Here is a 1,008,812-nt window from a genome sequence, read left to right on the forward strand (position 1 = left end):
GCTGTGTAAATAAGAATTATACTTATAATTCACCTTTAGTTATTTCATTGTAAAATCTTGGGACAGCTTTTTCGATGATCCTGTGCATAAATGAAGCCAGTAAGTAATTTATTGATTTCCGTAAAGCTTTGTGCATTTAGATTGCTATTACTAACTCACTTATTTAAATGCTCGCCTTAAATAGGGACTAACTCATACCTATCTTACCTTGTAATATAATTACAACCAAGCAATATGTTTCATTACGCGAAACTTTTATTATAATATCGAGGGGTAATTACTACACTAGTTAACTCCGAAAACAGTGTTTTAGAGTTACACAAAAACTATAACTTTGTATCCGCCCCCTTCTATGAGACAACACATATTTTGTTTTCTGACATACATGTGTGAAGAAATATAGGTCAGTTTTTTACATGTAACTCGAAAATGCTGATTTGGAGTCACCTAGTTGGAGTAATTACCCCGCGATATTTAGGTACTTAAATATTATGATAATATGCATTGTAAGTAATAAATATTGATATTATTTTAACTATACATATATGTATATATAAAACTACTTCAAAGTATTTGTAAAGTGAGAGTAGATTATGTAGACAAAATCTTGTCTTGTCAGTTCAGATTTATCCTTAAAGATGTAGCTAAGTTAAACATACAGATCTAGACTAAGTAAAACTTACTAGTACTAATATGACTAACCTTTTCAAATTACGTGTAATCGTATTAGGCCCTCCACATGACCCGACTTGCAGAACCCAATACGTCAGGTTTCTGCAAGTAGGATTGTGTGTAGGCATAATCGCCGACCGAATCATTATTATTCCTTTTGTCAGGCCGTCGGAATAATAATAATTCGGTTGGTGGTTCAACATGTTGTGTTCTGCAAGTCTGATGGTGTGTAGGGCCTATATCACAAATCTCACTTCTACTTGTTTGTGTGCTTTTATATTATTTTATTTTGGTTTGGCTCAGGCCTAGCTGTGCGGGTAATATTTTAATATTAATTAATGGAAGATATTATAATGAGTTTTGTAAAATCGTATTACTTGACATTTCTGAATGTTCAAAAATAAAGCATCTTGTTCACACCATTGATGAAGTTGATCTAAGTTAGTTTGTAAAATTTGGCAATAGTTTACATTTCATACTCTTTTATAGGTATTTTGAAGTCGTCAACATCTTTAAATTGGTCAACAATGTCATTGATGAATACTTAAAAAGCTTATATGTTACAATAAATACATTTTTATAACAGCCTTAATTATTTTATTTTTATCACATTACTTATTTATTTACTTCTTCTATTTTATTTTATTTCTTAATATAAATAAAATAAATAATAAATGAATCATACAAATTATTGTAATAGATTTAACGATTAGATATGTTATTGTAATGTTTTATATTATATTTTGTTCTTTGTTATTGTTAAATATTATGTTGTTTAAAATGTTTCTTTACGCCATATTCTTCAAAAACTACTTGTATATTTTTTTAAAATTCTTCACTTTTATAACTCTTAGTATAAATTCTAACTCGATAACTTATGTAAAACTTATTTATAATCTATGTAAAAGCCCCTATGGGCGTATAACAACAACAATAAACAATAAACAATATTTCATTTAAATTTTTTTAATTAGCATAATTTCAATATAGTAAAATGAGGGCCTCAGCATGGGTAAAGCACCCAGTGAGGCTCACTTTACCAAATCACATTTTATAAAAAAAAATATTCTAATGTGTCAATAAAAAATTTAAAATAAAATATGTGGCAACAAAAAATTTAAACCTACAAAATACTAAACTATTTGTAAGAAATAGCAATTCATCTAGTCTCCTTCAACGGAAGCAATCTTCCATCGATATACTTGGTGTAACGTGTTACTCCAAGCTGAGGCACAGGGACTTCTTCTAGTTTCCTTCAACAGGAGCAATCTTCCATTGATATGCTCGGTGTTACCCCAAGCTCAGACACAGGGACTTCTTCTAGTCTCCTTCAACAGAAGCAATTTTCCATTGATATGCTCGGTGTCACCCCAAGCTCAGGCACAGGGACTTCTTCTAGTTAGCTTCTCAGAAGCTGTGCATACTGTACAGGATCCGCAGATTCTTTAATAGTACACAACTATTGCTAACCCTATCGAAAGTGCGCTCGGCGGTTGATTTTGGCAGCCACCTCAGGTCTGGAGCCCCAAAATACCTGAAAAAAAACTCTACTCTGAGCAGAAAGGGACGGTCCGTTTGATAGATTTTCCTATCTTAACAATCTTTAGAGCAGAGTATGTCAGGTGGGAATGCCGTTCTTGTTCTACCGGTATTTTAATGGAAGATTCGAGATCCGAGGAGCTCTTTGATCCCTTCGGCAGAGGGAGGTGGTTTTTTGGGTGTGAATTTTAGACGAGCAGATTACTACACTCAAACCCAAAATTTGATACAAATCTAGTTGGGAAACACGCCGAACCTTTGTACACAGTTGACATACATTGTCACACAAGATCGGGTCATTTCCACAACTCATTCTTGAGTTCAACAGCTAGGCGGTGGAATGATTTGGCGAAAGAACCTTCCACAGAAAAATACTCTTTACACAACATCCCCAAAGACGACATAGGGCTTCCTGTGTGTAATTTTTTTATCTATAAATTTTAAATTAAAATTTTTGAAATTCTGAACTACCATACAAGGCTCATGCCTATATTATGGTAGTCGTGCATTATTTAGATTATAATATATGAACTAGAAACAACCCTTCCTTAGGTAAGTAAATCTGAAAAGTTTGTTCACTCTTCTGAACTCTTCTTATAACTTCTATCGTTCCCCAACTCAGTGACATACCACCGGGTCCGGTGAGTCCAGCTGAACGAACTCAATGAGTTTCGTTCCAGCTGATTCAATGAATCCGGTTGAATGACACAACATGTTTGATTCCACCCGATTCGGTGAGTCCGGCGAAATGATGCAATAAGTTTGATTCTATAGGATTCGGTGAGTCCGACGGAACGAAAGGAATCAAAGGAACGAGTCCAATGAATCGAGTCCATTCGGCTGAGCCTGGTATCCGATCTGAGTCTGTAAATTGAGTGGAACGACACACTTCTATTGTGAGGTTGAAGGAAGGGGAAGACAAAGGTTGGAAAGTTCCTGGCTATTCAGATCTGATCAGTAAACACGGCTAAAGATATTTCAAGCAAAGCTTCATTCTGAATTGTGGTCTTTCACCAGGGAGATACTGAGAGTGTCTATCACTATTTTATAAATTATAATAATTGTATGAAGTAACGCATCTAGAACATTCAAATTAAATTGAATTTTTTTGCATCCACTGGGATCTGGAGCCAGAGGGAAAAACTGAAAAACTGCTCAGAAATTAAAGCTAACTCACTGACTTTTCGATATTACTGTAATTTCAGTCCATTTATATTCGGTATCATAGCCCGGGGAGGAATTACCACTGCCGTCGTTGATCCCATCTTTAAAGCTCGAAAGCTAATTATAATAATATTAAAACTGCTAATCACCAGCATTTCGGACAAAATCTTTAGGAGAATCTGTGTTTAGGATATTGGCAACATACAAACGTACCTCTTTAAACACAGAATTCTATTTGACATTGTCCAAACTGTTCGCAATACTTGATCCAAAGGGCATAATCTCTTACGTATCCCTTTCACTAAAACATTTGGCCAAAGAAATTTTAGATACTCTGTAACAAAACTGAACAATGTTCTTCCACCTGGCCATTAGACAGAACACAAATTACGCCAAATATAAATTGGATCACCATCCAAGACAGATCAAATATTAAAAATGTTTTTAAAACCAGTAATGATACTAAATAATTTAGTGTTTTATTTCCTGTATTATCAAAGATACAATGTTAACCCCTCAGGCTAACTTGTTTGGTTTTGCGAACAAACAGCCATTATGTAGAGTCAATTTGTTCGCTTTTCGGAATATTTAATTGTTTTTTAAAAGAAAGACAAATATTCCCGTGTTACGAAAAACCTGACAATATTCATCTATTCTATTGGTAAAGGTAAGGAACTATTTCAAAGAATGTCTCGCGTCATTAAATTAAATAAACTGCTCTTTTATTCTATTCTAATTCTATTTTGTGAAAATTGTAAAAAAAACTTGCATAATGAATAAAGAAAAACTCAAAAAAATATAATAGTGATATGTTTTTGGGGTATTATGCCGTGTTGCGCTACCTCCTTCTTTAGCCAACGTTTCGAACAGCATTGCAGTGTCCATCATCAGGGCAGATGTGTAATTTACAATTTTTAATTATTTTGATTATCGGTAATTTTAGTTCAAACATAAGGTGAGCCATTTTTAATACTTTTTATGTCAGATTTCAAAAATTTTAAATTATGTTTATTACAGACTTTAGTAAGGCTTTCGACAAAGTCTCACATAAAATTCTTTTAAACAAACTAAGATCCTTAGGTATAACTGGGCATATTTTAAGATGGTTCGAAAGCTACCTTCACAAAAGAAAAATATCAGTAAAAATCAATTCACATTTTTCACATCACTTCGAAATCTTCACCGGAGTCCCACAGGGGTCACATCTGGGCCCAGTGTTATTTTCCTTGTTTATCAACGACATAACTACCATCTTTGATGGAGTTATGATACTTTTATTTGCGGACGATTTAAAAATTTACAAAACAATAACTAATCATAATGACTGTAGCGTATTGCAATCAAATCTTGTGAGGCTACAAGAGTGGTGCACCCTTAATGAACTGTTTCTCAACATGTGTCAAAAATGTCAATCAATAACTTTTCCCGAATCAAAAATCCCATTAAATATCAATATAGCATCAACAACAATTTCCTAAAAAGAGTCGAACAAATTAAGGACCTTGGTATATTATTTGACACTAAATTAACTTTTGTTCCTCATATAAATGAAATAACCAACAAGGCCATGAAATGCCTGGGGTTCATTCTGAGGACGATAAAAGAATTTAAAACAATTAATTCCTTCAAATTGCTTTATGGGTTGGTAAGAAGTAATTTGGAGTACAACTCAACAATCTGGGCTCCATTTTATAAGGCTCATCAGCAAAAAATCGAAAGAGTACAACATAAGTTTCTAAGGTTTATTAATTACAAACTTGGAATACCAATCGAAGAACTTAATTATACATGTCTAATGGAATTACTAAACCTAAGCGATTTAACTTCAAGACGCACAGTGAGTGACTTAGTTTGCCTTTTCAATATATAAAATGGCAACCTGGACGCCCTCGATTTAACGAGCTTAATTAATTAAATTAAGGTGTATACCTACCCGCGATACCCGTTTAAATGCTCTATATTTTGTTATCAAATCTGCCAATAATTACTTCGTAAACTCTCCAATTCAAAGGCTTCATACACTTGGAAAAAAATATAGTTCAATCGATGTCTATCATTTCCAATCGGTTTCCAAATTTAAAACCAATATATTAGAACTTTTAAAATAAAACAATAAACATCTAGCTATTGCACCTCTTATTGAATTATTTCCTCAAGATTGACAAAACAGGCTTATACCTACAAACTATCATGTTTAAATTTGCTTTTTGCTTGGTTTTATATATGTCAAATGGTGAATGTTATATTATTGCTTTACTATTCTATATTAATAATCTTCACAATATTTTTTTATATAAACTATGTAAAATGGCTGACCGATCGCCCTCGATTTAGCAGGCCACGACAACCTGTCAAACGCAGTATATTTGTTAACAATACTGCCAATAATTATTTCGTTAACTTTCTACTCAAAGGCCTCATACACTATGTGTCACACCTGTAAATATTGTTTTTCTTCTTTATTATTTCACTTAAGATACTAAACCATCACGCGAACATATCTCTGATGTGTCTTTATTTTGAGTTACTATGAATGTAAGTATGCATACATTATTTCATACTAACAAACATGCACGCAGGGACATTGGAGGATCTAGAATTGTTTTAAAAATAAATATAGCTTCTTTTTACAAAAAAAAAATAGAAACCTGACGTGTGCGGCTAAGGAGGTTAACAATCAGTTTCCTCACACAGCCGTTGGGAAAGGGTGGGTCCCCTCCAATGTGCCTGCTCTCCACATGATTTCCTGGCAAGACAGGGACAATAGGTTAGTGTACTTTTTAGATGAATAAAAAAATCTCCTTCCTAGTAAGATGATACTTGAGAATTAAATAAAAAGCCCTATTCAAATTTTTTTATTTGACATAATAGCATTATGAACATAGAACAGTGCATATATATGTTTTACAAAAAGTCAAATACAAACGGAAATTTTCTTAAAAGATAATTATTTAGGATAAATTTAAACTACCATAAGCCTCGGTGCAATGTTCATTGACATCAACTCCTGAAAGAGGAGCTTGGCGGCATACGGGAGACGAACTTGAGATATTTGAGTCTTATTTTTGCATCCTTTGCACTCAAATGTGTTATTACGCAGATTGGCAATAGCTATCAAGCCACAGAAATTGCAAACGTGTATGCGATACGGGTCCGAAACTTCGAACAATCTCTCCCGAAGGAACTGGGCGGCACCGTGAGCTATTTGACAATCACGCTCCATCTCGCCGAAACGCAGACCTCCATCCCTCGCCCTTCCCTCCATCGGCTGTCTCACGAGGATCTGCACTGGACCTCGAGCTCGAGAATGAATCTTGTCGTCCACCATATGCTTGAGCCTCTGATAGTAAGTGGGTCCCAAGAACACTTGAGCATTGATCTTCCTTCCAGTGTGTCCGTTGTACATTATTTCATTGCCTCGTAGGTGATAGCCGTATTCTTGCAGAAGGGTGGATATCTTCTGCACATTTACAGCATCGTTGAATGGAGTCGCATCGCCAATCTCTCCCTTGTTCGATGACACTTTGCCTTGAATACATTCAATCAAATGGCCAATAGTCATACGGGACGGGATAGCGTGGGGATTAATGATGATGTCAGGAGTAAGGCCTTCGCAGCTAAAGGGCATGTCTTCTTGGCGGTATTGTATACCGCAAGTTCCCTTTTGTCCATGTCGAGAAGCAAACTTGTCTCCTATTTGAGGAATGCGCACAGATCTCACTCTTATCTTACAAAACTTGTATCCTTCACTATTTAAGGTCAACATAACTTGATCCACAATTCCAGTTTCACTGTTTCTTAGGAAAGTGGAAGCATCTCGCTTTGAGTACCTTTTGGTTGTTCCATCTAGCTCGTCGTCATTTTCAGGCAGAGTTATAGTCTTCCCAATGACTACGTCATCACCTGATACCCTGATACCGGGAGCAATAATACCATCCTCATCCAACTTGTCATAAAGGGCATTGCGCATACCCTGGCAAGTAGCTCTGGTTGGCTTCTCAAACTGTTCCTCTTGGTCCCCCATGCGCTTGGACTCAGAATCTTTATAGGAACGGTAGAACACAGACCTGAAGAAGCCCCTCTCTACAGCAGAAGAATTGAGGATAACACTATCTTCTTGATTGTAGCCGGTGTAGCACAGAATGGCTACAATAGAATTGATTCCAGCAGGCAACTCTCTGAATCTCAGGTACTCCATAGAGCGAGTGGTTACCAGGGGTTTATGCGGGTAATATAGCACGTGAGCCAGTGTGTCCATCCGGACGTGAAAGTTTGTGATATATACTCCCATAGCTTGTTTTCCCATAGCGCTTTGATAGGTATTCCTGGGACTTTGGTTGTGATCGGGGAATGGGATAATAGATGCGCAAACTCCTAATATCATGGCAGGATGAATCTCGCAATGAGTGTATGTGGTGCAGTAAGCAAATTCCTTTTCTTGTTTCAAGTCTTCTGTACTCATAGCAATCATCACTGTTTCCTCTTCTAACGTATCTATGTATTCCACGACACCGCTGGCCACTAGCACTTGCCACCCATAGTTATTGTAATCCCTTTCTTTAAGCATGTCGATATGTCTTTTTTTTAAGAGAAGACAGCCATTTTCTACAATGAGGAGGGGACGGCAAATTCTACCGGCGTCGGTATAAATTCTGATTTCTCTATCTCGAATATCACGAATCATGCTCACTTCAGAAACGATGATGTCCATTTGTCTTCTCAATTTTCTCAATGTAGCCATCAACTGTTCGGGATCTCGATGTATTCCGACCCAGCAACCGTTCACAAATATTTTGGTGGCATCTGCGATTGCAGAGGGTGCAATTTCTTCCAAGTTCTCCATGGACCACTCTTCCAAGAACTCGAGAATGGGGGAGGGTTGGCTTCCTACAGATATATAGGCCATCAGGGCGAGGTTCTTCACAAGTCCTACAGCGGCTCCCTCAGGAGTCTCAGCGGGACAGATCATCCCCCACAGAGTGTTATGCAGCTGACGAGGCTTAGCCAGTTTACCATCTCTGCCAATGGGGGAGTTGACACGTCGGAGATGGGACAAGGTGGATGCGAAGGTCAGTCTGTTCAACACCTGAGATACTCCAGCTCTGGCTTGATGGGCTTTCTTCTGATCGCCCCAGTTGCCTGTAGCCAAGGAGTACCTGAGTCCATCAGTTATTATTTTTGTTTTAATGGCCAATTCAAGATTAAAATCTTTCCCTCTATCGATAAACTTTTGAGCATACATTCGTACTTCTTTCATTAGATTCTTAAACAATCCTCTGAACAAGAATGCCAAAAGGGGACCTGCTAAATCCAACCTCTTATTTCCATAGTGATCTCGGTCATCTAGTTCTCTGCGCCCGAGGGCAGCTAGCAGCAAGCGATGCACCATGTAGCCGAGGAAATAAGCTTTCTTTGTTTCGCAGAAGTCTGATACTCCCACGTGAGGTAACATTTCTTTCTGCAAAATTTCTCGGGCATACTTGATTCTCTTTTCTTTTGTAACTCCAGGGCGAGCTCCACGAGCTCCAATAAAATTGAGTGCCACATTTTGCTCTTGGATAACGAAAGCTTCATCTAAGGAGGGTTTCACCATCTCCATCATTTCAGGGTCATCAAAATCATAAATGATGTGCTCCAAGATATCTCTGTCTGCCACAAAGCCTAATGCTCTGAATACGATCATGATTGGAATCTCCTGTTTGATATATGGCAAGATGGCTATAATGCGCTGTCCAATCGCAGACTTCTTGATGCTCTGCCCTCCTCTGGCCATCATGTTAACCCACAGTGTGGATGTCGGGCGGGAGCTGTGTTCCAGACATGATCGTATCTCAGCTTTATAAGCAAACTTTCCATCTTTCATGCTAAATACGTATACAGTATTGGTAGCCATCTTTTCCTGCGCAATTAATACTTTTTCGGAACCGTTGATTATGAAATATCCACCAGGGTCAAGAGGACATTCATTCAATTCAGTGAGATCTCGATCAGTTAAACCGCTCAACAGACAATATGTTGATCTCAACATGATAGGGATTTTTCCTATAAAAGTTTTCTGATGTTGAGTTTCAATGGGTTCTTCGCCTTCTTTAACTATGGTCTTCGTTATATCAACATAAAGAGGTGCAGAATATGTTAAATTCCTCAACCTGGCCTCGTTAGGCATCATAGGTGAGGGTGCACCATCCTTCTCCCAGTGGGTTGGTTTAGAAAGATAAATTTGCTCAAATTTCAACAAATATCTTGGGGGTGTTTCGATTTCCCCGGATGCGTGTTGGGCCTCAGCTTGCAGGTCAATCTGCGGAGAATCCTCCACAATTCGCTGAACAGACATTTGTATAAATTCATCAAAACTGTCCAACTGCTGTCGTACTAAACCCTTTTCATCAAAGTACGCGTTGATGACAATCCAACAGGCTTCTTGCCAAAGTTCTGAAGAAATTTCTTCCGCATCCTCCTCTTCGTAAGGATCATCTTCCATGTCATACATCTTGCCGGCTTGTGGTTGGAATGCGGGTCAAACTCTAATCTCAAAACCACCTTTTTTCTTTAAAAAAATTATAAAATTACAACAACGCACAACATTCAAGGCAGAAATCGGCCATCATTCGGCCATGGAAATATTCATAAATATACCATAGAAATATTGTTTTTGATTTCCCATTCAGTCGATCGCGTTCTTTGGAAAGTGTTTTACCATAAACAATTTGAACGAGTGTCGGTTCACGAATTAGATATTTTCAGCGAAAAATTGAGATAGATTTAAATCCTAACAAAACGCAGCAGCCTACAGGACTATTAAAAAAACTGATTTACTGTCAGTTCGTGATACGCTTTTCTTTATGCCGATGGGCGGTGATATTTCTTTCAAAACTATATTAATCTGAGTCATGTTTAACCAAAATTTTCGCGTGGTCTTCCATTTCTTTAAGTTTTACCCTGCTGAAATATAATTGTGTATTGTTTCGCTGTGATTTCCGTATCGAACATGTCTATGTCGAAAAACTCCGTGCACGGCGAGACCGATTGTTTGGCTAGCTTGCAAGGTCTGAAGATAGGCGATGATGAAGTGAATTATTTAAACGATCCATATAACTCGCCAAATAAAGTGAATACACATGGTAGACAAAGAGCCGTAGGGGCCATAGAGAGTTTTGTTGTGCAAAATTCCAGCCACGAAATAAGTAACCCACCTCAAGATTACAACCTATATGAGAGAACAAATATCATTGCCTCCTCAAAATATGCGACTCCGAAACGGGTCGAGTCCATGGCCTCCGTATCTCATGCTACTAAAGCTCCAAGAAACCCTTCGAGTCCGACACATTCAATGGGCAGCATTTCCCAGCACTCCCGCAGTGAAGCAGCCTCTGGCTACGACACCTCCTGCGATAATGTCAGCCAGTCCACTAATGCGGTGTATGAGAACTTAGACTATTACGATCAGGTCAGCCCTCGGCAAGCGTATTATCATCCAATGAGTGAAAAATCTCTATCAATGGACAACAATTCCTCGAGGTCTCTGGACCTATCTTATAATTCCATATATGGCAAAGCACAACCCCAGGTAGCCACCAATAGTCAAGCTAGAATAGTGAATACGGGCGGAGCGCTTCCCATGTCGGAGGGCCCGCCGGTGTATGAAAATCTGCAAGTTTTCAAGCCCGCCACTCCCACACAGTATCAGTACTTCAATTCCCAGGGCAAGCTGATGATGCCGGGCTCTCAGCCAGGACCACAGGTTGCCATGCCCACCCCGCAGCGCCACTACCAGGGACAACACCAGCACAAGTACACGCAGCAGGCACAACCCATCTACATGCACTCGCAGCGCGGCCAGTCCATGGACGGCCATCCTCAGCTGAACCTCGACAAGAGCAACTACACCTTGCCCGCTGCCTCCGCTAATAAGGTGGTCACAATACCTTCCAACGCCATCTACGCTTCTATCACTCCCAGTGCGCAGAGGCCCAAGGCCAACATCGCCACCTGTGTGGAGAATGCGGCCACATCTCCCAAATACTTCCACTCCATACCGACATCGCAAACTATTAAAAATATTTTGGATTCTAAACCTCAAAGTCAAATGAAAGAGATGGACAGAAACAAAATGTCAGGAAATAGAATGCGCATCACGGAAGACTTGAACGGCTCTGACTATGTTTGCATGACGGGGGGCAGTGCTTCCCAGTTCTGTACACCTCTCCACACGCCGGCCTCGGGTATCAAGCGCCCTCCGGTACTGGAGCCCACGAGCGAGTCTGGAGGGAGCCCCCTGGGCAGCCCGGCACCCAGCCCTACCCCCAGCTCCGTGTCCCAGCTGAGTGGGGGCTCGCGAGGCTCGGGAGGAGGTGGCGGTGGGCGTGGCAAGGGGTTGCTGCCCTACAGTGTCACCCCGCCCCGCCCCACCGGGCCCACCGAGGCGCAGAGGAAGGTAGAGGAGCTCACCCGCCAGCTGGAGGAAGAGATGGAGAGACAAGATGAAGAGGGAGAATACTTTGGTTTGTTCACTTATGTATTTATTGTTTATAGTGCAAAACAGTGATTCCAGTAACATTTCACAACATTTACAATTAATAACATACATAAAAGTATATTAATCAATTGCATACAATAATTATATCAGTTACGATGCAGCCTCATGCTAAAAAATACTTATTCTTATCTTGAATTCACTGAGCTTTAACTAAAAAATATCTCAGAAAAGGGGTTGATTAATAGCGTAGTCATTCTCCCTAGAAGAATGATCATTAGTAGGTTGGTCCTGCCTCTTGGCAAAATAAATAGCCTGTGCTGCCTGGCTCTGGTGAAGTTATCGGGGACATAAAACGTAATACATTCCAGAACATCAAGTTTGCAAATATGTCCATTGAGCATCTTATGTTACTTATCTACATCATTTGAGTATAGGGCATTTCATGTTAAATCTTCAATGATGACAATGAATTGCCATTACCTGAATGTCTATTAATGAACTCTTTGTGGACCATCTTTTGGAAATACATAAACCCCGTGATAATAATTTATCTGTTGCTTAGAGCCCTGTTATAACCTTTCTTTTTGTTTCATGCTTTATTAATGAGAAAGTTGAACAGGTTACATTGAAGCTATCAGAGTTTTGCCTTTATTAATGAGAAAGTTGAACAGGTTACATTGAAGCTATCAGAGTTTTGCCTTTATTAATGAGAAAATTGAACAGGTTACATTGAAGCTATCAGAGTTTTGCCTTTATTAATGAGAAAGTTGAACAGGTTACATTGAAGCTATCAGAGTTTTGCCTTTATAAATAATTCCGATTGATTCTTATTATTCCATTCATCAAGGAGTCTACACATAAAGCCCACAGTAAAAATTCTGCTGACTTCTTGATCACCAACTTTGACTTTAATAATAAGATTTTGTAATAACTTACATACTCCTTTAAACTCCTGGATGACCCAATGCTCCAAAATCCTACAAAGAAACGGCCTAGATGAAAGCGACACTCAGAACCGAAGAAGCTATAACCTGAGAACGAGAAGAGCCGACCCCAACAGCCTACCTAGGCAATGAGTTGGGATAGTGCTAGGAAGAGGAAGAAGAAGAATAACTTACATACTTGTTTTTTGCAAAATTATATTTTTGTAAATTTATGGTACCGTCTTACCGGATAATGTGTTAAAAATTATATGTAATCTAACATAAGTAGTTTCCCCAGAAAAGCTAGTTATATTTGAAGAAATGATTTTTTAATACTATTCTTATTTATTTATTTATTAACGGACATTGTCCAAATTACAAAATAATAACACAAATACAGTAAAATGAAAAATATACGAGCAGACAAAGGTACATGAAAGCAAAGACATAAGGCAGATATAATATAAGAAAATAAAGTGACAAGTCGAATCAAGTAAAGACTACGCCATGGGTCAGGACCACGGGACACTTATAATATTCCGTCACTTGTTTAGCGACCGGCAAAAATCATTCAGACTTATCCCAAAAAAGTTAAGGTTTTGACTTGAGTTGACCAGTCTACACATTCTGGACAATGTTTAATGGTATTTATTGAATATCAACGGTATAAATATACCATACATCATAATTGATGTCACAGAATAACAATTAACTGTGGCATTTGATCATAAAATGACGACAGAACGTATAAAATTAATACTAGAAGGAGATACAAGTAAATACAAAATATTATCAACAAGTATGGGTAGACTTACATCGTATTAGTAATGATTTAGAAAATATGATAGTAAAGCCTTTTTGTACCTAGCTTCTGTGCAGTTAGACAGATCCGTTACATCTGTGTACCTATTACTAACTTCATGTACTCTATGCGGGTGAACGAGATAATTAGTTCACCAAACTGGATTAAATTTATGAAAATAAAATAATTAGTGACACAACATTGTCAATATGATAATAATGTCAAGGACACATAGACCTATCATTGCGATATCTTGATCATATCAGTATTGCAGATAAATAGGAATACATAATAAACATTGATTAGGTAGGCGCACACACTACAATCAAACCCTTAGAAAAATGTTTCATTTTGTGGTCTTTTAAGAGACCATTTTAACAAAATAATAATTCCGGCTGCGGGTTTGTCACTCTGTGAGTGATTGTAACTCTAGTTCAATGGACTCAGATTTGTTTTGAATTTAAGTGTCGCTTTATCTTATCACTTAGTTAAGTATCGCTTGTCTGAATTTGAAAAGATAATGCACTTAGGATGAACAGATGTGCTCACAAATGAACTTATAAAAAATGAACTGGGGGCATTGGTTGTTCTGGTTGCAGGCATCTGCCACACTTGCGGCGAGAAGGTGACGGGAGCGGGGCAGGCGTGCCAGGCCATGGGCAACCTGTACCACACCAACTGCTTCATCTGCTGCTCGTGCGGCCGCGCCCTGAGGGGCAAGGCCTTCTATAACGTGCACGGCCGGGTCTACTGTGAAGAGGATTACCTGGTACAAACACACAATGACTTGATGATTGCTGGTCGCTGGTAGCTCTTAGAGAGACTCTTTTTTTCGGTTTTTGTGCATTTTAAGTGCTTGTATTATGTATTATCCAGATTCATAAACTTTTCATAATTTTTGTTTCTCGAGGTATGTGAGCACCACCTTATTGAGAGTTGTAGGATACTTTCAGTATTGCCCTGGTGAAAGTCCACCATTTAGAAACAAAGTGTTGTTTGGAATGGTTTTGTGTTTAGTGATCAGATCTGAATAGACAGCTTTTTCCCACCCTTACTCTCCTCATCTCCTTCCCCCCTCCCCACTTACTTCAGCCTTACAACTTACCCCAATTGTGGATGCCATAGAAGTACCAGCTGCCCGGATTTATATATATATATTTTTTCTTTATTCGCTAGTATTATTTTTGTTTACATAATATTTCTTGACTTTAGAGAGTACATTTTTTGTGCATTATTTTATTCTAAGAAAGAAAGAAAAACTGTACTGATATAGTGAGATGTAGAAAATACAAAATATAGAAAGAAAAATAAAAAATCTAAATGTTTTAACAAAGGCAGGATATACAGATAAGTATACAGAGACATGAATAACAATGAAAAAAATTACAAAAGTATTTAAATAATAAAAGTAATGTGTTTTAAACATTATTTATATGCGTGATATAATATCACAAAATAAATCTCGCTTGCGTTATGGTATGTTGTGAGGAAATTAAAAACTTCTGATTGAGAAGGATCATTTTGTAAAGTTTTATTGTCTTTGTAAAGGCAAACATAATGAATGTCACAATTTGGCTTCTGATATGTTTTGTTTTTTATTTCCGTTCTTTGTTTAATAATTATGTTATATTTACTTTAAATTACTAACTTTGTGATGAAATAATTACATGAGAAAAAAATGTTAATATTTAAACTATGTTCGACAACACCTTTAGACTAAGGTTGGAGTGTTTCCCAGAAATTCAAACGTAACATCAAATCTCCAATCACTGCCTTTTTTTACATTTGAAAGGTCCCTGTTAAGGCGATGCACTACGTCGTGTAATATTTAAAATCAAGCCGCCATCAATAACAGCCCTTACGTAGATGGCGGTAAGGTTTAAATTCCCGCTTAACACCATCCGCCTGTTTTGATTTATACAAGAAAAAACATGGCCAAAAAGTGCCTTTTATTTTATTTTGTGGATTTTCATGCATAAATATTTAATTTTTTTCCGACCATTTTATAAATAACTTAATTTGCCACAATAAAATTATAACCGATAATGGGTTCATAAGTAGGAGATTTTGAACTTTAAAGCAGTTTTCATAGGCCTTATACATTATTTTTTTCTGGGCTTGTAAAAATACTTATCTAAAAAATACTCGATTATTTCAAAGGCCAAGATGTATTCTACTCGCAGTATTTAATTAAAGCATCTGAAACATTTCTAGGCGACCAAATTTCCAAACCAATATGTAACACATGATTTAGCAATCCTACGTAGTACATCGCCTTAATCGCTGATTCTAGGTCCGTTTCAACTTTCTATCAAATTATTAAACATAATTACATAACAGGTTTATATGCTGATCAAAAAAATTTCGAAAACTGAAACCTAGAATTAGCATTTAACGCAAACCTTCCAACTGCCAAAAAACAAAATGGCGCTGATTGGTCATTTGTTGACAATGTTACCTTTGAATTTGTATGGAATCACTTGAACCGAAGTTTCATCTGTAATGTGATATAATTAATGTTTACCCTTCTATAATACACAGTGTCTTGGAGATAAAGAGAACCCCATATACCAGAACATGCGAGATGTGACTGAATATGATTGTTATAATTTCCAGTACTCAGGCTTTCAACAAACGGCTGAGAAATGTGCCATATGCGGCCATCTTATTATGGAAATGGTAAGTCACCATTATTTATTTCTTTTTTATTTTGTTAAGAATAATTGATTAACAATATCTTAGATATAGAAATTTGATAATCTCTTACATTTATGCCTGCCGGATTCGATGTGTCGGTAAGTTTATTAACCCTTGGAATGCCAAGCATTCCAATAAATTGGTACCTCACTGCACTTGCCTTGATTTTATGGTTTTGAACCTTAAAAAATGCTCCTAGTGTACTCAAATTAAATTATTCGCTTGGAAAGGAAATAATCTATCTTAATATTATTCTAGCTTGTTACATTGATTTTTTTCTATGAAAAAGCGCATCGCAAATTTAGTGTAAAATATCAAAGCCTCGTATCACTAAATTTTTATTGCAAAGAACGCTTATTTAGCTGGCAAATTTAATAAATCTTAATAATATTTTCGTATTTCTTCATTGGATTAAAAAAAAATTACGCTAGAGACAAAAAAACAATTCTCTGAATATAAGTAGCTATCCAGGGGAAACTGCATAGGTTAGATATAATATACGCTTTTTATAAATATATATCCAACACATTATCTGGTAAGATAGTACAATTTACAAGAATATCAGTATGCAAAAAAGAAGTTATTACGAAAATAGTGGCAGCCTGTGCATGGCGGGCGGCTCGGCATTTTAGCTGGCATACTAAGGGTTAATTACCGATGAAATCAAACTATTATTTATTTTCCGATTTAATAATATTATTATTCTTGCATCAAATTGAATATTGAATGAAAGTGTTTATTTTGAACCGTATCTATCTTCCTTCGCAAGGGAAGATAACCTTTTAGGTTGACTTCTAAAAGTGAAACTATGTATGTATTGTAATACACATACAAATTATATTTCTACGATATATTATGGATTCTTAGTTATCGAGTAAACCTTTGTTTGAAGTTTTTTTCCTGTTTTTATTTAAATTAATATGTAATTGTTAATCTCAGCTATTTTATTTACGATTACCCCTCCTGCCAGATATACATAAATCAGTATGGTAATTAATCATACCCACTCTATCTATTATGTAATTAAAACATAGGTGAAGGGTTTATTTTCAATATAAAATCTCTTTGTGCAATGAACAGAATGTTATAAGACAATTTTATACTATTCTAAATAAACCTATAACCATTTGTTTTTATATATATATAATATAGAACGTGAAAGATTTGAACATTTACTTGCTGCCTCATGATCAAAAATAATTTTGTTTATTTTACTGGGAAATTGTGTCTCGCGACAAACAGTCAATTATCCTTAGAATAGCCCTGAGTGACCTACAAAGTACCCGACCTAACAAAGAAAACACCACAATTTGAGAAAAACTATATTTATTTCGCAACATAAAATAATATAATGTAGCGATGTTCAATAGCTTCGATACCCTGTTTGTAATGAGAACTGTCGAGCTCCCCAAAATATCCATTAATTGCAGACTCTACCTCTTCATTGTTGGTAAATCTTTTACTACCGTGAACTTTGGTTGTAACATTATCTTGATGAAACAACACTTTCTTTTTCGCCAAATGCGGCCGTTTTTTCTTGATTTCATCACTTAAATGCTGCAATAAGTTTGCATAAAACTCACCGTTGACTGTTTTTCCTTTTTTGAAGAGAATCAATGAAAATTATCCCATTCGCATCCTTAGAAACTGACGCCATGACTTTTCAGATGGAATTGGCTTCACCTTCTTTGGAGCCAATTCTCCCCTTTCAGCCCATAGTTTTGTCTGTTCTTTCATCTTAGGTGTGAAGGGTTAGACCCATGTTTCATCCATGGTTATGAATCGATGCAAACATTGAAACAACGCTGTTGTTGTTCCATTGTGAGCAAACGTGGCACCAATCTTGCGCACAGCTTTCTCATGTCCAAATTTTCAATCAATATGCAATGTACTACAATTTTTGAAATGCCTACTTTGTCTGCTAGCTCGCGTGCTTTCTGTTGACCGTCATCCGATACCTATTTTGTGGATTTTCTTCAGCATTTCTGGCGTGGTCACCTCATTTGGTCCACCGCTGCGATGTTCATCTTGCCTCACAATATTTTATTGTTGTATACGAAGGAGCAGATTCCCCTAGAGTAGACCATTTAAATGAAAGTATTATATCACATAAGTATGACCAATTTTTTCCATGTTTATAAATTCACTGAGAATGTTCATTATTGATTGGTGTCAAACGTGTCCTGTGTGGAGTTAACATAAAAAAAAAAAAACAAAAACAACATAATGTCCTTAAACTTTGTACTTTCGACCACAGGATTTGCTTTCTTTCAAACAACGACCGCCATCTATAAGTCAAGTCGGGTACTTCTCGGACTACCCTCGTATTTAGGTGAACGCTCCAGAAAAAAGAAAGCAATGGAGCATGCATAACAATTATTGATTAGATGCTGCTTTTGTGGTCCGAACGATCTTCCCAAGTTTCCAGACTCGCTGATAGAAGTTTGTGTTCATTTCTCATCAGTCAATGTAACATTTCAGATACTGCAAGCCATGGGCAAGTCGTACCATCCTGGTTGCTTCAGATGTTGCATCTGTAACGAGTGTTTGGATGGGGTGCCATTCACAGTCGATGTCGACAATAAAATATATTGCGTTAATGACTACCACCGGATGTTTGCTCCCAAATGCGCCAGTTGCGGAAAAGGTAAGAAATCTCCTATGAATTCTTATGAACTTGAATAAATAAATACATTTTCACTCTCTCTTGAGATGATGATGGCGGTGGTGATAATTTAACTCCCTACCCCATCTTATAGATGTAATAGAAGCATGATACTGATTATCGCCATATTTGATCAATTTCCTACTGGGACACATTTTGATAGATCTAGTCAGACCATGGATCTTTACTGACCAAACTATTATTTATTTCACCTCTCAGTCGTCTGGCATATTCTGTTTGAAGGTCAATGTATTTGTGCTTTGCAATAAAATCCAAATAAATAGAATATTTCTGATTTTATCTGAAATCTAAAAACTTATTATTTAATTTCGTTATTAGAAATAAACATCTCATTTTTGAAATACTGCTTTATTAATTTTGAAAACAAACATAAAAAATAGTTTCCCTTCCTTTTTTGTAGCTAAAATTACTTGTAACGAAAAAATTAATAAAAACACAAATTTTATTAGACAAATGTTATCGTCGCCTCACTTTTTTGTTGTTTAATATAAATGATTAAATGATTAAAAAAATTAGAAAATATCAATTTTTTTTTTACAAATAGCGGTCGGAACCTTTGGTTTCATAGAGGTGTGCGTTTTAATTATTCTAGATTTAAATATAAAGCGTGCTGTTTTCTCTTTTTAACACTGTTTAGATCATATTTCTCACATGACGGTAAGGAAGACAACAATTTCTATGAAACCATACGAGTTGTTCCCTAAAGCGAACAAATTAGCCTGAGAAGTTAAGACATTCAAAATGTGTGTAACAATTTGTTGTGTTTTAAAGGAATCACCCCCGTCGAGGGAACGGAAGAGACAGTGCGCGTGGTTTCTATGGACAAAGACTTCCACGTGGACTGCTACATGTGTGGGGAGTGCGGCATGCAGCTGACGGATGAGCCCGACAAGCGCTGCTACCCTCTGCACGGCCGCCTGCTGTGTCGCGCCTGCCACCTGCTCAGCCTGGCCTGTCCCGCCACGCATCCACCCTCGCCCGCCAACTACCAGTACATGGGCTAACTGACTGCTACATGTGCAGCTGATGGACGATACCTGCAAGTGCTGCTACTCGCTGCAGGGCCGTGTCGTCACACATCAGAATACTAATACTATTATCCCTCCTGCCAATGATATTATACGGAGATGGTCTTCACAGGTCCTGTGTGCACTCAGGTCATTGTGCTCTACCTTCTTCTTTAGTCGTTGCCTCATTGCTGATCGTTCCCCCACTCATGAATAACTCTTTTCCCCTCTTTGCGGTACTGCGCTGCATGGAGAGCCGTATAAAGGCTCTTATAGAGCTCTTTAATAAAGTTCATAAGGATTGTCACTAGATGTCTCGTTGTTCCACAATATGGCCCTCCAGATATATTCCCATCTAAACGGGACATCAAATATGTAGGTGAATTGGTGTATCTATTCATACTTTTTACTACAGCTATTGTTTGGAGTTTGTGCTGTTTATGAGTACTGATATGTATATCATATTTACCTATTGCGTGCCAATCTTCAAAAATATTATTGACAGCCTACATTTGTAAGTTGACTTTGCTTTCCCGCATGATCCCTTAGTTTATGTATCTTTTCCTAGGAACGCCTGTGGTCTCATCATGTAAATATAGTTTTTTTCTTACAATCTTATTTACGATAATGTATGCTTCCAATAATTATAGGGCTTTTTCGTTTGTAAAATACTTCTTTGAAACCAGTTACTCAAATGCTGGGAATGCTATTTTAAGAAACTTAAAAATGTAAATTACAAACATGCAACTATGGGTGTTGCTTTATCTTTTAATAACCACTACTGGTGAATAAACCAAGCCCTCAGTTGTTATTCATATTCATGCATTAATTTTCATACAAGATGTATGAATGTCACAAAAAGTGTTGTGTACGCCCTTGATAAAGTGGTGAAAAGGTAAAGCATCAAATAATATAAATTTTAAGCAATTCTTTAATTTCTGTTTAGTGAATGCTTTGATAGGAGTGTGTCACGACCGTGATATGGTCATTTATCTCCGGCATCGCTGTGTGCACCCAATAATGAATCTATAAATTATATTCATCTGAAATGAACTCTCTCCATAAACACGTTTTGAAGAGCAGAGTAAATGACATTATCTTCCGATGTGCTCTCTAAATATTCAATTGAATTTAGATAAAATATAAGTCAAAGATATTTATCATTGTTTATTGACAATAACATCACAATTTATCATGACATTTTAATTTTTCATGTTTTTAAATCATCTCTATGTTCAACAACATGAACTGAGGAATTTATTAGAACTAAGTGTTGTAAATAATATAATGAGTTTCATTCCAAAAATGACTAGTATAAAGGTTGTGCACCGATATGTTTGTGAATAATATAATCAAAGCAAAACCCTAAATTTTATTACTTCAGTGAAAGTATTATGCATTTCTCTTCTTGATATATATTTTTTTTCTTTAATTAACTGTTTATCACCAGATATTGTTTTTATTTGTAACCTTGTTGAATTGGTTGGAATGTGTGAATACAGTAGAACCTCGTTAATTCGAAATCCACCGGACATCAAAAATCAAATTTCGAATTAACGAATTCCCACGTAATTCGAAATTTTATGAAGAAAAAAAAAAAAAAAAAACGCCGAAAATCGATTTTCTCGGCCGCCTCTTCAAATCCAGGTGGAATTTTAGTTGTAAATTCGTAATACCAATTATTTCTTTATTTTCGCGGCCGATTACCGTAGCGGCGGGCCCTTTAAATTCAGATATTCGCAATAAATTCGTAGAAATGCTATATATTTACGCGAAAATCGAGATTTCGCTGCCGATTTCGGTCGCGGCCTACCCTTTAAATTGAGATATTCGTAAAAATACGATAAATTTCCGCGTAAATCTAGATTTCGCGGTAATTTTCCGTCGCGGCCGGCCCTTTATTTCAAATATCCGCATTTAAATTGGTAAAAATACGACATATTTCCGCGTAAAACGAGAATTCGCGGCCATATTCCGTCGCGGCCGGCTCTTTAAATTCAGATATTCGAAATAAATTCGCAATAATACGATATATTTCCGTGTAAATCGAAAATGCGCGGCCGATTTCTGTCGCGGCCGACCCTTTAAATTCAGATATAGATGTCAATTCGTAAAAATATGATATATTTCCGCGTAAATCCAATTTTATTGGCAGTTTTTCGTCGCGGCCGGCCTTTCAAGTTCAGATATTTGAAGTAAATTCGTAAAAATATGTCATATTTCGGCGTGAATCGAATTTTTTCGGCCGATTTCCGTCGCGCCGTATTTTTTAACTCGGATATTCGAAGTAAAGTTAGTAAAAATACGATATATTTCGATATATTGCGTAAATTGAAATTTCGCGTCCGATTTCCGTCGCGGCGGGTCCTTTAAAATTCAGATATTCGAAATAAATTCGTAAAAATACGATATATTTACGCGTAAATCGAGATTTCGCGGACGATTTCCGTCGCAGCGGGCTATTTAAATTCAAATATTCGAAATAAATTCGTAAATATACGATACATTTACGCGTAAATCGAAATTTCGCGGCCGAGTTTCGTCGCAGCCGACCCTTTAAATTCAGATATTTGGTGTAAACTCGTAAAACTACGACATGTTTCCGCGTAAAACGTATTTTCTCGGCCCTTCAAACTCGGATATTCGAAATAAATTTGAAAAAGTATGACATTCCAGTGTAAATCGATTCAGATTTACAAGATAATAATACTAATTAGGACGATGTATAACCACGTAAAAATACATTTTTCGGCGTTTTACCGCCACGGCTGACTTTTAGATTCAGATTTACGAAATATTATGATTTATTTTCGCAAAAATCAAATTTTTTCGAATTACACGAACAAATTTTCGTGCGCGGACAAATATAAATTTCGAATTACGAATTAACGAATTTCGAATTAAAAAAAATTTTGTATGAAAAAATTTTTCAGCGGAAATTTTTTTGGCGAAAATTTCGAATTACGCGTTTTTTCGAATTATCGGGGTTCGAATTAACGGGGTTCTACTGTACTTCAAATTATTATTTGTTTTAAATATTCATTCTCACATAATTAAGTACATACTTTTGTATTTTCTCTTTCTATCTAAAAGACTTGGCTTGATAGATATTTGTTTGTCAAGTTACTATCTGGTAGTAATCCTGACAACCCAATTCGACTCATGACATTCCTAAGTATATTAAAAAAAAACGGCCATTAATACATCACAATGTCAAAACAGGTAAGCTAGGCACACACGAGTTAACCTCGTAATTTATGTGAGATTGGCCTATATCACCATATCGCTTGCCATACAATCCCATACGGTCGCAGATGGTTGTAATAATACTATGTATATCTGCGACGGTGTATGGGATGGTATGGCCACACGTTATTTTTTTTTTTTTTTTTAATTTAAAAAGAAAGACAAACATTCCCGGGTTACGAGTAACCTGACAATATTTGAAAATCTCCTACTACCACCACAGTAAGCTGAAAATGTTGCTTGTGTTGTGATGGAGGACTTAGCCAGCCGAGGAATTGAACACACTACGCCTGGATGGAACCCAAAGGCGACCAACTCGGCCACCGACCGGTCTAAAATCTCTAGTGTGTGACCAGGCTATGTGCATCAAAGCATTTTTGGGCTTGGCCTATACAGATTATATGTTGAGGTGTCACACTATGCTATAATCTTCCTCTGGAGAGGGGTTGAGATCAATTGGGGAACTGCTGCGGAATATCATTTCTTTGTATGGGATCTGTCACCTTGACAGATGACAGCTGCGTGATCGCGGCGCTCCGTAAATTGATCTGACCCCCTCTCAAATATAGCCTGGCTAACAGATAAAGCCCCCACTTATAAAACATCATCTGTCAGGTATGACAGGTCTGTATTGGATTGTATGGCGAGTGATATGGAGTTATATAAAACGCTTTGATGCGTAATCTATCGCCCCATTTAATGTGATGCTTTTAGATTATTATTATTCCAATTCATTTAAAAAAAACTTGAATTTATAAGTTTTATTATTTCAGTAATGTTAGACTGACAAGAAGGATGTTTGGCTAGAGATTTCAGAATGGTTGTGTAGCGGAAAAAGACAAACCATAGAGATGTATGGGAATGCAATATCAGAAAAAAACAGGTTACAGTAGAATATGATTGCTGGTTTACACACAAAGATATTAGAAGAACGAGATGTGCTATGAGCAGTTCATACTGTGTGGAATTGTTTTGCCCAGTGTCGCCGGTTTTGTTCACCAATACTACTGCACACCTTCGCTTACGCTAAGGTATCCGCACTAATACATAGAACATATTTCTGTGTGTACACGTCCCGATAGTATTCAAAGTACCCTAATTAGGTAGTACTCCGGCTACGGTCCGGCGGCCAACATAGCATATCTCGTTCTTCTAATATCTTTGTTTACACATTACATTATAATGTATATATTTATTGAATAGGTTATATTATTTTGTAACTATATCTCCATGCTGTAAATTCCAAAAGTCACTATTTGGTAGAATATGAATTTTATTATGTATCTAATTACAAGGGAAAGCTTAAAGAAATCAATAACTTAAAATCGTTAGTAATAAACCAAAGCGAGAAAACATCTGATGGCCAGTTCTAATTGAAACAAAAGTCAATGGAAGTTTGGTATAATTAATAGGAACATTTCTTGTAGATACATATATCTTTTAACTACATAATATGTATTGTATATTGTGTACATACATGTTGCAATTCTGGGTCTTGAATAATATAAAATGTACTAATGTTATTATGCCGCCTACAAATTGCAAGATGAATTATTATTATTAGCGGTGCGTTGACCTTTTTATGTTATGTTGTAAATTTGTATATATTTTTTAATGTAACATTAAATTTGTAATTCAATAATAAAATGATTAAATGTGACTTTAGCTGTTAGTTATTTTTCAATCATTCCATATTCTTATAATTTGCTTTATTTGAATGATATAATACATGTGAACACATATCATTTTCTTCAAACTGAAAGTGGTAATTACTTTCAATGCAATATTAAAATATTTTGATCTGTTCATATCATTTAAAATTTAACCGCATCATATTTTCTAATGTGATTTTTGTAAGCTTTAGTTAATATTTAATGGTTATAAAAATAGCCGGAAATAATAACAAAATGTTTTGTATTCGATGTATGTAAAGGTTAAGAACTCCACAAATGTTACAAGTATCTGTTATACATTTAATACTTACTCTTTTACAATAAAGTTTCAATTACAAAAAGGCCTTTTTTCTGTTCAACAATTTTATTCAAACCATTTTATAAGACACATAAATTTCCATATTTAATGAAAATAACAATATGTATATTAATGCACTAATAATTTAGTTAAGCCAATTTATTTCCCCAAGCCAACTTCTACAGCAACACAATATTAAATATTTTCTATTTACATATTTATGGCAAATGTTGTGGTTAAACAAATATGTGTAACTTTCACTAAACCATGAATTTTTAGGGGAATTTATACAAACAAATTCAGTTATAATAAATATATTTTCCTCACATCCTTCCCACATTATAACTCCATCAAGTAGATCAACAATATTCAGATATGCACCAAAATAAGAGAATTACCCAGTTCTTTACAAAATAACGTTAGGATTGCTAAATCACTGGACGTAAAACACATTAAACAGTATATTTATTTGTACTATCCGTCAACTTATATGCAAGAGAATTAAAGAATTCTCTTGCGTATAAGTTGACGGATAGTACAAATAAATAATGTTAGGATTGCTAAATCACTGGACGTAAAACACATTAAACAATATATTTATTTGTACTATCCGTCAACTTATACGCAAGAGAATTACAAAAGTAGAACTTCGTTTGGTTAATTGAAGCAACCACTCGAGCGATGGGGTATTTACATAATAAATGCCCGATGGAGATTTCTGGACATTCTGTTTCCGATTTACTAAAAAAATTATACCTCCGTATATTAATATGGAAACATAAACTGCTTACTGTGCTTTAAAGCCAATGAATCCATCTTTATTTCATCGTTTATCCCACATTTGTAGCTCTTATAATAGCTGTTTGCGGAAATTCCGAAATAAATTCGAAAAAATCTTCTACCTAGATTTAGGCAGCCATCGCTTAAAGCCTAGAGCAATGAGACCTAAATATGAGTAGCCATCGTTCGACTGGTTACAAGTTATTTATATAATACTTCAACAAGTTATTTATATAATATATGTATCAAGTAATTTTTCGGAAACTTTAGACAAAAATATGTATCGCACTGTATTTTACACCGAAGCAATCGTATTCAAAAAGAACTTTTAACAATGCTTAAAATGGCAGTGGGCAAAATATCAGGAGCAAATCTCTGCAAGTTACTTTATAGAAGGAACCTTATTTGGTTTTTTAATTGTTTTGTGAATTATTACCATATTTGTAGCACTCTTCAGAATAATTATTAATGATTAAACTGTAAAAACATGTTTCAAGTATATTTTCTCTTCTGAAAAGTAGCAGATTATCAAACAAGGTACTTTGCATGAATATAATATGTATTATATAGGAGTATTAATACTGCTGGTATCATGACTGCAATTCAGATTGTCTTCAAGTAGCCTTTTTGTATTTATTTATAACAAGATCCTACCTAAACCTCACACCAATTCAATTTTTTCAAGTTTATTACATTACCTCCTTATTAGACTGGGAGATAATATAAAAATAAGGTATATGAAGAACATACACACCTTTATGAAAATAGAGTGTTCTTTGAACCAAATATGTGTTTGATTTTTTTTTAACACCTCACTTTTTGTGGGGAGTGCTTTGAGCTACGGCTTATATTTTTCATCATGTCCAAACTATTATCTTTATCAATTTGAACATTTTAAATTCATAACGATGAGGTAACAAAATAATATATTTGCAACTAGATTTTTTATCATGTATTTACAAATAGAAGACTATAAAAATAATCAAAAAGCGTATTTCATGTTCCGCATAACCTACATGTTAGAATCACTTTTTGATGTAAATGAATAAATTATATATGCAAGTATAAAAAATCATTTATTTATTTTTCAATTCGTTTTCTTTGACTTCCCTCATTTCTTGTTTATACCTAGCTATGTCCTTCATCACGTGTTCCTTCCTTTCTCTTATTTGATCTTTTCTCTGGCGCAGTTCTTGTCTCGTCTCTTGGTACATATCCTGTAAACCTTCTTTCTTCTCCATGTACATCTCCTTGAATTCCTCGCGGGAAGGCATGGGCTGAATGTAGCCCAACTTGGTCAGATACCTGATGGATAGAGTAGTTCCGCCTAAAATAAAATACATACACTTTAACACAACAAGTAACATTGTCATATGTATGTCCTTGAATTCCTCGCGGGAAGGCATGGGCTGAATGTAGCCCAACTTGGTCAGATACCTGATGGATAGAGTAGTTCCGCCTAAAATAAAATACATACACTTTAACACAACAAGTAACATTGTCATATGTATGTCCTTGAATTCCTCGCTGGAAGGCATGGGCTGAATGTAGCCCAACTTGGTCAGATACCTGATGGATAGAGTAGTTCCGCCTAAAATAAAATACATACACTTTAACACAACAAGTAACATTGTCATATGTATGTCCTTGAATTCCTCGCGGGAAGGCATGGGCTGAATGTAGCCCAACTTGGTCAGATACCTGATGGATAGAGTAGTTCCGCCTAAAATAAAATACATACACTTTAACACAACAAGTAACATTGTCATATGTATGTCCTTGAATTTCTCGTGGGTAGGCATGGGCTGAATGTAGCCCAACTCGGTCAGATACCTGATGGATAGAGTAGTTCCGTTAGTAAATACAATAAGCAACATTGTCACAAAACCACTTAAATGCTGTAAGTTTAATTTTACAGATTGGTGTTGAGTTAGTGTATACAAATAATATTTACCTATTGTTACAGTGTATCTTATCGGAGTAAATACTTTATAAAGAGCATACGCCAATGCAAAGTATCCCATCGAGGAGTCTTTCAAAGGGTCGGAAAATCGTTCACTGATTCCGAGTGCGTTTAGTAAAGCAATCACATCCACACCACTGGAAAGAAACCAAACACAAATTTAAATTTTGAAGCCATAAAAAGACATGTTGAACGGAATTAAATTAAACATGTGGATAATGTTATATTGTTTGTTATTAGGTTTAAGTTATTAAATATAAGGAAGAATAAAATATAGAGACCTTTTAAATATGATCCCATTATAAACTGCCAAGAATATTATCCCAGTTTAAGATTAAATAATATTTCGAATTTTTTTCATTGTTGCAGCCCACAAATGTTGTCTTGTATAAATGTATATTTTAGTAGCTTTACTCTGTTGACTGTTTGGCAGTGTTCATTTTGGTTGGGAAGTGTAATCAGCATGTATCAGACTGGCACATGGCCAGGAGAGGTGTTTTTGTTGGGAGTTTGGCTACACTACATAAACCCAGAATCTATCATGCTGCAATACAAAGCTTAACTTATAAAATATACAATTTTTAATTGAAATTAATTAATGAAAAACAGAAGAAAAATCCCAAAAAGATGTTAACGGTCCATGAATCTACCTGTATCTGGTATTCTTCCAATATTTACTCAATTTTATAAAACCTGTATTAAGATTTCTAGTGAAAATAAGTGAAAGTATGTCATAAATCTAAAATATACATAAAATCAATTACCTCTTTGCAACGTAGTAGAAAGCTCCGAACCATATAGCCGATGTAACCAAATGTACAGGAACGAGAACATACCAGTAATCTTTATACATTTGTTTGAATTGTGCAACCAACCCAAGTTTTGGAGGCTTTTCAGGATTCTGGACATCATTTGACAAGTTTCGGACACAGGTAGGGGCAACTGAATATTTATGTAATTTTAATACTGTTCTATCAGTTGTACTACTAAAATGTGAAGTGTAATAATTATCTGAAGAAAACAACACAAAGTTTCGGCTGGAAATATATCGGTGTTTCACATTAAATAATATTGAGGAATGTGCGCGACGGCAGACGGTTGGAAACAAAACAGACATTTTGAAGCGAACTTAAAAAAACAAATAAACAACCATGTCTACACCACATTCGCCAATTTACGGAAAATAGTTTTCACGATATGCGCTAACTTTTTGTATTGATACGAGTTTGTGCAAAATCTTCACCACATCGTGAAATAATAAATTCATAGAAAAATGGTAAAGTTACTGCGAAATGTCAACGAGCTGTTATGAACATTTCCATATGATTATTATTTAGATCACCCAATAATCGCCTTTAAGACAAATTGCATAGATTACATATTTGCTTGAAATCTTACTATTTTTTCTAGCTGTCATTGAAGAACAAGATATGTCTTTGCCTGTCGACTGAAATTTTTTTCATTAAGGGGGTGACAGATTATTCAAGTTCAAAGTGTTTTATATATTTCCATATTGCTCGCCATACAATTCCATACAGACCTGTCACACCTATAATGATGAAGTGTTATAGGTGTGGGCGTGGCGACGATCTGCGCTGTGACCCTCTCTCACCTACGGCAGGAGGCGGCAAATTAATTACGTACGTTCCGTACATTGGCGTTTCTATAATATTCAGTGCGCATTAGCAATATGTATTATCATATCACATTCATATGTTTCGATTGACCTTCCACTTTTGGACTTCTAGAGCCGTCTCTGTGTGACACACTCCACTATAATCTTCATTAGGAGAGGGAGTCAGACGAGTCAGATTAATTTAGGTGACTGCCGCGGTGTATAAATTATTTGTATGGTATCTGTGACTTGACAGATGACAGCAGCATAGTTACGACGCTCCGTAAATTGTTGTCGCATAATTTTCTAGCCTGGCTACCAGATCACAGCGCATATCGTCGCCACGCCCACACTTATAACATATCATATTTATGTAACATATCTTTTTAGGTGTGACAGGTCTGTATGGGATAGTATGGCGAGTAACATAAATAAACTAATCAGTGATTAGTTTATTTATGTTACTCGCCGATTAGTAATCACGCGAGCAATATGGAGTTATATAAAATGCTTTGAACTTATAGCGTAAACTGTCACCCCATAAACTATAAATTTTTGTTGTTGGTATTGCAGATTTCTCTTACCGGCTTAATGCTAGTGTCATTTTAATTCAGACTCACATCAAGTACTATAATATTGTATTCCGGTTGGAGCGAGACATCAATATCCATTTATAATCTCCAGTATTTATTGAAGATTGATTTCTGTATTTTTTCATTAATGACAGACGACTGAGAGAAGACGGCCGAATGGCGCGTAAACATGTAAACAATAACAAACAACTGTGAATCAAATCAGTTACCAACTACGACGAAGAGGTTGTAGAAATGTTTGTAATATTATAAATAATAAATTATTAAGAATACTTTAAAATCATTTTTTACAAAAAAAATTGTTGGTAAAAATGACAGTAAAAAGTTCATTGTGTGGTATCGGCGGTGTCTTGATAAATATCGAACGCCCATCATGTACCGGGCGCCCACTGAAACCTGGTACGGCTAGCTCGGCTAGCTGTATATATGGCTGTATACGGGAAGTACATCGCATCTCTTGCTCTCGCCGTTTATTTATTCACTCGCCCCACAACCCGTTTGCACTATTTGCAGGCCACAACACAAATATATGTATTGGTGGGCCCTCGGTATACCGACACGTGGAACGACTACCTCTATCTTAGTTCAATAAAAGAATACGTTTATGAAATTTAACATAAAACATAATATTATATTTTGCAATGATATTTGTAGCGTCACTGATATTATGTACATTATTATAAAGTGCACAACGTTTAACAAAATAAATTACCTCGCATTTTTTTCTCGTCACATATACTCTCATAGAAATTACCAATCAAAACTCTCAAAAATTCATCCAACAATTTTTACTTAATCATTTTTTTTCTGTACAGGAACATCTTAAAACTTCCAAAAAAATATTTTTTGCGCAAGAGTTGTTTCATTTTTTTTTCCTAAAAATTGGGATATGCTTTTCTTGCCTAATTTGTCTGTGACCATATTCCATAGAATTGAATAATAGTAGTTCTCGCCGGTTTTGTTGTGTCATCTTCCCTCATTTCTGTGGTCATTATTGGGCAATTTTTGGAAATAACCTGCTAAACAATAATTTAAACTCAAAATGTCTTCTATTCTTGTTCCCGAAATCCCAGCTCCTGGATTTTCGTTCGATAACTGCCAAAGGTAAGTTGTTAACACTTTAACTTATTTTTATATTAGCAATGTCATGCCCGAAACGTCAACTCATTTGTTTTTAGGTGTCGTTAATTTAGCAACAACTCGCTCAATTGAATTATTTATTAACGTTTGCATATTATCACTTTGTCTAATTGTCTACTTTTGGATAATTCGGTGATGTAAATGTTCTTATCTTTAATTTTTTTTCAGGAATGCCTTTCTTTGCGCCAAAGGGTTCCCAGCCCCGACAGCTACCAAGACGGGAACTACTATTGTAGGAATAATATTCGAGGGAGGCGTTATCCTCGGAGCGGATACCAGGGCCACAGAAGACACCATCGTGTCAGACAAGAACTGCTCCAAGATACATTTCTTGGCTAACAACATGTATTGCTGCGGAGCTGGTACTGCTGCCGATACGGAGATGACAACTCAGATGATCGCATCGCAGTTGGAGCTGCAACGCCTTCACACCGGCAGAGTGGTCCCCGTAGCCTCGGCTGCCACTTTACTGAAGCAGATGCTCTTCAGATACCAGGGGCACATCAGCGCAGCACTTGTGCTCGGTGGTGTGGACAGCGCGGGGCCACACATTTACTGCATCTACCCACATGGATCTGTGGATAAGTTACCTTACTCTACAATGGGTAAATTCTTAACTAATTACAAAATCTCATACATTATATTTATGTATTATATATCCTGCAGTCGGCAGTTACTAGTCACTTCGTTGTCAAGATTTGATTACAAAATATGAGTGTCACGCAGGCATGAAGGAACATTTAAAAAAAATATAGGTAATTATTCGGAATCACTCTCTCAACCTATAATAATCCAACCTATCCTAACCTATAATAACTCAACCTAATCTAAGGTATAATAACCCAAACTAACCTAACCTAACCTTTTCTAAACTATAATAACCTAACCTATAATAACTCAACCTAATCTAAGGTATAATAACCCAAACTAACCTAACCTAACCTTTCCTAAACTATAATAACCTAACCTAAATATCTTTATTTTATTTTTAGAGTTTGGCCAAAATAGTACCTACCTAGTATTTGCATTTACTAAATGGTAAAAATTCTAGCCACTAATATCAGGAATACCAACAAAAGAAAATGTCATCAACAGAAATCATTCCGGCCAATTCCGGCTGTCACCCCATACAACGAAAGCGAATTTTCATTTTACGTAATTAAAAATTAAAATGCTAAAATAAAAAATTTCCCAAATGCAGTCAGATTCCTTTTATTGTAATTAAGGTAAATCAGAAGGTTTTATTTAAAAATATTTTGTATAATCCAATAATAAAAAATCAATAATTGTCCCAATTCACAAAAGTGGACCTAAATCTCTTGTAGAAAACTATAGGCCAATATCACTATTAAGCGCGATATCCAAAGTCATTGAAAAGCTTTTCAAAACTAGGTTAAACGAATATGTGGAGAAACATAACATTCTAAGTCCTAACCAATACGGCTTTCGGTCGGGTAAGGGAACGGATGATGCCATCGCATGTCTCACTGAAACTATTGCAGGGAATATGAACCATGGCAAGAAAACTATTGCCCTTTTCCTGGACCTGGCCAAGGCATTTGACACTATATCTCATAAAATTCTTTTACAGAGACTTAGAAATATAGGAATAAAGGGAAAAGCTTTTCAATGGATAGAAAGTTATATATCTAATAGATTTCAACAAACCAGAATTAACGAGGCTATTAGCACTTCACTAAAATACACTTTTGGGGTACCACAAGGAAGTACACTTGGGCCCCTTCTCTTTATTATATACATAAACGAACTTTGTAACCAACACATTGGTGGCAAAATTATCACGTTCGCTAACGATACAGTTATTTTGTTTGAAGGAGATGATTGGATAGAAACACACCACCTTGCGAACACAGGTATAAACAGAGTAAAACAGTGGCTAGACAGTAATTTGCTTACACTAAACATACAAAAAACAAAATATCTCACATTTAGCGCTACCCTTGCAGGTCAACCCAAAACACCTCATCACCTCACAATACATAATATTAAGTGTAGCCTTGGAAATAATAACCATACTTGTAAATGCGAAACCCTTGAATGTGTTAAATCTATTAAATATTTAGGTATAATAGTGGATAACCATCTTAAATGGAAACAACAAATTGAAAACAGCTAATAAAGTGCGCAAGCTTATTTATATATTTATAGCATTGCGGGAAATTATAAAAACTCAAGACATTAAAAAAATATACTACGGGCTCTGTAACTCCGTCATAACCTACGGTTGCATTGGATGGGGTGGAACAGGATTAACAATATTATACCCGCTACTGAAGGCACAGAAATCCATTCTACGCGTCATTATGAAGAAACCCTTCAGATACTCGAGCGACGCTCTCTTCAAGGAGTTTAATGTACTTGATGTTCGACAGTGTTACATAAAAAAAATAACAATCTGCGTCCACAAAAATAAAAACAAAACGATAACAGTCGATCATAATCATCACACCAGAAGTAAGAGCAGAAACGACCTTTCTATTCCAACTAGCAATACTGCGGCTTATCAAAAAGTTTTCTCATACCTGGGACCAAAAATATACAACAAAATCCCCTCTCAATTTAAACTATGTGAATTATCAGCCTTCGGTACTAAAATTACTAAATGGTTATTAGACTTAGGTAGGACAGATTCCGAAAAATTATTAAAAAACGTAGTCTGAGTTGATTTCATCGATTTTGTATTTTGTATTTACCTAAAAAATATTTTTTTTATTTTTCTTTCTTACATTGATATATTATATTTTTATTTTATATTTTACATGTACCTATCTGGATTTTATTGTTCATTACTGCTAAATTGTATTTTCCTAAAAAAATATTTTCTTTCTATTTTTCTTTCTTACATTTATATGTTATATTTTAATTTTATTTTATATTTTACATGTACCTACCTGGAATTATGTACACGCAACCTGCCAATTTGACTGTCCTAAAACGGGAAACTTCCTAGTTGGACAGTCAAAGCTTCCTTTTATATTTGTATATCTTGTATGTAATAAATAAATAAAATAAAATCCGTGTCTAGCGATTCCGAATATTTACCAAAATATATATTTAATAAGAATCTTGATTTTGATATACATATTTTTACTGAAATCATTAAGAAAAGGTACTAATTATTAATATGTTACATAGCAATCGTAACACATTTCGGCGTAGGTATTTTTTCGTAATTTAGGTATTTTTTACACTGGCGCTACCCTGACTCCGGGCGAAAATAAAGGTCCCTCCTGAATTATTTTAATTTGTTTAAATCGCCATATCTTCGAAAATAATTAAAATATTTGGATAAAAATTTCTACGTAGTAACTCAGCATACCCAAGCTATAAAAGTTCCAAACGAAAATCGAATATTATTTGAAATTCAACTCAATTAACCTTGTAATATGTTTATTACGGTCCGCCTATCGGTATTTGCTCATACCGGCTTTCTTTAAATACGCCCGACATCTCGCACTCGCTTGCACATAGGAGAAGAGTGGGTGCGGAACAGAGAAAGAGATTCGAATCAGGTTTCACGGTCATAAAAACCCTCATTCCAGGAATTGAATTATTTCAATAACAAATAATATACTACTAAATGTAACACATATATATTTTAAGTTAGGAATAACTTTTCTAACTTTTTATTATATCAGGTAAATGGTTAAATAGCTTTGGGTTTAGGTATTAGTAGTGGTGTGGTGTAGCTATCGTGTTGCATGTATGTACCTAGACATATAAATATATTCCCCTATGTTATAGGTTTACATGAGTTTGTATTTTACACTACCATAAAATGAGGTGAAAACGTGTCACTTGTAGGATAAAAATAAAAGAAATATATTATTTTTAATGAAAAAGTTGTGAAATAACACAAATCTTCTATCTATATAATTAAAAATGTAAATGTTTATTCAAAATCTTAATATCCGAAAGTTCTTCAAGGATTGCTTTGAAATTTCGACATAACTTTGCATTTGATTATGTGTGTGTTTTTATGTACCTATATTATATAGATGTCACCTGTGACAGGTAAAACATGTTTTGAACAGTGCAATCTGTTGGACAAAAATGTTTTTTTTTTTAAACAGCGCCATCTGTTGGACGTAACAGATGCTATTGTTTCTCTATCTGCGCAGACAGACTGAGCCACAGCAACGGGTGGCGGAATTACAACCCATAATCTCCGTGTTGCTAGTCAAGAGCCTTACCCCTCGACCACGAGGGGCGTCATTATTATTAATTAGTTCCTACCTACTTTCTATAGATTTTGTTAGGTGTCTGCAGCAAAATCTTTCTCACCACCATATAAGGCTGGCCGCATACATACGTTTTCCGTATTCGATTTCCGAATTCGTTTTCCGTATTCGGAATTCCGTGAGACTAGCGCAAATGTTCGTTTTTCTTCATTCGGAATGTATAAACGTCAGTACCAGTGTTGCCAACAAGGGCGATATATCGCCATTTAGGCTACTCAGAGCGAGAATCTAAGTGAAGTAGCTTAAAAGGCATTTAATTAACTTACATCAATTTTAACCCCTCCGAAAATCGCCATGTAAGCACTTTAACTGTCTTTAACGAAATGACATTTTACGAAAACTTTTTGTTATTACCGCTTCACAATTAAAGCTCTATAAATGAAACATTTCTGAACGTAGCCGAATAGTAAAAACTGTTTTAGAAAAGTTACAAAATAAGCTTTCAAATTATTATATTACAAATAAATATTAGCATTTTTAAATATTAAAATTTAGAACGCAAACATTAAAAATAGGTTAAAAATGACTCACGTCATGTTTTTAGGTGAAAATGGTACTAAAATCACAGATTATGTAAACAAAAATATTTATTCTATTGTATATATGTGTAATAAACACTTTTATCACCTCATTTTTTTATCATTTCATATAAAAATATTTTATAAAAATTTAATATGTGAAGCGCGTGGCGCTACCGGCAGACATTTTGCGCGGATAAAAATTTTGTGTCAATTATGCGACTGTCAGCAGATTCCTGTTTTGTATTTCCATAGACAACTTGGTAGTGATGTGTAGCTTGATCTATAATCGACCTTTTAGTTTTTGTTTGAGGGATGTAACTAAAATAATAACGGAGTAAGAACGATTTCTATGGAGAGACACGCGTTGACGTGTAAACACGCTTATTGTACTTGACTGCTGTCGTATTTTTAACGCATATATCTGCTTACGTTGCTGAGGGGTTAAACATGTCCCGAAATTCTCTAGCCACCCCCCCGCCATGAAATTTTATAATTTTTTATAAGTAGATATATTTAAAAATAGTATATAATCTACCCTAAGTAATAGTTTCCCCAGAATAGCTATCGACAATCAGAGAAATATTTTTTTCTCTCGCATGTTATAAAAAAATAAAGGTAAAGAAACGAGAAAATATTCTTGATATTTTACTATATTTTTCGTAAAGCTAAAAGTGTTTTTCACAATAAACAATAAACAAAACACGCTATTACACTACACAAACTGCGCGTTAGGCGGGCCCATTGAAGAATGACGCAGTGTCACAATTATTTTTAAATGGCTGCTCTACGAAATGCATGGACTCTTATCTCATTGTTTATTTTGTTGCATTGAATAAGATTTAAGTTTGTAAGCTAGAAACATTTTTACAATACAAAATCGCATGAAAAGAAAGTTGGTTTGGACGATCCTTAAGGTTACGTCGGCGTTCAACGGATACAAATTTTTCGTAACCATAAAAATAAGCCGGCGAACAAGGGGTTAACTATTCCACTGCTTTCAAATTCATTTTCAAAGTTTTCTGTAGTAAATATGCAATGTTATTTTTTTTCTTACAGATAATTTTTCTAATTTTAACAAAAAAAAAATGTTTACAGGATCGGGTTCATATGCCGCCATGTCTGTATTTGAGTCCCGCTGGAAACCAAACATGTCAGAAGAAGAGGGCAAGAAGCTGGTGAGGGATGCAATCGCCGCAGGTATCTTCAACGATCTGGGGTCCGGATCCAACATCGATCTGTGCGTCATCCGTAAGACTGGCGTGGAATTCCTGCGTACTTATGAGGAGGCCAACAAGAAGGGAGTCAGGCAAATGACCTACAAGTATCCCAAGGGCGCTACGGCCATCCTGACCGCCAGGACTATTCCCATCCATGTTGAGGAGGTCACCATTCGCAACCTGGAGCCAAGCGCCGCAATGGATATGTGAATATTTAACTCTTTTTTTTTTAAACACATAATTAAAGCTTATTTGGAATAAAATGTTTTTATAAGAAGCAGTTGGTATTTTCGTCTACATATTGTAATCATTTGAAATCCTTAACCTGTTAACCGGGCGGGACGTATAAATACGTCAAATGTAAACAGTATCGGGTACGGCGTATGAATACGTCCTTGAAATATATGTTGCGCCCTGGAACGAGCGGGACGTATATTTTGAGCATATCACACGGATATTGAGTTTTTAATTTTTAAATATTTTAATTTTTTAAATTCAATGTTTCTCTTTTATCTGTGCGCTTTTATTTATTGTTCTGTAATTATAACATTTTTTTATATTTTTTGTAATCTTTATAATTGTTTGTAAATATTCTATTTTTTTAATTCGATGTTTTCACTTTTTTTGATGCATAAATAAAAAAAAAATATATACGAAATTACGTCCACCGGGCGTGACGTATTGATACGTCCTAGTGAAGGAGTTCGCGCCCGTTATATGCTGCGTAATTCAAAACTGAACTCCCCGGTTAACAGGTTAATCCTGTTGTAATGTTTTTCAACGAGGGACTCCAACACACTCTAAATTTGATAATAGAAACAAAGGGAGATGTGAAATTGAAGTGTGTCGACTATCGATGAACTAAGACCAAATTGCACGGACTATCAATACAGCAGAGCCAATGAAAGTTATGTGCTTGGTGTGTTGGGAGACACAAAGGCGGGGCGCCACAGTGTATGTGCGGTTTACAGTAGTATGCATGAACTTCATGTTGTTTCTATTTATGGAGATTCTTGATCACATGCTATTCAACAGTCTATGGGTGCAGGTTGCACCGATCATCTCAGAGGTAGAAAAATCATAAAAGATAGTTAAGTCATAAATATTACTTTTAGTTTGAGCAGGCTGCCATTGGTGAAAATTATTGGCAATCGGCGAATATAATTGTTAATTATTTTATTATTTTTTACATACGTTGTTGTTTTGTATTTTATTATTTTTTCTATTCTATTTCTCTTTTGACCATTGTTGATGAGAATTTTTTATAGCTTGTTTTGTATCTGGTAATGTTGTAATACGTAAATAACAACTTAGTATGGAAAAGATTAATCTTACAGACAGGATTTTGTAACGAAAGTGAACATTGTTAATTCATGAAAAGGTTCATTTTGTTAGTTTCATAAAAATGTATTTAGAAAAAATAAATAGCACATATCCGAGTACATAATTCAACAACAGTATAAATAATTAGTCTTTTATAAAATATATGAATAAAAAGGTCACTTTCTATGTAAGATAAAGTCCCATGTATCTCTCCATCGCAGATTGACAAGGTCTTCTTCGCTCAAATCTTTTATTCCATAATTCAACACAGAAAATTTGTAAAATGTGTGCACAACATACCCTAACCAAATACATACTAGAATTACAAAACAATATGCTAAACCTTTGTAGGTTTTGGTCAGGATAAATATGTATATGTGTTCTATGACAGCAGCCAGGAGAAGGGTTTTGTAAATGAAAGCTTGTAGATAATGATGAAGGAACAGAGTTCTTTCCATGAAGAAGTAGGGGATGAAGTGGAAGAGGTAGCCAACGAGACAGACTTCTCCGACAGATACAAATTGTGTCCAGCTCTTCTCCGGGATGTCGTAGCATCCTCTCCTCTGTCGGATCAGGTAGAAGAACATAAAGCCGCAGTAGATAAACAAGCTGAGAGATGTGGAATACCATATCACTAGATTGCCAATAAGGTGAATTTGCGCCTGCAATAGAAAAATACAATTTTATTACTTATTTGCAAAGTTCAAGTAAAGGCATTGTACATTATCTTTGCTCATTAGTGCGGTACTGTTTCAACGACCCCCGTGGCAGAGTGGAAATTTATGGGTCCAGTAAGACCAGCATTCAGAATTGAAATTTTGCCTGCAATGGCTTCAGCCATGTTTGGTAACCAGATCTGAATAGCCATGTATTTCCCCACCATTCTCTTTCCCATCGCCTTCCCACTACCCAATTTGGGAATACTAACCTAACCACTGTCTCACTGGCTCCAGATGGTCAGGAGCAGATGGGATTTCCACATTAACCCCACACAGCAGGCCCTGAGGAAAATAATTTCAGTTCCATGTCATCTTTGGGAATGCTGAGGGTCTTTTTAAGGAAAGCAAGTTCTGGGAAGGAAAAAGGTATGAGGGGTGTGTAGGAATCTATAGATCAGTGTGTCCAGGAGTAACGGAGGAATGATGTAAGGCGATGGGTCAAAAGAGATCAGTTGGAGAGGTCAAAGGGTTTCCCCAAACCAGCCTCTCCCGATCTGGCACGCCACGATGTTGGGCAGGCGCATCCTGAACACACCACACCCGATGAACCCGGGCACCCCTGCTAAGTCACCAAACGTAGCGAACCACTTGGGGTGACCTATGGCAGAGGTGTTGGTTATCCAATAAATGGTTCCCAGGGCGGTGGTGCCCAAACATCGGCGAGTGCGCGCTGACCAAGATGTGGCCAATTTGAAGAGACTAACCTGTTTTGAACAGTTTAGTGTAATAATTTGAAATGTATCATTGTTACGTACATTAGATTCCGACGAGACCCAGTAGGCAATGCCCCGGGTGAGCAGGGGCCATTCCAGGGGCTCGGTGGAGAACATGTGGTTCTGCACATACTCTTGACTCGTGAATATCATCTTGTACTGCAGCTCTAGGAACTTCTCCCAGAAGGAAAGGGTGGTGGGTTTTGTAGGGATCATTTCCGCAAATACAAGCTGCCTTTCTCTCTCCTTTTTGTCATCGGCTAAATCATCAAAACATCAACAAAATTAAAAAATATAAAATACAATTATGTAATATTATACCAACACATTCCCTAGTAGTGTGGTAGATTCTCTCACAAAGAACACCATTCAGAATCGAAAAATTGTTTTAAATGGCTTTAGCCATGTTTAGTGACCAGATCTGAATAGCACCCTCTTCAGTCAATTGGGGATGCCATAGGTCATAACCATTTCTAGCTAGTAAAGAGCAGTTGGGACTCTTGTGCGGTATTTGCTTAAAAATAACCAGAGATGTGCAAAATGGGTACCCAAAACCATTTGAAATGCAAAATGGAAATGGGTCAAAACTTTTCCATTTGAAAATGCAAAATGGTTTTTAGAAATGCATTTCAAATGCAAAATGCAAAATACCTATTTTCAAAATGCATTGAAAATGCAAAATGGTTTCTCAGGTCAAACAATTAAAATGATTAAAGAATAAATTTTTAAACAATTTTGGAATCTAATAATGGACATCAATGTAGAACAAACATATTACATGATGGTAAATCCAAAAACACCACGACTACAGATTATGAAACCACAAAAAATTTGCGCGGGACTAATTTTGCCAACGTAAAAACATAGAAACTGCTATCTAACATTTAATATTACAGCGTCATGGCCCCATGTTCAGTATTTGAATCAGTATGTTTTGTAATGGTATCACTCAATTGCCAGGGCTCCCACCAGGGAGCAACTTGACACATGGAAATTATCTCTCATGGCGAGGGCGAGGTTGAGGACCGACTGATATTTGGGGCTTATGAAAAAAAGATGAGTGAAGATAGTAGGAAGAATGTTGCAAAAAAGCATTTAAAATGGAAAATGCATTGAGAAAAGCATTTAAAATGCAAAATGCAAAATGGTTTTTAGAAAAGCATTTAAAATGGATTTATTTGAAATAAAGCACATCTCTGAAAATAACAGTGTAGTAAATGTTCAATCATTGAATCATTTGGCTTTGATTTTAGAAAGTGAACTTTCCTGTTTCAAACTAAATCATTGCTTAGTCACTAAATCAGTGTGTCAAGGTCACTTTGAAATAATAAGTGATTGTTGTCTAAATTCAATGGATTTTAAATATTTAGACACGCCCTATGTAAATCCTATCTGTTTCTTTACAAATACGAATATTGGACACACAGAAAATTTCATGATTTTCTCACTGTTTGAGGGTTTTCTTAATTCATAAAATCAGATCTCTGCAACATAGTAAAGATACAATAATAATCATCTTATTTTTAGACAGATAAATGGATATTTAAAAGCTCCATAACTCGTAATGAAAAAGAAATTGCGAGCTAAACATAATTGCGTTGACCTTGAAATTCCAAACAGAAAAAGCAGTGAAAATTTCATGATACCAAAGCTCATTTGAACTACGGTAGAATTGTTGTATTCTCCCATTGTCCTGCCCTGCACGGTCGTAGCTGTTCACGGAGCAGGGACAAGACATTATTGTATTGTCTTCCGTATCGTAGTAAAGTTGAAATATAATAATACATATTGAAAGGAATCCTCACTTTTAGTATACCGATGCTCCTCGACATTCCATATGGTATCGTCCTGGCTGATGACCTTGTCGGCCACTATCTCGTGTTGGTTGAAGCCCCAGTCTCCGAGCTGGCGGCCGCTGAACTTGAGGGCCAGGCCGGTGTTGACATGGATCAGGTGCACCAGGGACTGGATGGTGCTCCACTGCGTGCCCTCGTCCTCTCGGTTGATGATGTCCACCCGCCACTGATTCTGAGCGGGCATCGATACGTTGTAGTCAATGTAGCAGGTCACTTCCTAAAAGTAAACAAATCTTATTGGTCACTTTAATTTGTGAGAGAATGGACTTTTGTGTTTCCACTATCCTACAAGATGGGTTGTGCAGTAACCGCCGGGCAGCCTTCTTGAAATAACAACCTGGCAACCGGCACCAGTCTGCTAGGACGTTAAAAGATGATTTTTGGAAAGTATTTTTACATGTTCTGAATGTGGTAATTTTTTTTATTTTGTTTTTTACATCATTGTTTAGAAAATACATTTCAAGGTTAGAAAAACAAAATAATGTATACAGGGGGCCACTAGATGAACTGTAGTTCTTTAACTTGTATGTGTATGAACTAAAATACTGCAGTTTCAAATTCGCAAAAATAAGTACCTGTCCCAAATGAGGACAAATCTTGTAAGAGGTTTAAAGGGGTGAACTGGAGTGATTTGGGGTTGATCTATGTCCAAAGCTGGACGAAGACGGAGAAGGTTCATGAAGATGTAGAATACCTGACACTGAGGAGACATGGGGGCAGCCACATCGTGAGAGTTGAGAGCTCTACTGGTGATGCCATGCACCAGTTGTATCACGTCTCCGTGCTTTATAGCGTCTATGGGGTACTCCACCACCAGGTCGTTTTTCTCCGGTCGCTTAACAATCCACCAGTTGTTGACATCCTTGAAGCTGTAGCAAGTCACCTGCTGCTGGTGCGAGGAGCCTCGCTTGTCAGGATATCGGATGGGGTACACGTGGGCGTGAGAATGGAGCCAGCATGTACGCCCGTGTGTGTGCCTGGGGAACAAAAAAAAGTATATTCCCACCTAACAATATTTTAATACATACCTCATTACCACCACCCTCAGCAAATAGGCAATGAATCAAGAAGAGTTGTTCCCTTCTCAACTGAAGGGTATGATTTTAATTCACAGAAGCAACCACTGCTCGGAGCTAGTAAGACTATGGCATCGCTAATTAAGGTAATGTTTTGTGGCAGTAGGAAGTGGAAGGCCCTGGGTATTCGGAGGAGTCTGTATCTTTTGCTTTTTACGTGGGCAAAGTCCATGCAACTGCGATTTCATTCCTCTTGGAACGAATTCAAATTCAAACAAATTGAAATCATGTTCGCAAGGACTTCGCCCACATAAAATGCAGCGTTAAGCTAGCGCAAAAGATAAAAATTCTCACCGAAGCTACAACCATTTCAATCAACGTTTAGATTCTGAAATTGTGATCTCTTAGCAGGACAATAATGAGAGTATTTTCCACTTTTGGGTATTCAGACTAGAAACTTTGCTTGATCGGATTTAGTCATGCTTATGACCAGATCTGAACCTTTCTCTTTCCCAGCTCCATTTTCTTCAGCTTAACAACATACCCCAAATTGAGGAACACATTCCCACTGGCAGTTGAAACTAAGGTGCGTTCATCACAGTTTGAAGTGCTATGTAACCAGAAAAAAAAGAGTGACTAAATCAAAATAATAGGTTAGGTGTGTTTGTGCTTTTTCTTCACTTGTCTTGAATGTTCTGTTTTAAATATATTTATAATTAATAATAAGCTCAAACCTGAGAGTTATTTGTGATCCATGTGCCACATATATCGGCTGCCCTTTTGTAATGCTAGCCAGCCCTCCCTCCAGCGAGGCTTGGAACGCACTGGTCATGACACTGTCATGAGGGCCAGCCTTTGTCAAGAGGTTCAGATGGACCGCAAAAATGGCCAGGTACACCATGATGGGTATGACTAGTATCGCGATGCCCATTCGAAAGAATTGACCCACTACAAGTCTTGTCTGAATAGTTCGGTTGCCCAAGAGATTCCAGAATACTCTCCCGATTATGAATAGGCCCATAAGGTACGAATAGAATCCGGAATATTTCACACTGAAAATAAAAAGCTTGTTTTAGGACGGCATGTATTCATTTTATTACTATTTTATCAAGAAAGAGTGGGAATGAAATATGTTTTATATTAAAAGGTGGTTTTCTTGGTCAAGGTGGTCCCTTTCTTAATCTTACTCATTACGCTTACATCAGCCTTGCACTCTTTGCGGATCTCCACATTCCTCACATGATCAAACATGGTTTTACCACACATACGCCTCAGGGATCTCATTTCAACAGCATTTAATCTACTTTCATCCTTTCTTTGCCAGTTCCACGCCTCACTTCCATACATCAAGGTAGGTACCAGCACTCCGTTGTGGACTGCTAACTTTGCTTCTTTGGACAATTTTTTGTTAGCGCCAACGGCGTTCAGTCCTCCATTAATGGAATTACCTGCATTTACCCTTCTTTCAATATCTCTGTCAGCCTTCCCATCTCTCGTAAACATACTTCCTAAATACACAAACTCATCCACCTGCTCCAAGTATTCTTCATTCACAATTATATTGCACACTGTTTTCGTACTCTCTCTTTCAAACACCATTAATTTAGACTTACTTACATTCATCATTAACTCATTCTTCATGCATACTTCGTTCATCCTAGGCACGAGAGACTGTAGATCATCTATACTATTAGCAATCAGCACCACATCATCAGCATACAACAGGCAACATACTTTCAAATTATTCAAATTCGCGCCCAATCCCACATCTTTCAATTCTTGCATACAATTATCCATGTATAGATTGAATAACCACGATGACATTACGCAGCCTAGTTTAACACCTTTTGTGATATCAAACCACCCCGTAAAACCACCGTTTATCCTAACACATGCCATGTTTATCCCAACCTATGGTGCCAATATCCTGCCTTGATGGGAACAAGGCTCAGATACCTAGGAAGGCACATTGAGGAATCAAGACAAATAGCCACATACCCAACCCTGATGAACTTTATCAAAGGGAATGTGTTACTGTTAAAAAAAAGAATGAGGTGAAATAGCACACTGGATCTATGGCCTGAGTGCTCATGGGTACATAGTAGTAATTACAGCATCTAAAAAACCGTCTCCGCTTTGTAATATAGAAATAAAATAATCTTATCGGTATATATCATATGGCAATGGTATTCAGTAAAATATCTTTTTATGGGTTTGAGCATTTTAGCTGATAGTTATAATACACAATAGTAAATATAGACATACCTTAGTGAACATGTCAGCGATACACAGCCAAGTATGAGCCACATCCACCAGATGGAGCCGTTGTGCTTCTCGTGGTGATCCTTAAACTTCAGAAGGCACAATAGTCCAAACAAACCAAATGCCAATAAAATAGATTCCATCAGCATGAATCTGGACTGGGTCAGTAATGCGTTATCTGAAAGAAAAATGATCAAATGACAGGTATATAAAGCCATTACTAAACCTAACCAGTATTTTTAAAATGTCAAATTTTAAAAAGGGATCCATTTTGAGACAGTTTTTGTTGAGACCTATTCTGTTATAATATAATATTGAGACTTGAGACCCACCCTTTTCGGGTGCCCGCTCTAACCACTGAGCTATCGTTTCAACCTTTCATACCTACCGTATTTTCCCACTATTTGAATCCTGAACATTTTAACGGGAAAGGTGAAACATGGGAAATAGTACTAAAGGAGCTATGCATTATGCCCTCCTTATTATAATAATAAAATATTGTCTATAATTTATTTACCACAAATCACTAATATGGCTGCCAGAGTAGCTGTCCATTCCGAGGACTTCAGGTGAAGCATTATTTTATACGTAAGAGGGACAAGCAAGCTTCCGCAGAATGCTGGAACTATGCGCATGGCATAAATTGGGACGGAATCGTGATATGGACTTCCGATCTTGTCAAAGGTGAAGTTTCCTGTATACCCGGCCAGATGGGCTGCGGCAGACAGGAGCTGCTTGCCAAACGGGGGATGTGAGTCGAAGAAGAATATTCCTTTCATGTACAGCGTCACATATCTGCCGTAGTGAAGCTCATCAAATCTAGAATTAATTAATGTTATGTTAATTAAGTCCAGACATAGTTGGAAAAAACAACTGCAGACGGTGCGACGAGAGGGCCTGCTATGGACAGAGGCTGCTGATGTATCGCAGGACAGGGTTTCCTGGAGGCTCTGCGTTGATGTGATAGTCCACCGACCCGAATAGATAAGGGGAAGAAGATGTATGTATGTTAATCAGTCAATACTTTTTCATGAATTTTAAGATGACTTTTTACTGTTAAATTTCAATAGGAATTAAATTCCAGTTCGGTGCGCCAGACTTATTAGAGGAAAGCAACTCAAGAAGCTGTGCGGAGAGACACTGGGCCTGCAATGGATTGAGGCAGCTAAAGGTGCACAAGACAGGGACGTTCTCGTTGAAGCGATGGGTTCCCGATTGAACTAAGATAAGGGAATGAAAATTATGAATATGATGAAGAATATAATATTATATTATTAATGTTACTTACACTATATTTCTAGGCTCCTGTAATTTATAAAATCGAGTGAGTAAACCAATTCCAAACAGAATGAAAGCCATCATGTCTACTTCAAAATTAATGCAGAATTTGTTTGTGGAAGGTAAAGGTTTTTTCTCCAAAGTGATTGATTCTTGAATATCAACATCTTTCTCTTTGGTTCCATTTGTCTGTAAGAAAAAAAGCATTACTATTCTAGAAATGTGGTGGGCAGTTCATTTAGTTGTTTAGAATTTGTAAATGGGTGTAGATTTCAGTATTAGTGAGATAATGGTTTATTTACATTTCCTTTTCAAGTAATGTATTTACCAAACGATATCCTGTGATACATTCTAGGACACTTTGCGCAAGTTCATCTCGAAAATCACCATTATATTATACCAAAAACTTTAATTTTATGAGCCTATGTCAAATTTATGGAATGAAAAATATACAAAAATTCGAATCTTTATCTGAGCTAGGAATTTAGTAATTAGAGGAATGTTAAAATCAATACTAAAACGAAATCAAAAGATATTCATATATTATTCTTACTGTTGGAAAGAGTTTTTAATGCTTTACCTGCTTCTGAGAATCACTGTTCTTGAAATTTGTTTTGTTCAGTACAACTTCTTCCTGCACCTTCATTTTAGGCATAATAATAATTGTATAAAACTAAACTTTTACTACATTATTTAAACTTATTCACTTTTAGTTTTGCCTACGATATTTGATGAAAACGAAAAAAAATTTTGATTTCTGTAATAAACATTTAAAACGACATAAAGGTTAAAAGTAATACAAAATATGACAACGTTATAAAATAGGTACTCGTGTTCGTTCATCAACAAACGTCCACATTATTATTACATGAATAAAATAACGGGACTCGCATAACTTTCAATACCGGAGTTGGAATATAATACCCATAAATATACCACATCCACAATATACCACTCTCTAGATCGATATCTTCGGGCTTTTTGTATGTAACGGAATTATACAGTACTTAACCACAGATATACAATCAGTACCTACCGTGCGGAGCAGAGCAGTAGACAAGGTAGAGGAGACTCAAGGCCATTTAAAAAAAGATGCGACCATAGACAACATAATTGCTCACAGCCTACTCTATTCATTCACTAGCCCAAAAAAACTATTGTAAAAATAAAAATGTCCTTGAAGCAGAAAAATGTCGAAATGTTTTCCAAGGGCAAGGTTCATCTGACTAAGAAAATAAACTTTTACAGTGCATTTCCTTAAGATGAAACTTGTTAATCTGAGAAGAAGAAACCCAAAATGACAAGAAATTTGCAAAAACACTGAAGAAAATTTCCAAAACATGATTGTCCGACAGTACGACGAAGAATTCCGACATTTTTCAGCCTCATGAACTCATGGTTACATATGTTTAAAAATCTTTAATTTCACCAAAACAATAAGATAATACAGGATAACACTAATCAATAACATGAATGAGTTTATCGATATAATAAATAACATTTATACGTTGTGGAGGAAGACATATGCCAAGTATGAAGCATTGTTCAAAAAAACCGAACGAATAACCTAAAAAACTGTCAATTCACTTTAAACTTGAACTTACGTAGGTAGGTTGAATATATGTTTGTAACTCGCTAACACTATACTGGCTTATATTGACTTATATCACGAACAACTTTAACACGCAATATTTTCGACGGAAATGATAGTATTTCGGCAGCAAATGACAACCCGCGTGTATAAATAAACCACACTCATTTTGTTTGAATGATTTGAAACTGTCAAACGGCAAAATTCCGTCATCTCTTTCTGTTACACGAGTCATTATAGTAGAGAGCGAGAGATCAAACCAATCCTTCTTTTCTCACCAATGAGATCTGAGCTTTTAGCCATATTATTCGTTTTCTATAAGAATTTTGAGGTGGGCGTGGCGGTTTCAAATGAGTTTCAAGGCCAAAGCTTAGTTAAATGCCCCTGCCATGGGTCATAAATGAACCACTCACCACTCTCTAGATCGATATCTTCGGGCTTTTTGTATGTAACAGAATTATACAGTACTTAACCACAGATATACAAGCAGTACTTACCGTGCGGAGCGGAGCAGTAGACAAGGTATAAAAATCTCAAGGCCATTTAAAAATAAGATGCAATCATAGACAATATAATTGCTCTCGGCCTACTCCATTCACTCACTGGCCCAAAAAACTATTTTAAAAATAAAAATGTCATTTGTCACATGAGAACGGGTCGCTTCTACGATTCGTTCTTAAGTTCAACAGCTCGTCTGTGGAACGAACTGCCGGCCTCTGTGTTTCCTCCCTCCTACAACATAGGACTCTTCAAGACCCATGTTCACTCCTTCCTCTCCACAAAAAGACCCTCCACACAGCATCCCCAAAGATGACATAGGCCCTGAGGGAAATTATTTTCTTCAGGGCCTCCTGTGTGGAGTTAACCTGTCCGGTGGTGAGTTTCTGGAAAGAAAACGGTCCCGCTGGAGGGAGTTTTTTCAACAATCAAAATATAGAAAAAAATAAATGCCACCTCGTAGAGTATAAAAAAATAAAAATAAAATCCTTAGAAACTAGCACGAAAAAACAAATACTAAGCTATTTAGAAGGAAAAAATAAAAACAATTTTGCAGAAATCGCCAACCATCGAAATCGGAGCAGATTTTTGTTTTTACTTAATAAAAATCAGATTCACTTACCACAATTTTAATGAAGCCAAGGGGGGAAGAACGACTCTTTATACACACTAACATATACGTATTATTATTTACACTTATACTATTGTATTTTCATTATAAAAATTAAACATAGGTATACAATGTATATGCAGTCAATAATTACGATAAAAATAACACTATTCTAATTATTATGTACACTATCTTAGGAATAAAATTGTCTTCACTAACTAAAACTGCTTTTTCGTATGGTAGTCTTCGAAACATGGATATACGCAAAATGCAAGATTGCAGTCGGTGCACATATATTTCGTGTCACTTCTTTTTCGTATGTCTACACACATGGCATTGTCGTTGAGTTCAGTTTCTAACGGGAATATTTGCTCTTATACCTGAGTTAGTTGAATCGAATTCATGAATAATGGGCGTAAACTTACCCTGATCCCATTTACGATGATCAACTTTTCTCTTTTTGGATGTTGAACAACTAGGGAAAGTTTCATCCCCATCAGATTCGTCGGATGAGCTATCTGAATGTATTGGCAAATCATAAAGATCCTCGTAAACATCTTCATCTTCACTTTCTATTAAAATGTCAGCAATGTCTTGTTCATTCAAAGGGTTAACCATTTTTTTATAAAAGTAAAATATATAAATTGAACTAGTTATCAATACGAATCACAAAGTCAAATCACAGTAAAACACTGTCCAAATTATGAATAACCTAAAATAATAAAATGTCAATGATAATAACACTTTGTAGTCGGGCGTTTCAAACAATAGACTCTAGCCTATAGCGGATGTTTTTCGCGATTAGCACAAAAATATATCCTCATCCCTTTCGTTAGTATCTGAAGAAATTTTTGAAGGGTAAAAGAAAATATCAATTAAATAAATTCCACTAAAAACACGTCTGTTTTGTAACTCTATATATCATAACTAAAGCACGTGTATATTAGCGCCACTCTATCTTCACAAGTAACGAGTACCGGGAATACATCCAATTGCTAAACAATTTTTGTGTTATCTCTCATTCAGGAAATGATTATTGTCATAACATCCTCGGGATTATCTCATAAAAGTAAAGGTCCAATGAATTTATAAGACGCCATAAAAATATAATAGGTACTCATATTCCCAGTTCAACTAACAAACAATCTTTGAAATTTAACACGATAAAATTGCCTAATTATTACGCGCAATCTCTCATTGAGCTGCGCAAAAGTATGTGTGTACATAAAAGAAACAACGGCTTATCTTTTTTTTGTTACATGTGTGTGTAGTTTGTAATGTCTTCAAGCGTTTAGATTAAATAGTCACGGGAAATAATGGGGTAACTTTACCTTCCTCGCCTTTGAAGTGGAGCCGGCGTAAAGGATATTTTTTCCCGTCCCGCCGATAAGCACCAGTCGGCCGCGAGGAAAAATACCATTCCCGCTCATAGTGTGTATACAGTATAACGAATAATATTTCAAATAGTTCATAACACTAAGATTCACTATTGAATTTTGTTCAAACTGTCAAAAACTGTATTCAAACTGAAAACAAACACTGTCGGTACAATATATGTAATAAATATTCACATTCAAACACGTGAGGTAATTTTTAATGCAAGATGATTAGGTTATTCAGTGTAAAAACAAACAAAAACCACAAATTTCACTTCACAAAAGACGTCGCTCGCAATAAAAATGTTGTTTACCACCAACTGCCAGACGGTGACGTCACGGAATATTTTAATTGTGAATAACTCCGTTGGTAATGTACCTAAATCGATAAAAACTTTCGCAAGTTATGACAAATTGTCCCTAGATAGCAGTAACTATCGGTTTTCCGGAAGAAATTCAATAGTTAATTAATTTTAGGCGCAACCGTACGGGTACGGTCATACTCCTTACGAGGATTTTTTTTCTCACCGTACCTGTACGGTCATACCACCGGACAGGTTAATATAAAAAAATAAAAACCTTAAATAAACGCCCGGTTTACCGGCACTGAAACTGAAACTGATTATAATTAGTTGCTCACTTACTATGGTAGGAGGATTCATAACACAGGTGGCATTATAATTAGTTGCTTATTTACTATGTTAGAAGGATTCATAACACAGGTGGCATTATAATTAGTTGCTTACTTACTATGTTAGGAGGATTCATAACACAGGTGGCATTATAATTAGTTTGATAAAAATACAGTGATTCAAAGTAATATTGTTTCAATTTTATTGGAATAACTTTTCTTTTAACAACTTTTGATAACTTTTTTATGCGCGTCAATGTAATTAAAGAAGAATATAATACTAATAAACATGAAACAGAACAAGACACAGAAAAATAAAAAGGTAATTGTCTCAACTGGGAATCGAATCCACGATCTCTGTCTTACACGGAGAACGCCTCTAACCACTCGGCCATTGGAACCTAATTATTTTACGATATTTTGTCGATCTCATATTTGAAATTCAGAATTAATAATATTATGTTCAACTATACTTTTTCGGCTTATTTTTATGCAGCCATCCTTTTGAATAATTACAAAGTTCTAAAGAATTTATTTGTAACCTAGATGGTGTCTTGGATTAACATATCTGATTTTTATTTATATGGGATACCTATTTTCAATTTTATTCTAATAACTTTTCTTTTAATAACTTTCGAAGGTTATACCCATCAATGTAATATATCAATGAAGAAGAAAATAATATTATTAAATCATGTCACCGAAACATGAAACAGAAGACACCAAAAAATAAACAGGTAAGAGATTTTGGCAAGAGATCTTCGATTCCCAGTTGAGATCGTTACCGTTTTTTAATTATTCTGTGTCACGTTTTGTTTCATATTGAGTTTACATTTTTTATAAATAAAAAATTACATTTTTGGCGATTTTCTCAACTACCATATTATTATTAGGCTAATTTTTAATTTTTTTTTTATAGTGAATACCTCACAAGAGTCCCAACTGCTCCCGTCTGGAGCCAGTGAGACTATGGCATCCCCAATTAGGGGATGTTGTGAGGCTGAAGTTAAGTGGGGAAGGGAAAGAGGAAGGTGGGGAAGTACCTGGCTATTCAGATCTAGTCACTAAACACGGCTAAAGCCATTTGGAGCAACGTTTCAATTCTAAATGGTGGTCTTACACCAGGGCGATACTGGTAGTATCTTCCACTCTGGAACATGCCGCAAATATACTATATATTATTTTAATTAATTAATTGTGAAATAACACAAATTAATCAAATAAAATTTATTTGCGCACGCCGGGTTCGAACCCGCGACCTTCGGAATGGCAGTCCAATGCGTTACCACTGGACTATGCCGCCCGTATTATTAATATTAATTTTTTTTTTGAAAAAATTCGGTTTATGGGAGTCACTCGAATAACCGAAATTGAACTTGATTTAGACTAATTTAGGGCTGGGGAATCCGAATCTGTAAGAATTAGGTGGGGGTCGGCACTATTAACTGAGTTATAGGGTTTTGAAATTTCGTACGCGATACATAGAAACCATGTTTTATTTGTCAATTATGACATAAGAAAATCAAATTAATGACTTTTTAATAGTCTCACATTTCAGAAGTGCCAACCAAAAAATAAAAAGTGTTGCCATATATATACATATATGTATGTATAAATTTAATATTTACAAGATTTTAAATAATAAACTACAAATCTGGCAAATGATATTTAATTTTCTGAATTTTCCATGCATTGATATTATTATTATATGGCAACACTTTTTATTTTTTGGTTGGCACTTCTGAAATGTGAGACTATTAAAAAGTCATTAATTTGATTTTCTTATGTCATAATTGACAAATAAAACATGGTTTCTATGTATCGCGTACGAAATTTCAAAACCCTATAACTCAGTTAATAGTGCCGACCCCCACCTAATTCTTACAGATTCGGATTCCCCAGCCCTAAATTAGTCTAAATCAAGTTCAATTTCGGTTATTCGAGTGACTCCCATAAACCGAATTTTACCATTTTTTTTCAATAATATTGTTTAATTTATTATCATGTACATTTGCACGCCATTAACAAATACGATTATCCTTTTTTAATTCAAATAATGCAACGAAACACGCACATGGAAACGAGCAGAAAGCGTTAGCCTTTTTAAAATTAATTATTACTCCCTTGATTACTTTTATCTACTCACAAATAACACGTGTCACAGTAAGGCATTAAAATGTGCCATCTTTTTCTGTGACGCGATATTAAAAATAATGTTTTGCCTTAGAGAATAGGTTTTGCATAAAAAATAATAAAAAAATGGTTTCTATTATGGAGTTTGAATATGAAATAGAGTTCCAGCATTTTCCGAGTTAAATATCGTAAGGATATATAAGACAAATTAAACGATGTATTGCTCTGAAATCAAAGAAACGACATTTAATGTTGATTTGTCGATCTTTTATTATTAAGCAAATTAAATATATCAATTACTCAAATGTCAGCCACATAGCGAGAAAAAAATAATGCTGTTTAATTTGTAACCAAGACAACACATCAATGACATTTGAAAAGCGTATAAAATAAAATAAAAATTCATAATTCAAACACAAAGTAATTCTAGGCATTTCTAGGTAGGTACTTATTAGTACTTATTCCTTTACACATATTTTGACTATGTATATAGTTAACTTTCGCTTGCTAGCAATGTATTTAATAGACATGGTTGAAATGCTTAGACATGCCTAAGCATATATAAGTTCTTAGATGAATTAATAGAGTGAAGATACGTCACTGAGACAGCGCCATTGGTATCACTGAACTAATAGGTCCAGTGGACGTACTTTAGTGGGTCGTTAATATAGCTATTTCATTTGTTTACACGTATTCTTCGAATCTCAATACTCATCTCATATTGTTGTTCGATTAGTATGAATATAACGGGTCTTGAATTTTTATTATGTAATTTTTTTTTTTTATTACAAGGTAATACATTACAAAATGATAAAAAAATAATAATGTATTATTCCCAATGAGTTTATAAAACTTATTTCGGGAAAGACAACATTAGAAAGGACAAGGCAAATAAATAAAATACATTAAAATAAATACATTAAAATAAATAAACGCAGATGTTATTATGGAGTTCTAGAGAAAGATTGTGTTAGTCATTAATGAAACTGTTAAGGAAATAGCTTTTAAGGTTAAACGCAACGCTCGTTGTATTCTACGTGTTCACAGATGGCGTTAATTAATTAATTTTGTTTAAATACGCTTTTGCAAGGTATTGCTTTACAGTATTAAGACAAATTATTTGTTTGCGCCCTCATATACGCAATATGAATATGAATAAATAGTTTTGTCCATATAAAAACTCAATTCTATCGAGAAAGGCATACAAATACAATATTGGATTGAATCATCGGTAAAATATTGTATTTGTGTGCCTTTCTCGAAAGAATTAAGTCTTTAAACGAACAAAACTATTGATTCATATTCATATTGCGTATATACGGGCGCAAACAAATGATTTGTCTTAATATTGTAAAGCAATACCTTGCAAAAGCGTATTTAAACAAAATTAATTAATTAACGCCATCTGTGAACACGTAGAATACAACGAGCGTTGCGTTTAACCTTAAGAGCTTTTGCCAGTGTTTTTTTGTTTGTTGCCGGAAGTTTTAAATTACTAGGTAATGCGTTATATTGTTTATGTGCAATTGGTTGTATGCATGTTATAGAATCATTTTCTTGTATCTGTATGGGGAATCTGGATCATGTGTGTTTCCAACTGTATTGATTATATCCGAGACAACTTGTGTTGATGAAACTTTTTGTAATTGTAATGTAATTGTTGTGTACCTTTTATTTTTGTCATAATAATAACAAACTTACGTACGGTAAGTTTTTAGATTCTCACGGCCAAAAGCATTTTTGTTGTTTGTTTTTGGGGTGTTATGCCGTGTTGCGCTAACTCCTTATTTAGCCGACGTTTCGGACAGCGTTGCAGTGTCCATCATCAGGGCAGATCCGGTAGACACATCTTCGGATCTACCGGATCTGCCCTGATGATGGACACTGCAACGCTGTCCGAAACGTCGGCTAAAGAAGGAGTTAGCGCAACACGGCATAACACCCCAAAAACAAACAACAAAAAAAACTTACGTACATAAAAAAAAAAACAAATCATATATTTTAAATTACAAGAATATTACCTACTTTTATAAATCGCTAGAAAATGTTTTACACCACTGCCAACCGGTATGCTTCGAGTATGTTTGTAATTATGTTTTGTGTAATATTGTGACAATTATAATTGCTGAATGTACTGTAGCCTGAGCCCAAATAAGTATTTGCTGGTTGAACTCCTGGTTGAAATACATGATTATAGTAAATAGTAATTGTAATTATATGAAATGTACTAACTGTATTAACTGCATTGTATTAACTGTACACGTGACTTTATTTGTACATAATATGTGAAATGTTAACTCTTCTTCCATTCACAAGCTAAGGCTTTTAATGGAAGACCAGTAAAATTATAATATAACACGTCAACTCATCAGAGATCAAATGGGAAAATAATTCACCGACTCCAGATATTTTCATATCAGAGGGTTTGGATTGGTAGAACTTCTAACAGGGCCTATAAATCCTACTGATCCCTCAACATAAATATTTACAAAATCTTTTGTTATCCTACATGTATTCAAAATGACCGACTTTTACATCTTTATATATAATTTTTTTGATAGATCTAATACGCCTAAATTTTTAATTAGAGAGCTAGGTATAGGTACAATATACAATTTACTTATCGTATACTAATACCTACCTGTGTTGTGCCTACTTATGTCTTTCATGCTCAGCTTATTATTTTATTTACTATGTTATACTTCTTATGATGCTATATACTTGTTATAATGCTCCTGTATGATTTACCTTGCATGTAAAAGCCGTCAAGGCGTGAACAAACAAATAAATAAATTTTGTCATGTATCACATTTAGCCATTCACATGTAATTTTGTAATTGTTAACATACCTACTAGTTTATTTCTCTTTTATTGCAATGAATTAACTCTACCTTAACTTATCTATTCACCTACCTACCTTTCATATTATGTATACTTTTATTTTTATTTTTACAGTCTATCTTTTTCCATTTAAAAATGTTTCCGTATGTTATGTTATGTAAAAGCTCACCAGGGCGTTGAAATTAATAAAATAAAATTAAAATTAAATATATTGTCTTTTATATTGTATGTTATTTATTTAATAAATTTGTTTACAGACAAATTATAACACATATAATATAATACAGATGGTCTTATAATTTGGTTCTTACTTACTCGGTTGGGTTCATTAATAATATAGGCGGCATTATAATTCGGTTCCTACCTACTCGGTTGGGTTCATTAATAATACAGGTTAACACGAACTGAAAATAGTAGCAATGAACGAATATAATGGTAGGTACCTAGCTCCAACTTAGCTACATTATTGCACAAACACATACATCAGTAATTATTATGTTTTCTGAGCAAGATTAATAAATGATTCATGTAATATAACTTTATTAGTTACAGTGTAGTCCAGCCCTGATGAATGCGAGGTTATATACAGAAGTATTTTAATATATTTATTTTTTATTATTTAATCTTTGTCGAATGCCCAAGTATCAATAGCATTCCTGCGCGTATTTCATGTCATTATAGTTTTTGATATTAGTTCCAAACTGAGCAGATTGCCTGTTCTAAGGAACCAAATGCTCGTGAAAATGCCAAATGAATTATGCTGTAAAAATATATTGTTTTATCAAAACTATCTACTAAGTTTTTACTAGGTGTGTCATAAATAGGTAAACATTATGATTGTATACTTTATTTCTAATATATAACATTAGCTGTATGCTAGAAAAATATTTTTTGTATTTACACACTACCTACCGATCACCTGTCGATATAGCAGAATGCACTACGCATAATATGGATAATATTATTAATACGTGTTCGTCATGGGAAAAATATTCCCGTAACACGATGAAAGATCAACAACTCTACCTATTTTCAGAAACCAATTTTTATTTATTTATTTGAGACGAGTGTTGAATTTTATGGGCATAAATTTCAGTTGACTTATTTAGTATTACGTTAAAATTGATAAATAATAATGCCAAGGAAAAATCATCAATACGGTATATTATTTTCAAAAAAAATATTTCGATTATCCGAAAATTATGTAGCGCGGAGAAGTGAAACTCAAGTTTTTTGTTACGTTTTTGACATATTACTACTTTATTTTATTTTATATTTGACGTATTGTCGGCAATGTATTTTTCTGCTGTTATTATTATTAATATGTGCATTTTTGTTAATTGATCAAAATACTTAGGCCCAGTTGTTTCGCAGAAATTCAAATGTAACATTGTAACATTGTGACATTGACAAATGTAACATTGTACCTATATGCCAGAGTAAAGTTGGCCTCTCAGAAGCTGGGCGTACTGTACAGGGCCCGCAGATACTTTAATAGTACACAACTGCTGACCCTGTACAAATCGCAAGTGCGCCCTACTGTCGAATTTGGCAGCCATTTCTGGTCCGGAGCCCCTAAATACCTGAAAAAAACCCTTGACTCTGTGCAAAAACGGGCGGTCCGTTTGATAGATTCCCCAATCTTAACAAACGGACTGCAATCTTTAGAGCACAGGCGTCAGGTAGGTATGCTGTCCTTGTTCTATCGGTATTACAATGGAAGATGCTCTGAGGAACTAGCGTCATTGATCCCTTCGGCACCGGTGCGTAGTCGGGATACACGCCAAACGCGCGCCCAACATTTGTACACAGTTGACATTTGTCACATGAGAACGGGTCGCTCTACGATTCGTTCTTAAGTTCAACAGCTCGGTTGTGGAATGAACTACCGGCTTCTGTGTTTCCTCCCTCCTACAACATGGGACTCTTCGAGACCCATGTTTACTCCTTCCTCTCCACAAGAAGACCCTCCACACAGCATCCCCAAAGATGACATAGGCCCTGAGGGAAATTATTTTCTTCAGGGCCTCCTGTGTGGAGTTAATATTTAAAAAAAAAAATTGTCATCACATGGCCATTCAACGACGTTTTGTTTTATTGACATTTGAAAAGTCTCCGCTAGAAGCTGAGTCTAGGTGCTTTTCAGCTTTCTATCAAATAGTAGTAACAAGCTGCCAAACTTAACAACATGATAGTTGTCCTCTTCAGCCGATCAGAATTTTGCTTAAAAACTGAAACGGACTTTAACGGGAACCTTTCGACTGTGGAAAAATCAAAATGGAGCTGAATGGCCATTTGATGACTTTGTCACACGTTAATCTGCGAAACAACTGGGCCTTATTATTGCAATCCTAAAATATTATATATTTGTTTAATTTTTAGGTAACTAGTATAAAAAATATAATCAATTAATTGCTCTGAATAAAATAGTTCCTAGGTAATTCATACTAAATTTATTGTAAAACTGTACATTTAATAAGCGCCAGATTTTGGAAATAATTTAAAGTTAATATAAACGTGCACTGTGCGATATTATCAAATTGTGTAGGAGAAATCTGCCGGACACATTCATCTTCTTTAGAAAATTCCGAATTTCCTGAAAGCCACACAAGCACAATTTGTTAAGAATTCAGTTTTATTTTATTTCAGCGAAAACACTAACGGTTTAAAATATAACTTTAGAAAGATTGCCAAGAAGTGAGTCTGAGAAATAATCAGTTAAACCTATTTATTATACATATTATTGGACATAATAAATAAATCCTTTGCTTTAGCTTGTTCCGTAGATGAGGAACAAGACTGCCGCGATCGTTGCAAGCCTGACATGAGGGAGCTAATAGGCTGTAAGCGCATCTCCGGCGTCAGACGCACCCTCCGGTAGGGCCGCAGTATGGTCACCACTTGCGGCCGATCTCGCCTCGCGCACTGGTACTTGCTGGCAGTGCTCGGAAGCTCGCTCAATTCGTCCTTATTGGGCTGGTACATTTTCATCCTTTCCTGAGAGATTAATTCACTAACAGATGGAAAGTTATCACCGGACTCATGTCCCATGGGGTCACCCACATTGGTTTGACAAGGGTACTGATTAAAATCATCCCAGGGATATTGCTGTCCTTCGTCCTTTACTTGGGAAATTTCCTCACTCAATTTGGATAGAACACTATCTGACCAAGTTTCGGAATACCTTTTTTGTGCGCTTCTCAAGGACTGAACTTCTGTTCCAAGGGCCGTTATCTTTTTCTCGTACTGGACTCTGCACCTCTGGCATATTTTAAGGCGTTCTTCCATCAAAACGATCTGGTCCGCCAGAATTTGATTATCACGGTCTTTGCTTGCAATGATGGATTGAAATTTTCGTATTTCTTCGACTTTAGCTGCGATGAACTGATTAGCCTGAAATAATACATGTTAGGTATATGTAATTGCTTAGATAGACGACTATACCTACAATGATATTGAATTATAATTGAATTGAAAATGAACAAAACCATTTATTCTCATGGCATAAATGACATGACATATATTGATCGTATCAATAAAATGAATGAAACAAAAAAAAATTATAATTTGTAATTTGGATGAACCGCGCTAGTTTTCTATCCCATGTATGTGGATTTTAATATTATGTCTTTTAACGCACCCGTCAATTATGTTTGTCTTCCCGATAACTATACGGAGGAAGGTGTGTCTCTTTGAATGTTTCTTATTCATTTAATCAAAAGACTATGTATCCGAGTCGATGTAAAAATATTTATATAAAAATAGTAGGTACCTCGTGCAGCTGCTGTTCTTGGGACTCCGAGCGTCCACTCTCAGCCAACTTCTGTTCCAGGCCCTCGTATTTATTCCTCTCTTGGCTAAAATATAAAAAATACATATGAATGTTTTGTTTTGAATAACCATCTAGAAGTTTACAAGAGACGGAAAGGCTGCTAGAGACATTAAAAGAAGGGTAAATGCAGGTAACACCATTAACGGAGGAGTGAACACCGTTGGCACTTTTTTGTTATTTGTTTTTGGAGTGTTATGCCGTGTTGCGCTAACTCCTTCTTTAGACTAAAGGCTAAAAACAAATAAAAAAATACTTTTGACCGTGAAAATCTTAAATCATACCGTTGGCACTGTTGGTCTCCGTGGTCGATGGGTAAGTTCTCGAATCCTGGCGTGCGCAATAAATAAAATTTGATTAATTTGGGTTATTTCAAAATGTTAATAAAATAAGGTACATTTGGGGTACGTTCCACAGTGGAAGATCTCTCAGTGTCGCCCTGGTGTAAGACCACCATTCAGAATTGAAACATCGCTTGAAATAGCTTTGGCCGTGTTTGGTGACCAGATCTGAATAGCCGGCTACTTCCCCACCTTCCTCTCCCCCATCTCCTTCCCGCCACACTACCTTCAGCCTCATAACATACCCCAATTGGGGATGCCATAGAGTCACACTGGCTCCAGACGGTTGGGAGCAGTTGTGACTTGTGTTTTTTTTAAATAGACCTAAAATTTATTCCAAAGAATCGAGGCTAGCTATCCCCATAATATCTACCCTTGATGCATGGCAGTGAGGCATGCAATTGGCAGAGGAAGGATGAAAGTAGACTGGATGCTGTGGAAATGAGATCCCTGGGGCGTATGTGTGTTAAAACCATACGTGATCAGGTGATAAATGTGGAGATTCGCAAAGAATGTAAGGCTGATGAAAGCGTAATGAGTAAGATTAAGAAAGGGACGCTTAGATGATTTGGGCATGTAGAGCGAATGAACGAGAACAGGAGTAGGAAGATAATATAGAAGAAAATATGACGCGAAAAGTCGGGGTCGCCAAGTGAACCAAGTACTTGATTCGGGCCGTGACATGCCACGTCAGAATAACAGAAGAGTATGAAGAATGAGGCAAGGAGTGTGTGCCAAGACCGAGTTGTTTGCTGGTCTGTCCTCTCTGCCTACCATATTAATTAGAATTCTGCTTACAGTTCAAAGTAAAATCAAATAATTTGCCAATACCTAACGTTGAATAATGCTTCTCGAAGTTCGGCCAGCTCTCTGTGAAGTTTATTTGTGGTGACTTTCTTTGCCATTAACTCATTTTCAATTGTCTCTTTTGATTCCTGTTTGGTTAGAGCAGAAGATAATTAGTATACTGGTATTTATCAATACGAATAATGATACTAATATCACTAACAACACCCCAATAAAGTAAATTACTCACATGGAACTTTGAAATACTTACTAATAAAAGAGCCACTTCTTTAGCTTGTTCAGAGTTTTTCTGCTTGATGGTAGCCAATTCTTCTTTTGCTGATGTCAGTAGATCTTTAAGTCTGCTACATTCTTTAATCATTTCGGCGTCATCTATCAATTTTTTAAAAAGAAAAGTAAATAAATTTTCCAGTTAGCGAACGATGGTGAAAGAAAAACAATAATGTATCTTTGGTAAGTAGGTGTTTGTGCAAAGTTCATTCTGATGTGTAATTATTATTGCTAGTGGAGAAAATGAAGAAAACCAACTTGTCTGCATTCCATTGCCCTTTATCCTTATTAGATCCAAGATGCACCTACTTTTCTTTGCCAAATCCCTCATTGTTATTTCGTCTGCTGCTAGTTTCTTCAAAGCGCTGGCGGTCTTTTCCTTTTGCTCCTCTAGAGCCTTCTCTAGGTCCGCGTTTCTTTCTTTCAGACCACATAGTAAATTCTCTCCCTCTTCCTGCGCATTTTGAAGGCTGCAATCATGTCCAACATGGTTCACCTTAGAGTTAGAGTTAAATTGCTAAAAAATATTAAGTATATTGCCGTGTAATTTGTCCTAAAAACCTGGTATGAAGTTTGTCTCTCTCTTCAGCAAATGCATTCATTTTTTGTTCCGCATTGCGTACTTGGTCCCGTACTGAACGAAGAAGAGTCCCGTGTTGGCTCTCCCGCTGCTTGACCTGCATAATACAAATTTCAGGAAGTCAAGTAAACTATCCTAAAGCGCGAACGCGCATTTTCAGTACCTAGACCGTTTTTATGTTTTCATAGTAACATAAACTTTCGAAGTTTTTTTTTTTTCGATTGGAACTGGCCCCATAAGAGTCTGTATCAGATGACCTCCTTATTTATAGTTGTCAATCTATCCGCGATGGGGTGTCGGTCGGTTTCAGGTGATGTCAGAGAGTTGCTTTAAACATTTTACAAAAAGCATGTACAACATAATTAGATTACCTCTGCCTCCTGAGTCTTCAAGATCTCTTTTTGCGTTGCATGAGCGGAGTTTAACTCTTTGAGCTCGCGCTCTAAGTCACGGATGCGCGTGCGGAGTACGCGCAACTCCAGTTCATGATGTTTCTTCAACACATCTTCCTTCCCACTGGCGTTCTCTGTTTCCATCTGGAACATTACATATACAGGATGAACAACAACCCACCCGTATAGGTAAAAAAAAAATATCTATATAGACAGACACTACTCGAACAATGATTTGAATGGGTTAAAATAAACTCGTTCTTTAGTAGTTGCATCATTGCAGATGATCGTGATCCGCAAACAAATTTCCCTGGTGAATATTTCATCCACTCCTTGCGAACCTGACGTCAGTTTTCTTCCTCTGTTTCTCCTGCATCCCCTTTGGCCATTGACCATGAGTTTCTGCAGTTTCGAGTTCTCAGTGTGGCGAGCTACTTGTCCCAAATATCTTAGGCATACAGTTGATTGCATATTATGGATATGCTTAGCTTATCCAGAATAGAAATATTAGTGCGCCTAGCTGTCCAAGAATCCTGAACCCACCTCCCTCCCCAAATGTAAGTAACATGAATACAAAATTACAAAATATACCTTTCTTTTTCCACCGTACTGGAAAGGTGTTTTGATGACCGAGGCGGGCTGTTGCTTAGCCTTGGCGGTGAGGCCATCTACAAGGGCGCGTCCGCTCTGTTTCTTGGCCTGCTCCAACTGTGTTTTCAACTCAAGCTGTTCTTCCTTCAGCACGACATTCTCGGAGTTTAGAGTCATCGCCTAAAATTATCACCAGGGTAAAATACGAGTACCTGCATGGTGGCTCGGAGGTTGCATTTAAACATATTTGCATTTGCTCTTCAAGGATATGGAGACAGTCGAGCCTTTTGAAAAATATTATTGCATCTCAGTGATCTCCACCTGATCCTTAAAACATAATTTTTTAATGCAAATTTTGTTTTGGTTACCTGGTGCACAAATTCACACACTCTCTTGGAAAAGTTCAGGACACTCCGATCAGTTGTTTGGACAGTGTTGTCAACCAGCGTGCACAGCTTTTCACTCTCCACCCCGAACTGGCGAATTTTACTAGCGAGGTTTGCTTTTCCAATTTCCTGGAAACATTAATTGATTAAGATGATGTGGTAGAACTGGTTCTTTTAGCAAAAAAAAAATATAAATTATTTTTTACGTTAGTAGATCCCATTAATTTCAAGAAATTAATGACTGCGTCTCGACTAGTCAATATTTCATGACACACTGCTATCAGCTGCGCTGGCAGCTCTGTTATTATGTTAGACAGCTCGAGTCCATCCCCTGCAAACATGGAGAAGATTCATTACTTCCGAGTAGATTCTCTCCAACCGCATGATGAACAAAACATTTTGATAAATTGGCATACATAGTACCTGGCCAATTAGAGTCTTGAAGGGGAATTATTATAGGTTGGTGATTTTAGACATTTGTATTTTTGTTTCGAGACAATGTTCTACACTAAATTGCTAGAACGGTTTCAGGGAGCTGATCCATGCGGAGTAAATGTTCACACATTTTTTTAAAATTTGATTTAATGTCAACATTGTAAGATTCCGCGAGACAAAATACGTATGTTTATGACGAGAACTTCAGAATCTTGGTGTAAATGAGAAAAAGTGAGTGTGAGTCATGTTCTTTAGGGAGAGTGTGATTGAGTGTGATTCAGGTATGTTACCAATGGGGAGGGGTCCTCGCAGTACTTGGCTAAGGTCCAGCAGATGCAGAGCAGGTTCCAGCGGGCGCACTTCACGCCCTGCGCCCTGTATCTTTCCGTGTAGCTCATGCAAGTACGAAAACAACAAGAGTATGGTGGACTGAAACAACACACCATTTGTATTAAAATGTATCCCTATTTAAACTAATGGCTAAGTAAGCCGACTCAAGTAATCGAGCCTTTTTAATTTCCACTCAGAAGGCCCTGAGGAAAATAATTCATCTTTGGAGATGATATGTGGAGGGATTTTAGAGATAGGTAAGGACAGAAAGGTGTGGGAAGGAAGGGTATGATGTCAGTATATCCAGGAGTGAAAAAAATATGAATCCATCCCTCCCACCCCAGTGCAAGGCAATGGGTCGAGAGAGTCCGTCTGGAGAGATCAAGGTTATCCTGGTCTACTACTGGTCTCTTTCGATCCTGCCCGCCACGCACTTGATGAGGGGATGCATGGCAGTACCCACACCTGCTTCCTAAATTGTAAAAAACTGTTTTGTCTCTCGCGGTCCCTCCTCGGGCCGGGCTAATTATGGCTCGTTGCTTGTGAGGACTTACCTGCTTTTCCTCCAGATCCTTTTTGAGCAATTCGAATTCCTGTGTTTTATTCAGGTACATCATATCTTCATCTCCCCCGCCATGTTCAACTATAAAATAATACATTTATTTAAATAGCAATACTGGGACTTATCATTATTTAAAATTCGATGGCATTACTTTTAAAACTGCCCAGGAAAACAATCTACAAGCTGGTATCAAAACAATGAAAACCGTACTCATATTGCATTTTACGTCATCTGCAGCTGTTAAATCATCTGTTTCTGTCAAGGGGGCCACTTCATTGGTCGCCACAAATGTTTTCTGTAAACAAAAGTTTTCTTTTGAAAATATTCATTAAAATTCTTTTTTATTTCCTCCGCTGCTGATCTCACTAAGGAATTTCTGTGTCGAGATGAGCAGCTTCACAATTATATTTAATCAAAATAGTAATACATACATAGACGGATCATATCGAATATGGGGTTTCAAAGGTGATTTATTACAGAAGCTACGATATGGGTAATCCAAAATCACCACTCTCAGCTACTATGAAATTTTTTACCATTTTCTTGAATATATTTAAAGAACCTAACGTTTTTATAATTTCACTGAGCATATTATAAACCAACGAAGCTTTATAAGAAAAACTCCTTTTTCTAAAGGATGTTCTGGTATTCACCGGCTGATACATTAAAGAATAACCCAATCTAGTGTAGTGCACTTGTTGTAATCATTGGCTGTATCATCAATGTTGCTGAAAATTTTACAAAGAACCTGTATTATGTACAACTGCCTTATTGACATAATTTTACTTTCACTACTTAATAACTGTGACGAATACAAAAAACTTTACTTATACATACGTTTTTAAATTTTAGGGTAGTCTTGTGACAAGAACCCCAACATTTCACATTATATTAAAGTATTGATTGAACAAGCGCATAGTATACAGTTTTTAATGAAACTATATCCACTATATTTCTCACAGTATCGAGGATGTAGGCTAGCTTTCTTATTTTGTTTGTTAATATAGTAATATGTTTATTCCATTTTAACTTTCTATCAATTATTAAGCCAAGATATTTGATATTGTCTACTTTTTCCAAAGGTTGAAAATTTCACTCCTGCACACAACAATATATTTTTAAGGATCGGTCCAAAGATGGCTGATTTACAGAGGAAATGCTAAAGGTAATATATTTTGTTTTGGTCATGTTTGAGGTTAACAGGTTTTCACTAAGCCAAATTTTGACTGCCCTTAATCCCGCCTTGCACTTAGCATAAGTTTCATCACATGTATCACCGGCAAATTCCAAAACAGTGTCATCTGCAAATACAACGAAAGTACCAGAGAACAGTAGCTTACAAAGGTCGTTTATAACAAAAATAAAATTGGAACTAGAACACTACCCTGAGGAACACCATGTACAATTGATTTATTTGAACTATTATAATTAATCATTACTCTCTGTGATCTATTTCCAAGTTTAATTCCAAATTCAATCGATGTGTAGCGCCACCACTCATTGTCCAAAGTAAAATTCAGTCAAATTTTTTTTATGGCACATTTTATCTTTATATTGATTTATCTATGTTCTGTAAAACGTCCAATCGGGCGTAATAAAGATTAATTACAAACGTGCTTTAACCACAAACTATTGAATTCTGATTACTTTTATGATTATGATAATAAACTTACTTTAACTACGTTATTATCCTACGATAATACACTCATCGAACTCCTTTCAACAACTTTCGACATATCTTTAAATCTTTTTTACCTCTTCATGTGCATTTTTTTTCGCTGTATTAATTTAGCTGTGTTCAGTAAAACACTAACTAACTAATTTTGATAAATACAAATATGCTTTACAAAAAACTGTTCGTGTTTATTTTTACAAATATCAACAAAGTTACTACACATTACTCTGTAACTACTTTCATAGTACTGAGGTACTTATTTTGTACTTTTGCTATTGTATACAATTATTGAATTCCTTTGTACAACAGAACTTTCTATGATAACTTGTATTGTACCTGCTTACATCGTTCATACTCAGTGTATTATGTTATGTAACAAACTCACCTATAACAATGTATAAATGCAAAAGCCTTCAAGGCGTGAATAAATAAATAAATGAGTCCTGAAGAAGGGTGAGTGCAATTCGTTTATATAATGACAAGCCACAAAGTGTTTGCTTTCTCCGATAATTAAATAAATAAATATTTTACTATGTAATTACTTCTTTGGTTGCAAGGCAAGGTTTCAACAGTTCTTCACAAACAGACGATGGTCTCGATCTTTCAGTGTGCTGAAACCATAACATTAATTTCTGTTAAATAACATTATATTTTCTTAAGAAGATTGGCTACCGCGCTAATAAACCCCATTCCATGAGGTATGAAGATGGAAAAGCCATAAAAAAATATCATCCGATAGTCAGTTTTTCCTCATTCATATCATCCGGGTCTCTCCAAGACACACATTAAAAAAACGACCGGGTGGCGGTATAGTTCCCCTGTCTTTATATTGAACAAATAAGGGAGCTCTTGTGAGGTATCATTTATAAAATATTATTATCAAATAAATCCATTATGCAAGATAAGCAGCAGGTATTTATTTAGTTATTGCTTATTCCGACCTGTTCTTATATCTAATTTTGAAGTCTATGTGAAGTACATTAAATGTTGAACGTAAGCCCTACTAAACAATCCAGGGGAAAAGGGAAGAAAGGGAACCAATTTGAGGCAGTTACAATGAAAGCAGGGACAAGGAGTTGCCCAGCTACCATGGTACTCTGGGGAGCCAGTTTGGCCTGATAGTTGTGGGAGGAAGAGAGAAAGGCAGAAAGAAAGGGCACCAAGTGAGGCGAATACATTACTGGAGTTGCGCAACTCTCGCGCCCGGCTTGTGATAATACTCCTGGGTACTCTGGCAGTTTTGCCAGATAGTTGAGGGGGGGGGGAGGAAATCAAGTAAGATGGGTACATTACAGGTGTGTTGAGGCTAGTCCTGGCCGGTGAGTCCCCTTTGCAGTTGCGCTGTGCCCGCACTCGGCTGGTGATCGTGCTCCTGGGGGCTTTTGGCAGCATGCTGCCTGAAACTAATTGTACAATGGGCAGAGTGATAAAAACAAGGATGTGACATTCATGAACTTTAAAAACCTATGAAACCAGATAATTTCAATATTACGACGAGTGGTCATCGGCTGTTTTAATTGTGATGTCAGCTATCAGAAATAAAGACCCATGAGAATAGTTTTTTTTTTAATTGATTATCGCAATATTTTACACTTGCATTTAACTTAAATATCTAATGGAGACAACTATTTAAGTTAGGAAACATGCACAAAATAGGTTTTTAGGGTGATATTTTAATAATTTATGCGTACTTCATAACCTTCAAACTTAATTCGATTGAGAAAAAATGGAACTTTAGTGCGTCTTTTACCATCTCCCACTACATAAATAGGTATTTCTTGTAGTAATTGAGTTAAAACCAAGTGCTATTTATAATTTTTTGCGTACTGAGCGTGCAGCGGAATTCGACAAGTTTATCTTTTTTTACAATAAAAAAACACATAAATTTGTTTTTGACCACTATAGTTTTATTTTCACTCTACCGGTTTCGGAAGAACCCTTCCTTCGTCAGGAGAATATTAAAAACTGATCTACTACACAAAATATTGACATATATATACAAAAATGTTAAGTGTTTGAGGGAGGGGTGGACAAAGTGGAAGGGGTAATTACGGGAATTCCAGGAAGAACAGAGCGGTTAACTGGAAATATGTCTAGAATAGGACTATAAGACAGATTAATTTGGTTATTCATTATACTAGAGTTATTATTGAGGGATTTTCTGATTTCAAGTGCTTCTAAATTATCTTTTTTTTTGCCTTTATTACTACGGTGAAGAATTTTAACCCCTGTATCTTTACTAAAAGTATGATCGGTGGAAATGAGATGATTGGCAAACTCTGAAAAATTATTGTTATTTAAAATTATTATCTTTTTTGGTAATTATTCGGAATCGCTGGACAAGGATTATATGAAATATTTTTAAATAAAACCTTCTGATTTACCTTAATTACTATAAAAGGAATCTGACTATTTTTTTGTTGGAAAACTTACAATCAATATCTAAATTCTAGATACATTAAAAAATCACACGTCTCTTTATTTGTTTATTATTTTGTAGGTTTAATCCAATTCAATATAAAGAAGTTTCGGTAATTATTAATATCAGCATTAAGGTGACGGTGTTTATAACACCCCAATTTTAGTAAATAATATAATTGATTTTAAAGTAAAATAATCGTGACAGAAATTCAAATCAAAACAAAAAAATATATATCGTACTTACATCTAGGATTGTTGTCTAGTTCACTTCTTTGTGAAGATGCCATGTCATACATAAACGAACTTACTAATTTTTGTTTTGCGTATTACTTTTATACATAAATGTAAATAATATATCAGAATCTCAAAATAATACTATGTATAAAATGTCTTTACAAAAATAAATGACAGTGTAAAACAATTTGAACATTGATTTAAATTGAAAAAGAACAAAATATTATAACGCAACAGATTTCATAAATAGTTTATAAAGCATTCATTACGCAAGTACTTATATAAATGGGTAGGTATTTTTTAAAATATTTTTTATATTCTCGCTTTGAAAGCTTTTACCTGTTATTTTTATTTTTTATTTTAAATACATAAAAGGCTATACTGCCTTTTATAAATAAACATATAACAGAGTACAAAAGTAAAAAAATAATATCATTACATAATAATAGTTTTAAACTTAAAAATAACATACAATTATTTTGTGTATCACAACCAAAAATAACAAAAAAGAACAATGAGAAATATCATCATTTCATTTCAACATGTCCATATTGCGTATATAAAGTTACATTATGGAAAAATAATTTTTGAGTGTGTTTATATTGCGCTAATTTTAAGAAATAAATGTCGCCGATGTTAGCATGTTCATTTCCCAAAATGTGTAATCGACTGATTGGTGAGTAATAATGTGATAATGTGTGTGTGTGTTATTATAGTAGAACGGTAGAGTCAGTCTATTGTTAGCGCGACCCTGGTTGACGACTTTCGTTGCCCTGGCAATGAAATCGTATTAGCTCTATTAAATCAGGGGTATCCAGGACCGAGTGAATTATTTTATATAATATTAATAGATCACAGATTTTTCTGCGATCTGATAAATTTACGAGATTAGCCCAGTTTAATAACAAATTATAGTCCACGGATTCTCTTGGAATACCTAATTTAAAACTATTATGCATTATTATAGGTAATTTGTTTAGGAGTATAATAACAAGTGTATAGTACCTACATAAAATAATAAACTGAGTTCGAAAGATTCGTGGTAATGTCGGTAACTTGTCATCGTTCCTGGGCTTGACTGCAGGTCGCCAATTAACAAACAACACTTCACACCGACTAAGTGATCTTAGTTCATTCGAAGTGTACTGTTGTTTGTTTGTTAGTGATCTACAGTCGTGCTCGGGAAGGATGACAAGTTATCGACATTATCGACAAATGCTTTATCTTGACCGGACTTGCAGGTGGTGTTCGTCACTGTTGAATACCAAGGGTGTTCCAGTCTGAAGTAAGCCAAAGATACGGTGAAATAAACCACAAATATTTCGTGGGCTTGTTTGTTATTCCAATTATATGAGGAATGAAAGTTAATTTACTCTCAAAATTAATACCAAGGTTCTTAATTTGCTCAACTCAAAATGTTGTAGATGCTATATTGATGCATAATGGGATTTAGTATTTTTCAATATTGAGGAACAGTTCATTTCTGCTGCGTAATATACGTAGTAATAATAGTAATTGAGATTAGTAATTGTAAATTTTAAGATCATCAGAAAATAAAAGAATCATAACTCCATCAAAAACAGAAGTTACATCGTTGATAAACAAGGAAAACAATACTGGTCCCTGTGGAGTGCCGGTGAAGATTTCAAACAGATTTGAAAAATGTGGAGTGACTTTAACTGATATATATTATATATTCTTCTTTTGTGTACATTATTTTTATTCCAGAGGTAGTACAATGCAATACATACCAAATTTTGAAATAATATATACAATTAGAATAAAAAATATAATAATACGAAAGGCACAAAAATGTGGAATTTAAGTGAAAAATTAAGAAAAGATAAACACAAAAATGTGTGTTGGCAGCCGTTTATGGAGGATATTTGGACATCTCCCTTCTCCTGTCGGGCCATCAGGGGAACTCCATCTAGACAACCATGGCAGTGATGATTGTATTATTTGATATTTGGACATCTCCCTTCTCCTGTCGGGCCATCAGGGGAACTCCATCTAGGCAACCATGGCAGTGATGATTGTATTATTTGATATTTGGACATCTCCCTTCTCCAGTCGGGCCATCAGGGGAACTCCATCTAGGCAACCATGGCAGTGATGATTGTATTATTTGATATTTGGACATCTCCCTTCTCCTGTCGGGCCATAAGGGGAACTCCATCTAGGCAACCATGGCAGTGATGATTGTATTATTTGATATTTGGACATCTCCCTTCTCTAGAGGGCCATCAGGGGAACTCCATCTAGGCAACCATGGCAGTGATGATTGTATTATTTGATATTTGGACATCTCCCTTCTCCAGAGGGCCATCAAGGGAACTCCATCTAGGCAACCATGGCAGTGATGATTGTATTATTTGATATTTGGACATCTCCCTTCTCCTGTCGGGCCATCAGGGGAACTCCATCTAGGCAACCATGGAAGTGATGATTGTATTATTTGATTGGAGTAGTCAAATAAGCTTCCCATATGGTGGCGGAGAAGCGCTCTGAAAGTGTGCACTCGTCCAGGAATATTTCAGTAGCGCTGCAGTATCTCGGTAGGCGGTAGAGTTGGCGATACCGATTATTTCAAGGGTTCTTAATTAATGCATGAGAATTTAATGTGAGACTTTTTCGTAAGCCTTACTAAAGTCAGTGCACACTATGATTGTTTCCTGTTAAATCATTAAGAGTATCTGCCCACGATCTCTTGTCTTACCGAGAGGCGTCTGGGACCTATTTATTAAATAAATTCTTCTGATTCTTGAAAGAGTCTCTCCACATTGACGAGATCTTTCACCACTGCCTGAATTTTTTTTGGAAATTCCACATTTCTTGAAATTTCTTTTTCTATGTATAAATACTTAAAACCATCTTTTGTAAAATTTATATAACCTAATTTCTTATATGTATTAAATCCTAATTTGTAATTGTGTAAGAAATTAATAAAAAAATATTATTATTATTATTAAGACGTAACCGGGCGTTGATTTTTCCATACAAACGTAGTCCCCATTTATCTTTCTGGATTTTAACCCTAGAGCAAATATTTTTTTAACATAAAATAGATATCGGCGACTTGCGTGTCGGTACGTTAAGTTTTTTTTTGATAAATTGCTTCTTATAGAAGTTATGACCTTCCAAAAATCAATAAAATTGCCTGATTTAAACGCAGTCAAAAGACGTTCAGTCTACAAACTAGACAATATATTTTGAAAAAAAGCAAAACGGTCCGACATAGAATAGTTTCTTCTTATGTAGTTGGTAAAAAAAAATTGAAAATTGGTTAACTTTTGGAGGAGAAAAATGGGGAATACAAAACCTCGATTTTGAAGATTTCATTTAGGTATTTGTAGCCCGAGCTGCATGTGTCCCTTTCGCTCAGTATTCGGGAGGTAAGGGTCGGGGGACAGGGTTTAGATAAATAAGTATGTATTTGTGCGAAGTGATGTCACGTAGTCATAAATCGATATTCGATATTCTAGTGTTGTGTTGTCCCGAGTAATCGATGTTTTTTTATTATTTTTTCCGTTTGGTCACTTTTGTGTTTGTTTGGTGAAGTATTCCGATATTCTTACTTTAATTTCATATGTTTACGTAAAATAATATCTGTAAAAAAACATCCGTTACGGCCAGACCAACTCTGAGGTGATTTCGTTCCGTATTGCCAATATGGATACAAAACACTCAAATGGATAATTTTTTTTTAAATAACTTTTGGGTAACTAGCATAATATTATAATTCTTCAATAACCTATAATGTATATTGTTATTTTATTTATTTAACTTCTATTTCGACAAATAAATATACAGCAAAGTGATGTAGAGTAGTATATCGAATTGTGTCGGTGCACTAGTGTTGTCTTTTCCCGAGTTATTGATATATTTTATTAGTTTTTTTTTCGTTTAGTGACTTATTTCGAGTATACCATACTTGCCGATCTTACTAAAATTGGACCAAATTTAATTTGTATACGTCAAGTACTATAATAATTTTCAATTTGGGAGGTGGTTATGGGTACCGCCGCCCCGGGAACCATTTATTGGATAACCTCTGTCATAGGTCACCCCAAGTGGTTCGCTACGTTTGGCGACTTGAGCAGGGGTGCCCGGGTTCATGGGGGTGAGGTTTGTCCGGGTCTTGGCGATATATGCATCGGTCCGCCAGTTGCGTGGCGGGCCGGATCGGGAGACCAGTCTAAAGGCACGCTCAAGTCGCGACGCGACTCAAGATGAGTTAGCAGCAAGAAGCCACCTGACTATTGTATGTGCGCGCTCAAGTTGAGACGCGACTTATTTGGACGAGTATTATAACAAAACCCTGTAGCAACCCGATACAGAATTTGGTCGTAACACGGACATGTACCTAGCATGAAAGTCAAAAAATCCTCAACTTACAATGAATAAAGATTTTTTTTTAAATATATATTTTTAAAAAGATGCCATTTGTGTGGTAATCTGTTATAACAAAACACAGTAGGAAAAGTTGCGCCGTTTAGTCATGACATTTTCTATTATTTTCGAGTTACATGGATATTTAAATACTAGTTAATTTTTACTCATGATCCGATTTTCAGAACCCCGACATGTCTGGAGGTAGAGTGGAAACAAATGGAGGTTTCCTCCACACCATCCGATTTGCAGTGTGGTGATTGGCAAGGGTGTTATGGCTTTCATGTCATTTTCAAAATTTCAACGAATGGCATTGGCGTTGGCTCTATTAAAAAAAACATAATAATAAGATTCGTAAAACAAAATAGTGAACAAAAAATTGCAATATTATATCGAAAATTGGTCACTTGCGATGTTTATGTGGTAAAAATTGGTCATTTTGGCCAAATAAACATCGCAAGGGAATTAAAACCTGTTGATTTCAGGAATTTTACTAAAATAAAAAATAAATATTTTATTTTAATACTTTTCCCTGTCTCAAACAACTTGAATGGTTTAATTAAGTTTTGATAAACAAAAAAGATGACTATCTGTCCAAACAAGTATTTTATAATATTTTTAATGGATTAATTTAGCAAAACGACATAAATTAATTTAATAAAATTTACTTGCGCACGCCGCGACCTGCGGATTCGTAGCCAAGAGCCTTACCCTTCAACCACGGAGGCAGTTCAAATGTACGCACCTACATATTTTAGTAGGTGTACCTATATGGGTAGTAAGATTTTTTTTAATTTTTAAAAGAAAGACAAACATTCCCTGGTTACGAATAACCTAACATTTGAAAAACTCCTACTACCACCACACTAAGCGGAAGGTATTGCTTGTGTTGTGATGGAGAACTTAGCCAGCCGAGGAATCGAAAATGGGACGCCCGGGTGGGACCCAAACGCGATGCCCACTCAGCCACTGACCGGTCAAGTAAGTAAGAGCAATACAATTAATTACTAGTACATTATTCTGATGTATCTCACAAGGTTTAGCCAGCGTTAGCAATTTAAGCGCCCGAAAATATATTTTAAATCACTTGGTTACACAATGAATTTCCTCTACTTTTTATAAATATAATACATATTTATAAATTACGTGTGTAAACCTTTCGGAAGAAAATCTTTAAATGATAGTGAAAATCCTATCAAAATCCATTTCGCCCAGATTATACACCGAGACAAAATCAGTAACGGAGAAATAAGTTGGAAAGATAACCACAAACACCAGATACATGACGAAGGACGGAAGACGGGAGATGCGGGAGGCGGAGGAGGCGGGATGCGGGAGAGGCGGGAGTCGAGCGTAACATGCACGCACACACTCTTAGTTGGGTGGGTACCTACACATCGATAGCGCGAGTGAAATAGCAAGTGATTTTTAAAATACCTATTGTTCAAATTTCTAAGCGCCCGGGTTTCCTCTTAAGCGTCACATTTGTTGATATGATAATTCAAATTCAGAAACAACAAAATCATCTTGCAACTAATTATTCCCATATTTTTGGCATCTATCTTTTTAAATGGAAACAAAGTATGTAATTTGGTTTGTAACCTATATAGTGTCTCGGTAAGACATTTGAAAGATGTTTCAATTGCTAGTTATTCCTAATTATATTTGTATTTTTCTGTGTCTTTTTCTGTTATAATCAAATATAAAAAATTGAAAAGTCAAATTTACTAACCCAAATTTATGTGCGACGATATTCCGGTCAAGGTTTTTTGGATCGCCGATATTCTTTTTATGAACTTTTCAGTGACTAGGAACAAAAAATGTATCTATACAATGATATATTCTAAATGGATATTTTAGAGATCTCAAGCCGATTTTGTCCATACCCTATGGGAGGTATTGCTATAGGGAACTATTGACGGGGCGTTCATTAGTTTCTCGAATTCTGATTGAGTAGAGTTCTTAGTTAAAGGGAGTTTGTTACTTAGTACAAATTTGGTTTTCATTTCCAGTTTGTTTAAAATAAACGAAGTTATACGACAAATATATATATATCATCACAAATGGATAACAAAATGAATGGGTATGTTATAAGTAAATTTTTGCAACCATTCTAATAATTTCAGTTGTACATGCATAGGGGCAAAACTCTACTATCAGGGAATTGGGCAAATCCTATCAAAATGAAGCCTGCAGGGCCTAGCACTATAAAATCCCGAAAAAAAAATTTGAAATATATTTACTAAAAATTTTCAGTAATTATACATGGAATGAGGTTTTTCCTAAAATACTGCTAAATCTTTTTAGCAGTATTTTAGACATAAATATATGTTCTCAAATCGTACCAATATTTAGTTGATTGACACGATTAAAATACGTTAATTTATATTCAAAGTAGTTTTTTTTGAGATTATATCCGTTGTTTTTTTTTTTAAATATAACATCATGAAACGATGTATCACCAAAAAGTATTAGATACAACTGGATACTGTGGTACTATGGACGGGAAAACAAGAATTATCTATAACAAACCGCGAGTAGCACTTACCCCTGCAGCACTTACTCCTGCAGCACTTACCCCTGCAGCACTTACCCCTGCAGCACTTACCCCTGCAGCACTTACCCCTGAAGCACTTACCCCTGCCCTCTGAGACATACTGTCAACTTGTGGGATGGATACAAATAATTCTGATAATCATACATTTTTTGTACATTATCTACTCTGCGTTCTCTTCGTCTGAACCTAACCCTCCCTAAGCTAATCTATCAGTGGAGACCTGAATTTTCGCGTTATTTTTGTGAAAAGTAGTGTTATTTTGCATTACTTATTATTTTAGCAAGCTTAGCGCCACAGTGAATATTTATGTTTCAACTGTGTGAAAAAGTTGGGATTCTGCTTGCTTAATATTAATTTGGCCCTTCTCACTTGAAAGTCCAGACTGTATGGGTACCAATACGATACAGTGAGTAAATAATTGGTGGTTGGTGCGACGGTAAGTAAATAATGTGAAAAATTCTAACGTAGCGCTTAACATTATTTAAGTTCAATGAACTTTTAATTTTCCAAATTAGAACTTCTTATTAGAACTGCTTATTAATTAAATTACAAAATTAAATAATAAACATTTATCTAGAATTATAATATCCCGTTATTTTTTACGGGTCTGTGCCAGTGGGTGACTGGATAACTCATCAAAATCACAATTCAACGCACATTTAAAAAGTGATATAAACTCATGAAAACTGATGAAACAAAAACGATGTTGTAGGTAAGGTTTATAGGTAAGTTTTTTTCATCGCTCTACTGACTTATATCACTTTTAAAGGCGTGTTGAATTGTCATTGTGTTGTGTTATCGTGGAATCAATGCAATAAGGTGAATAAGTTGGCTTTAAACCAGAGTAATCTATTTATATGTTCCGTATTAATATTCGGAGGAAAGATTTTTTTAAATGAGAAAACGCCATCACTCGAGTGGTTTTAACATTATTATTTGCTAGTAAGAAGTTGTCAGCAGTCCTTGAGGTGATATTACACGAAAACAACGCTATGCAAATTAGTCAATTATACTCTCATAATTGACTGCCATTTTTGCAAAACGCACAAATTTACATATATATTTACATATATATTAATAGGTCACATCACTTCAGTGGGTAGTGAGAAGCTAAGAGATTATTATTGTCTGGTAATCTCGATTAATGTAGTAATTGTCGAGATCGCAAGTAAATTCCAGGGATCGTTTTAGAGATGATTTTGTGATACATCATACCTTAGGACATGAAGCCATATGTAGGTCATCAGCTCCAAAAAATGGTTTAATTCAGATTAATTTCTTTTTTGAATGAAGACATAGGTAGGTATACATTTCCGGTTTATGAAAAACCTGTGATATTTGAAAATTTCTTACTATAAACGGAAACTACCACAGTAAACGAAAATGTTTCGTGTGTTATGAAGAAGGACTTAGACAGCCGAGGAATTTAACTCACGACGCCTGGGTGCGATCCAAACGCGATGCCTATTCACCTACTGATAATTAATATAATAAGATACACTATTTTTTTATACAAAACTCATTCATGTGAAATTTTAATCTTTGTTCTTGGCTGAAGTCTCGGCTTTGCCTGGGTTTTGCCCAGAGATTTTCGAAATCAGATGCAGACAGTAATTTTCTTCTTGTTTTGAACGCGCTGATTTTTTTTTTCATGGCTTACGACGGCCCTGTTCATAACCCCGAGCAACTCCGGGTAAAGCTTGTATGTATATAAACATTTCTGGTTCATTCATTGTTCCTTCCCTGTAAGCTCTATAAAAAAATTAGGCGGGGTCCAGGGGTGCAGCAAAGTCAAAAGGCCAAGTCCACAGTAGAAATCCAGAGAGAATCAATCGAGGTAGAGCAGTGCAGCCGGTGAAGTTCCGAGTTAGGGCCCGTTCCCACTTCCGTTTTCAAATCGGAGGCGGGTCCCGTTTTCAAAACGGATGGCCAATGGCCCTGTTCACACTACCGTTTTAAAAACGGACCATACTCTACGAAAAAAAATAATTGTCGATTCAACAAAAACATGTTATTTGCTCATTCTTCAGTAATGGTGCGCAATGGACGACGATGAAGCTCTTGTTGTCATGTTGTACTTATTAAAAAGAAGGAAAAAAGTTAAAAGAAAATTTTGGTTACACCCAATCATAGCCGAATGATTTTCTGTAGGAATTTTCCAAGTGTTAATTGGTGAGTTGAGAAGTGATGAACTAAAGTTCTTTAATTATTTTAGAATAATAATGATTGGATTATTTATATAGCGCCGTTTTCACCATGAAAAATCACCTCAAGGGCGCTTAATGGCTTAAGAGAATGTCTATCACTTCCTTTAACCATCTACTGGAATGAGTTTCAGAGAACTTAACATATCAAAATACAAAATTGAGAAAGTGCATTTGTCCTGAAGAAAGGCTATCGATATTTTAAAGTAAGAAAACAATTACAACTCAAATATTTTTTATTATGTGTTTATTAAAATAATAAGCTCTTCCGTGCATCTCATTAAAGCTTTAAAATTAAAAAAAAGTAAACTTAAAAAAATAAAAATAAAAATTTTGATGTACAAAAGTTGTGTACACCAAGTGTTTTGTTTTTATTTGGTTAAAGATAACATATTACCATACTCTTTCTTCGACCAGTGGTATTAAATTTTCGGGATTTATTTCCTTATCCATTATTGTAGTTTTGATTTATTTACTTAACAAAATAACCAAATACAAGCACGCAGCGTGCCTGCTTCCTTGCGACAGGGAGCGGGCGGGGAGGGGTCGGGGTTTGGCGGGGACTCTGCCGGAACGACTGGACGACAAGTGTGAACAGCTCCATACAACACTATGAGCGAGCGTGTTCCGACACGATTTGAAAACGGACGCGCTGCGTAGGCGAGCCATCCGACAAAAAATGTCGGATCCGTTTTCAAATCGTGTCGGACAAGTGTGAACAGCTCCATACATCCACTACAGCCACTAGGGCATCCGTTTTTAAAACGGTACCCGCCTCCGATTTGAAAACGGAAGTGGGAACGGGCCCTTAGAGCTAATTCACACATGGTTCTGAAACCGGGCGGTTTGAGGTGAACTCTCAGACAGGGCGGTTAAACCGCGTGGTTTATGAAATTGCCGACGTAAGCTTCGCACGGCGGACGGCTCGCAAAAAAATATTTTAAATACTAGCTGTACACCGCCACTCGTTGCTATGGCTTAAATTGAAAAAGGCCGCGCAATTGTATTCCTTAAGACAGGGGAATCTATCAAGGATTTTGTTTGATTATTTTGGAGCTCTAAACCAGAGGTGGCTGCCAAATTCAACATCGGTTAAAGTATGTAATAGTGATCTATTCAATGTGGGGGTGTTTACAAACCTACATAAGAGCGTGGAGATACATATATACCAAAGATAAGGTATACCAAAAATAATATTTAATAGCTGACGTGACGTGGCGTTGCTCGAGGTTTAGCCAAATACGCAAAATTTGGATGAGTTTTGTCAGAATCGATTTGTCCGTGACAACGAATCGAAATATTTCGATGGTCAAAAAGATCGAGAAATCGATGATTCAACGGATTCAACGATTGTGCCCATCGCTAATCGCCACGCATTACCATTCTTATGAAATAATTTTTCTATGACCTACTTGTCAGTCGTCTTCACAATCTATGTTTATCTTGTCTGTGAAAATACTGTGAAACTTTGACAGATTTTTAAAAATGCTGGATACTTTTTTATGCGATAACCTTTTGCCGCTCATGTATTCTGACATTTTGTAGTAATATATTTTAGGAGTTTACTTTATATTAAGAAAAGTAAACAAGAGTTACAGCATATCACAAAATTCTCAAAATCCACCGATTTGCTGAGGCGACTGAATAGTTAAATTTATCATTTTATTTACCAACAAAGGAAACATGACTACTACTCCCCATATTGACAGGGAGTTAGATCTTTCAAACGCCGGTCGAGGCGTTTGGCTCGTTAAAGTTCCCAAATATATCGCCAATAAGTGGGAGAAGGCCCCAGGTAACATAGAAGTGGGGAAATTAAAGATTTCCAAGAACGCAGGACAAAAAGCCCAAGTTGCATTGACTTTGTCAGAAGCTGTTTTATGTTTAAAAGAACCAGGGGAAGAAAATATCCCCAAGGACCATAGATTGGACGTATCAACTGTGACTCGGCAAACTCTTGGTGTTTTTTCACATGTTGCAGGTTTGTTTTATTCGATAATGTTTTGTTTTGACATGCTTGTTTTTGTGTGAACATTATAACAGACTCTTTGATAAACTTGTCGAATTCCGCTGCACACTTGATAAGCAAAAAAATTATAAATATTTTTAGCAATAACAATTCAATAGCATTTGGTTTCATCTTAATTACTAAAAGAAATAACTATTTATGTTGCGGTAGATGGTAAAAGAAGTATTAAAGTTCCAGTTTGAAGGTTAGGAAATATGCTTAACTTATTAAAATAACCCAAACTGTCACCCGAAAAACCTATTTTGTGCATATTTACTTACGTATTTATTTATTTGAGAGGCTGAGGAGAAAAGTGTGGCACTATAGGTCAGCAGATTGGTTCGGTATGCGGGCACATTTCAACGCTTTTCCGTGGTCAGCTGTTTGTTTTCGGACTTCGGACCCTTCAAGATGTGCCCAGGAGATTGGTGAAGTCATCAAATCGGCGATGGATGGCTTCATACAATCGACTACTAAAGAAATTGGTGTGGGCTCAAAGCCGTGGTTCAGTCGTCAATGCTCCGAAGCAGTTCGACGAAAAAACGCGGCTTACCTAGCCTACAACACATCTCTAATGCCCGAAAGCAGATCAGCATACAACAAATCGGCAAAGGAATGCAAGAGAATCATTAATAGGTCAAAATTCGAACACGAACTGCAGATCAGCAAAAAGCTGGCTGCCTGCCCGCATGGCAGCAGAGCATTCTGGTCACTTGCGGGCTCATTAGGTCGGAATTTTTGCAAACCCAGTTTGCCACCTCTTACCAGACCTGACGGCTCACTAGCAAACACCGCCACCGAAAAGGCTAACCTATTAGGGAAAATGTTTGCGGAAAACTCGACCCTCGATGACGGAGGTGCTGTTCCGCCGTCGGTTCCTCACTGCAGCTTCTATATGAAAAAGCTGAGGATCCGGCATCGGGATGGACTCTACGTTATACGGGGGCTCGATGTTAACAAAGCTAGTGGACCTGATGGAATACCTGCCCTGGTATTGCAGAGGTGTGCTGCGGAAATAGTTCCAGTTTTGACAAAGCTCTTCAAAATGTCCCTGAAGTGTGGCACTGTGCCCTCTGGTTGGAAAAAAGCGGTCATTCACCCTATTCCCAAGAAAGGTGACGGCTCCAACCCGGCCAACTACCGCCCCATAGCGATCACATCAGTTCTGTCCAAAGTGATGGAACGTGTGATCAACAACAAAATGCTCACATACCTCGAGAAGAACAAAATTATCAACGACCGTCAATACGGATTCCGGCGAAACCGCTCGTGCGGTGATCTTCTCGCGTATGTGAAGCATGTTTGGGGGCAGTGCCTGGAACATCACGGTGAGACCCAAACGGTCGCACTAGACATATCCAAGGCCTTTGACCGGGTCTGGCACCAAGGACTTGTCAACAAATTGCCTTCTTACGGACTTCCCGCATCCCTGTGTACGTGGATTGCTGACTTTTTAAGGGATAGGTCGATTCAGGCGGTTGCTGACGGTTTCACCTCTTCCTCGCACTCTATAAATGCTAGCGTCCCACAGGGATCGGTTCTGTCTCCGACTTTGTTTTTGTTGCACATCAATGACCTTTTAACATGTGCACCGATTCATCGTTACGCGGATGACAGTACAGTTCAAGATAGCTTTTTGTTTGACAAGCCCCCAAAGGGCACACAAACTCCAACAGCTCGGAGGGCTTTGAAGCAGAGAATGGACGGTTATCTCGAGAGTATTTCCTCCTGGGGTAAAAATAATCTCGTCGAATTTAATGTTTCAAAGACCCAATCCTGTCTGATTACGTCTAAAAGGGATCCAAATGATAATCTAGTCTCCTTCAACAGAAGCAATCTTCCGAACAGGCCTTCCATTGATATGCTTGGTGTAACTATAAGTGACCAGCTCAGGTACGGGGGCTCCATCGAAGCCAGAGTAAAGTTGGCCTCTCAGAAGCTGGGCGTACTGTACAGGGCCCGCAGATACTTTAATAGTATACAACTGCTGACCCTGTACAAATCACAAGTGCGCCCTACTGTCGAATTTGGCAGCCATCTCTGGTCCGGAGCCCCAAAATACCTGAAAAAAACTCTTGACTCTGTGCAGAAACGGGCGGTCCGTTTGATAGATTCCCCAATCTTAACAAACAATCTTTAGAGCACAGGCGTCAGGTAGGTATGCTGTCCTTGTTCTATCGGTATTACAATGGAAGATGCTCTGAGGAACTAGCGTCATTGATCCCTTCGGCACCGGTGTGTAGTCGGGATACACGCCAAACGCGCGCCCAACATTTGTACACGGTTGACATTTGTCACATGAGAACGGGTCGCTTTTACGATTCGTTCTTAGGTTCAACAGCTCGGCTGTGGAACGAACTGCCGTCCTCTGTGTTTCCTCCCTCCTACAACATGGGACTCTTCAAGACCCATGTTCACTCCTTCCTCTCCGCAAAAAGACCCTCCACACAGCATCCCCAAAGATGACATAGGCCCTGAGGGAAATTATTTTCTTCAGGGCCTCCTGTGTGGAGTTAATATTAAAAAAAAAAAAAACCTCAACTTAAATAGTTGTCTCCATTAGATATTTAAGTTGAAATCAAGTGTTGTTTTTTTTAAGAGTCTTTGCATGTAGCATAGAATAGTTTTGGTTATTACATATATTATGTATGTATTATATATTTTACTAGTAAATTGTTAACAGTATGATTTTTGCCATATTTTGCTTTAAGCGCAAATGTGCCAAGACATATCTCAGTTTGTCTTTCTTCCACATTGATGATGCAATTCGAGGTTATTAGCACCTTTTACATTGCTGAATATAAGAATACTTGTCTGAAATTTTTTTTTCACATTGAAAGTCTCATTTAACAACGTATCATAGCCAGGATACGACATGGAAAGTGCTGAGAATAATTGAATAATAATATTCGGCACATTCGTAGAGGAAGTAATCAAAAATGACCAGGGTGTTATTCTGGCTCGATATACATAGTAATATGGATTACAGACAATGTCTGACTGTCAAGTGAGCTTTTGTTTCGTGTAGAGATGGTCCTGATTCCTGTCCCAGTTACATAGAATCGATTCCTTTGCTAGCACTGGAACCGTAGATATTATATCTCCGAGGATATTCTGAAAAAAATGAAAAATATAAGAAAAATTCTAAAAAACGACAAATTATTTTGAAATTTTCGGGATCCTGTTTAATTATCTTAGAATTACTTTAGTCACCCTCCATGGTTTTATTTATTTTTTCTGTAGAACCGGTTCTAAATGTAAATTGTTAAAGAACTGGTTCCACATCTGTCTCAGTAACTGGAACCGCAGTGGCAACCTATTTCAGGTACCAACCTTCCGGACGTCGAGCCAAATACCCTATAATATTAATAATACGTCCAACTCCAGTGAAATATTGGCAATATCAACAACTCTAGTCGCTAAAGGCGCTAGTGTAACATAATGACTGACATTCCTTTCAATGGCGGCAAATTGAATTTTTGGGGAAATTGGTGAGGAGACGAATGAAAGAGGTTTTGAGGCCACAGCGTTTATTGAGTCAGTGTAGTTGTGAGAGATGACTCCAGACTGATGCTCACGCAGTTGGTGGTCTTTTGGTCCGTGGCAAATTTCCCGGGTATTTCTCTTCCTAATTTATATTTTGGTAAAAAAAAATACATATTTAAATGTCCAAAAAAGTTGACTCTAAGTGGGCAGTTTACGGATGTAATAAAATAAAATAAAAATACATGCTCCAAGTCGTTTTCAGAATGCCAAAAAACGTTGAAAGGTTAGTTATAATTGTGAGAATTGAACTAATAATAAATACCCTATAATATTAATTAGCCCTATTACATAAATAGAATTAATGATATTAATTATTATTATTATGCAATGACCAGGCAGCATTCTGCTGATGCGCTCATATCTGATTTCACAACAAGTTTGACAGTAATTGAGTTGTTTTATGTTTGAACTAAGTCCTTTCTTCTCTCCAAATGTGAATCCAAAAGAGCTTTGAATATATTTATATTTGTTGCATCGATGACATGTTGAGGGAGTTTGTTCCAAGCATCCACTACTCTATTTGCAAGGAAGTGTTTTCTAGGATTAGATGCAAAAGGCGTTTTGGTAATTTTTTTTGGGTGTCCACAGAGATTTATATTTTTATTAGTAGTGAAGATTTCTTGGATGCCAGGGCAACTGTAATGTCCAGATAAAATTTTGAAAGTCTCGATCAAGTCACCCCTTTCTCTTCTTTCTTGTAAGGTTGGTAATCTTAGTTCCTTGAGTCTGTCTTCGTATCGTAGATCTTTCAGAGCTCTTGGTATTTTTGTGAAACGTCTCTGTACTCTCTCTAACAGATTTATATCCTTTGCGAAGTAAGGACTCCATATTTAGAAAGCATATTCCAGGAGAGGTCGCACATATGTTTTATATATTTTTAACATCATGTCCGGTGTTAGGTCAAGGAAGGTTTTCCTGATTAGATATGTTAGTGAATTTGCTTTTTTCACAATTCCAGCGATTTGTGGTTCCCATTTCAAGTCCTGTGATATGGTAACTCCTAAGTCTTGTTGTAATGTCACTGCTTTTAGAGGTGTTCCATTAAGTTTGTAGGCAAGTGTAGGGTTAGTTTTTCCAACATGTAGGACAGTGCATTTTTCGACATTGAGTTTTAGAAGCCAATCATTTGTCCATTGATATATTTCGTTTAAATCATTTTGCAGTTGATTGTGATGAGTGTGTGGGTTGGCAAAGAATTTTGTATCATCTGCAAAGCAGCTGGAGTCTGATTTTATTATAGTATGCAGGTCCGTGATGTACAAAATAAACAGAACTGGACCGAGAACTGATCCTTGAGGGACACCACTGGTCACATTTCGCTCAGAAGACAGTTGGTTGCCAATTCGAACTTGTAATTTTCTCTCAGTGAGGAAGGATTCGATCCATTCGAGAAGTCGTCCTCTTATGCCTAGGAATTTAAGTTTAGCCAACAGTCTATTGGTTGGAACAGTATCGAAGGCTTTCTCGAAGTCGAGATAAACTACGTCAGTGGAAATCCGTTTGTCCCACTCGTTTGTCCAGTAATCTATGTTAAGAATGAGATTGGTAATCGTGGATCTTTTTGGCACAAATCCATGTTGTTTGTTTGAGATTATCTCAAGTTTGATCAGGAATGAGCGTATCTCGTTCACTATTATTCTTTCCATGGTTTTGCAGATAATAACAGTCAAGCTTATAGGTCTGTAATTTACTGGTTTGAGTTTATCACCTTTTTTGTAGATGGGTGTAATTATAGCTCTCTTCCAATCTTTAGGGAGTTTCCCATCTAAAAAGGATTGTTGCATAACCAGAGCTATGGGATGACTGAGAGTTGCTGCACACTTTTTGAGAACAATAGCAGGAATATTATCAGGGCCAGTAGCGCTATCTTCTCGCAACCCCTTCAAAATATTCTCAACTGCTGATGGAGTGATTTCTATTTGGCATAGTGAACTATCTACATACACATCTTGACTAATAGTTGGTATACTGGTGTCTGGTTCATTGACATAGGTTTTTTCAAATTGTGTTGCAAGGATGTTCGCTATGTCTATCTCGCTGGTAACTGTTTCGTTAGAAAAGTTATATAGTATGGTTGGAGTAGACACTTTCGAGGCAATCTGTTTCCTTATGTAACTGTAAAATGGTTTCTGTCCGCTGTCAATCAATTTTTGCTCAAAGTTTTTTCTGGTATTTCTTATTTGCGACAAAAGGTAGTTATTTTTCAGTTTATATTCTCTGTAATACTCATTTTCAATTTCATTTACATTCCCCACGTGTTTTCTGGATAATCTATAACCATCCCAGGCTTTCTTTTTCTCTTTAATCAATGCTAGTATGTGTTTGTCGATCCAAGGTTTGTTCTTATTGTGGTTTTTATTGCCTTTGAATAGTGGTATTTTTGACACAATCTTCTCTTCAAACATGTTTGTAAAAAAGTCCCACTTTTCTTCAGTTGTAGTGGTTTCCACGAGGGACCACATTATATCATGAGTGCTTAAGGTTTCATTTATTTTATCATAATCTGCTATGTGATAGTTGGGTCTCGGCTTCTTGCATCTCGGGCCGGAGGATCCGTTGTTATGGCTGGTACTTACTTGTAGAGTTGACAACAAACATATATGGTCACTTTTGCCTATAGGTGCTAGATATTTTATATCAGTAATGAGATGTTCATCATTGCACAGGACTAAGTCCAATAGAGATGGGGTATTGTTGTCCCTGTATCTTGTAGGTTTATCTACCAATTGCCAATAGTTACTATTCAAGTACATATCCTCAAATAAGGCCTCGGGGCTGTTTGAATTACGCACTTCTGTAATGGGCCATACCAATTTGGAATAATTGAAGTCTCCAAGGATTATTACGTTTGACACGTCAGCTATTCTTTTTAATTGGTAATAGTTTTAAATAATTTAATAGTTTTTGGTGGTTTTCGTACAATGCATTTGGTGGGCAGTAGACACCAGCTAGGATAGTTTTGAGATGGTCTATTTGCATGTCAATTAATAATGCGTCAATTTGAGGGTAATTACTAGAACTGTTTTCCAGGGCTTTGTTCACCTGGGCTGAGATTGTCGGGCCTATGGTCCTTTTCTTTACATATATTGCTACACCAGCTCCTCGTTTTTCAATTCGACGGTCTTTGCGGAAGAGTGTGTAATCCGGAAGATCCACTAACGTATCTGGTATTTCTGCCTTTAGCCACGTTTCTGTCACTATTAGTACTGTTGGTTTTATAAGGTTTATTTGTGCAAGAACAAGATCAAATTTCCGTGTGAGAGAGTATAGGTTCGTATACAGTATTACTGTATCAAAATATAACTAGCCGTTTGAAACAATAGTTATATTGTTTCAACGTCCAACGCTGTTGAAAATAATTAGCGCCAATAGTTGAAATATAATACCTACTTGCGAATATTATTCAACGCAGTCAACGATTCAACTGCCTGATAAATAAAAGGTTTAAGAGTTTGCACTTCGTGAACAACATTACTCGATATTTCAAATGGTCTTTTGGTTATGTAACTCCTGCTAGAAGTTTTTCTTTTATTTTTCCATCCAATACGGCCGATACACAGCGCCAAGGGACAACCAAATTTATCAACGACAAGCAAAAAATAACCAACGTCGGCCGCCTAGCTACGTTTTGTACCTATTGTTTTCAACAGTTTGGCTTGTTAAATCAAAAGGGTCAAGAGATTACACTTCGTGAATGATATTATGCCTAATTTGAAATGGTCTTTTTGTAATGTATGTACCTACTGCACGTTTTTTTTGATTTTCCCATCCAATACGGCCGATACACAGCGCCAATGGACAATCAAATTTATCAACGACTAGCAAAAAATAACCAACGTCGGCCGCATAGCTACGTTATGTACCTATTGTTTTCAACAGTGTTGGCTTGTTAAATCAAAAGGGTCAAGAGATTACACTTCGTGAACGATATTATGCCTAATTTGAAATGGTCTTTTGGTAATGTACGTACCTACTGCACGTTTGTTTTTATTTACCCATCCAATACGGCCGATACGCAGCGCCAAGGGACAATAAAATTTATCAACGACAAGCAAAATATATCTTCAACATCTTTAATATTTCAACAGGGTAATGTTTTCAACACCGAAACCAACGTCTTCCAACTTCCAACAGTTTCAACTTTATTGTCGGATTATTATTACGTGTGTGGGGCATAGAGATAATAATAATACATCAATGATCCGGGGAACCACCCGGTAATAGGGATTCCCTAATACGATTTTGATCTATTTTTTGTTTGTTTTTTTGTTAGTATCGTGTCGATCTCCTATACGTTTAGTTTGATTGTACTGGCTTGTCGCGCGTCTATTCAATCTGTTTTTGTTAATTGTTTTACTTAGTGATTTATGTAAAAATACATAAGTGTTTGATATAAATTTGATGACTAAACTAATTTGTAATTGAATAATAATTATTAGTGTTTGTTTCGTAGTTGAATTGAACTTTGGACTGATGATAAATATTAAACAGTTGAACAGATGGTGATTTATTACTCTAATCCCAACACTGTTAATGTGTTTAAAAATATAGTTAACAAACTTTTGTTAAGGGGGGTACCGACTCCCTTGGAAGAACAAGACTATTCGCAAGATATTTCTGAAAATCAAACAGAATCTTCAGACGAACCCTTATCATTTTGGAATGCATTAAATTCAGTAGTCGAAAAAATTAAGCCAGTGAATAATCCAAATAACAAATTCCGCAAAGAACTGGACATGTATCTCGAAATGGATCTTCTTGATAGAAAGAGTTGTCCCCTGAAATGGTGGAAGGAACAAGGAGTATATTTTCCGAATTTGAAAAAATCTTCATAGAACAATGCGGTATTGTAGCAAAATCCGTTCCTTGTGAACGAATTTTTTCCAAGACTGGACAAATTATGTCCGACCGCAGGTGCATTTTTAAGGCTGGAAAAGTGCGACAACTGGTGTTTTTGAATATGGATTCGAAAATATAGACATGTGTCTAATCTTATTAATTTTTCAAAACTGGACATTATATTCTTACAAATAACTAAGCTGAATAAGCATCGAAATTCAAAATATTTTGACCGTATTTTTTATAACGTTTAATGCTTTATGATAATTTGAATATGTGTAGATATTAGTAAATTATCTAAAAAAATATAATAACAAATGTGATGAATGAGGTTTCATCGAGTATGGAGAATTAGCACTAAAAACAGACCTGAGTTAATAAATCACTAGAAATAATCAATTATAGTTGCATCAACGTCGGCGTTATTTTCAACAGTTGAAAATCGCCAACGATAACGACGATGGCGTTGGATGGAATTATCGTCAACGCCCAGTACTAGTATACAGTATTGAGATATTGACTATGTAATTATTTACATGTTTTTTGGAATTTTTATAATTTTAGGGCATCCTTTGATGTATTTGATTGTCAATTCCTTCTCCCCTTTTTCTGTTCTTTGATGCAGCTCATTACTTAAATCAATTAAATGCTGCCGTTGCATCGGAGTTTGATCCGATTTGATTGAGTTTGGTTTTTTAGTTTATTTTTATTTTTGAGAATGGTTAAAGCTTCACCCTGTGTTTGGAAGATTATTTTTATCGGGCGAGGGAATTTTTTTTCTGCTGAAGGTTTTCCAAGCCGGAGCACTTTTATGTTATTTTGACTTGTGCTGGTGATGCTTCCTATAACTTTCCAGCATTCTTCGGTGTCTCGTGATTTGCGTTGTTCGGGATCTGGCAAGTCACACTAGGGATATCAAACATAATTATGTTTTTTGCTCGGGATTGCCGATCGCTAAGTTCACTAATCATGTCTTCTGTGCATCGCATTTGTTGCTGTTTTTTGCAGGCGTTGACTTCTTGGAGGTCCCGAATTAGTTTGTGTAGTACAGGTATTTGTTGAAGGCCACTCTCACATTCGGGACACAAGAATTTCATTCTGCGGTTTTTGAGCTCTAGGCATCTGGTTTCCGTTGCGGATAAGCCCGAAAATATAATGCAAACATTTCGATTGCATCCATCACACGTGACTCCCACTCCTGGCTTGGCAACATCCCCATTACAATTGAAACAATTCATGTTTTATATGTTGTTTACTGACACAGTTAGGTAGTTTGTATGGGTGATTTTGTTTTTTGCTTTGTTGACACTGGGACACTAAAAACTGAGATATTAACACTTTATTTTACTAAAGTTAGCACTTTTTGTTAATATTATGTGACGTTTTAGTGTTCAGATATACTGTAAGATTGTTTATTTTTATTATTTAGACTGGAGAAGAATTGTTGACGTTTGCACTGTCAAAGAGTATTCGTAATTGATATATTTATTTATGAAATATTTTATTTTTTCTAAACTATCAAAGACAGAGTTAATAGCCGCTTTAATATTTTTTTAGGTATGAAAATTAACAGCAGTAAGATTGTATGTAGGTTACATTTTTTTTTTTAAATTTTATAATTTATTAACGTAAAATAAAGAATATATTTCACATAAAATCCAGTAAACTGTATGAAAGAAAACCAAGGCACACAACTCAAGCCGCTAGGAGGCGCTAGTGTAGTAACTACACATTAAAATTGTTCATTCTATAACTTTACACAATAATATAATTTTCACTTAACTTCACTCTGTAACCTTTATTTTAAAACTCAACTTAATAACTTTTCACTTTAAACTTTGCTTCAAAAATAATCTCTTTCTAACTTAACATTAAAATTTTTAATTTTACACAATGATATACATGTCCAACTTTTCACTTAACTTCACTCTGTAACCTTTTACCTTAAAATTTCACTTTGTAACATTAAATTTTAATACTTTTCACAATTTTTTTATTTTTATTTAACGGCAATATGAAGTAAAGTAAAAAAGATACAATATTAAGAAAAAAAAAGATATAAAGTGATGTAGTTTGTTCTCAGTCCTCCTCACTAGGTATTCCTGTTCCGAGGCGGACTGTAGTTGTATTTATCATGATTTCCTCATCTTCTAATTTGTTGGTTCCCACAAAATATAAAATAAATTAAGCAAAAAGTATTTATGTTTGTTGTCTGTAGGTTGCGTTGGGGTTACTTTTAAGAGGGAAGATTTTCATTGATTTCAACGCCGAGATATTTTATATTTCTGGAGTGTGTTATGGTGGGGCAGTGACATGATTATACACAAGGAGTTAGTAATATACAGGGTGTCTGGGGGTAAAGCGCACTAACTTCGGGAGGTGATTCTACACGATAGTAGAAGTAAAAAGATAAATAACTTTTCGAACTTCCAACTTTTTCCCATAGTAAAATATTTTTCCATAGAATAATATTTATGTTCCCAAAAAAAATTCACCTTTTTTTTACCTAAAAACTACCATAAAGTGTGTCGAAATTTCAAAAAACGTTATTTATTTTTCTACTTCTAAAATTATGTAGAATCACTCCCTGAAGTTAGTGCACTTTACCCCCGGACACCCTGTAAAAGTTTTCTTCTGAGTACAAGCATCAGCAAAATAAAAAAGGTTCCTATCAGAATGTATGGGAAATGTCAGAAGTTGGCGGTATTATTGACACACTTCAGGCGGGAAAGGTAGTTCTACCCGTTCGGTCGATTGATGCTTAACGGTGGGAAGGGTAGTTCTACCTTTTGCGCCGGCCTCATTTCAATGGCAGAAAAGACGGAATTATTACACGGAATAATATCCCAACTATATGTAGATAATTATCGAATGGTAATGCAAGTCTTCTTTTTATACTTATCTTCATGCATTTCGTTTACATCGGTATTTCAACAACGGATAGTATGTTATTTGCTATTGAAATAATTCAATTCCTGGAATGAAATGTATGACCGTGAAACCCGATTCGAATATCTATCTTTGTTCCGCCCCACTCAACTCCTATGTGCAAGCGAGCGAGAGATGTCGGGCATATTTAAAGAAAGCAGGTATGGGCAAATACCGATAGGCGGACCATAATAAACATATTACAAGGTTTTGAGTTGCATTTCAAAACAGTATTCAATTTCATTTAGTACTTTTATATTTTGGGTATCCTGAGTTACTACGTAGAAATTTTTATTAAAGTATTTTCAAAGATATAGCGTTTTAAAAAAAATTAAAGAAATGCGCGCGAGTTCTCTATTTTCGCCAGTGCAAAATATACCCACCAGAAATGTGTTAATATTATAGGGTATTTGGTTGAGCTACGTCATGAACCCGATGCGTTTTTTTTTTCGATAAGTGAAAAGCGAACCTTGTATATTCTTGGAACCTTGCTCCAGACCAGTTCACTACAAAGATATATTCGTAGACCACAAGAAAATTGAAAAGATTATGTGGAAAATTACAATTGTAATATTTTTGTTTACAGCTTCCAATGTGGACGCTGTTGTACCGGAATCCGAAAAGCTTTTCATGGAGGGCCGTATCGTACAGAAACTAGAATGCAGACCGTATGCTGACACGTGTTACATGAAGTTGAAGGCTGAATCTATTCGAAAGGCTTCCGTCCCGATAAGACAAGTTCAACAACTTGACAGAATTGTCCATAACTTCAAACCAGTCTCAGACCATAAACATAACGTAAGAAAACCATAAACATAACGTATTTGAAGTTTGTGGTTTTAATACCCATTCCTAAGGTTGTAATACACCCAAAACCATTTTTACATTTTAGATTGAGTACCAGGAGCGCAAGAAAGCTGAAGGTAAAAAGGCACGAGATGACAAGGAAGCTGTTCTCAATATGCTTTTCGCTGCTTTTGAAAAGCATCAGTATTACAATATAAAGGATCTTCAAAAGGTGGATAGTATATATTTATTTAATTTGCTATGGTATGTTTGTAATTTTTGGTGTAATTGAACAAAATTTTTGTGTGTTCTAGATTACACGGCAGCCAATTGTGTATTTGAAAGAAATTTTGAAAGAAGTTTGCAACTACAATTTAAAGAATCCTCATAAGAACATGTGGGAACTGAAGCCCGAGTATCGCCATTACAAGCAAGATGCTGCTGAGGAAGTTAAGGCTGACAAACAGGATTCTGATAGTGACTAAGATTATATGTTGTGATTTCCAGAAAACCCTAGGGATATAATTTTTATATAAATTGATATTTTATACAGATTTATCTTCTTTATTCATGAAATTATTAATAAAACTGTATTTATTATGCATATTCTCTCTGTTTCGTTTTTCTTTAGTTCAGTACCTGCCCTATATTGTATCAGTTATGATAATGAAAATTTTCACAGTTTTGAAATACTTTATTGTAAGTGTTTTATATTCTCTAAATCTATTACAAAATCAGTACAGTAATCAAAACCTATGATACAATAACATTAGAAATTAAATTGATTTATATTATGTATTTTCTCCATTACAAGATGCGCTTTTTAGATTGAGTTTCTTTTTTACTTGCATTTATGAATTTAGGTGCATTTTACAATCCAAATAGTTTACATGGGTATATTTTGTTTGGATCTATGATATTTCGTCAAAATGACAATTAAACACACCTTTAAAAAGTGATATGGTCATTAAGTGATGAAACAAAAACTAGGTTAAATAGTTACCTATGTAACCTAGTTTTTGTTTCATCAATTTTTGTAGGTGTTTTGAACTGTCATTTTCTTGAGATACCCAGTCACCGTTTTGTTTTGCCACTCATAAGCGAGAGAGAGAGAGAGAGAGAGAGAGAGAGAGAGAGAGAGAGAGAGAGAGAGAGAGAGAGAGAGAGAGAGAGAGAGAGAGAGAGAGAAATGGTGCGTCTTATAATGGAGTAAATATGGTATTAGCTTATTCCTTTATGTCATAACGTCGTATTTGGCCTTCTTGATTTGATTTGCCAGGCAGCAAGATATCATCGCCCCGATCAAAGGGAACATTGAGATTCCGACGGCTATGCCCAATACCCAGTTTAAATTGTTTTCAAACAACGCAACTATGAGAGAGTAGCATCCCTGAAACAACAATAGTTACACATTAAGTAAGGTACATATAAAGAAAATCCTGAAATGATATTACGTATGTAGGGATAAATGACCCGCATACCAGACATTTTCTTAATTTATATGTGAAAAGACCACTAAAACTGAATCCAAAATCAATGAACTCCAGCTCACCACTCATCGTATGGAAACAAGTTCCTCTGCTGACGCCACTGAATTCAGTTGCGATGACATATACCTACTGCACATGATACATATAGAATTCGGAGAAGCTGACCCAAAAACATTACTGAGAAACTATGCTTGATTACACGCTATAAAAGGCGTCACCTCGCTTCTTGTGATTCAGTTAAATAAACTCATCGGATAGACGTCTTGTCATTCCTCCACACATCGGAATTGGTGACATCCAGGGCTCTTTATCTGGGTCACAATTTATTATTCTTATCAATGCAGAGTAAGAAAACCAAAAATGACATTTATTTATTATTAACCCTTAGGATACGACCAACTACAATAGCAGTTCAGTGAAATTATGACTACCTTTCAGTGCACTCCAATGTACAGTGTACAGAGCTAGGTTTGAGAAGTTTTGAACGCATTTCAATATTGCCTGTCAATTATTTCAAATATAATTTTCAATATTATATTTGGCTTTGAGATAGTATTAGCCGTCTTCTAAGGGTTAATATGTTTTTAATTTCCAATATTCTGATTTATTTTATAAATATTAGTTACCTGAACAAATATGTCTTCTGTGCTTGAAGTTTTGCAGTTTTTTGTATCTTTACAACAAGATAGAGGAATTGAACGTGCTGGGACTATTTGCAACCAATCTGTGTAGTTATGAACGCCACAGCATTTTAGCTAAAATTGAAAACATGATTATTTTGATATATCTAGGAGGTATAGGGCATCACGAACATGTGGATAACTTAAGAGAGCAGCAGCAATATTATGTATGCATTTGCAATTTTATTATCCTTAAAAATTTCAAGAAAACGACGCTTGGAAATGATGCCATTGGAAAACATGTAAATTAAGTCTGGATTGTAAAATGTGTTATTCGACTAGATGTCCGCTTAGTAAAATAAGCCGCTGAATTTGAACATAAATGAATATACCATTAATTTTCTTATTAAAATTAAATTTCAAATAATATTAAATACCCTTCGAAATAAAAGGGAACACATTAATGTATTTAAATATAATTTTTGGTAAGATCATCCATCCGAGATATAGAATTATGATGTAATATTTTTAACAAATTTTCTTGCATTACAAATTTGTTAGGCTTGATAAAAGTAATTTTAATCAGTTCCAGTTAGGAAGTAATTAATTAGTGTCAAGGATAATGCCTAGCATACCGATGCCTGTATGAAGTCGAAATCAAAGGTCTTATCAGCACTTCCTCGGTGGACGTAGTTAGCAAAGGAAACATTCATTCCGCGGTCTAAAGCCTCTGATAATCTGTGCTTGTACGCGTACAGCGATATCTCAACTCCAACCTCCATCACAAATATTACCGCCAGGACTCCACCATACTGAAATAAATAATATAAGCAAATTACATGCATAGGTACTTACATAATATTCACAAAGAGGTTCGAATGATAAATATTAATAATACCTATTAATTTTTATTGTTATTTCAATAGAGTAATTTGATTTAGCCGAAACAACAGTGTGTTCTCAACGCTTTCAGTGCTGTAGTGCTTATCAGCAATTTCAAAACATACTTACTTTTCATGACATTTTGCATTGTAAAGAATGTTCATAATTTACTAAACAAAATAAACAATGAGATAAGAGTTCTTTCTTTTCGTTTCTTAAAGAGTAGTCATTTTAAAATAATAACAAAGTTTCAACTGAGTCGTTCTTCAGCACGCCTGCCCTATGTGGAGTTTGTTATGTTTTCTTTATTATTTGTTGTGAAAAACACTTATTTAGTTTTATGGAAAATATATTAAAACTTAAAGAATATTGTCGTATTTCTTTAATATACAGGGTGTATCGGCACGTACCCGACAAACTTTAACCAGCTATTCCTTAGCACATTTTGAGTAAAAAATTTTATGGGCACTTTGCTGTCCGGTAACGTTTTTTTTTAATAAAAAAATTACTATTCATATTTTCACCACTGTTTTATCCTTTGTCACAGTTTGAAAACCCTTCTGGCAATATTTTATTCGAATTCCGTTGAATAATGTACGTGTGTACCTATATTGGCGCACTTTTACAATCACAACGAAATGGCACGGCACCATTTGTCTCATTTTTAACTATTATTATTTAGTGTGTGCGAAAGATCGAAGACGCTTTTCGACATACTTGCTTATAACAGCTGTTGAACACGAAAATCAATGCCAATGACGGTGATGTAGTGTGGAAATTTTTAATTTTTTTGTTTTTAATTGAAAAAAAAAATGCTACCGGACAGCAAAGTGCCCATAACATTTTTTACTCCAAATGTGCCAAGGAATAGCTGGTTAAAGTTTGTCGGGTTAGTGCCGATACACCCTGTATTTTTTTATAACATGAGAGAAAAAAATTCTCTGAATATAAGTAGTTATTCTGGGGAAACTACTTATGGTAGGAAAATATAATTATTTTAAAATAAATATGTAATCACATTTTCTGATAAGGCAGTACAATTCTAAAAAAAATGAAAAAAAGCAAGTAAGTTATTAGGAAAATAAAACCAGCTGGCGCACGGCGAGCCGCGTGAAAATTTTGGGTCGACACGATGGAGGTAACTAGATCGCGGGAGCTTGGTGTTCCAAAGGGAATAAAAATGATTTTCTTAAAAAAATATTGAAAACAATACGGGAAAAGTTGCTGTTTTATCTGTCTATTAATAAAAACATAAGTGTTATTTTCTTTTTTTTTTGTAAAAAATATATATATAATGAAATCCTCACTGTGATCTCCAGTGCTGAGATGTATGTAATATAATCAGTTAGAACCAAAATCAATTTTTTTTTCCGTAAGAAATTTTAGAAAATCTAATTAGAAATATATTACAATTTTAATTAATTTCTTATTCAAATATGCATACTTACCACGTAAAGCAAGACAGGCTGTCCTTTTATCGTGCAAGTACACGCCAAAGACGATATAAATACGGACAAACATCCTATCCCAATTGAAACATACGGAATCGTATCGAAAAATTCATAAGAATGTTCAAAATATTTATGGATGTCGATTTCAGCCCACAAACCTGCTGCTAATATAACCATTCCTGAAACCTGAAAAAAACGAATGGAAATCAGTAACATTTAATCGTTTTAAAAACGGACTAGTATTAAACATAAGTGTTATTGTAAATTATTTATTAAAAAACTCACCCAAAAAGCAACATTGAATACCATGAGCAAGGATTTCATGCACGCTATCAGCGCAACATTTTTGAATTGATTTCCCATGTTCTTAAAGTATTATTATCTCACAGTTTTTAAAGAAGAAAATGTGCTTGTTTATAAATGCAACTGTCGTGCTCCCGTCGCGTCGTCTCCCATGTTCTGTGGCCGACAGTTTTTGACACTAATGTTTAGGGCTACAGGCGCGGGCGCGGAAATGGAGGGACGCTCACACAATAGGCCTCTTGCATCCCATTTTTTTATTTTATTTTCCGGTTTAGGCAAATATTCTAAGACATTCTGTATATTTTTTTTTTTTTTAATCGTATTTTTGAAACCATGGCGATTTTTTGAAAATTTTAATCCGAAAAATCGGACCATTTTTTCATAAACCGGAAAGACGGAACATAATTTATGGGTGCGAAAACAAAATAATTACATAGCCCAAAAACATTTAAAAAAAAAACGACGCATTTCACACGAATGGCAGAGGAGAATAACGAGGCATACCAAAAATATTACATCTCATAAATATTTTTTTCCTTGAACCTTCTTATTGATCATTAATCCTTATTAATTTATTTAAAGTTTTATTCCAGCAGTACTGGGAGGATATTGCAATCTCAGTCTGCCATATTAAATGAGATGACATATAATATAAATATACTTATACACAATATTATAGGATTGATGAATATATACGATTATAATGTTCAGTCACTTAATCCAAATATTTTACAATAAAACCTAATGTACATAAAATTAAATGAATTAAAGGGGAAGGTTTATCAACAATATGAAATATATAAACAAGTATAAAGAAGGTTCTCATAAAATATATTTAGTTGGTCGAAGTACCTATATATTCTATATGTACCAAGGTTGGTTTTTGTTTTTGCAATGAGACTATTTTTAACAGCTGCACATTCTAGTTATATAACATATAACTTGATATTGTACCTCTTGTTTGATACTATCCAAATGTTGCGATTTAAATTATTCTTGTACTCATAAACTCATAATAATATATTATTAAATTTGATTTTGTTAAAATCAGGACCATCACCATTATACTTCTAAGACAGCCGCCACGGAAGGATAATCTGTACGATTTTCACATCATAACATCTGTCACTTCTGAATAATATCTGTCATGTCAAAACGAAGTACTTCCAATTCTAACGCTGCGTTTTGTTACTGTTTTGTTATTTAATTAAACATGGATTCGTGTAGTAACCGTAGGATCCGAGATCGTAAAAATAATTATAAATATTGTATGGTTCCTTTGTGCCCAAATACTTCGGCGACTACTAAGGAAAAAAGATTTTTCGTTGTACCGCGAATTTCAGCAATTAGAAAACAATGGTGTATTGCAATTCATAGGTCCAGTCAATTGGGTGAACTGTCAAATAAAACCGTACGATATGTCTGTGAAGATCATTTTAATGTAAGTATATTTTTTACAATATTATTGTTTGAACACAATATTTAAAAAATACATATTTTTCTTTGTTGCATGCTTCACGAATAGTTTGCTGTACAGTACAGTAGGTTGAGTAGGTGGGTCTATTACCTAGTGACAACAAGCCTACACACATTACAATATTGTTACACTTTTGCAGGCTATTCTCAAATGAAGATACTTATTATATTTGCATTGTTAAGTTTGTATTGAATAAATACAATGTCTCTTGATAAGTTGTATTTTTATTTTCAGTTAAGCGTGGATGCTCGGAAATGGCCCCAACATCTAAGTAAAAGGGTGCTTTTAAAAAAAGGAACCATTCCTCATAAATTTGAATGTCAAATTGGAGCTGATGGGCGAGATCTACTCAATGTGGTGGATCAGCATCCAAGCTCATCTAAAGGCGGTGAAGTGTTTGTTGCAAGTCTCGAGCCAATGTCTCCTTGCCTGTCTGATGTGGATGAGTCTGTGCCACAACAGATCATCAATCAACCTCAAGACTACGTTGAACTGGAAGTGTCGTTTCCTCTCGAGAAGCCTCAATGCTCTGGACTCCAAATACTTCAACAACATGTGGATGGACCACAAGATACATCAAGCTCCGAAGAAAACTTTCACATGTTGATAGTTGAGAACGCAACTGATTCGAAAGCCATTCAATGCAATTTGAAAAAGAAATTCAAAAGTAAATTGACAAATACAGGAAAAGAACACAGTAGGGGTCCAATCGAGTGTTTAACTACTCGTGACGTAAGTACTTCTCCTGTGAAGCATAATAAAAATACCAAGAATGTACAACTAAAGCATGTCACTCTTCAGCCAGACAGTTCTGCCTCGGAATCGGCATCTGGTTCAGAATACTCCCAACAAGCTACGTCAGATTCGTACGTTGATAGTAGTTCAAATAGTGATTTCAAAAGTCTGTCATTGAAATTAACTCTGCAGCATATTGAAAACAAACCAAAGCTGTATTTAGGAATCCTTAAAGATTTTTATTGGATTGTTAAAACCCTAGCACTCCTTGAAAATATAAACATTTTAAATGTTTTAATCGTTTTAAAAAAAATTAAATTAAACTCTAGTTTCAGCATTTTAGGTGATGAATTTGGCCTTTCTGAGGCTCAAGCTTCAAGAATCTTTAAGCAAAGTTTACCGAAGTTATCTCGTCATCTTGCAGAACTGGTATTTTGGCCTAAGTCAGAAGCAATAGAAGCCTTACTACCAATTCCATTCAGAGCAAGATACAAACATGTCGTATCAATCATAGACTGTTTTGAAATTCAGATAGAGAAGCCATCAAATCCACTGCAGCAGGCACTAACTTGGTCAGAATATAAAAAATGCAATACACTCAAGTACCTAATATCAATCACTCCTGATGGCTTTATTAACTTCATTTCAAAGGGCTTTGGTGGACGTACTACAGATATGATGATTGTGGAAAAGTGCGGCTTCTTGGACAACTTGTCTGAAGGCATGTCGGTAATGGCAGATAGAGGTTTTAAGCAACTAGCTACTATTTTAGAAGGCAAACATTGTCAACTTGTGCGTCCACCAAGTGTTGTTACAGGTGTAAATAGCACTAAAAGAGAGGTGAAGTTATCCAAGCAAATAGCAGCCCTGCGTATACACGTTGAACGTGTAATAAGCCGGCTCAGAGAGTATAATATTCTAAAGCCACATTCTTGTATAGACTTCCATTTGACTCAACAAGTTGACCATATTGTTATGATTGCATGTGGACTCATAAATCTACAAAAACCAATAATTTGATCATATTAGTCTTATTAATATTATTAGTCTTTTAGTGTTTTGTGCTCTACGCTAATGTTTAGTTTAAAATGTTATGTGCGCTTCATTATCATATAAACTTTAACTTGAATATAAATATTCATAATATGTACCAGTGTAATTTTGTTTATCCTTCATGTAATGTATATAGAATAAGTCTAAAGTGTATAATATTATGTAATTATAGCGCCAGTATGTGTTTTTTATAAAAACATATGTTGGAGCTTTTACTTAGAGTTTATAGGCAATGAAGCCACCAAAAGGGATAATATCAAATACTGTAGAATAATTTATGTATAACACCTTCAACTTCTTACATTTACCATACATTCTGATTATGCTATACTAGCGCCTCCTAGCCCCGTGACTTCTGTGGGTTGGTTTTTTTTAATGCATGTTATTTGAAATGTTTTCTTTATTTTACGTTAATAAATTATATAAGTCGAAAATAAAATATTTAGTAACCTACATACGACCTTACTGTTCTTATGCTCACACGTAAAAAGAATATTAAAGCCCGCCATTAGGTTTGTATTGTCCCGAAGAAATGCAACATGCTACACTAGCGCCATCTAGCGGCCAGCGTTACCAGTCAGTGCAAGTACTGACTATAATAATGCTTCCAATATTTTACTGAGAGTGGATTGATTGCTATTCATTCATTACGCCTTACTTTTACATCAAGTTTATATAAATACAGTTGTGTTGTAGCAAAGTGATCATGTTCCACTTTTTAATACATTTCTATTTGTGTTAGAATTTCCACTTTGTAATCATTTTCTTACTTCCAATAATAAATACAAAAAAAATCTATGCGATAATACAATAACATGTGTACGTATTATCAAATAAATACTAGGTATAAATGTAAAAATATGTCTTATGTAAACTTTTTGTTTTTGTTTTTCTGTCACTTTATACAAATACATATTATACTATGGTGGATGGGATGAAAATAATATGATGCTATTGTACATAATCAATATAATCATGTATTATTATGAATAAAGAAGCGAGTGTAGTGCAGTAAATACGTGATTTATTTCAAATAATGTATACCTATACATTTTTTTTAAGTACAGGAAATATAGCTCTGGACCAAAACAGCATGGCTTTATTAATAGCTTCGACACAGAATTCTTCATCGTAATCGATGTGGAAAACATTTATTTTGCCAGATGATTCAAAGTTGGGTTCAGCAACACAAAACACTCCCTTGAATTTGTTCAGTACAAACATTTGTATTTGCATTTGTGCATAATACTTTCTGGCAACAACACCCTCAAAAAAGTAATTTTTCATTGTACTATGTTTGACTGGACACTTGACCTCAACAATATAATCATCAGTGACTGCATCCGGGGAGCCACCGATAATTGGTAATTTGCAACTGATTTTGAAACCACATTCTTTATATTTGTGTCCCAGTTGGTTTGCTAGTACCTTTAACACCAAAGGTTCTAAAAGCCGACCTCGTTGCATAGCCTTTGTGTCTGGAATCTTGGCTGCCCCTAAGATGACTTCAGTCAATGTTCCATCCAATGTTTTGCAGTTAGCTGCCTCGTATAGTTTGGATGCAGTAATTCTGCCATATCGCATTTCGTACCATAACGGGCAGTTAGCCTGCTTTCTTGTTAATGAAAAAACTTCCTCGAAGATATTTGGAGGAATATTTAGATCACATGTAATAAAATTGATGAAATCTGTAGCACTTGTATTGTGCAGGTTTCGTGTTTTCTTAAAAGCAGAAATCATCCTGTGCATGGACAAACAGTCAGTGGGCTTCGGATCCATGTAAAGTTGAGTCAGTTGGCATCGAAGCCCCTCCTTAAGACTCCTTTGGAGTACTGCTGCCAGGAAATCTCCATTACCTTTTTCCACGCTTTTTACTGCGTTCTTGCCAACTTGGGATGCCAGAATGAACTTTTGGGAGGTTCCGACACACGATAACTTTGATTTTCTCCAATAACAGTCGACAGATGTCGACGCTGGTTCTTCACTTCTCCTATGGAGCCATGTTAGAAATGCCAGTGCATGTTTACAGCCACCTGAAAGCAAAATGTTCCAAATATAAATTATTTGTCAACAGGTAGCTGGCAGAGACCCTCGCAATGATTCTGTGTTTGTTACATCACACAAGAGTTTGCTCTTCCCCACATCTCCATAGGGTAGAAGAGTGTAGAGGTTAGAGGAGAGAAACATATTTTACAATATAGCGACATACAGTTCAACTAACCTCTAGAAGCTGCACAGTCTTGACATTCTAAGACTTGTATTTCATCTTCCATCTCATCACACAAAAGTACAACAGAGTATGCTTTTTGGCGGACACGGTGCTCGGGGGTTATTTTTGCTTTCACTGTGCAGATAGGACCTTCTCTTTTTACCTGCACATACCCGATAGCATTATCACCATAACTTTCACGTGCAGACCTTTAAAATATATAATAATAACACGTTGAAAACAAAAGACAGTTGCATATAACTGAATGTTAACAATTGTCTTAATAATAATAATTGATGGAAACATAATATATAAGTACATATTAAATGTTGTCAAAATATATAACATAATATTCGTATATTAGAAGATACAGAAAAAATACTAACCTTTTTGTTTTGACATTTCTAATTTCGCTTCCAATGAAATTCATATTATTACTTAGAAAAGTAGCCATCATAAATGAATCTATGTTCGGCAAATTGTCAGACTGACCCTGAACAAAACCTACTTCAATCATTTCCAAATAATATATGCTTAATTTCTCAACAAAGTTAGCGGACTACAATACAAACAGCCAAACCCCAAACAAGTGTCAATATTCAAATTCACAAGTCGCCGGAAATCAAGGTGTTGCCATATAAAAAAAATAATCAGTGTGGAATTTTACAAAAATTAATTCAATAATATTGGAGACGGAACATTTTCAAGTGGTGACGTCACAAGCCAAAAATAACAGATTTATTTATTTTATTTAAAAAAAACTATACATTTCAAAATTTTTTGAGTAACATTTTCGTAATCTTAGTAGAGAAATCTATCCACTCATTTTTTTCCAAGTCATTAGAAAATCCTTGCAAGTGGCCTATGTACCTACTACCTTTAGAAAACCTTTCTTTTTAGTTAATTGTTTTATTATAAAGCGTCATAATATTTGAAACGGTGTGCGGTGTTTCAACTGCTAAATAATTACGAAAAAAGATCGATAATATTATTAATGATGAACATATATACGCCCGGAAAATGATAGTCATTCAATCTACGTAACTTTGAAGATGGACGGATTGCGGAATCAAAAATAAAAGTATAGAGTATTTACTTACTTACAATGTATTTATATAATATATACCTATATATGTGTGTGTACATACATAGCTGATTTTTGTGGGAGTAGATTGCTGTATTTCAATTCGACAGGGGTCGCATATGAAATGAACACAAACGATTTTTAACTATGAAAACTTATAAACAATTCATGTGCCCAATGTAAAAGCCCCTTGAGCATATAAAAGAATAAATAAATGAAATAAAAATAAAGAGTTTTTATTTTTATATAATCGCCATAAATTCGAGGTAGTTTGCAGATTCTCTATCTGCCGCAATGCTGCACAATCATTATGTAGGTATTATTATTGAGATTTCTAATTTCTACAATCATATCACTATGTAGTAACTATTCAACAGTAATTAGGATAGCTTGGCATAATAATGTAGAAATTTACTCAATTGGTACTATTTTTTTTACAAATGGCATCAAACTGCATGCAAACTGTCTTTGAAATTTTTTCTTCACATTCGAGTTTGACAGTTTGTTAAACAAACGAGGGGAAAAACGTACTTAACTGATTTTTTTGCGTTTTTTAAATTTCTAACTAGATTGCTTTAACAACTAATAAATGGATATGGCTATTTTATTCGCGGGCGCAATTGGAGTAGTGTGCTCCTGGCGCTGAATTGCCACGGCACCGAATTACTAAATGACGTTATACAAAAATACAAATCATCACCTACCTAGGCATCCATTGGTTTTAACAAGGGGCGCCAAAATTTTACTCGCACCAGGCGCCGTTTGGCTCAGGGCCGGTCTTGGCTATTTTGATTGAGTCATGGGTTTTCGGTAAATATTCAGGATCACTGAACACACTTTTGATTCACCTTAATTACTTTAAAAGGTAACTGTCTGCATTCGGAAATTTTTAATTTAAACAGTCTTAATAATAATTTAATATACATCAGAGGATGGAAAAGAAACAGACCAATTATAAATGTTCACAGATGGTTGAATTGGTAATATACAACTAAGTATTTAGTGAATGTAGACTAAAATATAAAAAGCAGAACTAAGTAACAAATTTAAAAGCCGAACTAAGTAAAAAGTATAAAAAAATATAAAAATGGAAGTAGAACAAACGTAATAAACCAATTTAATGCATTATACAAGAATATAGGTGTTTATAAGTATACAGGATGGATAGAGTGGGAAACAGGTTTTGGCATTGGAGCGGGATGGGGGAGGAAAGGGATGAGGGATGTTGCCGAGCAACTGAAATGAAAAAAAAAATAATAAATTAGCAATTTAAAGATAAAATAAGGTACAATTAATTTCATCATCATGATTTTGTTCTATTCGCACCTAAAATGTGATACAATGAACTTCTGTAACGTTAGTAACTAGCAGTGAATATATCAGCATCTATATTTCTATATTTGCAAGTTTTTTGTTGTACCAATTGCAGGTTCTGTTCATAAATTCGTTTTGATTGGAATTGGTGTTGCATTTTTCAATATAGAAAAGGGTTTTCTGTCTGCTATATCGAAGCGGTGCGTGGACATTTATTTTGTTTACCAACTCCGGGAGTCAAGCTTTGAGTTAATAATTTTGTAAAGGAGCATCTGATCAGCAACAAGCCTCCTGTTGAGTAGTTTCGTGATTTGAAAACGTTTCTCGATTTCGTCATAAGAGTTGAATTTGTTGAATGATTTAAAATTGAGGAATTTATAAATTGCTTCAGAACTCTTTCTAACCTGTTAATATAAACAATGTAGGGCGGATTCCAAACCTGTGAACAGAAATCCAGGTGTGGACGAACGTGTGAATGATAGAGAACCAGATAAGTCTAAGTGTAGTGTGTAAGAATTTGCATGTTCGGACAATTTATGTTATATATATGGGATAACAACCGTTTCCAATAATTTCTGTCAACAATATTTTCATGTTGTTATTCCCTATACTATACATGGAGCTAGAAGAAACGTTAGTACCATTTCATGCGATTTTGGCGGAACACTGGAAATAATATAAAATAAAATTAAGGTATTAAGGCAAGTTTTTATTCATAAAAAAAAAAAAAAAATTATGTAAAAAAACCCAACCTATCCTTATCTGATCTAACCTAACCTAACATTTACTAATCTAACCAAACCTAACCTAAATTAACTTACACTAACCTAACCTAACATAACCTAAGCTAACCTAACCTATACTAACCTAACCTATCATAACCTGCACTAACCTAACCTAACCTATAATAACCTAATATATTTTTTTAAATATTTAATATTTAAAAAAACATGCCTTTATTTAATTTCCAAGTTTTGCTAAAATAGTACCTACCTAATTTGCATAGAGTAAATGGTAATAACATCTCTTCTACCCACTTGTATAGTATCAGGAATAACAACATAAGAAAATGTTATCAACAGAAACAATTTTGGCTATCATCCCATACAATCCCATATAACGTAAGCGAATGTTTATTTTACTTAATAAAAAATTAGAATGGTTAAATTAAAAATTTCCCAAATGAAGATAAGTTTGAAGATAGTTTCAATTTATATTAATTATGTGAATCACAAGGTTCTATTTAAAAAACAATGTATTAAAAGTAGCCAGCGATCCCGAATAATTACCGTATTTTCTAATTGGGAGGCGGGTTTGGGTACCGACGCCCCGGGAACCATTTATTGGATAACCAACACCTCTGCCATAGGTCATTCCAAGATTTAACAGTGGTGCCCGGGTTCATCGGGTGAGGTGTGTTCAAGATCGGCTTGTCCATCCCGAGAGGCTGGTTTGGGGAGACCTTTTGACCACTTGACCCCTGAGTTAATAGAATGTACTCCTAATGTTTTCTGTACATATCGTACCTACGAGAATCAAAACAAACCCGCCAGTGTATCTACTTGTGGGTGGGAAGATTCTCGCCTCTACCAGGCGAATGTGTGTCCTATATAAGGGCCGCGCTATGCCCAGTAGTAAGTCAGTCTTACAAGACAGTTCCATACCAGCGTTCGTCACCGTCACCCCCTCCCGCGGGCGCGCCACCTTACCAACAGCGACCGCGGAAGTGGGGGGCAGAGGGTGCCAAATGCCCCCCTAAAATCAAATGAGGGGGGGCCGCGCCCCCTCCAATTTTACTACCTGGGTATAGAAGGATTATCTGTGCTGGTAAAGATTATCTGTATCCTTCACAGTGCTTTTTTTCATAAATGAAAAAGTGTTTGTTGTATTCAAGAAAAATCGTCAAGAGATAGCATTAGAGCTTTGATTATTTAAACAATCAATACTGCACGTGCATAAGGTGGAAACATTTAGTTTAGATGTAAATGAAATTCTTAGGGAATTTGCTTCAAAGACGGCTGAGAAACGCAACGTTTTTGGTATCGTTCAATGAATGCAATAAAGCAATATTTAAAAAAATAAGTTTTTATTCAGTGAACCTGTTATTTGTTTGACCTAGTCATCTCCGTTTTGTCTTATTTATAACTAAAGTTTGCCCCCCCCGTCATAGAGTACTTCCGCGGTCCCTGCTTACCAATCCCAAAGAACTCTCCAACTGGTCTCTCGACCCATCGCTTTACGCCCCAGTGGTATTTGAATACATATGTCTGTCACTCCTGGACACACTGATCCCTAGATTCCTACCCAACCCTCATACCTTCCCAGAACTTCCTCTCCTTCCTTTCCTTAAAAGAGATCCTCCACACAGCATCCCAAAAGATGATTCAGGCCCTGACAGAAATTATTTTCCTCAGGACCTCCTGTGTGGGGTTAATGTAAAAAAAAAAACCTAGTTGTACCTGTGGACGCTTGTACTTTTGGACACTTTTGGTTTCTAAGGCAAGATATCGTACTAAATCAACTTTAAAAATAGTGAGGAAAGTATACTTATGAATTGATGAATATTGCATTGTAATTGTTGTTAAAATTTGAATATTTTATATTTTAAACAATCGTTAGAATATTTTATGAAATTGAAACACGTTTTGCATCGATTTCAAATCGGATTTTTTCCCAATTAAACGGAATTATTTCCCGGATAACCAAAGTAGATGAGTATTATTTTCTGTTCCTTGAGTTTTAGCCAAAATAACCGGCTGTCCCGATTAACCGGTGTACCAACTAAGCGGAATCGAATCGATATCTTTCTTAAAGCGTTAAATAATAAAAAGTTAAAACATAAAATGACTTAGAATATGATGTAGAATCATCACCTTTCGGAAAATACCATTACCTTCTGAACACTGGTTAAAGTAAAAAATATGCTCTTGAACCATTGTGCTTTTTTGAACAATTTCCTATGAGCTATCTTGGTGTAGCTATTTACCTTTTAAATGATCGCAGTCAGTGGCGGCCGGTGGTCAAAATATGTGGGGGTTCACTGGAGTACAACATTAAGTAAGAAAATAAATTAAATAAAGGTACCTATTAATAAAAAAGTTCTATTCTCCGTTCCTTTTATTATATTTAATTCTATTTAACGTTAAGAAACATCTTTCACTTTCAACTGAGGTCATTGGAATATTGCACACAAGTTTTAGTAATTTGGAAGTCTCGGAGACTTCTAGTTTGAAAAATTTACGTGGGCGTTAATTGCACAGAGTTCACCTTTTAACTGAACTTTATTAAGGAAGTCTCTCTACTCGACCTATTGTTCTTAATATATTCCACATTCAAACACATTTTTAATTTATACGATGAATAAACACAAAAGTTGGTATAACCTGCAATTGTTATACCTAATTAACAATTCATATATATGATTGATATAACCTGCAATTAAACTTTCGCAGAGCAAGAAAGGTTTTAAATTCAACAGACAATGCCCGACAACGGCGACAACTGACTAAACTGATACATAACAGCTAATCTGAACATCACTCATCTCTTAATGACATGATTTATCTTGTATGCTTGTAGAAAGCTGTAAGCGGAACATTCGCTGAAAATGAACAGATGGTAAATTGAAGACACAATATCCACAATAATATCACACAGTTTTAGTTTTACCTTTCTACTGAACAAACCGTTCCTTCTGATGTGGTGGTAAAGCTCCGGACACCGTCCTTGGTATGGTAATATTTGCAAAGAATAGTATGTACCCACGCTTTCGACTGTTCCACAGAATATGCGATCAAAGCAGTCAAATTTTGGATCACAATCACAAATGAACTGCTACGAACATAGGCACAAATCACAGTTGGTCGGCAAGTTAAGCGCGCTCAATAAGTAGGTACCTTTTGCATGAGATATTATAACCAAACCGAATTTCGTATTGTGATTAGCCATGTTGGAAATTTTGTTGGTTGTTCGGCGCTCGGGAGCATATATTAGCTGGCCGCCACTGATCGCAGTACCATTTAATTTTCGTAAATTATTATGTCAGACTGTACCAGATTAAATTGTGTTTTACGCAATAAAAAAATCTTTAATTTCTTACAAATTATTAGGGATTGATGTTTTTGAAATGGGACTAAGGAATACAATTATTGAATGGTTTTTTAAATCATAATTTATTTAAATTTTTTAATATACTTTACATATAATATGATGTTTTATATAAATATAACTGCAATCTAGTTTATTTATATAATTAAAGCCGAATGTGAAAGAAAGCAATAAAGATTCACATCAATACATAATATTTTTTTTATTTTTATCAAATAAAAGGTGTTGGTAGTGTACTATTTCTATATAATATGGCGCTTTTAAAGCAAAATGTGAGGGCAACGAATACATAAAAATATATTTAGGATCTATGTATTGGCAGTAATGCATAAAATAAAAATATTATTTTATAAATTTCAACATTTTATTTATTTATCATAAAGCACCTAATATTTCAAAGAGTTTTTTTTTTAAATAACAATAATAATGGATGTAAATATAAATGATTAATATTTTTATTCAAAAATATAGATAATACACACAAATAATAAATTATGTGAAGAATACAAGAGTTTGAAATATGTACAGAAAGGTTTGGAATAAGTACACTCTGTACATAGGTACTGCCATTCCATTCTAATATTTAAAAAATAACATATTGTAAACGACTTTATCCATTGAAAGCAATGACACTTCTTGTACATTCAAATTGGCCAGTCCGTAAAATATTTTTTTTGTAAATTATTGTACTTTGCAAAGTAAAGTGGGTGATATACGCACAAGCAAGTATACTCGTAAACTTATGGCTCGACAACTTTATTCGCCAATGCGTCCCCCTAAGTACTCAAACTTTAAAACCGCTGAGCTAGTTTGTCGGTGATTCAACCGGTTTGAAATTTTGCTCGTAACCCGCCTCAGCTTGCACGTCTGTCATCGCCGCAAACCGCCAATTTTTAATTTTTTTTACAAATACCACCATCAGAAGTATGTCCATTTGTTCTAACATCCACATAAATAAATCCATAATTTGTCTTAGCTATTGCCATTAACCCTTTTGCTGCCCGAATGTAAACACAAGATGGATACTCTTACGCCAAGGGTTTTTAGAATTTTTTATATTGCGTCATTATTTATTATCCTCAGCACTTAGAGATTGTAAATTATTACCAAAACAAAAAAAACTTGTTTACGTTACACTCTTGAAAAGTCTAAGCAAGATATCTTTATAAATTGATGCATTGACGAATAAAAACTATCTATGAAACATCAACAAACTTCGACCCACCGCCATTATCAAATCAGTAATCTCACCAACACATACAGACATACTATAGTAATATCAGTAGTCACGTCTCTGAAGTGGGACCTCTGCGACGGCTCACCATTTTTCACGATTCACTTGTGATAATATTATTGTTTAAAACTTCATTATTTATTCAACTTTTATTTACAGTTTCTTATCGTATTATTTATGTTTATAGTTTTTATTCGAATGGTAGACTTAAAAACAGGAATGAATACACAATGCCACATTACACTGGGAACACATATCGAGCCATTTTTCTGCGGTTTTGTTGTTTTGTATTCGCACAAACATGGCCGGCTCTGTATGGTTTGGATTGTTTTGATGTTGCCGGTATTGGCTCAGACGTAATGGTGTGTCATGATGAGACGAATGAGGAGTTGAGTCGAGTTGAGTATTTTTGAGGTGTTTTGCGATTAATTGTCTTATCACACATAACTGATAATCGGAGAAGCTCATACCTGAATTTTTTATGCTGTTTTTTTTTTTTTTTTCATTATTTCTGGCTTTCACCCTTCAAGGGTGTTCTTGGCCATCATTTAAAATTATTGAGAAAGGTGTATTGAAAGGTGAATTTAAATATTAATTTTATTTAAATAGGCAAATTTCAAAATTATAATGAAAATTGGAGTCGAGTTCAGACTTAAAAGAGATGAAATGTTGAATGGAGGGGAGGCAATTTTAGTTAAGGCTTGATAGAAGAGAGGATATTTGTTTAGAGAGGGACAACCAAAAAATATGTGATCTAAAGTTCCCACTTCTAGACCACAGAATGTACAATCTGGGGAGTCAAGGACGTGAATTTTAAAAAGATGGGAAGGAACGGAACAATGACCGATCCTCATTCGAATGAGTGAAGAAATTTCTTTTTTGGAAAAATGAGGGAATTGCTGAAACCACGGTTTTGATGGTATAGTCCTTTGTATTGAGGCATAGCAGGCTCCCTTGGATTGACTAGCAATGTGCCAATACTCTGACCAAACATTGCGGGATCTTTCTTTGATGATGGAAAAAATGTCAGATAAGGGAATGTGGTTTACGAGGGTAACAACAGGGTTGGACGCTCCTTGTTTTGCCAAGGCATCCGCAATATCATTACCCATGATACCAACATGTCCAGGAATCCAAATCAGAGTTACAGATTTACCAGAGCTTTGAATGGATGCTATCATCACTCGAATAAGGCATACAAAATGATCATCAGGATGAAGAAGAGGACTGGATTTAAGTTTTTGGAGGGAACTGAGAGAGTCAGAGAGAACGAGGGAATGTTCAAAATTATTTTTGATTATATATTTGAGAGATTCTATTATTGCAATGCACTCAGCTGAAAATATTGAAAATTGATTTGAAATTGAATGAAATATTCTATCATTAGAATTATTGTGGTAAACGTTAATACCTATACCACAGTTAGGAGAGTCGGGAGATTTGTGTACAATAAAAAAATTTAACAGATATAAGATAGAGACAATATTCCCTTATTTGGTCATCAGACAAGTCGCGTCGAGCCATGATAGAGGGTTACACAAAAAAAATATTAGGAAAAACGACAAATTAACACAATAATTAGTTTCTAAACACAGATAATTAAAATAAAATGTATATGATTATTTTTTCACTCGAAAGGCGGATATAACAACTTATTTCATTTAAAATAACAAAACATGTTGATTAACACAAAACTTATTTGCACTAAAAATATGAGTAGTTAATAAAAACAATTTGTTAAAATAATAACGTTAGAACCACGATTCGTTGCAGATTCTTCTAAGTATTCGCGAACCGTCAAGATAAGAAGGAACCACGTGATTCACTAACACAACTACGTGCGCGCGGGGAATTCAAACACTGAGAGGGGAAATATTGTAGTCTCCAGTTTGACGAGGTCTTTCATAATATAAACAAAATCATTTGTCACATCTGTGTAGAGATGTCGCTAGATAAAGGTTCAAATTATTTTTTAAGCCCGAGTTTTGCGCCATCTATACAGAAAGTTCCGAGATATCGCAAGATGAAATTAAAATCATGTATGATTGCGCGCGGCAGCGAGGGCCCGGAATCTCGAATCAAACATAGATGCGCACGGCAGCCTCCGGGTTAAAACAATACTATAATGCCAATGTTATTATAATTCAAGTAATGTGAGCCAGCCCCAGCAGGAGCAGGAGACACGGTAGCAACATAGTTCTCGTCAATAGCTCCTATGCAATTTGGAAGCTCCTAAGCAATTGCTAGAAGTTCTTGTTTTGTGTGCATATTAGTATACTGTTTAGCTATAACAGGTGCAAGAGTTCTTCGTACAGCGGCTCGGGCATTCTCAAAAAATTACCAAAATCTTCACGTAATTCTCTTAAGAAATTTATATATTTATGATAAATGCACTCTTTTTGTAAGCCAGTGCATTACCCACACTCAACGATTTGGTCTTGTTTTGTTGGATTTCAAAATATACTATGGTATAATTTCTAAATAACACAAAGCTTCCTCTGTCAACGACATTGCGTCACAGTGAGCTAAGCTGTCACCGACGTCAAGCCGAGTCAAGTCGAGTCAAGTTCGCAAACTTTAAAACCGCAATTTTATTGCTCCCGCATCTATAACCCACGGGACTGTTGATTATTTTTTATATGGTTGACAACAACAAAGTTTTAAAGTTCAAGAGAGTTTTATTAGAACAAGGTGAATGAATGGAAAGCACATCATTTAAATGTTCATTTATCGAAAGGAAACTATGTTATTGAGTTTATTAGGAAATAATGAGTTATTTTAAGTAGAAAAATAAATAAATCACCGCTTTACCGTAATATTTTAAGACAGCTATTAGGAAAAAGTTTCCAGTATTTATTTAATCATTATCAACTTCATTATCCTAAGATGATATGCAAAAAATATCAAATTTTTCAAATATACTGAATAAGGCAACACACCAATAGTGAAATAGTATTTACAATTTTTAGTGAAGCTAAAAACTTACTAGGTACCTTGGACAGGTTCAAATCCTGTGCAGGAATATTAATCTTCTACGTAATATCATTTTTTTACATTATAAATAGGGCATCATTTGAAAATTATTTTAATAAAACAAACATATAGGCATGTACATTTGATTTAAATTGCTGGCTAGTTGAAATTTTTGTAAAGCTCGAATATTCTATCAAATCATGACTAAATTTAATGAGTACATTTTTTAAACTTCTATACGTATGGTTTATATTTTAAAATCAATTTTTTTTTAAATATCGCTACTCATTAATTTTCGCATCTGTTCCTAACATTAAAATAGGTCTCTTTTTCAGCTTTTGCATATAATTTATGGTCCATTTCGGTATTTATAGTCAATATTTGAAAGGAACTCGCTAACCAGTGTTATCAATACAATCATGTTTGATCAACCTTGAACCTGTTTGTTTTCTATATAAAAATGAAGTAGTTTATAGATTTGACTTTGCTCTTAAATGACTATATAAATATTATTTGGGCTATACGGATGATCTGAAAATCTAATCACTAATCTCAATTGTTTTAGACACTGTAATAAAGTAGTAATAAAAATAAGGGTATCATAGTAATAATAAGGGTATTGTAGTAATAATAAAGTATTGTAGTAATAATAAGGGTATTGTAGAAATATACTAAGAGAAAAAAATCTTAAAAAGGCGTAATGCGATATTGTTACATATGAGAGTAAAAAGGTACACAATAATTTTTTTTAACCTGAGTTCCGATATAACATAATTTAAAAAAATTAATGCTTGCATTTACCATATTTTAATACATTATTTCCATCTTTTTTTATGCATTAAAATATAATGGACCTTACTGAAAAATATTAGAATTCGTAATACTGCTAAGTAACACAGATACATATTTTTAAACATGGATAAAACTTTTAACAGTTCAACAAGTATTTCTTTAAACATATTTAACCCTTAGTGTACCAGCTAAAATGCCGAGCGGTCTACCAATGCGCGGCTGACAATATTTTCGTAATAACTTAATTGTTTTCTGCAAAATTGTTTTTTCTAAATTGTATCGTCTTATCAGATAATGTATTTATACATTTAAAAAAATCGTACAAATCTATCCTATGTAGTTTTCCCAGGAAAACTACTAATATGCAGAGAAATTTATTTTTTTCTCTCTAATGTTATAAAAAAATATTATATAATGAAGAAATACGAAAATATTTAAAAAGAAAATATATCGAGTTTTATTATATTTTCCAGCTAAAAAATAAAAATGATGAAATTTCACAGGGAATTTGTGGCGTGTTCTTTCACAGATAAAAAAATCAAGAAGATACATTGTTTCTTTGCCAAGCCAATAGAATTTATTTAAGTATGCTAGGAGCATTTTTTATGGTCAAAATACCATAAAATTGAATAAAGTGCGGTCAGTTCCTAGCAAATCCGCTACAGAATCGCTGGCATTCCAAGGGTTAATCGTAATAATAAAATTAATTAATCTGGATATTTGTCCCGTAAGAAGGACATCAATTTTGGTATTATTTGTCACTTGGTGAGTAGCGACGTCAGTGTGGATAAGTGGGACTTGAGGTGCTGCTTCCCTCGGGACACGGCAGAAGGAGATTCATCATTAACATCGGTACCCTTGATAGACACCTCTTTGGCACTGCTGCGAAAAAACATGCTAATTAATTAGTGTTCCAAAAAAAATTGAAATGCTCATAAAAGAAATTCACAGAGCTAACAAGAAAGGATGTGGGGACTGAAGCGAATGGAGACATTTTTAAAGGAGGCCAAACCCTGGGATGAAGTGTTGTGATGATGATGATGAAATAGAACCTAATTCCTCAGGCTAATTTGTTCGGTTTTGCGAACAAACAGCTATTACCTGTAGAGTCAATTTGTTCACTTTCCAGAACAGCTCATATGTCATAGAAATCCTTGTGTCTTTCTTAATGTCATAGTTAGAAATATGATCTAAACAGTGTTGGAAAGAGAAAACATCACGCTTTGTAATAAAATCTAGAAGTTAACCACAGAAGAATTAAAATGTACACCTTCTGATCTCATTCTTCTGTATCTATTTTACTGTGGCTTCTCGTTATATAATTAATATTGTGAACATGACAAACTGCTTTGGCAGTTTAGCGGGTGTTGTATATTGAAGAATATATATTTTTTTTAAATCTATGAAACCAAAGGTACTGACCAAAATTTGAGAAAAATTTGTGAAATTTTTGATTTTTATACGAAACGACAAAAAGTGAGGTGGCAATAATGTTTATAATATATTTGTCTATTAAAATATGTGTTTTTTTTCATTTGCAGTAATTTCAATTTGGGAGGCCAGTTTGGGTACCGTCGCCCCGGGAAACATTTATTGGATAACCAACACCTGCCATAGGTCACCCCAAGTGGTTAGCTACGTTTGGTGATTTAGCCCGGGTTCATGGGTTGAGGTGTGTTCAGAATGTGCTTGCCCACCAGTTGCGTGACGTGCCAGATCGAGAGAGGGTGGTTTGGGGATACCCTTTGACCTCAACAACTAGTCTCGGGACCCATCGTAGATTCCTAACAACACAGCATCCCAAAAGATGACATAGGTCCTGAGGGAAATTATTTTCCTCAGGGCTTCTTCTGTGGGGTTAATGTTAATTTTTTTTTATGTTCAGTGTTTAGATGAAAAAGCGTAAGATGAGCCATTTTTAAAACTTTTTTATGTTTGATTTCAAAATTTCATTTCAACAAAAATTGAAAGCATATTTCATTACCTTTCAAAACATTTCTTAGTTTTCAAATACATTAAAAAATATCCCATTTATTTTGATTTTAATGAGAAGTAGAAATAACAAACACAAATTCTTCAACTTTCTGACAGCATCTTTGAAATATAACGGTCAACATGTGCAAATATTATCCGCATGTATTTTATATTACAATAAAGAATGAAAAATATACTAACAGGTGCCTGGTGAGATCTTCAATATCCACGAGCATGGAGTCTTGGCCCATGTGGAGTTCATCCCGCGCTATCAGCATTTTAACCAAACTTTCGTTCAGATATTCAATTTGCGTGTGTAGCTCATTTACTATCACCTTTGAATGAGAAAAAAATACAATCATATTATAAATTATCATTTAACTATATCATCCAGAATGCATGATTCATTAGTATTGCAAGTAGAAAAAAAATCTTTTCGGGGAAAAACAAAAATTCTTAACATTTCGTTTTTACCACAAAGATTTTACATTCATAATAATAATTATTTGTACTTTAGCTGAAAGTGTGGAAGCCACATTTACAAAATTGGTGTTGAACAAAGTTGAAGTTATTTTTTGTTCGATAAATTACTGGACATTCGTCATTTATTAACGGTTTATTGTTAAATTTCCTTAATTTATCAATAACAGCTCGTGAAGTTATGATACCAGTGGCATTCATATCTCATATTTTAAAAAAGGGACCTCGACATTTTCAGCTTTAGGGTACAATAACTATGTGCGTGTTACTATTATTAACGTAAACATTTTTATAGTATTTACTTATATGTATTTTTAATTTTATTCATATCTGAATGATTTATTGTATTGAAAAATACCTGAAGCTGGGCTACATTCATGTCAGTTAACATTTGTCGAGAAACTCTTCGTCTGTCTCCGGTTAATGTAACTCCTGCCTTCAGTAAGCTACTTCGTAACATTTCTGTTATGGGAGAACTCTCTTGTTTCTGTCTCTCGATCTGTAATAACCAGCAAAATAATTGTGTAAATAAAAATAATAAGACAGTTGCAGTAAATCATTTTCATTTGTCAAAACAACTTCCGTCCATTTTTCCATTTGATGCCGGCAATACACCTGTTAAGGCACCCCGAGACAGGCCGAGAGTGATTGTGTACACGGTGCTCTCGTCTCGTCATGCTTGCTCAGGCCTCGGCTCGTTAACTCTGCGGTCGCGTGTCAGTATTTTGGGCCCAAGTTAAGTTGGGCTCGCTTGGTCTCGTGATACAGGCGAAATCACGATGTACATGATCACTCCTTTAGTTGCCAGCCAACTGCCGATATGTGCTCTAACGAGCTTGGGTTTGCGTTTTGCAATTTTATCAAAGAGAATCGGTATTATGGGACCCAACAAATGGAAAATAGTAGCTAATAACTAGTAATTATAGTAGATAATAGTAAAAAACACAAAAAGCAGCAGTAAGAAGCCTCTAACACGTCCATCTTGGTGAGTAACCACACTTAAAATGATTTAGCGAGAGTGTACATGGTGAGTACTGGCCCCGAATCTCTTGACGAGAGGTTCTCGGCAAGTGTGTACAGCCGTGTGGTAAGTTTAAGTTTTAGAAGGAAATACTTTTTGAAAATGGAACACATTTTGTCAGTTGATTTCCCTAAGTAGAAACTAGAACTGCACTACAAATTAAATCAATCAATACTCTCATTTCGTTGCAACAATTATTTGATAGTGGTTAGGTATTATATAATTTTTCACTAAATTTACCTCCATTTGCATTCGAGCCATTTCTTTGGCTTGAGCCAAGGCCATTCTGGCTTCTGTTTGCAGGCGAGCTTGGCATTCAAAGAAGGCTGCTTGAGTCGACAAGCTTGAAATAAGTGATGGCCGGGCCGTGTCATTAAGGGCAAGGGAAGATGGTCGGGTCAAACCTGGAAACACAGTAATTTTTAATATTCACATGCGGCGGTCACGCAATTTTGACGGTGCTCCGGTGTGAGCATTCTGGGCACCCATCTCGTACACAACTTCTTGTAACCAAGTTTTTCCAACACAATATCACCAAGGAGACTTTGAGAAATGTAATGAAATTCTTTGTGAAGGTCGTCAAGCATTACACGGCAGTCATTTCACACTTATTCTTCTATTTTTGTGCACAAGTTTGTCAGAAATCACTGATGGTTTCCCACTCCTTGCCTCGTCATGAGTATCAGTACGGCCTTCTCTCAATAACCTAACCCACTTCGTGACACGTTGTCGACTCATCACATCACAACCATAAACTTCCACGAGCTTCGAATGGATATTCATGGCGGTTTTGTTCTGCAAAGTCATAAAATGGATGACCGCGCGGAACTCGCACGGACGGTAGGTGGCGGGAGCATGCGACGACCTCTCATCATTCGCGGACGAATTTACTGTGACTGAACAAAATAGCCGACAAGCACGCGTTACTAAACAAACTGACCATTAAAATCTCGCGTACATGCCAGGTGCACTAACATCGAAACAAAAAATTTCCCCCTCCTTGTAACCTTATTTTCTGGATAACCCTCGTATAAAACTGAAACTTTAACTTTACCTAAAAATCGACATAAAATACCTGTGCTTTAAGCCATCGATATATAAAGAAGTATACCAGAGTGATGTGTTGGTTTTTTTAAAAAACTAATCTAGTTTTATTCTGATATTGATGAAATTTTGCACACATGAACTTCAAAATAAGAGGAAGGTAGACAGTAATACATTAATGACATTACAATACAATATATACTCTGAAGAAATTGTGTTTTAATTATTCGGCCAAAGATTTTATGCGTCATTAGAGAAAATGCAATGCCGAAAAGAGAACGGGTCTGGGCGTACAACTGCTAAATTACAAAGTCACTGCTGTCTATCACTCTGTTTATTTATATGCTTCCGTTAAAACAACATACAAATCAGCAGTAACAACGAGTATCAACAACAATCGCTGCCATTTGCAAACTTTATGCATTGCTCTATTATGGCACGGCACTGATTGAACACTTGACACCTCAATATCCATCAGTCGCCCTGGCCTACACTCTAGTCGACCTTGAGGTAGTATTCGATGCAGCTTTTGAATACGAAAACGCAGCCCGGTCCTATCGTTTGTCATACGTGAACAATATTTGAATTAAGAATTTACTGGAAACAAGAGTTTTTCCTACTTACCACATTTTATCTTAATTTTGTGAGACAATAATAAGTCCAGATCTATTGTAACATCATTGGTCTACACGAGAATACAGAAAACCACCTCCATTCCTATTTTCTACCCCATAAAGCAGAATTTAGATACTTCTCGGTGAAATTTTGCACACTTGATCAAAATCAGAGGAAAATTACTGCCTATGTGAGATTATTACAAACTATACAAAAATTTTCTGTAAATCAAGAAATACAAAATAGCTTGTAGTGGTACGTCAAGCACCACTTAGTACACAGTGCCAAGCGCTAAGGTACCTAGCCATCATAGAACATACTGGAAATTTCGGCGGTTGCTCAGCGTTACGGGTGGTAATCTTTGTAGCCATAGCAACTAGAATGCTCGGTAACATTCTTAGGTGAAACTTGAATCGTATTGGAACCTTTTATAAGCGACAGCGGAAAGGTACTCAGTCTGTCTACTACGCGCTACGTTTTAACGCGGTAATCAAAATAACTTACTCCTTTCGCGCCGCGATTACTTAAATAATTCTTGCCGTAAAAAATCTATTATAAATATTACATGGTTTACTTTCAACACAGAACACATCTTCTACCTTCGCAACAAGCTTTATAAATTTAAAAGAAATGTTTACCTTTGCCAAGCTTTTTGTTGCTGGACAGATCTGATTTTGATGAGCAACTATTTACGTCTAGGCTCATGGTACTCAACTCTTTACACTTATTGCTTATTGTGTCTGTACATTCATCTGAGGAGCTGTGATCATTTCCAAAGTCATTTTCTGTGGGAGATTCCGTATCTGATGCCGTTTCGTTCATGAAGCAGATTTGCAGATTCATTCCTTGAAAAAAAAACAGTATAAAATAAGTGGATAAGAAAAATAATTGGGAAGGAAAATAATTGGGAAGGAAAAACACCATTAACTGTTTAATTGTTCTATTGTGGGAATTCAGTTATTTTATTTTGTTTGCGAGAAATTAACATTTTTTTTAATTTATCAATAAATAAGCATTTTAATGCGTAAAAGATAACGTAGAATTCGTGGCTCAAAAAATATGTAAAAACACCACACAAAGAATGTAGTTGTCCTTTACTAGGGATCAGGCATTGATAATATTATATGTGATCTTGGGGTTCTTTTAGACTCTAAACTTACCTTTGACAAACAAGTCGACTATATTGTCACTAAGGCAACAAAAAGTCAAGGATTTGCACTGAGAACATGCAAATTTTTCAACAACCTAGGACTTAACTGATTCTCTAGAATTTGCAAGTTCATCAGCAACTGGAATACTGTTCACAGGTTTGGAATCTGCACTAAATTTTTTATGTTATCCAGTTAGAAAGAGTTCAGGATCGATTTTTAAATTTCCTCAATTTTAAATCATTCAACATAATAAATTAAATAGAAAACTCAGAATAACGTCAATTCTGCCAACTCTAAAATGTTAAAAAAACAATGGGGCAGTTTAACTATAAGTATCTTGGAGTTAATTTTTTAAATTCATAACCAGAAAGTATCAGAAATTTAAATGTCAGCAAACATTTTAAACATCATCTTAAAAACGCATCGAAAATATGAACTGAATACTTTGACTTAAAAATAAATAAATAACACATTCCTCATACACATCAAAAACTTAGCTTTTTATGGTGGTTCATCCTATGTATTAAATTATGTGAAATATTTACTATATTATGTTACCATTTTTTCTGTAAACTTATTTTTGTTTTAATAATTGTTTAAAAAATATTTATATATTTATAAATATGCAATTCTTACGACAAAATCAGGAAACATTTTCGAATCATGAAACTCCTCAACTGATGCCCGGTCTATCTAGGTATGGTTATAATCACGTGTATAATTGTATAATGTAATATATTATATTTGTTGTACTTTAATATTTATATTTACTACTTAATTCTTTTTTTATATTTCAGTTTACATTCATTAAGGATGGGTTGTTTCGGAGAATTTGACCAATTCTTCAAATATCAAAGTTAATCTTCAAGTTCTGTGAAAGATTTTTTCAAGTTCTGTTATTATTTCAGTTCTGTCAAGCAACTAGCTTATAATGATATAATAAACGGACTTGAATGGGACCTTCACAGAACCCGAAAATTAACGTTGAAATTTGATGAATTATTCAAATTCTGCGAAACAACCCATTCTAATTACTTAATTTATTTCTAAAACAACTTATCTTTGAACATTATTAATTGGTCTGTTTTTGTCATCCTCTTCTGCTTGTTATATTAGTATTAAGAGTGTTTATGTTCCTTCTTTAAATAATATAAAATGTGTTTCATTTATGATGATGATTAGGTTAACTTAGAACTTGGACGGGTTGTTTCGGAGAACTTGAACAATTCTTCAAATTTCAAAGTTAATTTTCAAGTTCTGTGAAAGATATTTTTAAGTTCTGTTTTTATTTCAGTTCTGTCAAGCAACTAGCCTATAATGATATAATAACAGAATTTGAATAGGACTTTCACAGAACCAGTAAATTAACGTTGAAATTTGATGAATTGTTCAAATTGTCCGAAACAACCCGTCCTAAATATGATTGTTATCTAACTCACCACTTTGTAAGCGTGCTTGTAAGCTGGGTTTCCGTCCGGGACGATCCCCAAAGTGGTAGAATTCATCCAACTCTGCTCCCATAGCGAGTCGGCGACGAATTTCCTCTCGGTCATTGCGGCGCTAAAATTATACCTTCATTGTAACAGGGGTAATTCATAATTGAAAAAAGTTATTAATAAAAATGTTAATGTACGTTTGGGCACAGAAGTAGGGTATCGTCGTTAATGGTAATGACTTTGTTGAACTTATTTATCACGTCATCATCTAATTCGTCGGTTTCCAATAGTTTGTATTCCATTATTGCTGAGTTTCAAATAAGTTTAGAAATGAACAATGTCACTCGATAATATGTATTTTATGCAATGAAATGTTACTTGGAGAGCTAGAAAGTTAAAAAGTAGGCTCAGCGTAGTAGACAATTGTTCGGTAAACCTCAATTGACACTATCAATTACATTATTACAAACAAACCCGAGCGAAACAATAACAAACAAATTATGACAGCCGGCTTTTTAGGAAACTGTGTGTTGCCATGTTTAGGTTTAGCTCTTTTTGATGACACTTGGACTTCTTGGACAGCAATAAAATCGATAAGTACGTATTTATTTTTGTCGTCCAATTTTGAGCGCGGATTTATGAAACCAATTTTGTTACATAAAATATTTAAATACAATAACTTTCACCATCGTCATACTGTGTAACCTGAGATCGAAAAATACAATAACACTGTACCAAATCATTTAAAATAATATATTATTTCGAAAGTAAAAATAAATTATTATCTAATACAGAGAAACCCATTGTAAATAAACTAAAATGTACAGTATTGGCTGTACCTGTACAACTGGACGTCTCGATACTGAATACATAATTTCTAAAATCTATTGACTCGTTCCACAAAATATTGTCTTTTAAGATTAAATTCTTAAAATGAAAGACACACCGTAAAATATTGTCAGATTAATCGAATGAACAGCATCAATATCGTAATGAATACGCGGCCACCAAACTCTAATCTGGAACTAGCATCCGATCAAAGCTGTGTAACATGTGTTAATTGTGTACCGTGTGTCCATCAACACTCGGGTTTCAACAAACAGCGTTATTTTTTTCTATAACATGACCTATGAACGACACGAACCAAATAATATAGATTTTTAATAGTATAACATCTATTTATTTAAAATATCTATTTGCAACAAAATAATAGTGATATCCGGGCAGTTACGTCCGGATGAAGGAGTTAGCGCAACACGGCGTAATATCCCAAAAATAAATCACTAAAATACTTTTGGCCGTGAAAATCTCAAATCTGTATTAATATTCTTCAAAGTCGATTTTCTCAAAACGAAATATTGAACTTACCTGATTTGGATAATAATAATTGGTATTATATATATTAATAATTTATTTATATTAGTAGTAATATTATTATTTAAGCTGGGGCCCTATTGTTAATTTCCGAGTCTTAGGTCCTTTTTTTTTTTTTTTTTTTTTTTACAGTATTACCGCACAAGAGTCCCAACTGCTCCCGTCTGGAGCCAGTGAGACTATGGCATCCCCAATTGGGGTATGATGTGAGGCTGAGGGTATTGGGGAGGGGAGGGAGATGGGGAAGAGGAAGGTGGGGAAGTACCTGGCTATTCAGATCTGGTCACCAAACACGGCTAAAGCCATTTCATTTCCATTTCCTTAATGTAAACCTACCATTTTTACAGCATCCCCAAAGATGACATGTTATGAATTAACGTACTTATTTCAAATCAGGGCCTCCTGTGTGGAGTTAATGTTAAAATATAATTAAAAATCGGTCCCTGACCGGGGCCTCCCACCCACGAGATGGGGACCCTAGTCGGAGGTCCGGCCCTGTTCGAGACGATCGCGATGCGTTACGTCTGTACTGGCATTAAACTTGTAGTATTTATCAAACTATTGTTATAAACGCGAAAGTGTATTTGATGTTTGTTGTTCTTTCACGTCGACCGAAGCGAGCGACTGAACAACGTGATTTTTTCTGACATTATTTTTGGTATTTGCTGGTCAAACTGGGCCATACAGTATGATTGGGTCTGGCCACTGTAATGAGTTCGTATACATCAGCGATGAATCCCGTGGGATGAAACATTTGGCCATTTGGCTTCACTTGCGTTAGCATTCAACGCGTGAATGTTTAGAAAATAATGGATATTTTAATCCTTGATCTGTTTAGCAAGCCCATAATGTAATATATTATGTTAGATGTTCGATTACTGACTTGATGAGTGGTATAAAAAAGATTTAGCTATTTGTGAAACATGCAAAGATATAAGAAAATACCCACCACTTAAAACTATTTTAGAAAAATAATATTATCCAAATTTGTTGAATGGTGTTTAATAAATTAGATATTTTTATTTGATTAAAAACACTACTTTATAAATATTCTTAGCATCTGTTACTTTTCATAATGTTGGCTAAACAATAGTTTTAAGTCTAAACATAAGACAGAACGATACTCGAGTGAAAAATATTAGAGTTTAAAAATATATAGTCATATAGATCAGTGCTCCGCAACCTTTTCTCACCTACGACACACCAAATTTCTTCCTAGAATTCCGCGGCACACCGAAAGCTAAAATATATAGGTATTAAATTGATACACAAATTTTACAACAATTTCTTGTTTTTTATTTGAAAAGTATACATACATACATATAACTATAACATTTTTATTTTTACGCAATCTTAATAATTATTATAAAATAATAATAAATTAATGAGCGATTAATTGTTAAATTAACCAGCGCTTGTTTCAATGAACACAAAAGTTTTATATTCGGATCGATTTTTGACAGCGCAACCCGAAGTTCTTGGTCAAGACCTTTTAAGCATGACCGCTTATCATTTTTAATTAATACAAGCGTTGAAAAACTTTGCTCACATAAATATGTCGTTGAAAATGGAATACTTTGACGGAAATGCGAGAATATTGCATTGGTTGCAAAAGGATTTCGAATCCAATCGTATTGTTCCGTATTAATGGAATAAAAATACCGACCAAACTTCTACTGAAGCTTACTTAAATGTTGTTGGGCCAGATCCACAGTTAATTGTTTGTTTTCAATTGTACTATGGTTGGTCCTTTGGCACATTTCCAAACATCCTTTTCGCAACTCTTTCTGCCATAGTTCGTTATTAAGTTCGTTCAAATGCTCGAATATATCAGCCATGTATGCAAGTTTGGCTATCCAGTAATTATCATCGAGGTGCTGATATAGATCGGGCATATTTTGATTTAAAAGAAACTCACACACCTCGTGACGAAGCTTAAACAATCTAGACAAAACTTTGCCTCGGGATAGCCAACGAATTTCAGTATAAAACAATAAGGATTCATATTCGGCTCCCATTTCTGCACAGAGTATTCCAAAGATTCGCGAGTTTAGGGCTCTTAATTTAATTATGTTTACGATTTTAATGCATTCATTCATCGTGTTCAAAAGTTCCCCAGGTAAATTTTTGACCATCAATGCTTCGCGATGTATGCAGCAGTGTGTAAATTGTAACGTTGGATTTTTTGTTTTACACAAGAAACAAAACCCTTTTTACTACCCGTCATTGCCGCAGCGCCATCCGTGCAAACAGCAATGCAATTGCTCCATTTAATATTATATATTTTGAAGAAATCATCGGTTACTTGAAAAATTTCTTCACCGGTAGTTCGTTTTGAACCTCCTTACAAAATAAATAATGTTCTTTAATAAAGTCCTCGTCAACGACACGTACAATAGCTATCAACTGTGCTTTATTTTTAATATCGGTTGTTTCGTCGATCTGCAGCGCAAATTTTTCAGCCAATAACAGTTTTCTAATCAGTGTTCCTAATATATTGTGAATACTTCTTTTAACAGTATCGGCAGACAATCAAAAATAGACAATATTATGAAAATATTTTGTCATTATGTATTAAATACGTAATGATAAAATGTCAAATACATTGAATTTGACCGCGGCACACCTGTGTCCGGCTCACGGCACACCAGTGTGCCACGGCACACCGGTTGCGGAGCACTGATATAGATCAACAAACGATGTCATTTACGGAACGCCCGAATTTTGATGGTGACTAACTTGATGTACTAAAATGGGAGTCCACCAAAACCACCTAGTTTTTGAGTCCACTCCACTCATGGACCCCCAATTTTTTTTATCGCTGTCAAGGACCCTCCAGCACGTCGTAATCGATCCCTGAGGGTGCAAGTAGACCACATTACGAATCTGCGAAGATCAACAAACGCCGATTCTGATATTATACACGTAGAATTAGATAAAATAATTATTTTAAAAATGAGTAAAATGTCATCACACCAAAAACGCTATGATTGTATTGCCAGTAGGGTGGGAATTTTGTTCGTTCTGTTTTTTTTAAGAAATTTTATGTCCCGATTTTGTTTTGATATTAAATAATAAGTGTCTTTTTAGTTTTGGCGAATTTGAAACATAATTCGGACGAATTTAAGCTCCATAATTATTGTTGTTAAACATAAAAAACTATCATTAATGATATATTCATGGACAAAACGACACCAACTTGCTTCGTTCATTTCCCATAATTCGAGGCTCGGCTCGCGTTTCGGCTTGCAGAAGTATAGGCAGCATAATACACAATTCAAAAAGATAAATGTCAATTCCGAGCATAAATAAACCACTCATTGATAGAATATGATCACATTTTTTAAAAGATTACTTTGATTATCAATCTTTGAAATATTTTAAGTTGATTTAAAATATTATCGTATGTCCCTCCCCAGCCAATAATACCATATTTTAATATAGATTGCATGGGTGTAGGCAGGGAGGTAGGCAAGCTTAGTGACAGATACAGACGTAACGCGTCTTCTCGGTCAGGGCCAAACTTCCGCCTAGGCCCGAAAGGCCTCGGCCTCAGGGACAGATTTTTTTAAATAAATTAATTCCACACAGCTGGCCCCCATAAGAAATAAGTTCCTTAAGGCATATGTCATCTTTGGGTATGCTGTAAAAATGGTAGACGTTGAGGACATAGGACGCGGAAAATAATTATAAATAAATTCCACAGGACCCCAACGTTGGATACCGTTGGATACGGCTGGATACCAAAAGGACACAGGACTCGGAAAAAATATTTCACATTTTGAAGTCAGCAAAAATGATTTAAGCTCGCAACGCATGGGTGGGAATCTGGCGCATTTTCCCCTCGACTACTAGCCGTTTAAACTGATCTGTTTTAAAGGTTTCTATTTTAAACAACAGAAATAATTCTGTTTAAGAAAGTAGGTACTAAAGTATTTTCGTCTAAACATTGTTATGATACGAAAAATAAAAATCGAAAGCATTTATTGGTTCGCGTTTCGACTTAAAATTTTCTTTTCGCATGCGGCGCTTTTTCCGTATGTTTCACTCCCTACAACCACACCACACAGGCATCTACCCCAATTGGGGATGTCGTAGAAAACCGTGTCTTTGTGAGATAACTATTTTTCCACTCCCTTTGATTTCGTCACCTAGTCCAGTTCCACAGGATGCGAAGTTATTGAGAAATTAGGACTAATGTGCGGTATTCGCAATTCTTTTCTAAGCCCTTTTTAATATCTTTCTAGCTACACTTGTAAGACCTTTCCAAATGCAAAATAATATTCAAAAATTGTGTAATGGCGCGAACTCATTTGCAAGCCGAAGCCCGAGTCGTGCCTCGAATTATTGGAAAGGAATGAACAGCAAATGGCGCGAAACGCCGCTTGCGGTTGCTTCGTTCCATTCCCATAATTCGAGGCTCGGCTCGCGTTTCGGCTAGCAGAAGTATATGCAGCATAATAATCAATTCAAAATGATAAATGCGGTATTTTGAGGTTTTTTCAAATATTTTAAAATTTTAGCTCAGCAATTTTAAGTTGCCTCTTAAGTCTTATAAATATATTTTTTACTAAAATAATATAAATGCATTTCCTAATTCGAAATTCGGAATCATAACCTCAAAAAAGATAATTATATTTTTATAGTGTACACTGCAGAAACAATAGTGACGAGTTGCTGACATTTTACAATGTGTTCTTCAATTAAAAGCGATTAAATATAAGATTAAAAAAACTTCTCGAATTGGCCATAAAATACAGTATTGAGTAGGTATCTATCAAATGACAAAATTCTACATGACGTCATGATGTGTTTTGGCTTTAATTAAAAAAAAAATATTTTAAAATTATTTTTAATAACTTTTTTAAATATGTATCTACTGGTATTTAAGTTAGATGGTCAATATTGATTTAAAAAAACGGTTTTGAGCTCCTTATTATGTGGAAAAATTGCTTTTAACATACCCTCCTCTCTTCCTCCCTCGCTGCTCTCAAATGATTTTCAATGGCATCAAGATCAATCAGGGGCATAGCCGTCTCAATGTTGTAAACATCAAATCCACCTGACCAAAGAATTAAGAAAATTATTAGAAAACAATTCTTTAAAATATGTATTCCATGAGTCGTCCATTAAAAGCATTTTACCTTTGGTACCACTATTTTTTCGATCTTTCCCAGATGTTTTGGATGTGACTCCAATATCTTTCTTCGGGAAAGTATGTTTTTTGATGGATTCATTTAGTGGCGATGTCCTGAATAAGAAAGAAAAATAAATTGCATTTTCGTTTAATTCTAATCTTATAACAATAGCAAGAATCTATCGACAATACTATTAAGCTACATACCTTTTAACGTTGGCATGTTTATTGTTGCTTTCTGTGAATTCATTACTATTTGTTAACATTTCTTCCTTTATTCCATTTATCTTCTCGGTTGTTTCCGTCTGAGCCACGTTACAATTTGCATCAGTCGAGTAAACATCCTCTTTCGGTACACTGCTCTTATAAAGTTGAAAGGATGTGCTAACTTCTTCATCGCACGATTGCCCACTCTCCGTGTAGCTTTCGGAACTCTGTGAACCGAACAAGTCTTCCTTGACGTTAGTCATGTATGCGTCATCCATCTTTAAACTGATTTCCTCGGAGAGTTGCTCCAACTTGTTATCCAAATTTTCCTCGATATCACTGATATCCTGGGCAGGTTTATCTTCAAAACCAAAGATTTTCGATCGTAATCTTTCTTGAGAATTCAAATATTGATTGGAAGCTAATTCGCTTGTGAATCGTTTGAATGCGTCGTCTTCAATAGCGTGCTGATGGTCGACAATACATTTTATAACATTGTTAACTACTTCGCTAATATTTTCGATTGTGTTTGCCAGGGGTTTTTGAATTTCTTCGTATATATCTCGCTGTAAAGCAATTATATCTTCCTCGAAATCAGAAACGTTATTTTCTTGAGGCAAATTAAAGTCTTCCTCGTTAGTATAGTTGGGAACAAATGGTTCTTGATTTAGAGTTATATCTCTAGAATCAGCACTGTCACTGTATGCAAATATATCTGTGGAGACGTGAGATATTGAGGAATTGTCTCCATTTAATAGTTCACCACCGTCATCCTCAAAACTCAAATGTTGCCTTCCGTGAGCGGAATGCTTAGTGGGAATGGAAATAACCTCGCTCCTTCTTAAATTGGCGATATTTTCAAGTGGTTCACTTTTCTCTTCAAATGTATAATTGGTTTCATAGATTTCATCACAATTATCACCAGTTATGTGTGTATCTTCTATATTGTTATTGGAGTCATCATAAATATCATATTGTTTTAAATTCGGCACCAACTCTGCCTGATTTTGGCTAGTAATATTAACGTTTGAGAACAAACTATTTTCATAAGAATTTGGGCTTTCCAGGGGATAATCCTGAAACAATAAACAGTATTTTAATTAAAAGACCATGATCATATTAATATATGAAAATACCACAATGATGTAGATATGCATTGTAGAGGTTCTGAGGAAAATGTAGTATGTAAATATGTACAAAATTCATGATCTCGTGTCTTGTGTGAATCTAACTGGAATAGTGTACGATGTAAAATAAGTAAAGACGCCTTCCCGAAACCAGAAACTTACCTGTAACGTATAAGCTAGATGCTGAAATCCTGGATAATTCGGGTTATGTATTCCCCTCGGTAGTGGATGTTCTTCACTGTCATGGATGTAAGAATCGTCGCTATCAGAAGCTTCAAACATTCGCTCATCCTCATCTTGTGGAGTGATATCAGTGGAGGAACAACTTCGGTCTGTTTCTGAAAAATACAGTTCATTAGAAGTTTTTTTTTATATCAGTGATATAGAAATTTAGCTAGATTTTTGAGGAAATTGTCAATACTGAGTCTGAATTTCAGTAATAAGAATTTTTATAATTAAGGTTTTTAATATCGCAATTGATTCTGATGTGTACGGCCAAGGTACCAATTTTCCAATGCAGGCCACTGGCAAATCGCCGTCGAAAGTACATACATTGGTCGACACTCTTATTCTTGAGTCTCGTCGAAGGTACATACTTACATACGCCAAACGTCAAAAGTCATTCCACTCGAACAACGAGTGGCTTGAACCACTCGTTGTTCGAGTGGAATGACTTCTTCGAGAATCGAACCACAGGGCCGGCCACAGGGCTTGGCACAGGCCAAACGGGGTCTGGTGCGAGTAAAATTTTGGCGCCCCATCAAAACCAGTGGACCCTGGGTAGGTGATCACCGTGATCAATAATATTCGGTTGATTTTGTATTTTTGTGTATCGCCGTTTTTATGAAAAATAATATCAATGGCGATGTGTTAGGACTGTTAGATGTAAGGTATGATCAGTGCCTTAGCAATTCAGCTCCCGTAGCGGACTGCTCTAATTGCGCCCGCATAGTACCGGCCCTGTGTGTACCTATCTCATTATTTGTGCAATATATGTGTAACCACGTGTAGTTTTATATGGATAAAGAAATAAAGAAAATACTTTGGAGTGGAATCCAAGAGTCCCCTCTAAAATATTTTAATTGTTGGTGTAATCGCGTGTATTTTTGTATGGATAACATTCTTATTGTTTCCTCGGTGTCTAACGGAAAGTGTTCAAATCTTTATATTTTTCTAAAATGGATATGCCATTATCATTGACTCGGACAATTTGAAAATGGACTCGCTCAATTTTTTTTATTTGAATTCGAGTTGCAAAATTTTTCAAAATGATACTCGGAGAAATTCAAAAATGTTTTATTGGACTAGCCCAAGTGTGACTGAATTTGAGATATCCATTGAATAGTCATTTAGAAATTAGAGATACGAGTATCTAAAAAATTTACAAATCTGATATCCATGGAAGGAACTGTGGGTATAGTAATTGGAGATTTCTACAAAATTTACAAATCTGATAATCCATGGGAGGAATAGTGGAAAAACTAAAATGAAGTAGCCACACGATCAACGGCTTCGAAACGTGTCCAGTTCTTTCGATAGCAGACAATTTCCCATAGGAGAGGGCAATTAGAAGTAGAATTTAAAGTTGAATAGTGCATTAAATGTATAATATAGACATTATCATGAAATTAAATGTAATTAAATTTACCAATAAAATGATTATGTGTGTTATGTTTATTAAAAAGAAAATGGTAAAACCTGCAGACAACTGCCAAGAGGTAACTGTGTGTGACTACTGTTAATGTTATTATTAAAATCCTTCTAATGTCAATGTTTTGTAATAAAAATTGAAAAAGGCGAATTGTGAGAATAAAAAATTGTAAATTTTGTAAATTTTGGGTCAGAATTGGAAAATACTCGTAACTCCTACCTCAACGTATTGTGAAAGAATATGTGAGGTATCTACATGACAATAATTTATGTTTTCTTTGGAAAATGTATGATGAACCTCCGGCTAGGAAGTACAAGGAGAAGTATTAATAAGAAAAATAAAGATAAATAGTACATGCTTAGTAAAAGTAGGTGTTTGATTACCTTCATAATTGAATAAAGCTTCATCTGTTTGACAATCATAGCAGCTTTGTGACAAGTTTGTGAGGATATCGGGATCCAAGTACGGTTCAGCATTACCGCAGTTTTCTAGGTAAGGATCAGCCGTGTTCTGTATTTGTCTTTCAAGGCCTCGTCCATACTTTATTTCATATTTCATAAAATCAGTAATATGCTCGCTGATGCTCTGACGAGTGTTATTATCAAGGTCTAGATTGTTGTCCTGGTAAGGAACAAAACTAGATTCGTCATGTCTGAGACCGGCTATGTCCACATGGTCCGATCGCATTTCAACGTCATTGCTTTGAGTTATTTGGTCATTGAAGTTTTGGACATCATTTCCACGTCCATCAACAAATGTTTGATAATTGTCTCCACGTGAAATCGGGTACGCGTGAACTTCACTGTTTATCCAGGAGTTGGATTGAAATTGTCCGTCTTGAGGCAGGTTTCCATTATTGCTTATCTGAGCAAAGTTCAACTCGGGTTCTTTCAGAAACATTGCGACTTACTGGAACAATATAAAAAATATTTATGAAAACCTTTAGTATTTTCCTCCACATGTCGGAAAAATAGGGGAAGAAGGGTGAAAGTTTTTAAAATAGGCGTATAAACACTGATTTGATTTCACACAGAATCAAATTGATTTGTATTTTATGTTGGTGCATATGCATGTTTGTGCCAGAAGTGAAAAAACAACGTTTACATTCCTACCTAATTATATATATTCATATAATATAATTCTTCAGCTTCAAGCACTATCTTTTAGTATGTGTACATTGTATAATATACTACACCTTGCGCAAAAATCATCTTCTCAACGATACACTCGACGGCCAGCGAGCGGGTCGATACTATTTTCCCGTAGACCGTTGAAAAGAACTAATGTCACGTTTACGTCTAGCGCACCACTGTTTGATAATTCGTTCTTCACTTTCCACATTAACAAGAACACAATTAAAATCAATATCGTTAGCCTAATATCCGAATATGATTGAACACGCCAATGCACGTATACTATTAATAAGTTCTCTCGGTTTTACGACTTCCACTGAGATCGCAGTACCAACGGGTTTATTCGCTCGACGTTTCAAAGGGAAATTGGTTAATCGTACGCAGTCAACATTCGCGACGGAGGTACTGGGTATTGGGAAGTTAACACTAAGACTGAGGACTAAGCAATGCAGAGTTTTCCTTGATTAGCTGGAGTCCGCCCAGGGCGGCGGGTGAGGGCGGAATGGGCCGGGCCCGCCCGACGCGTCTAGCGCGCTGCGGCCGCTGACGACATCGATTCGCTGGTACAGTACGGATACTTGGTAGAAAGGTGCGTGGGATAAAGATTAACAATGCATGTTTCAAAGGTTTACAAAATTGAATCGGAAAATTTAAAACAAATCATATTGTTAAAAAAAAAATTTCTGCAGAATTTAAAAATGAAAACTTGACGAATAGGACACCCCTAGTGAAATTATTATATTTTTTGAAGAAGGACTTCCTTTTAAAAATTTTTTTACCCCTTTCACAGGTTCATTTCACAATCAAGAGCAACGAGTACATGTGCTCATTATTTTGTCCGCAAAAGCACGAGATTTAACGGGTAAAAATGGTAGACATTAAGAGCATGAACAGGAATTTTTTACTCGAAAATTTACTTCTATATATATAATATTAACATTCTAAAAGTGACTTTAAATCTAATGAAACCATGCTTGAATATCCACTTATGACGTTGTTTATAATAAAACATTGATATTAGTTTTAATCTGTGGATTCCCTGATATACATTGGAATGTGTGAGTTTAAAACTGTTCCGTATCATCCTGTTAGTTCAATTAGTTGGTGACTTCATTCCATGACTAGGATGTGTTCCTACGTGCGACAGAGGTCAGGCCAATCTTTATTATTTAATAAGCAAATACAATAACTAATTATAAATACATCGGAGTAAAGTGAACGCATGAAAAAATAAACTTACTAAAATGTTTGAGAAAACTATAGGAAAGTCAATGCGTAACTAAAAAACAAATAATGTTGTATCTTCTAGCCAATCTCCTTTGCCAATGAAAGGCCCACCTCCCTATGTATTATCATAGTACGTGGATATCTATTGTGTAAGTTCAATGTTATCATAAAAACAGAGTATAATCTACATAAAATATGCCTAAACGTTAAACGTGGGCAAATATACCGAGATTATACTGAAATTTACCAATTCAGTATGAAAGCGTGTTTCTTTTTACACCGTTTCTTTTGCAAGCTCAATATTTTTAGAGCATGAAACCACCCTCCAATAACGTATTGAAATTCCAAACAATGGGTATACAAAAATGTAAACCCGTGTAGGAAATGCCCGACCTTATAGTTTCTTTGGTAGTTTTGAAGGAAAATGTAGGTACATTTCTTCTCCGTGCCGGAAGAACGCTGCCATTATTTTCTCGTTTAGAGCGGATGTATCTACTGAAACAGCGATGGAAGAACTAAAAGGAAAGGGATGAGTTATGTTGGAATATTTCTCGGAAAATCGCTCGGAAGTCGTTCTTGGATGGTTTAAAATTTTTTTTCATAAACTACCGAACAGATGAACCGTGTGCCCGAAGTACCTAAGCTCAATTCTTTCTTGTGATTTTTTAATGATACAAGAACATTTCTAATTCAGATTTTTTTATTACACATTTATTAATTATTTAATATTGAATTATTTCTAAATTATTTATTAATTTCTTTTTTATTGGTTTATTTATTACTTATTTAAATCAAAATCAAAATTTCCTCCTAAACATAAGATTTTTAATTAGGTACTTAAGATACCTTCCAACTTAGTTATAAACTACTTAACTTTTCTTTTTTTCATACGAAAATTTATTCAATTTTTCCAAAAAAACTTCACTTTCTTAATTACAATTCTTTTTAAACTTTCTTCAGGCATGTAGGACGTAGGTACCTACCGTAATTTTTGAAAAATTCATATATTTCCAAAAAACCAAGTCAATTTCACATTCGAAAAAATAATCTTTATGAACCATTAAAACGGCAACGTACAAATATATTTACAGACAGACAAAATGCAAAACGGTCGAGTTAAAACAGGACTTCGCTATGCTCAGCGAAGAAGGTTTTGAAATGTTTTTAAACGACTTTAGTCCTTTTATGTAAGTATTAATATCTAAGAGCGTGTTAATTTTTTTTTCTTTTTCTTTTTACTTTTCCTCCGTCTTGAGCCAAAGTTTCGAAGTAACTTAGCAATTAGCTTATTACAAGTCAAACAACATAATATTGGCCGTAAGAATCTCTGGCTTTTTTCTCCAGAGTTCATAATCTTATGCTACGAATACATACGCGAGCCGAACTGCCGAGCTGAATCTCGACTTTGGGAAAGAAACGAAGCAACCGCAAATGGCGCAAAACGCCGCACGAGGTTGCTTCGTTTCTTTCTCATAATTCGTGGCCAGCAGCGGCGTAGCTACCTAGGGGCTACGCGGGGCAGTGCCCCGGGGCCCTCAAGCTCAGGGGGCCCTCGAATCCTTACCAGAAATCTCGATCGAACTGAACTTTTGGAAATTTCTCCCATTTTCAAAATAAATATGACAGGTTGCAACTTGCAACCCCACTTTAATCATGACAACTCAGTTGAGAGAAATTCAAAAGTTATGCCTCGGGAATTCCCCTAAATTCTTTCTGTAGGTTCTAGGTTGGCAGTGATAGTGATATTGACGTTGGCAGTGATAGTGATAGTGACAACTAGTCGCACATCGCACGGAACGTACACGTCTCTACATCGCGCCAAATTTTTTTAAAATTACTACGCGTTTTAGAGCTTAAATATGAGTGATTCCTTGATCCATGAATTAAGGAGCATTGTGCTTCAGCAAAGCAAAATGATTAATGAACTATTGACTCGTGTGAAATGCGTGGAGGCAATTTTGAATCGGCAAGTGTCAAACGTGAATTCTGTGAACAACGACGAAGATACAAAACTACCTACAACACCTGAGTCTACCGTCCGCCACAGAGCGGGCGCTACAGCCAACGCCACGGCCCCCCCGCCGCACGCAGCCCCCCGCAATGCTCCCGCTGACCCGCCGACCGACGCAGTGACCAAAGAACGTATACGGACTAGAGCGGCTACCAAAATAATTCAAAGCCAACTCGCGGCTACCTCTGCAAGTGGCGCCCTCGCAAAGGAAACGGAATTATCGGAATTAGAATTGAATCCAGCTACAGAGCTCGAATCGGAATCAGCTCTTTCTAATAAAAAAGAATGGGTGGTTATCAAACGCAAAAAACGTCAACAGACAGCGAGGAACCTGATCGTCGGTAACTCTCAGATCACCTCCAATGTGAAAGTAGTTCCAAGGATCAAGAATATAATTATATCTAGGATTGAAAAGGATACTACAGTGGATCACATACGTGAGCATTTAGAGGTGAATAAAATTACGGGTTGTGAAATTCAAAAATTCGTCGCACACTCTCAGGAATACGCTGCATTCCGAATCGGAATAAAGGAGGAATTGTATGAAAAGCTCCTGCAGGAAGACCTGTGGCCACGAGGAGTGCCGGTACGACACTACAGGTACTTTAAACCGCGAGAAACTACTGCGACGCCGCAAACTGCATCTCACCAAGATAAGGAACCGAGCGCCCGGAAGTGACTAGATGGCGATGATGATGTCACTCATTCGTCTCTCTACTACCAGAATGCCCGTGGACTCAGGTCGAAATCGCAGGACTTCCTAATGAGCGTGCTAGGGCAAGAGACCGACATCATTGTAATTACAGAAACCTGGCTGAACAGTAGTGTATATAATGCACAGCTGTTTGATGAGCGCTATGAAGTACACAGAAGAGACCGTCACACAGGACAGACAAGAGGAGGAGGAGTACTGGTCGCCTTGCGGCGGAATAACGATGGACCTCGTGCCGAGAGACTTCAACATCTCGAGACTGACGGAGAAAATATGTGGCTGAAAATTAATTTAAATGGATTGAAAATATACACATGTATTGTTTACATTCCACCGGCATCACCTGTTGAAAGGTATACTAGCCTATTTGAAAATATTATCTCAAATCACAAATTACTAAATAACAAAAAAATACTGCTAATAGGTGATTTTAATTTCTACTCATGTTTAAATTTCAAAAACACTACTTCTGAATTTTCGTATGTATTGGATTTGTTTCAAATGTCAAACAAAAACTTTGTATTAAATTCGAAAGGACGTTCATTAGACTTAATTGTGAGTAACTTTGATTTGAATGTGTGCAAGTCTATTTCTTCGCTAGTTAGCGAAGATCCTTACCATCCATCACTGGACGTAGAGTTTCTTTATATGAAAAAAAAATGTAAAAATGAACCAGTTAATGATAATAATAAATTTATGAGTAAAATGCGCGGGTGGAAATTCGAAAATGGCAATTTTAAACAGATTTATAATCACTTACAATCGCACGATTGGCAACTTTTGATGAATTTTGATAACGTTAATTTAGCCGTAGACTATTTCTATTCTACTATTTATAATTACTTCGATATGTGCTTCAAAAGGAAACGCATTCCGAAGAATGAAAGAAAGTATCCTCAATGGTTTTCCAATGAAATTATTAGTGATATAAAGCGAAAGTTCAGACATTTTAGAAAATGGAAGAAAACTGGACTAGTAAGAGAACGTGAAATGTTTTGTTGTCTTAGAGCTAAAGTTAAACGCAGTATGCAATTGGCCCATAAAAATTACATTAATATCATTGAAAAAAACATCAAATCTGATCCCAAGTCGTTCTGGAAATATGTCTCATCCAAAAGAAGTGATGGTGGGTTTGTCGACCATGTCACTTGGAATGGACAATCACACTCGGGAATTGATATTCCCGAAGCATTTGCGGACTATTTTAAATCGGTTTACAGTCAGCAAGTTACGGATTTAAGTTCATTTAAACCGGGGAATTATACATCATCAGCAGCGCAGAATGTTGATATTCCTAACATCACAAAATCTGATATGTTAGCTGCAGTTAAAAAACTCAAAGCGAAAACGTCATTTGGACCTGATTTTATTCCGTCATTTTTATTAAAGGGTTGTATAGAGCCTTTATTAATACCCCTACTTTACATTTTTAATTTTTCACTTAGCACGGGAACATTTCCTAATTTATGGAAGATCTCTAAAGTTACACCACTGTATAAGGATGGGGATAAATATTTGGTCTCTAACTACAGACCAGTAGCGATCCTCTCCTCTCCGGCAAAATTGTTCGAACTAATAATTCATAAATATATCTACGCCCAAGTAGAACCTTATTTAATAGACGAACAACATGGTTTTAGATCTGGCAGATCGACTGTGTCAAATCTGATGGTCTTTACGGAATATGTATCTCAAGCTCTTGACGGTAACAACCAAGTTGACGTCTCATACAACGACTTCGCAAAGGCTTTTGATACCGTAGACCCGCTGATACTCTTAAATAAATTAGACCGTTTTGGATTCTCGGTAAAAATTTTAAATTTATTTGTAAGCTATTTATCAAGTAGACGGCAATACGTAACGTATGGTATTTCTAACTCGTCGTACTTTCCCACAAACTCTGGGGTTCCTCAAGGGTCTAATCTTGGTCCTTTACTTTTTTCCCTTTTTATTAATGACATTCATCATGCTATAAAGTTTGCGAAATTTTTGTTATTTGCAGATGACTTGAAGCTATTTTTAAGAATCCGGACCTTAGAAAACTGCGCACAGCTCCAGAGAGACATAAATGCTATCGTGGTATGGAGTGAAATTAACAAATTAGGTTTTAATTTTAAGAAATGCGCCATAATGTGCTATACTAGAGCAAACACTGTGATTTATTACAACTATAGGATGTCCCAATGTTCTCTTAAACATATTTCTGAACCGAAAGATTTGGGAATAACCTTTGACCCACACTTAACATTTCACGTTCATATTGAAACGATATGCAGCAGGGCTTTGAGAATGCTTGGATTTGTGCTATGTAACTCCAGGCATTTCTGCAGCTCTGCCGTGGTTCGCTTGCTATATTTTAGCCTAGTACGTAGTATTTTGGAAAGTGGCTCAATAATATGGGGACCAGGGGATGCAACGTACACTTCTATGGTAGAGAAAGTACAAAAGAAGTTTCTACGTTATCTTTATCTTAGAGACTTCGGGTACTATCCCTGGTTATACCCATCAGCCTTCCTTTCCGGAATGCTAGGTATCGATAGTCTTGTCAACAGGCGGAAAGCTGCGTTGCTGATGATGGCCTATAACTTGTTGAACGGTCACATCAACAATCCAGAAATTTTGAATAAAATTTTATTTTACGTCCCTGATAACTTCGCAAGAGCGCGTAGACACAAACCATTCATTCTTCCGAGATGTAGGACTAACTTACCATCAGCAATGCCTCTCGGAAGAATGATAGGCCTTCTTAACTCACTAGCCTCTGACATCGACATTTTCCACCTGCGCATCACTAAATTTAAATTGCTAATTAGGCAATTATGATTGTATAATGTATCTTTGTTAATGGATATTTTTATTCTGTAAATATACATGTAAAATATAAATAAATAAATAAATAAAATAAATAAATATGTGCGTCATTCCCTAACGACACTTGAAGCGTATTAAAATATGGATAAAAAGAAGAAACCCAGGTGCATTTAAACGCAAACAACGCCAAGAAAGAGAAGATAGTAAACAAAAATTGCCCAAAATTGACAAATTTTTTAGTCAGCCTTCTGCAAGTACATCTGGCCAAAATATTTCTATTGATAGTGACTCAAATAATGTGGTAACTGCAGTGTTGGTTGAGAAGCCTACTGAAGAAGATTCGATAATTATTGCAGTTGGAGATACCTCCGCCGCCGATCATGTGAACGTGGATGATGTTTGCATGACACACATAAGAGCGGAGGGTTTGGAGGAACCACAGACCTCTACATTTTTCGAAAATGTGTACGACAAATCTTCTTATGACCTGGGAAACTTCACGAACAAAATATTAAGTGATAACGAAAAACGTCAAATTCTTGATATAGGGCCTTTACAGCCTTCAGAACCTTTTCCAACAGACATCAACCAGAACAATAGGTGTTTTTCAAAATCGTACTACTTTTCGTGTTCTAAGTTAATCAGTTAATCGTTTTTGGTTGTGTTATTCCAAAATACTAGACGCTGCCTATTGTCAACCCTGCTGGTTATTTGCTTCACAAAGGAATAATGTTTGGTGTACGGGAATTCGAGATTGAACGCATTTATCAGAAAGAATTAAACAACACAGTTGTTTGAGTGGCCATTCGGAAGCATGTGCTGTGTATGAATTTTGGAAAAAAACGATACTAATACTATCGACAAGGAACTTGAAAATGAAATTCGCAAAGAAGCATCATTTTGGAAAATGGTTCTTCAAAGGTCAAGACATCAAGAAGACTCAAGAAGACTTAAGTCAGAAAGGATACCACGGAAATTTTCTGTCCTTTGTAGAACTTGTCGCTCGATATGATCACATTTTGCGGAAAGTTTTGGATATGCCCAAAGGTAATAATAATTATTTCTAATTTTTTTTTATCGTTTTATTTTGTTTATCAACTGTTTAACTTGACTTGACTTTTTTGAAATTGTGTTTTTTTTTATGTTTTTAGGATCTACAAGATATCTGAGTGCAACAATTCAAAATGAAATGATTGAGAGCTTGGGGACCAAACTCGAAACCCATCTAATAGAACAAATTAGAGCGTCACCGTTTTTTGCCATCATAATGGATACGACACAGGACATATCGAAGGTAGATCAGCTAAGCATTGTTGTGAGGTATGCAGTAATAACCAGATCGGAAAATGGACAGCCAATTGATATAGAAGTAAAAGAAGTGTTTCTAGGCTATGATGTGCCAGTGTGATGAGTGGTGTGTATAATGTGTGGGGCAAGGCTATTTATATAACTATTATATTTGTATAACTTTTTCGGAAACAGCATCAAACGTTGGGATCTACTGTCAAAATTCACTGGCGAATCGGACACCACTCTAAAAAAACTAAATGGTCCAGTAGGGTTAATACGATATCTGCAATAAAACTTCGTTATTTTGATATTATCAAAGCATTATCAGAAATAGTTCTAAAGAGTCCTAATAAAGATGAGCGTAGTCAAGCAGAGAGTATTAAAACAAAAATCCTAAATTTCGAGTTCGTGTTGCTTTGCGAATTCATGCACAGTGTATTGAATGACATCAATTATGCATCCAAAACTTTACAAAAATGCGACATCAATTTGGGCGAGGCGAGTAAAGTTTTAGCAGAGACCAAATCAAAGTTGCAAATTTATAGAAATGATTTAGAATTATTCAAGTGCAAAGCCAGTGAAACTGTAAGAAAATATGGTATTGATACCCATTTTCAAGAAAAAAGGCAATGAAAAGTGTACCGGACAGCAGGCGGATGGACATAATCATTAAAATAATTAAGGAAATGAATATTTACTGTTATCATGCAGTAAACGATGCCGAATCCTTTTTGAAGCTTATCACCGGACACGTATCATGTTTCAAATGGGATTTAACCGTAGTAATTAAAATTTAGTTATTTTTTTATTGGTTCCTTAATGCTCTCATGCATCCTGTTTAGAGATAAGAATATTTGATGTACATTAACACGTGTTCAATTCGAACTCAATAAATATGCAAACAACTGCCACAATCAGTCAGTTGTCCGACGACATTCGCAAGTTGTGTTTCTTTGAAAATCCTTACCTAAGGTACCCCCGAGAGGAAAACCGGCGTTTACAGTCGATGTCACTGGCGTAGGTGTCCAGTACATTTATGGTCCTTCGAGCCGGATGTTCCTCAGAAATTAAGAAACATGACACCGTCACTGCGCTCCTGGAAAGGCGCAGAAGCACCTGCTTCCAAGAGAGGATTAGTGCCGGCACCCGAAGACAGCGGCAACTCACGCTCTTCTGGGGAAACAGTTAGAGTACTACAGGAGGAGAATTGGCGCTTACAACGCCAAATAGAAGAGGGTTGGCGCTTACAACGTCAACTAGAAGAAGATGGGCGCCCACAGCGTCTACAAGAAGAGGAGACTGCACGGTATTTGGATGCACTGTTTGCAGATTTCCAGGGTGGCTGGAAGTCCATCCTCACAATATTGGCTGAGGATAACCTGCAGACTTCGTTCTCATCTCAGCAGATTACGCCAGATGGATCCACGGCTGTGATGGACATTCCACAGTTACCGTCGACTTCTGAGCAGATGCTTCATAAAAATGAAGAAAATGAAAATGCACACGGTGCAACTCGTCAGGGTGGCTGGAAGTCCACCCTCGCACTACTGCCTGAGGAACCGGAGACACCGTTCCCGCCTCAGGGTCTGCCAGAGGATTCCACGGCTGTGATAGAAAAGCCACAGCTACCGTTAACCCCTGTGCGGCTGCTTCATAAAAATGAAGAAAATGAAAATGCACACGGTGCAACTCGTCAGGGTGGCTGGAAGTCCACCCTCACACTACTACCTGAGGATATACTGGAGACACCGTTCTCGCCTCAGGATCCGCCAGAGGATTCCACGGCTGTGATAGAAAGGCCACAGCTACCGTTAACCCCTGCGCGGCAGCTTCATAAAAATGAAGAATATTATGAAACATTGTCGCTAAATAATGTTAGCGAAAAGAAACGACTCGCAAGGAAAGGGGTCGATAACCAGGCACATAATATGGCGCTGATGGAAAGTAAAATTGATTATGCTGCACTATCATCTGGAGGCGTATGGTGCCCCGGAAACACCATTTACGAGGACGATTCAAGATTTGTAAAAATAGTGAAATCTGTGAAAATTGTGACATCTTTGAAAATTGTGAAATTTATAAATCTGCCGACTGATACTTATCAGCAAATTAATCCATGTGAAGAAATCGGAACACTAGCGGCACAAGAAGTGTATCCACTAAAAATATCAATCGAACGAGATAATGGTGACAGCTTTGTTACACGAGAAAACAATGAAGATAATGTTTATGTTGCGCCCATCACGGCGCTCCAATGGAGAGAATCAACTCGGTTCCTAGATACGGGACAAAGAATTGCCGTTGCTGCAAACATGAAAGAAATATTTCTCCAGGTGGAGATGAAAACAGAATACCAGAAAAGGATATTTCTGCCGGGGGAGAATCACCTGGAAGAACCGTGTACATATAATATGACGAAATCGAAGTTCATTGACACGCCAGATGGAAAAAGTGAATTTTACGACGCTACTGCAAATACTTGTAGTACTTGTGTTTTCCTGTACTTCCACTCCAAATCTACCGCTGAAGTAATCCAAATGGCACGAGAGTGGAAATCGTTTAAGAAAAAGGCTGTTGCTGTACAAGCTACTAGCTTCATCCTCTGAGGCGAGGAATAAACTACACAGAGCGTAATTGAAATAAAGATTGGAATAAATAATAAGGAACCAGATAAGGTTCAGATAAACCCAATAAAAAGAGTCACATGAGAGACAGTAATAACAATAACACTGATTCACGAACTTGAACTACAAACGAAAGAATTGTTTATTATAAACAAATACCTCACATGTAAACACTTGACATGTGGGTCACATAACCGAAGGCCGCCCGTTATTTAACAGGCGATTCGTTCATTCATTCTGCTGAAATATGAAAGCTGATTACTTTAACGATCACTTCATGCCGTCAAAAGATACGGATTTTTAATTGAAATTGAAGACAACATAGCAGTACCTCTCAACGACAGAAACTTCAACGAATATCTACACTTGGAAAATACCAACACACCTGCTGTGAAAACCATTGTTCTTCACACCTTAAGAAGATACCTTGCTGTCCGAGGAAACTATTTGGTGAAAAATACTTTTTCACGTTGGGGGTGTACCGGACAGCAGGCGGATGGACATAATCATTAAAATAATTAAGGAAATGAATATTTACTGTTATCATGCAGTAAACGATGCCGAATCCTTTTTGAAGCTTATCACCGGACACGTATCATGTTTCAAATGGGATTTAACCGTAGTAATTAAAATTTAGTTATTTTTTTATTGGTTCCTTAATGCTCTCATGCATCCTGTTTAGAGATAAGAATATTTGATGTACATTAACACGTGTTCAATTCGAACTCAATAAATATGCAAACAACTGCCACAATCAGTCAGTTGTCCGACGACATTCGCAAGTTGTGTTTCTTTGAAAATCCTTACCTAAGGTACCCCCCAGAGGAAAACCGGCATTTACAGTCGATGTTACTGGCGTAGGTGTCCAGTACAAAAAGTTTAAAAACATTTTGATGAATTAGCTGCTGATCACCGATTTCCAAACCGAGAAAAAATATTTAAAATTGAGATTTTCAATAATGTACTAGGCACAGTAATATCTCAATTAGATACACGTTTTATTGGTATGAGTGCAGTCTGTTATATATTCGATTTTCTAACACATTTTCATTACATGTTGATGAAGCAACTTTATTACAAATGTGTGACGAATTCCAAAGAAAATATTCAGATATAATAGGCCCTAGTTTTTCACTTCAATTTATTAATATTTACCAACTAGTTTTACCTCAACTAACTCAAGCATGGACTGTTCACCAATTATGTAAGGAAATAATTAGCAAATATGGAGTGCTAGAATGCGACCTAACGGAAGTATTTACAGCAATGTTATTATTCTTTACAATTCCTGTCACTTCAGCAGCAGCTGAAAGGTCATTTAGCAAATAAAAAATAATAAAAAATTATTTAAGAAATAAGATGGGCCAAACTCGACTCCGAAATTTATCGCTAATAGCAATTGAAAACAAAACCGCATCAAGCCTGGATTTAAACGAAGTCATTGATACTTTTGCGAAAACTAAAGCTAGGAAAAAATTGTAAATATAATTGTTATTTAGTCAGTCGGTAGGCCCGACCTTTATATAATAAACCCTTGAATCTTCTCTATTTCGTTTTATTAGCCAAACCTACACAAAGTATTAATTGTAATTTATGTTGTTACTGTTTAATATTTTTATTACCTGTCCTGCAGTCTGCAGTGCACAAAAAAGAGCTTAAGTAGCTTAGCATTTTTAAAGTGTTTGTATATTTCATATTTTTATTTGATAAAACCTAATCAGTTTACAAAGCAGTGGGGCCCCATTTTTTAATTTGCCCCAGGGCCCTTGGTTACCTAGCTACGCCACTGGTGGCCAGGCACGCGTTTCAGTTCGCAAATGTATACGCACCATAAGATTGGTGTAGAGGTTTTAAGCCATTATAGCGTTCAGCTCTTATAGTACGGTATAGCCATGGATCTAGCAGCGGGTAATGTGGAAAACTACCAAACAGTTTTATTTTACGTCAGCAGAGTTTTCCCGTTAGACAAGTCGCTCTTTAGTTTTATATTTCCGCGGATACGTGCATGCTGGTAGCCCTCTGGGATTTTCCTCGGAACAATATGAAAGTTATGATGGCTGCTCTACCTATCAACTACCTATGACTTTAAGTATAGCTTTACAAACAATTCTCACCGCCCACTTTTATCCGAGATTTCATCACCATTTTTCTTCCTATTGGACAGTTAGATGTCATGAAAACCTTAAGAATCTGTTCTCCCGCTACTGTAAAGATAATGATTTTTAAAAGTCGCTAGCTGGTTATTTCCACAGATAATTATTATAGCAGACACGTGTGGCATGTAAATCAATAAATTAATATTTCAAATCACCATGGCTCGTGATGTAAATTACGTTGCGAGGTGTGATTGCGTTCCTGGTAGGAACTGTTTAAATTTCGTGATGCCATACATCACCTTTCTAGAATTTTTAATGATAATTAAAATTGCTGATTTTATTATAATATGTTAAAACATACATACTGGTTGCGCAGTTCTTTAATGGGTTATTATGTGCAAATATTACCTTCCTGGAAACATTTGAGCCACGTAAAAATAAAATAAAAAAATTATCTTATTCAAATGCTTTAATAACTACCCACGACTGGGAATTATCCCCTTGGTAAACATATTTGATAAGTTACTACGAAAGATACAGTTAGCTTCATTCGCTGCCTAACGCACGCACAACCGCAATCTGAATACAAAAGGTGTACAACTAGTGATTTCCGTAAAGACGGGTTTCCATAAAATATCTACTCTCCCAGTACATGTCATAGGAACGAAAAATATTTTCAATCTCCCTTTCAAAAGGTGGTTTGAAAGGGAGATATTTTATATGTACGAATGTAAAATTAAAAAAAAAACGATAATAAAGCGAAAATGGAGAAAATATTTAATAAAACACGACTCGTTTGAAATAGAGCACAAATCCCTCGATAATAATGCTTTGGTTGCATTTAAAGATACATTGTGAATTTTTTCATGTCTATAACATATTAAAAAACAGAACAAAACGTGTTTTAATAATTTTTAGAGCTAACTTTGCGTTTTTTTATCGAGGAAATTTCATATAATTAACGTTTCAACTTGAAAACTTAAAGATTTAAAGAAAAAATTGTAGAAATTGGACTTAAATCTCAGAAAGTTCTTCACCTGTGTTTTTATATACCCATATTATACAGATATCCCCTGTGACAGATAAAAATATGCCTTTTTTTAAAAACTAAAACTAAAATCTGATGGACAAATATACTTTTTTACAGCGTCATCTGTTGGAAGTAAAAGTAATTGTTTCTCTATCTGCACAGACAAACTGAGCCACAGCAACTCGTGGTGGAGTAAACCTAATATAGTAATAAATTCAATTGGATACCCCAGTAACGTCACATTATTTTCAACAATAAATAAATAAAACTAGCCATTGAGGCTATGAGGGAAAAAATGCAAATAAACAAAAACTTTGTCATGATAAAAGATTATATGATGTACATTTTAATCCTTCTACCTACTTAAACCTTTTCCCTGTTATGGTGATAAACTTCATATATGGTTCATTCTGTTTGATGAAAACAGCCTTACTAATAAAAACACTAAACACTTCCCAATCTTTAAACGGTGTTTTATTTACATTTTGAATAAAGGCTGTACTAGCTCAGTTTCAATTTACTACTTATTAAAAATGTCTTTAACTAACTGCGAAAGAGCTGGCAACGTCGCATTTTACAGACTGACGCATGAGGTTCCCGTTTGCAAAAGGTTGTGTCAGACATATTATTTTTTAAATTTACTGTTACCGCGTGATTTTAACAAGAATTCAATGAAAGTGCTGTTTTTAATTAACATAAATGGCTTAGGCATGTGTAGATAAATACAAATCCAAGAAATCAACATTTATTTTGCGCAAACAATTAATACAAAAAGTTCATTGTTTATTAATCTCTGTGGATTATTATATATTTTTTATATAATTTCTAGTTTTTTGCATTATTCTATGGCTGAAGACAACGCGAAGAAAAATTCCGGAATCCCGCTGAAAAACAGCGTATTTGAAAGTGTTCTCCTTTTAACATAGCCGCCTTCGTTCCCTCGCACTGTGCAGCGATTGTAACCAGCAAAATTATTTCCCTTTCCATGTCAATCCATCAAAACATTATATCAGTGTTATAAGTAGCAACCTACCTAACTTCCAAAATAAACTGTGCTGGCTAGATATTCTTAACGACCGACTGACCTTTTATTACTCTACATAAAATATACATAAACAGTTCATTAATGAATATGTAGTCAGTAAATTATTAATATGTGTATGTATAGTTCTCCGTCAAAGTATTGATTTTTCCTAAGGGCAAGTCATAATACAACTTCTCTGCTATAACCATAGCACGCATCACGCTATAAAACATCATGGCCACTCGGTTACATGTTTGCCATATTTGTATAATAAGTGCTTATTCCGAGTGACTCCCATATCAGGAGAACTTTCACCCTGTGTTAGCAATAATAAACTCGAGACATATCTGGAAAAATATAATAATAGTAAAACTGTACAATATTAATGTGTCTATATTAATCACTACATTGCTGTGGCAAATCTGTTTTTGACATCAAAACAAATTAACAATAAATTATATTTTTGGAGTTGAAATTAATTTTCCCTTAGGATGTATCGATAATAATTATTAACGGCTGGTTACTAACCGGTTTCGCCCGACTCATCACATTATTCTGAAAACTTTGTTCTAATTGAATTATATTGAATAATTATTTTTTTTATTATTTACAACAAAAATATTGCCCATTTTCTACAGTTTGATGTATGTATAGGTATTTCTTATGATGAAAATGACATCACGATCTGAAAAGAGTTGACATAGACATTGCAAATAGAAAAAAATCTCTTCAAATTTTATGACTCCAGAACTCACTGTTCAAAAGTTTTTGCTGTCTCAAAAAAACGATTTTCTGCTTTGTAGTTTTGATATATGAACTATAATACTTACATTCAATATCGTATGAAAAAAAATAGTGAATATGTATGAATGGTCAGACATTCATCCCCCATTTTCAACCCTATTCATTATTCCTCCCATCTATACATAGTCACATAGTACAGACATAGTGAACATAATAGAAGCATTTCCATAGCCTGTGGTGTTTTATGAAAAATTGATACTTATGTATAATTAAATTAACTCGAACGTGTATTAGCACTCCCAAAACCATTTAACCTACGCGCCATTTTATAATAATTATATTTTATGCTTTCGGACGTATGCTACAGTACCTACATAATATACATTTTCACATAAAAAGCTTTTTCGTGTTATGTTTTTTGCCTAAAATAGGCGCCAATCCGAAGGCATAACAAATAATGATAATGAAATTATTACATCAGTTTTTGTTACAGCACTCAAAATAACATTATTTTACCAATTTTAAAGAGATTTTAGAATTGGGTTTTCGGGAAAAAGGTAGATGTTTTATTGTACATTATATGCTGAATTCTATTTTTAACATTGGACAAATCGTATCTTGAAAAGCTTGGAACTAAGATATTTTGAGGTTTAAAAAGATTTTATTATAAATTAATAGACTCCTTTTCTTTTCGCTGTTTTTTTTACATTAGCTCCCACAGGAGGCCCTGAGGGAAAAAAAATCTCTGACGGCCGATCTTTGGGAATGCTGTGTGGAGGGTCTTTTTATGGAAAGTAAGTTCTGGGAAGGAAAAGAGGTGGGTCAATGTCTCCAGGAGTGACGGATATATGAATCCATCCCTCCCACTGCGGTGCATGGCGATGGGTCGAGAGAATCTAGCTGGAGAGGTCAAAAGGTCTCCCTTAACCAGTCTTTCCCGGTTCTACATTGGCTTTATGCTTTGAATATACTGGTTTGTTTTTTTTTGTTTTTTCCTGTTTGTTCTACTTTTTTGAAACTTTAAATTTTTTATATCAAAATACCCATGTAAAATTTATTGTACCTATTAATTCCCACCTTGTACTGTATGTACGTTTTGTAACTCAGTTGTTAACTAATTGCTCTAGCATGAAATAAATCAAAAAAATATAAAACGTTCCAAATAATGTAATTATTTTCTTTTCCATTCAATGGTAGGTAAGTTTTGTAACTCATCGGGATTACTCAGCAAGAAATAAAAAAATAAAAAATTCTAAATAATTTTATTATTTTCTTATCGTATTATTTCCTCGTGCCTACATAGTATACATAGGAATTAGGAATGTGAAAAAAACTATAGTTGTAAAAATATTTTACCGAATCGTTTGACATTAATGTTACTTGTACCTACCTACTTAACTACATTTAGAAATATTTTAGATTGGTGTAGCCGTTAATGATCGTATTCGTATTGATAAAACATTGACGCTAAAAATAATATTACCAAAATGTAAATATTAGAACATTGACGTTATTTAGGCACATTGTGAAAAATTGCGCAAAGTTATAATAGTAAATTTACTATACTGATAATAATATATTCGTATTGTCGTTTTAATATGTCGCATAATTTTTACACCTACCCCCTTCGTGATATTTTTTATTCCCAACCTTGAAATGACATTTAATATGAATCAAAAGAACACAAGAAAAGTGATAAAGAAAAAGGTCAACTTACGTGTCTTTCCGATATTTTTTGCAATATACGCAGTGGGTTTAGACATTCAGGTTTTATTTATGGGGAAATAAACCTTTCTTTTCTAATTGAAACTATATAACTTAACGAGGACGTAGAACGGTCCTCTTAGTTTCACTGACGTAGAAATAGTCCGTGGCCTGTGGGGTCTGCAGGGTGGCGCATTAGACGTAAACTAGGCTTCCTGCGCAACATTCATGGATCGGGTAGTTTGGTAGAGTGGAAACACAAACGCGAGTTGTTGAAATTTTCTTTAGACAAAGCAGGAACCCAACCCTTTACCAACATTTTTAATAATTAATTTAAACATTTTTCTAGAATTTCGTTTGATACGTAACTATTTCTAATAAAAATAATGCAAATCAATTTTATGCAAAATAAAACACTTGATTATAATCGGTTTAATAGAGAGACAATTTAGTAAGTAAAATTAGCTTCCTAAGAAAATATTCCTTACGATTAGGAGGATACTGTGATTGCCGATAGTGCCCATTGTACACGGTGTCCGGAAACTAGTGGTACGAACGATAAACTAGGGAATCTGCATCACATAGAAAACAAAAAAAACTTTATGCTACCTCAGCATTTGGCTTTTTTTTCCTTTTTTAAAGGGTTAAGATGAATTTTAAAAGACAATAAACAGCTGATGGTAACTCCCTAGCAGCGGATTTTTTTTTAATTTGATCAAAAATAATTATCTTTTAAAATTCACATGAAAACTGTAGCTCAAATCAATTAAAGATAAACTTACCACATAATCTACTCCGAATTTGATGTATATTCACCAGTTTCCCGCTTGTATCGGTATACAGATTTATTTATAGTTTCGGGACACCATGGATATTGAGAAGAAATTAATTACTTTCCCCCATACCACCGAATACCGACATAGCAAAATACAAGCATCAACGAAAGATTTTATCTTGTCGACCTGTCGAAGAATGAAAGCACCGCCATCTTTATTTCTCGAAGATGGCGGTGCTGAAAGTGATGCAACATGGCCAACATGTAGATTTTTACGATGATAAGCGTATTATTATAGCAGTGGACTAAAAACATAATTATTTGGAATAAAATGAAAACTAGAAAAAATAAGCAAATAGAACGAAAGTAGTGATTGCCATTCATGATGATCATTGTTTCAATTCTGAATCATGGTCTTACACCTGGGTGATACTGAGAGTATCTTCTACTCTGGAACGTGCCGCATATACATTATTTGTAGGGATACGTAAATTTCGTTTTTACGAAATAGATGCGATAAAAGCGAAATCTGCATTTTATTTGCGATAAAAGCGAAATTTGAAAATTAAATACTTTCGCACCTTTTTACGTTACGTGCTTTCAAATGTTGATCAGACGCGCTAACAATTATAACAACTCTTTTCAAAACAGACAGAGACGGCACGAGTTGTTGCGTAGATGAGGAGCGAGCGTATTGCAGGATCGTGTTTTGGTAGGCGCGATCAATTGCGCCTTATTATTCGAGTTCTGGTTTGCTGCTTAGCTAAGAAGTAGTGTAGATTGCAGGATCGTGTTTTGGTAGGCGCGATCAATTGCGCCTTATTATTCGAGTTCTGGTTTGCTGCTTAGCTAAGAAGTAGTGTAGATTGCAGGATCGTGTTTTGGTAGGCGCGATCAATTGCGCCTTATTATTCGAGTTCTGGTTTGCTGCTTAGCTAAGAAGTAGTGTAGATTGCAGGATCGTGTTTTGGTAGGCGCGATCAATTGCGCCTTATTATTCGAGTTCTGGTTTGCTGCTTAGCTAAGAAGTAGTGTAGATTGCAGGATCGTGTTTTGGTAGGCGCGAGCAATTGCGCCTTATTATTCGAGTTCTGGTTTGCTGCTTAGCTAAGAAGTAGTGTAGATTGCAGGATCGTGTTTTGGTAGGCGCGAGCAATTGCGCCTTATTATTCGAGTTCTGGTTTGCTGCTTAGCTAAGAAGTAGTGTAGATTGCAGGATCGTGTTTTGGTAGGCGCGAGCAATTGCGCCTTTAAATTCGATTTCAGGTTTGCTGCTTAGCTAAGAAGTAGTGTAGATTGCAGGATCGTGTTTTGGTAGGCGCGAGCAATTGCGCCTTTAAATTCGATTTCAGGTTTGCTGCTTAGCTAAGAAGTAGTGTAGATTGCAGGATCGTGTTTTGGTAGGCGCGAGCAATTGCGCCTTATTATTCGAGTTCTGGTTTGCTGCTTAGCTAAGAAGTAGTGTAGATTGCAGGATCGTGTTTTGGTAGGCGCGAGCAATTGCGCCTTTAAATTCGATTTCAGGTTTGCTGCTTAGCTAAGAAGTAGTGTAGATTGCAGGATCGTGTTTTGGTAGGCGCGAGCAATTGCGCTTTAAAATTCGAGTTCTGGTTTGCTGCTTAGCTAAGAAGTAGTGTATGTTGGCGTCCGTCCATCTCTTGTCTTTCAATCAGTCACTCGCTCATGCGCGTATGGTATAGTTGTGTTACTTACGTCAATATGGGCCGCCCGAAAGTAGAATTATCTGATCGAGTAAAAAAGTTCACAGAGGATGGCTTGTATTTAAGCGATACTAACATCGTAATGTACAAATACTGCAACGTGCGATTGGAAGGGAGAAGTTAGATACTTTGAAGAAGCATACGACTTCTGTTACTCATTTAAGAAAGAAATCTGATCCTGATCCTCAACCAGGGTCCTCTGGAATAAAAAGGCAATCCACAATAGTTGGTGCTTTTGAAGTGCAAAAGCGTGCCAAAACGGAAAAAGCAGAATTTGTGCTGGGCACTGTAAAAATGTGTTTGAAAGCAAACATTCCGTTGAATAAACTAGATCATCCAGCTGTTCACAGTTACATGGAAAAATATGTGCCTGGCTCGGGTAACCTGCCTTCTGGAGATAATTTGAGACGTAAGTACGTACCACAGTGCGGTGTTTCGGAGAAAGATGAAGTGAAACAAACACTAAAGGATCAGCCTGTAGTCGTGGTGGCCAACGAAACTTCTGACAAACAAGGCAGATGTGTCTTTGCAGTTTTACTTAAAACTGTCTCTTCAGAACCACAGCAGTCTTGTTTCTTAGCAAGTGTAAATTTTTTACACACTGCCAATGCTTCCACTTGTTCTCAAGCAATAATTGATACTTTGAAAGAATACGAATTTCAATACTCTCAAGTACATAGTTTAGTGTCTGACTCTGCAAGGTACATGGGTGCATGTTTCAACTTTGCTAAAAATACTACTGGGTGACCATGCACTGCACTTTCAATGCTGGGCGCACAAAGTGAATCTTAAAGAATTTAATGAATACGAAGACGACAATTCTAGCACTATTTACCTCAAAGAATGTTTTGAAAATGACATTCTAACCAGTAAAATTCAAGTTCAACTTACATTCGTATCAGAATTCTGTCCAAAAATTATGAAACTAATTGACAATTTAGAAGGTTTAAACTATTCGTTTGCACACATTTTGTGGAGTAAATTAGAAGATTTGAAGTCCTCTAAATGTGAAGACTCTTTTGGTGAAAAAACAATCAATATTTTATCAACCGAAAATTCTATCGATCACAGCATGATGTTGAAGACAGCAGCTCAAAAGAGATACTGTTGGTACACATGGGGGGCCGAATCCAACAAATGAGTGCTACAAGCACATTGTTGGTACACATGGGGGGCCGAATCCAACAAATGAGTGCTACAAGCACATTGTTGGTACACATGGGGGGCCGAATCCAACAAATGAGTGCTACAAGCACATTGTTGGTACACATGGGGGGCCGAATCCAACAAATGAGTGCTACAAGCACATTGGCAGATTATTTTGTCCATCGGAAGCAGCAAATGTGCCCTCTTCTTCTGTCAATTCAAATTCCATAGTGGAAAGCTTCGCAAAAATTCCGTTTTTCAAAAGTGTACCACAAGAAGAACTAATTGACGGGTACTCTCATTTTCACAGACAATTACTTCGATTGGTCGGCCAAGAAGCTCCTGTGGATGTAATGCAAGTTTTAGTTACATCAAAATCTTGCTACCCTGGATTTGCAAAAGCAGCTATTCTCAATTGCCCTGTCAATAGTGTTGATGCCGAGAGGTACTTTAGTATCTACAACATTGTGGTAACTGATCGCAGGCAAACAATGAAAGATGAAAATGTAGAAATTACAACAATGCTAGCCTTTAATTGAGTTTTTAACACTGTATTTTTTTTGCGAAATTTTCTATTTTGAGTTTTTTTAAATGCGAAATCACGATTTTTTATTTGCGAAATTTACGTACCCCTAATTATTTGTATTGAATAATTAATAACAAATTAATTAAATAAAATGACTTCCGGATCGCTAGTCGAGAGCCTTATCCCTCAACTACATGGGCTGTCTAATATAAAATAATTGTGAATTTTTTATTACTTACATAATATTAGCACATGTTGGTAAATTTCAGATCATCGTTTTTATTAACCTCTTTACAAATAGCACGTACCTAGAATAGTACTAATACAAACATTTTAGGATGTAGGTAGGTACCTAGCAAAGAATAAAGAAAAACACAAAAAAATCGACGTAGTCGTGTTTCGTGATCCAAAAGTATGACCATTTTGAAATTTAAATGGGATGGCGATATCCAATATCAGGCAAGTGTACGAAAGACAGAGCGCCGCGTGCTGGGCTAGAACAAATCAGTGGCGGTGGGTTTCTATTCAAATGTGCATGGAAGGCTTTTTTTATTATCTATTCATTGGAACCAACGATTTTCGTTCACCTTTTTATATTATCGAGGCTTCTGGGACTTCATTTATATTTTCGCAAAACATGTTTTCGTAATTTTTCAAACATCATTGTCATGAATACTTTTAAATAATAAGTGAAAATTGACAAATTATTTATTAAATAACCAGAGCAATAAATAATAACTAATGAACAATAATCTCACTTATTTTTATTTAATAAGTGAGAATTTTTCATGATTAGTTTTAGGTACGTAGTATTTTATGATATCTATAATATACCTTGGGGCGATTTTGCACAAAAACGGCGCTATTCAAATCATCCAAATATTATTATTTATTTATAAAAATTGGATTCAAAGCTTTTCAAACGTCAAGCTCAAAAAATTACTTATTTTATTTTAGTTAAATATATCGATCTTGAGTTAGATCACATTGTGGTGTGCTCTAAAATACATGGTGTCCGGAAACTCGTAGTACTTGTGGAAACTGATGAACCTACTTCACATAGAGAACCAAAAAAATATTATTTCGATCCGAATATTTCGATTATTTTCCTTATTTTTCGGCAGGTCTACACATTTTGAAAGACATTAAACAAGTAATTTTTTTCAAACTTTTCTAAAAAATTCCAAATTCCGAATTTATTCACTCGAAAACGAAAGCTCAAATCAAATAAAGTTATACCACAAAATCGACTTCAAATGTAATGTAGATTTAATATTTTCATGTTTTTTTTAGAAAGACAAACAATCCCGGGTATAACATGAGAATATTTGAAAATCTTCTACTACCACCTCAGTAAGCGGAAAATGTTGCTTGCGTTGTGATGAGGACTTTCCTCTGTGACGAGTTTCCGGACCATGTATAATCTTAAACATATTTTCTCAATTCCTTTTAAAATTTAATAAAATTATTAGTGTGATTAGGTGATTTATGGAATTTTAATGTTGAGTTCGACAGCCCGTTTGTATGTATGAGTTTTGCATTTCCCAAACCATCTCAGTTTAATGAATGCCCCTACTTGGTATCCATTTTTAATGTCTGGAATTGGCAAATTGAATTGACTTATCAAACTAACGAGTCCTCCATTCTTAAAATTGAGGAAACATTCAGGTATTGCATGTAAATTTTATTAGTTATTAGGTAAAATTAAAATAAAATTACATATTTTTTTAAATTTTAATTTATTTCGGACTTCACAAAAATACATAGTTATAAAATAGTATCTTATATTGGAACACTCGTTGTAGATTGGTAGTAACCATCAGATCCCTTGGTAGCTATTTGCGAGAGATGAATATTGTTTACAACAGTTTCTCCAAACTCAAAGTCAGAATATTCATTTAAGATATTTGAGGCATCGAACGCTTTTCTCTTGGCTTCTTCATCATCTTCAGTAACACCGTAGCGGGAATTCATTAATGTAATGTGTAATTTAACATTATCAAAGTTACCTGTAAGAAGACCTGAAATGAAAAAAAATCAACTAATTTGATATAATATACATATAAATAAAGTAGGTAATTAAAAAAAGAAGATAAATCTTGAAAGGAAACAAACATTTAAGGGTATACTTAAAAGAATTCATAATCTGCTCTTTCATAGATGGTGCTAATTTAATTATTTTAGGAAAAAACACTTTTTCAAGTTGTGCTTTAAAATATTAAGATTTACAGCCTTACTAATAAAAAATAACTTCACAATTGTTATACGGTGTTTTTGTTACACATTGTACAATTTCTAATTCATATTATTATTAATGTAACATAGCCCTTTGGCAGACGTTTTTCACGAGGAAATGACAGCTCTGATTTGTGATTTGTAATGTGTGATTTAAAACTTGTTTTCGTTAATAATTTCTATTCTAATGATCAATTCACATGAATTATTATTATAATTTGTAATTGTATGAACAAGATAAAAAGTGAAGTGAGAATTTCCTTGCAAATTTTTTAAATAACAGGACTGTGTATTTTGAATTTTATATGTGAAATTTTTTAACGTTTTGATCAAAAATGTTTGTGATATCCTTTTTTTACAACTTTTACAATGTTTGAAATTAAAATATTGCACTTTTTAAATATGAAAGTATATTTCAAATACAAAAATCTAAAGGGTAATTTTATCTACTTTCTAAAATGGAATTTGTTTTTACGACATTTTCAAAATAAAGAAAAATATAGTACATTTAAAATACCTCGGAAAAATTCCGAAATTCGATAAGAAATTATTATTATTTCAAGTTTATACAACAGTTAAACAACCCCCTTTGACAGGATAAGCAATGTATATATCTTATGTATCTTTCCATGAACTATTTTATGTTTCAATTAGTAAGGTTTTCACATACACAGTCATTTATCAATTTAATAAAATTTTCACCACTTTTTCAGTAAGACCGTAATTATTTGTTTGCGCCCGTCGAATATGAATAGATAGTTTTGTCCGTAAACCAACTCAATTCTTTCAAGAAAGGCATAGAAATACGATACTGGATTGATCACCGTTAATATTGTACATTTTCGTGTGCCTTTCTTGAAAGAATTGAGTTTTAATACTGAAAAAACTATTTATTCTTATTCATATAAACAATTCATCTTAATATTTTGAAACATAAATGGCAAAAAGGGTTTTTCCCTAAAATAATTAAATTAGCCCTATCTTCGAATAAGCAGTTTCCATTTTACAATGTTTTTGATGCACTTATACAGGATAGCGAGTGCGCTCAACATTCTGTCAAAATCATAAATTTAATTAAAAAAGAAATGCGTGCATTTTATTTCAAAAAATACCTAGGATAAAAAAGTCGTGGATTTGCAGTAAATCCGAACTGAAAATGTGTAAATATTTTTCACCAAAAATCAAGAGAGTAATTAAGTAAATAATTAGTAATTAATTAATTAATTAATAATTAATTAAATTAATTAGTAATTAAGTAATTAGTAATTAATTAATTAGTAATTAAGTAATTAGTAATTAATTAATTAATTTATTAGTAATTAAGTAATTAATTCATTAATTAGTAATTAAGCTTATACTGTTTATTTTAATTTTTTTTATATTAACTCCACACAGGAGGCCCTGAAGAAAATAATTTCCCTCAGGGCCTATGTCATCTTTGGGGATGCTGTGTGGAGGGTCTTTTTGTGGAGAGGAAGGAGTGAATATGGGTCTTGAAGAGTCCCATGTTGTAGGAGGGGGGAAACACAGAGGCCGGCAGTTCGTTCCACAGCAGAGCTGTTGAACTTAAGAACGAATCGTAGAAGCGACCCGTTCTCATGTGACAAATGTCAACCGTGTACAAAAGTTGGGCGCGCGTTTGGCGTGTATCCCGACTACGTACCGGTGCCGAAGGGATCAATGACGCTAGTTCCTCAGAGCATCTTCCATTGTAATACCGATAGAACAATTAATATTATTAAGCTTAGATTGTTCTTATATTCAAGGTTTCCCACACAGTTTTCGCAACTATCTCTAGTTTTAATATTCCAGAGCGGGTTTTGGAATTCCAAAATCACATAACCTTATGTAACAATTTTAGTAATTTGGCACCTAAAGACATTCATTTAGTTTTTCTTTGAAACTTATCTATAATTAGAGAAAAATGGAAGTACAAAGAAAAATACTGTACCACTTTTGGAATAGAAATTATTCAATTCATTTGTTAATTTTGTGAGAACCCCGCAAGAAGAATCGTCAACTTCTGTCAGTTTTGCATACAAAACATGAACTGCTTTCGGATCATCATTCATATACGCTACTCCTTTTACTTTTATTTTCAGGCTGGTACCATCTAAAACAGAACTGAGGAATAAAAATTATGAAAAAATCATTAAAAAAAACATATAAAAATAAAAACGGAAGGTTAAAAATGTTACAAATCTGATGTTTTAAAGGATAAGGCCATCATTTCACGGGTCTGTAAGGAATTGACAAAAACCAAGTGCTGTAACCGAGAGCTTACCGATTCGTATATTTGTTTTGGGGCCTACAAACGGGTCGGGGGGCGAGCGGGAGCCAAGCAACATACTTACTTGGTATGTGGTTTCAGTGGACGCTCAATATTTATTGCATCACCGGTAATATGACATAACGAACTTATAATTATCATTTTTAACAATAACATTTATTTTAGTTAAAATATTCTTAGGAATTTATTAATTAGTCACATTAACCTTTCCTTATCTGTGATGTGTATTTACTACACATTGCTTATAATAACTCTATAAATATAATAAATTCTGGGTTCAGATTTTAGGTATTCCTGTGTTATACATTTATGCACTGAATTGAAAAATAAAATTTTAAATAGTGTTCAAATTCAATTAAAAATCAGAGATTTCTGTTAAAAATCGGGAACAAATGCACCAATGCAATCAACCGTGACACTGCTACGCGAAGAGTGTGCGAGGAAATGACACGCTATTGATGTCCCGCTTTAGTTCGCTATGCGGGAACATGAGAAATCCACACGTCCGCAGTTTTATTTTGATTTAGACCATCGATACCTATGACTGCATAGCTGTGTGTGTGCGTCCAACGCCCAACCAGCGCCTGCTGTGCCAGTCGGTCGCGGGCTGTCGTTAGATATAGACTCCTCGCACGTTTTTTTAACATCTGCCGATGGTTTTTTCATGTTTTCAGCAATTAAATTACAATTAGTATCATTTTTGATATAAAATATAATAAACATAAGCGTTTAGCTATGAATATTCATATTTTTCCGATATTAAATCGCTTATTTTGAGATGTGTATTGACTACACAGCACCGGAACGGGTGGATTTTTTAAGCACAGTAAGGGAAAGGTTAATAACACAAAAAAGTTTCACAACCTCTTGGTCACTTGATTCACAATCATTTGTTATTGTTTACATGTAGACACGCTATTCGTCCGTCTTCACAGTCTTCTGTCAAATTACAATATTTATATGGATATATTAAATTATCTGTCACAATAGTACTGCATAGTAAGCCAATTTGACAGATGATAAGATTATGACATTCAGTGTAAAGGCGGTAAATGCGAAAACATAAATCTGCAATACCAACAGTTTATCGAGCTACAAGCTAAAAAATTATTATTATTGTAGAAAGCAATCACTTTGTGGTTTGACATATTTAATAAAATAAAATACTTTTTTGTTTTAAAACCACGATATTTATTAATTTCAGAACCGACCGGTTTCGCTTTACTTAAGCATCATCAGGGTACAAATTAATACTAAACAAGAAATACATAATGTGTATATATATATAACAAAATATAGAGGGAGACAACATGATACAAATATAAGCAACACAAAGACGGTCATAAAATACATTAACATAAGTGCACAAGTAATGGAAAAACCGCTAGATAATTATGTAGACTAATGGGTTATATCAATAAATCGGGAGAAACAAAGCATCAACTGGCATGGTGGTAAGGAGGTAAGGAGAACTGGGATTTTTTTATGGGTTTATTGGAAACAGACCTAATATTGGACTACTTGATATGTCTAATTGATTATTAAGTATCTGACTTTTGGTTTTTACAGCTTTTTTAATTTCTAGTGCCTCTAAGTTGTTTAGTCTGTTACCATGCCCGTTTTTATGTAAGATGTTAGCACCGGTGCTATGACAGAATGTATGATCTTTATCGATCAAATGATTTGCGAATTCGGAAAACCCGTTATTATTGAGGCAACGAAGATGCTCCTTTATCCTAATATTAACATTACGTGATGTCTTACCGATATAGAAAGCCGAACAATTATTGCAATTTAATTTATAAATCCCCGAATGACTTAATTTATCGTCCTTATCTTTAGAATTAATTAGAAATTTACCTATATTGTTATTAGTATAAAAGGCCGGTTTGACTTCAGAAGGAAGGTTTTTTACACTTAAGGTAGAAAAGTGATTAATAAATAAAATTCGCCGCCATTGATAATTAATATTATTATCATTGATTTGATGACAAGGACTAGCAAAGAGGAAGCGATTAATGGCTATTTGTTTTAGCTTTTTATTTAAGATTAAATCTATAAAATTTGATTCATAGCCATTATTTACTGCTATATAATTTAGGAGTTTTGGGATTTTTAGTTAAAAATTTAACTTTGTGATATGATTCCCAATGTTCCCATAGAAGAGAGTAAATGTTTAATTTCTGATTTATTAAATAGTTCCGATCTCTCTATAGATTTTATAAAAGATTTAACTTCCTTGTTTAATATATGCCTGAATCAAAATTATTTTCAATTTAATAATGTTATATATCAGCAACGTGACGGCCTAGCTATGGGGAGCCCTACCAGTCCTCTGATTGCTGATATATTCATGGATAACTTAGAAAATAAAATTTTATCTAGTACCCCACATCTTATTAAAAATGTCTTGTACTGGAAAAGATACGTTGATGATGTTTTGTGTATATGGACAGGGACTAAGCGTCAACTGAATTCCTTCCTCAAACTTATAAACTCTTTTCATAATAAGATTAAATTCACATTAGAAATAGGCATAAATTCAACCTTAAATTTTTTAGACCTTACCTTATCGATCGTTAATAACAGAATTAATTTTAACATTTTTCGTAAACCCTCCTATACTGACGTTGTCATACACAGCACCTCCAATCACCCTATTTCACATAAGCACTCCGCATTCCATTCAATGGTCCATCGTTTAGTCACAATTCCAATGTCCGATAGTAATTTTGATAGTGAACTAAAACTAATTAAAAACATAGCAGTAAATAATGGCTATGAATCAAATTTTATAGATTTAATCTTAAATAAAAAGCTAAAACAAATAGCCATTAATCGCTTCCTCTTTGCTAGTCCTTGTCCTCAAATCAATGATAATAATATTAATTATCAATGGCGGCGAATTTTATTTATTAATCACTTTTCTACCTTAAGTGTAAAAAACCTTCCTTCTGAAGTCAAACCGGCCTTTTATACTAATAACAATATAGGTAAATTTCTAATTAATTCTAAAGATAAGGACGATAAATTAAGTCATTCGGGGATTTATAAATTAAATTGCAATAATTGTTCGGCTTTCTATATCGGTAAGACATCACGTAATGTTAATATTAGGATAAAGGAGCATCTTCGTTGCCTCAATAATAACGGGTTTTCCGAATTCGCAAATCATTTGATCGATAAAGATCATACATTCTGTCATAGCACCGGTGCTAACATCTTACATAAAAACGGGCATGGTAACAGACTAAACAACTTAGAGGCACTAGAAATTAAAAAAGCTGTAAAAACCAAAAGTCAGATACTTAATAATCAATTAGACATATCAAGTAGTCCAATATTAGGTCTGTTTCCAATAAACCCATAAAAAAATCCCAGTTCTCCTTACCTCCTTACCACCATGCCAGTTGATGCTTTGTTTCTCCCGATTTATTGATATAACCCATTAGTCTACATAATTATCTAGCGGTTTTTCCATTACTTGTGCACTTATGTTAATGTATTTTATGACCGTCTTTGTGTTGCTTATATTTGTATCATGTTGTCTCCCTCTATATTTTGTTATATATATATACACATTATGTATTTCTTGTTTAGTATTAATTTGTACCCTGATGATGCTTAAGTAAAGCGAAACCGGTCGGTTCTGAAATTAATAAATATCGTGGTTTTAAAACAAAAAAGTATTTTATTTTATTAAAAAATTATTAAACTAGTCCCATCGAGACCTTCACCCTTTTCCTTCTCATGCGTCTTGTTTGAAAACAAAAAAGACAGAAAATACTAGCACGACGAAGTCAAGCACGATCTCTCGCTGGGACTAGTATACTTGACATCTGTCGTATGCAGAGACCATGCAGAATTCATCAAGCAACATTTCCCACATCCTTAGAGCACTCGGTTAATGCAGATTCCTTACTGACCCGTGGGACGACGGCCCAAGATTGAAGTGGATAAAAATATATCACGAGTGAATCAAAAAAAAGTTCAGACTATTTATGATGAATTTAATAATTGAAGACAATATTAGCAATTCTATAGCGAAAATTTGAAACAAAAATCAGAAAAAGATACCCTCGCCTTGCTCACGCCCCGGCATGGTGAGGGTCCTGGGTTCAAGTCCTAGATGTTTTAAATTCCATATCTTTTCTGATTCTTCTGTTACAAATTTTCATTTAAGAATCGCTAATTTTGTCTTCAATAATTAAATATTTCAATTTGAGGTTTTACTCATTGAGTTATTTCAAAAATAAATAAATTATTATGTGCTTACTCTGTGATTTTCACTTTGGCATCTTCTAATAAATTTTTTGCTATCAGCCTTTCTTCATTATCTGCCAGGTGCAACATTAGAAGGGTGATGTGAAGTTTCTCTGGTTGGATGAAAACCGATGGATCTATTCCAGGATTAGTATTTAAAATTTCTTCCTAAAATCATAAAAGAAATACCAAATTAAGCATGCAGTCATAAAATAATACCAAAGAATGAGTTGAATAAATAATAATTTCTGCTAGTCACAATTGTTGGAACACCATTTTGGAATCCATAACCTAGATTCAGTGGTACCCAAACAGCGCCAAATAGAGGGTGGTATACCGCTCTATGGAAGTCAATGCTCTACATAGTTTATAGAGTGAAATACCAGTGATGTGATAATTCTTACTTTGAATTTACTGAAATTCTGTTTGATGACTTCTGAATTCATGGGAATGGATAAAAAGTGTGTTGGACGTTGTTTGAGCCTTGCAGCTGCTACTATCGTCTTAATTCTTCGCGCTGCGGCCGATACGCACTGAAACAAAATTATTTTACAATCAAAACATTACATTAATAAAATGTAAGCCATTATTAACCCTCCTTCCGCCATTCCAGTGATAACTAAAGATACAAATGCGTGCATCAAGTGTATGTTTACTAACACAATTTTCAGAACATTTAAATAGTTTGACATTAGGAACGGCATAAATAATTCAATAATAAAATAGATAAATTATAAAATCTTCATTAATATGCAATGCACAGACTCTCCAAAATTATGTCCATTGATTACAAAACTGTATATAAAATTCTCTAACAACACAAAAAGGACTTGTCAGGTAAGTATCATACATAATGTAAATAATATTATGTACATTTTTATGAAGCATCATTCTGTATTAAACATATTACATTGTCCATTGTATTGTAAAAATATTATATTGTACATTGTATTGTATATATGTATTATATTGTACATTGAATTGTCCATATTATATTTTACATTGTATTGTACATATTATATTGTACATTGTATTGTACATATTATATTGTACATTGTACTTTACATATATAGTTTTTTTAATTATTTAATAATCAGTATTTAATTAAAGCATCTATAATATTTCCAGGCGATCAAATTTTCAAACCAAAAACATATGATTTTGTGTGAATTTGCATTAATTCGCATTGCATCGCCTTAAGTAATGAAAATTTATATACGTGTAGTGGTACGCCACTACTTGATTCGAACGGCATTCTAGAAGTTTCGGCTTTTTCCAAACAAGCTTCTTGGATGTTCTTTTATTTTTTTAATTTAAGTTTGGCAATATCTACATAGCAACCAAAATGTTCGAGAAGCTTCTTTACCTTATAAAAGCGGCAGCGTGAAGGAACTCGCCAGTATTCAGTCTCCAAACCGTCAACCAAGTACTACCGCGCTAGGGAACATTGACCTAGATATCGCCCGCATTCTATAGTATTGTAAATAGTAAACGCGTAAATATTGCGACTGTAAAATCGATTTTTAATTTAACAATAAATGCTGTAACAGAGTTGAAGAGATTTTTATTTGTACACCAAGATAACCACATACGTATATATAATTTTTTTTTATTATTTATAGTTATTTGTAGGAAAAAAAAATTATATATCGCCCTTCAGGTGATTTTCCACAAAGTATACAAATCATTAGCAGCTTATAGACCAATGCTGGGATCATTCAACCTGTTGCCAGGCAACATAAAATCAAAATCCTCAAGCGTCGAGCATTCTGCTCTGGAAGCCTTGTAGATTGGGTAGAAAAGTATTAGCTCACCTTCTCGACACTGCCTGTAACAATGATGTCTCCACTTTGTCCTCGAGGAGGTATCTTGATATCCGTCTTTGTCTCGTTTTCAATGCGCTTTCTTGTGGTTCCTTTTGCTCCAATGATGTACCCAAAGAAACTTCTGAAATATTATGTAATTTTGGGTATACTGCTCTGATGTCTTTGATATTTGGGTAGAGCGGTTGGAAGGGATTACCATTATATTGATTGAGCTTAGTTTAAAAAATCTTCCTATCCTATTAATTACATGTCAAAAAAACATATTTATCGATTATGAAATAGTCAAAAATTGTGTAAAATTTGAGAATAGTATGAATATGTCAAACAAGAAAGAAACTGTCACTGGGAGATGAGTGATTAGTTGTTGTCAAGCATTGTCTCGCAATGATGCTATGTCTGGGGAGAAGTACCCAGATCTGAGGGTTTTGTATTTTAAAGAGAGAAAGGGAGTTATTGGGAAAAAGGTATGAGCGAATTCAAGCGAATTTTGAGCAATGGTATAATCATACATTTTATTCAGTAGCCATATATCAAAAAGAGGTTTTCAATAAACAAAAGGAGCGGAGAATAGAGCCTCTTTATATATAGGTAATTAATATTAATGTTGTATTCTGGTGAACCCCCACATATTTTGACACCGGCCGCCATTGATGGTAATAATTAATATGAAGTTGTCCAGTGCTTCGTACACAACTCACACCTCTCAAAAAATGCACTCTGCAGAAAAAACATATCTGTCCTTATGCTTTACACTAAATTGATAGTTGAAAAATCCTCGATAAGAATATGAGTGCAAATTATGATAAAATATGTTTTACTTACTGTGGTATGTGCACTGCGGTTTTGATACGCCCATTTGCACATTTAGTTAATACTAAATCATCTTCTTGATCGTCATCTTCATTCAAGCAATCATCTAAAAGAAACACATGAAATTAAACCTTTATATGGTTTTCTGCGGAATTCTTAACACGGTGTGTTTACATATTTATAAACAAAGAAAAAAACCTTGCTCAGCGTAGTTGTGATATTCCTCATGTCTTGGGACTTCGTGGCAATTATTAATCCTGTAACAGATTCCTTCAATCCAAACCAATTCCGGATTTATCACGTCCATTTTATATTTTGTTAGGGGATAATAATGAGGCTTCGAAATTAAATTATTGGATTATTTAGTAGCGTAAATTTACAGTCACAATGTAAAAAATATAAATATTTAAAAGTGTTTTAGCTTATTTTTTAGCATGATTGTGACAGACTAAATGACAGGTGACAGCTGACATAAATATGTTGCCAAAAGAGAGAAGAGGAATAATATTTTTATTTTTTTTCTTCGTATATCAGTATTTTTTGTAATGGTATTACTTGCCAGGGCTTCTACCAGGGAGCAACTTGACAGAAGTAAATATTTCTTAAGGCGAGGAACGGGACTAGTGATGGGCAGGATCGAGACATTTACATGATCGAAACATCAAAACAGTCGAGTGATTAATCGATTCAATCGCTCGGAGTTCAGCGCTGGAGGTATAAAACTGCACCATAAAAATACTCCTGTATTTTTATTAAAAACCTTCCCAACTAATTATAAGTCAGAATGCCATTTTTTACACACACTAAAAATGTACGGGCGCGCGTCGTAAATCCCGAAATAAAAATTCACGTATTCACCTCATACCTAACATTGCCAACATAACACAATTACCAAACAATATTTGCGTAATCCCAAATGCATGTCAAATAGTACTGAATAGTACGTAACACAATGCACCGGCGGAAAGAATATCTTATTTTTCAAGCAATCCAATCCGAGATATTTTTGACATATCTCGGATTTGGGAATTGATTTGATATTGGCGAATTCTGATGACTGACGGCTGTGGTTTCAGAAAATTTTTGACATAATCGGTTCCTTGTTCGATGACGTTTCAAAACGATTGTTTCGGACTGTAATGATTCTTGAGTTAATGGATTCCTTGTTTGACGACGGTATGTCTCGGACCATTCTCTCTCGGACTGTGTGATGATTTTTGACAGAATCGATTTGTCCATGACAGTCATAAATAAACCACTCACGGTGATGACAATGAATCGAAATATTTCGTTAGTCAAAAATATCGAGTAAATCATCGATGATTCGTCGATTGTGCCCTTTGCCAATAGGGACCATTAATCAACTATCTATACGGACTGACTTGACTGATATACGGGGCCATAGAGCATTCTCTATTCTATGGTTAATTTAACTTAAGAGGAATCCCGGTAATTCAGAAACTTATTTAATAGGTATTTAGCCCAATTATTGCTATTCCGCTCTGTGCTACGGTCAGTCATCGTGCTGTAGATGTGTGAGTGTGCGAAGAAAAACTCCGCCGAGAAAGCCCACCAAATAATTATTATTCCTTTGGCGCTTCGCTTTGTGGTATCATATTACATCGATGTTTGCCGGCCGCGGCTAGTCGCAAGTCGCTACAGGATTATCTGCATGTGTGTGGAGTGGAGACAAGAATCAATTTCTTGTGACGGGACGTTCCATCCTTAGCCACCTAAATAAGCTATTATATACATATTGTCTTTGCACGCACAAAATATCACGCAAGAAATAAAAGCGGAGATACATGAGCCTCAGATGACATTTTTTAATAATTTTTCCAAGACTGAAGGAACTAAATAGGTACATTTTCGTAATAAAATAGGAGGCCCTAGGTACATTAATTTATAATTTATTGTATTGCTCTTATTTACTTGACCGGTCAGTGGCTGAGTGGGCATCGCGTTTGGGTCCCACCCGGGCGTCCCATGTTCGATTCCTCGGCTGGCTAAGTTCTCCATCACAACACAAGCAATATCTTCCGCTTAGTGTGGTGGTAGTAGGAGTTTTTCAAATGTTAGGTTATTCGTAACCCGGGATTTTTTGTCTATCTTTTAAAAAATAAAAAATAAATCTTACTACCCATATAGGTACACATACTAAAATATGTAGGTGCGCACATTTGAACTGCCTCCGTGGTTGAAGGGTAAGGCTCTTGGCTACGAATCCGCAGGTCGCGGCGTGCGCAAGTAAATTTTATTAAATTAATTTGTGTCGTTTTGCTAATTTAATCAATTAAAAATAATATAAAATTCTTGTTTGGACAGATAGTTATCTTTTTTGTTTATCAAAACTTAACTAAACCATTCAAGTTGTTTGAGACAGGGAAAAGTATTTAAATAAAGTATTTATTTTTTTATTTTAGTAAAATTCCTGAAATCAACAGGTTTTAATTCCCTTGCGATGTTTATTTGGCCAAAATGACCAATTTTTACCACATAAACATCGCAAGTGACCAATTTTCGATATAATATTGCAATCTTTTGTTCACTATTTTGTTTTACGAATCTTATTATTGTGTTTTTTTAATAGAGCCAACACCAATGCCATTCGTTGAAATTTTGAAAATGACATGAAAGCCATAACACCCTTGCCAATCACCACACTGCAAATCGGATTATTTTTTTTTAAACTTCGGATTTTGTTGTCCGGGTTAAATCTTCCCCAAAGGAAAAACTTAACCCTTCCACTCACTTTTCCACAAATGATCACCTAGTCAATCAACATTATGTAAGTGCATTATATAAGCAAAATAAATACAAAACAATACAAGAACAACACGTCAACTCACCAGAGATCAAATGGGAAAATAATTCACCGACTCCAGATATTTTCATATCAGAGGGTTCGGCTCGGTAGAACTTCTAACGGGGCCTATAAATCCTACTGATCCCTCAACATAAATATTTAAAAAATCTTTTGTTATCCTACATGTATTCAAAATGACCGACTTTTGCATCTTTATATATAATTTTTTTGATAGATCTAATACGCCTAAATTTTTAATTAGAGAACTAGGTATAATGCCAGTAGCCGAAATAACGAATTGTAATATTTTTATAGTCTGAGAATGCCAAATTATTTTTATTTCATTTCCTAAATCTGTGTATTTTCTTATTTTTTCACCAACAGATTTTTGATTATTATTTATTATTATTATTTTATCTGTATAAACATTGTAATTATTATGATAAAACAAATAATATTATATTAACATTGTAATTAAATAAATGTGGTTAGCTCGAAGAAATGGCGTCTACCCATAAGCTACACCTTTTGTAATTTTTATTTTACAATAAATAATTTTTGATTTGATTTGATTTGATTTGATTTGATTTGATGGTGTGGAGGAAACCTCCATTTTTTTCCACTCTACCTCCAGACATGTCGGGGTTCTGAAAATCGGATCATGAGTAAAAATGAACTAGTATTTAAATATCCATGTAACTCGAAAATAATAGAAAATGTCATGACTAAACGGCGCAACTTTTCCTACTGTGTTTTGTTATAACAGATCACCACGCAAATGGCATCTTTTTAAAAATATATATTTAAAAAAAAAATAGTAGCGAACCACTTGGGGTGACCTATGACAGAGGTTATCCAATAAATGGTTCCCGGGGCGGCGGTACCCATAACCACCTCCCAAATTGAAAATTATTATAGTACTTGACGTATACAAATTGAATTTGGTCCAATTTTAGTAAGATCGGCAAGTATGGTATACTCGAAATAAGTCACTAAACCAAAAAAAAACTAATAAAATATATCAATAACTCGGGAAAAGACAACACTAGTGCACCGACACAATTCGATATACTACGCTACATCACTTTGCTGTATATTTATTTGTCGAAATAGAAGTTAAATAAATAAAATAACAATATACATTATAGGTTATTGAAGAATTATAATATTATGCTAGTTACCCAAAAGTTATTTTTAAAAAAATTATCCATTTGAGTGTTTTGTATCCATATTGGCAATACGTAACGAAATCACCTCGGAGTCGGTCTGGCCGTAACGGATGTTTTTTTTACAGATATTATTTTACGTAAACATATGAAATTAAAGTAAGAATATCGGAATACTTCACCAAACAAACACAAAAGTGACCAAACGGAAAAAATAATAAAAAAACATCGATTACTCGGGACAACACAACACTAGAATATCGAATATCGATTTATGACTACGTGACATCACTTCGCACAAATACATACGTATTTATCTAAACCCTGTCCCCCGACCCTTACCTCCCGAATACTGGTGTATGAGGTTTTTTATCCAGTTAAGAATTTTTCCTCATAAAACTCATTAATGTAATATAAAATCAGTCAAGTAAATACAACCATCAGATGGTAATAGTAATAAGGCCAAATGAGCCGCAGTACTAGTCAGCTAGAAACATGAAGGGTATTGTTATAAGCCCTAGCTAGTTAGAGGATTACGAAAGAATCCATAAAATCAAAAAAAAAAAAAAAATCCCGAATACTGAGCGAAAGGGACACATGCAGCTCGGGCTACAAATACCTAAATGAAATCTTCAAAATCGAGGTTTTGTATTCCCCATTTTTCTCCTCCAAAAGTTAACCGATTTTCAATTTTTTTTTACCAACTACATAAGAAGAAACTATTCTATGTCGGACCGTTTTGCTTTTTTCAAAATATATTGTCTAGTTTGTAGACTGAACGTCTTTTGACTGCGTTTAAATCAGGCAATTTTATTGATTTTTGGAAGGTCATAACTTCTATAAGAAGCAATTTATCTAAAAAAAACAAAACGTACCGACACGCAAGTCGCCGATATCTATTTTATGTTAAAAAATATTTGCTCTAGGGTTAAAATCCAGAAAGATAAATGGGGACTACGTTTGTATGGAAAAATCAACGCCCGGTTACGTCTTAAGAGCGGCCACGGACGCAAATGTTTTGCGGCAAACTTTTATGGAGGGAAAACCGGACAACTTCTTTCAAAAGTGTCAAATTTTCATTTTAGTTTCCACAAGTATCATGTGAATTTTGAAAGATAATTTGAATTATTTGGTTGCGTATTATTATCATTATTCTTTATGAACGGTTGCTAGCCCGATTTATAAGACACTGAATCACCGAGTATGTAATTGTAAAAAAATACCGTAATCTTCTGTTGACTAGCTAGAATCATATATTTATGTGATGTCAAACTGACAGGCCTACAAAATAACTTTGAATAAGAAGAGAGACATTTTATTAACATACATTATTAAATATGTTTAAAGTTCAAAAGCATTATTTAAAAATTATTGATTTCCGATTCGAAGCCTATTTATGTTTCAAACGTTTCACGAATATCGTTAAGTTAATCGATAAGTCAGGTAAATCATTATTATTAATCAGTTTTATTCTGGAAAAACTTCTTTGAGCAAAATTTATTTATTAAATTTGAAAACTTATCAAACCAAGCTTTACCTAAGAAAATAATTATTTAAAACCAGTTTTTGATCAGTTATTACCTAATTACGACTTATCTGTTTTAATGAGTTTTTTTAATTTTCGGCTAAACAAAAAAAAAATAGTGATCTTCGTTTATGTGAAGCAATATCGATACCTATCAAATCTTCCGCCATACTTTATTATGGGACTGGGACACGGTCAAGCGGCTTGATCGCAAGCACGTAGTTTTTTTTGTCTATTGTTGTCTATTATTGTCTATGCTTAGCGGCTTGACAGCCCGCATCAAGCCTCTCCGTCAAGCATGGCCACGCCTTCCTGTGATTTCGTGGTGGTCTATGTATATGTACTTCTATGCCTTCCTGTCATTTCGTGATTCGCGGCAAAATGGAATCTGTCAAAGACAAAGCGTTCTTGGCTCTTACGTTAGCTTTATGTTTGAATAAAATAATAAAAAGAAACGAATTTGGTGTCAAGAATGGTACAAGTTAAGGTACCGCTTTACCCATGAGCAATTGCAAAGTGTATTACAGGCTACAGCTATTTTTGTATGAATATCTTGTGCGGTATTCATACAAAAAATATGTTTTCTCCATTGAAAATTCAGAAAATTATTTATTCTACAGTTTGATTATTAATGACCTTGAAAACCGCTGTCATAATTATTAAAAAATACTAAAATACTTCCAGAATTTTTAAATTAGATGGATTTCTACAAATTGAACACAAAAACAATAACTAAGTACCTATTTTATAACAATTTTATTCTTAAAGAAAAGTTACTGGCAATTGGCATTCCTCCTAAATTGGTTCAATTCATTATGAATTTGCTCTCCGAAAGAACTGTTTTTGTAGATGGATCCGAATCCTCTCCCCACATAAGACAAATATTCAAAGGACTCCCGCAAGGGTCTGTCTTAAGCCCGATTCTGTATAATATTTACACATACGATCTGGAAAAATCTATTAATTTTATGTGCAACATACTCCAATATGCTGACGACTTAACGTTTTACAAAATATCCGCCAATCTTTTCATCGCAGCATCAGCAATTAACAACGCTCTTAGAAAACTCTTGGCTTGGTTAAATAGTAATGGTCTTGAACTTTCCCCTGCCAAAAGCAAAGTTGTCATCTTCACTCGTCGACGAAAGCTTCCGGATATTCAGGTAATATTTGGCGATGAAGTGATCCCTATCTCGAAGGAAGTTAAATTCCTTGGAATGTTTTTGGACTCCAAGCTTACTTGGAACTCTCATATAAATCACGTTGTTACAAAATGTGAAAGCAATATCAATCCCCTCAGATTTCTAGCAGGAGTGTGGTGGGGATCCCACCCAGCTTCATTAAAACTTCTATACAATGCCCTCATCCGAAGCCATCTCGATTACGGATCTTGTCTGTTTGATCCAATGTCCACTTCAAATTCTCATAAATTAGATAAAATCCAGTCAAAATCACTTCGCCTTGTCTTAGGAGCCATGAAATCTTCTCCAATCAACGCAATGCAAGTGGAATGTTGCGAACCTCCCTTACATATAAGAAGGCGATGCCTAGCAGAAAAATATGTTTACAAAACATGTTCAATAACATCCCATCCCTTGATTCCTATACTTCAATCCTTAAAGTATGAGGTTAATTCAAATCACTTTTGGAAAAATCATACCCCTCCCCTTTTTTATGATTGCTACAACTCTTTCCTGGATTTATCTACAAACACCTATCTCAATGAATCTCTTCCCTTATACTCATACCCCTATGAAAGCCTTACTTTCTATCCGAAGGTCCATCAATTTATAGGAATAAGTAAAAAAAACATTAAAAACTCAACTCAATTAAATAATGCAGAATTTAACACAATTATTGAAAACAACTGGCCAAACTACATAAAATTTTTCACAGATGGCTCCAAACTCAGTCAGGACTCCCATTGCGGGGCCAGTGTCTATGTTCCTCACAGAAAATTGTGTTTCCCACACAAACTTCCCAAAGAATGCTCCATTTTCTCTGCAGAATGCATAGCTATCATAGAAGCTCTTCTACTCGTCAAATCATTAAATATTAAAAACGCACTCATCCTTTCAGACTCGCTTAGCTCACTACAAAAAATAAGCGCATCCCCACTCAATTCCAGTAGCGACTCTCTAATCTGCTCGATCAGGGACCTACTGCATTCCATGTCACTGGTTCATGCATCAGTGGTCCTAGCCTGGATACCGGGACACCTCGGTATTACTGGAAATGACATGGCTGATCATATTGCTAAGGAAGCCACTGCCCATGGTCCGTTAAGTGATATCCCTATTCCGGTTAGAGACCATTTCCCTATTCTAAAAATTAAGTACCAACTCCAATGGTCTTCTGAATGGAAAAAATCTTCTCTGATAAAAGGTCACCAGTACTCATTAATTCAACCTTCTATTCCTGTTAAGCCCTGGTTTCACAAATACACTACCATGCCTAAAAAATATATTTCTTCCTTAACCCGAATGCGGCTGGGTCACACTTGTTGTCTTAGCCATCTTGCCAGGTTCCACATAGTCAGTTCGCCGTACTGTGATTGTGGGTCAGAGGATACTCTGGACCATAATTTTTTTGAGTGTCCTATCAATGACCAATTTCCAAACTTCATGCATGAATTGGTAAAACTTGATATTAAATTGCCTATCAGTATTCCCTGCCTCCTTAGTTTAAACACTCCTGAAATTTACCATTTGTTGGCAAAATTTATTTATAAAAATGGCCTTAATATCTGACCATAATAATAAATATAAACCAAATTTCTTTCACTTTCATTTGTATTCACTTGTTCAGGTTCCTATTTTCATCTATTTTTACTAATCCCAACTCTGCATATTTTGACTGAGTTAAAACACTATTCTTTATGCATTTATGCATTGGAGGATGGAAAAAAGGTATTAGCAGCTATTAGTGAAATTAATAGCGAGTTCAATCTAGAAGATGTGAAAATTTACAGGCTCGGAAGTAAAATTCCAAACAAAACCAGGCCAATTAAATTAGAATTTGATGAAGTCAAACAGGCGAAACTAATACTCTTTAACAAAACTACTCTGTCCAATGGAATTATAATCAAACCTGACAGAACACTACAACAAAGAAATCACTTAACTGACCTCTGGAAGGAATTAGAAGAGAGGAAAGAAAAGGGCGAAGTCGATTTACGAATCAAACATTTCAACGGAATTCCCAAAATCATCAAAACCCAAGCAAAAAACTAAAAAACAAACAGAACAGATTTTCTAGACTTACAGGATATTATCAAAATGTACGGGGAATGCGTACAAAATTGCACCAACTTAAAACTAACTCCCCAATCTTCTCACACGATATTCTGTTTTTAACTGAAACATGGTTAAATGCTGATATCAGCTCGTCAGAATTAGGCCTACATCAATATACCACATATCGTTCTGATCGAAATTCTATTACGAGCAAAAAGTCTAACGGAGGAGGTGTGATGCTGTGCGTATCCAAGAATATATCATCTACTAAATTACCGGTAAAACACAAAAGTGTTGAACAAATTTTTGTATTGCTCAATATACCTAATGGAAAAATTATTATTGGCTGTGTCTATATCCCACCTGCATCGGATTTGCAAACGTATAAAAATCACAATGAGGACATAGAAGTACTCAAATTCAAATATCCTAAAGCAAAATTCATTATTGCTGGTGATTATAACCTTCCTAACTGGACCAGCCAAGATGACAACGGACCTGCTACAAACCAAGCCGATTTACAGTGTGCTAAATGTAGTGAAATTCGTGATATGTCTTTATTTTTGGGACTAACTCAATCAAACAAGATTTTCAACTTTAACAATCGAATGTTGGATTTAGTGTTTTCAAGTGATTCGAAAATAGTGGTTGAGCTATCCGACGAATTATTATTACCATTAGATCAACACCACCCACCGTTGGACATTATCATAACAAATAGGCCTTTAACATCTTCAAAAAAAACAAGTGTCCCATCGTATAACTTTTCCAAAGCTGAATACCATCATATTACGGAGTACCTTGCCCAAACAGATTGGTCCTTTTTAGATGAGGAAAATAATATAAATGATCAATTAGAATACTTTTACTCGATTTTAAATACCTCTATAGAACAATTTGTTCCCAAGGTTAGCTTTACATCATCTAATTATCCGAAATGGTTTACAAGGGAACTAACTAATTTAATTAATAAAAAAAAATGTATCCACAGAAAATATAAACATACCAGAAATTCTAACGATTATATAGCATTTACTAAACTACGAAAACAATGTAAAGAATTATCAATAAAGTGCTATAGTGACTATGTTAACGTAATTGAAAATGAGGTACATCATCACAATGTGAAAAAATTCTGGAATTTTACTAAATCTCAACGAAAAGACAACTGTGGATATCCTAATAGCATGTTCTTTAAAGAAAAATGTGCCGACAGTATTGAGGGTATAGTTAATCTTTTTGCTGACTCATTTAAAAGTGTCTACGACAAAGATATTCCCATCAAAGCAGTCTCCAGTACGTCAGTGGAAGAGTCATTAAACCTAAGTCAATGTTTCATAAAATTAGATTCCATAGAAAGAAGCATAAAAGCACTAGATAGTAATAAATCTGCTGGACCGGATGGTATTCCTCCCATATTTTTAATAACTTGCATTGATAGTTTGATATATCCCTTACATAAACTTTTTAACAAATCCTTAGCGTCTGGCTGTTTTCCGGCTCTGTGGAAAAAGAGTTATTTAACGCCCATTCATAAAAAAGGCGACAAAAGCGATATATCTAACTACAGACCTATTTGTATTATGTCTGCTTTACCCAAACTTTTCGAGTCATTAGTATTAGATACCATTGTAAAACCTATCAACAATATTATTGTTCCTAACCAACATGGCTTTATCAGAGGTCGATCTACCTTAAGTAATTTAACTATCTACAATAATTACATATCTGAATCGCTCAGTCTGAAACAACAAGTGGATTCTATATACACCGATTTCAGTAAAGCATTTGATAAGGTTCGACATCATATTCTTATATCCAAACTCCGACTGTTAGGCATCAAAGGTAGTTTATTGACATGGATTATTAGTTACCTCAGTAATAGAGTTCTTTGTGTCAGGATTAATTTTATAGAATCCTATGTATTCGAGGCCACAAGTGGTGTCCCGCAAGGGTCCCACCTTGGCCCAATATTATTCTTAATATTCATTAATGACATTGTAAACATATTTAAAGATGTACAAGTCCTACTTTTTGCAGATGATCTAAAATTGTTTAAAAGAATACGAAATATATATGATTGCCTAATTTTACAAGCTAATTTAGATAAATTTTTTAAATGGTGCGAACAAAATATGTTATTTTTGAACATTGAGAAATGTCAAGTAATACGATTTTCCAGAACTCATTCTCATATCTTACATGAATATAATTTAAATAATGTTAAATTAACACCAGTATCACAAATTCGTGACTTGGGAGTTATATTCGAATCAAACTTAACATTCACAGCGCATATAGATGATATAACTAATAAGGCTTTAAAGATTCTTGGCTTCCTTTGTAGAACCCTAACTGATTTTAAGTCATTGGATTGCATGAAAACACTCTACATTTCACTAGTTAGAAGCCAAGTGGAATATAATTCACCTATTTGGTCTCCTTTCTATAAAGTACACTCTAACAAATTAGAACGGGTTCAACACAAATTTCTTAGGTACTTAAATTTCAAGCTTAAAATTCCAATAGAAAACATTAATTATGTAAATTTGATGAATGGACTTAATTTAATTACGCTGTCTGACAGAAGAACCATTTCAGACCTAATTTTATTATACAGAGTCATGAACAACCTTATTGACAGCCCTGCCATCGTTGCTGCTATTAAACTCTATGTACCGACAAGAAATACTAGACAAAATACAACATTCTTTTGCGACACATATAAAACCAACTATCAGTCAAACTCACTTACCAATAGGATGCATGATTTGGGCAACAAGTTTGGTGGTATTATAGATATATTCCATGATTCCCTTTATAATCTTAAATTCAAATTAAACCAACACTTTGTGGAATCATACAAATTATTGTAATAGATTTAACGATTAGATATGTTATTGTAATGTTTTATATTATATTTTGTTCTTTGTTATTGTTAAATATTATGTTGTTTAAAATGTTTCTTTACGCCATATTCTTCAAAAACTACTTGTATATTTTTTTAAAATTCTTCACTTTTATAACTCTTAGTATAAATTCTAACTCGATAACTTATGTAAAACTTATTTATAATCTATGTAAAAGCCCCTATGGGCGTATAACAACAACAATAACAACAACAATTTGTATATTTTTCTTGATCCTTTTATTGTATTTGTTTATATTCATATCATAGAACTGTTTTAAAAAAAATAATGCTTCTAATTTTGGAAAAATCTGTTCTTTTAAATAACAAAAAATGCCCACTACTATTGTGCACAGGTTCCTATTTTTATAATTTTGTAATTACCCATTATTACCAGCTCTGTATTGTTTTTGTTAAGTTATGTTTATGTTACACCCATGTTATGTTTATGGTAGGTTTATGTTTATGATATGTTATGTTCATGTTATGTTATGATATGTTTATGTTATGTTCATAGTATGTTTGTGTTATGTTTTTCTTTATGTTTTATAATCACATTTGTTTACTCCCATATGCTGTGTTTGTTTATAAGATTGCCCATTTCATAATTCTATTTTTAAAAAACGCTACTAATTTTAGAAAAATCTTTGGTTTAATAACGAAAAGCGCCCACTTATATTGTACACAGGTTCCTATTTTTATAATTTTGTGATAATCTACTGTTACCAGCTGTGTACCGTTTATTTTAAGTATGTTATGTTTATGTTATGTTATGCTTATGTTATGTTATATTTATGTTATGTTATGTTTATGTTTATGTTATGTTTATGTTATGTTTGGTTTATTTATGTTATGTTGTTTTATCAATGTTGTTTTGTCAATCATGTCAATTTTATCCTGTAATTTGTTGTATTTATTAATAAGAAAAATGTTGTAATGTATGGCCAAGATCACTCTCAATGGGTGAAAGCCAAAATAAAGAATAAAAAAAAAAAAAATTCAATTTATATCATTGTTTATGATACGTGATATTTATTTGTCTATTGTCGTTTGTCTATTCCCACAAAAATATAAATTCGCATCAAGCCTCGCCGCAAGCACGTAGAATTGCGCAATGCTTGCAAGCCAGCTTCGGTACACGGTCAAAATGCTTGACACAAAGTGCCATAGACAATAAACTACGTGCTTGCGATCAAGCCGCTTGACCGTGTCCAAGTCCCATTATAGTCGTAAGCCAACTTTGTCAGTGTAGCCGCCTTAATCGCATTATGTATCAACGATGGATCAATCAATATTAAATCTTTGTGAACATCCGGACTATTAACTTATTCGAATGAATTTTGAATAGTTAGATAAATTTAAAAAATGTATTCTATTCTTGAAATATTTTAGAAGATGTTGAGAAGTTGGCAGCACTATTTGAAAGGGGAATACTTGAAAATTAGGTTTCCACTTAAATAATTTTACTAATGTAATAATCACTAATCACTTAGGTATAGCCCATTGTTTCCCAAACTACGGGTCGCGACCCGGCACCAGGCCATGAAAGTCAAAATGTCAGGTCGCGTACATTCCATCACTAACATGGACCTAAAAAGCCCTGTACATAGCATTAATGCTATTTTGTATGAATGGCATTTAAGCCAAATCTAGGCTTGTATGAAAGACTTTTAAAATTATTGTATTTATTTATTTATTTAGACGCCGTAAAAGGCTTTTACAATATACATGATTTATGTTTACAGTGGTTCACAGGAGCGAAACAGTATTATGTTAAACAGAATAATTACTGAGAAATTATGTTGAAAATTAAACAAGAATAACATCTGGTATACATAGGTACAATAGCATTTTTATTTTCAATCCGTACAGTAGTTTAGTATTGAGGTTATTGTTACCTTCAATATTGGATTTGGTTGAATTTGCTGAGAACTAAGAGTTAGCTCTATTGAAACAGGGCTGTCAGTAAGACATCTCATAACAATTTTGGGAAAAATTATAGTTTTGATTAAGTATATAAAATTATTAGATAACACTCTTCTGTCTGATATCTGATGTAAGTGCATAGTTTAGGTTCTGTGATAACTTATGAATAGAATGGTATTATGCCTAATAACTTTGATAATTACGACAGAGGTATGTTATTATAGCCTTCTTATAACTATATTCCGTGCAGTTGAATACATCTACTACTTCTGAGAAAGCATTGCCAACTGCATGCAATCTAGGTATAAGCGAGTTTCTAAATGACTCAGTCCTGATATTGTTATTGAAATTAAAAAGAATTTTGGATCGAGTGGTTCTAGTGGGTATATGGAAGGTAATTAGGCTTAATATATCAGGGCTGTCTATAATACCATTGACAATTTTAAAAATAAAAGTCAAATCGGAAATAAGTCTTCTATCTGAGAGTTTAAGTAAGTTTAATTCTTTCATCAAGTGATTGTAATTTATTGATTCTATAGGTAGACCGAGTTTATAGTTAATGTATCTTAGGAATTTATGCTGAATTTTTTCAATAGAGTCGGAGTGGATTTTAAAGTAAGGACACCAAATAGGAGAATTATATTCGATTTGACTTCGAACAAGTGAGGAATATAAGATTTTTAGTGTTGAAATATTTTTTAAGTCTTTGCCATTTCGGAGAATGAAGCCGAGCATTTTTAGTCCTTTGTTGGTGACTGTTTCTACATGTGAAAAAAAGTTAAATTTTGAATCGAAAATAATGCCGAGATCGTTAATTTCACTTACAGAGGCGAGAGAAACATTATTAATTTTGTATTGATAGTTAAGGGGTTGTGTTGTTCTAAAAAATCTTATAATGTGGCATTTACTAATATTGAGATAAAGTTTGTTAGTTTTGCACCAATCTTGAAGTTTATTTAAATTTAATTGAATTTGAATACAGTCATTTATTGTTTTTATAATTTTAAATAGTTTAAGGTCATCGGCAAAAAGTAGCACTTCAACATTTTTATCAAATACAGTAACAATATCGTTTATGAAAAGGAGAAACAGTATTGGGCCTAAATGTGACCCTTGGGGTACACCGCTAGTAGCTATGAATTTGTGTGAAAGGTTAGAATTATTTTTTACTTGTAGATTTCTATTTGTTAAGTAGCTTTTTATCCATTCCAATAGTTTACCCTCAATTCCGATTTGACTAAGTTTATTAAGAAGAATTTTATGGTTAACTTTGTCAAACGCTTTTACAAAGTCTGTATATATTGAGTCGACTTGGGTTTTGTTTTCGAGTGAACATGCTATAAAATTTTCATATAAGGAGAGATTTGTTAGTGTGGATCTGCCTGGCATAAATCCATGTTGATTAGTTACAATGATGTTGTTAATATGTATGGAGATTTTATCGAGGATAAGTTTTTCAAACAGTTTGGGGATAGTTGAGAGCATGCAGATGGGTCGGTAATTAGTGACATCATGAATATCGCCTTTTTTAAATACAGGTGTTAGATAGCAATTTTTCCATAGGTCGGGGAAGCATCCAGAATTTAATGATTGGTTAAATATATGACATAGTGGATTGGCTATTATTGATGCACAGTTAATTAGAAAGGCAGGACTAATTTTGTCAGGACCCGCTTTTTTCTTTAAGTCGAGTGTTTTTATTTTGCGTATAACATCAGGAACATTTATATGTAAAGCGGGAATGTGGACCGATTCCTTTGGATGAAAGGGTGGAAGTTGAACATTTGGGATATCATTATCGGAAACATTTTTGAAGAAGTCGGCAAACAAATTAACGATGTCATTAGTATCACTACTACTTTTCCCTTCGAAATACATGTATGTTGGTAGGCTAGGTTTGTTTTTTCTTAGTGAGTTTACATGTGTAAAAAAGTTTTTGGTATTTGAAGGAATAGACTTTTCTGTGTTGAGTATGTATGATTGATATAATTTTTTGGAGAGCTTTTTACAGTCAGTTCTATATTTATGAAATATTTTGTAGTCTGAGATAGAGTTGCTCTCTTTGAAATTTTTGTGCCAGATTTTTTTGTTAATTATCAAGTGTTTTAAGTCATTATTAAACCATTTGGGGAACTTAGATGGTTTGAATTGAATTAAGGGAACATATTTTTCAATAGCCGTGTTGATGATGGAGTAAAAAGATTCAAGATTTTGGTTAACATTTGTGTTTTTGTCTAAAAAGGACCAGTCTGTACTTTCTAAGTATTTTGTTATGAGTGGATAATCTGCCCTTGCAAAATTGTATGAATATTTAGGAACACTATTAGAGTAAATGTTTAGGAAGTTGTTAGTAATGGTGATGTTTAAGGGAGGATGGTGGGAATCTTCGGGAAGAAGGGGGTCTATGGATTTACATAATTTTACTGAAGGATCGCTACTAAATGCAAGATCTAGTAAATGGTGATTAGAGTTGTATACGTTATTAATTTGTTTAAGACCTAGGAAATTTGACATATTTATAATTTCACGAGCATTAGCAGATGTATTAAAATGAGTTGTTGAGTTATCGCTATGGGTAATCCAGTCTGTATTGGGAGTATTGTAGTCGCCGATTAGCAGCATTCTAGCTTCCGGATATTTGAGCTTGAGGGCCTCTACATCTTCAATGTGGTTTACGTAAATTTGTGTAATTGATCCGGGAGGAATATAAACACATCCAAGAATGATTTTTCCTAGGTTCGTCTTGAGTAGTAGGAAAATTTGTTCTATATTTTTGTGTTTGCATTTTAGCCTGGATGAAGTTATAGATTTGGTGACTGATATTAATACACCTCCTCCTCTTGATTTGGTGCTGGTGGCGGTACTTCTATCTAAGCGGTAGGTGTTGTGTGAAGTGAAGCCTAGTTCTTCTGTGTTGAATGCAAATTGGTGCATAATGAACTATTATAATTTTATTTTGTTGTTAATGCAGTTATCGGCTTATGATTTATTTTGGGTATTTGACGAGACAAGGAATGGGTTATGTCATTAAAAAATTAAAGTTGGTTTTGGCAGGTTTCATACATCATCCCCCTCACCCTGCGGTTTCAAATTGTACTTGAATGGCTCCGTCAGGGCTTTTTAGGTTCATGTCCATGAACGACGAATCCATCCATTGAAACTCAAATTGTACTTGAATGGCTCCGTCAGGGCTTTTTAGGTTCATGTCTATGAACGACGAATCCATCCATTGAAACTCAAATTGTACTTGAATGGCTCCGTCAGGGCTTTTTAGGTTCATGTCCATGAACGACGAATCCATCCATTGAAACTCAAATTGTACTTGAATGGCTCCGTCAGTGCTTTTCAATGTGTTATTATGGGGAAACAATGAATTATTCTATACTATATTTAAAACACACTAGCTGGCGTGAGCCTGGATTTTTCTACCATTCACTTCATGTAGTATCGTCCACATTGTTACTGTTAAAAAACTACATTAGGTATGTAGACTTTAATTTGACTCCGTATCTCATTCCAGTGCAGAGATAATGCGTTAAGTATTCCTCGGGCGTCTCCGATATCTTCTATGATTCAAACCACTATCTAAACCCTCCTGACACTAATAAGAACAAACAGGGAAATTTTCAGCAAAGTCGGTCTAGTAGTTTTTGAGTCTATAGGGGACAAACAAAGAAACATTATTTTTTATATATTTAGACTAGCTGACGTGTACTCGGCATTGCTAGGGATAATCCTTAGGAGATAGACATATACCATCGTGGACTTTTCTGTAAGCCTTTATAAGATGTATAATTCTGTAGTACATTATTTTGATGAAAGGTTTAGCCAGCGTTAGCAATGTAAGCTTCCGATTCATTTTTTTTTTGCTCGAGTACAAAACGTTGACTTCTCTCTAGTGTTTATAAAAATAATGTGTATGTATCCCCTATTACCTTCCGGAAGAAATTCTCTAAATGATAGTGAAAACCCTATCAAAATCCGTTGGGTAGTTTAGAAGAACTAAGCGCACAAACAGACAGACGCGGATAGCGACTTTGTTTTATACTATTTAGAGATTATCTGGTAAGACAGTACAATTTACAAAAACATCATTTTGCAAACAACAAACAAATTATTATGAAAATAGAATTAGCTGGCAGATGCAGGGTGAGAGACGATATCGTTGTGCAAAGGAATTGCAATTTTTTGCAGCACCTTCTTGTATTCCCTCAGTGTTGCAATCTCACAGTTGATATTTGGCGGGTTTATGTTTGTAAGAACTGGTAGCCAAGGGAGAGGTGTAGATTTTAAAGTCCCGCTAATTGTTCACATTGAGGCATTAAGTTGGACATCGACCATGGAAGTGTGGGCGCTTCTAGCTCATACTGGAGCACAGTATTCAGCTGTTGAGAAAATCAGGGCAATGAATACCTTTCTTAGGGTGTTGGCATCGCATCCCCAGCTAGTTCCAGATAGCTTATTAAGTTGAGCCTTGTCCTGGTTTTTTGCTCACTGTTGGCATGTGTTGTCGGTAGTTCAGGCTTCTGTCCAAACTAACTCCCAGGTAGCGGGGATGGGGGTCATGGTAATTTTTTTTCCCATTAAACTGAGCACAGAGTTTGGTATTCGCCTGTGTATTGCTAAGATGGAAAGCTTTCACAACTGTTTTTGACACATTTGACTTTAGTCGCCAATTGAGGAAATTATTTTTCAATGGCCTTTAGGTCAGAATTAAGGATCTCTTCTGCTACTTTAAAATCAGTGTGAGGAAGCTCTTGGGTGTAAATGTTAAAAAGCTTTGGGCCAGGCACTGAGACTAAATATGAAATTTTGTAATTGTGCCCTGTTGAACTATTTTCATTTTATATTTATATTTTGAATGCAATTATAACGGCTTATGATTTTTTTTGTATTTGATGAGACAGGGAACGGGACATGGTATTAAAAAAATTAAGTAGGTAAAAGCATTTTTCATACATCTTCCCCCTCACCCCTTCCCGCGGCTTCAAACCGTTCTCGAATAGCTCTGTCCAGGGCTTTGCAGGTCCATGCTATTTTCTTGGATTGTTTTAGTTTGGTTCCAAGATGATATTTTAGCCGTGGAAATAGACAACATGAAATAATTAGGAGAATCACCCATCTTTTGTTGTTTGTGATTACACATCTGCCCTGATGATGGACACTGCAATGCTGCCCGAAACGTTGGTTAAAGAAGGAGGTAACGCAACATAGCATAATACTCCAAAAACAAATCAATATGATACTTTTGGCCGTCAATATCTCCAATCATACCACCCTTTGTTTCTTGAACTTCACAATAAAAATCTTGTCTTTAAATTGTCTTTTTTTTAAAATCATATACTCGTATATACTATTAGAACATTAATAAATGCATTCATAACATGGAAATGGTTTCTCTCTCAACGACTGTAAGCAATTCAGCATTGGATTTTGATTGATAGATTTTCGATGTTCAAACACTTCATTCTGAACACAGGAGAAATTTCCTCCAAAAAATGTCATCCAAAGTGTAATTTTTTGGAGATAGTGTTAATAAAATCATAAATAGTTGCTTTCAGGACGTGGGAATTTATTAAAGTTAATTTTTGAGAATATCAACAGCTGCGTTCGGAATATGGGAGTGGTTTCTCTCTCGACCGCCTTCATGAATTTTAATAGTTTGTTTTGACATTGGAGATGTTAAAATCTACAGTCATTTATAACATGGGAATGGCTTCTTTCTAGAATGCCCACGAAAGTAAACATGTATGGATAAATTTATCAGAACATTAATAAATACATTCAGAACATGAGAATGATTTCTTTCCGGAGTTCCGAAAATGTTATTCCCCAACCACGCATGTGGCTAGTCTGGTGTTAGTTATACACAAATAAAAACTAAAGGAATTTAAAAGGAGGAATGATAATTTTATGAAAATGTTCCCCTCCATCCCCCCTGGTGGGTCGCAAAGGATAAATATTAAAATATCTGGGCCACATAAACATTTTTGGGAAATTTAGAAAAAAATTAGTTGGGAAACACTGACCTACGCTAATCACTAATCAGCAAGTACAGTCAATCGAATTGTTCTGTCACTAATAAAAGATAAAGGTGGGCATCACTTTTTGGCATGAAGATTGTTTAAGATTGGTTTCTTTTGCTATTTTTGCACATTATCTACCTATGTAACAAATTCTTTACTAATTCAACTGTGTTTACGTCTCCAGGTAAGTTCATACACATATTTTAACACTTACCTGAAAAACCATATTATGGTTAATCTTCTACCTACTTAACTGCGTAATAGTATCTGGTAAAATATATTATAGCAATTCAATTCACCGCCCAAAGCAGTTTTAGGTAGGAAGCAGAATAAACTATAACATGTCTGTTCTACAAGTTTGTTTATTAACTGTTTTGTTATTGCATGTACCAAGTGTGTGTTGGGTGGGGCACGACGTCACACACTCCCTACACTCTTGAAATGGTCAGAAGTAAAATACATATTCTAAAAAGCAAGTAGCATAAATTATTAACTTTCTGGCTGTGCTCTTGTGGTATGAGTGTTTTGTAAACAAATTTATTAAGATGACGGAACCGAGCAAGAACTCGTTCCCTTCAATAAAGAGTTCCCTTCAGAACAATCCTTTTGAATGGGAGCCCTTCGAATTGTCAGAACGGTTTAGAGATATGCCCTTCCAATCCTTCAGCAAAGAAGACCGGATAGGTAAACAGCGACAGGACTAAAGTTTAAAATTAGAAATTTGACTACAAGTATGCTTCTCAGTTTGGCAGCTGCAGTCAGTACGCCTACTACCATAACGAAGATGAGTCTATATTTCACCTGGTAGACAGGACTTCTACACAAAAGTCCCCATTCCAGCACGGACATTTCCGCGGTAAACAGCAAGCCACGCGTGGTGACCGGAGGGGACATGGCCAAGGGGGAAGTGTGCGTAGTCAGGAGGAAGGCAGGCGCGGTCAGGGAAACGCCAACTACTTCCCCACGACCAAAAGCGGAGCAAGCGTTGGATACACAAGGGTGTTTCAAAAAAATTTTATTATGATGAAATATATTTTGTGAATGTTCCCTTCTACTTTTAATTTTTATAGAGCAAAATAATTTAATTTTTCTAAAATAAATTTCAGGTGTGGCCATGAACAAGAATCAAATTGAAGATGATTTCATACCAACAAAAGATCATGGAAATGGACTTAAAAGTGCCTCCCTGCACGTTGCTCAGTAAGACCATGCCATAAATATAATAATTAAAACCTATTTTGAAAACTACAGTTTAAAGGAAATATTACGTTCAATGATTCTTGGTAATAGAATTGGTGGCTGTTTGTATAATGGCCGTCCGCTTTGCTGTATTGCAATAGCCATCAGCGTTAAGGCCACAATAGACGAGCAGCTTGTAGCAGTCCATTACAAGCACCATCATTGTGCCAACAAGGCTACAGCGGCTACAGATTTAAGGCAGCTCAAAACGTCCTGTCTTTGTAAATGAAAATTTTATATGAGCTGGCGATGTTGTCAGCTACTAAATTTTTAATTTAATTTTTTTTTTATGTGAAACCGCACAAGATTCTCAACTGCTCTCAATTGTCTGGAGCCGGTGAGACTATGGCATCCCCAATTATTTGCAATACTTAGGACGGGTTGTTTCGGAGAATTTGAACAATTCATCAAATTTCAATGTTGATTTTCAAGTTCTGCAAAGGATTTTTTCAAGTTCTGTTTTTATTTCAGTTTTGTCAAGCAACTAGTCTATAATTATATAATATCAGAACTTGAATAGGACTTTCACAGATCCCGAAAATGAACGTTGAAATGTGATGAATTGTTCAAATTCTCCGAAACAACCCGTCCTTAGAGTATCTTCCACTCTGGAATGTGCCGCAAATGTACTACATATTATTTTAAATTAGTAAATTGTGAAATAACATAAATTAATCAAATAAAATTCACTTGCCCACGCCAGGATTTGAACTCGCGACCTCCGGCTTGCTAGTCGAGAGCCTTACCTCTCGGCTACGGAGGCCGTCACAGTGGACTAAATTACATGCATTTCATGAATGTGTAAATTAAAATTTCAGGAGCTTTTATGGAAACATCATTGGATCACGAGGTGCAACTAAAAACCTGATTGAATATGAGACGAACACAAAAGTAAAAATCCCCCAACGTGGGTATGAAGGTGATGTAATTATTTCTGGCAGTGAGATTAAAGTAAGTGCCACTCTTTATCTGATGAACATTTTATTAATCATTTCTTTTGATTTTCTCTGTAGGTTAGAGATAGTAAAGAAATTAATTTGCTGCACAGTCTACGCAAAATATATTTTTTAACGTATTAAGGTGCTTGTAAACGAGTCAAATAAATTGCTAATTACTGCGTATTGCCGAACAATTGTCTTGGCCGTCAATTGCCTTGCAGGGCAAAATTGTCGTGTCCTGTCAAGATTGCTGTAATGTATAAGGAAATTCACAACACAAAAAAAAGATATCCTGCAATAAGTCCACCAAATTCGTAGAAACTTAAAAAAAAATTGTATAATAAGGAAGTTGAGTCCATTTTTTTTATTTTTTTTTATCAATGTTCGCACTCAAACTTAAATACTGGTATTTTTTTTTTTAAAGTCTGTTTTCATAATTAAATTAATTCTCAAAGTTTAAATTTTATTAAGCCCGCCAAAACGAGCGGAATCCGAGCGGTAAGAGGCGGGGTGTGGGTCTGACATCATTCAAACTGTGAGAACCACGTAGCACATTTTGTATGGAAAAAAATTTAATTCTTCAATAAGGAATTCCAGTAATTTTTTTACCAATGTTAACCGTCTATTAGAATTGATGTTATTAAAAAAAAAAGAAAATTGATTAAGATTTCATAGTTAAATTAATATTTTAAGTTAGAATATTTGCTTCCGCCCGCCTGGCACGGTATTGAAGACGCTATTTGTTGACCGCCGCGCAGAAAAGTAAGACCAAAAGTAAAATAACGGTTTACAGCCCAGTTCACTGTGAAATCCATTTTATATAATAATAACAAATACCTACATAAATATTTGACAATAGATGGGAGCTATTTTTTTCACATAGATCCTATTGACAAAGGGGTTTCTCCGGGAATGCAGCTGGTTTTCAGCAGTGCCTTATTATATGGTAAACAAAAGATGAAATATTTGAAAGCCATCACCACATTATAATATATATTATAATGAGTAGAGAATAATTATCACGTCATGCGAAATCAATAAATATACCTGCACAAAACTAGTGGTTATGGCGAAATGTCAAATGGGTAGATACGCAATGATTATTATACTGTAAAAATGTATTATATTTATCGTAACGTACAAATGAACACAATTAATAATTTAATATACTTACTTGGAAGCTTTAACTCCACAACGGCTGTGATTTGGCCCAAATAAACGTTTGGCCTAACCACCTCTCTCATCTAAACCGACCATCTCTCATGTAATAGAAAGAGATGCACCATAGGTGATCCGTTGTACGTACAAGTCACGACACATGTGACGTCAGAATTCTTTCGACCAATCGTGGAGCGTATTCAGTTAATTGCTATTTAATGCTTTTTCAAGAACGTTCAACTAATTCTAAGAATAATAATATAGAAATATATTTATATATTTAGAATCGATATTTTTTTATCTACATGAACATATTTTTTATAAGTCAAAATATTTTTCACTCAACTTCCTTATTAAATAATATTAATCGCTTTTGAAATTATGACAGTTTTGGCAGCGGGTAGGTGGCAAACAGAGACGCACAATGTAACAGAGCGAGAAGGAAAAAGATTTGGCCCAGTCATATTGTCGTAATATCAGTCGCCGAGCGAATTCACCATCAAGACAGGAAAAATATGCTGGACCGACAATATGGAAATCTTAAAGGATACCTTGCCAACAAGAAATTATTGTAAAAAGTTTCCTGATTACCAGGGCGTTTACAGAAACCAAAAACAGGCAATCTGATAAAATAATTACAAAATACACACCAATTTATTATGGAATATGCCTTTTGTAATAATTTTTTTATTGGTACCTGCTTACTTTTTGTTAACATATATTCTATATTGTATATTCTCTTTTTAAAATTTAATTTTTTAAGATGCAATCAACATAAAAGCAAAGAGGTAGTGTAAATTAATATCCCCTTACTAATAAACATGTTTTAAATTTTACTCACACGAAGGCGGGTCTCCAATGACAATATTACCACAAACATTGAACTAAATGTTTATTCAAACATAAAACATTGGAGCAGAGCCACAATGTTTTTGTTTTCTGTGGCTAATGGAAGAAAAAAATGTTGCAGGCCCGACCCAATGTTTTTGTTTTTGTCCAACGTTTTGAAAACATTTTGTCACTGGGGACCGACTTGACGATGACAATTGTGTATATTAAACGGTTGTTTATCAGTTGTGTAAAATTTTAATCACGTTTATTAGTTTGTTTCTGAAATTTATAAAAACCATGTTTTACTGCGAAGATGCACTGTTATATTATATGAAACTAATGAATTGATTATGTGAAATTTAGAATGTGTTGGTAGCTGCTCGGATGGTTAAAGACATTGTTGCAGAAGCGAGACTTAAACAACGACCAACCCACTTTTTATCAATTCCCGTCAATTCAGATTTCATGAAGCAGAACTTTAATCAATTTAAGGTAATGTTGAAATGGCTTCTGAACTTAAAATGCATATGATTTTATTTAAAGCAGTGGTAATATTTTACACAAATTATTTTTAAAGGAGGAAGTTTGCAATCTGGGAGTTGACCCTGAATATTTTATTGCGCAAGAAAAACTACACATCTCATTGTTGATGCTGAACCTGTTGAGGCAGACAAAGAAGAAGAAGAAATTGCAAAAACATTTTTAGATAATGCGAAAATTGAAATTATTGAGTGAGTATATTTTGTGTCGCTTTAGCCCGCTGCCTCATGGGTTGATAAGGAATTAACATAATCCAGGTGCAGTTACGCTATGTATAAAAAGGACAAAATTTCCACAAGCCGAACCGCGAATTACGGGAAAGTAACGAATCAACTGCAAATGACGCAAAACGCTGCTTACGGTTGTTTCTTTCCCGTAAATTTTCTCCTGTTTATGCGCACCCTTAGAATGCATGATACCGAGAGAGCTCCATCTCATATATTTGTATTGGCGCCCGTACACGGGTACCAGGGCATTTTTTATTTCATACCGACCGGTGAGGGGGCAGACTCGTTTCAATAATTTAGATACACACCTACCATGAGAAAGTAAAGTTTACACCATAACATATTATTTGTAAATATTTTTCATTACAATAAACAAATATTAATATTAATAAATAAATATTTTTTCATACAACCTGTCAAACGCAGTATATTTGTTAACAATACTGCCAATAATTATTTCGTTAGCTTTCTAACTCAAAGGCCTCATACACTATGTGTCGTATTGTATCATGTTACTGCTGCCACTACCTAGCATTTACATATAAACTTTACATTTCTTATCTAACTTAAGTCTGTATAACTTAGGAGTAGGAATATTCTTATTTTTGTACTATTTACATGCTGTTATAATATATAATACATAAAAATATATGTATTTTTACTATTACTTTTGTGAACTTGCAATCTTCAGAAAATTATTTTTTTATTAACATGTATGTAAAAGCCCAATGGGCTTATAAATAAATAAATTCAAATCAATCAAAAATCGTCAAATCTATGGACAAGTGAAAACAACAGCTGATTCTGACAGATCCATATTTAATGACAAAAGTAGTGAAATTTAAGCAAATTTAGCAAGTAATCAAAGTTGAAACATATAAACTAGTGAAAAATTATTCAAAATAATAATGTATTTCGTGGTGACAGTGCGAAACAACTTTACATATTGCCTTGAAAAATTAGGCATATCGAATTCACTGTCATTGTAAGCTACAACCACAGACAATTTATGTTTTTGAAATTTTGAAATCTTTTTGAATTTGTGAAGAGGTTTTTTTTTTGTCATACACAAATAAGTTAAATTATTTTTAACTCAATAAGGGGTATTTCTGAACAACTCTAAGAAACCTACCTACAAACTAAGAAATAAATCAACCAAAATGTCTAAAACTCGCAAGGTTTGCAGTGCAAAGTAAGATACATCTTCACCTTTAGCAATCACGTCAGGCCCTATTGATTCACCGTCGGCGCATCAGTCAATGATTAACATTGACACTGACTCATTAATCAATTTTTTTGAGTCGAAACTTGAAATCATGCGCACTGAAAACAAGAAAGCTATTGACGCTGTTCAGTTAAAATTAAATGAGCTGTCTAACGAGTGGAAGGACCAATACACAAAAATTCTGGGATGTGTGAGCGTTCTCCAAGAAGAAAACTCAAACCTCCGGCAAGAAGTCCAGTCACTACGAGATGCACAAGATGAGATGGAGCAACGCAGCAGAATATGCAATGTAGACATCCATGGGATTCCCGAAGCAAAGGGCGAAAATTTGATGACATTAATAAAGAAAATAGGATCCAATATTAACGTCCCGCTTCCAAGTAGCTGTGTGGTTTCTGCGCATCGCGTCGCTCGCAGCCACTCCTCACCCTCCAACCGTCCACGCAATATAGTGGTCCAGCTCTCCACAAAGCGACTCCGTGATGATGTCATCGCTGCAGCAAGGACTCGCCGCGGCCTTACCACGGAACAATTAGGATTTGGTGCTCCCACCACCAATTTTTATATAAACAACGATCAGGAACGATCTCTCTCGGGTTTTCACCATCCGTCGTGAGGGAGACCTTCAAAAGATAATCACACATGATCAGCAAAACATGTGACTAAAAACAAAACTAAATGACTTCAAAAGAAAAGGACTGATTAACTGCATGTATATGAATATCAGGGGAATGAGGACAAAAATTGATGAAATATACGAAAACGTCCTTATCAACGACTATGACCTAGTAAGCCTAACAGAAACATGATTAAAGGAATCTATCTGTGACCAGGAATTAGTAGATAACCGGTATGAAGTATTTCGGAGGGATAGAGTTCACAAAACAAAAAAAGATGGAGGAGGAGTCATGGTTGCTGTATCGAGAAAACTAGAGGCGAAGAGGATGGCGCATTGGGAATGTCAAGCGGAGGACTTGTGGATCCAACTCAATATAAACCATAATAACAGGAGTATCAAACTGAATGTTTGCACCGTATATCTACCGCCAACTGAAGAAGAATCTATTGTAAGCTCATTTTTAAACAATCTTAGGAATGTGTACCTAACAACACCAAACCAACACATCTTAATATTTGGCGATTTCAATAAGTCTAACATTCATTGGATTACCGATGAAACAAGCAATTCATTACCTTTCACCACAAACACAAATACAATCACCTCTGACATCATCGATACACTATCATTCTGTAATCTTAAACAATTTAACGGAATAGTGAATCACCAATCCAAAATATTGGATCTCATTTTATCAGATAAAGACGACATATCAGTAATACGTTCTTCATCTCCACTGAGCAAAGAAGATCCATACCACCCTGCTCTAGAAATAAATGTTCTTTTTAATTTTCTACCACATCTAGAAACCCGTAACGCCCCAAGACCAAACTTTTATAAAGCCGACTATGATTCAATTAATACCGTTCTTCGTGAGATTGATTGGGAATTCATTAATCAGGGAAATATTGATCAATCTGTCGATCAGTTTTACAGTATACTCTACCAGATTATCTCTTCTCATGTTCCCCTCAAAACGAACAAAAATCACTTTCCTAAGTGGTACTCAAAAGATCTCATTCGTTTGATAAAGAAAAAAAACAAATTTCATAAAAAATATAAGAAATATGGTAATGAACTAGATCATTTATCATTCAGTTTGATTAGAACCAGAACAAAAAATCTGATTAGAGTTTGTTATCATAAGCATTTAGACTTAATCAAACAAAATTTAAAAGCTAACCCGAATGATTTCTAGAAATTTGCAAAAAGCAAATATAAAAACAGAACCGATATTCCAAAAGAGATGCACCTAAATGACATAAAAACTACCCAAGGTCAAGTTATCTGCGGGCTTTTTTCTAAGCACTTTCAATCTGTTTATAAACCTCACAATGCAAACTATTCACCACAAATATCTGAAGATTTCTGTAACGAAAGCCTTGGTATGATCACTGTTTCGCCCTTAACGATATTAGTCAAGTGTAAGAATTTGAGAACCAATAAGGGATCAGGTCCTGATGGTATCCCGCCAATATTTTTGAAAATGTGCAGAGATGTTCTTGCCAAACCACTTAGCCTTCTTTATAACAAATCATTACAAGAAGGTGTTTTTCCAGTCAAATGGAAAACGGCTTTCTTAACACCTATATTTAAGAAAGGTTGTAAGAGCGATATAAAAAATTATAGACCTATCTCTAAACTTGACTGCATAGGAAAGTTGTTTGAGTCAATAATATATGACTGTCTATTAGCTCATGTAAGTAAATATATTATCACTGAGCAACACGGGTTTTTCCCTCGGCGTTCCACAACAACTAAGCTTCTCGAATACTCCCAGTACATCCGCGATAGCATCGAAAAACGTTTACAAGTAGATGCCATCTACACGGATTTTTGCAAAGCATTTGACCAGTTAAATCAATCATTACTCATCAAGAAGCTGGAAAAGTTTGGCATAAATGGAAATACTTTGAAATGGTTCGAAAGTTACATTACAGAAAGAAAACTGCAAGTGGTTGTAGGAGGGTACTCCGCGGATCTTTTTACTGCAACGTCGGGAATTCCACAGGGCTCGCATCTTGGACCTTTGCTATTTTTAATCTTTATAAACGACATAATTTTAAGAATAAAAACATCAAAATATCTCCTGTTTGCCGATGACCTTAAGTTGTACAAAAAAATTAGTTCATTAGAAGATTGCACCGATTTGCAAAAAGACTTATCATCACTTCATGAATGGTGTACACTAAGTGATTTATATTTTAATGAAAACAAATGTGCCGTAATTTCATTCACAAAGAACATTAATAAATTCTCAAACACATATCACATTAACAATATCCCTTTACTAAACACAACTTCAATCAAAGACTTAGGCGTGACATTTGACTCGTCACTTAGCTTCAATAAACATGTAGATACAATTTCAAAAAGTGCATCACAAGTATTAGGATTAACGCTAAGAATCACAAATTGTTTTAAAAGTACAGAATTAACTTTGACATTATATAAATCAATTGTGCGAAGTATTCTCGAATATGCATCAACAATTTGGTCTCCCAATTATGAGATTCATAATTATAGGATTGAATCCATACAAAGGAAACTAACCCGTGTAATTGCTTATCGTGAAGGTTTATCTGGTCAGTTTGGAACTTATAATGACCGAATTTTGCACTACAAACTACACTCACTGACGGTCAGACGTAAACTTTCTGACGTACTGCTCCTACACAAAATTATACATGCATCAGTTGATACACCAAACATTTTATCCCAAATTAACATCAATATTCCATCAAGAAAATCAACAAGGAGGATGAACGACATTTTCTATATTAAAGCCTACCACACAAATACAGGATATTTTTCCCCTGTACCGCGAACATTAAGAAATTATAACATTATACATGGCTCTAATAATGTAATAGATATTTTTAATGACCAATTTAAACACTTAAAAAAAAAGTATTACCTTTAATCATATTAAGCTGATATTGTGATGAAACCCTTTATTTAATGAGAAGCAACATTGTACCTACCTAATCAGTGTCTCACCAGTACAGGTGTGACAATAACAAATCGTTTATGAACATATTTGTATTTACCTTTTACCCATTCTTATTTGTTATTTACTTCTGCATATTTAGCTTATTCATTTTGTTACTATTTTTATTGTTATTATGTATTTAAACATCCATGTATGTAAATTCTTGGGCACCATGCCTGTTTTATGTACTTAAATAAAAAAAAATAAAAAAAAATTATCAGACTTCATGCTGTAGAAATGAGATTCCTGAGGCGTATGTATGGTAAAACCATGTAAGATTGTGTGAGAAATGTGGAGATCCGTAAAGAATAAGATAATGAGTAGGAATAAGAAAGGGACGCTTAGACGGTTTGGGCATGTAGAGCGAATGAACAAAGAAAGGAGTGTAAGGAGAATATATGAAGCAAACGTGAATGGTAGAAGAAGTTGGGGACGCTTGAGGAAGACATGGCACGAATAAGTGAATCCGATACTTGAGTCGAATCATGTCAAGAGTCAGAATAATAGAAGAGTATGTATATGCCAAGACTGTGTTGTTTGGCAGTCTATCCTCTCTGCCTATCCCTGCGGTAAACGGCATGATGGTTAGCTAGTTATTTTTTGTGGCTTACCTAAAACTGTATATGTTGATGTTTTTTATTGTGTAATTTCAGTTCGCTCTTGAGTGCAATCACATTTAATATAAGAGTTAAAGGGATAGCCAGCATGAATAGTAAAGCAAACGCCGTTCACGTTTTGTATGCACAAATGGTAGAGGCGGATTAAAATAACCGAGGACTACTCAAAAGACTGCGAGATGAATTGACGGAATACTTTTCCAAGAGTGGTAAGGTGCTAGCTGTGTTTTTAAAATTCATCGAGGAGAATATTAATTAATTAAATAATGAAACTCCATTGGCATGAATGCTGCCGCATGAAAGGGGCTAGTATAATAATGGTCGAGCAATCTGTCAATTCTGTCGCAAAGTAATTGATTAATATTTTCCGGAAACCTTTTTAGAAATTTGTCAATTTTATTTTAAACTCCTTTTACTATGTGGTACATCTTTTTTATACATTCGATTAAAAAATACATTTTGATAAATTAGAAAGAAAATAATAATAAAAATGCACAAAAGTTAAATAGGTAGATAGGTATGTCGATGGGTTAAAAATGCACAAAAGTTAAATAGGTAGGTTCTTATTGGTATCTACTGGTTGGTTCTAGATGTCTAGACGCAAATTTCAAAGTAGCTGTTCAAAGAAAAATATTGAATTAGTTGAAATGAGTTATATGGGAACAAACCATTACTTTTTATAAGGATTCATTTGCAAACATTGATGTAAATTATAAATGGAATATGTACTACTTAAATTACCATATTTCTAAAAAATTTTAAGAAATTCGAAAAATTAAATTTTTTCATAAAAATTTTTGAAATTGAAACATGATCAACAAAAATTTTAAATGATTTTGAATTTCAGGTGTACTGGCTAAAAATTACGAGGACGGTAAATTGCATATAACTTTGTTGAACTCTACATACAAAAAGGATACAAAAACTAGTCCTGAAAAAGTTAAAAAACGGTGGGAGAAAAGGCAACCATTTGATGCTACAAAAATATTTGAAAAGTTGGAACATTTTGACTTTCTTATTTAATTTTGAATTCATATTTCACTGATGGGAAAAGTAGGACCAGATGGATATTATCAGTCATTGGCTGCTGTTCCCATATAACAGCTGAATTTTGTAAGGATAATCCTGTAAAATAAATATGTATAATATTTTATTTGAATGTCATAAATTTCCTATATTGCTAGATTAGGGTTTAAATCTAAAGCTCGCTCTGTTTTATGAGTTCAAACATGAAATATAGCCGGAAATACTGATAAGATAATTTTTAAAGTAATGGATAATTTAAGTTTAATATTTTTATAATTCATTAATACTGGTTATGGTTGAAAGAAAAATTTTATCATAATTAAAATTTATTCTCGAAAACATTCAATTCTCATTTCTTTATTTCCATCATGCACATCAACATAATTCAAAAGATTTTTTTTTTAACATAATAGCAGGTTATAAATAAGGTATTCAAGTTCTGTCTATCTAACAATTATCACTGTTAGTAAAGTTGTGCTGATCTTTGTATGTTTTGGTTTATGCAACTTCACTACACATATATAAGAAAATATCGCTTCCACTAAGAATTCACGAAGCTTCGTGAGCGATGTTTGGAAATTTGCACTGCTTTACTCAATTACTTCTAGCACGTAATGTCATTCTCATCATGAGCTATGCAGCTTTAAAATATCCATTAAACCGTCAAAAATTAATAATATTCTTGTATTTTTCGATAAGAAAATAAAGCATTGAATCTCTAGCAAAGACAGGTAGTTTCTATTGTATTACAAAAACATTAATATTTGTATGTCGTTTCATACTAATTCAGTGGTTCTTAACCTGGGTTCGATCGAACCCCAGGGGTTCGTTGAGTCAGTCTCGCGGGTTCGGCGGAGGTCAAGACACACCCCCGACTCTTGATGATTCTATATGATTCGTGATGACACGCCCCGCTTGTCCATCTTTGGCTGCAGGTGATCACGCAACTTTGCTTGGCCTATCTGTGCTGCAAGGAATTTGGTGCGCCCAGAAGTTGAATTGTAACTGTCGTGATAGTACGTCGTGTGATACCTTTCTTAATATTTTAATCCCTTCCTATTGACTATGTCGAGCAAAAAAAGAAAGTGGTCGGACGAATATGTACAATATAGATTCACATGTATAACGTTGTTTGAAAATTTTTGTGTGAAAATTATGTTTTAATGGTTTTGTTCATTTTGCGCACCTATGTATAAATATATACCTATGTTTTGAATTTGAAAAAATCATATTTTATTTTTCCAACTAAGAAGGGTTCGGTGAATGCGCATATGAAACTGGTGGGGGTCAGTACCTCTAACAAGGTTAAGAACCACTGTACTAATTGCTTTAAATATAATAACAATTTATAGTTTTAAAAAAACAAATTTTTGCTTGGAACAAAGATCTGTCCCTGGCTTGACACGGAAAACTTCTAACAAGAATGATATTCACGTGACAGATATGAATGCAACTCATCATTCTTTATCAAGTGTTCATTGCCTGTTATGTCAACTGATAAACCTAAGTAGTTGATTTTGTGTGAGATTTGCTATTTACTCTACTTATTGGGTACATATTTATAATGTTATCTCTGCTCTAATCTCACAAGTGTCAGCTTCATATTTCAATAATTAATTAAGAACAGATAGTACAACACTTGAAGCACTTCTAGCACAACAAATTGATTACATTTAAATGTAAAATCAAAACATGAAACAAAATCTGGCAGAAGACCTGAAAAGTTATCCCTACGAATACTCATCGCTACAAGTAAACAGTCAGTGAGATATTTTGTTTTTTAAAACAGTGTTATTTTATGTAAACATTTATGCTTTTCATATATTATTATGGTTTAAAGATTAGATACATGCTCCTCTTCTATCTCTGTTATTTTTTTACAAGTGACAACATTCTATGTAGAAATGTATCTTTAGAAACATTGTTAACAACTTACTTGCTTTAGCAATAATAATTGTACAAAAGTGACAAATAATTTGTATTTAATCTAAACAATGATATAATAGTATAGTTACATAAAGTGAATAATGAATTCATTTCATTGGGGATTTTTATTTTACATTAATCCCACACAGGAGGCAAATAATAAGGCACACATGTGAAAAATAATTGCCCTTGGGGCTTTTGTCATCTTTCGGGATGCTGTGTGGAGGATCTTTCCAAGGAAAGGAAGGAGAGGAAGTTCTGGGAAGTAAAAAGGTATGAGGGGTTGGGAGGAATCTAGGGATCAGTGTGTCCAGGGGTGACGGGCGAATGATCTTTCCCTCCAGCTGCGGGCAAGGCGAGGGTCGAGAGAGATCAGTTGGAGAGGTCAAAGAGCCTCCCCAAACCAGCCTCTCCCGATCCTGTTCGCCATGCATTTGGTGGCATCATCCTGAACACATCTCACCCAACGAACCCGGGCACCAATCAACGTAGCGAACCACTGGGGGTGACCTATGGTAGAGTTATTGGTTATCCAATAAATGGTTCCCGGGGCGGTGGTGCCCAAACCCGCCTCTCAATAGGGGAGGTTTTTATTTTTTTATTGTGAAACATCCCTCTTACCAGGAAAATTTTCTATTTTCAGAAATAAATGGAGCAAAGCGAGTAGTACTGTTCTGCCTCCTTACGGCAATTCTTCCGACCATATTAATAATCCTCCCGCTGTATCTTAGACATGTCATGTTTGCGGATGTTATTTATTCAGTTTCGGAATCAGACGTAGTTGAAATACACCAAGGCTTATCCACAGTGTTTTGCCAAAGCCATTCATTAAAAATGAACAGAAGTTTTAATGCATTTCAAGTGGATAGAAAGTCGGTGGTCACAAACAGTAGGAAACATATCAGGTTGAAGAAGTCAATGACCCTGCCAGATGACACATTGGAGTACTGGGGATTCTACCTGCTGAAAGGGGCCGTCGTAGAGTTAAAAGTGTGTTCCCGATACGATGGATCTAACTTGCTTGTGATAAAGGGAGATAGGAAGTTAAATACTTGTGGTTTGTTAAATGACTACGCTAGTAAAGTTGATGCAGTCTTCGCTCATGGACATGAAAAAGTGTCTGTAACCTTTGAGTCTGAAACAAATTCAAGTAATAAATCTAAATACAATCATAACATACCTCTGAAGCAACCAAAGGATCCTAACGAGAATAATGTTCCATCGTTTATTGAAGAGTCGGTCAGATCTGAAGTCTATGAAAGGTTCAACTCCAGAGTCCGACGCTTCGCAGATGATTTGGATAAACCATTACACAACCCAAACCATGTCTTAGATCGGGGAGTGAATCATGGAGGAAACGCTCTAAACTATTCAGAAAAAACTGAAGAAAGCGCAGCTTCAAGTTTTGAAAATGGCCTACTCCAATGCTACGATGGAAACATACTGTTGAATCAGGAATTCCCGGCAAGTAAATCTTGTTTGAACACTAGTTTCCTGGAGACCGCTCCACAATCTCAAATGAGAACAACTCACGAGGTAGTATCCGACGGCTACTATTATTATATATTTTACAGCGATAATGACTTAACGTACAATAATATATTTGCAATTTTTGATATTTCTAAACCTACATTTCAATACACTAACATGTCAGAATCTAAAAGTTGCCTTAACCAGACTGAGTGCACCTTCACTATTGCATGGTCGAGTAAAGAAATCGTAATAGTAGAAGTGCCAACACTTAACGGCATAGAAGAGGAAGATAATGTATCACTACTAACATCTACTTGCCATCCTAGAATGGGTGTTTATATTATATTCCCAACTGCAGTTTTATTTGTCATACTGGGTTTTGCATTTGTATAATAAATCTTTTATATAAAGAATTTTTGTTTCTTTTCAATCAGTTGCGTGTAGGAATTGTACCAATGCTTATTTACAAAGTGGTCGATAGACCGGTGGGTGAGGTGCCCCACTTGCCGGCGGGCAGGTTGAGTAGGATAATAAAAGCGGATCCCGACTTACGCTATTCACAAACAGATATACAACCTTATAATATATGTGGGGTTGGCCTTTTTTATGTGAATACTGCACAAGAGTCCCAACCATCTGGAGCCAGTGAGACTGGCATCCCCAATTGGGCTATGTTGTAGGGCTGAAGGTAGATCTGATCAACAAACACGGCTAAAGATATTTCAAGCAACATTTCACTTCTGATTGGTGGGTCTTACACCAGGGCGATACTGAGAGTATCTTCACTGGCACCGACACGTGCCACAAATACACTACATTATTTGTATTGAATCAATTGTGGAACAACACAAATTACGCGTATGCCGGGATTCGAACCCGTGACCTACGCTCCTATTTATACGGGGTGTTTGGGGGTAATGTGCACTAAATTCGGGAGGTTCTAAATCATGGTAGAATTTAAAAAAGATAAATAACTTTTTATCTTTTTCCCATACAAAATTTTTTCCATTGAAACATTTTTTTTTCATGACTTCAATTTTTTTCCTAAAAATACCTTAAAACATTGGAATTTCGGAAATAGTCATTTATCTTTGTTACTTGCATTTTCATGTGGAATAAATTCTCGAAGTTAGTGCACTTTACCCCTGGACACCTGTATAATCATATACTCGTATATATCTCTAGTCTGTGACTAGCTTTTGCCCCCTCTTCATAACAAGTTATGCTTATTGAGAAGGTATGTACTCCAAAAATTTTAGCAGGTTGAGAAGTCTGTTCACTAAGGACGGGTTGTTTTGGAGAATTTGAACAATTCATCAAATTTCAAAGTTAATTTTCAAGTTCGGTGGAAGTTCTATTCAAGTTCTTTTATTATTTCAGATCTGTGAAACAACTGGCTCATAATACATAATAACAGAACTTTAGTTGGACTTTTACGGAACTTGATAATTAACGTTGAAATTTTATGAATTGTTCAAATTTTGTGAAACAACTCGTTCTTAGAGTTTGGAGATTGAGTAGGTAACACAAAAATATAATTTCAACATATACATATATATATATATTACTTAATTCTCTATTAATTTAATTGAAAAAATATTAGTATTTACAGAGAATTCTATTTATAAAATTTTGCGTTGGGTAAATAATAATTGTTTTCAATTTTTATTTACAATTTTAACCAAATAATGCATTTTGGAAATCTATCAAAGTCGCACCAAATAAATATTTGATTTATAACATCTGGTCAACCAAAACAGAAATCGAAAAAGCAAATTATTGTTATAAGAATAGAATTGCAAAATAAACAGTAAATACAAAAAAAAATTAAGAAGACGTTTAACATCCTCAACATACGTAAAAAAATTATAATAAAAATTTACAACGGCTCAGTTTTTGAAAATATTTCCCAAGAAAATAATTATTTTATTGTTAGTTTGGTCGCAATGTCAAAATCAAAGTGACATTTGAACGGAAATAACTACAACATCCAAACTTTAGGTTTGTTTTACAAATATCTCTTTGTACATTTAATTTATTTAAAAGAATGGTCTCAATACATTTAAAAAAAAAAATTAAGTAAAATTACTGAAAATAGTTGTTTTGTTGACTATTCAGAATTGTGAAGCATTGCCACAGTCACTCACTTGACGTTAGTTCTTTTCCTTTTTGCGAACGCAACTAGAACATGTCTTACTCACAGGATAGAAGGTAAGTTTCAATTTTTGTGATTTTGAGTGTATTTCCATATGATGTGTCTCTATTTTTTAACAATTTAAATGTAGATTTTGTAAATACACTCGCTTTATGATCCCCTATATTCCATATTGTGATATCCGTACTATAAATGTTCAATGATTCTCACGTTTTACAATTGCCAACATGGCGTACATTTGAGATTAATTATTTTCATTGAATTGCACGTGTTGTAATATCCTCTAAATCGATCAGAAAATTGAATTTATATTAGATTGCCGCGAAAAAGTGCATTTGAGTCCGTAAATCATTACGTACTAACCACAAAACTACTACGACATAATCCCAAGTTGTCGGTGTATCCAATCGATTCTCAAATTTATGTACTATATTTTTTGCACGTTTTGAAGGTTTCCGTGTAAATTGGAGTCTAGAAACGATATAATAGTTAATTTACTTCTGTTATAGCGTCATCAACATAATAAACAATACTTTGTGTCAAAAAGTAATGCGTCATTCGTGCGTCTGCAGTGACAAGATTTTAATGGTACCTTCGTGTTTTCAGAAATGATTGGGATACGGAGAGGCCTAAGAATGGCCCCTCCGAGGAAAAGGAGGTCCCCGCATCCTACGAAGGGCCCCCCGGTATGGAGCCAGATGGTGTCATCGATACAAACTGGCACGAAGTTGTGGAGAACTTCGATGACATGATCCTCAATGAAAGGCTGCTTAGGGGTATCTACGCCTATGGTTTCGAGAAGCCATCAGCCATTCAGCAGAGGGCTATTATGCCCTGTGTCAAGGGACATGACGTCATTGCCCAGGCTCAGTCTGGTACCGGAAAGACAGCTACATTCTCTATTTCCATCTTGCAGCAAATTGATACATCTCGCCTCGAGTGCCAGGCCCTGATCATGGCCCCAACTCGTGAGTTGGTGCAACAGATTACCAAGGTATGTACAAGTGTCTTTGTTGTCTGCTAGTTACAATCCAAAATTGTAATATTATTTGTGTAATTATTTTCCTGACTGTCGCACTTTTATGCACAAATTATGGAAATTACACTTTGTTTCAACAATTACTACAAGAAACAACTATTTACATGCACAAAAAAGCTTCTTAGTTTGGGTTAATTAAGTAATTTATTAGTATTTAGATTATTTTAGACCGGTCAGTGGTTGAGTGGGCATAGCGCTTGGGTCTCACCCGAGCGTCGCGTGTTCGATTCCTCGGCTGGCTAAGTCCTCCATCACAACACAAGCAACATTTTCGGCTTTCTGTGGTGGTAGTAGGAGATTTTCAAACATTGTTGGGTTATTCGTAACCTGGGAATGTTTGTCTTTCTTTTAAAATAAAAAAAAAAAATTATTTATTTAGTGTCAGTCCACACAAAAAAGTTCAAAACCCTGGCATCCAAGGGATCGTTTTATAAGGTAAATTTTGAACTTTGAATTAAAATGCATATTTTACAATCTATCTCAACACAAATCGTTGTTTCTTTTAGTAATTAAGTTGAAAAGAAGTGTAATTTCCATTATCTATGCCTATTAAAAGTGCCCATTTATTTTAGACCAAACCAACATCAAAATCATTTATTATAGATTGTATAAAAGCAACATTTTTAAAATGGACTTTGAAGAGTTTGTTATTTCAATCTGACAGTAATTTCTTTTTTCTGTGGCCCAATGTGAATTCATTTGGATTCTTCATTTTCATTCTTGTCTGCAATTCTCAACATTTCAAAGAACTGAAGATTAATACCTGAAAATATGGTTTAATGCCAAATCAAGGCAACCTTATCTCTTGCTCTTTGTCTTTTTGAGTGGATGAGTAATCAGAAATTTGTTTTAATTTTTCAGATCTCTTTCATTTAATTATTCCAGATATTGATTTACTTGAATATTATCTTTTTCGTTTTGGTTTGCAAATGTTAACCCTAGATAACTAAACTGTTTTCATTGTAACTACACTTTCGTCGAGTGGACTACGCAATAAAACACTATAAATAAATCAAAAATATTTAATTAATATAGGAACTTGTTACATGGCACAAAAGTAAGGTTTATGACAAGGCTGCCCAACCCCAGGCCCGCGGGCCATAATGTGGCCCGCGAACGAATTATAAGTGGCCCGCGTAAACCATTTTCAAAAAACCCGCCAATCCGCCAATTTGAAAAAGTGTCGCGGGCCCGCGGTAAAACAAACAATGCCGCTTGCGCGCGGTCACCAGTGTTGCCAACGAAGGCGATTTATCGCTATTTGGGCTACTCAGAATGAGAATCAGCGACAAAAAAATCTAACCTGTTGAACTTTCCTTTTAAACAAAAATACACCGGTTTTCATATAGTATTTTTTGCGTCCGAAATGGAATCTTGTAGCCACCCCCCCCCCCCCCCATGGAATTCTAAAAATTGTTGTGGGGAATCACATATGAATATGATTGTTTTTGGGTGCGCGGAATTTTTTCTCAGCAAAGTTCCGTAACAACCCCCCCCTCATGGATTTCAAATATTTGGTGGGGAGCACTCATTTTGAATTTTTTTTTGTGAGGATTTATGTTTTATAGAAATTCTCTAACAACCCCCCCCCCCCCCCCCCCCGTGGAAATAGGAACCGTCAGGTATTCAGTGGCCCGCCAGTGATTCAAAATCGTCAATCTGGCCCAACTGTTAAAAAGGTTGGGCCGTTTGGGTGTTTGGTCATCCTCCGGGCCTTGGATGAACCGGAGCTTCTATTGTAGAAGATTTGCCAACATTAACAATAAATATATATGAATGTCCAGCGGATGAAGAGATGGTCATAGGGCACGTCCTAGTATGCGTGTGGCCGCAATCGCGTCACGTGCTGCACTGTTTACTCAAATTAGGAAGGTGATGAAAGAGTCAAGGTCGGGGAGCGGGGGAAGTAGGTGATTTCGAATTTCGCCGAGTAGTGCGTCGTCGCCTCGACGAGCGATTAGTTATCTAGGGTTAAATTGATATCACTGCCAGTTGTGGGATTACTCTTGTTTATAATTTGCCCCATCGAGGGGTCTATTATGTACGGTATTATCTTTCATTGTTATATTATAGGTATTTACCTCACATCCAACGAATTAAAAATGATTTTGCTCGTTGTCCTTTGCAAACCTAGTGTTCAAGTGCCCTAATGGATGAAATGAATGTATTATTTCAGGTAGTCTTGGCTCTCGGTGACTACATGGATGTGCAGTGCCATGCGTGTATCGGCGGGACCAATGTGCGCGAGGACATGCGCATCCTGGAGATGGGTGTCCACGTGGTGGTGGGAACTCCCGGTCGAGTATTTGACATGATGTCTCGTCGCGCCCTGCGTCCCGGAACAATCAAGATGTTTGTTCTTGATGAGGCCGACGAGATGTTGTCCCGAGGATTCAAAGATCAGATCCATGATGTGTTCAAGATGCTGCCCCCCAATGTTCAAGTTATCCTGCTCTCTGCAACAATGCCCGGTGAAGTCATGGAAGTGTCCAAGTGCTTCATGAGGAACCCTGTTTCCATTCTTGTGAAGAAAGATGAGGTATAAAACACTCATTTTATATCCTAGTTCCATAACATAAATACCATTATTGGAAATGACAGCCAAATTAACAGAATCCAACAATATTATGTTACACCAAATCACAGGAGTATAATCTGTCCATTTTCCTTTATTAATATTTTTAATGTTTCAGCTCACCCTGGATGGTATCAAACAATTCTACGTGTCTGTGGAGCGAGAAGACTGGAAGTTGGAAACCCTCATTGACTTGTACGACACCCTCTCCATCACCCAGGCTGTCATCTTCTGTAACACACGTCGCAAGGTATTTTTCTTTAAACTGTTTAATGCGGGACAACTGTTGTGCTATTACGACATCTCATATAATTTTAAGGTGACTTGAGAATGAAGTTGTCTATCAACAAGTGGTTTTTTTTTAACGTGACACCTCACTACATCGCCACAGTGTTGTGAGGCAGGATCATTTTGTAGCATTTTTATCTTGCATGGACCCCTCCTTTTGTCAATCTGGTTCACATGTATTTTTGGCCACCTCTTAAAAGATGAATCATACATTTCAGGTCGACTGGCTGACCCAGAGCATGCAAGACAAGGACTTCACCGTTTCCAGCATGCACGGAGACATGGACCAAAAAGAGAGAGACACAATTATGAAACAGTTCCGTACCGGCTCTTCCCGTGTGCTCATTACTACCGATTTGCTTGCTAGGGGTATCGACGTTCAACAGGTGTCTCTGGTTATCAACTTTGACTTGCCCTCAAACCGTGAAAACTACATCCACAGGTAAAACATACAAAATAATGTATTCTGATAAATGTTTGTTTTTTTTTTTCTCATTTTTTCCAGTGAATTGACCCAAGTACATGTTGATTATTTGCAGGATTGGACGTGGTGGTAGATTCGGTCGTAAGGGAGTTGCCATCAACTTTGTGACGCTGGACGACCGCCGCGCGCTGAAGGATATTGAAGAGTATTACAGTACCGTCATCGATGAGATGCCACAGGACGTTGCCAACCTTCTGTAAGAGCAGCACACCTCAGTGCGGCAGCAGCCCTGCGCTCATTGGAAAAGTCCATGTTGTGAGTATTTGAGGTTCTCTTGTGCTGACCAATGTGAATCCTACAATGTTTCCTTAGAGTGTAGAGTGTCGCTGGGAACTGTATCCCATGGGTTGGTTGTGTGGATGTGAAGGGTACGACCGATGGGATACTTTTATATTATATGTGTAATAATTATACTTAAGTTTGTGTACACAGGTCTTATTAAATTGTCCTTATTTATCCAATATTTTATTTTAAGGTTCATTTATATATCTTAGTTAAATCTATTATAAATATTAGTTTAAGCTACCATAGTGATTTGATACTTTTTGATCAAATGTTTTTAATGTTGATAATAAAAAGATAATAATTTTAAAAATTCATCAACATGCAATGAAATTTGTATTTAGTAAGTGGTGAACTTTAATTTAACTGGGTTGGGAGTTGTCATCAGTAAAGTTGTCTGTGTACCAGCGAGGTTACATTTTCCATATAAACCATTGACTGAAAGCTCCATTCCCGGTGAAGAAATAACTTATTCATTGTCTCTTAGTTCTGTTATCCTATACAAGGCTAAGGCAATGCCTTTAGCGCATGATGAATATTTTTATAATTGGAAGTAAGGTGGAAAAGAGAGCGAATGAATAATGATCTCTTACTAGAACAGAACCTTGAGGAATTCTGGAGGGCTATATTCAATGGCATTAGCATAAAAGATAATTGTAACCTCTTATATTATCTATTGTTTTGTAATACATACCTTGAATATTAATAAACTATCTTAAATGAAATGATTGTTTAATTCTGCATGCTCTCTAGACCTCCTGTATTATGGGCCCTTGTAAAGAAGAATTCCTGTTTGTTACAGAACGGCCAGGGACACACAGAGAGAGAGAGAGAGGATACATCTTTATTGGAAGTCCAAAATTGCAAATTGTTACATTTTTACTACACCCCTCATTCCTATTGAAAATCTTATAGGATTCTGGTTGAGCTTAATACTATTTTTTATAATTATATATGTGTATGTATGTAAACATATTTATGTAATTTTACGTACAATATATTCGCATACATACATGTTAATATACATGTATTAATTTAAAGTTTGCTTAAATGCACAATAAAGTATGTATATTATAATTCCACTCTTTTTTTTTTGCAAACATGAAGTCTTCACCATTTCAGTCATTTTAAAGTTGGCATTGACACCTTCTGGTGGTCGGTAATATCATTTGGCCTTCCAATACTTTTAATACATGATGCGTAATATGAAAAGGATGTATGCTACGTTAACACTATTGATTGACCATGTATTTCCAAATGCAAATAGAAAACAAATATATGGGATTGCTGATGATCAGAATTGCACGTCTAGGCAATTCCCACGGAATCCGCATAAACCCAGTGCCGTAAGATCCTATGCAGAAAACTCCCACAATTGACTGCACTGCAGACTGTATAACCGCGAACTTTGCTTTTCTGCGCTGTGTCTAATGTCTATGTAGATTCCTTTCCGACCCATGGGACAGCAGTCTACTTGCATAAAATTAAGAGGATCTCATCAAAGGCTAGAAGAAGAAAAAAGTAAGTATTACTGACCATAGTCTGATGTTAATCATCAAAGATACTAATTTCGGTTATCTGAAGTGATGTGAAATATTCCCGTGCTTTTCTTTATATTTCACATCTTTCACAAATTTGCCTTTTCTATATACCTAATTTTCGAAATGAGAACTGATATTCAAACGAGTAACGAAGTAGGCATCTATCAGAAAGGGGTTTTATAAATTATCTCCATTTGAAATGTGTATTTATTGTTTAAATTTTTTTACAGATCTGAATCACTAATGATTTTTAAATTTTACTTCATTTGGAAAGTAAATTTCTGACGTAAACAAAAAATATTTTATAAATACTTTCAGTTTCACAAAACCAACATTTATCCTGTGATTTTTCTCTAATTTCGCTAATAAGACAATAAAAATGAATAATTCAAAAAAATATACAGTATGGGAGCAAGGTTTTGTCATATATTTACTAAAAAATTATGGGTTAAGAAAGATTGTGTCAAAATGATGCTACAGGAATACAACATAGAATAAATAAAAAACTATAAGTGCCTTCCATACAAATTTGATTGGAAACAAATATTTCATTTAGCCCAGTGGTCTGTCTCACTCACACTCGCCTGACATCGTAGATCTCCACCCCATTTGAATTTTGTTAACACAGTTTGGTATTGGAAATTTAAGCATTGATTAGGCAAATATTTGGATTGGGCTTATGAGAAGGATGGCCATTTAAAGAATTTGTGTGTACAAATGAAATAGCTAGTCAACGACTAGTAACGGATCTAGTTTAATGAAACCACGACCATTGTCTCAGTAACATATCTTCACTCTATTAAATCATGTAAGGAGGAATAGTGTTGCAAATTCAGCATCAGAAGGATAGTCTTATGTAATTTGAGTTTGAATCGATAGTTTCAGTAACGCAAGATTGTGTGTTGTTAAGACAATTTTTTTTATTTATTTCTATTATATTTTATATACAGTTTACATAAGTTTTGTTAACACCTCACTAGGAGAACTTGTGCTTAGGTGTTCGCATGTATTGAGAAAGTGTTATTATGCCGCCAAAAGTACAAACACATCATCCTCCTTGAGGTACTCAAGAAGGATTCTGTGGTTTCATTCGTGGCGGCAGTAATGTATACTAGGTTAACAGTTGTTACAAGGTGTGGGCACTGTTAGTCTGGCTTTGGATTCGGCTGATTGATAGGACCTTCCAATAATTTAAAACTGTTACATAAATTAAGAAAATATTGTTTTGGATAGTTTGACAAAACAATATTTATTTTTCTCATGACAACTCAAGACTTTTGTCTGATGGGTCGGTAAAGAATCGACATAAACCAAGTGTTGCAGACTCTGCACGGAAAAGTCTCTTAATCTCTTAAAAAACTATATTATACTTAGGTACTTGAATTATAGTAATGGTTTTATATTACCCACACTCAGGCAGTGCCTTAGTGGGTTTTCATTTCTTTTGTATACAATTTGGTAATATATATTATGTTATTATTTACTGTCTATTAATATGTATAATATATGTAAAGAAATGAAAATAAATAAAGTAAAAAAAAAAAAAATGGACTGCGCTGCAGACCGTTACCTTACATCAATGAATTATACTTTTCTGCGCCGGGTCATACAGCAGTTCTTGCTGACCCATGGGAGAACTACCTTAATTGAAAAGATTTCATATATTGAAATTTTTTATTGTTTAGTCATACAAACTGAGGGTAAAATAAAGTTATAATTCAGCAAATATGATCAAGTTTTATTCTGGTCTGCTATTTACACGCTTTTACTACTTATATGTGGTGGTAAGGAAGTAAAAACAGGTTTTATTACGTTTACGCAGATTCAAATGTATAAGCCATTTGTAACTATAATTTCACTATTTAACTAAAGATTCTTATAATATTATATGCTGGTATATCAGTATTTTTGATACCATATCTTGCCAGTCGGGGATGACCGATAAAAACATTGCGTGATGTAGTGAAAAAAATACTTGTGTATGGTAAATTAGGCGTATGTAATGACTGAAGAAAGTGGTGTAAGGAGAATGTATGATGTGGAGGTGAATGGTAGAAGTCGTCGAGGTAGACATGGCGTGATCAAGTGAAACAAATATATACTTTAAAAAATTCTTAACAGTAATCTTATGTATTTCCAGTTTAACTACACCCAGTTTTCATGTACACTAGATTTTACAACCTCAAAGTTTTATTCTGAACCATTCATAACCCCTGGTAAACGTCAATTTTTGGTATATCTTTCCATGCATTTATGTAGATTTGTCCATACCACTACATACTTTGAATGTTTCACGATTACATACTTTTAACCATTGTTGAATCTGGGAGCCACCTCTGGTCTGGAGCCCCAAAATACTTGGAAAAAACCCTCGACTCATTCAGACGGTCATTTTGATAGATTAACAAACAGATTGCATTCTTTAGAGCACAGCTGTCAGGTGAATTTATTTTCCTCCGGGCCTCCTGTGTGAAGTAGATAGATATTATATACTTGCTGAAATTCGGTTTATTTCAGTATAATTTTGTCGTATTATAAATAATTTGTTTTATTCCATTTAGCAGTGATGAAAGAGTTGGAGGCTAAAAAATAGGGCTATTTCGGTATGGGGTGGGAAAGAGGAAGCTGGGAAAGTACCTGGCTATTCACGTATGGGCACCAAACACGGATAAAGCCATTTCAAGCAACGCTTCGATTCCGAATAGTGTTCTTTCACCAAGGCGATGCTGAGAGTATCTACCACCATGTGCGACTCTTTGTGTAAATACAATTATTCTCAACTCTTTCCCTGTCATTCTTGAAAATTTGAATGTCTTCAAAGGCAATAAGTACATGCGCTAATAAATAACCTCGATTCTACATCATCAAATAAAAGTAACACTGCAAATATTTCTGGGATTTTTTTCGAACATTAAATTTAATATAATATTATCAATGCATTCTATGTCGCTGACACCACTTGTATTGCAGTAATTCAAATCTCCCAGGGAAAAATGGGCTTCTAGCTACGTCACGAATTTCTAGCCAATCACAGCTCTATCTCGTGTACATTTTCTACGAACCTTGGCTCCTACCACCTATTAGAGAGCAAGCGAGCGAGCATATACAACAACTGATATAAATACCTACCCTTATGACAGCCAAAACCAGCTACAAATAATCTAAAATAGTTTTTGTCCTGGAGCTGAGGATAAATAATTACGGTGATTTATTTCCCAATCAGAATGAAGCGTGAGGGTTAACATCTACAGAATTGTAATTATGAATTTATTTTATCCATTTGAGGACATAAAAAGATTCCACAGACCCGTGAAAAATCACGGGATAGTCTGAATTCTATGCAAATGACAAAAAAGGGCTGACAGACTTGGGCTATACTCATAGCTTGGATATATATATAGATATTTTTTTTATTATTATTAATAGAAAAAAGATACACGAAGTATATACAATATTTGTATCAGTCTTGCGCAAGTGAAAAATCACATTCCCGTTCCATTATCCGGCGATCGAGCCCAGATCTTTCAACTGATAATACAACAGAAATACCATTTTGATGATTTGATTTGATTTGATGTACATGTACCCCCATAAATAAGCAAGGCTTGTGTGTATGGGGAGTAATATATATACTCATTTATTATGTTTAGTATATAAATATACTCATTTCAGAATACCGCTCACCATACATGCGAGCTATGTGCTTGCTGAAATAGGCCAAGCTACGAGAATAAAGCGTGGTGTGGCACATGCATTATTCAAAGCAAATTTGAATTCATTGAATCAGAGTTCACGCAGGAATAATTAACGGATATCCAAAATTAATATTTTTGATGATGATATTTATTTACTTTTAATGGTTTCTGAAATTTCTACAAGTCCCTACCGTTTTAATGAACATGTAAGAATTTTACTTTTGTGGATGTGGCACAACAAATATGTGAACCCTCTGGCAGCACTTTTCCGTATCATAATCGAACGCGATTCCGGTTGTACGTCACCCGAAGCAGTTTCTGAATCTCCCCATTTCCTGTCTATGCTTGCATCCATTTTGCAACAGACAGTATTGAAACGTTCGTCGGTCAGCGAGGCCTGGTGTTTGAAAGTAAAGGTGTTAGAATATTACCGGATTAATCATGAGCTGGCAAGATTATGTCGATAAACAGTTGATGGCGTCGCGGTGTGTTACGAAAGCTGCTATAGCTGGACATGATGGAAATCTTTGGGCAAAGTCGGAAAATTTTGAAGTAAGTTGGTACATCATGTGTGTTAAAAATACCTTTTGACATGAATTCGTACTATCCTTTATGGTGTTGAATGGGATATTAATAAGAAAATAGTATTTCTGTTGTATTATCAGTTGAAAGATCCGGGTCCGATCGCCGGCTCTCGCCGGATAATGGAACGGGAATGTGATTTTTCTCTTGCGGAAGACTGTGCTTATTTTAGTTATTGTTACCAGAGTTTTTTAAGGTACATTAGCCTGTTGTGGTGTAGATTCTCTCCCCGATTTTATAAATGTCTTGTTTCTTCGCTTTGTATGACGCATAATCTTCGCACATCTCAACAAGATGGCGACAACTGACGGCCGGCGAAATTTTGGTCCATCCTCCATTGCTCTACAAGTGAAGTTTCCCGCTGTCAAAAAAGGCTGCTGTAACGCCTTAGACTCATTTACATTCTAGGAATATGCATCTATTGCAATTTCATAAACCTATTTGTTATTATGTCTCCCATTGTAAAGAATGTAAGATCGGCATATTTGGCATTTCCTCAGACACGTTGGTTGAAGGGGTGAAAATATGATTGTACCTGTGGTACCTACCCTAATTTAATGATGATACATTTTTTACTCTTTAGTACATAAATTATCTCGAAATCTTACGTTTTTTTCTTAAACTCTTGATTATAGTACATTATAATACATATATTACGTCCACCATGTTATATATAAACATAGATCAATTTACTATTGATTGTGGTTTGATGAATATGCCTATCTGTTGAATACCCTTTGGGTATCGGTATTTATTTCGTTCTATTTTACCTTTTGCATTTACACCCACCCATCATTTCCTTTGTCAGCCGGTGCACAGTGATTCAAACTTCGTAGGTCGAGTGAAAATACACCACTTCAGAATTCCGATGTGTCAACTTGGTATCGAGGTTTCAAATTAAATCTCAATTAGTCCCCCGCATATTGCATATTTAACATGGCTGGAACATGCCTCAAATAGTTTGTGATAGTGAATAATATTTATCTACATTTATTTCACGATACGAGAGAAACTTCTCTGTGATACGTAGTCGGTCTTTATTCCGTTTCTGACTAGCTGCATCTGCAAATATGCAATATCTATTGCCAACTGCACAAAGTCACTTAGATCGTACTTTTTCCAAGGTGTGCAGGTGTCGCTTTGAAACGCAGCTGTCAGTTTGTCATAACAACCGATCACTAGACATCATTACCATTATTTTTGTATTGATAGAAGACATCGAGGGGAAAAAAGGGCGTGATGTCCGATACAGTCATTTTTACTCTGCGCATCTGCATGCTCATACTAGCAGTGCATTTTCAATTTCAATTTTCGCAAAATCTGTATAACGAATTACAATTAATTATTTTTTTTTTTACAATTTTGGTGGCATTTGTATCACAGTGTATATTGTATTTGTATCAATTATCCCGAGAACGCTCAGATTTATTCAAATCTGACAAAGGAAATCCATTGCAGAGGTCATGGCCGTTCTCAAATTAAGAACGACGAAGTACCGCTGGCAATAGCAGATCACGTGACCAAGTTGTTGACTATTTTATTTATTTTATAATGTTGGTAAACAATGGAAAAAATCAAAAATTTCCTTTCCGCTCGACTCCCGAAATAATAGTTGTGTGGTATCGATGTCTATAGAAATCTTATACAATAATAATAATTTGTCAATCTATCGAGACTGTTTTCAGATGCGTTATCTTACGTTATCGTTACCTTCTGGGATGTCACTGAATAATTACTAGAACGTATTTATTTCTTTAATTTGCATTAGCTGTCGAGTCAAGAGATTGCGGGTTCGATCGCGCTAAACATTTCGTTACCACAACTGCAAATCAATTTTGTAAAGTTCATTCATTCATTAATCATGTTTTTAGCGCGATCGAACCCGCAATCTCTTGACTCGACAGCTAATGCGTATACCACTAAGCGTAACACGCCCTTTTCATCAGCTACCAAGGCGAACCATCCTCACTCCCCACCATTAGCAGTCAAAATTTCTATCGTTGAGCGACAGCCAAGTTAAAACATCGACCTGCATGGAGATGGAGATGAAGTAGTGAGTGACCTTCGCTAAGAGTCGAACTACCAAAGCTTCGTCCACGAAGTTTTTCCGATGGGCTGGACTGACAGATGAATAAAAGTCATCCGCTAAGATTATTTTTTTTAACGTAGCACCCCGTTCGCTGATCAGAATTTTATCATATTTTACAATTTTAAACAAAACTTGCCCACTTCCCAGTCAGAAAGGCCCCTAAACTTTAGGTGTTATGTTCAATTTCCACGCACAGTTTCAAGCACAGCTAGCGTCGTAAACAATGAAAACGCGAGTACGTATTTTGAGAAAAAACTATTCACGGGAATGTGGCGTCGTAAATATTAACTGTTTTGTAAATAATTCTGATTCAATCAATGATGGTCGGCATTCCGAACGTCCAATAATATTATCTTCATTTCGTAGTTAGTAAATATTTGGTTCTTACACTATTATAATGACTCTAATTATATATATTTTTATTACGTAGAAAATTATGCAAAGCCTTGGCTAGACTACATTTTATTAACCTATTAATAGATGATAACTGCATGAACAACCTGGCAGAGATAAAGGCCTTACTAACCACACTTTATAGTGAGGAGTTTTCTCTGATATAATTTATTATACAAATAACACTATTTTTACTGTTATGTACAAAGGAGATAGTACCGTTATAATGTGCTAATATATGTTATAAATATTATTTTATGTTCTGGATTAAGATGAATTCATATGTGGTATTTTGCGAAACGATTTATTTATCGTACGTTTGTATCCCTGTGGCGTATTTCCGTAGTGGCCTACATTGCTAGTTGCTTGCGTAAATCGGTCACAATCTGGAAACTTAGCTATTTCTGGTTCAGTTTGTAAACTGCTTGTTCTATATTCATGTTTTTCGTTATTTAAATAGAATGATTCGTTTTTTAAGAAACTGTAAGTAATTATTATAGAGTGCTAAAGTTTATTAATCCAAATAACCACCTTTGATGTGCATCCTGAAATATTTTATACCAGTATAATTTCAACCCTGTGTCCGATACATAGACTTGGGTCTACTCACTGAATGTACGTCAGTTTAATGATTTCGGATCAATGAATATCTGCAATATTACGTTTACCTCTCCTCACGCCAGTAGCGTGTCCTTGTGTTTCTACTATCCTAACAAACATTACGGGGTGGGTATCTTATTTTTAAGTTTATTTTTTAGGCGAACTTTTAAAATATAAAAGCGGTGTATAAAATATAACCTATGGATACAATACTGTCGTCGTGGGTGGAACTACAGTACTCCTTGAGAATCTCGGGGACGATGCTGTGTTTTTACTTATGACGGCATAATAATACTCAACACCTAAGCAACACCCACAAAACACTTATACTAACCCATCTGTATCAGTGGCGGTTGGTGCTCACAAAAATGGGTTGTGCACTAAAAATCTTGGACATAATATATACCTAAAAATCCTACCTATTTGGAGATCAGGTCGATCCCCCATTGCACTAACTGAGAAAGACGTCGGTGGCCCCGTAGTTGTAGTCCGGTATATAATAATAATAATACCTGGATGACTTTTATAGCGTCGTTTTTGTGCAAAAACACCTCAAGGGCGCTGTACAAACTTATAATACATTTCTACAGTGTTATTACTTAACTATTTATGGAGAAAATATACAGTACAATATTTACCTGGTAGGTCACTTGTATATATATTGAAACATATATATTGAATTATATGTTTAAAGTTAATTTATATGTCTATGTTGACAAATTGTATTTCTTAAGAAAGATTTAATTATTTTTAAAGTTACCTTTCGCTATGTACCGACGTCACAGGGATTGTACACAATTTAACATACTCGGAAAAGCATCCGAAAATAGATATGCACCAATCGGCATTTGTAAGAGTTTATTCCTTAATTTAAACATCCAAAAATGCCTGTTTATAGAGGCACAAAAATCGAGTTCAGGAAAATTTGTTGTTTATTCAGTGGAGTAACACTGTGATAGGTGATTAGCTGATGTTAGGCGATCTGTGAACAGAAATCCTGAATATACTCGAGATAAATATAATATCACACGCTTCATCACCGATTTTGCAGTCTTAATTATTTTGAATCCCCACCTCACTAAGCGCGCAAAACAAAAACTGCTTATCACTTTATGTTTAGTTTTAGAAAAGCCGAAGTTTTGTAATCAAGTCGTAAAAAAAAATTTTCAGTCGCTTCCAATATGCTAACGCTGGCTAAACCTTATGAAATACCTTAAAATAATGTACTGGAATTTTATATCTTAAAAAGATCTACAGAAAAGTCCTTGGTAGTATATGTCTATCTCCTAAGGATAACCCCACAGCAACGACGGGTACGTCAGCTCCTATAAAAGTCCTTTAAAAAACTACCGTTTTTTGTTTTGTTTTTGACTTGCACTCCTGTAATACATAAAATGAGCCTGGTTCAGCGCATGTTTTTTTATTTATAAAATCAACGTTAATAATAGAATTCATTTTTAATTCTTCCTGTTACTTCCAAAAACGAATCCCAATGACACGTATTGACCTGTCACAGCGTGTCTCTTCATTGTATATTGGTTTGAACGAAACAATATCACACAAACATGTCCCGGTAAAAATGCTACTGATAAACCATTCCTTTTGATGTGGTGGAAAAATTTCGAACGCTGTCCTCCCTGGGTTAATAATTTTGTAAGGCAATGTACTTACCTACGATTTCGACCAGATAACAATATATGGGATCATTCTCGTAAAATTCTTCGATCGATGTGCGAAACGAATCACTGCTCTGAATATAGGTAAAAAACGCTCTGCTTTTGTACAACACGCATTGCATAGACACCTATTTGTACCTACGCATTACGTTAGTTATAACCAAATCGAGTTTTGCTTGTTTATTGTTATTATGAGGCGAGTCAAAAATTTAGTATATTGTTCTGTGCTCGGGAATTTTTAGATTGGCAGAAATTCAGGGAGTGCGTTGCTCTTCCTCTCCGATACTTCCGCACTGATAGAGATACTGATTATTAATTAAATAAATAAACAAGTGTGCATCTTTAGGTGCGGATGCTACTATTTTCGGTCTGTGGGAAAAAATACTTTTCGGCTGCAAAAATAATAATCAGAAACTTTTTCTGGAAAATCGGAAAAAGTCACGTCGCTAAGCTAGTCTCATACGAGCGCTCTCATAATATATATGTTGGCTTGGCCTATTTAAGCGATATGGTGAAACAGGCTAAGCCCACATATATTATGAGAGTATAGCGCTCGTGTGAGACTAGAATGAAGCTCATATTGACTAGCCAAATACGTATTTATAGCTTTGTCAGAAAACCTATTTGTAATAACCGATTTTTGTGAAGAAACTAAACGACTTCCAAAAACAATCAACTGCATATCTATGCAACAGAACTGCCTCTCCAAATTGAATCTCTCCAATTCTTAATTAGTATTATTAAACGTCTTACCACGTTAAGACGACGTAAGACTAATACCGGGTGTTTGCTCGACGCACACATTTTAAATATTTCTGATGAACGTATTACTAAAATATCAAATGTTTCTAGAGGGATACCTACCGATGTAATGTATTTATATTTAAGATTAATAAAAACTGGACCTTGCCCTTAAATTATTATATGTAAAACGGTTTGAGAATTTTATAAAAAAAATAGCATTAAGTACCAGATTTTATTTTTCTAGACGATGAATTAATAACATCCTTAGGGATCCTTCTAGAAACATTTGAAATTTTAGTAAATCGTTCATCAGAAATAATTAAAATAAATCCCACGGAAAGATCGATTTATTTTTATTATTTTAGAGATTTAGTAGGGTAAATTCAACCGCAGGTCTGTCCAATTACACCAGGGCCGCCGAGTCGCATATTTTTGTGCACGGCTGCTTCACTTACGTTGTTAAGATTCTGGCTTTATTTTAGGTTATTGTCTCCTCTTAAAGCCGATATTGTTGCGTTTTCCGCATGTGGGACATTCACCCCACGACCTTGATTTTCAGTTTAAATGAAGGCTACCGTATTTATGCATGAACATGCTGGCATTGTTTATATGTACACACACACACCACTCACTCTACAGAATTATCCAGCTTACAGTCATTATTATTTTTATACTTTCCGCATAGGGCCTCATATAGGGCCTCATATAGGGCCTTCTGATTCATTGATATTTTTTGCAAAGTTGTGCCTTTTCTTAATACTTTAAATGGCATCGTTGTGTCCTCGGCATTGTTAATAATTATAATAATATAGTCGTGGCGCGAATAACTGGAAGTTTTCTTTGCGAGATCTAGTCATTTTTATGACGGTAATTTAGTTATTTTTTAAATTGCTTTTCACCCGTTCAGAATAATTACTATTACCATCGTTATAATGAGAAAATCTTACCTTTATGGAGAACGTACTTCAATATTTTTTCAATTCATTTTCAAGTTTTTACGAAAAAAATGCTTTTACTAATTTCCTTGTCCATCTCTGTATTTTCGCCTCGATTTATTTTTATGTTACGATGAGTCCCAAGTCCTACTGGAGAATTTTGTGACGCGGAAGGAAATGTAGGACAGGAATGAAAGGTTGAAAACTATAATCATGCGTTATTTGCACTAGACGTTTTTAACTTGTGACCTAAATCAAATAACTATAATTAATGTGCACAGATCAGAGATGTACTTTATTTCAAATAAATCCATTTCAAATGGAAATGCAAAATGGGTATTTTCCATTTTGAATTTTAAATGCTTTTCTAAAAACCATTTTGCATTTTAAATGCTTATGTCAATGCATTTCCATTTTAAATGCTTTTTTGCAACATTCTTCCTACTATCTCCACTCATCTTTTTTTAGAGAGATAATTTACATTTGTCAAGTTGCTCCCTGGTAGAAGCCCTGGCAATTGAGTGATACCATTACAAAAAATACTGAACATGGGGCCATGACGCTGTAATATTAAATGTTAGATAGCAGTTTCTATGTTTTTCCGTTGGCAACATTTGTCCCGCGCAAATTTTTTGTGGTTCATAATCCGTAGTCGTGGCATTTTTTGATTTACCATCATGTAATATGTTTGTTCTACATTGATGTCCATTATTAAATGACAAAACTGTTTAAAAATTCTATAATTATTTTAATTGTTTGACCTGAGAAACCATTTTGCATTTTCAATGCATTTTGAAAATAGGTATTTTGCATTTTGCATTTGAAATGCTTTTCTAAAAACCATTTTGCATTTTCAAATGGAAAAGTTTTGACCCATTTCCATTTTGCATTTCAAATGGTTTTGGGTACCCACTTTGCACATCTCTGGCACAGATACACTCCGACCCTTCGTCTTATCTTGTACAAAATAAATTGTCCAATTCATCACTCATTCGTGGCTGTCGACGAATTACAGTGAAATAATCCGTCATAAAAATGCTCGAGCATGGAATTGACTTCACTCTTACTTTTCTAAGTACCTACGATGTTTTACCTCGCGTTCCACTACTCAGTGCTCACGCAACATGTGGTCTCCTTCATGGATTTAAACTCGAGTCACAATGACTCAACAACTTGGTCTAATACGTAACGCGGTGTGCCGGCATTCCTCTACCGCAATTATTTTGAGAAAGCCGACCTTTCTAGAATTTATTTTACCGAACCGAATTTCTATAATATGGTAGGATCTGCACTTGGCTTCGACTTCAATGGAGGTAGTTTCTCGCGATATCTGATGAATTAGAGGTTGAATGTAAACTGATGAAATGTTTGCATTGTCCGCAGGTATCAAAGGACGAACTCGCAAAACTCGTGCAAGGATTCGACAAACAGGAACTTCTGACCAGCGGCGGAGTAACGCTCGCCGGTCAGAGATACATCTACCTTAGCGGCACAGAACGAGTCGTCAGAGCGAAATTCGGCAAAGTCGGAGTCCACTGCATGAAAACACAGCAAGGTAAATAATTGTCTTCTTTGTTTAATCACTCGCCGTCCCCCCCCCCCCCCTTCACGGGTTCTCCTCACCGAATCACAGTTTATCTCATTTAAAATTATGTCATTACACCATTGTAACCTGTACATCTTAAATATCGCGTTCGTGACGCATGTTTGGGGCTGTGCCTGGAACGTTACGGTGAGACCCAGATGGTTGCACTGGACATTTGACAAGGGCCTCGATTCGTGTGGAATGACTTCGCCATGCCATCTTACGGTATACTCGCATCCTTATAAAATTGGATTTCTGAATTTGAGGGAGAGGCCGATTCAGACAGTGATGTCCCCCACTTTGTTTTTCTTGCACATTAATCATTCTAACTCTTAAGTGACTAGATCAGGCACTGGGGCTCCATACTCTCAAAAGCTCGGAGTACTGCACAATAGTACGGGCCCGCAGATACTTTAATAGTACACGATTGCTGACCCTGTACAAATAGCAGTCCACACTACTGAATTTGGCCAAATAAGGACCAACTGCCTCTGGTTCTTATTATTTCTCTGGAATTTTGGAATCTGGTTAGAAACTCTGAATCTGGAATTAACCCCGAAATGCTTGAAAAAAAAAAACTCTTGCATAGTCCGTTGGATAGATTCCACCTATCTTAACAAACAGATTGCAATCTTTGTGGGGCATGCTTCTTCGTTCTACCGGGATTTCAATGGAAGATGTTCTGAAGAACTGACGTCATTGACCCCTTCGGCACCGGTGCGTAGTCGGAAAAACGTCAAACACGCCAAATATGTGTCGCATGAGAACAAGTCGTTTGTACAACTAGTTCTCGAATTCAACAACATGGCTGTGGAACGATTTGTCGTCCTGTTTCCTCCCTCCTATAACATGGGTCTTGTTGTATGAGTCATATTCACTTATTCCTATCAGTGGCGGTTCGTAACTTTTGAGAGTTGTAGAGTGCTAATATTAAAATAAAATGGCATTGATGATTTGACCGCAAACGTTTCCTTTATTTTTTTCGAAAAGTCGATTTTTTGTGTGGAGATTTTTAGTTATGTAAAAATAAAATAATTTGTAACTTTGCGAACATCATGAGCACTTACTTGTGGGTCGGGAATGCAAGATGACAGAAAGCCGAGATAAAAGGATGTCTAATGAGTTTGTTTACCCCCCCCCCCTCCTCCCCACAAACTTACAACTTCATTAACTGCCCGCCGCAGTACTAATTCCTGGTTTGGTTTGTTGCAGCTGTCGTAGTATCACTATATGAGGAACCAATCCAGCCACAACAGGCAGCGTCTGTCGTGGAGAAACTAGGCGATTACTTAATTACCTGTGGATACTAGAGGTAAATATACTAGTTCAGTATCTTATACATACCTCATACCATTCTTTACATGTGACCGAGTCAGTATCTCATACGCCCGTTCTTCTTTTCCAGACGCGAGCCGTGATCTGAGGACTACTACGTTAAGATTACTTTAATTGTTTTTTAAATAAGTAATTACTTTTGTATATTGTATAAAATGGCACGGACACTGGGCGCGGACACGGGCACGGGTGCCGAGCCCGCGCCCCGCGCACTGCCTCCTCGCCGCCGCACGTGTATTTATATCATTAAATAAATAATGTATTACTATATGTATGTATTTATGCGCTGCACAATTATTTCCCGATATTTGGATCGTACTCGTCTCTCTAATGTTCAGTATCTGGAGACGTGCGGTGGGGGGAGGCCCGTGCCCGAATGATAAAATAAAATATATACAGCGAGCATTTGTGTACGCGCTTTCCAGCAGAAATATTTGATACTGAGAGTATGTAATAAATTAGGATTTTTATCGAAAAATCTCTAGTCCCGTAATTTTGCCTCGACTCTGTGACTCTCGCTGTGAGGCGCGTGAGTGCAGCGAGTGCCGTGGGGCTCCCAGTCACGCCACTGGTTGCTGGCCGCCGGCCACCGGCTGCCATTCGCCATACCCATCATGTCCACGAGCCCACGCGACACTTCTATATTATAATACTAGATAATACGGTTACTAATGGAAGTTATGAGCTCAATCGCTATTACATATTTTATTTGCCTCCTTTATTTCCATACCCACATGACTAATAAAGCGCTCGATGAAATTTCCTTTTGATTTTAAATTAAAGCTTGCATTCAATAATTAAAAGGTGTATATTGTTCTGTCCATGAAATATCATGGATTGATATTAAAACTATAGCTTTGTAAATTGTTTCTTGTACTATGCGGAGGGATATAATGTGTATCTGATTTAAAATAAATTTGTATTATAAAATGTATAAGTTTTTAATTGGCGAAGTAATCTACACCTCCGATAACTGATTAGAACATCCATCGTACGAAAGCCACCATATCATTTATACTGCCCTGTTTGTAACAAAAGCAATTTGGTTTGTTGATTGTCTCCATTAAACGATAAACTTTGCAAGCACATCTTACTTTTATTCCCGATCCCCACCTCATATCCTACAAAAAGCCTAAGACACATTACGCTACACGCATCAACGCTCATTTGGGAGTGGCCTATGCAAATTATATGTTGAGGTGTCGCACTACGCTATAATCTTGCCCGGGAGATGAGGTCAGATCAATTGAGGAACTGCCGCGGAATATCATTTCTTTGTATGGGATCTGTCACATTGACAGATTACGGCCGCTTTATCCCGGCGCTCTGTAAATTGATCTGACCTACGGCTGGAGAGGGGGTCCCATTATTTTCAAATATCGCTTGGCTAGCAGACACCCTTATAATGCATCAGGTGTGACAAGTCTGTATTGGATTGTATGACAAGCGATGTATAGCGTAATGTGTCGCTGCCCTAAACTATGAACACTCTGTGACAAACACCACACAAATCATTCGTCCACCGAAAACAATGGAGAAGGAACGCACAGATTGGATATCTTGAAACCGAGCAGGAAACTGCACAAAAGTATAACCAACAATTCAATAATGTTAAGGCGTTCACCCCAATCAAAAGCCCGATATTACAAATAAAAGGGCAAGTAAACAAAGGTGAGATATTCCTTCAATTGCTGCATTAATATGTTCCGTGCTCTAATTGAAAGGAGAAGGGGTATTAATTAGAACGTAAGTATTTAGTGAAACCAGGTCTCGCTATTTCATCAAAATTGTTAAAATTGAGCTCGAGTGGATTCCGCCGACAATCTTAAAATAGATTAATATAATTTAGTTCCGAAACAAAGAATGAGATTGTCTCCTAAAGCAAAATGAGTGCAAATACATTAAATGCAGTCTGCCATTCGGACTGTATCTCGTACCGTCACAGGTATGTTGAACGGTCGTTTTAGTTCGTGGGCTTAGCATCACTACAAACTACAAAAGATGGTGTTTTGAGTTATGTTTGGTTTCGGAAATGCCATAATAATATGTGTAAGTGACACCTTGTAGACAGCTGTTTAAGAGATAAAGTTAGATATATGAGCATGCCAATCTTTATTTGCGTTTATCTCAAAACTGTTTGTTTTTGTAGATAGGCCTCTGTGATCTAAACCCCCGAGTTCACATTGAAATCTCATAACTTCGCATTTTTTGGAGATATCGAATATTAAATAATTATACATTTTCATTAAAATAAAACAAATTAGCAGACGACCTCTTTGTTTTTTTTTTCGGAAATCTGCTTGCTGCAGATCTCTTTTAAAATCTGACTTTAGATCAATTAAATTGATTGTTCGTTGTGGATATGGCGTACTAGCAAGCTAATAAGAAAACTGTATCAAATTACATATACACTAAAATACGTAGATACGTATAATCCTCAAAATGAGTAGTTTTAGTAGTACTATTCGTCGAATGTTTATAACAGTAATTACACCCCCTTAGCTCCCGATACACTTAATAATTCCGCGCAGGACTGCCATCATGGTTAGTCCGAATTTACTGCAAAAATACTAGAATAAAAAAGCTTTCAATTGTTGCCATGATTGCCGCCTAATTGTCTCCACAGCGCGGAAGCGTCCTTGAACCAATCTGGTCGGGTCAAGTTCGGAAAGTTCTAGGTCAGCCAGTGCTCAAATTTTCCAAAGCGAATTCTGATTGACGAAACGTTTGGTTTTCACAATTGGGTATCAGGCAAAGTTTACAATATAGTACCGTGGCATGTTTGTGCCCAACTGTGAATTTGCATTCAGCCGCAATACATGTGACATGCGTAGGTACTTGCAGTAAGGTTTACCTGCCGAGGACATTCAACGTGCTTCACAGTAAAGTTCTGTTCATAATATTGGGAGCAAAAAAGCTAATAGCTGCGCGCGTACGTTTCTATTCAATAGCCGCACTCCCGGCGCACAGTGGGCTGAAAAGCGCCTTTCATAGACATAGAGACTTGAATTTTCAAGGGTAATTTTTTTGGCTAGAAATGGATTCTGCTGATCATTACTATGCTATAAAATGTCGTACGAAGCAATTGCGTGTACAAATGAAGGAGTTATAATTTTTTAAAGAAAAAATTGTATGGCGCTGACATTAAAAATGAGGCTATCTCTGGAATCATAAGGTTGGCCGTTCTATCTTTACACACAGATAATACTACTATTTATTTGTATTTTTGACATACTTCATATTGTGGCGCAAGGTGCGATTTTTTTTTTTTAAATCCTAAAGTGGAAAAAAAATCTTTTTTTTTGTTGATGATTCATTTTAATGCTTAAATGCTTTACATATGAGTATGCTTTGTCTAGTTTACAATATTTTATTTACACTGCAAGCCTAAAAGCATTTAAGCATTAAAATGAATCATCAACATTAAAAAGGGTTTTTTCAACTTTGAGGATTTTTAAAAAAAAAATCGCACCTTGCTCCACAATATGAAGTAGGTCAAAAAAATACAAATAAATAGTAGTATTATCTGTGTGTAAGGATAGAACGGCCAACCTTACGATTCCAGAGATAGCCTCATTTTTAATGTCAGCGCCATACAAATTTTTCTTAAAAAAATTATAACTCCTTCATTTGTACACGCAATTGCTTCGTACGACATTTTATAGCATAGTAATGATCAGCAGAATCCATTTCTAGCCAAAAAAAATACCCTTGAAAATTCAAGTCTCTATGTCTATGAAAGGCGATTTTCAGCCCACTGTGCGGCGTTCAACGCAGTTCCCAAACAAACAAAAATTTATAGGCGTTTACTGGTTTTGAGAAGGGGCGCCAAAATTTTGCGGCGCCGTTTGACTCAGGTCCAGTCCTGCCTTTGTATCTATAACAACAATTAAGAATGGACGCAAATAACTTACTTATCAAATAGGTTTAGGTATCTATTCATTTTTCTATCGAAATAAAACCATTACATAATTCGAATACAGCACCCTTGAGGTGTTTTTGCACAAAAACGGCGTTATACAAGTCATCCAAGTATTATTATTATTTTATCTACGTAATATACGAGTATGTACGCCGTAAAACTTCATTCATTTGAAATTCACTAGACAGATGAAAACTATTTTTTACTCCGTAACAAACTCCCTAAACTCAATAGATTTTTATAAATATTCTAAAAATAACCATGAAAACCAAAAAACGTAAGTAAAAGTAAACGATCAAATAATTTGACAATTTTTACGTGTTTGCCTTATTTGGTAGTCTGCGCTTTGTCAAACAAACTAAGAAGTAATATAACAATATTAAAATTATCTTTTTGAAATATTAAAAAAGAACAAAATAACATATTTAACCTCGTGAAGCTTGGACGAAATAATATTTCTTTAAAATAGTTCCTTCCCTTTACAAGTAACCAATTCTTATTGGAGGCGAATTTTCAGACTTTTACGTGTATACGTTTTTTTACGATTGTTTTACGCGGTACCTACTGTATTAGATTATAATCATCAAACATACCGCGGAAGTCAGAAGAGACTAGATTTGGGTTTTGTGATGTTGATGTGATATGAAATATGAGTACGTATTATTCACATACAATGAACTCTTAGGACCGGATGTTTCAGAGAATTTGAACAATTCTTCAAATTTCAAAGTTATTTTTCAAGTTCTGTGAAGGATTTTTTCAAGTTCTGTTATTATTTCAGTTCTGTCAAGCAACTAGCCTATAATGATATGATAACAGAAATTGAATAGGTCTTTAGCAGAACCTGAAAATGAACGTTGAAATTTGATGAATTGTTCAAATTCTACGAAACAACCCATCCTTAATTTTCAAAATCGGAACTTATTGTGGGAACAATTCAGATAATCGATTAGGTGTGTATCAAACTTATTTTATTTAAATTAATTAATAATTCTATATCTAAAACGTGTTTCTTTTATAAAATTATTAGACAAATGATTTTTAAAGTTAACTAATGGTGTTCATTCGAAACGTAAATTTCTGACATCTCTCCAATTTGTAAACAAAAATATATCATAAAATAGAGTATTCGTAATAGAGTAGAAAATCGACTATAATTGTTTTTAAAAGGCAGACAGCCACAAAAAGCGCTAGTAAAAAATATATTTCTCGCTTCAGTTCTTTTGTTTCCTGGGTAATTATTCGGAATCGCTGGACACGGATTATACGACATATTTTTTAATAAAACCTTCTGATTTACCTCAATGACTGGAGGGAATAAAGGGAATCTGACTGCATTTGGGAAAATTTTAATTTTAGCATTTTAATTACGTAAAATGAAAATTCACTTTCGTTGTATGGGATGACAGCTGGAATGATTTCTGTCGATGACATTTTCTTTTGTTGGTATTCCGAGTGGCTAGAATTGTAACTATTTATTGTATGTAAATACTAGGTAGGTACTATTTTGGTCAAACTTGAAAAATTAAATAATATTCGGCGGTCAACGACGAATTCCGTTTATAAATTAATATGTTTACTTCCTCACCCTTTTTGTTCCTGGTAAAATCTTTCTCACGCCGGCTTTGGCCATGATGTTTTTGCAAGCCAGATTTTTGGCACTGTAAAAAAGACGTGCACGTGTGCAAATATTGTCACATTTCACTTTTTTTTCTTTCGTATCGAATTCTCTCAGATAAAATCAATGGACCGATTATGGCCGCCTTTAATACTTAGTATACATTTGCGAACCGAGCCTCGAATTATGGGAAAGGAAAGAAGCAAACGCAACCGGCGTTTCGCGCCATTTGCTGTTGCTTCGTTCCTTTCCCATAAGTCGAGTCTCGGATCGCGTTTCGGTTCGCAGATGATGTATCCGTACCTTTAGATCGACCGTCTGTTTATGGCAGTGGCGACCATGGGCCGTGCCAATTATTTTTTAGACTTTTACAGACTTCGGGAGCTTTTAGACAACATTCATGAAACTTTATTATTTTACCTTCACTTATTACATGCATGGATTCCATTATCGATTCGAAACGTATCTACATGACTATAAGAGTGCAGTTCCATCGAGTTGCTTCGGGCTATCTGCAGGGTGAAGTTACCGTTATGATATCCGCCTCAGGTAGGAGAGGGCGCCACAAGAATACATTGTATTTGGTAAAACACGCTATATGTACCTACTACAGGGTTTTCCAATAAGAGGTGTTATTTTGATATTCAATCGTAAAAGATCAATGGTTTCGTTGCTTGTGTGGCACGTAGCTCCGTCTTGTTGAAAGTAAACGTTGTCCAGATCAATACCATCCAATTCCGGCCATAAAAAATCATTAATCAACTCTCGATAGCGCAATCCATTCACCTTAACTGTTGCTCCAGCCTCATTTTCGAAAAAGTAACGTCCAATGACTCCGCCGGACCATAAACCGCACTAAACAGTCACACGTTGAGGATAGAGAGGCTTTTCAACAATAACTCTTGGGTTTTCCGAGCCCCAGATGCGACAATTTTGCTTGTTCACGAAGCCACCGAGGTGGAAATGGGCCTCATCACTCAAGATGATTTGCATTTGATTCACTCAAGTGAATTTTAATAATTTCAATGCGTTGTTGAAGCGTGTATCGTTCCATTTTTATTAATGGCGTAGTTTCTACTTGTCAAATGTCAAAAAATGACAGCTTCAAAAGTAACATCTACCGAAATAGCGGGCTATTCAAAATAACACCTCTTATTGGAAAACCCTGTACTTTATATCTTTTTTTTTTTAAGTGAAACTTCTTTACGCGCATCATGCAATTTCGAGGACCGGAGTAAAACCGACTCATGACCGTCACGAAAAACCGTGATCATTTCGCTATAGGAGCCTAGCTAATATTATATACCTAGTTTAGGTCACTCTCCAAACTCAGCTTCGCGGTCTAGAGGCAGAGCGCCCGATTGTCGTCGTGAAGAACCGAAGTTCGATCCCCGCTTTAACTAATTTTTTTTTCTTTTTGTGATTTTTTTAATACGAGGAAAAGTGATAAAATGCTCTCGTGCTGCGACTTTTAGATATTTTGACTATATGATATTTTGGTCGAAATATAGCTTACAAATCGAGCCGGTAGAGTCGCTCGGTATTTTGATTAATTATTTTTATTTTGAATAATTAAAATTACCCTGTTATTACCTAATTACCCTCGCAGACGTGCGTGACAAGTTTTTTTAGTAAAAAACACAGCCGTAAGTGAGTTTTTCAAAATTTAGAAATGTTTTTCAAATTCAGACTCCATACGGGTATGAGACTGTTAAAACACGATAGATCTTTTCCAAAACGGACAAATATACGGAAATATTTTGAAAAACGACAGATATGACTTCACACTGCCGATATAACTTCGATTCGACCCTATATAAAGCGTTAACGAGACGTTATGCGATATTATTCATTTGCCGTGTTTGAAAAAATTTGCGCGGGACAAGTCAATTGAGGAGTACACGTTGTATACGCGGTTCTCGTCGCGCAAGATACCTCTCCTCGCGGTCTAGAGGCAGAGCGTTCGACACTCGTTATGCAGGACCCGGGTTCGAATCCCATATTTTTATAATTTTTAATTTTTTTTTATCACATGCTACTTATAAATATGACAATAGACAGAAAAAAAGAGAGAATGAAATGAAAAGAGAGAGAGAGAAGAATACTAAACGTTTCACTTCCGTCGTGCGTAGGCTTGCCACACACTGTATTTTTTTTGTAAACATATCCTATACTCACCTTCCTTTATATCTGTTTTTTGGTAAACATACTCACCTTCCTCTATATCTGTTTTTTTGGTAAACATACTCACCTTCCTCTATATCTGTTTTTTGGTAAACATACTCACCTTCCTCTATATCTGTTTTTTTAAACATACTCATCTTCCTCTATATCTGTTCACCTTCTTTTATATCTGTTTTTGGTAAACATACTCACCTTCCTCTATATCTGTTTTTGGTAAACATACTCACCTTCATTTATATCTCGGTTTGGAACGTGGACTAAGTGGAACGGAAGAATTAACGGGAAGGGAAGATTAACGATAAAATTAATTGTTGAATATGTTTATTTTGACAAAATCTACATTATACAAGACAGTAACATGATTAACACAAATACATACACATAAATACATATTGAATGTAACTAGTGTAGTAGGTAGCTATATAATTTCGACATTTCTTGAGTTTCAGTGCGATATAGATATTTTCAGCCATTGGATGTTGGCTTGTAATGATATCTTTAACTTGAAAGCCCTATTCAGTTAAGCTATTTATTATAAACGATCTTGAATTGAAATATGTTGTCGTTAGATTTAATTCAATAGATATATCGGATACTTTGGTTCTGGTGATTTGTACTACGCTGTACAAGCAAATGGTGAAATTAAACAATAAAACCCCATCCGTCGCGTTGGTTCCTCGCATTTTGCTGCCTATTTTTACATCCATAATATAATGCAACGCCTATTACCTCTAGTTACTAATTTGGGCGATCCTAATTATTATGAATTCTTTCCAAAACGATTAAATGGATATTTTCAAATTACGCAGGTAAAGTTATCTATTGCTTACCGCTTTCGAATACATACGATCAAAATAATTAATTGTTCACGAGAAAATTTCACACTTCTAATTGAACTCGAAATAAAGTTAACATTCTATTATTATAATTCCTCAATACATTGATTAGTTAGTTACCTGTTAGTTGACATGTTTGTTACTTCCGCCAGTATAGGTTTAGTAGATGTAGATAAGTACTGTACTGTACTGTACTGCACTGGGACCGGGCAATGGGCGATGGCTGGCTGGTTCCGTTCCCACGTTACATTACTAGCTATATATTATAGCGGTTAATTTACATAATATATTATTATGTACTGTCACTGCCTTTCCATTACAACTATTGCCTTCAAATAAGTTATGACATCGTAATTAAAATGCAATTTCCTAAAAAGGGAGAATTCATTCGTAAAATGGACCGTGTTAATAAAAACGAATTGTGCACATTTTCTAATTAGTGTGTTTTCCTTCCACCTGGAAACCTTTACCTTAAATTATACAATAACATTATAATATAATATTAGGGATAACAGAGCTAATACTTCGCGGGGATTGAATGCACACCGTTTAGTATTATATATGCACAAAGCCTAACATAACAGATAGACTAATTTAAATTAGTATTTATTATCAAGAGCGTAACAAGAGAAGCTATATTATTACATAATTAGTAAAGAAAGTCGACAGATGTATATAATAACCTATAGCTTATGTTATTATTAGTAGATATCAATCAATAAATTAGCAGAACCTACTTAGCTCTAGGTTCACCACTTATTGATTTTAAGTCAAAATTCCTGATCCCGGGAGCTCTTCTATAGGAAGGGCGTATTAAAATTATTTATTACAAAAGTAATTGCAAAATAAATATAGAAGGACTACATAGTGAAAATTATATCAACTCGAAAATTCTACACTACCAGAATAAATCGGACACTTTGCAGAGCAACTTTAGATACAGAATTTATCGAAGAAAACAAAAGAATATGTTTAAGTCTCGTGTGTTTGTGTCGGGCTCCTCCCCGCGGATTGTGGTGCCCGGGGGGGCTGCGCCCTCTCACGGGTGCTCCAGAGAGTAGTGGCGAGACCTCTTCCAGAAGTTCTTGAAGAACCCCTTGCGCTGCTTCTGGGTCTGCTCTTCACCTGGGAACAGAACGATAGTTCAATAATATTATCCTAACATTGCTTGTGACAGTAGTAGGCACCTTTATAATTTTCGGATAATATGATATTTAAATATGTATAAATGGATGCGAAATAATGAGAATAATAGCTGAAAATACCCAATCGTATTTCTATGGCCTTGTAGGCTTATTATTTTTATTAAATATAAAATGTTGTATTTATTTATTTTTATTTAAGTACATAAAACAGGCACGGTGCCCAAAAATTTACATACATGGATGTTTTAATACATAATAATAACAAAAATAGTAACAAAATGAATAAGCTAAATATGCAGAAGTAAATAACAAATAAGAATGGGTAAAAGGTAAATACAAACATGTTCATAAACGATTTGTTATTGTCACACCTGTACTGGCGAGACACTGATTAGGTAGGTACAATGTTGCTTAAATTTAAATAAAGGGCTTCATCGCAATATCAGCTTAATATGATTAAAGGTAATACGTTTTTTGTTTAAACGTGTTTAAATTGGTCATTAAAAATGTCTATTTCATTATTAGAGCCATGTATAATGTTATAATTTCTTAATGTTCAAGGTATAGGGGAAAAATATCCTGTATTTGTGTGGTATGCTTTAATATAGAAAATGTCTTTCATCCTCCTTGTTGATTTTCTTGATGGTATATTGATGTTAATTTGGGATAAAATGTTTGGTGTATCAACTGATGCATGTATAATTTCGTGTAGAAGCAGTACGTCAGAGAGTTTACGTCTGTTATGTACAATAAATAATGTATATTTCTTAACATGTAAAAGCCCCAAAAAGGGCGTTAATTAATAAATAATAAATAAATAAATTCAAATTCAATTCATTTACTTCCCGGATACCGAGAAAGCCCGAAGTACGTTGGACAAAAACTAAACAAAAAATGCTAGACCCCATTTATGTTACCTAATAAATTCGAAAATAGCACGCTATATGCTCCTGGTAAAATCTACTAGTAACACCTTCTCCTGCCAGCGAATAATTTCACTGAAGAGATTCACTAGTTGTCCCAGTTGTTTCGCAGAAATTCACATGTGTCGGTCAAATGGCCATTTCGTTTTTTGTTTTTAATTTGAAGGTCCCCGTTAAACGCAGATTAAAGATATTTCTATCAAATTGTAATAAGCTGACTAGCTTACAAAAATAACATTATAATTATCCTCTTCTGCAGATAACAATTTGTTCATAAGCTGAAACGGACTTCGTCGGCAGAATCTGCATTTAAGAGGAAGCTACAAGCCAAAGATATTAGAAGAACGAGATATGCTATGTTGGCCGCCGGACCGTAGCCGGAGTACTACCTAATTAGGGTACTTTGAACGGTATCGGGACGTGTACGCACAGAAATCTGTTCTATGTATTAGTGCGGATACCTTAGCGCAAGCGAAGGTGTGCAGTAGTATTGGTGAACAAAACCGGCGACACTCGGCAAAACAATTCCACTCAGTACGAACTGCGCGTAGCACATCTCGTTCTTCTAATATCTTTGCTACAAGCCAAAAATGTGTATATTCGTGGTATACCTTATATTGTAGGTAATAGGCATTAAAATCGCTTGAAAAACGGAGTCTAAAATCGATCGATTTTAAGCACAAAACTGGTTTTTATTTATTTTGTAAATAATTTTATAATCTATCGATTATCATTAAGCAACTCTACTTTGAATATGTATGAAGTCATTTGGAATTTGCATCAGTTGTTTGGTCTCCATTTTACAAAATCCAAATAAACAAAATCGAAGCAATTCAAAATAAATTCCTAAAATATCTTTGTTACAAGTCATTTGTAAGATTTAATAATTATGCAGAGGCAGCTTCATACTTTAAAATTGATTCACTGAGTGTACGGAGGCATCATAAGGATGCACTATTCCTGTATTAAGTAGTTAACAATAATATTCAATGCCCAGAGTTGTTAAACAAGATTCCATTCAATGTACCTGCGCGTTCAACACGCTCTTGTGTCCTGTTCAGGGTTGATCAAAGCAAAACGAACTCTAAGCAGAATTCTTGCCTGAACAGATTATGCAATAATTACAATAGCGTATTATCTAAGGTTGATATTTTCAGTTGCGAATATTACCAAATACAAGAGGTCCATAAAAGAATATTTCTCTGATGGTTTGTGAATAATGTTTATGTATCTATTGTTTATATCTGTATTATTATTTGATTTATATCTACAACCTCTCTTCTCCATGGTTATAAATGTATTGTTTTGTAATTTTTTCGGTTTATATAATCTTTTGTTTTGTAAAAATTTTTGTAATTCATATTTCTTTCTCTCAAATTTAAATAACTCATTCCATATTATGCTGTCTCAGTTAAAGTCACAAGGAGGAAATACATAATTGGTTTTATTTTACTATATAATACTTATGTACAAACTGATAATGTAAACTGTCGATTTCCCAAAAAATCAATAAATAAATAAGAAAGCAAAAAAGTTAATCAAGTGAAACTGTCACAGATAATCTTAGCAATAATACTGTATTTTTTTAAGTTGTTTCCTTTACGCGTTCATAATTCTATTGAAAAAAAATATTTTTTAGTAGTTTATATTTATATTTTTTACTGTGTAATCATTTTTTTTATTTGTATTCTACTCAAGCGAAACGATAGGAAATCCTTCAATTTATCTAAAGCATTTTTTTGGTATTCATAATGTACACCAATTCGTTAAAAAGATTAATCAAAATAGTGATTTAGCAAAGCTTCGCCTTAACGGGGATCTTTCAACTATCAAACAAAATGACGCTGAATGTCCATTTGTTGATGTTACACTTGAATTTCCGTGAAACAACGTCCTAAGTAATGGATAATAGAAAAATGAAAAGACGACATTTATATTTAATTAAAATGTTCAATGTTAATTTAGTCGTAGTTTTATAATTATTAATTTTTTTGCCTATTAAAAGTGAAATTATTCAAGCTGGTGGGTAGCCCACACCCCACCTTCCGCAACTTAGGTAGGTACATTTCATAAAGAAACCAAAAATCGACATGTTCCCACAATTTTTTTGTTCACGAAAACGGAAAGCCGACCCTAATATCTCACCTCAAAAATATATCTGCTTGAGAATCAAATACACTGTATGATACGCCGATAAGAGTATTAATATATGTATATCCATAGCGGAACATTGAACAATAAACGACGTGCCCGTTGTGCAGATATTATTACACCAAATCATTTTTCTCAATTGTGATTTATTTTGTTCGTTTTCCCCGGCCGCCCCTAAGATCTGGCGCCTGTGTGCTCCGCACGTAATAATAATACATAAGGAAAGAGTTATGCACAAAGCGAATCCATTTGTTTCTAACTACATGGACGATATTTGAAAAACAAATATTGCTTTTTATTGTTCAGGAACTTCTCAGGATTTTGTTTTGATTTTAGAATAAACTTGTGGAAAGTTAATGTCGATTATTTAGCATCTGTCTGCGATGTTTTCCTTTAGCGGTGTAATAATAAAAACGTTGTGATGTGATTCAACATATCTATTGTTTTCCGGGTTGGTTTGTTTGATACAATTTAATTGTTGATTAAAGCCACCATAACTATAGTACCTACTCGTATATTATGAAGTGTGGGCGGGACAGCGCGAGCGGCCTATATATACTAGTAATAATACCGCTGTAACGGGACACGGGACCGTCAGTCGTGGCTTTGGCAGGATATGCAAACGCGATTAACTTCCATATACAGATGCGGTGATGTTACTACCACTGTATTATTATCAGAGCCTTCAGCCCACAGCTACACTGATACACTTATATTATATCATATCCCTTCCCCTGCCCCTCTAACCCTGCCCCTGCTCCTGGTCGGTGTTCTATTTCAACTCGACTGAGTGCAGAGCAAGAGCATGTCACTGATTAGTGATTAGTGATTAGTGACGATTGCTGATTAACCTATCGTTCCATTTCAACTGGTAAACCCACTTTATGTTCACGTCACTCATTTACCTAAACACACAATGTGAATAGGTAAAACAAACAGTTTCTTTAACCACTCAAGTATTTTGAGATTTTGTCTTCAAGTCACTTTAAATCACCCGTCAGATCATGATTCATAAATATTCCCCGTGGACATTAATTTTCAAACAGATTTTGTTGTTTTTGAAAGTATAATGAAATACTGTTTTTGAAAGCAGATGAAAAACTTTTTTAGTTTTTACTATTATAAAAGGAAGAGAAGAAAACTAGAAGTGCCTTCCATACAAATTTGAAAGGAAACCAATGTTTCATTTAGCTCACTAGCCTAGCTCTCTGTCTCACTTACCATCGTATACATTCATCCCATTTGAATTTTGTATTGAAAATTTAGGCCCCGATTGGAAAAATATTTGGATCACGAAACGCGTCCACAGGGCATTCCTTGTCTTCTGTATTTCATGAAAGGTCTTATTCTATTACGAGACGCCACTGTTTACGGGTTGCTGGTTGCTCTATAATACATTGCTAAAAAAAGTAAATATTTTATTTATCAGTCGCTTCCAATAATTGGAGAGCACTTACGAAAATTAGAATTTATATCAAGCTCACGTATGTTTGTTTTCCCCGTAGAGTTAGGTACGTTTTAAGTCTCGATTTTACGTATGCAATATTCTCCAGAACAATGAGTGGAGACCGGAATCTGTAAGAGAGGGCAATCCCGGCCCCGCTCCCGGTGGGCAGGAAGTTTGGATGGTGTTGTATGAAATATGAAAAGAATTATATCTTCGCCCACTGCTAACTTGGTAGATAGTTGGCGGTGGCGTCTCCTTGCCAACACTGCACGCAACACGTGCAGTGAATAATTGCAGAGGAGTATATAGTATACTCTGCGCTGTCTTAATTCTCCCGTCTCCCGCCACTTTACGACAAATCGGCGTTCGATGACGATTGACGAGTCTTTTCAACCGCTTGAACTAGTAAGGGCCCGTTCCCACTTCCGTTTTCAAATCGGAGGCGGGTCCCGTTTTAAAAACGGATGGCCAATGGCCCTGTTCACACTTCCGTTTTAAAAACGGACCATACTCTACGAAAAATAATAATTGTCGATTCAACCAAAAAAAAAACATGTTATTTGCTCATTCTTCAGTAATGGTGCGCAATGGACGACGATGAAGCTCTTGTTGTCATGTTGTACTTATTAAAAAGAAGGAAAAAAGTGAAAAGAAAATTTTGGGTACACCCAATCATAGCCGAATGATTTTCAGTAGGAATTTTCCAAGTGTTAATTGGTGAGTTGAGAAGTGATGAACTAAAGTTCTTTAATTATTTTAGAATAATAATGATTGGATTATTTATATAGCGCCGTTTTCACCATGAAAAATCACCTCAAGGGCGCTTAATGGCTTAAGAGAATGTCTATCACTTCCTTTAACCATCTACTGGAATGAGTTTCAGAGAGCTTAACATATCAAAATACAAAATTGAGAAAGTGCATTTGTCCTGAAGAAAGGCTATCGATATTTTAAAGTAAGAAAACAATAAACACTAAAATATTTTTTATTATGTGTTTATTTAACTAATACGCTCTTCCGTGCATCTCATTAAAGCTTTAAAATTTAAAAAAATTAAACTTAAAAAAATAAAAATAAAAATTTTGATGTACAAAAGTTGTGTACACCAAGTGTTTTGTTTTTATTTAGTTAAAGATAAAATATTACCATACTCTTTCTTCGACCAGTGGTATTAAATTTTCGGGATTTATTTCCTTATCCATTATTGTAGTTTTGATTTATTTACTTAACAAAATAACCAAATACAAGCACGCAGCGTGCCTGCTTCCTTGCGACAGGGAGCGGCGGGGAGGGGTCGGGGTTTGGCGGGGCGGGGACTCTGCCGGAACGACTGGACGACAAGTGTGAACAGCTCCATACAACACTATGAGCGAGTGTGTTCCGACACGATTTGAAAACGGACGCGCTGCGTAGGCGAGCCATCCGACAAAAAATGTCGGATCCGTTTTCAAATCGTGTCGGACAAGTGTGAACAGCTCCATACATCCACTACAGCCACTAGGGCATCCGTTTTTAAAACAGGACCCGCCTCCGATTTGAAAACGGAAGTGGGAACGGGCCCTAAGTATTATCATCGCCTAGAGTAATTAGTAGATTCGGAATGCCTTATCATTAGCCTCATCGAGAACGAATAAGATTGTTTTGTCGTTGAAACGAAAAGGCAATGATCTCCGGTCTTCCATTGCAAATGAAGATAAGAGGAAGCAGCCCAAGCGTGCAGAAGTTAGCGCAATAAACATGGTCATTGGCGCTATGAGTCAGCGGGCAGCGCACCGGGTCCGGGCCAGTCCGGGCGCACTGAGAGAGTGGAGACGTGTAGACCGGTAGTGACAAGTGTGATAATGCTGGCTGGTAACCACGAGTTCGCTGGCCGGATGTAGGGTCGCCCATTGTACCTAATACCTACTTCTACCACCGCAACCAATAACCATGCACCCAGTACCACCATTGCAGAAGGTTGACGCTGATTAATTGCGAGCCACTTATACACCAATTATTAATATTTTTAACACAACAGTCGTCTGAGAGACATACATTTATCTAATTCATTGTTATTTGTTTGGTACGCCTACAATGCTTTGCACATTAAATATATCCAGTTAGTCGAGCCCTTTTGTGGTTGAGTTCTGATTGATTGACAAATCGATCAGGGGTTTAATAGGGGATATTTATATGAACAAAGGTATGTCCATTCAGAGAAGTTCTAATATTTTAGCACGTGCAAACTTTAATTATTAAAAGATATAATTACATAAAGATTAAAAGCACCTACAAAACAATAAAAAAAAACTATAAAACAATATCATACTTATGTTTCTATAAAATAGTATTTTTTAGTTCTTTTATGTTATCTTTATAATTATTTCATGTATAACTACCACAACACGGGCATTAGCCTAGTATGGTAGTTAAAAAATGTCAAAAAATGTAACATGTAAACATTTATTAAATAATAAAAAATAAAATCATGGAACACTCATCTCGGTAGACAGCCAAAGGCTATACATACTTTAGCCGTTCATATAGTTTTACAGTGTCCATAAAAGTTAAAGTTCGCGAAGCCTGAAATGTTTTTGAAGCCTTTTAGAAGTTTGTGGCACTTTTAAATCATCGACTTTCATTACAAATAACGGTCAAATAATCAAAATGGTCAAACAATCGCGATAAGAAGTTAATGTATCTACTTCAATTAATTCAACCGACAAGGTCGATATAAAAATTTCATTGCTGCGATAAATTATCATAAACTGCAAGTTCAATATTTGCAGCTTGCAGCCAGCATTTCAATTAAAAGGAAGGCAGTTAGTTCTATTTAAAATAGTTTGTTGCACACTCAAATAAACTTCTTATATCAGTGCCACTACACTATCAGACTGTCTATGCTGAAAGATAATAAAGATTTAAATATCATAATAATTATGTGTTATGATTTATGGATATATATATGACCGTGGCATGTGTAGAGAGGAGTAGTGGGATTTGAACACAAAAATTATTTTTAATAGTTTTCTGTTCAACCTACACAGGTTCACACAATTAAATACTGTTCGAAAACTATATCAGCTTTCAATCCCATAGGCTTTAGTTAGGTTGGTTTGGTAACCATCGAATAACGTACTTTCAAATCTTCGGTCACCTAAATTCTCGAACCGAAAATCTCCAATTTAAAAATGCCATAGTTCTACTACTTACAAAACGGACCAAAATACGTTTTCAGACGACTTGAAGAGAACTAATTCAAATCGTCTGAATTAGTGAGAGCAGAGCAACTTTCATAGAATATTTTCACCCCAATGAAAGGAGATAAATCTTGTACCTAAGATCCTCTTTTCTTGGCCGGAATCGAAGCCTTATTACGTATTACTTACTGGGAATTAAATTTCTCTAGAAATTTAGAAAAGGTGTAAGGACAGCTCCGAACTTATTTTAGCTGGGTGGCCTTTGTGTAATATAATATAATGTTGAACGCGCCTATCTATAAGGCGATTAAACTGTTTTTAACGATGCTGCGTTGACTGTTGACATTTCCAATGCCATACACAGACAGGACAGACAGTTTAGCGACTATCTTTTGAGACATGTCTCTAATGACTACTTCCTCATTTTTTTATAAATTGCTGTTACTTTTTACGCCCTGTTACTTACAAAAAAACAAAAATCTGAAATATTAAAAAATGAAAATAAATAAATTGATAAAAGTTTAACTGTACGTGTAGGCTATAAACAAAAAATATTGTGGCGGTTATAAAAGGAAAAGCTGCACAAAAATTATTCCCAGAGACATTTTGATGTGACCCTTCCGACGGTGGCACCGAGGGGGGTCCGCAACCACCCTCATTCGTGGTTTATTTACTATTTTTGTTGTAAAATATGTTTTTAAATACCAGGCGGATGTACCAATTTTTCATAATGCAGAACATACACCTGTACAGCTTGTCCGTAAATAATATGTATTAGAAAAATAAATATATTTTGAAACAAAAATCGGCAGAGACGTTTTTTTAATGTGTATATATTATTATTTTAAAAAAGAACACAGTAATATTATCATATGTATTTAGATTCAATGTAATTTATGCCATTTAACCGGCAACTAAATCATATTCAACTCACGAAAAATACGTAATGTTTTTGCAAGTAACACCTATAGTATATACCAAACAGTAGCAGAAAAAGATAAATCGTAACGTACATATTTCAGGCTAATTTATAATTATAATGTCAAATTATAAATTTAATGCAATGTGGGAGGCACAGTACGTATAACCCAATGACCATGGAGATGTTAGCCATACTTACTTACATATTATTTACATTTACGTGCAAATAATGGCTAACATCGTTTTGCATTTGCAAACATGTGCACTTTAGCTGGAATAGGAGCTTGTCCCATTCACAAAACTGTTTATATAAGACTCAGAGGTTTTCTGCATTCAAGTATATTTTCTATTTATTCAGGAATGGAAACAAGGTACATAGACGTTTAATAATATTATTCCAATAATACATTATTAATTTGGAGACCGGTTTTACAGTTCTGTCAAAATAAATTAATAATAATACGATATGGCCAATGTCAGTAACAAATCCTAATAAGAAGTGGTCATATTTATCACTTCATCAAAAGCAGTTTTATGGCTCACATTTGACGGGCAATTAAATGCAGCATTAGTCACCCCGTTGCACACAAACGCACAAGAAACAATATGACGTTATCTACGTTTGCCACGACAATGTTTTCGCACCAAAGACGGCACAATGAGAGAATCGCATATTATAATGATTTATTTTTATGTAGTTATGAAGGAATTTTTTCGAGTGCGCAAAGCAGCGATAAAAATGGCGCTTATTAAAAGACTAAACCAAAGCGTGTTTTTTATTACACACAACTCTATTGACATACGGTCTTACTAATAAAAATCACTTCGCAACCGTTAAACGGTGTTTATGTTACAAATTATATACTGTTTATTTTTAATTATTACTAATAAAAATGTCTCGCAACATTCCATTTTTCAGACTTGCGCATGCTCTACTTTACCATGCGCGCCACGTACGTCAGTTTCCCGGCGAATGACTGCGTTGGTTTGTCATGTGTGGTCATGAAATGATCAATCAATTAATTAATATTAATTCAATCTATTTACTATTACGTGTGTTATTTTCGTCAGTTTCAATCCAATAATAATGTCATATTGTAAATAATATAGTTTCATCTTATCAAAAAAAGCGAAGTTATTTCCTGCTTATTATTTTTTAATTGGCTTTTACCGCGTGAATGTAATAAAACTGGTCAAATTTAAAACACTTTTTTTTAATATTTACCAACACAACAATAAGTTAAGAGTTATAAGCCCGACTCGGTAAATGCCAAATTGAAGTGGGTATTCTCGCGAGGCGACGTTCTGTGATACGGGCCTGGGATTAGAAGCGTGTGAAAAGTGGCGAACGGTAGCGACGATACGATGGTGGCTGGTGGCACATGTGAGCCAACCAGACCCACTAAATATGAAACCAAATATCTAGGAGACCTGTTATATATTTAGAGTGGTGTGGCTCTCCCACAAAGACCGGGTTGTCGCGGGTGCATAACCCCGCACCACACAACACACCACGCTGGGCGGGGGCCTAGGGAAAAGACGGGACACGGGGCACGGGACACGAGACACCAGACACGAGTAGTAGTAACAGCAATATCCGTAGTAGAGACATTATTTTTTTTAACGAAGTAGATATTCCGTTCTCGCACATACACTCGATAATTTTTAAGTGCAAGCTGCTATCCTTTGAATCTAATTAAACAGTCGCTGAGTAAGATAATATGTTAATTATTATCGCTTTTAGGTGTGGTATTTGTTTCAGATTATGAATGATTTTTAGGATTACACGTTGCTATCTATCAATACAATATTATGAAACCATCAAAATCTAGATATATGGAACCCTGACTAAATAACTAAAACAGACCTTCGAGAGTTCCAAAAATATTTCTTTGAGGACGGGTTGTTTCATTAAATTTCAAAGTTAAAATTGGAGTTCTGTTATTATTTCATCATGGGCCGGTTGTTTCACAAAATTCTGATCCCACTGGGATAGTATCAGAACTCGAATAGGACTTTTATAGAATTTGAATATTAACTTGAAATTTGACGAATTGTTCAAATTTTGTGAAACAAACAGTCCTAGTATTCATAATTTAAAAAAAAGTTTAACTGTTTCGGGCTACTGCAACAGAATTCAGAAATTACTTCGGAGGTCACAACACATTCTATTAATCGCTTAGAAATAAATACAAAAAATACCACTCGAAACGAAACAGTGTCAAGTGTAAATGCAGTTTTAATTTTAATGATCGGCCGCTACTCCCAAGAAACAAGAACGTACGCAATCTATTTTGGACGCGGGAGAAATATTTCGAGGAAAAAACATTTCTAAAGATATCTATCTTACAGCTTGGAAGAGGTTCAAAACAAAATTAACACTTTGATTCAATTCATATTCCAGCGATTCGATGGCTCTAAACTGTATGTTAACGTTTTCTATACAAGATATATGTAGAATGATTTATTTACAAAATAGGTATATACAGGGTGTCCGGAAACTCGTAGTACAAGCGGGAAACTGGTGAATCTACATCACATTTGGAGTCGATTTTGTAGTATATTTTTTTATTTATTTGAGCTTTCGTTATCGAGTAAATCGAGTTTGAAGTTGATTTTTTTTTTTTTTTTAATCAAATTCTTATAAATTATTACTGAAGATCAAAGTACCCAACTAATTAAAACTATTTGAAAGTAAAACAAATGAAGAAACTCGGATTTGAAGCATTATTTTGAAATCACCCTTCATTTAACCCGGTGTAATCATAAAATATTTCTGCTCTGCAGGGTTAAAACATCTGTTACTCAACCCTTAACACCAGAAAAAACTTTAACCCTAAAATAGCCGAAAAATATTTTTTTTTGGTTTTTTTTTTTTTTTTTTGAAAATGCTCAAATCAAAAAACTTTATGTTTTTTTGGGTTCCCCGTGTGGTGTAGATTCTCCAGTTTCCCGCTTGTACTACGAGTTTCCGGACACCGTGTATATTTTAGATGACGAAATATCTATTTTTATCTTATTTATCCGATATCACATTCGACCAAAAAATGATTGTTTACGCGGTTCATAGTCACCGTTTATCTGTTTGAAACTGATTGTGCACTTATCTATGGAAACCAGCACGTCCTAGAGTAGATAAATGTACATTTTGATGTGATTCATTTTATCACTTTTCCTGGAATTACGGATGACGAAATGCTACCAATTCGTCACTCGTCTCATTTTCCGGTAAAATTACGCATCTTATTTGCTTAACCATGAGATGAATAAAATAATTCGAAACAATCTTTGCTTTTGGTTTTTATCTCTATAAATATTGAGCGGATACATTTACACAATCTCATCAATCATTTACCAATTTTGTTACTAACATGCAAGAGTACACTCAGTATCATTGACAATCTCGTTTATACGCCGAAAAAATATCAAGCCGGAGAAAAAACTGTCAACATATTTTTCAGGAACTGTAAACAATTGAGTCGAAATTCTATTTCAGTTCTGACGTCATTTGATTCGTCAGAGGTTTAACGGAGATCTGATGATGATGTGTTAGATAATTTCTAAAAATTTAAAACTACATATATGCGCGGCTTGAGCGTTATACCGGCTAAGGTTAGGCTGCAAGGGTCAATAATAGGTCGACCCAACTAGATTACCGAGTAACGGTGATGGCTTTGTACATAATTGATTGCAGTGCCGACATTAAGCGTGAGAATCGCCCATTGAAGAAGAACGTCGATTCACTAGAGAAAACTGATGGATTGCTTTCAAAATAGTTTTATTCATTCATATTTATATAGGTAAAATTTGTACGGTAATAAATCATAATTAACTTCAATTTCGACAAATAAAAAGCGATCAAAATTTTACCGCGAAATACTTGGCAAAAAGTACACGCCCATTAATTGGTCCATCTTATGCAGAAACCATCCCACCCACAATTTGCAAAATTAGACTTTTTGAAGAAACCTCCTTCATCAATATTTTCATTCGATGAAGACATCCAACCCAAAAGATCAACACAATCTTTTTTGGAGAATTTTTTTCTAACCCACAATTAGAAACAATTGAGGTATTAAAAACATCATTTTGGGTTAACAGCTTTCAGCATTTGTCACATTAAGGGGAACGGCTGCGCGGCCCTTTCATACAAAACTAAAATTTAGGAATTGAGAACAAACCTTGACCAAATACCAAACTGAAAAAAAATAGTCAAAAGGTATAGCAAATATTACGGATACGTGATAATTTATTTATTAGTGTTTTTAATTATAAAATAGATGCCATTAATAATAAAAAAAAATATTTTTAGAGGCAACTTTGGCATTTTTTGTGAGTTAATTGTAATTGTTAATTAAATAACCATACCATACCTACAGTTTGAATATAATGAACAATAAAATAAGAACAAAACATCTTAAAAAATGGTTTTTTGGGTAGAAAATTTAGTTTATTTACGACCATTTTTTTATTCCGATGTACATCGATCGTTTGTAATTTATAATTGATTTGTTTGTCGATAAAAATACTTTTTATATCATTTTTATTTCATCATATTTGCACAGTATACAGAAAAAAATTACTTTCTTAAATAATTACCATTAACTCACAAATAATTTCCAAAGTTGCCTCTGAAATCATGAAAAATTGAGTTCTTTAATGTTCTACGTTTTTATAATTTAAAACTAATAAATTATCACGTATCCGTACTGGATATTTTCAAAACGTTTTAATTAAAAAAATAATGATGTTATTAGGTTTGATATTTTAGCCTAAAATCCAAATACAATATGAGTTTTGTATGAAAAAGGCCGCGCAGCTGTTCCTCTTAATTGCAATGTAGAGAAAACGAAGAAAATGCAAATACTGCAAAATAAAGCAATGAGAATAATACTGAAACGTAATCTAAACACAAGGATAAGAGACATTTTAACGAAGCTAAATTTTATGACAGCGAAGCAAAATATATATTAGATTGTATTCATTTTTATACATAAGATAAACATAGACATCATCCGTCTAAGGAAATGAAAGGAAAAATAAATTGCAATCACGAGATACACGAACACGGGACGAGAAATGCAAAGCAAAATAGATATCCCACAAGGATGAAATCTAGCACCCGGAAATCTCTGATGTGCCAGGCCGTCGAACTTTACAACAAAATCCCGAATGAAATTATTGAGATTAAAAATTTGATTCATTTTAAAAAGGAATTAAGAAAGTATGTCCACCTCAAGTATTGATGTCTTGTTTGTGTTTTTTAATACGTTTAAATTAAAACGTATATTATTGTTTGCCAAATAATGTTGATTTTTATATAAATATTTTATAAAATTATTAGCACACGCAACGGTATGAGCTTACCACTGATTAATAAATAAATAAATAAAAATTATTTTCAGACATAAAAATATAGCACAAAAATTCTTATGGTTTGGATTAGAGGTGAGCGTTTCGGTTTCTTTAAAAAAAAACGAAACGGTTACTAGAAGCCGCTTTAAAATAACGTTATACATTACAACAAAAACACTGCCATAAACGGCTTTAACCGTGTCCAATCCATATCCAACTTGACCCATCGCCTTGCACCGCAGTGGCAGGGATGGATTCATACGTCTGTCACTCCTGGAAACACTTACCCCAGATTAAAAATGTATCCATCAAACCCAAAAAAGTTGGGAACCCTTCGATTGAATTATAATCTTAAATTTATCGGTGAACGGTTTCGGTGAAAGCATTAACATCAAATCGTTTGACGAGAAAGCGTTTATACAAGCGTTTCTTTGCACGGTTTACAGGAACGCCAATCATTGACAGTGGAAGCGTTTCGGCAACGGCGGTAAATCGCGGACGGGCTGGTAACCGTTTAACGAGAAAGCGTTTAAGGCGATGCCATACGTAGTAATGCAAAATCATGTGTTTTTGGTTTGAAAATTTGGTCGCCTAGAAATTTTTCAGTTGCTTTAATTAAATAGCGAGTAGAATACATCTTAGCCTTTGAAATAATCGAGTATTTTTTAGATAAGTCTTTTTATAAGCCCAGAAAAAAATAATGTAAAATAATTTTCGGTTATGATTTTATTGTATATGTGGCAAATTAAGTTATTTATAAAATTATCGAAATATCGATGATACAAAATAAAATAAAAGGCACATTTTGCCCATGTTTTTTTCTTGCACAAATCAAAAAAGGCGGATGGTGTTAAGCGGAAATTTAAACCTTATCGCCATCTACGTAAGGGTTGTTATTGATAGCGGCTCAATTTAAAATATTACACGACGTAGTGTATCGCCTTAATAAATAAGCATTTCTTTGCAACGGTTTACGGGCGGCCACTCGCCGATGGATGGAAGCGTTTCTTTGAATGGTTTACGGGCGGCCAATAGAGGACGGGCGGATAACCGTTTAGTGAGAAAGCGTTTCTTAACATTGGTTTACGGGCGGATAAGCGTTTAAGGTGGGAGCGTTTAACGAGTAAGCGTTTCTTTACAATCTTATTGTGCTATATTGGAATCATTTCGCGGGGGTTTATTGCAGGCCTAGTTACACGTTTTTTTTAAGTTCCCAAAATTCACAAAACTGTTGCAACCGTTTCTGATCTTAAACGCTTAAGAAAAAACTGTTTCACGTTATTTTACTCACCTCTAGTTTCGATGTGTGTGACTTTGAACTACTCGTAGAAGAAAAATTTTTTTTGCTGAAACCTCTCAAGATGATTAGATTAGATTATAATATCAAACAAAAATTCAAAGATATCACACGAATAACATTATTTAATTTTCTTTTAACATTTGCCCCTGTATATCAACGTTTTCTGCATATTTATCTATAAAACATTCATTTTTTAAATAAATGAAGTTTTGTAAATTCTATTATTCTTTAATTTTTAATTTTGGTGAAACCATCCAACCTATGAAATGCCAAACTGTAACCTTATTGACAAAATAATTAAAATGTTGAATATGACACATAGTAAACAATGCTTATTTATTGTAATATTAAAATAATCTAGCTTCTACCATCTAACGCAGTTTATTTTTTTTCACTCTGCAAACATTCAAATACGATTATCTCAGCTTGCTAATTTGTGGGTTGGATGGTTTCTACATAACACAACAAACATTTTGTTGTTTGTATATTTTTCTGGAGCACTTTTATTGCAAATTGCAATGTAAATTAAATGATAAATAAGTAACAATTTCCAGTATTTGCGGTTTCCTCATGTTCGAGGTTATATTGTAAAAGTATAATTTAATCGCAGCGATAAGATATCGGGCTGCTAAGCTTGATAACTGACACTCCGCCGGTTACCACAAACATCGATAAGAATAATTAATAAGGTCCGTATGGATAACCTAATAAATAAATTTTATGAACAAACTACCTTGCTAACACCAATTTAACCATTTCAAATATCGTGATTATACGATGTTGTACGATGTACGATGCACAATCTTATCATCGAGAAGATTTTTTTTAACTTTTTCGCAATTGCAATTTGTTACTTTGTTTGCTCCGCGATAGTGTAAAAATATGCTATTTAACTTAGTAAAAACTCTCAGAAAGAAAAGTTTTGTAATAATAATACGTTAATATTTTCGTAAAAGCGTGGAGCGAAGGACTGGGTGGATTTGGAGTAAAAGTGTACTAGGTAGATTGCGTTATAAAATACTACTTTACCGTAAAGTACCTAGTAGAAGACCGGCTCAAGCATCGGGGCTCCATAGAAACCCTAGTTAATCTGACTATTGAAGAAGCTTTAAAGAAGATTAGTGACCAGCTGCTAACCCTATACAAATCTCAAGAATTTGGGAGCCACCTCTGGGCTGGAGCCCCACAATACTTGATTCTGTGTAAAGGAGGGCGGTTAGTCTGATTGACAATATGTTGTTAACAGACGATCTCTAATACACCGACGAAATAGCACACTGGGCCTGTTATACAGGTATTTTAATGCAGCCTGCTTATAAAGAGCTAAAGCAGTATTTTTTTTTAAATATTTTTATTTATTTTATTAAATACAGTATAATGTTTAAATTTACATAGTAAGAACATATTTCTTATTGATCCCCGATGCACCGGTGCACGTGAGTGAAACTGTACGGACAAGAGCTGAGCACCCGTTCACAGTTGTTGGTATTGGCTTCATGAGAACTGGTCGTTTCTTATGCTACGTATACATACGCGAGCCGAACTACCGAACTGAACCTCAACTTATGAGAAAGGAACGAAACAACAGCAAATGACGCGAAATGCCGCTTGAAGTTGCTCCATTCATTTCCCGCAATTCGTGACTCGGTACGCGTTTCGGTTCGCAAATGTATACGAACAATAAGACTAATTTTTATACAATAATAATAATAATAATAATAATTGGATAATTTGTAGAGCGCCGTTTTTGTGAAAAATCACCTCAAGGGCGCTGTACAATTTATTTCCTAGGATCTACATTTGTTATTTAGAAATGATACCAAAACATACTTACCTGGCAAGTCACTTCCAACAAACACACTTATATTAAAAAGTTTATGCTTATAAAAGATAGAACTGCACGCAGAGGACACTATATCAAAAAACACTGGTCGTCGCATGATCTTAAGTCTGCTATAGTTTTTATTTTAATTTAAATGTATTTAACTGTCTTAAAAGCCTACAAATTGTTAGTTGTTATCATTTTTATTTATTTATTTTTAATTATTATTTTTATTTATTTTATTTTATTTTTAGTATTTTTTACATTTTGTTAATTTAAATTTAAATTGCCGTCAACTGTGAAAGTGGAGGTTTCTGAAATTATGGATACGACTGTCTGAAAAGGTGCGTTTTAAGTTTAGACCTAAATTCTGTCGAGTCTGCGATCATTCTCAAATCATGTGGCAGTCCATTCCAGGCTTTAGGTCCTGACACGGCAAAAGCACGCTCACCGAACTTAGTATCTGGTGTGCGCTTTGGTTCCTTCAACCTTCCGATAGCTGATGACGTTGCTGACCTAAGGGTTGACTGTCGGGAGTTGGAATCTTCTGGAATACACAATTCTGATAAATAAGCCGGAGCCATTCCGTTAAGTGACTTAAATACCATCCAGCATACCTTGAACTGGATTCTTTCAGGACATTTGAGCCAGTGCAGATTTTTGAGATGCTCTGAAATGTGGGAGTATTTAGATACTCCGGTGATAAGCCTTGCCGCGGCGTTGAAAACGGATTGTAATTTGTTGATTTGACATTTAGGGAGACTTGCATATATTCCGTTGCAATAATCTAGACGTGAAACAACATAGGAATTGACTAGCAATTTAGTCGCCTCTGTTGGCAGGTTTCTCCGCACTGCTTTAATTTGCCTTAATTGAAAGAACCCCGTGCTTACAGTTCTGTTCACCTGAGTTTTAAGGGAAAAATTAGCATCCAGATTGACACCCAGTAATTTGATGCACGTTTTTGGAGTGATGTCACTTCCAGAAATGGTTATTGGGGAGTTTTCAATGTTATGCTGACGTCTGCTTGTAGCAGTCCACAGAAACTCAGTCTTTGTGGGATTCAGTTTCAATCTATTTGAGGTCATCCAGCGAGTAATTGCTTCTATACACTCAGTTATACGAATTTTTAGACTGTTTATTTCTTCTGGTAAGCAGTAAAAGTAAACTTGCTGGTCATCAGCGTAGCAGTGAGATAGAAGGCCGAATGATTCTATTATTTTAGCGACATCATTTGTGAAGAGGATGAAGAGTAGTGGACCCAGAACGGACCCTTGGGGTACTCCAGATGAAAGGGTTGCATAATTTGATTGGTTTTTTCCTACTTTTACGGCTTGTAAACGGTTGGCCAGGTACGATGTCAGCCAGGTCTTAACATCGCTGTTTAAACCAAATGATTCATCTAATCGTTTAATAAGAAAGTCATGGTCAATCGTGTCAAATGCAGCACTCATGTCCAAGACTGAAAGAAGTGCCAGTTTACCCGACTCAATGGCAGTAGTTATGTCCGACAAAACACGTAGTAACCCGGTTTCTGTGGAGTGGAACCGTCTGTATGCAGATTGGTATTTAGTTAATAATTCATTTGAATTTAAGTGACATATGACCTGTGAGGCAGCGATTTTTTCTAATATTTTTGATATAAAAGGCAGATTTGAAACAGGTCGGTAATTTGAAAGATCTTCAGCGTCCAGTTGTGGTTTTTTTAATAATGGAGTTACGATAGCTGATTTAAGGGATTTTGGAAAGTCACCCGTGCTAAGTGACTTATTGAAAAGATGAACTAAAAAGGGAGCAATTTCATTGCAACACTTTTTCAGTAGCCACGTTTGAATAGGGTCGAGCGAACACTGCTTGTTCGGTGAAGTAAGAATTAATTTCCTTACTTCTTCTAGGGATGTAGGTTTGAAGGCAGAAAGGTTTTCTCTATTGCATTTAGTAAAATACGGTGGTGGAGCGTAGGTTGTTAGGGCTCGTATTGACTCAATTTTGTCAAGGAAAAACTTGGAGAAGATTTCCGGAGCTATGTCGATTGTATTTGGTGCATGGACATCAGCAATGACTGTCTTAACCGAGTTCCAAAGACTACGTGGATTTTGACGCTATGAAGTGATCCTATTTGTCCAATATTCAGACCTTTTTGAACGGATTAAGATCGTGTACTCTTTTTGAGCCTGTATCCAATCGTTCCGTGATGTAACCCCCGAGTGTCTGTAGGACCTCTCCAATTTACGCATCAATCTCTTCTGGCTCCGACATTCTTCGTCAAACCAGGCATCAGATTTTCGTAGACGCCGAGTTTTTGTAGAAATTGGAGCATATGTATTTAAAAGGGTTGAAAGGATGGTGTTATAATCTGCTGCTAGTTTGGTTGGCGACTCTGTTTCCCATGCGCTATGTGTACAGAGCGGAGAAGCTTTTAGTTCTGACAGGAAGTCGTCAAAGTTAAAACCGCGCCATGCTCTTGATGTTATAGTAACGTAAGGAATTTTCGGTGGGTTAAAATCGATTTCTGCGCGAATAAGTCGATGGTCTGATAGTCCTACATCCACACTATCCGCTACCAGAAACGGACCGCTTGACTTTGAGATAAAAATGTCCAAAGTTCCGCCAGCATCGTGAGTTGGGGAATTAACCCATTGACGGCATCCGAAGCAGTCTAATAAATCAGTGAATTTAAGAGTATTTGGTGATTCTAGACGCTCTAAGTGAATGTTAATGTCACCTGTTATGAAAATATTATCGGAAAGTCCCACAACCCGCTCGAGAAAACACGAAAATTCATTAAAAAAGTCCAAAGTGATTTGTTTTGAACCAGGCCGGTATAGGGTAAATAAAATGAATGATGCTCCTGCAGACGAAACTCGGCATCCCAAGTGCTCAAAGGTTCGGTATGCACCAATTGACACCCTTGTTAAACGCAAGCCCTGGCGACCTAAAATCACGATACCCCCGTGATTTACGCTAGCGATGTTGTCATCCCGAGAAATTGTTGCTTTAGGTCGGGCTTCTTCTAGCACGACATAACCTAAAGCTCGGAGTCTCTTTATTGAAAAAGAGTCACTATTTTCGTGCCAAGTCTCAGTTATGGCCAGGACATGAAGATTCTGTTCGTTGAAAACCTCCCCTACCTCCTCTATCTTGTTATTGAGAGATCTAACATTCCAGGATCCTATACCTAGTTGACGGCTCTTAAAGTTTGTATGCCGTTGTATACAAGCATTAACTGTGTTATATTCTCTCTCCGGAATCGGGAGAATTTGAGTTGCTACTTTTCCCTGTTCTTTTGTTAGCGGTGACGTAACTATTTCGATGCTGTGTTCCAGATGTTTTTTCCTACTGCGTCCAGCTCTGCAACCACGAAACCTAATTTTACGGGTAGTTGTTTTAGTAATAACGCGTCCAAGGTTATACAGCGATATCTTTGCAGCTATTGCAGGGTCCAAATAGACACTTTCACTATTAAGTCTGAGTAGTGTGGCCCGGTCATATACGACATTGTTTACAACCATCATAGCCCAAAGGATACCCTCATAAATCACTTACACGCACTTGAAACTGTTCACTAGTCTATCACCGTGCACATGTGGTAAGCATTTAAAACCGACGACCGATGTTTTGCCTTTCACTGTGCACTTTTTGGATAACGTGGCAGATTTGAACTAAAAATATGTAAAACTTTATATTAAAACTTGAATTAAGCCCGAAGGGGCTACAGAAAAATTATTTTACTTTTATACACGTAAACTAAAACTTAATGCGGTTATTTTATGCTAAATTTACACCTGGAAAATTGAGGACTTCCCAGGATTTCAAAAATAAACTCGGAGCGCTTCCAAAAAGCAGCCGGCAGCCCCGAAGAGCGCCCGATCTTATTTGGAACGAGCTACCAGTATCTGCTTTTCCTCCTTCATATAATCCGGATCTCTTCAAGACCAGCATTAATAATTAATCCCATCCTATAGCCCCTCCTTAAACCGCCTCACAACGATGCCCAACCGGGTGGTGACATAATTCCCCTGTCTTTATACTGTACAGACAGGGGCGCTATAGTGAAGTGTCACATAAAAAAAGATAATTACATATAAAACATAAAAAAACCCTTATGTAGGTAACACATTCGTAGAAATAAATACAGCCAAGAATCACACGTTCATAGATTATCCGACATTATAAAAATAAACCGCGGCAATCCTCATGAAGCTCGCGCTACGTCCCGGAAGAAAATGCTGAATGGTTTATTTCCCAAATAGGCAACAAAATTTCTTCTATATTGACGGCTATCTAATCTATATATGGCTGGCGTCATTTAGAGCGATGCTCAGTGCCCACGTGGACACTATTTAACTAGTTCGGTAATCCATGAATGGCTGGGAGCAGCCCCCGCCCCCTCCCCCGGCTCGCCACGTGGTGGGTGACGATGACAAGGACAAGGGTGGTTGAACCGGTAAAGGGAGTAGGAAGGGTGTACTCTCCCGTCCCGGTCGGCTGCCGGCTCCGGCTGACGTCTGCGGGCTGTTGGCTGACTCAGCGCGAACCATTTCGCCCAACAAAGGAATCTGATAAGTAGGTGTATCTACCCTATTCTTTAAGGTGGTACTATTTTTGTGCGGTTTTAAACAGTAGATCTAATTTCATTTTCAGAAAAAGTGAAAAACAAAAACGCATCGTTATTTTTGAATAATATGAAATGAGCGTGCCGGATATAGGGTACGTAAATGAACCTTATTTACTGCTGAGAGAATAGCAACTATTAGTAAAAAATAAAGTTTTTTTAAAAATATATTTTAAAATGTCTGAAGAACTTAAAAAATTGTTGACTGACGATTGAAACTTCCTACCCAGGAGTTGAAGAAACTCTACCAATGTCACCAAATCCGATCGGGTAGGACCGACATTTATTTCGTATATTAGCCGCTATAATGTCATCCGATTTTAGAGAAATTCCGAGTGTGTGTACGTGATTGCTGATAGAATTAGTTGATAGAATGCACTGTCATCGACAGCGAGTGTATCTACCGAGCTTCAGCTCGATCGGATGACGGGGAATGTTAATTTCCGCTTCAAAGATTTGCATGTATTCATTCATTCCCTAAAACAAAAGTGAAATTAATATAGATGAATATTATTATTTTAAATAGACGCACTCCCTTATGAAGTAAATCACGTTCTTTGGTGAAAATTGAAATGTAAAATGAAGACGGGAAGATTATTATTATATGTGTTGCTTTAATGAAAGCGATTTGACATGCTTATACATATTAGCAATCCACATTCGTGTTAGCACCAGCAGGGATCCTGTACTGTGGTGGGGGTGCGCAGGGCGGCGGCGGGCGGTCAGTTTCGCTTTCGCTATTGATCGCTCCAGCTTCCCCTCCCCTCTCCCCCTTCCCCCCAGTCATCTCCCCGCCATCCCCAGCGTCCCCAAAGCATCCCCGCGCCCGCCTTCGGGAACAATGCAGTAGGCAGAAGTTTACCAGGATCGCAGCAGGAGAAGTCGGGAACATCCCCCAGACACCGTACTTTGCTGGCACAAGGTACGAGGGATGGGTACAAGTAAGAGTTCGGCTGGCCGGATAATTTGTGAGTGAGTAGCTACTAAGTGTGCCACTTGAAATTTACGAGTTATCATTGAATGAAATAGGGGTAAGGAAATTATGATATTCGTAGTACATAGAGGGACGTTGAAATGATCGGGGAAGATTTATTACGATAATAAAAACCCTTCTAAATCAAAATCTTCAAATTTTATTCACGCGGTTGTCGATATTATGTCGGCTTTATACCTGATTACTGTTGTTTATTGTCTTAAATGCAACTAACAAGAAACGAAATTGCATAGGGCAAGTGGCAAGTTATTACTTATTTTATTACGCTTAATGTTACGTATTTACAGTTTTTTAACAAACCAGAAACCTGAGTTTATCTTCACTAACTAACTATCTAACCACCACGCCGTTTCCCGCAGGTGTAGACAGAGATGACGGACCTCCAAACAACTCGGTCTTGGCACACACTTCTTGCCTCATTCACATTCATACGTCGTCTCATACATATTCTTCTATCATTCTGACTCTTGACACGGCCTGACTCAAGTATCTAATTCACTTGATCGTGTTTGCATCATATATTCTCCTTCACTCCTTTCATCGCTCATTCGCTCTACATGCCCAAACCATCTGAGCGTCCCTTTCTTAATCTTAATCTTAATCATTACGCTTACATCAGCCTTGCACTCTAACTATGAGGCAGAAAATATGTTGGCCGAATCAGCCAAAACTCTCGAACGTTGAGCTATGGCGTACTGAGATTGGCTTATGTTAATTTGTCTGAAATTCAACGCTAACTAACTATTCAAACTATTTTCAACCCGCTAATTGAGTTATGAAACATCAATGGTGTTGCGAAACCGCGACTCCACTGTATTAGTTGGTGTTAGGAGGTGCTGCTGGAATAAGCCCTACGCAACATACCCGAAGGACCGGTTCCAGGACTATGTTAATTGCAATTGTTTTATTGGGACAATATATTTTTATGCATCCGCTAAACTTGATAAGACAGTATTCCTCAATGTTTTAAACCTGGGCTTCTGGAACATAAGATAATCCCAGATTGGAGTATAGGAAAAAAGGAACTCATCCGTCGCAGTTGGGACCACAAAGTTTGCCAGATTCTGGTTTTTTCACACGAAATATGAATATTAAAATATAAATTCACAATATTTTATTCCGCGGGTGTGGTTATGTTATGCATTAATCCTCCCTGTCTGAGTTATTATTTTACACGGAATTTATTGACATCTTGTAACAAATATACCGGTCATGGTGACATTTTACGATGGGTACATTGGGTAGGTAGGACAATATTGCAGGATTTGATATTGAGATTTCCTATCCACCAAGTCTTTGCGAATGCATACCTACCGAATGTTGCGTGAAGAATCAATTAAAAAGGTGTTTCACATTTTTTAAACGTTCAAAAAAATAATAATAAAAGAATGCCGAAAACTACTGATATCGAAATCGTGGACCATTCGTTCAAGTCCATCGATATGGACGTGACAATTCAAAAACATGAATTGCGTAAATCTAAGGGAAAAGCATCGGTAGGAAGTCCTTATTTAAGTAAATATTTGATAAAGGTGAAAAAAAAACCGCGTATTTAAGCAATTAGAACAAACGTGCACCTCAAGTAAAAGTATGTAATTAACTATCTTTCTTGCATAGGTTTTTCTCATTTCCCTAACACAAATGAATTAATCGCCGAGGATAATGGGGATAGTAAAGTATTAACTGCTGGAGGATAAAATAAGAAATTCAAGGCGTTTCTCGCTTCTCTTCTTTACATCTTCTTTTATAGGTATAACACCTCGACACACTTGAACTTGCAAATATAATATTATTTGAAAAGGAACTTCAATGTTTAATAATAACAACAAATCTAAATCTCAACATCCCACTAAAGCACTCCAGCCACGGACAAAGATACTTTTAAGTAATTATTCCATTAAACTGTAATTAAAGGTGAACCTTTTTTTCAAAACCCATTAACCCCAAATCAAACATAATGGGATCTAATTAGTACTTAAATTATATAATTAGATCTACTACTGTATAAATAAATTGATAATATTTTAAAATACGTTATGAATAACGTATATTTTAATATACGTTATTATCATTATGTATGTAATTAGTTATCATCATTTACTGTTCACTCCATTTTGTTTTATTTTATTTTCATCTTATTTGCGTCATTATGTTGACTCTTTTTTCTTTTCACTACAACTTTACTATGTCTGTATTTGACATCGTTAACTTTGCAGTCGGCGGTGTCGTAAACCTATTTTATGTTCTAAAACGGTAACTTTTTAATAAAAAAATCACAGAACCTTCAAGCAAAGCAAATTTGATATCTCCAAGGTCAAGTCAACAAATTAATGCTGTCAATTTTTCAATGTAAAAAAAAAACTAATTAAAAAACGTGGCTGATTCGTTAAATATTCGATTGATTGGAAAGATAGAGCTGTTGACTGCAATGCAGTGTTCTCTGTTATTTGTTATTTTTATCTTTTTATTCAAATACGGTGTGTTATTCACTTTGATATTCGTATATTACGCGGGACAGCTCTTACGTTTTCTTCCAGGAGTATAGAGAATTTGAATTATAAAACAAATTGAACTTATATTTTCTTAAGGGATCAAATAATGTAAAGATTCCGATGCTCAGCGTTCAGCGTCTATGGGGAAGAAATCATAAAAGCTATGTTTTCCAAACAAAGCAATAAAAACAAGTCTTTCAATGTATACGGGCGATTATTGAAACTGAGAGTTTGTCATTGTACTCGTACTATCGACGGCGCTTGTCGGTGTGGGAAAAGAAGAAGGGAAGAGTCAAAATATGCTGAAACGTCAAAACGAAATGAGTACATTCAACCTTTTGCCCTTGTTGTGTTTTTCTAATTTAATACTGAATCGTAAAATTTATAATTTTTTAACATTCACTCATCTAATTCGACTAATGTAAAAACTGATTTTACGTACCAACTTCTCAAAACTCGAGTAAATGATTCATTATACCTTTTCGGACACAAGTTTTTGATATCATGTCCTCAAACATTGTGCTCGTGATAAGCGACTAGATTCGTCCGTTAGCCATAAGTAGCCAGAGATTTAAAGGCAGTAAAGTTTCTGAAGGTACAGCACTGTTCTGAACCGAATTCTGGCTGTCACCAATATACGGGAAGAACAAGTCTTTGTAATTTAAAATTGAAAGCATTCCACGCGCACCGCCTACTGGACTAAATAATGTTAATGATTCAACATTCACTGCAGTTGATTTCTGGGCATCTTGCCACGGTTTGCGGACTTTATGCATTCGTTTGGAATAGCAGGCTGACGCTCCATACATCGCTTCTATAATAATATTAATATTATATTATAATCTGGACGTTAGCATTGTTAAAAGCGACTTTTCAATTCGCTGCATTGTGTTGTCACCCTCTTTTACAGTGCGTTATACATAATACTATAGTGATAGTGGGTACGAAGAAGATAGGACACCTTTAATAGTTTTGATTCAATCAGAGAATAATGTTAAAATCTTGATTAAAACATACTTAGTAGTACTTACTTGGATTATTATACATATATTAAAATTAGATACTTCTAATTTTCTTTTAAATTCATCAACATTTCACACTTGATATATTCTTTGAAATTATGTTAATGTACATATATAATCGACCACCACAAAAAAATTCTCAATAACTGTAATAAACAACGCACTGAAAAAAGAAAAATACAATATATACATATAAATATATATATATATATATATATATATATATATATATATATATATATATATATATATATATATATATATATATATATATATTTATTTATCTTCCTAGAATAAGAACCGTTTCGGGGAAAAGCGTACAGATACCGATCATTTTTAACGCAGACATCCATTGCGTACGCATTATATCTAAGGTTCATGGTGCATCCATATAGAATGCTACCTCCACATTAAAACGCATATGGTAGGCGACACATTACACCATCCCCATCATGTTTTGGCCTGTTTCAGCATATCGCTTGCCAAACACTATCAATGGGAATGTGTGGCGAGCGATATGATGAAATAGACCAAGCCACGAAAATATAGCGCGCTTATAGCGTGGTCTGCCAGAGGCTTATTAACGGCTCAGAAATGGTCGGAGATCGCAATATTCATTCTAAGGTGAAATAAATAATGAAACCAAGAAGCAAATAAAAGTTTCCTGTAAAGGCTTGTTTTATTGTTGCGATTTTTGCCATTTTAGTATAAAGAAAAAGTGATATTATGAACAGAGTTTTAAATGAGTGAATTTTGCCTGTTTAATATCCCAGGGACCGCCCGGACGACTATCAACGTCGCGTCGCGTCCCTCGGGCATCTGTGTCGGTGACGGGTGAAATTATGGAATTAGGGCAAGAGTCCCTATAACATGCAGGCCCTAAAGCCGAAAAGATAGGGCCTTAACTAGATATATACTACTAAAATACTACTTTTGTTAGGTATTCGTAAACTGAAGGATGGCTGGGACAGAGCTTAACGTATAAGCTCAATGTACATTGGCTGGTACTTACTGTACAGAACCCCTGAACAATTTGTCTTTTGACAAATTCAACATCAAAATATTCCATTTAATATATTCTTGTACGCAATGAAATTTACATAAAAGAAAATACTTCACATAACATATTTCAGAAAGTGTGAACCGTTTATAAAAGAATAAATTAAGATATTTTGGAAATCTTGAAAAATGGAGACAGCAGAGTACCTACTTATGTAAATGAAACTTAACATAACATGTATGTATATAACATTTTTAAGAAAAGGTCTTCTGCACTCCTAAATAAGTACAGAACAAATGCAATAATATTTTACCTCTATTATTAACTGAAAAAGTCAAAATATTATAAAAACAAAAAGAATTCTAAAATGTTATAAAATAATGATGAATATTTCGACCTTATGGACCACACCGAGGTTGTCTGAATCATTTAATATGATGTAACGAAATAGAACACAATTGTTTCAGGTGGGTTTAAAGACAAAGACGATTATGCTGCACTTTGTGCTATTGCAAATGAATAAGAAGGAACAATCGCGACCATGTACGCAATAAATAGAAAATGTGCAGCCAAATTCTTCCCACACCAAGCATAGTCATTAGCCTAACGAATGCCGCCCAAATGGAAGGCGTCCCAAATAATAACCCGATGTTATACGTTTGTAGCTGGTTGAATCTCCGGTTAATTATCAAAATGAAATAGTCGGTTTTTTGTTATTTGCAATACTGCAATTTTGTTTACCTTTCTCAATCGACATTAAGTTTCCAGGACGTCAACGATCGTTAACTCGCTCAAAGCAGTCATTATTTCCTGATAGCGCGTCATCACAGCTGGGGAAATGCCAATCATTCATTTGATTTTAAGGTGACAGATTTTCAACGATAGATTTTGAATGAAAAATTGCTATACTTTAACATTGAGAGAGTATCCCTACGCTACGCGGAAATATTGATTAAATTAGAATTAGATCACGGAGAAAACAGTTTTATAGAATAGTTAATAAGATTATCGTGCTTTAAAATTTTGCATCGAATAAGCAAAATAATTTTTGTTGATATCTATGTAGGTATAGTGCGAAAAGATGCTTGACGAAATTTACGCTTACTTGTGGGGGATCGGTGGGTTGATGCCACAAGAAAAATAGTTATCAAAGGGATTGACCCAATTAGATTGTCGTATTAGGAGTAGTATTTACGGTGAAAAACGGCGTCTAACTAACTAACTAACCATCACGCCGTTTCCCCGAAGGGGTAGGCAGAGAGGACGGACCGCCAAACAACTCGGTCTTGGCACACACTTCTTGCCTCATTCACATTCATACATCGTCTCATACATACTCTTCTATTATTCTGACTCTTGACATGGCCCAACTCGAATATCTGATTCACTTGATCGTACCATGTCACATTTGCATCATATATCCTCTGAAAAACGGCGTCGAAGTGAAATAAAAAAACATTCTAATAAATGTATTATAATACTGGCCTATGGATGCGCGGAGTTCTATTGAAACCTTACATTTTTTAAAGAAATGACATCCGCAGGAGTCATTTTGAATCGGTAATTTTACCATAAATATTCCAAGCAGAAATAACGTATTGATTAGATATTGCTTTGATACGTATTGCGGTGAATTCTGAGCCTATCCGCGAAATAGTGTGAAACTATATTCAAGAACTTAGGAGATTGGAGAATGGTCTCACTGAATTGAAATTGAAATTGTTCTGAAAACAATTCCATTATTTTCCCGATGTTTCATGAAAGTTGTCATGCATTAGTTTTGGAAGGTAGGGGATTTTGTACAAATTGGGTTACGTGAATAACCTATATACGTGGCATCACTACACTAGAAAGCCCTGGAACAGTGAAAGTAGGTCACCCGCATCTTTCAGCACACATTTCTTTGCCAAAGTCAATATTTTAAAAATGAATCTCTACCGTGTAAAAGACTAAAAGAAGTACGGAATGCTATGCTATGAGGTTGGAGAATTATATAGTTTTATACTTTAAATAAATTACTTACCATTGGCGGAACGAGTGGCCGGCGAAACAGCTTGCCGATCTTTCTTTGTGCTCTCCTTGCTGCTATTGCCTAAAATAAAATAAAATAAATTAATAAATAATTAATGACTGGATAGATATGATTTTAGATTATCACGGCCAAAAGTATCATAGTGATTTATTTTTGAGGTACTATGCCGTGTTGCGCTACCTCCTTCTTTAGCCAACGTTTCTGACAGCATTACATTGTCCATCATCAGGGCAGATCACGACACATCACGATTACGTTATGAACTTAATAAGAATAATAATTCACTGATCTACGAACACAGGTACTACAAATATTACACTAATGGGTATGAATAATTCATATAACTGTAACGATTTATTTTCCTTGTTTCCATTTACAAAACAAATGAAAACGAGAGAGCTGCAGATAGCGAGTATCTAGTTATTAGTATTTTTATGGCATATTAAACATAATAATCCTCTCTGTGGCGGTGATGAGCTTTGATAAAGATTTCATAAATACAATGATTCGAAAAGATACGAAAAGAGTTATTGCAGGATTCCCTCATTTCCAATCAAAGGAAATTGCAAACGGTGCGATAAGAATTCATCATAGGCAAGTTTTATTTTAAAAATTATAAAAAAATATGCTAAAATAATTATGATTTTTGAAGATAAAAATTTTATATTGATACTATTATTATGCAGGTGCAACCTTTCGGCGGTGCATGTTTTATCAACCGATCGCAATCTGAGAGAAATGCACCTATTGAAACAATGAAAATAATTATTAATTCGTTCTTCGGACTCCATGGCAACACACATTTATTTTGTTTCCATGCAACCAAATGTTATGCGCATTATATATTTTCTGGGTGAAATGAATACAATTGTGCTGGTTTGAGACTGCAAATAAATTCGTGCAAGAACTACTTTGAAATTAGCTGGTTGAAGTAGAATTTTTTAAACACACACACACTAACCTACTCTAAATTTTCAGAAATTATTTGTTCCACTTTTACAGTGTCCTTTACTGTTCTTATTTTCAGTAGGTACCAACATTCCGGAATGTGCACGGTCCATTCCACTAGATAGTAGATTATATGTTATATACGTTTTCCACAGGTAAAGCGATAACTGATAGGATATCTGCTGTATAATTTTAATGCGTTAAATATATTTTTAAACAGTCAAAAAGATACCTATAAATTCACGAAATATGAAACGGATGTGTCCATAATAGAGCCGAATCGAAAAAAACCGCTTAATATTGACGTCAGGTAAACGTATAGACAGACCTGTAGTGGAGGTACTTTGCTTAACATAAAAAGTGGCTTCCACCCACTACTTGTGATGTGGCCCACGTTCCTGACGGGTTATTCTTCGATAGCGGAAATCACATCGGATCGACAGTCGTCGTTTAAACGTCGCGAACGCGCGGCGAAGGCAGAGAATTATTATGAAGGGAAGGTTGATCGCACCTTGCCAGGTACCTACCTATCACCAACCATACTTAGCTACCAGAGTTACTGACTGGGACTTGAGATATACATACTTTTATGGGAAGATTTCTGATGCCAAATTAACAATTTTTAAGGGTAGGTTAATTCACTTACTAGATAGCTTCGATGCCTTAAAAAAAAGTAGATTTATTTATATTTATGGGAAAGTATAATTCGCAGATTCGTGGCGACAACCATATAAAGAGAACTTACGCCATTTCCTATAAGCACAAGTGTACCCAAAAGGAAATTATTTTTAATTTTTTGTCATTAAGTACACATAACAATAGTTATTTTATTATCACCCACTATAATATTAATTCAGAAAACCTTAGTCAAGATCTTTATAAATTGAAATCTTGTTATTTTGAAGTGTAAAGAGACAGGTAATTTATTTAATTCATAATTTATCATAGTATCTAATTCGCAACAAAATGTGAAAGATTTTTTCAAGTTCTGTTATTATTTTAGTTCTGTCAAGCAACTAGCCTATAATGATATAATAACCGATCTTGAATAGGACTTTCACAGAACCCGACAATGATCGTTGAAATTGGATGAATGGATCAAATTCTGCGAAACAACCCATCCTAAGTTAACCCGTATCAGTAACACAGTTTTTAATTCAAATTTTCTTTGTTTCAAGTTATAAGGCTCAACCCTATTGTAGTTATTGAATCTCCACATTCGGATGGAAAGACCCGCAAACGCTAAGGTATCGTCGGCCGTCTGCAGTATGATGATGCACAATATCGGCAGCCACCTAAACGTGGTGGCCGGTATGCCGGTATGCTAAAGGTTAATAGACCTTCACCATAGACATTCGAATTGATAGACCAGTCAATTAGAGAAAGGGGAACAAACCAAGCGCGAGGTAAGCGGGAGGCGGCGTGACCGTATCCCTTTCTGAGATTTGTCAATAAATGAATAGTGGCAGAATACAGGCATCTCGCATTGTAATATAGATATTCAATCCTCGAAAATAAAATGTTCTTACGAATTACTACTATTCCTTTTCACAATTGCGCGCAAATGACTAGCTGCGTAAAATACTTTACTACAAATTCCAAATCGGGTAAACAAAGTAAGGGATTGTTTCCGAAATTGAATACATCGTTTACTATTTAGTTAGACACTTTTACAAAGTTTTATGTTATAATTTACCCACCTCACTCATTTTTAGCGTCGCTACGCTAGGTGGTTCCTTTAAAAACGAACATTCATATTATCATTTTTGTTATTTGTTTTTGGGGTATTATGCCGTGTTGCGCTAACTCCTTCTTTAGCCAACGTTTCGGACAGCATTGCAGTGTCCATCATCCCTGATGATGGACACTGCAATGCTGTCCGAAACGTTGGCTAAAGAAGGAGTTAGCGCAACACGGCATAATACCCCAAAAACAAATAACAAAAATACTTTTGGCCGTGAAAATCTTAAATCATATTTATTCATATTATCAATTCAGATAAAGGCTACTACGCTGCAAACCTTTGCCCTACTTTACTTTTCTGCACAATGTCTGGTTATTTCAATGTACGACTGATACCGTAGTTTCTTCAAATCATCTTAAACCCTCCTGGTGCCAAAATTATCGACACGTGGTTTACCTCCAGCTCGTCGAAATGATACCCAGATTTCATATTAAGGCAAGTCTGTCAAATTGGATGTTTATGACCTTCACGCAGGAATATATACATAATACATTATATTTGTAATTATAGTACAACACTTGTAATTTACTCTAGTCAAATGATATGAGCGAAAAAACTTTTGGGCCAATCAAGAAACAAGAAAAAAATTTGGGTCAGCTTACACTTTCGTCGTACTTATTAGCATAACATGTTTTCCCTATAAAGTGAGAGTTTTTTCGTATCTCACAATTTTACGCTTTGACGATTGTGCTGGCATCAAATAATTCAGAATTGTTCAATTGAAATGTTCACCTGCAGTTTCAGGTTTTGCCTTACACACTCATAGGTATCATAAATTAGTCAGATTTTCATACAACGAAAGGTACCTATATCACATAAAGAGGTTCATAATCTAGGGATCGGAGGTGTTTGAAATGGTAACCGGACAAAACAAAACACTTTTAAATACTGTGATATAAAGTCATGAGAAGTTATTAAAATAAAATTGACCAAAACCCAACCTAACGTAAACTAATTTTCAAATAAATCTTGAATTTCACTTTTGTTTTCGTTATAATGAGTGCAAATCTTAGATCTCGACCATCCGATCGAGCTGAAACTCGGCAGATAGATTCGTTGTCGATGAAAATGCATTCTATCAACACTTGGTGGCAATCTCGTACACACACGTACATAAACGCATTTCTCTGAAACCGGATGACATTATAGCAGTTAATATAAGAAATAAATTTCCTACCCGATCGGCATTTAGCGAGGTTGGTAGAGTTGTCGACTCCAGTTCCTGGGTAGGAAAGTTCAGTCCCAAAAAAAATAAATAACTATAGTAACAAAACTTTGTTTTTTAGAGATAGATTTAAAAAAAATAAATGCTATAGGTACCCGAGTGTGTCGCAATTGTTAGCATTTCTAAAAACTTTGGTAACCCGTACGAAAGTAATAGGTAATTGAGGTATTAGAATTTGTTGTGGCGATAGACGCACCTCCCTACACATTTCTCCGTGCTTCATAAAAAGTGAAAATAACCACTAATGTGTGTATGGATACGTTATGAAGTGGTTAATAATCATAGTTCCATTAGCAAGGAAAGTTCCAGTGCCGCGATGCGAAGGAGGATGACGTAACTCGAATTAGCATGGAATTGATGAGATGATTACGAGGAAAACATGAATAATTGCAATCACGCATTACCAACATATGAGAGATCGGAAGAAGGAATATCTTACTAGACCTAGAGAACCTGGAAGTAACAGCAAATCGAAAAAAAACATTCACGCACTTTTAATTAATGTAAACCGTCGATCTCCTCAGATATTATCACTTCGTGATATTAAGATATCCATTACAAAAATAGCTAACACGATTGATTAAAATTAATTCGAGTGATATGGTTGTTATCAAAGTTGAACAAACCGGGATGCGAGATGTTCGTTGTGAAGTTGACATAATAATATTGACGTCGCACGGTGTCGCGAAATGGTGTTTTTGCGGACATTGTCTGTTTATGAGAAAATTGTTTGTTTTTTGTTATTTGAAATTCTTTCACAATCCTTCTAAATAAATGTAGCATTAGGAAAATCGGGTTCCTGATGGTTAGGCTGGCCGCATACATACGTTTTCCGTATTCGATTTCCGAATTCGTTTTCCGTATTCGGAATTCCGTGAGACTAGCGCAAACGTTCGTTTTTCTTCATTCGGAATGTATAAACGTCAGTACCGGTGTTGCCAACAAGGGCGATATATCGCCATTTAGGCTACTCAGAGCGAGAATCGGCGCCGAAAAAATCTAAAAGGCGACTGGTCGCCAATTAAGCTACTTCAAAAACATCAATTTTAAACATGTCCCGAAATTCTCTAGCCACCCCCCCCCCCCCACCATGAAATTTATTTATTTTCTTGAAATTTGTTTATTTTCTGGGGACAAATTTTATTTTTTTGAAATTCTCTAGCCACCCCCCCCCCCCACGAAATTTTTATTTTCACGTAAAAACATCAATTTTAAACATGTCCCACCTAACAGCAAATTCGGCTACTTTACGCTACCTTATGTATGAGAAACGGCGATATTAGGTCAAGATCCGTTGGCAACACTGAATTTCTGAACAGAAATTTCCGAACGTTTGCGTCGGCACAGACAAACTGTATGCAATAGCTGCGTTCCGCATGACGTCATTAGGTTTTTTCCATTCGGTTTCTCCGAACGCGCCGGCTCGCATTCGGAACGTGCGTAAGGAATTTGTTCCGTTCGGAACTAAAACGAACGTGTGCGGCAGTTAATGTATTTTCTACTGATTCCGTGCATTCGGATGTCCGAATACGGAAAACGAATTCGGAAATCGAATACGAAAAACGTATGTATGCGGCCAGCCTTATAAAGTACTGAAAAAATTTCTGAAACACGGAAATTGTGTTATTTTAGTGATTTATAGATTTACATAAATAAAAAAATTTTGAATTTTCATTATTTTTTATGAACGTTTGAGATTATTGTGCAATACATAGTTTTATAAATTATGATTTACAAACAGAAAAAATCCTGAAACACTAAAAAGGGAAAATTTTATTATTTTTGTTATATTTTATAATTTTTTGTATGTTCTGGACGGAGTAGCATAGGTAAAAAATAGGTGCATAAAAATAAGGTGTAGGTACTAAATTGAAACGGAAATATCTCTCTCGGAAACAAAGCTGACTACAAAAACATCGAAATGTTTTTTTTATATAATTTTTTTATGCACTCCCGGGAACATTTATTGTTATTATATTTGTAGCATTTAAACTTTAGGTATGTAGGTACCTAGGTACTAAAAACAAATCTTAAATATTGAAAATATGTAGAGGTATTCAAATTAATAGGTAATTAATACTTAAATATGTGATGTAGGTAGGGAAAAATCTAAAAGATAAAAAATAAAAATTAAATTCTTCTATTATAAAAACCAAAACATGTTTGGATATAAAATAAACAATACTAACGATACGAGCCTTTGAAATAAATAAAAAATAATATCAAAATTGAAATGACCAAACAGAGTCAAGTTTGACCCACGGCTACGTCAGGGGTAGACACAGAGGACGGACCGCCACATTCTTACACAGTCTCGTACATAGACCCTTCTGTTATTCTGATTCTTGATAAGGCCCGACTCAAGTATTTGGTTTACTTGACCGTGCAATGTCTTCCTCGGGGATACCTGACTTCTTCTACCATTCACTACGCTTCATTTATTCGCCTTACACATTTCTACGTCCATTCTCTCTACATGCTCAATCCATCTAAGCGTCCCTTTCTTAATGTACTCACTACACTTACATCGTCTCGTACATAGACCCTTCTGTTATTCTGATTCTTGATAAGGCCCGACTCAAGTATTTGGTTTACTTGACCGTGCAATGTCTTCCTCGGGGATACCTGACTTCTTCTACCATTCACTACGCTTCATTTATTCGCCTTACACATTTCTACGTCCATTCTCTCTACATGCTCAATCCATCTAAGCGTCCCTTTCTTAATGTACTCACTACACTTACACCGTCTCGTACATAGACCCTTCTGTTATTCTGATTCTTGATAAGGCCCGACTCAAGTATTTGGTTTACTTGACCGTGCAATGTCTTCCTCGGGGATACCTGACTTCTTCTACCATTCACTACGCTTCATTTATTCGCCTTACACATTTCTACGTCCATTCTCTCTACATGCTCAATCCATCTAAGCGTCCCTTTCTTAATGTACTCACTACACTTACACCGTCTCGTACATAGACCCTTCTGTTATTCTGATTCTTGATAAGGCCCGACTCAAGTATTTGGTTTACTTGACCGTGCAATGTCTTCCTCGGGGATACCTGACTTCTTCTACCATTCACTACGCTTCATTTATTCGCCTTACACATTTCTACGTCCATTCTCTCTACATGCTCAATCCATCTAAGCGTCCCTTTCTTAATGTACTCACTACACTTACATCGTCTCGTACATAGACCCTTCTGTTATTCTGATTCTTGATAAGGCCCGACTCAAGTATTTGGTTTACTTGACCGTGCAATGTCTTCCTCGGGGATACCTGACTTCTTCTACCATTCACTACGCTTCATTTATTCGCCTTACACATTTCTACGTCCATTCTCTCTACATGCTCAATCCATCTAAGCGTCCCTTTCTTAATGTACTCACTACACTTACATCAGTCTCGCATTCTTTGCGAATCTCCACATTTCTCTCACGATCATTAATGGTTTTACATCCGTTTTTGATGCAAACACCCAAAATGACGTCGTTCATCTTTTCAGAACTATTTAGTCTACACACCATGTTTCGGAAACGAATACATCGATTATGAAAATGATTCGGAAACGGATTCGATTATAAAAAATGTTTCGGAAATGGATATATCGATTACAAAAATGTTTAGATAATATTCACAATCTTATACGTTGTGTGAATCATCTAGAAAATATTCCAACGATGGTATTTGAATAACATTAGCATTCTGTGAGGCTATATAATACAGATCATAGATTAGTTGCTACATAGAGAATGAAGCGTAGTATCAAGTATGACACAGAGGAAATAATATCTACATTCATCTAATGAGTTATTGTGATTACCGTGAATAACACATTTAACCCCTCGAGTACGAATGATTGCTGGTGACTAAAAAGATGAGCGGATTGCTTGTGAGTTCCAGAAAAATTTGTTGTAGGACCTATTTCAAGACCTCATACTATAGCCGAAAAGCGGAGGTAAATTGGGGAAGTTAGGAGTAAGAGGTTTAGTTGACAAATTATCTGATAATTCAAATCTAGTTACGAAACTTGGCTAAAACTTTATGTTGATTTAATTTTCAGGTAAAGAAGTCGTCATGCGCTACCTCCTCCTTAAGCCAACGTTTCGGACAGCCTTGCAGTGTCCATCATCACCAGGGCAGATAGTTAAAACCATTTAAAGGCACATTTCCACGTTAATAGTTCAAGGTTTTGGTCATCACCAACCAGATATATAGAATTATCTACATACGTACAAAACGCATAAAATGTTTGTATTTTGCACTTTGGGTTTTGAATAATATACCTACTCTGCCACAGAGCTTGTCAAAATAGATACCTACCTACATACACAAAAAAATTGTACAATTTCCAATCAGATGTGTAGGAAATAGGGCTGCTTTATTTCGTCGAACTTCTTAGAAGAGTCATAAGTCGACTCATATGCTCCAGTATGAAAAAACCGGCTCTTACTAAACAACGGATCTATCGACATCACTGAAATGGATCCTCCCAAAATCCCGGTGACGGCAGCAGGCGAGGGGAGGCTTGTAGGTAGGAAGACCGGCGATATCCTACCACTGCAGTAGTACTTTACTTCCTCGTCCGGTCTTGACTTATTTACTATTGGCTATATACAGAAAAACGACGAAGCTGAGAAGTGTCAGAAGGAATTTAAAACATTCTTACTAAAACAATGTCACTGCACCTCTACTCAAATCAGTCATATCAGGAACTCAGCATTAACCGATGATGTACTATTTTATCTGTCCTTTCTCTTTAGAAGTTATCAGTAACAAATCATTCCTTTTTTTAATTATTTTACTTGTATGTATTTTTACCTATTTTATTTTTAGTACAGATACCTAATTTTCTAGGTTAGGCGCGATCTACAAAGTATTTGTGCAGTTGAGGGCGTCGCTGCTATAGCTATTGGGGTTACCGGTACAAAAAAAATCGTTATTTTGGCCGTCTGCATATAGCTTTTATTATGAATGCGTAGTTTCAAAAGGAGGATGTCAGTTTTTTTTGTCAGTAAGATGCCCATCTAATTTTGATCCAACAATACATTAACCATCATACTAATTTCTGTTGTCTTTGATGATGTGAAATATTATAAAATAAAATAAAGTGCTCAAATTTGCTTTGAACTTAAATTACATTTTCAAAATTGGCACTGATTGTTCAGACAAGCGACAAAGTACATAGGTAGAGGTACCTAAATAAAAATAACCTTACAAAACTATTTTATTTTTATTAATTAAATACTAGAAATGTGTATTTCTTTAGTTCAACGTTTAGCTAATTTCTAAATCTGAATCACTAATGATTTTAAATTTTTTACTTAAATTAAAGGTTTTCTTTCGAAAGATAAATTTTCTGACGTCTCACTTATTTATAAACCAAAAAATATCATTATATTATAAAGAAAATTGACAATTTTTGATTTCGAAATGCAATACTATTTTATGTTTCTATAAAATAGTATTTTTTAGTTCTTTTAAGTTATTTTTATTATAATTTCATGTGTGATTCATACTTGCATACTTATGTTTCTATAAAATAGTATTTTTTAGTTCTTTTATGTTATCTTTATTATTATTTCATGTATAACATTAGCCTAGTATGGTAGTTAAAGAAATGTAACATGTAAACATTAATTAAATAATAAAAAATAAATAAAAAATTAATGGGCAAATATTTAAAAAAAATACGTTTGGCTTCACAAATCCTACAATTATAACATCCCGTGATTTTTCACGGGTAATTAATAATAGCACACAAGTTTTGATAAAACAATATAATATGGTAGAACGACAACATCAAGATAATAATTATGTGTTTTATCTATAAAAAGTATGCTTATCTGAGGCATATCCGTTAAAGTCCAAAAATGATGAGCACATCACAACGAAATCTTTGTGATTAGCCATTCGACTTATCAATGAAAATTTCTGTACTAATACCGTTTCGTTCGAGTTCCTTGGCAAAACTCGGCCTCGGGTGAAAATACTCACTTGGTAACATTGATATATTATATTTAGAGGAGACATGAAGCGAAAAAAATTCCAACTGCCTCCATCGCTCTCAACGCTCTCAGGCCGAACGACCGGAAACTACCGAATCCTGTCTACGTGCACTGTTAGTTAGTTATACGAGATATTAGTACGCAATAGTTCCTCTAATTGTATATTTCTATGGTTGATAAGCGGTGACGGAGAGTTCCAGCGTACCTGATATCGAATATAATGCAGGTGGTATAATAAATCATAACATTTAAGAGCCGAGATTGGTGCGTTCGTCGCTAATATTAGTGAGTTTAGTAATCGGTGCATACACAATATAGAAAATCGGTACCTACTCTCTACTCTCTACTCTAGTCATACACAACAAAGTGAAAATATATGAGGAGAATCTGAATAATATGAGAGAAGAGTAGGTACTTGTACCTGAAATAAATAAAAACATAGTAATATAACCAAAATATTAACAGGTAAATAAATAAAATCGGGAATTAATTCAGTGAAGAAATTCCGGTACTAATTACCATACTATGTATTCCTCATTGCACAGAATAATTATTCTTCAATTTTTGTTTAATTCTCTCAGGACAATGCAACACCTAAAACATGCGAACACCTCAGCACAGGTTCTCCTAGTGAGGTGTTCACAAAACACTACCAACTACTACTAACCAATACAGATTCTGATTATAACGTTTTTGTTCTTATTATGTAAGATAATAGAAATGAATAAATACACTTTTTTAAATAATTACTAAATAAACACAGAAGATTGTTACTGGGGCAGTTCAGTTATGTTCATGTATTATCCTGTATAATTTTAATTATACCCGTATAAGGACGCCTAAAAAGGACGTTAATCTGTATAAATAAAAATGTTAATGTTATTTTGTTCAAAATCTTAAATCTCAGAAAGTGCTTCACCGATTGCCTAGAAATGTTGATACAACATTTCATTAGAACATTTATCTATAGAATATGTCAAATGCCTTTAAAAAAACAGCTCCATCTGTTGGACGTAAGAGCATTACGCGCTATTGTTTCTCCACAGACAGACTGAGTAACATTAACGCGTGGCGGGATACAGATAGTAATTAAATAAATATGCGAAATAATATAACGAATGTAACAATTTTTCTTATTAAAAACACATTTAATATAAACGTCCTATAAAATATCAAAATGTACTACATAATTAAGTAATATGTTAAAATAAGTTGACGAAGGGTGAATACGGTATAGACACCCAGTAAATCAATGGAAGGATATCGATCGATTTATCAGTACTGCAGGTGTTAGTATGCGTGCATACACCCAATATATAGGTACGTATATATGTAGAATGTTCACATAAGAAAACTAAAAGTGCCTTTCATACAAATTTGAACAGAAACAAATGTGCCACTGGCTTGGTACCTTTTGGTTTTAAACCATTTAGCACGTTGTCTGTCTCTCTTACACTAACCTGAAATTGTATATCGTCATCCCATTTCAATTTCGTAATCATAATAATAATAATAATAATAATTGGATAATTTGTAGAGCGCCGTTTTTGTGAAAAATCACCTCAAGGGCGCTGTACAATTTATTTCCTAGGATCTACATTTGTTATTTAGAAAAGATACCAAAACATACTTACCTGGCAAGTCACATGTCACAATCATGGTGAAAAGCAGTTTTGTACGGAAATATAGGCCCAAAAATGGCTGATATTTGGAACACGAAAAACGCTCACAAGGAACTTCTTGTATTATTCTTTATTCTATGAAAACTACTAACGCACCATTAATTTTCTGGTAGATTTATACCTAAGTACATAATAGGCGTAGATAAAAAACATTTCCGACTACAAGAACATAATATATTAACTCTAACTAACTAACTAACCATCACGCCGTTTCCCCGCAGGCAGAGAGGACGGACCGCCAAACAACTCGGTTTTGGCACACACTTCTTGCCTCATTCACATTCATACATCGTCTCTTACGTACCTTTCTATTATTCTGACTCTTGATATGGCCCGACTAAAGTATCTGATCCACTTGATCGTGCCATGTCTTCCTCGGGCGTCCCCGACTTCTGCTACCATTGGCATTCGCGTCATATATTCTCCTTACAATCCTTTCGTCGCTCATTCGCTCTACACGCCCAAACCATCTAAGATTCCCTTTGTTAATCTTACTCATTACGCTTACATCAGCCTTGCACTCTTTGCGGATCTCCACATTTCTCAAAAGATCATACATGGTTTTAAAACACATACCTACGCCTCAGGGATTTCATTTTAACTGCATTCAGTCTACTTTCATATATTATCTCAATTCCCTATTATTATCACCAAGATGTGGTTAACACCGAACTAACAAGATTTCTAAGTCATTGTATACTCTACGATATCGCCTATTATTTATAGATGCAATTTAATTAGCACCATAAAACATATACAATAATAATGATTCCAAATTGCAACAAGGAATATCTACGCTATACACCTCTACAGGACAAACAATTTAATACAAAGACGTTACTAGAATCGCAGAAAGGAGAAGAAAAACGGAGGATGTGCCGCGACAGAGCGAGACAATTTGCGATCAGTGACCCGGAGACCTTCAGGGGTTATTTGCTGTCTGACAGCTTCTTAGCAAAAAGCGGAGGGAATTTATTTATTTTACATTAAAAGGCAAAAACGTTCATCGGAAATAGTAGCCCCGAATGATACTTTGAATTAATTCGTGATTATATAAAATAATCATAAAACTTTGGCGACGTTCTACAGTATGCAGGTACCTTATATACAGGATGCAGTAAAAAGCTTCAAATTACCTCTTTTGTTTGTAAGGACAAAATAATTCGAACACAGCTTTTTGATAATGGAATTTGTAGGTCAAGCCAATGCAACTATGTGTAGATCACAACTTCATGTAATCAAGCTATTCAAAATTCAAATAAAATAAAAATAAATTCGCGTTAAATTTTCTAATAAACTCTAAAAATTACGTCTTCTAAGACAGCAAACATATTTTGGGTATTATCATTTTAACTAAAAATAACTTTAAAAAAAACAATTTTATTGTTTAGGTACAACCGACATGTTTCTTAAGCAATGCTCACCCCCTCCCCACGTCATCCTTCTCCCACTACATCTTTAAGTATTATACATAACACGGTAACCTAAAAACGGTTTCCCCATTATTAAATGGAGCAACGTGAAACATATTATTTTCTGAGCACACACGGGCGGCTAGTGTTGCAATTTCCAGGTAGTTATCGCAGTTCTGAATATCACTAATAGCATCTCCAAGCGCTTCTAATTTAAGATGGCCGGAATCTATTTGAATATTTCAAAGATGACTCGTATTCCGCGCTATCTCACCGGATCGGCCAGCTAACTGAGCTAACCTATCAAGATGCACAAATCACGGTCACTCCGGGCAATCAAAATCATCGCAAGGCAAAACCACGCAATTACCTAGGGTAAAAGTGGCAAAATTAAATTCCTTTAAAGGTGTAACCTGCTGTAACAGAGATAAATTGTAAAAACTATACAAAAGAGACCACAGAAGAATTAAAATGTGCAATGTTATGAAACCAAAGGTTTTGGTTTCATAAAGGTTTATAGGTTTAAGGTTTAAATTCACAACTAGACGCCGAAAACTTTGGTAATTATCGACCTGTTTAAAACTTACCATTCATTTCAACCTATTAGACATAATAACCTATTAGACATAAATAAACTATTCATAAAGAAGATCATCTACAAAAACTGCATAAAAATATCACCACACTTCATAACTCACTCGCAAAACACAAGAGCAAACACACACAATCAATTACAAGTACCATATATCAAATCAAATTTTGCCAAAAAACATGAATCTTACTTGGCACCACATATATTCAATAAGTTTGTAGCCCAAACAAAGACCTATGTCGCATCTAATAATTTGAATTGGGTATTCAAAAGATTTTTAAACTGGTTGAATGTCAAAGAAAGAAGAGAGATAAGTAATATTCTTAATATCTAAAATTATATATTTTCTTTTTTCTATTCTGTTTCTAATTTCTGATTTTCCTCTTATTTTATTATTATTATTTTTACTATAATATTTATATTTAATATTTATATTTCTTTTTTTTTCTTTTTTAACCACTTATTTGTTTTTATGTAATTAGAAATTGTTAGTTACCAGCCTCAGAACAGACTTTGTCTAGTGAGGAGGGTAAGGAGAAAAATCATGTATGTACATAACTAATAATAAATAAACGCCCGGGTTGCCGGCACTGAATTAATTAATAGAATTAATTTCAAAAATCCTGGAGAAAATTGCTGCCGCACAAATAACCAGTCACTTGAATTCGAATAAATTATTCGCAAAACGTCAATCTGCGTACAGAAAGTTCCACTCAACTGAAACCGGACTACTTCGTATGCTATCAGACATAACTCTTGCCGTAGAGTCAGGTAAGTTATCACTTATCTCACTCCTAGACATGAGTGCAGCGTTTGACACGATTGATCATGAATTCCTCATTAGGAGATTAGAGGAAACATTTGGTTTGAATTTCGACATAAAAAAATGGCTGGTATCCTATTTATCCAATCGCTTACAAGCCGTGGGGGTTGGAAATAAATTGTCCAACTTCGCAACACTTTCTTCAGGGGTACCTCAGGGATCCGTTTTGGGTCCACTTCTCTTCATCATTTTTACAAATGATGTCGCCAAAATAACGAGTCATTTGATCTCTTGTCTCACTGCTACGCTGACGATCAGCAAGTTTATTTTTACTGCGCTCCAAACGAAATCAATAGTCTCAAGATCCGTATAACTGAATGTCTAGAAGCAATAACTCGTTGGATGTCTTCAAACAAGCTGAAGCTCAATCCATCTAAGACTGAGTTTCTCTGGGCGGCAACAAACAAACGTCAACATTTCATAGACGATTCACCTATTACTATTTCCGGCAGCTAAATCGTCCCAAAAACAACAGTCAAACTTCTTGGTGTCAATTTAGATTCAGACTTTTCATTTAAAAGTCAAATAAATAGGACTGTAAGCACCGGTTTTTTTCAATTTCGTATCAACTCAAATCTGTCCGAAGAAACCTTCCTACAGAAGCAACAAAACTACTCATCAACTCTTACGTAGTCTCACGTCTCGATTACTGCAACGGCATTTATGCCAACCTTCCAAAATATCAAATTGACAAACTTCAATCAGTGTTTAATGCAGCAGCACGGCTGATAACCGGGGTTTCAAAATATTCGCACATTTCAGAACACCTTCGTAACCTTCACTGGCTCAAGTGCCCTGAAAGAATCCAGTACAAATTGTGCTGGATGGTGTTTAAATCCATCAATGAAATGGCCCCACCCTACATCTCTGAACTATGCGTCCCGGAAAACATTGGTCTGAGGCAGTCAACTCTTAGATCAGCAACATCATCAGCTGTAGGCAGACTGATAGAACCTAAGCGCAAGCCAAATACTAAGTTTGGTGATCGCGTTTTCGGAGTATCTGGGCCGAAGGCTTGATATAAACTCCCTCCGGAACTAAGATCCATAACAAGTCCAACAGAATTCAGGTCTAAACTAAAAACTTACCTTTTTAAGCTGTCATATCCTTAAATTAAATATACCATTCCTGAGAGAAAGTCTAGTTATATCCAATTTTCTAATTATGTCCTAAATCCTGTATCTAAATTTCGCTAATAAACAATTAGATAATTTTAATTTAGTGTTAATCTCAAGTGACCTATCGGTAAGTATTGTACTGTATATTATCTCCATAAATAGTTAGTAATAACATAGATCACTGTAGAAATGTATTATAAATTTGTACAGCGCCCTTGAGGTGATTTTGTACAAAAACGGCGCTATACAAATCATCCAATTATTATTATTTAAGGTGTTTTGATATGAAACGACAAAAAGTGATGTGACAGTAACGTTTGAAATACATTTTTCCAATAAAATGCGTGAGGATATTAGTTACAAAAAAATGTAAGGTGAGCCATTTTAATATTTTTTTTTAATTTGCATTCAAAATTTTAATACATTTAGCAAAAAATTATATTTTCATTTGCAATAATAAAATTTGAAAGCATATTTTATCACCTTTCAAAGGCAGTTTTTAGTTTTCAGATACGTTCATAAATATTTCATTTGGATTTTATTGCAAAGCGGAAATACTCTGACCTTCTGTCAAAATAAGGCAGAGGCCTGAGGAGTTAATTACAAAATCTTACTGCGAAATTGTGTGTAATTTGTTTAATATGTTTGGAACCTAATGTAAAGGTAAGACACACTGGGCCCACGCACCCAACGAACCCAACGCAGACAACGCACTGACATCTGGATAACTTACAATCATACATTACGCCTCTCGTACAATGACGATCTGCGCTGTCCAGATCGGCGTGGGACGTGTAAAAATGGCACCTGTGAAAGCCGTCCTCGACGATTAAGGTTATGTTTGTTCTGACGTTTGGCTTTCATTGACATTTATTGCTCGTTTTGTAGTTAAAATAGGAACAACTAATTCGTTGCGTGCGTAGGACAAGAACATGTATTGCATACAGTGAGTACGTGGATCCAGTGTGTCATTACCTTAAGAATTACAAATAATGTGTTTGTTTACACGGTCAGTTTGCAGGGCCCTTTGTAAAAGTGGACAAAACACGATAATCTGTTAGAATGACAAATAATTATTTATTTGCCTAAAACGTAGACTCACGGGGATATACCTATAGCTATATAGGATACCATATAATTATAATATTTGCTGTATGATTTAATTTAAAAATAAGTTTTAAACAAAAATCAATCAGCCGAAAATGATGATAACTGATAACATTTCGCAGAAAAGTATTATCTTGAATTTTTTATCAGTTCCTACTAGGGTACACTTAATACGGTACCTACCCATATTTTCAATTATTTTTTTTTATCTTTTCCTGTATTAATTAAGTTACAGAAAATTTAACAAAACGTAATGCCTAACAACTAATAACATGCAACTTTAATTGAATTGGATTACGCATGCAATATCTTTATACCGAAGATTAATTATTACGGCAAATTGAAGTTATAATTTATAAGAAGATAAAGCTTAATCCGATACCCATCGCAAAGGATAATAAATTTAGATAGAAAATTACTGATCTTTATCACAAAACGTTGTGCAATATCATGCGATTTACTAATAAATATATATAAATATTATATATCTCTGTATTCCAATATTACATTAATTCCATCACACGATTATATTATTAATATTTTCAGAATGGTACAACCGAAAAAGTAATATTCTTAACTAAATTAACTAACTAACCATCATGCCGTTTCCCGCAGGGGTATGCAGAGAGGACGCACCGCCATACAACTAGGTGTTGGCACACACTCCTTGCGTCATTTACATTCATACATCGTCTCATACATATTCTTCTATTATTCTGACTCTTGACATGGCCCGACTCAAGTAGGTATCTGATTCACTTGGTCGTGCCATGTCTTCCTCGGGCGTCCCCGACTTCTGCTACCATTCACATTTACATCGTATATTCTCGTTACACTCCTTTCTTTGCTCATTCGCTCTACCTGCCCAAACCATCTAAGCGTCCCTTTCTTGATCTTACTCATTACGATTACATCAGCCTTGCATTCTTTGCGAATCTCCACATTTCTCACACGGACGTACATGGTTTTACAGCACATACACCTCAGGGATCTCATTTCTATAGCATTCAGTCTACTTCTATCCTTTCTCTGCCAGTTCCATGCCTTACTTCCGTACATCAGGGTAGGTACCATCACTCCACTGTGGACTGCTAGCTTCGCTTCTTTGGACATTTTTTTGCTATCGCCAACTGCGTTCAGTCCTCCATTAATAGATTTACTTGCATTTACCCTTGTTTCAATATCTCTGTCAGCCTTCCCATCTCTTGTAAACATACTCCTTAAATATAACTATAAAGTTTAAAAAAATCTATAAATCTACTTCGAAAGATGAACTCCAGCGCCATAAAATTACGCAGCTTTTACTGTCTGGAATTTCTAGGTCAATGTAATGGAGTTTTTAAATAATATTGATTATTGTTCGTCACATTGTTTGGTCCATATTTTTGTATATATTTCTGCGCAGCCGACTTACTACCCTAGTTTATACAGGTAGTAGATAAAAGTGAAGACTAAAACTGGACAAATGAAAATAGAGGCAATCATGCAAATCGTTTTCATTTCAGTAAGATTAAGGTGTACATTTAAATCAAGTGGACAGATTTCTCATATTATTACGTAGGCTGGTTTTATTTGCAGTTTCTAGGCAAGTACATCGGTTGACCAATCGGAGGTAGATTCAGGAGAAACGAGAAAACATTAATTACACCGAGCGCAGTAGTAGTTGGGTTCGGTTGTTCGGTAATAAGTAGTAGAGAACCTCGAAAGTCCGCAACGTGCAACGGTCGCAAAAGTCGGCCGATGCTCGTAGCCAGATCTTAAGAGATGACGAGGGGGGCTGCCTGAGGAGGGTGGGAGGGGAGTGGAGGAAACCTGTCCCACCGGCTCCGGGGGCAGGCTCGGGCTCACGACCACGAGGTATTGTCTGGCCAGCATCCAGCAATCCACTCTGACAACTAGCAGAAGTATGGCCATCTGCTCCGATATGTGTTTCATCTCCGGTGAAATACACCTATGGGCACTAGGTACTCGTACTAGTTGCCTTGCTCACATGACCTAACGCAAGACGGAAAATGGTCACGGATATCTGTATTTCTAACTGCTGCAATTAATGCAATATGCCCACAGGTATATTATGTTCTGTGCGTTAGTTCCTAAATTACTCGTCAGCAAAAAAAAAACAACAGGTGATGTTAACGTAGAAAGTGGGTTACGTTTGAGACACTGACAACAAATAATCATCTCGTTGAGTGATACTTGTCACAAGAGTCACAATGACAGGCGGCTTGTGCTGCAGTCGGCGATGAAGTCTGAGAAAAGCGCGAACAATGTTCTTGGCCTCATTGTTTACCGAATAATATAATTTTGCTGTCACTTTATTAGTTATATTATTATTATGATCTAACTGGTTATTTATGATATTTTCCACGTGTTATAAATCATGCGTGAATCATTCGCCTACTTTCGATAAGTAAGTACCTTGTCTAAAGAGTTGTTTCAGTACTCGGATCAATTGACTTATTCAGTTAGCAGGCACCTACCTAAGTTTAGAAAACAATTAACCTTACACTACGTATATAACGTATACTAATTATTACATTACACTCTCTATTCATAACAAAAACAGTCAAATTACATTCTTAATATTACTAATTACTATAATTATATTGAGAAATCTCGCTTTTGACGGACAGCTAGGAAGCCCTATGGGTAGATAGACGGTGAAAGTTATATAGATATACCAAACAATTTGAAATGACTACAAAATTATAGAATTAGGAACTCAGGTAATTTTAGATTCGGTATTTGGAGGTAGTCGACCGGTCGTTGGTAACATTTGAAGCGGGGATTTGGAGGCTTTCACGCCCACCGAACAATGCAACCAGATCGGTAGGTAATCTCCGCTCTAAAGCAAAGCATTGAATTTTGAGTCCGCATTGTTGGGCTTGGTCAACCAAATATGTCTGATAAACAGTAATCCTGGCTCCACAAGTATTATTATTATACGGGTGTGTCCGTGGACTTGTGGTCGGCAGTCAGGCACTGGGTTACAGTATCAGTACCTACTTCAACTTCAGTTCTGCTGGGATCGGATTCCATGACACTGACTCACCCGTCTCGCTTTTCACCCATCCTCTCATTGAATGCAGTAATGTGGACCTCTGAACATTTGAACATTCCATCGTGTATATTACATCTATCTTCTAAATCTAGCACCTAAATGCAGGTCTTGAATACATTCAATAGGAATTAGACTCTTAAAAACCCAAAAGGTTGCGTAGGCATTTAATAAATTTATTCTCAATATACAGGGTTTTCCAATAAGAGGTGTTATTTTGATATTCAATCGTAAAAGATCAATAGTTTCGTTGCTTGTGTGGCACGTAGCGCCGTCTTGTTGAAAGTAAACGTTGTCCAGATCATTACCATCCAATTCCGGCCATAAAAAACATTAATCATCTCGCGATAGCGCAATCCATTCACCGTAACTGTTGCTCCAGCCTCCTTTTTGAAAAAGTAACGTTTAATGACTCCGCCGGACCATAAACCGCACTAAACAGTCACACGTTGAGGATAGAGAGGTTTTTCAACAATAACTCTTGGGTTTTCCGAGCCCCAGATGCGACAATTTTGCTTGTTGACGAAGCCACCGAGGTGGAAATGGGCCTCATCACAAAGAAAATTTGCATATGATTCACTCAAGTGAATTTTAATAATTTCAATGCGTTGTTGAAGCGTGTATCGTTCCATTTTTATTAATGGCGTTCAATAATTGTCAAATGTCAAAAAATGACAGCTTCAAAAGTAACATCTACCGAAATAGCGGGCTATTTAAAATAACACCTCTTATTGGAAAACCCTGTATGTATCGTATAATTTTTTACGCAAAATTTACGTAGAAAAAATGGTTAAAAATTTAAGAATATAGAATTTTGGTAAGTTGGAAGCAAGTTTCGTCAGTAAGTCAAAGATTGGCCTATTTCCAAAAGGGTAACCCAAGGATGAATGCTTTCTAAAATAGATTCGAATAGATTCCTTAAAAGGAGGCATCTAGTATTTCTAGTCGCTGCGAGGTCACCGCGGTGGCGGACGATCAACCAGTTTGTAAACATGTCCAAATCGGTGGACTGCAACAATTCATCGCTATTATTGCGTAAAGATCTTTTATAATGCCTAAGTAAAATATTTTATGGCATTCGATGGAATCCTTAGCCAGGACGGGCCTATTAAAACATCAGTTAGTATTAAAGAGATAATAATAACGATTGTAAGATTTATTCGGTTCCATGATAACTCAACACAGTGAGAATTCAACACACCTTTAAAAAGTGATATAAAGTCATTAGAAACGATGAAAAAAAAAAAACCTAACCTAACCTAACCTACTTAACCCAGTTAAAAAAGTTTTTGTTTCATCACTTTCCATGACTTTATATAATTTTTTAAAGATGTGATGAATTATCATTTTATATCAATTTGGGCCATCATTTTGCCACCGTAAGCAAGTCGCAAAACTTTGAATACTTTTCAGAAATTAGTCCGTCTTTGTTTAAAATGACTGAACCATAACGATTTCAAAATAATTCAAGATAATTATCACAAATGATTATATTTTGCAATAATTTAATCTAGTATTACATTTTAATCATAAAAATGATAAGAACCAGGTTAACAAGAACCAAAATAATATTAAATTCGTATTAACAGCTTTGAATTTGATTTATCGTCGTATTATTAAAACATAAATAATGAAGCCTAATAGAATAACTACATAAAAATAATAAAAACCAATCATTTAAAAAAAACAATATTTACTAAGAAGTAAGAACGCATTTGTCGATATTTACGGAACTAGAAAACTAGTGTTTACTATGTCGAGCGCTTTTGTGGTCAAACAAGGTAGATGCAAGGGAAATAGAAAAAGGCAGTTAATACAAGAACACGAGAATGTGTGTGCATTATGGATACGAGATAGATCATTCATCTGAATGAATTAATTGTCGACGAAATGGGGGCAAAGATTGAAAGAAGATTTGAGCAAATAGGTAAAGGAAAGAACATTGACTATTTGGTAACTCGTGTGTAATAATAGTATTATATATGTACATCGTAGTAATAATATTATATGTACATCATACTTGATTGGCCTTCCCGTGACAAAGCATGACTCTGCATGAGGCCACGGTTTGAATCAAATGAGGAAAGACAATATATAATACTATCTAGATACCTACTGAATCTGATAAAGCAAGCACTCGCAATAAAAAAACAACCAATTTTCCGGTAGGATGTAGGGGTTTTATCATATAAAGTAGAACAAGACAAAATGCAAACAGCCAATGATGGTCAATGAAGAAATAAATAATACAATCGAATGAGTACATTTTTTTAACATGCTAAATTCGGTTGTTGATGCATGCGTAAGGAATGTGAAATATTTCTGCGTAATTCGATCTTACATTAACTTAACTGTACTTTAATTTAACTTACAACAATTACGAGTACATTACTTCAATTATTTTAACTTTCAAAATTGGAACTACTTTTCATTTATCAGACAAGTAATATTGTAGGTATCAAAACTATGTTATGAATTAATAATTCTTTATTTGAAATGGGTATTTATTGTGTTCAAATGTTTGACACATGCTTAAATGGAAATACTCTAGCGGCCCATTTATATATTAATTTATATATTCTTTGAATGGCTATCCTTTTTATAATCAGTGCTACATTTTTGTTCGATTAGCATGAATGTAATGTGTGTTGTATTTTTATAAAGTTATTACTAACATTCGATAGGTAAATTTCTTTTTTTGAAAGGCAATGATCCTGATGCAAATGTTTTTTTTTGTAAATACTTTCAGCTTCACAAATCCTACAATAACAATATCCCGTATTTTTTCAAGGGTCTGCGCTAGTACCAAATATAAACGGCTGACGAGTGAAATTATCTACCGCAAATGTTAGGCATGGAAATAAGGAAAAAAAGAAATTCCTTTATTTATGGCGATAAACCCAATTTAACATTTTTCGTCACGGAAAACTGTCAAAGGGCAGGGCACCCTTTGTGGTCGCAAACACGCGAATCTAGATCATTCAATAATCTAATAGACTAGTTTAGTCTAGACGAATGTCACACGCACGATGATAATAATTACGTATACAAAAAAAAATGTTTCATAAATTCACGCAAGTGCCAAATTCATACAGATTAAACAAAGTGAAGTCATAATACAATCGTACAAGTTCTACACATTTTTGCATTGAAGCATTGGTCAACACATTTTTGTAAATGGTAGCATTTCTACAAACATGACTATTTCATTAGGTTCAGTTTTTTTTTTAAATACAAAATTTGGCATTGGAGTGTTAACTATGACTTTTTAGCCGTTTGTATAAAAGTCGAATCAAAATTTACAACATGTCCTCAAACGTCGGCGTCCTTGAAAACCAGTATCGGTAGTACATAACAATACAAATAAATCAATGCTGGAAAGTAATAATATGAACACAGTCAGGTATGATTAATCTGAGAATTTTTGTGTTTCAAACTGTTGAAGCCTCTGCCCATTCAGAATAAACTAGTGATAATATGGATAGATGGTTTATTCATAAAAATATATAATATTTACGTATATTATAAGTACATATAAACATTAATTCAACGGTGCCATTAAAAAGCATTATAGTGCATTTTTAGTGGAAATACAAGACGATGCATTGAGAAGAAAAGAGTCATGTCGTGTCGAGTTGAGACGAAGATCAAAAGACAGAAGGTCTTTAAACAGGCGGCGAAAATTGTTGACCTTGACGGGAAAATAACATTTGTTTGGATATTCGGAGAGTGTAACCAAATTAAATGGGTCATGTATATTCGCCGGGAGAAGCCTTCAGCGCGAAGGTACTATGACAATAGATGATAAGGTCATATTATGCACGCTACATATTGCTTCCAGACAATACTCTGTCAATACCAATAGCAGGCGGGTCTAAACTCTAAACCGAATAAACAGGGGACAGAGTGGCGTAACGTGTACCTGTCCAAATCGACCAAAGTCAAAGTAGGGTCGGTTCTCTCACGAGACAAAGTGAGCAAGACGCACGACCTAGATATTGGTCTGCTTGCTGATGGGATTCTCGGTCATGGCCAAACTGTCAAGATTATACATTCACCGATTTGACGTGTAATGCTGACTGCGGCGAGTCCTCAAATATCTCCACAGAGAGGCCGAGAGAGGTAATAGGTAATAGCGAACGCAAGTTCATTTTATACAAAACGACGTAATGTTGTACATTGACCGTTTATAATTTTTATTTATTTTGTTTATTTATTTATTTAGTACAGGTGATGATATTTAAACGAGCCTTGTTCGAGTGAATATAAGTTTGAGAGTTAATACGTTTCACTTATTTGTTTTACTAAACCTATTTTTTTGCAATATTTCAGTTTTAGTATACACCTTTAAATTCAGGAATATCATTTTGTATGGATATTCTAAAAAATTGTGCTTTCCGTCGATATTGTAAGTGGGTAAACGGTAAATCGTATTATTTTTGTAACCCGTACCTACGCAATCCTTTCCCAATTTGCATCTTCTGGACATTCAGCTATTTCTGAGACAGTTTTGCACATGCGTATGGTTATTTTAGAAAAAAACAATTTAAGAATTGCTAGATGATAATATAACGTGATAAAAACAGAAATCTGTATGAAGCTGTAAAAACTTAAACAGTCTTCTTTCGTCATTTATATACTTTTTTACTGAAATTTTTGCGTCTTTTCAGCTCGAGACGTCATTTTTATACAAAATTATGGAGCTTTGAAATGTACAAATTGTCAAACAAGTCAAGACACTGTATTGTTTGCTCAGTAAATACATTTTCTTCAAGGAGGAGTCGGGTACCAAAGCTGTATATTATTCCTAGATACGATAATTATGCATACCAAAACAAATCAAAAAGTTTGTAATGAAAATCAAAATTAGGGAAAATCAGACGGCGTATTTTCATTAGTGTTATTTGATTATCATCAGTTAGCAAATAAGTATGTTGACCCCGTTATAAAATCATGTAGTAATTAATTTAAACTGAATTTTAGTACATAATTCGCGAAAACAATTCGATTAACAGGAATTCGAAACAATCTCCAAGAATGAATGAATAAAGCACAAGTTGTAAACTCAATTGAGCGTATAACGACTTGACATTGGTGTCACATTTATTTTTCTGGTTGTGTTATTGGAATGATAAATTGATAACCTATCTACTCGGTTCAGTTGAAATATATACGATTTAAATTCATATAAAGTCGGAGATAACGTGGTGATAGCGGCGCTGAGGCAATGGTGACTCATTGTGATAAATAATTCTCATTACGATGATTAAGAAACGGTGAATCCAGCGCAAGTTAGTGGGCGCTGTGGGCTCTTCAGAGTGATCCGAGCTCGACTCACTTGGGCTCTAAGCTCACCTCTTTCCTCTTTCATCGAGCGCAGTTTCCCAAAGTTTAAAGGTAACGCGAGAGCCGAGAAATTTGAATAATAGGTATATTACAAAACGGTTGCTGTCGCTGTAACCCCCCTCCCCCGAATACCTAAATAAAACCTTAAAAATCAAGGTTTTGTATTCCCATGTTTTCTCCTCCAAAACTGGGCCGATTACTATTTTTTTCAAGTACTATTTATGAAGAAAATGTTATTATAATATTGTATTTCTATACGTTTTTTTAATATTTTATTTTATTTATTAAAAATACATTTTCAAATTTGTATGCTGAACGTCTGTTTATAGCGTTCCAACTAGACAATTTGAAGGATTTTCGGAAGGTCCAACTCCTAATAATGTCTCAATGTTGTGAAGTCCAAATATTAGTACGTAGGAAAATAATATTATTTTAGTAGTTTTAGAATAGGTATGTACTAGATATAAAATGAAAAATTTTAAAGCTAAATAAAATACACAATTTTTTTTTTTATTGACTTGAAGATACCACCGCACAGATATGTCGAACGTTTATTAAATAAATAAATAATTATTGGTTGAAAACCATTATTACAAATTTTGTAAGACTGCCGTAAGAACAGTTTTCAACAAAAATATTCCGAATAATATGTAGAATCTATTGCCCGCCCGTCGTTATCCAAATCGAAATTTGCCTCTGAAAACACTCGTGTATTTGTTCAAACGCACGCACTTATTCGCAAACTAGGCATAGGCCGAAAACCTCGGAAAACACTTTGCTGTTAATTTACCACTGGCGGACGAAAACTTCATCTTGGCTACAATTGTGAATGACCCTATGTATGAATTTCTGCAATGACTGGTGTTTAGAAAAAATCTCTATCTGGGATCTCTTCAAGAAGTTCAACCTGCGCCCGTTCCATTATCGTTACATGCAGGGCCTTCTGTATCGAGGATTGCATATTGTCAGTGGCTACACCGTATGCAACTTGAGAACCCGAACTTCATTGGGAGCATCCTTTGGACGGACGAGGCCCAGTTCAACAGAACTGGTGTGATAAACCTGCGTGACTTGCATGAATGGCCAGAAGAAAACCCACGCTCCATAAGGCAGTTGCACCATCAGGTTCAGTTTTCTGTGAACGTTTTGGCGGGAATCATTAACAATCAAATAATATTACCATCTGTGATGCCACCTAGACTTAATTCAAAACATTACCTGCATCTTGATGATTGACCTTCCCGTACTTTTGGAAGAAGTTGATTTACGTAGAAGACGTGAAATGTGGTTCCAATAGAATGGAGCTCCACCACATTTCTGACTTGACTTGCGGGTTCGTCGATACCTAGACGAGCAATTTCCTGATTGATTGGACGTGGGGGTCATTCTCCATGGCCAGCGCGGTCTCCAGATTTGACGCCGTTAGATTTTTCTTCTTTTCGGTGCGATGAAGGACAAAGTTTACGCCAAATAAATTAATACCGTCGAAGAACTTTGGTTACGTATTCACGAAGCCGCAGATAAATAACGCAACAACTTACGAATTGTAAATAGTAGGCCAGTGCAATTAGCGCCAAAAAGGGGGTCGCGATCGAAGTAATTCCGGTAGTCCCAATTTTTTTATATGTTATATAAACTGATCCCCTGATGTAAAATCTGAGTTTCCGACCTTGGCACACCTGTGCTCGCGCCGCCATTTTGAAAAAACCTGCCGAAATCAGGCCAAAATCTAGTTTTTCCCAAATATCTCATTTCCAATGCAAATTTTGGCTAAAATTTTTTAACAAGTATAATAGAACATAAAATAACCTACAACTTTTGTAAAAACAAATTTCTTCTATCTCTAATAGGTACCGAGGTAGAAAGTCGTAAAGGTGCGTATATTTTTGAAAAAACAAGTTTTTTGCGCGACTAGGTTTGGTTTTTTATAAATACCTCGTTTCCAGTGGAATTTCATGAAAATTTTATTGATACCAATTATGTAGAACATAAAATTTAAAAAAAGCTGTTGATTTAAATTTAAAATTTTGGTCAGGGATTTGGTCTGACATGACCATCGAACAAACTCTGATGAGATCGATGAAAACTTCTGGAGGTTTGACCCAAGGACGGGGAATCACAGACAGTTCCATCCTTCGTTGGACTGCTGGATTTGTTTATCTGCATAACATTTGTGAGGGTATCGAGTCATTATCGAGCAGTGGCACAATCGGGGATAGCAAAGTCACTTGTCACATGGCTTAAAAGATGGGGAAATTAGCTATGCCTAAAGTTATCAACCAGAACTTTGGAAACCTACACTTAAAACGTAATGATGCGATAGTTTCTCTTGCGGCGGTGACCAGCAGTGTCAAAAATCAGGGTGTGACTATGGCAATAGATCCATTAATGCTATTCCATCGTATGTGTATTGCCAAAAAGTCTGAAAGTGAACTTAAAGAATATTTTCAATATGAACTCTCTCCTGTACCATTGTCTCTTTTCTCAAAGGAAGGCATGCGCAAAGGAACGAAGTCTATATTTTATTCATCATTCAACCCTCTACCAAATAATACAGAACTGGGAAGCAGTAAAATACACGTAATTGATGGAGGATATTTACTGCACAAAGTTGTATGGGGTCGTGGTTAACCCTTTTCAGTAATTTTCCAGCAATATGTCAGGTATGTACAAAATCATTATGGATCCAATGCAGTAGTGGTATTCGATGGATACCCAGATTCTATGGAAAATAAAAGCACTAAAGGGGTGGAAAGAGCACGGCGTGCCAGAGTTACAACTTCTGCTGAAGTTTTGTTTTTTGAAAGCATGCACCCACAAGTGACACAGGACAAGTTTTTGGGAAATGAGAAGAACAAGTCTCGTTTTATTTCCCTACTCAGAACCTCATTTGCACGATCCCACATAACGACAGTACAAGCTGAAGAGGATGCTGACGTTCTCATAGTGAACACAGCATATTCGTTGTCATCTTAACATGATGTAGTCATAATCGTTGGTCAGGATATTGATCTGCTGGTACTCCTCACAGCTCTCTCACTTCCCAACGTATATTACCAAAAAGTTGGAAAAGGTAAATCACCTAACGCGTTGTACTCGAAAAAATGTTTTAAACACATTGAAATAGTTGAAAAAATTTTATTCCTTCATGCCATAAGTGGTTGCGATACAACTGGAGCTCCGTTCGGTCAAGGCAAACACAAATTTTGTAATATTCTTCTCAATAACCACTCAGTGAATGAACTTGTTCGTGTATTTCAAGACCCAAAAGCAAAGACAGAAACAATCACTTTGGCTGCCGAACAACTATTAGCACTTTTGTATGGCGGCAACGAGAAATCAAATGTGGAAAATTTAATGTACATCATTTTTGTCAAAGGAGTAAAAAAGAACAAATTCAATTTATCCAGGCTACCACCCACCAAAGATGCAGTCCAGCAACACGCTTCAAGAACATACTTGCAAGTGCAGACTTGGCTTGGTCACGATAAAGATCCGACTGAATGGGGGTGGAAAAAGGATGCTGTTGGGTTACTTACTCCAGTAACAATGTTGAAGGAAGCTGCACCTCAGGCCTTGCTGAACTTCATATCATGTCAATGCAAAAAAGGTTGCGCTGGAAAGTGCACCTGCAGAAAGTCTGGTTTGAAATGTTCCCTACTCTGCATTCATTGCAATGGCAACTCCTGCGAGAATGCTGTAGAAACCTTTGTTGATGACGATGACGAGGAATATGACGACCCAGTCGCCACAAATTTGGGTGATAAGACAGATGAAAAAGCTATTCAGGGCCAGAAGTAAGAAACTATAGTCAAGGGCTCGTACTTCTGTCTAAACTGATCTACCATTAATTTTATTTTTTGTTATGCGGTAACTTAACTAATAAAGAAAAGAATGTCAATAAATGTTAACTTTACGAAAATACCAATTTTTTTATCTTTTTTATGTACCTTATCATCTTAATTGTATTAATAATCTTAAATGTATGTTGTGATTACGTTGATAGGCATGTCAGACCAAGCTGCGAGCACAAATGTAGTGGCTTGGCCTATTTTAGTGGTCTTCCCATTGGGAATGTATGGCGACCGATATGCTGAAATAGTCTATCTACTATATTTATAGCTAGGTCTGACACAGGCATGACGTTTGTTGTCAACGTATATGTTCTTAGAACAATAATTGTTAAAGAAAAATAAAATCAAGGAATGCCTAGTTTAAAACACCTAACCTCTGTTTCAATTTTTGGCCTGGTTTTGGTGGATTAGAGTTTGGATACGTAATAGAGATAAAAAATATAAATTATATACCTATTTCTTTAACAAAATTTTATTTTCTACAAAATTATTATCAATAAATTTTTCACAAAATTGTACTGGAAACGAGGTATTTATAAAAAACCAAACCTAGTCGCGCAAAAAACTTGTTTTTTCAAAAATATGCGCACATTTACGACTTTCTACCTCTGTATCTATTAGAGATAGAAGAAATTTGTTTTTACAAAAGTTGTAGGTTATTTTATGTTCTATTATACTTGTTAAAAAACTTTAGCCAAAATTTGCATTGGAAATGAGATATTTGGGAAAAACTAGATTTTGGCCCGATTTCGGCCAGTTTTTTCAAAATGGCGGCGCGAGCACAGGTGTGCCAAGGTCGGAAACTCAGATTTTATATCAGGGGATCAGTTTATATAACATATAAAAAAATTGGGACTACCGGAATTACTTCGATCGCGAATCGCTAATTGCACTGGCCTATAGTATTACATTGCGTTTACATGCTTGCCTTACAAGCAGACATTTTAAAAATTTGTTAAATTAGTCAAAAGCAATGATATTGACAATGAAGTGATCAAAAGTTATAAATATTTTAATCGTTAAAAGTGTTACTACATTTTTTAATTATAGTGCTGTTCTCTTTTTAAATTTGGTTTACAACAACCCACGACTTTGCAGCTCAAAATAAATTGTCGAAATTTCGCTTTTATCTTATTGTTTACAAACGGTTTTCGTGGATAATGGCTGATCAAAAATACGCGACGTTACCTCGGTGAGCTCACAGCGAATTTATCGGATAAGTTTGTACCTCACACTAAGGATTTTTAGTAAGTATATTTTTTTGCTTGGAAAAAAAAGTACGAATTTTGGAAAAAGTTATTTATTTTTTTACTCCTACCATCATGTAGGATCACCTCCCGAAGTTAGTGTACTTTACTCCCGGACATCCTGTATACAAAGTTATTAATGACCGGTCGGTAGCCGAGTTGACATCGCGTTTGGGTCCCACCCAGGCGTAGTGTGTTCCTCGGCTGGCTAAGTCCTCCATCACAACACAAGCAACATTTTCCGCTTACTGTGGTGGTAGTAGGAGATTTTCAAATATTGTCAGGTTATTCGTAACCCGGGAATGTTTGTCTTTCTTTTTAAAAAAAATAATTAAGTGACTGCTTTCTACCAAAGATATTTCTTTTGCTAATGATATATTTTTCAGATTTCTTATTTTCCTCCCCGCCCACTTATTTCCCTTCACTAACACATGCTGCCTCTGAAGCTGGTACAGTCCCGTGGATCTCTCCAACGTCCCTATATCACCCACTTTGAGAACCACTGAACTAGTGTCAGCTATCTCCCTGATAGTATTCTCCTAATAATGTTTTCGCGAACAGGTTTCGTAAAACAAAGCGAAAGTTTACAACATAGACGCGGTTTCATACTACGCTCTACATCCGCCTCGTCTTTATGTCCAATTACTTTATTCATAAATAAATAAAACATTTTGAAGATTAACTTGGTGACTGCGAATAATGGCGATGTGAACGCTATAATTCGCATTTCGGGTAGTCGGCCAATTACGAACGACAATTTGAACCAAATACATAATATTAATCTGATGCAAAGAAATGTGCATTTAATTAATTTGAAGGTGATGGACTAGATTCTTCTGAATCTGAATGATAATCTGCAGAACAAAATAGGCTGGATACAGATAGGGGTAGAAGGTTATATTATAGGATGTTGCTAATAGTATAATCGGTCCCTACCTATCTAGTAGGGACATACTGGGAACTTTTAAGAATAAACAGATATCGACACACAATGCACCCAGCACACGGACAATAACAACAAAATTGTAGCTTTTATTTTATATTCTCGACATAAAATTGAAATTATTGTCTTCGGAAAGAAAATATTAATAATATAAATAAATGCAAAAAAAAAATTCTGGTGGTAACTAAAATTGTGCTATAATAAAAGACGTCGGGCTTTCTTTACTTTTCTTCGAGCCAAACATTTAATACTTAAATTTCCAATACAAAACTGTGTTTACGAAATTCAAATGGGATGTAAATCTAACAAAGTGAGGCATAACGATGGGCTATTGGGCTAAATCGAACATCTGTTTCCATTCAAATGTTCTAGTTCATTCAAGACATTTCTAGTTGTCTTCTTTATTCTATGGAGCCAACCATCGACCACTATAATTTTATATCTATGGAGCAAACAAATAGTTAATAATAGGGAGGCTAGAAGCTAGACGTAGTCCGCAGGCTCGGTATGCTAGCACTTGCGCCCCTCTGGGGCTAAACTGACTTGAGACATAAACAAAAGTTGACGAAATAAAAGTAGGTACCTACCTTTGTATAATATTAAATCGGTAGGGCTAATATTCGAGTAGGTACCTAGGTAGATACTGATAATGGATTAAGACTTGGTATGAAAGAAGTATCAAGTAACTAGTTATACCCACACAGTATATTTTTGCATCATTTTAGTAAATCAATAAACTATGTCAATGTTTCTCAAACTTTTTCGTAATATCCAAGACCCATTACATTTGAAAAATTGAAGGTTCTCTAAATTTTTATTTCAGACCACCAACATTAGGTATTTAACTTTTTTAATTTAACATTTATTATTTAAATTATTTAACCTAAAAAAATTTTCAATGATTAATTTGCACTCCCATGAGGCTTTTAAAAAATGGGAATAACGGATCTTGGGTCAGGGCCCCAAGCTAAAGAGAAAAATATGACATACATACTAATGAGGTCGTCTCCTACAGCGAAATTTCAAGTTTTTTTTACAACAGTAGGTATCATATTAATTATAACATGCTGAAGACAGAACTTTTTGATAAAATACCGAATAGTACCGAAGATATAAGCGGTCAAAATGTTTATTTTTTCGGCCGGCCGAAAAACGTGTGACGTCACGGGACATGCGCAGCGGTACTGCAGCACTGCCATTCGAATTATGAATAATTATTGTACTACGTGTGACTTCACAGACACTATTGAATACATTTCTCTTTGAAAGCTCGTAATTTCGTCATTTTTTAAGATATCAAAAAACTAATTTTACGGTTATTATTATTAGTAACAACTTTTTAAATAATATGTAACATATTTTCATTAAAACTAAACAAAAATAGGAGACGAACTCAGTCCATCGTCGATTCAAAATAATGAACCAACTGATAATTATTAAACATGAATGATTTATCTGTAGCTAGTATGAAAATTATATTAAAGGTACCTACTAAGAGTTATTTTTTTGTTGGTTATTGAACATAAAATATAAGTTATGAGTGAATGATATTGATAATGTACGAAACGAACCACAACACGAGATTTATTAAAAAAATGCTAGAGGATTATTTTATTAAAATTCAGAGGTCGGTACTGAAATGCGTACCTGACGAGTTTTTTCCCCTTGGTTTGAGAGGCACTGATCCAAATTAGCATACAATATTTGACACCAATTGAATTACTGTCAAGGTTGTTCAAATGGCAATAAAGTACGGTGAAAATTGCAAACTAAATATATCTTAATTATAATGAACTCTTTTATTTTATTTTCCATTAATCAAAATGATAACAGAGCTGTCCAATTAATTGCTCCTTGAATGACATGTTTTATGTAACATTCGTACAAAGCGGGTAGCATTTCAGAAGATTGTTACTTTTTAATTGTCAAGATTGACATTCGAAGACCAGACGGGTTAAATGTCGACAGTGTCAGTCAAAGACATGAGATATTAGACATAAAGCGAGACAATGAATGGTATTGTCAACACGGAACATCGACCTGCTCGCGTTAGTGCAACACGTCATTGGGTAAGTCAGATTTGTTTTTAAATTTTATCTTCCTTTCGTTAATAGAACTCTATTCCATTTATTTTATTTTATGAATGAAAATATAAAAATTACACATTTTTAGTACAATGACAACATTTTTAACAGTAATCATGGTTTGTGAAAATACTCAATACTATAAATTGATAATAATAACATCAATCAGTTTCTTCACCACCTAGGATTCTTGCTGCAGAGTCTCTATCTTCTATTATTTTGTAATATTTATATTTTTTGTAATACCTGCATCAACTGTAAAGCGCCCCTGAGGAGATATCTCACAAAAGCGGCGCTATACAAATTGTCCAATAAATAAATTAATTAATTGATATGTTCAACCACGAATAGATTTAAAAAAAATTGAATACCGCACAAAAGTCCCATCTGCTCCTTGCTAACCGGAGCCAGTGATACTATGGCATGAAGGGTGTAGCGGACGGGAGGTTGGTGAGGGAAGAGGAAGGTGGGGAAGTACCTGGCTATTCAGATCTGATCACGAAACACGGCAAAAGCCATTTCAAGCAACGTTTCGCAAGCAATATATAATTTTTACATTATTCAATGTGAAATAATACATATTTAATCAAATAAAATTTATTTTGGATTCGTAGCCTCTCGACCACGGAGGCCGTCAGAATTGAATCATTTGAAAGTAATTTCGGGTTTAATTTAAGTTGTTAGAGTTGAAAGAAAGGGTCGAGCTATTGTTGAACGGATCCATTGTAATAAGTCACAATACAGTGCCGGTGACAGTTTTGCCGGTGACACGAAATAATATTCCTGAATGTTGCCCACGCTTTGGCTACGGATAAAAAGCTCCTCAGAATCTGAATATACACCTTATTTATTTACATAAATGTCCGCGTGAAAACAAAGCGTTAGAAAATAAGGGCGCATCATCATCAAATCCCGAACATTTCCCCGGCGCCAGTCCAAAATAAACTTCGGCTGGGTACTTGAATTTACTAGACATTTAAATTATGAAATGAAACAATTGTCCTGAACACTAAAAAAATATGGATACAAAAAAAAACTTATTTATAAAATATTCGATAGATTTTGTGACTGAGCAGAGTTAAATGTTCTGGAATTAAACGTTTTTCGAAATGATGCACCCACACACCTCATTGTGTGACGCGTTTTTTAGCGGCCGGCGTATTTATGCAAAGTCAATAATTTAGGAGCAAATGAATGTTCAAATTATTATCGGTTTCCAACTACGGCCGCTGAAAGCGAGGCAACGCCCGCCACAGGCCACAGACGACGCGCCCGTGCGCTTCGTCACTTTCTCCCCCATGTACGGCCCTGTATCTCCATCCCGCTCTGTCGTCAAGGTGACCAAGGTCGATGCCAGATCCTTAGCGGGAACGCCGCTTAGTCATTGTTCTAGAATGGTATTCATGCCGAATTTAGGTAATGTCTTATTAGATCAACACCTTTATAACTATATGTTCCCGAATTTAAATGCAAGAGAAATGAGCGCTTAATATCATAATTTGAAGAAATGTCAACATTCACTTTTACAATAGTATTGCATTTTTGAAGTAAAGTGGGAGAGCAGTGCACTCTGTTGGATTATTTTGGAAGCTATATGACAAGAAATGCGAAATCAAAATACAAACGGTAAATATTTGGATTCAATTTTTATATGCTTAGAATAAATAAACAAAGTGTTATTTATTTAAATTAAATACCTACTTGAAAGACAGTTTTCCGAAAGCATTTTCCGTAAAACATTATATCTAAATAATGGTGTGAACTTGACAGTTCAAACTCTTGTTTATGGTACGCGTGTTCATAAATGCACCACGATTTCTACTGCGAGAAAAAGGCGGAAAATGGAATAATTTCAAAACAATGTCATTCGAAAGATAAATTTTGTTATTTAAACAACCGTTTTTGGCATGGTCATAGTGAAGTCGGCGGTATTATTTTTTAGCGCACAGTCAAATATAAAGCATGGTATAATAAAAAATGTTAATTTGCACAAAATGACATTTAAATGCCGTAGAATAATGCAAAATAGTCTGCAAGATTTAAATGGAAACAATTTCATTAACAATTTTGCTATGCAAAAAAAAGCTAAAATGTCTATTAGTGAATGATTAAATAATAATATAATATTACAGAAAAGAGGAGAATTCAACTTATTGGACTCTAGGTAGCGCTATTCGCTGTTGTCATGTAATAAGAACATATTTAAATACATTAACATAATATCAAAATCTGCATAATTTTTATAAAATTAATAACAATAATCTCTTTACTGCGGCTCATTGTTATTGAATAATGGGCATGAGCCGCACTCCTATTAGAATGCGTACATAACCTGACCAAATTTCCCGTTTTGAACAGGATCGTCCCGCTTTTCATTACTCTTTTCCGCTGTCCCTGAGGAAATATTTGGAATGCTAAAATGTCCTGGTTTCAGAAATTAAATTAAATATTTTTTAAATTTACACTAAGCCGAAAGTATCCCTATATAAAAAACTTATCCGCGTTGCAGAGAATTGGGAAAATTTTATGAAAATATCCACGTGGGAAGAAGTCTAGTACAAAAAGAAATGGATTTAGATACTAACTAAACACAGAACTTATTAATAAAGATAGTACACCGGATAGATAGTAGACCGGTCAGTGGTTGAGTGGGCATAGCGCTTGGGTCTCACCCGAGCGTCGCGTGTTCGATTCCTCGGCTGGCTAAGTCCTCCATCACAACACAAGCAACATTTTCGGCTTTCTGTGGTGGTAGTAGGAGATTTTCAAACATTGTTGGGTTATTCGTAACCTGGGAATGTTTGTCTTTCTTTTTAAAAAAAAAAAAAAAAAAAAAAATTCGCTTAATATTCCCTTATCACAAACCTCATTACATTGGAAAAAGAGACCGAGTGGAATACTTTGAAAGTTTCCACGGAAATCGGTGGCTGGAATTATACTTCAGAAACAATAATCTGAATCATACAAACTGTTGTATAATTAATTACTGAGTAGGTATTTTATTTTGTCTGCCAGGCACCAATACACCATTGTAACTGGTGTTCTCCCTAATGACCATGTTGTGAACGGTTGAAAAAACACAATTGAATGTTTCAACATTAAAAGCTATGTTAATTACTAAGGAGAAAATTAAAAAAAGATGCTATGAATTTCAGTCCTACTTAAAATCATCGTCTGATAATACTGAAGAAAATTTATTCATCAGGCACAAATATAAAAACATATTTATGAACAAAGAAACGCCACACAACTCGACATCTGCATGTTTAATAATTTGAAATACTATATTTTCTTTTTTCAAACGCACCCCTCCCCCCCAAGTATCCCATTTTGAAGGAAAAAATAAATGGTCACATTATGCATACACTTTATTTTTTTTTAATTTAAAACTAACGATATATATATATGCATCAATAGAATAAACATACATAGGTCTAGTCACACGTAGTTATCACATATCGCGTCTCTGCAGTACGTGTTATACATGGCACAGACGCTAGTAAGATGGCACAACAGCTGATTATGACATTGCGCAGGCGAATTGCGTGCGAATGCAACTTCAATTTGTAAGAAGATGACACTGAAAAGGAGAATATCAGAGAATTTTCATGATAACAGGGTATTTTCACCCTTTTTTTAATTGTGGAAAAAAATATAATAATGAAGACATGTTTTTCCTCTTTTATACATTCAATAATACTAAAATTTACTTGTGCATGCTGGGATTTGAACCCGCGACCTTCAGATTGCTAGTTGAGAGCCTTACGCCTCGACCACGGAGGCCGTCAAAGCAGGCACGACCATATGCGGGTGTAATTGGAGCAACCCGCTCCGGGTGCAGAGAGGTTGACAAAGGGTGCAAAAGGAGATGGTAAAAGATGCATTAAAGTTTCATTTTTTCTCAATCAAAGTTACGTTTGAAGGTTAGGAAATACGCATAAATTATTAAAATACCCAACAAACTGACACTTTAAAAACCTATTTTGTGCATATTTACTTAAACCCCTGACTTAAATAGCTGTCTCCATTAGATATTTAAGTTGAAATCAAATGTTGTTTTTTTAGAGCCTTTGCATGTAGTGGGACTCAACAAGTTTACTGACTCTTTTCCCAGTGTAAAAATTTACATAGATTAAGGATCTACAAATATTTTAATTCTGATAATATATAAATAGTTTTGGTGATTACTAGACATCGGATTATATGCATTTGCATATTTGCATATGCAAATGCATATGCAAATGCATATAACTCTCTAATTACGACGTTAATGCATATTTCAGCCTTTTTTCCCAAATCGTGCATATTTCGTTTAATAGCGGGAGGTATCATCTACGTATAGGGGAGCTAGGTGACTCGGACGCTAGGGGCACGAGCGCGGTGGCTGACTGACTGAAACGCGGTAGGGATTGTTATGCATAAATCACCTTACAAAAGCTATACCGATTCAGTCGCCTACGCGCTTCGTTACTCTATCTGTTTCTGTGATGGTGTGACCGTAATTCGCTGGCCCGACTGAATCGCGGTAGGGATTGGAAATACGCGCTCGGGTAGCTCGGGTCAGCGGGGTCAGGAGTTCTCAGTTCAATCAGCCACCGCACTTGTGCCCTACGCGTAAGTGTCACCTAGCTCCCTAGAATAATTCAATCACCCGCTTAAAACACAAGTGTTTGGTTACGAAAGTTTTAACAATGCCACCAGTAAAAAAGAATAATCTAACTTTAATGGAATCTTGGATTAAAGGTTACCCCGGTCAGTTCACGATTGATGACAATCTGATTTTCTGCAAGACTTGCGACAAACGTATACCTTGTTCAAAAAAATATCAGATCGACCAACACGTAAATACTACAACCCACATAGCAGCAAGAAATAAACCATCAACAAGTCGCCAGCAACTGCTGACACAAGTTATTCCTTCAACTTCGGACTGTGCAAAGAAGACGGCGTTTAATAAAGATCTATGAGTTTTTTGTTGCTTGCAATATTCCATTTCATCAACTGAATAACCAAGTATGCCAAAAATTCCTCAAGAAATATTGCACAAACCAGATAGTCCCTGAAGAGTCTACGATTCGAAAAAACTACCTGTCCGCTATCCACAAAGACGTATTAAGTGAAATTCGTGCAGATCTGCAGTACAATTTACTCTGGATATCAGCTGACGAAACTATGGATTCATGTGGACGATATATAGCGAATTTGATAGTTGGAAAACTAACAAAGGAGCCCTCTATTCCCCACTTGGTTGCCTGTAAAATCCTAGAAAAAACAAAACATTCAACTGTTGCTTGTTTCATAAATGATTCCATAAGATCTTTGTTTCACTGTTGTTTTGTGGATGAAAAAATCTGCATGTTTGTTTCTGATGCTGCGCCATACATGGTGAAAGCTGGCCAAGCCTTGCAAACTTTTTATCCAAATTTACTACACATTACCTACTTAGCTCACGGGTTTCATCGCCTTGCAGAAGAGATACGGCAGGAGTATGGGAATGTTAATAAATTGATTTCCTCTACAAAAAAAGTGTTTTTAAAAGCACCGTCGCGTGTGCAGTCTTATAAAGAGCAATTGCCAAATCTAGCATTGCCGCCAGAACCCATAATTACTCGATGGGGTACTTGGCTAAAGGCAGTATTATTCTATGCTGAAAATTTTGAGGCCGTAAAACAAGTAGTTGGGCAATTTGACAGTTCTGAGGCCATTGCAATTCATTCAAGCAAGCTAGCATTTGAAGACGCATCCATTAAACAGAATATCGTCCTCATCTCAACACATTTCCACAAGTTACCAGATACCATAAAAAAATTTGAAACAAAAACCTTCCTCTAATTAAAGCAATAGAAATACTGGAAACAATGATCGAACTCGCCAACGCCCTTCCTAATTCAATATCAGAAAAGATTCATAAAAAGTTAGACTCTATTTTGCTTAAAAACCCGAGTCTTGAAGATATGAAGAACATTAATGCCTACATCAACGGCACAGGTCATACCCTGCCTAAACAGATATCTCCAGAAATGGCGCCAAATTTTAAATTTTGTCCAATGACGTCAGTTGACGTAGAGAGGTCGTTTTAGGCGTACAAATTAATACTGGGTGACAAACGTCACAAATTTGAGCTCGAAAATTTGGAAAAATACTGTTGTATACTGTCACAAAAACTATGCATAATTTTAAGAATATTTCGCTGTTTTTGTACGGTCTTTAATTAAAATATATAAAAATACAAATGGTTTTTTGATTTTGAATTGTGCATATTTTGGGCAAATTAAGAGTTTTTAGTGCATGTTTCGGCCTTTTTTAGTGCATATTTGAATGCATATTTTGGCACTTTGTTAGTGCATGTAATCTGATGTCTAGTGATTACACATATTATGTATTATATATTTTACTAGTAAATTGCTAACAATATGTTTTTTGCCATATTTTGCTTTGCATGTAGTGAAATTCGACAAGTTTACCATTTCTTTGTTTTTGTGTTCGATATTAATGAATTTTCTTACCTTTCCGGATCAACAAACTGGTGACTCTTCTCAAGGCCTCTCTTGGAGACTTCTGGAAGAATTTAGGTGTGAGGTTGGGAGGCAGCGTCAGAGGCTTCCTCGTGTTGTCCCATGCACCAGACTGCTGACTGGTAGATGACGCAGACATAGGTAACCGCTCCAAATGCTCAATGGATGCCGGTCTGCAACAAAAACAACAATTAAATAAACCAAAATTAAGTTATTCACGTTAAAATGAATCCAGCTTTCTATATTCAACTTGACAATACCTTATTGTTGCTACATTTATACAATAAATATCCATTTTACAGATATCAAACTCTGAATGACACTTAAAAAAGAACTTCATTTGTAATTTTTGATTTTTTAGGATTTGAATCTAGAATGTTGAATGTAGTAGGTTTTATTTTATAAAAGATTTGAATTTAGAATGTTCACTTGGTAAGTTTTTTTTTATAAATGGCTATCGAATTTTTCAACAAAAGTTCCAACAAAACAATCTATTGAGGGTTTGAATAAATTTGGACATTAAAATGTTCACAGGTTTTATATTCCCTTCGGGGTTTTTTTAAAGCTGCGTATTTATAAAAGTTAACATAGGAACAATGAACATGTATACCATTATTGACTATTAATTTTTTATAGGAGCGTGTAGTCCATTTGGAAATTACTTATATTATTATCTTTTTTGGAATAAACTCATCTGTTACAACCTCTGTAGTCTGTAGATAACTTTTATACACAATTTCTAAAAGGGTTTGGTTAACATTTCTGATGAAAGCGAGAAATATTCCAGAAATTTGTGAAATACTGCCACTTATCAATTTAATTTGACAGAAATGTTGATTTATAAATTACCTATGTCTCTGCTTGGGGTACCATCCTCTGGCTGGGCCTCCAGCCATGCGCAGCAGCTCAGCTCCCGCTAGCGCCCTTTCCATGGAACCCCCACTGTTGGAGCCCACTCCGCGGCCATAGCCTCCCACGGTGCAGCTGCCACCTGAATGGACAGACACTGATAATATCACATTAATAACAGTCATAAAAAATAACATTGAGTAGGCTCACAAATCAAAAGAACACATTTTTCATCCATTATAAATACTAAACAGAGAAAATGAATGGACTTCCTTTCTCAGAAACAACTCGGCATCCACACATATAATTTTTTTTTAACAAAGAAGCAGCAACAAAGAATGTTGCATTGACTATAAAATGATATTATTTTTTTCTGTTTTAGTTGTCAGCCGGCCCACAAAACATTTCTCGTGGTCCGCAGGTGTAAAAAGGTTGAAGAATAATGTGATTTATCAGTTTCCCGCTTGCACCGTGAGTTTCCGGACAACGTGTATATATATATCTAGAGTTCTAATCTGCATAATGAAACGTATGTATGTAATGTATGGAAAACGAAGAGCAGTCTAGAGCATTGTGATGTTCACTGCAAAGTTTTATAAAAATCTCATACAAAAAGAGTTTAAAGTGGTAAATAAATTTTTTTAAAACTCACTCATAGTCTGAATGGAGTTCATGGTGCTGCTCTGGCGAGGGCCCGTGTCAGTGGTGCGGCGATGCGGGGTGCGGGGCACGTCGCAGCCGCGTCCAAACACCGGTGTTTCCGGCAGGCTCGCCGAGGTCTGCAGACCGCCTCCCGCGCCTCCGCCCCCCGCAGCTCCCAAGGCACACTCGTCGCGCCCCCGGTGGCGCTGGAAGGTGCGGCGGCGGCTGCTCATCACACCCATGTCTGGAAGATTATATTATATTAATACTATTCCCACTGCCTGGATGCAGTGAATCTTACAGAATCTTCAATATATAGTGGCTAGGACATGCTTAGACATCGTAGAACTTATGTGAAAAGTCATCAATTGTTTAGTAAATCTCTCAGACCATGGCAATATTTTTTCTTACATTTTCAGAATAGTTACTACCTACATATTGTGTGTTGAAGTGTCATGGAAATTTATAAAATCAAAGGCGAAGGTCGCCATGTCCTTTCGGAAACGTGTTTCTAATGAGAAGAAGCAACATATTGTAACTAGTACTAACAAACCTGCATAAAAGTTATATACATATTTTCAATTTTCATCTCTTGGGCCGGCTAGTAGACTGTTTCAGAGAATATTTTTGTTTTATTTAATTTGAGGATTGAACCTTCCTCCCCAGGGACTGGAGTCAACCACGCTAACAGCTGCGCCAAATCGAGATTGGGTAGGAACGACGTTTATTTAATTTAGCCGTGTGTTGCCACCCAAAGTTGAAAGAATGCATTGCCATCGATAACTATATTTATCTACAGAGTTTCAGCAAAATCGGATGTCGGAAAGTAAGTAAATTTAAATTTCCAAGATTTGCATTAATTCATTCACGAAAACAAAATCAAAATTCAAATAGATGTATTTAAAAATGTGTAAAAATGTTGTGGATTGTGTAGATTGATGATTGATGTGGACGAAGCGATTTTTTTTTAAATTTACAAAGTTCGCTGCCACTAAATTTTGAAGACATAAACGAACTACACGCAAACTTTCCAGATCGGAAATGGTGGCAATGAAACGGTAATAAATATTGCGTGGGATAATTCAAAATTAAGAGCAAACAGCAATGGAGAATGCAAATTATTATACCTGAAGGAAGTGTTCTTCTATCCGTTGACATATTTTTACTGGAACTGTTGTTTCTGCGATTTTTGCTAAAACTGGTGTCCATTGAACGAGTTCTGAGACTATTGGTTCCTGTTTCACGGTGAGGAGGAATGGCCGGAGGATCTAGGGATCTGGAAACATTATTAAATAGGTTAGTGGTCTGATTTATTTTGCCTTTGTTTTCTGTTGGCGGAATAACTAAAATATGTACCCAACCATAATGATTTGATAGCTCTACTTCGATAATCTGAATAATGATTGCATGCTGGCAAAAAAGTTTATCAAATTTATAAAAACAATTTATAAAATTCATTCCTCAAAAACATTCATTTTCGGGTTCTGTGAAAGTCCTATTCAAGTTCTGTTATTATATCATTATAGGCTAGTTGCTTGAACTGAAATAATAACAGAACTAGAAAAGTAACTTGAAGAATTCTTCGAATTCTCCGAAACAACCATTCCTTAAATTTTTAAAATGAAAAATTCAACGCCAACAAAAGAAATGCTTTTTCTAAAGAATTATTTGAAAAAAAACATACGTTGAAATAGCCTCTCCGTACCTGTGGTACATGTCAGAGTTGGCTGTGGGTAATGTATCCGCCTTGGATTTGGAGAGATGAAGCTTATCCAGGGGCTGAAGAATCTCTGAATATTCGTCGTCTTCTTGAACAGGTGAGGGGGGCAGTGGGGGGAACTGTGGAGAGCCGGGGGAGTTGGGGAGAGGACCAAAGTCATGCTTGTGAGGCTTGAAGGAGTGCTCCACTATCTGTACATGCACCGGGAAGTCTCCCCCACTGGAACCAGTAGAATCTGATGAGGTCTGTCTGTTGAATGATATCGGCATGTCTTTAGAGCTCACAGATTTGTGGATTCCATTCCTCTTGTTTGAGATATTCTTATCACGGTGGTAATCTAATAGATTCCTATTGGGGATCTCGTTGTGGCTGGAAGACTTCTGAATGTCGTTTCGCTTGCGTCGGTCTCCAGAATTGAATGCGTTATTGATGAGGTTGTGCTCATTGGAGCTACTGCTGTACTCGTCTTTGTGGATGTCCCAATCTTTGTTCATATACGGCGAAGAGAACTGCTGATCCCGGCTCAATAAGGCGCTTATATTATTTTCTATTTTTTTCAATGGTGAAGTATCTTCACTAGAGTGGCTTGGAGTTTCAAATTCTTCTTCTTCCTCAACTGTTGTGGTTAGTACCTGGCGAGGAAGGGTAGACTCAGCTTCCGCACATAGACTCGGTAATGAGACCACTCTCACCACAGACGGAGGAATAATACCTAGTTCTGTGGAAGTCTCATCAAAATGTGTTCCACCATTCGATGTCTCCACTCCCTCTTTTACGAGAGACTGAATGTTGTCAAAAGTGCAAGAGTACTTTTTGAAATCTGTGAAACGATTTTGTGGTGATAATTTATTAGGTACTGCAGAGTTTTTATTTTGGTAGAAACCATCACAGGTGTCCTTATTCTTTTTGCTTTTAGGACTCGCATTGAAAAAATCTATATTTACATGTTTTTCTGAGCCGTTATTCAAGTCTAAGCTCAAACGAGATTTTGGAGACGTGAGTTCTTTGTTCAGGTGGGATGGTGGGATGCACAGGTCTACGCTATAGCGTGAATTAGGTGTAGTGAGCTCTCGGCTGAATCGTGAATTGAAATCAATACTATAACGAGAATGGGGAATACTCAAATCAGAACTAAGACGAGAGTTCAGTGAGGAGACAGAGTTATGAGAGCCGGACATGGACATTGCGCTTATTGAGAGGCTGGAGCCGTCTACCGATTGATCTCCATCAGTCAATATTCTGTTAGAAGCTTCATTTTGTAAATGCTGTTGAATGTTTCTGGGTGGTTTGTGTGGTTTCTTCTTTTCGAATTCTGGGATATTTTTGCGGTCTTTCTTTCCTCGGCGGATTATGTAAGTGCCTGTTGCGTTGATTTCTGAAATGTCTTCCGGTAGAGGTAAATGTTCAGATTCCGTGTCGGAAAAGGGGCTGATGACTTCATCTTCCGTGGAGCAGCCCATGGGGGGAGGGGGCCAGTAGTCGCCCTGGCCCTCGGCCCATTCTTCCAACTTTTGTGGAATGGAGCTGGTACTTGAGTTAGAATGGTCCCCAGATTTTCGTCTTCTGCGCCCAATAACCTGGAAATAATATCAATTTACTAATTAGAATTTTCATGAGCTGTGTTATAGAGTAGTACTTTATTTTATGAATTTACTGCCTAGATAAAACACAAATTTAAAAACGGTTTTAAGATTTATTTTATGATAATACTAGTTTTTTTATCTGAGTTTCAACAGTTTCCTGTCTATCTTCTCATGCAAGAATTGAAAAATATGAAGGAAGCAATTTGGTCTGCTGTCGTAGAAATTTCATGAAGCAAGAGCTAAAAACTTGAAAGGTTTTGCTGCGTCAGACAAATCTTTTGCTTTACATTTAAATAGATTCTACATAATAAAAAATCCATTTACAGGCTTAGAGGAGTGACTTAAACTATTTAAATATTTTACCTTTGTGCTTCCGGGTGTTAGAAGAGGATCATCATCCATAGGAACTTCCCAAGCAATGGAGCTCCTCTTGGACGGTGTGAGTGTGACGGGCGGTGGCGGGGGAAACGCTTCTTCCAGAGAATCATCGGAGAAGTGATCTTCATCAGTAGACTTGCAGCTGTTTCTCTTGCCAGAATTAACAGTAATAATTTCACCCGGACCCCGACACACCTCGTGGTGCCTTTCAATACTTCCTGCTAGGGTGCGTGGGGGCACCTTGCTCTTTGGCGAAAGCAATTCTCCTTCCGAGCGATTATCCCGTCTCGGGGGTTTCTTGATTTCCAGCGCACCAGATTTCGCCGTGTATGAAGTGGATAAAGGGGAGTTTTTCGGTAGTCCATAGGTCGGCGAGTTCAGTTGTTTAGTATAAGGTACATTTGCACCTGGATAAATAGTCACGGGGTGTTCGTTATAAGGCATATTCCCCAAAACAAAGTCGTTATCGTAACTGAAACTGCTGGTCAGCGGGTACACTGGTTTGGGGTTCTCGATGCTAGGAGAACGCTTGGAGGGATTGTTGATTTTATGGTTTCGTTCATCATTCATCACCCTCGGGGGCAGCCAGGAGGGGGGGGAAGCGAAGGAAGGAGGCTGGTGAGAGCCATAAGGCAGGGAGGAGAAGCGACACTGCGGAGTGGAGTTTAGTTCGTTATTGGCGTTTACATTCACTCCCACTGGAGATCCTTTCTCCCAACCAAAAGGTCGCTGGTGACGAGTTTTAGGCTGAAAAAAAAAAAACTGTCATTCTCAATTTACCAGTTTGTAAAAATGTTGTAAATCTTTCTTGCGTGTTATTCCAATACACTTGTTTAGATGATTAAAGTAGATTTCATAAGAGATCTGTCGTAAGCCAATTACATGTAAATTGTGTGTCACAGCTTGATTTGAACATTTATATCTAAAAGTGATTATTCATAAATTTCAACTTTTCAACTATTTTATTTGACAATATAAAAGTTCGATTCAGAAAGAATGTTTAAAATCCTCCATTTGATTTTAAACATTCAACAATCTGCTATTTTCTAAGAATGTGAGATGGAAGATGATTATGGAAGAATTTTGCATGATACACAATCTTTGTAGATGACCCACGATGGCTATCTGCCGAAAACAATTATAATTGATATTGTCTTAATATTTAAAATCTTCATGGAGAGGTACGCATTTATTCTTATCCTTGAGACAATTGATAAAATCACAATATTTTAAGAAAATAAAAAAATTACAAATTACTTACAATAGAAGATAATACACACTAGAAATTCCTTCCATGTAAATTTTTTAATGAAAACTGATGTCGCCACTGACTTAGTATCTTTTGGTTCTAGGCCATTTAGCATGCACCCTGTCTCTCTTAGAGTGAACGCACAATTATTATAAGATCCTTACACTTCATCGCTTTTACTTAAAAATTTTATTCAGCAACTAACCAGTGTAGTCTGCGTTGAGGTATTAGTGGCTCTACCGTTGCAGTTGATAACGGCTTCAGCTGGTGGTGATGAGGGAGACTGACTTGCATCTAGGTTGGTGATACTCCTCTTGGAAGAGTTAGACGGGGATACTCTGTAAAGAAAACGAAGCCATGTTAGAAATACTAAATGAAAGTTATAGGTAAAATAAAATGTCAGAAGGAAAAGTGATTAGATATACCAAGATTGACAGCATTTTATTACATTAACTTCTTGATCGCCGGAGCAAAATTTTCGCTATGCGCCAGCTGATTCTATTTTCGAAATAACTTACTTGAAACCGCACAAGGGTTCCAACTGCTCCCCACCGTCTAGAGCCAGCGAAACTTTGGCATCCCCAATTTGGGTATGATGTGAGACAGCCCGCCGGGATTTAAACGACCTCGGAGGCCGTTGTCTTACCAGAAAATGTATTTTATATTTATTTATGTGGTATATCCACTTGAGCGATTTTTGACACATTATGGCAAAGCGATCGCTTGTCATAATGTGCCAAATTTATAGAACCTAAACATATATGATAGGTGGCGAAATCTAGGTGGACTCATTGGCTTTAAACGGCAGTAAGCAGTTTATATGTTTCCATATTAATATTTTGAGAAATGGTTTTATTTAAATAATATGATAAATGTATGTAGGTATATACATATACAACCAATGGCTCAAGGGGATATAATGTATCATAAGTAGTTTCCCAAGAATAGCTAGTTATATTCAGAGAAATGATTTATTACTTTACTGCGAGAACTTTTCGCAGTCCGCCAGCTGATTCTATTTCGTAACAACTTATTTGTATTTTGCAAAATTGTATTTTTGTAAATTGTACCGTCTTACCAGATAAAGTGTTTATATATTGATAAAAATAGTACATAATCTATAATACATAGTTTTTCAATCAAAATAAATCTGCATACATCTGAGCTTAAGCGATTAAGGATAAACAAAGAGGTTAAGGCTATTATAATATTACCAGAAGTATCCGGCAAAAACGAGCTACACTCTTGATAAATTTCAATGTGTCATTTTATTGATGTCCTTAAAATGAACTAAATGTAAATGTCCTCTAATTGCATTGTCATTTCTATGGAGAAATAAATAAAACTAGTAAGTTTGCACCGACAAATTGGGGCTGTGAGAATTTTAGCAGACTATAGTACACCAATAGATTTGCTGTTTAAAACTAGTGAATAAATGGAACGGTTATAATATTGAGTCCCATTAGTAAAAGACGCGAAGGTAAAGAAAAAGGGAGACAGGGGACTAAATTATGCAATAAATACATTGCTTTTTAATGTGAATACAGCACAAGAGTCTCAAGTGCTCTCAACCGTATGGAGTCAGTGGGACTATAGCATAAAAAATTATAACTATAGCATAACAAACTTAATCATTGAGATTTTACTCATTAATTTATTCCATAAACTATTTGCGCATGCCGGAATTTGAACTCGCCACCTCTGGATTCGTACAGTGGTCTCACCCCTCATGGCCTCCATGGTCGAGGGGTGAGGCTACGTTTACGAATTCAGAGTTGCCAGGTTCAATTTATATTATTTAGTGAAATTAAATGCATACTTAGGCAGTAGTGTGCAGATGATCCTCTCTGCCTCGGACGGTGGGGGTGGGGAGCCAGGGTCCTCTGCTCCCCGGGCCCCGAGGGACGTGATGCTGACCTCCCGGATGCGCAGTGGAGATGTCGAAGACACCTTCGCCTCGATCACTGCCACTGGCTCTCCTCTCTCTTCGGTTGGACGGAAGCTCAAAGCAAATTTTGTGCTGAAATCAAAGAAATTGATTATGTGTATGTTTAATCACTCGTCAACGTGGCATTAAATTCACAAATAGCAAAAGTTGTTATACAGTCTTCGGCTCCTAAAAGTAAGCACTATAATCCGTCGCTTATAGCGCTTACTTAATAAAATTGGACACTTGTCCAGTTTTTGGGGTGGTGGAATAGTGAGGGAATACTGTATGTCTTTTTTAATTGCTGCAATGCTAGCCAGATTTGGCAGAGAGAGGATCGTTGGTACAGCATGGGTTAAATCATTTCAACCAATGCACCTTAACATTGTCTCTCCCTTGACAGTGTCAAAAAGTATAATGTAATGGGAACTTGTAAAAAAAATATAGCGTAGTTTTTAAAAATAAATATTTAATTATTTTAGCAATTTTACTTGCTGACTTTATAGAATGAAGTATCGATTTTTTTAAATGGTGGTGAATTCCATCAGAATCAGAAATCTGATGCAGAAACTAAACTTTAAGCAGCTCTATTGCAATATTACAAGTTTGCACATTCGACATTGTTCTTCTGAACTGCCGAAATAATTAGATTAGGTCAGGTTTATTTTCTTTCTTCACTTTTCATCTATTAATTCATTCTATTTATCCACAATGTAAAAAATAAATGAAAACAAATAATGTTCTGTTTTGTCAGAGAACGAACATGGGTCCTTGTGGTGATATTACACAAAAAAAGCGTTGTAAAAATTAGCCAACTTACCGTCTTCCGTTCATACTCATGTATCCATCGTCCTCGGACTGGTGCCCGCCCAGCGAAGGGCTATCGTCGTCCGGAGTGCCGGTGGCCCCCGCCCTGGCGCCCCCGTCGCCCCCGCCCCCCTGCCCCGGACCTGCGCTTGCGCCCGCCCCTGCTAGCAGCACCGCCTCGCACGCGGCGCCCCCCCCGCCCCCGCTCTCGCCGCCACCGCCCTCCTCGAACTCGCTCAGCACGCTGTCCAGCAGCTCTAGTGATCGCTGGACCTCGTCTCCACCACTGAAATATTAAAAACTTACAATTAGTCCCTACAATTAAATTTGATAATAATATTTAGCATTTTAGGTGCAGCATCTTAGTTAATAATTAGTTATCATATAACAATATTCGGATGATATGCATTTTTGGTGTAGCGCCGTTTTTCTGAAAAATGTTGGACTGTTAGGTGTTGGGTAACATCAAGGGGTTTAGATCTCTAAAAAGGGATTACTTCAAAACAACAATTAGTTTTAGTCGGTAAAAACTCCATCAGGATTGTAAAGTGATGTGTACAAGTAAATAAATTAATACTATCTGATATTACAAAAAGTGTTTCAAATTGCAACATGCGGAGTAGGCCAGAAAATCTCAACAAACAGCCCAAAATACATCACATTATTTAAAAAATAACATGTAGCCAAGTCTCAAACCATTTTTGTTTAGTTAAGATATTAATTTTCTTACATGGCAATAGAGGTCAGCGCTATGTGCATATTTGAATGCAGTTAAATAAAACCATGAAATTTGTATTTTCTTTCCCTTTCTGTTCAAGCACTCGTTTAGCAATGAGTGGTTTATTTATGTTTAGCAACAATCGTCTTTGTCCGTTGGGCAGAATAGTTTGGTTAGAAGTTTAAAGTCAGTTCGGCTACTCATTATTTCATTATGTTTTATAAAAATGTTAATAAATTCAACATCTAATATAAACTAAACGAGTCATTAAAGTTATTTTCTGAAAATTCAATTCAAGAAGAGGTCAATTTACGATTAAAAAATAATTATAATGAAAGTCAAAATGTGCCATAGTTTCTAAACTGAGATTATTCAAGATATTTAAATTTTATGTAATCATAATGAATTAGGGGAAGCTTAGATGGTTTGGACATTTTTCAGAGAATATAATATTATGCGAAAGTGAATGGTAGAAGCCGGTGACGTCCGAGGAAGACAGGGCACAATCAAGTATTTTTTAAATTTTTGTTATTTCATGCAAACAAATGATGTTATTGATAAATTTGTATTATTTTGCCCGCCATGTCAGGGATGTTCCTTTGTGATGGCGAGTAAAGTTTAGAGATTAAATTACATACCACTGATTATAATTATAATTGATTTATTACATTGTAGGTGTAAAAATATTGAATATGATAAATTTCTTAACGTTAGCCCTACACAGGTGTGTAGGTCATCTTTGAAGGTGCTGTGTGGAGGGTATTTTTAAGGAAAATAAGGAGAGGATATTCTGGGAAGGAAAAGGTATGAGGGTGGGTAGGAATCTAGGGATCAGTATGTCAAGGTGTGATGGATGAATGATCTTTCCCTCCCGCTGCGGCGCAAGGTGATGGATCAAGAGATACCAGTTGGAGAGGTCAAAAGGTCTATGCAAACCAGCCTCTCCCGATCCGGTGCGCCACGCAGCAGGCGCATCCTAAACACACCTCACACGATGAACCCAGGCGCCCCTGCTAAGTCACCAAATGTAGCGAACCACTTGGGGTGACCTATGGCAGAGGTGTTGGTTATGAAACAAACAAACCCGCCTCCCAAATTGAAAAATTGAGTAGGGAATATGAGACAAGTTCGAAGGGTGTTTAAGTGGTTAAATAGTAGAATGTGTGGGTATTGTGTTTGAGATGTGAGAATCCACAGCGTTATTTGTGTTTTGAAAGTATGGAATTGGGTTTCGGTTTAAAAGTGAATCAAATACTTGAGACATGTCATGTCAAAGGTCAAAATAACAATAGCTTGCATGTGAGACGATGCGTGAATGTGAACGAAGCCAGAAGTGTGTGCCAATTTAAACTTACCATAGGTCTGTTTCTCCGCAGTGTAGGCAGAGAGGATGAACCATCACACAACTCTGTATTAGCACACACTCCTTGCTTCATTCATATTCTTATGTCGTTGTATACATCTTCTTCTGTTATTCTGACTCTTGAAATGGCCTGCCTCGAGTATTTGATTTAAGAGTTCATCGGATTATAAATGGATAGTGAACATAAGTATGAATGATCCTTACTCTGTTCCTGTGTTTCTGCCTCTGTGCAGCATCCCAGCACTTGCCATTCTAATCAAGCCACCTGAAATTTAAAGGAAACACTCGCTCTTAGAAAATGTATATGTTTTACGACATATAATTTGATTCGACTCATTATTATTCGACGAAGGTTAATGCTAAATCAATATTTTGATTAATCTTTATAAGGAATTGGTGTACATTACGAACACCAAAAAATATGCTTTTGATAAATTGAGGGTTATACTATCGCTTCGCTTGAATACAAATAATAAAATAAATTACTTAATAAAAAATATAAATGTATACTACTAAAAAAAAAAAACCTTTTCAATAGAAATGTATGAACGCATAAAGGAAACAATTAAAAAAAATACAGTATTATAGCTAAGATTATTTGTGATAGTTTCATTTGATTAAATTTTTTGCTTTCTCATAAAATTATTTACAAAATAAATAAAAACCAGTTTTTGGCTTGAAATCGAACGTTTCTAGACTTCGTTTGTCAAGCGATTTTAATGCCTATTACCTACAATATAAGGTATACCAAGAATTTGCACATTTTTGGCTTGTAGCCAGAGGCGGATTTGCAGTCTTGGCCGCCCTAGGCCCCAGACCATGTAGCCGCCCCTTTCTCAGTACCCATCATAGGTGTGGCGAGTGCTGTGTGTGAACACGCTCTTGCATATCGCTATTTCGTACGTAGAATATTTAGGTACTTAGGAAGAAATTTCTTGTTATAATCTGTGTCTTTTTTGTCACGATTGGCCGCCCCTAATATCTGGCCGCCCTAGGCCCGGGCCTACATAGGCCTAAGGGCAAATCCGCCTCTGCTTGTAGCTTCCTCTTAACTAAATTTAATTCCACACTTGGAAATACTATTACCTATGCAATGTGGAAATGCACCTTACTTACTTTAACCTGTGATTCCTGACATTTTTAGGAGTAAAAAATGTTAATGAAATTTTAGTCTCATTTGGTGACATTTTTTCTTTTATTTATTTATTTTTAAAACAACAAATAAACAATCCTTTCACATGTCGTCACTGGTCACCCAGTCGAGTAACCGCCCTAACCACCACCCCGACTCTAACTGACCAATATGTACTGCTTTTTAAATGTTGTTAGTTGGAAAAAAGATAAGTCACCGGAGACCAAAATGTAACCTACATTTTTACTTTAAAAAACCACAGGAATCACTGGTTAAGTATAAGTCAGGTATGCGTTCAGTAATAAGTCAACAATATTGATAATTAATTTTACATAAGCAGATATAAGGATCATATTGTGATAATGTAATTGTCAAATTTTTCGAATGCATTAAACATATAATAGTCCCAAAATATGTATTCATTATACGCCATAATATGAAGAACTGTAGTGCATTTTTTAAACGAAAAGGTGACAATAACCTGTATAATACATCTGTTTAATTAAATATGTTTTTCAGTTTCATATAAAGTGATATTTCTACAGACTATCAGAAATATAGGTTGGCGACAAAACAATCGTAAAAACATTTCTCTCTCTTTGAAATCAGAATTTTATATGTAATTGCATTTGTCCGTGTAATATTAAAATCTCAAAGAGTATTTACCTGCTTTCAAAACCAGTAATTCATTTTGGTGTACATTCATAAACAGCGAATCCATTAGATTCACAATTTTTAAATAACGATTTAATTGTACGGATTTATATATGTAATAAAACTTATATATTCAGAATCGGCGTTTGCTGACGCATATGAATAAATTTTAAGCCATAATATTTTTAACTGGTGTCTCCATTACAATAGTCTTATTAATTTTTGTTCTTTAGTTGCTTCGGCTGCATTTAATCAACAATATTCAAAAAAAAATATATACAGGGTGGGGCAAAAGTATCACACGATGTTCTTTTGCTGTAATTTTTTTTATGATAAACTTTGGTACTGCTTGTAATTTCGCGTTCTTGCGGAGTAAAACGATTCATGTCTCTTCGATTTGTATTCTGCGTTTGTTTACTTCACAAATGTCAAAACCGAATTGACATTTGGCGCCATTTACAAAAGTTATACCGTTTTCCAATAGGGTGATTACTCTTGCTCCATCCTGTATTTTGACCGTTCATGAGATCAGGTATATCACCCCGCGTTTTTTTTCAAGGTAAATGAGAACCACTAAAAACTTCACAGATCGACAATAATATTCATTGACCATAAAAATTCTCGGGTGCGTTTTTAAATTCCGTATAAACTATTATAATCCATTGCTACGTATTATTAAAATCCTGGCGAGTACCTGTTCCAGATAATGTTGGCATTAAATAATAACTAACTTCGAGATATAAAACTAGCCGTTGCATATATAATATAAATATTCCCGTTCAAGAAAATACTTGGATTACTTAGAATACTACGGATTTTGGTCTAAATATTGTTGGTTAAAATAAAAATCGAAAGCGTAGAATTTTTTTTCTTGCAGGTCTACGGTTTTCAAAAAAGTTTCCAAACGCAGCATGCCCATGGGCCCCTTCCTGGCTTATGACGGCCCTGTTCATAACCCGAGTGTCACTATCAGTATCACAAAGTTTTTAGTCAAATAATAACCTTCTAATGAGTGACATCGCTGTGTATTCTGATGCAAATCTTCACAGTGAACGGGAAAACCACGCATGTTATAATATGAGTGTAGTGACTTATGATTACTATGATATTATACTACTATGCCTGATTACTATCGAAATTAACTGAAACTGCCATTACAACTAGTGAAACATTATAATAGTTACCTTGCCCATGAGAACTGTGAGTACTTCAATATAGTATTATTTTTTTATTTGATATTATATAAACACATACAGGAGTTAGATATTTCTTGTTGGATATGTTATATTTCTTGTTACCTATGATATTTTTCCTTTAAATGTCTAGTAAGTGGTATGTTTATTCCTTAATTACCAAATGACTTGTGTCGTATATAGGTGTGTGTGTAATGTATGTGTGAGTGTGTGTGTATATGTCTGCGCATTGAACAGTTTATATTATTGACATCATGCCAGTGAATTTGGGCAGTGAATCCGAAGAAACGTTAATGTTTGAGTTTAGACAAATATCATTTAGAGTATGTGATGCTTATGCCATCCTCTTGTTCAAATTTTCCTTTTAGTATTTCTAACAACAGTTGCGGACATAAAAATCCATTACGTTATATGTAGGTGCGCACACGAGCAACGCGACACTTTTTTTGAATTGGAATAGTTTCCAATTGTCGCCGCAACTAAAGTCTTTCGTCTGTGGGCGGCCTTAACGTTTTCGAAACAAAGATTCCATTTCTTCTTTTGAGTTGGTACCTACGTACCAACGCAAATTGAAAAGCAGTCTGTGCCACCTTAAAACAGAAGGCGTTTGAACATTCAAATTAAGAACTCGGAGGTTCCTTTCATTGACCGTCCGAGGAAAGAAGGGATGAGATAGGAGAGGGGAGGGGAAGGCGTGGGGGAAATATATTATTATGGTGTCTGCAGAAGAAGGTCGTTAGCATATTGCGGATTGGAAGGAGGATTTATATGAATTATATAAAAGAACGAAGTACAAGTTTTTGTAAATAAAGATAACAGGTTAATGAATTAACTAAGGATTATTTTTTAAATAATCGACCATTCTCCTTTTCTCGCCAGTCTCTTTTTTGGTGAGGTAAAAACTACGTAACTTTTTTTTGTAGACCTATTCTTTTATTACGACCGGTCAGTGGTTGAGTGGGCATAACGCTTGGGTCTCACCCGAGCGTCGCGTGTTCGATTCCTCGGCTGGCTAAGTCCTCCATCACAACACAAGCAACATTTTCGGCTTTCTGTGGTGGTAGTAGGAGATTTTCAAACATTGTTGGGTTATTCGTAACCCGGGAATGTTTGTCTTTCTTTTTAAAAAAAAAAAAAAAATTCTATTCTATTTCTCTCTTACAACATAATACATATATAGTGCGTAAACAGTTATATGAAATTATAATTTTTTTTAATAAAGAGTGATTCTGCATGTAAAATGTAACACATCAAAATCAAAGATCATGAAAATTTGAAACGAAAAATTAAATGTAAGAAGGAGGGTGAATCAAAATATATATTTTTTTTCATGTTCTCCATGAAACGGTTATACACTAATATATCTTAGTACCCACTCACAGTTTCCTATTATTTGATTACAGAAATTATTATCTGAAGAATTATTATTATTTTTTACTACTTGATTAGATAGGTAATCGAGATTTCAACACTACTGTTTTGACTAACTCTTAGGATGGGTTGTTTCATAGAATTTGAACGATCCATCAAATTTCAACGTTCATTTTCGGGTTCCGTGAAAGTCCTATTCAGGATCTGTTATTATATCATTATAAATATTTGATCATATATTGTAACAAATAAACAAAAATGTACTTATATACCAGTTATATTGAATTGAGGAAGGGTGGGAAAATCCACTACTCGTACTTAATTGTCTGCTGATATTTACAAAATTTCCACATATTTTAGGACATCGGTTTTTGTAATTGCATGGACTGCTTTATAAAAGTAATTTTAAGATTCTCCTGGACAAAAAGGTAGAGTAAACATGTAATATTTTACGTGTGGGTCCAATATTCAAGTTTGAAATAAATCAGGGTATTTACGTGCAATGGAGGGCGATGATATTAATTTGCATATACCCTGGGGTGAGGACGGCCCGGCCCGTCCCTGGGCCCCGGGCCCGACCTGCAGGGCGGCTAGCGTCGGGCGGGGCGGCATGTGCGTCCGTTTATTGCTTAAATAACTAACTACTGCCTTTTATTAAATCTGTGGCGATCGTGCCGGACGTGCGAGCCGGCCCGGTTATATATACCTCTTGGCCCTTCTCGCCCGGCCGGCCTTTCCCCTGATCTGGCCCTGGTGTGATTTTCACAAGCATCGCTTTTCCAACGACAGACGTGGCTGAGTTTTAAAGAATATAAAATGTATGAAATATTGAATTACGCCATCTGAGGAAAACTTTATCGTTTATTCTATATTAAGCTAAAAAAATTACTCAGGGGCTTCTTCGTGGTACTATTGTGCGCGATTTTTAACTTCAAGTTTATGGGTTTAAAGACACTGTTATGAAATAAACTGCAACTACAAATAGAGGCATAACGTTGAAAGTTTCATTGTAGACTATTCCCTTTCTCATTACAACGTGTATATCTACAGAGTACACAACGTAAAGAGAGATTAGAATGGGCTCTCAGCGGCGGAACAATGCGATGAAAAGGATTCTGGGTGTTGTCATGTTAACTGTTTGTGAATAATTTGTTCTGCCTTACAATTTAGTTTTTTTTAGCTATAATGTAGCAAGGAACAAGAATGTTTTTCTATAAAATCCTTTCAAGTCAAATCCGTTCAAAACCTTTTATAAAATCCTTATTATAATCCTTACACGACACTAATGTTCCTCGTTTATAGAATAGATGTGGGAAAGAAAAACGATTTCTAGAAAACACTTAGTTTGGCCGTAATCACGGTCATCTGTCATATTCGTCTATTGTCTATTATTCCCCGAATTGAGAACTACCTTAGAAAATATGAATGTTATAAGTTTTCCACAAGACACCAAATATTTTTTCCGAATATAAATATGATTATATGATATATACATATACAAAAACATAATTTTTGTTTGCTACAACAGATTTCGTTATACACGTCCTCGTACTCACTAGATTCCACTGTATTATTCAACTCATTATATACGCTTTACACAACGAATACCTACATCAAAATGAGACTGATTGACTTCAATCGGCATAATCTCGCACAAAAAATTAAGCAGCCCTTGAAATAGATTATTTCTCAGAAAAAAGTTACGTGAATTTTTATAGTCACGGATCTTTGTTTTCTCAAGGCGAAGTATCGAGTCCTCCGACCGTTTTTTATGCAGCGCGGCGCTCGGCGAGGATTTCTTCCAAACTCGCTCTGTCATCCACTCTGGAACCTTTAATATCCCCAGGGGCGTCTAAAAACCTCTCGATTTGTCCGGCTCCGTTTTTAGGCGAAGCTAAATATTCCGTCATCCGCAGGCGGTACATTTGTCTAACATAAAACTATCCAGAAGTCTGACTAAACTAAAACTGTAACTTTGCAGAATTGTAATCACATTTATTCACCAGCTTATTTATTAAGTGACTGATACTTGAGATAGCTGTTGATACATGTCACGTATTCTCCATCACAACACCAATTATCGTCACAACATCACAACAATAAAATCTATGTATCTATTTATATATATAAATAAAAATGTTAATGTTCGTTTGTTCAAAATCTTAAATCTCCTAAAGTTCTTCACTGATTGCTTTGAAATATTGACACAACGTTGCATTGGAATACGTGTGTTTTTATATACCTATATTATATAGATGTTACCGCACCCTTGAGGTTTTTTTTCCACAAAAACGGCGCTACATAAATCATCCAAATATTATTATTATGTCACCTGTGACAGGTAAAAACATGTTTTTTTTAAACAGTAAACATAAGTTGGGCGTAAAAGCAACACGCGCTATTGTTTCACAATCTGCAAAGACATACTGAGCCACAGCAATGTGTGGCGGGGTACAGCTAGTATTAAATATAAATGTCAAGTTTAGAAATATCACACAAAATGAAAGCGATTTAAATGAATAATAATTATATATTGCGAATTTCCACTTATTTTAAATATGTTTCAGCAATTTCAAAAATTGTACTCACATATCATTGGTGCGTAAATTGATATAATAATTAAGGTGTTAAAGCGACCTTGAGGTAATTTTTCACAAAAAGCGACACAGTAATAGCGATCATTAGTTATGACGTTATAAGTCGTTAGTAAAATTGTACACGGAGAAAAAGTACTAAATTAAAAAGTAAATATTGCTGATTTATTAAAATTCTGTTAGAAAGGTGACAGCAGGCCATTTCCTAATAAACTATTAGTACTTTCATAATATAGCGGACGTGCAGCTTCATTTATTATGTTGTTATATAATGACGACATGCCATAACACATTCGTGTTTTACTGATAGTTTATTATGAAATCTGTCAATTTATTCGTTAAAGGCTTGTAGTCTAGTTATTTATTAACAAGAATACGAGTAAATTGAAGAAAGTTTTAATAAATCTTCAATATTTAATATCAGTAAGTTTTCTCCGTGTATGCTTATAATAAACTGTAAAGTGTCGTTAAGGCGATTTTCCACAAAAACGCAAGCTAAATGACACATTATTCAAAAATTCAAAGATCATCAGTGTTAAATCTATATTTATACCACATTTGGACGTGACTTTAGAAACAGGATATTTATCGAAATAAACGGATGCGCCGGAGCAGGAACTCTAAAATATTCGTTCATTAATCGGCGCAGCGAAAGTAATCACTTGACCAAACAGGAGACTCAAACACGACCGGGGTCTAAATTAAATATGGAAACTAGGCGGGAGGAAGGTGTCCGCCGGAATGAAGCGAAACTTTGCCACCTCTTCTATTCGCTACTCTTCTCTTCTCTACTCTGCTCTGGTCTGGAGGGTAAACAGGGATTTGTAACGTATCGTACGCGGAAATAGGGCGGCGGTGAGGTAAGCGGAAGTTAGAGGATTTTAAAATAAATAAAAAGTAAAGTAATTATGCTCCTGCCTTCAATATTTTCACATAGCATCCACGCCAGTTTGTTGTTTTGGGGTGTTGATGAAACTCTTTGCAGTTTTGTCAAATGGTGATCATATTGATAGATTGAAATTTAGGTAACGAGCTATTCATTATTTTATTTAATACACAGAAAATGTTAATAGTCAGAAACTGTAAGTATATTATTTTATTTTCCATTTTTATCTTTAGTTGTGCAAAATATGTATGTCAGTTTCATTAAATTTTGCCTAAGCTAAAAAGGTATTTTCTCCTAGTTGGACTTAAAACACATTTTTCAAATGTATATGATAAAAATAGCCTGTGCTAAATAAAATAAATAAATATAGGTTAGTAGTGTCCCATACTCCTAGAAAGGCTATCTCAAATAGGCATCCGGGACTCAACTCTTAACTGGTTCTCCTCATACCTAACTGGTAGATCACAAACTGGTAGATCAGCACTTAGCCAGCCTAACTCCCCGAATTCGCAAGCTCTGTTATGTTTTTCGAACATTAAGAAATATCCTTACTCCCACAATACTGAAAACAGTCTACTATGCTCTCTGCCAATCCCAATTAGCATATGGCATCATAATTTGGGGCGGTTGTGCACATTATCTTATTGATCCATTACAAAAAGCCCAAAAAACGATAATACGTGCTATCAACAAGTGACCGACAAGATACTCCTCCACTCGACTCTTCACTGAATACAATGTCTTAAACATACGGCAACTCCACATAAAATTTACTCTAATGCATTTTTGTACAAATATAAGAAAAAAACCCTCGTACACCACAATTACACCACCAGAACAATAACCAACCGACACTACAACGTACCTACCAAAGATATTAGAAGAACGAGATGTGCTATGAGCAGTTCATACTGTGTGGAATTGTTTTGCCCAGTGTCGCCGGTTTTGTTCACCAATACTACTGCACACCTTCGCTTACGCTAAGGTATCCGCACTAATACAGAGAACAGATTTCTGTGCGTACACGTCCCGATAGTATTCAAAGTACCCTAATTAGGTAGTACTCCGCCTACGGTCCGGCGGCCAACATAGCATATCTCGTTCTTCTAATATCTTTGGTACCTACACTACATACCACGTCAGCTCGAAGACATTTCATGTACCTAGCTCCCAAAATATTTAACCTTCTCCCTGAAAACTTAAAAACCGAAACCCAACCCCATAAATTTAAAAAACTAATATCAAAATGGATAAGTTCACTTGGAGACCACAATATATAAAAATTGGTACATAAATTAAATTATATTATAATTTTATCAACTAATTATCAATTATTATTAATATTTAATACTATTTTTATTACTATAAATACATTTAGAAACCATGATTTTAACATTTGTAATGCAATTAAATTTGTATAATTTAATAACTTTTAATTTAATTTAATTTGTATAGTTTTATTACTTACTTATTATTTAATTTAATTGTATAATCTAATTAACTTATATTTTAATCTAATTTGCATAACTTTATACCTTATAATTAACTTATTTTATAAATCCAATCTGTAAACCTCACCCGCCATAACAAAGGGACATCCCTAGCATGGCGGATGAATTATCACAAATATGTATAAATGTTCAACAAGTTCTTATAATAAAATAACTAAATAAATAAGTGGTGTTTTGTAAACAAATAACTGTGAGAACTATGCTGAGGTGTTAGCATTTTTATTTTATTTTTTACATTAACTGCTATTAATATAAAATTGATAGAAAGCATTGTCATCGACAACGAGTCTATTTGCAGAGTTTCAGCTCGATCGGATATCGGGAAGTGGGTTAATTTCCGCTTCCAAATGTGCAAAAATATATTACCGAAAAGTAAAGTGAAATTCAAATAAATAAACAAATGTATTTAAAAATGATACTATTTGAATTAAACTCAATGAAGCAGTGAGGGTTAACGCAACGTACGTTATAATCTATGCGTTCATAGATGGCTTAATTTTATTAAGACGATTTATTTGTTTGCGCCCGTACATACGCAATATGACTATGAATTAATAGTTTTTTTCGTATAAAAACTAAATTCTTTAATGAAAGGCATGCATATTCTGCACAGTGAAAATTGTTTAAATTTTATATTGTTATTATTATATAAGTGTCCGGAAACTAGTAGTAAAAGCGGGAAACTGTTGAATCTACATCATATTTTAAACCGTATTCAGAAGTTCTTTAACCCTTTAGTTGTTAAAAAGGAAAAAGTAAAACCAAACAAATCGAAGTGCAATTTTTATTTTTTTATTTTCTATTTGAGGTAGATTCACTAGTTTCCCGTTTGTACCACTGGTTTCCGGATACCGTGTAGAATTCTAACCACTTAAAATGATCATTATAAAATCAACTTTTTATAAGGGAATATTGTTTTCAGAAAAACGAAACACAAAAAATGACACAAAGCTGTGACAGTAGTTAAAAAGGGATGTGTAAATATTTTCAGACTATCAATAATTTTACTCAACTTGTTTGTCTTGCCCCTTTCAGGGAAAGTTACTAGGGGTTGGGGTTGGGGCGGGAGGATGTGTTGCGGAAGGGTGGGGGGGGGTGTGTTGATTTAAGAGGGAGGAAGGGTGTTGTGAGATAAGGGGTCAAACACGAGTGAAATGTTAACTAGTGATTTACACAGAATAAGTAAGAATCGATATCTGACAGACACCACTGCAAACCGCACGTTTAATTAGAAACTCTTAATTAAATTCCCAAAATGGGCCAAAACTAAATTTATGTTGATACGACACACGCTGTTTAAATCGGCCGGCTTGATAAGATATTAACTCGATTAATTAAGAACAAAGCTATTGAATTTTAAGTAAGTGGGAGATTAACCAAGCGATATTAAAAAAGAACGGAGATATAGCATAGCAATTCGTACAGGATGTTTTTCGGGCTATCGTGAAACTGCAAAGTCTTAGAAAAGTTTACAGGTGGGCGCTTTACTAGATTTAGAGCCTTGATGAGTTAAGTACGGTCTCGAGCCAAAACACTCGAGAAATCTATATTATAAATATTATTAAGGAAAGTGTCTGTGGGAAACTACAGTTTTATTCCGAGATTGATGAGAATTTGCACACTTGACCTTCCAAACGAGAGGATGGTCTAAATGGCATTACGAAAAACCAGCACTATCCATATTGGGGCCTCCAGTCGTACATGACAGCAATATTATTGTGATGACGTGTTATGTTTCAAGTAATCTTTTAATTTATTGTATGAACCTTAATAATAATTAAATTTATTTATTTTTTCATGTTCTCCATAAAACGGTTATACACCAATATATCACGGAAAGATTACAAATTAAAAGGTTTACACAGGCAGTTTTACTATTTTGTAACATGTGTTATAAGATAGTTACTGAATTGTCTGTAGGAGACATTGAAAATGTCGATGGCTAATGAGAATCGTTAAGCAATTAAGTCGCGTGTTTATTGACGCTTCTGATAGGCAGAAGTCCTCGCTTTCGGAGCATATAAGAGTGCATGGGATCTCCCTCGAGTATAATTGTTAGGGACATAAAACTTAACCTCTTTCAACATAGGCGGATTGTGTATTGTACCAGAGATTAACTTAAAAAAGTGTTTGCCTAAAAATATTTTTCTGCGGGCTTCTAATGTATTGAAATCGAGCATTCCTGTTAAGAACAAGGATGGATACAGGAATGGATAGTATGTATATTCCCTCATATACAGGTAACGCATAAACCTTTTTTGTACTTTTTCTATTTCTAAGATATGGTTTTGTTCAGAAGGGGCCCAAATAATGGAGCTGTATTCCAGGATGCTGCGGACAAGTGCTTCATATGTTCTCCGTATTGCAATTCCATTAGTAAATGATCTCGCATTACGAAGAACAAATCCAAGCATTTTGTTGGCGCGGGAGACAATGTCAGATATGTGGGATTTGAAAAAGAGATTTGCTTCGAAGATCACCCCAAGGTCACGAATCTCGTTTTTGCGTGTTAATATATTTTTATTAATGGGATATGGGAATAGAAATGTATTTTTGGATCTGAATGATCTAAATGATTTACAAAGCGTCGTTTCCGCGATTGCTCGGGCCGCAGGCCCGGTGATTATAGCCTCCTGAAACACTCTCTCAGCAGCCTTGCTATGGGCATGAATTTCGGGGCCCCCGCGTGCTCACAGGGTAAAGACGGAACTGCAAGGGGGGCCACAGATTTGTTCATCTAACAGTCAGCATTTGGTGAAATGCTGACCATTAGATCCGCCACTGAAGCACACCGCCCTACTGAGTAGTGAAAGTTAAAAAAAACACGAATGAAATTTTGAATTAGAGAGAAAAATTTCTTTAAAAGTTAAAAAGCTCAAAGTGTTGAGTGACGAATCAGAGTTCGCTGCATCTTCACCGTTTAATTATGTTAGCAGGTGAAAAACGGCTTCCTGACAGCAAACAGTTTATCTCATTAACGGCTAAGCGCTTGACGCTTTAAGCAAACCGAGTGTCTTGGTATCGCCACAACTTTTCTGCCAACATCTATGTAGTCCGTAATTAGTAAGAGAGTGTGACTTAATAATTTACTTACGCGCGGTGTTTTAAGTTTGGTTTTTTGAGAAAATAGTTCTTAATCATTTGATCTAAGAAAGTTTTTCTGACTAATTTATTTGACAAATAGGGTAAACCACCCTATCATTGGCACTCCACCAATTTATTGGCATGCTCTAGTTTTTTAAGAAAATTAAGATTTTTTGTAGCCAGATCTTATATTTTTTAGTAGAAATTAAACAGTAGTATCATTTATTACTCAACTGGCAACACACGTTTTAATTTTTTTCAAACATGGCGGCGCATTTACCATCTGTTTGACAAGCCGCAACCTGTGCGACAAAAACAATCAAAATATTCGTTTTTTACTAAGGTAAGAGCTATCGTAATCTTTTAAAAATTGCAAATCTATTTTGTTTTTCTTATACCTAATCATTTTGTTTTATTATTGAATATATTAACTCCCTTTTTAAAACATTATTTTATAATTTAACCGCCAACTTTTAGTTATTTGTGGGGTGCCAACATTTGGTATGCGTAAAATCGGTTTATCCATTTTATTGGCACACATGCCAATAAAAGGGCATTTAAAATAATTTGAGTTTATTAAAAATTATACCTTGTTTGTCTCAAAATTGAGTTTAAATTGCATTGAAAATATTTTCTAACGTTTTGAACACACCAATCCAAAAGTTGGCCCACTGCCAATTATATAAAATCCATTTATTGGCACGGGTGTCAAAAATTGGGTAAAAACGTGCCAATAAAAATATTGTCTTTTCAGCCACTTTCAAAATGAAGCCTAGTCAGAAGAAGTCTAGAGAAAAAAATAGTAAAAAATGTTTTTAACGGAAAATTTATACCTACAAAAAGCTCTCCACGAAATATCAAAAGGCATGAGCAAAAAACTTGCTGCAGAAACCTTCAGCGTACCACGGTCTACTATACAATTCAGATTGGAACATCCTGATCATCGCTCTAAGCCCGGTCCGTCCACAATTTTAACTGACGAAGAAGAACAGCTTTTTGTTGACTGGATAAAAATCAGTAGCAAAAAAGGGTTTCCAAAGAGGAAAGAAGATTTGATAAAGAGTGTTTCAGACTTTATCAATAAATCGGGGAGAGCCAGCAGTTTTAAGAATGGTGAGAAGTGGTTTAAATTGTTTTTAGCTAGACATCCAACAGTTACATTTCGAACACCAGAAGCCGTAACAGCTGCCAGCTCCACAGTCTCTGCATCTGATGTAAGAGGCCACAGAGAGATGGCCACAAATGGCACTTGACGTATGCTACCAGTGAATTATGTACTAATTTAGGTATAATTCTCATAGCGTTATAACCTAACTGCACTAGGCTCCTTCAACCTGCAGACGTCGCCGCATTTCAACCATTCAAAACACAATGGCAGAAAACTGTCCTAATCCATCTCAAGCGTTAACGAAAGATGTTTCACAAGATGTTGAGGAAATAGTCCAATGCTCTGAATTAAATTATTTTATAGAAGATACATCAACCCTATAAGAACCTATTCCAGAAACAGTTAGCCAACAACCACACAATCATCTTTCACCCACTCAACAAGCATTCATTCAGCCAGAATCCATAGAGCAAGCATCCTCCCAAAAAGCCTCTACTTCCTTACAGCATGCTTCGATCTTACAGCCATCATTCACTTACGTACCAAGCAACAAACAACCATCCACACAACAAACATTTGTTCAACAAACATCTATCTACGAAGCGTCCGTTAGCAGTCAGCAGCAATCATCAATATATTCAACTCCCCAAAAACCGTCTATCAGAGTAACTGGAGATGTCAAAATAGGTGCAGATCAAAATAATTTTATGCAACTGAAAGTACCACTTGTTAAGGAAGATAATATATTAAAATTACAAGATATTTTGGTACTTCCTAAAACGCCACAAAGAAAAGGGATAAAAAATACCAAGAAGACGCCTTTTGTACTAACATCTGCCGAATGGAAAGCTCAGGAAAATGAAAAAATTAAAATTAAAGAAGAGAAAGCAGAAGGTGTTAAAAAGAGAAAAGAAGAAAGAGAACAAAAGAAATTGGAAAAAAGAGAAACAAATGGTAAAGAAAAACAAAAAACAAACTAAAGACAACGTGTCTAAAATTTTGTTTTCGGATGATTTCTATAAACTTGACAATGGCAAATTGAAAGCTGCACTTAAAAATAATAACAAAGAAAACCAAAAAGCAAGTAGGTACTAGTAAAAATTGCAGTGCTGCTGAGATAGAAAAAATGTTGACTGAGGATTCAGATGACTAACGTGACTTAAGAATTACTTATGATCTTAATCAATTAGATTGTGATTTAATTAAATACAATTAAGGAAGTTAAATAGTCTTAAGCTAAAATTGTTCTATTTTTTGTTCAAGCCTAGGTAGAAAGCTTTTTTGGTTTTGTTTTAATACTTTATGGAAAGTTTATTTAACTATAAGCGTTTCAACTGATATGGGATGTTCCTATATAAATAAATGTTACTTTTCTCAACAAAGGATTTTGTTTTGTTTATTTCTATTAAGAATTATCTTAAAATAGGTACCAACATAGACGATGTATAATACATTTTAAAACCCCTACATAAGACCTAGCAGCTATTTTTCAGTCTCGGGAGAACAGTGACAATAATAGGTAATAATCACTGCCAATGAAAGGTTTGGCTATGCCAGAAACTGGTATTTGAGGTATTTTTTTAAAAGGTACACTATATTGAAGAAAACGATATAATTTATTAATGATAAGTACTTTATAATATTCTGCAGAGATTAGAAGACCAATATAAATGCTTTTCTCTTTGTTAAAACATATTTTTACATGCAAATTTTACCGGTTTTGTGAAGTAGCTGCTTAAAGTGCCAATAATTGGGTGGTTTACCCTACTAATAAATTTACTCGAATTTCTAAAAATTGATTAAAATTTACCGGATGAAATCATTACCTTAAAGTCAAAGTGAAACAATATCAGTACTTGTGTTGTACTGTACTTGTATTTTACTGTACTTTTATTATACTGTACTTGTATTGTACTGTACTTGTATTGTACTGTACTTGTATTACACTTTACTTGTATTTTACTTTACTTGTATTTTTCTGTACTTGTATTGTACTGTAATTGCATTGTATCTACATATATCTTTCAAACTTTTTTCATGTGCACCTTTTGACGTTGTATTAATTTAGCCTTGTTCTGTAAAACACCCAATCGGCCATAAAAAAGGTTTTCTAATTACAAACATGCCCTATTACAAAATGTTCATGTTTATTTTAATAAAAATAATAACAAACTTACTACACATTGATCTGTAACCGCTTTCATAGTACCTAATTAATTATTTTGTACTCTTTTATTATATACCCTTTTTGAACTCCCTTGTCTAACTTTCTATGATAATGACACTACATACTTGTATTTTTTTATTTATTTTTTATTTATTTAGTACAGGTGATGATACAATGACACATGTACATATACATAAAAAAATACTTTGACTGCCCAACTAGGAGGAATTCCCGTTTTAGGACAGTCAATTATAATTGACTGTCTAATTATTATTATATATACTTATATATTTAATACTCAGTTTATAATGATATGTGCTATAACACTTATTATTAAACTCTCTGTACAACTTATCTATAATAATGTACACGTAGAAGCATTAAGGCGAGTATAAATAAATATTAAAATGGTAACCGGATAAATCATCACATTGATAATTCATCACATCTTTAAAAAGTTATATAAAGTCATGGAAAGTGATGAAACAAAAACTTTATTAACTGGGTTATGTAGGTTAGGTTAGGTTAAAATTTTTTTTTTTCATAATTTCTAATGACTTTATATCACTTTTTAAAAGTATGTTGAATTGTCACTGTGTTGAGTTATCATGGGACCATTCAAATATGCATTACAAAATCGCACATTCATAAAAAGGTCATTGCAGCTGCAGCAATTTGAACTACAATAGGCATAGACTAATGTATAATACATCAATGATAAATAATAGGTCTTTCGATGACCAAACAGTTCATTATCATTATTGATATTGTTTTAAGTTTGGAAATTGTTTCAAATCAAAAAAATCATCGTGGTACGCTATGGATTATAAAAAGGTTTCATTTTTCAGTGAAAACGAAAGCCCGAAGTGAAAAAAAACGCTATCGAGAAATTTTGATATAAATGCATTTTTCAAATTTTCATTGGAACAATTTTTCTTTAAAAACATTGAATGTGATATATAATTGGCGAAGAAGATAACTAACTAACCATCACGCCGTTTCTCCGCAAGGGTAGGCAGAGAGGACGGACCGCCAAACTCGGTCTTGGCACACACTTCTTGCCTTAAATAAGAAGAAGATAATAAATGATAAATCTAAATGAAAAATAAAACAGAACAAAACACAGAAAAATAACAAGATAAAGATATTTTGAAACTTCTTTAGAAATTTATAATCACTCAAAAACATAGCTACCAAAAATATAGGAAAATTAGTTTTAATTTGAAATATGAGATCGATAAGAATGACATATAATAATTAGGTCCCAATGGTCGAGTGGTTAAAGACTTTGTCCCGGTAAGACAGAGATCCTGGGTTCGATTCCTAGTTGAGCCCGTTATCTTTTTATCTTTCATTTAGGTTTATTAGTATTATCTTCTTCTTCAATAATGCATTTTTGTTCAAGATCAGGAATTTAAAATGCACTTCCCATTGCACTTTGCACGAAGCAAAAGTAAAAGAAATAGTTCAGCTAAAAAATTCGGTCACTAAATTTTCGTTTGTCAAAACGGTGAAAAAAACAATTACAATTTAGTTACTTATTTAGACTTAAAGTGAGATTCCATTACCACGTCTGATTTTCTTTATTCATGTGATCTAATTAAGATATCTCCGGGCACTATATCAGTACAGTTAGTTTTTAGTCGTACCAAGATGGTAACACTGGACTGGAACAGCGATAGCGATATGCTTACAAAAATTGTTTAGGTTAAAGGAGAAACGAAGCCTTTTTATGAGCGGCGTTTAAATTTTGCTTGCGGATATGGACGGCGTAGTGCAGGAACGCAGCCCTATTAAACCCACAGCTTTTATGGTAATCCTTCATACGGTAAACTGTACTAGACTGCACCGCTTCTGTATGAAAATTTTAATACAGGATTTGCAAACCTGTAAATATACAGCGTGAGGTTTCTTACTTATGAGATGCACTTCGAGAGGGCTTGTTGATATTCAGTTCTTCATTCGACCAGTGAACATGTTGAATTTATTTTGTATTTTATAATTACACACATCTCTTCTTGAAAGTTTTATAATGTTTGCATATCTATTATTAAAACGAAACATCACGCCACTTTTCTGCAATGGAGTAGGTAGAGACGATGGGATGCCCTACAACTTTTTTTAGGCACAAACTTTTAGCTGATTTCGCAACTATACATATTTTCCTGTGACCCTAATAAAGTATTTGCTTCATTTGATCCTGCTACACCTTCTTAGGGCGCACCAACTTCTTCTTTCTTTAATTGTCGGGTTATACATTTATACACCTGATCTGATACATACATCTCCATGCAAGACGGCGCCACTTCAAAACATCTAAGTATTCCTATACGAGTATATATGTAAATGATATACACTAGTTGAACAACTAATTTTTCCCATATATAAAACAGATGTCCGTTAAGAGTTACTCGATCTCCGGACACATTTTATATTCCTAAGAGCAATACTAATGAAAATGTATTTATAAGAGGGAGCTGTAGCACGTTTAATAAATTATGCTCAGAAATTGATTTATTTAACGCGAACCTTACTAAATTCATAACATTATTTAAAAAATAACATCTGATCGAATATTTCAGAAAACTTATTATTTTATTGATTTTTTTACAATATAAACTTAGACATCATTAAAAAATAACATATAAAAAAATTCTTGTTAGGTTTTTTTTTTTAAAATTTGGTATTAAATTTTTATGTCGTTATTTTATTGGTCAATGATATAAAATATTCCTAACCTTGTAAAATATGAATGAATAAAGACTGTAATAACGCAAATAAATAAAATAAAAACATCTTAATCTTGTTTACAGGACTGATCTTCTCTTCGAATTAAAAACAACACATACGCCTCAGGGATCTCTTTTCCACTGCATTTAGTAAACTATCACCCTCTCACGCCTGACTGCCATACAATAGGGTTGGTATCAGAACTCCACTGTTGACTGTTAGTTCGACTGCATTTGATAACTTTTTCATTAAAGCCTACTGCTTTCAGTCATACATTAATTGAAAATGCTGCATTCACACATTTTCAATAACCTTATCGTCCTGACCATCTATAGCAAACATACTTTCAGATACACATGCAACGTATTTTCTAATCATCTCTTCACCCGTGACTTTGAATCTACTGTAAAAATTAAATCACTATACAAAATATGTACTTTGAAAACACTTCCAACTACACAAACTCAGTCCCTGCTCCGAGGATTGATCGTTTACAATTCTTAGACTATTACGTATCATCTCTTTATACAGTGACTTTGTACCTACTATCAAAATTAAATCATTCTACAATCATGTATATACTTCCCAAAGTGTTTATACAGAAGATTAATAAAGGTTTTGCTGATACAAAGAAGCGGTCAACTATAAGAGTAGGCTTTGTCAAAAACTAGGAGTGGACCAATAATGCCAATCGAGTGCCTTGGAATTAACTATGTTTATAAAAACGGAAGTTGTGAAGCTCGGAGCTTAGGGAAGCTCCGCTGGAAGCTAAATTAGCATTCCGGTCGCACAGGGCAAGGGCGAAGACAAAGTTCTGATTGTTAATTACTCTTCGGGGGGTTTTAAGGTAAATGTGCATTAGCGACATTAATGGCAGATTTCTCATGAACTCGTTAAATAATAAGGAAATGTGGAAGCTGAATTAAATGAAAGAGGTAAATATTTATACCTACTCGCATGTCACACCAAAAACTTGCGAACGTGAACTCATCACGGAAATTGCTTTTTAGGCTAGAATTTCTAGATTAGCGTAAGTATTTTTTTTTTTACCTCTTAACGTCATTTCCATCATGTGCTATAGAGCCTTTAAAGTGTACATTAAACGGCAAATAAAATAAGAGAAAATGTATTATTTGTAAAATATTTTTTAAATTGTTCAATTATGAAAAAAAGAGTGAAGAAAGTCGTGCAAAAAAGGGTATTATGTTGAACGGGAAGCCAAATGAAAACGAAAAATTTCTATTTTAAAAACAACGTTTGAATTCCTTACAATTTTTCATGAAAAAGACAACCCAAATTGTTTAGATGAAGAAAATCGCGAAAATTGGAAGAAAAGTCACGACACGCTACTGGAAAACCCAGAAAACAAACTAATCATTATGAAACAGCGGGATAGAGCAATACATTTAGATGGTAAACCGTGAGAGAGTACGTGTAAAAACCAAGGTCTCTCCGGCATCAAGCGAGAGGGAGAAAGCGCGGAAAATCTGGGAAAAACGCGCGCTAAGTTACCCTAACCGTTACCTTATTCAATCTAGAAACCTGCGGTGTATTTACTTTGGCCATTGCCGAGGCCATTCTCCAAGTGATCGCGCCTCGCTGGAATCATAATGAGACGCAAATCACCGACGAACGATGGACACCGCAGAGTCACACATATAAAATATTTATTAAAAACACACCACAAATAAATAAAATAATACGATAATTACGAAAATCTATGTGTAGAAATTTGATATATAAAAAACGTTAAGTTTCGTATCTTTGAATATTACTCGTTACCTCCATGATGTTGTAAATTCCAAGCCAAGGAAAAACTACAAGCGGAGGAGTTAAAACTTTTGTTCGAAGGTTCTCTTGGAAAAATTAAACATAGATTGAATACATCTTTTATTATTATTCTGACTGAATGAAGGTGAAAAAAGAATTTATTATGTGTTTACGTACCAACATTAGGAAATAATAAAACACAGATAATACGTGTGAGAAAGATTCGTTTTATTTTCAATCGGGCATCAGGGAAATTAAACATTGTGATAGCCAATCGAATCTCTGGTATACGATACCCTAGATACGTAATCTTATGCCTCATGAAAAATCGGTAAATCTAACAACACCTTACATTATTCCTGTTTCAGTTACTTTTACAAAGCACCCTCATATGTAAATATATTTTTCGTGAATAAATAAAAAAGATATTTTTGAAGAGAAAAATAAGAGAATTTTTCGAAATATTTTTTTACCATTGATTCAACAATTGGGATATACATTCCTGGAAGGCCAGAGATGAAGTATCATTTATACGACATTCTCACAAATAGGTAGTAGTTTTCATTAGAACAATTCAAGCAAATTTCCACGAATTTACCCGAACTGCGTACGAAATGAATTAATATTTAAAACGTGCACCGGCCACGAATACAAATATTATTATTTGAAATTCGCTCTCGCCTTGACTAATAAATGACGTAGAAAATAATTCTAAACATGTACCTAGTTATAATTAGGGACACAAATACATGATGCTGAATTATTTGAACAATTATATTATTATTTTCGACGGTATAAAACTTTAAGACAATATGTAAAATTGACCTCAGGGGAAAAAGTAGATACCTTTTGACATTTCCATGCCTCTATTGCCAAATATATGAAAATATGTTCTACAAAGTTGAAAATGATAAATTATTAACTTTTAGACGCGTCCACTCCTTGATCTCAAACCAGTGGCGGTTCGTGGCTTGTCGTTGGGAGTTCAATCAGCGATAAAAAATGGAGGAAAAAATCACTCAGATGTATTAAAAAACCCTATGTTAGTCTTTACCATATATATTTACATATAAAGGAATTTCATCATAAAACTGTACCAGAGATTAGCGACCAACAATACACAATTCGGCTGTCAACCCTTTGTACTCCAGAATTTTATTTTATATGGTATATCAGCTACTCTTTACTCGATATCTTTAGAAAATTAGAAAAAAAAAATGTTTTGTTAAGGCAGTAAATAAAGTGATATAGTTATGTTAAGAAATATATTTATTTACATTTAAGATTGTTAATGAAATATTTAAAAATAAAAATCTTTATAATTTTTTAACGTGTGGTATTTTAGAAAGCAGTCGCCCAAATGCATATTGGCTTGTTACGACACGTGTCACAGTACTCACTGGTTTCCCATCTGCCACATTTTACTGCCCTTTTCGAGCAGACCATACAGTCTCGCTTGGAACCTTTTCTTAAAATATGGAGTTTTCCATTGAGCCTGGTCTCTGATGGAGTGAGAATATTTATTGCCCTGTAAAAAATATATATTTTAAGACAAACATTCCCGGGTTACGAATAACCTGACAATATTTGAAAATCTCCTGTACCACCACAGAAAATATTGCTGTGTTGTGATGGAGGACTTAGCCAGCCGAGGAATTGAACACACTACGCCTGAGTGGGACCCAAGCGCGATGTCAACTCGGCCACCGACCGGTCAAATTAAATAAATATTAAAATATTAAAATAAAATGAATGCGTAGTTATTGTTATATATGAAAAACAGAGCAAAAAGCACAACCAATCGTAAGTGGGTATTGCATACAACTGAATAGACTCATGTGTATACCTGTAAAAGGACCCTTTTATTTTTTAAACAATAAAATGTATACTCATTGTTTGTGTCGCCGCTGCGGCGCCAACGGAGTTGTTAGAATGTTTCCTATGTCGCCATGGCGGCGACAACGGAGTACAAAGAGTTAAATAATAAACAATTGTTTTAAATTTTAAAATCAAAATTTACCTGAGAAACTTCGTTTTTTAATACAGAAAATCAACATCTTCAGTAATTACTTATTTTAAAAACAGCTTGAACAAAAATGAACCTAAGAAAATGACGAAAGGTCCCGTCGGTGCTTAGATTTATAATTTATAATTCGGACTATCATTCTTGGGCAGTACGAGTAGCATTCGAACGGGTGGATTTTATAGCTCGGAATTTGAATGGCATCCTGTTTAAAGTTTGGTAAAATTAAAGTAAAAGTTTGTCTTATTTCCTTACATTTTTATGGAAGTTCCCTTAGTTCTCCGCACAAATGAACTTTAGAGAAAACCGCCACAGATCTCAACCCTTATTGATCTTCGTCATGACACAACAATATCACGTAGTGAATTCTATAATTGTTCCTTTTTTCTAAAACGTAATAAGTGCAATTGTTAATTTCTTTGCTGCTTACATATTCATGACATTAGTGAACACTTGTATAGTAATGATAAGGAATTAAACTTTTTGACCGTGAACTTATTAAGCGTTACCAAAGTATCAAAAAAGTGCAAAATTATAAGTTGGTAATTACATATCGAGTACAATATTTGGAAACGTGTTGGAAAACTTGGCTGCACGATATTTAAAAAGGCATTTTCGCAAAAGTTTGTACCTGCATTGCGATTTTATCACGTCCCGGGTTAGTTACGCATTATAGAATATTGGAAAGTTATACATTTTAACAGGTAAATTTATTAATTTACTTTATTCAGTCAGTTAAATACAACTGACGAAACTGTATGAATACATTTTTAATCAATAATTATTTAAATAAAAAAAAATGATGCCATAAAGTAAATTTGCAATTATTGAAGAAATAATAATAAAGATAAAAAGGTAGTGTTTTTTTACTATGTCTCATGTCTACGTTTAATAATGTCTGATTTCGATTTGTAATTCATTTTTGGTGTGTATGATTAAATTTGGAGTTTCTTAAATAACTTCCATATATTCTTGGAAAATATACAGTTTTCACGAACATTTGAACCAACATTAAAAAATTACGTATTTCACTTAGAATCCGTTACATCCATTGCGAAACTATACGTGAATGAAAATAAAATCCTTTATGTACACAACTAATTAATCAAAATTGGAAAATTCAAAACAAACGGCTTTTTCGCCAGTATCCATTCCGATTTTCTTAAAGATATCTCCCGGGAACTGTACCAGTACCTACAGTGTGCTCCTAAAGTCGTACCAAGGTATCCTACCCAAATGCCTTATAAATTATAATGGTAGAATTTTGAAGAACATTTTATATTTGTAAAACGCCCTTGAGGTGACATTTTACAAATTTTATTTAAGTTGGGTAAAATAGTACACATTTAATTGCGGTACGCGGCTAGCATATAGCAGATAAGGGTTGTGGTTACCTGCTACTGAGTGTTTTTCCTCCCGCCAGAGGACGCAGTTCGCTCATCTCAGGGAGCATGCACAATTAGGGGCGCTTCGCCGGTCAACCACCTGTAACGAAACATTGCACCCTTAGATACATCACAGCAACCGGTAAACTGACTACCTAACTTACAACCTAAGTAGGTACTCCATGAATACGAGTACATGTTGGGAATGAGATACTGGGAGAGAATCCCCCAATAACAAGTTTGTTTTAGAAAGTCACGTACGGTAGAAAACTACAGAGTTTAGAATATGTTTGCAGGACTCTACAATGGCCCGCGATCGAGTATATTCGAATACCAAAAATTGGATGTAGCTTTCAGCTTTACGTGGTTGAACTTTTTATGATACACGATGGAAATATTGAGTTCTTTGTTGTGAGCTTGAATGAAGTGAGGTAAACGGAAGAAAAGGAGAAGACAGGTTGTGAAGTACAGGAGTAAGCAAAACTGGTCATTAAACACAGCTACGTATGGAAACCTTTTAATTCTGAATCATCATTCTGAATAACCAAGACGATACTGAAATTATTTTCCATTTAAGAACGAGCTATATTTTTTTAAAATTAATTAAAATGGTTTCTGAATATTTTATTGCCTAAAAATGATATTTAGCAAGCAAGTTATTTAAGTAAAATTAATGAAATTTTATTTTAATTCACTTACAAGGTGGTAAAATCAGAGCAAATTTCATGACTCAAGAGATTCAGAAAAACAAAAATTATCAGTTGTCCGCTTTTTTTGCCCAATTAATTTGAAAGATTAATTTCTTTCTATGTAAATATTATTAATGTTCTTCAATCGAGTATTATTTGCAGACGGTTCTAAAAACTAGCCACTATAATATCGCCAAATGAATTTTAGCCTCGGAGAGCGCAAATGCAGCCAAATAATTCCATTCCTTCCTCCTACTTATTGCAAAGAGAAATTTCCTTTCCCCAATAAAACCATTCAAACGTTTTCAAGAATGTCTTTGATATGTTAAGTAACCACATCTGAAAAGCCGGGTAATCCTCGGCATTCTCCTATCCATTCTGAGGGTGACAAAAGTACGATTCCTGGCAGCTCTTTTGAGGGTTTCTAAACATATACATATTTGGAATGGGTATTTTAAACATGAATCCCGAATGTTAAGCAATTAGATTGAAAACATTATTACACATAAATTCTACAGAATAAATATTGAAAATTATGAAATAACTCTAATGTCTTAAAAAGTTGGTTTTGTGACTCTCCGTCAAGAAATTATTTTTCAGAAAATGGTATGTTTGAGAAAACACATTCGGCATTCAGAATGTGTATTTTAACCTAAAGATTTTAAAACATAGTACTTTAAAAATTCCCCAACACCTTCAATTGAAATATTAATAAGAAAAATAATTGTAATTTTTTGGAATCGCTGGCCAAGCTCAATATGATTTTTTTTTTAACAAAACCCTTTGATTCTATAAAAGGCAACTATCAGCATTTAAGATTTTTTAAAATTTTAACATTCTAATGTTTAATTAAGTAAAATGAATATTCGCTTTTGTTGTATGGAATGACAGCCATTTACGATAATTTCTGTCCATGGCATTTTCATATGTTGGTATTACATTGATACTACACGAGGCGCTAGAAGATAAGTTAATACCCCTTTATCTATGCATATTAGGCAGGCACCTTTTATTATTTATAATTGTGAATTAAAAATGATCGAAAATCCCGAAAATTTACCAATATAATAATTAATTTATGAAATGCATGGTAACACGTTAATTAACCATTTATAAAATATGTACTCCGCAAAGGATGCCCAGAGAAAAGTCTTTTTCCCTCAGGGTTTATGTAATCTGCAGGGATGCTATGTGACGGTCACTTATCTTTCGAGTGTCACTTCAAATTCTTCGGGGTAGGTAGGTACTGCTGTTAAAAAGAATTCTTCAACAAACGGTTCCTACCAGAGTGATAGAATGTTCATATTTCGAGACTTCAAACGATGAAAAACAACTGTGAGGATATTTAAAAAAAATTTCATACGCTACAAATGAAAAATAGAAAATGGATTGTGAGAGATTGTTTTGGCGTATTTCGTGCAAACATAAAACAAATTAACGGAAAGGATTGGCCTGAAACCCGTCGAAATCTTCCCCTCGACAGTCTCCCTCCTCTGGAGAGGTGTGAAACTACTTAATGTTAAGTGAAATTTATGTAAGCGAACGTCCCGAGGCCTGCGATTTCACAACATTTATAATTGAATCAAACCGGGAAGGATAACCCTTAACACAATTCAATTTACCCGGAAACTAGTTCCACTGGTTTACCGAATAGCCCGACACAACAAGCGCCCTGCTTATTAAGGGTGTGTTTTAATATCGAGAGAGGTGACATTTTAATTTAATTCTGATAAAGATTAATCTATAGTTCCTAAGTAGTTAAAGCTAAAGTTGGCGTGGATAAATTATGTAACTGAACCTATTGACATCTAAATTATGTAAGTGAACCTATTGACATCTAAATGATGTAACTGAATCTATTGACATCTAAATTATGTAAGTGAACCTATTGACATCTAAATTATGTAACTGAACCTATTGACATCTAAATTATGTAAGTGAACCTATTGATTTCCAAATAATGTAACTGAACCTATTGACATCTAAAAATTAAAGTTAAAATATATTAACCGTAACAAAAATGACAGAGTCAGCAGTCATGGACAATCATCATTGTGAGTAAAAAAATATTTTTTAAAAATTTAAACGTATCAGCCCCTTTCTATCCACCAAGTACCTTTATATATTTCTAACAAGCCTCTTCTGCCTTCAACATCTCAGTCTTTTCTAAGTCTGAACTTGACTTTAATCTTTCACATAGTTCTGAAATTTGCCTCTTTAAAATCCTTAAATGCATCTTGTGATAGAACTATTATTTCGTCTACGTAACATGCTATTATTTCGTCTACGAATTTGTTTGGATTTAAAATATTAACAGTCTGCATATTATTGACGAAAAAAAAACCTCCCCTTCAAAGTTTTATTTTTTTTGTATTGTTTATATATTATATTTTTCTTGTCATCTGAGCACACACATAAAGTGAATATTTTTTCACATCTAAGAAGTCATGCATTGAACGGTTAAATAAAATAAACACATACATTCGCCTTCCCTCTCTCCGTAATTTGAAATGATGGTGTACACCCTTGAAAGCAAGTAAAATAAAATAAATAAAAAAACATTTTTCGAACTCTCCCAGACAATGTCGTCTTTGATTATATAACCACACCTCAAACATTACACCAATGAAACATATTATTATTTACACGTTATTGATTTGGAGAGGTGCAATTTTCTCTCGCACTATTGAGCTCATTCTTCTCCGCTCCCCCTGCTCCCATCGCGAGACATCACTTAGAAGGTAATAATAATTGACGTGTCCATCTTGCGGCCATCGAATCATCCCCAGTCATCCCCATCAACTTTTATTCGGCACATTTAGGTTGACATGATAATCCCTCCCATTATTTATCCCATAACGAAACCAAGAAAATAAATTGGATATTTACCTCAAGTTCTGTTATCGATTTGTTTTGAGATATAAATTCTACAAGTAGATTGCAGTAACTTGGGAGTAGCCACCCTAAAAGCTAGGTAGGCTGTATTTTGATAAACACTTTTAACAAACATGCTTTAATGTTTGGTGAAACTAAAAGGATTTCTGGAGTGGGTGGTTTCGGTTGAGCACCCGGGAAGGTCACACCCGAACTCGAAAACTTACTTTGCGTTATCATTTATTCAAGAACACTTGTATATTAATTTACAATAAGGAACAGGATGCTAGAAAACTTTGCATGACCCGACGAATAATTAATGGATCCGAAGAGACTAAACTAAGGCTGAAGTTATCTGAATGTTAAGACATTGATGTATGCGTATTAGAGGAAAATTAAACCATCAGATGTTAAAGGAAACCAAACTTTGTCGATAGATTACTTCGTACCTGAGGGTAGCGGCGCAAAATTCGTCATGGCAGATTTTATGCTTTACAGGTAAGATGCAAGTTTTTCAAGATTTGAAAATGAGAGTAAAGCCTTTTTTATAAATAGTTCTTGGTTTCAATAGGGAAAAACGAACAGTCCAACAGCGCAAATACATGCGCATATTATACAAATGTTTTAGCATTACAACTTGATTGTTCGAAAGGGTAGAGAGTTAACCTCTAGACCTCAAGATCGGGGTTTTGAACTTCAATCCCAGCTTGTATTAAAGAACTAGCGAAGAAGCAACCAAAAGGAGATATGAAGTAATGAAGCCGATATTTATACGCATTGTATGCATTTTTCAGAAAGAGGACCTGAAAATATATCAATCCTTTAAAAATATTATAGTTGGTGATAGATGTACAAAAGTTAACTACATAGAAAAAAATGTTTATTACGTAATTTCAATTGTTCAATAAAAAATGGAGTGTTGAGTCAGTGATTACATACTTGATTTATTTTGGTTTTTTTTTTTCTGTTAAGCAAATAAACTTAGACTGTAATTGTTAATAAGTGATAAGAAAGGAAATATTCAATTACTTATTCACTAAACAAATTGTACCAGTATGTTACAATAAAATCATAAACAGCTCAACTTCGTAGGGAACTCCTGTGTCGAGTTGGGCAGTTTTGCAATTATAGTAAATAAAGTATATTGGTTTCCAAGAATCGATATTACGGGTGAAAAATAACAACGATAATTGGATGTATTTTAAATTCAAACAGAAGTTTGAAAATCTCATCAAAGTAATAATAATATTATGATGCACTTTGGTAATATGTATGCAAATCTCCTGTTGGTCAGTTGAAAACGTGTTAATTGTTCCTCCGTTGTCTGGAAAGTTAGTAGACGGTCTCAGTGCATCAGCCACAAAGGCTAGAACAGCCAGATGATACCGGTGATTAGGTTCAGAACCATTTAAATAAAGCTAATTAAGAAAAGGGAATTTTCACCCCTAATGATGGTTTTTACAGCGACTTGGAAGGTTGAACTGCTGAATAGCGTGATGATTACATCCCCTAACGAATCGTTTCACGCAGTGAAGGTTTTTAGTTTCCTTTTAAGGGAAGTTACAACTTTTATTTTTCGTAAAGCTTTTGAATAATGTATATGTGTATATATGTATAATGTTCTATGACAGATAAAATGAACATTTTATCAACTAACTTGAATTGCTTCAAATCACGGGGCCAAAGACTTTATCTTTTAACACGCCTTCTAACAGCGGTTGACCATTGATCGTACACATTTTGGCCATATTCGGTTAGTTATTACGGAAACGCGCGGTAAACGATTAAGATACTGGTCCCTTTTAAAAAAAGTTATGTTATGTTAGAACAGAAAAAAAATCTCACTATCCGGAGCAGGAAGAAAGATGGTATTCCTAAATTGGGGAAATTTGTGACGCTTAACGAAGAAGGGGGCGGGGGGGGGGGAGGGGAGAGATTAGAGAGAAGGTTAGAAAGAACCTTGATTGACACTGCATTCAGGTCTATCCACTAAACACTAAACTTGTCAAAAGCCATTTCGAACAGCGATATCCTCTTCAAAGCGAAGCTTCATAAAGTTTATTTATTTTTCGGAATAACTTTATTGAGTAAAACCTCAAATTTTAATATTTAAACATAAAGATAGATGCCAATAAAAATATGCGGTGAAAAAAAATGAAGACAATGTTGGTAGTTCTTATTCGAAGTATGATACAGTTAAAAGTGACCGAGGGGGATAGGGTCCCATTAGCTCAGTGGTAGAGCGGTGTCCCGGCAAGACAAGGATCCTGGGTTCGAGTGCTAGATGTGACCGTATCCTTTTCTGATTTTTCTTTTTCAGATTTTCGTTTAGAAATCGCTAATATTGTCTTCAATATTTAAATATTCTTCATAAAGTTATTTATTGGTTAAAACCTAGGTTCATAAAATAAATTCTTCCATTCAGCGCTTACGTCTCACCACTATATTTATGGCGATGACAGTTATAAATTGAAAAAAAACATGATCACCCTTTGTCTGCAAACATACAAAGAGCTTATCTGCTAGTTGTCGCAATGCATCCAGAGCTTAAAATGCACGAGAACGTTGCACCAAAACCAAGTTCAGTGTCAGGCGGTGACGGTGGTGAGGTGGTGAGATGTCGAGACGGTGGGGTGCAGGAGGTGGGGAGGGCGGAGATGGGTGGAATTGGGCGCAGTTGGGTGGGCTCGGTGGAGGTTGTGGAGTGAAGACCGCCTCTGCATTTACCACTGAAAACAAGAGGAGCAGCACAACAGTGAAGCAAGTATTTTCAAGGAAATAATAATTATCTAACTTATGTGATTTTGATAGTTTTAATGTGGAAATATGTAACACCGATAGAAAAGAGCATAAATGTGTTTAGTGCGACGTAACAATTCATCTGAAGGCGACGCCATACGAAGTAATGTAAAATCAAGTGTTTTGGTTTGAAAATTCGATCACTTCGAAATACTATAGAGATGATTTTATTTATTTATTTTATTAGGTACAATATTTTTTACAATTCAAGTTTTCCAGTAATGTAGGCCTCACTGGGTGGCTTACCCGTGCTGAGGCCTTCATTTTATAATAAATTAATTTTTAATTAAATACTGCTAATAGAACACATCGTGGCCCCTGTCACGATCAGGGCTTTTAAATGCAAAATCTCCTACTTACGAACCACTATTTGGATATGGTTTTAGTGTATAATGTAGTAAATTAAGTTCTTTGTATTAGATATGATCGGAAAACATGTTCATATTTGTGCCTGAACTGAACACATGGTAAATATTTATTATATTCCCATAAAATTGTACAAAACACATTTACTTCTGCGTGTACATGGATGAAAAGGGGTATTCTTTTTGGACCAAGAGCGCGAATAAATAAAAAATGATTTTTTTAGAAAAGCTTGAACGTAGTCACGTAATAATTATAGAGGCGTGTTTAGATACATCATTGTAGATGCAAGAAGAAAAGGTGAAGGGTAAAAAGACGGATACTAACATGTTATACTTTTAAAAGTATCTTGTTTTTTTTTAAATAAGTATTCCTGGCAGAGGATTTCAGCAAAAAATAACTCGAAAAAATTCATTCTAAGGTAAAGGTTATATTATTACTATGTTTCAGTAGGTATATAAATATCATCATTAACCGTTATATGATAAGGGCAGATGTATCCTACACTAATGGAATAATGTTACAAAAATTGTTAATTGGTCTTTTTAACGAATTTATAAATCTTAGTATCACAGATTAGATTCAGATTAGGTTAGAATGAATATATGTTCTTCAAAATTATTATTTTTCAATAAGGTAATTTAGTTACTTTTTGGAAAAGGTAGTAAGTCTACCAATAAAAAAATATCAATCTTCCAAATATTATTGATTACAGTGACCCTACTTAGGCAGCCACTGGTTTTGATAAGGGGCGCAAAAATTTTACTCGAGCCAGGCGCTGTTTGGCTCAGGTCCGGCCCTGTAAATGTCTATTCACTAACACTATAACAAAGTTAACGAATTTTCGTTATACTAAAATTATAGCCATCGATTTACAATCGTATCAATCAATATTCCTAACTTTCGAAAAATCTAAAGATCGTCAAAATTAACATTTGAAAATATTGCCTTATCGAAAATGAAAATGCTTTTCATATAACTATTTTTTCACAAAAATATGATAATAATAATGTCTCACATGGTAACTTTTCTTTTTCAAAAGCTAAAAATATTTCAGAAAGTTAGAGCGAACAGTTTTGGAGTTTCTCCCGCTTCATACAATCAGATTTCTTCTTTATGGTGAAGACTATACTAATTAATTAATTAATCTGTCTCCAACAATTTTATCTCAAACATTCCAATAGCCATAAGCCTGAGCGATAAAAAAACCCATTAAAATCATGTTCAGTAAACGTATCAATAAATAATGTGCATAAACTGGGCATAATATGTAGAATTAAAGTAGTATAAACTCGTAGTTGCTGAAACTGTAAACTTTTCGCCGAACTTTGAATAACAGTCTATTGCTTGGGTCGTAAATGAACGGTGGCATAATGCACAATAGGAATAACAAAGAGTCCCCACTTTGCCATTAACTTCACAAGGTCCGAAGGAAAGAGGCGCGTCTCATCGCTACTGCAGCGAATAGGGGAAATAAAATATTAAGTTTATTTTTACTATACGTCTTGGTTTCCTTGAATGGGGAGGATAGTGCAGCATTAGAAATGTTAGGGACTGAAATGATGAAAGAACTAAGGGATGCGTTATTTATACAAAGTTCAACGAGCCCGCACACATCCGAAATTAAGTATTTCTAAGCAATGTTGTATACTTAGGACAGAAGTAATGAAAGAAGAGTAAGATTATATAAAAGAGTTATTCCGCGCCTTTCTCAGGCCTATTTTGTCAGTAGGCCAGAGTAAAGCCGCTTTGCAATAAAATCCAAATCAATGGAATATTTCTGAATGTATCCGAAAACTGAAAATTGTTTTTGAGAGGTGATGAAGTTCAAGAAATATTAAAAATTTTAGAATTAAAACCTAATTTTTTTTAAATGATTCACTATGTTTTAGAAAAAAAAAATTACTGATGACAAAAGTAAATAAAAACACACGTATTCAATTAGACAAACGTTAAACGTTAAACGTTACAATTATCTAACTTTTTGTCGTTTCACATAGAAATAATTAATAACAAAATTCACGCAACGTCATAAGTTTTTTTTAAATTGTGGTCTGAACCTTTGGTTTCAAAAAGGTGCACATTTTAATTCTACTGTGGTAAACTTCTAGATTTGAATATAAAGCATGTTTTATTTTTCTAACACCATTTAGATCATATTTCTTACCACAACCGTGAGGGATAACGATACAATACAAGGGTAAGATACAACGATTTCTGTGAGATCATATGAGTTGTTCCCAAAAGCAAGCAAATTAGCCTGAAGGGCTAAAACAGGTTGATGGTATTTCTAAACTTTCCTATGTCTATACACCTTGTATATAATATAATAATAAATCGAAATCAAAAATCGTATAAACACGGTTTTTCTAGTAGTGCTTCTATATATATAAAAAAAACTATTATAAAAAATGACTATCCATTTTGAATTTCAATAACCAAATATGATTAATTGCGATTCTTTCATGCTGAGACAAGCGTGCTTCATATGTATCATTGTGTGTATCTTATACAGTTATATAATCTAAAGAAAAGTGTAGGGCGGCGTTTGGGGGTTAGGTTGGCTGCGGGAGGTGGTTGGGCGTAGAACAGGAGGGGGGAATTGCAGACGGAAGGAGAAGGCGAGGAGAAGGAAGCTGCTCTGAGGGTCAATGACACTCCACTTCTTGCAGTTGGTACCCTGCCAGATATGAAAATATTTCCACTGCGGACTGCCAACCCAACCACCGCAACAAACTGTCTTATTATCTGATCTTATCATGAAAATCTAGAAATAAACTCGGCAGTTGTCTCATTGATTAAAAAAGAACCCCTCAAAACTTTCCACCCCGAAATCCTTTAAATGCATATTAAAGATTTCAATAAAAAGATAAGGAAGTCACAAAGCATTCCCCAACAAAAGGAACTCGCGGAATAAAATATTTTTTTAAATACCAATTATCCAACAAGTCGTTACACTGACTACAGTTATTCGCTCGTAATAGTAAAAGTGTGAAAGCGCTGCTTTTACAAAGTAAAATATGTATTTTTCACCGCTCTTAGGCAAGCATTATACTAAAAACTTATGATATTCAAAAGCTTTCATTGCACAAAAGCGACCTTGTCCCATATTCATAGTGGACCACCTTCATTAATTAGAATTCCAGGTGTAAAAAAACGAAAACGAGAGAGTTTGTAAAAATTACAGATGAATAGTCGTAAAAAATAATGAATCCGTACATGGAGATTTATTGCCACGCGGGAAAATAGGGCGACATGAATGTATTTAAAAAGAGCACATTCAGTGTTTATGATACCTGTGGCAAATGTGGAGGAAAGTAATTTGCTACCACATTTCGAAAATATCAAAGAAATACTACAATTTTGATATTATTTACGTTTCTATTTTTTGTACCTATTGAACTCAACTAATTCTCAAATGGCATTCGTTTCTTGTATACACCAAACACGATTTTTGTAAAATTACATTTAGCGTGTACCTATGAGAGAATCGAATGAACATTATTGCAGTTTCCATTTCATTTCATGCCTCACATGACAATCGATTTTCCATTTCAATGAAAGTAAAAGGGAAAGGTGCACCATAGACGGCGCTAGTGGTCAGTGATTCTACTTATCAATGGTGCCAGACAGAGATATCCAACCAATACTGGCACTTACTGGTAGTGCACACATTTAATAAAGTAAATAACACGAGGATATAGAGAAAACAAAAGTATCCCTTGTTACAAATGGTCTCGATATTACTAGATGTTTTGATTTTTCCTCCCCCTCACGATGCACTATCGCATTCGGTCGCCGGCCGGCAGGGGGAGTTTTCCTGAATCGGCTATTTTATTATCTCTTAACGGCTGACGTTTTCATTTGCCAGACATTCTGGTACAAATGCAGCGGCGAAGGCAGTTGTCATAAAAAATCCACCCCAGCAGCTCAGAATGTTGCCGGGATGTATTACGCATTTCCAGCTAGGAATTTATGGACGCCATGCGCGGGATTTGGAGCGGAAGAATTTTATTGTATCGTAAAGCCGTATTTCTGCCCGAGAATGCGTGTAAACTACCTATTAGAAATATACCCAGAAGGTTATCCCAACAGCGAAGGGAAACTATTTAAAATACAACATTCCAAAAGTTTTTGATTGTTTGTAGACTGCCCTCCGAATTATGTGTTGAAGCGATAAATGGGCATAAGATTAACAAGTTTGATCGAGTATGAAACAGATGTAGGGATAATACGATAGAGTTATTTTGTATAATTTAAACTTCATTGAACAAGCTGGCTGCATATTGATTCTGGTAAATCGAACTTAGCGAGATAACGGGTGTCATTATAAAAAGTAAAAATTAAAATTAAAAATTTTTAGAATGCATTTCCGATATCGAGAATTAAAGAAGAAATAAAAGTTTATATGTCTCCTTGCCAATTCGCACTGAATCATGGAATGATTTATAAGAAATACGTACTCTGCATCTGGTCGGAAATTTGCATTATCAAACTACTTTTTGATGGATTTGGAAAAAAAAAACAATAAATCTATGGAGTAAGCTAACACGTATTTTAATTAATATAAAATATAATTTTTGCAAGCTTCATTTACACTCGGATACAATCTCGGAAGCAGCTGAACTTGGGAGTAAGAAAACCCCCGTCGTTGCACGATCCACGAGATGACCTGCAATAAAAGTTGACCTCAGCTTAGTCTAAGCGCCAAGCCCTATCTAGTCCTAACAAATCGCCAACAGGCTTTGCAGATATGCACTACCAACACGAATGCAGTCTAAATCTTGGCCGTCCCTCCTTGTCTTCGGTCTGTGGAGGAAGGTTGTACTTATGGATTACCCTTCACGTGAACACGACCTGCCCGTGATAGAGCTACATTAGTAGGACGTGCAGTGAACAAATAGAAATGAATGTTCGGAATGTTAAGAATATTTTCTCTACAAAAAAATTGTAGCCGTGCTCATATATTTTTCTTTTATCGGTAATGTTTATTTATTTACGCTCCAGTGGGCTTTTACAAAAAGTAAATATAAATGTAAGTAATACAGTTGTGTTAATAATATAACGGTTACTATCCCTACCAGCTATCCTAAAAAAATCTATTTTAAGTAAAGACTAAAATTATCCCAAACAGTGCAATCAAGTTTACATAGACTTACTGAAATTTTACGTGTTCCACTAAAAGTTCACATCACTTTCAGTTTTAGAAAAATCATGAAATTTGCATAGTTTTTTTTGTTGCAAGTCTAAATCAACACAACTATTTTCAGCTCGCAACATTATTTCCATCAGAAACTTGAAACTTTGAAATACATAACTAATTTTTAATATTTATGAAGCTGTCAAAACACTTAATAAACCTTGTTCAATATATTGAAAATATTCAATGAGGTAAAGAGTGATTATTAAACCGAGAACGCGAGGAGTTATTTTAATTTCAAAGCTTTTCAGAAATAAGAGAATTAATTATATTTAAGAATCAAAATAACTGACGAAACCAATTAGCGAAACTAGTCACATATATTATCTACTTAATGTACTTATTATTATCTACTTGATTTATTTACTAAATTTATCTACGTATTATTATTTACTTATATCGTCATACTATTATGAACTTAATTTGCTTATATTTATTTACATACTAATATTACTTACCTGTTGTTATCAACCTTTTATATATATATTTTTTTCATACTATCCCACTTATTGTTCATACTGTGAGTATGATCACCCTATGATTTTGACTGATAAGCCAACACTGGTACTCTGTAATACTTTTTTTAGAATTTTATTGTTGCCAACTTTAAACGTACTGCCCACATGTTTTAGTTTGAATAACTGTAGTATTTATTATTGTAATAATTTTGCTACATACAGGGTTTTCCAATAACAGGTGTTATTTTCAATAGCACGCTATTTCGGTAGATGTTACTTTTGAAGCTGTCATTTTTTGACATTTGACAAGTAGAAACTACGCCATTGATAAAAATGGAACGATCCACGCTTCAACAACGCATTGAAATTATTAAAATTCACTTGAGTGAATCAAATGCAAATCATCTTGAGTGATGAGGCCCATTTCCACCTCGGTGGCTTCGCCAACAAGTAAAATTGTCGCATCTGGGGCTCGGAAAACCCAAGAGTTATTGTTGAAAAACCTCTCTATCCTCAACGTGTGACTGTTTGGTGCGGTTTATGGTCCGGTGGAATCCACCTTAATTTTTCAAAAATGAGGCTGGAGCAACAGTTACGGTGAATGGATTGCGCTATTGAGAGATGATGAATGATTTTTTATGGCCGGAATTGGATGTTATTGATCTGGACAACGTTTACTTTCAACAAGACGGCGCTACGTGCCACACAAGCAACGAAACCATTGATCTTTAACGATTGAATATCAAAATAACACCTCTTATTGGAAAACCCTGTATTTTCACTATTATATTTATTTTTATTTATTTATTTAATTATTACAAAATAATACAAGGTTTCAAATTATAACAGCATGAAAAATAAATATTTTTTTTCCTAATTATTCTACTACTACATAAGGTGAGCTCCAGGAGCTTGTGTTTATGGGAGGAGTAAGTATATCCAAAAAGAAAATAATTTTTAAAAAGTGTAAACAGTTTTCATTAAAAAAGCTACAAGTCGCTCCTACTACTCGTTCTTGAGTTCAACAGCTCGGCCGTGGAACGATTTGCCGGCTTTTGTGTTTCCTCCCTCCTAGAACATGTTCACCCCTTTCTCTCCTCAAAATGAGCCTCCACATAGTATCCCCAAAAACGCATAGGCCCTGAGGGAATTTATTTTCCTCAGTGGCTCATGTGTGGAGTTAATGTAGTATAGTATGTAAATAAATAATTAGTCTGATCTATTTACTAATAATTTGAGTAATTCTTATAATCCTCTAACTTCTCCATTCTCTTCTTGCAACCCTAACTAGCTCTTCATCATTTTTATTATTTTTCTTTTTCATATCATAGTAATGTATAGATTCTGTTCAAACTGAAAAATTCTCCCGCCATAACACAGGGTCATCCCTAGCATGGAGGGTGAAATATCACAAAAACCATATGTACCCTCTAAAACTTGTATTAATAAAATAAATAAATAAAATAAATGTAAAAAAATACATAGATGTATTTGAAAATATTTTTAAATAAATAAAAAAAGACCTAGATCTCAGACAAAGAACCTCAATAGAAAGTCCACTTATATTTAAAGTTCCGTCCATCTTACAACACAGTCTTTTCCGGTGAAAGTTGGGACTTCAGGCAGTATTTATGTGTCGCGCCATCACCCGGCCTCGGCCCGAGCCCGGTAGCCCCCAGTTGTGAAAGCAGGGCCCCCTACGTGAGGGCCATCGCCCGGGCTACGTGACCGCTTTCTCCAAACACCGACTATTCGGACGCTGCAGCATGCGGGTAGTGAACGACGCTGAAATCTCGTTTTTGGTGATTGAGATGTATTGGGGAAAGGGTTGGAAAAATAAAGGTTATAAGAAAGAGCCGAATGATGAAAACGTTTGTTTTTTATTTGTTTATCTGACACTTCAAGAGTTCCGTCTATTTATGCAGCTAAAATAATATACACGTAGTAAAAATATTTTTTTTCTCAATTTCGTGGAGGCAAATAACCATAACGAGAATATTGCGGAATGAAAAACAAAAAAATAATTAAGCTTTTATAAAATCAACGAAATTTATTTATGATAAAATCATTATATTAGTAGATCTGAGCTAAATACACCTGTTTTAGGTATGTTAATGACAAAATCCTCATCTTAGTATAAAAATTCGTTCTTAAAAGTTTGTTCTTATGTCTTGTTGTTGTCTGTTTGAATGAGATTCGGAGTCGAATTAAAGTCAATGTAATGTAGTTTTTAACAGTAACATTGTGGGATACAGTAGTGAATGGTGGAAGAAGTCAGAGACGCCCGAGAAAGTTATTAGCAATAGCGAAGCATTGCGGGGTCCACTAGTATAATAATATCTTTACATGTCTATTTTGAAATTCATTGGGAAACGAACCCGAGAACATTGGAGATTTTTGTGGTGAAACATTTATGCCACGTTAGAAACCATTTTGTTTACTTGTACATTAATCGAACAACAAAACAATTGATCTTATCAAATATTTACTGTAAAATGTAAATAAACAAATAACGATAATATTCGGGATAATAACAACCCCCATAAACACAAGCTTAGATTAATTATGGGGGTACATGTAATGAAATTATTATTACATTGTTACATATTTTATTACAAATGATGTAACATTATATAATTTTTTGAATTAACATTAAAAAAAGAAGAACTTGAAGCATATTTCTCGGCAGAAGAACACATAATATCTCTTTGAAAGTTTATTTTCTACTTAAAGAGAACAGGACTTGTATACGTTCATGAATTGTGGGTAAGTTTCTTCCCGGAAGTCAGTCACGTATATCGAAGAGGGAAGAGCATTTCTGTAAAAAAATGTTTATAATTTTATACCTATCGAAGAAAAAACTTCACTATCCTCCCCTCCGAGGGGATGGTCGAAGGAGAAACTTTTCCGAGGGTTGGGTAAAAAAACAACGTCCAAATATAGGAGTCATTGACTTCCATGAAATTTTATAGGAGAAAAAGCTTTTGCACAAAATAACATTAACGCTTTTAGCACAAAAGTTATATCCGTAAAACAAATATTTCGTTTGGTAAGACAAAAAAAGGTGTTTTTAGGAAGTTGAATTAAATTGTTCTAAGAATAAAAATCCCCAGCGAAACTATTTGGATCAATGTTACATTATTTTTATTTAATAGACAGCTGAGCAATAAAGATGAGAAATAAAATCGGTAATCCCTTTGATCCGCGTAATGACTGAAAGAGTTAAGACATTTATCTTAGTTCCAAACATTTATTAGCCATTAATCATGAAAATGCAATTGTATCTAATAAATAATACGTCTCTCCGTACTGTTACAAACCGTTCGGGTTTATGACGCCATAAAGATGTGTCTTTCTGCTATCCATCCAAAGTTATCTTCCGAAGGGGCTCAAGCCAGCCCCAGCGAGTTATCCCGAGCTTTTATAGGTTTCTAGGATTTGGTGTTAGTATTATTTACAAGCCTTTGTCGTAATCTAAGGCTTCTGGAGAGCCATTGAAAGATATTGATTTTAAGATAAAGCGAGAGTGGATAGCGCCGAATCGCGACTAGAGACATCACAGTTGGAGATTCGATTTATTGAACAAGATAAAATAAGTAACATCCAGATCATTCCGGTTTATTTCCAGAAAGAAACGGATTACTTCTAATTCAATCGATGTTGAGATGGCGCAACGGGTAATATAACGTTTATAGTGATTTATATTTATTAATAAATATATCATAAACGAAAAGCTAAGCTACTTTGATAAACAATTCGGCGAAATCCTCTGTGCAAAAATCTATAAACACGATTCAAACTAAACACACTGCCAATATTTTTGGCAGTAATGCCGACGATAGACATTTATACGAAATCCCGAACACGCAAAAAAAACCTCGACACGCTACTGTTCAATATAAAATAATGCATTAGTTGCATAAGCAAATAATGTTATTTAAGAGTCGTCTGTTACTAAACTAAGTTTTAAAAAGTTATAAGATTCAATGAATATGCTATGGTAAAAATCCTGCATGATGAATTATTAACTTCACCAAACCTAATATTCTTCGAAAGGTTCGTGATAGTTGGTGGAGGTTAAGGCGAAGCACTACGAAGTAATACAAAATCATGTGTTTTTAGTTTGAAAATTTTATCGCTTAGAAATATTTTTTGACACGTCTTGGCTTATTAAATAATGAAGCATTTTTTGATAAGTCTTTTTATTAGCCAAGAAAAAATATTAGGCCTATAAAAACTGCTTTAAAGTTGTAGTCCCACTTACGATCCCTCTTTCGGTTATGGGTGAATTGTATTGGAAATTAATAATGTGGCAAATTAAGTTATTTAAAAAATGATCGTAAAACATTGAAAATATTTATTTGTGCCCGAACTTCGTAAAATGAAATAAAATGCTTTTTAGCAATGTTTTTTTTTCTAGCATAATTAAAACCGATGACTGATGTTAAGCGGGAATTTATACCTTATCGCCGTCTACATAAGGAATGTTGTAGTTAGCGGCCCGATTCCAAAAGTTTAAAGTTCTGTGAAATATCTCTTCAAGCAACTGGCTTATAATGATATAATAACAGAAGTTGAATAGGACTTTCACAGAACCAGAAAATGAACGTTTGAAATTCGATGAATTGCTTAAATTCTGTGAAACAACCCACACTTAATAATAAAAACCAAAAATTTCCTCTGAAGTCATAAGATTTGTAAGCACTTAAGTACCTACCTATTTAATTATAAACGATTTATTATTTAAACATATTTTTAATGAAAGAAGCGTCATCATCTCAATAACAATTCTTTTTTCAAGCTTTCTTAAGGCAGGCAGGTAAAATAATATTGAAAAAATACGAATAAGAAAGTCTAAATAAACACGACGATTTCATATTTGAAAAATAATCTTTACTGAACCAGTAAAACGGTCACCAACTTAAAACGGAACACTCCAAAAAATACATGCAGACAAAATACAAACGGTAGAGTTAAAACAGGATTTCTTAAATGTAAATGTTAAAAATTTAATTTTATTACACTTGATCAGTGACAGTTATCAAGAAACGTGAAACTAATTAACCAAACGTTCGGTAGCCCTGATTGGAGTTAGTTCCGGTCAGTCGAGTCAGGTTCGAGCTTTTTATAGTATAGCTTGACCAGCGTTCTATCTGCCAGTTTTAGAGTAGGTATATATGACTTGAAATTAATAAATCAAGTGGAATATAGCGAAGTATTCATCCCGAAGCAAACCCGATCGCGTCCGGCAGATTGAATTTACATTTGTTAAGTAATATAATTCTGAATAGGGTTTTAAAAGGACGGTGAAAAGTCCGCACACGCTATTTTCATGCTCAGTCAATATGAATATTGTGAATATACTCAGGTTTCCGTGGATTCAGCGATCGCAGAATTATATTTAATAATATGTTTTATGTACCTATGTGGTAGCAAAATATCAATTTGGAAATAAAATAAAATATATATATATTTTTTATTTTTTTATTTGTATGTTTTTTACAATAAATATACAATTTATACATATTATACAGTGTTATAAAGGTAAATAATAATAGCTTTTCCTCACCATAAAGAGACGAGGCTCTTGTGTGTGATATGAATGTGATATTTTTTTCAGCTCGTTTTTACTACTCGGCTTTGCTTGAAATTTCAAACACTTTTTTTTCACTACGTTTTTTTCTATTGGAACAAACGAGACGACCATTGACGTCAAAAGAGGGAACCGACTGATAAGAACATATTTATATCTCGTCTAAATTCAATACCTAAATGAAAAATTCAAAGCTCAATGTAATGTAGAAAAACCAGACTAAAAAGTTTTTGGAATTTCTCGACACCGGTGGTGTTGCACTGATCAAGAGATTTTAGAGAAAAATTCAAGATCACAAAACAGTATAATATAATAAACAACTTTTTCTCAATTATTGAAGACAATATTATTATTGCCAATTATTGAAGACAATATTATTGATTCCTAAACGACAATTTGAAACTGGAAAAACAGAAAAATATACGGTCTGCTGGGGCACCGCTCTACCAACTAATGGGACCCTATCTCCTTCGGTCATATTTAACTGTATCATACTTCGAATAAGCATCTATCAAAGTTATTGAGGAATAACTAATATTGTCTTCAATAATTAAATATTACAATTCATTAAGTTATTCCAAAAATAAAATAAAAATTTCTTTTTTTCAATTTATATTTAGCTCGAATTCGAACACTAAAGCCTTGTTGTTTCAAATGTAATGCAATGTATTCAAATGTATTTTCATCACATGGCCATTCATCGCCATTTCGTTTTTATTTACATTTGAAAGGTCCCTGTTGAACGCCGATTCTAGGTATTGATAATGAGCTGACAAGCTTAACAACATGATAGTAATATAACATTTCTGCTGGTCACAACTCGTTCAGAAGCTGAAACGGGTTTGAAATCGGCATTTAACGGAAATCTTCAACCGTCTAAAAATGGCGCTGAATGGCCATTTGATGGTCAGATGATGATCTGAGGGGTGAGCTTGAATTTCTATGAAACAACTGGGCCTAAGTGAATTACGTAAGCTGCAGAAAATTATTAAGGACGGGTTGTTTCGGAGAATTTGAACAATTCATCAAATTTCAACGTTCATTTTCAAGCTCTGTGAAAGATTTTTTCAAGTTCTGTTTTTATTTCAGTTTTGTCAAGCAACTAGCCTACAATGATATAGTAACAGAACTTGAATAGGACTTTCACAGATGCCGAAAATGAACGTTGAAATTTGATGAATTGTTCAAATTCTCCGAAACAACCCGTCCTAAGTATTTGCGTAATTTCATCAATAAAACGTGCCACAAATCAAAAAATATAAAATAATATTGGCGTTCTTCCTGTAATAATTACTCTCATCCATATTGCGAGTAAAAAAAACAAACATACTACATATTAATATTGCAGCAAGTCAAAGCTTTATATCCTTTTCAGAGGTGGCACTATTTTCCTAACCACTTTAAGACCTGATCAAAGACACCCAAGTCAATGGCACTCTGCCAGAAAAGTTCCCAGAAGTCGACGTGTCCACAAATCAAGGGTTTGGGAAGAGGAGTGGGAGGGGAAGGGGTTCGGGAGATACCGATCACTCCATTCGCGTCAGATGAAGAAATAACTTCAGTCATTCATCTCGGAGTAATTAACTTAAACACGAATACGACTCCCCACTCATATGAGGGAATGAAAGGATTCATAGAAATTTGCTCCGATACTAGACTCACTATGAGAAGCTATGATCAAATTATTAATATAACTTAGAGTGGTAGATAGGTACTATCAGTATCGCCCTGGTGAGAGACCACGATTCAAAATCGAAACGTTGCTTGAAATGGTTTTATCCGGGTTTGGTGACCAAACCTGAACAGCCAATTAGTTACCAACCTTCGTCTTTGCCAACTCCTTCTCTCCCCCACTCTATTCAGCACCACAATATACGCCAATCGGGAATGAAATTTTCCCACTGGCTCCGGACAGCAGAGCAGTTGGGACTTTTGTGCGGTTATTTATATAAAAAGTAGTTACACTCCAGCTTTGCTCGAGTTAAAAAACTATATAGTCTTGTTGAAAAATTGACATATACACGGTGTCTGTAAACTCAAAGTACAAGCGGGAAACTGGAGAATCTACATCATAGACGATACGTTAATGTTTCGTGTGAAGAGTACATAGACGCAATAAATAAAATATATGCAGACAGGAAAAATAGCAAAATTACTGAAAATAAACAAACAAAAAAAATGAATGTAAACAAAACAAAATATATGGAAATAGGCAATGAGACCCACAACATGGGATTAAATTTGACAACTAATGAAAAATACCTAGAATACCTGAACACAAAAAACTTACTTTTTTTAGAGCACTTTTAACCTTTTTTCCATTTTTTTTTGGAACTAAAGGGTTAAAAAACTTTTGGAGCCGAGTCTTCGTTTCGACAAATTTTAAAAGACATTAAACAACTGACATTAATCTCCTAGAGTCCGATTTTTTTAACTAAAAATTCCAACTTCGGACAAGATTTACTCGAAAACTAATGCTGAATGAAAACAAAAATACCACAAAAATTACTACAAATTTGATGCAGATTCACCAGTTTACCGCTTGTACTACGAGTTTCCGGACATCGTGTTTATGGAACAAACAATACGGAGTCCTTGTCTCGTTTATAGTTTATGTCAATTAAATTTTATACCTGCAAAACCAAGTATAAAAATGACACTGCTTGCTGAAAATAGAGCGTCGACAAAATCTCTAATATAAATTGTTTCAAATGGAAACTGATTTCATGGATCAGTTTTTATGGATGAAAAAATACCTAGCGACGGGGAATATCTTTCAATGTCAAGTCAAATAAACATTACATCCTCTAATATTATGTTGAAAACCCAAACTCACCTCAAATCAAGGTTGAAGAAATAGGGCAAGTGAACCAAATAACGAATGTCGACTATTTGGAAATATTACATAATAAAAATATGCTAGTAACGACTGAATTTCACGTTCCCATAGATACATCTTTTTGTAATCCAGTCGACCCGAAATATTTAATTCAAAAGCATAGAACCATAAAAAGATAATGTAAGATTGTGGTCCAAACCCTACCAGTACAAAAGTACTACAATCAAATGGAAATATCGTAAAATATAGATATTATGACCAAAATTACTACATTACTTTCAAATCAAATTCTGAAGAGAAAGGTACGATACAATGTAGCGATATTACTTATTTGTGTATTGTTACTTCACTTGGCAGTAATTTATGATTATCTGAGGTTTTTTTGTGAACGGTTTTGCTTATTGGCTGATTTGCTTAACTAAGAGACTTCGAAAGTGATTGTAGGAGAATTCTATGTTTATTGAAGCCCAATGTACAAATCAATTAGAGTTAAAATAATGTATCTCCAACTTTGGTCGAAAATAAGTTACGTACTGAAATGTAATAAAGATAGCCTACACTTTTTTGGGTTCGAATATTGCATCTCCTAAACCTATCGTCCAAAAGATAGGTATAAATACATTATAACTAGATTTGACCCGCGGCTGTATTAAGGAGAAAATACTGCACAAAGAAATTTTCGCACGGGAATGAAATCTTTTTCCAGGATGAAAAGATTACTTCCCAGTCCTTCAACTATCCCCATGGAAAAAATCACGTCGATCGGTCGTTCCATCGCGTCGTGAAAAAAGGACAAACAAACAACAAACACACTTTCGCATTTATAATATTACTTGGGATGTTATATAATATGTGCATTATAATGTAAGCCCTCCAAGCAATATTTTTATACGCACAGATATTGATAATTTATCTTTATGCTAAACTAAGGTCCATCCAGTTAAAGTTATTTTTCGAAGGCTTGCAAACCTTCAAATTCCTCAATATTGTAATTTAAGGAGATATAAAATTTTAACTTCAGGTGTAATCAATTTAAAGTATCACACAATTTCAACAAAAAAAATATTGTACAAAAGACGTGTGATTGAATTTTTGTTGTTGTTTATATTTAATTGAAAAAAAATCATTGGACAGTAAAATGACGTCTATATTTTTTACGACAAATATTCTCAGGAATCGCTGGTTAAAATACTTCGGGTACGGGCTGTTACATCATGTACTATTTAGCTTTACGAATCCTACGATTATAATGTCCCGTGATTTTTCACGGGCTGTGCTAGTACTCAATATAAATAATTAATCAGAATACACGGAAAAAACTAACTGATTGCTTATTCATTAAAAATCTCTTCAAATTATTCGTAATCCTGTTAAAAACGGGACTGCAGGCCATTGATGAATGAATTGATTCATTTTTTTTCAATTTAAATAAAGTTTCAAGCAAAGTTTTAAAGAAATCTCAGTTTAAACAAAATTTAAAACGGAAATTGTTTACAATGATTGTTTAGGAAAAGTAATTTTTCAGATTTTTTATTAGGTAGATGTGTATATTGATGAACCGATTCAATAAAAGGAACTATTTCAATAAATAAGAAGTGAATGCTTATACATTCAAGAGAATTATTGGCTGTCTAACTGGCTTTGAAGGTTACTTGAAAGTTTGTATGTTCCTGACAAGAAGAGATGCAGCCTGGAATCGTAATGAAATCACGATCTAAAACTTAGCAAATGCAGGCAATTATATTCAGTGGAAAGGTTCGCCTTTCATCTCTGACTGTCAATTTCAAGAATTCATGCCTCGACTGCTAATCATAAGTAATAACAGCTTTAAGGGCAAGAAGAGAAATAATAAAATAAAATCGCCAACATAGACAAATGAGATGAGTTCGTGACCGAAATAAAGAAGTTATTAATTCGGAACATCAAATATTACGAGAAAAAATAAACTCGTTTCTTTTAAAGTTCGTTCCTTTATCGATTTAGATTTTTTTAAGGGCTTGAATCAGTTGAAATTTGAATCTATCCTTGGTTTTCTTTTGAAAAGGAATATAAGACATAATAATAATGTGCACGGAGAAAAATGACCTAGTTAAAAAATTGATAGCATACCAATTTCCTGATAAAATATTAGCGTAGTTCATTCTTTTTAGGTTTTCTGTTCTAAGAATATTTCTTACTTGACTCTTTAATATATAAATACGTTTCCTAATTTTGTTGACCAGTTCACAAATATATATATATACCTACACTAAGATATTTAATGTTGTAAGTTAGACTTAGTACAGAACATGCTTGATAGCAATTAGTTCGGCTTCATTTAATTCGAAGTATTATAATTTTTAGTTCTGGTTTTAATTTATTGATAGAGAATGGTATAAATTTTGTTTATTCAGTGTTTAAGGATAGTAGATTTTTATCGAAACAGTTTTTCAATATATTATAACAGCATTTGCTAGGTTATTAACCGTATTCCAGTCAAAAGCTCCATTTATTAACACAGTGTCATAAAGTACGACATTTTTTCCGTATAGCTTCTGTATAAATATGTCATTTACATAGAAGAAAAACAGTAACAGTGCCAGGACTGTAACTTGAGGTATGCTAAAATGACTTATTTTTTGCTGACTGAGCACATAATTGATTTTTACCACTTGAGGGCGTTTGAAAGGGTAACTTTTTATAATTTCTAGAGCTGTAGCATTTTATCCAAAATAACTTAATTTATTTATAAGTTTGTCTGGTGATATGCTACCAAGGGCTTTTTTGAGGTTTATCAAAATTCTGATTCATTTCCATGCTTTACCTAATGAGTTATGAACGAGGCTAGTTAATTTTGCAATTGCATCCGATGTGCTTTATTATATTAATTTACTATATTAATAAGCTACAAAGTGACTGCTCTGAGATGTATTTAATGCACATGTATTACATGAAACTTATCCCGAAAACTGTAAGCTTTCTCGTGTTTATACTCATAATATGTTTCAACACAAAACATGATAATTTTCAGAACAAGACGATCTATTAATTTTATTTCAATAAAAAAACAAACTATCTCTGTTAACAGAATAAAGGACGTGTAAATAAATATGTCAGAACAAACAAAATTTAGAAACCAAAAACCTAGCACCGGACTGATAATGAATCAAACTTCGGGAAGGATTTGTTAGTGTTATTTTAAGAATCGTTAAATTTATAAATGAGGCTTCTATATTGACAAGTCAGTAACAAGTTGTTTCAACTGAAAACTAATAGTGTTGAAATTGTAATTGCTTTCCCGAACAAATGTTTTGAATGGAAGAATTCTTAGCATGCTATTAATTTTCAAACTCTATCTAAAGTTCAAGCTTAAAGCTCACTCAACATCGAACCGGATTTGAGAGTTCCCGCAACAAACTTGCATAATGTGTTAGGCGCTCCATTGAGAGGCAGAGTCGCGAGTGGCGATATGGAGTGGCGATTCTCTCAGCCAAGGACGGCATTCACCTTTGTGAGGAAGGCGGCCCGCCTCAATGCCTCCCGCCCCCGCCCTTCGCCTCGCGACACAAAGTGATAAATATGAACCGAGAAGAATAATGCAGACTAAACCCGACTCGGTCGCTTTAGCCGCTCAAGATCCAGCGCTATAGTCTGCAGTCATACGGTAATGGCGACTACTTTGTTGCATGCAAGATATAATGAATAAACCATTGTAATGCTGGCTAGGCTAAATGGAATACTGAAATTACCTAGAATACTGTGAATTTTTCACCTGATATGGATTAAAATTTGATAAAAATATTATGAATAAATAATGCACAACTTTGCAATTATCTAAAAGTCAGTTTAACTTTTGCTTGCTTTAGATAAAGATATAAGATTAAAGGATTCCTTTTTAAATTAGAAAAATAGTATTCAAAGTTATAAAAACCAATTGTGAATAAATAATGCACATTTACAGTTATCTAAAAATCAGTTACCCTTTTGATTGCTATAATGAGAATAAATGAAACAAAATCTTTGAAATATTTAAATATAATAAATATAACCTGACATGTACCCGACGTTGCTCGACATTTCTCTACTTTCTATAAATATAATATGCATTTATTATGTATATGAACCATTACAACAATGCTCTTTTGACAGTACAAACATATTTTGATCTACTCCTGTCAAAATTAAACATTTAAACTAATTACAGTGAATTATTACACATAAATATTATCGAATATTAACAAGCAGCACTTATTTACTAACATAGCAGTATTTAGCATTGGAAGAACTTGTGTACTGTGTCAACAAAAGCAAAAATAAATCATCGTCTCCCAACAGTGATAAGCAGTGAATAGTGAATTTTTAAACGTTTCACAATGGATGTGCAAAATTTCATCTCCAAAGCAGAAATAGCTGTCAATGCCTTAAATAAAGTACTTTTTGATCCTGCCAACAAATTTAACAAGGATCAAATCTCTAAAATTTCCCCAATTGCATGTGAAATTTTAAGTGCCATAAGTACCATGTCTTCAGCTGTAGCATCCAAAACTGCTAATTTAGAAGGTGAACTGCGTGAATACAAGGATATTAGAGCAAATCCTTCGCAAAACAACTTTAATATTTGCGAGGCAATTTCGGAAATGAATGAACAACAAGTGCGATCTAAAAATATTATTATTTGCAATGTGCCCGAAAGCATTAAAGCGACAGAAACTGGCAGGATCTTGGATGACCAGGCAGCTGTCACCAGTATAATCGGTGTAATCGACAATTCAGCAAATGAAAATATTTCTAAATTTTATAGGGTTGGAAAATTATTAAATGACAAGCCTAGACCAATAAAAATAGAACTACGAAATTCAACACAATCCAGAAATATTCTAAGCAAACGAAGTCTTCTCAAGAACAATGTCAGAATTTACCCCGACTCAACACCGGCGCAACAAAAATTTCTGAGCGATCTGAGGGTTCAGCTGGAAAAAAGGAAAGAAAATGGTGAAGATGTCACCATAAAATACATTAACTCCACCCCCCAAATCGTGCCGAATCGACCAAAAAACTAGGAAGTTACAAAAATATTCAAGAAATCCCACCTAACCGAACCAGAACCATAAAAATCTATTATCAAAACATCCGCGGACTGCGATCAAAACTCGATGACCTACAAGCAGCTCTACCTTCTCATCATCATGACATCATTATACTTACGGAAACCTGGCTAAACTCGGAAATCAAATCGACTGAACTCGGTCTTACTAACTACAAAGTATTTCGTTGCGACAGAAACGTCAGATCAAGTTCCAAGTCAAGAGGTGGAGGAGTTTTAATTGCAATAAAACAGAAGTTGTCAGCAAGAAAATTAACCACGAAACACAATAACATCGAACATATTTTTGTGCAAATAACGACTCCTCTCGAGAAAATTATATTTGGAACGGCCTATCTACCACCACTTTCTGACCCTCAGTCATATAGAAACCACTGTCAAGACATCGAAACAATTTCATCAAAATATCCTGACTCGAAAATTGTTATTCTTGGGGATTATAACTTACCAAACTTATATGGAAAGCAAATAACTGTGATCTCATCATAAACGAAAGTGAAAACGATCGTGCACGTGAAATTTTGGACATGGTAAACTTTCTAAACTTTCATCAACATAATTTTATATATAACAGTAACAATCGCTTATTAGACTTGGCTTTATCAAACTATCCTAAAATGTCTGTTGAACTCTCAAATGATCCACTTCTACCTATAGATAAGCATCATCCTCCCCTATACATTAAATTAAATATGATATGTGATAATGAAAGGAAACCTTCACAAAGCGTCCTAAACTTTAAACGAGCCGACTTCAACTCAATTAACTCCCATTTCTCAAAAACAGACTGGTCTTTTTTATCCGATGAAAGCGTTGATGAATCGTTAGATAAACTTTATTTATATTTTTCTAATACTATTGAATCCTATGTACCTTTTTACACACCAAGAAGCTATACCTACCCGGTTCGGTTTTCATCAGAGCTTACAGCCTCTCTTCAGCAAAAAAAGAGTCAACACAAAAAATTCAAACAAAGTAAATCCATAAATGATTATATAATCTTTAGCGAAACTAGGAAAAAATGTAAAGATCTTTCCAAACAATGTTACAAAATGTACATAACCTCTGTCGAGGACACTGTCTTTAAATCCAAAAACCTTTGGAAATTTCTTAAAAAAATGAACAATGAAAACACAGACTACCCGCCAATAATGCATATGAATGGAATCAGTGCAAACAATACACAGGATATTGTAAACCTTTTTTCGGACTTCTTCAAAAATGTATATGATGAAGACACTCCAGATGATAAAATACCCGAATACAAATTTAATATGACCACAAACTTAACAAACTGCCAAATCACACAAAAGTGTTGCGAACAAAAATTACTTTCCTTAGACACTGACAAATCCGCTGGCCCAGACAACATTCCACCAATATTCCTCAAAACATGCTCTAATACATTTTCTAAACCACTTAAATTACTATTTAACCGTCTCTTGTCCCTTGGACATTTTCCAGACCGCTGGAAATCTAGCTTCATTACACCGATCTACAAAAAAGGAGACGATACTGACATAGCTAATTATCGCCCCATTTGTATACAGTCAGTACTGCCAAAGCTTTTTGAATCATTGGTCCTTGATGAAATCTATCCCAAATTAATAAAATTAATTAATCAAAAACAGCACGGTTTTATCAAAGGAAGATCCACCGCAACTAACTTAACGGTATTTCAAAACTTCATTATACAATCATTTGCAGAAAATAAACAAGTCGACTGTATATATACAGACTTTTCGAAGGCATTCGACAAAGTATCCCATAAACTACTAATCCAAAAACTATTTGCTCTAGGAATAAGGGATAACATGCTAAAATGGTTTAGTAGCTATTTGTCAAATCGTAAACTGTTCGTTAAAATAAAATCTTGGATGTCGAAAGCTTTCCGGGCTACCAGTGGCCTACCGCAAGGTAGTCACCTTGGCCCGGTTTTGTTCCTCATTTTCATCAATGATATAACCAATTGCTTCAACGATGTCAAGGTATTGCTCTTTGCAGATGACGTCAAACTATACAAGAAAATAACTGATATAAATCATTGCCATATACTACAGTCAAATATTAGTAAGTTTAGAGATTGGTGCGTTCAAAATAATTTATTTTTAAATGTAGTAAAGTGCAAAACCTTGACTTTCTTCAGAAACAAAAATCCTGTTTTATGCGAATATTCCATCAATAACATAGCTTTAGAAAGAGTCACGGAAATGAGAGATCTTGGAATTATTTTGGATGAAAAACTAAGTTTCACCAATCATATCCATCAAATTGTGAACAAAGGTATGAAAACACTAGGCTTCGTATTAAGAACAACTAAAAACTTTAATTCTTTGCAAGCCATTAAACTATTATTCGTATCTCTAGTAAGAAGTCTAATTGAATATAACTCAGTAGTTTGGTCTCCATCTTATAAAATTCACATTAACAACATTGAGCGAATACAAAAAAAATTTCTACGTTTTATAAATTTTAAATTAAATATCCCTGTCGAAGACTTAAAATACGATTTCTTACTAAATACTCTAAAAGTACATACATTAGAAGATAGACGTAAAATAAACGATTTAACGTTCTTATTCAAAATACTTAACTCTAAATTCGACTGTTGTGAACTCCTGCAACTTATAAACATACATACACCCACAGTAACAACACGACAAAATACAATATTCTACAGCAGCACACATAAGCGTAACTACATTGCCCACTCTCCGATACAACGACTTCACACCATGGGAAATCATTACTTGGGTGATGTTGATATATTCAATACCAACTTGGCAAGTTTTGTGGATCATTTAAAACATTTATTTCAACAATACTCTTAAACACATCATGTAAACCAACAAATAGCTGTAATTTTCTGTTTTTGTTTCTTGTGTTTGTATGACTTGTTGCATAGCTTTTATCAAATGTAATTTTATTCTTATTTTTTATGTTTGAAAGTATTTGTCAAATTAAAATTATACTACCAACCATGTAAAAGCCCTCTGGGCGTTAAATAAAAAAAAAAAATAATAATAAAAAAAAAAAAAAAATATGGAAGAAATTTTCTAAATGATAGTGAAAATCCGTTGCGTAGTTGCGAAGAACTAACCGCACAAACAGACAGACGCTGATATCGACTTTATTTTATACTATTTAGAGATAAAAATTTGTAGTTTTACTCATTCAGTTATCCCTAAAATAAACAAAAACTTTGTTATGATTTTTTCTTCGTATTTTAACTATTGACTGGTTTCGGAAGAACCCCTTCTTCGTTACAACAAAATTTATATTGGACTCTCCCTTAATTAGGGTCTAAGGAAAGAGTGGTTCTATTAAAACCAGTCGACATTGGAAATAAATGTGGTGCTTTAAAACAAAATATTTGATTAATTCAGTAATAACGTAAGGTCTTCACTAAAATTTAGCAGTCCGAAGATGCCCCTAGCAGAGCGAAAACGGTTTGGTTGTAAATAAATAAGCGGAACCAAATTAAAAAAGCGTGTAAATCATGTTTTTACAAAATTCCTACAATCCGAAAAAAAAAATTCCACGATTAATTAAATCCGCGTCTCCAGCGTCAACACTACCACAAAAATTGAACAAATATTTGTGCAAATATGAAGCAAGGGCACAATGTTTTTGTTTTTCGTGGCCGATGGAAAAAAAAATGTTGTGGCCCGGACCCAATGTTTTGAAATATTTGGTCGCTGGAGACCCGACTTAACACTTAAAAAAAGAAATGTCTGAATTGTTCATGAAAACAAAGTTTTTACCCCCTTACTAATAAATTTGTGCAAAATGCAAATCACATTTATTAGTAAGGTGCTCTTTATATTTATTCCCATATTAAAAACAAACGTAATATTACGCAAGACATTTTTACAACAGCTTTTACCATACCCTGTAAAAATATCTCGGTTTTTTATGTCATGTCATATAGACTTTTATAAGAAACACACATAACGTGCGAAAGTGATAGGGGGTCGGAGCGTAAGGGTTACATTTCCCTGGGGCTTTCATATCACATCTGAGGCCGAAGGGTTTCTTTATTTCGGCGTCGGTCACGTAAGAGTGGACCTTCTTGCTTCTTGCAAGCGGAGGAAGCTGCATACAGAGCGTCTGCATTTGAGACCGATCTGGGGGTTAAATCACACCGGAACGTGAAGGAAAAGACTATGGTCATGGAACCATTAAAATTCATAGCCCGTAAAGATACTACCCGGGGAAGGAGCAAATCTTTACACAACTTTCCCTTGGCGCCCCGACACTTGGCAAAGACGTTCACGGTATTTTATGTGCTACGAGGAAAGTGAACAATCAACTTTCCACTATGTTAAATTTACATTCAGTTTAGTGAAAATGTAAAGGTTTGGTTACTAATAGTTTTGCAGTAAAGGTAGTTATATTGAAATCAAAACAAATTGAAAGTAAAATTTTAATGTTCTGCAGGTATCAAAATAATATTTGAGTTTAAATGGTGTACCAAAACGGACAGATATCAGACTGGATAACGTACTGAATATCTTATTTTCATGGACGCAGACGACAGGTGGGAATGCTGCGTTTGTTTAAGAAAGTAAAAATATAAATAAAAGTATGAATATGTCCCTCCCTGGTTTGGATACCGCCGCCTCGGGAACCATTTATTGGATAACCAACACCTCTGCCATAGGTTCCCCAAGCGGGTGATTTAGCAGGGGTGCCCGGGTTCATTAGGTGTGGTGTGTTCAGGATGCGCCTGCCTGGGGAGACCCTTTGACCTCTCTTCTGGTCTTTTGACCCATCGTCTTGCGCTGCAGTTGGAGGGATATATTCACATGTCCGTCACTCCTGGACACACTGATCCCTAGATTCCTACCCAAACCTCATACCTTTTACATTCCCAGAACTTCCTCTCCTCCCTTTCCTTAAAAAAGACCCTCCACACCTGTGGGGTTAATGTAAAAAGCAGCTTCAGGGAAACGTCTAAGCTTTCTGCGGAGTAAAATGATAAGTGTCTGGGAAAAGTTTTACATGTGCATCGATATATCGCTCTATCATTGATACTATACCAAATACAGACAAACGCACACTCAATTTTTTTTCAAGGTGAAAATTTGTATTTATATTCACTTATTATTTGGTTTGAAATCTTAGCATTTCATTGATCTCAACAGTTACTAATAATTTATATGCTGTTTTGGAAAATGCTATTAGCGTGTATATTCCAACCATGAAATGTAAGCCTAACACCTACCCGAAATGGTATTCCAAAGAACTTATAGATCTTTTAACCACCAAAAAACTTAAATATTAAAATATAAAGTATGCGAAAAAAATTCTGATTATAATGAAATTAAAGATTTAAGATATTTCTCATGACAAAATTTCCATAACCTGCTGTCATAACAATAAATTAAAATTCAGAGCTCCATAATAAATAATGTAAATTATTTTTGGAAATACTCTAAATCAGTCAAACAAGATGATTCTGATTTCCCGAGCATTAAGTACCTAAATGGAAGCTATTGCAATAATACAGATGGAATTGTTAAAGTGTTATTCAGCTAATTCAAATGATGCTTATATTCCAACAACAACTCTAGATGAAACTCGTGATATGAGTGATATTTTACAGTTTACCGTAAGTATCTTTAATGTAATAACAAAAATTAAATCTCTACATAGCTTCAAATCTGCGAAAATGCAAGAATGTATCATATATCATAGAAGTAAAACGCTTTTCCATTAACCAAACTTTTTAATCTCTTTTTATATAGTGGACTTTTTCCTCATACATGGAAAATTAGTTATTTGAATCCAATTTTCAAAAAGGGTGACTAAACGTGAAGTTTGTAATTACAGACCGATGTGTACTCAATCCACCATACCTAAACTCATTGAAAACCTTATACTGGACAAACTAATTACACAAATAAAACCTGTAATATAACCTCACTAGTTTGGATTTATGGCAAGTAGAAGAACTCTTTCCAATTTAATTATTTCTGAAAATTTTATAAACAATGCTTTTAAAGAAAAACAACGAGTAGAAACAGTGTATATTGTTTTTAGAAAAACCTTAGAAACAGTTTTTCATAAAATTCTTATTTGGAAATAAGAAAAGCTTGGCAACATATTAGCCTGGTTTAAGAATTATCTTACTGGTAGATTTTATTTTAACAAATTGTTAAAATCTTATTTTATTGAACTACAACAATTTTATTGAACTACACCAATTTTATTGAACTACAAAAATTTTATTGTGCTACAACAATTTTATTGAACTACAACAATTTTATTGAACTACAACAATTTCATTGAACTACAACAATTTTATTGAACTACAACAATTTTATTGAACTACAACACTATTTTAAATGAAATGAATATGCATTGTCGTACAGAAGGATTTGCAATTGACTTAGTATTTATAAATGATGCATTTGATAGTCCAGAGTTGATTGCATTGATAAACTTTCGGATTCCACTACATATTACTAGAAATTAGGATTTATTTCAGTGCAGAAAATCTGGGACTAACTACCATGTGTATTCCTCATTGCCCAGAATACTTAAAAAGGGAAATAATTATACGAATTGGACAACTTTAATATATCACTTAACAAATACAAAAGATTGTCACTTAGACAGGTATAATAAATTATGTATTGCATAATTTTTACTATTCACATATAAAAAAAACCCTAAAAAGGGCGTTAACAAATTGATAAATGCAGTTGAAGCTTTATAACTATTGATATTCTCTTCAGGTGAGGATATGCAACGGATATTTCGTTGATACCCAAGATCGCAAAATAGTCACGGACAGTTCCGGGTAACCTCAAACACAGCGGCCTTATGTAAAACCGGGCACAAACTGTCCAACAGGCTTCGGGTAGATAAAGCACCGAACGGGAAGGTTTAAATTAAAATTAGGATAGAGAGTTAGCGTAGTTTATATCTAGTTACATTACAGCCCTCGCTCGGGGCGAAGTTACTACTGACTACGGTTTATGGGCTCGTCACAAACACGCGGCTCATTTTAGAAGCTTCATAATGAAACTTAAAAGTTAATAAAATGCGATGAGGAACATTAATACGGATAATGGAGGTACTACGATTCAGTTTTCAGTAGCTTTATAATCAGTCTTAAAGCGTGTATATTTAATAGACATTTAAACGGTTTCATGATATAATACGCTTTTTAAAATTTTATTTATTCATTGTCAGTTTTATATAGTGCGTACACCATGAAAAATCATGTTAATCATGATTTTTCATAATCATATTTTTATTTTAATCATGTTAAAATAAAAAAAATAATTGCCACCGCCGAGAATCAAACCCCGAACAACTGCTTTGAAGGTAATTATGCTGATCATTACGCCACCGAGAACGGCGACATAAATTCGTGATATGTAAGTACTGAAAACAATAAAAAATATTATTTTTGAAATAAAATTCAATTAAGAGAATGTTAGAATTTTACGTACTTGCATCACATCACAACCAAAATTATATTATGTGTTGATATTTTTTAAATATTAATCGAACATACCTACTACTTTCGGTTGTCTTGATTGGTTGTTTATTCACTTTTTTTTTTAATCGCCTGAAATCTGGTTCGATGAACTCATATTTGCTTTGAATTAAAGTGTCATGCTCAAAATTTAATCAGTTGTGTGAAGAATTCAGACAAGCGGTAAAGCGATAAGTATTACATAAAATTTAATTATTTAAATAATTGGAACTGATTTGTGAAAATTCAATCATAAAATAACGCAATATGGAAGTTTAAGATTAATAATGAAGATACCGCGAGTCAAGTAATAAGCTTTAAAAGAGTAAAATAATGCAATGTGGAAAATAACGCTGAGTACCGAAGATTCAATTTAAAAGTATTTTCAGGTTCGAAGAGTCTTCAGTTTAATACAATACATTGTAATGAAGATAGTACGGTGGTATGACATTCTATTTTTATTATAGAATTGGCGATTGACATGCTTACAGATATGGCGAGAGATATGTGTTAAGAACTGTAAAAAATAGTTTTTGTCATTAAAAAGTCAAAATTACCTTCATGAACATATTCTGTGTCGATATTAGCTGATATTTATACATCTTTTAATATACTAAAAATATAAACTACCCGTATGAGTAAGCGAATAACGTGCGAACCAATAGGCCCCGTTCAAAACAAATAGGACGCTTCCTTTGGGAAAACAAATTCAGTCTGCAGCTGCCAAACGTAATTGGATGATAAAATTTCAAAATAATCGTAATTGAAAATCAGTTTTCCAACATGGCGCCGCGGAATGTTAACGGGATGCACAAAATTAGATTCCAACGGGCGCAATTTCCTGGCGAGACTAGGATCGTGTTTATTCTGCTGGCGATGAAGTGTTGGGCAGGGGTAGAGCGGAGAGGGGGAGGGGCACGTGATCTCGGGAGGTTCGGAGACTTCAGGGGCAGGGGGCAATTTTCTTCCGTCGGTTTCCAGCAAAAATAATAAATGCCAAACAACTCTTTAAGGCGGCATCTTCACATTAGACAATCTTAGTTGCGCATCCCTGTTGCGGACGGAATGCCAAAAGTATTCCGTTTTCCGTTATACATACAGGGTATTAAGGAACTTACTTTACTAACGTTAACTAGTGATTCCTGACATTATTTGGAGATATAAATGAGGATGAAATTTTGGAAACCGGTGACTTTTTTATGTTCTTATATTTTTTTTTCAAAAGCAACCTAAAAAAAATTGTTCTACATGTCGTCACTGGTCACTCAGCCTAGTAACTGACCAACCCCTCAACCCGGTAATGAATTGATACCTAGTGATTTTTTATGTTTAATGTTGAAAAAAAAACGTCAAAAAATTAACCGCATTCCAAAATTTCATTTAAATTTTTTACTCCAAATGTCAGGAATCATTGGTTAAAATGAGTCAATTACGTCCCTTAACACCCTGTATTTATATACGTATTTGTTGAATTTCGGAAGCAACCACAAGATTAAGGAATACCTGGGGAAATCGAGGATACGAGATTCCGAAATAAATTGTTTAGCTAGATCGGCGAAACAAAACGAAAAATAAAATTATTTCTTCAGTTTATTCGTTGAAACAAATCAAGTTTAAACGCAACGTTCGTTATAATCTACGTTTTCATAGTCAATTTAATTATTTTATTAAAATACGCTTTTCGCAAGTTATACTTTAAAATATTTAGATGAATTATTTGTTTGAGCCCGTACATACGCAGTAAGAATATGAATAAATAGTTTAGTCCATATAAAAATTCAATTATTTCAAGAAAGGCATGCGAATACAATATTGGATTGAATCATCGGTACAATTTTATAACATCACGATAAATTACCGCCATCTATGAACGCGTAGATGAACCTTAAAAAGGCATAGTTTATTTATGCTGAAAAGATTGTTGGAAATATAAGAATAACCAAAATATCCAAATCTTGGGTTGTTCTTACTTTGACATTTCCTGATCTATAATCGGGATGAATATTCTTGACGGGAGATAGGAAAAGAAAGAATCAGAGGGGAATTTATGGGAGTATTATAACAAAAGAAAATACAAGTGTCTTATGTAAAAAGGTGGAGAATAGCTTCTGGGGCAAAACCGAGATAGTAAGGGATTTCCGGTTCCGATGGGAAGCCCTTATCTCTAGAAGAGCAACCCTTATGGGATGATCTGGAGAACAAAGGGTTGAGAACATTTACCATACGATTCTAACAATAGTTCAATACAGGAAATATTCGCATATCCTTGAAATAAGTGCAATTGTTCGTATCCGTTTCCGCCAGAGTGATTTTAGCGGCTTCTAAGAAGAGAAGAAACTTTATAAAATATATATTTACAATAAAGTTAGTCATTTTATCAAGCTTTTAAATTTTTAACAAAACATAAAAAAAATAATGGAACGGAACACGTGTTCATACAAATACTGAAATTGTCGAATTCCGTAATGACATTTATTAGGAAATTGGCATATAATAGCGTGGAGGCGATTTCACGCATTAAATTTACGTATTTTTATCTTTGCGTTATATACGTAGGAAAACTCTAATTTTAATCTTAACTGATAAAGAAGTTAAAATTAGGCGTGATCGATTAGTAGCAAGGTTGTGTGGCACTTCATTATCAAACATTATTTATCTTTGAAGTTGTTTGTGAAAAGTGAGCAGTGATTCATAAAACCATTTAAATCCGTAAGATCAGTAGATTATGAGATACAAATTAACACTCGGTATATAATCTCACACTTCAGCAAACTTATTAAGAATCTTATCCGTACAAGTTTTTCCCGTGACAAGTAAAGTCTCTCACGATACTGCGGTAAGTAAAAGTTGTCTAGAACAAATTACTTAAGCTAACACTTCGGATGGCGGGCTGCGATGCGCATTGTCATCATAAAAGTGAGGGTTTAATGCAGGGAATAAGGTGCCGAGCGGCTTGTAGCTTCCTGACAAACTTCTCCAACTCCCTTGAACAATTGTCATTAGTGCAGCCTACTTGTTAAGTGTTTACCGACATTACAATCTGTGTTTCCTACTGTGCGATTTATTACGTCGGCTAAGTTTAAACTAATTCTGGTATCGCTGTGCATACGGAGAGTGCTTCATGTTCAGACCTACTACTTACTTGACATGTGAAGGAATTCGTCATTTCATTGAGCACGACTGTATGAAAACATTCAGATGTTGGCATATAGCTAGCTGATTAAGAATGAAATGACTTTGATTTAAACTTAACACACAGAAAATATTTCTACCTCACAAATCATCATTTTATATTTTTATCTACTTAGTTATTTCTGAATGTCGAAATAAATTTTCATAAATAAGTTTAAAGTTTCAACCAAACCCAAGTGTTTTCGAAAGTTATTCATCAATTTTTTTTCATCAAGTGCATAATTAGCGCAGTATTGGGATCAGAGCCCGCAGAATTCAAGTCATCCAGAAACTAATCACACAAAGGAGGTTAGGAAACTTGATAATAACGCTGAAATATTAATTCCTAACCGGCAAAACTCCAGACAGATCCTGCAAAATTATATTGAGAGTATAAATTTCGTTAAAAATAATGTGCGGTGAATTTTTTTTAACTAGACTAATTTGTAGTAAAAGTTGGATGATAAAATACTACTTTGGAGTTTGTCACCTTGTAATTATGATAAAACTGAGTAATTTTCATTAAAAACTTTTTCACTAAAAAAGTTTTTAATAATTTAACCACTACTGATAATTTCGCGATCAAAACCAACATTAAGATGTGAATTTAGCGGTGAAAACGAGTAAAGCGGGTGACAAACAATATAGTTATCTCGTACGGCCATAAAGCTCGGTGCCTTCGGAGACACAGTTGCTTAATATTGTTAAGCTCGTTAAATCGCGGAGGAAGAAGGTTCTGCGGAATTTATGGCAGAAATAAAAAGATAATAAACAATGCGTGGCCCGAAAGCTCCCGATTCACCCTTGGTGCGCAAAACAGCAAATCCTTTACAAGTCGGTGAGAGCTGAAACACGCCCTGGAGGCGACCCGGACTCGCCCCGTCCCTTCTACGTGAGGATAGTTTCAGGTGAATATCGTTCCTTCACCCCTGAGGATTTTCCGGAGCACAGTGCCACTTAACAAAATTACACACTTTCCGCCAATTAACGCCTCAAAGGCAGTGAAAGTACTGCGCTCCTTTTCACACCGAGTCCTTTTCTAACTTTATATTTCTATTCTGTGTAAGAGGCGTGGGAACATGGAACACACGTGGGAGCAGATGATTATCGAGGGTGTAGTGAAAGCGGGTCGCAAGAGTAGCGTTTACACGATTACTACTCTGGGTAAGTGGATATTTTCCCAGTGGGTGAAAACGTCCTACATGAATTCGATTAATTTGTGTCTATGACCAAAATGCGACAAATAATACAAACTCTCGTCAAAATAAACAAATTTGATAGGAAAAGGTGAAGTTTATACGTTCCTTAGGTTTAATCAATCAATTCACTAGCGAGGATATACCATTCCTAAAATAAAGACATCTTTGCCACTCCTTTAAATTAATTTAAAGTTATTCACATGAGCGGGAGTGTGAAACACGTCTGAATGAAAATTAGTTAAAGCTAACTCGCAAATATTATGTGTAGTTAGCTCCCGAGAGGTGATAATTTCCATACGTTTCCCGGCGGCTAGGTGGACTTTTGGTTATTAAGTTATATAGTTAGCCAAAGTATCCAGCTTATGGCACCACGTGGGCTCATAGCGACGGAGCACTAATAGCAACCGCTGCTGACGTCATTACATACCGCAACTAAGTCCACCGCTATATTTTCATTCTCGTTACTAGCAATGTCAGAGGCTAGAGTTCCACGTACGAATAATATCATTTAATTAAATGAAACAATGTCATGTTATGTACAACATTTTACTTAGGTATACGAAGATACCAGAGATACTCTGTAAAATGTTCCAACACAAACTTACTTTAATATCATTATTTGGCTTCAAAATAAATATGAAAATGTTAGGATAATTGGATATGTACAGGGTGGGACGGAGCCGACCGACGATTTTCGACTGCTCGGGTTGGGGTTAGGATAGGCAGGTGTGAGTAGTCTCACTGTGTTCCCACTATCGTCCCCGTTATAACCCCCGAAAATGTGCAGATGGTTATACAAGCAGTTGAGCAGTCACCAAAACGATCAACTTGGAAAAACGCGGTTGTTGTGGGGATGTCAAACAGCTCTTTGAGGAGAATCCTTCATGAAGATTTGTGGTTTTATCCCTACAAATTAATGGTTGTTTAAAAATTGAGTGTTATTGACTACGTGAACCGCAAAAACCGCTGACAGCATTAGTGGCGGCTCGTGACTTTGAAGTGTGATAAGTTTTAAAAATACGACATTATTGATGTTGTTTAGTTTTTTGAAAGTTCGTTTTTTGGATGAAGCTTTTTCAGGAAATTACAGTTTGGCCGCACGGATTTCCATCAAAATATAAATCATATCCACCGCAATACGCGGAAAATCATATGAAAACTTCAGAGATCGCCTACATCAATGTATTGCTGCTGACGGCCGCCATTTTGTTATAATTTAAAAAAAAATAATGTAAAAAATGGGATTATCTACTAATTTGAATAAACCAAACTTATTTCCCTAATTTGTATCGTTCTTTATTTAATGCCCCTCAAAACTCGCCAGTTTGCTCCGCCTCACCCTTATTATTTATAGATGGTATTAAGGGGCGTATTTGACATACTTTAACCAGTAATTCCTTTGAACATAATCTAGAGTAAAAAAATTAAAAGAATTTTTGGTCTCCGATGACATTTTTTTCAACTGAAAACTTAAAAAATCAGTTAGAGTTTGGTGATGGGGTTAGGCAGATACTCGGCTGAGTAACCAGTGATGATATGTGAAAAAAAAAGTCGCCGAGATTAAAATTTCATTACAATTCTACTCCAAATAATGACAAGAATCACTGAAGTACGTCCCATAACCCTGTATATAATCATTACAATATGACCTTATAACAATATATCTACAATATGTTTTTATTAAACTTACTTTTTTTATTGGTAACTATTTTAAGAAATACAAAGTATGTAAAGTATTCAGTCCCCCTCACTAGGCATTCCTGATCCGAGGCGGACGGTAGGTTGTTGCATTGATGTTAAATCATTATTTCCTCACTTTCTACTTCATAATTTTAATGATTTCCTCATCTTCATGTTTAATTAGCCATATTTTGATTTCGTTTTAAAAAAAAATTCTCCATGTTGTTTTTAATTTAATTTGGAAGGGCGTAATATAGTTTTATAGCATGGGAATTATGGTTTTTATGTCCAAATGGTGTATTTATTTATGATTGTATGTGATATGTATTTATGGTTGTTTCATGGAATTTGAGCAATTCATAAAATCGTCGATTAACACGTTCTGTGAAGGTTCTATTCAAGTTCTGTTATGATTTCAGTTTTGTGAAGCCCCTGGCCAATAATGATATAATAATAGATTTAAACAGAACCTTCACAGAACTTCAAAACCATCTTTGAAATTGGATGAAGTGTTAAAATTCTGTGAAACAACCCGTCCTAACTAACGAACATGAATAAATTGTTAAATATTAAAACACTGAAGACAATATTAACGACTCTCAAATGAAAAATGTGACACAGAAAACGATTCAGTCGCATATAGGAATTGAACCCAGGACCCTTTCCTTGTCGGGGAAGTGTTCTGACCATTGGGCTAATCCAACCATAGTATCAACTTACGTCATTTTTAATTGTATCATACTCGTATGAGAGCTACCAATATTATCTAATTAACGCATAGTTTTTTGGCTGCTATCTTTATGTTAAATGAAACTTACGTTTTTACTGGTCGCTTCAGAAGGCCAAATATTTGCACGAATCAAAGGTCACCTCATCTGAAACAATTATTCAACACATTATTCACAATATTATGTAAATTTGATCTCGTAAAATATATATACATAATATTCCAGCCCCTATTTGTGAACAATGTACATATTGCCATTATAAGCTCAGCTAAAAGTAAAAAACCGATACACATTACACAATCGCCACTCGGATATCCCAAAGTACCTACGTAAGTTAAAAATGTAATTTCCACGATAATGTTTTGTCCTTGATGATGAGTGGTGGGTACATGAAAAAGCTTTCAGAGTCGGTTGGTCAGGCCCGAGAGTCCGTGGCCTAATGGACAATAATTAAAAACCTAAATCAATATTTAGACAAACAGCCTTTTCTTAGCAGGAAGAGGGAAAGGATTTTTTTAGGAACGGAAACCATCCAAATTACCTCGAATAAAATAATATTATGTACCTACTCGTTTTTATATTGCCTTTCTTGTAAAAGTTTTAGTTAGTTTATATCATAAAAGTATTATAACCCGGCTTCGCCTGAGTTAGAAAATTGTTTTTTCAACAATTTAAGAATATTAAACAACTTAACTAATTTGTTGACACAGAAATTGATATTTGAAAGCTCCATAGCCAATGATCATTCTAAAAATAGTTGCATTAACCTAATCTAATATATATATATATATATATATATATATATATATATATATTTTTTTTTTACACAAGTTTGTGCAAATTTCATGACACCAGTACTTTGAGTTTAGGTTGAGATATTTTAAAGGGACACTCAATGATTTAAACTAACTAACTAACAATCACACCGTTTCTCCGAAGGGGCAGGCAGAGAGGATGGACCGTCAAACAACTATGTCTTGCCACATCCAACTTGCTCCATTTACATTCTTACATCCTCTAATATATTCCCTAATGTTATTTTGACGGCCCGAATTAAATATTTGATTTGATGCACTTGATCGTGTCGTGTTTTTATCGGGCGTCCCCTACTTCTTCTACTATTCATATTCGCGTCAAATATTCTCGTAAAAATCCTTTTTTTTACAAAACCTCTATTATCAGTCTTAAATAAATAAATATGTTCCAAAAAAGGTGTAAAGAATCAAAGCCAATAACATGATCTTTTACTGTGATCAAAAAGTAAATTTAAAAAGTTAAAATATTGTAACATACCTAGACATTTTAACATCCCCCAATTGTAAGTGATCTGTGAATACAAACTATTTACTAAACATTCTGTAAATACCGCAAAATACCACGAATCTAGATATCAACATGAATAATGACTCGATATTACAAAATCAGCTAAAAAATAAAATAAGTACCTACCTAACCATTTCGAACCATTATCCTCGACCAAATCCTTTCAGCAGTAACGTATACACGAAATATGAAATGAAAACGTGGAACCGTAACGAATTCTCAATTATTAAAACGGACGAGGTAAACCTGCCTAAGGAGATTTGATCTATTTAAATCGGGTAAAGCCGCTGTCAGTTCGCTGGAGAGACTGAATAATCGTGAAAGATCCCTTTTGTGATATTGGGAGGGGATCCGAATTATCAATTTAATGCCGTTTTGATTCCATATTACGTTTTCAATACACTTTATCAATGTTCAGTAGTAATCATAATTTATAGATATTTTACATATTTCAAGTTATACATGATTTAAGAGGATAGAAGCTACTTAAAAACCTAAGGACGAAGTATTGTGAAGAAGCATTTTTATGTGAGGAAGCATTCACTAAGTGAGGTGGTATTATTAAGCGAGGAAGTATCACTAATTGAGGAAGTATTGTAAAGTGAGGACTGAGGACGTATAAATAACTGAAGTATTTCTAAGTGGGGAAGTGTTATTAAGTAATGAAGTATTAGTATGTAAAATAATACTAAGTGAGGAAGTCTTATTGAGTGAGGCAGAACTGACTGAAGAAGTATTCTTCACTGAGGAAGTATTACTAAGTGAGGAAGTATTAAAAAGTGAGGATTTTTTTTTCCGACTTTATGTCCGGGTTATGTCTGTTGTTCCCCACAGGAAAAACTAAAACCTTCCATACGCTTTTCCACAAATGATCATCTAGTCAATCCACATTATGCAAGTGCATTATTTAAGCATAAAAAATACAAAAACAAACGTCAAATCACCAGGGATCAAATGGGAAAATAATTCACCGACTCCAGATATTTTCATACCAGAGGGTTCGGCTCGGTAGAACTTCTAATTGAACCTATAAATCCTACTGATCCCTCAATATAATTATTTAAAAAATCTTTCGTAATCCTACATGTATTTAAAATGACTTTTAATCCCTGGTTTTCACCATTGAAGTAATAATCATGTATTGTTTCATAGTGCTTTCAAACAAACGAAGTATTGAATTTCTTCTAAACTTAAACTTTAGGGTGCATAGTTTACACCCGCGCTGTGCAAGCGTTCAGGTGCAAGGTTCCCTACAGAGCATCGGATCATCTCATGACTTTTATATGAGTTTCACGTAGGAGACTGCTAATTCTATAGTGTAGATATGAAGAGTTGTAACGAAGTATGTTGTGGGCGTGTCCGAGTGCTAAGTAAGCCAATTTATAATTAATTCTGTTACAATTAGAATTTTATTTTAGAGAAGACATTTTTTTATTGATCTGTGGGGCAGATACAAATTCATATTTGAACAATTAATTTCATCTCACTGGTGTCGGCTTATAAATTCACGTTACCCAAGCAGATACAATTTTATGATTCAACAATACCCACGGTTAGCATCAGAATTCGTGTGAACTTATGCTAAACATATTGTTGTGTATTTTATTACATCACCGTTGGTAATATTGGCATTGGATATCCCCGGCATTTGCTGAGCAAACAGAATAGTCTATTTAATTCATCGAGAAGACAAATATTTACGTTTCCCTCAGAAAGAAATATCTGCAAATCGAAGAATGGCTTGTTCAGGGATATGGAGAAAGAGGTCGTTTTATGGATATGGAGAAAGAGGTTCGCTTTCCGCGTATCAAAAAATATCCCACGCACATACTTTATTCGCACGTTATTGTGCAAAATCATCTCAAATGCGCTGTACAAATATATAATACATTTCTACAATGATCTATGTTATTACTAACTATAGACTAGTAAAAAAACTATAATTAACATAGAAATAACATTATATATTATTAATTACCTTCGTGTTGGCTAAAAATCAGGTTTCATGAATCTAGTCTCTGTATTGATCTGGCGATAATTATAATAATTTGGCTAATTTATATAGCGCCGTTTTCGTGAGAAAACACCTCATTATCATTAACGAATATATTAAGGTTAAACACAACGTTCGTTACAATCTGCGCTTTCATAGATGGCGTTATTTGAATTATTTTATTAAAATACGCTTTTTGCAAGTTCAGATGTAAGAAAATTAAGTAATCGGTAACTAAGAGGCAGTTTTCTAGTATACTGATTCGATGTTTCAATGCTTTGTAAATATCAATTAAATACCATGTATGTCATAAAAAAATAAAAATCAAACTAAAAACATGACGAAAAACAGTATGAAAAATTTTACTCACTCAAAGTTAAAAAATTAAATTAAATTTAGTAAATATTATTAATTGATGAAAAAGATAATACTAAAAAATCAAAAGGAAACATATAAACATGCTTTGAAAATGTTTCAATTTCAGATTGATATCTATTTGACGTTTGGTTTGATTGTCTTTTACGGAATCATATTAAAAAATATTTATCCATGTAAATGTACGATAATAATAATGATATATTAAGGATTTATAGGCCCTGTTAGAAGTTCTACCGAGCCGAACCCTCTGATATGAAAATATCTAGAGTCGGTGAATTTTTTTTCCCATTTGATCTCTGGTGAGTTGACGTGTTGTTGTTCTTGTATTGTTTTGTATTTATTTTACTTGTATAATGCACTTGCATAGTGTTGATTGGCTAGCTGATCATTTGTGGAAAAGTGAGTGGAAGGGTTTAGTTTTTCCTATGGGGAAGATTTAACCCGGACAACAAAATCGGAAGCATAAAAATATATATAGATCTATCAAAAAAATTATACATAAAAATGCAAAAATCAGTAATTTTAAATACATGTAGGGTATCGAAAGATTTTTTTAAATATTTATGTTGAGGGATCAGTAGGATTTATAGGCCCTGTTAGGAGTTCTACTGACCCGAAACCTCTGATATGAAAATATCTGGAGTCGGTGAATTATTTTCCCATTTGATCTCAGGTGAGTTGACGTGTTGTTCTTGTATTGTTTTTTTTATTTATTTTGCTTATATAATGCACTTGCATAATGTTGATTGACTAGATGATCATTTGCGGAAAAGTGTGTGGAAGGGTTTAGTTTTTCCTATGGGGAAGATTTAACCCGGACATAAAATCGGAAAAATAAAAAAATAATAATAGCACATATTACTGGTAAAATTATGAACAGTACTTAATAAAGTGATTGTCTAAATATCATTTAAAAATATATATTGATAATTTAAAACCAAAACCAATATTAATTTGAACCCGAAAAGCCGATATATTACTACTTATTACCATTACTTGTACTAAGAGGGATAAAACTTTGTCCTACAGAGAATTTAAACCATATTTGACTGTTTAAGATTTAATAAAAGCTACTAAGTATTCTTTTATTTCGTTATGCGAATAAAGGCGAACGTTCTAAAAGTATCTCAATATTCATAATGATAAATGAATAAAATGACTTATCAAAGCCATTTAAAGTTCAAACAACAATACGGGAAGTTTTTAAGTAAAGTGCCATTTCCGTAAAATTATGATTTTTTCATAAACCTTTAATAACTTGACGGGATTGATGTTTCCAAAGTTAGGTCATAAATCATTTTGTTATAATCTGGGCGAATATAAATAAATTCACAGATAGATTTTTTTTTTTTTTAAAGAAAGACAAACATTCCCGGGTTACGAATAACCTGACAATATTTGAAAATCTCCTACTACCATCACAGTAAGCTGAAAATGTTGCTTTTGTTGTGATGGAGGACTTAGCCAGCCGAGGAATTGAACACACTTCGCCTGGGTGGGACCTAAACGCGATGTCAACTCGGCCACCGACCGGTCCAGACCAGATGATTATATGATATTAAAACTCGTATGGCTTTCAAATCTTACCTCGAATGTAGGAGTGAATAATATAAGTACATAATTAAATCTATGGAAATAACTTACTCTGGAATAAAATAGTCATTATGAAAGTTCCTACACGACCCCAAAATGTTCTATGTAATTAAGAATTCAGAACATTTATTATTAAGCGTGCACTCCACAGATCTGAAAAGAAATCTATAAGAAGTCATGAGAAAATAAAAGTCCTTAATAATTGGTACTCCCGGCAGTGGCACTTCACCCCCACATAAAGTTAACGGCGGCAAAGGAAACAGGAAAGTTTGGGGTAAGGTTTGATGAAAAATAATAATCAGAAACATTTTATTTAAAAGTAGGCAACTACATTAAATCTATAAATGGTTGGTATTTAGGAAAAAAATAATATATTATAACGAAGATTCTTTTTGTAGGTTGGGAGTGTATTGTTAATTAAATGTGCACTGATGTGGGATGCCCAAAAAAACCTAAATATCAAGCCACGGCATAGAGTTACAATTAGAGGCGCTACTGCGTACTAATAACTGATCGAAACTTGTTCCACTATTAGAGAATGCGATAAGCGATGCGCGTAGACGGGATTCGGTAGTTTTAGTTAGAGCGCTGGGAGAGTTGGAGGTCATTTGGAGTTAAAAAAGCGGAACCTATTTTTTGCTTCATGTCCCATCTAAATATAATAAATAAATAAATAAGCCACGGATGTCTGTCATTTCGAGACTTAATATTGAAATTTGGCAAAGGGAGCCATGTTTATTGAACATTATAGCAGCCATCAGAAAAGTATACCTTTACCGAAATCCGTTAAATATCACAACGAAACACAGAGAGCTAAAAAATTGATTGGTATAAAAATCGCAATTAAAATATTAAGTGCCAGAGAATACAGTTAAGCGATTTCTGCCCCCAGTTAAGAGTTTGGAGTGAAGCTCCCGGCCTCTGTGATTAACAAGGGACGAAGGAACATTAAAGGGGGAATATTAAGACTTACTTTTGATGTTTTGTTTAGCAAATTATTACGGAAACGCCCCCTCGAGTTGAACAGGACCTCGGGCATGCAAGGCAAGAAGTTTATTGCCTGGAATGATTCTGCATGGAATAGGTACTTGTGGCGTCCCCGGTCTATTAATAACCCGAAACCAACAGAATAACAAAAATATTTTATTGAGCGCGGCTTATTGATTGCCACCCTGAGAAAACTTACTGATATAAAATATTACAATTTTTTTAAAAATCTGGTCAAATTATTCGTATTCCTGTTAAAAATGGGACTGTAGGCCTTTAAAGAATAAATTGACAGATTTTCCAACAAACTATCAGTAAAACACGAATGTTTTATGAGGATGTCGGAACCCGTGTTTATAAAAATTCTAATATTTTCTTACATTATATTTATCAGGATAAACGCAGCTGCATGAATACGTGTTCCGATATATTCTACATGTACAAATATTTTATTAGGAAATGACATCAAATTTTTAATAAATCATCAATACTATTTTTTCTCCGTGATATTTTTCTGTTAAGGCGATACCATACGTAGTAATGGAAAATCATGTGTTTTTGGTTTGAAAATTTGGTCATCTAGAAATGTTTCAGATGCTTTAATTAAATACATACATCTTGGCCTTTGAAATAATCGGGTATTTTTTAGATAAGTCTTTTTATAAGCCCAGAAAAAAATAATGTATAAGGCCTATGAAAACTGCTTTAAAGTTCAAAATCTCCTACTTACGAACCCATTTTCGGTTATGATTTTATTGTATAATGTGGAAAATTAAGTCATCTATAAAATAATCGAAAAAAAATTAAATATTTATGCCTGAACATCCACAAAATAAAATAAAAGGTACTTTTGGCCATGTTTTTTTCTTGCATAAATCAAAACAGGCGGATGGTGTTAAGCGGGAATTTAAACCTTATCGCCATCTACGTAAGGGTTATTATTGATAGCGGCTCAATTTAAAATATTACACGACGTAGTGCATCGCCTGAATTTATTCGAATCCAAATCTAGAAACATAACTTTTCAGTACATAAAGCACAAAAATATCTCGGAAGGCATTTACATTAAAGGCTGTTTAAAATTCAGCCTGCATCCCTCCCTTGGGGGGAGTGCTTTAGTTCAGAGGTTGTGCTCAATATCAAAACGCCAATCGCAAGCAAATATTCAATTAATCTGGCAGAGTTAAACGTTTACTGAAACTTTGAAGGCTCATTCTAATTGGCTATTTCGGCATCAGTGGCCAAACTGGCGGCGCCTTGTCTACAACGTTAAGATTTTGAGATCACTATAACCCTTTAACTAGGCGACATCGTGACTGTCAATTTACTACAGATAGTAACTAGGTCAATTTTCTTAATTATTGTCATAAATTATTGCGTTTCGTAAATATAAAGATCTGCAATTATTATTTCATGTGATAGCAATTTTGTTCTTAAAAGAATTATAAGACAGTTCAAATAATTAACAACAGCATTTTTACTAACGTCAGTATTTTAGTTCCGGGAATAAACATCAGGGAAATTAACCCGAGAAGGCTACCTCTCGTAAGGGTAGAGGATGCTTACATCATAAAATAAATCATAAACAATGTTCTAGAAGTTCTGGGACATTGTAAAAAAAAGTCATATTTTTAAAACAACAATCCGGTTGAATAAGATATTTAGATTTATCACAAAAATAGTTTCAATATACGGGATTGGGATTATCGTTAAGTACAGTAAGTTGAACATATAACTCTAGAAACGTCACCAGTATAAAATAAAATAAAATCATCTTAAATTAACTCTCCGGTATTGGTACAATTTGCATGTATTTGAATACTTTGATTTGTATTTCTATTTTCTTTAAAATATATTTTTATCATTCATTAATAATTATTTTTATTTCTTTAGTGGTTTATATAATAATATGCATTTTTTGTCCATAATATGTCACTGAGCCTTACGGTTTATTATTTGTTTTGACAAAATATTATTATTGTGTTCTAAATCATGTACGACTACCATAGTACGGCAGTTGAGAAAATCAAATTTTTAATTTTTTTTAATTTATAAATAAAAAAAATACATCTGATGAAATGAAGAAAGATGCTATTTTAAACGCTCTAGTCGTCAGTAAGACACGAGTATTTTAAGTGAATGGGTAACCACAATATTGTGAAAATCTGCTACATAGTTACACGTAAGCATTTTTCAGTGAAATACATTGAAGAAGCTGACATTGAATAATTAGGGGAACCAAATTAAACACACCACCATAAAGCTAGCAAAATATTCGCAACAGAAAATGGGTTAGGTAAATGGAAATTTCGAGAATGCATATACTCAGCATTTCCAATAGGTAATAAATACTATATTTTATTATTCAACAGTTTGATAATACTTTCTTAAAGTTTAACGACTGTCATGCTAAATACTATCAGAACTAGCAGCAATAATAACACAGAGTTTTACAAATTACAGTTGATACGGAGTATGTAAGCTCTCTTATAAAACGTGAAAAATAAAGTAGGAACCAAATAAATGATTGAGACAAGAATAGTTGTAATAAATAGTTAAGACTGATAATTCCCATCTTAAATAAGACACATTTAATAAAGCAACAGTAAGAGGGAAAGACAGTGGATTTTGGTTCACATATTTTCCGTTGTAACGAATTCAGTGAATGTTAAAAGTAAGCAGTGGGCGAAGGAATGCTTTCAAAGGGAAGGGATCCCTCAAGCAGGGGAACTAATCGGAAAGGAATGAAGAAATGCCCCTAGGGATGGGGGATGGGGAAGGGGGCCTGGTGCGAGGAGAGAAGGGGCGAGGTGGTGGAAATGGTGGCGACAGGGATATTCTATTTTCGGTGAAAATGACTTCAATGGTGGAAATATATTATATTGTTAAATGCAGGTGTTAGCGCAGGCACAATTCGATTAGAAATAAATCGTTTTTGGCAGCACCTAACTAACGACATAATTTTTTGAGATGGCAAAACAGCTGGTTTATGGCTGTTACTTGTAAGTGTGAACCTCATTTTATTGAAGTACCTACCTATTTAGAATGTAAAATTTTCCTCCGAGATAAAAAAGAAATCCGCAAGTGTTCGAGAAGTAAAATGTTCTGTTTCGCGTCAAAAAACTGAGAAACATTCGCATTGTGGATTAAACTCGAACGGTGAAAATAAAAATCCTCTCATAAACGAGATAAACTGAGCAGAAAAAGAAAACATCTTCAAACGTACATAGGAAAGTTGCTCGCTGCTTTTGCTTTCTTTGGAGAATTCCCTCGGCAAGGCCAAATAAATAAGACGGAGGGAGGAAGGGTGATGCGCCGCGTAGTTCTTCCACGGGCGGGATTCTGCTAGGGAAATCGCCTCGCAACTGGAAATGCATAAATCGTTCGTTGAAAAATCAGACACATTCGAGTAGGTACATGGCGGTCTATTGAGTTTATTTGCGTTTTATAGGATCGGGTGAGAGCGCCGTAACGGTTTTATGGCGAGGTTACCTTTAACCATGTCGTGACACCCTCCACCGGCTGCCCAAATGTCGTACAAACGAGCTGTAGTACGTGTGAAATTACAGGATATATTCCTACCGATAATTCTGAACATGAAAGCATTTGATTGGTGGCTTCATACAAACATTAAGTGGCCTTGCTCCACTGAAGCTATTCTTGGACAAGTTATTGCTATATCATGGAAACAATATGTAAGAACTCTACGCATTTCATAACATTACACACGAAGAAAAATGAACTTGTTAAAAAAGTGATAGAATGCCAATTTCCTGATAAAATATTAGTCATTCAGAATACATCGAGAACACGTGTTCTTTTCCTAGTGAATATCATGACTGAATGCGACAGCATAAGTATGACAATATCAATATTTTGTGAGAACACGTCTTGCGTGCTTATTAATAAAAAAATTTCAAAACGTAACCATTATTTATTTCAGAAAATTACAAATAAAAATCGAAATTCAAATTTTATCAAAGACGATCTTGGCCATTTTAAGCTGTTTGTTTAAAAATCACATATTGTTATATAATTTATTATAAAGTTACATTTTTTAAATTGCAAGATACAGAGAAAGGTTATTACACATTTTAACATTTGTATTTGTATTTATGCATTACGAATAAATAAAATTAAGAATTCGGACTTAATAAAATATAATTCAGTAAGGCAGTCAATGAAAGTATAAAACGAACGATGTTTTGTGATAAAAAAGCGCTATTCAGAAATGATCAGTATTGAGATTGATGGCCTTCCATCGCTTCAAAATGCGGAATCACCCAGTCCCCACTAGCTGCGGGAAATGTGGAAATCGAGGCAGGTCTCACGTTCTTCGTCCCAATCGATTCGGTCGTACGGATTGACGCGTGTTTGCTAAATGACGTTGACGTGAACGCTCGTAATCCTTTTAAAAATGGATGGGAAACGAAAACACCAATGGCTCAGTGACACTATTCCGCTGCTGGAGTAATGGCTTGATTGGCCTGTTTGGCTTGTTGGCTGTTTGGCTGTTAGTATTGTCACGGATGACTTGCCAATCACGTGTCAAATAATATATTATCCTGAACCTGCTTGGATAGGGTAATTGCACATCATTCGATTTGACTCGGAATTCCATTACGAAAATGTATCATAATTATTTGATCAGATTGTGTATCGCGACACACATAATGTAAAGGGAAAGGACAGGAGAATAACGAAATTATCACAAAAACGGAATCCTTCAGAAATCTTTGTGAATAAAACTAAAGAATAAAATGATTGGAAAGATTACCATTAAGTCCGTCGTACGTATAGTTGTTGAAAATATTGCTCTAGAAACTTCACTTAAATAAATGCATCTTGAATATATCCGGTAGATGATATTTTCACAAGTTTTAAATGCTTCAGTCGTCAGTAAGACACGAGTATTTTTAGTAAATGGGCTTCCGTAATAAATGCGAAAATCTGCTACATAGTTAAATTACATAGAATCGATAAGCTTTCGGATTCCACAACGTAATACTAGAAGTCAGGATTTATTTCAGTGCAGAAATTCTGGGACTAACTACCATATGTACTCCTTTATGCCCAGAATACTAATGGAGGGAAACAATTATACCAAGTCAGTGGACATCTTCAATTTATCTTTAAAAAATATAAAATGTTGTTAATGAAGCAATTCTGTTATGTTTTTTTTTTTTTTTTTTTTTAATGTATATTTTATTTAGTTATAAGAGTTTACATCTTATACCTAATATATTATTTTCTATGACTACTACAATATTATTTACTTCTTACATACTAAAATTTAGATTTAACAACATTGAGACATAATCCACGAAAAACTGCAAGACTTTTAGCTTCTTTAACAATTACCGGGAGTTCATTGAACATTTTAAAACCTTTATAATAAATATTGTTTTGTGTTTCTGATAAGTGTGTTTTAGGAAGCCTAAAATCGTTGCAGTTTCTCGTAGGATATAAATGAACCGCACTATTAATTCTAACATTCTTTGACATATAGTCAGGTAACATTTTATTTTTTAGCTTATAAATAAACACTAAGGTATTATAAACTAATCGTTGCCACACACTTAAAATATTGAGTTGACGTTGCATGGTTTTTATTCTGGTGTACCTGCTACAACACAGTATTGACCTCATGCCTCTGTTCTGGATTACTTCCATTCTCTTAATTTGGGTTTTGTTACTTAGAAATATTACACTTGTACAATAATTTAGATGGGATGCTACAGTGGTATTGTAGACCAATATCCTTGTTTTAATGTCCAATTTTCCTTTTATCCTACTTAAGAAATTAACCTTTTTTGCCATTTTTTTATTTAAAATTTCAAAGTTAGTGTTAAATTTTAACTTGTTATCTATTATGATTCCCAGGTATTTAATTTCTTTTACTTCTTCCATATTTTGATTGTCTATATTTAGGACAGTATGTACGTTTAGTTTTTTCCCTAATACCATAAATTTACTTTTAGTTACATTTAATTTCAATTTATTTATGTTTAACCACTTAGATAATTCATTAAGTTCATTTTGTATTTTTGACAACGCATCTTCAATATTATTTGCTATAATATATAAAAGTGTGTCATCTGCAAAAAGTTTGATGGAACAGTACTTTAAGCACTTCACTATATCATTAATATATAAAATAAATAGGAGCGGTCCCAAAACAGATCCTTGAGGAACTCCAATGTTGATTTCTTGTTCTTCAGAGATAGTATCTCCAATTTTGGTTTTTTGTTTTCTATTTTTTAAGTAATCAATAAACCACTGCAATTCATTAGCACGGATTCCTATGTCCTTCAATTTCATTATGAGTCTTTCTCTGTCTATCGTTTCAAAAGCACGTCTAAAATCCAAGAACACTGCTATTGTGATTTTCTTCTGATCCATAGCTGTTTTCCATTCATTTATCACAAAATTTATTGCTGTTTCACAGGAATATTTATTTCTAAACCCAGATTGTTATTTTACTAGGATGTTATTTTTTTCTATAAATTTACTCATCTGTTCTTTCACAATGCATTCTAGTAATTGTTCATATTTAGGCAATCCATTTATTGGTCTGAAGTCTTCGAAATTTTTAGCATTTATTATTTTGGGCACTGGTGTTATTATGGAGGTTTTCCATGACTGCGGAAAAATTCCCTTAGTCAGAGTTTCATTTATTAGTGCAACTAATCTGTCTCCTATAGCTGGCAGTGCATCTTTGATTATGCTTATAGTAATTCCATCCGGCGATGATTTTGGTTTCATTGTTTTAATGATTTTCATTAAATACTCATTGTCAATTTTATTAAACCTGAAAATATTTTTATTCTCTCTTTTTTCCGATGATTGAGAAGAGGTATCTGCGACTAATGGAATACTCTTATTTATGTTTTCGACACTAAGTACAAAATTTGTGTTAAATTTTTGGGCTATTTTAAGTGTATCATCTTCAACTCCATCTGGAAACCGAACTTCCTTAATGTTTTACCTCTGTTTGCCGCTTATAATTTCTTTAAGTGTAGTCCACATTTTTCTTGAGTCACTCTGAGAGGTAATTATTTTTTGCCTGATATACGAATTTTTGGTATGTTTTATTTCTGTACTGTACATGTTTCTAAGTTTCTTATAAGTTTCCCACCTTTCTTCAGTGAATTGTATTTTACAGGCTTTATAGGCTGTATCCCTTTGTTTTGTAGAATATGTAGGGATTTCGTATACCATTTATTTGTATCTTTTAATATAATATTAGTTAAAGGCATTAGCTCATTTACTACTGTTTTCAGATGTCCTACTAGTTCATCGGCTTTTCCGTCTAAATTTACTTGGGTATCGCAGATCCATTGTTTGTTTTGTAATGCTGTACACAATGTATCCTTATTATAGTTTTTTTTTTCTATACGTTATATTTCGTATTCCCTGTGGCTTCGGACTTGTCGTCGTTTCAAATATTGTTAATATATTTTCGTGGTCAGATATTTTTGGAGTATCCATAACATTAACATTCAAGTAAAAATGATTTGTTATGACTAAATCAATAATGCTTGCTGATGTATTTGAGATTCTAGTTGGTTTGGTCACAAGTTGTTTCATTCCTAGATAATTCACTAAACTCTGAAGTCTATTACTGTAGGTATTCTTGACTTTCATGTCAATGTTAAAGTCACCGGTTACATAAAACATATCTTGATTTTTCATGTTTTTACTACACCAACTTTCGAAAAAATCTAAGAATTTTGAATGGCTTTGGTTTGGTGAGTGGTATAATACAGCGTATGTTCCTTTAATAAAGTTTTTTCTTATTTGTACTGCCAGTATCCATGTATTTTTTTCATCAAACACTTCATTTGATATTATTTTAAAAGATATACTATTTTTAATAATCATTAGAACTCCTCCCGTATGCCGACTAAATGAATTGCATCTTACAGTTGAATACCCAATAAATGATACTTCAGAATCGTAAATATCACTGGTTATACATGTTTCACTTAACATTAAAATTTCTGGTTTCAATTCTTGTAATAAAACTTCAATTTCATTTACGTGGGCCAAAAGACTTGAAATATTTAAATAGTATACGTTTGTCTTTTTTTTTATCCTAAAAAATCAATTTTTCTCTTCTCCGATTCTATGTTTCTTTTGTAAATAGGACACTCTTTGCTCCATGCATGGTGATTATCATTCAAATTTAATGAAAGTTTTTCATTTGTCAGTTTGCAATTTACACATTTGATTTTGTCACTATTTTCCTGACAGTCTGACGTATCATGTTCATTTGAGCATCTTCCGCATGATTTTTTATTTTTACAAACGCCTGCTTTATGTCTGTATCCGTTGCAATTGAAACATCTCAAAACTGAGAGATGATCGAAGACAGCACATCTATTCCATCCAATATTTATCTTCGCTTCCTCTAACATTTTTGAGTGTGTTTTTCCATCTACTTCTATGAATACAGTAAAGTTATTGTTTTCACTACTTTTTTTATTTTCTTTTATAAATTTTACCGATATTTTTGAGTTTTCCTTGTCTATATAATCATTTTGCATCCTTATTTTATTTTCTATTTCTTCGGCGGTATATTTATCCGTCATTCCTATCACTTTTACTGTTGGATTCTTGGGTTTAGGAATATCAACATCATACCTATCCCCAAGCTTAGTGATAACTTCTTTTCGGATCTTTTTTGTTGCCTCTGTGTTTTTTAATTCCACTATAACTGATCCTTTTTTGAAATTCTTGATTCCGGCCACGCCCACATCAACTGGATCTATGTTGTTCTTTATGTCCTCTTGTGTTTTTGTGTTTTTTTGTTCATGATTTTTAGGTTTAATTATAACAATTGGTTCATGTTTCCTTAATTTTTCTTTGAAATGTTGTTTATCATCGAATTCAAGAGATTTGCTTGCTTCATCAATTTTTTCTGTCATGTTTATGAGATATTGACGGCTGAGGTCAACACTTTTTTTCATATCTGATATATCAAATTCAAAAATTTTTCTTATGTTCAGTGTCTCATCTTCAATTTTTTTGAATAGTTGTTGCTTTAAATCCTCCATCTTTTTATCGACATACTTTATAAATTTATCATATTGCTGGTCTGCACAGGCATATGTACAATAAATAATGGATATTTCTTAAAAAAGGGCGTTAGTTAATAAATAAATAAATCAGCACTTTTCATTGAAATTAACTGAGAAGCAAATATTGAATAACTAGACAAAAATCGTCATAGGGTTATCAAATTATTAACGTACAGAAAAAAGGCTAAATAGAAATGTCAATTAAAGACGGAATCGTTATGAAAATAAATTTGTAATTTTTGAAACACATAAAATAATGTGTAATGTTAATATTGTTTGCTTGTTTTTAAAAGTAGATTGATGCATCTATTCCATTCTGCATTTTATAAACCATGGAAACTCCCGGTGTATATTGAAAATGTAGTTCTCGTAAATGGATTATGATAGGTCTGCGCGATTTATAAATGACGGGGAGTCGTAATTCGATTTCACAAAACCCAGTTAGTCCCCCGTGTCCTTCATATGTTATGCTGAATTTTTAAACAAAAATGTTTAACGATCGTGCTCATTGATTGATTTGCTAAAATGAGTATTTCAAAATAATGTCGTAGGAATCCACGATATTGATTAGTTAATTCAGTACCAGTCTCCAATATTTAAAAATAACTTTCAAGGTTTCAATGAAGATAAATTATTATCCAGCGAGTCTGCCAAATAATAAACTTTCAGTTAAATGCTTTTGGGTAAATAACAAAACAGAAATGAATGCCAAGCAACATCAAACAAGAGATTCGTTAAATTGAGCTTTTCGAATTGACGAAATCAGGTGATCATATTGTTACACAAGTGCAAATAATAAGTGAAATTGAGATAATCAAGCTGTGAAAAGAGAAAAAACAGTATAATTTTTCGGTCTAGTAATATACCGGCACTTTGAAGGGAAACGTAGTACGATTTTTTTTTTACATTAACCCCATAAAGTAGGCCCAGAGGAAAATATTTCTCTCAGGGCCTATGTCATCTTTTGGTATTCTGTGTGGAGGGTCTTTTTTAAGGAAGAAAGGAGAGAAAGTTCTGGGAAGGTAAAATGTATGAGAGTTGGGTAGAAATCTAGGGATTAGTGTGTTCAGGTGTGACGGACATATGCATATATTTCTCCTATTGTGGCGCAAGGCGATAAGTCGAGAGACCAGTTGGAGAAGTTTGGCGTGCAACGCAACTGATGGGCAGCGCATCCTGAAAACAACTCACCCGATGAACCCGGGCACCCCTGCTAAATCACTAAACGTAGCAAACCACTCGGGGTGACCTATGGCAGAGGTGTTAATTATCTAATAAATGGTTCCCGGGAGACGGTACCTAAACCCCTCACCCAAATTGAAATGGCTTGGTCGGGTAAGGTGACTAGATCTGAATAGACAGGTACTTACCAACTTTTCTCTTCCTCTTCTTTTTCCCGTTTACACTGTCACAGTCTCTTAACATACCCTAATGGGGGTATCATAGTCTAACTTGCTTCAGACGGTTGGGAACAGTGGGGACAAAAATATGATTTTTTTTAGTTCGTTTGATAAACAGACAAAGATATTATGGTTAAAGACGAAACAACTGAGTTTTTCCCTTCTTGAAGCATCGTCTGTAGTGAATACCCTGCTCTCCAACTCATTAAATCGTATTTAAATAACAGAATGCAATATGTCAGCTTAGATAACAAAAACAGTCAACACAATAATATAATTTATGGTGTTCCTCAAGGATCCATATTAGGGCCTCTCTTGTTTCAAATATATATTAACGATATCTGTCAGTTAAACCTAAATGGGGAAATTTTTTTATACGCGGATGATACTGCTATATTTTACTTTGGTAAAAACTTAGAAAACTTACTTGAAAAAGCCCAACTGGATCTTAATAAATTAAATAACTGGCTAACTGCCGTCAGAGGACCTCAATCTCAAATTACATTCATGCCAAGGAATTTATCAAAAAAATCAAGGCTTATGATGCCTCTGTCCCACTATAGCACACTCCAAAAGCATCAAATATCTTGGAATTGAAATTGATGATAATCTCCGTTGGAACTCACATATAGATGTAATTACAAAAAAACTAACCAGGTACATATACTTCTTTAGAAACATTCGCAATATCCTCAATATAAACGATTTTAAAAAAGTATACTATGCTTTGTGTCAATCACAAATAGAGTACGGAATAACTGGATGGGGGTCTGCCTTGAGCACTCACACAGAGCGGCTCAATATAGCACAAAAAGGAGTATTAAAGACTATACTGAAAGTTCCGCTTAGAACTCCGACAGAAGAAATATTCAAAAACTTCAATGTTTACAATGTACAGAAACTATATTCAAAAAATATTTTATTTAAACTGAAAAAAAACATATCCGAATACTCCACTGCCCAACATAAATACACAACCAGGGCAAAAAGCGAAAATATCCTGATTACTCCCAGTTTGAACACATCCTTTGGACAGAGAAATAATAAATTCCATGCTATAAAATTGTTCAATGCTCTACCAAATGAAATCAAAAAAATAAACGAAATGAGTATATTTAAAACAAAAGTCAAAACATGGCTTAGAGATCAAAGTAATAATCAACTTACAAACATTATGAAGACAATGTAAAGACAATTCAAAACTAAATACAAAAATTTAAGAAAAACTACAGGCCGCCTCAGAACAGGAAACCCTAGTGAGGAGGACTGTGAAAAAAATACAAAAAATATACTTATATTATACTTTAAACCTACATAATGTACAAATTTTGCTATTGATATTAATAAAAAAAAAAAAAAAAAAATTAAAAATATATTAACTATTAACATACAAAAAAAAAACAAATTACATGATCTTAAGTTCACAAAAAAGACAAACGCCGTCTCATAAACCTTTGCAAATAGAAGGAAAAAACCTACAAATTTCAGATAGTGAAAAATACCTGGGACTTCATATCTATAAACACTTATCTTTTAAACACCACATACAAAAAGTAAAAGAAAAAAATATCCCACTAATTGGTGTATTTGGTAGAATAGCCCATCTTCTACCAATACAAGTAAAGAGGGGAGTATACTTTAGTTTAATTCAATCCCATCTAAATTATCTCATAGAAATATGGGGAAACACAAACATCACATATCTAAACGAAATTCAAATAATACAAAATAAAGTTATAAAAAAACTTTTTAACTATAGACCCGACACCCCCACCAAAAGAGTATACCAAGAAACTAACTTACTTAAAATTAGAAAACTATACGAATACAACATATGCCTATTAATTCACAAAATCCAAAATGGCCTCATACACACAAATACTTCATTTATGAAAACATCACAAGTACATGACCACCACACAAGACAACATAATAAATTATACACAAATTCAGCAAAGACAGAGTGTGGAAAAAGAAACATAGGCCATGAGGGTGTACACATATATAATCTCCTTCCTGATAGCCGGACAACCGTAAATAGAATAAATATATTTAAGAAAAAACTGTTTGCCCTCAAGATCAATGAGCAAAACCAAAATGCTCTTACTTAAGAAAAATATGTAACTTAGGTAGTAAACCGTAATTATTAATATATAATATATATTATTTTTGTTTTCATCAATTTACACTTAAGTTAACAAAGCGAAATATGTATTTCTTTTAACTTAATAAATAACTAAAAAAAAAGAAATAGTTATAATTACGTATATAAATTTTGTGCGATGTATCGGCTTGTATTGGATTTATTTATGAAAACGTATATTGTAGATTTTAACGTGGGATATCTAATGATAATAATGACCATAAAAGTCGTTTCAGATTTGTTTCTGTCTTGAACTGGTGTATTGAATTGGTAGCTATGAAACGAAACACAAGACGGTAAAAAATGTAATATACCAATCGAGTACTTGTAACCCACCTGTGGGGTGTAGAGCTAGCAAGAGAAAAGTGGCGCCTGGCGCGTGTAAAATTTTGGCGTCCCTTGTCAAAATACAGTAGACACCTAGGTAGGTGATCACTGTACTAATATTTGGATGATTTGTATTTTTTTGCAGGGCCTTTGTTATTGAAAATAATCCCAGGGGCGTTAGGAGTTAAGGGGTGTTAGGACTGTCAAATGTCAGGTATTATCAGCACACTGGGGCCTTGGCGATTCGGCGCTTGGAGCGGACTGCTCTGGTGGGGTATATTTTTATGTTCTTGTAATACGAAGAAATTTTGTGAGAAAAAACAGATTTTTTTTCAATATGTTAAATATCTTTTTTTTGTAATACTTAAATATCATTTGTGCAAAATTATATAATTATGTGCATTTTTGGTCATATACGGTATTCACAAACTTTCAGAAAAAAAAATAAGCCCATCCCTGCTTCTGAACTTTTTTTTCACCACTTGCATTAGGCTTTTCAAGTTCAATATTATTAAATTCAACATTATCTTACATCCCCTGTAGCCTTTCTTTCTTCGGCAAACCCCTCCAAGTCAAGAACAATTCCCGCCTGGAAATCTACTATGTGGTTACTGTAAAATAACAATATAAGCTTGATGCAGGAGGTTCGTGCGGGAAAATATAAACTGATTTTAATAGAAAGTTAGTTGCTCTATGGAAAAAAAATTCATGCGATTTTGATATACGTACTCTCCGAAATACTCAATAAGTTAAAAATATAATATTATTAGACTACATGAAAATACACGAGTTATTCTATATAATTCTATAAAGTATGAGAAAAAAACTATATAAAGTAAACATACTTTTTTCAGAATCGAAATACAACACCTTGAGCTCAATAAACAACAAATAAATTCATCTAAAGATTTCATATACTAAATATCCGACATTGATCATCCCAATCAAGAATGCATTTGTCACACTGTCTCTCTGGTAATACCCCATGACGTCATCGTTCAAAAATCTAACTTGTATGGTGCCAATTTGCCGATCGCAGTGCGACGTTTGTCCCGAGTTCCCTGTATTTAGACATGTTATTTTCCCTATTCAGTGAAACTGGTAGAAAAGCAATAAATCATTAAAAGTTTCGAACATACTTCTGTCTTGAATTAGTGTATTGAATTGGTATCTACCCACTAGCAACATTTGTCCAGGGTTCCCTGAATTTAGATGTGTTATTTAGCCGATTCAGTGGAACTGTGAGAAAATCTAGAGTCATGACTTTAAAAGTTATTTTTCGAACATGCTTCTGTCTCAAATTGGTAGCTACTTACGACTGGCATTTGTCCAGAGTTCCCTGTATTTAGATGTGTTATTTTGCCGATTCAGTGGAACGGTAACGACGGCCCACTGTCACACGTCACAAAGGGAATGTGCCGGCTCACAGGGGATGATTGATTTCAGTGGAATTGTGAAACAGCTGACGGTAAGGTAGGAAAGTGAATGATAAAGCACATATTAATTATCACTTACTTAATAAAATGGCAAATAAAAGACTTAAACTCACAATCAATGGCATTTTAAGTCGATTGCTATTTAACATGGTATGTCACGTATGCTTAATAAATTACCATGTGAACTTTAACTTTCAGTAGCAAATAAAAAAGGAACCTAAATAACAACACTTCCCAAAAGAATATCTAAATAAATTGACGACTTATTTGAATGCGACATTTAATAGAAATTTTGCTTATTGTCAATAATTATGAATTATCAACCGTCATATTTTTATTTATTTTACTAATTTACTCGAACCCGGAGAAAAATGAGTACTGCTAATTTATAAAGAATATCTTCTACTTAATCGTAATCCGGTTTAAAACGGGATTTCAGACTCTTAACGAATGAATCGATAGGTTTCCTTATAAACTTTAAGTATAATACATATTTATTATCACGACGTCGGAATACGTGTACATAAAAACCCTAACAATCTCGCATTGCGTAATTACGTATTAATTATTTATTATCAAAGCAAATGCAGGTGCACGAACACGTGTTCCGATATATTATGATTTACTAAAGTTTATTAGGAAACGGATTACCAATAATTTGAAGAGATTCTTAATAAATTATAAATACTCATTTTTCTCCGTGTACTATGCTGTATATTAATGTTGTTTCTATATGAATTTCAAAGCTTACATGATGATGTTGTCCTTCCCGGAATCTTAAAATTCCCAACTTATTGGTAGTTTTGGAATGTTTCTAAAACCCCTAAAATAAAGTCGGAATCTTAAAGACGTAAGTGAAGAAGGCGTCCACAAAAATATGCGATGCGCGGCCCAGGTGTATTTGACTAATTTACGGTCGAATTTGCTCTAGCAAATACTCTACAATAAAGTGGGAATCTTAATGACATAAGTGAAAAATCTACAAAAATTTTCGGCACGCGGCCCGGCATGACATGGACGGACCCTTGATCGAATTTGCCCTAGCAGGCTTAAAACATTGATCTTTCCGCGGGGTTTATTTTAATGAACTTATTACTAAAATCTCAGATGTTTCAAAATGAATACCCCGGGAAGTTGGTGCTTACCACTAATTTTATAGTTGAAAAACGTAATAAATTTAAATTGAAAGTAACATTTTTTAATTACCGTTTTATGTTAAATATTTTAATGGAAAATACTATTAAATAACTTACATCGGTCTGGAAAAGGGTATTATAGTTGCGAATTCGTCGGAATTAATTAAAAGCCTCGAGCAAACTACCTTTACCGGAGTCTCATGTCGCCTTACGCAAATTAAAAAAACTTAACATCTATACCCAAAGTTATCCGTACGTGATTTTATTTGATGCTGTTCAAAACATGTCATTTGTTCGTAGGATAGTTTGCTGAACAATACCAAATTAAACGAGATCATTAAGAATACTTATTTCATTTAAAAGTGTGAAAATCAGACCTAAAATTCAGAAGAAATACACAAAATTGTATGTATTATTTTTCTCAGAGAGCCATATCCCATTGTATCAATTTCAGCGGAACAATAAATATTGCGATTTATCTGCCTACAGTATGCATACGGAATATGTGAATTGAAAACGGACATTTATTTCCGCGATACTGTCACAAAGTAGCCGGAGTATTTGGCCGTGTTTTTGTTTGTCGCCCGAGGAAAAGAAAACAACACTTAGGGGGAGAAGGGATATGCATCGGGCGGCGCCGGCTCTTGTCTCATATATTGTGAATGCTTTCACCCTCCGTTCCTTGGTTGCCTGTTCGTTGCATGTTAGTCGCATATGCTAGATCACTCTTTGAAAATTGCGAAAAATATTATTTTATTGCAAATGTATATTTTGCATTTGCAAAATGTGTGAAATATTGTGGTTATCGGTAAAAACGCGCGGGGAAACGATGACATGTGTGTCAAATAAAAAGCGTGTTGAATAAATATTTCCTAGCTGATTCCATTTCCAGAACATAATTACAAATGGGAAAATCGGTTTGTACATCTCACTACAAACTGTCGAATGGTGGGATTTGACTGGAAGTTTTAGGTCAACAAAATTAGTTTCATTTTGCACGTGATATATATCGGATCTCCGAATCTCATCAAGTGTTAAAAATAAGATACGAAGTCATACCGTGCGTTTAATATATTTTAATTATTAACAATAAAAATGTAGAGTGAAACTTATTCCCAGACAGGTCAGAATACTAGATATAGAGCCTTATGCCTTATTCTATTCCTGGCGGACACAATAACGTGTCGTATATATTCAATACATATTCACGCAGAAGAAGGTGGGCTATAACGCATTATGATCTCCCATACATCTTGGTTACGGGAAGCAGGTGCTAGCGCCAAACCGCCGAACTCCTAAATTCCGTTATCATAAATAAATCAGCCGGAGCCTGTCAATGCTTCCGGGAACCGACGCTATCCCCCGGGAAACGGAACTAGGAGTAAACAGTCATGAAAGGAGTGACGCCATATTGTTGCATTTATAGAAAAATGATTTGAGAAATTTCGATGAAGAAATCTATGAAAGCAAAAAAATTGTTTTAACCAATTTTCACTGGTAGAAAAATCAACTTCCTCCATTTAAATATAAAGAGACAGTTGAGAACTAAGGCTGAGGTGTTTCAACCTTCGTTACGATTGATTGAAGATGAAATCGAGGTTTAGTGTCATATTTTTTTATATACGGGCAGTCCTTGTTAAACGTCAATTCTCAAGTTAAGGCTTTCGATTAAATTGTAATTGGCCGTATTGCATAACAGCACGATTTTTAAACAGAATACTTTAAAGCTGGTCATATACTGAGACGGCCACACATAAAAAATGTCAAAAAGATTCAAAAGTACGCTAATCGTCGATTTGATCGTCAATCAATAAAATTGTGACGCAACATGAAACAACCCAACCTTATTCGTATTTCCATAAGATGGCTATATGATGTATCAAATTACAAAAAAAACTTCACGATCGAGTGTTCATCATGCTCGGAAAACCAATATTGATTCAGCACACCATATTCTTGGTAAATTCATGTATTTGCGCGTTGCCGGATATAAGGTAAGATTTGATTTTGTCGGAAATGGCACGGAATGAATTTCGAGGAAATCAGCCCACAAGGGGTGGCAGGCACACGTCACGGGACAGGGTGAGACAGACAACCTATTGCTTGTATTCCTGCTGGGAAGCTGGGAGAGGAAAGCTAGGTAGCAGAATTCATGTACACGGGGGCTTTAAGACAACGATTGGCTACACGGCATCGGCAGCGCGATCCGATCTTTAATGAAATCCCCGGAGAGGGAGGCAAATTATCTCAGAATTCAATTGGAAACTTCAGAGAGAGAGTTGAAAATGTGAAACTCCTTCCGGCCGGAGTCGAGGAAATGAAAGAATGCACGATTTCAAAATAGTGAGCTCACCTTTGTGATACTCACTTGCCACTATGATCATCAAAGGGGAACCCGTGGTAGGTAATTGGATTACTCGATTCATTGTAACCGCCCTCGCACAGGGGACATGAGAAATGATTGAAACTGAAATACTGCAAAAAATCGATTTTGTAATAAAACCTAAAAAGGCATTTCAAAAGAAACAAATTATTTGGAAATTATACATTAGCATTTCTTTTTAAATCATGTTTTTTAAATTAAGAAAATGCTTATAAAATTATTATTCAATAATATATTACCTACAATAATTTACGTTCAGATATCTAGGTCAATCAAAGCGTAAACAAAATTTAAAACCAACAACGCTGCGCAATATCTGATGTTGCGAAAAAATGAAGCTTATTTTATTTACTTAATAACAGCACTACGCTAGCTTATATTGTTGATAATCAAACCACGAATTGTGCAATAAACAGTTTTATAACGGAGTTGAATCAATTGCTAATGAAAGGTAAAGTTGGTTAATTTATCAAATTTGATTGTTTTCACCGCAAAAGATTAATGCGCCGCGATGATTTGACGTTTCGATGCAGTTATTGGAAAATATTTTCCAGTCATCATCAAATAAAAAAAAAATATGCCGACCTCCTCGCGGTAATTAAACTAATTGCCCTTTTTCAGGAAAGCTTTCAGGCACGCCGGGTGATTAATGATACCGTGTTTTGCTGAAAATATTAAAAGCGGAATCGCAACGTTGCCTGATGGAATCTGCAAAAATAATTAAGTAGAGCCTGTTACCAAAGATTATCAAAAGAGGAATAAGGGCGTTGTTACTTAAAATAGGTTAAACGGCCATAATCTCACTAAGTTCTTACGCGGTTCCAGGCGATTATGCATATTGTTTCGGGGAGGCCGTTAGCAGATTACAATCAAAGTGAATTCATAGCTCGCAGGGAACTTTGTTTTACATCGAAAGTAAGTTGGAACAGTCCAAACAACATTACAAACTTGTAATCATAAGGTAGGTAAGGGAGGTTAATTCTTTTTTCGATTTCTTGAAATTCTGTGTTTCATATAATAAGAGTATAGGCTTGTTTTGAAATAGGGGCAAGTTAGACTTTCTTTGTATATATTCTCTATTGTAGATATGAGACATTCAGTGTTTCACATAATATAGCCTCGTTTTAAAGTAGAAGTAGGTAAGGTAGTTACTTTCTTTGTAAGAATTATTGACAATAAATTCAGTGTTTAAAATAAGGTTATATTATACGAAACACTGAATTTATTGTCAATAATTCTTACAAAGAAAGTAGAGGTAGTTACATTCTGTGTAAGAATTATTGACAATAAATTCAGTGTTTCATATAATATAACCTTATTTTAAAGTAGAGCTAGGTAAGTTGGTTACGTTCTATGTAAGAATTATAGACAGTAAATTCAGTGTATCATATAATATACACTTGTTTAAAAGTAGAGGTAGGTAATGTAGTTTAAGATATTCTGTTATTCGTATAAAGCTAGCTTGCACGTACTAATTGATTTATCACTGATATGCTGACAATTGACCAGACACGAGTTAAGTATTTGATTCACTTGCTCCTACCATGTCTTCTTGGGACGTTCACAACTTTATTTTCCGCCGACTTGATCAAAAGAAAAAATAAAAAAAATCTTCATACTAAAAATGAATATATGTTAGGCGAAAATACCAAGTGCATGATTGGGAACGTTTGAAATTAAAAGCAATTATAAAATGAACGTTCGGTTTATTATCAGTAACCGCACGAATTCTTAGAAAATAAAAATAAGTTTAAGGTATCACCCAACCTCGACCCTTCCATATTGACATAGGTACTCCATTGAATAAACTTTCCTTCATGTAACACTAAAGGTAGAGGTATTCGGATGCCCTTTGAACTGACGCGGGGGTCATCGTTGTTACAAAGGTGACCCTTACAGATAAAATAATAGTGTACAAAATCGGTGAATTGACCTTCACAGAGGGAAAGAATGCTGTATATAGGACTATTGTTTGAGAGGAACGGCGGCGCGGCCTTATTCAAACAGAACTTTAATTTGGATTTGAGACCAAAATACTTAACCGAACTGTGAAATTATTTTTTTAATAAAAAAAGTATAGCATATATCTAGCCCAATCTGCCCAACACAAAGAAGTATACTACTTTATTTAATTGAGTTTTAAATTATATAAATTTAAAATTATAATGGTAGCAGAAGTCGAGGACGCCCGAGGAAGACATGGCACGACCAAGTGAATCAGATACTTGAGTCGGGCCATGTCAAGAGTCAGAACAATAGAAGAGTATGTATGATACGATGTATGAATGTGAATGAGGCAAGGAGTGTGTGCCAAGACCGAGTTGTTTGGCGGTCCGTCCTCTCTGCCTACCCCTGCGATGAAACGGCGTGATGGTTAGTTAGTTAGTTAGTTAGTTAGTTGGATATTGAATTTTTTTTTTTTTTTTTTTATATTTACTCCACACAGGAGGCCCTGAAGAAAATAATTTCCCTCAGGGCCTATGTCATCTTTGGGGATGCTGTGTGGAGGGTCTTTTTGTGGAGAGGAAGGAGTGAACATGGGTCTTGAAGAGTCCCATGTTGTAGGAGGGAGGAAACACAGAGGCCGGCAGTTCGTTCCACAGCCGAGCTGTTGAACTTAAGAACGAATCGTAGAAGCGACCCGTTCTCATGTGACAAGTGTCAACTGTGTACAAATGTTGGGCGCGCGTTTGGCGTGTATCCCGACTACGCACCGGTGCCGAAGGGATCAATGACGCTAGTTCTTCAGAGCATCTTCCATTGTAATACCGATATAACAAGGACAGCATACCTACCTGACGCCTGTGCTCTAAAGATTGCAGTCCGTTTGTTAAGATTGGGGAATCTATCAAACGGACCGCCCGTTTCTGCACAGAGTCAAGGGTTTTTTTCAGGTATTTTGGGGCTCCAGACCAGAGATGACTGCCAAATTCGACAGTAGGGTGCACTTGCGATTTGTACAGGGTGAGCAGTTGTGTACTATTAAAGTATCTGCGGGCCCTGTACAGTACGCCCGGCTTCTGAGAGGCCAACTTTACTCTAGCTTCGATGGAGCCCCCGTACCTGAGCTGGTCACTTATAGTAAATTCTTCGCAATTTTATGGAAAACTTAGACAATTTGTCGTGAGTCATGTCCAACCTTTATGTTTATAATAAAATATAAAGAAATTTAAACTCTGAATTTACATTCGACAAATTTGGGTTAGCATAAATCGGATATTTGCAAATTTAAATTAAGCTCATCAAAATGTGATTTTAATCATTTTTTTATTTATTTTATATTTCATTACATTTACGAAGAACAAACAGCAAAATATTAAAAAAAAATAATATTCATCAACTCACAATAATTGCCAAGATTCCTCTAAAATCATGAAAATCAATTTCTTTTATGACTTATTTTAATTTTTTTTAATTTGAAAGACAAATAAATAAAGTAGCACATATTCGTACTTGACATTGGCTATACATTTTGATAAAAAGAAAACAAATCCAAATTTAAGTTATTTAAGAAAAAATGACTTCTTATGGTTTTAATGTTACTTTGGAGAATTACACATCTTGATATTTTTATATTATGAGATAAGAAATATCACAAGAAAATCTTTGGAAAAAGGAACCCCGGGATAAAACATGAAAACTTCAAGATTATTAAATAAGATTTCGTCAAAGCTTGAACTTTATAACACGGTTCACACAATTTCCACGATTAAGGATAACACATTTAAGGAACAGGCAATTCATACGCGAAATGAATTTACTATCGTCATTTTAGTTGCATGCGAAATGAAGGAGGAACTGGAAACGGTACTTATGACGTATTATGACCCATTATAGAAGCCATTGCCGTCCCCGAAAAGATGTTTTTCCTTCTAAGATGATTGCATTTTCGCATAAAGACATCGACATTTGAAGTCTATTTTAGTCGTTCCGCAAAACAATAAGTAAAGTATAGACGGAATTATCATCTGTCGCTACTTTTCGACGCAATATTATCTGAATATACAAGGTACCCGGAGGTAAAGTGCACAGCTGTGCGTGATGGTACAAGTAAAAAAGCAGAATCACTTTTTACGGAATTCCAACGTATTAAGGTAAAAGAGTTGAACTGTTTGTATTGAAAAATAAATATTTTTTGTTGTAAGGTTATTTATTCTTTTGACTTACTACCATCATCTAGAAAGACCTTTTGAAGCTGTGCACTTTATCCCCAGACTCCCTGTGTACACGTGTAACCTGTTTTTAAAATATATTCAACAAAAAGAGTGAAAAAAAAAGAAATTACCAAACGTTAAATTGACCGCCTGGCGTTAGACCGCCCAAACGTTAGATTGTTTGGTGAAAACTGTTGTTTTCTTTTATCTCGAATTAAAAATGTGGATTTTTCAACCAGCTGAAACTTAAAAAAACACGTTTATTGTGAGAGACACGGCGCGGCGGGTGATGTCAGGATATTATTATTATTATTTCAGTACATTCTATTTGTTTAAATAATATTGTTTTAGTCATAAAATAATTTTTTACCGGTCTTAGTCCACCATATAGTGCATTACATGTTGTATATAAACGATTCATACATACTTAAAACAAAAAAAATATTTAACGAAAAACATTGTTTTTTATAAATCACTAGGTACTTACACTTCACTGAGTTGAGTCTGTTCCGAGGTGGTAAAAATTAAATTAAATTTAAATATCCTAATTTATAGGAAAAAATTAAAATGGATAAAAAGAAATGAACGAAATAAAAAGAAAGAAGTAGCACAATATAAAATAAATTAGAGAATCAAATACAAAGTAATAAGAGAAATGCATGAGATATGCATAAGAAATGAGAAGAAATCAGAAAAAAGAGAAAATATTGGCGTGAAGTTTGTTCTTATATTGTAGAAGTAGATAATACCTTTGTAGACTATCCATGTATGAATTTTGTGTTTGAGATATTCATTGAATGTCTTTTCAATTATTATTTTTAAAATGGGGCCAAATTATGGTGATATATTTATTTATATTTTATATGCATATTTACAGAATAAAAAAATTCCAATAACAAAGATACATTATACAATCATAATTGCCCAATTAGCGATTTAAATTTCTTAATGCTCAGGTGGAAAATGTCGATGTCAGAGGCTAGTGAGTTTAGAAGGATTATCGTTCTTCCGAGAGGCATGGAGATGTGGATCAGTCTTCGAAATCATGTGTTAATTTTTATGTCTTGTTTCGTAATTGTATTGTGTAGTGTGATGGTTGTTTGGTTATGTGTACAGATTCACTTATAATATTTTACTACGTAATTAGTGTGTTAAACATCAATAAACAAAAATACCACCCATGTGACGTTTGGGTCCTTTGTTCAACCCTGAAACCAGAAGTAAGTTATAATTTATTATTATTACATATTTTCAATATTTAATGTAATCAATGTGTCTTACAAGATGGACGAGTGTACGGACTTAATTCGTGATACTTTATGTGTGATTATATAGAGGGTGGTAAGTGGGTAGTTAACTACCAAAAATTTAAGACACAGAGGAGTGGTTTGAATGGCAGCCACCTAAGTGGTTGTAATGAAGCCGAGCAGAAAGTAGGTACTGGAACTAACTTCCAAGACTTTAGGTGATCGTAAATACAAGATGTGCTCCATTATTCCACTGGAGTCACATTACACTCGGGAAGTTGCGAGGCGTAAACGTTTCATGAGATGTTTCATCGTAATATCGTTTTAAACACTGGCAACACCTTACAGTAGGCTTGAGAGGTTGTCATAAATGTTTTGACACCAAAAGTTAAGTATTCAAAAATTAATAAAGTAGTAACCGGCACTACCAACTAGCCACTGTTACATTCAAGAGTTAAGTCTCTGTGCAGTTCATTAAAAATCCTTCAAATTGAAACATGAACGAAAAGTATAATAAAAAATACTTCGGTTGTGGGCAGTGGCGGCTCGTTTTTGCTCGACTTTTGGGTGTGTTTTGAGTTTTTATATTAAAAAATGACATTATTGAAGTTATTCGAAATTTGGTGTATGAAGATTTTCAATAAAACGGTTCAGTGCACTGCCAAACTGAAATTTACAGAAAATATTCTTCCAAAAAAATGAATTTTCGAAAAAAATAAAATCTTTCTGTGTTAAACATCATTAATGATGTCAATTTTTTATGTATAATATTTAGTACCTAAGTACAGTGAGGATTATGGGGTGTTCTGACTTTTATTCTGCGATATGAAAAGCGAACTTTGAAAAAATATAAGTGTTAGAATTTTCAACTTCTAATGGCACAGGAGCGAGAAATACTCTTCCTAATAAATGTGAAGACAAAGAAGGAATATCAATAAAAATTCTCCGAGAGATATTGTTTATGTTGCCGATATTTGTAAATTCGAAATATGGCGGAACAGTAAAATTTCTTTTTCTCGGTTGGTAAGGACGATTACGCATTAGGAAATATTATGTATATAATATATGAAAAATGGAGAGAAGATGTAAGATGACTACAAGTTGAATATTTGAAAATGGAGAGAAGATGTAAGATGACTACAAGATGAATATTTGAAAATGGAATAAAAAGTCCCGCTAAACCATTCAGCAGGGTGGAACATTCCACTTTCCTAGGAACTTTAGGGTTTGGTCACTAGTATTGTTAAGAATGCCCACTAGAGCGGGCCGTCAAAGTTTTTTTTTTAATTTGGATAAGTCATATTTCTCGAAACATGACATAAAAATATATATTCTGTATTACTTTTGAACTTAAAAAAAACACACACCTTTTTATAAGTTCAATGATATTATTTTACGGATAAAATCACATTTTTATTTACTATAAACCAAAGATATTAGAAAACAAGGAAATATGCCCGACCGACGGCGGATAACGATCTATTGAGTGTGATTTTAATACGAAAAGAATTTAGTTGAGATTGTGGTGTCATCGAGCATAGTTCATCCTAGTTTTATTTAAATGCTTTCTTGTTTAGTGGAAATTTGTAAAAATTCGACATGTGAAGTGAACTTCAAAACAAATGGAATATCATTTCACCAGTAAGTACAAAATTAGAATACGATATCAATTTTTAAAGATTTTTCAAAGTTTTTACTGACGTAAGCCCCCGTACGCTGGCTGCGAAGCTATCATGGTCGGTACATCAAAGCTAGGGACGAGTAAAAAATACTTGACATCATATCTCCTCGTATTCTAATATACTTGGTTTAAAAAATACAATTTCAGTGGTGACGTACGTATCATTCTCAAATAAAAAATTCAAAATTCTTAGTTACCCTACAAGCAATTGATCGGTTGTTTAAATAAAACAAAAAAATGTTAGGTCAATTTATAAATATATATTCTTATTTTTAAAAATGCTTACATTTACTTATATTGTTATAAAAACACGAATAAAGATATTTTTCACACGGCATGATTTTCACGGGTATGTGTTAGTATTACAAAAAGTTATCCACAACTAGCAAATACTTTTTGAGAAAATTAGAACACATTTTTTAGTGTGACTTTGATAGCAGCTTTTGAAAGATTTTGAGCAAACCGTGTAAATTATGTGGAGAACCTATTGTTTGTTACTATGTGTGTACGAGTATATATGTAAGTACAAATATATGTGAGTTATTAAACTGTTAAAACGAGGAAACTATGATACTTGATATTGTTTTTAATACATCCTAATGATTCCATATTCGAGTCTCGGTACAGGGCTTTAAATACTATTGAAAATGAAAATTAATAATGAGGTCATAATCTTAATCGTAATACGCAACTTTTGAGACCCCAACAATATCTCAGGATACGACGGCCCACCCTGCTGAACAATCCACATTCCCAGGCACTTTGGGGTTTATTCACGAACATTGTCCAATAGAGTGGACCCACCGGGTCATGTATGCTCGGGCTGACATGAGGTCGGGACCCAACCAATAGAAACAGTGGATCAAATAATATGATTATAATCACGTGACACGGCTGATGCGGGTTGCGACCAGAAGATGTCGCCTCGTGTTGTTTGCGGAATGTGTTATAGAGATCAAGACGTGAGACCCTAAACACTTACACGCAACTTGATTATGTGAGATTGTTTGTATTGTATTATTCATAATATTCGCGATTTCATGTAGTATGTTATAATAATATACGCATGCATAATTTAAACTCCGCCGTTGTAGTGAACAGTCACCTCAATTATGTTTTCAAGTTAGTCCGAACTCACAAATTTAATCCATCGTACATATACCACAGAAAAATAGTACTTCTAACCAACTAAGTGGAATAATAATATTTTCTTGACTTATTTTTAACAGTTAATCTTTTCTTAGGCTCTAGAACTTGTGATGAAAATGAAGCTTCAGACTGAAAACAGTACCCGGGCTGGATCTAAAAATTCCTGAGAAAAAATACTGCACATATTTCATAACACTGAAAACAGTACCCAGGCTAGATCTCAAAAATTCTCGTACATAAGTTTTACATAAGTGGGACACACAAACTGTACCGAGGCTGGATCTAAAAAAATGTTCATAAGTTTTACATAAGTGGAATGCACAAACTGTACCCAGGCTGGATATAAAAAATCTCGTTCACAAGATTTACACAAGTAAAACTATACACAAACTGATTTTCCATTTGAAGTTTAATTGGTAGTTAAGATGATAAATAGGCATAAACTTTGTAAATTTAAAATCAATACATTTTTAAAATATACCCCGCTAAGTTATAAAAAGATTTAACCTACGTATAGTAAAAATATTAATTTAAGAAAAACCAACAAAAGAAAAATAATGAAAGAAAAAAACCGTATTAACCAAGGGTTTAGTATTCTTTGTTTAATGTGGGGTTTTCAAATTACAACATTTGAATAAAATTCTTTTGAAAAATTTGACCGCGATCAAGAGCGGACCCTCATCCCGAACCCGTCTGAAGTGGGAGAGATATTCACCCGATATATAGAAAAGGTTCACAGCAGAAACCCGAAAGCTCGCGAGCATAAATTTCGTTTACAGACATTATATCAAAATGGCGGGGATGCAGAGTAAATGGAAAGAACTTACATAAAAAACATACATAAATCGAACAATATCTATTATTTTACGGGTAAATTGTTCATTAATAAGACGAGCAAATGGAAAAAAAATCAGAGATGACAGCGAAACAAGAGCACATGTTACAAAAATATTAACAATTTACCTACATAAAACAATGTCAAAGGCTGAACTAGGTTTCGATAAAGTCCAAGAATTGAATGTCGTTAATAGAAAATAACATTTAGTTGCATTTGCATTCAATGAGTTGAAAAGTCGCGATATTCTGAACAAAAATAGTGGCATCCATAATAATTGGTAGTGTTGATTATTTGGAAAGCAATATTAAACTAGATTTAGTTTTAACAAAAAAGGTGAGTCAACAACACCATTGATAATTTGAATATGCAAATCAGATCAAAGTCTTTTCTACCCTTTTCTAAAGAAGAACGGTTGAAAGTTAACTATATGAAGTTTTCCATCTATATATATGTGGGCACTTCAACAATTACATCGAAAAACATTATTTTATTTTTTCTGAAGCATTCTGACGTTCGGCTTTGAATGTTTACGGTTTTTCCGATTCTTGACGATTTTCGCCAACCATTGCAAATTTTCACAATAATTGCCAATTTCCGTCTGTTAGGTTTGTAATTTTGAATATATTTTATAACTTAAACTTTCAACATAATTTTTTTTTTATGTTTAAAAATCATATCCGTAAATTAAATATACTCAACATATTTACTTAACAGGTTTACTGATAATTAATATGTGAAGACTTCATAAGATGATTTTATTTATTGGTTATCAACACGAAATACATTTTGTAGAAAAATGAAAGACAGTAGATATAAACAGTAACAGTACTATGGCGAGAGAGAAAGCATAATCCTCTATAATTATTTAGTCACCATGCTTTCAGTTAATTCGTTTACGATAATCCGTTAAGTAAATATTTACTACGCTTACCGTGAAAGCTTTGTGTACAGTTTGACGTTCATTATTACCTGAAACAAGATAAATTCGATCATAAGCAAACGAAATATGGGTTTGGATTCATAACAAAAACAAAAAGAACATTATTAACAATAGTCACTTATACAATGGAAAGCATAGCAACGCATTTATCAATATAAGGAGACACGCTTCCATGATAAAAAGACGAAATATTTTTAAACCCATTTCTAAAAATATAATTTTAAATTGATTTATCTGAAATCTTCACAGCGGTCAACCATCGCTAATAATGCCACAAAATCGCTTAATGTAAGAAAACTTTATGAAACCATTACAGCAATAACTAGGTAAACATAAGACTATTGAATTCAAACCTCTTATTCTCCCTGCGGTCATTTTTTATTCAAATAACTTTTTTACGCTTTAATAAGCCCAATATGATAAGCCCGAAAGCAATTTTACGAGCAAAGAAATAAAAGGACAGCGATTTTCCGATATAATCTATTCGAACCAACAAGAATAATAGTTCCTCAGCAAATGGCACTGCCGAAATATGGAAAGATATGCATTATGCCGGGAAAGGTTGCAAATCGTGAGGGAATACGGTCTTTGTGGCTTACATTATTAAATTGGGATCTCGAACCCGAAGGTCTTACAAACGTCGGGTCGCGACCAGCACGGGCGTCCAAGAGGAATGCGAAGGTTTAAATTGCTGAGAGTTTCGGTCTTACGGTTGACTATTCAACCGGGTTCAGGAGGAGATAATACCTCCAAAATGGCTGTGACAACTTCTACTGTAAACATTGTCTAAGGTACGAGTGACAAAACTCTGTAATGGAAGCTTATAAACACACATAATTAAGCACCCTGGAGGGTTATATTGTCACTGTGTCCTGGATATTAATGCGGTTTGAATCTTAATTAATTTCACTCAAACACGCAGAGGTTTCTTTAGTTTTGGATGTCCAGAACGTAGCTGTAAAAATAAACAAAAAAGATAGTGATTCCGGTACACACATATACGAGTATATATACATAATAGTTTTATAATATACGATAATACTATTCTTATTGAGGCTTAAAGGTTTTAGCGGCAAGCGATAATTTTTTACATTAAATGAAAAAAAAAACACACGTAGGTACTTTTATTGAATTAATAAATGACAGCTAACCAGGTTTCGCTTATCGCAGGTCCAACAGGGCTATTATATTAACTAATCATAATTACATACAGACACACATATATGAAATTTAAAAGATTTTTTAAAATTATTAGATAGCACCCGACGGCCTCCGTAGTCTCAAGGCAAGCAAGCTGGGGATCGCAGGTTCAAATCCCGGCGTGGGCAAGTAAATTTTATTTGATTAATTAGTCTTATATTTGCGGCACGTTCCAGAGTATCACCCTGGTGAAAGACCACCATTCAGAATTGAAACATTACTTGAAATGGTTGGCCGTGTTCAGTGACCTGAATCGCCAGGAACTTCCCCACCTTTCTCTTCCCCATCTCCTTTCCCTCCCCACTACCTAGTCTCACAACATAACCCAATTGGAGATGCCATAGTCGCACTGGCTCGTAGACTGTTGGGGGCAGTTGCGCCTATTGTTCGGTCTGACATAAAAAATAGAAACTATTTTAACAAATAACCTTAAAGTTGTTTTCAACATATTCAAGAAAGAAAGGGGAATTTAAAGTATGTTCATATTTACGAAAAAAAAATAAGAGAGACAGGCAGAGATTGCTGTAATTTTTTGCTCCTATTCTCCTCTTATGTGAAATGAGAATATAATAAATAAAAAATCATATTTATAAAAACATGTATGTAAGAAGGTAAAAAAACAACAATAAAAAATTACACGCAGAGTTTGCTTGGGTTTTAAATGTCTAAGTAGGTACATAAAATAACAACTTCAAATATATTATATGTAAAAAGAGGATGTAATCTAATGCCTTTGCCTTTCAGGATGAAATGTGAGACGGAAATGTCAAAAAATTAGAACATCTGGCAAATGATTTTAAGACAAAATGAAAAATTACCTTCACATTTCAGGTGAAATATTGAGTGTCACTCGGTTACTTATAATAAAGACGCGAGACCCTTGAATAAAATACTGTCATGGATATGGTGAGGAAAGGAGTGGAGAATCGGGGGGGGAGGTTAGATGGTACTTGAGAGGGGGAGAAGTGGGGGTGGACATTAATCACCTAACGTGACGCCAAAAGACCTTTTTATTGCAGTATCCGGAATATCAACATGGATTTGTCATACTATATGAAAAGTTGAAAATAGTAAATGGCGTTGTTGCAATTTAATCTAATATTTTTTTGTCAGTAGAACACGATAAAAATAAATAAAATAAAAACGGGTTCTCAAATTAAATATTTCAGGAAATCTTTCATGAAGCAGAAAAGCAGCTAAAAGTCTCGAAGGATGGAATCAAGGGTCATGGAGTCACGACATTGGCGCAGATTTTTGCGCAGAACTAAGACGGCCGGCATAGTCCAGTGGTAACGCATTGGACTGCCATTCCGAAGGTCGCGGGTTCGAACCCGGCGTGCGCAAATAAATTTTATTTGATTATTTTAATTAATTAATTGTGTTATTTCACAATTAATTAATTAAAATTATATATAGTATATTTGCGGCACGTTCCAGAGTGGAAGATACTACCAGTATCGCCCTGGTGTAAGACCACCATTCAGAATTGAAACGTTGCTCCAAATGGCTTTAGCCGTGTTTAGTGACTAGATCTGAATAGCCAGGTACTTCCCCACCTTCCTCCTTCCCTTCCCCACTTAACTTCAGCCTCACAACATCCCCCAATTGGGGATGCCATAGTCTCACTGGCTCCAGACGGGAGCAGTTGGGACTCTTGTGAGGTATTCACTATAAAAAAAAAATAAAAATAAAAAAATAAAAAATAAAATTTTTTTTTAAAAAAAGTAGTTTTGATTGACAAATCATTTAACCAAAGACGCCATAATATGTTTGTTACACATTTTATAATAATTATTCAACAGACAAAAGACTGTTAAAACTCGGGTTAAGCTGGAGATTAATCTTGAAAGTAATTATGTAGTCCTTAAATATTTGGATAATTTTTTTCCACTCATGATTCAATGATATGTTGTTGGAAATTCAGTTCAAATACTGCAAGGAAATTGAAGTAATTCCTTCATACGAATTTAAGAATAAAATACAAAACGAATGAAAGAAAAAGAAAAACTCATTTAAAGCTATTAAGGATCATAGATTTATGGTTTAACTTACAGTACCATAAAATACTTGTTAATATTAAAATACTGAAAAATTCACGAATATAAAGGATATGGAAAGATCTGACGGCAGTGTGGATTGATTCTTAATTTTCAATAATATGAAACAACAGTGTTCAAATCGAATTTTATTTTTAGAATACTCGTACTAATTAATATACTGGTAGGTGTTCAGAAAATAAAAACCTTTATACAGAATCGCAAGTCGCAAATCAAACATATCGTTTACAGGTTTATTTTCTGAGTCTGTACAGTAATGTACAGTCACAGGCAATTCTTTCATCAGATACATATAACACACAAAAATGTACCTACGGATGTAGATTTCTTTAGATACTTTGTAAATATTAAAAAATCATAAGAGAAAATAAGTGCGCACTAACGAAACATTGTTAAGCAACCAAATTTATCAAATAGTAGGTTGGTAGTGTACGTAGGTACATGAATTTTTTTCTTGCACCGGTTAATCTCATTAATCGTAAAAAATACCTGTTGTAGTACTAGAGAAAAATATGAAACAAGAACTGTATCTACTATTTATTAGAAGCTATTTTTGGGCTCATTTGTGATAGTGTCGGTAGAAAATGGAAGCAGAAATATTGAATAATCTAGGGGAGTAAAAAAATAAGACCATAAAATTGGACTGCCAAGACGATAGCAGAAATTTTATCGCTACGCAAACATTTTCCTTTGGAATTACTCAAACAAAGTCCCATATTGCACAACGTTCGCCCTGAGGCGGAATGTTTACCAAAACATTATTCGACGTATCCTGGCAAACATATGGGACAATTATACAGAGACTTGCATGTTTATAATGAGAGATAGGAGACAAGAGGGATGTTGAGTGGGGGATGAGAAATGCGAAGATGTATACAAAATAACGAAAAGGTTGGATTATATAACAATGGACCATGCAGTTTATGGATTGGAAACGTAATGCACAGATCTGAAATGTTCACAAAGTAAATCTTCCTTTAAGACCTTATTTTAGTAATAGGTAGTGAAGATGGAAGGCAATCAATGAGGTGTGAGAGCATGCAGCAAAACAATCAGCATATTTTATATTTATAAGTTGTTATTTTTTATTTTAATCACTACCTTTGGACAAAGACACCATAAATACCACGCTATTAAAGCATTCAACAGTCTTCCACTTGAAACAAAAATTGAGGAAAATAAAAATAAATTCAAACACAAAATGAAAAAATGGATTAAAGAACAAAAAGACAATATTACCAAAATTCTATAACATAAAAGAATAAAACACATACACGCAACACAAAAAAATATATAAAACACGCAACACGCACAAACACATAACTCATTATAAATGCCGATTCACATTCTCTTTTAATATTTTTCTTCTAGTGTGATAATTATATTTTAATTTTTAATCTTTATTTTTAGTTTAAATTTATCTTTATTTTAATATTGTTTTTCTTTTATTTTTTAAATGTATAAATTCTTATATTATAAAATGGGGGCCTCAGCACGGGTAAATAACCCAGTGAGGCCAACATTACTGAATTAGAATATGAAATATTGTAAAATAATGTATCAACAATAAAAAATAAAAAAATTTAAAAAGAGGGTTGTCTCAAGTCTGCACGTTGAAATGTGACAGTGCTCAGTCGTAAGTGAAGCTTAAAGCCAACAAAAATTGGGTCAGAGAAATTTTCATTACGTAGTGAAAGTAATAAAACGCCTTAGTTGTTTTTCGAACATAGTTGTGCAAAAATTCACTTCTGCATGATGATGGATTTGATGTTGCTATTTATTATTTTCAGAACATTAGCGTAACAGCAATAACTTTTTCATAAAATAATAAGCTTATTTTTCACAGGACCGTGTATGAAAGAAGTCGGGGACGTCCAATGAAGATTTAGCGAAATAAAATACTATACTATACTACTTACTATGGTGTCGAGATGTCAAGAGTCCGAATAGTAGAAGTGTATGCATGAGAAAATGTAAGAATGTGAATGGTGCAAGGAGTGAATACCATAAAATAATAATAAAATTCTGCCTACTCTTATATGTCGTTGTAGTGAGTTAGTTATATGATTTTTGCGATATTAAATCCATTAAGTTCGTTTCTAAAACAAGGCCATTACAAAACAACACCACTCTATATTTCTTGCATCGCAGTTTGTTCACTAGCAGTAGCTAGTAGGGGAGAAGGGGTGGATAGACGAGAAGAGGAGAGTGTAGTGGGATATTTATAGTCGCAGAAGGCTCCGGCGCTGGCGCTACAGGTCTGAGGTCTCGGGACGTTTTAGCGGGATTGCCTTTGTGACAGTTGTACGATTCGATGGACGGGGATGAAACCTTTGTTTATATAAGAATATGCAGCTTTCATAAATGATTTATTATTGCAAACATATCCACATTTAATTATTTACATTACAACATAATAATAAGAAAGGAACGAAATCATTCAATGATCAATGGTTAGGCTGTACCTACATATTATAAAAGTACACGGAGAAAAATGAGTAATGCTGATTTATTAAAAATCTTCTTACTGTTCGTAATCCGGTTTAAAACCTGACTGCAGGCCGTTTCCTGAAAAACTTTTATTAAATTCCTCATATATCTAAATACGTGTACATTCATCTGCGTTTGCCTTGATAATAGCTTTCCAAAGATTTTTATGAACACGTGTTCGATATTGTGATAATAAATTCCTGTTTTTATAAAAGTTAAACAAGAAACCTATCGATTCATTCGTTAAGGACCTGCTATTTTTTAATCGGATTACAAATATTTTAAAGATATTCTTAATAAATTAGCAATATAATTTTTTCTCCGTGTAACATTATAATATTTGAAGTGATTGGAGTGTGCTAGTGGCAGTTTGTTACATAAATAATAATGTTGCAGAAAAGTGTGACATTTTGTCTGCAAAGAGATAAACGGGGATAGGCTATTAATTGTACGATTAAATTCAACGCTGGTCGAGAAAACTTTGAAGTTTGGATTTTCAAGAGGGATTATTTTTAAATAATTCAATTTTAGTTGGAATACTATGTTTAGTACGGATACTTTCTACCATAAGGATGATTATGAAAAATGACAAATATTGTAACGGGCTCTCTTTTAACAATGTGAAAAAACCGGTAAAAACATAAATCGAGGGAAACATTATTTCATACCCACGCAAACAGGATTCTATCTCTTATAGGAAAAAAAATTCAATGAGAAAATACTGGGCGTTCTCGCTTGGGCTTAAACTATCGTAATAATACACGAAGTAAAAAGCAACCTTCAGTAAATAACGGTTCCCTCTTTCCAACTTTGTCTTAAGTAGGGAGAGGAAATTTCTCATACATTATGCATAAACCCAAACAAAAAAAGTTGTTTTTTGTCGAGAAACCAAAATGGACACACATGTCACTCTTAATATCCATAATGCCTAAAGTTTGTGGAGACGAGTGCGGGGGTAGGTACGTATATTTATATTAAACTCTATTAGACCCCTACCTGATGATCATAGATTATTTAAGGCTAAGGTTAAGGGGACGTATCTTCTTGGAAATTTGTTTGAAGCCATATTATAACAGGTATACATACACTTTCATTATTTAAAACAAAGTATTTGTTTTTTTTATGTATTTGATTTGGGTAACTTTCGAAAACAATATTTATTAGTGTATATTTTAACTAGCCGGTAGGTTATTTACTTTAAACAAACAATTAAACAGCGAAATTTACTTTTATTGTGTATCTGAAAACTAAGCTAGGGGCACACTGAACGAATGTTTCATTGGACACCTGTGCGGTGGAGGGAAGGCAATGGCACAGAACCACGCGAGTTGCAACACAAGCATTTCTTATTGAAATGTTAACATAAGACATGAACAGAAAAATCCACCCACGAAAACGTAACCGGTTTGTTAGATACGCTGTTAGTGCAGATATTTCATAACAACTAACTACTAATTGTGGGTTTGTAATTCAGAGTTGAGTATTTCCATTTTATTACTTTGTTAAGAGAATCAAGCACATATTTTGATTTTTTTTTGAGTTGTTGCCATCACTTGAATTGAATTGTATAGAATATCTTTCTCATTGTCACGAAACTGATTGTGCCATAACTGAAATGAAATAGATATATTTTGACGTCGGAAATAGTTCATAAAAATATGTTTTTAATATGAAAAAAAGAAAAAGAAGTTGTAATCATCTTTATCCAAAATAATAACAGAAATAGAATCAGCGCCCTAGAATTAGTAAGAAATGACTACGTAATGTTGGAGACAGTATATCTTGAATTTCAGCCCCACAATTACGAATGAAGCTTTTTTTGTGAAAAACAACCGTCTAAAAACCTTATTATTTTTCAAAGGAATGTGGCAATTGAAAATATGTTCACTTTTAAATAATAATTTACGCATTTTGTAGGTGTAAGCCAGTTTCTGATTTCCAACATCTGATTTTGCTTTAAATTTCCAGGGAAAACCGGCAAATGCGTTAAATCTTTCAGTAAAAACGTTTAAGGCTGACCTATTTTCAGATCTCGCACCGTTAATATAACGCAGTAATGAGCGGCGCTCCTCCCGGGGATTAGCGTGAACGCACAGGCAAAAGTAAATGTGGCAAAAATAAATATGAAGAGTCGTTTTTTTATGCACTGCAAAAGTGGCGGGCGGGGTCATTAGGACGAGCCACTCAAGATGTGGCGAGGAAACCAGGAATGAAGGGATGCAGGCCGTGGGATTTACAAAGTAAAGAACAAGCAATCAAACTGGAGGACGTAATTATAAAAAACAAATTTGCAACTCTGTTGGAATATATACGCCCCTGTGCGCGCATGAAAATGAAAAACACGTGTAAAAATAATAAGATGTTAAAATATATTAAAAAAAGGATGAAAATAAAGTGTCGTAAACATGTACCTATCATTGTATTTTTCTTCCACTTAGTGAAAACGATGTTTAGAAGGATCCTATGAACATTGAAATAATATTTATCTTTTTTTAAGATTCACTATTTAATAATTTCCCTCTTTCTTCTTTGGGGGTGCTGTATGTAGGGTTTTTTAAAAGGAAAGGATGTTCTGGAAAGAAAAAGTATGAGGGTTGGGCAAGAGTCTGAGGGTCAGTGTGTCCAAGAGTGATGGACGTATGAATCCATCAATCCCACTGGAGTGCAAGGCAATGGGCCGAGAGGGTCAAATGCCAAGATCTGGACAAACCTCACTCCAAACCCCGGGCACCCCTGCTAACCGTGAACCACTTGGGGTGACCTATCGCAGAGGTTTTGGTTATCCAATTAATGGTTCCCGGGGTGAGCATGTCCACTGCAGTGGGCTGCTCATTTGGAAAGAAATAATGCCAATTTACAGGACATAGAACGTTATGACTAAGAAGGTGCACATGCGGAAGCGCATGAGGTAAACCGAGGAAGATTCAAAAATGAAAATATTGACAAATGATGGTTTAAGGATTGGAGAAAAAAGGTTAGGTACAGAAGCTGGTGGAGAAAATTTGTGGGGGCCAAATCCCAAACTGAAGTGTTACAGCGATGATGAAAGGCGCGTTCAAGAGCATACGTTAGTTTGATGATGAATACATTCAAATAGATTAGATAATTATTATTACTTGATTATACTATTAAAATCAGTGTTCATAATACACAATTCGTAAAACAAGAAATTTTACATAATTTTTTATAAAATCTCATACCTATCAGGTTTTGGTAGTAACCATCCAAGTGTGTAGACAAATCTAACAAACATCGTCAAACACATCGCTTGATTTGTAAATACTTCTGACAATACTCGCTGCAGACGATATTGAGGGCGCAGTTTCACGAAACAGGAAGATAAGGGTAGATGACGGATGGAGCCAAACTTCCCAAGGGGTACTGTATGTGATATTTAGGGGAAAAAGCATTAATTGAGGAATCAGGAATGAAAATAATTGAAATATTACAAAATCTTTAGAAGCTTTTTTGCTGCTGATATTCTGTTCTCTGTGACTTGAAATATTATAATATTATACTACGGTATAAAAACGTATTATTAAAAATAAAATGTTATATTAGAAGAACCCCGTACAAAAGAACCGACAAAATAAGTTTAGATAAATTTATTCACGAAGCAATGTTTTAAAAGCGTGAAATACGAAATCCCGCCATGCGATTCTTAACTATAAGGTTATCCAGGGTAACAGAATGCCTTGACAAAAAATGAGTATAATATGGCCCGGCGTAATAACAATGTCGCGATAAACCATACTCGGCGAGTATAAATTTTCCAGTGAGAGAGGAAGAAATTGAGAGTCGCGGGATAAAGCGCGAAAGGGAGATGAAAATAAAGATAAACCTCCGAAGCAATATGACTCCTTTTCCGCTGAAATACCGAAGCGCCCAGGGGCGTTATTTTTACCGTAATAAAAAATGTGATCTTTTGAATCTGGCAAAAGAAATTCATGGGCAAAAAGAGTTTTGCATAAACGCCGCCGTTTCATTTGGTTATTTTGCTGATCACAACTAATAATATTAATAATATTAAACGTTTCACAAGTGACGGCTGAATTCACACGTGTGTCAGAAACAAATATTACTGTACACATTTAAATACAAATCACGTAATGTTTTTTACAAATCTAATAAAACATATTTTCACAATATTAACTATAAATCATCGAATAGATACACACCACTTGTGCGATGTCAAAATTTGAATGCAGAACGTATCGATAAGCGATCGGCTGGGATATCTACTCGTGTGAGGTGAACTGCAAAAGGCGTCATATAAGATAGTCTCAAGTCTTGGTTCTGGTGTGATATTAGTTGAGGGGATGGGGTAGTGGGGTAGTTAGCAGGCATCAGATTAAGCCAGGCGTGGAGCCAAGGGTAGTAGAAGCAGGAGGAGGTGGCAGGTAGAAGTAGCAGGTAGCAGTGCCGACTGATAAGGTGTCTAGGCTTGAAGGCTTCGAGTGCACTCCGGATGCGGTGGCTGTGATATGGATGATACAAGAAGTAAGCCCCTTGCTCTCGGGTGACTGGGCTGAGCATCGCACGGAGAATGTATTCTGATAACACAATAGGCTCGCTTCAATCTAACAAGCCTCTTGTGCCTATTCAGACAATGTGCGCTCAACATTTTAAAACACATAAATATTTCAGAAAACAGTTGACATTTAAATACATTTCGAAGAAGCTGTAATTTAATATTTCTTCAGATGATTTTTTTGTATAATTGTAGAATGGTGCTAAATGTCCACCTCTTTTTTAGCGATCGTTTCAAGGATCCTTAGATTTAGATCATCAGGGGAGACGTGAAAGAGAGATGAGAAAGACGTATGGTCTTTTGAAAAATGCTTATTTATTTGTGTGTCAATAATACCGTGTAATAAGAACTTAATCCTAGTTAATACATCACCTTTCGGACAATGCAGAAAGCAGGACAATACACAACATGGCTCGATATCCCAAACGTCAAAAACATTTCAAAGAAGTTTGTATGGCAGTAAGAGTTCACGCTAAACTACTATTATATTATTATTATTCGCAAACTTTAACAGTCAGTTATCGTGTGTTATTACCTTATCTCAAATACTTAAGGAATTTGCGAAGATAATAACGCCATAATGAAAGTGCAGACGCTATGATATTCCCTCCCGGATGCGTTGATGAGGCGCGAATGATATATCACGTCGTGATAGGGCATGTGATCGTCTCCTCAGTACTTGTCCCGCAAGATGTGTGCCCAGACAAACCGAAACGCAGGACGGGAAGTCATGTTTGGGGTAAGCCGTATGCCCGGCAACTAGGGTGCACGGAATTCTTACCCCACGAATAAAGATAAGAATACGAGGAATGAGGGATTGTTTGCATTGAAGATGATCGCAAACAAATTGATAAGACGTCAGAAAAAATGATGGGACGGTTTGGATAAGGGTAACTAATATTTCGAACCCCTTGCAATCATGACGTGAAATTGCTTAACAGATGAAATCTTTTAGGAAAGGGGAAACGTCGTGTCGTTAAAAAATAAATGATTTAATGATTATGCGACCGTGGAAGTCGTCATAATATCAATAGAATTAGATTTATGTATAATAAAACAGGAATCTGATTGTACGAAACATTCGAATCTGACGTCCTGAAAATGAGTTTTCCTTTGTGCCAAAGTTGTTTTTCTTAGTATGTCAAAGCAAAAATAACTAAATATTTCTTTGAAATACATTTAACGGTCAAAACATAAGACAAGACATTATTTAATAAGACAAAAAGCTCGAGTGCAGTTAGATAGTAATTACATAAACTTATCGTTAAATTCAAGATATTAAAAATAGCGTTACCAAAATACCTTTGAAAATTCAAACCATTGAATAATCTGTATCCCGTTGAAAAATTTGGAGAAAAATATTTTCAAGATATCCCGTAGGAAGTAGGGAGTAGGTACACTGAAATTGAAAAAAAAAGTAAAGCCTCAATACACGCCCTTACTTTACAGCGCGGGGGGTGGGAGTGGGAGGAAGGGATCTACAAAGAACATCCGCCGCCAGAGTGGGAGGGGAGGCGCCCTAAACAATTCATAGACAGAGGGCTAAGGATGGAAGAGAAAATGCCTCTGAAAAGCTTAGTCGTGATTAGAAAACGGAGAGTGCTGAAACGCTACCATCAATTCAAAAACAATCATCAGAGTAACAAAAAGTATCTACATTGTATGACATCCTAAGAAAATGAATATATTTATGAAATTCGTGTAGAATTTGAAGTCCGCTAAAACTATTTCCCTCATATTGAAACAAATCATAAAATATCTCATTAGTATACATTTCCACTAGCATTTATTATTATTTCGGATTCCCCCATCGAAGAAATTTTCAAATTATGGCTCAGCTAAGTAAAACACACCTTCTTTGCATATTTGTTATGTTTTTTGTTTGTTCTGTTGGGCTCCTAATGCTATGTTATCAGTAGGGTAGAACTATTTAAAAAAATATTTTTCAAAGATGTAGGTTGTTTAAAATGAAAAATTATGACCCAATATTGAAAAAAAAGAAACTGATAAGAATAATAATTGGATAACTGTATAGCGTCATTTTTGTGAAAAATCACCTCAAGGGCGCTGTATGTATACATCCTGTCGATGGAGATAAGTGTATGTGATAAAGTAAAATTGATAATGGCTCTGAAGGCGAAATGGCCGACATTATAATAATAAAGAAGTTTTACATTTGAATAATCATAAAATCGAAGAAAGAACATTAGTAATTTGTACATACATATAAATATTTAATATTAAAATCATCGAAAACATAGTTATATCAGTATTAAAACTCAAAATACATGTATCCTTTGTATAATGCGAGTAATAAGGTTAAATACATAAAATTTAAAGCAGAATAGGATGATTTCATATTGAAATCATTAAAACATGGGTTTACTCTCATTAGTAATGAAACAAAGAAAACGTAGGTTCCTTAGTTTAATCATGAAACATACAAATTATAAATAACGAGCCTAAATAAAGAAATTTCAGGGGAAGCTTCGGTAACCAAGGGAATAATAAATCCAGGCAACATGATGTACGCATTAAACCACCTACAAATTAAATAAAAACCACAAAAAATCCACTTGTAATATTTCGTTGACAAAATTAAAAAGGTTTATTGCATATGTCTAAAAAATTAAAAAGGTTTATTGTATATAAAATAAAATTTATTGAAAAAGATCGATTTCATTAGTGTTCGCTATATCGATTCTATTGAGGATTAAGGCTAGTCAGCATTTATACAGTTTATTGAAAGCATAAAAAAATAGTGCCTGATCGAAGAATATTTTATTATTATTAAAACTTCCATTTTTTATGAACAATAAATCACTTTTACCCTGTAAATCAGCGAGTAAATTATCAGAGTTCACTATTTTGTTTGATTAAAAAAAATCTTCGGTCAGGCAACACTAGATTAACTATTAAATTACTGATTTTTTTTGTATAACTGATTTTAGAAGAACTTAGTCAACATAACAGTTAAGCATTGTTGTTTTATAAAATAAATTAAATTTTTGTCATATTAAAAAAAATTAAAACACTCTTTTCAACGACTGACTACCCCTAACCTAATCTTTGTAGGAAGCAAAATGAGGTTTTGACAAAATAAATATACCTTAAAACGTTTTGAGCGATTGCTTGTCATAGTGTGCCAAATTTATAGAACATAAAAATATGGAATATGGAAACGGTGGAATCTTGGTGAATTCATTGGCTTTAATCCGCAGCAAGCTTTTAATATATTTCAATATTAATATTTTGAGGAATGATACTAATTTCATTAACCTTTTCAGATTTTTTTAATACTTGAACTGGAGTTCTTTACGACTACAGAAATTGCAACTCTCTGGGTATGTTTGTTGGATGAAGACAACAGATTGCCGGGTGACATAAAATTTCTTAGTCCCTCCGCGATGTTTGAAATGTATTAAAAGAAATAACTTTATTGAAAGCGGTTGGTCTTAAAACACGGCCCGTCAGGGTTAAAGACGGGTTGAGTAGGGGTGGTCTGTTGGCCAGGAAGGGTGTGGAAGCTTTAAACTCAAAACACCCCTGTTGAGTTGCTAGTCAGTTTGCTCAGTATATTGCAACAATTTTACCAAGCGTAAAATACCTTATCATTACCTCCATCTAATTTTTCATTTGAAGCTTTCGTTAGGGGATGGAATGAGACCATTTGTACGGGTGCCAATTAAGAAAATATTAGTCAAAGTAACATTAAATTTCGAATTCAAATCAGAAAAAATAGAAAATATGCACAAGAAATTAAGATTAACCCCACCAGGTACGTGCCAATTCAGAGAAAAATCAAACCAAAACTCAAGGCTGTTAACTAGAACAGCGTTAACTAGAAAATATAGCGACGAAAACGACCTGTAGAAACATAATTCTGTTGCTTCTGCGTTTAATCGTGTAGTCTCGGGGGTAAAGAAAAGTGGGCGAGAGAAGAAGATGGCAGGTTTTCGGAGTCTAAGTGCGGTCACAGGGGGTGTGAGGGAGAGAGCGATGCATCTCATTATTTCCCACGTGACGGCTAGACTGTCCATTAAAACTTTGCCTAACGGGGGTGACCCGCGGGAGAAATAACGGGAAACAGCGGAGAGCTACATTCAAACGAAAAAGAACACAGATTGTGGAAGTGGAAAGATACTGTGGATTCTGTCGTCGCGCATGAAGCGTCATACTGAGGCTCTATCTAAGGAACTGTGGAATTACATAGCTCGGTAACTAAGTACTATGTTCATGCACTTGGTACTTGGTGGAAGCTTAAGATAGTTTAAGATTTTTATCCAAAAGAGTTCTAATTTTACTCATGTTTGCTGCAATGACAAACAATCATGTTAAAGTATCTGCAGTACCTACAAATGCGATGCAATTCAAAGAATACAATTTTTTATAATTATTGTGCTGAAATTATTTATATATATTACATTGTTATATATATTTTTTAATTTTTATTTTATTAAAAGTATACAATACAGAATATAGTATATTATATAAAGCATTGTACTCCCAGGAGTTAATAAACTCATTGCGGGAATGATACGCATTACATGAAACATATAGCTGTATGTATTAAATGGACATATGATGGGACATACACAACATTATTATTTCAGATAGTCATTAATAAGATGAAGTTTGAGCATGTTAGTTTGGGTCTTTTTACATTGACTTGCACATTTGATCTCGTTGGGTAGTTGACTATATTTTGTGTGAGCTATGTATTCTAGGGATCTTAGTCCATATTTTGTTGATTTGATTTTTGGTATATGTAGTTTGTTGTGATTTCTTGTGTTGTGTTGGTGTACGTCGTAATTGTAATAGAGTGTAGTGTTGGAATGTGCCGAGTGTTGAATTACTTGTAATATAGTTTTCGTTATTTCAAAAGTGGGAATGGTATTAAAAGGAAGTATTTTGGTGTTTCTGTAGATGTCTTTGACATGTGTGTCCCAAGGTAAACTGAAAATATTTCGCAGTGCTCTACTTTGGACGACTTGGACTTCTGAAATCATTTTTTTGTAGCAAATCCCCAGATTCCGGCGAGATATATTAGATGTGAGTGAATCATAGCATGGTAAATCGATTTTAATAGAGAGGGAGGAAGTAACCCGCGAAGTCTATAAAAAACACCAGTTATAGGAGTAATTTTGGATAGAACATGTTTAAATTAGTGATTCCATGTGAGTTGTGAATCAATGAAAAGGCCAAGATATTTTGTAACATCAGCCCTTTCAAGGCGGTTATTATCAAGACTTATATTAAGACTTACATTTTTTTATTTGCAAACAGTATGTAATGTGTTTTTTTATGTTTAGGCTAAGTTTGTTTAATCGCAGCCAGTTTGCCAGGCAAGCTACATCCCTTTCCATTTCCTTTTCAAGTTCGTTTAAATCATTATTGTGATAAAGAATCACTGTGTCATCTGCATAGAGTTGTATTTTACCCTTAAGTCCCCATTTAGCAATATCATTTATATATATTAAAAATAGTAATGGTCCAAGTACGGAGCCCTGAGGCACGCCACATTTTATCGTTCCCATGCTGCTTGTCCCCTTTCCAACAAAGGTCTGACAGTGTCGGTTAGAGAGGTAGCTACACAGTAACTTCAGGGGAGTGCCTACTATGCCTAGGTGTTCTAGCTTCGTTAGTAGTATCCCATGGTCAACCGTATAGAAAGCCTTTTTTAAATCCATAAATAAGCCTGCAGCATGCTTACCCTGGTCTATATGCTTTTGGAGGGCGTATACAAAATCGAAGGCAGCACATTTTGTGTTAGATTGGTTTCTGAATCCATACTGTTGGGATGCGAGTAAATTGTTTGATAGGAGATATTTAGTGAGCCTAAGCTTAATAACCTTTTCAAAAACTTTAGAGACTACAGAGAGGATGGATATAGGACGTTAATAAGAAGGATTTTTTTTGCAATCATCTTTGTAAATCGGAATTATTTTTGCTATCTTTAGTTGATCTGGGAAGATTCCACTATCCAGGGATTGATTAATAAGAAAAACAAGGTGGTCAGCTAATATATCTTTGCAAAAGTTCAGGTACACTGGTGTAATTCCATCTAAACCTGGAGATGCATTAGACTTTGGTTGAGAGATGATACTGAGAACTTCTGTTTTATTTGTTTTGGCCATGTATAAGGACTGGATTGCTTTTTGATCCGTGTTTATAGTGATAGAATCATCTGGATATGATGCAATTGTAGCTGCTAAGTTTTATATATATATATAAGTTTTATATATTTTATATAAATATATATATATATATATATATATATATATATATATATATATATATATTTATATATATATCAGTATTACCCTGCTGCGGACATTGTCTCACTCGTGGCAGATTGTAAGTGGTCCAGCACCAAACAAATAAGTAAAAAAAATTATATTTCACACAAATGCGCTTAACAATAATAGCTGCTTTAAATAAACTATCTAGAACTACGCTACCTATAAAAACAAAGTCTCCTTACAAAGTTTTCAGATCTTTCTTGAAAAAGTAAAACAAATATGTAACATAACGTATGAATAAGTGACAAAATAGATAATTTGCGAATATCCTCCAAATCAAGGATGGTATTAATAAAAACGTATAAAATTGTTGCTAACAATAATTTATACCAGGTAGAAATAGTTCGCACATTTTGCCAACTTATAATTATTGTCAAATACATCCATATCATTTAAATATTTGTGACCAAGGCTATGTAAACTTGTATTGGGGAATGCTAACTATAATTGGAATGAGATGTATAGAAATATAAAATTTTAATGTTTGTGTAGTTGTTCGTGAATGTTCATGTAGATTTATTAAATGCAGGAGATTGACTGTCGAATTTAGACTATAACATTTTTAATAAAGAGGCTAGGTGGTTTATTTTTCGTCTGTTCTCTAAAGTTGGAACGTTTAAAATATTCATTAACAAAAGGTAATTAATGTGCTCTAAAGGGATATTGGTTTAAAATTTAGGAATCGTAGAATTTTTTTTAAAATTCTTTCTACAATATGACAGCGATTTAGTAGAACCAAATAATGGAGTTATGTTCTAATAAGTTTCTAAACGGGGATACGTACAAGTTTTATGATTTCTAATGATTCTTTTAGTTTTTAAATGTTCTTAATATATAATTTCTAATGTTAAGAGTTGATTCCTGATTTACAATTTGTTGAATGTGGGCCTTGAAATCAAGTTTCCTATCCATTATTATTATGCCAAGCAATAGCTATTAGCTCTGCAATCAATAAAATATTAATCGAACCAAATAATATGCTAAACATGAATTTATTTCTAATAATCATAATAAGAAAATGAAAACAACACATCAAAATGCTACATAGAACTCAGCAGGTCTTGTCAATGGGGAGAGATTCTTCCAGGAAACAAAAGGTTTTCACTTTGAACGACTTACTACTGACATCAAAAAAATCAAAGACAATAATGTTATTATTGAGAAATTATATCCACTGGCATAATTTTAATGTTTCCATGATAACTCAACATAGTGACAATTCAACACACTTTTAAAAAGTGATATAAAGTCATTAGAAACGAAGAATTTTTTTTTCAACCTAACCTAACCTACTTAACCCAGTTAATAAAGTTTTTGTTTCATCACTTTCCATGACTTTAAATAACTTTTTAAAGATGTGATGAATTATCATTGTGATGATTTATCCGGTCACCAATTTCAATAATGTATTAATTTTGCTCTAATAAATGTACAAACACAATAATGTAATATTAATAACATTTTGTTTGAATAGTGTAAGATTAATTTCCTTTTATTTGAATAGTGTAATATTAATTACCTTTAGTTTGAATAGTGTAATATTAATTACCTTTTGTTTGAATATAGTGTTAACGTCCACAGCAAAACTTATAAAAGACAACTGTTTATTAAACAGCGCAAAACAAACACCGATTTTTTCTAACGTGCCGCAAAACATATAGTAAAAATTTTAAACAAATTAATTATTTCTTCTCGTAGGAAATGCTTGCAAAATAAACCGCCTGGGGCAAAATAATTAACTAATATTTCTTAATTCTTCAATCAATCAAAGTTAAGTGAACTTTGACGTTACACGAAAATAGAAATAGCTGCCTACCATTACAACAACATTCCTAATACATTTAAGAATTTACTTACGTGGGTGGGAACTTACGCATCATATCCGTGGAATAATATTTATTAATTAGAATATTATTTAATAAATTAAACATGTAGTTTCTTAATTAGTGAGAAGAATCGTCTAACATACAGGAATGATTTTATACGATAATAACAGTTTGCTTCTATCTTACCATTTTCATTAAAATTAATCGGAATAACCCTTTTTATAAAACGCCAATGGTTAACCCGACTTTGCGCGTGACTTTTCTGTAACATTTTAATGTCACGTTACCTTAAACTTTGTTTTAATTTTGTTTTTTTCTTTAAACGTTGTTTTTTTGTTAAAAAATTGTTTTATCTCTCTTTCATGCTATAAAACGTTTATAACAGTTTGAAAAATACGGTACAAGCAATGTGGCACCTGTTTTTTATACTGTTAAATTGATGGTTAAATCCACATGACATGATTGAAATAACTTCTCGAGCTAAAAATAAATTAATTGACAGAAAGTTAATAATTAATTCATTAAATTTTATTATTTTAATAAAATAAAGAAAGTTTATTGAATAAGAATAATGTACTTTTTAGACGGGAGGTCCACTGTTCACAGAACTACTAGTTAGGTTGAAATTTTACTCTTACTGTTGAGAGAAGATTAAAATTTTTAGATTCTTAGATTATTAGACTATAATTCTTAGATTCGCCAAAAGTTTATTATTATTGTACCTATAATTATTTTTTAAATGACAAACGTCGTCTTGCAGTGAATATGAAGAAGTTGGAATCTGCATTATGCATTTATCGTCACAACTCACTTTATAGTCTGAGAAAACGACGCTAACATGTAAAGCATAATTGAATGACCTATGTTTGAAATTATAAACTTCTCATAAGTCCTTGGTACTGCAAAAATCGATCCTTTGAAGCAGTCGTAAATACTTTATGATAAATCCACTAATTTTACGGGAGACGAAACTTCTCGCTTTGTACTTTATAGAAAGTTGCCAAAACTAGAGTAAAAAAATGGATGCAATTTCGGTTTCTCGCGAAAAAGCGTACGTAAATTAAAAACTTATTGTAAAAAAAGTAATATCCTAGATAGAAGATTTAAGATTTTATTAATAGATGGTTCAATAAAGCGATCTAAAATGAGAGATTGAGACATAGATACATACGATTGCAAGCCCAGGGTCGAAGTCTAGAATCTTTCCTATACGGAGAAAAGTAACTGATATAAAATATCTACTGTTAATTTATTAAAAATAAGGTCAAATCGTTTTCCTGTTAAAAAAACTGTACTGCGGGCCTTTAACAAATGAATTGACGGAGTTACTAACAACGTATCGGTTAAGGGCGAATGTTTTATGAGGACGGCGGAACACGTGTTAACACAAATACTGATATAATTATACTGTGGCATTTTTTTATGATACCCATTAGGAAAAGAATATGTGTTCTCGATATATTCTGAATGACTAATATTTTATCAGGAAATTGGCATGCTATCATTTTTTAACAGGATCGTTTTTCTCCGTGTACCGCCTGCTAATAAAACTATCCGAGATCTTTGTATTCTATCACCAAATTAAAAGCACAACCACGGAGTTTTTATTTAAAAAGTTTGTGAGACAACCCGGAGTTACAACAAATTACATATCAAATTTAATGTAACTATGTATTTTGTATTATTATTTGTTTGCATCGGTTTATTTTTAAAGTAATTATTAGTTCGTTGACTTTACGACTACTAAATAACCTCGAGTCGAAGTTGAATGTAAAGTTCCACTTGCCAATCGGGTTAGTGCTTTTATTACCAGGAAGCAGTAATCATTCTCTCTGATGTCACTTCAAATACTGTATTATAATTCAACTCCAGACACGAGTACTAAAATGAAATTTGATGAACAGGCATTAATTTTACTCCTCCAATAGTTTGACTAATCAGACGATAAATTTAAAATGAAGTAAAGCTCGTTCTAAAAGTAGTGTTTTCCCCAAACAACGATATAAAATATTTATACACCGTGTTCAAAAACTACTGTTATCAGCTTTAAGATTTGAAATGTGAGCGTGGCCATTTTGTTATTTAGTTTTGAACTAAAATATCACGGAGAAGATTACAAATTTGATGTAAGTACATAAATATAGGTTATACGAACACGTGCATTCTTGGATGAAATATAAAGTTACGATTTCACCACCATCATTCACCGAATCCACCGAAATCAAATAAAATATGCATAAATATAGAGAGTTATTTACATGTCCATTGCCAAACGCAATGCAATTTAAAGGTCGTTTGGTAAAAATAATTGGTAAATCACTTGGCACGCTAAAAGCATTGAGGAAAAACTATTCTGAAACACAAAAGTTTATTGCTTCATTCAAAATGAATTAAAACATGATCTATCAAAAACTTACATTGCAATTTTGATCACAGTGAAGAATAAAGGAATAATATAAAGTAGGCATGGCATTCGTAACTTTTGAAGTTACCAAGTAAAATAAAAACTTTTCCAATGGCAAATCGCAAAAGCCCGCCCGCCCGCTAAAGGAATACGAGCCTTATAACATATACATATTCACGTAAAAAAATGAAAACTGAAAGCTTTAGTCAAGGACTTTTCAAAAAGCGAAATGGTAAACATAGCATCACGTGGATTTATAAAAATGAAATCTGGCAGTGTTGCATTATTAAATTGTCCACCGGGAGTTTATTTTCTAAAAGAAAAGGCTAAACATCCAATGAAGAAACGCAAAAATTCTATGACATTGATTGCATCGTTCATTATTGGAAGTTTAATCATTCCGAATGTTGAATAATATATATTTTTTAAATCATTGCCGACTTAGTGGTGAGTATGTTTAGTTGTGGTGTTTTAAGAAATGAAGCAGATTATTTAAGATATTCCGAGTACCATCATGTAAAATTGTGTATAGCGGTATAAATGTTATGAACCAAATAACAGCGAACCCCTTTTTTGATTTCCATGTATAAATCCGATTGGTAAATCCAGAAGGAAGACGTTCAGTTTTACACATTCGCCACAAACAAAGTCAGGGAAAAATATATCGAAGCTATGCAATGAAACACTGGACCCGAAAAGATGTGAGGCATTCGAAAACGTACAAGATATGATATTGAATCAATCAGCCTCGGACCCGATTAGGAAAGGGAAATGAAAATAATGATGATCAAAATTGATCCGCAGCATGATATTTTCACTAGATAACATCACTAGGGCAGCTTTTTCATAGATAATAAAACGGTCTTGGAAAATAAGAATGAAGAAGCCATATATTGAAAAACAGCGACGAGACACTTATTTTTTAATTATGAAATACCTAAAATATTGTTGAAAAGCAACCATCCTGCAAATAGTTACAATCCAATTGTAAGACTTAAGAAAAGGGGTATGTATTAAAAGAAATAATAATACAGTAAGTACCATCTAGGAATCCTTAATAATAACTATCTGTTAATTAAAATGCTTGTCGCCTCTTCCATCAACCGTAAACATATATACGATAAATTACGATGAAAATCGTTCCACTCAATATAAGGGAGAAGGTAATGACATGAATTTATTTGTCGTCTCTATTGTCAAGACCGTTTAATTAGTAACAATAATAATCATTATCCGTTATATCTGGAATAGTTGAAGTGAAAACCGAGAACGTGTGTAAACAGGAGGGAATATTAGTACGTAAAGCTAAAGGGCTGATAGAGAGAGCAGGGTTAATACGTTGCCGGAGGTGGGGTTGGATTAGGGAAGCAGCGGGTAGGAGGGGTGGAACGTGCCACCCAGTAACTTTTGGCCCACTCAATATTCTATTCAGTATTATTGTTCAAGGGCACTCAGCTACAAAAATAGCTCTTCCGGCTTGTCACGAAGATTCTAGAAGCCTGGCTTTGGCAGGTGTCATGTTGGAGGCCCACTCCTGTGTCCTGGAAGCACGATTAGTCATAATTTTCTTGCAAATTTATCACATGTTATGACCATTTTACTAAGCATGAAGTGTTTCGATAAAATGTATCGCGATACGAAATATTTCCAGAAATCAAAAACATTAATTAAAAAAATATATCTAGGTAAATAAAATACTCACATCATATTCGTTCTACAGCTAGTTACCATCAACAGCACCATTTAATAATAATAATAATAAAATAATAATTGGATGACTTGTATAGCGCCGTTTTTGTGCAAAATCACCTCAAGGGCGTATTTAATAACATTGTTACTGGGGAAAAAATAAATTTAGAGCAGTTCAATTCCATTGTCTGTCATATAAAATAAGACAAGAAGGAGGAAAGAAAAATATATTTCTGATGTGCAGGTAGAAGTGACTCGAGAAGCAATTAAAGATTGGAACGATATACATCGTGAAAAATAAACAACCTACTATAGAAAACAAGGTTTGTAAAATCCAGCTACCGGATTTCGAACAGATTTCACAGAATTTAATATAATTGTAAAATAGTTTGACGTGGTACACAAAATGAAACGCAATTAAAGTTGAAATCTCTGAGCTTTCCTTCAAACCCCCGAAATCTCAGAATCCACCCTTGGTACCTACTAATCGCGTTTAAAAGATAACGTCGAAATGAAAGTTTGTTTAACCTCGTAACGTCACGAACCAGAACAAGAAAACACGAATGTCGCCTACTTTCTCGGGGACACATTACAACGTTTATTGGGAAACTATTTTCCGCTAGTCAACTCTAATAGTTATGGATCAAATATTTCACTTTGGGTTGAACTTTCAATAAATACGAATATTTTTTTTCACTGACAAATAATCTACTGAAATTTAATGCAAGTACTTGTCATATAGAGGAAATAAACTTAAACAATTTTTCCTGGCGAAAAAAGTCGTGGAAAAGATGCTTACAATCTAAGAAAGCTTGCAATTCTATAACGCAGAAAAAATATTTTATTAAAATCAGATTATATATTTACAATATATTCAATTATCGATTTGGAAAGAATGACGTCAGAAACATCTATTTTGCTTCCCTTTTAATTTTTTCCTTCTTCCAAATTTATGGCAGACAGTTTGAAATAGATATAATTATACATTTAAAAAATAAATCAAAGCATTGGTAAGAGTTAGAGTGGAAAAAAGACGTTACACGGGTAATCTCGTAAATCAGCGCACTTAAACGCAATTGCAATGACTACTAATTTGGGAGGTGAGTTTGGGTACCGCCTCCCCGGGAACCATTTATTGGATAACCATCACCTCTGCCATAGGTTACCTCAAATAGTTCGCTTCGGTTGGTGATTTAGTAGGGATGCCCGGGTTAATCGGGCGAGGTATGTTCAGGATGCCCACCAACTGCATGGCGTGCCAGATCGGGAGAGGCTGGTTTAGGTAGAACCTTTGACCTCTCCAACTGGTGACTGTCCGTCACTCCTGACACACTGACCCCTAGATTCCTACCCACCACTTTCCCAGGACTTCCTTTCTTTGCTTTTCTTAAAAAATATTGTCCACACAGCATCTCAAAAGGTGATATAGGACCTGAGGGAAATAAAATTTCTTAGGGCCTCCTGTGTGGGTTAATGTAAAAAAACAGTCGTTTCAATAATATGTAAATGGATTGGAGTGAATTATTCTATTTCATCTGAGCAAATGAAGCTTAAATATTTAAGCCGAATTGATATTTTTATCGTATGCATAATTCACACATCGTGACGCAGGATCCGCAGGTAACGCGGCATGTGAAGTATTGATTTTCCCGACAAAAGATTCCCCGACATGGTATGAATCTTCAAATAGCTGATGTGGAAACATCACGCAGAATCCATGTTGTGGAAAAGGGTGAAGGGGAGTGTAACCCTCGTGGGATTAAAAAAAAACAAAAAAAAATGAAACGGTCCCCTGCGTTAGTTATTAAGCATTGTGTTATTGCAGGAGTCCCTTCTCATGTGTCTCTCCGCACCCCCGTAATGCACCCCTTTAATATGGTAGTCCGATCTAATGAATGTGAATATTAAGAGATTAAACGTTCGTTTTCTAATGAATGCTTGACCCTTCACACAGTTCAGGGGTCGGACAATAAAAAATCATTATTATTACTCATTCATAAAGAGAAGCTGAAATAAAAGTTAGTAATAATTTATTCAGTTTTACCCTCACTGCATGCATTATATATTGATTATTAGTAAACTCCTCGATTCTCGTATTCTCAAATTTTATTAACTCTTTCAAAAACTCGTTACTAAATGGTACAGCTTTTTTAATTTCTTCATTTTTTTTATTTCTTTTATTGAAATAAATTTTGAACTTTGTATTCGCCACTATTTAATCAATAGAATCGACATGTTTCAAAAACAATGGTTTCTTTGGCAGCATAAAAATATTACAATGAGTGGTGATTAATGAGTTATTGTTATAAAAATAAAAAATATCAAAAATATTATTTCTTGCATTTTTGTATACAACAATAACTATTACAAACTAACATATCTATGTAGGTATACATAAAAAACTTTTACAAATAATACAAAAAAAAAAATTAAAAAATTAGTTTAATCCTGTCAAAGAAACCATTCGTTTCGAATCATCTAGATTATTTTTTATTAAATAAGTGGTACAAAGTATTTTATTTTCATAAAATGAAAACGACACCAGAAAGTTATTATGCAATTATTGAAGAAAAAATAAAAAGATAATTCAAATTATTTATTACTCTCAACAAATCAATAATAAACCAAGTAAAATCTTTGAACCGTTTTGTTGACTTTGTTCTGTCTTTAACATTGTAACACATTATACGTTTGTTTGCATGCACGGTAGAAAAATTAACATTGCTGTTTGTAGCCAAGTAATTCTTAAGCTTTATATTAAATATGGCGTAAACACATTTATTTTAGATATTTACACGCTGATTGTTTATACTGTATTTGGTTTAGACGGTTTTACGTAAATATTTTGTTTGTGTTTTAAAAATATTATTGTTGTACACTGTCCTTTATTGAAGTTATTTGTGTTTTGCTTTTTTCTGTTATTATGATTTGTACAATATTTGTCAAACTCTTTGAAATAATCTTGAATAGAAACAACAGTTCCATATTTCCCTCTCTTAGCATCATTGTAATATATATCATATATCAAATACATAACTGTTAGTAAAGCTTATTTAGCCTGTGGGAGTAATTTTAAGTAAGAAGAGTATTCTTAAATTATCAATAATAAATATCACTGAATCACGCTGCGTAAATATAATCATACAAACTATTTATTAATACAAAACGAAACATAATTTCCCAACAAAAAATAAGCCACTTAGCAAAAATAATGCCGCAGTACAATCTGAAAATCTTGTTAGGTCAGTACTGATTGCATTAACTGATGAAGATAAAAAAGGCACATTTATCAGCGCCCTAATGAAGAGTAATTGTTTTCATATCGCAGCTTGCACACGCAACCTCAAACATAACCTAAATAAACTACACCCAGTTTCCCATCGTCAGTATGGCGAAACGACGATTAGCCAAATCGATGCCCTATGGCACTACGGCAGCGGCAACAAAAAATGGAAAACGCCGGACAGTGTACAGCTAGACACGGGAGATTGGTTACGAACATACAGTGCATATCGACACACTTAATTATGCAATCGGTGCGTTCGGAACATTAGATATTGGGGGCACCCACAAGCGCGAAATAAGACCTAGACTAAGGGATTTATTAAAAATAAAACTATGAATAACAATATAACTTCAATTGGTGACAACTCTTTTCTTGCCGGCCTCTGTGTTTCCTACTCCTTCCTCGCCTCAAAAAGCCCCCACACATAACATAGGCACTGAAGGAAATTATTTACCTCAGTGTGGAGTTAATGTAAACAAAAATACTAGAAATTTTCGTTTTTTTTGTGGGTCCATTGAAAATACTTCGTGCATCACTTTTAAGGTATCCCATTTATAATGCTTTAAATAATAATAAATAAAAAAAAAACAACAACAAAAAAGTTAGACGGGACAGACGAATAGTTCTTTGTTACTTAGTCCTAATTTTACCTGTCTGCAGAGTTAACCATGTCAAGCTGTATATAGTCAGACACGGGCAATGCGATGAACATAGATATAACCAACACATTCATCAACCATAACACCCATCATACAAAGTTATCTGCTTGTTATGAGAATACGTTGGCTTATGCAGTACAATTGTATGGACTGTGGATTACAGAGGTATTATAGTCTATGGATAATAACCGCGACCATTAACTTCCATCCCCGCATGATAGACGATGGATTTGGGAAATGATGAAGAAACTATGGACGCCGATGTACAATTTAATTAATAATAACATGAATCAAGATGTTGTCTGTTCTATTTTGACAATAATCACTTTTTCCCACCTCCTTTTAAGGCGGGTCATCGCTAGGATAGGACATGGTTAATCATGGTTCTGATTAGAACTACCCTTTCTCTTAACCTTAACCTTTTTAAATTTTATGAGACACCTCACAAGAGCGTTCCTGTTAGTACAGTGTAAGGACAGAGGGACTATGTCGCTACCCGGTTGGGCAGCGTTGTGAAGCAGGTTAAGGTATGGGCTACGAGAAAGGATATTAGTAATATATAGCGGGTCTTGAAAAGGCCTGGATTAAACGAAGGAGCAAAAACAGACGCCTGTAGCTTGTTCCACATACGAGCCGATTTATAAAAAAAAAACTTGTAGAAGAAACAAGCGAGATCTATGCTGCTAGCTCCTTAGAGCATGCTCCATTAAAATTGCCCACATTGCATCTGTGCATTGGAATGGCAATCGGTCTGTTAACAACGGATTGTCAATCAGACGGACCGACTTCCTTTGCACTGAAACAAGTAGGTTTATTTAGTATTGTGGGGCTCCAGCCCAGAGGTTGCTGCCAAATTCAATTATTGGGAGTACTTTAGATTTGTACAGGGTCATAATTATTTTAATTATTTTTATTTTAATGAAAAATGCTATTTCTAATTGTTAAGTCTCTGACAGCCCTGAACTGTGTACTTATAATCCAATGTTTCACATTACTGTAAAAGCCTTTTATGGCGCTTAATAAATAAATAAATAAATAAGCTGTTCGCTATCGAAGAATCTGCCAGACCTATACAAGACGCCCAATTATTTAAAATATCGCAGAGATGTCGTAGCTCCTCTGGCTACGGATTGATGGAAAGCTTGTGCGCTATTACAAAAGGTGTCGCAGCCTTAAAATAAAAATAAGTTGCGGCGTTACTATTTAATTACTATATAATTTATATAACATTACTATGTGGTTGTGGAAATTTACTTTCTAACCCTAGGTAAATTTTCGTTTCATTCTAGAACACTCCTAGAATATGGATATTATAGTCGGCAGAAAATAATTCAAACCCTTAGCTGCATCATCATCAATATAGTATCTCTAATCAGACGGATGCGGTGTAAAATAAACGGATATGATACATTTTGCCTAAACAACAATTCCCGGAGGATGACAATCGCAGATGTCAATGGAGATGAAATTCGCCATGAAATTGGTTAACGGAGTGGTTTTACCGAATGAATAATGGAATGAGCTAGGAATTGAAAAAAAAGGATCGAGTATTGATGAATTGTTCTGACAGAGATAAATTGAATTTACCAAAAAATATTTTTAAAAACGCAATTTTAAAAAAAATAACCCTTCAAAGAAGGCCCTTAGGAAAATAATTTACCTCAGAGCCTACGTCATCTTCAGGGATGCTGTGTGGAGGGTCTTTTTTAAGGAAAGGAAGGAAAGTAAGTTCTGGGAAGAACAAAGGTATAAGGGGTGAGCAGTGCCGGCTCGTGACTGGTGGGTGTACTGGAGTGCTATTATTACAAAATAATTACACCATTGATGTTGTCGTAGCCGATAAAGTCTTATTTTTTTCGAAAATTCGGTATTTTGCATGAAAATTTTCAGGAAATCCGAAAAATCGCCCAACTGAAATTTCCTTAAAATCTTCACACAAACAATCCAATTTTTTGGAAAAAAATAGAAAATCGTTTTAGACTCAAAAACACAATAATGTAAAAATACAAACTTAGCACTCTATCATCCACTATATCCCTACCGCTGCGGCGCAAGGAGATGGGTCGAGAGACCAGTTAGAGAGGTCAAAGTGTCTCCCCGAACCAGTCTCTCCCGATCTGGCCCGCCACGCAGCTAAATCACTAAATGTAGTGAACCACTTGGGGTGACCTATGGCAGAGGTGTTGGTTGTCCAATAAATTGTTCCTGGGGCGGCGGTAACTCTTTTACAAAAAATACTAGGTAGTTTTTATTTTTTATTTTAAAATGAATTGAGCGTTATTTAAAAAGTATGCCATTTCATAGCAGGGGTAGGCATGGAGGTTGAAGTGCTTAAATTAAAAACATCGATATTCTAACACAAACTTAACTCTTGACAAGATCTGAGTTAAGTATTTTATTCACTTGAACGTCCATGGCTTCTCGAGGCATCCCCAACATCTCAAGATGTATGTATTTAACTCATATATTTGTAAAGATATTTTTTTCAGTGATAGTGTTTTGAAATAGGCATTGAGGACGGGTTGTTTCAGAGAATTCGAAAAATTATTTATTAATTTTCGGGAAATCGACAGTTTACATTTAATCAGTTTGTACATAAGTATTGTATGGTTAAAATAAAACCAATTATGGAATTCCTCCTTGTGACTTTACGTCTACTGAAACAGCATAATATGGAATAAGTAAATTAAATTTGTGAGAAAGGAATATGAATTAAAAAATTTATACAAAACAAAAGATTATATAAAACGAAAAATTTACAAAACAATACATTTATAGCCATGAAGAGAGGTTGTAGATATAAATCAAATCATAATAGAGATATAAACAATAGAGACATAAAAATTATTCATAAACCATCAAAGAAATATTATTTTATGGATCTCTTGTATTTGGTAAGTTCGCAACTGAAAATATCAACCTTGGATATTACGCTATTATAATTGTTGCATAGTCTGTTCAGGCTTAAATTCTGCTTAGAGTTCGTTTTGCTTTGATCAACCCTGAACATGATACAAGACCGTGTTGAACGCGCAGGTACATTGAATGGAATCTTGTTTAGCAACTCTGGGCATTGAATATTATTGTTAAATACTTTATACAGGAATAGTGCATCCTTATGATGCCTCCGTACACTCAGTATTATTCAAATTTAACTTAATTTTTCAGTTGTCAGGTAACTGGCCTATAATGATATAATAACAGAACTTGAATAGGATTTTCACAGAATCCGAAAATGAACGTTGAAATTTGATGAATTATTCAAATTTTATAAAACAACCCATCAAAGTAGTTGAACACATGTCTGCCGATTTCACATGTAATATCAAGTTTTTCAAGCAAAAAACTAAGTTTTCAAGAAACACTCGAATTTCAAAAACTAATATAATATCATCAAAAATGACGATGTCCATGACTACCAAATTCGCCAAACACAATTAAGTTAACAAAAGCGGACTTTCAGGATCATAAGGCATTATTCACTTAAAGGCGTGTTTAATACATTCATGGAGGGATTGCGGGGATTTGAAAGGGTCTGTCGAAATGAAAACTGAAAACCCAACAACACTCGCTCCATCCGCATTTGGAGGGCTATTCACTTTTTCCAGCCCTAGTCAGTGCATTTTGCTGCGGCATGTATATTGTATACAATACGTTTGTTAGATTGAATGAGTTCTGATACAGTTGTAAAAAATCATAAATTGATTCTGTATAATTTACTGCGTATTTATTGAACCCAGATGGAGGTTCAAGTTGAACCGAAACCGTTTGGTTCATATATTCAATAAAGTGATATTCAAACGAAATATATTTTTACTCAAATTATAATAACATTAAGTGAGGTAATCTGCGGTGCATCATTTTTAGTTGGAGCAAGTTAGGAATTTAAAAGAAACATCAAATTGTAAATAAAGAATGTTATCTTTGTTTGCACAGTGAATAAAAAACCCGAAATATGTATTTTTAAATGTATGTATGTTAGTTGTAAATCTCTACATATGTAAATATGTATGTCATTAAGGCCTTAGTCGTAAGTCACTAAATATAAGTCTTAGATGTAATTCACTAGTTTTAAGTCAGTAGTTATGAGTCTTAGTCGTAAGTCACTAGAAATAAGTCTTAGATGTAAGTCGCTAGATATTATGAACCCTAGTCGTAAGCCAATTTTATTTATTATTCAGTACATATTAAAAGATGCTACATAAATTAGCCAAATATTATTATTATTACAGCCCGCTTCGATACCGGAATATAAACAGAACACCTAGTGAGGAGATCTGCGTATAAACTACTTTACTTTGTATTTAAATAGTCAATAGTTAAAAAAATCTAAAAACTTTCTAAGTAAAATAAAATAAAAAAATAAGTAGGAAAAGATAAAAACTTAATTGCATATTAATTTGTAAATTAAGAAATACTGAGTGAGTTGTCTGAGTTGATTCCTGTCGCCAAAGGTTGACCTTCAGATATTTCGACTTAAGAAGGGATACTATTATAAGGCGTTGAAAGGGACGCAGGTTTGCCGTAGTTTACAATCCTAAACATTTGTTGACGCAAAGTTTAATTGCACCGTCAGAATGCCAGTACGAGTACCTCATGCGTTGGTAAATAGCAGTGAGAGGGGCAGCAACAACGCAGACACATTCATCAGGCCCGGGGGTGGGGGAGCACAGTAGCCGGGAGAGGGGAGACTTTTCTATCGGTAAAGTGAAATTCAAGCATACGATTCGCGACTCTTGAATGTTGCAGTGCTTTGTGTTTAACTTACGGGGATGTGATTAAAATACTGAGGAAAAGCTGTATTTGGCGACGAGAGCGTATTAATAACGGGAAGTAATACAAAGTCGCTGAACGACACATTGTTGAAAGCAAACTTAAGTAAGTCAAATATAGACAAAAGATTTCCAGCTTCGAAATGTAAGCAATCTGGGGAGGATAATTACTTACAAATTCTTTAAGCTAATAACAATTAAAAAATCGTTTTTCAATTCAAAACGTAATTTGAAAGGATTCAAAAGCTATCAAATTAATGATCCTTAAAATCTAGAACAAAAGAATTTGACATTTCATTTAAAAAATTAAAAATATTTCATTAAAAATCTTAAATCTTAAAGGAGAGTTAAATTCTCGACAGTGGTTGGGGGTTGAGGAATTCATGAAGAGAATTGGGGTTGAATGGAGGGTAAGGGATGCTCTGAAAGGCGAAGTATTCACCTATTGTTTAAGCCACGTTCCACCCCTGCATCTGAGGGCCAAATTGGCTATTTGGTTCCACCCTTGAATTGTATCCAAGGATTTCGATAGCCTTAAAATTACCCCGAGATTGCAGCCGACATTGTTGGAAAGCGTTCACTGAACTCATTGGAGGAAAAATAAAGCTAGCAATACAATGCCGTGGAAACACTATTTGTAAATTGTATAGTATAATATACTACGCAATTTCTACAAACCGCATTCTTGCTAATAAACTTTTAAAATATTGTTTTATCGGAATACTTCAGAAGAGATAATCCCAACTGCCCGGATTATCTATCCAAATCTGACCACTAAAAGCCTTCTTCTGGTCGTAAAAGCCTTTTCAATAATAGTTTCTGATGGTGCATGGTGGTTTCTCACCAAGGCAAAACTGAGAGTATCTTCCGCCCTGGAACGTGATTTATATCCATTCATAAATTATAGGTCAAATAACATGTAAATTAAAATCAATTTCAATAATGCCATGATTCTTCTCTTCTTCTTCTTCAATGGCAATACAGCCCATTTCGTGCCTTGGCCTCCTTTAACATGAGCCTCCACCGCCCTCTGTCCTCGGCCGTCGTCTTCCAATCTGCAACATGGAGTAGTCCTCTGGCATCTTTCCTGACATCGTCCTCCCATCTCAGCCTAGGTCTGCCCGCCTTTCGTTTGCCTCCCGGGTGTCCTGTTAGAACCTTCTTTGGTACACGTGTGCTTGGCATTCGGTGCACATGTCCGGCCCATCTTAGTCTTTGGAGCCGTAAATGAGTAGAGAGTCTGGGAGCTTGGTAGATGTCATATAGCTCCTTATTGTGGCGGATTCTCCATGCCTCTCCCTCTCGCACCGCTCCTAAGATTCTTCGAAGTACCTTTCTTTCGAAGGTGTCCAGCCGTTCCGCAGACTTTGCTGTCAGTGTTCCCGCCTCACATCCATAGGCCAAGACCGTTCTAATAATTGTTTTATAAAGGGTTATTTTGGTTTTCCTATGGACGTTTCGGGATTTGAACACTGGCAGCAACGCGAAGTAAGTGTTGTTAGCGGCTGTGATGCGCTTTCTTACTTCTACTGGGTCTTCGTTGTCCTGCGTTATGATGGAGCCCAGGTAGGCAAACTCTTCGACCACTTCAAAGTTATAGGAGTTTTTAAAATTCACTTTATCTTTTATTCTGCGGTGTGGGGTTCTGGTTTGCATCATGATTTTAGTTTTGTTCTCATTGATTTGCAAGCCCACCTCTCTTGCTGCAGTCTCCAAAGGGTCAAACACCTCTCTTACAGCCTGTAAGGATCTTCCGACAATGTTAAGGTCGTCTGCATATCCAACTATTTGATTGCTTTTGTAGCAAATGTTTGAGTCGGTAGCAATCATTGTCTTCCTCACGACGTGCTCCAGAACAATATTGAAAAGAGTGGGAGCTAAGCCATCACCTTGTTTCAGCCCCTGGGAGACGTTAAAATACTCCGTTGTTTCACCCCCTATCCTTACTCGACATCGTGAACCAACCATCGTTGCTTTTACAAGCTTGACTATTTTGGGCGGTATACCAAAATTTAGGAGTATTTCATATATTTTCTCCCTATCTATACTGTCATATGCCTGTTTGAAGTCAACAAATAGTTGATATATGTCTATATCGAATTCCCAGCATTTTGTCAGGATTTGTCGAGTAGTAAAGAGTTGATCAGTGGTGGATCTCCCCCTCCTAAAACCTGCCTGATACTCTCCCAGCAAGTTCTCTGAATGACGTTCTAGTCTTTCTTTCAAAATTGTTGTGAAGATTTTATACGCTGTACAAAGTAGCGATATTCCTCTGTGATTTTCACATTTCAATTTGTCTCCCTTTTTATGTATGGGGCATATTATACTAGTTTGCCACTCTTCTGGTACTCTTTCGGCGGTCCATATTTTTACAATAAGATTGTGTAGCAGGTTTTTCAGATGTTCGTTTCCATATTGCCATTTCCATAATGCCATGATTCATAGAATGTCAAACTGAGATAATGGACAATTTTAGAGGCACTCTTTGGTTTTCTCTGCTAAACTGTAATAGTTTCAAATTATGTATTACTCTAAAAATTAGACATTATTGTATAGTTACAAGTTGGAAAGCATACATGAGAAATCTTGATTGACGTTTGAATGTTTGTTTACACAGTTAACTATCCACGTTACTATTAATTCATATTGAAAAGTGTCTGTTAAAAGAGTAATTTAAAAATTAAATCCCTCGCTCCAAAGATGTACAGAAAGGATTATCACCTCGTTATTATCTTAGGCACGTAAAAACAACAGTAAATTACGATTGTAATCAAATTTAATAACTTTACGCGTAATATAATATTGCCTACGGATCGGACTCATATCCTCGTTTAAATTTTCCGCGGCGTAGGCTCCGTGCAATCATTAATTTCATAATTCAACAAATTTAATAAAAACCAACCGCACGAACTGTGGAAATTGCTTTTCATTTCATGGGTGGGCAAATTAAAAATCCCGCTAACAAGACGGTCGCAGGGGTGTAGCCCCGTGAAAACTCAATCGTCCCCTAAACCTGCCGCGCAATCGTATATAGAACTACCCTAGTTACAGTTACTACGAATAGGGTAACATGCCGCCCTTGACTAACATTGTCATACCGGGATGTGATGAGAATAATTTTAAATGAGTACGGGAGGTGATATGTTCTAAATCAGTAATTTAGTTGGTAAATTTATAAATTAGGTACCTAAATAAATTTATGATTTTATAAAAAAAGCATTGTATTTTTGTAGACTGAACATGTTAGACAAATTGCTTTGGTAAGATTATTTGAAACAAATATATTGTACTAATCTTTAAAGTTACGTGGATTTTAAAAAGATCCATCACTCTTGACAAAAATGATATTGAGAGCTGAAAAGCTTAACTTTAGACATAAAAAATGTGAATATTTATAAAGTCTTCTCTTTGAGAGTTTTCGAGGCTTCAGAAAGCAGTTGCTTGTTTTATGGCACAGATAACTTTAAACAATTAGACTCAATGACCTTTTCATAATTTTATTTGAAATTTTCTATTTTTTTCTATTTCTAAATTTTCTAAAGTGACAACGCACCATATTTTATGATTGGAAAATCATATGTGCAAATTTTTGGATAAATTTTGTATCACAAAATACGATTGTCGAACGTGCATATATTTTAAATTAATGATTTAGTTCAAAAGGAAGCGTGTTGTGCGGTTTTACCGTGCCCTTTTTCTACATTCAATTAAACAAAATCTGATTTCATATTTAATTTCAGGTATGTAAGATTATTTTGTGGTATCTTAAATATTTGCTTAGTATATTGTTTGAAAATATAGAGTTTTTGAATCAACATTTGAAAAAATCAAGTTTAACACATTTGGTAAAGTGTTCGTTAGTTCCATTACGCGACGGCATTTATCTGTTTCTAACGCCCTTTTTAGGAGCTTTTACGTAAGAATAGTTCAACAGCAACAATATTTTGTATATATTAAGTGATACATTGAAGATGTCCACTAAAGTATGATACCCTCCATTAGTATTCTGGGAAATGAGTACATATTATGACAGTTAGTCCCAGAATTTCAGCACCGAAAAAATTCCGACTTCTTGTAATCTGCTATTTGTGGAAACTTATAAATAAAACGTAAAAGTAATGGAATGGAAAGTATAAAAACATGTAAAAAATTTGGCGAAAATGCCCATGAACTGTCAGTAGGCAGAAAGACTATGTCTTTACAAGCATCTAAACATGGGATATAATATGTGCTATACATATGTAGTATACGTACGCGTATTTTGGTTGTACACTATTTCGTAACTAGTAATCCCGCATACCTAACAGCTACCCTTAAAGGCAGAGTGGCTCATTAGCCCCGCGCCGCCTTGCGGACAATATCCAGATTACACGGCACGCGGTGGCGGGGTGGCGGGTTGGCGCGGCGGCGGGGTGGACGGCGGAGGGTTAGGTTAGGTAGATTGGTTAGGCTGGCTAGGCCGGCCCTGTAGTATATTATTTTTCATAGCCAGCCGCCACAAATTCACCCCAGAAGCAGAAAACTGTGAAAATAATTGGCAACATTAGCTGCGGTGAGTGAGGCCGGCGCAATGGTCGCCCTCCGGATATCTGCAGACTAATAAATTGCTCAACCACGAAAACAAACTTTTTGTCGTTGTAAAAGCTTTTTTTGTGTAATTCAAACATGTAAAAGAATTTACTGTGAACATTGATACGTACATGTAAATTTAGATATAAATATATATAGTGGTCATTATACGAAGAACGACCGTTAACATTCACACCATAGAAATATGAATATTAGTAGACCTGCCCTAAGTGATTAAAAGCGTATTATCCCCACTCCCCATACCGGTTCCATTGGAGCCGGCTGGGCTCGCGTATGGCCTCAAGTGAAATTTGAAAACGTGACGTCATCATTCTTGTGCGAACTATGGTCGAGGCATCATCGGTTCATTTTACGAAATAACACGGCAAAATGTTGACTTGTGATATGAAAACTTGTAAAAATAGATGTGAAAAAGAGAATAAACCCAATTGTCGTATTACATTCCATAAGTAAGCATTATTTTAATCTATTTTAAGCTTATTCACACCGTATTATATGGATCAGTTTTAGAAACATATACTATCACATCACAATGTAGCGATTCTCAAGTGTGCTCATCGTTGTTTACTGGGGTAAGTAAATTATGAAACATTTGTAAAAGTGTCTTAACTAAATACTCTGAAACTAACTACGACTCTGCAAACAGAAGAAATTTACTTTGCCGAATTTGGACTTAGCAAATTAGTTAGTTCATAACGTGGCGAGTAATTTGCGCTCCCATGTAAAAATGTCTATTCATTCAAAAGCAGATTTTACTTTTAAGAAGTAAATGGTGATATTATAATGCGAGATGCCTATTTGTCAGATTGATTTATTGACGAATCACAGTCAGCTTCACCCCCTTCGTTCTTCAACAGTTGATTTTACCCCTCGCCATTATCTTCTCGTCTATTAATTCCTATGTCTGTGATTCACACCCAAAATTTGGATTTGAACCTTTTGACGTCACATTACGTTTAACATGATATCGATATCATGAAAGATGATAATATATTATTATGTACTTACTTTGTTTTCGTATATAGCTAACTTTCATACTTGACATTGCAGTTGTACATCTTCACTGTGTATATTAGAGCGGAGTGATTTTATTTTATTTTAAAAATTTCAAAATACCTATACGTTTAATCACTGACACTATCTATATGATAAAAAACACAAATAATATAGACCCACGATAACATATTCTTTTTTTACATGTTACTAGAGCAGAAAAGGTAAATTTAAGTAACTTTTATTATAATTATTTATTTATTCAAGTTCTCCTAAAAACGGTTATGCACCAATATATTACGAAGAAGATTATAAATTTGAGGTACATGTAAGTATAAAATATCATGGAGGCAGTTTAACTATTTTGTGACATGCGTCAAAAGGTAGTTACTCAACTGTCTGTAAATGACATTAAAAATGTCGATTTATGTGAGGTTTTATACAAACCTAGTATTCATTCAACTATTTCTACACTAGTAGATATTTCTTTTAATTATGTATTGTTTAACTGCACTTCTATTAACAACTGTATCACTTGCAACAATATTTTTGTGTACACATTACTTATTCTGTAATCACTCTACTGTATCACTCTATTGTAAAAGCCATTTTATGGCGTTTAAATATATAAATAAATAAATTAAAAATGTCGATGGTCAATGCAGAATCGTTAGGCAGGAGTCGCTCTGTTGATTGTCAAGGTCTGATAGGCAGTAATTCTCGCTTTCGGAGTATAATATGGTGCATGGGATCTCCCACGAGTATAGTTCCAGAGATTAGTAAAAAAAATTGTTTGCCTAAAAATATTTTTCGGCGTTATTTTAGAAGCACGGCGCACAGTGTTTCGTTTCATACAAGCCAGACGGAAAAAAACTCTTTTATAATTATAAAGTGTTTGGAACCCTCTTGTTGTGAGTATTTAATCTGAATGTATTGAAAATTTGGGTTCAAAGTGATTAATTCAATTTTTTTCTTAAAAAAAAAAATTGGAAAAAAAATCTTTTAAATAATTAACACAACATAAATACCATAAGAAAAAAAAATTAAACAGGAAAAAATATGTGTATTTTGAGATTAATAAATAGGTAAAAGCACAGTCAGAAAATATAATACAAATCACGAAACAATTGCGAAAGTTTAAATCAATGATAAAAATAGCTAAAAAATAATCAAAACAATCATTATTACTAATCTAGGAAAACAATTTTAGTCATATTTAGCAACAACAACTTAATAAAAACAAGCATTAGTTGCAGAAAGTACAGTCAGAAAATAAAATAATAATATCAAAAGTTATACATGAACAGTAACGAAACAAAAAATTATTACTTATCTAATAAAGTGCTATCTGAGTCATTTGCGACGAGAGAAATAAACTGCACATAAACATCTTTAATTTTTTTAAGACATAGTACAGGACCAATAGATTTGTGAGAAAGTGCTTAAACGTAATTCTTATTGAAACTAGATGCTTTCTGAGTTATGATCAGAGGAGTCATCAGAATAATGTTCAGAGAAGTCATCAGAGGAGTCATCAGATCGCAAACATTGTGTTCTTGACTCGGAATTGGGTGGAACAAGTAAATTTAACACTTCAGAGTGAAGTGAGCTGGATTTTTTTCTTGGAACCTCTCTAAAACTATTTATTATTGGATCTGATGTAATTAATAGCATGGTTAACATATCTCTGTTTGTTGATGTTCGGTCAATTTTTCTGGTGTGCAATTGCCTAAATCTTCTACAGTCTTTATTTCGCGCCTCTTCTGACAGCTGCCCAATAGGTACAATGCACGAACTAATCACATCAAATGAATGGTATAATAGTTTATGAACAGTTGGTGGCATGGTATACCAATCTTATTGGTTAAGATATAACTCCTTAGTGTCATGCACATACTGTTCAAAATGTTCGATGTTAATGCTATACCCAGAAGCTATTGTACTCAAAATTATGCAAAACCTCTTGATGAGCCCCGCATCTACACCCGTTATCTCGGCACTCTTTTCGTGCTCTCGAAAAAACCGCCTTGCCGTGTTACTATCATTTGTGTTGCCAAACCCAGGTTTTCGCTTATCTACAATTAATCCCATTTCACTTTTAAACTGTTCCTGTAATTCTTTTTTTCTAGTAGGTACTTAAAATTAGTTTTTTTGCATTTCCTCTGATTGCCAGCATTTGAGTTGTACTCGGTAAGCGATATGCAAAAAACATTCAAAAGATTTTGATAAGCCGAAGGAATAAAATTCTTGTCGTGGAACTCTATTGATAACCGTAGTATTCATTTAACTGGGTTTGGCACCACAAATATAACACGACATAGTCCAGTCATTACATTGCAAATTTTGCCATCTACCATAGTTAATAACATTTTAAATTTTACATTCAAATCCACACCTTCAATGTTAATTCTAAAATTTATCATATCCGAGAGGCTGCGATCCATTTTTAGGTAATATTCAAAGATAATAACTGTAATTGGCTTTTAAAATTTTTTTCACGTTCAAATTTACTTAAAATATGATTATTATATATTCCCTGAAACATTTCTTTCTTGGGTAAACTTCTCCACGTCTCGAACAATTCCTGCCTGGAAATCTGGTATGTGGTACCTGTGAAATGACAAAATACGGTTGGTGAGCATTAATGAGCAAAAATATCGAAACTGATTTGAATAGAAAATTAATTATTCAATCTACAAAAAAAATCACGGAACCTTATTGATACTTTATCCGAAATAAATTCTCGAGAAGTTAGAAATTAAATATTTTTAAACCACAAAATAATACACAAGTTAAACATTATTTAAAAAAAACTGTAATGTTTTATATTAAAATTTTAAATTTTAACATACTACATACCTTCCAAAGTGGCCTCCATTTTTTTTTAGAACCAAAACCAAATACTTTAAACACATAAACAACCTTACAGCTCGCGCGACAAGATGCGAATAAAAGCAACTGATAATTCGTTAATTAATTTACCTAACTTTGGGGCTCTGGTATGAGTCAACACGTGCATTAATTACCCCAATTCTAAAAGCATTTGTCACACTAACTACCTGTTAATACCCCCATGGCGTCAGTTTTCAAGAATTCCAAAGTGAGTTTTTTTCCATCTAGCTGTATGAAACGAAACACAGTGCGGCGTTGCAATCGAGCATTCCTGTTAAGAGCAAGGATGGATACAGAAATTGAAAATACATATATTCTCTCATATATAGGTAACGCCATAAACCTATTTTGTACTTTTCTATTTCTAGGATATGGTTTTGTTCAGAAGGGGCCCAAATAATGAAGCTATATTCTGGGATACTGCGAAGAAGGGCTTCATATGTTCTTCGTATTCCGTTAGTAAATGGTCTCGCATTACGAAGATCAAATCTAAGCAAAAATGTCAGATATGTGGGATTTGCAAGAAAGATTTTCTTCGAAAATAACGCAAAGGTCTTGAATCTTATAGTGTTAATATATTTTTATTAATGTGTTAGGGGAAAAGGAATGTATCTTTGGATCTTGTAAAAGTGACGACCCTGCATTTCTGGACGCTGAAAGGTAAGTTGTTCTATTCTGACCATTAATATAATTCTGCGGAAGAATGGAATCGGTGTGACTTTTATTAGTTTTTGAAAGTTTTATATCATCAATGAAGAGGAGATATTTTGAGCTGGTCATGATCTTGCCAATATCGATAATGAATAAAAGAAAGAGGGGTCCTACGTTCGATCCCTGGGTAATTCAAGAGTTAGTTTTGTATTCGTGAAAAGAATGGTGTCCGTAAATGACATACTGATGACAATTATGTAAGAAGCTAGCTACGAAAGCGAGAAAGTTCTGAGAGAATCCTATGTCACTAAATTTTTTTAAATTAAATATCATAGTAGACTTTGAAAAATGCTTTCCCTAAGTTTGTACAAAACACATCGACATGTACAATTTTTTCAAACGACTTATTAATATAGATATTCATAAGGTTTGTTGAAAGTAATAGATTGGGGCGAAATCCGTGCTGATTCTCGGAGAGTGCATGTTTGTTCTGATTATAATATATCTGTGAGTAAAGTATGGTTTCTAAAAAATGCGGGTGCTCGATAGAACAGCTATAGGTTTATAATTGAAGATTTTTTGCCTTTTTGTGTATAGGTATGACTTTTTTTAGTTTCCACATTTCTGAAAAGGTTACGAAGTGAAAGGTTAAAAATGTGATCCCGAGGTTGAATTAAATAATTTGAGTATTTTTTTAGTGTTACAGGTGGAATACAATCGGGGCCCATGGAGTATTTTGGTTTTAGCTTGTGAAAAGCGGTAACAATATCGTCATCGTTAATTTCATGGATGTGTATAGGTAAAGTATTGTATGATGACATAGCTATGGAGGAAATGTCATGTCGGTAAGTACCGATTGAAAATAGTCTGCGAAACCTTCCACGATCTCAGAACATCCATCATATTTATTATCATTAAACTTCGTGTGATTAAGTTTGTCACAGCTGCGGAGTTTACCTTTCGCGTAATCCCAAAATCGAGTGGCGTCTGTAATTATACTATTTTCTGCCTGACGCGTAAAGTTAGTGTGGGCCTGACTTATTAACCGCTGGATTATTTTCCGTAATTTTTTAAAGTTAGTTAAGTCATGTTCGGATTTAGTTTTTTTCAAAAAATGGTGCATTTTTGATCTCTCCAGTGGATTTTGGATCCCGCGCATCGATTTCTTGATGCCATACTTATATTCTAAGAAATGCGCAACAAAAGAAATGATTTATCAAGTATTGCATGTGAATCGAAACAGTTTAAATAATAATACAACATGAGACCGACTTACTGTGATGTTGTAAATTACCACTTGTGGGTGAAAAACGATTTTTGAAACGAAGTTTGTAAAATTTTAGTAAATATCAAGAAAAAGTGTGGTAAAAAGCTTATATTCCTATCATCAGCCATCAGCAAAAAAACAACAATTTTGTAATAAATATGCAAGCATAAAAAATCAAAACAAGCAATTTTTTTAGGGGTTAATGGTTAAGCATATAAAAATATATATAAATTAACTCCGAAAATTTTTCAATTTTGTAAGAAAATTTAAATTTATAAATATTTTAATCTTTTTATTGCGCAGTTTATCAGAATTAAAGCAAAACACAAGTGCCTTACGAAGATATACTACCAAAAGTAGTTAATACAAACATCAGATTTTTTAAAGTTTTGGAAATTTTGTTGCAGCAGTGCGATATATGTTTTGAAGGTACTTATCTATGGCTTGAAATTATATTCCAGCAAAGTATGTTCTTAAGGTGGTATATTAAAAAAGTATTAGGTATGTCGATAAGCTAAGTATTAATTATTATATAAATAAAATAGGAAGAAAATCAGAAAAAAGAAGGCCTAACCAAAACTTCGCTTAATTAGATCTAAAATGAAGTTAATTTGCCTACAAAATTATTTTGACAAGAATGGAACGTTTGACATTTCATAAAGTACAGAACATTGACGTAGAATTTTATATTTTGTTTTTTATTGGTGACCAAATGCGGGTAAAATGAAAGCCCAAAATTTCAGATGATTCCGGGTCTTTTGATAGCTTTTTTACGATTGTTCTATTCATACAGCTTTTAATGTCTCGTATGTGAAAAATAGGTTACGGTTCGGGCAAAGTAACTTTTGAAGTGGAAACAATAAATAAAAAGCATAAAGGTTGAAAGGAACGGTTATTTGATTGATGGACGTAAAAATAACGCGTAAACCTAACGGAGGTACCTTTATGTCGATGCTCGCGATTTTAGAAAATAATTATTTTGCATTTTCGAGAGGGATACCCATTTTACGGTAGATAAGGGTTTTGTTTTCATGTCTTCACATTATATGTAGGCACATAGGAGTCACAGTATTTTAATTGTTTTTTAAAATTTATTTATATTATATGTAGATTTTCAATTTTTTAAAATTATCTATTTTACTTAATTAAAGAAATATAAATATTTCACTTTCTAACTAACAGTTACGAGCTTATCTAACTAACTAACCATCAAGCAGTTTCCCCGCAGGGGTGCGGAGATTCTACGGACCGCCAATACCTAGGTCTTGGCACACACTCCTTGCCTAATTCACATTCATACATCGTCTCATACATACTCTTCTATTATTCTGATTTATTTAATCTTGTCATGTCTTCCTCGGGCGTCCCCGATTTCGGCTACTATTCAGATTTGCGTCATATATTCTCCTTACTCTCCTTTCTTCGCTCATTCGCCCCATATGCCTAAACCATCTAAGCGTCCCTTTCTTAATCATCAGCATTTTACATCAGCCTTGTATTATTTGCGGATCTCCACATTTCTCACAAGATCGTACATGGTTTTAACACACATACGCCCCAGTGATCTCAAGGTTTATAATATACATAATCATAATAATTTTACACAATATAACAATAACAATAACACATAAAATCTCATCATAAAAATCACTCTACATTAAAGAAAATTATATTTCTGTTCACTTATCTTGGAACAGTTTTTTCTTAAATTTACTTATCCGATTCTCCGTTTTTACCCTGTACCCTCATGGCCTATGCTTAACTCACCACTTTCAGTCTTTACTACATTAGTGTACAATTTATTATGTTATCTTGTATAGTGTTCGTATACTTGTGACATTTTTATAAATATTGTGTTCATTCTATGAATGAATTGAGGACACCAGGATATCTGTACCTAAATAGTATAACAAATATTGTATATAATAAGCATAATATTTAATAAAATATCTAAAATAATACAAAAATTTTCATGGCACACAATGTCATACTAATAATACAACAGGTTTCATTGCATACAATTTCATAGTAATAATACAACAAGTTTCATTGCATACAATGTCATACTAATAATACAGCAGGTTTCATTGCATACAATTTCATAATAATAATACAACAAGTTTCATTGCATACAATGTCATACTAATAATACAGCAGGTTTCATTGCATATAATGTCATACTAATAATATAAAAAGTTTCATTGCATACAATGTCATACTAATAACTCAACAAGTTTCATTGCACACAATGTTATACTAATTAATCAATCCATTTCCTATCCAAAAATCAATTAATAATTAATTCATTTGTTTTTTTCTTGCAAAATAATTTGGTTGTTTGAATTTCGTTGCGAGGAAGATATTTATTTATTTATTATTTTTTTTTTATTTACGCCCTAATGGGCTTTTACATGAAAATATACATTTACATTGATTACAATAATTGAACATAAGAAGATAAATGGAGTTAATTGTAAGAAAGCAACACATATAATAAAATTTTGTGCAAATTAGCAAAACACTAATAAGATGGATTCAATATAAAATATACCCAAGCATGAAATAGTAAGTAAAAGAAAGTTCAACATAAAAAGTAAGTAAGTGGGTGTGTTTAAACCCAGTATTAATTGTGAGTTTAACAAATCGATAAACCAATATAAATTAGAGTGTAACTTACTCGTGAGGTAAAGAACATTATAACAAGATTTAAAAAAAAAATAACAAAATAAGAGTTGCACCTGTAAAAAGCAAAAACTAATAGAATTTAGCAATATCGACATGAATAAGAAATAATAAGATCTGAGATGGAACATAGTGTTATGTATAAAAAGTAGTTAGTAGGTATATGCATACAATTATAAGTGTATAGTAGAGCAAATAAAAAACAAACAAATATGGATATAATTTACTTGAAAGGTTTCGAATGGGAGAAGATGTAATAAAATTATTAAAGCTATAAAAGTTAATTATTAGCCGATAGAATCGAAATAAGTTGCCTTTTAAAGCTCACAAAATTGTCAAAACCAAACATATCTATAAGTTCACAGTATTTATTCGCAAGGTTGTGAATTCTAGGAATTGGTGAAAAAATAGAATAATTAGTGTTGAGGTTCTTGTTAAATTTAAAAGTATCTTTACTGCGAGTTTGCCTAGCAGGAACATTAATGCAAATAAGTTCCAACAAATTAGGGCTGTCAATTAAAGATTTAATAATTTTGAATAAAAATAGCAAATCAATTAACACTCTTCTATCAGATAATTTAAGAAGTTTAGTTTCAGCAAGCAAGTTATTGTAATTTATAAATTCGATTGGAATTTTCATTTTAAAATTAATGTACCGAAGGAATTTATTTTGTACCTTTTCTAATGATTGAGAATGGACCTTGTAGTACGGTGACCATACGGTGGAATTGTATTCTAATTTGCTTCGTACTAACGAGCAATACAGATGTTTTAATGTTGACATACTTTTAAAATTTGCTCCCATTCTCAAAATAAAACCTAGTATTCTCATCGCATCGCTTGTTATTTCATCGATGTGTTCGTTAAACTGTAGACTCTCGTGGAATATAACACCAAGATCACGAATCTGTGATACACGAAGAAGATTAGCACCATTCATAAAATAGGAAAAATTAAGTGGATTTTTGCCTTTGTAAAAACTGATAATCTGGCATTTACCTAAATTTAGTTGCAAATCATTGACAGAACACCACGCACATAGTTTATTAAGGTTCAACTGCAAAATTGCGCGATCGTCATCGTCTTTGATTATTCTGTATATCTTCAGATCGTCGGCAAATAACAGGACTTTAACATTAGTAAAAATATTAACAATATCATTGATAAACAAACAAAATAATATTGGGCCCAAGTGAGATCCCTGTGGTACTCCGCTCGAGGCAGCAAATGTATAAGAAGTAAACGAATCTATCTTGACTGCTAAGTACCTTCCTAATAGATAACTCTTAAACCATTCCAACATGCTCCCTCTTATTCCCAACAATTTTAGTTTACGTAATAATATTTTGTGGTTTACTTTATCAAATGCCTTACTGAAGTCAGTATATATGGAATCAGTTTGATGTGATGCATTAAGGGCATTAACAATATCATTCGTGTACAATATCAAATTGGTAAGAGTAGATCTACCTTTAATGAATCCATGTTGAAGGGGAGAGATGGTTCGATTGATTCGGGATATCAACTTATCTAGTACTAGGCTTTCAAAAAGTTTGGGTAAAGTAGACATTATACATATTGGCCTATAATTTGTTACTTCGCTCTTATTACCTTTTTTGAAAATGGGCGTTAAAAGACTAAACTTCCAAAGGTCCGGGAATACACCTGATGAGAGTGACTTTGTAAATAACTTATGAATAGGATATGACAATGTATGCATACAATTTACTAAAAACCTGGGCGGAACATTATCAGGTCCTGCGGATTTTCGGGAATCAAGACTCTTCAGCTTAGATATAATATCGTCTATGGTTACATTACAGTCAGATATATCAAGAGTTTCAACCAAATCAAAGCACGAAATATTGCTGTCTTCACTTGCATTAATGTAAACGCCGCTAAAAAAATCAGCAAAAAGATTAACAGTTTCCTGAAGATTTTGGGATAATTTAGAATCGAATGACACACTACTAGGTATGTAAGTACCATTTTCTTTTTGGGATTTAACATATTTCCAAAAGAAATTTGAGTCGTCCATGATAGAGCCTTCGACATCACTAATGTAATTTTTGTAACATTTTGCGGAGAGCTTATTGCACTCTGCCCTCAATTTTTGAAACGCAGTATAATCGATGGCCAGGCGACTTTGTTTGAATCTCTTATGAGATAATTTTTTGAGGTAAATTAAGTCTATCAGGTCTTTTGAGAACCATTTTGGGTATAGAGTTTCTCTGTAAGTCGTTAAAGGAACAAATTGTTCAATTGCAGAATTAACGATGAAGTAAAATTTTTTAAGGTGTACATTAATATCATCGTCGCTATCAAAGAATGACCAGTCAGTCTGTTTAAGGAAATTTGAAATTTTAACATAGTCAGCTTTTTTGAAATTTCGAGTTTCTACTACCTTTTTTACGATAGGAATTGGTTTAAGATTGGACATGCATATTTCTAGTGGTGGATGGTAAACATCGACAGGTAATAGAATTTCGGTACTTCTCACAATACAGATGTCAGACACATTTGACAGTGCCAAATCCAACGTACGACCTCCTATATTAAGAACATTATTACACTGTGTTAGACCTAAGAACAGTGCCATATCTCTAATAACACGAATATTAACATTAGAACAAGAATTGACAGAATTCATATTACACCAATCATAATGTGGCAGATTGTAATCACCAACTAGAAGTAGTTTAGTATTAGGATATTTAGCACAAATTGATTCAACCTCGTCGCAGTGATTGCTGTAGCTTTGGACATCAGAATTCGGAGGTAAGTATGCACATCCCACTATTATTTTACCTCTAGAAGTGTTCACATTGACAAATAATTGCTCGATGGATGTGTTTTTTGTGGATATTTTTGAAGAACTGAGATTATTTGAGATAGCAATGGCTACACCACCTCCTCTCGTTTTGGCACTTGTTTTAGAATTCCTATCCATACGGTAGATGTTGAAATTAGGGAAGCCTAATTCGGCGGAATTGATTCCTGAGTCGAGCCATGTTTCGGTTAAAATGAAGATATCACTGCTGATAGTTGCCGCCGAAGTCAGCAACATGGGAAGTTTAGTGCGGATCCCTCTCACATTTTGGTAGTAGCATTTTATTTTTTGTTGTTTCAGTTTTTTGGCGCACATTCAATAATTTTAGGTACAGAGTTCACATATTTGATAGTTATATTGGTTTCACCGTTGTTCTTCCTCGTCTCGAGTTGTTGGCGTAAATCTAGAAGTTGAGTCCTCTGCAATGGTGTTTGGTCGTTACTGGCCTTTATACCGTTTTTCAGTTTTGCGTTCCTGGTCAAAACCTCACGAGCCGAGACAGAGTCATTGAATTCGACCTTAATCGGTCTAATTTTGTTGGACTTTTTTACACCAAGTCTGTACGACTTAACCACACTCGGTATTAATTCATTATTTATATCACTAATCGCTGAAACTACTTTATCGCTGTCCATTTTAATAATTGTTGTTGTTGATTCTGAAATACTTTCGGGAACATTAAATAAAATAATGTTCTTTGACCGGGTTTTTCTTTCCTCGGCCTCTGCGAGCAAATCATTTATTGAAGATGAAGTATTTGTCGGGTTAGTAACAATAGACTGAGTATCCGTTACACTTTTTAATGTTGACAATTCTCCTTCCAACATTCCCATACGAACAGCCATCAATCCTGTGGTTCCTAACAGATCCGTTGTTATCGGGGTAATTTTACCCATTTGCTCCTTCGTAAATTTGTTGCCGGGGTCATTAATAATTTTTATCAGCGAACAGAGTAGATCCTTGGCCTTGGTCATATAGTTAAGAGAGTTCTCGTTTAAATCCATATTAAAATTTATTTAAAAAGAGTTAAAAATATGTTAACTTTATTCGTAATTAGTTTATACACAAACGCCTGTTTCCCGCAAACTGTTTAGCACTATTCAAAAGTGACGACACTTTCGACCAATGGCGATAGTAATGACGGACTGATAATGCGCCTGCGCGTTTGGTATGTTTACCAGTTGAAAATTGTTATTTTAATATTTTTAAAACACAGCACTGCACAGCACACACGATAATTTAAAAATCTAACTGATTGAATATTTCGAAGATGAAGTGATTTAACTACTTCGACACTTTATGTTGTGTTTACTTGCAATTTTCTAATGTTTTGGAAGTTTTAATGTGGAGCGTATTCACTATCTGTGTAATCAATGACGGTAGGTGATATTATATTAATGCGCGGGTTATCATGAGTACCAACCTTAAATATAAATAAAATTTAATATTATGCAACAGGAAGATTCAACAGTTACGGTGAAAGCTGCAAAATGTTAGCACTTCTTCAGAAAAATGTTATTAAATAATAATAATTGGATAACTTGTATAGCGCCGTTTATGTGAAAAATCACCTCAAGGGCGCGGTTCAATTTATAACGAATTCCTAGTCTCTATGTCTTATAAACATAAGTAGTTCAAATAAAATACTATTTTAAGAAAAAGATAGAATTTCTGTAAATGAAGATACTGTCATAGTATTTCATTTTAAATGGCGATTTTTGACAAATTCGGCAGTAAAAAGTAATGAATGATAAGTCGATAAACTGATTAATCTACAATATAACGTAATAATGTACATATTCCCAGTCTCAGTTCCTCCTTTGGGAAATGGGTGATACAGAAATCGATAAAAAAATTCCAGGTAAATTTATTCTCTTCTATCCCTATTTCCATTTTCTGAATTGTAACATTGCGCAATACCCTCGAGCTGATGCGTGACAGGCGTCACATCTATCTTGATGATTGACACTGCAATGCCTACCTAAATGTTCGCAAACTGAGCCAAATTCGCAGCAATAACCTGAATACATCGGTAATAGAATTTATTTATTATATTATACACACTATACAGTCACAGCATTTTTCTAAAAATGCGAGGAACATTTGAAATATTCACAAATATTCGTCATATTATGAAAATACCTTGGATAATGAATCTTCAGGAAAATGGTAAGGTAGAGGTTTTCATCATTATACTAGACACTATTAGAAAAAAACTACAATATCTTGGGTACATAATGAAAACCACAACAATAAAGTAATTGCAAACGATAATTAAGAGAAAATTCATCTCATGACTTCGAAACCTACACGATTGGTATGAGCGCAGTTATGCAGTATTGTTTCTGGCTGCAGTCTGCAGAGTCAAGATTGATCCGATGTTAGCCAACCTCCGAAGGGAGTGGGCTCAAGGAGAAGAAGAAACTGCCATAATAATAATAATTAGTTAATTTGTGTAGTTTCGTTTTTTTTTAAATCACCCCAAGCGCGCTGTTCAAAAACTTGCTAGGATTTATCTTATGGATAGTTCTTACCAATAATTTTTTAAATTTACATATTTAGTTATTTACAATGTCAGGGTCTGTGAAAAGGTTCAGGATTTTTATACTAGTATAGCAGTAGATCGACGCATTTTCGTACTAGTACTAGTGCATGAACTAATATATTCCGTAAATGACTAGGTAGATACTAATCGACTAGCTTAGCTATTTGTACGTTAGGTTTAAAACTGAAGCATTTATGGATATGATTTTCTGAAGAGATGAGTTTAATGCTTCGCACTGAATTTAGTCGGGTCTTTATTATTATTATTATTCTTAAATCGTGTGGCAGTTTATTCCACGTTTAGTTCCTGTCACTCAAAAAGTACGCTCACCGAACTTAGTATCTGCTATGCGCTTTCCTTCTGCCTCGACTGTAATTTTCAGGAATGTGATATTCTTTATAAGCAATAAAATGCCAGTTTAACAGACTGCCTGTCGCAGAAGTATGAAAGCACCAATTTCAGCTTACTGTAAGAACATTTCTTGTAATCGGATAATACAATTAAAAGCCGTAATAAGAATGCTGACGAGCTGTTTTAAAGTACAAAAAAGCTCACGTCTTTCACTAAAATAATTTAATTTTAAAAAGAGAGTGGCAAAACAGAAAGCGGCGCCAACCTGGCAACACCGTTAATATTCAACGGAAGATGCATTCCAAGCAGGGAAACATTGCTTGTGCATCCCTTACTGCAGCTCAAACAATCCTAAACAAACTGCAGGTGAGCTGAATTCTAATTTAGTCAAAGTGAACATGTTGCAGAAATAGCGGAGTGTACGTTGTAAAGGTGCGAACGAGAACATGCCAAAACAAAACTTAAAACTGTCAAAATCTTTATTAATTAGCTTTCAACAGGTTTAACGAGCATTAAAAGCTCGTTTGTCACGCCAAGTGACTAGTGACAGCGAAGCTAGCCCCTTCAGAGACTTAACAGTCAAAATAAATAAAAACACTCAATATGACGTTTATAGCTTACGGTTGAGTTGGGAACACTTAAAATCAAAGGAACTTAGAAATAAATCTGTAGCGGTGAATGTGAAAAATCAATAATTTAAATGATAAGGTGTTTATTTTTCATTCATACATAAAACGAATATGTTAACTACAGGACGCACATTTACAAAGCCAATAATAATATTTGGATGATTTGTATAGCGCCTTTTTGTGCAAAATCACCCCAAGGGCGCTGCACAAATATATAGTATGTGTCTACAATGATCTTTCTTATCACTAACTATAGACAGTCAAACTATTATCGACTTATTGCATCTACCGGTTCGTTGTTCAATAACACAAACCAGATATACAATGCATTTGATCAATGAACGTAATGCTGCTTTATAATGTACATATTTTATTATTATTTAATAATATTTATATTTATTCAAGATGGTAGCAGAAGTCGGGGACGACCGAAGAAATGGCACGATCAAGTGAATCAGATAATTGAGTAGGGCCATGTCAAGAGTCAGAATAATAGAAGAGTATTGTATGAGACGATGTATGAATGTGAATGTGGCAAGAAGTGTGTGCCAAGACCGAGATGTTTGGCGGTCCTACCTCTCTGCCTACCTCTGCGGGGAGACGGGGTGATAGTTAGTTATAGTCCATAGACTTTATTTTATTAATTAATCTATAGATATGAATAACAAAGTCCATGAGCTGAAATGGTAAAGGCTTTGTAAATGATTTTGCACAAACAAAAGCTACTCCAAAAGCGCTTTTTAAATGTTTTTTTTTTACTTTAATCCCACACAAGAGGCTCTACGGAAAATAAGTATGCTCCCAGTAACAGTATAAATGTGCATGTTTCAAAGTTTCAACTATAATCCTAAAGTAGGAAATAGTATCGAAAGCAAAAAAAAAACTTTGGAATGATTAGGTTTACCATTATGCAATTTGTTCAAATATTAATTATGTACGGAGTTTTAGAACTAACTATTACGAGTATTCAAATATCAATGATATTGTGAAAAAAACAAGATGAAACGCCATATTATTGCTTGTTTTAAATTGATCATTTAATAAGAAGAAAAGTGTTGAAACTCGAGCCAAGAAAAAGCCAGGCAGTGAAACTAGGTACTTTTTAAAGACCTTATGTTGCGGTATTTATTACTAATGGCCAGAGCACCAGCTAAATATTGAGTTCCTGGGTCCGCTTTGAATTGGTACACTGAAAACCCATTAAGGACCCTTTATAAATAACGCGATTTCGAAAACTCTACTGTAATCGTTTATTAAAGCCAACCGGGAAATAGCGCCGCCTGAAGTCCATAAAACAAAAACAATATGCAAGCCTCGGAGGCTGTGTCAAACCGCAACCCGCTGGCCGGGACTAGTCAGCCGGAGCGAGGACCAGGGACAGACGGGGTAGGAATGCGAACATAGGACTATAATAGATCATCGTCATACGTTTGAGTCCGGTTCAAGTTCACGAGAGAGAGTGGCATTTGAGAAAGTGCCGTACTTAAAGCTAAATGATGCTCACTATTTCTATTCGGTGTGTTTGTTGGAGAATTGAAACAAGTTGAAAAATTAAAATAATTCATTTATCATGTCTTCTGTGGGGGAACTATGAAAATACCAAAGTACCTAAATCGCAGTATCCATGTATATTAAATGATATGCCAATCACCGCCATCATATGACCGAATGCACACGTAGTTCATTTAATGGAACAATTTAATTTGAACAGGTGAGACTACTGTATTCCTAGCAGCATTAATCTCTTCGATACTTTTGATTTTTTAAATTTAAATTATGTATGTGTATCAAAATGTGCAGTTTTTACGGTGTTCTTGCTTAACTTTCCGGCTTTTGTGCTTCTTCTTTCTACAACACAAATCTCGTTTTTCCAACCCAAGGCTTTTTACTAATTCCTTTCCTTAAAAACAATCATATTGCACAGCAACCCCAAAGATGGCACAATCTCCTGCGGAAGAATAAATAAAGGAAAAAATATGCAACGAATTAAATAAGCAAAAAATACAAGCCTCGTTTTTCCAACACAAGGCTTTTTTTACTTTTTCCTTTCTTTAAAAAAATCATACTGCACAGCATCCCCAAAGATGAAACAATATACTGCTTAAGAATAGATATAGGAAAAAAGCTCCAGCGAATTAAATACGCAAAATTACTTCTACATACACAAAAGAATTGTCGTTATTCATTCTGTTTGCGCAGTACAATGAAGTCGACTTCCAAGAATTTAAAATAGAAACGAGAATCGCAGAAAGAAGGTTGAATGGAAAAATACTAATATCAGTTACCCCTTTTCAAGGGAGTCAAAGAAAAGTTGTCGGAATTCCTGCGCACACAGGTGGCAATAAGCGGGGTACAATTGCAAAGCTCGCAACTGTCGCAAACTTTTATACACTTTCTCTCTTCTCAGTACCTTCCGCCGTGTCTTCCCTCATCTCCCATCCGTGAGGCTCTAAAGATTTAATTAACATCCTAGATAAATTCTCTGGCGTCGACACTAAGTGTCTGTCAAACGGAGATATAAGCTTAATTAAGCATTGTGCCGGTTGTCTCGGCTTAACTCGATACGGGAGCAGTTTGCACACGGGGGCGTGTTTCGGTAGTTGTAGTGACAATCCGAACGCCTTGTCAAATACGACTCAAAGAAACTAGAGTAATTAGAATGTTTGATGATGCGGTTCGTAAGACAGAACAAACTAATAGTTCATGGAGAAATCAATATGGGAGACGATCATATACTATCCAGGGTTAAATGCAAATTTTACAAAGGGCTCGCTTAAATTATACTAAAAGTAAAGGCCTCACTCGTGAGCCTATTTGCAAATGGGATTTAAATCACTTCAAATATTTTATTTAGTTTTTTATACGCCCATGGGTCAATTACAATGTTACATTGAAATATTTACAATTTTGTACATAAGGGATATAAAAATGGTTGAAAAAATAATTTCTTACATTTCAGTGGTTTACAATTAGATAGAATTAAACAAAATAGTAGTAAGAAATTATCGGAAATCATATCTTGACACAAAAAAATGTTCAAGTATGTTTTAAACATCGTATTTTTTACATTAAAAATGTCGACATATTTGGTATATTCATTTAGTTTTTTTGGTACATCTATGTAGGCGAGGAATTGGCGAGATGTTATAAAATTTGTTTTTGGATGAAAACAATGAAATAGGTGGCTAGTGTGTCGAGTAAATTAACCAGTCTCAGAAATTCGCAAAAGTCGAGCTCCGATTTTACAATTTTGAAAAATAAGCACAGGTTGCATATCCTCGTGTATGTTTTTAAGGCAATTAGTAAAAAGTTGTTAAATTGTTCCAAGGGGATATTTAACTTAAAATTAATAAATCGTAAAAACTTTCACTGAATTCTTTCACTATTTTTAACGTGAATCTTATCGTGAGGTGGCCAAATAAAAAAACAAGTTTAATGTTCAGAACAAGAAGCAAATAAAGATTTTAATGGTTCAGCAAAAATCCTAATGTTTCTAATGTGATGTATGTGGTGGTAATTAGGCTGGTTTTACACGACATCGACCGATTACAATTTTTACCGATCGGTATGATACGACTGATTTCCTACTTTTAGCGATCGGCGGACTGATTTCCTACTTTTAGCGATCGGCAGACTGATTTCCGAACCGGTTTCAAAAACCTTTTTTTAAAACAGTTTTTTTATTGAATAATAATCAAAAAAATGAAGGAATAATCTTGTTATATAATTTTTTACATTTAAATAGAGAAGATCAAAGCTCACGATGGAAAGACTTTACTGACTGAATGTAGTTGCATTAGACTACAAATTTCTGAAAGAAAATTGAAAGGAGTATTGTTTGTGTCAATCTGTGTTATGTTACTCAATATTCGCCAGTTTAGTATGACAAACAAGTTGCGTACTTTGGGGTTTAGATTTAATTTTACGTTAGTCACATATCGCAAAATGGTCTCATATAACTGCTAACATTTTAACGGAATAACTTTTAATTTATATCCAAAGTTGTGTAATAAATAACGTGCAACTCAATCCCTGGACAAAGATATCTATTATTCCCATATAACTCACTGAAAGGTCAGCGAAGGGAGGCCAGGGAACTAGACGCTAAAGTAATTCTAAGTTGTGTTGGGATATCTGCTAAGCCGCGCAGATCTATCACTGAACGAAAATAATACACAGTTAGCGGAAAAGGCCATTATTATTGGAAGGGTGCACGAGGCAGCTGGAGGTATCGTGATCGATTGTAATGTATCGGGAATTGAAAAAATATATATTCCCGATGAAAATATCGTACAAATAAAAACGTACATTTGATAAAGAACTTGCTTTACTAACCGGCGCCACCTAAGGTTTGGCTCGAGAAATATGTTTCAATATCATAATTTTAGTGAAAAGAAGTTATTGATATTTCAAAGCTAGGACATCACTCTTAGAAATTTGTACTACTTAAATACATCACAAAAAAAATTCTTTTGTATTTTTTTTAGATTGTTACAGAATGAGGCCATTTAATTAAAACACAAAAGAAAAATATTGATAAAGTCAAAAATATTTTCCGAACGAGGGATAGACGGGGGGAATTAAATGCTATTTATTGTGGACTTCTCTGAAAAGTATTTCTGATTCAAATATAATTAATGAATAAGAATACTGTTGAGCATTCAAAATAAATTTAACGAGAAAATTACACAGCAAGTCATTGAGATGTTTCAAATAAGTGACAGCTGGTAAATTTTCGTCCTAGATCGTGGTGGAATATTGAATATACAGGGTGTATCGGCACTAACCCGACAAACTTTAACCAGCTATTCCTTAGCACATTTGGAGTAAAAAATGTTATGTACACTTTGCTGTCCGGTAACATTTTTTTTCTTTTAAAAACAAAAAATAAATAAAATTTCCACACTCCGCTACTGCCCACAGTATAGGGGTAAAATAATTGGCAACGCCGCGCTACTGTCATCTCTTTCACACATATTCTGTCTCAAGTCCCGTGTGGTTCCCGCCACCCCGTCTCGTATCAGTGGTCAGTGCTGTTTTGGGAGTTCGCATGTCATCAAGTTTCTAGTTTCGTTTTTGTTTTGTTATCTAAGTTTTTACTGTTGAAATATGCCCCTCAATTATCCACCTGCCGAGCAAGCAGATATTGTTTTTGTTTATGGATTTTGCAATGGAAATTCACGAGCAGCCGTAAGGGAGTATCGCATGAGGTTTCCTGGAAGACGCGTCCCACACCATGCTACCTTTGTCCAGGTTTGTACCCTATCAATTGTTTATTGAAACTATTTACATTCATTGATAATGCCAAAAAGCGCTTTTGAAATTTAAACTGGGAACATTAAAAACATAACAAGGGGCCACCAACTTTAAAAATGTAAATTGTACTTTAGGTGATTTGTGTTCAGTGGTCACTAAACGGCGTTTTAAAAAGTTAATTAATTTTAATCTCTAATAAATGCATCATTCACTGCAATTGAATTCACTCCCTTTCTCACCATGGGATTATTTAAATTACTTGAATTCAATTTCACCCCTGTGAATCCAAGATATCAACCGTACCTAGTTAAGAAAATTATAATTTAAAACACTTTGTTATACATTTTACTATAAAAAAATGAAATAAATGAAGAGAAAACGTAAGTTTTCTGATATGTGCCTAAAATAAGTGTTCTTTAAAAATAAAATGAGTGAAAAAGCCCGCGATTGTTTATTTGACATTATTACTGAGCTGAATAATAAAAGCAGTTGTTATTTGTTGTTTTGTTTCAGATGTATCAACAATTGCGTGACTGTGGCATCGGACGGATTGAAGGCGCCGGCGGAGGACACAACATCGTTCCTGTGGCAGTTGAGGAGAGAATCCTGAACTTAATTACCGAAGACCCCACGCTGTCCGTGCGTCGGGTCGCTCTGATGATAGGACACAGGGAACACATGGCGGTATGGAGAGTTCTGAAGAAGCACGGGCTCAAACCTTTTCACTATAGGCGCTGCCAAGGCCTCATGGAGAATGACCACTTTTCCAGAGTCGTGTACTGCAGAAGAATGCTGCATAATGTCATAAGAGATGCAGACTTCATGAAAAACATATTGTTTACCGACGAAGCACAGTTCACTAAAACAGGAGTGCTAAATGTGCACAACTTGCACCATTGGGCTGAACAAAACCCCAAGCTTGTTCGGGAGTCGTCGAGCCAGGACAGATTTTCCATCAACATGTGGGCAGGAATCCTGGGAAATCAAATACTCGGTCCAATCGAGTTGCCTCCCAGACTAAATGGACCGATGTATTTGGAGTTCTTACAAGTGCAACTGGGCGAGATTCTGGAAGATGTGAACCTCGAATTACTACGGAGAATGTGGTTCCAGCACGATGGAGCCCCACCACACTATTCGATTGCCGTGCGGAACTACTTGGATGTCGAGTTTCCTGGTCGTTGGATAGGCCGTGGAAGTCCGGCCATTGCTTGGCCACCAAGATCACCCGACCTGACCCCCCTGGATTACTACCTGTGGGGGGCTCTCAAGGAAAAAGTGTATGCTAAGCCAATAGCCTCAAGAGAGCAACTGCTCGAACGAGTGATGGAAGCCGCTGCAGAAATTAAAGCAAATCCTGCAAACTTAAATAATCAAAATATAACAAGACTACACGCTTGCATCGAAAATAATGGTAGTCACTTCGAACAAATGCTCCAATAAAAAAATTAACATAAACTACATGTCCGCATTTTCATTTATTATTTATTGGTAAAATTCTCACAATGTCATTCATTTACACATCAATATTACCTACATATCAATATTTAATAAAATCTGTAGAAGAGTATGCCCGTCGGCATTCAACAAGTTTTTCGACAAGTGTGTCGAAAAGCGTCTTCTCTCTTTCCTACACACTAAATATTAATGGTTAAAAATGAGACGACTGATGCTTGTAAGCGCGCCAATACGTAAAAACAACGAAACTCGAATAAGAATTGCCAGGTGGGTTTTTTAATCGCTTTAATCTGACTTTAAACAATAATTAAACACGTAAAAATTATTTAATATAATATTACAGTACAGTACTTTGAACCTTCGCAATAAATTTATTTGATTTTAAGTTTAGTTTGTAGAACTCCATTTCAATTTAGAGATTTTTTTTATTTTAACAGTCTTATTAAAAAATTTATAAAAACAGTGTGTTTATAAACAAGTTCTGCTAGTTGTAATTATTATTACGCGTGACAGCTGTTTCACCTTCTGACGGCATTATCAAACTTTGGTAAAGCCACTTACAGACGACGTAAGTGATAACTTTCTTTTTTTATTATTCTGGCTTTATTGATTTCCGAGTAAATTGTCGTAAATTATTATTTGCTAATCCCAATATTATTTGCTAATGCTAATAATTAAGTGAAATTTTAAACAATGCAATAATAGGATTATTGCATTGTTAATTTCACTTAATGTCGTTGGTATTTCCAACTGATGACTCAGGGGTTTATTTCCCTGAATAATTAAGTATTTTGGGGTCTAATTATTATGCATTTCATTACATCCGATAATTTAAACAATTTTTATGTTGAATTGGGGTAAGTTTTATGGCTAAGGGAAGGAGTGGAAGGTGGGGAAGTACCTGGATATTCAGATCTGGTCACCAAATACGGCTAGTCATTTCAAGCAACGTTTAAATTCTAAACCTGGATATTCAGATCTGGTCACCAAATACGGCTAGTCATTTCAAGCAACGTTTAAATTCTGAACCTGGATATTCAGATCTGGTCACCAAATACGGCTAGTCATTTCAAGTAACGTTTAAATTCTAAACCTGGATATTCAGATCTGGTCACCAAATACGGCTAGTCATTTCAAGCAACGTTTAAATTCTGAACCTGGATATTCAGATCTGGTCACCAAATACGGCTAGTCATTTCAAGCAACGTTTAAATTCTAAACCTGGATATTCAGATCTGGTCACCAAATACGGCTAGTCATTTCAAGCAACGTTTAAATTCTGAACCTGGATATTCAGATCTGGTCACCAAATACGGCTAGTCATTTCAAGCAACGTTTAAATTCTAAACCTGGATATTCAGATCTGGTCACCAAATACGGCTAGTCATTTCAAGCAACGTTTAAATTCTGAACCTGGATATTCAGATCTGGTCACCAAATACGGCTAGTCATTTCAAGCAACGTTTAAATTCTGAATTAATTAATCAATTACGAAAAAGCGTGGGGTTAAGAATATTTTTTTTAAATTATAGTTGTAATTTATTGTCGATTTTTTAAAAAAATTGCGATATTTTAAATAAAATTTAATAATTATTGTTTAAATAAATTAGCAATCTGGCAGCATTCATTTGCAGGTGGTCAATCCAATGCAGTCATGACGTTTGTGTGAGTGCTTTCCTTTGTCTCAGTGTGTTGCGCAGCAGTTTTATATGAACCGTTTTTTGATTCATCGGGATTGTTTTTAAAACTATACATTCTTTGTACCTTCAAATTAGTGGAAATAAACTTAAGTGTGTCAAGCTGCTCGTTATATTCCGGTAATTCTGGAAGGCTTTTAACATAAGCAATAATATTCATAAATCACATTCCGCGAAGTTGTAAATAACTAAATTTATTAAAAAATATACGTTGTAGGATAGCCTAGCAAGTAAAATTTTGACAGAGCACTTACGGTGATTTAAAAAACAACGGCGCTGTTCAAATAATCCAATTATTATTATTGATAAGTACCTAAGTGAGGAAAATTGTTTTTAAAAGTGCTCAGAATTATTGGACTTCGATTATAAATTCAGGAAATCTACTAATTAGTTTCTTAGTTTCAAAATTAGACTATTTAATACGTGAAACGCGTAAGAGGTGAAACCAAAGCATTCCAGAGGTGAAACAATTTAGATACAAAAATAAAACTGATGTGTACAATACAAGAAGACAATCAGTGATTCGCATACGAAAAATGTGAATAATCATTATTGTTAAATAAAATATTTCTTTTCTGGTACTGGATTATGTAATACGGGCTTCGTTCGCAGCAACACGCGAGAGTTGCGATGTTGCTTTCAAATTTTGACAAAGGATAAAACAGTGGTGACATGTGGTGAAAATATGTTTAATTAATTTTTTATTAAAAAAAAACGTTACCGGACAGCAAAGTGCACATAACATTTTTTACTCCAAATGTGCTAAGGAATAGCTGGTTAAAGTTTGTCGGGTTAGTGCCGATACACCCTGTATATGTATATTTAACAGTCTTGCAGCCAAAAATTGGCATTTAGCGAAGTGCATCAGATTCTTTAAAAAAAATCCTCCTTTATTGAGTTTCTAAAGAATTTTGAACGCCTACAAAGCAACAAATTCGACACCCGCCGTTTCATTAAATTTGGTGCGTTTGATGGGATTTAACGTTAAAACGATCGTACGTGTAGGTTCATATACCTACCTAACAAAAGATAAAAAAATCAATGGCACACTTTAAACTTATTTAAACACTAGGTCCCTGAAAACTAGTTTTAGTGACAGAATCCTCATTAGGATGTTACGATGGTAGCGGCACACGCAGATAAAAAGTCTTTCGAAAATAATGAAACCGGCTTGCTCTTTGTACAGATTTGTATGGACCGTTGGTCCCGACGAAGAAACTCACTGATTATACGAGCAAATACGGGCTAATACTATTGTAGTTTCAATATTTAAAATGATAAAAAGTATGAATTATTTAAATCAGGTACGTTTTCGGGTGTAAATTTGTTAGGTGTTTTTTTACTCGGGGGATGATTTTGATGGAGGATGCTTGAAAGGTGGGGATCAACCCTTAGTTCCCGCTTGGAAAGTAATGAGACAAAGGATCTCCGATACTAAACATGCAATTTATAACATTTTACCTCAACATTTATCGCATCAACAACCACATTCCGTAAGACATTATACTCCATATTTAATGCTGAAACGGCAATTAGACGATTCACAGGAATTGTAATGGGATCTTTCACGAGTTAAACGAAAGGAGTTTTCACGAAAGTATCGAGGAAACGATACATTTTTTATAAACATAAATGTTTGCTAAGTCATTTAAAATAGGTACCCAATCTTTACAGAGATTTCATAAGCAGTAATAATAAATAAAAGTAGCTATCTAAATATAAGCATTATTTTAAAGGACTGTTACATCACAAAATGATAAAATAAAATAATTATTAGTAATAATAATTATATTTGGATGATTTGTATAGCGCAGTTTTTGTGCAAAATCACCGCAAGGGCGCTGTTCAAACATATAATAACTATATCTAACTTAGAAATAACATAATATATTATTAATTACCTTCGTGTTGTCTAAAAAGCAGGTTTCATGCATCCAGTCTCCTAAAAAGAAAATAAAATAATGTATCAACAATCGGTGTAGGGTTACAAAGTAACAGGTTTTAATCTCGATAAAACACTTAATGAGAGAATGTTAAAACCTTTTTTATAAGCGATTTAGTTATGCGTATAGCATTGCGTATATTCGGTTGGAGCATAAAATCGATCCAAGGTATCTCGAGGACAATAGGCAAACACATTGTCTTCCGTTCCAAGGGCGGTTCTTAAGTTAAGCGTAATGAATTTTCATGACGAAATGTTTATATTATACCTAGTTACATCGGGGTTGGATATTTAAGAGTTAAAGAAAATTTCCACGCATAACAGATATGTACTAAAATATGTATTAGGTATTAGATATTATAAGGTAGGTACTAAAATAGGTACTAGGCATTAACTATTATTAGATAGGTACTAAAGTAGGTATTAGGTATTAGCCATTATTAGAGCATCATCTCAGATACTCATGGTCAGTAGTACCAACGTATTATTTTAGGTGATTATAGATATAATACCATGTTGTGCTACCTCTTTCCAATCGATCAAAAGTGCTATGTCTAATAATCAATTTGATATTTTAAATAAACCAAGGGATTACAGAACAAGCATAATTTTTTGGAATTTACTAAAGTTTAATAATCTATTCCGTAAAAAACATAGCTATAAAACCTAATAAAAGAAAAATAATATCATATTTTATTAACTGAAAGTCGCCCACGACAAAATACGTATTCTCATCACATAAAATGTACACCTAAAATTTCGCAACATCATTATACATATTATCTAGGGATAAAAACTTATAGTCTGGGATAGCGGTACAACATTATTGTATACGTCATTGGGTACACACTTCACAGATGAAACTACTTTGCAGTGAGAATGGACGTTTAGGAAAACATAAAAAGGTTTGTTTGCCGGTGCGCCTCTTGGAGGATTCCGCGCAGTCATGGAAATAGTGAACGATTATTTTCGACAAAATTACTTCATAAGGTACATGAACGTGAATGGTTTTTTACGATAGGCGTCAATTAGTAGATGAGAAAAAAAAACAGGCAGCCGGATTTAAAGTAACAAAAAAAATTGTAATTTTTACGTCATCGAGTACCGCCAACGAATAAATGTACCTAGTCTAGATCATCCCACTGAAGAAAAATTTTGTCTGCCGACCTGCCTGGTAGTTTTTTGTGTACGATTTTACGTTTTTTTATAACTTTCATTATATTTGTTAGAATTTTTATTTCGTATCGTACACAAAAAAAAACTATTAGGCTGCTGGTCGGCAGACTAAAAAATTCTTTCCAAACCGGGATCTTAGACAGATACATCCTACCGGAAAACTTCAGAACAATTTAACAACGGTAAAAGCAATTAAAGACCAATTCAAATAAATAAAAATTCACTGTGTTAAATTCTTTCAAAACCAATTAATTTCCTACCTAATGAATGCATTATTAGGAATCTTGGGATCAGTGCATCCAGGAGTGACGGACATATCAATGGATCGAGATGGGTCGAGAGACCAGTTGGAGAGGTCAAAGGGACTCCTTGGGGTGACCTATGGCAGAGGTGTTGGTTATCCAATAAATGGTTCCCCGGGCGGCGGTACCCAAACCCGCCTCCCAAATTTAAAATTACTCTAGTTATCAATTTATTGGTTAATTCAAACATCGGAAAAACAGATTAATTTAATCATTTATTCTAAGTGTCCTTCGTTTTTTAGGTAGGTGATATATTGGCCTCGTTGTCTAACGTTTCAAAACATATTACACCGTCCATTAGCAGAGGTCATGTGCCAGTTGACTGCAATATGTTCCAAGAAGTTAGATAGGAAAATGACAGCAGCAAAACACGACATAAAGCACTAAGAAGGAAGTAGCAAAGAAGAAACTTTCGGAACGTGTTATGGCTTGCAATAAACAATATAAACTTTGATGGTGTGTGCTAGAGAAAGTCAAAAATAAACTCATAACATGTGACAGATAAGGGAGTTAGTTTATGTTGTGTAGTTTATGTAAGACCCATTTTCTGATTCTATCGTTGAAAAGAAGAGGATGTGAAATTAAAACGCTAAGATGCATGTTCAAATAATCCAATGTTTCGCCTTTACGAAACAATCGATAGATCATCAATATATTGTCAATATATCATTAACAGATTATGATTAAATAATTATCAATGGATAACTAATAACCTCATCATCAAAAATATACCAATAGAACATCAATAAATAATAAACCGATCATCAATACATCATCACTAGATTATCAACTAAGCATCGTTAGATCATATACGGTTTCATGAATATATCAACAATAGTTTTTTTTTTAATTATTGAAGACAATATTAGCGGAAATCTGAAACCAGAAATCGAACCCAGGGTTCGAGTCCTAGATATGACCGTATCTATTTCTGATTTTTCTGTTTCAGATTTTCGTTTAGGAATCGCTAATATTGTCATCAAAAATTAAATATTACAATTTGAGGTTTTACTCTCTAAGTTATACCAAAAATAAATAGTTTTTTTGTTACAAAATACAGAAAAACTTTCCAGGTCACAAATACATCAAAATTTGAATTCTCCCTACTACCATTATGATGGGGAAAAGCGGAAATTGTTGATCGTGATATAATGGAAGATGTAACCTGTGGAGGATTGAATGCTCGACACCCAAGAGCGAGTTTTTAACCACTTCGCCTTTTACGCCACTCCACACAGGAAACCCAGAGGAAAATAATTTTCATCAGGGTTCATGTCATATTTAGGGATGATGTGTCGAGGATCTTTTAAAGCAGCTAACAATATAGGATACATAGATCATCAACAGATCTTACTTAATAGTACTATAATGTATTAAACGTGTTATTGACAACAGGTTGACCCAAAAATCCAAAGATTTCAATTCCCGAAATATCGGAGGTAGCTAAACCCTTTGGGAGGAAACGCTAAAAGAACAGTAATGATATTTCCGGTGACTTTTTTGGGAGGAAAAATATAATTTTGCCATTTTATCCCGCCGAGACGAACAGATCATAAGGGCGGCAACCCAATAACGGAATGAAACCACCTTTAAGCCCATGCTCCCACATTTCTCACTAAAAAATTGACGTACCAATAACACGCTTTCAAGCATATTTTATTAACAAATTTAAAATATGAGATAAATTATTATTCCTGTTTTAGGGATTTGAACTATGTGAGCTTCCGTCGTTCGGACAACTGTAAACGTAGCAGCCGAGAATAAGCAATAGGTAAATTGAATATTTCATTGTCCATACTCGATGTCCATACTGTTTCATGTTTGTTTCGCGTATGTGTTTTTAAGTATACCATGTTAACATATATTCTTCATGTACCTATTGTACTGCAAGTAATTATGAAAATATATAGAATTTGTGAGAGGGCGTAGAATGAGAGTTAATATATATATATATGTATATATTTTTTTTATTGAAACATATAAACAAGGTTACAATATTATAACAATATAAACACCAATATTTCAATCACTCTCCTAATAAAGCAGCTGCTTGTGTTTAGGAGAGGACAACAAAATATTTTTACATTTGTTTAAATTAAACAAAAAATATTAGTAATTTAACAAAAAATAACAATAAAAGTAATAGAAATATAGGTTAGTTAATAAATGATTCAAAGAATTGAAAAGGCAAAAACATATTTTCATATAATTATTAAAATGTCACAAAACAGCTGTTTTACTTGTGTAAACGTTATTACTGAACCCATGTTCCAGAGTGTTAAAAGTAGATATAATTGAAAATATAGGGACAACTTCGTTCAATTTTATGCTCCCGTTATATATGTTCTGCAAAATAAGCGTGAACACACAACACTGCAAAGAAATCTTATGCTCCCGTTATATATGTTCTGCAAAATAAGCGTGAACACACAACACTGCAAAGAAATCTTATGCTCCCGTTATATATGTTCTGCAAAATAAGCGTGAACACACAACACTGCAAAGAAATCTTATGCTCCCGTTATATATGTTCTGCAAAATAAGCGTGAACACACAACACTGCAAAGAAATCTTATGCTCCCGTTATATATGTTCTGCAAAATAAGCGTGAACACACAACACTGCAAAGAAATCTTATGCTCCCGTTATATATGTTCTGCAAAATAAGCGTGAACACACAACACTGCAAAGAAATCTTATGCTCCCGTTATATATGTTCTGCAAAATAAGCGTGAACACACAACACTGCAAAGAAATCTTATGCTCCCGTTATATATGTTCTGCAAAATAAGCGTGAACACACAACACTGCAAAGAAATCTTATGCTCCCGTTATATATGTTCTGCAAAATAAGCGTGAACACACAACACTGCAAAGAAATCTTATGCTCCCGTTATATATGTTCTGCAAAATAAGCGTGAACACACAACACTGCAAAGAAATCTTATGCTCCCGTTATATATGTTCTGCAAAATAAGCGTGAACACACAACACTGCAAAGAAATCATAAAGTTATTTTAGAATAAACGAGAAAAGCGGTTAATAACTTTCGTTTAAGAGATGCTTAAAAAATCGATCCACGCAGATAAAATCTTGGAAATTTTATAACAGCTGAAACTCCAAGCTTGCCGATCTACGCAAACATTTGAGCCATCAAGATAAAGTCCCTCAATTTCGCTTCTGAATAAAGTTGGCTTGTCATGAGACAGCGATATCTGATGGCCGCAATTAACTTGCGTATACCTGACGGTCCTCCGCGGCTCGTGAGTGGCTTAAGTGCGTGAGAACGCCTCAGGTGGCGTGAAGGAATAATGAGGAAAAAGTTTGTTTTTCCGGCAACCGCAGAACCTTGCCGAAAGCCCGCGGCCGGAAAACATCTCGGCTACTTCTGACGCTAAGTGATAACGCGCTCCCACAATTTACATGCCACTTTGTCGCTCAATTAGCCATCGTCAAAACTTGGCGCTCGCGTCATTTATCTACTATGTTTAAATAACAACTTTTCCCAAATTCAAGATAAAACAAATTGCAGCTATTCATTTCTAACTTCTGAGCAAAATTGACGAAGGCTCCAGAAAGGAGACGTTTCATATTAATGGACAATTATAAGTAATCACCTGAAACAAATTTATTTTAAGGAATTGAGAAGAAAGAGAATTGATAATGTTACGACACGCAGAGTTATAAATATATTATGCGACAAATAATGCGTGTCATAAATTATGAATTTCGAAACTGCGGAATTCTGGAAGAGGAGAAAAAAATAAAAAATAAGAGCCTCGTAAGATATGGGATACAAATGATAAATAAAATGAACGTTTCAGTCTCTTTTTTCTGTAAAAGGGTTTATAAAAATAATCAGGAAAATGTAATATTTTATTTGATAATCTCCTAGTTCCAGTTTGCGCCCGCGGCATTGCGATGCCGAGATTTGATTGCCTCCAAAACGGATTAGGCGGGATCCCAGGAGGAACATAACATCACAGGATATACCCAGAAGCCGTAGCTGGCAGTCTCTGCACATATGCTAATATTCCGGCTCCTCGCTCGCTAGACGGCAGGGCTCAAAGGATATTCGGTGATTTCTGCTCAATCGGCGAGTAAAACATGAAACAAAATAAATGCTGGGTAAAATCTTTTAAAAAGAAAAGATGTTGATCCCCTATCACGTGGCGAGGATTCTTTACACATGTCGTTCGGAAAATCGTTTGTAAGCGTTAATTATTACACGAAGATCGTCTAGATTTGGTATGTGGTATCTCTTCAGCTTTGAAAGGAAATGTAAACCGACTATTACTAAAGGGTCGTGGGTCGTCGTATGGACAAGTAAATAATGAAGTCATATTTTTTTATAAGGCGCAAAAAATATCTTTTTATACAGCCGTAAATTCCCACATATTATACATTTCTCTCACCGCGTGCCTAAAACTTGTAAAAAAGTAAAGCTAACACAAATTTGATATTTTGAAAAGAAGTGTTTTGTTTGAAATACAAAAAATAACCATGAACATGTTAGTGCATACTTATCTCTTAATAATTATGCCAGCAATTTGAACGGAAATGTTAACCTAGGTACTCATACAAATATTGTTGTAGTGACCGTATTTATGCAAATAAGAACGCTTTATATGAATAATCTTTAAACTTGAGCACAATGAGTAATATAAGCGGAATCTATAACAGTTTCCCGATTAAAGTTTCAACTTAATGACAGAAGATATTATTCGGGAGATTACAGCCACTCCGCCATCTTGTTAAATTACAATCGTATCTGATCCCCGGCGGTAGAACCTTCACATTTCCAATTAATAGGGACTGGGAGTAATTCCGAACGATAATTTAATTCGCCCGGAGTAGCATGCAAACGCCGTTGTTCGGGAATTTAAATCTACAGGTACAAATCGGGTATCATTAAAATGATTAATATTCTGTTTCAAGCGACCGTTTCATTTGGCTAAGAAAAGTTCATAGAACTCCCATGAAGGCTGTATTGTTGAACTTTTAACTGGTTAAGTGATTGACAAGAACAATTGTTACATTGAGCTTAAAACGATGAAATATAATTAACAATTACAACAAATTACATCAATTAACAGCTTTTGATTGTAGTTGCCTTAAAATAATAATATAATGAAATTATTTTCAGGAATTACACGCCATAAATAAAGTGAAAGCTAAGCAACACGCAATCATGAAATACGGTATTCGTAAAGGAAAATTGTCTGATTTTTACAATGAGTTGGTTTTTGCAAGAAAAGATACTCGTTAAATGTAAACCTATTTCATTTAAGAAATTTAGTACAAATTTACTCTGCTAAGGCCTCACAGCCTTTAAAGAAAATCGAGAAGAAAATTGCGAAACATTATTACATATAAATATGTCCTAAGAAAACTTTAAGAAAACCGAAATTTTATTTTTCGGAGAGGCTGAAATAACGAATAGGGTTTGAGTAGGTGGGAACTTTACGAATAGGTACGTTTTATATTCTCGAACTAAAGTAATTTTATAATGATTGCCTGTTAGGTACGTCTGTTCAATGAAACCTAAAACATATTTTATAAAAAAGGAGAATCAAGAAGAATACTATTTCAATAATTAATCATTTTAAAAATTTATTTATGGCTGCCTATTCAAAAAGTCTAGTTAGTGTATAGCATATATTTGTTTGAAATTATGTTTACGTTTTAGTATTGTATATCCAATTTTATTTATTTTTCCAAATTATTAGGTGGGTAAGAATTACACAAATTTCTGTAACAAAACAATACTTTAACCAAGTAAATTCTAGGTGCGTAGGTACATACTACATAGATTAGGTCACGCAATAGTTAATTACTTCAGGTATAATTATTGGAAGAATTTAACTAACCTGTAATCTGTAGGTCTCGTGAACGCGAAAAACGCGATATTCTATGAATAATAACATACAAATTCACGGCATACTACGAGTGGAAAATAATACCAACTCGTATTCATTCAAAAACATAAGCAGAAAAGAAAATGTTATTTTAAGTTTTACTTTTTTTCGCTAGTCTTCCGAGGTTTTTTTAACCACAATAATATTATGTAATTATTACAAAAAAAAACACAAGTGCGATACGGAACTATTGTATCACCCCAGCCAAGAGCACTCATGTCCTGGTGAGACCGGTACACCAAGGGACATTCATTTGTTAGGACAACCGAGCCACGCCGGGTACACGTCAGCTACTTATTTATGTTTATAAATAAGGAGATTGTGTCCATTTGATCGATTCTGTGTTAATGTGAACAATTTTTGGGTGTTATTTTGAATTGGCACGAGACTATGGACACGACTTGTTCCATTAATATAAATATTGAGCATAAGCTAGTGCATTGTACATTTACTAGGGAAAGGCACAGTAGGTATATCAGGATTGAGAACACAAGGTATGAGATTTCAGTCAGACAGAAAATGAATAAATTGTTTTGAAGAGTTAACAGTTCTGCCAACACGAATACTTCACGTTGAAAATTTCTCAACAAGAGATTCTCTCGGAAAAGTGAGAAGCGGTGAGTTTCGAAACCTAATAAGTTTTAATTGACCAAGGTTTTAATTAAGTACAAAAGCATTAAATCTCTTAACTGTGTGCAATTTGAGAAGGACTTTGATTCATGTAATACTAATTAAGAAGAAAACAGTGGGACGGGGTAGCAGATTCAGGGAATTAATTAAGATTGAATCTCAATCTATCTCAGCAAAACAAATGTGAAATAGTCGCGGTTTTAAGGGTCACGGTTGTATTAAGCAAAATAGGCAATAGTTTTGATACAATGTTGATTAGGGACTTACCTTCTTTCTTGTGTAGTTGATTGTCATAATGTTTTTAGTTCTTGCGACCATTGACTTTTGCATTGGCATTTTATGCGGTAAAGTTGAAAGGGTACAAGGAAATAACGAGGAAGGTTTTTGGATAATCGGTACGAAAGTGGTTCGATGTAACGATTATTACCAGTAAAGAGATCGTAAATAGTTCTTAAAAATAACACTGTCTATAGAGCGGGGAATGGAATGGGAGGAACCTATCTACCAAAGCAACAGTGGGTAATTTAAAAAGCACCATATTTTTAAATAGCAACATCGATCGATATGACGCACGCCGGATATAAATAAATTTACAAATTTAATCAATGAAAAAATGGGAAACATCCCACAGTTACGTACGCATAACTCAATGCACAGTATGGTAATTTGGAAGCTCGGTCCACTGGGTCACGCGCTCGATTAAAAACGATTAAATTCGATTTTAAGTGTTCACAATTCATTACACATGTTTTCGATTATTTAACCACAAAATTTAACGAAAAAACCTTTTTAATTTTGCTGTTGATTTATATTTGCCATACACCGATAATAATCAAAAAAGCATTTAAATGATTAGAGATGCAATATGTTACAGTAAAGCTCCTAAATCATTGGCCTGTAAGATATCCGGCAAAGCTTTCACAAAGTCGCTCGGGTTACGAATTTGAACGTTGAATCCGAACGTAAACCTTTGCGGCGCGCTGGCGTCGGATATCCAAATCTTTTGACACAAACGCCGGATGGAAATCCCACCACGTGAGCACCAGAAGTGTCGATATGTCGACAGAGAGTGAACACCGCCGATTAGACGGACGATAAACGAATCTGCGGTGACATTAATCGAACAAATTCCTGTAATGACGGAATCATTCATCACCGGATTAATAGACGTGTGGCCATTTATTGGGTAAATATGTCGGGGGACTGGATACGACATTTCTAATTGATTTCTGCGATGTCCGACGATAGAATTATAAACCGACACATGAATGTATATCCTATTACATTATATACTTATTACGTTTCATTTTTATAGTACCGATCTTTTGAAAAACTACCAAATTTAAATTGAATTTGAAATGAAGGTCTCAAATCAGAATAAAGACCTAACTTAATATAAATACAGTTTTGAAATTAAGGTATATTTTTGATTCCATCGAAAAGCATTATTTTGATTTAATTATTGGTAGATACATTTTAATTTTAAATTTCGGTGGCAGTTAATATTACGGTAAATGTTCAAACTGCTCTAATCTGATAAAAATATGGCCTCCCCGCATTCCCATGTTGTTAGACCAAAGAAAGTGGGGAAGGGGTAGAGAAAAAGAAAGAGAAGGTTGGTAAATACCTGGCAGAACTGGACATTAAATACAGCATACATCAAACAACGTTTCAATTCACTGATAGGCGAGTCTAAAAATTGTTTAATGGGCGAATCTAAGATTTGTGAATGGGCGAAACTAAAAATCGTTGAATGGGCGAATCTAAAATTGTTGAAAGGATGAATCTGAAAAAAAAATCTTGATCATCAATGACGACTTTGCTAATACAGGTAAACAATGTGGAGGTAAAATATTTTTTAAATATTCACAAAATTGGTGCATGTCACCCAGTTCCATCACCATGCGGTGATAACCTAATCCTGGACATGCTCCGATAGCGATTTATTCAATTTGGGTTCCGTAAATTCGACAGCACGTTGCCGACATATCTGAAGCTACTAAATCCTCGCCATGTCAAGGGTTGCGGAAAATTCAGTAGAAAATAAAGATCCGTCATTAAAAAGGACTTAACGTGAAAAAGATTTATAAAAAATATCAAACATAATTGTTTTGTTTCATTTGATCGTGAGAATTATTTTCAAATGAAGAGAATTCAATGAAAAATAATGTGGCGAATCAGTAAAAAAAAAAACAGTTTTAATATGTTTCGTGATGTATTTTAAATTTGGAAGGTTTGTGCTTTTCCACTTGTTGGCGTTTGGCCTTAGGCAAATAGCGTTAACGTGCAAAGCTCCGTTTCGTTGGGTACAGATTGAGTCAAAGCCTATGGGCGTTTGTCTCTACCTTCATGATTAAAGGATCCGGCCTGATTTGATTTCAAGCGGGGAAAATATTATGACAAGGAGCAACATGGCGTGGGGTCGAAGATGATCTTTAATGCTACCAAGAGGACTGAAGCTGCATTAAAGGTAATATTGTGTATGACTATTGTCCCCGCCTGTTGTTGTGGTTCAGTCTGACTGTGGAGATAGAGAAACGATAGATAGAAATATAGATTTTTACAGCGCCATACACGTGATTTTACACAAAAACGGCGATATACTATTCATCAACATACCATTATTATTAAATGCGAATGGTAGTAGAAGTCGGGGAGCCCTTAGTAAGACATGCCACAATCAAGTAAATCAGATACTTGGCTCGGACCATGTTAAGAGTCAGTATAATAGAAGTGCATGTATGTGCCAGGTCCGAGTTATTTGGCGATCCATCCTCTCTGCCTACCCTTGCAGCGAAACGGTTTAATGGTTAGTTAGGTAAAAATACAACTTTCAGTAATCGATTTTAAAGGAAACATTTCAATTAAATTTTCTTGACACAGTAATATTATCTACCACAACCAGTGTATTTTTTAACCGAATTTGGTACGAAAACATTCGCAAAAAGGGTGTAATTTCAAGTAGGAAACAACCGAAAGGAATTATTCTTCAATTTCATACTGTTCCATATGGTGAAAATAAATACCCATTACGTTGAAAAGAAGTATGTCATTCACTTGAAATTATGAGAACATTACGGAATTTATTTATTTTATAAGGGTTCAAGACAAAATTTTGAATACATGAGCGAAAACAGACATTGGGAGAAAAATAGATGGATGAAAAATGCAAATGCGAACGTGGATCCTTTATATTATTTGAGTGAAACGTACTAGAGTTGACCTTGGGAGGTCGTCGGCCGTCTAGGACGCAGGGGTTTGTTAAGCCTCGGGGTGCACGGATTGTGGACCGTGAAGGGTGACTATTGGTTATTAGCGAAGGGTGCCCGGGGCTACACCCCATGTGGAAAAATTCAAGTGACAAAACGAGTATTTGGCCTTCATTGTGTAATCATTTATTTGGGAAATTAGATTTCACACGCATTTCTTAATAAGCAAGTATTTATATTTAATTTTGTTTTTTTGTTCAATAATTGCATAATCGCTTTGTGGTGACATTTTCATTAACTATATACAGGGTGTCCAGGGGTAAAGTGCGCTAACTTCGGGAGGTGATTCTACACCTACTTAGAAGTAAAAAAGAAAAATAACCAATGTTTATTTTTTAAATGATTCAACTTTTTAACCTAAAAACTAACTAGTATTTAATTTTTTTTTTGTACTTGTAGTATCATGTAAAATCTCCGAAGTTAGCGCACTTTACCCCCGGAAACCATGTCCTTTAATCAATAGATAATTAGTTTTTATTACATTCATTGAAATTGTTTCAAGTAAAGTGACATAAGAAAAAAAAAAGATTTTATATTTTTACAATTAATTGTAAATTAATAGTTGGTTAGCCCTGTAGGTACATGTTGATTCACTTTCATGTTCCTACTATTAGATAAAGGATTCCTATTATGTATTATTTTAACAATCATACTACGGTTTCAGGTTTCAATTCTGTTATAAATAGATTACACACCACTGGTAACTCGTACGCAATGTTAGCTGATGTTATTTAATACGCTTCAATCCGAAAAATATATCGATTAAACATTATTTTAGCATTGTATATTTTAATGAGATCACTGAATAGCAGTTTTTTTCTTCTGTATATCTTTTAACAATTTGGTACTTTTTTTATTTTAACTTACATAATCTTATATTTTTTTCCGTTCTTTCAATATTGTGCCATTACTCTTATGTATAATAACTTTCACGTAAATTTTCTACTTGAGAGGCAGGTTTAGGTACGCCCCGGGAACAATTCATTGGATAACCAACACCTCTGCCATAAGTCACGCCAAGTGGTTCGCTACATTTGGTGACTTAACAGGGGTGCCCGGGATCATCGGGTGAGGTGTGTTTGATGCGTCTGTTCACTAGCTGTCAGATGTCTGTTCACACCAGATCAGGAGAGGCTGGTTTGGGGAGTCCTTTCGACCTCTCCAAATGGTCTTTTTAGACCCACCGCCTTGTGCCGCAGCGAGAGGGATACATTCATACTTCCGTCACTCCTGAACACACTGATCCCTAGATTCCTACCCATCCTCATACTTTTTTCCTTACAAAAACTTACCTCTCATTCTTTTTAAAAAGACCCTCCCCAAAGCATGTCCAAAGATGCAATAGGTTATGAGGTAAATTATTTTCCTCATAGCCTCCTGTGTGGGGTTAATGTAAATTTGATACTAGACAATACAAAACAATTATAATTTCTCGGGAATTAAACATTTTAATAACCCGCCCGAAGAATTTAAAACAAACATATAAATGACATTAAAAAAATTAAGCAAGGTTTACATGTGTACATATTTTTACTCAAACTTAGCTTTTGACTTGACTTTTTAATAGAAGTTATTTTCATACAACTAATACTGAGCTGAACACTACATATTTTTTTATATAATATGATTTACACATAATTCAAAGCATAAAATAATAATGTTAGGATTTAATTTCATATCTAATAACTAATTTCCCTTTATTACGCACTGTGCAGGTGTATAAAAAATCAGAATAGTCTGCTCATTATTATTAGTTAAGAGCATATTGCAAAATGGCGTGATAGCGTGGATGTACCGAAACTGCAACTTTGAGATTTGATTAGATATTATCCACACAACCATGTTTTGAGAATCCATAAAACAACAAGGAAAAGCGAAATGAAACAGAAAGAGGTTGCACGTGTTCCCCCTGCAATGGCGATGAAAATCGAAACGAGCGGGGAGAGTGAGTTACCGTTGCGGACCACGGCATTCCTCGGAAAAGGACAAGGATGGGATAGCGAGAGTGGATTACGTAATGACTCATTTAAAAAATTATACATTATAATGGATGTTTTCTATAAGCTCCGCAAAAACTATTCAGTGTTGACGTTTTTTATCGGTGCGATGATAGTAAAATAACAAAAAATTGTATCAAGAAAAATAATAACGGTAAGTAATAAAATGAATACAATGAATAAAATAAGATAAAAAAATTTGGCATTCTCAGACTATAAAAATATTACCATTCGTTATTTCGGCTACTGGCATTATACCTAGGTCTCTCATTAAAAATTTAAGCGTATTAGATCTATCAGAAAAATTATACATAAAAATGCAAAAATCAGTCATTTTAAATACATGTAGGATAACGAAAGATTTTTAAAATATTTATGTTGAGGGATCAGTAGGATTTATAGGTCCTGTTAGGATTTCTACCGAGCCGAACGAAAATATCTGGAGTCTGTGAATTATTTTCCCATTTGATCTCTGGTGAGTTGACGTGTTGTTCTTGTATTGTTTTGTATTTATTTTGCTTATATAATGCACTTGCATAATGTTGATTGACTGGATGATCATTTGTGGAAAAGTGTGTGGAAGGGTTTAGTTTTTCCTATGGGAAGATTTAACCCGGACATAAAATCGGAAAAGTATAAAAAAAAATCTGTTTCTGATAAAATAAGAAAATACACAAGATTTAGGAAATTAAATTAAAAGAATTTGGCATTCTCAGACTATAAAAATATTACCATTTGTTATTTCGGCTATTGGCATACCTAGCTCTCTCATTCAAAATTTAGGCGTATTAGATCTGTCAAAGAATTTATACATAAAAATGCAAAAATCGGTCATTTTAAATACATGTAGGATTACGATTTTTTTTTAAAAATATTTATACTGAGGGATCAGTAGGATTTATAGGTCCAATTAGAAGTTCTACCGAGCCGAACCTTCTGATATGAAAATATCTGGAGTCGGTGAATTATTTTCTCATTTGATCTCTGGTGATTTGACGTGTTGTTTTTGTATTAATTTGTATTTATTATACTTACATAATGAACTTGCATAATGTGATCTTTGACTAGATGATCATTTGTGGAAAAGTGTGTGGAAGGGTTTAGTTTTTCCTGTGGGGAAGATTTAACCCGGACATAAAGTCGGAAATACGGTTATAATTTAAAAACATACTTGCATTGAATTTTTATTTATTTGATCGTCGTTTGAATCAAATTCTGCATACTATCAAAGGCAGTAGAAAAATATTGTACCAAACGTTTTATTTTTAGTTTATAAGTACAGTAAAACGTAATTGCATTTATTTACTATTGTATGTAAATTAAATCCAACGTTATCTCAAAAAGTTTTAATTCATACTAGTAAAAATAAAAACCCTTGTTTCTCATGTAAAGTTTCTAAAGAAACTTAATTGAAGTAATTTACTAATTAAGGTGACGATGTCTGTAAGAGATTAGAAGGACGATGAGGAAAATGACTGAGGGGTGAATGTAAGAAATTCGATTAATGAAGGGCGGAACGCAGTAGTAGCTAATCAAAATACTTCAGAAATAGGGAAGTTTTGATGCCAATCTTGACGAAAAGCAGTGAACCATGGAACTGGTAAAGTGGAAGACTAAATTAGACTGAGGTAGAAAAAAGATTTCGGCGGCGTATGTGCGTGAAACCACACCTATGACTGTATTTTAAATAAGGAGGTAATAGATGAATAGAAAAATATTTTTATGAAAATGTATTAGTCTATGGAGAAAGAATTCTTTAGAAGACGTGGCGCGAACAATATGGCAATAGTCGAATTAACAAAAGTTAATGATAAATTTATATTAGCGTTACACATATAGTAGTAATAATTAAAAATATTTTCGTATTAAAAATATACGAGTATATATAAAAAGAGTAACCTCCGTGGCAGTATCGCTCCACGGAAAAGAAAATTAACTGCTCCTTGGAAGCCCGGCACGTAAAGTCTGAACCGAAATATTGATCGTTTGGAGCATTGTACCGAGCAGTCGTTATCATAACCATAACCGGCAATGCTCCTGCATTATACCTCCTCCCGCGCTGGCCGTGGCTGCTCCCTTCGTAATGCCCACACCTATAGGGTTCTTCCTGAAGGGAACGGGGCGCATTACACTTCCCTGTAAAGAGGTACTAATGCGGCTTACAAATGGATGCTCAAATATCACTTTGGAAAACAAACCTGGGAAAAGGCTTTAAGTTTTTATCATAGACTGTAGTCATGCTGATTTTTATATCTCCATTGTTTTACAACAATTTTATCTTTTGTCGACTGGGAATAATGTAGGTATTCTAGATCATTCTAGCGCAAAGTAAAATCGATTGTGTTGTTTATATTGAAATAAATGAGAAAGATCATAAATTAAAAGAGGGTACATATGATTTGAGATTTTCACGGCCATTATCGTTATTAATTTTTGGGTTATTGTGCCGTATTTAGCCAACTCCGTCTATAGCCAGCGTTTCGGATAGCGTTACAGTGTCCATGTCCATCTGCTCTGTCCGAAACGTCGTCACCTAAATAAGGCGAAATAGCAACGCCGCATAATAACCAAAAAATTGATGACAATAAAAGAAGTGCAGTTTAAATTACACGGTTCCGAAAACAGATATAAAAAAATGTAAACCAATGTTAAAGATTTGTATAAAGGTGAAACAATAACAATACTTAATGTTGCAATATCTACAAAAAACATAGGATGTCAAAGAAAAATATTAAGTAGGTAAACATTTTTCCCATATTTTTAGTATCAACAAGTACGTGATTAAAATGATAATAAGAACAGTTTTTGTATTATACAAGAGTTGAAGACGTTCCAAATTTATTTATTTATTTACGCCCTAATGGGCTTTTACAAAGATAGGTAACAAGTAATACAGTTGTGTTAGGTACATAGAATACAATAAATAATGATTTATGATTAAATTAAGGTAAATTAGAATTAAAAGTATGAATTATGGAAAGCAAAATATGTATAATGAAACATAGATATAAAAATAAAAAGTGTATTCACTGCGGAGTCGTCAATTCATACATCTCAGTAAATTGATTAAAAAGATTTCGTATTACAACTAATACGGAATCTACATGTCTACAATATTCCCAAATTTATTGCCAAAACGATGTAGTCTATTCATAGGTGTATGAGCTTCATAGTTAGTTTTAAAATTGTCACAGAAAAAGGTACTAAAGGTAAATAATTTTTATGTAAATTTCATGGGAAAGTGTATTAATATGACCCGTAAAGGACTTCTTGCTTATCGGAAACCCATTTGCATATTTTAATTCCGTCTTGAGGCCTTATAAATATTAGAATTACAGTATTTACATTTTTGTGTTAATTTTGAAATAGAGATTATTCATAAATTATAAAAAAATCAATCATTACAAAATAATTTGCAGACAATATTGTAAAATAGAATGAATTACTATATCACCATTCAAAAATACATGATTTCTTTAGGAAAGTGCAATACCATATTTCTGCCAAGCATAATACTGAAATAGACAGTAGTACTCTTCAATAAATGTAAGGATTCGCTATTTTCATTGTTCAATATCCGCACAATTGACATGAAGCGTCAATAAATCTCCGGATTTTTAGAGTGCATCATAACACAGGATCATTTCCAATCCCTTCACGTGTCAAGGAGTGGAGTGCAGTCCTTGAATACTTAATGCATAAAGGTTGCAGCGTGCAAGTTGCAAAGTGCAGGTTGCAGTTTGCAGTGCAGGAGCAAGTTGCCCCAATTTCAGTTTGACTTACGGACTGCGGCTAAGTATAACAGAGAGCCGCCCATCGCCGTGTCCATTAGCGAACTTCACTGACGTTATAAGGGAACAGGATCAGCCCTGTCTTGTATTGTGCAAATGTAGAGGAATAAAACCATAAATGGTGCCCCAGGATAACTGTATTATATAAAGAGATAATATTATGTGACGACAGTGTGTATAGATTACTTTATCGATGTCTCTAAAAATGACGAGCTTGTAATGTAAATATTAGTAAAATATACGCAATTGTGTCTCGTGGTAGTACAATTAATAACATCCGAATGAAATGACTGTGCTGCAGTACTGCCGCGCTTATGTGTAAAACGTTTTTCGGCCGGCCGGCAATACAAAAATTTTGACGACATAGATCTTCAGTACTATTCGTTATTTTCCTAAAATTCTATCCTCAACATTTTCTAATTAATATGATGCATTGATGTAAATAACATGAAATTTCGATGTAGTAGATAACCTCATTGCCATTTTTTTACCAACTTAACAACTCCCAACCAAGCGAAGATAAGGTTAACTTATCTATGCACGAATAACTAACTGCATGGATGAAAATATTGATTTTTGATTACTGCTAGTCAAAAGAAGAAGTATCTGTGGTATGACAAAAGGGATGGTTAAAATTTATCTTTACTAAATTTCCTCAGATTTTATAGTTGGAAGATGACTACAAAACTAGATCAATCGAAACCAAAGGATCTAAATATCATTATTATGTAAGTGTTTATAAGAGAACTACAATGTTATGCGTATCGAAACAAAAATAAAGCTGTGACGGTTAAAGAAAATACTGTTGTTGCAATTTATCGAAGGATTATCGCGTGAATCTACCTGGGTATTCTGGCCATATATGATTCTATAACCAATAGTGAAAACGGTTATTTTGATTTACTGAGAATTGTTTTTAAAACTTTTTCCATAATTTGGAAAGGTACTACTTTGTGTAAACGATATTTTAATAATAAACACTATTTTTTATGATTTTCATCATAATTTTCGGAAAGAATTAAGTTGTCACCAAACAAAAGTCCATGATAAGCATAGTAACACAGCCTCAACAGATTGGCGACCATTCCGCCATACCGCCACTCCAAACAAAGGGACCACCGCATCAATTATTCACACCAGACGGATGTTCATTTTTTATTCACCAGAGCATTAATAAATAATCGATATTTAGCGAAACTCTGTTAAAAGCGTGAGACACAAAAAGCTGTTCGGGCGTTAGAAATACTGAAGTTAGTGAGGGTAGGCGTTTGCGAAAGTTGCAGCGATTAACGAAATTGTCTGGTTCCGTTGGGTTGATATACGAATATTATGAATTGGGTATACAAACAATGTCTGCTTTGAAATATTTATTAAATAGAAATATTATTGCGTAACGTTCATACCTAAATTTACTTTCCAACTATGGTAATTCAGTTATGGAAAATAATGTGTAAAAATTTCCAAATACGGAAAAAACTATATTTTTATGGAAGTGCAAATTATTTTCAATTGTATCAGTAAGTAACATCGTCAAATTATGCCTTTTATCTCAGATTTTCACATTCATAGTAGATTTGGATTAAAATGTAGGTATTCTTTAACCTTTAAGTAAATATAACAGTAACGTCATTTAATTGCAGGTATAAAGATGAAATAATACCGCTTTATAATTCCGTGCTTTATCCGCATTTTATGCATCTTATCATGGTTATTTCTGACTTAGATATAAAATCCAACCGAGAGATTTCATTCCTGCGTATGTGTTTATTCCACACATGTTCTAGAGAGGTAATTTCTACTGTCTTTCTGCACAGAAAAAAGCGATTATGGCTGATTTATTAAAATCCTGTTAAAAACGTGATTTCAATCCATTTCCTGATAAAATATTAGTCCATTCAAAGTATATCGAAACACGGGTTCACTCACTTTTCCTGATAAATATAATGACGAAATGCGACAATATTATGATTTTTATAAACATCTGTTCCGACATCCTAATAACATATTCGTGTTTACCGACAGTTTGTTAGAAATGCTGTCGATTCATTCGTTAAAGGCTTGCAGTCCCGTTTTTAACAGGAAAACGAATAATTTGACCAGATTTTTAATAAATATGATTTAAGATTTTCATGGCCAAAAGTATTTTTGTTATTTGTTTTTGGGGTGTTATACCGTGTTGCGCTAACTTCTTCTTTAGCCAACGTTTCAGACAGCATTGCAGTGTCCATCATCAGGGCAGATGTGTTATTTGAGGTTGTGTTAAAATGTGACACGGTATCACAACCTCATACATAAGCTCACATTTTTACACAACCTCAAATAACACATCTGCCCTGATGATGGACACTGCAATGCGGTCCGAAACGTTGGCTAAAGAAGGAGTTAGCGCAACACGGCATAACACCCTAAAAACAAATAAAAAACAAAAAAGATTTTTAATAAATTAGCAATATTTCATGTCAGTAAGTTTTCTTCGTGTGTACCTACCAATTCCATCTACACATAACATCAAAGTAACTATCGCTTCGAATCTCAAAAGGAGCTATGAAACATTTATTAACAGCTTTACGGCAAGCCATTGATTGTGCGTTAAATTAATATCTTATTTACACACAGAAAGATGCAATCGAGAAGTACGAGTATATAGCGTTGAAAACGTCAGAGCTCACTCAAGGTCAAACACAGACTTTGAATAACATACGTAGTAACAAATCAAGTAAATTTGACTGGCGAAACAATGTTACGGCGAAGTGATGTTGTTGGAATCTCTCAAACGAACATAATAATATTATGAAGGCAGCGCGGGACACAAAGTATGATTGAATTTTTTCCATCTCCGCTAACAGGGGTCGGTTCGCTGTTGGAAAACTTCATCTGGACATTTATTCCATTTCCAGCATTGTTCCATCGAAAATGTCAGGTAAATGGATAGAATGTGTATTTTAGGAACGGGCCACCTGGTTCGCAGGAGCTCCTCATGTTTGATGGCAAATGGTTTTGGCGAAATGAGTTTTGTTCTGTGGACGAAATAAAATGGGTGAAATTTAAATTTTGCATACACCATTGTTTCGTTGGGTCATCCAGTCGTTTAAGCAAATGAAAAATATATACCTCTATGTTGTAAAGTTTTGAAAAGCCCTTGTGGAAAATTAATGCAATAATATTATGAAATAGAAAACGACATAGAAAATAAAAAGATTAGGTTGTGACCGAGATTTGAACTTGGGACGTCTATTCTAACCGGGAGTACCTGCCGTTTTACCAACTGAACTACCTCAACTAGTTAGCGATTCTCCGCCATTTTTCGTCAATTTCATAATATAACTTTAAAACTATTGAAATTCTTTTTCAATTACGGAAGTAGGTACATACTGATAAAAATCTAATATGGAAAAAAGTCCGTTTGCAAAATTTCAATCATTCGCTACTGAAGCCGGGAGGAAATTTTTTAATGGTCGACGGTCACATTTAAACATGATTTATTTTAAACAGACGGTAGAAGCGGAAATTCTATATTTATAATTATTATAAACACAGAAGAAAGCAATGAATAAATATACCGACCAATGACGGAAATGAAATCTGAATGCGAAACAAAAATATTTACTCTACTTTTGTGACTACTCCACCTTTGAACGGATGGATTATTGCAAGTTTATGTTTGTGTATTAAATAATTTTCTACGTTTTAACTTACGAGTAGGTACTGTCAAATAAATGTTTAATTTAAAAGGTCGCTTCAAATAACTGTCCAAATCTTCGTCTCTTATCTTCTATAAAAATAAAATGCAATGTTCGTATGTACGTGCCCTATGGGCTCCAAAAATACTGGACCGATTTCGCAGAATATTTCAAAAGTTTGTTCTCATTAGTGCCAGGAGTGTTGAGAGTAGTTTGAACGGAATAGAGAAGAAGGTGATGCCCGGAGAAGACCCAAAACATTACTTCAAACTATATTCAATTCAATTCAGTTTATTTATTTTAAATCACTACAAAATTGTTAATTTTAATGCGTTTTTAAAATACATTAATATAAACAGTGTGTATATCATTAATTCTAGTAATAATAGAGCTTGCCTTTTAAAGGCAGCTTCATTGATGCTAACAATGTCGATATCCGAACTGATTCTGTTCAACAGCAATAATAACGAGTAATGCCGGGTATTTAATAAAAAATATTGTGGATTTCTAAATGACATGATGGTTATTTAGGTGTGTGAATATGAATATTCCACGATGTCGAATAAAACAAGGCTTCACTGTAGATTTTATATTGCGACAAAGAAAATTGGCTATTTTACGAGAACGAGCCACATCTGTCAATAAAACTACAATAATTTGTTTTGTTTTACTGATACATTCCAATATAAACGATCGTAACAAGTCCCAGCCAATCCATTACTTAGAAATTCTATTGGACGATTTTAACCCATCTGCCGAATTTTACGAGAGAAATTTATAGTATCGGACACCGAAGGCGGAAAATATGTATCATAAATCAGCCTGATTTATAAGTGAAAGTTTACGAGTTAAATAATTTGGAAAGGACTTCGTAAGTTGTTTAATACGTAAATCTGAAAATAAATCATTAGTACCAATTTCAAAAAAATTACTGAATATGTCTTACACGTCGAATTTTCATTTCAAGTTGAAAGAAAAAATTTTTAGCAGTTGAATCTAATGTTTTTTTTTCTGATAACTTTTCTGATAGCATATAATAAAGACTGATACTTCCATATCATCGGAACTGCACACGTAACAGCTACTCAAGTTTGGAAGCTATGAGGCTCAGCGGTATCTTTTACCCTGCGTGTCATCAATCTTCACCTGGATTATAAGAAGGATGATCTTTTTTTTTGATGCCCTGCATTATATTGCAGTTTTCTTATTTTAATGTACAGTACAATTTATAAATGAGACAAGATGAACATCAAAATTGGTCAATATTTCAAAATTTTGTTGAAGGTCAAGGTCTAGGTATAATACATCTACATATTTTCAATTTTTGACCTAGTCGCGTTATCTCTTGGGCCGGCTAGTAGCTGATTTTAAAGATTTTTTTTTTGACTGAGGATTGAACATTCCTCCTCGGGGACTGATTAAAATAAATGATCACCGCTAACACCTAAGCCAAATCCCAATTAGATAGGACCGAGATTTATTTCGTTATCTGCTGTAATTTTTTAAATATAAAGTCATCCAATTTGAGAGAAATGCTTCTATGTCCTAATAACTATGTCCTAGTAACTAATACAGCGCTTGCTGGGCAGACAGCGTGCGTGTTCTGATGAGAGCGATTGCTCATGCCACATTGACCGACAGAACCTCACCATAAGTAATGCTTTAATCACAGAACTGCAGAGGATCCATAAAACTTTCATTTATTTTAGTTTTCCACAGATTACAATCCATATATTTAAGAAAACATTCCACAGGATGAACATTGCCGGCATATAACAACGAACCGACTTTCCCTAATACGAAATCTGGGTATCATTTTGACGAACTGGAGGCAAACCGCCTGAACATATTTTTTGCACCAGGAGAGTTTGAGAAAGCTTTGAATAAACTTTGACATTAGTCGTGCATTGAGCACCAGACTAAGAGCGCACACTAAAATAACGAAGTAAAGTAAAGTTCGCTAAAGTAAGACAAAGGTTTGCAGCGCTGTCCATTGTGGGACTTTCTGCGCAGGATCTGAATGTTCGTTCTTAAACGAATAGCTTGGTGAAGCAACGCTGAAACTGAGTGAGGTGGGTAAATTATAATACATTTGTAAAAGTGTCTAACTAAATAGTGTAAAAAATATTACATTTTGGAAACAAACTTTTGTTTACCCGATTTGGGATAAAAGTATAGTTCGCTAAAGTAAGGCAAAGGTATGCAGCGCTGTCCATTGTGGGACTTTTCTAGGCAGGATCTGAATGTTCATTCTTAAGCGAATCGCCTGGTGTAGCAACGCTGTCACTGAGTGAGGTTGGTAAATTATAATACAAATGTGTAACTAAATAGTGTAACATAATATTACAATTTGGAAACAAACTTTTGTTTACCCGATGTGGGATATGTAGTTAAGTTTTAAACGCAGCCAGCAATTTGCGCACCATTGTAAAAAGGACCAGTAATTCGATTAATAAGTAAGTAATATAACCGAATGGTAATATTACAATGCGAGTTGCTTGTACTGTCAGATTCATTTGTTGATACATCACCGAAAATGGACGGCCACGCCGCCTCCCGGTATGGTTTGTTCCCCTTTCACTAATTGGCCCGTCTATTAATTTGAATATCTATGCAACGACCCTAATTTGAAGTCGTAAGTGGCTACCTAGATCAGTTGTCAATCTACCTATCCGGTCCAAGTCCAAGAGGGTAACTTGACGGGAGGAACGTTTCGATGTTGCTTATTTAATCATTTTTCAAGATTGATGACATCGTAAAATAAAATCAATATTTGTTAATCTTTAATAATTCTACATTAAATCTTTAAAAAAAACTAATTATTTTTAAACGATTATTAAAAATATAAGCGGTATTCCGCTGGTCACCAAATAATGTTTAATAATTTTTAATTTATTTGGGAAAACAAGCCGTTCCATACGGATCTTTGACATATTTCAAAACTTCATTATACAATCATTTGCAGAAAATAAACAAGTCGACTGTATATATACAGACTTTTCGAAGGCATTCGACAAAGTATCCCATAAACTACTAATCCAAAAACTATTTGCTCTAGGAATAAGGGATAACATGCTAAAATGGTTTAGTAGCTATTTGTCAAATCGTAAACTGTTCGTTAAAATAAAATCTTAGATGTCGAAAGCTTTCCGGGCTACCAGTGGCCTACCGCAAGGTAGTCACCTTGGCCCGGTTTTGTTCCTCATTTTCATCAATGATATAACCAATTGCTTCAACGATGTCGAGGTATTGCTCTTTGCAGATGACATCAAACTATACAAGAAAATAACTGATATAAATCATTGCCATATACTACAGTCAAATATTAGTAAGTTTAGAGATTGGTGCGTTCAAAATAATTTATTTTTAAATGTAGTAAAGTGCAAAACCTTGACCTTCTTCAGAAACAAAAATCCTGTTTTATTCGAATATTCCATCAATAACATAGCTTTAGAAAGAGTCACGGAAATGAGAGATTTGGAATTGTTTTGGACGAAAAACTAAGTTTCACCAATCATATCCATCAAATTGTGAACAAAGGTATGAAAACACTAGGCTTCGTATTAAGAACAACTAAAAACTTTAATTCTTTACAAGCCATTAAACTATTATACGTATCTCTAGTAAGAAGTCTAATTGAATATAACTCCGTAGTTTGGTCTCCATCTTATAAAATTCACATTAACAACATTGAGCGAATACAAAAAAAAATTCTACGTTTTATAAATTTTAAATTAAATATCCCTGCCGAAGACTTAAAATACAATTTCTTATTAAATACTCTAAAAATACATAAATTAGAAGATAGACGTAAAATAAACGATGTAACGTTCTTATTCAAAATACTTAACTCTAAATTCGACTGTTGTGAACTCCTGCAACTTATAAACATACATACACCCACAGTAACAACACGACAAAATACAATATTCTACAGCAGCACACATAAGCGTAACTACATTGCCCACTCTCCGATACAACGACTTCACACCATGGGAAATCATTACTTGGGTGATGTTGACATATTCAATACCAACTTGGCAAGTTTTGTGGATCATTTAAAACATTTATTTCAACAATACTCCTAAACACATCATGTAAACCAACAAATAGCTGTAATTTTCTGTTTTTGTTTCTTGTGGTTGTATGACTTGTTGCATAGCTTTTATCAAATGTAATTTTATTTTTTATGTTTCAAAGTATTTGTCAAATTAAAATTATACTACCAACCATGTAAAAGCCCTCTGGGCGTTAAATAAATAAATAAAATATTATATTGAGTGTTTACTGGGTTTCATAATGCAACTAGTGAAGTTTCGGCATAAAATTCGTTATACTAGAAAATAACGACTTTCTTCTTCGAATTAGTTTCTTCAGAAGTAATACTAATTAATCAATTCACATACAGCCATATGAAACACACTATAAAGTTAGTTTGCGATGGTGCCCTAGGGTGCACAATGTACAAACATGCTCCGCCATGCCATTGTGTACACACTACACGGAGAAAACTTTCTGATATGAAATACTGTTAATTTATTAAAAACGGGTCAAATTATTTATTTGAAAGAGTTCGTAACAAAGTATTAGTCAAAAGCAAATGTTCTATGCGGACGGCGGAACATGTTTTCATACAAACATTGATATACTTATATTGCAGTATGCCGTCAAGATATTTATTTCGAAAAGAACACGTGTTCTCGATATATTCTGAATGACTAATATTTGATCACTAAATTGGCATTACTGTCACTTTTTAACATGATCATTTTTCTCCGTGTACCAACAGGGTTCATTTAATATTTTTCAAAAGTATTCCAAATGTTTACAGTGTTCCACCGGGCATCAAATGCTGTTAATTATATCCGATAAGAACATTAAACAAAGTAAGGGACCCACTGGGCCCACGTATGCAACGTGTGCATTACTACGTTCCCAAGCTAACGTTCACACTTGTCCTACGCACGCAATGCAAATTTGAATCGCGGTATCGCGATGTTCTACGTTATAAATCATTTCGTAACGTCTTACTAATTCCATTAGTTCTTTATCTTCCATTTTAAAAACAAAACAAACAACAAATGTCAGTAAATTCCGAACATCAAAAAACAGCCAAAACAGTCAAATAAACTCGTTGGAAAACCTTCCACCAACGCCATCTTTCATTCGCACGTCCACGTCGATCTGTACAGCACAGATCGGCGTCGCGTGAGGAGCATATAGGATTGCGATACGTTTGAGAAGTGTGTTTCTGAAGCAACTATTTTCATATTATGGATTTAATATTGTTCAGATAAATAAATGCGTTGCATAAATTGCGTACGTGGGCCGTGTGTGTTTTATCTTCATTCGCTTTTGTCCCATCTTCTTCAGAAGTAATATGAATGAATCAATTCCCATAAAGACCCATGAAACACACTCTCTAAAGCATTAAGTTGGTGGGCGATAGTGCCCCACGGTGCACAATGTACAGACATGCCCCGGCATGACACCGGGTATACTACTAACAGGTCCATTGTATCCCGTTATCCATTGTTTCCGCAGAAAGGGAAACCGCACGATCTACGCCTGATAATAATGGCATCGGATCCGCTATTTGCTCAGATATTATTCCAGCAATTTATGTATGACATGGAAAAGGTTTAAAGGTATTGCACTTAGGTAACTAGTAAAAGTTTAAATCATCTGTTTAAAAGAACTTTATTTTAATATGCATTGTGTTTTTTGTGGTCTTTCCAATTAAAATTAAACCTAACCTGGCTCCTAAGTAGGATCACAAGATGATCGATGCTATTTGGTGAAATAATATACTCAATCCCGGTAAGACTAGAGGATCTGGGTTCGAGTCTTAGTTGCGACCGTTACCTTTTTATTTGCAGTGTCCGTATGTTTCTTATTTTCACTATGAGTTGTTATAATATTACAATGAGGTTTATTTATAAGCTTCAATAAGTTATCGCTAAAAAACTTGGCATAATATACTCCGAATTTACATTTGACCATCTGTAAAATATAATATTCTATTTATAACCAGTAAACCGACTAACCAATTAATCGTGGCAGGAAATGGGATGAATATAAAATCTTTCACAATGTTCTCGATGCGTTTACCTTGACAAATTTGGCATTACTTTTACACAGCCAATTCACATGCCTCTATCAATATTATTTTAACTCAACTTTAAAAAAAAAAAAATAACCACGAATCTTTTTAAGAAATATACGTAAGTAGATACTAAATAGGGAAAATAAATAATAATTATTGAATATTTCTTCGGCGAGAGGCGATTCTTCTAAGTCTTCGGCCAAATAAGATATTATTATTTTAAAAATTAAATACATATAATAACAAATGTACTTTATAACACTTCCTACTTCGACATAGTCGAATGTGGGAAGTGTCCTCGAAACACCCTTCGGAAAAGTAGACACCGGAAGCTTTCCTAACAGACGTATTATTTATTACACAAATAAACTCTCATAATATATTAAATCATTTAGAAAAGTAATGGGAAAATTTTGGCAAGCTCCAATTGGCAAAGAAAATAATATATTGTCTTTTAGACAAAGAGAAAATACAAATATTATTCTCATTGCTACTGAAATTTGAAAATCGAAGAGAAGGTAATAAATATTTACACAGCATGTTTATTGGTTATGATTTGAGATTTTCAAGGCCAAAAGTATTAAAGTGATTTATTTTTGTGGTATTATGCCGCGTTGCGTTACCTCTTTCTTTAGCCAACGTTTTGGACAGCATTACAGTGCCCATCATCAGGGCAGATGTGTAATCACAAAGACACTGTAATGATGTTAAAAAAGAAAGTAGCGCAACACGGCATAATACCCCAAACATAAATTTATTGATTATAATGTTATATTAGACGAAATATATATCATCTAATTCAAGAAGTATATCGCAGCAATTTATAAAAAATAAAAATAAATATTAACGGTGTCATGGCGATTTAGATTTTCTCAGGGCTTCGTGTTGAAGCTAATATAAAAAACGATAAATTAAAAAAAATGAACTGTCCACTATAATAAAAAAAAAAATCGGTTGTCTGTGCGCCCTGAGAAACTCTGGTTCAATGAACTCAAATTTGCTTTGAATTTAAGTGTCATTTTCTAAACGGGAACTAACTGTGTGAAGAATTAAATTGCCTACCTATAATATAATATTTTTAACAGAAAATCATTGTTGATATTTTCAAAGTTGGAAGTGATTGGTTAAGAGTTAAGACTGAAGAATAAGCTTGTTTAAAATCTAAATTTGAATCATAAAATAATAAAGGATGTTAGATTGTTGATAATCCTGACACTGATCAACTGTTTAATACACATAATAATGACATAACATAAATACTTGCTCTTTGAAAGTCCTGTATTAAAAACACAAACACTAGATTGCATGTTTGCACAAAAAATGTTTGAATCCACAAAAGTTGTGTGTGCCAAACAAGTTATGTTGGAAGTTTGTAGAATGTTCAACGACACGTTAAAAAAACGAAACAAATAACAAACAGAGGAAGTGCACACAAATAAACAGGGACGCCGCGCGTCGTCCCAAAACTTGGCGACAGACGACAAACTATTTTCATTAATTTTCCTGCGATATAAATATGTACAGAAGTATAGTACACGGTACTATCTAAAGCTTAAGATGTGATAACTCAGAAGTTTCCTGGCAAGGAGACTATCCAATCTTGCCCAATCAGTCTCCGCCGCCTGTGTGTAGGTACTAGCGAAGAAATCCTGCAGCCACTTCCCTAACGGTACCAACGACAATACAAACTTTTAAACTTTTTTTATTTTTAAACTTGGCCGTGGAGACGGATGAAAAAGGATGAATTACTTGCCTGATTTCCAGATCCCGATATCTAACAATTTATAAAATAAAATTAGTTTACATTTGAATATTATTTGATGTTTTCGTCATTAATTTAATTGATTTATTTTTTAAAACAGTCTATCGTATTTTTAAGGCCATTTTTTTAGAGGAAAACTTTTAAAATACAATATTATTTTCAAGACAATTGGTCTGTGTAGAATATCATGCCGTTACAACGTCCGACCATAATATAGAACAAATTAAACTGAAATAACATTGCATATATTTTTGCTATGTTTTGAAACCAGGGAACGTCGCCAAACACCCAATGACAAGTCTCGTGATCATTATTAAGGCGAAGCTTAGTGCTAAATCACTATTTTGATTAATCTTTGTAACGAATACATAATGAATACCAAATTTTTTCTTTAGATATATAAAAGGTTTTCCTATCGTTTTGCTTTAGTAAAATACAAATAAAATAATAAATTACTCAATAAAAAATATAAATGTTAACTACTAAAAAAAATATGTATTCAATAGAAATGGATGAACGCGTAAAAGAAACAACTTTTAAAAAATACAGTACTATAGCTAAAATTATCTGCAGTTTTAACATTTAACAGTTTTACTTGATTCACTTTTTTGCTTTCTTATAAAATTATTTACAAAATAAATAAAAACCAGTTTTGTGCTTGAAATCGAACGTTTCTAGACTCCGTTTGTCAAGCGATTTTAATGCCTATTACCTACAATATAAGATATACCAAGAATATTTACATTTTTGGCTTGTAGCTTCCTCTTAAAGGGACTGTAATACCAAAGGAATAAGACGAAATATGCGAGAGGGCAAAATCTGTGTCCGTGGCACGAGTTTATAATTATATAATTTGACATATTGAATGTTTCATCTCAGTTTACCAGAGAAATTAAGGAAAACAAGAATTTCCTACAATTAAAAAATACTCCCGTGGTTATAATTTACGGTAATTTATAAACTAACAAACCGCAGTACAGCAGTATTGCACTTTTAAACTTTCAAACCACAGTACAGCACAATTGCACTTTTAAAAAGGCGTATAAAATATCCACGTGGTCGCTATAAATAACGCGGTGCCTTCCACCCTTTGTAGGGATTAGAGACTGGGTTAAGTTTACGTGTGCGTTGGCATAAAAGTGCGCGTGGAGCTAATAAGGGTCGGTCCCAGTTCCCAGCGGAGGGGGAGGGCAGGGGCTGTCAAATAAGTCCTCGGCCGACGCTAATTGGGAAACAGAGTGCACCACATAACACTGCGTCAAAACAATATGAGGTTGTGTTATTGTAATCATAAATAATTTATCTATGGTTCGCTATGCCACTTAACCAAAATGATCACACACATCCCTTGAGAAGAATTTTCACAAAAACGGGGCTATACAAATTATCCCGTTATTATTATTATTGAAAATACAGTGATTCTGAATTACTTTTTTTTTTCTGAAATACACCATGAGATAAAATCGAAATATCTATCTAATAAATCTGAGAAGAATAAATATACTTTGTTTATATTTTACTTCATAGTTGTATTTAAAAAAAATAAATATACGGTTGTTACAATAAATATACAATTTTTAAAAGCTATGCAGTATTATAATGTAAAATAAAAAATAAAAAAACATTTCTCCGCCATACAGAGACAAGGCTATTATGTTCGGTCAGGGAATTCTAGCTTAATTTTACAAAATCATTATATAAGTAAGTAATTAATAAAAAATAGTAAATAATAGTAAAAATAATGTTATCTTGAATACTTTTCTGTTTAGTTCCTACATATCATAATAACTATTATTCCCTTTTTTAATCTAAGAAAAAGTGTTGTTTGTAATTATGTTATTCTGTATAAAACAAACTAACGTGTGTCAGCATAACATTACTTTACAAAAATGTCCAATCTGTTCGTGATACTAGAACTAAAGGGCATACTATATTACTTATCCCTTTCGCGAAAAAAACTTTTGGCAAAGAGAAATTTTAGATACTTTGCAACAAATCTATACAATGCGCTTTCAATGGCCATTCGACGGATTTTTTTTTAAATATAGATCATCAGCCAAGACAGATCAAACATCAACGCTTTTATTAAAACCTACTTATAACTATGTATTTCTATGGTAAGGTGATGATTGCCTTTTTTAAATGTAATAATTGTTGTTATTTATTATTAATTACAAACAACACATTTTCTTAGTTTAAAAAAAGGGAAAAATAATAATTAATATAAAACATATGTTAACTGTAGGACTCCTTCACATTTATAAAAGCTCATAAGCAACCAACATACAGCATAGGTACACTTCCGCTGTGATGGAGAGCCTATCAGACCCAGTGTGGGGTTAGTACGATCACTTTAATATAATAAGGGATGGAATTAATACGCCCGTAATTATATCCACGGGCTAAATCGGTCAATTTCATAAGCAGGCATTCCGCAGGAGAAATCATACGTCATATTAATAGGCTTACCAAGGGATAACACAATATAACTATACAAATTGCTGGTAGCTTCGATCACGGCTTATTTGCAAAACGATCACCATACAAATATATAATAATAAAAAAATAAAACACACAAATGTATGTTTCTGTGGAGAAGACTCTTAAATAAAACAATTAAAAAAATTACATCACTAGAACTTGTAGCTGTGTGATTGCCTTCAAGTAAAAATATGAAAATAAAATTCAATTGCTAATAAAGCGATAATTAAACAAAATAAAATAAAAATAATTCATTAAACTTTTTTCTAACAACAGAATTTAAATAGTGTAAGCGCTAAAGGCTCGGGTGTTTGAACTCCAGTCGCATTTTACTTCGTCTTAATTTTGAATTATTTTATTTCAGTTATTTTATTGTGTTTAACAGCTGCAAAATTTGATAAAATGCAACAGGCCGAGATTTGGAAGTTAACGGAAAAACGTTCAAATGTAGAAACATCTTAATGGCACTAATTATCAATTTGTTACGTCAAATGCAATAAATACAAAATACATTAGTTATATTATTTACACGGTCTTAATCGAGTTAGTAATGCAACTTAATTAGTATCTATTTACTAAGAAAATAAAACCTTTTTATATTAGGTATAAGTTGGTTTTGATAACACGCATAAATAGCGGATAAAGCTGACGCTATCTTCAAATTTAACCAAAAAATTAACTTTTGAAGGGCGCAAGTAATAAAGCAAGGGAAAATTTTTATGTCCAGTAATGAAAAATATTTTTATATCAGAACTTTAGCAGCCATATAATTGGCAGATACATTTTAGTTCCCTTCGTCGAACAAAAGGCCCGTCATCCTTAAGTTCGTAATAAAGAAAAGCTCTTGCGCTGCAAGTCGAGAGCCGGTCTTTGATTAAGCTCATTACGGGGAAAAGTTCAGCGTGTCTAGTGCTCTCTATCGGAAAGTCTGTATGGGGCGGGGGTGAAGGCGGTGGCCGTCCCGCGCGCCGTATGGGCGGACGGACCAGCCGCAATTCGCTCATACTCCTCTGAGATGATATATCTCGTTATTATCGTCTAAAAGCTAACAAAACCGGGGGGTGGCAAGGGCGTGAAGCTCCCCGAGGCTGGAGGCTGGCCTTTCGTCAAAGGAACCGTTTGAACGAATGCCAAATAAGAAATAGTTTTTTAAAATACGTAGGTGCTCTCGCCATATCAGTTATGATTTGAATGGTACGCCTAAATTGAATCCTTTCAGGGCACACATTTTATCCTCTTTTTGACGGACTCGGACGTACAATTTCGGGTTTGAATCCAAAGTTGAGTTTATCGTGTAAATTGTGGAATTTTTAGGGTTTTTAACTTGATGTGAGTAGAAACCACAAGAAACTAGTAAAACAACAGCATCCCCATCTTGAGGCGAATGTTCTGAGGCTGAAGAATTTGGGAAGGGAAAAAAGGAATAATAAAATAAGGACGCAACTGTCTATGTAACAATAATTAAATAAGCAAATTAGAACGTATATTGATCGTATTTCGCACCACCGCACCGCCTACAGCCTACCTACCACACAAATACAGGATATTTTCTCTCCCTTACCGCAAACATCGAGAAATTATAACACGATATACTGTTCTTCTAATGAAGTAGACATTTTTAATGAACCCAATAAAACATTTTTAAAAAAGTACTACTGTTAATCATATCAAGCTGATAATGCAATGAAGCTCTTTACTCTAAAGACAGTTAAGAGATTGTTAAGTAGGTATATACCTATAAGCCATGTTCTGTCATTTATTTTCATTATTACTCAAAGCATGTAAGTAAGTTTTGGGCTTCATGCCTGTTTAATGTACTCAAAAATATCTCTAAATAGTATGAAAAAAAAATCGCTATCCGCGTCTGTCTGTTTGTACGCTTAGTTCTTCTAAACTACGCAACGGATTTTGATAGGGTTTTCACTATCATTTAGAGAATTATTTTCGAAAGGTTTATATATGATACATGCATATAACGGTTCCATGATAACTCAACACAGTGACAATTCAATACACTTTTAAAAAGTGATATAAAGTCATTAGAAACGATGAAAATAAAATTTAACCTAACCTATTTAACCCAGGTAGTAAAGTTTTTGTTTCATCACTTTCCATGACTTGAAATAACTTTTTAAAGATGTGATGAATTATCACTGTGATGATTTATCCGGTCACCGGATATAACATTTATAGAAATTAGAGAAAAGTCTATGTTTTGTTATCAAGTCGTAAAAAAATATTTTCAGACGCTTACATTCCTAACAATTTAAAGATATGTGCAAACTGCACCACGTGCAACAACATGACGATAATGATAGGTTCTTTGATTTATCAGTTGTCTATTAAGGGAAGGTGGTGAATAAATAATGCATTATATTGCCCGAGCTGTTATGCAATTACATAACAGCTCGGGGAGTTAAAACTCACGTAATGCAAATAACACGATGCCAATACAGAGTGTCCGGGGTAAATAGCGCTAACTTCGGATGATAAAAAAGATAAATAACTTTATTCAAATCTAATTGTTTGTTTGGGAAAATAATATTCTTTTAAAAAATATATTTCTGTATGGGAAAATAAACATTGGAATTTTGAAAAGTTATTATTACTTTTTTACTTCTACCATCACATAGAATCAACTTCCGAAGTTACCTACTTTACCCCCGGACACCATGTCCTTTAATCGATAGATAATGAAACGTAGAAAGTCCCATTTTTTCAGTTTCATCTGTGATATGAAAATAAAAGACCTTTGATGTTACCATGGCTATTTCATTGCTCTGGCCTACAGAACATGATATGGGAAAAGCAGACCGACACAGTCCTTTCATGGTTTATTTTTGGCGACATTACAACCCGAAGACGAAGAGAAAATACCAACGAAAGTGTGAAAAATAATACAGAAAATTATCGTGATTTGTTTTGGGTTATTTGGCCGTATTGTGCTTCTTTCCTTCTTTAGCCAACTTTCGGACACACGGAAAAAACATTACCCCGTTAAAAAGTGATAGCATGCCAATTTCGTGTTAAAATTTTCAGAATATATCACAAAACGTGTTCTTTTCCTAATAAATATCATGACAGAATGCAAAAGTATCAGTATATTATATCCCGTCCTCATAAAACGTTAGTTTTTAACTGATACTCTATTAGGTACTCTGTCAAGTCATTCGATCAAAGCCTGCAGTCCCGTTTTTAATAGGCAAACGAATAAATTGACTAACTAACAGTGAGCAGCGTCCTCGTTCGTGACTCCAGAAGCCTCCAGTCAGGTTGTAAGGCTGATCGGCTTGTTGGCTTCTTTCGTTTTCACGCCAAGGATTGACTTGCCGTTTGAGAGAGATTGAGAGGTTCGCTTCTGAGTAAAACACTTGTGTTTTTTCTTGATATGTTTTAATATGTCACAAAGAAGAGGGTAGACATTAAAACATAGAAAGAGAAGCAAGAGTTGATTGATAATGAATGATAATGTAGAATTGAATCCCGGTTTGGAATCACAACACGCTATTTATAAACAAACCAATATTTGACGTGACTACAGACACAAGATATTATAGACGCGAAATTCATGACAATATTACACTATGACGTGCCATAGACAAAAATATTTAACAGAAAAGGTGGCATAGACAGAAAAAGATAATGTAAAATATGTAAATAAATAATAATATAATGTAAAGGAAATTACAAATCAATGCAATAGTAGAAAGGTTAAGAAAATTATTGTACATTTTTCTTAGAATACGAAACATACTCAATTTTAAATTATTAAGAACCATCTATTTTTCACTAATTCAATCTATATTACAATATGGAATTGTTGGGTGGAGCATTCAAAACTTCTCTCTTACCTTTAGAAATCATCCAAAGAATACTAATAAAAATAATTTTGAAAAAACCGTACGATTACCCCACAATTAGATTATTTCAAGAATTTAAAGTCTCTTCACTTCATATTATTTATAAAAAAATAACTCTTTTTCAAATCCATAAAGATTGTTTCAACAATGACAACTAAATAACTTTTTCGAACAGCAATAGACATAGTATTCTTGGCTCTATAACTATCCCACGCTGTAACACCACCACAGCTAAACAATATTATAAATATTTTGGTGTCAAATGGTTTAACCAATTACCTCTTAACTTACGATTGGAAACGAATTATAAAAAATTCAAAAACTCTATAAAAACACTATATCAATAGCATATTAAAATCGTATATACTTAAAAACACAATATAATCTCTCATTTTATTACTATACTGAAATCCTTTTCTCTTATTTCTTATTCTTATTTTCTTATTTCTTATTCTTATTTCTTATTCTTATCTCTTTCCTTCTTTTACATCCTTTTCTCTTTTCTATTTGATATAATTAATTATGTTATATATATGTTAAATTATTATTTACACGCGTTTTTTCTCTGCCTTTTCAACACGGGCATTTGCTCTAAAAAAAGGTGTATCAAGATGTACTAAAAAGAAAAAAAAACTCAATGTAATGTAATAACATGTAATTGTAAATTTAATGTTATATTTGTACTTCATCATAACTGAAATTACCTAATAAAAAAAAATAATAAATATAAATAATAAAAGGCTCCACACATGGAGATTATAACATGAGAAAGTGAAAGAATTTAGGCTTGACTGAATTTAAATATAAAACAGGACAATCACAAGATACTACACGCAACAAACAGTATTTTGCATCAGTAAGTTTCTTTTAGATTATTGTCTATACAGAAAATAATCTAAAAAATCTAACATAAAACAAAATATTTTATAGGTGGTCTCTAGCCATAAAGTAGGGAAAAACATCTCGAGCTTAAATTAAGAGCAGGATGCCATTCGAACACTGTAAATTTTCATACGGTAGCATTTTACCTGAAGGTATATAATTTAGGTAAGGTACCAATTTTCGCTTTCGTTTGAACCCGTGATTGTGAAAATTGCGCAGGGATCAAAGATGGAGATTCCTGCGTAGAAACATATTTCCTAATGGAGGTGGGTAAAGAATGTTTCATAAAAAAATACAATGCGGTTTTTTGGGTATATTCGTGGTTACTGTGGTCTGTTTTTATGTTAAGGTAAAAAGATTTTTTGTCCCGTCGTTCAATATACTTACCCGAAACACACTTTTTACCACGGCTTTTATGGTATTTAACTAATTGTTTAAAAAAAATAACTAACTTTGGTTGAATATATATTTTTATGATTTTTGCAAAAATGGAATCTCTTTATAAATATGGATGGAACTTCAATAAGTTTTTTGACCAGTTTAACTGACGGATCTATTTACTAAACGAAAGAGAGAAAATTTTAATATTTCAATTTAAGAGGGTCAAATGATAGTTTAAAACTGTTCTGCTAAAAAAGTATTTATCATTCTTTGATCTGAGAATACAAATATTACGGGTAGAAAAATAATATAATATTTGTTAACCTAAATAATAAAAAATAGGTGCATAATTTAGACCGGTCGGTGGCTGAGTTCACCTCGCGTTTGAGTCTCACCCAGGAGTAGTGTGTTCAATTCCTCGGCTGACTAAGTCCTCCATCACAACACAAATAAGATTTTCCGCTTACTGTTGTGGTAGTAGGAGATTTTCAAATATTGTCAGGTTATTCGTAACCCGGGAATGTTTGTCTTTCCTTTTAAAAAAAGGTAGATACTCTCAAATAATGTTAAGCGCATTACGTATTTGTAAGCACCGATAATGGTTCAAATTGGTTCGAAATAGTTTGAAACACCCACCCGAAATCCCCTCTTACCCAACAGTAGTGTTAGGATACAATACACCACTACAGTAGCAAGATTTAAGAAATATTCTTAAACTTGTACTTCTCGTACTTGTTTAAGTTTTCAAAAAATAATGTCACACATTTTTGTAAACGTAAAAGAGTCAAAGGTAAAATTTCTTAATAAAAAACTTACAATTCAAAAGAAAATGCGGATGTGCAAGAAATATTTGGATAGACGGCAAAAAAGCTTTCAGAGAAATGTGTATGTCTATGGAGTGGTAATTCTAAACGATGCGGGAACGACAATCACTCCAAACCCGGGGATTGTCCTTGGCGCGTTTTTTTGAGAAATAAAGCCTCATTTTCCATGACGTCCTGGAGGCTCTACTGCGGTAGGAATATGCAGAAGAGAGTGACTCGAACGAAGTGCGGGAGAAACAAGAGGGTGGAAAATATCTCTTGAAGGGGAAATCAAATATTGAGAACATACCTATTTACAGTGCACCGTTTCAAAGAGAAATATATTCTGATTTTATCAGTAAATTGAAAAGGTTGTATGACAAATTCAGGATAATGTAGAAGTTAAAAAAAAAAAACAAAAAAAATAGTTCGTCAAAAAATCATCGTTTTGCATACAATATATAAAGACGTAGGTACAGTGAAACTATTTCACTATCGCCTCCGTGAGAGATAAAAATCCGGAATCTATACGTTACCTACTAACAATAGCTTTAGTTTTGAAGTTAACCAGATCTGAATAGTTAAAAGGTACACGTAAAAAAATGAGTATAGCAAATTTTTTAAGAATCTCTTAAAATTATTGGTAATTCGGTTAAAAACGGGATTGCAGTCCCTTAACGAATGAATTATCAAGGAAAATGCAAGTGCACAAACACGTGTTCCGATATATTAGGAATTAACAAAATGTTTACCAGGAAACGCCCTGCAATCCCGTTTTTAACAGGAATACTAATAATTTGAAGATATTCTTAATAAATAAGCAATATTAATTTTTCTTGCACTTGTGAAAAGCCTTTCAGAATTTAAACGTTGCTTGAAATGGCTTTAGCCTTGTTTAGTGTACCAGAAACAAGAACTGAACAGCTAGGATCTCGAACGATTTTTTTTGTCGATTTTTTTTAAATGTTAGTTTTTAAGATATTTTCCAACGTTTAATTTTTAATATATTCATTTTTAATTGTAAGTTTAAAAATTAATCATTTTATGTGAAACACGCCCTCTGAAATATAATGTTCTCTCAAATTAAATTAGCAATAACTTCTATTAATGAAATTTTTTTTTTCAATAAACTGAAATGGTTGGTAAATTGATATTTAAAACACATCAATAAACAGTATACCGATATAAAAAATGATAAGAAAAGGTGTGATTTATTTTCTAATTTTAGCTACAGCTTTTCCAAATGCCCTCCACCGCCAGTTTTATGTATTTCCATTTGTCGGGAAAGTAAGCTATCAATACAATTAATAAATCAAGGAGGATTTTGGCTGGAAATTTCAAAGTGTACCTTTTCGTATATTATTTTCATTTGACATTCAGCGGTTATTCTGAAAAGCTACCCTATTTTGTTTGTAGCAAACAATATTGACGTAAACGAGCCAATTTCATCTGCGTAATTTTAGTTAAAATGCGAAGAAATTAGTAACTTTTATTGTTAGAATTTGTTAATTTTGTAAAAGACTTTCGCTGTAAAATTCATTACACAGATACGATAATGATTATTCCGTTGAGTGTTATTCATTATAATAAGTTAGGTAAAAATTACAATTGGTGGGCAACGAAAATAAAATGATTGTTTTTAATAATATAACACTTTATCCGGGAAGGGTAGTTCTACCTTTTACCCTGGTGTTGCTTGAATGGCGGAAAAGGCATTGCTGACCGATAATTTTACACACATTTTTTATACCAATCTCTTTGTCAAGGTCCCAACTATGTGTATATGTATTTGAAAATGTGAAATAAGTCTTCCCATATCTTTAAATCCTCGTCTTTTAAACCGTAGATCGGGTAAGGAGATTTTTTTTGTAATGATTTGAGCAAAAAAAATTGTAACGTAATAAAAAATACGTACATTTTTTACAAATAAAACATCACTAAATGGCTGAACACTTACTTATTATACAGATTATGGAGACGAATTGCAAAAGTAGGCTAAATTTCAGACGAAAATTTTACATAATCATTAAAATATATTTATTGCTTTCAAAGATATCGCTGTTTAAAAACTAAAAACACTATCGTTTTTGCCCGCGAAGTGTGATATTATGCTACGTATCTTATACTTTATTTGCGGCAAATTTAAAGATAAGAAATTGAAATTTTAATTTTGAGAGAAAACGCGGTATTACGTATTATGTAAATACTAAATAAAAATTCTTGATTTAAAATATTATTAATAAAATGAATACAAAATTTTCTTCAAACTTAACTATCCTTATTTTCACAACATTGATTGGAAACTTTAAAAATGATGTATTTAAAAAATATTATTACTATTGTTTTTTTTTCAATTATTTGGTGTAAATTATATGATATTGCTCAGTAGTCCAACTGTCCACAGTTTAACAATGGCTTTTTCAATTTTCTAAATGTTGTGAGGCTATATGAATCAGATGGAAAAAGAGGAAGTACCTGAAAATTGAAATGACAAGTAAACCGTTGGTTCTGACAACGCACTAGGACGAGCTTTTACCACACGTTAGTTATTTCGAAATATTCAACATTCGGTTAATTTAATGACATTAAAAATTCATGCCTAAAATCATACGATGTTGTTTTTATTAGCTTCAGTCAGACGTTGATGGTGAAATTATTTAGGAACATTTTAGTGTAATACAGCCGGGAGCTGTGCAGAGAACCCGAACCGAAATTACGCACAGCAAGAGGGTGGCAAATACTGCGTTCGCGAGACTGGCTGGTATTCTTAGGTAGTTCTCAGGTAGTTCTTTGCTCAGTTCACAGGGTGCCCTGATGGGGCTGGGATGCTTAGACTCGATCACGTCACTCCCGTACGACTCGGAGCGGAACCCAGAACGACGGTGAATAATTAATAGCCAATTAGCAGAAATATAGCAACAGAGTTAGAGAATGTGTGACATGTCTTAGATTAGTTTATTGAATGCTTTGTAAGGGGTGGGGTGTTCAAGGGAAATCTGGAAAAGTAAAACTGGTTCTTGACAAACAATTAAACCCGACAAAAATTTTATTAAAAAAAAACAATTTTAAATGTATTTGTAAAGATCTGATCATTTGCTTCTTGATTCTCCGCACCCAAAGGAAATGAAAGAACACATTTCAAACATTTTCAGTTGTTGGAATTTACAAAAAATTATAAGGTTTTAAAGATGAAATATTTTGAGTCCCTGAATTATTTAAAAGTATGTAAAAAAAATAGCAAGCCATTCTTATGTACCCATCGTGAACAATTTACAATATAAAGTTTATAGGTAGTGAAGGACATAGTTATGAATTACTAGGTTCATTTGACATTTCATGCTGGAAATAAGCCGTCAATAAATGAGCCATACAATATACATGGAGTAAACAAAAATAAGAAAAATAAATATAAATATTTCAAGAACTACGTCAAAGAAATATTCCCTTAATCCAGGGAAAGTTGTATAAGATAAACAAAGAAAAATTAGCCGTTTTTAAAGTGTTTGTTTAGTGTGCTAAGCTTAATTTTTGTTATAATATTATTAAATGGATAGCGTAGTGATGTGAATTGTAGAAACAAAATAATGATTAAATATTGTTTAGAGCGCGAGGCACGACAGAGCAGGTCTCTTAATGACGGGTTAATAATGATGGGTTGTTTCGGAGAATTTGAACAATTCTTCACATTTCGATGTTAATTTTCAAGTTCTGTGAAAGATTTTTCAACATCTGTTATTATTTCCGTTCTGTCAAGCAGCTAGCATAATGCTATAATAACAGAACATGAATGTGACTTTCACAGAATCCGAAAATGAATGTTGAAATTTGAAGAATTATTCAAATTCTCCGAAACAACCTGTCCTTGTGAATACAAAAGCTAGAGATTAAGAGGAACGGCTGCGCTGTCTTTTTCATACAAAACATAAATTTCCATTTGAGGCCAAAAAACCGAACCAAACTGCATAATTATTTTTTAAATCAAAAGGTACAGCAAATATCTAGCACGGATATGTGCTACTATATTTATTTGTGTTTTAAACTATAATTTTAGAGGCAACTTTGGGATTTTTTCACAGTATTTAAAAAATAAAGTACAATATATACACTATACAGTAAAAAATGTAAAAGTTGCTTCTAAAATCATCAATAACCTCTATATTTTATATCATACAAACACAAATAAATAAAATAGCATATGTTCATACTAGATATTTGCTAAACTTCTGATCAAAAAAATAATTACGCTGTTTGGTTGAGTGTTTTGGCTACAACCCCAAATATAAGATTTTTTTTTTCAAAAAGGTTCCGCAGCCGCTCCCCTTAATGAAGCAAATAACCAGCGATCGAATAAAATGTTCATATTTTGATGGACTTTAACTTGTAAATATCAGAGAACATTTTTCACAATTTAAATTACTTCCACGGGTAACTATCGGATAAAACGTTTTTATTATAGGGAACTTTTATATGTAACTGAATTATGAGGGAGGAAAAATATCGTGGTTTGGATGCTGGTAGATCGTATTCGCGGTTTTTGTGATTTTACATACAGATTATTTACAGTAAATATAGGTACGTTTTCACAAACGTTTTAAGGTTTGGCGCGAAGTAAAAAACATAAAAAAGGTAATATCACGCGCTTAAAACAAGAAATAATCACAAAATATAGATGGTTGATGTGAAAATGATTATGATATATATAGCCCAGTATCAGCTCCTTATCAGTAGGCGCGCAACAGGGTTCTCAGACAAAAAGCGGTTGTAAATTAATAAGTTACCCAATAAATTTTTGGATAAAAGCACAAAAACTCCGGGACCGTTAATGTAATACAAAACGTGCTATCGCCGAAATGTAGGGGGCTTTTATAATATTCAGAAAGGCGACAGGACATCAAGAGAACTCAGTGCTTTATTCGCATCAACTTTCCCCATACAATCTCCTGTACGGTTCACCGAGTTTCACGACGGTACAGTTTCCAAATTTGACTGAAGGCTTTCCCTCGTCCCATCATTTTGTTTTGAAGTTGCTACAAAAAATGACGTAGCCTTCCTTTGTCCAGTTTATAAATTTTGCATGGTTTTTACCGGGAACAAAGCTCCTTGCCTGAATGGGCGGAGCGGAAGACGAAGTAGGGTGATGGAAGGAAACGTTGGCTATTTGCAAACTAATGCATATTTGATTATACGTGTGAAACATATAGATGGCGGTACAGCTGGAGCCGGGAAAAGGGGGTGAAGTTTTCTGCATATTACATACAAAAGATTCATCAAAAATAAATGGTAGAAACAAGCTGAGAATAATATTCAAATACTGTCTGGGAGATGGCAAAAAAAACGAACATACAATGTAATAAATATTTCATATTTTCAATAAATCTTATAGCAGATAATATCATAATATCAATTAATATCAACGATCTTATATTACTATCAGAGACATGGCTTAACGACAGCATTTACAATAGTCAACTCTTCGATCAACGGTATGACGTGTTCAGAAAGGACAGAACCTCGGGACATTCAAGGGGAGGAGGAGTACTGCTAGCCGCGAGACGTGACCGTGCAACTCAAACCCAGAGACTTACCTATCTGGAAAGTAAAGACGAGAATATCTATGTGGATAAAGACATGCCTAAATGATTTTGGTGTTATTTACATATGTGTTGTGTACATTCCACCGGCATCGCCAAATAAAACATATACCGATTTTTTTGATAAGATTACTGAGAATTTTAACTTTTTAATCAATAAAAAGATTATTATAATAGGCGACTTCAATCTAAAATCTAGTAACAAAGGCACCGAAATGGATCTCATATATTTTATGAATCTTTTCCAAATGGAACAAAGCAACTCTATTACAAATGTGAAGGGAAGCACGCTGGACATTGTTATCAGCAACATTGATTTAAAAGTATATAAATCCTTATACTCACTAGTTAAAGAAGACGCTTATCATCCATCGTTGTGTATAGAGATTTCGCCGAACAAAAACACAACCAATTGTCAAACACGAAACTTGTGGAATAATATTGATAATAGTGTTAGGCGAGGATGGAACTTCGAACATGGCGATTTTAAAGCTCTTTATTGCCATTTACAATCTCATGACTGGCAACCTTTGAAGGACATAAATGATGTTAATTTAGCGACACACTTTTTCTATTCCATAATTTATAAATATTTTGATATGTGTTTCAAAATTAAGCGCACTCCGAGGAATGGTAGAAAATATCCTAAATGGTTTTCTAGTGAGATTGTTAGAGACATAAAACTCAAATTCAAACATTACAAAAAATGGAAGAAAACTGGAATGGTGAGTGACCGGGAAATGTTTTGTCTACTTAGAACAAAAATAAAACGCAGTATTCGATTAGCACATGTGCAATATATTAATTCTATTGAAAAAAAAATCAAATGCGATCCCAAATCTTTCTGGAAGTATATCTCGTCCAGAAGAAGTGATGGCGGGTTTGTTGACCATGTTACTTGGAATAATCAGTCTTTCTCAGGAGCAGATATTCCAGAAGCATTTGCAGACTATTTTAAAACAACTTATAGTAAGGAAGCTGCGGACTTGAAATCTTTTATACCTGGAAAAAATACGCCAACAAAAGCACAGAATGTTGATATTCAAAATATTACAAACACTGACATCACCGCTGCTGTTAAAAAATTAAAATCCAAAACTTCTTTTGGACCGGATCTTATTCCGTCATTCGTGTTAAAGGGATGCTTTGAGCCCTTATTAACACCTCTCGCGTATATTTATAATCTCTCACTTAACTCCGGAATATTCCCAGACCTGTGGAAAATCTCTAAAGTTACACCGTTACATAAAACTGGTGATAAGGCTTCAGTCTCTAATTATAGACCAGTGGCGATCCTATCCTCTCCAGCCAAGTTGTTTGAACTAATAATTCATAAATGCATTTATACCCAAGTTGAACCCTTTATAATTGACCAGCAACACGGTTTTAGGTCTGGCAGATCTACTGTGTCTAATCTGATGGTTTTTACGGAGTACATATCTCAAGCTCTTGATAGTAACAATCAAGTAGATGTATCATACAATGACTTCGCAAAAGCCTTTGACTCAGTAGATCCGCTTATTCTCCTAAATAAACTCGACCAATTTGGATTTTCAGCGAAACTTCTATGTCTATTTGTAAGTTATTTCTCAAATAGACAACAATACGTAACTTATGGTATTTTCCACTCTTCCAACTTCATCACAAACTCTGGAGTTCCACAGGGGTCGAATCTTGGACCCTTACTTTTCTCGCTATTTATCAATGACATTTACTATTGCATAAAATTTTCCAAGTTTCTCTTATTCGCGGATGACATGAAACTATTCCTTTTAATAAAATCTTTGGAAAATTGCTTGCAGCTACAAAGTGATATAAATTCTATCGTCGAATGGAGTCATACCAATAAATTAGGGTTTAATATTAAGAAATGCTCCATTATGTGCTACACCAAGGCAAACAAAACGATTTACTATAACTACAAAATGTCTTATTCATCTCTTCAGCACATCGTTATTTCAAGAGATTTGGGAATCGCATTTGATACGCACTTAACATTTCACGTCCACATAGAAACGATATGCAACAAAGCTTTAAGAATGCTAGGATTTGTGCTAAGCAACTCCAGACATTTTTGCAGCTCGGCCGCGATTCGTGTGCTATACTATAGTTTAGTACGTAGCATTTTGGAAAGTGGTTCTGTAATATGGGGACCAATGGATTTAACTTACTCTCAAATGATAGAGAAAGTACAAAAGAAGTTTCTGAGATATTTATATCTTAGAGACTTCGGATATTATCCCTGGTTATATCCATCAGCCTTTTTGTCCGGCATGCTGGGTATTAATAGCCTCACCGATAGAAGGAAAACTGCTTTGCTGATAACAGCATATAAACTTCTAAATGGTAACGTCTGTATTCCCGATATTATAGAAAAATTTGAGTTTTATGTCCCCGACAATTATACAAGAGCGCGCAGGCACAGAACCTTTGTCGTTCCAAAATGCAGAACCAACTTACCATTAGTAATGCCGCTCGGAAAAATGATTATGTTACTAAATTACCTGTCCCCTGATATAGATATTTTCCAACTTAATATTCACCAGTTCAAAAACGCTATTATTACTTAATAAATTAAAATAAAATGTATGTTTATTATTGGTTATGTATAACTGTAAATGTGCATTTAAAATAAAATAAATAAATAAATAAATAAGTAAACAAGTCAGAAGAAAAAATAATATAAATTACTACAATGTTTTATAACACTGGTCGATATTTATTTAGTATCCATAAACACGAAATGAAAAGAAAAAAAATTATAAGTCAGGTTTTTTTAGTATTTAACAAAGTTTTTTTACATAATTCTTCCATAGTATGACGGGTACTTACTTAACAAAATTTCAAAACTAATTCAATTTAATTTTTGAATTAGTATCTTGAGAGTCTCTCTGCAGGGTCCAGCAATAGTTTGCTAGCATAGATGGACTCCACTTTCCTTGGTATCGCTTTTCCATAGCCGCAATGTCCTGGTGAAATCGTTCTCCGTGCTCGTCACTGACGTCTCCCATATTTTCGGGGAAAAAATTCAAATGATAGTGAAGGAAATATATTTTTAGTGACATGTTACATCCCATATTTTTATAGGCCATGAGCATTTCAGACACAGTGCTGATATAGTCTTCACTTTTATGACTTCCAAGAAAGTTCTCGACAACATTTTTGAAGGCTGACCAAGCGGCTAGCTCGACTGTTCTCAACACTGTTATAAAATTCGGATCAGTCAAGACCTCCCTTGTTTGTGGTCCCACGAATATTCCTTCTTTAATTTTTACGTCGCTGATCTTAGGAAACTTTTGCTTTAAGTAAATCATGCCATTTCCATCCTTGGACAAGCCTTTTACAAAAATTTTCATCAAACCCAATTTAACGTGTAAGGGTGTAAGTAAGATATCTTTAGATTTTACTGAGGGAGCATGTTGAACATTCTTCGTGCCAGGTTTAAGGTGCTTTCTAGTAGGCCAGTCCTTCTTGGCATGATGGTTTTTCCTGTCTCTGCTGTCCCACTTGCACAGAAAAAAAACAATACTTTGTGTATCCCGCTTGCAGTCCTAGTAGGAGCCCTATTATTTTTAGATCACCACATATTTTCCATTCGTATTTTACATATTTATTTTTTGTTAACAGCAGCTTCATGTTGTCATAGTTTTCTTTCATGTGTGCAGCATGACCAAGTGGAATGGATGGTCAAAAAATCAAAAAATCTATGATAACTCACGAGTAAATATGAATTAATACACATTATAGTAAAACTTAAAACCAATAAAAACCTGACGTGATAGAAAAAAACCAATAACATATCTGAAATCAACGTGACATTTCCTGTCAGATTTGGCTACTTTCGTTAAAGGGACAAAAAATGTGTTGAAGAAATGAAGAAAAAACAAAAAAAACCTGTTTTGCAGTGATCTTGTTAAAATATGCACTGCTAATTTGTTCAATTAGAACAACTTTATACTTCAATAGAGGCATATTAAAAACATCAGCTAACATAGCATAAGAGTTACCAATGGTGTGTGATCTATGTATAACAGAATTGTCACAAAAATACATACAAGAGGGGAACCTTGATCTAATGGCAGGAACATGAACACAATTAATATATCAGGGCTATCCAACTGATAATTTGCAATCTATATAAATAAAATAAATTAAGCCGGTCGGTGGCTGAGTTATAATCGCGTTTGGGTCCCAACCAGGTATAGTGTGTTCAATTCCTCGGCTGGCTTAGTCCTCCATAACAACACAAACAACATTTCCTGCTAACTGAGGTGGAAGTAGGAGATTTTCAAATGTTGTTAGGTTATCCGTAACCCGGGAATGTTTGACTTTGTTTAAAAAAATGTAGGTACATGTTCGTTTGTTCAAAATCTTAAATCTCCCAAAGTTCTTCACCGATTGCTTTGAAATTTTGACACATCGATGCATTCGTAAAAGTGTGTTTTTATATACCTATATTATAGAGATGTCACCTGTGACAGGTAAAAACGTGCTTTAAAAAAACAGCGCCATCTTTTGGACGTAAAGCAACTTGCGCTATTGTTTCTCTGCCTGCACAGACAGACTGAGCCACAGCATCGCGAGGCGGAGTATCTACATCTAGTTTTATATAAAAATATAAGATCAAAAAATTTTCTTCTGTCAATTAATATGTAATAATACTAATTAATATTACTAGTTAATAATACACTTCTATGAAATAAAACAAAAATTATGTGAAACGATTAACATAACGCGCGCCGATTTTTTTTCATTATTGTCAACAATAGTTTCTACAGAGGAATAAATGTTGTCTGACATAATTCAATCAAAACCTGAAGCTAATCAAAAGAGACACTTTGCTTTACGGACAAATAATTAAGGAAACACGCGAAATGTTTTATAAGACGATTCCTTTATTTGGCGGAAATGGCACGGCAATTTTAATTAATTCAAGCATTAAGGAGCTTTATGTAAAGTAGAGTAAGTTATTTAAAAGCTCCAATTTCAGGGAACAATGCGATCAGGCCTGTGTTTTATCATCAACTTGAGTCTTTATCGAGGGACACTGATCCATCGCAGTCATATTTCTCACTCTAACGCATTTGCACGAAGAGCAACTAAACTCGAAATGTGGATGCGAAATATGCTACAAACCTCGTAGTGAACTACGACGCGAAGATAAAGTGGCTGGAAATAAAATTTAATTAATTTTGACATCTCATTTGGTAAGTTTTTAACAAATAAAAGAAAATTATTTAATGAATAAATTTAATTTAATTTTTAACTCTTTTTTGTAGAGGCACAGTTTACTATTGTTCGTCTGCAGTGGAATAATCGAAAGGGTAGAGAGTGGAAAGTTTAGGCTTAGGCCGGCAATCTCCGGTTCTATTCCGAAGAATTAAAATAAAAATTGAATCTAGTCCAGTCTAGGACTAGGAATGAGAGTCCAGCTGGAGATGTGAAAGGGTCTCCCTCAACCGGCCTCTCCCAATCCGGCTCGCCACGCAGTTGTTGGCCGCCATGATCTAGACAAACCTAACCCCATGAACCCGGGCACTCCTGCTATATTACCAAACGTAGCGAACCATTTGGTGTGACCTATGTCAGAGGTGTTGGTTATTCAATGAATGTTTCCCGGGAGGCGGTACCCATACCCGCCTCGAAATTACCCGACTCATTTCCATATCGATATTATCGCGAAACATCGTTCACCTGAATGCTCCTTAAAACTAGGGTAATAACCTAATAACTGACTTCAAAATAAATACTTATTTAATAAAATAAAATATTTTTTTTGTTTTAAAACCACGAGTTTTTAATAATTTTTAGAACCGACCGGTTTCGCTTTACTCAAGTATCTTCAGGGTACAAATTATTAATAGTAATAATCAAAAATTACTGGTTAAGTCTTGTCCTTGAATAAAAGTAATAATTTGTACCTTGAAGATGCTTGAGTAAAGCGAAACCGGTCGGTTCTAAAAAATATTAAAAGCTCGTGGTTTTAAAACAAATTTTTTTATTTTTATTTTATTAAATATGTCAAACCACAAAGTGATTGCTTTCGACAATAATAAATACTTATTTTTTAGATTGAACCCATTTTTGCGAAATTGACTACCAAAAGACACAGTGGAGCCAAATTTGTATGTTAGTGCAAAATAAAACCATTATACAATGTTTGAATTTAGTAGTAGGTAATAGCGGGTTCAGAAGTTTCAATTTTAGTTGATCAACTCGACACTTGAAAGCGTATTGACAAGTGTGAAATCAAGTTTTTAGTTAGAAATCTTGTCGTTCAATAAAAGTTGACCAACTAAAATTGAAATGTCCTAAATAATCTTTAACTCTTTTATTCAAGGACAAGACTTAACCAGTCGTTTATAAGTATTAGATAATAAATTTAAATCCGGACAATACACAATACGGCTAAAAAAAATTGGTCCTTAAACACGTGTGAATTTTACGGGTTAGAAAATTTGACATTAAGCTGTATCTCCGGGTCACGCAGAGTGGCCTGTGTTGCCGTTCCAATGTACACTTATTTACAGAAACCGTTCATTGTGGAGGACTTGCCTCACGGGGTAAAGTGGTATTAGCTTTGTCAGCGTTCTAAGGACTCCACCTTGAAGGCTTTCGGAAGAAACTTTTATTGGGGATAATGGAAAAAGGTTGAACATTTCCCGCTGCGAAGGGTGGCTCGGAACTACTGCCGGCCGGCGCGGGCGATGGACCCATTTGGTGACCACAACCGCGGGGAACTGTTATTACGGGGTACAAATTTCTATTTTATAAACATGTCATGATTTATATACTTTTTTGACGCGTTTACCGCAAAGGAACCCATTTAGTTGTGAAATTTCAGTAAAGTAAAACAATATTAGGAATGTTTTTCATACATTTGAAAAGTGCATGAAAAGTCAATTTCATGGGCCAGCACCGTTAAAAATGCTTACTAATATATATTTCTTAAATAGAGCACACGCCAAATACTTTTTTTTATTTTTTTTTATTAAAATATTTAAAAAGTGTGAAGATTGTTACGATAACTCTTTGGTAACAGTTACATGTTTTTTCGAGTACCTCAATCAAAGAATGTGATGATTTTAAGTACCGTTATTATTTTATATGAACAATAGTTTTTTTACCCCAACAAGGCCATTCTTACGCACAGTTTTCACTAGCAGTAATTGTAACTAAACCGGCCGTGAATAGATCAATATAAAAGATAGTCGAGAGAAGGGAGCAAATTTATAAAATTATTACAAGTGGGAGAGACGATAAAAACGACGGTTTGAAAAAAACAGGAGAACCCCCGGGGAGACCCTTACCCCCCGCCAAATGGCTTCTCCACCCCACCCCACCTTTAAAACCCTTACCCCATCCCCGGTAGCCAGGGTTACAACCCCGGAAGACAGACTGAATATTTTCTTTGTCTCTCACGATCTCCATAATAAAATCATGACGCCTCTTAGGCTTACGAATGATGAACTTTTTCGTTTCTTCTTCGGTGTGTCCAGTGTGTCCAAGTTATAAATGTTCCTTTATTATAGCTACATCAGAGATCTTTGCCGAATAATTTGATTTGGTGAAACTTGAAATCAAAGTTGAATTTACGAAAGTGAGACTAGATGAACTATTTAACGATATTGAAATTCAAAAATTGTTTATCCATATTCATTTGAAAAATTCATAAAATACACTGAGGTTGAAGCACTACTGATAGGTCCAAAGTATCTTGTCAAAAACGACGCAATCAAAGGAAATAGAGGTTAAAGCGGAACTTGTATGGTCTACTAACTTACTTTATTAAAAACAGCGTAAGAAAATCAGATAGATATTGGCATATACAGAGGTAATATTTCAGCCAAAGGACAAACAAACAAACTTGGTAATCAAATATAGCCTCAGACATAATATTACATCTACAAAAGAGTGCAAATTCAGATATATTTCGACGTTACGAACCTCGTGGATAATGTTTTAGAGCTTTATTTATATGACAAGTTGAAGGACAGAAATATTTCTGTTTCTAGAAACATCAGAATTTACGGTTATTTTCGTGTAAAAGTTACAAGTTGTAATGTTTTGTGGAAATTTTAAACAGCGAGACACCTGAGAATCACTGTAGAAGGCCCAGAGCAGAATTAATGTGGAAAGTTATGTAAACATAATTAATCAAAACTTTTCGAATTTCTTCTCCTGTCGTCCTGAAAGATGTTAGGGTGACGTGGAAAAAAGAAGATACAGAAGTAATGAATCAGAGTTAAATCTAGAGTATTGGTAACTGAAAAATGTAATCGTCCAACATTAAACGATATCACATCAAATACTACTAATTTTGTTAATTTTTATTGGAGGGGGTAAGAACATAAATATTTATCATGAATGTATGATTAACTTTTTTTTAAATACAGCACGAATAACTAAGTATTTATCACTCGATCAGTTCCTAAGCGTTACCATTAATAATTCACCACGAACTAGTGTGCGATGACTTCGTAATGATCGCGTGATTACATTCGGAACATATTCCATGATAACTAGCAGTTTAACCACCAATATAATATGTTAACATACATTACCACCGAGCAAAAAAGGATAAAGGAAAACCTTTGAGTTGGAAAAAGTGCTTTTTGCAAATGCTCCCCTGAGTTGGAAAAGAGTTAGTTCCGAGGGCAATTTATACAACGCGGTAAGAGCCATCTAACACGCGATTCAATTCCTGTAGCGGTTAAGGCGATGGACAGATAATCAGTATTGATGTTGCCAATACAAGAACCGTGTAGCGAGCGATACCCAACAATCCGATAGATTAGTTCTGCTACGAACCGTTCTCATTTTATTACAAGGTATATTATGTTTATTCCACGTCGCACTGTGTTTCGTTTCATACAGCTAGACGGAAAAAAGTCACTTTGGAATTCTTGAAAAATGACGTCATGGGGGTATTAACAGGTAGTTAGTGTGACAAATAATTTTTTAATTGGGGTAATTAATGCACGGGTTGACTCATACCAAAGCCCCAAAGTTAGGTAAATTAATTAATGAATTATCAGTTGCTTTTATTCGCATCTTGTCGCGCGAGCTGTAAGGTTATTTATGTTCTTAAATTAATGTGTTTTGGTTCTAAAAAAAATGGAAACTACTTTGGAAGGTATGTAGTATTTTATTATTGTAAAATTTTAATATAAAACATTACAGTTATTTAAAAAAATAATGTTGAACTTGTGTATTTTTTTGTGGTTTAAAAATATTCAATTTCTAACTTCTCCCTAAGTAGAAGTACCTGGCTATTCAGATCTAGTCACTAAATACGGCTAAAGCCATTTGGAGCAACGTTTCAATTCTGAATGGTGGTCTTACACCAGGGCGATACTGGTAGTATCTTCCACTCTGGAACGTGCCGCAAATATACTATATATTATTTTAATTAATTAATTGTGAAATAACACAAATTAATCAAATAAAATTTATTTGCGCACGCCGGGTTCGAACCCGCGACCTTCGGAATGGCAGTCCAATGCGTTACCACTGGACTATGCCGGCCGGCATCTACTTTCAATAAGCATTATGTTTAAGCACTTTCTCACAAATCTATTGGTTCTGTACTCTGTCTTAAAAAAATTAAAGATGTTTATGTGCAGTTAATTTCTCTCGCCGTAAATGACTCAAATAGCACTTTATTAGATAAGTAATCATTTTTTGTTTCGTTACTGTTCTTGCATAACTTTCGATATTATTATTTTATTTTCTGACTGTACTTTCTGCAACTAATGCTTGTTTTTATTAAGTTCTGTTGCTAAATATGACTAAAATTGTTTTCCTAGATTAGTAATAATGATTTTTTTGATTATTTTTTAGCTATTTTTTATCATTTATTTATACTTTCGCAATTGTTTCGTGATTTGTATTATATTTTTTGACTGTGCTTTTACATTTTTATTATTCTCAAAATAGGCATATTCTTAACTTTTTAAATTTGTTTTCTTTAAAAACCTCAAATACGGTATTAATTATTTAAAAGATTTTTTTCCGATTTTTTTTTTTTTTTAAGAAAAAAATTACATTAATCATTTTCAACCCAAATTTTCAATACATTCAGATTAAATACTCCCCACAAGAGGGTTCCAAACACTTTAAAATTATAAAAGAGTTTTTTCCGTCTAGCTTGTATGAAACGAAACACTGTGCGTCGCCAGTCAAACAGTGTTTCAGTAAAACATTAAGATCAATTCAATAGTGGTGAAATAAAGTACGGGAAATTGTAAAAGTGGTTTTGGAGGACGATAGGCAAGCGGTAGGATGGATCGAGTTCGATTATTACAGCTAGCTTTGACTGGAATCCGGTGGAATCTTACTCCCATTTACGTAACTAAGTTCACAAGTTACGTAGCTATGCTTCGTGAAGCGTAAATAAAAGTTCGAGAAAATTGATATTTTTTTCAAAATAAACTTATATTTTAATTAATCTATTTATATTTCGATTTAATGAATGAATGAAGTGAAATTACCTACTTTCCGTCATCCGATCGAGCAGTAACTCGGTACATAGACTCGTAGTCGATGACAATGCATTCTATCAACAATGCAATCTAAATAGAAATTAGCAGTACTTAATATAGGAAATAAATGTAAGTACCTACTATCCTATTAGAATTGGCGTTGTGGACTCCAGTCAAAAGGAATGAAGGTTCAACTCTAATTTTTTTTAACATTTTAAAGACCATTAAAAACTTTACAGCAGTGAAGAGCCAGTCCCTGGGGAGGAACTTTCAATCCTCAGTCAAGCCAAAAAACTTATATTTTGAAATTAATATAAATTAGTAAAAAATAAATTTATTATAAAGAAAGCTATTTTTTTATTTTTTATTGTTAATTTTGAACGATGAAAAAATTGTATTTTGCGGACTATTTAAAACTTATTTGAACCAAATGAATGATTTTCTATGTGAATATGTTATAAAACGGCGGGCTGGAGGATTGCGTGACATTCTCAGTTTAGTTCGCAGTAAATGCGACTCGTAAAACGTTCTAACTAAATGCCAGTTAACCGTGATAGACGGTACCAAGTTCGACGTCGACTATTCGCCGGAAATAAATTAAGTAAAGTGTCCGTGACGCGCAAAAAAGGAAAAAAACAAACAATAAAAAGTTTTTTTCTGAATTAAACAAGGACGTAACTCGAATCATCGGCCGACGAGACCCGCCATTACTGTCACTTAAAAAAACTATTTTCGAAGATCGCGGTCTCCGAGGAAATCTGAAACACCCGTGAAGAACCATTTCTTAGAACAATGGCAAGCAGAAATCTCATTTTCGCTGTCAGATAACAGTAGAAATGAATAACGGATACAATCGATAAACGTAGAATACATTTTCATTCCTTCAAGTTTGTGTAAACTCGAGAAAACTAAACATTTAGAGGTTTCACTTCATCAGCGCTCCGAATTAATATTTTGTTCACGTCTTTTATATTTAACCGCAAACTAGAGTTCGTCTGGAAAGTAATAATTGCTGCGGTAATAATAAAGAACGATTTCCATCGAGAAGACCGTATCTTAGAAAAACTTTCCTCGTTATTAAATATCTTGGCATTTATACTATAATTAAATAGCTTCGTTGGAATATCTTTTTTTATGTGAATACTTCACAAGAGTCCCTAGTACTCTCAACCGACTGGGATTAGTGGGGCTATGGCATCCCAAGTCAGGGTTTACGGTGAGTGTAGTGAGGAGATACCTGGCTATTCTCATCTGAACACAACACACGGATAAATCTTTATTAAACTGTGCATTTACCCAATGCGTATCTTTTCCTGCATGTTACCGCGTAAATATGTGCTAAATAGTGGTAGGATATATTACTAAATCCAACATACATATTAAGTGCATAAGAGTATTTATTTATTTATTTATTAAACGCCATAAAAGGCTTTGTATGTGATTACTGATACTATGTGACTACTGCACACGCCGCGGGAGTCATTTACATTGCTAATTCAGGAGGTCACTGGATCAAGTCGGTATAAAACAAAGCCACAAAACAATGTGGGTTTAAAAATAGAAAAACGCACAGGTAACAAACATTTCGTACCAACAAAACTTAAAAAGTTGGTAATAGGAAAACAAATAAAATATGGAAAATATTACGAAAACGAATTCCCAAATTTTATAATTGAGTTATTCATTTAGTCGAATGGCGACGTAAAGGCGTTTTATTTGCATTTCAATTCTACATTAATTGAATGCAAAATAAATGAAGTGAAGTGCAGTCAATTAATTTGAAGGAGCAGAATGCAAATTTTCTTTGAATATTCAGGGTTATCCCAGACACTTTCGATAACAACTGGCTTTTTAATAGCATTTAATACGAGCATTGCATAACATTTTTTGAGACAAAAGGATTGGATTAATGAATTTAGTGCAATTAAAAATTATCATATTTATGTAACATTTGTGAATTAAACATGTGAATGCAAGTTCTATTGTTCGACGTTTCTGAATAATTATCTTTTAATAATATGTAGGTAACCAGCTACACTACGTTATTTAAAAAATGCAAATTTATTGCATTCAATTGTCAGCTAAGCATGTGAAGTACATTGTACAAGAAGTAAGTGTGTGCAAATGAGGATATGAAAAGTAATCCTCATTAACAACAAGGTGAATGTAGCTGAGAGGAGAGCGTAGGAAGATGGATGGGCGGAGTGTGCTGTAGGTCCATTGTTATGGAGTCATTGCTCTGTGTTAATCTGTGACTATTTCTGCCGCTGGGCTGGGATTTTGAGAAAGGAAACCAACTAAAAAGTAGAACAAAAACAATCAATAAAAAATATTAAAGATTTCAACCCATGAATCTGCATGAATTTGCAAAATTAACGATTTCCTTACATCATTAGCCGAGTGCCAGAGTAAATAAGATTATAAATAACTCATTGATGTTGAAGTATTTATTTAAATGATTGGAGAAAAGTTTGGTATTACGTTCAGAAGCGTTTTCGTAAGAAGTAGATAAACGTTGTTGTATAGTGTTTATTTTCAGTATATATTACAATAAACAAACTAAAAAGTCACCTCGCAAAAAGTGAAAATTATACACGAGAAACTCAGAATTTAATTCGTCTAATCTCTTCGTGTTGTGATGAAGTTTCATCAAAGGCGTAATTTATTAACGATTGGTTACTTTAATATTGCTCAGATGCTTACCTGAGTTTGCCTTTCCCATTTCCGCTTCTTTGTTCTTACATTAGACAAAAGTTATAAGAACAATCATGGCGATTCGACTTGAAAGTAGAATTAAAATTCGAGTGAGGCGACATTATGCCATTATCATTCGACTTTGAACATTTAAGCTTAGAATACACATAATATCGGGAAGGTGCGCCATTTCCCCCTTCGAGGTAGCTCGGGGAAATGTAAGGGAAGAAATGCTAACAGAAGTCTCCCCCAATGGCCAACAAATTAAAAAAATTATGGCAAGAAAGCCCTTTTCCCACTCAAACCTGTTATCTTATTATCTTACTTTCGTACGAAGTTACCCGATAATTTTAGGAAAGTTTTAATTTTTGTTAAACTAAATTCTTAAAAACTTGTTTTATTTTTCCCAAATGCATTTAGCGATTATTCCAATAGATGAGTTCTGATAACAATAAATTAAAGAACTATTCATGGTAGGGCGTGGTTTGATTAGCGTGTAAGTGATTAACCCCTCAGGCAAATTTGTTCGATTTTGGGAACACCGCATATGGTCTTATAAAAATCGCGGTTTCCCTTACTGTCATTGTTAGAAAGAGAAAACACCACGCTTTATACTCAAATCTAGAAGTTAATCACAGAAGAACTAAAATTTACACATCTGTGAAACCAAATTTTCCGACCGCAATTTAAGAAACATTTATGAAACTTCGTGAAATTTTATTAATTATTTGTATATGAAATGAAAAATAGAGTTGAAAATAATATTTATAATACATTTGTATAATACTATGTGTATGTTTTTGCCATCAGTAATTTTAGTGCAGTGTTTAAACGAATAAACGAAAGGATAGAATTTTTTTTAATTTTTAATGTTTGCATTAAAAAATTATGTGTTTATTTTTAATAATTAAATTTCAAATGTATTTCATCACCTTTAAAAAACAGTTTTTTTACGGATACATTTAGAATTAATTTGGATTTATTTGGATTTTATTGCACAACAGCAAAAATTACAATCTGACAGAATATGCCAGAGGGGTTAATATTCGATCTAATGTACCCCCGTAATACGTGTGATACGCTTTTAGGTAAAAAAAACATCAGGTATCATAGCATATATTACGAATGTTTGGCACAATTACATACCCACCTGCATGTTAAATTATTGATTTATTTTAGTTATTGAATTTGTGAATTAGACCATGCCAGATTTGTATATTTAAAACAGATTAAATTATTTAACAAAGCAAGCAAAGCTATGGTCACTCATTTGACACGTTGGAAAACTCATCAAGAAGCTTTTAATGAAGCAAGATTACACGTGAGCCACACAACAATAAAATGAATCCACAGAACCAAAGATTCTGCAGAATCATGTCAGCCCCGGTAAGGTGTGTTCCCGATCGTGAATAGGCCCAGGTTGGTCTTAATTACCGCAGAGGTTGCTCCCGGACAACCCCAGAAAACAACCCTCGGCCACAATACATGATAAATGATATGGCATAATATAACTACCTCCCGGTGGCCGGTGCAGAAACAACCAACCATGGAGCGGCAATATCGAAACCAACCCAATGAAGATTAACGGTTCGGCAAATTTCAGCGATAAAAAGCGGACGAAAAAGTGCTAACAAATGACCGTGTCTTTGTTTTGCGGGTTCACGGGAATTTTAACTTTTTGGTTAAGACAATGAAAAGCAACAGAACACGGGTAATAAATTGCCGCAATTTGTTCTGTGCACTTTGCCTGAAAACCGTCAGATAAATTTTAAAGACCGCAACAAGAAAATAATTTGTTCACTTTGGCAACATTTTTCATCCGTCTGCATTGTACCGAAAGTAAGAGAGCTTAAATACGCCACTAATCGCTTAATAAATATTATGTCTTCAATTTCTCAGTAAATTAATGTAATTTTCAATTCACCATTCTCGAGAATATATTGGCCCTATTGGGCCAAGTGTTTCACAAAGATTTAATAATTTATCAAATTTCAAAGCTATTTTTCAAATTCTGCGAAAGTTATATTCAAGTTTTGTTATTGTTTCAGTTTTATAAAACGACTAGATAACATAACTTGAAAAAAATTTCGCTGAAAATTAAAATCATCTTTGAAATAAGATGAATATTTAAAATTCTATGAAACACCTGACCCTAAATTTATGTATTTTAACCATCGCTATAAACATTATATGCTTTTTTTAATAGAAAGCCAAATAAGCATTAATTCTCGACCCTCAGCATGTTATCATAAAAGACGAAAGCAAATTTTCGCGTACTGGCCAAAAACGCGTGCCGTAGACATTGCAGAACATAAATCTTCCCGGAAAACGGTAGGAAAAGGGAAGTGACCATTTTTATTCGAGGCATTTTGATTGCGCTCCATACCGCGGGTATCGGCATTCGGCCAATTTATCTTCTTGAATAGGGAAAATAGAGTAGGATTTCGGATTTCAGTCAGAATCTGTAACCATGGCTCCGCGATGTGAGCCTAGCCCAGCAGGGAGCAGTGAGCAGTGGGCAGGCCTCACTGCGAATTAAAAACAAATAGGCAAAGATAACAAATAGACACAAACTACATACGTGTGAATGGATTTGGGGTTCTCTCACGGCAGCCGAGGGAGGGTGGGAAAGGAAAAGCAACCGGGAAGGGGAAGAAATGAGTACAGTTTTATGTAACAGAGGAAACGTTTTTCCAAAGAGCAGCATTCGTTACAGACCTTAGGTGTAAACGTGCTGACTGGAACTAGGGAGATCATTTGCCAATCTGTGAAATTGATCGAAACGTGTAGAATGTCTTCTATTGTCTACACAATAGAAGAATTTCAATAACCTAGGAATGAGTTAATGCTCAATATGAAACCTTAATTATAAATGAGGTATTTTTATTTATTATTACTCGTATTCATTACGATAACGTATTCCCAATTCTATGCATAACAATAACAAAGCATATTGAAAAAAGCTTTAACTGCAGGTAAAGCACGTGTACTAGTGAACCTTTGAAAATAAACTCCAATCGCGAGCAATGCACGTGAATTAAAATACACGGAGCCTCTGGGAATTATTCCAATTTTATTTATAGGATTTTCAAAATAACATCGTAGCAGAAATAACGAAGCGTAAAAACAGTAGTTGCAGATAAGTACTATATATAAACCGTTACAACAAGCAACTGCTCGATAAATGGAATCCCGACTCCGCAGTAGTTGGAAACGGAAATGTATCCAGGAACAGGGAAAATGAACATTGCATTATTTGGATATTTGTTGTGACTACAGCGGACTATTCAAAAATGTTAATTTCATTTCACAATGGGAATAGTTAAACTATTTGCTTGAATTTCTATTGATTCGGGGGTACAAAAGCACGGCCGAAGCTACAACAGGTTCCTATAAATAAATAGTAATATTTTACGATTTAATTTTTTTTTGAAAACAGACATTTTAAAGATCTGCGTAGGTAAATTAAATTTCAAAACATCGTAACAATAGGAAAATGAAATTCACAAATACTGCATGCCTTCCAATTGGCTGCCTTACGACGTTCGTCAGTGAACAACCAATGGTCTAATCTAAATAATTGTTGCTAATAAGGTCGCTGTGTCACATAGTTGCACGTCGCGTTTTTAATGTAGGTATATTGTACGCAGTCGCAGTATGCACTATTGTTATTCATATGATATTTTAATCACTCGGGCCATGTAGTGGCATATTTGTCACGATACATCATCAGCTGTTGAGTCGCCTTGGGCCATATCTGCCACCAAGTGACACGTCCTCATTAAAAATCTCATATATTATTTTCTATTATGGTCAGACATATGAAATATACAGTTTTAGAAAGAGAGCGGATCAAGCTTTCTCTTTGCGTTTAAAAGTTTAAAAATTTGAAGTTCAATGTTAAGATTTATAAATAAATATCTAATCTGACAGATTTTATAACTAAGGTAATATTAAAATATTGTCTAACCCGAGAGGTTTTAGGAGTAATTAAAAGCAAAAATTTGTATTAATATCTTTTCTTCAATCGAATAACGCTGAATACCGTACATGGAAAACGCGAAATTTAATTATACATTTAACTTACCAACTCGTAAGTCAACATAGAAGTCTTCCTTTCAGACTAAGAACATTTAAGAAACAACAACTTTGGCCAGCATATTTGTTTAAACCAAACACGATCGGACGCGGGAGAGATACAGCAGAATGTTTAATTTAATTTCACGGAATGATCCACCTAGGAAACTAATGAAAAACGAAAGAAAACGTTTTAAATTCACCCTGTACACCGAGTCTGTACACCAGGCAGTAAACTTCCGTTTCCACGTGTAATCTCCTGTTGAATGTTCCGTATCCGGCTAGGTTTGTGCCGAACGTAAAACGGCGAGGATTTTTTCAGATTTTAAAATGAAAAGATTTCCAAGTTATTGCCAGCTTCAGTTTCACGGCGGACACTGAAAAATGGTTTGCAGAGCACGTACGAGATCTTGTACTATTTTATTTTGATTTAGTTGCAATACTTTGCGGCAATGCCTTTTCACAATATTTATATAAAATTAAATTATGAAGGGTAAATCTGTGTAAGCTCATTTTAGCGGTTAATAACACGTTTTGTTTTCATAAGTGTAAACTGAAAACAATGATAAACAATACTTATTTTGAATCATTTTTGGGTTACTATGCCGTCTTGCGCTTCCTCCTTCTTTTGTCAAATTTTCGGACGGCGGAAATTTTTTGGCGGTGAAGTGTGAGTTTATACATGTAGAAGTTGTGAATATTATTTAAAGAATGTTGCGAATATTGCTTCCTTATTCATCTTTGGCGATGCTATGCGGAGGATTTTTAAGAAGGAAAGGAATTAATAAGCCTAGGTGTTAAAGGCCCACTTTGAAGGAGGAACCTCCTTAGTATTCTAACAGTATCGTAATGTTCATCATCAAGGCAGATAACTAAAGAAACATAATTAAACATAATTGAACAATCCGCGCCGTGCGAAATAAAAGGTTCGATCGAAAATCTCTTACAAGGATAATAGATCGGTAATTGCATATGAACTGCACAAATAATCAATTTCGGATATTGCGCCCGAGAAAGCGACATCGACGCTAAGCGCCGCACACTTTTTAAGGCTGTACACTGAATAGGATGCAGAATAATGATTAAATACCGTAAATTAATTATTTTTGTTTAAGATTGATTTGATTCTATTGAAATATTGTATTAAAATGTATTCAAACAAACACACAGGCTTATAAAAGACGAGAAGACAACGAAATACGATTTTAGTTAGAGCATGTATGACGGCAAGGCGTCAACAGATTAAACAAACTTTGCGCTAAATTACTATGGACTATCTAAATTACTAATGGACTATCTCCAAAAGGATTTCAGAACACTTCAGAGCTTGTAAACTCGGCCACCCTGACAAATCGGCAATTGCCGAGCATTTGATTGACACCGGGCATTACTTTGGATTTGTTCCTGAAATCCTGGGGAGACCGAAAACTTATAGAGCACGGCTGATTACGGAGGCCATTGAAATTCATAAAAATCCCGTAAACATTAATAGAGACGATGGAGCTAAGCTTAATAGTTCTTGGTATCCGGTAATTGACGGCTACACCAGAGCTAAACGAAGAAAACCACTTTAAATAAAAAAATAAAATGATACGTTAATGTTAGCTCAGAGGGTTGGAGCTGGCAACACGGTATCACAACCTCATACATAAGCTCACATTTTAACACAACCTCAAATAACACATCTGCCCTGATGATGGACACTGCAATGCTGTCCGAAACGTTGGCTAAAAAAGGAGTTAGCGCAACACGGCATAATACCCCAAAAAAAATAACAAAAAAAACTTTGCGCTGTGTACGTCAAAACGGTGATACATTACAATGCATCCCAATGGCGTAAACTAAACGTTTCAATAATGCTCATCGCCAACTTAACTTAACCACCGAGATACTGCAGCGCTACGGATATGATTCTAGCGGGACGGGTTCACTCTTTCAGAGCACTTCTCTGCGACCGGGGGGGAAGCTTATGGCACAGACTACTCCGATCCTTGAACACCATCTAGCTGCCTGGATGGAGTCCCCGTTTTATGTTTGTTTTATGTGAATACCGCACAAGGGTCCCAACTGCTCCCAACCTTTCTGGAGCCAGTGAGACCATTGCATCCCCAACGGGGGTATGTTGTGAGGCTGAAGGGTAGCGGGGAGAAATTGAGAAATCACACAAATTATTCAAATAAAATTGATGGCCCTCCTGAGACGATAGACGGTCAAATATCCTCCAGAAAACACATATTATTCCATATATTTCAACCGTGTTCTACAGTGTAGCTGGGTAGAAAAACAATGTTGCATTTAAAAAAAATACGTGTAAAAATGACGACCTCCCCCTGTAAATCAAATAACGACATTTTCCATAGTTCTTTCGTTGAAAGCACAGCGTACATTTTCTCGAGAAGAAATCTAAATTTTTCACTTATAGAACCTTATTCAGTGGCCGTTGCCGCTTTAATAAGAGCTGCTTTATAGGAAGAAGGCTCATTATTTCGGCGATGAAATATTTTTAACGGGATAGCATTTTGAATTTTCATACCTGCTAGATTTTAATATCCTTTGAATTTGTAAGCTTTAAATATTTTCGACCTTCCGGAATGATAGTATTATCTACGGTAACTTTGGAAGTAAAAAGAAAAATGCATGAATTAAGGATTTTTATTTCAGTTAAATTATGGTGACAATTGTTTTACGTACCTCTATGTTGTTTCGTTATATCCTTAGGGTGCGTATAAACAGGATGAAATTTCCGCAAGCAGAAACACGAATTACAGGAAAGGAACAAAGCAACTGCAAACGGCGTTTCTCCGTTACCTATAATTAGCGGCTCGCGGAAATCTTGTTATGTTGATTACGTAGCATTATAGGCAATAGCATTTCTAGGAATATAGGAAGGTACGGAAAAAGATTTTTCTTCAATGTATCATATATTTATTTTGATTTTAATTTGTATGTTTTTTATTTAGTTAAAATTAAAATTACATTTTTATATCTAGTATAAAGTTTTACCAACAACTAACAACTTATTTCTATGAAATTTAGGAACACTACACTAAACCTAAAACGTATTATTTTTAGCATTTAAGGATAACCCACAAAAAGCTGTAAGTCTTTTAGCTTCTTTAACCCCTCCAGCGTTTGAGGGTCATATATGACCGGGGGTCCATATTTTACTAGAGTTTTTTTTATAATCATGGGGCAATGCGTATTTTTTTGACGTTAGAAAAAAAAATCTTTCTTGTTTGCATCAAATATTTATACTGGATGCCATAAATAAAATCCTAAAAATAGCCAAAATTAATAATTCATAATCAGTTTAACTTTAAAAAATATTTTTTATTATATGATGGAGATGAAAGTGGAGTTACAGTTTTCTTATAAATTTCCCAAACAAAACGAATGGGTTTTCGAAATATCGAGTTCTCTCATTTTTTTACGATTGGAGTTAAAAATTAAGTAAAAGCGTTGTTGACATGGATGTATGTATATAGCACATTTGATATACATAGAAAACATTACAAACTGAACAAAAGTGATGAAGGTACTGGAGGGCATCTGTCGGTACTTCATTGAAAATCTTAATGCATTATGTATTTCGAAAGAATCTGATATTTGGGCTTAAATATAAATAATATGGTACTGTAAATTATACGCTGTCTCACACTTAACATGGTAACCGGATAAATCATCACAATGATAATTCATCACAATGATAATTCATCACATCTTTAAAAAGTTATATAAAGTCATGGAAAATGATGAAACAAAAACTTTATTAACTGTGTTATGTAGGTTAAGTTAGGTTTAAAAAAAAAAATTTTCATCGTTTCTAATGACTTATATCACTTTTTAAAAGTGTGTTGAATTGTCACTGTGTTGAGTTATCATGGAAGCACTTAACATTTCTACTTTTTTTTCACATTATTTATCTTCAATTCAATACTGCTCACATGCCTCTATTTTGAATTATTTTTTGCAATTTCATTATCTGTGCTTGATGGACAAAAAAGTACACTAGAACATTGATTTAAATGAGATGCTACTATAATATTTACATCTCATTTATTCCTTATTCTTCTTTTAAAAATGACCTTTTTGCCATTCTCTTATCTAATAATTCAAAGTTACAGTTAAATATGGTTATTTATTATAATACCGATTTCTTATCTATTTAAAGCAAAAGATTTACTTTATTTTTAGGTTTTTAACATTTGGGAAGATAATTATATTAATAAGTTTTGAGGTTATTCAAAGAGCAATCCAATATATTAAGGACGGGTTGTTTCGGAGAATTTGAACAATTCGTCAAATTTCAACGTTCATTTTCAGGTTCTATGAAAGTCCTATTCAAGTTCTGTTATTATATCACTGTAGGCTAGTTGCTTGAAAAAACTGAAATAAAAACAGAACTTGAAAAAATCCTTCACAGAACTTGAAAATGAACGTTGAAATTTGATGAATTCTTCAAATTCTCCGAAACAACCCGTCCTTACTGTTTTAGAAAATTTCATTCCATGAAACCGTTCCTCTTGTCTTGTCATATCTTTTTATGTGCGTAAGCGGATTCAAAATCCAGGTGAAGGAAATGATTACAAAATTTGATTAATTAATCGATTCGTGGGTTTAAACAAATATATATTTAAAAGAAATATATATTATTCGAACATACTATACACATATACATATTTGTATCTCGTTTCAAAGTGTAAAATACTATTGGTATTTTTATGTGAATACCGCACAAGAGTCTCAACCGCCTGGAGCCAGTAACCTGGATATTCAGATCTGGGCACTAAACATGCCTAAAGTCATTTAATTTCTGAATGGTGGCCCTACACTAGGGCGATACTAAGAATATCTTCAACTCTGGAACATTCCACAATACATTGTGAATAATATGAATACATTGTGAATTAACATACATTAATCAAATAAAAGTCTGTCCTTGAAGTGGTTTGATCTATGTGTATTGACTAGATATTAATGCCAGGTACTGTAATCTCATCATTCACGTCTTATATAGACATAAAACTTCGGTGTAATAGGAGAGCTTAGTTTCACTAGAACCGGAAAGTTGGGACTTTTGTGCGGCATACCGCACGTTGTAACTTTATAAAAACGCTTTCCATACTAAAGTAAGTAGTTTTTACAATTTTGTCTGTTGAAAACGTGAATTCGCCCACGAAAAAGTTATGTTTTAAATCCGCAAACGAAAATTTTGTTTGTCTATTTATTCTGTCCTTCGAAAATGGCAAGACGAAAAAGACAAGGTAGAAGAAAAACAAACTATTGGTACAAAGGCTTAAATTCTACTTCTCAGACACGAGAAATCGCAATAAATGCAAAATGGGGATAGTTTGTCCACAGGTTGTCTTTGCATCTCGAGGCGGCAGTAAAGTTTCCGTTCCCTTGTAACGACGCAATATATTTAGTTTGAAATATCACGACCATTGTTTACCGGGAGGGATTTCCTCCCAAGTTGGTGTGACGGTCTGTCTGGAGCCTGAAGTCTGGGGGGTTCCCGTTGGATAGACTGCAAACTGCAACTTGAGGCAAACAAGACCCCTAGACTCTGTACTCATACATGGCAGAATAACTAACACGAATAAACTGCGAATATTTTTTAAATATTACAATTATTGAATTATGAATCTGATTTTCAGAAAACGAACTAAATATTGTTCTAAAACCCTCAAAAGTGGAAAGTAACCCTTTTGTTGTAGATATTAAACGAGCAATATAGTAGGAATAGGTTAATCAAAATATTGCTGAATCATAAAGGAACAACGTTGCGCCATAGATAAAGCAATATTCTTTTTGCGAGTCTACGTGAAGCTTTTAAATCTAAAAAAAATAAATTTTACTCCCGACGCCAAGGGTGAAAGGTAGAAACATCAGCAAAAAAACTTAAAATCGAGACCGACAGAATAAACCGAAAGCAAGAAAAAACCAACAAAGCGAGATTCGCCGAGTGGCAAATTTTAAGCAGGCATATCAATGCAGTAAATATTAGGAAGGCCAGGTGGAAAAGTTACAGTTAAATTACAAAGGATGGAAGATTCTCCACTTTAGAGGAGGATGGAAACCAGGGATAAATATTTATAAAATAGATTTACCTTAAAAAACGATTTAAATTAAAAGTATTGTGTACGTACATTAATAATATTTTCCGTTCTATATCGAACATTATGTTCTGACATGTATATATAAAGTAACAAGATAGATTTAGTATCGCCTACGGCATACGTGTCCCAACTACCCGGATCTAGTGGGCTATGGAATTCGAAATTTGTGAAAAGTTGAGAGGTTAAAGGTCCTGGTAAGGGAAAGGAGAAAGGTTAGAAGAAGGTTGAAAAATAGATGGTTGCTCAGGTTCTGTTACAAAGCACTGCTATAGCCATTTCAAACAATATTACTATTCCATGCGGTGGTCTCACACTGGGGCGAAAGAGCATATTCCACTTGGAATATTGTACAAATATAAAGTATATGACGAAATTACACGGGCGTGAAATACACGTACCAATCTTACACTGCCAGAATTACACGTGGACGAAATTACGGATGGACGAAATTAAGTCAAAAAATTTAAATAAACAAAAAACTATTCAATCTCAAGATAAGTGAATACAATTATAATTTACTGAAAGCTAAAATAATTTATAATATAAGTGCCTAACATAACTGTGACATAAGAATAATATTACATGTATACACATATTTATGATAATTGCATTGAATTATGTAGTTAAAAAGCGGAATATGTATAGTAACAAAATAGAAAACATAACTATTGTTTTTCTTTTTTTTTCAAATATAAAATTTGTTTACACTCCCAACCATTTAAAATTTTTTAAACAACTAAAGAATAGTTTTTGAAGTGTGTAATTGCAGGAGGTTCTGAAGTTCTGCCCATATGTAATTTCGTTCATGTATTCTGTTGGTGTGTAAATCTGGCATTTTAATACTGAAAATTTCACGCCGGCGTAATTTAGTCCTTACACCCAAATAAAGCACATTTTAAATTTATTATAGAAATAATGCGTTTTTATTTGCAATTTGTTTAAATTTTTAATTATTTATATTCTTGTACATACATTTTACACGTGATTACAGTTTACATATGTAATACACAGAAAATATTAATAATAAGTAACTGTATGTAAATTGGTTAGTAATTGTGTTTTGTGAATTTTGTTTTATTTTTATTTTTTTTTATTTTTAAAAAGAAAGACAAACATTCCCGGATTACGAATAACCTGACAATATGTGAAAATCTCCTACTACCACCACAGTAAGCTGAAAATGTTGCTTGTGTTGTGATGGAGGACTTAGCCAGCCGAAGAATTGAACACACTACGTCTGGGTGGGACCCAAGCGCGATGTCAACTCGGCCACCGACCGGTCTAGGAGAATCTGTGCTGAGGTGTTCGTAGGTATCATAGACATATGAATATTAGTAGACCTGCCCTAAGTGATTAAAAGCGTATTATTCCCACTCCCCATACCGGTTCCATTGGAGCCGGCTGGGCTCGCGTATGGTTTCCCGTGAATCTTGAGAATGTGACGTCATCATTCTTGTTCGAACTAGCGTCGAGCTATGGTCGAGGCATTTTATGAAATAACACGGCAAAATAGTGGCTTGTGATATGAAAACTTGTAAAAATAGATGTGAAAAAGAGTAAACCCAATTGTCGTATTAGATTCCATATGTAAGCATCATTTTAAGCTTATTCACGTCGTATAATATGAATCAGTTGTAGAAACATATACTATCACATCGAGCCAACATTGGTCGAATGTAGCGATTCTCAAGTGTGCGCATCGTTGTTACTGGGAAGTAAATTATGAACACTTATAAAAGTGTCTTAACTAAATACGTAAACAAAATATTCGACTCTGAAAGTAGAAGAATTTTTTTTTGCCGCATTTGGACTTCGCAAATCTGTTCATAACGTGGCGAGTAATTTGCGCTCCCATGTAAAAATGTCTATTCATTCAAAGGCAGATTTTACTTTTAAGAACTAAATGGTGATATTATAATGCGAGATGCCTATATACTGTCAGATTGATTTATTGACGAATCACAGTCAGCTTTACTCCCTTCGTTCTTCAACAGTTGATTTTACCCCTCACCTTTAATTTCTAGTCTATATATTCATATGTCTGTGGTAGGTATATATTTGATAAAGTGTTATTCTGCAGTCATAAGTAAAAACACAGTATCCTCGTTAATATACATATTCTATCCAGGCACTATTAATTAATAATCAAAAATTATTTCAAGCAAACACATTCTGTTACCTACATGGCTGTAATACCAGTTTAGATTAAACTACATTTTGATAGTTTTATATTGTAGGTATAGTAGCTAGTTACTCCATAGCCATCAAAACGCGTGCGGTTTATTCTATAATCAAAGCATTAGTGCCAGCGATACATTGAAGCGGTCTTATACAATAATGGGCAATAGTACGCATAATACATCAACAAGTTATCTCCATTTAAGCCTAATTTTTACATTTCGTTATATCGACCGTTTAGACCAGGGGTTGGGAACCTTTTCGCCAAAAAATTAGATTTTGGTAGCAAGGGGTCGGTATTAACATAACCTCATTTTACAAACCTGAGTAGAAATATTCTAATAAAACAATTAAATGTTTGCAAACAAGTCAGCAGATGAATCCGCAACTGGAATTTTAACACATCATTCGGATGACAAAATTCCTTTTAACTATCTTCTAATACTTTAACTTGTTCCCAATAATTTTTCAGCTCGTAGTCTGAAACTAGTATTTTAAAACTGCACTTCAAACACGAGAATGGGTTTCTTCTTAAGGCGAAGCTTAATGCTAAATCACTATTTTGATTAACCTTTATAACGAATTGGTGTACATTATGAATACCAAAAAATATGCTTTAGATAAATTGAAGGTTTTCCTATCGCTTCGCTTGAGTAGAATACAAATAAAAAATAAATTACTCGATAAAAAATATAAATGTAAACTACTGAAAAAAACATTTTTTTAATAGAAATGTATGAACGCATAAAGGAAACAACTTTAAATAAATACAGTATTATGGCTAAAATGATCTGTGACAGTTTCATTTGATTTACTTTTTTGCTTTCTTATAAAATTATTTACAAAATAAATAAAAACCAGTTTTGTGCTTGAAATCGAACGATTCTAGACTCCGTTTGTCAAGCGATTTTAATGCCGATTACCTACAATATAAGATATACCAAGAATATACACATTTTTGGCTTGTAGTTTCCTCATAAATACGTCTACAGATGAATCCACAACTGTAATTGTATCTGTAAAGTTTCTCATTTTCTTATTACACATCTTATTTCATATTTGTCAAATAATAAGAAATTAAAAAGGGATGTTGGATTGCCCATTTATTAAAGTCTTATCTACTTTCTAGTAACGTGGGTGCAGTACCTGTCAGCTATGTTATACCTTTCCCTGGGTTTTGTAATAAGGTCTTTAAAGTATCGGAAACACCGTGAAAGAAAATCTCGCATTCTGAAATTATTTTTTTATACTCTTTTTTGTGGTCAGCAGGCTGCACCGAAAGTGCTCGCGGGCCGCATGCAGCCCGCGGGCCGCAGGTCCCCATCCCCGGTTTAGACACACCTTAACGACCCAGACAAATGGAACTTGATGAAAGAATATTGAGTAATAATATAGCTGCATTGTTGTCTCACAGATAAAGCTCAGTCCACACTTGAAAGGCGATGACATTATGTTACAAATACAAATGAGGTGTTTGAAGTGATTTTTACATCAGGGCCTACCTTTAATTTTTTATATGAAATTGTAGAATTTATTACATTCCATTTTGTTTGAAGATGAAAATAAAGTCACAGTGAGATATTCGTCGACCATCGTCGAAAAGCGATAAGATCATGGCTCTGAGGTTAAAGATTAAGAATGTGTAATGGAATAAGTTTCAAAAGTATCGCCCTGTTGAGAGAACACGGCAATCGCTTAGAAGAGGAGAGACTGATAATATCTAGAAGTACTGTAAAGTTGGCGAACTGCTGCAGTCTGTCCAAATATACAATTAGGCAGACGAGCATAGTAAATTATTGCAGTAATCCATTTGAAAACTACAAGAGCGTTTACTGAAGTCTTAGCAGACTATTGGCAGACACCTCCTGATGGATTTTAATTGTCTTAGATTAAATAAACTACAATATATTTTACTTCACTGCCAACGTACTCTTTTAAGTGTAGTCACGTAAGGTACGCGGAACTGCCGTATTACTCAATTCTGTAGTGCTTTTAAAACGAGATAATACCCTAAAATAAAGCCAGAATCATAACGAAGTAAGTGAAGCAGTCGTGCACAAAAAATGCGACGCGCGGCTCCGGTGTATTGGACAGGCCTGAGGTTGAATTTGCCCTATGAAATCATGTGAATAAAGTGGGAATCTTAACGACATAAGTGATAAAGTCGTGTAAAACAATTCTCGGCTCGCAGCCCGGCGTAATGTAAACTACGGTCGACTTTGCCCTAGCAGGCAAATCGATCTTTCAGTGGGGTTTATTTTAATTATTTCTGATGAACGAATTACTAAAATCTCAAATGTTTTCAGGAAGATCCCTCTGGAAGTTACTAATTCATGGTCTAGAAAAATAAAATCTGGTGCTTACCGATAATTTTACAGATGAAAAATGTAAATGTAAAATTTTAAAACCGTTTTACATAGAATATTTTCATAGTAAGGTCCTGTTTTTATTAATCTTAAATATAAATAACTTGCATCCGTAGGGATCCCTCTAGTAGAAACATTTGAGATTTTAGTAATACGTTCAATAGAAATAATTAAAATGTGAGCAAACCCCCGTTATTAGTCTTATGTCGCCTTAAGTGGTCTTTAATCCGGTCATGTATACAGTAAACCCTAAGTAGAAAATAAAAATTTGTAAATTACTTTTTATCGTGGTTTTCTTATTTTTTTCGCCTCAGATACCAAAGAGTGCTATTTTGTAACCAATTGAGTGAGAACGGTGTGTGGTCCATGACAATTTTACAAACAAGTATGAGTAATTATTCTGCGAGTAAGAAAGCATACGGATAGGTCATTTTGCTCCCAAAAGCAGAGTGCGAACACCTAGACTATGATGATATATATATATATATATATACTATGATATACTATTAGACTATGCGTGTGCTTACTCCGTCTACGGGTCAAGTGAAATGCATGTGAAATTTTCAATACAACTTTTTGAGTAATAAACCTTAAGAGGTTTTAATGTTTGTTTGAGGTACCTCTTAATAATCAATTATATTGATTTTTAATTTGCATAATCATTTTAGTACAAAAAAATTTAAAAATTGGATACTGTGACCCCACATGACTTTATGCGTGTTTGTACTGCATTGTTAATCTACATAGAAGCATCAAACATATTTTAACTAAGCCGAATCGGGGAATCTCCAAGCTTCAAGCGCATGATCACAATTGTTTCATATCGGATAATGACTTCTACGGTGTGAACTAGCTGCAAGAATCGTCAAAGTGCCAACTGGATATGCCCACTAATCTATAAGTAATAATAGGCAAATATGAATGAAACATGAATCACCGACGGTCGACCAGCCTACAACTTACCAGGGTGTGTAGGTACCTGGTGTCTAGTGTTAGTGTGCCCTTCATCATAACAGACGGTTCAAACTACCTTCACGGGAAGAGTTAACCTAGCGGGGGCGGCTGCGGTGGGCGGATTACTATACGCCGTGGGCAGCCGCTCTTACCGCATCGAAGCAACACAAACACCGTTCTACCGCCCTCACCGCGTTAAAGTAAATTCCACTCTACAGCGAGGTACCTCAAGGATTATTAAGCCGTTTCAACATCTCTGCTAATATGATCTTTATCTGGGAATTTCGACGGGGCCGCTGCAACCGAGCCAGGTTTCCATAGAACATATAATTTAGTTATATGACTTTCCAAACGTTAAGGTCTAACAGAGGTATGCATCAACAAAGAAGTCATGCGTGAAATCAACGTTCAGGCAAAACAATGGATCATACTGGTCTCGGGAAAAACTGTAGATGTGTAATACTTATTCCTTACAATCAACTAACGAACAACTTACTTGAGAAGATATAAATTACTGTTTTCCTCGGAAGTAATTTTTTCAATACTACATAATATTAATATTTTATTTAATACTACGTCCTATATATTTTTTAATACCTACTAAGTTTTAGTAAAACTCTTAACGTAACATAACATTGCAAGAAAGAGCTCCATTCAAATTATTGTGTTGTGTTCGTTAAAATATTTGTAGAAATTAGTTTGAAAAAGTGAGATTGTGAGTAGAGCTGTTGTTCAAGTACAAGATAATATGAATAAAAAATGATAATATCGGTTTTGTGTTTCTGTGTAACTCCAGTTCGATAACATGTAGCACATGGATTTGCTTTGATTTTCAAAAATAAAGTTTAAATTTAAAAATAATTTATTTTTTTAACACATTTTTAAAATTTTTACAGATATCAGAAATAGTTTTTAGAGTTTAACGTGTTCACTCTAAATGTTAATTTCTGCTCGTCTTTGAAAGGCAATTATTCTGAGGCAAATATTTTTTTTTATAAATACTTTCAGCTTCACAAATCCATTTTTCACGCATCTGTGCTAGTAAATAATATTTCTGATTGTCAAATTACATAAAATGTTACTGCAGAAAACAGAACAGTTCATTTATCAATCCGAACTTTGCTTTTTGCAGACCTCGCACGAATAAGACAAAAACTAGAAAGTCTCATTATTTTAACAACAAAACTGAGATTTCGCAAGTTTGTGAGTTTGTCGACATACGTCAAGTCTCGCGTCATTATAAAGCGACAACTTGCGAAATTTCTACATTACTTATACGAAATTCTAACACAGAACTTTCAGAATAAGCCAACTGGACATCTACAATAAAAATACGTTTTTTTTATTAGATTAAAAAAACAGAAATGATATTATTAAAGGGCGTTTCGGCTGTCCTTACTATTCATCAAAAGATCACACATACACACTGCACACGTCACTTCAGGGCAGTTAACAGACTAGTTTTGAAGGTAAAAATCTTAAATTAATTATCTTAACTTTTACAAAATATGTCAAATATTTATATATATACTAAACTTGTAGGTTCACGTAGCATGGTTTCAAGTGTAGGTTGTAAATTTAAAAAAAAAGAGTTACATGTTACCAAGATATAATTAACTCGTATGTATTAATAAATGTACTGTAAATTATGGAAGTCTTATAAATACGGTAGGATTGAGGTAACTAATTTATTTCAACTGAAGTTGAATTGTTGATAAAGATAGTTGTTTTATACTGTTACTTTTGAATTTTATTTTTATAAAAATAGCTTAATTCGATAAAGAAGCACAATGTTCTTCCGAACAACAAAAGATTGTAAATATATATATTTTAGATTTTATGCAGCTGAGAAACAACCATTTGTCTACATTAAAGATTGGTTATCGGTTGTGTAGGGATTGAAACACGTTTATTAGTAAAGCCCAGAATCTTACAATATAATATTATATTCAGAATAACTATAATGTATTGGTTACCATAAAACAGGCAGTTGCCTAGTAAGGTGATTTAAAGTAACAATATCTTGTAAATGTCAATTAAATACCATGTATTTCATAAATAAATTTAAATTTGTGGCTGTATATATATATAAACATATAGCCACAAGTCAATATGAAGTCATGGTAAATAGAAGTATTTGAACTAAAAATTATGTTTTTTTTTCAAAAAGAAGCAAACTTGTGACTTGACATTTTAAATAAATGAAACGAAAATACTTGGTTTTAAGTCACTTTATAAGTTATTACTTAGGAAATCATTAATAACCAATTAAATGTAACTGTCAGCCCAATTCTAAGTATGTTCCCTATTACTTCTGTACGTTATATGATTGTACGTTGTATCATTATATGTGTACTTCTGCATTTAATAGCATAATATTTATAACAGTCCTGATGATGGTACGGAGGTACCGAAACCGGTAGACAATAAAATATATTAATAAAGTGTCTTAAAACCAAGTATTTTCGTTTAATTTCTTTATTTTCTATCTCTGTACTATATACTTACTATGTTTTATATTTCATTCGACTTATTATTATATCCGTTATTTCACAAGTAGCATCTCCATCTAGTAACAACTAAACCTTGATTTACGCTGTGATCATTTTTAGTTGATGTGTTAATATCTATGCACATCACAATAGCAAGTTCAATAATGTAATAAATGTTAACGCTGTGTAAATGTTTCAAACAATAATTAAATTGTACTTGTGAAAACGAAAATATTCCAGTAAAATTCTTTGATCATAATGGATGCTGAAGGGAAGTGAAAGGAAAAAATAAATGTGACATTTCTTACCTTATTGACCTGTCGCCTTTTCAAGAAATACTTGTAGTTTATTCTCACAAAAAACAAACACAATATTAGTGATTTTTCCAATTTGATAACAACCCACTTGGAAATAACTTGTTCTCACATTCAGCACGGAGACACTTGAAGCCTGATTATCTTGTCACCTGCGAACAAACATTTCACCATTAAAAAACATTCTCTCGCGGAGACAATGCACATAGAAATGTGGAAATAAATTATTAGTGTTGCCAGGGGACAAGCAAAGGTTAGGTTATTTGTGAGAAAAGTTAACCTTATTCCATTGTCAAGAGATAATAACTTCATTGGTGACAGTTTGAAAACTTTTCTCGTCGAGAGGAAAACTCCAGGATCGTCATAAATCAGTTATAAGAATACAATGTTTTTTTTAACAATTGTTGGTAAGATTGTCAAATTTGTCAAGAAACATCACGTTAGTAACACAAATTCGTAAGTGTGAATGTTTATGTAAATATATTATTTCGGATCTTGCTGGAAATGACACATCTAAGACTTTGTTGAAATTATTTAAAACTAGCTGAAGTTACCTGGCGTTGCCCGGGCTTTACAACGATTTTTTTTTCGAAATCAGGTGTACCTACATAGTAATTTTCCCCTTATTTTGAACTACAAGCGTGCAAAAAAATCAAAAAGTATCAAAATTATAATTTTAGGAGTTGGGTAGATTTTTGTAATCTCACGACAGTGACCTTCATCCTGTTTTGAAGGTCAAGTGTGTAAAATTTCATCAATCTCAGAATAAAATTGTAGGTTTGTTCAAAAATCAAACCCACACCGGGACTCTTTCCTTCATAATATTAATTTGATTAATCCATTTATTTTTCATGTTCTCCGTAAAACGGTTATACTCCAATAGATCAAGTAGAAGAAATATACCAATACACCTATACAGATGTACATAAATACTACGTACGTAACTTCTGACATAACTTTTGTATTTATCTTGGAACAGGCAATCTGTTTAGTTAGGAATTAATATATTATGTACTTAATAAAACATAGCACTTGTACCAACACATGTTCATCAAGACACAAAACATAGCACTTGTACCAACACATGTTCATCAAGACACAAAACATAGCAATTGTACCAACACATGTTCATCAAGGCACAAGACATAGCGCTTGTACCAACTCATTTTCATCAAGACAAAAAACATAGCACTTGTACCAACTCATCTCCATCAAGACACAAAACAATAGCACTTGTACTAACTCATTTTCATCAAAACATAAAACAAAGATGTAAGGTGAATGCTATTATGTTTCCTTCTGCTATGGATAAAAATAAAATGTTAATTCAAATGCAGGTTCTCAGTATTCGTTGAGTCTTACAGCGCAATGACTCTCTGTAGTGTAGTTAAGTGCAGTATTAAAATTTTCCGCAAATATCGTTCGTTGTCCAGAAGACTACGTTATTTTTAATAAAATACCACGAATTCTTTAAACGAATCAAAGTTTGAGACAATGTTGGTTAGGGTGCCTGGCAATCTGGGAATTGGGGGAAACGAGAAAGCCGATTATCTCGCTAAACTTGGAACAATCTCTGGTTGTATTCCTTTAGATTTTAGAATTCCTATCTCCGACGTCTTCTCCATTCAAAAATCCAACAAGCTGGAATACAAAATTATAGTAAATCTTGGTTCCACGGCAAAAAAATCCAACAGATTTATTTCCTGTATCTCGAGAATTAGAGTTGGTCACTTCTGCATTGCAGCTCATTTGTTTATAATTCGGGTTCGAGATAGTTCATTCTGCCAGTGTGGTGCGGTGTGGAGGAGGAGACTCTTGACAATATCTTCTTCAATTGTAAAAATCATTCTTCTTTCAAAAGCACATATCGTTTGCTTATTAAAATTACTTGACAGTCCCCATAGTATTTCGCATTTGTTGTCTTTCAACAATTCTCGCATTCTTTCAGTTCTATACGAGTTCATCGACTTGAATGATTTCAATATATGTCCTCCCGTCCTATTATAGATAATCCAGAAAATTATAACCATTTATCTTAACTTTAACGGCACAAAGTACTCTTTAAAAAAGTAATAATAATTGATGTTTATACAATATGGACAAACTCGGATTACAGTAACATTATTTTTTTATCAGTAACCTTATTCTGAATTATTTTTACTCCTACAAACAGAAGATATTTACTCGTGTGAAACAATTTAATTAGCTATCAAACAAATTTCATCAAAGAGACTGAAAAAAAGGCTGAGACTGATAAAAGAATAAATTAGGCGCAAAAATAAAAATATAAACAATCGGAGATAAGTTGCACAATGCTTCAAAATCAAAGCAAACTTCCTTCTCACTGAATCGGATACTTCTAAATGTTAAATTTCAATAACAATCTCGGATTCAAATAGAGTAATTGAATCGAACCAACAGTTTCCTAGATCATACAAACTGTTAAGGACGCTGGACGAGAAATATCATGATCATAATGAGATAATTAAGCATGCCATCACACTGGCTCGGTATCGCTACCGTATTTTAAAAATAGAAGACCCTGCGCAAAAAAGTCCAACTATGCTGCGGTGCAAACCACAGTGAAATTTACTTTTCTGACTACGGTTTTTGTCGATTGGTGGTACGAGCAAGTGGGACGACGGGCTAAGATGCGGCTCAAATCTAAACCCACGAATGCAGTCGATGAGAATTATTATTTAAAAGTAAACACGCATGTTCAAACTGTACCCTAACAGTTCAATTTTCATAGCATGGGGATTTATTTCGCATTTTTAAACCTTTACCAGGCACCATAGGAGCAGCCGACGGACTTTATTGTAATGATTTATATTAATAATACATTGAAATTCTAAAACATAAATCATTCGCGGTTATACCGTTCTATTTATACTTGTAATTTATTGAAAAAGCTGGAAAAATGACTAGTAACTTTTAACATCATATTAATTTGTGTGAGAAATTGCTCTACATTGGAATTTTTAGTAATGAATTTTTTTTAGTATAATAATGTTTTTAAAGCTTATTATATGATAAACGAGTATTACGTCAAAGGTCAGAAAAGGCAGCTCGCAAAAGAGATCTATTTTCTTTGAAAATTTATATTAAACAACTATATCTTTAAAAATCTGGTTAAAAACTGGCTTGCAGGCCTTTAACGAATGAATTTACAGGTTTCCTGATAAACTTTAGTAAATTTTGAATATATTATCAAGACATTGGAACTCATGTTCGAACACTTGTTCCGACACCAATAATTTTAAGAGATTCAGGTTGTTTCACAGAATTTGAATAATTCATAATAATATAATATAATATAATATCTTTATTGTGACAAATTTTCAAAATTTAACTATAGAAATACATGAAAGACTGTTTTGTCTACATTGGTTTATAAATTAGATAAGTATATAATTTTATCAACGGAAAGTAATATATAAACAGTAGGTAAAATAAATGTTAATGTAGTTATGTGTTAAGGTTTATCGTAGCCCGCCTCACTAGGCTTAGCCTGTGTTGAGGCAGCTATCATTAAATTTCAAAGTTGGTTTTCAAGTCCTGCGAAGGTTCTATTCAGGTTCTGTTATATCTCAGTTTTGAGAAATAACTAGGCAATAAATATATAATTGCAGAATTTGAACAGAACCTTCACAGAACTTAAATTTCAGCTTTGAAATATGACGAATTGTTAAATTCAGTGAAACAACCTATCCTTAATAAATTAGCAATATTCATTTTTCACTGTGTATAGTGTTGCCTATATATACTTTTACCACCCACATATCAATTAATTGAAATACACTTTGTGCCAACAAAATTTATGTGGGAAATCGTACCTTGCTTGATTAAGGGTTTGTAACTTACAAAATAATGTGATCTATTTTTTACGAGTGACCGCTGAAACATGTTCTCTTTTCTTTCATTATTGATACAACACTATTGATATGCTTTGTTTGCCGAGTTTCCCAGACCTTTTTTTACCAGAAAAACCTTTTAATCAACGGTTACTGGAGCAGAAGGGAATTGATGTGTTCGCTGAGGTGTTATGGACGATTAAAATATATTTTCTATGACTACTGGGTTTGAGGCGAACAAACGAATGGAGTTTTTCATTATCAGGTAAAAATAAAAATACACAAATATTTATTTTCAGATTTGCTGGAGTTTGCCTGGGAACGGATATTTGCGAAATAAATGTTCTGGTACTAATATTTTAAGATGATTTTTTTTAGAATTGCGTAATCGTTAAAGGCCTAGTTCACACGATTCGATTTTTGTTGATTTTAAAGAAAAAACACAAAAAAACAAGAAATTATACACGAAGGTTCCCACGATACGGATCAAATAAAGCCGCCATTATTAATCAAGATTACGTCAAGTGCAGCAGTTGTAAAATAGGTGAACGAAAACCCCCCTGTGTAGAACGCTCGGCTAGCAGTGGGCACGGTTAAGTTCTAACTCAAATCAGTAATCGACTTTTTACTGTTTTATTTTTTAAATAAAAAAATATATATTATACGTGGATAATTGTTGATATTATGTAAAAACTAAAGCATAATAGGAATATACGAAAATTAAATACAAATAGGAGGCGCTTTAAAGCAATTTTAATTACAAGGATGAAGAAACCTTGGTTTGGGAACTTATCTAAATTAAGTCGTTCTACACGTTGGTAGGTCAACAAAACGCTGGTTAGCGCATGAAAATAAACTGTAATGTAAATAACCGAATTCGAGTAAAATCCAGCAGTTCCCACGTGTCGACCGGGTGTCAAATAAAAAAAATGACTCACACTTGAGTAAACTAAAAGTAGACCACCGATCAAATCTATTCGATTCAACTACGAAGTTGATCAACTTTGTTTGAAGAAGGTTACCATTTATCAACGTCGCGTCAAATGTCAGTCGAGACAAAACTCGAATCGTGTGAACCCAACTTCACACCGCAGAGAGAATACAAAGATTTTATTGGCTAATGTCTGCATTCATGCTTTATCTTGATTTATATTTTCTTAAAATGAATAAATAAGTTTCATCGCGATTTTCTTTTTCTTCTGCTGGATAACTTTCAAAGGTAAAATAAAACGTAACAAATAATAATTAGTATAGCGCCGTTTTTGGGGGGGGGGGGAAACCAAGGACTCTTCCACTAACGCAGTCCTGTTTAGTTGATTTGATATAGCTTATACACTTATATTCCGAATGATGCTTTGAAGAGCCTCAAAATGCACTTTTCATCCCAAGAATTACTGTACGAGATTTTGATTTTTTTTAATCTTGAACGAAAGCATCGTATTTGATATGTTCGGACGCTAAAACTCAAAAGACGCTAAGTCTGAAATGAGGCATTTATTTACAAAACATGTCATGTCATGAGAATCGATTGAACAGCTCAAACTATGCTGATTGTGCAGCAAGTTTCACGCCAAAACGTAATCGTATATATTTAGAAAATGCAAACATATTGTTAAGTTTAATGTAATGTTTATGTGAACAAAGTTCAAAGGTACCTGCTTGCATGAAATCTTTTATGTGGATTTTTCAGTTTTTACGTAACGGATTAACGTAAAATTATTCATTACCTGCTCGTTCATAGATGGCGCTGATTGATCATTTTAGGACACGCTTGCTAGTTATGCTTTAAAATATTAAGATGAATTATTTGTTTGCGCACGTTCATACAGCATATGAATATGGATACATAGTTTTGTCTGTCAACTCTTTCAAGAAACGAACACAAATACAATATTGTATTGGGGATTCAATCCAACAAATGAACGAGCGGTTTATTTGTTGGATTGAATAATATTATAAAGAAATATCTAATTAAAAAAGGATATTCCATTAGTCACTTGCAGCAAAATAAAGTTTGTACGAAACGGATGAAAGCCGTATAATTAGTAGAGATTTTGTTGGGGGGATTCAGACTTCATTTATCTTTTGAATGGGAGACTCGGTAGCAAGGAAAGTTTTAATGACATCGATTGGTAAAGGGGGACCACGGCAAAGGTTCAAAAGAGAAGTCTAGTTCGAATCAACGGAAATAACAACGCCTTAAAAGATCAGAAGGTGTGGATATAGAAAAAATAGCTGACGCAGTACCTAAAGTGAGAAATGTCATGATAATCCATATTTTTGGACAATTTTTTTTTTTTATATTAACTCCACACGGGAGGCCCTGAAAAAAATAATTTCCCTCAGGGCCTATGTCATCTTTGGGGATGCTGTGTGGAGGGTTTTTTGTGGAGAGGAAGGAGTGAACATGGGTCTTGAAGAGTCCCATGTTGTAGGAGGGAGGAAACGCAGAGGCCGGCAGCTCGTTCCACAGCCGAGCTGTTGAACTTAAGAACGAATCGTAGAAGCGACCCGTTCTCATGTGACAAATGTCAACCGTGTACAAATGTTGGGCGTGCGTTTGGCGTGTATCCCAACTACGCACCGGTGCCGAAGGGATCATTGACGCTAGTTCCTCAGAGCATCTTCCATTGTAATACCGATAGAACAAGGACAGCATACCTACCTGACGCCTGTGCTCTAAAGATTGCAGTCCTTTTGTTAAGATTGGGGAATCTATCAAACGGACCGCCCGTTTCTGCACAGAGTCGAGGGTTTTTTCAGGTATTTTGGGGCTCCGGACCAGAGATGGCTGCCAAATTCGACAGTAGGGCGCACTTGCGATTTGTACAGGGTCAGCAGTTGTGTACTATTAAAGTATCTGCGGGCCCTGTACAGTACGCCCAGCTTCTGAGAGGCCAACTTTACTCTGGCAAACTATTAACTATTATCCAAACTTCTTATTTAGAAAAATTGATAGAGGGCTATCCTATTTATTGGCCGCGGAAGACACAAACATATTGATTCAATTTGAAATAACGAATATACACAAATTAAACTAGGAATACAATATTTTTTCCGCTGCTAATATCAACATCAATTGGTCAGACATTCGCATAAACAAAATACTAACAAACGTTTTCACAATCACGATAAAATTTTAACAATGCATCATAATTCATACCCAAGGTTGCTTCATGCAAATAGATTAATATCGCCAATAAAATAAAGAAAACCTCGCAGTGAGAAAACGATGGTTTTTAGTCAAGAAAATCAACCATACTTCACGGTCCATCATCACGGAGGAATGCACCATGAAATTCTCAATAAAGATCGTGCATTCTGTAACGACATCGTTCACAAACCGTTGAAGAATTCATCAAAGTGATTACTTGCTTCAGTGAAGCGCTATAGCGTGAAATGTTTCTTTATTTTAAAGAACGGATTTTATATACCTATTACGTATTATATGGTACTATTTTACAATATTTGTATGCTCAACTAACAGTTACAACCAAATCTGAAAATTATTTTGCTTTGCGTCTCAAACGAACAAAATTACTATGGATAATTTAAAGCTCCACAGCTTATGATTGAAATAACAGTGCGGGCTAAAAATTGTTTGATTGAGCTAGAAATTCCAGACAAAGAAAGTTACGTTAATTTGAAGTGACAAAAATATCGTAAACAATGTTAACACAATACGAAATCATTTTGTGATATTTTTAACTACTTACGTATTGCTGTTCGCTGTGATTCCCGGCACTCTTCAAGAAAAAAATTTGGGGATCAAACAAAACACTGTGGACTTTTATGTGTGATTATTATAATTATTGAACTCGGACAGATAGAAGGCCAATGTCTTAGATTAGCAGGCGGTACTAATAATTCTAAGCTACTCATCTCGGATATCACATTGAGGATCGCAATAATTCTGAGCTCCTGATCTTTGATATTACATTGAGGTATGTAACAACTCAGAGCTCCTGATCTTGGATATCACATTAAGGTATATAATAATTTTGAGCTCCTGATATTGGATATCACATTCTGAGCTTGGATATCATATTGAGGTATATATCACAATGGGATAACAACAAAATTTATATACCTATGAATCTTTGTATTATCGACAGTTCTACCTTACCGCTACAAGTGCCAAATGCGAAAAGCACTTCAAACTAATATCTAAGATATCACACTTTTAAAACTACCAGTTTAAAATACTGAACAAAATTTAAAAAAAAAAAGTAATTCGCCCAACGTGGGGCTCGAACCCACGACCCTGAGATTAAGAGTCTCATGCTCTACCGACTGAGCTAGCCGGGCTGGTGGCGAAGTGGCCAAATTAGAGCTTACCAATATTTTGCAGGGGAACGAGCAGATTCAACCAATAATTATTTTTAATTTGAGACACTAGAACAGAAATAAATATGAAACTTAAACTACAGGACTGGGTTTGAATGTTTTAATATTACGTAATTTTACTATCTCATTATTAAGTACGAATTACCGATGTATTATTTACTTTATTCTAATTAGCGCTGCACATGTAAAATTATTGACATGTGATTAAATAAGTAAAATCGAAGATAAAACATGGGAATTCACAATACGAACCAAACTCCAGCATGTGCCAATACAACTTAACTACCGAAGTGACCCGAAGAGGGTGTTACGAGCTTTGCACTCATGGTTTTTCGGAAAAAAAAATACAATTTGAAATAATTAATTTTCTCACAGTCAATAAATATTATATCATTTAAGATAATACTAATAAATCTAAACGAAACATGAAACAGAACAAGACACACAAAAATAAAAAGATAATGGTCACAACTAGGAATCGAACCCAGGATTTTTGGTCTAACCGGAACAGGCGTCTTAAACCACTCGACCATTTGGACCTATTAACGTCATATCTGTGGATCTCATATTTCAAATTCAGAATGAACAATATCTTATTTTTAATTAATTAATTTAAATCTACCTTTTTAAATGGCCACAAAGTTTCTAATGAAATTGTTTTTTAAATTTTTCTTCAACTTATTTTAAAGGTTATACCCATCAATGTAATATATCATTGAAGAAGAAGATAATACTAATAAATCTAAATGATAAATGAAATAGAACAAGACATAGAAAAATAAAAAGATTACGATCACAACTACGAATCGAACCCAGGATCTCTTAAACCACCAGACCATTGGGACCTATTGATTAAGCGTCATATTTGTCGATCTCATATTTAAAATTCAGAATTAAAATTGTCATCTTGCAATTAATTTTTCCCATATTATTTTTAATAAAAATTATGATTGTTCTTGCATTCAGATCTCACTTTCGTTAAAAGTCGGAGTTAAAGATTTATTTAAATAAAACCGGAGATAATTTTTTAGATTTTCATATTGGGGAAAATCGTGTCGGAACAAAAAGGTGTGACAATATTATATACCATCCACTCTTGACAATAAAGACGTAGAAAATACTGATGATGTAAGGAGTTTTTGTACCTATGGGTATTATATATGCAGAAAGAAAGGAACAGTCATCAATTCTGAGCCCATCTGTATAGGAGTTACTTACTGCCGAAAGGGAACGAGATATTAGATTTATGTGGAGTAATTTCCTCCGGGGGAGGGGAAGAGAAAGCGGGCAAGAGGCAGAGACGAGAGATACGAAGAAGAGAACGAAGAGCAAGATAGATATTTAGTTTGTAACTGAAATGTTATACCTAAACGACTGCGAGGAAATTAATTCAGAGATTAAATAAACTTCACTCGAGATTTAGTTATACAAAGTTGCATCACTGTTTGAGCGCGGAAGTAATTGAGTAGGTACATATTTATAATGGGTGTTTTGTTATCCTATCGTTATGATCAAACTAATGAAATAATACTTAATTGAATTTATTTTAAAGATGAGGCGAGATATAAATTGATTATACAGACAACAATCTAATGTGCGTAACACGAATAATAAGAATGCTGCGTATGAAACCAATTTTTCACCATAATTTTCAGTTAATTTTCGTAGTCGGGGATCATTTGATTTGACAATGAAGTACATTTTTTACTAACTAACCATCACGCCTTTTCCCCGCAGGGGTAGGCAGAAAGGAAGGACCGCCAAACAACTCGGTTTTGGCACACACTTCTTGCCTTATTCACATTCATACATCGTCTCATACATACTCTTCTATTATTCTGACTCTAGAAATGGCTCAAGTATTCGGTTTATTTGATCTCGCCATGTCTTCCTAGTGCGTCCCCGATTTCTTGTACGTTCACATTCGCGTCATATTATGTATATATGTCAGCGACATGTCATTGGTACCAATTATTATTCTAACTTTTATAACTTTGTAACTATTGTCATCTATGTAATTATGTACTGTTTGTTTCTGCAATAAACAAAATAAAATAAAATAAAATATTCTCCATACACTCCATTCTTCTTTTATTCGCTTCATATGCCCAAAACATCTTAACTTCCCTTTCTTACTCTTACTCATTATATTTACAGTAGCCTTGCATTCTTTGCGAATCTCCACAATTCTCAATCCTCATCATTCATGGTTTTACCAAACATTTGTCTCAGGGATCTCATTTCTACAGTATTCAGTCTACTTTCATTCTTCCTCTGCCAGTTGCATACCCTCACTGCGCAGGGTAGGTACCGACACTCAATTGTGGATATTAATTTACATTGAAATTATATTTTGCTAAGTGCTAAATAAAAACTAAAAATGAGATTAATAAGATACATTCATGTACGAATATGTAGAATTTCAAGACAAGAGTAACAAGCAACGAGCCGTGTTTTTTAAATCATTTCATCACATTTTCAGGCTCCACCGCGGAAGCTGAATACTGATTCCAGTTTCCGGCGGATATCAAACACTTGCGATTGTGCCGCTTCCGAGAGATAAATATTATTTCCACCATAAATGGTGAAACCTTTTCCGAATAGGTCTGTGCCGCCACACAGTGAAAAACCCTGGTCAACTCTCAGAAATAAAATTATTCTACCAGGAATTAGATTATTTCTCGTCTGCTATATTCCTCGAGTTTGTGTAATCACGATTTAAATTAATACGTTACTGCAATCACTTCAATTCACCAAGGGTGCAAAATGAAAACGTAGACTTTGTAATCACATTTCTTAAATTAAAAAAAAAAACATTTTTATAAAATATAATATGCACAATACAGTTTTGTGTTTGAGAGTTAAAAGATTAAAAAAGGAAATTAAGAAAGGAATAGAAGATATTGAAGAGTATGAATCTAAGTTACTACAACTTCGAGAGAAACGTGAAACAGAAAAAACTTTCCCCCCTTATTATCAACGGGCTTCTACGACTTAAGGCGATGCACTACGTCGCGTAATATTTTAAATCGAGCCGCTATCAATAACACCCCTTACGTAGATGGCGATAAGGATTAAATTCCCGCTTAACACCATCCGCCTGTTTTGATTTATGCAACAAAAAAACATGGCCAAAAAGTGCCTTTTATTTTATTTTGTGGATGTTCAGGCATAAATATTTTTTTTTTTGATCATTTTATAAATAACTTAATTTGCCAAATTATACAATAAAATCATAACCGAAAATGGGTTCGTAAGTAGGAGATATATAGCAGTTTTCATAGGCCTTTACACTATTTTTTTCTGGGCTTATAAAAAGACTTATCTAAAAAATACTCGATTATTTCAAAGGCCAAGATGTATTCTACTCGCAGTATTTAATTAAAGCATCTGAAACATTTCTAGGCGACCAAATTTTCAAACCAAAAACACATGATTTTGCATTACTACGTATGGTATCGCCTTAAAAAGCACTAAGAATATGCATCGATTGCATTTTTTAGGAACCTACCTTCAAGATCTTACCAATGTATGTTATTAAGTTTTCATCACTATCCTTGTTTTCCAACGTCTAAGTACAACCATCATTATTATTAAACAAGACAATGTTACAATTTTTATGAAGATTTTTTATTAAACAAGACAATGTTACACATTGTATGTATATAATATACGTTATTCTTGAGTTGTTGATGTTATCTTCGTCAATGATTAAATATTATACAGGTACTGAATCAAGAAAACATATACACACCACACACCGAGGGCTGTGCTTCGTAAAACTACAGTTTTCCATAATTTTTCAACATGGGCGCCATTTCAATTCAAGCACTTGTCATAGTGTGTCCCAGCATTTTGAAGATCTTCATCGTCATCGAAGTGCTGGGCCCCAAGCTACTTTCTCATGTGAACACATTATCCCCCGTTCTGCGTCCCACGTCGTCTGCAGACCCGGACGTGGCTCAAGCTGGTTTCTTAATAGTAAATCCTTCATCAATCTTTTTATTTAGATTAGTCTAAACTATTTTATTCGTATTGTCGTCCTCTATAATTAAAATTACCTATACAACCACTGTTATCGGAAACAAAATCCTATATTTAAACGCACGTCATTATTTATCCACTATTTTACAGATCTGATTCGTCCATTCTAGATTCTTATTATTTGACAAAGACATTTTAATAAATTAGTCGTTTTTCATAATGAGCATTTTGAATGGCAGTGCTTAAGAATACCGTAGAATTTATAACGAAGATAATAAGAAAGGTTGTATCACAAAATCACTAATCTCATTGTGTATGTATGCAGTATGCAATAAGAAATAGCACGGAGGCACTCCGCGATCACTGGTAGTTGGCAGGGTAAAAATAAAACCCATCGCTAATTCAGCAAGGAACAGCGCATGGCTCATCTGCTGCTTCTGCTTCGGCGGATCCAAATTCGATGAAGAAGAATACCTGGAATAATTTATCGGGTTCTGCTCCTGCGCTAATGTAGCGTGTAACGAGTACCCGGCAACTACTGCGGTCTACGGTGGAAGTCTGTACTCTTCCAGAATACGTTTCAACTATTTCTTCGAGTATAAATACTGGTTTATAGGAACTTAAGTATTTAATTAACTATTCATTTGTTGTGTACCTTTTCTAGGGCATAATTATCATGGAAGCTGATAAATATACGGCAAAATATTACCTTATTTAAGAAATTAAATCAAGTAATTTTGTCGGAGTAACTTTTTAAGATTCAATAAAAAAAATAAAAAAAAATTATTAACGATAAGTGAAAGTTATAACTTCTCCCGAGCAACAGCAATCAATGATTATTATGAATAACTTCGAAAAAGTCATGTTAATATTTTATATTAACTAAATCTAGTTAATATAAAATAAGTTAAGTTAACTAAAGTTTTCGTTAATGTTTTAAATAAAAAAACTTTTTAACAGTAGTTATTATAGACTTACACAGAGGCGAAGTTTGCTAATAATACTTTCCCAAGAAAACTAAGAAACTTCACACAGTTTCCAAGATCCTATTTTGTTAATCCCTAAGTTAATCAGAATAAATGTTATCATAGAATGAAAAAGGAAAACCTTCCCGAATTATTATATAGGTCATACTCAGAGATTAGCTGAAATGAAATAATAACTACTTGCGAGTAATCTCAAGGGTATTTAAAACCAGAGAGAAATGTATTTTATTTCAGCATATCATGAAATTAATCATAAAATTTAATACCGGCACGAAACGACCCTATGATGCTGGAAAAAATTAACACCCAGTGTAGATTGAATTTGAGGCAAAATGCTACAACCGAAAGACGAAACTATACTTAACGCGCTGTCAACGTTATACTAACATTCCTGAACATTGGAGAAATACCACTGGAATGGGAATGTGCTACAGAAAAAAGTTTTATTTTATAACTGGGACGGTTAGTTTTCGCCGATTTTACTGATCACCTTTGCTTGGAGAGTTCAAAATTATACTTTTTTAATATCACATAAGACTTGATAGTTTTTTTATAGTTTTCGATTTTAGAGTTTAATAAAAATTTTCAATATATTTAAGCGTTCCATTAATATTTAATTTTTGTAACAAAACCGCATATATTATTTTTAGTTTTTAAATAGTCGGTAAGAACACTAAAATAACATACGACAATGGATAACTCAAAGCTAAACAATTCACAAATGTTGTGAATTTCAGTAAAGTAAATTTTTCGTAACTTGCAAAAACAAAAACAGGTTAAAACACATTATAATAAAATGTTACTTTCTAGAACTTCGACAATCATACTTAGATTCTAAACGAAAGGTCTGAACTTTCGGTTCCTAAAAATGGCAAACAATACACGTACGAGTACGGCGTAGTTTAATAACAAAACAAATTCATTAAAATGAATATTCCATGTTAAAGGAAATAAAGTGCTGCCAGCTTCATTACTAAAATCATTACATTTGTAATATTGGAGATAAAATGATATTATTAAGCGGTCAAGTATTTATCCCTTTGCGCCCCTCTAAAACTGCCGTAGACTAGGTTCAATATCTTACGCATGGAAGCCTTTAATGAGCTTCTGGTAGGTTATATAGGCTGTAAATTCTACCAACATCCTAATCTTGTCCAAACTTCCCCGAGGGGTATTTAACCCTCACACTTTACACTTGGCAATTCCACATTCATTATATAAGTGCGCAGATGTTGAATTTTTAATTAGAATATTAAATGAAGAAGAAAATAAAGGCAAGATGAATGATTGCCAACAAAGGCTTTTGCTGGCTAATCATTAATTTACTTGGTTTGCCCATTTAAATTTTCACATAAAATTATTACTTTGCTAAAATTATGGTTACATCTACCTCGTAAATATTCTGTGATAATGAAACGCCACAAGTACCTCGTTTGTCCACGCTTTTCACAACAAATAAACCCATTCACTATCACTATTATACCACAAGTGTTTCAGACTGTGGAGAATAATTCCTAATTATTTATTTAATGTCCACGGTATAAATACATGTATAATAATTACATGTCACAGCATAAAAGCATAATCAAACGCTAGTAATTGTGTGAACCAAAATAACAATTAACTGTGGTTTTGATCATAAAATGACGACAGAAAGTACAAAATTCATACAAGCTCTAGAAGGAGATACAAGTACATACAAAATATTATAAACAAGAATGAGTAAACAAAGGTTTAATCAATAATAATGATTTAAAACATATTATAGTACGGCCTTTTTGATCCGCTACATCTGCGTACCTATTACTAAGTTCATGTAATCTAAGTACAAGCGAGTGTTTGAAATGCTCAGTCCTGGAATTGTTACATTTAAAAAGGATTTTAGAACGAGTAGCTCTTGTAGGTATATGAATTTCAATGAGGTTAATTAAATCAAGGCTGTCTACAGTACCATTTACAATTTTGAACATAAATAATAAATTAAGTCGGATATAATTCTCGATCTGAGAGTTTTAATAAATTTAATGTTTTTCATTAAGTAGTTATAGTTTATGCTTTCAATGGGAATACGAAGCAAGAGATGTTCACGCTCAATAATGCTTGAAATGGCTTTACCTGTGTTCAGCGACCGGATATAAATAACCAGACACTTTCATGTTATTATTCCAATTCAACATCCGCTTCCCGTGACCCACTTACTGTCCTAATATACACATTGCACATTCTAAATGAACTGACACCTTATTTCTTAACTACCCTCAGTTGTGATGAAATCCTTCCTATGAACTCCATCTCTGGTGAATGAGTCCATTCGAGTATTCGGCTCACGGAGTGCATTTAGTTCCAGGGCACGTGAGTGCAATAGCATAAATTATCTATTGATATGTAAAATGGGACGGAAATATTATCACATATACAAAATGACAGCTTCATGAATTAATATTATGCTTTCTGGGAACCTGAACAACAAATTATTGTTATGAGACGTAAACAGATTTTTGTCAAATACAGATAAAACACATGTTATAATGTGCGTGTGGATTGGTAAAATCAAACGTTGTTATCAAGTTACTACGATATTGCTATGACTTATGATCAATCAATAGAGGTAGGTAATTAACACCTTTATAAATCGTTTTCTATGGCAACACTATATCAGTGGCGCTGTTGGGTTATTCGATACATTATAGACATTATATATACAGAGTTATTTGATAGTTATCTCCCACCAAATACCTGGCAAGACACACGGTGAAACTATTCTATCAAACTAAAAATGTCACTACACCTTACATATAATATTATAGAAACTCAACATTGACATTATTTGGATTATTAGGGGTATTTCTGCTTTGCGATCATTACCTGTAGATGCGTTCTTATTGGCATTAATGAAGGTAAATCTACTGTTGCTTGAATCCATTTAATTTAACTAATTATCACGGCCTCCGTGGTCTAGGGGTAAGGCTCTCGACTAGCGATCCGAAGGTCGCGGGTTCAAATCCCGGCGTGCGCAAGTAAATTTTATTCGATTGATTTGTGTTATTTGATTATTTAATCATTAAAATTATATAAGGTATATTTGCGGCATGTTCAAGAGCGGAAGTGGATACTCTCAGTATCGTCCTGGTTGTAGACCACCATTCAGAATTGAAGCGTTGCTTGAAATGGCTTTGCCGTATTTGGTGACCAGATCTGAACTGGCTAGTCAGATCTGGTCACCAAACATCCCCAACATCCTTTTCCCCATCCTTCCTTCCTTCCCCTCTACCTTCGGCCTCACAACATACCCCAATTGGGGATGCCATAGTCTCAATGTTCTAGATGGTTGGGACTTTTGTGCGGTATTCACATAAAAAGTTTTCTGTAAAATCCTACATGCTTTACACATACAATGTTTATATATATTTAAACAGACTTTGAATAATGTCACAGTATGGCCATTGATGCCACACAACTGGCAATAAAACAACACCGAAAGCTTTACCAATTTGAACAGGGCATTATCCCACAAGAGTCAGCATCGAGCATCGTGCACGGGTAATCTAATGACGCTGCATCATCACCTGTGGGAAGCAGTGGCCACAGTATTAGTCAATGTACTCGATTGCCCTATTTCGCTGGCCTGGTCTCTTCGGGCGGCTTTAGTGGGTATTAATTAATGCAATCCACGATGTTGCAGCGTGTGTCTATAGCTACTGATTTGACTGTATATACTGCTGTGTTTGTTGGTACTCATGTGTCTGTGTGTTCCACGGAGCGGTGGGGGTTGCAGGTTGACCCACTTTGCTGATCATTGTTGCTGAAATATGTGCCGCATTGATCCGGAGTCCCGGCCAGTTATAAACACCGGGAAAACCAGTTACTAGTTCGTTATGAACGGATATTAAATAAAGTATAACCCAGTTCGATTGCCTGGACGACTTTTTTGTTCAATATAGGATGATTGGATAGGAAAATTAAATTTAGTAATAACTTATATATTTTTTAATTATCTTCATCATTTTTTACACGCATAAAAATACATTTCCTCAAAGGGGTAGACAAACCCCCCCATCATTCTTATTTGCACAATACATCATCGTCTGATTCATCGACTCATCCATATTCGTATCTTCAGTGCTTGATTTACTGAATGGTGCCAAGTCTAACTAGAGTCTTCTTCCAGCATTTGGACTTAATATACTATTCTGCTGAAACTTATTTCACCGTCCATCCGAATAAAATGTCTCTCTCTAAACAGTATTAATTAGCGTTCATTTCTTAACATAGTTCCCAACGCTCACAGTAGGTTTTTTCTGGTTCAAAGTTTTACAATACATAATACGCCCCACGGATATCATTTCTAATATCAATTTCGTCCTTCATCTACCAATGCCATGACTCGTTGCCGTACATCAGCGTTGATAGTAATTCTAGCTTATGGGATTTGAAAAGGTAATTTGGGGTAGACTATTACCACATACATTGTTACATGAGTACATTGATTTACCTCGCATAAATAAATAAAAACGCAAATGAATAAAATATTAAATTTGTGAAAAATTTGAATTAATCATAAATTGAGCGAAGAAAAACTAAGTCACCACCTGTATCTAATGATTGAAGCATCTTCAAGTGCTTTCTTAAATAATGTGAAATCAATACTGTTTACGCAATAACGAACAAACAACATAAATACAATGAAATTGATATCTTTGTAGGTCGCTGAAATAATATTTCTCAGACGATGTTAACGCGGGCGGCATCAACAAAAACATACCAAGCACGTTCGAAAATGCCAAGGCTTTATTTAAAAGGGAATTCTTACAAAGTTTTCTAAGTTACTACGACGATACAAGGCGATGGATGGTCTCCTTGGCTTAGTCGACATAATTCTATCGGCGCGCGGAAGCCTCATGACTCGGAAGGCATATTTCACAGTCATAAAAGACGCAGATTCGAAGACTTTCCGTAGCAACTTCCAAGTGCAAGTGTTTGTCTGGGGCCAGAAGAACGGGGGTAGGAGGGGCGCAACTTTCGCTGAATATGAAAAGAAAATTGCTGCGCGCTTAAAGCTTCGTTTTGAAAGTTTCAGGACTGAAAACGTATTGAAAGGAAGTCATAGTGGAAAGTTACTTGATGTGATGTAGCGAACGGTAAAACAATGTAAGGTCCATCTTTCGTGTATTGGAATACAGAAATTTCATTAAATTCTTAAGTTGATAGAAAACGATAAGTGTGAAGTTTTGGTACTGAATAAATAATAGATATAAAATATCTATTATTTATTTTACTTTATCCGAAAAAAATTATACAGGTGTCCGGGGGTAAAGTGCGCTAACTTCAGAAGGAGATTTTACATGATTTTAGAAGTAAAAAAAGATTAAAACAACCTAATATCAATGGTTTAAGGAAGTTTTTAGGTAAAAAGGTTCAATTGTTTGGGAAAGTAAACATCTACTTTTATGGAAAAATATTTTTGCATGGGAAAATAAAGATTGGAATTTCCAAAAAAGTTATTTTTCTTTTCTACTTCTACCATGTTTAGAATCAGCTTCCGAAGTTAGCGCATTTTACCCCCTTACACCCTGTATTTTATCCTGTTGTCAATTTTTATGAAAGTTAAATTGAAATTTAAAAGCTCAAGTTAATCAACAGTTTAATGAAAGAAATGATGTTGTGTGCTAAAAATAGTAGCATTGACCTACAAATCTCAAAGAGAAAAGGGTGTACAAACTTGAAAAACCAAAACTCACCAAGCAAATAGATTTTCTGCTTTGTTGTTGAGATTATATTTAAGACCCAAACCGCTTTGAATGAAATTTTCTGAGCACAAGAGTAAGTTGTCGTAACTTTTTAATAAAGCTCCGGGGCTGAAGGACTTTATTTTTAGTAATACAATAACGTTTATGTTTCCTAAAAAACAACATTCTTTGTCGTCTTCAAGGAACACGGCTAAATTTAACGAGCTGGAATAAACTGGTGAGGCCGTGATGCTAAAAATATGCTATGCATAAAAAAAACTAGTCTCTTAAACAACAGTTTATTATTAAAAATATTTATTATATTAGAAAACAAGTGTCCTTCAGGGAACACTTTAACTTCAAGGATATTTTTGCGTATGGAACATATTTCAAGGCATTTAAGGCACATTTTGTTCAAAATCAATGTAAAACGGTTTTCTCGTGAAAGATATATCATTACGACTACTCTTTTTTATTATTTATTAAGGTAAGACGCTGCGCATTTATCAAATTATTAATTTCCTTGATGATGCTTTAATTGTTTAGCTGAAAAGAAATATACTTCAACGACGGATGTTTTTTTGCATAATCAGGGAAATAATACAACATTTACCATTCTTTTATTATGTCCATAGAATTCAGCTTGAGCAAACAGCGTAAAGTAAGAAGAGGAAATTTAGCGATTGCAAAATGCTTGCTTTTAATTTTGGAAGTAGATTTCTAGTGAATTGCTTGATTGCACTACTTCTTAAAAGACTGAGAATTAACGAATTGCTTAAATTTTTTTTGCTGCAAATGGAAGTTTTTACAAGTAATTTAACTTTATTTTCAGAAATCAGAAATTTCGTCCGTGTCAATAGAGGACATGCAAGATTATGGGGAAAGCATGAAATCGAGAAGCCTAAAATATAACGAATTAAGAAAATTAAAAGGGATGTTGTCCAATTCCTCAGTGATACTTTGTAAAATAATATGACTGCAACCGCTACTGAAATATTGCATATCGCAAAGAAGAGATTTGATTATTACAATGTAATATTTAAGATAACAAAATAAAGAAGATGAGGGATATATCTAAAGATGATCCCATGACTTTGAAAGAGTAGTTATTTATGTTTTTTTATCAAAATAGATACTTATGTATTAAACTATTATGAGCAATAAGTATTGAAACACTAATATGAATTGAAAAAATCTTCCGAGAAAAAATAAATGCCGACGACGAGAATTGAACTTGCACACTTCTGATTGCCGGTCAGTTGCATGAAGTCACTGTGCTACGTCGGCTTATTTTAAACCGCGAAATAATTCAATAAATACTAATATTTTATTTTACAATTATTGATTATTGATAATGCGGTTGAGCGGGTTCAATTCCCGTCGGGGGCATTTATTTTTTCTCGGATGATTTTTTCAATCTATATTTGTGTTTCAGGCTAATACTTATTAATTATTGAAGACAATATTAGCGATTTCTAAACGAAAATCTGAAACAGAAAAATCAGAAAACGATACGGTCACATCTAGGACTCGAACCCAGGACCCTTGCCTTGCCGGGGCACCTCTACCACTGAGCTAATGGGACCCTATCCCCTTCGGTCACATTTAACTATATCATACTTCGAACTACCAACATTGTCTTCATTTTTTATTGGCAACTATCTTTATGTACGATGCCTATAACAATTTGTTATCCTTTGTGCTTTGCATAAAAACCTTGCATTGTAAACATAAGTTTATCTTTAATAATAAAAACTTACGTATGAGGTGAGGAAAAATAATAAATTACATACGTACTTGAGGTGATTTTGCACAAAAACGGCGCTATACAAATCATCCAAATATTATTATTGTTATTATATTATCGGTCATGAAATTAATAGAAGTGAAATGATGTAAAATTGAAAGAAACATTCGAAGAAGCAGGAGTGTACAAACTGACTTATTCAAGAAGACAGTGTCCAGTGGTGTACACAGATCATTTAACGTTTAACATAAGTGGCATTTGAAATAAAACCCAACCGTTTTACGATTCACTAAACGTTTGCATAGACAACATACACCGTCCCAACGGTGTTTTACGACTTTTACAGATGGCGGAGCTGGGCCCTACACCTTATTTATTCCACATATCAAACAAAGATGACGAATGTACACAACCGCAAAATAAAAATAAAAAAGAACACATGAAAAATTGTACTTGAAAGATGGAAGGTTTTCATAACAACCATGATGACGACGCTACTAAAAATTTAAAAAATATATATCTCCAATTTTGAATTTACAACATTCGAATGCAAAGTTAACGGGCGAAGGCAACATATAAACAGAGTTTTCTGGCTCAGCTGGATGATCCATAAATCACCAGCGGGCTGTAAACAGGTTTGAAAGCTGCAGACGGCACAAAGCTTCGGAAGTGCAATTGCAATTTGCGGTCGCTGGTGAGCCGAACTAAACAATGGGACGTTGAAAAATATCCGATACATCTCAAAAAGGTTTTTAAAAACAAGAACATTCGCCAGAAAACTGCGCAAGATAATGTGCGGAATTCGCAAAGTAAACGTGAAAGGTACGAACATCGGATGCTGAGAAATAGGTAACCGAGGATAATGTTCTGTGTGTTATTATAACACAGGAAATAATAGTCTTTTTAAGAGTCGCAAGAGTAATGGCAACGTTTCTGGATTTTAATTACGATGTTGAAAGCTATTAATACGACCAGACTAGGTTTAAAGGGTATTTAGTGTTAGGAATTAATAAGGTAGGTAATATGAGCTACGAATATTTACCACACGGTAGAAGAGATTTTATAGCACATCAATGGTGCTGTTGAAGGAATTTTTTGAAGTGGATGTATTTATAACCTCTTTAAATAGCCTTAATAGACATTTGTATACTTATCTTCCCAGATGTTAATAGGTATGTTATTAAATATGTTGGAAAAATATTCGTAAATAGTTACGACTTTATTTAATAAATAATATATTAAAACGAATGCGCAATGAGTTAAATCGTTAGTGCCAAATGTACAAACACGTCCATTAACCCTTTCAGAATGAATCAAAACTGGGAGTGGTAGAACATATTTGATGTTTGATAATAATTGGTAGAGTTATTTGAAAATGTTTGGTGTTTTTTTTTCAACAGTTTGGAAGCTTTTCATTTGAAAGATTATTAGGTTTCGGAGAGCGTATTTCACATAAAATAACAAATCTTATACTGTATACCAAAAATATTAAATATACAATAGTGGATCTTCCGCAATGCTTCGCTATTGCTAATGTCTTTCTCCGGCGTCTCCGACTTCTTCCACCATTCCACCCCTCGACTTTAATTCGCTCCGTATCTCATTACGGTGCAGAGATATTACATTAAATATTCCTCGGGCGTCCCCGACTTATCGGTATCCGCAGGCTGAATTTTTACATATCAAGATGAGAAACTAGTTAGAATTTAACTTTAACTATTTGGAATGCATTTTATAATATAAGACGTTGTCCTGCCACAGATCGCCATCTATGAAAGTAAAAATTTGTGGCTGTATGTATTTTTAGATGAGAAATCTGAAAAAAAAAATTTTTTAGGGTCCAAAACTCTCCTATATTTCAAGCGGGAACCAACCATACACATTCACACAATTTCATTAAAATCGATTGGACGGTTTTGGAGATTAGCATGTACGAAGACAGACATTTTTTCACATTCCAACATTGTATTACTTAAACAGGATCTCATTTGCTTTATTACACATTATGTTCCTTCTATTTACTATCCTTTGTTGTTTTACACGGCTCATAAGGGCTCTTTATTACTTACGCAATTCTTATTCAATGTTACAGTTTATGTCTTATGCTATAAGTTATAAGCCTAAAGGCGTTAATAATGTAACACAAATAAATGTAGTTAAAAGAAAAAATCGGGAGAAAAATTAAACACATTAAAACAAATATCACTTTTCAAAATATAAAAACCACTACCGCCTGAACTAGTAACTAAAATTGAATAACTTCTAAATTCCTACCTTGGCTCTGTGCTTATGTGTACACCCCTGTTTGTTTGTTCTACATAACCTCCCTTTTTCTATTCGTGTACTGTTTCGTATGTGAAACTTATAATTTCGATATCAAAAGACAAATGTAAAATTGTACCAATTAACTCCCAACTATGTTTTATAAGTTCATCTCGTCCTACAATGAGTTTTGTAACTCATCGGGATTGCTCTAGCAAGAAATAAAAATTATAAAAAATAAAAATAGTGTGCAAATCCAGTTATACCAGCAATTAGTTAACGAAAACCGCCATATTTTCTTCGTTCTAGATTAGTGAAATTTTTTTTTTAATATTTGTATTTTCTAATATACACGCAGTCTGAAAGGGTTAAAATGGACGAGGAATTCGATTCAAACCATTTGCGAGTGAAGTAGATGACTAATAAAATAGAGTTCCATGCACTCCCATGCATCGAATTAATACTGAATATAAATTAAGTCAATTGTGGGACGCCGAGGATGATAATAACAAATACAGTTATGATACGGGTGAAAATATTCTACAAGGTCAATGGTTGATTAAGCTGGATATTAATCATGGTTAAAGCTGAACATTGAATGTATTCGTACGTAGGAACACAACTCTACTATATTTTTTGACACCACACAGAGAAAAATGAGTTAAAAACGGGATTGCAGGCTCTTAATGAATTAATTGAAAGGATTCCTGATAAACTTTTAGGACGAGTTGTTTCACAGAATTTGAACAATTCATCAAATATCAAAGTTAATTTTCAAGTTCTGTCAAGGTTCTATTCAAGTTCTTTCATCATTTCAGTTTAGTGAAACAACTAGCCAATAATTATATAATAACAGAACTTGAATAGAACTTGGAAATCAACTTTAAAATTTGATGAATTGTTCAAATTTTGCGAAACAACCCATTCTTAGTAAATTACAAATATATCTATTATCACGATGTTGGAACACGTGTTCGTAAAAATCCTAATATTTTCGCATTTCGTCCTTATATAATTATCTAGGCAAATAAATGCACACAGAAAAAACTTACTGATATAAAAAAACTGTAAATTTAATTTAAAAAATTGTAAAATTATTCTTTTTCCAGTTGAAAACGGGACTGCAGGCCTTTAACGAACGAATTGACGGAGTTCGTAAGAAAGTATCGGTTAAATAATGTTTTATGATGATGGCGGAACACGTGTCCATACAATATTGATATTGACGTACTGATATTGCGCATTTCGTGATAATATTTATTAGAAAAAGACAACATGTTCTCGATATATTCAGAATGACTAATATTTTATCGGGAAATTGGCGTGCTATCACTTTTTAAAAAGAACATTTCTCTCCGTGCAAGTGCATGAACACGTGTTCAGATATATTAGGAATTTACAAAAAGTTTATCGAAAAAACGGCCTGCAATACCGTTTTTAACCGGAATACCAATAATTTGGAGAGATTCTAAATAAATTAGCGACACACATCTTTCTTCGTGCAGACTAGGCACATGCCCGTGTTGTGGCGGTCGATACTTATAATGCATTAAAATAAAACATTGTTTTACTGTATTTAGTTACAACAGATAGTGCATAAGTATCATCAGATCATGGTTTCACAAATACCACAAATAATTCATATTGTACAGGAAAGCATTCGAAATATCACGAGATCCTTATTTTGGAAATGTTAATTTATTTTACCAAAATAATATTAATAAAACCACCAACCACAATCCAATTTAGAATTCCAATTATAATGGAGTTATATTATCACAATTATTCGCGCAGACACATGAAAAATTATGGGATATTATTGTAGAATTTGTGAATCTGAAAGTATTTATAAAAAAATATTTGTTTCGAGATTTACCTATCGAAGTCAGTAAAAACGAAAATACGATATCTGTAAAAAATTTAAACAAAATAAATAATTAATAGAATTATTAATTCATCCATAAAAATAAAATAATGTTGGTACCTACTTTAAAATGATTATTGCTAATTTATTAAGATTCCCTTCAAATTATTGGCGATCCGGTTAAAAACGAGATTGTTCCCACAATCAGTTGCAATTTAAAAGATGAAATTTAAATTCAAAGAAAATCAAAGTTCTAGATTTCATTGAACCGGTGTTACAGAAAGTGAGCAGATACCACTGAATTTTGGGGACAACTCGTAAAGCGGTTAAGTTGGGTATATTTGCCATCAATTTAACGATGAAAAGTAATTAAACAAAAGTATTTCGCTTTAACGTCAATCCAATATCTAAGCTAATTCTCGGTAACCCAAATTCGGCACTCCTACTTGGTGGGGGAGTTGTCGAGAGCATTTCGATCACCAATCTCTCGCAAGTTGCCTGATCCAGCCTCCGGGGAGTCAAATGTTTGCAATGTTAAGTGTATTAATTATTAGAGTGAGTGGCTAAAACCCTCGGCAGGCGTCAGCACCAGCACTTGGGAGACGATTTTAATCGTTAATCCCTGTCTGGTCCTAGAGTCTACAGAGGGAACACTCCTAGATCATACCTACTCACTTTGTGGGTTCCTGTTCCTCGAACTCAATCCGCACCGGATAAAATTTCTACGATCATTTCTGGATTTGGATGGATTAAGGAATTGATTGAATATTATTTCAATGCTTAGGTCTGAGAAGACGACGATTAAAGTTGCATTAACGGAAAAATTTAAATTTGATACTAATTTTTTACCTACACATACCCATAAGCATTTACTTAGTAACTCATCTTTATCTTCAACTAGTGGACTTTAATTTGGCTCCGTATCTCATCCAAATGCAGAGATATAGCGTTTAGAATTCCTCTGGCGTCCCCGAATTAAACTACAATTTAAACCACTCGCTAAACACTCTTGCCACTAATAAGAACAAACTTTGAAAATTTCAGCGATATCGGTCGACTACTTTTAAGTTTTTCCTGCACAATAGTGCACAAGCATAAGCAGGCTGAAATTTTATATACAAAGATTAGTTACATATTTATACACATTTATTTTGTAGATAATAAATTTGAATTTATTTGTGCAAATACATATATTTTCATATATACATAAAAATATATATAAAAATAATGATAAAATATATACATATATATATGTTTGTGGAAATATATTTATATATTATTATTATTATAAAAATCTCATTGTTTGCTTTGTTATTTATACAGATTCTTAACTTAAGTTTACTATCCTTCGCTGTTTTACGTTTTTTCTTGTTTAAAAGTAGAAAGACATGACACAATGATACAAATATATAAACAACATTATAACTTATCGTTAGGTGTATAATACATCAGTGAAAACATGAAACTAAAATAATGTAAAATAGGAATAATTAATAATTATTATGAAATAAGTTCACTGACATGTAAAAAATATAATACGTAAAATTATCTAAACTTCACTGAGCAATGTACAATTATAAAGATAATGTTGTAGAAATTTAATAAATACTTAATTAAAAGATTTAAAGAGAAAACTTCCTGACAAGAATTATTTTTATTCCAGTTGAAAACGGGATTGCAACATTGTAAACATTGTAAATTTCGTCATGATATACTCGTATTATTAAGACAAACGCAGGTGGATAAACCCGCAGTCCCCGATTACCCCGCAAATGCCCAAAGATACTGTAAAAAAATAATTATTTTCACCTAGCATCAGAATTCAAGTAGGCATAGAAATAAACCGTTTAAATTTAAACTTGCGATTTATATGTATTACTAGTATTGTATATACTAGTCCCAGAGAGACGCCGTAATGTAAGTGATATCGTTATAGAATCTTCCGTCTTTTCGTTTTCATACAATACGTGTGAGATGGAAGAGTAAATGAATAACCAATATTCCGAACACAGCACCTCATAACAGCACAATCCAAAGCCCAACAAACTAAACAAACCAGTCTACGAGCAGACAGGTCCTTAACATTGAAATGGGATCAGCTGTTCCGTGCACTATGGAACTATAGACTTGTGGAGTGAGTGCACTGGCAGTAAGTAGGTACTAGGTCTGGCACTGTGTACTCTAGGTAGGTACTGGTAGTGGGGACCAGAGCCGAGTGACGGGACGTGATGTGTTCTGAGGGCGATCAATCACACGCTGGAAAGGGGTTAAGGATCATCTGCTCCCTGACGGATTATGAGGAAGCGAATCTCCCAACAATAATAACTTATATGTCAATCAATTCAGTGTGAGTGATATTATATAGGTTATCATTGAAGACAATATTAACGACTCTCAAAGTAAAAACGTGAAACAGAAAAGACAGAAAAAGGCTGAGCTAATTCAACCACATCAACTTCGACTGAGATCTATAACAGTAATCAACCATATTTCTATAGAGAATTGAGATCATTTATGTTCACTTTCTTTACGCATATGTTTTTGTGTGCTATATTTATGTATGAATTAAATCGATGCGACGAATTGAAGAGTAAAAGTTACATTTGTAAAATTTTTAAGAAGTCACCGGTTAATTTTTTTCGCAAATTGATCGGTGGTGCAATTATTGCGAAATTTAAAATTTTTTTTTTTGTTCCAGAGCAGAATTGTCAATTATTTTCTTAAATATTATTTTAAACTTTTGACGTTTTTAATGGTCAATCTACATAATGTTTTTTGTAGATGTATATAATCGACAAGTACCTTTCACCTTCTTAAAATCTCCACTCCAAATCCTTTCCGCCGCACAACATTTGAGGGTTTAACAACACATAAGGGTGCCATTATCCTACAAGATCAAGGTAATAAGACTTTTCCTCTTTTTAAGATAACAGTATGGAACAACTGAAGATGCGTTAGTATCTCCCTAAGCATTAAGCTTAATTGTGAGTAACTATTATTAAAAACAACAACAATAAATATATATTTTATGTATAAACTTTGATGTTTGTTCATTAAAGATGATATGAATTAAGAATCAGTACTTAACTTGCTTGACATATAATTGTGAACGTAAATATAAAATGCGCAAAACCGTACTAAAATGTCTATTACTCACACTCTTACTAAAAATGAAAATTAAGCGGGTTTAAGACAACTTAAGTTCAAACGTTAAACAGATATCACATAAATAACTCACTTACTAAGTACTCAATTAATTTAACGCTTCATAAAATATAATTGCAGCATCACTTTTAGATGAAAATGGTGCTATCAAAACGTTCTAAATTAGCTTCAAGATTAAAAAATGGGAATCAACAAATTAGATAAATTCTTCCACCAAAGCAAATAAAAACGTCAAATAAATTGGAGCACGCGTGTGCTATAAGTAGAGGGAAAAATACCCCATGTAATTGAAACCGGAATAATGACAAAGCCGCAGACAAATGACCGGAACCCCTCGGGTCTATAAAAGTTCAGCCGCGTGTCTGATTATCCCCCACACGCTACACACTACCTACTTCCTATTTCCCGCACACGTGTCTGGCACCAGAAGTAACGCGAGGATAAGGAGTGTAAGGACGGATAAAGGATCGATGAAAGAGCCTCCCGCAGACGAATCAGTCGCCCGTGAGTAAGTCTATGAACATCCAGCCGAGTCAATAGGAGAATAATGCGCAAGATGCCCTCAGCAAGAGGGATCTCCCCTCGCCTGAGCCGCTCGATTCAGATGCCAAATCTTTCGCAGCGCAAACAAATGCCACGCGCAAAATGCAGCAGGTCTATTTGTTGAAGTAACATGATTTATTCGAAATGGGGGCGAAGGATCATTACCACTTTAGAGCCAAATACAAAAAGAAGATTATTCATTTGAAGAAAATAAAACTATTTTAAATAAAAATAAAAATAAAATAAGAAAACGTTTTCTGAACATTCTTTACCATTGATACGCATTACGTAATGCTTCAGTTAGTACTCAGATCATAAGCACATTTTGCTAACAACATGCTTTAAAATGGTATTATTGCTTTCAATGAATGAAAATTTCAATAAAATTTCTAGCGCATTTGGTTTACATCGTTTTACGTTGTAACTTTTGGTGAAATGGTGTGTGAACGAAGTAATGTATTCACAGAATGATGTATGAACAAGGAACACCGTTAGAATCTTTCAAAACAAAGGAGAGTTCCCTTGAGGTAAATAATGGAATCGAGGTCATTTATCACTGGCGTGTGTACAACTGTATGTTTACTATATGTCGTTTGACATGCACGATGCCCACGTTATCCTCATTTGGGGTGTCGTGGAATTCCAAAAATAACAAAAAAACATTTCTATAAATCTGTGTTTTTTTTGTAATGCGTTGTTGTGTTGAAAAACATTAAGCGAATGAGTATCGTGTAGAATTCTTGGCAAGGCGTATTGCATAAATCCAATTTCCTTAATGGAAGAATGTATGGTTAGTGTGTAAGAGATGTAACGTTTCCCTACTAATAAATGGATAATAAATCGTGGTTCAGCTGACGGCTAAAACATTAAGGGTCATCAGTGAAAAATATTCTGCACTTTTACATAAGCTAATATCCATTACGTGGACATTATATTTAAATAAAAGCGCGAAGTTAACGTATTGCTATTAGGTACTTCAAGAAAAATAATATACTTCCCAGTTTAAAAAATTATAAATTGAATAACCGAAATTATTTTGATTAATTTTTTTACTGCGAAATTAGTGGATAAGTCTAAGTTCAAATAAGTAGGCAATTAAATGAAATATATAAGCCCTAAAATAGAGGATGACAGGTAGTTAATTTTAGACAGAATTAATAACTAACCTAGAATACCTGAATAATAATGTGATATTACGCTTTGTTCCATTCATTCGCTTACCCTTTTTTGCTGCTTTCCTCAGACCAACCATGTGCTTCTTTGTTTAAGGTTTAATATAGTTTTCCACTTTAAGGAGCTATCTATCATTCCAGACAGTCAAGGCTCGCTTTGCACCAGCACAATTTCCCCGCGCCTCCATTTCACATGGTTTTCTATTTTCTTAAGAAGAACACACGAATGGAGAGGAAGAATGCTCATTTTCGTTTCCACAAGACTTTTTGGCATTTGAAAATAAACTTATTAAAGTTTTTTTAGCTTCGAAATTCTGGTTCTACCTTGCTGAATGATAGAAGAACAACAAAAATACATACTCTATATTTTAATATAATTATATAATTTATTAAACAATTAGCAAAAAGCGTAGCACCTTGATATTTAATAGATACTATTAGTATTTCAAACCCACGCAATTTGTTTTCAAGACTTAAAGAGTGAGAAATAAAACAATACTAAAGGAAAATGGCAGCATAGTGAATAACTGTGACACAAAAGTATAAAATAAAAACAGAAGTAATATATTAAGATGGATAACCATAAAAAGGGCAAGACTTAAAAAACATGAAATGCAGAATGACATTGTAGATGTTCTATAAAAGGCTAATCAGGTAACGAATGACACTAAATCACGATAAAAAATACAGGTGATTTCAATAAATTAGGACAGTGTTACAAATGGCGCCAATCCTAATTAGTAACATGATTATCAGTGACCGATCGCGAATAATTTACAATGATAATTAAACACACTGAAAAACTTGAACATAAAAATATTGGTATCTAAAGCAGGTTTCAAAACAGGAACTAGTTACGGGCATCTGTTTATCGGGCCTCTTTAAAACCCGCATTAATAAATACATTCCTACAGCCCCTACTTTAACCCGCCTCACAACGCTGCCCAAACGGGTAACGACATAGCTCCCTGCCGTCACATAAAAAAGACAAATATAAATATCAAATAGTGTCAATTAAAGCGATTTAAAAAATGCAAGTGTAAACGCTTTAAAATATTTGTGTGGATGCGGGAACCAGACTTGCCTAACCAACAATTATCCAGTTTTGAGAAAATAAGTGGTCAAGTCATAGACTTTAAAAAAATGACTAGATGGCAGTATAAGAAAACAATATATTTTTAGTACAACTCATGTTTGTCCCTGACACCTAGTATTAACAATAATATGTTTAACTACGACATTTTTTCAAACTAAACTCTGGAACCATAATAAATCCACTTATATTGAAAGATGTTAACTTATATGTGCCTGACAAGTATACTCGTGGAGATCCCATACACTCATTTATACTCCGAAAGGACTCCGCACTTCTCCCTATCAGAAAAAGCCAATCAATTAAATTTGTCGTGTCCTAAAACGGGAATTCCTCCTAGTTGGACAGTCAAAAACATTTTCTAAATTTATAAATGTATATTTTTCTTTTATTTTATTTATGTTTATTATTTTAAATAAAATAAAATAAATAGAGTGACTCAACTGCTTAACGATTCTGTATTGAGCATTGACATTTCAGACAGTTCTGCAACTTGTTGACGCATGTCACGAAATAGTAATGCCACCCATGACCTTTTATACTTACATGTACCTCAAATTTGTGATTTTTCTAACCGTTTTATGGAGAATATGAATAAATAATCTTTCTTGTTTTTTTTTTAGTTGGTTAGAGTTAAGATATTCTTGTTCTAATGCCCACATTTATATTGGGGTGTCTGAAGCGTATTTGAGTTTCAAACAAAAATGAGATCTGACCATCAAAAAAAAGTAAGAGGTGGAGCATTAATGAAATTTTGTTGCGATTTTTTACGCCTTTCATTATGACAGAGTCCATAAAAGCCGTACTTACTTAGATTGTTCCCAGGTTTATGGTGCGAGTCACAGCCGAAGGAAAGAAGGTAAGGCTTCACTTTTAAGATTCACCCGTATATTTAGTCGGCTCACGCAAGATTTAAAATTAGTAACGATACGAAATAAAATCAATAAAAGTAAATGACTCTGGATGAGCATGCTTTATCACACTATTAACTACGTATAAAAGAAGTATTTTTTTATTATTCTTTATTTTGGCATTCACCCATTAGGGGTGATCTTGGCCATATACAATTAACATTTTTCTTATTAACAATATCATCATAAACATAACATAAATAAAGCAAACATAACATACTTAACATAAACGGTACAGAGCTGGTAACAGTAGGTTTTATTTTTATTTTTTATAGTGAATACCTCACAAGAGTCCCAACTGCTCCTGTCTGGAGCCAGTGAGACTATGGCATCCCCAATTGGGGGATGTTGTGAGGCTGAAGGTAAGTGGGGAAGGGAAAGAGGAAGGTGGGGAAGTACCTGGCTATTCATATCTAGTCACTAAACACGGCTAAAGCCATTTGGAGCAACGTTTCAATTCTGAATGGTGGTCTTACACCAGGGCGATACTGGTAGTATCTTCCACTCTGGAACGTGCCGCAAATATACTATATATTATTTTAATTAATTAATTGTGAAATAACACAAATTAATCAAATAAAATTTATTTGAGCACGCCGGGTTCGAACCCGCGACCTTCGGAATGGCAGTCCAATGCGTTACCACTGGACTATGCCGGCCGTCAAATTTATAAAAATACACAGGTTAAAAAAATAATATAGAATAATATATAAAACATATAAATATAAATTTATAAAAATACAAAAGTACACAGGTTATCACAAAATTATAAAAATAATAACCTGTGTACAATATAAGTGGCGCTTTTCGTGATTTAACCAAAGATTTTTCTAAAAGAAGTACATAAAACAGGTTCCATGATAACTCAACACAGTGACAATTCAACACACTTTTAAATGTGATATAAAGTCATTAAAAACGATGAAAAAAATTATTTTTTTAACCTAACCCACTTAACCGAGTTAGTAAAGTTTTTGTTTCACCACCTTCCATGACTTTATGTAACTTTTTAAAGATGTGATGAATTATCATTGTGATGATTTATCCGATTACCCATAAAACAATATCTAAAAAAAATTATTGATATTTTTTGCCACTTTTATTACAACAAACACATTTCCGAGCCAGCTAGTTACACTAATTAAATTCAAAAACAAAATTCAATATTTTTGTGCTCCCCTAAAAATTATTTTTTGATATTTTTATATTTAGTGGATTCCACAAAGTTGATCCTTTCATAGTTCTAAGATATTATATATTATAAATATGTTCTATTTACTTACAATGTACGGCACCTTTGTGGTGAATTTGAACAAAAAATCCCAATTTGATAGATACTACCCATTACCAGTTGGAACAATACCCGAATTGAAAAAAAAAATTGTTGTAGTAAGTACAATTTTACTAATTTTTTTGGCACTCCTGAAAATTTTTTGTCTATAACAGTTTGATAGATTCGGCGAAAATATTATACAAAAAATTATCAACTATTTGAAGTAAACTTTGGGTTTACTGTGACCATTGAGTTTAGAGTTACGAAGGGCCACCAGCCGCCATAATACATATTGTAATATTATTAATGTACGCGGTGGGCGGGTAACACCAGTACCAGCATCAGGTGTAGGGCGGCCATTATATTGCATTGTGCTGCGGACGGCGGTAAATTAAACAGTGAATTATAATCCAGGCTTTAATGGCTTATTCGCCGCCTTTGTAGGGAAGGGCCGCAGCCTTCGGAAGATTTATCCGAACCCCGAATTAAAGAAATTCCTCACAACAAAATAATGCCGGATTTGTGGGCCTAATACATTGCAACAAACAAGATATTAATTTACGCTCTTTGGGCACTTTATAACTAACAACTTAAAATACAATTCGTGGGCTGCTTGCTCTCCTGAAGAAACAAACAATGTATATACTAATTAGAGCCAGCTTTTAATTTAAATTCGTTTAAGTAACAAGTAACCAAACATAAATCATTTATCAGATATAGTAATATTATTATAATTACAGCTTAAGTCATGGAGTAATATAAATATTATTAATAACAAGCGAAAGTTGTCATATTTTGACAAACACATAAATAAATAACTCGAATCAAAACGATGAGCTCTGGAGTCAGTAAATTTGCAGCACAGCTTTTCTATATCTATTTTTAGATCAAGCTTTGAAATATCAATTTAGCAGTCAAACAATAATACAAGACGCTATCAATATATTTTTTGTTCCATTACATTACATTACGTACCGTTACATTCAGTAGCTCTTAATTGTAAATGCTTTACAAATAATGTCATACAATAGTTCATAATATCGTCTTGAACTCACACGAATCATAATCTGAAATCTCAGCACATTATTATGATTGTAATTTACTTCAATGGCAGACAAGTTAACGAGTCGGAGGTCACCACAATATGGATTTATATAGGCTGGATTCGAACCGCAATCATACGCAAAGTGGTCAGCGGAACATTGAACAATTGTTACCCCGGAGAGGATAGTTTCTGGGTCACTGTTAAACAGATCGCGCCTTGCGGTCTGAGATAGTGCTGACTGACTTAGTGGATGGTCCCACGGTCGAATAACCAGTATTGCAGAATCAGGAAATGTTATATCTACCAAATGGCGAAAACGATTGTCTAAAATTAATTCTTTATCGATTTCCAGACTAAATTAGCTAGTATAAAATATAACATTACTTATCAAATTATATTCTAAAAACGCCGGGTTTATTTAAACACGTAGAACTTTTCAACTTCAAGGTCGACTGTTACTATAAAAGTTAGGATACGTGAATAAATTATAATTATATAAATAGACTGGATTTCATTCATGAAATTTAATGGATTACATAAAATTAACAAAAAAGCAAACAATTCATAATGCACTAGAATAATATCTAAGTACTATTTTTTTATTGATCTTATGCTAGCTCACATCGTCGTGTGTGCCAATAATTGTAGAGACATACATATTTACATTATTTGGCAAACATAATAACATCAATCTTTAAATATTTAATAAGTTTAGGCATATTAAATCCAAAACGAACATTAATATTTGAGATAGATATACTTCCTTAATTCCGTTTTAAAATTAATCAAATTTCAATAATGTCATTCGGGATTCTGTTGTAAAGTTGGACGGTTTGGTACAGTACAGATATTTATGGGTGCTTGATTTGTTCCTTGTGGGCAATTTAATTTATATTACATTTCTCGTCCCGTGTCTATTGTTTAAGTATTAAATACATTTTTAAAAATATCTCTCTATTGTTCAAGTACGCAATGAAAAATTGCAAGGATTGCATAATGATTGCTTAATCCCAAATCACTATTTTGATTCATCTTTATAACGAATTAGTGTACATTATGAAAATCAAAAAAATATGCTTTAGTTAAATTGAAGGTTTTCCTATCGCTTCGCTTGAGTAGAATACAAATAAATAATAAATTACTCAATAAAAAAATATTAATGCAAACTACTACAAAAAATATTTTTTTTGTAAAAAAATAATAAAACGTACGTTAAAGATAAATCACGACAGTAGATTATTAATTATCTAGAAGTTTAAATGTGATGAGTAAAATGATATATTATAATCTTGTGTTAGAGAGGAAGGGCCAAGAAATCATGAAAGTGGAAAATGTTCCATCGTATTATTAACAGATTATTTTCGCCATAAACCACGCCATTAAGATTATTTTAGTCATGAATAAGATTATTTGTGGGTAGACTTATATTTAATCCTATGTGGTATTAGATTAATCCATAGGTAATAACGAAAACATGCTGCTCATATATTAAAATAAAGCTTTGAATCTGTGGTGTTCGACGTGTAAAACCATTCATAAATAATATAGTATATGCCGTTAATGGTTCCACGATAACTCAACACAGTGACAATTCAACACACTTTTAAAAAGTGGTATAAAGTCATTAGAAACGATGATTTTTTTCTTCTTTAAACCTAATCTAACCTACTTAACCCGGTTAATAAAGTTTTTGTTTCATCACTTTCCATGACTTTATATAACTTTTTAAAGATGTGATGAATTATCATTTTGATGAGTTATCCGGTCACCGCCGTTAATGCGTCATATACCATTTATAAAAGAATAGGTGGCAGATTTTTGGCAAAAGTACCTATTCTTACTTAAATTCGAACGAACTTGAATGGAAATATACAACGTAAAAATATCAAAGTAGGTAGCGACAACACCTACTGCACAAATTTGACAGCCGGCATAGTCCAGTGGTAACGCATTGGACTGCCATTCCGAAGGTCGCGGGTTCGAACCCGGCGTGCGCAAATAAATTTTATTTGATTGATTTGTGTTATTTCACAATTAATTAATTAAAATAATATATAGTATATTTGCGGCACGTTCCAGAGTGGAAGATACTACCAGTATCGCCCTGGTGTAAGACCACCATTCAGAATTGAAACGTTGCTCCAAATGGCTTTAGCCGTGTTTAGTGACTAGATCTGAATAGCCAGGTACTTCCCCACCTTCCTCTTTCCCTTCCCCACTTACCTTCAGCCTCACAACATCCCCCAATTGGGGATGCCATAGTCTCACTGGCTCCAGACGGGAGCAGTTGGGACTCTTGTGAGGTATTAACTATAAAAAAAAAAAAATAAAAAAAAAATAAGTTTATGTATTTGTAAATTAGTTTCCCAAACCAAATGAGCAGCGGTAAAAATCTTCATGAGAATGTGTTTCAATAAGATTTCAGTAGAAATCAAACATTTTTGACGAAGGTTTTTTTTGCAGATTTATAAAAAAAAATCTCAAATGACTTTCGTTCCAAGAAGTTAAACCTAAATTCATTTTAAAAATGCACTTTTGGAAAGTTTGTACACGTTTTTACACATTGTGCGAAGAACTAACAAAACGAAACGTCAGAATCGTATGGGAGAACATTTTTTTAATGGCGGGAGCCCGGATGTTATCTTAATTCTTATTTGGAAAACAAAATGTATTGAAATAAATACATTTAAAGCAGGCTTAAACCGAATTGGGTAGGTACTTGCCACAGAAATGTCGGGTGGTTTTTGTCTTTGAATCTGGTCGCGATATCGGTGTTGACAGCCGTTAGTGGTTTTAGATTTCAAAATAGTGCATATGAACTTACATTTCGTATTAATTTTCCCATTAACTATGAATGCTGTTAAAATTTATCAATCTTAGACATAGATGTAATATGATAAAAACGTTAGTAATTTAATTTGTCAATCTTAGACATAGATATAATATAATAAAAACGTTAGTGATTGTAATTTATCAATCTTAGACATAGATATAACATAAAAACGTTAGTAATTATAATTCATTAATCTTAGACATAGATAAAACATAAAAACGTTGGTAATTATAATTTATCAATCTTAAACATAGATGTAATGTAATGAAAACGTTAGAATTATATGCGGATGATTCGAAATAATGTTCTTGTTCACCTGAAAGTTCATGAAAAAAATATTTAAAATATCAGATAAAGCATAGCTTCGAAGATGTTCAATAATTCAAAATATTCTTACGCTTAGCAGCTGACTATATGAATATAGTTCGAATACCAATTTGCATATTCAATCTTTATATTAATCAACACGTTAACGCTCAACCCTTTAAGACATCAGCCTCCTAAATCATTAAATACGAGGAACGTGATTAGGTATGCTTAGCGTGTCGGTTATAATAACCCTTTCACCAAATCCATTATTTGATTAAATAATATAGGCGGTGCGCGACGCGGCGCTTCCGCAAGACGTGGGGGGAGAGGTGAAGGGTTGCTGATTGGCAGGGATGCAGATTCTGGTAAGGTATGGTTTCTACAGATAACATTGTCAGTTAATATACAAACCAACAATATTATTTATGAAAGTTGCTTGGAAATAATAAATATCGGCTTTAAAATATATTGCTGCAAGACAAAACATGGATACGAATGAGAAACAGGGGTAAGCCACAGATGAAATGGGCTGAAAAATGTCGGGTTCGGTGAGATGGGTGAGAACCGTCAAGAATCTGAAAACTGAAGATATTTGAGAGGGACCTATAACCGAAGCTGGACACCAGAAGATTATTATGGTCCCGTGACTTCACTGTAACCTCTCTTTCTGTGATGGAGCGAATACAACAAGCGCCGCTTGCCGTTGCTTCGTTCCTTTCCGCGTTCCCTTCGAACGCGTTTCGGCTTGCAGATGTACACGCATTACATGTGTCGATTAACATTAAAGAGGGGGGGGATACTGCGGATATATCGTCTACACTAAAAAAACTAGAATAAATGACAAATTAAACAAGAGGGCGATTGAAAGTTTTTTCTCTGAGTAAATGAATTATTATTAATTAAGTAGGTACCACGGTGATATCACAGCGTAATTTACTTTTTAAAATTTTGTTTTAATAAAATTAATCGTAATAAAATGCCTTTAGTCTATTAAAAACAATGTGAAACAATTTGAAATTATTTAAGAAGAATAATGCCTTTTATGAGGAAGTTTTCTCAAACAATAACAAATTGAAGAAATTATATTAGAACATGTTATAAATGATTTAGTAGATAAAATGAATATATTATAGAAGAGTACTTTGCTATACAGGCTGTAATTAACTTTTGCGTCGGTTTATTGGACCCTTACTCGTAAAATCACTGACATTTATTATATAAGCATAAAACATAAACCTCTTAATATTATAATATATAGATCGCCATCATATGAATTTTATGGTACGAATAGTTACAACGTAATAATTTTACGTCATCTTAGCAACACCCGTATACTCTACGTCAGTCATTCCCAAAGTGGTCTATATAGACCCCAGGGACAAAATCATTGAAAAAAAATGTGAGTGCATGAGATGTAAATGGGGGTCCACGGAGTGATCCCATCTAGGCCAATATTCTGAAATGTTGACGAAGAGGTCAAATTGTGAGGAAATCTCCAATATTCTAGTGAAATAAAATAATTATTTCGAGAACGTAATTAGTGTAATATTGTGTGGGGAATCCAGTACTGAGCAATCGAGAAATCCTCATGCATACAAACCCATTCTAAATAGAAATCTAGAGAAATTTCGGTCTGAAAAATCAATATTAGGAGAGCCGGGGGTCTACCCAAAACAGAAAAAATCAGAATGTGGTCTACGGGACTGAAAAGTTTGGGGACCTCCGCTCTACGTTAACGACGACTTCCATATTGGGAGGAATGAGATCCAAGAAGATGTGGTACGGGTTTAGATTACACAACTCGTGTCACACTACTTACATAATTATTCCATAATATAATACTACGCAGCTTATTCCAGAAATATCAATTAACATTCTATCAACATAATAAAGCGAATGACTTTGGTCTAATAAATTATTCAATTGCATAATATGACAAATTGAATCAACATAGATGGCTATTCAGATATTGATGGGTTTCAGGAAGCAATTTGTAGGAAGAATGTGAATTAAAACGATGATAAATGGTTTCTAATAATCTTAAAATTGTTACAGGGTGTTCGGGGGTAAAGTGCGCTAACTTCTGGAAGTGATTCTATATGATGGTTAAAGCAAAATACCTAACTACCTCACCGTTTCCCCGCAGGGAAGAAAGAGGACGGACCGCAACTCAGTCTTGGCACACACTTCTTGCCTCATTCACATTGATCGTCTCATAAATGCTCTTCTTTTATTCTGACTTGACATGGCCCGACTACGTTTCCGATTCACTTAATCGTGGCAACAATTTGGTGAAATTGGGATTTTGTTAATGCCCATGCTGCTTTGGTCATGTAGCATTCCTGTGAAGACGTTCTGGCCTGAACGAAGGCCAATTCACTGACTTTAAACATGGATCAAGGATCGTCAAGACCATTCGTCAAAGCCTGGAGTAATGACCAGGGTAATGTCGCACCACCATATGTGTCATTTGAGAAGAACCCGGAAGTATCTATTCCGTTTACTGGTTTGTGTTAGTGAATTAAGTCATGTTAGGGCCCTTTTCAGGATAGGTCGTAGGATTTTTTTTCTAACTTTTCACAATACAGCTATATATAGATTGCAAACTTTGTATTTTAATACGAGTATAATTTTATTTGTAATTTATACATTAATATTTTAATATAGTAATATTGCTCAAAGGTTTATTAGTTTCCTTATTTCTCTAAAAAGGATGGCGCTCATTACCCATTACTTTTAAAAATCCACTATAGTTAAATCGACTACCATAATACGGACATGTGTCTAGTGTGGTAGTCGAAAAGCATGTAAAAAACCTGTATCCAAATATATTTTTATGAATAAAGAAAAAAAAAGAAGTTAAACTAACGTGTAGTCTAATAAAAACGTAGGTATATTTTTAATTTTTATTTCTTTTATTTTTTAGATAAATCATTTTTTGCATTTTTCTTTGAATTCGCTTAATCTAGGTATTTTTTTAAATTTCACTAGGAACCATGTAGTAAATAATAAAACAACATCTAGCTATAAATAAAACAATAAACATCTAGCTTTTGCACCTCTTATCGAATTATTTCCTCAAGATTAACACAATTATAGGTGTAGTCTTCTTGCAATTACTACAAATGCATTATTATTCACATGTAATTACTGTAATCATTTAGTAACAATGTTGTTTTTATTTATTTATCAATTTACGAACCGGCTGGCTTATGGAGCCCGCTAGTTCGTGAAAAGATAATTAAATGAATGAATAAATATATACCCTAGCTTTTATGTGTCGCATACATATTATGTTAATACAACTACTACCTAGTATTACTAAACTTAACATTTTTATAAACAATTTTCATCTTTATACCTTAGAAGTAGGCGTATTCTTATTTTCTTACAACAGGCTTATACCTTCAAACTATCATGTTTCCATTTGCTTTTTGCTTGCTTTTATATGTCAAATGGTGAAGGCTATATTATTGCTTTTACTATTCTATACTTATAATCTTCACAATATTTTTTATATACGCTATTTAAAATATGTATGTAAAATGGCAGACCGAAAACCCTCGATTTAACAGGCCACGATAGCCAGTCAAACGCTCTATATTTTGTTAACAATACATATTCTTATTTTTGTACAAGAGGTTTATACCTACAAATAGTTGTTGTATGCATTTACTATTTACGTGCTGTTATAATATGTCAAATGGATATTGTTAAATGTATTATTACTGTTACTATTGTGAACTTACAATCTTCAGAATATTTTTCTTAAGAAATATGTATGTAAAAGCCCAATGGGCGTATAAATAAATAAATATATACATCCGGATTCCTTTATACAATAAAAATTGTTTTCGTTTTGTTTATGTTTTTTTTTAAATCTGATGTTGTCTTCCTGTCTTATATGGTTTGTGTGTCAGTCCTTAGTGTTACCGTTATTAATTTAAATTAAATGCACAAAACCCATTTGTTTCTATTTTGCTAAAATTAAAGTGAATTTCTCGTGTTGACGAATTCTGAATAAATAGATATGAATGTGCTACTAATTACTAGTGGGACCCTTGAACACAAAAACACTTATTGGAGATTTTTTTTAATGTATTTAAAATTGCAGGCCAGATAAAGCTAGTTCCCGGGGCGGCGGTACCCAAACCCGCCTCCCAAATTAAATTATAATTGCAGGATTTGTGAAGCTGAAAATATTAATAAAAATATTTGCATCACGATCAACGCCTTCCAAAAGACGATCTGAAAAATTCCTTATTTTAAATGAGCCCGTTAAAATATTATGACATCAGGTAAACGAAATAAATACACGGCTTTTGGTCGAGGAGCAAGTAAATTTTATTTGATTAACTTGTGTTTTACAATTTATTAATTAAAAATAATATAAGGTATATTTGCGGCACGTTCCAGAGTGGAAGATACTCTCAGTATCACCCTGGTGTAAGATTACCATTCAGAACGTTGCTTGGAATGGCTTTAGCCAGGTACTTCCATAGCTTCCTCTTCCCTATCTTCTTCCCCTTTCTACTACCTTCAGCCTCACAAAATACCCCAGTTGAGGATGGCATAGTTTCACTGGCTCCCGACGGTTGGGAGTAGCTGGCACTCTTGGGCGGCATTCACAAAAAACTTCAAGTATAGATTTATTCATTAATAAAATAATTTTGGTACATACTTTATCACTTGTTGGAATTGTTTCCACAGTCAGAACTAATTGAGAAAATCTAAGCAAATCACAGTTCTATAAGTCATTGAATCGGAGTTACAGAGAGACATACCACCAAAAAAAAATTTCTAATGGTATTTGACAATTAGGATCAAAAAGGTAAGATTTATTAATATTTTCAGGTATCCTTTGGGTTAAGACAAAAATCGCAAACGTGTAAGCAACCAATTCGAAAATCAGTCATTATTGACCTTACAATCGTTACAGGTTACTAAGAGAATAATATTTCAAATACTTTCCCGCTGTTTTGAAAGTTTTCTTGATATCATCACGATACTATTATAAATTATATCAGCGGCGGGAAAAACGAATAGAAAACGTGGTTGACCTATTTACACTTCAAATAATAATATTTTTGTCGCAAGTCAACTTCAGGGGAAACTTTTATAGTTAATATACAATATTTTATTTCCTTTTATTTCTGTTCATTGAAAATTATCTTTGTCGAAAAAATTTAAAATGCAGGGAACGTAACAAAAAATACTTTGATGAATATTAATTTCCGCATAATTAAAATGGCTTCACAAATCATCGGAATACAAAATAAGTGTTGCTAGAAAGATCTCATTCCTCGTCTAAATAATATACGAAAACGGAATGTTTGTAATTTTTAGATGCTGAAAACAAAAAGATTCGGAATTCTTTTATTTAATCAAAGGAAATTTTAATTAAAAAAATAATATCTAGAAGAACAAACCGAAATCTTATCTGAACAAGGACTGGTGTCAGTATAATACAATATACCTGCCAGCCTCCCACGTCTCAGCTCATCTGCTGATTGTTTGCTTTCACTCCACTTCATTTCTCTCAAACTCGATAGGCCTTTGTGTATTCATTAATGCAATATTTTACAAGATTTAATGACATTATACCCACATCAATCACAGTAAAACACATTTACTTGACAATGTTACATTTTTCTTGGAACAAAAACGTTTCACTACCATGTTATAAAGAAGGCGTTTGTATCTTAAAACGACAAGATCAACATAATAACTAAATTGTCAGAGTTCAGAGAAGTTTGTGGAAGGTTAAGCTTTTATAACCTACGACCTTTGCTGTCAAGAAAAACGGAGAGCGTTTGCGAAATGCCAATACAATATAAAGTTATTTCTAAATTTTCATTTCAGTTTTGATGAAGGTTCAGAAAAATATAAAATGTACTCTGACAATTGGATGAGAGGGGAAATAATAACCCCGGGAAAACGAACACTGTAAACTAAAACGTAAATGCTGGTACAGTGTACACATTGTACCAGTACAATACAGATTGGAAATAACATTGGAGTTCAAAAGAAGTCTGCGGTACATCTCCGACTGGCTGACGTGATAATTGAGAGATAAAAATCCAACGAGAAAAGTTTAATTGAAAACTCATTCAACAAAGAAGTGAAAGAATCTCTCGGATGGAATTCCAAGTACTTACGGCCGCACTCTCCCCGGAACTAGTTCACTTGAAGGAGATAATGTCGTTGAAGAAGATCCTTTAAATTCTTTTAATAATTAAATTAAATTCTTTATTTTCACTTCAACTGGTTTAATGAAGGATTTCAACCATTAAATAGAAGGTGATCAACAAAACTATATAAAACCAAACACATTCTTACAAAATATGCAAGGATTTTGGCTTGATTACGCCCGCCAAGTCTGAAATGAAAAATTCCAAAGCGACTATAAAATTGTACTTCCGTTAAATATATATTTTTTAAAAACATTTAATGTATATTATATTATCAGATATCCATCACTCCACTAAACATTTTTCTACCCCATGTCGAGGCCAGGGTGGAAAAAACGAAAACATTATTTATCATTCTCGGAAATTCGATATCATACAAAACTTGAGAGATTTATGAAATTTCACCAGTCATTGCGTTGCAATTTTGCGGCTGAGCGCATCCTCTAAACTTTGTTATCTACCGTGGGAAATCGACGCCCTTCGTATCAGTATTACATTCTCCGATTAAAGATCTGCAGGATACATCACACTTACGAAATGTATTTCAACAATAATTTATAACTAAATAATATTACTTCATTACGTTTGCAACATGAGCAAAACGAGGTGATTCAAAATATACACATTTTCATTCAAATATACAAATTTCGTACAAACAAATAATATGTATTTGTAAATATATACTCTTAAACTAGGCGAATGAATTCTTGACCAATTTAAAATGTTTTTTTTTTGTATGTAAATATGCAATCATACATACCAATAAGCCTAAGCAACAAGGCAACACGGTAAATGCGTTGAGAGATCTTCATTCAGCCAACGCTAGACGCTTCTAAAATTTCATGAATATTATTTAGACTTTCGGCTCTTACATATAACTTAAATGACAAGCATTGCCGCCTTACGACGACACAATACCCTAAAATAAGTCAATCTTAACGAAGTAAGTGAATAAGGCGTCTACAAAAATATGAAACGCGCGGCCCGGGTGTATTGGACAGACCTACGGTCGAATTTTCCTTAGCAGCCTTAGAAAATTGATTTTTCCATTATTGAGTTTATATTATTTAATTCTGATAAAAGTATTACTAAAATTTCAGATGTTTCTAAATACATCGGGAAGTTTTTAATTCTTCGGCTAGAAAAAAGGTATTCGAGATATGATTTCGTCGGAATTAATTAAAACGTGAGTATGTGTGTACCGCCTTAAACTCAGTACCTACACACTAATACCCAAAAGCAAACAGTGCGAAATCGTTGATTGGTTATATCGATAATAATATCTATTGTTTATGTGGCAACAAGTGAGACGTGCGGTGACAGGGGTTATGATTTTTTTCGTATTGATTAATTATTTTATAACTAGTAAATTTCAAAATCTGTTTTTAAGGACGGGTTGTTTCGGAGAATTTGAACAATTCATCAAATTTCAACGTTCATTTTCAAGCTCTGTGAAAGATTTTTTCAATTTCTGTTTTTATTTCGATTTTGTCAAGCAACTAGCCTACAATGATATAGTAACAGAACTTGAATAGGACTTTCACAGAACCCGAAAATGAACGTTGAAATTTGATGAATTGTTTAAATTCTCCGAAACAACCCGTCCTAAGTAAGACATTTGAATGTGACTGGACTAAAAATCCAAAAAAGTTTGTATCCAATTTCAAAATAGGTTTAGTTATTTCATCCTAGGCCTAAGAAAGGAAGGGAAACGTCATCATCGTAACACCACATCTGAGGCATAAAAATAACACAAAACTACGATGATTCGGAATTTCAAAGGCGGAATGCGAGCATCAAATGGGAAGGGGATTGTGACAGGTCCATCCCAGATGCAATGAAATACACATTAAATAATACCAAGTATGCTTCGAGTGGAACTCTGATGCGATCGAGAAGATTTTTCATAGCTATTTGATTGCTTTTCATTTCGGTGGAAACCCATTAAACGGAATAATCCATTTTACTTTTGTGTGTATTCTTCCGAGGGTCGAAGATAAAATAATAAGTTTATAGGAAAATTCTAAACTACATACAAATTTTGAGATAAGCCCTGGAGATTCAGAGTAATATTACATAATATACACATACAGTACAGCATGTCTAATATTAAAGCATATAAGTATTTTTGAAGATAAAAATACTTAATGTTGTTATTATTAGGCGTCGTTTTCCCTAAGCAAGACGCTTGGATTTTTGTCGAATGGCGTTATTATTTAATTAATTATTTTAAAGCGTACTTGTGATTTCAAATTAAAACGGTACAATGAAAATACTAATATTACAATTAAAACACCTATCTGAAAATCTTTGTTGTTCTCTGGAATTAATTTTATCTTTGTCCGAGATTCAACAACTTTTTTCAATTTGAACAACTGTAAAATAGGGAACAAAAATGTGGCGTGCTCTCTTACTTTAAAACATGAAATGGATATATTATTTAAAATCTGCTTTACTCGTAATGGAAATAGACCCCTTGGCCCAATATAGTCGCTTAGACCTAGACATTTAAGATATAAGAAAAAATCTAATATCATCACTCAAGAGTTTTTAGTGGAACAAAAAATTAGATTTTTGCGTAAGATAAAATAAAATTTTCCTTTACATAATCCTCGCAAGGTTGTCCGTAACGCGCAAAAGGACATTTATTTTGAGTAGACCTGGAACCGATAATGGAAAATATAAGCAAAGGAACATATCCGCTTACGTAACGCTATGACAATATATTATAATTCATTTGTAAAGCGTAATTTATTGATATTCCACCTGCGAATATGCGTTGTATTTGTTCTAGAGAGTATATCCACCTACGCAATATCGTATAAGGAGTGACAAATTATTTGCCTTCTGGTGTAAGCCACTTGCCTTTAACATGTTTCAGAAAACCGAGAGAAAAATGCAATTCCCACTCTACCTGATTTATTACCTCAGCATTTCTAGCTCCATATATCAATAATTTTGTCACGTAGGTTTATGAATTGGTTGTATTTGTGACTTTTTATACAAAAAAACACTAATATGGCCTAAATTAGTAAAAGTAGAAACAAGGTCGCAATTTTGAACATATCCGTTAGTAAATATCACCTCCGAGATAAAAGGGCTATTATTTCTGTATAATTTTCTTTGTTCAACATTAATTACGTGTGACATTTGGACGAGGTGCCAGTAAGCTTCCTAACAATTTGGGCGTCCCCATTCACACCTCCAGCAAATTCGCTTTCAGCACAAAACTGGTTGTTCCCGGGCGACCTATATTTGGATGACGGCCGATACTGCTGATGGATCGTTAGGATATGGTGTAGCCAGTGGCCAACGATTCTTGTAAAAACTATGTAATAATATGGTATATGGTAATTAGTATTTATACGATGGAAACATTCAACTCACGGTGAAAAAAATGAATTGCTTATAAATAAGCAATCAGAATGGATCTCGCTAACGATAACGGGCAGGAAAAATAATAATTACATAAGGGATATGACAATACAAATTATTATGATAATAAATATTAAGCTACGGAAATAACGACAGAGAGAGAGAGAGATAAGGGATAATGACGGGGTCATTCTTATTTACACGTTTAGGGGACGAACGGCCGGTCGTGGCGTAGGTACATAGGTTCTTCGTATGCCTTCCGTATGCCTTTACCAATAAATAGTTACTAAATATAAGCAATCTTAACTTTGAAGCAAAACACTAGTTTGTCTCATTTCTAAAGCAGCAAACATCCCGAATGGTGATATCTGGTCATGCACATTTTTTTTGTCCAGAACTTTGAGGTTCCATTCATTAAAAGTGGTGGAAAAGAATCCTAAAACTTAACCTAATATGGTTAACCTAGTTTATTCGTCACTTTTCATGACTTTATATCAATTTATAAAGTTTCTTGATTATGACTACGACCTAGTAAGCCTAACAGAAACATGGTTAAAGGAATCTATCTGTGACCAGGAATTAGTAGATAACCGATATGAAGTATTTCGGAGGGATAGAGTTCACAAGACAAAAAAAGATGGAGGAGGAGTCATGATTGCTGTATCAAGAAAACTAGAGGCGAAGAGGATGGCGCATTGGGAATGTCAAGCGGAGGACTTGTGGATCCAACTCAATATAAACCATAATACAGGAGTATCAAACTGAATGTTTGCACCGTATATCTACCGCCAACTGAAGAAGAATCTATTGTAAGCTCATTTTTAAACAATCTTAGGAATGTGTACCTAACAACACCAAACCAACACATCTTAATATTTGGCGATTTCAATAAGTCTAACATTCATTGGATTACCGATGAATCAAACAATTTATTACCTTTCACCACAAACACAAATATAATCACCTCTGACATCATCGATACACTATCATTCTGTAATCTTAAACAATTTAACGGAATAGTGAATCACCAATCCAAAATATTGGATTTCATTTTATCAGATAAAGAAGACATATCAGTAATACGTTCTTCATCTCCACTAAGCAAAGAAGACCCATACCACCCTGCTCTAGAAAGAAATGTTCTTTTTAATTTTCTACCACATCTAGAAACCCGTAACGCCCCAAGACCAAACTTTTATAAAGCCGACTATGATTCAATTAATACCTTTCTTCGTGAGATTGATTGGGAATTCATTAATCAGGGAAATATTGATCAATCTGTCGATCAGTTTTACAGCATACTCTACCAGATTATCTCTTCTCATGTTCCCCTCAAAACGAACAAAAATCACTTTCCTAAGTGGTACTCAAAAGATCTCATTCGTTTGATAAATGAAAAAAACAAATTTCATAAAAAATATAAGAAATATGGTAATGCACTAGATCATTTATCATTCAGCTTGATAAGAACCAGAACAAAAAATCTGATTAGAGTTTGTTATCATAAGCATTTAGACTTAATCAAACAAAATTTAAAAGCTAACCCGAATGATTTCTGGAAATTTGCAAAAAGCAAATATAAAAACACAACCGATATTCCAAAAGAGATGCACCTAAATGATATAAAAACTACCCAAGGTCAAGTTATCTGCGGGATTTTTTCTAAGCACTTTCAATCTGTTTATAAACCTCACAATGCAAACTATTCATTACAAATATCTGAAGATTTCTGTAACGAAAGCCTTGGTATGATCACTGTTTCGCCCTTAACGATATTAGTCAAGTGTAAGAAATTGAGAACCAATAAGGGATCAGGTCCTGATGGTATCCCGCCAATATTTTTGAAAATGTGTAGAGATGTTCTTGCCAGACCACTTAGCCTTCTTTATAACAAATCATTACAAGAAGGTGTTTTCCCAGTCAAATGGAAAACGGCTTTCTTAACACCTATATTTAAGAAAGGTTGTAAGAGCGATATAAAAAAATTATAGACCTATCTCTAAACTTGACTGCATAGGAAAGTTGTTTGAGTCAATAATATATGACTGTCTATTAGCTCATGTAAGTAAATATATTATCATTGAGCAACACGGGTTTTTCCCTCGGCGTTCCACAACAACTAACCTTCTCAAATACTCCCAGTACATCCGCGATAGCATCGATAAACGTTTACAAGTAGATGCCATCTACACGGATTTTCGCAAAGCATTTGACCAGTTAAATCAATCATTACTCATCAAGAAGCTGGAAAAGTTTGGCATAAATGGAAATACTTTGAAATGGTTCGAAAGTTACATTACAGAAAGAAAACTGCAAGTGGTTGTAGGAGGCTACTCCGCTGATATTTTTACTGTAACGTCGGGAATTCCGCAGGGCTCGCATCATGGACCTTTGTTGTTTTTAATCTTTATCAACGACATAATTTTAAGAATAAAAACATCAAAATATCTCCTGTTTGCCGATGACCTTAAGTTGTACAAAAAAATTACATCATTAGAAGATTGCACCGATTTGCAAAAAGACTTATCATCACTTCATGAATGGTGCACACTAAATGATTCATATTTTAATGAAAACAAATGTGCCGTAATTTCATTCACAAAGAACATTAATAAATTCTCAAACACATATCACATTAACAATATCCCTTTACAAAACACAACTTCAATCAAATACTTAGGCGTGACATTTGACTCGTCACTTAGCTTCAATAAACATGTAGATACAATGTCAAAAAGTGCATCACAAGTATTAGGATTAACGCTAAGAATCACGAATTGTTTTAAAAGTACAGAATTAACTTTAACATTATATAAATCAATTGTGCGAAGTATTCTCGAATACGCATCAACAATTTGGTCTCCCAGTAATCAGATTCATAATTATAGGATTGAATCCATACAAAGGAAACTAACCCGTGTAATTGCTTATCGTGAAGGTTTATCTGGTCAATTTGGAACATACAATGACCGAACTTTGCACTATAAACTACACTCACTGACGGTCAGACGTAAACTTTCTGACGTACTGCTCCTACACAAAATTATACATACATCAGTTGATACACCAAACATTTTATCCCAAATTAACATCAATATACCATCAAGAAAATCAACAAGGAAGATGAAAGACATTTTCTATATTAAAGCCTACCACACAAATACAGGATATTTTTCCCCTGTACCGCGAACATTAAGAAATTATAATATTATACATGGCTCTAATAATGAAATAGACATTTTTAATGACCAATTTAAACACTTATTAAGCTGATATTGTGATGAAGCCCTTTATTTAAAGAGAAGCAACATTGTACCTACCTAATCAGTATCTCACCAGTACAGGTGTGACAATAACAAATCGTTTATGAACATATTTGTATTTACCTTTTACCCATTCTTATTTGTTATTTACTTGCATATTTAGCTTACATATTATTATAATAGATTAATATTAATATTACTTACATTTTCCTTTTTTTTTCTATTTTTGTTATTATCATTTTGTTATTATTATGTATTTAAACATCAATGTATATAAATTTTTGGGCACCATGCCTGTTTTATGTACTTAAATAAAAATAAATAAAAAAAATAAAAAATAATTTGTAATCTGTTCTAATTTGTCCGGTTGATTTATAACACTTCTAAAAAGATATATAAAATCAAAATCCTAAAACCTAACCTAATCTGGTTAACCTAGTTTATTCGTCACTTTTCAGGACTTTATATCACTTTATAAAGTGTCTTGATTTAATATGTAATCTGTTCTAATTTGTCCGGTCACCCAATTTTCACAACGCAAACTTATTTTTAAAAATCAGTTTGATGGACAAAAATAAAAGCAAGATGTTTTATAATTCAAATTGTCTCTACCTAGCTCATACTCATATAATATGAAAATACCTGCAATTCAAGTGATAATGGCGCGTGTGAACGGGAACAAACCTGCAACAAAAGAAAATACACATTTAATTTATTTTTATTAGTTTCACTGACAAAGTTTATAGATTTAAGTATAAAGCATAACATAAAAATAAATTCAAAGTTTTCAAAATCCTCCTCACTTCTGAGGTGACCTGTATTTTTTTTATATTTTTGTATTTGGTTGTGTAGTTGTGTACATTATCTTCAAAAATTTTGCAATCAGCATTTAAAAAAAATGTGAATAATATATTATGGTGAATTTGAATGCATACTCAATGCATACTTCAAAACTCAAAACATTTTTACTGCACGCAGTGGTAAGCCAAATATTGGCAAGATCTAATAAGGGACAGGGGGATGAAATATTTACTGGCATTTTATCTATTAACTTGAGTAAAGTTATAATCAATTTCTCAAATACATATCTATTAAATCGAGTTGGGTATCTTCGTATTATCAAGTAGTTACATTTATTATTTCACAAAATGGGCAACACATGGCACGGCATCCTTGGTAGTATTCCGTGCATTGATACGTATCAATTACCAGCTCCAGTTTCACGTAGCCACTGGAGTAGCCGTATCCATTAATCAAATATCCTAGCAATGAATATTAAAAAAAACAGGATACATGATTTTAAGCTCCACTCGTAAAATAATTCCTCCTCATGTACCCTTAAAAATTGAATATAACAACCTGCAAATCCTGATACAGGAGAAATATCTTGGACTGTGCATTGAACACCTAACTTTTAAACAGCATATTCAAGATATTATCACCCCTTTAATTAGCGTATTCAGTCGGATATCATATTTGTTACCAAATAACATTAATAAAGGTCTATATTATAGCCTCGTACACTCACATTTCAACTACTTGATTGAAAACTGGGGAAATACATGTGAAACATATATAAATGAACTACAGGTAACACAAAACAAAGTAATCAAAAAGCTATTTCATTTCAAACCTAGAACATCAACAAAAAATTATATATGGAAACAAAACTATTAAAATTAAGAAAATTATATGAATATAATACATGTCTCCTTATTTTCAAAATAAATAATAAACTCATACATACAAATACAGAACTCATTAAAACGTTCCAAGTACACACACACTTTACACGGCAACACGATAAAATACATTTAAACACCATACATTTACTAATTATGGCAAGCAATCCATTGGTTACGAGAGGAGCAACATATATAATTGCCTCCCAGACGAAATTAAAAATGAAAAAAGTATAGGTACATTTAAAAAAAAATTATTCAGTTTTATGCTCCATCAACAAAACAATGAAAGAAAATAATATGGGTGTGTAATATATTTATGTGTAATATATATGTTATTTCTAGTTAAATAAGTGAAAAATGTAATTTTCTTTTATCTAGAATAAAAATATTTAAAAAAAAGAGCAGTTTTTCTTAAGCTGGATACAAACGAGAGAGCCAATGAGTCAAATGGCCCCGCGCCGAGTCAAAACTCATTGTGTGCGGGCAAACTCAGATGGCTCGACGTGTCTCGGCAGGCTCCGCTGGATATTCGGCGAGTCTAAAATCCACAAGGCCGAACCAACAAGCCGTGGCTCGGTACAGCCCCATGAGACAAATCCCCGAACCAGTGGCTCGCCGGTCCTGCTGTCTGTGTGCAATCACCAAGCCAAAATAAGTTCATTATGAGGGATTATCACGGCCTCTGCAAGCGCACGTTATTGTGTGCAGGATGCTAGTAAAATTTATACCCATTTTATTTAGATACATATGTTATTTCTTACTAATTAATTGTATATAAATCAGTTGAATTTTTGAGTAAAAATAATCTATTTTGTGTACCCATGTACGATTTTAGTTCACATGTTCGAGTTTGCCAGGCTCGGCGTTGCTCGGCTCGGGCGAGTCACGTAATTTGACCATATGACTCTGTCGTGTGTGTCCAGCTTAAACCTTATTTATGCCATGCCGACGCTTCAAAAACTTTCATTTTGTTAAATAGAATACTCTTGAAAATTTTCTTATGGAAGAAGTAGTATGAGTTTATCGTGCACAGCTATTGAATGCAAAATTTAATTACGAAAGTTAGTGAAAGGAACGAATGTGTGTTTCATATATTATCCCAACAAAACACTTTAATACTTAAAGTGAAGATAAGCCATCTTCCGCCAAAAGTAAATAATTATCTTTAATTCAGACAATCTATTAATTCGTTCACTGCGCTTACGTTATCTGCCAGAAAGGAATATTATTCAAATATTGTGTGAGATAAAATCATATTTCCTGGAATAATATTTATCTGAAATTTTCATATATTTTCTTTCAGCATTCATTCTCTTCGAAGATTTTCATGTTAAAATAATATTTAAGACGTATAACATTGTGCATTAAAATTTCTTGGAAAGTCGGCTCTCCTCTAATATTAAGATTGAATAAAAAATACGAATGCTTTCTTTAACAGTTTTCTTTTAAATATTTATCAAGGTGCGATTATCAACTCATGTAGGTTACCGTATGTATATATATGCATATACATAGGGTAACAGGACAAAACAACACAGTGACAATTCAATTAAGGCAGAACACAAAAAAGGCTTACTTTATAACTACTGCAATACATAAACAAAAAATGCAATCTACTTATAAAAATTAGTAGTCAATTTTGCTATCCAAGAACTTAGAAAACAGAACTAGGTGAGATAAAACTCCTTAAATCAGAACTAACAAGAGACAAAGTGGATTTTCGAATTCGTTTACTCTTTATTAAAACTATAAGATACAACGTTTTTTACCAAAACACCTCCATCGACTAAATTTCTCAAGTATTAAAAAATATTTTGCAAATCTGCGAAAAATATGGACCCCAACAAAAAAATAACAACATATTAAAAAATGTATATATCACATGGATAATATGATTAGTGAATATTCCGAAGTAGTTCTCTGCTCAATCCCTACCTTTCGCACCCCTCAAAGGAAAGCCACGATACCGCGTTTTCACTTTCACAAGCGCTCTCACTAGAATTTAATGTCCGAGAGTTGGCCGTTTCAAGGCCTTATCTCGCCAGGCAGACGGACCGCACGTACTAGTATTGCGTCAACTTTGTCATAGCCCAATGGATATCCCGAGGCTATATTTGTTTATCTTGGAGGCTGTTTGCCGACCCCTGTCCCCAGTCCTCAGTGTCCTCTGTCCTCGCTGTCCTGGGCCAGTTATGGTGTGGCACTGTCCGGCCTGAGGGCCTTCTAGATTCGATTTCCTCCCGAACTTAGCGATATAAAAGACTTATTTTTCCTATTCAAACATATTTTATTTGTTTTTGGGAATATGTGCGGCGAACCGGAAATGTAATAGAACCAATCGGTTAGTCGGGTTCAGAGGTGAATATTGTGTGGCTTATGTTGCCGAAAAACAAATGATCGACTGATTCAGATGGGTCACAGTTAAAAGAAATTACCTCAACTACGTTTTACCCAAAAATTGCATCATATTATGCAGATTAGGTTCTCGTTTATCAAAATAACATCAAAGCATAATAAAAAGTAACTAGCACTTAAATATATACACATACTCGCATGTACTGTGATGTCACACGCTTTTCTGCCGGTAAATATGGAAATTTTGACGGTTAAAAATATTTTCGTTACTATATCTTTGGTATTTTCCAAAAATTTTAAAAGATTTGTCCTCAGCATGCTGTAGTAAATATGATACATATCTACATTTATAAATAACATGAAATTTCGATACAACATCATTGAATTCATTTCACATTTGGACTTAAAGTTGTGTAGCATACAGGTCAAAGCGAAACGTGGTCGTCAACAAAAATATACAAGTTGTGTATAACAATAATTGTGTTTATTTGTTTTTAAAGTATAGCCTATTGTTTAATTATCGTCTTGTCCATCTTCTATCGAAGGTTGAACGCCATCATGACTATTTTGAATTGTTTTGTTTTTCTAAACAATAACATCGTCCTACAAATGCACCATTCTAGAAAGTTTTCAGCAAATTTGCTATTCGTCTCAAATTTCTCACATTGAAAAACAATTTCTCATTTTTAGATAATTTATGGATGCTTAGAATGCTTATACAAAAGAAAATATTTTATGATGGCATGCAAACCACAACATCGTTGTTAAATTTTACAACGCGTTTATGGTTAACCCCAATTACTTGAGGTCAAAAAACTGAATTTTCTGGAACAAAAACACTCCAGTAACACCGAGCTTTTACACAGCTAAAAAAACATTTGGGTGTTAAAATATTCATGGTGCTCAGAAGGCCTCTTTATTCACATACTTTATGATCACCGTCATAATTTTATATGGCAAGAAGTTTGGGCAAATTTACTTAATAATATGGCTTTATCAGATTATGAATTTTAAACGAGCATTCAAAATTTGCGAATCGATATTTGATAAATAAAAATACTGGGTGTATTCCACCGGTGATACAGTGGAAGGTACTCCTAGGTCAGTAATACGCATGCCCAACATTTTTACACGGACATCATTTATCGCACGAGAAAGGGTCGTTTTTGTAACTCGTTAACGTGCTCACTACAACAATCCAGATCTCATCAAGACACAGGTTCACTCTTTTATCAGCTTAAAAGTGCCCTTTACATAATGTCCCCAAAAATGGCAAAGGCGAGGAGTCTTAAAAATCCATAATATTGCAGACGTTCGTGGAGAGAATAGTCAAGTGTTTTAAAATTAATATATCGGTCGCGTGAGAGAAAAATGGCCAAAATTTTCAAACTTTTATACAAACCATAGTAAGATCGGGCGATAGCGGTAACTACAACACAAAATAATATTAATTATGAACATTCTGATACTGTCATAGGCCCTTTCTGTTAATGTACGAAGAGGTGGCAGAAGGTTCAAGGGTAGGGGAAACACAACCCTGCCATCAATTTAAATTATCCCTAATGTGAACGCCCAAATTGATTTACGAACATTGAGCCCTAATTTCGATTAAATGCCTACATAATGATTTCGCTGAACTGCCTGTTTCAGTTGCTTAGGTCGATTTGAATACACACAGAGTAGCTACTTTATTTATGGGCTAAAATGCAATTAGATTCAAGATAAACCTAGAAATAAATCAAGATTTAGAGCTGTTATATTTACGTGAATAATGAAAGCGGGAAACCTCGTTAAACCCATTACACTAAAGACAAAAAAGGTCCAGAAAACATCAAGCACATACTATTGTACTGAAACAGGTGTCTGTGATAAAAACATTTAAAAATAGCAGTAGTTTATAAAATACAAAATTTCTTACGTTAGAAATATAGTTTCACAGCCGATAGCAGCAATTTCAGAAATGGCAAAGATACGACGTGTCGAAATACTGCGAGCTTTATGGATTTCGGCGAGCTTTTACTCCAGAGAAAATGTGATATTATAAGTATCAAGAACTTTCCGGCTTTTTGGATGACAGATTTAATTAAGCCGAGCTTGCCTTTATCTCTCGGCAGTGGGAAGAGAAACATCGGACGGAAATGAAGCCTCAAAATAATAACCAGGAATCTCAATGGCGACTTGGCCGAAAAAGTTCTCAGCGGTTGTTGATTGAATTTCACCGGAGGAAGATTTCTCCTGCGAGTTGTCCTTAAACTTTCTACTTTAGAAACTTCAGAGTTGGGTGCGCAATATAAAAATTTAATACATTTAGAAAAAAATTGGAAAATTAGAGTCAATATTTTTTTACATACTGCATATTTATGTCTATAAATATATTTAACGAAGTTATTAATTTAATTTATTATCATTATGCCATAAATACAACTCAATTTTGTACCTATTGGGCAGTAAAGAAAATATTAAAAAACGAGTTTACAAAACGAAAAGAAGATGTAAAATTCATATCAATTATGAACATAGCTTTTACCATTTAGTTCCAATAATAAGAGATATTAACATGTAGTATATTTTTTTCGATTTGACGGTTACAACTTGTTTAATAAATTTAACCCACTCGCTCCTATGAAGTTTTTACACAAAAATTATTATTCCATAAAAATTATGTATTAAATATCTAAATATTTTCGGCTTAGTAATGTTGTGTAATAATGTCTTAGTAATGGCAAGCCGTCAAATAAACTTACACAGTAAAAGGTGTGGTTAAATCATGTAAAAATAAACGTCGTTCAAGCTGCGTTATTTCTCTCGTTTGATTCTAAACTTCCAATAGTTATAGATTGTTACGAGAGAAAAAAAAAGAAATATGATTGTGTAAAACAAGAATTTTAAAACTTTACAAAACGAAACAAAATTACAAATGCAGAAAAATTGTCAGAAAAAGGCAATTTTTAAAAAAACGCAGAGGTATACAGAGCACATGACCTGAATATATAATTCACTTGATCTTGATAAGACACGTCTTCCTGGGGTAATCCAGACTTCTTCTTCCATTAACTTTCACGTCATAATACTATATTTTCCCGACATTTTTTTCTCGTCCATCCGCATGTCCAAACCAACTAACCGCCCCTTACTTAACAGTTCCTTGGACATGTATTCTTATCGTCTTTACTCATTCGTAATACAGTAGTGCATGGTTTAACAAACACACGTCTCAGGGATCTCATTTCTACTACATTGAGAATATTTCTTCCTTCCTCCGTCAGTTAAATACCTCAATGCCAAAATTCACGGTTGGTGATATCTTTACAGGCGTTTCACACCTAGTGAGATGGTCAATACATCAGCACAGATATTACGTAAATAAATAAATAAAATATTAACAAAATATTGAATTCCGTTGTAGACTGTAGCCTTGCTTTCTTTCTCATTCGAACGTTGCTTGAACATAATAATAAATTAATTACATGCATGATGAATACGTTATATGTATGAAAAAAAATGACATTGCTATAAAATAGAACCACTTGAATTATACTGAATAAAAATAGACAAAAGAAAGTAAAGGAAATTTTGAAGGAGTTAAACATCTTGTCAATTAAACACATTGTTTACTCCAATTAAGACCCCGTAATAAGGCGTTTAGAAATGGTTTGAAAGGGAGATATATAAATACGAATGTTAGAGGGAGCGCGCTAATATTTAAAAAAAGGAAGTAATTAAGCGAAAATGGTGAAAATATTAAATAAAACACGACTCGTTTAAAATAGAGCGAAAATCTCGCGACAAATGCTTTAGTTGCATTTTTAAAGATACAATGTGAAGTTTTTCAGGCCTATAACATATGAAATAACAGAACAAAGCGTGTTTTAAATAATTTTAGGAGCTTACTTAGCTTAGATTTTTTTCTACCTAGGGAATTTCGTATAAATAACGTTTTGGCATAACAAATGTGTAGATATTATCTTCAAAAATGACTTTTTTTCTTGAAACTTAAAAACATTTCTTTAAACGTTAACGATAAACTTATAAATCTGTAGAAATTAGGTATGCGGGGCTTAATAAGAAATCAAAAAACCCACAGTCAAAAGTCGTTGGCGTACGGAGCGATGAAGATATTTGCCGAATCACCGGAGGAAAATAAATTGGAAAAAAATTTGAACCAATTTAATTAAAAATAACGAAAATATTTGATCAATTTAAGAAGAAAAATAAAAGTTTTTCAAATATATCGTGGCCTTTCTGCGAGAAAGTATTAATTCAAAAATACTAGTTTCATGACGATCGAATTTAAAATTTGAGAAACTTTGGCTTTTTTAAATGTATTGAAGTAATTAATAATAATGATTGAATTATTTGTATAGCGCCATAGTTACGAATAGTGAATAATAGATTGATTTATTGTCTACTGATGTCCGTACGTTTTATCCTAAAATAACAGATTGTTTTATTGTCTACTGACGTTTTATCCTAACATAATTTTTCCAACTTTTTTTAAACTATTTTCGCTGATAAATTATAGCAAGGACAGAAGAAAAAATAGTTTCTGAATACAAAATATGTATTCAGACTTCGGAGGCGGGTATGGGTACCGCCGCTCTGGGAACCATTTATTGGATATCCAACGCCTGTCACATTTGGGAGGCGGGTATGGGTGTCGCCGCCCCGGGAACAAATTATTGGATAACCTACACCTCTGCTATAGGTCACCCTAAGTGGTTCGCTACGTTTGGTGACATAGCAGGGGGGGTCGGGTTCATGGGCGAGTTTTTTCTAGGCCTGCCGTGTTCTTACTGCGTGGGGGGCGGATCGGGAGGGATGAATTCGATGTCTTCATTACTTGATTTGTTATTTGTAGTATGTGTTTTTCTAGGATTTACGACATTTTCATAAACATCTTTCTTTTCGAAATCCGTAATTATAGCACGATAACGATATATTTAGAGTTATTAAGAATTAATTATTATACCCTAGAATTTAACGTGCCAAAAATGCTTAACATGTTACCCATTAATATAAAAAATTGCGATTCTACAAATAGATTAAGATATATGCTGAAACAATGGTTACTAAATAGAGATAGTTTATATTAATTTAGGTGTGTTAATTGCATAGTTATAGTAATAATATTATGTTTGTATGTATGTAATTGATCATTAACATCCTGTTGACAAACTGCTTTATTGCAGTTTAACGGGATTGTAGCTTGAAACCAATAAAAAAAATAAAAAAATTGTTGTTTAATTTTTTAAGTTTTTTCAGTTTTATTAATGGAGTCAACCGTCAACTGCCAAGAAATCATTTTAATTTTGTTTACTAGCCATTTTTATATATTTTTGCCACACTTGACATCATTTATGTAAATAATTATTCAATTTAGCCAGCAAGATACTTACTTAAACCATTTCCAAACACTATTGTTAGATTTCGAATAGCACAGATAAAAAAATCGAGGCAAGAAGATAAGGAATAGAATCAAAGACGTCCAAAGCCATTTCAAGCAACGTGTCAATTCAGGATGATGGTCTTACACCAGGGCGAAACGTAGAGTATCTTCCATTCTGGAACGTGCCGCAAATATACTAAATATGAGTAATTTGTGAGATAACATAAATTAATCAAATAAAATTTACTTGTGTGCGCCGGGATTCTAACCCGCGATCTCCAACTTACCTTACCCCTCGACCACGGAGGCCATCATAAACCAATAAAGCATTTATATTAAATAAGTGTATGTACGTATACGGATGTTACAGAATATTTGATTGATGTAAGGTTGCGATAGAAAAAATCGTGTTTTTTGAGATTGCACAATTCAAAGGTAGGAATTATTGCGCGTACCAATAATTAAGCTGATGAGAAACTCAGTAACCCAGTTTAAGAGTGGAGGGACCAATTTAACAATTCAATGAGGACAATTTGAGTCGTAATAAAGAAAAGGGTCAGAAGCCCGAACGAAAAGACGTACAATTTGATTCTATTTTTGAAATTAAATATCCTTGTAACGAATTTACTTCCAAGGAAAATTCGTTTTGATGACGTAGTAAATTAGAATTACGAAATTTAATGTATTTATTGAATTTATTAGTCTCCTTTATTCGGGGTGACTTTTGACGAATTCTGTACAAAATAAATTTCATTGATTATTCAAAAAAATTACGTGGCTATAGATGAAACCAATGTTCAAATAATGTTAATTGGAAAATTAAAATATGGATAAGATCACCCACACGAATATTTAAATATTCCTGCTGTTTATTAATGGAAAATAAATTCTAAAAATAAATTAGATCTAAATTTATCTTTGATTGCCTTTTTTTTATAAAAAAGCAAGGAATTCCCAGACACGGTTCAAAATCGAATCATAGTTGTTTGAAATGTGTTAAATGGCTTAAACCGTGTTTAGTGACCAGATCTAATATCCAAGTGCTTTACAAGTATTTAGTAGTCCTCCCTTTCTTTTCATTCTCTTCCCCTTTCCTTCAGCACTACAAAACACCAGCATCGGGGATCACATAGTTCCACTGGCTTCGCGCATTTGGAACACATGAATGGTACTCACATTATTAAACAAATATTAGCTTAATAAACTGCCGTGGTAAGTAAAAACACAATAATTACCAAAATTAGCAATAATGTGTTGAATATGGGAAGTTATTAAGAATCAAATAATCAGGCATAATTCAATTCGTTTTTCGTGTTAAAAAAAGATGATAGATACTTTTCTTGATGTTATCATAATTTCATCGCTGTTGGCAAGTAAAAAAACAGTATTTCCGTTTCTGTAAGTAAAAACATAGTAACTACATTGAAAGTACTGCGTTTATACTCTCGGTAGTAAACTTCGTCGTTTGCATTTAATAATTGAAATTCTTAAAGTTGAATAAAGGCTTATTGATTAGAGCAGAGATCCCGGTATATTTAAGATCCAGAGTTCAAATCCCGGCTGTGCCAATAACTTATTTTTAAATGATTTTTTCTAATACTTTTTGAACTTTTACAATATTTAATACCAAATGTAACTCATAACAGTCATACCCATGAATTATTTTTGTATTGTTATGGTTTTTAATTTGTAGAACTTGAGGTACAACACCATTTAAACAAAATTTACTACCTAACTACCTACCTAAATCAATTTATATCATGTGACGGAGGGCCGCTTGACAGATACCGGGCGGAAACTGGGTTTGATTTTTATACAATTTCTACAGTTTTATTCCGAGATTGATGCAATTTTGCACACTTGACCTTCAAAACACGAGGAAGGTCTACTGAGATTTCGAAAAACCACGCCATCTCCTTTTCCCAACCCTTAAAGCTGAATTTTGATATTTATTGATGGAATATTGCACACTTGAAGTTCAAATTAAATGGAAAATTACTGTCTACAACTGCTTTCGAGAAATTATTCGTAAATCCCAGGCAACACCGATGACTTCAATCAAGCCAGTGTTATTATAAAGTTCTGCAAGTATTTTAGTTGGTATTATTTTTATGTATTTTTATTCATTTTTATTATTTTTATTTACAGTTTACATAAGTTATGTTAACACCTCACTAGGATAACTTGTGCTGGGGTGTTCGCATGTATTGGGAAAGTGTTATTATGCCGTCATAAGTAAAAACACATCATCGCTCTTGAAGTACCTACTCAAGGAGGATACTGTGGTTTCATCCATGGTGGCAGTAATGTATACATATTATTATAAGTAATAATTAGTCTCTTGAAAAATCCATACAAATTGAAAATATCTCCCGAGTAAAAATAAATGCCGCCTACAGGAAATGAACCCACACATTCTGATGTCCAGTCAGGTGCTCTGGACCACTGAGCTACGTCGGCTAATTTCCAACATGCCAAATAATTCAATGTGTACTAGTACTTCAATCATCAATTACTGCTTACTATATTTTGTCACCTGTAAACAACCAACTTTATTTTTGTAGTAAAAGCTATGTTAGTGCTAAATTTCCCACTAGATGGCGTCGAGACATATTATATCTACATTTGTTGGTGAAATATTTTGACTTGACGAAAATTATGATTTTTTTACAACGATAAACTAATGTTCATGAGACAAGGTTTTTTATGCATAGTACAAAGGATAACAAAATATTATAAGTAATAATTAGTCTGCTAAAATATCCATACAAATTTAAAATATCTCATGAGTAAAAATAAATGCCGCCGACGGGAAGATTTTTACTCGGAGATATTTACAATTTGTATGGATATTTCAGGAGACTAATTGTTGCTTATAATTATTTGTTATCCTTTGTGCCATGCATAAAAAACTTCGTCTTATAAACATTAGTTTATCATTGTAAAAAATTATATTGTTACATATTACGTATACATAGTTTCGTGAAAAGAAAGGGATACTATATGAAGTATACTTAAAGATACAATTAAGACGAAAGAGAATAAAACTAAACAGAAGTAGATGAAAATCAATGCAGGGTATTTAAAAATTACCGAATAATTATACAACAATAATCCATTTAGTAGAACTATAAACATAATTTACATGCTATTTAAAATGTCTTGTGTTTGGTTTGGGGTGAGTATGTTTTGGAAAAAAATTGTAACAGTTGTTTCGGCGTTCAAGGCCATTATCAAACTGAACATCACTGGCCATTATCATGAGCTCAAAATTTCCATTCACGATTACAAATAAAAATAAAGTTATTGTTATGTTAATCCGGCGCCAAAAAAGAAATACTTTAAAGTACGAGACATGACAGGTCACAGATGTTAGGATTACGAATGTTAAAAAGATTAAAACAATAAAGAACACAAGATGGATATGTTTCCGGCAGTTTAAAAAAGCCCGAGGGACGCCGACTCATTCGGTAGATGCTTTCACTTGAAAAAATACAAGCATTGACAAAACTGAAGACCTAACGAATGCTGAAGAAGAGAATATTATTTATGAGGCGAAAGATTTTTTGATCTTGTACACTATTATGTTGTCATAATAATTGAGTGTCTTATGATGATGCAGTTAATAGATTTTATACGCATACTAAAGAGAATTAGTCTTTCGTATGTGATGATTATTGTAAAGTTCCATGCTTTATACGGCATAGTCCAGTGGTAACGCATTGGACATAGTCCAGCATATTACGGCATAGTCCAGTGGTAACGCATTGGACTGCCATTCCGAAGGTCGCGGGTTCGAACCCGGCGTGCGCAAATAAATTTTATTTGATTAATTTGTGTTATTTCACGATTAATTAATTAAAATAATATATAGTATATTTGCGGCACGTTCCAGAGTGGAAGATACTACCAGTATCGCCCTGGTGTAAGACCACCATTCAGAATTGAAACGTTGCTCCAAATGGCTTTAGCCGTGTTTAGTGACTAGATCTGAATAGCCAGGTACTTCCCCACCTTCCTCTTTCCCTTCCCCACTTACCTTCAGCCTCACAACATCCCCCAATTGGGGATGCCATAGTCTCACTGGCTCCAGACGGGAGCAGTTGGGACTCTTGTGAGGTATTCACTATAAAAAAATTAAAAAAAAATGCTTTCTAGCTGTTGAGTTGGAGACAACTGACCATGAAAAATATCTCTGCAAATAGTAGCAAAAACTAAACGTAAAAATACATGAACTAAATTTAGTCATTTCCGTCATTATTGAATGATACAAATAAGCGTATGTCAGTGAGGTATGGAACTGGCAGAGTAAGGATGAAAGTAGACTGAATGCTGTAGAATTGAGATCCCTTAGGCGTATGTGTGGTAAAACCATGTATGATCGTGTGCAAGGGTGATGTAAGCGTAAGCATGCTTAGATGCTTGTGAATGAAAAAAAGTAGAAGGTGAATATATAAATCGAAGGGGAGTGGTAGAAAAAGTCGGGGACTTGGAAGTCATGTCACGATCAAGTGAACCAAATACTTGACGCGCCATGTCAAGAGTCATGTCAGAATAACATAAGGGTATGTATGAGACGATCTACGCATTTGAATGAAATTTTGGGTGAGGGGTGTGCGCCAATACCGAGTTGTTTGGCGATTTTCCTCTCTGCCTACCCCCGCGAGAATACGGCATGATGGATAGGTAGAAAATTAGCTTTCGGTAAAAATACACGTAAACAATCATAAATAATAATATAATAATTTAATTATATACAAATCCTATTATAAGACAATAATGCCCAAGTCTAACAGCAAAGACATTCTAAACTGGTATTGATTAACAAATAATGTAAAAGTGTTTAAATTCCATGATACTAATGAGTTACCGATGTGTAATGTTCAGTTGATGCGTGGGATTAGTTCGGAATCCCCGTTCAAAAGTGTTGTGATTCTTCGAAGCTTTACGAGAACTTTACCGATACATTAGGAAGGAAAGGCAAGCCGAGAGATCGAAATAGAATCCAGTTGGACGTTTTCCGGTATCGGAGAGTATTATTTTTACATGGTGACAACGGAATACATCGTGCGTAGAGGACGTTTCATCTCCGCGTTTGTAATGTCATTAAACATAGGCACACCGAGGGAGGAATTAAAGTCAGGTGGAAACAAAACATACGCTAAAGATCAAAGATCTTATCCGCTAAAAATATACCAAAGTGTGTTCAAACTGAGAAAGAAGTCATCAAATTTTAAGTACCTATTTATAAATTAAACAAAAACAAGAAGCCTTCTTTGAAAGAAGGAATCTTCACCAAAAGTTTTTAGATTTAAAAATAAACCCACAAAAACAATTGTGTGAAATAGAATGAAGATATTCAAGATAAACGAAAAAGGTGGATTTATGAAGAAATCTAAATCAAGCCACTGTCAATGAACAATGAGAAAAGCAAGAAGACTATTGAGGAAGGATCACGCCGCAGTATCGCTTCACAAAGCCCCGAATTAATATTTTAAATAAAAATACAAATAAATCCGGAAATATTGAGGCTGCTTTTGAAATCCGAAAACAAAATCTCTATCCATGCTAATTTTCACAAACAAACGTTTTAGCATAAAGGAAACGAGGTGAATTGTCGGACCCCTCAGTAAAAACAACAATAGAAAATCCTTGAAACGTCCTTGAAAAGCAATATTCCGTCACTTTCTGCGGATTATAATGACTCGGCTTCCTGCAAAGGCTTTCATATACATTTTTACTTCTTGGCGAGGGTTTGATTGTTTTCTATTATCTCTTTTGTGAGCTTTTATTAAATACCGATGTTTGTGAACGAAACCTTCGATGTTTGGGAACCAATAACAGTTTGATGGTAGGTATTGAAAACAATTGATCTAATCATTAAGCTTTTAATTAAAAATAAAATAATAACTTTGTACAAAACATTTTCATTTATTAGGAGAGTATTATACTGCCCTGAAGAAGCTACGGCAGTAGCGAAACCTGAAGAGCAATAGGATAAAGGTTTTTTTGTTTAAATTTGAATTTCATATTTTTGAATTTAAAATATTACATTTTTAAAAGAAAGACGAAAATTCCCGGGTTACAAATAACTGACAATGTTTGAAAATCTACTACTACCATCACAGAAAGCGCAAATTTTGCTTGTGTCGTGATTATAGCCAGCCGAGGAATTGAACTCATGATGCCTGAATGGAAATTAGGCGCGATGTAATGGCAACTTAGCCACTAACCGGTCACTGTTTACAAAGTTATTGTTTTATTTTAAATTACAATGTCACATCACAAAGTATCCATTTCACAAGAAAAAATAATAATTTACCTTGATAAAACAGTGTATATTTTAATAAAACTTAATATAGATTATTTTACATTACCTCAGGGCCTATGACATCTTTGGGGATGCTCTGCGGAGGGTATTTTATGGAAAGGAAGGAGATAAAGTTCTGGGTAGGAAAAAGGAATAAGGGGTGGGTAGGAATCTGGGGTCAATGTGTCCAGGAGTGAAGGACGTAAGAATCCATCCCTTCCACTGCAGTGCACAGAGAGAGTCAAATTCAAAAAATTCAAAATTCAAATTCAAAAAAATATTAACTAACTAAATAACTAACCATCACGCCGTTTCCCCGCAGGGGTAGGCAGAGAGGACGGACCGCCAAAAAACTCGGTCTTGGCACACACTTCTTGCCTCATTCACATTCATACATCGTCTCATACATACTCTTCTATTATTCTGACTCTTGACATTTAATCTACCTTCATCCTTTCTTTGCCAGTTTCATGCCTCACTTCCATACATCAAGGTAGGTACCAGCACTCCGTTGTGGACTGCTAACTTCGCTTCTAAAAAAATATTTATTGCACAAAAAGAGTACAAAGGGTATAACTTATAGGTTACATCCTATTTCTTCCAGCTAACCCAACAAATACACATTATATCACATAACCCAACAATTACATGTTAACAAATAAATAAAAATAAATAACAGTAAATAAAAAATAAAATAAAAAAACAGAGGTATTTAATTCATGTAAGGTATTCATTCAAGTGTAGTGACATTTGTTTAAAAGAAATATTTTTAGTGTTGATTTAAATTTAAGTGTGTCGGTTATTTGTTTGACGCTACGTGGAAGGTTGTTATATATTTTAATGGCCATGTAGTATGGTCCTTTTTGAAAAATAGTTTTGTTTGCTTTTGGGATTAATAGGTTTTCTGTGAACCTTGTAGCGTGTTTGTGTGTTGATTTTTTTGTGGGAACTTTTCTGGAGATGATCGTACTAACTCCATTATATATATGTCCGTCACTGTCAGAAGTTTAAGATTTTTAAAAATTGGTCTACATGAATCCAGGTGATCAGAGTTTGTAATTTTTCGTAGGCACCTTTTTTGGATGATAAAAACATCTTTGGCGTTTACTGAGTTTCCCCAAAAAACTATTCCGTATTTTATCATTGAGTATACGTATCCATAGTTAGCGGTGATTACTGACTCGATGTTTAAGATATTTTTAAGGGTGCCTAGAACAAAAGAAAAGCTACTGATTTTTGCAACAACTTTAGATACATGTTCTTTCCAGTTTATATTTGCATCTAGTTGTGTAGTCAAGAGAGAATCCAAAAATCCAAAAGACCTCCCGATCCGACCCGCCACGCAGTAGGTGGGCAAACGCATTCGCCGCCGAGACTTCACCTCATGAACCCGGGCACCCCTGCAAAGTCACCAAACGTAACGAACTACTTGGGGTGACCTACGATAGGGGTGTTGATTATCCAATAAATGGTTCCCGGAAACATAAAACAATTAAACTCTATACACGAGTAGCTTCCACGTAAAGTTTATTTAAATATGGTAATCAGGTGAGGAAAATAAGTCAAATAAAAAAATTGAAAGCTCACTTAGCTTAGCTTACTAACATAAAAAGTGAGTCCGTTTATGCGGATGATGTATGTTTGTATATTTATACATAAAATATACCTTTAAATTCTATAAATATGGTAATATTTAGCGGACTTCATTCTGGTTTTGTTTATCCAAGAACTTGAAACTGAGATTTCTCAAAAAGTTTGTGCGACAATACTTCAAGTTGAGTTTTTCGCTTCATAAAATATGTGTAAAACTTCAGCATAAATCATTATCAAAATTTGTCTCGTATCTCAAGAAGCACTGAGGGTGGATAAATATTCTTTGAAAGAGGTTGAATACATTTCTAAGATTTTTATCAAAACCCTAAAATCCCGAAATTAAGAAAAATTATCACGCTTTCATTTTTTCATGAGAGTTTGAGATATTAAACGCGTTTAATGCTATTTACTAAAAACAGTACAATTAACTTAAACAGAGATGTTCCTTGTAATAAAAAGGGTAACGATATTTGGCGACCATAAACGTCCCCTATTAACCCTAACCTAAAATCTTAAGAATGTGTCAGGGAATATTTAAATAGTAGGTATATAACTACTTAATTCAATCGGCTGTTTGGAATTTACGTACGAAAACGGTTTTTTTAAAAGTGCATTATAAATTTTAGAGATCATCTATGAAACGAGGAAAATCTAGATTCTGTTCAGGATTAGGGAGATATTCTTACTACTTGGGAAATGTGAAATGATGAAGGTGCAGCGGGCCGTGAAGCACGCGCCGCTCCATTCCCGGCCCTACCTCCAACCACCCACCCCCGCCCCATCATCCCTGGGCGCCCCGAGCAGCAAGAGCAAGGTAAGTATGGATATACGACACAGTATACCTGCAACCTGCATACGTGAATCCTGAAAAAATCATACAATGTGTACATCCGCATGCTTAGTGGTGAAACCACTAGACTTACTAAAATCAGGACGGAGAGTCAAGCGACTGCCACTAAACATAATTATTCATCAGCCACTCTGACAAATTACCGATTCAAGTAAGTAGGTATATAATGAATAAGGATATTATTTTTAAAAAATTGCATTATAACACAGGATCAAAATCCTCCCTTCCCCAAATAAAACATAAGCTGTTACTAATTATTAGATTCTTACACGCCCGTTCAACGTTGGTGTGGTAAAGCCGGTCTTGAGCCTGGATTAAGGCCGTTTTAATCAAACAAACCGTCATAGTAATAAGTCTATAACGGTTTGTTTGATTAAAACAGTATAATATTTACACCACGTTTTTTTAGTATAAAAACCTTTATAACATATATTGTCACCTTATGATAATGACTTCTCGTCGATATTGGATTAACAATATGAGCAATAACTACAGTAAGTTATATAACATATAAAGCATATTAAATAATATGTAAGGAAAATATGATAATTAGTATTACAAACTAACCGTCACGCCATTTTAAACTCTGAAATGGGAATGCTTTATAATATAAAGCATTCCCATTATATATATGGTATATGGTAACAACCATATAAAGTTTATATGGTTGTTACCATATACATATATTAAAATAAAAACCTAGTAAAACTGTAAATCATAAGTTTAATTTAAGTTCACGGAATCAAATACTACCTTCAAATGAGATGGATCAGACATTTGTTCTATGAAAAATCAGCGTATAACTGCGTCCAAAGAATACATTCTAAATAATTGAATAAACAAAAAAAGCGAAAATGTTTCCCGAGCCTCCGGAGAGGACTAAAAATCCTGGAAACTTATTAAGCGATACTTCTGATGTCGCAAGTTTCCTTATACAAACGGCGAGACTTGTAAAAGGGGAAAAGTAATCTTGGAACAGGGGAAATGCAAATATTGTTCCTACATTACAAGGCTGGGCTGGGGAGAAGGGAATCTGCCGCTTGACTGACATCTTGCAAAATAAGAACACTGAAATTCCAAGCGCATTAGCGACGCGGAGCGCTTATTTACATTTCAAATCATCCTCAGAGACTGGGACTTAAAAAATGATTTGAATATCATCTCTCTTGTATTGTCAATATGGATGCAAATTTTAAATACGAAATGTTGTATTATTTCCAAACAGCAAAACAGTAAACGTCAGTAAATTATAATCAGCACTTGATTATTATTAAATCGTATTTATGAATCCAGCCATGGAACTCATCGAGCAATCAATGAGCTTGTTAGAGAAGGTCACAGTCAATCATACAATTTAATTGGAACGACTTGACATTAATTTATCTCGTACGGAATGTCTCATTTGAATGCACGTCTGATAAAGGCGTATGAATATCTAACAGCGAGACAGATCCTTGGTCGTGAAACCTCTGGGCCGCCAAGTGAATGGATGCAGATTACACGAATGTTACATTGTACAAATTGTACGGTGTACGGTGCCAGGTGTGTGTGGCTGCGCCTGTCTCATTCCTGAGACCCTGGGATATATCGTCTGCAGCCCCGGGCTGAAAGGAATGCTGTCACAAGGCGCAACCGGCAAACCTGCCGGAAATAGGATCGTAATAGAAACTATGAAAAATCCTATTCCAAAACCCTATTGATATTTTATTACATTCGTGTATTTTCGCGTAACAATTTGACACGGAATGTATGGTGTAAACGAATATTCCCAACAACATTTTTATGACAAAAAAGACAAGTGTTTATTTCGAGTTCAAAAAAGGTTTTCACGAATGAGAGATTATTAAGCAAATTTTTGCGGAACAATGTTTTGTTTATTAAGAGTAGCAAACACCTAAATGTCCTCAATTTTTAAGACAAATAAAAAAAGTCCAAATTATATTTGCGCATTCATTTTTTTATTTAATAAAATAACTTATTATAATGAAATATTTTATATCATTATTTTTTTAAATGTGGGCCTCACTGGATGCTTTACCCGTCCTGGGGGCAAAACTAACATTATTTGAACCACAACATTTATCGATTCTCGTTATCAACCCGTTTTACATTAGCATCGATGCTACCATACTTAAAAGCGGCTAAACAACTTAGTCAAATAATATTTACCTTCAAAGGGGATCACGGCGGATCACAAATTTGGAAATACCGCAAAACCCAATCTCGACTCAGATGGTACGTACCTACTTAAGACGAAACATTAAAGTAAATTAGGGAAACATTTGAAAATGTAACAAACAACACGTTCTGGAAACTCTGCCAGATTTCCGACGGCACACCTCGCATTATGGTAACACAATTATTCGTTTCGTTAGATCCTATTAGAACTGCCGCCATGCAAGAACACACTCCGCTTCTGCTACTGCTACTAGGTACCGCTGAAAATAACTATTGCGCAGGGACCACGGGCCGGAAAAACACTCCCCTGATATTGGCACTTATGACAAGTCTATTAAGTACTAGATATCTATTGCAGTAAATGTCCAAATGGCAACCGTAATTCCAGTGAAAAACATAACGAATTAAAAAAAAAAACGACGTTGATTCCGACTTTATACATTTTATTAAATATTATTCGTACATTTAATAAATCGATTCAGAAACAAACAACAACAGATCTAAACGCTTGGCTTAGCTGTGACGTCATCTGAATCGGATGCAGAAGAAATTATTTGCCACCGATAAAAAAACTTTTATTTAATACTGACTTTAAATTTAGACAATGAGCATAGAAAAAATCATCTCAGTAACTAATTAAGTGAATTGTGAAAAAAAATTGTTCTATGTAGAAAGGATTCCCGATTCGTTGTTCGTAGAAATGTAATAAGTAAATTAAACTTTGAAAAAGGCGCAGCCCAAAATTTTACAATTAATTACATAACTTTATTAGAAAAATTGTATTTGCGAGGCTGTCTCCCGTAAAAATCTGTCTAGTTGTCCCATATTTGCATAAAACCTTGAAATTCGATTAAAACTAACAAGTTCAAGCTAACTGGTTTATTCAATTTCGTTGAAACTAAAGGTAACTGGATTGATTGAAGAATTGCAAACAGAATTTGTTCAATATGAATCCGGAGCGCAGAATATGAGAGAAAAGAGTTAGTTGGTTAATGAAGAAAGGCTAGCGATATGTATGTATATTTAAGTGTAGAGTGTAGAGGGCTGTTAAGCTCTAGTGTTAATTAAATCAGTTGTATGCAAATTAAGTAGAACGCCGTGTTGAGAAAGCGAGGCGAAGAAATGCAACAATATTTCCTCTTTAGGAATTAGAAAATTAACGTGAAACGAAAAGAACACATTTTTAATTAAGTAAATAAAGTAAACTTAACGTCGTCTAATCTGATGAAGTTAGAATGCTGCAATTTCTCTAAAACAAAAAAGAGTTGGCATTTTTAGGTAAGATGAAGGAAACACAATAGCCGGAAAGTCTATAAACCCACAGTCAACTGCGCAAGAACGGGTTAAAAAAACGTATGCGTTACATGCTATGTGGTATCGACAATATTGCTGTTGAATATTTAAAAGAATATATAATTCCTACATGGTTGTGCAATCTTTTTAACCAATGTTTAAAGAAGAGCTACACGCCTTTAGTTTGGAGAAGGGCTGTGATCATGTCGTTATACAAAGGTAAAGGGTCACGTATGGAATGTGGGAATCATACGGCTATTAAGCCTGCTAAGCTCAGTTGGCAAGCTGTATGAAACTGGCAGAGAAAGGATAAAAGTAGAACGAATGCTGTAGAAATGAGATCCCTGAGGCGTAGTGTGGTAAAACCATGTATGATCGTGTAAGAAATGTGGAAATCCGCAAATAATGAATGGTTGATTGATGTAAGCGTAATGAGTGAGATTAAGAAAGGGACACTTAGATGGTTTGGAAATGTAGAGCGATTGGGCGAAGAAAGGAGTGTAAGGAGAATATATTACGAAAATGCGAATGGTAGCAGAAGTCGGAGACGCCCGGGGAAGACATGGTGATCAACGATCAAGTGAATCAGATACTTGAGTCGGGTCATCTCAAGAGTCAGAATAATAGAAGAGTATGTATGAATGTGAACGTGGCAAGAAGTGTGTGCCAAAACCGAGTTTTTTGGCGGTCCGTTCTCTCTGCCTACCCCTTAGTTAGTTAGTTAACTGTGTACCAATTTTGTTGGTTAAATATGTCGAAGATGGGAGAGATTTATGAGAGCATTATGTTATTTTGTATTAAATCTCATCCGCGGTACCATCACCGGAGAAATTCCAACACGGCATCGTATCCAGAAGAATAATATTATTTCTGAATTCGGAAACAATGCGAAAAATTCATAATATCCCTCGAATGCGGCAGTTCTGGTCGACGGAGGGTATACCTCGGGGTTCATATCTCGGGCTCGGTACACCCCCTTCACCTGACAGGCACATTCCCCACCGAAGGAGCAACCACCCTTTCCCTTTGTGCGGCAAACTTTATTGTAATTAGAGTACTCAAATATTTGACGTATTCTTTCAGGGGTGAAAATGGATAATTGTGGAAAATTACGGCAAACGCTCGGTGGTACGAACACCCAACCGAAACTTCCCAATCTTGCCCTCGCACAATGAAACGTAAATGGAAATCAGACAGACAATGGGGAGATCATCAATCAGCAGTTTTATTGCACTGTCATTCTTCCAGAGAGATGTAATCAATATAACATGAATAAATTTCGTAAGATTTTATGAATATTAAACAATTCGCAAACATCTTACATACTTTTATTTTTGAGGTATTATTCCGTGTTGCGCTTCCTTCTTCTTTAGCTAACGTTTTGGACAGGATTACAATGTATTATGATGAAGTGTGTGTTTATGTAAGTAGAAGCGATAGCGTGTTGCGCGCGTCAATCCTCTTAGAGCTGTCGTCTCTATAAATATTATTAGGGTTTATGTGGATTTCAAGTGCCTCGGTAATTAGGCGTACTCGACGCGTTTCGGGTCTTCCTAGGACTTCAGCAACAAATATAAAGTAATGGCAGGTTTCAATTTAACGCTAGGCAACTGCCGATTTGTCAGTTTGCACGCTAGAAAATTTTCAGAGATCCCTTTGGAGATGGTCCGTTCCGTCTTTAATAGTAGGTACCTAATAATGTGACTTTCCTGTATACATAATATAAACACACGGACATCATATTATCATATTATCTCTGCCGTAGCTACATATCCATGCATCTAAAATTCATAATAGACTTATTTTCAATTTCTGTGAATAAATATGACGTCAATTATTATTTTTTTGATAAATTAATGTTTTTAAGACAAGATTTTATTTATGCATAGCACAAAGGATAACAATTATTTTTATAAGCAATAATTGTTCGCCTGAAACACTCATCCACATTGAAAAAATCTCCTGATAAAAAATCAGTAATAAGTCCCGTTGGCGTCATGTATTTTTTATCAGGAGATTTTTTCAATGTGGATGAGTGTTTCAGGCGAACAATTATTGCTTATAAAAATAAATATGACGTCCTTTATGAATTTAAATAAACACGTCTACCGATTATTTTGAGAAACAGGTAACAAACTTCCAGTAGTTTGCAAAGAAAAATGACTAAACACAATAATTCCACTGAAACATCGATCCAATAAGCACACTATGAACCACTGACTGTGCGATGTACCTACTCGTGCCCACTGCCGGAATGCCGCAGACTGCAGCGATGGAAAAAGCTCTGTTTATGCACTCACTCGTTCACGGGTCGTTATTTTGCAGTTATTCAACTAAACGTAACTGTTCAGACTGAATAATCACGCCATACTGTTGTCGAGTCCGTAGTCTTGAAGTGACAAGGCAACTTTTCAGGTACCAAGAAACTAGGAACACGTCTACGGCTTTACCCCTCGACCACGAGGAATAAATGCGCAGATCTTTTACTTACTACTCGAAAAGCTGTGCAAAAATTAGAACCGCAAACCACAGACACTCGAATATAAATTTTCAGAGTTTTTTGAGTTCAGTTTTTTAAAGTAGCTTTCAAACACCCCGAGGGCAGGTGATTTATTTTTTTTATTTCGTTGTAAAAATATTCAGGATAAATAAAGCGATAATCTAAAGAAAATGTGGGGCTACTTAATTTCCTCCCAGTGCGAATCTAGCTATAAAGATAAAATGAAATCGCCATCAGCACAAGGGTTGCCAGCCTAAATCTTAATCTTGGTGTTTAATAGTCGGGGAAATAAAATTTAAGGGCTTTTCAGCCTTGAGTGTCTGTGAACCATACCAACGAAAAATACGAATTTGACAAAAGATCCGTTCACTTTATTTAGAAACTGCCCGGCGGTGCTGGGAGCTATCCCTAGGAGATAGATATATACCATCGTGAACGTTTATGTAGGTCTTTTGCAGATATACAATGCCGTACTACATTATTTCGATGTATCTCATACGGTTTAGCTAGTGTTAGCAATGTAAGCGCCCGAAAATATTTTTTTACGACTTTATTACAAAACATCGGATGCTCTCTACTTTTTATAAATATAATTTACATGTATTATGTATATAAACCTTCCGGAAAAAATTCTCTAAATAATAGTGAACACCATATCAAAACCCGGTGCGTGATTTGGTAAAAGTAAGCGCACACACAGACGCAGATAGCAACTTTGTTTTATACTATTTAGAAGCAAACGAAACACAGATGATTTTAAGCGTTTTTTTCTTGGTTTATAAAACCTTCAGAGGAAATTACAAGGTAATTTTAATGCTGAAAACATTGCAGTTTTTATCGGAGGGATGTCTCACGCTATTCATGCTGATTAATTGCGGCAAACCATAGACTACATAAAACCAGCCCATTTCCGTACTGTGTATCGTGACCTTGTTGTAATTTTTAAAAATAAATATTTTCGATTAGAATTATTAACATGAGTAGTTTGGTTTTTAATTGCTGAAAAAAACTATGACGAAATCTCCTTCCTGAAAGAATATTCTTGGATCTATCAGTCAATGTTCCTTACGACAGCCGTAGAGCCACTATTGCAAGGCTACATTATATTATAACACTAAGACCTAGCAGTTCTCATACTTTAAAATAGGTAGCCATCTACCAAAACAAAATGGACATCACCCATTAAATTTCATTACATGCGACGAAATAAAAAATGAATTAAAGTGTCGTGAAATAATGTTTCAATTGTCTGCAAGTTTCCCCATTTACCGTGCGCGTCGCACGCTTATAAAAGTCGCCAAGCAGAAATTGTGACTTCATAACCGGGAAGCCGAATGTTGGGAATTATTCTCATTGGCCAACGTGCAATGTGTGAACATTATATTTCACTATTTATCATACGCGATATTATACGTTTTCTGCTCGGTGTGGAGATGGGACAGCGGTTTATAGTCTCCCAATGCACCGGTTCCGAAACTGCTATTATAACTGTATTATAACTTTATGACTTCGTGATAAGTTCAACATTATGAAATTTGGCGAGAAAAAATTATATTTACGCGCTTGCGAATAAAATCTTTTGACAAATACACTGTTATTGTAACTAAGCAACTTTCCATAGCATTTATTTATTTGCTTACGCCCCTAGGACTTTTACCAAGTCTTAATAAATTAAATTAATGTAATAACTATATTACCTACATACTCTATAACTCTCTTCCAGATATGTACAAAAAAAAAACAGATAATTCAAAAATTCTAAATAAGGCTTTAAAAGAATATTTTTTTAAAACATATGAAAATACGTAATTTTTGTCAGGATTTTGTTTCTCTCTCTCTCCTTTTTTATCCCCTGTCTTTATAATCGAGCATCATCTATTTTTACCAATGTATTAGTGGACAAGTAACTTTTCTAAATTCCTACTTTGGCTCTGTGCTTATGTGACATCCCTGTCTGTTTCCTTTTTTTGTTTGTTCTTGTTTGTTCTACTTAACCTCCTTTTTTATTTGTGTATTGTTTTGTATGTGAAACTTATAATTATAATATTTTTCTACTTTTGTACTGTATCGTATGTGATAATTTTGACATCAAAATACCAATGTAAACGTGTACCTATTAACTCCCATCTAAGTATTGTAAGTTCCTCTCGTCCTAAAATGAGTTTTGTAACTCATCGGGATTGCTCCAGCAAGATATAAAAATAATAAAAAATGAATAAAAATTACAAAACAATAAAATATACATATATACGTCAGATATTTTTTGTACCCAGTTACTTGAATTGGATAGAAAATAAATTGAAATAAAATGGAGCAAAATTAATCAACATAATAAGCGTACATACAACAAATATGAAGAAAAGAGGAGAGAAAAAGTATCGATACCTGCCTGCAGTAAGCAGAAAAATCAACATATAAAGTAAGGTATACGGTAAAAATCAACCTGAAAAGAAAAGGTAGGGTATACCGTAAAAATCAACATAAGAAAAGGTAAGTTATATAGTACAAATCAATAATAATAATAATAATAATTGGATAATTTGTAGAGCGCTGTTTGTGTGAAAAATCACTTGAAGGGCGCTGTACAATTTATTTCCTAGGATCTACATTTGTTATTTAGAAAATCAACTGAGAATCAACATACAGTAAACATTAAAAAAAATGTTTTTAGAGTTAATTTTGGCTTATTTTAATAATTTGTGCTTAACCTAACCTAACAATCAAACCTTGTCTTTTTCTAAATTTGAATTGATAATATCCGGTGATTTTTTTACAGTTTTGCTCTAATACAATAATCGCATTATTTGATTTTTCATGGGTTTTCCACGAAAGGTTCCATTAAAAAAATATAGATTACACGGAGAAAACTTACTGATATGAAATTATTAGTTTCCTGTTAAAAACGGAACTAAAGGCCTATTACGAATGATTCGACAATTTCATAAAAAAATATCGGTAAACCCCGAATATGTTATGAGGAAGTCGGAAAACGTGTTTTTCAAAATAATAATATTTTCGGATCTCGTCCATTATATTAACTCAGACAAGCCACCTGCGTGAACAAGTGTTCAGATATATTCTGAATGACTTATATTTTATCATGAAATAGTCATGCAGTCACATTTGTAAGAGTATCTTGATGAAAACGCCGTACTCATTTTTCTCCGTGTATCAATTTTCAATATTATTACAACGTATCGTTGGGTTAATTTGAATAGAAACTTTGAAAAGCACAAAATTTACGTGTTGGTAGTTTTAGTGTCGTGCAGTAGTTTCAACGATAATTCGTTCGCCTGAATTGCACCCCTGTGGGTAATGGCGTCCACACCAACCAAATACGGATACAAGTGATATGCTACTTGAGGAGGGGCGTGTATAGCACGGCTTGTCTACATTGTATATACTATATAGCATCGGATATAGCACAAAGCAGAAGAGGAATCAAAGGACTGAGCCCATCATATTTTAATAAATTTAAAAGTTTTAGCCGGTGTCCCGGAAACTTTCATAAGAAAGTGCAAACAAATATTAAAGGGGTGGCATTTCATCAGTACGCTGTCACCCACAAAGCATTTATGTAAAATATTTTAATCCAACTTAATGCTAAGATTGTTGTTGTTTTTTAAATTTTTATTTACTTATTTTTCTTCTATAGTAGTATCCCGTTAAACTGCAAATAAGCAGTTTATCAACATGATGTTCAATTACAATGTAAATATACAATTATTACGCTTATTTATGATACATACATTTTAATCTCGGGAAAATAAATACCATATTTAGACGACTGATTTATTAAGATCTATAAATATGGTTGAGTATAGTTCTTACACTGCGTTTCGTCTATTTAGATACAAAAAAGCTATATAAATAATTTAACAGCAGATTTTAGTAACGTCTGTATCTGATCTGAATAGCCAGGTACTTCCCCACCTTCCTCTTTCCCATCGCCTTCCTCTCCCCCTACCTTCAGCCTCTAAATATTCCCTAATCGGGGATGCCATAGTCCCACTGGCTCCAGACGGTTGGGAGCATTTGGAAGTCTTGTGCGGTTTTCACATAAAAAAATACATTTTAAAACAAACGTGGCGCAGACGAAAAATCACGTAATCTGAATTCTGGACAAATCTGAAAATGGCAATTAAAAAAATTTTCATCTTAAAATCGCTTGTCTGAATTCTTCTCCTGTGTGGAGTTAATGTAAAAAAGCACCCTCGGGGATATTTAATAAAAAAATACGCTATCAATTAATATAATTAATCACAATTAAGGAAACCTTTTGCAGGAATATCACAAGAATGTTATTTTTTAACAGTTTCAATAGGTCGCTCACGTGCAATAAGGTTAATTAAATAAAGCAACTGTAGGAACACGACATGACTCATGTATGTGGCGTGTTATAAATAGTCCTCGTTGGTTATTTCATCACCTTGCAAAACAAAGTTGTAAGAAATGCCAGTCATAACAAACACTCCGCTCGTGTAAACTGTAAACTGTAAGCATACACGCCAAAGCATAACTGATGACGAATGTTCGGCGGAAGGGGGAATTGGTAATTATTTTAGAATAAATCTAAAATATTACTTTCGAAACAACAACAACATCAAAGAAGGGGATTGGAAGCTTCAAGTTTATATCGTATACCAAATACACGTTGATGCTTTTGACGAATCGAAAAGCTCCAAGTTGTTTAAAAGCGATTTATCGAGAAAGAGCTTTAAACAATAATCCATCTATAATCTTGATGATAGCTACTACTTCTCACATTTTACACACTTACATAATATGTATACGTGTACATTGAACCTAACATAATAACTATGAAAAATGGTACTGCAAAACATTATTCCATTATTTACACAATAAATAGTTACCGATTTATTTTTATTAATATTCCTCTCAATTTGGGATGACATCAATAATTAATTATCAAAATAAGAACTTACACACACTGCGTACAGGCAAAAAAGAAGAAACTTTAAATGTATATGTGCGAGGAATCATTTTAAAGAGATCTTCGCTCGAGTACTAACTAGATGAACCAAAAAAAAATTTAATTTAATAATAATTTCGTTTTTATAATAATAAAATAAAACCAACTGTGTTTCGGTTATAAATATTGGGTTATATAAAAACATGTTAAAGCAATAACTGAGTTACAGTGTATTTATAGGTATGGTAGGAGGGAGAGAACCACAAATTTTGGCGGAATATGTTTAAAATGGGGCTATTTGACAAGTCAAATTGGTTTTAAACATATTTAGGGATTTTTTTTTATTTCCAGAGCTTCTAGATTATTTAAACGTAAATCTATCTCTTTTCTGTGGAGCACATCTATACCGAGGATTTATTAAAAGAGAGATCTTTACCTATCAGGTGTTTGAAAAACCTACACTATTATGTATGTTATTCACAAAGTTTTTGCTACATGTGAAAAATTTGTTTTTGTTAGGAAGCTGAATATTGAAAGAGAAAAACAACAAAATAAATTGAATTCGCGAGCCCAAATTTAAAATAAATTTAAAACGTCGTTAGGCACCCAGAATCTTTGTGAGTTTGCGAGGCTAGTTCGAAAAAATTCGATACTATCCGACAGACATTCAAATTTGTCCTCTTCAAAGTGATTTGCCCGTACATGGGTAAAGATTTTTTTTCACTAAGAACGATGGCTTGACGAAATCATCATGAACCTTAAAATGACTAGATGATAGATCAACTGTAATTATCATATAAAGATTTGCACTAAGTAAGGTTTCCTGTTGGTGATTTCCAGAATGGTGTACTGAGAATGGGTAAGCATGAAAATCTTAGTAATTAATGGAATTATGAATTATACTATTAGTAACTTCGGAGAAAAATGAAATTACACTGAAACACAGGTTTTGCTGGCGGACCCATAAAAATCGTTATAAATTCCACAATTCGAGAGTAATTTGCTGAATAGGCGAATAAGCTTCATTATCCTGTCGATTAATTCGCATTGCCCCGGCACAATAGACAGGGAACAATAGACCATTGTATTGCCTGCGATATGCAGATTGGGATCATTAAGCCTCGAGCGATATAAATAATGTCGTAGACTACCTTTATAAGATTTGCTTGATATTGAAAGTAAGGAAGGAAATCAACAAGATGATAATTTGTTGAATCTTTTTCCAGGGTTAATCACTAAATCATCACTAAAGGGGAATGATAAGTTTCGTAGCAGAATTTAGAGTAATAGCGAAGTCTTAAAGTCAAGGACGAAGTGTTTAGTTTAATAGCAGTGGACTTTATTTTTTTAAATGCGACTAGTAAAAACAACGTAGGCAAACAAAGAATAAAATAAGTAAAAGAGTGAATATCTAATCTAAGAGAAATTAATACGAAACCAGCGAAGACCCGTGAAAAATCACAGGATATTATAACACTAGGATTGATAATTGCATATTGGCAAAAAATACTATAATATCCGCTTTACTTGTCAAGATTAACGCTATGAAATTTAAACAAAATAAATACACAATTCATATACAAGATTTCATTATTAAAATAATTTTCTGGTAGGTACTTTTAGTACTAAAACAATTCGTAAAAAAGAAATCTGGCAAAAATAATCATGTTATAGGTAGATACTTAATCTATTTATCAATTCATTACTATCCGTTCCAATTTCGAAAATCATACTTAAATTCATAAGTTATCCTAGTTCTACAGTTCATCGAACTAGAGTTACAGATAGATAGATAGCCACAACAGAAATCAGTGTTTTTGATAAAGTTTCAACAACACGGGTAAAAAGATTTTTTTTCAGGTACTAAGTAGACAATCTAGATTATCAGCTAGAGGAGAGATTCTAAAGAATAATATATTCAATATTGAAGATTTTTTCATTATAATATTTGTCGTACCTACTAATTCAGATAAACTTGAGTTTAGAGACTCGGCTGAAGAATTAAGCGTGAAAAAGTTTTAAGAAATTACTTAGGACCTATTAATTAATACGGGAGTCATTAAATTTAGCTCAGCGAATAGGTGTTTTCTTAACTGAGAATTTCCATCCTATTTTTGAAAATTCACGTAGGGAATAAAAGTACGTACATTGTCTAAATATACACGTTTAATGGGTCAACATTATGACCGGAATTAATCTGATTTGCTTTTTGAGAACAAGTTTTGTTTTTAATTTTTACCGTATGGGTTTTCAAATTTTGTTTGTTAAAAACGTTACAAAAATAGCTCGAGGGTTGAAAACGAAAGCACTTCCAGAAGTTTCCAAAGATTAAATTGAGCATTTATTCAACTTTTTTTTAAATAAAACAGTCAAAGCTTACTAACTTAAAATCTTCATTTTGCGCCACTGACCGATGGGTAGCTTAAATAAAGCCTGGTTTTCTTTTAAAGGCTCATCAATGGTAGGTACAAGAAGGCTTCATTTGTTTTTTTTACATATCTTTTACCTTTACCTTTACCTTTATCTTATGTATTTTGAGGGAAAGAGTTTTTTTTTTAATAAATCTAAATTGAAAATGTGAAAAGGTGGGAATTACGGGATAAAATTGTATTAAAAACGGTGAACAAGTGTTATAAAATATGTCTATTGTTTTTTTTTAAAGAAAATGTATTTAAAGTTCTGATAATTTTGCACGGATTATTTGGTAAATATTATTAAAAAAATATATCCATTTTTAAAAATATATACATTTATTTTAAATGAGTGTACTGATTAATATTTTTGAGAAATTATATAGCTTACGGTTTAAAAAAATATATGTTTTTGTAACTTTTTATTTCATTAATTAATTTAATGATAAATTAATAAATTGATTTGAAAATTATTCATATACTGCTCACTCATAGATGACGCTAATTTAATTATTTAAAAAAAATACTTTTTACTAGTTATTCTTTAAGATGAATTGTTTGTTTGCACCTGTAGATACGTAATATGAATAAATAGTTTTGTCCGTATTAGAACTTAATTCAGTCAGCAAAGGCATACAAACACAATATTGTAACGGTACTTCCCCGCATTTCTTTTCCCCGTTCCCTTACCCCCAAAATCTTCAGCCTCAAAGCATACCCCGATTAGGGGTTGTCATAGTCTCACTGGTTCCAGATGTTTGGGAGCCATTGGAACTTATGTACAATATTTAAATTAAAAAAGCAACAAACAGGGAGATATTATGTAACTAATAAAGTGCCAGAAAAGCTATTAAATAAACACAGTTATTGAGAAGAAACTTTTCTGAAAACTGTCTGCACTGATCACAAAGAAATACAGATTCTTTAAAATATGGTCGATGACGTAAGCAGATTCTGGAAAACCAGCTAAAATGGAGCCATTTTATGGTCATTAAGGAAACATTCATCCACAAGTTAGTAATATCAAAAGATTAATGCACAAGTTTGAACATTTTTTTCCAAGTCATAAGCTATTCTCTTAAATTACTATTCTCTTTCGTTCGCAAAAATACAAGTAAACGCTAAAAAACATAATAACATGTTAATTCTTTCTGATATCAGTCAGATAACGATTATTTTTGGAACATTTATAGATAGTTATCATTAACGATTAACTACTCATGTTACACAATGATAATGAAAATTACAAGGTAGCACTCCCCAAGAATGTTAACCGATCATTTAAAATATTTAAAAAATTACGGTTTTATTGTGAATGATTTTGTTGCTATGTGAACAAAATTTACATATTTATATGGGGAGAAAAATGTAAATCAACCCACTAATAATACTGACTATTTACATAAAAACCTTTGAAGTAGATTATATTATTTTGACTCCAATTGAAATAATAATGACATACGCTAGCTCAATATAACTTGTTTAAAAAAAAGCTCGGAGTTTGAGCGAATTGATACGCGTACAGGCTTATTTCGTAACAGAAAAGCCAAAAATAAACTTCAATATTCATAATATTCAATGTCGATCCATCGAGACTGCAAAGAATGAGTGTGTTTGATGGAGGTACAAGCTGCGTATGGAGAGGTACGCACAAGTTTCATCTTTTTAAATACGATACCAAATTTGAATGAGAAATTTACATTTACGTAAACGAACTCAATTTATGTATTTTATTATTCACAGGAACGAATTATATTATTCTCACATACTTCAAACTTATCGATTAAGTACACTTATCCGCGCCAAGAGGAAACTCATACAGGTGATTATTTGATGGTACAGCGAATTATTGCTATTAATTAATAACATATTGTTCATTCTAAATCATATTTATTCATATTTACACATAAAATAATATTATAACATAAAATCTAAGTAAGAATCGTGGCTCCCTTATCAGGCACAAGAGCTCCTCTTTTCTGATAAGGTATACATGACCAATTATTAACCTAAATATTATATGTTGCAAAATATGTATGTATTAATGTAACCCATATGATCTATATTAAAATACTAAAAAAAATAAAACAAAAAAATAATTTAAAAAAAAATAATATTCGTGTGTACAATGTTACAATGTTCACAGTGATCCTAGGAGAAGTTGTCGTGACAAAAACATATGGATAAATTCAATTTTTTTTGCTAAAAGTAATATAAATTTTAGGCCTCTTGCGAGAGAACTAAACGTTTTTTGTTTTTTTTGAAAGTTGGTGTATGTGGGTCGATAGAGACAACTTTTTATCAACTTGAAATTTAAATTATTATAAGCAATAATTAGTCGCCTGTAATATCAATACAAATTGAAAATATCTCCCGAGTAAAAATAAATGCCACCGACGTTAATTGAACCCGCGACTGCTGATGTTCGGTCAGACGCTCTGGACCACTGAACCACGTCGGCTTATTTCCAACACACCAAATAATTCAATATGTACTAGTACTTCAAAAAAATTAAAATTGAAATTTATAATTTACAAAAAATGTTTTTTTTCCATACACCCTTCCATGTATTCTCTCTTTTAGATTTCGCATCCTAGACCAGTAATCATATATAATTAGAAATTTCAGGCGGATTTTGTGATCTAAATGGATAATCAGGCCTTAAATTTCTAATGCAAAACTGGGTTTCACCGGAAACTACGAAATTCAAATTTGTTGGAGATCTACAATGTCAAGCGAGTGAAAGTGAGACAGAGCACGTTAAAAATGCCCTAGAACCAAAAGGTACTTAGTGAGTGGCGACATTTGTTTCCATTAAAATTTGTATGGAAGGCACATCTCGTTTTCTTATTTATTTTACGTGTATTGTATAATTAATAGTATAAACTTAAAAGGTCCGATAAAATATCACACCACGATATTTAGTTTCAGTTTATGGGAAAATCTAGAGACGTGAGATCATTATGTAAATTCGTGAGCAGACAAATAAAACAATTGGGTCAGCGGACGGCATAACAATATTGCCAAGTAAGAAAATTGAAAGTCAATAATATTGGAAATACGTATTCTGGCAACCACATTTCGCCGGGTGTCGAAGTACGGCAGATCGTATCGATAGAACCAAAAGCTTCACCGCCCGTTTCAGCAGCCCTACAGGAAATATCGATATGCCGACATGACAGGGCCCCTGGAAAGCATGATATAGCCTTTCAGTGTTCCACGAAGAGAGGCTGAACATTTAATGTCGACCATGATAGCATCTTCAGTGAAATTCCAGAAGCGTCGCGGTAAGTTGTAACAGTACTATATTTGAGTTGATTTTTCTATTTGTATGTAGTACAGAAAATTAATCAGAATCTTGTATGGAAATTTGTAGAATGTTTATTCCCACACTTTGTGAGAACATTCTGATTAAAGTTTCAAGAAATTGATTGAAAAAGACAGGGGAATCAATTATTTCTCTGTTTTTAATATTCAACGTGTTCAATGGTTCTTTAATCTTTATAATGCGTAGTAATATTGTGTTGTCATGATTACAAATGTTATTAGTACTCAATTGCTGACCCTGTACAAATCGCAAGTGCGCCCCAATTTGGCAGATACCTCTGGAATGAAGCCCAAATACTGAATTTTGACTCTGCAGAAAACGGCGGTCCGTTTCATAGATTACTTCGGATTAATTGCAAACGGATTGCAATTCCTAGAGCACATGCATCAAGTAGGAATGCTAACGGGAATGAAAATATTTTTCCACTGGTATTTCAATGAAAGATGCTTCTAGGAACTAGCGTCATTGATCGCTGTCGGGAAACACGCCAAGCCCTCGCTCAAAATTTGTACACGGTTGAATTTTTCACATGAGAACGGGTCCTACAACTTTTCAACAACAATTCAAGATCCATCTCCACTCTTTTCACTTCTCCAAAAAGACTCTTCACACATCATCCCCAAAGATGACACAGGCACTGAGGGAAAATATTTTCCTCAGGGTCACCTGCTTGGAGTAAATGTAAATATAGCTTAAAACACAGAGGTAAATGTAATTAAAGGTAAAGGTAAAGGTAAAATCTTGGTTAAACTGGTAGTTTATAGGCAAATATCTTTTGGGTTTAATCTTGGAGGAAATATATAATTCCTTCCATATGTACGCCTGTGACAGACCACGCTATATTCTCGTGGCTTGTAATATTTTAGCATATCGCTTGCCATACATTCACAATTTAATATGAAACGAATCTAGACCCTCAAATGTCCCTGCATACGGTGTTAGGAAGCAGTATGTACATAAGTACCTCCTATTTACACCCAAATAATATACAATTACGAGTTTTAAATAGTTTTTTAATTCTTTTTTTATTAAGTACGGTTGTGTTGATGTTAGCTCCTGATAACAAAATTCATAAATTTGGAAAAAAGTGTGTGTTTTCTTTTTATTGTGTAAGCACGTATAGTTTTTTTTTATGGAAAAACGCCCTATAGTTTTTTCCCCGGTCATCTTACCGGCAAGTGCTTTAACAGTGTTAAATCTTGTTAAAAAAATTCACTATGGATGCCATTGACATTGCCCCGCCCAATTGTGTTATTTGAATTCGAGATACAAAATTACCAAATTGAATCGGAGGAATTTAAAAATTCATTAAAATGGACTCGCCCAAATGTACTTGAATTTGAGATACCTATTTACAAAATTTACCCAAATTACAATCCAGGGGAGAAATATTGGAAACATGATAGAGGAACCAGCTACAATCAGAAGAAGACAACGGAGCATTATGCATAGACATTGCCGTCAAATTAAATTTAACTAAATTTACCAAAAAAATTATTATGTTGTTTATTTATTTTAATGTATTTGTGTAATATTTTACATTTAATTTTGTTTTTAGGTTACCATTAGTCTGTCTAGTCTGTTATAATAAATCTATGTACACTGTTCATTGAAATCCCTTTTAAATTCGCTTTCTTATGTAAAAATAAGTTTCTTTTATTTTATTAATTTTAATTAATGTTGTCTTTCGCGAAATGGTTTTTTTTAACTCACTAGGAATAATATATTATAAATAGTATTGTTATTATTTTGTAATATGTTATCACGGCACAGATATGGTCACAGCTACGGCTACAGCTACCATCGTTCTTGCATTAGGTCTATCGTAATTGAATTAAGTTAGAATTTTAACATTAAATTAGATCTTCCATTTTTTAAGTACTGCAATAATTGCATGTCTAACATTGTTTGAGATTTACAAATTGGCAATTAAGCTTTGCTTGAGGGGGATGTTCGCTTAAGGAGAACTCATGTATATTCAATTCGCATTCCATTTAACCGTTTAAAATGTCGTGTAATGCAAAATGCGAGCATTCAAAATCGAATTAACGCAAAACGCAAATCTACGTAAAATTTGTCGCAGGCATTTTGAATCGAAAGAAAAAAAAACACAATTTTCGCACTACACTGTTTTGTAATATAATCATGCAATAAGTGAAAAAAAATGCTTTCAATAAATCCATATGAACGTTGGGAAAAGCAACAAACGATTTGATCGAAAGTGCTTATTTTTTATTAAAAAATATTGTAGATAATAGAATTTGAATGACGTTGCATGATTTGATATAACAAACCAATACTATAAGTATTTATGTATATGACATTATTATATATTTACTAGTGGATCCCCCGATATTGCTAAAGTCTTTCTCGGGCGCCTCCGACTTTTTCCACCATATATATATATATATATACTTTTTTCTTTTTTCTTTTTTACTTTTTCCACCATATGTATACCACAATGTTAGCGTTAAAAAACTACATGACACACGTACATTTTATAATATAGCAAAACTTTATTATGCCCAATTGAGTGTTTTGTAGCATATTAATACAACGATGAAAAATGTGCACATTAAAATTTTCAATTTTATAAAAAAACATACAAATAAACAATTTTTTAGTTTGGACACAGCGTCATAACGGTAAACATGAAATGAACAATAGGTAACTTATCGTGCAACCCTTGAATAATGACGTAATGTCTAGATAGGAAGCCATACAATTCAAAAGCAAATAAAGCGGTAATCCCCATCCCTAATCCAGGAATTTTTTATTTTTCACGGAGCCAAGGAATTTTCTGTTTTACAATAATATCTTCATCCCTTTTTTCTAGTATTTGGAGTCTTATGAATCTGGTCATTAGAAAGAAGAATTCCGCTGTCCTTTGTTCCGAATGAATCACACAATCCGTACACTGAATGGAACAAATAATGTATTGTCAGAATTTTGAAGAGGCAAAAACAATGGAGCTTTCCGATCGAACAAGAAATATCCTTGTCTTACACGAAATCCTACTTCGGGAAGTTCCTACCAGCTCACACTAGTAACAAAATAGGTTTCGGCGTTGAAGGTTTACTAGAAGTAAAATCTATAATAATATGGGTTGTTCTCACTTAGATACAGATATTCATTTTGATACTTTAAGACCCAGCATTCCAAACTCCTACCATCATACAACATACTTCCCTTGAATATTAACGGCCTTACTAATAAAGGTGGTGTAAATGTTATACAATTGATGAACAACCGATTATGTAAAAACCTTACTTTAAACTAAAATTGTCTAAACTGATATTTAACATTATTTTTTAATGATAAACTAATGTTTATAAGACAAGGTTTTTTTATGAATGGCACAAAGGATAACAAATTATTATTAGAAATATTTACTCGCCAGAAATATCCATACAAATTGAAAATATCTCCCGAGTAAAAATAAATGCCGCCGACGGGAAATGAACCCGCATTTTTTGATTGCCGGTCAGGTGCTCTCAACAGTCTAAACCACTAAGCTACGTCGGCTTATTCCCAACCTTTATTGAATAATTTGATATTTAACAGCCATGAATTGTATAAACTTGAAATTTTACTTCAAATTTCGGGTTATTTTTCCAAAGTATATTAAATATGCTATATATTTTTTTTTTGAAGATGGGGTAAAAACAAATCCTATTTAAAATTAGACAAAATTAACTTATGGATTTTTGTATTTGAAATATACTTTAATATTTATAAATAGTAATATTTTAATTAAAAACATGAAAAAAGTTCAAAAAACCTGTTATTTTTACACTAAACGTCGAAAAATTGTAGAGAATACGAAATTTTGAATACACTTTCATTTTATTTATGAAATTCCTTCGACAGAAAAAATCGAAAATTATTTCGGAAAATTAAAAAAAAAACAAAATGGTTCTGTTATTTAATATGCTATTTGTATAAAAAAATGCACAGTGATCTTAAAAAGCTACTTAACTTATGGTCCTCCTAGTGAGCGTTCAAATATGGTTTCAAAGGGGATACGTAAATATGTATTTTAGAGGGAACGCTAACATTAAAAAAACGATAATAATTAAGCGAAAACGGTGAAAATATTTAATAAAACACGACTCGTATGAAGTAGAGCGACAAAAATCAAGTTGCATTTAAATATAGATACCCTGTGAAATTTTTATGCCTATAACATATTAAATAACAGAACAAAACGTGTTTCTAACAATTTTCGGAGCTTACTTTGCGTTTTTTTCTATCGGGGAATTTCATATAATTAACGTTTCGGCAGAACAAATGTATATATTATCCTTAAAAATAATATATGTATTTTTTTTTTGCATTACAGATTGATGCAATCCTATTACAATACACATGAAATATACAAAGCATTAAATGAAACATATCACAATAGCCGATATTTTAGAGTTCTTGCCTAAAATGACTTTTGAAATCTTCAAGGCCAATGTTGAAAATATCAAGAGATTTAGCAGCACCATACCTCTCGTCATGCCACGCTGGGCCATAACGTTCGTTCTTCCGTGTGGAATACAGAGCAAGTCGTGGCGTCGACCCTGACGGTAGTTGTTCGGTACAATCAATTTATAACATTCCAAGAAGTATGGGCTGACTTAAAAACTTAAAGAGTTAAGCTTGTTATAAATTGGGTATGAGGGGGCTTAATGTCAAGAGATTTTTTTAACAGTTATGCCTATTGAATTTCACCGTTTTTTTTTATACTAACGCTTATAACAAAGCTATAAGCGTTGATATAAAAAATAATAAATACGTTAATATAAGACTGAATAATTATGTTTTGGTAAAAAAAATTCAATAAATAATAAATTCAACTCGCTTCATATTATGCCAGTAACAATCGAGGAAGATGACCTTAACGACTTAACTTCACAGGTTTAATCTACACGTCTATCGAATTTTCGTACCTTTTTATGTAGATACCTAGCCTCACAATTTATGAAATAATTTGAAAACATTATTTTGCCGAATATTTGAAATCCACGTCGTTTTATAATAGCCACTTATGTAACAAAACAACCCGATGACATCTTTCGTTTACTTGTTTCTAAAATACGGCAGATTTGTGTAGCTACGCACGTTTGAAAAGCGAGGCGATAAACGGAATTTAAGCTTTAAAGTTTCCGATGAGGGCGGCGGCAAATGTCGGAATATCTTAACATAAGCAAAGCTAACAATAAATAAAAACACACAACCAGTAAATGTTGAGATGGAAATAAAACAGAGGTTATGCTGCAATTATTATTACCTTGGAAAACGTAATGTTATTTTTTAATTTATGGCCGCCGCTGTAAAGTCAATTCATGTCTAGATAAAGGTTCAATGATAACTCAACACAGTGACAATTCAACACACTTTTAAAAAGTGATATAAAGTCTTTAGAAAAGATGAAAAAATTTTTTTTTTAACCTAACCTAACCTAACTTACTTAACCCAGTTAATAAAGTTTTTGTTTCTTCACTTTCCATGACTTTATATAACTTTTTAAAGATGTGATGAATTATCATTGTGATGATTTATCCGGCTACCCTAGATAAGATACCTGCTTCATTTGATATATTATATCTTTTTATAGTGTTTTCTAAATACCAATTGCAGGTGTAATATATTTGCGGCATGTTACAATAGTGGAGGATACACAGTATCACCCAATGTCCAATAAATGTGCAAAGCTGGGTTCAAGAAGAACGTTTCGGTTTTTGATGTTTATTGGGTTATTTCTTAAAATGTTAAGTTGTTTCTTGTGACCATGCAAAAAAAAGAGATATCTAGGTATATCGCGACTACTCAATGCTTAAAAAGATAACCGATTATTTATTAACCTGAGAAGTATTTTATTCTAATTGTTATCACTAGGTTTTAATTAATGTTTAAAGTTTATTATTATTGTTATTGAAAATCTTAATCTGCATTATTAAAGTTATAAATATAAAAGAGGACTACAATTGGACCCTGCCTCCTAAATACTTTGGTCTGATCGCAGCAACCAAGTGGCAGTGGCCCGAACAAGGCAACGGTGGTTCAAATCAGGCAAGCCAAAATTTTTCGTTTTTTTTCAGTTTTGTCGTGCAATGATAAATTCAAAAATTCTGTGACATGTCGTTTTATTATATGAATAAACAGTAGTTTTAATGAATCAATGACTTTATCTCTATGCACCATTACAAAGGAGCTATACCTACGTCTACAAAGTTAGGTAGTTCAATCACCGCATCCTTCCCCTATATTCACCAACTCACTAAACAATAAGTAGATACTTACTTAACATAATTTTCTTTGTTCACTATTTTGCTCCACAATTTTGAAGCTTTTCGCATTTTCGACGTTAGTTGTGAGTATATTTAAAACCCAGTTCTCGTTTGTTTTTCACTATTTTAAAGGTAATAAAACAAAAGTTTATTAATTAATTTATTGTGTAGTTTTGTACAGGGTCCTTGAGGCTGATAAAAAATGGCAATAGGTAGGAACCCATTTTAACTAATGAGTAATAATAACATTATATTAAAATAAGTCGAATGAATGTAGCCGAGCCACACCCATCCTGCCTTCAAAGGATGAAACGACGGTAATGATATCAAGCGATAACAAATTCTAGTTTAATCAGATTACAGACTTAAAACTCCAAAAGATAATAAAATTGTCATGGAACATTGATTAAGACTATTTCGTCACAACTAAGTGGCATTTTCCACAGTTTTTCAATCCAGTGAATGTCGCTTTCTCCAATACCCACCAGGGTTGCGTCCTTTCCACAGTTACAGGCCGATTTTTCGGTGTTTTCCAAGCAAATAAAAATGGAATCGATACCTACGAAGCAAGCAGCAGAATCTCCGTGTGTAGTTTAGCGGTTTATATTTGTAAGCAAAATCCTTACAGAGATATTTTGACCACGGAACTTGCGAAGCGTTTTTTGTCTAGTCTCGTTTCTTTGCCGGTAAATAAAAATGCTGTAGCAGCAGAATTTTATTGAAAATTGTAAAGAAGAAAATTTTTATTTAATTTTTCTTTGCCGGAAGTCAGCGGGAATAAAATCACGATAGCTAGGTAGGTTATACAATAAGTAAGTACCCACGGAGTACTTATAATATATGTAAGTATCTATGGAAACTCGTTATGACGATTTATACATTTTTTTTTATTTGGTTTCTCGGTTAGGTAATAATAAATAAGATCTGAGGTAATACTGGAAACTACGCACGCCGTAGCAGTTTTTGTTTCACGATGAAAAAAATAACACAATTTATTAAAACGCTTTAAATTAAAAGGTTTTTACATAGAAGTGATGAATGATACATTGTAAATAAAATAATATCTGTACTGTGTAGGAAATAATAACAGTATGTAGTTGTAATCCACTATAAAGTAGGTACAAAATAGATTTTCGAAGACACAAATATAAAACTGTGATTACAAGTAAAATAAGAATTTGATGAAAAATATTTTTTTTCAATAACAAAAAAAAACTAAACATCAAACAATATTTGTAAAACATAACAGAAATATGAATTCTAAATAAAAATAAATAAATTCAAAATATAAATTCTGAGAAAAATATATTTCTAAATATTTATAAAATATTAGAATTTAAGAAATTCGGTATTGTGACTATCCCACATCAACCCCTATGGACAGTGCACATTTTCAGCACTTCCCGAAGATCAAAATACTTTTTTTTAATTCGTGATGTATTATATTATAGAAAGCCAAAAAAACAAATGTTATCGACAAATGAAAATCCACATTTAACAATTGGAAAGTTGAAACCAGATCTGAATATACCAAACTTCCTCTTTTACATCTCCACTTAGTTCAACCGTATCCCCGGTAAAATAAAATTATCATGCGGTCAATTCATGGGACAGCATTCATTCAACTGTGCAATAAGCATGGTTGTGTAAAAAAATCACATACCTACGTACAAAGAAGGCACAACATATTATATATTACCCATTGACCAGGCTTTTCAAAAGAGGTTAATTTATTAGCTTCAAAATATCAACCATGCGTGTGATTTGTTACAATGCCCCCTATAGTCATACGCGTGATTTCTCTGTTGAAGGGGAGCAATAAATGCGTATTTCCTCTGGCCTTGGGACACGTGACGTATTAAGTACAGAACAGCTTCAGGCTAATGGCCCAATCTGCGCTAATCACACTAGCCTGTGTTGTCTCTGTCGCGTCAAATGAACACATCAAATTAAAAACCTCGTCGTTGAAGACATAAACATACAATTGCCGATTGTGTTTTTATGTGATTAGGGTCAAATTATTTGACCCCTAAAATTTATAATATTGTAAGTTCCATTGTTCGAATATTAGGTAGTTAGGTACTCGCGTATTTAGTATTATCATCTTAAACCATAAAGCTGAACTCGTCGTTGTGAAATATAGGGAAATCTCTGGATCGATGCGCTCTAGCGTCATGAATTCACTAGCACACAGCCAGAAAATTTTATTTCCAACAATTGTTTTGAGCAAGCAAGTTATTTTCAACGTTATCATAAACTACAGAGTACATGAATGTCAACGTAATTTACAAAAAAATACGAAACTTTAGAAAAATTGGTCTGTCATAGATTCACGCATATTGTCTCAAGGAAAAAAATAGTTTCTGAGTATTTTATTTACATGTTTCATTGATATTGTGAAATTCGATCGCTTTCGATATCAATTCCATAAAGTAGACTTGTAAAAAAAAAATTGATTTATTACGTAGAAAAAGTTTTCTATACTCGTGAAACTCATTTGATTTTGGAGTGGGTGTAAAAAAGAACCCATTTCTTCGAATGTTAAAAGCTTGCTGTGTTGTGACATTCTATTGCTCAATGAATTGAAAAATAAATTTAACAATGACCTGCTTGAGACGAATCACTGAAGCATCAAAACGAGAATCCAATTCGAATTGTTAGAATTGATCGACATAATATTGGAACAAGACGTTTATTTATATATTTAATTAGAATCAATTCATTCAAACGTTACTTTGTATTCGAAGTGTTTACCTTAAATTATTTGTATATTGTCAAAACATTAACTGAATATCCCACATTTTAACATCTCAAATCTAAACGGAGGATTAATGCTTTAGAATCGCGATAAGGTTGAAGATGCTTTGAGAGGCTTTATTTCGCAATTTGGAAACGCTAAAAGAACACGCGGGCAGATATGAAAGGCCTATTAGATTTATTGCAAATCAAATCCGGCATAATCCGATCGCGATCCACTCGATGCGATCCAGATTATTTATTCCGACAAGGACGAACACGATATAAGCACGTCATATCCTCACATACAGAATATAATGTAATGCGTACAGTTTTATACGATTTTACCAAACTCCAAGTAGAATAGACAGCGACAAAGCCAAACCTTCTCGGTATATAAATCACCTGTGAGTGTGGTTTATTTTCTTTCTACATCTTGATCTTTTCGCTGCTTTGATGCCTGATCTGAATGTAAGGGTAAACAATAAAAGGTCTATTTTCTAAGACGAACCCACACCTCGTACTTTATAGTACATCACAGAGGTTTGATTTGATGCCATAAGCATAAACCTCCACGGATAATATAGGTAAAGAAATGGATCAATTACCTCAAAGCGTTTCAGTAAACAAGAAACCATGCAAATTGATACAAAGATTTGTGGTTTCTTTATTTATTTCTTCCTCGATTCATTGCATCTTCTATACTGACAGAGTATCTGTCACCTTCCTCAGTCAGAGTGAAGTTTATTTACGCAATTCGTTTGATCTAATTAGTTTTATTTTGTAGTTTACAAAGGAACTAGCATAAAATGTATTTGCAGAAAAGAACTACCTAATTAGTTTTCACAGTTAATTAGTTTCAAACGGAAAAAAGTTTAATTAAAAGCGTTCAACAATATCAGGCACCATAAAATCAACACAAATAAATATAGGTACATACTTCAAATACGTTAAATTTTACTTGTTTCAAAGATGAAATTAATGTTTAAATTTGCACAATCTAAGAATTATTTTAACATAAAATAAGCAACAAAAACCATCAAATACATAATATTTATTTTGTACTGGGTTGAGAACAAGCCAGTTATAAAAAATCGGTTATTATTCAAATAGGCTCCTCAAATTACAAAAACTCAGAGGATATGTAATATATAAATAAAATTACAAAATTATTAAATTAATTATTTATTTATTCATTTCTATTCTTTTCCACACAGTTAACATAATAAGTACCAGTTATACAAAGATGTTGATAAACAGCATTTATATGGGTTAGTAGAACTGTTTTGTGAACACCTCACTAGGAGAACCTGAGCTGAGGTGTTACATGTTTTAGGTGTCATAAGTAAAAACACAGCATCGTCCTTGAGATTCTCAACGAGAATACTGTGGTCCTTCCACCCGTGACGGTAGTTTTTTAAACACATTATGTTAATTACAACATAATATTACACAATTGAGTGAAAAGAAAAGGATCTACATGAAGTATACTTAAAGGTGCAGTAAAGACGAAAGATAATAAAACCAAAAAATTAGATGATAAATAATGCAAGTATTTAAAATGTATGTAATAATTATTCAACAGTGAGAGGGATAGATTTATTCGTCCGTCACTCCTGGAACAATGACCCCCTACCTAGATTCCTACCCACCCCATACCCTTTTCCTTCCCAGCCCTTTCTCTCCTTAATTTTTCTAAAAAGACACAGCATCCCCAACCATGAGGCTCTGAGGGATTATTTTCCTCAGGGCCTACTCTGTGGAGCTAATGTAAAAAATAAATAAATATATATTTATTGGCTTCTTTGTAAATGTATATATTTACAAAAAAGCAAGAGACACGAGAGAAATAAGTTGTAGTAATAGTGGTAACAATAGTAAACAATAATCACATCCACATAGTGCATTGTCAGTTAATTAACTTAGTAATCTAATACCTCTTATTCGGGAATTACTACTTCCCTATTTCATTAATGATTAAAAATTAATTTAATTTAGCTACTACCTTCTCCGCATAGAATTTGCCACACACGTTTAAGTCTTAACACGCGTGAGTCGCCTAGCGTAAGAGTAACTTTACGCCTGGGTAACTACGTATAATACCTACATATATACGTACAATGTATAGCAATCAAACCTAGTATATAATAATATGCTATTAAAGCTAGCACCAAATAGCAAAACACAGTGAAGAAAAGCTCCTGGTTGGTGTATAGACAATATAGGTACGCTACATATACAGCCCGATTCAGACGCTGCTTCTTACAGGTTGCCGCGAGTCCCAATTTCTCAAATCCACCTTTTTTCTGTTTTCTCCCCTACACTATTGCCAGCCACGTATTATTACGCTTTTCTACCCCGCCGTATTTCACTGCGATTCTAAACAATTTTCTACGTTACTCAGAAATAATTATTTGTGTTATTTTCATTTCATATTTATTATTGTGATTTCTTTCTACATAGCAATACCAATGAGTAAAAAAAATACCTAGTGACGGGAGATAAGTAGGAGGTAATACAATTTAGCATATTTGAAGAAAAATCAAAATTATAAATTTCACATGCACAATGCAATACATATAAAGAAGAAGTGTAATTAACATAAAGAAAATATGCATACATAAGTAAAAATAAAGAATTAAGACTAGTAGAAGAATGAATAAAGAAAAAAATAGCAATAAACTAGCAGTTGAATAAAGGGTTGTTTTATTATGAAGTAACCCAGAAAAAGTTTTTATACCGGTAGATGTACGTACGTACCTACACATGTAGGTAGATGAACATTTACAAAAGCAGTTCTATTCCGAATTGTAATACTCTTACGCCACTAATTTCACCGTCAACATTTTTAGTTAAAATCTTTAGTTAGACCTATGTAAAGCATTTGATACTATCTCACATTCCAAAATATTATAAAAGCTATCAAATATAGGAATAAATGGTAAGGATAGTGAGAATTGTTAATTAGTTTTGGCATGCCTCAAGAAAGCATTTTAGGGCCCACTTTATTCTTAATTTACATAAATGAATGGGGTAATCAGTCTAAATTTGCTAAAAGTGTAAGTTTAGCTGATTACACGAGTCTCCTCTTCAAATCATAAATCGTAACGACGTTTATTTAAAAGGAAAAGGAGGCATACATGCAGTTAAAAGTTAGTTTTTTCGTCGATAATCTATACAGTTTCAAAAAAAATGTTCTGCTGCTGCTAAATAAAATGTTTAGATAATTATATTATGTATCACTGTAACTCTCGGGTCTCTCGTCTCTCCTCCTAGTATTATTTGTCATTTTACTGAACTAATGTATAATTTTATATTATTAGTTTAGTAACCTGTATTTAATTGGATTTTTACCTGTATGTATGTAATATCTAGATTTTTGCCTGTAACTTAACTGAGTTTTTGTAACTGGATAGTTCTCACGTGAGTGAGAACATCTGTAAAAACCCAATAGATAGATAAATAAAATATGGCTAAACAATAATTCTCTAACAGTGAATGTAAAAAAATAAAAACCAAGCCCCAAATTTACTTACTTTTTAATAGGTCGTTTCCTGATAAACTTTCAGTAAATTCGTAATCGTAACAATATATTGGTATATCTTAATGGTATAAAACAAAGTCAATATCCGCGTCTGCCTGTTTGTGCGCTTAGTTCTTCTAAACTATGCAACGGAGTTTGATAGGTTTTCAATATCATTTAGAGAATTTCTTCCGGAATGTTTATATATATAATACATGGATATTATATTTATTGAAAATAGAGAAAAGTCGAGCTACGCCGGGTACATGTCAGCTAGTACATAATAATTGTTATTCAAAACATAGTTTCTATTTACCGACAGACTAAATAAATAACAACATTACCGGATAACACAACATAATTTGACCGGTTGGTGACTGAGTTGAGATCTCGTTTGAGTCCCCACCCAGGCATAATGTGTTCAATTACTCGGCTGCCTAAGTCCCCCATCACAACACAAGCAACATTTTCCGCTCACTGTGGTGGTAGTAGGAGATTTTCAAATATTTTCATATTATTCGTAACCCGGAGATATATGTCTTTCTTTAAAAAAAGATAATAATAATCTTCAGTTTGTTAATGTTATTTTATTTGTAAAAATATATCACAAACAGAGGGATGATAAAATAAACGTTTTACAAGCGACACTGTGTACATAAACTACGACATTTATCGCCACGTGTCCCCCTAAGGGTCGCAAATACTTGTTTGTGCCCCTAAAAAAATGTAAACTGGAGATAAATTTGGGATGCGCCTCTCCATTGAAGGTCTCCGGAAAGGGCCTTAGACTGAAGAGGAAGGAAAGGCTCTGACGCGATCGATCACCGTCCTCCCCTCCTCGTCCTTACGTCCTTACCGCCATCAATAATACAGCCCCCAGCCCCCAGTCACCAGCCCCCACAGTCCCAGCCTCTAAAGATACAAGTGCTCTCTCAGTGTTCACGTATGCCTGTAAGTTACCTGTATTTCATATTAATCAAGCTTTCAATCCTATATCTATTTATTTCAATTATTCGAAAGAAGGTCAGAGAATAAAAGATATAATCATTCGCGATGTCGTGAAACATAAATTCCATGGGTCGTTTGAAGGAATTTGTTCAGTGGTGCCGTAGAATGGTATAAACGATACATAAACATGGATATTATGTTAACGGATGTTGAAACATAAAAACAACTCTAATAAAAAACATAAAGAAATCAAATTAGGTTGGTACTTACCTACTCAATTTCTTCATTTCGCTTAACAAGGAGATGTCTTTTCACGGAAGCAAAATTGCTATAAAACAAAACTATAATCGTTATCGTATCTAAATCAATATATTAAAAATATTAATAATGTAGCTGTACATTAATTAAATTAATACCTTCTATGAGCTTGCTTGAGTTGTGTGCTTCTTTGTGATATTCATAATTGAAATAATATTAATGACATAGAATATTCATTGAAGTTATAATTGGACTCCCAAAACGATAGGAAAACGTGAATCTCTACAAGATATTTATGAAATTGTATATAATAATCTAATTCTGAAACCACTATTAAAACCCAACAAAGAGGCTATATACATTTCAAGTAATATTCGACCAGCCATATTTCATTCCACGAGGAAATACGCTTTACAGTCTAGACGCCCAAGCATTTCATATAAACCTACACTCACATTACATACAATGGCTTCCTTTATACTAGACCACCTAGTATACCCAAATATCTCATGCAGGAATGTTCGTATATTTATCAATGAATCAAAATGTTACAAAATATGCTTTTTTAAAGGCTTTTTAAAGTACTGTAACAGTTTACCGCTGTCACAGAATAACTGTTTGATTTATGTATTTACGACTGAAATCGTATAAAAAAAATTCAAAGTTACGTAACTTACATAGATAAAAGAATATCTTGGACACAGACAAATCGTTCAGCATAAAAATAGGGCAGCCACTTCAGATCAAGTCGTTCTCCTTTTCTCTTTAATCAACTAATAATCTCTTGGGTCCATTATAATAATTTTGCACGGGCCGTTCAAGGCGGTCAATTTTAAAACGGTCACCAATATAGTGTTTCATGTTGAGAGGTAACTACTCTAGGTACTCTAAAATCTTCTTCAAGAAAACTTAGGTACCGCGTAATAGTATAAACAGAGATTTTCGCAGATACAGAAAGAACAAAAGCTTATAATAGATGAGGTTGACGAAGAGGTCCGGCATAACAGTTAGTTTAACAGCCTTCAAGTCCGAATTCTAAATTAAAGAAATTTTACGGTTTATGAACAGTGTGCTCTCTTGTCCTATAAAATTGGAAAATTTTAGTCCGGGAAAACAATGTTCGCATGGTTCAACGTAAATAAGTTAGGTGTCAGACTAAATTGTTAGCCTTGGGGAATACTCCGCACTCAGCACAGAACTACCCTGTGAATCTCTCAGGGTTGACCGAGACCGTTTAGGTGATATAGAATCAGGCTATTTAACCTTTATTACAAAGTAAGAACAAGCCAACTTAATTGGATTTAATTTGAAAGGGCTCGCAGACGCCCCGTACGAAATTGAAAGCGAGAACAATTAATAATCGAGTTTGTGTATCTTTCTAATGATTATTTTAACTAACACTAGTTTTGCGGTGTCGCTATACCGCTACAACTACACCGCTTCCGAGATAAACGATATTTAAAAACGGAATTCATTGATGCGGCTAAAGTCAACAAGTAAACAGAAATAGCAAACAGCCATGTTTTTCCACAAATTAAAGGCCTTTACATCGCTTTGCATTTGCCTTGATAAAATATCATGACGAAATGCAAAAAATACCCCGATTACAATGAACACGTATTCCGAAATCATGCTAATATACTCGTAATTTACTAAAAAATAATAATTTAGTAAAATCAGGAAACCTGTTAATTCATCTGTAAGACCTGCAATCCCGTTTTTAAACGGAATTACCAATAATATGAAAAGATTCTTTACAAATTAGCAATAGTCATTTTTCTCCATGTAGGCATGCTTTATGAATAGAATTCAAAACAAAGATCAAAGTCAAGGACATACTTAAATCTTTTTGGTTTAAATATTTAAAAAAAACCTAACGCAATGGCAGCAACATCGTTAATCTTTTGTTATACAGAATATAATGAAATATCTGGAAACGAAGGCCAACATAGATTTGATGGCATAGATCCAGGTCATTCATCATAAAATACATAAACTCCGAAAGCGAAGAATCGAATTAACCTTCGCATTATTACATTAATGTTTATTTCTTCTGTGGTCTGTTTTGTATGAACTGTGTAAAAACTACTAAAGGAGGAAAGTGTCTGTTAGCATTAACGAGGTATACGGTACTGAACACTGTACAGTAGTAGTACGGGAGGGTGGCTCTCACCCCCTTTTTGGAGTGGACATACTAAAGTTGGAATGATAATGCCTCTGTGTGGTTAGACATCCTGAAACAAGCAACAAGGCTGCTTAGTATTAAATAAAAAACAACATAATTATTAGCAAACAAATATAAAGTTATTTGGCTTTTGTGTGATTAAAGTGCGATCTTATGAATTAGGTATTTGAAAACATAAAAATCGAGTTGAACCTTTTTTTAATGTCTTGATTGAATCAAAGTAGCATTTTAATATAACCATCTCAGAGTTGGCGGCATTTTAGCAAAAATATTACAGCGCAAAAGCAAAGCAATTATACTCAAATTAATATAAATTATAAAGATTACTCAGATTCAAACCAATTATTCGTTACCCTTAATTGTAAAGAACGCTTATGAATTTAAGAATTTTAGGTTACAGTGAAAAATATTTCTGAAAGAATAAATTTTAATAGACACTTTAAGGAGGCCAGGCGGTGAAAGATATTATTATTATTGACTTTTAATTTTAAAAAAATCGTGAAACCGTGAGTGCGCGATAACTAGAGAGTTAATATAAACCGAGTGGTGTGAAATTATCATAAAACTTTTCCAGCAAAACAAAGGTAGGAGTGTTTGTGTTCATAAAACTAGGCTGATATTTTACAGTGGGTAATTCTCACCTTAAATTTTAAAGTTGTCGGCCGCAAATGTCAAGTAAACCTGCAAAAGGAGAAATAAAATAAATTAATACATTTTGAAAGTTTCAGTATAGATTAAGGCCTATAATTTTATTAACATAACTTTATAACAAAATATCAAATTATGAACACAAGCTCGAACTTTTGTTTATCCGATTTAGGATAAAGAAATTAAGTTTTTTACGTAGCCAGCAATTTGCGCGCCATTGAAGAAATAACTAGTAAGCAGATTATATTTTCGGGGACCGAATGGTGAAATTACAATGCGAGTTGCCTGTACACTGTCAGATTCATTTAAAGATTCAGATTGAAAGTGGGACGGTCACGCTGTCTCTCGCGGTCCGCGCAATTTGGTTTGTTTCCCTTTCCCTGATTGGCTCGTCTATTCATTTGAATGTCTATGATATCTACCTAATTTTTCTTTAATTAAAAAAGAAAATAAAACTAGAATATAACTTCACGTCATTCTTGCAAATTTTATTTATAAAACCAGACAAAAACCTGTTTTTTTTCTTTATATTTACAGATTTATATATTTCTTTATATTTACAGATATTTACATTCACGTTCTGTGAACGTCAAGAAAGAAAAAGAAACACAAGATGTTCAAATAGGTAGCGCAAAAATAAAATAGTTTAGTTATTTCGAGTTAGTTCCGAAATAAGATAGTGTTTAATAGTCTTGAATCGTAATTTTCATACACACGCTGTCATTTATTGTTAATAGATCATTTCTCCCAAAATGATATGTCTGCTATGGAATAAAGTAAATATTTGTATACGGCAGGTTTGACAAAGAATTTTTCATGGAACAACTGACTAGGGAGCTTCGTAAAAAATCCCTTTAAATTACGCCACGTCAAGAACTAAATATCTATAAGAAAACATCGTAAATACCTCCAAATAAGCTTTAAATATATTGAAAAAGTTGGAGGCTAAACGGCCGCGATAAGTTTAAAAGTGTTGAATAAATATCACGTATTAGCGATGTTGCGTCAAAGTTAGATAAAACCCGGAACTCCTATAGGTAGGTGTGTATTTCTTTCGAGCGGAATAGCGGTAACCGTAACCCGAACCAAATAGGCACAAAATAAAAGACTTGAGCGCCGTGGGGCTCAAGTCATGCTCTGGCCACTTTTTATTGCAGCGAGAAGTTCAATTACCGATGGGGGAAAACATAAAAAGACCATTGCCTGTATATCGAATGCTGATAAAGCTATCAGAAACCCAGGCGCGGATATTGGGCATGACCGGAGTTCTGTTTAACCTTTGTTCGAAAACAAAATAAACATAAAAGAACCGCCGGGATATATTTTTTTCCTCAAAGATAATCAGGCAAAATAGACTTCACAGATTTAGAATCAAATAAGAAAAAGAGTGTTAAGAAATACATTCTTAAATCAAGGCCAACTATAACCGGAATCAAAACGATTATCAAGATGAAAATGGTATTGTTTTCTGATTTTTTAAACATGACGCTATTTCCGCGAAAGACAGTGATAGGCTGAGAGGATACAGTGCCATATATATCCTGCTTGGCACACCTCTTTCATAGATCTCATGATAATATTTTAAAAGACACGAGTGTTTTTTTAACTTTATTATTCAGTTTGTAAACATTACTGATTTGGATATGATTTGAGGTTTTCACAGCCAAAAGTACTATCGTGATTTATTTTGGGGTATTATGTGCTGGGCTTCTTACTTATTCAGCCAACGTTTTACCAGCTTCCCTCATGATGAACACTGTAACACTGTCCGAAATTTGGATAAAGAAGGAAGAAGCGCAACACGGCATAATCCCCCCAAAATATATCGCGATTTTACAGAGAGTCGTTATAATTGTACCGTTTGTACAAGGTTACAATAAATTGGTGAGGCTCGTTCTACAGAACAGGAGGTTATGATGACGTCCTCGAGAGTGAGAATTTGGTTCAAATTAATTAATTTGATTCACTCCATAGTGCCATGTCTTCCCCCGACTCGAAGAAGAGTTCCACAAATGATATACAAACACCTTGAACAAGTAGATTATAATATAATCAATATAGACTGCTGACTTCGACGATTACTTCGGAAACGTAGACGTAGACCGTTCGTGAAACGTAGACCGCAAATGAATAAAGCGTAAATTATAAAGGAATCATGAAACATACGGTGAGAATAATATTATGAAGCACTTACTCGAATAATTAAATTAAATTACAAAAACTTCTGACCTTCCACGAGCTACCAAAGAAGAAAATATGTTTATTATGTGCGGCCATTTTCATTGCTCCTGCCATAAATAACCAAGATAAACAGCAAGGGCTTATTAGGCAAATAATAAAATTAATTACAATGGTTAGCTTACGAAATTAAGTACGACAGTAATAATAATTATTATTTTACGAAATTGCTGAGGTTTCAATGTTCCTGTTTGTCAAAAATAATGATCAAATAATAATAACCATGAAATAATTTACTGAAAAACTGACAGGCAGGAACAAATCAAGACGCACATGAAAAAGGCAATATTGTATTCCGATGGATTTGTGAAACAAATTAGAAAAATGGTTTTCGGTTTACTCTGTATTGAAAGGACGTGAAAACCATGTTTTTTTATTTATTCTTTTATTTATATAAAGTTTACGTAAGTTTTGTTACAACCTCACTAGGAGAACCTGAGCTGAGGGGTTCGCATGTTTTGGGAAAGTGTTATTATGCCGTCATAAGTAAAAACACATCATCGTCCTTGAGCTACTCAATGATGATACTGCGGTTTCATCCATAGCGGCAGTAATGTACAATTAATAGGTTAATAGTTGCTCCATCATAATGTTACATATTAGATAGTCAAATGATCCTACATCACTACAGTTTATTTAAAGATACAGTTAAGACGAACGAGAACAAAAGAAAAGTTTGTTTATTTATATTGTGAATTTCAGAATTTGAATTTAGGTACTTTACTGTATTAGAAAGTAGCTACTCTAAAATGTGAATGCTATAAATATGTCAGCCAATAAGTTTGTGACCTAATGTGAATGTCATAAAGATATATTATTTTGTGCTTATTCAATAATATTGTAAATTCACTTAGTGGCATCAATTGAATTACCTAAATGAAAATAATAGGGTTTTTTTAAATATTATACTTTGCATAATAATAAAATAATAAGAATTGGATGATTTGTATAGCGCCGTTGTTGTGCAAAATCACCTAAAGGGTGCTGCACAAATTTAAAATACATTTCTACAATGATCTACGTTATTACTAACTATATATGGAGATAATATACAGTACAATACTTACCTGGTAGGTCACTTAAGATTAAAACTTAATTAACATTTACTAATTGTTTATTAGCGAAATTTAGACACAGGATTTAGGACATAATTGAAAAATTGGATATAACTGGACATTCTCTCAGGAATGGTATATTTAATTTAAGGGTATGACAGCTTAAAAAGCTAAGTTTTTAGTTTAGACCTGAATTCTGTTGGACTTGTTATGGATCTTAGTTCCGGAGGGAGTTTATTCCAAGCCTTCGGCCCTGATGAAGAAACCTGTGGTTTTTAAACCTGTTAATATTTTTTATCAAATAGTGGTTTAAACAAAAATGATATTTTTTATGTTTTTATTATTTTTTACCTAAGATTACTGTTTAGGTGTTGTTTTAAAAAAATGCGAATACAGTCAGAGTTAATTTAATTATACTGGTATTTTAACCTCACAAGGGAGACCCTGGGGAAAATAATTTCCCCCAGTGCCTATGTCATTTTTCGTATGCTGTTTGGAGGGCCTTTTTTAAGGAAAGAAAGAAGAGGAATTTCTGGGAAGGTAAAACGTACGAGAGTTGGGTAGGAATCTAGCGATTAGTGTGTACAGGAGTGACAGACATATGAATACATGCCACCCACTGCGGCGCAAGGTGATGGCTCGAGAGACCAGGTGAAGAGGTCAAATGGTCTCAATTCAGTATCTACGGTTTTTTGATTGAGAGAAACAATTTTGTTTGACGTTTATGTGAAAATCTGTCATTAGATTTGTTTTGTATTGTTTATATGTTTATTATTTATAGATCTTAAAAAATATGTCAGTTTTCCTAAACAAATAAATAAATACATAAATAAGCGACCGTTCGGTGGCTGAGTTGACATCGCGTTTGGGAACCACCCAGGCGTAGTGTGTTCAATTCCTCGGCTGGCTAAGTCCTCCATCACAAAAAAGCAACATATTCCGCTTACTGTGGTGGTAGTATGAGATTTTCAAATATTGTCAAATGTTGTCCTTTTGTTGTCTTGTCTTTTTAAATTAAAATAAAATACTTGTGGCTTCGATCGGAGTTGGTGGTACCTAGCGCATAAAGCCGATTGTCTTCGGCAGGAGTCTCCGGCAACGAACCTGTTGTGTAAATACGTATGAAGGATTCGAAAATAAGAAAACTGGGTGAGGAATATTCCAGTCAGCCTTTTACTTGTACCACAATACTCCGCCTAGCCATTACCATTGTTTGTTTTTCGACTCCAATTCAACACAAAGTGAATTCCTTCATTAAAGGCACAAAATGTTCAAAAACCATGGTTTGAAGCCTCACTTTGGTCACGGCAAAATAACCAAACCTTTAAACAAAAACAAAATAAGAATACATACTTTTGAAATAGTGTAATATTACCACAGAATAGAGAATAACACAAGAAGGCACTGTGGGCGTGTTTCGTGATCCAAATGTAACCCCAATTTGGGCCTATATTTCCATACAAAACTGTGTTTCACTACGATTACGAAATTCAAATGGGATGGCGATATACAATTTCAGGCAAGCGTAAGAGAAACAGATCGCGTGCTAAGTGGTCTATATCCAAAAGTCAGTAGCAAATTTATTTCCATTCAAATTTGTACGGGATACACTTTTAGTTTTCTCATTTATTCTATGAATATAACAAATATAAAATCAAATCTTCTACTAAATGATTAGCTGAGAGTAGAACGGAGTTGAAAATGGTTGGTACCCTGGGATAGTAGATTATATTGTGAAGTAGGTACATTCTAAAGTAATCCCATAGGACCTTTAAAAAGGTTAATGTTTTTATCTCAACTTTCCACTTCTATTTTTATGTTCAATATTCATAAAAATAGAAGTGGAAAAGCTTTCAAAGAGATCGAATAGATTTTTTTAATATTAATAAAAGAGGTAGCTACCTACAATAAGAGAAATCAAGAGACTTGAAAATGAACCAACAATGAAAAGGGTACTATTAATAAGAGGATGATTAATTTTATTTTTCTTTAAATATTCGTAACAAAGTTTTTTTTTTTTTAATTACATAAATGTATGAAATATAATGAATAAAATTAATCCATTTTATACATTTAATGAAACAAATATAATGTTTGAAATCATTGAAATATTTTTTTTACCATTTTCATTAATACCCGGTTTCGTTTCACCACCCATATCACCGGAACGATAACCATATTGGCATATCTTTTGGGGTTTAAAACAAAGAATTTATAATTAAGGCGATGCAATAAGTCTTGTAATATTTTAAATTGAGCCGCTATCAATAAGAACCCTTAGGTAGATAGCGATAAGGTTTAAATTCCCGCTTAACACCAATCCGCCTGTTTTGATTTATGCAAGAAAAAAACATGGCCAAAAAGTGCCTTTTATTTTATTTTGTGGATGTTCAGGCATAAATATTTAATTTTTTTCCGATCATTTAATAAATAACTTAATTTGCCACACTATACAATAAAATCATAACCGAAAATGGGTTCGTAAGTAGGAGATTTTGAACTTTAAAGCAGTTTTCATAGGCCTTATACATTATTTTTTTCTGGGCTTATAAAAAGACTTATCTAAAAAATACTCGATCATTTCAAAGGCCAAGATTTATTCTACTTGCAGTATTTAATTAAAGCATCTGAAAAATTTCTAGACGACCACATTTTCAAACCAAAAACACATGATTTTGCATTACTACGTATGGCATCGCCTTAATTTGTTTCATTAAAAACTTATTAATATTATTTTTTAAATTTTGTTCAGTTCGGAAGATGCCCGTTTCAAGTCGTAAGGTGATACCGGTCCGGTCAAAAAACAAGTGGTAAAAGAGTTATAAAGGTTTTTAACAAACAAAGTCATATAATGGAATTTCACCATGAAATTAACTGTTTCAAAATTATTAGAAGTAATAAAAAGTATTTGTCCTTTTTAGTCTCATAATATTGTCACAATGTATATTTAAATACTAGCTGAGGTGTACCCGGCTTTGCTAGGGGTTATGAATTGTTTGGAGTAAATTTATGATATTGTTAATTCTAGAATTTAAGGTTTAGCCAGCGTTAGCAAGGTAAGCGCCCAAAAATATTTTTTTCACTACTTGATTATAAAACATTGAATTTTCTCTACTTTTACCTTTCGGAAGAAATCCTATAAATGATAATTAAAACCCTATCAAAATCCGTTACGTAGTTTAGAAGACCTAAGCACACAAACAGACATACGCGGATAGCGACTTTATTTTATACTATTTAAAGATACGTGTTTGATTTAACAGCCTGAAGACCCTAATCATAATGAATGATGAAGAGCCAGTCCCTAATGAGTGGATGAATATAACGTAGAGAAAGGGGAAAGCTCGGATTAGCGCTAACTTTCCCCGCGCGCGACGCGTGTGAAAGGGGAGCGCAGACGTCACTAACGCCTTCGCTCTCTTTAAAAGGCCCGGTCCATTCTGCGGCGCCGGGCCCGGGCAGGGCTGTTGGCTCATTGGTCTCCGAGGTGCCGTCAAAGGGCTGTGTGTTTAGGCTCGACGCGGGATACTTTCCAAACTCTAATATCAGTTCAACCTAATGGGACAAAGATGCCTCGGTAGGCTGGAGTTAGAGAAATAATCCCGGATTTTATTACACCAATATTCTCTATACATAAATAGCGCTCCCTCGATTTACCGAGTTAGGTCGAATCGGGAGATAGACCCAAAAAAATTTTTTAAAAGTACCTAAATATTCAACGTTTTAAAGGGCGAACTCCGCACATCGGTGACTTAACGGTCTGCACACAAAAAGACACACGGCAGTCTGTATGAATAGTTTAAAAGTAAATAAAAAGAAAATAAAAAAATACTATGAATTGTTAATGTTTAAATTCTATTATGGGGTAAGAAAATATGCACCCTTTACAAACATATTGGTATGTTAAAATATTTCATAAAATTGAAATTCGCAGATGTTCGAGTGCTGAACCAAGACAAAGTAGCTCCAATTTATGGTGAAAACTAGTTATTTATTTATTTATTCAAACGCCATAAAATGGCTTTTAAATACAGTGAAAATCGAGTTAAAAGAAGAGAAAAGCGTACAGTGGTAAACAGAATAATAATAGCAATAAATCTAATCTCTACTAAGGAGAATCCATTATCAAGTGCATCTTTGGGCACTCGCGTATTATACCTACTTATATGAGCATTTTATTTGTAATAAATTTGGAAATCCGTTAAATCGTTGGTTTATCTCCCCGTCTGTTCCGGTAAATCGAGCGTCTACTGTACCTGATGGCTCATTTGTAAATGCTGCCAAAAACTAACATAAAATACTTAAAATTAATGTCGTCACAAATTTCTAACACAATTTTCGCGAAAGTTTATTGTTCGAGCATAAAAATATTTACCATCTGCATGATCGCAAAGGACATTAAAGCCGAGATAAATATGTAGAATGTATTTCGATAAATGTCAGAACGACATTTGGAAATTATATTGCGTGTTAAAATGCTATAAAATTGATATGGAGGCAACCATCAGATGCCTAAAGCTCGCCGGGAAAATATTTTCAGAAATTCACGAAGCCCTCGAAACAAATTTCCTCGCGTATCCACGCGGCAAATTAACTAATAAAATGTCCCTGGAACACATTACGAATGCGTATGGCTTTCCATACACGGAAAAAGTGAACAGTCTAATAAATAATCAAAAGCTTGAAGGCTAAATATGTCTTTGGAATACTGATCGTTGGTTATTAATTGCCAGCTTTACTACCCGGCTTCGCTCGAGTTTACATTGCAAAATTTGGAACCAGCAATGGGAATGTAATGGTTATATTTTCTGGTTTTATGTGATTGCGCACAACTGCAGGGAGTTAGTGATATTATGGCTCCCCATTTTTGAGTAGGAATACTGTGAGACTGAAGCAGGATAGAGATGAGAAGAGGACGGCCGGGAAGTAACTGGCTAATCGAATCTCACCATCAAACACGGTTAGGTAATGCAATTTCAAAGACATGTTTAAATTTGAGCAAGATGGAAATGATGTTTCGAATTATTGAATCAAGTAGCATTGACCTATTAAATCCAGATTGGCCAGGGTTCGCCAGTTAGAAGTTTTCTGATCCTTTCGACACGACGTCGGACAAAACAAATTTTCTGTTAAGAATCTTATAAACTAATTTCGAGTAATGTGGAAGTGGAAAGTTTATCTGAACGTGGGAGAACAAATTCCACAAATAACAAAATCGTCGAACTTTCCCAAAATATTAGCTCTAAGCTCCGAGCTTTAATCCTTACCTGTGTATAAAACTCAAATACCTAAAGATAATGCTGAGTCTCCCACGGGAATGTTTCAAACAAAAGCAATTTGACGAACGTCAATATTGACTTGTGAGTTGACTGAAAATAAATAACAGGGAACCGACTCCTGCTACCTGCGATGGTTAGAGCAAACACAATACTTCACTTCTTAGGTACTTCACGTGTCAAAACGACGACGCGACATGCGACGTGCGACATGTTGATGACACTTTCTTAAATGTGTGTTACAGATTTATTAATCCTATTAAATTACACACGATACAATTTACCTAACAATATATTTCACCAATGTTAAAAATGAGACACAGAGATGTCACTTAGTAGCATTATACATCTTTTCAAACTATACTGGGCCAGCACGTCCGTTCTGTCGTGTGGAAAACATAATAGGTCGTGGTGTCGAATCTGGCGGTAGTTGTTCGGTACGACCAATTTTTAGCATTCAAGGAGGTACGGGTTGTAAATGAAATAGATTATTATATTAAATGCTGCTACAGTAAGGACCCCATTCCTCCAAGACAGGAGACAAGGGTTTAAAAACAACAGGACAAATAAAGCTAATTTATTTTGCAATTAAAATTCAATTATGAATTTTTTTTACCGCTCATGCGGATGATTTACATATTGATGTAGATAACTTTTTACTCTAATAAAATTATTTATTTAAACAAATAAATATATTGTATAGTGAAAGATCTCGAGGTGATCTACGTGGCCATATTTTTTATATGCGTCGAAATAAATGTTAACATAATTTAATAAGGCTTTTTTGTACAAGGCCGGAAAAAAATTTTTTTTTTTTTTTCAAAGAAAGACATATTCCCGGGTTACGAATAACCAGACTAAATTTGAAAATCTTCTATCACCACAATAAGCGGAAAATGTTGCTTGTGTTGTGATGGAGGACTTAGCCAACCGAATAATTGAACACGCTACGCCTGGGTGGGACCCAAACGCGATGTCAACTTGGCCACCGACCGGTCTATATATGTATATATGTACTGAAGATATTGCAAGTATAATAATTATTATAAACTGGAACGTGTTCTATGTATTTGGAATTACTTACCGCGTTATTTTGTTCGGTTTTTTGTTTGTTTTTTTACTTTTCTTGGATATTTCCATAGACATAAGAAACAGTAGACAAAACGTAACACAACATTCAAGTATCATTTCGACGAGCAGGAACCAAACCACGTGACAATAATTTTGGCGCCGGGGGGATTCCAGCATTATCTTGAATAAAATACAATATCATTCGTGCATTGACCACCGGTGTGCGAACGTAGAAATAACTTGACCAGAAACAAAATTTAAAGCACGTTGATGAAATTAGTTTACATAAATGTTAGATAATATAGCTGAAGATTCCTTAGTAGAACGTAGAAGAAGAACTCCATAAAATGTAAAACGCACTTGGGTGGAATATCATTCACTAATTGCACTATATAAATAAAGTGTCTTAGACGATACAATGGATCAAACAAATAACCGGATAAAATCGCAACACAACATTTTCTAATTATACACGTGTCTTTTAACATGGTTTCGATGGCTGTGATCGCAATAGGCGAATCAAGAGAGAACTGTAAAATATTAATTGTGAACTTGGAAGTTGACACAACTATGGTTAGAGATGGTGAGCATGGAGGAAGGAATCCGACTTATCCCTTTGATGTTCTTCAAAGATCTTGATGGTTGTTTTCACTCACAGGAGATATGATTTATTTCACGCACAAGCTTCCATAACATCCAGGTTGGCTACGAAACACACCAAGGTAACCGAATATGTTCACTGCACAGGCCTTCTACCATGAGTTGATATTAATAAGCGCACTGATAACAAATAGATGTTAATCAAACAGGCTCCATGAAAAAAACTGGTTTTACATTCGATTTTATTGTTGTAAAATGTCACATACACACGTGGGTATAGTCAGATAATAACAGGTACTTGTAGGTAAAATAGGATGGGAAAAATTGCAAGGACAATATTAATGGAAGATTAATAGTTGCGTCAACAATAACCGTTAAATATATTAGAATAAAGAACTAAATTCTCAAGAGCCTGAAGAGCCGAAAATAATGAATTCGGTATTTTTGACAAGAAGAACAAGATTTGTACGAAGGTCATATCGCTTATCGCTTTTCGGTCATCGTACATCGTAATACCACGGTACCTGACCCCCGTCATGCACAACCCACTCTGAGCAGTCAATTAGTTTATGCGCTTGCGAATCTCGACTCCGTATGTTTGTAAGTCGGAAAAATCGTAAACTTAAGTCATTACTCGCTGAATGCATATTAAACCTGCAAGACCGACGGAGCTCGCTTCAGAAAAGGTGGTGTATGCGTCTGCGAGAAAAACGATTTATTTAATATATATACATATTGTATATTGTATTTAATATTGTATTTAATATATATACATATGTATATATATTTTTTTATTATTTTATTTTTTATTTTTTTTTTATTATTTATTTAATAAATATTTACACGATGATGCAGTACATTTTCTTTTGACTATCACACTAGGCTAATGCCCAATTAAATTGTTAAATAATACTAGTAGATCGGATTGTAACAGGAAGCTGTAAAATCTTTCGTTATATTATGCTCCTTTTTTACATTAACCCCATAAAAAAGGCCCTGCAAGAAAATAATTGCCCTCAGAGCCTATGTCATCTTTTGGGATGCTGTGTGGGGAGTATTTTTTAAGGAAGGGGAGGAGAGGAAGTTCTGAGAAGGTAAAATGTTTGAGGATTAGATAGGAATCTAGGGATCAGTGCGTACAGGAGTGACGGGCATATAAATATATCCCTCCCACTGCGGCGCAAGGCGATGGGTCGAGGGACCAGCCGGAGAGGTCAAGGGGTCTCCCCAAATCAGCCTCTACTGATCTAGCACGCCACGCAGCCGCTGGGCGGACGCATCCTGAACACACCTCACCCGAGGAATCCGGGCAGGGCGGGCACCCATGCTAAATCACGAAACGTAGCCAACCACTTGTGATGGCTTATGGCAGAGGTGTTGGTTATTCACTAAATGGTTCCCGGAGTAGCGTTTCCCAAACCCGCCTCCCAAATTGATGTGTCTATTGCAATATTAAATACAATACAATAGTTTTACTACCGAAATTCACTGGAGATATCAAGACACTGAAAAACCTATTTCCTTATTGAAGAGTTTAAAAATATGGATCAATGTTTTGTCTCGTCTTATTTTTTTATAATTTCAATTTGACGATAGTGCTTCATTCGGTTAGATGTAGCAGAATTACAAGAGATTTAGTTGCACACTTAAGGAGAGGGATTCTTCTACTGACATAAAATTTATACATTTGTAAGCCGCCCAATGGAATTAGCCTTAATGTTCTGATAAACTTTTATTTTCCATTATACTTAACCGGAGCTTAAATTTAGTATCGCCGTAACTCGGAAAATTTTACGGTATTTTCTCAGTTTGGGCTCCTTTGTCATACAGAACCTTATTAATTACGTCATTTAAGAAGTTTTATTGTTCTTTATAAGTAAAGGCATTAATTATAGGCTTTTAAAAATGAAAATTACTTTCAGAAATAGACGTCGACCTAGATTTCACCAATCGAAATATCGCTTGTTCAGAGAAATGAACACTTACATTTACGCCTCAATTGCAGTCTCCGAATCGCTGACATTTCCGGGTCGACTCAGTCCAGGCGGGTAATAAAAAATACCACCCATTTCAAACGTTTATTGGAAAATTTTGTAAAAGCTTTTCATCAATAAATATACAGATACAATCCAACTGTCCAATCTTACGGCGATATACATGTAACATAAGGTAAAATGTATGGTCGAGATACTTTATAATGATACATAGAATATTGATAGAAAATAATAACACAACATTTTTACCGTTCAATTTTGTGATATATCACCACAAGCGCTTTTTAAACACAGACCTGTGAAAAACCACGGAATACATAGATATTATACCCATTTCGAAAAAGACAATTAAAATAATTTTCTGTTAAAGTATTAAATTATAGGTAGGTAATCAAAATCAGATGAAATTTTGAAAAAAGATATTTAAATTCAAAGCGAAACCGAGTTCCAGAGGTCATTGAACCAGAGTCACAGACAGACAGATACACAATCGAAAATAGTATTTTTGATACAAATAAAATCCAGATAATCAGAATAAATATTCTATACAGAGAGACTTCTATACAGAGATACTATTCAGAATCGAAACGTTGCTTGAAATGACTTTAGTCGTGCTTGGGGACCAGATCGGAACAGCCAGGTACTTTTCCGAACCATCCTCTACCCTGTCTCCTTCTCACACACCCTTCAGCAACACAATATACCCCAATTGGAGATTTCAAAGTCCAACTGGCTCCAGTCAATTAAGAGCACACATTTAAATTAACAAAAAATGGTTCTTACGGTATTTATAAAAGAGACAGTTTATATCAATAAGTTCAATATGCCATTGATTAGGACTGAGAACATTAAATAATAAATACAGATATATTAGGCCACCTGCAATTTTCTTCAAGCAAATTACCTACAATATAATCAAACGGCATTTTTTTAAGATTATTAAAAAATATGACGACACGTATCTCAATTTAATTAAGTTAGCAACTTATATATTTTGAGCAGGAAAAAAATAATTACCTGCCGTTCTTAGTGCCTAAGGTAAATAATTATTGCGAACCGTGCCGCTTTGTGTTTCTAGTCGTATATTTTAGGATAAACGATGCAGTGTCTAATTGGGGCAATTTATTTAAGTTGGTAATTATACACATTACGTTGCGTGGTTATAAAACATTATTCGTGATGTAAGTGTCTCATTTCTAAAGCAGCACATTATTATACGAATTAAATTAGAATACGATTTCTTTTTCGTATGCAAATAGCGGTATACTCGATAATAATTGGAAACAGATTACAATTATGGTCTGATTTACTAGTTCTTGGGCATATTAAAGAAAAGAAATAAGTCGAAATTTGACATAGGTACTGATTAGTACTGCGTGATTTTTTTTTGATAATTATCGAAATGGTAAGGCTTTTTTCTGTAATGCATAGTTAAATTGATATTCTCTATACTGAATCGAAATTAAGTACGTTCGTGCACGTACATATTGAGGTATACATGTGAAAATGCACTCAGGAAGAAAAATACACTTAATAAGAAAAATGCCCTTTCAGTGTTGTTTTTTTAAATTTTATTTTATAACCAGGTATATTAATTTTTTTTACAATTTATGATGGTATACATGAAATATAAATATAGAAGAGATGTAGAATTTTTTCTCAATAGGAGATCCTGTGCTGAGGGGAACTAGGTTTTGGATAGAGGATTTTCAGCGACTTCTATGGTTTGGGTAGGGTTTTTTCAGTAACTTCCAAGGCGACGTTTCTAATATATACTAGTCAGTTATTTTTCGATTACTTAATCAAATATTTGTTTTTCACTGAGGAAAATAATTTCCCTCAAGGCCTACGTCATCTTTTGGGATGCTGTGTGGAGGGTCTTTTTAAGAAAAGGAAGGAGAGGAAGTTCTGGAAAGGTAAAAGGTTTGCGGGTTCGGTAGGAATCTAGGGATCAGTGTGTCCAGGAGTGATGGACTTAAGAGCATATTACTCGCACTGCGGTGCTAGGCGATGGGCCGAGAGACCAGTTGGAGAGGTCAAAGGGTCTCCCCAAACCAGCCTCTCCCGATCTGGCACGCCACGCAGTTGGTCGGCAGGTGCATCCCGAGCACACCTAACCCGATGATCCCGGGCACCCCTGCTAAATCACCAAACGTATGTGGATACTTAGGATGACCTATGTCAGAGGTGTTGGTTATCCTATAAATGTTTCCCGGGGCGGTGGTACCCAAACCCGCCTCCCAACTTATTACTTATTTTCAAACTCTTGGAACGCTCTGAAATGTTGTGTAGCTTTTCTGCGCGGATGTTCTGTCGCTCAATTAGTTACAACTCGCAACATCCCTTCCATCATTAAAAAGGTTTTTGAATAACTCGATTTGAAATACTCATCTATTTATATGACAAAAAGTCACCGTTTATATAATTTTATTAGCAAGGCAATATTTTATAATGATCAATAACTAAATAACATCTGTTAAAATGAATCAAAAACTTTCCAACTTAATTATCTAAAAAGTGTAATTTCTGACTTAACGCCTCATCTCAGTGAGACCACGATACCGGCTCGATGGAGGACAGTGAACAAGAAAGTGAAAGAAGCAGTCAGCGAGTCAGTTCGCCTGTGATGCATTCGTCACGGCGACCTAGTTTCTCCAAATGGATGCTGCAAAGCCACTGGACCCAAATAGAAGTAACGAGTTTCTTGTTAAAACGCGACAAAACCGCGTCCGAACACTCTCAGCTCCCATACCGGTAACACGTGTTGGTCGGAGTCCCGGATTCATTAGTCTCCGTGTCAGCGGCTTTCGTGGACTGCATTTAAATTGGTGCATTTGGCTGTGCAACGGACTAGAATATTCCTTCAATCGTTTATTTTCAGACTATTTAATTGTTGGAAATAAACGAACAGGTTGTACTGATTAGGTCGCTTTGGACCACAATAATATAAACATCACTGTTCATTTATACCCATATTCTCTAAATTAATGCTGCCATCCACTAATCTGTGTATCAACGCGCCATTTCATGTTTTTGAAACTTTGCGTTGTAATATGCCATTGCCGCGATGAAAATAAATCTAGAGAACCAGATGAGAAGATAGGACGGGTTGTTTCAGAGAATTTGAACAATTCTTCAAATTTCAAAGTGAATTTTCAAGTTCTGGGAAAGATTTTTTTAAAGTTCTGTTACTATTTCATTTCTGTCAAGCAACCAACCTAAAGTGATGTAATAACATAACTTAAATATGACTTCCACAGAACCCGAAAATGAACGTTGAAATTTGATGAATTGTACAACTTCTGTGAACAATTCATCAAATTACACATAGTTAATTTTGAAGCTCTGTAAAGGTTCTATGTAAGTTCTGTTATAGCACCAGTATTGGTCAGTTGTTTCACATAACATAACATAACTTCTATAGAACTTTCACAGAACTTGAAAATTGACTTTGAAATTTAACGAAATGTTCAAATTCTATGAAACAAGTATCGCTCACCATTCAGAATCGAAACATTGTTTGAAACGGTTTTATTCGTATTCGGTGACCAGATCTAAATAGCTGGGTACCTACTTCACAAACATCCTCTTAATGGACTTCCTCTTTTTATGGTGATTAAAAAATGTTGACATTATTCCTGTGCGATTTTAATGTCAAGTTGCGTCATAACAAAGATTATTTTTTATTCCAAGTCCAATATAGCAGAAAATGATGAAATAAGTTACATGCATCAAAGACTTTTACATATAACAGGTACAAATAATAAATTCAATTGAATCGATTTTTGAATATGTAATTGTTTTTATTTATTTAAAATAGTAAAACTGTTTATTTCCCCAAAACAGAAAAGTAAAATAAAATAAATACCTACATCGTAACATTGTTATTATCATAGCAGAGGGTAATTCGAAGTGAGTAATGTATTGAAACCAATATTGTAATGTCATTTATTGAAACGGACTTAATATTATAACCACAGATGTTCATATTATTAGATGGATATGTTGATAGGTATGTGAGCCATTCTCACACCCCCACAGCCCAACAATTTTACAAATATATTGAAGTGAAATGGTTTAACCAATTATTATAAGATTTTTTTTTACAAAATTCAAAGATTGGAATAAAAATATCGTTTTTTAATAGTATGTCAAAATTATTATACTTTATAGTGGTACCTGCAATGCTTCACTACTGCTAATGGCTTTCTTAGGCGACTCCGACTTGCACCATTCACTACTGGATACCACAATGCTACTGTTAAAAAACTACATCGACTTTAAATCCCCAACGTATCTCGTTCCGGTGCAGATATATTGCGTTCAGTATTCCTCGGGCGTCCCCGACTTCTTCTGCTATTTAAACCACTCTCTAAACACTTCTGGCACTACTAAGAATAAAATTTAAAATTTTCAGCGATATCGGTCGACTACTTTTTGAGTTAATGTAAGCAGGCTGAATTGATATATATTAAGATGAAATTAATATAATATTTCTCGATAATAATATTCGATATAATCTTTTTTTTCTCTTCTTTTTTTTTAATTTTCTCATTCTTATGTATTATTTTCATATCTAATATCTGTTACATTTGTTTAAGAGAGCAAAAAAAAGAGCGAGAGCTCTTTCTGAAAGGTTTATTTAAAAATTTATGTTAAAATGTTTTTTTACCTTTGTACGTTTCTCCGCTTTTTTAACATGACGCTGTTAAAGAAGTTTTAATCACGATAAACATTATATAAAATATATACATACATATATATGATATTTATGTCAATAATACAGATCATAAATAATACATATTTACCTTCACGATAGTATAACCACTACAAACATATTAGAGAAAAAGTTTAATTTTTATACATATAAAGTGGAGTGAAAGAGTTAATATAAAATAAAACTAATACACTAAATAAAACTATAACTGGCTATTCAGTTGGTCACCAAACACGGCTAAAGCCATTTCAAGCACCGTTTCAATTCTGGTTAGTGGTCTTACACCAGGGCGATACTGAGAGTATTTTCCAATATAAAATGTGCCGCAAATATACTATATATTACTTTAAAAGAGTAAATTGTGGAATAACACAAATAATTAAATAAAATTTACTTGCGCACGCCGGGATTTGGACCACGGAGGCCGTCGTAATGTGATATTAACTGATGCTAAAAATTGCCTAAATTTATTATAATAAATAATTCGTATCTCGTGGAAAATTAATTGTTTTTTTTTTCAGTGGTGCCAGTGTTGTAATGATTTTTTTTTTTTTTTTTTTTTTTTTTTATTGTACAACAGAACATTCGTTCCAGTTACAGTACAATTTTACAAACAGTATAATTTTACATCATATCAGCATTTGGGTAAGTGACTCTTCAATAATTGTTTTAGGTCGTTTAAAGAACAGTCATTTACATCCAAATTCTTTGCTAGTTCGTTCAACAGCACCACTCCCCTCGTCATGCTATGCTTTGCCAGGACGTCGGTTTTGCCTTTTGGTACTCTAAATAAGTCATGGTATCGACTTCGGCTGTAGTGGTCTGGTACATATAAATCATAGCATCCCAAGAGGAATGGGCTATCAATAAAATTGTTCCAAATTTTGAAAGATATAGTGGCTAGGCTTGCTTTCCGCCTAGTTTCCAGACTCACAGAATTGGTTTCCTCAAGTAAGTCGATATGGTGCATGAACCTGGGATAGGTTCCATGCGTCCGCATATAGACATACCTGAGGAATTTCTTCTGGATTTGCTCTATCATTTCAATGTACTTCTGGTGGTACGGTGCCCAAACATCGCTCGCATACTCCAGCTTGCTTCTCAGTATGCCATCGAACAATGCTAACATAGCATCTTGGTTATTGAACTGCTTGCATGTCCTAATGACGAATCCAAGAAGTTTGTAGCAAGACTGAGTGAGCTGCGATATATGGCCAGAGAATTTCAGTTCGGGATCAAAGACGACACCGAGATCCTTTACAGAATTTACACGTGATAGTGTTTCGCCCTTTATCTTATAATCGTAAAGTATAGTGTTTAAAGAGCGAGTGTAAGACATAGTGACACATTTTTTTGTATTGAAATCTAATTTGTTTATCAACGACCATTCAGATAGTGCATCCAGATCAGCTTGCATTTTAAGACAGTCTTGTTGGGAGCTTATTTCCATTAGAATTTTAAGGTCATCTGCAAACAGTAGACATTTACTATTCTTAACATAGTTTTGAATGTCATTTATTAGTATTAGAAACAACAGCGGTCCGAGGTTAGACCCTTGAGGAATTCCAGATTTCGCTGAGAATTTTTTTGAATTATGTCCATTTACCGAAACAAATTGTTTTCTGGATTTTAAATATGATGAGAAAAAGTTTAGTGTTGGTAGGTCGAAGCCTAGCTTAAACATTTTCCTCAGTAAGATATCATGGTTAACACGGTCAAATGCTTTGGCAAAGTCGGTGTAAACTACATCTGTTTGGTGCCTTGAGTCTAAACCGGTGGCTACCAATCTCGAGAAAGTAAGCAGATTTGTGACTGTTGATTTCTTTGGAAGGAAACCGTGTTGATTTTCTCCAATGAATGGCATAATCTGGAGACTTAATTTGTCACAAATCATTTTTTCAAATAGTTTTGGTAGCACTGATAATACGGCTACCGGTCTGTAGTTTTTGACGTCTGTCTTGTCACCAGCCTTGAAAATGGGACTGACTCGGGTCAGTTTCCATATCTGGGGGAAAGTAGAAGTCAAAATACTGGTATTAAATATATGACAAAGAGCTTCACTTATCATTGGCGCTATGCTAATGATAGTACTGGAAGGGATTCCATCCGGCCCTGTAGCCTTGTCAGTCTTCAGTTTACGGATATAAGCTTCTACCTCTGTCGGGCTCGTTAATCTTAGGGAAATGTTACCTACGTTCCATGGGACCTCTGTTCGCGTAAAATCTGTACTAAGATTAGGGGTTTCATTATCATACACAGATTGAAAGTAGTCTGCAAATTTCTGACAGATAGATTCTGAGTCCGTTATAAATTTGTCTCCACTATTCAGGCCGTTATGTGACCTGGAGTTAGCTTTCTGTGATTTTATAAAATCCCAGAAGCATTTGACATTGTCTTTAATCCCGTCCTGAATTCTGTTTAAATATTGTCGTTTAGTTATGACAATATCTTTTTTGAGCTCGGATCGCATCGCAGAAAACAATAAGTAGTCTGATTGCTTTTTGTGTACTTTATATTTTCTGCGATACGCTTCCTTGATTTTTATTTTGTCAATAATTGATTTTGTGAACCATACCGGGTAGGTTGCACTCACATTTATCGACTTCTTAATTGGAACACATAAATCAAAAACACTTGTTAAAACATTATAAAAATACTCTACCGCAACATCAACAGAATGTATACTTTTAAGAAATTTCCAGTCAAAATGTGACAGAATGTTTTGACACAGTTCTATATTAGCACGTTTAAAGTTATATTGCGAGTAGCAGTTGATATTGTGTGTAGAAGAGGAGGGGCGGGCGCGGGCGCGGTGATGTTTGTGGCCGTTGCTATGTGATGGTGCGGCTCGCGTTAGACGCGCCGCGACGGCCAGTGTTGGATGATGATGGTCTTCCTTGACTAGCGGCTCTTCGCTTCTAGTCACTTCACACAGGGACAAGTTACTTAGGACGAGGTCCAAGATATTGTCATAACTGTTTAATACTTCACTGTGCTGAGTTAATCCATTTGAACCACAAAAATATTTGAAGTCGTTTAACACGTCCTCAGGTTTATTATGTAGGTTAAAATCACCCAGTATAATAATATTTTTATTCAATAATAAATTGGATTTAGTATCTAGATGCTCATAGAAGTTGCGTCTAATTTCAGTATCGTCTGAGCAATAAAAATACGTAACACATATGACTACGGTAAAGTTAGATTTAACTACCTTTACCCATAGATGCTCGCCGTCTGTTTCTAGCTCCTTTAGGCGCATCGATGCAAGTGGTTTGCGGACAGCAAGAAGTACCCCTCCCCCTCGCTGCCCGTCTCGATCCCGCCGATGTACTGTATACTGATCGGTAAACAGTTCCTTGTCAAAAACAGAGGTTTGCAACCATGTTTCTGTCAAAGCAATTACTTCTGAATATTGTGAGATAACGTTTCTTGAAAATTCATCTATTTTCGTGTTTAGGCCACGAACATTTTGATATTTTAATTCTAGTATCGCCATTAAGTCGGCACGCTTTTTCCTAGGAATGTATATTTTGAAATTGAAATTCCTGCCGGCCAATTTGCTGCGTTTAAGAATGTGTCTTCTTTGTCTTGAGGAACGCCAATTTTAAAGGAACTGTAGTTCCCTTTCGCATTCAATTTGACAATGTCAAAATCTGTGTTTGCTTCTATAGACCTAAGAAAGGTATTTATATGCGCGATTTCGGTGTTCGGGCTAAAACGCCAAGCGTGAATGTATAATTTACGTTCGACGGCGCGTAAAGAAGTGTCTTTCCTAGTACCCGTTATTGGTCGCGTGCGTTTCCGAGGTTTGCGGGCTTGTGTTTTCCAGTCTCCTTGGTCTTCCGGGTCGAGAGAAGGACGGTTTGGTTCTTCTTGATGTTGCGCAGCAGGCACCACTTTCCTCTTTCTCGGTTTTCTGTTTTTCTTCGGTTTTTCCGTTTCTTCAGGTTTATCTTCACCGTTGTGAAATATTTCGACAACCTCCGGAATTTTCGATGGTGTCGGGATATTGTCCGCAGGTAGGGCGGGCGGGGCGGGTGGGGCACCCGGATCGCTGGTTGCGCGCCCCTCCGTACGGTATGCCGCCTCTAGTGCTACTATCTTCGCCGATAGATTGGCGAAGGTAGAATTTTGAGTGACAATAATATTTGATTGCTCACCAATTTTGATGTTGAGCTCCTTTATATGACTTTTAAGTCCTCCTATTTGTTCCGTGAGGTCCTTTAGGGCCGTGGTAATTGTTTCCCAAGCTTGGGATGATCTGGTCGCCATATCAGATAGTTGCGATGCAGAGCACAGTCCGACACGTCCGACTCGAATTACGACAGTTACTGTTTCTTGTATTAAGATTGTTAACTTGTATTAAGTAAGCAAACATAATTTACAAATACAATACGAAATACCGATCAAAAGAAACAAATTTATTCAGTACTAGCAACAGACGACCTACGTACTAGTCTATCTTACCATGGTCGTACAATTCATGAACATTTAAAAAATATACCGTTAATCGCACAAAGGAAACAACTAGCGTAAACAATTATCTTCAATGGAGTCTCTTAAATCAGCTTATAGGTGCCATCGCTCATCATCGGCATTGACCGCAACAATATTCTTATAAATACGTCACTTTTTTACAATATCGACAGATGATCAAAGGTCCACGGTCAATGACATTGCGATCTACAGAAAAAACTGTTTGCACTTATAGTTTTGACAGTTTTTTTTCTTGTACGTAGAATACACAATTATGATGGTTGAAATTAATGTTTAAAATTAATTAAGAACATTATTAATTTTTACGTATTTGTAAATAGCATTAACTTTGTGACTCGTCATAATTTACAATAAAAAACACAAAAATTTGTTTTTGATCAATTTTTTTTTTAATCTCTACCGGTTTCGGAAGAACGCTTCCTTCATCAGGAGAATATTAAAAACCTTTTCATTTTATTTTTTAATATTCTATTCTACATATATTTAAGGAAGGGTTCTTCCGAAACCGGTGGAGTTTAAATAAAATTAAAGTGGTCAAAAACAAATTTATGTGTTTTTAACTATACATTATTTTTAAATTACTGAGAATTTTCACACAAAACTTGAACTTGTTCACATCCCGCGACTGTTATTATGCATGTGGCTGCTTTGGTATATTTTACACTTTAGCATACTGCATATTGCATAGTGCATTCCGCATATGGCATATGAATATTCTAATAATTTGTAAGGATTTAAAGATAGTTTCAGGCTGAAGCCTGGAATCCACTGGGTTTTCTAGTGGCGCGATACACATAAACATGCGACTAAACAACTTTAGCACTAGATTTTTGGTCGCCGCGAATAATCGCGCAACCAGAAATTGTAATGGAGTCCAGGCCTTAGATAAATTGATTTGATAAGCCTAGAACTCAAATTGAGCTTAAAAACTATCATAGTCTTATCATTACTAATGGGAGACTCGTTCCTGTTAATAATATGGCACTCGCTACCATTAATAGACCAACAGATACAGAGAGCTAATCACGTATATTACCAGTAAATAGTGAATAACATTGTTGAAAACTAGTAAGTAAATACATAACAGAGATCATCAATACTAATTCCATCATAACATTACGACGCTGATAGATTAATCATGCACAGGTAAATTCAGGTCGGAGAGATGCACATCAAACCAGTTAAATATAATAAAATTAATGTGCGACTATCAGGGCAATTGAAAAGATCGAACGAGAGAAAATTAATCACATACATATTTAACGGCCACTTAATAATACAGAGCACTGTGGTGATCTTCTGTTGGGTACTTAAATCTCTGAACATAAAAATTATTAGACACGAAACTGTAAAATTCGCATGTTAAAATATCTCGGTAAAAAAATAGGTATACTTCTTTTTACTTTTGTAACGGTTCCATGCTAACTCAACACAGTGACTATTCAACACACTTTTAAAAAGTGATATAAAGTCATTAAAAACAATGAAAAAAATTTTTTTTAACCTAACCTTCTTAACCCAGTCAATAAAGTTTCTGTTCCATCACTTTCCATGACTTCATATAACTTTTTAAAGATGTGATGAATTATCATTTTGATGATTTATCCGGTCATCTTTCGTAACATACGTAAGTTTCACATAAAGTATTAAAGTTCAATCCGAAATTAATTGTACAAATTTTAAATATAATGAAACTATTGGCGATTAAATAATTCATGGTTTGGCTGCTGCCTTAATTTGCTGGGTAGTTTCAAGTTTCTATAAATAAAAGGGAACTGACGTTTGTTCCGCTGCCGCGAATAATCTAGCATGTTCATATATCTCGGAGGATAAGAATAGAAATCTGAATAAATCGAGAACTACTATAAAAACTACGATACATTTAAAAAAACACATTCAAAAGGTTGATACTCTAAGGGTACGTATACATTTGCGAACCGGAACGCGAACTGTACCACGAATTACGGGAAAGGAACGAATCAACTGCAAGAGGCGTTTCGCACCATTTGCGGTTGTTTCGTTTCTTTCCCATAAATTGAGGATCAGTTCGGCAGTTCGGCTTGCGGTGTATATACGTAGCAAAAGTTGCTGAACGCGAAACAATATAAAAGTATGCAAAACTAGCACTGAGGTTTTGACCGAGATTATTTTCAAACATTTTCAGTGTAAATTGATACTCTTATCGGTGAAGGAGAAATGAAACGATTGTGTTTGCAGAAAAACGCATTTGTGAAAGCTTGTTTGCGGATCCTCTTACAGAGCAGAATGTGTGAAAAATCGTCTGAATTCTGAACACAATAAACACAATATTTACCCGAGTATAATAAGAACGCACCTACATATAAAATATAACATCGCATACTTTTACATTACTTTCAAGTACAAACACGAGCTGTGCGGTAGAAAAATAATCTTACGTTTGCTTGTGAAATAAAAAAGTAAAATTTAAAAAGCAAAGAAAACTTTTTTGTGTATTCGATAAATTTTTTTTTCGAGTAAGGTTTCTAATGAAAAAATTGGCCAGGAACTGAGAACTAAGATGTTCATCCGAAATTTAAGTTTGTAGAAGGCTCACATATACATGTCCGTTTTCAAAAATGTGTAGGTACCTTCAAGATAACGTGGTTATTTCGTTATTCTATTTCTGTTTACTGTGTTTAGTATTTGCCCCTGGCAAGAAAATTAAGCCTACCGAATGATGAAAAAGCTGATGAGACATATCTACGCCCTTTTCATTTGTCACATTTTCTTATGAAAACTAGACCAGAGTCCAACTGCCCGGAGCCAATAGGCCATGGTACCCCCAAATGGGGAATGCTGTGAGGCGAAACTAAACGTGGAAGGGAGGGGAGATGGGAAAGGGGAGAAGAAAGTGTGGGAAGTACCTGAGCTATTCAGTTCTGGTTACTAAATATAGCTAACCCCATGTCAAGAAACGTTTCTATCCAGAATGGTCATCCCCTCCCTAGAGGGTACATAAAGTATCTCCCACTCTTTAACGAAGTGCAAATAATGTAGGTACTATTCTTTATTCATTGACGTGTTATTACTACATGCATTTCACAAGGTTTCGAACTCGCTGCTTGTTTTGCTCGAAGCCATAGCTCTTAACCCTGGGAATGCCAGGAGTAAAATACCAATCGCCGGCCATAAGTCGGCTGACGCTATTTTCGTAATAACTTAATTGATTTTTTTTTTATAAAATGAGTTTTTTGTAAATTGTACCATGTTACCAGATAATGTTTTTGTATTTATAAAAAATATATATCTATCTTATGCTGTTACCCCAGCATATCTACCTATATTCAGAGAAAGGTTTTTTTCTCTCTTATGTTAAAATATGATATAAAGACATTCGATAATATTCTTGAATTTTATAAATTTACAGCTAAAAATAGATCGTATAGGCTTTTCATAAAAAAACACTATATCTTTTAAAAATCGGAATTACGACATATGAAATGGAATTGTGCGACGGGCTTTTACAAAGATAAAATAAACATGTATGTGAAGGTGACGATAAGCTAGAATAATATTAAGATACATTATTTCCTTGCTAAGCGAAAAATTATTATTTTTTAAATAACTTAATCAGTAAAACCTCAAATTTTAATATTTTATCACTGAAGACAATATAAGCGATTTTCAAATATATATTTTTTCTGAATTTTCTGCTTCAAATTTTCGCTTGAGAATCGCTAATAGGTATTGTCTTTAATGATTTAATACGGTATATTTGAGTATGCTAGAAGCATTTTTTAAGGTTAGAAATACCAAAAAATCGATGGAAGTATGGTAAACTTCTAGCAAATCCACTGAGGATTTCTTGGCACACTGGGGGTTAAATAAATTATTTAGTAAAATATAATTTACAAGAACAACTACAAATTAAAGAAAACCCCTTACAAACAATAGTGGCGTCAAAATATTATCTTTACATCAGCCAAAAATACATCAGCGCGTAGAGCTTATGTGAAGTGGAGTTCTTTCGTCGATGTGGTCCTTTTTTTCAATGAGTTTAAAATTAATAAGAAAAGTAATTTAGATGGGAAGTGATCTTTATCAAAGTTTCCAGTTTGTAGCCTCTTTACCATCAATTTCCCTTCATATTATTAAGGTCCTCTTTAGTTAGGTGGCAGCCTAAGGCTGTAGGGGTGGGTGGGCAGACTGGCGCAAGAAAGGACACCGATCAAATATGCAGCCGCAATCTCCACAACAAGTGCACGTTTAGGGACTCGAGGGCTGCATCAATATGTTTCACGAATAATGAATATCAATTGGAAACTGAGAGTGGAGATAAATCAGATACGTAGGTTTTACGCAGATATGCTGAAAGACTGAAAACAAACTAAAAATTCCAAAGAAAAGCTCAAGTAGAAAGAAAAAATATTGAAGTACATTAAACAAATAAGTCAGCTTGAGCTGACTGAGCTTTGAAGAACATTGTAAAAACAAATAAAGTTGTGAAATGTAAAAGAAACGTAGATGTTAGATGATTTACTATTTCAGTAAATTGTATGAAACATAAATTGAGAAGAGATCGAATGAGTAAGGACACAAATTAAACACTTGTGATACTTAAAAACGTCCGTTAATTAAACATACATAAATGTATCAACAGAGCATAAAATAAAACTTTTGGGAATTTATTTTAGGTATTCATGTAAAAATATCTGGAAATAATAGGTGCGTGTATTATCAGAAATTGTGCAAACATGTATTAACCTTCTTAAATAAATTGCTTTCAGTTTTCATAATTTAATTCTTACCGCCCTCGGCCACCTTTCCGGAACATGTCCGTTAGTAGCCATAATTTAATTGAATATGGGAAAACATATGTGACTTTCTCATTACCTACGCCTTAAGTGTTTGTTTTCCTTTGCAACTTTTTTCGTTTTCGATTCCGATCTATTTATAAACCTATTTATTCTACCGATGAACATTTTCTTTTTCTGTGCACCTAAAAAGGTAAAAATAACAAAAATAAGTTGGTAAATCAGCAACCATGGACGCTAAGAGATTCATAAATCTGATAATTACACCCTGAAAAAATGATTCCGCTTGAGATAATATGTTAAAAAAAGATAAAAAAGACGGTTTTCGCAGAAATCCAAAATTTGAATAAATGCGCTTTTAACATAATTTTACACTTTTATTTCCGATAAACAAAGCTACAAACAGCACGCATTTTCCAAAGTAAAATTTTAATTACACGAATTTTCTCCTTTTCGCTACATTTCCATTCCCCTCGCTCGACATGTATTTAAATTATGATACGCTAAAAATCAGCCCTAACAGGGTTATTTGGGGTTCAACGCCCTGCGAGCATTATCACACCCTCCAGCTGAGGACTGAGGGTTAAGGGAGGCTATACTCTACCTTCTACCTACGCCGCTACCTGCACACGTACGTGATCCCTCCTTCGGGGCGGTTTGATGTATCACTATACCAAGGTGGTGAAAAGGAAAGGACATATTAATTTCTTAATATCATTTCGACAGCTTTATATTGAATAGATTTTCCTGTGAACTACTGAAAAATACGTTTTACTGTCAAATACTGTTTCCATTACATTTTTATTTTAGTTTTTATTTATTTTGTAGAATTTTGAAAAAGTTTTTTACAGGGCAATTTTGATGAAATACGATAGTGTTTTTTATGAATAATTTATTATTAAAGTTCACGATAAAAACGTTGGTTTAATTTTCCCATAGCGGCGATTATTGCGTGAATGATTAATCTACCAGAAATCCACGTTTCACGGTTCGACAAATAAAATATTGGTGGACGTGCGTGGTCATTCGATAGATAATACCCACGTGCAAAGGGTCGTGGTATTATAGACACGGTTCCACTATAACTCGTGTCATGTAATATGAGAAAATACCACTATCATAATAGGCTGAAAGTTCATAATATGTATTACACGAATTCCACTTACGCCAACATTCCTAAACAATATACCAACTTGACGAAGAACACAATTCAAGGTTCCATTAAATCGAAACTCAAACACGAAGCCAATATAATTCAGTAATAATTAGGAACATAAATAAAGCTCCTGAACGAAATTGGACCACCGCGGAACGCTTGAAATATGTGTTGCTTGAAAAGCTATTTATTCACACAACAGTCCCTCGATAAAGCAGTTGAACGACCTGAATTTAAAGAAATCAATAGTTGATTATGATTTAGAGCCGTAATGCGGAGTGTTTTGGCGAGCAGCCAACGCGCTGCAAGCTTCTGGAAGGGCTACAACAGACTACGGAAGAGAAATACACTCTTTGAAAGTCCTAGATAAGATGTTTAACGAAACGTTAAATTAAAATAGTGGATAACATATGGCCCGAGAAATATGCCGATTAAATAAGTATTCCGAAAAGATTGAGCATAACTTTGAAATTTATCGTTTTGTGGATGTTCAAGTATTATTGTAATAAGAATATTCGGATAATTTTTGAAAAATATCTCTTCTAGGGAGCGTTACAAGTCTAGACCAACACACCGTAATTAAAAACCCTTCTATGTGAGGCTTTATGATATAAACGGTAATTTGAATATACCTACATATAAAAGGTTCACACTTGTGGGTAATAAATACTAACCGAACCTGATATAAAAAAGTTGTTAGTTGTGTTTTAAGACTTTTCACGGAAAAAAAAATAAAACAACAGCTTATTGCCTATTTTCTATAAAACCCAGATATCATTCAACAGTTCGTGCAATTTTCATTGCCTATAAAACCGAATGGTTTATTACACATCCGTTTTTATCGGTTGGCGCAATAACATCTATTGATTTAACCGTTTATCAGATGTTTACCAATATGAAAGTGTGCATATCGGTAAATATTATTTATAGCGAAATAGAAAGATTATTTAAACCGTTAAAAATCTGAATGTAGCAATAAAGGGAAAATCCATTCATATTTGAAAAAAATGCATTCAACTGCAGCAATATTACATGTATCGTGTATGAATGTGGTAGCGTGGCTTTAAAGGTTTAAAAAACCAATAGCGTGCGGTTGTTGAGCAAGAGAAAGCCTTAAATAGCTATTAAACGCATTCGTGTCGGGGCTGTAATTAGGTAGTATTGCATGGGGTGGTTACGTGGTTAGGCTGCTCAGGACGGGAAGTGTTCGTTTTTGTCACATGCTTCCCTGACGGAGTATTTACAACGTTTCAGAGGACGCAATTATTTTGATGAATCGTCCTGCCTGTACTTTATATTACGGCAACTTTCATTAAACACATAATATTATTGTAACACGAGAGATTAATTTGGTAAAGTTTGTGAGTAATTTAGGAAATGATCGGGACAAACACGATTATCATCCCGCCGCTGAGGGTACCATTTTAATTATTTTTGTTAAATGCGTCTTTACGAGAAAGAGGGAGTTGTTATAGCGGAGCGGATTGAAAAGTACTAGGCAATTTCTCAGAATCTGCATTAGATACAATCAGTAGAAAATCACATGGAAATCAGAACCAACATTAGAAATAATAATGTATTTTATACCCCCCAATCAAACACGAAACAAATGCAAACACACTGCAGTTTCATTGGACCTCGTACTTTCAATCTTTTACCGAAAAATATTCAAGTGATTACTAAACTTCCTCAATATTTAAAAGAATTAAAATTATGGCTTTTCGATACAGCAGTTGAAACTTTTTTTATTTAATTTGTATCAATTTATGTTTCTCATAAAATATTCACCATATATTACACTAAACACTTATAACTTCACTATACACTATTATAAACACTTTTTATACAAACCGCTTAGACAAAATGTAATCTTGTTTTTATTATAATTATTGTTTATTTCTAGGTACAATAAAATAATAATTTAAATATATTACCCACGCACAGGCTGCGCCTTAGTGGGTTTCCATTATTCGTATTGATTTATATAATATTGTATGTAATTAATGTAAAAATTGGGAAAAATAAAGGAATTAAAAAAAAAAAATCAGTAACTTGGTGCTCATTTAAAAAACATTATGCCCAATATTAATATCAGCATACTTTTAAGAAGCTAGAAAGGTGTAAATTACATTTAAGGTTCAGAATTAAGCAAACACCAGATTTTATCATCTTATCAGATCCGCACTAAAAATCATAGTAATTAGTGGGATGATTCGTAAATAATTGTATACACAACTACTAAAAAAACATCCGAGGATTGAAATAATTATCTGGTAGCTTCATCGTATTCGGTTAATTAATGTTTCGCATGGCAAATGGTAATTAGGGAACGTTCGCTTTAAATAATGTTGTGTAAAAAGATTCGCCGCAAAACGAATGGTTCCAAAAGAAATTCGTGCATTGAACAAATAAAAGAAAAAAAAATCATAAAAATAGGGTGATTTATGAAAAAGCTTAGATTTAACAAACTACTTGTTGATAATTTGTAATTTTGACGTCGGATAACAAAAGCACAGTTTGCCAGAGTAATCACTATTCACTATTAAATATGAAGCAGAAAATTTGTTTGCTCGTCGGATGTCTCAGCTCAGCGTGTAGCGGCAAAGTTTTGGGATCATACAATAGGCACAGTTTTGTTGTTTCTGAATTTGTCGGTCAAAGCAACTATTTGCAGCTAATAATTTCATTTCTATCGTCAGCTTTAAAATATTAATTTAACTGGTAACAATACAAGATAAAATACTTAAAATGTTGTTGGTTAAATAGATTTGGAAAAAAATAAAAAATCAGACAAATCCAGTATTTCAAAAGTAAAGTACTTAAAATAAAATTACTGCAAATCTGTTTTGTCACATACCTATGAACACCTTAAATCTGATATGTTGTTTAAATGGGAACAAAAAAATAAAAAGAAATATATATAACATTAGCATGATTGAAACAAATTAAAATAATTACATTTTTTCAGCACAAAATGTCATTTTCATCATAATATTTGTAATTTCCATCTCATTGTTAATTCCTTTTTTGTACTGTTTTAAATGAAAAAGGGATTGATACTCGATTACAATAACTATCTCCACAAATATGTAATATTACAACCAAACATTATATTTTTTTTACAGAGAAAAAAGCTTGAAGAAAACCGGAAAACTTGAAAAATGAGAACATTGGGTTTTTTGTGCCGACTGCAGAAGGTGATATTATTCTCTCTCAGATTCAAAAGTCGGGTAAAATGTTTTACATATAACGAACCCATAAGTTAAATGCAATAGCTTAAATGAGTCATCGTAATACAAGGCCCCAGCAAAGGTTGGCTCAAGTGGACCGCAATGGGTCCTCCACTCCTTCCAGGCAAGAGCCAAGAGGCCTGAGCACTAAGCAGCGAGCACAATCCGCCAACTCCATTTGTTCTCGTATTCCGCAAGACTTGAGTATTTTGTAAGGCAAAAAATAAAAACCTGAGTAGCGCGGCACTCAAGGAAGCCAAATATAAGCACGTTTCTACCTTAATATTGGTATGAATATCTACTACTTGCTACTCGGTCAATACGTATAAATTTACCAAGTGTTTGGGGTCGGATGGTCTTAATCAAGATATCAGAACATCTCCCAATCTTTGCAAAGTTCACTGAATTACATTAAAAGTTTGATGAAATTCTTCATGTTTATTTTGGATTTTAAAAATTCTCTTACGCTACCCATATTTCACTCCAGTCTTGCTTTAGCTCGTGATTATAAGAGGGCCGTATTCAAATTTATTATAACAACTAACTCACATTATTTACTGTCGTAAGATATTCAAGTCTCAATAATTTCTCGGCACATTTTCTTAATTAGAGTTTTAAATTCTTAGTAGTTACTTATTTCTTCTACGAAAATATACTTGTTTTATTATGTAGGCAGGTCTTTCAAGGATGATAAGAGCTTTGTGAAGCAGGAAACAGAACAAAACATGACGGCGGAACTTCAGCAGTTTTCAGGTTGTACAGAAGTCGTAACAGTTCTAATGTGCCTGGTTTTGCAATGGTTTGCGCTTCCGGAATACATTATCGGCATTATTCGAGGGTCGACCAACAAAGGGCTCCTCTCTCCTCCATTGATTCGGGCGGAGATTGCATCTTTCCAATCTGATACCCTTAGCGATACTCTTAACACGCTCTAGAAACTCTGGCTGCATGGATGCAGTCTCCGCTTGCCAAATTGCAACGGTTCACGGGAAACAATCGTACATTGTCTTGTTACTTTGCCGTTGTTGCAAGCTATTTCTTTCCTGGGCGCGCTTACCAAATCTCGCGAATCAATCGCTTCGAAAAACACTAACCAGTTTTGTAAAGAAAATGTACCATCATGAATGTACCCTTTAATAATTTCATATTCATAATAATTTAAACGTAGGTATAAAATATTTCTCTTTAATGTTTTGATTTTCGGAAGAACCCCTTTCTTTCAACACTTTTGTAAATGTAAATAATATTGCAAGGCAATACATTACAACTTATAATATTAATTTATATGGCCTATATAATATTAATCTTACATATATGTTCATATAATACTAATTATTTGAGTGGTTACAATCCTAAATCTCGGCATACGCAAGTAACTTCTAATGTGATTAAGACGACACAATAAAATAAAATTAAAGTAAGAATCTTAAAGACGCAAATGAAAAAGGCTTGTATAAAATATACCACGCACAGCCCCGGCGTATTTGACGGACCTACGGTCGAATTTGTCCTAGCAAATACTCAAAAATAAAGTGGGAAGATCCCGTGTATAAAATATTCAGCCTCACAACTTACGCCAATTTGGGATGCCGTAATCTCACTGGGTCCCGAAGGTTAGGAGCAGTTGGGACTCTTGTGCGAAAGGTACTCACATACAAATAAACACATTAACCTTCTAATTTTACCCCTAAAACCGTAAGCTTATTAATGTTTGAATACTTACTATATTTAATATTGTCAATATATAATCACTATATCAATAAAGTATTTTATTATTTTCAATACATATGTACTAGTAATTTGAATACATACTAATAATTTGCACACATGGATATAAATATTAAAAACCAAAAAAATTAAAACATTTTACACGGTTTGGTTAATAGTTGTAACCACTAACAACACTAATGTGGGAAACATTTTTAATTTGGAAGAGCACTCATAATGTATAAATTATCCAAATAAATGTACATTACAGGTAGGTTCAGAAAAAAACGTATTTAAAGTGAAGTATAAGTTGCCTCACATAAATGTTACAATATTATTATGATGTGCACAACACATATTTTTTATAAAAGAACTAGAAACCGAGAAGCAATAATTTCTCTCTTTAAATCCAAGAGAGCAAGTTTACGTCGAGCACCCGCTACGTTTCTCTCCAGTCGCCCGCTACATGGCAAACAGCACGACGATGTGAAGCACCATCATACTTCAACCAGTAAATCACCACTTTGTCCAACTGTTCCTCAAAAGACCCATTCGGAATATATTGCAATGGATCGGGGGTGTGCAAAAACATTTCCTTTTTTATTAATAGGAACTACATTAAAGCCGTGAAGGCATATTGCTTGGCTTCGTGTAGCTCGTATCACTTGCCCCAATCTCGGGTCACAATTGCAACGCCGGTGCACTTCACCGCCGCTCTTGTTTTCCCGCGGTTACCTCCATCTTCACAAATACAAAACTTCGCGAAAGCTCGCAACCACAAACAACAAAGCATAAATTCTACACATGATCTTCTTAAGAGTTATACGAGATACGGATAGCCCTTTCAATACTAGGGTACAATGTCTCAGTCGAATATAATCTGCTCTTGCTTGGGAATTTGGCTTTAAGCAGTGCACTAGACGATCGTGACTCAACAGTCGTGAGATATGGTTTTCTTTGTGAGATTATTGCGAAATTTTTAATAGATATCATGTTTCCAGTTTCCATAGTCCGTCGGAATTAAATTAATGCAGACAAAGGAAAACAAAACTGAAACACAAATATTCAATTTAGATAGAGTGAGCAAACAGTCGGTCCATTAAATAGATTAAAAAATATATTTCTTAGATAAAAAACTGTGCCATTTTAGCAGAATATATTCATCTTTTACAACACAGGGATATATCGGTTGACCTACTCATTGTGGTTCAGTAGCTTATATAATTTAAATTTGAACTTATCCTCATTAACATGAAACATGTCAATGCTCAAGAACACTTTGAGGATAGGAGGGACAGTTTCCCAACCGGCATGACCAAAGACGGATTGGTCCTGTATATTGAAAGACTTGTAGGAACTACTCACGCACATTTAATTTTTGGTGACTGGCAAGGTTTGTCGACTTGCCACACTGAAACTACACGTGGCCCTTGTCAGCTGTCATTCCGAACAGGAACATTATTCTGGTTTGGGCAACTGTGTCGGGTGATAATTCGACATAACTTCTTTCCGGTGATAATTTTGTAGTTGAGTTTATTTTGAGATTTTTAATAAAAGTAATCTACCGAACAATAGTCTTCTTCATTCATCCCTACAAATCCGCGACCATTAACTCTGCATTATGTAAGTGTGCATCACGATAAAGACTGTACAATGTATGTTGTCGATGCCCGAGGCAATTCTATAATATTTGTACTCCTTCAGAATATTTCGGAGAATTGTGGGCTTTGTTGGTCCCGCTGTCAGGTCCACTCAACACGAATCTATTTTGTTGCATGAAGCTTTGGGTTGCATCAATCTAAGTTAGTGTTATCATGATTGATTGATTGAGTAGAAGAAAATATGGAGAAATAAATATATGTATTCAATATTATATGAAATAAAAATATTACGTACTCGGAACTCGCTGAAGGATTCTAACTCATCGACAATTGTTTCACAAATAAGGTTTTTCAAAATAGATTTCGGATAGGACCTTATTACTATGAAATTTTTGCATGTATTGGAATGTACTCATTGGTACTAAGTAAGTACTTCTACCATAATAGCTGTGTAATTAAGTTTTTGGGATATAAAAATATACACACAATATCGCCCATTCTATTGCCAATTCCCAAATGGAAATAAATAAACGATTACTTACAATAATTATTTATGAATGTACCTGTTATGCTACGTAAACATACGCGAGTCGAACGGCCGAAATAAACCTCAACTTATGGGAAAGGAACGAAGCAATCGTAAATGGCGCGAAACGTCGCTTGCAGTTGCTTCATTCCTTTCTCGTAATTCGTGACTCGGTTCGCAAATGTATACGTACCATCAAATTGAAGGCGGTTACGATACCTGATTAGATTTAAATGGAATAATAACAATTTTCGATATAATACATATTGTTAATGATATTTTCCGCTAGGTCTAAAGCTCAATTAATACAGACTAGAAAATTTGTACAGCTGTCAACAGAAAAATTGACTTTTACCTGCGAATCTTAAGTAAAATAATTATAATAATTGTAATACTTATCTTTAAAAAAAACTGTTTTAATTTTCTGAACAAATGTTATTTTCTGTATATTAATAGAAGTAAAAATATCAAAGTAAGGTAGGAACTAATATTTTTTCTACTATTTACTGTGCATGAGAAGGAAAATGGAAAATCCTTAGATTCGGGTAAAATATTAATGTCTTTCATTCTTTTATTTTTATGGAACACCTCAAAAGAGCGCCCCTGTCTGAACAGTGCAAAGGCAGGAGAGCTACGTCGTCACCTAGTGGGCAGCGTTGTGAGGCGGGTTAAGGTAGGGGTTGTAGAAAGGGATTTATTAATGCAGGTCTTGAAGAGGCTCGGATTATATGGAGGAGGAAAAACAGATTCCGGTAACTCGTTCCACATCTTACAAAAACGAATCGAAGTAGCGGCCCATTCTCATGGAGTCGACATCAACTGTGAACGGGTGTTTCGCTCGTGTACGTAGAGTTTCACGCACGTACACCAGTGCACCAGGGATCAATGCTGCTAGCTCTGTAGAGCAGACTCCGTTAAAATACCTCTAGAACAGTCTCAGGCCCACATTGCCAAAGGATTGTCAATGAGACGTACCGCCCTCCTTTGCATAGAATCAAGTAGGTTTTTTTCAAGTATTGTTGGGCTCCTTGATTTCCATTAAAACCATCATATTCAATACAAGCTAATGTGTTTTTACTTTGATTAAAACAAAATATTTAGATTGGTTTGGTATTTTGGCATCAAATACAAATTTAAGTTTTGTATGAAAAAGGCCGCGCAACCGTACCTTAACAATTATAGTTCAAATTTTGTCAAATGCGATTTCTTAAACGTCCTATTCCTTTTCAAAATTAATATCCACGTTTTGCTGACTTCCGCACATTTTTTCCGAGATGTTCATGCCTTATAACCTTTTTCTATTATTAATACTTACACCAATCAACACATCACTAATGTTACAGTAGTTCAGTATGATCGGTATTTAGTATGATCCATTATCATCCACTATACATATGGTGAGATTTATAAACATCTGTAATACCAAATAGTTTCTCGCGCAATATTCTCTGCCTTACTTGGACCCATTTAAAATAGGCTTATGTTACGGCAATAATTCATCGTTGAACGCCATCTCACAATGGTCATTACCTTTGAATTGATTCTCATTTCGAGGTTCTCCGCCCCCGTACATAAGGTATTGCCTGTATTACAGTTACAACGCTGATGTTATAGTAGAAGTTACGATGAAAGCACACGGGACAAAGCTCATCAATAATGTATCGCAACAAGATGATGGGAGTGAGGAAGACTCCATCTTCATATAGACACTAAGACGTAAAATAAACTTTGATGAATAAAACAATTTAAAGTTCGAATTGCATGCCATAAAAATGATGTTCCATCAAATTACGTTACCAAACAAAAATGATCCCTTGGATTTCCTTCAGTGCGAACATTTTCCAGTCGCAAACGTCAACGTTTTACGAGTTAAGTTCTATCATAAAAAGCGAAAGCCTTCTTGAATAATGGTTTTGTTCCAATTTGACAATATGAAAATGACAAGCTGTCGTCTCGAAGTTTTCCGCCCATAAAATTTTTCCTAACACTGATTGGATAAAACGTTAAACAATTTAAACCCTTTACCCCAATTCACTTTGTAAGGTCTCGAAAATACTTAATGGACTTTGCTGTTTTAAAATGGACGCATTACTAATTCCAACACTCTTCACTTATTTTATAGAGAAGACACTGTTCATTTTGGGACGGCCTCGAAAAATAATACGGAACGGCGTTTGATAAATCAGATTTGGAACCTACTCGTATTTTAAAGACACGAGTCAGTAGGTAGCTACTCTGGAAAATTTAACAGGAACATCAATTTTATCACACTTTCCATCAACCACTTATAGAGTATAGATTATGAGGGAATATATATATTTGTCATCGAAATTGGAAATTTTATATTATGGTGATGGTTTCCCGTTATTGTGATAATTTTTAGCGAATATATAATATTTCGATCTAAAAATACGTACTTTGAAGAGATATAATGTTAAAAACTATCAGTTTACAAAATAAATTCAAACTCGAAGCATGCAGCCCAAAAGAATTCATATAATAATGAACATATTCAACACATATTGAATACTGAAACCGATTGGCAGTAACAAACCCAGCGAAGCATTTCGTTAATCGAATTGCGGGAACTATTTGAAAGGAGCTCTCTATTACTGGATAACTGACCCAGTGAGCGGATTTCGGTTTATATTTCGAACCAATTCAATAACCACGTGAACTATCGAAAGCTCCAACTTTTAATTATGAACTTTCAAAATTTCATTCATTGATCAAAGAACATACTAATTTCATTAGCCTACTAGTTTTAATACCATGACTTTTATCACTATTTAATAAATAAACAGTACAAAATGTAGATCAAACTTTTTGGCTTTTTGTTTTATTGATTGGCAATAAAAAATAAAAAAATTGTTTAAAAAAAATTATCTTGATAAATTAAAAATTTTCTTTCGCTACGCTGTCTCACTGGGAGAAACGGACGTGTGTCGAAATAGATATTCAATTTGATAGTTCATGGTGCAAATGATTTTGAGAGCAGAACATGATTGCCATGGCTTGAAACACAAATTCTTCACAGAAAAAGTTTTGCAAATATAAGCTTTAAGAGTAGTTGCCTACATTTAATATTGTATTATTTTTTTATAACTGACCACAGCAAAACTTCTTGAGTGTTTGCTGCATCATACAATTACAGAATTCTGGAATTAATTAAAAATGTTATTTTTTAATAGGTGTCGATTTTGTATTCCCTTAATGCTTGGCATCATTTGGATTTAAAGGGTCGGGTTGTGCCCAGAGGTGCTTGGCTTAATTCGTTAACTGTAGAACCCAGCTGTCAGTCGACGTACCCTTCCTCTTCTCAGATATTTTATTTAAAATGTTGCAAGTCTCCTGGAAGAGTGGTTTTAATTATTATGGGCGTACTCTTTGACGTGCCTTCCCCTAACCCCACAACTCCCGAACCGAACTCCCTCCCCCTATGCTAGAAACCACCTTGCGGAGGGTGGCTATCGGATTTTAAGATTTGTGCCATGTGCACTTAAAAGCTCGGCTTGGCTCATCAAAGCGTGGGACCAAAAAGACTTTACTAAAATTCTGCGGCGTAAATAGTCAAATTAGTAATGGGATGAATTATGAAAATTATGATTCGGTTCCAATGCCATATTTAAATGCATGTTTTTTCTTCAGAGTCAGCATTTAAAAGCCCTCAAAAGTTTTCCAATTGGGGATCCACTAGGATGCATCACCATCGGTAAGATTCCTAACACAATAAACCCCATCTCCCTCCCCAACCCACCAGATTTAGCCTCACAGCATACCCAATTGGGGATGCCATAGTCTCAAGACGGTTGGTACCAGTTACGACTCTTGTGCAGTATTTACATTACAAATGTACAAAACAGACACATAAAACAATTTCAGCTTTGAATATAAGCCCGCAAAGTGAAATCGAGAGCGGTGTCCCGCCACCCTCCGTTTGTGTGGCCAGATAGCAGATTGGAATGCATTGTTTATGGAAGTCCATTATCTCTGGCGTTTGCAGGTAACAACACTACACACAACGCCACGCAACATAACAACACACAACACGACATAGTATGATGATACGCCGAATAATGTAGCGTTCGCTTTCACTTCGTAGCCGCCCTGCGCTTGGAGGGCGGGCGCGCCGAACACGTGTGAGCTTTGACATTGAACATTTAATTTTGAGAACAAGCCATCTGATTTAGTTTTTCATTTATAAAACACATTGAAATGAGTCGTAAAATCTTTAAAGACTAAAATATGATAAATTCATAGTTCCTAGTAAGTTACTACCTAGATTCCCAAAATATTAGATACTGTGGCTATATTCTAAGAATAAAACTGGATATTATGATTCTGTTGTTCTGTTGACGTGGTAATAGCTTTACTACTCGACCTTGTCGACGAGGATCAACATATTTCTCTTATTTAACAATTGAAAAGGGGAAAAAACGTCTTAAATCCTATTTTTAATGGGAATTAAATAAATATTTCAATATTCTATGATATAAGCTGACCATGAAAATGATTGCATTAACCTACGAATTCCAAAAGGGAAAATTATTTTATGACTGCTTTCTACAGAAACTACACGGAGAAAAATTACTAAAATTGAATAATTTAAGTTTTTGAGAGTCTTCAAGTTATTCGAAACGCGGTTAAAAACTGTTGAACGAATAAATTGATATCATCATAATGACAGAACACATGTTCATAAAAATCATTATATCTCCGCATTTCGTCATTGTATATTACACATGAACACGTATTTCGATTTATTGGGAATTTACTAAAAGTTTATCAGGAAACAGCTTGCAATTCTGTTTTTAACCGGTTTACAAATAATTTGAAGAGATTTTTAATAAATTAGCAATAAAGTAATTTTTTTCCTTGTAGGCAGTCGTAATAGCATGACAGAAGGAATATTCATGCATATTGTATGATATTTCTTAAACAGGGGGATATTTAAACTATTTAAAAAACTTAAAACTATTATTTAACTATCTTCCCAAACATTGATAATGTGAAAATTATAAAGCTCGTAGTTAAACTTGATAAATAATCTATCGTACATTAATATATACATTTTTACATACATTCATACAATAAATGGGTGAAATACACAATTTTATTTCATTAATGACTGATCAGGGGATAAAAATAATATACTCTAATAACACACACGTACTGAATACTGAAAATCACCAAAAACTCGAAGTATGAATTTGTTTGTTGAAAAGCCAGCGGTAGAGCAATTGGGTATCGCTGAAAGTGAGCGTTGTTTCCCGAACAGCTGGGAGCCCTAAAAGCCCTGAGCTCGCCAGCCATACAATACTCGTGTACCGCCTCAGAGCCCGCGCGGGAAAAGCTCCTCGCTCCTCGCCTTCGCCGCGAGGTGGCGGCACCTCGCGCGCCGCTCGCCGGCACATCTGCGACGGAAAATCAATATAGACAACCTTTGGGTGGGGGAGAGGGAGGGAAGGTCGGGAGGGCGGATTCGTTAGCCCTAAGGATAAATACCTTGGCGAGGTTGCGGGCCCCTATACTCCCCGACAACGGACCCTGAACCATAAAAAATCATCACGGTGTTATATATTTTTAATATAATATAATATATTAAATAAACGCCATGCGTGAATGGCGCTTTGAGGACTGCTGTCAAAATAAAAATTGAATTAAACGAAAATAACCAAATTTGTTTACAAAATTAATATCACGTTTCAAAAAAAAAGTTTCGTCATCAGGATACAAAATATACTTTAAAAATATAACCAACCGACACTACATTATACTACATCAGCACAAAGACAATTCATCTACCTAGCTCCTAAAATCATCAAACTTCTCCCTGATAACTTAAAAAATGAAACCCAACTCCATACTTTCAACACACAAATAACTCCATGAATCCTTACATCTGCAATACATTTCAATAATAACACCCATACATTCGACACTCTAACCATCTTATCTCCCTACATACATCTCTCACATAGGTACTTAATATTAATCTTAATGTTAATAATCTACTTAATTTAATTATCTAGTTTAATTATTTAGTTATAAAATATATATAACTAAATCTGAATTGTATAATTTGATAACAATTGTTGTGAAAAAATTCAAAATCTGTAAACATCACCCGCCACAACACAGGGGCATCCCCAGCACATAAATTACTATAATTTTGTATTTGTGGATGAAATAAAATAATAATAACTTTATTTATTTATCACATACTTTATTTTCATTTGATTTAAATGACGCCACAAAATCAAATTGCAATTATTGAAAAGCAAAAATATAATGTTCGAATTTTTCAACAAGGTTGGAAATTTAAAAAAAAAATTTATAAAAAGTTAAAAATCGACATTTTGTGGTGTTCAAACTATTCGAAAAGATCTAAACCAAACAAACATGTATTTTACACAACAAGTTGTATCGTTGACTCACTTAATATGTCGGGTAGACCTATAACTTTTGAAATTTATTGTGTGTTTTATGAATTAAAAAAAAATCCAACGTAATGAAAAATTCTGAAAATTTACCTCGAGTTTTCCTCGCTGAATATATTTCGATGCCATACTTAATATGGAAAAAAATAATTAAATTTACGTCTGGCTGGTAAACCACGGTCACGGTTCATCCGACTGTAGGGAGAAATATTATGGAAAAGCTTTGCAGATAATGGCGGTGAAACATTCTCCATTTAAGACGAGACAATAAACAAAAAAAAAATCGTAATCTTAACGACGTATGTGACGAAGCCATTCACAAAAATATAACACGCGCGGCCCTGGTGTATCAGACAGATAGATATGCGGTTGAATTTGCCCTGGCAAATCTCTAAAACAAAGTGGGAATCTTAACGACGTAAGTGATGAAGTCGTGTAACAACAATAGCCAACGCGCGGAACAGCGTAATGGATGGACCTGCGGTCGAATTTGCCCCAGCAGCCCTAAAAATATGATCATTAGGTGGGGTTTATTTTAATTATTTCTGATGAACGTCTTGTTGAGATCTCAGATGTTTCTAGAGGAATCCCTCGGTAAATTACTAATTCATCGTCTAGAAAAATAAAATACGGTACTCACCGCTAATTTTAAAGTTGAAAAACGTTTTATTCCATTTTCAAACCGTTTTACATAAATAATTTTAATAGTAAGGTACCTTTTTTATTAATCTTAAAAATATATAACTTACACCCGTAGGGCTCTAAAAAAATATTCGCAATGATATTTATATTATCTTTGCGAATTCTTCGGAATTAATTAAATGTGAGCCTCTAGCAAACCCCCGTTATTAGAGTCTTGTGTAGCCTTAGTAGAGTTATGCTACTACCATTATATTAAAATGTATTTGGCAAAAAAAAGGGGAAAACATAAAAAGGAAATGAACATATTACGCTTATGTTAGGTGAGAGAATGTACCCGCACATTACGAATAAAATTCATTGTTATGTACGATTACACATTGAATGAGAATTTGTTATTCACATAATAAAAATACTTGACTTGGTCGCTTTACGAAGTCAGAAACTTGTTTGAAACCGTGATATAACAGATATAAGGTAATTTTAGATACTATTTAACTAAAATCAAAGGAGGCTTTCGAAAAATTCTGACAAAAAGACACAAATGGTTCAAATATACAAACGGAGGATATTATTGAGTGAGCGTAGAGAAGTCCTGTTTTGACTCGACTACTTTGCATTTCGTTTGTCTGTAAATTTATTTGTTTACGTGTCTGGTCGATCCTGTCAAAATGGTAGCGGTGTTTGATAGTACCTCTTTATTCCGCCATAATGCACGAGCGTTGCGACTGTCGCGATCTGTCGTAGTAATCAGCATTACGCAAAGTTTACTGTTCGCAAAACTACTAGCCATAATAGACAGAGATTAGGAGTAGCTCTGAAGGTTTTCAACTTAATTATTTGTTAATAGATATTTCTAGGTATTTATATAATTATAAATAATGAACTATGATATGACCTTTCATACTTAAGATTGTATGTACGATTCATTCATTGACGGCCGGCATAGTCCAGTGGTAACGCATTGGACTGCCATTCCGAAGGTCGCGGGTTCGAACCCAGCGTGCGCAATAAATTTTATTTGATTAATTTGTGTTATTTCACAATTAATTAATTAAAATATATATAGTATATTTGCGGCACGTTCCAGAGTGGAAGATACTACCAGTATCGCCCTGGTGTAAGACCACCATTCAGAATTGAAACGTTGCTCCAAATGGCTTTAGCCGTGTTTAGTGACTAGATCTGAATAGCCAGGTACTTCCCCACCTTCCTCTTTCCCTTCCCCACTTACCTTCAGCCTCACAACATCCCCCAATTGGGGATTCCATAGTCTCACTGGCTCCAGACGGGAGCAGTTGGGACTCTTGTGAGGTATTCACTATAAAAAATGAAATAAAAAAATTTAAAAAAAAAATATCGGTTCGAAAAAGTTATTTTACGGTGAGGAGTGTTCAATATAAAAGTTTAAGAATGTACGGACGGACATAAAAATAATAAATAATAAGGCGACACTACACTATAAATCATACGCGTAAAACTACATAGGTATTTTGAAGATTTCCGATAAGCATTGTATCCGGTCGATAAAGGTCTATTCTTACTAATGGCTGTTGTTCCCAACATTTCGAACGATCAATCTCAGGGTTCGATCAGCCAAGTGATTTGTTCAGTAAGGTTCGATTCGCCTGTTTCCAAACATCTTTACTGTTGATTTTCTTAAGTGCCCCCTCACACTTTCATAGACAATAAAATGACATCAACGTAAAAACTTTCAATGCTAAATTGACATTGACAAAATAATTATTGTATTTATTATTAATGCATATATTTTTTAAATACTGTAATGCGTAAACGGATATTTTATGTATTTTTAAACAAGCGTATGAAATATGTTAAAAATAAAGTGTTAGCTTGTCTTTAATGCCTCTGTGCCTTGGCATCGCGAATATTTTTCACTCTGTCGACACTTTTTATAACTATTCATTTACTGAGGCAAGCTTAATCCAGTAGTTTGGCTTACTTAAATTGGTTGATCGCTCAGCTGTCACCTTTCCATTGGAAAGAGCATAGTTGTGCGTTTGAGCAGTTTTGAGCATAAATTACGGATCAGCAGTTGATCAGTATAATTGGGAACAACGTCGGTAACACTTAAACGGAGTTTTAGTAAAGTTTAGTTATTAAATCCGAAGTATAATAACAGTTAACTGAATGAGCCATCATTGAAAATGGATCCTTGAAAGCCATAAACTTATTTAAATGGTTGCACTTTGCAATAGAGAGCATTTGGTAATGTAATTTGTAGTATAAAAATCGTTGAAATTGCTAGAAATTTAATACCCGGGGCACTGAAAACTTTAAAATGGTTGCAGTTTAAAAAAGTCGATCAAATTGTTCGTAATTTATGAGTATACCACCTTAAGTATCTATCAGTGCTGTGCGCAGTGGCCAGTGCCGGGTGCAGTTCTGTAGATACTGAATAACTCCTTATACAAGGGAGTGGCGTGCGATGCATCCACTATTCACCGATAAATGCATTTTATTTATTGCAAAACCAATAACCTAAAAACTAAAAAAAATAGGTGATGTAGAAAAAGTATTTGGGTTTCAAATACATAAACTATAATAAAACAGTTAATAATTTCAAAAATATGCATTTTATCTATTTGCGACACGTTCCAAAGTGGAAGATACTTTCAGTAGCGCCCTGGTGTAAGATTACCATTCAGAATGGAAACGTTGCTTGAAATGAATTTGGCCGTGTTGGGTGATAAGATATGAATAGTCAGGTACTTCCTTCTACCTTCCTCTTCACCATCTTCTTCACATGCCCACTACTTTCAGCCTCACAACATACCTCAATTGGGGAAGCCATATTCTCACTGGCTCCAGACGGTTGGGAGCAGTTAGGACTCTTGTTCACATTAGAAAAGGAACTTCAAGTAGATAGGTACATGAAGATAATACCACAAATCAATATTTATAACCAAACAGAGGGAAGAAAACATAATTCCACTGTCAAAACGATTGTAAAAATGTTTTATCACATTGACTGCTACCGACATGTTTTTTGGTGATTTCAGTAAAAAAAAAATGCAAAATTGATTCATAAAAACCACACAAACAAAAAAGTATTCAAAAATAAAGCCACAGTAAAAAAATATATAAAATAGGCTTTCTTGCATATTATTTGCGTAATTCGAAAATGGTCGACAAAACGAGACAATTTCGAAAGCATCCCGAATAACGCCAGCACTACGTTATCACTAGGAAACATTGCCGAATTTATTTATATATTTATTGGTACATATTATAAATTGAAATGTTTTCCAGTCAATGCCAATCATGCACATGGGATCCAGTTACTAAGGCACGCCCCAGGCCTACACACCAGGATCCACCGTAGTCTGAACACTGTGCGGAGAGTACAGGGTGTACAGACTGTATAGGGTACAGGGTTTGCAAGGGCACTCAACCCAGTCTGGCCGCGCGGGCGGTGGGACAGGGTAATCCGGCAAGGCTTGTATTATTGCACATCGTGTTTTTAAACGAACTTAAAAAATATTATGAAGAGCTCAGCGAGACAAACAACCGCCGAGAAGATTCATTAATTTCATAAACTTCGCCGCAATTAAGGACTACGGTTTTTGTACAATCAATTCGAATCGTATTATGATGTTGCTGACGGCTACTAAACTATTTTTTGTGAAGTAAATATTTACTGTGAAGATATATTGTTTTTGTTAATAAAAATTAATACAGGTTTGCAGGCACATAATTTCAAAGAGAATAAGCTTGAATGTATTTTTGCACGCCGATATTATCGAAAGTTTCTCAGAGCAGGCTCCATTAAAATACTTGTAGAACAGACTCAGCATGCTCACATTGCGTCTGAGAGATGGCAATCGGTCTGTTAACAATGGACTGTCAACGAGTCGGACCGTCCTCCTTTGCACAGAATCAAGTAGGTTTAGAGGTGGCTTCTAAATTCAATTTTTGAAAGTACTTGAGATTTATATAGGGATACCAGCTGGTTACAATTGAAGAATCTGCTATCCCTATACAAGACGCCCAGTTTCTTGGAAGCCAGATTTACTCGTGCTTCTATTACAGCCTCCCTTGAGCCGGTCAAAATAGAGATTTAAAAAAAATTACATTACACATCTTAGTGAACTTTTTATCATTATGGGGTTTTTAGTATTTATTTATGTTTTTTGTGGACTTTAATTTATTGCATTATTTCAAAAGGTTGTATATTTGACACCCAAACAACTACGCTGCAATAAAAACCTTATTGTTATTAATGCCTATTACCGAAGCCCACTGGGTAGAATAATATAAATCTATTTTATTGTTATCAGCCTTGAATTATTAACGCGTGGACCAGTCTCTTCGTGAAGTATGCATGTAGGTGTTTTATTATTTAGTTTGGACACAGAGTTATGCATTTCCGATCTATTTTTAAACGATGTGATTATGTACCGTTTTGATTTTAGGTCTCTATTTCTGAAAATGATTAATAATCTAATATGGGGTGTCAGTGGCTGAGTTGGCATCGCGTTTGGGTCCCATCCAGGCATAGCGTGTTCAATTCCTCGGCTGGCTAAGTTCTTCATCACAACACAAGCCAAATTTTCCTCTTACTGTGGTGGTAGTAGGAGATTTTCAAATATTATCAGGTTATTCGTAACCCGGGAATGTTTTTCGTTCGTTTTAAAAAAGAAATAAAAAAATGTAAATTGTAAATTAAAGTACGTGGACGGCTCTATTCTTGAAGAAAAAAATATGCAAGAGATACAGCGTATGTGTTCATGATTATGATTATGTGTGTAAAACGTACTTCGAATTTTCGATATTTCGAAAATTCGATAGAAAACTAAACTTAAAGATTGTACCTTAAAAATAAATAAAAACAAATGAATTACTTAATTGTCAACTATAATCAGTCAGTTGCTGAGTTAGTGTCGCATCTGGGACCCACCCGGGCGTTGTGAGTTCCATTCCTCGGCTGGCTAAGTCCTCCATCACGACACAAACAACATTTCCCGCTTACTGTAGTGGTAGGATTTGGTAGATTTTCAAATTATACCTGAGAAGACTGGTTATTATTTATAACTAACCCGGCGTTGCTCCGAGATTTATGAATTGTTAAGGGTAAAGTTTTGATGTTGTGAATTCTAACGTACCTGACAACTGGGCGCATTTTAAAGGTGAAAATAATATTAATGTTTGAAAATAATATTAATAATTTTTTTAAAAATAATATTAATAATAATATTAATTTAAAAAAATTATATATAAAGATGCAAAAGTCGGTCATTTTGAATACATGTAGGATAACAAAAGATTTTTTAAATATTTATGTTGAGGGATCAGTAGGATTTATAGGATCTGTTAGAAGTTCTACCGAGCCGAACCCTCTGATATGAAAATATCTGGAGTCGGTGAATTATTTTCCCATTTGATCTCTGGTGAGTTGACGTGTTGTTGTTGTATTGTTTTGTATTTATTTTGCTTATATAATGCACTTACATAATGTTGATTGACTAGATGATCATTTGTGGAAAAGTGAGTGGAAGGGTTAAGTTTTTCCTTTGGGGAAGATTTAACCCGGACAACTAAATCGGAAGTTTAAAAATAATATTTTATTTATTTCTATAGTGCCGTTTTGTGAAAAATCACCTAAAGGGCGCTGTTGTAATAAAAAAAAAAAAAAAAGTACACATTTGTTTCACTTGATCTTACCATGTCTTCCACGGGCGTCATCGATTTCTTCAACCATTCATGTCATACATTCTCCTTACATCTCTTTCTTCGTTCACAACTTCTGTCTCATTTTACCACAAATAATTATGTGATTCGTGTTTTCCGCAGGCGTTTGAGAATTTTCATACCTTTCATTTCATGTAGTATCAGGAAATCCACATTATTACTGTTAAAAACCTACATAATATCTCAACCCAGTGCAGAGATAGTGCGTTGTCTCCCTCGGACGCCCGCGACTTCCTCTACCATTCAAATCACTCTCTAAACACTCCAGGCGCTAATAAGAACTAATTTTCTTTTAACAAAACTTTCATTGAAATCGGATGAATGGTATAGGAATGCATACGGGACAAACACAGAAACATTCATTTTCATATAGATATAACAATAAAAACCCATTTAAGAAGAATATTTTTGAAAATCCCATTCTATTATGCATTCCTTGTTGAGATATCAAAAAAAATTGACGAGTCCATTTTAGAGTCAGTTAAGGCGAAGCTTAATGCCAAATCACTATTTTGATTAATCTTTATAACGAATTGATGTTCATTATGAATACCAAAAAATATGCTTTAGATAAATTGAAGGTTTTCCTATCGCTTCGCTTGAGTAGAATACAAATAAAAAAATAAATTACTCAACAAAAAATTTATGTGCAAACTACTAAAAAAAATTTTTTTTCAATAGAAATGTATGAACGCATAAAGGAAACAACTTTTAAAAATTACAGTATTATAGCCAAGATTATCTGTGACAGTTTCACTTGATTAACTTTTTTGCTTTTATATAAAATTATTTACAAAATAAATAAAATCCAGTTTTTTGCTTGAACTCTAACTTTTCTAGACTCCGTTTGTCAAGCGATTTTAATGCCTATTACCTACGATATAAGGTATACCAAGAATATACAAATTTTTGGCTTGTAGCTTCCTCTTATGAATGTGTTAGTTACGGTTTCACATGTTCAATATTTGAAAGGTTATATATACTACGATAGGTATTTCTATCCAGATACTTAATGTACACATCACGATGGGCTAGTGTTGACAAAAAAAAACGTAATAAGTATTATTTTTTTACAAAAATCAGATAATAGAACCATAATCACGAAAGATCAATTCGAGATTTTCTCATCGTCCAAAAATACTCTCTCCATAAGTACTTTCGTGATTTGCCGTTTATGTGCTAACGACATGATTGTATGATAAAACCATAAAATATCAATTGAGCAAACTGTCCGTCTTCTCGTAAAATTAAGCTCAATTGTAGATAATGTTGTGATTCCCACAATTTCATACGACACACATATAATTTGCATCATTAAAGATGAATTATTTTTTAAGACCATTCTCCCATAATCGTTTTCTGATTTATCTAACAACTTTTCAGAATGTATCTACTAGCATCTTGCACTGTGCAAATAAAACATGATATTTATTGCGAGATCGTTAAGGATAAAAATCTATAACTCGTTTGTGTGGTAAAACATATTAAGAAAATGAATCATTTCGCAATAACGAGATGAAGTCAGTTTTTACTATAACATGTAATTATTGACATATCAATTAGCACACTTCCATACAGCTAAAATACATAGTAGTATTATGAATCTAATGTTTTACATTCTCGTAAAGTAAAACACGACCACCTTATTTTGCATTTGAAGTGTTATTTTATTACAGTGTATTGTTAGCATAAATTCTGTTGTGTCCAAAGAAACAGTAGCATTCAGTTTTCATCAAAAGCGTAAAATTTATCGTACAATTTGTGAAACTCGCAACATTTTGCGTAAAATTATATTTAATCATATATATATAACCAACACCTCTGCCACAGGTCATCCAAGTGGTTGGCTGTGTTTGGTGATTTAGCAGGGATGCCCGGGTTCTTCTGTTGACGTGTGTTCAGGATGCGCCTGCCCACCACTTGCGTGGCGCGCTAGGTCAAGAGAGGCTGGTTTGGGGAGACCCTTTCACCTCTCCAACTGGTCTTTCTACCCATCCAGAAAGAAAGAAAAAATAACCCTCCATACAGCATGCCAAAATATGACATAGTCGGGAGAGAAATTATTTTCCTCAGGGCCTCCTGTATGGATTTAACGTAAAAAAATGCAGGATATATTTTCATATCCATGGTAACTTTTTAGAATATCCTGAATGTGTAACATACTATTTTTGCTAAAAGGCCCTAAAATTCATAAAACTCAGCAAAAATATCCCCACGTTAGTTTTTGTACGGGAGATATGAATATGCAAGTGTTAATAATAGTAAATGGGGGAGCATTTATTGGCCCGCGTTGGGGTTGAGAAATGATTATGACCGCAATAAATCTCGGCAAGGCGAACTTAATAAAGGCGCACCATGAACTATGGGGAAAAGTTCAGGAAGAATGCACTCGGCCGATATAGAGAGTTATACCCATTAGCACAAGTAGCGATACCCAATGGTGAACAAAAAATACCTAACAGTATAGTGAGGTAATTTATGGCCAAATCTATAAGCTTTTCAGTTAGTTCCTAGTACCCCCAACCTAAGGAACGTACCACTTGAATCCATATAGAAAAGATTAAATTAATTTTTTTTTGATAAATTACAGTCTAAAACTTTAGTCCATAACTGTCAACTCCGAAGATAGTGGACTCCGCTCACGGGATGCAGACAGAGTATTAACAATATTTTTCACTTTTCCATTAATGCGATGCATCTCATTCTTATTAATTAAGACAAAATCAAGGCAGAACCTGAAGACAGGCAGCCAACTGGCAACTTTGATGGACCACCTTTTTATTAGAAAACTTTTATAATCTAGTATGTATGATCATTAAATTGAATAAATATAATTTAGTTTGCTCATTAAAAGATCAGAAAATTCTTTTAAAAAACCGACACTTTTTAATTTCAAATTATATCTGGCACAAAGTTTATGAAATCTTAAGCGTCATAAATTAATTTTGAAGTGAAAAGCAATAGATTTTAAAACTTGTGAAATTATCAAATCGTTCATTTTAACATCTTTTCGTAAAAAAAAACACATTAAGGATACTTAAAAATATTGAAAAGTAAAACATTTTTGAACGTTTTTATGGAAGTTATGTAGCAGAAATATTATGTAATGGCGGCATAAAATGATAAAAAAAGCTTGCGTTGTTATTATCATCATTAGAAAGATATTACTTTTCTCCAAATGACGTTTCAAAAATGTGGATTTATAACGGTGGCCATGACAAACATAATGCCTAATTAACGTCGCATCAGTCTGGATCTGGTGACATTATCGCTGACACGATTGACGTTGATGGGAACTGATGGCAGCGGATTGGGAGTTGTAGACTAAAGCCTGCACGTGCCAGAAACCCATATAGCCATTACAGGCAACTCCTAAGTTAATACAACGGTACCAGGGTTTCACGACGGTGAAATGATGACCGTAAGAAGGCAACCACGTTATATATTTTAAATTTACGTTACTAGTCCCTAGTTCCTAGTCGCGTTACAATCTACACGTTTCGCGAACAATGTTCGCTTGTTCAGGGGTAAATGTACACTAACTAACTAACCATCACGCCGTTTCTAGGCAAGGGTAGGCAGAGAGGACAGACCGCCAAACACACTCCTTGCCTCACTCACATTCTTATATACTCTTCTATTATTCTGACTACACCCAAGTTAAAAATTAAACATCGAATAATAATAATAAAATTATTATTATTAAAAATAAAACAAAATTCACAACGTACAGCATAACTAACACAGGACAGCCAAAAAACAATACAAACACCATAAAAATACACGAATGCATAAACACCAACATCTGCGATTGCCCCCCTCTAGAAAAAACAGAACAAATAAAGTATCTAGGAATCCTAATTGACCATAATCTTAGATGGACACATCACATCAAACAAATCACAAATAGACTCCTCAGAACAATACACATTTTCCTAAATATAAGAAACATATATAAAATAAAACAATTGAAAACAATATATTATGCACTATGCCAATCAATAATAGAATATGGAATAATTGCTTGGGGAGGAGCAACAAACGCAGCTATCGCTCAAATAGAAATCGCACAGAAAACGATATTAAAGGTAATACTCAAAAAACATAAACTAACCGACACAGACCAAATATTTAAAAGCTGTGACGTACTTGATATACGCCAATTATATGTTAAAACACTACTAAACTACATTTTCGACCAAAAAAACAAACCCCAACAAACACAAAATATCACTAATAGACCGGTCAGACAAGCATACAAAGAAAACATAAAAACTCCGACGGTAAACACTACCTTTGGACAAAGACACCATAAATACCACGCTATTAAAGCATTCAACAGTCTTCCACTTGAAACAAAAATTGAGGAAAATAAAAATAAATTCAAACACAAAATAAAAAAATGGATTAAAGAACAAAAAGACAATATTACCAAAATTCTATAACATAAAAGAATAAAACATATACACGCAACACAAAAAAAATATATAAAACACGCAACACGCACAAACACATATATCATTATAAATGCCGATTTACATTCTCTTTTGATATTTTTCTTTTAGTGTTATAATTATATTTTAATTTTTAATCTTTATTTTTATTTTAAATTTATTTTTATTTAAATGTTGTTTTTCTTTTTTTTTTAATGTATAAATTCTTAAATTATAAAATGGGGGCCTCAGCACGGGTAAACAACCCAGTGAGGCCAACATTACTGAATTGAAATATTGTAAAAAAAAATGTATCAACAATAATAATAATAATAATAATAATATTGCGATGATTTGTATAGCGCCGTTTTTGTGCATAATCACCTCAAGGGCGAATATCTTTGGAGAGGTATAAGAGTGGGGGAAGTTTGTTAGAATAGAAGGGAAAGGCCGGTAAAATGGAAAATATTTAAAAGAGGTTAAATAAAATTGTTTTGCCTGTCAATTATATCTGTTTGATATTAACGTTTTTTTTCTTATTTATAAAATTTGAAAACGTTAAAAAAATATATATTTTATACACAAGGAAATTTGCACCTGATAAGGACTACTGCAAGTAGCTTGTCACATGGAACTTAGTAGATTTCTAGATTTTTGTTTGACTGGTTGGAAAAAAGATATCTACGTTTCTGTTAGATTAGTAGATCTCACAGAAGAGTAGATTCCTATATCGGTGCGCTCGTATATTCCGCTTACATTTCACTTATACGCGGCATAAATGTAAAAAAATATGTTTAAAATTGTCAAATTTCTTCAAAAATAATAAAATGTTTCTCAAGAACAGCTCTCACCTTTAAAATGATACAGAACAGTTTCCCTAATGACTGATGTCAATTATGACTCATGTAATTTATCGTATATCCTGCACGATATAACACGATCAAAGCAGCAACCCTTACTAACGAGCCCAGAATACACGTGCCAGTTTTTCCATACCCGCGGGGCGGAATGTACACGTACAGTGTACCTACATATAGTACAGATTGTAGTAATAAGGCCTGCACCATGAAGGAACAATCGCTCTGGGAAAATTTGGGTTAAACGCGTCTGGAATTCAGCCAGCGCAGCACGGGGATCTTCTCGGTATGCAGGGGTAAGTACGATGGCAGAGATTGCTTCTATATCCCCTGTTCCCTGCTACTAGTCCTAGTTTCATGTTGAACATTCGTCCGTTCTGTGATAATTGGGCAGTGGACATACCTCATTCATGATTCGTAATATGATAGTGAGTTATATATCATCATTTTTATCTAAATTTTATGATCCAAAATAAAGGATGGTCTCTATTTTAACATTTGTTTAGATCAAAAAATATTCACTACAGTATTAGTTGACATCATTTCTAAATAGTATAAAATAAAGTCGCCATCCGCTTCTGTCTGTTTGCGTGCTTATTTCTTCTGAACTAAGTAACGGATTGTGATAGGGTTTACACTATCATTTAGAGAATTTCTTCCGGAATCTTTATATATATAAAACAGGCATGTTACACTTATAGAAAGTAGAAAAAAATCCATGTTTTGTAATCAAGTCGTAAACAAATTATTTTCGGGCGCTTACATTGCTAACACTGGCTAAACATTATGAAATAGATCAAAATAATGTACGACGCAATTGTATATCTTAAAAAGGCCTACAGAAAAATCAGTGATGGTATATGTCTATCTCTAAAGAATAACCTCCAGCAACGCCGGTACACGTTAGCTAGTTTGAAATATTATACGTAAACTTTAAAAATAGTTCGCACATTGGCATCGAATGTGTGATATTTTGATAAGAATCTGAGTTTCTACATCTACCTCTTTCTATCTCAGCGCCGTAAAAACAACAAGAACTCGTGTAAAAAAAATTAACAAAATTTTTTTCCGTGTCAAATGGATCGTACAAGTTTCATCAACGTCGGCGGAATTATAAAACTCCCGGCTTTCCAGCTTTTTCAGTGTCCGAGCACGAAGTATGTTAACTGGTCTTAAAAAACTCCATCGAGAACATCGCATGAAATGACAAAACAACCGAAAAACTATGTCGAACCGGCCTAAAAGTGTTAAGTTTTTCGAAACGGCGCGGGCGCAAACATAAACAGTATGTCGGACGGACGAAATCTAAACACTAAACGCGCCGGAATGAAGCAGACTTTTACGAGGGCTCCGTCGAAGGCCGGACTTGTCATCTTTATTTAGATTTTTTTTACATTTTACGACGTTTTTGCCCAGCGCCCCGGAAGGCGAGGCCAGCGATAAAGATGTTCCATAAAATGAAGAATGAAAATACACAATAAACAAAGACTTGCGAAGATGGTTTAGTTAAAGAAACATGGATTGCAAAATGAAACTTTTATCATTTGATGAAATGTACAATTAAGTGGTAAAACTTTGTAGCATTTATTACAAATTGTTTTTAAACAGCGTTGAAAGAAACTGAGTTCTTTCATTTAGTTAATTTTGCGTCTGCATATCTCAACAGATGGCACCATATTAAAATTAAATAAATAAATATCTCTGAAGCAATAACGTGGTTATTTACAACTCCGTAGAACGTTGGGAAAAATAAGGGACTATCTTCGTGAATTTATCAATTTATTTTGTTGAGAACGGGCAACTCGCCAAAGGATAACCTACATACATATCATTATGAATGTTAAGGTCTTACAAAGAAGATACTATTTAGTATTAGTATGAAACGGGATGGGAGTTTCTTTTCAGGCCTGTATTCTGTTCTCACTCCTATTAATCACCCCATTAGACACTTCTTTTGTTCACTTTCAGGCAACATACATTATGCAAGACGATCCGTATGTTACCACCGATGGGGAATGAGCTACGGGGATTTATTACAAAACATTAATAAAACTAATTCTGTAATGTCGAGGCGAGAGATCATCACCCAACTAATAATTAAAACCGTAAATTGAAATAATTTGGAAAAATACAAAATTCAACAACCTAACCTTGCAAAAAATCTTCTACATGACAATGGACAGATCTTTTTTTAACGCCTACTTAATATTAGAATACTATAACAAATTACAAGTCAGTAGCAACATTGCGTCTACCATTGATGTTAAACACAATTTCCAGTAAATAGTTAATTTTTCTGATTATGATTATCGAACTAAAACACGTAAGTAATTTTAACTAAGTAAAAATGTAATTGATTTCAAAAACCATCTGAACGGTTCCAACTGGCTACAGCGCCATTAAGACATAGAAAACACCAATGTCTGGTTAGACGGCTGTCACCAACATCGAATAAAAACAAACGCGTCGTTTTGGCAGCAAATCGAAAATGGCACAATTAAAATCGTTATAGAAAATTTATTCTTCAACAAAAAAAAACAAAAAAAAATACCTTCATCATCGCAATTTTGTTCGAGAATAAAAAAACTATGAAAATATATTGAACAATCTTTATTATAGGCCTTTGTACGAGTATAATAGTACGAGTAATTATATTTTTCGTACGATTATTAAGTTATATACCGTAATGTAACATTGTGAAGTGTATCTGTATATCTTGAGGAACATTCTAGTAATATGTAGTAACATCATATTTTTTTCATCTTTGTCGTTTTAATTAATTGATTAATGGCATAAAATGTTGTATGTACATATTTTGTTCATCCTTGTACTTTTATAATGTAATTCTTTTTTTTCTTCTCTCTGGTCGTTTTTAAATTTTTTTTTTTCAATCAAATATGGGAAGACTACGGGTCCAATATAATAACGCCTTCCGCACAATGTTTTGTCTCCCCAGATACTGCAGCGCTTCCCATATGTTCACGGAGGGGCAAGTTCCGGAATATGCACCCCTTATTAGATCCAGGGTGGCAGGAATGAGGGAAAGGATAAGCAACTCTGGAAATATCCTCACCATGGAAGCCCGCCTCACTCCATCCTCCAACATTGACGCACACTGGAGAAAAATACTAGCGCTTATATAGTCTCACGACTCCCTAAATGCTTCAAATTTCTATTAGTTTGATCGTTTTATTCTGTTTTGTGTTCAATTCATCTGTTTTTTTGTTGTTGTTATTTTTGTTCTATTTTTTGTTTTTGATCATATTTTTAGTATCTCTATATGGAATTTGTGGGACCGCACTAACCTCCCCACATACCGGAATAAACACTTATTATTATTATTAAATATCAATGTATATCATGCTCACCCTAAATATTTACTACATTATACAGTAATGAAATGGCTGGTATTAGCTTAATAAATAGTGTACCCAATTCGTAGAAACATTAATGTAACAATATTGATCTCTCAATATATAATCTTGGTGTTATTTTTATTATTTTGTAAAATTATTAACGTCAACACAGGCTTTTCCTAGTGACGTTAAAAATTCTAATATAAAAAAAGATACAATGTAAATAAACAATATTGTGAACATCAAGTTGCGTCTTCTACTGATGCGTTCCACAAGCTTGCACCAGATTAATATAACGGTCGGAGAATAAATCACTATTAATGAAAAGATTGATAGCAATTGTGATTTATCTGCGAAGAAATCCACACGAATTAATGACGATGCTTCCATTCATCGTTAACACGGTAATTGAATTCAATTCATAGCATGTTTTCTATCTCCGCGTTTAGTAAGAGATGCGGAGACAGCAAAATAATGCAATTTATTTTACTATTCACTATGTAGATCCATTAGTAAAGTATGATATACTTCCGATCATGTTATCTATTCAGTGCTTCCGATGGTTGTACTGCTCTAGTAATGCTTTAGGCCTCCTTGATTATGCGATTTCACTTTCGCCGATATCTTAATTACTCGTATAATATTAATAATTCTTATTTAAGGATGTGAGGAGGTTAGTGCAATCCCACACGTCCCATATAGTTATTCATATTTATAGGATAATAGATATGTCAATACGGTGACCGGATAAATCATCACAATGATAATTCATCACATCTTTAAAAAGTGATATAAAGTCATGGAAAGTAATGAAATAAAAACTTTATTAACTGGGTTAAGTAGGTTAGGTTAGGTTAAAAAAAATTTCATCGTTTTTAATGACTTTATATAACTTTTTAAAAGTGTGTTCAATTGTCACTGTGTTGAGTTATCATGGAACCGTTAATACAGTGATTTTTAAGAAAAACAAATAAATCTGAATAAAAAATAAACAATAATTACGTGAATATTGTGAATTTTAAAAAATACAATATAATCTAAAAAATAATAAACAATAATTACGTGAATACGATGAATTTAAAAACAGTACAATTAAATCTAAAAACACACAATAATAGTGTTATAATAATTCATGTTTTGGTTCTGTTATTATTTCAGTTTTGTGAAACAACTGGCCAATAATGATATAATAACAGAACTTGAATAGAACATTCGCAGAACTTGAATATCAACTGTGAAATTTGATAAATTGTTCAAATCTGTGAAACAACCCGTCCTTAATAAGTTTATTTCTATTCTTATTTTATTAGTATTTTTATACTACCCACGCACATGTGGGTTCGCTTAATTTTTAAACATTTTATATGTATGTTATTTTTATTCTAAAAATTATTGATGAAAAAAACGTTGAGTAATCTCAAATCACATCCAAAAACAGTATTTGTTATCGCCTAATCCATATTTTAGCACTCAACTTGATACAACATTGATTTCAAGACTAAAAATAATGTTCTCGCGTATTTCAAGGGATATTTCTATTTTTGATTGTGGAATTCTATTATAATAATATATTGAAACAACCTGTACATAAACCATAGTTTAACCATCGGAACGCCGATGGGTCTCTGAAGAACATGCGAGCATTCTAAATTGTTCCTCGTTAGATTCATTTGCGATGCGATTTTGACCTAATTCTACGAAAAATTTATGAAAAACAAAAACAGCATCGTTTGGGATAATAAAACGTTAGGTTCGACTAATATTTGTCTACTTTAGACTCCAGCTTTCAAAGTATAGAGAATAATTGTACCAGTCTGAAGATGGTTATAATAAGCTAAAACCGGTAACGCTAAAAAAAAGTGAAAAAAGTTTAAAATTGTTTCAATAAATCACACGTATTATATTATACATTTGATGAATTGTTCAAATTCTGTAAAACAACCCGTCCTAACCAAAAGAAAATTCTAAAATAATAGTACTTGTCATATTGCTTGATGATGTATTTTAGAATTTTATTTTGCTTAGGACGGGATGTTTCACAGGTTGTGGTTGTTTCTGGTGTGATTTTATTATATGTGGTTGTGTGTACAGTAGTTTAATATTGTTGTTAAGAAGTGAAACATAAAGTTTCATGATTTTATTTATTTTAATTTTATTTTACTTATATTATATTCCCGGGTTTCGGACAGCATTACAGTGTCCATTATCAGGGAACATATACCCTGATCCGAAACGTTAGCTAAAGGAGATCAACACGGCATAATATACCAAAAATAAATCACTAAAATACTATTTTTATTACAAAAAAATCTTCGCATATTTGGCGTACTCTATTCTAGTCGACACAAATAACATAATATAATTACAAATATAATACAATATTCACGTCTTATGTTTTGATAATAGAATTGACTTATGCCATCTAAAGCTTAGATCAAAGTTTGAACCCGTGCCACTGAAGTGAGCCACTGAAGTGAGTCTCTGGATAGGTACACCCACTACAACATTTACTCAGCAAGCAAGCCAATCAAGCATGTCTTTAATTTGCACAATTTGAAGGCTTTCCCGGGATATTAATAAGAGCCAAGTGAAAGAGCAAAGGAGTCACTAATAAAACTGATAAACAGGAAATCATGACACTAAAAAGAATTACAGAAAACTGCTTTGAGAAAAACACTAAGGTTAATAGAAATGTAACAAAAACGAAAAGTCGCCATTTTAATCAAAAGAGCTAAGTTTAATTAATAAAAAATATGTTTAACTCGATTGCGATGAATCGAGATAGTTTCTTAATTAATTTATTTTTTGAACCAAAAGCTTTTTCTTTACTTTTATCGATTAAACATTAGTTACAAAAATTAGAAGTGACTGTTTTGAGCTTTGATAAAATTTCTTTGGGGTATGAGATTTTTTTTAATGTTAGTAAATAAAATATCATTGAAGAAAAATATATTAAATCTAAATGAAACATGAAACAGAATAAATAGAAAGGTAATAGTCGCAAATGCGAATCGAACCCGGAGTCTCTGTGTTACCGAAACAACGCCTCAACCAACTCGGCTTTTGGTACCTTACTATTTTGAATCATTTTTGTCAATCTAATATTTCAAATTCAGAATTAACAATATTCCACGTTTTTTTCAGTCGCTATCTTTTTGGATGCTAACAAAGTTATAACGAATTTAAGTAATGTTTTTTTCATATTTAAACGTGTAGTGCTGTGCTTAGCTTATACTATAAGTGTAATATGCGGCCAAAAGAGAAAATTTTAAAAATAAAGCAGTTAGGTAACTCTTTTATTGTACTTAGGTCAGTTTTATTAGTTACACAATAACCAGCGTTTCCATTTCATTGTCGATAGTATATTTGTTGACGTAATTAGATTAGTCGTCAAAACATTGTTCCATTTGGACACAGAATTATTTACGTTAATTTCCAGACGCAAAATTCGAGGCCAATTAAGAGTTTAACGCACCGAAGCTTAAAATAATAATTAATAATTTCTATTGGGCAATTAGGTGAAATTTTACCCAAGAGAATTTGACTTTAATTACGAAGAAACGTGAATATTTTTTAAATAGCAATTATTCATGGAGCTATATTAGTTTTCTTTCTTTATTTGATTGCAAAACTTTATAATGGAGTAATAAGTAATATTTATTTAGCAAGCAACGCTAGCGGTTCACAATGAGGTAGGTTCTGATACCAAACCAGATTTATTAATTTATATTTAATTTTCATTGTGATTATACACACCGTATGCATAATTAAATGTAATTTTAATTAATGTCAGGTTGTTAAAATTTTAAAATGGGTTCCTTGATTACTGTCAAGCATAACGGTCATCAAAATTTGGTCAAATGCTGAGAATCAATGAATAAAGGAGATCGTTATTTAAATTGCCAAATGGCAAAAATTCAAAATTGCGTTAATTGTTAATTTAATGACAATGTGTCTGGGGCCAAAACAACTGGGCCTTAGGCAATGATAAACAATAACGTCATTTGTAACACTTTAAAACAACTCTAATATCTAATCACAGTAATATTAGCAATCATATCATAAGCGCCCTTGAGGTGATTTTTCACAAAAACGGCGCTATACAAATTATCCAATTATTATTATTATCATATATCATAAAATTCACGAACCAAATTCGCCATTGCCAAATAATAACTGTAGACGGAACGCCCACGTCTATCAGCACAAGTCACGAATCTGCTGAAATGGCAGATATCGGAACGAAAGTACGAATAATGCGTGATTGACCTGGTTACGATGGTTCGATAATTCATTTATCGGCTCCGAATCAGCGCAATCATCGCTCACATTCGACATTTCAGCTTCACCAAGATGGAGGTAGTAGGTAGAGTTACCGAATACCTCGACAGCTAGGAACGACGTGAGGAACTCCTTATGAATGATGGAGCGTTTATAACGGGTGAGCGATTATCTCACTGTTGTGTATTAAAAGGAAAGTATCGAAGGGCCAAAATTGGTTAATAATTATTTTTACAGAAAGCTGATTGATAGATTTAATTTTCTTCGTTATAACGGTTACGTTGATGTAGGTGTCTACTGAATTTTAAATGGAAGAAAAAACAGTAACTTTGTGTAGTTAGTTTTTTTTTACTTAATGCTTCATTAAATGCCTACTTCTAGTTGAAATCTTGCGAGCTTTTTGATGTGACTAACTTTTTTAATATTTTTTTTGTTTTGACATCTTTTTATTAGCTCTTTGAATGAAAAAAAAACCAGCAAGTTAGAGAATAAACTTCCCAAATATTTAAATATTTACTCTTTTCAAATGAAAATTATAAAACTATTCTTCTATTTAGATTTTTTATTCTATCTGATAGTTCGTTCATTAGATATAATATTAAAATAAAAAATAAAAACAAACGGTTCTCTTAATGATTCACTAAGAGAATATTAAAATTATATACAAAAACAGTAACAGCGCGGTGTTTCAAGGGTAGGCACTAATTAAAAATAAACACCTGGCATGCAAATCTATACCCAAATTTCGAAGTCACCTCACTTCAAATAACACTTTTATTTATATTTCACCGAAGTGGTACTAAAAACTTTGTGCCCGAAATATATTCGGGTTCCAACACAGTCACTTCAAAATTTTACGATGAAGACATTTAGAATTTATGCTCCGGTAGATTCACGAGGTGAAATATCATAACGACGAAGACTGTATCCTTCTTAATCGTAAGGTTTAATAATAAATTAATCTGAGGTGGCATAGGAAGATAAAATAATATGTAAAATTCAGTTATTAACATCCCCCGGAACAAAGCTTTTCAAAGTACGGCTTTGACTTGTTTGTTTTAAAATATTAGGTTGTTATATGTGCTTGCGTAAAAACGGAATAAGCTAACATTCAGGGTAAGCATTTCCATTATTTTTTGTTAATTTTCTGGAAATACACCGTTTACATTTTACCAGTTTATACACGTGTACTAGTATAGCAAAAAAAACCAAGTATGGATTTCCTCTCTGTGAATTTACCTCTAATAGAAAACACATGAAAATAAAAATAATGAAAATTATATAAAACAAAAAATTGCTCACGAAAACCGTTTATTTTATAGAGCTTATTCTGGCGGTAATTGAAGATGTCGTATTAAAGGCCAGTCGTTTCACAGAATTTGAACAATTCATCAAATTTCGAAGTTGATTTTCAAGTTCTGCGAAAGTTCTATTCAAGTTCTGTTATTACTTCAGTTCTGTGAAGCAACTGGCCCATAATGATATTTTTTTTTTTAATAAAGAAAGACAAACATTCCCGGGTTACGAATAACCTGACAATATTTGAAAATCTCCTACTACCACCACAGAAAGCGGAAAATGTTGCTTGTGTTGTGATGGAGGACTTAGATATAATAACACAATTTGCGTGAAACTTAGACAATACTTGAAAATCAACTTTTGATGAATGTACAAATTCTATTAAACAACTGGCCCTAAGACAAGATATCATATTGTATAGGTAGCTTAAAAACCTCCAAACTATCCAGAATAAAGCAATGAGATAAATTTTGAAAGCGTAAAAAATATACACCAATAAGAAAATGCTTAAGGAATTAGATATAATGAGTGTTTTTAAAGAATTTTCTGAAAGTTTTAAATTTACATTTACAAATTTTGTTATCAATTTATTGCTAATTTATTTTAGTGACAAACTACACTACAATAAAGACTTCCACGCGCACCGTACTAGGCAGAAAGAAAACATCAGATTAAAAATATGGACAAAACAAAAATACAGAATTGTTTACTGTATAGCCACATCTTCGGATCTACCGGATCTGCCCTGATGATGGACACTGCAATGCTGTCCGAAACGTCGGCTAAAGAAGGAGTTAGCGCAACACGGCATAACACCCCAAAAACAAACAACAAAAAAGGAATCCAAATGTATGGCTTAGTTCCCACGAAATTAAAAATGTACGTAGATTAAGTAAATTCAAAGAAAAATGTTTAAATTTGATGTAATAATTATAAATTAAAATTTACCCATGTTTATACTGGACCAGAAGAAGAAGAGGATTGCTTTAAGTGTAATAAATATATTTATAAATAAAATATGATCATTTAAAGTTGGGCAGCTGCTGTGATCGATTTCACTCCCCTCGAGTTGAACCAAAACCTCCTAGATCACAAGGCCGGGACACTCATTCTAAGCAGCCTCCCAACTTGTATGAAAATCTGTAATTTTTTAATTCAATTTATTTAAATATGTTTAAATGTTTTAGTTAATTTAAAAAATTGCTAAAAATGCATTTTTTTTAGGTTTCCATACAAGCTAGGAGGCTGATTAGATTCAGTGTCCCGGCCTTGTGATCTAGTAGGTTTTGGTTCAATGCCGGTGTATGCCACACTATTTTCCGGTAAGATAATGAGATGCAATGAAAAAATCAGAGCCCGATTGAAATTTTGCTAGTCAATATTAAAGAAAAGCAAAACAAATAAACTTAACTTATTCCAGTTTGCTGACTTCAAAAGCTCTCGATAAAGAAAAGCTGCAAAATGAATTTAGGAAAATCACTTGAAACGTAAGCCTTGAATCCAAATTGGATCGCGGAAGAATGTCCCGCTGTTTTCAAAGATCAGCCGATGAACATTGTCCTCTGGGCTCCTGGGAAGGGGCAGGAACTCCGTCGCTCATTTATTTCAATGTCCCGAGTCAATTTTGCTAAGCGGACGGGTCTGTCGATTACCCGAACGTGTATAGGATGCTGTGTCATCAGTAGCCTTACTTAACTTTAAAAAGTAGAATAGTTTGGCAAGATTAGAATTCACAAATCGCGGATTTTTTGTACTGGGTAGAATCAAAGATGGCTGAATATTTTATATTAGATTTATACAATCATCATCTTTCGAATAGAAAATAAAACAAGATAATATTGTTAATTATGAATTTGAAATATGAGATCGATAAATATTACATTTAATAAATGGTCGAGTGGTTAAGACGCTTACTGCTTACGTTTTACTGTCCCGGTAAAACAAGAGATCCTGGGTTCGATTACAAATTGAGACCATTATTTTTTTTGTTTTGTTCTGTTTCATTTCGATGTATTATTATTATCATGCAAATACTGACGATGAATACAAATAATGACGAGCTCCTTAGGACGGGTTGTTTCACAGAATTTGAACGATTCATCAAATTTCAAAGATGATTAATAATAAAACTTAAATAGAACCTTCACAGAACTTGAAAATCATCTTTGAAATTTGATGAATTGTTCAATTTCCGTGAAACAACCCGTCCTTAATAAGTTTATTTCTATTCTTATTTTATTTTGTGTTCTTAGGTGCATTTAGTTAACAACCAACAGAAGCACAAGTAACGAAGACAGCTGAATATTTATATTAATAATTTTTTTTAAACATGCTCACCCATCGACAGAGGAATTTCAGCGGATGATGATTATCATAGGGCAGTAGTCAACAAGTACGTACCTGAAACAAACAAAAATAATTATCGTATCAAAGCTTTAAAAATACATTATATGGATGTAAACAAATAATATAAATTAAATAAAAAAATACACTTTGTAAAACACAACTTTTATTTTAAATTAATTTTAACAGCCAACCAGGTTTCGCTTAGCTGAAGCTTCTGTTGATATAATAAGCCCTGACGTCAAAAGCTCTCGATAAAGAACAGTTTTACAAAGTGTATTTTATAATGTAATATATAATGTCACATCACAAAGTGTTTGCTTCCTTCGATAAAAAATAATATAAATCCTCTTTTTAAATATCATCTCGAAATGCATTTTTTTAAACTGGCTATTTTTTCTCCACGTGGGTTCAAGCTTTTAAAAGAAAACCAAAATATTAAAGAGGTAGAAAGAGGGATCAAAGGTAGCACACAATCAATTCTTTGTAAATCTGGGGAAAGGGTCGAGTCGTTAAGTTCGGAGCAAGGGATGATTTGGATATAATATGTGTACCAAGATTTATCATGCGGAATATAATAATGAGTGGGACAAGGAATACATCTTGCAATAAACGATATGGAAGATTTAACGATAGAGACACGTGAACGCATTTTAATAATATTTCTAAGAACGGTCTATAAATACGGTCAGGATCAATACAACACACAACCACGGTGTTTGTTAAATTGCGGGGGTAGTAGACAATACACGGAGAAAAATGAGTACGAGTTATTTATCAAGTAACTGTTAAAATTTGACAGCATGACCATATCCTAGTAAAATATTTGTCATTCAGAATATATTTGTCGTTCAGAATATATTTGAATACGTGTTCAACGCAGGTAGCTTTGTCCGAATAAATATAATAGAAATATAGTAGAACACGTGTTCCGACTTCCTCATAACGTATTCGTGCTTTACTGATAGTTTGTTTTGAAATTTGTCAAATCTTTCGACAGGACTCTAGTCCCGTTTTTAACAGGAAAACGAATAAATTAACGAGATTTTAAATAAATTAACAATACTTCATATCATTAAGTTTTCTCAGTGTAACAACAGCAACAATGTTATTAACTTCTAAAATAATAATATAATAAAATAATAATAAAATAAAAATAATAATAAAATATATTATGATAAAACTATACTAACAGACCGAGCGATTAGTCATAATAGACCCGATATAGTTTTACATGACAAAATTAAAAAAATAACTTATATCATTGATGTCGCTATTCCAAATTCCTGTAATATTCAAAAATCTGTTAGTGAAAAAATAAGAAAATACACAGATTTAGGAAATGAAATAAAAAGAATTTGGCATTCTCAGACTATAAAAATATTACCATTCGTTATTTCGGCTACTGGCATTATACCTAGCTCTCTAATTAAAAATTTAGGCGTATTAGATCTATCAAAAAAATAATATATAAAGATGCAAAAGTCGGTCATTTTGAATACATGTAGGATAACAAAAGATTTTTTAAATATTTATGTTGAGGGATCAGTAGGATTTATAGGCCCTGTTAGAAGTTCTACCGAGCCGAACCCTCTGATATGAAAATATCTGGAGTCGGTGAATTATTTTCCCATTTGATCTCTGGTGAGTTGACGTGTTGTTCTTGTATTGTTTTGTATTTATTTTGCTTATATAATGCACTTACATAATGTTGATTGACTAGATGATCATTTGTGGAAAAGTGAGTGGAATGGTTAAGTTTTTCCTTTGGGGAAGATTTAACCCGGACAACTAAATCGGAAGTTAAATAAAAAAAATAAAAAAAAAAAACGAACATTAATTCGACATTTTTCAAGAACAGTGTGCCTAATAATTGATTCAGTATTCTGTATGCCAATTTGTATAAAAATATATTAAAACGCTAGTAAATAGTAGACACGCATGCCTCGTCATTCTCTTGACGGTATTTCATGCGAGGCGAACCACCACCGTGGACACCGCTCAACCACTAATAATCTAAGTAACAACTGCGCGATGTGAGATAGATGAGAGTAGCACTACGAGTAGTAGTGCTACTCTCATCTATTAAATCGGAAAGAGTCGCATAGACAGCTCTACAGCAGGCATAATAATTGAAAACTATTAATTTTTATTCCCCGCAACCTGTTATATTACTTCGTTATGAAGCAATATAACCGACATTGAATGCTTGGAGTAAGTATATCAGACCGGCTCAAGTATCGGTGCTCTATAGAAGCCTGAGTAATTCTGGCGCACAAGAAACTGAGCGTCTTATATAGGGCTAGAAGATTCTTCAATAATAACCAGCTGCTAACCCTATACAAATCTCAAGTACGCCCAACAAATTGAATTAGGGAGCCACCTCTGGGCTGGAGCCTCACAATACTTGATTCTGTGCAAACGAGGGCGGTCTGTCTGATAACAATCCATTTTAAACAGACCGACTGCCATCTCTAATGCACATACGCAATGTGGGCATGCTGGGTCTGTTCTAGTCAAAACACCGCCACCAAGTACTAAAATTGAATTTGCTGCCATCGAAAGGAATGTTTGCTACAATAGCGCCTTTAGCGGCCAGAGTTGTTGATATTAGTTGTTGAATTCTTGCCTGAACAGACCATGCAATAATTACAATAGCGTATTATCCAAGGTTGATATTTTCAGTTCCGAACTTACCAAATACAAGAGGTCCATAAAAGAATATTTCTCTGATAGTTTGTGAATAATGTTTATGTCTCTATTGTTTATCTCTTTCATGATTTGATTTATACCTACAACCTCTCTCCATGGCTATAAATGTATTGTTTTGTAAATTTTTCGTTTTATATAATATTTGTTTTGTATAATTTATTTAAATAACTTATTCCATATTATGCTGTCTCAGTTAGTCACAAGGAGGAAATCCATAATTGGTTTTATTTTACTATATTATAATACTTATGTACAAAGTGATTAAATGTAAACTGTCCATTTCCCGAAAATGAATAAATGAATTACCACTATTTATTATAATACTATAAGATATGTGAATTGAGACATCTTGTACGCATCATGAAGTATTCGTAATTAAGTAATATTGGAAGCAAGTATCGCATGGAACAATGAACGAATGCACAAAAACTATCACAAAACATTATATCGCAATGGAAATAGTGAAATAATCGTTGCGATATTTTATCAGTTGGCTAAATAGGTACAATTTAGTATAGCGCCCTTCGTGGCAGCAGGACGCGTCCTAACGCGTCCTACAACCGCTTTGTATTTTTTTAGTATTTTCAAGGGAAATGAGGCAACATCCCTTTGAAATTATTTGTAAAATCAATCAATCAACATTTGAACTTAAATAAAAATAAACTTTATAATTATTAGAACTTTATAATATGTGATTTGAGTGCAGTGTTTTAAAAGTGAATAATCGGACATTTGCTCAAAAATATTGGACATTCGAAACGAACGGCTATCGGTAAATGCACTCCAGATGTTTTCAACGTAATTCTCGGAAACTGGGGAAGTTTGGACCGTGGCAAGTTTTTTTTCTAAGCCCAGGGTAATTTATTAACTGTCGATTTTTATTGCGGGCAGAATGCACCACTTCAACAATTACCAGGAACAGGATTACATGGAGATAAATGATGGACTCGCCGAACGTCACAGCAGTGCTGCCAGGGTCTCTTATCCATGTGAGGTGTCAGCGCTTTATTATTAGCAGCAGATACATACCTGGACGCTGTTGTTGGACGCGGTGGACTCTCTTGCTGCAGCAGCTGGTCCAGTTCCTTCACCACCTGGGATTCTTGCTGCAGTCTCCATCTTTTATCTTCGTAGAACGTCACAGCGGTGCTGCCAAGGTCTGGTATCTGTGAGAGGATAGTGTGTCAGCGCTTTATTAGCAGCAGACACATGCCTGAACGCATGACGAACCTCATGCTGGCACTGTTGGTGGACGCGGTGGACTCTTTTGCTGCAGCAGCTGGACCAGTTTTTTCACAACCTAGGATTCTTGCTGCAGAGTCTCCATCTTCTATCTTCGTGTCACCTGTTACTATACTTCATTTTACTTAACTTAACTTCACTCTATTTTTGTAATATTTATATTTTTGTAATACCTGCATCAACTGTAAAGCGCCCCTGAGGTGATATCTCACAAAAGCGGCGCTATACAAATTATCCAATAAATAATAAATAAATAATAAATAAATAAATAATCAACTAGCCAAATTATAATTTTGGTTTCTTTTCCCGCATTGTTTTCACTGCATAATTCACATAACTGCAGCAGTGATTTCAAACTAAAAAAATATACGGGCCGCGATTAAAAATAATAAAAATTATCATTTCTTCGTTTTCACCAAAAATACTAATTTCTTCTTGATTGTGACTGATTCCATGCATATAATGTAGTCCTCAAAAGATTCATTGATAACTTAAGTAGTTGCCTACCAACCATTTAAACTACAAATTCAAACAGTGTTAAACAATCTCAACAAAATTAATTTAAAAAAAATAACAAGATTTGTCACTGAAGATTAATTTTGGTCATCTAATTAAACAACCTTTAAGTCAATAAATAATGTATACTCCTATTAAAGGGGTCGGTAGACCTCGGATCGCGAGCCGCGTGCGAATCTAACTCAAGCTTCACCTCTTATACGCAGCCTCAAACTCAAAAGGCACGATCTCAATTCTGTATTTGCTTGTTTGTGTGCTGTATCAAAATATAACTAGCCACTGGAAATAATAGTTAGAATCCAAAATTACGTACTGCTTTAGCAGTCTTAGCGCCATCGTGAAAAATATATGATTAGCTCTACGAAAATGTTGGGATTCAGTTTACTTAATATTTGGCACTTCTCGCTAGAAAGTCTGCCGACCCCTGTCTTAGTAGATAGATTCCTTTACATGTCTATAACGTTTTTCTAATGCTTTTTGTGGGTTCAAAATATAGGATATAATTTCTAGATCCACGAGGGTCGGATAAAATCCCTTCGAAGGCCGCCGGTTTGAGTCTCCTGTTCTATAATAGTACATAATGTTATTTTTCGTGTAAACTAGAGCGTTAAATAGTGCATTTTGTGGAACGTTATACAAACATAGTTTGTTAAAATAATAATTATGTATACAACAAATTTTAAATAAAATTTAAACTAACGCAATTTCAGTGCAGCCGTATTTGCCCGAATAATTGTTTTTGTTCGTGTTTACAAAGCTTTGTGTATAATTAAGATTATAAAAATTCTATTAAAATCACGAAAACCGTATTCGCTCTAGCATTTCCATTGAAAAATGAAATTGTTTTGTTTGGTTTTCTGCGACTTAGGTTTAATAGGTTTAACTGAAAATAAGAAAGAGATGAAAATAAAGATAATTATTATAAAAAATAATTAATATCTGACAAGTTCAAGTATTTCACCTAAAAAATGTAGACAATTTGTCTCGACGCCATCTAGTGAGAGAGTTAGCACTTACAATGCCTTTCTCATATAAAAAATAAATTTGGTTGTTTTCAGGTGAAAAAATGTAACAAACAGTAATTGTTGAATGAAACACTAGTATATATTGAATCATTTTGCGGGTAAGAGATAAGCCGCCATAGCTCAGTGGTCAGAGCTGTCGACCGGAAATCGAAGGGACACGGGTTCGCGTCCCGTTGGCGTCATGTATCTTTTATTAGGAGATTTTTCAATGTGGATGAGTGTTTCAGGCGAATAATTATTGCTTGTAAAATAATTGTTACCCTTTGTGCTATGCATAAAAAATCTTGTCTTAAAACATTAGTTTACCAAAAAAATAATAATTAAGATTTGACAAGTTCAAGTATTTCACCTAAAAAATGTAGACAATTCGTCTCGACGCCATCTAGTGAGAGAGTTAGCACTTACAATGCCTTTCTCATATAAAAAATAAATTTGGTTGTTTTCAGGTGAAAAAATGTAACAAACAGTAATTGTTGAATGAAACACTAGTATATATTGAATCATTTCGCGGGTAAGAGATAAGCCGCCATAGCTCAGTGGTCAGAGCTGTCGACCGGAAATCGAAGGGACACGGGTCCCGTTGGCGTCTTGTATCTTTTATCAGGAGATTTTTCAATGTGGATGAGTGTTTCAGGCGAATAATTATTGCTTGTAAAATAAAATAAAGATAAATAATTTTATTATTTTAAAAAGAAATTGAAATGAAAAAAATAATAATAAAGCAAATGATGAAACTTAATTTAATGATGTCAGGCATTCTTTAAAATAGTTCCTTCCCTTTATAAATAACCAATTCTGAATATATAATATTAGGTACATGATCACATACAGGAAAGGAGTTGAAGTAGGTTAATCTTGTAAAAATAAAGATTAAAATAAAAATAAGGTAGGATACAAATAAAAATAATAGATAATGTTAGGGATATTAGAAATAAAAATAAGAATAATCGCATCAGCGTAATATAAAGTTTTTGTTGAAAGATAATTTAGAGATAAAATTTTTACTCGAGAATTATGGAAAAATAAGAACAGTTTTAAGATGTAAGGCATTCTTTATAATATTTCTTTCCCTGAGCAAATAACCAGTTCTGTACACTAATCGCATAAAGATCATCAGTTTTCGATGTCTTAATATCAATACTCAGTACGTTGAACATTTTAGGCGCTATATAAGAGAACTGTCGTTGGGCGAAGGCTGTTTTTGTTGGAGCAATTTTAGATTTTTGGTGTGATGAATAGCGGGTGCAAATATTGTGTTATAAGTTATAATTAAAAAACACAGAATATATGTTTATTTTCGCATAATGCACTTGTTATCTAATGATGTGTGGACACTTTTATTGCATTGCAATCAAGATTTTGCCATTCTTGATGTTAAAAACATTAATCGTTTAGTGAGAAAATATTCGAAATCAGGCAATAAAACCATTCAATATTTCACTTGATATAAAAAGTGAGGGAAGCAAAAAAACATTTCAGATAAAAAAAAATAAAAAATGGATAAAGAACAAAAATGTTATAACGTAAAAGAATAAAACATATATACGTAATACACAAATTTACACACTATTATATACAACCGTACCCCATAACTTTTGCCTTTTTTTTCATCTCAGTTCTATTTTATTTTATTTCATATTTTATTTTTTTTTTATTTATTAAAAGTATACAATACAGAATATAGTATATTATATAAAGCATTGTACTCCCAGGAGTTAATAAACTCATTGCGGGACTCATTCCACATTATCAAATAATGTTTTAAAATATGTTAATATGTATGTAATAATAAAATAAAAAATAATAATAATCTATAGGAAGTTACATCTATCTCACCTGCATACTCTTACCGGAATCTAATCCAGTGCATAAAACAAGCTTTCGCAAAACTTCACAGTAAAATTGATCAACGATTTCAAAGCGGATAAATTTATTTTACCTTCAATAAACAAAGCACAAACTGTGTCACATACGTCAGAGCGGTTCACTTCCATCGGACGTGACAAGTTAATAACATAATATATTTAGTTCCTATTCCATGAACAGTCGCAGCACAAATCGAACCCCCGTCAAACAGTGAGCCAATAGAAACCATACACATACTATCTAGTGCAAATAACTAATATTGCGAACAAGCAATTACTTTTGAACGGCTGCCATTTGTTCGCCGTGCTCTATGCAGTTCGAACACAACTAGCAATAGTTTAGTACCGCGGAATGGGGCGAATGTTGACGTATGGGGCTAAATTGAGCACTCCTTAACTCTTAACATTAAATTAGGCTATGTACTATACAATATATTAACATCTATTGCACATATTTTTTATTATATTGTCTATGGTTGACAAATTTTGTTTATTTTTTAAACTGAGTCATTAGTTTAGAAAAGTATATAAGTAGGTATAACATGTCACTAAGATTAAATGAGTTTCAAGTTCCACGGATAACCTAATTTTTTTGCGTTACTGTAAACAAGTAGTTGTAGAATTATATGATTGGTAAACTCAGGTACCAAAACCTACCTACATTGGGAAACTAATTATTTAAATTAGTAAACATGAAAATTACCAAAAATATTGTATATTTTTGACAAAATTTCCAAAATAATCTTAAATCTTGACATCATACCAACAAAATCTAGGTCTTCAAAAACTACCCTCTACACCAAAACCGGCGATAATATTAGGCTGAATTAAAGATCAGCTATTTCTCTGTGGCTAATAGCGTCCATGAAACCAAAAGCTTTTAAAACCCATCCCATCCCACAAAAAACTGCAATAAACCGCAATAAGAATGCAATTTGAAAAACAATCGACAACTCCGTGAATTCAGATAATCAACGTCACAATTTGAAAATCCACCTCATTCCTCCATAACCTGCAATAACATAATTAACACTATTAAAATGCAGTGTGAAGAAAAATCAATATCTCCGTGACTTTGGACACACTCTACAAATTACGGTAGTTTTTCAAAATCGTTACCAATTCCACCAAACATACAATAATTATTGTGATTACTTGGCATGCGAGTTTAAGTCCGTCGAATTGAAGAACTTGTGCATGTCACGTTTCGTGTCGTGGTTATAAGTTATGCTCATTGCTCGCATCGCGGACAGACGCTTGGCTTCCGTCGCTTGCCGGCTGGGCAGCGGAGCGCGGTGGCTCCGAACTTGTTTTCGTGGCCTTGGTCATCATCAAAGCGAGGAAAGTCTAATTTATCGAGGTCGAAATAACTCGTGTTTATCATCCAGATATTATAACATAAATTCGTTAAACACATTGATTTCAGCACGTTTTACTTCAGAATCTGGGTTAATCCACGCGTCTTGAAGATGTGACAAGATGTCAAATGTCGCTGGTAGATTCTGTGAGATTTTCGCATGTCGAAAAAGATTTTCGCATGTATAAGTGACATGTAGAACGTGTGACATTTGCAAACATCAATATATGGTTCTGCCCCCAAGAGATCCGACGTAACCGAAAATAAGGGGTTACAATAAAGCTATCAGCGATATCCCTAAATGTGACATTCCAAATTTAAATTTAAAGGAAAAATAAAACCTAGGAAAACCTAAAGAAGCATTATGTAATGACATCTTCTCCAAATAGTACAAAACAAAGTCGCTATCCGCATCTGTCTGTTTGTGCTGTTAATTCTTCTAAACTGCACAACGGATTTTGGTAGGGTTTTCACTATCATTCAGAGAATTATTTTCGGAAGGTTTACATATATGCATATTATATTTATAGAAAGTGAAGAAAAGTCGATATTTTGTAACAAAAATATTTTCGAGCGCATACATTGTGAACGCTGGCTAAACCTTATGAGATCATCAAAATAAAGCACAACGGAATTGCATATCTTAAAAAGGCCCACAGAAAGGTCCCTGATGGTATATGTCTATCTCCTAAGGATAACTCTCAGCAACGCCGGGAACACGTAAGCTAGAAATATAAAAATTTTAAAAAATCAGTCTGTGTATGTTTGTGCTCGCAAAACCCAAAAAGTAGTCGACTGATATCTATTAAAATTCAAATGTAATTTATTTATAACTGAAGCGTTAAATTAAATTTTGACGGACAAATTTTTGACACTTTAACCCCTCCAGCAGAACTTTACGGTGATAAATAATTAAATTCGATTAACTTTATCCGAGTAAACATTATCGTATTTCACTTCGAGCATCGACGCATTACTAAAAAAAATTTAACTTTTTGTATTTTGGGATGTTGACATTCAGAACATGGCTTCAACAATTTACGAGATTAAGTCAAATATTTATTTTTCCAGAAAGTCCAGAAAAACAAAATCTCATAAAAATATTCAAAGGAATTTAATCAGCTTATCATCTAACTTCTAACAGAACACACATCCTTCCCCCGAAAACATCCCTTTCATCACGAAATTATCGGTGAAATAATTTAGGAAATTTGTATGGAAACGTTATTCAGCAGAAAAATTCTTCCCAAGTCACCGGGGCTTCATTATTTCATTAAGTTTTCTGCCACTTCAAAAATTCTGTTCCCTAACTCGGAAATATCACGTAAATTGGAATAAAGTGAGTTCAAGCTTGAGTTTAACTTGGCGAGCACGAAAAATTAAATAACCGTTACCGAGCTGAAAAACAAAGCAGAAAAACTTCATTACTGAACGGTAAACTGCCGGGCTGGGCTGGATAAACCATTTTTATGTCATTTCACATCAACTCAAGGAAAAACACTATATCGGTGGATTTTTTTAATGCGATATTTTGGTAACAACGGTTACCTGCTCGTACCATTTTCACATTCTAAATTTGAATAAATACTTATTTGAATGATTTAATTCTCATAAACAGTATGAAATAATAGCGTCATGCAATAAAAATAGGAGAATGAATCCCATTTAGCAAAGGTACAGGTATTTTTCCAATGATTTTTGGGTTTATCTGTACAGACTTATCTGTATAGTCTTACTTAGGCCGGATCATATCCAATAAAGTATAATTTAATAGAAATATATATATTTCAAATGCCCTATATTATTTTTTTTAATTTTCCGTAAAAACATATACTGTTTTAGAAACTAGATAAAATTAAGTTGTGTACCATTTCTAAATAATAAAATTTTAATATCAAACGTGAAAAATATTGTCAAACACGTTATTATTACTTAATTTTTTACTACGATCGTAGAGAAATTGAGAGAACTCGATATTTCGAAAACACTTTCGTTTTGTTTGGGGAATTCATAAGAAAACTGTAACTTCACTTTTTTCTCGTTCATACAATAAAAAAATAAGAAAATACTTTTATAGTTAAACCAATTGTTACGATAGCAGCGCGAAATATGAATTATTAATTTTGGCTAATTTTAATGGCATCCAGTAGAAAATATTTGAGACAAACAGGAAAGAATTATTATTTCTCTTTCTAACGTCAAAAATTACGCATAGACAAAAATATAAAATATGGACGCCCGGTCATATACTCGTATGACCCCAAACCGCTGGAGGGGTTAAAGATAATTTAATAATATGTTTTGTCGAATAGGTGTACCAACTACTGGGTCTGTTTTAAAAGACACCCGAAGTTCCCCGAATTTTCGACGAAACACTGTGACGATTAGACATTTTTACATTACGGTTGGCGTTATGAATAAAACAAAAGATTTATTGGACATATCAGTTCTAAGCAATTCATGAGGACTAAGTGCTTGCAGTTAAAAAAATTTAAAAAATCAAAGACAATAGTGTATATTTATTTATATATTACGATATCCGTTACAGGAAATCTTAGATGTAGGTAAGTAAATCAAAGCACCACAAGTCCGCCATATATACGGCAAAACTGAATAATACATACAAGAAGCCTTGGCAGCGTCTGCATTTAAATAATCGTGAGAGTTTATTCACACGCGAGACGAAAGATTCATGGAGCATAATAGGCATTGTCTGTATATTGTGTTACATTGGCCAGTCGGAAAACTTGCACAGCAAAATAAACTTCAAAGCAGGAGAACACCATAAGGTGACTTAAAGCGTGTGGAAGAAAAGCTCACAAAAAACGGCAATCGTCAAACATTTTAGAAATTTTTTTAAATTGCATATACATATTAAGTATTATATTGTAACATACCATTTCATCAGAGCAAACATAGACCAATAATGTTCGAAAAAATGGCCAAAACCTACAACACAAAGAGCCATGGAAAGAGACTGTACTGTACTATGTACAAGATAGAAAGAAAAACGAGAGGATTAGAAGCAAATCGAAGATTGCCAATACTACCGTAACAAATTCCAATCTCAAATACTGAGTAAGTAGTATCATTAACAAATGACCATTCAAATTCAAAAAACATCAGAAGGCGGTTAGAAAAGAGAAGCGAATGTTACCCACAACAACCCGAATAGAACTGCCAGCCTCCTGTAAGCAAGATCCTCCAATAATCAGTAAAATTGGATACATTACCCAAAGCTGGACGACATAAAGCTCATAATTAAGAAGAAGATACAAGACCTAAATTCAAATAAATCCAGTTTTTTTTTTATTATTTGTCCGAGGTAGGAAATGTTTCATCGTCGTGCTGTATCGTACACACATACATAAGCTATGTTGGCACCACAAAGTTGTTTTGTTTGATTGATTTCTTAGATTCAATCTCTTGCGGTCGACTCGGACTGATTATATCACAGGAAAGCAGCCATTGAAATGTTAAATGGAACGTTATCAAATTATTATGTCTGCAAATTATAGTACTGATGGGGATATGGTAAGCAGCAAGTTCCTACTTACTGTGGTGAGCAATCCGGAGGAGTATTCTGTGAATGTTTTGATTTTGGCTTTGGAAGTTAATTTTGAATTTTGAGTCTTAACAAATTTTTTTTCAACTACTGCAAATGGTTAAAAACGTGATCAACTTAAAATATTTTACGAATCAGTAGCGAATGGTGGATTATTTGACCGATAAACTTGCCAATGCACGTGACTTCGTGTTGAAAAATAATTTTACACTGCAATTGGATTGCTTGGTCTTTCACTATCTGGCTTCAAACGTGAATAAGATTCTTATAAATATTGATTTCATATTCCCTTATCATCTGTAATAAATTTTCGAACAATTTACTGGATTCCCAGTATCTTTTTCTAAACGAAAAAATGTTGGTGTCTTGTCTTATTTTTCGACACTCAAATTATGTACATAAAATGTACATTTAGTGCGGTTTAGAAGCCGACAGTCAGAAAAAACTATGCCCAGTACCTACGATTTGCGAGTTTTTTGTTGCATAATTTTCCGTTAGTCAAGAAAAAAGGTCAAAAAAACGACTGGCTAACCAAAAAATAATACACAATCGCGAAAGGACATTACTAGTTATAAACGTACATTATTTTTAAATTGAGTATTTCATAGTAAACTTATGAACGCCCGGCATACAATAGAACCAAATAATCAATAAATACAGTTGGCTTAGATGGAATAGCAGCTTTTGTTGAAGTTTTCCCTTATTAAAGTGATATAAAAATGAAAAAGTGGGTATATTATTAATATATTAGCTAAAATGTGAAATTGGAATAAAGTTGTTCAAGGTGCGACCTGAATTATTTTTGTATTTTCTGGAACAAAGAAGAATTTATGTGTATTGGTGTTTTGATATACAAAAAGCTTGTTATCTTTCAATTCACAAAACTAACTGTTAAAAAAATTGTATTCTGGATAATTAGAAAACATTGTAATAAATATAACTGTACGCCACTGAGAGAAACTAATTTTAAACTAAAATAAGAACAAATATCATTTAATTGAGAAGTTCTGTGAGCTCAGAATGCATCCAATTAAATATATTCACAAAAAATTACCACCCACGCTTACATATCACATTATAATATCAATTTCAACGGTAAACAGGGTCTTATTGTCTGAACATGTCATTGTGTTCACATTACCCATTTTTTACTGTGCACTTAGTCGCAAATACATTTTCGTAATTAATTATTGGTCACTTGCGCCTTATGCCGTGCACGTGTAAGTCTTTATCCATTATTGATTGAGTCGCAGGACGTCCGCTGGGCGAGTCCCGTTAAATAGCCTTATTAGCGTATTGCTATCGCCAACGAGTAAAGGACTTCGCACAGTGACCCCTCTAGAATGGAGCGGCGGATATAAACCAAAAAAATGATATTGAACGAATTTTAACACAAAAATTTTATCCTAAGAAGTACTTAACCTTTCCAGACAATGGGTATTTTTGAAAATATATAGATTACAGAATTTTTCCTCATTGTCGAATAAAAAATGAAGATTTTGGGCGCTGTGTTTTTATTGACTTTTAGGTACTAGTTCAGGAGGGTAGCCATTTTTACATTTTGAAATGTGCTTTTTGTGTTGACTGATTTTTTTATTGTTGACTGAACTCAAATTTTGGTGATATTTTAGCAATTTTGATTTTTTGTGTAATTTATTAAAATGTTATATTTTTGGTATACAGTGTACGATGAGTCAAGTTATGTGAAGCACGCCCTAAAACCTGACGTTATTTTAAATGAAAGTAGCAATAACTTCTAAACTATTAGAAACAAAAACAAAAAACCAACCAAAAATTATCAATTGATATCAAGCATCAAACATTTCGTCTGAAAGAGAAAAATGTACATACAAAAAATTAATAACTGTGATTATAAAATTATTTTAATTTTAATAAATAAAATAGATATTTTAACAATCGTACCTATACATAAATAAAAACTAGTTATAAAGTCAATCAATTACTGATAAGGAACTATAAAAAAATACGAACTAAAACCAAGATATTTAGTACAATGTCAAGAAAACTAATTAACTAATTAATTGTGCGGCGCAGCGAGGCGGTTATTTGAAATTAAAGTAATCATATATCTAGGCAGGACTGATTCCGAAATATTACAAAAAAATGTAATCTGATAATTATTTTTCACGAACGTCTTGTTGTATCTTCGCTTTTACATACTTATTTTCTCTATTCTTAAATCTTGAATTCCTCTGAGATAATTTGAAACCTGTTAATTTTACTGTCGTAAAACGGGAAACCTTCCTAGTTGGACAGTTAAAAGCTTCCTTGCATATAATGTAATGAATATTATAAAAAAATACGTTCGCCAAACGGAGAAGATAAATAATTGCAGGTAATGCAGCCTGAACAAAAGAAATTACATCTAGAGTTTTTTCTGTGTGGTACACAACGGAATCACATGGAAGAAAATCTGAAGTGGTAAACGCAGAAACTACGAAAAACCTTTGTAGCTAACAACATAATTTCCATCAAGAGGTAAAATCATAAATCAACGAGTTGAAATAACAATTACTAAACGAACAATTACAAAAAAAAGTATTCGGGCGATACCGGGTGGTAAGAAACTACTACTTGTTAAAGACATAATGTATTGTGTAGAATACAATATCGTATTTAGGTGTCTACAACTAAGAGCGTCGATATATATACTTGGTCGATGGCTAACACACATAACCAATTAATATAAAGAGGAGTCTATGGCGGACGGGCAAGCAGGCAGGCGGCGTGGATTTGATTTTTATACAAATCTACTGTTTAATCTCGAGATTGGTGAATTTTTGCACACTAAACAAGTATACATGTGATTTTGAAAAACTCTGCCTAAAGCGTGGCCAACGACGGGGACTTCAGCTGGTTTTCATATGGAGCCAAATTCATTATCTAGGTGCATTATTTGGAAAGACTGTACAAGTGTACAATCTGCCAAATAATAATTTGTCTGACGTATACCGAATAATTTATTCTATTTTTTGTTCAACACAAGCGACAGGTTATATTCAAAAAGCAAAAGTGAAAATACAAGAAACTTATTAATATGGTCACATGGTCAGTTTTTTTAACAACTTTCCAAGTTGAATTTTGGGCAGACCATTAAAACTGGGCAAAGTTTCAACCTGAAATACAGAATTCAGTACCTACCTATTGGCCGATTTGGCGAAAATATATGTGTAACTTATGAGGTTGAAAAAGAAATGTAAACATAAATATAGTCATTGAAGACAATTTTAATAACTCTCAGACGAAAAATATGAAAGATGTTGCATCTTAGAATTGAACCCAGGTCCTTTTCCTTGCCGGGAAGTGCTCGGACAACTAAGCTATTCAACCATATCAACTGACGTCATTTTTAACTGTTTCATACATCGACTGAGATCTACCAACATTATCTTAGAGCACTTCCCAGGCAAGGAAGAGGTCGTGGGTTTAATTCCTAGATGCGACTGAACCTTTTTCTTTTCTTTTCGTTTTAAATTCGTTTATGTGTTGTGATTAAATGTTACAATTTGAGGATTTACTCAATAAGTTGTTACAAAAATAAATATAAATATCATTGAGTAAAAATAATAAATCTAAACGAAACATGAAACAGAACAAGACATAGAAAAATAGAACAAATGTAACAGTCTCAACCGGGAATTGAAATATAATAAATATATTTTTAAAGGAAAATTACTCAAACGTTGGACTTAAAATTTTAACACACCAAAATAAAATTTAAAAAAATGTGCCATTTACGATTTTTTTTACGACAACAGTGCTCGCCTTTTACCTTAAACTAAAGCCTATGTAATTTATAATAATTTCACGAAAAAAATCAGACAATAATAAAGCAAATACTCGTGCCTAACAAGCAATTGTTAAATAAATTACAATAGTAGCGAAAGAGAAAGTCAAAACGTAATATTATTTGCTATTTACCCACATTATTACAACTATCGCAGATGATTCGAAAAAGTCACGCTATAAAAAGGTCAAGTAGCCATTTTATTCTGATTCCGAGATCGTATTATTATTCAAAAGCATTTTCTTTCCAGTTGTAACTTCAGGATAGAAAACTTTGGGCAAATACGTATCCAATAAATCAAAACTTTACATTTCTTCTTTCCGGGATGAGAATGGTTCAATCCTAAAGTTTCCGTTAGTAGGTCAAACTTTTAAAACTATTTTACACTGAGCCGCACGACTCCGCGAAATCTGATAGTCAAAAGAATCACAAATAAAATATTCAAGTGTTCAATAAAAAAGACCTTTTACAAGATATAGCCTTCGTGGTTTAGGGGTAAGGCTCTCAAGACGGAGATCGCGGGTTCAAATCCCGGCGGAGTGCGGAATAAATTACATTTGATTACTTTGTGTTATTTCACTAATTAATCAAAATATAAAATTACTTAAAAAAAAATATAGTACATTTTGCAGCAAGTTCCAGAGTGTAAGATACTCTCAGTATCACCCTGGTGTAAGACCATCATTCAGAATCAATACGTTGATTGAAAATGCTTTGGCCGTGTTTGATGACCAGCTCTGAATAACTAGGTACTTCCCCAGCTTCCTCTTCCATATCTCCTTCCCCTCCTCACTACCTTCAGCCTCACAACATACTCCAATTGGGGATTCCATAGTCTCACTGGCTCCAGACGGTTGGGAGCAGTTGAAAATCTTGTGCGGTTTCACATTAAAAAAAACAATATATATAAAACACGGTTGTTCAGTGAGTGGACAGATTTATACTAGTAGTGTGTGGAAAACGAAACCACGTCCTTCAAGAACAACCAGAAATCTAAAACGTCAATTATTACTCTCTTGCGCGAACACTTCCCCGAACGTCTCATATCTTTAAAGGGCGATCTTCAGTGGCCAGCACATTTGCCGAATTTAGCACCCTAAGATTATTTTTAATCGGGATATCTTAAATCCTTGGTATATACCAATCGTCCGAAGACTCTGGGTGAGCTGAAGAACAATATTCGTGCTGCTATTGCCAGCATAGACACAGACATGCTGGACAAAGTGGACCGAAACTTACGGTTTTATTCTCCAAATGTATTGACCAGAACGGAGGCCACCTTCTAGATATTATTTTCAAGAAGTAATTTAAAAAAAACTTATCTACCTGTATGCAAAAGGAAAAATAAAAAAATATACATCAAGGAAGTTTCCGCGCCGCACCCTGTATTGTACGCAAGAAAAATAAATTAAATCATTTCTGCGACAATAATCGTTAGACCATTAGATTTTATGATTGTTCTCAAAATCATACAATAAACAATAGTATCTACTTACGTATACGTACAGGCCAGACCACCAATTAAAAAAAGGTAATGTGGAATAATAAACTGAATACAACCAAGGAAACAGCTTGCGAAATAATAATACGGGAAATGGCTCGATACGCCGAAAGTTGCTCTTGTATTGCCTCACAAATCCGAGGCATTCTGGAATTAGGTACAAAAGCCACATATTGCCACGTTAACCTTTTAATCTTGTGGGTGTAGATTGGCCTACCAGCCTACCCAACTAACTACAGAATATTATATTGCTCCATGGAAGATGTAATGGTGTAATACAGGGTGTTAAAGAGACGTACCTGACTAATTTTAACCAGTGATTGAGCTTATTTGGAGTAAAGTAGTAGTTCTGTGAACAATTAATTGACCTCGCGTCCAAAAAAGGATGTTTATAATTTTCTCTCATTTTAAATTAAAACCAAAATTGCCTCTGAAATCTTAAATACATAGCTATATAATTAATAAGCACGACAATTTCTCATTTGAAGAATAATCCTTACCGAACCATTAACCCATCGGGTGCCGACGTTAAATTATCGCCGTGCGCCAGTTTATTTATTTATTTATTCATTCATTTAAATTTACACACAGTACAATATGTTATATTATACAAAATATAATTAAAATATTTTGTGATTATTGATTATTGTACCTTATCAGGTCGAAATTATTGGTTCCTAACTAGGCAAATTGCCCGTTCCAAGAAACCAAAAAATATGTAAAAGTAAGTGTGTGATTTGTCTATGTCTATAATATATCTCATTAATGTTTTAATTTGTGATGTTTAATCGTTACAATCTTATGATAGAGTCGAACTTGAGCTGTTGTGTATGTTTCAATTGTGTATGAGCAATAATTAGAATAATGGGAGATATATATAGTGTGTGATTAGTCTATGTCTATTTATTACGTGACGTTTTTTAACATTTTTTCACATTTTCCTCTGCCCAGTCCAATCAACCATTTAGTTATTATTGGGCCTACGTATGATATATTACAAGTTTTTATGTTTAATTCAGGGGGGATTTTGTTGTACAATTTAGGTCCCAAGTATGTGTGTGTCTTTTGGTACTTTGCCGTATTGCTCGTTGGGATCATAAGGTCATTTCTGGTGTGGCTTCTTGTGATGTGTTTATGGTCAATTTTATTAATATTGTCTAGATTTTTATGTACATGGATAATAACCTTTTTTATATAGTTTTGACGAACATCAAGTACATTAAATTGTTTAAAGAGCTCATCGCTAGAGAACGAGTTGATTCTATTTTCGTAAAAACTTTTGTAAAATTATGTTTTTGAAATTGTATCGTATTACCAGATAATAGAATAGCTATTCAGAGAAATTTAAATGTTTACGTACCTATCGACTACTGCGGGTTAAAGGTTACAGATTAAAACGGCCACCATCTTGAACCGGAACGTATCAAACAGTCGAGAAGCATGTACATAATTTAGATTACTTTTTTCACATAAAAACATATTTTTTAAAAGTAGATATTGGACAGTTAGGGTAAGGCGCGGGATTGGGTGGTTACACTACTGAGTGACCAGTGACGACACGCGACATTATTTTTTATTGTTTAAATTTGAAACTTAATAAAATTAATTTGGGAGGTGGCTTTTGGTACCCCCGCCCCAGGAACCATTTATTGGATAATAAACAGCTCTGCCATAGGTCACCCCAAGTGGTTCGCTTCGTTTGGTAATTTAGCAGGGGCGCCCGGGATCACCGGGTGAGATGTGTTCAGGGTGCGCCTTCCTACCAGTTGCATGGTGTGCCAGATCGGGAGAGGCTGGTTTAGTGCGACCCTTTGACCTCTCCGACAGGTCTCTAGACCCATCGTCTAGCGCCGCAGCGAGAGGGATATATTCATACGAACGTCACATCTAGACATACTGATCCCTAGATCCTACCCAACTCTCATACCCTTTACCTTCCCAGAACTTCTTCTCCTTCCTATCCTTGAAAAGACCCCTCACGCAGCAAACCTAAAGATGACATAGGCTCTGAGAGAAAGTATTTTCCTCGGGGACTCCTGTGTGGGGTTAATATAAAAAATAAAAAATTTACTGCAAATAAGGTCCATAACCAGGAATCGCTGGTTAAAGTTTGTCAGACACGTCTTTTAACTCCCTGTACACCTGAGAAGGTAGAGTTGGATTTCTTGGGCGGCGCGTGCCTTCTGCCTAGCGTAAGTACTGTATTGTATTATAGAGGTACGTTTTTAGGTCAATTGTGTTTCAGTCAAGTCCGATTTAATTACAGCCTTCACATAAAAGTAGCGGACAATAGCCTTTCAACGGCATTTTAACGTTTCTTGGCTTTACAAGAAAGAGTGGATAAATTTGATATAATTACACCCACTTTTATAGAGGATAATTAGCAGGGTTTCTATTATTTACTGAGAGGCCAGATTTAAGAAAGGAATGGTAGATTTGCCACAAAAAAATATAATGTTCAATCTGGAGTGGCTGCTTACGGCCCAAGTTAAGTAATAAAGATTATAATCATAAGAAGTTAGGTTAAGTAAACTAAGTGTGTAATATGAAATAATACATGATGATCTTATCTTATTTATCCACCTATTGAATTTAACATTTTAGAACGAATAGTGTTTCAATATCATCGTTATTGCTCATTAAGAGCTTTGAAATGTGGATAGCTGATGAGTGCTTTTAAATAATAAAGTGATTCAAGCCAAATAAAGGACATCTCAAACTTTTGATTTGTGTCAATCATTTGATAAAATATATTATGATGATTCAACGTCATAGAAACGAATGCGAAATGCAAGATTTTCACATTATTAACCGTTTCACATTTTAAGATAAACATGAAATGCAAGCATTTAATAGCGAAATATTAGGATGACATTCAAATGTTTTTTTCACGTTATTGTCCTTTAAAATGGCACATAAAACACTAACTGAACCAATCAATAAATCTCAAATTTACGGATTTTCGTGAAATTTGCTATGAAAAGATTATAATCGAATCTTAATAGTCACTGATCCGCCCACTAATTGCATTTTAATTAATAATTCCAAAAAAAGTTAATCACATAGGTGTATCAACATCACTTTAAATATTTAAAAATTTTGTAGTTTTATTGTAATAAATTTAAACATGTTTATGGTGCCGAATACATCTAAACCAAATACATATTAATTATTAAAATAAAAGTAAATTATAAAACTAAAGTCAAGTTAAAAAACTACATCGTTGATACCCACGTAATTGATGCAATCGAAAATGTTAACGTATGTGGATGCATTGAACAACGTCGCGCGTATCGTACAATGGAGCGACTTCGATAGGGCGAGTGACTCCGGACTTGTGCATTGTGCATGACAATGTATCACATGCCCTTGAGAAGAAAAAGTTCGCGGTAATCAGTTATCAGTTGGATGCCGGCGTCTGTGACCGATGTACGTATGTTGTTAATTTATGGCCAATCGAGATGTATTAAAATTGTGGTGTATTAACTACTGTAAAGGTCAGTATTATTATTAATCAATAAGATTTCTTATTTGAAATGAAAATTTAGAACACTTTAAAATTAAGTTATATTTCTTTAAATCGTATTTAGAGATGCGAGTGTAAAATATTCTGTATCTAAAATCACAATACATAATCAATTTTTAAATAGAGGTGTTACAAAAAACCCAAATTACACTAACCAAAATCACAACGATTACAGATTTATCAATAAATTGTGCAACAGGTCAATTGTTTTAATAAATCAATAAAAAACATGAACATGGATTACCAATTGTCAGAAGCCGTGATATCTGAAGTTTAGTATGGTTTGCAGAGATAATTACGTAGCTGTCCGGACTCACCACACTTGCCTTGGTGACTTCTAACTTAACAAATCTGGTCTAGACATTGATGGTCTAATTTAGTCTATGGGTCTAGAGTTTGGCACCAATGGAACTATAGTAATGGCATAATAAAAGCAGGTGCCTACCGAATGCCATGTATAATAAAGTGATGGTTTTGTACTGAAATGTTGCTGGAGGTGGTTTTCGTATCTGCTTCCGTCATCAAAGCCGTGGTTATTTAAGAAAAGTAGTCGGGTGATGCGGGTCAATGAAGTAACTCAAATTGTAAAGGTTTCACTGTTTACAGATAAATCCATTAGCATTTAATAATGTTTCACGTTGCACTTAGCCTCGTTTTGTAATATTTAAAGTGCAAGATAATTATTATAGCGTTATATCATCTTATATTTTTATAGAGCCGATCTTATGTAATATGACTTCAAAGCCAAAATAAACTAATTATTCAATATTTTATAGTTTCTTTTTAGTTTACAACATTTCTTTTACTTTTGTCATACTCATCAATATAATACATCATTGAAGAAGTTAATACTAATAAATCTAAACGAAACATGAAACAGAATTAGACACAAAAAATAAAACGATAACGGTCTCTATTTATAGACCGTTTATTTTTATTTTTCGTCTCTTGTTCTGTTTCATGTTTCGTTTAGATTTGTTAGTAGTATCTTCTTATTCTTCAATGATAAACTAATTATTAATCATATATTCCATAGTTAAGATTAAGAACTATTCGAATCCCAAGCGAAATAACTAAGATATTGTATAACCTGAATACAAATCAAAAAGGAATCATAAAGACCATACCGAAAGTACCCATAAGAACGCCTTCGATTGAAATTTTCAATAATTTTGATGTACCAAATGTACAAAAAATATACTTTTAAAACTATTCAAAAGTACGGAATCCTCTACTATACCACGTATTTATCACATCAGATTGAATCACAATCACATAAAAAATATTCCAAGTTATAAAACCACATTTTGACTAAGAAACTATATTTATTTTGAAGAGTATACAAAGAAACTATATCTATTTTTTAGATTCTAATCTGTTTCAGCTAGATGATTGGTCGTTTTGATCACTTATCGGTAGTAGCTTAATTACAGCAGTTTCAATTCAGCCGTGCGTTTTTAGAAAGATCTCAACGGGTTTTGTATCCTCAAAAAAAAACTTACCTACTAAACAAAGATAATACCTGGTTTTGTCCTGAGCAGCTATCACTGTACACAATCAATGTTTTAACGAGGACAATACCTGGTTTTGTCCTGAGCAACTATCACTATTCCCAATCAATCTTTTAATATTTTTGCTGACGTCAACTTCTTTAATATAATATTCCAATGCAGTTGCAATTTGGTTTGATCATCTCTTAGCATCCACCCTATATGAAACAACGGCCTTCTTTGGTCGAACTTTGGTAAATAGTAAAATTGTAAGTAAACAGCTTATTTCTTGCTATAGTAGATATAAAATAATATTATTTCCATACGGCATGTTTAATACTTTTTATAAGTCAAAGCTTTGCACAACGGTGCCATCTTATTATTTAATAGGTAATTTAAACACAAATAATTTAATATACCTTATAAATTATATCACAATGCACTATGTATTTCTAAATAAATAAAGTTAACAAATGTATACGTGAATTTATTCTAAGTAGATAAAAAAGGATGCATAACTAATAAAATAAATATATTTCAAATTTCACGGGATTGCAGAATGTGAAAAGTTTCGGAAAAAAACATTTGACCGACTTTACGTAGGTAACTATTACTGGCCTGCTCTGTAATTTTTATGATTAATATGTTTTCAGATGGGATTTTAATTTTAACAATCATATAACAAATCAGTTGCGCATGAGTCAAGAGTAAAATCTGGTATTATTTTTAATTAACTACAACTTCCACGAAGAAATCTTTTTGCTGGTACATATTACAATAAAAGACTTCCGCATAAACGAAGATGGCGGAAATCATAATATCTTAGATTGTTTTTTGACTGAATAAAATTGATTCGGAATGTCGACTTCTCCGTAAACAGACTATTGAGAAAACGCGCCCGGCTATTAAATAATAATTCCTCCCAAGGATATTATGAAGCTATCGCTCACATCGACTCCCTCCCACCACGTTGGGTGAGTGCATTTTTATTACCGAATTATGTCGGAAAAAAGCGATATTGCCCCGCCAACAACTGTGGCTTTCCACCAGACTTTCTACAAATAATATTGAAGTAAAACACACCCAGTTACAAATAAATACATAATGCCTGCAGGGACGTGTAGCCCCGGCTTTATGGACCTACGGATTTTATACATTACCACTGCCACCGCGTGAAACTTACGGGCAATAATAGTAACAGGTTTATATGCAAATAATATGTTTGTTGGCTGTAAATCTCTAGTTTTGGCCCTCACGAACCCCGCCGTCGCAGTCAACCTGTGTTGATACACAGCATATGTGTTTGAAAGACAATTGTTTTCATATGCGTATTGCGACCACCCGAAGAGGCATTGAGAAGCAAGCAGAGGTCCAAGATAACGCTGTGGCATTTCCCACCCCTTTCCTTCCTACTCCCTGCATTATTGGGCACCTCAATATCAATGTTTTAAACGCACCCGTAATGAACGGAAAGTACTGAACCAGCGCAAATTTATATAATAGTTAAAAAAAAATTGCCAATTTAAACAAATTTAATACATAAATTCACTTTCCCTATACCTATAATTTGAAATTATGGCCTAGAACACCCTTGAAGGGTGAAAACCAGAAACATTTGAAAACAAACAAAAAACCCTCAGGCATCTGGCATATTTTGTCAGAATGTCACAGTATTTCCACTTAGGAATAACATCAAAATAAGTGGAATATTACTGAACGCATCCGAAAACTGAAAACTGTTTTGAAAGATGAAAAAATAGGTTTTATTAGAAATAATCACAATATTTTTTTTAAATAAAATTTTTGCACTAAGCATATTACCTATTAAAATTTTTAAGCAAGTCAAAAAGCCTTTGGCCGCTTTTGGCATGGCAACATGGGAAAATTCAAGCCAAACGAAACTAATGTTATTTATTTCATCATCTAACAAAGGTAATAAATTATTAGGAAAAGATTAAATTGTAATTTAGTTATGTTTAGACCTTTTTACACAGTCAGAGAAAGGGGGGTCGGGGGTAAGGTAGAATGAAGAATGGCATGCTTTAGGATAATATGAAGCAGGTAGGTATCAAATTTACGGCGAAGGTTGTGGAGAAAAAAACAATAAATCAATCTGGAACACTGTTTCGGTAGAGTACCGGCTTCACAACAGTATTTAATAAAATAACTAGAAACCACCTTTCAGAATGTTAACACTATTATTTTTTCATTGAACAGTGTATTGAAAATAATGGACCGAAAGGAATGGTGTTTAATTTTGGTTGAATTGACTTACGGAGTGGTAGATACTCTCAGTATCTGCCTGGTGAAAGACAAGCATTCAGAAGCCAAAAGTTGCTAGTTGAAGCAAAATCGGCTGAAACGTATTTTGTGCTCATATTTTAGAAATATTTCAGCCTCAGATATTCCCAAAACTTCCTAGATCCTCTTTCCTTTCCCTCCCCACTTCCTTCAGCCTCACAACATACCCCAATTGTTAATGCCATAGTCTCACTGGCTCCGGACAGTCGAAAGCAGTTGAGACTCTTGTGCGTTATGTATTCACATAAAACAATTTATCAAACAGACACATATGATAATTTCATGGCGCCAGAGCTCACCGTCCGAGGGTTATCGCAGCTGCATACAAATTGGTTGTCTTTATAGATAAGACAATAATATTATTATTGGTACTAGCATTGGAGCGTATTTAACGTGCCAACCGGAATTGCTCTTTCAGTCGGGAGCAGTGGCGGTTTTCTCTGAAGTGCGTTGAACCCTCACTAAAAAGATGAGAAAATTTATTTATTTAAGACAAACTTGCATTATAAAAAAATCAGCACATTGTAAACAGCGCGCCATTCATAATTCCGCCTTTAAAATCCACGCGACTGAAAAATCCGGTCGAAGTGCAACCCGATATACCCGTGTTGTGGTGCGTTATAGAATCCGCACAAAATACTTCATACAAAATGTCAAAACAACACGATCGCCCTAGCGGTGTAATCGCAAGCCTATGCCAAATTAAGATTAGCTTTGTGCGCCGCGAAGTTTGATGCCACGTGACCTTCGGAGATTGACGGATGTCACCAAGATTCATTGATGTACTATGCCGAGATTGCCCGGTATCTATCGCGGTGCGGCCGGTCGATTTTTTTCACAATAAGGATGTTAAGTTATGATATTTAACTTTCTACAGTAGTTGTAGTAAATTTTTGTACATTTTTATTTTCCTCTTCCTGCATTTCTCCAACCATTTGCTTAATGGCATCTGTAAATCTACCAGTAAAATGAGCACATTTTAATGTATGTATACTTATGTTTTCGTATTTAAAATCAATCCTTTACACTATATTTCTATGTTTTTTTAGGAAAGTACAATATGCAATATCGCTATTTATGAAATATCGTGTTGAGCTTTCTCCAGTATTTTTTCGGCTTTCAAATTGAAAGCAATTGAGTTTATTGATTGTCGCGAACATTCTTGTCATAACTGTGTTCACAATGGCGGAACATTTAACAAAAAATTTCCCCATTGTATAATGGGGAAAATAAAAATTCGTGTATACGGAGAAAAATTATTACGTCTGTTTTATCAAGACACTGTTAAAAATGTGACTGCATGACCATTTCCTAATAAAATAATAGTCATGCAGAATATATCTAAACACGTGTGTCCTTGTCCGAATAAATATAATGGACAAGATGCGAAAATATTATCATTTTGAAGAACACGTGTTCCGACTTCCTAATAACATATTCGTACTTTACTGATAGTTTGTTAAGAAATTTGTCAAATCTATCGTTATAGACATCCAATTCCGTTTTTCACATGAAAAGGAATAATTTGACCAGATTTTTAATAAATTAACTCCGTTGTACTCGACGGTTCGATTTAGGACAATTACAGTACATTTTGATTAAATATATCTTCTCTAAAAATTTCTGAACCCCCAGTTAAAATGACCGCGAACCGCCACTGGTCGGAAGCACACACCTCAGCGTAGTCATTTGATCAAGTACCAAACGAAACCATCAGCTCTTGAATTAATTACAGAAATGCATTGTCTCCATTCTCCCTGTGGCCGAGATACAAGGGTCAATAAATCACTGAAACCGAGAGCCGAGATCCTTATCTTCAAAAGGTTTCCGTTCTACAGCCGCCATACAAACTCTCCCCAACGATGGACTTAATTAAATATATCAATCTAATCTAAACAAGGGAAGCACACGTTTATGCAGGTTGCTCCTTCATGATTGCATTTGAGATTTAAATGAACCGATCATTAAAACTTACAACGTTATCTATAGGCAAACCAACGATTGGTGGTCCAGTGTTTTTTTTTTGGTATTCATCAAAATAAGAATTCCCATTGAACCTACCAAACTATTGTTCAGGAAGCCTGAGTCACGACGCAACCGTGCATTTTCTGAAAAATAATGTCTAGATCTACATTTTTCCATCATGAACTACGAAGCTTTAAAATACCTTTTTTGCTATCAGCATAAAGACACAACGTCATAATTCTACAATAAGAAAAATATCCGTGGTCGAAGGGTAAGGCTCTCGACTCGCAAGCCGGAGGTCGAGGGTTCAAATATCCGCGTGCGCAAGTCAATTTTATTTGATTAATTTGTGTTATTTTGAACTTATATAGTATATTTGCGGCACGTTCCAGAGTGGAAGATACTTGCAGTATTGCCCTGGTATAAGACAACCATTCAGAATTGAAACGTTGCTTGAAATGGCTTTGGCCGTGTTTAGTGATCAGATCTGAATGGCCAGGTACTTCCCCACCTTCCTCTTCCCCATCTACTTCCACTCTCCACCATCTTCAGCCTCGCAACATATTCCAATTAGGGATTCCATAGTCTCACTGGCTACAGACTTTGAGAGCAGTTGGGACTCTTGTGCGATAATACGTAAAATATATAATGTATGTATATAAAATAGGAATTGTATGTTTAATTTATTCTTATTAACGCAAACCCCAATGTTACTGCTTTTCACGAACGTGAAATAACAGATAATTTGAATTAAGCAGTCTCATAAAATAAATAACGATATACGGATAACCAATGACTTCAAAAGATTAAACTCTGTTTTATTTCGCGTGTTGTGTTTCGTACTCGTATGTGCCTTGCTTAACTAATATCTCCTCGAGATGGAATTCAGTGAATGTTTCTCAAAACGGCACGAATCAGCCTTTAATTATTATTGTGCGATATGTTTGTTTTCCTCTGAAACATCCAGAACGTCTAACTTATCTAAGTCGCCTGTTGTCTTTATGGGCTATGTTCCATAAGCACATGCTTAAGGAGGCCATTGAGTAATGTAAACTCGCATAGTTCGCCCTTAATGCCATTCAACAATAATTCACAGGATAACAGAGGCACACACTCGTAATAATAAATATCAAAACAATACGTAAGTTACATTGATGTTGTATTTAGTCAATGGTAAGTTACCTAAGAAACTGCAAGACGATTCAGTGACAGAATGGTAACAATTTCTGAGTCAGCAAAAAATGTACATAATATGTTTGTGATATGATCGTAGAGTTCTGGAGTTCTGAAGGGAAATGCATACCCCATTCTACCTTTTATATTTGATTTTACTTCAAGTACACATTAAGTAACGTAAACGAATAGTGTAATAATTATCGTCCTAAAACAATTTTCCTAGTTCGACAGCTATAAATGTCTTAAATAATGATTTCTGTGTTAAAAAACTAATAATTATAGTGATTTATTTTTGGGGTATTATGCAGTGTTACGCAACATCCTTCCTTAGTCAACGTTTCGGAAAACATTACAGTGTCCATTTCTAATTTTCGAATTTCTTTCATTACGTATATGGCCGCTGCCAGTTTAGCTGTGTGATGTTGATTGTCATGATTCGTGAAGAACAATTAATAAAAAATTTAAATTCCAATACAGCACGTCGTTTCAAATATGATTAACGGTGTTCATAAATAAATTTAAGATAACTACATAAATTCAATAAATTTGATTAATACATGTTTAGGGGTTTAAAATACTTTTCCAATTAACCAGTAATAATTGAAAAATCCTTCCATTGTGATTGCGTAGTGCAGTCCTTAGACGCCTCAATAATCTCGACGGTGGATAACGCACATTTTATTGTCAATTCAAGGGGGAACAGAGGAATTCCTAGACGAATTGTTCATCATCTGTTCCGTTGCATTACGACTCCTATATATCATTAAACTGACGTTAATAATGCCTCAGGTCGTCCATAACACTTCACACAATAGAAGAAGAAAGATGAAGCAGATACTACGAAATAAACAAGAACAAGAAGTGGGCATTATTGATCAAGACGCCTGTGGTTCTTTACGCAATCTCGTAATATCCAGAGTATTCATATTCTTAGGCATTCAAATTTTCACAATATATAAATAGGAAATTATTTCAGGTCTGGTTTTGAAATGCATAATGAAGAGGTTATGCTATTGAATGGTTCAGTAAGCATTTTATTAGTAACTGACAGTTACTTCTCAGATCTGAACCATTTTACGCCTCTAGCATCTGTAAATTCATAAATATCAATTTAGTAGTAAAAGTATTTTGAAGTTAATTTAATTTACGTTTTTCACAACTTATTTCAAACTTTTAAAGCTCCATTGGGGATATATAATATTATTACTAGCTTAGGTGCAACACGGAGTTTCTCTACTTTCAATAAATATAATATCCATGTACACTATTTAGTGATACCAGTATAGCCACAATTACGAATTTACAAGTATTACAATTTAAAGTTTATCAGGAAACGGTCTGTAATCCCGTTTTAAGTTCATTATGATCTGAGATGTTCTGAGGTGTTCCCGAACGTTCCAGACTATTCCCGAACATTCCAAAATATTCCGGGATGTTTTGGAATGTTGTGAAATGCTCTCGAATGTTCTGGACTCTTCTGGAAATTTCTAAAGGGTGAAACTTCCAGCCCTTATATCTTCAAAAGAACGCCCTTCAGGTAAAAAGGGACCTTCTTCATGGATGGGGGATAGAGGGTTACCATACCATATAACTTCCTTGCTCGTACCGGTACTCGTTTCTGAGCTTTAGCGGCACGTACATTGTACCCTTACTTACTTATAATACTAGTACCTACATATTAGCGTTGATTGATTAGCGTTTCGTTCCTGACATTAGCCGGGATTAGGGTATAATTATAAATAAAATTAGATATGTGAAGATTACGACTGTTTTTTTTACTATCGATTAAAATTACGATATTGAAGACATTTTTATTTTATTTTTATGGTGGTGAATAAGGTTTCTATAACGATTTTTAATGTGTAATTTTTTATTTATATTGGAACATATTTTGTGAAGAATTCAGACACGCATTCTCTATGTATGCTATGATCGATATTTTAAATGGGTTTCGAGTTGTAGAGGTACGAGAAAGGTACAAGAAATTCAGTTAACATATATAGGGAGGGGGGAGTTTAAGAAAAGTATAAGTGGTTAGCACTTACAATGCCTTTCTCATATAAAATAAAGTTGGTTGTTTCAGGTGAAAAAATGTAACAAGCAGTAATTGTTGAATGAAACACCAGTATATATTGAATTAATTCGCGGATAAGAGATAAGCCGCCATAGCTCAGTGGTCAGAGCTGTCGACCGAAAATCGAAAGGACACGGGTTCAAGTCCAGTTGGCGTCATGTATCTTTTATCAGGAGATTTTTCAGGCTAATAATTATTGCTTATAAAATAATTGTTACCCTTTGTACTATGCATAAAAAAATCTTGTCTTAAACATTAGTTTACCAAAAAAATAATAATTGATAATATTCCAGACTTTTACCAGTTTAAAAATTCTTTCAGTAAAAGTAATTCTGTGGTACAAAAGTATAATTTATCACTTTAATAACCCTGTACATATAAATTCTAAAGAGCACACTCATAATATTGGTTTCAATTTTAATGGAGGAAAATTTATTGTACCAAGCATACGAACAAACATGGACAAAGAACGTAAGATTACAATATGATATGATATGTGAAAATATGAAAATGTGATACCTGATGGAATTAGACACTCTATCAAAATAAAACAGCTAATGAATTCGAAATATGCTTTATTTTCTAGTATGTAATGAGGGTTCTATTTATTTATTTATTTTATTTTTTATTTCATCAAAAAATTACAGAATATATATAATATATCATTAGTAAGTTGTATAATTATATGTAAGTTAGAAACAATGAATTTGTTGGAAGAATAATGTTACAATAATACGGCAGTTTCTAATATAAGAAAAAATATATATGAATGTAAGAGTGTTATATAGAAATGGCATAATATACTATATTTTAGGTTGTGCATAACCTGCCTCACTAGGCGAACCTGTATTGAGGCAGAATTTTTAGTTAATTATTTCTCCATTTAGTCTATGGTTTGCTAATATGTAAATGTTTAATATGGGTTCCCATACAGCAATCCATTATTTTAGGTTACATTATTGTTTACATATTGAAGATACAGATAGAATAAGTTTAAACACAATACATACTATACTATTGAAGACATAGTTAGCTTAAGAAATTGTTGTGCAAATATAATGAAACGTTATTTAAGATTTAATTTGGTTTTATACAGAATGTTAAGGGACGTACTTAACTTACCTTAACCAGTGATTCTTAACATTATTTGGAGTAAAAAATGTTAAATTTTGGTCTCCGCCAAAATATATGATGTTTTTTTAAGAATTTTTTTTCCAAAATATGTAAATATTTGCTGGCGGAGACCAAAATTTCATTTACATTTTTTACTCCAAATAATGTCAGGAATTACTGGTTAAAGAAAGTCAATTATGTCCCTTATACCCTATATATATATATACAAAAGTAGAAATTATTTGTTTTAGATTATTTGTGTTGTTAAAGATTTATCGCTTTTATTTATGTTATATTTTACGTAAACAAATACGTACGTAAGTACTAAAAATGTAAATTTATAATAACAAGACTTAGGACGGGTTGTTTCGGAGAATTTGAACAATTCATCAAATTTCAACGTTCATTTTCGGGTTCTGTGAAAGACTTATTCAAGTTCTGTTTTTATATCATTGTAGGCTAGTTGCTTGACAAAACTGAAATAAAAACAGAACTTTCTTTCAAAGAACAAAAAAAATCTTTCACAGAACTTGAAAATGAACGTTGAAATTTGATGAATTGTTCAGATTCTCCGAAACAACCCGTCCTTAGTATAGTATTCCTACATGACTTTGTAAGAAGTGAACGCGTTAGTCAAAATACTAAAAGATAGTTTATCGAGACGTTTTTTGTAATTTTTTTTAAATAAAATAAAAATCATAAAAAAGGCAGGCCGCCTTCCTATGAAAGCTCGTTTTATCGGGAAATGGGGGGGAGGGGAAGAAAAGTTGAGAAGTCGGAAAACACTCAGTCAATACGAACGACAAAAAAAGAACATGACATTTACATTGCATTTGTGGAAGTGGTACCTTTCCCGTGACATATTGCGACACAATCCATTTAAACTCCGGGCCCACCGTCTAACAATCCGATCTTTGTTCTGCCTTTACATTCCATTTCTACTTTAGTAAATCTCCGCCCTCGACTCTGACTTCTCCTAATGTCTTTTTTCATCTCGACGCTCCGCCATTTTGTGTGCTCTATTGTTTATTTCCGCCGTCCGCCCTGAAGAATGGCGGATCAGCAGCGCGCAAAGTGACGAGTTACCTCCTCACCTGTTGTACTCCCTCCTCCTACCTACTACCAACACCTTCTGCTACCCGCGCCCTCTCCGGGAATTACATCGCACGGAGTAGAGAAAGACGTTACAATTGTACCGTCTTTCGCGTCAACTTTATTTATTTTGTCAATCACAGATACTAATTGCAATAGAATAATTGGAAACTATGGCAGCCCGCAGACAACAGTAGATAAATCATAAAGGTTAAACTCTTATTTCAGAGCTCCTATAATAGATGCGTACAATGTAGGGTTCTGCGCGGAGAATCCCCATATAGACGAGAGTTGTAGGTGTGTGATCGTCCGTGAGTATGATTTCATTTTTGATTTAAGATTTCACTACGAATGCATCAGCAATATGCCTTTACCAGTATTCATAAAGTTTGAATGTTCGTACAGCGCTCTTGAGTTTCACAAAAATTTCGGAATAAATTATAAAGATGTAATTATTATTCCGACTTCATGATCAAGGCTGAATTGCCTCAAATTCCTATGGGGGTAATGTACTACCTTCACATGAAGCAATTATCATTTTCCATTTTGTGCATAAAAAATTACAATACCGGAAATTAACACACTCTTCGTTTCACAATTTAGCAGATGTCTCGCTAATTAAATTAACAAATCTAGGCAAACTGTCAACAGGCAGGTAGACAGACACACCTACGATCATTAATTTGATATTAACCTTTAGCCATGAAGCTATGAATACAGATTCATAGATTAACGCCTTCAACTTAAATTTGCTGAGAAGATGAGCGTTGAGCGTGGTGTATGTATTTCCTGCAATTAAAATGAATAACGAGCAATGTGGTTTATTAAATGCGTGCAGTTTTAAAATCTGTCTGAAGTCTGTTACACAGTTATCGATTACATTAGCTGTTAAACCAAAGATTGCTGTTGATATTTGAACTTTCGGTGCCAATTTAATACCTATATATGCGTTTATTATTATGTTATCGCGTTTACTTACTATATCCTAGATAGTAGTTTAAGATGTTACTCATAGATGGCACTAGATATTAGCTTAAGAGGTCACCCATAAATGGCACATATATAAATATAATGTAAATAATATGTATACACGCCGCAACAGGTTCATTTGTCAACTGGACTGTAGATATAGTTTTGTATTATTGATGGATGAACTAGTGGATGTAATCTGTTAACCATAATTTGTTATAATAGATTGTCTATAGTTACTAATAAGATGGTAAAAAACCAAAAAACGACGCTATACAAATCTTCCAACTATTACTATTATTATTATTCTGGGGAAGTGCCTACGTCAGTTTACTATAATTTGATTAAGGTAAGAGAAAATACTATACAATTACCCTTATTTAAATACTATGATTACCTATGTCAGGTGTTCTACATTGATGAAATAGTGATCTCTAATGAAGAAGTTAAACTATTGTTTTATTCCTGAGTGGTTTATAATTTTGACAAAGGCTGTTATAGCACTAAGCCCCAGAATTAAAACACCATAGGGGTGATTTTTTATGGAGCCACTTTCGAGAAACTCATCCCAAGTCCCATATAAAAAAATATAATCGAAGCCATTTCACTAAAACAGAATAAATAACCTTGATTATAAGTAAATGGTATTAAAATAGGTAATGAAACATCTCCGATCCTTTAAGTTTTGTCTACTAATCTGAAAATAATGTTATGAAGATTCAAATGTTAATCAAAGTGCAAGGTCAGAAACCCAGTGAGTGGTAAGTTGTGACCGACGCAGCGCAGCGGTGCACCGCTTATGCAGTTTGCGGGGGCCCAATGCACCTCTGGTACGAGAATCCTTGCGGTGAGGTTGGGGGAGGAAAGGTGGTCGGGGGACCCAACAGGTGGTCACCATGGTCAGCTAACCTTACAAGAATTGCATAACATTACGTTCATAACTGCAGCGGGTAATGTTTTATAAATAAACACCTCGGTGCTGTGGATGTTATTGGTACTGCAGTTTGTTATAAATAAAGAAATAAAATTACCGGTATTACGATAAAGGTAGGTAGTTGATACCTACTGATGTTTTACGTCAGCATTTGGGAATCTCGTGATGTTTAAATAAATTTCTTGAAATGCTAATTTTTGGTTTTTAACACGAACTATTTAATATTTAAAATTTTACGAATAAATTCAATATTATATCTAATCTGTCTTCATATAAAGAAGAGTGTTTGTGGCAAGCGGGCGGCGTGGAATTGATATTTATACAAATCCACAGTTTTATTCCGAGATTGGTGAAATATTGCCAACTTGGCCTTGACAAGAGGAAGGTGAACATTGCGTAAAGCCCCAGCAATGCCAGAGCTTCGGCTAGGGTAATATAAAACACAAGAGGATTCTTATTTTTCATTAACGTTACACCTTTTCTATATTACAGTACATTTGACTTCTATTTATTTTTATTATTATTTTGAAAAGAAATTCTACCATAAAATTTTTGAAAAAAAAAATTCTGTGTGTTTTAAAATTGACACTTTATTTGTTACGATAATTTAGGCTCTTATTCCCCTGTTTATTATCATATATTCGTATCACCGCTTTTGTAAAAAAACGCCCTTGAGGTGATATTTCACAAATTAGTAGTCGTTGTCGTAGCGGCGGTCAGTGGGAAGATAACGAGAATCATAATTATAATACATAATATTGGAGCGAGTGCGGTCAGCAGTGTCAGCACCGGACAACAATTTACTGTTATAATACCGATATTATAGTGTCCACTGTGCACACCTGTGTTTAGTGTAGCGTTCATTTGAATGATATTGATAGCTCTTGAATAATATATTACAGTCATCGACCATCGATAAACAGTAGATAGATTGAGACAAAAAAAATTCGAAGCAAATAAGCAGTTATATTTATTCACGTACGGTGACATATGTTTCCGATTTCCAGAACGACAAAAAATTGATTTTATTTTCACAGTTATTGTTGTAATGACAGTTTGAAATAGAGCTTAATATTAATATACATGTACAATCCTTCTTAATAATTACGACAAAATGTTAAGGTAGAAACGGCAGACAAGCAGCCATGTGGCAGCTTTGTTGGACTATCATATTTTTAAACATAGCACTGTATTATATCCCGTGTATTATGGATCAACTCTAAATATAATAAATTAAAGTCGCTATTTGTGTCTGTCTGTTTGTTTGTGCGCTTAGTTTTTCTACCAAACTACACAACGGATTTTGATAAAGTTTTCTCTATCATTTACAGATTTTCTTTTGGACGGTTTATATATAATACATGTATTATATTTATAGAACGTAGAGAAAATGCGATGTATTATAATAAAGCAAAAAAATAGTTTCGGGCACTACATTGCTAACGCTGTCCAAACCTTATGAGATACATCAAAATGATGTACTACGGAATTGAATATCTTAAAAGGGCCTACAGAAAAGTCTTATTATTGTATATGTCCATCTCCTAAGGATAACCCCCAGTGACGCCGGGTACACGTCAGCTAGTTATAAATAAATGAATAAAAAATAAAAATAATAAAGTCTTTAAGTACTTTTATGGCATTTTTCAAATAATGTACAGTGTTCTTGAGTGATATTTCGTTTACGAAGTGCGTTTTTATAGTTATAAGCCATGATCTACTATGATCTAATTCTAGCCAAATCCGCGAATGTACCATTATGATATCGACATTGGTTGTTTTTTACATTTTTTTTTATCTAAAGATGTTAGTCAAGTTTCGCAAACTACTTAACAGTGCAAACTTTCGAGATGTTGAAAACTTCCAAACATGCTTCATCAAAATTTTACGAGTTTCGTGCAATGCTTGCAATTTGGCACGTGTTAAAAGGTGTTAAAAGTGTAAAAAACTTCCTGCACGTCAAACGGAGAAAAATATTAAAGAAATTTGAAGAAAATCTAGTTGATATAATTTCCCTGGCGACGAAAGACGATTAAAAATAACAAAAGAGTAGTCGAGACACGAATTTTTAATTTGATAGGTGGGTACATGGACACAAAAATTTTGCGTGAAGCAAGGAATGGAGTTATGCTCATGAAGCAAAAAATAACAAGGCCCTGTTCATATCGGGAGTCAAAAAGCTCCCGGCGTTTTTTTAACCGATGTTAAACTAGCCTCAGGGGCATAAACTGCATATTATTTATAAATAACTGGTATAATTATGAAATTGTTCATTAAAACTAACATGACATTAGTGATTATCTGTGCCTATAACACACCCACGTGCTTATCGATTGCAACTGTTTATATATGACTAGAGATAACAAACCGATAAACCTTCAAGTGAACACCTTTCATAGGCTTTAGAATTTTACTTTTATTTAGTGACATTCACAATTGCATGGCCCATTTAAAAAAGAAACATTTCGTCCATTTTCAGTTGGCAACACTGCCTTGAGAGAATTTTCTGCTCCATAGGATATTATGTTATCGAATTTTCGGAATCTCAAAAATCTGTAAATGACAACAAAACAACTTCTTCAGTTTATTCCCGAAATCGACAGGCACTATGAAGACTTATTAAAATGTAATGACGCCATTAAGGTAGACAATAACCAAATCATTCATTTTTAAAATTGTTTATGAATGTAAATAATATTTAATTAATAATAAATAATTTTTCAAAAATTATCAATCTATTGAATTAAAAATATTATTTGACTAACCTACTTTCATTTGAATTAACGTCCTGTGAATACCTACCTAATAAAAAGTCCAGACTTAAGTCCACGTTTTTTAACCCAAAATACCTAGCCAAATTTTATAACTTGTTTTTGAACTTTGTCTGTGTAAAAAAAACAGAACTTAATAAAGCATTTTTTTTTAGTTTTCTCACCTTCAAATAATATTTTAGAGGCATACTACAACGTGAAATACATATCACAAAAGCCCAAAATAGGACATGAGATTTTTTTTAAATGGGATAAACTAGATTCAGATGAAAGAAAGCATAGATAAACGGCGTGAAATGCCATACTGAAGTTTAAATTGACCTGGACACAATAATTTAGATGTTTTAAATGAATGCTTTGATTGAGAATGTAGGTTAATGTGACAAGAAAATAAATACATTATAGGCCTTACGTAGACATCGAAAAAACGGCTTATAAAACTATAATAAATTTACATAATAATAATAGTATTTACGGCTTGGTAGTCAGTTAAATAGCTTAGCTAAAAACTTATTTTTTTTATTGAAAAATTATTATTGCAAAAAAAAGTATTGGTGTAGTGTCTTATATTATTCGAGATAAATGGATGTTTCAAAGCTCAATAGATCACGATAACTATGTTGCAAATCTGTAGATGTTCAAAATTCACCACGTCAGAGCTCACTGTTAAGAGACATTGTGATGCTTTAGTTAACAATACTTAACAGATTTCCGGTAATGCTATTTTCACTCTTCCTATAAATAATGGTAAAAACTTCTAGAAAACTCCAAAAAATAATTCAGTTAATACAGAATAAACCGAACCAAGAAATGGCGTTGTTCTCAAGATACATTTACAAAGGAAAGTTTCCGTAGAGTTAAAACAACGTTGGAAACTTTGACGTTACAATAAACAAGTTCCACTGCGATCGTGGAGGACTGGTATCGGTGGTCCAAGATCCAATAAAATTAATATTCATTTAAGTAATTAGATTAATGGTAGATAATATAATAAAAGTTATAATTTTCATAAGAAACATATCTATTTATTTATTTAGAATTTACGGCACAAGTGCCATTTACATACAAAGTTTTTATTTTATTTTTTTACATATACATGGTGCAGTATTAAATTTTGATGAAAAAAAATAAAAGAATTAAATTTAGTAAAAACATAACAAATAAAATAACAGCAAGGAAAGAAGCAATGACAATAGCCTGTTATGTAGTGACCTCATTAAAATAAGTGGCGTTAAAATGTGTTATTAGTGCAGCTTTATATTTTACAAGGGGAATATTAAAAGTATCTGCGATTTTAGCATAAAAGTTCCCAAGTGTGTGCAATCTGTTTATAACTGAGTTATATCCTGAGATTGTGGTATAATTGTCACAATAATACATACTAGAGGACCTTGATCTAATGGTAGGTACATGAAATTGAATCAACATTAATATGTCAGGGCTGTCCAACTGATAATTTATAATTTTGTATAAGAATATAATTTTTATTTTATTTATTAAAAGTATACAATACAGAATATAGTATATTATATAAAGCATTGTACTCCCAGGAGTTAATAAACTAAATTTTTCTTCTGTCACTTAACTTAAGCAATTTCAATGAATATAATAAGAAATCATAATCTATTGTTTCTAAAGGAAGTCCAAGCCTAAAATTAATACATCTCAAAAATTTGCGTTGGACTCTTTCAATGGTATTAATGTGATTATTAAAGACAGGTGACCAAATTGTACAGTTGTATTCTAGAATACTTCTAACGAGAGATGTGAACAGAATTTTTAATGTGTTGATATTTTGAAAATATCCAATGAGAAAGAATGTTTTTTTTTAGCTAAATGAAAATGTAAAACCTCCATAGTTAAAATTCTTCATCATAGAAACGACGTTTAAAACTGAAAGGTTTTGTTAAGCTTTTCATATCTAAAGTAAAACTGACAGTGTTTGATGCTTGGTAACAATTTGCAGAGTGATTTCAATTTTTTTTTTCAATAGTTTAGAAGTAATGGTTAATTTCATTTGAAAGAACATTTGGTCTCAGAGGGCGTTTTTCACATAAAATCAAAAATCCCAAATACACTGTATACCAAAAATGAAACATTGCATTAAATTTGAAAAAAAAATACCTTCAAAACTTACATTAAAAAAAATCGGGAAAAAATGGTAGAGATTGAACAAAGAAATATCGCCTAAACCAGTGGCTAAAATCCAAGAAAAATAGCTTGCATAGCCAGTTAAACAAGCAATTGAATAATTAAAACCAACAATTTTTATTCGCTCTAGATAGGAAGGAAAAAAACTTAAATCTTTGTATTTTAAAATATATATACTGTGCGAAATTTCATGACGCCAGACCTAACTCTTCAAGATTTCGTTTTATAAAAAAATATTTTAATTACAGGTTAGTAGCCGAGTAGTCAAAGAGTTGGGTTCGCATCCAGGCGTCACGGGTTTAATACTGTGTTAGTTAAAAGCCCTCCATCATTGCACAAGCTGCATTACGAAGAATAAAAAAATTGTCAAGTAATTCTTAACCCAGGTATTTATCGTTCTATTAAACAATAGAAGTATTATGAACAGTACCTAAACCACGCGTCCAAAATAGTATGGTTCGACTACTCTAATAAATGGAAACCGAAATACCCACTGACATCATAATATTTGTAAGTAGGTATGTACTTAAATAACACTTATCTACTTAATGAACCATACATTTCAAATAATAAATAATACAATATGTCCCAAGAAACGTCACTATACTTATCTACTTTGAACATGTAATTTTTTTAATTTCAAATAAGAAATTATACAATATGTCCCAACAAACGTCAGTATACTTATCTACTTACTGAACCATACATTTTATGTAACTTTTTTATTTCAAATAAGAAATTATACAATATGTGCCATAAAACATCTTAATGACAATTCTTTTTTCAAATATTCTTCGAGCAGGTTGGTACCATTATATTGATTATTCCCATTTTGACAGCTCGTATGTTCATGCAAAGACTGGCGGGATAAAAAGGTAGTACCCAAAAAGGTCATCATCTTGAACTGGAAATGGACCGTATAAACATATTTACAGACAGACGAAATGCAAAACGGTCGAGTTTATACAGGACGTCGCCAAAGTCAATCAATTAAAATTATGACAAAATAAAACATAATCCAAGAAAATCATTAAAAATCACAGTACGCCCCTAGTATCAACAATCTAAATGTTTCAGACTACAATACAACCTTCTTCATGGCCAAAAAGGAGATTTTTTGCATCGTAAAAAGTGATATTTTTCACGCTTGAGAATAATGGTTTGGCTCGCTCACAACAATGAGTCAACGTTTTCCGTCCAAGTGAAACAATGCATGTTTAATGAATATCCCAGAGTTAAAATGGAACTTTGCTTCAAATAATTAATAAACAATCAATCAACGTCAAACAGCTACTTTTTCTAACACAGTAATTGTGACTACTTTGCCTAGGGAGGAGAAGAAATTTACCTTTTGAATGTTAGTAAACATAAAAATTACGACATCCATAAATGATCTATCAAACATTAAAACAAAAGAAATACACATTTCAAATAAAGAATTATTAATGACAATTAAATAATTTTGGTAAGTACCTACCTTATCGCTTGTCCAGTTCCAATATTGAAAATTAAAATTTCATCAAACTTTAATCATTTTAGGCATATAAGAATACAATTTCAAATCACGCACCCATGCACCGAAGACCGAAATTAAAAGTTTCGTTTAATTTGCTAATTACTATTTCAATTTATCAGTTGAATTAACGAATTTAAGTAATTTATTCTGTAAAGAGTTAATACAAATAAGACATCAGTTAGTAAAGAAACGATTTAAAGAGTGGTAGGTACTCTCAGTATCTGGTGAAAGACCAATCAAAATCGAAACTTTGATGGAAATGGCACTAGTCGTATTCAGGGATCAAATCTGATTAGCCAGGTATAAAAATAACATTTCCTCTTTCTCATCTCCTTCTCCTCCACAATTTCTTCAACTTACTACGTACCCTAAATTGGGTATGAAAGTTGGCATGTAATCACAAATAGAAAAAATAGAGAGGTGTATCGTCATTTGTCAGGAATTATTTACTTACGTCTAACGCTAACTAATCACTCATAATATATACATGGAGAGAAATCGATTTTTGCCCTCACGATAAATTAACGAGCCTTTTAATTTAATTAACATCAATTTAAGAATGTTTTATTGATTTGCCTTGACGTTTCTTTGTATCATGACAATACAAAGAAATTTATTTGTAGTGCAAAAGTATTAGGATTTTCATGAACAAGTGTTCCGACATCGAGAGATAAGAGACTCTTAATAATTAGCAATAATCTTTTTTTCTCCTTGTACTAGCATAATATTTTACGTATTATCAGTATAAAGAATAAACCATATTGTCAACGAAAGACTTGCTTTAAATTCATTTTTGAAGACACTCGAGTTATTTTTTTTCATTCCACGGAAAACAAATGGACAGATCTATGTTTAAATTTTACAAATGTTGCCTACCGTTTAGAAATGAAGATAAGTGACACACTCGTTGTATAATTTAGTATAACGTTTGTGTTTTCTCTATCATTGAACTAATGACAGTGTTTGAACACAAATGCTCGCCGGGGCAACCAGATTAAGACCAGCGATTAATTCTCCTAGAGTTACAACAAACGTAACTTTTTCTCTTGAAGTTTGTGGTCACAGCTCACTCAGAGCTGACGCAGTGATTAATTTTGTTTTCTCCCCAACGGGAATGCTGACGTTTGCACAAGACCGCATATAAGTGCATAATACTGCATAATGCAACAGGAACAAAAAATCTCACAACTCTTATTCGCGTCGTGCGATGATAAGCGTTTAGATTTTTTGCGCAAACATTCTTCGTTAAACATAGACGTTACTTGCAACAACAATAATTACAGTTAAAAGAGCATTACCTTCGTGTTACCGTGATTTACTGTATATTATATATTGACTTGTACATTTATGAATGTCCGTATTGTGTCAAATTATATTATATTGAGTGTGCTAAAATAGATATTTTCGTTCATAATTTATACGGATTCAGAAAAAATGTTCTGCTGTTGATAAAAAAAATGTTGCGCTAATTTATAATACGTATTAGGTACTTTTGTCTCTATTTGTGTATCTTGTGTCTCTATTTGTGTATCTTGTGTCTCTATTTGTGTATCTTGGGTCTCTATTTGTGTATCTTGTGTCTCTATTTGTGTATCTTGGGTTTCTATTTGTATCCATTTAGTCTGTCTTTGTATTGTTTGTTATGTGGGTGAGATTTTTATAAAATTTTTAATTTGTTTTTTGTTAGTTTTTAAATCTTTATTTAGATGTATGCAAATTAATGTAATTGCATGTGTATTAACTGGAGTTTTTATAACTGGATTGTTCTCATGTAAGTGAGAACAACTGTAAAAACTTAGAATAAATAAACAAATAAATAAATATTTTTAAATATTAACACGATGTCAAGGGAAATGAAACGGTCCCGAGGAACTGTTTACTAGGATAGCTTTTTACTGCGGATAACATAGACATATGAATATTAGTAGACCTGCCCTAAGTGATTAAAAGCGTATTATCCCCACTCCCCATACCGGTTCCATTGGAGCCGGCTGTGCTCGCGTATGGCCTCAAGTGAAATTTGAAAACGTGACGTCATCATTCTTGTGCGAACTATGGTCGAGGCATCATCGGTTCATTTTACGAAATAACACGGCAAAATGTTGACTTGTACTATGAAAACTTGTAAAAATAGATGTGAAAAAGAGAATAAACCCAATTGTCGTATTACATTCCATATATAAGCATTATTTTACTTTATTTTAAGCATATTCACATCGTATAATATGAATCAGTTGTTACTATCACATCGAGAAACGTCTGGACGCGAAACACAAAGCTGGTTGGTTGCTGGGAAGTAAATTATGAACATTTATAAAAGTGTCTTAACTAAATACTTAAACGAAATATTCGACTCTGAAAAAAGAAGAAATTTTTTGCAAATTTGTTCATAACGTGGCGAGTAATTTGCGCTCCCATGTAAAAATGTCTATTCATTCCAAAGCAGATTTTACTTTTAAGAAGTAAATGGTGATATTATAATGCGAGATGCCTATTTACTGTCAGATTGATTTATTGACGAATCACAGCTGACTGATCTTACGCCCTTCGTTCTTCAACAGTTGATTTTACCCCTCGCCATTATCTTATCGTCTTTTAATTCCTATGTCTGTGGCGGATAACATATTATGGTCTATCATAGGCACACTCCCTTTCTTAGACTGAAATGCGTATTATATTGATTTTCAACTACATACTCCAAATTGGGCTCCGTTGCACTTTTGGAACCAGAAGAAGTAAGAGTCGCATAATGATTACCTCCATCGCCTGAACTTATGTGTAGGTACACATCAGATATTTTAAAGTTCAACAACTGATGGGTTGTAAAATCGCTAATGGTCATTAAAATAAAATTTATTCCTCAGGCAACGCCGGGCACGAACCGCTAGATATAAATAAAATGCTTACTCAACCAAACAAGTGCATTCAGTCACTATCACTCAAGTATTTAAATAGCAGTAGATTATGAATATTTATAATTTTGATTTCGCTGATAAGAGTTCCGCGACAAGTGGTTGAATCATCATTTACTTACGACTTATAATTTATAAGGCATAATGTTTGAGAATCAGTCTGCTTAAGGATGCAGTATTTTCATACTATACATAAAAGTTAATTCTCACGCGGTTATTCCGGCAGCATACAGCTTAGGTACACTGTAGGACTGTAGGTTCAAGTCGAATACCTAACAAAATACACACAAGCCGCCAACGCCGCGCCGGAAATGCTAGAGACCCTGTCTTCCTTTTTCAATTCTTGTTAACCATGTGTAGGAACTTAATTAGAATGAGCGATTTCGTTTACTTTGTCCATAAAACTAAAGACCGCTTTCACCATCCACACTAAACGGCTACTGCGATTAAACTATCTAAACACACAGCATCGGTATCTCTATTATACTAAAATAAAGTCGCTATCCGCGTCTGTCTGTTTGTGCGCTTAGTTCTTGTACTACTAAACTGTGCAACAGATTTTCATATGGTTTTCACTATCATTTAGAGAATTTCTTCCGGATTTATATATAGAAAGTAGAGAAAAGTCGAGTAAAGTCGGGTACACGTAAGATTGGGTGACCGGATAAATCATCAAAACGATAATTCATCACATCTTTAAAAAGTTATATAAAGTCATGGAAAGTGATCAAACAAAAACTTTATTAACCGGGTTAAGTAGGTTAGGTTAGGTTAAAAAACATTTAATCGTTTTTAATGACTTTATATCACTTTTTTAAAGTGTTTTGAATTAGCATGGAACCGTCAGATTGTTATCACTAGCGTAATTTTCACTGTGCGGTACTTGTCATTGTGTAGAAAATGCAACGAGTATTTTCACAATTTTTTAAAAATAAAACAAATTTCAAGGCTAAATGCGTCTTACACCTTTCACATAAACGACCACTAAAATAAAAATACAAATAATTTTCTTTCAGCGGTAGACGTTCAGATCGAAAAGTCTTTTTACCGTAATTATTTTGAAATCGCCAGTGTTTTCACGATTGACAATAGTGTACTTTTATTGGCTCTAAAAATCGCTATCCAAAATGTTGGCGAAATGGAATCGTGTAATCCTCCGCTAAGTCACTTCATTTGCAATGAAACGATGACCCAACCACCCACCATTTTGTAGAAGCAGATCTTCTCTGCCACGTCAGATAAATTGTTGTCATTAGTTTTAGCTACTAAATTGATGGCACGGCGAGACATTCCAGATCTAATTTACTACCAGCCAAAGTATTGATTTTCTCACTCCGGGAATAGGATTATTATTAATAATCTGCAAGGAAGCAAATGTTACATGGGTAGGTCGACAATATGAAACCTGATATTATAAATACACTGCTGGTTGGATAAGCAAGTTAACAGTCGGTAAGCATACACTGCCTTAGCGACCAGCATATTGACTTACTTCACCACTGAACAGATAATAACAAGAAGTGTGATGTTTAGATGAGACGTTTCGGCTATTAAACCCCAGACAGGCGAATGAAATTGATCAATCTGTTCAAGAAAATACAGGGTTTTCCAATAAGAGGTGTTATTTTGATATTCAATCGTAAAAGATCAATAGTTTCGTTGCTTGTGTGGCACGTAGCGCCGTCTTGTTGAAAGTAAACGTTGTCCAGATCAATACCATCCAATTCCGGCCATAAAAAATCATTAATCATCTCTCGATAGCGATCCATTCACCTGTTGCTTCAGCCTCATTGTCGAAAAAGTAAGGTCCATTGATTTCGCCGGACCATAAACCGAACCAAACAGTCACACGTTGAGGATAGAGAGGCTTTTCAACAATAACTCTTGGGTTTTCCGAGCCCCAGATGCGACAATTTTGCTAGTTGACGAAGCCACCGAGGTGGAAATGGGCCTCATCACTCAAGATGATTTGCATTTGATTCACTCAAGTGAATGTTAATAATTTCAATGCGTTGTTGAAGCGTGTATCGTTCCATTTGTATTAATGGCGTAGTTTCTACTTATCAAATGTCAAAAAATGACAGCTTCAAAAGTAACATCTACCGAAATAGCGGGCTATTCAAAATAACACCTCTTATTGGAAAACCCTGTATATATATATATATATATGTAAGGAAAAATTGAACTTACTTCAGGATCATCAGACAGACCCACCAGCTCACTTCTATCGGGTTGTCTATTCAGTGCGCTTGACAGATAGGGATCAAGTAGCATGGCTGCCCATTTCACATCATGCTTTAATTCAATTAGGCGTCGAAAATCATAGTTCCCATTATGACATTGCATGAGACAAAAGGCAGTAAAAATAAATTAACAGACACAAGTGCATTATTTATGGGCTTTAGATTTACGTTGCAATAACGGCCACTCGCCGTTCAAATCAACGTAGATGGAAGAGCTTAAAAGAAAAAGATTTCATTTCAAAGTTATTCGTTGGGTTTCTATGAGTAAGGTTCATTTTTCCATGCAGCTAAAAGTTGAGATAATCTTTGGCTTCGTAGGATTCGATATTAAATTCTAAAGCTGACGGGACATTCATGATTCTACACGTGTTCCCGCTGAAGTAGCATTATGGAACGAAGGCATTATTATTTTATAAATAGCTTTATACTAACAGTGAAACAATGCACAGACTAACAGAGCACAGGTGTGCGTTTCGTAGCAATACATATATTTTTTAATTGGAAGATAACGAATTCCTGCAATATAAGGTGCCCTTATCTGTCCCGATAAGGATTATGAAAATGACTGTTCAATGAGTTATTTCCATGCATTTTTACTGGCGTAGAAATGCATGTAAATAGATATTAATGGTTAACGAAAAGGCTAAAAAAACCAAAAGGACCTTCTACATGTTGTTATATTCGATAGTACCTAAAATAATTTAACTGATGATGTAATAATATAGAAATAACCTGATTTGTTATTGTGTTATTTATTTATTTTTCTCCCTTACAGAAATGTTTATTATTGAACTATACGCCGCTATAAAAATTTATGCTTTTTTTACAGCAAAAATCGAGTCAGTCTGCGAAAGTTAAACATTTTTGCGAAATATCAGAACGTTGTTTTAACGAATTAATTGAATAAAAATCTGAAGTTAAACCTAGTGGGCTTTTTAAAAATTTACATGGCTGTTCAAAAGATCACATTCCAGAGAACGATTAAAACGCCTTAGAAATCAGCCCTGAACAGAAAATAAAATCGTAGCGCAAGTGGCCCATTCCAATGATGAATTCGCGGTACAATAATACTCCAAACCCACACTCTTTAGATCGAATATTTAGATTCATTATTTGCTAAAGAATTCGAAAGCAACAGTAATATCGCAAATACAGCAGTATTCATCCCACACTTGTATTTTGATTTGTCATTTAATTTCCATTATATTTTGGCATATTGTGATCATCGCTTAGCCCACAAGTCTCTCAGCTAGACTAGAAGTTTCTTGCTACTTGCAGAATGTGACATTGAAATGACTCCGGAGCATTCAGAAGACGTCACTCCTTAACAGCGCATGTGACACGGAGAGGGCGGTTCATGAACCATGCAAATTTATTCAGCTCGATCTCAGAAATACGGGTATATAACAGCGACAAACCGGAATGGTGATAAAACAGAACATGGAGGAAAAGTGAAGAAAAAGAACCAACTAACAAAATAAACTAACTTATTCTATTATTTTATCATGTTCTGTTTTATCCGATTACCCTGAAATATATATCCTCGGTAACCGGATAAAATAGAACATGCCAAAATAATAGGTAAGGTTAGCTTAGATTACGTTAGATAAGTTTTTTTTCATCACTCGTGAAAACAACTTTCGATTTATTTTATTTATTTATTGTTTATTTACATGCGGTATCACTGTTTAATTATTAACCTCACTGGGACTACCCTATGTCGAGATTAATAATTTTACAAAATAATAATAACACAAAGTTATTTGTATATTGAAAGAAAAATTAAAAGTACTACATGTATCAAAGAATATGCGGGAATCCTTCGGATTCGTGGTTCGGCTCGCGGTTCACGCGCCATAAGAATCGACCGGTGTACCTACGTAGGCACATTGATCGATATCATATTAAATTAATTTAAACAGTAAATTCAAGCTTTGGACAAATACACTACCAATACCATGCTATAAAAGCATTCAACGGTGTAAAACTTGAAATTAAAATTGAGGAAAACAAAAATAAATTCACACACAAAATTACAAAATGGATTAAAGAACAAAAAAGACAATATTACCAAAATTTCATAGCATAAAATAAAATAAAACCTACACGTAACACACAAAACCAATATAAAACATCACTCACAAACACAAGATTATATTTTAAATGTATTATTTTCTCTTTAAATGTATTATGTAGATTATATTTTTATATTATAAAATGAAGGTCTCAGCACGAGCACCCAGTGAAGCCAACATTACTGGATAATTTTGAAATGTAAAAAAATATTGTACCAAAATATAAAATAAAATAAAATAATATCATTTATAAACGTGTATTATCTCTTCAGTTCTAATATACAAAAAAATAACTATTGTAATTATAAGTACCTATGATTTTACATATAAACCATCTTCCCTGAAAATTGATCTTACAAAGTTTTCCGAAACTTTATAAAAAAGTACGCGATTGAAGTAGTAAGTAGGTATTTACTGTATCTACCTGCCTAAAATGAATACGTACATTTCTACGAAATTCTACCAACATTCCAATCTAAAATTTAGAATACACGAGGGGAGTCCAAATACCCCGAACCTTTGAATTACACTTACCCCGTGCAAATATTGTTCCCGTTTCCTTGTTGAGTTAATAATAAGGGTCCGTTTCTAAGTTCACAAGAGGGCCAACTAACTGCGACTGTGTGCCGAGAGAAACAATGCGGAGCCGCGAGGACTGAAGACCCACTGCAAGTCAATTGTCCTCACAACACAGAGAACAATTTGGCTCAGACTGTTTATGTTATGTCATACCCGCTTGAGGCAATATAAAGAGCAATAGATTCGGGTCTTCAAACAGTGACTTGTGTTTGGTTAGGAGTTGGGACACAGCAAATTTAATGCAGGAATTTAATATCATTATGAATTACGATAGCTAACCGAAACCGCGATACAGAATGTAATGTATGCCAATAAATAAATCGAAACTTATCTCAACTATAAAGCAAGAAATTTTATCGACAGTTTTTTAAATAGCCATTTCCCTGTCAAAACATCAGACAAGTTACATAAAATAAGTTTCAAGTGAACTTTTAAATTATTACTACTTTCAAAAGACTGTATTTCTCATACGTTCGTAGTATCCTTGAATACGCATCACAAGTGTGGAACCCAGGCTATGCAATACATAAAAATAGAATTGAAAGTGTTCAAAATAGATTTTTAAGGTACCTTAATTTCCGCTCTTTTCGATCTCATATTAGTAATGAAGACTCTGCAAAGTTCTTCAATATACAGACGTTAACTTTCCGAAGAAATATAGCAGATTCGGTAATGTTATTTAAAATTACACACAATTTAATCGATAGTCCTGATCTTCTTCAACGCCTATTATTCCATGTTCCCAATCGCAACAGCAGACAGTCGCTTACTTTTAATCTCCCTCATTGTAAGACCAATTCCAAACAAAACTCATTTATCTACAGATCCACACATTCATTTAACTTAGATTATTACCATATTGACATTTTTAACTCGACTTTACGCGACATAAAACAAAAACTCAATAATCAACAAAACTCAAACTAGAAGTTCAATTCCTATATATTCCCGTCCTTTGCCTCTTAATCCTTATCCTATATTTCCCCCTCCTCCCCCCCACCCTCCTTTATTTTAATATATTCTAACTAAACAAGAAATTAATTTAAGAGAACATCTCTATGACATTGTACACCTTACCATTAACTATTCATCAGTGGAAAGTTCATAATTGGCATAATTAATTATATTATTACTGTATCATTGTATAATTAAAGATTTGCTGTCAACTTTTCCTAAAATGTATATATAAATAAATAAAAACATATACAAAAGAGGTTTGGATTCAGGCGAAGCCAGGTGGTAAATTTTAGTTATCAAATAAATTCAAACAATTATATGGATTGAACAGTATTTGTTTCATTGAAAAGACCAAGATGGTTGCAGGCGTTAAACCCGGAACCTATACCTACCCTAGTATCCGGGTAACTGCTCTGTCAATCGACAAATTTGCCTATCGGTTATATGCACACTGCCGAGATAACGAATAAGTATTGGTTAAATACTTCTGTCCTACAAATATCGTATCATAAATATTATGTCCCGACTAGGACATTTTTACTAAACAAGGTATGAATTTGGAGAACAATCATTATTTTCACATTAAATATCAAGCCACCACAAACTTACTACAAAACCGGATTCGCGTATACTTTTTCCTTCTCTTATATTGCGAGAAACGGAATAATTTTGTGCGAAAAAATATTTTACGATGCTTGAAAACCTGAATAAATTAGATGCATTTTCACAGAATCGAAATGTGTCTACGACAGGAAGCGGAAATTCGGGAACGAAGATAAAGCGGCGCCATCACCCCCCGGCGCATATTGTTCAATGTTCATATTGTATAACAGGACGCCAGCTGAATTCAGAAATATCCTGATTAGCATAGTAATGGAAACATATGAAACAGGGAAGCGCTGGCTATACACGTTATATGCAATCGAGATGTAAAAACCTCATAACATCGTAATCTTGCCGAAAGCGCGGTATATATTTTTTACCATGGACACCAAAAACCTCCGACATGCCTACTTTAGTATTTTTATCCCATTTTCCTCGAATGTAAATGCTAACCCTTAAAGCGCGAGAAGTTGTTTATGTTTCAATAACCTATATGAATTCAGAATATTGTCGTAAAATAACGAATTTTAAAAATAGCAATGGTCAATTGTAAAACAACGAATTTTGATAAAAGCAATGGTCAATATACATATTAGGTCTTAAAATTTCACTTCTTCCTAGACATACTGTAAAACTTCAGTCAAGGGGAAAAAAACTCGATATATTTCTTTGTAGTGTAAGTCCTAACTTAACGTTACATATACTTTCTAAACTAGACTAGACAAGGCTATATGAAAAGAAGAATTATCCATCAATGTGATCGTATTACCTAACAAAATGGACCTGAAAATCTGATGACTTTTTATATCAGCATTCCTAGCACACGATCAGGTATTGTTTCTTCTGGGTCAAAATTTACTTTACCTGGCGACAGTAATCAACGTCAGTAAATAATGTGATATTATAAAAGACAAAGAATACTAATGTTCTTAAATAACCTACTCAAAACATGAATATTCAATTTTTGTACACAATCGATAATTTATTTAAGGTCCAATGTTTGTCCAAATAATTCTAACTTTGCCTACTGTGAAGAAACATCGTGGATTTGCGAAAATCACGTCAATCAGCTGTCAAAAAACTCACATATGATACGGCTGTCAAAATTTCACATATAACATTACAAAACAGCTGCGTCTATCAGTTTAATGAGCCATAAACAATACTTCGCGAATAAGATCGAATGCGAAGAAGTAAATACGTGACAGAGGAAGAAAATAGATATCTGAATAAAATTAAATGTACCCGTAACTTGATAATATATACAGGGTGTCCGGGGGTAAAGGGGGTGCTTCTACGATTTTAAGTAAAAAAGATTTTCGAAAACTTTTTTAGAAATTCCATAGTTTTAAAGCAATTTTTAGATTTCAAAAAATTTCATAATTTTTTGTATGGGAAAATAAATATTCTTCTTAAAAAAAAATAGTATGGGAAAAAAGTTGGAATTTCGTTATTTATCTTTTTTTCTTCTACCATCATGTAGCTTCACCTCCAAAAGTTAGCACAGTTAAAATCATTACGAAATGTAATCCACTTATTACGAGAAATGAAACCACTCGATCCAAACTACTGTATTTTTTTTTTTTTTTACTTAAATATAACTAGTATCAATATATTATTTATTATTATTCTGAAGGTTGTATCGTTTACAAAGTAGAACATAGAAAATTTGCATCAAAATTGCGTATCTCTATATCTACATGAGAAATATTGACATACTCAGTGAGAAAGACCACATTTTACCATCCAACTTTTTATAAATTTCATGAAAAAAATTAATTGTGCAATAAATATAAAAAGACCGAAACAAAAGAAAATCATCACGGTCAACAATTATTTAGCGAAATATTTTAATAAGTAAAAGATTTCAATCGGTTAAATAAATTATTGAAAATAGGCAACAATCAACAACTAATAATAAATTTGCCAAACCACCAGCACAACCAACTGCAAGATATATGATAGTAAATACATATAATATATATGTTTTTACTCGAACATTTACAGTACATTTTACTACAATTTATAAGGGACTAAACATTGAATTATACATAGTAAGGACGGGTTGTTTCGTAGAATTTGAACAATTCATCAAATTTAAAAGTTGACGTTCAAGTAATGTAAATGTTCTATTCAAGTTTTGTTATTATATCATAATATCATTATTGGCCAGTTGTTTCATAAAACTGAAATGATGAAAGAAGAATAAAACCTTCACAGAACTTGAAAATTATCTTTGAAATTTGAGGAATTATTCGAATTCTATCAAACAACCCATCTTTATGCCTAATACGTATGTCCTTAAAATGTTTTTTTTTTAAATGAAGATTGGTTCTTAATCCTTACTAATGATGTAAGTATGATTGATAATAACAAAATATACGATAGATATGTAGATGGAAAGACGAAGAGAAAAAATATATACACGAATCTCACGAATTGTAATCGATTATTAATAAAATAAATATGCTGTACATGGCAGTGAAGCCCCTAATTTCAGTACACTATAACAAAGACTTCCTGGAACGTAGGTGACATATCACTTGGAAGAAGAAGACGGTGACTTGGAGAGAATAAAGGACTAATTTTTGTATTTTTTGGGCAAACTATGTAAAAATTTCTAGACATTTTTGTTTTTTTTTAGTTTTATTTTCCAATGTACATTTGTTACTTCATTTTTTTTGCTCCGTTTTTGACAACTGTGTCATTAACTAGCTTTTGTTTTAAGATTGCTAGTTAATGACATGGTTGAGTCGAAACGGTAGCAAAGTAAACAAAATTTAAGTAACAGATGTACTCGTACATTGGAAAAACAAAAAAGAAAGGATTAACTTATGTTTAAACTCAAAACAACTTAATCACTGTTTTATAGTTAAGGTATGTAATTTATTAAGAATCTCTTCAAGTTCTTAATCTTAATTCGGTTAAAAACGGGATGTCAGGCCTTCAACGAATGAATTGATAGGTTTCCTATTAATATTTCAGTAAAACACGAATGAGTTATCGCGATGTCGGAACACGTGTTCACAAAAATTCTAATATTTTCGCATTGCGTCATTGTTCCGATTTATTAGGAGTATACAAAAAGTTAAATAGGAGAAGGTCTGAAATCCCTTTTTTAGCCGAATTTTAATAAATCAACAATACTCATATTTCTTCAAGTACACAGTTATTATTTTATTGAAATATCGGGAAATAAATAAAACCAAACCATTTTACATCGCTATACATAAAATTGTGTAAATTGGATAGGTCGTAAAATGTCAGTAGAAGGTCGAGGGAAGATCAATATGAACCCATCCTATAGGGTAAATAATAATCGAAGTGGGGTAGTTAGAATTATATACTTTGATGAAAACAACATGAAGCTTTCACGGATTAGTTTCAAATTCACAAAAAAATTACCCAGCCGTAAAAAATTGGGTCAATGGAAAAGTAACTAGTAAATAGTAAAAGTAAAAGTGATATTTTATAATAATGGCTATTTTAGTATTTATATAGTAGATTTATGAATAAGTATCGAGAACGAAAAGAAAAACATCTTTTAATTTTATTGTTATATATAAAGGACAACCCAGTAACAGAAATAATTACTTATTGTATTTATTTCATAGATCACTTTTAAAATGTAAAATGGTCTAATCCATGAGTAGATTATATGGTAAATGTAGTCGTTTCGACTAACACTGAGTGTAATTTGAAGCTTCATCTCTCTAATGAATCGGCCGATAGCGCAAGTTCTCCGTGCCAACTGAGTGTCGACGAGTGCTGAGTACCGAGTGACCGGGTAGGTACTAGGTGCCGTCATTTTCTATTGCTAGACCCTTTTCAGTTCAGTCTGCGGAGAAAAGAAGGCAAATAAATGTACCAATTTTACCAAAGATTTATGAACTCCTTCAAGTTTTAAAAATTCTTATTCTTATTTCTTCCTATTCCTATTTCTTATTTCGTAAAACCTTTATGATTTGTAGAGGTCTAGATAACGTAATACGAGTTTAACCCTTTCATACCTCAATTAAAACTTGTAGTGTTGATGCGATATTTGATTTTTTTCAGTAGTTTAGAAGTTATTGCTAATTTCATTTAAAATAATTAGGTGTCAGGAGGGCCTGTGTAATATTAAATGATAAATTGTTCACTGTGTTCAAAATATAACAATTTATTCAATAGAAATATATTAAACATTGAAAAAATACCTTCAAAACTGACTTTTTTTAAATCAGGAAAAAAAATCGATCAATATTGAACACATAAAAATTGCTACCGTCTAAATTTTCCTAGATTTGTTCATGCAGAACAAATGAAATAACTAGTCAACGGTCTGAATTACCGAGGGTAAGTATAAAAATAAATAGATATGTTTTGTTCAGTGATAACATTGGTAAACTCATTATGTTGAGGTCTATCACTGCACAAACTTCCGCAATAGATCCAAATCAAACGCACTGAAGGAAGATGTTCACTGCACCGGTTTTCTTAACAGACTCGTAATGTACAATAAATTGTTTCAGTGTCACTGATGTAGGTACTTCATAATGTCAGACAGGGACAATTAATTGGGTGGACAAATGCAGGAACAGATGTTAATGGGAGATGCATAGATATAGTTGCGTCAACGTCTTGTTTCATATTTTTTCGGTATTATTTGAGGTATTTCGTGGGGAAAGGAGTATGAATGAAGCAAGGAGATACAGTAATAGGTCATAAAATGAATAGATCGTTACGTTATGAATTACTTCTATGTAGCTACTAGCTTGACTGAATATTCGACGGCGAAACGGCGGGTCTAATGATCTGTTTCAGACATTCTAAATTGCTCAATAACTAACCCGGTACCGGGGGCGCCATTGCAACGAGAAATATAATAAACTTTTAATATTCAGAATGACGGTGGTCTTATTGAAAACCAAATAAGGCCATAATATTTACAGACTTCATTCAGGGTCTAGTTCTGCTAACAAATGAGATACTAAAAGGGCGTAAATTATGCACCACTTACGACTTACGCTATAGCGCGGAGACCCAGCGCGTGCCTGCTCGGTGTACCGCGGGATCTCAATATTTAAATCACGGTAGGTGTCTGGAAGATTATATGGCGGGTTTGGTCGTGATGCCTGGGGCCCTCAACAAAATGGGTCAAAATTGAGATAATTTAAAAAATATATTGGTTAAATTATTTTGCCTTAGGCTTAGTTCTGATATTGTTATTTATCACACTCAGATTCCATATCGCTTTCTCACGCCACTTTAAATACGAACATTTTTTCGTGAAGAAATGTATGTTTTGCTCCACGCGATTCGTATTGACAAACCGTTCAACCGTAAATGATTAAATATCATTCAAAGGGGATGAAAATAATTCGACAACGATTTAATTGATTGGCGGCGTGAGAGCAATTCGCGAACTCTGTCGTGTAATCTTATTTCGTTGATTGTTCCATTATAGAGTTCAGAATATCATTAGAATACTGGAATGAAGTATTCTGAGTTTGACTTTGTTGCAGTAATGATGGATGACTGATAGAGCGAGGATTCATCCAGAGTCTAGGTAGAAGCGCTGGGTGTCTAGACCCGGTGTAAACTAGCGGAAAGGGTATTGCACAAAGCGAGGAGCTTTTGTGAACCACCTAAAAGCTCTTTGTACAAATGCGCCGTGCTTCTTTTTCCATCATGAATAACTCAATAGATTCTTTACAGTCTCCGTTACGGAGTTTCTTTGGCGAAGCACGTTGCTTTTCAACTACTATTTGTTTGAAATCATCTGCGTGCGTTTCATTGCTAATCCTATAGTACAAATAAACCCGAATTGCATTGAACACATTTTGGTGAAACGTAAAATGAAGGGAATCGCACAAAATTTGCTTTTCCAGTATGGTATGGTAGCTAGTTACTGTAGTAGAAAGCTTTTATGATATATGGCGTGTAATTAATTTCTAAATGTATATGGAACATAAAATTATACTTTATAAGTAGACATTAATGTATTATGTATGATAAATACTCGAAAATATACGATTAACTTAACAGCAGTGGCGGCTCGTGACTTTTGGGTGTACTAGAGTGCTAACATTACAAAAAATGGCATTATTGATGTTGTAGCTGAAAACAATTTTTATTTTATTTCGAAAATTCGATTTTTTGCATGAATATTTTCAGGAAATCCGTGCGAAAATGTCAAATTTCAATTTGGCATGCACCGCACGGATTTCCAGAAAATCTTCAATTCAATTTTAAAAAATTGAAATTTTCGAATAAAAAATCGTTTTCAGCTACAAAAACATCAATATTCAATAGTCATTTTTTGTAATATTAGCACTCTAGTACACCCAAAAGTCACGAGCCACCACTGCTTGACAGTTTTATTGACTGACGTGTACCCGGCGTTGTTGGGTTATTAATGGTTTGGAGGTGAAGTTTTTATGTTTTTAATTCTATTGTACCTGAAAACTTTTTTTATTTTATATTTTTAAGGTGGAAATAATATTATTCTAAAGAATTGAAAGATTTACTTTTCATAAGTTTTTGTTTCACTTGATCGTGCCACGTCTAACTCATGCGTGCCAGACTTCCACCATTCACAACTATATACCACATTGTTACTATTCAAAAATTAATTACTATTGAATTTATTCGACATTCATTCGACTCATTCTATTGCAGAGATAACGCGAAGTCTTCCTTGGACGAACCCGACTTTTTCTAAACCACTCTCTAAACACTCCCGACACTAATAAGAACAAACATTGAAATTTCCAGCGAAATCGGTCCAGTAGTTTTTGAGTCTGTACTGGGACGAACAAACATTAATTTTTTTTTATTTATATAGATAATACATATTACATACCTACAACAATTAACATAATAAGCGTATCTAAATGCATTTTTAAGAATGTTCAAAATAGGTTGATTTGATTACAGAATAGTAAAACAACGATTTATTCGAAAAATTATAATTTTCAATTAGCGCTTGTCAGATGATCGCCAACGCTAGCATTAAAAATGTACTTACCCAGAAAAAGAACAGGAGATGATAAAGTTATATAAATAGAAGAGTGTAAAAAAATAAAAGCAGGTTAATGGGGCGATGCAGTCCAGTGGTCATTTATACACAGGCTAGTGCGGAGGCTTCGATTAAATATGGGTCAATGAGCCTGCCCATAATAAATTTACCGAAAACACATAACAACTTCTCTATATGACAGTCGTGCGTTGTTTCCTCAGTCTCCGTAAATACTTCCTATCCTTTAAAAATTATAAAAATAATTATCAGCTTTCATTCTTTACACAAAAAGCTTTCCATTACTGCGCTTGGTCGCGGCACAGTGGTTGATTAATTATAAAGGGTTTATTTTTAGATTGTCTTTTTACAAAGGCTTATTTAACAGACTTAAAAAGGGTTTTGCTCATTATGTTGAAATAATTAAAGCAATTAATTTTCTGAGTAGAAATTATTTTCATTGTGCACAATCTGAAAAAAAAACGAGGAATTGTTATTGTTCGAGTGCTTTGGTTTTATTGGATCGAAGATTTTCGATTTAGACAAAAATGTTGGCTATTACAGGATTATTTGTAGACATTGATGTAACAATAGGAAATTTATTGATTTGTGTACCTCTACAATGGTTTATAGGAAGGATAGCCTACTTAATCTTTTCCTGAAAGCCAAACTAACAGAATATGGCAGACATTATGATATCAGCTAAAAGGTCGATCTATTGTCGAACAAATGTTAGGGCCATAACAAAGATGGGGCCTATCGTTAAAGAGAAATTGGTTAGTTTTCGATTTGCCCTCCTCTCGTCCATCAATATCAAAATCCAATAATAAAAACACGAAGAAAAAACGATTCGACAAACGTTGATACAACAGATTATTTTTGGGAATAGTATTTAATGATTAAAAGCTCATAAAGAATAAATATATATTTTTCTAAAGCAAAAGGGTTTGGAAAATACTTTTAATCTTCTAAAAAAAATTAAATCGGACGATTTAAATGTTGCCTTGGTTACTTTAATTAGTGAATGGTTTTGAATTCATGGCGTTGTAATATTATGTACTGAATAAAAGTACATACTTACAAGATTGTTTTACGAAACTAGTGTTTGGTAATGATTGGTTTTCATAGAAGGATGCTTAGTTTCTCTAGATTTATAAAAACAATGAGTCAGATCGTCATAAAGAATGCGGTCCCATCGCTTTATTGCGGGAACAAAGATAAAAACAAAGCATTATTGTCGTTATTTAACCATATGTCAATGAAATAATAATACCCTCATGATTCAGCGTTAACTAGTCTAATCTTTAGGAACATTATTTTGTCTGGTTTAAGTTAGATCACTATCAGATTCTTGGTTGTCAAATGAACCACATCAGAAGATAATAATACAAACAAAGAGATTTTGGTACACTTTCTTTGTTTATTTTTTAAATCAGATAATCATATTATTTTGATAACTATATTTTTGGATTTACACCTGACAAATAAATAAAGATTGTCGTCCTTGTAGATATTTAAAGGTCATCTCTAATTATAGTCTAAAACGTAATGCGGTTGCATCTAAATAAAAATTAATAACTCTCATATTCCCTTCACGATAACAAAATAATTTATCAACACGGTTGACATAACTCCACACTCAGTACAACTGGTATGCTTCGCAACAAGAATGGAAATAATTCCAAGGTCGTTGCACAATGAGGGACAGTGAGCCAAGTACCCGAAGTCTGATAAGGTCATAGTCAGAAAACCTGACGGACCGGGTAGGAGCATTGCGCTACATAACGTGTACGTAACCAACTAACCCGTCATTGCATAGGATGAACGACGAGCGTATGCTTCACAAAGCGAAATACCACTTCTTGGTATCACAGGCAGAGTTAATGTGCCTTGGAAGAAGATACAGACTATAGGCACATTAAATTCGTTCTTACAAAATGTAAGCAAAATATTTGAAAAATAAATCTACGATAGAGTAACTAACGAAGAAGATGGATATTCTTAAAACAATATTCGTAGAACTCCAAAAAGCAATGAGCAGCACAAATTAGTGTACTTGCCCTGTTTTCAAACTAATATAATATTCAAGCTTGAGTGATAGAATATAGTATGGTATCACAGACAATGTAAACGTCTAGATTAATTTGATTAACTACGGAGTACCTAAAGGATCAATACTAGGACCAATGTCGTTTCAAATGTACCAAAATGACATATTTTATGGACCTAAATTATGAAACTTGTTTATTATTGACTATTGGCTTTAATAATTTTGTACGGTGTCTAAATTTTCATCTAAATCAATCATAAATCCGTGTTAATATTAATAACATGACAACTTCAGTTCTGCTATTTTCGTAAAGCGCATTCACAGTGACGGTTTACAGGTTATGATTACTGTCAATACTATTTTACAGGTACAGTTAACTAACCAATTATAGAGAGTCGGCCGTTTAAATTCTAAAAAGACAAAGAAAATATAACTTTATAAATAAAACTTTATACAAATACACGAGCCCATATTCAACCGTACGAAGGCGTGGTCTCACATGAGACTGATTAGCCATTAAAATAGGAGGTTGCTGGTGTGAAAGCTATTTTTGTATCTAAGTTGAAATGTGGTAGTCGTCGGCAAACGTAATACATGAACCTAAAAATCCCTGGACGGAGCTATTCGAGAACAATTCGAAGCCGCGGGGTGAGGGGGAAGAAGAATGAAAAATGCCAAAACCTACATGAATTTTTTAATAACGTATACCATTCCCCGCCTCATCAAATACCCAAAAAAATCATAAGCCGTTATAACTGCATTAACAACACAAAAATGAAATTACAATAGTTCATTAAGCACAAATCATGTCAAAAGTTTGTCATACAAGATAGCTTCCAGGCAATTTCCCCTCACCGTAGATTTGGCTTCAATGCCATTAATACATTATCGCATTAATGCTAAGGGTTTTTAGGTCCATGACCATAATGCAAAATAATGAGATCTCTTCTTTCAGAGTACTATTTTATACCTATCTGAGGTGATTAATTCCCTGTTCATAATCCGTGCTAACATCTTCTCATGAATGAATGTATGACGAAATGCATCCATCTCACTTCTAATGTCCGTGGTATTCTCAAAGAGACGAGATGCAAAGCGTATAGGTAGGTACGGGTTCCATTAAGTACACGTCCATTAGGTAGGTTCGTCCATAAACTTCATCGCCGTGTCATTTGATTAAAGCTTTTAACACGTAACAAAAGCCTAGTTTTTGCCACCAACCCCCTTTAACGTTTTAATACGGCATCACGTAGCGGCTCCTCGGAAAATGTCTCATTTAGCAACCCAATGGAACCTGTCCAATTCTACACCTTCACACATTAGGAAACTACTCTCAACGTAGAATAATTAGTTGTCATATCGGTGAATGTATTTAGACGTTAATTTTAGATGTAGATAAAAAAAGACACAGTGCAATGAAATCAGGGGGAAAAAATAAACATTTTTACAAGCAAGGGAAATATCTCTACAAACGCTTAGGTTTAACTATATTGACTGATTCTCTCGTGGGTTCGATTGCAAAATGTACAAATTGAAAAAATACAGTAATTCGCATATTTTTCACAAATCCCCGGTTCAAACACTCTCCCCGCGAATTCTAAAAAACTTCCCTCTTTATTCCAGAAAATAATTTATCTCTGACCCCAAAACTGCCCCCTTGAGCCGGGTTATAACAAACCAAATCTACTACACGCTGCAGCGATAACAAATAATAATCCCGGTTATTGCCGAATTCCCTGCGAGATGGGAAGGGACACGAGGATCCTAGATCCTACAGCGAACCAGCCATTCCACTTTAAGTAGAGATCGTTATTCCGCCATGATGTTTGAGTATACCCAATTTATCGAGCATGCGTCTACATGGAAAAGTGTGTTCGGATTTCAGACTGAAGCCATCCTAGTGTTTTTTAAATGGTTCCTCCGCCTATAAAATACATGTTGATATTCTATTCCAGATAGTTGACTAGGTTCTATACAATTATAGCGGTGCTTGAAACAGCTGTGTGGTGGTGTATCTGGTCAAAATTATAGATGCAAATGTTTTCTAATGTAGCCATATTTTTAACCAGATTTTCTATATTAGTAAACAATTAACGACTGGTCTTTGGCCGTTACACGAGGATGCAGCATATTAGCGTCAATAAGCAATATTTATAGACGCAAAGAATAAGCTCCAAGGCGGTGGTTCTTAACTTTTCCGAAGTCATAGATTATTTTTGATTGAAGAAAAAAAACTAAAATCGCCAAGGTCTTAAAACTAACTGTAAAAATAGCATGAACATATTAACTTCATAATAAAAATATATACAGGGTGTCCGGGGGTAAAGTGTGCTTACTTCGAGGGGTGATTGATTGTACATGATTTTAGAAGTAAAAAAATGAACGTTTTAAGGTAGTTTTTACGTAAAAATGTTTATATGGGAAAATAAATATTCTTCTATGAAAAAATATTTCTGTAAGGGATTGGAATTTCGAAAAAGTTATTTATCGTTTTTACTTCTAGCATCATGTAGAACCACCTCCCGAAGTTAGCGCACTTTACCTCCGGAAACCCGGTATTGTAGAATTCTGTCATTATATCTATTAGGAAAATAATACGTGTTCTCGATATAGGTATTCTGAATGACTATTATTTTATCAGGAAGTTCACATGCTGTCATTTTTTCACATGATCATTTTTATCCGTGTACTTACAGAAACACTGATCTAAGGCAAAAAATCATTAAAAAAAACTGGACGGATGTTCGTGTGTACAGTCAATAGCGTTAGTGAAAGTTAACAAAATGCCCAATTCCCAATTCGGTACCATCACGGCGTGGGTTGTTAAATTACAAAAACGCTACAGTGGGTGTACCCGGTAAACATTATTATTTGATGCACTAACACTCCAAGTATTCAATCGACAAGTACAACTTGGCCTCAAAGGCAACAAAACAAACCGTAGATTTCGAGGACGGATTTTTTTCTTTTGTGCTTTTTAAGCTATGACATTACATATTATGTAAACATCCGAAATGAATTCAGAATTAATGGAAAATCCGAGGAGTAGTTTTTGGGTACCTGCTTCAAAAAGTAATTACTTTAAAAATTAAGTTATGTAGGTACCAAGTAGAATCGAATGGGTAACTCTTGTTGCAACTTTTATCAATTTATCGTACAACATGTACCTATATAACCCGCATTTAACAGCGAGACAGGAAGAGCCTGTGTGGCTTGGAGAAAACGATCTCTTGTTTAAATCAAGATACGATGTCAGTGTTGTAATTCAAAGAGAACGCTACGATATTCGCCGTTGAAATGGGTTTTTGTATTTTACTGCTATTTTATTCGTTTTAGCAGAATTGAGATCCGATTCAATTATAATTGTCTCTGGGATGTGGGTATTTGGTGGAATCATCGGATTTTACGCGACGCCCCACACTTTATTTTAATTCTGTCTGTGAAAAATCCAACGTGAGTTTTATGAATTTATAGTTTTCAACCTTCGACCTATGGGCACATAGCCAAAGATATTAATGAAGTCAAACCCTGGTTTATTTAAGAAGTACAATCAAGAGATGTTCTACAAAGAAGAGGGACCACAACACGTCTCAACGACCCAAAAATCATAATAAATAAACGAACGTCAAGGAAATGTCGACGGAGCTAAATATCTTGTCATTTATACAAAATATTTACTTCAATACTTTATTTTTAATGTACAATAAATGAATGGCTGTAGGTGAACTGAATTTCTGCGAAATATTGAAAACCTGCAGATTATAGCATATGAGGAAAAAAAATGAAATAATCACTCCACATCAGAAAAAAAACCCCGAGTTAAAAGTCGTTGATGTACGGAGAAATGAAGATATTTGGCGAATTACCAGAGGAAATTAAATTAAAAGAAAATATCAACAAATTTAAATTGAAATCACGAAAATATGTGATAATTTAATTTGTGATTAGCAAAAAATTGATAAATATAAAACAAATGTTTTTTTTTTGTTTTTGATAAATATATGTATAAAGATTTTATAAGGATATAGGTTACTATGTATCTTATTAAAAATCCATAAATAAATTATAAATACGCAATATCAAAATCAAAACAAAAATTATTCAATTTACGATTATATTAATGATTTTATAAAATATAGTTACATTAGGAACTAAAGAAGTACTTTCAATGCTTACCATTCAATACATTGAGATTTTTCCCGTCAATAGATCCTCCAGATTCCTCATGACTTCATAGTTAAGTAGGCAACTTACGATGTGTGTAATGTGACGTCACCCCATTGTACAGGTAGATGTATTATAGCCCTGTGATGTGATCAGGTGTTGTGTGTGAAACCGAGCGAACTCAGCGCTTTGCAGGAATAATAGATGTGTTGGTAAGTCACCTCTCTGGTGTACATGCGGTTATGAGTCAAAGAGCAAACAAGCCTCGTTACAATACCTTACGGTAGAAGCAAAAACGCTAAAATTAATTGTGCGAATTAATTCAGGCATCATCTGCATTCATTAGAGAAGGTGAACGTCTTTTTATGGTCTAGGGAACAATAAGGGGGAATTCTTGGTTATTATTTAATTATCTGTCTGCGAAGAAAGCAGGTATTTTTCACAAGAGTTTCGCTTTCTGTTGCATTCATATTTTTATAGTATACAGCTGTTTGGTATTGGTAGTGGCTGTTACTTTTATATGAGCAGTTTACGGAAGATGAGTAATATTAAAATGAAAAAAACAAATTTAATTGTTTTAAATTTTAGTGTTTATTTTTAAATCGTGCGTAAAACACGCTATGAAAAGAATAATTGAAGCGACCGGATTTTTACTCTAGGGGCTTCGTTTAATCGGTCGACTAAAACATTATACAGATAACCTATTAGGCCGCTGTTATTCCAATAGTTATGTATAATATACTAATTCATACTATAAAATTAGTAGTTCTTCAATAAACAATTTTTTAAAGTTTAACTCTCGTAAATAGCCTAAAGTATAAAGAAGAATCTGTTTATCTGCAGCAGTAAAATCTCTTGAACGGTAAATTCTGAAATTAACATAATCTGGAATCTCTGGGTCAACCGAACTAATTTTAAGCTCGTATTTTTCGTCATAGAGCTTTGAAAATTCCATTTAAAGAATGAGACTAGACGCCATATTACTTTTTTCCATATTTTTAAAATTTTCAACTAGAAAAACGATTGTTAAACCTGAAAGTCGGGTAGTGAGTTCCCCCAATAATTATAATCTTAACGAGATTCTCTGGAGACACTTTGACACCAACGATAAGAACTCACGAAACATTGATCTTACCTTATTATGCAAACGTCACATTGCACAGGTCACAACAGTGCCAGTTTTGCGAAATAGCAATTTGTATAGTAAAATTATTATGCGAAAGATGCGCGTCCACACACTTTCGTGGTTATTTTGCGGCGTAGTTCCTATACACTCGTTAAACGTAGATATGTTTTAATTTTAAAAAGATATGCATGCACCATTACGATGGTACCCAGTGATGGTAGCTAATTGTATGTATATCCGTTCATTACCTAGTAATTGTTATTGCGACGTCCACACAATACTGTTGATGTGTTTACTTGCACCGATGGGAATCAGGCGTATCTTTGTGATGAGTAATTCTTGCATCATATTAAACATCACGTCACATTGAGTTCTGGCCTTGATACATTATTGAACATATTGTTTTTATTCGTGGGCCTTTTGGCGTTCAGCTTTATAAATCAGCTAACTGAAGACGCATTATTTGGATATAGATTTAATGGTTGAGCTGTTGGTCTTCGAGTTTGAAATTCAAGAAAGCCAAAGAAGTGCCTTATTTTATTTAAAAACCTTCTAGCGTCTAGTTGGACATAGGATTCTATCAACTGTCTCCAAATTTACGGAATCTTGTTGGCTCCATCGATTTGAGACCCACAGTGTCTTTAGCTCGTCAACTTCTAATTTCTTTCTCAACTAAAAATTCAAAATTCAAATAAACTCGAAATTATATGATTAAAGTTTCAAAAATTTTCATTTAATTATTGTATCGAAACTTAAATATCTTAATTCTGGGAGAAAATATTGATTCAGCATATATCTGAGTCTGAATATAAAAATAAATTGTAACATGAACGTAGCACTAGGTTCACAAATAATGAAGGCATGCTTGTTCCAAAATATAGCAATAAATACGTACAGCGAACCCTAGCATATAACATGCCCAAAATGTTCAACCTCTTGCCAAGTAACATCAAAAATTTCAAATTCCCGAATAGATTCAGATATATGCTGAAAACATGGCTCATAAGTAGAAATACTTCATACTAGTCATAACTATCGATCAATAGTAATTATTCATTAGCATGTAGATTTAGGAATAGTTGTTACATAGAATTTGAACAATTCATCAAATTTCAAAGTTGATTTTACAAGTTCTGTGAAGGTTCTATTCAAGTTATTATTGGTGTTTTGTGAAACAACTGGCCAATAAGGATATAATAACAGAACTTGAATAAAGCCTTCACGGAACTTGCAAAATAACTTTAATATTTGAATAATTCTTAAAGTCTTTGAAACAACCCGATCTTAGTGTTATTTTTGATTATGTGTGCCAATAATAATAATCTAAATATTTTATAAGTAGTAACAATATGATGTATATTGATAATTAGTAATAATATTATGTACACATATTTACATTGTAATTGAACATGTACATCCTGTTGACAAACTACTTAATTGTAGTTTAACGGGATAATACTTTAAGAAACAATTAAAATTAAAATAAACTAAGAATGCCTTACCATGATATTGGCCATGATAAAGGGTAACTTTACTTTTTCCCCTTCCTAGCTTTGGATAGGTCCCTCTAAATTTCTCCAATTTTGGGGCTCTCACTTCTTCGAAGACCACACATGTCTTTAGATCGTCAACCCATCTCATAAGCCAAAGGTCTTCGTTTCTCTTTTCCAACCAAGCACTCTTCAGTATGGGTTCCATGATAACTCAACACAATAACGATTCAACACACCTTTAAAAAGTGGTAAAAGTCAAAAAACCGATGAAAAAAAACTTACCTTTAAACCTAACCTATTTAACCTAGATATTGTTTCATCACTTTATATCACTTTTGAAAGGTGTAGAATTTACATTTTTATGAATTATCCGTCACCAGAAATCCTAACAGACTGTCCCAATAAACGGTCCATTGCGCAGAATCTTGTCCAGATTGACTAAGTCAATTGCTACTTAAACTCTCATTAATCTACTCTCCCCGTGGCGCGTCGCTCTGTATTTATGAAGAGAAGGTCTAAACGGACGAGGCAGATACTAGGTACAAACTACAGCCTCCGTGATCATAACATTATCCCGGATCCAAACGGAACGACTGCGTTGTGACCTCCCAACACGGAACGTGATTTAACTCTTTCTATGCCAGACAAGGGATAATACGCAAAGCAAATATAAAATGCTTTGAAAACATTTGAACTCCGACCAGTGTTTAACTCATTGACTCAACGGGTTAGATTTTCATTTGTGTTTGAATAATAATAATTATTTTTTTATGTGTGGAAGTGTATTTATCACCTAATAACATAATACGTCGTCACCTTACAAACAAAAGATTCAAATACTAGTACCTAAAAATAGAGATATACCATTTAATGAGTTTATGCAATTACTAAATTTACTTTACTCGTCATTCAACTTTTTACACTCATTACATCGAATTCTAAATGGATATGTCAAGGCTCCACTGCTGATAATATAAATACTAAAGGTTGGCCGAAAAACTTCACAAATTGGGCATACAAGTTGATTTTCTGCAGAGTTAAGTTTGGATTTGAACTATAAAGGATGTAGAAGGGTTTTTCAGTTACTTTTCAATTCGTGAGAATCGTTCAGCGACAAAAGGTTTGCTACGAGATAGAAGGGCATTTCGGCAAAATAGATTTAGAAAATGAACAAGGAAAGTCCATTAGCGATTTAAGTTTCAATGACGCCAAACATTATTGTGCCTGTAAAATAATGAACTTACTAGAATTTTCATTTTAACTATCCATTTTAATGTTAGCATATACTACGCTATACTAGCATATACTCTATAAATAAATAAATTCTTTATTTCAGGATGTGGGGAGGTGAGTGCAATCCCACACATCCCATAGAGGGTATAAGTACAGAACTCTATACTAGCTTATACGTTATACTAGCATATACTCTATGCTAGCTTATACTCTATACTAGCATATACTCTATACTAGCTTTTACTCTATACTAGCTTATACGTTATACTAGCATATACTCTATGCTAGCTTATACTCTATACTAGCATATACTCTATACTAGCTTATACTCTATACTAGCTTATACTCTATACTAGCTTATACTCTATACTAGCATATACTCTATACTAGCTTATACTCTATACTAGCTTATACTCTATACTAGCATATACTCTATATTAGCTTATACTCTTTACTAGCGTATACTCTATTCTAGCTTATACGCATTTACTCTATACTAGCTTTTACTCTATACTTGCTTATACGCTATACTAGCATATTTATTTATTAATGTCCTATTGGCTTTTACAAAAAGATCATAATCATACTAAGCTAATTTGAAACAGAAAAAGATACAGTCACATCCTAGGACTCGAACCCAGGACCCTTGCCTTTCCGGGTTTGTTCACTTACATATTTAGGCATCCTAAACAGAACATTTAAATGGATTAATAAATAAAGTATGGACAAAGTATCAATAAATAAAGTATTCAAATCTTTCTCAGGAAGGACGATAATTAATGAACGAATATTAAGCACCTAAAATACAGTAATTTTTCTTGGGGACCGATATCCATATTCGGTGACCTAAATGTTTGCTTCCTGGTGTGATTCGGACAAACAAGTCAACTCGTCAAACTTGTCAACTCATAGTGATTTATAGACATGTACAATATTAATTCAATTAACATTAAATTAATCAAAGCCTATTTAGATAAAATGTACAATACGATTACATTATGTACAATGCAGATGGATTGTTTAATAAGTGAACAGACCAAATAAAGGAAGGATTATAGTAGAATTAATTCTTCGTCCTTTTTAGCGCGCCTGGATTAAAACGGTATATAATATGGTATCAAGAACATGCTATAAGTTTGATTATAAACACGAATCAAATATCTTGATTGGTTAAGATTCCAATCATAAAAATGGTAAATGGAAGTATTTCGTATTAAAGAAATATTAATTATTTCGCTTGTTAGCTCTGTCAATAAGTATGAAATTGTTTAAATATATATCACGGTATATATTCCATCCATATAGAAATAAAATTATGAAAAACCTTTTTAGAAGGATACCTAAACCAAATACTCCACCATGATATTGTGTTTTTGTAAATAAATTGAGCTTTAAAACAGGGTTGAAGATTTACTTTACCCTAGCATTGGCTTTTGTTCTACAGAAAACTAAATCTAATAATGTCAAATTATAAGGGCATGCATTGTACCTAATCTTTCATGGTCTATTAATTATTATTACAGATCGACACGCTTAACTTTGCAGTCGGTGGCCTTAAGTATGTCAAGCTGTAAAACCAGTAACAGCACATATCGTAACTTCGTGGGATGAACATACGAGCATATTGACCATACCGTTTTTGTATTTATACTTTTAAATCACAAACCAAGGCTAATGGAATCCTAAATATCATCGTAAATCGGGGATATATGACGCTGCTTTAAAAATAATAAAACTGCAGTGCCTTATAAGGAACTTGATGAGCCACGGATCAAGTAGGTGGATAGCGTCACAGATATAATCATATGCAGATTGATGGTTAAATTAATCATAAACATTAAATGTTTATCAATTCTAACCCACGTGATACGCGAGTTGGATTCGAGACTGACGCTAAAATAAACAAAACACCAGTATTTATAGTCGTAATAATTGATAGCCGTCAATCGTGAATCACAGTGGTACATATCGTTCGAACGAGACCAGAGACTAAATTATTTTACCAAACCAAAAGTATTATTAAGAACAGTTTGCATAGATAAGTGAGAGCAAGTTTGAATTCGGTTTACAAAATCGAAGCGCGAATAATGTTTCTGATGGTGCCACGTGTTGGACTATTGTTTCTCGCTCTTGAAACTCTTTCTCGTGACTATCGTGATTTCTTGATGCCAAATATATTTACTAAAAAAAATGATCTATAGAGTCCTGTGTTTGTGAATCAAAACACTTAGCTGGTAGCTTTCTACAGAAATATAAGTTTTTTACCACATTTTTTCTATATATTTTGCCAATATTTTACAAACACCTCTAAGAATTTATAAATCTTTTTTCACGCACAAGTGGTACTTTATAACATAACGGAAAGTCGGCAACATGTTGCATTTAAACTGTGTTGATCGACCAATCACAGGACACGATAAATCTTTTCCTTTGGTGGGCCTTTTTTGGTAAATAAGTGTGACATCAATAAATCGATGCGCGGGACTGATTTTGAGTTTCATGCGCTTCGCGTCTAAGAAAATTTGCGACTGTTTGTTTAAACGGAAGTCGCTAGATATAGTTGCAAGAGCAAGGAAAAATAGTCCCACACGTGCCACCATAAATAAACATAATAATAAAAGTTACTTGAATTGCCCTTCGTGAGGAGCTCTAGAAACATGTAAAAATAAAACAAATTGTGATTTTAAGGTTAACCGCGCCACCTGAATATGTCATCGCAAGTAAATAAAATTTTGCAAGTAAATAAAAGGGATTTTGAAATTCTAAAAATATCACTCAGGCCTAATGTGTATTGGGGAAACACGTCAGGTTTAAAGGCTGACGCTATTATAATAGTGCAGTCTTTAAGAGTTCACATGTTTGTCTATATCCATTTATTTATATCAATACATTGATTTTGATAACAATAATTATTAATATTGTTCAATATTTTATTACTTCACAATAATGTTTAGATGATTTGTAGGTAGGGTTTATTTGCGTTTGAAAAGATTAGGTAATGTTTAATAGTTTTGGTTCATTATATAAACTTATGTTAAACCTTACAAAAGCTCCTGGGTAGTTATAATATGTAGGCATAATATAATAAACCTAAGGGTATTAACGTAACAAAAACATTTAAAAATAATTTCAAATAATACGTACGTAACAAATTGTATTTTATTTATCCATTTTGTCCCTCTTTTCTAAATGTTGCATAAATGGATGCGTACGCAAAATGCATTTTTTCGCAATTAGCCGAAGCGGAGTTCGCAAAGTTCCCAGCCGACGCACCCTCGCGTCAATGTCGTCATACCCTTTAAATTGCACATCTCGAGAGGTCGACATTATTATTTGTAAAAGCCTCTTACCGTCTGTCTGTACCCTATACTCTGTACCTACTCTGTCTGTACTCACACTCTGTATCTACCCACTGTACGCTCCCTAGCTCCCTGCTATGGCAGTTGTACTGTACCTCTACCCAACGAATTGGATACACATGCACTTGGGACAGACATATTCAAGAAGATTTAAAAGGACTTCGTGTTGTGAATTAGTTTTTTTTGCTTTTAATTCATACATATTTTTATAAAATAAATTGATTGCCCAAGTTAAGCAGGTTTTACGGACTAGAAGTTCACCTGCGTTGTTGAGGACATTTTCAAAAAACATTAACTCTAAATAAGTTAAAAAGAAAAAGTTATTCCTGAATATTCATTTAGATTAAGTCAAGGTATCCCATACAAATAAAAATCCGAGACACTATCTAGGTTACAAACCAATTTCATTGGAAACTTTGTTTCCATTCCCTTTAATTATTAGGAGACCAAATTTGGTCCCAAACATCATACGAATTTGGGTTCCTGATATTTAAAGGGTTAAAAAAGTAGATGCATAAAATATGGGAACAATTAGTTGCAAGATAATATTTTTAATTCTGAATTTGAAATATAAGATCTAAAAATATGACACTTAATAAATAGGCCCCAATGGACAAGACAAGAGATCCTGGGTTCGATTCCTAGTTGAGGCCGTTATCTTTTTATTTTTCTGTGTCTTGTTCTGTTTCATGTTTCGTTTAGATTTGTTAGTATTATCTTCTTTCCCAATTATACATTAGCTTTATTAGGAAAGCCCGTGAAATCTATGGAAATGCTATGTGGAGGGTCTTTTCAAATAAAAACGGAGTGAAAGATAATTTTGAAGACGTCCAAGATCCATGTCATATTTTGGGAAGCCGAAGGAGTAAACCTGAAGAGCCTGAAGATATTAATGAAGTGGGTTTTTCCGAGCACCTTTCTTTGAAATACCGGTAGAACAAACCCAACATTTCAATGTGAATTATATAGAAAGATTGTTAAAATGGGGAAATCTATCAAAGAGCTGGCCTGTTTTTGAACAAAGTCGGTGAGTAGGTGTAAATGAGCTCCAGACCAGCGGTGGCTGCCAAACTCAACTTGCGGTTTAATTACGTCCTTAGTACTGTAAACATAGATTACATTATTAACACGGAATAAAGTGCTTACATACTCATTATATATTACTAGTTAACCTCGTTCACGTATTTTAAAATAAACATACAATTATTTTATCGTTTCACTTAGATTAAAAAATGAAACTATTTGTATGGCGTGTTTAAAAAATGTTATAACAATTAAAGTTATGAGAATCGTTTTCACTTTTATTGTTGAGAGTTAAAACAATAATCTGGCGAACCAGTTTCTATTTTCGTGAGGTTTTTACCATCTACTTAGATTTGAAATCACAACTTACCCAGTACTTTATGTAGTTGTTGTGCCCCATGTTCGTTTTAATGTAAAACATGTTCATTTATAAAAGAACTAGCTGACGTTTACCCGGCGTTACTCGGGATTGTGAATGGTTTTGAGGTCGTGAATACTGCGCCCGAAAATATTTTTTACGATTTGTAAACATCGATTTTTCTCTACTTTCTATAAATATAATATGCATGCATTATACACGGTGTCCGGAAACTCGTAGTACAAGCGGGAAACTGGAGAATCTACACCACATGGGGAACCCAAAAAAACATAAAGTTTTTTGATTTGAGCATTTTCAAAAAAAAAAAAAAAACAAAAAAATATATTTTTCGGCTATTTTAGGGTTAAAGTTTTTTCTGGTGTTTAGGGTTGAATAACAGATGTTTTAACCCTGCAGAGCAGAAATATTTTATGATTACACCGGGTTAAATGAAGGGTGATTTCAAAATAATGCTTCAAATCCGAGTTTCTTCATTTGTTTTACTTTCAAATAGTTTTAATTAGTTGGGTACTTTGATCTTCAGTAATAATTTATAAGAATTTGATTAAAAAAAAAAAAAAAAAAAAAATCAACTTCAAACTCGATTTACTCGATAACGAAAGCTCAAATAAAAAAAAATATACTACAAAATCGACTCCAAATGTGATGTAGATTCACCAGTTTCCCGCTTGTACTATGAGTTTCCGGACACCCTGTATATATAAACCTTTCGGAAGAAATTCTCTATATGACAGTGAAGGCCCTATCAAAATCCGTTGCGCAGTTTGGAAGAACTAAGCGCACAGACAGACAGAGAAGGATAGCGACTTTGTTTTATACCATTTATAGATAGTTATAATCAGACCATGAAAAACAAAGAACCAAAAATATGGCGTCTTGACACATTATTTGTGACAGTAAAAATCTTATTTAAAACTTTATAACTCTTTTTGAAATGACTTTGAGAGCCAAAAAACGCTGCGTTGACCAATAAAATCTATATATAATAAATCTCAAATTTTATTTTAATGAACTCATCGTTGTTTTTCAATTTTTGCTACTTTAGACTTCAGGAAAACAGATTTACTACTTTATATTTAAGATTGAGTTAGATGGTTTAAATTACGACCTCCTTATCAATGGCGTAATGTGCAAATGAATCGAAAAAATGAAATTTTATTTAATAAACAAATGTTTCATCTGAAATTAACATGACTTAATTCATGTCGAATACATTAACATCGATATTAATATGAATTATGTCACTTACATTCAAATTGAAATCAACCAATCGTAATCACGAGTATATATATGGTGGCCGGATAAATCATCAAAATGATAATTCATCACATCTTTAAAAAGTTATATAAAGTCATGGAACGTGATGAAACAAAATCTTTATTAACTGGGTTAAGTAGGTTAGGTTAGGTTTAAACTTTTTTTTTCAACGTTTCTAATGACTTTATATCACTTTTTAAAGGTGTGTTGAGTTATCATGGCATACAGGCAAAGCGATGATAGCTCCTTCGAATTATCTCCATCTTTCTCCCATAAACGAAACAAGTATCAAAAAGAGAGGTTACAACTTACATCGGATCTCTCAGCGGCAGGACCATTCAAGATGCAATGAAACATGTAAGTGAAAATGGGTGCAACGGATGAGAGTGGTATTCAGTACCTAGCAATTACCCCAGGGAAGCATTGACATTCGTAGAATCGTAGGGCCAAACAGTAAACCCTGAAGGGCCCAGTCACCAGCCCACCCCATCTCACAGGCCCGGGCCACTCGAGATACGCGAGCACTTGTATACAAGCGGGGAGGGGACCAGGTCCGACGAAAAAGGGTTGAAAGCTTTTGAAAAACATTTTAAAACATCCCGAAGCCGAGTGCTGCTTGGTGCTACATACATAATACGCTGATAAATCGTACAAAGACAATGAATTAAACCAGGCTCGTATGTATAAAAAGTGGGGCGCGGATTTTTCCGAACTCGACCGTTGTGACCATAGACATATGAATATTAGTAGACCTGCCCTAAGTGATTAAAAGCGTATTATCCCCACTCCCCATACCGGTTCCATTGGAGCCGGCTGTGCTCGCGTATGGCCTCAAGTGAAATTTTAAAACGTGACGTCATCATTCTTGTGCGAACTATGGTCGAAGCATCATCGGTTCATTTTACGAAATAACACGGCAAAATGTTGACTTGTTCTATGAAAACTTGTAAAAATAGATGTGAAAAAGAGAATAAACCCAATTGTCGTATTACATTCCATATACATATAAGCATTATTTTACTTTATTTTAAGCATATTCACATCGTATAATATAGATCAGTTGTAGAAACATAATATACTGTCACATCGAGAAACGTCTGGACGCGAAACACAAAGCTGGTTGGTTGCTGCGAAGTAAATTATGAACATTTATAAAAGTGTCTTAACTTAATACTTAGACGAAATATTCGACTCTGAAAATAGAACCGAATTTTTTTGCCGAATTTGGACTTCGCAAATTTGTTCAAAACGTGGCGAGTAATTTGCGCTCCCATGTAAAAATGTCTATTCATTCAAAAGCAGATTTTACTTTTAAGAAGTAAATGGTGATATTATAATGCGAGATGCCTATTTACTGTCAGATTGATTTATTGACGAATCACAGTCAGCTTCACTCCCTTCGTTCTTCAACAGTTGATTTTACCCCTCGCCATTATCTTCTCGTCTATTAATTCCTATGTCTGTGGTTCTGACCATGAATTATGCGAACAGATTATTCCCCACACTTGAATTTTGCACACGGAAAACTCCGAACACAGATTATTCCTTACAAAAAATATATAATATTTTACATTCAAATCATTACTTTTGCATACATTTTAATTCCTTTATTTTTCCCATAGTTTTTACAAAAAATAGCATACATTGTATGTATAAATTATTTTTTACGTTCGTGCATGACAGTTTAATTATTAGTTTTAAGAAATGGGAACCCACTGCGAATGGGGTGTAACATGAAAGTATGTTATATATTTTTCACTACGCACATATATATTTATTTTGTTTTTCTGTAAATTTTTTATGTCAAAACGAACAGTACGAGAAACAGTTTTTTTTAATTTTAATATAATATAATAGTGAAAAATTGTAAGTTACATTGTATGTTAGCAATATATTAATTGAAACAGAAAGAATTAATACAAAAATATTTCAGTCTGGATTCTTTCAGTAATATAACACCATGAAAGTATGTATATACAAAATGGAATTTTTGAATTTATATATATTATTACATAAGTAGATATAATATTTAAAATTGTATGGTTGATTCATAAAGAAAATTAAATTACTAATAAAATATTTCCAAACCTAAAAAATATATATTAGGCACCCTTGATGTTATGAAGCCTTTGGGCATTGAAGATTCAACAATCCAATTTTAAACATTAATTTTAACATTTAAAAAATGTATGTGCGTATATATTGTGCGGAATAATCTGTATCTGTTCGCCATATTCGTCGTTAAATTGTCGTGGTCGGAATAATACGAACACCCTCCAACACACAACATAGAAAAATCGTAAAACAGCAAAGAATTAAACAATTTGACGCGTATGCCTCAAAAGTAGGTACCGTTTTTTTTTCTTTTTTCTAGACAACAAAAATAATAATCATATCCTGTGTGGGTGAGGTTTGTGTGAAAAGTAGGCTGGTACCTACTTATAATTTTATAGCAATTTGTATTAAAAAATAAACAAAACGGTGTGGGAAGGTAATATTATCAACATGGTGAATGGCTATTTCATAATGGGAGTAAACCAATGTTAAGTGCGTACACTACTTACGTCCAAGTTCTACATGTTACTCATTTGATAATGTACATCAATATTCAATTGGCTTGCGTAATAGCGTATTTTAAGTAGCTGCCGCATTCAGAAGTGTTTGAGCCATACTTTTGCAGAATGCTAGATCATTATTCCATATTTGAAATTGGAGTGGAATTTGATTTCCGTTTAGACAAAGAAGGGTTGCAACTTGCAACTACTATAGTGTATTTTAGTATGTACCTTCCACATTCAAAACAATTTATGGAAAACTTTTACAACACAATTTTCTTTATTTGAAAATATGGCTGAATATTTTGAATTCTGTACAAACAAAGAAGGGTTATAAATCTAATTTTGCATTTTAGTAACCTACCACATTAAAAAGTGTTGTCATGCGTCACACTTCAGTAAAATTGTATATTCTTATTTTATTTTGTAAGGAATGTAAATTGACTTCAGACAAAGGAATACAATTAATATCTATGATTCCCGGCTGTTCGGAATACTATATCTGCAATGAACACTGCAGTCCCTGGGGCATTCAGGTGTCCCTTCAATCCAGGAAACATCGACAGTAACAAGTCATGATCAATGATCACGATTCACGATTTAGATCCGAATCTCGCATTATGAGGATTATACCACATCGCAGAACATCACACGAAGTGGCTTCATGTTTTATCTTATTATAGCAAATAACAACTGTCAAAGGAATATACAATTCATATAGGTACGCTTTACAGAATAAAACTGACAAACAATGCTCGGTTATAAAATAATTCCAATAATTTGTATTTCTTAAAGTGTCATTATTTTTTATTATGCAGATAATTTTTCCTGACGCTTTTGATAAAAAATAAATCGTAGGTCATACCTACGTTTCAATTCTTGGTAGATTTTCTTCGTTGATTAGTTTTTTTTCTCTAATAACTTTCCAGGATTCTTGCATGTTATTTTAACTAGGTAACACAATTGACAAATCCTATTCTATAAGTTATTTTCTCTATGCAATACGTTTTAAATGTTAGGTAGGAACTGTTATATTTTCTTCTTTTGTCCCTTTTTTGATCAAAAAATAAGAGGTTATTTTCGATTCACGGTTCGTAGATCTTCGTAGGCTCTTATTTTTCTGTAAATTGCAAAACGAACGGTACGAGATACAGTTTTCTATCAAAGGTTTTTTTAATTTTTAAATAAAAGAAAAATATTTTAAAAATATATATATATATTGGTAAGGAGCAGGGTGGACATAGTATTATATTATTGAAGAACTGTATCCAATCAATTGATATAATATAGGTACCTGTCTTCATGAAAATTCTGAGCGTTTAATAATGTTGATGTAGGTATACATTGCTTATCTCCATTAACTTTTACTACGTATTTGAATAACAATATGAATACAAGAACATCATATTATTTTCCAAAATATTTTTTATAAAGTGACCGGATAAATCATCAAAATTATAATTCAGCACATCTTTAAAAAGTTATATAAAGTCATGGAAAGTGATGAAACAAAAACTTTATTAACTGGGTTAAGTGGGTTAGGTTAGGTTTAAAAAAAAAATCTTCGTATCTAATGACTTTATACCACTTTTTAAAAGTGTGTTGAATTGTCCATGTGTTGATTTATCATGGAACCGTTGTATAGGTACCCTTGGCTTATAAAAAAAACAATGTGTGTGTTTTTACGTCATTTTCATATATTTCTTTAATTGTAATATTCTATTGGTTTGATGTGTAACACCGATTTTAACATAAAAACTACCAATTTATTAAATATTTTACTCTATTAGCTCTCAAACAGTATAAGAATACTTAATAATTACTTGAATCTCTGTATATGACATTGTAGTTATATTTTATGGAATGTGTGGGATTGCACTCACCTCCCCACATTCTGGAATAAACTATTATTATTATTATTATAAAATGAAAGGGAGGTATAACATAACAAAGGTTTGAAATGTATTCCAATAAAACAAAATGACTTACCTTAATTTTGATGTGAAAACGTCAGAATGAACAGCTGTGCTTCAAACTTTAAACAAGCCAGACATAATATGGACGTAATGTTTACAATTCAAAACTGATGATTTCCGACGAAAACAAAAACATCCAAATTGCACTACAGCGAGAGACACATAAATAAACTCCTAAAGTCAACAACAATACCAGTCAAGAAAGTTTGCTGTCAGTGGACGAAAAATCTCAAACACAGAATTAAATCACTATTTCACTCACAATCAATTCAGCGATTGACATTTATGACAGTCCACTAGTAAATGAAACAATAGGAATATGCCAATTCACTTTTCACGTGCGGATAATTAAGAAATTATTTTTTCAATGTAGTGTTTGGTGAGAGTACGTCAAAACAGAGCCGGGCGTGAACTAGACCAGCACGACCGCATCCGACGCGCGATGGCGTCATACTAAACGCGGGATCACACGCGGTCGATGGGAGGAACGGTAGGTAACGGAATAGTGGAATAGCTTTGCGAGAAGTGTGCAGCGGCCCTCAAGTGTGGGGATATCTTGGGATCTTGTGGTGGTAGACCGGCGCTTGCGCTCTCTCTTCCCGTCTCTTGCCTTCTCTCTGCTTTCTGCCTCCTGCCCAATATTCCGATTATTCTCGTTCCATGAATATCGGCGGGATAACTACAGACAACACTGCTGACCGTTCTTTGTATCTTCCATACAATTTGCAGGCCGCTGGTTAACTCCAAAAAACAGGTTGTTTTGATTGATAGGAGGTAAGTTTACAGTCAACACTCGATAGATATGAAATATTTTTTATCGGCCGATGGCCCAACATATGTTCGCGAGATAACCAAATTGAAAAATCATTCATTTTTGGCCACAAAGAAAAGTTTGCCTTCCAATCATTATTGATGACACAGATCGATTCTGTTTGTCGTGACCATGGAAGTATGATTGAAATTACTGTGCCTTTACATGTCACAAATCAAATTATTATACAAATAATACAATATTATCGTAATTAGATAACATAGGAAGATATCGAAAGATAAAATATTATTGGCGTAAATACATTTTTTTAAATAACGTAGGTACTCCTGTAATTTTTTTTAAATAAATACATTTTCGCATTGCAACTAAAATACCGGTATTTGTTTTATATGTGTCGTTTTTATAATTCATTCATTCACCCAGAGTTCCTGGGTTCGGTTCCTAGTTGTGACCGTTATATTTTATAATTCATGCATTCACCCGGAGTTCCTAGGTTCGGTTCCTAGTTGTGACAGTTATATTTTATAATTCATGCATTCACCCAGAGTTCCTGGGTTCGGTTCCTAGTTGTGACCGCTATATTTTATAATTCATGCATTCACACAGAGTTCCTGGGTTCGGTTCCTTGTTGTGACCGTTATATTTTTATAATTCATCCATTCACACAGAGTTCCTGGGTTCGGTTCCTTGTTGTGACCGTTATATTTTTATAATTCATTCATTCACACAGAGTTCCTGGGTTCGGTTCCTTGTTGTGACCGTTATATTTTATAATTTATGCATTCACCCAGAGTTACTGGGTTCGGTTCCTAGTTGTGACCGTTATATTTTATTTTTCATGCATTCACCCAGAGTTCCTGGGTTCGGTTCCTTGTTGTGACCGTTATATTTTATAATTCATGCATTCACCCAGAGTTCCTGGGTTCGGTTCCTAGTTGTGACCGTTATATTTTATAATTCACGCATCCACCCAAAGTTCCTGGGTTTGGTTCCTAGTTGTGACCGTTATATTTTATAATTCATGCATTCACCCAGAGTTCCTGGGTTCGGTTCCTAGTTGTGACCGTTATATTTTATAATTCATGCATTCACCCAGAGTTCCTGGGTTCGGTTCCTAGTTGTGACCGTTATATTTTATAATTCATGCATTCACCCAGAGTTCCTGGGTTCGGTTCCTAGTTGTGACCGTTATATTTTATAATTCATGCATTCACCCAGAGTTCCTGGGTTCGGTTCCTAGTTGTGACCGTTATATTTTTTGTACGTCTTTTTATGTTTCGTTTAGATTTATTAGTATAATCTTCTTCTATGATACGTGTACCTATTCATCTTTAACCTATAATAATTTACACTTGAGTTCCTTATTGGCTACTAATTAGTAAAGTGTTATTTAATGTATGTATTATTAGATTATTATATTACTATCAAGTTATCTGAAAAAATCAAGCGATATTATAATAATTGTAGGATTTTTGAAGCTGAAAATATTCATAAAATATTATCCTCGGGATTAATGCCAATCAAAAAATAATTAGAGGCTCTCAGAAATACATTTAGAATAAACACCATTAGTAGACTTTAAACATTCAGATTTAGATCGGTAAAAAATTTAAATTAAAGAAATTTACATTTCAGATAGAGAATTATTATTTTTTTAGTGTTCTTTAAAATTTTTCCCGTTAAACATCAACTAAGCAGTTTGTCAACGGGATATACATGTTTAATTACAATGTAAATATAAATACATAATATTATTACTAATATTAATATATTACTATACTAAGAGACCGAACGATTAATCATAATAGACCCGATATAGTTTTACATGACTAAATTTAAAAAAATAACTTATATCAAGGATGTCGCTATTCCAATTTCCTGTAATATTAAAAAATCTCTTAATGAAAAAATAAGAAAATACACAGATTTAGGAAATGAGATAAAAAGAAATAGGCATTCTCAGACTATAAAAATATTCCCATTTGTTATTTCGGATACTGGCATTATACCTAAACCTCTCATTAAAATTTAGGCGTATTAGATCTATCAAAAAAATTATGCATAAAAATGCAAAAATCAGTAATTTAAAATACATGTAGGATAACGAAATATTTTTCAAATATTTATGCTGAGGGATTGGTAGGATTTATAGGCCCTGTTAGGAGTTCTACCGAGCCGAACCCTCTGATATGAAAATATCTGGAGTCGGTGAATTATTTTCCCATTTGATCTCTGGTGAGTTGACTTGTTGTTCTTGTATTGTTTTGTATTTATTTTGCTTATATAATGCACTTACATAATGTTGATTGACTAGATGATCATTTGTGGAAAAGTGTGTGGAAGGGTTTAGTTTTTCCTATGGGGAAGATTTAACCCGGATATAAAATCGGAAATTATATAAAAAATATATATGTACAGATTATTATTATTGGCACAAATAGTCTAAGATAACCCAAAATTTACATGGTAATAAATAACAACTATTGATTGATAGTAATGATTAGTATAAAATATTTCTACTTATGAGCCATATTTTCAGCATATATCTGATATCTATTTGGGAATGTACATTTTTTACTTGGCAACGTTTTAAACATTTTGGGAACGTTATATTCTAGGGTTCGCTCTCTAATAAAATAAAATAATTTTGGTACTTACTTTCTCATTTGATTCCCACAATCATTTCCAATTTTGAAGATTAAAGGTTTTTTATGTGAATACCTCACAAGAGTCCCAACTGTTCCTAAACGTCTGGAGCCAGTGAGAGTAGGTATGGCATCCCCAATTAGGGTATGTTGTGAGGCTGAAGGTAGTGGAGAGGGTAGGAGATGGGGAAAAGAAAGGTGAGGGAGTATCTGGATATCAGATCTGGTCACCAAACACGGCTTAATCCATTTCAAGCAACGTTTCAATTTTCAATTCCGAACGGTGGTCTTTCACTAGCGCGATACTGAGATTATTTTCCACTCTGGACAATGCTAATTGAACATGAACAATTTTTTCGCATGATTATTTCTCATCATGACAGACAATCGAAATGAATATGGTCGATTATCATCATTTTTTATATAATGAACTAGCTGACGTGTACCCGAAGCTTCTGGGGTTTATCCTTAGAAGATAGACATACAGGTGTATCGGTACGTACCCGACAAACTTTAACCAGCTATTCCTTAGCATATTTGGAGTAAAAAATCTTAAGTGCACTTTGCTGTCCGGTAACGTTTTTTTTAATAAAAAAAATATTATTCATATTTTCACCACATGTCACCACTGTTTTATCCTTTGACAAAGTTTGAAAACCCATCTGGCAAATATTTTATTCGAATTCCGTTGAATAATGCACGTGTGTACCTATATTGGCGCACTTCTACAATCACAACGAAATGGCACGGCACCATTCGTCTCATTTTTAACTATTATTATTTAGTGTGTGCGAAAGAGCGAAGACGCTTTTTGACATACTTGCTTATAACAGCTGTTGAACACGAAACTTAATGCCAATGACAGTGATGTAGTGTGGAAATTTAAAAAAAAATTGTTTTTAATTGAAAAAAAAATGCTACCGGACAGCAAAGTGCCCATAACATTTTTTACTCCAAATGTGCTAAGGAATAGCTGGTTATAGTTTGTCGGGTTAGTGCCAATACACCCTGTATACCATGGCGCACTTTTCTGTAGGCCTGTTTAAGATATACAATTCTGTATCACATTATTTTGATGTACCTCATAAGGTTTAGCAAGCGTTAGCAATGTGAGCGTCCGAAAATATTTTTTTACGACTTGATTACAAAACATCTACTTTTCTCTACTTTCTATAAGTATAAAATATATGTATTATAAACTATTCGGTTGCGTAGTTTAGAAGAACTAGGCACACACACAGACTTTATTTTATACTATTTAGAGATTCCGTAAACCGATTTCGACTTTATTCCGACATTATAAATTTTCAAACTTTTAATTATTATGCAACCATTGCACATAATTATTTATGGAGATAGTACTATTTTTAAGATAAATAAATAAACACGAGTAGTTACATTATCTTCTCTAAATAGTATAAAATTAAGTCGCTATCCGCGTCTGCCTGTCTGTGCCCTTAGTTCTTCTAAAAAAATTGATATATTGGATTTTACTATCATTATGAGAATTTTTTCCGGAAGGTTTATATAAAAATACATGCATATTACATTGATGGAAATGTAGAGAGAAGTCGATGTTTTGTAATCAAGTCGTAAAAAATATTTTCGGGCGCTTACATTGCTATCGCTGGCTTAACCTTATAAGATACATCAAAATAATCTTCTTCGGAATTGTATATCTTAAAAAGGCCTAAAGAAAAGTCCGTCATTGTACATGTCTATCTCCTAAGGATAACCCCCAGCAACACCGGGTACACGTCAGAGAGTTACATATATACAAAAATTCATCCTGCTTATGTTTGTGCTCACAAAACTCGAAAATTAGTCGTCTGAAATCGCTGAAAATTTCAAAGTTTGTTCTTATTAGTACCAGGAGTGTTTAGAGAGGTTTGAATGACAGAAGAAGTCGGGGACGCCAGAGGAATACTTAAGAATTCTTAACGCAATATTTGCACCGGAATAAGATAAATAGTCGAATAAAAGTCGATGTAATGTAGTTTATTTAAAAGTTACATTGTATTATACAGAAGTGAATGGTGGAAGAAGTCGGAGACACCCGATAAAGACATTAGCAATAGCGAAACCTTGCGGGGTCCACTAGTTTATTATAAAATGTGAGCTTTATTTGGCTCTACAAAATAAGTACAAAAATTCGTAATTACTTTTTTAAATTTTTTAATTTCCAGTCAACTTATCTACATCTCACACGTATTTTCATAGTAGGTACAGTGGTTGACATATGCGATAAACATTGGTGATCAACTTATCTACATCTCACCCGTATTTTCATAGTAGGTACAGTGGTTGACATATGCGATAAACATTGGTGATAAACTTATCTACATCTCACCCGTATTTTCATAGTAGGTACAGTGGTTGTCATATGCGATAAACATTGGTGATCAACTTATCTACATCTCACCCGTATTTTCATAGTAGGTATAGTGGTTGTCATATGCGATAAACATTGGTGATCAACTTATCTACATCTCACCCGTATTTTCATAGTAGGTACAGTGGTTGACATATGCGATAAACATTGGTGATCAACTTATCTACATATCACCCGTATTTTCATAGTAGGTACAGTGGTTGGCATATGCGATAAACATTGGTGATCAACTTATCTACATCTCACCCGTATTTTCATAGTAGGTACCTACAGTGGTTGACATACGCGATAAACATTGGTGATCAAATTATCTACATCTCACCCGTATTTTCATAGTAGGTACAGTGGTTGACATATGCGATAAACATTGGTGATCAACTTATCTACATCTCACGCGTATTTTCATAGTAGGTACAGTGGTTGTCATATTCCCTTCCATACACAAGCAAATGCTTTCAATGGAAGAGTAGTAAAAATACCCAAGATGTAAAATGAATTATGTACCATGTAAACATATTATGAAAAATAAAAAATAATTACAAAAAAATAAAAATAATATGCGATAAACATTGGTGATGAACTTATCTACATCTCACCCGTATTTTCATAGTAGGTACAGTAGTTGTCATATGCGATAAACATTGGTGATCAACTTATCTACATCTCACCCGTATTTTCATAGTAGGTACAGTGGTTGTCATATGCGATAAACATTGGTGATCAACTTATCTACATCTCACCCGTATTTTCATAGCAGGTACCTACAATGGTTGACATATGCGATAAACATTGGTGATCAACCATATTTTTTTGCGACTTACCTGTTCTTAATATGTAATAAATGGTGACCGGATAAATCATCAAAATGATAATTCATCACATCTTTAAAAAGTTATATTAAATCATGGAAAGTGATGAAACAAAAACTTTATTTAACTGGGTTAAGTGTTAAGTAGGTTAATTTAGGTTAGGTTAGATTAAAAAAATAAATTTTTTCATCGTTCTTAATGACTTTATATCACTTTTTAAAAGTGTGTTGAATAGTCACTGTGTTGAGTTAGCATGGAACCGTAATAAATACCTACTACGTTTTGAATTAAATATTCATATTATTATAACTTGTACGAGTACATTTCGTTACTCTGACTTGGAGTACCGCTTTAACGGAGTAAATATATCTACAACAAAATATATCTATATATTTCTGGATGTTTGTTCACGCTTTATCACTGGAATGAGAAATGAGAAATATAGTTTTTTAACAGTGGGGTACACAGTAGTGAAGTGACGCCCGAGGAAGACTTTATCGCATCATCTCTACACTGGGATGAGATACGCAGTAGTCGAATTTAAGTCGTTATAGTCTAAGATCCCTTAAAGAACGACCGTCGCACCGAGATGTTTATTTGATGAAACGTATTTTATATTTAATTTAATATGTCAATAAATATATTGCATATCGGTTGCCTAGCAAATTTTAGTCCAGGGTATGATTAATTAATAATTAAAAAAAAAAAAAAATTAAACATTTCACCGGTTTGATTATTATACAAATTCTATACCAATCGAAAGTACGAAACCCATAGAATATGCAAACGTTAGGTTGCCTACTCTTTTCCGGTCACAACTCTCAGGTTGCCATGTATAAACAGGTAAATCGAAAAAGCATTTTGCACCGGTCTGATTATTGAATAAAAATTATATGAAATTAAAGATTATTTCATTATGAACACGATGGTATAAGGTTGCCTGCTAAAAATCAGTCCCGAATTCCGGTTGTCGAATTTTGAAAACTTAAACTTTTTGAAAACATGCCGCGAATTCTCGTGTGCGACTGAGAGGTCCCAACCAACCATCCCATGCGATAGAAGAGGACAAAGCATAGCAGCTGTCCGTCCATTAAAACAAAGAGAGTGCGCATGCTATTTGTTCTTGAAAATGAAAAGGATAGCGATAGACTCGTGCACTCTGTGCACTCTAGACTAGATGGTACCTTGCATATATATATATATATATATATATATATATATATATATATATATATATATATATATATATATACGTAGCTATTATTAAATTTAAAAAAAATAAAAAAAGTTATATTTACAGTACTCAAAATGCCATTTCAAAAATATCATCTAGTATTTAGAGTACCCTGGCCAGATTAGATAAATGTATAGGAATTTTCATTTACCTAAAGAAAGCATTTGACCTCATTTCCTATGATATGCTTGTATTAAAATTAAAAGAAAATGCCACTAAACACATAGCCCTTAAATGGATAGAAAGCTACTTAACAGAGATATCTCAAATTGTAAAATTAAACCAAACATTTAGGACATCACTAACAAGTAAATTTGGCATTCCTCAAGGCACGGTTCTTAGTCCATTATTATTTCTAATATATGTAAATGATGGTGACCGGATAAATCATCAAAATGATAATTTATCACATCTTTAAAAAGTCATGGAAAGTGATGAAACAAAAGCTTTATTAACTGGGTTAAGTAGGTTAGGTTAGGTTTAAATTTTTTTTTCATCGTTTTTAATGACTTTATATCCCCTTTTAAAGGTGTGTTGAATAGTCACTGTGTTGAGTTATTAACCGTAAATGAAATTTTCAAACAGGAAACAGGGAAATTCATTTCTTATGCAGATGACACTGTATAATTAATAAAACGTCAAACATGGGAAATAGTTAACAAACTTGCAAATGAAGATATTAATGCTTTAAAATCATGGTTTGATACTCAAACCATCTGGTCTCCTCACACTTAATGCAAAAAAACAACATGTGTCTTATTTTCCTTAAAGAAAATACGTAATCAGAAAGTTAGTATCCACGACGAAAAATGTGTTAATGTAAACTGTAAACAACACAATCCTATTTGTACTGTAATCAACTCTTCTTCTGAAATTAAATATCTCGGTGTGATCATTGATCAAACCTGAAGTGGAACAGCCATATTACAGAGCTAGTAAAGAGAATAAGGAAATGTATATATATGTTAGGTTAAGAAATATTTTAAATGTGAAAATAATCAAAAATGTGTACTTTGCCCTTGTTCACTCTTTGCTTATCTACGGAATCATAGGCTGGTGAGGATCCTATAAAAACAATCTAAACCCTGTAAAAGTTTCACAAAAAATCATCATAAAAGTAATACTAAAAAAATCTACATTCTCAACAGAATCACTTTTTAAATTGTTTCCATTACCAAATGTTAATGACATATTTAAGCAAGCTTCCATTATAAACCTGTGCAAATAAAAAATAACAAAGAATACCAAGAATTTTGCAAACTAATGAGAAATGGAAATCAATATAGGTATTACACCTAATTTTAAAACAACACAAATGCAAAACCATTATATTTACGAAGCCATAAAAAAACTACAATAATCTCCCCTCTAAACTGCGCTGTATTGTAAAGCAATCAGATCAAATAAATGAAATTAAAAAAAAAAACTTAAATTAAACATTACATTGAAAAATCAATATTCTATACAAAAATATTATTATAACAAAACTTATGTAAGAATCGTGGCTCCCTTATCAGGCACAATAACTCCTCTTTTCTTAAATCTGAAATGTAATATTGTAAAATATTTATGTATCTATATTCCTTATATTACAATACAAAAAAAAATTAAAAAACTAACGATCACTCCAGGGGTAGGTAGTATCTCATTCCGGTGCAGAGACATTGCGGAATTAGTCGGGCGTCCCCTAACCATTCAAACCAATCTCTAAACACTCCTGGCACTAACAAGAACAAACTTTGAAATTTTCAGCGATATGGGTTCTTTAGTACTTTCTAGGTCGAGATTTTCGTTCAAAATTAAAAAAAAAATAGGAAACCTCCAATTTATTTTTATGTTGACGAATAAATTTTCTTTAACGATATAAAATGTGCTATTTTCGATTTGCCACCTTTTTAGGATTTTTAGAGATAATAACTGTTTTATAAAATTGAGATGTCGTTAAATTATTTATTTCTTATATTTGGTGAAAGTTTTATTTTGTAAGATTTTGGGCCTTTAGCTTAATGATTTTGCCCGATCTACCATCTGGCGACTTTCAGCAAAACTAATTCCACCGGATGGGATTGCAGGAAACCATTTCAAAGCGTCATCTACTGACATGTCAAACAACATCTGATTTCTTTTAGAGGATTGCGTGATATTCTACGTAAATTAACAACAATCGTTTGGTTGCGTGGGTAAGAAGCTGTCAATTCTTGTATTTGTAATGTATTTATATTTGTCTGGACATTTTGGATCACTCAATAGAAATCACTAAAGTATTCTCCGTTTCAATATCAAATCATTTGACGCGTCCGTTCTCTTTAACTTTTCCGGCAGTGTATCTTTTCATCGGCTTCAGTTCTAGTAAGATGTAATATTTTCAGGATATTCGAGCCATCCGATGTTTTCATAATAACGTAGTTATGGATTCTTCCTTTCTGCCTGGATGGCTAGGATCCAAGTTAAATGTCGGTGATAGCCCTAGCAAAGGCAATGTAGCAGCTAGTTGGCAATGGAGAGAACTTGGGATGAACCCTAGAGGTTCGGCTTCCAATTCTAGAATACTCCAAGAGGCTGCCGAAGATCATCTTGTCAACAAAGCACAACTCAGTGAAAGGGTAAGTTTGTCGCTTTATGATGTTTTTATTTGAAACCAGTTGAAAAAATTAGACAGCCTTTGACACACTACACACGATATCTTGTGTCAGATTTTCTCCAAATTTCTCTAAAATCCTGCTGAAAATTATGCAATATCTTTTATGTTTATGTTACCATAGTCAAATCATTTATTTTGTTGTCCAATAAACACATTTGTTGAATAGTCAACAGAGAAATGTCAGAATACCTGATTAATTTCTTGCCTTCTGTTAGAATTTTAATATTTTTGTTTGCATCTACTACAATAACAAATTCACTTTATTATTTTTATCTTATTCATAAAATAAGAAGCCACATAATATTCTTATTTGAATATCGGATAGTTGATCCTTCGCTGACTTGGTACATGCATATTTTTGTCCTTATAGTTTGCAATACATTGCTATTATGCCATTTCCATTGAATCCTAAACATTTGTGTAACAAGGGTGTGGTTAGGGTTGCATTCTATTCAGAAACAGATCGTCTGAAACACATTGACAGTAATTTATTACTCTAGTGATTCCATGTAAAATGTTTTTTATTCATTTTATGAAAGTGCTACGCTTTTAACCGATTGTCTCATGGAGTTACATTGTCATCTGTATAAAATATTCTAATCTTTTTCCTTCTCCGTGTACATATTGAGGGTTAACTCTCGGTGTGCCGACGCTAAATTTTCGCTGTCTGCCTGGTGATTCTATTTTCGTTTTAACTTATTTGGATTTTGCAAAATGATGTTTTTGTAAATTGTACCATCCTACCGTATAATATGTTTATGTATTTATAAAACATAGTACATAATCTACCATAAGTAGTTTCCCCAGAATTGCTCATAGAAATGATTTTTTTGACTGTGCCTGATGGATATGGCAGCACACAAGAGGTTAAGATTATACAAATTCAATTTAATTTTCTAGTTAACCTAATATACAATGTCTTCCTCTGTTAACATATAAAAAGTGTTTTGTTTTATGTTTGACTATTATAAATAAATATGTTTAAGATAAAGATAATTCCAGTTGTTGAAAATTAAAATTCACACCTGTTTTTCCCTATATTTGTTTCTCACAGCACAGTCCATTTTTTTAATCTTAGGATAGTCAGTGACCATTTACTAGAGCAGTATATGTTCCTAATCTTTCACCCTGCAGCTTAATATTATACACGCACCAAACTCACTATAAACCAAGCATTATTATAAAACCGCCGCTTGGTCATATTAAATAAGAAAACGGACATTTCACATTTGCCATAAGTTTATAGAATAAAGTTCTGCCTGGTGTGGAAACCATTCATTCATTACATTTCTACTCCAGTATGTTTGACGCAACATGACGTTTAGTTATAGACCTACAATTATTATTTGATAATAACTATGCCTGGTTTCAACCCTCTTTTTCAAAACCTTTATTTTTAATGAAAAATACAGAACAGAATATATGATTGTTGTTAGTTTATCACATTTCAAAGCTCCCATTCTGTAAAATAACTGAAAAACCGGAGGTCAAATACTTAGGACACATCGTAACAGCGGAGCTCAGTGATGATATGGATACTGAGCGACAGAGAAGATCACTGTGCATCAGAGCAAATATGATTTCTCGACGATTTAACAAGTGTAGCCCAAAAGCAAAAAGGCAACTTTTTAACACATACTGCACGAGCCTATATACATACCTCGAAGCTGTGGACCAACTTCAACAAAGCATCTCTAAAAAGAATGGAAATACAGTACAACAATTCCTACCGAATACTTTTTGGGCTTTCCTGGTACTGTAGTGCCACTGAGATGTTTGTAGAAGGGCGTGTTCCTGGATTCCGAGCACTAATGAAAAAACAGGTCACCAGCTTTCGAACGCGACTAGCCACGAGCGAAAACGGTCTTGTGATGGCAGCACTGCACTTCTGGCAGGGACCTATTTACAAGCGATGGAGCCAAATCCTGATGTCATAGATAAAAATAAAATAAAATAAGTCAATCTTAACGACGTAAGTGAAGAAGGCGTCTACAAAAATATGAAAAGCGCGGCCCCGGTGTATTGAACAGACCTACGGTCGAATTTTCCTTAGCAGGCGTAGAAAATTGATTTTTCTATGGAGTTTATATTAATTAATTCTGATAAAAGTATTACTAACATCTCGGATGTTTCTAAATATATCAGGAAGTTTCTAATTCATTGACTAGAAAAATAAAATCTGATCGCTAATTTTGTAGTTGAATTATAAATTTTAACCTTTTATTAATTATTCAAACTGTTTTAGGTAAAATATAAGGTACTCATATATATTATATTCATATATATATTTTTTTTTAATATTTTTTCTTTTTAAAAAACTTTAGTCTCATTATGTTGTTGTATTATTATTATTGTCTTTTGTTTTCGTTTACTGTGTATGTATTATCTTACAATATTTTTTATATTTACTTGATATATTCTATGTATATATGGAGCTTGTGGGATTGCACCACCCTCCCCAAGATCTAGTATACACAAGAAAAAAAAAAAAAAAAAAAAAATTATCTTGTGATTGAAATAACATTGCTAGCTAAATATATTTTCACTGACCTAAAAATTAGAGATATAAAAAGCTGGCAAGCGTCATTTTATAATGTTTTTACTGTTTTGTAAATGCTGATTTTCTGCTTTTTGGTTAAAATATATTTAATATTCTAGGCTTTTCTGAGAATTCTGCCTTATTATAATTGGATGTTTCCACATCATAAAAGATAGAAATTTATCACAATCTAAGTTATAACAATAATTATTGTAAAGGTACTCTTTCTGATTATTGTGTCATGAAATCTCTGGCTTAAAAAAAGGGCCAATGTCAGTTTTTCAATGTACATATATTTTTGTTCGATTTCGCCTCAAAATTGGGTTATCTTCCGAATTCTATTTCGAGAAAGGCTTTTCCCACTGACTCGGCAACAGTAAGGAATTTACAAAAACCAAAAGGGTCATAAAAATAGAATTCGCAATGGTTTGCAGCGCAGCCATTGTGAACTGACATCTCTGCGTAGGATCTCCGGTTTTTGTCGATTCCTCACTGTTACCAAGCCGGTGCTACGACTGGCTAAAACTTGCTAAAAAGGGGAAATTCTGCCCTGGCCTCGTGGAATTTGACAAACAAAGCAAGCCACAAAAATGTATTGCAATATTATTTTTTTATTCAATTTATTTTGTTTCTCAGATAAAATCAAACAAATAATTTTTTTTTCTGTCGTAATTATCTGTTAATTTGGTATTTACTATTTATTAAATTCTTCCCGTTTACTAGATTAACACTATATATGAATCCTATAATTTCTATACCCGCTATATCCGATTTTTTGACAAAATGATCTGAGTATGACATCTTGTTCACATTTTTGCGAGCAACAAGAGGAGCCTAAAATTGAGTTTCAAAACCCTCCTTATCATGACCAAAAACCATGTTAAAACTGCGAGTGAGAAACCAAATCCGCTATATCATACAGAAAGTCACTATCAAAACCCGCTATATCGGATTCAACGAATCACAAGCAGTTATTTTGCCAAAATACAATATGGCCGCCGCTCTGACGCCACGTCGTGTGTCAAAATGATCTACGCGTGAGTTTCTAAACCCGCCATGTCGCCTCAGTTGACTTGCAAAATCACGAAGTGAGTATCAAAATCCGCTATATCCATTTTATTTATCGAAATTACTTAATTATTGCTAGACATATATAGAAAAATAAATGCTTTTCGAAATTTTATTACTCCAATTCATTATATAAAAAATTTTAATGCATTTACTTATGTACGCTAGAGATGTGACAGTTTTTTGCGGTTTTCTCCAAATCAATGAAAGTTGATATAGCGGGTATAGAAATTACACGACTCATATTATGTCATTATGATTTGCCATCACCAGACAGCCGGTAGAAATAAATTTGCCTAAGTGTAGGTAGACGGTTTTTTCTGATTTATTTAAATTTATTTTTTATGGATTAATTTTTTTTAAATAAAATCTACAAATATTGGACAAACGATGAAATACAGATAGATTTATTAGCTTTAAACCACAGTAATCGGTTTATATTTTTCAGTAATAATATTCAGAGGTATGATATTTCGAATGAGCATTGGCGAATAAAAAAATAAAAATCCCGGAAACCTTCCATCGCTCAAGGCATTTCTTTTGTAAATACGCCCTCGCTCGGTTAAAAATAGAAAAAAATAAGTTAACTCTCATAATTTTGCTGTAAATTCATTGTTGTGCATTTCGGTACCATGTTATTTTGATTATAATGTGGGTAATTGAAGGGTGGAGTTGAATGAAAGATGTGGTAGTATCGCAGTGACTTTATTTTGTAGTCAGTGTTGTTGTGTTGGTGTACATCACAATGGGATACATGTAGGTCACAGACGGCGGGGTGTGAATCCGTGCTCGACGCGCGAAGACTGGATGAACTCCTCTCGACTGATGGTGGAGATGATCGGTGTGGTTAACACCCTAGAAGCAGATGTGGTCGTGGCAATGTTGTCAGCAGTTCGACGACATGCGGGCGGAGGCTGGAAGAAAGTTGAGTTGATGAGTGCTCGTACTAGACTGAGTTCTGAGATTAAACTGTGGCACAATGTGGCTGCGTTTATATAGAGTACGCCTTCGTTGTGAGTACCGAAATTTCCCGGCTACTCTGCGCGAGCCACACTGTTAGTCGCAAACGTTCTAGTAGTTATTGTTGATGAGTTCTCGTACTAGACTGAGTTCTGAGATTGAACAGTGGCGCGATGTGGTTGAGTTTATATAGAGCCCCGTGCGTTTTTAAAGCAGGAAATGTTCCAAACGTCGCAGGTAGATCGGTACGCCTTCGTTGTGAATACAGAAATTTCCCGGCTACCCTGCGCGGGCCACACTGCTAGTCTCGAACGTTCTAGTAGTTATGTTTTCTTTTATTAACCTGTTTATTTTCCTTTTAAACTTTTATCGAACCATTCCCACAAGCCGACAACCTTAACATATTTTGACTTCATTTTATCTGTACTACTCATTCCCCCCCTGATCTGTGTTTTCCCGCCAGTAATCTGCTTGTAAAAATGAACTCCTTTATTTTTTTTAATACACTTGATAAAAAAAGACATTCTAATATGAAAATATTACTAAAAGTATCTACATGCCCAGTTTGCATTTTTCAGCATTTTATAAAATGTCCCTTTGTCTCACCTGGGATATGGTTTTTATGTTATTTTTTGTTCACACATTATCTATTATTAACGCAGACCTGTGAAAAATATTATATTATAGGTAGGTATTTTATCAGTTTTCTGAATTCTTGAAACAACCAGTTCCAATTTTGCAAATGACACTTAAATTCAAAGCAAATTTGAGTTCATAGAACCAGATTTCATACAGGAATAATTAAGACACATCACAGACAACTGAAATTGGTATGTTTGATCACTTTTCGTCTTAATGTATACTATTTATTTATTTTTCAGTGCTGTGAGTTACCTGGAATTCCAAAGTCAACATTCTTGATGGTCTTCAGTCCGGATGGGTAAGTCATTGTCTTAGTTTTAATCATTTTAAATATGTTTTGTTTGCTTTAATCACAATATTATCAATTGAATAAGCAATTATTAAACATGCTGTTTATGAGTAATATGTATGAAAGTTGGATGCCTATAAACAAACAAAAAAATAGCAATGCAGAAAGGTATATTTTTTATTTTGTTAAAGGTCAATCATTTTAAGCAATATTATGTATGAATAACTTTACTAGTGGACACGGGTATCATGTGTGAACAGTGGCTTAAAGCGGCACACTTTCGCCACAATGTGTTAAAATTTGTTTTGTCATATATTTGCTATATCTTCAAAAATATTTGAATAAAAATTTTTACGTTGTAACTCAGCATACCCAAGCTCTAAAAGTACCAAACTAAAATCGAATATTATTTGAAATGCAACTCAATTAACCTTGTAATATGTTTATTACGGTCCGCCTATCGGTATTTGCCTATGCCTGCTTTCTTTAATTACGCCCGACATCTCTTGCTCGCTTGCACATAGGAGTTGAGTGGGGCGGAACAGAGATAGTATGTTTCGAATCGGGTTTCACCATCATAAGAACCCAGGTATTGAATTATTACAATAACAAATAACATACTATCCTTTTGTTGAAATACCGATGTAAACGAAAGGCACGAAGATAAAAATAAAAAGAAGAACTGAATCACGATTCCATAACTGATTAAATAATAAGAGATTGGTATATAATATACATATAAATACATCTTTTATGCTATTGAAATGAAGCCGGTGCAAAAGGTAGAACTACCCTTCCCGGTGTTAAGCATCAATTTTTGTGGATAGCCATGGTGGATTTCTGCATACTAGAAATTAAACGTTGGTCACGCATTTGTGTCTCCTTGCTTTGCACATTCCAAAAGGGATCAATGTTGCTAAGTCTTTTGGAGCACCTTTCATTGATACACCAGAAGAACAAACATAGCATTTCCATCCAATGTTTATGTTCTAAAGACTACAATCCTTCCTAACGGAAGATAGGGGTATTTTAAAAATTCACTTGCTACTTATTAAGATCACCACCGTCATTTGTTCTAGCCTGTTTGTTTGCTCCCTAGCACCAAGGTGGCTTCCACGCATGGCAACCATAAGATTTACGTGAGCGAACTATCGAGCGGCAAGCACGTCAAGACCCTGAGCGGCCACCCACGCACTCCTTGGTGCATCGCCTTTCACCCCTCACACCCCCGCCTCCTCGGTTCAGGGTGTCTCGGGGGGCAGGTTCGCGTCTGGGATTTGAGCGTAAGTCAATATGTCATTTTTCATTATCGTAAAAATAAAATTGGAAAGATTCTTTCTCCCTTGCATGATTTCAATTCTTAATTCTGATTCAATTTTACTAACCATTTATGACCTGATTGTTTGATCCTTTGTTTAATCAAAGCAGTGGTTTGAAAGCTACTCATTTAGTTGTAGATTAAGATTTACCACCAGTTAAATATACACTTCAAACTGTTAAAATTGAAGGTTTAAATTTTAAGTCCAGGCACACACGAGCAACTTTAAGTGCCGCAAAAGTTGGCAACTATTTCAAAATCTATACAAATTAAAAAAGCCTCTCGAGTGCGCACCCCATACACCAGGGGTGCTCAAACGGTCGATCGCGAGTGCTTTTTGTGAGGTTTGAGTGAGGCATTGCAGATAATATCAGATATACATCTCAAAGCCACAGCATCTGATACAAAATTCTGGTATTTTATATCTGAAGATAAATATCCGAATCTATGGCAAATCGCCCTTCAGTTGACGGCAATGTTTGGGTCAACTTACTTGTGCGAGTCTGCATTTTCTGAAATGAAGATAATTAAGTCAAAATATTGCAATCGACTAACTGACGAACATATGTCATCGTGCTTGCGATTAGCACTCGGTAATTACGTACCATCGTATGAAAAGTATGCTGAGGACATGCAGTGCCACGCTTCAACATCCAAAGTCATTATTTAGTTAAGTTTAGAAACTAGAACTCGTTTGTTTTTCGTAAGAACCAATAAACTTTGAAAGTTTTTTCATTGACTTTTTAGTACAGACCTCCAACCTACCTTGACTAAAAAAATGCATATAGCGAACTAATTTCTGTCGTTTCTCCAAATTCTATGTGGATTCGTGGCCATGCAATTATGCAACGTCCCTATATATACACTTATACCTGCGCCACGATACACCCTACCTACATAAACGACAATCCTGCATCACACATACTTGCAGCCTCTCAGAGTCGATCGATCGGAATCTAGAGGTAGATCGCCAGCAGTTCAAGTTTGAGCATCCCTGCCATATACTAATGTATTTTGAGGCAGCGATGCAACTATTGTTGCAACTAAAGTTGCTTGTGTGTGCCAGGACTGAATGTTTGAATGGTTTAAAATAAAATTCTTGTTATTTTTTAATTCTCAGTCCCTTCATAGTAATTTGTGTGTTGAATTTGTGGGAGCCATATCTGATGACTTTTTTTTTATTATATTTTTTACAATAAATTACTATAATTTTTTATGAATTATTTTAGGGAGGCAGTGAAGTTTGGACTGTCAGTGGCAAGACGGTGATAGCCTCCATTGCATTCCATCCTCGCGACCGACTGTTGGTCATAGCCACGTACAATGAGCTATACTTTTGGGACTGGGTTCACCCCCAGCCTTTCACCAAAGTCCAGACCAACACCATCAAGGAGAAAGTCAGGTAAAGAACTAACTATGTACATACTACTACAGTAGAACCCCGTTAATTCGAACCCCGATAATTCGAAAAAACGCGTAATTCGAAATTTTAGCAAAAAAAATTTCCGCTGAAAAATTTTTTCATACAAATTTTTTTTTAATTCGAAATTCGTTAATTCGTAATTCGAAATTTATTTTTGTCCGCGCACGAAAATTTGTTCGTGTAATTCGAAAAAATTTGATTTTTGCGAAAATAAATCATAACATTTCGTAAATCTGAATCTAAAAGTCAGCCGTGGCGGTAAAACGCCGAAAAATGTATTTTTACGTGGTTATACAACGTCCTAATTAGTATTATTATTTTGTAAATCTGAATCGATTTACACTGGAATGTCGTATTTTTTCAAATTTATTTCGAATATCCGAGTTTAAAGGGCCGAGAAAATACATTTTACGCGGATATATGTCGTAGTTTTACGAGTTTACGCCAAATATCTGCATTTAAAGGGTCGGCCGCGACGAAACTTGGCCGCGTAATTTCGATTTACGCGTAAATATAACGTATTTCATCACCGCGAAGGAAATCCGCCGCGAAATTTCAATTTACGCGGAAATATATCGTATTTTTACTAACTTTACTTCGAATATCCGCGTTGAAAAAATACGGCGCGACGGAAATCGGCCGAAAAATTTCGATCCATGCCGAAATATGACATATTTTTACGAATTTACTTCAAATATCTGAACTTAAAAGGCCGGCCGCGACGAAAAATTGCCGACAAAATTCGATTTACGCGGAAATATATCATATTTTTACGAATTTATTTCGAATATCTGAATTTGAAGAGCCGGCCGCGACGGAATACGGCCGCGAATTCTCGTTTTACGCGGAAATATATTGTATTTTTACGAATTCAAATTCAGATATTTGAAATAAAGGGCCGGCCGCGACAGAAAATTACCGCGAAATCTCGATTTACGCGGAAATATATCGTATTTTTACGAATATCTCAATTTAAAGGGTAGACCGCGACCGAAATCGGCAGCGAAATCTCGATTTACGCGTAAATATATAGCATTTTTACGAATTTATTGCGAATATCTGAATTTAAAGGGCCGGCCGCTACGGTAATCGACCGCGAAAATAAAGAAATAATTGGTATTAATACGAATTTACAACTAAAATACCACCCGGATTTGAAGAGGCGGCCGAGAAAATTGATTTTCGGCGTTTTTTTTTTTTTTTTTTTTTCATAAAATTTCGAATTACGTGGGAATTCGTTAATTCGAAATTTGATTTTTGATGTCCGCTGGATTTCGAATTAACGAGGTTCTACTGTACTACCCAGCTTTGAATGAAAACAATATGGTGTCTTGACTCTCAAAGCTCCATCATGTAAGTTCACCATGGAAAAGATGTTGTAAGCTCTTGCTGTTTTTGTCGTCGAGTTTTCTTGCCGTTTTAGTACACAGATTTTCTGCTTTATAAAATATATTAATGCCCTAGTGAGCTTTTACATAACTATTTTCAGTGGTGTTTATAAATACATAGAAAGAAGTAGAATAACGTAATTTATGTGAAAGTAAAATGTTAATTAAATTATTGGGCCTGGAGAAGTTTGAAGAAATAGTCCACACCATTCTTTGAAGAAAATGGCACCCTGAAAAAGAAAATCCTACCATATCATCAATTACAAAATTACAATGAAGAAGAAAAATTTACCACTGTTCAGTGTTGTATGAAGGTAGTCCCAGAAGTATCCAACCTGACTTATGAATGACGGTAGTTGTTTGAAAAAAATTCTGTGGTAGAAAGTCCCAACCTTATATAGCTAAAGTTCGATGTTTGAAGACGCTACGTTGTTTATTATTTGTTGACAGCCATCAATAGTGAACGCTCTCAGTTTGAATTTGTAAACATGGATAACATTGGTCATCGTTATGTGATACAATACTTTCATTTAAAAGGTCTCCAGTCCAATCAAAGCCGAGCTAGATTCTACTCTTGAGGAGTCTGCTCCTTCGTTTACGACTAAAATATTGGGTGGCAGGGTTTAAACGAAGCCGTACGATCTACCAAGACGAACATCGCATGACCGTCGACTGAAAGTGAGCCAGCTAGCAGACATGACAGGCATTTCAAAAAGTGCTGTACATCTCATAATCACAAAAATTTTGGACATGCAAACGCTGTGCGTAAGATGGGTGCCGCGTTTGCTGACAGGGTTGTGACGATGTTTCAATAAAGCTGAGTTTTTGCGTCGATTCAAAACCATGGATGAAACATGGGTCCATCACTTCACACGAAAGAACAGTCAAAACAATGGACTGAAAGGGGAGAATCGGCTCCAAAGAAAGCAAAAACAGTTCCATCCGCTGGCAATGGTGTCAGTTTTTTGGGATGGACAATTTTATTGATTATCTTCAATAAGGAAAAACAATCAACGGCGAGTATTATGTCAACTTATTGCAGCGTCTAAGAGATGAAATCCAAGAAAAAATGGACCGCATTTGGCGAAATAGAAGGTGTTGTTTCATCAAGTCAATGCACCAGTTCACACATCCGTTATCGCGATGACCAATATCAATAAGTTATAGTTCGAATTGCTTCCTTATGCACTTTATTCGCCAGATTTAGCCCCCTCGGATTATTTGCTCTTTCCAAACTGGCTCGGTGGTAAAAGATTTACCAACAATGAAAATGTGGAGTCTGCGAATGATGGCTATTTTGAGGAGCTCGACAGTTCTCACTAAAAACAGGGTATCGAAGCTGTTGAACATCACTGGGAAAAGTGTATCAAGCTAAAGAAGTTTGAAGAAATAAAGATAATTTCCCCTAAATTTTTTGTTTTCTTTATTTGGTCGGGTACTTCTGTAAAATAGTATACAACCCTCATATGTAAATCATATTTTTTTCAGATTTGTCTCGTTTGATCCACTGGGCCACAAGCTTATAACTGGGATCTCAGTGTGGTCCTTCCCAGGGGCCCCGGGCTCTCTCCTCCAGCCGTCCGGGGGGCCTTCGGCGGGAGGCACTTCACCCCACCACCCCTCTCACGGGCCCTCGCCAAACCTGCCACACGAACACAACTCCACTTACCACCACCTCCTGCAGCGCTACGACAGCCTGGTCAGAAGCTACCGACACCTGTTCAGGGTGCGATCACAGCTTTCCACGGTAATACAATAATTTTTAATTAAAATTTGTTGATATTTGTCCAAGTTATTGCATTTTTATTTAACACCATACTTTTCATCAAAAAAATGGATCAATTGACGAACATACTTGCAAAATAAGAATAGCACTAAAACTGTTAATCTTCAAGTTGTAAAAATGAAACTAGAACTTCCGTGCTGTAGATATTATATGAATTTCGATCTAAATATTGGAGTTTTTTTTGCATTGCACTCTGTATCAGGTTACAAAAAAAAAAATGAAGCGAAGAAGCATCTCTTCTCTCTCACCACACTTTCCTGAAAATAAATATATTATACATGATGGTTTTTTAGACCGATCGCGGGACGGATCCTATGGAAGTGGATCCTGGCGGCCAGGCCTCCACTAGTGCCGGGGCAGAGGGCCCCGCCCCCCGTGCAGCCACGACCCGAGGACCCCAGGCGCCCGCTGTGGATACCAGTAGCAACCCAGACAACAGCGACTCTGACGACGCCTCGGAGGGCACAGGCGGATCCCTTAACTTGGATGTTCAGTCCATCTCACTGGGGAACACCCCGGGTACCAGGAATTCTTCACAAGCGCGGTGATTATTATTTATTTATTTAATATTGTTACAATAATACATAATAAATGGCATAAGAACAAGTAGTGAAATATATTATATTTTTAAGTATTTCTATGCCTGAGTGAATAAACTTAACACTATGTGGGTAGGTTTTTCGAAACATTTCTTTAAAATATTGTGGGCATTGTTTGATTTTCTTTTTGTTGATATATATTTTTTTAATGTTGAATAACATAATCATCTTTTCTATTTTTTTTTAAATATAATTAATATACATGAGTTAAATGTATTATTGTTAGGTGAGGCGACAGAATATATTTAGAAAATATTGTGACATTGATAATTTTATTTTATATAGTTTTAGTTATGAAGAATTTTAAGGAAATTATAATTTCCAGTGTATTGTAAGAGGTTTTTGTTGAAGGCAATAAATTGATGTGTATATTATTCGGTAATAATATACAGGGTGTCCGGGGGTAAAGTGCGCTAACTTCTAAAGGTGATTCTGCATGATGGTAGAAGTTAAAAAGATAATCATTTTAATTATTTTTAATGACTTTATATCGCTTTTTAAAAGTGAGTTGAATAGTCACTGTGTTGAGTTAGCATGGAATCCTTTTTTACTTTACGCACTTTACCCCCGGATACCCTGAATAGAATTTTAGACAAATTACTGAAAGTATATAATAGTTATTATAATATAATGTAACTAGTAAATTAGTTTCATGATATTTGCTGTCAGAATTCTATTTTTTCCAAGGCCATTTTAAGCTTTCTCAGATAATCCGGACAGGATTTATTATTTTCCACGTGATTTGTAGCTATTTTTAAATAAAAAATTTCTTTTGTTGTAACACAATTTATACATTTTGGAGAAGTTTCCTTGTTTTGACAATCCTTGTAATAATAATAATAATAATATTGGACAATTTGTATAGCGCTGCTGTTGTGAGATATCACCTCAGGGGCGCTTTACAGTTAGGGTTGCCATCCGTCCGGGTTTCCCCGGATTTGTCCTAGTTTAGAAGGCGTCCGGGGAGCGTCCGGGCAGGGTTTCATTTGTAGTCCGGGTTTGCCAATGGTTTGCCAACGTGGAGAGAATATTCTCATTGATTTCACAACAATGGACCTAAGAAAGAAATTTACTAAACGTAGAAACAATCTCGCCAGTAATTAAAATTAAATTCAATTTCCAAGAATACAGCTGCATTGATTTTTACAAATTCCTTTTAAAAAGGGGAGATATTCTAAAAGCTAACGGAAAGAGTGATAAATACAAAAAAACTTGTTTTTATTACGTAAAAGAAATGTAGAATTTTAATTTTAATTTTTTATTATTTCATAGATTTCTTGAAATTACAATTGTTATGTTTTTTTTACAACCATACTAGGCTAATGCCCGTGTTAAGGTAATATGGCGGTTGATTAAAATTTAAGGTGATATAAATGAGAATAGTTTTGGATATTATATGTTTTAAAAAATTAATACTGTAACTTACATTCCAGTAAGTCTAAACTTTAAAAAGGGTCAGTTTTGTTGCTTGAATTTATTTCAAATTATGTTAAGAGGTATTTTGTTGTGTAAATGGCTGCTGATACAAATTTAAAGAAGATAATTATTATTCAGTTAAAAGAGTTACCTCAAAAATTGTAAGACTGAATACTAAAATGGTCTCAGTATTTTTATGATTTTTGTTTAAAAATTTAATTGTATTTTGTTAAGTTTAATATTGTAATAAGGCTTAGTTTTCATAACAGTATATTAATAATTTTTGTTTTATTTTTAGAATGAAAAAATTCTAACTGAATTAAAACAATGTGTAACAAACTGTAATAAGATTCTGTTTTGTTAGGTACATTTAAAATGATGATAAAAGATGACAAAATTCAATTTTAAGGTCTGAAAATAAATAAAAAGGTGATTTATGACATTTTAAACTGTTTTTATTACACTGATTGTGTTTAAAAAAACCTGTTGACATGTCCGGGTTATGGGCTCTAAAATCCGGGGTTTTCACGCCTCTTGTCCTGGTTGCCAAATTTTAGAGATGGCAACCCTATTTACAGTTGATGCAGGTATTACAAAAAATATAAATATTACAAAAATAAAGTGAAGTTAAGTGAAGTAAAATGAAGAGCAGGAATAGGTGAGACTCTGCAGCAAGAATCCTAGGTGGTGAAGAAACTGGACCAGCTTCTGCAGCGAGAGTCTACCGCATCCACCAACAGTGCCAGTACGAGGGTCGTCGTAGTGGTTGTCTGCACAGTGCATACACGCCTTTAAAAAAATATTTTTTTACGCATCTGCTTGATGTGTGCCTAAATTTAAGGCAGAAATAACATTGTACGAATGGTACCCCAAATTGATTTTTCCTTCTTCGATGATTTCTCTTCTGACTTTGCCAAGTACGACAATGTAGCTTACATTGTCATTTAATTTACTTTTTATTATTTTTTAATTTCAAATAAGGTATTTCTATTTAGACCTTGAATTGTTGTTGTTTTTCTTTTATTTATTTATTTTATTTAGGAATCAAACAGTCGTGCATTTAAGCAAAAACAGTAATTATTCATATGTTCTAGACCAATAAAGTTCCATTAAGTTTAGTTTTTGATTTAGTATTTGTACCTACACAATATATTTATAAATGACAAAGAAATATAAAAATATGTAAACATTATAAGGAATTACAAAATGTAAATAAAACATTTACAAAATGTAAATATAAAATAAGTAACGACAGTTAGTAGTAATACAGTTTTCGCATGATTATACTAAAAACAATAAAATAAGCAACGATGATAGTATTACATATTTCACAAAATAAAAAATTAAGTTATCAGTTTAATGAGCTGCATTTTATGTTTTTAAGTAACAGTTGAAAATATGTACATCTCTAGAGGTATTGTGAGTTTTAATTTTAGTGTAACAGGCCCGCTCATCTGGAATAGGATAATCTGGAACTTCCCTCAGCTCTTACTAATCTCCAGAATTTGGCTGAATTTAAACGGGCTTTCAAACCAAATTAATTAAAAAATCTTACCATTCATAAATGTTAACTTCTTTTCAATATTTTATAATAAGCCATATTCTAAAACTTCCGGTAATTGTTTGGTTTCGGTTATCTCCTTATTGTACCTTTTTAAAATGTCTGCTCAGAAAATTCTTATTTCTGAGCACAAACTGCCTCCTGTTATTATGTTTTAGTTTTAATATTCTTGTTTTGTCCTGTCCTGCTGTTATTGTTATTCTAAGTTTTGTCATCACTTTATATAAACAGTGTATTTAGTGTTATAATATTAGATCTGTATTGGGTAAAGCACACTCTAGGAATAATTTTAAGAACCACTAATACTGAATTACCATTTTTAAGTTTGTTATAGTAAAGCGCACTTGAAGTGAAATGACTCCAAACTGCGCTATATAAATGCCATATTATTATTATTATTACAGAAACGTCCTATTAAAGAATTTTGCACATATTTGGATTAACATTGTTGTATTCTAAATAAGTCGTTCGGTCTGGTGTTGTGTTCAGGGCAAGGAAATGCAATTTCGATTCCTTAATTCTTGTTGATTATGTCCTCAACAAAATCTTCTTTATATTCTATATCTGAAAAAAAAAAATATTCTTAAAACTCACTCATTAAGGAAAAAACTTTTTGATTGGCATTTTCATTTCTGTAATCTCTATTACAGAAATGAAAATGCGTTACAAGTTACAAAATGTCAACCTCTATAAAGGAGTATTCTAAGCAGTTGACTTTGAGTGGAGGTTATTGTTAGATTCCCGCCCAGCGTAAATGAATTAATGTGGATTTGTCATATAATGTTTAGATATTCTTTAAAAACGTTTTCCCTTTGTTTCAGACATGAAATACCTATGACCGACACAATGACGTTTGTCACCACAAATGTCCCCAGGGTCTCATATATGGCGATGCCTCGTGAAAGATTATTTGGATCAGGAGCCAACCAGTCAGCTTTCCGGCCTCTGTCAGAATCCAATAACTCGGCTCGGACATCAGATGTTTCCGAATCAACACTTCAAACCCATTCAGACCCATCGGGGGCCAGTTCAGTGCCTTCTGATGATCGGTTTCCAAACTCTTTCTCTGCACTCGTTCGGTCACTAAGACAATCTAATCCACCAAACAACCTTGCAAATACTACTCCAAATCCTATATCAAACACGACTTTAAATCCATCTCCAATATCAACTTTAAATCCAACACCAAACCCAAATTTAAATCCTGTTCCAAACCCAGCAACAAATGCAAGTATCCGAAGCGAATTAACAGCTTCACTCAACAGACTGCAGGGCTTTATGGAAAATTCTATTGATGAAACATTGAACATTATTGAAAGAAGTGACTCAGCGAGAACATCCCCCATGTATTCTAGTATGAACGTTTTAAGAGAGTTTCCGTTACTTAGAAACCCCACTAATGCATCATCAAGGAGATTACATATGACTCCTCCGACAAATTCTTTTGTTAGAAACCCACAAGTACATTCTCACGGAGCTCGACCTTCGGGAGACTGCTCCTATACAACATCTCATGGGAGCAGAGTTCAGCAATGGTTAAATAGCAATGATGATAGCCCCAACGGCAGCCAACCTCCAGGGCCTAGGCAGCCTACCCAACCTCCTGGGCCTAGGCAGGGAACAAGCCCGGCCAGACAAGATCCAACTCAGGACATTAACATTGAACAACGCTTTGACTCTATAGGAAGCATGATGAGGGATTCCAGAATTAGATTGCTTAATTTGATTACTGAATTTACAGAGTTCAGTACAATAAGACGCATATTGCAACATTATCAGCAACAGAGAAATACCCAAGCAAATCCAAATACAATGGAAACTTCTGGAGAAAGAATTAATCCACATTCCCCAATAGTGACTGGAATATTTTCTTCTGATGATGGTTCTGATAGTGACAGAGACATGTTCAGTCCTTTACCCCTTCACATTTACCGTACCCGTAATTGGAACGCAAGCAGCATTCCACCCCCTCCACCGTACTCCTCAAGTTTTGGGAATGTCTTTGAATCGACTCAAACTTCATCCATATCTATGCACATTGATAATGAAGACAGGCATTTCAGAAGACATTTACTTCCTAATGGTGATGAACAAGATTATTTCCCTCATGGCTTGGAGGCGGCAAGAAGTGTCTTTACTAGTCTTAATTATCCATCCTTTTCCAATGTCTCTAGAAGTCCAACTCCGTTAGATACAAATGCTCCCTCTACAAGCAGGCAGGCGCAACAATCAGTCCCAGTACCAACACAGCAGCCAGTACCATCACAAACTGAACCACGGCAGACTGAGCCCCCTGCACAGGAGTCTACTTCAAATCAAATTCAGGAGCCTGTACAAGGTCCATCTAACCAGCCAGCACTAAGGCAATCCCAGCATCTATTGCAAAGACTAGCTCAACAGTTAACTCAAAGAACTAGAACATCAAGCGCCCCGGCCCTTGAGGGATCTCAAAGAGACAATGTGGAAGAATGCGCCTTTGTTAAAGTTACCCGTGGAGTCCAAGCAATAAAGCAACACACTGAGGCTCTGGTCACATTGTGCTCCACAAATGTATCTCGTCCACCCCTGAGACAGTTGCGGAGGATGTGGGAAGATTTGCGCAGAGTGATTGTCACTATTCATCAACCGTCATCTGCGGGTCGGGGACCTGCAAGTTGTTTTTCTCTATCAGCCCATACCAGATGTCGACTTTTAAATTATATTTCGTCGTCATTATCTGATAGAAACAGAAACTCGCGGAATCGAGCTTCTAATGATAGTTCATCAACAAGGGCTCAAGCTAGTCATCGCCAAGTTGTAACGAACACAAGTAGTTCAAATGTTCCTACTAGTTCGCAATCAGATAGTGGAGCCAGCAGTTCACAAACTAATACTGAGCCCAGTACATCATCTGGATCGAGGCATGGCATTGCACCTAGGTCTCGTCACCTAAAAACAAACCCACTTTCTTCCAGATTATATAATTCCAACTTTGGGTTCTCTCCCCAGGATTTGAATCAATCGATGCGCCGAAGAATAAGGTCACTTGTTCTTAATAGATTAAGGCACACTTCCATACAACGCTCGCATTTAAGTCGCGGTCATAGGAGAAGCCTACGCAACAGAAGTCCATACCGTCAAGAACTTGAAATATCGAGGGATACTATTCGCTTTCATGCTCGAAGAGTCCTAGCTCTCATGTTCAATACTATGATGCAATGCTTAGAAGCCGAACACTTAGGAACCCAAATTATAGTCATGTTACGATCTCTTAAAAAGGCTCTTGGCTTAACATGCCTTTTGCTGATGTCTCAACCATTTCCAAATGAATCTCATCGTCCTAATGCAGCTGCTGCTCAGGGGGCCACGTCTAATTCACAAGAAAGTCAACCATCTACCTCCAATTCACCCGCTACTAATATGGAAGAGTCGGAAGTAAACGAAGGCGCAGCGCCAGCCACTCCAGCGCCTGATCCTCCTACAGAACCTCAGCCCTCCAGTTCTTGGATAGATCGAATAGCCATCCAAATATCTGCTGCAAATAGAAATACTTCCTCTAAAGCCAAAAAGAGGCAAGAGAGATATAATATTTTTAAGAGAAGCCAAGCTCTCAGAAACCGGAATCCTTCAATACGGTCACATTCCTCAAAGAAAGTTCCATCCAACAATATACCAGCTGCCACTGGACTTCGTTCCGAAAAGAGGGAAGATCGTTCAGTGGCTATGCCTGTTGAGGATAATGCTGTTCCTTCTACCAGTGGTTTACAGCGAGCCAATGATCCCGCCAACCGACCTGAAAACAATCCCTCGCCTTCTTCCGGTAGGAGTTCCCAATTAAATGCTAGGCGCTTTTATTCAAGAATGTTATTCAGGCGCTATCTGTACAATTATGGCTTTATGAGGGACACGACTAATGTCTTTAGGACACCAGAAAACCAAAGAACTCAACATTCCTCAGACGTGGAATTTCAAAATTTTGGTCCTGTCAATGGGCCGAGAATACTTTCAGTGAGGGGAGCGTCTTCCACAAGAAGTGATAACAACACTGTGAATGTCGTAATAGATTCCTTCATTAGTAATGTTGTACCTATAGTCCGGGTTAATGATGTTCCTGTATCTGAAGTTCAGCAAGATCCTCGCGTCAATGCTTTTCCTCAGCCACCAACACCGCCATTACCATCAAGAGAACAGCCTGTCATACCTCAGGTTATAATACATACTGCTCTGTTTAACTGTGCCTTTTCTTCTAAATTCTATACTTTCCCTTTTTATGCCATTTAATCATTCCTAATATTTTACAGAATATAATGTCAGTGGATGAAAATGGTGGTGCCGGTATTCTGGATGGGAGTCAAAGTTTAATAACCGACACTCCCGAATCCCCGGTGCACAGGATTCAAGTTTGGGACTTCACTCAGGGACAATTACCCGACATTTGCAATGGTAAGTCTTAACCTAACTTCAAAGTATGTGTGTATGTATTTTTTTTAAATCTATGAACCCTTATTAGTACAGAATTTTTCACTAAAAATAACTTGTACTAAAGAGGGCCCAAGTCTTAAGAAACTGTTAGTTGATGTACTGCCCACCGGACTTTAGAGCTGGGGTTCCAGAAATGTTTCAACCACGGAACCCCAATAAATAAAATAAATTATAAAAAAAATGTACCCCTTTCTAAATAAATATGAAAGAGGGACAGTCCTCAAGCACAGGCAATCTGCTACATTTGAAGTAAATTTTTGTAAATATCTGTATTACATATATCTTTGTAATATTTTTGTGTTTTGTAAAACAGAAAGGAAATTGTTTAATGAAATAGTGTATTTAATCATAGCAATGATAGATTTGATTGAAAGCTATTAACTGAGAAATTTCAAAACTCACTTCTATATATGGAGGTATCTGACGACATACTAAAAGAATTTTTGTAAGGCCGAGCAGGATGTAATTTTTTTTTACATTATCTCCACACAGTTAACTGAGGAAAATAATTTCCCTCAGGACCTATTTCGTTTTTGAGGATACTGTATGGAGGTTATTTTTAAGGAAAGGAAGGAGAGCAAGTTCTGGGAAGGAAAAGGGTATGAGGGGTGGGTAGGAATGTTGGGGTCAGTGTGTCAAGGAATGACAATCATATGAATCCATCCTTCTCACTGAGGTGCAAGGCGATGGTCGAGAGAGATGGAGAGGTCAAAAGGTCTCACTCAACCAACACACATACAACAACCTACAGTCCGCCACGAAACTGGAATACCTAGTGAGGAGGACTGAGAAAAAACTATATCACTTTATATTTTTATTTTACTTAATACTTTATCTTTTTTACTCTACTTTATATTGCCGCTAAATAAAAAAAAAATTATATATTTTTTTTTTAAAACCAATCCATCCTAATTCGGCCCGCCACCTAAGCAAACCACCCCATGAACCCGGACACTCCTACAGCAGAGGTGTTGGTTATCCAATAAATGGTTCCTGGGGCGGTGGTACTTAATAACTTCTTCATTCATCCATACATATTCAATTGCTACTCCAAATATGTTCACATATTAAACCACATTTCTTATATTTTCAAGGAATCCATTTTATCCGCTCACCGTTTTTGAAAGTACTGATCTTCCTTTTTTCATCTGTTGTTATTGCTATTGTCTGACAGCTAAATTCTTTAGTTTTTTGAAACAGTCGCGAAACCCTAGTGACGCCTCTGTAGAACCCTAAAGTTCTGCGGAACCCACTTCGGGAACTGCTGCTCTAGAGCACCTCAAAGAAATTAGTAAGATTCTAATGATATTTTTTGATTGCAGCTAACATCAACGTTGTCGTGCAGAAGTGTAAAATCCACAACGATGCCAGCATTGACATATCTCGGGATGGCCGACTACTGGTTGCCCTGCTCCCAGCTCAAAGGATGCGGAATATAACACATCGCTTAGGTCTGATTTACTATGAATATTTATTTTTAAAGACAATATTTAATATTTCAACATACAAAACACACTTAACACAAATACAAATAAAGGGATAAATCAGGAACATTACACATATAAATTATAAAATAAAATTTTACTTCTTTAAAAACATTTTTAGGATTCGAATTTTAAGTACATTATTGACTGTTATATTGATGAAAGAGTAGGTGGCCGGGTTTGACTTTGTTGGTTTCAAAACCAAACGCGCCAGGGTCCCTTCCAGTGATTAGAATGGAAATGAACCCACCAAACCGACCAGCCAACGGTAGAGCCTGATCCTCCATACAGGGCGGGGGAAATATATCCCATCTATGCAAAGTTTTGAAAGGAAGTTGCAAGGTTATTAAATGAAAGTATTTTAGTTAAATTTTGGACTGACCGTAACAAGGTATATTTAGGTAAATTTCACATAGGTATACAAGAAAGGTGAAAACTTACCCCCAACGACCAGAACCCAGAATCTAGCTACCCTGTCTAAAAAATTATGACGTTTAGAGTTTTGTGGAGTGAACGCAGTATGCAGCGAGTGGCGGACCTGTTGTCCAGCCGAGCAGGTAGAAGACGACAGTAGCATCAGGAACCAGCTGCATCAGAGTGTGGCGGCTAGCCGATGGCCCAGTGTGGTCCAGCCATGTAGGTAGATTTCGTCTGTGGCATCACCCACGTGCCGGATTCACGGGTAATCCGTAAGTTGCCCTTCCAAGATGCAGGGAAGAACTTACAAATGCTCCGAATCAAAATGCCCACGGCGATTACGGTCCAGAGACAGAAATAACACCCGATCACCCGGATATTCTCCGATTACATCCCCGGCCGCGCATGTCAAAAAACATTCTCATCATCCACTCCACGCGTGGCGAACCCCACTCGCGGGAAAAATTATTAAACTTCTAAACTCGAAGCACAAACCGAACATTTCGGTAATAAGCACAAATCCATGAAATACATCTCGATCAGTTCATTAGGCCCCCGAAAATAATAATCACCCCCCGACCAGACCCGCACACTCGCCTTCGTCCGGCCGGGAAGTGACGCCCCCTTGAATTTTAGTCACTTTCCGTTATTGCCAGTGTGAAAACAATAGACAAAACGAATCGAAACGATTTCACAGATTTTACAAGTTCTTACTTATTGCAAGTAAGAAAAATAAACCTATGTTATTTACATAACAATATTTTAAAGTCATAAACAAATAAAACATTTAGAAAAGAAAACATTTGATCAAACAAACGCCATAGCTTATAGTGATAGATAAATGCATGCTCTCTCCTCTTCATTTATATTGAAATATTAAAAAATATTTTTCTTTACACATAACCTTTACACATATATTTTTCCTAACCTAACCCAATCTAACCTAACATAAAAACCCAACCTAACCTAACCTACCCTATAATAACCCAACCTAACCTATAATAACCCAACCCATCCTTACCCAACTCAACCTAACCTAACCCATAATAACCCAACCTTATAAATCAAAGGCAAATTGAAATATAAATTTATAATCTTTACCTATTCTTCTTGTTTTATTACTTTATCCAAGTCTTCGAAGATATTATATAAAATGGCTAGTTAATGTGATTAATTTTATGTCAATTATCACTATGTCCAAATTGGGTAGACATTATAAATAATGGCTGGATAGTATATATAATATCCGGATTTATTACTTTGGCTGTGACATATATAATAATAATTAAAAATTTATTATTATTTGTTTATTTTTACAAGTGCGTTTTTAATATTATCATTGAATTCAATTGCTGTTTATTAAGTTCTTTTAGATCTTTTTAATAATATGCGTAACGGCAACATTTATTGATTTTCAAATAACTTTGGTAGGCGACACAGCCATTACTTGTAAACAACTAGCTGACGTGTATTCGGCATTGCTGGACTTTTCTTTACTTTCCATAAATATTATTTCCATGTATAATATTTATAAAAACCTTCCGGAAGAAATTCTCTAAATGATAGTGAAAACCATACCAAAATCCGTTGCGTAGTTTCGAAGAACTAAGCGCACCAACAGACAGACGCAGATAGCGACTTTGTTTTTACTATTTAGAGATAATAAATGTAACTTAAAGCAATATTAATTGGCTTCAACGATTTCCATGGGAGATACTCTCAGTATCGCCCTGGTGTATGACCAATTGAAACATTGCTTAAAATTGGCTTTAGTCGTGTTTGGTGACCAGATCTGAATAGCTAGGTATCCCCCTCTTCCCATATCCTTCCCCTCCCCACTTCCTTCAGCCTCACAACATGCCCCAATTGGGGATGCCATAGTCTCACTGGCTCCAGATAGTTGGGAGCATTTGAAACACTTGTGCGGTATTCACATAAAAAATAATACATATGTATTTTTTTTCCTGAGTGGATAAACAAAGAAAGGAATGTAAGGAGAAGGTATGATGCGAATGTGATTGGTAGAAGAACTCGGGACAGTCATGGCACGATCAAGTGAACCAGCACCCTTTCACTAAAAGGCGCTATACAAATCATCTAAATATAATTAATATTAAATAGTTGAGTCGTGCCGTGTCAAGTGTACCTGGAGTTGCTTGGGGTTGTGAATGGTTTAGACTAAACTTTTGAGGTTGCGAATTCTAATGTAAATGAAAACTGTGTGTACTTTTAAGGTGGAAATAATATTCAAATATGATTTAAGATTTTCATGGCCAAAAGTATTTTTGTTATTTGTTTTTGGGGTGTTATGCCATGTTGCGCTAACTCCTTCTTTAGCCAACGTTTCGGACAACATTACAGTTGGTTAAAAAAAGAGTTAGGGCAACAAGGCATAACACCCCAAAAACAAATAGCAAAAATGGTAACAATATTATTTTTAAAATTGAAAAGTTTTTTTTTTTTAAGTATTTGTTTCAATATTTAGATTTAATTTATAATACAGATATTTTCCAAGAACATCATTCCGGGAAAGACAATATTTGTGAATTATTTGTAAAATGTACATTGCAATATCGAATTTTAGAAGAATCTTTTTATTATGCTAGCTGACTTGAGGTTGTGAATTCTAGTGTACCTTATATAAGTTTTTTTTTTTTTTTTGTATTACAGACTGTGTCCATTTACAATACACATGTAACATTAACTACATATATATGATACGAAACAATGAAAGAAAAAAGAATAGAAATAACAAGTTATAAATAGTGATTTTTGGCATTGACATTCCTCTTGAATTCTTCAAGGCTACTATTAAAAATATCGATAGTCTTGGAGGCGGTTTGTTTCAATTGATCTTGTCACGCCTTACTCGGGCATCCCCGACTTTTTATACCGTTCCCTACTGTAAACCACAATGTTACTTAGGTAAGTTTTTAGATTCTCACGGCCAAAAGCATTTTTGTTGTTTGTTTTTGGGGTGTTATGCCGTGTTGCGCTAACTCCTTCTTTAGCCGACGTTTCGGACAGCGTTGCAGTGTCCATCATCAGGGCAGATCCGGTAGATCCGAAGATGTGTTAGAAGGAGTTAGAAGGAGTTAGCGCAACACGGCATAACACCCCAAAAACAAACAACAAAAAAAACACAATGTTACTATTAAAAAACTATGTTATATAGACTTTTATTTGATGTGCAGAGATTTATCTCTGCACAGGAGTCAAATAAAAGCAATTAGCATTTAGCCTTCCTCGGGCTTCCCTGACTTTTTACACCATTGAAACTATTCTCTAAACACTTCTGACACTATTAAGAACAAACTCTGAAATTTTCAGTGAAATCGGTTCTGTAGTTTTTGAATTAACCTTTTATATGCCAGTAGGTAGAAGTGTAGCTGTGCACAGCAGGCCAAGAATGCGAGTTAACTCGCTCTTGGCACAGAAGCGGTTAACTAACTAATTAACCATCACGCCGTTCCGTAGGGTTAGGCAGAGAGGACGGACCTCCAAACAACTTGGTCTTGGCACAAACTCCTTGCCTCATTCACATTCATACATCGTCTCATACATACTCTTCTATTATTCTGACTCTTGAAATGGCCCGACTCAACTATCTGATTCACTTGGTCGTGCCATGTCTTCCTCGGGCGTCCCCGACTTCTGCTACCATTCACATTTGCATCATATATTCTCCTTACATTCCTTTCTTCCCTCATTCCCTCTACATGCCCAAACCATCTAAGCGTCGCTTTCTTGATCTTACTCACTAAGCTTAAATCAGACTTGCACTCTTTGCGGATCTCCACATTTCTCACACAATCATACATAGTTTTACCACACATACGCCTCAGGGATCTCATTTCTACAGCATTCAGTCTACTTTCATCCTTTTGCTGCCAGTTCCATGCCTCACTTCCGTACATCAGGGTAGGTACCAGCACTCCATTGTGGACTGCTAGCTTCGCTTCTTTAGACAATATTTTGTTAGTGCCAACTGCGTTCAGTCCCTCCATTTTCCCTTCTTTCATTATTTCTGTCAGCCTTCCCATCTCTCGTGAACATACTCCCTAAATACACAAACTCATCCACCTGCTCATGTTTTCAATATATCCACTTACTGAAAAAATACTTTTTTTGCATATTTATTTTAATAAATGTAGTTTCCAAATTCGTTTTTAAGCCACACTTTGTGGTAGCCCCAGTATTTTAGTAGTCAAAAATAATAGCTTGCAAGTGTTCCGTGTATTATTATATTTCTTACATACATAATATTTCCGGGAATATAAGTTAATACGTAAATTAAAGCAAAAAGTGTCTTATCTTAATTTTGCGTAGTTTTGGCTCAATCGTGAATGACCCGCTCATCGAAACCCGCTCACGAGCTTTCAAAGAGCGAGCGGATTTTTTTTCTCGCGACCTACTCTACATCTACAGCTACATCTCGAATCACTTTTTCGCTACAGACAAAATTTGTCTACTTAGACAACGAGTCTATCTGACGAGTTTCAGATCAATCAGATGTCGAGAAATGTGGGTCAATTACTGCCTCCAAGATTTGCATTAATTTATTCCTGAAAACCATAGACAAGAAAACAACCCGTCCTAAGTATTGCGTATTAATTTTTTGTATGTACTTATTTATTAATGTTGGGGATTATATTTCAAAATTTTAATTATTTTTTGTATTTTTGATTTTTTCTTTTTTTTTTTAATTTAGTTTCAAAAAAGTTGAACATTAGTCACTCTTAATGGCATAATTTTTTTTTTACAAATATCGTAATATAAAATATGTACATTGAAAAATTTAATTTGGAATGATGGTCCTTAAAACATCCACCATTTGCCATTTTGAAATTTTACTTGCCATTTCCAAATCACTACTACGCCGATCGCTAACAAAACTTCATTAACCGCTTCTGTGCCAAGAGCGAGTTTACTCGCATTCTTGGCCGTGCCCAGCAGGCCAGCCATAGAAAAATAGCGAGTTTACTCGCTCTTCTTTGAGCCTCTGTATCATACATATGTCCCATTGTTTTTTTAATATGTTTATCTAAGTGAAGGGAAGCAAAAACGTCGAATATTGATTAAATTTGGTAAGTCATTTAAATATCCTTTCAAGGTGTAATGTTTTTAATTAATAAAAATAAGATTTAAAAATGATTTATTTTGATTAAAAATTCACGGCCTGCTGTGCACAGCTACACTTCTACCTACTGGCATTTAAAAGGTTAATAAATATCAGGGAATAAATTTTCCACGGTATTTTTGCCCACATTACAAAATGAATGCTTCATTATGTACAGAGCGATTGGCATTTAAAATTTGAAATACAAATGTCACTTGTATGTCCGTTTTTCGTTTTCAAGCCGACATACTTCAGACCTGCCGTGCTGGCATGGTTGGAGATTAAGACAGCGATACACCCCAGTGAAGGCCAATAGGTTAAAACTGTCATGAAAAAAAAAAAAATTGTAAACATTTCTCTTTGTGAAAATGCTCCTCAATTATCAAAAAGTATCAAAATTCTGCTTTAAGGGGTTGGAAAGTGGGATAGGGGTGGTTTTTAGAAATTCCGTGTAGACGGTGACCTTCCTCTTGTTTTCAAGGTCATGTGTACAAAATTTCGTCAATCTTTGAATAAAACTGTAGATTTGTATAAAAAATCAAAGCACACCACCACCCCAGACCCTGTTCTTTACATATAATAATTATAGATCTGTACAGTGACTTGGAAATAACATGTGAGTGTTGTGTTTTAGGTATTTATTCCCTGGAATGGAACTGCTTGGGAGAGTGCTTGTACACCGCCCTGTTGGAGCAGAATGCAGTGTCCATCTCCCTGTCTCCGTGCGCGCGCCACCTGGCCGTGGGGCTCGGCTCTCGGAGGGTCAGTCTGCAGCCGTACGGAAGGAATGGAATCATGGCACTCATCTTCAGACTTGGGGCTTTGAAGAAGAACGGTACGTAAAGATCAGTTGGATAGTGCCAACAAATACTTCATGAAGAGCTTTACCTTATTCATCAGCTATAATGATTCATTCACAAGATATTTCGACTGGCACATATATTTTTAACTACTTTTATTTTTCCAACTATGAATATGCCAAACAGCTGTCTTGTTTCATATATTTGTATTTATGTATTTCTTAACATAATGATTCATTGACAATATATTTCTACTAGCACCATTTTTATTTTTCCAGTTTTTTATGCCCTCTTGTTTTATGAATCACCCTTTGTAAGAGCACCTATGTATTTGCAAAAATTCAACTATGGTATCTCGAAATGTCTCTATTTTTATCCTAGATATTATTTCAAAATCATGTAAGCACACAGGATTCTAAACAAAGATCTTCCAGCTGTGGAGAAGCTTATTTTATGACACTGCCTTTCGATGTAGTGTATTGCAGGATTAATAAAATGTCTACGGTAGCGTTAGAGTAAGACAGAAAGAGTTAACTGCATATAAGTAGTTACACTTGCTCAAGCTCGCTCTCTCTTTTCCCAGATCTCAGCTGGAATAAACACTAGTGTCAGTCGCATCCACATACCTAAGACATCCATATAACCTAAGAGTAATAATTATAAATTCCTACACTCTCATAATAGCATAACATGTATCATCATCTAATTTCAGAGAACAACACTCGGCGAGGATGTCTGATTCCCATCCGCAGTCTGGAGCAGAGTTGGGAACTGGGCTTCACCAGCCTCAACTGCCTGCGCTGGGCCCCTCAGCCAGGGCAGGGCCTGGTCTACGCCAACAATACGGGCCAATTGAAGATCCTCAGCTAAACAAACAAACCCCTTCAAACCAACTGTGAATATGTAGACTGTTACTTTTATGTTGTTTAAATCTTTAAACATTAATGTTATATGCTTTCCCTTTTCCAAAAATGTTTAATTATACATATTTTATTTGTAGATTTATTTAATCAGTGTTTGTTAAGAAAACATTACTCTCCTAGGTATAAAACATTGGAAAATTTCTTTATTCATAAATATATTATATTTATCAAGACAGATAAGTCGAGTCATATTAAATGAAAAGTTCAATATCATAATCAAAAAAACGTAGCTAAAAGAATGTGTTTTATTCTATTATCTGTAATTATGATTTTTAAAAAATCCCAAACATGATCCGATGAATGTATTACGGCAAAGTGTGATGTATTTTTTTTGTTTTTAAGTTGCCGGAATAACAATGGCACTGATGGTGAATTTAAATCATGTCTAGAAAAAAATTAAATTTAATGATTTTTTTCCTGTTGGATCTAATAGAAAAAAATAGTCAAAAGTTATTCTAAAGCGTTATTTTCTTTTTAAATAAAAATATTTTTAATAAAAAAATATCACTTAGGGATTCTTGAATTGAAGCGAATTTATCAATATATAACTTTAATAATAAATATTTTATCTCCGGTACATTCCTTCATTCAACAAATTTATTAATATTCATCTCCATCTCAATATAACAAAAATATTAAATGTTGGCGGACTCCACCAGTAATAATGTGCATTTAAAATTATATACAATAATAAATGCTTTTTAATCTTTCTTATTTCATTAAAAGAATGTTAGTGTCTAGATTCAAATGTTAATATTAAGATGCAAATACATATATAAATTGAACTTTTCCTACAATAATTCATAGATTTCAACTGAAAAAAATTATATCGAGAATATGTACTACTAACTACTATAGATATTCTATAGAGTAACTAATTAAAACTATAATGAGGACTTCATAATAATCGTAATAATTTTATAAGTGAATGTCAGCTATTAATTGCGTCTTTGTAATAACGTAAGTATTTTTTGATGACATCGAAATCCTATCACTAATAAATAATAATAATCCATGACACTGCCATTTATAATAAAAAAAATACATTAGAGATAAACCAGATGTGCACATACAATCAGATAATGTTATGATATTTGTTGCAACACTAAAATTGGAAGCGGCCAATTATGTATTTCCAAGAAACCAAACTTGCTTAGAATATTGCCTGTGTTACTTGTTCAAATATTCCAGTGGTAAAGAGTTTTCTCCGCAATTGAGAATAGACACCACAACACGCCTTTTTATATACATAATACCAACTAGCATTCCATGCCGGAGTTGCTTGGGATTTAAAGTAATGGTGGCATGTTTTCTTTTTTTTTAACATAAAAGCCGTTTTTGAAATTTTATAACTCTCTAATAATAAAATTGTTGTTTGTTCTGAAAAACTATTTTAAATTTGGCCTAGATAGGGAGAAGGTGAGACATCATATTCTTCTCCGAGTCCGAGAGTGCAACTGACCAACATTTGGAATGGATAGCAATGAATGTAATGAATACACATCTAGGGGAAGTGGAGGATGTCTATGATAGGCCGATGTTATGCTATCCTCAAAACCAACCCCCTTGTAATTTAAATATTTAAAACAAAAATTATTGAGCTACCAGTTAATTATGACTTTCTAATCACTTTTAAAATGGAAAAATATTGCAAAAATTACAAGTAAAATTTTAAATTACCTTAAAAACTTTATTATGAACATTATATATTAAAAAATTGTTAAATAACTTAAATATTTTTCTGAAATAATTTTAAAAAGCCAAAGCTGTTGAAAATCCTTGCGCCGCACTACTTGTTGTAGTGCACCGTGAGGTAGGCGCAAGTTCCTCCCAACTACCTTTGCAGTCCGTTGCACGGGGTTTACAACCACTATGTATTTGTATTAATTTAATTAAAGGTCTTCATTGGATTAAAGTAGCTCAACTAAGATGTAATATGCCAATTTACCCTAAATTTAATGAAAAATGAAATATGTACACAAAATCATATCCGTATAAACAAGATAAAATAAGAACTGTTAAATCTTAGATCTTCAAACAAATTGGATGAACTGTCATTTTAAAAGATGTCTAAAAATTCTTTTGTACTACAAAACTAAAATGTACAGTAAAAAGTATGTAATGGGCCCTTGAGGCGATTTAAATACCAAACGGCGCCTTGTAATATCTATGATTCTCTAATAATATGTACATTATAGTAATGTAGGATAATCGTTGTCGCAAAGGCTCCTCCATTTAACAACCATTACTTTTATTGGAAACTTGATTTGTGTTCACTGAATTTGGATTAAACCTGCAGTACGTATAGTACTAGCTTACAAAACATTGTTATTCGGGTACCACCTTTTTCAAATGTTCAAACTTTGAACAAAAGTTTGTATGTAGTTTAATAATTTCATGTGAATAAGATGAATCATTATAATAAAATTTTCACTGACAAACATGTATTATATTCTAGGAAAGTCATTTTGTTTTACAATAGGCAAAGAATTTCTGTCATCAGAGAAGCCCCAGCATTAGCTAAAAAGTAGACTCCTTTGTTCAAATTGTACATTATAATATCTCTCTTGTACATTTTAATTTAACTAAAAATTAATATTTTTTTAGGATTGAATTATATAGGGTGCGCCAAACATTTTTTCACTTTTGAAAACTCAATAAAAATCAAAAAACAAGTCATATGAAAATTAATTTTAAGTTGATAAACAGGAAATTTATTTCTTAAATATAATGTAGTCTAAATATCTACTATCGCATCGCTGGCATCCCTCGAATCTAGCACCAAGATTTTGAAAAACTTAATGACGCAAAGCTGTGTGGGGGATGTCATATGATCTGTTGACAAATTTTTGCATTTAGTTTATTTGCGGAAATTCATTTAAAATATCTTTTTGCCTGCCATGATCGTTCAATTTATTAACAGTGAAAATGTTAAATGGTGCTAGAGAAAGTCAAATTGTGTAAATTTACCTACTGAAATAATGATTCCTTCAGATAATTGGCGATAAGTACACTGTAATCAAAGAAATCAAAAATTTATGTTAGTAAATAATTACCAAAATATTTATCAATTATTATCTTAAAATGGTAATAATTATGCCTATTGTGTAATAGGTTAACATAATTTACAAGTAATTATACCTATTGTGTAATAGGTTAACATTATATATGAATATTTGGAATTATTTATTTATTTTATGAGACTCCAAATAGAAGTAAAATGTTAAGTATTTGTGCTGACTGAGAAAATTGTTTTTCCTTTTTTTATAATAATATAATCTTTGATGTAACTAACATGTATTGTACTACAGTTGTTGTGAAATCAATTGTTTTTCCTGCTTGTCACATGCTATCAATCATGCGATGCCAGTATGCATTTTCCCAATGTGCTTTGCTTACATGTTGGAATATTATATTGATAAAAGTGTGAAGCCGGATAACATTTTTATTAATAATTAGACAACGTTAACAAATTCATAAAAACTGACATCATTTTTTTTATGAGCAACTTACTCTAGACCAGTGGTTCCCAAAATTATGCGCGTTCCTTCTCATAGCAAAAACCTATCCATGAACTCTCAAGTGAAATAACTACATAACTGCATATGAGTCGTCGACTTGCAAAACCCGTTCTAGAAGCTTTTGTTGATTCCAAGATAATTGCGAAAAACTGTTATACTATAAGTAAATTAATATTTTCACTAAATGTCGAAAGAAATATTATACAATGAAAAAAGGTTTATTATTGAAAGATTCACATATACAGTAGAACCTCGTTAATTCGAAATCCACGGGACATCAAAAATCAAATTTCTAATTAACGAATTCCCACGTAATTCGAAATTTTATGAAAAAAAAATACGCCGAAAATCGATTTTCTCGGCCGCCTCTTCAAATCCGGGTGGTATTTTAGTTGTAAATTTGTATTAATACCAATTATTTCTTTATTTTCGCGGCCGATTACCGTAGCGGCGGGCCCTTTAAATTCAGATATTCGCAATAAATTCGTAGAAATGCTATATATTTACACGTAAATCGAGATTTCGCTGCCGATTTCGGTCGCGGCCTACCCTTTAAATTGAGATATTCGTAAAAATACGATATATTTCCGCGTAAATCGAGATTTCGCGTCCGATTTCCGTCGCGGTGGGCCTTTTAAAATTCAGATATTCAAAATGAATTCGTAAAAATACGATATATTTACGCGTAAATGGAGATTTCGCGGCCGATTTCCGTCGCAGCGGCCCATTTAAATTCAAATATTCGAAATAAATTCGTAAATATACGAAACGTATTTTCTCGGCCCTTCAAACTCGGATATTCGAAATAAATTTGAAAAAGTATGACATTCCAGTGTAAATCGATTCAGATTTACAAAATAATAATACTAATTAGGACGATGTAAAACCATATAAAAATACATTTTTCGGCGTTTTACCGCCACGGCTGACTTTTAGATTCAGATTTACCAAATATTATGATTTATTTTCGTAAAAATCTAATTTTTTCGAATTACACGAACAAATTTTCGTGCGCGGACAAAAATAAATTTCGAATTACGAATTTCGAATTAAAAAAAAAATTGTATGAAAAAAAATTTCTGCGGAAATTTTTTTGACGAAAATTTCGAATTACGCGTTTTTTCGAATTATCGGGGTTCTACTGTATTAATAATCATTACAAAAATATCGCCAGAGTGGCTTATTCAACTCATTTTCCGCCAGAGGGGGTTTTGTAACTCATTTTTTTTGCATCTCGCTTCGGGAAGTAGGTATGATAATAAAAACAGAGTGGCGGGTGATTTTTAGTGTGAGCTAATGCCCTTTTTTATTGGAATAATGTACAAATTACCCAGGTATCTAAATCTAAAAAAATTACATCGACGTACAACATTTTTTGTTAATATTTTGTTCCTGTTTTCATCTTTATGATCAAAACACCCTGAGTTCATTTTCTTTGTAGTTGCGTAAAATGTACCGCGAAACTTCCTAATATTGTTTCCTTTTAACGAAATGCGCTTAAAGCTTTTGAAATTTATCAGGCCTATACGTTAGATATTTCTTTAGCGGAATATTTATAAAAAGTAAAGCAAATCTTCCTAAGTTCATCGAATCATTAACTCATTACTCACTATTATGAAAAAATAATCAAAAACTTTTTTTGTTGTTTAGTATAACTTAAAAAACAAATTTATACATGTAAAAGGTAACATAAAACTTCTCAGGTTCTTTAAATTTCATCAAATCACTTACTCATATTGCTGAAAAAGAAATGGAAAATGATAAGATTTTTTGTTTTTAATATTAGTTAACAATCAGATTTACATGAAGCCATCGAATGACGAATTTTCATAGACAAATGTCATAAAATACAATGTGAAATGTCAAAACTTTAAACACCTGTCATTGCGTATTTTGTTACGTTCCACGCATATGGATTTACAGGACGCTTCCTTCATTCAATAGGAAGAGATTCCCCCACATTCGTTAAAGAAAAATCCATTGTTTTAACTAAAAAAAACTTTTTTATGGAAGCAAATGACCTGGCTTTCTCTGAAGAACTGATTACTCAAACCGGCCATACTGTATTTTAAGCATCTTTATTTGAATAAAAGGCATCTGATTGGTCGATTCTGCGGAGCAGATTTCGCATGTCGTATTTTACACCGGAGCTTTTCAAATTTTTTTTTTTTTTTTGCAAATTGGAATGGAATTTGTTAATAACTTTGAATTTCTCCAGTTCACAGTTCTTTTAATTTGTTAAAAAACTGCATTAAAATCTCATTTTCCTCAACATACCTCCATAGTGGGTTTTGCATCTCGACAACTCATAAGTAATAGCAAAATTACAAATTTTACTCTGTCTTGAATAGTGAATGGTGTAATAAAACATTTTCTTTTTGGAAATAGTATTTATTAAACTGATAACTTTTGTTTTACAATAAAACAGATTGTTTTTCAATGAGATAAGTGAATCTGATGGGATAATATAAGGTTTTTTATGTTCAGCACAGTGTTTGTGACGAAAATTCGTAAGTCTCCATGAGCGCTTTTAAAATTTGTGTGAAATGGCACAAGAGTCCCAAGGAAGAGTGGGTGGGTTACCTGTTCAGATCTGGTCACCAAACATGGCCAAAGCTATTTAAAGCAACATTTCAATTCTGAATGATGGTCTTACACCAGGACGATACTGAGAGTATCTTTCACTCTGGAACGTGCTGCAAATACACTATATAGGGTGTCAGGGGGTAAAGTGCACTAAATTTAGGGGGGGGGGTGATTATACATTATTTTAGAAGTAAAACAGTTGAATAACTTTTTTCGGAATTCCAATGTTTAAGGTAGTTTTTAGGTAAAAAAATTGGAATTGTTTGTATGTGAAAATAAAAATTGGAATTTCGAAAAAAAGTTATTTTTCTTTTTTACTTCTACCATCATGTATAATCACCTCCTGAAGTTAGCGCACTTTACCCCCGGACACCTTGTATATTATTTTATATAAATTAATTGTGAAATAATACGTATTAATCTAATATTGTGCACATCGGGATTTGAACCTGCGACCTCCGACTTGTGAATCGAGAGCCTTACCTCTCGACCACGGAGGCTGTCAAAATTTTCGCTAATTTGCGGTCGGTTTCTTTTTTCACGATGGGGCTCGTAACTGCACTGAATCCACATTCTACTAAATGGGAAGACGGGAAAGCAATCAACAGCTTCTGTACAGTGCGCAGTGGCCCATAATGCAAGATGTAAAATTGGTATGTGTTTTTTTGTAACCAGAATTTGTGGTATTGGTTTCAGCCCCTTATTTGTGGATAATTCGATAAGTTGCTCTTGTATCAGTATGAGGGGTCCAACACCTAATTGAATGATGTCGTCAAATCTTTGGGTGAGGCCAAAGCATAAGCAGAAAATTCTTAGCTCGTTTTTGCTATTTTTAAAGATTTGGAAGCTGAGAGCATTCTCCTTTCCCCAAGTTTTTCATTTTGTAAGCAAAATTAAGCAGGGTGTGATGGGTGCCGCCGTCCCAATGCCATAGGTCACCCCAAGTGGTTGCTGCATTTGGTGACTTAGTAGGGTTGCCCGGGTTCATAGAGCTAGGATTGTCTTAAGTCTTGGCGGCAGATGCATCTGGGATTGGAGACTGGTTGAGGGGGATCTTTTTACCTCTCCAGCAGGACTCTCTCCTTTATAACTTTTCCTTCCCAGATCTTCCTCTACTTAAAAAAACCATTCATACAGCATCCCCAAAGATGATATAGTTCCTGTGTGGAGCTAATATAAAAAAAATAATAATAATCTCTCATTTTAGGCATTCCTTTTGATTAAACTAACTGCTCTTATAACATAATCTAGTGTGTCAAGCAAGTGTTTGCAAGATTTTGGTGTAATTCCACTAAATGACCCAATGTACAGATAATGCATTCGGTGTAGTTTATTTTACGTACCTGTGCCAGAAAGGCTCAGTGTCATCCTTTCGTGGACCCCTGACGTTTTCCACGCACCCCTAAGGCTGAGTGGTTAGAGGCGTTGTCCTGGTAAGACAGAAATCCTATGTTCGATTCCTAGTTGAGATCGTTCCCTTTTTATTTCCTCGGTGTCTTGTTCTGTCTCATATTTAGTTTAGCTTTATTAGCTCCTCTTCTTCAATAATTTTAATTTGCCACGGATCCCCTCAGTAGTCATGAGGACCCCTGGGGGTCCGTAGGAACCACTGCTCTAGATGGAGTGCTACTAATACAATAAATATATACAAAATTAACACCATTACCTTTACACTACCACATACAGTAACTGAATGTCATTAACCCATTGGCATATGCACTGCACAGGACGCTGCAAGGAGTGGAGGTCCACCCGTATTTTACCCACATTAAACAAACATTGCTCTGAAAGGGCAGAGCAAAGTGTTAAACGAAGAAACAGAAATAATGTTTTAACAAAAATTGGTACGCCGATGGGTAGATGTAGTATTTATTTAATGTTTCAATTCACTGTTTGTGTTCTTGAAGAACATGTGTAATTCTTTCGATGTGAGGATTATGTACAGCCAGAACTATGACTGGAAGATATTGTCAAAAAAAAATATTATTTTTAATTTGCTAACCCAAGTGAAGGAGCATTTAAAAATAGTATACTCTTGAGACGACTCTGTAATTTGCTCGATTAACGATTTATTTGGAATATTAATGATAGTTTACAGTGCCTAAATAAACATGAACAAAATAATACAAAGGACTTTCTCGCCAACACCAAATCCTTCAGTATTAAGCCTCAAAATGTTTTGAAGAATCATTTAACCTAATAATCATATACTTAATGCATTATTTGCAATATCATGTGTAATTTTTACGAGAAATAGGATAATTTGGCACAAGTAAAATGAGTATTATCTTTTAGTATTCAGGTTGTTTGAAGCGTATTTAAAACCCACATATTGGGGGATAGAGAAAGTCTCAACAGCCTTTCATACAGCAATTTTACACATCTTTGCCAAACGTTCATTACTATCTAAAATTATCATAAATAATAAATGTTGATACTATGTATTCATTGTTTGATTATTATTACCTGACCTTGGCGCATACTACTTATTAGAAAGTTCCATTCTCGAGGCGCAGTACGGTCCAGCAACTACATTGCCACATCATGAGATTAATGATTGATGTATTGCTTGCAGTAAAGTAGAAGCACAGGTTGAAAACAAACCAGAGTATTTATGGAGAGGGCTTTTACTAGCTGTGGATTGCGAGATCTGTTTTCCTCGAACATCCTTCCTATTCTGGAATTTCTGTGTTCATTTGAGCAATGATCGCTCAAACATATCTTCATTTCTCACGTTTTGGAAGTTGTCTGCAGACGAATTTTCAAATATTTGTCAAAAATCAAACAATTACAATATCAAATAATCAGAATAAAATAGTTATTTTTGATTTTACATTAAAAATATTAAATTTGTAATAACTGAAAAAACACACATAGGTATATATATATGTGTGTGTGTGTTATATATATAACAAAAACAGTGAAATTAAATAAATAGCAGTTCTGGTCTTTATAAACTATATTTCTGCATTTTTAACCACAAATAAATACAAAATCAAGCATGTGGTTTTTTGTGAATTACATGATGTGTTATTGAGCTAATTTTAAAGGGAAGCAAAATGTTGAGTAAATAAATAATACATTTTAAAATTAATATTTCAAATGACTTTATTGGATAAATATGCTTAAATAAATATAATAAAATTTACATTCCTTAACCCCAAAGCCCATAAAAATCTAAAGCAAAACTATACATCTTATGAAAATTAGGTACAAATTAGTTCTAAAAGTGTGTGATGGATGGAAAATATTACAGAACAAAGGCAGAAAGGCTACTTCATTTTTTGAAAACCGAAAGTATTAACATAATGAAAGAAATTGTATTTTATAAAAGTGTGTATACAAACTCTTCTAAGTATTGAATCATTCTAGATCTCATGGTCCTACCTCTTTGTTTTGCCAACTTTCAGGATTTATAATATTAGTCAATATACATTATTATTTCTTCATCATTTTCTCTCAAAAACATTTAAAATGGAAAACACATAAAATTATAAATTATCACCGATTTGTCTCAAATGAATTCAATCAAATGTTCACAATCCATTGAATTACTTTAACAATGTAAACATAATTTACATTAAACATTTAATTTAGAATTAAAAAATAATTAACCTTCATAATTCCTACAAACTGAATAACTAAATTATTTTAAATAATCATTCAATACATTATAGTAAAATTGTAGAACTTTTCTAATATTGGCTACATAGATACGGTATCCAGCCACACAATAGTGGAGTGGGTAAAGCTAAATACTCAAGAGCATTGGAAGCATTAATAGCATTCTGGACTACCCATAAGACTATAGGTATAGAATATTACCCATTAAGGCTAAGGATTATTTTTATTTAGTCACTTCAACACTTAACTCAAAAAGTACGATGCATTTTATGGTTTCTGTGAGATTGGACAATTTCAATTGGCATCTAGATGTGGATTTCTGACTAGTTCATTCGTCGAAATATTGTCTGATAAATACCAAATGTTTGCAATAAGGAACTCCAGTGAAAAATATATATGTACCTGCATATTCATATATATCGCAGATTCTGAATGTATATCTTTTGTTATACGTAGAATTAAAATCTCTTCATTTAAAAACGATTCAAAATATAAGAGATTTAGTTTTTACTCACGGGTCGATCGGCTGCGTGCATTAAGAATACAGACAATTTCATGCTGTGTGGACTCGCACTCAGGTCACCACTGCGATATACAAATTATTCCAAAATAATTCACATGCTTGCTAATTATTTATTTTGAGATTTGTTGATTTCATACTGACCCGTGTGGGAATGGCCTTACTGTTAACCGACAAAACCTAGGTACGTATGACATCACGGGTACCTCATTTTGGCAGGTTTTGAAAAATTTAAGCATTGAAAATTATTTTAACTATGAAAACAACATTTATAAAGAAAAATAAAAATACTACTATTTAAGATAAAAGGTGAATTCATTAAAAAAAGTGGAATTCCTTGTGTCCTACTTCATTACCAGGGCACTGAGTGTTTTAATATTTAAGGGGTAAATTGCTCTATTACTACTTACTGCGATAACATTCAATTTGCATTCTCTTTATTTTACAACAGACATTAACAAATTGTACATTGGGATTCGGACCAGTAAGTAATTATTGTAGGTTAAATAACACATTCTTAGTTTAGAAGTATAGCACCTTGCCAAACGGGGATTGTAGAGTTCGGATGGGTTTTATAAAAATTTAAACTGACTGGAAAGAGAGTAAAATGTCAAATGCATATTATGTATTATCTTATTTGGAAGTTCATAAACTTTTGGAATTAAAAAAAAAACGAAATTACTTGTGAAAATATCGATTCAGACACACTGGGAAGGCATTGGGGAACTCGACGACTCTTGATTCCACGTTGGTCTAATAGTTAAAGATAATGGGTAAGGCTTGATTTTGTCCGAATGTTATTGTTTACTGAAACATTTCAAAGCAAAGACATTTTGTATCATAACTAAAATGCTCACCTTTGATGGCTAGCTAGACTACTTTGGAATTCCTATATTTTATGCGGGTTTTGCTTTATATAATATAAGCCCATTCACCTAAGGATACAAGGCATTATAACACCGTATAAAACAATTCAGAGAATGTTTACTGCTATGAAAATATGCAAACAAACATAGCATCTTAACATATTAGCAGTATAATGTTGTGTGCAAAATGTTGCAAAAAAATAAAGCTAAAAGTTACAACATAATAATTCATTAAAACACTATCTAGTATGCTCTCAAAATAATTGAAACCAAGAATTGAACAATTAATAACAAGGAAATGACTTGTATAAAAAGAAGCAAACCTAAGGCACGCCTCAGCTCATGTGCCACCATCTCGCAGTAGCAGTAGCAGTAGCAGTATTATAGATGGCTACAGATTCTCACCAGACAACACACTTTATACCAAACATTAAATGTAATGAATCTGCGCTACTGAATTATGCGAGTTGCACAAGAACTGTACAGTGTTAATACTGTATTTTGCAACTTAAGGTTAAGTTTAATCTCAGCATATTATGCCATACATTCAATGGTGGCACTGTCTTTACTTGATTTAAATGAATGTGTAATTACATAGAGATGTCTCACTGTATTGCTTGATGTATGAAAGATGTTTACATTAATCAACTAAAATAAAAGATATTCTAATATCTTATCAATTCGAAGGCATTGTAGACAGGTTTTGGGAGGAAGTTCACGTATTATCAATTTGATGAAATGCATTAAATGTTAGTGGTCTGACGGCTTTAATTCCTTAATCTGTTTAATTAGATAAGCCTTTTCATCATTGAACTGCTCGTCCTCCGAGCGATCGGTGTGGAACTTGGTCAGGAAGTCCACTAGTTTGTCTTGGTTACGCAGCAAGATATCCAAAATTGGCTTTGGCTTATTTGGATTTGCAACAAACACCTGAAACAAACATATGTTTACCATTCAATCACACCTATATCAATATTTACCAGAATATGTCAACAGCCAAATGAATTATTGTTAAGAACTGGAAGAAAATAATATGCCCAAAAAAATATTTTATGACATAAAAATATTAAAATAATTGGAGCATAAATAAGTACAAACACAGCAATAGTGTAAATTGGAAAGTCACATAAATTACAATAATCAACGAAGATAAAGAAAGAACAACTCACCTTGAACACGTGGAAGGCTTCAAATTGGATATTCCTGGATTTTTCTTTAAGCATATTCATCATGAGCTTCAGATTGTCAGGGTTGGAGATGTACCTGGTCATGACGGAGAAGTTGTGCCTGTCCAGCAACAGTTCTCCCAGGAGTTTTAAACTCTGTCTTCTTGTCACATAGTTTTCAGAATTAAGGAGCCTTTGATAATGGCCAAAGACTTTATCATAATTCGCTTCCAAAAATTCAGAGCACAACAATTTATGTCTTGTCAGCAGTTCCTGTAATAAAATTAAAAAATATTATGAAATTTCTGCCATTGATTAACATCAGCCAAATGATATGTAAAACTTTTTGTACCAAGACACTGTCTGCTGAATTCAACATGCACCAAAAGAATCACATGTTTTTTGGAATTTTTGTGTATTAAGAGGAAGGTACAAGCCAAAATTGTATATATACTTGGTATACCTTATATTGTAGGTAATAGGCATTAAAATCGCTTGACAAACGGAGTCTAGAAACCTTTGATTTCAAGCACAAAACTGGTTTTTATTTATTTTGTAAATAATTTTATAACAAAGCAAAAAGTTAATCAAGTGAAACTGTCACAGATAATCTTAGCTATAATACTGTATTTTTTAAAAGTTGTTTCCTTTATGTGTTCATACATTTCTATTGAAAAAAAAAATTCTTTTAATAGTTTCCATTTATATTTTTAATTGGGTGATTTATTTTTTTATTTGTATTCTACTCAAGCAAAACGATAGGACACCCTTAAATTTATCTAACACATATTTTTTGGTATTCATAATGTACACCAATTCGTTGTAAAAATTAATCAAAATAGTGATTTGGCATTAAGCTTCGCCTTAAGACACTATCGGATGAATTCAGCATGCACCAAAACAATTGCATGTTTATATAATCTCAAAGTGACTTTAGCAAATCCTTAAAAAGACAATGGTTTATTATTTGCAAAAACTGAAATACTAAACAGGTAAGCCTTATATTTTGCCCTAAATTTGAAAGTTGGCAAAACATTTAAATTCGGAGCAAAGTCGTTTTACACAACGGCCGATTTAGTGGGGCGGAACCTAAAAAAACATTGTTTGCAGAGCAGAGACGCAAAAATCTGCAGCAGCCGGTTTTAAGCTATTATGAATATCTTTCATACTAGGTATTAAGAGTACAGGTAAAAAAACAGACATTTTGGTTTATTACATTTGTCAATCTTTGGGACAAAACCTTCAAATGGTATCAAAATAAAAAAAAATATATTTCAATCCAAAATAGGCAAAAGTTTGTAATAATACAATTGAAATTATTATGTTTTAGATTGGTATTAGAAGAAATAGTCAATTTATATCTTAATTTTTGTCTTAATAACTATCTAATAAAGTAATTAGTAAAAAATATTTTTTTTGTATTTTATTTAATCACCAAATAAAAGTAATCATTTTATAAATTTGAAATTGCTCTTTTGATAATTTGCTGTTTTTGACCTGGTTATTCTTTATGCACTGTCGAAATTTGTCAAATGTTTCATTTAAACGTATTCTTGAAAGTTGAAAGGTTGAAGAGACGATTATATTGGCAGCCCTGTAAATATTGTCTATGTTTCTGATGTTTTTGATGTTTCTATGGTTATAGTTTGAAATGTCAAAAACCAAACATGAACACGTAATTTTTATGCTAACATTAGTTTCGACATCTAGAGCTGAAGAAAGGGATGGGGGACGGAGACACAATGACTACCAGCCAACGTACTAAGACTTTGTTAAGTCTAAAATTCCTGACAAATTAGCTAAAGAATCGAGCCTCTGGCGGAACGTTCTTGTTGGTCTCAAAGCAGCTGCTTCATCTAACATCGCCGGTAAATCATCCATTATACGGGACTTTAAAACAATTTGGTAAAAATATTCGACGCGCGGGAAACGATCTTAGGCTAGGAGATTTAATACTAGAATTTGACAGCCGTCAAAGACAAGTTAGTGTTGACTGGTTCGACACGCTCGTTGTTTAAGTGGAATGACTTTTGACATTTGGCATCTAAGCGTCAAAGTCTACCTTGACGAGATTCGAGAATAAGAATGTCGACCAATCTATGTACTTTTGACGGCGATTGTGAGCTGCCTGGATTGGAAAATCGAGCACCTGTACTCTTCATACTTAGTATGATAGATTATATAATTTAATGAGCAGGCAGCATTCTGCTGATATGCTCATATCTGATTTCACGATAAGTTTAACAGTACATATGTATATAATACATTAGTTCTGAAGATCCTGTTGTGGAAAGACATCTAATGGGCAGATTAAATTTAATAAAAATCGTAACATCTTTCCATTCTGTGATACCAAAATTCAGTCAATACAGTGGGTGATTCTATAAAACAGTGAACAGTATTAACCTGGGTATTATCCAATGTATTGTAAATATTTGAACAAAATGTTTCCCAATGCAGTAATTTTTTTAAACTACTATGTCCAATTAGTGATAATGTTACCATGATAACAACTCTAAACTAATAACTAACATTGAAAATAGACCAAAGATTTCACTTTTTTCTTATAGATAAACATTGGTAATTTTTAAAAGTACATACAATTCTTTCCTAAGTACCCAATAAAATTCTGTATAATCGTAAAACTAACCATTTACTTGTTTTCATTTGATATCTTCAATATTCTTAAGATAAATAATAATTTCTTTATAATACTCCGAGATAGGGTATCAATTTAAAAAATTTTTCACTTCAATGAAATGTGAATTATATGACATTGTGTTCAAACAATAGTCCTCCGACCAGAGCCAGTGGGACTGTGGCACTCCTAATGTGGGAATGTTGTAAGCCAGTAGGAAAAGATGAAGGCGAAGGTTGGAAAATATCTAAACGAACACAGCTAAGATTATTCCGATCAATGATGGTCTCTCACTGCATTCTCTTGCAGTTTTGAGAGTAACATACATTCTAGAACTGGGGTTTTCTAATTATTCTGTGTGAAAACAACCAAAGAGATTTAATCCATTCTTGTTGTGGTTCACTGGGTTTTAAACATTTGAGTCCAGAACCAATAATCGCTCTGTCATTGAGTTACTGATTTTAATTGGTAAATGATTTGTATAGTGCCCCCTGTGCACAGTTTTTGCAGATTAATGCGCTTTTGTCCAGAAAAATCTCAGAACAGCATTAATGAAAATATAATGATTCTAGAAAGTTTTGTACCTTAAATGTAGAAAAGGCATCGGAGGCGATATCAAAAGTAGAAACTTCAACATATCTAAAGAAGTTAAAAAAATCTTCTGAATAAAGCATTATTTTTGCCAAGGCTTCATATCTGGCGCATTCCCTCAGCATGGTTCCTCCATTTAAGGCAATTTCTTGATGCTCGTATCTGAAAATAAATTTAAACATTATTTGTTATTGACTGTTGTCGATGTTCATGACGAACATGACGAAAGATAGGTACAGACAAGAGACGTAACCTCATAATATACGCTATATCAGGATATCCCTTACCATATATTGCCAGTGTGAATATATGCTGGGAGAGATATGGTGATATAGGCCAAGCCCACATATATTATTACGAGGTCTATGAGTAGCTCAAATGTCAAAATATAATACCAAGGTCAGATTTGTCAGTTCTAATATTTTAAAGGAAACGGTCTTAAAGGAAAGGAACTCTCACTGATAATCGGAAAATTTTCTACTAGAAAGTCTGCAGTGAAGTTTTAACTTTTTTTTATAAAAGCTAACAATCAGTATTTGAAATAAATTCTATATGTATAAGCATCCCACTGTGAATATCGTGTCTGCATTCAAGGTATTTAATCAGCTTGGGGTCGGAAAACATTGTCATGTCGATAAAACCATCAAATATGCATATTTTTATCATTAAAAGTTGTTGTTTTGTACAAAATCAATCATTTCTGCTAAAAATTAAGTTTCAACTAGTGTTAGCCAGTTGTCAACTGCTATTATTAACAATAATTGATGTGTTATGATATAATATTTGCAACAAGGATATTAAGACTTACCCTGTCATCAGTGTGAACAGTATTTCAGGTTTGGTGCAGATATATTCCACAGTGGGTGACCTTGTCCCGATCTGTCGACGCAGAACATTGTTAAACACCTGAGCTACGTCCTTCTTGCCTTCAAAGTCAATTCGATTCAGGTTCTAAAACAAGAGGAGATGATGTACTAATTAGTTTCACACCTACAAGACAATGTTAAAATTAGATGAAAAGAACTGACTGGGTTTATTAATGTCAACAAGCTGACTGTCAATATTGTGATAAGTTTAACCATCCTAATTTAATATAGATTATTAGTAGTCTGTGAAGTTAAACAAATCTTCACACTGCCAGATCAAGTGGTAGAAGAAATAATATTACTAATAAGAACCGCAAAGAAATCTTATACCTCGGTTTTATAGAGAAAAATAAAATTCGCATATTTACAATACCTGGATCAGAAGTAGCAGCAGATTGGTGTTATACAATTCCTGCGCCAACTGGGCAACTATGATGTCAGTTTGAGGCTCTGCATCAGATGTGCCATAGAGCATATTCTTTATCAAAACCTAAAAGTTGTAAAACGATTATTAGCAAAATTTGATTCATGTGACAGGAGTGTATTGCAGTTGTTTAGGTTCAAGATCAATACTTACAAGATTTTTGCTAACATCCTCCTGAGCTTTTTCAGCTTTCTTATCCCCTCTCTCTAAGGCACTGACTGCATCCTTCAGAGATCGAACTAACTCCGAAGGACTCTTTTGAGACTTACCGAAGAGAGGCATAGTCTTTCAATGATCTCGAGAGCGAACTGAAGAGAAATCAATTTCTACATATGATTAAGGTCGCACTAGTTCATTCGTTAGGAATGATATATTCGAATTAGAACACAGTGACAAGCACTTAATGATTAAATAGGAATTATTTAACTGCTGATAAAACGAAAATATGTCCACTATAAAATCGCCAATGACATTTAGAGCGATTCGAATGCGTTCCGAGTGTTGTCGATAATGCAAACCTTATCACGTTTTAAATAATGAAAGTAAATAACTGCTGGTTTTGATTCGAAGTGTCTTACACTGCTAGGTAGTATTATTATCAATAATTGATTAGAATTGTAGTATCGCAGAATACCAAGAAACTATCGCCATAATACACTAGACAAGTTCAAGGTAAAATTTCTCTTAATTTTTGCATCCATGGAATCGCAGACACCAACCACAGAACCTAAATTTTAGGAAAAATAAATAATTTTTTAAGTACGTACTTGTTTTGCAGACGTTTTGAATTTTTATCAAATTAATAAAGACCTAATCAGGTATTTTTCGCGACTTATGGAAATGTTTGAACGAAGTTATAGGTATAAAACGAATATGATGGAAAAAAATAGTAAGCTGAATATGGAACTGCTTGTGGCCTCACAGTTTAAATACCTGGAATATGTTTTTAGAAAAGACATGAAGGATATTAAAGATATGGAGTGACAAAGGAGAGCAATCAGTATAGATTATTTATGAGGGCCGGAATGCCCTCAAGGCGGTTTTACCATGTAGTGAAGATGTTAAAAAATTGCTCTTTAAGGCGTACTGCACTGCCCTATATACGTCTGAATTCTTGGCACAATATCCAGCGTTTAGTTTAAGTGCTATGTTAACTATTTTATTTTATTTATCCCATATTCATTTTTATGCTACAATGTAGTTCCTTTACAATTAGGCTTTTATGTGGCAAATAGAGTATTGTACTCACCGCTCTGTTCAGATGAATTAAAGAAATATTTTTACTATTATGGTAATAATGTGTGACTAGATTTGTCCATTAGTGTGTTTTAAAACCTAAACAAAAAGCTTTTCTTATAAAAAATACAAATATAATATAATATATGTATTCCACATGTTCGTTCAGAATTACCCCGCAATGATATATGGCTAGTTTCGTTTTTCAAGTAACTTGTCAAATTCCAATAAAAAAATATTTACACGAATTTGGCTGTCATTTGACGTTTAGCGCGGGTGGCTCGATTTAATACATTTATCGCATTTTAAATAATATATATTTACAAAAAAAACAATATATTTTGCTTCACAAATTTAGATTTTTTTTAGTATTTCTTTAATTTTTATTCATCTTGCGACTCAAAATGAATTCTTGTGCAGTGGCAGTCGCTGCAAAGGACAATGACGGCGACGATAGATGGCTGAGCATTGTAGGAGAAACAGTAAAACTTAATTTAATACCGTATACTTTAAATATCAATGGGAATGTAATTTATTGTTTTAATTTCTAGCATAATCGTTTTCTTTTGGACGCGAGAGACAAAGATCCAGAGGTTATTTTTCTAGGAGATTCAATTCTCCAATTTCTGGAGCATACTGAAATATGGAACCAGTGGTTTGCTCCCCTCCATTCTTTGAACTTCAGTATTCATAAAGATCAGACGCAAAATGTACTCTGGCGAATCGTCAACGGAGAATTGGATAATGTCCACCCAAAGGTAAATTAATTAAATTTTCATTTATCAACTGTTTTTTTATTGAAACAATTCTTTGTTGTAAAGCCTCTGCTTCAGATCTTGCTATTTTATTTATCAAATGTCTCTTATTGAAACAATCTTTGTTGCAAAGCCTTTGCTTCAGATCTTGCTATTTTATTTATCAACTGTCTCTTATTGAAACAATCTTTGTTGCAAAGCCTATGCTTCAGATCTTGTTATTTTATTTATCAACTGTCTCTTATTGAAACAATCTACGCTGCAAAGCCTATGCTTCAGATCTTGTTATTTTATTTATCAACTGTCTCTTATTGAAACAATCTTCGTTGCAAAGCCTATGCTTCAGATCTTGTTATTTTATTTATCAACTGTCTCTTATTGAAACAATCTTCGTTGCAAAGCCTATGCTTCAGATCTTGTTATTTTATTTATCAACTGTCTCTTATTGAAACAATCTTCGTTGCAAAGCCTCTGTTTTGGATCTTGCTATTTTATAATTTTCTCCAAATTCTCACATATTTTACAGAATATGTTGAAAATTTAAAGGCTTGTTAAGTTATAAATTATTTATATATTGCTAATTCATAAAGTGTTTTTTTGCAAATTATATGTTTCTTCTACAGGTGATTGTGTTACACGTTGGAACAAATAACATTGAATTCACAGAATCGGAAACGGTTGAAGGCATCTTGGAAATAGTTCATACAATAAGACTAAAACACCCAAATGTGTATATCATCGTTCCTGTAAGTAGTATTTTGTTAATAATTTTGGAAATTATACAGAAAATAACGTCACGCTTGATATGCACATTTTATTATAAAAAATATTTAGTTTTAGTTACATAAAAATGAGAATTATTTCAGTTTCTGGAAAAGAAAAATAATACATTTTAGTAGCTATTTTGTTAAAAAAATGAATATTTGAACATCTTTATTTCACGCCATGTTTTGACATAATAATATTAAAACAGTTTTTTTTTTTAATTAATCCCGATTAGATTTTAAGGAAATAACTGTTAAAATGCATTATTTTCTATTTCCGGAAACTGAAATTCTACTTCTTATTATTATCCAACCACTAAAAAGTTGAAGTTTATTACAAAGTGTTTTTTTTAAGTGTGTCCCTATTTTCTGTATACTAACCATATATTTTTTTAACTAGATAATTATGGTTTAACGTAGTACATAAGAAGCCAATCTTATTTTGGTTACGTAGGATTTCTTAATATAATTAATGAAGTGTTCATTTATATGTTTGATTTAAAGAATTTAGTTTATGAAAGTCTGATTAAAAACAATTCTTATGTATTTTATTTTTTTACTCTTTTGCTGCCATTGATCTTTTGATCGATACCTTTTGGATTTAGTTTGTTTATGTCATCAACATTTTGTGACCGCCAACCTATTAATTATTGTTGTACACATGAATCTAATTTCTGTTTATATAAGAGAGGGCTTAATAAAATAATAATTATTATTATGTTGCATTAAAAGGTTAGTAAATAAATAAATCTCTTAAAGATGAATGAATTTAAGGAGTTATTTGAAAACTGGAACGTTGAGAGATTACAAAGAATCTTCACTCTAGTGGGCACGGTTTCTGATTGGACAGCTCATTAAGATACTGGTTCTACTCTTTGAGCCAACAGGAACACATCTAGTTGTCAGAATTAGAATTAGAATTTTGGTTAAATGAGCTCTCATGCTGCAATATACCAACTGAAGACCATGAGATGAAATCCTCACAGTTCCACGTTTTTCCAAAAAAATTTCATTTATTGCAACGGTTCTTGTTAAATATTTAAAAAAAAAATCGTATTTCCTTCAAATTGACTGTCAAAAATATTGTACTTTTGTAAAAAAGCAATAGTCCACCAAATTTGTTTGAAAACTGCAAATGACCATTAGTTCACTTTTTTACTGCTGCGTGGCGCTATAATCACTTACTGTGTTATGTTTGGAGTTGCTACCATTCCTAGTAAATACTTCATACTTTCAAAAAAAAACAGCAAATCTTTTGTAAAAACAGCAAATATGTCAAATTGAATTTTTAATAATATTTTCTAAGCCTTCCATTGCTTAGAAGCAAGAAATGATTTATTATTTTTGTCTTTATTGTTGAAATGATTTTTTGCACATTCACCTCAATCCAGCCGAGAGCAGACCAGCCACATTTGAGATGTGGGATAGTTTTAGTTGACTACTCCCATAGATATTATAAAGCTATTCATGTTTGAAAGAAGATCATGTATCATGATGGATGAATACATAGAACCTCTTGAGGGGTGTCCTGCCTTGTTATTGATTAATTTTTATAAATATCTACAAAAAGACATACCAATACTTATTATTGGTGTATCTAACTTTGTTTGAATTAAAGCCCTATAATTGTTTGTTTGTTTTTGTGGATAACATATTTTGATATTAAGCTCTCAAGGTGTGCTATATTGACTGGGCATAATGCTCGTATTTCAGAAGGATAAAGTAGTGTTTGTTTATAAATATTTACATAGTACTATGTTTTTTCATATTATTATTATTATTTTTAAATCAAATGCAAATTTTCAAGTTCATAAAGAACTTTGTATGTATATGGTAGTTGTTTTGCCTTTCAAAAGAACTGTCACACTCCTAGGTCAAGACAAGCTATTGAAAAAGTACAGTCTTATTCGGACCCACTTACCTAAATAGATATTCTGCTGGTGGCTAGACAGGCAGACAGACAGACAGACAGACAGACAGACTGACAGACTGACAGACTGTTCAGTTTGACAATTCCTTCAGAAAGCGAAACACTTGCCAGTAGTAAAAATAAAATGAATACCTGGCAGAACTTAAATCGCATTTTATATGTAAAGTAATAATAATTTATCAAATAGTTTTGTAGAAAATAAGACAGAATTATTTCCTTTAATAGTTAAGATTTGTTTTTAATTTTTTACATATTTTCTTTCTTTTTAGAGTTTACTTCCTAGAGGACAACATCCGAATAAACTTAGGGATAAAAATAATAAAGTCAATGAGATATTGAAAGAAAAGGTGATGAGCATGAATCGGGTGGAGGTGGTGTCCATTGATAAAGGGTTTGTTCAGCCGGACGGTACTATTAGCCACTACGATATGCACGATTACTTACTCCTAACTAATGCGGGCTGTCGAAAGGCTTTCGAGCCTCTCTATGAACTTCTAACGCAAATATTATCTGAAGGGGAAATAGAGAAAGACCTAACCCCCTCAGAATGAACTCATTTCGTAAAATGCAATTATTCTGGTAATTTATTTTATATAAGAATACGAAATTTAATTGTGTAATTATTATGAAATTATAAAAAAAAAACTCAAATTAAAAAGACATATTTAATGGCACTTTTTGCATTCCCAACAGACATACATTAAAATATATATGTTGTAGATTAGTTTATTAAATGCATTTATAGGACCACTCCTGCATAGAAGATACATGTAAAAGTGAGAAGATTGTAGTTTTTGCGGAGTATAATCTCAGGGTTGATTTTACCCATTGTTTTAAATATCAACTCATCGTTTGGCTTGAATTATGTTTATTAATTTTTTGTAATAATATTGGAATTCATATTTTCATAGTTAACTGTAGATCTAGCTGCCTGCTTTCGTAAAAGTTTCGCATGAATTTAAAAAAAACAAAACATTTTTTAAAAGTGTTCTATTGTAGATGTTTCAGCCATATAATGTAATCGAATTTAGATCCTGCATAGAGTGTATAAAGGTGCATTTTTCAGAAATCATTGAGATTTTGTGAAAAAATATTACTCATATTGCTCAGATATGTCAATTTCCTTTTCATAGGCCATTGTACATTATTAGAATAACCAAAAAGCACCCTGCAATAAATTAAACTAAATGATTATATGTACACCTCATTGTATGATGAAATTCATTGAGATTAAGTCTTGGTCTATGGCTGGGTGTAAAGGTGTTGAGTAAAATAAAATATTAATACAATGAGCGTCTCTTTGTGAGATCTCAACAAAATAATAAAAATAGTTTGGGTTGACGCTGAAAGGTTGAGCGTAGGGATGGGCGAAGATGCTAATTTGGTGGTTATAATATCCTAAGCGCAACCTTAAACAGCTCAAACCGTGTTTGAAATTTTGTATCGTGTTTAAATAAATTTGTAATGAATCAGTGAATACTATTATGTATCATCATTACAATATCTTGACATTTTTTGTTTGTTTTTTATGATAATTTTAATTACCTATTTTTTTATGAAAGTTAAATATACCACCAAGATCTCATACCTGTTTCCAATGCTACATTAAAATAAAATATTTAATTTATGAAAAATATTTATTTACATACTTATTGAGCGTAAACAGTACCTATACAATAATCCAAATTTAGTTTTGTAGATATTTTTGAATTCTTGTTTGATACAGTATTTTTTTTCAAAGTTTTTATATTAATTTAAAATATTTCAATATTGTTTTAACAAAGATATTAGAAGAACGAGATATGCTACGTTGGCCGCCGGACCGTAGGCGGAGTACTACGTAATTAGGGTACTTTGAATACTATCGGGACGTGTACGCACAGAAATCTGTTCTATGTATTAGTGCGGATACCTTAGCGTAAGCGAAGGTGTGCAGTAGTATTGGTGAACAAAACCGGCGACACTGGGGAAAACAATTCCACACAGTATGAACTGCTCATAGCAAATCTCGTTCTTCTAATATCTTTGTTAAGATGCTTTACAAAAGTGTTTTGTCATTGTGCAGGGAATATTTCTTAATAACATTCTTGATTGTTCAGAATTTCGGTTCAACTTAGATATTACATGTACCAAAAGAAATTGAATTTCTTTTTGTCTTTCATAGACTGTTGTGCTATCAAAAAAGAACAGAAATAATTACTGAAAAATTATATAATAATGAATGCTTTTTTTCAACCAGAGTAAAATTACAACAGATAACACTTCTGCAATGACAATGTAAAATAAAAATCAATAATCTTTAAGCCAAAGACACATCACACTATACGCATCAACTCTTCTCTGGGTGTGGCCTATACAGATTATATGTTAAGATGTTATACTACTCTATAATCTTCCCCTCCATACGGCAGAAGGGGTCAAATCAATTGCGGAGCCGCAGAAAATCATTTCTTTATACGGGATCTCTCACCTCGACAGCTGACAGCCGCGTGATCACGGCGCACCATAAATTGATCATTTTCAAATATCACCCGGTAAGCAGATCACGGCATATCATCGTCGTCACGCCCACACTTATAACACATCATCTGTCAGGTGTGAAAAGTCTGTATGGGATTGTACGGCGAGCGATATAGTGTTTTAAAAAAACACTTTGATGTGTATAGCGTAATGTGTCACCACCCTAACTCTGAATTTGATGAATCTTTTTTAACAACCCTTTGTTTATTTACTTGATTCTATTTGTTAATAGATTCACTTTATTATGAGCGAGTTGTTAGATATCATTTTGCTAATAATTTGATCTTAATCAACTTAATTTAGTTTGATAAAGATCTACGATACATTCCAGTGTCAATGCAAGTATGGCATTTTCTTAAATAATGAACTTGAATATTCGTTTTGTATAGAAGATGAATTTTCCGCTTTCATGGTGAATTTATTACTTTGTATTTACTTAACTTAAATATATTTGCCATCTGAATTATTTATAAGCCATTCAATATTTAAAGAACACAGGGCATTCCAAAATAATCTTACTTATTAGATTCTTATGTGTCAGTTCGGCATTGGTATAGTTAAACATGGTGTAAGGCCGGTTTAGCAAAAAATAAATAAATCAATTTTTCACTATTCCGACTATACACGCTGCGTAATATTTATTCCGCATTTATAAATAAGACGGTACATGTTTACTTATTCCATGACTATGATTATGGTATATCTATTAGTTACTAAATTAAGTGTTTAAAAAATATTAATATGTCGTTAAATTCTTTTGAGAAGAGGAAGTATATTTTTATACTTTGATTTCAACAGTAAATTATTACTTACAAGGCTGGTGTTTTTGGGGTTTCGGGTTTCTATACAAATGTATTTTCCTGCTCACACTAAGTTTATGAAAATCTCAATCATGTTATGGTGGCTTTGCCCTAAATGGGGATAACATTATTTAAATGGGTAAATCGCAACAAAAATGATTTCATTTTTAACATTGTGGTGGAGACATTGCTTTTTAACTTGATTGCGTGCGTAATAAAATCAGGAAACTGCATTTGTGTTAATACCTCTGAAATCACCTCCTTCCTGAACAATAATCTGAACCATTGCAGATATTATGCACTTTCTTAATCTATTTATCTAAAGAAGAGTGTCTGTGGCGGGAAGGAGGGGTGGATTTGATTTTTATACAAATCAATAATTTTTATACCGAGATTGATGAAATTTTGCACACTTGACCTTCAAAATAAGAGAAAGGTCACTGTCTACATGAGATTTCGAAAAACCACCCCATCCCGTTTTTCCACCCCTTAAAGCAGATTTTTGATACTTAATGAAATTTTGCACTCTAGATATTTAAAATAAGAGGAAAATTACTATCAACATCTGATTTTGAAAAATCCTCGCTGTAGTCCCCGGCGTTGCTGGGGATTTTACTATTATTTTATAAAAATAAGCTTTGATTTATCTTTTTCTAAATGAACTTTTTCAAATCATAAAAAAGTTTGCCTCAGTTAACCAAGAGCGTAAACATAAAATATTGTTTAAGGCCATGAGACTTTGCTTAAGTGAACCTAAAAGTGTGTATTGGCTACTAGGAATTAAATTAGCATTTGTGATATTTGAATAAATATTTGTATTTAATAGCATTGCTTTTTTCACATGGTGTACATCCGAAGACTGTTGTTTTGAATATAATGAAAATAATGTGATGAACAAGTCTTTTGTTAAAAAGAGACTAGAAGAATACTTTTCAATGAATTTACTCAGTGAAAATTGGATACTGCTTGGATTTTTGTATATTTTGTGCCTGGTATGATATCACCAAAGAAAAGCAAAATAAAGCTCAATTTATACATTTTGTTTTATTTTATACTAAGCGGTAAGCATGCTGGCAGACTGTCAGACTTGCAGGTTCTAATTTGTAAGGCAATATACGCAAGGTGGCACACATATATTGGCACCGTCCCGAGAATATGCAAGCCATCAAGGGAATACTGTTGCTTTGTCCAACGAAGCCATTAAATTGAACTCCACTTTAAGGCATCGGCATCCAAATCTTTCTTTCTTCGAAAAAGATCAGTTTTGTAAAAACTTGCCAAATCAAGAAAATCTGGATGGTTTAAGTTCATCAACTCCTAATTTCTATTTTTGCCAACATATCTTACAGGTACCAGTCGTACGGAAGGGTGATGGGCACTTCCGATTTTTTGTTTGTTTTTTGATACCATGATCTACATCACATTCTAAATAGCTATGGCCACTTACCCATAAATTTATATTCCACCGTAACCAGATTATTATTGACCGGGCGTGGCGAAGTCCTGTTTTAACTCACTGTTTTGCATGTTCCGGGTCAAGATGGTGACCGTTTGAATGGTTCAGTAAAGTTTCTTTTATCAAATGTGAAATCGCCATGTTTATTGGGACTTTTTATTCGAATTATTTCTATATTATGGTTCCATGATAACTCAACACAGTGACAATTCAACACACCTTTAAAAAGTGATATAAAGTCATTAGAACATAATATAACATATTCTTACGTCTGCTATAATTTAATAAAAATCAACATAAAATTAAAGTGTACTAAACTCAAAGATCTAAACTATTAGAAATCAAAGACCGCGCTTCAAATCAGTGCATTTATATCTTGTGAAGTGCTATTTTTTCATGTTTTTTTGTCTTCACAAAGAAACTGCATGTTAACTGTCAAAAAAAAAAACCAAATAATAAAAATAAATCTGTCATTCTGTACTAAAACGAGCTAGCTGTTAAAAAATTCAAAAGTGCCTAAACTGTGTTGAAACTATCAATATTAAACATCATTCAATCAATTGTATTCACGGCGAAATCAATTTATTTCAACATGAATACACTGTGCATCGTTTGCGACAAAAATATTGACAGTCCAGCCGAATTCATATCTTGTGTTGTCTGTGATAATGGCTATCATCTTGTTTGTGCAGAGATTGGTGAAAACATACGTGGTGCTCGTAATTCTCAGTGGAAATGTAAAAAATGCTCTAAAGCTTTTTCTAAAAAAAAGACCAGAAATATGAATTATTATGATGAAAAAATCGATCAAGAACCATCTACCGGCAAACCTACCAAACATCTAACTCAACAGTCAACAGACGCAGAGAAATTTCCTTCATCAACCATAGATGGCGCAAGCGGCATTCTTACGTCAGAAAAGTTTATTTTAGAATTAAACAATTTCAAAAAACAATAATGGATTTTGTGGAACAAAAATATGATTCGATTATCGCACAAAACAAAGAAATCCTTGATTCATTTAAATTTTTAGCGGATCAGCAAGACCTTCTAAAAAAACGTTTAACTGTCATTGAATCCTCGCAAGAAAGGTTCATTACTGATATGCTAGAATTAAAAAAACAAAACGCTGTATTAGAAAATACTACTTCTCATCAGGACGACAAAATTGACCGGCTGGAGTACATTACACAGATGTGCAATATCGACATCAGAGGCATCCCTGAAGCAAACAATGAAAATATTATGGAAACTCTTAAAAAGATATCAAAAATCATAAATTACGGAGATACCTCGATACCTTTACAATCTGAAATCAATAAAATGTACAGACTAGGACCAAAACTGTCCGAAAAAAATCCCAGGTCTGTAATAGTGTCGTTCAATAGTATTAAATCTCGAGATGACTTCCTACTCAAAATCAAAGACTATAAAAAATCCTTTACCTCCAGTTCAAGCAAACTCAATACAGCAGATCTAGGGCTATCTCAAGAAGCAAAACGGATTTACGTGTCAGATCATCTAACTCAAAAAGGAAAATTCTTACTCTCCCAAACTAAAAAATTCGCCAGAGAAAATAACTATAAATACTCTTGGTCATCTTTGGGGCGCATTCTACTAAGACATACGGATACATCCAAAATTATTACGATTAAAAACATCACTGATCTTGATCGAGAAAAACGCCAACAACTATGACAGATGATAAAAAGTACCTCAACATTTACTGCACTGCTAAACAAAAATAATCCGGATAATATCATATTCATCGCAAGTTTTCTCATGAGTTATTTCTTTGTCTTTATAAATAATAATGTTTTAATTGAAAATAATGCATTCCTACTCTTTTTAGGAGTTCTTTCATGTAGCAACATTATCAGTGTGAAAATTGTTTATATCAGCATTCACTATTTTTATTATACTTTACCTCCTTTGACTGTATCTCACGTTTCGTTAGCTCTCTCTAAAAAAAAATTATATATCTCCATAAATAATACTTTCACTACAAGTTTTTATTTGAATATTACCGCTATATACTTTTCACACACCCTAAGCATAATACCTAATTTTTATCAAAATAATTCTTTCTTACTTTCATTAGTAGCTTTCCCTAGTAACATCAAAATTATTATAAAAATTGCGAATCTTACAATTAAAAATTCTAACCATACTCTTCCTCTAAGCAACAAAAACCACGCTGTTTTAGTATTCTTTAAAATATCTGTTTACTGGGTAAATATTATTCTTCCTTCATGTTCTCGTAGGAATCAGAGTAGTAATATCTTATTTACTCACTATATGATGCTCTTATTTTCTTCAATAATCTTTTTATTTTGGCTAACTTTTATTATATTCACTTGTATTTACAGAATTTACATTAACTACAAATGCTCGAGCTCTGTCAAAATAATGTTTTTGTATTTCTCAAAAACCTTTACTACTGTTTTATTTACATATTTTATTCGCACATTTTTAATCATACTTTTGCATTTTTCACATGTTACTAAATTTAATTATTGTCCTTTATCACACCTAACAATTACAATCAGAAGCATTATACACTATAGTATGCACTTTACAGTTAAAATATATTTTAAGTGGGAATACTATGTATCAACATTATCATTCATGTTATATAATGTTCTCTCATTATCTCATAATAATGCACTCTCTCTATTCCCTCTCTCTGTGCTTCAATCAAACTCATATGTACGTATCACAAGCAGCGAGAGTCTTTGTAAGATTATGTTCCCAACAAATCTATGTAAATCTGGAAAAAATCTTAATTTACATAAATATGTCCTAGTATTGGTTCTTCTTTGCATTTTTCGCATGTTATGGTATTTAATTATTGTTTTTTGGCATTTTTTTTCGCATCAACTCCTCTACAGAATCAGCACATACTTTGCATTTGGCCATTTTATTGATTTTATTGTTTTCATATTTTTTGTATTTGCAGCCTTCATGACAGATATCTACATAATCATCAACTGCTTAGATTGCTCTATACGAAACATACCAACACCATCATCTTTTATAACATCTTTTACATCTAATATAATTAGTGGATTCAACTTTCATCTCGAAGTAAAATACGCATCATACTCGAATAATCAGAACTCACATTCTACTATACAATATATTAATAAAACACCGATTAACAACACAGTAATTTACACTTTCGTTTTTAACTTTTTGTTTGCAGACTTTTCGCAAAAGAACTACGGGTTCACCACCACACATCATAGTAAATTTAATCATAATTATGTTTCAGTTACCTTCGGATAATTACAATGATTCTGCAATTAGCATTAATATGAATATAATTCGAGATCTGGAGAATTTAAACAACTATAACTGGGACTCATATAGTCTAAAAATCATACACCAGAATATTAGAAGCATTTCAAATCTAGATGACTTTACAATTTTTCTTGATCAATTTAATTCATCTTTCGATGTTATAATATTAACCGAATGCTGGTTAAATAAATACTACACCGTAAAATCAATCCACAATTACTCTGAATATCACACCACAACCAACCTCAACAAATCCAGTGGAATTGTTATCTACATCAAGGACGGAATTAAAGCTCATGTAGAGGAAATTACTTTAGCACAATCAAACTGTATGAAAATAGTATTGAATAATAACATATGCATATTTGCCATTTACAGATCTCCTTCCTTCACCAATATTGACCCCTTCCTTTCTTCATTGCAAGAAATTTTAAACAATGCGAAAAAATTTGAACAGCAAATTATAATGGGAGATTTAAACATTAACACTATCCCTGACTACCACCGTCAATCAATCGATTATCTATGTCTACTCGCGGAAAATGGTTTCACACAGACTATTAACAGCTTTACTCGTGAACAGGGCTCGAGTAAATCCTGTCTTGATCACATCAATGTAAAAAATATTAACTTTATTGACACTTTTGTTATACACTCAACTATTTCAGACCACTATACAACATCTCTTTGTCTTAAAAACAAGCCTCCCACTTCTTCGAAAATTAAATACGTTGCTAAAACTAATTTCAACAAGTTAATTGAGGACTTGAGCGCAGAAAACTGGCTAAATGTTCTAGATAAATCAGATACTGACTTAGCAATGAAAGAATTTATTATCAAACTACACGAGTATATATCAAAACACACAAGTAATATAACCGTATCTAATAAACAAATTAAATTCACACCATGGATCACCCTGGGGCTAGTTAAATCGATTCACAGAAGAAATCATCTTCATGAAAAGGCAAAAATATATCCTGAGAATTTGGTATTACAATGTTATTATAAAAAATATAGGAATTTGTGTAAGAAATTAATTACATCGGCGAAAGAAAATTATTATAAAAAACTCATTTACGAAAACAACTGCAATCCAAAACGTTTTTGGGATACCTTTCGCAACATAACCAAATCCAAAATCAATAAATCTTCTGAAATAAAATCGCTATACATTAACACATCAAACTCTGAAGTCCCCAAAGATATGGCAAACTTTGCAAATAGTTACTTTTCATCTGTGGGTGACACACTTGCGAAAAAAATTCTCGATAAGTGTAAGAAATCAGAAACCGCTCTCGCCAATTTAACTATCCCTAGGATCGGTCACAAAATAGACTCAATCACAACTTCAACTTACGAAGTCATGAAGATAATTGACGACCTTAAATCATCAAAAGCATGTGGTCCCGATAAGATTTCATCAAATCTTCTAAAAATCATTAAAGTATACATAGCCATACCGATTGCGTTCATTGCGAATCTAAGCTTTAATTCAGGGAAATTCCCTAACCATTTAAAACAGTCAATCGTCATTTTACTACATAAAAGTGGGGACAAATCACTGATACATAATTACCGGCCTGTTTCCTTGCTCAACTCTGTCTCTAAAATTATGGAGAAAATTGTAAAGAACCGTCTCATCCTTTATCTCGAAAATAACAACATCCTTTCTAGTAGACAATTCGGCTTTCGCAAAGGTTTAAGCACTGAAAACGCCATCGCTAATTTGACAAAAATCATCTCTAACAATCTAGATAAAGGTAGTAAATGCATTGCACTTTTTTTAGATCTAGCTAAAGCGTTCGACACTATCTCGCACAAAATTCTGCTGAATAAACTACAGCGAATTGGGATACAGGGTCAAATTTTCAAGTGGTTTGTTAGTTACCTAGAAAACAGGAGCCAAAGAGTGGATATTAACGGTACTCTAAGTGATCCAGCCAATATTAAATATGGCGTACCGCAAGGAAGTACACTAGGTCCCATATTGTTTAATGTTTATATAAATGACTTATGTAATACTTCATTTGCAGACCACATTATTACATTTGCTGACGATACAGTACTTTTATTCGAAGGCAAAACCTGGAATGAGTCTTGCATTAAAGCTGAATTTGGCATAAACAAAGTTAAACAGTGGCTAGATAGTAATCTCCTCACTCTAAACTCGGATAAAACGAAATTCATCTGCTTCAGTTCAACTCAAGCGGGTCAACCACAAGAAATTATTAACATTAGAATACACCATTGTTACGACACTATTACATGTAAATGCAATACCTTAGAATGTGTGGACAATATAAGATACCTAGGAATTATCATTGATAAATTTCTGAGATGGGACAAACACATAGCCTTTACTTCCACAAAGGTCAGGAAACTTACACATCTGTTTATAGCAATAAGAAATATTCTATGTCTAAATGATTTGAAACGAATTTACTTTGCAATGTGCAATTCCATACTAGACTATGCTTCCTTAGGTTGGGGAGGTTGTGCCAAAACCATACTCGATCCCTTAGCTAAATCCCAGAAATCGCTTATAAGAGTCATACTGAAAAAACCTTTCAGGTACCCCAGCGATTCATTGTTCGCAGAGTTTCGTGTTCTTGATGTAAGACAATTATACATGAGGAAAATCATTTTACATACTCAAAAACAGAGGCACTACTTAGCTTCCGTAAACCACTGTCATAATACAAGACATGCAAAAAAAAACCCAACAGTTCCGCCCACCACTTCCTCATCTTTAGCACAGAGACAATTCTCATACTTAGGCCCTAAACTGCTCAATCTCATACCTGATGCATGGAAGGCAAAGAGTACTAATATTCTGCGTATGCAGGTAAACAATTGGCTTCTGGTCTTGGGGAGAGTTGAATGCGAGAATATGCTAAAAAACAGTAATTAAATTGTAAATTTTGTTTTTCTTTACATTCTTCTTTACATTTTAACTTATATTGGTATTATATTAGCATTACAGGAACTGTATTTTTACATAAAGAAAGTTCGAAAATTGTTCAATTCTTCGTGATATTTTTCCTTAAAGGAAAAGTTCCTTCTTTACTTTCATTTTTTATTTTTTGTTATTTTTCATTTCCTTGTTTTATATATTAATATTTCTTTAGTTTAATATATCAGCTAAACAATAGTAAAAAAAAAAAAAATTAATATACATTTGTATTACCTTACCAACAGAATTTCTTCAATTCAGTTTCATTTTCAAATTCATTTTCTTGTTTTTATCTATTAATTCAGCTTATGTTATGTTAATTCAGTTATTATGTCAGCTAAATAATAGTAAAATATGTCGTGATATAACTGGAAGTATTCTAGAATATGAATATACATATGTATTTTTTTTTTAACAACAGAATAGTCAACACTATAATGTACCATATATTACATGTAAAAACTTTATCATACTGGAATGTCCTAAAACGGGCAATCGCCTAGTTGGACATTTTAAGTTCATTAATTGTATTATGTAATATTTACAAACAAACAATAAATAAATAAATAAATAGAAACGATGAACAAAAAAAATTTAAACCCAACCTACTTAACCCAGGTAATAAATTTTTTGTTTCATCACTTTCCATGACTTTATATAACCTTTTGAAGATGTGATGATTTATCCGGTCACCCTATATTATATGGTACCTATATGCCTGAAGAAAATTTGAGATGGTGATGTTTCTTAGGACAAATTGTATAATTCCTTATTTGAAATAAAAAAGTTCTATGAAATGTATGATTATTAGGAAGGTTTGAATTTAAGTAGGTACCTACTAACAAATTTTATAATTTCAGAGGAATTTGGGTTTTATTTATATAAGAGATAATTAGAAACATACTTTTTTGGGCTTGAGGTCTTCCTACTAGTTATTCTGAATTCTTATCTGACATCCGCATACGTCTGACGTACCTCAAGGAGCACATCTAGCACCGCTTCTTTTTAACTTGTTTATAAACGACATTATTAGTATTTTTTCTCATACACGCTTTTGGCTTTTTGCGGAAGACAATAAGTTTCTAAAGATAATAAAAAATCACAATGACTGCCTTCTTTTCCAATCGAATATCGACTCTTTCAATGATCGGTGTAAAATTAATTGTTTGAAACTAAATGTCGATAAATGCAAAATTATGTCCTTCTATAGATCAAAAAAACCGATTGTCTTCGAATACAAACTTAATAATATTTGCTTAACAACTGTTACATCTATTAAAGACCTTGGTGTCTCTCTTGATAGCAAGCTTTCTTTTCGGGATCACATAACTGCAATCGTTAATAAATCCCTCAAACTACTTGGTTTCATCACTAGAATCACTTCGGACTTCAAAAACGTAAATAACCTTAGAACTCTTTACTGCTCCTTGGTTCGCCCCCATCTTGAATATGCTTGTGTTATTTGGTCTCCTTTTTATGCTGTCCACATTCGACGCATTGAATCTGTTCAACATCGGTTCTTAAGAGGGATTGCTAGGAGGCTAGGTTTAGAAAAAGGCAAATACTCATATGATGAAATTGAACTAACTCTAAACCTCTCTCCCTTGGAAGTCCGTCGGGAAAGAAATGACCTCATTTGCTTCTTCAAAATTATTAATGGTATTATTGATTCACCTACTCTACTGCAACTCATTCCCTTCAATATCCCCTCGCAAAGACTCAGAAATAATGAACTGCTCTTCCTCAACCATCATTCGACAAATTATGGATATTATTCACCATTGTCCAGAATGTGTAGACTGGTCAACTCAAGTCAAAACCTTAACTTTTTTGGGATAAGTCTGAATGATTTTTGCCAGTCGCTAAACAAGTGACGGAATATTATAAGTGTCCTGTGGTCCTGACCCACGGCGTTTTCTTGACTTGATTCGACTTGTCACTTTATTTTATTATATTATATCTACCATATGTCTTTGCTTTCATGTACCTTTGTCTACTCCTGTATTTTTCATTTTACTTTATTCGTGTTATTATTTTGTAATTTGGACGATGTCCGTTAATAAATAAATATAATAATATAGTTAATATGCTTAACTTCTTCAGGAAGACCAGAGAGCTCTTTTGTGATGCATGTAAGTATCTATGTATTTGGTTTGCACTACGGCCGACCCTTGCCTTATGCAGGGTCGGCTCTGAGCCAAACTGCGCCTGGTGCTAGTAAAAACCTTAAGGGTGCTGTATTAGGTGTTAGGTATTATCAGCTTCTTGGCGCCTCAGCAAGTCGGCGCGTGGAGCAGACTGCTCCAATTGCGCCTGCACAGGGCCGGCCCTGGCCTCATATCACATGAAGCACCTTACTGAACAAGTAGGTACTTGTTTTATGTATAGTCAAGTTAATGATCCACAGTTGTCGTTTATAGAAAGACACTGAAGAGTTGACAAACGGTGTTGGTGAACATTGTTGAAAGGCAATGTATAACACTTCTTACTTGGATCAGATACACCTATCATTTTGCAAGTATCTTTCAAAAGAAAAGCATTATCAGCTTCTTTATGATACAGTAATAGTTCCTCAGTAAGTGCCTATTTTTCATCATCAGCAAATATTAATTTCATTGCCAGGATGTCATATTTATGGGAAGTATTTATCTTCTTCGTCAGAGGGGAACATCTAGGTCAGTGAGCAAGTCTAGGGCCTCAGGTGTAGCCTGCCGGGGAACGAATGTAGCGGGCTCTCATTGACCATATGTTCGGTGGTCTGCATTGCACCACATTCTCACATCGCTGACTCTTTAAGGCCCAACCTGCGTATCATGTGGGCCCAGCAGTTGTGGGACTGATGTGGGATTGATGGCGGACCAGAGTTTACGAGGCAATGATAATTCAGGTTGTCTCTCAGTGGGGTCGGGAACGAGATGGGCATTACTCACGTCAGCTGATTGCCACTCATGTTTCCACCTATCTTATGGAGTGATAACCTCTCTCCTTTCATCCAGAAGGGTTTTCAGGACTTCAAGGGGCATTCAGGGTGAGAGACATCATCATCGTGCAAAGGTATTGGGTTGTTTTGCAGCGCCTTCTTCTCCCTCAGTGTTGCAACCTCTCGCCTGCTGTCTGGGGGGGTTATGTTTGCAAGTACAGGGAGCCATGGGAGAGGTGTAGGTTTTTAGTCCGGCTGATGATTTGCATTGAGGCATTAAGTTGAACATCGACCATGGAAGTGTGAGCGCTTCTAGCCCATACTGGAGCACAGTATTCAGCTGTTGAGAAAACCAGGACAATAGATGCCTTTCTTAGGGTGTTGGCGTTGCATCCCCAGCTAGTTCCAGCTGGCTTATTGACTACGTTGAGTCTTGTCCTGGTTTTACTCTCTGTTTGCATGTGTTGCTGTTAGTTCAGGCTACTATCCAAAGTAACTTCCAGATAGCGGGGTGGGGGTCATGGTAAATCTTTTTTCCATCAACTGAACACAGTTTGGTATTTGCCTGTATTGATAAGAGGTTAACTTAGAGGTTAGCCCTTGAGGTGATTTCTCACGAAAACGGCGCTAAATAATTAGCCAAATATTATGGAAAGCTGTCGCAACTGTTTTCGTCCCCATTTGGCTTTAGTCGCTAATTGAGGAAATATTCTTCCATATCCTTTAGGTCAAAATTAAACCATTGGCATACCTGCCGCCAAGATTGGGGGGCTGCACTTTTTTCGCATCGGCATATTGCCCGCCCCATTGGGGCGACTAAAACTTTTTCCACATACTTAGATAATTCACAATAAAATTATAATCTATATAAAAGCATAAAAAGTCTTTAATTTGGGAAAATATGGGGTGCAATACTGCAAAGTAATAATCCTTCTCAAGTATGCACAGATGTCACAAATAAAAATTAGTATGCCGATGGGTTAAGGATCTCTTCTGCTACTTTATTTTGACTTGGGCTGTGAAGGGATGTCATCTGCATGGGCAAATTTTCTGCCTCCAGTATGGGGAAGGTCTCAGGTGGTCTTTAGGTCAGGTGTAAATGTTAGAAAGCGATGGGGTCCACTGAGCGTTGGCCAAGGAGAGGTTTTTTTTTTGCTTTTTTCCCACCATAGAAAAACCTGCGACCAGTTATCAGTTGCTGAATAAGTTGTACTGTGTTGCCATCAACATTTATTAGGTGCTTTAAAAGAGACTTTCATTGATCTAAATTCTTTTTGTAAAAAACTGGATTAATGGTAGATCACTTATACTACTCTTTCATCGCTGATTTTATTTGCAGAAGAATGTCTTCAGGGAAACCAGATATAGATGAGTTTTTATTTGTCTATTCTAATGTAATGAACATTTGGGTCTCGTCTAAAGTTTTCACGAAACAACCCCTACAAACTTTTATATTTTTAAATAAAATTAAACTTTTATATTTTTAAATAAAAATAAACTTTTATATTTTTAACCCTTCAGGTTTTAAAATAATTTCTCCAGACAGTACAGAAGAGACAATAAGAGCCAATAAGAACCAGGAAGATCTAAAAAGAGGCAAGTAAATGTAAGAATAGACAAGAAGGAATACACAAAGAAGGAAAGGTTGAGGCCCTGTGGAATATTTGATAGGTATATTATTTTCCGAGTCCAGTGTCCTCAATGTGTACCACTTTCACAGCATCCCCAAAGATGACATATTATGCCTTAAGAAACTTATATTATACTTATTATATAGTAAATTTATTTCATTTCAGGGTGTGGCCTTGTGTGTGGAGTTAATTTTGAAAATAAAATAAAAATCGGTCCCTGGTCGGATCCACGAGACGATGCGTTACATCTGTATTTTGAAAAAAACTTTGTCACATTCACTACAAAAAAATCACAGATGTGTAGTTTTGGCGTCAGTTATAAACATCTTTTTTCCTTTTCATTTTTTTTGTTCGCCAAATTGTATAGGGGGTGCTCCCCCCCTGCCGAAGTCCATGCAATCGGGGATGCCACTGTATGGTTTGTTGGGACTCAACTAACAAAAAGAAATCCTTGGTGGCATTTATTTCGTGCAGCTCTGAGGGACTTCGCATCAAGATTTAGGATCACCATTAAGCATTCTCTTACGAGTGATATCAGGGAAATTAGAAAGGCGGACTAATGTGCATTGGTTTATTATTCCACTGATTTAACACGTGAATATATTTACATTGGTAACCAATATCATTTCATTCATTCAGTCTATGACTTTATCACATTTTAAATATATGGCCATATATGTGGTAAAAAAAAAATCTTTGTTAGTGTTGAAATAAAGCAAAATCATTAATGTGAAAAAATAATTATAGTACAAGCCTACTCTATTGAGAAATCAGACTTTATTTTTAACTAATCGTTGGTGAAAGAATTAAACATTGGGTGAGTCAATTTTACTTATGTAGGAATTAATCTTATAACAGATGACTGAGAAGGCCTAACATCAATTCAAATAGCAAGATTCACACCAATGCCGTTTCACATACATACGATATAGGAATCAATACATATTATTCATAAACTATATGGTACTATCTCAGTAATCCGCCGCTTGATTATCAGACAACTATTACTAATCCACCGCTATTTTTACTATTTGAAACACACAAAATTAAAATCTATAATTCTTATGTCAAATTCACTTTTCCGCAATTTTGTACAGTGGGTTATATTAAACAGTTACTATACCACCGTCTAGCTTGCTCTCGATGACCGTTTTACCAGTTACCGGGGTTAATTATTGTTGTTTCAGGACATTTCGGTTAGTCATCTGCAACTGTCGTACATGTTTCTGTTTGTTTCGTTCTGTTACATTTTTTGTCTTCTCGCAAGCGTAAACATGAAACCTGAAGACACTTGCACGGTTTTTAGAGTGGCGGATTAGTGAGAGAGTACTGTATATGTGAAATAATTTCAAAAGATTATTCAATCTAAACATTTAAAAAATATACATCTGAATGCACACCACAATGCAACAAATATTAATAATAAAATAATTTGAATTCAATTAAAATTACATTAAACAGTGAAAAATATTGCAGCACAAAGAATCAAAATTTACACACATGTTACATACTTGCACACCATCCCATAAGATACTATTTATGTAAATATTAACATTGTGACATGACAAACTATATGTAACGGGGTTTTTTTTAGAGGTTTATTTTTGAACTGGTAACACTTCTTCCAGCGACAGCCGGTTTAATAGTAGATAGCTGATTTGTGCTCAGTTTGGTTCGCCATTTGGCTGTTTTCATGATTACTAACTTTTTGTTCCCCAATTGCATAATTTAGTGTTATGGACCTGTGAATTGGCCCCCAGGATCATGTGAATCACGGATTATTTTCTGCGGGGATATGCAAAGTCGCAAGTCTACATCAATAAACCAGAGATGATGGACATGAAACCTAACATTCGCCGCGTTATTGCCGATATACGGCCCAGCATCCTCGAAATCATATTTAATCACTGATGGCATAAAATTATCTATCCAATAAAGCCAAACCATGGCCAGTACCACGACTTTTATGTGTTTTATTTAAATTTATAAGTTCTATACCTCTAAAAAAAGAACACCTTTATTAATAAATACAGGTATCTAATTTAATTTATTTAGTGGAAAAGTAATCAGCAAATTAAGTACAGAAAATATTTTATATGAAATTATGATGAATATCTTACAATTCATACAGTATTGTCTATTATTTAAAATATTAATATTCCTTATATTAAAAGAGCTATTGTAGTATTATGAATGCACCAAAAATGTCAGCTTTAAAAAATACAATACATACAGCAATGATTAGAAATAGAAAGAGTCTATTATATGCCATTATCACAGGCATGTTTCTCACGATATTTGTAAGCATTATGCCCAATTGGGAAACAAACTGATGCCATAATCATAGCAAAATAAACAATTATTTTTCACAACATAAATACCTAAATATATATATAAAAATTATCATAAAATATAAACAATTTATTATTTATAGAGACGATTGTTTCGCCCTAAAATAAATAAACCACACAGAATATGATTTTTTGATTTAACAGCAGTAAATACAATCATGGAATTCGATAGTAACAAAAAAAATTAGTTAAAAAATGTATTAAATTTTTCATTCATTTTAGGGAAATTCTTTTGAAAAAAGGATTACCTAAGTATTTTAACTGGAGTTAAGGCCAGTTGTTTCACAGAACTTCATCAAATTTCATAAAAATTAAAGTTCTATTCAAGTTCTAATAAATTACTGACCCTTAGTCATAAACATCTAGAAAAGTTAAAAGTGTTAGTGGTTCGTGAAAATTACATTACTTATTATTTCGATTTGATAAGATCAAGTACATATCTCAATATTTATTTTAAAGGGACTACAATAAGCACCGTCACATTATTAAGTTGCAAAGAAATGTGATTCAAAGTAATTCCCAACACTACATATTCATAAAGTGGCTATCTACCATGTCCTTATAAGCAATTGGGCATACAAATCATAAACATTTTAGAGATGTTATAACATTTTCCAGGCATTTGTAAAAGTGTGGAGAGGAAATCGAAAAGACTAAAACTATTATGCTTATTGACCTTAAATTCCACTAGATTTACATTACCATGTTCCTTACGCATAATTATTAATTTTAACAACACGATCATCCAAACTATATTATAATAATTTATCAGATCATTAAAAACAAACGAATAAGTGTTGAAAAAATATACCAGTTTTACAGTAACAGCATTATGATTCTAACTCAGGGATTAAAATCACATAAACGAAATAGGATAATGAACAGGGTGCGGCAAAACAGATAGTGCAGTTATGAAGAGCTATTAAAAAAAATGACACAACTTACAGAAATGGGGTTTATTTTATTTGGTACATTATGCCTTTTTATGCATCAAGTCCTGAAGGTGACGTCAGAAAGATGACAGCCCTCAGCAGCAATACACTGTTGAAGGCAATTTCTCATTGTCTCAACGGGTATAGCGGCGATTTCCTGCTGAATTCGATCCGGTTGTCCGGCCCGAACCATTGTAATGACTGAAAACGGCACGACCCTCCCGATACAATGAGACCCCTCCCAGGTATCTTACCCCCACTACACGGGATGTACCGCCCCTTCAAAACTACACTGTCTGTTTTGGTGAACCTGTATTTATTACCCCTATCTATGGTTTGATTTACTTTATTTTAGAGCAAAACGATACATATTTTACCAGGCATTTTATTCTGGGTTAGGGTATTGCCTAACTGGGAAGGGTTGGCTAAATTATGTTTTTGCTCCAAGTACAGGTGATGAAAAACCATGTCTAAACAACTGAAAATTTTTATGACTCATCACAATTATTTTGTAAATATACAGGTGTTAAGGGATGTACTTGTCAAACAATGTCAGCAACCACTCGTTAACGTAAGTCAAGTGCTTTCCTTAACACCCTGTGTATTGTAATGCAGCCATCACATATTTTACAATTCTTTAAATATATTATCATAGTGAAATTTCAGCACAAATAAACAGTTAAAAATATTAAATTGCATGGGCTAAGGGCACAGGGGATGAGTCATACCGATCATTAGATTATATGTATAGTAATTCAGTACATTATTCAAAATGATTACGTATTATGCCGACACGTGAATACCATAGACAATAAAAACAAGGAAGGTGGGCCATGAATCATTGTTAGTTGAAAACTGTGCACATATAAGTATTGTTAACACATTCTATTGCAAAGGGCACTAATGCAACGCATAACAGCGCCCCGCCTTTGTTTCTACCTACACAACAAAAGCATAACTTGTGTTGGCTACGCCACTGATAGTCCTTGCAGCTCAGTCAAAGTCGGCGTGCTTCTATGCATCTTCTCTTGTTTCTATTATCCACGATCATATAAAATATTATAGCTATATAAATAATCAAATTTTTATTAATAGAAGTATAAAAACTTATTTAAACAAATAAACCGATAGTCATGTCATCTAGCAGCTAATTGTTATTTTATGAACCTTAAATCTATAATTGAAAACTAACTGTAAATTAATTGCTATTATTAGGTATGCTGTTGGGAAAAAAAAACATGTTTTCGGGTCATGTGACAGGTTTGTTGCAACATTCATTCCCCGGCATCAACTTCATATCTGACTTCATTCTTGACGTTGAATGAATTATGTACCTGCATATTCAAATTAAGCTTATCGTAATACACATTAACTAATTGCTAAATGTTATGCTATGTTTTTTACATCCCAAGAATTGGCGAGATAAGATTATTTGGATGTGCTATTAAAAATTTTGGGTACATTTAATATTTGTAATTTTGCCAAATCTAACACACAATGTGGTGAATAGTTCAACATTGAATCGTGACATATAATATGTGATGGAATAACTATTATTTAATCAATCAAATACAAATATATAAAAAAAAGGAATGCCGTATTGGCTGACTAGTAGCTTATCAAGTGTAATTGAGATAAGATACAAGTGCAGATAAGTTTATTAAAGGGGTATAATACATAAATGTAGGAAAATGCATCTGAACGTGAATTTTATTAATAATGCAGGTTAATACTTGACGGAGTACCTGAATGAATAAATATTATAAATTTGCAACTTGGCAGCCCTTTCACACACTACAACTACATAGGTACATAGGGTCGCCAAATTCACAAGCTGACTCTGTAAAATAAGATTGTCAAAATGGGGAATGTTAATACGATGGACATAAAAACGGAAATAAATATAATTCTCATAATCTGTATGTACATCAAACTTCCTTATGTCACCTGGAATCTGGTTAGACAATAATAATATATGTACATATATCGCAGGATGATTACTACCAGAGCCGGCCTTGGGCCAAACGGCGCACCGTATTAGGTATTATCAGTGCCTTGGGTCCTTGGCAAGTCTGCGCACCAAGTGGATTGCTCCAATTACGCCTGCTCAGGTTCGGACCTGATTAGGCAACTAGGAATCACCATTTTTGATACTTTTATTTCCTTGCCCCCATATGCCAGAAACATGTGGACGAGGAGTTATGTTTTTGTGTGTAACTCGAAAACGCTGGTTACTGATACCTTATTGAAGTAATTACTCCTCGATGTTATCTTGATACACACTAATTAAAATGTAATCATAAGTCAGATAAAAAAGGGAAAAAATTGAAAAGCGAAATGTTACATTGGAACCAATTTTTACCTCAATTACATTTATAAAATATAACATGAAAGTAAAAGAACAAATTGAAATAATGTTTTTTAAAGTGTGGCAAGAATTTTTTTCCAAATAGATTCTCTAAAGTTTTTTTTGTAAATAAAGAAGACTTTATCTACCTGACAAAATAAAAACATATTATCATGCGTATATAACGCACTTTGTGGCTTTATCCATGAATGTGATAGTAATTCAATCAAACGCACACATTATACGTGAAGAATAAAATTAATATTTTCATTGCAAAAATATCTCTCTATTAGGAAAATATTATTGTAAATGTCAACCTGAAATAAAAGTGCAAACTTAGTCGGTTTTGGAATGGGTGGTGATCATTGCATTGCGACTGCTTTTTTTCTTCAGCTGCTCTTTGAGCTGCGCTTTCTTCAGGTTTATCATCAACTGCGTGGATTGGTAGAGCCAGCTCCCCTAAAGGACATAATACACATTACATTCAAACTAACCAAATGTTGATTGTAAGATGAGTGACATGTTAAAACACAGTAAAACCTACATACAAGGTTCCCACCCACATAATAAGGGTAGTTTAATTGATCCATTGATAACATAAGTAAAAAAAAATTGGAACCCATGTAAAGATTTTCCTACAAAAGTTTACTTTGTCAGTCTTTTGAAAAACCTTTTAACGCCTAGTGTGCCAAGAAATCCACTGTGGATTTGCTAGTAGCTCACCGCACTTGCCCCGATTAACAATTCATACTCCTAGCATACTGAAATATATTTTATTCGCTTGGGAAGGAAATAATGTATCTTAACACATTTCAGCCGGGTATTTTTTGCGCTGGCGCTATGCTGAGTCTGGGCGAAAATAAAGATCCCGTGCGAATTTCTTTAATGTGTTTTAAATCGCTATATCTTCGAAAATATTACGGTCCGCCTATCGGTATTTGCCCATACCTGCCATAGGAGTTGAGTGGGGCGGAACAGAGATAGAGATTCGAATCGGGTTTCACGGTCATAAAAACCCTCAATCCAGGAATTGAATTATTTCACTAACAAATAATATACAGGGTTTTCCAATAAGAGGTGTTATTTTGAATAGCCCGCTATTTCGGTAGATGTTACTTTTGAAGCTGTCATTTTTTGACATTTGATAAGTAGAAACTACGACATTAATAAAAATGGAACGATACACGCTTCAACAATGCATTGAAATTATTAAAATTCACTTGAGTGAATTAAATGCAAATCATCTTAAGTGTTGAGGCCCATTTCCACCTCGGTGGCTTCGTTAACAAGCAAAATTGTCGCATCTGGGGCTCGGAAAACTCAAGAGTTATTGTTGAAAAGCCTCTTTATCCTCAACGTGTGACTGTTTGGTGCGGTTTATGGTCCGGCGGAGTCATTGGACCTTACTTTTTCGAAAATGAGGCTGGAGTAACAGTTACGGTGAATGGATCGCTATCGAGAGATGATTAATGATTTTTTATGGCTGGAATTGGATGGTATTGATCTGGACAACGCTTACTTTCAACAAGACGGCGCTACGTGCCACACAAGCAACGAAACCATTGATCTTTTACGATTGAATATCAAAATAACACCTCTTATTGGAAAACCCTGTACTATCCTTTTGTTGAAATACCGATGTAAACGATGGGCACGAAAATAAATTTTTAAAAAAGACTTGCATTACGATTCCATAATTATGTACACATAGTTGGGACCTTTATAAAGAGATTGGTATATAATATTCATGTAAAAACATTGAATAATTCCATATTTTCTGCCATTGAAATGAGGCCGGAGCAAAAGGTAGAACTACCCTTCCCGGTGTTAAGCATCAATCGAACGAACGGGTAACTACCTTTCCAGGCCGAAGTGTGTTAATATTATTCTAGCGTGTCAATTCATCATTTGCAATTACATTTATTTTATCTGTAAAAATTCCATAGAATTCTAGGAAATCCTCATATGACTTATTTTTAGTATAAAGAACGCTTGGTAATTATTCGGGATCGCTGGCCAAGCTTAATACGATTTAAAAAAAAATTAAACTTTTGATTCACCTTAATTACCTACTATAAAAGAAAACATTCATTATACTACATTTTTTTGTAACATCAGAGAAAAAAAATAAACATTATAATAAATAAATAAAAATAAATTCAAACACAAAATAAAAAAATGGATTAAAGAACAAAAAGACATTATTACCAAAATACTATAACATAAAAGAATAAAACATATACACGCAACACAAAAAAAATATAAAACACACAACACACACAAACACATATATCATTATAAATGCCGATTTACATTCTCTTTTGATATTTTTCTTTTAGTGTTATAATTATATTTTAATTTTTAATCTTTATTTTTTATTTTAAATTTATCTTTATTTTAATGTTGTTTTTCTTTTCTTTTATTTTTTTTTTAAATGTATAAATTCTTAAATTATAACATGGGGGCCTCAGCACGGGTAAACAACCCAGTGAGGCCAACATTACTAAATTGAAATATAAAATATTGTAAAAAAAATGTATCAATAATAAAAAATAAAAAAAAATAAATAAATAACAATATAAGTAGATATCCCGGGGTAACTACACTTGATATGTATATATTTTTAAATGTATAAACACCTGGTAAGCAAGTACAATTTACAAAAACATAATTCTGCAAAAAAACAAGTAAGTTATTACGAAAATAGTGTTAGCCGGCGTACGGCGGGCGATTTGCTTTTTACCCATGGCATTACAAAGGTTTCAAGGGTTTCACCATGAAATATGAGTATTATTTTGGAATCATTAGGAATGAGGTGTACCTTAGAAACATACAGGATATTGAATTTATGTATCACATTTATATAACACATAATTCCATGTGGATAAGGAAAGGTCAAACACACAGTTACTGATTATTTCAAAAGCAAATGTTTAATGTCGTTCGCTTAACATGAATTAACATTTTAAAAATCAATTCACAATGGCCTGAATTACTTTATATCAGATAGGTGTATGTAAATGTAAATAAATTGACTTTTGAATTCATTTTGAACAGAAAATGGTACTGAAGATTGTAATAATACTCCACATTTCAGTACAAGGTATAACAGTTTAACAGCTGCGCATTTTAAATACTGAGTCTCACTTGTGAAGTTTTTTCCTAGAAGACGCTGAAAACGGTACCACTCGAGATTGAGTTTTATACTGTCTGTATTAAAATCGCAAGCTCTTTTTGTTATTCACGTTATTGAATGTGTAGATGAATGTTTAGGCTACACACACATAGGCAATTCAAATACGTGAGGGATGTGGGTGCGAAGGGACGAAGCATCGCCCGCCTGCATAGCTGCCTCATCAGTGCGTCAAGTGCGCGCGTACAAAATAAGTTTTTTTTATTTTTATTTCAATTAACCTGTTGAAGGACGGAGCATAAAACAGAATAATACTAGTGGAACCTAGTAGAGTTTTATTAGCCCAAATGATGCTGATTTTGTTTTTCATACATTTTTCAAAGCATTAAGGTGAAAATCGCATCTCAAATTATTCTAAAAAGGATAATATTAGAATGCTCGCATGTTCTCCAGAGACCCATCGGCGTTCCACTGGTTAATGTAACCTTTTTGCAGGCTGATTTTTAAATAAAAAATCCATAATATATTTTTATTATTATCACTATCCTCAAAATATATTAGATCACCTTATAAATATTTTAAAAAGTGGAAAAAAGGTTACGAGAAGGACTCAAAAGTGATAAAAATGGAATCTAAAACATTTCCAGATGCTCAAAATAGTATGTAACGGATGCAAAACAAAAACAGAATATACTTACCACCATTATCATACAGTTGAGCAGAATTGGAACTGAAAAAACTATAGAGATAAATAATCCTTTGCTGTCAAAATACTGTTGTCGTGAAAACAGTGCCCAGTTTTTGGAGGCAAATTCGTTGATGCTCTCAGAGAAAAACACCATCAGTACTGAAAAAATACAATGTTAACATTTATAATGACGTAATAGATTACTACAAACATATATTATGTAGAAAGAGGGGCGGTTTTAGACTCCCCAAACAAAAAAAAATTTATTAAAAAAAATAAATTACTATTTTCACCTACGATAATGTTGTATTTTTCAATCTTTGCACTCTAGCTCGCTGAAAAGTCATGGACCGCCAACTGCATAGAAGATACTTTACAACACTATTATTAAAAAATAATTCTTGATGAAAGGGTAGGTACTTACATAGTGAAAAGAAAAGCACAATTTGGAAATTTCCATAATTTCTCGTTGTAAGACATGTCAACGTTATTGTTATATGAAAGGAAATTAATCCCATTAGCCAGGGGTCTCTCCATTCAATCTGAAAGCAAATAAATCTATTAATAACAAAATATCTAAGTTTTTGCTAAACCTTTGGTTTTTTGGCTAACCATATGTTTTTGTATGTCTATTATAAAACTATTTTTGGTAATTATTTCCCTAATTGATGCACTTTTAGGCACAGATTATGGATATTACACTTTGTTTCAACAATTACTAATAGAAACAAATATTTACATGCATAAAACAGGTTATTGGGTTCTTAGTTTGGGTTAATTAAGAAATTTATGCATATTAAGATTGAAACGAAACTTTGTGCCACACCTTAAAAAAAGACCAGAATGGTAGCAAAGGGATTGTTTTATAAGGTAAATTTTGAATTTTGATTGAATAAAAATGGAATTATAATGCATCTTTGGTATACGTACCTAACGCGTTATGGTAAAGGACATTACTTTCATAATTTTTTGAGGGTATATTTAGGGTATAGTTATATGCATATTTAAAATATATTAAATATTATTACCATTATCAGAACAGACATTGTCTAGAGAGGCAGGTAATATACACGTACGTGGAAAAACTGTAATAATAAATACCCGGGTACCGGTAACGAAATTAAATTTTTGAAAATATGTCAAGGTTAAGGCAAAGCAGAGGTAAGATTATAAAATTGAAGGGTGTGGATGAAATAGAAAAGCACATTAAAAATGCTCATTAATATAGTAACCATTAAATATATCATTTTGCATTAAGGTACATAATAATATCATTTCCTTCATGCCATTATAAGATTCTGGCAAAAATAACTTTTTGTGACGTAGGTACATGATTGGTGTGTCTAGTTTACATTTCGGCAATATAAATCGGCTTTTTGGGGCGAAAAATAAACAATAAAAAAATATTATTTGATTGAAAAAATCAATATCAGGGCAAATTTTTTGAAAACATAATATTATTTAGATTAAAATCAACACAGTAAAATAATAAAAGCGTGTAAAGTCGAATATGATATGCTAATAACGTCAATAAATGTGCCGCGATTACGTATATCATAAATGACCGAAAGATGGGAATGCAGTGTTAAAGACAAATACGTTTATTTGGAAGAGTTTTTAATGAAACATAAATGCTATTTGGTATTACTTACGCTTTGTAAATATTTGATGAATCCATTTATTTCATTGATTTCAATAAAATCTGTATCCATGTTGAATAACATTTATGTATTATTTGGTATACGTAAATGTCATCTAACTTTTTATTTCTATGGAATATGCGAAGCGCTGGCCTTTCGAAATGCATCTTCATAAATAAACCATTCTCGCATCTTCTTTAAATTTAGAACTAGCGATAATAACCCGTATGAAATATAATGTATCAAATACGCAACATGTCGCCTTAAATTTATTAGTTAACCTATCTTTAAAAAGCGACGTTTTCTAAGCAAATAATAACGAGCACCTTTCATAATGTAAGTATTGTAATCGAGGGTGTAGCTATAGCATTCACATGAGGGGGGAGGGGGTCGATTGACGGTTGGGTGAGAGGGAGAGTGGAGGGGGGGGGGGGTTGAAAGTTTTTTGGGACCTCTACTTATCACGACTTATTATTTACATAACATTGATAAAAGGGACGGTGTATTTTCCAGGAATGTTATCTACGAGTACTATTATTTTTTTCCTTACCCAATACTGTGGAGGGTTTGAACACCCCCCTTATGTTCACAATTTACTGTAATAAGTAATAGGGGTTGCGCTTTGCACACCTCACGCAGTCACATTGGAATAAAGCCCTAATTATTAGCACAAATATAGTATTAGTTGATGAAAATATAGGATGTTATCAAAATACTTTTTCAAGGTGTCATAGTCAAGTGTCAAGTTTGTCATACAAGATGGCTGCCAGACAATTTTCCCTAGCCCTAGATTTGGCTTCAATGCCATTCATACAAAAAAGACTCCTTTGGAATTGATTTGTATGCAAAGTGGAGCATATTGAACTATTATTATTTTGTTTTTGTGTTAATGCAGTTATATCGGCTATTGATTTTTTTGGCATATTTGACGACTCAGGGAATGGAATACGTCATTAAAAAAATTAATTAGATTTTGCATTTTCATACATCTCCCCCTCACCCCGCGGCTTCAAATTGTTCTCCAATTACTGGCTTTTTAGGTCGATGGGTTGACCGTGAGTGGTTTTATTTATGGGTTGACCATAGCACCCCAGATATACCATTTACCATAACACCATAGAAATTAGAAACACTTCAAATTTGGTCACGGTTAAGGCGACGCAGGTCGACGTCAAGTCGTCAGGTGTACCACAATCACAGATAAAGTGTCACCGGGGTTTATGAAGGATGGCGGTGACGGCGAAGAAATTGTCGCTCGACGAATTGGTTCAATATGTTAAATTATATCGGCCTATTTCTGCAATTTTTCAAGGAGCTATCTTTCCATTTCTCATAATATATCCAATCATTTTATACACATGGATATTTGTGTACGGAATCGAGGATCACTACGAAGCAGGGTGTTTGACGATCGCTGGTGCCGGAGTGTTACAAATTTTAACATGCCTCTGTTGTTATTGGAGTGTACACGTACAATGTTTCTTGTCATGCTTCTCGGTAAGATTTCTCTCCCATCCTATGAATGAATTTCATCAACTGACCTTTTTTTTTAAACAAGCTGTTTATTTCTAGGAGACGGATCCCTTGAAAGCGAAAATGGCTAAAGTGGTTCCTACGTCCAACAATGGGTTTGCTGAAATAGTTAGGCTCTACCATATAGAGGTATGCATGATTTATAATTTCCACTAAAGCTCGTCCTTCTACAATAATTCACCTACCCAAGTGCTCCGCTTCACTTGGCTAGTTAGGCAAGCTATGGCAACTTCACTCTACAGCTGAATTCTTGATAGTTTCACTCTGCAGCAGAGATTTATGTATTATTGCAACGTTTTGTGTTTCTATCTCCCAGGGGGTACAAGAGAGGAAGGAGTCAAGAACTCCCAGTCACCGCAGTTCTGAATTTCCCACTTGTGGCCACCATTATTATAAACCACATAAATAAATTCTTTATAACATTGTTTCTGCTCTATGCCGATGAGGATATTAATATAGTTATGATTTTCAATCTTGTTTCTGTTCTGTTTCAGAATACTGAGGAAAAGCTGCCCAAAGTGTGGTTTATGTTTCAAAAGATTAAATATGTCTACGATTGGGAAAGGAAGGCCTTTAAGATAATAGAGTTTCCCATTGATAAATGGACCAGTCAGTATTTGCAATCAAAAGGGTTTCAAGATGACCAAGAAATAGCACTGGCAGAATTTGACTATGGAAAGAATCAATTGGATATGGTAAGAATGTATTTCATTTCTTAAAACCACCTCAGAAGGTATTAGCTATTATAAGACACATAATATTATGTAACTTTTTTAACAATAAAATGGAAAACTGACCTTTGACTTCTGACATCAAGTGTTGATTCTATTATTTTCTGTAGTTTTGAAAACAAGCTAATTGAATAAATCGTTAACTTACTGAGTGTATTTTCATATCGAGTTATTCTTTTTTAGGATGTTCCTGAGTTTATGGAATTGTTTAAGGAACGTGCAACGGCACCATTCTTTGTTTTTCAAGTTTTCTGTGTTGGTCTTTGGTGCCTAGACAAGTATTGGTATTACAGTATTTTTACACTGGTCATGCTCGTCATATTCGAATGCACCCTTGTCCAGCAACAGCTTCGGAATATGTCTGAAATAAGGAAAATGGGAAACAAACCCTATAACCTCAGTGTCTACAGGAACCGGAGATGGAGAATGCTCAGCTCTGACCAGTTGGTGCCTGGAGATATTATTTCTCTAGTAAGATCTATCAACGATGCTTTGGTCCCTTGTGACATCATTCTATTAAGAGGATCATGTATTGTGGATGAATCAATGTTAACCGGAGAGAGTGTACCTCAGATGAAGGAGCCACTAGAGTCAGAAGACAACTCCCCCGATAAACCCTTTGATCCTGAGGGAGATGGTAAACTCCATCTGCTCTTTGGTGGCACTAAGGTAGTACAGCATTCTCCTCCTCACAAGCAGTCTCTATCTGGATTAAGAGCTCCTGACAATGGTTGTATTGGATATGTAGTCCGCACGGGATTCAATACCTCACAAGGAAAACTGTTGAGAACCATATTATTTGGTGTAAAGCGTGTCACAGCCAACAATCTGGAGACGTTTGGTTTCATTCTATTCCTTTTGATATTCGCAGTGGCGGCAGCTGCTTATGTATGGATTAAAGGATGTGAAGACCCCGAACGAAACAGATACAAGCTTTTCTTAGAATGCACTCTGATATTGACTTCAGTCGTGCCTCCTGAATTGCCTATAGAACTTTCTCTAGCCGTGAATACTTCTTTACTGGCTCTGTCAAAACTTGGAGTGTTCTGCACAGAACCCTTTAGGATACCCTTTGCTGGGAAGATACAGATATGCTGCTTTGACAAAACAGGCACTCTGACTAGTGACAATCTGGTTGTGGAAGGAGTAGCCGGTGTTAAAGAAGGGGATCCACTGACTGTTCTTCCCCTGATTGATGCTCCGTTGGAAACAATCCATGTTTTAGCTACTTGCCACTCACTGGTCCAACTAGAAGATGGTTTAGTCGGCGATCCCTTGGAAAAGGCTACACTCACTGCGGTTGAATGGAATCTTACTAAATCTGATGCAGTTATTCCAAAGAAAGGAAGATCACCCGGACTTAAAATATTTCAACGAAATCATTTCTCTAGTGCTCTCAAAAGAATGTCTGTTCTTGCCGGTTACCAAGCGAATGAGATGGGTGCTCTAGAAACAAAATATATTGGCGCAGTCAAAGGGGCTCCCGAGGTTCTCAAAAACATGTTTAGCCACATTCCTTCTCATTATGATGATACGTATCTGTCTTTATCAAGAAGGGGTGCTCGGGTATTAGCCTTGGGGCACAGGGAATTTGGAAAATTGAGTTCGCAAGAAGTGCGTGATCTAAAGCGTGAAGACATAGAGTCCAAACTTAACTTTGTAGGATTCGTAATCATATCTTGTCCTTTGAAAACAGATTCCAAGAAGGCAATAGCAGAAATTATAAATGCTTCACATTCCGTGATCATGATAACTGGAGATAATCCGCTGACAGCTTGCCACGTGGCCAAAGAGTTAAAGTTCATAGGAAAGATTCATACGTTGATTCTAACAAAAAGTGAAGAGAAATGGGGTTGGCACTCCATCGATGAAAGTCTCAAGTGTCCAGTGGAACCCAAGGACCTCAAGCAATATATCACTAACTATGATTTGTGTATAACCGGGGAAGGTTTGGCCCACTTGGTGGAACACTACCCCGCTTTCTTTTCTAAGGTTTTACCGCATATTCGGGTGTTTGCAAGGTTCGATCCTAAGCAAAAAGAATTTATTATTCTGAAATTGAAAGCCTTAGGATTCAGCACATTGATGTGTGGAGATGGAACAAATGATGTTGGAGCATTGAAACATGCGGATGTAAGTTGATTCAATCTACTATTTTATGTCATTTGCTCATCGATATATAATAACTATATATTAGCCCTCTCATACCTAATTTTGATCTAAAAACAACACCACCTAAGCAATCTTTCAGAATACAATCGAATTTCGATGCCTCGGTTTGAAAACCTAGATATAAATGCAAGTTCCCTACAATATAAAATAAAGCCCAAAATTATCGCTCAAATCCCATGTTGTGATTTGCTGAAAAGCATCAAGTCACAAGATGTAGATATGAACTTATCAACCCAACTTTATGTAAACTTGCTGTATAAGATTCTAAAAACGTCTGCGAAACCAGCAAATACCATACATTTTTTGGCAAAAGTGCTGTCTTAATTTGTTGTAGTAGTTGCATGACATAGATTTTTACACCGCCTCAAAGCTATCTATTAGGTATATATTTTATTCATATAGCTGATTAAATTGTTAATGATAAAGTCCGCTAGAGCCCTTACCTAAAATATTTCTAACTGCTTTAATTTTGTGTTCACAAAGTTAATCTAGTGAGCGTTGGGACAAATTTGCTGGAAGATAAATTTGCTCCATGCAGACCAATAAAAGTTAAAAATCAATGCTTCTTTCGTCTGCGAGATAATGCACTTTCTTTTTAATGAATGTTTTCTTGAACCAATATTTTATTTATTTATTTATTATTTTATTTACGCCCTAATGGGCTTTTACATGAAAATATACATTTACATTGATTACAATAATTGAACATAAGAAGATAAATGGAGTTAATTGTAAGAAAGCAACACATATAATAAAATTTTGTGCAAATTAGCAAAACACTAATAAGATGGATTCAATATAAAATATACCCAAGCATGAAATAGTAAGTAAAAGAAAGTTCAACATAAAAAGTAAGTAAGTGGGTGTGTTTAAACCCAGTATTAATTGTGTGTTTAACAAATCGATAAACCAATATAAATTAGAGTGTAACTTACTCGTGAGGTAAAGAACATTATAACAGAGATTTAAAAAAAAAAAAAAAATAAAAATAAAAAAATAACAAAATAAGAGTTGCACCTGTAAAAAGCAAAAACTAATAGAATTTAGCAATATCGACATGAATAAGAAATAATAAGATCTGAGATGGAACATAGTGTTATGTATAAAAAGTAGTTAGTAGGTATATGCATACAATTATAAGTGTATAGTAGAGCAAATAAAAAACAAACAAATATGGATATAATTTACTTGAAAGGTTTCGAATGGGAGAAGATGTAATAAAATTATTAAAGCTATAAAAGTTAATTATTAGCCGATAGAATCGAAATAAGTTGCCTTTTAAAGCTCACAAAATTGTCAAAACCAAATATATCTATAAGTTCACAGTATTTATTCGCAAGGTTGTGAATTCTAGGAATTGGTGAAAAAATAGAATAATTAGTGTTGAGGTTCTTGTTAAATTTAAAAGTATCTTTATTGCGAGTTTGCCTAGCAGGAACATTAATGCAAATAAGTTCCAACAAATTAGGGCTGTCAATTAAAGATTTAATAATTTTGAATAAAAAAAAGCCACAATATAATATGTTTGGTTTCAGTGTTAATTTTAAGATTGACACACTCTGTCTAAATAATACTCGGTCTATGCATTTACCTGTGAAAATCATTGGATGTAACTTGAATTGCCAAGATGAAAACTGAGAAATTTTGTTTCTACAGTATTAAAAAATATTATACATTTCAAATTTATATGCCCTTATAAACGTGGTGTAAATATAATGCGACGCGTAAGGTCGGAACAGTGAAAAACTCGACTTATCACCACAACGTTTTTATGGTTAAAACGGTATTAAACCAGGCTTAAGGCCAGCTCTACCATACCAATGTTGACCCGGTGTTTAAGAATCTAATTAGTAAGACGATGTGAATAAAATTGAAAATTGTCTGGTAAATTATATTATTGGTAGGTAGGTACTTAATTGCTTGTCATACGTAAGCAAGCACAAGGCGGGGGTTTAGGATCACAGGGCCTATCTTCAAAAACATAGTTTTGAGATAAACGCAAATAAAGATTGGAATGCTCATGTGCCCAACTGTAACCTCTTAAGGTGAAACGAAAGCGAAAATTCTTATACAATCTGTTTGTATGCCCCACTCGAAAACATCCAATATTATTTTATTTATTTTAGTACTGAAAAATAATACTAAGAAGGAGATTGGCACAAATACCTAATTCATTGTTATCACTTATAATAATCAAGTAATTGCATTAGCAAAAGTATTTATTTTTCATCCCATTTATGTGGGTGTTAGCGACTCAGTCACTAACACCCACAGTCGGAATAAAATAGGAGTATGTATGAACATACTCCTCTATTATTATATACTTATACTTATTCACCCTTCACTGTCAATAATATTGTTACTTGCAAATTTATACCTACATTATTATTTATTCCGTATAAATAGGACTAAATTTCCAAGAGCGGCGTTTCGCTCAATTTTTCACATTTGTGGTTGCTTCGTTCCTTTCCCATAATTCGCAGCTCAGCTCGCAGAAAAATTGTTGCATTTATACATAGCACTACGACTTACGTCGAGACGCTAACATACCTGAGCAAATTGAGCACACGAGAAATAGTTTCTCAATCTAGAAATTATCACCACTTTGTTGGTTTGATAATATATACGTAATCACTGCAACTCTTTGACTTGCAAATAAATGAATATTTAATGTATGTACTACAAGCAAAAATTGAGGTTTGCCGGCATCTATCTACCTACATCGATTTTTTACGTGTTCTTTTTGCTGTCAAATTGTGTGTTTTTATGCTGCTCTCTAAGACCCGAGCTTTGTAGGTAGAAAAAACAATTTATACAGATTAATATATCTTACGTACGGGCGCAAACCAATAATTCATCTCAATAATCAATAGAATAACGTGTCAAAAGCATTTTATTCGACAACTAGCTGTTCCCCGCCACGCTCTGCTGTGGCTTAAGTCAAATATTATAGTTCTCTATGTCCATGAGATGGCGCTGTTTTAAAAAAAATGAATGACATCTATATAATATAGGCATATAAAAGTATACGCGTATTTGAATGCAACTTTGTGTCAAAATTTATAATATAGGCATATAAAAGTATACGCGTATTTGAATGCAACTTTGTGTCAAAATTTATAATATAGGCATATAAAAGTATACGAGTATTTGAATGCAACTTTGTGTCAAAATTTATAATATAGGCATATAAAAGTATACGCGTATTTGAATGCAACTTTGTGTCAAAATTTATAATATAGGCATATAAAAGTATACGCGTATTTGAATGCAACTTTGTGTCAAAATTTATAATATAGGCATATAAAAGTATACGCGTATTTGAATGCAACTTTGTGTCAAAATTTATAATATAGGCATATAAAAGTATACGCGTATTTGAATGCAACTTTGTGTCAAAATTTATAATATAGGCATATAAAAGTATACGCGTATTTGAATGCAACTTTGTGTCAAAATTTATAATATAGGCATATAAAAGTATACGCGTATTTGAATGCAACTTTGTGTCAAAATTTATAATATAGGCATATAAAGAATGCAACTTTGTGTCAAAATTTATAATATAGGCATATAAAAGTATACGCGTATTTGAATGCAACTTTGTGTCAAAATTTATAATATAGGCATATAAAAGTATACGCGTATTTGAATGCAACTTTGTGTCAAAATTTATAATATAGGCATATAAAAGTATACGCGTATTTGAATGCAACTTTGTGTCAAAATTTATAATATAGGCATATAAAAGTATACGCGTATTTGAATGCAACTTTGTGTCAAAATTTATAATATAGGCATATAAAAGTATACGCGTATTTGAATGCAACTTTGTGTCAAAATTTATAATATAGGCATATAAAAGTATACGCGTATTTGAATGCAACTTTGTGTCAAAATTTATAATATAGGCATATAAAAGTATACGCGTATTTGAATGCAACTTTGTGTCAAAATTTATAATATAGGCATATAAAAGTATACGCGTATTTGAATGCAACTTTGTGTCAAAATTTATAATATAGGCATATAAAAGTATACGCGTATTTGAATGCAACTTTGTGTCAAAATTTATAATATAGGCATATAAAAGTATACGCGTATTTGAATGCAACTTTGTGTCAAAATTTATAATATAGGCATATAAAAGTATACGCGTATTTGAATGCAACTTTGTGTCAAAATTTATAATATAGGCATATAAAAGTATACGCGTATTTGAATGCAACTTTGTGTCAAAATTTATAATATAGGCATATAAAAGTATACGCGTATTTGAATGCAACTTTGTGTCAAAATTTATAATATAGGCATATAAAAGTATACGCGTATTTGAATGCAACTTTGTGTCAAAATTTATAATATAGGCATATAAAGAATGCAACTTTGTGTCAAAATTTATAATATAGGCATATAAAAGTATACGCGTATTTGAATGCAACTTTGTGTCAAAATTTATAATATAGGCATATAAAAGTATACGCGTATTTGAATGCAACTTTGTGTCAAAATTTATAATATAGGCATATAAAAGTATACGCGTATTTGAATGCAACTTTGTGTCAAAATTTATAATATAGGCATATAAAAGTATACGCGTATTTGAATGCAACTTTGTGTCAAAATTTATAATATAGGCATATAAAAGTATACGCGTATTTGAATGCAACTTTGTGTCAAAATTTATAATATAGGCATATAAAAGTATACGCGTATTTGAATGCAACTTTGTGTCAAAATTTATAATATAGGCATATAAAAGTATACGCGTATTTGAATGCAACTTTGTGTCAAAATTTATAATATAGGCATATAAAAGTATACGCGTATTTGAATGCAACTTTGTGTCAAAATTTATAATATAGGCATATAAAAGTATACGCGTATTTGAATGCAACTTTGTGTCAAAATTTATAATATAGGCATATAAAAGTATACGCGTATTTGAATGCAACTTTGTGTCAAAATTTATAATATAGGCATATAAAAGTATACGCGTATTTGAATGCAACTTTGTGTCAAAATTTATAATATAGGCATATAAAAGTATACGCGTATTTGAATGCAACTTTGTGTCAAAATTTATAATATAGGCATATAAAAGTATACGCGTATTTGAATGCAACTTTGTGTCAAAATTTATAATATAGGCATATAAAAGTATACGCGTATTTGAATGCAACTTTGTGTCAAAATTTATAATATAGGCATATAAAAGTATACGCGTATTTGAATGCAACTTTGTGTCAAAATTTATAATATAGGCATATAAAAGTATACGCGTATTTGAATGCAACTTTGTGTCAAAATTTATAATATAGGCATATAAAAGTATACGCGTATTTGAATGCAACTTTGTGTCAAAATTTATAATATAGGCATATAAAAGTATACGCGTATTTGAATGCAACTTTGTGTCAAAATTTATAATATAGGCATATAAAAGTATACGCGTATTTGAATGCAACTTTGTGTCAAAATTTGAAAACAATCGGTGAAGAATTTTCAGAGATTTAAAATTTTGAACAAACAAACATTTACATTTTTATTTGTAAAGATATTGAAAATAATGCCATCTATCGGTGTGAAGTTTCTAAATATATTTTGAGAATACCCTTAAACGGCTGTATGTAAGAGCTTTGTGTCACTAGTAAATATGATTATGGTATTACCGAAACCAAGCTTAACTAAGAACAGTTTTTTGTAGTTAGGCCCCTGTTATCCTAAGCCCCCGAAGGATATGATATTCTTTACTAAATTTTATGATTAATAATTTCAGGTGGGAGTTGCGATTCTATCCAATGCTCCAGAAAGGATGCCAGACAAAAAGGACAAAGTATTAAAAGAGATCAAGGATAAGGAAAGACGTAGATTGTTAGAAAATGCAGATGCTAGGGATCCCCCTCTACTACACAACGCGGTAAACAGGAATCCGGCATTACGGGCCAGGGGAGATGGACCCAATGTCAGAAATGGACCTAATCCTGAAATGGTAAATGCCAAAATACAAAAACTGCTCAAGGAAATGGAGGACATCGACAAGAATCAAGTGGTCAAACTTGGCGATGCCAGTATAGCAGCCCCTTTTACCAGCCGCCTGTCCAGTATCATGTGCAGTAAGTTCTATTTTATACCGTACCGTATAATGCAAATCAATTAATCCGTTTTATAAACGCCTTGCATAATACAAATTTCCAATAGGCCTCTTGCATCCCATTTTTTTATTTTATTTTCCGGTTTAGGCAAATATTCTAAGACATTCTGTATTTTTTTTTTTTTTTTAATCGTATTTTTGAAACCATGGCGATTTTTTGAAAATTTTAATCCGAAAAATCGGACCATTTTTTCATAAACCGGAAAGACGGAACATAATTTATGGGTGCGAAAACAAAATAATTACATAGCCCAAAAACATTTAAAAAAAAAACGACGCATTTCACACGAATGGCAGAGGAGAATAACGAGGCATACCAAAAATATTACATCTCATAAATATTTTTTTCCTTGAACCTTCTTATTGATCATTAATCCTTATTAATTTATTTAAAGTTTTATTCCAGCAGTACTGGGAGGATATTGCAATCTCAGTCTGCCATATTAAATGAGATGACATATAATATAAATATACTTATACACAATATTATAGGATTGATGAATATATACGATTATAATGTTCAGTCACTTAATCCAAATATTTTACAATAAAACCTAATGTACATAAAATTAAATGAATTAAAGGGGAAGGTTTATCAACAATATGAAATATATAAACAAGTATAAAGAAGGTTCTCATAAAATATATTTAGTTGGTCGAAGTACCTATATATTCTATATGTACCAAGGTTGGTTTTTGTTTTTGCAATGAGACTATTTTTAACAGCTGCACATTCTAGTTATATAACATATAACTTGATATTGTACCTCTTGTTTGATACTATCCAAATGTTGCGATTTAAATTATTCTTGTACTCATAAACTCATAATAATATATTATTAAATTTGATTTTGTTAAAATCAGGACCATCACCATTATACTTCTAAGACAGCCGCCACGGAAGGATAATCTGTACGATTTTCACATCATAACATCTGTCACTTCTGAATAATATCTGTCATGTCAAAACGAAGTACTTCCAATTCTAACGCTGCGTTTTGTTACTGTTTTGTTATTTAATTAAACATGGATTCGTGTAGTAACCGTAGGATCCGAGATCGTAAAAATAATTATAAATATTGTATGGTTCCTTTGTGCCCAAATACTTCGGCGACTACTAAGGAAAAAAGATTTTTCGTTGTACCGCGAATTTCAGCAATTAGAAAACAATGGTGTATTGCAATTCATAGGTCCAGTCAATTGGGTGAACTGTCAAATAAAACCGTACGATATGTCTGTGAAGATCATTTTAATGTAAGTATATTTTTTACAATATTATTGTTTGAACACAATATTTAAAAAATACATATTTTTCTTTGTTGCATGCTTCACGAATAGTTTGCTGTACAGTACAGTAGGTTGAGTAGGTGGGTCTATTACCTAGTGACAACAAGCCTACACACATTACAATATTGTTACACTTTTGCAGGCTATTCTCAAATGAAGATACTTATTATATTTGCATTGTTAAGTTTGTATTGAATAAATACAATGTCTCTTGATAAGTTGTATTTTTATTTTCAGTTAAGCGTGGATGCTCGGAAATGGCCCCAACATCTAAGTAAAAGGGTGCTTTTAAAAAAAGGAACCATTCCTCATAAATTTGAATGTCAAATTGGAGCTGATGGGCGAGATCTACTCAATGTGGTGGATCAGCATCCAAGCTCATCTAAAGGCGGTGAAGTGTTTGTTGCAAGTCTCGAGCCAATGTCTCCTTGCCTGTCTGATGTGGATGAGTCTGTGCCACAACAGATCATCAATCAACCTCAAGACTACGTTGAACTGGAAGTGTCGTTTCCTCTCGAGAAGCCTCAATGCTCTGGACTCCAAATACTTCAACAACATGTGGATGGACCACAAGATACATCAAGCTCCGAAGAAAACTTTCACATGTTGATAGTTGAGAACGCAACTGATTCGAAAGCCATTCAATGCAATTTGAAAAAGAAATTCAAAAGTAAATTGACAAATACAGGAAAAGAACACAGTAGGGGTCCAATCGAGTGTTTAACTACTCGTGACGTAAGTACTTCTCCTGTGAAGCATAATAAAAATACCAAGAATGTACAACTAAAGCATGTCACTCTTCAGCCAGACAGTTCTGCCTCGGAATCGGCATCTGGTTCAGAATACTCCCAACAAGCTACGTCAGATTCGTACGTTGATAGTAGTTCAAATAGTGATTTCAAAAGTCTGTCATTGAAATTAACTCTGCAGCATATTGAAAACAAACCAAAGCTGTATTTAGGAATCCTTAAAGATTTTTATTGGATTGTTAAAACCCTAGCACTCCTTGAAAATATAAACATTTTAAATGTTTTAATCGTTTTAAAAAAAATTAAATTAAACTCTAGTTTCAGCATTTTAGGTGATGAATTTGGCCTTTCTGAGGCTCAAGCTTCAAGAATCTTTAAGCAAAGTTTACCGAAGTTATCTCGTCATCTTGCAGAACTGGTATTTTGGCCTAAGTCAGAAGCAATAGAAGCCTTACTACCAATTCCATTCAGAGCAAGATACAAACATGTCGTATCAATCATAGACTGTTTTGAAATTCAGATAGAGAAGCCATCAAATCCACTGCAGCAGGCACTAACTTGGTCAGAATATAAAAAATGCAATACACTCAAGTACCTAATATCAATCACTCCTGATGGCTTTATTAACTTCATTTCAAAGGGCTTTGGTGGACGTACTACAGATATGATGATTGTGGAAAAGTGCGGCTTCTTGGACAACTTGTCTGAAGGCATGTCGGTAATGGCAGATAGAGGTTTTAAGCAACTAGCTACTATTTTAGAAGGCAAACATTGTCAACTTGTGCGTCCACCAAGTGTTGTTACAGGTGTAAATAGCACTAAAAGAGAGGTGAAGTTATCCAAGCAAATAGCAGCCCTGCGTATACACGTTGAACGTGTAATAAGCCGGCTCAGAGAGTATAATATTCTAAAGCCACATTCTTGTATAGACTTCCATTTGACTCAACAAGTTGACCATATTGTTATGATTGCATGTGGACTCATAAATCTACAAAAACCAATAATTTGATCATATTAGTCTTATTAATATTATTAGTCTTTTAGTGTTTTGTGCTCTACGCTAATGTTTAGTTTAAAATGTTATGTGCGCTTCATTATCATATAAACTTTAACTTGAATATAAATATTCATAATATGTACCAGTGTAATTTTGTTTATCCTTCATGTAATGTATATAGAATAAGTCTAAAGTGTATAATATTATGTAATTATAGCGCCAGTATGTGTTTTTTATAAAAACATATGTTGGAGCTTTTACTTAGAGTTTATAGGCAATGAAGCCACCAAAAGGGATAATATCAAATACTGTAGAATAATTTATGTATAACACCTTCAACTTCTTACATTTACCATACATTCTGATTATGCTATACTAGCGCCTCCTAGCCCCGTGACTTCTGTGGGTTGGTTTTTTTTAATGCATGTTATTTGAAATGTTTTCTTTATTTTACGTTAATAAATTATATAAGTCGAAAATAAAATATTTAGTAACCTACATACGACCTTACTGTTCTTATGCTCACACGTAAAAAGAATATTAAAGCCCGCCATTAGGTTTGTATTGTCCCGAAGAAATGCAACATGATACACTAGCGCCATCTAGCGGCCAGCGTTACCAGTCAGTGCAAGTACTGACTATAATAATGCTTCCAATATTTTACTGAGAGTGGATTGATTGCTATTCATTCATTACGCCTTACTTTTACATCAAGTTTATATAAATACAGTTGTGTTGTAGCAAAGTGATCATGTTCCACTTTTTAATACATTTCTATTTGTGTTAGAATTTCCACTTTGTAATCATTTTCTTACTTCCAATAATAAATACAAAAAAAATCTATGCGATAATACAATAACATGTGTACGTATTATCAAATAAATACTAGGTATAAATGTAAAAATATGTCTTATGTAAACTTTTTGTTTTTGTTTTTCTGTCACTTTATACAAATACATATTATACTATGGTGGATGGGATGAAAATAATATGATGCTATTGTACATAATCAATATAATCATGTATTATTATGAATAAAGAAGCGAGTGTAGTGCAGTAAATACGTGATTTATTTCAAATAATGTATACCTATACATTTTTTTTAAGTACAGGAAATATAGCTCTGGACCAAAACAGCATGGCTTTATTAATAGCTTCGACACAGAATTCTTCATCGTAATCGATGTGGAAAACATTTATTTTGCCAGATGATTCAAAGTTGGGTTCAGCAACACAAAACACTCCCTTGAATTTGTTCAGTACAAACATTTGTATTTGCATTTGTGCATAATACTTTCTGGCAACAACACCCTCAAAAAAGTAATTTTTCATTGTACTATGTTTGACTGGACACTTGACCTCAACAATATAATCATCAGTGACTGCATCCGGGGAGCCACCGATAATTGGTAATTTGCAACTGATTTTGAAACCACATTCTTTATATTTGTGTCCCAGTTGGTTTGCTAGTACCTTTAACACCAAAGGTTCTAAAAGCCGACCTCGTTGCATAGCCTTTGTGTCTGGAATCTTGGCTGCCCCTAAGATGACTTCAGTCAATGTTCCATCCAATGTTTTGCAGTTAGCTGCCTCGTATAGTTTGGATGCAGTAATTCTGCCATATCGCATTTCGTACCATAACGGGCAGTTAGCCTGCTTTCTTGTTAATGAAAAAACTTCCTCGAAGATATTTGGAGGAATATTTAGATCACATGTAATAAAATTGATGAAATCTGTAGCACTTGTATTGTGCAGGTTTCGTGTTTTCTTAAAAGCAGAAATCATCCTGTGCATGGACAAACAGTCAGTGGGCTTCGGATCCATGTAAAGTTGAGTCAGTTGGCATCGAAGCCCCTCCTTAAGACTCCTTTGGAGTACTGCTGCCAGGAAATCTCCATTACCTTTTTCCACGCTTTTTACTGCGTTCTTGCCAACTTGGGATGCCAGAATGAACTTTTGGGAGGTTCCGACACACGATAACTTTGATTTTCTCCAATAACAGTCGACAGATGTCGACGCTGGTTCTTCACTTCTCCTATGGAGCCATGTTAGAAATGCCAGTGCATGTTTACAGCCACCTGAAAGCAAAATGTTCCAAATATAAATTATTTGTCAACAGGTAGCTGGCAGAGACCCTCGCAATGATTCTGTGTTTGTTACATCACACAAGAGTTTGCTCTTCCCCACATCTCCATAGGGTAGAAGAGTGTAGAGGTTAGAGGAGAGAAACATATTTTACAATATAGCGACATACAGTTCAACTAACCTCTAGAAGCTGCACAGTCTTGACATTCTAAGACTTGTATTTCATCTTCCATCTCATCACACAAAAGTACAACAGAGTATGCTTTTTGGCGGACACGGTGCTCGGGGGTTATTTTTGCTTTCACTGTGCAGATAGGACCTTCTCTTTTTACCTGCACATACCCGATAGCATTATCACCATAACTTTCACGTGCAGACCTTTAAAATATATAATAATAACACGTTGAAAACAAAAGACAGTTGCATATAATTGAATGTTAACAATTGTCTTAATAATAATAATTGATGGAAACATAATATATAAGTACATATTAAATGTTGTCAAAATATATAACATAATATTCGTATATTAGAAGATACAGAAAAAATACTAACCTTTTTGTTTTGACATTTCTAATTTCGCTTCCAATGAAATTCATATTATTACTTAGAAAAGTAGCCATCATAAATGAATCTATGTTCGGCAAATTGTCAGACTGACCCTGAACAAAACCTACTTCAATCATTTCCAAATAATATATGCTTAATTTCTCAACAAAGTTAGCGGACTACAATACAAACAGCCAAACCCCAAACAAGTGTCAATATTCAAATTCACAAGTCGCCGGAAATCAAGGTGTTGCCATATAAAAAAAATAATCAGTGTGGAATTTTACAAAAATTAATTCAATAATATTGGAGACGGAACATTTTCAAGTGGTGACGTCACAAGCCAAAAATAACAGATTTATTTATTTTATTTAAAAAAAACTATACATTTCAAAATTTTTTGAGTAACATTTTCGTAATCTTAGTAGAGAAATCTATCCACTCATTTTTTTCCAAGTCATTAGAAAATCCTTGCAAGTGGCCTATTGTTCGGTTTGGGATTCGGTCGCTCTCATTCCAAAAATCATTCCTCCGAATATTAATTTGGAAACATAAACTGCTTGCTGTAGTTTACAGCCAATGAATCCACCTTTATTGTACCACTTATTCTATATTTTTAGGTTTTATAATTTTTTTTTTTTTAAATTGTAATTTTTATAAGTGCATGAATTCTCTATGTTAGTTACCAGAAATTGCCCTACCTTGTACTTATTTGGGGTAGTATTGAATATTACCATTTCTGTATATTGTCTTTGGTCTACTGAAAATGTATTTAGTCACAGACATACAAATATAATTTTTAACATGTAAACAGGTGTTGAATTTTAGAAAACAATTTTAAATGGCGTCTACATGCGACTACACAGTACAAAACATTATCTGAAATATTCCTTAAGAGGAACATCAGTGACATCTTTTGGCATTCGATAGGAGCTTATTCAAGCTAGAGACTAAGGACGGGTTGTTTCAGAGAATTTGAATAGTTAAAAGTAAATTTTCAAGTTCTGTAAAAGTTCTATTCATGTTCTGTTACTATATCATTATTAAATTCTGTTAAACAACCCGTCCTTAATATATCAGCTGGTTGCGGGATGTTCAAAATTCTATAAAATCTAGGTAGCACCGCTAATAACTGGTTAAGGTGATGCACCTCTCAAAAGGTGGTGAAATTCTAGGAGTGGCCTGGATTCTGGGGAAGAGCTCCACGATTTCCCCAACTAATTGCATGTCTCTGGGTTTTATGATTCAGAAACAGTATTCATATTTACTGATAGTATTCATATTTTAGTTGTTCAAAATGCGGGAAATCTAAGTCTTCCATTTTTACACTTTCAGCATTACTGATAAATGTGGTGTAAATTTGATACAATTGTAAACAACCGTTATTAAAAAACGTCACTTTTATGGAATTCTTATAAAATTCACTCGGTAACAGTCAATTAAAAAATAAAATGTTCTAACCTAAGAAATAACCTAATTTCTCAGATAGGAATATCGTGTGTTAGTCTGCCAAAATGTGATGTTGCCAGCTCATATAAGACATATTTTATTAGTCAAAGAATTATTATCAGCAAGAACTCAAATCTGTTCTCGTACAGTCTTTATTCAATATGTAACTAAATTACCGTTTAACGGTTGGGAAATATTATTTTATTAGTAAGGCTGTTTATATTAAAAAAGGTTTTTTTTTTTTTCACTTGTAGCAAACACTTTGTGGGTATACATAATTATAATAATTAAAATAAAATAACTTTGTTTAAATACCACTTTATTGTATATATTTATAACCAACCGGTTTCAGTTCAACCCGAACCTTCATCAGGGTTAATAAAAACATATTAAATTAATTACAGAGGTGTATGGGTACTTATAGTTATGTCTTAACCAAAACTACTTTAAATTTAATGACGCTATAGTCCAACAAAAATACGGACTACCCATGGGTCTTCCTACGAGTCCTCTATTTGCTGACATCTTCATGGATAACTTGGAAAAAAATATTTTTAGTTCTAACTCACCTCTTTTAAATAACGTTTTTATGTGGAAACGTACAGAACGTCAACTTAATTCCTTCTTGTCCCTCCTTAATTCGTTCCATAAAAATATTCAGTTTACAGTAGAAATAGGTACTAATTACAGTTTAAATTTTCTAGACCTATCCCTTTCCATTATTAATAATAAATTTAATTTTAATATTTATAGAAAACCTACTTTTACCGATACAGTCATTCATAGTACTTCTAACCATCCCATTTCCCATAAACATTCTGCCTTCCATTCTATGGTCCACAGACTTGTCACTATTCCGCTATCTAAAGTTAACTTCAATATTGAACTCTCTATAATCAAATCTATCGCCATAAATAACGGATATACCCATACCTTAATTGATAAAATCCTTGCAAAAAAACAACGACTCATATTTTGTAATAAATTCCTGTACAATAGTATCCCCAACATCGCAGTAAATAAAAACCACGGTTGGCGTAGAATTTTATACATTAATAATTTCTCGTCCTCATGTGTTTTAAAATTTCCAACAGAAATTAAAGCCGCTTTTTATACCAATAATAACCTAGGTAAACTTTTAATTAACTCAAAAGATAAAGAAAATAATTTAAGCCATTCTGGCATCTATAAACTTAAATGTAACGACTGCGAAGCATTTTACATTGGTAAAACTGCAAGAAATGTTCAAACGCGGGTAGTTGAGCACTTGAGATGCTTAAACAACATAGGTTTTTCGGAATTTGCAACACATTTAATAGATAAAGATCACTCATTTGATAAGCCTTCAGGTGTAGAAGTATTACATAGAAACGGGATAGGTCTACGCCTCAACAATTTGGAAGCACTCGAGATAAAAAAATCCCTTAAAGTCAATAAAATCAATTTACTAAATAAACAATTAGATTTAACAAACAGCCCCATTTTAAATATATTTCCATTTCCTGCACCTATGTTTACCCCCTCTCTCCTACCTAAGTCTTCCACCCCCACCAAAGTTGATGTTTTCTCTCCCTCTTCCAGCTTAACTATAAGTACCCATACACCTCTGTAATTAATTTAATATGTTTTTATTAACCCTGATGAAGGTTCGGGTTGAACTGAAACCGGTTGGTTATAAATATATACAATAAAGTGGTATTTAAACAAAGTTATTTTATTTTAATTATTATAAAAAAGGTTTTATTAGAAAATAAATTATATTTGCAGTACATATTTTACTGAAGAACTTAGAATGTTTCAAATTCTCTATATAAACAAAAACACGAAAAAAGCCACTGCCTTTTGTATTCATTCCTATTCATTGAGTATATCTGCCTTGTACCGTATTACATTCTAATTACTTGTTTCTATGTTTCAGTATGCCACATAATAAAGCAGGGAAGATGCACACTTGTCACCACCCTTCAAATGTTTAAAATACTGGCATTGAATGCCTTAATTTTGGCGTACAGTCAATCCGTACTTTATTTAGATGGAATTAAATTCAGTGATACTCAAGCTACGCTCCAGGGGCTATTGCTAGCATCATGCTTTTTGTTCATTTCACGGTCAAAGGTTTGTATAAATATATAAATGATTTATTATTGACTGACGAGATAATCATTTTAAAAGTTTATAATCTCAGATTAACACTCTGTCCTTCTATCAATATGTTTGGTTTTAATCTGATAGCAAGCTTAATTGAAATAAATTTAGGCCCTTAGTACACAGAGATGCTTATAAGCTAAGTGGCGTTGCAACCATAAGTTACCTACTGATATCAGATATGCTACTCTTTAAAGCTGGTTTCCATACACGGCGCTACCTGAACTATACTGAACTTGGTCATTTTTTCAAGTGCATCGGTAGAGTTATGATGTCAAGTAGTTATGTTATAAGCATAAAAAACGATCTAAAAGATGGTTCACCCATACAAAGAAATAAATATTAATTGTTGGGCATTCGTCCCCACCAAGGTCCATATTCCGGTTAATTATGGTTACATAAACATGGATATTTCCAACCTCCAGAAGAAATTTAACTCTTCAGGTCTCTGCCATATTTTGGCAGTAGGTCGTAGTATTTCCGCTTTGCAATAAAATCCAAATAAATGGAATATTTCTTAATGTATCTGAAAACTAAAAACTGCTTTTGAAAGGTGATAAAATACACTTTCAAATTGTATTATTGTAAATAAAAATATAATTTTTGAAATAACGATATTTTGAATGCGAACATAAAAAAAATTAAAATGGCTCACCTGACGTTTTTTTGTTACCGATAACGAAAAAATATATAAAAACATGCATTTTGTGAGAAAAATGTGGTAGAAAAATAAAAATTCACAATGTTTTGTAATTTTTTTTCAAATTGCGTTCTGAACCTTTGGTTTCAAAAAGGTGCACATTTTAACTTTTCTGTGTTTGAATAGTTATTTGTATATAAAGCATGAAGTTTTCTCTTTTTAACACCGTTTAGATCATATTTCTCTCCATGACAGAAAGAGAGACCATATGAGTTGTTCCCAAAAGCAAAAAAATTAGGCTGGGGGGTTAACATTCAAATCATGCTTGGACAACATTTCTGTCAAACGTGTTTTCACAATTCACAAACACACGGAAAAAGCGCTGCAGACGAAAAATTTTCTAGGCAAACCTATAAATGCTTCTGATTTTTATTTTTCTGAGAATCAATGTATCCCAACAATGTTTAGATGAAAATTCTTTAGTATTTAAAAATATTTAATAATATAGAAATATTTTAGTATTATTTGAAACCTTTAAAACATGTCAGCTTAACCGGCTAGTAACCGAGTTTTCGACGCGTCGTGCTAGCCAAATAGTATGGCGGATACTCACGAGCAACGCGTACAAAACTCTGAATCGCTTGTAAGTATCTCCGTGTTCAAATAGCCTTACTTTAATATGGTGGTATAAAATAGAAAACTTCCATGTAATATATTGTTTACTAGTTGTAGTATGTAATATTTTTGCTGTGAAAATACATAACACGAGTTTTATTTCAGCCTCTCAACAAACTGTCGAAGCAGAGACCATTGCCAAATATATTCAATGTGTATACGATAATGACTGTCTTATTACAATTTGCAGTCCATTTCCTCTGTTTAATATATTTAGTAAAGGAAGCTACTGATAGGTCACCACCAAGGTAATTATACAGATTACTAAATGCTTATCTGTCCATTTTAAATCCCATGTATGTACATAGTAATCTAATATTAGTACCAATAAACTTACTGCTAATTATTTAATTGAGGGATTTAAAAGGTGCTAATGCTTAATAGCTTGTATTGATAATTCATTGAACTCTATTTCATATTATTATTCAGAACACAGTTACTTAATCACTTAAGAAATTCGCGGACACAACGCCTATTGACTTTGTTTTATAGGAGATGTGATATGACACAATGTCTACTCGCGTTTTTTATAGGAGATTTGATATGACATAACGTCTATTGACATTGTTTTAGTGATGTGATATGAAACAACATCTGTTAACATTGTTTTATAGGAAATGTGATAGGACAAAACGTCTGTTAACATTGTTTAAGAGGAGATGTGATATGACAAAGCATCTATTGACATTGTTTTAGAAGAGATGTGAGTTGACACAATGTCTATTGACCTAGTTTTAGAGGAAATGTGACATGACAGAACCATACATGTCTTTTAGTTAGGGATGCGATACAACAAAACGGACTGGAAAGTCAAGTTTTGTATTGAAATGGTATAAAGCCTGTACATTTGTGTCACAGCGAGAATGTGTGTACTTGATAGTGTCACATCAAGATGATAATTTTTTACTATGTACAGATTGTCATCGACCAAATACATGTGATTGCATGTCTCTTATCACGAACCCCTGTTTTACAGCTTTTTCATCGCAAGTGTCCATGTGATAATCATTTTGGCGGCGGGTGAAGCAATATTGCAAGCAATCATAAATTTAAGCAAATTTTTTGGAAGTAATTAATTTTTACTTAGTTAATTATGTTACAGGCCTTGTGATACAAATTACTTATAATTTATAAAAGTATTTTCTAGTCTGGAGTATATAATCGGTATGCACAGTAAAAGTGTTGCTTGAGATTGTTTAACTATACTTAGTCACCAGATCTGGATAGATCCATTTTCAGGATCTTTCTATATCCTTTCTCCTTCCCTTTTCCGTTCACGTCTTACAACATTTCATAATAATGTCAATGCTATAGTCCTACTGGCTTCCGAATGGTTGAATTTTTTTTTGCTTTATCACACTAATTAAAAATACTTTAGTTATTATTGTTATCTTTCAGGGATGGAAAACCGAGACTGGCATTAGATATCCCTGACGATGAAGAGATAGAGTTTGTTCCAGATTTACTCAACAGTACAGTATACATTATCTCCATGGCTTTACAAGTCTCCACATTTGCCATCAATTACAGGGTTTGTAAAATTTTCAAGTTTTTACATACTACAAACAAATTTTCAATTTTTATTGAAACTATAAGTTTTTATTTGTTCGTAGTATGTAAATAATATTTTATTTAGGAGTGAAATCATTCTAACATCAATCTGTATGGTAGATTTAAACAGCATTACATGATTAAACCTTTTTATATAAAAGGGATATATATATATGTTTCTCCATACGCATGTACGAAAACTGGCAACAGAATGTCAATCGGGCACTGAATAGATAATGCATGTAAACCAATGTCGTCACCGACTTAGTACCTTTTGGTTCTAGCCCTTTTAGCAAAAGCTCCACCTCTCTTACACTTCGTTCATCACCATCCCATTGGACCGAAATGAAAATTTCATAATGATGATGAAACACAATTCTGTATTTAAAATTTAAGCAAAGGATGATTGGACTTTGAGATGTCGGACTACCACATTGAATTTCTTGTTTGCTTCTTTATTCTATGCAATGTAACATTGAGTATTAGCTTAAAGCTTTTGTAATAGGCTTTCTTAGAATTTCCGACGCACTTAAAAAACATGTTTTTAGCTATTTTTTGTTGTTGTTACAAAACACAATAAAATATTATTATGTGTGAGTGAAAAAGGATAATAGACTCTACACATCATTGACATAATGATTTCACAAAGTTTTATTGGTAAATTTTCCAGGGTGAGCCGTTCATGGAGGGACTCTCAGGGAACAGACCCTTGCTGTACAGCGTCCTGGCCTCCGGCGGAGCCGTGTTTGCTCTGGCCCTCGGTTTGCTGCCAGAATTATCCTTGCGGTTTGAAATTGTTCCTTTCCCCACCGAGGTATTTAAACAATAATATTACTATGTAATAATTTATTTCTGCATTTATAGTAAAACCTTCACAAGAACTTCCCACGTTACAAGTTTTCACGCTTTACCTGATTTACACAGCTTTCACATATGTGATCCATCAGTGCATCAGTGGCTATCCCCATATCATGTAATGTAATGTTGACCGGTTGGTGGCTGAGATGACATCGAAGATGACATTGACGTCGTGTTTGGGTCCCACCCAGGTGTAGTTCTCAATTCTTTGACTGGCTAAGTCCTCCATTACAATACAAGCAACATTTTCCGCTTACTGTGGTGGTAGTAAGAGATTTTCAAATATTGTCAGGTTATTCGTAACCCGAGAATGTTTGTCTTTGATTTTTCTAAAAATTGTTATAGTTATTTATTTTTTATTTCCAGTTCAAAATAATCCTTGTCCAAGTACTGGTGGCCGACATGGTATTTGCCTACGTAGTGGACCGCAGCTGCCTCTGGTTATTTGGCGAGGGGAGGCTTCGATCATTTTGAGTGTAATATCCAATCATCGTCGCCACGTGTCGACTGATATTCTTACAATCCAAGTACTTCGACTGTGATGTTCTTACAATCCAAGTACTTTGACTGAGATATCCTTATAATCCATGTGTGTATTTTGAATGTGACATTCATACAATTCAAGTACTTTTGGTATTCTTACGATCCAAGTAATTTGGATGTGATATTCTTACAATATAAGTACATACTTTGACTATGAAATTTTTACAATCCATGTACCTTGAACTGTTACATTTCTTATAATCATAGTACTTTGACTGAAACATTCTTACAATCCAAGTACTTTGACTGTGACATTTGTACACTCATTGTACCTACTTTTATGGTGGCTATTCTAAATACTATGTGCAATTATTATTTTACTGAATAACATTATTTATTTATAAATGTGTGCAAAATCAGAATCACTCGAGAGTTCATATTTTGGTTTCACTGCAACCATATTGTATTAATGAACTTTATTGTATTTTGAGATAGCTTCAATCTACTTTTAATTTGCAAAAAAATCACATTCTAGTAATTATTTTGATCTTATTTGAAGTAATCATTCACTCCTTTTTTAAATCTGATTGTTTTGAGTGAATTGGAAAGGTCTTTACAGATATTCATTAGCTGTTACATCATCTTTGTTAAGAGAATAAGATTTATCCCCTTATCAACAAAAAATACAAATTATGTGATACAATAATATTTTTTCTTACGTTTTCATCTTTCATGTGAAATCTATTCAATGCATGTACATAATATTCCCTAACCACCTTTAGTTTGCCAGTGGACTGTGTTCATTTGGTACTAAAATATGTACTGAAAATTAAAAGAGGTATGTACATATAATATATGTTTGTTGACGTCTACCGTTCCTAATTCCACGTCTGCAAAACTTTCGGCGGTAAAAGTATGTTAAATAAGAGTCCCCACACTGTTTAGGATTTTGCAACCGACTAAGTACAACAATAATTATTACGATAGCAATAATGCATAATTAGAGGTTTGTAGAAATAAAAACAACAGTGTCCATTTTTTTTTTGTTTCAGTCATTTATAGCAAAAAGTTATTTATATCCGAAATCAGTTTATTAAAAAATGTTTTTTACTAGTACACACAAATAATATTACTAAACTATAACATATTACTTTTTAACAATAATACAATTGGAAAAACATTGCTTCCTTATTTTTTGCCGTCACAAACATCTCTGCAGATATAATGTACCTATATAAAATATCATTGACAAGTTGACATTACCCAAAACCCACATGTAGTGAAACTCTCTTATAAGGTTTTTCAAGGGACTGGAAAAAACTCCGTATGTGAAAAAACCTTATATGTGGGAGAAAATAAGCCATTTTTCAATTTTAGTCTTTAAGGGACCAAAAAAAAGCCATCTACTTCCATAAAAACTTCTTAAGGTTACGTGTTCGCAGATGGCGTTAATTTAATGATTTTATTAAAATACGCTTTTTGAAAACAATATTTAGACGGAACTATTTGTTTGCATCTGTACATATCATTGATGTATTATAGTACATATGCAATTTGAATATGAATAAATAATTTTGTCTCTATAAAATACAATATTGTATCGATGATTCAATCCAATATGTAATATGCCTTTCTTGAAAGTATTGAGATTTTATATGGACAAAACTTTTTATTCATATTGCGTATGTACGGGCGCAAACAAATAATTCATTTTAATATTGTAAAGCATATTTTGCAAAAAGCGTATTTTATTAAAATATTTGAATTAACGCCATCTATGAATATGTAGATTATAACGGACGTCGCATTTAACTTTGTGTGGGTTTTAGTGGGTTCTGTGCTATCAGTTATAATAGCATGTGGAAACAAGATTACATATGTTAAAAATGTTTTTCTATTGGGGAATTGTGGCAAGATAGGTATTGTTTATGCATCAACATTATTTTAAGCGGCACACTGTTTTATTTAAGTAATTCGAACAAAAAAAATATAAGGAATGATCAGGGATCACAGGAATCTGTTGGAAGCTATGGAATAAAACCTACTTTTTGTACTCCTCGTGGTAATTATAAATGTCTTAAATAAATTATGATTTAGTTGGATCGTAGGCAGTCTAAAATAACACCATAGACATACGTATGATACAATATTATTTTACCTACCAATCCAATGGGTGAGAAACACAAAAGTAACTATAAAAAATGAAATTTTGAGTTCAGTATGGAGAAATACTCACGACAATCAATTCCATCTATAACACAAAGGTGCATTTCCCCAAGTACTATGTGTAGTAAAATAATATAAAACGTGTTTCATTATTTGTGTGTAAACATGGACATACAACAACGTATCACCTCTTATGTTTTTGGGTATGCTGATGCTGTGCAGTTTGTTTCGCGAAAGGTTAGAAACACAGAAACGTATCACGCATTTACGTTTTTGTGTTACCAACCGACGTTATCACACGACGGCAGCGTATCCCAATATTGTCAAATAGTTATACCTAGTTTTAGGTTAAACAATACAATTATTTATTAATTTTATTAAGTAAAAGTTTTTTTTTTACAATTATAAATAAATATTAAAAAAAAATGAAAAACCAAAACTGAAAATGTTTCGTAACACAAAAACGTAAGGGGGTATCCGCATTTGGAATAATAAAAATAAATAAACAAGGTATAACTTAACGACAACAACAAAAAATCATTCTATTTAATAGAGAGTGTGATATTCTTACTAATTGAATTGAGAAGACAATATTTATTTATCTATTTTTGCCAAGAAGTTATACCAAACCCTAAACATAATTGTTTTCTGCTCTCCTAAACGTTTGCCTTTTCATAGATTTTTTTTTGTGTTTCTCACCCATTGAATCTATGTATGATGCGTTATACATACTAACATTACAATATTTTAAATGTAACCTCAACCTATTGTATTTTCAAGTTAAACACAAAGAAAATAAAATATAAGACCTCTTTGACAAGAGCGCTAGAAAACCGGTTTAAATTTAAAAAAAATTAATTAGATATATTGTTTGGGGAAATTGAATTGATTCATTCTTGATTTGTTTTATTTGTACATTTTAATTTATAATTCATGTGTTTTGTGCATACCAAATACATTCCAGTAGGATGATTGTATGAGTTTAACTATTTTAAATGAAACTTACCTAATAGATTTCCCTCTGAAGGGTCTGCTACGCACAAAACGGCAGTTAAATAATAATAACTTTACATGAAAAATTACAAACTTCTATCACAAATTCTCATAAAAAGTTCTAACCAACCGGTTTTAAGATTTAGAATAAGAAGTTATTTAAAATCGACTGATTGTTTGAATATGTGTAATAAATTCATGTAAAAAAAACTTGTTATGATAAAACTATGACAATTTTTAATATGTATTTCTTTTTAATTTTACTTTCAATATTATTTTGTCAATAGGGTAGTCTTTCTTTGAATGAATGATAAAACAACGAGCTTTTTCTGAATATGCTCCCAAAACTACTTATTTGTCTGTTTGTAGGGTTTGTATTATGAAAATCGATTGAAGTTAATTAAATAAAAATATGCATGATTTAATATTTCTATGAAAATAGTGTTTTTTTTTAATGTAAATAAAAAGAGTCTTTTAATATTAAAAATAAATTATGTTGTTGATTATACGCAAACACTTGTGATAATTTTCCTAATTCACTTTCCTCGTTTAAAAAAATCTCCTTAGATCTACATCACCGTGTTTGTTAACTAGATCTGAACAGCCAGGTATTTCCCCACCTGCCCTTTGCTTTAAGACTTACAATGGGCAGTACACATACCAGCCTCACAATTTGGGAGGCGAGTATAGTTGCCTCAGGAACCATTTATTGCATAACCAACACCCTTGCCATAGGTCACCCTGATTGGTTCGCTACGTGTGGTTACTTAGCAGGGGTACCTTGGTTCACGGGGTGAGGTTTGTCTAGGTTTAGCGGCGGATGCATTTCAACATCTACTGCGTGGCGTGTCGGATCGGGAGAAACTGGTTGAAGACCTTTTGACCTCTTCAGCCGGAGTCTCTCTTGACCCATCACCTTGCAATGCAGTGGTAGGGATGGATTTATACATCCGTCTCTCCTGGACACATGGACCCCCAGATTCCTACCCTTCCCTCATATCTTTTTCCTTCCCAGATCTTCCTCTCCTCCCTTTTCCTAAAATGTTCTTATGACTCAGAACAGACTTTGTTTAGTGAGGAGGGTAATGAAAAAAAAAACATCTGTACAGAACCAACCTTAAATAAACGCCCGGGTTGCCGGCACTGAAACATAGCATCCACAAAGATGATGATGGTATAATGTTTTTCCTCCGAATTTTACAGCAAACGGTGTACAACTCGAATTTTTAGACTACATTCGGAACTTGATAATGATTTACTTCAAATGGAATATGATAATGGTTTACTTTACTTGGATATATGTCAGCAGATGCATCCGCTACTGGAATAAGGAAGTTGAGTCCATTTTTTTTATTTTTTTTTATCAATGTTCGCATTCAAACTTAAATACGAGTATTTTTTTATTTTTTTTTAAAGTTTGTTTTCATAGTTAAATTAATTCTCAAAGTTTGAATTTTATTAAGCCCGCCAAAACGAGCGGAATCCGAGCGGTAATAGGCGGGGTGTGGTGTGACGTCATTCAAACTGTAAGAACCACGTCGCTAAAAAATTTTGTATGGAAAAAAATTTAATTCTTCAACAAGGAATTCCAGTAATTTTTTTAACAATGTTAACTGTCTATTAGAATTGATGTTATTTAAAAAAAATGAAAATTGATTAAGATTTCATAGTTAAATTAATATTTTAAGTTAGAATATTTGCTTTTCCCGCCCGGTACGGTATTTGTTGACGTGCCCCGCGCGAATTCAGGACCACCGCGCAGAAAAGTAAAGACCAAAAGTAAAATAACGGTTTACAGCCCAGTTCACTGTGAAACTTTTCTGGGCGGCCGGCGGCCTGAAGTGTATCACATGTTATGTGACATGTATAATAATAAAAACTTCTAAGTTATGCAATAAACAACATATTATTATAAAGCACTATACGAATATGTATCTTTAGAAATCCATTTCATATAATAATAACAACAAATACGTACATATATTTGACAACCCCAAATAAACGTTTGGCCTATACACCTCTCTCATCTAAACCGACCATCTCTCATGTAATAGAAAGAGATGCACCATAGGTGATCCGTTGTACGTACGAGTCACGACACATGTGACGTCAGAATTCTTTCGACCAATCGTGGAGCGTATATATTCTATTGCTATTGAATGCTTTTTCAAGAACGTTTAACTAATTCTAAGAATAATAATATAGAAATATATTTATATATTTAGAATCGATATTTTTTGATCTAAATGAACATATTTTTTATAAGTCAAAATATTTTTCACTCAACTTCCTTATTATACTGTTACATTCTGAGCACAAAACTGGTTTTGACTTCAGAGTAAATTTGTACGAGAGTCCCCAGCTTTCATTAGGAATCAATCAACCCAAAACAATCTGCAACAAGAATTTTAAAACTGCACTTGAAACACGAAAGTCGTTTCCTTTGAAATGCGTCAGCTAATGACTGAACGAGTCCACCGACTTAAGAGGAAGCTACAAGCCAAAATATATGGTTGGTATACCTTATATTGTAGGTAATAGGCATCAAAGTCGCTTCACAAAACGTTTTTTATTTATATTGTAAATAATTTTATAAGAAAGCAAAAAAGTTAATCAAGTGAAACTGTCACACATAATCTTAGCTATAATCAGAGATGTGCAAAATGGGTACCCAAAACCATTTGAAATGCAAAATGGAAATGGGTCAAAACTTTTCCATTTGAAAATGCAAAATGGTTTTTAGAAAAGCATTTCAAATGCAAAATGCAAAATACCTATTTTCAAAATGCATTGAAAATGCAAAATGGTTTCTTAGGTCAAACAATTAAAATAATTATAGAATTTTTAAACAATTTTGTGATTTAATAATGGACATCAATGTAGAACAAACATATTACATGATGGAAAAACACCACGACTACAGATTATGAAACCACAAAAAATTTGCGCGGGACTAATGTTGCCAACGTAAAAACATAGAAACTGCTATCTAATATTTAATACAGCGTCATGGACCCATGTTCAGTATTTTTTGTAATGGTATCACGCAATTGCCAGGGCTCCTACCAGGGAGCAACTTTACAAATGTAAATTATCTCTCATAGCGAGGTTGAGGACCGACTGATATTTGGGGCTTATGAAAAAAAGATGAGTGGAGATAGTAGGAAGAATGTTGCAAAAAAAGCATTTAAAATGGAAAATGCATTGAGAAAAGCATTTAAAATGCAAAATGGTTTTTGGAAAAGCATTTTAAATGCAAAATGCAAAATACCCATTTTGCATTTCCATTTGAAATGGATTTATTTGAAATAAAGCACATCTCTGGCTATAATACTGTATTTTTTTAAAGTTGTTTTCCTTTACGCGTTCATACATTTCTATTGAAAAAAAAAAATTCTAGTAGTTTACATTTGTATTATTGAGTAATTTATTTAATAATAATAAGTAATTTATTTTTTATTGAGTAATTTATAAAACCTTCAATTTATCTAAAGCATATTTTTTGGTATTCATAATGTACACCACCAATTCGTTATAATGATTAATTGAAATAGTCATTTATCATTAAGCTTCGCTTTAAGTTGTAATTGCACTCAGAACACTTAATGGTTTTCCTGCATTTTACAGAATATTATACAATAGCAACTAGATTTCTATAATTAAACACAAAAATGATTTTATATTTATTGGGCTTGGGACTGACTGCAGCTTAGTTAGAGTCGTTGTATTACTCCTGCCACTGTTTGGACATCGGTAATAATCAAAAGTACTAATTTCAGTTGTCGGTGCATGCTTACGTGATGTGAAACATTCCTACGTATTCCTGCGTAAGGTGTATAATTATACAAGCTTAATGAACTTTTACTTATCAAAATTACTTAACAAGCAATAAAGTAGGCAGGTACCAAACTTAAAAAAAAAAAAATAATAATTAGGTATATATTTGAAATGACGTGCATTCTTTTTGTTTACATTTTTGACGGATCTAAATATGACAAATGATTTTTAAAGTTTACTAACGGTGTTCATTCAAATGGTAAATTTCTGACTGTCTCTAATAACTTTTTATAGACAATGATTTTGAGGCAAATATTACATCACATTAATAAAAGAGATGGTGCAAATCATTTTCCAGGAATGTTTTCTCTTTTTTCCTATGCAATACTGTGACCGATTGGAGGGGGGGGGACATTGTATATGTATACGTCCTTGTATACATATACAACGGAACTTCTATTTTAAGAATTTAAAGTCAGAAAAATAAATTTCTAGCATACAATTTTACAAGAACAATATTCCAAATAAAACTGCACCTTTTAAAAATAATAGAAATCTCAGACGAAAATATTAATTCTCTCAACTCCAAAATGTAAGATAATTAATTAACTTAATTACCAGAAAGATTCAGAAACATATAAAAAAAATAAAAGATTTTAAATTTCACCTTAAACACACTGAAAATGATACTATGATTATAAAAACAAATAAACTTAACATTATAATAACAACCCCCCCCCCCCACACAAGCTCATTTTAATTATAGCGTTAAAATTGTTCTGAGAAATGATAGCCTGATGGAGAGAGACGGATTATTATTAGTGATTAGTACCTACGTACTCGACCATATAATGTACACGGTGTTCGGAAACTTGTAGTACAAGCGTGAAACTGGTGAATAGAGAACCTAAAAAAAACTTTTTTTTCGATCTGAGCTTTTAATATATATTTTTTAACTTTTTACAATTTTTCGGCAACTAAATGGTGAAGAAAAAAACTTTTGGAGCCGGGTCTACGCTTCGACGCATTTCAAAAGACATACAGCTGATTTTAACAAAATAGAGATCGATTTTTTTCAAGTTTTTATTAAAAATTCCAATTTCAGACTCGGTCATTGAATAGAGAATAACGGTATTTTTGTCATTGTACTCGGTTTACTCGCAGTGAAAGCTCGTATTCAAATAAGTTATGATAGGTACAACACAATCGATTCTACATTATGTGATGTAGAAATAGTGTTTTTTTTTAAAACTTCAAATTCAAATGAAATTCATCGTCATTTCAAGGGACACCCAGAACAACAGGGTGCCACTGCTAAATAAAAAAATAAGGACACCTTCAAAGACTAAACAATGTAACTGACACATTTAAAAAAGAGAACTTGAGAGTTTTTATTGGATTTTATGTGAAAATATCCTCACAGAATGTCGGAACTCACCTGAAAATAATCCTCTCCAATTCGTATTTTCAAAAATAAACTGCAGTCGACGAAATGTCGTCGCCGCATTTTTATTGGTGTTATTATGGGTGGAATAATTGGATCAGTTCAAACGTATCATGCATTCTAAACCGCGCTTGTTCAAATTAGTTCAATAAGAAATAGTCCACGCATTCCATCAACCCTCTCCCCCACGTCTCCTCTTTTGCACCCCCACAGACCCTTACCCTGTGGGGGGAGGGGTATCATTATCTTTATACCGCCTTCACAGCCCACTGACGGCTCGTGGCCAACAAAACGCTTACTAGTATCTACTCAGTCTATTTTGTCTATGATTTCAACCATAGATATTAGAAACAGGAGAAATGGGCTATGGGCCATTATGTCGTTCACCCATGGCCGGCCCTATGCGGGCGCAATCGGAGCAGTCCGATCCGGGCGCCGAATTTGCAAGGCGCCAAGACGCTGATAATATCTAACCTTACACATCGCCCTTAAGATTATATTTTAATTTGGCTCTTGGCCGGCCCTGCGTTCTTTTTGCTAGCTACACACAAAACGTATAACGTGCATTGGCTCCATCGCCTTGATAATCCGTGCAGTTTGGCGTCAGCGTCAGTCGAAACGCTTCCACACCATATATCCCCTTGTTTCTATTGAACAAAAAAACGGAGAGGAACTTACAAAGCTGACCGATGCACTGGAGCGTGACGGTTACCCAGCAAGTCAGACAAGGCAAATCATAAGAGCCAAATCTGGACGAAACGAAGACAGAATTGAACAAGAGAGAAAGACTGTGCCTTCCTGCCTTATGTGCACAACGTGACAGAGAGAATTGCCAGCCTATTGAGAAAGTAAAGTATCAAGACTGTCTTCTGAACCACGACCAAGATACAAAACTTACTGAGGTCTGCGAAGACTAACTTTCCTCTGGAAACAGATGGAGTTTATAAACTCAGCTGTTCCGGATGTGACAAGGTCTACCTAGGTCAGACAGAGCGGACTATTTCCAAAAGGATTTCAGAACACTTTCGAGCATGTAAATTCGGCCATCCTGACAATCGGCAATCGCCGAGCATTTGATTGAAACCGGCCATTACTTTGGATTTGTTCCTGAAGTCCTGGGAAGACTCAAAACTCACAGAGCTCGCCTAATTACAGAAGCAATCGAATTTCACAAAAATCCCATTAATATTAATAAAGACGACGGAGCTAAGCTCAATAGTTCTTGGTATCCGGTAATTACTTTAATTTGTAATCTATAATTAAATGTATCATTTGTGGCTACATTTTGGATTTGATTCTTACCTATTGCCAATAATTACTATCAAACCACAAGCACACAGGTCAAATTCCCAATTAGAGTTCGTTGTATTTTGAATTTATCTATTTATGAGCTATGATCACACACCTGAATTATTATCACGGGGTTAGTACGCATGATTTTACCGACTTTATTAAGGCAACGTTGAACCGGCGCGTAAGAATCTAATCTTTTGTCAAGGTTACAGATCCCATACAAAAAAATCATATTCCGCGGCAGTTCGCAAATTGATCTGATCCCCTCTCCTGAGGAAGACTATACCGTAATACGTCTTAGGCTTAATGAGTAAGGCGGTATATTTTCATAATATTAATTAAGACATGCAAAAATATTTCCATTCGATCCTCCGCCACTGAGTTATTGCAGCGGAACAGAGAAAACGATGAATATTGTTTGTTAACGAGATACAAGTCATGATGTAGGTACGCTGAACGTTATTTTCCCCTACCCTTACCCGTATTCGGAGACAACGATCCACAGGAACATATATATTATAATATTGCATTGAATAGAAGATATTTTAATATATACGGTGTGTTACCTATGACAGACTACAGTTTAATTAGGTATAGAAGCTTTCTGTGAAAGTAATTATAATATTATAGTGTTTTACATATTATTAATATTTTGTATATCATCGATAATATAAAGTAATTACAAATATTTCAGATAGTGTTTTTTCTGTAATAATTATAAATATATTACATGGTGTTTTTTGTTCAGTTGAGAGGTTTCAGTTTCAGTTTGTATTTGCTGACATCTATTTCTGATCTCCTTATGTTTTGTATCCAGCTATTTATTTAAAATTTAAAAGTTAAATATTATTCTGAGTTTTGAATAAGAGTGGAATTTTACTGAAGAGTTTAGTACCATAGTACAGGAAGCTTTTTTTTTGCCCAAGTGTTGTATTTGTAGTTTTCTTGTTGGATATGTTTTAACCCTGAGATCTAGTGTTTCTAATATGTGTGTTAGTTGTTAATTCTTGTGTGCTGTGTTTATGAATGTAAAGAGGTATTGTTTTACAATAGAGTTGTTTAAGTGACATGATTTTAAGTTTGTCGAAGATTTCGTCAGTGCTAGTTCTTACAGGGACTTTCAGAATAATTTGCATTATGGCTTTTTGGGTTTTAATGGGGATTTTAGGGTATTCTCATTTGCACTGCCCCATCCGATTGTACCGTAATCAAAGAGCGATTGGCAAAGAGCCGTGTAGATCTTTATTAACTCTTTTCTACCGAGGACATTCCTGATGGTTTTGAAGAAATAACTTACTTTTTAATTATTTAAATATGCTGAGTCCATTTTAAATTTATCAATTTTTACACTAAGATAAGTTACATGGTTAACGTTTTCCAGCGTGGGACAATTATTACAATGCAGAATGATGTAATGGGAGCAATGAATTTATAAGTTCAGGTTTCCTTTCATGTTTTTACTTTTCTGCGCAATATCTGGTTATTTTAGGCGTTCAATGTACGACTGATGTCTAGTTTATTCAAAGCATTCTCAAATCCTCATTGTGCCAAGAAGATGGTCACGTGGTTTGCATCCAGCTCGTCGAAATTTTTTTTTCTTCTTTTTCATGTATAAAGTTATTGTTTTAATCTTCCTGTATATATTTCCGTAGTATTTTATTGGATTTTGTAATTTTTCTCATGTATATAGTTATTGTTCCTGTGCTTTATTGATCCATCTCTCTTCTAGGTCGATATGTACAAAACCGGATTATTATAAATTTCTTTGCAACTTTCTTTTTTTTCTGTATCTATGTTCCACAGAGTGACGTGCTTGCTGGTAGCAGTACTGAACTGTTTTCTTTTTGTTCTGTCCCGGTTTCCCCAAACTCTGGGGTGGCATAAGACTTCGTCCGTGTATACACATCTTGGATGACTAAATCACGATGAGGGACTAGTGTTGTCGTCTGCCCGCTGCGCCTCCCCTGGGGTCAGGAACTGGACTGAGGATGGGCTGAACGTCGATTGGTGACCTTCCGCCCTGCCTCCAGGTACTCCGACGCTTTCTCCTCATGGTCTTCGGGATTTTTCCCAACCCCAACTCACACTTTTCGTCGAGGCACAACCGGTTTCCTGGCTCAAGGGCGCGGAACCTGGTCCCCGTGAAACCTATCCAATGTCCTGTTTTCTCTCCCTAGGTCTGCCTGTGAGCGGGCGACGACACCCCCCCACCACACAAAGAGGCGCACACTTTACCAATGTTGCAGGTGGCTGTGAATTATTATTTGATTTGTTGATACTTTGTACATATGCTTTGTTTAAACTAACAACATAGAATAGATCTTACCAACAAGTTACTAATACGCAGCACTTGCATACTGCGAATAACATTATATGCATGGACATTTTGGAGGTCTTGTTTTGAAATTTTAAATGTAGACTCGTTATATCAAAAAAATTGGCGTCCTTGCGAGAGCTCTGAAGGGGTACCATCAGTACCTAAAACAGGGCGGGGAAGTGGTGGGCCTCCTCCAGCTCGTCGAAATGATACCCAGATTTTAAATTATGGCTCTTTTGACGTCAGTTGCGTCATACTAATTAGCCAATTGTGTTTCTTTTTCTTCCAGAGAAGACAACCATTTCCATACAAAAAAATATAACTTTTAACCTGAAATTACCAACGTTACAATTTCAAAAAACCTATTTATCATTTTTTCTTGTAACTTGTACTACTTTATCCGTGGAGACCTTGTAGATTCAAGGGTCTTCATTGCATGCCACATGCCCTATTATTAAGATATGTATTTCGATGTCACTCGTTTCCTTAAGATTCTCATATTATAGCATAGTGGAGGATACTAACAGTATCACCCTGGCGGAAGACCACCGTTCAGAATCGAAACTTTCAGACCAGATTTGAACAGCCAGGTACTTCACCATCTTCTTCTCCTTCACACTGCCTTATTATACTACCTTAAATATTGTGGATGCCATACATTGGTTCCAGGCGGATGGGAGCAGTTGGAATTAAATTAAATTATCAGAAATTAATAAAATATGTTAATGTCTTAATGCTAACGAACGTGTATTGTCTTTTAAGGGTTAAGACGATATAAGACTCTAATAACGGGGGTTTAGTAATGCCACATATGAACGCGTAGATTATAACGTACGTGGCGATGCAAAATCATGTGTTTTTGGTTTGAAAATTTGGTCGCCTAGAAATGTTTCAGATGCTTTAATGAAATACTGCGTGTAGAATACATCTTGGCCTTTGAAATAATCTCGTATTTTTTACTTAAGTCTTTTTATAAGCACAGAAAAAATAATTTGTAAGGCCTATGAAAACTGCTTTAACGTTCAAAATTTCCTACTTACGAACCCATTTTCGGTTATAGTTTTATTGTATAGTGTGGAAAATTAAGTTATTAATAAAAAAGGTCGGAAAACATTTAAATATTTATGCCTTAACATCCACAAAATAAAATAAAAGGCACTTTTTGGCCATGTTTTTTTCTCGCCTAAATTAAAACAGCTGGATGGTGTTAAGCGGGAATTTAAGTCTTATCGCCATCTACGTATGGAGTGTTATTGATGGCGGCTCGATTCAAAATATTACAAGACGTAGTGCACCGCCTTAAACAAATTGTGTACATAAATGTAATAGTTTTTTTTAATGGTTAACGGCAAACAGGTTTAAAACTATGCGAAAACTAAATAAGCATTAATACAAATATAATCACTCTACAAGAATAATAATTTTCATGACTTCCCTTTCAAAAGAAGTCAAAATGACTGAACTCATTAATATATAGAGCACAGACCGTTGAAGGTCTTATAATATTTACGAAGGAAAAAGTGTAATTTTTTTTTAAAGTATTGTAATAACTATATTTCGATTTTTTGTTGTTCAAATATTCATATTGAGTATGTACCTACAGGCTCAAACAAATAATTACTCTTAAAATTTTAATGCATGACTGACAAAAAAAAAAAAAAATTAACATCATCTATGAACACGTAGATTATATCATGCATTAGTTTACCTTTAAGGCGAAGCTTAATGCTAAATCACTATTTTGAAGTTTTTTTTTTTAAATTGAAGGAATACAAATAAAAAAATAAATTACTCAATAAAAAATATACATGTAAACTACTAAAAAATTTTTTTTTCAATAGAAATGTACGAACGCATAAAGGAAACTACTTAAAAAATAAAGTATTATACCTAGCTAAGATTATCTGTGACAGTTTCACTTGTTAAACTTTTTTGCTTTCTTATAAAATTATATTCAAAATAAATAAAAACCACTTTAGTGCTTGAAATCGATAGTTTCTAGACTCAGTTTGTCAAGCGATTTTAATGCCTATTACCTACAATATAAGGTAAACTAAGAATATATACATTTTTGGCTTGTAGCTTCCTCTTAAGACGAGACAATACCCTAAAATAACGTCGGAATACTAATGAAGAAGCCATGCACAGAAATACGGTTGAATTTGTCCTAGCAAATCTCTAAAATAAAGTGAAAATCTTAAAGACATTGGAAATGAAGTCGCGTAAAAACAAAATTTGGCGCGCGGTCCGGCGTAATGGACGGACCTACGGTGAAATCTGCCCTTGCAGGCCTAGAAAATTGATTTTTTCCGTGGAGTTTATTTGAATTATTTCTGATGAACGTATCAATAAAATCTCAATAAATCTATAAGGATCCCTCTGGAAGCTACTAATTCATCGTCTAGAAAAATCTAAAATCTGGTGCTTACCGCTAATTTTATAGTTGAAAAACGTTTTATAAAATGTTCAAACCCTGTTACAAAAAATATTTTAATGGTAAGGTACTGTTTTTAATAATCTCAAATATAAATAACTAAAATCCGTAGGGATCGCTCTAAAAATTAATTTTACTAATTAAAATGTGAGCCTCGAGCAAACCACAGTTATTATTATATACACAGAGTGTTATTATTGTGTCGCCTTAATAGATTAATTTGGAACGTGAGAAGGGAAGTTCAATCCCCTTGTATAGCATAAGACATGTATAGCACAGCCTATAATACATTTATGATTAGTAAGATGAATACATATACTAGTAACAATTATTTTATAAGCAATAATTATTAGCCTGAAACACTCATCCACATTGAAAAATCTCCTGATAAAAGATACATAACGCCAACGGGACTTGAACCCGTGTCCTTTCGATTTCGCGACACGAAGCACGAGATTACGAATCTTAAATAATGAGAAGCAGAGTCGCAAGAAGGTAGGTAAGCACTCGTTATTACCGAGATGCGTGGTATTTCCACTTTACACATTTATTAGGCCGTTCTTTCTCCTCTAATGATCCTCCCCGTCTTGGACTCGTGTTTTGGCTGTTACGGATCACTTTTTCCCCCCAATTCAAATGGCCTCCGAATGTATAAATCAGTGGCGGGCCCGCAGTGGCATTCCACCACCGACGCCACGCTGCCATGCTGCCACGCTGCCACGCCGCGCCATCACGCCAAAAAGGAAGACGTTACAAAGTTTGCCAATTAAATTGCCAATGCGGCTACATAAAAAGTTGACTTTTAAGAAGAACAAACCCCCTGCCAGTGATATAGACTAAACGAGAGAGACCGCGGTGGAAATCCACTAATGACTCCTTATCCGCTAAAGCAAACTCCATAAAGTAGATAAACTAGATAAAAGGGTTAAAAGTATATTTAAGAGCTAATTTGTAGTACCTAAATAAATGTATATCATTACTTTGCATTATCGAAATAATCAGTGTCCTTAATTAATTGTTTTTCATTTGATAGTAGTTTTTCCCAACAAGTCAGAACTTTTTCACATCCGTGACAGACAGATGTACATAATAAAAACAATAGTCGCACGTGTTATTAAGCTTCATTAAATAGTAGGATTCTATTTCTATTCTAGGTAAATGGCTTGAAATGTTAGAGTCATAAAGGTAATTTTTAATTCGTAGGTATGGTTTTCCCAGCTTTATAAAGCGCCCCTGGGATGATTATCTCTAAATTGGTGAGCTGGAAAATAGCCCAGTATAATTTCTTTTCGATTGTGTTTTGATTTAGTAAATGATATCGACGATAAACTTATAGCTATCGACCTGGTAAATTGATAAATTCTTATCAGTAGGTAAGTAGTCAAAACTGCATCATTCTGTGCTTAGTGGTGTTGTGGCCAGCTGGTGGTGAAGATTACGGATCTTCCTGGTCCTCCAAAGAGATGCTCGGTACTGTGGATGGTGGAGATGAATGGATGACGAATTTCTCCAGGCCAATGTTCGACACCGTGGATGGTGGAGATTAATGGTGGCGACTTCCCCATGGCGATGCTCGACATCATAGGTGGTGGAGATGAACGGTAGAATTTTCCCAGGCCGAAGCTTAAAAAAATGTGTAGAAAGATGTTGCTAAATCGTTAAATGTGTTCATAAACCCAAAGCCACTTTTGCTTCCGAGCAACGTGTTACAATTATAATTTATAGTGAATGATAGGATTAGAAAATCATGTTGGTAACTACCAGAGGAATAAACCTTAGAAATTTGTTGTTTTGGATCACTTTTTTATTATCTCTTGTCTATTCTAGTAGGGGCTAATCTTGCGTATTTGTATCAACGGTTCCGCCCCAATATCTTTACCTATATCCCCCCCCCCGCCCCCTCCTCCAGACCAAATCCGATAGGTGCCACCTATCGACCAATCTATATTCCGTATGCCATTGAGGTTTGTTTATCTCCTTTCCCAGTTCCCAATTCCCTGGGAGAAGGTTGAATTTAACGAAACACTACTATTACTTGTTAACCGTCCAAATTTACATCGTTCTCGTGGTGCGTTGTATTTTACGTGAAGAATTCCCGTTTATAATGTGGTCTCTTCACATACATACTCCGCAAGCAGTTAAAGGACTAATTGAATAAACTGAACTTTCAGATTCCTTACAAACGGGTTAACCAGAAAAGAAGTGGGTGTTGTCTGCGTTAATTACACGGACCGAAACCTCGTAAGAAATAATAAGTTGTGTTAACTTTATAAAATAAAGGATATCTTAATACGGGCAAGACATTTTAAGGAGGACACGTTTGAATGTATTTGTGCACACCGATACTATCGAAAGTATTAAAAAGGTTTATGGAACTAGTTTGGAACACCCGCCTGTGGTACCTACCCTCATACCCGCAAATGCCCAAAGGTATTGGTTCCGTGGCGACGTTTATCAATTCCATTTAAATTTAGACTCGCGATTCAATTCAACAAAGCTGATGTTTTTTGTTTCTTTCTTGAGCTTCCTAACAAAAACATAATTATTATATTGAAATATTTTTTTACACAAGCAAGGGTTTCTACAAAGTGAGTTACCTGTGTAATAAATATTTGAATTATGTGTAAAACTTCGATTTAATAAATGATCATCTTGATTTGTTTTTCGGGTATTATGCCATGTTGCTTTACCTTTTCTTTAGCCAACATTTCGGACAGCGTTACAGTGTCCATCAGCAGATCTGTAATTAATCGTAAGTAACTATGTAAGTAATCGAACATTGTGGTGATGTGTGTCGATTATACATCTGCCCTGATTATGGTCACTATAATGCTGTCAAAAAGGAGGTAGCGCCACGCGGAATAATACCCGAAAAATAAATCGCGATAATTCTTTTTGCCGTGAAAGTCTCAAATCATATCTATACAGGGTATTAAGGAACTTATTTTAACCAGTGATTCCTGACATTATTTGGAATAAAAAATTATTTTCTCCGGTGACCCAATAGATACTTATTTTTTTAAACTAAAACATTGAAAATCAGTAGGTATTGGACAGCTGAGGTCGATGTGAGAGGTTTGGCGGTTATTCGGCTGAGTGACTATTACTAATGATTAAAAGAAAAAATGTTATTGTGAAAAAATAACTTAGTATATTATTTTAGCAAATCTTGAAAATTTTATCACAATTCGTCAATGAGAATCACATTTTTTTCGGGGTGATAAATTAATGATTGTGATCAAATGTGATCTAATAACATGGTACTATATTAAAAATGCAACTTTCTTTTCTCAAAATATTCCACTACCTACCAAAAATCAAAAACAATTCTTTACTAAGTATTAGATAATATGTATTTTACATTGTATGAAGACGTTAAAAACACATTTGGCATTTTTTTTAATTGCGAAAACCGATGGATGGCTGCATTGTGTACGTATAGGTTATCTAGATACAATCATCAAGTAGATATGCACTATTTACACAACGTGGGATTACTTACATAAAACTTACAAAATAGATACTTAAAAAAACTTAAAATTTTAAAAAGAAATACATCCTTACATAAAACTTGCCTAACTAAATATTCAAACTCACACACAGTGTGGCATCACTTGCAATTTAAGAAACAGCTGGTAATAAAAAGTCTTTAATATAATCAGGGACACTGGAGAAGTGGTTAAAATTCATTTGGTCCCCGCAACCTCCTCGGCAAGCTGCCCTCCTGGGTATGGCTCCTGGCTCCTGGTGACACTTGCTCCGGATAATGATGGCCGTGATTCATTACGCTTGACTGCGGCTCATTAATACGAGGCTCGCGGCTATACAGCCTGCTTCCTACCAACACCCACCGCCCACCCTTGTGCCCCTGGTATTCACGTTACTAGCGCTGGATTATAGCTAACTATTTAGCATATGAATGTAAATATATGTTCCCGTTTATTTTTATAAAAAGCATCGGCCGTTAAGACCATAGATAATGGAAACAATGGAGATGGACCATGAAAGTATCGCCAACATCGTTCACCCATGACCGAGACAACCTTATTTATTCTTACAGCTTATCTGCAGGTTCTAAATGTTTCCTTAATTAAATAAACATAACACAATCTTTTACCATACAATTATTTTTGAACTGAAACTTCTTTACGCGCGTTATGCATTTTCGAGGACCGGAGTAAAACCGACTCATGACCGTCACGAAAAACCGTGATCATTTCGCTATAGGAGCCTAGCTAATATTATATACATAGTTTAGGTCACCAGAGGCGGATTTGCCCTTAGGCCTATGTAGGCCCGGGCCTAGGGCGGCCAGATATTAGGGGCGGCCAATCGTGACAAAAAAGTCACAGATGATAACAAGAAATTACTTCCTAAGTACCTAAATATTCTACGTACGAAATAGCGATATGCAAGAGCGTGTTCACACACAGCACACAGCGCGCCCCCACGCACAGTGGCTTAAATTTGAGCGCTGGCGCGACATTGACCCCAAATCGGCATGTTCCCGAAATGATTTTTTTTTACCAATGTGTTCTCAATTAATCACTGACATTAAAAAAACCATTGAAAATAACATCTGAAGCTTACTTACTCGGTAATTACGCACAGAACTGAGATGTTTGGACGCGCAACTATGCTGCTGTATCTAGGCGAGTTTGAAGGCGCTCGAAATCAGGTGGTTTGTGAACTTATTTTACAAAAGAGTATTTTTAAAAATCAATTAAGATATTCTTTAAAATACGTGGTTTGTGTAAATAACTGAAAAAATATTTTTTTTCATAGATTATAACTGTTGCCTTGGTTCAAAGTTTACCTTTTTTTCCAATTTTTTTTCCAATATTTTGCCTTTAATGGAGTAGGAAAAAAAATCTTTACAAGTCTTCACGCTAATTTTAATAGGATATTATTGCTGTGTCTTTTTTGTACACGGGAAAAAAATATTACCACCAACTTTATCCAGCCACTCCAGTAATTGCATTTTTAAGAAATGAGTGTACTTAATTTTCGTCAATTTTTTTCAGAATCCAAAATTTGACTCCTATATGTCAAAGAAAGATCAACTGTATGTAATATTTAGTTCTGCGTACCGTTAGAATAAAAATTAGGTTATTCACAATTATTCATTGTCAATTTGTCATTGTCATTGAGGGGAAGAACAATTCAAACCGTGGTTGACGGTTCTTCCTCCTCACCGCACCAAATCAATGCGGGGGTGCCACAAGGATCTGTGCTGTCTCCGACGCTGTTTTTATTGCACATCAACGATCTCGTTGAATGTGCACCAATTCACTGCTACGCTGATGACAGCACCGTTCACGAGGGTTATCTTTTTGACAGGCCCCCTTCCACCTATGATTTCCGAACAGCTCGGGAAGTTTTGAAGCGAAAAATTGACCACCACCTAGAGATGGTTCGTGCCTGGGGTAAGGCCAACTTGGTCAGTTTCAACGTCTCAAAAACCCAAGCGTGTCTGATTTCGGCAAAGAGGGAGATCAATGACTGTCTGGTGAAATTTGATGGGAGCAATCTCCCCAATAAAGACTCCATTGAAATGCTTGGAGTTACTATATCAGACCAGCTCAAGTATCGGGGATCCATAGAAGCCCGAGTAAATCAGGCCTCCAAAAAGTTGGGCGTCTTGTACAGGGCTAGGAGATTCTTCAACAGTGACCAGCTGCTGACCCTGTACAAGTCTCAAGTCCGCCCAACTATTGAATTTGGGAGCCACCTTTGGGCTGGTGCCCCAAAATACTTGATAAACCTGCTTGAGTCTGTGCAAAGGAGAGCGATCCGTCTGATTGACAATCCGTTGTTAACAGACCGATTGCCTCTGATGCATAGACGCAATGTAGGCATGCTGTGTCTGTTCTACAGGTATTTCAATGGAGCCTGCTCCAAGGAGCTAGCAGCATTGATTCCTGATGCACCGGTGAACGTGCGCGAAACTCGACGGACACGAACTGAACACCCGTTCACGGTTGACGTTGGCTTCATGAGAACGGGCCGTTTTTACGACTCGTTTTTGTGTAAGTCGGCTCGTATGTGGAACGAGCTACCGGCATCTGTTTTTCCTCCCTCCTATAATCCGAGCCTCTTCAAGGCCCGCATTAACAAATCCCTTCCTACAGCCCCTACCTTACTCCGCCTCACAACGCCGCCCAACCGGGTGGTGACATAGTTCCCCTGTCTGTGCACTGCACAGGCAGGGACACTCTTGTGAGGTGTCACATAAAAAAAAAAAAAAAAAATTAAATTAACATCTGAAACTTAATTATTATGTAATTAGTCGCAGAACAGGGGTACACTTATATACGGGCGTGCAACTATGCTGCTGTATCTAGGCGAGTTTGAAGGCGTGCAAAACGGGCCCCGCAGCCGCCCTCGCCAGACCTATCATGCTCCGTCGCTCGCCCGCTCGCGTATTTCCAATCCCTACCGTGATTCAGTTGCGCTAGTGACTGAACCGCGTTAGGTATTGTTATGCATAATACACACAGAGCTATAATATCGCTCGCCATACTTTCCAATTTGGAATGTACGGCGAGCGATATGCCGAAATACGCCATCCCACGCATATTATAGCTCTGTGTGAATACGCTCTTAATCACCTTACAAAAGCTATAATAAATAAATAAATCAGAGATTATAAAATAATACAATAATAAGATGTTATTTATGCTAATTATGAACTTTCCACTGATGATAGTGAATAATAAAGTGTGACATTATAAAGTTATTTTCTTTAAAAAATAAAAATATATATATTTTTAGTTAAAATCTATGAAAAAGGGGGGGGGGGTGGAGGAACGTAGGAATAGGATTAAGAGGCAAAGGATTTTTATTTCTTTTTAGCATTGTTCTAAAGTAGCCTACGGAGTTCGGATTTGTGACATCTATGGTCAAAATAGATAAAGCATTGCAATTTGCAAAAGCTCCGTGTTAAAATAAACGGCTGGCCAAGAAAATTTTTTAAATAATTACAATAAATGTTTTACGAATGGTAGGAAATGTGGTCCATTTTTGGACCGAAATCAATCGCAGAAAAATAAAAGTGGTCCGTTGTCCATTTTTCGACCGAAATCGTTCCAGAGGAACAAACCCGCGTAGGGATTGGAAATATGCACCCGCTCGCGACAGGCGACAGCATTCTGTGCCGGCAGTGGTCAGTATGCCAGTGTGCGTACAGCAATTGCAGCGAGTTGACGAGCGTTTTTCTAATTTCTTAAAGGTATTCGCGACGCGACGTGTATGTACTGCAATATTAACAAAAATCAAAATATTTTACAGGACGTGGACGATACCTCACGTAAAAAGTGTTATTTCGCATAATTAGATATGGATGGAAATCACCATGAATATGGTGATGCTGTGTGGAGGGTCTTTTTAAGGAAGGGAAGGCTAGGTAGTTCTGAAAGGGAAAATGTATGAGGGGTGGGTAGGAATCTGGGGATTAGTGTGTCCAGGAGTGACATACGTATGAATACATCCCTCCAACTGCGGTGCAAGGCGATGGGTCAAGATAGTCCGGCTGGAAAGGTCAAAAGGCCTCCCTCACCCAGTCTCTCTCGATCCGGCCCGCCACGCAGCAGGTGGGCAGACGTATCCGCCGCCAAGACCTGGACAAATCTCACCCCATGAACCATGAATGATAATGGCAGGAAAATTAAAACGGTTTTGACCCTAGGAACTTACTGAAAAGTTTGGTTGCTCCTGGTCAATATGATGGGTACTGAAAAAGGGGCGGCTACATGGTCTGGGGCCTAGGGCGGCCAAGACTGCAAATCCGCCTCTGTAGGTCACTCTCCAAACTCAGCTTCGCGGTCTAGAGGCAGAGCGCCCGACTCTCGTCGTGAAGAACCGAGGTTCGATCCCCGCTTTAACTAATTTTTGTTTTCTTTTTGTGATTTTTTTAATACGAGGAAAAGTGATAAAATGCTCTCGTGCTGCGACTTTGTCAGGCATACATATAAGAAGAAATCTACATGATTGTTGTCAAAAATGCACATTTATATTTTTTTATTGAGTAATTTATTTTTAGAATTTTTGCGATCGAACCTTCTAATTCTGTTTGAAACGATCGATTGAAGGAAGCGAATTTTGTATCGTAATATAATATCATATACAAACTCCGTTATAAAAATAAGCGCGGGACAAGTCAATTGAGGAGTACACGTTGTATACGCGGTTCTCGTCGCGCGAGATACCTCTCCTCGCGGTCTAGAGGCAGAGCGTTCGACACTCGTTATGCAGGACCCGGGTTCGAATCCCATATTTTTATAACTTTTAATTTTTTTTATCACTTGCTACTTATAAATATGTATGTCAATATTAGGAATCTAGTTAAACGTTTATTTGTTAACAACACGCCTATAAATAAATTTATGCTTTTTAAAACTATAATGTACAGCATTCTGAATAATAATAATATGAAATGAAAAGAGAGAGAGAAGAATACTAAAAGTTTCACTTCCGTCGTGCGTAGGCTTGCCACACACTGTATTTTTTTTTCCCATAGAATGGTATTTATTTTTCCACATAAATAATTCAGCTTTTTTACCTGAAAATTACCTTAAAACGTTGGAATTTTGATAAAAGTTTTTTTTTATTTTTACTTGTATTATCATGTAGAATCACCTCCTGAAGTTAGTGCACTTTACCCCCGAACACCCTGTATGTAGTGCATTGTTCAATCTTTTCTTCTTCTAATTTTCCTCCTTTTTTGGAATTTGTTTGCTACTTCCATTATCAAGTACCCGCAATACTTCCGCTGGATTGCCACTTGGGTAAATTTGTAGATATCTCAAATTCAAACACCATTTGGCGAGTTTATTTTTTTTAAATTTTTGATTTAATTTATGTCACTGGTATCAGTTTGGTAAAGTTTATATCTTGAGTTCAAATAAAATGGTTAAATATATTGTTAGATTCAACGACAATGGCATCCATAGTGAAAATATATAAATATTTGAACACTTTCAAAGCACTTCCCAAATTATTACTGCAAATCGCGCCCCGCCTTTGTTTCTACCTACAGACCAAAACATGACTTAAATAAGCTCAGCTGCACCAGCTTAATAGTCTGTATAGTTTGGTCGACTACAGGCGGCACGCTTCCTTGAACTATCTCCCTTAGTTTCTATTACCTATTGTATAACATCATATTGTATTGTACGGTAGCTTTAATGAATCAAAAGTTTAACATATCTTGAAGCATTCAGGAATCCCTTGTGCAATGAAACCATTGATGTTATTAGTCTATGAATGAAACACTTTCTGCAAATATTTTCTAATAGATAATGTATCCACCACCAGTCCAATGCAAATCAAAGCGTTCCACTGGGAAATAAATCACATTTGGACATTTATCAAACCAATTATTCCTCTCCTAATGCATCAACCATTCGACAAAAAAAACGTCCCCCTTTTTTGTACAGGTTCATATATTGCTTGCTACTTCTTGTTATTTACAGATGGGCCATTATTTCGATGTACAAACTGGAGTAAAAGCTCGCGACTGATCCATGAATCGTGACGAAAGGACCTTTCGTTTTTCTTCGGTTTTGAGTGGTTCGGCGTCACCCCTACTACTTGATACTTGATGGTACGTAGTACCTACTCGTAGGAAAATAACGCAGTTTAGAAACCTCTACTGTGATTTCATATTTTGTGTCATAAATTGATATTAAAATAATATGGATTTATATAGACGTGCAACCTCAAAATAACCCGTATCAATAGGATAACTTAAGATCTTTCTAGAATATAAAAAAAGAAATTTACTAAATGTAAAAAAAATAAGAATAATTCTCCAATACAATGGTCAATCATTCTTTCAAATTTCAATGTTGATGTTCTGTGAAAGATTTTTTCAAGTTATGTTATTATTTCAGTTCTGTTCAGCAACTATCCTATTATGATATAATTACAGAACTTGAATAGTACTTTCACAGAACCCGAAAACGAACGTTGAAATTTGATGATTACTTACTTTTACTACTGTTACCTCAACACAGGCTTGTCCTAGTGAGGTTTAAAATTCTAACGTAAAAATGATACAATGTGAAGAAACAATAAATAAAAATAAAATAAGATGAATTGTTCACTAACTGCGTAACAAAATTAGTTAATAAAGAATGTTATGTAACTTGATACTCGTGTCTTTGATTTATAAATTCAATAAAACAATCTAATCACATTTATTAGGACGGGTTGTATCACCGAAAATCCAAAATATTTTTTTTTTGTTTTACATTTGTAAGGTCCTTGTTAAAGGACGATTCTTAGTCCGTTTCAGCTTTTGTCAAATGTCAAAAAAACAAAAGGGCGCTGAATGGCCATCCGATTATTTTGTCATACGTGAATTTATGCGTAACAACTGGGCCTAAATAAACATTTTCCATCCCTCTCCAATCCTTTCTTTTTCACCAAACTTAATTTACCCTCCAAATAACCAACTGTCAAAGTGATTCCTTTGCTTTAATTTATTGCCATTTAAAACTAGAACACACTCAAATATTGTGGTAAATATACTAAGAAATTACCTGTCCCCTTTCCTGCAATATGAAAATCTGCCAATCAAACGATAACGATAATACTAACGAAGGAAGATTGAAGTAAGTTGTTCTTAATGTGTATTATACACGACAACACAGTAACGTAGCTACCGTTGTAATATTTCTACTGTAAGCGATTTTTTAATGATTTAAAAAATATCAAATCTTTTCACACATTATAAAAAAAATTCGATTTTTAAAAAGGTATGAGTCAGCTGCTAATAAAGCGCTGACATAATATCCTCACATAGATAACAGACCTTGGCAGCACCACTGTGACGTTCGTCGAGTCCATCATATCTAGTCTCTATCAATAATATTAATAATAATATTTGGACGATTTATACAGCGCCGCTTTTGTGCAAAATCACCTCATCTCTCCTAGTCTATTTTAGTCTCTTCTAGTCACTTCTTAGCTATACAGCGCCGCTCTTGTGCAAAATCACCTCATCTCTCCTAGTCTATTTTAGTCTCTCTAGTCACTTCTTAGCTATTCATGCCACTTAGTGCATCTTCTTGACCCTTTTAGACTCTTTCCTGGGTCTAATACCTAAATAAAATTTACAATTTCTTCTATTGTGTCGTGATCCAACGATTTCATACCTCTGTCTCAGACCTATAGGGCTCGCTTATCTCAGGCTGTCATAAACAAAATCTTGAACCAAAGTCAAAGTGAAGTGTATGTGTGTCATCTGAAACAAAAAAAATAAACAAAAATTTTAAATAAAATATGGCTTATCTGTTATCCTCGGTCGAAGAGGTCCAGTAAATCTCGAACTAATGACACCACTTGACACTTGAGGGGCTAAGCTCCAGTTGCAATGAGAGTCTTTGTTCTGGCTTCACTTTCCAAATTTTATTGGTTTAAAATGCTATAATAATTGCAAATTCCGGCTAAACGGTAAAAATTAGGCGCATTTCGTAAAATAAGAAGATAAGCACTATATAAAACACGGATGCCGAACATTTTTCATCAATCTATTAACAAGGGAAACCTTCTGAAAGGATTAAACAAACCAGAGCGGTTAAAACACGTCCGCTCTAAAGAATGGGTTATCGTTTACCTTCATAAACTCCCCTCCAAATCATTATGAATACATTTTATCAATCATTGGAACTTGATTGCAATTTGGAATTTGATTTTCCTCCTGAATCAAAATTCCAATGATAATTCAAATTCACCGATGACATGGGAGTTAATTATTGTAAAAATTTAAACTTTTGAATTCCAGATGGGTGAGGCCCCTTTGGCCACGCCACTGCACCACCCACGCAATAAGTATAACTCAGGTAGGCTCATTTAGTACAGTCACAATGCGGCATTGAAGATTTATTAACGCGAATAGCATTCTGATTGACGTTACAAAAATATGTTTTAATTGGTTCCTGCTTGGTAACCGAGTACACATTTAGGGTAGGGAGGGAACTATTTATCCGGGCAAGTTGGGTCACGCAAATGTCTTCGGAAATCAAGAGTTCAACTAGTCCCATAAAATTTCCAACAGTCTTTAGTTATTAGATCATATAATATAAAACATTTTATTCTCTGCATAAAACGATTTTTAACCTATTTTTCTTATTTTCAGGATGCAAATGAACAAAGGAAATGGATCACCCCTAGACCAATTGAATGTGCAAATCGTAAAATATTTTAAGCTGTCCTTAACACCTTTTGTGAACTTTCATAATTTTAATAAATCTGGTTGGAATATTAAATTTTGAAATTTATTTATTAACACCACAAAGCCCGTAGCCGTCATTTTGACGGCTGCCCAATGTAATGTAACGATATTTTGCGTAAAGTTTCTTGCGTCTTTTCATGATTCTTGATTTAAAGACTATGGTGAAAAAAACTGGTACATATCTTATTTACTTTTTGAAATGATTTATACCAACAAAGACCGCCGCCGTCAATGTGACGGTTAGGAATATTAAGCTGAGTTTGTTTACAACCCCTTTCCTCGAAGTTTATAACATACCCATTCCACCTACAGGTGTGTGCTCTTAAAGAACTGGAAGAAAAAAACTTCTAAAAGACGACAGTGCCAAATTAATGAATAGTGTAAGAAAAACCGAAAAAGTGATAATTGCAAGAAACCTATTAAAAAAACACCTTCCAGAAAAAATCTCTAAATGATGGTGGAAACCCTATCAAAATCCCTTTGCGTAGTTTAGAAGAACTAAGCGCACAAACAGACAGCGACTTTGTTTTATACTATTTAGAGATTTCATTGGCATCATTAAAGTCTGCGTTCACGATACGTCAAACACGCGCAGCGACTATTAATTTATTTGTTTAATATGAGAACCCTCTGGTTCCATAAAAATGAATAGTTTGAAAGCTTGACTGGAAACAGTTATTAGAAATTCATGGTTTCAAATAAATTCGTCATTACAATGCGTTTTGACGTATAGTGATTCGTGGAAAAATACCTTTAGAAAGATAATTGATTGAGTATCAGAATATTTAAAAAGTAACCCTCAAAGAGTTTCTAGTTACATTTTACAATAGCTCAACTAGCCCTTCTCAATAAACTATTAACATAGACTAAAGAAATTCGACGTGGGCGTGTTTCGTGATCCAAAAGTGTGACCATTCTTTGCTTAAATTTCTAATTCAGAAATTCAGACTCTCAGTACAAATTCAAATGGAATGGCGAATACGATTTCAAGCAGTGTAAGGGAGACAGGGTATACAATGTTGATTGGCTATAATTACGCATTAAATCAGTGGCGACAATGGTTTCTAGCCAAATCTACACAGGAGGTATTTCTATTTGAAGGTATATCATCTATTCAGTACATATTAATATCCCCAATTTGGAAACTCAAATTCAGAGCTCATTGTTCGTCATCGACGTCATTTTGCCAGCATTTTCGTTAACATTGTGAATTGTGATACAGACCCGCTTCTACTCGAAGGAACAATGGGCCGATTGTGTTGTCGGTAATTAGCGGAGGTTATACGCGGCGTTGCTTCCCGGTATTGGTGTTCTGGGTACTCATTTTGCTCCCCGCTACTGGGCGCTTTACTTACGGTGCAGGTACAAACCGCTTCCTGCCATGAAGAACAATATACAAAGGTTTTTAGGCAGATAAGCAAACTATTGGTTACAAAATATGTTATTGCTGCCGGGAAACCAAAATTTAACCTTACTTATATCTCAGCATCTATCACAGATCTAACAATTGTTTTAGTATAAATTAACATATTTGTCCATAGTGCACACTTTTCTCAATGGTAAATGCACCAGTTGTACACGCGTCAGCAACATAAATTGCAATTTTTTACCAGCATAGTCAAAATATTAAAATGTAATGATATGTTAACAATTTGTATCGAAAATCATCAATCTAGTTAACTAATAACGTAGCCATGATTCTTTTAAATTTAAGTAAACTTTCAATTTGCCGCGGTATTCCGAAGCAACTACTTGGATATATATTGACTTTCTTAACTTTGATTGACGAAATTGCGAGAACGTCATATCCCTGGTGTTTGTGTTAAAAATGTAAAATTTTCCTTAGGCCCCCTTGTGAAAAACCAGTACCTCTGGGTAGGTGAAATCAGAAATAATCGAATGATTTGAATTTTTGTGTTGCTCCGTTTTTATGAAAAACAATCTAAATGGTAATATGTTAGGACTGTTAGGTGTTAGGTATTATAAACGCCTTGGCAATTCGGCGGCGGGAGCGGACTGCTCCAATTGCGCCTGCATAGGGCCGGCCCTGGCTGCGCGTCTAGGCGTACCACAAGGTCTCTGGAGAGCGCATACAGTATTGACTAGAAGACTAATTGAATGTCCAAGTGAAAAATAGAGAGCAACTCTGAACCATACATTTATATATACTTAATTTTCGATTAAATTATAATATTATTACTGTAATATAGATTTAATGACATTACAAAAGTTTAAGTATTTCTACGCCAGTGAAGAGAAATGGCTCTTGGGTTTGACGTAGGATTTGTAGGGCTATATATAAATGGTTTGAATTAATGAAGCAACTGCTTTTTGTTGATATTGTAATGATTATTCATTTTTTAAATAGGATTTTTTTTATGTGTAATTTTACCCGTCTTCGGAAAAAATATTTATATTGCTGTTGAAAATTATGTAGGATTTAGCTATACGTAGAATATAGGTGCCTACGTTAAGTTAACAGATTTTAAGATTTTTTTATGTGCAATCTACTTCATACTCGTACGTGTATGATGCGGGAATTTATTTATTTATTTTATTACTATTTATGTATATTGAATCTATTTATTTATGGCATTGACACACAATAAACACAAGCATAAGAAAATAATTAAAAAAATAACACTTACATGTGGCATTAGATAATAAAACGACATCAGAAAGTATAAAATGAATACAAGCTCTAGAAGGATATACAAGTAATACATACAACACATATAAGTCAGTGGCTGAGTTGGCATCGCGTTTAGGTTCCACCCAGGCGCAGTGTTTTCAATTCCTTGGCTGGCTAAGTCCTCCATCACAATACAAGCAACACGACCAGTCAGTAGCAGAGTTCAATTCCTCGGCTAGCCCATCGCAACACAAGCAGGAGATTTTTAAATATTGTCAGGTTATTCGTAACCCGGGAATGTGTGTCTTTCTTTTAAAAAAAGAAAAGTTAATTATTTGTAATGGAAATTACTACCGTAGACATCGATATATAATAACCGTAGATAATAATGAACACATCTTAAAATGATCTAATATTGCCATTTTGTTCCATACATAATGCCAGCAAATAGTAAGATGACAAAGTTCATATTCAAAAATGCACGGAAGGAGGCACAAGGCAATGTTTATTAATTTAGACATACGTATTTTTTATAATGTACGGAATACCACTAAATGGGGTACCACTTCTAATGTATTAAACAGGAATTATTAAGGGTTCGATCGATCATTCCCAATAATTTTCGGCTAAAGAAAGTAGGTGTTTTGAAGAATTTCTTTTTTTTAATAAACCAATTTTCACAAGTTTCTACGTAAATCGCTTAAAAATCACTATCTTTGGTATTTATTTAGATAGATATTTTTTTTATTAAAGAAAGTGTGTTGTCAATTTTGTTTTAATTCCTAGTCCAATTATTATTTTAGGCACATATGTACGCACAACATCTTTATCAGGGATCTCGTCTACAAGCCCAAATTCATATATTATATAGAACCACATGATTACAAAACCTAATTAGAACAGTACATACTCGTAGATACCACAACCTACCAATAATAACTAATCTAATGACCTGTCTGTTTCTAGACTAAAGTCTATGATTTTAAGAATAAATTTTATACCGTTATCATGAAATGTTTACCATTGGGCTCTTGTTACAAGAACCCAATTATTATGTAAGATCTAAGGACAAGTTAATGATTCAGCCATCAGATAAACGTTTGAAAAAACGCAAAATTTACTGATGGTTAGTAGAAATACTGGTTTTAAAGGGCAAATAACACAAATAAGCCTTCCATCACATCATCTTTTTATGAAAATACATTCCGACCACGCTTTCGCTGGTACCTACATAAGTTGGCGATATCGCAGTAAGGATCCGTACATCTGTTATCTTCTTTCAATGTTTTTTTCGATGCTGACCTTTAAAGCGATGGGATTTGAAAAAGCTCGACCGTCAAGCAGCATTAGTCGCGACTTGAAGTGTCTTTCTATTTTCCCAATTAGCGGTATTAGGGTCCGAAGTCCGAAGTAGTCGTCTAGCGAGTAGCAGTGGCCGCGCGGGCAAAAAGTGGCCCGGCCCGGGGGCGGCCGCCTTTGTTTGCGGCCGTTTCATTTTTAATCGGCCCCGCAGACGGAATACAAAGCAGATTTGGACCATCATCGGACGGCGGTTTGCGCTAATCAAAACCCTGCCTCTCGCTAACGAGCGCCCGGAGCGCGGCCTTAGACAAGGGCCAAGGATCAAGGATGAAGCGTGCTACAGGGACATATACACCTGTGTCTTAAACTGTACACTCCGTTGTTGCCTACAGGGGGAGGTGCAGTTATCTCTCTACTCTCTAACCTTTGGAACTTCAAGTTAAATAGGTTCTGAAAGCTGTTCAGGAGACTTCCACCTATGCCTTTAGAAGGTACTGAGACTCTGTATATCAAGATTTAAGGAACATGATGCAGGACATGTGTCCTACAGACGAACACTCTGCACGGAGAAAAATGTTCCCGTTAAAGAAGTGACATCATGCCAACATCCTGATAAAGTATAAGACATTCAGAATATATCGAGAACACGTGTTCTTTTCCTAATAGATATCATGGCGGAATGCTTCAATATCACTATGTCAATATCAATATCAGTATTTGTATGAACACGTGTTCCGCCGTCCTCATAAAACATTCGCCTTTGACTGATAATTTGTTAGGAATTCTTTAAATGTATATAAGTAAGTATTTTATATAAGTTTTCTCCGTGTGTAACTTTAACTTTTTGGGGTTCTTCTCATCTGTTCTGAAATGTTGGGCCTTTAGATAGTTCTTAAAGAGTTAGATTATAAGAAATATGAGGCAGGTTAACCTGTTTCCTACAGTTGCCGACTATCGCAATTAGGATGGTTTCCCCTAGACTTCAGGATTTTGGCAATATCTGTATATAGTTACATAACACGTTCTAAGCTTAATTTTATTGAAGACATTGACACTGTGGCGTGATGTTATTAGATTATTCGAGAATTCTGAATAAGTCACAAAGTTTTCAATATCTGATGTTGACATTTAGGAGTTATTTAATATATTAAAATATACAAAAGTTATGTATTTTCTGAGGGGTTTAGTCAGGTAATCATTAAACTCTCCAGCCTCGCCACAAATAAACATACCCACCTTACTAATAATCTGAAATATGAAATTCAAATAAAACAAGAGCAGGAAGATATTATGGTTCGGTCTTAATTAACCCGGTCCTGAGCGGTTATAGGTTAGCTAAGTAAATAAAACCACAGCTTTTAATTAAGCTCATTATTCTGGAAACAAAGAGATGGTGTGCTCAATCAGCTTAAATAAGTACTGCGGTTTATTAACCTGGAGCTTTCGCTAAGAGATTTTTTGTGTGGGTGACCACAGGACGGAAAGGATGCAATCTAGATTCATGTTATGGCGGAGAGAATTAATTACAGAAATTAATGAAAGATTTCCGTATCATTTATACCCACGTAAGTATATTATTTGTAACCTAACCTAAGATAACCCGGAGCTTTTGCTTCTTGGTTTTTTGTGTAGGTGATGAAAAATATGGCATCATTTATTTTGCTGGGGTACATTAATGAAAGAAAATTTAGGTGTTTAATAAATTGTAAACCTTCACAGGTATGTGTTTGTAGGATTATTTGATTAGTTTAGTAATTACATTAGCATAATATATCGCCTCCAAGTCACGACTAACAATAGTCAATCTCCGAAAACAAAAGTGAGAATCCTCATTTGTTTAAATTAAAACGCCATTTTATCAGCGTGAGGATTGTCTAAAATTTAATTAAAAAGCGCATTAGGAGTACTAATGTTTATTCATACATAATGAAGATAAATGAAATTTACTCATTCACAACAAACAATACCCACATAAAAGGTACGTTTTACTTTACCCTTTTATTAGGCGGAGTAGCCTAATGATAGAACGCTACCACAAAATAACGATTTAAAAATAATGTAGATTTGTATTCGTTTAATTGACCGAATCACGAGCATCGGGTAATTTTGCTTCAATTATTTTGTGTAACCGGCATAATCAGAGAGATATTAATAATAATGTGTTTCATTGGGGATTTCAAGTCTTTAATTAACAGGTAGGCAATGGTATTAAATAATGAGCAATGAGAAGTTTTCGTCGACGCTGCGTGAGAGTATAACTTCAATTAACTCAGGACTCAGGATGCGTACTATATATGTCGGTATAAAGAGGCACAGAAATTGTAGGCCGCCCACTTGAAACTATCGGAAATGTCATATTCTGTTCAGTCCTGTTTTGGCGAGTGTCAACCTTGAATTTTCATAATGAAATCAACAACTTTTTCCTTCAATTATTTGATTTCCATAGTTAAATAGATATATACTCTTCTTTTCTGCCATATGTAAATCTTTTCTTAGTCGAGTTTGGTTTGACGATGAAAAATTTTCGATTAAATATAATATTATTTCACTTTAAAATATTGATCACATCTCATATTTTGAATAACTCTTAGCTTTATTACCACTCTTTTTTCGAACTGTGTTTTTTTAAAATTTTATTTTATTGTATTCAATAAAGTATTTGAAAAGTATGGACCAAATAATAATACGGACGTATTATTATGAATATGTCCGTATTATTAATTTAGGTTCCATGCTAACTCAACACAGTGACTATTCAACAAGTGATATAAAGTCGTTAAAAACGATGATTTTTTTTTTTTTAACCTTACCTAACCTAACCTACTTAACTCAGTTAATAAAGTTTTTGTTTCATCACTTTCCATGACTTCATATAACTTTTTAAAGATCTGATGAATTATCATTTTGATGATTTATCCGGTCACCATTAATTTAAAAGCTGCTTAGCTCATGGTGGAACTGAAGAAATAGCTCAAAAGTTATTGACAGATATTCTAAAAAGAAAAAGCAGCGTTTATTTCATGAGTAATATAGTAAAAAAATTGTAGCTTAGAGACGGGATGAACATCATACTCGTATTATTATAATTCAATTCAGTTCATTATTATAATTCAGATAATATTGCCGAGTGGATTTGACATAGCATATCAAAGTTTTTGTCATTGATTTTTAAAATATAATATTATTATACACATAAAAAACAACTATTACTAAAACTCATACTTTCCTTAGTAGCATAGGTATAAGACTTCAATCGGTCGACCGAGGTGTCGAGTAGATTTGACACATTGTAAAAAAAATCCAATGACTAAAACTCCTGGGCCTTTTCGCCAGAAGCGTATACGACTATATATATTCACTCGACTCGACGTTCAAGAATAGAACGTCCAAGCACGAGGTGTACCAGGTTGCCTATATGTACTTACAATATAGGTACTTACGCCCATCTCCCCTGTCCATTTTGTAGGGGACTCAGTTTTCCGACAGCGAGTTGTGTTTGCAATATTTGAGCACATATTTAAAAACGATCAGATAAATTATCAAAGCCGAAGCCGAATTGTCGGCAGTAAGCGAGATTGCTGTTTTTGTTACAATTAGGTACACGCCGTCTGTGTGGGATTTTGAGCTGAATTACAAGTGATTCAGACAACAATGAGTTATTAAAATATTCTCTGAGCCGAAATGACTGCTTCCTTCACTTTTTGCTTTGAGGAGATGCAAAAAGAAGACAAGGATGTTTCTTAAAGTTATCTTTTATTGTATCAGACTCGTTATAATACATTCAAATAATTATTTGGTTTAAAATCCATCTTTAAGATTGGTGATTTTTTTTTGGTTGCCAGGAAATTTTTAACCTTTCCGTTCCCTTTGTCATTCCGTTTTCCGATTTCCTTGGGCCCTACAATATTCCCCACAAGGGGATACAATAATTCACTAGCTCATGTTAGTTGAACTCTTGTGCCGTATCACATAAAATAAATATTTCGATTCATATTTTCAGTTTTTAAACAGGTCAGGTGAAGATCAGAAAATGAAATATAGCGCCACTAAAATACCAAATTTAAATAATTAACTCAAAATCTTGTATTAATATAAATAATTATTAACTAGGTTGTTACCAGTGAAAAACACAAGGGATGTAACTTGACTTGCGTACTTTTACGTTTCAAAATTTCCTGCTAAAACAGAGATTCCCAACCGCGACGTTGGTAAGATCCAGGGGGTGGTGGGTGGTGGCCTCGATGGCAAAACGGCTTCAAATGGGGCGGTTAGGGCTGAACTAGCAGTTTTGACGGCCTCCGTGGTCAAAGGGTAAGGTTCTGGACTAGCAAGCGGGAGGTCGCGGGTTAAAGTCCCGGCGTGCACAAATAAATTTTGTTTGATTATTTTGTGTTATTTCATAAAATACACATTTAAAATAAAATATAGTATATTTGTGGCACGTTCCTAAGTGAAAGATACTCTAAGTATCGCCCTGGTGTAAGACCATCATTCAGAATTGAAACGTTGCTTGAAATGGCTTTAGCCGTGTTTGGTGACCAGATTTGAATAGCCAGGTACTTCTCAACTTTTATCCTCTCCATCTACTTCCCTTCTCCGCTACTTCAGCCTCACAACATACCCTAATTGGGGATGCTATAGTCTCACTTGCTCCAGACGTTTGGGACCAGTTGGGACTCTTGTGCTGTTTATAAAAAATAAATAAAAAGACAATAGAAATAAATTCCTTGGAATTATATATAAACCAATTATTGATGAGTTAATGAAATATTCTTGAAGTGGGCAGTGAGCCAGATCCTCTGTGCTTAAACCGTGCATGTACGCGTACACACATTTCAAAATATTATTAAAATAATTGTCTGTTAAAATAAATAAAAGATAGGTACCTAGTCTGGATTTGAAAAGATTCTATTTAATTTGATGATTTCCTCAATATGTCAAAGATCTACAATTAGAGGCGCTTCTGTGTACTAATATCTCGTTTAAACTTATTCCACCTTAGAACGCTATAAGCGATGCGCGTAGACGGTCTTCGGTAGTTTAGTTAAAGCGTTGGGGGAGTTGGAGGTCAGTTGGTGGTAAAAAAGTGGAATTTAATGTATGTCTTTATGTCTCATCTACATGTAATACATCAATGCCAACGGTTCCATTTTTAAAAAGTTCAAGGTCGTACGTACGGAAGAACATACCTACTCACAAAGGAAATTATGTTTTACAAATTGCGATATTTTTAAAGTTTTTTTTTGTTACTGTACAATCATTGTTCAATTAAAATTTAACAATATAATTTAAGTAATTTTCTGTGAAAATACTCGTTACAGGTAAGTAAGTACCTACATTCAAGCTTAAAAATTGAAAATGACACCTAAATCCGAATTAAATTTGTATTTTTAATAATGATAAGTTTAACTAAATTCTTCCAAAATTTACTTCTCGTTAATTTTAAAGAATAACTTCATTCGTATATTTTCAATATTGGATGCAATTTTTTTAATTAATGACAGTTTATTGATAGCTGCCAATCTTCCCGCCAATTATTACCATCCGCTGGTTGCTGTCAAATACAAATGATTACATGGTTTTAATTGATGCTTTAGAATGTGGACATATTATGGGTGTCAGAGATAATTATTACTGGCGATATCAATGTAGTGAACCTAGTCGTATGGTAGATATATGTTTACCGGTTACCTGATGAAATTACACAGACGTAAATTCCTTGTAACAACAATTACACTACCTAAATTACACGTGGAAGATTTCAATTGGAAGATATTTCACGTGGAAGATAGAATATTAAAATTACACAAGATGGAATTACACATATTCTAAATATTTATCTTTTAAAAGGTTTATTATTTTTTATACTTCCTTTTGCAAGCGAATTCAAAAGTCTAATCTATGTAAGAACATGACCACTAATAATAAATTACCGTTTTTAAGTTTGTTATAGTTAAGCGCACTTGAAGTGAAATGTCACCAAACTGCGCTATATAAATGCCATGTTATTATCATTCTTATCTTTTAACAGTATTCATCCTGTTAATTTCAAATTTACACAAAATAATAGAACGATCAAACATTTCTCGTGTTTTTCCAACGAGAAATTTATTTAGCATTAATTTGAACATGCAATTTAAAATTATATAATCCCTGTACAAACAATTAATATTTTGTAAGTGTATAATTCGTTCTTGTATTATTTTAACACTTTTCACCAAAGACCATCTAGACTTGCTGTTGTCTCACAAACTAAAGATAAACTGTGGCCAGTTAGAAACACTCTTATGTTTCTAGTAAATTCTTAATTCAAACTTTAAATGTATGACAAAGATAGACTTTTCGTATATTATTAGGCGTTTTCGTATTTGCGTCGAATACTGTATTCTACGTCACGGGTGTTACTGAAATAACAAGATACGCTTACTCGCTTACACTATAAGACGAACACGGAATCCTGTATGAGACGACCTACATATTGGACGAAAACCTATTAGGTTGTCCTTCTTCAATGTCTTCTGTCAATCTTCAGGAAGCTTTTGGCTTGCAACTTTGAGATTTCTACAGCGCGTATATATCATTGCGTTTCACGTATCTTTCAAATGAAATATCTAGAATGTTTTATTTAGGTAGGTGTTGTAAATATGGTACGTGATATTTCCGCCTGTGTAATTTATTTCATTCTGATATCTTTACAGTTACATGCACATATTATCATTATTTATATTTTATCTACTATCGAGAGATTGTAACATCAAGCAAGTTGATTCGCCAGTTAAAGTGCATTAGCGATATTACCTACCTACTTGCTCGTTGCGAATTATTGTGCACTAAAATGATTAATATTATTGCCCGGCTCTGTGGGAGAGAGAGGAAGTGCAAAGCTGAATATTTTAGTGCAACTAATCCGATAGATTTGCCCGCATTTCAAATTGAGGGATTATTTCGGGTTCGACGCGAAATTTTGAGATAAACCTATGCAAAATTTACGCGGATTGATATAAAATTTAAATAAATTATAGCAAGAAAATATGATTTCTCTCCAAAATTGGATTAAAAAATGTAAGCCACCTGTATGTTTAGGGAGTACTTTAGTCCATTTAAAGAAAGCTAATGAAACTCTTGCTTACTATTTTACCTCCCAAAGATTTTTCACCCAAGATTTGAACATACTTTCAACAAATCCCTTTAACTTTAACCCCTAGTCTGCCAAGAAATCCACTGTGGATTTCGTAGTAGCTAACCGCATTTGACCCGATATAATGGCATTTTGAAACTTAAAGAAATGATCCTGCTAAGCCACAATATATTTCGTTTGTTTCGTCACGTGCAAACATGTTTATTTTATATGCGAAAAACATCATAAATCCTACTTTCAAAAGTCCTAGTTCAGTATTTATTTACTGGAAATCCTCGTATTAGAGAGAAAAATACAATCCTCTGAATATACTTAGCTCTCCTTGGGAAGCTACACAGAATGTGTATAAAAAATGTAGAAAATTTAACACATTAATAAGGTAACTTGTAAAAAAATTATAGTTTTTCGAAAAACAAGTAGATAAGTTATTGCATAAATTGTGTCAACCGGCGAACGGCGGGCGATTAGCACATTACCCCTGGCGTTCCAAGGGTTAAACCATAGAATAAGGAAGATCGCTACAATACATAAAAAATTCTTTCATATATTCAATAATATTATTATTTCATTTATGATAATGCCTTCGGAAGGCGAAACAGCTGTCACGCTTAATAATAAATACACGGCAGAACTTGTTTGTAACGATTATCTGTTTTTTTTATTATAATTTTTAAATTGAACAGTAATATTGTTGAATACACAAAAGAAAAGACTAAAATGGAGTCATACAAATTAATCTTGATAAAAATTTTTTTTTTTTTTAAAATCGCCAGAATTGCCTTCCATATAGATTTGAATGGAAACCAATGTCACCACTGACTTAATACAATTTGGTTCCAGCCCATTTAGCGTGCGCTCTGTCTCTCTTACCCTTGCCTAACATCGTATTTCGTTATCACATATTAATTTCATAATGATGGTAAAAAACATTTCTGCATATGAAATTTAAGCAGATCATGGTCAGACTTTTGGACCACGAAACACGCCCACATCGCTCTTTTTGGGTTCTTCTTTATTCATATAGTTTATACTAATGTGGCATAATAACCAAAATTTGGGGATTTATTCCCAAATTGACGATCATATTAAATTATTCATAAGGCCAGATGTCAAAGTTAACGAGTATTTAATTGTAAATTAAATTAAACTAAATTCATAAATTTTTGTTGTTTGTTTTTGGGGTGTTATGCCGTGTTGCGCTAACTCCTTCTTTAGCCGACGTTTCGGACAGCGTTGCAGTGTCCATCATCAGGGCAGATCCGGTAGATCCGAAGATGTGTAAAAAAAAATCTGTGTGTCTATGTGTAAAATCGGATCTGCCCTGATGATGGACACTGCAACGCTGTCCGAAACGTCGGCTAAAGAAGGAGTTAGCGCAACACGGCATAACACCCCAAAAACAAACAACAAAAATGCTTTTGGCCGTGAGAATCTAAAAACTTACCTAAATTCATAAATTTTTAAACGTTAACTTAAATAGAAAATAGGACAGAAATGAAATAAGCCAATTAATTTGTAAAATTTACGGCTTCATAAAAACTCTCGGTATTGGATTTATAAAATATTTCAGTTCAAATTTCGCCGAATTCGCTGAAAAAAACCTCTATTTGAGGTGGCGGTTTTCGCGGCGCACTCTTCGTAGTTTTTGCACCCGCGTGCTTTTATTGAAGTGAAACTTCTTTACGCGCGTCATGCAATTTCGTGGACCGGAGTAAAACCAACTCATGACCGAAACGAAAATGCGGGACCGATTAAAGTTCATTTGATCTAGTCAAAGTTTTGAAGTAAAATATAAATGCTTCTTAGCTCATCTCGACAACTGGCGTTGGTGGTGTAATGGTCAGCATAGTTGCTTTCCAAGCAGTTGATCCGAGTTCGATTCTCGGCTATGGCAAATTATTTTTTTGTTTTTAACGCCTTTTTTTTTTCAATGGTTGACGATAATATCAATCCACTAAGTAATATTTTAGGCCTGTAGAATAATTGAAAAGTTAAAGAATGATATAAAATTTTTTATGATGTTAACGATAAAAAAATAAAAAAAAACATAAAATTACCATAAAAAATGGGCCAACGGCACGCGGTGTTCCCAAGCGGTCACCCATCCAAGTACTGACCGCGCCCAATGTTGCTTAACTTCGGTGATCGGACGAGAACCGGTGTGTTCAACATGGTATGGTCGTTGGCAAACGCTAAACAATATTAATTTCTATTCTACCTGCAAATAAATATATGAAAATTAGTATAAAAAAGCCCTAATAATACTGAAAACATTAGCAAGGTGTGTGCGACGTTGATAAAAATAATCATTACATACGCGCTTGAAAAAGATCGTAATTACATCCATAACTTTGTAGGAATTTTTTTTTTCAATGGTTGACCATAATATCAATCCACTAAGTAATATTTTAGGCCTGTAGCATACTTGAAAAGTTAAAGAATTTTATGATATTATTAATTATAGTAACGATAAAAAAATAAAAAAAAACATGAAATTACCATAAAAAATGGGCCAACGGCACGCGGTGTTCCCAAGCGGTCACCCATCCAAGTACTGACCGCGCCCAATGTTGCTTAACTTCGGTGATCGGACGAGAACCGGTGTGTTCAACATGGTATGGTCGTTGGCAAACGCTAAAAAATATTAATTTCTACTCTACCTGCCAATAAATATATGAAAATTAGTATAAAAAAGCCCTAATAATACTGAAAACATTAGCAAGGTGTATGCGACGTTGATAAAAATAATCATTACATACGCGCTTGAAAAAGATCGTAATTATATCCATAAATTTGGAGGAATTTTTTGAAGTGAAACTTCTTTACGCGCGTCATGCAATTTCGAGGACCGGAGTAAAACCGACTCATGACCGTGACGAAAAAAAGGGATCATTTCGCTATAGGAGCCTAGCTAATATTATATACCTAGTTTAACTCACTCTCCTAACTCATCTTCGCTGTCTACAGGCAGAGCGCACGACTGTGGTCGTGAAGAACCGAGGTTCGATCCCCGCTTTAACTAATTTTTTTTTTCTTTTTTTATAACTTTTAATTTTTTTTATCACATGCTACTTATAAATATGTCAATAGACAGAAAAAAAGAGAGAATGAAATGAAAAGAGAGAGAGAGAAGAATACTAGAAGTTTCACTTCTGTCTTGCGTAGGCTTGACACACCCATTTTTTATCCACGGTGAAATGCATTACGCATAGCCCGGCTCACAACTCGGCGCATTGTCCGCTAGGCCTGGCTATGACAAGTGCATGTGAGACTAATTGCACATTCAATCGAAATGGCCGGAAAAAAATACGTCACAAAAAAGGTTCTTTCATCGGGCGGTGAAAAAGAGCGAACTGCTCTCAGCTTTTAACTGCTGATACAGGGATACTGCGGGAGATGAGGGGGATGGGGGAGGTGGGAGGTGGGAGGAAGCAGTGAGGTCATTATGTGCATACGTTTAAACAAACCTGAACTGTTCTGCGATGTGAAGTCGTCTTAGATATTTATATGGACGACTGGGCTATGCTAAATAGTTCTCAGTATAAACGCTACACCAAAACTAAACGCAGAAAACCATATTAAGAGGGTATTCATTATTATAAACGGTATTCATTTCTACAAACATAAACAAATTTGAGATGCGAGTATGGGTCCGCAGCTCCGGGAACTATTTATTTGATAATCAATACCTCTGCCTTAGGTCTTCAAAAGTGGTTTGCTACATTTGGTGACTTATCAGGGGTGCGTGGGTTCAAGGGGTGAGGTTTATTCAAGTGTTGCAGGTCTTTCTCAGAACATCGGCTTACAACGCAGTGGGAATGATGAATTCTTACGTCAGTCATTCCTAGGCACACTGACCACCAGATTCCTACCCACCTTTAGATTCCTACCTCATACCTTTTTTTCTTTCCCATAGCTTCCTCTCCTTTCTTTCCGTAAAAAGACCCTCCACACAGTATTCCCAAAGGTGACATAGACCCTGAGGAGAATTATTTTCCTCAGGGCCTTCTGTGTGAAGCTAATGTACAAAAATCACACGAGACTATAATTTTCTAAACGTACCCCAAGGTAGTGTTTTGTGTCCGATCTTGTTTTTAATTTACATTGACCACTTGTGCAATATAAAAACCGATGGGGTTTTGTCGATGACACCGTTATCCTCACAAATGGAGAAACTGGGAGTAAACATTGAAAAAGCTGAAGCTGCTTTATACAAGATCAAGAAATGCCTTAATTTAAACACACTTACCCTAAATGGGAAGAAAATTAAATATATTGCTTTCAAAAAAAGCATCACGGAAGATGAATTATCGAACTTTAGTATAAAAATTCATGATTGCCAAGATACAAAACGATTATGCGACTGTCCGTCATTAGAAAAGGTCACCTACATAAGGTTTCTAGGCATATAAATCTTAAATGGATAGAACGTATAAACTGTACAACTAGCAAATTAAAAAAAACTTACATCCCTTTTTACTAAATTAATAAAAAATATTTTTGAAAAATGAGAACTCATTAAAATCTACATTGCCATATGTCAATCTTTATTAGAACATGTAATAATTGGATGGGGAAGTGCACTTTAAATCCCCTAATAATAACGCAAGAGCCATCTCGAAAATACTACTCAAAGTACCTATCAGAACTTACTCAGACCATATTTTTAATAATCTAAACATCATGTCACTTAAACAACTCTATGCTAAAACCGTACTTATTTATACTCACAAAAATACACTTGATCTACTAACGAACTTACCTAACAAAATCACTAGATCCTTCAATCGAAAATACATCCAACAAGCAAAAACAAAGACAACTTTTGGAAAAAGAAATCTCATTTATTACGGCATAAAACTTTACAACAAATTACCACTCTCCTACAAAAAACAAACAAATGTCAATATAAACAATAGTCAATATATAAAAAAAAAAACGGATCTGGGACACAGGGAGATACAAAATTGATAGACCATTGCTACCAAACACAGACTGATTGAAGTGAGATAGATAAATAGAAACATACATTAGATTAGATTATATTAAAATTAAAATTTAACAAAATAAAAAAATTGAAATACTGAAAATGTAAAATGTCTTCCCCAGCACGGGAAATCCTAGTGGGGAAAACATTATGAAATACAAAAAAATCCTCGATATATTTTATTAATGTTTATTGATAGGATCCAAAATAGAAGTATTATGTTGGTGATAGTTAGTTATAGCTTTTCTATACTTACGCATAGGGATGTATATAATCTAAGTTTTTGTAAATGAGGTTTATTAGATTTCTGACTAGTTTTTTTAACAGGAGGCGCTGTAATAAAGAAACCCGAATATTATAATAATTTTTAACTGAGACACATCTGCGTCGTAAATAAGAGATACAAAATACAAAATAATAAAAGTCATAACTCTGATAAAACATCTTTGCCGAATGCCTACATCATTTTTTAAGAACATCCGGACGACCGGTGCAAGAAATATGCAAATATCTCGTGCATTTCTTAAATGAAAAGCGGTTTCTTTGAGCCACACAAAAACCTATTACTTATTAAGTATTATTATTTGATTCTGTATTATTTGTAATGCAATACAAGCTTCGATATGTATTACGTATTCATAGTTGTGGGTGTATTTGAAAAGTACAAGTAAGAAATTCCAATGACAATAATGATGCATGAATACATACCTATGTTCGCAGGTAAGCGATTTTAAATATTATAGTATATTTTCATTTATTTATTCCATTAAAACTTCACACGAACACAATATTTGCACATACACTCAAAACACACGGAGAAAAATGACCCTGTTAAAAAAGTGATAGCATTCCAATTTCCTGATGAAATGTTAGTCATTCAGAATATTGTTCTTTTCCTAATAAATAATGAAGGAATGCGAATGCATCAGTATGTCAATATCAACATCAGTATTTGTATGAATATGTATTCCACCGTCGTTAGGAACCGCCGTTAGAAACTCTGTCAATACATTCGTTGAAGGACTGCAGTCCCGTTTTCAACAGGAAAGCGAATAATTTGACCAGATTTTTAATAAATGAACAGTTTTTTTTAATATCAGTAAGTCTTCTCCCCGTGTACATAATCAATATATGCTATTTTTCATATTTTGAGCTCACTAAGCTTCTGGTTATGTTAGAGAAAATTAAAAAAAAAATAATGAAAAATAAATAAATAAATAAATTGAAAATTGAATACACCGCTGACAGTTCATTTAACATTAAACCCCTCCGCCATTCTCATAAGACACGTACAGTGCAGGAACAACTTTTTACACCACATCTTTTATAGCAATATAAAATGAAATATGGTAGTGAATGCTTTGACTAATTATTACTAAAGTTACAATAGGTCATTATCTGAAAACATGGAATTGCTTTTTTTCAGATACACCTGTTTATTTTTCCCCTTTGTTTTCGGTATGCAAATCTTAAAAGTGGAAATTGACCCACTTCCAGCCATCCGATCGATCTGATACTCGGCAGGCGGAATCGTTGTCGATGACAATGCATTCTATCAATTAATATTGGTGGCAAGCACGCACACACATGCGGACATATCCGAATTTCTCTAAAATCGGATGACATTACAGCAGTTAATATACGAAATAAATATCTGTACTGCACTAGTTCCTGTGTAGAAGGTTCAATCCTTGGACAAAACAAAATTTTAAAATATTTTTTTAAAAGTTTTAAAATAGATGTATTATGTGAAAAAAAAAAGTATTTTATGGGTTGCCTTTTTGGGTCTTGATTTTTATTGTTAATATTTGGGAACCAAAATAATATGCACTAATACAAGGCTATAAGGAACACTGTAGACTAACGTGAATACTCAATAAAAATAAAATAATTGAAAACTGTTTCAGAGAAGAGTGTGCTCGTTCTGTGGAAAGCTGATGGTGGAAATTCTACAAAGAACTTCTGCGTGAGAGTTTATCTGGTCAAAAGGTGTGTATTTTTTACTGCCCCCTCCCAGAAAGCCTTTGAGAGATGATATGGCTATCGATAACATAAAATGTCGATTCCGTTTCGCATTCCCATCGCGGCTTTTTCTCAAATGTGTTAAACGAATTTCCATCCGTTTGTCCGCCATTAGCATGGACCGTTAGCTCCGTATTAGGATGCTGCTGAATAAAGTGCATCGCCTATTGGCTGATCTCCACGCAAATAAACTTAAAATTGAACAGAGTGGACCCCTGTAAAAAGGTTAAGAGGGTATTTAAAGTTAAATTATTTGAACAATTAAAATTGGGAAGAAATCAATGATGATTATAGATAATTTTTAAGTTGATGTAAGTGATAAAGTGTATTATAGGATACTTCAATGATGGTTCGTCTAGCTTACAAGTTTGTATATTTGAGATAAGATTTAAAAAATAGTGTTACTGGAATGACGTTCCTTATTGTCAAGGTTCTAAGTTATTCTACCAGAGCCGCTTCCTAAACTCAGCCGTCTACCTACAATCGGCTAGGTTCGGGAATCGGCTACTCGGAACCATTCTGAGCCTGGAATGCGCGCGCATCGCTTGCTTCACAATAGCACCATTTGGGGTAAATTGCTAAAACTAATTTTACCGACAACAGTTATGTTCATGTAGAAGATGGCTGTTAGGTCACGCCTGCCAACTTTTCAAAGCGATCGCGGCTATTGGTAACAGTAGATGTTTGCGGCCAGTAATGGAATGTAATAAATATAAATGAAAAAAAAAATATACATTTTTAGCACGACGATCAGGTTCAGAATCAGAAAAAAGAACTTTACACAAATTTAATCAATTATATCTCCTTTGACCTTTTTGTCGTGGTGGCTGACTGAATTGTCCTTCCTTGTTTTGTGCACGCTAGGAGTACCTATCGTCAAAGAGAGTACAATGAACCATTAAGCGTTTAATATATTATTGACGAGAGAATTACCAAAATTGAGTACCTGCCTACTAACATACAATCAGATTAATCAGTCACTCTGGCCAGTGGAAAAGTGCCTAGTGCACACTGCACACTGCACATTGCAAAACTCTCGGGGGATTCCCATCGAGGGATTTTCTCATGTAATAAAAGGACTTATATTTATTGGATTTTTTCAAATATTTTTTCTAAGGTAGGTTATTTTTTTTTGTTTTTGGTTTTTTATTATTGTGACAGCTGTGTCGACGTTCAAGGCCACTTTCAAACGGTGGTTAGGCCACGTTGAGACGACTCATTTAAATGATTATATTTACACCCGCCCAATTAATTTTTTTATAAATTGATTTATTACCGGTTAAACCGATTTACAGAATGTAATTGTGACAATAGATTCTCTATTCTGTGGGGTACTTTAAAATCTCTTTTCCCCAAATTAAAAGGAGATGTTTTCTTAATTGTTTAATAATGATGTGACTGCTATTAGCTTATTTAAACGTGTTATATAGTTTAGGTCTTATGTACATACTGAGAAGTGGGGAATAGCATCTACCACAATAATAAAAAATAATAAAAAAATTACGGAACTAAATAATAATATTACGAAATTTGATTTTCATTAAATTAAAAAAATATATCCAGGTACCTACACTAAACTTATTTGATATTAGGTTTGGTACCGTTTAGTCTCTCCAAGATGGTGCCAAACTTATGAATAGAATTTGTATTTGATTTAAACTAAACAATAACATATTATTTATTCATATGAAGCCATTGCCTATATACAACTACATCAATTTATGGAGCAGATACTTTGTGTTGTGACATTTTTCACAAATTTAAAAGAAAACAATTACTCAGGAAACATCACTTTTATTTATTTATTTTATTTATTTATTAATCTTAAGTTAGCTCACATCTTCGTGTGTGCTAATAGTTTTATAAACATATAAACATGTACATTGTTTGGCAAACATAATCTTTCTTTAAATATTTCAATAAAGTCACAAAAAAAAGAAACATTAATAATTGAGATAGACATATTTTCTTAATTCATTTTTGAACTTATTAATATTTTCTATCACAGCAATTTCCTTCGGGATTTTGTTATAGAGTTGAACGGCCTGGTACATCAGAGATTTTTGGGTGCTTGTTTTTTTTCTTGTTGGCAATCTAATTTGCTTAGAATTTCTCGTCCCGTGTCCGTGTATCTCGTTATTGTAATTTATTTTTCTTTTCAGTTCCTTAGACATCATCCCTAATTTAATTTTATGTATAAAAATAAGTACATTCAAATACACAGTTTGCTTCACCGTCAAAATATTCAGCTCCTTTAACATGTCTCTTATCCGTGTGTATATGTTGCGCTTAAGTATTTTTCGCATTGCTTTATTTTGCAGTATTTGCATTTTTTTCATTTTCTCTTTATTGCAGAGAAAAAGAATACTTGAACAGTAATTAAAGTGTGGTGATATAATTGTATTGTATATTATCTGGCATGTTTCTTTATTTACTTTGTTTCTGATTCTACCAAGAAATGATATTTTTTTTGCAATTTTTTTAATTGTATAGTCTGCATTTTTTGAGAAGTTCAATTTTGAGTCTATAATAACACCTAGATATTTAATTTCTTCCACTTTTTTTATGATTTCTCCATTTATAGAAACCTTTGGTTCCTCATGCGTATTTGTTCTGCCTATATCCATGTATTTTGTCTTATTTACATTTAGTTTTAATTTATTTAGTTTGAGCCATTTTGACAATGTTTCTAAGTCACTATTTATCTTTTTGATTGCTTTCTCATAATTATCTTCTGCAATATAAATTAGTGCGTCGTCTGCAAACAGTCTTATTTTGCAATGTTTTAATATTTTTACCATATCATTTATGTAGAGTATAAACAATATCGGACCCAATACAGATCCTTGCGGTACACCCATAATGTATAATTATGTGTTTATAAAAGTGGCGTTTACTAAGTTATTTAAAAAAAATATATATAAAATACATAATTTTACCAATTTTGAGAATCCTGAAAAACAAAAGTTTTTAGATATACTCATAACGCCTGAGATATACTTATACTTAGTAGCGCCATGTTAACTTAAGATATTGGCCTTGGAAATTGAAAATGAAAAAAGGCTGAAGAGATGGCGTCTTGCCATTTTTTATTCGTCTTATTATTTTCATATCGTTGATTAAAATGTGACAACGATATCAGAGTAAGAAAAAATGTGCCACTGAAGTAAATCGATGGTAAATTCATGGTAATAATGGTTCAATTTCAATTGTTTCTATTATCCATGATTTCCACGGCAACGGTGTCCACGTTGGTGATGGTGGTAGGGCATCCAAACATATCAGCGGGAAACGGGGACTTGTTCATTATAAGCAATAAATAAATGTATAAAATCTGTATAAATAAAAAAATTATGTTTTTTTTGTTCAAAATCTTCAATCTCCGAAAGTTCTTCAATGATGGCATTGAAATTTTGACATAACGTTGCATTCGACTACGCGTGTGTTTTTAAATATCTGCTGAAAAACTGCAAAAGCAGGTTTAAAGTGTAAAATAAAAAAAATACATCATATTTATGTCACCTATGACGGGTAAAAACACGCTCTTTTGGAAAAACACGTTTTTTTTAAACCGCCATCTGTTGGACGTAAAATCAATAAGCGCCGTTGTTTCTATATCTGCGCAGACAGGCGGAGCCACAACAACGCGTGGCGGAGTACAGCTAGCAAATAAATAATTTTCATATATAAGGCGACATTTATTTTTACTCGGGAGATATTTTCAATTTGTATTAATATTTCTGGCGACTAATTATTGCTTATAATTATTTGTTATCCTTTATGCTATGCATAAAACCTTGTCTTATAAACATTAGTTCATCATAAAAAAAAAAACAGAAACATTCTATTTTGAATATATAGACAGGCCACCAAAGAATTCGATTTTCATGATTTTAGAGGTTCTAATTTTGCCCTACCTACAATGTTAATATAATTAAAATTAATGAAATAAAAAATTTAACTATTTAAAAAAGTTTTTGATTTTCTTAAATTTACAATACAAATGACCAATGGCATACAAATATTTCGAACTTTTACGATGTTTTATTTTTCTTTAATTTTATATGTATTTTATTAAATTGAAGTCGTAGGTTTGGCAAGATATTTTATTAATTACACATAATATTATAAAAAATTCCACATTTTACCCTTAAAATCATGAAAAAACGATTTTTAATGGCATATATTACATAATATAAAACACAGATCATTGTGGCGGTATATTTTGGCCACAATTAAAAATTTAAGTTTTGAAAATCGGTTTTCTCTTTCGCAGTTAGTATTTATTAGGTACCGGTCAATTAGACCATCTTAACATGCATAAGATTACGCATTTAAAGATCATTAGTGCACGAACTGGATATTATTGAACAATAGGTACCTAATTCAGATCACCGAGTACGTCGGGAATCAGGGAATGGTAGTGAATATGGAATGGAGGCCTATTGACAATTTTTCAATAAGCCACGCAGCACCCCGTTAGCAGCCAGTTTTTCGAATTTTCCACAAAATTCACCGAATTTCCCGCAGTGGCTCGGATAAGAAATAATTCATACCTTCCTGGTACCTACCCTTGACGTCGTGCGGGTCGCTAAATGGCATTTTAACTAAAGTTTGTTTAGTGCGTTTTTGTCATGTCCCACTATTTTGATTGCCTTTTTCATAGTAATATGGAATAATGGAAAATAATATGTTTATAACATTAAATTTATTAATTTAGTTTATTTAGTCAGAGAAGTACAACTTTTATATATTTATAATTAATTATTTAGATAAAAAGAAGTGTGTTTTCTCTTTGTCCCATCGCTATAGTATCGTAATTAATTTGGTTGTATCTTAAATAGCTTATAAAATATATATTAGGAAAATGTAAAGTTTTTACGAAACAAAATTGTGAATTTCGACTAAAATCGTAAACTATAGATATATATTTTTTAATTCCCTTATTTTTCCCAATTTTTACATTAATTACATACAATATTATATAAATCAATACGAATAATGGGAACCCACTATTAAGGCGCAGCCTGTGCGTGGGTAATATATTTAAGTTCCTATATTATTGTACCTAGAAATAAACAAACTGTGGGCATATAAAATAAAAACAAGATTACATTTTGTCTAATCGGTTTGTATAAAAAGTGCTTACAATAGTGTATAGTGAAGTTATAAGTGTTTAGTGTAATACGAGTATATGGTGAATATTTTATGAGAAACATAAATTGATAAAAATTAAATAAAAAAGTTTCAACTGCTGTATCGAAAAGCCATAATCTTAACTCTTTTAAATATTGAGGAAGTTTAGTAATCACTTGAATATTTTTCGGTAAAAGATTGAAAGTACGAGGTCCAATGAAACTGCAGTGTGTTTGCATTTGTTTTATGTTCGTTTGGGGAGTACAAAATACATTATTATTTCTAATGTTGATTCTGTTTTCATTTATATTGAATTTATTTTTGTTTTTAAATATGTATTTCAAAGTTTTTAATTTAATAGTATTTCTGGTATAGAATCCAATAGTTCCATTCCGTGACCGTATACGTTTTTACGTGTTTTTTAGGAGCTAGGTCCCAATTGCCCCCAACAGCATGGAGCCAGAGAGACGATGTATGGCATTCCCAATAATTGGGGTATCTTGTGAGGCTGAATGTAGTGGAGAGGGGAAGGAAATGGGGAAGAGTAATGTGGGGAAGTGCCTGGTTATTCAAATCTAGTCACCAAATACGGCTACATAACAGCCATTTCCAGTATCTTCCACTCTAGAACGTGCCGCAATATACTATATATTTTATTGAATTTTACGCCGGTATTTGAACACGCTACCAAACATAGAGGACGTCAAAATTTGGTTGCTTGGCATCCAATTTGCGTGCTTGCGTCGTTAAATGACCTACGATGAATGCGATTGCTGTTTACTGTAAATATACGACCAAAGACATCCTTTCTGATTCTCTCATCCAATTTTTTACTCCTTTTTTGTGTTGGGCATTTTTCTCGCATTGGTTGTGTGTAATTTTTTTTTTGCATTTAGCTGGACATTGAATTATTGAGGAGCCGACGACGGACGTTGATTTCTCTCCCCACGAGTGCATTTTTTCTCTTTTTTTATTTACAGTAGGCATATTCAATAGCGGTCCCCATCGCGCTCTATTAATAATACAGGCACACCTCCACTAGGACTTGTCCGCGCTATTACGGCAAAAATAAAAATAAAACAGAAAAACGCAAATAGTAGAAATAAATCCTATTTACAGAGATTTACATTTTTATTTTGGAAAATTAACAGTTATAATATTTTGTAATGTAAGTATGTAAGTATGTATAATTATTAAACCAATAAGTGATTTTCACTAATGTACCGTAATTTATTAGTGATCATAAAATAAAAAAAGGTACACTAGTCTTATTGGATGAGATGGTGGGAGGGAGGAAATCAGGGAAAAAGGAATATGGGGATGGATCTTGTCTGTGTCGAGTAATACGTATTGTGCGAATGTTATTTATTGATTTGAGGTTTGAAAATGTGATTAAATAAGTGGAAATCATTGTGTGAAGTGTGAAAAATGTATGAAGCGCGGTGAATGAATGTGTTTTGTTTTGAGTTAGTGTTGCATTGAGGGAACTTTAATGTGTGATTTTGTCTGGTTTTTCTGATGGGCACTCTTAATTGAATTATTTGAAGTAGTTCGGGATTTTATCACAGAGGTGGCTAATTTTTTTTTAAATAGTACGTTGCGGAGATTCTTTGCAGTGACGAAATCCTGAAAAACGCGACTGACTCCTCAAGACACAGACATCCCGAAAGTCAATATATCGTGCAAAATGATTTTGTACTTTCTCAATACTTTCTATGTGTGTTCAGAAGTGATTGTGATTTCAGAAGTGAGAGGCGTACTCCAAAGAACTGTGTACGTACTCAAAGTACAGCATTTTCATATTATTTACTTTTTTTTTAATATTTGCGGGTTGTGAGTAAAAAGCCAAGTACCTTGGAAGCTTTTGCTACCGGGGTTCCATATGGCGGTCAAAAAGTAATTTCGCCTCTAACACTACTCGCAAATCCTTGACGTCCGTCATTTTTGTCAGTATTGCGCCGTTATGGGCATAATTAAAAGAAAGGGAGTTTTATTTCAGGTGAAGCCGATGACATCGAATTTTTCAATATTTAATTGACGGTTGTGTTGTATATAATACATATTTATAAGATCATATGCAAACCATACTATGGCATTTACAGGCAAATGAAAATTAGCAGTAAATAAGTAATTATTATTCAATTTATTAGGAATAACTTATTGAAGCTTAAAAACTTCATTTTAAAATTTAATCTATGCTATGCACAGACATATGAATATTAATAGACTAGAAATTAAGGATGAGGGGTAAAATCAACTGTTGAAGAACGAAGAGGGTAAAGCTGACTGTGATTCGTCAATAAATCAATCTGATAGTATATAGGCATCTCGCCTTATAATATCACCATTTAGTTCTTAAAAGTAAAATCTGCTTTTGAATAAATAGACATTTTTACATTGGAGCGCAAATTACTCGCCACGTTATGAACAAATTTGCGAAGTCCAAATTCGGCAAAATAAATTTCTTCTATTTTCAGAGTCGAATATTTCGTTTATGTATTTAGTTAAGACACTTTTATAAATGTTCATAATTTACTTCCCAGCAACCAACCAGCTTTGTGTTTCACGTCCAGACGTGTCTCGATGTGATAGTATTTATGTTTCTACAACTGATCCATATTATACGATGTGAATATGCTTAAAATAAAGTAAAATAATGCTTATATATGGAATGTAATACGACAATTGGGTTTATTCTCTTTTTCACATCTATTTTTACAAGTTTTCATAGTACAAGTCACCATTTTGCCGTGTTATTTCTTAAAATGAACCGATGATGCCTCGACCATAGTTCGCACAAGAATGATGACGTCACGTTTTCTAAATTCACTTGAGGCCATACGCGAGCACAGCCGGCTCCAATGGAACCGGTATGGGGAGTGGGGAATAATACGCTTTTAATCACTTAGGGCAGGTCTACTAATATTCATATGTCTATGATGCTATGATATAATAATTGTAGGACTTGTGAAGCTGAAAATATTCATAAAATATTTGCCTCAGGAACATTACCTATCGAAAAAATAATTAGAGACCATGAAGAAATTACCATTCGAATAAACTTAAACTTAAGTATTATCCATACTAGTATGATAGAAATAGTATGATCCATACTAGTAAGATCCATACTAGTATTATCCATACTAGTATTATCCATGCTAGTAAGATCCATACTAGTACGATCGATACTAGTATGATCTATACTAGTATGATCCATGCTAGTATTATCCATAGGAGTACAGGTATGACCATAATTATTTTCAATAGTTTCACCTTTAAAGAATATGCGCCGAGTAGAGAACTTACGCAGAGATTGTAAAAAAATGTGGACTAGCTAGTACGTAGCTCTGCTTCTATCCATACACTAATATTTTCATTTTTCAAGAAGACTGTGTTATACGACAATAATTTGGAGTTTTACTCGTATTGCTCTTAAATACCCAATTGATTATTACAGTGGGAAAATAAATCATTTACGAGTGGGTATTACTTGTTCCTTTTGTATCATAAAGTTTGATTATATACTGATATTAAGATTCGCAAATATATCCGAGTAAGAAGAGGATTAAAAAACAAGCCAAGAAATAAAATCTAAATTGTTATTTTGATTGAATTACACATTGGAAAGATTAAAGTTAACTGAAACGATAAATATTTCACGACTTTCTCCAATTATGTAATGAAATAGTTAGCAAAGTCGCCGTAAACAAATAAATCAAAGTACGATAATAATTTTGGCTATGGGAAATCAATCAGACTGATGGGTAGGCGTCTCCAACTAAAGGCTGGGCGGGCGGCGACCAGTGAGTGGCCGGGAAAACTCTCTTTAATGTTTTAATGTACACTAAATTATCAATTCCTTTCAGTTTTGTAGTAATATAACGCAACTTACCTACATATTTCATATCGTGTGTCGAGACAAGTAAGTTTACAAATATTTTATTTTAACAATGAGTAAATTTTCAATAAGGTGAATTTCGATAGACGTACATTATGTACTTAAAAAACGGGGTCTTCACTATTATTCTGACAGTAAAAACTAATATTTCAAAGCTAAATGGCTCGTGATGGAAATGAAGTTGGTAGCTTAAAATAATTGCTTTCACCTAGATATTCTAGACAGAAAAACTGTAATAACCAAATATTGTTATTGTAAATTTATTTTCTCATTATTATTTTCACAATCTGTCATGTTAATTTAAACAAGTTTTTGATGGATACAATATACATACATTAATGCATTAATTACCTATTTCATGTTACAGAGTAGATTAAAAAAAATATGTGTACTTATTTGTCTATACTTGTTTGACTATTCTTATATTTATTAGTTTTCCTGTCGAAAAAAATATTGGTTTCGACACATTTCGATTATTTTGATAAGATAGTAGTGCACGCTAAGTCATTTATTTTCATTAAATTAAAATGATGCCGAATTTGCGATTATTGAAGAATGGAAAATTTGCACTTATTTCATGACAATAGTCGATAGATTTGGTTAGTTGAAAAAGTGAATACCTGCTTTATAGAGGTACCAAAAGTGTCAAGGTAGGTAATTGAATGATTTCGGGGGAAAAATACTATTCCATGCAATTTGAAGAACCAAAGAGATTGTAATTTTAACATTATTCAAACGCCACAAAACACATTCAATAATAACATGATATTGTTTCAACAAAATAAATGGACATTTTTTACATTGCGTTTTTGTCATGTCACACAATTTTGATTAGTTTTATTCATAGATTATTAGAAATTGACTTTATTTAGGATGAATTAATTGATTCGCAGAATTTTAACAATTGATCAAAGGTTCATTTTCAAGTTCTGTGAAGGTTCTATTCAAGTTCTTCTATTGAATCATTATTGGTCAGTTGTTTCACAAAACTGAAATGATGAAATAACTTGAATTGAACTTTCGTAGAACTTGAAAATTAACATTTAAATTTGATGAATTGTTTTAATTCCTTAGTTAGCAACAATTTTGTGAATTTATCAAGTTACAGATTGAAAATATCAACTAAAAAATCCACATTATGAGCCTTCATTAGTATTCTAGGCAAGGATGAGTACAAATTATGGTAGTTAATCCCAGAATTTCCGCAGTGAAAGAAAATTCGGACTTATAGTATTGAATTTATTTATCTGGTATTGGTGGAAATAAAACTTAAAATTAAGGAAATGGAAGGTACAAAAAATATGAAAACATGCACAAATTATGAAGATATGTAAAAATTTTGAAAACACGTACACATTTTGAAAACATGTACAAATTTTGAAAAAATGTACATTTTTTTTGCGAAAATATCCAAATAGACGTTGACCCTACCCACGTCCTTCGAAAAGAGTTACGACACGTTTTTTCAAACTATTCATCATTTCATGAAAAACTTTAATTAATTAACCAGCTACTTTTACGGCTATCACTTTACCTGATGAGCTTTCAGCTGGGTGAGTCAAGGGGGTGAGGAAGAGAACCCTGGAGGGAATGACTCCGATCCGTTAATGTAGTTTAAATCAACCCCAATGGGAAAATATCATTACAGATATGACGTTAGTTAACTCCGCCACCATTAGCTAATAAAATTCTTAAACTTCCAGGCTCCGGAAGAGTGCAAACTGTAAACCTACAAATAACATTGAGCATTTTTCTTATAATCTCACATTTTCTGAATAAGGCGGGCATGAACGGAGTCGCAATAAATCGTGGAAATAAGTTAAAGTTTATATTGTTATGAGACTAGTAAATCGATCTCTTCGATTGGAACTTTTGATGCGATAAGATTGTATTACTTTTGATCGATATATTAATGTGCAATCATTTAATAGGTTGTTTCATTAAAACTGGTTTCTTTTTATGACTTTTCATGATTAATATATAACCACACATATTTATTTTCCGTTAAATATACTATTTTTAATAATAATTTGACATATTTAAATTATAAAGGATGGCATATAGAAGGGTTTGCGTACCTACTAGATTTTAATTTAAAAATGTGTCTCAAAAATGGTAATATAATATCAAAAATGCATACATAATAGAAAATCATATGTGAGGCGGTTAGTGTTCGATTTAATCCTATAATAATTAAAACATTAGTTATTCAAAATAACGTTATCAAACACTTATGCTAGACCATTCAAAATCTTTCAATATGGTAACGAAAAAATCACAAACATTCAAATTAATTGAACAGCCAATCAGGGAAAAGGGAAGAAACCCTGAAGGAAATGAGAGAGTCACGCGCTGGTGTGACTCTCTCCTTTTCTGCAATTCGCATTGTAATATCACTATTCAATCCTCGAAAAAAAAGAGGCTGCATAAAAACTTAACTATAAATCCCAAATCGGGTAGAAAAAAGTTCCGGCTCGTTACTGAAATTGAATATTTTGTTACACTATTTAGTTAGGCACTTTCACAAATGTGTTATGACAGTAGGTTCATTTAAAAACGAACATTCAGTTCTTTCGTAGAAAAGTCCCACAATGTACTGGGCTGAAAATCCTTTGCCTTACTTTAGCGAACCATACTTTTCTGCGCAGGGTCTGGTTATTTCGAGGTTCACTCTTCTACTGATGTCGTAGTTTATGCAAAGCATTCTCGGACCCTCCTGGTGCTAAAAATTTGATTACGTGGTTTGCATTTTATGTTAGGGCAAGTCAGTTAATTTGGATATCTATGGACAGAAACCATTTTCTATCGGTAACCGTATCGGCATGATATAGCACAGATCATTCTTAAATTAAAAGATCATTCAATGAGAAATTAAGGGTTTCCTAATTAAATTAACACTTGAACCGAATTATTACAATTATCATAGATTCTGACTAGTACACGATCCAAAAAGCTTTGTTCGGTTTTTCCGAAATGTTAATGTAATATTTGTCGCTTTTAAATCTTTTATAATTATTTAAACGTTTTGAATAAACTCCAAATTTCATAAATCGAAAATATTTAGTCGATTCTAATAATTATATCGATTTATTTCAAGTTTAATGCACTCCTTCATATAATGGGTTCAATAAATTTGTTCATTAAATTACATGCATGCTTTTACCAATCGCTGAATAGATATAATACACACCAAAAATGCATTCCACGTAGATTTTAATAGAAATGAATGTCTCCACTGACTTTTGGTTCCAGTCCATTTAGCAAGGGCTCTGTCTCTCTTAAACTTGCTTTACATCATATATCGTTTTCCAATTTGAATTATAAATATAATAATGATAATGATACAAACATACAAAGTTTTATATTAGATATTTATGGCCGGATTTGTCATATTTTTTGATCACGAAACACGCTCAGATCGTATTTCTTGTGTTCTTCTTTATTTTATGTTACCAATCAATACATATTTGTGATAGGTAGATATTATAATCTTGACACATTAATTAAACAGTCTGTTTCTAACAGACGGATTCACCAGTCATTCGAGTAAACTTAGGACATCTAGAACTGTACAGGTTGCATACCATAGAATAAAGAAGAAAACTAGACTCATGTGCCATACAAAAATGTACCTAATTATTAAAAAAAAAAGAAGAGTCTTACATACAAATTTTAATATAAACAAATGGTCCATTTAGCCCAATAGCCCAGGGCCCCGTCTCACTTACACTCGCCTGACATCGTAGATCTCCATTAAATTTTGTAAACACAGTTTTGTATTAAAAATTGCCTCAAAGCACTTTTGTGCTTTACAATATGTTTATCATCTTTATGTACGGTACATACGAAAAAGTTGCAAGAATTACAAAACAAAGCACTACTACAAATACTCGTATATACATGTTGTCACATTTTACAATTTTATTGTTTTGTTACATTATCAAAAGTTTTATCCGAAATCGAATCTCAGATTTTGCTAAGGCATCACTAATAAATTTAAAAATCGTCAAAATAAATAACTCGTACTTGCTTTTATCTTTTGTACATTGTTTGACAATTTATTTCAGATTGCTCACCGAAACCTTTTTATTTTCTTTCTTTATTGTATAAATATATTTACAAGGGTGTTTTTTAAATTAATAATAATCATATAGGTATAAACAATAAATTCATTAGAAAAGGGCGAACCCTGTAGCCTCCAGGTATTTACAGTATATACATAAGATCCTCCTTTGCTATTGAAAGCTGAAAGGAAATCTTGTCAAACCTGAATGCTACATAAATATTCTTAGAATCCATTTAAAATGTATGGAATAATGTACAGACTCTTCCATATTTTCAGAGCAAATTTGAATAAGTTACTTGGGAACTAAACACTTGCATATTCATACACCATTACACGTCGAAATTCGTTTACTTCCTGTAAGCTCCGTTACAGAAAGTGTGCACTTTGCTAACGTAGGTACATATGATATGGTCCACACGACAAACTTCGTGGCTTAATGTTTACGGATTCATTACCTAATTGATGCTTCTCAAACTTTGCTTAACTATGCATGTGATGGTTCGTAAGCAGAGCTCATCTTTATACGCGAATTTAAAACGAAAATATTGCCATGTTTGACAAATTATTGTGATAGATTAGCATTATTTCATTTTACTCGCAGCATTTGCTTGCATGTGTGGAAGTGGTAAAAATCATTCAGGTCATATTTAGTAAGACACGAATAAGATTTCTAGATAAAATTAGTGATGAAAAACAGTAAGTATAATTTGTGATCTTGATAGTTTTTTTACTTACTAATTATTTTTACATAGATATTACAAAAATGACATGTAAATGATTGTTAAAACAAAAAGCCAGTAGTTTTTTAAAAACGAGGTGGATTACCTACAATTTAAAAGTGATATGATCAACAACAATAAAGTAGGCCAAAAAAACCTAGATTTATTATCATTTTAATCCTTATGTACCGGACGTACCTCCACCGACTTAGATTAATTTGCATAAATCTGAATTTACGCAGAGGCAGTTCCTTTACAAACTCACCTCTGCGCATATTCGAATTTATGCAACAAAATTCTCTCTATAAAATCTGTAATCTTATCTGCATCTGTATAAAAAATCTGTAATCTTATCTGTTGATTAATAAATAAAACCACGGGGTCAAGCAGTCATCATTATAGACAAAAAACAAAGGCTTGACCCCCCAACACCCTCTTATAAATTAAAATACCTATCATAATAAATTTGTACAAAACATGGAAGATTTGCATGAAATTTTAAATTGTGCAAACGCAGTTTCCTTTACAAAACTTGCCGTTTGCACAAAATTGAATATTGTGCAAATCTTCCCTTTTAGATACCAACTCCCTTTAATATTTAAATTTGCATGAAATTTGAAATTGTGCAAACGCAGTTTCCTTTACAAAACTTGCCGTTTGCACAAAATTGAATATTGTGCAAAGCTATTTTCTCTCTTTAATATGTAAATTTGCACAAATTAAATATTGTGCAAAGCTGCCTTGTAAAATATATTTTCTCTCTGTAATATGTGCAAACTCACAAAATGTATCTGAATAAAAATGAGCCGGGCAAAGTGGGTTGAAGAACAGTCAGGGACCTAGTCAAAATCGTCCCCTTCCAAGTTACGCAACAACGGCGCTCTCTCCTGTGACAAATTCCGGGAACCCAAGAATAATTCTCGGAATTTGTCGCTAACAAAGGGAGAGCTAGGCCCGTTGGTCCTTTAAAAGGCGGACAACTTGTGCAATTCGGCAGAGAGCCAGCAACGATCGGATCATCAACATCTCTCCTGGACTGCCCTGACTGCCATCTTCAAGCCACTTCTGCCCTGGACCTTCACTGCAACCTGGCCTTCTTCTTTCTCCCGGCTCCCTGGCGTTCATCAAGAAGAAACTGTTACAATAGTCGAAGCGTCCCTAGTCAGGGCGCAGGTTCCCCCCTACCTTCCTCCCCCTGCCTTATACCTTTCTCCCACATTTTCCCCATTTCTCCCTTCCCTATATTTTTCCCAATTTTTCCCCACATTTTTTCCCATTTTTCCCGTTAATAATTTTTCCCCATTTTTTACCACATATTTCCCCACTTTTCATTTTCCCCATTTTTTCCATTTTTTCAACATTCTCCCTACTTTTTCCCGACCTTCCCTTCCAAGGCGTCGAAGCGGCCAGCCGGCCACTCCCGCTATATCGTCTGTGCGGCCGGCGACTACAGTGCCGTCCCGTACACCTTATTAAAAAAAAGGGAAGTAAATAATTAGAACGGCAAAGTTTCAGTAAAAATTGTCCGTATTACTGGTCTAGATAAAATAAATGAATGGAGGGATACAGGGGGGGGGACAGGGATCGAATGCGATGAGAAGGAAAGAGTGTAGTGAGACCGTGCTAGAAGTAATTTCTTGTACTAATTGGAAAGTCAAATTCTCGCGTTACAGCACATTTACTGCATGTCCAGATCAGTAATTTTCCTCTGCGGTGGTTGGAAAAATCCAAGGGGAGTGGTAGTCTCAGGGACAACAAGGGGGATATTGAAGATCGGCAAGAGCTCCGAGGGCAATAAGAAAGTCCCGAAATATTTGATTGCTTTGCATTTTTACATTTTGTTACTTTACAATTTGTTACTTTACAATTTGTTATTTTACAATTTGTAACTTTACGATTTGTTACTTTAAAATTTGTTACTTTACAATTTGTTACTTTACGATTTGTTACTTTACGATTTGTGACTTTACAATTTGTTACTTTACAATTTTTTTCTTCACTATATGACACTTTACAATTTGTTACTTTACAACTTGTTACTTTACAATTTGTTACTTTACAATTTGTTTTTTTACTATTTGACACTTCACAATTTGTTACTTTACAACTTGTTACTTTACAACTTGTTACTTTACAATTTGTTACTTTAAAATTTATTACTTTACAATTCGTTACTTTACAATTTGTTAATATACAATTTGTTACTTTACAATTTGTTTCTTTACTATTTTACACTTTACAATTTGTTACTTTACAATTTGTTACTTTACAATTTGTTACTTTACAATTTGTTACTTTACTATTTGATACTTTGAATTTTTTGGTTTACTTTACAATAACCATATTATACGTCATGTGTCATTGAAAAAAAAATCATACATTTGAGCAGTTCATATTATATTTTGTTTTAATGTACAAAATACATAGTAATAACTAATCGATTTCCAATACGACAGGTCATAAAGTATTATATATGGAGCGGCGAGCCAGATAAGTTTGGGGAACTCTGTCATAGGTGTCAAAGATGAGAAAAGCTAGGGTCAAAAGATTTTAAGTTTTGCTGAAACGAAACGTTATAAGTGAGTTATAATTTGCATATGTACGTGGAACGAAGATTTTACTCACAATATTTACATATTCGGATTAAGAGACTAGAATGGAAAATTTTGGTAAACAAAAATAAGTAGAAAACCTTAGTATCGCCCTGGTGAAGGTACTTACCCACCTTCGTCGTCTTTAATTTCTTCCCCCTCTATAGCCTCCAGCCTCGCAACATTCCCCTTTTGTGGATGCCATAGTCTCACTGGCTACGGTTAGCAGAGAGCAGTTGGGACTCTTGTTGTACATAAAAGTAGGTAACAGGTCTAACTTCAACTGTTTATGAGTTATAATATCCAAGTAATACCAAGGGGAACGATTTTTCTTCATTTGATAATTATTTATTATTAAAAAAATTGTTGAGCAGTTGAATCAGTAAAATACTTGAATCAGTTCAATTTTCAAGGATCAAAGAAGAAAGCAAAAAGTTGGTAAAATTTATGAATAATTTTTCTACGGAAAAAAAATTGATCGTTAGTGAGAACAGGTCGACAAAATATGATATTTACTTCTGGAGCAACAAGCCTTTTCTCATAAGATAATAGACAAATATTCCCTTATGAAGTTTACCAGAAAACTCAACTTTCAACGTAACACTTCGCCCCTAATACAATAAACGAGCGAAAATAATTACATTAAACTAGTTGGTTGTACCATAACATTTTAGCAGACTGCATGTTGGTTACAAGATAACTTGGTTAGTTACAAGATAGGCTAATGATTAAGTTATTTAGATGGAGAAATAATATGTGTATACGAAAAGCTTTTTAAATGGAATATTAATTTTCTCTCCGTCTACCAAATTCCACACCCATACAACCCTAAGCAAACCGGCTGCGTGGCCCTGTTCATACAACCCTTAGCGGACCAGCTAGGTGGCACCGTTCATACAAAACTTAAATTCCATCCCCATATAACCCTTAGCGTGCCGGCTGTTTGACCTTGTTCATACAAAACTTAAGTTACACCCCCATACCCCCGGACTTAGCGGACGGGCTGCGTGGCCATGTTCATAAAAAACTTAAATTCCATCCCCATATAACCCTTAGCGGACCGACTGCTTGACCTTGTTCATACAAAACTTAAGTTACACCCCCATACAACCCTTAGCGGACTGACTGCGTAGCCCTGTTCAAACAAAACTTAAATTTAGATTTGAGGCCAAAATACTCAATCAAACTGAAAAAAAAAGTTTTTTATTTAAAGGTATAGCAAATGTGAAAATATATGATATTATAGCCTTCTTGTACCTATATTCCGTACAGTTAAATAGATCCGCTATAACTGCATATCTACTACTAACTTCGTGTAAACTAGGTACAAGCGAGTGTTTGAAATGCTCAGTCCTGGTATTGTTATATTTGAACATGATTTTGGAACGACTTGCTCGTCTAGGTAAATGAAATTCAATGAGGTTAAGTAAATCCGGGCTGTCTATACCACCATTTACAATTTTGAACACAAATACTAAGTCTGATATGATCCTTCGATCTGAGAGATTTAATACTTTATTTATTTTCGTTAAGTAATTATAGTTTACGCTTTCAATTGGAATACCGAGTTAAAAAATAATGTGCCTTAGGAATGTATATTGAATTTTTTCGATTGAGTCCGAATGTATTTTAAAATTGGGGAATAAATCGAGGAGTTATATTCGACTTGACTTTGGGCTAAAGATGTGTACACATTTTTTAAAGTAGAAATATTCCTTAAGCGTCTAGAATTTCTATAAATGAAGCCAAGCATTTTCATTCGGTATTATTAATTTGCATTTAAATGGGAAATAAAGTTTCATTTAGAGTAAAAACTTACGCCCAATTCATGAATTTCTTCAACAGAGGTAAGGGTTAAGTTATTAAGTTCATATGAAAAAATAATTGGCTGAATTATTTTGTAAAATCTTATTGAATGACACTTTTTTATGCTAAGATAAAGTTTGTTTATATTACACAAACTAATTATCATGTTTAAGTTATTTTGTGAGCACATACAATCTTCAGGGTTTTAAATATTTTTAGTACTTTTAAATCTGCAAAAAGTAATACTTTTATATCATCGTCAAATATATTCACAATATCGTTTATAAACAGTAAAAACAAAATCGGGCCTAAATGAGACCCTTGTAGAAACCCGCCTGTAGCTATAAATTTGTTGGAGACGAACGATTTTTTTTTTCTTTCCTTTATTCGTAAAACATATTTTTATACAGTTTTTTACATGGTTTTCGACTGCCACACTAGACACATATCCGTATTAATTGATTTTAACTAGTAGAATTCTATCTCAATTTTCCTTCACTACCGAATACGTGCCAAATAACAAAGTTTCTGAATATCAGGGAAGCAACCTGTTTTAAGGGATTGGTTGAACAATAAGCAAATCGGCTCAGCCAGTGAAGTAATACAATTTATAGTAATATAATTTATTATAATAATACTATATTTGTGATTTATTTCACAAATATATGTCTCGAAATACAGACACTCTGTCTTTTGAGACATATGTCAGCAGTTGCGGCCAGCTAATATGTGCTCCCGAGTGCCGAACAACCAACAAAATTTCCGACATGGATAATCACAATACGAAATTCGGTTCGGTTATAATATCTCATACAAAAGGTACCTACTTATTAAGCGCGCTTAACTTGCAGACCGACTGTGACTTGTGCCTATGTTCGTAGCAGTTCGTTTTAGATTGCGTTCCAAAATTTGACTGCTTTGTTCGCATATTCTGTGAACAGTCGAAAGCGTGGGTACATACTATTCTTTGCAAATATTACCATATTAAGGACGGCGTCCGGAGCTTTACAACCACATCAGAAGGAACGGTTTGTTCAGTAGATACTAAAACTGTGTGATATTATTGTCGATATCGTGTCTTCAATTTACCATCTGTTCTTTTTCAAGCATACAAGATAAAACATGTCATTAAGAGATGAGTGATGTTCAGATTAGCTCTTATCAGTTTAGTCAGTGTTGTCGCTGAATTGTCTGTTGAATTTAAAACCTTTCTTGCTCTGCGAAAGTTTTGAAGTTTAATTGAAGGTTATATCGATCATATATGTCAATTGTTAATTAGGTATATCAATTGCAGCTTATAAAGGGTGATTTTTTAAGAGCTTGATAACTTTTTTTTTAAAAAAAACGCATAAAATTTGCAAAATCTCATCGGTTCTTTATTTGAAACGTTAGATTGGTCCATGACATTTACTTTTTGAAGATAATTTCATTTAAATGTTGACCGCGGCTGCGTCTTAGGTGGTCCATTCGGAAAGTCCAATTTTGGGCAACTTTTTCGAGCATTTCGGCCGGAATAGCCCGAATTTCTTCGGAAATGTTGTCTTCCAAAGCTGGAATAGTTGCTGGCTTATTTTTGTAGACTTTAGACTTGACGTAGCCCCACAAAAAATAGTCTAAAGGCGTCAAATCGCATGATCTTGGTGGCCAACTTACCGGTCCATTTCTTGAGATGAATTGTTCTCCGAAGTTTTCCCTCAAAATGGCCATAGAATCGCGAGCTGTGTGGCATGTAGCGCCATCTTGTTGAAACCACATGTCAACCAAGTTCAGTTCTTCCATTTTTGGCAACAAAAAGTTTGTTAGCATCGAACGATAGCGATCGCCATTCACCGTAACGTTGCGTCCAACAGCATCTTTGAAAAAATACGGTCCAATGATTCCACCAGCGTACAAACCACACCAAACAGTGCATTTTTCGGGATGCATGGGCAGTTCTTGAACGGCTTCTGGTTGCTCTTCACTCCAAATGCGGCAATTTTGCTTATTTACGTAGCCATTCAACCAGAAATGAGCCTCATCGCTGAACAAAATTTGTCGATAAAAAAGCGGATTTTCTGCCAACTTTTCTAGGGCCCATTCACTGAAAATTCGACGTTGTGGCAGATCGTTCGGCTTCAGTTCTTGCACGAGCTGTATTTTATACGGTTTTACACCAAGATCTTTGCGTAAAATCTTCCATGTGGTCGAATAACACAAACCCAATTGCTGCGAACGGCGACGAATCGACATTTCACGGTCTTCAGCAACACTCTCAGAAACAGACGCAATATTCTCTTCTGTACGCACTGTACGCATTCGTGTGGTTGGTTTAATGTCCAATAAAGTAAACTGAGTGCGAAACTTGGTCACAATCGCATTAATTGTTTGCTCACTTGGTCGATTATGTAGACCATAAATCGGACGTAAAGCGCGAAACACATTTCGAACCGAACACTGATTTTGGTAATAAAATTCAATGATTTGCAAGCGTTGCTCGTTAGTAAGTCTATTCATGATGAAATGTCAAAGCATACTGAGCATCTTTCTCTTTGACACCATGTCTGAAATCCCACGTGATCTGTCAAATACTAATGCATGAAAATCCTAACCTCAAAAAAATCACGCGTTACTAACTTATGATTTCTTTTGTGTTTGTTCATCGTATAAATAAAAAATGTGTTTGAATGTGGAATATATTAAGAACAATAGGTCGAGTAGAGAGACTTCCTAAATAAAGTTCATTTAAAAGGTGCAATTTACGCCCGTGTAAATTTTTCAAACGCTGACGGCCCTTTGTCAATTTTACAACTTTTTTATAGTACTTGTTTATTAGAAGACTTTTCCGAGACTGAAAATTACTTAAACTTGTGTGCACCATTCCAATCACCTCAGTTGAAAGTGAAAGATGTTTCTAAATGTTAAAAATAATTAAATATAATAAAAAGAGCGAAGAAAATAACTTTTTTATTAATAGGTATGTACCTTTATTTTCTGACTTAATGTTGTACTCCAGTGAACCACTGCACATTTTGACCACCGGCCGCCACTGTATGTCAGTAAGTATGTCAGACATTGTTGATTTTCGGGTGAAACCGGGGAGTTAATGCTGTTAACTTTGTCTCCGTGATATTTCACGTGTTTCTGATATACTTGCTAAGGTATAACAAAATAGTTTTTACAACAACACCAATTATGAGAAGTAGGTAGGTATGTACAGTATTGTACAGTAGAATCATTTTAAAGATATTCTTGCGGGTGGACTTTACAAACCATTTTTGAACCATAATCAGTGTACACAAATATATTCAAACGTGTGCTCTTTAAACTGATTTGCCCGCAGGTACTTACATTTTAATCTCTTTTCAGACACTTAGTTGTGAAACTTTAAGCCATTCGTCAATTTTGTAAATTTATGTCTAAAACGAATTTATTCCACCTATTTTTAAAAATAAAATTATCCCGTGATGATCCGTTGAAGGAGGCGGGGATTGTAGAAGGGGGGGGGGTGAACTCTAGAGGGTAGAGATAATTAGCTGTCCCCGGGAAATAAAGACTTTATAATTTAGTTTTTAATTAAAGAACAACTCACTATGATTATATTCTTTAACGTTAAACAGCGTTTCATTAGCGTAGACAGTTTTAAAGGAAGGTGAGAGCCACCGCTTTTGCTAGTTTTCCTTTTGAGTTTGAAGAAGAAATAGAAACTCTAATAAGAAAACGTTTCCAGTAGTTTGATTACTTCGATGAAAATGATAAATAGATGCTTATTATTGCTCAGTTCCATCAACAAGAAAACAAGGGGTTATTTGAAATTCATAAAAATATGAATGGAGCATTCTTTGAATATTTAATAACTTTTTAAAAACTTATATTATTTTGTGTTTTATGTTTTCAAATTTTTGTTTCATTTTTCCAATCTTGACATTTCTGTTACTTGTTTTGCTAACCGATCGGAGAAAAATGTGACTGCATGACCATTTCCTACTAATATTATATATATATTCAAAAAATTCTTGAGATTTATTAATTTCAGAATGGGTATTACAAGGGAATGCGTCAACTATGATTATCTACTCTGTCAACTCAATTTATTAAAACTATCTGAACGTTAATGACCTAAAATGTTTATATAAAATAAAAAATCAATAATTGACAGCCCTGAACTATTATACTTGATTTCTTTACATATACCTAGCAAACCAACATCGAGGCATTATCTACCGTTCTATTGTGTTAACTCCAATACAGAATCTCAATTCTATACCCCCGTTCGCCGTATGCAAAATTTGGGTAATGACTATAAAGATGTTGTTAATATATTCAACACATCATTCACCAAATATAAACAAGTCATTACCCAATTTATTTCAGAAAGAAGAATATCAAATATAATATAATTTAACTATAGAAACTACGTAGCTCTACTTTATCTTACCAAAGTTTTGTAATTTTCCTAGTATTCTATTTTTCCATCTTGAATGGTGGAGTTTCTAGTATCCACTTTATTTCATTTTGACATTGTTTTTGTTTAAGAGATTGTGTTTTATTATGTCTTCTATTTTCTTTTTGATTTTGTTTTTTGATTTTACTTTGATTTTTTTTGTTTGATTTTGTTGTGTTTATTTAGAAGTTCTTTGTAAAAAAATAAGAAAATAACATGTTAAAGCCCAGCCGGGCGTGAATTTATAAATAAATAAATAAATATGTTAATCATTCAGTATTCGAATAAATATAATGTATGAGATGCGAAAATATTATTATTTGTAAGAACACGTGTTCCGACTTCCTCATAACATGTTCGTGCTTTACTGATAGTTTGTTATGAATTTTGTCAAAGCATTCGTTATAGTCTTGTTTCTAACATGTAAACGAATAATTTGACCAGATTTTTAATAATTTAACAATATTTCGTATCAGTAAGTTTTCTCCGTGTAGACATTAGAATTGAAACAATTAGTTATGTTATGGTTAAGGTTTTCACGGGTGTAAGATGTAGAATGATGTTCTCGGTTTACCCGCGTAAAGTAGTCCTTAAAAGGACTCTTTAATTCCTGACGTTTCGGACAGATCTCGCTGTCCATCTTCAGAGGCCTTATGTTCTGAATTTTGTCTCAAACTGAACGCTTTTGCGTGTCCGTTCGGTCCAGAAGTCAAGATACAAGTATCTGTAAGTAGTAAGTACTTGTATCTTAACTTCTGTACCGAACAGACATGTGATTTCAAACGATATATTTAATTATTTTTTTAATGATAAAGTGATGTTTATAAGACAAGGTTTTTTATGCATAGCACTCCCGAGTAAAAATTTCATTAACTTGTTTTGCTAACCGAACTTTATTTTTACTCAGGAGATATTTTTAATTTGTATTGATAATACAGGCGACTAATTATTGCTCATAATAATTTATTATCCTTTGTGCTTTGCATAAAAAAACCTTGTCTTATAAACATTAGTTTATCATTAAAAAATAATAATATTTGATAAGTCAAAATATTTCACAAACAAATGTAGATATAATATGTCTCGACGCTATCTAGTGGGAAATATAGCACTAACAAAGCCTTTCCTGCAAAAATAAAGTTGGTTGTTTACAGGTGGAAAAAAATGTAATAAGCAGTAATTGTTGATTGAAGTACTTGTATAAATTGAATTATTTGGCGGGTTGGAAATGCAGTCCAGAGCGTCTGAACGGAGATTATTTTTACTCGGGAGATATTTTCAATTTGTATCGATATTACAGGCGACTAATTATTGTTCATAAAAATCTATTTAAATTTGTCAATGTTTCCAAGCACTGAGCAGATGCTCAGTCAAAATAAGTGTGCGTTAAAAATATCGCCTGTTTTCAGCCTAACTATTTAACTTGTAGCTAAAGCCGTGAACAATGAAAGAGGCTGTAAGTTTCAATATGCAATTGAGATAAAACCAATCAAGAAGTAGGTTCTTTCCACTAACACATCCATTACACTAAAACTACAATATCTTTTTATTCATCATTCCATGACCACTTATTCCGGAAAATTTTGTCTACGTCCGACCGTCTTGTGCGCTCCACTCTCCACCCCTACAAGCTACAACAAGCAGCCACCAGTGACCACCCCCTACAGAAGGGGTGGCCCCAGCCACCCGGCCTTGCACGAAGAGAGATGTATAATACAAATTGCCAATTTGGGAATGGATCGGGCTCGATGGCGGGCCGGTTTAGCTTAATTGCATCCTTATACCGGTCACTCTTACAACACACTTGTTTCCATACTAAATCTGATAAATTGTTTGATTTTGTTCTAACTAATACTTTCGAACGGACACGTATGCTTACATATGTTATTATATTTACTATACAGCAGGAAAAATAGCGTAAAATAATATATTATCACACGGTAGGAGCACATGTTGAAGAAAATAACAATTTATTTTTACATTATTCATTGAACAACCGTAGGGCTTTTACAAAAATAATACATGTTGAAATTTATCTTAAAATTTTAATAAAAATGAATTAATTACCGTTATCTATGAAAGGGGGGTAAATGCAGGTAACTCCATTAATGGAGGACTGAACGCAGTTCATCAATCGCAGGTGTCAGCACAATGGAGTGCTGATACCTACCCTGATGTGAGGCATGGAATGGCAGAGAAAGGATTAAAGTAGACTGAATGCTGTAGAAATGAGATCCCTGAGGCGTATGTGTGGTAAAACCATGTATGATCGTGTAAGAAATGTGGAGATCCGTAAAGAGTGCAAGGCTGATGTAAGCGTTATGAGTAAGATCAAGAAAATGAAGCTTAGATGGTTTGGGCATTTAGTGAATGAGCGAAAAAAGCAACAAATTTTAATGGTAGCAGAAGTCGGGGACGCCCGAGAAAGACATGGCACGACCAAGTGAATCAGATACTCGAGTGGGGTCATGTCAAGTGTCAGAATAGAAGGGTATGTATGAGACGATGTATGATTGTGAATGAGGCAAGGAGTGTGTGCCAAGACCGAGTTGTTTGGCGGTCCGTCCTCTCTGCCTACCCCTGCAGAGAAAAGGCGTGATGGTTAGTTAGTTGGTTAGTTATGAACACGTAGATTATAACGCACTAGAAGGTTAGAAGCGCACTAACGTCTACAAGCGCACTTGAAGTGAAATGACACTAAACTGCGCTATATAAATGCCATGTTATTATTATTATCATTATAATAACGAGCGTCGCGCCATCCTGTAATTTATTTATAAGTGTGTGCAGATTGGCATCATTATCTAGAATTATTATTGTCATATCATATTTTAATAATATTTAATACATATTATTATTTTATAATTTATATGTCATTATTAATAATATTTTTTCTTACCTTTTGTACTTAACAGTATCCCCGGAAGCATTTTTCTGGAAGTCTACTAATGCACGTTCGATCGACTTTATTGTTACTGGATGATGTCTATTATAATTAATATTCACTCAGATTTAATATTAAATTTCTTGTAGCACTGAAAATTACTGTCATTGGAATTTTCATTATAATTTTCTGAATAACTGCATTTTATCTGCCTTTAAAGATGGTATTTCTCTGGTAAAATGTGTGTAATGTTTCGTTAGAGAAAAGTGCTACGCTAATGTTAATTCAGTATTGACGGCATCCGTGGTCGAGAGGTAAGGTTCTTTGACTAGCAATCCGGAGGTCGCGGGATCAAATACCGGCGTTCGTATGTAAATTTTATTTGTTAAATGTGTGTTATTTCACAATTTAACCATTTAAAATAATATAATATATTTGTAGCATGTTAGAGAATGGATGATACACTCGCCGTGGTTTAAGAACTCCATTAAGAATTGAGACGTTGCTTGAAATGGCTTTAGCCGTGTTTGGTGACCAGATCTGAATAGCCAGGTACTTCTCCCTATCCTTTCTCTTCCTCACCTCCTTCCCTTCCCCACTACCTTCAGCCTCACAACATACTCCAATTATGTGATTTCATAGTCTAACTGGCTACAGACGTTTCTTTCCAACAAATTTATAGCTACAAGCGGGGTACCACAAGGTTCTCATTTAGGCCCGATTTTGTTTTTACTGTTTATAAACGATATTGTGAATATATTTGGTAATGATATAAAAGTATTACTTTTTGAAGACGATTAAAAATAATTCAAACCGCTGAAGATTATCTGTCCACAAAATTACTTAAACAGTAAAAAATAATAATTATTAATTAGTGTACTCGAAACAAACTTTATCTTAACATAAATACGTGTCATTCTTTAAGGTTTTACAAAATAATTCATCCAATTATTTTTCCATGTCAACTTAATAACTCAAACCTGACCTTTGTCGAAGAAATTAAAGACCTGTGCGTAATTATCGACTCTAAATTAAACTTAATTTTCGATGTAAGTGAAATGTAGTATAGATTTTTCCCCATTATTTTAACATTATTAGTTCACAGTTTTTATTTTATTATTATTTACATATAAAATATAGTGCGCGTGTGTGTGGATGTAGTTATGGACTAATAATATACAATAAAAAACACATAAATTTGTTTTTGACCACTTTAATAACAACGTCATACACCCTTTTTTTTAATTTTAATTTATTTATTCGAGACACAAACAGGATATTTATAAAAACATTAATTATGGTTTACAAAATAAAAAAGTACAATTATAAATATCCCTAGACTAATGTGTCTGCAGCATCACATTTGCACATTCACATAAGCAAACATGTAAAACAATAACAGTATTTATTATACAAAACATAAAACTTAATTACAAAGATTGAAGCACATAATAAGTAGAAAAATTTAGAATACATTTTAAAAAAAATTCTAAACCACTAAACAAGTTTTTTATTTATTTTTTTGTTTTTTTTTTTTTTTTTTAAGTACAGAAATCGTGGAGATATTTCTTGAAACACGTTATATTATTTGCAAAAATATCTATGACAGTGTGTATTTTAGCAAGATCATTGTATGAATGAGACATTCTAGACATCATTTTATATATATATAAATATTTTGTATCGTAGATTAGTTTTTAATATTCTCTTGATGAAGGAAGGGTTCTTCCAAAACCGAAAGAGTTCAAATAAAAGTGGTCAAAAGCAAATTTGTGTGTATTTTTATTGTAAATTATGACGACCCACAAATTTAATGCTTTTTATAAATACGGATCAATAATTATTAATTTTCAAGTTATAATATACTTGTTTTAATGTATATATAAGTTGAGTTAACGGAAGCTAAGCCAAAACACAAATCGCATGAATGTAAAAGTCTACAATTTACTTTACTTTACTAATATTTTTCAAATTAATATATTGAAAAAATCGGTTTAAAATCACGATTTAACATCACGTCTTGTATATTTCTTATCACAAGATGATGTCTTGTGAGCGCTATACAGTGAGCTCTTTGCAGTATTTTATTCTGTGAGGAAACGAGGGTGGTCCGCATCATTACTGGCGGCTTACGGAGTCCGGCGCGGGCGAACGGAATCGGCCCGGCTCGTCCCGGACAAATTAATTGGTTGCAGAAAATGGTTGCAACTTGCCCGCTGCTCCCCTGCCGGCCTCCGCCCCTCACCATTCCGACTTGTTCGACAACTTGAAACTTGGAAGGACGAATCACTTTTGTGGATAAACTAAGTACTATGAAAAAGTTTAATTATAAGCAAACTCACTTCCGGCCTCCATGGTCGAGGGGTAAAGTCTAAGTATAGTAAAGAGGTTACGGGTTCGAATCCCGGGGCACGCCAATAAATGTTATTGCACACGTAATTCATTATAAAAATATATTCCAGAGTAAAAGATACTTTCAGTAACGCCCTCGTGAAAGTCCACAATTTAGAGTCGGAACGGTGCTTAAAATGACTTTAGCCGTTTTTGGTGAACAGCTCTCAATAGCCAGATACTTTTCGACCTTCCTGTTTTCCAAGTTCTTCCCCCCCCCACTTGTATCAGCTTCACATCACTCCCCTATTGGGTAAGCCACACGTGAAGATAAATAAGTATTTCTAATTTTTTAGGAATATCTTAAACTTTTTATTCGATTAAAAACGGAAATGCAGGCCATTCCCTGATAAACTTTGAATAAAATATCGGAACACGTGTTTATGTATCTGAATTGTCCTTGATAATATATAACGACATGATTTTTATGAACACGTGTTCCGACATCATGATGATATATTCGAATTTACTAAAAGTTTACCGGGAAACCTATTACTTCATTCGTTATGGTCTTTTTTTTTATTGTTGATACATTAATTTACAATATTTCATATTCTAATTCAGTAATGTTGGCCTCACTGGGTTGTTTACCCGTGCTGAGGCCCCCATTTTGGTCTTGGAATCCGGTTTTTAACTGGGTAACCATAATTTGATTAGATTCTTAATAAATTAGCAAAACTATTTTTTCTTCGGCTCCAAAGGGTTATTCACATAAAAAATAGCTCTTTAAACATCGATCGAATTGAAAATATTTCAAGATGACGATTCCCTACCTTCCTCTTCCCCATATTCTTCTTCTTCCGACTACCTTAAGCCTCACAACATACTATAACTGGGGATGTCATAGCCCACTGTCTCCAGACGGTTCTGGATCTACGTAACACACACAATATAATGCAATAATTATTATTATACGTAGTAGCCGAACAAACAGTCAAGACGTACATGACATTGAATGCTTAGCGCAAAATTTCAATTTAACTAACAGGACGATCAGATACTAAATACTCCATGAAACAAGATGAATGTTCCTTCTGTTAATCTACTACTAGGAATATCCCTGCCATCTGGAGGGTGGGGATGAGTGCTGGAAGTGGGCTGGAGGTTTGAGAGGGATGAAAGACTAGTGTATTGGAGCTATACTAGGATATTATGAATACACTAAAGTGCATTTTTACACTGTCTAGAATTAAATTTATGCTGCCTGGAAGAATTTTTTATTTATTTTTTAGTTGACGAATACATTTTCTAAAACGTACACATACAAACGTACATATTTTATTTCACACACATATCACAAAACTTTTCTCCAGAGGATTATCAAGGAAGACACCATTTGGTCAGCCAAGGTAAAATAATGATGACCGGATTGTCTCTTTTCTCCAGAGTACCACCAAGAAAGACACCATTTGGTCAGCCATCGTAAAATAATCATGGTCGGATTGTCTCCTTTCTCCACAGGGCCACCAATAAAGATACCATTTGGTCAGTCATGGTAAAATAATGATGACCGGGATGTCTCTTTTCTTCAGAGGACCACCAAGGTAGACACCATTTGGTCAGCCATGGTAAAATAATCATGGTCGGATTGTCTCCTTTCTCCATAGTGCCACCAAGAAAGATACCATTTGGTCAGCCTTGGTAAAATAATGATGACCGGATTGTCTCTTTTCTACAGAGGACCACCAAGGAAGACACCATTAGGTCAGCCATGGTATAAAAATCATGGTCTGATTGTTTCCTTTCTCCAGAGGACTACCAAGGAAGACACCCTTTGAACAGCCATTTTAATATAATCATGGTCGTATTGTCTGTTTTCTCCATAGGACCATCAAGGAAGACAATTTCTAGGCAATCATGGTAAAATAATCATGATCGGATTGTCTCTTTTCTCCAGAAGACCATTAAGAAAGATACCATCTGGTCAGCCATTATAAAATAATCGTGATCGGATTGTCTTCTTTCTCCAGAGCACCATCAAGGAAGAAACCATGGTCAGGCACGGTATTGATATCTTTTTCGTTTTCTCTTTTTAATATGTACTTATTTGTTAAAGTGAATACTGATAAAGAGTATCCACTGCTCCCGCTAGCTGCTTAGCTTATATAAGTAATAATAACGTATGTAATTGACACACTAATTCATTAAACATTCTAGTTTCATTATGAAAGTTCAATTAACTTTTAGATTTCAAAATTTGGTACTATTTCCTGAAACTACTTATCATATCACACAAACGATACAAAATTATTTAACGAATTAATAATTCTATTCTCGAAAAGCATATTTGTTATGTTTAAACGCTTAACAGATGCTTTAATGAATTAATAGAGTGACATTCTTTAGCAGTCCGGTCGTATACATATTTTCCTATTGGCTATCCTTTTCATAAGCGGTGTTCTGTTTTTTGATCGATTAGTAGAAATATAACGTGTCATGCATTTTTATAATGTCATTGAATAGCTGTCGTAATTTTTCAAGTTTATTAAAATTCGGTAGGTAAATGTCTTCATTTGAAATTTTTAATATTTTTTTTTTATTTGAGCTACACAAATCCTAAAATTATAATATAACTTGTATTTTCACGAGTCTGAAATAAATCAATTAATATTAAAATACATCACATAACGCATTATTTTGACAATGACTCCCATACCATTCTACAACATTGTAACACTGTTAGTGATCAGGGAAGTGCATGTGGTGATTATAAAGGACAGTAGACGCTACATCCACCCCGGGAGTCCTAACCCCACCCCTTCCCAGGTTGTGTACTTGCTTGGGCAGTAGGAACTAGGCGGGTTGCTCCGGTACCCCGCACAGACTGCACGGGAAACGTCTAATAAATTAGCCCGATGTAAACATGAATATAGAAACTCAGCTCAACATCCTAAATGGTGTTTCGATTACATTCAATCCGAGCCTATAATCTAAGAGCCATTGATACCGAATGTGTTCACCGATGTTCAAATATTCAATGAAGTTTAAAGATCCAATGTGTACACAAATATATACAGATCACAGACATAATTCATATGTCTATGATACAGATTATATAATACACAGATTTTTATTTATTAACAGATTGTTAAGTAATTCCCGGTTAAGCCTAGAGTTTGAATTTAATATTCATTGAAAAACATGAATAAAACCAAATGACTCTTTGTCAAGTTTTTTTTTAACATTGAATAATATCTTCATTTTCTTATTATTATCCACTCGTACTTAATTTATGTACGTACATATTAGTATTATTTTCTTATGTACTTAATTTACTTATATTTATTTACTTGCTTGCTATTTATTATAACTTACCTGTTAGTATTTATCTAATTTTATTTTCATTTATGTATCGTTAATTTTAAAATAATGATTCATACTCTTCCTCTTGTCGTTGTCAGTATGGTCACCTTTTGGTTGTGGCTGATAAGCCAACACTGGTACTTTGTAATACTTATTTATTCAGTAGAATGTTATTGTTGCCAACTTTAAACGTACTGCCCAGCTGTAATTTTAGTAATAATGTCATAAAATTATTAAATATTTTTATATTTTAAAGTTGCACATCGCACCGGAATTTTTCTAAAGTTAGAAAAATGACTTTTGATTTTATCGTAATATACTATTTTTTTTAACTATTGAATAAATATTCATTTTTATTGGAACCACTTTTTTTAGCTTTTAAAGGTTATACCAATCAATGTAATATATTATTGACGATGAAGATGTACAAACAAATATAACGAAACATGAAACAGAACAAGACAAATAAAAAAAATATTTTTCTTCATAAAATAAATAATTATTTCACAACTCCATTCATCAATAGTTGTGTTTACCTAGAAATTCCAAACAAAGCTGGGCAAATGTCATGACAGTTCAGTTTGTCAATTCATGACATTCGCTGGCAGTTCTAGAGTTTTGGATGTTTCATACAAACATCAAAAATCACGAAAACAGATTACGAAAAAACATGAAGAGATAATGTTGGTTGAGGTTAAAATATGTTTTTGAAGAGACTGACTTTTCCACCAAGTATCTAGAATTTTCAGTGGTGGTTTTTTCTAATGAGCGGTTGTGCGTTAAACTCCCAAAAGAAAAGCTACGGCGAACAGTACTCACTTGGATTATAATATAACTACAGTTTAAATAGCGCGCCACTTCTCTATATTATTGGCCCGTACAAATACAACGCGCCAAGACTCTATAGTAAAACATCCACCAACAGAAACGCCGCACACATATGAGCGTATTCCGGAACGCACCTATGAAGCCTGTGGAAGACAACGCTATATTCTTATGGCTTGGTCTTTTTCAGCATATCGCTCGCCATACATTCCCCTTGGGATTGTGTGGAGAGCGATATGCTGAAATAGGCCAAGCCATGATGCGTATAGCGTAATCTGTCAGCCTTTTGCAGCAAAAAAATCTGTGGAAATTTCATACAATGAATACGGTTTCGAACGGTGCTGGAATATGCGTTAAAGCCAAAATTCGATATTCGGGTGCGCAGTGCTGAGGCAAATAGTTATTTTCTTATTGCTGTGTTTTTTTTTAAATGTATTTCATTCTGTAAATGCTAATAATATTGATATAGTATTATTAGCAATATTTATAATTTTGAAATAGTTAATTCATGGCGGAATTTTATTGCAATACGACTTTTTAATTAAAACCCTATCGTATCATCAGAAATAAACATTTTTTTTTAAATATTACCCGATTTTTTAAAGCTATTGTTGCGGCTAAATAAATACTGTTACAAATACAAAATTATGCATTTTCTCATATTACCTAATACTGTCTTAAAATAACAATATATTCAAAACTTACTTTTGAACTGCTTTTACATTAGCTACACACACTCCACACAAAAATCGCTCAGGGCATATTTTTTATCTATGGGAATGCTGTGTGGAGGGTCTTTTTATGGAAAGGAAGAAGAGGAAGTTGTGGGAAGGAAAAAGGTATGAGGGGTGGGTATGAATCGAAGGGGTCAAAGTGTCCAGGAGTGACAGACGTGAACGCGGTGCAAGGCGATGGGTTGAGAAAGTCTGGCTGGAGAAGTTAAAGGTCTCTCTCAAATAGTCTCTCCCGATTCGGCCCGCCATGCGGTAGGTGGGCAAACGCATCCGCCGTAAAGACCTAGACAAACCTCACCCTATGAACTCGGGCAAAAACCTAGCGAGCCACTTGGGGTGTATCTACGGCAGGGGTGTTAATTATCACATAAATGGTTCCCAGGGTGACGGTACCCATATCCGCCTTCCAAATTGACAATATGTGATTCCATATATTGGATGATGGTGAAAAGGTGCTCACAGAAAGCCGATTTTTTTTTTCCTTTTTTAATTCGCTTTAAAATGTTGAACTTTCAATTATTTAGACCTCGAATTGCCACTGATTGGACGAGAGAAGAAGAAGAGAGCGTAAGTTTGTACCCGCCGTGGAATACAATCTCAAACAGTCCGACTGCCAGTCAAGCGCTGTAGTCAATTTCAAATAATAAGGGGTTGGATCCAATTTCCGTAACTCGGGGTTACAGGGTAACAGGAAACGAATACGGAAGAAGACGGACTCCATGGTAGAGGGGTAAGGCTCTCGACTAGCAATCCGGAGGTCGCGGGTTCAACTTACGGCGTGTGCAAGTAAATTTCATTTAATTAATTTGTGTTATTTCACAACATTTTAATTCAAAATAATATATGGTATATAGAGTGTCTGAGGTAAAGTGCGCTAAATTCGGGACGTGATTCTACATGATCGTAGACATAAAAATAAGATATTTTTTGAAAATTGCAACGTTTTAAGGTAGTTTTTAAGTAAAAAAGTTGGATAATTTGTATGGGAAAATACATATATATTCTTCTATGGGAAAAAAGTTAAAAGGTTGAAAAAAGTTATTTGTCTTTTTTACTTCTACCATCATGTAGAATAACTTCCCGAAGTTAGCGCACTTTATCCACGGACACCCTGTATACCATATATTATTTTGAATTGAAATTTTTTGAAATAATACAAATTAATCAAATGGTGGTCTTTCAGAATAATAGAAACGTGGCTTTTTCATACGTGGCGTGATTGGTGACCAGATCTGAATAGACAGATATTTCTCCACCTTCCTCTCCCCCATCTCCTTCCCCTCTCTAATACCTTCAGCATCACAAAAAACCCCTTTGGGGATGTCATAATCTCACTGTCTCCAGGCGGTTGGGAGTAGTTGGGACTCTTATTTTTCCTGAGACTTTTAAAAAAGGAAAAAAAAACTTTAAAAATAAATTGCCAAGCAAAAGTTTATTGTCGAAGATTTTTCAACAGATTTCAGGAAATCTGTCTTACTTGAACAAAGTGTTTTCAGAAACCCTCGAAAGCGAGCTGGATGGCAGAATTTAAAGTATTCAAATAAACTGAATATAAACGTCAATTATTAATGGAATAAATAAAATTTCCCCCAATTCTGTACGCAATATTCAATTCTCGCCAAAACAAATAATATAATAATATGTCTAATTAAGATGAATAGCTTATTTCATTACTTCTATTCGTTCCAGTTTGTTCTTACAATAAAGCGCAACCTTATTAGTGTAAGGGCCCTAGTCCTGGAGAGGGTGGCTGTGGGAGGGGTAGGAGGACCGGGGACGGGGTGACCCACCAGCCCTCACTGACTACTGGGGGCAAAATAGCACTAGGCTCTGCAAAAAATACATTCCTGTAATTTTGTTAAATTATAATTTGTTATTAAACCACTTTATTTGGATATAAATAAACATAAAACACTAACCGGTTTCGGTTCAGCCTGATACACCTAAATAAACAAGTAAAATCAATTATATTTATCGACTAGCCCAATTTTAGGTATTTTCCTCTCTTACCCCTCTCTTTAACCTACCCCCACCCCTTCACCAAAATACAAGCTCTATATCCCTCTTCCATGTTTCCTAATGTTCAGCAATTCTGTATTAATGTTAGTGTATGTTTATATAGCCCCGGGAACGGTTCAGGCTGAACCGAAACCGGTTGGTGTTTTATATGAATGTTTGAATACATTTAGAGATAGATGTAAATTGAAAGAGATCTATTAAAAACAGACAGACATATGAAGTTCATGGATTAATAATGTATTAACCAAGGTTTTTTGGTGTAGAATTTAAGACATTTAATATTTTTTTATGATTATGTTTCACTTAACGAGACCACTAGATGGATACCAACTATATGGGAATACAGTAGCATACAGTTCACAAAAATTTGATTTATGTTCATTGGGTATTTTTACCGTTTTTTATTCTCGAAAAAAATTACAATATTGAAAAATTTTTTATTTTGTTTGACGCATAAATTTTCTAATTTTTTTGATTTGCCACCAAATCGACATGTTCGTTTTTGTTCGTGGATATGGCGTTGTTGACGTCACACCGACCAACGTCGGTGACATCCGTCGTAACAGCCTGTAGCGTTTTAATGATGATGTGTGTTTTTGATCGTTTTTTAAATCAATAAGTATTATTTCAAATATTAAAATTTCTCATTTTTGGAACGACAATCAGAATCAGAAAAATTAACTTTAAATCTTTAAGCTGTGCTGCAGTGGGATTTTTAGAATAAATGATTTACTGATAATTTATGTCTTATTTTTTATAAGTTTGACTTAATATTTATTTTGCCAAGATGGGTTTATACTTCATACTACACCAAGAATATGATTGCATTGCTTCACAGAATAATAATAAGCGATAAACTGCTGAAAAACCGTAAACAATCCTCCAGTTTCTCAGTCCGCCCAAGAGTGCTCTTAGGGCGGGGGCGGGGCGGGGAGGGCGGATGGTAGGGCGGCCCGAGGCGCAGGGGGGAACAGGAACGTACCGACAGTTAGATTATTACGGCATTCATTAGAGTTCGCTAATTACTCCTTGCTTTAATGAATAAGCTTTAATGAACCACTTTCTGTTAATTAAAGGCAGTGCCCAGAACTGCGCGCCGCCCGCGCCCTAAATATACCATCCGGTATTCTAGTGAAATAACGCGCTCCAGACGGAGTATCGCCTACATTCTTCTGTACCCCTGGCACAATCGAGATATCTTTACACTTTTTGTGAAATAATTAACAGAATCTCATTGTTTTTTAATGAACGGATAGTGGGAAGCAGACAACCTTCGGCTATTTCGCATAACAGGTATAATGCAATAGCCGAGAGAATAAACAAAGCTGCTAGGTATAAAATAGAAGCATTGCTAAAAGAACTTCCGTTTTAATTTAGCATTGATGTTACTGAAAAGTCTTACATTTTTAGAATATTTTTATATATTGGCCAGGTTGTAAAAGTACGAAAGTCGTTTTTTTCCAGCGTTGTGTTTAAATTACATGGTTTGGAGGTATCAGGTTTCAAATTAGGTCACTAAATATATCTATAGCTGTTTCAAGCGAAGTTTCAATTCTGAATATTTCTCATGAGGGCGATTCCGAGAAAAACGTGTGCATTTTTTTTATGAAAGTGTGATAAATTAAATATTCAATAAAATTATTTTTAGTCGCCTATGGGCCGCTGGGATTTGAACCCACACCTATAAAAGGAACGGCATCGTGGGTTCAATTCCTATTCCAGCTAAGCTCTTCATCATTGCAAAAAAAATATCTTCCGCTCATTATTACGGTAGTAGGAGATTTTAAAATATTGTCAGGTTATTCGTACCTTGGAATTTTCTCTTTCTAAAAATAAATCGAATAAAGGAGATACGTAGAAATAACAAGTTTAATGGTATATCACATGCTGATTCCTCATGCGCCGATACAGAGCGTGTTTAGATGTTTACGGAGCAGAAAATATCAACCACGTTCATCCGGAAATTAGATTTCAAACACTTCAAAACGTGAAATATGAAAAGTTGAAATATTTCCGGCGCACAGCGCGCGCTTATATGATTAGGTATTTCATTAAAAAGTTTATTTTATGAAGAGTATAAAAAACGCGAAGGAGGTGCACCGAGTATAATACTGCCAACTTAAATGTGGGCAGAAAAAAAGTGGCTTCTCTGTAGCCATTATTTACCAAACAGGCTAGTGTCTCGTAAGCATTAACGACCTCTTCCTTAGTTGTATTAAGGGTTTTTCTTCTCATTTATTGACTTTTTGGTCAGAAAGCCATTAGAACGAAACAGCAACAACTTTCGAATGTTGAGCTCTAGAGTAATGAAATTTGCGCAAATTAAAAAAAAAATAATTGGAAAATATTATTATATTTTTGAGAAAGAATTTGGTATTGGAATGATTTGTTTTATATTTTATAAAGATCTGATGTTTAATTCTTAATTATTTAAAATCTTAAAATGTACCCGCTGCAGCTATTGTCATTTTCCTAGAACTGTTTGAAATAAATGTTAAAACTGGAGTAAAAGAATAACTATTATATTAGATATTGCATATGAAGTTTTTTTTATTAAATAAATGTGTTTTATTTGTTATTTTTTAGTTCTTTATAAATTGGTTATACGCCAATATATTACTGAGTAGATTATAAATTTGAGGTATATGTTTATGTAAGTATAAAAGGTAGTAGTAATTTTTTTTTATTATTTTGTGACAAGCGTCAAAAAATAGTTGCTAAACTGTCTGTAAGGGACGTCGAAAATGTCGATGGTCAATGCAGAATCTTTAAGCAGTTAAATTGCTGTGTTGATTGGCGCATTATGATAAATATAAATCCTCGCTTTCGGTGCATAAAACAAGTGCATGGAAGCTCTTACAAGTGTTATTGTAGAAGTACAATATAATATATATATATATACGGGAAGGATATATATATAATGTAGTTATATACTTGTACGCATATAAGCTAACCTCTTTCGGAGTATGTGAATGAAGAAATTATAATTGAAAAAAAAAATTATAATACATGTATATGGAGATATTGTAACAATTTTTGATATCCAACATTAGACAAATGTAATTATTTTTCTTGAAACTGGCATCTCAGGTTAGGTTAGAGATTTATTTATTTATTTAGAATTTACGGCACAAGTACCATTTACATACAAAGTTGTTATTTTATTTTTTTACATAAATATATAATGTAGTATTAAATTTTGATGAGAAAAAATAAATAATTAAATTAAGTTAAAACATAACAAATAACAGAATAACAGTAAAGAAAGAAGCAATGAAAATAGCCTGTTATTTAGTGACCTCATTAAAATAAGTGGCGTTAAAATGTGTTATTAGTGCAGCTTTATACTTTACAAGGGGAATATTAAAAGTATCTGCGATTTTAGCATAAAAGTTCCCAAGTGTGTGCAATCTATTTATAACTGAGTTATATCCTGAGACTGTGGTATAATTGTCACAATAATACATACTAGAGGACCTTGATCTAATGGTAGGTACATAAAATTGAATCAACATTAATATGTCAGGGCCATCCAACTGATAATTTATAATTTTGTATAAAAATATAAGATCAAAAATTTTTCTTTTATCACTTAACTTAAACAATTTCAATGAATGTAATAAGAAATTATAATTTATTGTTTCTAAAGGAATTTTCCAAGCAAGAATATAAAGTCATCACGAAAAGAACATTAAGGGCGGGTTGTTTCGGAGAATTTGAACGATTCATCAAATTTCAACGTTTATTTTCGGGTTCTGTGAAAGTACCTACTATTCAAGTTCTGTTATTATATCATAATAGTCTAGTTGCTTTACAGAACTGAAATAATAACAGAACTTGAAAAAAACTTTCACTGAACTTGAAAATTAACTTCGAAATTTGATAAATTGTTCAAATTCTCCGAAACAAACCGTCCTTAGACTGGCCCATAGATAATTCATATTCGAAAACACAACACGTCTAGGAATTCAGACAAAATCTTTCTAGAATTAAAATTGTCACAAATAACTTTTGGAGAGTGTTTGCATAGATAAACAAACAGACTAATAACAATCTTCAGAATAATTACGCTTATTTAAAAAAAAAATCTCTGGTCACAAGTCCTTAGACATTTTGACACGAGTTTAATCGATAAACTAAACTTAGAAACCAAGTTTAAAAATATACATTTAAAATTTATATATACCTAAATTAAATTTTTTTTTTTTTTTAATTTAGCAAAAAACATCCTTCTTACGTTAGTATCAATATTCTGTCATTTCTCTCAATTCCTAACATGCGACCGGGGTCCGGCATCGCTCCGGGTAGTATCGCTAGTAAAATGAACATGAACATTGAACATACAACCCTCCTGCTCGGTCGTTATGCTTAGATATACGCTGTATTGTCCAGTAAAATATTCGCATCATAATTGGATCTGCATTGTAGCTTTTGAGGGTGGTGGCTAGGAGGCTAGAAGGCTAGAAGGCTAGGAGGAAAGGGGTGGGTGGCTAGTTAGGGGCAGGGGACCAAAGGAGAAATATATGTATTATTATTAGCAAATTCGATAATAAGTTCGCTTTTTATAAGTTTGAGATTATAACGGCTATTATAGTGTAGCCCCTCATGACCAGTTGCGGTTCGTGACTTTTGGGTGTACTAGAGTGCTAATATTACAAAAATGTAACTATTGATTTTGTTGCAGCTAAAAACATTTTTTTTTTCGAAAATTCGATTGTTTGTATGAAGATTCAGGAAATTTCAGTTTGGCCGAATCAAATCTTTACATAAAAAATCATCTTAAAAAAATGGTTTTCAGCTACAACAACATCACTAATGAACTTTAATATTATTATTCTAGTACTCTAGTACACCCAAAAGTCATGAGCCGCTACTTCTCATGGCCTTTTGTTTGTTTTATTTTTTTATTTGACCTACCATAGTAGGGAAGGGAAGGAGATGGGAAAGAGGAAGGTTAAAGAGGGAAAGTTATTCAGATCTGGTCACCAAACACCTCTAAAGCCTTTTCATTCTGAATGCTGGTCTTTAACCAGGGCGATACTGAACTACAACTACGGATCGTGCTGCAGATAAACCTTACATTATTTTTAATGAATGAGTTGAGCAACCATAAATGAATCAGATAAGATTAAGAGACGCACGTCGGGATTCGAACTCGCCGCTGAGGGTCGTAATCATTCGATTAATAAATTTAGGACAAACGCCGTCCAAAATTCATGGAGTAATCAACATTTCGACTATTTTATATATACAAACACACCTAACATCTTATGGCGCGAATACATTTACGAGCGAGAATGGCGCGAAACGGAATAAAAAAATTATTGTTCTTTAAAGTTTCTTCCCGTTAAACCACAATTAAGCAGTTTGTCAACAGGATGTACATGTTCAATTACAATGCATACACTATATTGTTACTAATTAGATATAAAAATTATTATTGCTGGCACACAGTCTAAAATAATACTAAATCTGCATACTAATATGTTAATAAATCATTATTGATTGATTGTAATGATTAGTATAATGTATTCCTACTTATGAGCCATGTTTTCAGCACATATCTGAATCTATTTGGGAATTTACAATTTTTTCTATTCTAGGGTTCGCTTTCCGAATTTATTGTTGTATTTTGGAACAAGCATACCTTCATTCTTTGTGAACCTAGTGTTGTGTTCATGTTCCAATTTATTTTTATATTCAGGGTCAGATATATGCTAAATAAATATTTTGTTCTATAGTAAGGCCTGCACAGGCAATATATTTAAGTTTCGATACAACAATGAAATGTTGCGGCTTTGCAAAATATTTTTTGGAACTAGTAATTTAACCAAAGAATTTTGAACTCATTTGCCTCGCTCTTTTATCATAATAATTATTAATATAGGACGAATCAAATTCATTTTTAAAAAGAGAATTTTATAAAATATATTATGATAACTATACTAACAGACCGAACGATTAGTCATAATAGACCCGATTTAGTTTAACATGACAAAATTTAAAAAAAAATACTTATATCATTGATATTGCTTTTCCAAATTCCTGTAATATTCAAAAATCTGTTTCAGAAAAAATAAGAAAATACACAGATTTAGGAAATGAGATTAAAAGAATTTGGCATTCTCAGTTTGTAAAAATATTACCATTCGTTATTTCGGCTACTGGCATTATACCTAGCTCTCTCACTCAAAATTTAGTCGTATTAGATCTGTCAAAGAATTTAAATATAAAAATGCAAAAATCAGTCATTTTAAATACATGTAGTATTACGAATGATTTTTAAAATATTTATATTGGGGGATCAGTAGGATTTATAGGTCCAATTAGAAGTTCTACTGAGCCGAACCCTCTGATATGAAAATATCTGGAGTTGGTGAATTATTTTCCCATTTAAATCCGGCAAGCACATAGATATATTTAATTCGATTCACTCAAAGTGAAATTCAAAGATATACATCCAATTTTTTTTATTATATTTAGAATGTGAAGTGTAAAGTAAGTATAATGTGAACTATAATACACAAAAATGCGTTCTACAATTAACATTCTTCTTCACTCAAAACTGTCTTATCTTACCAGGGAGTGGCCTCATGCGATTCAACACGAATGAAAATATAGTAAACGATACCACATAGTAACATGTAATTTTCAAATACCCCACCCCCCTCACAGAGGGGTGAAAATAATACCAAATAGTATATATTTCTGTATTTCTGTACCAATGAAGAGAACTAACTCATGAGTTTGGTTTAGGAGTAAAAAGTTATGTCATAGAGAGTGGAAATATATTAGGGTGGGCCGTATTTTTTTCAGAAATATCTAAAACGGTTCCATGATAACTCAACACACTTTAAAAAGAGATATAAAGTCATTAGAAACGAAGAAAATTTTTTTTTAACCTAACCTACATAACCCAGTTAAAAAAGTTTTTGTTTCATCACTTTCAATGCCTTTATACAACTTTTTAAAGATGTGATGAATTATCATTGTGATGATTTATCCGGTTACCATCTAAAACATCAAAATAATACAGTTTAAAAATCAAAAAATATCCTTAGTCTCCTAGAGGTCTCTGAAATTTGAGAATATATCCAAAATATTTGATGTTTTCAGTCTCTTTATAAAATATTCAGGAACATTTTGATGGTGTTTATTATGAGATATTGTTAAATAAAATCAATAGTTTTGGTAGATATGACTACCATTTATAAAGATTTGTAGTTATATGACACTAAAACACACCCGCCCGAAGTCCCCCACTCTGCCCTCGCATGGGCCGCGGAAGCTCTGTAATTAGTTATGTTAATGAGAGAAAAATGTCTATCGGCAGTGTTGATATACCGACTACAAAACAAATGGAAAAGTCTATGAAGAGAAAGAGAAAAGATCTTACCAAGATAAAATATCAGGTGTGTGAAGAATTTGTAGACACTGTATCATTGTCCTCGACATCAAAATCGACTTCTCCGATCGCAAAATCAAGTAGGCTTCTTTAGACTAACACCCTTACCTTTCCGACTACGAGAAAATATGCGTCTTTTAGAGTTCTCTCCGATCTGTGACAGGTTAAGAATATTGGATGGAGCTGGTGCAGCAATCGTTTCTACCGTCTTAAATGATTTAAACATAATCACGAAGGATAAAACGAATAAAGTTGCAGACAAAAATAGACTGCGTCGCGCACGTCTACGTACCAGGTAAGTGGATTATTTTTTGATGGCCGAAACGAAGTCTTTGGTTTATAAAAAAAGGACACAAATATCATAAGAGCACGAAACTTGAAGAACACGTATCGTCAATAGTGGAACCAGGCTCTCATTTCTTGACACATGTTACCCCTAGGTTAGGCACGAAAGTTGAAGGGCACCAATATATAACCAAAGAAATAATAGAAAATTCATCTTGTAAAAATGTTTCAATTGACCATTTAAAAGCAATTTGTGATGGCACAAATGTTAACACGGGAACAACTGGTGGTGTGATTCGAACAGTGGAGAAACACTTGAAGTTGGATGGTACAACCACTGGACCTCGTGCTTTTTCCGGCCCCGCAGGTTCGGCTCTTCATAATTGCCATTATTTGTCGGTACAATCTTTTTCAAAAATTAATGTGGAGTACTCAATCGATGTCCTTAATTCTGACTTAAGCACCGATCAAAAATACTTCCAGCGGACGTTGTTATTCTATTGCCAGAAGAAACCCAGGAGTGATGTCACATGCACTGTGGCTTACTACACTATCCAAGGACGGTGCGGACGGTCATGCGAGGCATATATTCAACAAGATAAACTATTCGCGCTATCCTCCGGGCGAATTAAAAGCAATAATTAATTCTGTGATTCGGCGAAATATTTACTACGCCCATCCTGAAAATTTACACTTGCCAACGATAACCGATGAATTGCCTACCATCAAAGAACTTGGGATAAGGCGTTTATTGAAAGCCAAAGAGTTATCACGGAGAGAACACCGAATTTTTGAAGTACCGATATTGAATTTTGATGATATGATAATGTGGCAAGATTCGCCAATCATTTATCCTCCCACTTTGGTAAGATGTAACAAAAGAAGGAATGCCTCTCATCAGAAGTCGATCCCAAACGACCAAAGTTACTTGTCATTTATCAAACCCCGTTTTAAATGTTCTACTTGTGGCGTTAGGGGCGGTAGTGTTTGTTAGGTGTTTCTGTGTGTGGCCAGCTGTAAAAACAATGTTCAAAAACCAGTAACTGAGTAACTTTGGTCCGCCCAAAATGCGGTGGAACCTAAATATTGAAGACATCTGTAAAAAAAGGTTCAAAAGTATTCTCTCATAAACAAAATATCCTTCGGCGTAAAAAAAGAACAATTTTTTTTGTTTATTTATTACATAAAAATAATTAAACATTTTATATGCGGGTAAGTGCGTCCCTGCTTTATTAATGATTTTCACCGAAATATTATTATCATTCTTATCCCCAATACAATGATGTATTCAGGGTTTCATTTGGAATTGCAGTCGATTTTGTGGTAGAACGATTTGAGCTTTCATTTTCGAGTAAATCGAATATAAAGTTGAAATTTTTTTGGTCACGTTTTTTAAAATGGGTTGAAACGTTGACACGGCTCCATAAGTTTTTTAACACAAAATAATAAAAAAGGTGAAAAAATATAGGTTCATATTACATTGATATGCTCAGATTGAAAAAAAAAAGTTTATTTGAGTTTTGATTGTGATTTGATTTGAGTATGTGACTCATCAGTTTTTTTTACATTGACCTTACAGAGGAGGCCCTGAGGAAAATTATTTTCCTCATGGCCTATGTCATTTTTTGGGATGCTGTGTGGAGAGTCCTTTTTGAAAGAAAGGAAGGAGAGGAAGTTCTGAGAAGGGAAAAGGTATGAGAATTGTGCATGAATCTAGGGATCAGTGTATCCAGGAGTGACTTACATATTAATATATCCTTCCCACTGCGGCGCAAGGCGATGGGTAGAGAAACCAGTTGGAGAGGTCAAAGGGTCTCTCCAAACTAGCCTCTCCCGATCTGGCACGATACGTAGCTGGTGGGCAGGTTCATCCTTAATACACATCAACCGATGAACCCGGCACCCCTGCTAAATCACAAAACGTAGCGAACCGCTTGGGGTGACCTGTCACAGACGTGTTGGTTATCCAATAAATGGTTCTGACTGTTCTGAAACCCGCCTCCAAAATTGGGAAGTTTCCCGCTTCACCATTAGTTTCCGGAGATGGAGTATACATTTTGAAATATTTTATTATAATGACGAATAATTGACGATATTTTAATAAATTAATTTTATGATGAAATATTTCTTCAGGTTTAATTAAAATTCAATTCGTATACATATTAAGGACAACGTGTATGTAAAATATATAAATGTATTCTAAAAAATTCCAGGTGAGAGATTTCACAATAGAAATGGTTAGAACTGAGAGGGTCCATTTTGATTCTTCTTAAGGATACTTAATTCTCCTTAAACTTAAAATTAATGACTTCGGAGAGCTGGAATCACAGCTAACGTAAAATTCGTTAATAATTTTAAAATAAAGTGCAATTCGTTATTCTTAAGTAGTACCAGAATCTTCCACCAGATTTGGATGGAGTAAAAAAGGCTTTCTCTTTCTTTTCTCATTCCTTCTCCACTTTAGGAGTGTCGTGGCCTCACTGGGTATGGGAAGAAGGATGCAAGTAGGTCGATAGACAATTTTCTTCACTAAATTTACGTACAAGGTCCGACTAATGGCCAGAAAGTAGCTACTTTTTCAACATAAAAAATCTGAGATTTAGTATGATAGGGTTTACCCTCAGGTCATTATAAAGATACTAAGGGCTACTACCCCAATGCACTACCTTCTCCATTCCCTCCATACCCGCCCCTACCTGCTGCCTGCTAAAAGGAGATCTTTACAACTACCCCCTTTTCATAAAAAATGTGGATTTATTCAATTTAAAGCTTTCCATTCAAAGTCTAAATTATACTTCTGTTTTTTTTTACCTACAGACTAAACTGTTGGACATAAATTATGCAGTGGAACTAACATATTACAAGGAAGTTACTTATATAAGATAACGAATAGAAAGGTTTTATTAACACTTTTAATCACGTTGATATTATATTACACTAAATCAGCAACATCATCAGCTGTAGGCAGACTGATAGAACCTAAACGCAAGCCAAATACTAAGTTTGGTGATCGCGCTTTCGGAGTATCTGGGCCGAAGGCTTGGAATAAACTCCCTCCGGAACTAAGATCCATAACAAGTCCAACAGAATTCTGGTCTAAACTAAAAAATTACCTTTTTAAGCTGTCGTACCCTTAAATTAAATATACCATTCCTAAGAGAAAGTCCAGTTATATTCAATTCTCCAATTATGTCCTAAATCCTGTATCTAAATTTCGCTAATAAAAAATTAGATAATGTTAATTAAGTGTTCATCTCAAGTGACCTACCAGGTAAGTATTGTACTGTATATTATCTCCATAAATAGTTAAGTAATAACATAGATCACTGTAGAAATGTATTATAAATTTGTACAGCGCCCTTGAGGTGATTTTGCACAAAAACGGCGCTATACAAGTCATCCAATTATTATTATAAAATACCTACATCATCGGAAGTTCTCGCGAATGGAGAAAATTTATTTTAGTATATGTGATGTGGAAAATGTAAATATTTGTTCTTCATAACCATAAAACCTACTGTTTTTTATGAAACCCTTCAAGCAGAGCCGGCCCTATGCGGGCACAATTGGAGAGGTCTGCTCCGGGCGCCAAAGTGTCAAGGCGCCAATGCGCTGAAAATACTTCTAGCACTTCCCCCTTATTTATTTTTTATATAAACGGCGTTATACAAAAATACAAATCATCCACCAAAATATTATTGATTACAGTGATCACCTACCTCGGCGTCTATTGGTTTTGAAATTTACACGCGCCAGGCCCATTGCCACATGGCCGGCCCTGCCCTCAAGTCACATTTTTGGGAATATTGCCTTTTGTTGGTTTCATGCAGAATAATAGTCATCAAATTTCAACATGGTAAAGTGATTTTTGCTGATAAAAGCATTTTTCATTAAAAACTAAAAGTATTTTGGTTATTTCGAGAACACGATAGTTGAACTTACTCAACCCTCAAATCTGTCATAATTTTAAATAGAATTGCAATATTGAACATTTAAATAAAAAAAAAACAATTACCACTTTTGTATAAACTTCAAGATTATTAATTGGTTTTATGAATCTGAAAATATTCGTTTTTATCGTCTCTTTTTAATTGTTTTTGGTGGCTCGAAGGGATTTTATTTATCAACATTAAAATCACAAATATATATTATTTAAATATACCTGGTGAATTTTTTAATACAGAAAAAAACAACTTTCACATTGTCGCAAATTGATAAAGCTTTATCAAAGATTTGCATATGTAATTTGAAAAACGAAAAAAAAATTGACTACCTAGATACATTTTAACAGATAAAGAAACAGGTTGATAAAAAGGCTCGTGCCTTTGTAAGATTATAAAGTTACAGTTTTTAATTAAACAGCGCCACATCACAAAGTTACCAATTTAAAAATATTTCTTACAAACATTAAAATAAATATTACTTTCAGAATAACATTTTCTCAATGCACCGTATCTGGAAACTGGTGGTACAAGCGAAAAAAATGTGAATCTACAACACATTGATTCTGTTTGTGGCATACCTTTTTTTATTTGAGCTTTTTTATCGTGTAAATCAAGTTGAATTGTTTTTGGCCAAATTGAAAATATTCGGTAGCTGTGAATCTAGGTTGGGTTAGTAGAATTGTCTTTTGAAATACTACGAAGCGAAGACCCGGCTAAATTTGACGATCAAAATGAAAGAATGTTTTATTTTGAAATCAATAAAAGTCAAGTTTATTAGTTTTCTCTATGTGCAGCAGAAGAACAATCTGTTTCACGAATTTTTGAATACCGTGTATTGTCATAAGTGACGCCAATCTTTATTAGATGGTGTTCAGTCCCAAACTATGTTAATCGCAATGTTATGTGGGAAACTTTGATAGATCCGCTTAAATTGATAGACAGTATTCCTCAATGTTTAAATCTGGGCTTCTGGAACATAAGACAAGTCCAGATTGGAGTATAGGATAAAAGGAACTCACCCGTCGAAGTTGGGGCCACGTCTGACAGATTCTGGATGCACCCACTTGAAATGTGAATATTAAATTATATTCACAATAATTTACTCCACGGTTGTGGTCATGTCATACGTCAATCCTCCCTGTCTGAGGTATTATTTTACACTGAGCTTTGTAGAGCTCCAAATCAGCATAATATCACTTTATTGACATATTGCAACAATTAAACCAGTCATGGTGACATTTTGGGATGGGTGTATTAGGTAGGTAGGAAGGGTTGCAGGATTTGAGATTTCCTATTCACCAATTCTTTGCAAATTCATACCTACCAATCCCATGTATATTGCGCGAGCACTATTTATTGTAATTGGGTTTAATTCATAGAACTTTATCAAATTTCTTTTTTTTTGTTAATTTAAAGTAAATCTTGTTTTGATAATAAATGTTATTATTAAGTTCAGCAAATATTTTGGTTTTTATTTTTGTGATAGCTGTTTCGTTATCCAATGTCATTTTCAAACTATGGTTAAGCCACATTGTAACGACTTATTTTTCTGCTTTTATTTTTCCCTGCCCTATTTTAAAATGATTTGTCACACGGTTGAGATCTGTCACATATCACATAAACAAAACACAATTAAAGCTTTTATTATTACAGTTAAACAGTGTAAAAAAATTATCAAATTAGTAATCGCGCGTAATTTTAACCTATAAAAAGTGGCTGCTGGGTTTTCGTATATATTATCAAGAGCAAAAATGACAATACTATTCATCATTGGATAAGATCGAATAATTACACAGAGTTTATAAAACTTTAACGGTGAAACCTAACTTGCAAAGTAAATTCTAAATGAAACATGATTTAATGAAATAAAACAGTTTAAAAACAAGTGTGTAAATACTAAAATACCAATGACATTACAATAAAACAAACATCTCGACATTTAAATAGTTCTAAGGAGTTAATATACAAAATAAGCGGTGTTCGGAGGAAGATTCGAAAACAAATTAATTTTTTATTTTATTTATTATTATTCATTTGCTACAACCTCAACCAGTAGTAATGGCCACTGCAAGTAACGTGCAAACAAGAACCAAACCGACCGAGACACCACCACCAACTACGAAGAATACATTTTGATTTTAATTTATATTTTATTTAAGATATCTTTTTATCAATCAGTTTAATCTTTATTTTTTCTAAAATGTTTTCTATAATAATAAGTTTTTTTTTTTTACCGTAACGTGTTCATTTCTCGAATGTTTTATTATTTGTTATTTTGTTACTCTTACATAAGACATATAAGACTGCCATAATACGGGCATGAGCCTAGTATGGTAGTTGAGAAAATCACAAAAAAAATAGGATATTGTTTAAATAGTATCGTATAAATAAGTCGCCTCAATGTGGCTTAACAATAGTTTGATTGTCGAACGCAGACACAGCCGCCACAATAATAAAATATATTTTTAAATTTGATTTACTACAATATATTATATCGTAACATAATAAAGTGATGTGTGTTGACCGTGCCTCGAAGTCAGTTCCCAGCCCTGGGTCTCTCGTTTTCCACCTGACGAGTTCGGCAGACTTCTCTGCGTCCCGGTGACTTCATTCTAAACAATAAACAGGAAAAATTGGCGTAAAGTTCGCCTGGGCGTACGTGAGCTCGTATGTAAATATTATCCTGGAATGGCTAGTTGCCCTTTACGCCCCGGTGGGCGGCTCCGTCTTCAGGCAGCGTAATGGGCACTGGAGGGCACCGGGTACAAGGTACAAGAGGGACCCTCACATGTACACTGAATACTTTATGATATTATAACTATTCTGAATTCTTAGAGCAAGGGTACCGAACCCAAATCGCTTGGTGAGCCACAAAAATATTACTGAGCTTAGGTGGGCAACACATTTAATATAAATAAAACAAAGAACTGAAAAATTGGTAGATTGGTGACAAAAATCAGTAGGTAGTAGTAGTAGAAGGGAGGGGGGTGTTAGCTATAGAATTTCCGAAGAAAAAAACTAGACTTACATTTTTATGAATAATTTTTTTGGCGGATTTTAACTGAATTAGGCAGTTTAAAAAAAAAGATTTTCTATGATAGACCGGTAGATTTTTTACCGAAATTTCAGTAGGAATGTACTGCTACACGAGTAAACAATACAAACAGTTGCTCAAAAATTCTGTAAGATTACTCCATTGGTACCTCAGGCTATAGTCGTCTCAGTCTCACGCTCACTATTGTATAGCCGGCTCCATACGCTCGTCGAATATGGGAGCCGGTATAAGTATAACAAGTAGGGCTCGGACTCTCGATGGGAGTTTTGATTTGGTGCTTGTCATCTCCGGACACGCATTGTTGATGATTTTATATTATCACAGAATTATTATTCTCGTTTAAATACTGCTTCTTTCCTTGGCGTATGATAAAAATGGCACGTGTTTAAACGGCGTGCTTTCTCTCTCTCGCTCTCCACTATACACGTACTTATGTGTGTCGTTTGCATTCACCCTCTACTTATTAAAATCAGGTCAGTTGCATTCGATCTTCCGAGAAATGTGCAGAAAAAATATACCCATTGAAATTAATTGCTTCCGAAAATAAATAAATTCCTAGAGCGGCCACGTTCCTGGCACTTTTCAAGCAATACATAAAAACCCCCATCGAGAGTTCGAGGCCTAATAACAAGAAAGTTCTAATTTTACAAAATATAATAAACGGTCGGTGGCTGATTTCACATCGTGTTTGAGTCCAATTCGTTGTGTGTTCAATTATTCGGCTGGCTAAGTCCTCCATCAAAACACAGGCAAAATTTTCCGCTTCCTGTGGTGGTAGTAGAGGTTTTCAAATATTTTCAGGTTATTCGTAATCCGGGAATGTTTGTCTTTCTTTAAACGAAAAATAATATAAATGTGATAAATTTACGAGAACGATTTTTTCTTTTTTTATGAATACCAAAATCCAAAACATAGAAAGCTGAAAACTTTATTTTAAGCTACAAAAAATCTTCAATTGGGATCGCAGATTGGCAATCCCTGCCTTAGAGCAATGATGAGGTCAAGGTAAGGAAAAATTTGACACTACCGCTAAAATAAATCGGGCCATCCTCATTATTATTTTCAATATGCGTTTCATCTATACACCGTGTTCCAAGCTCATAAAGCGACACTTTGGGGGATGATTATTCATGATTAGAAAAAAAATTTGAATTTTTTTTTTCATTAGTGCCCATATAAGAAAGTTTCGGAAAGAGTGTGGAACACAGTGAGTACAATTCTCAATTTTCATCTAGACGGCATCGTTTTAGATAACATATTATTCACAGTGTCAATGCTGTGCGAGAGAAAAAAATATGAAAACACAAAAAAAAAAATTAAAATACGTATTGGACACTATTACAAAACTTCAAAATCATTTACCATGAGTAATTGCACAGCATTAGTGTTTCTAAAAATAGGGCAATGGCTCCATAGAACTATATATGTAACTAGATAACAAAAAAGTATGAACCTAAGCCATATTTAAATCCGTCAAAGTTATCTCAAAAAAAAAACGTAATTTTTCAAGTCATAGTTACCCCGAACGTTCTTATTTGTTCTTTGCCTTCAACACGTATTTTGATAATCTGTGACAGTACCTACTTAAAACACTTTTGACATTGTGTCCTGCAAAATGTTTTTTCCGCCATTGTTCTCTTCCAGAGTTTCGTAAATAGGTGAAAATCAAATCCTGCTTAAAGCAGCAAAAACTCCGATTTCGAAATGCCCTTTTTGACGTCAATGTTTCCTTTTCGATTTTTAAGATTTTTTCGCATTTGCGTTGGCGAGTTACAGAATTTTACGCTTATTGATATTTCATTGCTTTGATATTCACCGGTCGAAAGAATCCTGAAAGTCCTGACTTACTGGGCGGAAAGTTTGTAGATATTTTCCGCTACGAGATGCATACGAATGAATTTAATGAACCATGTCAATTTCAGTGAAACGTACAAAATATTTATAAGAATAATGTCAGAAAAGATGCCATGTGAAAAATCTTTAACCAATACATATTAAAAAATATATTTTACTTAGAAGTTTTTGTGCAATTTGTACTAAAATATTTTATTCAGAACTCATAACATGTTTTTTTTTAAATTTCGTTTCCTGATTGTTGGGGTATTTATTTTTGGGGGCAATGAAGTTACGTTTTATTTGGTTGTTGTATAAAAAGGAACATGGTGATTAACCAGTGCTTAGATCAAAGATAAAACCGCATAATATCTAGTGAAACATGTTTCACTAGATATAATAAAGCTGCGATCGTGCTCTACGAAGAAAAGTAATTAAAAACTTAATAATGAAGCGAACCCTTCCCGCGAAATGAACCCCTATAGAGGCCGTGATTACCAGCATCCTTTAAACAAGTGTTCGCCCTCGTTTATTTATAGCCCTTATTGGCACCCCACCCCCTCGGAGCATGTGGGAGCAATTAAACAAATGTCCAAACAGCAAATATTTCCCGCGTTTGGGGCTCGTGGGGCGCCGGGGGCCATGGCATGGAGGTGCCCCGTGCCCCGTGCCCTGTACCCAAACACCGAGCGCACTCGCTGAAGTATTACCGGAGCAATATAACGTGCTCGGGCATCAAGTTTTTAACGAGTTTGCAATGTTTTCAATGGCTCAAGTAACAGGATAACATAATACGCGAAGTGCACGAGCCACGTACGCCCGTATGCTTTACTGGGGTACCTTGGAAGCAATTTCGTTTTCCATTTGGCTGGCACCACGCAGCACGTGAGCTCCACCCCTCTCGCCACACTCTCCGCCGCCCTGAGCCCATTGCCTGATACTTCCCTGTCCTGTCTCTTCTCCCTATTTTTCCTCCTCTCCTCTCCTCTCCTCTCCTGTACTCGATTGCATAATCCATTGATATTATGTGACAGTAATCCCGACTATTACTACGTCTGTCCCGTCTACTCGGAATCTATCCTGAAAGTGTACAATGTTAAACATTTTTGGCATTTACGCAATCTAACTTCACTATATAGTGTACACTTCAATATGCATAATATAGAAGTATAGGAATACAATATATATATATATATATATATATATATATACTATAAATACATACGTACTATAAAACTATATACTAAACTACTCTGTGAATTGACTCTATTAATTCATATGGGATATGGGAGTGATAAGATACACAAACCCTACACAAATCTGCACCAAAAAAATCCTTGGGATTGGTTGTTTCATAGAATTTGAACAGTTCTGTTACTCTCCAAGTACTGTGAAACAATCGAACCACGATGAAATAATAACAGAAATTGAATAGATCTTTCACACAACTTGAATTTTAACTTAATGAATTGTTCAACTTCTGTGAAACAACCGGTCCAAAGACTAAACTATTCTTCAAATACGGATTACACTTTAATCCAATCTTACGATTAGCGACAATGTCTTACTTTGGAAAATGTAAGACGGTCTGCTGAATTAATATGATTATACCGTTTATTTAAAATTATTCCCATCATACTTGAAACCTCTCATTGTCTAAGCAGCGGGCTCTCAAACTTATTTCGACCACCGCCCACTTTGTGTGCCCCAAATGTGTTCCCCCTATATGTTTTAACTTACCTTTTTACAGAACCATGTGTTGCGTATCTTAAGACAAACATTCCCGGGTTACGAATAACCTGACAATATTTGAAAATCTGCTACTACCACCACTGTAAGCTGAAAATATTGCTTGTGTTGTGATGGAGGACTAACCAGCTGAGGAATTGAACACACTACGCCTGGGTGGAACCAAACCATTATTGCAATGCATTTTATACATGTATGATATAATAAATATATCATATATCCTATTTCTGAGATCAAATAATGTTTCAATGAAAGGAAATAAAACTCATTCTTAATAATATTTAGAAGTATTTTTACTAACATTAAAAGAAGGCTTTGAATTTAAAACTAATATAATGTGAAGGATGAAACTGATGCATTTCAACAAGTTTGTTAATATCAGGTAAGATTCACTTAAAAACAGACTAACTTCAATAACAGATTTCTCTTTTTAGTTAGCAACGTTTCTACAGCAAATTGGTTGTAAAGATCGCGTTGTTTAGCAAAAACTTGTTAGAACTTTATTGCCACGAACTGAAGGTGGATAGTCCGATACAGTTTTCCATTCAAACTTTGAGGAACTAATGACAGTGATAGAAAAGATATAATTTCATTATTAGTGTTCTACTTACGAGTAATTTAAAAACAAACTAACAAAGTAGCGAATAACCAGTTTTGTTATGAAAAATGTTTTGTTATAAAGAAGTAAAATAAACTATTATTATTTGATTCAGTTAGATTCCGTCTGATTTTAAAGATAGTATTCGTCTGCCATCGCTCCTCTAGATTTCCTAAATGCCACCTAATTTTCTCTGAGCCTTCTACTGCCCTTCTTAAAGCCTCCAGCGCCCACAACGGGGTTATCGCCCACTTTGAGAAAGACTGGTCTAAGCAGTATTCATACTTCCTAATACACGGTGAAGAAAATAATAAAACATTATTTGGAGTTATTTTAATAATATTGCCTATTTCAATCGAATAATGTCTCGAATGTGTGGATATATTTATAAACAGTCTAGCAGATTAAAACATATCACATTGCACTTATGCAAACTAATTTGTCATGCTAAAAGAAGTTAGAATTCGAACTAAAATCTAATCATTATTTTTTTTAAGAAAGAAAAACATTCTGGGGTTACGAATAATCTAACAATAGTTGAAAATCTCCTACTACCACCAAAGTAAGCGGAAAATGTTGCTTGTGTTGTGATGGAGGACTTAGCCAGCCGAGGAATTGAACACACTACGCCTGGGTGAGACCCAAACGCGATGTCAACTCAGCCACCGAACGGCAAATAATGCACTTACTTAAATAACGTCTATTTTTTCTTACTTCTTCTGCACTACTATATTAAATATATTCTCTGTATTATCTATGTGAACTGTAATAACCTGTAAAATATATTTATTTTATTTATTTTAAAGTACATCTTACATGATTAATACATTTATTTAGAGAAGATACATTAGAGCACCAGACTAGGCAGCTGCCTGTTTCATAGTGACCAATGGAGAAATGATTAGTTTGAATTTATGTCTAGTGTAAACATATGTTGGTAGAATTATAAAAAAAAAAAAAAAAAAATTGTTAAAAAAATGTTTTCAATAACTCACAAAGTTTTCTATAAAATAAACATATGCACACGCAAGTATATATACATACATACTGCATATATGAATATACATATACATACATATACACAACATACATATACTTACATACATGTATCTTATTCCTCACACATGTAAACAATATATACTCCTCTATCTGAGTACGAGAAGCAGGTTACCGACACTATCCCACTAACTCATCAAGAAATCCCCAAGCGCCTTCCTGAAACTGTCGTATTTGGCAATTGACTTTATTTCTATTGGTAAATTGTTGAAGATTTTAGGAGCAAGAAAATTAAATTGTGACTGCGCCATTGAGGTTCTTGTTGCTGGAATAGTATAGTTGGATTGGTTGGAATATCTTGTGTTATAGGTTGATTCAAAAATGTTTTTTTTCGCATGTTTGAATTTGTAGGAGGATAAGTGTTTGATGTATAGGGATTTTGTATTGAGTACTTTGAAGTCCTCAAATAAGTCCTTCGTGGGGTGTATGTAGTGTTTTTTGTAGATTGTCCGCATAATCAATTTTTGAGCTTTAATTAATGTATCTGATATAGTTTTAGAGCATCCACCCCAGACTACTATACCGTGATAAGATAAGATATAATTGATTGACATAGGGAAAAATATACCGTCTTTAGTGTGTTTTTATTTAGAATATTTCGTAATGATCTGAATTTCCGTATACGGTTTGTAACATTGATTACTTGATCTTACCACCGGAGTTTATTGTCAATTATTACACCCAAATATTTAATGGAATCTACTCGTTCCAGTGGGTTGCATTGACAACTAGAGATATCTCTCTCTCTCTCTCTCTGGTTTCAATCCTGGGATTAGTTTGTAGCAATTTCATCTAATCTCCTCTTCCATTCTTCCCTGTCTTGTGCGGCTCTTTTGACTTCTGCATATGATGAGCAGCGCACGTCCACCAGCAGGTCCTCCAGGTACTCTCGGCGTGGGCGTCCCCTAGAGTTGGTCCCCTCGGTCATACCCTCCATTATGACATGCAAGAGGCCTTCTTGACGTATAAAGCTGGGTCCAGACATGTTCTTTTGTCCGTACCGTACCTCCGTTTCGTACCAGCGTCGCGATCCAAAAACTCTGTACGCATCATCTTTTGTCCGTACCGTACCTCCGTTTCGTATCCGCGTCGCGATCAAGAGCCCGTATCTCCGTAACGTCGCTCCGATCATCGCGTGTTCATTTCCTCCCACCATGTCGTCGACTGTGGAAGTGTTTGAGAATTTTACGATTGCTTGCGCGTCCTTCATTGTTATTCACAATAATATAACGAAAAAAAAAAACAAAAAAGGCGACGTTGGTGGGAGTTAGAATTGTTCAAAAACAGAGAAAGATGTAAGACGCCGCGAACACGTCCAGACTGGCGCAGACCCGTACCGTATCGCCTTTGAACGGGTCGAAAAACCGACTCGCGATGGATCGGAGCGTACCTCTATCCGTATCGAGACGCCGTACCACCGTACCGTACCGAACGGGCGTCCAAACTAGCGTTCTTGATCGCGACGCTGATACGAAACGGAGGTACGGTACGGACAAAAGAACATGTCTGGACCCAGCTTAACATGGCCGATCCATCTTGCACGCCTTTCGGACAAGGTCCTGAGCAGGTGCCTTCCTCCTTCGATTCTTTGGAGAACCTCCTCATTTGTAATATGGTCTCTCCAGGAAATTCCTAACAATCTTCTATAGGACCACATCTCAAAAGCCTCTAGTCTCCGTTTATCTCTTTCGGATAGGCACCATGTTTCGCAGCCGTACATCGAGATACTCCATACATAGGTCTTGATGAGTAGTATTCTCAGTTTTAGGTCTATATTATTCGATTCTATTATTTTCGACCTTTTATTGAATGCAAGCCTAGCCTATCTCTACAAGAGTGTATTTTTAGAATATGATTGGTAGAAGGTTGACCTTGAATGTTAAGACTGTAGGTTAGATATTTCGTTTTGGTTATGTGTTATGTTAATAGATTATTATCGAACCATTATTTGATAATTTGCAATGTTAAATCGGCTCTATGAAATGTTTCTTCCCATGTTTTACTTTTTATTACTAGGGCCGTATCATCGGCGAAGGTGATTATGTTGACATCAAAATGTACCAGAACAGTATATAAAAATAAGCACAGTGTTTTATTTTATTTATCATGTCTGTTTTTTGACTTTAATATTTATCGACTCCATCTAGTACCTAATAACTGAACTGAGTTACGCAAGTTGAGAACATATTTGAATGGATTGTTAAAGTACCAACTTTACATTTACATCCCAACGCTATCTTTATCGATTGGAATAATGATTGTTGCACAAAAGAGCCAAATTAATTCCTATAATATTATTTATAATAATAATCAACTGTCGGACTAATAATATTTTTTTTAATTTGTGTGGAATGGAATTTATAATTAAGTTAAGTAATCACAGAAGAGCAAGTGTGTATGAGATGATATGAATGTAAATGAAGCAAGGAGTGTGTGCCGAAACAGAGTTGTGTGGCTGTCACAAGGAACATTAATACCAAGACATATTTTCCGAATTAACATCTTAATATCATGCATGAGCAGATTATGTTAAGGATAGTGAAATAATGGTATTCATTGAATATTATTAGGTAGGTATTTGGTTTAACCCGAAACTCAACTTTATCAAGCATAATATAAATAATAACCAATAAAGTTTTGAAATTTTTGGGATTTATTTTAAGCGCATCTAGTGATTTCAATAATGTCAATACTGTAAAAACATTGTATATGTCACTAGTAAAGAGTGATATAAAATACAATTCCACGGTTTGGTCCAAAAATTATGAGGTTCATGCACATGCGATTGAAAGAATCCAAAATATTTTTTTAAGATTTGTAAATTTTAAAATGGGCATTCCTAAAGAATGCCTAAATTACGATAAAATACTTTGTCCATTAAATTTAATAAAATTATCTGATCTTAGAATCATTTCCGATTTAACCTGTTTGTATAAAATCATTAGTTCAATGTTTGATACCCCTGATTTATTATATGTAATCTCTTTTCATACTCCAAGCAGGTCGGTTACAAGACAGTACCTACCATATTATTGTAGCAATTCTATATCAACGTCCCAATATCACACTCCTATGCGACGGATTCAACAGCTAGGAAACAAATACTCCGATGTTGTTGATATATTTAGTACATCAATTTCAATGCGTCTATGTATATGAAGATGTGTGTGTGCGGAAGTATGTGTGTGTACGTGTAGTTACGCGCTTATGCATGCATGCACACATACACAACTAGAAAAAAAGAGTTATGTATATGATCCAATCCTGCATACTATCATGTCTTATTCTTCTTTATTCTTTTTTTTTTTGCTTTTCTGTTTTCTATTTTATTTTCTATTTCCGTTATAAATTTTCTACTGTAATCCTTCCTATTTTCAACACGTTTATATGTTTAGTTCAAATGTTCACACTAGCCCTCACATAACTATATTCCATTGGTCACCATGAAACAGGCAGTCGCCTAGTATGGTGATTTAATGTATCATATACATAGACTAAATACATCATGTATTTTATAAATAAAATAAAATATATAAGCTTACAATATTGAAGTTTTTTTTCATCAAGTGGGGGAATATTTTGATATTTTTTGTTTTTAATGAGTTTTTATTATTCACAATGTACATTTGTTACGTATAAATTTTTTTATAAAATTAGCGACCGGTTTCGACACGTCCGTTGATAAAGTTATTTAAATTGTTTGATAAAGTTATTTAAATTGACTAACGATTAACAATATTTTGTTGGCTGAAAGAAAAAATTATTTTGGATTTTTTATTTTTATATTTTATACCTACATAATGTGTGGATCAAATTCAACAATATTTTTGTGCGAGTGTATTAAACAGTCATTTCTTTCACTATTTACAAGTATAATTTCATAGATATTGTTATATATGTACGAAAAAGCCTTAATAGGCGTAAAATAACTAATAAATTATTATTTATAAAAATCATCCGACTTTATGTCCGAGTTAAATCTTCCCCAAAGGAAAAACTATACCCTTCCACACACTTTACCACAAATGATCGTCTAGTCAATCAGCAACATGCAATTGCATTATATAAGCAAGATAAATACAAAACAATACGAGAACAATACGTCAACTCACCAGGGATCAAATGGAATACAATAAAATAATTTATTATAATAATTCAATTGCTTTTTTTTATTTTTATTTTTTTTATTTTTTATTATTTTTTTTTATTATTTTTTCAATTCAATTTTTCGATTACAATTATAATACAATTTAATTACTGTATTTCTATATTGGATAAATTATTAGCTGTTTACAGTATTTACACGATTATTTATTACCAATATATACTATTTAGTACCAACCAAATATATTTACCTAAGCAGTAAACGGAAGATATCCCAAGGTTCTTCCTTTAAGGGAAAGGATACAAGTATGCCCCTACCTACCTACATAAGTGCGAGAAAATTTATTAAAATGTAAAGATAAATTTAAAAAAAAAATAAGTTGTCATTTATTAAATGAGATGATTGTTAAATGTTAACGGTATGATCGTTCATTTCGGGACTTCCACCTACGTCACGCGATTACGAGCGGCCTGATTCGTTTTTTCCCCGGCTTTGAGACTTCGAGGGAAATTATTTTTCTTAGGGCCTCTGCTGTGGGGTTATGATATGTAAAAAAAAAACATTTAAACATTATTAAAGTACTTGATTAGGTAATAGTAACAGTCGGCTATTGTCTACTTGCCTGAAAAATCTCTAGTCGTTATTTACCCTTGTTAACACTTAACAATCGTAATATATGATAATTGACAACTTTATATATATATGTCATCTTATAGGATGCTGTGCGGAGATTTTAAGGAAGGAAAGGAGATGAAGTTCAGGTCAGATAAAAGGTATTGGGGTTGGGTAGAAATCTAGGGATCAATGTATCCAGGAGTGACAGACATATGAATATATCCCTCCCACTGCGGCGCAGCTGGTGGGCAGGAGCACCCTGAACACACCTCACCCGATGAACCCGGGCACCCCTGCTAAATCACGAAACGTAGCGAACCACTTGGGGCGACCCGAGGTGTTGGTTATCCAATAAATGGTTCCCGGGGCGGCGGTACCAAACGCGCCGCCCAAATTGATGATGTAAATGACGATATCCGAGCAATCGTACTTAACTGGAATTCCGAACAATACCTGTACGTGTGGGTACTGTGTACATATTATATGTGTGTGGTTTTATGGGTTGAAACTCGTTTCGGAAGTGCGGAACTTGTAATAGGATTTTTTCCATTTGTCGTCCCGAGTAATGGGGAAGTGGAAGCGCCGAAAAGAGACAGCATTCTTTTACGAGTGTATTTTGAAACATTTTATGTCATAATGTATTATCCGTGATTGTTTTTAGCGACGTTTTCGTGCGATTTACCGCCTTTATTGACTCAATTATGGTATCACTTGTTTTAACTTATTAACCCGACGTACGGACACTCACTTGTACCTCTACTCGAATACGGAAATTACAACTTTTTAACACGTCCATAAATTGATTCAAATTGATTTGCGTAAAACACGTATGTGCGAATGTGACTCTTGTATGTTTATCGTGCGGGTTTTATTGTACACCCAGTAATGTGCGCATTCTAAATAGAGTGTTATTCTAAAACCGTTTGCTTATAGTAATTAAATAGGATGGAAAATTCTTTATAGATCTGTCTAAAGCAACAAAATTTATTGACGGCTATACAATTTGCGCAGACTTTTCTGCAGGTCATTTCTAAGACAACTCAAAATTATTCAGTTGACAAACATGAACATATATTCAGAAATGTGAGATCTGGAGCATTGAAGCATCTAATAAACCGAAAATTAATAACAAAAGATGTCATTTTGTTTGCTTACTTAATTTTTAACTGGAAAACTAAAAAAGAATACCTAAAAATAGATCTGGAACGGGGGCGAAAGCCCATCTTGATTGTCATTTCAAGGAATTATTTAAATAGCGTTAAAAAGCAATCTAAAAAAGGATTAGCTTTGGAAATAAAAAAGGGTATTATTTTAACCTTTACCACGTGTCGATAACATTACGAAAAATAAACCGATTAACAAATATCTGACAGAAAAACTCGGCGTTTCGCGATACTTGCGACGGGTTGTTTCGGAGAATTTGAACAATTCTTCAAATTAAAAATTTAATTTTAAAGTTCTGTAAAAGTTCTTTTCAAGTTTTGTTATTATTACAGTACTCTAAAGTAACTGACCTATAATGATATAATAATAGAACATGAATAGGACATTTACAGAACTGGCAAATGAACGGTGAAATTCGACGAATTTTTAAAATTCAACGAAACAACCCATCATTAGAGATTCAAATGAATTCCGTGAATATTTGAAATATTTAATAAATGATATGCACGTGCGAATAAAGAGTTTGCTAAAAGCATCAGAACCAGAAACACACGGCCTGAGATCTGAGATCCAAATTGAAATTCCGTGTAATGGGAGCCTACACAATTTCGAACTATTAAAATATACTCTGTACAATATTTTGGATGCAAAGTTCTGGGATTACTTTAAAGTATCAAAAGTTCAGAAGACTTAAAAACTTTGCTCTTACCGAGTATGATTGCCCCCGCCTATAGAAGGCTATAAATCACGAACATCGCGTTAAGAGGTGGTGAAAGCCTTTTCAAAATTGTTGGCAACATCATCATAAAAGCCTTGAATGAATATTGAACAACTCTGAGATTTAATTCAATGAAAATCCCGCAGAGCAGCGCTGAGATTCAGTCTCACGAGAATGTTTTTATTTTCAGACAAACTAAATAATTATTACTTGGTGGATTCTAAGAAAATCAAAAAGGCACTCTATGTTTTTAGGAGCTGAGCTATTATTTTGTTTTGTGGGTTCTCGTTTTTCTAATAATGTTAGTAGGTACTAGAGACCTACACAGTGGCGTAGTGACAAACTTATGAGCACCTCGTTGAGTCTTTTAACTGGACCCACTCTTATGATGTTGTTGTTCGCTTTGCAAATTAATTGAACAACACATACTTTCAATCAGGTTAAATCAAGAAAATGATAATTCCATACGCTTGATCCCGTGACAGTTGTTCCCCTGGACCCGTATTTAGTTGGTCGGCGTTATGTCCCCACTGCTTACTTCTTCAAAGACACGTCATTATTGTTAGCAAAATATTTGTGTAGCGGATTTCCACTTAACACGCCTGCAGACATAAGTATACCTACTTTTGTTATTCGGTCGTATTTTCCTCTCTACGTACGCCTTCGGGGACACTTAGTTATATTTTAAGCAGGTAGGTATAGCTTATTTTCCCTATGCCGACTGCATTATATCCACAATGCACCTCTTCGGAGACACGGCATTATTGTTATCAACAATATTTCGGGGGCTTAGGATCTGGTAAAAACTGGTGTTCAGCTTGGTTTCGGTAATGCCATAATCATATTTATTAGTGACACGAAGATCGCACATACAAACATTTAAGAAAAACAGTAGGGCAAATGAGCATGCCAATCTTTAATTGCGTTCAACTCAAAACTTTTTTTGTGGACAGGCTCCTATGATCCTAAACCCACGATTTGTAGAGCGGATTCCAACACAAGACGCCTGCAGATATGTGTATCGATAGTATCGACTTTTGTCATACGGCCGAATATCCTCTCTGCATAATTACTTTACAAGCAGAAATAATACTTTGGAGGATCAACTATCCGGGGTTTCAACTGTCCTTGGGATCAACTGTCGGGGGGCAAAGTGTCGGAGGATCAAAAGTCGGGTCACCAACTTTGCACGTCCGATGTTGAACCACTAAAGTGTGCTTTTAAAAAGTGTACATGTACATGCATATTCCTGTCATTGAAACTCCACTATAACCTTAGTTTGGTTACATTGTGTCGTTTGTAAGATAGACGGAAAAGTTATAATGACCTTTGGAACATCTAAGTTGGAGGTTATCTATTAAGTCTATACTCATATTCGTACAACAGTTTTCTGTCCTGCTTGAAATCGACTTGTTCTCTCCATGACTTTATTTATTTTGCGATGGGTTACAAAGGTTACCATTTTCCTCCAATAATCTCAATATAAATCTAATGACTTCATATATTATATTATTTTGGGAGTACTCATTCCTTTCCCAAAAGTTCTTCTCCTTCCTTTCCTTAAAAATACCCTCCACATAGCGTCCCCAAAGATGATATAGGCTTTGAGGGAAAATATTTGTGGTCAATGTAAAAAAAATACTTCAATTGTTTTTCGTATTATATTAGGTAGTTATCACCAAACTGTGGAGTCACTTACAACTATTTAAGCATGTGACAGACCAAGCTTTAAGCGCGCTATCTTTTCACATTGGCGAGCGATATGTTGAAATAGGCCGAGCTATGATGTGTATAGCGTAATGTATCGCCTACCTTATGGAAATCTATTGCGAACATATATTATTATGTTTACTTTTCAAGCAAGAACTCCATTTAAATTTAAAGTTTTGCTGTACTTTACACAGTGTAATGTGAAACCGCGAAATAGCCCTAACTGCTGCCAACCGTCTGGAGTCAGTGAGACTATGGCATCCAAACTGTGGTATGTTGAGAGGGTGAAGGTTGTGGGGATGGGAATGAGATGGAGAAGAGAAAGGTGAAGAAGTATCTGGCTATTCAGTTTTGATCACTAAACACGGCTAAAGTCATTTAAAGCAACGTCTCAATTCTTAACGTTGGTCTTAGACCAAGGCGATAATGAGAGTATCTACCACTCGGGAACGTGCCGCAAGTATACTATATATTATTTTAAATGAATAAATTGTTAAATAACACATATTCATCAAACAAAATTTACTTGCTCGCGCCCGGATTTGAACCTGCGACCTTCGGATTGGTAGTCCAGAGCCTTACCCCTCAACCACGGAGGCCGTCAAGGATAGGAGATAGGAGAGAGTAGGATAGGAGTCCAATAACCATAGGTTTACCCCAACCCCAGTTAAGCGTTTTGGTAAGGTACCGATTAATAATTTATAATTATTATTACTGCATAATATTGTATAAAATGTTGTTCTTTCTAAAATTGACGAGATCTTTCATTACCCTAACAAATTATCTGAAGGCATTTTAATCGGAATTATTGTGTTTTATTATTAATAAGAAGTGCGCACTTTCAATTGATAAAGCTCCAACTTGTTATGTCCACCCGATTCACGGAGATAATGGCAGATCCTTTAAAGTGCCAATTAGTCCTCAGAAGCAGATCCCTGATCCTCTCACCCTCAGAGCCTTGCGCCCACCCTCCCTCCTCCCTTCACAACGAGTGTCAATCAGTTCCCGACTTTAGGGTTGAACAAAACTCGAAAGTGGCACAAGGCGTAAAAACACTAATCAATCATGTTTGGAAATCGTCATTTTACTAAGATTTTTGTTTAAAAAATGACCAAAATATGTTAATAAAGCATAATAAAACTAATTTAAAGTAAGTTTTATTTCACTTTAATAAGTTTCCGACCGATGCGATGGACTCAGGAAAGTGAAAGTGAAAGAAACAAAAGTGCAATAAAGTTTTAAAAATTTAATTTATTATATTTTTTAGTAGATAGACTTCCAACAAGTATTTAGAAAATTTTGAAAAAACCAAGCATTTCAGTAAGATTATTTGTAAATGTTTTGAATTATTGAAAAATTTTAGAAAACAGCAAACTAAAGTTTTTTGAGCCAAAAAGTATTACTTACTACACTTCAAATTTTTATTTTTCTATTCATGGTGAAATTCCATTATACCTGCCCACCCATCATAAAAATAAGTGAATAATTATTATATAGTGCTGTTTATGTCAAAAGCGCTTTGTAATAAATTAATTATAAATTAACAACGTAAAGCAAGAATTTATATTCTATTTTTCTTTGTTTAATTTATTTTCAATTACCTCTTTAAATTTCTTATTTTATTTTTTCTTTTCATTTCCTAACATTAAAATTATATTAAATTTCTGCCACCACGGAACAGGTTTATGTACAAAAAATGTATTTGTAAAAAAACTCAACGCACCTTAAACCTGTCGCTTATAGCCAAGAATTATTATTAGTGGTAGAAGGTTTTGTTTATATCTTGTGACTTACCTATCTATTTATTATTAAAAAGGAACTATTAAATACATACCTCTTTGTGACCAGATCGGTTTCACCTTGCTACAGGCATTTTCAGACAGGTCACAAGAAAATAACCATCGATTATAGTACATACATATAAATCAGTCTTTTCCGTATATTTTTTTCTTCATTTTACACGTGTGTATATTTATGATTTGGGCACTTTCTGAAAGACATTGATTAGTATTTATGAAGGATCTTACAAGAAATGTTTTACAGCTGCGATCGATAAAATAATATATCACACAACCAATAATGTAAATCGAAAGACGCATTGTTGGTACATCAAGAAAAAAATGAATGAAAAGAACTGCTTAAATAAAATAAAAAGTTTTAAGGAAAATTTTTACACGCAAACTATATGTGCATGAAATTTAGAAGTATATAACAACTGTTAATATACTCGATATAAAAAAATATCAATTTAACGTGGGGAGTTATTTTTTAATAATCCCTTGAAATTGTCAAACGTGGGAGTTTTATGAAAATTAGTCCAATTTATCGAAAAGATTCTTTTCCAATTTACCATCCAAAGCAATGCAAACGAACATGGAGAGGAGTGCCGTCTCTCACACGCGCACAATTTGTTTGATGTTCAAACGAAAATAACAGTGCCAATCTACCATGCACCACTCCAATACGGACTCTTTTTTTATCTTCTCTGTATTTTATAAAAAAAGACAATGGCTCTCGTAGAAGTAATCAATAATATTTCGTAGCAAAATAATAGACTAGAAAGCTTATGTAGGTAGTGCAATTCTAT

The 1,008,812-nt window shown here is 34.2% G+C and overlaps 21 protein-coding genes and 3 non-coding genes across 47 annotated transcripts; 12 read left to right on the top strand and 12 right to left on the bottom strand.

The window, feature by feature from the left end:
• Positions 1 to 6,220: 6,220 nt before the first annotated feature.
• On the bottom strand, positions 6,221 to 9,991 carry Polr2B (RNA polymerase II subunit RpII140). Its single transcript, XM_089651353.1, has one exon. The coding sequence runs from the start codon at positions 9,863 to 9,865 to the stop codon at positions 6,338 to 6,340; it is 3,528 nt and encodes a 1,175-aa protein (XP_089507479.1). The 5' UTR covers positions 9,866 to 9,991; the 3' UTR covers positions 6,221 to 6,337.
• A 214-nt stretch (positions 9,992 to 10,205) lies between these two features.
• jub (LIM domain-containing protein jub) lies at positions 10,206 to 21,460 on the top strand. 2 transcript variants are annotated; one of them, XM_089631198.1, is made up of 5 exons: positions 10,206 to 11,876; positions 14,176 to 14,345; positions 16,118 to 16,255; positions 18,755 to 18,920; positions 19,731 to 21,460. In XM_089631198.1, the coding sequence occupies exons 1-5, from the start codon at positions 10,364 to 10,366 to the stop codon at positions 19,961 to 19,963; spliced, it is 2,220 nt and encodes a 739-aa protein (XP_089487324.1). In that variant the 5' UTR covers positions 10,206 to 10,363; the 3' UTR covers positions 19,964 to 21,460. The 2 variants fall into 2 exon arrangements, with proteins under 2 accessions (XP_089487324.1, XP_089487325.1); XM_089631199.1 differs by having other exon boundaries at positions 16,193 to 16,255.
• A 4,021-nt stretch (positions 21,461 to 25,481) lies between these two features.
• Positions 25,482 to 29,181, bottom strand: LOC149424196 (uncharacterized protein C18orf19 homolog A). The gene is made up of 3 exons (XM_089651354.1): positions 28,691 to 29,181; positions 27,918 to 28,063; positions 25,482 to 27,290 (listed from the first exon to the last, which is right to left on the bottom strand). The coding sequence occupies exons 1-3, from the start codon at positions 29,041 to 29,043 to the stop codon at positions 27,040 to 27,042; spliced, it is 750 nt and encodes a 249-aa protein (XP_089507480.1). The 5' UTR covers positions 29,044 to 29,181; the 3' UTR covers positions 25,482 to 27,039.
• Positions 29,182 to 31,063: 1,882 nt separating this feature from the next.
• On the top strand, positions 31,064 to 37,551 carry LOC149424197 (proteasome subunit beta type-7-like). Its single transcript, XM_089631200.1, has 3 exons — positions 31,064 to 31,238; positions 31,443 to 31,879; positions 37,153 to 37,551. Exons 1-3 carry the CDS (start codon positions 31,177 to 31,179, stop codon positions 37,482 to 37,484), a joined length of 831 nt encoding a protein of 276 aa, XP_089487326.1. The 5' UTR covers positions 31,064 to 31,176; the 3' UTR covers positions 37,485 to 37,551.
• A 1,123-nt stretch (positions 37,552 to 38,674) lies between these two features.
• rt (Protein O-mannosyltransferase rt) lies at positions 38,675 to 47,469 on the bottom strand. 2 transcript variants are annotated; one of them, XM_089631203.1, is made up of 10 exons: positions 47,366 to 47,469; positions 47,022 to 47,198; positions 46,452 to 46,630; positions 45,681 to 45,982; positions 45,167 to 45,341; positions 43,636 to 43,953; positions 42,580 to 42,862; positions 41,835 to 42,102; positions 40,072 to 40,289; positions 38,675 to 39,259 (listed from the first exon to the last, which is right to left on the bottom strand). In XM_089631203.1, the coding sequence occupies exons 2-10, from the start codon at positions 47,094 to 47,096 to the stop codon at positions 38,774 to 38,776; spliced, it is 2,304 nt and encodes a 767-aa protein (XP_089487329.1). In that variant the 5' UTR covers positions 47,097 to 47,198; positions 47,366 to 47,469; the 3' UTR covers positions 38,675 to 38,773. The 2 variants fall into 2 exon arrangements, with proteins under 2 accessions (XP_089487329.1, XP_089487328.1); XM_089631202.1 differs by having other exon boundaries at positions 47,022 to 47,386.
• A 32,089-nt stretch (positions 47,470 to 79,558) lies between these two features.
• TfIIFbeta (transcription factor TFIIFbeta) lies at positions 79,559 to 92,840 on the top strand. Its single transcript, XM_089631204.1, has 4 exons — positions 79,559 to 80,108; positions 92,035 to 92,246; positions 92,341 to 92,466; positions 92,549 to 92,840. The coding sequence occupies exons 1-4, from the start codon at positions 79,811 to 79,813 to the stop codon at positions 92,717 to 92,719; spliced, it is 807 nt and encodes a 268-aa protein (XP_089487330.1). The 5' UTR covers positions 79,559 to 79,810; the 3' UTR covers positions 92,720 to 92,840.
• Positions 92,841 to 92,961: 121 nt separating this feature from the next.
• On the bottom strand, positions 92,962 to 97,126 carry LOC149424200 (tetraspanin-7-like). The gene is made up of 5 exons (XM_089631205.1): positions 96,963 to 97,126; positions 96,675 to 96,863; positions 94,980 to 95,156; positions 94,351 to 94,479; positions 92,962 to 93,624 (listed from the first exon to the last, which is right to left on the bottom strand). The coding sequence occupies exons 1-5, from the start codon at positions 97,038 to 97,040 to the stop codon at positions 93,469 to 93,471; spliced, it is 729 nt and encodes a 242-aa protein (XP_089487331.1). The 5' UTR covers positions 97,041 to 97,126; the 3' UTR covers positions 92,962 to 93,468.
• Positions 97,127 to 98,874: 1,748 nt separating this feature from the next.
• On the top strand, positions 98,875 to 100,212 carry LOC149424201 (uncharacterized). The gene is made up of 2 exons (XM_089631046.1): positions 98,875 to 99,124; positions 99,617 to 100,212. The coding sequence occupies exons 1-2, from the start codon at positions 98,875 to 98,877 to the stop codon at positions 100,210 to 100,212; spliced, it is 846 nt and encodes a 281-aa protein (XP_089487172.1).
• Positions 100,213 to 111,537: 11,325 nt separating this feature from the next.
• On the bottom strand, positions 111,538 to 149,734 carry Schip1 (Schwannomin interacting protein 1). 5 transcript variants are annotated; one of them, XM_089631210.1, is made up of 12 exons: positions 149,595 to 149,734; positions 131,559 to 132,084; positions 129,687 to 129,856; positions 128,398 to 129,473; positions 128,198 to 128,304; positions 128,018 to 128,115; positions 121,683 to 121,803; positions 119,731 to 119,937; positions 117,674 to 117,837; positions 116,771 to 116,911; positions 116,134 to 116,267; positions 111,538 to 114,840 (listed from the first exon to the last, which is right to left on the bottom strand). In XM_089631210.1, exons 2-12 carry the CDS (start codon positions 132,073 to 132,075, stop codon positions 114,717 to 114,719), a joined length of 2,859 nt encoding a protein of 952 aa, XP_089487336.1. In that variant the 5' UTR covers positions 132,076 to 132,084; positions 149,595 to 149,734; the 3' UTR covers positions 111,538 to 114,716. The 5 variants fall into 5 exon arrangements, with proteins under 5 accessions (XP_089487336.1, XP_089487335.1, XP_089487332.1 ...); XM_089631209.1 differs by having other exon boundaries at positions 111,538 to 114,837; positions 129,687 to 129,862; XM_089631206.1 differs by having other exon boundaries at positions 129,687 to 129,862.
• A 5,765-nt stretch (positions 149,735 to 155,499) lies between these two features.
• LOC149424203 (activating signal cointegrator 1 complex subunit 1-like) lies at positions 155,500 to 165,631 on the bottom strand. 2 transcript variants are annotated; one of them, XM_089631211.1, is made up of 7 exons: positions 165,372 to 165,631; positions 165,186 to 165,279; positions 164,352 to 164,484; positions 162,942 to 163,070; positions 162,551 to 162,705; positions 157,936 to 158,108; positions 155,500 to 155,770 (listed from the first exon to the last, which is right to left on the bottom strand). In XM_089631211.1, the coding sequence occupies exons 1-7, from the start codon at positions 165,478 to 165,480 to the stop codon at positions 155,532 to 155,534; spliced, it is 1,032 nt and encodes a 343-aa protein (XP_089487337.1). In that variant the 5' UTR covers positions 165,481 to 165,631; the 3' UTR covers positions 155,500 to 155,531. The 2 variants fall into 2 exon arrangements, with proteins under 2 accessions (XP_089487337.1, XP_089487338.1); XM_089631212.1 differs by lacking the exon at positions 162,942 to 163,070.
• Positions 165,632 to 185,815: 20,184 nt separating this feature from the next.
• LOC149424204 (activating signal cointegrator 1 complex subunit 1) lies at positions 185,816 to 199,970 on the top strand. Of its 9 annotated transcripts, none has more exons than XM_089631222.1 (6): positions 185,816 to 185,966; positions 186,824 to 186,956; positions 189,296 to 189,424; positions 189,510 to 189,663; positions 195,189 to 195,361; positions 196,000 to 196,585. In XM_089631222.1, the coding sequence occupies exons 1-4, from the start codon at positions 185,881 to 185,883 to the stop codon at positions 189,636 to 189,638; spliced, it is 477 nt and encodes a 158-aa protein (XP_089487348.1). In that variant the 5' UTR covers positions 185,816 to 185,880; the 3' UTR covers positions 189,639 to 189,663; positions 195,189 to 195,361; positions 196,000 to 196,585. The 9 variants fall into 9 exon arrangements, with proteins under 9 accessions (XP_089487348.1, XP_089487342.1, XP_089487341.1 ...); XM_089631216.1 differs by lacking the exon at positions 185,816 to 185,966 and adding an exon at positions 198,748 to 199,970 and having other exon boundaries at positions 186,842 to 186,956; positions 196,000 to 196,265; XM_089631215.1 differs by lacking the exons at positions 185,816 to 185,966; positions 195,189 to 195,361; positions 196,000 to 196,585 and adding an exon at positions 198,748 to 199,970 and having other exon boundaries at positions 186,842 to 186,956.
• A 1,709-nt stretch (positions 199,971 to 201,679) lies between these two features.
• Positions 201,680 to 207,477, top strand: LOC149424205 (eukaryotic initiation factor 4A-like). 2 transcript variants are annotated; one of them, XR_016305777.1, is made up of 7 exons: positions 201,680 to 201,788; positions 202,339 to 202,726; positions 204,948 to 205,310; positions 205,465 to 205,596; positions 205,853 to 206,076; positions 206,174 to 206,373; positions 207,203 to 207,477. XR_016305777.1 is itself a non-coding variant. In XM_089651355.1 (6 exons), the coding sequence occupies exons 1-6, from the start codon at positions 201,766 to 201,768 to the stop codon at positions 206,316 to 206,318; spliced, it is 1,275 nt and encodes a 424-aa protein (XP_089507481.1). In that variant the 5' UTR covers positions 201,680 to 201,765; the 3' UTR covers positions 206,319 to 207,125. The 2 variants fall into 2 exon arrangements, 1 of the variants encoding a protein (XP_089507481.1); XM_089651355.1 differs by lacking the exon at positions 207,203 to 207,477 and having other exon boundaries at positions 206,174 to 207,125.
• A 4,496-nt stretch (positions 207,478 to 211,973) lies between these two features.
• chic (profilin chickadee) lies at positions 211,974 to 222,661 on the top strand. The gene is made up of 4 exons (XM_089631223.1): positions 211,974 to 212,188; positions 220,039 to 220,210; positions 221,453 to 221,552; positions 221,646 to 222,661. The coding sequence occupies exons 1-3, from the start codon at positions 212,078 to 212,080 to the stop codon at positions 221,548 to 221,550; spliced, it is 381 nt and encodes a 126-aa protein (XP_089487349.1). The 5' UTR covers positions 211,974 to 212,077; the 3' UTR covers positions 221,551 to 221,552; positions 221,646 to 222,661.
• Positions 222,662 to 229,615: 6,954 nt separating this feature from the next.
• LOC149424207 (uncharacterized) lies at positions 229,616 to 788,031 on the bottom strand. Of its 6 annotated transcripts, none has more exons than XM_089651363.1 (18): positions 787,559 to 788,031; positions 646,083 to 646,122; positions 544,743 to 544,900; positions 470,401 to 470,441; positions 375,342 to 375,398; positions 335,093 to 335,183; positions 311,680 to 311,740; positions 309,408 to 309,680; positions 308,480 to 308,680; positions 306,866 to 306,998; positions 305,397 to 306,158; positions 303,436 to 305,027; positions 302,858 to 303,006; positions 301,741 to 301,974; positions 301,089 to 301,230; positions 300,231 to 300,412; positions 260,525 to 260,593; positions 229,616 to 231,260 (listed from the first exon to the last, which is right to left on the bottom strand). In XM_089651363.1, exons 7-18 carry the CDS (start codon positions 311,724 to 311,726, stop codon positions 231,175 to 231,177), a joined length of 3,870 nt encoding a protein of 1,289 aa, XP_089507489.1. In that variant the 5' UTR covers positions 311,727 to 311,740; positions 335,093 to 335,183; positions 375,342 to 375,398; positions 470,401 to 470,441; positions 544,743 to 544,900; positions 646,083 to 646,122; positions 787,559 to 788,031; the 3' UTR covers positions 229,616 to 231,174. The 6 variants fall into 6 exon arrangements, with proteins under 6 accessions (XP_089507489.1, XP_089507488.1, XP_089507486.1 ...); XM_089651362.1 differs by having other exon boundaries at positions 301,089 to 301,245; XM_089651360.1 differs by having other exon boundaries at positions 303,415 to 305,027.
• Positions 464,914 to 539,957, top strand: LOC149424208 (uncharacterized). Its single transcript, XM_089631048.1, has 3 exons — positions 464,914 to 465,341; positions 465,858 to 466,265; positions 539,889 to 539,957. The coding sequence occupies exons 1-3, from the start codon at positions 465,198 to 465,200 to the stop codon at positions 539,955 to 539,957; spliced, it is 621 nt and encodes a 206-aa protein (XP_089487174.1). The 5' UTR covers positions 464,914 to 465,197.
• Positions 552,838 to 552,910, bottom strand: TRNAK-CUU (transfer RNA lysine (anticodon CUU)). Its single transcript has one exon. It is a non-coding gene; the product is annotated as a tRNA-Lys (tRNA).
• Positions 788,032 to 797,511: 9,480 nt separating the features above from the next.
• Positions 797,512 to 826,884, top strand: LOC149424210 (uncharacterized). The gene is made up of 12 exons (XM_089631224.1): positions 797,512 to 797,577; positions 797,767 to 798,000; positions 803,487 to 803,545; positions 804,636 to 804,819; positions 806,084 to 806,256; positions 809,154 to 809,412; positions 809,745 to 809,995; positions 813,849 to 817,212; positions 817,308 to 817,449; positions 818,811 to 818,939; positions 825,143 to 825,343; positions 826,021 to 826,884. Exons 2-12 carry the CDS (start codon positions 797,806 to 797,808, stop codon positions 826,176 to 826,178), a joined length of 5,115 nt encoding a protein of 1,704 aa, XP_089487350.1. The 5' UTR covers positions 797,512 to 797,577; positions 797,767 to 797,805; the 3' UTR covers positions 826,179 to 826,884.
• An 8,528-nt stretch (positions 826,885 to 835,412) lies between these two features.
• Mo25 (calcium binding protein Mo25) lies at positions 835,413 to 843,727 on the bottom strand. Of its 2 annotated transcripts, XM_089651365.1 has the most exons (7): positions 843,612 to 843,727; positions 843,187 to 843,341; positions 842,983 to 843,099; positions 842,552 to 842,694; positions 841,737 to 841,905; positions 838,518 to 838,787; positions 835,413 to 838,278 (listed from the first exon to the last, which is right to left on the bottom strand). In XM_089651365.1, the coding sequence occupies exons 2-7, from the start codon at positions 843,313 to 843,315 to the stop codon at positions 838,099 to 838,101; spliced, it is 1,008 nt and encodes a 335-aa protein (XP_089507491.1). In that variant the 5' UTR covers positions 843,316 to 843,341; positions 843,612 to 843,727; the 3' UTR covers positions 835,413 to 838,098. The 2 variants fall into 2 exon arrangements, with proteins under 2 accessions (XP_089507491.1, XP_089507490.1); XM_089651364.1 differs by having other exon boundaries at positions 843,187 to 843,721.
• Positions 843,728 to 844,519: 792 nt separating this feature from the next.
• On the top strand, positions 844,520 to 852,071 carry Paf-AHalpha (Platelet-activating factor acetylhydrolase alpha). The gene is made up of 4 exons (XM_089631225.1): positions 844,520 to 844,739; positions 844,821 to 845,027; positions 845,648 to 845,770; positions 847,988 to 852,071. The coding sequence occupies exons 1-4, from the start codon at positions 844,674 to 844,676 to the stop codon at positions 848,267 to 848,269; spliced, it is 678 nt and encodes a 225-aa protein (XP_089487351.1). The 5' UTR covers positions 844,520 to 844,673; the 3' UTR covers positions 848,270 to 852,071.
• An 11,798-nt stretch (positions 852,072 to 863,869) lies between these two features.
• LOC149424213 (transmembrane protein 18-like) lies at positions 863,870 to 874,519 on the bottom strand. Its single transcript, XM_089651366.1, has 4 exons — positions 874,408 to 874,519; positions 873,180 to 873,297; positions 872,766 to 872,914; positions 863,870 to 869,393 (listed from the first exon to the last, which is right to left on the bottom strand). The coding sequence occupies exons 1-4, from the start codon at positions 874,477 to 874,479 to the stop codon at positions 869,271 to 869,273; spliced, it is 462 nt and encodes a 153-aa protein (XP_089507492.1). The 5' UTR covers positions 874,480 to 874,519; the 3' UTR covers positions 863,870 to 869,270.
• Positions 874,520 to 875,605: 1,086 nt separating this feature from the next.
• LOC149424214 (endoplasmic reticulum transmembrane helix translocase) lies at positions 875,606 to 902,039 on the top strand. 2 transcript variants are annotated; one of them, XM_089651367.1, is made up of 10 exons: positions 875,606 to 875,892; positions 875,968 to 876,057; positions 876,423 to 876,623; positions 876,843 to 878,792; positions 884,611 to 884,947; positions 894,020 to 894,216; positions 895,667 to 895,809; positions 896,960 to 897,092; positions 897,783 to 897,926; positions 898,337 to 902,039. In XM_089651367.1, exons 1-10 carry the CDS (start codon positions 875,623 to 875,625, stop codon positions 898,442 to 898,444), a joined length of 3,573 nt encoding a protein of 1,190 aa, XP_089507493.1. In that variant the 5' UTR covers positions 875,606 to 875,622; the 3' UTR covers positions 898,445 to 902,039. The 2 variants fall into 2 exon arrangements, with proteins under 2 accessions (XP_089507493.1, XP_089507494.1); XM_089651368.1 differs by having other exon boundaries at positions 875,971 to 876,057.
• On the top strand, positions 886,693 to 888,030 carry LOC149424215 (uncharacterized). Its single transcript, XM_089631006.1, has 2 exons — positions 886,693 to 886,942; positions 887,435 to 888,030. The coding sequence occupies exons 1-2, from the start codon at positions 886,693 to 886,695 to the stop codon at positions 888,028 to 888,030; spliced, it is 846 nt and encodes a 281-aa protein (XP_089487132.1).
• Positions 902,040 to 938,255: 36,216 nt separating the features above from the next.
• Positions 938,256 to 938,374, bottom strand: LOC149424216 (5S ribosomal RNA). Its single transcript, XR_016302152.1, has one exon. It is a non-coding gene; the product is annotated as a 5S ribosomal RNA (ribosomal RNA).
• A 323-nt stretch (positions 938,375 to 938,697) lies between these two features.
• LOC149424217 (5S ribosomal RNA) lies at positions 938,698 to 938,816 on the bottom strand. The gene has a single exon (XR_016302154.1). It is a non-coding gene; the product is annotated as a 5S ribosomal RNA (ribosomal RNA).
• Between the last annotated feature and the right edge of the window lie 69,996 nt (positions 938,817 to 1,008,812).

The sequence above is a fragment of the Hesperophylax consimilis genome, chromosome 4, assembly GCF_061612785.1.
Source record: "Hesperophylax consimilis isolate HC1 chromosome 4, BYU_Hcon_1.0, whole genome shotgun sequence".
Classification (NCBI taxonomy): Eukaryota; Metazoa; Arthropoda; class Insecta; order Trichoptera; family Limnephilidae; genus Hesperophylax; species Hesperophylax consimilis.

What these genes read in the sequence shown, in the direction of transcription:
- LOC149424210 (XM_089631224.1), top strand. Translation starts at nt 797,806, where the DNA reads ATGGATTCTTCCTTTCTGCCTGGATGGCTAGGATCCAAGTTAAATGTC. An exon ending in TGCGATCACAGCTTTCCACG is followed by an intron (nt 809,413 to 809,744) that starts GTAATACAATAA and finishes ATGGTTTTTTAG; the next exon opens with ACCGATCGCGGGACGGATCC. An exon ending in ATTACCCGACATTTGCAATG is followed by an intron (nt 817,450 to 818,810) that starts GTAAGTCTTAAC and finishes TTTTGATTGCAG; the next exon opens with CTAACATCAACGTTGTCGTG.
- rt (XM_089631203.1), bottom strand. Translation starts at nt 47,096, where the DNA reads ATGCCTAAAATGAAGGTGCAGGAAGAAGTTGTACTGAACAAAACAAAT. An exon ending in TCGCTGACATGTTCACTAAG is followed by an intron (nt 43,954 to 45,166) that starts GTATGTCTATAT and finishes TTTTATTTTCAG; the next exon opens with TGTGAAATATTCCGGATTCT. An exon ending in GGATCACAAATAACTCTCAG is followed by an intron (nt 42,863 to 43,635) that starts GTTTGAGCTTAT and finishes TTTGTTCCCCAG; the next exon opens with GCACACACACGGGCGTACAT.
- LOC149424203 (XM_089631211.1), bottom strand. Translation starts at nt 165,480, where the DNA reads ATGGACGTGATAAATCCGGAATTGGTTTGGATTGAAGGAATCTGTTAC. An exon ending in AGAATTTCAGTAAATTCAAA is followed by an intron (nt 162,706 to 162,941) that starts GTAAGAATTATC and finishes TTATGATTTTAG; the next exon opens with GAAGAAATTTTAAATACTAA. An exon ending in TAATTTCTATTCCAAAAGTG is followed by an intron (nt 155,771 to 157,935) that starts GTACAGTATTTT and finishes TTTTCATTTCAG; the next exon opens with GTCTTCTTACAGGTAACTTT.
- LOC149424201 (XM_089631046.1), top strand. Translation starts at nt 98,875, where the DNA reads ATGTCTCCTTGCCTGTCTGATGTGGATGAGTCTGTGCCACAACAGATC. An exon ending in TTTGAAAAAGAAATTCAAAA is followed by an intron (nt 99,125 to 99,616) that starts GTAAATTGACAA and finishes GTCATCTTGCAG; the next exon opens with AACTGGTATTTTGGCCTAAG.
- LOC149424215 (XM_089631006.1), top strand. Translation starts at nt 886,693, where the DNA reads ATGTCTCCTTGCCTGTCTGATGTGGATGAGTCTGTGCCACAACAGATC. An exon ending in TTTGAAAAAGAAATTCAAAA is followed by an intron (nt 886,943 to 887,434) that starts GTAAATTGACAA and finishes GTCATCTTGCAG; the next exon opens with AACTGGTATTTTGGCCTAAG.
- LOC149424196 (XM_089651354.1), bottom strand. Translation starts at nt 29,043, where the DNA reads ATGTCTGTTTTGTTTCCAACCGTCTGCCGTCGCGCACATTCCTCAATA. An exon ending in TTCTACTACGTTGCAAAGAG is followed by an intron (nt 28,064 to 28,690) that starts GTAATTGATTTT and finishes GTTTCTTTCCAG; the next exon opens with TGGTGTGGATGTGATTGCTT. An exon ending in AAGATACACTGTAACAATAG is followed by an intron (nt 27,291 to 27,917) that starts GTAAATATTATT and finishes ATTTTATTTTAG; the next exon opens with GCGGAACTACTCTATCCATC.
- Mo25 (XM_089651365.1), bottom strand. Translation starts at nt 843,315, where the DNA reads ATGCCTCTCTTCGGTAAGTCTCAAAAGAGTCCTTCGGAGTTAGTTCGA. An exon ending in CTGTTCACACTGATGACAGG is followed by an intron (nt 841,906 to 842,551) that starts GTAAGTCTTAAT and finishes ATTTATTTTCAG; the next exon opens with ATACGAGCATCAAGAAATTG. An exon ending in ATGCCTTTTCTACATTTAAG is followed by an intron (nt 838,788 to 841,736) that starts GTACAAAACTTT and finishes ATTTTATTACAG; the next exon opens with GAACTGCTGACAAGACATAA.
- LOC149424200 (XM_089631205.1), bottom strand. Translation starts at nt 97,040, where the DNA reads ATGGGAAATCAATTCAAAAATGTTGCGCTGATAGCGTGCATGAAATCC. An exon ending in TATTCAATGTTGCTTTTTGG is followed by an intron (nt 96,864 to 96,962) that starts GTGAGTTTTTTA and finishes CGTTTTTTTCAG; the next exon opens with GTTTCAGGAATGGTTATATT. An exon ending in CAGAAGACATATTTGTTCAG is followed by an intron (nt 93,625 to 94,350) that starts GTAACTAATATT and finishes TTGTTGTTTCAG; the next exon opens with GGATGCTACTCTCTCATAGT.
- LOC149424213 (XM_089651366.1), bottom strand. Translation starts at nt 874,479, where the DNA reads ATGTTATTCAACATGGATACAGATTTTATTGAAATCAATGAAATAAAT. An exon ending in TGTGCTTTTCTTTTCACTAT is followed by an intron (nt 872,915 to 873,179) that starts GTAAGTACCTAC and finishes GTATTTTTTCAG; the next exon opens with TACTGATGGTGTTTTTCTCT. An exon ending in TCAACTGTATGATAATGGTG is followed by an intron (nt 869,394 to 872,765) that starts GTAAGTATATTC and finishes TATGTCCTTTAG; the next exon opens with GGGAGCTGGCTCTACCAATC.
- LOC149424197 (XM_089631200.1), top strand. Translation starts at nt 31,177, where the DNA reads ATGTCTTCTATTCTTGTTCCCGAAATCCCAGCTCCTGGATTTTCGTTC. An exon ending in TCGTTCGATAACTGCCAAAG is followed by an intron (nt 31,239 to 31,442) that starts GTAAGTTGTTAA and finishes ATTTTTTTTCAG; the next exon opens with GAATGCCTTTCTTTGCGCCA. An exon ending in GTTACCTTACTCTACAATGG is followed by an intron (nt 31,880 to 37,152) that starts GTAAATTCTTAA and finishes AAATGTTTACAG; the next exon opens with GATCGGGTTCATATGCCGCC.
- LOC149424205 (XM_089651355.1), top strand. Translation starts at nt 201,766, where the DNA reads ATGTCTTACTCACAGGATAGAAG. An exon ending in TGGTGCAACAGATTACCAAG is followed by an intron (nt 202,727 to 204,947) that starts GTATGTACAAGT and finishes GTATTATTTCAG; the next exon opens with GTAGTCTTGGCTCTCGGTGA. An exon ending in TCTGTAACACACGTCGCAAG is followed by an intron (nt 205,597 to 205,852) that starts GTATTTTTCTTT and finishes CATACATTTCAG; the next exon opens with GTCGACTGGCTGACCCAGAG.
- TfIIFbeta (XM_089631204.1), top strand. Translation starts at nt 79,811, where the DNA reads ATGACTACTACTCCCCATATTGACAGGGAGTTAGATCTTTCAAACGCC. An exon ending in TGTTTTTTCACATGTTGCAG is followed by an intron (nt 80,109 to 92,034) that starts GTTTGTTTTATT and finishes TTTTGTTTACAG; the next exon opens with CTTCCAATGTGGACGCTGTT. An exon ending in TCTCAGACCATAAACATAAC is followed by an intron (nt 92,247 to 92,340) that starts GTAAGAAAACCA and finishes TTTACATTTTAG; the next exon opens with ATTGAGTACCAGGAGCGCAA.
- Polr2B (XM_089651353.1), bottom strand. Translation starts at nt 9,865, where the DNA reads ATGTATGACATGGAAGATGATCCTTACGAAGAGGAGGATGCGGAAGAA.
- Paf-AHalpha (XM_089631225.1), top strand. Translation starts at nt 844,674, where the DNA reads ATGAATTCTTGTGCAGTGGCAGTCGCTGCAAAGGACAATGACGGCGAC. An exon ending in ACGATAGATGGCTGAGCATT is followed by an intron (nt 844,740 to 844,820) that starts GTAGGAGAAACA and finishes TTTAATTTCTAG; the next exon opens with CATAATCGTTTTCTTTTGGA. An exon ending in TGGATAATGTCCACCCAAAG is followed by an intron (nt 845,028 to 845,647) that starts GTAAATTAATTA and finishes TTTCTTCTACAG; the next exon opens with GTGATTGTGTTACACGTTGG.
- LOC149424204 (XM_089631213.1), top strand. Translation starts at nt 197,871, where the DNA reads ATGAAACAAAATCTGGCAGAAGACCTGAAAAGTTATCCCTACGAATAC. An exon ending in CTCATCGCTACAAGTAAACA is followed by an intron (nt 197,938 to 198,747) that starts GTCAGTGAGATA and finishes TTCTATTTTCAG; the next exon opens with AAATAAATGGAGCAAAGCGA.
- jub (XM_089631198.1), top strand. Translation starts at nt 10,364, where the DNA reads ATGTCTATGTCGAAAAACTCCGTGCACGGCGAGACCGATTGTTTGGCT. An exon ending in GCCATCTTATTATGGAAATG is followed by an intron (nt 16,256 to 18,754) that starts GTAAGTCACCAT and finishes GTAACATTTCAG; the next exon opens with ATACTGCAAGCCATGGGCAA. An exon ending in ATGCGCCAGTTGCGGAAAAG is followed by an intron (nt 18,921 to 19,730) that starts GTAAGAAATCTC and finishes TGTGTTTTAAAG; the next exon opens with GAATCACCCCCGTCGAGGGA.
- LOC149424207 (XM_089651358.1), bottom strand. Translation starts at nt 311,726, where the DNA reads ATGGCAAGTGCTGGGATGCTGCACAGAGGCAGAAACACAGGAACAGA. An exon ending in ATCTGCACACTACTGCCTAA is followed by an intron (nt 306,999 to 308,479) that starts GTATGCATTTAA and finishes TTTTCTTTACAG; the next exon opens with AGTATCCCCGTCTAACTCTT. An exon ending in TACGGAGAGGCTATTTCAAC is followed by an intron (nt 303,007 to 303,414) that starts GTATGTTTTTTT and finishes TAATGTTTCCAG; the next exon opens with ATCCCTAGATCCTCCGGCCA.
- chic (XM_089631223.1), top strand. Translation starts at nt 212,078, where the DNA reads ATGAGCTGGCAAGATTATGTCGATAAACAGTTGATGGCGTCGCGGTGT. An exon ending in CAAAGTCGGAAAATTTTGAA is followed by an intron (nt 212,189 to 220,038) that starts GTAAGTTGGTAC and finishes CATTGTCCGCAG; the next exon opens with GTATCAAAGGACGAACTCGC. An exon ending in CTGCATGAAAACACAGCAAG is followed by an intron (nt 220,211 to 221,452) that starts GTAAATAATTGT and finishes GGTTTGTTGCAG; the next exon opens with CTGTCGTAGTATCACTATAT.
- LOC149424214 (XM_089651367.1), top strand. Translation starts at nt 875,623, where the DNA reads ATGGCGGTGACGGCGAAGAAATTGTCGCTCGACGAATTGGTTCAATAT. An exon ending in GAAAGAATCAATTGGATATG is followed by an intron (nt 876,624 to 876,842) that starts GTAAGAATGTAT and finishes ATTCTTTTTTAG; the next exon opens with GATGTTCCTGAGTTTATGGA. An exon ending in TGTTCATTTCACGGTCAAAG is followed by an intron (nt 894,217 to 895,666) that starts GTTTGTATAAAT and finishes GTTTTATTTCAG; the next exon opens with CCTCTCAACAAACTGTCGAA.
- LOC149424208 (XM_089631048.1), top strand. Translation starts at nt 465,198, where the DNA reads ATGCCCCTCAATTATCCACCTGCCGAGCAAGCAGATATTGTTTTTGTT. An exon ending in ACCATGCTACCTTTGTCCAG is followed by an intron (nt 465,342 to 465,857) that starts GTTTGTACCCTA and finishes GTTTTGTTTCAG; the next exon opens with ATGTATCAACAATTGCGTGA. An exon ending in CTGAACAAAACCCCAAGCTT is followed by an intron (nt 466,266 to 539,888) that starts GTTCGGGAGTCG and finishes TTTTGTGGTCAG; the next exon opens with CAGGCTGCACCGAAAGTGCT.
- Schip1 (XM_089631206.1), bottom strand. Translation starts at nt 132,075, where the DNA reads ATGTTTCTGAAAGAACCCGAGTTGAACTTTGCTCAGATAAGCAATAAT. An exon ending in AAAAAATAGTGGTACCAAAG is followed by an intron (nt 128,116 to 128,197) that starts GTAAAATGCTTT and finishes TTCTTTGGTCAG; the next exon opens with GTGGATTTGATGTTTACAAC. An exon ending in CAACAAAAAGCTTGGCAAAG is followed by an intron (nt 117,838 to 119,730) that starts GTAAACATTTCT and finishes CTGTGTTTCCAG; the next exon opens with GTTTGACCCGACCATCTTCC.